The sequence below is a fragment of the Eretmochelys imbricata genome, chromosome 1, assembly GCF_965152235.1.
Source record: "Eretmochelys imbricata isolate rEreImb1 chromosome 1, rEreImb1.hap1, whole genome shotgun sequence".
In the NCBI taxonomy this organism is placed as follows: domain Eukaryota; kingdom Metazoa; phylum Chordata; order Testudines; family Cheloniidae; genus Eretmochelys; species Eretmochelys imbricata.
The window spans coordinates 31975810-32978935 of record NC_135572.1 but is presented as its reverse complement, the minus strand read 5'-3'; the positions used below and the strand labels follow the sequence as shown (position 1 = coordinate 32978935).

General features: G+C 40.8%; 1 protein-coding gene across 1 annotated transcript; it reads right to left on the bottom strand.

The window, feature by feature from the left end:
- Positions 1-145877: 145877 nt before the first annotated feature.
- Positions 145878-689952, bottom strand: CNTN5 (contactin 5). The gene is made up of 23 exons (XM_077805582.1): positions 689895-689952; positions 504627-504845; positions 478611-478734; positions 476747-476922; positions 417241-417336; positions 385635-385838; positions 360858-360960; positions 334049-334230; positions 323965-324101; positions 321623-321752; positions 319904-320054; positions 244593-244720; positions 242705-242880; positions 227079-227199; positions 208101-208259; positions 207510-207659; positions 193482-193552; positions 191020-191254; positions 180818-180927; positions 162147-162333; positions 161599-161711; positions 152864-153032; positions 145878-145981 (listed from the first exon to the last, which is right to left on the bottom strand). Exons 1-23 carry the CDS (start codon positions 689950-689952, stop codon positions 145878-145880), a joined length of 3303 nt encoding a protein of 1100 aa, XP_077661708.1.
- Positions 689953-1003126: the final 313174 nt, after the last annotated feature.

The following is a 1003126-nucleotide window of genomic DNA, read 5'->3' as shown; positions in this document are numbered from 1 at the left end:
TATATTCACTGTTATTTTAGGGAAATGGACTTCAGTGTTCATGCTGAAAAAGCCTTTGACACAAAAAACGCCCCCTCATTTCTTCTCTCAACTTCTTAGGACTTTCAGAGGTTACTTCCTATCCAACCCAAATCATCATCATTAGATCTAGTCTTCAGGCTCGATGTTGACATAGAAGACATTATAATCTAGACACTGTCTTGGACAGACCATCACCTCCTCTGGGTAGTGATCAGAACTCTCACCTCATCCAGATAATATGAGGAAGGATATAGGGTGATGGTTCAGGCTGAAAGGCTCATGGAGCCAAAATGTGCTCCAGAACAATAATAGCCCATTCAAAGAATGAGGAGTGGTGGGTTTGCCTAGTCCTTAGCATCACTCTCTAATCATGAATATTAACACAATGGTCCCTGTAATGGAGTTCTGCTCACCTCACACAACCATGCCCTGGCTGTTTGTGTGTGTGTGTGTGTGTGTGTGTGTGTGTGTGTGTGTGTGTGTGCCCCTGCACTCTTCTTAGCTTGTGCTGCTTGCAGCGCCCGCTGTTGGTCGTTCTGGTCTTGTACGGGGAGACTTTGGCAAACCAGTAAAGTGCCTGAAACCACTATGGCTTATTGCTAAAAACAGCCAAGTCAGCAGGCTGTAAATTAGCCAAGTCAGCAGGCTTAGCTTAACCAAGGCAGGAGGGGGTGCCACAGAGAGGGCAGCTTGACCCCGCATCCTTCCTGATAAGAACTGTGTTGAAGTTGCTGATACATGCATCTTAGAAGAGTGGGATGTGCCCCAGGAATGTCTATTGGGGCCTCAAGGCTGCAAACTCTGGAAAAATCCACACCTGGTTAATCGAGAATCAGAAGGAACCTCTTGTGTGACCATTGAAACTGCTTACTTAACAAGTTTGCTTTAAGGGACATGTCATTCTATTACTAATGTATAAATAAAGGGAAAACGTTTGAGGTAGTGGGACTCTTCAGGACTGGACTCTCTCTCTCTGGATGCATCTTGTGTTTTCCAGCAGCAGATGGGCTGCTGCTGTGCCACTCGAGAGCCACACTCAGCTTTGGTAATTATCAAGGGTTGGGGGTGTTTTACTAACCTCTTGCGGACGTGTGTATAAGTGCTTGAGACTAAGTAAAGTTTAGCTTTAAGTGAAAGCACTCTTGTGTTGTCCTGTTTGTGCCAGCCATCTATCAGTCGGACGGCCATGTCTCCCCTGATTTAATTTCCTGACACCATCTCGCACAGAGTAAAAGTTACCAAGACTTTGGGTTGAAAGAACCCCGGGTAACATTCTCCGGTGGGTGTTCTGTGACTCAGCCTTCCAGTCGAGTCACACACACTCTGTGGGTGTACAAACAAACAGACCCCTTCCAGGGAATCCAAAAGGGCCTTTCACAGTGCCCTCAACAATGTCCTTTGTCTGCAGCCCAGTCCCTGGGCTCAGTCCTCAATTAGTCAGTCCTCAATTAATCCAGTAGGGCCCATCACCAGACCCTCAGTTACTAATGTTCTACAGCCCCATCCTGGGATACCTTTCAGTTGTCTCTCATCTCTGCTATGGGCCCATGCCCCAAGGGCTTCCTCCTTGGAGACTGTTCACCTTTGGCAGCCTGTCTGACCACAGCTCTCCAGCTGAATCACTCTTCTCATTGGTCCTCTTCTGGTGGTGTATCAGAGCCTACAAATGCTGACCCTCTTTGGGGTCCTCAGCCCCTTTCTCTGAGCCTGTTTAACTCCCCTCTCTGGGGTTAGGCCACTCTGCCTGTGGCTGGCGGGGAGGCCCAGGCCCAGGTCCACCCACTACTCCAGGCCCCAATCCAGGGACCCTGTGAATAGCAGCCACCGACTGCTTCTCTTTAAATCTGCTGCTGCTACCGTTCCCTGGGCCACTTCCCATATGGTCACTTCAGCTTTGCCCTTACCTCAGGGTTCTTCCAGCTTCCCTTCCAGAAGCCAGCCAGGAGTTCCTTCTTGCTGCCCTGGTCCCTGCCAGCAACTGCTCTTCCCTGGTATTGCAGCTCCTTCGGCTAGCCAGCCGGCCAGCCAGGAGCACCGGTTTTGCTCCTCTAGATCCAGGCAGCAACTGAACTTACTCAGGCCCTGCAGCTCCTTTTAGCTGGGTCTGCAACAATCTGACTGGCTGCTCCATGCAGCCTTTCCCTGATTGGCTGCTTTCCCCTCAGCCTCTCTATGCAGTCTGGAGGACTCACTTCTACTGCTCTTTCTGGGGTGGGGTATAGGAGGAGGCTTTGGGGCCTGGTATACCACCCACCCAGTCCCTAAAAGACATTTTTCTTCTCATTGACCATACAGATACCTTTCTTCTCAGATGCCTTGCACCAGATGGAGGGATGGATTGAAATGTAAATGATAGTGGAGTCTGTGGTCTGGACACAATAATGAGACAATATAATTAAATAAGCATTTTATGTACCATTATGTCTTAGCTGCTGCTTTTTTTGGCCTGCAGACAGTGGAGAACTGAATGGAGAAAATTTCAAAGTGCGCCTCTTGTCTGTTATCTGTGCAACGCATAGTTGGCTGTGTGAGTACAAGTGGCTCTTGAGCAATCCTGAAAATGATGTTATGTGTGCTTATCTCCAAGGCCATATGTACAAACCAGCCATTTTGAACATGCCTTTAGCATGCACATGCTCTCTATGCCTCTCCCTACATAAATCCCATCAGCAGTTATCTGTGGGTGGTTCCTCTGGACATATGAACATGCTTTATTGAAAATTTAGCCCCGGCTATGTTAAAGATAGCACATTCAGTATCTAGTGATTGTCAGTACAAGGAAAGAATGTTCATGTCAAATCACTGAACTAGGGTTTTTGGCGGCCCACAATCCCAATAAGCATCAAAGATCTCACTGTGAAAATGTATCTAAAACCTTTTGATTCTGTTGCACTTTAGCCAACATGAGGTTGCTAAAGAAGTCTCTACATGTGTATTACACAGAGTCAGACACTAGACTTTTTCCCATTTGTTATCAAAATGCTGGCCTGCTGCCCATAATAAAGAATTCAGATTTACTGAACCAAGTAATGATGAGTTGTCCTTCTAGGAGAGGGTATAACATTGATTAGAGGGTTGTAAAAAGATTGCCATTGACTATAACTCCTCACAATGTGTCTGTTTTGGCAACTGAGCAAAAACAACATTGTCTGCTTGTCATTGATCAAAACTCCCTCATAATCTTATCCAGTGCAATCAGTATTTGGCAGAAGTATCTTGTGCTGTTGCTTTGTACTTCCTCAATGTATTAATCAAAATCTGAGCTCCTTTCTAGTATATCTGAGTAAGCAAAGCCTCCTTGAGAAACTCTGTAAGGAAAATGGGGTAATTTTATGTTAAAGATTAGGACCTGATCATCTACTTCAAGCCTCTGCAAATATGAGGATTGAACTGATGTTCATCTTGTGCAAGCGAGAATCCTCCACAAGCAGAACCTTAACTTTTCCTCCCCGTAGAAGCCATCCAATGGGTTTTCCCATGGAGGAGGCAATCTTTTATTTACAGTCGATGCACTTAAATAGTTTATCTTGGTTTTAGAGGTTTCAGAGCTATTCCCTGTTCTTAGTGGGGAACAGGGTTATAAATGAAACAAACATTTCAAGTGCACTGACATTTTATCCATTTAAATAATATATATGTAATTAGTCTTGGAAGGGTTAGATTTTTTTCAGTAAATGTTGGTAATCATTAATTTCACTGTACACACACAAACTGACAAAAATATTTCCCTCAATAATAATCAAAATTTATAGATAGACAAAGTAAGAAAAATTCCTCTTGAGAACTTATTAGAGTTTGATTTAAGGATATTTACTTTGTATATTTTGACATGTGATGCTGACAATTTGTGTTTTAATTGCTATAAATCTTTAACTGTTTGAATCTCAGCATCTACTGTTGTTAAATAATTACTGTCTGAACCCTGTATTGTCTGATCCCCTCCCCTAATTTTGTGCTACTATGAAAATTTAAATTAATAAAAAATGCTTAAAAATAAACATTGATGTTATCTGCTACAATTATAAAAAATAAAAATTGAATTCTGCCAAGCATATTATATATATATTCCTCTACATCTGACATTTATCCGTGACTTGTGAACCCTAAACCATTTCTTCTAAAAAGAATATATACAATGTGAATATTTTCTCAGGGAAACCTTAATTAAATAGGTCAAACACTCTAAGAAAAATATTTCAGTTAAAATTTCCTTTAGTGAATTACAGTGGCCACCATTAATATCTTTTCAGTTGTGTGATGTATCTAAATATTGTTACCTAGAATTCTCTAGGTATTTCCCATACTAAGTATTGGGGAAGTTAGCTAATATGCCAAATACTATTGTAATTTTGTCTACTGCAACAGCACAATTGATATATGTTAAAGGTGAGCACTATGAAACAGACATACACCACTGACAGGGTAGTCTAGTCTAGTCTACCTGGGGTGGAGATACTTGTTTTCAAAATTTTTCACAAATGTTTTAGAAATAACTGTTACTTGCAAGTACAAAATTGCCTACTCTTCTACTAGTTTTGATACAGATCTTTAAAAAGATAAATGTTATCAAATCCAACAAGTTAAAGTAATAATATCAAAGTCTTATTAAGCTATAATATGTTACCGCATATTGCTTTATTTCCATCATTGTGGAGATGAATTCCCCCTGACCAGCTGAACTCTGGGTGGCTGCTAAGCCTTTCTATGATTCTGAACAGCAAAACTCAGCTCCTCAAATCTTCTTTGCATGCTTTACATTGTCCTCAGGATTAAACCTTTGAGCCAGATCCTTAGCTAGCTTAAATTGGCATTGTGACAGATACGACAGTTTCCTGCAATATCCTTGAAAAATCTTGAATTACGTTTAAGTAGCTTTACAATCCATTGTATTTAAAATGCCATGTTTGTGTTATTGTGGAATTGTATGTAACTTCTTTAGGGAGAAAATGTGACGAGCGTAAACTTTTTGAAGTGTTATGAGCTTCAAAGGTCTATCTGAAACAATATGCCAGACAAGAATGAACTTTTGGAACAAACAAAGCTAAGTGGGTTTCCTAGGAAATCTCTAGGGGCAGGTGAATGCAAATGTATCACCTCCAGTTATGCAAAAACTCAGCCTTTTGAAGCTGGGGACCACTGTCTGCTGATGATCAGTTCCCAGAGTCTGAGGATCAAAGGCCCAAGCTGCATAAAGAAGAGACTGACTGTTTCATCATTAAGAAAAGGAGTACTTGTGGCACCTTAGAGACTAACCAATTTATTTGAGCATAAGCTTTCGTGAGCTACAGCTCACTTCATCGGATGCACACTGTGGAAAGTGTAGAAGATCTTTTTAATACACACAAAGCATGATAAAAACCTCCTCCCACCCCACTCTCCTGCTGCTAATAGCTTATCTAAAGTGATCACTCTCCTTACAATGTGTATGATAATCAAGGTGGGCCATTTCCAGCACAAATCCAGGGTTTAACAAGCTCTGCGATACAACCGCATTTGCTCCAACCCCTCAGACAGAGACAAACACCCACAAGAGCTCTATCAAGCATTCTTACAACTACAATACCCACCTGCGGAAGTGAAGAAACAGATTGATAGAGCCAGAAGAGTTCCCAGAAGTCTCCTACTACAGGACAGGCCTAACAAAGAAAATCACAGAACGCCACTAGCCGTCACCTTCAGCCCCCAACTAAAACCCCTCCAATGCATTATTAAGGATCTACAACCTATCCTGAAGGATGACCCAACACTCTCACAAATCTTGGGAGACAGGCCAGTCCTTGCCTACAGACAGCCCCCCAACCTGAAGCAAATACTCACTAGCAACCACATACCACACAACAGAACCACTAACCCAGGAACATATCCTTGCAACAAAGCCCGTTGCCAACTGTGCCCACATATCTATTCAGGGGACACCATCACAGGGCCTAATAACATCAGCCACTCTATCAGAGGCTCGTTCACCTGCACATCCACCAATGTGATATATGCCATCATGTGCCAGCAATGCCCCTCTGCCATGTACATTCGTCAAACTGGACAGTCTCTACGTAAAAGAATAAATGGACACAAATCAGATGTCAAGAATTATAACATTCATAAACCAGTCGGAGAACACTTCAATCTCTCTGGTCACGCGATTACAGACATGAAAGTTGTGATATTACAACAAAAAAACTTCAAATCCAGACTCCAGCGAGAAACTGTTGAATTGGAATTCATTTGCAAATTTGATACAATTAACTTAGGCTTGAATAGAGACTGGGAGTGGCTAAGTCATTATGCAAGGTAACCTATTTCCCCTTGTTTTTTCCTTAACCCCCCCCCCCCCCCGACGTTCTTGTTAAACCCTGGATTTGTGCTGGAAATGGCCCACCTTGATTATCATAAACATTGTAAGGAGAGTGGTCACTTTAGATAAGCTATTACCAGCAGGAGAGTGGGTTTGTGTGTGGGGTGTGTGTGTGTGTGTGTGAGAAAACCTGGATTTGTCCTGGAAATGGCCCACCTTGGTTATCATACACATTGTAAGGAGAGTGATCACTTTAGATAAGCTATTACCAGCAGGAGAGTGGGGTGGGAGGAGGTATTTTTTCATGCTTTGTGTGTATATAAAAAGATCTTCTACACTTTCCACAGTATGCATCCGATGAAGTGAGCTGTAGCTCACAAAAGCTTATGCTCAAATAAATTGGTTCGTCTCTAAGGTGCCACAAGTACTCCTTTTCTTTTTGCGAATACAGACTAACACGGCTGTTACTCTGAAACCTGTTTCATCATTGTTCTTGTGTTGAGCTTCAGCTCTAATGAACATGTAACCACAGAGAAAGCCCCTTTATGGGGTTTGAATGACTGATCACTTATCAGAATCCTTTTTGGAGTGTGGGATGATCACTGGTAAACTTATTAGCATGCATGTAGGTTCTTTTATTGTTTTAATATGTTTTCTTTGTAATGCTTTCACTTTAAGAATAAATGTGCTTGCTTAGAAAGTGCTAGGTGATGACTTACAACGTTAGGCAATTACACTGTTTATAGCCCCTGAAGAGAAAGTAAAACACAGACACTGGCTTGTTTCAGCTGTGTGGCTTGCTGGAAATAATACTTTTTAGGCAGGGAACTCTGCAGCCTGGAAAAACCCTGGTCAGGAGGGAGACCCATGTGGGCCTCTGCCCAAGACAGGTGACTGCTGAGGAGCCGGGAGACTAGAGTGGGTGCACTTGCTGGGCCATGGAAGGGGAATACAGGTACCTTTGCACAGGTGAGCTGTGACAAGCAGAGCTCAACTGAAGTCAATGGAGGTATTCTAATTTACCCTAGATGATGATCCGCCCCTTAATTCTTTGTGCCTGAGTTTACCAATTTGTAATATGGGAAAAATCATACTTACCTCCATCCTTGGTGCATTGTGAGATTTAATTAATTACTGTTAACAAACTCCTTTCAGATCCCCGAATGAAGGCTGCTACCAAACTGCAAAATAAGTTTAATTTATTTATTGCATAATTATAAATGTGAAAATTCTTAAGGTAGTTCTTTGAAATGATGGTACTTAAAGAAATGGATGTTACTCCAGCACTGAAACTGCTCATCGTCTATAAAATTCCTTTCTGAAGTTTGGCAAGTTTTCAGCTGACATAGCTGTATTTTATAAACAAAATGTCCTGTTCCATTAAAGCTCCAGCTTCCAAGTCTTAGGCCCACCTCTGTGCTTACTAAAGTGTAATGTTGAGGGTTTGTTTGCTTCAGTATGTTCTCTCACTTGCATTCTTAGCTCCCTTAACTCTACTGACAATATATCTGTCTTTTTTTAAAAAAAAGTTTCCCTGCAGTTTAATTTCTTTTCAGTTCCACTTTCTTGCTCTTATTTCGCTATGTCATCTAGTTGGTTTAATTTCTGGTTTAATCAGGACACAGCCTCCTAAATTAGGACTGTCCTTATTTAAAAAAAGTGAAACTACAATAATTGCATATTTCAAGGAGAAAATTATCTCTAATAATCCAAGGAAGCTGTCTTTCAATTGCGGTTTGATTTGACAGAAGTTTGATGCATGATCATAATACAGTACTGTGAATCTTATTAGATAGGCTATATTGAGCTCTCATTAGATTTATATAACGAGAACAAAAAGACAATCCATATGTCCTTTATTTTTTAATTTATTGAGAACTTATTTATCTTGATTTTAGAATATTACAGGATGCATTCTCAGAATTTTCAACCTCCCCCTGAGGTTGGGAGGATTATTTTATTTAGTGATTTTGAAGCTTGTAATTGTGGTATATATGCTAAGAATGACCTACTTCAATAGAACCTCCCAACGATCACTTGCTTTGTATGATTTATCATTATTTGAACTTTGATGCTGCTCTTAGCAAATTATGTCGAAAGTATATATATATATTGGCCCAAATCAGGGGCACTGCCCTGATCCAGTATCTGCAGATATGAGGATTGAACTGTTGTTCATTTTGTATGAATGGGAATCCTCCATAAGGGGAGCCTCAACTTTTCCTCCCCTCTAGAAGCCACCCAGTGGGTTTTCCCATGGGTAGAGGCAATCTGACCCCTCTGATATTTACAGTAGAAACACTTAAATTGTTTATTCCAGTTTCAGAGTTTTCCAAGCTATTCCCTATTCTTAGTGGGAAACACTGCTACAAATTAATGAATGAATTAAACAAACCTTTTAAGTTTGTCTGTCCATTTCAGCAATTTTATGGTTTACATCAATATACTAACAATGGGAATTTTGCCAGACCAGGCACCATACACCCCTGAAGTTGAACCTTGGATCTCAGCTTTATAGCCTGGACCATAAGGGCTAAACTAACCTGTACCTTTGACACCTGATTTCAGGGCACAAAGCTGAGGGCACTGTTGGGATGCTCCTTTCTACACCATTGCTTCCCTGCAGAATGAGCATCTTCCAGAAATTCATCCTAATTTGTCTCAGAGAGGTATTTTGCCAAAACTAGGTTTTGATTTTAAGTACGTTAGGGCTAGGAAGCCCCAACCTGAACTTCAAAGCAATTCAAATTTGAATTTTCACATATCTGTTGATCATCCTGATTTCCTTCCAAAAATTGATGAAATTCTTGACATTAATGATTCTGGTAGTTAAGGCTGCAATATATTGTAAAATGTGCCAATTTTCTTCTACTCTTGTCCTTGAGGACCACGGTTGATTTGCCATGCTGATTCAAGGAGTGCTGCATGGAACGTGCTTATGTATTGTGAATTTTCAGCACCATCTCTGCCTGCAATAAATGGGACAGTGCTATCACTTCTTGGATTTGGAAATATTCTCTATCCTGCAGCGAATATGCACAAAGTCTCATTTCTAATGCTCCTGCTTTTCAACTGGCAAAGATTGCAATCAAAATGGAGACCAAAAGAAGGATATTGCTGTTGCCATCTTTTTTCTTGACAGTATTTATTACAGTATTAAATTATTTATTACAGTATTTATTAAAGCAAAGTTCAGGTCTCTAAGCTGAAATATTAGGGGAAGTTGATCAAAGCATTTTAATTAAAGAAGTACTACCCAAGGCTTGTGCTGTCATGCCGTTTTTGTTTTTACAATATACATATAGCATTCCTCTGCTTTCATTGCAACTGAAGAAGTGAAGGATATCAGTTCTTTCTCTTTCCAGGGGAAATCTATAAGGACTGCCCATATAATGAATAATCTGCCACTACTGTCTCTACATCTTGGTCACTCATCATGCCAGAAGATGTGGCATGATTAACTCAGTGATTGTGTAACTCATAAAAGGTTGGTTTTGAATTTTCTCACGGGCATGATTATTGGCTGAAGGACTATGATTATTCCTGAAATAACTTTGCTTGTTGAAAAGTCTGTGGCAAGTTCCTTTTCCTCTTTAGAGCAGATTTAAGCCTATTTATAACATTAAGCATCCATTCTTCAAATCTGTTGTTGCTTTTGTGAACTCACATTTTTCTTGAAGATGAAATAATGATCTCACGTATCACACTTCTGCACGGGAGTCATGAATTTTAACTAGCAACTTTGCTACAAAAGACTGTAGTGTTGCTGCTTGTTGCTGCATCAGTTTTTCTATGGTCACATTCCTTCCATGGAAGTATCAAATCAACTGACAGGTCTGTCTTGTCTCCAGTCTCTTTGGAAGAACATAGCAAGACCCAGGCTACCGTTGTTAGCCTTTTGATCTGCTATTATCGGTTATCAGTGAGTGAGGGCTTTGAGGAGATTCTCTGTCGCAGTCAAAATGAACGTGGACTTATCTCCTGAAATCCTGTTCTTCTGAAAGAAAGGGCAATTATTTTCAGCTTTCACATGTAGTACATCCATAGCTAGACGTACAGGGCACTAAAAATATTATAATTACTGAAGTAGCTTTCATGTATGGAAGTTCTGAGATGAATTTGTTAATTTTTTAAATCAGCTTCTACTCCATTATCAGTAATTACTATGCGTTCCTCAAAGCTAATTTCTTTTTGTGAAATAGGCTCTTTATTTCACCATGGAAAAAAAGTTATGTACCTCGCCTCGGTTTTCAATAGCAAATTTACTAGGAAAGACTCTTTGTTATTGCAGCAGAAGCAGTCCTTCAAGCATGGGTACATGCATTCCAGTGGAGGTATGAAATCAATATACAGTTCATTCATAGAATCATAGAATATCAGGGTTGGAAGGGACCTCAGGAGGTCATCTAGTCCAACCCCCTGCTCAAAGCAGGACCAATCCCCAATTAAATCATCCCAGCCAGGGCTTTGTCAAGCCTGACCTTAAAAACTTCTAAGGAAGGAGATTCTACCACCTCCCTAGGTAAAGCATTCCAGTATTTCACCACCCTCTTAGTGAAAAAGTTTTTCCTAATATCCAACCTAAACCCCCCCCACTGCAACTTGAGACCATTACTCCTTGTTCCGTCCTCTTCTACCACTGAGAATAGTCTAGAACCATCCTCTCTGGAACCACCTCTCAGTTAGTTGAAAACAGCTATCAAATCCCCCCTCATTCTTCTCTTCTCCAGACTAAACAATCCCAGTTCCCTCAGCCTCTCCTCATAAGTCATGTGTTCCAGACCCCTAATCATTTTTGTTGCCCTTCGCTGGACTCTCTCCAATTTATCCACATCCTTCTTGTAGTGTGGGGCCCAAAACTGGACACAGTACTCCAGATGAGGCCTCACCAATGTCGAATAGAGGGGAACGATCACGTCCCTCCATCTGCTGGCTATGCCCCTACTTATACATCCCAAAATGCCATTGGCGTTCTTGGCAACAAGGGCACACTGCTGACTCATATCCAGCTTCTCATCCACTGTCACCCTTAGGTCCTTTTCCACAGAACTGCTGCCTAGTCATTCAGTCCCTAGTCTGTAGCGGTGCATTGGGTTCTTCCGTCGTAAGTGCAGTACCCTGCACTTATCCTTATTGAACCTCATCAGATTTCTTTTGGCCCAATCCTCCAATTTGTCTAGGTCCCTCTGTATCCTATCCCTGCCCTCCAGCGTATCTACCACTCCTCCTAGTTTAGTATCATCCGCAAATTTGCTGAGAGTGCAATCCACACCATCCTCCAGATCATTTATGAAGATATTGAACAAAACCTGCCCCAAGACCGACCCCTGGGGCACTCCAGTTGACACCGGCTGCCAACTAGACATGGAGCCATTGAGCCTGACAATCTAGCCAACTTTCTACCCACCTTATAGTGCATTCATCCAGCCCATACTTCTTTAACTTGCTGACAAGAATACTGTGGGAGACCGTGTCAAAAGCTTTGCTAAAGTCAAGAAACAATACATCCACTGCTTTCCCTTCATCCACAGAACCAGTAATCTCATCATAGAAGGCGATTAGATTAGTCAGGCATGACCTTCCCTTGGTGAATCCATGCTGACTGTTCCTGATCACTTTCCTCTCATGTAAGTGCTTCAGGATTGATTCTTTGAAGACCTGCTCCATGATTTTTCCGGGGACTGAGGTGAGGCTGACTGGTCTGTAGTTCCCAGGATCCTCCTTCTTCCCTTTTTTAAAGATTGGCACTACATTAGCCTTTTTCCAGTCATCTGGGACTTCCCCCGTTCGCCATGAGTTTTCAAAGATAATGGCCAATGGCTCTGCAATCACAGCCGCCAATTCCTTTAGCACTCTTGGATGCAACTTGTCTGGCCCCATGGACTTGTGCACATCCAGCTTTTCTAAATAGTCCCTAACCACCTCTTTCTCCACAGAGGGCTGGCCATCTACTCCCCATGTTGTGTCTACTCCCCATGTTGTGTCCCCGTCTCTGCCCAGCAGTTTGGGAGCTGACCTCGTTAGTGAAGACAGAGGCAAAAAAAGCCTTAGCTTTTTCCACATCCTCTGTCACTAGGTTGCCTCCCTCATTCTCTAAAGGGCCCACACTTTCCTTGGCTTTCTTCTTGTTGCCAACATACCTGAAGAAACCCTTCTTGTTACTCTTGACATCTCTTGCTAGCTGCAGCTCCAGGTGCGATTTCATTCCTACATACCCGAGCAATATTTTTATACTCTTCCCTGGTCATATGTCCAACCTTCCACTTCTTGTAAGCTTCTTTTTTATGTTTAAGATTCGCTAGGATTTCACCGTTAAGCCAAGCTGGTCACCTGCCATATTTACTATTCTTTCGACTCATCGGGATGGTTTGTCCCTGTAACCTCAACAGGGATTCCTTGAAATACAGCCAGCTCTCCTGGACTCCTTTCCCCTTCATGTTAGTTCCCCAGGGGATCCTACCCATCCATTCCCTGAGGGAGTCGAAGTCTGCTTTCCTGAAGTCCAGGGTCCGTATCCTGCTGCTTACCTTTCTTCCCTGTGTCAGGATCCTGAACAAAACCAACTCATGGTCACTGCCTCCCAGATTCCCATCCACTTTTGCTTCCCCCACTAATTCTTCCCGGTTTGTGAGCAGCAGGTCAAGAAAAGCTCCCCCCTAGTTGGCTCCTCCAGCACTTGCACCAGGAAATTGTCCCCTACGCTTTCCAAAAACTTCCTGGGTTGTCTATGCACTGCTGTATTGCTCTCCCAGCAGATATCAGGAAAATTAAAGTCACCCATGAGAACCAGGGCGTGCGATCTAGTAGCTTCTGCGAGTTGCCGGAAGAAAGCCTCATCCACCTCATCCCCCTGGTCCGGTGGTCTATAGCAGACTCCCAGCACTACATCACTCTTGTTGCTCACACTTCTAAACTTAATCCAGAGACACTCAGGTTTTTCTGCAGTTTCGTACCGGAGCTCTGAGCAGTCATACTGCTCCCTTACATACAGTGCTACTCCCCCACCTTTTCTGCCCTGCCTGTCCTTCCTGAACAGTTTATAACCATCCATGACAGTACTCCAGTCATGTGAGTTATCCCACCAAGTCTCTGTTATTCCAGTCACGTCATAATTCCTTGACATCACCAGGGCCTCCAGTTCTCCCTGCTTGTTTCCAAGGCTTTGTGCATTCGTATATAAGCACTTGAGATAACCTGCTGATCGCCCCTCATTCTCAGTGTGAGGCAGGAGCCCTCCCCTCACAGATGTTCCTGCCTGTGCTTCCTCCCGGTATCCCGCTTTCCCACTTACCTCAGGGCTTTGGTCTCCTTCCCCCGGTGAACCTAGTTTAAAGCCCTCCTCACTAGGTTAGCCAGCCTGCTCGCAAAGATGCTCTTCCCTCTCTTCGTAAGATGGAGCCCATCTCTGCCCAGCACTCCTCCTTCATGGAACACCATCCCATGGTCAAAGAATCCAAAGCCTTCTCTCTGACACCACCTGCGTAGCCATTCGTTGACTTCCACGATTCGACGGTCCCTACCCAGGCCTTTTCCTTCCACGGGGAGGATGGACGAGAACACCACTTGCGCCTCAAACTCCTTTATCCTTCTTCCCAGAGCCACGTAGTCTGCAGTGATCCGCTCAAGGTCATTCTTGGCAGTATCATTGGTGCCCACGTGGAGAAGCAGGAAGGGGTAGCGATCCGAGGGCTTGATGAGTCTCGGCAGTCTCTCCGTCACATCGCGAATCTTAACCCCTGGCAAGCAGCAGACTTCTCGGTTTTCCCGGTCAGGGCGGCAGATAGATGACTCAGTCCCTCGGAAGAGAGAGTCCCCGACCACCACCACTCGCCTCCTTCTCTTGGGAACGGTGGTCGTGGAACCCCCAGTCTCAGGACAGTGCATTTCATGCCTTCCAACCAGCGGAGTCTCCTTCTGCTTTCTCCCCCCAGACATATCATCTGGTCCACTCTCCGCAATGGTACCTGTGGAGAGAACGTGAAAGCGGTTAGTTACCTGTGTCTGCGTTGCTGGAACCTGGACATTCCCCCTTCTTCTTCTGGAGGTCACATGTTGCCAAGCTTCTTCACTGGCCTCTTGGCTCCGCTGTGCAACCTGCTCTAAATCTTTAGAGCTTTGTGCCCAGCCTCTAATGCAAGGTCTGGAGATGTCTGTTTTTTGAATCTGCATCTTATACCATGTGTTGTATGATTTGTTCTGATACACACTCTTTTTTCCCTGTTTTTTTCTTACTCTGGAAGAATCTTTCAAGTTTGTCTTTTGAAGTTGAATTACCTGTTTTGATTGGCAGTGAATTTGTAGATATTCTCTGACACAGAGTCAACTGGTGCTTGTTCTCATTTCTTAAGTCCTACTTTTCTTCAGAGACATTTATATTATCAAAACTTTTCTTGGTATATGTACTCTTTTTTTTTTTTTTTTGGAAAGTTGGTTCATGACTCCACCTGAACTATATCTTTAGGAATCTGCTCTTCATACTGTTTGCCTTGTTCTCTGGTCATACCGCTGAAAGTTGAATCAAGTTGTTGGGTATTCGTGTAAATTGTACAGAATGTGTATGAATTTCATACGTATTCTCATTCCCATTGTATTACCATTACTCTTGTAGTCTCTTTCTGTGGAGACACTCCTGAAGTCATTTTTTGTACTGGAAGGTGTATGCCTGCTTAATGCCATCAGGGTATTCCCCTATGTGTGCTGCTTCTTTAGGGATGGGGCCCCTTGTGTCTTTTTGTTGAAACTTCACATTTTCAGGAAGTTGATATTTTCTAGCTCAACTATTGCAGCTCTTTCTGTTTGTGCTGTTTAATTTCTCATGGGTTGTTCTTCGCAGTGCTGTCACCATGTTGGTTACTTTTTTCATTCTCTGTGCCCCATATTGTTTACTTTATCACTGTACCACAGTGAAACTTCTGGTTGCTCTGGAGATGCTTTCTTATTCACTGCAGTTCCAGCTGTATGGCTGCATGTTGCTTCTTGATTTCCCCTTGCTGGCATTCCTATTTTGCTGCCTTTTTGTTGTCTGTCTTCTCCCTCGGGGAGGGAATGAGGTACTCCTTGCTCCCTCAACTTCTCTCCATTCTTTCATCCTTATTTCCTTCATAGTTCCACTGTTAAGGGGAGGAGAGATTTGAGCATCTCCACAGCTTCCTGCCTCACTCTCTGGAGCAGGGCAGTGAAGATTTTGTTCCCTCTCTCTCCAGCTTCAACCTGCATTGGCTAATGGCAGAAGTGTGATCATCCCCTCACACGTGCTATAGCTACTTTCTCACTCTGCTGCCTCTGGGAAAGAGAGTGACAATTCCCCCTAGGATTCTGTCAGCTCTCTTCCTAGCTCCCTGAGGCAGGGCAGTGATAATCCCCCCTTTTGTCTAGTCCCCCCCTCACTCTGTGGAGGAAGGGAGTTGTGTTCCCCTGCCTTCCCTAGTTCTTTCCAGTCCCCCTCACCACTTCCTCACAGTTTGGTGGTGAGCCGGCTCCCATCACACACCCTATGCTGCCTGAGGAAGGTAGGTAACCTTACATCTTCCGGCTGCTCCAGTGCCCATACCCTTTGTCTGGAGGAAGAAAATAAAGATTCCCCCTGCTTCTCCTAGCCCTCTTCCTTATTTCAAAGGGAAAGGGTAGAGATCCTCTCCATGAACTCTTTCTCCTCACATTGTGGTTCCTCCCAGCTCCTCTCCCACTTCCATACTATGTGAGGGAAGAGAGTGATACTTTCTCACCCCGTAACTCTCCCAATTTACAGAGGAAGGGGTAAAGTTCTCCACAATGAACCACAGACAAATTCTGTCTCCCACTCGGCTCCTCTCCCTTGGCAGAGCGCAGTGAAGATCACCCATGTGGTCTAGCTGCCCTGCTCTGTCCATAAACATTGAGGGAGTGAATGACACACACACCTCCCAACACAATATTTCCAGATCAGTCTTTCCCCTGTACTTATCTTCCCTCTTTCTAGCTTCCCTCCACACAACTTCCCACATTGGTGTTATGGAGTAAAGATCACCAGTGTCTCAGAGCTGGGGAGTGAAGTTTCTTGCTCCTCTTCTTGGATCTAGTGTCCTCCACTGTGGTCTGAGGAAGGAGAGGATCTTAGTGGCATTTTCTCTGAAGAACCAGCAGCAGGCACTGTGGGGGTGTGACTCTGTACAGTTGAACTGGGATTAGAGAGTTAATAGATTGTTAATGAGGACTGGGGAAAAGCAAATAAACTGACAATGTACCCTGTTTTTTTACAAGGGAGATGACATCCCCCCCCTCTTTCCTGGATCCCAGAGCCTTGAGATGTTAGATTTCCTGCGCCTTCTCCTCCCTTGTCTGTACTTCCACTGCCTATCAGAATTTTTCCCATTTCTTTCTTTTCTTCAGTTCCTATTGGTTGTGAACTCTCATGTGTTGTTTGATTGGCTGAATCCCTATCTCAAGCAGTGAATGAGCTGCTCCCTGTCTGGGGTAGCGACTCAGCCATTTCTGACTTCTTGGAAGCGGGTGACAACTCCCTCATTGGGAAGAACATAAAAAAAGAAGTGAACTGCACAAAACGTAAACCAACCTTGTACAACACATCCTGAACCCCACTAGGTGAGGGCACTGATCTCAATGGTCTGTATATAACCCTTCTACCTTCACAGTTTTCATCACTTTCCCTCCTCGCCCCCTTCCACTCCTCAAATCACTGTTTAATCATCGTTCTTTAGAACTCAGCCCCTTCATCCCCTTAAACATTTTTGCTCCCTGCCCTGAATTCCCTCTAATTTAACAATATTCACCCAATACTGAGGTGCCCAGGCCTGTCTGCAATACCTGAGGGACAGTGTCACAGAGCATCCATGGTTTGTGACACTTAGTGGTCTAAAATCCCATTTACTTTATAGGTCACAATATTGTATTGCCAACCCATATCCAGATGATTCTCTTCTCTTACCCCTCAGTCTCTTTCAGCATTTCTGCTATCCGGCTCTCTCCCTCCCAGGGACTATCTGTGTTTCAGGTTAGTTTCCCCAGATGTATTACCTTGCATTTTTTTAAGGTTGAATCTCATTTTCTGCTCATATTTCCAACATTTCCAAGTTCTTTTGTATTATCTTTTCTTCCTCACTGGTGTTCATACCTCCCATTTTCCTATTTTCTGTGAATTTAACATACTATTCACCTCAATTTTCTCAGTTATTTATTAAGATGTTACAAAAAATCAGGCTTAGCACCAGTCCCGATGGCCCCACACTGGAATTTACCCTTAAGTCAATACATTGCCATGTATTACTGCCCATGGTTTACGGTCCTTAGTCCTTGTCAATGCTCATGCCCAAGCCTATTTGAATTAATATTTCCAAATAAGATTTGGCGAGACACTGAGAACTTAAAGTAAAGAAATACTTTGAAGAAAAGTTTTACCATTATTCTCTTTACCTGTATATAGTTCACTTTCTAGCCATTCAAAAAAGACTTTTGAGGTTGCAGCGTAAATGGTAAGTTTTGCCAAAACTGGATCAGCAGACCATTGGGTCCATGTAATCAGGTATCCTCTATCTGGCCGTGATCAGTATTTGATACTTCAGAAGAAGATAATCCTTCCCACATACTGCAGCTTAAGAAATGCAAATTGCTGTACTGGATGAGAAAACAATCCTTATTGATCACTGAAAGTGATCAGTTTATGCCCTGAGATTTAACTCGTAGCCTTCCCACCTGCAAATGGAGTTAGTTCAGGTGGTTACCCTGTTGGTAGTTCCTATGGACATGTGAACACAGGTCAATTGGGACCATTATCTCTTTACCTACCGGTCAGTTTCTAAACATCCTCCAAAGGGACCAGGCAGGAACAAACACTAAAAACTTTTGGCTTTTTGTATATATCCCTACCAATGAATGAGACATTGAACATTTGGATGTAACGCAGACAGCAGCAGCAGTCATGGACATTGGTGCTATCTCTCAATAGTATTATTGTAGACACACAACACTGGGAGCAGTCCACTCATTTGGCCTACATCTCCCATCCAACCCAAGCCTCCATACATTGACATTAGTATAATATTTTGGAGGAAGCGCTGTGCTGAAATCCTTCCTGATATTTGTATGGGATGAGGCTGCAATATTCCCAAATTAGCCAATTGATGTTGGAATGCTCTTCAGAGGACTCAGTCCCTGAGAACTAGGCAGCAAGGCAGTTCGTCAAAGGCTTGAGGCAAGGAGATAACGATGGCTGCTCTTCATTCACAGCCATCCAGCCTCCCCACCCACTCGATTAACTGCACAGCAAGGTAACTATGAGGGTTGATGGAAGCCATACACCGTGACTCATGCCATTCTTGCCAGTGTATTCATAGTGTCTGAAAGGTAGCTGTGCTATTTAAAATATAAACCAATATTTCTGAGCATGAAAAGCCACCTGACCTTAAAACAGTAACTTGAATCCTAAACTGTTCTCATTTTGACCCCAGGACAGGACAATCTGCTGAAGTAACCATCCTTTTTTCGGGAGGGTGGGAAGATATTGTGGTGTTGGCTGCACGACACTGATATGTCTCCGGCCCCAACACTTTGCCAGGAGACCTATAAAGTGACAATGTAAACGATCTATCTAGGAGCTCCGTCCCATTTTCTTTTTTGGGGTGTGTTTGGTTATGCAGCATTAGAGAGCAAAAGCATGATACCAAGGCAAATACATCTTAATACTATTGAGATGGAGCAATCAGGTTTTGTAAATGGTTGCAGTATTCTGCGCCCTATAGAATTGTTTAGATTTGTTGACCTGTGGGGTACAAACATTCTGTTTCATTCCTAATTACCCCAGTTCTTCACTAGTCTGTGACTTGGCCCAACATTTCTCCTTATATGTGTGTTGTTATTTCTTAGTTTGAGCAGACTTAGAGAACCTCCAGCCTGATTCTAATTAACACAACTCTATGCAATTGTTTTATGATGAAAACCTGTGCCTGATATTTGGAATCTGGATCCTAGTTTGATCAGCTAAGGATCTGAACAGTAGATTTGACACAGCCAGGAGTGGAATTTGATTGCAGTTGTGGAAAAGATATGGAGCATTTTGGGCTTCACACCATACCACACGACACCAGGCTACAAGAGGATCATCAAGACGTTTTGGGGAATAACCGAGAGATCATGGTCTGCAAATGGTCTTCACATTTCTACTCCATATCTCTGTATGTGTTCTTGGAGTTGGCTTGCCTCAGGGGTTACAATATCCCTCTTAATTCCTAATTACTCTAGTTCTTCACCAGCCTGTGACTGGGCCCATCATTTCTCCTTATGTGTGTGTGTTTTATTTCTTAGTTCGAGCTGACTTGGGGCTGGAAACCTCCTGACTCATTCCTAATTAATCCAGTTTAAGCAATTATTTGATTAGGAAACTCAGTTTCTGAAATTTGGAATCTGAACCTTGGCTTGATCAAATAAGAATCCTAGCAAACACTCTCAAGAATGGAAGCTGTCAAGAAGGTGGCACATGAGGAAGTGTTTATTGCATGCAATACTGATAGCCATGTATCATGCAGAGAACAGAGAACATGACAGATTTAGGAATAGTGGCAAAATCATGGTGTATACAGTCCCAATAATCTGCACTGTATCTGTGTGTATTTTGTTTGACTCCATGATAGGAATATCCTGATTAATTTCCATTCCCCTCAGTTCTACTCTGACTGTGATTCAGCAACAAGATAACACCCTGCAGATTTGTTTTTATTATTTAATTTTTCCAGATTTGTGACCAGAATAATCCTACAACATTCTGAATTAACTGAATATTGTGGAATTATTTTCAGAGGAAACATGGATCCTGATGTTTGCATTTCAAGCTCACGTTGGATCAAGTAAAGATCCAATAACTAGTCTAAAAAGGAAGTTAAAACTATTGAATTTGGAAAAAGAAGTCTGAACCCTAGTTTGATTAGCTACACTTTGTATGATTAGCACATAGGTAAAACTTTCAAAAATGGACCCTATGAGGCAGGATGGTACAAGATGTTTTTCTGACTTCCTCTTTATGCGGTTTTGACACCAGACTATGAGTGCATCCCATTATTGTCTCTGTGTCTAATTGTTTTAAATGCGAGCTGAATGAACATCATACCTCATTTCTATTTAGCTCAATATTATGTAATAATTTGACAAGGAGAGGTAGTGCCTGAGTTTTGAAATCTGATCCTTGGTTAGATCAGTTAAGGAATCCATCGATTGTGTGAGTAGAGAAAGGACAAGATCAGGAATTGAATCTATCAGGATGGGAGAGACAGGCGGGGAGTTGTCTGCATACCACTCATATCCCTCCAGCCTTGCATCCTGACATACTTTGGGAATAAAGGATCTTTTATTTTGTATCTTTATGCTGCATGGTTTTTTTTATTAGATATTGTAAGAGGATGTCCTCACCTCCAGGGCTCCCTCTTGTGCCTAAACATGGTGCTGCAGGGGACTTCACCTTAATACCACCTTCCGTGGCCATTTCCTTAGTCACAATGCCTAGTTGCAGCCAGTGCTTACTCCATCACTGGGTTTTCTGTGGCTCAGCCCTCTAGCCCAGTCACGGAACAATTTGGTTCCCTTCTGGGGTAACAAAAGTTCCAACTTAAAGTACTAATCAAATGCCCAGCCTAATAGTTTTTTGCCCCTTTCAGGGTCCACTGGAGTCCTCTGCTCCTTGGCATTTTCTCCTAGCCCCTACAGAGCTTTCCTACTCTAGCTGCTTCCCCAGTAGGATTCCCCTGCTGCTTCCTTTCACCGGGGGTTCCAGCAGTTTGCCTGTGAGGATCTCCCTGCTCCTGCTATTCCCTATCTCAGGGCTCCCCTCAACATGAGCCTACTGTGTTCCCTGTGGGTGTCTTTCTCCAGTTGCAGGTGCTACCACAGGGCTCCCCACATCCATACTAATCTCCTTCTTGGGTGACTCAGCCTCAGCCTCTTCCCAGAGGCAAAGTCCTTGTTCTTCTATCCAGGGTCTTCTTTCTTCTCCTGCATTCCCAGCTCTATTTAAGTAGTGCTCTCCTCGCTTCACCACCACAGCTGGGGGTCAGTCTTTCTAATTATGCTCCGTTATATCCAGCTGGGGTCACTAATTAGCCCTCATGTTGCCAGCTCACCAGTGAGACTGCGAGATAGCTTCTAAGTCATGGTCGAGGCTGAGCCCATTGTGGCTCAACGGGCCAGCCAGCCTGTGACAGTTATTGTTAAGTTGGACTCAGAGTTGGAAACATCCTGTTTTATTGCAAATTACCCCCTATGATTTACTAAGTAGTAGAGAAAACTTAATGCCTTGACATTTGGAATCTATACCCTGGTCTAAATATTTATGGAATCCTAGAATTTTCTCTGAATGGAGGTAACATTTTAAAGCTTGATTTTATCAGAAGGGGTGGCATAAAAGTGGTCCTGCCTTCCTACTTAACCTCAAAAAGAAAAGGAGTACTTGTGGCACCTTAGAGGCTAACAATGAGCGGTAGCTCACGAGAGCTTATTCTCAAATAAATTGGTTAGTCTCTAAGGTGCCACAAGTCCTCCTTTTCTTTTTGCTGATACAGACTAACACAGCTGCTACTCTGAAATCTCCTTAACCAGTTTCTGTGCCAGACTATGAATTGGTCCAATTAGCATTTCAGTATGGGTTTATTTGTTTAAAATTTGAGCTGATTCAGTGATGGGAATATCCTCCCACTTTTCAAATTATCCAGTTTTTTTCAGTAATTTAGGAGGGGAGATAGCAACTGAAGTCTGAAATCTGATCCCTGGTTTGATCAGCTAAGGAACCTGTTAATTGTGTGAGTAAGCTCAAGGATACACTCTGTCAGGAAGTGAGAGACAGGAAGCAGTGTTACCTGCACACCACTCACATACCTCCAGGCTCATACCTCATCATGAGATCTATACCCTAACAGTCTGGGACTAGAGGATCGATTATTTTGTATATACAGGCCCTATTTTATACTCTCTGTATGTTTTATATATTAGTTATTTCAACACTGAGTGGATTTGGAGCTGGAAACATCTTTTGTTATTGTAAATTGCCCCTCTATTATTTACCAGTTGGAAGAGAAAATGTAATGCCAAGCATTTAGAATCTAAACTTTTAGATTATTCAATTATGGATCCTAGCATTACTTGCAGCATGGACACAACATTTTAAACCAGGAGTCTATCAGAAGGGGTGGGATAAAAGGTGGTACTCCTTCCTGTTTAGTCACTTTCTTCAAAAGACTATAGACACGCCCCATTATCTTCTCAGTATGTGTTTATTGGTTTTAAATTTGAAATTAGTTGGGGATAAATATATCCTATTTCTACCACTTTCTAAATTATCCAGGTTGACTCAGTAACTGTAGAAGGAGAAAGAACACTTGAATTTTGAAATTTGGATCCCTGGTTTGATCAGCTACGGAAGCTTGTCAGTTGCGTGAGCAGGGAAGGGACAAGCTTAGGGATGGAATCTACAAGGAGTGGTGAGACAGGAGTCAGTGATCTCTGCATGCCACTCACTCGTATCCCACCATAAGGTAGTTTGATAATAAAGGATCAATGATTTGTTATAAATGGTTCATATCTTTTTTACTTTGTGTATGTTGTTAGCTTACTTATTTTTAAGATAATTGGGCTCAGAGCTGGAAACATCCTATCTTATTGAAAAAGATCCTTCTCTTTGGTACTCATTAGAGGAGAAAGCTCAATGCCCGAAAATTAGAATCTAAATCCTGTTTAAGTCAGTTATGGATCCTAGCGTTATTCTCAGTATAGAGGTAAAATTTTAAAGCTGGTAACTTTCAGAATGGTTGTGTAAGATATGGAACTGCCTTCCTGCTTACCCATTTTCTACCCCAGACCTGAACGAGCTCCATTATCGTCTCTGTAAGGGGTTTATTTGTTTTCAGTTTGAGCTGAGTGAGCTGAGTGGGGATGAGAATATCTTGCCTCTTTCAAAGTTTTGTTATCTTATTTATTTATTTTAGGAGAAGACGTAGCTTTTCAAATTTGAAATCTGATCCCTGGTTTTATGCATCATTTGTCATGACAGTTTTCTCAGCACAGAGGTAACAGATTCTAACTCTTAGGAGGGATGTTTTTTTCTTTCTATTTACCCATTGTCTTCAAAAACTGAGGTGTCTCCCCATTTTATTTCATTCATATTTTTTCTTTGTTTCAGGATATTCAGGGATGGCAAATCATCTCTTGTTCCTAATTGCGTGAATGTTATGCAATAAATTTTAGTGGACACTTTTCCTGAAATGTGGAACCTGATAGTTACATTGATCAGCTATTGATCCTAGCAGTATGCTCTGCCTGGACGTTACCTTTTCAAAGATGGACTCTGCTAGCAGGGGTAAGACATTTTTTCTTTTCCTATTTACCCTCTATCTTCCAGAGACTATGACTGGGTCCCAACTGTTATTTTTCTTTGTATTTCTTCTTAGTTTCAGGACATTCAGAGATGGGAACATCCTGTCTCATTCCTAAGTAGCTGAATGATTATGCAGTAATTTTATTAGCAAACTCAGGACTTGTCTGCGGCTGTGCGAATAGCAGTGCACACCAAACTGCTGTGCTATAACTCCCCTGTGTTATGCTGCGGGTGTAGGATGACCAGACAGAAAGTGCAAAAAACTAGGATGGGGATGAGGGGTAATAGGTGCCTATATAAGAAAAAGCCCAGAATATCGGGACTGTCCCTATAAAATCAGGACATCTGGTTACTCTGTGTGGGTGTGAACTAAAAGTGCTGTCCTCTTCAAACAGGATTACATTAATGTGAAGTAGGAACTTTTTAGTTTGGACCTGCAGCATACACACTGGGAAGTTACTCAGCAGCACTGTAGTGTGTACTGGTATTTAAACTCCAGTTATTTGAGCTGCGGGGCATGGTAGACATGGCCTCAGTTTCTGGAATTTCAAATCTGAATCTGGTGTGATCAGCTGTGGCTCTATCAGCAGTCTGCATTCCTGTATACCCAGTTTCTTTACTAAATTATGAATGGACCCCATTATCCTCTCTGCATGTGTGTAGTTGTGCAAAATTTGAGCTGAGTCAGGGAGGAGAATATTCTGCCTTATTCCAAATTACCCATGACTATTCAGTAATTTTAGCAGGAGGGATCACTCATTATTTTTGAAAACTGATCTATGGGTTGTTCAACAAAGGAACCTGGCAATAGACTGAGTAGGGAGGTGACACCTGCAGGGATAGAAGCTGCCAGGAGGGGTCCTAGTGTAGGTAGTGTTGGCGGAAAGCCACCGATGCACCTTTTGCCACAAACCCAACTAGGGAATCTACACACCATGACAGCTTTTGGGATAACGAAATAATCATAATCCATAATTGGGCACCAACAAGCTTATCTCTAAGCTTTTGTTCCTGTTTTTGTTTTTCAGGGAAGCTGACTTGGGTGTTGGAATGTCCTGATTCACTCCTGATTTCCCCAATATTTTATCTCTCTGTAACTGGGTGCCAGCATTCTCCTGAGTGATTTTTTGGTGTGTTTTTGTGTGTGCCTATTCAGTAGTTGGAATACCCTGTTTCATTTGTAGTTACTGCAATTGTTATTGGAAAAAGGAAATCTTCTAAAATTTGGACTCTGGGCCCTTGTTTTATGCTTGCAGTAGGCTCATCAGGGAGGTGACATTCTGAGCATGGAGGTAGTATTGGTTCCAGGACACTCATATATCTCCAGCCCTGCACCTAGGCATCTATAATAGCCCAGGAGAGAGTTCAGGGGAGATTTGGATTTCCCTCAGTGGTGCCACGTTTTTTGCTCAGAATACTCCAGTTTTTGAGCATTTGCTGTTCAGGAGGCCACAGTGTCTCAAATTGGGTCCTGAGTCCTAATTAAATCAAATATGCAAATCCCACTATCAGCACTGGAAAATTACATACACCAGGCACAACACTTAGTTACAACACTGGAAAATACTCCTCAAACCAGCAAGGAGGGAACATCAAAAATATTTGAATTTCAGGGATAGTGTACAAAAGCAGTGAAATAATGGAAATTCAGGCAGTCTAACTGCCCCAAAGATATCTAGGCCCCCAACCCCGCCAGCCTCCCACAATGTACTTCCTCACCAGCGGCCCTGTGGACCAATCCACTTTCAGTTCTTCCTGCTACTGTTTATAGATGGGAGCCTAGTGGCTTGCTTAAGGATCAGAGAGTGAGTCTTTCTTTCTCTGTAGAATTTAGGAGAAAGGCATTAGGCCAGCTCTCACTCATCAAAGGGCATCTTCTCTTCTCTCTCAGTCTTGCTGGGAATGCTTCCTTTTATCTCTGCCCCAAGGGAAATTAGGGTCTTCTTCCCTCCCTCCCTCTGGCCCTGTCAGAAATATAAAGGGAAGGATAACCACCTTTCTGTATACAGTGCTATAAAATCCCTCCTGGCCAGAGGCAAAGTCCTTTTTCCTGTAAAGGGTTAAGAAGCTCATGTAACCTGGCTGGCACCTGACCCAAAATGACCAATGAAGGGACAAGATACTTTCAAATCTGGAGGGGGGAAAAGGCTTTTGTCTGTCTGTGTGATACCTTTGCGGGGAACAGATCAAGGATGCAAGCCCTCCAACTCCTGTAAAGTTAGTAAGTAATCTAGCTAGAAAATGCATTAGGTTTTCTTTGTTTTGGCTTGTGAAATTCGCTGTACTGGAGGAAATGCGTATTCCTATTTTTGCGTCTTTTTGTAACTTAAGGTTTTGCCTAGAGGGATTCTCTATGTTTTGAATCTGACTGCCTGTAAGATTATCTTCCATTCTGATCTTACAGTGTTGTTTTCTTATCTTTTTTTGTTCTCCTAATAAAGTTCTGTTTTTTAAGAATCTGACTGGGTTTTTTGGGTCTTAAAAATCCAAAGCTGGTCTGTGCTCACCTTGTTTATTCACAAGCCTCCCCAGGAAAGGGGGTGTAAGGATTTGGGGGGATATTTTGGGGAAATCGGAACTCCAAGTGGTCTTTTCCCTGATTGTTTGTTAAATCACTTGGTGGTGGCAGTGTTTACTTAATCCAAGGGCAAAGACTTTGTGCTCTGGGGAAGTTTTAACTTAAGCTGGTAGAAATAAGCTTAGGGGGTCTTTCATGCGGGTCCCAACATCTGTACCCTAGAGTTCAGAGTGGGGAGGGAACCCTGAGAGGCCCCTTAGGCAGTAAGGGAGTCCAGGGCTTTCTTTGTGTTTTCTAATGTCACTCTTTCTCCATCATCCTGGGAAAAGGGAGAGCGGGGGGGGGGTGCTTCTACATGGGTAATAATGGAGCTGCTTGGAACTCACTGCCTGAGTGACTCCTCAGACCTGGGTCTGTTGCTTGGTCATCTCCTCTGACCTGCAAAGAAATGAGGTGGTGAATAGCTCTGCTGGCTGTGCCTGACATGACGTGTGCAGACAAACCTCTCCGTCAGTGGTTGTACTGAGGTCGTACTGCATTCCTATTTACCATCTATCAGTGTGGCAATGCAGCGGGAAGGGTCCCACATCTATCATTCTCATTTCACTTACCTGATAATTCCAGACACAAGAAGGACAGGAGATTCTTTTCCCTCCCAGCGATGCTCCCTCAGCACCTGAGATGGTTCCTGAGGTGTCAGTGAGAGGCTTTGGAAAAGTTTGGACTGATTCCCTGGATTAGACTTTTCTAGACTCTCTCCCTGCCTCAGCAGGAACCTGCTGTTTCTCTAGCACTGAGGGGACAGGAGATGGAAGGAAATAAAGCTACAAATACTGTTGTCACTGTGTGGGCTGTGCTCAACATTCTCCATCCCAGCACTATCCTGCAGGGAGAGAGAGAAGTAAATCAGTGTTGAGGAATGAATGTAAAGGTAGATACACTCTGCTCACATATGGATCTGCGCTGTATAAGACACTGTCTTGGACAACTGACACCCAACCATCCTTTGCCAATATGCATCACAAATACGCACCTATGTGCACCTGTCGCACTACTCAGTCAGGTCTAGACAGAGGATAAAGGTTAGATTTCAGCCCAGCAGAAGGAAAATAATCCAACACTAATGGATCCAGGGTGTAGATTCAAACCAGCCTCCGTTGGAGATCATGAAATATTATAAGTTGGGTTGTAGGAATCCTGCTGCCCATTTTCTTTAGAGCTGCAGCATCTTGACTAAGCATAGCCAGCAGACAGGCAGCAGAGATCCCATGGTCACCAGGGCCTTTCACGAGAAGTCAGGGAACCTTTTTTTAGGTGTAGCGCTTTGATCATCTCTTTTTCTATTGAAGCTTTCAGCCTTGAGGCCTTCTTTACTCACCACAGACAGAAAGCATAAGGTCAGAGTCCAAAGTGCAGACAATGCAATGTTTATTGGGGTTAACAAGCAAGCATTACCCCAGATCTTTACACCACTAGAACTTCCTTCTTCCCTCCTCCTTCTTAGTAGGCTTAATTATACCTGTAATGCTCCCCCCTGGTACCACCCTTTACAATTTATGGTCATATTTCTTTTGGAGGGTCTTGAATCTGGGGGCTTTGGGACCACCTCTTTTGTACCCCATGGGAGGTGTAGGAAGTGAGGTTGTGCTCCGGCCAGGGTCACCTTTTCTTTGGCTTTTAGCATTTCTTATACCGCCCTACCATCCCCTTTGCCCCTCCCAACTGGTTGCTTGATCTTGTCTTTGGAGAGGAGTTGGGGCAGAACTGTCTTTCAATTGTACATTTGTAAATTAAACTCCCACCATATCCAGCAACACCTTAACTCTATTTCTTATCTTTTCTCATTGTACTAAAACCCCCATCTGGCTGTAGGCAGAAGCAACACACAGAGTCTTTGTTCCTTGTTCACATATGTCAGTAAGGATATAAGATGCAAACAATTGTATTTTAAAAACCGCAAAATTCAAATGGGCAAACAAACCCCCAAATTCTATCTCAGGCAAATAAACAGGCCTAAATACTATATTACCATCACTAACATATGGCTCCTCTGCAATATATATTTGTGGACTTTTATGGAAAAACCACCTTCATTTCTGCTGAGTCAAGGATGTGCAGGCTTAGCGCAGAATTTCTTAGCTTTTCTGGCCTTACGTTTCAAATGTATATTTATGGTACCTTTTCGGAGTGTAATGTATTTGTAATGGTAGTATAGTTTGTATGGATTTTTTACACAGACAAAATGGTCATTGAAGTTTGTTGAATGGTTGATTATCTCTTCTTGACTATACTACATGCATTATGCAAAGCCTACTGAAGTTAATAAAACAGTCCTCCTTGAATTCCATGGAGTCTGGACTGGGTCCTTTATTATCTTTTGATTTTTGTACTTCCATCATGTTAATATCATACCATTTTCTTCAGATACTTGCATGTATATTGCTGTGCAGCATGATTTCATTCTCTCAGTGGCTTGCATTGTCATGGCAATGCTCATGTGGCATGGTCTAAGCACAGAACTCAGTGCCAAGAAGCCCTAAGTTTTATAGCCTGGCTGATACTAAGGGCCAAATTCTTTTGAGAGCTCAGCATGCAATGGTTCCCATTTAGGCACCTAAATAAAAGGGTCAGATTTTTAAAATGCTTTGCTACTAGCAGCTCATTGTTTTCAGTGGATGCTGAGTGCTTCTGAAAGTCTCATCACTTCATTTAGGTGCCTAAATGAGAGCTGAGTATTTCTGAAAATCTGGCCCTAATTATGGGTGCTGAGCAAATTGGAAATCTGGCTCTAAATCCCTGTGTGGCCTTTGGAAAGCCATTTAACCTGTCCGCCTTCCTTTCCTCACTTTAAAGATTGTAGGTAAAAGTTCTTGCCTGCTACACCTAATGCCTGTGTTGATGGAATTAATTAATATTTGTAAAGTGCTTTGTGGATGAAAAGCTCTGTGTACATTTTCTTTTGATATGGAAGTGTCAACTTCATGGACTTTAGTTAACACAGGCCTCTATTTCTCAAAGACATGCATGCCCCCAAATTCTGAAAGGACATACATTGTCCTTATTCACCTAAACAGTTGAATGAATTTATACCAATTTTTTAAATTAAAAAGTAGACATTAATTCTGATGACTTATATATCAAATTTCAGCTACATAAAGTTTTAAATAGCTATGATATTAAATCAGGGATTAGTAGAAGAAGAGCCAACTCATCCTTATCTCTAGCGAAACTGAGAATCATGCTATTACATGTTTTTTTATGAAGTTCTTCTTCCTCAGATAAGTATGAATTGGTTCAAGTTCGTTCAGTCTTAAAATAGACTTTGATATCCTCCCTTTAATGGAGTTCTCATCTGGTTCAAGTTGACATTTTACAATGGGTATTTAGTCAGATTGATTTTTGCATAAATGATGCATCTTGGGTTGTTTTTCTGTGTTTGTTTTTTTTTGCTATTATCATCAACAAACTGTTTTTCATGGAAATATGAATGTGAAATGTTCCTCAAAACAAGATAACTCCAGGGAGCTCTTGAGACCATTCTGTACAAATATTTTACCACCTAAATCTTTTATTTTAAAATACAAATGAAGGATTCATTGATATCTGGCGGTAGAGACATCTGGCCATTAAAGCTCAAGAGGATGATTTGCCTCTCTCCATTTCAGCAGTATGCTTAAACTGTGTTCCGAATGGGATGCTTTTTAAAGAAATAAAAATTCTTTGTAACTACACAGTCTATTTAATTAATAAACTGTAGGTGTTCCAATATCATCAGGGCAAATTCAGGTGATTTGTAAGACAGTGGAAATTACACATTGATTTGGTAAACTGCTGTAACTGGGTAAGGATATGGGTTGGTAAAACACATCCAGGATCACATTTTGTCATAAGCAATTCTGGTGTAACTCCAATTATTTCAGTGCAATCACATTGATTTACACTGGTGTACATGATAGCAAATTTGGCCTCAAGGAATGAGAAGAGAGGGATATAGAATGAAAAGCAATTATAAGAATGTGAAAGAAGGAATAAGTAGGCTTCACCACAACTCTAATTTACCCTTTCATTTCCTAGGTATATAAATTGCATGAATGTAGATTGACAGATAATTCTTTCCACTTATTAGTGTAAATCAAGAGTAACAAACTGCATTTAAGTCCATGGAGTTACATTGGTTTAAATGAGATCAGAATCAGGCCCCTATGGACTCATTTACATCCTAGAAGGAGCCTGATATATTCAGGTGCAGTTCATTTTCCAAATCCAGTCATTCCTTGGCCTTTCTGCTGCGAGTATTTATCAGATGCCAATTAGTTCTGAATGGAGACCACTAATTTCTTTTACACAGAGAATGAAACAGCCACCAGAAAGTAATAACATTTGGTCACTACCAGTTTGTCCTGGATTTAAACCTCCACTCTGCCAATGATGCCAGCCTTCATTGCCAACTTGTTAAATTTTCAAACTAGCATCTTTGTGCTTTCTCCCATGCTGCCCCTCACACAGGGGAAGAGCTCCCCATAAACACATTGTCCTGCTTTAGGTCCTTTCTTAAGCCTCTACTATGTTATGATGCTTACAAAAAACTTGACAATGGTTAGGCAGCTGGGGGCTGAGACTGCTGCTTATCATGTTTGCCAGTATTGTCTCATTGTTTACTTGTGCTTTTCTGTCTATCTGTAGCCATCTCTTGTTTTATACCTAGATTATAAACTCTTTGGGCAAGGACAGTCCCTTTGTTCTGTGTTTGCACAGCACCTAGCAAAATGGGATCTTGGTCCATGACTAGTCCCCTTGATGCTACTGCTAAACAAATCATAATAAACTAGTGACATAAAGGTAAAGTTCCCATGTACGATCATCCATTCTTTGTGCCATTCATTCCTCCACAGTGGGCTAGTTTCACAGAAACTTAGGCCTGGTGATGCTGAGCTCAACTTTTAGGCACCTGGGAAATCACTGGGATGCACAAAATCAGTGTACTGAGTGCAGAGCCGCCTAAGCCAGCCAATGAGAGATGCCAAGGAAAGGGCTAAGTCCTGCCCCTCCCAGGCAGTTAGGCACCGAAGTCCAAGCATCATGGAGGTGCCTATCTCTGCTTGGGATCCATAGCCAGGAGCCCTCTCCTGGAGTCAGGCACCCAAGATGTTCAAAAACACAAGGGAGGAGGAGGAGCTCCCTCATAACTTTTAGCCCAGTGGTTCGGGTAATCACCCGGGATGTGGGAGACCCTCAGTTCAAGCCTTCCTCTGCTTGATGAGGAGAAGGGATTTGAAAAGGGGTCTGCCACCTCTCCAGTGAGTGCCTGAACTAGTGGGCTATGGGATATTCTGATGCTGGGCTCCCTCAAGCTCTCTTGCTGAAGCTGTTCCACTTTGGGTAAATAAATAAATAGCCGCTGGAGCAGGGGGACTGGATCCTGGGTCTCCCACATGAGTGCCCTATCCACCAGGCAATACAGTCATTCTCATTCTCCCTCTCTGGCCCAATCACCATTTAATTATTTATCCAAAGTGGAACAGCTTCAACAGGAGAGACTGAGGGAGACCCCTATTAGAATGGTAGCCCTTGAGTAAACTGCCTTTGTACAGAGAACTCATGGGAGTTTGGCAGACGGAATTCATCTTTCAACTCTCTGGCAAGGGGTTGAGCTGAAGCCCAGCCTTTCCAGAGTTGATATTGCACCTGCTGGGCTGGAAAAGTGGCTGCTGCTCCTCTAAATCCCTTCTGCGAGGGTTCCCCGCCACGGGATTCATGTCACTTCATGTCAGAGTGAATCCAATAGCTCCTCCCCAGATTCCCCTAATACTCACCTCCGTCTGTTCAGAGCCAGCACATCCTGCACACCCCCCACACCATATATAGGCTGCTGGAGAAGTTCAGAAGTGCAGGGGGCCTTGAGTGGGCCCTCTGCAACGTGAGATGTTCACTCTTAGTGTTATTTTCTGTGTGTCTGTGAAGAACAGAATGTGTAAAAATAATGCACAATGGAGACTAAAATCTGCACAGTAATTTTAGTGCAGTCTTTTTAAAGACTCGTAGATATAGCTGCTCAGATATACACTGCACTCAACAGCAGCTCTCCTACCATATTATTGCTTACCAGCTGTGAGGCCTGATCTATTTAACTGTCCCCCTACAGGTTACATTCACATTTGGAAATAAGAAAAGGATCCCCTTTGCACAAACCTACAGAGAAGCACAATTTTCCAAAACTTCAGCCTCTACAATAACAAAACTGGAGAGCACTATCGGCATCATTAGCATAGCCATTTTTTGCATATTCATGCAGCCAGATTAAAGCTATTTTTTTTGTTCTCTCTCTGTCTTTCTTGGATGTCTATGGGGACTCTTCAGTGTCAGTGATTAGAAGACTTAGTACACTATATCTATAGGGACACTATTAAAATGAGTAACACAGCAGTTCATGTTTTCAGCTCATATTTCAGTTCATGGTCACAGCTGCCTAGTGCCTGCAATAATATCTTTTAAAACAGTGAAGAAAGAGTCTACTGGGAGATATGAAGAATTTGGTTTTATATATATGCTGTTTTGTGCCATCAGCAAGCATAGCACTTACGTCTTTATAAAGAGGCAAGGTCCCTTCCCCAAGGAGTTTACAATCTAAGGACCAAGGTTTTCAAATATGGGTACCTAAAATTAGGTTCCTAAATCCATATTTACCAAAGCTCAGCATGCTCCCTGAAGCACTCTTGAGTCACTATGCATTTTACGGGTGTGACGTCTCCCTTCACTTCCATTTTGGGACTGAAGATGCTGCCCGCAGTGCAAACCCCACTAGCTATTACTTGAGTCATAATTTAGCCTTTAATACTAGTACACACATATACCAGTGCATGCTTAATATTTTAGTATACAGACATACACTATATTCTTCTCTTCTTTTCCCTTGATTTCAGTGAACAGACACTTTCAGACTGTGCCCTGTGGATATATGGCGCTTGTCTAAACTGCAGTATCTTTATATCCTGATGAATATGCACCTGATGCCCACACATTTGAATGAAATTAAAATCACAAAGCAGCTGGATTAAAATTACAGTAGGTGATAAAATCAATTCAGCGGGGATGAATTGATAAAGGGTAAGTAATGGAATGTTTTGAGGGGGTAACCTAGAGAGTGCAAACATTGATAGTGCAATTGACATAATCTGCTCCAAATTCAAAACATTTTTGGACTGAACACTAGAAAGATGCACCTCTTCAGTGAAGAAGGCCTCTCTAACTTTGAACTTGCCTTCTGTAACATAAACTCAAAGCAGCATGTACATAGTAAAATAAAATGAAATAAAAAACCCTACCCAAACCTGCCCTGCACACACAGCCTTCCCTGGGGAGAGGATAAGAGAAAGAACAAATTATTTATGACAGATGTTAGTCATGTTGCTTAAGGCAGTCCTGGAAGGCACTCAGATACTCTGGTGATAAGGGCAGTAAAAAAGCCTATATAGAATAGAATAGTCTTATTTGTTAATACATACTTTTATGATGTATTACTTTTAAAGAACTGATTTGCTGATCAAGATCGAATATGAAGTTAAAAGCTGAGGGGCAGGCAGGAGAAAAATAACGAATATAGAAGTTGTGATGGGGGGGAGCTAATAATTTTGACTTTGTATGTGCCTTAGGGTATGTCTGCACTGCAGCTGGGAATGTGTTTCCCAGTGTGGGTAGAGAGACATGCACTACCACTACGAACAGCAGGGTAGCCGGGGGTAGCCCGGTTGGCAGCTCAGGCTCAGCTGTCAGGTATTTTCCCAAGGGAGCTGGGCAGGTTTGTGCTCTGGTGGCTAGCTCGAGCCGCGGCCTGTGCTACCCCGTGACACACTGTTATTTGTAGCACTCTAGCTCCAGCAGGCCTCGAGCGTGTGTATCTCGCCATGCTGGGAGATACGCTCCCAGCTGCCGTGTAGAGGGGGACACCAATAATGCAGAGTTTCAGTTTGCAGGTATCATAGACCATGAAGTCAGAAAGGCCTTTGTTTGTTTATACAAACGGCTCTTGAGTTGTATCTTCAATCTGTGTATGGGTGGCAGATTTAGCATCAGGAAATATACAGTAGTGAGGGAACATGAATGTTAAGTGGGTAAATTTTGTAGAAAATGGAGCAGGATCTTCGGAAAATGATAGCACATTAGATCGAACCATAAAATATTCTTGACAATTTCTGGCATTAAAGGTCAGCATGTAACCAAGCGGTGGCATGACAGTCAATCTTTCTATGGAGATTTTAGGCTATTTTGATAACCACAGAACTGTGCACACTATGGAAAGGATGTAAACATAATTTAGAGCTACCCTGTTCCTTGCCTTTGTGTAGATATTCAGGAGGGGAAGATGAAAAGAGCCTACCCCCGGCAATATTCCCCTACAACTACTTTGAAGGAGGCAAAGGAAAACTGCAGTGTCTATGCGCTTTTGGGTGAATGAGCTGCTTCCTGCTAGTACCCGAAGGGAGAGATAGGGAGAAGGCAGGGTCTTCTGTACCCTCTACATACCAGGGAGCTCCAGGAGGCATTGTCTCCCTGAAAATACATCTCTTGGAACTTTATCTGGGATTGGTATACTAAACTCTGCTTCCCATGGAAGCTAATGCCCAACAGGCTCAAATTGTCCCTTAAACCATGTGACCTGCTCCATAAGAAAAAAAACCCCCTATTTTAAATTAGAAGATTAAAATTCCAGTTTCTGGTTGGAATCAGAAGTGCCTAAAACACAGTGAGAAAAGATCCCCATTATACTTCTGGTTGGGAATAGAACTGGATGTACCAGATAGCTCATGAGAGAGCCTGAAAATGCAGAATTCCCTATCTAATTCTGCACATTCAGAAGGACTGGGTAATTTATATTAGCTTCCTAACCCAATATAAATATTTACAGAATTTCATCCTATATGGACTACATATAAAATAGCATCATATATCATTCCTGATGTGGTTTCTCTATTTGGATTCTAAAAAAATTAGAAATGTAATTGAGTTGCAAGAGTCACAAATCCAAAACCTTTCATGGTCACATTTTATCCTAAGGTTTCATTTATAAATAGTTTATAAAAGGTTAATACATGTTTGATAATTGTTTTAATAAATGGTTATTCAATTATTATAGATTGTTGTGGAGTCCATCAAGTCAATAGGATGCTTATAAGTATCTCTAACACTTTCTACTGATATGCTTATAACCTCTGTAACTCACACTGTTCATGCATATAACATGCTTATAACATCTATTAATTATTTAGCTACTCTTTGGAAGCCATTTTTAAATGGAGCTGTATTATAAAGTGTGACCCATTTCATAAATATTCCCCGTTTGCCACAAAACAGTCCTAATTATGATAGGTTTCAGAGTAACAGCCGTGCTAGTCTGTATTCGCAAAAAGAAAAGGAGTACTTGTGGCACCTTAGAGACTAACTAATTTATTTGAGCATGAGCTTTCGTGAGCTACAGCTCATTTCATCGGATGCATACCGTGGAAACTGCAGCAGACTTTATATACACACAGAGATCATGAAACGATACCTCCTCCCACCGCACTGTCCTGCTGGTAATAGCTTATCTAAAGTGATCATCAAGTTGGGCCATTTCCAGCACAAATCCAGGTTTTCTCACCCTCCACCCCCCCACTCACAAACTCACTCTCCTGCTGGTAATAGCCCATCCAAAGTGACAACTCTCTACACAATGTGCATGATAATCAAGGTGGGCCATTTCCTGCACAAATCCAGGTTCTCTCACCCCCTCACCCCCCTCCAAAAAACACACACACAAACTCACTCTCCTGCTGGTAATAGCTCATCCAAAGTGACCACTCTCCCTACAATGTGTTTATACAATGTGCATGGTAATCAAGGTGGGCCATGTCCAGCACAAATCCAGGCTTTCTCACCCCCCCCTCTTTTTTTTTCCCGGGGACACACACACACACACACACAAACTCACTCTCCTGCTGGCAATAGCTCATCCAAACTGACCACTCTTGGGAGACAGGCCAGTCCTTGCCTACAGACAGCCCCGCAACCTGAAGCAAATACTCACCAACAACCACATACCACACAACAGAACCACTAACCCAGGAACTTATCCTTGCAACAAAGCCCGTTGCCAACTGTGCCCACATATCTATTCAGGGGACACCATCACAGGGCCTAATAACATCAGCCACTCTATCAGAGGCTCGTTCACCTGCACATCCACCAATGTGATATATGCCATCATGTGCCAGCAATGCCCCTCTGCCATTTACATTGGTCAAACTGGACAGTCTCTACGTAAAAGAATAAATGGACACAAATCAGATGTCAAGAATTATAACATTCATAAACCAGTCGGAGAACACTTCAATCTCTCTGGTCACGCAATCACAGACATGAAGGTCGCTATCTTAAAACAAAAAAACTTCAAATCCAGACTCCAGCGAGAAACTGCTGAATTGGAATTCATTTGCAAATTGGATACTATTAATTTAGGCTTAAATAGAGACTGGGAGTGGCTAAGTCATTATGCAAGGTAGCCTATTTCCCCTTGTTTTTTCCTCCGCCCCCCCCCCCCCCCCCCAGACGTTCTGGTTAAACTTGGATTTAAACTTGGAGAGTGGTCAGTTTGGATGAGCTATTGCCAGCAGGAGAGTGAGTTTGTGTGTGTGTGTGTGTGTGTGTGTCCCCGGGAAAAAAAAAGGGGGGGGGGGTGAGAAAGCCTGGATTTGTGCTGGACATGGCCCACCTTGATTACCATGCACATTGTAGGGAGAGTGGTCACTTTGGATGAGCTATTACCAGCAGGAGAGTGAGTTTGTGTGTGTGTTTTTTGGAGGGGGGTGAAGGGGTGAGAGAACCTGGATTTGTGCAGGAAATGGCCCACCTTGATTATCATGCACATTGTGTAGAGAGTTGTCACTTTGGATGGACTATTACCAGCAGGAGAGTGAGTTTGTGTGTTGGGGGGTGGAGGGTGAGAAAACCTGGATTTGTGCTGGAAATGGTCCAACTTGATGATCACTTTCAATAAGCTGTTACCAGCAGGACTGTGGAGTGGGAGGAGGTATTGTTTCATGATCTCTGTGTGTATATAAAGTCTGCTGCAGTTTCCATGGTATGCATCCGATGAAGTGAGCTGTAGCTCACGAAAGCTCATGCTCAAATAAATTAGTTAGTCTCTAAGGTGCCACAAGTACTCCTTTTCTTTTTGCTGATTATGATAGAATATACTTGTCATACATGGCAGTCATTCACAGAAAGAGAAACATGCCAGCTAAGTCATCCTTCTGATTATTAGATACTTACAGGAATAAATATATTGAGCCAAATTCATCTCTGGAGTAACAACATTAAAGCCAGTCTAGTTAAAGTAGGAATGACTGACACATTATGCTGGGAGAGATTTATTTATTCCATTAACTAATTAAAAAGCCATTAATGTACAATTGTACTATTATATTTTAACATATTAAAGGGCAAATGAACAGGATTTTTTGTTTGTCTGTTTCTTCCCTTCTTTTTTTATTGCATATAAAATTATTTTCCTCAAAAAATAAAGTTTTTCTCCCCTCTCTGCTTGTGTTTTCCCCGAAAAATATCAGGAAGATAGGGCCAAGTCCTCAGTAATGGTTACAAGTGTTGAAGGGGTGGTGGTTTATATTACCTCTGCAGCTCCCCTGGATAGATGGCCCTGGTGCCAGCCATATGGAAGCTGTTACATACCCCTAATAATTTTTGTTGTACTTCTCTGTACCTTTTCCAATTCTAATATATCTTTTTTGAGATGAGGCAACCAGAACTACATGCAGTATTCAAGGTTTGGGCACACCATGGATTTATAGAGTGGCATTATGATATTTTCTGTCTTGTTATCTATCCCTTTCCCAATGTTTCGTAACGTTCTTTTAGTTTTTTTTTTTGACTGCCACTGCACATTGAGCTGATGTTTTCAGAGAATTATCCATGATGACTCCAAGATCTCTTCACTGAGTGATAACAGCTAATTTGGATCCCATCATTTTGAATGTATAGCTGGAATTGTGTATTCCAATGTAATGTTCATTACTTTGCATTTATCAACATTAAACTTCATCTGCCATTTTGTTGCCCTGCTACTTAGTTTTGTGAGATAACTTTATGACTCTTCGTAGTCAGCTTTGGACTTAACTATCCTGAGTAATTTAGTATCATCTGCAAACCTTTCCCACTCACTATTTACCCTTTTTAAAAGACAATTTATGGATATGGTGAACTGGTCCCAGTACAGATTCTTGGGGAACACCACTGTTTACCTCTTTGCACTGTGAAAACTGAGCATTAATTCCTGCCCTTTGTTTCCAGTCTTTTTGCCAGTTACTGATCCATGAGAGGACCTTCTGTCTTATCCCAGGACTCTTTCTTTTGCTTAAGAGGCTTTGGTGAGGGACCTTGTCAAAAGCTTTCTGAAAGCCCAAGCACATTATATCCAGTGCATCACCCTTCTCCACGTTTGTTCATTCTCTCAAACAATTCTAATAGACTGGCGAGACATAATTTCCCTTTACAAAAGCCATGTTGATTCTTTCCAAACAACTCATGTGTCTGATAATTCTGTTCTTTATTATAGGTTCAATCAATTCGGCTGATACTGAAGTTAGACTTACTGGGCTGTAATTGCCAAGATCACCTCTGGAGCCCTTTTAAAAAATCAGAATTACATTAGCTATCCTCCAGTAATCTGGTACAGAGACTGATTTAAGCAATAGGTTACATACCATAGTTAGTAGTTCTGCAATTCCATATTTGAGTTCCTTCAGAACTCTTGGGTGAATATTATCTGGTGACTTATTACTGTTTAATGTTATCGGATTGTTCCAAAACAGCCTCTATAGACATCTCAATCTGGGAAAGTTCCTGAAATGTCACCTAAAAAGAATGTGGAAACCTCCCTCACATCCTCTGCAATGAAGACTGATGCAAATAATTCATCTAGCCATATCTTTGTTGAATGCTCCTTTAGCACCTCGATTATCCAGTGGTCTCACTGATTGTTTGGCAGGCTTTCTGCTTCTGATGTACTTAAAAAAATTGCTATTACTTTTTGTGTCATTTGCTAGTTGCTCTTCAAATTCTTTTTTAGCCCAGCTAATTATACTTTTACACTTGATTTGACACAGTTTATATTCCTTTCTCTTTTCCTCAGTATGCTTTGACTTCCAATTTTAAAGGAATGTCTTTTTGCATATAGCCACCTCTTTTAGTCTGTTGTTTAGCTATGGTGGCATTTTTTTGTCCTCTCACAATTTTTTTTATTTGAGGCACTCATTTAATTTGTGCCTCTATTGTGGTGTTTTAATAAAGTTTCCATGCAGTTTGCAGGCATTTCATTCTTGTGACTGTTCCTTTAAATTTTTGTTTCACTAGCTTCCTCATTTTTGTGTACTTCCACTTTTTGAAGTTAAATGCTGCTGTGGTGGGCTTCTTTGGTATTTTCACCCTCCCGCCCAAGATGTTAAATTTAATTACTTTACAGTTGCTGTTAGTGAGGGGTTCAGCTATGTTCGCCACTTCGATCAGATCCTGTGTGCCACATAGAACTAAATCAAGAATTGCTTCTACTCCAAGAATGATGTCTAGAAATTTTATCTCTGTCTCCCATCCTGAGATGACATGTATCCAGGCAATATTGGGACAGTTGACATCCCCTATTATTATTGAGTTTTCTATTTCTGTAGCCTCTCTAATCTCCCTGAGAATTTCACAGTCACCACCTGGGCCGGTCGTCCTACTGCTAAACTCTTATTATTCAAGCATGGAATTTCTATCCATAGAATTTCTATGGTATAGTTTGATTAATTTAAGATTTTTGCTATATTTGACTCTATGCTTTCTTTCACATATACCGCTACTTCCCCACCAGCATGACCTACTCTGTTGTTCCTATATATTTTATACCCTGGTATTACTGTGTCTCATTGATTATCATCATTCCACTGAGTTTCTGTGATACCTATTATATCAATATTTTCATTTCATACCAGGCACTCAAGTTCACCCATTTTAGTATTTAGACTTAATATTAGTATTTAGACTGCTATAGATAATTTTTATAAACCATGGTTATAATTGATCTATTGGACTCTATAAGAATTTTGTAACTGTTGACCATTTCTTAACACAAACTTTTACAAATAAAGATTTTCTATTGGATGTTTTTCAGATGCTGTAGTTAAATAGGAGTTAACAAAAATGAAAAGAGATAATAACAAACCAGAATAGTTTTAAACAATCTGTCTAAAAATCCCTTCCACTTTCAGTAGCTCATGTTTTAGCCTTGGGTGTTGTCATAATTCTCCATTGCTTGAGAGGGTTCACCTGTAAAACCAGGGAAGACAAAACTTGATATTTCTAATGTCAATGACCTGCAGACAAAAAAATTAATTTAAATAAAAATGAAATATCTCAGCCACCTTCCTGGTCTTTTATATACTGTGGGGAAAAACAATTTTCTATTTTTCTCCTTTCCTCCCATTTTTTAAGGAAAGAGTGATTTGTTTAGCTGTCATAAAGAAGCAAATGAAGCAGATAATGAGCTATGCAATGGAAAATACAATTTATCTTAGCAAATTCCAGTACACATCTATGAACTATTATGAATGGACTTGCAGATAACATCAGGCATGCCATTTAAATGGATCCGATATGTCATCTATCCATGTTGTAGTCAGTGAATTGTACTGAATCTGTTGTCTGTTGATCACTCCAATTAAGCAGGTACATTGCATTTCAAGATGCTTACTGTAGTGTGAGTTCTTATTCAATTTCTACAAGTTGCTATAGGAGGAGATAAATTTCATTGTCATGATTTTCCTTTCAGTAGCACTGATTCTAATTACAAAGGTATGAATCCATTAATTTCCTTGGGATCACTCCTTATTTATGCAGGAATAACTGAGTGCAGAGTCAGGCCCTGACTGTTCTAGAGCGGTATAGAACAGGAGTTCAACAAATACCTTTTTCTTTTGACTATCGGAACCTACAGAAATTCAAAGCTTTCTCCAGTATTTTCCATCTTACCTGTTCATGCCTCAGATTAGACATCCCCAGTGCTGAGACAGGAATAAAAGTGTCAACATTTTAAAAGTCTCAGTCTTATGAGATACATAGGTTTATATTTTCTGGTGCTAAAATGTTCAGCCTAGCCTTGTAATTTTATTGGCCTCTCCTTGAGGGCAAATAAATCAATAAGAGAGCACTTATAAAAGCACTTAAAAATAGGTAAGATCATAAAAAGTGGATAGCTAGTTCTAGCATTTTATTTATTTTGTGATAAATTTTTAATGGTTGCTGTTGATTTAAGTTATTTTGAAACATACCAATCTTGCTCAGCTTCTCCCTGTTTGTAATTTAGGCTTAGCTAGTTGATTGTAGGGCGTTGAAACAGAAAATATGAGCTAGTACTTTTAATTTTAAAGAAATATGACTCAAAATAAATCAACCCTTTAGAGATTGTTTAAAACAACAACAACAACTCTGGAAAAAAAATCCAATCACTATACTTTCAGTAATAAATGATATTTTATTTTTCTTGGGAAGTTGTTGAGTCTACAACAATTAGATGGGTTAATCACTTGTGATATAGGAGCTTCTACTGACGTGAATAATTTGATTGTGTAGTGGCAGTACTAAAACACACACCATGAATACAGCATTTAGTGTTGACTTAGTTTGCTTACAATTATAATCCATTAGTAGTTTGTTCTCCTAATTATTCTGTGCATAATTGTAAATTCTCTAAATACTTGATAAAATAGCTAGCTGAACATTACTTCATGTCTTATGTATGCAAGGTCTGATGTATGCTGCACTGTTGATGATTTAGTTGGTTATGTTTAGAGAAGTGGAAAGGGATATTGTGATTAAGGATGTTAACAGTGAGTATAATTCATCTGCTTCCTATCTAAACAAAGGTATTTTAGGTGGGGCAGTTGCAATTTCAGGAACCATAAGTAATTTTAGGAACACCTGCTTCTGCTAGAGGCTTCTGTAAATTTATCTATTACATATCACTGCAGCAAAAGCTCCTACTGCTATGCTATGCTATGCTTCCCTGCTTTCTTGGAATCACATCTGCAACAATGAGACAACCAACACTGTAGTTACTATGAGACACTTTACGGTAAGGAGAAGAAGCCACAAAGCCTTTCTCATATGACAGGCAGGCCATCAGAAGAAAAAGTTACTGCCACCATAGGTGGTCAGTTTGCTGGGAGAAACATGCTGTCCTGCTCTGCTTGGTCTATTTCTGAGTTTTTAAAGTCTGATGAGTAGCATTGGTTTATAATACATGGAGAGGGGCTGGCCTACTGCCCAAATGCTGATACCTCTAAAGAGGTTGTTTTGTTTTGTTTTTTAAATAAAACCTGTTTGTTCTCCTGTGCCTGGAATTTACTGATCAGTCTCTAGCATTTGAACCAGAATGTTCACACAGATTTTCAGACTTACATTAACTAGAGAGAGGGTCACATTCTTCATATTAGTTTTAAGAATGAGAGTAATCGAGGCAATACTAGAGGAACTCAGGAAGATCTCTGCTGGAGAAGCAAAAATCATCTTAAACAAGAAACTACAACTGATCATGAAGCAGTTTATCATATCATTCAGCCCCAAAACAGCTGGCCCAGGATGAATTTTTGCAGACTAATAGCCTGAATCACTTCTGACTCAGAAAGAGGCTTGCTCTGAGGCCTGGTATACACCAACGAGGTAAATCTATCTAAGTTAGGCTAGTTAAGTTATGTAAGTTATATACCTTAAGTCGACATAGTTGAGATTGACTTACAGCAGTGTCTACACCATGCTATGTCAAGGGGAGACGTTCTCCCATTGAAGTAGCTTCCACCTCTCGGGGAGGTGGAGTACTGAAGTTGATGGTAGAGCGTTCTACCATCCACTTATCGCATGTTCAATAGATCTGATAAATCGATGCCTACTGCATTGATCCCAGCTGCACTGATTTAGCCCATAGTGAAGACAAGCCCTGAGCTTCAGCTTGTTTAGGGTAGGGAAGATAAGTGTATTGGTCTAAACTATATTGGTCTGTGGAGATTTAGGGCTAGATCCTTAGCTGGTATAAATCTTCACAGTTTCATTGAAGTCAATGAAGTTACAGATGTGAGCAGGGTCTGAATGAATGCTCCCCTGGCAGCTAGCTGGGAGAGGGAGAGACTTTGGGTGTGTTTATGTAAATACAGTTTGCTCCTGCTCTGCTTAGATATTCCTTGCATAGAGCAGTGTCAAAGTAATCAATTTTGGCTGGTGTTGGATACAAATTACTTTAGTAGTGAATGCAGGGGTAGCAAAATGCTGTTACCAAAATGTTGTAATTATTGTAGGAATACAGGAAAGCAGGACTGTACTTAACCTGTCCCAAATGAGGGGGGTCACCTTCAGCTGAAAGGACCTTGTTAAGCCAGGGTCTCAAATGCCAGAGCCCTATGACAATAAGAGGGGTGGGGACAAATATTCTATCCAGGAGGCATGTGGCCTTTCCCTAGGAGTCCCTAGACTGGTTTGACTTGTTCTTCCCCACTGTTCAAAGAATAGCACTAAACAGGCTTCGTTTGTTTACAAACAGGAGCCTCTTTGTTATTTTAAATGCTCAATCAGAGCTAAAAGTCAGTTGTGGTGGGACTGTGTTTCTGTCCAGGGATGAAAATGACTGAGAGCTGAAATCACTTGAGTGGGGCAGTGTTTCTGCCCAGCCTATCAAGAGCTGAAAATCACTAAGACACTGATGTGCAGAGGTCACAGCGGAAAAAGGCAGAAGGTGACTGACAGTCAGCTGCCAAATGAGTGGCTGGTGAAGTGGTGAACAGAGCAAGCGGCCAGCAGGGTGCCTGGCAGAGAGGCACAGCGAGCAGCGGATGAGTGCCTGAGCAGCAGAACTGGTAAGGTACCTCCTTATTTCCACCCAGGGTGGGAGGTGAACTCTGTAGATGCACCTTTGAACTCTGGGTCTGCACTGACCAAGGACAGCAACTGTGAGTGTGGTGCAGAGAAGGGATGGGCACGCTGAAGGGACTTTTGGGTTGCTGGACTTAAGAACCTGAGGGGAAAATGACACTGCCCAACTTACTTGGGGGTGGGTCTTTTGCTCACGGTTTGTTTTGATGAACCCTGTTGTCAGTGGTTTCCCAAATTAACACCAAATCACTTCCCTCCTTTTATTAAAAGTTTCTTTTCTACACTCAGATTCTGTGCTTGCGAGTGGGGAAGTATTACCTCTCAGAGGCACCCAGGGGTGGTGTGTAATTTTCCCAGGTTACTGGGTGGGGGCTTGAGCCAGTTCTATGTTGTATCGATGGAAAGGAACCCCTAGATATTTAACCCGGCCCTGGTTGCTGCTGGCTTTGCCTGGCAGAAGGGTTACAAACTGATTTACACCAGTTAAGCATCTGACCTTAATGTACTGACACCTACCTATCTTAAGTTTCCTACCACAGCAAATGGCATAAATGAAGGTATTATGAGCTTATCTTCTTGCACATAAATTGTGTTTGGAAAGGCGTCCAAATTTCCTGCAAATCATTCTGATTAAAGTAAATAATCAAAGAGCCACAAAATGGCAGAAATAATTTCCCTTGATCTGGAGCCATATTCTATTCTATTTGTTGGGGATTGGTCCTGCTTTGAGCAGGGGGTTGGACTAGATGACCTCCTGAGGTCTCTTCCAACCCTGATATTCTATGATTCTATTATTAGAGTTTAGGGGATTCAGAAAACCCAGGAAATATTTAAAACCATTCTATTCAGTCTCATGGAGAAAATACTTGCTGTGCATAAATCCATAACAACTCAGTAATCAAAGCAGAGCTTGTTCATAGGGCTGCCCAGAATAAAGTCGTACATTTCACAGACATGTGGAAACTACCCAAATGATCACCTACTGTATTATTGTGAAGTTAAGATAAGATGATCCTTGCTTGCTGAAGCGTGCAGGCAGATGTCACTGATATAATCACAGAGTTTCATTAAAGTTTCTCCCTTCAAACTCTCTCCCCATACCACCTAGCAATCTGGCCAATTTCAGGATCAAAGCCAAAATTACCAAATCCCTTACAGAAAATAAAATATTATTTTATGCCTTTCCAACACTTATATGCAACATAATCCCCACTCACTGACCCTAAAGGTAAAGTTTAGTTTTCTAGGACTAATTGTATTGTATGCAGTGCTTTTTCCCCAGTATGTGAATCTGCAAGCTCATTTTCAGATGTGGCTTGGAAATTCATCCAGCTTTAGTTCTGATAGTCAAATGTTACGTGGTCAGTGAGTCTTGAGACCTTTAGATTTCCCAGATCCTGATTGCAAATATCTGTATCTAGTGTAATGATTCTGTTTGACACAAGGAGTTACAGTACACTGATAGAGAGGCTGGGCATGTCATTTAACTGGATTGTGTTCAGCCATTGTGAAAATGAACTTCAACTGCTTAGTATTCTAATATTGTGCAAGACTGTGGTCTTGTTTCTGCATTGCCTAGAATGATGTTAAAAGGGGCATGGAGAAACTATGCATATGGTGGGGGCCGCAGGTCTGGACAGCTGGACAGTCTGTCCAGCCTGTTTACTGTTCCCTAGCCCTACACATCCCAGTCTTGTGTAATCACATACAATGATGGGAATGATGTGAGCAGAAGAAATGCTTGGCCGGGGTTAGGTGACCCTGACCACTTGACATGGATACATAGGGCAAGAGGGGCAGGAAAAGCATTGCTTCTGCTCCATTGTATAAATAACCAATTAATTTGTGGCAGCACAGGGTGTAGGAAGTAACACTGCCAGCTGCTCAGTGAGTAACTTCTGTACCTCCTTCTGCACAGCTGACCTTGATTTCTGAAAATATCAGATTGAGGGTGATATTCATCAACCAGAAAGGGATTGTGAAACCCCAGATGTAACCTCAGAATGCATCAACAAGACAGAATTCTAAGTACTGAGCATCATAACTCTGTCTGCTATTCCATGTGACCTGGCACAAACACAGCAGCCACATGAGACCTTCTGGCTCTCCTGGGCTTTAGCAAGGTTCTCCTGGGCAAAAGTCATGAACTCTGTAGGCTTTTCCCTAAAGCACAACTCACACTCCATTGATTTCCCCTTCAGGAGAGGCCTTACAATAAAAGATAAACACTAGAGCTGGTTGGAACATTAAAAAAAATGTTTTCCATTAAAAATGCTGTTTCATTGAAGGTGAAATGTTTCATGGAGATGTATTTATTTCTATGAAGTTTTTGATGGGAAGGTTTCTAAGACTCTGGTCACTTACACACACACACACACACAGAAACCTGACCTTTTTGATCCAAAACTAAATGTTTTGACACAATTCCATGGTGCGAAAACAAAAGGTTTCGTTTTCAAAAAACTAATTTTGAAACCTCAAAAGTCTTTGCAGAAGAGAACCAGCTGTGCCCTTTAAAGCTATTTAGAGCATGTCTACAATAGCACTTATGTTGACAAAACTTTTGGCACTCAGAGGTGGGAAAAAACAGCCCCCCAAGTAACATAAGTTGTGCCAGCATAAGTGCTCATGTGCACAGTGCTATTTGGTTGGAGGTGATGTCCGAATGACAGAGTTACTGCTGCTCATTGAGCTGGTTTTATTAGGTTGATAGGAGAGCTCTCCCCCGTTGGCGTAATGTGGCTTCATGGTTGCTCAACTCTACTAGTTCCTCTTTCCTGAACCATTCATAACACTTTTTTTCTGTCTTTTCCTATTCTCTTCCCCAACAGGCTAAAGTCTCACTCTCTGATTTCAGTTTAAGCAGTTTATTTCCTTGCAAAAGCGTCCTTTAAAAAAACTTTACTATCTGCCCTGATGATCTGATTGCTGCCACCGGTATATTACAGCTCGGCCCAATAATCTCTGTTTAGTCACCAGTCTGTTGAGAGTGAAGCCAATCCCGGGGTGCCTTTTAGTTCTAAGCCAGCTGGTTCTGGGCATTCTCAAGTCACTGTTCCTAGCTCTGGGTCTATAGGACACACTCTCATGCTCAGACCCCTTGTCTGACACAGTTTCCTTGGGACATGGGATGCAGTCCAGCTGCTCTAGACCCTGAAACCACTACCTCAGACATCTGAACCCTCCCAGTCACTCACCAGGCTCCCTCAGAGACTTCCTGGGTGGTAGGCTCTCTGGTCTTGTTGTTTAACCTCTTTCATAGAATCATAGAATCATAGAATCATAGAATATCAGGGTTGGAAGGGACCCCTGAAGGTCATCTAGTCCAACCCCCTGCTCGAAGCAGGACCAATTCCCAGTTAAATCATCCCAGCCAGGGCTTTGTCAAGCCTGACCTTAAAAACTTCCAAGGAAGGAGATTCCACCACCTCCCTAGGCAACGCATTCCAGTGTTTCACCACCCTCTTAGTGAAAAAGTTTTTCCTAATATCCAATCTAATCCTCCCCCACTGCAACTTGAGGCCATTACTCCTCGTTCTGTCATCTGCTACCATTGAGAACAGTCTATAGCCATCCTCTTTGGAACCCCCTTTCAGGTAGTTGAAAGCAGCTATCAAATCCCCCCTCATTCTTCTCTTCTGCAGGCTAAACAATCCCAGCTCCCTCAGCCTCTCCTCATAAGTCATGTGTTCTAGACCCCTAATCATTTTTGTTGCCCTTCGCTGGACTCTCTCCAATTTATCCACATCCTTCTTGTAGTGTGGGGCCCAAAACTGGACACAGTACTCCAGATGAGGCCTCACCAATGTTGAATAGAGGGGGACGATCACGTCCCTCGATCTGCTCGCTATGCCCCTACGTATACATCCCAAAATGCCATTGGCCTTCTTGGCAACAAGGGCACACTGCTGACTCATATCCAGCTTCTCATCCACTGTCACCCCTAGGTCCTTTTCCGCAGAACTGCTGCCTAGCCATTCGGTCCCTAGTCTGTAGCGGTGCATTGGATTCTTCCGTCCTAAGTGCAGGACCCTGCACTTATCCTTATTGAACCTCATCAGATTTCTTTCGGCCCAATCCTCCAATTTGTCTAGGTCCTTCTGTATCCTATCCCTCCCCTCCAGCGTATCTACCACTCCTCCCAGTTTAGTATCGTCCGCAAATTTGCTGAGAGTGCAATCCACACCATCCTCCAGATCATTTATGAAGATATTGAACAAAACCGGCCCCAGGACCGACCCTTGGGGCACTCCACTTGACACCGGCTGCCAACTAGACATGGAGCCATTGATCACTACCCGTTGAGCCCGACAATCTAGCCAGCTTTCTACCCACCCTATAGTGCATTCATCCAGCCCATACTTCTTTAACTTGCTGACAAGAATACTGTGGGAGACCGTGTCAAAAGCTTTGCTAAAGTCAAGAAACAATACATCCACTGCTTTCCCTTCATCCACAGAACCAGTAATCTCATGATAAAAGGCGATTAGATTAGTCAGGCATGACCTTCCCTTGGTGAATCCATGCTGGCTGTTCCTGATCACTTTCCTCTCATGCAAGTACTTCAAGATTGATTCTTTGAGGACCTGCTCCATGATTTTTCCAGGGACTGAGGTGAGGCTGACTGGCCTGTAGTTCCCAGGATCCTCCTTCTTCCCTTTTTTAAAGATTGGCACTACATTAGCCTTTTTCCAGTCATCCGGGACTTCCCCGGTTCGCCACGAGTTTTCAAAGATAATGGCCAATGGCTCTGCAATCACAGCCGCCAATTCCTTCAGCACTCTCGGATGCAACTCGTCCGGCCCCATGGACTTGTGCACGTCCAGCTTTTCTAAATAGTCCCTAACCACCTCTATCTCCACAGAGGGCTGGCCATCTCTTCCCCATTTTGTGATGCCCAGCGTAGCAGTCTGGGAGCTGACCTTGTTAGTGAAAACAGAGGCAAAAAAAGCATTGAGTACATTAGCTTTTTCCACATCCTCTGTCACTAGGTTGCCTCCCTCATTCAGTAAGGGGCCCACACTTTCCTTGGCTTTCTTCTTGTTGCCAACATACCTGAAGAAACCCTTCTTGTTACTCTTGACATCTCTCGCTAGCTGCAGCTCCAGGTGCGATTTGGCCCTCCTGATTTCATTCCTACATGCCCGAGCAATATTTTTATACTCTTCCCTGGTCATATGTCCAACCTTCCACTTCTTGTAAGCTTCTTTTTTATGTTTAAGATCCGCTAGGATTTCACCGTTAAGCCAAGCCGGTCGCCTGCCATATTTACTATTCTTTCGACTCATCGGGATGGTTTGTCCCTGTAACCTCAACAGGGATTCCTTGAAATACAGCCAGCTCTCCTGGACTCCTTTCCCCTTCAAGTTAGTCCCCCAGGGGATCCTGGCCATCCGTTCCCTGAGGGAGTCGAAGTCTGCTTTCCTGAAGTCCAGGGTCCGTATCCTGCTGCTTACCTTTCTTCCCTGCGTCAGGATCCTGAACTCAACCAACTCATGGTCACTGCCTCCCAGATTCCCATCCACTTTTGCTTCCCCCACTAATTCTACCCGGTTTGTGAGCAGCAGGTCAAGAAAAGCGCCCCCCCTAGTTGGCTCCTCTAGCACTTGCACCAGGAAATTGTCCCCTACGCTTTCCAAAAACTTCCTGGATTGTCTATGCACCGCAGTATTGCTCTCCCAGCAGATATCAGGAAAATTAAAGTCACCCATGAGAATCAGGGCATGCGATCTAGTAGCTTCCGTGAGCTGCCAGAAGAAAGCCTCATCTACCTCATCCCCCTGGTCCGGTGGTCTATAGCAGACTCCCACCACTACATCACTCTTGTTGCACACACTTCTAAACTTAATCCAGAGACACTCAGGTTTTTCTACAGTTTCGTACCGGAGCTCTGAGCAGTCATACTGCTCCCTTACATACAGTGCTACTCCCCCACCTTTTCTGCCCTGCCTGTCCTTCCTGAACAGTTTATAACCATCCATGACAGTACTCCAGTCATGTGAGTTATCCCACCAAGTCTCTGTGATTCCAATCACATCATAGTTCCTTGACATTACCAGGACCTCCAGTTCTCCCTGCTTGTTTCCAAGGCTTTGTGCATTTGTATATAAGCACTTGAGATAACCTGTTGATCGCCCCTCATTCCCAGTATGAGGCAGGAGCCCTCCCCTCACAGACATTTCTGCCTGTGCTTCCTCCCGGTATCCCTCTTTCCCACTTCATTTCAGGCCAATGCGGCAGGAAAGCAAGCAGCACAGGCTTAGCAAAGGAATTTCATAATCACAGTCAGTTTACTCTTAAAAGCACTTGAGAGTTACAGATCTTTGAAAAATAAGTAAAAGTTCTGGGATTCACTGTCCCCTAGTCAGATCTCTTAGAATATCAGCATTGGAAGGGACCTCAGCAGGTCATCTAGTCCAACCCCCTGCTCAAAGCAGGACCAATCCCCAATTTTTGCCCCCAATCCCTAAATGGCTCCCTCAAGGGTTGACCTCACAACCCTGGGTTTAGCAGGCCAATACCCAAACCATTGAGCTATCCCTCCCCCCTCTTCCTGTAAGCCTCAGTTTGTCAGCATTTAAAGCAGGGCAGAGTCCTTTCTCTCCTGCACGTCTTGCTTCCCTGTGGCCATAGATTGCCCCCTGCTAAGATTGGCACCCCACTTTAAACACAGTCTCCATCTCCTTTTGCCATGTTCAGTATGGGGGGACCCCAGTCCCTTCCCAGTTTTTCTTGACCCACCTATGGGCCCTGTATAGAAAACCCATTGTTCCAGGGTGGTGTGTCAGGTGTTGAGAGACAATCAAAGCTGATAATGGAGATTGGTGTCTTGGTGGCTTCTCTGTGATAGTTCTTCCACAAGGTGTCAAACCTTTTCTAGGCTTGGCATCTGTCCAGAATGCATTACAAAACCTGCCTTGGGCAAGTTTAGGCATGTCTTCAGCACAAAATACCAAATGGAGTTCACAATTTGATACAGACATATCCCCCTCTATCACAATAAGATTTAAATGTCCTGACAGAGGATCTCAAGTAGTAATCTAGAAAGCTAGTTATTGTAGTTACTGTAACTGCTGAACAAAGTTAATTCAACAATCTTGATAAAGAAAGCTCTTATAATGATATTAATTTACAATGAAATAGATTTTGAAAGACTATACAAAATCTATCTCAAGTCTTTTATTTTTAAGTTAAATAATAGCATAGGAAGTGTAAGCAGGGTCTGCATGAGCTCTCCTCTGACATCTAGTGATGAGCTGTGGAAGAGGACTTCAGGAGCTGATCTCATTTGCATAGGCTCATCCACCCTGCCTAGGTGCTCAGCATGATGGGATTGCTTGCCCAAATGATTACTTTTGGCTGGTGCTATATTCACAGTCTCCTTGTTGTTAGGTTGGGGTAATACAGAGTTGTTGTCCTTGTTGTGTGAATCAAGGGCAGCAGAACTGTTTGGCATACCCTGATTGAGGAATTCATCTTCAACTAAATGGCACTCACTAGGCAGGGGACGTGGGTTCTAAAGCCCTGTGAGTTGAGAAAGGGTGTGGGTCTTGTTCAAGAGCTGTAGAAAGCATTTGATTCTTCTTTTCTCCACTGTGTAATGAAAGAGCTAATTTGGTTTCAATTGAGAGTCTTAGGGTATGTCTACACTATGAAATTAGGTTGAATTTATAGAAGTCGGTTTTTTAGAAATTGTTTTTATATATTTGAGTGTGCGTGTCCCCACAGAAAATGCTCTAAGTACATTAAGTGCATTAACTCGGCGGAGTGCTTCCACAGTACCGAGGCAAGCGTCGACTTCCGGAGTGTTGCACTGTGGGTAGCTATCCCACAGTTCCCGCAGTCTCCGCTGCCCATTGGAATTCTGGGTTGAGATCCGAATGCCTGATGGGGCTAAAACATTGTTGCGGGTTGTCATAAATATAAAGGGTAGGGTAAACCCCTTTGAAATCCCTCCTGGCCAGGGGAAAGCTCCTCTCACCTGTAAAGGGTTAAGAAGCTAAAGGTAACCTCGCTGGCACCTGACCAAAATGACCAATGAGGAGACAAGATACTTTCAAAAGCTGGGAGGAGGGAGAGAAACAAAGGGTCTGTGTCTGTCTGTATGCTGGGTCTTGGCCGGGGATAGACCAGGAATGGAGTCTTAGAACTTTTAGTAAGTAATCTAGCTAGGTATGTGTTAGATTATGATTTCTTTAAATGGCTGAGAAAAGAATTGTGCTGAATAGAATAACTATTTCTGTCTGTATATCTTTTTTGTAACTTAAGGTTTTGCCTAGAGGGGTTCTCTATGTTTTTGAATCTATTTACCCTGTAAGATATCTACCATCCTGATTTTACAGGGGGGATTTCTTTATTTCTATTTACTTCTATTTTTTATTAAAAGTCTTCTTGTAAAAAACTGAATGCTTTTTCATTGTTCTCAGATCCAAGGGTTTGGGTCTGTGGTCACCTATGCAAATTGGTGAGGCTTTTTATCCAACATTTCCCAGGAAAGGGGGGGTGCAAGTGTTGGGAGGATTGTTCGTTGTTCTTAAGATCCAAGGGTCTGGGTCTGTAGTCACCTAGGCAAATTGGTGAGGCTTTTTACCAAACCTTGTCCAGGAAGTGGGGTGCAAGGTTTTGGGAAGTATTTTGGGGGGAAAGACGCGTCCAAACAGCTCTTCCCCAGTAACCAGTATTAGTTTGGTGGTGGTAGCGGCCAGTCCAAGGACAACGGGTGGAATACTTTGTACCTTGGGGAAGTTTTGACCTAAGCTGGTAAAGATAGGCTTAGGAGGTTTTTCATGCAGGTCCCCACATCTGTACCCTAGAGTTCAGAGTGGGGGAGGAACCTTGACATGGTGGCAGAGGTGGGATTCGAACCCACGCCATCTGACACGGGTGGTTCTGGGTACATATCGTCAGGCCCCCGTTCCCTCCCTCCCTCCGTGAAAGCAGCAGCAGCCAATCGTTTCGCGCCTTTTTTCTTGAGTTACCTGTGCAGACGCCATATCACGGCAAGCATGGAGCCTGCTCAGGTAACCATCACTGTATGTCTCCTGGGTGCTGGCAGACGTGGTACTGCATTGCTACACAGCAGCAGCAACCCCTTGCCTTGTGGCAGCAGATGGTGCAGTAGTAATGGTAGCCGTCATCGTCATGTCCGAGGTGCTCCTGGCCACGTCGGCCAGGAACGCCTGGGCAGACATGGGTGCAGGGACTACATTAGAAGTGACTTGACCAGGTCATTCTCTTTAGTCCTGCAGTCAGTCCTATTGAACCATCTTATGGTGAGCAGGCAGGCGATACGGATTGCTAGAAGTCCTACTGTACCATCTTCTGCCAGGCAGGCAAGAGATGAGGATGGCTAGCAGTCCTACTGCACCATCTTCTGCCAAGCAGCCATGAGATGTGGATGGCTTGCAGTCCTTCTGCACCGTCTGCTGCCAGCCAAAGATGTAAAAGATAGATGGAGTGGATCAAAACAAGAAATAGACCAGATTTGGTTTGTACTCATTTGCTTCCCCCTCTCCCCCGTCTAGGGGACTCATTCCTCTAGGTCACACTGCAGTCACTCACAGAGAAGGTGCAGCGAGGTAAATCTAGCCATGTATCAATCAGAGGCCAGACCAACCTGCTTGTTCCAATAAGAACAATTACTTAGGTGCACCATTTCTTATTGGAACTCTCCGTGAAGTCCTGCCTGAAATACTCCTTGATGTAAAGCCACCCCCTTTGTTGATTTTAATTCCCTGTAAGCCAACCCTGTAAGCCATGTCGTCAGTCGCCCCTCCCTCCGTCAGAGCAACGGCAGACAATCGTTCTGCGCCTTTTTTCTGTGCGGACGCCATACCAAGGCAAGCATGGAGGCCGCTCAGCTCACTTTGGCAATTAGGAGCACATTAAACACCACACGCATTATCCAGCAGTATATGCAGCACCAGAACCTGGCAGAGCGATAGCGGGCGAGGAGGCGATGTCAGCGCGGTCACATGAGTGATCAGGACGTGGACACAGATTTCTCTCAATGCATGCATCATGGTGCTAATGGGGCAGGTTCATGCTGTGGAACGCCGATTCTGGGCTCGGGAAACAAGCACAGACTGGTGGGACCGCATAGTGTTGCAGGTCTGGGATGATTCCCAGTGGCTGCGAAACTTTCACATGCGTAAGGGCACTTTCATGGAACTTTGTGTCTTGCTTTCCCCTGCCCTGAAGCGCATGAATACCAAGATGAGAGCAGCCCTCACAGTTGAGAAGCGAGTGGCGATAGCCCTGTGGAAGCTTGCAATGCCAGACAGCTACCGGTCAGTTGGGAATCAATTTGGAGTGGGCAAATCTACTGTGGGGGCTGCTGTGATGCAAGTAGCCCACGCAATCAAAGATCTGCTGATATCAAGGGTAGTGACCCTGGGAAATGTGCAGGTCATAGTGGATGGCTTTGCTGCAATGGGATTCCCTAACTGTGGTGGGGCCATAGACGGAACCCATATCCTTTTCTTGGCACCGGAGCACCAAGCCGGCGAGTACATAAACCGCAAGGGGTACTTTTCAATAGTGCTGCAAGCTCTGGTGGATCACAAGGGACGTTTCACCAACATCAGCGTGGGATGGCCGGGAAAGGTACATGACGCTTGCATCTTCAGGAACTCTGGTCTGTTTCAAAAGCTGCAGGAAGGGACTTTATTCCCAGACCAGAAAATAACTGTTGGGGATGTTGAAATGCCTATAGTTATCCTTGGGGACCCAGCCTATCCCTTAATGCCCTGGCTTATAAAGCTGTACACAGGCAGCCTGGACAGTAGTCAGGAGCTGTTCAACTACAGGCTGAGCAAGTGCAGAATGGTGGTAGAATATGCATTTCAACGTTTAAAGGCACTCTGGCGCAGTTTACTGACTCGCTTAGACCTCAGCGAAACCAATATCCCCACTGTTATTACTGCTTGCTGTGCGCTCCACAATATCTGTGAGAGTAAGGGGGAGACGTTTATGACGGGGTGAGAGGTTGAGGCAAATCGCCTGGCTGCTGCTTACACGCAGCCAGACACCAGGGCGGTTAGAAGAGCACAGGAGGGCGTGGTACGCATCAGAGAAGCTTTGAAAACCAGTTTCATGACTGGACAGGCTACGGTGTGAAAATTCTGTTTGTTTCTCCTTGATGAAACCCCCCGCCCCTTGGTTCACTCTACTTCCCTGTAAGCTAACCACTCTCCCCTCCTCCCTTCGATCACCACTTGCAGAGGCAATAAAGTCATTGTTGCTTCACATTCATGCAGTCTTTATTCACTCATCACACAAATAGGGGGATGACTACCAAGGTAGCCCAGGAGGGGTGGTGGAGGAGGGAAGGAAAATGCCACACATCACTTTAAAAGTTTACAACTTTAAAATTTATTGAATGCCAGCCTTCTGTTTTTTGGGCAATCCTCTGTGGTGGAGTGGCTGGTTGGCTGGAGGCCCCCTCACCGCGTTCTTGGGCGTCTGGGTGAGGAGGCTATGGAACTTGGGGAGGAGGGCGGTTGGTTAAACAGGGGCTGTAGTGGCAGTCTGTGCTCCAGCTGCCTTTGCTGCAGCTCAACCATACACTGGAGCATACTGGTTTGGTCCTCCAGCAGCTTCAGCATTGAATCCTGCCTCGTCTCATCACGCTGCCGCCACATTTGAGCTTCAGCCCTGTCTTCAGCCCGCCACTTACTCTCTTCAGCCCGCCACTTACTCTCTTCAGCCCGCCACCTCTCCTCCCAGTCATTTTGTGCTTTCCTGCACTCTGACATTATTTGCCTCCACGCATTCGTCTGTGCTCTGTCAGTGTGGGAGGACAGCATGAGCTCGGAGAACATTTCATCACAAGTGCATTTTTTTTTCTTTCTAATCTTCACTAGCCTCTGGGAAGGAGAAGATCCTGTGATCATTGAAACACATGCAGCTGGTGGAGAAAAAAAAAGGGACAGCGGTATTTAAAAAGACACATTTTATAAAACAGTGGCTACACTCTTTCAGGGTAAACCTTGCTGTTAACATTACATACATAGCACATGTGCTTTCGTTACAAGGTCGCATTTTGCCTCCCCCCACTGCGTGGCTAGCCCCTCAACCCCCCCCTCCCCGTGGCTAACAGCGGGGAACATTTCTGTTCAGCCACAGGCAAACAGCCTAGCAGGAACGGGCACCTCTGAGTGTCCCCTGAAGAAAAGCACCCTATTTCAACCAGGTGACCATGAATGATATCTCACTCTCCTGAGGATAACACAGAGGGATAAAGAACGGATGTTGTTTGAACGCCAGCAAACATACACTGCAATGCTTTGTTCTACAATGATTCCCAAGTACATGTTACTGGCCTGGAGTGGTAAAGTGTCCTACCATGAAGGGTGCAATAAGGCTGCCCTCCCCAGAAACCTTTTGCAAAGGGTTTGGGAGTACATCCAGGAGAGCCGCGAATGCCAGGGCAAATTAATCCTTTCACATGCTTGCTTTTAAACCATGTATAGTATTTTAAAAGGTATACTCTCCGGAGGTCCCTTCTCCACCTGCCGGGTCCAGAAGGCAACCTTGGGTGGGTTCGGGGGGTACTGGCTTCAGGTCCAGGGTGAGAAACAGTTCCTGGCTGTCGGGAAAAGCGGTTTCTCCGCTTGCTTGCTGTGAGCTATCTACAACCTCATCATCATCTTCTTCGTCCCCAAAACCTGCTTCCATGTTGCCTCCGTCTCCATTGAAGGAGTCAAACAACACGGTTGGGGTAGTGGTGGCTGAACCCCCTAAAATGGCCTGCAGCTCATCATAGAAGCGGCATGTTTGAGGCTCTGACCCGGAGTGGCCGTTCGCCTCTCTGGTTTTCTGGTAGGTTTGCCTCAGCTCCTTCAGTTTCACGTGGCATTGCTTCGCGTCCCTGTTATGGCCTCTGTCCTTCATGCCCTGGGAGATTTTGACAAAGGTCTTGGCATTTCGAAAACTGGAACGGAGTTCTGATAGCACGGATTCCTCTCCCCATACAGCGACCAGATCCCGTACCTCCCGTTCAGTCCATGCTGGAGCTCTTTTGCGATTCTGGGACTCCATCATGGTCACCTCTGCTGATGAGCTCTGCATGGTTACCTCTGCTGATGAGCTCTTCATGGTCACCTGCAGCTTGCCACGCTGGCCAAACAGGAAATGAGATTCAAAAGTTTGTGGTTCTTTTCCTGTCTACCTGGTCAGTGCATCTGAGTTGAGAGTGCTGTTCAGAGCAGTCACAATGGAGCACTGTGGGATAGCTCCCTGAGGCCAATACCGTCGAATTGTGTCCACAGTACCCCAAATTCGTCCCGGCAAGACCGATTTAAGTGCTAATCCACTTGTCAGGGGTGGAGTAAGGAAATCGATTTTAAGAGTCCTTTAAGTCGAAAAAAAGGGCTTCATCGTGTGGACGGGTGCAGGTTTACATCTATTTAACACTGCTAAATTCGACCTAAAGTCCTAGTGTAGACCAGGACTTATTGTACACTGCAGAGCTGAAATAATTGATGAGGTCTAAGCATTAGACCTGCTTTGGGACAGTGTCTTTGATGTAAGAGGCTTCCCTACTAACAGCTGAAATTGCTGAGAGCTGTGTTAAGTGGTGGGACCTGAAGACATCCTGGTAGATTGGTGATTGGCTGGCAGGGTGGCCAGTGGAGAGGATTGGAGTGGAGCACAGTGATCAGCCAGGAGGGTGACTGGTGGAGATGTGTGGTAATTGGCTGGCAGGGTGACCAGTGAAGAGGAGGGGCAAGCGAGTGCCTGGGCAGTGGTGTGAGTAAGGTTCCTTCTTACCTTTCCACCCTACTCCATCCAGGGTGAGTGGTGAACTCTGAGCTCTGTCTGCACTAACCAAGGACAACCAAGGAGTGGGGTGCGGAGAAGGGACACAGGCACATTAAAGGGACTTTTGGTTGCTAGACTTAATTGGCAGCAAAAGGACACTGCCCGCTGTATTCTGGGGTGGGGCTTTTGCTCATGGTTTTATGTTTATGAATCCTTTTTGTGGCATTTTCCCAAATTAATGCTGGGTTATGTCCCTCTTTTCATTAGAAGTTTCTTTTCTACACTCAGACTCTGCTTGTGAGAGGGAAAGTATTGCCTCTGAGAGGCGCCCAGGGGGTCGTATGTAATTTCCCAGGTTACTGGGTGGGTCACTGGCTCGAGCCGGTTTTGTGTTCTATTGTTGAAGAGGAACCCCTAAATATTGAACCAGGCCCTTGTTGCTGCCAATTCCAACAGGCAGAAGGGTTATAGAAAAAAAATTAAGATGTGTACCCAGAGAAAAAAAAGATATTTCTAATACATTTGCCCATCTCAGCCTGATTACAGAGCTGTCCTGAGTATGTTTTCAAAATCCTGCTACCAGTCAAGATTTTGGAAATGTACTTCTGTGTATCCTGCTGGCAAAAGAAAAAATCAGTACAATCTAATTTATTCAGTAGTCCAAGACCAAGAACATTTCACACGACACCTTTTTTTATGCTTACTTTGATACAGATAATTTTAGTATGATCCAGCTTTTCATAAATGAATCGATTTGGAAAGTATCTTCAGCATAACAATAATTAGATACTTACTTTATCTGCAAATCTTACCAAAACACTAAGGTCACTTAGTTAAAGCATGTTTAGCTAATGAGTTAAACTCTTGTAGTTTAACTCATCTCTCAGGCATATTACAATGTTCAAAATGTATTAGTCACTGCAAACCCTTTGCACAGCAAGCCCAAAGCATAACATTAAAATTACGTGGAATCTTGATTTTCTTCTCCACTAATCGCTCAAGTTGATTATAAACATGAGCCCGCTTTTTTATTGTAAGGGCAACTGTTTTCTGATCCAGAGTGAAAAACTGAATTTTGGGGATCCAAATTTAATGGTGAACAAATGGTATTCTCAATCAGAAAGTCAGTGTGTGCAAAATGTGAAATTTTATAATCCTTTTTCATTGTGCGTGGCTTGAAAAATTACTCACAAAAAGGCTGAATCTATTCAAAATGCTCATAAAAGTTTAAGAGTCAAAAAACAAGTAAAAGTTTATCTTCAGTTGCTTGTCAATTTAAGCAATTTGTTTAGTTTACTTTTAATGATCTTTAATCTCATTTGATGTCTGGAATACATATTAGAGAAATATAGTGTCTGTTACAACGGATGATAGGAACACCGGTTTAGTAATGTGGCATGCCATATACACTGTTAATAGCTGTAGTAATACAAAGTCAATTTCCAAGGTCCTCAATCAGTTTATTGTTTGGTTCTTACTCAGGAAAAACTCCCAGGGCCCAATCCAACACCCATTGAAGTTAATGGAAAGACTCCCATTGATTTCAATGCATTTTGGATTAGGCTCCCACTGAGTAAGGACCTGAGGACTTTTTCTGTTCTGATGACATTTCAGATTAAGGGGAAAAAAAGAACCAGAAAGAGCAAATAAAAATCTACATAAAAGAATGAGAGCGAGAGAGTAAATGCAGTGATTCCCCCTCTACCATTTTTCAACAGAGAATGATATCTGCCTACAGGTCTCCCTGAAGCAAGCAGAGAATCTCCTACACGTATGAATACTGTACCCAAAAAACAAAATGACCACATCCCTCTAAGTTACATTGTGACAGGTATGTATACCAACATTCCTTTTGTAGAGAAAGTGGCTGTGTTTTAATTATGTCCCCACTACTAAAATTTACAGGTCTGTATTTTTCATAGAATCATAGAATATCAGGGTTGGAAGGGACCTCAGGAGGTCATCTAGTCCAACCCCCTGCTCAAAGCAGGACCAATCCCCAATTAAATCATCCCAGCCAGGGCTTTGTCAAGCCTGACCTTAAAAACTTCTAAGGAAGGAGATTCTACCACCTCCCTAGGTAACGTATTCCAGTGTTTCACCACCCTCCTAGTGAAAAAGCTTTTCCTAATATCCAACCTAGACCTCCCCCACTGCAACTTGAGACCATTACTCCTTGTCCTGTCATCTTCTACCACGGAGAATAGTCTAGAACCATCCTCTTTGGAACCACCTCTCAGGTAGTTGAAAGCAGCTATCAAATCCCCCCTCATTCTTCTCTTCTGCAGACTAAACAATCCCAGTTCCCTCAGCCTCTCCTCATAAGTCATGTGTTCCAGACCCCTAATCATTTTTGTTGCCCTTCGCTGGACTCTCTCCAATTTATCCACATCCTTCTTGTAGTGTGGGGCCCAAAACTGGACACAGTACTCCAGATGAGGCCTCACCAATGTCGAATAGAGGGGAACGATCACATCCCTCGATCTGCTGGCTATGCCCCTACTTATACATCCCAAATACATTGCCCTTCTTGGCAACAAGGGCACACTGTTGACTCATATCCAGCTTCTCATCCACTGTCACCCCTAGGTCCTTTTCCGCAGAACTGCTGCCTAGCCATTCGGTCCCTAGTCTTTAGCGGTGCATTGGATTCTTCCGTCCTAAGTGCAGGACCCTGCACTTATCCTTGTTGAACCTCATCAGATTTCTTTTGGCCCAATCCTCCAATTTGTCTAGGTCCCTCTGTATCCTATCCCTACCTGCCACCATATCTACCACTCCTCCTAGTTTAGTATCATCCGCAAATTTGCTGAGAGTGCAATCCACATCATCCTCCAGATCATTTATGAAGATATTGAACAAAACCGGCCCCAGGACCGACCTTTGGGGCACTCCACTTGATAGCGGCTGCCATCTAGACATGGAGCCATCGATCACTATCCGTTGAGCCCGACAATCTAGCCAACTTTCTACCCACCTTATAGTGCATTCATCCAGCCCATACTTCTTTAACTTGCTGACAAGAATACTGTGGGAGACCATGTCAAAAGCTTTGCTAAAGTCAAGAAACAATACATCCACTGCTTTCCCTTCATCCACAGAACCAGTAATCTCATCATAGAAGGCGATTAAATTAGTCAGGCATGACCTTCCCTTGGTGAATCCATGCTGACTGTTCCTGATCACTTTCCTCTCGTGTAAGTGCGTCAGGATTGATTCCTTGAGGACCTGCTCCATGATTTTTCTGGGGACTGAGGTGAGGCTGACTGGCCTGTAGTTCCCAGGATCCTCCTTCTTCCCTTTTTTAAAGATGGGCACTACATTAGCCTTTTTCCAGTCGTCCGGGACTTCCCCCGATCGCCATGAGTTTTCAAAGATAATGGCCAATGGCTCTGCAATCACAGCAACCAACTCCTTTAGCACTCTCGGGTGCAACGCATCCGGCCCCATGGACTTGTGCACGTCCAGCTTTTCTAAATAGTCCCTAACCACTTCTTTCTCCACAGAGGGCTGGCCACCTACTCCCCATGCTGTGTTGCCCAGCGCAGCAGTCTGGGAGCTGACCTTGTATGTGAAGACAGAAGCAAAAAAAGCATTGAGTACATTAGCTTTTTCCATGTCCTCTGTCACTAGGTTGCCTCCCTCATTCAGTAAGGGGCCCACACTTTCCTTGGCTTTCTTCTTGTTGCCAACATACCTGAAGAAACCCTTCTTGTTATTCTTAACATCTCTTGCTAGCTGCAGCTCCAGGTACGATTTGGCCCTCCTGATTTCATTCCTACATGCCTGAGCAACATTTTTATACTCTTCCCTGGTCATTTGTCCAATCTTCCACTTCTTGTAAGCTTCTTTTTTATGTTTAAGATCTGCAAGGATTTCACTGTTAAGCCAAGCTGGTCGCCTGCAATATTTACTATTCTTTCGACACATCAGGATGGTTTGTCCCTGTAACCTCAATAGGGATTCTTTGAAATACAGCCAGCTCTCCTGGACTCCTTTCCCCCTCATGTTATTCCCCCAGGGGATCTTACCCATCAGTTCCCTGAGGGAGTCGAAGTCTGCTTTCCTGAAGTCCAGGGTCCGTATTCTGCTGCTTATCTTTCTTCCCTGTGTCAGGATCCTGAACTCGACCAACTCATGGTCACTGCCTCCCAGATTCCCATCCACTTTTGCTTCCCCTACTAATTCTTCCCGGTTTGTGAGCAGCAGGTCAAGAAAAGCTCTCCCCTTAGTTGGCTCCTCCAGCACTTGCACCAGGAAATTGTCCCCTACGCTTTCCAAAAACTTCCTGGATTGTCTGTGCACCGCTGTAGTTGCAAGTTGCTGGAAGAAAGCCTCATCCACCTCATCCCCCTGGTCCGGTGGTCTATAGCAGACTCCCACCACTACATCACTATTGTTGCTCACACTTCTAAACTTAATCCAGAGACACTCATGTTTTTCTGCAGTTTCATACCGGAGCTCTGAGCAGTCATACTGCTCCCTTACATACAGTGCTACCAGTGAATCCAAAGCCTTCTCTCTGACACCACTTGCGTAGCCATTCATTGACTTCCATGATTCGACGATCCCTACCCCGGCCTTTTCCTTCCATGGGGAGGATGGACGAGAACACCACTTGCGCCTCACACTTCTTTATCCTTCTTCCCAGAGCCACGTAGTCCGTAGTGATCCGCTTAAGGTCATTCTTGGCAGTATCATTGGTGCCCACGTGGAGAAGCAGGAAGGGGTAGCGATCCGAGGGCTTGATGAGTCTCGGCAGTCTCTCTGTCACATCGCGAATCTTAGCCCCCGGCAAGTAGCAGACTTCTCTGTTTTCCCGGTCAGGGCGGCAGATAGATGATTCAGTCCCCCTGAGGAGAGAGTCCCCGACCACCACCACTTGCCTCCTTCTCTTGGGAGTGGTGGTCGTGGAACCCCCAACCTCAGGACATCGCATCTCATGCCTTCCAACCAGCGGAACATAGAATCATAGGACTAGAAGGGACATTAAGAGGTCTTCTAGTCCAGTCCTCTACACTCAAGGCTGGATTGAGTATTATCTAGACCATAGAATATTAGAATTGGAATGGACCTCAGGAGGTCATCTAATCCAACCTTCTCCTCAAAGCAGGGCCAATCCTCAATTTTTGCCACAGCTCCCTAACTAGGGCCCTCAAGGATTGAGCTCACAACCCTGGGTTTAGCAGGGCAGTGCTCAAACTACTGAGCTATCCCTTCCCCAACCATCCCTGACAGGTGTTCCTCAAACCTGCTCTTAAAAATCTCCCATGACAGAGATTCCACAACCTCGCTAGACAATTTATTCCAGTGCTTAACCACTCTGACAGTTAGAAAGTTTTTCCTAATGTCCAACCTAAGCTGCCATCACTGCAATTTAAGCCCATTGATTCTTGTCCTATCCTCAGAGGTTAACAAGAACAATTTTTCTCCCTTCTCCTTATAAGAACCTTTTATGTACTTGAAAATTATCATGTCCCCTCTCAGTCTTCTCTTTTCCAGACTAAACAAAGCCGATTTTTTCAACCTTCCTCATAAGTCATGTTTTCTAAATTTTTGTCACTCCTCTCTGGACTCTCTCCAATTTGTCCATATCTTTCCTGAAATGTGGCACTCAGAACCGGACACAATACTCCAGTTGAGGCCTAATCAGCATGAAGTAGAGTGGAAAAATTACTTCCTCTGTTTTGCTTACAACATTCCTGCTAATACATCCCGGAATGATATTTGCTCTTTTTGCAACAGTGTTACTGTTGACTCATATTTAGGTTGTGATCCACTATGACCCCCAGATCTCTTTGTGCAGTACTCCTTCCTAGGCAGTCACTTCCTATTTTGTATGTGTGCAACTAATTGTTCCTTCCTAAACGGAGTGCTTTGCATTTGTCCTTATTGAATTTCATGCTATTTACTTCAGGTCATTTCTCCAGTTTGTCCAGATCATTTTGAATTTTAATCCTATCCTCCAATGCACTTGCAACCCCTCCCAGCTTGGCATTGTCCACAAACTTTATAAGTGTACTCTCTATGTTATTATCTAAATCATTGATGAAGATATTGAACAGAACCAGACCAGAACTGATCCCTGCAGGACCCCACTCATTATGCCCTTCAAGCTTGACTGTGAACCACTGATAACTACTCTCTGGGAACAGTTTTCCAACCAATTATTCACCCACCTCATAGGTGCTCCATCTAGATTCTATTTCCCTAGTTTGTTTATGAGAAGGTCATGCCAAACAGTAAGAAAAGCCTTACCAAAGTCAAGATATACCACATTGGCTGCTTCCCCCCATCCAATCCACATTCTTTGCCCTGTGAAAGAAAGCTATTAGGTTGGTTTAACATGATTTGTTCTTTACAAATCCATGCTGACTGTTGCTTATCACCTTATTATCTTCTAAGTGTTTGGAAATCGATTGCTTAATTATTTGCTCCATTATATTTCCAGGTACTGAAGTTAAACGGATTGGTCTGTAATTCCTTGGGTTGTCTTTACTCTCCTTTTTATAGATTGGCACTATATTTGCCCCTTTCCAGTCTCTCCCATCTTCCATGACTTTTCGAAGGTAGTCGCTAATGGTTCCTCAGTCAGCTCCTTTAGTATTCTAGGATGTATTTCATCAGGCCCTGGTGACTTGAAGACATCTAACTTCTCTAAGGGCTTGTCTACACTGGCAATTAACAGCGCTGCAACTTTCTCACTTGGGGTGTGAAAAAACACCCCATTGAGCACAGCAAGTTGCAGCTCTGTAAAGCGGCAGTGTAAACACCGCCCCAGCGCTGGGAGCTGCGCCTCTCATTGAGGTGTTTCTTTTAGAGCACTGGGAGAGCTCTCTTCCAGTGCTGTGCCATGACCACACAAGCCACGTTAAAGCGCTTCTGTTTAGCGTTGCCAGTGTAGACTAGCCCTAAGTAATTTTTAACTTGTTCTTTCCCTATTTTAGCCTCTGGTCCAACCTCATTTCCAATGGCATTCATTAAGTTAAGATGCCTAAGTGTAAAATATTTATATAGGTATAAAACTAGCTTTACTCTCATTCTATCATATCTTATGTTTCCAACAGATTTTAACGTTTATCACTTTGCTAAAGTCTCCCCTCCTTCCTTTGCTGTTACCTTTTCAACTCTGGGATACATGCTCAGTAAAATCAGGAGTAATATCCAATACAAATAAAACTGTAGCTGATAAAAAAAAAACAAACAAACTCCACAAGGGATTGATGACAAATGGAAAAGAAAGTTAGCATTAATGCAAAAAATATAAAGTAAGAGAGCAATTAAATATAAATGATCATGTGATCGGCAGGTGGCAAAGTTGATCATTAGCTGTAAGAAGACGTGGTTTATGCACAGCCACTTGCATCATTGGGTCTTTTCAGTATCTCTGATTCCTTTGTCACCTATTCTGGCATGATTGACCTTTTTTGGTGTTTCTTTTTACGTCCTTGGAACATTTATTTCTGTGGCTGGTTCTCTAGCCTCCCTTGTTATCACTGAGGAGAAGGATTAATTTAATTTTTGTTCCTAGGTTTTATCACTTCTGTCACCTAATTATTCTTTGATGCTTTAGTACTGACTCTTCTTTTGAGCACTTCTCATTTATTTAGAACGATGTTTTACTCTTAGTAATCATTTGCATTTGTTGTGCAATTGTCGTTATACCTAGTATTTTAACAGTTCTTATACTTCTGACAAACTGTCTTCATTTTTCACTATAAGCCTTCCCATTCTCCTCTATGCCTGGTGCTTTGTATCTCTAGTGAACACCTTCTTTATCTTTGATTTTTCTTTCACACCTAATCTTCATCCACGCTAATCTTTTTCTAATCCTTCTGTGCATTTCTTGCTAGGAAGAAGAATAAAATGACTCCTTAAGATGCCAAAATCCTTTCTGGAGATAAGATGTACATTGTGGTTGACACTACAAGAGCAGGAATAAAACACACACAGATGATTATGGCTTCAATTGATGACTGAAAACTTGATTGATAATGAAGACATAACTGTTAACATTCCCACTGATGTCACCCAGCAGCAAGCCTATCCACTGTGGTAATGCACAATTCTCAGATGCCATAAAGGCTATCATCCATAGCGGGGAGACCTCTCATAACCTCTTACCATTACCCAAGCTTTGGGATTTACCTTGAGAACAAAAATCTCATATTTTGCCCTTTCCTCCTGGGAAGAATTTGGGAGTTGAGGAGAGGAGGTCCCATTTGCGCTGGAGGTTGAAGCTCATTTGTAATCCTTACTACTGATCCCAACCTTCCTCACTCACAGATCTGTGGTTAGGACTGGAAAAGTGAAAGGCCTCCACTAATGCACTGCTATGGCTCCGGAGTCCTGCCAAACAAAGCTGTGATAAAATTATGCACAGAGTAAAACATAACTAGCTTGTAGTTTGGCTGTGAAACCCCTGCAATTTTACTGCAATCTGACAAAATGCTATAGAAAGGTGTAAAAATCCATCTGCCCATATCAATGCTCAGCAGGAGAAAATCCCTTCTTCCACAGAAGGGAGAGCCAGCGTAGTTTGAAAACCATTGGAGTTTTTGCTATTGCACACCTGAAGTCAGTGGAAGTTTTATTGCTGATGAGCAGGATCTGTCCCCCAGGAACATTGCAAAAATCTTAACATTATAGAGCCTGGGCATTCTTCAGTAGCACCAAAGAAACCACAACCAACCACTGTGGGGGAATGATAATAATACTAATAATTAATAAAATACAATAGTACTAAGGAGAAAAATGGTGACATTTTAGCTGGCGGTTGCTGGAATGGCACTCCTGATCCCAGTAATTATACCCTATTGCCAAAATAGGAGAGGACGACTAATACAGCTGGTAGCCTTTCAGTTGGCAAGCCCCCTTAACTGGGTATGTGACTGAGGAGCAAGGGAGGCAGCGGTCACCTTTAAGGGTCCTGGGGTGGCTCTTCACCTGCTGATCCCATGCAAGTCCCATCCTGATGTGTCAGAGTGGGCATTTGTGTTTGTATTTGTATATGCTAGCGGGTTTTGTGGGAGTAAATTAAATCATGTGTCTCAACATGTGATAGTGCACAAGATGTACATGCAAGTGATTCCACATGCAAAGTTGCATGTACTATTTGGAGGCTGCATTCTGAAAACTGGGCCCTTCAGAGATGTTCTCCACTGCTGCTTGCCCATATTAAAGATGGTCCCCCTTCTTACTGCTTCTTTCTTTTTTTGTATTTATTAGTATGGCTTTAAGAAAGTTGAAAAAATTCTAAGATAATCCCCAAAATAAACAAAAAATACCCCCCTTTGGTCAAGTGTTCTATTATTATTAGGGATGCCAATTAATCCCAGTTAACTCATGTGATTAACTCAAAAAATTAATCACAAATAAAAAAATTAATCATGATTAATCACAGTTTTAACTGCACTGTTAAGCAATAGGATACCAGTTGAAATTTATTAAATATTTGTGCATGTTTTTCTACATTTTCAAATATATTGATTTTAATTACAACACAGAATACAAAGTGTACAGTGCTCACTTTATATTATTATTTTTTATTACAAATATTTTCACTCTAAAAATGATAAACAAAGAAACTGTATTTTTCGTTCACCTCATACAAGTACTGTAGTGCAATCTCTTTATCGTGAAAGTGCAACTTATAAATGTAGATTTTTTTTGTTATATAACTGCACTAAAAAACAAAACAATGTAAAATTTGAGAAACTACAAGTCCACTCAGTCCTACTTCTTGTTCAGCCAATCGCTAAGACAAACAAGTTTGTTTACATTTACAGGAGATACTCCTGCCTGCTTCTTATTTACAATGTCACCTGAAAGTGAGAACAGGCATTTGCATGGCACTTTTGTAACCAGCATTGCAAGTTATTTATGTGCCAGATATACTAAACATTCGTGCCTCTTCATGTTTCGGCCACCATTCCAGAGGACGTGCTTCCATGCTGATGATGGTCGATTTTAAAAACACAACGTTAATTAAATTTGTGACAGAATTCGTTGGGGGAGAGTTGAACTTCTTCTGCTCTGTTTTACACACATTCTGCCATATATTTCATGTTATAGCAGTCTCAGATGATGACCCAGCACATGTTGTTCATTTTAAGAACACTTCCACTGCAGATTTGACAAAACTCAAAGAAGGTACCAATGTGAGATTTCTAAACATAGCTACAGCACTTGACCAAAGGGTTAAGAATCTGAAGTGCCTTCCAAAATTTGAAAAGGATGAGGTGTGGAACATGCTTTCAGAAGTCTTAAAAGAGCAACACTCCGATGTGGAAACTACCAAACTTGATCCACCAAAAGAGAAAATCAACCTTCTGCTGGTGGCATCTGAGTCAGATGATGAAAATGAACATGCAACAGTCTGCACTGCTTTGGATCATTACTGAGCAGAACCCATGAGCAGCAGAGACACATGTCCTCTAGAATAGTGGTTGAAACATGAAGGGACATATGAATCTTTAGGGCATTTGGCACATAAATATCTTGTGATGCCGGCTATAACAGTGCCATGCAAATACCTGTTCTTACTTTCAGGTGACACTGTGAACATAAAATGGCAGCATTATCTCCTGCAAATGTAAACAAACTTGTTTGTCTGAGCGTTTGGCTGAACAAGAAGTAGGACTGGGTGGACTTGTAGGCTAAACAGTTTTACATTGTTTTATTTTTGAATGCATGTTTTTTTTCATAAGTCTACAATTGTAAATTCAATTTTTATGATAAAGAAATTGCACTACAGTAGTTGTAATGGGGAATTAAAAATAGTCTTGTTTTTTACTGTGCAAATATTTGTAATAAAAATAAATATAAACTGAGCACTGTACAGTTTGTATTCTGTGTTGTAATTGAAATCAATATATTTGAAAATATAGAGAACATCCTAAAATATTTAAATAAATGGTATTCTCTTATTGTTTAACTGCACAATTAATTGTGTGATTAATCACAAGTAATTTTTTATTGCATGATTAATCACAATTAATTTTTTAATTGCTTGACAGCCCTAATTATTATGTATTTGTATCACAGTGGTGCCTAGAGGATCCACCTGTGATTAGAGCCCTATTGTTATAGGAACTGTACAAATGCATAGTAAGAAATTGTGCGTTCTTTGTGGCACGGAGCATCTATGTGGACAAGTGACAAACGGCAGCAGGGAAAACAGAGGCAAAGAGAAGGGAAGCTACTTGTGCAAGGTCAGCCAGAAATTCAGAACCCAGTCCAGTGCCATACCCACTGCACAACACTGCCTCTCTTGGGAGAAGATTTGAAGTATGATATGACAATATGGAGAGAAACAAGGAAATAGATTTATCCAGCTAGTTTGGTAGATCAAGAAAAGCAGAACTTGGTTTAGGCACCAACATCAGATAGTTTCTGTTTTACCTTTAGCAGTTGTACTCTCATTATTTGTCTGGCTAGATAATGAAAGAAGTGTTAATGGTACCAATTAAGAAGGGAGAACGTGATTTATTGCTCTTTGTTGCTTTCCAGGTCAGTAAAGATGCAACAGGAAAATACACATCCAGCAATCTAAAGACAATTTAAACTGAAAGGGTGCTTTGCAATTTAGGCATGTAATTAAAGGCTTTTAAAGTTTAATTAAAAAGTTAAAGCATTTATCTATTTCTGAAAAAAAGTTCTTTTGTGATAGGGTCAATTACAATAATACAAAGCATCGTAAGATAAGTATACTCTTTTCTTGTCTGAAGTTAGCATTTTTTTCATGCATAACAGCACAACACATAAAAATGTATTCAGAGAAATAGAAGCAAATTCTATTAAACACAATGTGAAAAATGAGTTCTCAGTGTATATTTCTTCTTCTCTATCTTTTCCAAGAAGCTTCAAAAAAAAAAAAGTCTTTAACCATGTAGAACAGAGAGGAAAAACTAAGACAGTTTCCTAATATTCTTTAAATAGTCGTAATAGCAATATTTTGCAGTTATATAGTGGAAATAAATAATAAGACAAATATCTCCAAAAATATTAGGGAAATATCCTTACTATTTAATTGCCCATTTTTGTGAGGTTGGACATTTTTGATTAAATTAATGAGTTGGATTTTAAACTCAGGACTAGCTCTTCTGCTCCTACCTCTCAAAATGCTACCTACCTCTCTTCTGCTCCTACCTCTTTTTGGGGGCGCAAATTTTCAAAAGTGCTCAGAGCACTCACAATAGGGGCCAGAATTTCAATAGAGCCTAAATGAACTGGCCAGATTTTCAAAAGTGCGAAGAATCCAGTAGGCTTGTTTGAGAACAAGTGGAGCAGGCCAGTGCTGAGCACTTTTGTAAAACTGGCAACTTATTTAGATGCCTAAATGGGAGCTACAGTGTGCTGAGATCTTTTAAAAGTCTGGCCTTCTGTGTATCTGCAAGGGATTCTTCATTTGCATAAATACCCCTTCATTAGAGTATCTCACAAGTTTCAAGTCTCATCCTTCAAATCTGGTTTACGATTCTCAGCTGTACAAGGTTTTAATGACTCCTCTCTGTTCACTTTCTGCCTGTGATTACCATCAAAATTTATAGCCTTTTATCAGCTCCTTACAGTGAAATACCCCAGCGAAATACAGTGAAATACCCCAAAGACTTCTGTTAAGATAAATATCCTCAAAGACCATTTATTTACTCTTTTTTCATTAACCTGACTTTCCATTGGCCTCTTCTTGATAAGATTTGACCTTGTTGTAGGCTTGGCATCCTCCTTGACCATTTTCTTCCTTCCCCTTCCCACATCTTCTTTGTCTGCAAATCAGTTTACTATCCTCTTTGCACCATTGCCCAAGTACAGTAAGGCCTATTGCTAGCTCTGAAACCGTAACCCACTTTTTATTATACCACAGCAGTTAATATTTTTAGGTTCTGAGAAATGAAAAGCTGCAGTAGGAACAACAAAGGGATTTGTTGTGATTAGATGCTGTAGTGATAGGAGCTATAAAAAAAACTTAAAATAGATAAACAGATAGATTTGGGTTTCTGCACATGTGCAGAGAACTGAGTGCAGAGCTCCTGGTTACTCAACATTGACCAAATATGCCAATGCCTTAGATCCAACTCTGCTCAAATCCTCATTTATGCCTCTATCTCTTCTGACCTTGACTACTGCAACTCTTCACTCTGTACCTTCCATCAGGATTCAGTGTCTACCAATGTCTTTTAAGTCCATGTTTTTTTGTGTCCAGCAGAGTTATAAATTTAAGCTCCCAGGCTTGTCTGTTTGAAAGTGTTGCACAGGTTTCCTTTAGGGACAAGGACTGAGAGGTCAGATATGGAGTGATCTCTTTGTGAAAATGTTTGCCCAGGGGATGGTAGGGTGTTTTTGTCGTTATCATTTTGCTGTGTGTGTTCATTCGAGAGAATAGCAAATGTCTGTTTTCAGCCACATAGTTGTTGGGACATTTGGTGCACTGGATGAGGTACAGCACATCTTGTGATAGACATGTGTAGGACCCCTAGATCTAAAAAGGTGTGCTCTGGGAAGTATGGATCATGGTAGCAGTGGAGATATGTCTGCAGGTTTTGCATCTGTTTTTCTAGTCAGGACCAACACCGCTACAACAACACTGTAAACAATGGTGTTGTTAAGGACAATATCAGAATGCATACCTACAAGGCAGGGGGCAAATTAAGGTTTCACAGGCAACCTTAATTCTGGCATATTCTAACTTTTGAGTGCTTGAGTTGGCAACTTTTATAATGCATTTCTGAATCTCAAAGTAGAGAAATGTCAAATGAACTGCTTTAATAGTGGATAAGTCTACTTGTTAAAGAATTCTTGCTTTATATTTCAGAAGAATGACAATCCTGAATTATTAGTGACATAGAAGGGAAACAAATAATACAAACAATAGGTTTTATTACTGAAGACATAGAAATCTACATATATAATTTAGATTATGAAATTTCATAGATAGGTCTTCAGAATATATATTGCATATACTGTAAAAGTAGCTTTCTTATGTCTGAGTATGTATAAAAATATCAGAAAAGGTATTCTGTCTATGTGATATAAGAAGGGAACAGGATTAATATAACAGTTCAAGACTATACACATTTCACAGAATTTAGAAACATGAACAATATTAAGTGAATCACCTAAGTAATTTCATTTATTTTCAAATCAGGATTAAAATGCTGGTTTCAAATATTCTTCTTCACTATAAAGTCTGCTACTAAATGACTGGTGCTATGTTTTATTCTTTCCTATTCCTTGCTTCTTTGCCTTTTTCATGTAGCCTAATTATATTCATGGATCTTTGTCACATTATTCATCTAGAGGGCCCTGATTATGCATTACACATCAACATTCATCACTCACAAAGCCCAAGATAAGCACTATACTCAAAGGTGAGACAATATGATAAAAAATCCTAAAACTCTAAAAACATGGATGAATTAAAATGAGGGTTTACATAGTGGATAATAATGTATTCAATACCAAGGCAGACTTTGGTTGTGTGCTGATGTGTAGTTCAAGAGTCATTTTACATAAATAGTGTTTATGGCAGAGGCGATAACAAAATGCATGTTATGGATTATTGATATGTAAGTACTTGATATGAACCTGTCCATTGGAAGAGTTAATCACTGAGAGTCTTACTCAAGGGCTTTCATAAGGGCTAGCTAGAGCAAATGTGTCTGGGCAATTGTTAAGGGAATTCTATGGATTAAGCACTCTCTTTTCTCTGTATGGTGATTCAGAGGTAATCCAGCTCTGGTATAGATTAGTTAAAGTCAAACTCATAAGAGGAGTTGCTTCATGTTGCTGAGCAGCTGAACTAAAGGGAGGGGTTAAGAGGAGGTAATGCTCAGATCCAACTCCACTAATCCATGTTCTGTATTGAAAACAAAGAGGGAAGGCCTGGATGAACAAGAGGAGTTGGATGTTTAAATTCCTGTGTCTGGCGCCTAAATTCCAGTTTTGGGAGCACTGCAATCCACACAATGTCTGCTGAACTCTATCAGTGCCTAAATTCACTTGGCTATCTACTACTCCAGCTTACGCCCCAGAGTGATTCACAAAATGGGGGGAAATAGGCTTTCGGCCACCAAAGTCACATGTGGGATCTAATCTAGTACGAGGACTCAGAAGCTGCCTTTGAGATCAGGTCCATTTCAAAATACAGTCGGAGGAGAAGGGTGGTGCCAACCTTATAACTTTTAGCCATGGGCGGCAGGTATAATAGGTCAGTGGAGTCTAAGCCTCCCCTAACCCAAGCCATAGCTCCACCCACGCTCTTCCCTGAGGCCCTTCTCTCACTCCCCCTCTCCTCCTAAGCCAGCGGGGGCTCAGCTCTAGTCAGCCCAACCATGTTCTCTCATGCGAAAAAAAGAGCTTTCTCCTCTCTCCGCTCGATAGGAACTCTCTCTGCCTTTCCCCTGCAAACAGGTAGGCAGGATCTGGTTACAAAAACTCCATCATAGAACCACTATGTCCCCACTTTGCTACTGAGTACAGTTGGTCAGCCTCCCTTCAGAGGCTCTTTCTTCAGACACTTTCTTACCAGGGCTACACATCTTTTATTATAGCAGCAATGTAATGCAGTTGGCACACTTCACTTAGCTGAAACTCAGTGAATAACATGCCTTGGCCTCTGCTGGGTACCAGAATTGTGGCTACTGCTCTGTGGCCTTAACTCTACAATCAATCATCTGAGGCAACTCAGACTAAAAAGCTAGGGAATAAAACCTGGAACAAATCCTTTTTTCTGTTGGGGGTGGGGAGGGAAGAAATTTTCAGAAGGGGCATTGCCCCCTCATACCTCTTAGCTACAGGCCTAATTCCACTGTGGATCAATACTTAATAGTCATTGGGCCAGAGAGAGAGAGACAGAGTGTGAGAATGACTTTGTAATCCGGTGGTTTAGGAGAGCCTGTGTCCAGTCCCCCCTGCTCCAACCATTCTTTCGTTATTTATCCACAGTGGAACAACTTCAACAGGAGAGATGGAGGGAGCAGACTCTGAATTGCTCAAAAGATTCATAATGTCTTTTTTTCACAGTGACTTATTGTGAGAACAAATGTGCATTAGCATGCTGTGTTTCTGATTGCACACTCTGCTCACCTTGCTAAATCACAACGTGTACCCTAGGGTAACAACAATAATACTATTCCAACGCTATCGCTGATTCTCCATGAGCGCAATTAGCCACCTAGTGCACAGCTGAGCTATCAAATTACAGATCCACATGACTGTTACATAATAAGGTGTCTTATATACTGGTGCAGCCTTTGTTTGGGTTAACAAGGAGTATGCAGTCTTCTCAGCAATTAGGTCACACAATGATGCGAGGCCATATGAAGCGAACAGTAAGTGTAGGTGGTTAGATCAAGTGTTGGAACAATACAAAGGGAGAATATTAACCATCTCACAAATCATGGAAATAATGGGGAAATTTGTGAGAAGATCCAGACGTGTATTAAATCCACATTGTAGGGAATCAGGCTTCACAATGTAACTTTGAAAGGTATCTTTGGGGCTCCCTTTGTACCATACATAGGTACAACACCCTTCCCTTTTCATAGTCTCAGATTGCTCTCCTTTTTTTTCCTTACTGTTTTAAATGATTGCAAATACCTCTTTTCTCTGTCATCATCCATTACTCTATTATTTTTATTTCTATTGCAGTAGTGCCTAAAGACCTAAGCAAGCTTTAGAACCCCATTGTACTATGTTCTGTGCACACAAATAAGGAAGACATTCCCTGCCTCGGCACTTGCGTGAAACCTTGTTAAAGTCAATGGGACTTTGCACGGATGCAAGGGGTCTGCTTTCATGGATGAATCGATGCCTGAAAGATGACAGTGGTTTTGGCAAAGGGCAGGATTATAGATGCAAACTGAGTGAAGGACTGTTATTGTTGTTATACTGTCATTTCTTCTCATCCTCTGCCACAGTGCACTCTCCTTTTCTCTGCATGCAATTTATTTCTTCCTAACCTGTGGTATCTGACAAACTAACTTCTGCTGTGATACCTCCTCAAATGACTAAGGTGAAGGGCAGGTGGGACAGGCAGCTGAGGAGCTTTTGGGTAATATTCGGCCCAATACTGAACTGGATATTTTGTGTGGTGCTCTGTGCTCCTAGATTTTCGGCTCTTCAGGGGACAGGGACCGTGTAGACCACTGTGTTTGTACAGATCCTAGAATGAAGCCCTGTTTCTGATTGGTGGATTGGGACATACATATATCATAATTAAATCATCTTGAGTCTATTGATCTTTTCTAAAATTCCATTTTTCTTTTCACATTTTTCTAGAATAAACTCTGCCTCCTCCTTCCTTTTTTAACATTCTCATTGAATTTGATACCAATGAAAATAGGCTTTCGGCGGGTGTAGATAGCCATCTGTAGTGGTGGTCAAGATGAAAGTTTTGTTTATATTGTACTGCTCACTGTGGAATCTGTGTGCATGATGCTAATACATTTGTCTATAGTATCTGTACTATTGGTATCCACTCAGACCTCAATTCAGGAAAGCATCACTATGCAGGAAAGCACTAAAGCCTGTACTTAACTTTAAGTGTAAATAGCTCAATCTATTTTATTTATCCTAGAGAACGTTAATATGTGACTTTATCACAGTCTTTAAATAACTATGTGTGCTGAAGATTTCTGATAGTACAGAGCTCTGTAATCTAGCAGCCAAAGACATAACAAGATCCAGTGTTTGGAAGCTGAAGGTAGATAAATTCTGACTAGAAAGAAAGTAGAAATTTTAACAGGTGGTAATTCATCACTGAAACATATTACCTAGTGATGTGATGGATTCTCTGTCACTTGAAGTCTTTAAATCAAGACTGGCTGTCTTTCTAAAATAGATACTCTCGGTCCAGAAGTAATGGGCTTGAGGCAGGAATCATTTGGTGAAATTTTATGGCCTGTGTTATGCAGGAGGTCAGACTAGATGATCATAATGGTCCCGTTTGTCCTTAAAAATCTATGAATCTAAGTCCCATTGAAGACAATGGGATTCAAACATGTGTTGGAGGGTGTCATAACCATTAGGGTAGCCTAAAATTCCTCCTTACCTGTAAGGGGTTAAGAAGCTCAGATAACCTGGTTGGCACCTGACCAAGCGAACCAATGGGGACAAAAGAGACTGTCGAATCTGGGGGCGGGGGGTGGGGTGGTTTGTTTTGGTTTCTTTGTTTCTGTGGTTGTTCTCTCTTGGGACTGAGAGAGGACAGACAGAAATCCATCTTCTCCAAACCATCCTAATCTAAGTCTCCAATATTGCAACCAGTATAGGTAAGCCAGGCAAGGCGGATTAGTTTATCTTTTGTTTTATGTGAATTTTCCCTGTGTTAAGAGTGAGGTTTATTCCTGTTTTCTGTAACTTTAAGGTTTTGTCCAGAGGGGAATCCTCTGTGTTTTGAATCTGAATACCTTGTAAAGTATTTTCCATCCTGATTTTACAGAGATGATTTTTACCTTTCTTTTTTTTTAAATAAAATCCTTTTTTTAAGAACCTGACTGATTTTTCCCTTGTTCCAAGACTCAGCGGTTTGGGTCTTTGATCATTTTGCAACCAATTGGTTAGGATATTATTCTCAAGCCTCCCCAGGAAAGGGGGTGTGTCGGACTTGGGGGGAAACCAGCCACAGCTCACTTCATCGGATGCATTCAGTGGAAAATACAGTGGGGAGATTTATATACTTTTCATGTTCTCTGTGTATATAAATCTCCTCACTGTATTTTCCACTGAATGCATCCGATGAAGTGAGCTGTAGCTCACGAAAGCTTATGCTCAAATAAATTTGTTAGTCTTTAAGGTGCCACAAGTACTCCTTTTCTTTTATTTAATTTAGAGGCATCCATTAGGGTGTAGTGTCTGGAGAAGGTATGTGTAGAGGACCATGTAGCAGCTCTGCAGATCTCAGATATGGGGACATTTTAAAGTAGTGTCAGAGATGTAGACTGTGACCTCATAGAATGAGCTGACACACCAGGAAGAGATGAAATGCTGGCGGCACCTTAACAAGTAAGAGTACATCTGGAGATCCATTCTGACGGTCTCTGGGTAGAAACACCAGACCCTTTAGATCTGTCTGCAAACGAAGCAAACAGTCTAGGAGATTTCCTAAATGATTTAGTCCTATCTAGGTACAGAGCCAGTGCCCTCTGGACATCTCGAGTGTGGAAAGCAGTCTCTAAAATGAATGAAAGAAAGAAAATTAGTAGATAAATAGTCTGATTCAGAGGAAACTCATTCAATACTTCAGGAAGGATTATGGGATGTGGCCATAAGGAAACCTTATCCTTGTAGCATACTGTAACAGGAAGGTCTGCCATTAAGGCCCCAATTTCACCCACTCATTTAGTGGCTGATATAATAGCCACTAAAAGGCTGTCTTCATAAATAAGTTTAATAATGAGCAGGTTCTAAGAACCAATTTTCTAAGAAGCAGAGTAGGGGCTTTCATCTGTGGAAAAATGTTTCCCAGTCCTTTCGTGAGCCTTAAAGCTGTAGGGTGAGCAAACAGAAAGAACACCTCAGTTGTGGAATGAAAAGCTGTAAAGCAGCTAAATGACCCTTGAGAGAACTAACTGACAACGCTTTTTTCTTTAAATACAACAGCTTCTCCAGAACCAGCAGAAGAGGAGCAGATTCAGGAACAACTTTCTAGAGGTCACATCAATGATGAAATCTTTTCCATTTTGAAGGTAATTTTTTTTCTGGTAGACTCTTTTCTATTACCTGGTAATATCTGCTGTATCTCAGCAGAACAGGCTGACTCTAATCCAATTAACCATTGCTGAACTATGTAATGAGGGAGCAAGTTCTCAGACTTGGAGGCAGCAGTCCACTGGTGTCCTGTGAGACGGGTTGAGGAATGATTGGAAGATTTATCACTGGACAGACACCTAGGTGAAGCAGGTGAGAAAACCATGTCTGCCTCAACCAGGTTGGGGCAATTAGGATAACTTTAGCTTTGTCCTGTCTGATCTCATTAACAACCTTGAGAATAAGAAGCACCAGGGGAAAAGCATAAACCAGATTCTTCATCCAAGGGAAGAGGAAGGTATCCCCCAACGAACTGGGGCCTAAGCCCCCCCTTGCACACAACAGGTGGCATTTTCTGTCGGAAGCTGTGACAAAGAGCTCCACTTCTGTGAACAAAATATGTCAGTAAGAACCTGAGAGTCCAACTTTTATTTGTATTCCTGAGGAAAACAGCTGCTGAGAGCATCAGCTGTGATTTTTGCCTGCCATGGAGATACTTTTCTGAAATTCTTATGTGATGCTTTTTATATACCAGTTCCATAACTTTATTGCTTTGGTGCAGGGAGAGGGGGATTTTGCTCTCCCCCCCCCATTAGTTCATAGAATAGAATCATAGAATATCAGGGTTGGAAGGGACCTCAGGAGGTCATCTAGTCCAAACCCCTGCTCAAAGCAGGACCAATCCCCAACTAAATCATCCCAGCCAGGGCTTTGTCAAACCTGACCTTAAAAATATCTAAGGAAGGAGATTCCACCACCTCCCTAGGTAACGCATTCCAGTGTTTCGCCGCCCTCCTAGTGAAAAAGTTTTTCCTAATATCCAACCTAGACCTCCCCCATTGCAACTTGAGATCATTACTCCTTGTTCTGTAATCAGCTACCACTGAGAACAGTCTAGATCCATCATTTTGATGGAAAACAGCCAGGCCACATTGTCTGTCATGACTCTTATAGACATGTCTTTGATGAAAGGCATAAAATGAAGGCAGGAATTTCTGACTACCCTGAGCTTCACCAGGCTGATATGGACCATCTACCCTGTTTCTGGGGTGACTATCTGCCCTGTACTGTACAATTTTTGCTGTGATTCTTTGACTTCCTCAGGAGGCATCTGTAGGCAGTTGGCCATCTGTTTGACAAGTTCTTAGAATTACTGAAAATCGTCAGAAGGAATCAGAGGCATCACCAGCTCATCAGCTGGTGAGGACAAGATGGTGGTCTGAGGGATAGCTTCTTTGTCTGCCCTAGCCTCCTGATCCTCAAATGTATACTCCTGTTGAACACTGTGTCAGGGAAGAGAAGCTGCTGTCTATCTGATGGGAGGGGGTCAGGGCCCTGGAGAATTTTTGGGGGTAAGCTGCCCATTGGTCCCAATGTGGCCGTTGAGATCCATATGGTTGAAGAGGAGGCACCCCAGGTTCTTCCCACCAAACATGATATGCTCCCCTAAAGTAATCCCTGTCTCCTTTGGAAAGCCAGTTCCTGCATAGGTATGTAGGGGAACCCTGGGCAGATATTGAGGCGGCTGAAGGAAGGTCCACATCCTCCTCCTCTTTTTCCTTTAATAGAGGAGCTACCACCAAAAAGGGTGGTGAGTCTGGCAGTAACAGAGAAGTGTATGGGTCCAGAGCCTGAGTGGTTCTCAGTATTGAGGGACTTTAGGTACCAGCGAGCAATGGAGACTCTGGCTCAGCTGTCACAGTTAAGTCTTTGGGTACCTAATATGGTGCCTCATGGAGTTGTGGTGCCAAACAGAGGTGTGCTTGTCCCTGCTGGATAATGTTGATGGTTTTGAGCTCTCCAGGGTAGCTAATTAAGTAGATAGGGGCTTGATCACACATTAAGGAGCCTGTTAGAGGAGATGTCAGAAGAGTAGTTATGCCTGATGCTACTGTTGTACAATGCTTACTCTTACCATTTCTTCCAGACAGCATCAGTACCTTCTTGGAGCCATGTTTGTTCTTAATGCTACAAGGTTTCTCTGCCCCACCAGTGCCAGAGAAATCTTTATCCTCTGTGGTAACATGCTTCAAGGTAAAGGCTTCTGAGGTCATTGACCAGTTCAGAGAGCAGGGTCTTTTCAGGATGGATTTTTTGAAAGGGGAGTTAGAGCTTGTCTTCTTTGGACATTTAGAAGAAGTCTCTGAAGCCTTCTCCTTTCTAGGAGAGTGCTGGGCCAAAGTCAAACTAGAAACACCCCTGTAGACTGATGTAAAAAGGGGTTCTTCTGACCTAGCTCCAAAGTGGGAGTGCTCCATCACTTACAGTCACAGTTTGATTTCTCAGTTCTTTCTTGCCTTGGGTTTGAGGCAGGGGTGAAAGTAACTTAAAGGACTTACTGGTACTCTGGAGTCCTGAGCAGGGGGTCGTGGCCTCGACCAGAAGAGGTGTGACCTCAACTGGAAGAGGTGGAGCCTTTAAATACCTGGGCCTCTTAAATCAAGATTTAAAGGCCCCAGGGCTCTGGCTGTGGGTGGGAGCCTTGGGGCCTTTAAATCACCCCCGGAGCTACCAGCTGCAGAGGCGGCTGGGAACCCCGGGGCTCAGGGGCAATTTAAAAGGCCCCAGACTCCAGCTGCCACTACTACAGCAGAGATCCTGGCCATTTAAATCCCTGCTGGAGCCCTGCCGCCGCTACCCTGGGGCTCTGGCAGCTGGGCTTGGGGGGCGCTTTAAAGGGTCTGGGGCTCCCTGCAGTAGCTGGACCATACAGGCTTTCACCTCTGGTTTGAGAGCAAAACAGAAGTTACAGTGAATTCACTTAGGGTGTCTGTTACTGACTGGGATGGCCTCATGGCATGTGAGGTAATGTTTAAAACCCAGTGATCCAGGTACGATCCTCTCTGGAAAGAAGGGTTCTTAAGAGGGAGGAAATAATAAACAGTTCTCTAAATAAAAGTCAACTAATTAGTTTAAACTAAACGGAGCTAACTGAAGTTAGCAAATGCAAGGTAGCTGAGGCACACTCACTAAAGTCATGCTAAGCTCTGACTCAAGCTGAGGTGGTTGAGAAGGAACTGAAGGCAGTTCAGCCCTGCAGCCCTATATAGCCTCAGTGCAGGGGCCTGAAGTGGAGCACCCATAGGGTTATTACTCAAAGAAGAACAACCCTTCTTTGATGAAAAGGAAAGGTTTAATTTTATTCGCAGTACTGATGTGTGAAGGTTATTCACTTTTGTTTTTTACAGACACAAGACAGAGGAGAGACAGGATAGAAAAGACAGAGGAATATACGGCTTTTGTTGATGTTCTTGGAATGCTGGACAGCTGGTCAGTTACAAATGGATGTTTTAGGCTGGCAGGTTGGCCACGACATCTGTTGCTTGGACCCAGGCTCACATTCCAGTCAGGGATGTCACCTCATTGGGTCTTTTCTCCTTAAACAGGGCAGGATTGTGGTCCTCTCATCTCACTGGGCTGATGTAGTGCAGTTGATTTCAGAATTCAATGAAAAGCCAAGAGTGTGAAAAATAGGAAGAAAGAAGAGGGTGGCAGAAAGTAACAAAGAGGGAAGGGAGGGAGACAGAACAGGAATTTACGTGCCTCTGTGGTGCTGGCAATTAGATGTTCCCATTGATGGGCTGAGGACTGGATGTCATAATGATATGATGACTTTGAGGATTCACAGGTGAAAAACAAAGCGCCTTTAACAAGGACAATGATGGCCTTCCTCTCTGGAAAGAAATCCTTTAATCTCATGTGCTCCCTCTGTCTTGGCACTGGGGAAGATGAGATGAATTGAGATAAGCTGGGATGCGTTGAGCTTTGGAATGATGATATGTTTTGTTTAAGTTTCTTTTTAAGACCCCCCAAAAAGGGAAAGGTGGATGACATAGTTCATCCCCTCGTTAGTTTACCCACAAATTAGGCCTAATATCTGCCACACCAATTTTGTTTCATTAATTTCCAGCCCCATACGTTCTTGTTTATTAAGTCCAACCTCAATGCAATGTTGAATCATATCAGTAGGCCTTTTTTGTTTAGACCAATTCAGTCTTTCTGTCTGGTTTTCTTGCACTTGTTCATAACATTCATTATTGCAAACAACTTAACCTATTTTCCATGGTTAATTCCCAAGCAGGTTATTGTGGCATCTTATAAACTTTTACATACTTTTTACAGTTGAGCTTACAATTAAGGTAAATTTTTAGGCCCAATAATCACAAGAGTGGACTGCAACCCCGTGCACCAAGTCGCAATGCTACTCACTCATGTTTGGAATGGGGTGGTTATAGGGGCTCATGTTTCAGCGGTTCAGGCTATTGGGGTGTGGAAAGGCTGAGAGAAGAAAAGGAGGATTAAGCAGGAGGGGAGCAAATCTATGCCTCCTCCATACTTAAATGGCACTCTGCAGGCCCTGGTCGAGATAACCTTATAGATCATATGTGGATGCTGACACCATTCTCACCAGCACTTCAGTGACTTTTCCCTTCATTGATTTTTATTAACTACACTATCGATTTTGTTTCTCAGAGGTGGGATGGTAGCTGTAGTTAAAAGTTCCATAACAATAGAATCAGACATCAGATACGTCAGGCTTTCAGTAAAGCTTATCTGTATGTTCATTCTTCTTTTTAAAATGTTGTACTTGCTCCTTTCAACAACTCACTGTGTGCTTTTGCCTTACTGTATTATGAACAATCTGGCTTTTAAAAATCTATCAGGCAATTGTTGCTGCCTTTTAAGCTTTTTGTACTTCTCATTAAGGTAGGCCTCTGTATTGCATCGCAGCCGCTCTTGCATTTGCTTATGCATTGCAGTGCAGAATATATCATCCTTATGCCACAATGCGCTGTCTCTACATTTGAATTCTCTGTAATTCTTTGCAAGCATTACATGCAATCTGAAATTGAGGGTATCTTTTATTTTTGCATACCAATGATACTCATTGCAAACTCTAACAATTCACCATTCACTTTGTCCTTTTCATGCTTTATCAGCATATACAAGCTTATTGTTTCTATGTTATGTTTGTAATAGCGTGAGCATGCAAGGGAGATAAGATTACAATGTATTGTTGTTAGGATAAAGCTGAAAAGTGAGAGAGTGATAGATTAAGGACAATACAAGCTATCCCTGGAAAGTAGAGAGAGAGCCAAAAAAAAAAAAAACAACCCAACAACCCTGAAAAAAGAGAAAAATGCGACTCAGAGAGGATCAAAATGAAATAGTGAATCTCTGAAGTTAGAAAAGGAAAAGATCCACCACTACTAGGTCAACCAGTCCACCCTCCTGTCAGTAAAAGGTTGCTTCCCTTCATGGATTTTCTAATGCCTTGTCTAGTCTAGTTTTAAACATATAGCACTTTCGTATAGTATGTTTTAATGTATTTAGGCTACTATAGTATCACGTGAGGCACTGAAGCGTATTTATAAGCATGTTAATATTTATATCCGAATGCTTAGAGGAGTGTTTTCCTTACCGAGGGAATTATCCAGCAGTAAGTTCTCGGTCAAATGTTCTTACATTTATGCATGGGCAGCGGGTGAACCGCCGCTTTGGGGAGGCCACCGCACAGGGGGAGCTGCAGAGGGAGAACAGGGGGTGGAGCGTGGGTGGGGCCACGCCTAGCTGTTTGGGGAAGCACAGCCTCTCCCAGCCTATAATACCCACAGTCCAAACAAACCTAATTTGCTGTATCTGTGGAATCTTGCAATACACATCAGAGCTCAGAAAGGAGCACCTCCAGGAAGTTGCTGTGGAATACTGGTAAAGGTATACACAATACTGAAAGGAAGGATGACCAGTTATTAGAGCCCTATCTTAGGACTCAGGAGACCTGGGTTCTTTTCCTTGCTCAGCCACAGACTTCCTGTGTAACTGGGCAAATCCCTTTGTCTTTCAGTCCCTATCTGTAAAGTGGGACTAATAGTACCTCACGTGAAGATAAATCCATTCACAGTTGTGAGGAGCTCAGATACTATGTCAATGGGAGCCATCTAAATATCATAGATGGGCTTTGATCCTGCCAATAGATACATGAGCATGAACCTCATGTGCGCTTCATGGTTGCAAAACTCTGTGCTATGGCATCTACTATCGCCAGCTGTAAACACATCATGTTGACATTTGTCTGAAAGAATTCAAACATTAAATTACTCCAGCTGGGAATCAAAGATGTCTGGCAGAGATTGCCTCATCTGAAAGAACACTGATGCTTTGTTGATTTTCCTGGGTTTCTGGTCAGACATTGCTTTTATTTATAAGTCCACAAAATAAATACGTTTAAAAACGTTTAAGAACCTTAAATAGCAGGAAAATTAATACTGCAGATCTTTGTTTTTTATCTGAGTATCATTTGTATTTTTCTTGTCTATGTAAGCTTTCTCTAGGAGGGTGGTGAAACACTGGAATGCATTACCTAGGGAGGTGGTGGAATCTCCTTCCTTAGAAATTTTTAAGGTCAGCCTTGACAAAGCCCTGGCTGGGATGCTTTAGTTGGGGATTGGTCCTGCTTTGAGCAGGGGGTTGGACTAGATGACCTCCTGAGGTTCTTTCCAACCCTGATATTCTATGATTCTATGATTCTATGAAAAGATCTAAACATTGTTCAGTGCGTATATAGTGTGTTGCTATTTGTTAACGATCCCTATAATTTACAACCCTACCAATGTTAGTATAATCACACGATGCCGAAGACCATAATTTTACAATGGTACTCCAAAATAATATTAAACCATCATACTAAAAGCTGATTTTAAGATACACGTACTTTCCAGAAGGGCAGATTTGCACAAAGATACATTTAATATATAAAACAAATGGTCAGAAATTTACTGCAAGCACAAGTTCTTTGGCAAAAGAGAAACAAATGGTCAGTAGTTTGATCTTCTAGAGCAGGGGGTCTCAAACTCAATTTACCTTAGGGCCAGTGCCAGTCCTCAAATCCTCCCAGCGGGCCAATAACGTCACTGAAGATGGTGTTCAGAAACGAAAACATTTCTATTGTATTTTTTATTTAGAATTTCTTAGAAATAATAAAACTGTCATACAACTTTATACAATTCTTCACCTGCCAGAAAGGTTTTAGTGTTTGCCAGACAGCTGGAAATGCTTCAGGTCTGTCAGTTTGTTGATGTTTGGCCTCAGTGACTGAGCAGTTGAAACCTTCAGGATTGCAGCAAGGTGGGCATCAGATAGTTGTGTTCAGTATTTTTGCTTGTTTATATTCATTGTGAAAAAAAGGGACGCTGCCTCCATGGCTTACTCTGACCGGCAACTAATGATGCTGCCGCCTTCATGGCTGACTCTGCCTGGCAACTAATAATGCTGCCTCCATGGGTGACTCTGCCTGGCGATGAGTGATGGTATCTCTGTCTCTCTCCCCCAGCCAATGGGAGCTGCAGGGTGCGGCGCCTGCAGCAGATATTGCCGGCAGCGTGTCTGCCTGAGTCTCTCCTCCACGGGACACAGTGGGGAGGTTCTTGGGCTGCAGATGGCCCGCGGGCCGGGACTTTGAGACCCTTGTTCTACCTTCCACTGTTCCACTTTCTTAGTGCTTATGCTGAACAAGCAATAAATGACACTCAGTTTAACTTTGGGGCTCCTTATGTGTCACTGTGCTCCATACCATGACCATTCTCTGAACTTCATCATGATAGGAAGGCTAGAATGCAGATTCTCTGTCTGAAGACCAAAAGAAGATTCATTGGTTGCATAGAGCATACCATTGAGAAATGTTGGATCAAATCCAGAAGTCGTTTATGCCAAGGGCATAACTTTAACTTGTATTCTGTAATACATTGGGTGAAAGAGTCACTACAAACAGAGTTGATTCACTTAAAAATCATTCCAGCACCTGAAACTCAAGGATCGTTCCTGCACCTAAGCAAAAGGAGGCATGTAAAAATATAATCATTCTTTAACTTTGCCATGAAGATCCCTATTTGAAACAAAGTTTCTTCTCCAAGTTCCAGGAGTTTCCTTATTAACAGAGAGGGTGTAGGGGTAGAACTCTGCACTAGTGAAAGCAGCTAGAGACACTGGGAAATCAGTATGTAATAGAGGACTGATATTATGTTTCTTGATCGTGCATTGAGGATGACTAAGAAGAGGAAAGGCTAGTCAAAACACAACCTTATGAGCAATTCCTACCTTCAGCTCTTCTTTGTCCAACCAGGCTCAGTAGATAATGATGGATATGTAAACTCTTTCAGCATATTTGAAGATGTCAAAAAGGAATTGTGCTGGCAAATCACGAAAAATCTTCAAAAGAAACTCCTGATAATTCTGTATTGAGCATGATTTGACATATAGGGAGGAACTGGTTGAGAATTTGAAAGTGGAAGGCAACTTGGGTGAAAGTGATCATGAAATGATAGAGTTTATGATTCTAAGGAATGGTAGGAGGGAGAACAGCAAAATAAAGACAATGGATTTCAAGAAGGCAGACTTTAGCAAACTCAAGGAGTTGGTAGGTAAAATCTCACGGGAAGCAAGTCTAAGGGGAAAAACAATTGAAGACAGTTGGCAGTTTTTCAAAGAGACATTATTAAAGGCACAAGAGCAAACTATCCCACTGCGTAGGAAAGATAGGAAGTATGGCAAGAGACCATCCTGGCTTAACCAGGAGATCTTCAATGATCTAAAACTCAAAAAAGAGTTATACAAAAAGTGGAAACTTGGTCAAATTACAAAGGATGAATATAAACAAATAACACAAGTATGTAGGGGCAAAATTAGAAAGGCCAAGGCACAAAACGAGATCAAACTAGCTTGGGACATAAAGGATAACAAGAAAACATTCTACAAATACATTAGAAGCAAGAGGAAGACCAAGACAGTAAGCCCATCACTCAATGGGGCGGGGGGGGAAAGACAATAACAGAAAATGTGGAAATGGTGGAGGTGCTTAACGACTTCTTTGTTTCGATTTTCACCAAGAAGGTTGGTGGTGATAGATGTCTAACATAGTGAATGCCAGTGAAAATGAGGTAGGATCAGAGTCTAAAATAGGAAAAGAACAAGTTGAAAATTACTTAGACAACTTAGATGTCTTCAAATCACCAGGACAAATGGTCTGGTGATTTGAAGACCAGTCCTATGATTGTATGGAATGGACTCAGGTTAAGTGGACTTTCTCATGGTGTTATATAGGGTTTCCTTAATTTGTTTGCATTGACATGTGTTCTTTGGCAGCGTGTGAGAAGCATTTGTTAAAATATGTAAAGCTGTGGTATTAGAGGAAATTAGTCACTCATATGTAATCATTACTATACAATTTTCAGATTAAGGGGCCTAAGCACTAGCAGCTCTCATTTACTTCAATTGTAGCCCCTCTGAAAATCAAACCAAAGGTCTCTTTATATAGGGATGTTAGATGTCTTTCACTAGGAGGTTACAGTTAGGTCCTTGGTGTTCTGCTTTCCCCCAGTAGAGCACCAGGTGTTGACCTTTAATGGACTTCAACCTTGCCCTTTTTGATGTACTCACCAACCTCTTTTCAGGAGGAATCTAAATCTCATCTTCCTTTTCTTTAATTATAATGATTTTCTTATACATTTCAACCAAATGGTTACTGAGGTTTGAAATTTAGATATTCTTTTTGGAGGAAAAGACGTTATGTTTGAGAAGGGTTGCTTTCAGTTGCTTGCTATTCCTCATAGAAATGTTTTAAATAAAATATTATATTGTTAATGTTGATGGTATTCTATAATGTTTTACTCAAGTACTTGGCAAGAGAAAGCAATCACATTATAAAATTTGCAATATCTTTAATATAAAATAGCATCTTATGATCTCAAATATTTTTGAACTTCATAATATGCCTTTGTTGTTTTATTTGGGCCAGCTGGAAGATACTTCACCTGCCACCTTAGGATGCTTGTAGGAATAAATTTAAATATAATTTTATAAGAATAAACATAAAGATGGGGCAACATGATCTGCAGATAGGCACTAGAGTTGGCACCAGACTTCTATTCCCAGTTCTGCCAATAACCTGCTGTATGACTTTGGAAAAGTCACTTCTCTCTGTGCCTCTGTTTCTCTCCCCACTTTTGTCTGTTTAGAGCGTAAGTTCTTCAGGGCACTGTCTCTTACTATTTGTTTTTAACCACACCTAACCCAGCCTTCTTTGAGTCCTCTAGACGCTACCATAATGCAAATAATCATAATCTAATCAACATTTGCTAACAGTTACCACACAGTGTCTTATGAGCTACCGCAGATTGTTCTGTAATTAGAGTAGGAAGGACCAGTGGTATTTTACATGTAATTATATTGGACGGCCCATTGGCTTTTTGATAGCAAACACAGTACTGTGTACAAAAGATACAGTTCAGAGCTTCGGTAGTTTCAAAATGATTGTTAAAACAAAGTTCAATGAGGCTTCAGACAACACTAGTATTGCATGAATTTGTGGTACAAGGCACTACATAGAAAGGGGTATGTATCCTACTACATTATTATGATTAATTATATTATAATTTTTTTTATTGCAGCAGCATTCAAAATGTTCTAGGGGATATAGAGAAACTCAGGAAGAGGCAGTTCCTTCCCTTAAAGAGTTTTCTCACCTGAGTGCCTAATGTTAGGCTCCTAAAAGCTCTCTATCGACAGATGCTATTGACTTCATGGGCTCTACAGGTAATAAGTGTTGAAAATAAAGCCATTTTTTAGATAGCTAAATATGGATTCAGGAACCCAACTTTAGGGATTGAAAATTTTGTTCCACATTCTTGTATTAGTGTGGCTGGGGTCTATTAGTCTGGTGTGGTGTATTAGTCTGGCCTAAAATACAGAATAAGAAATGTAAGCCTCTTCTGTTGTTACCCTAGGATCAGGTGCTAACAACCTAGATTAAGATCTTTAGTAATTACTGCCCAGTCACTGTGGCAAGCAAGCTAAATTATTCCTCCAGGATGGTATGAAGAGGACAGGAGCATCTTTTTGGACCAGACAGAACAACAGGACAGACAGGAGATGTTTTAGAGGTAAACTGTAGGATGTAAGCTGTAAGAGAGAAGCTATGGTCCAAACTTTGAGTCTGTGCTAGGATGAGGGTCTCAGCCCTTACAAAATTCTACAAAGACACAAGAAATATATTAATAGTGGGGGAATGGCAAAGTACTTGTATACCTCCTGACAATAGAGGAGATATTGACTGGGTGGAGAATGGTAAGAAAGAGGGAGAAAAATTATGGAGTCATCCAAAAATACAAAGGGAACCCCAAATTAAATACTAACAAGCCTAATCCAAAGCCAACTGAAGTCAGTGGAAAGGCTGCCAGTGACTTTAAAGAGGCTCAGGCCCTAAATGAGGTAATATGAATAAGGCCACGTATATCTGAATATATACCTTGTTTGTGTCGTGCTGACCTGTTGAGCATGTGCTTTCATTTTGACCAGTGCCTCACTTCTGTTACTGTCTCATCCTGTCCTATCTTGTTGATGTTAAATCTGATGAAGTGAGCTGTAGCTCACGAAAGCTTATGCTCAAATAAATTTGTTAGTCTCTAAGGTGCCACAAGTACTCCTTTTATTTTTGCCCAGTGTGTCATCAATAGTTGGTTTCACATCATTTCTCCATCCTATACAATGCCTTTTTCCTTTTGGTATGCTGAGCCCTGCAAGACCAAATGTATGGCAAAAACCATTGTAATTATCTCTTTCGAATCAGTGAACTGGCAGGAGGTTGTTCAGATTGTCTTTTCATTTCTAGTTAGCTGTCCATCTTTACACACCAAAGATTTTGCATAGGTATCTTGAGAAATCAGTCAATATGCTGCATCATTGCTTCCTTAAATGTACCATACGCTCTGTATTATCCCACAGGATAGATAGGGCACAAGCATTGTAATTCTGGACTTCAACTAATCTTGAGGGCTATAAATATCAAGCCAAGAATGAAACCATCTTTTAAGTTCACATTTTTTGTTTTGTTTTATGAAATATAAACACACGCAAAGAATTAAAGTGCTCATGATACAACTTTATATGCATAATTTACATATTAGATTGACTACACAGCGACTTAACTTTGTTAAATTCAGATATTTATCTACTGGCCTCCAGATGTAAGGGTTGCATTCTGGTTAAAGAACAGAACTGGAAATCTGGATGCTATGTCTTGCTCTACTGTGGACAACCTGTGTGACCTAAGGTGAGTCGTTTTAGCTCAAATTTACAAACTTGGGTGCTAAATAAGAGGGCTGAGTTTGAAATGTGCCAGACACCCATTGGTCCCAAATTTAATGGTTGCTCAGCACCGCTGAAATTCAGGCTGCTTATAAAGGTGCAAAAATATATATTTATGTAACTAACTCTGAAATTATTAGCCTTAAATTCCCTATGCCTTAGTTTTCCCATCTGGAAAATGGGAATAGCATCTAAACCACAAGTAATGTGTGAGGTTTATTTCATTAATCTTTCCAAAGTTCTTTGGACAAGATGAAGCAGAAATTCAAAGAACAGGAACCATCAAATGTGTGAAATATTATTATATGAATGTAATATACCTAGTTTTTCAACCTGCAACTGACATTTGATATATCGTTGCAATATTATGGATAACTTAAATAGTTCTATACACAGCAGTTATCTTAGCACCTTTGTGTATCCTCTGTGATTAAAGGCTAGATTGTGGCTTGGACTACACACCCTTGCAAGGAATAGGGGGCAATGACCTCCCCTTCCACAACATTGTACAAGCTACCCAGACCTGCTTACCCACAGGGGGAGTGGCAATGCAATGGGCAGAGCCTCGGCTGTGCGCAAATCCACAATCTATCTCTAAATTATTGATAGTTTGGGTTTTGTAATTTTTAAGGCCTGATCAGCTTACTTTCACCTAAAACTTATAGAGAACAGTGAACAAAGAAGTGAGCCATTGTGCCTTGTTTCGTCTGACAGGGCCAGCCTAAACATGAAAAAAATTGTGTGTGTCCTTATTCATTCTAGTAAGCATACCCCAGGCCTTCTAAACCAACCAGAACAAAAAAGATATTAAAATGACCATTGAAACACAATAACTACTTCTCAGTCTGCGGCACTTACCTTTAGGTTTAGGCCATAGCACACAGCACCTTTTCCTGTGTTACTAAGTGGTAAGTGGTACAGTTGGCTAAAAAGATGGTTCATGGCCACACAGTCACTAAAGAATTAGTAACAGGTAAATCTTGACCAGGCACAAACTTTTCTAGTTTCAGAGTAGCAGCCGGGTTAGTCTGCATCCGCAAAAAGAACAGGAGGACTTGGGGCACCTTAGAGACTAACGCATTTATCTGAGTGTAAGCTTTCATGAGCTGCATCCGATGAAGTGAGCTGTAGCTCACGAAAGCTTATGCTCAAATAAATTTGTTCGTCTCTAAGGTGCCACAAGTCCCCCTTTTCTTTTTGCAACTTTTCTAGTGTTGCTCCTGGCTGAGTTCCTATATGCATAGGATTATTTTGCTGTAAAGGTGGGCAGCCCTAATCGTGTTGCTCTAACCAGCCAATAGAGTCCTCCTTCTTCCCAAAACTCTGTGGGATTATACATCTCCGTGCATGGTCCCATATGTTCAGGGTGTCACTATGTGGATCTGATCTGTGGGTCTCTCTCCCATGTTTTGACTGTCAAAGGAGGTTGCTAAAATAGTCCTTGGCCCAATCAGGAGTTTCTGAAAAACTATGAGAAACCTTCCTGAATATCGCACAGTGAACTCCTAAAAACCCAGTTTTGCAAAGTGGCGGGTGTGGATGTACAAACATGGTTATGATGGCAGAAGAACTGGGTGGACACAAAACACAACATGTCACCTGTGAGTCATTAGGTTAACCGTACACTTAGTCTTTTACAAAGTCACAGTCTTAGTTACATCTTAGGACCTTATAGTGACCATGTCTCAGGCCACGGCTACACTACAACCTTTGGTCAATGTCCGTTACATCAGTGTACAGAAGCCAACATTTGTATACCACGGGGGTGCGTGCATACTTGGCTGCTTACGTTGGTGCTGCACATACCCACCAGGAGTGCTTGTGTTGATATAAAGTATGGTGCACCAGGGGTAGGTATTCTAGGGTACCACATGCAGCCATCCGGTGGAGTGCCTTGTGGGACATTTATGCAGTGTTTGTTGGACTGTAGTGACTTGCCCAGGGATGTCTGTGGTGGGGCAATAGACAGCACTCATATCCCTATTTTGGCCCTAGTCCACCTTGCCACAGGAAAGGGCTACTTTTCTATGATCATGCAAGTGTTGGTGAATCTCAGGGGATGCTTCACTGACTTCAGTGTGGGCTGGTCAGGAGAGGTGCATGATGTTCTCAGCTTTAAGAACACAGGACTTTTCATAAACCTGCAAGCAGGGCATGTTTTCCTGATGGGTGGGTTATCATTGGCAATATTGAAATGCCAGTAGTGATTCTGGGGGACCCAGCCTCCCCTTAATCCCCTGGCTCATGAAGCCGTACACTGGTCACCTCAACACCACCAAGGAAAGATTCAACTACTGGCTCAGCAGGTGCAGAATGACTGTTGATATGCTTTTCGTAAATTAAAGGGAGGCTGGTGGTGTTTTCTCACTTCATTGGATCTTAATGAGCAAAAATATCCTTTTGGTTGTAGCTGACTTTGTGTGTTGCACAATATCTGCGAGGCAAAGGGGGAAAAGTAGCCACAAGGGTGGCAGAAGAACGGATGGCTGCTGATTTTGAATAGCCAGACAAAAGGTCCATTAAAAGAGCCCAGTGTGGAGCAATGAAGTTGAGGAAGGCTTTGAAAGAGCATGTTAATGGTCAGCTACCATAATGTTCTGTGCTGGCATGTTCTCTGGGCTTGGAGCTTTGCGTGCTGATAAGAACTGTGTCCTGCTTGCTGTTCACGTATAAATATGGGAGGGCGTTTTCTTGAAGCTAAGAATTCTGTGGTGCTTGGTGCAGTGACAAGTACTGTTTGTTTTGACTATTACTATGCATTCTGCAATATTTCTTGTGAATAAATAAAGATCATTTAATTGTCCAAAAACTTTACTGCATGGAGGAAAAAAACAGTACAGAATAAAACAATGCGGGAACCCCCTCCCACATGTGCCATGTCATACAAATTTGTAACGTAACAGGGTGAAAGATTAAAGTTAGAAAGGAAGTAAACATTTATGCCCATTTAAGTAAACAAATGTAATCCATTGTGGCTACACATACAGCAGTTATGGTTTGCATAGGTGAAAGTGTGGTTTGCCTTGCTGCCCCATGGCATGGAATGGTAGGGGTAGTGATGTGCCCCATGATGCCACGTGGTATGTCGAGTGATGGAGGGAGCAGCAATCATGAAATTCTCCAAGGGTGGAGAAACCAGGATTTTTGGACCTGTCAGTCAACCTGGGACTGCAGCATTTGGGTTTGCTGTGTAGAAGACCTATTATATCCTGATACATTTCCTGCTCCTTGTCCTGCTGGGAATTCCAGACCTTTTTCCTACCCTTTTTGTCTTTCTCCATGCTGTCGTTCACATTGGCCTGCTAAGGGCTTTGTTCACAGTCTGATGCTGCACTGGCTTCCAGGATCTCACAGAGCATGTCCTCCCTACTCCTCTTCTTTTCTCCTCCTCCTCAGTGTCAGACATTTTGGGGGAGAGCAGGGGGTATCCTGCAAGGTCAACACATTTGAAACTGCTAATAAAAAAGACAGATATGGCACAGTCACAAGGGAAAGGGAAAGCTAAGTTTCAAAACTCCCTTCCCTTATTCCCATAAATACTTTAAATGAGACATGCTTACTGAGATCTCAGCTTTGGAGTGTCTTGGCACAGCTCTGCTCGCTAGCCTCAAACATGATGAGTATGGTCCCCCAGCATTGTGGGTGGGGGGAAAAATTAACTGTGGCATGAAGCTATAAATTGTTGGCCCCTATTCCATGGTTATTAATATAGAACAATGCCACTGAGCATTGACACTGGTTTCCGTAGGTGACTGTGATTTTTGCTCATCTCAGTTAGGCTCACAAAGGCACAGAACACGAGTACTACTGGTGACCTGAAGCTGCCAGGCGTCCATAGGCCATTAGCTTCTTTAATCGAATGGTGTCAGATGAAGTCATCCTGGAGTGGTGTAGGGAAGTGGAGGAAGAAATAAGTCAGCCATCCACAGAAACCTTTGGAAGAGGATTGCAGAATATCTCCATGAAAGTTTCAACGAGATCTCGCAGGAGACTAAGAGGGACATCCCAATTCACATGAACAAAGTGCTCCTCGTGCCCCTACCACCACCTAACCCAACAGGGGAATGAAAGCAGATGCCAACTCTACCAGTGTTTCTACCATCTCTTTTCATATGAGTAAAACAATGAAAAGTTTATAACTTTGTCCTGTTAACTTAGGGATGGGCCGTGCTCCATCTTTAAATATTTAAATATAAATATTGCAAGGAAAAATGCATGGACACACTTATCCGAGTTCCCTTCCCCTTCATCAGGCTCATCTGTGCTCACCTGGTGGGACTGACTAATCTATGGCGGACTCTCAATCAGCCCTCCTCCTCATTGCTGTTCATGACAGGGGCTCTCTCAGGCTCCTCTGAGGTCTCTGTGGCAGTTTGCAGGGTGCTGGTATGGTATCTACCAAGTATGGCATGCAGTTTGTTGAAAAAGCAACAGCTCTGGTCAACTGTTGGCCTCCTTGGCCTTATAATATCCCTGGTGAAGTTCCTTCACATTCATGCTGCACTGCTGTTGATCCCTTTATTGTACCCCTTTGCTTGCATCTCCCGTGTATTCTACTCATAGATGTCCATGTTTCTATGACTGGCCCGAGGCTCTGCTTGTACAGCCTCCTCTTCTCAGAGCCCAAGGAGACCCAGTACCTCCTCTCTACTCCAGGAAGGAGAGCATGTAGTACCTATCTGTGTGCATGGAACCAGTGTGATTGGTTGGACAGTTGCACACAAAGGTGAGCTGCTAGGTGTGCTTGCCAGGGTGAGTAATCAGGAACAGGTATTTCAAAAAGATGCAGGCATTTTAAAGGGGGATTAATGATCTGGAGGATGGCGTGGATTGCACCCTCAGCAAGTTTGCAGATGACACTAAACTAGGAGGAGTGGTAGATATGCTGGAGGGTAGGGATAGGATACAGAGGGACTTAGACAAATTAGAGTATTGGGCCAAAAGAAATCTGATGAGGTTCAACAAAGACAGGTGCAGAGTCCTGCACTTAGGACGGAAGAATCCCATGCACTGCTACAGACTAGGGACCAAATGGCTAGGCAGCAGTTCTGCAGAAAAGGACCTAGGGGTTACAGTGGATGAGAAGCTGGATATGAGTCAACAGTGTGCCCATGTTGCCAAGAAGGCTAGGGGCATTTTGGGCTGTATAAGTAGGGGCATTGCCAGCAGATCGAGAGATGTGATTGTTCCCCTCTATTGGACATTGGTGAGGCCTCATCTGGAGTATTGTGTCCAGTTTTGGGCCCCACACTACAAGAAGCATGTGGACAAATTGGAAAGCATCCAGCGGAGGGCAAAAAAAATTATTCAGGGACTAGAATGCATGACTTATGAGGAGAGGCTGAGGGAATTGGGATTGTTTAGTCTGCAAAAGAGAAGAATGGGGGGGGGGGATTTGATAGCTGCTTTCAACTACCTGAAAGGGGGTTCCAAAGAGGATGGCTCTAGACTGTTCTCAGTGGTAGCAGATGACAGAACAAGGAGTAATGGTCTCAAGTTGCAGTGGGGGAGGTTTAGGTTGGATATTATGAAAAACTTTTCCACTGGGAGGGTGGTGAAGCACTGGAATGCATTACCTAGGGAGGTGGTGGAATCTCCTTCCTTTGAGGTTTTTAAGGTCAGGCTTGACAAAGCCCTGGCTGTGATGATTGAGTTGAGGATTGGTCCTGCTTTGAGCAGGGGGTTGGACTAGATGACCTCCTGAGGTCCCTTCCAACCCTGATATTCTATGATTCTATGTGTGGCTTCTGGTCTGACCCCAGGGCAGTGGAGTTTAAAATTATGGCTGAAATGGTCAATGGCTCAGGGAATGGGGCATTGTGGGACAACTGTGAAGGACTGTTTGTGTTGACATAGGTCATGCAGTGTCTACACTTACATTCCGTTGGTTGATCATGGCTGTATGCTATTTGGGGAGGTGATTTTACTCCTTTGATGTAACCAGATGCTTACATTGGCTGGAGACAAATATGAGTGTAGATTCATGCACAAATACCACAGTGCAAGGTGACTTACTAACTTTGTAGTATAGCTCAGGCCTTAACAAATGTTTGAACAGGCCTTCAGGTGTAGAGTTGAAACTTTTTACCAGAAATACCATGGGATAATCATACTCAGTTTGGCTTTTCAGTTTAAAAAGTGCAGTAAACATGACATAAATGACCATAATATTTAGCTCCAAATTTATCTCGAGTGTAATTTGACTGGGTTTCTTGCAGAATGCCATTTCATGCATACCTAGGGGCATGACCCTGTCATACACTGACTCCAGTGAAGTTGTAGCAGGAATACATTTGGCACACCAGGTGTAATTTTCTATCTGGGATGGTCAGTACATTTCTAATTTTGGTACTTAAATGCAGAACAAGGTGCCCTAATTGAGGTACTCAAATTTGAAAATTAGACTTCCAATGAAACAATTATGCACATGGTAATGAAAAAAATCCTAATGTTATCTCTTGGATTTGGTGCTAGTTTTTCCATGTAATCATGGAATTGGGCTTACCCTGAACTTTGAAACCCTTGCTAATAATGAGCTGCTAAATCTTCTTCTTATATCCTGGAGATGAAACTGAGATAAATGTAGTAATTTTCCTCTGTTAATCCTCAGAGCTTCCAAAATCAAGCACAGACAAATTATCATTAACTCTCCCCCTCAATACATGTTGGATTCTCTAATTTTTCAGATCGTGACTGATTCATAATCATTTCAAGCTTTAAAATGAAAAAAAACCCTCCACCTAATCTGCTTTCTGAAAAAGTTATCTGTAGCAACAAACACAGCAGCAAATTACAGACTGGGAAGACATGGGCACACAGGCAGGGAGGAGACATCAAAGGGCTCTCTTCATTTCCTTTTGTGCCTACATTTGAAGTCAAACTCATGGAGAGGCATCTGATGTCATTCGTTATTAATCAGGGTAATTTGTTTAGAATGAGGAATTGTTAGTAGAAATGATTGGCATCAAATGAGGCAGCTCAGCTCTGACAGGCTTTGTATAGAACTCTAGCTCGGCAGAGAAAACCTCTCAGTTATCAAAAATAATAGCGAGCTAAATTATGATATGTGGGTTTTTAAAAGGGAGAATGCATATTTGGATGACCCAAACATTAACCTAATTGTGTATCTCCTCTCATGCATATTTTAACAAATTCAGGAAATTCTTTATGGGCTTAATCTTTCAAGGCGCTGAGCAACCCCTGAGGTCCTGCATGTATTGTATTCATGCACCGATAACTGGTGCACCATCCCCTTCAGAGAGCCACAGGAACTGAGTCTGATTGATAGGTTCTGGCTGTGTGTGAACAAGATCATCCTCAGCCCCTAATTCCCTTTTCAGCAAGGCACTTCAACACATGTTTAAGTGCCATGCTGAATCAGGAAACTATTGAGATCAATTGAAATTGAAGGCATTCAGAGGTTGCTAAGTACCTTACAGCATCAAGACCCATCAGTGGGGCTTTACAAAACAAATGATGTTTTTTACAACTATATGTCATAAAATTATATGGAATTTATATGCCAATTTTACATAAGTAGCATATATTTTATTCAGTGCACTTACATGATGAGATGGCCTATTGGCTTCCTATGAAAATTGTCTCTTTTACATATTACATTCCACATACACGTAACACACATGACATCTTTTTCACAACATTCACATGAGAAACCTTAGGACAACACACCAGTATATGTGACCACGATAGGAAAATATTAGTAAGAGAAAAATCCTGCTTCACAATCGGCAATGAAAATCAAGTCTCTATTGTGCATACTGTATGAAGTCCCCAAACAAAACTTCCCATGAAAACAGGTGACCAACTATAAGCTTCCCAAGAGTAGCTAGAAAAAAGAATGGAAAAACCTATCTGAAATATTATGATCATACCTTCAGCAATCTCCTCCAACTCAATCGCTACATAAAAACTACCCTTATATGTGGCCAAGATTTTGAATATAACGAGTTGTTATGTGTGTTTCAAACATTTTGGGTAGTCAACTTGAAATGCTTTAAAGGAGCTTAATTTTCAGAAAGTGCCGGGCACCTGCCTTCTGAAAACACCAGGCCCATTTAAGGCACAAAAAAAAAAAAGAGCCCAAAAATGAATAGTCACTTTTGAAAATGTTGGCCACCGTATGTTGGTATGGAGTCATTTTTAAAATAATAATTCACATATAGAAACTCTTAAACCTAAATTAGCATTTATATGAGCTTATTTAACTTGATTTTTCTATTTAACACGGATACACAAAGAGATGGTCAATAAATGTCATTGCATCCCTTTATCCTCTTAGGTCTTGCCCAACAACTCCAGAGATCAGACCAAAAAATATTTTTGTTGTCATTGGATCATATCAGTGTAAAGCATATCATTATCCTATTTTTGGATGCGTACACTCTTTTAGGTCATGCAAGAGTTTAAGTTAATTTAAAATTACACTCTCCACATATTATAGCTTTGATTGCTGTGTTATTAAATGTCATTAGTTTAGCACACACTCCAGTTATTACTAAAAAATTTCTTCCCAGAGCAGCTGGTCTGAACAGGTAATACATTTGTGCTATAACACTTTTGTTTTAATAGAATCCTGTTCTTGCAAGTACCACAGTAATATAGTCTCCCTATTCCAGGACCTGTGGCAGCAGATTCAATGTTAACTTATGTTAGTCTTATGAGGCAGGTTTTTTTTCAGGGATGGGATGTGTTGGTTCAATGATCATTGGCATCTTGGTAAACCCACCTTGTTTGCAAATGTTAAGATAATATGAACCCTGACTGCACTTTCATAGAGTGTGTCTTCAGGTCTTTTGGCAAAGCCCATTGGTATACTGTGCTTGTCTAAAGTTTATTTGCTGGCACTCAGTGATTTTGTGACAAACAGGGACGCAGAATATAATTGCTTTCTTGTCTTTGATCCTAACATCAGCAAAATTTGACACAAGAAAACACAGCATGGATGCAAAGCTACAAGATTTATACTTCATTATTCCTTCTACCTCTCTTCATTGACTCTACTAAAAAATGCACAGCCTGCCAGCATGCCCCATTCTTTGTGAGCTACTGTATCACAGTATCAGGGAAGAGTCTTAGTGTGCCCTAGAACTTAAAGAAAAGAAAAAACAAATCCAGCTTTCCAGACCAGAACATCTCGCCTCATCGTTTCATTATGCTCCGATGCAGTGGGAAGGACAGTGATAGTTTACTCTGGATTTTTGACTTTTAGGTTTTACAAAATTAGATATTTGCATAATCCCTGCAAAAATAGAGATATTTCTGAATGCAACATAAACGGTGTACGCGTGGGAAGGTGGAACCAGCGACAGCCATGGTTTTACATTTTATATGTCAGGAGAGTCTGCCGTGCTTGTGTAACAGTCCTAGAAAATGTCAACGTTTGGAAAATTGTACTTTTTGTGTCAATAATTTGTATCTTTGGAACCACTGATTGGCTGCTGTTCTGACATTTTTCATGGAAACACTGCCTCTAGAAAGGATATACCAGCCTGGCACGATAGGGAACAGAAGGGGTGCACGTTATGCCCAAAGAGCCATGGAAGGACAGAGAGGAGGTGGTGCCTTGGTCCCACCTCATTGTATTCTGCTTTGTGGAGTTGTCATAAATATAAAGGGAAGGGTAAACCCCTTTGAAATCCCTCCTGGCCAGGGGAAAACTCCTCTCACCTGTAAAGGGTTAAGAAGCTAAAGGTAACCTCGCTGGCACCTGACCAAAATGACCAATGAGGGGACAAGATACTTTCAAAAGCTGGGAGGAGGGAGAGAAACAAAGGGTCTGTGTCTGTCTGTATGCTGTGCTTGGCCAGGGATAGACCAGGAATGGAGTCTTAGAACTTTTAGTAAGTAATCTAGCTAGGTATGTGTTAGATTATGATTTCTTTAAATGGCTGAGAAAAGAATTGTGCTGAATAGAATAACTATTTCTGTCTGTGTATCTTTTTTGTAACTTAAGGTTTTGCCTAGAGGGGTTCTCTATGTTTTTGAATCTAATTACCCTGTAAGATATCTACCATCCTGATTTTACAGGGGGGATTTCTTCATTTCTATTTACTTCTATTTTCTATTAAAAGTCTTCTTGTAAAAAACTGAATGTTTTTTCATTGTTCTCAGATCCAAGGGTTTGGGTCTGTGGTCACCTATGCAAATTGGTGAGGCTTTTTATCCAACATTTCCCAGGAAAGGGGGGGGTGCAAGTGTTGGGAGGATTGTTCATTGTTCTTAAGATCCAAGGGTCTGGGTCTGTAGTCACCTAGGCAAATTGGTGAGGCTTTTTACCAAACCTTGTCCAGGAAGTGGGGTGCAGGGTTTTGGGAAGTATTTTGGGGGGAAAGACGCGTCCAAACAGCTCTTCCCCAGTAACCAGTATTAGTTTGGTGGTGGTAGCGGCCATTCCAAGGACAACGGGTGGAATATTTTGTACCTTGGGGAAGTTTTGACCTAAGCTGGTAAAGATAAGCTTAGGAGGTTTTTCATGCAGGTCCCCACATCTGTACCCTAGAGTTCAGAGTGGGGGAGGAACCTTGACAGGAGTGCACTGAGTGCACTGGGAACACTCTTACTCCACTCATGATGGAGCATGAGAAAGGAGTATGCTTCCCTGCAGGGGTGCTGGAACAATTTGTATCGTGGGGGTGTTGAGAGCCACTGATCCAAACTGGAAACCCTGTATATGATAGAAACCACTTCAAGCCAGGGGCAGCACGCCTAGTTCCAGCATTTAAGCTTCCCTGAGGTGCTGAAGCTTTGCAGCACTCAAATGCCACAAGTTGCCCACAATCTTATTTCAAGTTACAGAGACAGATTTGTTTTTATTTCTTTTGTTTAAGCCATCAGAATACATTCACTCTGGTGTAAGCAGGCACAGCTCCCACTGAAGTCAATGGGAATTGCAGATGCTTATGTAACCTACTAAACTTTGATTACACAAGTACCCACTATAATTCCATTTTATTGCAGGAATAGTGAGCGGGTTCAATCTATTTTGACTGCGCAACTCCCACCTGTGGTTATAACACATAAGATAAATGTACACATTTGGACAGTCATAGATGCCTGTAACCTGAGTTGTTCCAGTTTAGAATAAAGACACCAGAATGAAGTAAACCTGCTCGGTCTAAAAAAAAGGTTAAGTTTATAAGAGGACAATTTTAGGGTTAACTAAGACTTGTCATAAATCTAAATACAATCTTATCATTACATCGATACAGCGAACAGTATGTAAATAAAAAAATAATAGTATCAAATGTACAGATTTCTTCAGTACCAAAAGGTACACAGGCCACACATCCTTTTCATTTAAAACATGCACCACTAATTTGGCATTAATGTCACCACGCTGCCCTGAGCCGAACAAGCACTTGTTTGAATAGGCTGGGGTCCTTCTCCCTGAGGTTACATCTTGCCACAATTAATAAAAGCAGGCCTGTGAGCATCAGACTCAGGGCAGAGATCTTCACTTCCTCTCTGCTCTTGCTGTTTCCCTGTGGGTGTGGCTGAACTAACTCAAGAGTTTGGTGCCTTTTTTTCTTTACACTGGGCAGTGAAATTGTCCAGGATTGGAGATCCCCTTATGACCACACTCCAAGTGTTTGTGAACTTTTCCCTTTGTTTACTTGCTAGTCCCAGACTAGCTGGAGTCAGTGGACATCTGTTCCATTCTTCTGGCAAAAAAACCTCAAACAAACACACAAACAAACAAAGAAACAAACCCCAACAAAACAAAACCAACTACTACTGATTAAAAGGAACAGCAACAGAAGCATTGGTTACATTCTCCCCTATTGGGCCACTGTCATCTCCGACAGTCCTATAAAATGTTTACCTACCACAATAGGTCTGGCCACATCAGCTAATATTCTAAATGTTATAATGCTAGTGAATCCACTAGTCGTGCCCATGTAGTTCATAAGCTTGGTGCATGAGAGGCTATGCATATAATCCTAAAATTTCACTGGCCTGTGCCTTTGTCTCTGTGACCTGCAAAGCAAATTCTTAGCTACAACTTCCTTAGTTGATGTCTCTGAGTTCTGTGTTACATTTGTTTCTGTATCTGCTTCTTTTACTTAAAATATCAGGCAATTCTTCACCAGGTGTATGTGGTAAAGTAGCATCTGGATTATACAAAGGGAGCTCTGATGATACATCTGGCAATCTAGCCCCTTGTTCATAGGGTACAGTGTCATCAAAGTTCATTAATACTGTGCTTTCAGCATCTGGTTGCCATGTATCAACTGCATATGAACAAGTAAAATCTTCCGGTGTAAATTCTGATGCTTCAGGATTCAGTCCAAAAGTTGTTTCAGCTTCCTCTGATCCAAAAATATTATCTCATTGAGAGTTAAACCATCTCATTCCCAAAAAGTTACTTTAAGAACTGTTGTCACATTGAAGCTCATCTTTTTCTGTAGTTAAAATAAAACCACATATCCTCAATAAATCATGATGTAGTATTCTTCCAGGTGCAATATTATCTTCTGGTTTCACAATATAAAGAGAACGGTCATTCTCCTGCAGTTGTTGGCCATAACATACGTTTGTTGTTCCCATCTGTCTGCTAATTTGTGTTTCTCTTTATTGAAGATTGCAAACTAGGACCTTTTCACCTTCAGATGTGTGAAAGCCTAACTTTTGTGTTCCAGCTTCTCTTGTTGGCTTTCTGACTTTTCTTTTACTCTTTTCTTGCCAACTCAGAACATGCTTCAGTTTTCTCTTAAGATCTTTCACGTACTTTTGATGAGTTATTTCAGATTTGCCTTATCACTGAATTCCAAAACACATTGGTAATAATGGCTCTCTGCCAAACATTAAGAAATAGGGAGATTCTCCAGTTATGTCATTTCTGGTGCAATTGTAAGCGTGAACCAATGGTTTGACATACTTCCTTCACTGAGTTTTTTAATATCCTCCAGAGGCTCCAAAATAAGGCTTGTCTACTTCTAGGCATTTATGCCACTTTGTGGTCAGTAGGGGAACCTGGGCCTGACCACTACTCCAAGTTCCCTGGAAACCCAATACACAACAGCGATATACTGCTTACTCCAATCTGTCTTAGCTATTTCCCTAGGATTCTTCTTACCAAGCCCCTTGTATCTCCAGCCCTATCTCCATGCCAGCATCCTCAAATTCCTCTCTATCTCCAGGCCAGAGAGGAGCATCCTTCTTCACTCTTCCGGTCCCAGCTGGGAACTGACCTGCTAAGGCCCTGCAGCTCCTTTTAGCTGAGGCTGCTGGCCTCTGATTGGTTGCTTCTATAATGCATCTCTAGACAGGCCTTAAGAACTCACCTTTGTTGTTCTTTTGTTGTTCTTTTCCTGTGACTTTGTTATAAATGTCAAAGGTTCGTGAGTGTGGTGGCTGTCTGCAAGGAGAAAAATGAGGTGTGGAAAACGTGGAAGAAAAAACTCATATGAGACTTGTATGGAAGAAATGGAACTAAAATGCAGCATTTGTGAGGATAAGCACAATGCAGCAGACAAAGGGTGCATGGTGTCCAAATGAGCTCAAGAGATACAGAAAATAAAACATCCTAGGCAGAAGCTACCAAAAGATATTCACAGTGAAAAGTGGAGAAAGAGGAAAACACCAGGGAGGGCAAAGAGCTACTGGTACAACAAAATGCAGTTCAGGGCAAGAAAGATAATATAAGGAGAATAGAAGAAGAAGTACTCATTGTAGGCAAAGAGAAATTTGTAGCATTTATGATAGAAGTGATTAATTACACTTTACGGACAGGGAAGAAGACTGAAAGAATAAAAAAAAGCAAAATGTGGCAGAAGCGTATTTACATATAGCGATCTCTCAATAGACTGCATTCAGACAAATTTAAATGAGGGTAATAAAGTAATTTAAACCTGGTTTAACGATTTCTTGCTGAAACACACATAGTTTTTAACACATAGCCAGGCATGAAAGAAAACTGTTTCTGAAGTGCAACAAAATCTGAAATGCGAGATGTGTACAAGAAACTGGGTTGATTAAAAAACAATATGTTTAGACTTCCAGGATATGGTGTAATCAAATGTGACTGAGACATAACAAGTGGAGGGGGGGAAGAGGGGGGGGGAGAAGTCCTGGGTATTTATAAAGGAAGGTCTTAATTATTTCAAAATAGCCATACAAAACTTAAATTTTGAGTACAACACTGAGTACAGAAAGAAAAGGAGTACTTGTGGCACCTTAGAGACTAACGAATTTATCAGGACAGGATTGTATTCCTATCACCTCCAGAGAAAGGGAAGTGCCTAGAAAATGTAAAAGGAAACTTAGTTTGATAGCATCCTGTCTGGCAAGAACTCACTTATCAATAGCTGGGATGTGAAATCCTCACTTCTGTATTGTCTTGCCATTATAGTTCCCACTTTGCTATTGTTTGTCTGTATAATCTCTGTCTGGTTCTGTGATTGTTCCTGTATAGTAATGTGTAATGTTTACAGCCCATGCAAAAAACTAGGCAGTCTAGAACTGGAAGAGTTAGTTAAGGGTGTCAAAGACCCCTGCATTATTTGTGGAGTTCTTAATAGCCATAATGAATTATGGGGAATCAGGAAAACTGATGATAATAGTGAATGCCTAAAACAGTTCATTGACATGAACAATCTGGTAGCATTAAATATTGGAGAGCCCATTAGGGTTAATTTGATGGATGGAACTTTTTCATGTTTAGATCTTGGAATTGCAACAAGCTATATAGCAAGTAAATGCAGCTGGGAAATTTACAAAGCAGATATAATGGGAAATGATCACTTCTCTATGCTAATTATGTATCAAGGCCAAGGTAATGATGAAAACACTGAAGGAATTCCTACCTGGAATTAAAAGCTAATTGGGGACTTTAAAGTAAATGTGATATGTAGCAATTGTATAAGTGATAATTTAGAGGAATTTCACAATAATATAATGAAGGGAGTTGTAGCAGAAGCCAACCTAGCTAAATGTAAGGTATCAAATGTAGGCCTGGCTTGACATGAGTAACTAGATGTGGGTAAGGCTACATTTTTCAGAAAGCATGATTGTGGAGGTAAATGGATCAGTAGGCTAGAGATAAGATGTCCATGGTTGCTAAGAGGGAACACCTTGGTACTATTCACAATGGACAAAACAACAATTGACAAAATAAGCCTGGAATGTAAGATGTGGTAAAGAATAGGTCATGCATAGAGAGAGTATACTGTGCAGGGACTGGTTCCCACAAACTAACCAAGCCAATCCTGAAGCATGTAATGTAATGTAATGTATAGTAATGCAATGTATGTGTACCTATATATAAAGGAAGAGGTTTACTATGTAACTTGCATTTGTGATGTACCCTACATCAACCCCCTGACTTTAAGTCTGATCATCTTAGCATAGCTTTGTTGTGTGGTGAATAAAGAGACCTGAATGATAAATTCTGGAGTTGAACTAAGATCTTGGGAAGCCAAGTGGAAAGAGGTCTCAGAGGGAATCTCAACATAGTGGTGTTGTGACTAAGATTCTGGTTCCATTTGTCTGCAGCAGGTAATGTAGTTTATTATATGTGTAGCTTTGTTATCAAGGATTGCAACCCAGCTGTTTAGCAATGGCATTAGAAGGATTCAAATTTAAGTAGATTCCCGGGCACTAGAGGAGTGGGTTAAATCTAAAGACAGCCCCTAGGGAGAGCTGTTTTAGGGAGAGACTGGGACAGGGTGGAAAAGAAACTCCAATGAATAGTGCAAACAAACAACAAAGAGCTAAACAAACAAACAAAAACCCTATGTTGTTACAGACTTACTATTGGAAATTGGAGCCTTAAATCAACAAGCCAAGAGTGGAAAGAAGGCTCAAGGGGAATCCCAACATAGAATTGCCACAAACTCAGATATCCAGTTCCCTGCTAGAATGAAGATTGTAAAACAGCAATCAAAGAAAGAAATAAGGCATGCAAACATGAAAAAAGTACAATGACTAGCAGAGACTTAATGAACTATAAAAGATGTAAAGTGGTGGCACAAAGATTTAACAAAAAGAAATAGAGTTGGAGAAAGTATTGTGGGAAAATGAACAAAGATTCCAAGGTTGCAGAGATATATAAACAACATTAAAATAATGACTGAGATGCAGAGTAAAAACAAATTTTACCTAGTCTTATAGTAAATGATAAATTTGAAAGTTCTAACTTAGGAGAAGCGGACATTTTAGCAAAAGAGATCCAAATAAGGTAGTAGTGATACCAGTCAAAGTAAAGAGTTTCATGAACAAAAAAGAATGTTTGCTGAAGAAAATGTCGAGTTCCTTAATAACTGGGTAGGCAACAAAGATGATGAACTGAATAAAAATTTCATTATAAGGGAACTCAGAAAAGCTACTGACAAAAGTAAAAATGCAGCCTCCGGGTAAAGATAGCATTGTAATGTAATGATTAAGTACCTGCTGGAGGGGAGTTTAAGGGTTTTATTGAAATTCTATAACGGAAAATGGGGGGAAAAGGAATAGTACCAGCAGAATGGAAGCAACCAGTGGTTATAGGAAATCCAGGCAAATTATGCATAGGACAAGAGATGTATAGACCTAATTCCCTCCCATTATATGTGGACAAAATTATGTAAAGAATGATAAATGAAAGATTAGTAGCATCCTTGGGAAAATGATATTATAAACTGTATACAAAGTAATTTTAGGAAAGGGTCATGTACAGTTAATCATATTGTAAGATTAGAAATGGAAATACAAAAAATCATGAGGAACTGAAAGTTTATGATAGCTGTCTTTTTGAACATTGAACGAGTTTATGACGTGCTACAAGAGGAAGGCTTGCAGTATAAACTAGCCACAACGATAATTAGAGGAAGAATGTTCTGGTGGATACATTTCAGAGTAGCAGCCATGTTAGTCTGTATTCACAAAAAGAAAAGGAGTACTAGTGGCATCTTAGAGACTAAGCAATTTATTTGAGCATGCTCGGGGGTCGCATAACTAGTGGATAACTGGTGGATACGAGACTTCTTAAGTGACAGAACCATAAAAGTCAGGGTGGGGAGAGCTTTGTCAAATATTTATAAACTTACTAATGGCATTCAACAGAGGAGTGTTACCAGCCCTATCTTGTTTAACATTATGATTAATCATCTCCCAGAGGGTACATGGCAGTAATAGGTATTACCCTATTTGTGGATGTAGTGGGGTTTACACAGAGGCCAGCAGGCCAAGTAAGCAGGCCATGGCTCAATGGTCTCCAAATGTCTTGTCAGGCAATCTGGGGCCTGGTGGCCAGGTTACAGTCTGTCCTTCTCCAGGTAACACCCCCACCCCAGTTCAAACAGGAGCATAGGGAAGGATAGGGGGACCCGGGCCCTTCCTCTCCACTGGTTCCCAGCCCAGACCCCCAGTGGGAAGCAGTGGAGGGTGTTTCTGTCTCCTCTAGCTGATACCCCAGACCAGCTTCCGTGGGCCACTTTTTCCCCATTGGTTCTCTCTTCCATTTCGGACATGGCCATTGGCCACAGCTCTTTGCTTCCCTCCTCACAATGGGTTGGTCTCAATGATCCAGATAGTCAGGAAGAGTTTCCCAGTTCCCGTCACAGTGACAGGGAGGAGGAAAGAGAAAAAGAGGTCAGGCTCATAGCTGCCCAGTTGGGCCTTACTGACCGTTCAGATCCTTCCCCTGTGGAATTCTCTATCCCAGAAGCTATTAAGTGGCTTCCTTCATGTAGACAGACTTTCCTTCACTCTCCCACACTTGATTACCAGAGTCCTCCATTTGGAACATGCTCTGCAGCTGCTGAGGGGTGGGGTCTTCTTGGCCTAGTATTTCTCCATCACTCCTTTAATTTTAGTGAAGGGTCCATAAACCAAATCACACAGGACAACTGCGCTATATTGGCCAAACACAGAAGACTTAAGGGAGCTGTGGAAAGAACAAATGAGGCACTCAGGGGGATTTCAGACTGGGGAAATACTTGGGGATGTAAGTTCTCACATGCTAAAACAAAAGGAATGATCTTCACAAAAGGCAAGAGTGGGGAAGAATGGACCCTATATCTCTATGTGGAGAAAATTCAGGCAGTTCAAATTTTTACATTCTTAGGTGTTGTGTTTGATAACAAACTAACTTGGAAGGGTCATATAGATAATATCAAGACTAAATGTAAAGACAGGATACATTTTCTTAAACATTGCTGGGAGCAACTGGTGTGCAGATAAGACCATACTGTTGATTATGTTGATAACGCTGATAGGACCATTTACAGATAATGGATGCCAAGCCTTCAACAGAGCTTTTAAACCAACACTTAAAAAGTTAGAACCAATCCAAGCCCAAGCTCTGTGAATTTCACGTGGAGTGGGTATTATTACATGGTTGTGTATGATGCAGGTAGCTACCAGAGAAATGCTGATGAAATTGTTACATTTAACGTTTTGGGCTAGGGTCAATGGAAATAGTGAAGATAAGAGTACTAACCAAATATACAAGGACTGTTGGGAATTAAGTAGACAAGATGTAACTGGGCACCAAAGACTTAGGTCATCAGGGTCAAACGTTGGATAAAAGAATAGAGTGAAAGGGAAGAACTGGAAGAGATTAAAATCTTTAGACAGGGGAAATCAAACGATAGCTGGACAGATGTCTCTTCAGTTGTGGATTTGGAATTTTATGATATGACAAAGGGAAGAGCAGGACCATGACCAATACAATTTATGAGTTTATACATGGCACATGGGGTCAGCATTGCCAAATCTATTCTGGTGGATCGAAAGATGACAACACGGGTAGATTGGAAATGGCCTTTTGTATCCCTGAATTTGGAATTAAGAGATCTATAAGACTATCCAATTTTGTATGACAGCCAAATCATTAGGCATACTGTTGGCACTGACCTGGATAAGGGATGCACGCCCAATTACAGCTGCTATTCTACCTGACTCTTTATCGGGTATAATCATGATTAGAAAGGGAGCTTCAGAAAGCAGGAATGACTTTAATCAATGAACTATTGCTCTAAATGACAGACAGAGAACAAGTAGGTGCATATATAGTAATGGCATGGATTCCAGTGCCTATTGGGTTACCTGGCAATGAAACGGCAGATAAAGCAGTGAAAAAAGCCTTAAAAATTAGGAGATTGATACAAAATATCTCTGAGTAAACAGGAATTCAAAAGTTTAGTTAAGAAAGAATTTAAGAAGGAATAGCAAGAAATATGGACCAAGAGAAAAAAATATGTCCAAGACTTAAGGATAATGTCCTATTCACAGCTTTGACAGATGAAGTGAAGTAACTGTAGCTAGAGTGCAAACAGGTCACTGTGACCTGAATGGTAATTTATATCTACCAAACAAGCACAAAGATGGGTTGTACAAAACATGCAAAGTTAAAGAAACAGCTGAACCTCTGCTATGGCAATGCAGGGAGAATTTTGCAGAAAGACGGATTCTTTATGAGGAACTCAGATGCCTCAAGGTGAAAGAATATAGTTTGAATGGATTGGTGAGAGCACTGGGAAAGTGATGTAGCATTAGAAAGGCATTATTATGCTTTTTAAAGGATATAGGATGGGATGAGAGGATACGGATTTTGATTATGTGAAAACTGCAGTAGGTCGTGGTCGTGGCCTCACATGCTGAATCTGCTGCAGCATAAAATGACAAAGAAAGAAAGAATCTGCAGGGGAAAGAGGCTGCTGTCACTCCCTGAGATGAGGGAGGTCATCAGGAACAAGGAGGAAGTCTGAGGGCAGAGTAAGGCCTGAGATCCTGCCGTGGAATAAGGAGTTTAGCAAGAGGTTAGGAGGGGGTGAAGTAGCCATGGGGAGTACAGTAGGCTCCCATGGTAAACCCAGAAACTTGCAAAGAAAATGAGAGAAGCTCGATAGGAAGTAGTCCAGGGAAACAGCAAGAGGGACAGGGACTGAACAGACCTGGATTGCTGGTTTTAGGGTCTTTGGGCTGGAACCTGGTGTAGAAGGTGGGCCTGTGTTCCCATGCCAGCCACTGGTATATTGGCATAGGGCCCCAAGTGGGTATTGAACACCACCTGCAGAAGGCATTTGGACAGTGGTCTTCATAACCGCGGAAAGGGTGGACTAAATAGTAACCTGACTGGAGGGCCAAGTTACCAGAGGACAGACTATTGCAGAATGAGCAGAGATCAAAAGGTGGCACCTGATGCCATGAGATCTACTTTCCCAGATCTAGCCATGATGAGTCACAGTAGCGGTGGGTGGGAACCCCATTGCAATTGGTGGAGACTGTAGACCGATGATCACATCTGATACAAGGGGAGGACGTGTGTCGTTCAGTTAAGAAAATGGATTTATAGAGTGTGGAAGCCTTCTTTGCTGAAGGAAGGTATGCATTGGCATAAGGAGGGGCAGATTTGGTTACCTGAATTCCCCTGTGAGTTTCAGGGATCAGGGAGGCAGCCAAAGCAGGCCCAGGCAGTCCCCCAGAAAATTTTGGAGAACCAGCAAAGGCAGAAGGAGGTGCAGGTGGACCTGCAGACATGCCTGGTGATCTTGGAAGGGCAACAGCAGTACCTCCCAGAGATTCTGTGAAGGCAAACCATCAGAGGTCATAGGAATCAGGGAAGGAAAAGGTGTTCAGAGGCTTGGAGACCAGAGGCACAGCCTAGGCCCTAGGGTTTTGCCTGTGTCCAACAAGGGCACATAAGAAGGGTATTCCGCATATGAATTGTGAGGAGGAGGTTAGCCCAGAAGAGGGATCTAGGTGGAAAAATACAAGGCAGGGACAAGGGTTTGTTTTGGATGCCAAGAAGCCAGTCATTTAAAAACGCACTGCCAGCTCAGGAAATTGTGGGGTAGGAAAGGGGAAGGTGTGAAAACATTATGGGGGTGTCCTGTGGTAGGAGTACACAGAAGGCAGGCAAGGTGATGCAAGAAGTGGGGGTGATGACCATGGATATTGCAGGCATGCAACATGCACACCCAGTAGGGCATAGCAAGGAGTTAAAAGATAAAATGATTGGGACAGAGAAGAGCTGGACAGTAACAGCAACAGGTACAAAAATGAAACATTCCATGATAGGAGCAAAGACCAGGATGGAGAGAACACTGGGGGATTCTGTGGAGCAAGCATACAAGGCTTTAGGAGAAGCTAGTAGCCACATAGCAGGCCTTGTGAGCAGCTGCAGAGGACTAAAAATTCTGCAGGAGACATACTGGGGAGCTATGGGAGAAAAGGGCCAAATTCTCCACACGGGGGGTAACATGGAGAATGAACGTGAAGACCAGCAGGTCCTGCTCCAGCAACTCCAAGGCAGAAAGTATCCATACTGCAATATCTATTAGTCACTCAGATCTGTTTCCCATGTCTTAAAGTTTCAACTCTTGCTCTGGATTTTTCATTTGCCCAGAGTGAGCTGGTGCCTTTTCTCTCTTCTTCACTATCTTTGCCTTTGCAGCTCTGGTTCACATAGCATGCACTGCAGCTAATATGAATTATTCCTGAAACATAAGTGAGAGAACTGTTCTAATGTACTTGGAAATGCATGATCACAAAACACAATAATGAATGTGAATGTTAATGCTCATTACACTGATAGCAGCAGATCATGCACTCTTTTTATGGAACTAAATGTCAAAGAATATTATAGAAAAGGAGAAAATAAAGCAGAGGGTAACCAGAATGACACAGAATCTCAGATCTGTATTCTTGAAAGGGGAAAGATTATCTGAGAGCTGATTATAAGAATCTGTATGTGGCTAGAAATTGGATCCTCTGCTACTAACTATGACTAGGAGAATAATCTGGCAAGAGAACTAGGCATTCCCTATTTACCCATATATACTTGCTTAAGTAACTAATGGAAACTGCAACTATCATGGGACAATTATTGCCCTTATTTACACCTCTTACATCTATGCAAATCAGCATGCTTGTGGAAAGTTTACGTGAGTGAATTTGACTAAAAATTTACCTTGTTAGCTTCTCAAACTAAGGACCATGTCTTTGTATGTGTTTGTACATCACGTAGCACAATGGGGCCCCAATCCCAGTGGAGGCCTCTGAGTCCTACTGCAATGTAAATAGTAAATAATATTAATATCAGTCGTGGTTGGAGAGGGATGGCTTTTAGGGTTGCTAGCAGAATACAGAACATTTCATTTCAAAGACATACATTTCAACCTAATCCAGCCAAGTACCCATCAGCATCTAATGGGCATTCACTTCCCTGTAGAACTAGAATTGGAGATCAAGCCCCTTTTTCTAATGGACAAGTGGCCACACCACAAAGAACACCAGTACGACTAGTATGAAGTGGGAGTCCTGTCAGCGAAAAAGAGAGAGCTTTATTGCAAGAGGGGGTCTTTGCAGGTCAGGGTGAATTCACATTGTGGAGAAGTTTCCATTGCTTGTACCTGATCTGGAAATGAGAATAAGACTTCAGTCTCCTGTGCTGTCAGTCAGATACTTTTCAATAGCAACTACATTAACCTTAAGAATATGAGTTAAACTCCCTGTGCATTTGTGTGCTTCCCCTTATGATAGTGATATTGATGGAAGGAGGCATTATAGGACACACACACATTCACAAGGGGGAAGGAAGGGAGGGCACTGTGATAATATTTTCACATTCTTAACATTTAAATGATACTTTTTGGGGAAAAATAGGGTTAAATCCTGCAGTCCTTATTCCAGTAAAATGCACATTTACTTCCATGACAGCTTGGTCAGAGTAAGGACTAATGAATACGAGTGGATGAGCTAGCTGCTCATTCTCTCTCCTAAAATACTATTTTGTTCTATGTGGAAGAAGCGCAAGACGCAAGGACACCTTGTTTGCATTGCAAGAGTGGTCTCCTTAAAAAGAGATGCGAGGCTTGGAGCAACAATCCTGGGTTCTGCTGGCTCTGCTACTGATCTCAATTTCCATTCAATCATGTGTAAAATGGGTATCATAATTAAGGCTAAGATTCTGTCATACATATTTTTATTACAAGTCAGGGACAGGTCACGGGCAATAATGAAAAATTCACAGAAGCCCCGTGACCTGTCCCTGACTTTTACTAAAAATCTCCATGCTAAAATGAGGGGCCTGGGCAGCCGCGGGTGGGCTGGGAGCTCCAGGGTCCCCCTCCGCTGGCGGCTCCTAACTCCGTGGGTTCCCCCTGCTGCCATGGAGGCCGGGAGCTCTGGGGGTCCCTCTTGCCTGAGAGCTGCTGGGGTCCCTCCTGCTGCCCAGGGCAGCAGGGAGCTCTGGGGGGGGGTCTCCCCGTCACCCACAGAGGCGGAGAACTGCAGAGATCCTCCCTGCCGAAGGTGGCAGCCAGGAGCTGTGGGGGTCCCCCGTACCACCCGTGGTGGCCAGGAGCTGTGGGAGGACCCTGCAGCTTCCAGCCAGGGCTGGCTGAAGTCACGGAGGTTTCTGGAAGTCACGGAATCCGTGATTTCCCTGACCTCCGTGGCTAAATCGCAGCCTTAATCATAATTATACCTATCTCAAGAGATGTTGTGAAATTAATTAATATTTCTAAAGTGCTTTGAGATCTTCACTGCAAGGGGTTATATATGTCCAAATTAATATTCTTTAAAATGGAAATTTATATAGAAAACAACACATCTTGCAGGCAGACTCACGTGTTAATGTCACTAACACATACAGATGTTCTTCTGTCAAGACAAATTACATTAACATTATGACACGCATTGGGAAATATAAATTCATTGAGCACTTTCATTAGCATGTTTGACACAATCCATTTTTTTCTTCGGACTCCTATAAAGAAAGTGTAGAGTGTCTTTGTAACTATTTTGTTTTCATCATCCTAGTTTGTGCACCTTTTGACTACTGCAATCTTGTGTGGCTGACAAAAGAAGATTGTCTGCTTGGACAGTAGACCTAATTAATTTCTGATACTAAGGCCATTTACAGTATATAGAAAAATTAATCTCTAAAGTTGAACACAAATAGACCACAGGTTAATGCTGAGGACAAGAACAATATATTTTCCCAAGGCAGGGCTCAATGCAGTAAAACAGAGTTATAGTATATTGGCATTCTGCAATTCTCCCATTGGATTTTTACACTGGAGACTCAGCTTTGCATGCAGAGCTAGCTAGTTGAAGCTACCGCTGCTGTGTCCATGGAACAAGAGACATTATTGCAGGCCTATTATTTTGAGTTGAGTAATGGCATATGGCTGGGGTTTAGACAGGAACAAAGATATACTGTACAAGTGAAATCAAATACGACAATACAGAAATATCTCTTCATTATGTGTTGTGGTAAAACATTAGTCAATGAAATATAACTCATAGACTCCTATTTTGCCACAGTTCGAAAGCAACAATGTTATCCAAAAAGAAAACACTCCAATTGTTTTAGTATCTACCACGTTTCCCCCTGTGGAACCTCCTTCAATGGCACCACTCAAATACTCAAGGTTATGTTCACGTTAAATTACTTTGTTGGATCAGGATCTGTACCCAAGGATTTTTGGGTGATCTTTACAATATTACAGATACACAGAATAAAAATAATAAAGTAATAAGAGAGAGAGACTATAAACCGAGCATAGAACTGGTAGCCAGAAGTCCTTTTTCTTTTAACCTCAGGGCTAGAAACTTCATCATTAGGGCTGATCAGAAAACAAGAATTCCTTGTCAAGAAAAATTTGAGAGTTCAGCATTTGTTTTCATTCTGACACAGAGTGAAACCAAGAGCTTTCAGATTTTTTTTGTTAAGAATCATGAGTCAGAGAGCCTGCCTGTCCCATCCTCCACAAGCAGCTAATAACCCAGTGGGTATGGCCCTGACCTAGGATATAGAAAACTCATGTTGAAGTCCCTGGTCTGAATTTTTTTGTATTCACAACTGCTTTTCATTCAGAAATCTCCTTTACAAATTTAAAAACAAACAAAAAATGTTTTGTACAACCCAAAACAAAACCTTTTCAATTTTTTTTAGAATTGACAGTGAACAGAAAAAATCTGTTATTTACTGAGATTAACTCATTGCTTAGAAGACAATGGCCCTGCTATTCCCCTCCCCTCCAGAGAGAGATCTAGGTGTAGCGAGGGAGCGAGCTTCTCTGTCCCTGAGACACGGCCCCTGCCTGTGCTCTCCATGGGAAGGTTCTGTTCCACACCATCCCCAACACGTCTGTGACAAGCAGCAGAATTTCTCATTGGGCTAGTAACCCATGTGCTGTCCCTCACTTTTGCAGATGCTAATGAAAGATATCTTGCGTATAGGTAATGTCCTAATTAAGCACAGAAGGCAACAGTCACAAAACCTCTGAGTGCTGCGGAACAGTCAGTAAATCATAATTATAAAAGGAGAGGTGGTAGCTCTATTTAAAGAGAGAGAATCTGAGACTCTTTCTTTCATTAGCAATAGAACAGTAATTCCCAGTACGCTGAAATACTGCACGGTGCTTGGAGTTGTTTTTAATGCCACCATTTTATGAATAATGTAATTGCATTGTACAAAACAAGGTAAATCACCATAATGTCACACAGACTGCTTCAGGCAAATCTGGTTTACACATCCCTGATTTCAGAAAAATCTCCATTTTTGTTCATGGTCTTATATTTTTGTTAGAAAAAATAGAGGTAAAGATTTTTTTCCCTCCCCAGTACTGATTTTGGGGATTTATTTATTTGCTTCCTTCACTCAAATAATATTGCAGATTAATATAACAAAACCATGAGTAATTTTTGAAGATATATGCATAATGTTTCTTCCTAGGCCCCAGGCTCAGAGGCAAAATTCTTACGATTACTAACAGGGATTTATAAAAAGAAACATTCTGCAATATATCACTCCGATACCAGTTTAGCGACAATGCTTCTGTGAACTAAACAGCATTTTCCCAAAGCTTGATGGATCATTTAGCAGAATGCAAGCACAGCACTCTAAAGGGTACTACAGACAGTCATTTTTGTCATAGCTAAAACAGGCTGCTCTGAAAGACATTGAGGCCCCATTCCTTCTGGTTCTCACTCCCGTGAAAGGTGGTGCAGAAGGATTATTAATTGCACGCCAATAAAAAGAAAAGACTTTATGAATAGGAAAACCACAGCTGTCTCTTGTTTTTGTAAGGAAAAGAAATGGAAACCCTCCCAAAATAGAGCATGAGTTGTTTTCTATTCCTTTCTTTTTGCACCACAGCTCACATAAGTGAACAGTGCACTCCAAACCTGGCCCCTCCTTATACTTTGCTAGAGACAAGAGAAAGAAAGCAGGCTTTTTTTTTGCATAAATATATCGGGCCTGGTGCTGCCATTCTTACACATGCTGAGAGGTTCCTCCTCACATGTGCAGTCCCAGTAAAGTCTCTGCTCTTGGGAAAGGCTCAACTCAGAGCCTTACAGACAGATTCTGAGACCCCTGTACATGCTGAGTAGCACCTTACTTCATGACTTGAATAAAGTGGCACCATGGGTGGAGTAATTTACAGAACATGAGTAAGGCCCTCAGAAGCTGGCCCTTAGCCAGGGCTGTCGGTCACAGGAAACCCAGGAAGCCCAGAGACTGACTTACTTTACCTGACTGTTCTTTTTGAGCAGAACAAAGCCTTCAATTAGGGCCAAATTGCAGCATTTAGCTACTGGCTCACGTTGGCTGTGGTCCGGAGCTGCCACTGACCTGTGGGGAACTTGGGGAGGGGTTGTAGGCACACAGCACTTCCCTGAATGACTAGTGAGCAGAGGGGCTGCACAGGCCGTACCACACTTCAGGAGGGTGCAGCCTATGCTCCCTGGTGCTGGAGAGGGAAGATGAGTGGGAGTCTCCTCCTGTGACAGCTCTTCCCTGAGCTGTACAAGGCTGGGAGAAGCTCTGGATGAGGCCCAGTTCCACAACCTTTACTCCTTCCTAGGACATATGCATCTGAAGTTAGTTAGCCACCAAGGCTCCCACGAAGCTGGTCAGTGCTTCAGGAGGAGAACTCCCTTCTCCATTACATGCCATGCCTTTCCCAAAGGCCAAGTTGAATGTAAGTAATTTTGTGCCTTGGAATTTTGCTCAGGGGAGTCCCGCAGCACAAGAGCAGATTCTTCACTGCCCTGCTGAATGCTAGTCCCCCAGGGAAGAGGTTTAAAAGTGCAATGCATGGCTTGAAGACTTAAAAACAAAACCTAAAGAATGAGGAAAGAGAACATAGTCTGAATTAACTCTTTAAGAGCTTCTCCCTGACTTGAGGATGCCTACTTCCCTGCCCCCTCCTGTAAGAACACACTGTTTTCAGCATAGTGATGGATGGTGGGATGTGAAGAGAGCCAGGCTAGAAGTCTAGAGTGTGAGAAAAACATAAGCTTTCCCCCTTCCCTGCAATATACAGCGGGTAAGCTGGCAGTCTTTTTAAAGGTTGGCTTGCATGGTCAGCTGAGTCTTCTTCTGAACATATCTACCACAGCCCCAGTACCTGCAGATTCTCAAGGCTTGTCTAGTTTGCAATCATTCAGAGACTCTCTTAAAAACAAAATCAAACCCCAGTTACAATACAATACAAAACAAAACCAAACAAAACCAAACCCCAGTTACAATACAAAACAAAACAAAACATGCTACACTGCTCTACAGCGATGACCCAAAATTCCACAGCTTGTTGCAGTATGTAGTAACGTAACTACAGTGCTTTGGAACACTACCTGAAAATACTCTAGTATTGTTTTTATAATGTGAGGCAATGGATATTTCCAGTTAGATGAGAACCAGACGTCACTAACTTACTTGTGCTATCCCTTGTCTCATGGTTGTGCAAGTACACCCTCCCCCACCCCCACCTTGCTCATTTATTTTGATCTAACTTTACTTTTCGGTGGGCTTATCTCTTGCAGAGCAGCATTCTTGATAACACTTGAAATAAATGAAGGCTGTTCCCTTGGCAACAGCCAGATGAGTAATCTCAAAATGCTACTGGAATAAGCAGTGTAACTAATGTTTGCTAAATGTCTTGGCTCTTTGAAATATTGTTTTTCATCAGTACACAAAATGCACTGCTATTGAATGAAGGGTGGGTTTTAAAATGGTGTGTTATTATTTTGACTTGGAGGGTAATTTGTTTACATGGATTGGAATGTTCTTAGAGTTCGTAACTGAGCATTCTAAAAAAAAAATCTAGAAGTCAGTCTAATTTTTCTTCCCATTTAATTTCTGATTTATGTTTTGTTTTTAAACAGCTGCTAATGCCTCAGTGAAAACTTTGAAAAACACTCACTTTAGAGGTAATTCAACTTTAGAGAGTATTCTGCTAATATAGCATATGTCAGCTTTATTTTTCCTCCTTCCTTTCCTATTAAATTGGATTTTTGTTACTTGAAGACCAGGTCCAAGAGAAAATATCAGCAGCCTTTTGAAACATGCATCGTTTCTCCACATTTTATTTTCCATGCATTTATTATTTTGTGCATGTAACATTCCTTGAGAAGATAATTTAAACACACTGAAGTCAGCTTTTTGCCTTATCCTGCCTACTTACCCAGGCAAAACAGCTTTCATTTAATCATTTGCTGGGTAAAACCCACAGCACAGGAGCCATTCTGACTTGAAATGTCATTAGAAGAGCTTATTATTGGCTATAAATAGTCTTATACCACTTCACCACTACAGTATCTGAGCACCATCCAATAGTGTGTTATGACATGTGACTAAAATCTGTCACATGTGGTCTATTCTCTCTTTTATCCTTTCCCCGGGGGAGAAGTGTTTGAGTAGTGTAGGTTTTTGTTTTGGCAGGGTTTTTGTTTTGGGTTGTTTATATAAACATACACACCACTATGAGTTTATATTAGCAAAGGCATGTTGAAGACGTGCAATTAGAGCAGAAGGTGGAGAGGTTTGTGATAGTCACCACTGTCTGTGTGAGTTCATTCATTGGGCTGGCCCCTGAGGAAACTCCATCCCCTGCACAGATGAGCTTTACCCTTCTGATAGAAAGTTCTATTTGTACCTGGGAATGGGAGTTGGTGACCAGTCTTTAAGCTGGAGCTTTAGGTGGTCTCTAAGATATCCTGGGCTCTAGCTGTTAAATGCCTTGAAGATAAGTGTGATGCTGCCAGACCAGGTGCCAGTGTAACGCCGACAGACCCCGGTTGTCAGTGGGTAGGATCGAACTAGGGACCTCTGGAGCTTAGTGCATGAGCCTGTAACAGCACGAGATAAAAGCTAACTGCCTATTAGCTAAGGCTGTCGAGCAGACCCATTTTCTCTCTCTCTTTACGTGGTCTCGGTGCCACTAGATGGGATGAAACACCACACCCAGAAGGTTTGTGGGATACAACAGCTCATGCCAAGGCCCCTACCTAGGGCCTCAACTGAACACTTACAAGTACAGAGCTGGAAACCAGTCTGACTTACCTGTGTGTTAATATTGTTAAAATACGTATTAGATTGATAAAAAAAAATATAAAAATGTGTTTAGACTTGATCAAATGCTTGTAAGTTGCTGTATGCATTCATCTCATTTATAATATATGCATTCCAGGTTATATTTGTGTTTGCTCTGTAACTGTAAAAGTGTTTGCTCTGAAACTAGGAGTCCAGTGGCACCTTAAAGACTAACAGATTTATTTGGGCATAAGCTTTTGTGGGTAAAAAACCACTTCTTCACATGCACCTGAAGAAGTGTTTTTTTACTCACAGAAGCTTATGCCCAAATAAATCTGTTAGTCTTTAAGGTGCCACCAGACTCCTTGTTGTTTTTGTGGATACAGACTAACACGGCTAACGCCTGATACTTTACTGCTCTGAAACTATAAACCAACAGTCAGGAGAGCAGCATTACCAAGAAGAGAGCTGTAGCTCATGAAAGCTTATGCTCAAATAAATTTGTTATTTGTTATGCTCAAATAAATTTGCACTCTAAGGTGCCCCAAGTACTCCTTTTCTTTTTGCGAATATAGACTAACACGGCTGCTACTCTGAAATCTGTCATTACCAAGTGTGAAATACTAGTTTGCCACAGGAAATGTTATCTCCTGCCCAATAAAAGAAGGCCCAAAGGCACCAGCCAAACCATTGTGGAATATTAGAGGGCAAAAGACTTTGTTGATTGCTCCTCCACCTCTCCGCCCCAACCATGAATGGGAAACATGCATGAGAACTCATCCCATCAGCTTGAACTCTTGGGGGATTGAAGGAAAAATCCCTAACAGGAAGAAACTGTATCTTTATGCTGCTTGTGCTCTGAGGGGGCAAAAATACTAAACATAAACAAAAGATCCCAAGTGTTTGGCTTTGGTTAGCCCTAAAGGACATACAGAGTTTGCTTATTATAGAAGCTTCCACCACCTTTTGGAACCTAACACTGTAACTCTTTTGTGTGTGTGTGTTTATATAGCCCTCATTTCTTTTTCTTAGTTAATAAATCTTTAGATAGTGTGTAATAGGCTTGGCTACAAGCATTGTTTTTGGTGTGAGATCTAAGGTGCAGTTGACCCAGGGTAAGTGACTGGTCCTTTGGGACTGGGAGAAACCTGAATATTTAAACACACTAAAGTCAGATTTTTGCCTTATCCTGCCTATTTACTGAATATTCTTGTGATTTTTGTTGTAAGGGACCATCTATCACAAAGGCAAGCTTATCTAGGTGGCAAGATAGACCAGTGTAACCAAGAGGACTGTCTATGCCTCTAAGGCTTGGTCTACACTTGGGGGGATGGGAGGGGGTTCGATCTAAGTTATGCAACTTCAGCTACATGAATAACGTAGCTGAAGTTGATGTATTTGATCTACTTACTGCAGTGTCTTCACTGCGGTAAGGCAACAGCTGACGCTCCCCCATCGACTCTGCCTGCACCTCTTGCCCTGGTGGAATACCAGAGTCAACGGGAGAGTGCTCAGTGGTCAATTTATTGTGCCTAGACTAGATGCGATAAATTGACCCCCGCTGGATCGATTGCTGCCCATCAATCCAGCGGGTAATGTAGACAAGCCCTAAGTTAAAGTGGTTATAGTGCTTGAGGAGTTCACACTTGATGCTTGATTGGTGAAATCTAAGTATAGAACTCAACCAATTTTGGGATTGTGCCCTGGTTTGCAACAGTCAGTTCTGAGGTTGCTACTCAGGCTCTTGAGCCACTCCAGATAACTTGACAACAAGAACTGAGCCAGGGCTTGGCACCACCTGTTGCGCGATGGACACTTGACAAAATTACCATACTTAGTGATGGACACTGGGGTGCGGGGCGGGGTGGGGAAATGTCATGCAGTCATTCAATTTTTTTAAAAATTACGACGGACCTCAAAATTTTTACCACAGACACATTGCTGACCCCTGAATTGAGCATTTAACTTGATATTGTATGGGAAGCCAATGTAGAGAGCTGAGGACAGGTTTGATGTGCTAATAGTAGCCTGTGTTCTTGAGGAGACATGCTGCAGTGTTTGGTACTAACCGGCATTTCCTGAGGGCTGATGGTTTTATATCCAGACATATTGCTTTGTTGGAGACCAGATGGGAGATCACAAAGTTATGTATTGCTGAGAACAGGTCATAAACTTCCACAGTGGGATGGAATCTCCTAGACAACTAGATATGGTGGAAATATTATTCTCAGACACTGCTATCTGAGAGCTTAGCTTCAGGAGCCTCCCTAAACCACAGACTGAATTGTAGGGGTTGAGCCTTCAGCCAAAAGAGGTTAATACCTTAATAGGCCCAACTCTCTTAGAGGAATTACATTTTTGTGTTAATCCAGCCAAAAGTCCTATTTTTAAAATCTTTATTATTGATATTAACACTTGTTTTGATTGGAAGTTTTAGTTATTAAATGAAGAGTTTCACAACAATAAATACTTACTTGCACTAAGTTGCATATGCTGATGGAGGGTCTGAGTTTAAAACATGGATATAAACAAATATTTTTCTACAATGTCTAGATAAAGGCAATTTGTTTTATTCTGAAAAAGCTATATCTTAATTAGACTGCACAACTCTCTCCCACTTAGGGTAATTTCCAGTTATGAAAATAAAAAACAAAACCATTCATTTTTCTGAATGCTAAAGCATTGAAAGCAGAATTATATTCCTTTCAGTAAAATACTGTTGATGAGTAACAAGAACTTGTTTTTCTGTGTCCATTGCAATCATCTGCATTAGTGATCATTAACTTCACAAGGAGTAAGAGTGCTGATTTATTTAATGAACCTACAGGCAATTTTTTTTTTTTTTTTACTAATTACATCAGGCAAATGAGACCTGTTAGCACTGGAATGGCTTGAAATGCATAAGCAAACCCTTCCAAAGGGTAAAATACTTAAATACTTGCTTCTTACTTTGTGTTCTGAATTAATGTTTTGGGTTTTTGTTTTTTTTCCCTTTTGGTTCTAAGTACTCAGTCTAAAGCCTTTTTTGTCCACATTAAATAGTGAACTTTGACCCATCATATGTGTCAGGATTCTAGGAAATAGCCATAAATAGTTAGAAAACATCTCTTAAGAAAACTAGAGCTTTTACAAGACTGATAGACTTTCAGGTCAGAAGGGACCATTTTGATCTAGTCTGACCTCCTGCACACTTCAGGCCACAGAACCTCACCCGCTGACTCCTGTAATAGATGCCTAACTACTGGCTGAGTTACTGAAATCCTCAAATCATAGTTTAAAGACTTCAAGTTACAGAGACTCCACCATTTACATGAGTTTAAAGCTATAAGTGACCCGTGCCTGGGTTGCAGAGAAAGGTGAAAACACCTAGGGTCTTTGCCAAGGAGAAAATTCCTTCCCAAATCCCAACCCGAAATATGGTGATCAGTTAGACCCTAAGCATCTGGGCAAGACCCAGCAGCCAGGCACCTGGGAAAGAATTCTCTGTAGCAACTCAGTGCCCTCCCCATCTAGTGTCCCATCATCTGCTGTTGGAGATATTTGCTGTTAGCAGCTGCAAATTAGATACATGCCATCATAGGCAGTCTCATCATACCATCCGCTCCATAAATTTATCAGGCTCAATCTTGAAGACAGTTAGGTTTTTCTGCCCCAACTGCTCCCCTTGGGAGGCTGTTCCAGAACTCCTCTGATAGTTAGAAACCTTCTCCTAATTTCAAGCCTAAACTTGTTGATGGACAGTTTGTATCCATTTGTTCTTGTGTCCACATTGGCACTCATCTTAAATAATTTCTCTCCCTCCCTGGTATTTATCCCTCTGATGTATTTATAGAGAGCAATAATATCTCCCATCAGCCTTCAAGTGATAATATTATGGTAAATCTTTAGGGCCAGTTTCAAATGCTGAATCTACTGCAAGTTGTTCTGCAAAGCTCCTATTTGCCTTCACAAACTTGCATTTGTAAATTCTTTTATAGGGCCCCAGAGTGTCAGGAAGGAGATGAAGCCATGATTCTGGTTGCAGAAGGAGAACCTGCTGCAGTCCTCTAAGAGGTTGGGAACACTTCTGCAGGTGCACTAGGGAGCTTCAGAAGACATTGTGCTTCTCAAAGCTCCACCTAGGTCAGTACAATGCTCCAGCACAGGCTTAATGGCACTTCAGTCACCACTTGAAAGCATTAAATGTTACTGCTGACATATATGTTACTATATTTTTCTATTTTCAGAGATTATAGATTTTTTTAAGGCCAGAGGGGACTATTATTTTGGTGTATGGAAGACTGTATTGGAATTGCAAGCTTATCACTTTAAGGCTTCCCCTACTCTTGGAATTGGGGGTGTCATTCTCAGCTCAAGTAGACAGAGAGAGAGAAAGCAGGCTGCTCCCTAAAGCAGAGATGCACAACTCAGCCCCCTTTGGCCTAGTCTGGCTGTCTGCAAACCAGACTGTGATCACACGCTTCCCTACAGAGCCACCTAGCCTGTGAGTAAGACCAGGCGTCTCAGCTCGTATTGACATAATCACGCTAGGTTGAGCTAAAAATAGTAGTGTAGTCATGGTAGCATGGTCAGCGGCAGTGTGTGCTAGCAGCCACAAGTATGTTCTCATAGGTTCAGGCGGGTTTGTACTCGCAGAGACTAGCCTAGGCTGCCACTGCTGCTGACTATGCTATCACAGCTACACTACTATTCTTAGCATACTACCTCGATGAGAACTACTGTGAGTATGTCTACACATGATCTTGGTAATGAAGACATGCCCCTAGCCTGTAGTGTAGACATAGTATTAGCGTATGTCTACACTACAGCTGTCAGCATGCTCTCCAGCTTGAGTAGATAGATGAACACAAGCTGTGCTCGATCTACTGAGCTAAAACCAGCAGAAGAGGCAGGGAAAGCATGGGCGGAGGCTTGGGCTAGCTGCCCAAATACAAACCCACCCAGACACCCTGGGTACATACTCAGGTGGTTAGCCTGAGCTTCTGCCCTGGCTACATTGCTGATTTTAGTGCACTAACTCTGCCCAAGCTAGCACATGCATGTCTACTCAAGCTGGAAAACACGCTCCCAGATGCAGTGTAGATGGAGCCTTAAGGGCTTGTTTTCTCTGTGAACTGCACTTGCTGTATAGCAATGAGCTTAATTCTCACCTTAAAAGATCTGTTGCAATAATGTAGCTTATACAGGGAGGGCTTTGTGGTGCATACAAACCAGCTCCATCAAGAAATTCAGAAGGGAAAAAGAAAATCATTGTAGAGTCATGGCCCATTTTGATTTGAATGTGAGGTACATCTGCAACCCCATCTTCATCTAACTTCTCCAACTTTTCTAGGACAATGGAGTTTACAAACTTCAGGTGAAAACACATGAGAACTAGAGATTAATCATTGCCATTTTGGGAGGATCCAGATATGGAATAGTTTTCCAGAGTAGCTCAGACTAAGCTTGATCTTCATTACCTAGAAGGCAAGCTGCAAGACCTTCCTTTCTGAGGAAGCTTTCTCATCACAACTGGAGAGAGAAACAACCATACAATATTCCTAACACCTCCCTTACCCTCTCCTAAAAGCAAACAACAACAAAAACCCCATCCCAAATATTTATTTAACTACTGCAAGGCCTTGTATAACCAGGGAAAGGAGAATAGAAGAATCCATTAAATCCCCTTCACAATGGAGACCTAAATTACCTTGGAACCCCTTAAATATTACTGTGATGGGTACTATAGAAACTCCTATGATAGAAATAGTTTTAAGTAAAACTAACACTCAGAGCTGATAAGGGCCTGCTGTTGAAATTGTAGGCAAAACAATTTCTAGGTTGCTAATAATTTTGAAGTAGAAATATGAAAACCTTTTAAAATTCTCTCACACTTTAGAAAAGGTTTTGAGAAGAATTAGACCTATGAGTCTCCTAGGTATACTCATGTGTCCACCCAGGACTCTCTTTTCCCTTCAAAATTGATTGTTTTAATTAAGTTGGTGATTCCCATGACTCTCACTGACCCTCAAATGAAATTAACCCCTCTCACCTCCCAGTTGTCAGATGAATTTTAAGCACGGTAATTCATTTTTGCATTTCATGATATTGGGTATCTAGAACGCAATTTAATTTTAAAATGGGAACATTATGTAATCTGGTTTAATTTGAGCTTTTCAACAACTTAGATCTGAAATATATTTTTAAGAACATTGGAAAAAGATGCACAGATGTAGCATTTGAAAAATTACAAAGCAAAACTTGTTTGAAGATGTGTCATTCTTGTGCCACATTGAGTACAAAGTGTATTTCACTAACTCCTCCCCCCCCCACCCAAAACCAATTTATGGGAGAAACTAAATAAAAGAAACGTTTCAGTAAACATAAACCTGTGGAATTCACAGAAATCTTTTTAATTTTTTTTTTTAATTTCGCATCTTATTTGACAGCACATCTGAATTAAGTGAGATGACTAAACCAGCAAGTCAGAACTACAATCAGGTCTCATTTGGAGGTATCTAAGATATAATGAGCAACCATTTCTGAGTTGAATATTAACATCCCAGAAATACCTGCTTGAATGGATAAATAAATGTATAGGGCACTTTTAATTTAAGAATGTCAAAGTGCATTACAAACAACTGCTTCCTGGGAGTGTGTTTGATCTACTTGAGAGAGAGAGACAGATGCTGTGATGTAGCGAATCTGAATGTTGTCACTGAGTTTCTGCACAATAGTCCATGACCCTGACAAATAGAAAGTTTTACAAAGTAAAATATGTGTATTTAACTAGATAGGATTACATAGATATTAATATAATCTATCTTGGTTAGAATGCAAAATTAAATATTAATTTGTGCCTCTTGTGCTGCATTGCTCTGTCACACAGTGTTCTGGAGAAGTACTTCTTGGCTACTTGCGAAAGGACTTAACTGATAGTCTCTCCATTTTAGGATTTACTGTAATGATTCTGTCTACTTGTCGGGCCGTTATTAATGTAGTATCTCAGTGCCTCACAACACTGAATGTGTTTATCATCACAAGAACCCTGCAAGGTAAGGACGTATCAGCCCCATATGACAGACCAGGAACTGATATGCAAGCGCTAGTGACTTGTCCAGTGTTACACACAGAGTTTGTGGCAGAGTCAGGAGATGAATCCAGATCTCCTGAGTCCCAAACCATTGCCTTAACTGTGAGACCATTCTTCCTCACCTCATGCTCACAGACGACACTGTTTTCTCCACAAAACAAACATGCAAATAATCCGACCATACAGCTTAACTGAGGAGAAAAGAAAACTGTATGTCTCTCTGAAAATGAAATTCACCCTGATGTGAGGAGCCCTATAAAATGTCCTCTGCTCCACTTAAACCCAAGGGTGAACTGTGTGGGGGCAGCTGCAGATGGGGTAGAACAAGAGGAGGTCTCTGCACCACTGTCATACCACAGAGTGAGCCGGGGGGAGATGTGAAGGTCAGCTTAGAAGATGGACCTAAGGAAAAGTCAGGGGGTTCCACATTCTTTTATTTGAAAAATCGGGCTGATTTTTACTTGGATCTGGACCTCGCCTTGCTAATTTGCAAACCTTTGTGATATTGTCTGTGAAATGGGCCTATTTTTCATGCTCATAACAAAATGCACATACACAAAAACACTTGAGTGATTTCCCCGCTTTTCTTTTTGAATATTTCACACAGTTCCCATAACTGGAGTGCCCTTAGAATAGGTATACTTATAAATGGTGCTGACTATATTGCTTTATACATTTTGCCACACTCAGCAAGTTAATTAAAATTTTACAGGGGTTATACCATTGAAAACATGCTTTTGTGGAATAAAAAGATTATGAAACTTAACTGCCAGGCATGCTGATTTGGCATTAAATAGCCTGGCCATTGTACTTACATAACACTCTAGAATTGTCCTATAAAAAGATCAATTTTTCTTTATGATAAGGTTCATCAAAGAATCAGCATGTCATACTTTATACTTCATGTACATATGGAAATCAGTTGGAAAAGGTCATTGTCTACCCTCGACACTATTGTCTTAGTTAGGTATCATAATTACATGCACTCAGCCATCTTGATCCAACAGCATTTTTCACATCTTAAACAAAAAATACCACAAACTACCCTTAAAAATAAGAGTTTTACAAGAGTTCAGGGGTAGAGGAACAAACCATAATACCAATACCAATGATAGCTGATTGCACATATAGGCCCCACATCACAGAAAAGGAAGAGGACACATCAGTGTAAAATGATACATCCTGATTCTCCTCTTGCACTGCTCTTAAATCAGCGAAAATCTATTTAGTGGAATCCTGGCCTCACTGAAGTCAAAGGCAAAACTCCCATTGGCTACAACAGGATTTCACCTATAGAGCTGAACGGAGTTATGCTCAATTTGCGCTAGTGTAGTTGAGAGGAAAAGCAGACCCAAGGATAACAGTCATTGCTTAGATAACTACATACAATATTTGTAATCAAATGGTGGCCTTTTTCTAGTCTGGAGCCCATAAAAGACTGGTTCAGTGAAGGAGTACTGAGATCACTTTCTATTTGGCAGCCCTCTACAATACAAAATGGTATCTATGGAAAGCAAAATAGACCATATTGTGTTATTCAGCTGAGCATGCAGAGAAGATAGTCATTAAGGCAGTGCTTTTAGCAAATTCACTATTCCTCAAAAGATTACTTTACAGGTCAATGATGCATCTGAAACCTTCCAAGATATCTTGCCCCCTTTTATAGAAGTTTATGCTTAGCCCTTACAACACAAGTTAGACCTTGGTATGTAGTGCTTGTGTTATTAATTCTCAATACCTGCCATTTCTTGTTCCATGAGAATCGAATTTCATGAAGCCAAGCTCATCTTCTTTGGAATCCAGTCATACCTAGCACCGGGCAGATAAAGATAATTCCAGTTTGCAGAGGGTTTCAAAATTTGGTTTTGTTCTTATTAGGAATGAAAACTGAAAATGTTGAGTTTTCCATTAAAGGAAATGGAGCTGTGGATCCAGAGAAGTCTGCCTGGCAGGTTCCCTGGAGTTGTGGACCTGGAAGCCTGGGCTTCCCAGCAGTCAAGTGGGAGACAACCGGCAGGGGAAGGTGGGGGGAGACTGCCAAGGATATGTGCTAGTGAGCTGGCAGAAAACAGTTTTCAAAACCTGCCTGGCAGGAAGGATTCCTTCTACCTGTGTTCTGTCAGAATGTCGGTTAGACAAAATGTCTCCATGAAGCATTTTGATTTTATCAAATTGACAAATTCTGACAGAACCACATTATGTGGGATTTTTTCTGACCAGCACTATATCACACTTGAGTTTGATAATTATGCATCTTCTGAGTACTTTCTAAATTTCCTTCTACAGTCATTTAGCACTTTGTTTCCAACCTCTTTGTAATGACTGAGGCCAAATATTTCAAACCTGGGTGCTTAAAGTTAGTTACCTATATCCATATTCTGGCACCTAACTAGAAATCATCTGATTTTCAAAGATGCTCAGCATCTGAAACGGGTGGGAATTGCGGGAGGTCAGCACCTTTGAAAATCGTGCCATGGTGCCTCATCACTGGATTTTAGAAGCCTAATTGTAGCTACCTCAGTTTGAACATTTTGACCTAAGATTCTGCAGTTAGGTAGGAACTTGGCGACAATTCTGTTCATGATGCTGGAGGCAAACAGCTTGCTTTTTCAGAGCTGTTTATTTCTACAGAGAAAATGTGAAATGCTCATAGGGAGCTGGTATTTCATTAATACGATGCCATTCACAAACGGTCACTTCTCTGAGTTGAAACGCACACTACAGCACAAATGCAGAATAGCATTTGAAACTGACAGCTGAGGAACTAAAAAGAATCATTCAACAGATAGTTTTCAAACCTAGAACTTTTCAGCTTTTTAGTTTCATTTCAGATTGTTTCAAAGGTGTTAATTATATCATATTACCTTTTCACATGTGACCGCTGATCTATTTAATTAACCTGCTATCCCTGTAGTTCACCTAATGAAAGAATATGGAGCTTCAAACTTCCAGACTAGAGCACACTGTCCCATAGGTTATTGGCTACCTCCACATTGGGTTAGTAACAGTTTTACTGATACTGGTTGGGCTAAATTATACCATTTGGTACAAGACTGGGAATACTTAAAATAAATTCAGTTCTTATGGGGTAAAAGAGATTATATATTTTATGTAAGAGAAAAGAAGGAAAGATTCAGTTTTTCAACAACTATGACCCATTTTTTTATGAATAGCAGTTTAAAGTGAATGGCAGTGATCAAAGCTGGAAAGATTTCTTCCTAGTTGAATAAGTTGGAAGTCCAATGCAAGGCACACTGGGGCTTGTACCAGTCCTTAAGGAACTGCTGCAGATCAAATAGCTTCCCAGGAGGCAAGTTATGTTAATTGCTTCTGCAATCAGTTATTTTTCATTTTTACAGACATGTATTTTCCATTTACGCTAACGTGGCAGTTGATTGGATTTTGTTCATTAAATGGAAAGAGTCAAAACTAGTCTACAAACTGTTGTTCATGTTAATTGGAGAGTATATTAGCACTTGGAATCTGAAAGCTAGGTTTTAAAATTATAACGTACATCAATCAGTCATTCTTTCTACATTAAGCCAAACTCATTCCACTTAGTGTTTTCAGCATTAAAGAAAAAGTAAAAGTGCTGCATTTTTACTTTCTCCATTCTCTGATGGCCTGGCAGTAGATGTGATGTTCTCATTAGTAAAAAGTTAAATAAGCAATACTTGGTTTTGGCTCTGTTTTGTGTTACCTTTGGCACGGTGGCAAACTTCCGGGGTTTGTATTTAGCTGAAGTGAGCGGGTAGACAACAGGAAGCGTCTTAATATAACTTTGTGTTTATTTTTTCTACATTATTCAGTTTAATGTCAGATAACAAAGGTGGATTATTCATTAGTATGACTATATATGCACTGTGCAAGACCCAGAATGAGCACAATCCCTGCCCTGAAGCATTTACAATCTAAGTAGTAGACGCAGGTGTTACCCAATATACTGGGAAGGCCAGATGAAGGCAGGAAAGAAGGATGGGATGGTGGAAAAGGTGCTGGACCTGGACTTACGAACTCTGGGTTCAGCTTCTGCCACAGCACTTTTGTGTTACCTTGGGCTTCTCAATTATTCCCACTGTGTCTCAGTTGCCCAGCTGTAAAATGAGAATAATACTTCCTGCTTAGGGGCTAAGCTTTTTGGGGTAGGAAAAGTCTCTTACTAGGTGTAAGCAACAGGAAAACTTTTTTCATTCCAGTAGTGCCTAGATAGAGACACCCTAGCACTCTGGGGCCATGTGATGGAGCAGAGAAAGCTCACACCAGCAGAAAAGGGGTTAAAGAGAGCCTATGGATCCTGCTAGCCCTCTCCTGCTATACCTGCAGCCAATACCAGACCTGGAGGGGAAAGAAAAGGAGAGAACCTGGCTCAGTTCAGAGATGAATGGTGAAGAGACAGGTGGTAGCTCCGCTGATATATATGAAGGGAACTTCACCACAAGCTTGACAGCCAGGACAGTCTTTGCATCCCTGACTGAGAGATAGGGAAGCTGCTGAGGAGAAGGGGTAGCACGAGCAGTGAGTGGATTTTATAATTTGGAGTTAAGGATCCCCTGGGGGTAGGCCCCTTGAGCCTTACATCCACCTGCACCCAGAGGGACCTGAGGACATGGCAAGATGCTGCAAAATGTCCACAAGGAGGCACTACTCTGGGTGTGCCACTACAGATTGTTTGGACTATAAGAGCCATGCCCCAAACTGAAGGGACACAGGTAGGAAGCCCAGGTCAGCAGGCTTAGACTCTCTTCTGGGAGGACCTTGCTAGTGTTGCTTCACAGAGGGCCCTGGGCTTGGACCCAGTGGAGAGGGGGGGCCTGGGTCCCTCATCCTGCCCTTAGGGGAGGAAACCTAGATGCAAGTGGAGGCAAGAAGATTCCTGGACTGAGATCTGGAGCCAGGGATCTCCACAACAAGGGGCTGGAAGTCAGATGCACTAACCACTAGGGCACCTGACCTTTCGAGCACCCTATTACAGAGCTGAAAGAAATTACTCAAGATAAGTCCAAAGCAGACTGTGAAGAGTTACAAAGGGACCTCACAAAACTGGGTCACAGGGCTACAAAATAGCAGATGAAGTTCAATGTTGATAAATGCAAACTAATGCACAGTGTATAATCCCAATTATACATACAAAAGGATGGGTTCTAAATTAGCTTTTAGCAGTCAAGAAAGAGATCTTGGAGTCATTGTGGATAGTTCTCTGACAATATCTACTCACTGTGCAATGACAATAAAAAAAACTAACAATATTAGGCACCATTAAGAAATAAAAAGAGAATGAAGCAGAGGTCACGCAATTAAATTAATTTCAGCAGCAGGTTTAAAACTAACATAAAGAAGTACTTCTTCCCACAACACACAGTCATTGCCAGGGGATGTTGTAAAGGCCAAAAGTATAACTAGGTTCAAAAAAGAATTAGATAAGTTCATGGAGGATAGGTCCATCAATGGCTATTCGCCAAAATGGTCAGGGAGGCAACTCTATGTTCTGTGTGACCCTAAACCACTGACTGCCAGAAGCTGGGATAGAGCAACAGGGAGGATTACTTGATAAATTGCCCCATTCTTTTCCTTTCTTCTGAAGCATCTGGCACCAGCCGTTGCCAGAAGACAGGCTACTGTGCTAGATATACCATAGGTCTGACCCAGTATGTCCATTCTTCTTATGGCCAACCAGCAGCAGCAGTTGGTGTGTGATCTAGCGGCCCAACAGCAGCAACGACAGCAGCAGCTGGTATAGTAGATGGTCACAATACTATGGTCATTGCCATAGAAGAGCCAGTGAGCCTCAACTCAGCAGTGTTCCCTGTCCATCAGGCTTACCAAAAAGGGACCTGATGAAAATCCTGAGGCCTTCCTCAAAACTCCAAGCAAGTGACCACGGCAGCCCGGTGGCCCCTAGACCAATGAGCCATTTTGCTGGCTCCATACCTAACCAGGGTGGGGCAAATTGCTTATCACCCTGTTGTGGCCCAAGAGTATGCACAAGTCAAGGTGACCATTCTCAATACCTTGAAAGAGACATTCTTGCAATGTCTCCGTGATGAGTGGTACTCTCTGGGAGCAAAGTCTTGCCTGGTTGCCCAGAAGCTGTGAAACTTGTGCTGGAGATGGCATAGACTGGAGATGAAAATGGGAACTCAGGTGGCTTAGCTGGTCCTACTCGAACAGTTCATCCAGATATTATCACCTGGGAGAAAAGACTGGGTGTTACGTCACTGTCCCGAAACCATGATGGATTCCATTCATCTCATGGAAAATTATTTAGTTGCCAATATCCCCATGATGACGCCCTACTAGAGAACCACTGGGAATGAGGGCCCCACATCACTGAATAAGAAACCAAGTGCTGGAAGCCAATGTCTTGAGGTGCTTCAACCCACTTCCCCTATCTCCTAGACACAGGAGGGCCCAAGGATTGAGGGGCCCACAGATACCCCAGATCAAAAGTCTGGAGCTATTGACCTGCTGCTCAGTCCGAGAGACTGCCAACCCACAAGAGTTTAAGAAAGGAATATTGCCAGTTCCTGAACTAGGGGGATCCCATATGTAGGGGCATATGTGCTGACTCCATGGGTGCTCCAGGGCTGGAACAGCCATGGAAAACATTAGCGGGTGTTTAGCTCCCACCTGCAGTCAGCCAGCTCCCCTCCCCCCCCACTCCTGCCCGCTGGTGGCCCCCGCCGATCTGCTCCCTCTCCCTCCCAACACCTCTTCACGCCATGGAACAGCGGTTCAGAGCTATGCAGGAGGCTCTGAAAGGGAGGGAGAGGAGCAGAGATGGGGCATGCTTGGGGGAAGGTGCAGAACAGGACAGGGAAGAGGAGGGGAAAAGGCAGGGTGGGGGGCAGAGCAGGGGCAGGAAGAGGCAGGGCGGGGTCTTGGAGGAAGGCGTGGAGTGTCGGTGGGGCCAGGGTGGACCGGGGGCAGGAAGAGATGGAGCAGTGGTGGGAGTTTGTGAGAAGACGTTAAGTTGGGTTGGGGTCTGGGGCTGAGCGGGGGCCTTGAGCATCCGGGGGAAAATTAGAAGCCAGCACCTGTGTATAGAGGACCTCTGAACACCTAGAGGAGGGCCCAGTCACAACAGCAAAGACCAAAATGTTCATTTTGCATGTGACTTCCCTGGGCTCTGGTCCCAAGATTGCTCCTATATGGAGTGTAGCTTTGGGAAAATATGTACCCTGAGGTCCCAAGCCCAACAAGGAAGACCTGCAGAGCTGATCAGTCCCATAAAGGTGAATGGAGAAGTGGTGGGGCTCATGAATTCAGGGGGTGCTCAGACCATGGTGCAGAGCTTTGTGGTCTCAAACCTTGGTCAGCCCAGGGCACCATCCTGTTACAATGTGTGCATGGGGACATAAAATCTTAGCCCTGCATTCAAGCGACTTTAGTTGTGGGTGAGCATTCCACTGCCTGACGATCAGCCTGGACCCAACCCTTGCTGAGCCTGTTATTGTCGGCAAAGACTGGGACTATTTTGGGGAGTTATTAAAGGAGTTCTTGGGATAGTTTCTGGACACCACAGCCCCCTTACCTCCAGCCTCAGAATTAGACTCACAGGCTGTCGGGGACCTCAAAGCTGGAGATGGTCAAAATTGGAAGCAACCTTACCCCAAAACAAAGGGTTGAGGCCCAGGAATCGACTGCTACCTTTTCCACAGTATTCTTTACCCAATCTGGGTGAATCCATTTAATAATCCACATTATTCAGACCAAACCTGGACTTAGGGTCACAGAAAATCCACGGCCTCTTTCCCAGAATTTGAGGGAAACGTGAAGCAAGAGCTCCAATCAATGCTAGAGCTGGGAGTAATTAAAGAGTTGTTTAGCCACTGGAGGATCCCAATAGTACTTGTTCCTAAGCCTAACGGGCATCTGTTTTTGCATAGTTTTGAGGAAAGTCAATGCCATATCAAAATTTGATGCATATCTTGTACCCCATGTGATGAAGGTCTCAGCCATCGAGGTGAGGCAGAGTACATTACACCCTGGATCTGACCAAGGGATATTGACAGATCCCCCTCAAGAGATGATGCCCAGAGGTAGTAAGAGGTAGTGGGCACCACCCCCAAATATTTCCCACTATCCTTTCAGCTACCCCACCTGACTGAAGAAGGAGAACAGCAGCAGAGGTAGTAGAGGTCATTTGTGCCCTTGCGATAGTGTGTGAGCTGTGACTGTGGAAGTGATCAGTGAAATACAAGCAGGTTGTTCTTTACCTCAGAGAGCAGGGAGACTGTTGCTGACGTGCGCAGCCTACAGGACACACGCTAGCAGAAGTGAGTTTCAAACCCATGCCCATCCTAAGTCCTTTCTTGCTTGGGAAATATTCCCAAAGGTTATGTGGCTGCAGTGAACAGTCACAGTCACAGATACATATTCACTCACTCTCTGTCTCCCTATCCCCCTCACACCCTCCCTCCTTTCCTGTCCCCACCCCAGCGAGCAAAGGTAGCTGGGAGGGAGGCTGTTCCCAGCCAGGCCAAAGCCCCTAAGTGCCTGCCCAGGGATAGGGCTGGGCAAGTCAATGTGCAGGGGGGTGCAGTGCATGCATCATTTTCTTTCCCAGGAACTCTCCCCTGCAGGCTTGGGTTATGGGAAGTAACCCCATCCAACCCCACTCCTTCATGCTGCATGGGCTTGAACAGAAAGAGGAAGCTAGCCTGGGAGGTCTGGCCTAGACTAGGCCAAAACAGTAGCCTGCCACAGAGGCCTGGCCTGGGCCTGCGCCTGTGAGGCCCCCCTGGTTCTGAATACAAGCAGCTAAAAAATATTTCTAAAAACGTCAAACAAATGGTCGATGACAATACCAGAACCTTTCAGCAAACAAAATGCATCAAAGAAAAGCAGGTATGCCGAAATTCAACAAGATTTACCCACAACTTCAGAAACAGGCCAAATTTTGGAAAAATCAGTTGGAGCATGCTTTACCAGTATTACCTCCAAACGCTTAGATACCTCAGATATTGGCAAAGACGCTGGTATGGTAGAACAATCAGAAGTGGCACATTCAGTGTCAGACTCTTCAACAGATGAAGGCGAGGTGGAAGGAAATGACTGGGCAATATGAGATTGTGAATGGGAAATGAAGAGACCCCACCTGGCAATATGGTAAGCCTAGGGAGCAAGATTCCACACGGACCAAGTGATATCAAGGCAATTTATCAAAATAACCACAGCTAAGGTCTTATCCACAAATGAAATACAAGAACTAGTGGAGAAGATTTGAAAGAGAGTGGTTTGGTTTATATCCAAGGGTCGAGTATCGTGAAATAAGGAATGCAGCTAACAGCTTCCCATGTAGATGTTTTTCAACATCCCGGGCTGTAGAAGTAGCAACTGGGAAAAAGCTACGGCAAAGGATGCAGGATTCTGACAGCATGAAAATGGTCAGGATCACAAGAGCTAGCGAATGGTATGGGCTCATTCAAAGACATTCAGTTGAAAGGTGATGGTCTTTCAGCTCACTCACAAATTACTGATGTATATTTTGCTTTAGTGAAAGAGAACCACATGCGTATCGTAGTAGTGGCAGATGTCTTGCAACTCACTGCAGTCTGGGGGATTGCTCAAAGAGGAAGATACGGGAGTGTAAGCAGTGATGACAAGGGCAACTTCCCAGAGCTCTAATGTGTAAAGAAAGAAAATTGAAAGTGGACCATACCATGCAAAAATAAACCTATTCATCAATATAGAATGAAATCACTCCCATTATGTCAGAAATGCTACTTGAATGCATAAGCCGAGAAGTGAAAAAGTCTAATGTTTTCTCTATAATGGTTGTTGAAACTAAAGACAATAGCAAAGTTGAACACATCTCAGTTGTGTTGAGATATTATTTCCATTTCTATCCTACAGAGTCACTTAATGCAAAATCTTTCCTTCAGTACGTGAAGAACACATTGTCAAGGTGGGGTTTTAATATAACAAACTGCATTGCCCAGACTTAAGACGGTGCCAGTGTTATGAGTTGAAATCCTAATGGTGTGCAAGCTCTCTTATGGGAAGCAGTACCTCAAGCATTGAACATTCACTGCTGCAATCACAGGCTCAATTTAGTTATTGTTGATGTATACAAAGGAAACATACATGCCCTGAATTTTTTCACTATCCTGGAGAAATTCTTTCTAGAACAGCTAATAGGCATAAAATTCGTAGCCATGTAAAAGACAGTACAACCCAGAAATAAAGTCTTAGAATTGAAAAAGCTCTGTGGCACAATGACCGCCATGCCAAGTTTCTGCTTATAATGCTCTGAAAAAGACAATTCCATCCATTCTTGTGATGTTTGGCATACTGTAACAAGATAGGTCAAGAGGTGACAGGGCAGTGGGTGCACGAGATCTTAGTTTGGCATTAGACTTTGACTTTATTGTCCTCCTTTGCATGTTCATAAAACTGTGACTGCTTAAAGTTATATCTGACTTGCAAGCAGTCGAGTGTAAATTGTCTCAATTCATGCTTATCTATGGCCACCCTAATCAATGAATTTCTGAACATGAGAGGTTTGGAAGAGGTGTTTGATAAAACAGGGAGTGAAGTGCAGAGAAGGGCAACAAAAATGATGAGGAATATGGAACAGCTTCCATATGAGGAGAGGTTAAAAAGACTGGGACTGTTCAGCTTTGAAAAGAGATGACTAAGGGGGCTTATGATAGAGGCCTATACAGTCATGACTGGTGTGGAGAAACGAAATAGGGAAGTGTTATTTACCCCTTCACACAACACAAGAAGCGGGGTGTGTGTGTCACCTAATGAAATTAATACGCAGCATGTTCAAAACAAATGTAAGGAAGTACTTCACACAATGCACAGTCAACCTGGGGAAATCATTGTCTGGGGATGTTGCGAAGGCCAAAAGTATAACTGGGTTCAAAAAAGAATTAGATAATTTCAAGGAGGATAGGTCCAACAGTGGCAATTAGCCAAGATGGTCATTAACACAATGCCATGCTCTGGGTATCCCTACATTTCTAACTGCCAGAAGCAGGGACTGAATGACAGGGGATGGCTGACTCAACAAATTGCCCTGTTCTTTTAATTCCTTCTGAAACATCTGGCAGTGGCTGCTGCCAGAAAACAGGATACTGGGCTAGATGGACTATTGGTCTGACCCAATATTGTCATTCTTATGGTCTTACAAAAACCATTACCATAGCCTCAGAAAATGATTTGAAGGCTCCTGAAGTTCAGGGAATACACAATAGTATATTAAAGTTGCCTACAAACTTCAGGAATACATTTTGACTGACACCATGTCAAGCGACGAACAGCCCCTTTCAGATAAAGGAGACTCACCTTTTTGCCAGTGCTTGATCAAATAAATAGAGAACTTCAATGAAGATTTTTCTGAAAATAAATATGTTCTTGTTGGTGTCAATTTCTTTAACCCAAAGTCTGAGAACTGTCTTGAGTTTCTAAAATGAAAACAACTTGCAGAACACTGTGGAAGTGATCAGACGGTGTGAAGCCCAAGGTAAAACGCCTGGCAAAAATAACGGAATGCTATGAAGAAGAGCAGCAGCCCAAGCCTGACAGTTTGCTGCAGCTGCTAGGTTTTTTTTTTTTATAAATACAAACGTGCCTTCCAGGAACGGCATAAATGAAGTGTGATTGGTATGAGTATGCCGCCATCAAGTGCTGCACATGAAAAAACTTTCTCATGCCTGGATGAAAGAATACCTAAGGAACTGCATGACAAGTGACCAGTTAAGGGCCTTGGCTGTCATGGCTAGCCTATCCTTGCCTGCACTGAGCCCTTCTGTTGCTCTGCTCCCTAGCCTCATCGTGTTGTTCCTCTGTGCCTGCTAGGGTTCACCAAGACTCCCTTTTTAGTGTAATATGTAAATAATGTTCAGTTTGCTCCTTCTTCTAGATTATTAAAGAAGATAATAATTAAGACTGGACATACGCAAAAATCCCTGTGATATCTCACTAAGGACCTGCCCACAACTCAGCATAAAGTCTACTGTCATTATGGTTTTTTGGCCATTGTTTATGGGCTCTCCACTATTTTTCTGTTTACTGGACACTGTTCATATCTTAGCCCATTTGAATTAACTTTGGTAGTAAGATTTTGAGAGACACAATAGTGGACTCAATTCACTACTGCAATACAGCAGTTCTACCCCAATATAACGGCAGTGAAATCAAACAACATAATTCCATTGTGAAACTGGAGTAAAGCAGTGATTGCTCAAGACCAGTATTGCAGATAAGAGCATGCCATCACAAGCTGCAATATCTGTCTGTATTTTCTATCACTTTTCCAATACGCCCACTCACCATACTTGCTGTCTGCTTTGCTGCTGCACACCAGGCTTACCTCTTCTTTGGGTTGCCTATGTTGATTCATAGAGTTGAATCCTGGCCCTCCTAAAGAGAATGGTAAAACTCCCATTGATATCACTAGGTTCAGGATTTCAACTGTAATCTTCTTCCTGAGAAACACCGGCAGTTTTTGCCTCGTCAACATATAGGGGAAGTTTATTACTTTTTCCAATGTACATTGTATCTAGCACTTATTCAGCATTCCTTGGGATGTCACATAATCAATTCCCTGCCATTGCAGGGGCCTCAAGCATTGATGCACATCAATCCCTTTGATTCTCTGACTGTGGTACATAAGAGTTAAGTGTCCTGAGAGTTGTAATCTTTTGGTCTAATTTCAATAGTTAAGTTTAGTGCGCAAGTGCTGGGTGATATTAGTGGCCTGTGATATACAGGAGTTCAGACTAGAATCTCTGGTGGTCCCTTCTGGCCTGGAATGCTATGATTCTATGTCCAGCCCCTCCAAAACTTTTAAATTCACTTGTACTTTTCACCCACATCTTCACGGTTTTTTTTAGCAAAAACAAATTTCATATAATCGGCAAACTTCAACTATTTACTTTTCATGTTAAAATAAAAAGAGGACTAAAATAAAACAGCATGATCTATGTTAGCTTCATCCGGGGCTCACTTGTGTCTCCCACACTTGAACTCTTATATTTCAAAACTAAAAGGAAAATAATGAATACAGCTGACAGCTTAGGTATTTTATAATGCAGTGGTTGCCAAACTTGTTCTGCCGCTTGTGCAGGGAAAGCCTCTGGTGGGCCGGGCCGGTTTGTTTACCTGCCGCGTCCGCAGGTTCGGCCGATCGTGGCTCCCAGTGGCCACGGTTCGCTGCTCCAGGCCAATGGGAGCTGCTGGAGGTGGCAGCCAGTACGTCCCTCGGCCCGTGCCGCTTCCAGCAGCTCCCATTGGCCTGGAACAGTGAACCGTGGCCACTGGGAGCCGCGATCGGCCGAACCTGCAGATGCGACAGGTAAACAAACCGGCCTGGCCCGCCAGGGGCTTTCTGCACAAGCAGCAGAACAAGTTTGGGAACCACTGTTGTAATGTAATGGACACAGAAGAGTGAGCACTCATTTCACAGCTAAAGCACACGTGAAGATTTTCATTCTCAACATGGATAGATATAAAATGCTGTCACCATCCAAGATGGCTTTCCAAAATAAGGATGGATTTGGATGTGTGTGTTACACAAAAATAAGGGATTAATTTGGAGCAACATTTCTGTATCAATATCATGGTAGATTTTTAAAAGGAGATCAGAAAGTACTATTTCATCTGACCGTCTCGAAAAGTTCCCTTTGTAGCAGATAAGGAATGGTGTCATTATAAAATGGAAAAGCTTGCTTGGCCAACCATGAGGTCAACAGTAGAATGGCATTTGCTAAAGCTTTGACCTAGATATGCTTCAAAAACTTTCAAGTCTTTATATTGACGTAAAAAGAAAAGGAGTACTTGTGGCACCTTAGAGACTAACACATTTATTCGAGCATAAGCTTTCGCGAGCTACTGCTCATTTCTTTGGATGCATACAGTGGAAAATATAGTGGGGAGATTTTATATACACAGAGAACATGAAACAATGGTTGTTATCATACAGGCTGTAACAAGAGTGATCAGGAAAGGTGAGCTATTACCAGCAGGAGAGCGGGGGGTGGCGGGGACCTTTTGTAGTGATAATTAAGGTGGGCCATTTCCAGCAGTTTACAAGGACAGGAGGGGAAATAAACAAGGGGAAATAGTTTTAATTTGTGTAATGACCCATCCACTCCCAGTCTTTATTCAAGCCTAAGTTAATTGTATCCAGTTTGCAAATTAATTCCAATTCAGCAGCCTCTCGTTGGAGTCTGGTTTTGAAGTTTTTTTGTTGAAGAATTGTCACTTTTAGGTCTGTAATCGAGTGACCAGAGAGACTGAAGTGTTCTCCAACTGGTTTTTGAATATTATAATTCTTCAAGTCTGATTTGTGTCCATTTATTCTTTTACGTAGAGACTGTCCAGTTTGACCAATGTACATGGCAGAGGGGCATTGCAGGCGCATGATGGCATATATCACGTTGGTGGATGTGCAGGTGAACGAGCCTCTGATAGTGTGGCTGATGTGATTAGGCCCTATGATGGTGTCTCCTGAATAGATATGTGGACACAATAGGCAATGGGCTTTGTTGCTAGGATAGGTTCCTGGGTTAGTGGTTCTGTTGTGTGGTGTGTGGTTGCTGGTGAGTACTTGCTTCAGGTTGGGGGGCTGCCTGTAAGCAAGGACTGGCTTGTCTCCCAAGATCTGTGAGAGTGATGGGTCGTCCTTCAGGATAGGTCGTAGATCCTTGATGATGCGTTGGAGAGGTTTTAGTTGGGGGCTGAAGGTCATGGCTAGTAGTGCTACTCTTGAGAGGCAACAGATTTAATGTCCTATTATAAATTCTATATGAATGCTAAGCACCTCCATTCCTGATCATGTGTATATTGCTTGCTTTTGCAATTCATCTTGAGAAGTGGTCCTTTTAAAGTTGAAAAGACTCCTCTATATTTTTATGTCATTAGGATTTAGAATCAGAGAGTTTTGGGTCAAAACTTGACAAAGAAAAGCTTCTCTTCAACCAGACAAATAAATAGGTTAAAAAAAAAAAAAGATAATACAGTAAAGGTGACCTCCTATGGTGACAGAGGAGGGAGAATCTTGAAAAATGTATTGTTAGTGGGTTGCTCTGCTAAGGACCAATCATCAGAGAAAGAGCATAGGAAAGACCAGAAGCCACTCAGCTAATTAACTAAGCCAATCTGTTTAAGAAAGTAAAACCTTCTGCTAAGCAGTTGCACTAAGAATGCCCCAGTTACAAGCAAGTCGTTTCTCCAGAGAATGTTTTCCAGTTCAGGACTAGCCAGCATTTATTTCAGAGACTGTCTTTGGCTCAGTTAACATATTATAAAATACACACACACTAGGGGCTCAATCCTGATCCCACTGAAATCAATAGAAAAATCATCAGGACCTTCATATCCAAAGCAGCTTCATGTTAACAGGCATAGAGAATAAGCTTGGGGAGGATGTACGTAATAGCTTGAAGCCTGTTATCCTGCTGTAATGCAACACTATTCCTTTTCTCTCATCTCTGACATTGTTTGCTCCAAAACGTAGGAAGTAATTAAGAAGGAAACTGTCTTTCATTTTCAGAAGAGTTATATGATGATGGCCATATAAAGGTGCGAGCGGATTACAGTTTGATACAAGTTCTGCTAGGTTATGGATTTTCAATGTCCGCTGTTACCCATATCAGCAAAACCAGGTCATTACAGCTTTCTGTGACATTCATAGCTAATTTAATGACAGTCCTGATATAATATGTTATTTAAGTAATAGTCATTTTGCAATTGAAATCTCAGTTCAAATGGTGGCTGTAACAATCTATTTTTATTTCCAGAATGGTTTTTTTGACTTATTATTATGCTGCAAAGTCATGTACCCTTATCAATATGTATTTCATAAAGAGGCTTGGAAGGATTAGATTTTTATTGGTAAATGTAGCTAAAATGTCAAATTCACTATCCACACACAAACCAACAAATCATAATTGAAATTACAGATCGGCAAAGTAATAAAAATGTTGCTTGATTTAAGGGTATTTGTTTTATTTATTTTAACAGTTACAGAGCTTTAACTTTTTGAATCTCAATATCTACTGTCATTAAAGGATGATTGTCCATACTACCCCAATTTCCTGCAACTGTGAAGATGTAAATCAATACAAATTGAAAAAAAATGCTTAAAAACAGACAGCAATAGATGTTGAAATGATAAAAAAAAAAATCAAATTCTGTCAAGCCTATTTCTAAAGCAATGATTGAAGTTAATTAAAAAACAAACCTATATCAAATGATCAAAAGGCAGAGGACATGCTATAATTGTACAGAAGCACTTGAGGTCTTTCATAATTACATTTTTTTTTTCAATAAAAGACAATTTTTTTTTTAACTTTTTCTGCTTTTTTTCACATAGAATATTTCAAGTGTAAGACAAAACAAGTAGGCTCTTCAATGTAACATGAAAAGATTGAGACACCTCTGTGCCTGTGTGCCGAAGGGGTATTTGTGACACCTCAAAGCCTGATGTACATGCCAAAGTTGTCCAGAAATGTTTCATGTTTCGGTATGCTTGGAATCCCGTTTGGTGGCTTCCTTATAACTTACCTCTTTTTCATGAGTTAAAAAAACAAAGGAGAGAAAAACTGTGTCTCAGGGAATCTAATTTCCAGTACAAATTCTTTTTGTAATGTTTGGTAGGTACAGCTCTTATTTTACTTGTTTGATTTTTGATGTAGCTTTACATGTATTTTTTGGTATTTAAATACAAAGGTTACACCATCCCAGAAGAAATTAACATATGCTTGAAATGATAAAGGCTCCATATCAAAAAAAATCTTTTGATTTTGCTGGTCAGATTTTCCAGATGTACTACGGTTGATTCCTATTTTCTTCTCGAAAGACATGTGGAACAAGTGAGTGTGCTTGTTAGAATCCACACTATTACTGGCATTCTATCCTGAATAAATACTATTCCGACGCTGATAGGACATAAGATAAAAGTCAATAAAAAGAGAATTATTTATTAAAAAGGTCTAATGTTACAAGAACAGTACACAGGACCTATTATTTTTACTGTGTCTTTCACATAGTATATACCATTATATATAGTTTATATACAGATTGTATACAATATAGCTAAAATTTTGAGATGGGCCATGACAGTAACGTTGTTTTGGGCTGCAAACAAAATTTCTTTGATTCATTTTTTCATTTTATTTTCAAAACAGCTCTTGCAGTGTTATACAAAAATACAGTCTTTTTAGTGACTGCCCTGTTACAAGCTCATTCAAGAAAAAAAAGAAAACTTTTCGCAGCTAAAAATTAATGTATCATGATAAGGAAACATTGCCTTCTGCAAAGTAACAAATATGTAATACATAGATACTTAAACATTTAAAACATGTTTATTAATATATTTAAGATGCAAAATACATATTCTGTTCCTGTTGACTATAAAACATATCCCCTTGTGTCCCTGCAGTACAATTACATGACCTGAAGGTGTGTTCCATATTTCCACCGCTATTTTGATGCTACTAATCCAGATATAAGTAGATGTACTTATATCTATTTATCCACACTAGACTTTGATACTTGTCATCAAACATATCCATTTAGTGTATTCAGAAATTTGTTTGACTAGAATGCCACCAATGGTGACGGTAACTTCTTTGATTATGAATACCCCTGATTGAACTGCACTGGTTCTGGTTCATTATTGATGCTGATTTTTCTTTAGAAACATAAGCCTGGTCATGCAAGCTCTCTTGCATAATGAAAATGCTTCTGTTTTGCAAACCATAGCAGGTATTTGCTTTGTTTCAACTTGCTCTATCAGCAATAGCAGAGAAGCCAATGTTCACTGCATGCAATCTATTCCATCCCCGCTTCTTTGACCACAAACTGTTATTTCAGAAGAAGTTGTTCAAGGAAGTCCTTTTCTTGTCTTTTATCTCAAAACTTTTGGTTCTCAGATACTTGTCTTATCGTTGCTCTCCTAGCAATATGGTGACTAAGAGTCTTTAAAACCTGGTTCTGGGGTGATCTGAATAGCATCTTTAAAATTCTCAGTGGGTATAAAGAAAATGATTCTAATGGCCTTTGAAAAAATATTTTTGTAAAATGTTCAGAAAGATAAAAAAATGAAAATCTATCTTTCATCCAGTTTTGTACAACTTTTGAGTATCTGCTCTGCTATGGTGCTTCCCTGGCCGTTATTTTAAAGGCGTAAGAAATGGCACATTTGGAATGTGCTGACAAGCAAGCAAAGTGATAGAATTTTTGTTAGAAAACCCAGTGCCTGAATTAGATCTCTTTGAAAAGAGTTAGAGAATCAGCTATCCGAGTTATGCTACCAGGACTTTCCCAATAAAAAGATTTGAGCACAACACACTTGATTACCGCAAACAAGGTAAAGGTCATACTGGGCACAGTCCCTACAAACACGGTAGTAAAAAGTCCCCTTGCTGAGAACATCACACACACCACACTGTACAAATGCACACACACTCCATATACACTAGGGGTCATTTTGGCTTAGGTGCTAGCATGAGGAAAGGCCTTTAGATCTAGAATGGGAACTCCTCCTAACTGATTACAGAATGGAGAAAAGACTGATACAGCAGAATAATGGCTGGGATTAAAGCTGTTAGCACACAGTCCCTATAAAACCAATCTCTATCTGGTGAGCTCTAGAAGAACGTCCAGTAGCCTTGCCAACTGGAAACCTTGCTTGATAATTCTTATTTATCCAAGTGTCATTTGGGACACCACATTCCTCGAAGCACATTCTAATTGAACTCTGCATGTTTGCATGACTACAGTCCATGAAATATTACTCTCTCTCCATGATATGCATTCTTATATATTTCAGCTTTAGCTTAATTACCAAATATATAAAGTACAGTACCATACAAAAATGGACTAAAAAAATAAGTCTAAGACTGACAGGAAAAAAGCAGATTTGTCTCCTTGCATTCCTTTTATTTGCCCATTTAGCAACTACTGTATGTTATGATTAAATGCCCAGTGGTGGTTTAACTGCTATATGCACTGTTAATGAATTTAGACTATTTATTTTTCTATTCAAAATAAACATTTACTTCCTCTGCAGTTAAATTATACAATATTTGATGAAAAACAATAGCATTTATTTCCTTTTAAGTTTGTGTTCAGTCATTTCCAGTTTACCTTGCAATAAAATTAATGGCTTCTTCTCTGCTCTGTTCTCTTTCTCTGGGGGTGCTTTCAAAACATCAGATTGACAAATTTTGCTAATTCCATATGTATTCATACATTTTCCAGAAAATATTTCCTGTACTTTCCAGTGGGCATATAACTGAACTTTTTCTTCTCTCCTACTGCCTTGTCACTGTGAGCAGCCAGCCTTAGGGGAAGCAACAAAAGCACTAGCTTCAAAGTCCTTTTCAAACTTCACTCATTAAAAAAAAAATTCCAAACAAAACCAATGTACTCTACTAGACACCACTATTTAAACAACTAATGGTACACAACTGGGGATCACCAAATTTAAACATATTAAAAAAGTAAAGTACATTTGACAGAAATTACATTTGCTTACAAAAGTTTATTACATACAATCTGCATATTTTTGTTGGGCCAGTAAGTGTCCCCTCCCCAAAGAGAGGACATCTACAAAAACTGAAGAGAAAAACCTGATGAATCATTTATCATTTTTTCAACACTCCTCTAAGTGCACCATGTGTATTTCTATGGGTCTTTAGGCATTTGCTTAGGGTTCCAGCTTCTTCATGAACATAAAGCTCCATCCATTGGTGTTATCAAGCTAAAGCAAACAAACAATGAAAAAAAAAAAAAGGTCTGCAGTCTTCACCATGAGGTGGAAGGGACCATCAGTGCCAAGAGCAATGTTACAGATGACGAGGACGTAGAGAGAGCATGTAAAGTGGATTGAGAGCTTGTAACTTTTCCACCTGAAATGAAAAACAAAAACAAACAGGGAACAAATGGAATAAACTGTTCTTTCCATATTTGTCAAGAACAAATCATGTCAAACCAACATAATAGCTTTCTTTGACAGGGTAACAAGCCTTGTGTATGGGGTGGGGGGGAGTGGTAGATGTGGTATATCTTGACTTTAGTAAGGCTTTTGATACTGTCTCACATGACCTTCTCATAAACAAACTAGGGAAATAACCTAGATGGAGCTACTATAAGTTGGGTGCATAAGTGGTTGGAAAACCATTTCCAGAGAGTAGTTATCAGTGGTTTACAGTCAAGCTGGAAGGGCATAATGAGTGGGGTCCTGCAGGGATCAGTTCTAGGTCCAGTTCTGTTCAATATCTTCATCAATGATTTAGATAATGGCATAGAGAGTACACATATAAAGTTTGAAGACAGTACCAAGCTGGGAGGGGTTGCAAGTGCTTTGGAGGATAGGATTAAGATTCAAAATTATCTGGACAAACTGGCGAAATGGTCAGAAGTAAATAGGATGAAATTCAATAAGGACAAATGCAAAGTACTCCACTTAGGAAGGAACAATCAGTTGCATACATACAAAATGGGAAATGACTGCCTAGGAAGGAGAACTGCAGAAAGGGATCTGGGGTTCTTAGCTAAATATGAGTCAATAGTGTAACACTGTTGCAAAGAAAGCAAACATCATTCTGGGCTGTATGAGCAGGAGTGTTGTAAGCAAGACACGAGAAGTAATTCTAATGTTGCTCTCCACGCTGATTTGGCTTCAGTTGGAGTACTGTGTCCAGTTCTGGGTGTCACATTTCAGAAAAGATGAGGACAAATTGGAGAAAGTCTAGAGAAGAGCAACAAAAATTATCAAAGCTCCAGAAAACATGACCTAGGAGGGCAGACTGAAAAAACTGGGTTTGTTTGGAGAAGAGAAGACTGGGGTGGGGGACATAAAACATTGTTGCATGGAGGAGGGAAACAATTATTCTCTTTAACCTCTGAGGACAGGATAAGAAGCTTAAATTGCTGCAAGGGTGGTTAAGGTTGGATTTTAGAAAAAACTTCCTAACTGTCAGAGTAGTTAAGCACTGGAATAAATTGCCTGTGGAGTATTTGGACTCTCCGTCATTGGAGATTTAGATTAGACAAACACCTGTAAAGGGTGGTCTAGAAAATACTTAGTCCTGCCTTGTGCCCTGTGTGGGACTGAACTAAAAGACCTCTCAAGGTCCCTTCCAGTCTTACTATTCCATGATTCTATTATTCTATTTAGAAGCTGTCAACAAAATGAGTAAAAATGAGATACAGGACCTTTCCCTTCATATGTACTGAATTTAAGAGAATCTGTAGTTCTGTGGAGTTAGAATCCTGATGTATGGCACCACTCATTTCATAATGGCCAGACAAGTATAAAGGAAAACAATACATTTCCAAGTTACCATTTCACCTGCGGTTACCAAACGTTCATCCATAATTGTTACTGGACTCCTACCATTTGACTGCCTTTATGTGCATATTAGGAGGAAAAAAATAAATTAGTTTCTTTTGTGTGTTGGTCACAGTAGCGATCAGTTTGGAGAAATGAATGTACTCTGATGACACTATTTCAGTTTATGGGATTTTACTGAAGAATATTGCCATAAATATATTTATCATGAGAATGATAGTAATAATTACATTAAAGTCCTGGTATGTGCTTCTGTCTAAGAGAGGATGGACCCAGATCCTCAGGTTATTTCAGTTGATGGAATTTCATTGCAATTTATACTAGCTGAGGATCTGGCTATAATAATTGTTCACGGCTAGTTGCCTTTTAAACTAGGGACTGTTTGTTCCCAAGAAAATGTGACAATATTGGTGGAAAAGTGTTGGTATAAAGTGCTCAGTGATCTCATTCCTTACACTGACACCAGTTTTCAACAGGAACACTGTAGGCGTGTTTCTGCTCTGAGTTTCACCAGTGTGAATCAGGAGGAATTCCACTGAAGCCATAGAGCTTTCATAAATGTGTGAGAACAACACAAGGTCCTATATTCTTGTGAGACTAATATAACCCACCAGTTTTATATTATTTTAAGATATGGTAAAATTACTTTATTCTATTTTTTTACTATGCATGAAAAATTGCAAGTGGTTTTACTAAGAGGCTGCAAATTTGTGAATGAGGAAGGGATCACAGTTTAAGTTAATATACATTTCTTTGCATATCAGAGTCCAAGCTCTTTGACTACAATACTAAATTGAAATAATGTCAGAACATGACGAAAACTGGAGCTCACTCGTGAGCGTGCCAGGGTCTGCCAGCCATATTTGCTCAAAAAGTCAACTCCTATCATATATTTTCAGATATATTTTCATTCTGCTCTTTGTGATGAAGAGGCTGGAAGTCAGATTTCTCTTGCCAAGGAGCCCCTAACCTCTTCAAAATATCGACTAATACACAAATGTTGTCCATCTTGACGTGTTCTTAAATCTTTTCCTACTCCCTAACAGACAGCTGTTTTTTTTTCTTCCTCAGATAAGTCTCCCTTTTCCTCATACCAACTGGAACTTTGCCTTTATCTTGCACCTGAGAAGCAGGCAGTCCTCAGGTGATGCCATTTTAGATTTAGTATTGGTAAGTAGCAAGGACCACACAGAAAAACTGGTTATAGAGAACAGTCTTGGATTGAGTGATCATGAGTTAATTCAGTTTAAACTAAATGGAAGGATAAACAAAAATAGGTCTGCAACTAGGGTTCTTGATTTTAAAATGGCAAACTTAAAACAATTAAGGGAATTAGGGAATTGACTGGACTGAAAAAACTCCAGGATATGAATGTGCAGGAGGTTTGGAATTACTTAAAGTCAAAGTTACAGAAATGATCTGAAGCCTGCATCCCAAGCAAGGGGAAAAAACTCACAAAGAAGAGTTGCAGACTAAACTGGCTGACCCAGCATCTCAAACAGGTTATTAAGAGAAAGCTGACAGCCTACAATGAATGGAAGATGGGCAGGATCAGCAAGGAAAGCTACCTCTTGGAGGTCAGAAAGCGTAGGGATCAAGTAAGTACTGCCAAAAGCCAAGGAAAGCTGGATTTTGCAAAGGCATTTAAAACCAATAGTAAAAGTTTCTTAGCCTTTTAAATAAAAGGAAAATAAGGAAAGAAGAAGTGGGACCACTAAGCACTGAGGATGGGTGGAAATTAAAAATAATCCTATGTATGGCTTAACCTCTAAATGAATACATTGCCTCAGTTTTAATAAGGATAATCAGGAGCTTGGGGAAGTGGAATGGTGGTTAATGAGAAGAATATGATAGTAGAAATTACAACATCTAAGGTGGAAGCCAAACTCAAACAGCCTAATGGGATCAAATCAGAAGGCCTGATAATCTCCACCCAAGAATATTAAAGGAACTGGCACATGAAATTGCAAGCCCCATAGCAAGGATTTTTAATGAATCTGTAAACTCAAGGTTACATGCTATGTCTGGAGAATTGTCAGTATTGTCATTGTTCGCTTATCCTCTTGCAATGGGGAGACGTGTGCAGTGGAGTGTTTTGGAAAATTTTCTGAATATATATTTATACACGTTGCTATATGTTTATGCTCAAGAAGGCAAGGTCAAAGAAATGGGACCTGCACTTGGAGAGGAAGGTGGTGTAGTTAGTCATGGTCCTTAGTTCCTATAGGAGCACATTTCACAGCCATTTTATTAGTGCCACAGTCTTCATCCTGGAGCTTTCGGCAGTCTTTTACATATTCTGGACTCAGGCCATTGAGGTCTTTGAAGATAAGGACTAAAATCTTGAACTTGATTCAAAATTCTATAGGAAGCCACAGTAGAGAGCAAAGGAAAGGCTTGATGTGTTTTCTGTAGCCGGTATTGCTGAGGAGATGTACAATAGCATTCAGCCCCAGTTGAAAGCTTTATGTCCAGAAATATCACGTTGCTGTCATCCAGCCATGAGGTAATGAAGACTTCAATAATTGAGGCCATTTCATTGCCTTCCAGGGTAGGATGGAGTGTCATAGCCCACCAGAGATGGTAGATGTTGCTCTGTGAGAGCTCAGTGTTAGTAAGGAATACAAGAGAACTCCTTAAATTGTGGACTGAATTGACCAGTTGTAGGTGGTACCATCAATCAAGGGAGTCAGCACTGTTGCTGCAAACTCTCCAAAATGCTTTCCTCTATCCACTATCATAACCCTTGTCTTGCTTGGGTTCAACTTCAATCAGCAGTTCTTCATCCATAAACTAATCTCATCCAAACACTGAGCCTTCTTGATGGTAGTGGTATGTGGTGTAGGACAGGAAGAGCTGTGTCTCATTTGCATACTGCTGGCATATGTAGTTGTCTGACCAATTAATCTAGTGTCTATATTTAGATGCTAAATAGGACCAGCGAGAGAACTGATCCTTTTGGGATTCCACAATTGAGGGGTCTATTTGTGAAGTTGCAGTTTTCCATCACTACTAGTTGGAGGCATCCCTCCAGTAATTATTCTAACCATTTTAGCATATTACTTTGGACCCCTGTCACCTCTGTCAGGTGAGACAGCAGTATCTCATGCCTGACAGTGTCAACACTGCAGAGAGGTCCAGGAGGATGAGAATGGATGTCTGTTCTCTATCCATTGACAGACATTCATTAATGCCACTAAAGCTGTTTTCATCCCATGTCCTGGCCTGAATCCATATTGTACCAGGTCCAGGACACTAGTTTCAATTAGATGAACCTGAAGCTGGCCTTTAGCTAGCTTATCTATGAGCTTGGTCAGGAACAGGAGGTTTGGTCCTGGGTAAAAGTTGGGTAGAACTGAAGCGTCCAGGGTGGGTTTCTTTGGTGTTGGTCGGATTATTGGGTGTTTGAAGGAGGAAGGGGAGACTCCATCCCTGAATGAGGCATAGATTATTTCAGTGAGACATGGCACTAGTTGCTCACAACTTTTTTACAAGTCAGGAAGGGCCTGGGTCAGATTCATAAGTCTTGGGTCGTGATTCCATTAGGGTGTGAAGAACGTTTTGATAAGTCAAAGTACTGAACTCCGTGAATGCAGGTGGGTGGGTGCAGGTGGAGTGGTCGGTGCAGATGGGGCAGATCCAGGTTATATGTGAAGCCTTCCTGAATGTGCATGAACTTTTCACTGAAGTGAGATGATAAGAACATAAGAACGGCCACACTGGGTCAGACCAAAGGTCTATCGAGCCCAGTATTCTGTCTTCTGACAGCGGCCAATGCCAGGTGTCCCAGAGGGAATGAACAGAACAGGTAATCATCAAGTGATCCATCCCCTGTCACCCATTCCCAGCGTCTGGCAAACAGACGAGGGACACCATCCTGGCCCATCCTGGCTAATATCCATTTATGGACCTATCCTCCATAAATTTATCTAGTTCTTTTTTGAACCCTGTTACAGTCTTGGCCTTCATTGTATCCTCTGGCAAAGAGTTACACAGGTTGACTGTGCACTGTGTGAAGAAATTCTTCCTTTTGTTTCTTTTAAGCCTGCTGCCTATTAATTTAATTTGGTGACCCCTAGTTTTTGTGTTATGAGGAGTAAATAACACTTTCTTATTTTCTTTCTCTACACCATTCATGATTTTATAGACCTCTATCATATTCTCCCTTAGTCATCTCTTTTCCAAGCTGAAAAATTCCTGTCTTATTAATCTCTATAGCTCTTCACAGTATTTGGTACTTGGTTCTGATACACTATCTCATACATACTATGTGACAGATTTATCTTCATGTGTAGGCTTCAATAGGGAAAATATATTTGTAGCCAATGTCCCCTGGTGAATACACTTAGTCAGGTCCGGCCTTAGGGAAAATGGTGCCCCAGGAGAACTTGTATTTTGGTGCCTTTGGCCCCCACAGGCGCTCCAGTCCCCCATCGCCCCAACCCCTGCGGGCTCCCCCCAATCACCTGCTGCCTCTCCCCAGTGCTTAATTTGTACTGAAAGAGGTACAGGGGCTCAGCCTCAACACAAATTAAGCACTGGTTGGGTGGCTGGTGCTGGCTAGGCGCCCAGCTCTGAGTTTTGGGGTGTGTGTGTGTGTGAGAGTGTGTGTGTGTGTTGGGGGAATGTGTGCGTGTGTGAGAGAGAGAGCATGTGTTGGGGAATGTGTGTATGTTAGGGAGAGAGTGTGTGTGTGTGTGTGTGTGAGAGAGAGAAAGAGCGTGTGTTGGGGGGAGAGTGTGTGTGCCTGAGTGAGTGTGACCGTGCGCTGTCTCTCTGAGAATACCATTCAGCGCCAACTCACAGGTGCCAGCACAGACATGCTCCCCCTGGCTCCCACCCCAGCTCAGCAGAGACCAGGTAGGGGGAGAGGGACACCTCAACATCAGCGGGCCCCCCCACTCCCCCTCCGGCACAGCAAACAGGGGGCTCAAGGTTCCGAGCTTGGCTAGGGATGGCTCCATGGGCTGAGGGTAGACGGGAGGCAGGATCAGCAGTGGCTGCAGATGGCAGTGGAGCAGGGCAGCGAGGGAGGAGGGGCACCCCCGCTTCAGAGGAGTTACCTGGCTGGTCCAGCTGCCACCCCTGAAGCTTGGTCTGTCCCTCCTCTCCAGATGCTGCCCTGGCTGTTGGTAGGACACATGGGTGGGCGTACCAACATAGTGCCCCCTTGAGTACCATGCCCTGGGTGGCGGCCCAGCCTGCCCAACCCTAAGGCTGGCTTTGCACTTACTTAACAAGTACACACCCATAATCCTGTTTGGTCTTCTTAGTTGTATATTCAATTACTCAGTAGCTCTGAAACGGAATCATTTAACCAATGACTTTATCTAATAACTATATTATCCATTGAAGTTAATATGTATTAATTAAGTGTAGTATGGTGTCATTTTAAGAATATGACAGGCCTGTATTCAAAATATAATCATGAACTTACCTGAAAAAGACGGTACCCTGATTTGGGAGCTGGCTGTCCCATCCCCTCCTTCACTGACTGCACAAACCTCTATGATATAGACACCAACATCAGGAAGAAGTACCACTGCAGAGGTTTTCTGTGTTTCAATTACTTGACTATTGCTGTGGCCTTCTTGCCTAAACAAGACCTATGGATGATACAGGAGCTTTAGAATCACTACAATAATCTTAGGTTAAATACTGGACTCTTTACTCAGGCAAAATTGCCATTGAAGGCAAAAAGTACTTTGTGTGAGAAAGGACTAGAGGAAGGACTGGAGGATTTGATGCTTCATCTTTAAATAGAGAACTTGGTCTTTCTTTTTTCTGAAGTTTTTTTCAAAATACTGTCAAAGACAGAGCCCAATTCAAAGTCCATTGAAATCAATGGAAAGACTCCATTCACTTGGAACGGCTGGCTATTGAAATATGAAGATTCAGTATTTGTCCTCCAGTTTGGAGTAAACACACAGACACTAACTGAAGTGAAAGCGAACTTCAAAAATATTTTTAGAGTAAAGTTAGATTCAGATACGTATCAAAAAATTCACATGGATATCCAGATCTTCTGGGTATCCAGCTTCAAACTGAATGAAGATACTCTGAAGTAGAGCCTCATCAGGTGTAAACCAGCCAACTAGCTGAACTGAGGATTTGGCCCCCCCTTGTAAAACTCAGTGCACCCTTGTCTTGGTACAGTGAGCAATACAAGTGCATACGTAGCTGTCGTTGCAGCATTTCAGTATGTAGACTTCTATTCCCAGACAAAACTGGCAAGGTTAGAGAAAATGTAAAGAAGTTACCTGAACTTTTTTTGAACCTCAAACATTTTGATAAAGGTTAAGGTAGTTTCTACTTGATCCAAACCAATTTACACTTTCCTGATACGATATTTGCAGTGATACAGAGAATACCAGGCACTTTATTCTATAGGTATAATTATGTATGTATACATGCATATATGTATGTTTCAAAATATAATTATAAAGAAGAATACACACACATACACATATATATAAATTTTTGTTTTGCTTTAAAAGACTGTACTGGATTCCTATGATTTTCCCATTTTATATTATGTGTTACTTATGGCTCTTTTCAGCTTTCACTCTTTAAAACTTCAAAAACTTAAAATGCCAGATGTTACAGTCACAGATTGCTGAATACCACCAACATACTCATAACAACTCTCAATATTTGTACTTCTGCTCTAATTTTAATGCTATTGAAGACGCTTTATCCTTCTGCATTTCTCTAAATCCTACTGCAAACACAATTAAATTTAAGTGTTATCATTTATTTCACTGCAGGCTTGTCTTATTAATAGCCACTTCTGGACCAGATGTGATGGAGTAATCACCTCAGAAGGTGCATTCTCAGTTTATAATAAGCAGTTGACAATCACCATTTGGAAAATACAACATAGAGAAGTACTGGGACATTTAGTTCTTTTCAATGCTTTTTATATATATATCTGTGTCATAAATATAAGGGGAAGGGTAAACACCTTTGAAATTCCTCCTGGCCAGGGGAAAGCTCCTCTCACCTGTAAAGGGTTAAGAAGCTAAAGGTAACCTCGCTGGCACCTGACCAAAATGACCAATGAGGAGACAAGATACTTTCAAAAGCTGGGAGGAGGGAGAGAAACAAAGGGTCTGTGTCTGTCTGTATGCTGCTTTTGCCAGGGACAGAACAGGAATGGAGTCTTAGAACTTTTAGTAAGTAATCTAGCTAGGTATGTGTTAGATTATGATTTCTTTAAATGGCTGAGAAAAGAATTGTGCTGAATAGAATAACTATTTCTGTCTGTGTATCTTTTTTGTAACTTAAGGTTTTGCCTAGAGGGGTTCTCTATGTTTTTGAATCTAATTACCCTGTAAGATATCTACCATCCTGATTTTACAGGGGGGATTTCTTCATTTCTATTTACTTCTATTTTCTATTAAAAGTCTTCTTGTAAAAAACTGAATGTTTTTTCATTGTTCTCAGATCCAAGGGTTTGGGTCTGTGGTCACCTATGCAAATTGGTGAGGCTTTTTATCCAACATTTCCCAGGAAAGGGGGGGGTGCAAGTGTTGGGAGGATTGTTCATTGTTCTTAAGATCCAAGGGTCTGGGTCTGTAGTCACCTAAGCAAATTGGTGAGGCTTTTTACCAAACCTTGTCCAGGAAGTGGGGTGCAGGGTTTTGGGAAGTATTTTGGGGGGAAAGACGCGTCCAAACAGCTCTTCCCCAGTAACCAGTATTAGTTTGGTGGTGGTAGCGGCCATTCCAAGGACCACGGGTGGAATACTTTGTACCTTGGGGAAGTTTTGACCTAAGCTGGTAAAGATAAGCTTAGGAGGTTTTTCATGCAGGTCCCCACATCTGTACCCTAGAGTTCAGAGTGGGGGAGGAACCTTGACATGGTGGCATAGTGGTGGGATTAACCTGAAATCATTTTGAGATCCAGTTGAGATTTTTTGAACTAGAAATACAGATTTTAAAAAGAAATTATTTTTTCCTTTGGAAAGGAAGTCCAGAAAGCTTTGAAACTGAAAGCATCTTGGGTTTTCCCTGCTTTGTGGCCAAGCAGAGACAAAAGGGGATTATCTTGTGAATTGCAGGTTTTCTTTGCCTGGAGGCAGGGTACTTAACTCCTGCAGGGAAATTCACAGTCTTCCAACCCAGAGGTTTTTTTTTTCTTTTCTTCCTAAAAGTAAATAGGGGGTGTGTGTTCTACCCATTTGCTTTTTCTTTGGGCTGGGTAAGCAGGTTTCCAAGTAGTTTGGAGGTTTTTTGCTTTAAGTTGGGCCCAGAACAGAGACAAGGGAATTGTCTTTTTCTGTAGGCTGACAATCACTATCAGAGAATAGGTATTCTATTCCAGCACAGCAAAATTTTACAGCCAAGTTTTGTTTGTTTATTTCTAAACCTCGGGTGTAAAGTTAGTTAAAAACAGAGAGGTTAGAATGACCAAATCCTCAGCTCGACTACAGCTGGAATTAGCCAAATTTCAGGCTGAGGAAAGACAAAGGGAACATGAAAGACAGATAGAACTCATGCGGCTGAAGAAGGAACAAGAAAGGGAGGCAGAACAACACCAAGCGGCTGCTCACAGGAGAGCTATGGAAGCGAGGGACAAAGAACTGGAGGAGAAGGAAAAAGAGAGGAAGTATGTGGAGGAGATGGAGAAGATAAAGGCTCAGCAGAATATCCCAACAAACCCTAGTAATCCTTCTCCAAGTACCACTTCCCATCCCAGAAAGTTCCCCACCTACAAGGCAGGCGATGATACTGAGGCCTTCCTAGAAAACTTCGAAAGGGCCTGCCTTGGATACAACCTCTCTACTGACCAGTACATGGTAGAGCTGAGGCCGCAGCTCAGTGGACCTTTAGCTGAGGTGGCAGCTGAAATGCCTAAAGAACACATGAACAAGTATGAACTGTTTAAATCCAAGGCGAGAGTCAGAATGGGGATAACACCCGAGCAGTCTCGTCGGAGGTTCAGAGCCCTAAGGTGGAAACCAGACATGTCATTTACCCGACATGCCTACCACATTGTGAAACATTGGGATGCCTGGATATCAGGAGCAAGTGTTGAATCTCCAGTAAATTTGCCCTTCCTAATGCAAATGGAACAGTTCTTAGAGGGTGTTCCTGAGGAAATAGAAAGATACATCCTAGATGGGAAACCCAAAACTGTAATCGAGGCAGGAGAGATTGGAGCCAGATGGGTGGAGGTGGCAGAGAAGAAGAAAACTGGTCGCAGTTGGAGCGGAGACCAGAAGGGACCACCCCAGACCACACCCTATTACCGGGGGCCGCCCAAGGCCCCACCTACCTCCCAAAGAACCCTCCAGACCCCTTATCGTCCTGCCACCCCGTTCTCCAGCAACCCTCCTCGCCCCAGTGACCCGTCAGCTGGACGATGTTTTAAATGTAACGAGCTGGGGCATGTAAAGGCCAACTGCCCCAAGAACCCCAACAGATTACAGTTCATTGCACCGGAATCACACCAGAGGTCCACAGGCCCAGATACTTCCCAGATACCCTTAGAGCGGAGGGAAACTGTGAGTGTGGGCGGGAAGAAGGTCACCGCGTGGAGGGACACCGGAGCACAAGTGTCAGCTATCCATGCTTCCTTAGTGGACCCCAATTTAATCAACCCAGAGATCCAAGTGACGATTCAACCCTTCAAGTCCAACTCTTTCAATTTGCCTACAGCCAAGTTGCCTGTCCAGTACAAGGGCTGGTCAGGAATGTGGACTTTTGCAGTCTATGATGATTATCCCATCCCCATGCTGTTGGGGGAAGACTTGGCCAATCATGTGAAGCAGGCCAAGAGGGTGGGAACGGTCACCCGCAGCCAGGCTAAACAAGCCGTGAGGCCTAGCTCTGTTCCGGAAACTGCTATCAGGACCCAGTCAGAGGTGATGGACCTGGACCTTAGGCCAATGTCTGCAACAGCAGTAGTGGATCCAGTCCCAGAGACCCAGACGGAACCAGTCCCAGAACCGGAACCAGCCGAACAACCAACACCAGACCCTGTGTCAGCACTGAATCCAGTACTTGCAACCTCAACACCAGAGGGCCCCACTGAACCTGAACTGGCAGCAGCCGATAACCCTACACAAGAGGCTCAGCCGGAGCCTGAATCCCAACATAGTGCACCAGCGGAGAGCGGTTCACAGTCAACAGAAACAGCTCCATCCCCTATATTGCTTCCAGAGGGACCAAGCCTAGGTCCACAATCCAATGAGGGACTGATGTCTCCAGCATCAAGGGAACAGTTCCAGACCGAACAGGAAGCGGATGAAAGCCTCCAGAGAGCTTGGACAGCGGCACGGAGCAACCCACCGCCTCTCAGCTCTTCTAATCGATCCAGGTTTGTTGTAGAAAGAGGACTTTTATACAAGGAAACTCTTTCTGGTGGACACCAGGAAGACTGGCATCCTCAGAGACAGTTGGTAGTTCCAACTAAATACCGGGCTAAGCTCTTGAGCTTAGCCCACGATCACCCTAGTGGCCATGCTGGGGTGAACAGGACCAAAGACCGTTTGGGGGGGTCATTCCACTGGGAGGGAATGGGCAAGGATGTTTCTACCTATGTCCAGTCTTGTGAGGTGTGCCAAAGAGTGGGAAAACCCCAAGACCAGGTCAAAGCCCCTCTACAACCACTCCCCATCATTGAAGTTCCATTTCAGCGAGTAGCTGTGGATATTCTGGGTCCTTTTCCGAAAAAGACAGCCAGAGGAAAGCAGTACATACTGACTTTCATGGATTTTGCCACCCGATGGCCGGAAGCAGTAGCTCTAAGCAACACCAGGGCTAAAAGTGTATGCCAGGCACTAGCAGACATTTTTGCCAGGGTAGGTTGGCCCTCCGACATCCTCACAGATGCAGGGACTAATTTCCTGGCAGGAACTATGAAAAACCTTTGGGAAGCTCATGGGGTAAATCACTTGGTTGCCACTCCTTACCACCATCAAACAAATGGCATGGTGGAGAAGTTTAATGGAACTTTGGGGGCCATGATACGTAAATTCGTAAATGAGCACTCCAATGATTGGGACCTAGTGTTGCAGCAGTTGCTCTTTGCCTACAGAGCTGTACCACATCCCAGTTTAGGGTTTTCCCCATTTGAACTTGTATATGGCCGTGAGGTTAAGGGGCCATTGCAGTTGGTGAAGCAGCAATGGGAGGGATTTACACCTTCTCCAGGAACTAACATTCTGGACTTTGTAACCAACCTACAAAACACCCTCCGAACCTCTTTAGCCCTTGCTAAAGAAAACTTACAGGATGCTCAAAAAGAGCAAAAAGCCTGGTATGATAAACATGCCAGAGAGCGTTCCTTCAAAGTAGGAAACCAGGTCATGGTCTTAAGGGCGCTCCAGGCCCATAAAATGGAAGCATCGTGGGAAGGGCCATTCACGGTCCAGGAGCGCCTGGGAGCTGTTAATTATCTCATAGCATTCCCCACCTCCAACCGAAAGCCTAAGGTGTACCATATTAATTCTCTAAAGCCCTTTTATTCCAGAGAATTAAAGGTTTGTCAGTTTACAGCCCAGGGAGAAGATGATGCTGAGTGGCCTGAAGGTGTCTACTACGAAGGGAAATGTGCTGGTGGTGTGGAAGAGGTGAACCTCTCCATGACCCTTGGGCGTATGCAGCGACAGCAGATCCAGGAGCTGTGCACTAGCTACGCGCCAACGTTCTCAGCCACCCCAGGACTGACTGAACGGGCATACCACTCCATTGACACAGGTAATGCTCACCCAATTAGGGTCCAACCTTACCGGGTGTCTCCTCAAGCTAAAACTGCTATAGAACGGGAGATCCAGGATATGTTACAGATGGGTGTAATCCGCCCCTCTGAAAGTGCATGGGCATCTCCAGTGGTTCTAGTTCCCAAACCAGATGGGGAAATACGTTTTTGCGTGGACTACCGTAAGCTAAATGCTGTAACTCGCCCAGACAACTATCCAATGCCACGCACAGATGAACTGTTAGAGAAACTGGGACGGGCCCAGTTCATCTCTACCTTGGACTTAACAAAGGGGTACTGGCAGGTACCGCTAGATGAATCTGCCAAGGAAAGGTCAGCCTTCATCACACATCTCGGGCTGTATGAATTTAATGTACTCCCTTTCGGGCTGCGAAATGCACCCGCCACTTTCCAAAGACTTGTAGATGGTCTCCTAGCGGGATTAGGAGAATATGCAGTCGCCTACCTTGATGATGTGGCCATATTTTCGGATTCCTGGGCAGACCACCTGGAACATCTACAAAAAGTCCTTGAGCGCATAAGGGAGGCAGGACTAACTGTTAAGGCTAAGAAGTGTCAAATAGGCCTAAACAGAGTGACTTACCTTGGACACCAGGTGGGTCAAGGAACTATCAGCCCCCTACAGGCCAAAGTGGATGCTATCCAAAAGTGGCCTGTCCCAAAGTCAAAGAAACAGGTCCAATCCTTCTTAGGCTTGGCTGGTTATTACAGACGATTTGTACCGCACTACAGCCAAATCGCTGCCCCACTGACAGACCTAACCAAAAAGAAACAGCCAAATGCTGTTCAGTGGACCGGAAAGTGTCAGAAGGCCTTTAACAAGCTTAAAGCGACACTCATGTCTGACCCTGTACTAAGGGCCCCAGACTTTGACAAACCGTTCCTAGTAACCACAGATGCATCCGAGCGTGGTGTGGGAGCAGTTTTAATGCAGAAAGGACCTGATCAAGAATTCCACCCTGTAGTGTTTCTCAGCAAAAAACTGTCTGAGAGGGAAAGCAACTGGTCAGTCACTGAAAAAGAATGTTATGCCATTGTCTACGCTCTGGAAAAGCTACGCCCATATGTTTGGGGACGGCGTTTCCACCTGCAAACCGACCATGCTGCACTGAAGTGGCTTCACACCGTCAAAGAAACTAACAAAAAACTTCTTCGGTGGAGTTTAGCTCTCCAAGATTTTGATTTCGACATCCAACACATCTCAGGAGCTTCTAACAAAGTGGCTGATGCACTCTCCCGTGAAAGTTTCCCAGAATCAACTGGTTAAAATCGTCCTTAAGATGTGGAAAATATTGTTAGTCTTTATGTACTTGGTAGTATATTTAGAGATGCATGTGTCTTATTAACTCTGTTTTTCCTAGAGCTCCAGGAAGAAATCCCAGCCAGTGTTTCACCCTAGCTGAGATTTGGGGGGCGTGTCATAAATATAAGGGGAAGGGTAAACACCTTTGAAATTCCTCCTGGCCAGGGGAAAGCTCCTCTCACCTGTAAAGGGTTAAGAAGCTAAAGGTAACCTCGCTGGCACCTGACCAAAATGACCAATGAGGAGACAAGATACTTTCAAAAGCTGGGAGGAGGGAGAGAAACAAAGGGTCTGTGTCTGTCTGTATGCTGCTTTTGCCAGGGACAGAACAGGAATGGAGTCTTAGAACTTTTAGTAAGTAATCTAGCTAGGTATGTGTTAGATTATGATTTCTTTAAATGGCTGAGAAAAGAATTGTGCTGAATAGAATAACTATTTCTGTCTGTGTATCTTTTTTGTAACTTAAGGTTTTGCCTAGAGGGGTTCTCTATGTTTTTGAATCTAATTACCCTGTAAGATATCTACCATCCTGATTTTACAGGGGGGATTTCTTCATTTCTATTTACTTCTATTTTCTATTAAAAGTCTTCTTGTAAAAAACTGAATGTTTTTTCATTGTTCTCAGATCCAAGGGTTTGGGTCTGTGGTCACCTATGCAAATTGGTGAGGCTTTTTATCCAACATTTCCCAGGAAAGGGGGGGGTGCAAGTGTTGGGAGGATTGTTCATTGTTCTTAAGATCCAAGGGTCTGGGTCTGTAGTCACCTAAGCAAATTGGTGAGGCTTTTTACCAAACCTTGTCCAGGAAGTGGGGTGCAGGGTTTTGGGAAGTATTTTGGGGGGAAAGACGCGTCCAAACAGCTCTTCCCCAGTAACCAGTATTAGTTTGGTGGTGGTAGCGGCCATTCCAAGGACCACGGGTGGAATACTTTGTACCTTGGGGAAGTTTTGACCTAAGCTGGTAAAGATAAGCTTAGGAGGTTTTTCATGCAGGTCCCCACATCTGTACCCTAGAGTTCAGAGTGGGGGAGGAACCTTGACAATCTGGGTGGAACAAGTTTGCAGATGATCTATACAACATAGAAAGCAAGCAAGAAAGAAAAGGGTAATTTGGAAGATGTGTGAGAGAGGGCCAAGACTGACCTTGTATCCCATTACATCAGATTCATTTGCTAGAGGTCTAACTGGCTCCCATCCCAGAGACACATGAGAGCCATCTTGCATCCACATAATATTGGTTGGTGCCTGGCTGGGAGCTGGGCAAAAAGAAGAATAAAATGACACCATGCACTTAAACATACTTCTGCTTTTTTAAACTTTGGAGAGCATTTTAATCTTTTATTACATTTATGGTTGGCTGCATTCACAGATTCCTTCTCTAGCTGGAGTCTAATAAGGTGGTTTTCGCTCCAGGAGTGTCATTTTAATAGCTATGGTATAGAGCTTATTAACCTGAATCCTTTTATCTCTCTTCTGTCAAAAATGCTTAGCCTTGTTTTCCAGGAAGATAACATTTGTCTATTCTGAATGCAAATTTTGTCATGTCACTTTAAAATTCAGATATAAGCATAGAAGCATAGCCATGAATCAAATCTATATACCAGCTCTGCTTATTCTATACCCCAGCTAAAGAGAAATCCAGAGCGGGTAAGACTTTTTTCCACACACAGAAAAGAATCCAGGTCACTTACGGGATTTCTTGGTGGCTGCACGGACTGAGCTACTCGGTGGTCCATATCCTGCAGCATTGTACGCCCTCACTGTTAGGTGATATAATGTGTTTCCTTCTAATCCTGTCAAAATGATGGATGACTCATTTCCTTCAGTTTTGACTTTTTCTGCCGCTTCTTCCTGCTCCATGTCTTTCCAGTAACCAACCTGCCAATGAGTGACCATTTGGAGGATTAAGCTAGGCATTCGTGAAACTTCCTTTTTTATTTGTTATTGCTTGTTTTTTTGGAAGCCACTCCTGTCATCAAATTAACAGGTCCTTTTAAACACGTGGGAATTGTAACCTCAGCTCACACATGAGCAGTGCTTGTCACACCTCTCCAGATGTCTAGCGTCAGCATATCACATTATTACTCACAGCATCATTGAAATGCAATGCATCACATTCTGCCAGCGTGAGATGTTGTGACTAGCTAGACACAACAGCAGAGAATAAGTGCTGACAGAATAAGAACTTAAAAGAATTCAAGGAGAACTCACCTCTCATAGGTTTCAGAGTAGCAGCCGTGTTAGCCTGTATTCGCAAAAAGAAAAGGAGTACGTGTGGCACCTTAGAGACTAACCAATTTATTTGAGCATAAGCTTTCGTGAGCTACAGCATCCGATGAAGTGAGCTGTAGCTCACGAAAGCTTATGCTCAAATAAATTGGTTAGTCTCTAAGGTGCCACAAGTACTCCTTTTCTTTTCACCTCTCATAGGTCATCAAAAACATTTACCATACAACCCAGGAAAGCTTTACTGAATCATTTGAAGAAATGGCACAATGGCCATGCATAATGCCCAGCCACAAGATCTGTGTCAATGTAATGAATAAGAGATGACAGAACACCTAAGAAAATCTTGTAGTGGGTTAATCTTATAGAAATAGCATTGCTGTGGGAGGGAAAGGAGAGAAGGGGATTCAGTTTTAATTACTCAGATAGCAGCAGGTTTCTGTCAAATGTAATTTAGAAAGCATGCCTCTGCCACTCCTTTCCACACACAAAAGCTAAAGCTACCTTTGGTGGATCCAAGTCCATGACTGTCGATAGCTGCACTGAGCTTGTCATATTCTCTAAAAGATTATACTACTCATAAACATTCTGAATATTGCCTTCACTTCAGACTCAGGTGTCTAATATTTATCAGACATCATAATAAAAAAGAAACTCTTTTTCCTATAGGTCTATCAATGGCATCCAACTCAGACAGCCGTGAGATTACATCATTCTCCAGGATTCAGGTGTCCCCTCAACAGAAGCTATTACTAAACAACTATTTGAATGGTTTATATTTAGCAGACCACTATTCATGCATCATACAGCTATCTCTGCATCATTCCTCTATCCATTGCATTTATTCCACCTTTTTACCTTTCCCTAAGGTTAGTTGTTTCAGAATAAGTTACTCATATTTCTCTACACAAGCTTTCCTCTGAGAAAAGGTCAGGGGATAATACTGTGCTCTTGGGAAAGTGTCCAAGATAATAGCGAACCAAAGAAATCCAGAGCTTCATAGGAAACATAAAACATAAAGTACAAGCCCACAGAGCAACCCTAGCTGTAGTGACCAGTGGTTGGTATAATGGACCTGAGTCACCAGTGAACTACTCCAATTTTATCCTGGAGTAATACCACTGACAACCATTGGAGAAAGGCAATGGTTAATCAGGCCCAGTGTGCCATGGAAGAATCAATCAGTCATGAGACAGTTGTCCACTCCATGGGCCTGAATTTCCACAATGCTTTGCCCCTTGTGCAGTCATTTACATTATGTACTTAATCATATTACAGTATCACATATTGATTGAGGCCACACTGTGTTAGGCACTGTACACTGTAGAGATGGTCCTCGCATTGAAGAACTTACTTTCTAAATAGGCAAGGACTGACAAAATATGGGAGAAGAAACAAACTCAGTAAGGAAAAGTGAGTTGTCCAAGGTCACAGGTCCATGACAGAGCTGGAAGTAGAACCCAGTGGTGACATTCTGGCCTCACTGAAGTCCATGCCAAAGCTCCCATTGATTTCAGTAGGGCCAGGATTTCATATCAGGTCTCTAGAATCCTGTTCTAGTGCTCTGTCCACTAGACCATGCTGCTTCTCAAGTGACCATAAAGTGACTCTGAAATTCTGATTTTGCAGCATTTTACACCCTCTTTACACATATGAAGACTGAAGGCTGTGGGGAATCAGGCCTGATGTTTGCATGGTGACTAACAGAAACAACCACATGTTATAGAATAGCTATTTTGTAGGGAGTTTCTACCACATTACACATGAGTAGGTACTATGGATGAGTGAATTTTGAAGCCACAGGAACATAGTAGCAATCAACCCTTTTGAGGTTCATATTCTCTTAGGAACTGACTTTCTGCCAATGTCTATCAGGTGTTGTCAGTGGCATTCTCAAGCTAAGTTCATGTTCCTACATCAGGAAGAGCAAACAGCATACAGGGGATAGGCATGGGTGGCGTGTAATGAAGGCTGGAGGAGGCTAAGCCTCCCCAAATCTCTGCTAATGCTCCCCACCATGGCCTCAGGGCTGGGCCATGGCAAGGCTCAAAGATCCACCTGGGCGGTCAGGGCTCGGGCAGACATGCCAGGGCTCAGGGTGGCTCGGGCAGGCTGTGGGGAGCTTGGGGCTCCTCTGGCCCTGGCAGGCGAGAGTGGGGTGGGGGACAGAGTGTGGGGGGCTCAGGTGGAAGAGACAGGGCCTCAGGCAGAAGGGCGGGGCAGAGCCTAGCCTTCCTGAACTGGGGGGTTCACATGCTGCCCATGCCCATTTCCTCTGGACAACTAATTTCAAAATGGCCTCCATACTACTTGACTTCTTCCAGGGCGGCAGACTGCCTGCAACTCTGCCTTTTTGCTTCTTTGAAGATAGTAGGCACATGGCCCTTCAGTTAAACACAAGCACAGAGTAGGAAGAGAACACACACCCTGCCAATTCCGCTGCACCACAAAGCACAGGTAGGAAACCTAAAGAAAAACGCAGATACTGCATAAAACCACACAGCAAAAGTCTGAACTGTGGCTACATAATTAATAACTGCATTCTGGTTTCAAATGCAAAGTCCCTGAAACAAATTATTCCGTTTTAAAATCCCCTTATTATGTCTTCTGGGTAGTTTACACTTGGATCTTAAAATATGGCTATGACTTTCTCCTTGTCTTTTCATACTCCCAGCCATCCATACCTTTTGTAATTGAGAAGAACTAGTTTTACCAAAAGGAAACTTAAATGGATTGCTGACAAAGGTCAGTGCCTGTGGAGCTTGTGTTGATCTGAACCCAGAAGATGTCACTGCAGACAATAAAAAGTGTTGGATATAGTTGTAAATTGTGAGAGGAGCTGTTTTTATTAGTTACTTAAGATACTCGAGTTCTTGTTGATGCTGACAATCCCACTTCCACTGATTACTTTTACAAACTTGTTTTTTTTTTTCCTGCTAGGGTAGGTATGTATTTTCCTACAAAATTAACCATAGCCCCCAACATTTTTGTAATGACTCCTTATCTTTTGAGTCAGCAGTATTATCAATGGCTTGTATTCACTGTGGATCAATCAGTAATTCCTGACTGGTCAGTTTTTCTCCTTGAAACGTTAACTTTTGCACTCTAAACGTACATTTTTTTTTGTTATGTTTCAGTTCTCCTTCTTTTGCAATAGATAATTCTTTAGTTAACCTTATATCATCCTTCTCTAAAATTGTTACCTATACTAGTATAGCATCTATATACACTTGTGTGACATCTATATTTTTAAAAGGACTTTGTACTGCTCTATGAAAAAGCTCTGGAGTTGAACATAATACAAAAGGTAATCTTTTAAAACAATAATGTCCAAAATGTGTGTTAAACGTACATAGCTATAGATTGTCTTGCTCCAATTATATTTGCCAAAATCCATCTGAAGCATCTAAAGAAGAAAAGTGATTTGCTCCTGACATGTGTCCATATATTTCTTCCCTGGTCGGCATATTAAAATGTTCCCTTTTAACATAAGAGAGACAAGATAGGTGGGGTAATATCTTTTATTGGACCAACTTCTGTTGGTGAGAAAGACAAGCTTTCAAGCTCACACAGAGCTCTTCTTCAGGTCTGGAAAATGTAGTCAGACTGTCACAACTAAATACAAGAACAACAAGGAGTCCGGTGGCACCTTAAAGACTAACAGATTTATTTGGGCATAAGCTTTCGTGGGTAAAAACCCCACTTCTTCAGATGCATGGATTGAAAATTACGAATACAGGCATAAATATATATTGGCACACGAAGATAAGGGAGTAACCTTACACGTGGGTAACCAATGTTAAAGGCCAATACAGTCAGGGTGGATGTTGTCCACTCCCAATAATTTATGAGGAGGTGTCAATACCAATAAAGGGAAAATTTCTTTTGTAGTGAGCCAGCCACTCCCAAGTCCCTATTCAATCCCAAATTGACAGTGTTAAGTTTGCAAATGAATTGTAGCTCTCCAGTTTCTCTTTGAAGTCTGTTTTTGAAGTTTTTTTTGTTGAAGAATGGCTACTTTTAAATCTGTTATTGAGTGTCCAGGGAGATTGAAGTGTTCTCCTACTGGCTTTTGTGTGTTACCATTCCAAATGTCTGATTTGTGTCCATTTATCCTTTTACGTAGAGACCGTTTGGTTTGGCCAACAGACATGGCAGAGGGGCATTGCTGGCACATGATGGCATATATGATAACATACAAAAGCCAGTAGGAGAACACATCAGTTTTGTATGTTCAATTTTGTATGTTACCATTCTGTATGTCTGATGTCTCACAGACCTTGGGAGGCAGGCCAATCCTCACTTACAGACAGCTCCCCAACCCGAAGCAAATACTCACCAGCAACTACACACCACACCACAGAAACACTAACCCAAGAACAATCACTGTAACAAACCCTGTTGCTTTCTCTGTCCCCATATCTACTCTAGCGGCACCATCGTAGGACCTAACCACATCAGCCGCACCATCAGGGGCTCATTCACCTGCACATCTACTCGTGATATATGCCATCATGTGCCAGCAATGCCCCTCTGCCATGACATTGGCCAAACCAGACAGTCTCTATGTAAAAGGATAAATGGGCACAAATCAGACATCAGGAATGGTAACACACAAAAGCCAGTAGGAGAACACTTCAATCTCCCTGGACACTCAATAACAGATTTAAAAGTAGCCATTCTTCAACAAAGAACTTCAAAAACAGACTTCAAAGAGACACTGCAGAGCTACAATTAATTTGCAAACTTAACACCATCAATTTGGCCTTGAATAGAGACTGGGATTGGCTGGCTCACTGCAAAAGCAATTTTCCCTCTTTTGGTATTGACACCTCACATCCATCCTGACTGAACTGGCCTTCAACATTGGTTCTCCACTAGTAAGATAACTCCCTTCTCTTCATGTGCCAATATATATTTATGCCTGTAACTGTAATTTTTACTTCATGCATCTGAAGAAGTGGGCTTTCTACCCACGAAAGCTTGTGCCCAAATAAATCTGTTAGTGTTTAAGGTGCCACCGGGTTCCTTGTTGTTTTTGTGGATACAGCCTAACACGCCTACCCCTCTGATACTTGAAACTAAATGCAAGGTGGAACAGATTGCTTAGCATAAGTAATTAAAACATACTTCAAGGGACCATTGAAGGTGATGTGGCCCATTAACACCCTTCCAGTCATAGGGGGGAAAGGAAGGGAGGAGAAAAAAGGCAGTTTAGGGTGGAAGAATTGTTAGTGGGTTATGAATTGTCTTAATAAGCCATAAATCCTGTGTCTCTATTTAGTCTGTGATTTTTTAGTTTCTAGCAAAGTTATGAATTTAAACGTTCAGATTCATCTTTTGAAGGTGTTGTGTAGATTTCCTGTTTGCTGTTTTGTTGCTAGGAATGGCATGCTCAGTATATGAGCTCTCCACGCTGAGGAATGCTAAAGCTTCCTGGAGGTTTGAAAGGGGAGGGATGCATGCCTGCAAGGCAGCTGAGTCCATAACAGTGAGCAGAGTGGTCACGGAGGGCAATGTGGGATACTGGGGAAGGTCAGTTATGGTGACATAATGAACAGCAGGACCTACACTGACACTTTGTCGCTTTAACTTTGCCACAAAAAGCTCTATGCCTCTCGTCAAGGTGGTTTAATTTTGTCAGCAAAACAGGAGAGTTTTGCCACAAAAAGTAGCACTGTAGGTGTCCATCTCCACGGTTTTGTTGGCAAAACCTGCCTTGTGCTGACAAAACTGTGTTATGTTGACAAGGCCTTAGATTTAGCGCTAAACATGTTTCAAAACCAAAAATAAGAAATACCTTGTCCCTCAACTACTACAAATCTGATGTCTTCTAAAGTTTGTTTAACAATGATCTGTAATTCAGAAATACCCATAACAGGATTTTTTTCATCGCTATAAAATTGTAAATTAATATGTATTTGTTCCCTTACTACAGGTTTTACTTTTAGACATTTTATAATTTTTTTCTGAAATTAGCTTGTGAACCTGAATCTATTGCATAAGACATAGAATAGAATTTTTTTACTTTAGAATAGAATTTGTTGTTTTATCTGGAACTTTTATGTGGTCTCAGAGTGCCCTCCTCAAATTGTATTTACTATGGTTGGCTGCTGATGTGTTTGAATTAGGATTCCACATGGAACAAGAGGTTTTCCACAAAGGAATAGTGCAAGTTTTGAAGGTGAAAGGCAAAGGAATATTGTTTTTCCAACCTCTGATGGAAATACACATCACACACCTAGGCACGTCCCAAATTTCCCTAAAACATATTGTGCACTAAATATTGCATGATTATGATGAGACAGCCAGGTAGATGCAATTTTTCTTTCAGATGGTGTAAAAAAATTCGTATACATGAGGTACATTTCAGGGCACAGAGAACACCATTGGCAGATGCTGTTCTTTGACAGGACAAAGAGGAATGGAAAACTTGTCTTATGAAAGGAGACTCAAGGAGCTTTGCTTGTTTAGCCTAACTAAAAGAAGGTTTAGGGGAGATATGATTGCTCTCTATTAGTATATCAGAGGGATAAATACCAGAGAGGGAGAGGAATTATTTAAGCTCAGTACCAATGTGGACACAAGAACAAATGGATATAAACTGGCCACCAGGAAGTTTAGACTTGAAATTAGACGAAGGTTTCTAACCATCAGAGGAGTGAAGTTTTGGAATAGCCTTCCAAGGGAAGCAGTGGGGGCAAAAGATCTATCTGGCTTTAAGATTAAACTCGATAAGTTTATGGAGGAGATGGTATGATGGGATAACATGGTTTTGGTAATTAAATATTCATGGTAAATAGGCCCAATGGCCTGTGATGGGATATTAGATGGGGTGGGATCTGAGTTACCAAGGAAAGAATTTGCCCATATGCTCAGGGTTTAGCTGATCGCCATATTTGGGGTCGGGAAGGAATTTTCCTCCAGGGCAGATTGGAAGAGGCCCTGGAGGTTTTTCGCCTTCCTCTGTAGCATGGAGCACGGGTCACTTGCCGGAGGATTCTCTGCTCCTTGAAGTCTTTAAACCATGATTTCAGGACTTCAATAGCTCAGACATAGATGAGAGGTTTTTCGCAGGAGTGGTGGGTGAAATTCTGTGGCCTGCTTTGTACAGGAGGTTGGACTAGATGATCATAATGGTCCCTTCTGACCTAAAAATCTATGAATCTATGAATAGTCATTATGTTCAATAACCCTATCTGAAAATGGTACTCCATATTCTCTGAATTTACTGTTTGGCAAAGTGATCTTTGAACTAGGTCTAATCTGAGCCTCAAGCTATTAACTCTTGGGGGAATTTCAATGACATTGACACAACAGCTCTGTGATCTTGTCTGCGATTTAAATCTCAGCCCTTAGCTTTTCAGAGATGAAAAGGGAGAAAAAAAATCAACACCAAAGCCCTTATTCCTGCCAACTGATTAGGTTTTCAATTTTTTCCCCATTAGTGATGGGTGGAAAGCAACTAATGCCTGAGGCCAACAGGTAATTTTCTCTTTGTTAAGGATTCTAAAAACAGGTGTTAGCCACACACCCTATGGAAAGGAAAACAACCTCTGCACTAACTCTTCTTGTTGGGTCTGGCTACATATCTGTTTTCACTTCTGCCGCAGGTTTTTCCTAAGTCCCCACAAAAATATTAAATCAGTCTGTCTGGTAAACAGCTGCTGTCAGGCAAACTTCGATGCACATTTGTTTATGTCTTCTATTATTTGAACTATTTTGTGGAAGCTTACAAACTGGCTTTATTTATCAACGCATTGTTGGCATATTTTTAGCAAGGTCAGAGGCTGCTAACAAATCCGCACTGAAGCCAGAAATAATGTGTGCTTTGGAAGATATAAATGAGCACAACAAGCTTGGAATAAAACTTGTGTGACAACTGTTAGTGCTGCCTTTCAGGGATGACAATGTGAAATTGGACAAGTTACTTTGCCTTTCATTGCTTCCCAATACAAAGTGCAAAGGGGGATGGAGTTGAAACTGGGTCATTGCTGATTTGTCCATCTCTAGTAACTATTCTGTCACTTTCATTGACATGAGACCAAACATTCAAAAGGTAAAACATCTAGTTAATAATGCTGTTGCTAAACAGACAGGAAATGTGAAGACCAAAGAGGTTGTATTGACCACAGGCAGAATACAAATTGAGGCATGAGAATGTAGCATCTTGCTGTTATTTTGATGCTTTCAAGTCATTTTGCTCACGGTTCAATAGCATTTGAACACAAGGGCAGCATTTTACCTGTGGGCTGCAGTTATTCTTCATCAGCAATTACTTGTAACTAGAACATTTAGCAAACTCGCCTTTTACGAAGTAGATGGATTTTCAGGCAGTTTTTGTTTGCTGTTCATGGATTCAGCCAGCACCATGTCATTTCACAGTGAACAATGTGTCATGGACAATAACACTTTAAAAATCTTTTGTGAATTAAATTAGTTCTTAGGGGATGTGAAGGGAAATAGACCATGGGAGAGGGCAGGCATTTTACAAGCTATTTTTGACCTTGCTGCCAATGATTCTCAATCCAAGACCCTTTCCCGTTGCACTTCTGGGACTTCCTGATAGAAATTGCCAGTCACATTGGGTGAGCTATGTGGGTTTTTTTACAAGCCTAAATGGAGATTAGAGTCAATGACCTATGCTAGTCCTCCAAACCATTAGCCCTTGCCATTCAAATCTCTCCACTTCAAATGAGTCAATAATACTATCTTTGGATCTCATTCCCTCTTGCTTGGCCTTCTGGGGATGCGAGGGAGTAAGTCTTATTCTCCTACTTGACAGAATACGGGCTGCTCAGCTGAAAACTCCGCTGGAGGCTGGTGGGGTGAGGAAGAGATGGAGCTATTCACTGAAATGCCCCTTTGTCTGCAGGAAAATTTTGAACAGGGGTTGGGTGTGGCATAGCGGTGGCAGAGCCTTCCTAAAAGTGTGTGTGTGGGGTGGGCCCCTCTGTGGCCCCTTCTACCCAAGGCCTCACCCCCAACCAAGCCAAAAGCCAGAGCATTGCAAGCCAGAAGCCATGGACCCTCCACCTGCCCGGGGAGAGGGGCCCCAGGGTGGGGACATGGGCTGAGGTTTGCTCTGGACCCCTCCCCCACCCTGGGCAAGTGGAGGGTCCATGCTGCAATGCCCCATGCTGTCTTGGCTCCCTAGCTGGGCTCCATCTGCTGGCCTGATTGCGGGGGGGCAGGGCCTTCAAGGGGAAGAGGAGGGGAAGGGGCAGGCCTGTGACCAAAAATGGATGCCCCCCCCCCCCCCCGGTTCTGGCACTGTTGGTGTGGGAGGAACATTGAATCCCCTAGCTGTTGACTCATAAAGAAGAGTAAGATGCACCCAGAAAAAGGAAACAGAAACTTACTCCCATGCCCACCAGGGAAAGGAGGAGTAGGGAAAAAATTGTATTTCCATGATTTCTACACTCATGACTTGAAATCCAATGGGAATTAGGTGTCTAACTCCCTGCGGTTCATTTGAAAACCCCAGACTATCAGTTTAAACTAGATGCACAGCACAAGCAGACGGTAGTAATAAACACCAATGCTAATAATAATCACCAACCTCATTTCTGCAAGTGAGCTAACACAGGATTTGAAGCAGGTAATATTTATTATTTAGACTGCACTCCAGATGTCCTAAGGACATTCCAACCACAGAGGAAGACAATCCCGGTCTGAAGAAAGCCCAGTGAACTACCTACTTGAAACCATCTCAAACAAATTAACATGTTCACTGCTATATGAAGCAGTATTATATGACAGACCAACAAAAAAGGAAGATGATTTCAAAGCTATATTCTTCTAGAAAGAGTTGTCATCATGAGTGAAAACACTTTCATTTGGGAAATAAAAGTCTAATTATTTCATTCAAGACAGAATAAATGTGGAAAGGCTGAGATAAACCTCAACATGTTGAGAATCAATGAAATCAATGGGATAAGGGCAGGGAAAATAGTAGCCATAATTTATTTAGACATCACATTTTTTTGAAAGGGTGTTACACAAAGCCTCGTTTTTGAGGTTAAAAGGCAGGGTGTAGTGAGCAAGCTATTCAGAGGATAAAAGACTATCTTGGAGACTGAAGACAAAGATTACTAGTGAGTGGAAAGACTTCAGAATGGAGAGAGGTACATTTGCAGTGCCACTACAATCTGTACTAGGCATAATTTTGTTCTCTTTATATAGCAGTTAGCTGTAATAAATGGAACACCGTATGTTACCAACTTTTCCGGATAGTAGCAAGTCATGTGCACAGGGAAAGGGGCACGTTCAACACAAGGAAGGAGTGTGACTAAAATATAACAAGCCAGGACTGATAAGTGGTTTGCAGAATTCAGTGTGGAGAATTACATGGTAAATGAAACACAGGATAATAATAAAAAAAAGATCTGGGTTGATAGATCAGGGTCATTGACTGGTATGATTACAATAGACAGATCCACAAACATATTTGGGAATGCAAATAAATAGAAAAGATACACTTACTGCAGTGAGGAGTAGAAGGGGACCACAGAAACACAAAAATGCAAAAGGAAGCAGAGAAGCCAACATACCAGCCTTCTACATTCCTACCCAGTAGCCACAACAAGGACATAACCACTGCATGGTTAGGATGAGGCTGGGTCAATGGGGACAGGGCTGCTTGCTTCCCTCCAAAACTGGTGGTGTTTCCAGCTGAAAATCCAGCTAAGGTTAAAGCTGCTGGTAGCATCATTAACATCTGTTCTGCACTTTCACTCCTCCAGGGAGGAAAAAAAATATACTGGACAAGCATGATGAGGTTAGCTGATGTCATCATGATTCCTGAGTAAGCTGTGATGCTGGTGGTGAGAATGGACAGAAGAATGGATAGGCAATCCCCTCGGTCTGGCTGAAACTTCCTTTTACTGCACAACCCCAGGATCTCCGGGGTTTGGAGGATATAACCCCCTTTCACTCTCCTCCCAGGAAGAGCTCTCATAGGAAATCTCACTGGCTCCATTACCAGAGTTTACTCTCCTCCGTTTCTCTCTCTGACTTTTACTGCGTGAGATGGTACAATATGGCCTTAAGCTATTTGGTATGATCTTTAAAAGCAGTAATACAGGCAAAGCCAATATATTTGTGTATATTGGATTGGACTATGACACTAGTCCAGATATGATATTTCTTCATATTTAATTGGATGCAATTAGAATCCTCTTTCATTATTGTCCTAAAACTGATTTCTCCGGTTTGGACTTTGTTTGGTTCAGGACGAAATGCAATATCTGAGCATCTGGATTATGACTTTCAGGAACTTCACTCCAGTGAATAACAGTATAAAAGAGGGACTGGGAAAGGTGGAAACAGACATGTTTTTAACTACGGGAATATGAGAACAAAGAACTCTCTAAAAATGGTTCCTCTGAATTGTGTACTTATTGCCTGGACCAACATCCACTGAAGTCAAAGGGGCTTAAGCATGCGTGGTTAAGCATAAGCTTAAGTGGCAGCAATACAGCATGGCAGACCCTGATGCAGTTGTAACTCATGCACCTCCTGGATCGTGGTGTTCTGTCCCATCTAGTGGCACTGAGACCACTTAGAGATTAATGAGTCTGCTCTACAGCCTTACCGAAAGGGCATATGGCTTTTAGCTCATGCAGTAGAGGCTCATGCATTTAGCTCCAGAGGTCCCAAATTCGATCCTGCCCGCGATGACCAGGGTCTGTCGATGTTACACAGTAACATGTTTTCATAAAGTGGAAACAACCTGGATGCAGATTGAGGCAATTAATGCAACTCCTGTACTCCAACTGTATTTCTAACTGAATCTCTGAACTGTGAGTATCAGATATGAAGATGTTTTAAAAAACCACATAACTCTGTACCAGTTCCATCTTGGTTTCACTCAAATTTAATAACTGGGAAAGATAAGGAGGTGTAAGTTGCATTGATATATATTTGCTTGATAATGGTTCTTCCTAGACTTTTGAGAGCTTCAGAAGTGATTATGATTTTCTTTAAATGAGTCTAAAATGAAAATAAATGCAGCTTAGAAATTGGGTTTAGGATGCTATTTACAACAAGAGCAATGCATACTAGGATACCATTATTTCCTTGGTCAAGCCCAGACACGCTACTGTTGATATTTATTAACTTTAAGTTAAACAAATTTCGGTAGCCCATAGATAGGGTTAAAAACAAAAATAAGCCTGAATCACAAGCTCAACTCTGTGCTCGTGTTCCAGTTGGGTGGATCTGAGTCCTGTGGCGATAACTGGGCCTACACATTTACTCTAAATGTAAGCTCAACTATAAAAAATGAGTGAAAGTTCATAAATTGCCACAATGACCTGTTATACAAAATTGTTTAAGAAAAGATGTCAGACGGAGACGGAGACAGAATTAATGTAAACAAAAAGGGTTTAGCTGATACCACTCAAGGGCTTTGTTAAGATTATGACTTGCAAACAAGAGGAGTAGAAGACTGGAAATCAATGAACCAAAACTGGTGTGTTGGAAATTGGGTCTATTGGGGGAGAAGATAACTAGAGGATGGACTGTTCTACCCAACACTCCCTTTTGAGATTCTTAAGAAGAAAAGACTTTGGGGGGAAATTAGCAGAAGAAACAGCTTTCTGCCAACAACCGCTGTAGTAAGCTTTACCATCACGGCTGCCACCGTGGCCATTTCCTGAGACCCCAGACCTTCTTTGTACTAGTCCTGATTGATGTCCTGACCAGACTGGGCCAGAGAGAGAGACCCAGTGACACTGCCATGGCTCTGGCTAAAACCCAAACACTCTCTGGGATGTGAGACTTTTCCTCACCCCCTGCCAGCTGTGTCTTTTTCCTTCTTCACCTTATTTCTTTCCTTTCCTCTCTCTCTCTCTCTCTCTCTCTCTTTGCCTTCGGTTTAATAAAAGTCTGACTTAGTTAGCTAATATTGCATACTTTGCCACACTGCTGTGAGAAGGAAACCAGACAGCCAACTAAATGCAATGCCCTAAACAGCCTGATGCTAGTACGTTTGACGGGTCTTGGAGTGGCTGATCAACTGTGTGCTGGGCCTGTGTTTTTCCAGCAGTGAGGTTGCTGGTGAAAGTCATCACCGGAGACAGAAATAGCATTTTCTATCTTTGCTGTTCTTTTCTGTACCCTTTTGTGTGTGTTTGTCTTTTGCTTTGTCTTTTAGGAACCAGGATTGGACTTTAAGATTAGCAGCAATGACAACAGCTCAGGTCCATCCCAACCAACTAACATATTATTTTTTCCCCAGAAAGCACAGTTGTTAATACCATCTTTGATACCATCTACAAGACTGTCAAACATGGGTTTTGTTTCCTTCTAAAAACTTTCCCGCTAAACGAAAAGTGAGCAAGGAATGTTGTTAAAATGAAAGCCTTACTTAATACTTTACTTTTCAAATTCTATAATTGTTTTCCCTTCTTTTCTGTTTCTTTAATGAAAGGTTAAAAGGATTTTTAATGGTGCATTTTCCATGGCACTAAGCACACTGAGGTCTCTATATATAAGAACATAAGAACAGCCATACTGGGTCAGACCAAAGGTCCATCTAACCCAGTATCCTGTCTTCCAACAGTGGCCAATGCCAAGTGCCCCAGAGGGAATGAACAGAACAGGTAATCATCAAGTGATCCATCCCTATCACCCAGCTTCTGGCAAACAGAGGTTAGGGACACCATCCCTGTCCATCCTGGCTTACAGCCACTGATGGACCTATCTTCTATGAACTTATCTAGTTCTTTTTTGAACCCTGTTATAGTCTTGGCCTTCACAACATCCTCTGGCAAAGAGTTCCACAGGTGGAGTGTGCATTGTGTGAAAAAATACTTCCTTTTGTTTGTTTTAAATCTGCTGCCTATTAATTTCATTTGGTGCCCTCCTAGTTCTTGTGTTATAACACTTCCTTATTTACTTTCTCCACACCAGTCATGATTTTATAGACCTCTATCATATCCCCCCTTAGTCGTCTCTTTTCCAAGCTGAAAAGTCCCAGTCTTATTAATCTCTCCTCATATGGCAGCCGTTCCATAACTTGAATAATTTTTGTTGTCCTTTTCTGAATCTTTTCCAGTTCCAATATATCTTTTTTGAGATGTGGCAACCACATCTGCACACAGTATTCAAAACATTCTGTTCGCTTCTTTGACTGCTGCTGCACATTGCATGGATGTTTTCAGAGACCTATCCACAATGACTCCAAGATCTCTTTCTTGCATGGTTACAGCTAATTTAGACCCCATCATTTAATATGTATACTTGTGATTATGTTTTCAGAGACCTATCCACAATGACTCCAAGATCTCTTTCTTGCATGGTTACAGCTAATTTAGACCCCATCATTTAATATGTATACTTGTGATTATGTTTTCCAATGTGCATTACTTTGCATTTATCAACATTGAATTTCATCTGCTATTTTGTTGCCCATTCATCCAGTTTTGAGAGACCCTTTTGTAGCTCTTCACATAACTATCTTGAGTAGTTTTGTATCATCTGCAAATTTTGCCATCTCACTGTTTACCTCTTTTTCCAGATCATTTATGAATATGTTGAATAGGAATGGGCCCAGTACAGACTCTTTGGGGACACCACTATTTACCTCTCTCCATTCTGAAAATTGACCATTTATTTCTACCCTTTGTGTCCTATCTTTCAACCAGTTACCAATACATATGAGGACCATCCCTCTTATCCCATTGCATATCAAATCCCAAACCTGGTTTAAAAGTGTTCAGTGTTGTTCAGTGACTGGTTTATATCTTTGACTCTTTGAGTCCATACATTCCATCTAAATTAACACAACATTTCTCAGCTCCAAACCACTCCCTGTAGTTTTGGTTCCAAGCTCGATTTGAAAGAGCAGCCAGTTCCATTTCCAAATCCAGTCCTTTACCTCAACACCAGGGAAACAACGCGTTGAAGTAGAGCAGGGATCGGCAACCTTTGGCACGTGGCCTGCCAGGATAATCTGCTGGTGGGCAGGGACGGTTTGTTTACCTGCAGCGTCCGCAGGTTCAGCCGATCGCAGCTCCTACTGGCCTCAGTTCACCGCTCCAGGCTAATGGGGATTGCGGGAAGCAGCAAGGTCCGAGGGATATGCTGGCCACCACTTCCCGCAGCCCCCATTGGCCTGGAATGGCGAACCGCGGCCAGTGGGAACTGTGATTGGCCGAACCTGCAGATGCTGCAGGTAAACAAACCGTCCCGGCCTGCCAGCAGTTTTCTGTGATGGGCCCTATGCCAAATATTGCCAATCCCTGAAGTAGAGCTTCTCTTCCTTGTGGTGACTGAACAGGTTTCTCCGCCTTATGGTACCTATCCCAGCAATTTTCTGTCCAGCAGATGTCCTCCAAGCCATCACCAACAGCAATAATCTCTAAGAAAGCACACTAAAAAAGACAGTGATTGTGTCTTCTATGTTTGCTCAAGGAGTGCAATGCACAGGGATGTCTCTCAGTAAATAACTATTTTGAACAGGTTGCTTAGACCTGAAAATTGTCCACACTTAAACTTCTGTAGCCAGGGAAGTCATCACACTAGCTGACTTGCAGTTCTTTCAACTCTTTGGGACCATCTAGGGTATGTCTACACTGTAACACCCTTCCCCACCCAAGCCAGCCAGTCTCAGAGCCTGGGTTAACTGACTCTGGCTTGTGCTACACAGTTAAAAATAGCAGTAGAGACATTCCCTCTTGGGCTGAAGGGTAGGCCCTGAGACCCTCCCCTCTTTCAGGGTACCAGAGCCAGGGCCCCAGCCTGAGCAGGAATGTTTATACTGCTATTTTTAGCCACTTGTGCAAATAAAATCCATTTCTTATCGGTAGGGGGGTGGAGGCACGAGACATCCTCATCTGACCCTCCATGTGACTCTTCCCTACCCCACCCCCCAGCCCGGAGCCCCAGGTTCCCCCAGTCCCTCCCCATGATCTCCCCACCCCCTTCCCATGATACATCCCACACTACCTGGGGGCTGTGATGAGCTGCCAAAATCTTAACAACCGGTTCCCTATAAAAAGTTCTGATTTAAGGGATGTGCCCCAGTATGTATTTTTTGTACCATCAGGGTTACCAGACATCTGTATTTGTAAATTTTAAAAATTCCTCCTGGACGGCGATTTAAGAACCAAAAAGCCTGACCTGTCCGGGAAAATACGGATGTATGTTAACCCTGCCTAAAGTTCTTTTTGAAAAATGGGCCTGAACTAGAAATGAGCTCCGTTTCACATGTGTGGGTCCCCGCCACGCCCTGGGGGTGTGCTACTTTGACCAGATGTCCCGATTTTATAGGGACAGTCCCGATTTTGGGGTCCTTTTCTTATATAGGCTCCTATTACTCCCCACCCCCTGTCCTGATTTTTCACATTTGCTGTCTGGTCACCCTAGGGTGTGCACATGTGTGGTTCCCAGCTGCTCCCTGGCCCCCTCATTGAAGCAGGTGTGCAGGGTTACTACCCTGGGAATTGCAGGGCACCAGTGGATGTGGGGCCAGCTGCAGGCAGGGGCGTGGGCAGGGCTAGCTGGAGGCAGGGGCTCCAGGGCTGGCTGCGGGCAGGGCAGGGGTGCGGAGCTGGCTGGAGACAGGAGGGTGCGGGGTTGGCTGGAGGCAAGGGGGTGCAGGGCTGGCTGGAGACAGGGGCTGGCTGCGGTCAGGGCAGGGGGTGCAGTAGGGGCTGGTGCGGGCAGGGTAGGGGGTGCGGGGGTGGCTGGAGATGGGCTGGCTGCAGGCAGGTGGTGTGGCAGGGGCTGGCTGTGGGCAGGGGGTGTGGCAGGGGCTGGCCGCGGGCAGGAGGTGCGGGGGTGGCTGGAAACGGGCTGGGTGCGGGCAGGGCAGGGGGTGCGGCAGGGGCTGGTGCGGGCAGGCAGGGGGTGGCTGTAGACAGGGCAGGGGGTGCGGCAGGGGCTGGCTGTGGGCAGGGGGTGGGTATTCATGGGGAGAGCAGCAGGACACAGCCCAGGCCCAGCAGAGGGGACCAACCAGGCAGCAGCGGGAGCCCCTGGGCCAGGGGTTGGGGGAGCAGCAGCAGCAACAGGGCTCGTGCCCAGGGCCAGGCGGCAGCCCACGTGGCTCCCGCAGCGCAGCGCCCCTGTGGCCAGAGGAGGAATTACATCACTTCCCGGCCAGAGCCCATCAAAGCCTCAGCGCCCCCTGCAGGGAAGCGGGTTAACAACCGGTTCGTGCGAACCGGTGGGAACCGGCTGCAGCTCACCACTGCCTGGGGGGACTCTGTCCTCCTCCTCCTGCTGCACCAGAGACTTCGGAACCGCAGCAGGGAAAGGAGCAGAATGTGGGGCGGCTGGGAAGCCCCATGCCAGCAGCTCCTCCGGCCTGGGTCTACTGCTCCCAGCCCCACCCCCTGCCCTTCCATGCAGCTGCGTCCCCTCCGTCTGTCCCCAGAGGACAGGTCTGGGGCAGTACAGCCACCGGAGGAGCTGCTGCTGTTCTACTCAGGGCTCTCCCGCGAACCGCAGTGGGGAAAGGAGCAGAACCCACAGCCCCGCCCCCTGCCCTTCCACGCAGCTGCGTCTCCGTCCTCTGTCTGTGTACCACAGCAGCAGCCTGCTGGAGGACAGGCCTGGGGGGCGGGGCTCTACAACTCCCAGCCCCGCCCCCAGATCTGTCCTCTGGCGGGGCTGCCGCTGTACAGATGGAGGAGACACAGCTCCATGGAAGGCAGGGGGAGGGGCTGGGGGCAGTACAGCTGCACCAGAGGAGCTTCAGGTGTGGGGCCGCTGGCTGCTCCCGTGTCTTTCCAGTATGCCATACTGGCTATCAATATGTTGCTGTACAGTGTACCGGACTGTACCACCGTACTTGCACTGCTGTTTTTAGCCCAACAGCTTGAGCCCCATGAGCCCAAGTCAGCTGACCTGGGCCCTTAGACTCGCTGCTACAGAAGGGTTTTTTTCAGTGTCGATGTACCCTTAGGGACCCTATAAGAGCTTGCAATGGACTGTTTAAAAGCATGAACAAGCAATAAAGGCTATTCCAGTACCCCAGCTGTGTTTTCTATAGCCCTTGTTTTCCTACAGATAGTCATATATTATGAGCATAACGTCTACTGAAGTTTCACCATTCCAAACTTTAGCAAAATGCAATGTTAGCAACAATAACAATGCTTTTTATTATGTTATTCTGTATTCATACCTCAAATCCCTGTGGTCTTCCTAGATTTTCTTTAATATGTTTCCACGCAACCAGAATCTCTGATACAGACAAACCTGTAGCCTTGACATCAGTAGGAGCTGCACTGGGTTCTGTGTTAAGAAAAAATGAAATAATAAACCTCTACTGTAACAACTTGTATCTATCAAAAGCACTACAACTGAAAGTGTCATATACTTCCTTTATTGTACCTTATTACCCAGAATAAAGTATTGTGACTGTTGTGTGTATGAGAAACTGAACAAAATAAAAAGATTATCTCTATTATATTTCTTTATTTGTGTCATGTTCCATCAATATCTTATTACAGATGGACCCAGCAAGGTACACAATGAAGAACCCCTTTTCCATGGCTGATTTCTCTTCAGTAACCTTTAATTCTTATCTTCAAGATTATTTTTCCTCCTAAGCCTTCACCAACAGATCTGCAGGATGGCAGAAGTAAATAGAGCACTCTTTCTCTGTCCTTTTCTCTGCCTTTGCATCAGTTGAAAATGAAAGCTACATGGGGTGCTCAGATGACCTGACTCTTGAGTTAAACCAGCGGCTGAAAAACACCCAGAGATGTACTGAAATGTAAAGCAAATGCACTTTTTAAGAGAATGTTAGTACTTCAGGTTGCTGGCATATGTAAACACATTTTTAAACATGGGATACACACCTTCCTATGGAGAAGGAAAGGAACTTTTTTGATTTCTGATTCTAGCTAGCTTTGCTTTTAACAGATTTTAAATTGCATAAAATTGGTGTTAAGGAAAACCTTTAAAAACCACCCAAGTTGGTCAGCAATAAGAAAAGTAAAATCAGGGATAAAAATAGGAAAAATACACATTGAAAGCTGTAGGGAGAGCTACAGAGACAATATATGCCAGGGATGGCCAAACTGCGGCTCGTGAGCCACATGCGGCTCTTTTACAGTTAAAGTGTGGCTCTTGGAGCCCCCACACACCCACAGACTCCACCTACCAGACTGTTTGGGGGAGCTCAGGGCTTCTGCCCTGTGGCAGGGTGGTGGGGCTTCGCCCAGCAAGGAGAGGGATCTTGGGGTTTCAGCCCCAGGGGAGGCTCCTGCTGGGGCTTGGGGCTTCAGTGGGAGCAGAGCTGAAGTCCTGAGCCCTGGCAGGCGTGCCCTGTGAGGCTAAGCCCTGAGACCCCCTTGACCCTGCAGGGCAGTAGCCCCTAGCCCCATCACCCTGCCACAGGGCTGAAGCGCTGAACCCTGCAGGCGTGCCTCAGCTCTCAAACTTCTGAAGATTGTCCTATGCATCTTGGAGGGTCGGTATGTTTGGCCATCCGTGATATATGCATAGATCTGTATGGTCATCTTGATTTACAGAGTGTATTGTGTTTGCAGAGGGTTTACAAAAACCCCTATGTATCACTTAGGTTGGACCTTTACTAGATCTTAGAGCTTTAGCACCTGGGGCAATTTTCATTCCCTGTGAAATTAAAAAAATCTTACTGCAACATGTTTAGATGAGAATATAGAACTCAGTGAGAATGTTTTACCTTAGAGCACAAGCACACAGTAGCTAATCACCACCCTCCAGGGTCTGTTTGTTTGTTGAGAAAAAAAATGGATTCAGATTAATCTGGAATAACAAGGCCTGTAATTTGTTTCTTGGCCTAACATACCTCATTACATTTTGTAATGTGTCAGTCTGATCATTTGGAGGCCCTGGCTTTTACATTATAAAGAGCTTTTTAAAAGATGCGTTTTAGGGCTTGTTTAACATGATTACAGAAAAAGAGTGTCTTTTTGGCACAGCCTGTGTTAAAATTATACATTTTGGTAATTGATCAAATTGCCATAGTAAGGAGTTTAATATAAATCTTTATATAGTAACTGTTCCATCCTGCTCCCCCCCCCACCCAATTTTGTATTACATTATGTGCTCTGGCACTGCTGACCTATATCTTCTCCCTGACATTTCTTTTGGGGATTTTTCCTTTCCTTTTGCTCAGTTTTTTGTTTGGTTTGGTTTGCTTTTTTGTTTTTTAAAAGCTGTGTCTAAAGAAAGTGAGAACTTCTGACTATTCAAAATCATGCACATTAATAATGGTGCATTATTGCTAAGTATAAAATATAGATTGCTCTTTTGATGTAGTAAATGAAAAGAAATAATGTTTACACGGCATAAGCAGTATGATCTTCTGGACTCTAAAAGTTTGCTATAAAGAAATATATTCTGCATGATATTTTTTGTTCAATAGGTGCACTCTGTTTTCTATTTTATGCACTACTAAGATTTGTGCTACAAAAGCCGTTTTATAGTTTTTATGTTATTGAAGCAATTGTGTTGTTGTTAGGGAAGACTACAGTGCGAGAAATAATTTGTTATGTATACAAAATGTTGGGTGGCAGCTTTTAACACTTTCTAAAAATGGAGAAATCATTTCTCTTTCATAGCATTCGCTAGAGAAGGTTTATGCATTGCTCACAATAGAAACAAAGGGCTTAATATACATACATAATTGTTTTCAGTATATGAAGTAGAAATATATATATGTATGAGGTAAATGCATTTCTCACATGTCAGGCAATTATTCACTTCAATTTAATTGATATTAGACTCCAGGAATGTAAATGTTCAGTAAAACGACAGAAATGATATTTTTAGAAATAAGGTACATTATGACTGTCTGAAAGTTTATGGAGATGAAACGGCAATTTTTACTGATTCAGGTGGGATGAGGACCATATAATTTGCTATAATATAAAATAATCCATGGCTCAGTATAATGTCATGATTTATATTGTATGTCTAGCATTGATGATAAGTTTGGCAGGTTCATTAGGTTTTTCCATAATTGCTGTCGATGTTATGATCATATTCTTTTATTAATATCTTCTTATTAATTATGTTACATTTACTGATATCTTCCTGGGGTCACACTGATGAAAAAAGGCCAGCTTCCTTAACAATCCCTTTAACATTCCTTGATTAAATGTAACAAAAAATAGTAAGACCTTTAAAATCCCTGTGCAATATCCCAAAGACATTGCTTTTCATTTGCAAGACCAGAGTTAGAGTAACATTAGTATCCTGCAACAGTTGATGACATTAACACCTAACCCAGACTGGGGAACTGCATTCACTGCATTGCGTTAGGTTTCAAAAAGGAAATCCTGAATTCTAATTTGTCAGGTAATTGAAACAGGAGCTGATTCTCAGGTTCCATAGCATTAGTAGGTGTTTATTTGCAACTGTAAACTGGCCACCATTCCACAGAGTGTTTCCCCACAAAGATTTCAATGTTAGCTAATTTTATGGAAACAGGTTCTAAAACAAAAATAAATGCAGGCCCAACTCAGGCAAGACCAATCTTTTAAACCCATTGTGGAACACAGCCTCAACCAAGTCTCCTTGTTTAGCCACTTCCAGTACTAATCTCTGTTCCCTTTCCATATTACTGCCAGAGAGGAGTTTTTACAGAGGTTCCTGATGTAAAATCTGAGCTCTTTAGCCAGGAGCCCTTCCTCATTACCCCCAGTTCTTTCCACATATTTGAGCAAGAGACTTCATCCAACAGTGAATTTCCTTGGCCAAGATCATCCCCTTCTGTGACAGAGACCTCAGAGGAAGGAAATCTCCAAGCGGATTCCCTGGAAAAGATCTCTCCCTCATCATCCTGTCAGGGAGAGAAAGGTGTAGTATTTGGTCACCTTGCAGAAAAGACCACTGGGGACATCCCCAAACCTCACACATCCAGGGATCTGTATTGATCCCCAGGACACCTGTAGAAGGTCAGCATCATCTGTGTAGCAGTCCTCTCCCTCTCTCTGCCCTTGCACTGTTGCCCATACCTCCCATGCAATGAAACTCCACTGGAGTTGTGCTACCAGGGCCATTCTTTAGATATGGGTCCCTCTGGAATCCTAAGGGAGATGTCATTTCTCTGCAGAAAAGAAAATATAGGGCAGGGATACACTATATATCTTTTTTTCTTAATTGATTTCTACAGGGCCAGAGGTGGGACAATTTGCAGTCCCTTGGACCTGTCCCCCCAGCCAACCTAGTCTTCTCTCAAGTCTGTTCAATCTACACTCCCTTTCCCAGCGCAGACTCTCTACAGGATCCAGAATGGGGGGATGCAAGTGGTGCCACAGAGATGGCTCATCCCCTCTTTTGGAGGAAGGTCGGAGATATATGCATGGAGCGTCCCCATTCATGAATAGGACTAGGAGGCCTGATCTAATCCCTTGTGCGTCAGTGATCAGATAGGCCCTTTGCAGTCTATCCAATACTGTTTGAGTCTATAAACCTATCCTGGTACTAATCTGGCATCTGAAACAGTGATTGTTTTTCCAGTTCATCTTTAAGCTTTGGTTCTGCCACTGCATAAAAATGTTTTGTGCTCTCAGAAGATTAGTTGAGTGTCCAAACAATAGTTCAGAAAAAAGTATGCTCTCTGCAATTATAACCCTGTTATTTCCTTCTCCTGACTCCATCACAGAATACCAGTGTGTTGATAATTTACTGAATGTTATGCTGCAAAAGAAGCAACCTTTTGCTTCTGAAGATATTAATTAACTTGCAAACATTTCTCTTGCACTGGTAGAATACAAAATGGACAGTCTGATTGACAAAAAATCAAGTTCTGATAGATTAAAAGTTTATAGCAGCATTATCAGGTTCATTAATATAAATAATACATTTGTAATAAGTGACATAACAGCTGGAATTCTCCAAATAATATGGGGGCTGTGCCTATAATATTGATTACACATATGACTTCCCAACGGTGCATTAATCAAAGGAGTATTTAGTAAACTCCTTAGCATAAGGATTATCATTTCCTTATTTAAAAATTCCGTGAAGACACCTGTAGTTGAACTTTTACAGGCTCTAATCCAGATAAATCAGCTGGCGAAGGTAGGGAATTATCCATTATATTTTACCACTAAGATGCCAATTTATTAATTTTCAGGTTCACATAAATCCCATGGAGCTCAGCTTTAGCTATGAACTGATCCTCAGAACTACACCTCATGAACGTAAAGTTTTAATGTGAGCCATAGTGGCCATACTTAAAAGTATGTAATTTCATATTCTTTCTCTTAAATTAGAAGAAAAAGGCTTTGGCTTATTTTCTAATGAAGGCTGAGAATGAAAAACAAGTAGTGTTTGAGCTAACCAGAAAATCTTTCAGACTTTGTTGTCTCAGTATACATCTCACATAATATATTTTGCTGTCTTCTTTAAATGCTTTATTTTCAGTCCATAAACAGATCAAGTAGTAAAACTCTGAGAGCCCTGAAATGTGCCATCTGCCCACTTCTTCCCCCCAAAATAATTATGGAATTAGGTTCTCCACCTAGCTGAATGAAAAGGAGTACTTGTGGCACCTTAGAGACTAACCAATTTATTTGAGCATAAGCTTTCGTGACCTACAGCTCACTTCATCGGATGCATACTGTGGAAAATACAGAAGATGTTTTTATACACACAGACCATGAAAAAATGGGTGTTTATCACTACAAAAGGTTTTCTCTCCCCCCACCCCACTCTCCTGCTGGTAATAGCTTATCTAAAGTGATCACTCTCCTTACAATGTGTATGATAATCAAGGTGGGCCATTTCCAGCACAGATCCGATTTGTGCTGGAAATGGCCCACCTTGATTATCATACACGAAAGCTTATGCTCAAATAAATTGGTTAGTCTCTAAGGTGCCACAAGTACTCCTTTTCTTTTTGCGAATACAGACTAACACGGCTGTTACTCTGACAGCTCTGAATGAGTCAGTACAAAGTTATATGGAAAACTTCTTTGTACAGTCAGTTTTCATTCTATGTTATTTGCATTACACTAATGACTAGAAGCCCCACTCAGGGATTGACGCTCCAAAGTGCTAGCTGGTCTATAACAATATGGTAAAAAAATCATCATTTCTAATAGCTGCCCAGTGGAGTTCATGGCTTGGGAAGAGCTGGATTCCTCATTTCTTTGGAAGTCTAAAGCAGCATTTATTATATTACTGTGTGAAATTATAAAACTTTCTTTCTTTCTTTCTTTCTTTTTGAAATAAGATAACTTATATGCTTGAGGGCTCGAGTGAGACTTAATGGGTACACATGGGCAAAGATTCCAAAAGTGCCTGAGTAATTTTCAGAAGTGACTTAAGTGCTTAGGGCCAGATTTACAGAAGTATTATTTAGGTGCCTAAGATGCAGATAGGTGTCTAGTGGGATTTTCAAAAGCGGCTAAGTGAGATAGGTACCTAACTACCATTAACTTTGATTGAAAGGGGAGGGGCTGTTCTAGATTTGATTTGACAAATAGGCAAGAACTGGTTGAGAATTTGAAAGTGGAAGGCAGCTTAGGTGAAAGTGATCATGAAATGGTAGAGTTCATGACTCTCAGGAATGGTAGGAGGGAAAACAGCACAATAAAGATAATGAATTTCAAGAAGGCAGACTTTAGCAAACTTAGCGAGTTGGTAGGTTAGATTCCATGGGAAGCAAGTCTAAGGGGAAAAAAACAGTTCAAGAGAATTGTTAGTTTTTCAAAAAGACATTATTAAGGGCACAAGAGCAAACTCTCCCACTGTGTAGGAAAGATAGGAAGTATGGCAAGAGACCACCTCGTTGAACCAAACGCAAAAAAAGAGCCCTATAAAAAGTGGAAACTAGGTCAAATTACAAAGGATGCATCTAAACAAAAAACACAAGCATGTAGGGACAAATTTAGAAAGGTCAAGACACAAAACAAGATTAAACTAGCTAGAGACCTAAAGGGTAACAAGAAAACATCCTATAAATCCATTAGAAGCAAGAGGAAGTCAGGGTAGGTCCGTTACTTAATGGGGCAGGGGGAAAGAGGGGAAACAATAACAGAAAATGTGGAAATGGCAGAAGCGTTAAATGACTTTTTTATTTCAGTTTTCACTGGAAAAGGTAGTAGTGATCCACCACCTAACAAAGTGAATGCCAGTGAAACTGAGGTAGGATCAGAGACTAAACTAAGGAAAAAACAAGTTAAAAATAATTTAGACAATTAAGATGTCTTCAGTTCACCAGGTCCTGATGAAATAAAAGGAGCGACAAGAGTAATGCCCACAGCAGGTCCTAACCCAGCCTGCCATTCACCTCCACTAGGGGAGGGAGGGTGGGTGCTGGCTTCCACTCTGCATGGAACAAAGAGACTTGCCCCAGCCAGGTTTTGTACCTTTATGCCCTTCGGACCTCACATTCCTGGAGGGGGAGGGGGAGTTATTGCTGCAAAGCTGACCACTGAGCATCTTTTTTTACAACAGTTTCTGACCTCCTTCCTTCCCCGCCCATAAAGCAGAGCTGTCCTTCCTGGGTAAGCCCCAGACAAACTCTGCCCCACCTTAGTTGTGGTGCAGTTATTGTCTGGGTACACCACAAGAAGAACAGGAGGCACTCAGGGTGGTTAAGCACTAAAATAAATTGCCCAGGGAGGTTGTGGAATCTCCATCATTGGAGATTTTTAAGATCAGGTTAGACAAACACCTGTCAGGTATGGTCTAGATCAGTGGTTCCCAAACTTGTTCTGCTGCTTGTGCAGGGAAAGCCCCTGGCGGGCCGGGCCGGTTTGTTTACCTGCCGCATCCGCAGGTTCAGCCGATCGCGACTCCCAGTGGCCGCGGTTCACTGCTCCAGGCCAATGGGAGCTGCTGGAAGCAGCGGCCAGTACGTCTCTCAGCCCGCGCTGCTTCAGCAGCTCCCATTGGCCTGGAGCAGTGAACCGCGGCCAGTGGGAGCTGCAATCAGCCGAACCTGCTGACGCGGCAGGTAAACAAACCGGCCCGGCCCATCAGGGACTTTCCCTGCACAAGCGGAGCTACAAGTTTGGGAACCACTGGTCTATATAATACTTAGGGCTGCCATAAGTGCAGAGGACTGGACTAGATGACCTCTCGAGGTCCCTTCCAGTCCTACAGTTCTATGATTCTATGAAAGTCAAAGAGAGTTAGGTGCCCAATCTACTTAGTCACTTTTGAAAATCCCACTACAAACCTATATGAATCTTTAGGCACCTGAATACCTTTGTTTGTTTGGCCCTTAGTCATTTAAGAGCCTGAAAGGATTTGACTGCTAAGTCACTTTTGATAATCTTACCATTGGGCTTTCTGTTGGCCCTTTACACAAGAGTGGATAGCACTGGTTACGAATAACAAGTATCCTTACTGAAGGCACTTTAGTTAGAATAAGGGCTTGCCAGATCAGCCCCCAAGATTGATATATATGGTACTACTGGTCTTTGTTCAGTACCTGCTTCCAAACGAAAATCCTGTTTCTTTGTTCCTTTTAATTTTGAGTACAGCAACTTAGGATACTTATAAGGTACCAACACACACAGACACAGATTGAATTAGCAAGTTATAATGGGTGGGTATTTTTGAATGATTGAATTGTGTCAAAGAAAACGGAGTTCCCATAAGTGATTACTCTACTTTGGATAAAACAAATGAAAATTAATAATAAATTAATAATTCTAGAGTTATCATTTGCAATTTTCTTATTTTAAAGTAAACTTCAGAAATACTGACTTTTTTATATTACCAAGGATCCCATTTTCAGTTTTCTCTAAATAACTAACAGACAGACTTTAAATGTAACACTATTTATTAAACCTGAATCTTCAATACTTGCCATTCAAAATAGGGAAATAACAGGTGGCATTTATAAATTAATTTTTTTCATTGCAAAATATCTTCCTCTTGCCTCATAGAAGGCTCTGATTTTCTTTTTTTTTTAAATTGCTTCTCTTATCAGTGACTTGGATTGTTAAAAATAATAAAAACATCTGAATAAATGATATTACTTCACTGTCTGTTAAGTGACAATAAAGTCAAATGCAGATTGACAAAAATGTCCCAGTAGTACTGGGAAGTCAGATATCATTTTGATTTACTTTGGATTTTAAGATGTTCTCATTTTTATAGTAATGTGAATATTTTATAATGTTGATCCAAACAATTAAACACATGTAGATTACTGACACTTGCTTTAAAGGAATCAAAATTTCAATCTTCTTAGACTTTGGCATAAAGGTATCAGAAAAAATACAATTAACTGAGAAAGAAGGGTAGTAATAGGTAATCTAGCAGAAAAAATGTTACCCATTTGTTGTGAGATAATATGAAAATAAAACTCCAAGTTTTCTACTTAACATCAAGTGGTCCCACTGAAAGCAACGGCACTACTTGCAGAGTAAAGTACTACTCAACATGAGGAGGGTTTCTGAATCCAGCCTTTAATATTAGAGTGGGTCAACTAATTTCTTGTGAATAATATTTGCCTGCCTTTTCTTCTATATGTGAATCTTCACAGTCTGATTTCTGTAAATATAGAGCCAGATCTTCTGAGAGTATAAATCAGCAGAACTCCATGGAAACCAATTGAGCTACAACTAGCTGAGCCCATAGTCTTTATCCATAAATATTTGCTGAATAATCTCCAGAATAATTTTCGGGCTCTCGGTTGTTCATAAAGTATTCATTGTCTGTTATTCACAGTGAGTGTTTGACCACTAAATATAGTTTGTGAACCCTGTTTTAGTAACAAACTTTTTACACAGGAAAATAACAAGTAGCAAAAAATAAAGAACAGCCAAAAACACATGCTGTGCACTTTTTAGTCCCAGTTTCCCAAGAAAGAATCATTGATGAAGTGAGCTGTAGCTCACGAAAGCTCATGCTCAAATAAATTGGTTAGTCTCTAAGGTGCCACAAGTACTCCTTTTCATTGATGTTGAGAATTTATGAAACCATCAGATGTTGTAAACATCTGTTTGACATAAATTGTAAATACTGAATTACATGGACCCCCAAAACAATAGTGGAGCAAAGCCAACCTTTTTATTAAAAATATTTTTTCCATCAGCTGGCTGCCTCTATTTAATATGATAAACCTATTGTCTGACTATTATATACGAGGCAGTGTAGCCCAGTGAACAGAGCGCTGAACTGGTACTCAGGAGACCTGGTTCTAGCCCCAGCTCTGCCGCTGGCTGGCTGGGTGACCTTGAGCAAGCCATGTTACCAACCTGTACCACAGTTTCTCTGCCTGCAAAATGGGAATAATGATACTTATCTCCTTTGTAACGTGCTCTGAGATCGATGGATGAAAAACACGGTACTATTAATTATTATTCTTATTGCATATATAGACTTTATGACACGCAGACCAGCTTTACAAGCTCTCAGACTAACCTCCCTCAGCTGAACAGATGACCGCAATGGGGCTGAAGGGTCCATCTCCTTTGTTATTATATACACCAACTTTCACCTCAAAGGGAGTCAGAGGAGGCACACTTTCATCCCTATAGATGAACTTTGAAGCATCTGAGGATGTCACCATTTTTTCTTTCCACCCTCGTGTTCCATTCGGTCTGAAAGCCACAATGTATCCAAATCCTTCCCCATTCTGAAACTCTTCTGATACTGGCTAAAAAAAGGAAAGTTCAATTAATCAGCAGATATTTTAAACCTTATTACACTGGAAGCAATCACAATGAGCAAATATAAACTGGCTTCTTAACAGAGGTGATCATGTAAAGCAGCCGTAACAGAACTGTTCTCAGTACAGCTTACCTGGTAAGGGCAGTCTTTTCTATAGGTTTTGGTGAGGCAGACTGACATCAATGGACCAAAGACAAATTACACCAGCTGAGATTCTACCCCGGTGTATCTAATAAGTGGCTGATTCTGCCACCCTTACTCACACTGATTAATCTGCCCTGAATCGGATGAGACTGCTCACAGACGAAGGCATGATTCTAAGTGCCAGGATCAGTCCTTAGCAACAAATCCAACTCTCTGATTTTTAGTTATCCAATTTTTGAGTGTTACTATTAAGAATAGCTACCATTTCTGGTGGAATTCCCTATGGAGAGGTAGGGAATATCACTGGAAATGGCAGAAATCTTTTAAAACAAAAGAAAATTTTAAGTGCACTCACTCTGCTGTGTATAATTAAAACATATGAAACACCTGGATGTTATTACTAATTTGGCTAATGACTTTACCTAATGTAAGAAGTTGTGATGCATATCGTGATGTGTTACAAACAGTAATAGCAGAAAGATACTTATAAGACACAAGGTTAAATGAAAACAGGGGAAAGCACTGAAATCTTCTGCCTAATTGGAGAATGCATTCTCTCAGGCTGGTGAAAGTGGCTTCATTATGGTTTGCATTATTTGTTACGGAAATAATGGTTTCAGTTTAGGGCAAATCAATACAGAATGCCAAACTGAATGCTGTGTGATGGTGGCTGGGAAGATAACCTATTAGACAGATCCTCAGGTAGTGTAAATCAGCATAGAATGAAATTAGGTCAATTTACATCAATTAAGACTCTGGCCCTCTGTAGGCTTTTCAGTGTTCTCTCCTACCTTCCTACCAGAGGGAGGAGTTAATGTAGATGTAGTCTCTTTCTCACATGCTGAGTTAGCACTGCATCTTGTGCAGAATTCATAGCACATCGATTGAGGCAGATCAACTTTAGCAGACTGAGTGAGAAGGAAAGCAAAAATGAATAAACTTTACTTGGGGGCAGAGTGGTAGATTCTCCAAGATGTCCTCTCATCACATGGAAATGTGAACCTCTTTGAGAACTTAGCACACATTTAAGAAATGATATTTTGTGTTCATTGTTAGGATATAGATATTCAGGCCTGTCTGCAAAGGCCTATACTCTAAGAATTTAGGTGTATTCTTATCACTTAGCTAGTTATAGAGCTATAAAAGAAAGAATCAAAATCACTGTCTGCCGGTGTAAGGTCCTTCTCTCACTGTGACAGTCTGAGGCCCTGTTCTTAGGCTAAGGCCCCTGGCTAAGCAGCAGAGGCAGCCATAAACTGGGAAGCGACTGGTCACATCCTCACATTCCAACCTAGTCACACTGAAATAAGGTGCTATTGGACTGTTAGGAATACACTCCTGTCCTGATAGTGCCTATCACCTCCAGAGAAAGGGAAGTGCTTAGAAGATGTGAAAGGAAACTTAGTTTGATAGCATCCTGTCTGGCAAGAACTCCCTTATCAATAGCTGGGATGTGAAATCCTCATTTCTGTGTTGTTCTATCATTGTTGTCCCCATTTCCCTATTGTTTGTCTGTATAATCTCTGTCTGGTTCTGTGATTGTTTCTGTCTGCTGTGTAATTAATTTTGCTGGGTGTAAACTAATTAAGGTGGTGGGCTATAATTGGTTAAATAATCATGTTACAATATGTTAGGATTGGTTAGTTAAATTTCAGTAAAATGATTGGTTAAGGTATAGCTAAGCAGAACTCAAGTCAATCAGGAAGTAAGGGGGGGAAATGGGAACAGGGAGTGGGGGTGGGGAAATTGGAATCATGTTTTGCTAAGGGGGGGAATGGGAACAGGGACACAGGTAAGGCTGGGAAGGGGGACACTAAGGAAGGAAACTGGAATCATGCTTGCTAGAAGTTCACCCCAATAAACATTGAATTGTTTCCACCTTTGGACTTTGGGTATTGTTGCTCTCTGTTCATGCAAGAAGGACCAGGGAAGTAAGTGGGTGAAGGAATAAGCCCCCTAACATTCATATCTTGATAAGATTTGCTGTAGGGAACCTCAGGACAGTACTCCTTACTTTGCCCTCAGTAAGTCAATATGAAACAGGGCCTTTAATCAAAAGGAGTCCTTACCTCCCATGCTATTACTAATTCATGCCGTCTTCCACTTCTGCCACTTACATTAGCTGGTGCTGTCTTTGGAACTATGAACAAAAAAGCGAAAAAAAACAGAATGTCCAAGTTATTGAAGTTTTCCCCATAGTAATAACCTACTCCAGAAGACAGTAAACTGTCAAATCAGGTCAAAAATAACAAAAGACAGAACACTGCAGTAAAGAGAACTTGCTTGAGTTTTCTGATTGCATTTTAGGGAATCCTGCAAAAAATTTAGTCAGTTCAAACTGAATACAAACTGCTGAGAAGAGAAGAAATATTCTAGGAAACAAAGTTACTTTAAAAAACAATAACAACAACTGTTCTCCCCGTTATCCCACATTTTAATTTGCTGTTGATTTTTAAGATTATTTTTCTGGAATTATCCTATTAATATTTGTACATGTTTGTGTGTGTGTTTTTAAAGCACCTAGAAAAGCAAATGCCAGGAACTCTGAAGTATTTTAGTGTTCAGGGAAAAGGTTGCACACAGGAATATTGAAATTTGCATAAATTTTCATAAGTGACCAGTGAGTTGAGGTGTTTCAATTTCTGGGAGTCCAACCTGAGACACCTTCATGAGGCCTGATTTTCGTAAAGTGCCGAGCACTCATTATCATCTCAGGTTGGACACTCAACAAAAAAAGCACCCCAAATCACTAGTCTTTTTTGAAAATGTAGGCCATTAAGTTTTCTTGATTTGCTTTACAGATATGTATGAATTTATAGAACCAACACAGTAGCATATCTGAGAGGATATCAAAGCTACATAGAAAAAAATATTACAGCTATCATCAGTATGGGCTAGGTTACTGTATGCTTTCCCAATTTGGAAAATACTAGCTTTCCTTGGATTCATAGAATTTCTTTTCTCTCCTTTTCCACATCTACTGAAGCTCCTAAAATGACTTATGTGGCATGAATTTATGTACTGTGTGTGGTTTATGCCTACATTCTTTATCTAATTAAAAGCATTCTGGGATAGAAATCTTGTCTTTTCTTCCTCACACACTAGTACATACATCAACTACAGAAAGGTATTGTGAGGCATTAACCGTTAAGACCCTATTGTATGCAGTTTAGCTTATTTATTGGGTAGCACTGCGCCTTTGAACTACAAAGGGAAAAACATTTAAATAAATGCACACAGTTCCCTCTATTTCCTGTGTTGATCATTAAGGGCTTAAGTTCAATAATAGTATGGTAGAGTTTAGATGCTGGAAGCTCACACAGACGTCAACATTGATTTGTATGGACTTTTGGAGCCTTTAGCAGGTTTCCACTGAAAAAAGAAGAGGTGGCAAAAAGGGCTCAATTTTGACTTCATTTATCATTGATGTAACTCCACTGACTACATAGGAGTTATTTCTGATTTACATTGATGTAAATGAGATGACAACCAGGACATTTGTGTGTCTATTTACATATACATATATTTTTAAAATACAAGTTTTGCTATGGTGTCTGCAGCTCTCTCCTGAATGACCTGAGCAATTTCCAAGTATGAATTGCTTCTTTCCTGCTGAGGTATGTTCACCTAGGAAACACATATGTAGCTTTTCCCTCTTCATTTCCCCACTTGATCATCCTTAGTGAGGCTCTATACAGTTATTCTCTGCCAGAAGCACTTGACCTACACGTGATCAGATGATTAAGTGATGCCTTGCAGCCATATTACAAAAGAGGAGTGGAGAAGGAGAGCATTAAAGAGATAAATTGCAGCTGCTTACTGTTTTCTTTAATTGACTTGGATTGTTTTGCTCATCTCTTTGGCAAACATCTGAAAATCTTCCTAGTATCCTCATGAGACTACTTGTGGTCTCCTTCATTTCTAGCAGTTGGCACTCAGACGCTGTATTTTTAATATTTGTGATATGTTACCTCCTTGGTGTCTATGGGCATAGGGTCATTTGACAACCACGAATGAAGAAAGCAAAATTCGCCTTACTCTGTAACTTTATTATGCATCCAGTAATGTCTCCCACATGAAACATACACTTTTATCAATGAAAGTTCCATTGAAAAAATGAGTGCAGTTTATGCAATAAATATAAATGTACACTGAAGAAAATTTTGCTGAGAAACTGTTAAATATCACAGTGTTTGGTAATATGATGCATGACTTGTGGTTGTAAGACTGCAATAAACATGATTTTGATAGTCAACTGGAAGTTAATTAACATGCAATAACCATCAAATCATCTCTACAACAGAGTGTGGTGTTAAGCAAACTTAGGATCCAATTTTAAATCTTCCTAAGAATTACATCGATGAGGTTTCTTTGGTAGTATGAAGAGTGTATGCCTTGTTGACTTTGATGCTATGTTACCAATTCAGAACACTGTGCTCTTTTGAAGTATCCAACTTGAGGGCCTTATTTGTAGTTCAACCAGAAAGGAGGACCAGTGTCTTCTTTCTAGAGGATTCTTGATAATAGTCTAACAGACTGAAGCCCTACTTAAATGAATAAATGTTAAAAGAATAAACCTGTCAAAAGAATGAATCTCCTTTGCACCAAACTGTAAAATATACAGTCATACAGTGAAACTCTCTCAAATGAATAACCATTAAAAGAGTAAATGTGTCAAAGGAATAAATTTCTTCTGCACTGCACCAAACCACAATATATACAGTCACAGGGGAACACTCTGAAATGAATAACCATTAAAGGAAGAAAACTATTAAAAGAAAACATTTTTTCCAGTCACCAAGGCTGTATATTAGCAGTTTTCCACAGCAACATCACTTTTATATCAAAGTATATAGTTTTATAACTGTATTTATTCACTCGTAAACTACGTTTATTGCCATATAATTAGTATCTTCCTGGTCTTCAAGATATTAATGATAAGCAGTGATACACACAGAGATACTTTTGCATTAAATATTGATGTGGTAGTGTACTAACCTAGCCAGAAAGAATCAATTTCTTCCTGTAAATGACGGAGGAATAAGGGCAGGACCCCGGAGTTAAAACCTCTATATTTTAGTGTCCATTAGAGGTCAGCAACATGGTGTTATGCGTTATGAATAAATTGGGCCTCCATTAGTAGTGGTGTGCCCCTTAACTGTACTACTGTTCTACAGAGTCACCGGTTTAATGCTAAGAGGAAAGAGTGCAACCTACTGGAATATGAATACCACGTTTTGGGACATGCATAGGAAGATCCCATCCAAACATACCACCTGGAAAATTCACTCTTTTTCTGAAGGTGCATAATTTATCTCTGTTGGAGGCAGTGCTTGTGGTAACATTACTTTTTACACAGTTCTGAAAGTGCTGGGAATGTGGGGTGGGTTGGACTATGTGTGTCAGAGTAAGTTATGATAATCTTCCAAAAGGTATTGATGTCCACGCCTCAAGTGACGTGGGACAAAACACTGCAGTCCTTACACAGGCAAAACTCCCAATGACTTCACTATGAATTTGGCAAGAATAAAAACAATGAGATTTGTCCCATGATGATTTGGCTAAAACTAACTGTAGGCCTGGTTGTAAAAGTGGTGATTTATTTAAAATAAAATTAAACATGATAAAAACATACAAACACAAAAAAGCCTTTGCCTCTCACAGTAGCCTAAAAAGGAAAAAAAAAATCTAATGTTTTTGAAAAGCCAACACAGGAAATTTAGTCTCGAACAGCTTTCTGAAGGAACTGACAGTGCTCTTAAAATATGAGGGAAGAAAGGGCTACATCTACATGACAGGAAAAAGGAGATGCACAAAGCCTAATGAAGTATAAACAAGAGGCAAGTTGTCCAAGAATAATGAATAACTTGTCCACACAAGCTAATTGTACTTTTATTAACAGTATTGGACTTACCTTTAGGAAAACACACACACAAACACACACATACATAGTATGAACTTTAATGAGGATTTTTATGTTGAATGGCTGTAGGATGTGGTGGAATTAGTATCAAAAGAGACCAATTATAATAATAAACATATCTTGAATGTTGCGCAGTAAAGTGATTAGAGTACATGCCTTCGCTGCACTGCCATAATGAGCTGAAATAGATGCTGACAACAACAGACTAATTCTAGCTCCCAGAAACTGGTTATTATACAGTAGGTTTTAGCAATTAAAATAATGTCAGCAGTGCACATCATTGGCCTAAGTCTGCTTCCAATAAAGCAAAAGGTAACATTTCCATTGATGTCAATGGGAAGAGTGGTGCTGCACAGCACCTTTAAAAATCTCACCTACATATTTAAAATTAAAGTCATCTGAATGTTTATGGAGATAGCACAGTATTATTAAAGTCAGCAGACTGTAACCTCTTTGTGGTTGGGGTCTATCTTCCTTCCTCTTTGTCAAACATTGGGCACCATGTTTTGGGGTGCATAATTGAAATGTCCTATGCCTGTCTTTCAGACATTTCATAGCTCCACTGATTTTTATGGCAGTTGTGGTAGCTCAGCTCTTCTGAAATGTAGGTCAATGTGTCTCCAGTTGAGCACCTAAAAACTGAAGCATCCCCAACACATTAGTGTGGTCACGTCCACAAATGCCATCCTCACGAATAATGTGGCATTAAGTTAATAAATAATAATACAATCAGTGTATGTGTTTCCCTTTTATGTATTTAAGGAAATATTAAACAACCTTCTTTCAATTATTCAAGTTATGATGTTGAAGGAGAGTAATGACCAATACATGTTTTAACAGGGTACCATGAGCAATTTATGATTATTTATTTGTATTACAGTAGCATCTAAATGCCATACCCAACATCAAAACCAACTGTATGGGGCACTGTACAAACACGGAGAAGTGATCCTTGCCCTGAAGACATTACAATCTAAATAGACAAAATAGAAATAAGTATTGTTATGCTCTTATTTTTCACATGGTGAACTGTTTACATGACCAAGATCACACAGAGAATTTCTGGCAGATCCAGGGACTGAACCCTGCCAGCTCACTGCCTTACTCACAAACCCATGCTTCCTCTCCTTAGTTGCTATCTTCATGAAGATATTTTTTTGCAAAAATATTATTTATATAAAGGTTGAAGCACCCCATCTAAAAAAAGAGAAGATTTTGACACTGCTTCATTCCTAAGGGAAGATAAATTATTAAATTTGTTTTTAGTCCTTATGAAAATGTTTCTTCAAGGAACTTCTACAGCTTCTGTTTGTTTGTTTCTTTTACAGTTTTTTATATCTTTTAAGACTTGTACTTAAAAAAAATCTTTTCTTGGTTTTTGATCTCAGTTAAGAAATAAGATTTGTCAACAGCTTGACAAAACTTCCTAATCCAAGGACCAAAGTAACAACAAACTCAGCAGTTTTTTTGTCCTTGTTTTCCTTACATATATTCTGCAGTACACATCTGGAAAGCTGACAAATGTTAAATAAAAAAATCTTTTTTAGCATGAAAGGCCAGCCCTCACATTGTCATTCTCCCAGGAAAACATTTCCTCCTCATCTGTACTGGAACAAGATGTGAAAATGTGTCAGCTTTTCTGAAGAAGTAATGCACCATATTAAACTGACTGGAAAACAATGGGGGGAGGGGAGGAAACAACAGCATACACTTAGTGTTAAGTTTTCTTTGGTGTGTAGGACATTTGAATTTTAGTACTAAATAAGCGTAATTGCCATTCACTTGTAATATCTGATGCATGACTGCACCATAGTGGCTGAGTCCCTCAAAAACTACAACAAAAGGAACTGGGAACTTAAGTGCTGTGATACAGATGTCAGGAAAATATCAAAAGACAATATCTTGAATTTTCCAGTTTGTTTGCTGGTAACACACAATACTGTACTTGGATTTAGCTCTTGCAATTTTACATACCAGTTAGTGGATTGTTTTAAAACATACCCATGCAATCAGTGGTTGCTATCTGTGATACCCTGCCACCCCAGTATTCACCACTGTCATGTAATTAGGATATGTTTTGTACAAAGTATGTCATGTGAGGTATCATTCAAAAAGTCTTGGTCTGCTGGACATTAATATCTCATTGGATTGTATGTGCTACCATCATATGTGAAGTTAGGAAGTTTGTCGATGTATGTGTTACTGAAACATGTTGTGAGGTTGAAAACACCCACGAGCAGCCTTTCAGGTACAACAGTAAAAAGGCCAAACAATGTTAATGGCTGATTGAGGAAATGCACACAAGCACAAGGATTACCCCAGGAACGGTGAACAATAGTGAACAGAGATAGTACTACACAATTGAAAATGTCTGACACAGTTCACAGCAAAAGAGCTTTCCGGCAAGTGGGAAGATGTAAAAGTGGGACAATGACATTATGAGGGGACCTCACTCTCCCCAAAACAACACACCTGGAAAAGCTGAGGGGCAAGGACTGAACTGTGGGAAGTGATGGTCCCAGCCTACAAGAATCTTTAACCTGTATATGAAAACCTGGGAAAGCCAAGGCGACTTGTGCTTTAAGAATCTGCTAGACTGTTTATCACTCAGGGTGAGAATCTACTAATTTATATTCTATCTATCTAGTGTGTTAAGCTCAGTTTGTGGGTTTTGTTTATTTACTAAAGTAATCTGCTTTAATCTGTTTTGGCGCTTAAAATTTATTCTTTGTAGTTAATAAACTTGTTTTTGTTTTCTATAAACCAGTTTGTGCAATTCATAACTGGGAGGTGAAAAGCTGTGCATATCTTCCTCCACATTGACGGAGGGGGCGATTTTCATGATCTTAGGCTGTAGAGATTTCTTTGCATAGGAAAACAATACAATTGTGGGTTTACTCTCTGGTGCGGGGGGGGGGGGGGGGGAGGGTTCACTTGGGTGATGGGCAATCCCTGAGCACACAGAGCTGATCTCAGTGTCAGTGTCCTTTTGCAGCTGGGTGTGGCCCTGACTGTGTGTGTGCTAGAGGAGGCTTGAGGGCTTGGCACAGCAGGACTGGGTGAAGGATCCCACGCTGGTGGAATGGGCGGGTTCAGTGGGACCCCAGTACATCAAGTGGCACCCAAGAGGGGCAACCTGTCCACTATCTTCTTTCTATTTTTGCTTTTGGGGCTCCTTCAGGAGCCACCTTGCCCTCAAAGGCCTTAGTTGTCCATTTAAACATTGTCAAATCTCAATACAGCAGTGGATTTGATTGTAGAATAAAATTAACAGTAATTAATAGAAATGCTGAAACCTCTTTTCTCCAGCTCAAACAAAAACAAAACAAAACAAACCCCCCCCCCAAACCAGACCAAAGAAGCCAATTTTTCACTCTGGCATATTGATTCTTTAGTGTAACACAAGGAAGGCCTAACTCAGAAGAAAGTTGATTTATTTATATTTTTAATCCTATAGACAATTTTCTACAACTAAATGTCATCAGCCTATTAGCTCAGAAAATCAAGTTTGCATGCACAATTAGCAGGTTAAATTCTAAGTCTACTCAATTTCTCTCCTACCCACGTTTCACCATGAATAGATAATGTAATTGACGCTCTGCCCCCAGGCTCCAAATGCCCGGTTGCTTTCGTGGAATATCTGGCATGTTTAAATTGATGTTATTGGCTCTTTTCACCTTGTGGACCTATAAAATATGTATGAAGGCTAGAATTAACAGAATTACTGGAACTGGCTGTGAGTTAGATGTGCCAGAAAATCACAGTATTATCCATTCCAGTGAAAGGAGCTATGAAGAGCAATCATGTTAACTAAATATGAACTAAGTAACAAGATTAGGGTTTAATTAGAAAATTAAGGCAAGTGGAAACCCTGTTTATTATTCTGTCGATTACCTGATACCATTCCAACTATTGCTGCCAGGGGTATTTAATTACTGTACTAGTATAAAGTCCTGTTACTGATTTGCGGAAGAAGGGATTAAAAAATGGGGGGCAATGAGAGAAAGAGACTCTATTCTCAAGTCAAGCTTGCATAAGCTACTAAATTACACCTGTCAATTTCCATTTAATTATTTAAAAAATGGTAGATGAATTACATATTCACTGTTGTTGTGGATTATCTGCATGGGCATGATCATGTCTTGTGGGTGACAGCTCTGTGTTGGAGGTGAGGCAGAATCACATTGCTCAACCGAGATGTGTGTTATCCCAGAGCTCTCATAAGCCCAGAGGCCACCTGCCTGCCATAAATGTGGAGTGCATCAAATGTCCTTACAGACTGGAGCCGTATCTGGAGCCATATCTCTTTGAGAAGAATTAAATTTCTTTCCACACACATTTTCTTGAAGGATTCATATCTTCCCCAGTAGAACACGAGACCTTCTGCAGTCACCAGTTGCTAAAGTGTCCTGCAGTAAAACTGGGCCCACGGAATCTGGCTGTAAAAAGATGTCCTTTGCATTGGAGAGAGAGGACCAGAAACTAAGGGGCAGAGCAATCTCACTAGTCCACAGCTAGCAGAGTGAATCTGTGGATTCCATTTTGAAGTTATGAGTTTTGGTGAACTGGTTCATTCACTTCAGCTCAAATAAATGGCTGATTTCTCCTCTCTTGGGAGCCAAGAAGCACCTGGAGAAAATCCTAGAAAATGCTATGCTTTTTGGGTGTCAGAGTATTTGCAGGGAATGAGCTCTACAGGCCTAGGAAAGGTAGGGGCGTGTGCGTGTGTTGACTACTCGTCTGGGAAGTGAGGGAGCCTGAGAAACTCAAGATAATAGCTCTGGAGACTGGTAATAGACCAAGGATAGAAGAAAATAGCTTCCCAATGTGCTGAAAAAAATACGAAGGCTGTGGAAAAAAAAGGGAGGAAAACACTAGGGCTCCCATGGAAAAATGCTAGGGCAAGAGGTACAGCAAAGATGTTTTCTTTTTGCCACGCCTCTTTGATGTTTCCTTCTCCATTTGTTCCATGTTTCTTGATGACAAAAACCAAAACTCCACTCCAGAGGAGAGACAAAATGGCAGCCAGACACAATCAGAGAGGTTGCCTCCTGTGTATTATTATGAGCTAGAAATCAAATGGGAGATGTGGACGAAGGAGCCCAAAAAGGTTACAAAAATACTTTATAGTGATTGGTCACAGTCTGTATGTCAGAACAGACAAGGAGAAGGAACACAGGTCCTGTACGGTCACAGTCCAAGCCACAGAACACTGTCCATCATTTCCTATACTAGAAACCATCCCAGCAATTTAACCAGGTGGCTGTTTGTATCGTGAACTGGCATTCCCATCATTCTGCTTCCTGTCATGATAAATAGGACCCTTGTATCTGAGGCTGAAGGACATTTAGAAGGCACTACCAAACATACTCTGGAGAGCTGCAGGGGCTATTTTTTTTTCATTTAGATTTTCCCAGTTGTATTGAGAGAACACTTCAATTTACTAAGCATTATTGAAAAGATGTGTGTTGACTAAAATCAATAAAAACATAATATGAAAATGTATAAAAATAGAAAATGGTGTGTTGAAAATAATAAGATGGAAAGTCCTCTTTGATTAAACAGAATGAATGTTAAAACAAAGTAGGGCGGAAGAAAATTAAAGAAAAATGAGTAATAATGAAGGAATTTAGAAGTTTTCTGTTCAAAATGTTAAAGTGCAGTTTTCAATTAAAGACTCATTGATTATATCCTGTGGCCTGCCACTTTCCGCAGTTGCCATTGGCCGGGAACAGTGAACCACGGCTTCTGGGAGCTGCGGAAGGCCATGCCTGAGGACGGTCAACAAAATGTTTTGCAGCCCACAATCAGATTACTCTGATGGGCTGCATGCGGCCTGCGGGCTGCAAGTTGCCCACCACTGGTTTACACAAAAAGAAAAGGAGTACTTGTGGCACCTTAGAGACTAACCAATTTATTTGAGCATAAGCTTTCGTGAGCTACAGCTCACTTCATCGGATGCATACAGCAACCACATACCACACAACAGAATGGGCTTTGTTGCAAGGATAGGTTCCTGGGTTAGTGGTTCTGTTTTGTGATATGTGGTTGCTGTATGCATCCGATGAAGTGAGCTGTAGCTCACGAAAGCTTATGCTCAAATAAATTGGTTAGTCTCTAAGGTGCCACAAGTACTCCTTTTCTTTTTGCGAATACAGACTAACACGGCTGTTACTCTGAAACTGGTTTACACAGTCTGTCTAAACAAACAAGAATCAAGTCTTCTTTATGCCTGCACATCATAACTCTGTAATCACATATCCATAAACTGAATCTTTCCTCACCCCATATCTTCCTGGTATATGAGATAATTATGTTTGTCCTCCAAATCCATCATTTAAGCTCCTGTCCTGCAACTGAATCTACTGGCATGGACCTCTGACTTCATGTAGAATCCAGTTTCAAGACTGTGGCTTTTGAGTGTAAGCTTTGCAAAAGCAGAAACCCATATTTTTCTGTGAAGCACTGGAGATACCTGAGGCCCTATACAACTATGAATAATGTGTAAGTTTGCTACTACTGATATCTGTGTCAGTTTTCCATAAACATAGTTCATTAAGACAGGTTTCAGAGTAGCAGTTGTGTTAGTCTGTATTTGCAAAAAGAAAAGGAGTACTTGTGGCACCTTAGAGACTAACAAATTATTTGAGCATAAGCTTTCGTGAGCTACAGCTCACTTTATTGGATGCATTTGTAGCTCATGAAAGCTTATGCTCAAATAATTTGTAGTTCATTAAGTTATCATTAGGAGTAAACATTTTAAAACTCTCTTTCTATATTTTAACAAATTGGAAAGCCATCCCTTGTTGCAATTAAAAATAATCTTCCTTTTCTTCTCTTTTTTTTAAAAAAAACCCAACAAACAGACAAACAACTGGATAGCGTTTTCACTAATGAGAAGATTCTGAAACAGAGGCAGGGACAACTGATTTCTGGTTCATCATGCTGTCTTTAACACATATATTGAATGACAAATTCACCATTTACTTAAGCTTGTTCCAAAGCCATACATTGATTTATTGACATTTGTATGGGATTTAACATGCCATGCTCCAAAACACACACTTAAAACGAGAACAATTCTGTAGTTACAAATGTTATAGGGAAAGAAAGAGAACATCAAACTGGGGATGGGAAGGTGTTAAAAAAATCATGTATAATGACCCTATTGTAGTTCATTAGTCACAAAGTTTTCATTTAATAGCAAATACAAATGTATTTTCCTGATGGTTTGATCCTGGGCACTTCAGCATCTAAACACACATCTCTATCACTTGAGTTAAAAAAAACAATAGTAGACTGTCATCATTTATGTGTATCAGCAACTAGATAGGGGCATAACACATATGTCATCCAGTCCCAATATTCTTCCTCTACTGATTGTTATGTATTATTGATTGAAATCTCACAGCTAAAACCCAACAATTGTCCAAAGAAAAAGGAAAGAACGGTGGAGATGGGGAGGACTTTTCATCTGGGTCATGGGGAAATGAATTAGAAAATGCAACTTTTGTTTGGCAAACAACTGAAAAGAAATGAAATTAAATTTTCAGAACCCAGATGGTGAGAAAAATACTCATTCATGGCCTAAAATACATCCGGTCCATTAAAACACAGGATATGCATTCATAAATCTGAGAGAATATAAGCTTTTGGATGCAGCCTATCACCTGAGATAAGCTTCTCTTGGAATGTCTGCGTCCTCTCTGATTTGTATCACCTGCCTAGCCAGAGAAGTAGTTAGAACATTTGGGTTCAACAGAATTAGTAATACCAGCCCTACATATGGTACAAAACCAGGGAAAGCATAAGGCTGATGGTAAAAGCTTTTCCAAACACTATTTTAAATGAGAGTGGGTCATGTATTTTTCATATTGTTTTTCTTTTCTTCCTTCGGACTGTAATGGAGCAAAGTATGAAGCATATGGAGCTCCTGCTTAAAAACAAAAGGAGAGAGAGAGAAAAAGAGGTAGTGTGTGACTAACACAGAGTGAACAAGACACAGAAGTCTGATAAAATGTATCCTTTGGCAGGAAGGAATGAAAATCCATCGACCTGCATGCAGTTCTATGACTGTATAGTGAAACCTATTTTTAAAACAACAACAAAGTGGCTATTTAAAACAGAAAAAAAAAAGTTCTTTATTATGACTACAGATAATATGTATATATAACAATCAGACTAACTGCATCTATCCTGACTGTTTTAAGAATGACTGTTTATGTGTGGTTTCTATTGCAAGAGTGGGTGGGTGAGGTTCTGCGGCCTGCAATGTGCAGGAGGTCAGACTAGATCAGTGGTGGGCAACCTGCAGCCCGCGGGCCACATGCGGCCCGTCAGGGTAACCTGCTGCCGGGCCACGAGACAGTTTGTTTACACTGACCATCCGCAGGCATGGCCACCGGCAGCTCCCAGTGGCCACCGTTCATTGCTCCTGGCCAATGGGAGCTGTGGGTGGTCGTGTCTGCAGATGGTCAGTGTAGACAAACTGTCTCGCAGCCCACCAGCGGATTACCCTGACAGGCAGCGTTTGGCCCACGGGCCGCAGGTTACCCACCACTGGACTAGATGATCACGATGGTCCCTTCTGACTTTAAAGTCTGTGAGGCTATGAGTCCACAGACCAGTGAACTATGGCTCTAATGCACATAATTAACAAAGCTCAAAGGCCGACCCTTTTTATTCCAGAGCTATGAATGCAGATAGACTATGGCATTACCACTTGCAATACTTACAATCTCCCCTCATGAAAAGATAGAAAACAGAATGAGACGTGACTAACCTATTCATCTAATTATTCATTTATACAAATGGTAAAACTGTAAGGCCAGCAGATGCCAGTTATAAAACAACAGACTTCTGAAGTTTACTGCACGATCCTCTACTACATGAGCTAAAAGCCCCATAGCTCTTAGCCAAGGCTGTAGAAGACTCATCAATCTCTTCAGGATCTAGGTGCCACTCAATGGGGACAGAGCACCACACCCAGCAGGCATGGGTTACAAAAGCATGGCTGGTTTTATTTAAGCTTGAACACATAACTACTCTATGTGATTAACAGCCTACTTACAAGTCACTTAATGGAAAACAAAACAACCAGACGTGATGTTAAATAGTAACAGGGAAAAGCCTCAAGTGTTCAGAAGTTGAGATCCGCTTGGATGTTTACACCCAACCACATCTCTGTCTCCCACCCTTTTCCCTAAATACGTATCCTCTCCTTGGATTTGTCCCTTCATCTAAATAGTTCAAAATAAGATTCCCTCATGTTCCCTTTCTGCCACATACAACTTGTTTCTCCATCCCCCTAGTCTTTCTATAAATTGTGCTTAAGCTCCCAAAGTTTTGGACATTTGCATTTCCAAGAGGTCTGAATAATGTACTGATTATGTGGATAGTGTTCTTTGCTAAAGAGAAGATTCTCAAAAGTGAGGCAGTAGCAACTGATTTCTGGTTCACCGTGCTGTCTTTAACAGGTGCACTAAATGACAAATTTACCATTTACTTCAACTTTGTCCAAAGCTCTTAATTGGTTTATTGACACTGCATGCCACAACCAGGAATGTTCTGGGTCTTCCCCGGAGGCACGCACACAATTCACTGTGGTATACAAGGAAATATCCAGAATGCACTGGATTGGAATACAGCAGCAGTGGATCCAGCAGACAGAGTAGAGGACTAGTAGGATTTCATTTGACTTTCACAACAATGGAACTTGTGAAGGATTTATAATGAAGAAAAGGGGACAGAGAGGGACTAGGTAACAGAAAGTCCTGGGAGGAGGAAAGAATAATGGTCATGTATGAGTCTGCAGTAGAATGATGTGTGATTCTGTTCATAAACCAGCAAAGTCTCCGGGGAGATCATGGATCAAGAAGGGTCTGGAGCTGCAGGTTAGAGGACAGTGAGCTGTAGAAAGCAGAATACACAGTGTAATGGCCTAACACTTGAAGGTAAGAGAGGGCTGGGCATCTTATGTGAAGTTTTCCCAAACTAAAAAATAATTTTATTTTGAATGAACAAGCTCTCCCATTGGGAAAAAACATCACGCTAGATTAGTAGTGATTGCCAACAGTGATGTCTGCAAGAAGCTTTTGAAAGATATTAGTTTTTAAAAAATTCTTTATTCCTGATGGTTCCTACAGAATAAACTTGTGTCTTTCAAAGTTCTTACCTGCTTCACTGGTTCTGATCACTCGAGATGGTGCACTTGGATCCCCAGTCCCGATTTTGTTGGTTGCTACAACTCTGAATTCATATTCCACCCACGGGTTCAGTTCTACTGCCACAGCAGATTCCATGTCACCACTTATGTTCTCTGGAACTGTAGAAAGCAAAGACAATGTGTAAATCATTAACTCACCTGAAACTCATGTGTAATATGCGGAACTGAATTTTACACTTTGAATTTTATACTTTGAATTAAAGTATCACTGGAGGTAATGGAAATCAAACTCATCAGTGTGTGTGTGTGTATATGTTTATTTAATGCTTCTGAAAGATGGCTGATTAACTATTTGAAGACAGAAATCCTCTCTTTATCCACAGCTACAGCAGGGACAGCCACACTGCAGGCATGTTGTTAAGTGACATCCAAATGCAATTTTTAAATTTGGACCTTTTACTTTTTTATCTTCTTTTATAATCTTATTAATCTTTTATTTTCTTCATCATCCTCTGCAACTGGTGTAGGTGGTTCCTATTCTCTTGAGCCATGAGTTTTGAACTCAGCCTACTCATATTATGTTAAAAATATTTCTCTCACCTGTTTTTACGGTCTGCCAGCCAAGTGAAAATGGGCTACGTGCTTGTAAGTTGTATGTGGAGATAGGGCTGTGGTTGTCTGCCCCAGGACTCCAGGAAAGCGTCGCCGTGGTTTCTGTAATTTCCTCAACTATCACTATTCCTGGGGGACCAGGAGGACCTAGAAATAAGGTGAAAGAATAAGAAGAACCGCACTGTCATGCCAATTCAGCAGCACTAACACAGAATACACATGTTTCCATAACGACATGATGTAGTTCAGTATTCATGAAATACGTAGTTAAGATGCATATCACTGAGGTGGTTGATTTCTGTGATTTCTGATGACAAATTATGATTATTTCTATTTTTTTAATGCTTCATGAGGGAGAAGCAATTAACATGTCAGAGTGACAGCTGTGGAATTAGAAACAGAAACAGGAATTTAAAAAAAAATCATCAATTACTTTATTCTTTAATTTTTTAAAACCGAAGAAAAATAAAAGTAAAATAGCAACCTTTAAGAAGCATCTAAGGTTAAACTAAACAGCCATATGTTCTTTTCCTCCCTTATAATAACCTTGCACCATCTACTTGCAGTATTCCTTGCTCTGCTTCATCAGAACTCAGTTGGATCTATGTGGACAAACCCTTAGGAGCATTAGGGGTCCTATTTAAGTCAATACACAGACCCTATTGCCGGAGGAGGTCTCAGACTGTAAACTCTTCAAGGTAGCGATGGTGCCTTAAAAGCCCACAACATGTCATGTGCTGTAAAAGTAATAAATGATAATTATATGAAATTAATAAATATAAAGCAAATTTTGGATATTTGTAGAGGCAAACACCACAGTTTGTTGATATGACAAATGAACCATGTTCAAAGTAAAACTAAGATCAATAGGTGTCTTGAAAACCACTAAATTCTGATAATCACCAAATCAAGAATTCAATATATATACTGTCTCACATATTCAAACATTCCCTGTATCATCTAATAGCTTGCTTGAATGATTTTGTTTTTCATTTAAGTTAATATTCCAAAGGATATTGTTTGTTACAAGGTCCAGGAAAAAAAATCCCAAACAACAAAATTGCTTTTCATCTCTTGAGAAGTGAAAAATATTATTTTACTGTACTCAGCTGCAGACAATCATAATTAATTATTTTTTATCTGCATATGTTATTTGATTAATTAAGATTGCTAACAGAGATGAGTCAGAACCAAAAACATAGATATGAACACCCCACGTCTTCTCCAGTTGCTAACAGACCTCAGTGTTACTGGACTCTGAGAACATATTAACTACCATAAAGGATCAGTATCCACTCTCCAGCAGTGGTGAGAAGCAGGAAGGGGCATGAACCCCACAGTAAGGTTAGGTTTATTATGCAGGTTCTGGGTGGTGTCGGTGGTCTGCAATATACAAGTCAGACTAGGTGATCTGGTGGTCCTTTTTGCCTTAAACTCTATTACTCTATGAGTACGCAAACGTGGAATAATCTGACCCCAAAATAAATCTTATCCTGGCCTCTTAGAGATTGGCTTAAACCCTGAAGCACAAGATTTAAGATTCCTTCAGAAAATGTTCTCATAATTATGACACATCTGAATATTCTTGATATCCACATAAATATCATTCTGAATCTCAAATTCTTGGTTTCAACAACTTTCTGTGGCAATACATCCCACAGTTTAATTACATGTTGTGTGCAAAGGCATTTCCTTCTACTGGTTTTGAATTTCCCACCTTTTAATTTCATTGAATGTAAAAAGAAGTAACCTATGTTATAGCCAGTCTTGTGCCAAGATTTTCTATCAGTATGTATGTAATCATAAGCATATATTGGCTTCTTTTGGCCCTTCAGATGGCAATAATGAACCCATGCTTGAACTGATGCTAGCAACTCTGATCAAAGTTAATGGGAAAGTCAGGGAATACCTGGTACCAAGTGGATTTGGGGGTTAAACTGATGAACTCTAGGTTGTTTTGAATTTCAGTGCAAATAGTAATAAACTGCATAGTCTTCTCTTCCCTCTGAAATATTTCTCTCTGAAATAAGTTATATTACAAAATATTTGTGATAATGAAATACATGGAAACTGTATCATTTAAATGAAACTTTAGAAAACAAGCTATGGTAATCCCGTAGTATCACGTATTAAATTATCTGGGCATTTGACATTGTAAGGTATATAATTTTGCCTTGAATCCTAATGTGTAAAAATATATATGTAGATATTGCGCAATATCTTATTGCAAAGGAAAAATAAACGAGTTAACTGGACACTTCAGAGAATTCAGAGCCAACACAATAGGTGACTGGAGTCCTTCAGTAGCACATGGAGAAACTTCAAGTTACACCCAGAATGATGAAAGCAAGAGCACAAGAGGAACGTTAAAAGGACTTTAAAAGGTCTGGAAAATGTTGTAGCTGTGAGTCTCGCCTCACCAGGTGTGGTATATTACAACCACAAACCAGCTAGTATCACTGGACTTTACAGTCCCTCTGATATTCCCTTCAACAAAATAATACTTGTATGAATTATGACAAAATAATTACAGTCAGGACTTTTCCATAGTTCAGTCCCACCACTTCACTGCGAAGCTGTAATTATATCCATTAAACATATAGGCAGACTAAGGCATAGTCACTCCACACCAGATACTCCACATCCTCGGATTCCCTCCCCTGCCCTTATACTCACTGCCAAGCCCAGCCTTTGGACTCAGTGCTTCACATAGCATTTTCCCTTTGAACATTTTGCTGCTCAAAAACTCGTTCTCTCTCTAACCATAAACAGGGCTGGACTAAGGCAATTGTGGGGCCCTAGACACACCATAATACAAGGTCTCATGGGGCAGTGGTAGGGGTGGGCTCTGGTCTCCTTCTAGGGAGACAAGATGGCAGCAAGAGTGTACCTAAGTACTTACCCCAGCAGCTGGGCATGTATCTGCTTAAGTGGGCAGGACCCACTGCACTCTTCTCCTGCTATACACAGAGTCCCCTGCTGTGTTGGTGTTGATCTTGGAATTAACAATTGAGATGAATGGGGGTGAGTCCATCCCCTTCCCCAGCAATTGCTTTAATCTATTTGAAGACTCAGGCAGACATCATTTTTGAGTTTACCTTGCAATCATACTGACTAGAAACTTTTTATTTTTAATAAACGCACCAATTTTAATGTAATCACGTGACTCCAGAAGCTGGAGCTCTGGGCACAGTGTTATAGTGCCTAATCCCTAATCTTAAGCAACATTACAGGTCCTTTGTGATATCATTTTCTCTAAAGACTTCATATGTTTATGGAGAGAGTGAGTTTCCAACCACTGTATTATAATAATAATAATAATTAATAATAACATGCTTTTCATTACATGAAATTGGTAGAAATTTAGTTATGTCAATGTCACATGTTAAATTCTCAATACATTTTGTTGCCCAAGTTCTCTTATGGTTTCAATACCTTCTAAATCATTCATAGTCATGACAATGGCTCCTTAAACTTTCTGGAGTGTGTAGTCTCACACTGTCTCCAGGAGGACTGTTAAAAAGCATTTCCATTTCCAACATCAGGCACTTTTGAAAGGACATTAATAAGGGACAAAAGTTTTGGTGATGACAAATGGATGACAGTTAGCCCAAGACCTGAGTGCCATGCAGATGTTACTCATTTTGTGGAAATGCCATTAAATTTTATGCTCAGCTGTAACCATTTATAGTGTCAGCCAGATGCTTAGGTTAAAGATACTTTTCACCCAAGGGCTATATTATTGTTCAGGATTTCTGAAACTTTTTAAAAACATTTAAAATAGCCAATTTAGGGGAAAAAAGCAAGTCATATGCTCCTCTCTAAACTCTGCTCAGAAAGTGACTAGATATAAATGCAATATAGTTGCAGCTTTGTAGGGAAGCCTGCTTGGTGTGGAACATCCAGTTATGCAGTTACAGAATCAATAGAAACCCAGCATAAAGGATATTGGTGGATTATCTTCTGGGAAAGCAACTCCTCAGTTTAGTTAAAGAACTTTCTTTTATTTTACGGCAAAAGAGATTGTATTTTGGAAAACCTGTTATGAGGTTTTTTTTTTTAACTTCAGAAATTGTTCTATCCATCATCTAGTGAGGTTCTTTAGAGTTCCGACTGCTGTCTGATGTTAATATGGGATTTCTTGAAATGCCATTACCAATTACAGTGTCTTAGTAATTCTGTTAAGCATTGCCCTTTCTGTTGAATCCCTAGACAAAACCTGCTTTTCTGCTACGTAGTGAAAGGAAGCAGCACATTAATTTCTCATAGCCTGTACTTTACTAAAGGCTGATCTGCATAATTCTTATCTCCTGCATGGGTAAATCGAGGCTACTCATAACTTCTACCACTATCTCATTCTATTGCTCTTATTGTTAATAAAATGTACTAAAATAGCACCATTCATTTACATGGCCCTTTTCCTGATGACCTTGCAGCAAAGGCTGGACAAAACAAATAGAAACAAGACACAGGACAATGGTTCGGTAAGGGAAAAGTGTGGAGAACATGGTTGGAAATATTCTGAGGAAGAAGTGGACTTCCAGGAGGGATTTGAAGGAACAGATCTTTAGGGGTTAAAGAGAAAGGACAAGAAGCTGACTTAGAAGAGCAAGACTAGTAAAGGGAGACAGCATGAAAGAAGGTACCAGTAAGTAAAAAGTAACAGGAGCACCAACAGGACCAAGAAGAAGATGGAGGGCAATGAGAATAGAGATGTAGGTGAGATCAGAATCTGTTGAGTTTTGAAGGTGAGAATAAGGAGCTTGACAGGAGACAGATAGCTAATGATGGGATTTCAAAAGAGTAGTGATATGCTTCAGAGGATCCTGACAGGAAGAGGAATTTAGCTCCTGCATTTTGTTTAGACTAAGGGGAAAGGCAAAATCAGGAAGAGAAGAGCCAAGTGTACAGTAAATCCAGCTGAAGAATGACCAAGTCTTGTTGCACAGTGGGGTATTTGGGAATTGGGCTGTTTCAAACCTGCCAATGCCCCTGGTGGACCTGCAGTTTAAGCCTGGGAGGTAAAAAGGGTTGCTAGTGAGTTTACATGTGCTTCTGTCTCGTCAGCAGCAATTATTTCCAACTTTCTCTCCCCACACAGTGCTATTTCAAGATCAAGAGATGTTGAGCTAGTACGCAGTTGCCTAAGCTTTGGAACTGAAGACCCTCATTTATTAGGCAAAGGTGGTAACCTCCTCTGAGTTGAAGTTGCCACACAAAATGCTGTTTTATTATTTTGGTTTGGAAAATTGGTTTGGCTTGAAAATTTCCAGATTGATTCTGAAGACAAAGTAGAAATTTGGAGACAAAAAGCCACAAAACTGTTGTTTACAATTAGCCTGCTTTGTAATTTTAATGTTTGTCTAGTTTTTCCCTCTCCCTCCAGCTCAGAAATGGCTTGTCACTACTCCTTCAAACCTTCCATAAAGTAAAAGCTCCTTATTAAGTCATGGATCAGCTATATTTGAAGAAAACCCATGGTAATAAAGCAAAGTTAATTATTTTTGCTGTATATATTTCTGGATCTTTCTCTTATTTTAGTCAATGGGAGGCTTTTTGTGTCACTGAGTTCAGTGTGCGCTGGATTGGGCACTATGGATGCAATTCACCTGAATGCTGAGGATTAGAACAAAGTCACTAACTTCCAAATTAAACCCTTAGAGCAGGTGTTAATCAGTGCATATACCTTGTTCTGCTCCTTTTGCATGGGTGAACTTCATCATATATTTTTCAAGAAGCATGCCCTCTACTGTAAAGTGGCAGCTTAGACAAAACATAAGGATGTTTGTTTAGCTGATAGCTAACAAGGACCTTCCCTCCTTTACTGCATATGGAATAGGCTTGTGTTTTTAAAGCTAGATGTCCCAATTTTTTGTCTTGGTTGTACAAGTGTGAGCCATTTATTAAGGAGACACAGTAGTCTCTCTATGGTTAAAGTTGTAACCAGAGTCTCCTTCTAAAACAGATTTTGACTCATCTTGTAATTACCACATCATTTGCAAGATCCAAGACCTTAAAATCAAGAAAACGTATGATTAAGGACCTAATACATTTTAATGTGCCTATAGCATGCTCTAGACTTCTGAAACACTATGCTGGGGGTGTGGCCTATAGGCAACATTTTTTAAAATAAAATTAACTGTTTCTTTTTTCATTTTCCACAACTTACTGGGAAGGAATCCTTTGTGCTAGATGCTGGGTTGTCTTGGCCCCCTGTTCCTAAAATGTAGATATGTGCTGGAAGCAGGTGGGTTTAAAGGAGTTGGAAACAAAAGCATGTGGACAAGCCTTCTGGTCTAGTAGAGGTACATGGTAGTCTCTTAACAGGCAAGATCAAGCACCCTGGGAGAAGTTATGTTTTTTGAGTTTGTGGCAAGGTGGATCAAAAATCCAATTATTTGGGCCTGTGGTTTGGGTTTATAGGTGTCTTAATAGCCTTTACTATAGTTTCAATGTGAACTTACTAAACTAAAATTTCTGTTACATTCAATAGCTGTGGGTAATGGCCTTTAAACCCAAACACTTGTCTGTAAGTTTTACTGGCAATATAGTCAAGTTGACTAACAGCTCTTACATTATATACTCTCTAGGTCAGCAAGGTTCAGAGACAACACATACAATATTACTTCTACACCAACATATTATGGAAGTGGATTTCTTGCTTATATTGGTACTTTAATGTGTACTTTAACTTTAACGTGTACTTCTAAAGCCACATTTTGTAGTCACAAAGACTTTCATCCTTTATTGTATTTCATCCTTTTACTCTATTGCAGAGGTGGGCAAACTACAGCCCACGGGCCACATCCGGCCCCTGAGCTCCTGGCTGGGGAGGCTAGTCCCTGGCTCCTCCCCTGCTGTTCCCCCCTCCCCCGCAGCCTCAGCTCACTGCACCGTAGGCCCAATGCTCTGGGCGGCGGGGCTGTGAGCTCCAGGGGCAGCGCAGCTGAAGAGCCAGGCCTGACCCGGTGCTCTGTGCTACGTGGTGCACAGCTGGCTGCACCCGGGCGGTGCGGCTGCCCATCCTGGTGCAGCCGCGCCGCCAGCCACCGATGCTCCAGGCAGCGTGCTAAGGGGGCAGGGAGCGGGGGATGGGGGTTGGAAAGAGGGCAGAGGAGTTTGGGGGGCGGGGGTGTGGATAGGGGTTGGGGCGGTCAGAGGGTGGGGAATGAGGGGAGTTGAATGGGGGTAGGGGTCCCTGAGGGGCAGTCAGGAAGGAGGGGGGTTGGATGGGGTGGCAGGAGGCAGTCAGGGGTGGGGGTTCCGGGGATGGTCAGGGGACAGGGAGTGGGGGGTGGTGGAGGGGGCAGGAGTCTGGGGGGGCCATTGGGGTGAGAACCTGCGGGGGGGTCAGATAGGAGGCGGGGGCTGTGCCATGCCTGGCTGTTTGGGGAGGCACAGCCTCCCCTAACCGGCCCTCCATACAATTTCTGAAACCTGATGTGGCCTTCAGGCCAAAAAGTTTGCCCGCCCCTGCTCTATTGTATTTCTCTATACTCATTGTAAAGCTCTTTCAGCTTCCACATAGCCTTTTGATAATTTTACTTAGGGTAGGCATACAAGCTGTGTTGACCAGCTTTCTGTTTATGGCCATACAGAACACATTACTCACTGTGCTGAAAGCTGACTTTTTGTTTCTTACAAAGTATGGTTCCTGTCATGCCTGTATTACTAATAATTGTTTGGTCAAAAGTATTTGTAATGGATACATATATGCTAGCAAGTTTCCCATAGTGCGTACACAGTATATTTAAGTAACTCCAGGAGACTGTGGCCACAGATTTTTCTTTTCTGGGAAAGGCATGTGGTCCATTCACATCTGTAACAAGAACAACAAAAAATTATAAACACTCTGCATTATTCAAAGAGATAACAAAAATTCAGCAACTAATTTAAAACTATTCCCCGAAACTCTTAGTATCAAAGGCTACCTAAATCTCTGAGTTGAAATCATCAATATACCACTGGAGATAACAAGACCAAATGAATGCTGTGAATTCTCAGAAACCATAGTGCTGGAGTGACCCATTCATTCATGATGGTTTTCTTTGAAGTTGCTCCTAAAACAAAAATCTGAATTTCCAGAAGCACTGAAGATGTTAATCACCTACTGTGTCCCTATGGCTGCTCCACTGTAGGTGTATCCATGTCTCTGAGCCTCAGATTGGAGATTTTAGGCTTGCCTCAAGGCTACCTAGCGCTGCACGGGTGAACTGTCCTTAGTTTCTTCTCTACCACAGAGACCCTTATTAAAAGCTCCAAAGCAGAGGCAAAGAGGGTGGGTTATGGAGCACCCATAAGGACACACATCTCAAAGAACCACAGTTACTGCACAAGGTGAGTAACCTCTTCTTCTTCAAGTAGTGTCCCTATGGGCGCTCCACTATAGGTGACTCTACAGCAGGAGCCCTGATGGAGGGGTGGGGCTTTGGCATTGAGTCTAGCTAGTACTGATGAGAATACCGTGAATCCAAACATAGCATCTGATGCTGAGTTATAGGTGATAGCATAATGTCCCACAAAAGTATGATCAGCTGCCTAAGTTGCTGTTCTGCATATTTCTGTGATGGGAATGTTTTTGATGAAGGCTACAGAATTGGAAACAGATCTCATGGAATTGAACTCCAGATGGAGGTTGAAGATTGTGGGTACAATAATAATAGGTAATGCAGTTTGATATCTATCCAGAGCATCTTTGTTTAGAGACTGAGGATACGTTAGACCTCTCTGCAATTGAAAGCAATAGTTTAGAAGATTTTTCTGAAAATTTTTGTTCTACCCAAATAGAATGCCAAAGCTCTCCTGACATTGAGTGTAGGTAATATTGCTTTTCTCTGGTCATGATGTGGCCTTTGGAAGAAAGTAGGGAGGTGAATACGTTGGTTTATGTGGAAGGCAGAGGATACTTTCAGGAGGAATTTTGGGTGGTCTCTGTGAGACCTTATCCCTAAAAAAACATCGTGAAGGGTGGGTGTGCCATTAGAGCTACTATTTCTTAGCCGGAGCAGGACCTTTGATATGAGAGGAATCAGAGGAAAGGCGTAAATGAGACCTGTATTGCAGTGAACGAGGAAGGCATCTGGAGCAGTACTGGGAGCATATTTTGGTTTTGGTCATGGCAAATAAGTCTACTTTGGGGATTCCCCAATGCTGAAATACATTGTGGAGAACAACAGGCTCCACTTCACATTTGTGTTCCTGTTAGAATGTCCTGCTGAGGGTGTACGCTATGGTATTCTGCACACCTGGCAGGTAGACTGCTGACAAGATGCTGCTGCCATGCACCAGTTCCATAGTTTCACTGTCTCTGCGCAAAGGGATGGTGATCTCACTCCTACCTGGTGGTTTATGTAGAATATACACGCTATGTTGTCTGACGTGACTTTTATATGTTTGCTCTTGATCAATGATAGGAAATGTGAACAATCATTCCAGATGGCTCTGAGTTCCAATAGGTTGATATGTAGTGTTGATTCTAAGGGGGACCATTTGCCTTGAACCATGTGATTGTCTAGATGAGCTCCCCAGCACAGTAAGGATGTGTCTATTGTCAGTATCAATGTTGGAGGTGGTTGCATGAATGGGACCCCTGTGCAGATATCCTGCAGATCTTTCTGCCATTCAAGATGGTCTTTGACTGTCAGAGGTAGGTTGTTTTATCTGTCTCTGTTTGGTGTGTATACTGCTTTGAGTCATGCCTGAAGGCAATGCATGTGGAACCCTGCATGACTTAATTCAAAGGTGTTTGCTGTCAGGTTAGTGGAAGGCAATTTCTGGCCTGGGTCTTGGGGCTGATCTGAACAATGTCAATTAAAATGATTAGGGTGTTGAACCTATGTAGTGAGAGGAAGGCTTTGGTTTTCACTGCATCTAAATAGGCTCCTATGAATTTTAGATGTTGCACTGGAGTTAGAGTAGATTTTTGAGTGTTCAATTGTAGTCTCAACTGCATTAATATATCTATAGTCTTTTGTGTGGCTAATAGGACGTCATTGAAGATTTGTGCCTTGAGCTGGCAGTCATCTTGATATAGACATGTCATGATTCATAATTTGCAAAGAGGAACCACTGCCACAGGTAGAAAGCAAGAACACTCTGGATGTGGATGATAGACTGAATGGAAGCACCCTGTATTGAAAATGGTCTTGACCCAAAGTGAATCTCAGGAAACTCCTTTGAGATGGTTGAATCGCAATATGAAAATAAGCATCTTGTAGTCTAAGGGCCAAGAATCAGTCTCCCTAGTTCAGAGATGGAATTATTGGAGCTAATGTAACCATTTTAAATATTCGTGCCTTTAAGTATTTGTTGAGTGACCTCAGATTCAGAATGGGTCTCCATCCTCCATTCTCCCTCTGTGTTGATTCTATAGCACCAAGTCATGGTTCAAAAGCATAGAGATGTTCCATTCAGAGAATGAGAAAGAGGTGCTACTACATAGCAGAATAATAATGATTTGTCACATGTTTGTGCAGAAGTGGAAAAGATTCCAAATCTGGTGTGTCTCAAAACACGTTACCCCCACATCCTCTAGCCTCACACTAGTAACAGACTACAACCTAGATCTAAAACCAAGAATTATCTCTAAGTTCAGTAAATGTACATCTTGCAGCCATAAATGCCTTTCATCAGAAGATGAACAGCAACTCCGTATTCATTCATCCTACAACAAAAAGATTCCTCAAGGGCATGGGTAGGGCCCTACCAAATTCACGGCCATGAAAAACGCAACACGGGCCATGAAATCTAGTCTCCCCCGCAGTGAAATCTGGTCTTTTGTGTGCTTTTACCCTATACTATACAGATTTCACGGGGGAGACCAATGTTTCTCAAATTGGAAGTTGCAAGATTATTTTAGGGGGGGGGGGTCATAGTATTGCCACCCTTACTTCTGCACTGCCTTCAGAGCTAGGCAGCTGGAGAGCGGCAGACATTGGCTGAGGACCCAGTTCTGAAGGCAGTGTCCCGCCAGCAGCAGCGCAAAAGTAAGGGTGGCAATACCATACCGTGCCACCCTTACTTCTGCGGTGCTGCCTTCAGAGCTGGGTGGCCAGACAGTGGTGACTGCTGACCGAGGGCCCAGCTCTGCAGGCAGCAGCACAGAAATAAGGATGACAATACCATACCATGACATCCTTACTTCTGGGCTGCTGCTGGCAGTTGCTCTGTCTTCAGATCTGGGCTCCAGATCATCGCTGCCAGCACAAGCGCAGAAGTAAGGGTAGCAGTACCACAACCCCCCCCCACAATAACCTTGCGACCTTCCCACAGATCCTTTTTGGGTCAGGACCCCTACAAACACACGCCATAACATTTCAGATTTAAACAGCTGAAATCATGAAATTTGCCATTTTAAAAGTCCTATGACTGTGAAATTGACCAAAATAGACTGTGAATTTGGTAGGGCCCTAGGTATGGGACACCTTTTTCCACAAATCAGATGTTCTCATCCAACATGGAACCTTAACCTGGTCTCCAAGTGCCTTAGAAAGTCTTCTTTTGAACCCCTGGCCACATGCTTGCTTATGCATCTGTCTATGAAAATGGCGTTCTTAGTGGCCATCACCTTGGCTCAGAGAATCGGGGAAATAGGAGCTCTAATGGCACCCTTCACAACATTTTTTTTAGGGATGAGGTCACACAGAGACCACACCCAAAGTTCCTCCTGAAAGTGTCCTCTGCCTTCCATGTAAACCAACTTATTCACCTCCCTACCTTCTTCCCAAATCCACACCATGACCAGAGAGAAGCACTGAAATAATTGTTTTGTGTGACAAATTGATCAATGGAATGGGAAAGCAGGGTAAGAACAAGAATACTTTTGTTTTTATTTTTTGACATGAGCAAAGGAAATTCCAGGTCACTAAAATTAGTATTTTATACAATGCTACCTATGAACAAAGGTGTCTTAGTAATATGTCATTTTAGTATCTTTACAAACTACTAGTGGCCTTTTTCTTTGTTATATGATTGTACAGTTTGTAATCTAAGTCATAATGCTACAGAGTATTGCTTCTAATGTACTATTTAAGCTCCATAGAGACTGAAAGATTATACCTGTCATGCTTTGACAGCAAACTTGTTGGAACAATATAGAAGATACCACCTGACATGTTTGGAGAAAGAGACAGCAGGTTAAATTGAAGCTGGAGCATTTATATAGAGCAATCTGAAAAGAGGTTTGATCATTTGCAGCAGATGTGCTATGTGATGGATAGATTACTGATGTCTGTAATACAGCACATAATTCAGTGGTGTGCGATTGATTCCACTTATTAGCTTGGGTTTAACATACCATGATCCAAGTTTGCAAGAGAAATATGTGAGCTTTAATTTACAGATAGGGTTCAGGTGACAGAACATCTCTGGCAATGCAGGTTATGTGTTTCAAGTGGAGTTTGCTAATAACTCTTTGATTCCTTGTGTTGACAATAAAGAAATCATGACCCAAACTAACAACATCTAGAAGAAAACGAATAATTCAAAGAGACTGGTACCTTGCTGTATTTTCTCTGTGATTAAGAAAAGCTTTCATTAACTAGATCAATGTTAAAATGGAGATAATTCAGTGATGTTGATTTGAGCCTCTAGATTATGCTAGTGTACACACACATACATTCACAAATACATACAAAGCCTTTTATTTTGTGAGCTTACTTTGCTAAACCTCCTGTGGTGAGCTTGGAACATTATTATTGTGTAATACCATAATAACTATTAAAACTGACCTAAAACTGTACATGAGATTTTAATTGTAATTTTACTTTCAATATTCCCATATTGGGTATAAATATTTATAGGAAAATCCTTTTTCTCTTATTTCTAAACGCTTAAAAGTGAAGTCTCAATCCCTGCAACATTGTATTATAATATGCTCCGTATTGATAACTACTGTATACACTTTAATGCACTGATTCAGGAAAACTCCCTGAGTTGCCCTGAAGCTGCTACTGTAACCCTAGTCCCAATCAGCCCAAAGAAGAAGGGGAAAACAGAGTAATCCCCAGTCCTGGGGCTGCAAGCGGAGATCACCCAGAAATGTGTTCCATCCTATGCAGGAAATGTTTCACCCTTGTGCAGCCCCAACAAATCATACCCCTGCTGTTTACAGTGGAACTGCATTGTTTCCTCTACAAAAAATGGGAACAGAAGAATGTACAGAAACTATTATTTGTAGAAGAGGAGGCCTAATTTGGGCCTTATTCTAACAAGGTCAAAGACAAACTTCAATTAATTAGGAACTGGATTGTGGCTTTGGAAGGTCTTTTTGGTAAAACGGAGTTATGTTTAGTGCTGTAGCTGTTATAGTGTTCCAGAAACTTCCTCCCCCTCCTCAAAGCAAAATATTCTATTTACCTTTGCCAGATGTGGCTGGCAGGACCAATGCTGATCTGCAGTATTAAGACAACAAAAGTATTTGCTTTACAATGTCAGTTCTTTCCATGATAGAGCTAGCTGATGACTTAATGCTGGTTAGACTGAAGGTTGACGGAGGTAGCAGATCATGGAGATATTCACTGTAATAAGAAATGAATAAAGATTGTTTTGGAATTTCTATCACATAATGGAAACTTAAAAACACAACAAACCTTTGTGGAAGACAGTCTTTGAAAACAAATTAACTTACCAACCAGGCATTGTCTTGAGGGAACCTAACACATCGCTGGCTAGGAATCAGCAGAGACATCCGCAGAATGTAAACCTCCTGGTTGGTACGTGAGTATATAGTAACAACATTTGTGATCACATCATTAGTGTCAGAACATGACATGCATATTTATCCTGCATTAGAGCCTTCTGTTTTTGTAATCTCTTCTTTGTGAAAAATAAGTACAGAGACACGCAGTGGTGCCAATTATAGCTGGAAAACCAGCCAAGTTGAAAAATTCTTCTTTTTCAATCCCTTGCTGGTTGAAAATCACAGGAAGCTGAAGATGTATACAAATAAAATAAAGATCTGTAACGGAGAGGGCATTAGGCAAGGGAAAACTGTTCCTGGATCAGTACCAAGAATGGGGTATGATACGCATTGATTGATAAAAACCAAAAATAGTGTCTCCTCCTTGACTGGATGACTGAAACTTTACAAACACGGACAAGTACTTCCTCGGCATATCTTTTTTCTCTGTGAATACCCTTGTTTACATGACAAACAGCTACTCTGAAAACACTGCTGTGGAGAAACACCTGTTTGCACCACTTTTTCCAGAGAAGTGTGAACATGGTGAAAGTCAGAAACAGAATGCATGTTCACCATTCTTGTTTTGCACTATTCAGTCAGATCTAGAAGGAGTAGAGGATATTTTTATTACCCTCCACACACATGTAATTCCGCTGATTGATTTCTGCACCAGCACATTCGTGGTCTCTGTGGTCAAAATTTTGTCCTCAGATGAGTGCACAGAGCTTTGAAATATGACAGTGAGAGCCATGTGTATGTATCCAAGAGTAGAATTTGGCCTGATGACAGCAAGTTTACCACTAAAGATTTATTAGAATTCACAATCAAGTTTTGCCAAAATTTAGAACAAGCAATCAATAACTCAAGTCATGCATTTTGTAAACCTTTAAGAATTAAATCTAGGCACAAAATGGAATTTTGTATGTGGGAAGCAAAAGATTATAACTTGTATCTTTGTCACAGGTGTTCAACAGAAAGGGTTCTCTTGTGATGCAAAGGGACAGAGAACCCTCTAGGCCAATTTCTGAAAAGGGTATTTGATGCTTACACAAGTTAAGGAGCAGCATTACCTACAACCAAACAGTGTGGTGAGAAACTGTGCATAGTTCTTCATGTTACTCTGCCAAAGCACCTCTGGTTTTGTCTTCTTTCATTACAGTGGCTGAGCCCCATTTGAACACAGACACTTCAATTATGTCAAACTGTGCAGTAGTTTTCTGAGGACAAATATTCACTAGGATGAAACAACTAAACTGTTTTTCACTTGCAAATCATAATAGGATTTAAATGCTTTAAATTCTAAGCTGAAAGGTGAGTGCATTAATTCATAGGGCAAACACTGGCACTGTCAATAAAATGTTTATAGGTAATGACATCACCATTCTTTGCCATATTTAAAAAAAATAAAAATAAAACAGAAAGGAGAATAAATAACAACAAGGGACAGAACAGAAAGGTATTTGGGAGAAAGAGAGGCTATTATGGACTAAATAGAAAGTTGCCTTAGTATTACTTATGTGATATTTAATCAGATTTCTAAAGTACCCATCAAAGTCTTCAGCTTTAAGTGTCAAATGTTGAAACTATGTCGAGGGATAAGAGTCTTGCTTCTTGCCAGCCTTTTGGTGGAAAACTTTTAACAACATTTTTGAAGAGTATGTGAGGGAAACTCAAATTATGGTTTTGTCACTAACAAAGATGTCAATAAAAAAAGTGTATTTCATGCTAAATGAAATCCAGTGAACACCCAAAACGGTAGTACACTTTATTTGCAAAAGGCCCACAACCCTTTAAAAACCTGCACATATGGTAGGAAATTTTCAGAAGATTAGCTTCCTTATTTGCATCTGACAAATTGATGTGCATAAATTTGAGTACTTGCACCTTTCTTTACCTAATTATAGGTGCAAACCATGCAATTACAGGCAAAAGTATTTAGACTTGCCCTGCGCTGTTCATTCTGCAGGCACAAAAGAGCTAACCCAAGTTGTCTAACCATTTATTTTGTTAGCAAACTTCCTCCATTGTACAATGCAGTACATACTGAAGGCACTATATAAATAATGAAAAATAATGTAAGCCTTACTACTCATACTGTGTTCAAATGAATATGCTAGACAGAGATTGGTGCATATTATTCCATAGTGAACACAATATACAAAGGAACTATAAGTTTTCTATACAATACAATGTTCTGAGACACGGCACGTGCCTGAGAATGTGGTGGTACACGGCTGTCTTTGAAGAGTTACATCTGAGGTGTGATACCAACTGGGATTTGCAAAGACTTTGTGTTGTTCTTCTCCAACTGATGAGGGCAGGATAATGTACAGTTGTCCCTCTATTCCTTCATTATAAAGAGTCAAAATAATTTCCTTTGACTTACAGTCAACACATCTGATTAGTAGTAGCATAATGTAGTCCCCTTGCAAATAATCAACCAGTTATATCCTTGAATATCTAAAAAAGGAACTGTAAAGTGATTTTGATTCAACTTACTCTGTGTGTGAAAAGTATTACTGAGGAGATGGAGGGTACAGTAAGTGAAGACAATCTCACATATTCACAGTCAAAATAGCAATGATATGTCAAAAAAGATCAGACAAGCCTTACAGTATAACATCTAAACTACAGACCATAGCTATCCCTGAGAAGTTATACTACCTAGGGACTATATAGCAGTACTCTTTTGGCTTTCATTGACAAAACTGCACAGTGGTAGGGAATTTCCTAGACACATGACAAGCCTCCTCCACACCCCAAACTGGAAGTCTTCAGAGTAACCTTGCACCGCTGACCTCTTCTGCTGAATCAGTGTCCAGTGTTCTCAAGGACTCAACCAAGAGAAGCTTGCCATGACACTGCAACCTGGGACTATCAAGTTGCAAACCACTGAGTGCCACTGTAAACTGAGCGATGTAGAGAAAAACGCTGGGGAGGGGCACAGGGACTGAATTACAATAATTTTTAACAGTATAAAAGAAAACAAATATTTAGATTCTCTTAAATATTTTGGATTAATTTTTGAAAAATGCTGAAGAAGAAACAACGAGTGACAACTACATGGAATCTGCTTTAAATATTTACCGCAAGGCCAAAAACAAAGAAAAAAATCACCCAGCCCTTGGCAAAAGCAATGCTGACACTGTAGAATCTGCTCTGTGCTATTTGCATAAGTATTACAACTATCTAATAGGAAATTCACTTCTTGAACAAACTAACCAAATCACATAATTTAATGAAAGCAGAACTTTACATCAGTACAAAAACAGACACACAATGTAAACCAGTTGTAAAACAGATACAAACATAATTCTGATTTTATCCTCTTATTTGCCAGCCTCAGAGACAAGGATAATGGAACATAGTAAGTATGGCATATTTGAAACTGAATCATGTTTTAATTTCATGTCATAGTTTTAATTTCATCACAAAGTTAGGGACACATGAATCCAATTCCTTCTAATACCTCAGATAATGCTTTTATTACTCTCACATACAGACCTCCTATTCTGAGAAACATTTTCTATAGCAAACTACAGTAAATTCACATATGTAAAATGAACCCCACTGGGGGAGAAATAATTAGCTTACCATAGGAGGTTATGGAGCAGGGGTCAGATCTGTGTAATTTAGAAGCAAGACTGTGGGATTCTAGGTACTAGTAGGTTGAGCAATTTTTGAAACTTTCAAATGGTGAAATGACGTTCACGGAAGTTAGGTTAATAGAAGCCCTGTAGTCCTTGAGTTCATGCAAACATTTAACAGCCCCTCCCATCAAATAAGTAAAGAACCTCACACTCTGCCAGAAACACCATTTCTTCTCCACAGAGCATATTTTCTCCATGCAAATGACAGATAGAAAAAAAAAAATCAAGCCTGAACAAGTGGTGGAATAAGCTAAAAGGATTTTACTTTTTTAAAATCTTCTCTAGTCGTCTTATATTTTTTATTTGGGGTTTCCTACATGCTAATAAAATATCCCACAGTGTATTATATTTTAAAATTTAGCATACCATATAACAAGCATGGCCAGCGTGACGCCTGCTGCCTAAATGAGACATAAGGAGTTCTACAGTGCAGACTCCCACATTCTAATGCAAATGTGGGGGACACATGAGACTACAGGTGCCATCATGCATTGATCAAGATGGAACTTCGTATGGTGTTCTTGATGTCCCTTCCAGCCCTCCATTTCTAAGACTGTATGATCTGAAGTCAGCAAGGAAGACATATTGCAAATGAAGTGACTAAGCTCTGCTTCACTTTGTGTTAGTTGGAGGCCCCGCTGATCCTGCAAAGCCCTGAGCATTTTTTCTTGAGTGGTGTTCAGAACTCTAAATTCTCACTTGTGTCAATGGGAACTAGGGGCACTCAGCACCTCTCATGTGGTGCTCAGCAGCTTGCAGGGTTGAACCCTAATTGCATCTGCCAGCTCCTAGCAAGTTGCCAATGTGATCTCTGTAAGGCAAAGTTTCACTCATATATTCAAAAATATTAAGATTTTGGATTTCTTTCCAATAATTGCTCATACCTTTCATTATACTACAAACAGAGCAGTCCCCCCAGGTTAGGAACTGAGCTAATATTTCCTGACCATTAAACCTGAGCGAACGGCTTCAATTTTAGATAACATTTATAATAACAAATGAAAAAAAATCATTTACCTCACACAGAATTGAATTATTTTTCAAAAAATTCAATATGCTTTTTAAGCTATTACATCTTTTAAGAACTGAGGGTCCATTTACCAATTGCCATTGTCAGTCACGCCTGTTTTGCAGACTGGTCTACCACACAGCTTTTTCAAAGACAAAAACATTAAGCAAAAATGACATCAGTATTGTAAAATCTAAGTATAATGTACAGCACTGATATGCTCAAACTCCATGCATTTAAATTCAGTTGTATGATCATTTATGTTGATCATGTCTTCAGACTTAACATAAAGAAAAGGAGGACTTGTGGCACCTTAGAGACTAACCAATTTATTTGAGCATAAGTTTTTGTGAGCTACAGCTCACTTCATCGGATGCATAGAGCCTTAGAGTGGCTCATGCCAAGCCACTGGCCAGGTGGCCTGGACATGAGGAGGGAGCGGGACCTTGTCAGATGCTCATCTGATGCTCCTGGAAGTATGCATCCGATGAAGTGAGCTGTAGCTCACGAAAGCTTATGCTCAAATAAATTGGTTAGTCTCTAAGGTGCCACAAGTCCTCCTTTTCTTTTTGCGAATACAGACTAACACGGCTGTTACTCTGAAACCTGAGACTTAATATACTCACCCCTAACAAGAAGTTCTGCCTCATCTGACACACTGTCTGCTGTGGTCTGTATCCTGCAGCCATATCTCCCAGCATGCATCAGAAGGATGTTCCTGATCATTAAATCTGCAGAGGATGCTTGCTGAAAGAGGGATGAAGTACAAGTTTAAAATGTTTCAGATCTGCCCCATTCAAGGTGGTTTATAGGCACTTTGCATATTGTGGCAAAGTCCCCTTTGCAGGTTTTGCAGTTTATATTAAAATAATTTTCAGAATACTAACTCCCTGTTTTAAGGAATGCAGGGGGAAGTGCTTTTAATAAAATTATCAACAGAGATTAAAGGGCAGGATTTTTTATTTGAAATATACTTAGTAAATAACTAAAGAAAAACCTTTACATTGCTTAAGAAATAATTACCCACGCATGCTTGCATGCAGAGAGAAATGCTTTCCAAATGGACAATAAATAGCAAATTTATTAACTAAACCAAAACTCTCTGGCCTGAGCAATGGCATTAATTGCAGTTGCTGGCTGTTTTGGAAGGAGACCAAGTTAGCTGGAAAAGTTTAGTGATGATTAATATTTAGGTCAGTAGGGGAAAATTAACAAAATCTTGAATAAGACAATGCAAGAGATTCCCTGTCTCCCACCCCGCCCCTTTAGAATTTGTATGTACTTCCAGCTGAAATGTGCACTCCTCTGATGTCAGTAAATAAAGAACATGGAGTAGTGGGAGTCCCAGCTTTTGCTCATTAGGGTTGAGGTCAACAGTGATCAGTGTGCTCACTAACTGTGACTGGAAAAGGGCAAGAAGATGCCGGTACAACTGCCCTTTGAAGTATAAATAGCTGTGTCTGAGAATTGCAATGTTATTTAATAAATTCAAGTGATTGTTCTAGGCTTCTGGATGCACCAGACCACAGCCACACCCAAAGTCTGTTGAAGTAGATAGGAGCTGTTCCATTGGCTTCAGTAGGCATTAGAAATCAGACCTCTACACATTAATGACTTAACACTGTTTCTTTGCTTCTCAGCTTGGGGAAGGGATATTCTCTTTGGGGGAAAGTCACCCATATCAGGAGGCCAGCATACCAGCTCTTCTAATCGATCCAGGTTTGTTGTAGAAAGAGGACTTTTATACAAGGAAACTCTTTCTGGTGGACACCAGGAAGACTGGCATCCTCAGAGACAGTTGGTAGTTCCAACTAAATACTGGGCCAAGCTCTTGAGCTTAGCCCACGATCACGCTAGTGGCCATGCTGGGGTGAACAGGACCAAAGACCGTTTTGGGGGGGTCATTCCACTGGGAGGGAATGGGCAAGGATGTTTCTACCTATGTCCAGTCTTGTGAGGTGTGCCAAAGAGTGGGAAAACCCCAAGACCAGGTCAAAGCCCCTCTCCAGCCACTCCCCATCATTGAAGTTCCATTTCAGCGAGTAGCTGTGGATATTCTGGGTCCTTTTCCGAAAAAGACACCCAGAGGAAAGCAGTACATACTGACTTTCATGGATTTTGCCACCCGATGGCCGGAAGCAGTAGCTCTAAGCAACACCAGGGCTAAAAGTGTGTGCCAGGCACTAGCAGACATTTTTGCCAGGGTAGGTTGGCCCTCCGACATCCTCACAGATGCAGGGACTAATTTCCTGGCAGGAACTATGAAAAACCTTTGGGAAGCTCATGGGGTAAATCACTTGGTTGCCACTCCTTACCACCATCAAACAAATGGCATGGTGGAGAAGTTTAATGGAACTTTGGGGGCCATGATACATAAATTCGTAAATGAGCACTCCAATGATTGGGACCTAGTATTGCAGCAGTTGCTCTTTGCCTACAGAGCTGTACCACATCCCAGTTTAGGGTTTTCCCCATTTGAACTTGTATATGGCCGTGAGGTTAAGGGGCCATTGCAGTTGGTGAAGCAGCAATGGGAGGGATTTACACCTTCTCCAGGAACTAACATTCTGGACTTTGTAACCAACCTACAAAACACGCTCCGAACCTCTTTAGCCCTTGCGAGAGAAAACTTACAGGATGCTCAAAAAGAGCAAAAAGCCTGGTATGATAAACATGCCAGAGAGCGTTCCTTCAAAGTAGGAGACCAGGTCATGGTCTTAAGGGCGCTCCAGGCCCATAAAATGGAAGCATCGTGGGAAGGGCCATTCATGGTCCAGGAGCGCCTGGGAGCTGTTAATTATCTCATAGCATTCCCCACCTCCAAACGAAAGCCTAAGGTGTACCATATTAATTCTCTAAAGCCCTTTTATTCCAGAGAATTAAAGGTTTGTCAGTTTACAGCCCACGGAGGAGACGATGCTGAGTGGCCCGAAGGTGTCTACTACGAAGGGAAAAGTGCTGGTGGTGTGGAAGAGGTGAACCTCTCCATGACCCTTGGGCGTATGCAGCGACAGCAGATCCAGGAGCTGTGCACTAGCTACGCGCCAACGTTCTCAGCCACCCCAGGACTGACTGAACGGGCATACCACTCCATTGACACAGGTAATGCTCACCCAATTAGGGTCCAACCTTACCGGGTGTCTCCTCAAGCTAAAACTGCTATAGAACGGGAGATCCAGGATATGTTACAGATGGGTGTAATCCGCCCCTCTGAAAGTGCATGGGCATCTCCAGTGGTTCTAGTTCCCAAACCAGATGGGGAAATACGTTTTTGCGTGGACTACCGTAAGCTAAATGCTGTAACTCGCCCAGACAACTATCCAATGCCCCGCACAGATGAACTATTAGAGAAACTGGGACGGGCCCAGTTCATCTCTACCTTGGACTTAACCAGGGGGTACTGGCAGGTACCGCTAGATGAATCTGCCAAGGAAAGGTCAGCCTTCATCACACATCTCGGGCTGTATGAATTTAATGTACTCCCTTTTGGGCTGCGAAATGCACCCGCCACTTTCCAAAGACTTGTAGATGGTCTCCTAGCGGGATTAGGAGAATATGCAGTCACCTACCTTGACGACGTGGCCATATTTTCGGATTCCTGGGCAGACCACCTGGAACATCTACAAAAAGTCCTTGAGCGCATAAGGGAGGCAGGACTAACTGTTAAGGCTAAGAAGTGTCAAATAGGCCTAAACAGAGTGACTTACCTTGGACACCAGGTGGGTCAAGGAACTATCAGCCCCCTACAGGCCAAAGTGGATGCTATCCAAAAGTGGCCTGTCCCAAAGTCAAAGAAACAGGTTCAATCCTTCTTAGGCTTGGCCGGTTATTACAGACGATTTGTACCGCACTACAGCCAAATCGCTGCCCCACTGACAGACCTAACCAAAAAGAAACAGCCAAATGCTGTTCAGTGGACCGGAAAGTGTCAGAAGGCCTTTAACAAGCTTAAAGCGACACTCATGTCTGACCCTGTACTAAGGGCCCCAGACTTTGACAAACCGTTCCTAGTAACCACAGATGCATCCGAGCGTGGTGTGGGAGCAGTTTTAATGCACAAAGGACCTGATCAAGAATTCCACCCTGTAGTGTTTCTCAGCAAAAAACTGTCTGAGAGGGAAAGCAACTGGTCAGTCACTGAAAAAGAATGTTATGCCATTGTCTACGCTCTGGAAAAGCTACGCCCATATGTTTGGGGACGGCGTTTCCACCTGCAAACCGACCATGCTGCACTAAAGTGGCTTCACACCGTCAAAGAAACTAACAAAAAACTTCTTCGGTGGAGTTTAGCTCTCCAAGATTTTGATTTTCGACATCCAACACATCTCAGGAGCTTCTAACAAAGTGGCTGATGCACTCTCCCGTGAAAGTTTCCCAGAATCAACTGGTTAAAATCGTCCTTGAGATGTGGAAAATATTGTTAGTCTTTATGTACTTGGTAGTATATTTAGAGATGCATGTGTCTTATTAACTCTGTTTTTCCTAGAGCTCCAGGAAGAAATCCCAGCCAGTGTTTCACCCTACCTGAGATTTGGGGGGCGTGTCATAAATATAAAGGGAAGGGTAAACCCCTTTGAAATCCCTCCTGGCCAGGGGAAAGCTCCTCTCACCTGTAAAGGGTTAAGAAGCTAAAGGTAACCTCGCTGGCACCTGACCAAAATGACCAATGAGGAGACAAGATACTTTCAAAAGCTGGGAGGAGGGAGGGAAACAAAGGGTCTGTGTCTGTCTATATGCTGGTTTTTACCGGGGATAGACCAGGAATGGAGTCTTAGAACTTTTAGTAAGTAATCTAGCTAGGTATGTGTTAGATTATGATTTCTTTAAATGGCTGAGAAAAGAATTGTGCTGAATAGAATAACTATTTCTGTCTGTGTATCTTTTTTGTAACTTAAGGTTTTGCCTAGAGGGGTTCTCTATGTTTTTGAATCTAATTACCCTGTAAGATATCTACCATCCTGATTTTACAGGGGGGATTTCTTTATTTCTATTTACTTCTATTTTTTTATTAAAAGTCTTCTTGTAAAAAACTGAATGCTTTTTCATTGTTCTCAGATCCAAGGTTTTGGGTCTGTGGTCACCTATGTAAATTGGTGAGGCTTTTTATCCAACATTTCCCAGGAAAGGGGGGATGCAAGTGTTGGGAGGATTGTTCATTGTTCTTAAGATCCAAGGGTCTGGGTCTGTAGTCACCTAGGCAAATTGGTGAGGCTTTTTACCAAACCTTGTCCAGGAAGTGGGGTGCAGGGTTTTGGGAAGTATTTTGGGGGGAAAGACGCGTTCAAACAGCTCTTCCCCAGTAACCAGTATTAGTTTGGTGGTGGTAGCGGCCAGTCCAAGGACAAAGGGTGGAATATTTTGTACCTTGGGGAAGTTTTGACCTAAGCTGGTAAAGATAAGCTTAGGAGGTTTTTTCATGCAGGTCCCCACATCTGTACCCTAGAGTTCAGAGTGGGGGAGGAACCTTGACATAGGAAAAGGCAATTTTGTCAGGGTTTTTCCCCCTGCATGGGGCCAGCAAAGGAGAAAGTGTGAAGATGTTGCTTGTTGGAGAAGTGGGCAGGTGGGTGACAGAGGATGCCATTAGTACCAGAGATAATGCAGGAGTGAATGGTACAATAAACTAGTAGATCTGATAGTAGAAAGTTATGGTTTTTATGGTATTTTTCCTTCTGAAGTATCTGACACTGCTGGAGAAAGGATACTGGAATGCATAGACCAATCATCTGGCCAGGTACAATTCAGAAATTCTACATTCTGAATTCTATTCTGGAATTCCAGAAACTCTCTCACATCACTCAAATCCTTTCTAGGACATTTGAGCATTTTGCAATAGGAGAACATAAAAGAGATGCACACTATTTCATTTCTGTGAGGAGTTGTCTTGGGAATAAAAAGTTTTTAACTTTTCTAGCACAACAGTGCGTATTATCCATGAAACATGGATTATTCAAGAAGATTAATGTTTTTGACATAAACTTTAGGTATTTAAAGGATAAGACCAACATCAGTCCACATTTCAGTCTCTCTTTTGAGGATAATCTATATTTAATGTAGGCTTTCTTGTGAAGGGGGAAAAAAGCATTATAGATAGTCTGGTTTAATTGCTAAGGAGCTGTCTCAAAATCTTTGCTACCACTAACTACTACAGGGTTCATGACTATATGAATCCTAATACTCTCATCAGGAAAATAATGTGTATTTAATCTGCATGCTTAAATAACTAGGCAAATTGGCAGCAATTGGAAGAATCATTGCTATAAATGAGAGAGAGCAGTGCAATAAAACAGATCCCTGTGAAACATTTAAGTTTATTACAGAATAACAGTATGTGCAACAACCAGCATTACTTGGAATATGTGAGGGGAAAAAATTAAACTTGCTTGCTTTTAATATAAATTGATGTGTGTTTAGAAATTAGTGGCCTGATCATGGGAGGTGTTGAGTAGCTGCAAATCCTACTGTAGCCCATGGGAGTTGCGGGAGCAGAATATCTTGGAGAATTGGGCCACCTCACTTTCCAACTATATGGAAGGCACTCTGGAGACATTTTCCTCCTATGCAAGTCAGGAATTATATGATGAGGCATCCTAGAACAGAACATCTGTAAAGCTTTTCTGGCCCCTTGGGTTTAAAATTCTGGATGACAGTATATGTGGGTTCTGTGGGGTTTGGGGCTGAGTAAGTCCTGTTTTTATACAAAGTTCAGGGTTTTGAAACCTTGGAAAATAACCAAGAACTAAAGTTTTCATAAAGCAAGAAAAATACTGTTGGTGAAGATGAAGATCACAATTAACTGGTGCATGAGGACTGCTTTGTGCTGCTCCAGTTGCTCTTAGTTGGGTACTAAAAATTCCCCAGTGTGGGCAAGGAGTTGTAGGTAGTGTAGAGCTGACACCAGAGCTCCTATATTGTCCTACTTCTGGCTGCTGATGTAGGGGCTCCTTTACACCTGGTTGCTCTCTGGGGGCTATTGTCAATTGGCATACATATGAGTGCCTGTCAAGTTGCCTTAATTTACACCAAGGACTAGCCTGGTGCCCAAACTTCCCCATGATAGTGGGAAGGGAGGGTTGGTGGAAGAAGGAGACTAAAAGCTGGCATGAAAGCCACCTTTGCACACACTCAGTTTCTTTTTGGATTTGTGATGAACATTCCTGGAGAACTGGTGCCAAAGAGGTTAAGCATAGGATTTTCAAAAGCACTTAGTGCTGGCCTAACTACTTCTACTGAAGTGTATGGCAAAACTCCAATAGACTTCAATAGGAGCAGAGTTAGACCAAAGCATTTTGTTTTTGAAAATCCAACCTGGGGAGTGTTGCTCAGTCCTAGTAGAAATATTAATGGATTTGTTCACTGTAAATGGTAACTGAAATACATTGCATTTGTATGGAGATTATCATATCCAGTATTGAAGACAACTCTTATGGAAGAGGCATATCTGGCCTGAAGCAAGCCTAAGTTAAAGGTCTGCCTTGGTGGTTTGGATGTGTTTTAAAGCCCTCACAGATATCATTCAAAATCCTTTACTTACAGATAAGGGGCAAACACAGGACAAAAAGGAAAAATGGCTTCTCTAAAATATTGTGGCTGGTTAGTTGAACCGTATCTAAATCTTGATCAGACTCACTTTCTCTTATTTCCTAACAACTTTTAACAGGTCTCAGGAGCTTCTCCAGCACACATGACTGACCATAAGCAAGACCAGGAGCTCACAAGATTAGACCAAACCCACAACCTCAGAAAAGAGATTGCGGAGTGAAGATTCCACACTGGGAATGTCGTGGGTAGGGGTTCTTTCTGGATGACTTGGAAGAGGGATGAGTCTGTTGAGGGTGACAGAGAGAAAGTTGAGGATAGTGAGGATGATAGTTATGCAAACTGAACCATAAAAGACTTGGGTTTAGTTTCCAGAAAGGACTGAGGTGCAGACTGGTGTGCATATTTTACAAAGTGGTTTGGTTTACCCTTTATAAAAGCTAAGTACAGTCTTATTGTAGCTTATGTTTAGGTTTGAAAAGTGAGATTACATTCAGATTTAGAAATTGTTTAAAAGACAGTGATCTCTTAATAGGAGTGCAGCAAAAATTCTCATACAGTAGCTATTAAAAGTAACCAAAGCCAGAATCCCTGTCTTCTGCTTTTTGACTTCCGTTGCTAAAATCAATCTAACATTTCAGTAAGTTCAGAGACATAGTTTCCCTTTGGGTAGGATAAAAGAAAGTTGGTTACAATGAAGCAAGAAGTGTCAAAAGGGTTCAAAACTCGACCAGCATGATATGGAATTGCCTGAGGTACCTGTCAATATGTTCTCCTAATAGTCTTAAAAGCTCAAATGAGTGCTGTCATGAAATTGCCATGTTTTTTGTGAGTTCTCTTCTAAACAAAAGCAGATTCTGGTTCAGTTAATCCATGGGAAGGCTGCATGCTATGGTGTAGCTCTTCAAGCACGGTGTCAGTGGACACTTGCCAAGAAGTGCACCATTATAACAACAAAGTTTTTTTTTTTTTTACAAAGATATCTGCATTGCTTTGAGTTCTGAACGTCACCTAGCCACCTGGTGCATTTGGTATCTGAAAGGTGTATACCAGCTCATAATACAAGGAAAGCTCCATAGAACATTGAACATGTCTTCTTCTGTGCTATAGCTGGGATCCCAGAGGAGCCTAAGAAAGATAGGTGCCCAGTTCCTAATGAATTTTACGGGCAGTTGGGTGCCTAACCTCCTTTGCAAACCCCAGCCCATATGGTCCTCATTAAATAACCCATAATTAATAGTATGGCCAGTGATGCCATTTTTCAGGAATAATGGTACTTTTTTTTAGGGCAACCAACTGGTCTGTGTTGTTTACATTATGCGCCAAAGTATCTCATTTATTAGTGTACAGGTGGCCCCAGTATCCACAAGAGCCATATCAATGCACTGCTTTATCTGTTCCAGTACTGCAATTTATCTTAGGTCACAGGTGTGCTCACAATGCTTTTAATTAGCTTTATCTATAGGTTGCTGCTTGGGGTAATTTTTCACATACTGTGGTGCTATCTATTAATAACATTAGCTGCTGCCTTAAATGTAGTGACCTAATTTCATAGGAGAATCAAAGCTCAGGTCGTCTACATCTTCTAAATGTGTAAATTATTCTGTTCTCTTTAGAGTCTTCTACCACTCCAACCACCATGGTATCAGAGTGACTTATGAAGTTAATTTAAGTTACTTCTGATGGGAATAAATTATGTGATTTTTTTGTTTTCTATTTCATAAATGATAATAGGTTGTGAGTTGCTTTGAAGGAACGTAACTTTTACACGTGGATCTTAAAGTATCAAGGTCTGTAGTCATTCTTTCCATGACAGTGCGTTTCACCATCCTGAGCAGTTGCTAGGAAACCTCCCTAGGAATCTGTCTCTCCTTTACCTCTAGACTGAGAAGATTCATTAACTCTCCCACCTTTACAGGCTTTCCCCAATTACAGAGTACAGTCTATTTGCAACAGAAATAGAGCCAAGAGTTTAATCACATTGTCCTTTTCTAATCTTTACGCCGTAGGTTGTCCAAACCCTACAGTTTGTTTCATCCACTTCTGCCAGGGAGCAAACAGTCAGTATGGTGTTACGCAATTCACTGTATAAATTTCAACGGAGAGGTATATCAGGAAATATACACAAAAATGGGAACCCTGTACAATGCCTTTCATTTTTAAAAACGTTTGCCATTCAGCTCCTTTCACTCTCCATGCTGACTGTAATAATCCCCTTCCAGCGCAACACACTCTAACCACATCCCACCTTTAGTTGTGTGACTATAACTACCCTCTCTTGGAAAATAACCTATCAGGCAGGAGAACTCAATATGCTAAACGGACACAAAACAATGATGTGACAGCTACCCGGTCTTAGTCTTTGGGTTAGGAGACCTGAGCTTCTGGAAGTGCTGCCCACTACCTATACCAAATAATCATTATAGAATTCAGTACCTCACAAACATTCTCTTTTAGGTCAATGTTACAGCACAAAAAGCAGATCATCTTGATTTCTAGTGTTAGAAATAGATGGCAATTAGCAAGCATCAAGAATCTGCAAATTCACAATGGGGGAGCAGCGAAGTGTTGATCCAGGACTTGCATGTTGGAGGTTGTCATAAAAGGTGTTCATCTGCAGCTGTAGTGTCAGTCAGCCTCTCGCTCCTGTAGCGTCTGTTGATGTGACTGTTCTTTGTGTTCATGATCAGTTAAATCAATCTTACCACCTCCATGCGGGCCAATTTCCCATAAGCAGAGAGGCCATCAGTTTCCACTCCACAACAGTCAGATGGAGTGCATAACATGACTGCTCAATGCTCTTTTTATCATTTACATTTGGCAAAAAGTGTATACCTTTGGCTTTCAGAAGCAGAGCTCTGCAAGCAGAGCTCTCACCGTGAGGCTGGACTACTACAGTGCAGGTTACTCTTGCCAAACCTGTGGAGATTGCAGCTAGCACAGAGCACAGTGTTCTGCTTATTAAACTGGGTGTCATACAAAGAGCACATTATGCTTGTTCTCTGTGATCTGCACAAGCTACTGGCCATTTTCTGGGTGAAGATTAAGTGTTATTTTTGAATGATTTGGGTCCCAGGCATTTGGAAAAACTGCCTGTCTTCCCTTATGTTCCACAAGTGCCTCCACAAATTGGATCCCACTGAAATCAATGGCAATGTTGCTCTGGGACAAGGATTTGGCACTAAGCATGAAACAAATCTTGTTTATTAATGTCATTTTGTTCAAATTAAGCTCAAATTCAAAACATACAAAATGTTCTTCCAGCTATTCCTGCACTCAGGCTAGCTGAATCTATGGCTCATATTGTATTGGAGTTAGCACAATAACCTTCATTAGTGAGATCTAGTCAGATTAAATTGATGAAATATCACAAATGTGTCTTGCTGGCTAGTGCATTTTTGATTAGCAAACTAGTTTATAGTGAAGTTTTTTTTAAAGCAAACTAATGATTTTATACAGTAACCTCATGGCAATGGCACCTCTGTACAGTCAACAGTGATTGATAAATAATAGCATGATAAATTCTCTTAAATTGTTCTGACAACTATACATAGCCTATGATGGGCCTCTTGACTTCAAGCCGACTCCTGTTCATAAATACATTCAGAACAATTTAAATGCTGTTCAATTTTTAGTTTTGTACACCTCAAGCATTTGCTGTTTTTACGTTCTGATGTTTGCAGACTTCGAATGTTTTAGTTAATTAAAAGTAAAACAATTACTTGTTTCACATTATGTAGTCATGCTCTGCACTATGCAGAAATCTTTCCCATAATCCAAAGATCTCAGGAAACAGTATTCTTCCCATTTCCCCTTTTACATATAAAGACAATTTAGAAGAAAGAAGGGTTGGTTGCTATTATTGTTTATTAAGTATATTACAGTAGCACCCAGAAGGATTCAGGATTAAGGACCACATTGTGTTAGGTGGTGTGCAAACACATAGCGGGAGATAATCCCTGTCTGAGAAATTTTATAATCTAATATAAGAATTGATGCTCATGGGTCTTTCTCCAGAGGCCTTCTACAGTATGGGAATATGAGAAGAGGAAGCGGTTGTTTGGGGTAATCCAGGGCTGGGAGCTGACAGAGTGGACCACATGTTCGAAGTTGCTGCAAAGGAGTCTGGGACATTGTGCTGAGAGGAAAGAATGGGTACTCATCTACAGTAAATGTTCTCCAAGATGTGTTGTGCATATAGACATTCCACTGGAGGTAATTCTGTAATAGTTCTTTTACTGATGGCGGAACTTCAGATTGTCTGAACAGAAACTGCAACACAGACTTGCTGAAGCTGACATCGTCGCAAGATGCTTGAGTGATGGCATAATGTCTGGAAAAGGCATGTACAGATGCACATGTTGCCACTTCACAAATGTCCATTATAGGACCATAAATCAGAAAGGTTGACAAAGTGGACTGGGACCCAGTGGAGTGAGCCATTACTCTCAGTGGAGGAGAGACGTCTGCCAAGCTTGATACTGTCAGAGATCCCGTGTAATATACGTTGAGTTGACACTGGTTGGCCTTTGACTCTCTCGGCATAGACTACAAAAAGCCTATTAGAGGTTCTGCACACCTTAGTGTGGTAAACGTAGAATGCCAAAGCTCTGCAAACATCTAAAGTATGAAGTGTTTCCTCAACTTAAGAAGAATGAGACTTGGTTAAGTACTGGGTCAAAGATTGAGTCCATGCAATGTGGTGATAGGTGTTGTCACTGTGCCCAGACAGAAAATCTCTTCCACTTTGCTGCATACGTGGTTCTAGTGAAATCCTTTCTCCTGTTTATCAGGATAGGTTGCACATCTGTGCAGCACAGTTTTCACTAGCATTTAGTCAGAAATTATCCACACAGAGAGACTGAAGAAGGGGTGCATGGAGTGACCTTGGTTCTGAGGCAGGAGATCCTCTATCGCTAGGGATCTATACTCAGTTACAAAGATTAAGCAATCCAGGTCACAACTGTATTTCCAGCAGAGATCTCAAGAGTCCTATAAGAGATAGTCCAGTCCTGCTCGATGCTGGCAGGTATCATCGTTTGCAGTAGGCCCTTCTCACAAGACATCAGTGATCATATATGATGACATATGATGATCTACGAGCAGCAAAACACTTAAGCAGGTAGAATTTTGCACACTCCTAAGTTGAATGGGCTGCAAGATGATAAAGAACTAAAAACTGGGGTTGAGAGGAGGAATGAGAAGTGTGGTAATGCTTCTGTGTACACACTTCCCACACCGACATGGGGGCTCTCCCATCTGCACAGGTAATCCACCTCCTGGAGAGGCAATAGGTAGGTCAATGGAAGAATTTTTCCATTGATCCAGTGTTATCTACATGGGGACTTAGGTCGGCTTAACAATGCCAATCGGGGGTGTGGATTTTTCACACCCCTGACCAATGTAGTTAAACTGACCTGGTTTTCTAGTGTGGACCAGGCCTTAGGCACAAAGCTTATATAGCAGTAACTATCCAAATACTGTGCAAAGCATGCCTTCTTCTACAAGACTTTTGACAGGTATTACTGTTATCTAAAGTGACCCCCTTTAATTAGTGCAGCATTTTATGTCAGATGAAGAGTAAAGTTGTTCTTGTAGAACAGCTTGATATTTTAATGGATTCTGCTTCATATAAATCTTTGTTCAGCCTGTTTACAGTGTTTATGAATTACAAATTTAAAATTAATTAAATGAAAGACACACAAAAGAGTGAAGTTGGGGAGAAACTTGAAAACTTAGGGGATTGGTGGTCGGCTATGTGGTCGATCTCGATCTCTCTTCTAGGTCACCAGATCAAATATACCCCATGTCACTAGTGACAAAGTAGTTACCATCCAGTCAATGCCTGGTACATTGCATTAAATGCATTAATAAGTCTCTTTTCAAGTGTCCACATTAATAAAAACTACCCTCACAACTAGTAATTATTGGTTCCCTTATTAGTAGTCTCAGCAAAGGTCAAGGACTGAGTAGGCATAGAGACAAAACTATTCTTTTATGCCTAGGTTTATTCTTCAAGGTCAGGGATGAGGGACACCAGCAGGGCAATGCTGCTCCTTACTTGTAATGGTCTATGGCTAAACACAAGAATTCATTCTGCAGGGCTGTCATAAACATTATATTAATTTAAAAATATATATTTAAAAAGAGCGCAGATGGATGAAAATACACACGTGCAAAACCAGGAATCCTCAGCTAGAATATCAAATTTTACTCATTAACAAAGGGTCCAAACTCTGGAGTATTCATTGATACAAATAAACATTAATGTCGATAAAAAAAAATTCCAAGAAAACCCTAAATAAAATGTTTTGCAAGATTTCAGGGTTTGGTCCAAATGGAATTGAAGAAATAATAGAAATAAATCACTCTTGAAAATTCAGATTCCCATGCAACATTGCCTCTCTGAATTACAGAGATTGCTCCACACAGAGTACTTTGGTGGGCAAACAGGATGTTTCTAATGCCAAAGGATGCTGTCTATATCTATTTACATACTTGTCTAAACCTATCTGGTATGTGACGGAGTTACACACACTTTTTTTTTGCCCAGCTGTTCCTTTTAAATCAATGGGAGGAAAAATGAATTCTGTAGTAGTTACCTTCAATGTTAGTTTCCTCTCCCTTTCTTACTATTCCCTGCATGCTCATCATCTTTCAACCTAACATTTTCACACTTCACTTCTTGCCAGTGATACATGTGAAGCATCTAAACTGATGTATGTACCGAATGTTTGCTAGTTCAGTAAGTAACAGACTCAGCACCTTCAGAGTATTGTTCTTTGGTCCCCAGTTTGAGAAATAATGCAATGTTATTTATAGATGACCATAATTAAAGACATAATACACGGTCAAATAAGGCAACAAGTCTTGTTAAAATGTGCTTTGTGTTTTTGATTGTAATCACTGGAGTATGGGTAATTTTCACAGGTGGGAATTTAGCATCAGTGTTAATAAACTCTTCTGTTTGTGGAATTACTTAGGTGGTAGCTTTGTGGAACTACATAAAGCACCAGAACGGTCATTATACTTAACACTGAAGCCACTCAAATAGCAAGAATGAGCAGCACAATCATAATGTTATGAGTCTGGCAGGGAAACCATCTTTACCCTACAGTGCTTATGTATTCTGGAACAACAAAAATTATACAGGATTATACTGTATCAAGACTTCAGCTGCACTGAGCGATCGTGTGAGACATATCTCTTAGGTCAGGTCTACACTGAAAAGCTAGATCAACCCAGCTACGTCACTAAGAGGCATGAAAAATCCATACCCCTGAGTGGTGGAATTAAACCAACCTAACCCCCAGTGTAGACAGCATTGACAGAAGAATTCTTCTGTAGACTTAGCTAATGTCTCTTGGGGAGGTGGATTACCTATGCTGAAGTGCTGCAACTATGCCATTGTAGTGTTTCAAGAGCAGACAAACCCATAAAGGTCCCTAATTTAAAGGGATGTTACTCATTTTAGTCCAATGTCCCCTATATTCCACACAAAACTGGCATCTCCTCACTTCTATCATTGAAAATTACTTTGCTCAGAAATAGAGAATTGTGAAGCTAAAGTTAGTGTCACTGAAGGAACACGTATGCAAGTTACAGCACTTTTCTATTTATTATTACTCATCCTTGAGTGATTTGGAATGTTGGGCATGCCCAGATAAAGGTGTATCTGTTGAGGACTCCCATAGTAAGAATGCACTTCACTAAGGGTTTTTATTTTAAAAAATAAAACCAGAGAAGCTAAATGCAATATATAAATAAATATTGGTAATATAGTAATATGAACCCAGACAAATTAGATTACAACGTTTGAGTTTTCTACTGTAAACTTAACTCTACTACATTCCATGTATATTAGAAATATTAACTTTTTAAATTTCCTGATTTTTGTGCTTGCTTTAGCTATGTTAACATTGCATGAATGTTTGATTTACATTTAATTAACAAGAACATAAGGTGAATTATTGGGCATTCTAATGCCAACCTCATTCATATAAAGAGGTTTGTTTCCATTCAGAAAGTTCAAGCCTCTTTACATGGCACAGGTTCAGATTAGTTCACCAGGCTGTTTGACTTTATCTAATTGTTACATAGTTACGGTAACAAAGCGTAATATTTCAAAATGGTGAGAACAGTTTTTGTCACATGATTTCCATTGACTGTAATGAGAGCCGCAGAGCTAAAACCTCACACAATGTTTTGAAAATGAAAATGTTTTGCTTGGTATTCACGGATTAAAATATGTTCTGTGTGAGTAAAGGGCACATTTGGGGGGATGTGTTCATGGCTATGTAACTTACATCATCTGTGAAAACAACAGCAACATGAGTAATAACCGTAATTGAAGTTTTGGCTACTAACAAATTCTTGTTTTCCTTACTCATGCTAATAGATCCATGAAAGTTGATGGAATCATTTGTATGAGTAAGATGAGAATTTGGCTCAAAGTACCTTCTGTTTTCTTACTAGGATCACTAGATGCCTCACTAATATCACTGGGACTCAGAGCTTTACAGCTATTTTCTTTTTGATTAAAGCTGCTTGAATTAAGTCCAATGAAGTGCATTTAGTAGTTCCATTCAATAACATTTCATTTTACCTTTGGTGGATTTTTTTCATCTTTCAATCATGTCATATGTGGGAAAGGCTAAGTTATAAACAGATTGAACTGTTAGAACTTTACGGAAGATAAAATATGTTCACTTACTGCCCTGATGCTTTCAAAATGTCCGCCTTCCTTCTCAAAATCAATTGGCTGCCCATTCAAAGTCCAGTAGAAAGTCACATCTAGTGTGTTGTCATGAATCGCTTTGCAACTGAGGACAATGCTTTCTCCAACGGTTAACTCAGTCCTCTTGGGAGTCAGGTCTATCCTTGTTGGTTCTTGAAAACAGAAGAATTAGTAATAATTAAATGCAGGTCTTGTGATATTCCAACATCAATATAGCATTTGCTTGAGTTCTGTTTAATTCTAAAAGTCTTGTCTGCCTGCTGGGCTGAAGGTTTTTTGTTTCTGAGTACACAGGGTCAAGTACACTGTGGTATGTGGGCCCACAGTGGGGAGGGAGCAAAGACTGGGGAGAGACAGCTATAATCTCCTCATCTTCATGAGGGCACAATCTCATCTAGTCACCACAAGGAATGCTGGGAAGGAAGACCCACTATCACACTGGCTGGTGCATTGTCCTCAAGAAATGATGTTTCCAACTTTCATAATTTCATCATGAGCCAAAGAATATTTTTTAAAGCATCAGCTCCTGGAATCTTGTGATTATACAACAACCTCAACTTTCATTTAAAAAAAGAGTATATTTCTAGCTCTCGTAGTTGCAGGGAAAAGTTTGAAAACCTGAACCCTAAAGACTCAAACACCAGAAAACAAACAAAAGAACCCAATATCATGATTTGGGGGGGGGGTTATTCATGATTTGCATATTTCTTGTTATTGACAATAATACTGGGAATGCAGTCCTCAGCAGTATGTATTAGCTAGGGGCATATACTATTTTCTTTTAGAGAACAGCAACCTGGGACCGATAATAAAACCCTGCTTTGGCCCTGCTTTGAGCCATCATCCGCAGCAACTTTAGGACTTGATCCATCAAGGTGCAGAGCACTCTGGTCCTAAAAATCACTGTAAATACACACATACCTGAACATGTGCTTAAAAACTTTTCTGGATTGGGCACAGAGTACTCAGCAACTTGTATGATTGAGCCTTTCTATTGGGTAAATTGAATCACCAGCACCATTCTGCTCCCTCACACCCAAGTGTAAGCTTAGTGCAGTTAAGGATCTAGTTCTTTGTAATGGTCAAGTTTGAACTACTTCCCCTGGATAGCCAGAGGTTCTGTTTCTTCAGTTCTAGAGTTATGTGTCAAAAACATATTGCTGCTTGCCAGTGGAATGTATCCCTCATGTATCTTTTGAAAATGCTCTTTGAACTGTCAATTATTCATTGCTGATTTATAACTCAGAGTGAAGTGCTGTGTAAATTTAAGATGACTGATCTCTTATCAATAAATTAGACTTCATTTGTCTAAATAGCAACCCAGTGGCTGGGAAACTAGTTGTAACTGAGTAGTTAGAAAACAGGTAATGATCTGCTGGGTTTCTAATCTAGCCATTTCTTTTTAGGATTTCTATGGCTAAAAATAGGACTTTATTGCTATACTTTATTCACTGTGTGCATGTAGAAAGGATAATTATTTTTGGCAGCTAGCATGTCTAACAGCCAAAGGTATATACCTCCTAATTTTTCTCTCTCTTTTCTTTTACACACAGAATTAATTTAATAATCTGGAAAGATTTAATTTATGTACTAGTTTTTCTGACACATAGGTATCATAAAACATTATGGGCATGTATTCAACAGAGGGGAAGCAATTGTTGGCACAATCTTTGGTAAACTCTCTGGGGGCAAGCACTGTCTTTTTGTTCTGTGTCTGTGCAGCAACGGCCCTAGCACAATGGGGTCTTGGTCCATAACCGGGGCTCCTGGAGCTATTACTGTACAAATAATCAATAATCTATAACAATAATATAATATAATAATAATAATATAATTAATAACTAATCGGTGTGGTTTTCCATACCTTTAACAAATACTGAGGCTACAGTTTCTGCTGAACCAAACACATTTTCTCCTTGGCATAAATACCTTCCTTCGTCAGATTTGGAAGCATTCAGGATTTGTAGGCTCCCATCTGGAAGAACAGTTATCCTGAAAATTATAAAAAATGTTTGTATCCTGTAATAGCATGTACCAGCTATCTCAAACATAGGCAGATTCCATGGTGTTATCTTTTAGGGTTAACAAACAGGATTAAGAATGGCTGCCACTGTGCGCAAGAATGATCATTGAATCCGCCTACTTAGGAAAGGATGCAATAAACCCATTTTATTCCCTCTGCCTCTTTAACTCAAAATAGGCTCTGGGAGGAATCAGTGGATTAGTTCTCCTTTGACACTTAATGATGGTGAATTTTAATTATATTTTTGTAAAAATATGATCCTTGATACTTTATCTTTAAAACTTGGCTACTACATTATTGTTGAGTGATATTTCAATATTAAGCACAAGCTATCCCACCTGAAACTAACAGTGACCTTAAAAAACAAATCTAAGAATTATGAAGGGTAAAAAAGTAGAGGATGACAGGGAAAGAACATAAAATTAATTGTATGTGGCCAAAATATGATTTATAGCACTTGCTATACACAATGCAGGACAGGGATGGAAATGAGTTCTGGTGACTTCTGTTTACCCTTTTTCCCCCAGAGTATTGTGAGGGCCTGATTCTCCAAACTCTGTGAGTAACTTCATTGAAGTCACTGGATCTCATGAGAAACGTGCAAAATCACACCCTCTGTGTAGGGTGGTTGAAATTTTAGCCTGGTCTAAACTATGCTAGAAAGAGAAATTTGGATTTGAAAAGATGGAAAATAAAACACTGTTGTCACTTTTAATATTCTAAAATTTAAAATTATGTCCTCCTTCTGTGATCTCCTATTCAAGTTTTATTATCTTTTTTATTTTTTAAGTAAAACTTATTGAGTGAGATTCACCCATGTGACACGAGGCCAGTGCAAGACCTAGGTATCACTTAATTCCTACTATGAGGGCATTAGTGGGAATTAATTGGCATATCAGTCTTGCACTGATCCTATACATAGGGGAAAATTTCACCCATTGTAGATTGTTATTATATAAACCTTTTGTGCTCCTCTCTGCCTACATGCACTCATGCAGTCTAGCCATAGGTGGCAGGAGAAAGGGAAATGCATCTCCTGGGGACACTCCTTCCTATTTGCCAGTCCTACAAAAGTCTAAGTGCATTTTCAGGTGCTCTGTGGGATTCTGCCCATTTGAAGGGGCAGAAGTGAGATGATGTTCTTTACCAGATAGTTCCTCCGCCACAAACAGCAAAGTACATTACTGCAGAGAAAGCCTACAGTAACTTACATTGTTTTGTCCTTCATGTTGTGGACATTCAAGGAGCAATTATAAGTAGGGCAGCAGCCATCCCAAGTTCATTAGCATCTACAGAATCTAAGCCTGATTTTTAAAAAATGAGTCCTTATGGTTGTGATGAAAACCTTTCAAATACCAACTAAGTGCAAAGTGATGCTGTGCTGAATCTGCAGCAGACAGAGAGGCTGAAACAATAACTGCAGGAGAGGTGTGAATCCCTCTTGTCCATTCATCTCAAAAGGATACAAACTCTGAAGACTGTCTCTTGGAGACAGTATCATTAACATCATATTTGATAGGAAGGGGGTGAGATGAGGAGAAACCTATATCTTCAAATCCCAGGAGGCATAAGAACCAGGAATCAGTGGGAGCTGCAGAGTGTCAAAGAGATAAAGTGCTTCTGAAACGAACACGTTGTCCATTTGCTCTCCTCTTGGCCTTAACTGCTTAGCTGAGCAGAGCCACCCCAAGGAAAAGACTATCAAGAATTCAAGGAGCTATGGCCCTATCCTGATGGACAGGTTTCACCCTGCCTCCAGTGCAGCCAATAAAGGGAGAAAACCTCATCTGAGGAAAGGCAAGTTAGGATAGAAAGCTGAATTGTAATTTGGAGCAATTTACTTAAAGCATACGTCTCAGTAATGTGTACTCACTAAATTATCAAGGCACCTGTACAGTGTTCCACTTGGGGGGAAATGTGCTGCATGACCTTGATCATGAAAAATACTGCCCCCTGGTATTATATATAAGCCACAAGATTTATTGGGGAGGAAAAGCAGAGTCTCATTTTAATGCAAAATGTATTACCATTTATTTCAAAGATAAAATTGGTCACCACTCTCAGCAATGCAATATAGCAGCATAATAGTTTCCAGAAGAAAGAAGGGGCAATGAAAGGTCAGGCCAGTGCACACGGTGACACTATGGTGACAAATATTTTCTGTCTTTCTTTAGGCAAATAAATCACCGTATAGAAGACATAGGGTTTGTTGAAATATGGCATAGTGAGAATAACAAAAAACATGATCACATTAGACAACTATCCTTTAACCTATCTGAATTTTCTTAAAAGGTAATCTAACAAGTGAATACACCTGAAACTTTGTTATAAAATGTTTTAAAATTTAAAATTACCTTCAAAGTAATAATCTAATTTAGGAATGGACAGTGATTTAAGACGCATTCTTTCTTCTTTGCAGTGAGCTGCCCATTATATTTTCCTTTTCAGGATGCTCTGTAATCAACGCAGTTAAACTAGTGTATCTAACATTACAAGACTTTGCAAAATGGTGATGTTTTTCAACAGTATAGTGTCAGCTCCAGGTATATGAAAAGCCACTTCTGCAATTTTACAAATTATAAAAGTTTATACAAGCCAAGTTTTAAAATAAAACAGTTTTTTGGGCAGGGAGAGCTAGATTTTAAGGGAGATTACTTAATGAATCCTATGCACAGTTCCAGCTACATTTCTAGCCATCTCACATCTCTTGTGATATAAAAGGAAAAGAATGACTTGAGTAATCAAAGGGCTTTCAAGCAGGTCTGCTGGTAAATCAGCTGGCAAGGAACTGGACAGTAAAATAAATGACAGGGTTAGTAATCATAATTTTCTTTTTGGAGCTTAGGCAAGAGCAGAATGATAGCTCTATTAGAGACTGAAATAATGTCTTTGTCCACAGACCTGGATAGGCAGTGGTAGTGCAACATAGGTAGCTTTAGTCCAGACTACTCCACCCTGACCTGCTAGTGTCAACCCTAGAGAGACCACCTCCTGGGTATGTCAATATTTGAATTTTTAGATGCCTTTAACATGTATTCATTAACATGTGTTATCTGAGAACGAAATTCCAGTGTATACACTACACCAAAATCTGTCCCAGGATGCAGTCGCTTCTTGATAGTCCTTTTAACACTAAGCTGCAGGGTTCATAAATTCATATTCATAGATTCCAAGGCCAAAACGGACCATTGTAATCATCTGGTCTGACCTCCTGCATAACGTAGGCTATAAAACTTTCCTAAAATAATTCCTAAATGTAACTAGAACAAATGTCTGTGTCAACTCTGCACTATACCCTACAATTGTGTTATTTAGCACAACAAAAAAGCAGTGTAGCCATAGGCTAGGAGTTCAGTTTCAATGATCTCCCAAAGGCTTGGTTCTTCTACTAAAACTGCCAATGATGGTGACAAGTCAGTGCTGGTGGCTTTTGAGACTTGTACACATGTCCAGTAGGAAATGGAATAACCACCAAACTCATTTAACACTGAACTCCCATGAAATGGCAACAAATTTTAATTACTGAGCTGGATCGCAGACTCATAGAAATGTCGAGCTGGAAGGAACCTTTGGAGTTCATCTAGTCCAGCCCCCTGCACTGAGAGTAACTCTGACTGACCGCTATGCCTACCTACATGCCTCCAGCTTTCACCCAGATCATACCACACGATCCGTTGTCTACAGCCAAGCTCTACGATACAACTGCATTTGCTCCAACCCCTCAAACAGAGACAAACACTTACAAGAACTCTATCAAGTGTTCTTACAACTACAATACCCACCTGCTGAAGTGAAGAAACAGATTGACAGAACCTAACTAGTAAAGTGCTCATTCACCAATATCTGTAAACCATCTACTGACCGTGTTTTTTTCCTGCAGTGTTCACAAAGATCTCAGATATAGTTCAAGCTTTGCTGAGCCAGGTGGAAATTAAGGCAAAATCCTGGTCTCATTGAAATCCATCAGTGTTTTGACATTGACTTCATTGGCTTAGGATTTCACCATTAGGGTATGTCTACAATACAGCTGCAGCTACATAGCTAAGGCAATGCAGTGAAGACACTTTCCACATCGACGGAAAGGGTTTTTCCATTGATGTAGTTTGTCCACCTCTCCAAGAGATGGTAACTAGGTTGATGGAAAAATTCTTTCATCAACCTAGCTGTATCTACACTTAGGGTTAGGTCAATCTAACTATGGCATTCAGATTGCGGATTTTTTCGTAAACCCTGAGCAATGTGTAGTCTATAGCAGGTCATAGTCTTCATAGCAATGTGTGATATTATTACCTCCTGCTCTTTCCTCTGGAGACTGTTATTAAAGGACTTGACTCACAGAAATGGAAAGCTGTCATTTTGATACTGCTGTATAATTGACAGTGGACTTTTACCAAGGAGGAAGACACATGTTTTTTGGTTGTACAGTTTGTTGATTTAGAAACTCATTTAAAACACAGGGGCAAATCCTGAGAGGTGCTGAGCACTCGTAGCTCCTACCTAATGACGTCAATAGGAGTTGCAGGGGCTCAATACCTTCCAGGATTGGGCCCTCGGTTTAGAGGAGAGGGTTTAAAGGGTTTAGATCTTTAACTGGATTATATTAGGGAAAAGTAAAGCTACAAAACCTATATTTAGATGAGCATTTTTATCTTGCCATTCTAGGTAGTTATTATTGAATAAGAAAAATCAGGCAAAAATGTGTATTGGTAGGAGGTTTAAGGATGGAGGGTTGCATCTTCATATCCTTTATTTGTTTTGTTGTGTGTGATTTTATATGTTAGGTAGGACTTAATTTTTATATTCCCTAGAAGAGTAATCAGAGCAATTGGGGAAGATGACTATGAAATTTAGTTAAGGAAGTGCCTAAAGAAAAGCTTTGCACACAGTGCAAACACACAGTGACTGGGTAAGAGAAAAAAGAAGTGACTAAAGTGGTTACATTTCCTTTCTCCTGTTTTTCTCATTCAGCTCTTAACCAGCGTATAACATTGGTTTGTGTGTATGTTAAAAATGGGAACTTTTTAGATGCATACTTTGTTGAGAAGCTGTATTGACTAATTTAGTCCATGGCCTTTCCCTTTGTTCTGATCTGAGCAATCTGTCATTTCACATTAGCCTGGATATGAAACCTGTCACTACTCTTTAATGTTGATTTCAAGGAATCAGGACAACTATTTGTAAATAGTTGAAACCTTTGCTTCTCCTTGAATGTGCATAAGCTCTCTCTCTCTTGCTCATTTGTAAAAGATGTATAAGCATCTATATCTAATGGGAACTGAGAATCATAGATTCCTAGATCAGAAGGGTCCATTGTGATCTCCTGTATAACACAGGCCATAGAACTTCCCCAAAATAATTCCTAGAGCAGATCTTTTAGAAAAACATTAAAAAGTCATTTATGGAGAATTCACAACCCTTGGTAAATTGTCCCAAAGCTTTCCACACTCTCACTGCTAAAAATTTACCCCATATTTCCAGGCTCAATTTGTCTAGCTTCAACTTCCAGCCATTACATTGCGTTATACCTTTCTCTGCTAGATTGAAGAGCCCATTATTAAATATTTGTTCCCCAGATAGGTATTTGGGGCTGTCAAGTCAAGTCACCCCAACACCTTTTCTCTGTTAAGATAAATAGACTGAGATCCTTGACACTATCACTGTAAGGCACAGTTTATAATCCTTTAAGCATTTTCATAGCTATTCTCTGAACCCTCCCCAATTTATAAATATCCTTCTTAAACTGTGGACATGAGTAATCAAGTGGTCACACCAGTGTCAAATACAGAGGTAAAATAACCTCTCTGCTGTTACTCGAGATTCCCCTGTTTATGCATCCAAAGATCAACAAGCCCCTTTGACCATAGCATCGCACTGGGAGATCATGTTCAGCTGATTATCCATCACAACCCCTAAATCTTTTTCAGAGTCACTGCTTTCCAGGACAAAGCCCTGCATCATGTGAGTATGGCCTACAATGAATTATTGCTATAGGGAAACCTCTTCAGTAACCACCTTTGATGGAGTGCTGTCATTTACATATTGTTAATCTAATTTGACACCTGACTGTGGCTAAGTCCCTAAGCACAACATGGAATTACTAGGATTTTACTAGGATTTTATTCAGACAATTTTCTCAAACATTTATGAAGACTACTGCAATCCTGCGTGTGGCAACCCAGATCACTGGAATACTAAAAGTAATATTCTAAGGCTCAGCGTTAATGTACTCTAAAGCACTATCAGCCATACTGAATACATACAAACTGAATCAGGGCAAAATTTCCAAAGGTGCCACAACTTGGATTTTCTTTTTTGTCCTTGCAGCTTGCTGCACACTAACATCTGTGCATTAAAAACAAGAAAGAAAAGAACAGATTTTGCTGTTACAAATGGGGTTCACCTCTGTAAATGTAATTTAGAATAGTTGACACTAAAAATTCAACACTTCCCAACAGATACCACACTTAGCTCCTATTCTAATTATAGAGAGAAAACTATGGGACCAATCTATAAAAAGGGGAACAAGGACAATGCAGAGAATTAAAGGGCATTCAATTTAACTTTAGTACTCAGAAAGATAATGGAGAAAATAATTTAAAAATCTACCTGCAAATGCCTAGAAGATAACAAGGTGATAAGTAACAGTCAGCATGGATTTGTCAAGAACAAATCAAGTCAAACCAACCTAATAGCTTTCTTTGACAGCATAACAAGCTTTGTGGATTGGGGGAAGTGGTAGATGTGTTATAGCTTAACTTTAGTAAAGCTTTTGATACTATCTCGCATGACCTTCTTATAAACAAACTAGGGAAATACAACCTAAATGGAGCTACTATAAGGTGGAGGCATAACTGGTTGGAAAACTGTTCCCAGAGAGGACTTAGGCTATCCCTCAATGTGAGGATGATGTCTGCCAAAGGGATTCATTGGGGGTTTTTAAGTGGCTGAGGGGCCCAATTTCGTGCCCTGCAGGTGTAATTTTGGAGGAGACATAATTGTTGGCTGGATTGTTGTGCCCTTTCTTTCCTCCTTTGTCATTTCTCTGTCTCATGAGTATGTCTGTTCTCCTCAAAGGGAGCTGTGGCTTGGTGTATGGTGTGGCATCACTGTGTTCTGTTCCGCACCAAGTCCTTCCATTTTGTTGGATTGATCCCTCCCTTTTTATGGTGTACTTTTAGTATGTCTTTGAAGTGCTTCCACTGCCCTCTGCAAGCCCCTCTTCCCTGACTTAACTTGTGAGCTGAGTATTTGCTTCGGAAGGTGAGCGTCAGGCATGCATACACAATGGCCAGCCCAGCGGAGTTGGTGTTTCATGGCCTGCACCTTTTTTTACTGCTGATGTTGGCTGCAGAAAGAATGCTGATATTAGTGAGTCGGTCTTCCCAGCTTATCCTGAGACTCCTCCTGAGGCAGTGCTGTTGGAACCACTCCAGCCGCTTGAGATGTCGTCTGTAAGTTACCCATGTCTCACACCCATAGAGAAGGGTGGGAATGACAATTGCCTTGTAAGTCAAGATCTTGGTGCGTTTGCAGATCCCTATAATTGAAGACTCATTTGAGTAGTCTTCCAAAGGATGTGCTGGCACACCAGATCCTGTATTCAATTATGAGTCAATACTGGTAGTTTGGGAGATGTGGCTGCCAACATATGGAAAATGGTCCCTCCACTTATGGTGATTTGTGGAGTATGAAGAAGAGTTTGTGCAAGTGAGGGCTGGTAGAGCACCTTGCTTTTCCTGATGTTGAGAGAGAGACCCAGACTGCAATAGGCATCTGCAAAAAGACTTAGGGTACTTTGCAGGTAGGCCTCTGTGTGTGCGAGAATGATGTAGTCATGTGCATACTGAAGGTCAGTGATGCCAATTCTCGTGATCTTAGATTTTGTTTGGAGATGTCAGAGAATGAGGAGTTCGCCATCCATACTAGAGTAGTTATTAATGGTTCACAGTCAAGCTGGAAGGGCATATCAAGTGGGGATCAGTTCTGGGTCCGTACAATAGTGTAACACTGTTGCAAAAAAAGCAAACATCATTCTAGGATTTATTGGCAGGAGTGTTGTACACAAAATACAAGAAGCAATTATTCCATTCTACCGTACACTGATTTGGCCTGAACTGGAGTCTTGTGTCCAGTTCTGGGCACCACATTTCAGGAAAGATGTGAACGAATTGGAGAAATGCCAGAGAAGAGCAACAAAAATTATTAAAAGGATTAAAGGTCTAGAAAACATGACCTATGAGGGAAGATTGAAAAAATTGGGTTTATTTAGTCTGGAGAAGAGAAGACTGAGGAGGGACATAATAACAGTTTCAAAGACATAAAAGGTTGTTAAATGGAGGAGGGAGAAAAATTGTTCTTGTTAACCTCTGAGGATAAGACAAGAAGCAATGGTCTTAAATTGCAACGAGGGAGGTTTAGGTTGGACATTAGGAAAAAAATTCCTAACTGTCAGGGTAGTTAAACACTGGAATAAATTGCATAGGGAGGTTGTGGAATCTCCATCATTGGAGATTTTTAAGAGCAGGTTAGACAAATACCTGTCAGGGATGGTCTAAATCAATGGTTCTCAAACTAGGGCTGCCGCTTGTTCAGGGAAAGCCCTTTGCGGGCTGGGCCGGTTTGTTTACTTGCCGCATCTGCAGGTTCGGCCAATCGCGGCTCCCACTGCCGCAGTTCACCGCTCCAGGCCAATGGGGGCTGTGGGAAGGATGTGCTGGCCGCCCTTCCTGCAGCCCCCATTGGCCTGGAGCAGTGAACCGTGGCCAGTGGGAGCCACAATTGGCCGAACCTGTGGACGGGGCAGGTAAACAAACTGGCCTGGCCTGCCAGGGGCTTTTCCTGAACAAGTGGCAGCCCTAGTTTAAGAACCACTGGTCTAGATAATACTTAGTCCTACACTGAGTGCAGGGGACTAGACGAGAAGATCTCTTGAGGTCCCTTCCATTCCTACAATTCTATGAAAACTGTGCTTTCTCCAGTCCCATTATTAGCAAACTTTTGGAAAATGTTGACATTTTATGGTAAACATTGTGAAAAAGGGTGTCTGGTTTTTTTTTTTTTTTTTGTAAATAAAACCTTTTACATGTAGGTAAGATTTATAGGTTTTAGCAGTATTTCCCATTAAGGCCTCAGTTCAGTATGTGTCTAACTTTAAAAACATGAGCAATCCCATTAAAGTCAATAGCACTCTTCACATGGTTAATGATAGGCACATGCTTAAGTACATTGCTGAATCATGATCTGTTGGAACAGATGCTCAAACCAGTAATACCTTACCTCCCAGTAAACAGGTACAATGGACCTTTTAAACTGTGCACATTATCATTTCTGTACATATATGACATGTGAGAAACATCAGAGACTACACTTTGAAAATTTGGCTCTGCTTGCCTATCTAGAATTAAACACTCCCAAATACCCTGTCACAGAATGAACTGGGTCTTGTGCAAAACCTGATGAGAATTCCTTAGAAGTAATGTCTACTTTGATTGTTTCCAAGCTCCTTTTAGGATTGGTGATCTGAAGAAGGGGGAAGGCAGAATAAGGATTTTCCAGTATATTGTGCAATCCACTGCAAGAGCATTTTTCTGTTTTATAAAGTCCTTTGTTTTCAAGATAATCCAGCTGTAAAGATGCTGAAATAGGATATTAAAGTGATAGGAGTCTTAGATGTATCTATCAGAGATAGTAGTTACATAGTATTCTGATTCCCATGGCTGTTAAAGTCTATAACAAACCGCTGCCTTCTTATTTTGGGTGCATTAATTCAATAAAAGGAATATTTTGCTACCTAGAGACAGATCTATAGATTTTTTGTTTTTACAAACAGATCCTTTCCAGCACTGTAAATCTCTTTATGTTTCTGAATGACCATAACGAAACATAAGCTAAAATTAGCCATTTTTCTCAGCAGCTTAGAAATATGGTGCTTGTAGGAAACTAATTTTTTTAAAAGTTATTTTGAGATATTTTCAAGTTTTGGCTACTAATTAGAAGATTAACATAAATGCTCAAAAATACCCTGGGGATGACAGGGGTTTAAAAAAATGGAAATGCCTCCTGGGCATAATTACCAAGGATTAATGAGTGGTAGGCCATGTACACAAAGGGGCAGATTCTCAGTTGATGTAAATTGGCATTGTTCCATTGAGTTCAATGGAGCTATGCTGATTTACATAAATTGAGGATCTGGCCCAAAGTATCTAGCCTATCTGAAGGACAAACATTGTTTGAAGTCCTAACATTAACCTTGAGCAATACAAAGTGAAGAGCAGAATTATTTCCATATTATCTTGAAGCATAAACAGTATTAATTTCAGTGAAATGAGATTCTTGTAAATTTAAGTATGTTAATTAAATGTTTACGTGGAAAGTTTTCATATGCTTCAGACAGCAATCAAGTAGCTAAGGCATTATTGATGTAAGTATTGTCATAATGTCCAATCAGATGGAAACCTGCATGGTTTCATGTCCCATGGCAACGGTTTCATATCCCATGCTAGAATATTAATTATGGATAATACCTTACTCTACAGAGCAGTCAAATCACCTCTTCTCCTGCACCCCACTTTGAAAATTGTATTACTATTTCTTGATACTTGGCATGTGTGGAAAGCATTTTTGTGTATTATGGTAGAGATGTTGCTCTTGCTTTTGTGTGACTGATGAGTGGGAAGATAAGACAAACTGATCACTCCTGCATTGGACACAAGGACAGCAACACTACAAAACCAGTCTTGAAGGTAATAAGTAGAGCTGTCAATTAATCACAGTTAACTCACGTGATTAACTAAAAAAAATTAATCGTGATTAAAAATGAGTGGTAGGCCATGTACACAAAGAATTAATCACGATTAATTGCAGTTTTAATTGCATTGTTAAACAATAGAATACCAATTGAAATATATTAAATATTTTGGATGTTTTTCTACATTTTCAAATATTTGATTTCAATTTACAACAGAGAATACAAAGTATATAGTGCTCACTTTATATTATTTTTATTACAAATATTTGCACAGTAAAAATGATAAACAAAAGAAATAATATTTTTCAATTCACCTCATACAAGTACTGTAGAGCAATCTCTTTATCATGAAAGTACAACTTACAAATCTAGATTTTTTGTGACATAACTGTACTCAAAAACAAAACGTAAAACTTCAGAGCCTACAAGTCCACTCAGTCCTACTAATTGTTCAGCCAATCACTAAGACAAACAAGTTTGTTTATATTTACGGGAGACAATCCTGCATTATTATTCTTATTTACGTCACCTGAAAATGAGAACAGGTGTTTGAATGGCACCATGGCATTGCTAGGTATTTACATGCCAGGTATGCTACACATTCGTATGTCGCTTCATGCTTTGGCCACCATTCCAGAGGACATGATTCTATGCCTATGATGCTCGTTAAAAAAATAATGCATTAACTGAATTTGTGACTGAACTTCTTGAGGGAGAATTGTATGTCTCCTGCTCTGTTTTACCTGCATTCTGCCATATATTTCATGTTATGGCAATCTCGGATGATGACCCAGCACATGTTGTTCATTTTAAGAACACTTTCCCTGCAGATCTGACAAAATGCAAAGACAGTACCAATGTGAGATTTCTAAAAGTAGCTACAGCACTCGACCCAAGGTTTAAGAATCTGAAGTGCCTTCCAAAATCTGAGAGGGACAAGGTGTAGAGCAGGGGTGGGCAAACTTTTTGGCCCGAGGGCCACATCTGGGAATAGAAATTGTATGGCGGGCCATGAATGCTCACAAAATTGGGGTTGGGGTGTGGGCGGGGGTGAGGGCTCTGGTTGGGGATGTGGGCTCCAGGGTGGGGCCAGAAATGAGGAGTTCAGGGTGCAGGAGGGGGCTCTGGGCTGGGGCGGGGGAGTAGGGTGCTGCGGGGGTTGAGGGCTCTGGCTGGGGGTATGGGCTCTGGGATGGGGCTGGCGATGAGGAGTTTGGGGTATAGGAGGGTGCTTCAGGCTGAGACTGAGGGATTCAGAAGGCGGGAGGGGGATCAGGGCTGGGGCAGGGGGATGGCATGTGGGAAGGGGTGCAGGCTCCAGCTGGGGATGTGGGCTCTGAGGTGGGGCTGGGGATGAAGGGTTTGGGGTGCAGGAAGGTGCACCAGGCTGGGACTGAGGGGTTCGGAGGGTGGAAGGGGGATCACGGCTGAGGCAGGGAGTTGGGGCATGAGGAGAGGCTCAGGGGGACAGGGTCTAGGCGGCGCTTACTTCAAGCGACTGCCAGAAGCAGCAGCAACGTCCCCACTCCAGCTCCTATGCAAAGCCGCGTCCAGGCGGCTCTGCGCGTTGCCCTGTCCACAGGTGCCGCCCCTGCTCCCACTGGCTGCAGTTCCTGGCCAATGGGAGCTGCAGAGGCAGCATGCAGAGCGGAGCTCCCTGGCTGCCCCTACATGTAGGAGCCAGTGAGGGGCCATGTCGCTGCTTCTGGAAGCAGCGTGGAGTGGCCCCGAGCCTGCTCCCCAGCTGGAGCGCCAGAATGGGGCAAGCCCCAGATCTCGCTCCCCAGCGGGAGCTTGAGGTCCGGCTTAAAATTGCTGGCAGGCCACATCCGGCCCATGGGCCATAGTTTGCCCACCCCTGAGTACAGCATGTTTTCAGAAGTCTTAAAAGAGCAACAGTCTGATGTAGAAACTACAGAACCCGAACCACCAAAAAAGAAAATCAACCTTCTGCTTGTGGCATCTGACTCAGATGATGAAAATGAACATGGGTCAGTCCTCTCTGCTTTTCGAGCAGATCCCGTCATCAGCATGGACACATATCCTCTGGAATGGTGGGCAAAGCATGAAGGGACATATGAATCTTTAGCGCATCTGGCATGTAAATATCTTGTGACGTCGGCTAGAAAAGTGCCATGCAAATGCCTGTTCTCACTTTCAGGTGACATTGTAAAGAAGAAGCGAGCAGCATTATCTCCTGCAAATGTAAACAAACTTGTTTCTCTGAGCCATTGGCTGATCAAGAAGTAGGACTGAGTGGACTTGTAGGCTCTAAAGTTTTACATTGTTTTATTTTTGAAAGCAGTTATCTTTTGTACATAATTCTACATTTGTAAATTCAATGTGCATGATAAAGAGATAGCACTACAGTACTTGTATTAGGTGAACTGAAAAACACTGTTTCTTTTGTTTCTTTTTTACAGTGCAAATATTTGTAATAAAAATAAATATAAAGTAAGCACTGTACACTTTGTATTCTGTGTTCTAACTGAAATCAATATATTTGAAAAAATAGAACACATCCAAAAATATTTAAATAAATTGTATTCTATTATTGTTTAACACAGCGATTAATCGCACAATTAATCATGATTAATTTTTTTAATCACTTGACAGCCCTAGTACTAAGCAAATGCTGTTTTTTCAAGATCCATCTTTACATATCTAATCATTTTCAGTTTTTTAACATTTCTCTCTCTCTCTCTATCCCAACTTGTATGCACAGTGTGGTGTGTGATACATCCCTTGTGTAAAGACTGGATTATTCTCTCTGATCAAATTCTAGGATTATTTAAAAAATAAGAAGGCACTATGCTGTCAACTCATCTTATCACCAAAGAGGTGTGGGGGGTGGGTGGGAGGAGGGGGTTTGAACATAATGGTAACACTTCACTCAGCTCTTTCTCTGCAGAATTCTTGCATTCACATTTGTATTAGACTTTGACCCTGTAAATTATCTTTCTTTCAAATGAAGCACAGGACAGAGGTCCTAATTCCTTGTGATAATTTCAGATTCTATAGCACTTTTCACAAGATTAACTTGTGGTGTTTTAGTCAGATTCTACTGTTTGTATTTACAATCTGCCTTTGCAATTTGAACTTTACCACTTCATTTCCTCTCGTAATACTGTTGCATAGTGCTGTTATGTACTTTTTGATGGCTGTGTTTTAGTGCTAACAGATTTTTCATAGTATATACTGTTAAACTGATATAATCTCATCTTGATGCATGACTTACTGTATATGTATACTATATATGTACTGTATATGACTTACTGAGATAAGTACATACAAGTTTACTATGAGTTACCGTATAAAGAAATGAAGTATATACATATACAAATCAGATCATAAAAATGGGGCGGATGCTTGTGGAGATCAAATGGATCCCCTTGCCAAGACCCTCTGAAATAGCTCGAGTGCAACTTTAAAGCAAATCCACTGTACTTCTGCACAGGAAATAAAGAAGCCCCTCTAAAACAAAAATCTACATGAGGGAAAAACTATTCATTTGGATCAATTCAACATTATAGTTCAAATGAATGATTGGAAGGAGGTTCAGAAAGGGAGGTTACTAGCAGCCAACTTGGGTGGCCCAGCTCTGATAATGCTGCAGATATTACTCTTAGAAAAGAGATGGAATTATCCAGACCTGGTACAAGCCCTTGGCATGCAGTTAGAAGTGTCAGTTTGAACTGGCCAGGGCACAGCTAAGAGCTAGAAGGAGAGGGAAAGAAGAAATCCCACATGAACTGGCAGAGGACCTGTGGACACTTGTGTTCCTGGGTTTCCAGATACCTCTGAGGCCTTCCAGAATTGCTTGGCCATGGACCAATTTACAGATGCTCAGCTGGACTTGCAGATCAAGATCAGTGAAAGGAGACCAAAGAAACTCTGAGAGATTATGGAAATTGCCACAGAACTTGAATCTTTTCTTACTGCTGGATCTTAAAAGTGGGTATTGGCAAGTGGAAGTGGATCCAAAAGACAAGGAAAAACCTGCTTTCACTGCAGGACACAGCTTGTGGCAATTTAAAGTAACAGCTTTTGACTTGCACAATGCACCAGCAACATTTACGAGGCTAAAGGAGAGAGTATCACTTGGCTTGCCCCCCTTGGCCTGTTTGTTCTACCTAGATGACATCAAGTACATGCTGAAACATTTGAGCAGGAATTAAAACATTAACAAATGGTCTGTGACAAGCTGATGGTGGCCACTTTGAAACTGAACACAAAGAAATGTGCATTGCTCTAAAAAGAGGTCACCTACTTTGGGCACACAATTAGTAAGGAGGGAATCGGGATCTGCTTCTATTAGAAAAAGAGTCATTTTGCGGGTTTGCTAATATTGGCTGAGAAAGTGAAACCATTTCTTTGATCAGCAGAGTGTTATGTAGAATTTTCAGAGTTTAAAAACAAAGTTCTCGTGACTGCTTCTGTCTTTTCATTCATAGATGCACAGATTCCAAAGACAGGAGAGACCACTGTGATAATTTAGTCTGACCTCCTGTACAACACAGGCCAGAGAACTTCCCCAAAATAATTCCCAGAGCATATATTTTCAAAAAACATTCGATCTTGAGTTAAAAATTGTCAATGATAGAGAATGATGATAGAGAATGATAGAGAAACCATGATCCTTGATAAGTTGTTCCAATTGTTAATTAGTCCCAAACTTAAAAAGTTATGCCTTATTTTCAGTCTCAGTTTGTGTAGCTTCAACTTCCAGCCATTTGATCATTATACCTTATTCTGCTAGGCTGAAGAGCCCTTATTAAATATTTTTCATTGTGTAGGTACTTATAGACTGTAATCAAATCACTCCTTAACCTTCTCTTTGTGAAGCAAAATAGATTGAGCTCCTTGAGTCTGTCAATACAAGGCACACTTTCTAATCCTTTAATCATTTTTGCAGATTTTCTCCAAACCCTCTACAATTTATCAACATCTTGTCAGTGACCGTGGGTCTCATACAATGGTCTACAGGATTCATAGTAAGCTCCACTCTGCCACCCAGTGACTGGTTAACAGTTGCGAGGGCAGAAACTGAACACTGAGAGAGGATTCCAGTCCTGGACCCTGATTGGCAGAATGCTGAGGGCCCTAATTCATTCACAGCTTCTGTATAAACCCAGCACAGGAACAGGAAGTTGTCCATGCAAATGGGATCCATCTTGCTCCCCTGGCTTGACTTCCTGGTATCCCAGCCCAGCTTGTCTCTTGGCATCCAACTCGTAGTTCCGATGACTGGTTTGTCTCCTGCCTCTGACCCCTTGGTATCCCGATCTGGCCCAATTCTGGCTACCGATTTGTGGTTCTGCTCTCAAGTTTGTCTCCTGTTTCTGATTTCCCGGTATCCTGACCTGGCTGACTCTTGACTCCTGTCTCCTGAGTGTGGACCCCAGCTCTGACTACTTAGGCCACAGGAGTCGGCTCAGTGCCAGCGGAATGCATCTGCCTAACCCTTTGGTAGCACCGGACACACTTGGGTAGGCCGCCTGCCTGCAGACCTGGGTAATCCAGCTGACCTTGGAGAACCAGCTATTGCATTCGGACGAGCTGGACACAGTTGTGTGCTGAAAATGCCGCACTCCAGACATGGTTCGTGCAGCCCTGTTCCCCAATACTACTGCTGGAATGATTTTATGGCAATCTCCAGTGCTGCCTCCTGTTCATGATGCATCCACAGACCTATACCACCGATCAGGCAAAGGTGAGCCTGGTCTTCAGCCTGCTGTCCTAGGAAGCATTAGACTGGTTCTCCTCCTTCTTGGAGTGTGACAACCCAGTACTTTCAAGCTGCGAGGTCTTCCTACAAGCCATGTCGGTACTATAAAGGGACTGAACCAAACTCATATGGAGAAGGCTGCCCTAAGGAAGCTCTGACAAGGGCAGGGCACTATAGCCTCCTATGCCACACAATTCTGCCACCTCACGGCCAATACAAACTGGAACGAGGCAGCAGAGATGTACCAGTTCTGGTGGTACCTTCAAGAAGAGACTGAAGATGAATTAGCCCGGGTAGAGAAGCCTGCAAGTCTGGATGTCCTTATGGATCCCACCATCCATACAGACAATCAGTTACGGAAATGAAGGGAGGAAAAAAACAGGGGACTTGCGACACTCCAACCCAGGTACTGTGACCTTTTCACCAGTTCCTCCTGCTCAGCCAGTGCAGGTGGATATGGGCTGTTGATGACTCACCCCCATAGAAAAGGAATGAGAATGCCAGCACCATCTCTGCTTCTATTGTGTTGCATCAGGTCACTCCATCTCTGTCTGCACCAGGCAAATTCCAGGGAGTCAGGGAAGAGAGCGCCCCCTAACTTAGGTCCTGACTGGAAAACACCTGGAAACCTGCTTGAGGATTCCCCACTTGCAAGTGCCAGTCCAGTTGCACATACCAGGGACACGCCTACAAAATTTCATCCTACCTGCCTTCATCAACTCAGGTTCAGCTGACTGCTTCATAGATGCAGTGGCTGCCCAGATCCTGCAGATTCCCCTGCAATGCAAGGCTACTCCTAACCTGGTAGAGAGTACTGACAGTTCCTCTTTGTCCTCTGGTCCAGTAACAGAGGAAACATCTCCCTTGGAGGCCATGATTCAGGGGCACCAAGAAGTGTTACAATTTGGTGTGATTCATTCTCCACAGTTTCCTCTGACCCAGAGTATCTCCAGGCTAGCCCTCCACATCCGCTCATTTGGTGGTAAGCATGGGAAATCTGCTTTCCATCAAAGTTTTGTTGTATATAGTAGTTTACCTAGATCCAAGCTGTCCAAGATTGGCTGACTCCCCACACAGTATATGACCTGCAACACTTCCTGGGTTTTGCCAACTTCTATTGATGATTTATCCTGAATTTTTCAAAACAAATCAAGCCCCTCACCACACTCCTCCAGAAAAAATGCCCAGTTCCATTGGTTTCCTGAGTCCAAGCATGCATTCAACCAATTGAAACTTGACTTTTACTACAGAACCTAGGAAGCTCACCTGTGCAGAGTTAAACTATGAAATATTTGACAAGGAATGCCCGACGATAAAAAATGCCTTTTCACAATGGTGTCACCTTTTAATTAACATGACTGTAAACATAAGCCTCATCTAAGACAAAAGGTATGTGTGAACCCACCCAAGAGCTTTTGGGATGATGTTTTGGGTAGGTGTGTGTGGCAGTGTGAGAGACCACACCGATATTGAGATCACAGACAAGAAAAGAGAGACAGGCAGAGGAAAAAGAAGCAAGAAAACCCAAGCAGGATGCAGGCACCTGTAACACAGACTGACCCTGGAAAAAAACTAGAGAGAGAGATTTTGGGTCTGGTGTTGATTTAAGGAGTTGGGGAGGAGAGAGGCTAATAGGCTAAGAAACTGCTGCCTTTTGTTCTTGGTTCCTTCTGCATTCAGTGACATGGGACTTTGCACATTCCTTGTAAATAAACAAGATTGCATCAAAGAAATTCTACTCCCAGCTGAAACACCCACAGTCCTGAATTTTGACTAGCCACTCAGGTCAAAAAGAGGCAACAAAACAATCTTGTAGGACACTGCAGTACAGAGGACTGCTGAGCTTCTAACCATCTGGCTTTTGCAGTGGAATAGCCTTTTTCCCCCCTTCCGCCTGTAGTAATTATTTTCTGTTTACCCAATATACGAAAACAGCTCAGAGCCCTTATCTCATTGCTGCCACTGCCTGCAATGGTTTCAAAGGCAGCAGAATGAATGTATTGTATCACATTGTACCAGCTGAGAGGAAAGTGCTTTTACAAAGGCTGTCTGACACCTCTCCTTTTCAAGAAGAAACACTGAAGAAGCAAAATAAGTACACTGATTCTACCTGATCTGTGTAGTAAGATGTGTGTGCCTTTGAAATGCTTTTCCGGGCTGTCCAGTGGTTACAGCAGGAGACAGGCAGTCAGTACTTCTGCATTCTCTTCACCAATCTGCCAGTGCATGGAAAATTATATTTCTAGAGGACCAAAGACAACAGAAGATCACTCCCAACATTTGGAAGATTCACTGTTCTTTGTGTCTGTCATTCTCCTGGTAATGATAAAAATGACCTATACATGTTCAGCTCGGGCTGATGTAGTAATAAAATAATAATACTTGGCACTTACTTGCAGATCTCAGGGCCTGCAGATCTCAAAGCTCTTTACAAATAGTAAGAGGTGACTGATTTGTCGTGTGACATCAAAACAGTCAATTAATGTCAGAGAGCCAAGAAAAGAACCCAGAATTGCCAACTCCCAGTCTCCTGCCCTAACCACTAAGCATGCTTCCTCCCCACTGCTTCATAGTGAGACAGAAGCTGTCAAGTCCTTTTCATTTCATCTGCTCACTATGGTTCACAGCTACACTTGGAAGGGTTAGCTTTTTATTGGTGAATATCGGTAAATGTTGACTTCACCATACATACAAACTGACAAAAATATTTCCATCAATAATAACAGACATGTACAGAATAGGCAAAGTAAAACAATAAATTAGAACTCCTTACAGTTTGATTTAATGATATTTACTTTGCATATTTTGACATGTGATATTGACATTTTGCATTTTAATGGTGATAAAGCCTTAACTTTTTGAATCTCAACATCTAGACAAATAATTATTGGCTGACCCCCATTATTGCATGACCCCCCCAGAGCCTTCTATAACTGTGAAAACTTGAAGCAATACAAACTAAGAACAAATGAAAAAATTGCTTATAAATAAACATTGATATTATCTGTCAGAATTATAATAAAAAAGCATTTTGTCAAATCTTTTCACAACCACTTCAAATAAAGTAAGAATGGAGCCAAATCTAAAACCTTTTTGAAGGTTCATATATGTTGATTGATTAAAATAAAATAATAAATAACCAAACATACACCTCTTTACTAACTATCAAGATATTTCTGCTTGAACAGAAGCAGAAGTAGAGATTTAAGGTATTCTTGTAGTATTTCAGATACAAATACAATGAGGGAGTCCTGGAAAACTCATGAGCAAGCCAATTCTTGTGAGATTTCCAGATGAATTTCTCAATCAAAGAGGCTGTGCATTTGTACTGTTGGGAACCACTGACTCTTTTGAGCTTCCACTGATCATTAGTCACTATTAGCCCATTCTTTCAGTATAGCACTTTCTGAAATTTAGTTCTAAACACCTGTAGCATGAGATCAAGACTAGTATTTTTCTTCTGTTATATTTGACCATAATCCACAGTTCGAATGTGGGCTTTTTCTTTTTTTTCTGTTGTTCACTTCTGTTTCTGGGCTCAGTGCTCCTAAAAGATGCTCGACTAACAAACCTTAAAACAGTTACATTTACTATTTAGGTTGACACAAAAGCAGCTGCCCCACAGACTGAGTGCCAATTATGAAAGTGGATTTTGTGATGGGGATGTTTGCTTGGCCCACTGGAAACCATCTTGAAGCCACCAAACTCATTACCCATAATCATTAAACAACCATCAGATGGTGACAATTTTCATTCATTGCTCACTGGGTCTGGAAGCGAAACTGGTTAGTTAGAATGGAAAACTTCATATTCCATTGCCATTTCTTGGGTCAACCAGGCCTGCTTTTAAACATATCTACTCTCTGTTCAGATTATTGTTCACAAAAGGCAGCATTGTGACTGTCCAATTATAGATGAACTCAAAAAGATATGCCCTCCAAAACCTACGAGCCATTGAAACTGCTGAAAATGTTATAATTATTGATCAAACTGAAGTGGAACCACAGGGGGAAAAAAACCCTTTCTTTGGGTGGAAAGACTCTTTCTATTTCAGGAATTATCAGTATTAATAGCACTTACACAGACCTTTTACATTTTCAAAAGGGACAGATATGTGACTAGCACTTGTGTGGGAGACCAGGGATGCAGGGCCATGCCAACAGCCACTGGCTTGCAAGGTCTGCAATAGCAGTCCCTCTACCCTGGGGAGTGTTGGGACTGCTTGCTTCCATTTTCCTTGCTGCAAGATGCTGGAAAAGGGGTAGGGGAGAGGCAGGAAGGAGGAAATATTATGGCTCTATCCCATTCCATGCTGCTCGGCAGCATAGGGCTGGAGCAGCGTGTGGAAAAAAGTCCTGCATTAATGGATGGAGCAGGCCATGCACAGGGACGCCCCAGGAGAGATTTGCTCCCTTGAATATTTCCAACATACCTCTGAATAACATACTAACCCACAGACACCTTCCTACCAAGACAAAAAGAAGGATTCTGGGTGGAGTCCTCCTGAAGGTCAAAACAACAGACTGGACTTCTACATAGAGTGCTTCCGCCAACGTGCACGGGCTGAAATTGTGGAAAAGCAGCATCACTTGCCCCATAACCTCAGCCATGCAGAACACAATGCCATCTACAGCCTCAGAAACAACTCTGACATCATAATCAAAAAGGCTGAAAAAGGAGGTGCTGTCGTCGTCATGAATAGATCAGAATATGAACAAGAGGCTGCTCGGCAGCTCTCCAACACCACTTTCTACAAGCCATTGATCCCACTGATGGTTACCAAAAGAAACTACAGCATTTGCTCAAGAAACTCCCTGAAAAAGCACAAGAACAAATCCGCATAGACACACCCCTGAAATGCCAACCTGGGGTATTCTATCTGCTACCCAAGATCCATAAACCTGGAAATCCTGGACACCCCATCAGCTCAGGCATTGGCACCCTGACAGCAGGATTGTCTGGCTATGAAGACTCCCTCCTCAGGCCCTACGCTACCAGCACTCCCAGCTATCTTCGAGACACCACTGACTTCCTGAGGAAACTACAACCCATCAGTGATCTTCCTGAAAACACCATCCTGGCCACTATGGATGTAGAAGCCCTCTACACCAACATTCCACACAAAGATGGACTACAAGCCGTCAGGAACAATATTCCCGATAATGTCACAGCAAACCTGGTGGCTGAACTTTGTGACTTTGTCCTCACCCATAACTATTTCACATTTGGGGACAATGTATACCTTCAAATCAGCGGCACTGCTATGGGTAACCGCATGGCCCCACAGTATGCCAACATTTTTATGGCTGACTTAGAACAACGCTTCCTCAGCTTTCGTCCCCTAATGCCCCTACTCTACTTGCGCTACATTGATGACATCTTCATCATCTGGACCCATGGAAAAGAAGCCCTTGAGGAATTCTACCATGATTTCAATAATTTCCATCCCACCATAAACCTCAGCCTGGACCAGTCCACACAAGAGATCCACTTCCTGGACACTACGGTGCTAATAAGCGATGGTCACATAAACACCACGCTATACCAGAAACCTACTGACTGCTATTCCTTCCTACATGCCTCCAGCTTTCATCCAGACCACACCACACGATCCATTGTCTACAGCCAAGCTCTGCGATACAACCGCAATTGCTCCAACCCCTCAGATAAAGACAAACACCTACAAGATCTCTATCAAGCGTTCTTACAAATACAATACCCACCTGCTGAAGTGAAGAAACAGATTGACAGAGCCAGAAGAGTACCCAGAAGTCACCTACTACAGGACAGGCCTAACAAAGAAAATAACAGAACGCCACTAGCCATCACCTTCAGCCCCCAACTAAAACCTCTCCAACGCATCATCAAGGATCTACAACCTATCCTGAAGGACGACCCATCACTCTCACAGATCTTGGGAGACAGGCCAGTCCTTGCCTACAGACAGCCCCCCAACCTGAAGCAAATACTCACCAGCAACCACACACCACACAACAGAACCACTAACCCAAGAACCTATCCTTGCAACAAAGCCCATTGCCAACTATGTCCACATATCTATTCAGGGGACACCATCATAGGGCCTATTCACATCAGCCACAATATCAGAGGCTCGTTCACCTGCACATCTACCAATGTGATATATGCCATCATGTGCCAGCAATGCCCCTCTGCCAGTACATTGGTCAAACTGGACAGTCTCTACGTAAAAGAATAAATGGACACAAATCAGACGTCAAGAATTATAACATTCAAAAACCGGTTGGAGAACACTTCAATCTCTCTGGTCACTTGATTACAGACCTAAAAGTGGCAATTCTTCAACAAAAAAACTTCAGAAACAGACTCCAAGGAGAGACTGCTGAATTGGAATTAATTTGCAAACTGGATACAATTAACTTAGGGTGGAATAAAGACTGGGCGTGGATGGGTTATTACACAAAGTAAAACTATTTCCCCATCTTTATTCCTCCCCCCCGCCCACCCCGCTGTTCCTCAGACGTTCTTGTCAGCTGCTGGAAATGGCCCACCTTGATTATCACTACAAAAGGTTCCCCCCACACCCCCTCTCTCCTCCTGGTAATAGCTCACCTTACCTGATCTCTCTCATTACAGTGTGTATGTAAACACCCATTGCCTCATGTTCTCTGTGTATATAAATCTCCCCATTGTATTTTCCACTGAATGCATCCGATGAAGTGAGCTGTAGCTCACGAAAGCCTATGCTCAAATAAATTTGTTAGTCTCTAAGATGCCACAAGTACTCCTTTTCCCTTGAGGTGGTGTCACAAACTTGCCCAGTGTTTTAGAAATATTAACTGACCTCTGTGTCACTCACATCCAATATAAATTCTGACCATGCTACACAGGCAGCATGCTTAAAAGTTGACAGTTCCTGTGAACACCTTGTATTTCATTGACAAACATAAATCAGCAACCTTCTAGCTGCAAGTAGCTACAAACCAAAAATTTGTATAGGAGGTGGCAACACGGACAAGAAATATACACAGTATTTTTAGATTGTACACAAAAATCAACTCAGGAAAAATCAGATTTGAAAGACAGCTCTCCTGTAAGTCTGTCTTGCTTCGAGTTTTTGCCGATTCTGTCTCCCTCCATTTTTCCTCTGATAGTCCATCTGCTGCTTGATGATCAGATTGAGAGTGTCTTCCTTTGTTTAAAATGTTATGAGGGATTATTAAAAAAGTGGAATTAAGTTGCAGAATCAGTGGCTTTCTTATGTTCTCTAAACTGACCCATTTAACCTATTCTAGGCAGTCATGTGAAAAGTCAGCTAAGTAGAGAAGCTGCTTTATGGTGCTTGCTACTACAGAAATGTGTCTCGACTGTAGAAGCAGAAATGGAATTATGCCAATAATATACTGGGCTCTTATTATACCCCTGGCACCAGGCTGCAGCTTAGTGGAGGTCTTTAAAAGGCTGGAAGAGAATTGAATTATTTGGTACTATGCCTGGAAAACTGGGTAAAATAAGATCTATCATTTTCTAGGATGGCAAGGTGAAATATGGCCTTGCAACGGGGAAAAGGCAGTTACAGAGACAGATGTTCTCTTCCCAGAAAACCTGTGTGCTACTAATATTAAGGGTGAAAAGGGCATTAGCTCCTACTGGCAAACAATCTACTGGTGAAAAGTGTGAGACCCTTAAAAGCTTCAGTTTACTTTGTAGTGCCCTGCACTTTAGTTCTAACTCCAAGGCTTCTGACTGTGAGCTGTAATAACAGTTAAATAGGAAGTGCCTCTCTTTACTGTTTGACATATCTATAGCTACATCACTGTGCATGAAAGAGCAGAGGTAGAATTACACTGGTGACACAAGTATACTATACTGAGTTACTGCAAAATACAACATGGTATTTCAAGATTATGATGTGATAGGATTTAAAATATGTGTAAGGGCCGTTGAATTTTTAAAACGTGCAATGACACAGGATTTGACACTCTAGGTCAGCACAGTGGTCCATCAAGTTTGGTATCCTACCTCTGGCATTGACCAATCTATGACTCTTTAGAGACAAGTGAAAACCCTTACAATGTACCTCACCTCTTGTGCAATTCTGAACATGGGGGACAAAATTCCTTCCTGACTCCTGCAGCCATCAGCTTATGTTACCTGTGTTGTTGTTGTTTTAGAGATATGGGGAAGCTGACAGAGCTATAGGGTACGAGAAATAATAACAGTACTGTGAGAATGACTTCGCTTCTCCTATCAGTCTTTGCTTCTCCTCCTCCCATTGGCAACACTGAGGTTTCTTGCCTGTTCTCATCCTTTACCCCTAATTCAGTGACTTCCCACCCTCTCATGCTTTCTGACCCCTTGGGTCTCATCCCCTTCCATAACCTTTCTCATCAACCTTTCCCCCCTCAGTTTACTTCCCTGCACAGTACAAACATGCCATGGTCTCTCCCATACTTGACTTCACCTTCCTCTAGAACTATTGCCCCACCTCTCTTCTCCACTTCGCCTCTAAACTTACTGAGTGCACTGTCTATAACCATTGTCTGGAGTTCGTCTCCTCCAGTTCAAGCTTGCACCCTTTCCAATTCAATCTCTGTTCTTTCCAGGTCACCAAAACTGCTCTAATAAACTCTTCCTGGACAGATGTCAGGGCATCTACTTGATCCTCATCACTCATGACCCCTTTGCTGTTTTGATACCATCAGTCATACAATCTTTCTTGTCTTTCCTAGGCTTACATGACTCTCTAATTTATCAATTCTTTGACATCTCTGGTTAGTCCATCAGTGTGTTCTTTGGTAGATCCTCCTCCTCCTCTTTCCTCCCACTTTCTTCAGGGATCTCACAAGGTTCCTTTATTGGCCCTCTCTTCTTCTCTCTCTACAGCCTATTTCAAGGTCATCTTACTCACTCACCCTGGAGCAACTACTACCACCAATACAATATAAACACCAATTACTCACAAATCCTCATATGTCTCCCACTGTCCAATCTCACATCTTGGCGTGCCACTAACATTTTATGTATGTCTCTCCATCAACCCAGGTTGACCCAACTGGACACCATGGCTTACCTCCCTGCTTTCTCTGTCTCTGTTTATAAGACCATCATTCTCCCAGTCACTCAGGCCTGTAACCTGAGTCTTTGTTCTCTCTCTAGCCTTTCACTTCCAGGCTGTGTCCAAATAGTGTTGCTTCTTCCTCATAATACTTCTAAGATACAGTCGTTTCTCTCTGTTGACATCATTAAGTTTAAAATCTAGGCCCTCATCATCTCTGTCTTGATTGTTCCAACCTTCTCCTCTCTGCACATTGTCCTTCTAGGTCGTTAAAAAATGCAGCTGCTAAGATCAACTTTCTAGCCCATTGCTCTGACCATATCAGCCCTCTCTTTGATTCACTCCACTGGCTTCTCCTTTTTCACCACAGCAAATTCAAGGATCTCATCCACTCCTTACAGGCCCTTCAGCACCCTGCCCCTTTCTACATATTCACTCTTCTATCTTGTTTCTTTGCTCTCCCACTCCCTCTGCTCCACCAGCGGTGTCGCCCTTGACTGCTTGATTGTCCAGTTTCCCTACAAACACCTATGTGTTTCCGTCCAGGCTCCTCCTCAGTTATTGATTGTCTTCCCTAAATTGGTCCATAAGGCCACTGCCTGATAGCCCTTAAAGTTTCTCCTCAAGACTCACTTCTTCTATCCATGTAACTGTGTGCTTCTATCACTCTTACCCTTGTAATCTGATTATTTTTGTAGGTTGAACTGGTAGCACTGTCTATTATTAAGGTTCCCTGACACTTCCCATAAGACCTTATTTTCAGTTGCTTATAAATTTAGCAAATTTTAACCATTTAGGCTAAAATTTTCCATGCTGTGTTTGCCTCTGGCTTTTTTATTTAATCCAAAACAGTTAATCAGTTTCCTGGAATGTGGCTAGAGGGGGAAAAAAATCGTGTTTTTCTTCTTTTAAAAAAAGTTCTTGAGCCCTCCTTTTCTCTGACATATTTTCTAGTGCCCTCATGCTTTGCAGCAGGTGCTTGAAATTTGACAGGAGCATGGCCTTTCATACCTTTTGCTGTCCCCATGAAAGTCTGTCCTAATTTGCACAAGTTATAAACCTCTGAAAAAATCTCGTTTCACACATGTTCATTAGGGACTTGCTAGAGCTTAACAGCTAAAATCTCCAAAATCTCCATCCTCATAGCTCCTAGGGCTGGCCAGACTGTGCATGAGCCATCTCAACAGCGCAACTGAACACGCTCCATTCCGTCACAGCTGATATGTGTGACTCTACTGTACATGTGCCATCCTCCTAAAGCAAGAGCATGCTCCATCTTTTCCATGTAATGGCTGCTGCAGGTCAGGGTGGGCTGGTCATTGGAATGGAGAAGAGGGAACCTAACTTTCCTGTGTTCTCAGTGACCACCCTGCCAGCACCTAGGCAATGGGGAGGCAGAAGCCATTTGATTTGAATGCAAAAGGGACAAGAGCTGGATGGGGGGGACGGAGTGGGGGAAGGAACAGATTGGGACAGGGAATTTGGTGAACTGGGACTGCTGCAGGGGATGTGGGGTGGAGGCAGAAACTGTGAGAGGGAGCTGGGGGAGAGGGGAGACTGGGACTGGTTGGACAGGAAGGCTGTGACTGGGAGCCAGAGGGTGGAGAGGGGAGGTTGGACTAGTTATAGTCTCAGAACACAAAATTCTGGTTCAGATTTTGAACTCATCATAATTTGAGAATGTTTGAATACAGGATATGGGTTTGGTCCCTTACAAAGATGGGGGACATTTTTATGATTCTGTTTCACCTTTAAAATCCTGAAGATCCAGATACAGAGTGTCTTGTTTGAGCTCAGCTACCATTTAACACTTGCAATTGTTCAATCACTCAGGTTTTTTCTTTTATCTGTTTGCGTGTCTGTTTTTGGTTTTGAACTTGGCAAGTCCCCATTCCAAATCCTTTTTTCCCCATTTTCTTTTAACATTAAACCAATCCCACTGTGAGAATACCTAAACAATTCAGGCTATATTTGTTAGCACACAAAGTAATGATGTAGTCCACTTGTGAGTATTTGTGTTAAAAGCTTTGCTGTTTTTATTTCAATTTAAAAGCTCACAGGGCTACCAAGGTAATCTCTAAGTACCAAAGTACAGCAACATATCACACTTTATCAGAGATATATTTAATCATCCATCTTTTGTGATATATTCATTATGAAGAACTTTTCATCTACAATCTGGGCTCCTCCTTCCCTTGAATTGCATACACAATCAATCTTTAAACTAGACCAAGGTTCATCTGTCCAATAAATTTAAAATATCGAGAGAAATACAAATTAATAGCAAGCAGCTTCCTGAAACTTACAAGATCTACAGTATTGGCCTCCTGCTGGTTTCTGACTGTGAAGGGGGAAAACAAAAACAAAACTGAGGAGCAACTTATATTGACATCCTGTATTTTTACTTTGAGAGATCAGGAAACTTTCATAAGATAAAAAAGTATACTACATTCCAACATTATTGACATTAGCCATGATCATCAGAGGTTCAGCTTTTGAGCTTGGTTATTTTAAGTTATTTCTTTTTACTTGCATAAAGAATTCCTATCCTCAAAACTTCAAGGGCTTTAACAACATTCATATTCAGTACATCATGGAACAAGTAGCCTCATGCTCTCTAAAACCCCAACCCCATGACACACTTCAGATGTATGCACAGAGACCATGTAATGAGCATGAGAACATAAATGTAATAGAATAAAGCTCCCCCCAGTGCCTGAGGAGAGATGGTGGAATCATCTTTGTAGCTCATTCTGGGCTTTTTGGGGCCAAGATGTGAAGCAACTTCCACAGTCAAGGTCCTTTATAGAGAATGCCAGACCGGTACCCCCTTCTTTTTTAAACGGAGTTTACAGTTAAAGATCAATATTGAAGAGTTGGAAAGCTATCTGAACTATCCGCAACATCTTGAACCTGAAAAACTGAACAGGAAGTCTCATTGGAACATAGTTTCCTTGTGAGATTTCCAACACCTTTGCAGTATGTTGGCACATCCTAGCCTGAAGTTGGTAGTTCAAAGTCAAACAACAAGAGCAACAAAAGAATTACTAAACATTTGGAACCTCAAAAAGATTTAAATTCAGTAAGGTTTGTGTTGTAGGGGAAAGCTGAAGCTGACTCTTGTTTCATCCAAACCAGTTTGCCTTTCCCTAATTATAGAGTTACTGTTGAAAATGGGGCAATTCCCCGTAACATCCTTTAACAACCTATTGAATTAAGTTTAAATATCTTTGGAGTTTATTGTATTAAACTTAAAGATTATGTATTGTTGTGGGCTGGAACTGTATATAACTTCTGTAGGGGGGAGATGGGATGTGAACCTTTGGAAGCATTATGAACTTTAAAGGACTATATTAAGCAATGGGCCAGACAAGAATGGACTTTTGGGGCACGTGATTTTCCTGGGGATTACTAGGGTCAGGAGAATGCAACTCCAGTTGTGCAAAAACCCAATCTTTTTAAGCTATGCTCTGAGGTGGGGACCACTGACTATTTGTTCTTGGAATTTGATGATCAAAGGCCCAAGCTGCAAAAAGGAAAGTCTGAACAATTCAGGGATGTTCCTGTTCTGAGCTAAGGATGTTATAAATTTGTAACTATAGAAAAACCCGTTTGTGGGGTCTGAAGGACTGAGTTCTTACAGAGCCTTTGTTGGTGTTAAGAACATAAGAACGGTCAAACAGGGTCAGAAACAATGGTTCATCTAGCCCAGTATCCTGTCTTCCAACACTGGCCAGTGCCAGATGCTTCAGAGGGAGTGAACAGAACAAGGCAATTTATTGAGAGATCCAGCTTCTAGCACTCAGAGGTTTAGGGACACCCAGAGCATAGGTTTGAGGGGGTGATCTCTGGTAAACTTAATAGCATGGGTGTAGGTTCTTTTATTGTTTTTAGTATATTTTCACTGTAATATTTTCACCTTAAGAATAAATGTGCTTGCTTATAAAGAGCTCTGAGGTAACTTATAACTGCTGGTAATTACACTGTTCATAAACCTTCAAAGAGAAAGCAAAGAACAGATGTTGGCCTGTTTAGTCAATCTGGTTTAGGGATATCACAGCATAGGCCAAGAACTGTGCAGCCTAGAAAAAACTCAGGTCAGGAGAGACATGGGTATTTGCCTATGAGAGGTGATGGCTGAGGAGCTGGAAACCTAGAGTGGATGCCCTTGTTATACCACGGAGGAGAAATACAAGTGCAGTTGCCTTGAACTGTGACAGTGACCACTTTCATATGTGTTATTCACAAACAAATTTATCACCACTGTGTGGGCCATTGCAAACAATAAATTCCTAAGTAATTAAATAATTTGCCACTCTCAAATTTTTACACCCGTTTCTTATCTTTATGTTGGAAAATTAAGCATAGGATTTCTTTTCACTTGATTGAATGAATACTAAACTAATAAAATGAAAATCCCAACAAAAAATTAAAATGGGGATAAATGCACTTTTAATAGCTCTTGTTTAAAAGGTGGATGGAAGGCTATTAACAATTTACCATGAGAATGTAATTTTGTATAGTCCAAATTTGTCTCCTCAGTGGTGGAGATTATGGAAGGTTTGCAAGCCTCCTAAACTTTACATCTGCAAAAGCTGCTTCCTATTCGTATTCCTGCTGTCCCTGTTTCCTAATCCAAAGGAAAAATGTCCTGACACCACCATGATTTCACCAGTTAAGAGAAATAACACTGCCTTTCCTGGGCTCCTGGTAGGTTTCTGCAAGGCCTTAGCAGAGTGTGTTTCAGGGAATGAAACACAATGAGAACAGGGAGAATAGAGGCTAGTAGACAATATTCAGTGTAAACAATATATCAATGTAAACTTAAATATTCGGAACATATTAATAGATTCCCCCCCCATCAAACCATCCATCTACAGCCCCACACCATGTACTTGGGGTGGAGAGCTAGATGGCTCTGTCAAAAATCTGTCCTTGGCAGAGAGTCCCCTTTAAGAGCTATGAGCAGAGTACAAGTGTGCAGGTCCAATAGCCTCCACCCCCATAGGTGCTGTAGGGTGTGTCAGTCCAGTGGGGCCAATGCTCAACCCTCCAGCCTAAGCTTTCTGCCTGTTTCTTCCCCCCAACCCCATAGTTCCAGGTGAAACAAACAAAACAGTCCCAAGTCAGCAAACATGGCTAAATAAAAGCATCAAGAAAAACAAAGAAAACCAGTAGGTAGCTTCAGTCAGGGTATTGGCTTCTCTTAGTTCAGAGAGCCTTGGAAGTATCACAGTCCACCCCAGAGTTCACTGGGCCTCCAGTACGTGTCTCAATCCCTTTCCCCTTCTAAGCCCAGAGGATCCATGTCCTCCTTCTGCACAGGCTACGTTGGCTGTCAGCCTAGCCACAGATGATTGTAATATTGAGCATAAACGAGGGCTGTCAAGTGATTAAAAAAATTAATCATGATTAATCACGCGATTAATCGCGCTATTAAACAATAATAAAATGCCATTTATTTAAATATTTTTGGATGTTTTCTACATTTTCAAATATAATTATTTCAGTGACAACACAGAATACAAAGTGTACAGTGCTCACTTTATATTTATTTTTGATTACGAATATTTGCACTGTAAAAAATGGTATTTTTCACTCTTTATCATGAAAGTTGAACTTACAAATGTAGAATTATGTACAAAAAATAACTGCTTTCAAAAATAAAACAATATAAAACTTTAGAGCCCACAAGTCCACTCAGTCCTACTTCTTGTTCAGCCAATTGCTCAAACAAACTAGTTTGTTTACTTTTACAGGAGATAATGCTGCCTGCTGCTTGTTTACAATGTCACCTGGAAGTGAGAACAGGTGTTCGCATGTCACTGTTGTAGCTGGTGTTTCAAGATATTTACATGTCAGATGAGCTAAAGATTCATATGCCCCTTCATGCTTCAACCACCATTCCAAAGGACATGTTTCCAAGCTGATGACATTCGTTAAAAAAATAATGCACTAATTAAATTTGTGACTGAACTCCTTGGGAGAGAATTGTACATCTCTTGCTCTGTTTTACCCTCATTTTGCCATATATTTCATGTTATAGCAGTCTCGGATGATGACCCAACACATGTTGTTTGTTTTAAGAACACTTTCACTGCAGATTTGACAAAACGCAAAGAAGGTACTAATGTGAGATTTCTAAAGAGAGCTATAGCACTTGACCCAAGGTTTAAGAATCTGAAGTGCCTTCCAAAATCTGAGAGGGACGAGGTATGGAACATGCTTTCAGAAGTCTTAAAAGAGCAACACTCCAATGAGGAAATGACAGAACCCAAACCACCAAAAAAGAAAATCAACATTCTCCTGGTAGCATCTGACTCAGATAATGAAAATGAACATGCGTCGGTCCACACTACTTTGGAACGTTATTGAACAGAACCAGTCATCAGCATGAAAGCATGTCCTCTGGAATGGTGGTTGAAGCATGAAGGGACGTATGAATCTTTAGCGCATCTGGCACGTAAATATCTTGCAACACCGGCTATAACTGTGCCATGCAAATGCCTATTCTCACTTTCAAGTGACACTGTAAACAAGAAACAGGCAGCAGTATCTCTACACTTTATTTTTTAATATATGGTTGACCTTTGGTATGGTGAGCCCCATTATGTTGTTTTCTTCTCTCAGATGTATCAGGGTTTACCTGAGTGTCCGAGGGGCATGATAACAAACAAATTATTAACATGAATGCTGATTCACGTATCTGGTGTCTTTTACTTGTGATTCAAAATAAACTCAGGAAAAAAAACTATATCTGTGGAGGATAAGGAGGGAGGGACAAAAGATAGTTGGACGTTATCATTGTGTTTATGAGAAGCATTTATTCTAGGGCTGTCAATTAATCACAGTTAACTCACACAATTAACTCAAAAAATTAATCACAATTTTAAAATTAATTGGAATTAATCACAGTTTTTAATCACACTGTTCAACAATAGAATACCAATTGAAAATTATCAAATATTTTTGGATATTTTTCTACATTTTTGAATATATTGATTTCAATTGCAACACAGAATACAAAGTGTACAATGCTCACTTTGTATTTTTTAATTACAAATATTTGCACTGTAAATATGAAAAGAAATAGTATTTTTCAATTCATCTCATGCAAGTATTGTAGTGCAATCTCTTTATCGTGAAAGTGCAACTTATAAATGTAGATTTTTTTTGTGACGTAACTGCACTCAAAAACAAAACAATGTAAACTTTCGAGCCTACAAGTCCACTCAGTCCTACTTCTTGTTCAGCCAATAGCTCGGACAAACACATTTGTTTACATTTGCAGTGGGTGCAAAAGCATACTTGATAGCACTGTGGGTCCTCCCTGAAACTGCAAAAACTTGAGGCATAGTTTCCTTGAACCTCAAAAGCGAGCACAGGGTGGCTATGATACCGACTGTGGATAATCCATGATTTTTAGGAAAAATCAGCAACAGGGTTTCAGCCCATGTGGTTGATCTATTTTAGTTTATGTCAGGTTTCACTTTTGAAGCTACTTGCAGAGGGAAAGGGCTAGGAACCTTTTTTCTTCTTCCTAAAACATGAAATCTGATATTCTCCTTTACATTTCTAATTCACGCAACCTAACTGCAAAGATGATGTGCTGCATCTTACTGGATAGAAACCTGACCATAGTGATCCATGCATTCCTGACCTAGAGGTCTTGATTATTGCAGTGCATTATTACTAGGAATGAATTCACATGCCCTGAAAATAGTTCCCAATAGCACATCATTGCAGTCCTCCATGCGCTTCACTATCTCCCCACAGACTACAGAATCCAGTTCAAAATTCTAAGTTTGGTTATTCAAAGCCCTCCATGTGATAGTTACCTTAGACATCAACTCTCCCTCTTTAACCATGACCTCCCATGACAGCTTCATTCAACTGGGACAATTCAACTCCTATCCAGTATGGAGAGAAACGTGAATGGTGAAGACAGAACTTTCACAGCAGCTGGACCTGGATTATGAACTCAGTCCTGTAAAAATAAAGGCTGACCACACCACTTCACAACTAAATGTGAAATTTATCTCATTGATTTAGCTTTCCCTCAATTAATTCTTCACATACAAATCTAGACACACATCATATCCATATAGCACTCACATAAACATAAACCAAAAACCTCACTATAAACTAATCACATTCTTTCTTCTATTTTTTAAAAATTTGTGAGTTGCTCAAATTCTATTGAGATGGGGGCATATAAACAGATACAGACATTCCCAAACTTGGGCATATATTTCATTTCTAACAAACATTTGAAGCATTGTGATTCTGAACCACTTAGCTAGTTCATACTCAGAGTAAAATAGGTGAAAACAAAGATATGGCATCCGAATGCTAGTGGGGTTGTAAGTCTAAATACAGATGAATAAGAGATATGCCACTGAAAAACAGATCGAAAAATGCCACCAAAGAAAACTGGTGGTAAAGTGGATTTCCACTTATGCAAAATAGAAAAAACATCCTTATTCATTATTTTTAGTAGAAAAGATATGCTACTGAAATGCGAAGTATTCATAATACTAGTGTATTCAAAGTATTCTCAAAACTCATGTGTAGGTGGACAGTTTAGTAATTGAAGAAAGCACTCTTATAAAGTTGAGTCAGTTGCAGAAAAATCTATAAGTACAGAACAAAATTTTTGTACCAGTATAGATAATGGTGACAAATAATGTCATATACTGGAATCAAATAAATCATAAACAGTAATGAACAAAGAACTAAACCTTACAGAACACTAGCCAATATAGCTGACAGAGTTAGATATAATTAAAACAAGTCAAAACAAAACATCATAAATCCAGAGGGCCAAAGATGATAAAATGCCACTGGCACAAAAAAGCACAGAAATGTCAGAAAATGATACAATGGTAACCAGTTCAAGAGTAGGTTTTCACACACAAATGATTAGCAACTGAGAACAGATCTTTCTTCTATAGTGTCAAAATCTAGATACATATTTTAAGTACTGCTGTGATCTGAAGCAAAGAACACCTTTAAAAACATTCAATGATGACAACTTCTACTGACTTTCATTAAAAAATCCTCAACACATGACTTGGGTTGTAATGGGATTCGTTAGAATTTAAATGCAAAATTCATATAAAAACTTATAGCAAAGTCCAATTTTAAACCTTAAAAGTCTTAAAATGCAAAAGTTGAAGATCACATTGTAACTTTAACTCTCCCAAATTAAATATATAAAGTCCTGCCCCCATTGAAGTCAATTGAAAATTTGCCATTGACTTCAGTGGGGCCAGGATTTCACCCACAAGATCCAATATTGCCCTTAGATACGTCCATTTGAAGTCCAACTGAAGACATATTGAGCTGTGTATAACTAAATTAAGGAAGGATTGTGCATGCTACAGATTAAGGTTACAACTAGCAGCATAATTAAAGGTGCAAATTTACTATGAGACTCTTCATTTTCACTTTTCCTTTTTCTCTTCAGAGTTTAAAGTTACAAAACTTTATATTTTGTTAACTTAGGTTTTTGTATTTAATTTCTCTATCATTTTAAGGAATAATACAACAAAACTAAAAACCAAAATCCAAATGCTAATCTCTCTTCTGATTTCAGTGTGCATGCCATGGTTGCATAGTTGAAAATTTAAACAACTTTGAAAGTCAACAATGAAAAATTAATGGAAAACCTCACCTTCAAAATGAACACCAATAGAATTGGCTCAGTTCACACCCACTCATTCAAGGGAGAGAAAAGCGCCTTTGCTTCTGGGGAAGGATTCAGTTTTCACACTGCTACCATCATGAATTCTACTGGGGGAGGGCAACTTTAACTGATAGCCAGAGATCCATAGGCAGGTCCATTGGTGCTGGCTGGGGAACATTCTGAATCAGCATATTCCCTTGCCTGGCTCACATTTGCCTCAGCCAGCATTTTTGGACCTGTATCATCTGGGTCTAGGTCCCCAATTGGAACAAGTGCATTCCAGGGCTTTGGACCCCACAGACAGACACATTTTCTGCCAAAAGGGTCCCTGAATTATAGCCTCAGAAGTTGGCTCAAGCTCTATGTATTTATATTATTTCACAGTCTGCTTAAATTATACATCAGGCCAGAGTTTTGCCTGAGTTACACCTATGCAATCTTATTGCATACAACAGGTGTGACTCAGGGCAGAATCTGATACCTTAACTAAAAATCTATGGGGAATATCATACTGAACATAGGTGTAAACTGCATTTGAGACTAGGTCCTAGATACCCAACTACGGTCAAGGTACACTAAGTACAGCTGAAGTAGGGGAGAAGGAAAAGTGATTTTATACCACCTTTGTGGCCTCCCAATTATAAATAATACATAAATCTTGGTTGGGCCCTGGCATAGATAATGGTAGTTTCAGGGTGCACAAAGTTGAGTTCAGCTACCTGTGGCCACAAAAGGCCATTCTGGCAACTGGGGATTATTGGAACACAGTGATGCTCTGGCTAGGTCCCAACCACAGCCTTTATACTGGCGGCTAGGAGATGAGCAGTATAGAAACAGCTATGTTGATCCTTCTCCATTCAGAGGAATCTTCTACTGGTGAGACCCATTTGGTTTATGGCCTCCTTTTTCTATTGGCAAACCAGCACAGCAAGACAGATAATCTGACTTTAGGCCTCAGTGAACCCTAGCTACTAGGAAAGTTTCAGTTTGTAAAATTTAGTTGGTTTTGAGTTGCGTGCAAAAAAAAAAAAATTTTTTTTTGATAGCTAAAAGTTTTTTAATCACAAAAAACACCCCTCACCTTTTGGCTAGCTTTAAATATGGACTATATTAACCCATGCGAAGAATTTTGCAGAAATTTTCTTGTGAAATGGTCCAGGGTTCATAAGAGAGGTAACTATATAACTAATTACTTTTGCTACCAGTGAAATGTAACATTGCTCAGTGCACTTATGTAAAGCACTTTACAAATGAAAAACTGAGTACTCTTCTAAAAGCAAAGGTCTTCTAATAATCATGTTCTGGTCCCTACTGGGCAAGTGACTACATCACAAAAACCCACCATTGGGTGGGTTATAATTGGCACTAATGGTACCTTGTTGATAGTACAAGCAGAAATATTACACACAGGGGGCCAAATTCTCAGCTGGTGGCACAGCCCAATCCATTGTGTTAAGAACATAGGGATTGCCACACTGCAGCAGACCCATGGTCTGTGTAATGTACTATCCTGTCTCTGATAGTGACTTTCAACTGATGATTCAGAAGAAAACATACAAACCATCCATGTAGACAGCTGTTGGATAACCTCTCCTAACTCTTCTAAAACTTTATTTTAAAACAATATTTACTATTGTAATTCTTCTTAGCCATATAGATTGCGAATTCAACCACCAATAAATTCACTTTTATATATATTTCAAACTATCAAATGACAGAAAAAGAAAGCAATTCAATTTTGACAACAAATCAAAGAGAAGCCCATTAGCTGGGTGGACATGCTTAATAGGATCCTTAATTCTAGCTTGTTGGCAGGTCACTGCACATCCATTGTTAGCAAGAGATTTTACACACCCAAAATCTAAATCCTTATATTAAGCAGCCAACTGGACAGCCTATGAGAAGAATAATACGAGTCATATTTAGTATTTATTGCATCTATGAGTAGCTAACTATTTAGTTCCCTTAATTAGCACTTTGCCCAACACATTCTGTGCCAAAGCCACTTATGTTATTGCCTGACAACCGTTTAACTGGGCTACAGGTAGTTCAGGCTCTGTGTGGAGAGTGGGATCAGGAGGAGGGCATTATTGTGAGGAAGGTCTTGAAAGGAAGGAAGGTCCACAGATCTTGAATCCGAGTCTGTGGACCCTCAGGCAACCTTTGCATTACAGCTGCCATCTGTCAGCTTGCTAGTAAGCGGTGGCTGCGTGGCTAGCAGAACTCTAGCCACCCCAGAAACATTGCCCACAGGAGTCCTGATTGGAGGAGTGCCCAGCTCCACAGATTGGTCCAGCTGTGCTATGTAAGCCAGAAAGAGACATAAGAAGTTGTTTGGGCAACTGGATGAACTCCTGGCTGGCTACTACATTGGCTCCTGCCTTCATGCCTGACTTCTGAGCCCTACTTCCCTTCCTTGCTCTTGGTTTCTGTTTTCCTGACCTGTTCTTGGTCCCTGCCTCATTCCTAATCCCTGCCCCTGATCTCTGACTCTGCTTCTGGCCCTCATTCTTGGCTTGGCTGTCTCTAATTCTGGCTCTCACTCTTGCCTCAAGTTACTGACTGCAGATAGACACCTCCCGCTCCAACCGCTAGATCTGATTACCCAAGCATCGGGCAGGCAATCAGTTACTGACAATTATTGATTAAAGGTCTTTCATATTTGGATTTTTTTTCTCATTGACCACTTTCCTGTAAAGGTTAAACAAGACTGTGAAGGATTAGAAGTGTCCCTACAATTATCCCACATAGTGCTGTGATTTTGTTAGATTTTTCAAGCTAAGCGGGCTGTGATCAGGTCAGTATTTGAATGGCAGCTTTTCAAGAAATACCTTGCTGCATCAGGAAATGGTTTGGGTGCTTCATTTTACAATACTGTTACTATACCCCAGAATGGTAGAAAGGGGGACTGTGCTTCTAGAATTTCCATCATTCTTATTGGATATATAACCATGGTCCTGACCACTTGCAACCATTAGATATATTACTGCACTTTTTCCTAAGCAGGAATATTGCAGTGATGTGGGCCATATAAGGACACAGATTGAGTGATGTTAACACTGGCCAAGTTCCAATTTACATTTAACACTCATTAAATTCTCCCTGTAGTTTCAACCATATAGAACATTCTTCACTATCACTCCTAATCTGATGTGCAGTGCTTCTGAGTGCAATTTAGTTGTTGTATTCCATGTCATAACAATGGTTGATGAAATGATACCTGCTGTAAACTCAGGATTATACAGTTTTTATACAAATTCTAAACTTCAGTCTTATCTGATCTGCAGCTGTGGTGAGTGAAGAATCAGGCCAGGCTCTTGTTATTGAGATATAGAGTTCTTAATAATCTATCCACGAGTTACCTGTGCAGCTGTCTCTACTATTATGTACAGTACAGTATACTTCTTCCAATACTGTTGACATTGGCTGTCTTCCTTGCATTCCAGAGATTTTGTTGGACTCTATTAAAGGCAAGTGATTCTTTGATGAGGAATCCAGCACAAGAAACTTCCTTCTTAAGTGTGCCCTTAAGTAATTTGTGGCTCTTTTCAAGGCTCACTTTAAGACCCTTCTGTTTTGCCCACTTCATCTTTGGCCATTTTGCTCTTATTTTTTCATCATCTCTTCTATTTCCAGGTACCTTTTCTTCTATTATCATTTTGGAGTTTTTTTGCTTCACTCTAGGCCACTGGGTCATGGGTCATAGAAGTTATTATTGATGCTTGCAATATTTCAGAGATTCCAGAGACACAGGCTAATGGAATCTACAAAATATATACATTTTCTTTGAATTGTATCATTTATTGTTCATGTTTAGCCCACCAAGAGCAATAACCATTTTCCTTTTTAATCTCTATGATCTGCATTTGTATTAACTCATTTAGCACAAATGAGTGAAGAATGTAGTAATTAACTATCTTGATTAATCAGAACGTGTACATTATCAACTAGTGATTTATTCTGTTTCAGTAGTGGCAAATGACTGTGATTGACATTTAAAAATACAGTACTGAACTCTTTCATTAAATTTGTGATTTTTCACAGGCATTCACTCTATTCATATGTATTCCACCTAAGAGGCTTAGATTTATTATTTATGAATCTGCTTCTTCCTTCTACATAAAATATTAAGAGTAGTTATATATAGTACTGTAGGGAAGGGTTGATTTGCATCCAAGGTGTATACAATAGTAAAATTCAGTGGCATACGCCACTTATTGCTTAAGGGTTGAAAGTATGCTTTACAGACATCTTAACAAGAACTTTGAAAAAATATATTTAGTTTTTTTCTATCTACTAAATTATTAAATTACTAAAACAGATTAACAGCTTAAAAGTAACATCTTTCAAGGTTTCTCTGTTGTTTTTTTCTTTCTGTTATAAGTGACCTGGTGCGGGTGGGCTGCTGTTTGTCAGGCTTCAGAAGCACAATGATTACATGATGAATAAAGTCAGGCGAATGACAGAAGCTGGAGTTAGACCTTCAGAAAGGGGTACATGCTTCATTTAGTAAGGATATTAAACACTGACAGGGCTGAGATCGCTGCAGTGGAATTTATCTTTCATTTGAGGTACACAATTTAGGGGGTCTGGAAATATGTCATTGTACTCCAGCTCCTCAACCTTTGATGAAGGAAACTACTTATAAAAATCCTGCAACATTTGACTAATGCCAAAACTTTCCCCAAGAATGTAGAAGGAAGAGATGATTATAAAGCCCTGGTTTCAGTCAAACACATCATGGTGTAAAATAACATTCCCTACAAAAAGGAATCTCTGTTTTTTTAATAATCCATGCTCTAAGTCTAGCAGCTCTATTGCTGTTTCAATGAGAAAAACACACCTGCCTTTAGAGGACTGGATCTCTGTCCAGACCTCTAAAGGCTTGGTAAGTGGGTTAACATAAGTATATTTAAACAGAACTGAATTATGGAACAGTGTCATTTCTGATCCAGACTGTCCCAGGAAAAGATACTTATATGGTTAAAGCAAAAATTCTAGATTATATTTACTACACCACCACTGTGTGACCTAGTCTCATTATATCTGTCTGCAAAATGGGTATAATGCCTACTTGCAAAAGGGTGCTGTGTGACTTAATTAATAATTAATGTTTGGAGAGGATGCAAGTCACTATTACTCAGGCAAAAACATTTTGAAGACAATGGTAGTTCTTTACTTCTAAAAAGAACTCACAGAAGAAGAGATATATGGGGGGTTGTGTCTCAGTTTGTCCTCCTATTGTGAGTCTGCAATTCTGTGGGTACAACTGATATCATGCACATTTTTATACTTGAGTGTGCCTGGAAGTTAAGTAGATATTTATTCAATTAATCTTATTTGCACTGACTACTCAATGTTAATACTCGTTAGGTGAAATCCTGGCCCCATCAAAGTCAATAGATGTTTTGCGATTGATTTCAATGGGGCCAAGATGTAACCCTTTGTATCAATTGTACAGCTTGCTGATGGGTACCTAGATTTTTTTCCAGGAACATTTCAAAAATATAAATGAAATTCCTTCACATTGTATTAAAGGGAGACTAAGAAACAAGATTAACCATGCTGGAGGGGAGAAACCCATCCCCCGCCCCCTAGCCTGGCATGGACACTATTGAGTGAAGGAAATTATTGGGACTATTTATGTTTCACAACAAATTATCTCTAATCATACATTTCAAAAGACACAGCAACACCCGCCGCTACCTAGAGCCCCCTAAACTGTGGTCAGATAATTTTGAAAACCATAAAATATGATATTAATGTGATTAATGCATCAATTTTTAAAACAAAACATAAAAAGCTATATTACTTAAAATACATGGTAATTACAAACCTTCATTAACTCCAAACAGCTGAAAACATTAGATAAAACTCCAAGTGCTGCCTGCTCTCAAATCAAGCCCGTTATTCAATGTTTTGTAACCAGTAATTTATTGTTGACTCACAGAATAGGTCATAACATCTGCAGATCAGTTGGTTTTAATCTACACTGCATCCCTGCTTCTGTCCCTCTGAATTGAAATTAATAGGTGATGTCAATAGCTGATGGATGCTACATTTCAAAGAGACAGGAAAATCTAAACTGTGTATCCTTCCTATGAAAACTGATAATATCAGAAGAGAACCAATCTTCCTCCCATACTCCTTTACTATAACGAAAACTGGCTGGATAGAATTTGTTGTGTTTTAGTGCCTGAACGGACAGTTTTCTCTGCTCCCTCTGATTGTTATTGGAGGTCCATCACTTGGTTATACAGTTGATATATTTAACTAGGATCCTATTCTATCCCTCTTTGGCAGGGCCTAAGAAGAGAGGAGTGACATATGAATGTGCTATGGAATTGGAAAAAAAACATGCTTCAAAAATTTGTGTGTCGGGGGCGGGGGGAAAGAAGTTGGAGCAGGCTTTAAGAGAATATAAGAAAATGGTAAACCACCTTTGATCTGTGACAAATTCAATCTCAGATTTCAGGAAACTGCTATTACTGTGACAGGTTTCAGAGTGGTAGCCGTGTTAGTCTGTATTAGCAAAAACAACAAAGAGTCTTTGTTAGTCTCTAAGGTGCTACAAGGACTCCTCGTTGTTTTTGCTATTACTGTACGGCAGAAGAATATTTGGTTGCCTTCCTTATTCTGGACAGAACAATTGAATCAACCAATGCTGTGGACCTAGCTCTAATGGACATAAGAACAAGCTGGTGAAGGAAGCTAGAGGGGCTGGGATTTGCCAATCTGGGATGAAGTTTGAAGTCAGAATTTGAACTGCATTGCTGCTGTGAAATATTGATGTCTCCTATGAAGTGGATGCCTAAAGCTTCAGTCTCTCGTTTTTTTTTAAAATGCCACTGAATATGATATAAAGATATTATAAGAGTCTTTTGGGCTTTTGTGGCTAGATTTCCAAAGGAGCCTAAGGGAGTTAGGTGCCCAACTCCCACTGAATTTCACATGCTTAAGTGTTGTCCCTAAATTGCTTAATTTTTACATATGACATGTTTTGGATCACATTACTTTCCTGATGATCTGTTCTAACTTTTAAACCTGTTTTTGTTAAAGGGACATCACCTAAACTATTCAGCTTGTTGCTTGACACAGAACCATGCATAACCACTGGGAATGATTAATGGGTATAATGAAAGGAGAAGTCACCTCTTTTATATTTCCATGAATGCAGAAGATCACTGGTGTCTATCTTTCCCCATTACAGATTTATAACACTGAACACATCACACTATAACAGAACCTGTCCTGATGCAGCAGAAATTCTAATCCTTTCTATCTGATAGTTACTATCAATTGAATGGCTATTTTGATATATTACAAATTAGAGTGCCACAGGATTTGTTAGATGTTTTGAATTATAACAACAAACGGACCTGGTCTCAACTGATAAAACCTCTCATTTTGTTCTACTTCTCTTTGTCTGGTTTACTCTGAATTAAATCAGAATCAGTGTACAGTTTTTAATTTAAATTCCATAACACAAGAGATTTTTACTATACACTAACTTTTAACTTACATCAGCATGTTTTATTTCCATGCATAAACACCACAGTACCATTTGCAGATGGTTCTTATTTGGTTTGGTTCATAGTTAGGTTTATCATTTCAACTGATAAAGCTAATAAGGGACCTAACTTCACTGCAACTGTTAAAAAGTGTGGCAAAATCCCACATCAGAATTAATATAGAGGAAGAATTATTTATATTTTACAGTAAAAATATGTTCATGGGGTCAAATACAGCCTTGCTGAAGTCAACTGAGTTGCACCTGTTTACTCCAGGGCAAAATTTGGCTCTTTATGTCTGAGATTATACACTAAAACATTTTCAGTTTCTCTGAATGGGAGAAAAATTTACTATTTTGCTTTACTAATAAGGAACCTCAGATATCAGAAACTAGTAGGTAATATAGACCACTGTGAGCCTGTTACAGAGTGTGTTTTCCTATCTTCCCAGTTAAAGTCACTAGAATAATTGTTTCTCTTTGGAAGCATGATTGCCTATTTAATGAACGCTTCCAGAAGAGAAAGTGGCTCTTCCATTACATATGGTATGTCTTTCTATGTCTTTTGAGTCCAATCAGCCAAAACTCTAATCACATCATCATATAAACTATTTTATTTTAAAGTTAATCTAGATCAGTGCAACATTAGGCAATTACCACAGTACTCTTCTGCACAGATAAGAGAGCTGTTTTAAGAGCTTCAGCTGAGAAACAAGCCCTTGAATATCTGTGCTTACACTAGATGCTTTATGGATGCTTGGACTCCTATCCAGCTAGTAGAGGATGACTGCTCACAAGTTAAAAACCTTCCCTTGATTAAAGGTTCCAAGCAGTGCTAGGTTCAAGCCATCTGTTCTGTAAGGAGTCCCAGAACTGTGCCACCCAAGAAAAACTGGGAGAGGTGCCTTCTCATACTTGATTACATTTGATGGAGTTTGTGGTGAGAAAAAAAAAAGGAATACTTGAACAATGGAAGAAAGGAAGGGACAGGGTTCATAGACCTCTCCGGCATCTCTCAGTACAAACTGTACTGCAGCAGCAGATGCCTGGGAAAACCCTTATGATTATTAAGTTTTTTTCAGAATGTTTGTAACAGGAAGAAACTGCCTTTAGGCGGTTGACACACAGGAAATCCAATGCCAGTCAATGGCATCAGGAGAGATAATGAACCAAAGAAAATGATTCAACCAGAACTCAAGATTCAAATTGTTCATTTCCCCCAAGAAGTGTGCTGAAGAGGTACACAGTACTACTCTGGATAGGGTATGCAGTACCCTTTTATGTGGAAGTCAAAAGACAAACAAGAAACTTTGTTTGTGTTATTTCTGCCTGGGAGACACGGGTAAAGATAAAAACAGGTTAGAAAAATCATCAACTTTCTAGCCATAATTATCTTGTAATTTGAGGTATTGGCAAAACAAATTGCTGTCAGCATCAGAACCTGAGAAGGCCTTTAGGTAGCAAAACATAAGAAAAAGTGCTGCAGGGATGTTGTCATTCACAACCCCTAATTCTTCCTTCATGAACTGACACCACTGTCATAATAATTCATAGTGATCCAGTATCCTCAGGCTACAGAAGCAGATTACTTCTATTTTTAGAAGATAAATGAGTGGACACAGACACTAGGTTAATAAATTATCCTACTCTACATTTATTTAAAATGTTTACAGTTCCTGTGATAGCTTTGAACAGAGATAGGTATTAGACAGAAACAATCTCAGTGTGTTTACTCACAAATTGCAGCCAAGCTCACACGTTCTATCCCACACAATTAATACATAATGAATTCTCAGAATTTGTTTTCTCCACAGAAAATTTTGACTTTTTAATGGAAAAAAGAAAACTTAAAACATTTCAGATTTTTGTAACTAAAAATTTGTGGCCAATTTTTTTCAGGTGTACAGAACAAAGGAGACACTTTCCTTGGAAATTTTTGCTTAGTTGGAAATCCAATTTTCTGTCAAAATAAAGTTTTGACAGAAATTTTTTGACCAGCCTTAGGAATAATACTGCTTTAGCTTTAACCAAGTAAATATTCACCTGCTCCTTAAATACCTCTAATGATTCCATGGAACTCTGACTTCTTGCTTTGCACTACTCACAGGGACGTTGGCAAAATCGTGAGGTTAAAAGCACAATAGTAACCTTTAGGTTGATACATCATCCCAATTTAATGGGTTTAATTCAATTAATAGTGACATTTTAATGCCATCACTTCCCTTGGTGACGTGCTATTGAAAGACAAAGCACTGCAAAGCAGGTTCCAATTTATCTATCTTCCAAGTGCAGTGCTATCATTGACTAATCTTCAAAACCTCCATGAAGTAGGTAAGTATTACTATTATCCTGATTATGAATCATAGAATCATAGAATATCAGGGTTGGAAGGGACATCAGGAGGTCATCTAGTCCAACCCCCTGCTCATCAGTGACGCAAAAAAGTTAAGTCACCTCCCCAAGTTACTAATAAGTCATTATCAGAGCCAGCACTAGGTCTTAGTAGCTTCTTGCTGTCCTGTGCTTATTTTGCTATACAACACTTAGCATGAACAATTTAGAAGCATTTTAATGAAAATCTCAAAAAACAAAGAGATTCAGTCTGGTTCAGATAAACACCCAGAAGTTTGGATGAATATCTAATTAACTGAAACTTTGGAATTCTATACACTGGTCTGGAAGCAATGAGAAAAGACTTGAGAGAGACTGGTGGCTCAAGATCCAAAAAGTAGAGGGGGTTAGATGTGGAAAGCGACATGAATATGTGCTGATTCCACATATCTCCTGTGCTGGAGCTCCGACCACAGCTTTAAGCTGGCTTCCTGAGTCAAAATCCCTGAGAGAGGCCAGAAGTGCATATATCTGCTCCTCTCCCTTGGGGGATTCTTCAGAGGGCTCAGTGGTCCCTGCGAGGAAAAGGAGTTTTATGAACATACAAAGTACAAGTCAGCTTTCCACTATCAATGTACATACACATTTCATTAAGACACCTGTGTTCCACCTTATTAAGCAGATATGTTCCCTATGATCAGAAGAAAATGAGCTGTGCAGCCAAGCTGAGGGACTTGGATTGCTTGAAATAAAGTCAAGTAGTTGCTTTGAATCCTCCATGTATTGTTTATCTACCTACACAGAAAGCAGCCAGTCACTTGATGGTATCTGCCAAAAGACCATGGCACATCATTTTCAAAGGAGCAAGAAATAAATTACTTTTATTTGGTACAGATAATGGGGGAAAAAAACAAACAAAGCAGCTTTTGCTCCAGAGACTAAATAGAGAAGACACTCTTTGCGATCATTATGTAAGGTTTATTGTGGCTGTTTCAGACTGTAGTTTAATCTTTAAATCCACATTGATGAGAATATCCTTCATTTTACATTTTTAATTCTTTTTAAATTTGTTCTCTGGGATTGTTTCATAAAGGTATTAGACCAAATTCTGTTATCTGTTGCCACATTAGCCATTGAAGTCAGTGTTATTTGACTGGGATCAAAACTTTGCTATGCTGACCAAAGGTCACACAATTGGTGTAATAAGGATCAATTGCTTAGAAAAATTACATTGTTGTAATCATTGGAAAAAAATGAAGCAAATGAAGTTATCTGAATCTTAGGGAACCCAGAAAAGAACTAGAGGAAATGGTTGCAGTACCACCAAAAATTGTTAATTATAACTAGAATTACTTGTTAAAATTAAAAATAGTAACTAGGAAGAGCTATTTTTTTCATTAACTTCTGATAAAAATATATGACTATTTCTTTGACAACTTGCCTCAATGGTTAAGGGAAAACGGGGTTTGAAAATAACCCAAATAGTAAGAAGAGAAATATTATTGTCCCTTAAATATATGGACCAAAATTCTACTTTCAGTTACATGAGTACAGCTCCTAATGGACTTAAATGAAAGTTGTACCCATGTAATTGACAGGAGAATTTTATTGATTAGCTATACTGGACTTTTGGTATTAATGGGAGAAAGAAAGAACGGGGAAGAAAAGCTGTGAATTCCATTCTACGGTATGTTTGGCATCCATACCAAAAAGAAAGAGTTGGACATGATCTAGGTACTGCAATAGCTGGATTGATGTCAGATAACTTATATCAGTGCCAGCTCAATTACAGGTTGCAGGTGTCCTAAATTAATTAAAATAAGTTGCTATAAATCAGGCATTTTATGCCTGTGAAGAGAAGAGGAAAACAGAAAAAGAAAGGATAAAATTTAATGGGGCACTTTATTTATAATGAAAACATGTTTCAACATATAAATGAAAGCATTGAGGAATAAATGTTATAGGCAACTTCCATCTGGATTATATACATAAAGAACAATTAGTTTGACAAAGTTGTCATTCAAAGAACTAGCTTGAAGATCTCTTCAGAAATTGCACAAAAATGTACTTCCACTAAATAGAGGGATTTACAAAGGTCAACATTGTTGCATTTCAAGTTTCTACCTGTAAGATTAAGTTTTAGAGTTAAAAACAAAAACAAAAACTATTCATGCTAAATTGCACACACAAAAGGTCCAGTTCACGTTCACAAGTACTAAGCCATCGGAGTCTGAACAGAGTCCAGGTGCTGCCCTTGATGTGGGGTCTCTAGGCATACTCTTGGGGCACATACTCTCTCTAGTATCCCCTCCATAGGGGAGTGGAAACCCTGTGATCAAACTGCCTTGCCCCTTGGACCACTGCTGACCTCCCAGACTGCTCTGTAATTTAACACACACTCTCCCAGAACTCCAGCCATGGGGGCACTCTGGGTTTACAATTTACCTTTTCAGGGCCATGTGACAGTGAAAACAAGGTAGGAGAAACTGGTTCTCCTAATCTCCAGCTAACCCATTGTCCCAAGGTGCTTTCCACCTGAACAGGCAGCCATTGAGTTTGCAGTCACAGGGCCAAAGAAAGAGTGAGAATAACTCTATAGCACATTGGTTAGGGTACACACATCTGCCTCTCAGGGCCCAGTGCCTACTCCCACGAATATATAAGTAAGTATTTCATATAAAGTGGAACAGCTTTAGCAGGGGAGATTGAGAGAAAACCACCCCAGAACATCCTGTAATCATTGGGCTATGGCTCTTACATGGGAAATCTGTGTTCAAGTCCTTACTCTAAATGATGCAGAGTAGGGATCTGGACCTAGGATCTCCCAGGTGAGTGCTCTAACCCCTGGACTATTGGGCATAAGGGGTATGTAGCCCCTACTCCTTGTTTTTTTGGAGAAAGAACTGATCTGGCTTAAAGGAGTACTTGTGACACCTTAGAGACTAACAAATTTATTTGAGCTGTAGCTCACGAAAGCTTATGCTCAAATAAATTGGTTAGTCTCTAAGGTGCCACAAGTACTCCTTTTCTTTTTGAGAATACAGATTAACACGGCTGCTACTCTGAAACCTGATCTGGCTTAGTTTCTTAACACCAGATGAGGGTTCATGACTGTGAATCCCAAGCAAAGGGAGGCACTTCCTGTTAGGTGTCTTACATCCTTTGAAGGGCAGGGGGCTTATGTCTTGTTCCTCTCCTCAGCATTTCGTACTGACTAGCTTAGATGGGTCCTCACTCAGCATACCGACTTTTGTGAATCTCATTCGTAGACACCTAATTCTCCCCCTGCACTATATAGGGAGCTTGGGAGCCTAACTCAGGGCTGTGGATTCCACTGGGCAGCAAGGCTGAGTTTACATCACCTCTGTGGTTCTAGCTCTTCAGTACAGATATGATGGGGACCAAATAGGTAGATAGACAAAGAGTTGTCTTGGAAGCGCAAAAAAAATCAGAAGATTGAATTCGAATGGTTGGCATGTTTTCCAGTTTTTGAGCAATTTCATTTTTGATTCTTTACAGTGTTTAAATAAACAGGAAAAAGGAACATATTGTGTCTTGGATTTAGGACAAAATAATTAATCTTGTTGTCCTGGGAGACCTGGCTGAATACTGTGCAACAGAGTATTTTATCAATAGAAACATCAGACATGTTTATTCCCCCACTGCAACCACTAAAAACATGACATTAGGCTAAGTGAGGTTTTGTTGTTAATAGAGCAGAAGGATGCTAGAGGAATGTTTATCAGAAAGATCACTTAATCAAAGATAATTGAGATAATGTGAAGGAGAAACAGAATGAAAGAATTGAGTGGAGGGAGGGGGCAAGGACATCTATATTGTACAAAGGTGCAGAAGGAAGAGAGAATGATAGAATGGGGCTGAAAGAGTCAAAGAGGGCATTGAGACTGTGGACCACAAAAACCTTTACTCCCATAACTGCTTCAGGGGGACACTATGTAGAGACTTGTTCTGCCTCTGGATTGCATAGACTAGTCTGATGATATGTACCTATTAACTTCTATATGGTTATCTCCATATGATATGTTAATTTCCAGTCCCTTCAATACTTTAGCTTCCCTCTGCCTACATAATACTAAAGATATCCTATGAAGCTGATCAGATACAGACAACAGATTCAGAGAAAGGGAAACATTTGAAGAGAAGAGTATGACTGTGGCAGAGAGTTGTCCCATTATTAAAACAATTATGCTTCCTTGCATTCAGCCCCAAAATTCCTGTACTCCTATACTATGCTTGGTAAAACTGGAGGAGTTCCTGGCAGTAGCAGCATACAGCCACTTATGAAAAATATGATCCAAAATATTCATGTTTTAGTCATAATTCAAGTTTTACAGGTAAAAACAAAAACAAACAAAAACTATTCATGCTAAATTGCACACACAAACAGTCCAATTCACGTGCACAAGTACTAAGCCATCAGAATCTGAAGAGCTGAAACAAGCTCCTGGCCTGAGTTTCAGGTTTGTATATTGGAAACCAGGTGAGTTTTGTTTGCCGTTAGGTTTCATTAAGAAGGTACAACACAGTTCTTAGAATAGAGCACCATCTGCATCAGAGTCAAGCTCTGCTTTACCCCACTTACATCAATAGAGCCCCACATGCTGTGAGTTTCGGGGGCATAATTTGCCACCAAATCTCCCTCTAGACCAAATTAAAATTGGCTATTGTTGTTACAGGCAACACCAGTGTGTGCAAGCGCGCACACACACAAAGCATCGTTATAAACAGTGGCCAGAGATTTGTAATAAAATATTGCAGACTAAACAGACTATATATCACCATTAGCATGGTAAATGTCTCCCATGACCCTTTGCCAGTCTATAAATCATAGACTGTGAAGATGTACCAGGGCAATCAGATTAGTCAGTGGACATTTAATTAAGTGCAGAGCCTTTCAAATTGCTATTTATAAACAAGCCCAAGTCATTTTTCTCCTACTGTAGAAAATTACAGTTCAGATTATGGTTTACAAAATAGATTAAGATATATTCTTTTATGGATTCTATAGTTAACAAATTAGATTGTCTTGTACTTTTTCTTGTAGAAATGCACTTTATAGTATTTCACCAAAAAGCACAAATCAAATACTGCACTGTCATCATGCACTCCCATCATGGACTGTGTTTAGCTTTTAGAGGGAATCTGACAAGAGCTTGAGAATGTGAAAATATTCCACTATTTCTACTATTTTCACATGTCATTTTAAATAGCCTTCTCCCTAATAATACTTCAGTCTTTTAATTTGTGTCATGCTTTCATTTCGTGCCAAGCCATGTTTCCTGAGACAAATTGACAATCCTGCCTTTTTACATAAACAAAATACTAATTATATATTAAACCACTGAATTCCTAGAATTTAAATAATTAAATATATTTCTAATATGTAGAATGAAACCTGCTTACATGAGCATCACAAATTGCAAAATCTACATCCCAGATTGAAAGCTGAATACAACGTTTTGTTAGTTGTCTGTACAGTCCCTAGCACAATGGGACACTAAAACTCTGTTTGTGGTCCTTAGATGTTGCTACACTATAATTAAAAATCAGAATAATATATGTGGTTGGTGTTTGTTCTTTGTCTCTGAATTCATCTAGCAAGTGTTTTTATTATGGAAACACATAGCAGAGCTCTATTTATTCCTTTCTTTTCCCGTTCATTTTTCTGTCTGATCATTATTTTCAATTTTCAATTGAGGAGAATTTTCAGATTTAGGGGTACAACCAGGGCCCATTTCAAGTGGGCACAGAAAACCAATTCAAGTTATTGTCTTCCTTATTCTAATAGAATGTCACTGAATGGTCTTGGTGACCATTCAAAGATTTGACAAAAAACTGGCTACTTAAAAATATGGTCTTTTGATTCTACCTGTATTCGACTGTTCCATCTTCTGTGATTTTAATCCTATCATTTTGGATACAATGAAGTATAAAAACTTCCTTTGTAAACAGATTTGGGATAGAAATCTGGTATCTGGATCTTCAATTTTAAATGCTGGAAGAGAAAGGAGAAACTCAGAATAATGTTTCATCAGCCACATTTCAGCTCTTCTTTCTGTTGTTGGCTCAGCCTATGATTTTTGTATTGTGGATCAGTCATGTTGCCTAAGCAATGGAAAGGTTCCATAGCTGCTCTGAATTGTTTTTCAGTCTTGTCCTTCTGTGAATGCAGTTCTTTGCTGTTAATTAGATCAAGCCAGGTTTCCACTGAGAATGCGACAACAGTGTCATCAGCCTGTAATTTGTCAAGACTCTCTGAAATTTCTTTTAATTGCTTTGGTAAGTTTACTGCCTTTCCATACTGTCCCCTGTGTAAAATGCATGCGGTTGATCAAAGTCCTCCTCCTGATAAGTGCAAATATCAATTTACAGTAGTAGAATGTAAATATAGAAACACAATGTTCCTGAGAGTTCCACTGAAAGTCATTAAGAATCTGGGGCATCAATCCTCCTTTTCCAATCATCCAGCCATGAGGATGATGGTGGTTGTGGAAGAATTTTTGAACGTCCACTATGTGCTTTAGGACTGAGTTAGGTATTTCTTCATTCTCAACAAAGTTTAAATATTGTCTGAATAACCATAAATTCGACATTTAGGAAGAGAAGTTCACTCATCCTTTTCATTTTATTTTCATTCTATTAGCAAATGGAATTGTTTTTCAGACACAGAATCAAGAGTATTAGGTAAGACGGCATTTTCCGTGTAATAATGCTGTGGTCATTACAAAGTCATATCCTGTGTTTGACCAACAAACTTGAATTGATGTCAATGTTCTTTAATTTTTCCTCTATTTTTCATTTGCAATGTGTATTCTGGACCTATGAATTTAAACCTGTCTGACAACATATATCCACAGTGAGGTGCTTCCATTGCTTCTTTAGATTGCTCATTTTGTGCTATACTGAAGGCAATTTTAGCATTAAAGAAGGTTACAACTTTCTTATCAAGTCAAAGTGTTTGCCTACAGCTGCATTTCAGATGTAGTTACTTATTTATAGTTTTTGCATGTTCAAGACAAAACAGACACTGCTACCATCTGAGCTGCTGGGAGGCCCTGAACAGGGAGCAGTGACATTATTAGTTATGTTTTGATGATAGTGTAGCTCTGAAATTACTCATTCTCAAGAATACCTAACTCATCAATGTTCACCTCTTTCACTTCAATAGACAAAGTCTCACTCGTCATCAAATTTGCTGTCGAACCATCCAAAAAGTAATTTTCAGCACTTTTTGGAATGAGCTGAATCTTTTTTATTTTACTACTCAAAATCTCAGTGTTCACATTTTACTTCAGAAAAATTGCCTGATTTCATCACTTTTCTTCATTCAACTACCTATTGCTTACTAGTTCCTTCAGCTTCAGCAATATTTGCATGATACAAATTCAGACACAGGTATTTAGGAATCACGGAAGGTTCGAAAGCAGTTTAGCTTAGTGGACTGCACAAGGCACTGGGACTCTGGAGTAGAGCTGGCTGGAAATTTTTCATTTTTTTAAAATGGAAAATGTATTGTTTGTTGAAATCTAAACTTTTGAAAATGTATCAAATTTGATGAGCATTCCCATGGAAAATATATTTCAAAACTATATATATATATATATTTGGAAAATTTTCATTTTGGGAAGTTCTGAAATTTCATTTTGGAATGCTGAAATTTTGTTTTGGAATTTCATATTTTTTTCAGAATTCTGATTTAAAAATATTTTATGGGCTTATTATGCATAACGTGCACTACTAATGTTGACATGTCATTATGACATAATACAATAGTTGAAATATTCTATTTTATTTTATTTTTAAAATCATGAAAGGCAGCAACTCCTTAGTACCGATCGATACACTTTATCAGTTTTTCTAAGTCAAAATGTCTCCTCAGGTGTCAAAGTGTTTCATTTACCATTTTGTTCCAAAACCTCCTCTATTGACATCTCAGTCTGGGACAATTCCTCAGATCTGTTGTCTAAAAAAAGAATGCCTCAAGTGTGGGAATCTCCTTTACATCCTCTGCAGTGGAGACTGATGCAAATAATTCATTTAGCTGCTCCACAATGGCCTTGTTTTTCTTGAGTGCTCCTTTAGCACCTCAAGCGTCTAGCGTCCCCACTTATTGCTTGGCAGGCTTTCTGCTTCTGATGTACTTAACAAAATGTTGCTGTTAGTTTTTGTGTCTTTTGCTCGTTGCTCTTCCAATTTTTTTTGGCCTGCCTAATTATATTTTTATTCTTAGAATCATAGAATTGTAGAAGATTAGGGTTGGAAGAGACCTCAGGAGGTTGTCTAGTCCAACCCCCTGCTCAAAGCAGAACCAACGCCAACTAAATCATCCCAGCCAGGGCTTTGTCAAGCCAGGCCTTAAAAACCTCTAAGGATTGTGATTCCACCACATTTAACCCATTCCAGTGCTTCACCACCCTAGTGGTGAAATAGTTTTTCCTAATATCCAAGCTAGACCTCCTCCACTGCAACTTGAGACCATTGCTCCTCGTTCTGTCATTTGCCACCACTGAGAACAGCCTAGCTCCATTCTCTTTGGAACCACCCTTCAGGAGCTTGAAGGCTGCTATCAAATCCCCCCTCGCTCTTCTCTTCTGCAGACTAAATAACCCCAGTTCCTTCAGCCTCTCCTCATAAGTCATGTGCCCCAGCCCCTGATCATTTTCCTTGCCCTCCGCTGGACTCTCTCCAATTTGTCCACAGCCTTTCTGTAATGGGGGACCTAAAACTGGATGTAATACTCCAGATGTGGCCTCACCAATGCCGAATAGAAGGGAATAATCACTTCTCTCTATCTGCTGGCAATGCTTCTACTTATACAGTCCAAAATGACGTTAGCCTTCTTGGCAACAAGGGCACACTGTTGATTCATATCTAGCTTCTCATCCACTGTAACCCCTAGGTCCTTTTCTGCAGAATTGCTACCTAGCCACTTGGTCCCAAGTCTGTAGCAGTGCATGGGATTCTTCCTTCCTAAGTGCAGGACTCTGCACTTGCCCTTGTTGAACCTCATCAGATTTCTTTTGGCCCAATCCTTCAATCTGCCTAGGTCACTCTGGACCCCATCCCCACCCTCCAGCATATCTACCTCTCCCCACATCTTAGTGTTATCCGCAAATTTGCTGAGGGTGCAATCCATCCCATCATCCAGATAATTAATGAAGATGTTGAACAAAACTGGAACCAGGACTGACCCCTGGGACACTCCGCTTGATACCGGGTGCCAAACAGATATTGAGCCATTGATCACTACCCGTTGAGCCCAACGATCTAGCCAGCTTTCTATCCACCTTATAGTCAATCCATCCAATCCATACTTATTTAACTTGCTGGCAAGAATACTGTGGGAGACCGTATCAAAAGCTTTGCTAAAGTCACGGTATGTCACATCCACCCACTTTCCCCGTATCCACAGAGCCAGTTATCTCATCATAGAATGCAATCAGGTTGGTCAGGCATGACTTGCACTTGGTGAATTCATGTTGACTGTTCCTGATCACCTTCCTTTCCTCCAACTGTTTCAAAATGGATTCCTTGAGGACTTGCTCCATGATTTTTCCAGGGACTGAGGTGAAGCTGTAGTTCCCTACATTCTCATTCTTCCCTTTTTTAAAGACGGGCACTATATTTGCCTTTTTCCAATCGTCCGGGACCTCCCCCGATCGCCACAAGTTTTCAAAGATAATGGCCAATGGCTCTGTAAGTGACTTGTCAGAATTAATGTTCCTTTATATTTTCCTCAGTAGGATCTGACTTCCAATTTTTACAGCTCTCTTACATATTAAGGAAAACTATAACAAGAATCTCTCATTGCTTCCATTTTAAAATTTTACAGTTAAGCTTTCATTCATAGACTGAGATTTGTATCTATTTCTTATATCATTTTTTCAAATACATCTTACACTTATGTGATAGAGAAGTTAACAATCAAAACTAACCTTTTTTTTCTACCATCCCCAACCTCTCCAGAAAATAGCCCCAGGGTTTTTCTCCAACTCTGCTAATAACCATGGCTGAAAGAAAGGTCACAATTGCTTGACTAAGGATACATAACAAGCTTTCCTTTATACTGCTGCTATCTGAGCCTACAGAATCAGCAGACGGTCAAAGATGACCTCTTAGTTGTGAATCTGGGTCATTAGAGATGGGCATAACTACTCAACCATGAGACCTAATATCTCTGCCATCTCTCCAATTGTTTTATCCAGTCAATCAGCATAACCTGTTTTTCGTGTTGAGCTGCAGCCAGTTCTTCCTTATTCAGGCCCTCATCTTGGCCAGACACTGGCTCAGATGGTACACAGGACTGAGACAGCTGAGCACCTGTTTTGTCCGCAAGGGCACCACTTGATCTGGGGCAGGCAGTTGCTTCTCCCCTGACCTTGGTTTGCCCCTCCTTCACTTTTCATAGGTCTGTATGCGCTATTATGTCTTCCATTTATTGTTCCTGTCACACCCCTCAACTTTAAAATCACATATAATGTTCTATATGCGGACACAATTTTTGTCCCCTCCCCCGACGTTCAATTCCCCCCCCCCCCCGAAATGATTCACCTGGTTGTCTGCGTCCCATGAAATAGAGACAGAGTTGGGTGTCATTAGAATATTGATTAAACTGCTTGATTCCTCCCCTATTATCCTTGAATTCACATTGAACAGGATGAATAATAAAATAAAATCTATCAGTATCTCACATAAGAGAGCCCATGCATAATCATTCAACAATATATTTGACTTTTCTCAGCTGATGGAATTTCACTAGGAAAAAGGGTGCATACTTAACATGTTAACTAGTGTGCCATATTTTTTGGGTGAAATCCTAGCTCCACTGAAATCAATGGCAAAAATCTCATAGATTTTAATGGTGCCAGGATTTCACTACTCATGTACACAAGGCAATTGTAGATTTAATACAGATCAGCTGGCTGAAGTAAATCCTAGGCTCCCCATTAGATGTTTAGATCCTGCTCATCTAAGACAGTTTAAAACTATAACTGCCTTTTCTACACTTGGACTTAACATGTTACAAACAAGTCTTTAATGAAGACAAGGTGAAAGAGAAATGAGCAGACTCACTCAGGCGTGACTCTGCTTATTTTTGACAAGATTTGCAGCTGTCAAACCATGTTCTGGTCACCTCGACCCTTGGGTCCTGATCCAAAGCCCATTGAAGTTAATGGACAAATCCCCACTGACTTCAATGGTCTTTGGATAAGGTCCTTGGGTTTTTATCCAATGCAAGAAAGAGATCTTCAAACAATGAGACAAGTACAGTCTCCATTTTATATCTAGGTATAAAAAGAGTATGATCAAGTTTGATATTAATAGCAAAAAGGGACAAGTGTTCAAGCTTACAGTAGCCACACACTTACCAAGGATGTTCAGAGTGACCCTAGCTAGGCTAACAGAGAGAAGACCTCACATGTGTGACTCTGTAGAAATATCTGTGTTCCTGCCGCTAATCCCAGCCTGAAAACCAGATCCAGAGTGCATTCAGCCATACGTGTTGCATTAACAAACTACTGGGATTGCCCCATGGAAAAGATGTTTTTATTCTAATTCTGGTCCAACCAGAAGCAGGAAGCACTAGCAATCTCAGGACAAATCCTGAAAGTTGATCTTGCAGGAAAGAAGGGAGGAATCTCAAATTTTCTGGAACTTACGTGCATTCTGGAGTGTCATCTCCAGCTTCCCTTGTGAATTGTGGAAGATGAGCAGGACTCATTGGAGTAATTGCTTAGTACTGCTATGTCATAGTGGCAGAGTGGGCTATATGTAGCTGTTCCATGAAGACACCCAGTACTTGTAGAGAAAAGGGGGAGTGTGTTATGCAGTCACCCAGTGAAAAGGATTCAGATGGCATGATGATGGGCTCAGTATAAACACCTAAACACACAGAAGACAGTGTGATGTTAGAAAAGGGCAGTAGAACTTCCTCTTTGGAAACAAGCTGAAGGAGACCTATCAGCATGGCAAAACAAGCCACTAGGCCATTCCTACAAAATGAGCAAACAGCAGGTAAGAAAAAAGCTGTACCTTTTGGGCAAAGGGGGTGAAGGATCACAGGGCATGATTGGATAGAAGCCCTTAGATAGCAAATTTGTCAGGACAGGCTATTTGCCTTCTCTTTGTGTGTAAAACTCAGAGTACATTGACAGTACTATATAACGGTTAAACAGTGATTTTGGACTTTGTGGATCCGTGGGAGTTTTTTACATTTTATTCAATTTTTTTCCTAATGTTCTCACATCTTCACCCCCAAAAGGAAATGTGTTACATTAAAAAGTAAGCCAGGGTTCGGGGTTAAGCTGCCCAAACAGTAGAAATAAAAGTTTAAAAATTCAGGGTATTCTGAGATTTTCCTCAGTAATTAGATACAAAAGGACGGTGTGTCAGCTTTATTATCTGTTCTATGTATAGTAAATTTCCTTCTGTAACTCTCTTCACTGTGGGATTCTGGCAGAAGTGTCTGAATTGGTTCATTTTAATATTATGTTTATGCAATGAAAATTCTTTCATTAAGTATATTGAGAAAATTACTTCCGACGGAACAGGCAACCCCATGCTAAGCAGGAAATTATTTTTAATAAATAAGAATTCATCTACTGTAGTAGTTCCCAGGATTTCTTTTTATAGGTGCTTGTACTAGGCACCAGGGGCTCTCCTCACTTTACAATCTGGATTATACCTTCCAGTATACACATTTATCTGAATGTCAGATGAAGGTACAGTTTGAGCCATGATGCAGAAGCCAGACGTCAAACAGAAATTAAATCTCAAAGGAGAAAGGATTGTGTTTAAGTTCAGCAATCCAAGGCTCATGAGTCTTTTAAGATGGCATTTGATTTTAGGAGCTGCTGTGTATTGATGCAATATCAGAGAGAATGTGCAAGACTCTGGCGTGGGTATGCAATGGACAAGAAAGGGCTATTGAATGGGCTTCATCTTTTCCAAGTGAGAAAGGGCACAGTATATATATAAAAAAAATCACACCCAACAATAATACCTGTGATTTGCATATTATCATGAATGAGTGTTGAATATTTGATTCAGGATGAAACAAATAATCTCTTAGATATATTGTTGCAAGGGCTGATCCTCTGTGTTTTTAAAGGAGCTTCTGCAGACTGCACTTTGCTTCAGATAAATTAGGAATTTCAAGGACCCAGGAAAATTTTTCCTCTGAAAGGGAAGTTGTTTAGAGACAAAACATGTGGTGCTGTAAATGGGAACTTGTTATTAAAAATGAGATTTCATAGTGAAAAGAGCAGATCCACTATCATTTTATTGAGGCAAGGTAAACACAGGGGGGCTTTTTCTCCCTTCTGTTTTCCACAAGAAAAATGTAATAAGTATTCAAATTCCCATTATAAGGTTGTCAGAGCAAAATTAGTACATGATGCGCTCTGAGACACGGATTGTTCAGAACTTACCGATGCATGAAATCAGAATTAGGCAAAATGCTAGAATTGGGAGGTAGACTCAGGGAGACTCATTTGCAGTTACTGAGGTGTCAATAACGATGTCAGTATTGTTTATCCAAGTTTTCCCCTGAATTTACTTAAGGTCTTAAGTAAATTAAAAGTGCATTCATGCTAAACATTTTTTTTACATCTTCATTTTAAAGGGCTATTTACTTATAGTATAAGATATTTCACTTTCCAAATTACAGCCTATAATAAAAGATAATACACTGCATGTGTGTGTTAAATAGCATACCATTTTCAAGATAATGGTTAGAAGCATACAAATATTTGATTATGGTGCATAATTTCACCTTAGTATGACAACATGAACTGCCATTAAGTGAAACAGTATAGAACTGCTTTTCATAAAGAAGATTAGAATTTCCTGTAATATGGTCTAAAAAACACTTTGTTACTGTTTTTGAGGAGGAATGTATTAATTATTATTGAGATTGTGGTAATACTTACAACGTCTGGCACTGTGTAAACACAAAGACAAAGTCCCTATTCCTTTTCCAGTATCATGGAGGTGAAAGATTTTTTTTTTTCACAGAGAAAATGCATGTTTAGGGTCTATTTCCGCAAATGAAGAAGAAACATGAGCTCAAGGGAAGCAATCAGAGAACAGCCACAGCAATCAAGAACAACATTGCACTGTGACAGAGATAGTACAGAATGAAAGAGCGGGTAGAAAAAATAATGGAAACCACAGTGAAATAATTGATTCTGCTCTTGTTGATGAAGGAAGCTCACTAGCAGGTTCCTCACAAAGAAAAAAAAAAAACACATTCTTTTGGGCTGATAGTTAAGAAGACTTGGCCTTTTTACCTTTGGTGAAGGAAATCATCAAATGTTCGCAGCTTGGAATTGCAGGAGGTCAGGGAAGAAAACTGAGCTCAGGGATTGGGTGATTGTGAAGATCAGAAGGCTAATTAATGAAGGAGTCTTTAAAATTGTGTGTGTGTTCTGTGTTGAGAGAGGGTTTCTTGGAGAAAAGCGAGGAGAAAGAGAGCAATTTGAAGTTGCTGTGGAGTCCAGGGAGAGAAGCAAGAGACATCCTTGCCTGGGGGTAGGGGAATTAGGAGCTGGCAACATCTGAGAAGGAATCTGAGGGTAGCGATTATTTATAGGGCCAGTTGAAATTTTTCCATCAAAAATGTTTTTGATGGAAAATTGAGTTAAAAAATTGAGTTAAAAAAGTTAAAATTGAGTTCTCACCTAAAATTTTGTGGGAAGTGTCTGTTGTCTATGGAAAATCTTGGCAAAAACACATTTTCATTTGGAGCCAGATACTTTTGTTTTTTTTCGCAAAAATTCATATTCTTCTTGGGAAGAAACCCATGTTACAATTAGCTCTAGTTATTGTAGGAAACATAACATCATCACTGAAAAGTTTGCAGACGACACAAACATTAGGGGGAGTGGTAAATAATTAAAAGAACAGGTCACTGATACAGGGCTATCTGGATCTCTTGGCAAGCTGGGCACAAACAAATAACATGCATTTTAATATGGCTAACTTTAAATGTATAAATCTGGAAACAAAGAACATAGGTCATATTATACAATGGGGGACTCTATCCTGGGAAACTGATCATGTGCTCACAGTGCGACTTTGTGGCCAAATGGACTAATACAATCCTTGGATACATAAATGGGACTCTCAAGTAGGAGGGAAGGGTTATTTGTATTTGGCACTGATGCAACTGCTGCTGGAATAGTGTGTTCAGTTCTGATGTCCACAATTCAAGAAGGATGTTGATAAACTGGAGCGGGTTCAGAGAAGAGCCATGAGAATGATTAATGGATTAGAAAGCATGCCTTATAGTGATAGAGTCAAGAAGCTCAATTTATTTAGCTTAACAAAGAGAAGGTTATGGGGTGACTTGATTACCATTGATAAGTACTTACATGATAAACAAATCTTTAATAATGGCTTTTTGAATCTAGCAGAGAAAGATGTAACAGATTCCAATGGCTAAAAGTTGAAGCCAGTCAAATTCAGACTGGAAATAAGGTGTACATTTTTAACAGTGAGAGAAATTAACCATTGGAACAATTTACCAAAGTGGTGGAGTCTCCATCACTGACAATATTAAAATAAAACTTGGATTTTCTTTTCTAAAAAGTATGCTCTAAGAATTATTTTGGGGAAGTTCTATGGCCTGTGTTATACGGCAGGTCAGACTAGAGGATCACACTGGTCCATTCCTTCTTGAAATCTATACATTTATAAATTTGCTGGTGGACCTCTTAGGAGGCAGAACTCACACCAGAGGCACCTCACACAGGATTGTGTAGCGACTACAAATGTTAAGCAGTGAAGAATATCTCCAGAAGGGGACAGAAAGAGGGTCTGAGAAAACCACAAAAGAGTTAGAAAAATGTCTGTTGGAACAAATGGAGAGAAAGAAGGGGGTGAAGGGTGATATAAAGAGAACTCTAAAGAGAGATTCCCTTGAAGAATTAGTATTGTTCCTGCAGAGAAATCAGTATGGGATGGCCAAGAATACTCTGAAAAAGGTGACAGCTGCTTCAAAAATAGGAAAAAGGAGAGCATGGAGAGCCTTTGTCTTGGATTATTCAGAGAGCTCTGTGAAAATCAAAGGGATTTCAGATGCTACAGCACATACCTAATAGTCTTTGAAAGTGCATTTTGTTGTTATTATGTTATCTGATTTACATCACCTTGTTTGACACCATATCATCACTTTCCAACAACATTAGACAATGTGATGAAACTATTTTATGCATGGTGTTCTTAAATCAGCATACATGAAAATAACATACTTTTCTCAGAGAGCTTCCTGAATTTTTAATTGGAATCTGTAAATTTTTAAACCTTCAGGGATGTTAAAACAACTGTTAGCACAGTGAATATAATGGCACCATAGTATATTTCAATTCACCCATTTCACATCTTTAGGGTGATTAGCTTCAGCCCAGATGTACCAAAGAGATAAGGGTCTCTCATGTAGTGACCATTCTGTAAAGAGCTTATTGACCTTTATATACACAGAAAATGGGCTGAAGGACAGCTAATAAAAGGCAATCTATCATGTTGGGTAAGGTCTCTAGTGAGCAACAGCAGGTATTAATGCTGGGGCTAGTTTTACTTAACACCTTTATTAATAATCTGGGAGAAAACAGCACATTAGTGTCTAATAATACATTGTGAGGACTTACAAACACTGAGCAAGAAATAATAAAAAAGAATGTAGAGAGTGGCATCTGGGAGGGCAGAGTGGAAAATACAGACAACTACTCATTGAATATCTTTGCAAATGCCGTGCTGACAGCTGACTCAATTGTTTCTTTTTTTAAAAATAAATCAATAAGTGAGTTCTCTCCTTTTACTGCTGGTATATTAAAAAAAAAAGCCTCATTCAATTTTAAACTTGACTACAACGGAAGGCAGTTGCATACACTCAAAAAAATTAGGATTCCTTTCTCTCTAGCATTTATATAATTGTCTCTCATTTGTTTTATGAGCAGTAGCAAAATAGCTCTCTAATGACAAATACTGAAAGGAACATGCAAAATACAGGGGTCTTAGATAACAGGGTAAAATCCTGGCCCATTGAAGTTAATGGGAGTTTTGCCTGTGACTTCAGTGGAGCAAGCATCCCACCCACAGTGTGTACAATTTGCACAGACATTTATACTGACCAGAGCAGGGTATGAGACTGATGTGATCATGATAGCGCCTGGCACCAGCAACACAACTGATAATCAATAGATATGTGAAACTGATGATGTATGAAGTGCTTCCAGATGTATAAAATAAACTAAAAGTTAAAAAAAAAATTTTAGCCTCTCCCAGCTATAATAATCTTAGGTTCTGCTTATAACAAAAGTAGGTACAAAGTCTTCAGGTAGATATGTGATGTTTAAATTGACTGCATCCCTTTAAAAGTTAAGTGCATTTATGCTTGTGAAAGCTTTGGGATGGACATCCAGAGAGACTGATATTCTCAGTCCACAATACAAAGAGAGTTTTAAGTGCAAGGCTCACTAATGTCCCTCCATCCTGCCCTGTAGTTTATCACCGTCTAGGGGTGAGAGGGATGTGCAGTCTCCATTCCCATCCAATACTTATAAGACCAGGCAGCTGAGAATGTCAATAGGGTATCAAATTAATGGAAAATATAATTGTGATTTGTGCAATGTTAAACTTGTCCACTAGAAATTGGACCAAGACCTCAAAACTCATTTTGCGAAATTCAATATTCAGAGGGTCGAGCTGGATAGGCAAGAGAATGACTGAGTGTATTGCAGCAGAGGGTGCCAAATTAATAACATCTTTAGTCCAAATATTACCCCAAAGGTTCAGTGACTCTGAATCTAGAAATAGCCTCACATCTACAATAAAGGTAAGTAATTCCTGGTGCTGCAGGTGTTGCTGTCCTGAAAGGGACATGCCAGCCATGTTACATTTACTTCAAATCAGAAAGAATTGCCTTAGGAAAGTGCTTCCCTGGTGCAGAATGAATTTTGCTGGCTCATGTGTTAAACTCCCATTGTGTGCATGCCTTTGTGTCACAGTCTCCGATTTGACACTGGACACTGACTGCTAGAGCACGAAGAGATGGCAAGAAAAGTTTGACCTATATCTTAACCTATGTACCATGCCATAAACAGATGGATAGTCCTGAAACCTATACACTCTTCCAGAGACCAACAGGACTCCCCTTCCCTAATCTTAGTTTGTTTCTTGACTATCCCTCCTTTCTCTGGGACTTTTTTTTTCTTTTCCTAATTATCTTCTTTGCTTCTTAATTAACAAATGAAACTTATAGCCTACAAACTAAATACATTTTTGCATTGCTGAAACACCTCACTCTGTGTGTGCGTGTACTATTATTATTATTTTCATAAATGTTGTGCCAATAGGCCCAAAATGAGACCAAGGTCTTCTTGTGCTAGGCACCATGCAAACAGACAGCAAGACACATTCCCTACCCTAAACAGCTTATATTCTAAATAGAGAAGAGAAGTTGGGCAGAGAAACAGAAGCACAGAGAGGTGAGTCACTTGCCCAAAGTCACACAACAGGTCAGTGTCAGAGCTGAAAACAGAGTTCAGAACTGTTGGGTCTTGGTCCAGTGCTTTATCTATTAGATTGCTAAGCCTCTGTATCATGGACTTAAACTAATTGTAAGCGGGGGAATAGTCCTTCTACTGTGGGGAACTTTCCTGGCTTCTGCACTACCCCGGTGAAGTAGGCTAGCGAAAGGATCTGAGTCCTCGCTCCCACTTCCTTTATCCAGTAGCCTCCCTGCCCTTGAGGACTCCCCTTCCACTCTCCTGTCTGGCAGAATCATCCTAACCCCAGTAAGTCTGGGCCCAGGATTCCTGGGGGGCTTGACCCCCAACGCTGCTGTGGTCACCTAGGACAGGGGCTAGGCTGTCCCCACTCAGGGGTACTCTCTCTGCACTGGGCACTTCTCTGACCCACTGACCATTACATACAAGTTAAAGCAAATGCAAGTTATTTAATCAACAATTAATTTTTAAAAGAATAAGGAAAAATGGGAAAGGTTAAAGGAAACACATCAACCCACTCTGTGGCAGGGAACATCACATACAATGTCTCTGGAATGTCAGGGCAGTTCACAGTCTGTTCCTTGTAAGTCCCAGGCCTCCTTCTCAGGCCCTGACTGTGCTGCAGGGATGCTGTGGGTTGGACACTTGCTCTGGTGGTGGCCTCACGCTCTCAGTGGTAGGACCCTTCTTCCCAGTGTCGCCCCCGCCCTGTCGGGGTTACGATTCAAGCCTGACCTGCAAAGCCTCTTGGCTGAGGCATCTCCCTGTGCTGGGCCCGCTGCCCAGGGTCCCCCTCACTCCCCCCAGCTGCTCACCACACCCAGCTCCGGACTGCTCCAGCCCCAGCTCCACCACTCTGTCTCTGCATTGCTGCTGCTCTGCCTCCAGCTCCCTGGGGTGCTTCTTTGGCCCCTCTGGTTCTGGTTGCTGCAGCTCTGCTCCCAGGACAGGTCTGCTCTGCAGGCTGCTTCTGTGACTCTGCTCCCAGGGCAAGTCTGCTCTCTCTGGGCGGCTCTGCTTCCTGGGTAGCTTTGCTTGGCCCCTCTGGCTCTGGTTGCTGCAGATCTGCTCCCAGGCAAGTCTGCTCTCTCTGGGCTGTGCCTCTGGCTTTGGGGCTGCAGCTCTGCTCCCAGGACAGGGTCTGCTCTCTCTGGGCTGCTTTTCTGGCCCCTCTGGATCTGGCACAGCTCTGCTCCCCGGCTCAGCTTGGGCCCCTACTTTCTCCTTAGCTCGGCCATACTCTGTCTGACCCAGGCAATTCCAGCTCAAATGGAGGACAGGACCTCCCTGGCTTGCTGACTCCCTGATTAGCCTGCCCACCCTGTCATTCAGGCTGACCTGGAGCATTGGCCTCTCCCCATTGTTCCTGGGAGCTGTCAGTCTCAGGGTCCTGATTCCCCATCAATCCTTTCCCCTTTTTAGTACTGGGAACTAGCAACTAAAACACCCCCACTGAATGTTAGTAAGGGGGCGATGGTCTACTACTGGCACTGTTTATGAATGAAGAACTTTACAGTAGTCTGGCATTGTTTCTAAAGAAGTAGCAAGTGTCAGAGGATATGAAGAGCTAACTGAATAAAGCTAGTCCCATCAATACTGTCTAGAAGTAAGTCCAAGAGGAGGAGAGAGATATGAGGAATAAAGGAACTTAACTGCCAGCCACATAAAGATGGAGATCAGTTAATTGTTCTTGCCTCCTTTTCTTTATCTCTTTAAAACATTATTTTATGTCTGTCTGGCAATATATATTCTGGAACTAACTGTTGCAATCGTGGAATTGGCTCGAATGAAGGGGTGGCTTCAATGCAGGGATATTATACTACATACACTGTAGCCAGATTGCACATTTTTACTGTTTTCATTCTCCCTGGTGAAGTAAGAGAATTCAGGTTTCAGAGTAGCAGTTAGTCTGTACTTGCAAAAACAAAAGGAGTACTTGTGGCACCTTAGAGACTAACAAATTTATTTGAGCATAAGCTTTCGTGAGCTGCAGCTCACTTCACTTCACTTCACACTGAATGCATTTGATGAAGTGAGCTTGTAGCTCACGAAAGCTTATGCTCAAATAGATTTGTTAGTCTCTAAGGTGCCACAAGTACTCCTTTTCTTTTTAAGAGAATTCAGATTTTCACATCAGAATAAGAGTTCTTTAAGAGTACAGACAAAAACATCACATGATCTACATTTTTAACCGGTTTAATTTGACCAATTAACACAACAGTGTTGCTGTTGAACAAAGATCCTTTTTTGCTAGGAGATGATCTTGCTATTTGTTTTTATCATATAGTCAAGGTTATCATTGTGTCCCTTCTCTAATTTATAACTGGATCTCTAATTCCCATTATGAGCAATCCACAGCTAAATTAGACCATGATTTATGCAAAAAACTAAAAGAAGTGATTGCATAACTCTCCAAGGTAGATAAGAATTTCTGTCATGAAATGCCTCTTTCTAAATGTCCTCAGAATCTTCTCTCTTCACTACTTCATGATCATTAAAGTGCCATTTGGGGATGGGGGGGGGGGGAATCAGCTGATAGCATGTACTTAGATGCTTAAATTTCCAAGAATTTAAGATGTAGTTTCTATTAAGGACAAATTAAGCTGAAAGTCATAGTCTAGGGGGCCTTAAGCAAAGAAAAGCCTTTAAGCAACTAATGACTTGCTCAAGTTCTGCCTATGTGGTGCACATACAGGATCCTGGGTAACCATTTATTGTAACTGAAGTAAATGAACCACAGTTAGAATAAATATTTATCAACTGTTAGCTCAACTGGTAATTAACTTGAGATGAGAATGCTGAAAGTGGAGGTGTACATAGCACAACAGAGCAAGTACCTTGAGATAATTTGCGGCTTAGAATTATTGAGCTTCTCAGCTTTATCTTCTCTAGGGAGCTGTAGGATTGCTTTTGTTTGTTATCCAATAATTAAGAAAAAAAGTGGAGGCAGGAAACAAAACAGGAATCATCTACCCAGTGGGAAAGTTAGGCCATGCACTGACCAGAAGAAGGCTTAAGAGGTTGCTGTAGGACATTCCTTGAAGTCATCAACTCAACATAGGGATAAATTGAATAATTTTTTTTTTAGAAAGAATAAAGAAATAAATATATTGCCTGCATGCACATCCATAAACATATATTTTGGGGCACACTTTATTTATTTCAGAATCAAAGCACATTTTCCTGAAGATAGGGTGCATATGCTCTGAATAACCTTGCAGCTGTTAAGCCAGCTAGCCTGACAAAAGATCTGGAATTACTAGCCTTGTTGACTATATGAGGACTAAAAAGGCCTGCTGCTAGTAGAAAACCTGAACAAAAGATGAACTCGACATGACCAGGTTCAGATGTATTTCTGGTGGGAGCAAATTCTAAAGGCAAAGGTCCACAACAAAAAATCCTTGCCCCCAGTCCTTGTGAGGTACACCCCGGGACAAAGAGTTATGGGCCATGTGGGAAGGAAGGCCTCTAAGAATCTGGCATGTTGTTCATTTAAGTCTTTGTAGATAATAACCAGCCCCTTGAATAACAGCATAGAAGACAGATGGCAGCCAGTGGACAGTACAGAGTACACCTGCAATGTGCCCTTTCCAGTCTTGCTTTCTCAAAAGGCAGGTAGCTTCATGTTGTCCTAGCTGAAGCTTCTGAGTGGCTTTCTTTTGTGGAGATAATTGAAGACCTGGGACACAATTTTCAAAAAGGCCTGAGTTACTTAGGAGCCTAAGTCTCATTTTCAAAAGCAACTTAGGCAGTTAGGAACATCTAGTACCATTCAGAGACATTTGGTACATGCTTTTTCAAGGAACCATAAGTGATGTACGTGGAAAATGTGAATGGGTTGTAACAAGCAGTTGTGAGCTAGAGGGAATTTAGCAAACACTAGACAAAAGTCAAAATGTTACGTCGAAGTTAATGACTTAATGGCTTTTAACTCCAAAAAAGTTTGGTGAAATTTCCACAGACTTTGCAGAAACATATTCCTTTGCCTTTGCAGTAAATATGGCAATTTTCAGCCTAAACCAGTATTCCATCCTAAAGTTATAGGAGACTAAAATAGCTTTGTAATGGAAGTTGGTGGGAACCTTAACTACAGAGAGACTACTGTTTTACTACAATATAAAACTACGTTAATATATGTAACCTCCCTTTCTTCCCTGGGTTACTCGGGAGCAGGCAACACTCACCTGTGTGCCTGGGCGCCTGATGTTGTTGACATTAAAGGAGATCTGAGTATCCCAGTGGCGACGCTGGATAAGTGGGAATCCTCTATCCACCCCTCTGCTGCAGTCCCTTTACTCCTAAAGGAAGTTAAAATTGGCAGTGCCTCCACCTGGCTCGCCCCTGTACACACTCAATGGCATGCCTTGGGAACCTCCAGGAATAAACCCCTTCAAATAGTAATAATAATAATAATAACCGATGGCATGGGTCTAACTCAAATACCAATTATAAAATAATATATATCCAATATACTCAAATTACAGCTAACACTCCTTTACTTAACCATTTAAGAAACAGGGTATAACAGACTAAGATTAAATGTCAATACTCATTTAGATCCACAGGGGCAGTTGAATAAAATCAATTAACAAATATAATATACAGTAATAAATGAAACTTATGTATCTGGCATTTACACTGCCACCGTTTACCCCACCCCAGAGTGTACACTGCTCTGGATTTCAGTCCTAGGCACTTGCTTGCGTGGGCATGCTGAAAGATCTGCAGCTGGAGCCAGCGCTCTGTTGGTTCTGTGCATCAGTCCAGCCAAGGCAACAAGCGGCGCAACCCTGCTGATGACTGGAGCTGGCTCCACCGAAGGTCAGCAGCTCTGGGCCCTGGTTCGGTGGGAAGATCACTCTCCTGCCTCTCCTCAGACTCAGTCTCTCTGCTCTGCCCCTTCCCTTGCAAGTACTTTCCCAAACCAGAGTGGGGGTTACTCCCACTTCTTTCACTGCAGGCCCAGCTCAGTCAGCTCTAGGCACAGCAATAGTCTCTGCCCCAGCTCCAATGAAGCCACCAACAGCCTCTGAGGCTCCCAGCTTGATCAAAACCCCTGCAGGCTCTCAGCAGTAGCTTCTGGCTTCCTAGCAGCAGCTGCTGATATGGACAGAGTTCCACAGCAGCAATCTCACTCCTTTCCCCAAAATGGAGTTCACCGCCTGCTCTTCCTGCAGGGGGAAGTCTCTCCCTCTTTCCCCAAGGCATCAATGGAGTTGTAGTCTCTAAGGCTCGATTGCAGCACACAGGCTTTTCCCCGGATCCCTCCCAATAAAGCTCAGAGGCCCCTCTGATAAAGGGAGCCTACGTATATTTTCAAATGTGACATAAAATGACCAAAATATGTCTGTTTGTTTTGGGGTAAAACTTCACCTACTGACTCATATCCTTCTTGCCGAGGTTTAGCCCCCTGCCCCCCCTCCCCCTTTTTTAGACTTGAGCTATAAATCCTTTTAAAATAGAAACTCAAAATTGAAACATTCATAGGTCCTTAAATATAGCAGTGAAGAGCAATGCTGTAATAAGAACCTGTCAAACTTGGAAATGAATTACACTGAGAGACCAAAGGAGTATAAAAGCCTGTCCATTTCTGACTGTTTCAGTTATCCTATTTTTAGATTTAAGTGCTCTGTGTTCTTCAACTAATTGAACAACAAAGAAAGACTGACTAAAATCGGGGTGTACAAGATCTCTGGTTCAATGGTTTTAATATCAATCTGAGTTTATGGCAAAAGTAGTTGAAAGTATGATAAAATAATCTCATCCTTATATTTCACTACAACATTGTAGCAATCCTGCCGTTATGTAGTAACCAATTTCACCATACAAGATATATTACACACATACATACACATACCCACACTAACTACAGTATCTGAATTCTTCTCAAATATTAATCAGTTTATTTTCATAACATCCCAATGAAATGAGGGTGCAGTATTATCCCTACTTTACAAATTGAGGTACACAAAGATTAAGGTAAAAATTATCCACCGGTTTTGGGTGCCTACACTGAAAAGCTTAGGACCTTTATAGTGGTATAAGTCTTTACATTTTCAGAGTACAGCTCCCATTGAGTTCAGGTCTAGCTGTGAGCACTCAGAAAATGAGGAACACATGAGTAACCAGCTCTTCACAGTTTGGGTTAAATGACTTTTCTAGAATCACATAAGAGACAGAGGTGGAATCCATTTCTCTAGTGCAACATTCAACTGCCTTAAAGATAACTGAACTCTTTTGGCTGATTTAAATGTATATATTTAGCCTGAGGAAGACACCCAATATGGACACTTTCAACTCAAACAGTTAAAGTTTGGTAAAGTTATTATAAGCAATTGGAAACAGGTTCTTACAATGGAAAGTGTTGGACAACTTTAATGATAGGCAATACAACCAGTCTTGCCTATAATAAACTTGGAAACTTGTATTCCAGCAGCAACTTTGTCACTCTCCACTAACTGGTGGAAAGATTTTGAACTGGTAACTGGTAAGAGCAGTTTACAGATCTCAATAACTAAACAGGTTTAGGCAAGAATGGAATGGAAGACCTCCAGTGAATATTTCAATGATGCAGGAAGTACAGATGTTGATTCAATATGAAATCGTTTTCATTATGTGTCAAATGCTCCTCTGTGGTACTGGGAGTACAGCTGAAGGTGCCATCATTCAGATGAAATGTAAAACAAAGATCCTAGTCATTTGCAGTTATTAATGGTGTCATGGCACTCAGTGTAGGGATAGGTGTTAACTTTTGTGTTCTGGTCAAATTCCATCTAAGGTAATTCAGTTCTAACTATCCAAAATTCCCCCCACAGCTTTAACTGAATAAGGTATTCTTCACTTCCTGTCTAAAACTGTTTTGTATGGTGCTGGCAGGAAGGTAAACAATTGTTGTGTTCCATGTGAAAAGTGGCTGCATTTCAGTGGTGGGTGAAGTGATTGCTAGATATCTATCTACCTCAAAGGAATGTTTAATTAGAAGTATGTGCAGATCCTTAGATATTTACACTGAGCAGAAATCAGCATTGGATCTGGGGCAAGTGAATATAGCCAGTAAAACAGTGACCTCAGATACCAGGTGTTAGAGGAAACATGCAAGGGTTGTGGTGCTGACAGTGATTTATGTGACTCTTGGGTTTCTTTCACAAGTCCACTGGACCTTCATTCTAAGGGCAATGGTTTGATGGTGACAAATAGAAATGGAGTGATTCCTCAAAACTATCAGAAAAATAAAATAGCCCAAGAGCAAATCTAGCTATACAAAGGACATTGGTGAAGTCTCCATTATAACTTAGGTTTCAGAGTAACAGCCGTGTTAGTATGTATTTGCAAAAAGAAAAGGAGTACTTGTGGCACCTTAGAGACTAACCAATTTATTTGAGCATAAGCTTTCGTGAGCTACAGCTCACTTCAAGTGAGCTCACGAAAGCTTATGCTCAAATAAATTGGTTAGTCTCTAAGGTGCCACAAGTACTCCTTTTCTTTTTGCATTATAGCTTAAACTCAAAAGAAAAGGAAACTCAGACAAAAATAAAACAAAACAAATTTCACTGTAAAAACACTGTCTTCCTCAAGTTAGCTGTTTGTTGGACAAAAATTCCCCGCCCCCCTACACTTAGTCTTCTGTAAATAAAGGGAGCTGAATGGGAAGTAATAATAGAGTCTTAATAGCATTTTTTGCACTGCTAGAGTGCTTTTGGATGATTTTATTTTAACTATAATTAATGGCCACCTAATGAAAATAATGAGCTAGAGTGAAAATCCAGTGTGAATTTAAAATAAAAAGAATACTTTGGATGCAAAAGAGAGAGAGAACAAAAACGGATGAACAAAGTCTTATGAAGCTTTTAACACCTACGACTCCCCAAACATATCAGTTTAAATATCAGCTACAGTCACTGCCACAAGAATAAATCTAGAGGAGAAAAGTAGGTGACCTTAAAAAAGTGATGAAAGAGAGATTATAGTACACAGAGAAATGGCTTACTAAAATTTCTGAAGTAGTAAATCATTATAAAATTTCATTGGTTTACAAAAGCCTGCACAAAAGGTATTTTAAAGCATTTATAAATAACATTTGCACAGAGTCTGATCTCTGACTTCAATGGAGTTACTTGAGAATTATATCAGTTTTCAGAGTAATTCCAGTCAATTATATTGTATTTTTCAAGGGTTATTGTGCGCTTGAAAAGTTTGATCAAAACGTCTGTTTTTCTGCTTCTTTAGCTTTACAAACTAGAACTAAGCTAGTTTTCACTAGAAATGGGCTCCAAACTGGATCATCAAATCTGAACAGTCATTCCACTCCCCTGAATTTCTGCAGGGTCTAGACCAGAATCTGATGCTAGGGTTTGAGTGTGGGTTTGATTACAAATGAGAAGGGCCTTGTTTTCTACATCTGGCTGAGGTCTGAAATCCCATGAGGATAGCTGATCTTGCATGACTTCTGGACTTGGTGGCCAAAACCTTGCAAGAAGAGGTCATGAGAGACCAAAACTTCTGTTTCAGAACTTAAATCAACTCCCAGCCTTGATTTGTCTCAAATGCAAACACAAAACTTCTATTTTAAGCTTCCTCTGGATCAAAACACTACCTCCTTGGTCCAGAGTCCATTCCTTTTTCTAGAATGTTTTACAAAGTTATGATGAACTTAAAAAGCCAAATGCAGATTAATAGCTGGAGCACAAAGAACTATTGACCGTATATAGTGTCTATCCTATCATTTTCTACCATACAAAGCGAAGGAGTCAAATAGAATGTGATGAGTAAGGGCTTTTAACACTATTTTAAACTATTCTCAGACAATTAATGGAAACATTTATGCTGGATACTCCTGTTAGTGCTTACATGAAACCGATTACCATAGCATTTAAGCATCTCCCAAATATTTAAAACTAGAAACAACAATAGCATTAACTTTTGTGTTCTGGCCAAATTCCATCCTAGGTAATTACATTCTAACTATCCAAAATACTTTCATTAATTAATTTTTATTTTGAATGGGTTAAGACTTTATTAAGGAAAACCCAAATCAGCTCAAGGTCTCTACCCTGATATTCAAAGCTCTTCTAGGTGAAATCAAAGGAATTATTCATCTTAGTATCTACCCACCAGGGGAAGTAAGGGATTCACAAGCTGGGTCTCAGGTAGTCATTTTATATAAAGAAGTTAACTGAAAGAATACTTGACCATATTCACCAAAACAAGAGTATTTTTCCTTCCTCTCTCTCTCTTTTTTAAAATGTGTAGTAGGTAACTTGTATAAGTCCCCAAAAAGAGTCCTCCAAAGCATGGGAAAAACAGACTCCTTCCCCACAAAATTAACATCTTCCCCAACACATCAGTCCTTCATTTGATGGCCTTACTCGTCTCCTCTTCCAATAGACTCTATTAGTATTGTTGTAGGAATTCTGTACAGAAGGTCAGAAATGAGATCCTCTGTAACTGATTTTGCCCCTAGGTATAAACAGTAGAGATAGGCGCACTCTGACTAACCTAAGAACTATTCTGTACGTTTGAGTGAAAGCTGAAGAGAACACAAACCAAACCTTTCTAAGACTTGAAAAGTTCAGTCAGCTCTTTTTATCTTGAATGCCTCTTCATGTCCCCTGCTACTCATGGTCAAAACTAAGAAGAATAAATAAGATGAAAAAGGCTATTTTCACCATGATATTTCTAATCCAGCGAGAACCAGCATGCATCAGAAATCTAACATGAAATCCTGTTCTCATGAGATTTTTAGACCAGAGTTAGGCTATGTATGAAAAAGCATCAGATAAGTGTTCGTACTAACCCTCAGAACCTTCTTCAGTTCACCCATCACTAATAGACAGATACCAAGTATGCCAACAGGTACACATTTTATTTTCCTGAAACTATCCTTACTTATACGTTGTTGTTTTTGTTTTTATTATTTTTAGTACACTTCATCTAGCTTATTGTTAACATACTTCTTGATTTCTTGTAACTGAATCCACTATATTTATGATAGCATTGGCCCAATTCTGCATGCTGTTGCACCAGTGTAAATCAGAAATAACTCTACTAAAACAACAGAGGGCAGAATTTGGCCCTATTTGTTTAATATCAAATATACTATCAAAGTCATGACTATATTGCAGGGACACAGGGATCAGATCCCCCAGTGTGTGGATGTCAAATAATTTACTATATACCTCTGGATACATCCTACAGAACTACAGTCTACATCTTGGTTTTCTGTTATTATTAAAAAAATAATGAAACTCAGTTTAATCAAAGGCATTCTGTTAGCTCTGGACTGTATCCTGTCACCAGCAGACATCAGCTGGCAGAACACAAAGAAGTGTTAGATCAAAATGGCCTGAACAAATGCAGAAGCTTAATAAAAGTAAATAGTCAGCTTTTACAAATCCAGGCAAAACAAAAGTCTCTTTCGTTTTGATCACTACAGAAGTTCAACAAAGAATGGCAGACAGATCTCATTATTAGTAGTGCTTGATATGGTTAATATCAGCCTTATAACTTACCTTTATCTACACACCCGCATTATCAAAATATACCATTCCAAAACCACATCTATAAACTAATGGGTAAAATAGTTGATGTCATACATTGCCTTATCTTTCCAAAAGGAGTCAAAATCATATGAAATATTGTCCTTTTTCTTTTTCAGAACAAAAACAACGTGAAACTAAATTGCCATTTGCAAAGATCACAAACAAGATAACATTCGCCTTCCACCACTTACCAAAACAAATGCACTGTACGGCTTTGATCAGTATCATATAAATGCAAAAAGACCTCGCTTTTATACTTCACAGTAATGCCAGACAAGTCAGTTTAAGTGGTCCATTCATATAACATTAGAAGAAAGAAGATACGATTATTGTGTATTATTAAAGTCCATGTCAAGGCTGGCAAAACTGCTCTAATGTATAGTAGTGTTTTCTTGAGTAACGCAAATGCAGTTGGCACCTGACCTGCAGCTGCTTTAACTGTGTTTAAAGTACAGAGCTGGACAGAATTTATTTAATCAAACAGAGCCTGTTAAACAGATGTGCCATTAAGTACCAAAATGATTTATTATAGACTTTAATCTTGTTGTTTAACTGTATTGTTGTTCTGTGCAATGTTTTTCAAAGCACTCTTGGACAGGACCCCATTGACAACAAGCTGTCAAGCTTAGCTTGGGTCTCTTGTAAAACTATCTTTAACAAACGTGGTGTTCTCATGTCATCACTGCAGTCACAGCCTATAAACGTTTTGTCTACTGAACCACAAGATATGTAGCACCTTCATATCATAAATGCAGCATTGCTGAAATGAAGAACAAGGAATAAACAAAAAAGGAAACCATTTTTTGCCTTTTCTGCATCATTGTTTAAACCAGCAGAGCTTTGATCCCAAAGTTAATAACAATGTCCATCCACTACAGGGAAGATAATTCCACTACTGTCAAACTAATCAGCTTGTCTAGTAACTACTATACATGCACTCTCGTACATCCATAGCATACGTGTGCCTCTTGTCACTTGCTGTACTTTCCATATGAAACCACATTAACTGCATTAATACATAGTTTACTGAAGAGACTTCTGACCTCTTATTCCCTCTTACTGCTTTGTCTCCTTTCTTCCAAGTGATGGTTGGTTTTGGAGAGGCTTGTGGTTTGCACTCAATGACAACTTCTTGGCCCCTGGTAATAATTAAAGTTTTCTTCATCTGATTTAGTGCAAAAGTGGGAGCTGAGGCTGTTAAAAAGAAATATGTTAGTTCTATAGAGAACAATCAGCACCTTCCATTTCAACGAATTCTAACAGATGGTTCATCATCCATTTTCACTTTTTTGTTAGGAATCTATTATAATACAGATCATATGGCATGTATACAAAAAATGTCATTAAACCAGCATCCAATTCCAATGGCAAGACTAGAATTTAATCAACCTATCAGTTAATAAGAAGTCGTTCATATCAACATATTAAAATTAGATTATTTGTGAAATCTAGCAGCTTTAGAGAAAGTCTGGAGAAATCAACAATAAAATTAAATACCTTTATTACAGTAATTAGCTCAAAATATTAGTATATTTTAAATTCCACAAATCCACCCAAAGCTGTTAGTTGTTACAAAGAGTTTGTTGATGGGTTTTTTAGTTATTTTGCCTTTTTTCTTCCTGAAAACCAGCTGTGGAAAATTGAGAATATGTTTCTAGTTTTCTGGAAGGATTTTATTCTTTGAAAATAATTTATTTTCAAGATGTTTACAATTTTGGCTGCAATTTTTTTTCCAAATTCAGAGATATTTTAAAAACTAATAGCCCAATTGAGTGACCTTTTCATATGTTGAGTAGTACCTTACTCCTTGAACAGTCCCATTGATTTAAATGGTTCTATCTGAAGCATAAGGTACTAAACAATGCAAGTAAGGGTATTGCAGTGTGACTCTAACTTATGGTAATTTTACAATGTGAAGGTTCAGCATCCCTTTGTAATTCCATGGGTCTGTGTACCTGTTAAGCTAGCCTTGCAAAAAATTCACTCAGCAGCAAAAGTGACAGCTCATCCCTCATCCCTCCCCCGGGCCCTCCCCCCACACTAATTTCTCAGCAATGTCTGAATTTCAAAACCTAATTTTGGATAATTTTAATGATAACATTATTAAAAATGGACAATTTAATTTGTTCTGTTTGCTTCATAACAAAAACCAAGAATGCAACTACTAGGTTAATGCATTATTATGGCAGCACAAAAAGTCATGATGTGAAAAGTTTAAGGTTACTACAGCAGGATTATACTGGCCATGTTGCATTCACTGTTTAACAACAAACACAGAGATATGTTAGAGTGCATGTTAAACAATGAAACTACACATTGAGAGTACCATAGCAAGGGAACTTTGCAATGAACAGGGTTCATTACATTTTCACAGGTTAGAGGGGGTGAAAATGTATGTGTGTGTCAGGGGATTTGGTTGTGCATCTGAACACACAGTTAGAATTTCCCCACTGCACATTGTCCCACACACAGAATTTGGTGTTAGGTTAGAAGAAATCACTAAGCATAACTGAAGGAGGAGTTTCAAAAAGATACCATTCTGGCAGCAAAAGTACTTGTCAACCCCTAGGCAACAAAGGACACACTCACACATGAATAAAAGAAAGAGGAAAAGAGGAACCCAGCCAAATTAATTATACAGCTTTTATCCAATTCTGCTAAGGTTGGAGATGTAGGATCTCTTTATCATGACAGACCATGGAGCCATGTAATTATCAAAAAGAAAGATGAGAGCAATCCTATTCTGTTCAGACATTACTCACCTAAAATCTTCAGCTCAGCACTGGCATAAATGGTTCCATATTTATTTTCTGCTAAGCATTGGTACATTCCAGCATCTGAGAGATTCACACTGTGGATCATCAGTACACCATTAACCATCTCAACCCTGCTCTGTAATGGAATGAAAAAAATAATTCTACAAAAGCAAACAAATGAAGTGGATTTGCTGGGTTCTTAGTTTTAGGCAAGGGAGCAATAAAGTAAAATAAAATAATAAAATAAATCAATGTGGTTAAAATATAATTTAGCAATTTACTAGAGTGAATTTTTTGGATTGCTTCCTTTTGTTCTCTAGAGAATGAGAAACAAAAAATATTTTGGGGTCCGAAAAGACCAAAAAATGAATTTCCCTCTTGGTTATTTTATTTGAATGTAAATGCAACATCCCTGAGCACTGTTTTTTTCCCCATGATCCACTACATCAACTTGCTTTTTAAAAATGGTTCAGCAAAGAGTACTCTGCCAACCTTCAGCAATGAGTTACCTTCCTCGCTAAGGAACCAGGGTTCAGATGTAGTTTAGGTCACAAGGGAAATGTGTTTGGTGGTCTCAAAAGAGTCCATAGTGAATGTTTGTTTACATACCAAACCCACCATATAATCGAACACATTACTAGCCCAAACCTGCAATACTTCGCTATGCACATGAGTAGTCTCATTCACAGGAATGGCACTGTTTTCATACAAGACTACTCATGTGAGTAAGGGTAGCAGGATCAAGTTGCCTTTGTATTAATTGCAGCATCTCATCTGAAAAGGCCTATTAATAGAAAATAATTGCTGAAGGTCAGAAGCAAGGTGCACTGACAGCTGTGTAGGGAAATTTGCACTGCATGTGGCTATATGATGAATAATTTGAGCTGGTGCAATACATTCTTCAGTTTCATTACTAAAGACTATTAGGTGTGAGTTAAAATATATTAATAAAATTGCATTTGAAAATGTATATGGGATTAATCAATACCCTTCTCTTTTTTGAGGTCTGAGTTTCAAGTTGAACTGGAATTTGCGAAGTCTGTATTGGCTGTTTGGAAAATCTCAAGACCACGAAAGCACAGAGATTAAAAGTGCTTCAAAGTCTGGACTGATTTTCCACCCACCTCCAGAAAGGCAGATATGGAAAAGCTAAGGCATATAAACTTGTTTTCAGTGCCTCAGGACGTCAAAAATAAACTGCCTTATATGTTTGCTCTCTCATTGTTTTCATAATTGGTCGATTTTCACAGATAGATGAAGTGTTCACTGAAAAGAAAGGCATAGCACATCTTTTATATTTATAAATCCATTCTATGAATTTATTAACATATGGAGACATTTTCTTCCAGAATTGAACAATTTTGTTTTAACCTAGAAATGCATGAAGAGTCTACAAACGATTTTTTTTTACTCCTCTTAGCATTTGGAGGCGATAAAGAATAGAAATATGCTGCATAAAAATAAAACAACGTGAGATGAGGTGATGACTCAGTTGAAAGAAAGAAAAAAATCCAGACCATGCCAATGTTGGTCATTTGCATAGAGAAACACTCTAACATAGATCTTATTTTAAAACTTGTCAGATCAGTGCAGTAAGGACCTGGAATTCCCTGATGGAACAGGCCAATGATATTGGCATGAGAGGTGGGGGCTTTGCTTTTCACAAAAGAGTTATTAAACCATCAGATTTTTACAGATGCAAAAATCAGACATGGCTATTGAGAAAAAGCCATACTTTGTATTAGTGCATTAATGATGAGGAACGTGAGAGCTATAATAAGAATATACCATGTCATATTTAACATACATGTAGCTGGTGATGTTTAAGGGAGTCTGTGTTTATGGACTCTACACTGGTGTAACTTACACATCAAGGAGCAGGTCCACTTTTTTGCTCAGCCATACAAGGGCCATTTACAATATGACCCTATACACAAACACTCAGAAAGATATAATAAACAACTCAACCATAAACATCATAATGAAAAGCAGAAACAAACAAAAGTTGCCCAATCTTGCTCAGAAGGATATCACTAGTTTACTGATAGTAAGGGCAAGAACATTTCAGAGTCATGGATTCTGAATAAAAAAGGCCCTGCCAGCTATCCTGTTTGGATTACAGGTAGAGAGTGAAAATTTCCAGCTCACCTGCTTTCACATACTTGGACATAATTCAACAGACAGACCCACAGGAAAACTGGCGCTACATTATCCAAGGCTTTAAATATGAATAGAAAAAGAAAAATCTCCTTTCTGAAGCATTTCCCCTTCAGCACTATTTTCCCAGCTCACTTTCGCTGAATTAAAGCGGAAACTACAATCTACTGGTGGCTTATTGAGCACTATACCTGTACCCAAAGAGGGACTCCATTCTTCAGCCAATGATAGGTGGGTCGTGGCTTTCCAGTGGCTTTGCATTCCCATCGGAGCTGCTCTCCACTGTCTAACTGAGTATTGTTAAGCTTCTCCACCCAATGTGGGTAGGCTGTAAAAGAGAGATAGCATAATAAATGCAAATACAAAAGGCTGACATGACTTCAGTTGATGTTCTAAAGACCTAATCAATTAAAAATACAGATTGTAAACCAATGTGCAGTCCATCTTAGTATCAGTGACTATATTAAATCACATGCAGATTAAACTCATTTAAAAAAGACACACTGAGGGTCAAAGAAGAAAAGTGACAGAACCAAATAAATTTTGAGTAAAGGATTCTACAGGACTATGAGCTGAGTATCACTCTATCTGGTACTAGAGAGACTTTATGTTTTAATAACATATAACAGACTAATATAGTACGACATAGTTAATGCAGCAATTATTAATATTACACGCATTTATTTTTGATGACCATCATCATAGTATCTGGAAATATTGCAGGTCTTAAGTTCAGACTTTTAAGATCTCAGTAGCGAGTCTGAACACCATGTCTGACTCCCTGACTCAGTAGGGAGTCCCTGCTGCTTGTTGCTCTGTCAGTCCACCAGGAAACTAGGATTTAATCAACTGTGGAGGCCTGTTGGTGAGGTGTTTCATCCAGTTCTTTCCAGAAGTGGTCTTCCTTGTGCTCAGTATGCAGGGAGTGAATGTCAGAGGTGTGGGCTGGCTACTCAGTGTCCACACTTGGGACAATCTAGCGCACCCCATGAACATAAATCACATGGTGAGTCAGAGATAGGAAGGCAGACCCTTAAGGTAGCATTGGACCAGACCACTGAGGGGCATATATATATTAACTAGCCTACTGATTTTCACCCAGCAGTCAGCTGGCAACAAGTGGAATGAATGAAGCACGGGACTCTAATCCTGTAAATCAGATACCCATAGATAGAACCCTTCCCTGTAAAGAGCCCCAGTGGGACTGCATGAGGGTGTAAGTGTCTGCCTATGCAGGTCAGGGTCCAGGTTTAATGTTAAACCAAGGCAAAGTTCAGTGGCAAGGAAAAAATCCAGATCAAATTAATCTATGAAACTAAAACATTTAAGAATAAAACACTTAAATCCTTTCTGCAAGGAACTGCAGAGACTAAGGAGGCAATGTCATTGACTTCAAGGAATACAGAATAATATTTGTGGGTGGGCTGGATAATAATCCAGAGTTAGCACAGCAAAGGATCTATTCTGGACAGCGGGGAATCAATAAATCACTTAAATAAGCAGAACCTATGGTGGACTGAATTTAAAAATAAATCTAACAATCTGTCTAGTGTCCGACAGGTCACCAATCAAGAAGCTGAGAAAATGTGAGCTGGCATGATAGGTAACTAGGTGAGTGTTGAAAGCCTAACTACTGCATTGTGCATTCGCTGCATGGAATGTAAATCAAGTCTACTGCAGTGTTGTAGTTGTGTTGGTGCCAGGATATGAGGGAGACAAGTCAGGTGAGACAATATCTTTTATTGGACCAACTTCTGCTGGAGAAAAGGAACAAGCTTTTGAGCATCACAAAGCTCTTCTGCAGGTCTGGAGAAGGTAACCAGAGGGTCCAAGCTAAATACAAGATGGGACAGACTGTTAAGCATAAAGGGTTCACCCATACAGTAGGACATGTTAAAATGAAGTGGACAGTTAAGGGTTAGCAGGCAGTACAGTGTGTGGCAAATTGTTGTAAGGACATAAAACCAATGTCTCTGTTACATGCTTGGTTTTTAGTGTCCAGCAGAGTTATGAATTTAAGTTCCCAGGCTCATCTTTTGAAGATGTGCAGGTTTCCTTTGAGGATGAGGACTGATAGCTCAGATATAGAGTGATCATTGTGTGAAAAGTGTGATAAGGTATTTTGTGTTTTATCATTTCTCTGTGTGAGTTCATTTGAGAGCATAATGATTGTCTGGTTTAGCCACATAATTGTTGTTGGGGCATTTGATGTGCTACATGAGGTACACCACACATTGTGATAGACGTGTAGGACCCAGGGATCATGAAAGGTGTTTTGAGGAGGTGTTGATCATCGTAGTTGTGGAGATACGTTTGCAGGTTTTGCATCTCTTGTTCTGTCAGGGTCTAGTGCCGCTTTGAGTCGGTGTGTCCTGGTTTGTGGGGAGGATATATCTGATAATGAGCTTGGCGAGGCTGTGGGGTTGTCAGAAGGCCAGCAAAGGGGTGTTCAGAAAAGATTTCTTTCAGGATGTGGCCCTCATTAAGTACGGGATCTAACTGTTTGTTGCCATTCAAAACAAAAACAAAAAAGTCGAACCAAGTACAACAACTCCACAATGAACAGAACACCACTTCTGGGAGAAACCACGACACCAGAACCCACCGCATGGATACTACATGATACTCCAACACTATCAACCTGTCAAGACTATCCCTAACTAGACCTGAAGTATATGTACTCTCCAAGGGACTGAATTTCTGCCCCACCTCAGAACCTTAGTACCCTACTAACATGTGGAAAATTAGAATTTTTCTGTTGACTCCACCTCAAGGAATTCTTTCACAACAAAGAGGAAATTACCCATAACTACGACATCCCCACTATGATGAGGTTTACCTGGCTTTTTGAGGCCCCCTGATGTAGGCCCTGCAGTTCTACTTCATTCTGCCCCAGGAAGGAGCAGCAGAGGTGGGTCCTCTAGGCCTGCCTAGATGGTCATTGTGGAAGCTGCCAATCAGAGACCAGTAGGCTCAGATAAAAGAAGCTGCAGGGCCTGAGCAGGTCAATTCCTGGCTGGGACCAGAGGAGAAAGGAAGGATGCTCTGCTCAGGCAAAAGGAACTCGACGGGCTGATTTACTGGCCCTGGGAACATGAGGACCTGGCAACTGTAACAATAAGGTAATAGGTGAAAGGAAAGGGGTTATGTGGGAAAAAGCATAGGGAATAGGAGCAGCAAACTGGAGGCAGGGGTATATAGCTGCTGTGTATAGAGTCCCTGAATTGGGACCCAGAATAGTGGGTGGGCCTGGGTCCCCCAACAGCCGATGCTGGAGTGGTGTAAGCCCCAGAAAGGGGACATGGCTAGTTTAATAACCCAAGAAAAGGAGCTAGATTTAAAGGGCTCAGAGACAACGCTGAAGACCCTGGTGAGGGCTGACTGACAGTTCCATCTGGTCCTTTTACTAAATGCCTAAGAAAAAGGCTAGACTTGAACAGCCTAGAGATGGGGCTGAAGACCCTGGTGAGAGCAGATAGTTTGTAGGACTTTAGCTACACTGAAAAGGGTTAATCCATTTTTGACTGTGTGACTTGGCTGGAGGACTGAGCCACTGAAGGCTGCCTAATGAGGCTGGCAACACACAGGGGGCACCAGGAGCAGAAAAAGATTGCAGCACCACACCCAACCAACAGGAGGCACTCACAAGAGGTGAGTGTAGCCCGTCATACCCATCAACAGTCATAAGAAAAAAAGAATCATCTCACTGGATGCTGCCCAGTGGGAAAAAACACACACTGTATCATTACACTGATTACTTCAGGAAAAAAAAATCGACTGTGAATTCCTCAACAAACATTACATCCACAATAATCTCTCCACCACCATAGGGATAACTATGCAGTCCCTGAAATCCAGCCACCAAATAGTGATCAAACCAGCAGACAAAGGGGCACCATTGTAGTCCTTAATCTTGATGACTATGTCAATGAGGCAGACAACTCTCCATCACCATTTACTATAAAGAACTCAAACTCAAATGACTGCACACCAAAGTTCACACAAGCATTTAAAAATACCACCAAATCCTTCCACAAAGATCGCTAAGGAAAACTACATTCCTTGTAGTTGTTTCTCTCCTATTATTTTTAACTTGGCGTCAGCAAACCTTACACTATAAGGCATTATCTGCGGCTGCAACATTGTTTTAAGAGCAAAAGAGCTTACTCAAACCAGCCTTCTATTAAGGGGGGTTGAGAAGAGGCCCTTAGGCCTTCAGCAGGGAGACTTCCTCGACCCTTATGGCCTTCCATCCCCTCAACTTTCTGTAGTATCTGGCTGACGAATCTTGCCCATATGCTCAGGGTTTAGCTGATCGCCATATTTGGGGTCAGGAAGGAATTTTCCTCCAGGGCAGATTGGAAGAGGCCCTGGAGGTTTTTCGCCTTCCTCTGTAGCATGGGTCACTTGCTGGAGGATTCTCTGCTCCTTGAAGTCTTTAAACTACGATTTGAGGACTTCAATAGCACAGATATAGGTGTGAGGTTTTTTGCAGGAGTGGTGGGTGAAATTCTGTGGCCTGCGTTGTGCAGGAGGTCAGACTAGATGATCATAATGGTCCCTTCTGACCTAAATATCTATGAAACTTAACTAGTGGCCATACCCTGGGGTCTCCAACAACCCCACACTAGAAACCATGCAAGGTACAATCAGAAAATTACAACCCATATTTGATGAGGATCACATCCTGAAACAAATCTTTTCTGAACCCCTCTTCTGATTTTCAAACAACCCCAAAATCTCTTCAAGCATCAGAAGTAAACTCCCCACAGACCAGGATACAGCAACTGAAAGTGGCCACAGACCCTGCCAGAACAAGAGATGCAAAACCTGCAGACATATGTCCACTGCGACAATGATCAATACTTCAACACTGCCCCTTTCAAGATCCATGAGTCCTACACATGCCTATCATAACACATGGTACACCTCATCCAGTGCACTAAATGCCCCAATAACAATGTGTGTGAAACCAGACAATCACTATGCTCTTGAATGAACTCACACAGAAAAATGAGAAATGACAAAAACACACCATATCACCTGTGGAGGAACATTTTCACAGAGCAATCACTCTATATCTGAGCTATCCGCCCTCATCCTCAAAGGAAACCAGCACAACACCTTCAAACAATGAGTCAGAGAGCCTAAATTTATAATTTTGCTGAACACTAAAAACCATGGAATTAAAGAGAGCCTTGTTTTATGGCTCATTACAACATTGTCACACATGTTACTGGCTGCTAACCTTTAATTGCCCACTTCATTTAAAGTGGTCTCCTACAGCACAGAATCATAGACATTTAGGATTGAGAAGGGACCTTGATATGTCATCTTGTCCAGTCTCCTACACTGAGGCAGGGCTAAGTATTATGTAGACCATGTCCTTAAAAACCTCTAACAGAGATTCCACAACTTCCCAAGGAAATCTGTTTCAGTGCTTAACTACCCTTACAGTCAGGAAGCTTTTCCTAATGTTTAACCTAAATCTCCCTTGCTGCCATTTAAGTCCATTACTACTTCTCCTGTCCTCAGTGGTTAAGAAGAACCTTTTATCACACTCCTCTTTATAACAACTTTATACATCCTTGAAGACTTATGTCCCCCTTCAGTTTTCTCTTCTTCAGACTAAACAAACCCATTTTTTCAATCTTTGCTCATAGGTCATGTTTTCTAGACCTTCAATAATTTTTGTTGCATTCATGCATTCATTTGGACTTTCTCCAGTTTGTCCACATCTTTCCTGAAATGTGGCACCAGGAACTGGCCACAATACTCCAGTTGAGGCCTTATCAGTGCTGAATAATGTAGAATAATTCCTTCTTGTGTCTTGCTTAGAACATTCCTGCTAATACGTCCCAGAATTATGTTCTTTTTTTTTTTTGCAAGAATATTACTTTATTGACTCATTGATATCCACTGTAAACCCCGGATCCTCTTCTGCAGTCATTTTATATTTGTGCGACTGATTTATTCCTTCCTAAGTGGAGTACTTTGCATTTGACCTTCCTGAATTTCATATTATTTATTTCAGACCATTTCTCCCTTCTTCCATTTCACAAATCCTTTCCCACTCTTTCACGGTGTGTGGGTCTATATAGAAGCAAAATAATGAAAGAAGGATGATAAAAAGAGGTAGGGAAGAATGAAGGGCAGGAGAAAGAGGGGAGAAAATGAGAGGGAGAAGAGAAAAGAAAAGAAGGGAAGAGGAGAAAAGCTATAATGCATTCCTCCTGTGCTTCTACATCAACTCACTCAACCTAAGAAAGCAAGTAGTAATGACTAATTTAATTATCCTTTTGCAATGCATATTGAAAATTCCACAGATCCTAAGTAAGTCAGAATTTGTGACGTTCCCTAACTAGTTTGCTAAGGGGAATGATCTATTTTCCCTGTACAAATACACATTTTTTTACTCTCTACTGTTAATCAATTTGAGCCTCAATAGAAGTCACTGCAAATTACAGGATGACCAGATGATTTGAAAAATCACAGCTCTCAAAATGCAGTGCAGGCAAGTACATTTGGTCTGCTGAGGATATCTTTGGTTTTATCAAAATGTATTTTTAAATGGTCTTGTCACTCTCAGGACTGAATTTCAGCCAAGCACTGAGATCATTTCCAAAATATCAGCTGCATCACACAATCGTACTACAGCTGGATGTTGGCATTAGGTAAAACAGGAATTAAATGAATTTGTGATTGCATCAGACTAGCCAAGCAGACCTGGTGTTCTGGGCACTCCCAAAATATCCCTTGGTGAACCAGATCAAATGCAACTGCAAACTGAGTAAGATTAAAACTGACAGCAAGCTAGTATCTATCTAAGGACATATGTAAATCAGTGTGACTCTCAGTATGACAGTGTTAGTGCTGCGACCTGGTCTGAAGCTGTAAAAGAAACTCTCTTGTAAGAAATGATGGCTTACATATGAGCCCGTGACCCTAAGACAACCATCTCCTATTCCAGAAACATGAGTGCCTGAGACATGACAATGTGTTCTACTATAAATCATTCAATTTAAGTGTATTTTAAAATAAGAAGTATAGTACCAAACTCTGTTCCAAGTGATGCTAGAAAATCCCACCATAACCATGTTGTCTGCAGTACAGTTGGATCTGTGTTGGTCCCAGGAGAGTTCTCCATAGCTCGAAAGCTTGTTCCTTCCATCAGCAGAAGTTGGTCCAATAAAAGATATTACCACACCTACCTTGTCTCTACCATAACAATAGCAGCAGCAAAGCAAACTGTGATTGCCATATAGTAAAACTTGGCTGAACTGTACTCTGCTCAACCAGAAACCCACAAACCAGCCCTGAAAATGGATTTCTGATTTTGTAGAATCCATGAGGCTCTGCTGCTGTCTCTAGAACGGGACAGTGGGAGTGATATCGTGTGTTCCATGGCCAGTGGGGGCACACTTCACTTCCTGCAACCTTAACTGATTTGTGGGTATGTTTAAGTACTTATGGGTAGGTGCTTATAATTTGTCTTTAATCATGAGTGCTACTTTCCACCCCAGGTACTTACTTGCTAGAGTGCAGACCTTAGCCTGGGTCTCCTTTCCCTTAGTGAGGGTAAGTGAATTTCTGCTCTGCATTTGGTCTCTTAAATCACATTTTCTCACATATTTGATAGGCTGTAAAATACAATAATCTGCAGCAGGCCTCCCCTTCTTAAAATTAGAGAGCTTGTTCTACTGTAACTCCACAGGCTGCAAATTAACACAACCTGTAAAGTGTCCATAAAAGACTGTGGTTGGAAAATGGCCTTTTGGCAATCACAGAAACATAAAGGGACTAGAGAGAACTCATGATGGTGTCGGGTTTGGGATAGCAGCATTATTCAGGTAAGAAATGTTCTCTGTAGACTGATTCCTGACCTTCAGGAGCAGCATTATGGGCACCAAAAACTATTTGCTTCCTACTAAGAAACAGAATCTGCATCCCTGCTAATGAGAGAGGTAGTGCTGGTTAGTGGGTAGAGCACTGGATTGGGACTCTGGAGATCTGGGTTGTAGTCATAGCTCTGCCACTGACCTGTCAGATGACCTTAGACAAGTCACTACACCCTGCTGTGCCTGTTTCCTTATCTGTAAAATGAAAGCTCATGATACCTTCTTTGTAGAATGCTTTGAGATCTACTGATGAAAAGTGCTATATAACAGCTAGTATTATTATTGGAGGAGAACCAGGGAGACACCTTGTAGCTCAGCTAAAATGTACTGGAACACGAGTGCTTTTACAAAATATTGTGGAGAAAGAGAAATGATATTGCTAAAAAACAAGGGCTGTCACTCTTTAACAGAGACCATTGACAATAAGCATTTGTAATACACGGAGAAGTTTTGTATTCTTGTCCGTGGAAGAGATCAGAGTGGTTCCCAGCCCTGGAGTCTTGTTTTCAGTGGAAACCTCAGAAGGTTAGGGCAGAAATCGCATTATGAATGACATGCCCAGTCAGACTGGTGCAAGCCACTACATTTGAGAGAGAAATGGGGCAAGCCCTTCCCAGCACCCCTTTGCATATAAAACCCACAAAGCTGCCCTTGGCCCTGGCTGGAGGAGGTATGAATGAGAAAAGAGCGGAAGCCTCATCCAATGAGATTGTGACACTCACTCATTGTAGGCCTGAGGTGCGATTAGAAAAAAACATCAACAAGCTAGAGGGGACAGGGATGATTACAAAACTGGAAGATTTGAATTACAAGGAAAATGAACTCCATCCATCCTAACAGTGTATACATATTTGAAAGATGTAAGTACCAAAGACAGAAGAATTATTTATTGTGATTATCCTATTCAGTGGAGAATAATCAAATGGAATTAAGAAAGGGAAAATTAAGGCTGAATATCAGGAAATACTTTTTTTTAAAGTGATCCATTAGGCTGAGGAACAGTCTCCAAATGAAGTATCAGAACCCTGTTGTTTGGGACATTTGAAATGAGTCTAGAACACCGGAGAAGGTCCTGAATGGAACAATGTTGCATTAGCAGAGAGATTTGCTAGATGACCTTATGAGGTAGGACTCTTTTACCTCTGATGTCTGACTATATGATTCAAGGTATGGTAAAAGTGAAAACCCATATAATTGAAAGATATAAAAGTAAGTGTGTGTTAACAAAACACTATATTTATTAATAAAATACTGTGAAACAAGGCATCTGACTGGTAAACACTCACACTGTGCTGGTATCTGATATTCTCACACAGGTAAAAATGTGCCATTCCTGAAATAATATTTTAAAGTCAGCTTTCCACAACATTTTTTTTCTCTCTCAGCTGTATAATTTCTCCAACAAATTACATCAGCTTTGAAAAGGGAAGATCTCTAGCTTTGCAATGAGACATGCACCACTTCCTTCTAGCCCCAAAAGGTCATCTACATTATGAGGTATAAAGGGCTTGTCTACACTTGAAACCTTACAGTGGCACAGATGCAGCAGTGCAGCTGTGTCTCTGTACCCCTTCAGTGTAGACACTACCTATGTCAATAGCCATGTTTTTTTTTATGTATAAGGTCATAAGTTTTTAATGTTTTGGCCTAAATTTTCAAAAGTGACAAGTGAGTTTTGGTTCTTCAAACTAGGGTCTAGGTGTGCCCACCTAGACACACCTTAAAAAGGGTGATTTTGAGATGGCAGATGTTCAGAACTTTTTGAAAATCAGACTGAATTTGCCAAGAACTGAAGCACTGAAGATGACTTTTGAGAACGTAAGCAGTTCTCTCCTGATCCTTGTAAAGTCAGTCTCAAAGTAATTTGGATTAATAGACAGAGGAATACAAGAAATAACTGCAATATAACCATTAAACAGATCTTTCCAACGCATTTCTAAAAAAGATTTTCTATTATGTGTATCATATACGGACGTCATGAGAGAGTGGTGTAGTATGTAGTTTTTATTGCCAGCATGATTTTGAGAGGTCCAGAAACAGTAGAATATTTTGCAAACATTTTTTTAAATTACTGGTTTTAAGAAGTTTCAACCTGCTGTAAAACTGGGAAAAAATCTGGGGGAAGAAATCCCCTATTTCTGTTGAATTTTTGAGGGAAAATGTTGTAAACAATTTCAGCCAGCTCTGCTTGCAACTCAATATTTAATGAGTCATTTACTAACAAATATAGGTAGTGATAATTTCAAATTGATTTTATATAAAGAAAGAACCCATTCTTTTTTAATTGGCTGCAGCTTTATTTCATGTGTATCTGCAGCCCTAAGTATGGACAAATTACTGCAAAATGTTGCATAGTACTTTCTGGATACACACTTACTGTATACTTGTAGCTGTCCTCTGAAGACATTCCTTCCACGCGAGTTTTCAGCTTTACATTCGTACATCCCTGCATCCTCTAGCTGCACATTAGGTATTTCAAGAACAGCTTGGGACTTTCTCAGACGGGCTTTACTTGGATTATGATCATTAACTTTCCTCCACGAGATTGTTGGAACAGGGCTGAAATATTTAGTAGAATTACCGTTAACACTTTTCTACTATTAAGAATATAGATTCTGTTATCTGGTAATTTAAGTACTTAATAGTCTAAGTGGCAATAAAGTGTAATCACAATTAAGGCCCATGTACTGCTTGATATACTTCACATTCCATAGGGAATGTCTAATAAGTGGTGCTGCTGTATAGGAGCCATCCCTATCTTCTACAAAGGAGATTAAATTTTCATTCAGATTAAGTAAATCGTTCCAAATGCTCTCTGCAGGGATTAATCTGCTCTCCAAGTTTTACTATTGTTACCTTGAGCACCTTCGTTTAATGGTTAAAGGAAATAACATCTCTTACGCCTGGGCAAACTTTATAAGTGCAGCCACTCCAGCAGCTTCCTGTGATGTTATTTTCGAGAATGATATTAACAACACAGTAGGCTGGAAAGTATTTGGGGTATGCCTGTCTATAAATGCAGATGGGATGTTATAATACTACCACATATCAAATAAAATATAAATGTCTCAATCATTTTATGGGCCTCCTATATAAGGTGACCATATTTTTTTTTAAAAAAACTATGATATATTTGTAGAAATATTTTTAAGGGTTAAAATAGTCACTTTTAAGAAAAAAAAGTGTACTGGTGTCATTATTTCTAGCTTCAGACTCAGTGACATAGACATATTTCTTGAAATGCAGGTTTTTTCCCCAGTAGCTTAGTGTTCTGAATAAGTGTGTCATGAAACACTGAACAAGTGTCTTTTAACCTTTATGTTGAGCAAAAGAACAGATTTGAGAATGTCATACTCATTCAACTTTTCTCATCACTCCAAACACTCAGCACTCATTCCTTTGCACTATTTTTCCAATACTTTCAATACATTCTACGTGGTATAATAATACAACATATTTTGTAGCTATAACAACAACGCCAAACATTTTCAAAGCCAAAGTATTTCAGGTCTTCTGACAGAAGTTCCTAGGAGACATCATATGAAGAAATGGGATTGTGCCACATAGTCTCTTTAGTCATATGATATCTACTGTGTATTTACTAGAGGAAGACCTCAAATCAAAAGCTGGATATAAACACCACTGAAATTTGGGAGAGTTTGCATTTGGACCAAAATTCATAGATTAGGGCCAACTCTACAATCATTCACACTTCTGACCTCTCTTATAAAATCTAATCTGCAGGGTTTGCACTAATCTTACAAGAAAAATGAACTGGTGCCTAGAACAGAAAAACATCAGCAGCAAAAATTATACTTTTGTGCCTCATTTTTTGGTTTCTTAACTTCTGTTATTTACCTTGGGGCTAGTTATATATAGAGATACTAAGCCCTCAGAATTCCACATCAATTCTTGGAGCTGCAGGTGCTTAGCAAATGAAAAAAAAAAACAGGCCCTAGACATCTCAAGCTCGGCAGCCAAAAATTATGGTGTTATGAATGAATGAATACATGTTAATACATACATTCATAATAATTATGATCATAGAGTTCCCAGGTTTCTCTTGTTCTTCATATACATAACCCTCTTCTTATTGACCTTAGCCCTGTCACTTAGCCATGGATTTTTCCCTGATGTCTTTAGCTTCCCTTTTCAGTCTTCTATACTTTATAACATCAAATGTATATTGATTGCTATCTGTTTCCACTTTTTCCACTGATATATTGCTTTTTTACTTCTAAGTGCTGCCTTCACTTTGCCACTGTACCAGCATGGGCTTTCAGTCAAAGCTGTGCTCCTTGATTTGTGGAATTGTGTTTTTTTGGCCATCTAATAAATTCTTCTTAAAGATCTCCCATTCATTCATTCATTCATTCATTCATTCAGGATCACTGGTCACAAGGCAACTACAAACTTACATGACAGTGATTAATTCATATTCATCCTTCATCATGGGGTTCAAAACAGAGTTATATAATGTTGACTGAACAATTGCTGTGTGAGCAAGACTGCATGGAGAAACATGGAAATATTTCACTATGCATAAGGTTGCAAAAAATTTTGAGCCAGCACTGTTATCTGGGCTGCAATCCTGATTTAAATGAAATCAATGGCAAAAGACCCCTTTATTTCAGTGTTTCAGGATAGAGTCCCATTGACTAGTAGAATTTTCCTAGCATATCTTTCAAAGAAACACTGAAGAAGTCTCGAAGTACTGAAGTTAATTTGTACAGAAGTCACTACGCAAGTCAATGTATCAAAAATGTTGTATAAATTGCACCAGACTTATTTATTTTTAAATTTACTTTAATTGCACGTTGTAGCAAGGTAGAGCTTATAGGATGGAAAATACTAAAAGAACTTTTTGCCATGGCCTAGATCATTAAGAAACATATTTTTAATAATCCTGGTTTTTCTCATGATGAGGAGGGAATAAGTGGAATTTTTCAAGGAGATAAAAATACTTTGGCTGCAAAGATCTAATGATTTCAAAGGAAAGTGCTCCCACACTGCAAATCACTATTTATAGACAAGTTGGAGCTCTGTTTAATGAAGCTTTTTTTTCCTTGCATAAGTCACAAGCGAGGTATGAATTTTACATCTGAAGTGAAAAATACAGCCACATGGGTTTATCCTTGGTGACATTTATTAAAAAAAAAAGAAAGGATAGAAAAAGAAACACTGTATACCTCAGTGAGGATATCAAAGAATAAAGTTTACATCTTTGCTCTAGAAACCTCAACTTCTAGCATAAAAATGTTATGTGATGCATACGTCTTCCATTTAAAAATATTTAGAGCTTTTAAAAAAGATTTTGATGATTCATGTTGGAGTTAGTTGCAATTTACATAATTAGTACAAATCTATAGGAATGTTTGCCTTTGCTTATATTTTATTAATATATATATAAATTTCAAACACAGACCTTTACCTTTAAGCACTGAGTACAAATAGGAGGGCTTGCACATCTCACCCGTGAAACAAAGCTACATCTCTGGACACCTCAAGTGAAATTTTAGCCCTCTAAAAGACAACGTCAAAACTTCTATCGATTTCAACAGGGCCAGGATTCAGGTCTAGCCTTAGGGGTGGGACACCAGGGCCACCACTTAGGGCACTGTGGTCATGGGCCACTGTGTGGCAGCATAGAGATACACACTGCTAGTAGGCAGAAGAGCTCCACAAACTCACAGAGGCAATGCAAGGTGGGAGGTATATGCCCAGATTTCTCCCTGCTTCTTTCTGGCAGAGGAATGTGAGTGGGGGGCAAGCAGTGACACACAGATACTGCTTGCTCCCTCCAATGTTTCTGCCTCCTTACGGGTTGTGTGGAGGGGAGTGAGGAACAAAGCCAGGACTCCCTGCATCCAGGTCACTTTCCCCACCTGGGCTGTGCTGAGAGGTGAGCATCAGGAGCTGCTGCTCTCCTGCCCTCTCCTTACGCAGCCCAGGTGGGGAAAATGACCTGGACACACGGAGCTCTGGTGTTGCTCCTTGCTCTTCCCTCCCAGCCACCTGGGGGTGGGGGTGGGGAGGGGGGAAAGAGGAGCAACATTTGAGGAGGGAGCGAGCAGCAATACCAGCAACTCTGTGCATCCAGGTCAGTTTCTACATATGGATGCAGGATGGGAATGCAGTGTTAGGGGTGCATGAGGGGAGTGCAGGGATTGGGACTAAAAGGGCACAGTGCAGGGGTTAGAGGAGAAGGAGACACAGGAGGGGTATGCAGTGTTACGGGTGCATGAGGGGGGTGCAGGGGTTAAGGGAGAAGGGGACTTAGAAGGGGAGTGGGGAAAAGGGACACAGGAGGGTTTAGGGGAGAAAGAGTTATTAATTATTATTATGTATTTTACAAATAATTTCAGACATATGCATCAGACTAGAGTCCTGAAATCATGTTCAATTTTATCAGTGACTACTATCTCTCAGCTTCCCTGCAGTAGCACAAGATGGGTCCATCTCCCACTCTGTCTGCCTGGGTTCTCTCCTTCCCTTACTTTATTCTTGAGAGCATGCAGAAATCTATCAGCAGGAGCCAGAGATTTGATCCTGAAACCTTTACTCTGCAAGGAGTCCTTACCCGTATATTTAATCCCACTGAACTCATGAAGGTTGCAGGATCTGTTCCTGGCACCTCCATCAATACAAATTAAGCACTGGGGGCGGGGGGAGGCAGCGGGTTCTGGGGGCAGGCAGCCCAGGTGTGATGGGGGGCAGGGAGCCCGTGGGGGCCGTGGGCAATGGGCGGCACCATGACCACAAGAGCTTGGGGAAATGGGGGGCACAACACCCCTGGGGTTCAGGGGCACCAAAACACAAGTTCGCCCAGGGCACCATTTTCCCTAAGACTGTCCCTGTCAGGATTACACTTCTTACCCAGTTCAGCTGAAATAAACGTTTTGTGTAAAGCTCTGTTTGTGACTATGGGTACATCCACACTTTGAATTGGGGGTGTCATTCCTAGCTCAAGCAGACATACCTGTGCTAGCTTTGATCAAGGTAGCACGCTAAAAATAGTCCAACTGTGACAATGTGAGTAGAGGGAAGGGATAGTCACTCCACGTACAAGCCCTTCCAAGATGTGTGTATTCAGGGTGGCTAGCCCCTCCTGCTTCTGGTGCTATCATTGATATTCTCAGCACAGTACCTCCACCAGAGCTAGTGCAGGTATGTCTCATGAAGGTGGGAATCACAATGCCATCTCAAAGGGCAGACATACCCTCTGAGAGATCAGAATTAATTCTACGTGAATGTCTGCACAGTATGCATATTAAGATGAATGTGAAGAAAATATGAGCTGGATTTCATCTCAAATAGACTCTAAGAGTGGTGTTTTCAAAAGTGCTCAGCACTGACCTAACTCTTCTTCCTTTGAAGTCATTGGAGCTTTTACCATTGACTTGAATGGAAAAGTTCTAAACACTTTTTGAAATCCCACCATAAACCACTCTAGTGTCATGAGCACCCAATTCCTCACGAAAAAGAACTTGCTAGGATCCATCAAGAATATATTTATTGCAGTGAGAGGTAGGATGGGAATCAAGAAAATTTATCTCATATCTTCCTGCTTCCTAAACAAACTTTTTCCTGGGTCTAACTTCTCAATATTCTACAACATCATAGCTAGGAAATGCATAGTTCCCATTTTCTGTTCATTTTTTGTAATTTTCATTATCCTTTGTATAAAACATTATTTACCTTTTTCTGTAGTTTCAATCATTTTTGTGTGGTTTTCCTCCAACTCTCATAGTAATTTTACAAATAAATCACGGGATTTAATATTGCCTTCAAATGCTCAGGTGCACTGCACGGCTGTGCATTTGAGATTATAAAGGCCCCCTTTCTCCTTATGCCCTCTAGCCTTCCAACTGTGCAAAATGTCTACTAATTATTACAGGATAATTTTGTACGATTAAAATGTCAAGGACTATCACAAAATTCTCCCGATCATATGCTTTCTAGAAATGTGCATTTGTCAGCCACATAATTATATATTTGCAATGTCCACATAACTCTATTCTGGTCAGATATATTATAGAGCATTAGCAGAGAGTTTCATTCAAATATACAAGACTAAACAATACATTGTCCTTTCTTTTGGTTAATAGAGGCTATTCAGTGGTCATGAAGGATAGAGATTGCTAGAACTGAAGACTTAACCCATAGAACAGGTACAAAAGTCAGAAATTGTGTAAGCGTCCCCTCAATACCAACCTTGACCTAGGGAAAACATCTATATCAGTCATCAACAAATACACAAGACATCTGTCTTCTATGTTTGGGACAATTTATGGTTCGATTTTCAGAGGTGCTGAGCACATGCCATGCTAACTGACTTTAACAAGAGTGGTGAGTGCTCTGAACTTCTGAAACTGAGGTCTTTAAAGACTCACGCTCTTCCTAAACACAGTGATCATTTTGATTAAGACATAACAAAACAAGAAAGCAGAAGCAGCCAAGAACGGCAGTGGGTTTAGTTTTAAAAGTAGTGAGCAAAATGGAAGCACAACTTTCCTCCTTCTCATTTAAAAATAGGTTATTGTCCATTTCTTTTATTGAGAGTTAATATAATTTTAAAAGGCAGATTTCTCAGCAGTGTCACTCCAGCATTAAGGAAGGGAGTTTGAGCGAGGTGTGTTCAGTGTTGATTTTTTGCATTAGCCACACTGCAGAATTCTTTATTATTTAGTCTTCTAACCAGAATAATGTTGATGCCATTCTTCTTCTTCTTCTTTTTTTTTTGGTACTACAAAGATGCTGCAGATTTTAAAGTGGAGCAGAAACAGGCTCAGCACGATCTTACATCACAAGAACTTCCACAATCATCAATCAGCACGCCACTGCCGCTCCTGGCAACTAGTTATACCTCTCTGTGGGAGCTTTGTGGCTCAACTGGTTAAAAGAAAGAATTTTTAAAAAACAGTTTGTCTACACATTATATTTGCTCATAAAGTCAAACCTCTGTTCGTAGTCTCTCTGTACCATTCCCGCTGATTACACTGTTCACTGGATGAAGGCAGTCAGATATGTCAAGCTTAGTTATTAAATACTAATTTCCAACAACAAAAATGTCACCAACCAGTGACTGCATCCAATCATCTTTAGCCAAGATAACCTGCAGGCCTTTTGGATAAGGAACAGCTAGTGATGCCCACTGTGGTGGTGGGGGAAGAAGGAAGTTAAAATAAACAGTCAACAACTCTAAATTAGAGAGCATAGGTTTTTTGGAAGTAGGAAACTTGCCAGTGAGTAGAGGGTACAAATGAGGCAGATTGATCCATGCCCATGAGTCTAGGGAGTGCCCGTAGAGGAAGGTTTCTTCAACACCACCCCTTAATGGCAGAAACAGAGAGTGAGCAGCAGGAACTGCCAACAGGGATGGGAGAATTTTGATAAAATGTTTTTGACTAGGCCTTGTATAAATGTATGCTCAGAAATATTCTACAGTAGCAACAACCCAATTGCTTACCCTGAGGAGCTGTCATTGGTAACATGCCAGATTCTGCAATTACTAAGACTTCCTGAGCTCTCCTCCTTTTCTGACAACAGTGGAAAACTCTGTTTGAGTGGTTCTGGCTGGAGGACTGGGAATGCAAATGGCAGGAGTGAGGTTTCTGCAGCATGAATTTACTTCAAATTTAAGGCCACCCCAGATCCATTAATGGCTGGCTGGCAAAAATCTGCTAGATAATCCCCTCTATCTTTGTACCTGGGGCAAAGCAGAGTAAGCTATTGTAGATAGGTTGCAGTAACTTGCATGGATTCTCTCTTGCACTGAGGATTGCAAAGGCAATTGTGGTCCCTGCTGGGGGAGGATTGCTGTGGGACTGGCAGCACTGCTCCTTCATGAGCTATGATGCCCAACTGGGAAAAGGTGCTGCAGGTTTGGGGGGGATGAACCCTCTGGGAGGGCAAATTTCTCCTCCTTGAAAGAATGAGGAAGACACTCACAGGTGAAGGTCATGAAATGCAGCTGAGAGTGTGCAACCAGTGTACAGGAGAATGGGGCCTTATGCATTTACATGGAATTTACCAAATAATCTCAACTGAGCTGTTGCAGAAACAAATCGTCATTGACTGCAATATATGCAACACAGTTATTCTAAAAAAAAAAAAAAAAAAGAAGTATAAGAGCATGTCTCCTTATCCCTAAGTTGAGAGGCCAGGTGGGGAATATCTCTCATTGGACCAACTTCTGTGGTGAGAGCGACAAGCTTTGCACAGAGCTCTTCTTCAGAATCAATCCAAAAGGAAAAAAAAATAGTAACAAACACAAGAGCTGCAAATTCCCTTCCATTAGCATTTTGTGATTAAGATACCTATCCGGTATTGTCTGAAAATGAATTTGAAAGTGGATGAAAGCCTTAGAGTATGTCTACAAAGCATCCTGGACCAAGCCTCCCAGCCTGGGTTGACAGACTTGGAGTAGTGGGGAGTGCTCTAGTGCTCTAAAAGGAGCTGCACAGACAGAATCTGAAGTTGTGGCTCAGGGTCTGAAGCCCTCTTCCCCTCAGACTTCAGAGCTTGAGCTCCAGTCCAAGCTGTAACTTCAAAGCACAGCTATTTTTAGAGCACTAGTGGGAGCCCCACTAACCCGAGTCAGTTGACCTGGGATGGGAGGCTGACTCCCGCATAGTCCAAAATACTGTTACACACCCAGAGAGGTTTATTTGTCTGACAAACATGCGCCATATATCTGCCAAGGGTAATACAAGGGCAAAATCCTGGCATTGCTATTTCTCATGTAAGGAGCATGAGATGGGAACTGCTAGGTTTATGTTTGAAAAGATTCTTTCTCCTCCTCAGCATCTAGTCTCTTCAGGAATAGTCATTGTAGCTGTACAACTTATAAATCCAGTTCTAAGAAACTTCCGAAATCCTGGTGGGATTAGGCTGTATCAGTGAATTTGAAGCATGACTTCCACTTCCTAATGCAAATCCAGTGCAATTAAGTATGAAATCTTTATGTTAATGCCATAGAAGCGCTCAGAACACTGAGTGATAAAGACGATGTCTACACTAAGGGGACTCTACCATGGCGCCGTAGCTATGCCAACATGACAACATACCGTAGACACAGGCTACATCAATAGAAGGGTTTTTCTGTTGGTGTAGGAATACTAGATCAACGGAAGCATTCTTATGATGGGCCAGCTGCATCTATACTGGGTGTTAGGTGTTAGCTACTACACTAGGGGATGTGGATTTTTCACACCCCTGAGTGACTGGGTCAAACTAAGTGTAGACCAGGCCACAGAGGAGCAGGACCGAGACTCTGGAGAACTTAATTTTATTCCTGAGTCTGCCACTGGATTGCTGTGTGACTTTGGGAAAGTCACTTCACCACCCTATGTCTCAGCTTGCCCGTCTTTAAAATGGGGATAATTATATTTACCTCCTTTGTCAAGCTTTGAAATACACCATATAACAGCAGGTATTTAACAGGGGAGGCAAAAGTAAAAATCATGGACTGCTACAATGCTATAGACTAAGGTCCCAGCACACAGTGCTCCACCTCGATGCAATTGGGTTTCCTCTCAGGCTGAGCACTGCATGCTTGGATCGCTCGTCTCAACACGCTGCAGCTATGTAATGAAGGGGATAGTGGCAGCCATTTGTTCTATTTAATTTAAATTAGGGACACTGGCAAGTCACAAATTGGGGCTACCATTCTTCATGCAGTGATAACTGATTATGCAGTAGATATTAAGAGTCCCAAACTGTCTTTGCCTTTCCCTTGTGGATAAAGCCTCTCCATTTAGAATTTCCCCTTGCCCCCATTCTTTTTAAAACAACGTCAGCAGAAACTTGATGTGTGGCTGGTGCAGTGATCTATCTTAATTCTTCCAATTTGTTTTCCCCAACGAGTTTCTGGTGCAGTGATTTGGACTGTCTGAACTACAAGTGCAGGAAAGCCTGAGGAAGTGAGAGCGATTAGTGTGCACTCCATGTCTTGTGCACAGAAACAGGTTAATCAAGATGTCATACAGCAGAGTACCTCCGCATGGCACTTGTTATCCTTATTATGGGAGCAGGCAGGGTTTGTTCAGTGTTCACTGAAAAGACTAGGATGATCCGAGTCCTTTCAAAAAGCAAATGTCAGAGGAGAAACTGATGCTGCTGGACGATTTTAGCCATTCCTCCTCATCAGACAGCCTTTCTGAACTAAACCTCTGAGATTAAGTGGCACCAAGCTACAGATGCCTCTTGTCACATCTCAAGGAAGTGGCCAGAAAAGAGACCAATAAGGCTGGAGTATGTTCCATACCTATCACTCTTAGCTTTAGAAATGTGAGGGCTGTTGCATATCACAGATGCTAACATCAGTATGTAACAAAGTACTGTTGATCTGGATCCAGAGCTCTGCTCAGCATAGCTGAGGAAACAGGTGGGGAGCAGAAGGGGCTCTGAGCCTCCTTTGTTCTTCTCTCATCCCTGTGCTTGTTTTCCTGTCAGGGGCCAATCTAGCCCACTGCATAATTTAGTGCAGCCTCAGGGCTGCTTTAAATTATGCCCACTGTAGTGGCCTGTGATCACACCTCTCCCTCCCACAGCACATGCCTGACTCAGGGGAGGCTGGGTATCATACTGCCATACTGTGGAAGCTTTAGGCCACCCAAGGATTCAGCCTCGGCAGGGGAACCCTCAAGCTGCCTAGTTTATGACCCCTTTGAGCCACTGGAGGAGTGCAAAGGGGTTGGAGCTAAGACATGGATCTGGCCCATTGTCCTGACAGCTACTGGCTGGAAATGCTGAGTGTTTCCTTCACACCCAGAACAAAAAGATGGTCCCCAACCCCAAATGGTTTATAATCTAAGTATAAGACAAGAGACAAAATATGAATATAGACAGATGCGGGAGTACACGGCATAGGCGCTGACTCCACTGAAAAAAATTAGCGGGTGCTTAGCACCCACCGGCAACCTGCTACCCCCTCCCCCCGCAGCGCCTCCTGCCAGCCGGTGGCCCTGCCCATCATCTCCTCCGTCTCCCTCCCAGCGCCTCCCACCTGCCGCAATCAGCTATTTCATGTCATGCAGGAGACTCTGGGAGGAAGGGGGAGGAGTGGGGACAGGGCATGCTCAGGGGAGGGGGCGGAACTGGGCAGGAAGAGGCAGGGAAGAGATGGGGCAGGGGCGGGAAGAGGTGGGGCGGGAGTGGGGACTTGGGAGAAGGGGGAGGGTGGGGGCAGGACCTGGGGCAGAGTGGGCCCGGAGGAGACTGACCACGTGGGCCAATTGGAGGTGGGAGTCAACATTTCCGTTGTGAATGGGAGATGATAGGTAGGGTGAGGATATGCCGTGCATGGCCTTGCAAGTGAAGACAAGTTACTTATGTCTGATACAACAGAGAATGGGAAGCTAGTGGAGAAATGCAAAGAGAGGAGTGACATGGTCAAAGTAACAGGCCAGGAAAATGAGCTTTGCAGCTGCATTCTGAATGGATCTGAGTGGGGCAAGATTGTATTTATCAAAGCCAGAGAAAATTATGTTGCAGTAATCAAGATGCAAGATGAAAAGAGCCTGGCCAAAAGTTTTAGCTGCGTGGAGAGATAGGAAAGGCTGAAAGAATCTGCAAGATTTAGACATAGCCTGGATGTGAGGGTCTACACAGTGCTCCAAGTCTAAGATGACACCCAACTTATAGGCAAGATGAGTGATAGCCAACATGCTGGGGTTATCCACAGTGATCCAGAAAGAAAGTGGGAAGGGGGTGGACTTGGAGGGAAAGATTAAAAGCTCTGGCTCAGCCAAGTTGAGCTGGACATCCATGAGGAGATATCAGAGATACAGGCCGAGTTTTAGTATGGACAGAAGAAGAAAGATCTGCAGTAGAGGGTAGATCTGTGAGTCATCAGTATAGAGATGGTAGTTGAGTTTGTGTCTACATATGAGATTACGCAGAAATGAGGTGCGGTGGGGGAAGAGAAGGGAATGAAAGACAACCCTGTGGACCCCTGTCACGGGGTTCATTCTCCACTAGTGGGTGCCTGCCACTCTGGGATTAACTCCTTCCGGGTCTGGAACCCCTTCTGCTGCTGACTTCACACCCTCCTGCCACTCTCTCTCTCAATCTCTGCGATTCCAGGTGTTCCTTCTCTGTGACTTGGTCCTCCAGCCAGGTCACTATACCCTCCTGGGGTATCAAAATCTCTTCTCACTAGCAGTCTCTGGCATTCTTCCCATTCATTGCCCCTATGGTGCCATTTCTGCAGTGGTTAGTAGGGGAACCCAGGCCTACCCTCTACTCTAGGTTCCAGCTCAGGGACATTCTAGTCAGCAGCCAAGGTATGTTCCCTCCTGGACCTTACTGTCTTTACCTGAACCATTTCCTTACCTTTAGCTCTCCCCACCTCTCTGAGTTTGCCATCCTCACAACTCCCTCCTCCCCGGGAGTAACTGTAGGCTATTTGCCTCTGTAGCCTCAAACATACCTCCCTTTTTCCAGGGACTGACCGCAGAAACGCTTTGTGCTATGAGCTTCCTGGCTTTACAGGAGCCCCGCCTATTCCCGCACAGATGAGTTTACCCTAACAGCCTTAATTCTCCCATTTTATAGCCTAAAAGATTAATTGGCCCATCTGGCCTCCATTAACCCCTCTGAGGAGAGTGTTGGGTGAACACCCCATCACAAACCCTCAGGGAAAGCTGGAGCAGGGATGAACTCCCTGAATATCTCACATTTTCCTCCTTTCTGGAAGCTGATCCCACTCTCGCGCCAGTTACGTTGTTTGCCAAATGCAGATTTTGAATTAGATGAGTGGCCCATCTCGTAGCTGGGCTTGAGATATAATGTGACTAACCCGGTATCTCCCAAACCCTTCTTGCTCCTTTTGATCTGTGCCCTTCAAATCTCCAGACAGATCCCCAGCTCCTCTCAATACCTTCTATTCCAATCCTGTCATCCATCACCTCTCTCTCTCTCTCTCTCTCTCTCTGACCCTAAATCCCAATCCAGCTCCACATCCCCGTCTAACCGCCACACATCTCCATCCTGTAGTTCCTGACAAATGGAATTATTCCTGGGGAGACTACATGGTCTGAACCTCACCATCTCCTGGTTACTTCACCCTCTCCTCGCTTTTTAGTGGTTGTGCCCCTCCTCACTTCTTCTTACCAAAGGTGGCAGAGGAAAATAGCTCCCTGATCTTCCAGGGGGGACTGGTTGACTCCAGAGATGAAGAGGATGTAAGAAAGAGGGAGCTGCTTTATGGAGAGGTGACCACCACATGTGCCCCCATATTCCTCAGCTAGGACTGATGGGTAGCTGTATTGCCTGCTCCCATGGCAGAAGCAGGGAATGCAGAGTCCTTCAAAGCACCCAGCTTTGAAAGCACCCCACACTCCGTGACAGATGGGCGGGAGCACTTCCTATTGTAGTTGGTTGGAGGGTTTCTCGACTTTCTGCTACTCCTCTTCCCACTGCACCCCTACGTACACTCTTCAGCTTTTACCCCTAGACATGCACACATTACCTTGCTCAACATGCAAGAAGCAGAGAAAGTGAAACTGATCTCAGTCATGAACTGTAAGGGACCTGGTTGGGATATGGAATTTTCTTTTCTAATTACTGTCTAGGTTTACAATCAGAAGTTGTTTTGCTAATCAGAATCAAACCAAAGAATTCTGAATTTCAAAATACTATGAACATTTTGGATCATGCTGTGGACTATTAATTGCTAAAATCCATTCTCTTGTGTGAGTTAAAAATATTTTATTTTTATTTTATCTCATTTAGAAAACATGATTTAAAAATGGACTGTGCAGCTGAAATCTTTCAGGCCAAATTACAGATGGAATGAATTTTTATAACTGAACTATAAATCTCAAACATAGAATTTATGACGGAATTACTAAAGCAACATTAACTGCATAGGTATGAATGATACTGCTATCATAATAGCCTCATCATAACTCAATACTAAAAGGTAGTCAAAATCTCTATTCTATTCTCACTGTTAACTAAGAATATTTCACACAAATAATCAGAGCCCTGACACTACTTGTATCAATAAAATGTCCTATACCAAAGACTATATCCTTTACAAAGAATATTGAAATACTGCATAGCTGTTACTGACGTGCAGACGTAGCTCTAATCTAATACAATCACCCACCAATATAGAGAAACAAATATACTGGATGGAAAATAATTTAGCTGTCAGCACTATTCTCTTTGGTTCCTATTGACTGAATTCTCTATCTGCTGATCTGTATGGTATGAAACCAACTGCAGTGAAAAAAAAAGGATGCATAAAACTTTTCCCTATCAAAGCAATTCTTTGTCACCATTCCCAGCTTTGGGACCGCTGTGACACAGGCACGCCTTGATGGGTATATTTGCCCCTGCATCTGACCATTTTCTCAATATTTTACCAAAGGGGGTAAATTGTGTGTGATCTCTGCCAAAAGCTAAGAACTAGTTGGTTGTTGTGTTTATTGTGAGATGTTGGTATGAGAAACAATTTTAGAGTTACGTAACATGTAGGCTATTGTGTTCCAAAACTGTTGTAAGTAAAACTTTCACCCAGGGTCGGGGAATCTCAGACCTGAATCAATCAACACTGAGAACAATGGGCAGCCATGGAGCCAGACCAAGCCAGTGTTTACTGTCTGGACCAGATGCAGGTTTAAGAATTTCCAAAGACAAAAGAACCCCAAGGAAAGTCCTGAATAGGGAACCCCCTGGGCTAAGAGACATTAGTCTGTAACTATATAAGAGAAGAAGAAAAGGCGTAAGACATTATCCATTATGGAGGAGATACTCTACCAATGAAAATATCTCATGACAGGTGGAACCCAGTTTTCTGGTCTGGACAAATTCAGTAAGGACTGACCATTGGGTAAGGAATACCTACTTAGACAGGAAAGTAACTTGTTAATAATTAGAGCCTACAGGTTGTGTTCTGTGTTTTTCTTTTACCTGTAATCTTTTGTCTCCAACTCATTTTACTTGCTTTTATTTGAATCTTTATCTCAAGCTCTGTTAAATAAACTTCAATTTGGTTTCCCTATAGACACATTTATACTCAAGAGAGTGTTGAATGGAGGTGAAACCAGTGAAGTGGAGTGCCCTGTCTCCATGGAAGCAGTGGATTGCGGAATGCTGAGGGTGTCCAGAAATAAGGGACTGGGCACTAAAACATAACAAAGTGGGGTGTGTAAATTGCTAGATTGCACTGGGAATGAGTGCTGCTTGTGAAGCATGGAGCAGAGTACTTGTGTTGCCAGCAGCTGGTAGTTAGGGAGGATTTCCACTGGTGGGCATAGATAAGGCTCTCTCCTGCTGTGAGCAGGTGGTACAGATTCACTCCTCAGTTAACTCAGAAAAGTGTCAAAGTGTTGTAAGCAGCAGGATGTGCACCCAGTTTATGAGCTAACCAAAATTCATGCTCAAGGCACTTACAAAGTATACTGATACATATAACCTAAAGATTTAAAAGTAATAGGGTTGGAAACAGGAAAGAAAATAGTTACATTTTGTTATTTACTGTTTATTTCAGGAGAAGGAAATAGAACAAAAGACAGTGCAAAATGAACTAACAAAAGAAACATATTCCAAACTGACTAAGCTACAATTTGAGCAGCTGTGCACTGGTTGTGCATTAGCAGCTGCAGGGAAAAATGTCGAGGAAATGGTGTTTATGCTCATGGAACCAGATAAATTACATGTAGAGCAGCCAGATCCCTCGGGAAGGAATGGTGCTGTAGGGAGTGCAGGTATGACTGCAACATGCCCAGTGAGAGGGTTCCAGTCTGGCACAGTCCTCAGTGAGGCAGTCATTCAGCTGGTGTGGGCCAGACTGGAGATGATGAAATTGGAAAAAGAACGAGAAGAATGCCTACAAGAGAGAGCAGGCAGCAGGTGCAGAGAAACAGGCAGCAAAAGGAGCTGCAGATCAGAGACTGTTGGATTTGGATGACTGAAAGCATGGAGAGAGGGAGCGCAAGCTCAAAATGCCAGACTTACAAAATAAAAACCCGCCTCCTGCAAGTAATCCTCCCCAGGAATCAACCACCTGTGATAAACAACGCCCATGCTACAGGGAAGGGGATTGCATCAAGGGTTACTTGTGCATCTTTGAGAGCATATGCAAATGACAATCTTGCTTCCCAAACTGTCTGGAAAAGCTTTGCATATCTCTAATTATATGGATTGGGGGAGGCTATGAATAATCACAATTAAAAAAACCCACCTGTGTTGTAAAGGTTTCAAATCACCGCAGAGCCATATCACCTAACATTTAGAATTTAGATTGGAGTCTGTGGCTCATAGATGGTGAGTAGGTGCTTCACTTTTCAGCATATCAAGCATGCAGGAGAAGGGGGATAGTGGCGATCTTTGGAACTGGAAACAGAGCAGTCAATTCACTTTGCTCCCCTGCAGAAAGAACTATGAGTGAAGGCAGATAGCACTGCCACTTGTACTTCTTTGACACACTTCTCCCTAAGGGGGACAGGGTCCATGCTCATGGTAGGGGTCTACTACAGATCCCCTAACCAAGAAGAGGTGGATGAGGCTTTTTTAAAACAAGTATAATCATCCAAAGAACAGGACTTGGTGGTGATGGGGGACTTCAACTACTCAGACATCTGTTGGGAAAATAACACAGCAGGGCACAGACTATCCAGCAAGTTCATGAAATGTAGTGGAGACAATTTTTATTTAAAAAAGTGGAGAAAGCTACTCAGGGAGAGGCTGTTCTAGATTTGATTTTGACAGATAGGGAGGAACTGGTTGATACTTTGAAAGTAGAAGGCAGCTTGGGTGGAAGTGATAGAAATGGTAGAGTCCATGATTCTAAGGAATGGTAGGAGGGAGAACAGCAAAATAAAGACAATGGATTTCAAGAAGGCAGACTTTAGCAAACTCAGTGAGCTGATAGGTAAGATCCCATGGGAAGCAAGTCTAAGGGGAAAAACAATTGAAGACAGTTGGCAGTTTTTCAAAGAGACATTATTAAGGGCAAAAGAGCAAACTACCCCACTGCGTAGGAAAGAGAGGAATTATGGCAAGAGACCACCCTGGCTTAACCAGGAGATCTTCAATGATCTAAAAATAAAAAAGGAGTCCTACAAAAAGTGGAAACTAGGTCAAATTACAAAGGATGAATATAACCAAATAACACAAATATGTAGGGGCAAAATTAGAAATGAGATCAAACTAGCTAGAGACATAAAGGGTAAAAAGAAAATATTCTTCAATGGGGATGGGAAACAATAACAGAAAATGTGGAAATGGCAGAGGTGCTTAATGACTTCTTTGTTTCTGTTTTCACCAAGAAGGTTGGTGGTGATTGGAATCTAACATAGTGAATGTAAGTGAAAATGAGGTAGGATCAGAGGCTAAAATAGGGAAAGAACAAGTTAAAAATTACTAAGACAAGTTAAATGTCTTCAAGTCACCAGGGCCTGATGAAATGCATCCAAGGAGCTGACTGGGGAGATATCTGACCCATTAGTGATTATCTTTGAAAAGTCATGGAAGACGGGAAAGTTCCAGAAGCCTGGAAAAGGGCAAATAAAGGGCCACTCTATAAAAAGGGAAATAAGGACAACCGAGGGAATCACAGACCAGTCAGCTTAACTTCTGCACCTGGAAAGATAATGAAGCAAATAATCAAGCCATCAATTTGCAAACATCTAGAAGATAATAAGGTGATAAGTAACAGTTAGCATGCATATGTCAAGAACAAATCATGTCAAACCAATCCGATAGCTTTCTTTGACCGTGTAACAAGCCTTGTGGATAGGGGGGAAGCAGTATACTTTAGTAAAGCTTTTGATACTGTCTCACATGACCTTCTCATAAACAAACTACGGAAATGCAACCAATGTGGAGCTACTATAAGGTGGGTGCATAACTGGATGGAAAACCATTCCCAGAGAGTAGTTATCAGTGGTTCACAGTCATGCTGGAAGGGTATAATGAGTGGGGTCCCGCAGGGATCAGTTCTGGGTCCAGTTCTGTTCCATATCATAGAATCATAGAACTGGAAGGGACCTCGAGAGGTCATCTAGTCCAGTCCCCTGCACTCTTCATCAATGATTTAGATAATGGCATAGAGAGTACACTTATAAAGTTTGCAGATGATACCAAGCTGGGAGGGGTTGCAAGTGCTTTGGAGGATAGGATTAAAATTCTAAATGATCTGGACAAACTGGAGAAATGGTCTGAAGTAAACAGGATGAAATTCAATATGGACAAATGCAAAGTACTCCACTTAGGAAGGAACAAGCAGTTGCACACATACAAAATGGGAAATGACTGCCTCGGAAGGAGTACTGCAGAAAGGGATCTGGCGGTCATATTAAACCACAAGATAAATATGAGTCAACAGTGTAATACCGTTGCAAAAAAAAGCAAACATCATTCTGGGATGTATTAGCAGGAGTGTTATAAGCAAGACACTGGAAGTAATTCTTCTGGTCTACTCTGCGCTGATTAGGCCTCAACTGGAGTATTGTGTCCAGTTCTGGGCACCACATTTCAGGAAAGATGTCGACAAACTGGAGATAGTCCAGAGAAGAGCAACAAAAATGATTAAAGGTCTAGAAAACATGACCCATGAGGGAAGATTGAAAAAAAACTGGGTTTGTTTAGTCTGAAAAAGAGAAAACCGAGAGGGGACATCCTAGCAGTTTTCAAGTACATAAATGGTCGTTACAAGGAGGAGGGAAAAAAACTGTTCTCCTTAACCTCTGAGGATAGGACAAGAAGTAGTGGGCTTAAACTGTGGCAAGGAGGGTTTAAGTTGGATATTAGGAAAAACTTCCTAACTGTCAGGGTGGTTAAGCATTGGAATAAATTGCCTAGGGAGGTTGTGGAATCTCCATCATTGGAGATTTTTAAGAGTAGGTTAGACAAACACCTAGATGGTCTAGATGATACTTAGTCTTGCCATGAGTGCAGGGGACTGGACTAGATGACCTCTCGAGGTCCCTTCCAATCCTGTGATTCTATGATTCTATATAGAAGGGTGTAACTTACTTCTCTGTATATATCAGCTTGGGTAAACCTAGTTCTCTGTCAATATTTGTGCCATCAACCTTGCTCTCCTCAAGGCACTTTCTAAAAACTCACTTCTTCTATCTACTGCTTTCAAGCCTTGTGTTAAAATCATAGCACTGAACTCACATTTACAAAATAGATATACTACAACGTCAGAAAATGCCAAACATGGGGATGCTCTCTGTGACAGCAGCCACTGGAAGCCCTCTTCATGTAATCTTCATCCAGATCATGTGTCTAGGGCTAGGATATAAAGACCAGCACATCTGGTTGTTACACTCCTACTATGTGATATCCAATAAAATCTTTGATAAAAATGGAATAAAATAAAGTCCAACCGAGTCCTTCAGTTTGAAAAAGTATGAGGGCAAAGAACTAGAGGAACTTGTTAATTTGAAATATTCCTGTAAGCCAATGCTACTGAAGAAAAAATGTAGAAGATGAAATCCTACTATAAGTGGCAGGACCAGAGTAATTCTGTGAAGACTGTGAACGGAAAGACAGAGCCATTCAAAAATGTCACGAATTCTGAGATCCATACACAAATCTGTCACTTGGGAAAGGTACATTTTCTTTACAACAAACGAAGCACAAAATAAAACCATTGACCATTGTGTTGCAGATCTACATAATAAAATTAATTCATGTCAATTTAAATAGTCAACAGATGGACTAGTTAGAGAGAGGGAGGGACAGATTGGATTATTGTACTATAAGTGATAACCGGGTAAAAGCAAGGTTAGTGCCAGAAATTGACTTGACTTTGATCACAACAATAGATATTTATATTTATGCAGGGTATGAAAACTGTGCTTCCTAAAAGGAAGTGTAAACTTAGTTCTGGTTGAAAAACAATAACTCTGTTTTACAGAAATTTCAAAGTGTTCCTTTTTCAAAGCTTGAATTGGACCCATTTTTTTATTAATGTTTGTGTTTTAAGCAAATGAAAATGTTCAATAACAATTTTGAACATGATTTTAATTAACATATCGTGACTTTGCACTCTATATGTTTTATGGAAATATGCTTATGAGTGTGAATATGATGTAACTGGAATATGCTTTATGCAAAAGGTCTCTTGTAAGGTATCATAAAGGTTATAACCTACTGAATATATTCCACCTATTCATATACATGCATCATTCTTGCATCTGAAGCTAAAAATATGAAGTATAACTCTGAGGTCCTATTGTAATTATGCAGCGTGTGGGCCATTAACGGTGGTTTACAATCTTTATGGCTCCTGTTGACTAGGACAATTGGTTGTAAATGGTTTATTTACCTGTAACCTTTCTGTGTATGTGTGGACCAACCCAGGAAGAATGGAGACTAGGGGTCTTACAGTGACATGGGGCGAGGGATAGCTCAGTGGTTTGAGCACTGGCCTGCTAAACCCAGGGTTGTGAGTTCAATCCTCGAGGGGGCCATTTAGGGATCTGGGGCAAAAATTGGGGATTGGTCCTGCTTCAAGCAGGGGGTTGAAGTAGATGACCTCCTGAGGTCCCTTCCAACCCTAACCTTCTATGATTCTATGACATGTGACCATGTCACCTGATAATGAAATCCATCTTAAATCTGGTACTTTTCCATTTAGAAGAGAGACAAAACATTCCCGCCTCGTGCCAAAGCTATAAAAGGGGGTGGAGCAGGACAAAGGGGAAAAACCCTGCTTTCCACCTGAGATGTCTGCTGAATCGAACAAAGACTGTACCAGGGGAAGGAATTGGGCCCAGACTAGGAAGAGATATACTCTGTAAAAGAAGCTTATTGGAACATCTTTGAGGGTGAGATATTACTTGTAATCAGTTTCTTAATGTATTAGGCTTAGACTTGCATGTTTTGTTTTATTTTGCTTTGTGACTTACTTTGTTCTGTCTGTTATTACTTGAAACCATTTAAATCCTACTTTTTATACTTAATAAAATCACTTTTGTTTATTAATAAACCCAAAGTAAGTGATTAATACCTGGGGGAACAAACAGCTGTGCATATCTCTCTATCAGTGTTATAGAGGGCGGACAGTTTATGAATTTACCCTGTATAAGCATTATACAGAGTAAAATGGATTTATTTGGGGTTTGGATCCCACTGGGAACTGGATGCCTGGGTGGAGACAAATAACATGCTGAGATGTTTTCCGTTAAGTCGGCAACTTTGGGGGCATGGACCAGACCCTGGGTCTGGGTTGCAGCAGGCTAGTGTGTCTGGCTCAACAAGGCATGGTTCTGGAGTCCCAAGCTGGTAGGGAAAATGGGCTCAGAGGTAATTTCAGCACGTCGTGTGACAGTCCCAAGGAAGTCTCTGTGACCGAACCCGTCACACATATCAATTATAAAAATGTAGCAAAAATGTTACGGTAACTAGTGAATAAAATTGAAAATTTGGCAGACGTTGAAAAATTTGTGTGTGAAAAGTTCTGGATTTTTTTCTCTTTTAAGGCCATAGTTAGTCAGAAAAAAACCTTTTCAAGCAGATAATTTTGATCAGCTATTGTGTAAAGAGCAGTGAAAGAACTGAAGTGAAGAATTAAAATGACATAACTATAGAAACATCAGGGACCAGATGTATTTTCATTAAATGTGGAGGTAATCACAACACAAAGGTGTCCTGTAAAGGAGATGTGATGTCATGCATGCAATAAATGCAACTTGTTTCACAAAAGGGAATCATTCTCAGCAGAAGTTGAAAAAACACACTAAAGCAAAATATATTCATTAACATGCAGCAGGTAGATGAAAACCTTTTTTCCTGACTATTGTATCCACCTGTCATCTGTCATCTTACATAGATTTTTAGCTCTTTAGGACAGGGACTGCCTTTGGTTCTGTTTGTACAGTGCCTAGCACAGGGGTCAGCAACCTTTCAAAGAAGAACAGGGTTCTTTTGGTTTTTGTCTTTGACCAAAATATTTCGAGAGCCGCATCACACACAAAGCTACTTATAGAGTTAGAATTTATCAACTAATAATAATTGAACATATTAAAGTTATTACTACTTACCAATACTTGTAATGCAACTTCTGCCACTTGAATTTGAATATAAACAGGAGGGGGCTCTGGGCTGGGTCAGGGGATTGGGGTACAGGAAGGGGTTGGGGGTCTGGTAGGGAGTTTAGATGCAGGAGGGGGTTATGACCTGGGGCAGGGGGTTGGGGTGTGGGGGGTTCAGGCTCTGGCCGGGAAGAGCTTACAACAGTCTGCCTGCCTGCCCTGGCCCCGCACCAGTCCCAGAAGAGGCTGGCTGCTGGCACATCTCTGCATGCCCCTGACAGGGAGGAGGCAGCTCCGCGCGCTGCCCCAGCCCCCAGCACCGTCCTCACAGCTCCCATTAGCCAGGAACCAGCCAATGGGAGCTGCGGGGGCGCTGCTTGCAGGTGCGGGCAGTGCAGGGAGACCCGCTGCCCTCCTCCCCCCGAAGGGCACACAGAGACGTACCAGCAGCCAGCCGCTTCTGGGAGCGACGTGGGGCCAGAGCACTGCTGAGCTGCTGGCCGGGAGCCACCTGTGGTAAGCACCTCCTGGGTAAGGCCTGCACCTTGCACCCCCTCAAAAAACAGCTGCCCACAAGAGGGCAGCCAAAGAGCCGCATGCAGCTCGGGAGCTGCAGGTTGCCAATCCCTGGCCTAGCACAATGATGTCCTGGTCCGTGATTAGAGCTTCTAGGCACAACACAATAGAAATGATTAATAATAACAGGAAACGTTGAGTCATTTCTCTCTTGTACTCATATAGGATAATTCCTCACTATAGGAAAGGCCACCAGTAACTGGCATTGCTACTCATGTCCCAGGTCCCCACTGCAGTTTCCCCTATTGACTGCTTGGCCCAGGGACTAAATCCTTTCCTGAGACCTTCTGTCAATCAAGCAATTAAGTAATTCAATTTTAGTTTGATTGATAAATGCAACACCGCTCCATTTTTTTAAAAATTCCAACAGCCCTTAGTGACTGGCAGTTCCAAATAAACACTATTAATAAATCATTACTCTGTAACTAAAGACCAGGCTTTCAGGAATACTTGGCAATTGCCTACCGCAGGAAATCTCTCAGGAATATTTGTCATTCTCACAGTTACAATGCAACAGAAGAGCAACTATTTGAGACAGCTAAGCTAAAGCATGAGAAAAAACAGGAGCACACTGGTTTAGGGACTGGTAGTAACCAGTGTTTCTGTATTTGCACTAAGAATGCAAAAAAGCAGAAGAAAATTACTTACAGCCTCAGTTCCCTAATGAGCATTCAATGGAGTGTAACAAGAAAAGATTTGCTGAAACTACCAGGAATAAGAAATGGGAGAAATGAAAAGTAATAGACAATGTGATGCCTTTTTACCTCCCACCTCTGCCTACAGGTGTCAGATGAGGCCCGAAATGTCATTCATGTAATAATACCATATCTGGTCTAAAGCAGTCTCAGCACAACTGATCTGATTGTGTGCTAATGTCTGGGAAAGCATGATAAGGAATGTGCACAATAAAAAGATCTGCCCCTTACAGTACTGTATTAGCAGATGGGGGTGATTTATTAGATAATCTTAAACTGCTTGATGGTGCAGGGTTTTTGTTGTTGTTACAGGTTAACCCCAAATGTCAACTTGGACGTGGAGTAATTAAAGCATCTGCTGTCAGCCTTATTTCTGGTTACCTGAACACCCACTGACTTGTTTGAGAGAGGTTATTAAATCTTGGGATTCAGGATGAAAGGTATTCAGAGAAGCTTTTCTTCTTTGTCAGTGTCTATTGTCAGAGACTACACTTTGTATGCATCCTCTTTGCTGAGAAGATGACAATTGACTCAGAGATAGTCAGCAACTACATTTTGGTTCCAGCAACAATTTTTCAAAAAATACATAATGGTTATTGTTTCTAAGGTAGCCAAGAGACTACAGGAGTCTGTTGCCAACTATCAACACAGCAGAAAGGTAGTTAGTACCACAGATGCAAGAATACCTGGAGCCACCAGGTCTCTGGAGAGCAGCATACTTCCTCATCTGTTTCAATGTTTCAGGAAATCTCACTAGAGCTGTTGCATCCCCCACTCCCCTACCCGATCACCCTCTTGCTTGAGGCCCATCGCATAAAACATATAACAAATTACTTACCCTGCATACTTCATCCCAAAGTATTTGCTCTCCAAACCATTGTTTTCACCTACATGGAGGCTAAACTTATCAACACCTTCAACATCCATTGAATACAATTGATTTCAATGGTAGTGGAGGCTGCACAGCACCAACAGAATTAGGCCCATGTTGAACACAGATCCCAGCTGAAAGACACTCCATGAGATATCTTTCCTACTCTAGGATTAAGCAAAACAAAACAGAAAAATAGTTTTCCAGCTTGGTAAGATTTCTCAAACCAGCTGATACCAATTCCAATGTAAATGCTTAGTTTGTCAAGGTGTGTACAATGCTCTAAAAAGACAATCTATCTAAAGTGTGAAGTATTGTGATGAGTAACTATGCACAAATTTGACAAAGTTACTGAAAAGAAAACAAAATGCAACACCTTGCTCTGAAATATGGGTATGAATGGAGATATTTCTAAACTGCAATAGAATTGGAGCTGCTCTGTAATAATTCATGAATATTAGATGTTATCAGGATTTTACTGTGTGAATATGTTGGTTTAGAAATAGGGGGGTTGTCAGAGAAAAACAAGGAGAAGGAGTACAGTGTCTCAAGATAAACCACCGCTTGATAAATACTTTAGGGTTATTAAGAGACAATGCTGGACATGAAAACACCCTGGAACACAAGATGAAAAGGACTCTGGCAGTTAAAAAGGGATTCTCTCAAGTGAGAGGGAGGCAGTTGTTGACCGAGACACACACTGGGGGCCTGAAGGAAATTAGGCCTGCCTAAGTGATCATCAGAGGATGGTACGCCTTAGGTAAGACATGAGTGTAGACAGTTTGTTGTTTTAAAACCCTTTTTTGCTAAATGTTTTGTTTTTACCATGGTAAATAAAATAATACTTTTGTTTTAGGAAGACTGTCTGGTCACTATGCATACCACTGATCACAGACTGCCAAAGGTAAGAACCACAGATGCTGAACCCAAGTGTATTTGCTGGGTAAGCAGGGTTGATGCACAGGGTACTGTAGCCCAGGGTCTAGTCCAAGAGTGGGAGAACTGAGGAATTCCACCCCAGGAGGGGGAAAAGCACAAAGCCTGACACCTGAGCGGATGCACTTAGAGAGACCACAAAGGGGACAGAGGTGCAGCTAGTACTGCAATCCAGACAAATATATTGCCCAAATTCTTCCCAGATCAACATGTATATATGCTGTGGTTTGGCTTGGATAACCCTATTATATATTCAAAATCTGAAAGATGTTGGTTTCCTTCAAAACTGTTAGTATAAATTCAATACCTCACTTCAGCAAATATGGCCACTTAGGATTTTATGATTGCTATGCGGTACAAGATGGCTGCTCAGAACTTTATAGAATCAGATGGGATAATAATTGTACAGTAGAATCGGAAGTATGCAATCAGGTAGCAGCAGAGACAAAAAATAAAAAAAGCAAATGCAGTATAGTACTGTGTTAAATGTAAACTACTAAAAAAAAGGGAAAGTTAAAAGTAAAAAGATTTGACAAGGTAAGGAAACTATTTCTGTGCTTTTTTTTCATTTACATTAAGGTGGCTAAAAAGCAGCAGTTTTTTCTGCATAGTAAAGTTTCAAAGATGTATTAAGTCAATATTCAGTTGTAAACTTTTGAAAGAACAACCGTAACATTTTGTTCAGAGTTACGAACATTTCAGAGCTGCAAAAAACCTCCATTCCCAAGATGTTCGTAACTCAGGTTCTGCTGTATTCCAAAAGCTAAGGCCCTACCAGTTGAGCTACAGGAGAATCTTGGTTTAGCTGTAGGAGTGTACAGTGCAGTATATTTAGCAATCCTTTCATTATTGCTGAATCCTAGCCAGGATTAAAGGACACCCTATGTGGTTAAATGATTTATGAATTAGAAAGCCAGAAAGGAGAGCCGGCATTCAGCAGCCTGAATAAAGAATTATCTAGACATTCATTACAACTGAGAATTGTCTCTTCTGTGATGCTACATGGAGCAAAAAGGCTGTAACACACAGATAAGCAGTTCTGATTCGATTCAGTAGAAGCCAGTGGTGTACACATGCATGAACGTAAGTACTCACACACACACACACAGTGAGTTTATCAGTGTGTAATTATCAAACATTTTGCCATATCTATCCATCTCTAGCTGCTTATGTCACTATCCAGAGAGAGAGAGAAAGAGAAGATGCTTTCTCCGAGTCATACAGTGCTTTTCTGCTCTGTCTGATCATATACTATCCCAGCCTCACTTTACTTCTGGCAAAAACTGCATTCCCCTTAATAACATTATGAACCTCATCCTGTATCATCAAAAAAGTACCCTGAGGTAATCTTATTCTTGATTAAAGGAGCTATAAAACTGCAAAGTCTTGTTATGTTTAAAAACTAAATACCCTCATTTCCTCATTAACCAGTCTACTCACCTGCATACAAAATTCTAGCCAAGGTGAGATACGAAACCCAGAACTTTGGCAGTGCTAGCGGGTCGGTTATAACTAAGATGACTGACATCACCATGAATTAGCGGTTTTACAGAGAAGTAGATGATACTATTAGTTTAGAGGATGCAAAAGTAATCCTGGGCTCATATATTTTTGGAACATTATTTTATTGTTTCTATTTAGAATCTATGTCCCAGGTTGGAACAGGTAACTACACAATAATCTTGTTTTCTTTTCAATTAAAAGATTTTGCAGGGGAAAATCAACACAAAACAAAAAAACAACAACAAACACCACTGGAATTATATATCCTGATTTGTGCTAGCAAGCAGAGAAAAGTAGCAGAGGAAAAATGTGTGGTAAATAGAATACAGATGACAATTTTTTTCTTTTCATTTAAAAAAACTACTTTATATGTCGAACCAGCACATTTTAAACTTGTATATATTATTGTCTGTTGGAATGGCTAGGTAGGGAATTCATAATTGGTTACTTAGTCAATTCCCACTTAGCTGTCTTATAAAAACTTGGTATATGCACCAAGGAGTTTCTGTGAAAATGAAACCCTGCAAAATAACTGAACCAAAAATTAGATGTGTCACATTTTAATAAACAATGGTGTCTAATTATGGAAGAATATGTACTTACTTGCCCAGCGCAAAGCACTCCATCTTAACGGTAGTTCCCTTAGCAGCTGTAACTGTGTAAGGAAAATGGACCTCAATTTTCGGCTCATATTCCCCCATCACACCTGGGAAATAAAAAATGGTCTTTAAAAATAAAATGAATGTCACTGCTTCTTTCCAAACCTGAGACTTTATTGTGAAAACTACTGTGGCGTGATTGTTAATAGCTATACAGCGATAAAGCCTGTGGTGGGGGGAAATAACTTACATTAGTTTGACTCGCTCTGCTCAAATCCTATTCATCCCCTTTTCGATGGTATCTTCAGTGCTCTTAAAACAGCAGCACTTTTAAAAGAAAAGATTTATTTCCTCAAATATGGGTTCAAATTATATTTCAAAAGATTGCCATGTACAATCAATTCTGGAGGGTTGGGAAATTTCGTGTACAAGAGCTTTGTCCATTTAGTGATGCAGGGTGGTTAGAATGGATAAATCAACCAAAAACTTAGCACATATCCTCTTAGCCAGACAATATAAGATGTCCTTTTATATCAAGGACATACTGACATTTGTAAGAAAGCAGTCAAATGATGTGAAAGCATGTGTCTTTCCCATCGAAAATAATGTACAAACTCACAAAGCCCTCCTAAAATTTCAGATGCATGGCTATCATTATTTATTTAAATGCTGACAATGTGCTCAGTGTTGTTAAAGAAGTACAGTAAAGACATTCTGGGCCTCTTAATAAACTAGATATTGGAATTGATGGAATTACTCCAGGTATAACTGACAGCAGAATTTGACTTGCAAGAGGAATTGAGAGAAGTTAAGGAATGGGAAATGAGAGCAGTAAATGGAGAAAGATTATGTAAAGTGAGGTGAGGAGTTTTAATGTGATATGACTCAAAGACTGAGGTTGTGACAGAGTGGCTGGCGAGGAGTATGACTTTAACAGTCGTGGTTTGGTTAGATTGCAGATATGGGTTGGGGAGGGAGATAGCTCAGAAATGGGGAGGCCAAAGGGGAAAGCTACACTAACCATGTTAGGATTGCTCAAGGCATGGACAAGTTTCTTGATCGTGGGGAAATTGAGGAAAAAGGGAATTTAGGTGGTTATCAAAGATGCAGCAGTAATAGGACTAAGGGGCTGGTCCAAAGCCCATGGAAAAATTCCCACTGAATTCAAGAGTGGGTAATAGGAGCCGGGGGAGGCAAAACAAGGAAACAAAAGAGGGATATTGAGGGAGAGAAAGAATGGGAGATACAGAGAGAAGAGAAAGGAGAAGAGCATGGAAGACAGAGAGAGTGAACCTTGCAGAGGGGAGAGAGAGAGGGAGAGAGGTAGAATGGCAAGAGGTGGTTGGAACAAACAACCAATTTGCAGAGAGAAAATAATGCCTAGAGTTTGAATGGTAAAAGCCCTTTACTGATGTCACTGATGTCACAGGGTGTAGGGCAAGGGGCTCCAGCTGGGTCATTATTCTGTTGCTGTAATTGACTATTGTCCCTGCAGCTCCCAGTGGCTGGCTCTATTTCTGGCAGGTCCTGCTTTGTGTCTCCTCTATCCATGTGGTACGGAGTTAGGGAGAGGTGCTGGGGCCTGATGTCCCTGCAGAGTACATGTGATTTTACTAATTGTTTTAGAAAATGTGCATTTAAATTCATTTTGGGAGCCTAGTGTTAGTTAGAATACTTGAAGACTTCTGATATGTGAATAATAGCAAGGAAAGTATATCTTCTATCTAACTGAAAGAAAGACATACATTAGTGGCATCAATTGTTCTTGCATACACCACACCCAGACAACTTAATTCCATAATGTTGCTTTATGAATAGCACTGGATTGCTTTTCACTAAAATATATTTATATACAACCACACCACCCATATGCTGTACTCCTTTCAAAATTCACAAGCTAAATAGGGCTGAACAGGGAAGTGTTATTTACCCCTTCACATAACACAAGAACCAGGGGGTCACCCAGTGAAATTAATAAGCAGAAGGTTTAAAACAAACATAAGGAAGTACTTCTTCACACAACACAGAGTCAACCTGCAGAATTCATTACCAGGGAATGTTCTGAAGGCCAGATCTATAACTGGGTTCAAAAGAGATTTAAATAAATTCATGGCTATTAGCCTAGATGGTCAGGGATGCATCCCCATGATCCAGGTGTCCCTAAACATCTGACTGCCAGAAGCTGGGGATGGAAAACGGGATGGATCACTTGATAAATGCCCTGTTCTGTTCATTCCCTTTGAAGCATCTGGCACTGGCCACCATCAGAAGATAGGATACTGGGATAGATGGACCATTGGTCTGACCCAGTATGGCCATTCTTATGTCCTGCCATTCTTATGAGTTAGCTCAGTGCTTGAATGGGAAACTGCTAATAAATATTTAGGTACTGCAGGAAGTGATGTTGATACATTCTTGTCTCTAAATAAGTACTGAATCAATGTCATGTTCTCTGTGTATATATATATATATCTTTCTACTGTATTTTCCATTGCATGCATCTGATGAATTGGCTTTTAGCCCACGAAAGCTTATGCTCAAATAAATGTGTTAGTCGCTAAGGTGCCACAAGTACTCCTTTTCTTTTTGTGGATACAGACTAACATGGCTGCTACTCTGAAACCTGTCCCAGCACAGTTTTATAGGCACTATGCTGTTGTAGAGAGACTGTCTTTTGTATCAGTGCAAAACCAAGGTCTTGACCCCTTTCAATAATAAAAGATTCAGTGCTGTTTTTGCAAAAGTATGAACATTAATTCCAGTGTGCTGGCCAAATTCCAAGAGGGGCAATTAAATGCCAACTAACTAAAATGCTCCTGAATTTGTGATTCTTCACTTTCTGTCCTAAGCTGATTTGTTGTTGTATGCTATTAAACAATTGCCTTGTTTCACTTCTGAAGTGGCTGCACTTTCAAAATGAATGAAATAATCATTGTCTCTCAGTTTGTACAGTGCTTAGGAATCCTTTGGTTTGGAAGATACAACTGGTCAAATTCTGAGGCCCAAATTCAGCCTTCACTCAAACAAACACCCATTAATTGCAACTGCCCTCTGTAAACGCAAGTATCAGATATTTTGTGTTGACACATTCAGGTCATGTCCTAAGGAGATGCTGATCTGTCAATATTTTGTACCATGTCATCTTAATGTCAGTTATTGTAATAAAAACAATGGGTCATCCTGATTGCAGGCACTCACAGGGAGACGCAAGCAGAAGTATTATGCTATCCTTTGTCACTCCACCAGGTTAACACTGTTTGTGAGAGGAGATTGGGAAAAGTAAAGAAAGTCTACTATTTCAAAAGGATATTTTTCATTTTTATTATTTATGATCTTGGAATTCAGGGAGGCTGCTAGATTTGTCTGAGCATCAAAGGCAAATTTATCAAGGCCTTGTTTTTCTATGTTATAGTACAATTGCTCTGTGTGACTGCTGTACCTCCCTCCAGCTTGTTTTTCTTTCCTATTTCTGTTCTGGTCACTATGATTCAGCAACAGCAATCTAGACAGGATTTGCATTTTCATCTGCAGTTTCATTTCATTTGTATCATAAATGTAGGAAGGTGATAAAATAAACTTGAAAGTTTAACAAATATAGACTGCATATATAATGTGTAAGTCAATCATTTTCAAACTTATAAGCGTGCCTCTTTTTTGGATACTTGTTTAAGTGTTTCCTAAGTCAACTAGACAGCTCTAGTTATCAAATCAGAAATTTAAATCTACACTGTATGTGTGGCTTTGGTATTGCAGGGATCAAAAATTTAATAGCACATACAGAAAAAACTGAAATTCTGAAATGAATAACAGGGAAACTGCAGAGAACACAGGACCCAAATATTATGGTTCAGGAGTAAGATGCACCTATGATTCCTTCTGTCTCTTCATGAGCATCCTTTCCAAGTAACAGGACTCTGTCTGCACTTTTCCCAGAGTTGCAATCCATGGTTCATACCACGTTAGCCTGGATCACTAGGCTACAACACCTCATGTCACCAATCATATTTCCCTCAGCTGGCCCAACTGGATTTAGGTCCAGTCATACTCTCTGGGAGCTTGTGACCAATATGAAATGCAGTTGCTCAACACAGCGTATTCAAAAATAGATACGATACATTTATAGAAATGTAACATGCAGAGAGATACAGGTTAAAAAAATCAAAACTTAGACTCATTCTAAACTTAGCTTTCCCTTTTCCTTCTAGTTTGAGCAGGCCTGTGCTTATTCCAGCCCCCTCCTTTTAGGACTGAGGATCAACATTCATCTCTCCTGACATCCTCTGTGTCTCACAGAGTTTCTCCGTTGAGAGCACGGTGACAAATTGGGGGTTGTGTCCCCACCTGCTCTGCTACCTTGGGTGCCTCTGTGCTGTGCAGCTTTGGTTCAGAGCCTGGCGCCATCAGCCTGCTTATAGCACAATAGCCACACCCTGGCATTCACTAGCCTGGTTACTCCTGGCGGGTTAGCACCAGCACCTTCCCAGTCTTGAGTTTTCTGAAAACCAGTCCTTCTGACTGTCGCACTCACAGAGCCTTACTAAGTTCACTGCTCCTTTAAAGAGACAGTACACACCAACAACCTGTTCATTTAGCTGAGGACTCACACATCCCTTTAATAGACAGCACTGATATGGTCTGTAGCAAAACCAAAAAATAAGTTTATTAACAAAGAACATAGGATTAAGTGATTTCTAGTAAGAGCAGAAGAGAGATGAAAAGTTACAAACAAAGCACACTTTCTGGTGACTCGCTACACACAGCAGCGCTTTCCCTGCGGCTGCCTCCCGGCGCGCTCCATCTGCGATTGCAGCCATGCCCTGCGACAGACAGAGCTAGCGATCCAGAGAGAGAGGAACTGCAGGAAGGAACCTTTGGAACAGCCAAACCTGGAGAAGACTAGGCAGAGGTTTATTTTGTTGTTATTTAGGGAAAAAGCTGAACTATACACACCGGTCATGGTCCAAACGTTCCCTCTTCCTGAGTTTCCCTAAAATAATAACAACCATAAAACTCTCTCCCTCTCTCTTTCTCTCTCTCTCTCTCTCACACACACACACTCCAGGAGCTGCAAGGTGGGGGGTGCCACCTGCTTACATATGTCTGATACAGTTGTTCACTTCCAAATTCCTTTAATTTCCTGTGGTTTTGCCTATTTCACATTCTCATTAAAAGCAGAAAAGCAAATGGCTCCTAGAAGCACGTGGGCACCGACAGTAGAGAGATACCATTATGGTCTGTTACACTTAGGGACTTTTAAAAATAAACAGATGATGACCTAATGGATCACACATTTATTCTCATCCGTGGCAGGGATGTTGGCGCACTGTTTGTTACACACGATCACATCGATGGTCGGGGACGTAAGGCGGACTAAAATCATCGTTGTCTTTTCATGACAAATGAATACTTAGAGATTTTTCAGCCAATCTGAGTTTTTAAATGTCCCTAAATACTTACTTGCATGGGGGAACCCTATATAGAGAAGCTTATATTGGCAGTGCTCACACAGTGTAAAACATATTGGTAGAAATGAGGCTGACTGTGTTGGGGATATTCATATCTGAGCGTTACACCCAAAACATTTTCATCTCACACTAAAAAGGAAATTTTCAGTGCATTGGGTGGGATTTAACTACTATTGATGTTAATGTAAGCTGCATAGCCAATTCCCCATGTACCTCACTGAAAATTCACTGCTGTTCTGCAGTATTTTTCCAAAATAGTATTTTCACTTCGAACCTCCTTGCCCTCTTCCTTAGTAATAAATGTTTCCTTTGACGGCCCTTGGAAAGGGCATGTGAAATGTCTATTCTGAGGTGCATTAAAGTCCCCAAGTTGTTTAGTAGAATACTCAGGGCAAATAGTGTATCATTTGTCGCCTGACTGGACGGTGGCTTCTGAACTAATATCAGTAGGATTTTAGTAATGCAAATTCCAGAGAAAACTAATCTTGCTGAAAACTGCACAGTGGAGAAAAAATGCTCTTTGGTTTATAACTTAGTATTTAAATATTTATAAAAAGCAGTGTGGAAATACAAGTTGTTTAACCACTGTCAGCCAAATGTGAAAGATGTTGAAAATGTGAAAGATGCATGTTAGTTTTGCTCAAAATAGGTATTAGTCTTAGAATGTATTTACTGTTTAGACTCTATGAAATGCTTGTTAATTGCTGCCTGCATTAATCTCACATGTAATGTCATTATTCCATGCTATAAGAAAACATGTAATAAAACATTGCTTTATAACTTTGAAAATGCTTGCTCTGAACTTGTGAATCCAGGCCTAGGACTCGTGCCCCTACCTATCCAGAGGGACTATCAAAATCAGAGGGGCCATCAAGGAACATCACAATACACAGGGTTTGTTCATGGCCCTATCACACATTGGAAATGCTACATGTAAGGAAGCTTGCCCTGTGTGGACTTGGAAACTGAATGAAGGAAATACAGGAAAGTCACAGGAAATTTTTCCATTTATTCATGTTTGGACTCTGACTGTGTAGAGACACCAAACAAAAGCCAGAGATCTCCAGGGGCTGCCTCCTGGGTCCTCCCTGAAAGATACTTTGAACTGACAGATCACTACAACTCTGTCACTCTTAGGATTTAGATGGTAACTCATTTGTGTGTATAGGTTTGCTTGCTTTAACCTATTGTCTTTGGTGTAAGACCTAGGGCACTGATTGACTTGGGGTAAGTGACTCTCTTCTGGGACTGGAAGCAACCTGAATGTGGTGTGATTTTTGGTGTAAGTGACCATTTATCACTAAATCCAGTTTTTTTCTGGCATGTGACTCCATGGTAAGACTGTTATTTTGATCCAGGAGTTTATATTTGTTACTAGCTTGGTGAAATCTAATTATAGAGTTCACCATGAGGTTGGGGTGCTTGCCCTGTTTTTGACCTTCTGTCCTGAGTAGGCACTTATGGTTGTGAGCCACATCAGACAGTGGGATAGCCCAGTCCTGAGAAGAATGAGATGATGACAGTGGGTTGTGGTAAGAAAGTCAAGGAGTTGCTGAATGCTCCTCTAATTGACGGAGTGTGTCCAAAATTTGTGTTGAAAGTCCACAATTTGGGGTTCTGGTTCAATTTGCAGCAACTTTTGGATAATCAAACAGCGGCTGTGGCCAATATTGATTTCTTTCACCCCTACATCAGATCAAGAGCTTTATGATCTAAAATCCTAGTCCCCAATCAACAAAATTATTTAAGCATATGTGTATCTTTAATAACCTGAGCTGTCCCACTGAAGTCAATGCCTCTCCTGGCAATGGCTCACTGGTACAAATTCAGTCCTATGGGCTGAATACATGATACATGATGGGCTGAATTTTTAAAGCAATCTGGATTGCTTGGTAAACTAGGCACAAGCAAACAATATGAACTGTGATAGGCTAAATGTAAATGTATACATCTAGGAAAAAAGAATGTGGGTCATACTTACAAGATGGGAGACTCTATCCTGGGAAGCTATGAATCTGAAAACGATTAGGGGACATGATGGATAGTTAGCTGAACATAAGCTCACACTGCAATGCTGAGGCTAAAAGGGCTAATGTTAATCTTGGATGCATAAACAGGAGAATCTTGAATAGGAGTATAGAGGTTATTTTACTTTTGTATTTGGCAATGGTGCCCCTGTTGCTGCAATACTAGTGTCCACAGTTCAAGGAGGATATAGATAAGGCTATGATTTTGTCACAGAGGTGACAGAAGTTATGGAATCCCTGACTTCCAAAGAACTCTGTGACTTCAGCCCTGGCAGCTGGGAGCTGCAAGGTCCTGCCGCCTCCTGCAGTGGTAGGGAGCTGTGAGGTACCCCTGCCACCTGAGGCAGCGAACCCCCAAGCTCTGAGTTGCCTCAGGCAGTGGGGGTTCCCTGCAGCTTCCAGCTGCCATAGGCAGGGGGGTATTCTGCAGGTCCCTGCCACCATGGGCAGCAGGGGGATCCCCACAGCTTCTCAGCCGCAGTGGTGGCAGGGGGATCCCCATAGCTCCCTGGCCGCGGTGGGAGGGCAGGGGGATCCCTCAGCTCTCCACCACGATGGTGGCAGGGGGACCCCTGTGTGATGCTATATCCCATATTCTTCATAGAAATATGGTTATGATATGAATATGGCATGACTAACATATACTTCACGCAAGATAGCTCATGTAAGATATCATTGGAAAGGTTACAGTTTACTGAATGAGATTATCCAATTTTTATGTGTGTATTATTTCTGTATCTGAAGCTAGGAATATTAACCATGTATCTATATTTCAAATGATGCTACTTTGGGTAACACCCACAACAAGCCCTTCAGGTACAAAAAGTCAGACAGGCTGCTGGCCCATCAGCAGAGACAACAAGACTGTGAAGATACTAATCTCTCTCCTTCCTGAGAGGTGTCCTCCTAGCTCTGACACTACCAGGTCAGGTGGTCCTGTCATCTGATGCAAAATACCACCTTGGACACTACTGGTACTTTTCCACTGTAGGGGCATGGGGATCAAACAAAGGATTCCTGCCTTAGGTAAATCATTTTTAAGAGCTGGGGAGGGGGTTGATAGGGACTCTCCTCCATTGTCTACCCAAGAAGAAGGACTTCTGAAAGAACCTGAAGGGACAAAGGAATTAACCTGAAGGGAAAGTCGGGGGTGAGTCCAGACTGAGACTTGGATCCAGTTTGTAAGAAGAAATAACTGGAACTCTGAGTTACAGAAATTCTGCATCCTGCCTAATTCAACATGTAGGGTGAGAAATTACATTTTGAAACCTGTTTATTTAATGAATCAAGCTTAGTTTGCGTGTTTTGTTTTATTTGCTTAGTAATCTGCTTTGTTCTGTTTGCTACCTCTTATAATCACTTAAAATCTGCCTTTTATAGTTAATAAATGTGTTTTGTTTATTATTGAACCCACTTTGTGAAATTTCTAACTGGGAGAGGGGGGAAGAAGTTGTGCATATCTCTCTTCACATTGGGGGAGAGGGTGAATTTTGATGAGTTTGCACTGTGCAGATTTTTCTATTCAGTGCAAGACAATATACCTTTGGGTCTGCAATTCAAGGGAGTTGGGAACCTGAATTTTGGAACAAATCCCTTAAATTGAGTTTTCCCAGAGCTGATCTCAGTGTCTGCGTCTTTCTTCAGCTGGGTGTGGCCCTGCCTGTGTGTGTACTAGAGGAGGCTTAAGTGCCTGGCTCAGCAAGAGAGGTTAAAGGGGGCCCAGGATGGCAGAACAGGGAGGCTCAGCAGTATCTCAGTGCATCAGGTGGCACCTTGAAGGGGGGCAACCCATCACAACCCACAGCTCCCCAACTCTGCGTGAGAGGGGCAGGAGAAACCCCTCAGCCCCTGGCCGCTGCAGGGGTGGGGGCAGGGGAACCTGCATCTCCCCACTGCGACAGTGCCAGGGGGATTCCCACAGCTCTCAGCTGCCTGGGAACAGGCAGGGGGAGCTTGCAGCTCTGAGCCACAGGTGGAGGGGGCTCCTGGAGTTCTGATCTCCCATGGGTAGTGAGAAGCGCCGGCGCTCCCAGCCACCCTGCAGCTGCCCAGCCCCTTCCTATTTTATCATGGATATTTTTAGTAAAAGTCAGGGACAGGTCATGGGCTTCTGTGAATTTTTCTTTATTGCTCATGACTTGTCCGTGACCTTTACCAAAAATATTCATGACAAAATGTTAGCCTTAGATATAGATAATTTAAGAAGGTTAAAAAAAGAACCATGAGAATGATTAAAGAATAGGAGAACATGCCTTATAGTGAGAGAATCAAGGAGCTCAATCTATTTATCTGAAAAAGAAGGTTAAGGGGTGACTTGATCACAGCCCGTAAGTACCTACTTGATGAACAAATATATAATGGCAGGCTCTTCAATTTAGCAGACAAAGATATAACAATATCCAATGGCTGGAAGTTAAAGTTACACAAAGGCAGACTGGAAATAAAGGCAAATAATCACTGGAACAATTTATTAAGAGTCATGGTCTCCCCCGTGAAATCTGGTCTTTTGTGGGCTTTTACCCTATACTATACAGATTTCAAGGGGGAGACCAGCATTTCTCAAATTACAGGTCCTCACCCAAAAGGGAATTGCAGGGGGGACACAAGGGTATTTTAGGGAAGTCTTGGTATTGCCACCCTTACTTCTGCGCTGCCTTCAGATCTCGGCGGCCAGAGAGAGGTGGCTCTTGTCCAGGCGCCCAGCTCTGAAGGCAGCGCCCTACCAGCAGCAGAGCAGAAGTAAGGGTGGCAATACCAATATCATGGTATGGCCCTAATCATCATGATTCTTTCTAGCCTTAAAATCTATGAATCTTACTCAAACTGAAGTTTATTATTTCATCTAGACCTCCCCAGACGGGAGAAGCTGATTTATGTAGGGTTCTCAGATGCCTCGGTGAGGAGACATTTAAAATGTTTAGACAGATACAGTCCTTCTACAGTAAATAATGTAGAGTTTGTACTTTAAAAATGACCTCCAGCTCCAATGTCCCTGAAACTTACACTTAACTATTTGATGCATTAAAAAAAAATGTTCCCCTGTTCATGTACCAAAAATGTTGAAATAGCTGCAATACACAGAGTGCAATTTTTCACTAAGTCCTAATTGATTAGGATAGAAACTAGGATTGCTCTAACATTCACTGTTATCTAATTAAACTGGAAAGAGGTTTCTAAATAGGAAGTACTTTTCTGTTGGAATGCCTCATATCGCTGTTAAAGTACAAATACACAGTCATTTCCTTAATAATAAAGATCAAGCTAACACAAGCTTTCCCCCCTCTCCATTAGCAAGAGCTATTGAAATGCCTATTATTTCACAGCCCAAAGCAACAAAGTGTCCTTGTTATAAAACCTGCAGTAGTTCTAACCCTAAGCAAAATTCCTGCTGTTCACAATCAGATTATTTCATTATGCTGACAAAATCATGGAACTGACAAAACATTCTTAGTTGGACATCATGTCACACTGCAAAGAAAGCTGTCACATAGGTATGTATAGAAATGTTTACGATTCTGAACAGACCTGGAAGGTAAAACACAGTTTTATAAATACAGTCAAACTAGTGAATTTGAAATCATCTGCTTTATAATCATCATAATAATACTTCACATTACTCAGTTCCTTTAAATATGCATTAATTAAACCTCCCAGCAACTCCATAAGAAGAACATATTATTATTAAATTCTTATTTTACACACATATAGAAGATGGAGAAGTTAAAGCCCAATATAAGGCCATTTTTATTTAGGAAGTTAGCTGCCTAACTTTAGGTACCCACATTTAGAAAATCTGGCTTAAGGGCAAGCCAATGGGAAAGGGCTCAAAAGTATAGATATTTTGCACAAGAAGCATCTGAAGGATCATCTGCAGACTCCAGAATAGGCATTATCTATTTTTTTCTTTACACTTTTAAAGTATAAGAAATATAGAGATTAAAATTGGAGTTTTGAATCCTGATCCACCAGAGTCCTTCAGTATGCATTTAATTTTAGGTATGTGACTTATCCCAATGATTTCTGTGGGACTACTAACATGCTTGAATTTAAGCATATGTTTCCGAGCTTTGCTGGATGAAGGCTTTGGAGAGGTAAGGGAGAAAATCTGGATGGATGGAGGAGATAAATAACCAGGAACCAAGGGATATGTGCACAGAATGGTCCCTTTCAGTGTTTTTTCATGATGATGTTATAACTTCTGCTGACAAGAAGACATCATACTCAGAATGGGCAATCATATATTTATTAGTATTACCTTTATCTCTGTAAAAAAAAAAAAAAAAAGCTTTCCAGCAGCATGAACAAATCTGCTTGATAGTTTTTAATAATGTATCTTTATCTCCTAGTTTTGGTTCTTGCTTTCTGTGCAATATGATTTTGGCTATTTAGTTAGTAAATACTAGAATCATTCTCTTTAATATACCATATTTAAGTGTGAATTCCTGTCACATGCATGTTACTCAGGAGAGAAATAATCTATTCCTGATTAGCTGATTTGATAAAGATGGCAGAACACCACAGTATCCAGAGAAAAAGAAACACCATGTCTCGTTGAGAGAAAAGCTGGGACGATCATACCCTCAAGATACAAACTGCAATGCTTAAAGCTTCAGGCTTTATTAGACATAGCATTATGCCTCAAATACAATCCCATATCCAAACGTTCCTGAACTTTGAAATAAATCAGATTTGAGCCAAACCATACTAGGCCCTTTTCAAAAATATTTATAAATCTTTATTCCCAATCTCCTGATATGACCAATAAGATATACACTCCTTTGACATGTAAGAATGTTAAATCAAAGCACAAACCAAGGGATTCAACTTCAACAATACTCAGCACAGCACAGTACGAAAAAGTCTGTTTATGTACAATTACAAGATACTGAACGATGGATTTTATTAATAAGGACTGTGGTGGTGCATTTTAAAAGGGAAATAGAAGTGATTTTCCTAATGGAGACAGTTAATATATGATTTTTAAAAGCAGGTTGTTATATAATTTTCAAGAGAAATGTTAGAAGATGGAGCCACATTACTGAACACAGAAAAATACAGAAAAGCAATACGAATTTCACATTTTACTCCATATTACAGATGGAGAAATTGAGGTTGAAAGGATAAAGGGAAATCATTATCTAAAAGATGACCGACACCAAAAATAATGTACCAACTAGTTACATATAACCTAATGAATTTTGTTAGATTAGAATTTTTTTTAGTGTTTACTTTGTGTTTTTGACAATACTTCATGTGGAGTCACTTAACTGTTTCCCTTGTAAATGGAAAAAATATTTAAATCCACACCAGAAAAAAAAATGACATAGGTGCAGGTGTAGACTCTGAAACAGTTTAAACTCAGTTTTGCATATGAGCTAGATTTCAAGTTGAGTGGTTCCCAGCAAACCAATGGTCAACGAGCGGTCAACAGGTCAAGGAAAGCCCCCAAAAGTAGCAGAATTTCAGGGTTTTCTTAATTGAATGAAAAACGGTCAATGTCAACTCCACTGCTACGGGAATAGTGCCCACTTCTGGGGTTCACAGGTGAAGAAGGATGTGGATAAATTGGAGAGGGTCCAGAGAAGAGCAACACGAATTATTAAAGGACAGGGGCAGCACCAGCCTCTTTCCAGGGCTGGGACTGAGGTGGGCTAGAAAATTGCAGGGCGGGGAGAGGGAGGCTGTGCTATCCGGCCAGCAGCCGCCACTCTCTGGCTGCCCAGCTCTGAAGGCAGTGCCACTACCAACAGCAGTGGAGAAGTAAGGGTGGCCATGCCATACCATGCCACTGTTACTTCTGCGTAATGTTTGACCTTTGCGCTGGGAAGGGTGGCTTGGGGGAGGGGTGGCTAAGGCAACTATTGGGGTGGCTATAGCCCCGGTAAGTCCCCCCCCATGCTGCCCCTGTTAAGGGATTGGAATACATGTCTTACAGTGAGATACTTAAGGAGCTCGGCCTGTTTATCTTAACAGACAGAAGGTTAAGGGGTATCTTGATCACAGTTTATAAATACCGACACAAGGAACAAATATTTGATAAGAGAGATCTCTCCAATCTAGCAGGAAAAGGTATATAACAGGATACAATGACTGAAAGTTGAGTTAGACAAATTCAGACTAGAAATAAGTAGCAAATTCTGAACAGGGTGGGTAATTAATCACTGGAACAATTTACCAAGGGTTGTGATGGATTCTCCACCACTGGCAATTTTTAAATCAAGACAGGATGTTTTTCTAACAGATATGCTCTACTTGATTCAGGAATTGATTCAGGAAAGTCCTATGACTGTGTAATATAGGACATCAGACTAGATGATCATAATGGAAAATTCTGGCTTTATAATCTATAAAGGGTTGAACTTAAAGCAAATCTTTTATAAACTCTCAATATAGTTCCTTTCTGAAACCCAGAACCTGCTGTCCAACTTTTCCAAAACCTTCTCCCCTGTGTTCCCTGCCAGACCTCCCACTTGACTTGGGTCATGCAAAAATGACCTTTTCCACACCCTGCCTCACCCTCTCTGACTGTGCAGGTTCCTTCTGACAGGAAGCACTTGGTCACATGACTCAGCCAGCCAAGACCAGTGCCCTGTTACAGTCCCCTGAAGGTGACTTGGCCAAGGCCATAGAAGGGGGAGTCATTGTGAGCACCAGGATCAGGAAAACATGAACTCATATATTTTTGTCATGTGCTTTGATCAATAGACTCATAGACTTTAAGGCCAGAAAGGACCATAATGATCATCTAGTCTGAAAACGCAGGCCACAGAACTACTCAGCTACCCACTCCTGTTACTACCCACTCCTATACCTCTGGTTGAGTTACTGAAGTTCTCAAATCTTGATCTAAGACTTAAGTTACAGAAAATCCACCATTTACTCTAGTTCATAACAGCAAGTGATCTGTGCCTGCAGAAGGAGAAAAAAACTTCCAGAGTCTCTGCCAAACTGATTTGTAAGAAGTTCCTTCCAGATCCCAAATGTAACAATCAGAGAGACCCTGAGCATGTGGGCAAGACCCACCAGCTGGACACCTGGGAAATAATTCCCTGTAGTAACTCAGAGCCCTTTCCATCTCATGTCCCATCACCCGCCATTGGAGATATTTGCTAATATCAGCCATGGATGGGCCAAATTACATTATAGGCAAACTTATCATATCATCCCCTCCATCAACTTATCAAGATCAGTCTTAAAACAAGTTAGGTATTTTTGCCTCCACTATTCCCCTTGGAAGACTGTTCCAGAACTTCACACCTCTGATGGCTAAAAACCTAATTTCTAATTTCAAGGTCTAATTTCAAGCCTAAATTTATTGATAGCTAGTTAATATCCCTTTGTTCTTGTGCCAGCATTGGCACTTAACTCGTCTCCCTCCACAGCGTTTATCACTCTGAAGTATTTATAGAGAGCCATCATATCTCTCCTTACTCTTCATTTGGTTAGGCTAAACAAGCAGAGCTCCTTAAGTCTCCTCACATGAACTAGGTTCTCCATTCTGCTGATCATCCTAGTAACTCTTCTCTGCATCAGTTCCCACCTGAATTTATCTTTCTTGGGAGTCCAAAACTGTACACAGTATTTCAGATGAGGTCTCACCAGTGCTTTGTATAATGATAATAACATTTCCCCTATCTCTACTGGAAATACCTTGCATCATGCATCCTAGGATTGCATTAGGCTTTTTTTTAATGGCCACATCACGCTGGTGGCTTCAAGTCATTCTGTGTTCGACCAGTTCTCCTCCTCTGTCACTTCCAACTGCTAAATTCCCAGCTTATAGCAAAAATTCCTGGTTTTAGTCCCTAAGTGCATGACTTTGCACTTTGCACTATTAAATTTCATCCCATTTCTGTTCAGTTTTGAAAGTCATCCAAAACTTCTTGTCTGATATTCTGGTGCTTCTCCTTACTGGAAATACCTCCCACCTTTTGTAATCTGCAAATTTTATTAGCAAACTCTCATTTTTTGTGCCAAGATCATTAATGTAAAACATTAAGTAAAACTGGTCCCAAGACTGATCCTTGAAGAACTCCACTTGTAACCTCCATCCAGCCTCACAGTTCACCTTTCAGCATGACCCATTGTAGTCTCGCCTTTAACCAGTTCCTTTTGATTCTCGTTATTAATCCCCATCTTCTCCAATTTAACTAATAATTTCCCATTTGGAACTGTATCAAATGCCTTACTGAAATCCAGGTAGATTAGATGTCCTGCATTTCATTTGTCTAGAAAATTAGTTATCTTTTCAAAGAAAGAGATCAGGTTTATCTGCTTCAATTTACCTTTGCAACCATGGTGAGCAACTCCTGCAGTCCGTGGGCTGCAGGCTGCCCACCACTGCTTACAAGGTCCAACTCTGCTTGGCTTTTGGCAGTTCTCAGTTTTTCCGTACACTTTCTGACTTAAAAGAGATGGATTTCTTTTTCCAATACAGCCCATTTTTAATAAAGAAAAATGGATATTATAGATGAGGATGCTATTTTGCTGAAGAATAAAGAATTACTGAAATATTTAATTAAACATGCAGAGGTAATAATACAGGAGGGAAAATATGCCCTGCATGGCAGAAACTACAATACAGTGATTTATGCCTGTTTAACCTGCCTGTCCCTGGAGTAAGTGATGTTTAATGGGTTGTTCCAGACCAGCTAGCCACCTACATCTACTGTGAATGTCTGTGTACCACCAGAGGTCCTAGTAGCTTGGGCCTGACTTGAGCAGATCATATCTCTGCATAAAGCATAGACCATTATCTGGAGTCCCACTGACTTCAATGGAAGTTTACACAGGCCTGAGGGTCTGCATCAGCAATATATGAGACATAAATGGAGTCTTATTTTTTTATAGGTTTCAGAGTAGCAGCCGTGTTAGTCTGTATTCACAGAAAGAAAAGGAGTATTTGTGGCACCTCAGAGACTAACAAATTTATTTGAGCATAAGCTTTCGTGAGCTATAGCTCACTTCATTCATTCATTCAGTGAATGCATCCGATGAAATGAGCTGTAGCTCACAAAAGCTTATGCTCAAATATATTTGTTAGTCTCAAAGGTGCCACAAGTACTCCTTTTCTTTTCATTTTTTTTTATATTGATGATGCTGTAATATAACACACGACTTATGCAGCCTAACAAAGCTGTATTGTGTGAGATGCTGAACACAAGTACCAATGTTATAAGCATCCTCAACTCCCACTACAATCCAGAGGCACTCAGCACTTTTTAGAATTTGGACCTGAATTAGCACCAGACAGTAAATATGTCCACCTATATATAAATACACATTACATTGTGCAATTAAACACAAAGAAAACACATTCTGTGAGCTTTTGTTATTTTGGGAAGGGAGAGGAGAGGGAGAGTCGTGAAATATTGAGGTCAAGTGTTTACTAGACAAATCTTTTGACAGATAATTAGCAGACTGAATAAAAGACACACTACCCATGGCAGTTGCATGTGTTTGTAAAATCGATATTTCAGTGTAGCTCCAATTCCATTACTATATGTGGAGTAATTTTCTATACATTACCCCATCCTCACCTCTTTTCACTGTTCCGTTTCCCTGATGAGTTGGGAAACCATTTTCATTTGCCCCAAAACTTTACTTTACCAAACAGGTGCTAAGCATAGGTATTCTGGAGACTTGCAAACTATACAACCCAGTGTTATATCTCAATAACCACAGAAACCATACGTTCCCTCTCCTAAAAGTAGAATTGAACATTTTCAGTGCTTTGAAGTACATAGGACCAAATCCTGTTTCTAATGATCACACGAGTATTCCCATTGAAGTCATTGGGATCAAGGCAGATAGTGTTTGGCTCAAAGCACAGTGATGATATGGGAAATTTATTGACAGCTGAACTCTGCTTTCAATTAAACCAGTGCAAATCTGGACTAAATACACTGACACCAGTGGGGTTAGTCTTGATTTATGTAGATGTAATGGAGCAGAATGTGGCCCTTGTGTTTGAAATTGTACAGCATTTTCTGGAAACTTCAAATGCAGCAAGGGAACTAAGCAGCAGCTGCAGTAATACTGAGATAAAATGAGAAGCAACTTATGTCTCTTCTTTACAGTCATAATTAAAACAAAAAGGAAAAAACAAAGTGAAAACGTGAACTTGAAATAACTGCATTATGCTATCACTTCTCAAAGGTTTTATACTCCCTAGGTTTCTATTTTCTAATTTTGAGGATATTTTCTGATGTTTTCACCATTCAAGATACTTTACTACTCCCAATCAGTCTCTGAATCTGCAAAGATACATTTAACAACCCCTTTTTACTATTTGTAAACACATTTTAAATAACTCTTCAAAGTTTCTAAAGCATTATAAAGGCAGTTAATGAAATGATGAATGATCCTTTCCCTGCTAAAACTTTTTTATCTCCTCAGATAGAATTTTAAAGTGTTTTTATAAGCCAGCTTAAAGTGAAATTGAATTGTATGGAATGACTGATTGTCAAAGACATCTGAACAAATGAGGTGTTCATTTTATTCAGAACCCATTCAAGGATTTCTTGATATTTTTATTTAATTTGCTTCATATCAAGGGGCAAAGTTTCCCTTTGAGACACATCACGAAAGAAATAAAAGATTAATAAAAGCCAAGTAAGTTCCTACATTCTTGCAGAGTTTGACATAAAGCCTTAATATTATTCTGCTTCCTCCTCATAGATAAATACACAGGAACATTATGATGGGAGTGTTCTTGTCATAAGCTGCCCAGTCCCTTTAGCACTGCCTATAAATTGAAAACCCAGAACAATTAGTGTAGGAAACTATACCAGGACAGAAAGAAAAAAGAAAAAAGAAAAGGATACCTAAAACAAATCCAGCCTACATAACTCTTCCCAATAAGTTCCTGATAAATGTGCTGACTACGGAAGTGGACTAACTCTGGTTTATCACAGAACTAAATAACTGGCTGGCTTGCCAAGCATCAGACCTCAGAAAGCTGTGCACATTTTGGGCCTCAGTAAACACCTGACAAGGCAGAAATGAATCATTTCCTTATGGGAACCCATATAAGCCATATGGAAAGCCACAGTGCCACAATTAGCTACATAAAGATAAGGAAATGTTTAGATACCTGGGCATTTGTTTTATTGCTATCTTTAATTGCTTTGCTTGTTACATTTATTCTTCAGCCCTATCCTTCTCCACACACTACTAATAATTAGTTTTCTTTAATGAGCAATGTTTTGCAGGGGCAACATGGTTCTGTATTATTGAGTGACAATGTATCAATGTTACTTTACTTCAAGTTCTGTCACCATCATTCCCTTAAAGTAATATTTTTGAATAGGTTAAAGAGAATATAATTTAAAGCCATTTAGGCCTAAAAGAAAATGAACTACTGTACGAATGGATAGCTTTAAAGATAATCTTGGGATAATTCATGGGGAAAAAGTCTTGCAAAAGGTCAGAGTTCTGTGACACTATTTATATGGCTGCATTGTATGGAAACCTGACAACAAAGGAAAGTATAACATTCCTCGGATATGGAGATGTGGTAGCCCACTCACAAACACTACCTGAAAAACCCTGCAAGATATGTTTGCAGAAATTGCAGAGTATGCTGGAAACATCTGTTACAATTAGAACTGGCTGGGAAACTGTTTTCCCATCCTGCGAAAATTATCAAGATTTCCAAAATTTTCCTGTGTGGCATCAGGATGAACCTGAGTCCTTTCAAAGTTTTTTTTGTGAACACATTTTAAATAACGCACAGAAAGAAACAACAGAATAGTCAATGTCCCTGCTTTGTCTCATTCACAGGGACTTGAATTTCAGTTTCCCATGTAGCAGGTAAGCATGCTAACCACCATAGGTGCCGACTCTGTGGGTGCTCCAGGGCTGGAGCACCCACCTGCAGCCAAGGTCCCCTCCCCACCACCCCGCCTCACCTCACCTCCTCCTATAAGCGTGCCGCATCCCTGCTCCTCTGCCTCCCTCCCAGTGCTTGCCACTGCAAAACAGCTGTTTCATGGCATAACAAGCTCTGGGAGGGAGGAGGGGGAACACAGCACACTCAGGGGCAGAGATGGGGAAGAGACAGGGCCGGGGCGGGGATTTGGGGAGGGAGTCCAATGGGGCAGGGAGGGGGCAGAGTTGGGGCCGGGACTTTGGAGAAGAGGTTAGAATGGGGGCGGGGCAGGGATGGGAGGGGGAGAGCAGGGGTGGAGTTGGGGCAGGGCCAGGGGGTCAAGCAACCCCCGACACTAGCAGAAGTTGGCGCCTATGCTAATCACTGAGCTGCTAGCTATTTTAACATAAGGGGGTCTCTCTCAAGCTCTCTTTTTGGAGTTGTTCCACTTTATATGGTGTGACGAAGTTCCTCCTCTACCTTGGTGGATCTTGCGCTTAGTGGCGGATTTGCTCACCTTGGAGCTTTCTCGGCAGCCCTCAGCTTGGCCGTTTTTCTGACCAAAGTCCAGGTTGACTCCTCCTATGTCTGACCAGGAGTTGGGAGTATTTGGGGGGAACCCGGGCCCGTCCTGTACTCCGGGTTCCAGCCCAGCGCCCTGTGGAATGCAGCTGTCTACAGTGCCCCCTGGAACAGCTGGGTGACAGCTACAACTCCCTGGGCTACTTCCCCATGGCCTCCTCCCAACACCTTCTTTATTCTCACCATAGGACCTTCCTCCTGGTGTCTGATAATGCTTGTACTCCTCAGTCCTCCAACAATCCGCGTTTTCACTTTCAGCTCCTAGCGTCTCTTGCTCCCAGCTCCTCACACGTGCACTACAAACTGAAGTGAGCTCCTTTTTAAATCTAGGTGCCCTGATTAGCCTGCCTTAATTGATTCTAGCAGCTTCTTGATTGGCTGCAGGTGTTCTAATCATCCTGTCTGTCTTAATGGTCTCCAGAAGTTTCCTGATTGTTCTGGAAACTTCCCTGTTACCTTACCCAAGGAAAAGGGACCTACTTAACCTGGGGCTAATATATCTGCCTTCTATTACTCTCCTGTAGCCATCCGGCCCGACCCTGTCACAATGGCTAATTAAATATTCATTGGAGCAGGGACACAAACCTGGGTCTCCCATATGAGTGACCTAACTGCTTGGACTACAGAATCAGTCTCCCTCTCTTTGATGCTCCCTCTCTCTCATTCCTGTGAAAAAGTTGCTGATGTAAATGACTGCCCTGGATCTTTAAGCGGGGTGAAGGTGGTGTTTGGCTGGCTGAAGGGAACAGTGCTGAATGGTTTGGGGGGGATGAGGGTAGGGGAGGAGATTAAAACTACTGCAAAAAGGGGTCAGCATGGTCGCTGACTCATCCCCTAGGAATGCAGGGTTAAAAGGGGCCAGCTCTGCATCTGAAGCCTCCCTTTTTACACAAACCAAGGCTGGGTGTTTGCATCCTGGTGGCCTAGGGTGGATTCCCGTCATCCCATCATGGTTTACATGCTCAGGGATCTCGTGCAAATCCTTATGTCAGAGTGGACAGGAAGCAGCCTTGCTCGGGGCAGTATTCTTGATAGCAATTTTTGGTGCTTTCAGGGTCAGTGAGCTAGCACCTGGGGCTGGTAGAGACTCTATGGGAAGGGCTTTGGAACTGCGTGATTTACAATGGCATGAGCATTCAGTGATATTACACTTGTGAAGGTCAAAGACGAATCAAGTAGGCCGGGGTGAACCTGTTATCCTCTGAGAGGATGGTGAGCTGGGGGTCTGCCCCGTTCAGACTTTGAAGGCCTACAGAGCGATACAGCCAAAGATGGAAGTCCCCCTTTTTTATGCACGGTGACAGCATATCAATTTGTTACAGCATTGAGATGGGGGCTGATGAGGTTGGGGGTGGCCAGTCACGAATTTGGTCCCACTCACTCAGAATCGAGGCAGCGTTAATTTATCGTAATCTCATTACAGATGTTGGACAACAGGCCATGCAGATAGTGGTGTGGATCTGCACATACAGTGTTGTCTTTTGGGCACGTAGGCACTCATCCAGGTAGCCTGAGGGTTTGCAGCTGGGATTTGGTGGTGAAGCAGTTCTCGGTTGGCATGCAAGGAGGGGCATGCTATGGGATCAACTAACATCGCTGCTGTATGCTGTGTGGGCCTGTCAGCAGGCACCAGATATAACTATGGTCCTTTTTGGGGAAAACAATCTGGAAACACTAAAAGGGGTGGAACTAATGCTCAGAGCACAAAGGGACTTGGGGCTGATCCTTGAACTTTTTCCAGGACTTAACATTGTTTGGTCAGACATGCTTCAGCAGGGACATGGTGGATAAGGCAAGGAGGTATGTGAGCAGGGAGATGGCCAAATTCCATGGGACCATAGGGGCAGTAATTTCACATCCTGGCATAATATAGGGGCAGCAGAGTTGTTTCGTAAGGATGGGGTTCACCTGTCTGACTTAGTTGCTGTCATATTTTTTAACTGCTATAAAAGACAGCATTAGGAGATGTCTGGGAACCCGACTAGGTGTGAGGAGGAGGCAGCCAATCTAATTGCTGGTGCCTCCTTGAGGCGGATGTCCAGTGCAGGTACTCCATAGGAAAGGTATACAGTGACTGGATAAACGGCTTGGAAAAGGACTTAAAAAGTGGTGTTCATTAAAGGAAAAATGGGGCGCAGTTGGGAACTCCTATGATTGGTACAGCAGGGAGCCAACCCCCCATTCTTATAGCCTACCTTAACCCTCATAGGAGGTGGGGGTTGGATGGTAAGGTCCCAGCAATGGATTTGCTGGAGGGACCAGGAGAGAAAAAGAGGGGGAGCTGGTAAAAGTCCCCTGGGTAATTATGGAATAACCATGGGGTTACCTGCACTGTACACTGTTATCTGCCAGGTCGCCCCAAACATCTGATAATAAAGTTGTGGCTTGATTAAACCCATGACAAATGTCTCCTGTCCTTCTTTTGGCATAGCCAGACAAAAAGTTTTGTCAGAAAATTCCTAACCAGCTCTAAGTACAATAAATGGACTCTGCACTGAGACATCTGCACAACCAGGCAAGAGTTTCTGGCAATTTTTTAGCTCAGTTATTGTAGCAAACAAGTTTCTTCACAAAATCTAAATAGATGCAAAACAAGATGTGGTGCCTAGTAGTGACGCATGTGTGTGTCAAACAGCACTGGAGAATTTGTTTAGGAGAAGTTCATATCTGTTCAGAGAAGCCCTCCCCCCTTCCCCACCCCAATACTGCTGCAAGGTTCAGAAGCTCAGGTAATAAAAGCTTTGTGACAGCCAGCCATGAAATTCAAAGTTGCTTGAGGCTGGTATATATTACATACTTGACATTTAAGAAAATTCATGCATTTTTCCTTCATGAATTTTGGGTTTTTGCTTGATTATTCCCTTTATCCTGGTTTCCCTACTCCACTTTTTAGGTTGTACTATATATCCCCTAACCGTGCACCCAATACTGTAACACTGCTGATGATTCACATGTTTAATTTTGGTATATCTTGCATACAAATGAAACACAGATAGGCAGGGGTAGAGGTGTGTGTGAGTGAATGAGTGAGAGAGAGAGAAATTCCATTGTGAATTTTTTTAAAAAATGGTGCAATAAAATCCTATGTTTTCATGACAAGTGCTTCCTTTTTAATCTATTGAAATTTAGCATTTTTTTTTTTCATTTACAAAGGTTTAATACTTGAAAGATCAGACCTTCTGGGTTAACGATTTGAAGTTCACCTAAATAAGTATTGGTAACAGGCCATGCAACAAAGTATGTAACTTTTTCTTATGTATGATATCTGCTGTGTAACCATGAAAAGTTTCAACTGAGTTATAATGAGAAGATCAACTTTATTCCATTCTAAATTTTATTTTTTTGTTAGTTACTATATTAAATCAAGTCATCTTTCTGAAGGCACATTCTTTGTAATGGTCTTACAGTACAGAGATATTTTTAGTGTAAGACATAGTGAGCCCCCACTATGCATAGTATTTAATGACTTGGTTCAAAATGCTTATTTGTGGTTGTACATGTAGGGATGAATCAAAGTGTGGTTAGCTGCTCAAATGCATTCCTGAAGAATTAGAAAGCAGACTGAAATGTAGGATACCTTAGAAGGAAGGCAATACTGACAATTAAAGATATTTTATTTCTGCTTCATTTAAAATCAAAAACACTAGGTAAAATTGCATTTTGACTATTTTAAAACAATAAAATAAAAATATAATATAATAAATGTTGAATATTTAACTCCAAAACAGTTAAAAACATATTATAGATTTTAGGTCAACCTCTAAAATATATGCAACTCTTTCAAGAATACAAAAGAGCCATCATTTACATAAGAACGTGACTTACTTTCAGTTTCTTTACCTTCTATTTTATTTAGAGTGATATTGCCATACAAGGCATAATACTGAAACCTGACTTCTCCAAATTTACAGATATATGGGTAAAATTTTCAAAAGTGCCTAAGTAACTTCAGAAATCAAGTCCCATTTTCTAAAATGACTTAGGCATTTAGGACCAAAATGATGCCTAACGATGCAGATAGGCAACTTCTGTGAATTTCAAAAGTGACAAAGGCTTTGTCTACACTAGCACTTTTGTTAGCAAAACTTTTGTCGGTTGCGGTGTGAAAAAAAACGCACACCAGACAACAAGTTTCACAGCCAAAAACGCTTATGTGGACAGCGTTATGTTGGCAGGAGACACTCTCCTGCCGACATAGCTACCACCACTCATTGGGGGTGGCTTAATTATTCCAGTGGAAGAGTTCTCTCCCACCAGCACAGAGCGGCTACACAGGAGACTTTACAGTGACACAGCTGCAGCTATACAGCTGTGCCGCTGTAAGGTTTGTAGTGTAGACATAGCCTATGTGTCTAACTCCCATTAAAATAAATGGAAGTTAGATGACTAGGTGCTTTTGAAAATCCCGCTAAGCACTTGTCTTAATCTTTAAGTGCCTAAATACCGTTTAAAAACTGGTCCTTAAATATCCTAAGTCCTATTGACTTTCAATGAGACTTAGACTCCTAAGTCATTTAACTACTTTTTAAAATTTTACTGATAGACAATTATTTTTAAGAAACACACCTAAATAAGTGACCCCATGGGGAGATGATGGATGCTAAGCACCCCTGAAAATTAGGTACTTACTTAGCTGCCTAAATACGGATAATGGTGCCCAAATTTAGGCACCCAGGCTTGAATATAAGGGCCACCACATTTTTTGTTTACTGAAGTAAATGCATGCCTATGTATTGAACACAAATCATCTATGTTTTATTCTGTGATTCTGTATAGCCCAGGATATTTTCGTTTTCACATTTTTTTCTGCGATGGAGTGGGAATGTCTTACTTACCATCATTCCGCAGGGTAAGTGGTGTTGGAGGACTCAGAACTCTGGCATTTGTCACTGTGTTTTTTACTAGGCAGATATAGCTGCCAACATCAGATGTTTGCACCTTGGAGATGTAGAGATTTCCAGTCTCCTGGGAGATGAAGCGTCTGCTATCTTCTGCCACGAAAGATGGGAATTCGTTAAATACCCAACTGTAGATTATCTCTGAAAAAAACACAAAAATAAAGCATTGTTTATGGAAAAATACAGTGAGTGTTAGGAATGAACAAACTCAGAATGTTTGTTTTGAATAATTCCACAAAGTCTGGAACTGAAGCTTTTTCAAACCTCAAATCTGGAACTCTTAAGACCTTTTTCACTAAGATTTTTGCTAAATTCTAGTTTAGGAAATTACATCAAAGATGGCGAAGAGTTTAACTGGACTCCCCCATGAGATGTCTTCAGTTGACAGAGAGAAAAATCATTAAATTCCTCAACAGAATCCACAAAAAATCAGAAAAAATATCACATTGGTCCCAGTCTGCACCCTATCAGTCAGGCTAGAACTAATACAAGAATATTCATTCATTCATTCATTCATTCGTTCATTCATTCTTTCAAATTTGTAGTAAACTACAGCAAAAGAGCTCACAGGGCTGGCTGAAATTTTTCCATGGAAACTGTTCGTTGACTAAACTAATTAATTTTGAATTTAAAAAAGCAAATAAAATTGGAAATATTTTGACTGAAAACCAAAATATTTCACTTTGCATATGCTGCTGCAGTGCCTCATGGGAGTTGTAATTTGGTCACCCCATTCTCCTATTCTCCTCCATAGTTTGGGCTCACTGACTGGAGCACATCTCCCATGGTACACTATGGCCAGGGACTCCCTGTGATGCACTGCTCCCCTTCTCCGAGAGAAGTGACCATTGTGAATCTTGGGAGAGGTAGTCTGTCCACGGACCCCAACCAATAGAGAATGGAAACATGAGGAACACAAACTATATACCTATGAGGCATTGCAGCAGCATTTCCAAATCAAAATGTTTCTTTGGTAATTTTTGTTCTTGTTTTAATTTTCATGGAAAAAACACCATTTTCTGTACCCATTTTCCAACTAGCTCTACATCAAATTCTCTAGAAGCCTGGCCCATATTATAAAAAATACATTAATAGATAAGCATAATAATACAAATAGTCTCTCTGCACTGTATTTACTATTGTAAGGGGTGAATGTATCATGAAATGGGGATCAAATCCTCTAAAACTTCAGGCTACCCCTGGAGAGACTTCCCCTTCCCCTAAAACCTTTCTCACATTTCTTTTCTCCTCTCTCTAGATTGACCTTTCCATTTCTCCCACATCTGAGTAATGTTCAACAAGGACAAGTGCAGAGTCCTGCACTTAGGACAGAAGAATCCCATGCACTGCTACAGACTAGGAACTGAATAGCTCGGCAGCAGTTCTGCAGAAAAGGACCTAGGGGTTACAGTGGACGAGAAGCTGGATATGAGTCAACAGTGTGCCCTTGTTGCCAAGAAGGCCAATGGCATTTTGGGATGTATAGGTAGGGGCATTGCCAGCAGATCGAGGGACATGATCGTTCCCCTCTATTCGACATTGGTGAGGCCTCATCTGGAGTACTGTGTCCAGTTTTGGACCTCACGCTATAAGAAGGATGTGGAAAAATTGGAATGAGTCCAGCGGAGAGCAACAAAAATGATTAGGGGTCTGGAACACATGACTTATGAGGAGAGGCTGAGGGAACTGGGATTGCTTAATCTGTGGAAGAGAAGAATGAGGGGGGATTTGATAGGTGCTTTCAACTACCTGAAAGGGGGTTCCAAAGAGGATGGTTCTAGACTATTCTCAGTGGTAGAAGATGACAGAACAAGGAGTAATGGTCTCAAGTTGCAGTGGGAGAGGTTTAGGTTGGATATTAGGAAAAACTTTTTCACTAGGAGGGTGGTGAAACACTGGAATGCGTTATCTAGGGAGGTGGTGGAATCTCCTTTCTTAGATATTTTTAAGGTCAGGCTTGACAAAGCCCTGGCTGGGATGATGTATTTGGGGATTGGTCCTGCTTTGAGCAGGGGGCTGGACTAGATGACCTCCTGAGGTCCCTTCCAACCCTGATATTCTATGATTCTATGAATGTTCTCAAGACCCCAATGTCATGAACCCTTGAGTCCTAATGTACATTATGGTACACCACTATCTTGCAAGATTAGTATCCAAAAGTTGGTCCAGACCACCCCATCTGCCCTCAGATGTGACCTGCACTTCCACTTGGTCTCCTGCCCCTGTTTTACTGAGGAATCTGGGAACCCTTCCAACCATGAGGCTCAAATCCCAAGGGGACAAGAATCCTGCCTTAATCTGTCCCTATATAATTTGGTTCCTGGCAAACCTGGCAGCTCAGAGGTCTCTCAAAATGATAAAGAAAAAGTCTTAATCAAAATTTAAGGGTGGGCTTCTTAATCTTATCTTCTTATTTATCCCAAGAAAATGTGTGATTTTCTCTTTAGACACCAAACAATCAATTGTAGGGGAAAAATACATCAAGTGTTACAGAGAGAATTTTTTAAGGATGCCAACCATCCAGGATTGTCCTGGAGTCTCCAGGAATCAAAGATTAATCTTTAATTAAAGATTATATCATGATGAAATCTCCAGGAATACATCTAACCAAAAAATTGGCAGCCCTAGAATGTTTATATATATATATATATATTGTGGTGATTCAGGGAATCCGTCTATGTACAATTTACAAATTCTTGTGTATACTGGGGACTCTTTATATGTATTTGTGCCAGACTGCAAACTTTTAAAATGTAAAGCCTGTTTGTGTGCTTGTCTTTTGCCACCATATTGAGCTAAAACTCAGTGCTAGCAAAGTGCTAACTGTGCTAACAAAAGAGTACAATTAAATTTTGATGATCATCCATTTAAACATAGCACACGTGGACAAAGAGATATCTGCTGTGCTGGGCAAACCTGTTTTCCAAGTCTGAACTCCAGGGGGTGGGGGTGGGGGAGAAGCAACAGGCCATCATTGATTGGGGCAATCTGATCATTTTATCAGGGAGTCACATGACAAGGGGGAACTCAGTGGGACTCACAAAGGAGGCTTGGGCAGGAGAGAGGAACAGAAGGACATGCTATGGTAGCAAAGGGGTCCTTTATAACAGCAGGACCAGCCTCCCTGTAGAGGGGAGAGAGAGAGAGAGAGAGAGAGAGAGAGAGAGAGAGAAGCTCCTTGTATATTAGCTTCCACTATCACCTGTCCCTGAAGAGGGGAACTGTAAATCCAGAGCACTCCACAAGGTTGGAGCTCTGGGAGAGGGTTAAACTACAAGAGAGTCTGGGGCTCAGCACTGGTCCAGAGGTTTATGGGAGTTGGATGCAAGGTCCCATTTATGCAAAGAAGTAACAGACAGAGAGCCTGGGCTACGAAGCGTGCTAGGCAGGCCAAGGAAAGAGATAGTGCTGCAGCCTACTCAGACCAAGGGAAGTTTAAAATCATACAGGCCCAGTGTGTGAGGCCAAAACACAGCAGCCGGGTGAGTGTCCACCTGAGGGAGCTTTTACAGAGCCGTCACACACACACACACACACACACACACAAAATAAAAGGCGTCCTGCATAAGTAAAACTCTCACTGAGGTCGATGGGATTCTCACTCATTAAGTCTCTTCCAAATTTGCTTTTGGATTCTGCCAGTTCTGACTTAGAAGACATAAATTCTTCTCTATTTTTATCCATGATATTTCTTTCCTCTCTTCCATTATATCATCCTCTTGTCCCACTTCTTTGATTATTCTTCCCTGCTGAACTTGACACACCAATAACACTTCTAGGGCATTTTCTTGCTGCTGTCTTCCTCATGACAGTCTTGTCAGGATTGACTCTAAATACAGAAATGTCAAGGCTATCTCAGTAATATAAAGTCACTGCCTCTGCTCCAAGATATAAACTGCTTCACTGTACAGCGAGTTCCAGGCTTTCAGCCACAAATTGCCTGAGCTACAGTTATCAGACATAGCAGAAGTATGAAGTCAGTAATCAACATGTATCAAGCTAGTCCTATCATAGGTCTTTTCACTGTGCTAAAAAATGTCTCATTGCCCATGAATGTATTAAGGAGGAGGTTGGAGAATGGGTGGGCCAAAAGCTTTAGAAGAACCACCCTAAAATTTCAAAAGGTCTATATTTTCCTTGAGCCTTTCCTTCTAAAGATAAGTGATAAAGTAGCATAGCTATGAATCCCATACACTGTTCTGCTGTGCCAAAAGTGTGAGATGTATTACTGCATCAGCTAAATTTATACCATTGCCAGGTATGCACTACTGAATTCAGCTATGTGGAGAAATCCCAGTTATTGGGTAGGATGGATCCCTACCCTGGAGGAAAAAGAGTCATGGTCTCCCTGGAAATGTAAAAGCAGGATGGCCAGTCAATCAACCAAATACATGTAGGCCATTTTGGAATAGAACTTGAAGAAGGAGAATGCAGCCATAGAGTAAGATGGAAATTGTGATATTGAGGTGAAGGACAAAATGTGAATTGTTGGAGCCTCTCATCACTTAACAGACAAAGGACTGGGAGGGGACGAGTGTGGATAGTATTACTTTGCAAACCTCGACCTGGAGGCACACATTGCAGATCCTTTTTTTAAAAAAAAACTCCACTTGCCCATGGCTGGCTATGCCTATGATGTCAAACATTTGACAATATACCGAAACTTATGATACCAACAGGATATGAAATGCAACCAGAGTATGCCAAAAGTGCTATACTTTATTTTCTTGATATATACATAGTACATTAAAAATGTTAAAGTAATTTAGGTTGCAAAGTCAAAGTCATGCACATGAAAGGTTGGGATCCCTGGACAGACGACCTCTCCCAAGATGGAAACAGTGCATCACAGTATCATCTGCCTAATGGCCTAATTAGTCTCTTAGTGCTCCTCAACCCATCAATTAGGCATAGTTCTTCTTAATGGGGTCTGCTCTGGATAATTAGAGTTGCAGTGACCAGAGTGCTGCCTGTATAATCTTAATTTTGTCTCCTTGTATGTCTAACGTGCACTAATAAGACAGAGGTCCTGAAGAAAAAATAACAAGCGATCATGTAATTAAATATGGTATCAGCATACATATGCACCAGGGGGTCCAATTAAATTTGCACAGGTAGCCATAGGTCTGGATTTCCTAACTTTTGATTGTTTGACTTTGCAACCATAACACTCCTTTATCCTTGGTTTTTTGGATATAATTTCCTAGATTTTTTTAAAAGGAAAAGTAAAAACAGATTTTGTTGCATGCAGTTGTAACAAGCCCCCCATCGTGAATCATCAGTGGGGTGCGGATCCTGAGCCTTTAATACTCCAGCCCAGAATTCCACCACTTGAAATGCAAGACTAAACATATAAGATAACAGCAAGAGCTGACTGTTATCCAGAGGGGGAAAATGGGCTGAACACATTGGTTTTTCACTTAAAACCCTTATTCATCTCTAATTGTAGTTCTAAGGGACTATATAGGACTCTGAGGTACCCTGGATTCAGAGAGAGCTGTCAGAATGTTCAGAAATTCCTGCCTCTTGCAATATGTCTCAGGGAAAATACTAATAAACCCAAAATATTTCTCTCTGAAAATTTCATTGCCACATGTTACTATGATGCCTTTTTCTGATTCCAGTGATTCATGGCAACATAAAAAGCCATAAACTGTATGATGAAACATTCAATTTCAAGGAAAATGCACAGGTTTTAATTGAAAACACCTGTTACCAGTTCAAATGGAAAGCAATCAGTCTCAGTTAACTGTTATGGGTTAAAGGCAATTCATACCAACTGTAAAGGAGCCATCACTATGGCTCACTGTCTACCCACATAGAACAGAATCTACTTAATCAGCACCCTGACAGCACACTCACTTAATTATTAATTTATTAATTAGAGTGCTTGCCAGGGAACAGATGCAAGACAATCCATTTCAGTGACTCTAAGCAAATGGAACGTTTAGACTTACTGGACATGCCTGGCATTCTGTCTGTAAGGACTTTTTGAGTATGTTACTTGTAAAATTATGTTCGTTAGCAAAAAAAAAAATGAGTGATGCGTAAGCTGATAAGAGAAAAGAATGAAATAATTTCCTTTGAACCTTCATCTAAATCTGAAACCAGTTAGGCTAGAGCACTTCTGACACTTCTGCATTCCAGCTAGGAAACAGAAGCACCAACCTAGACAGTGTTATGTTTGCATGTTTCCTTGTCACGCAGGTGTATTCCCACTAACCTCAGTGTAGTTACTCCTGATTTACACCAATGGAAGGTAAACTCTTGGACCACCATTTCAAATACTCAAGGTGTTTGGCTAAGGTTTATAGAAGCATTTGAACTTTCAGGTGCTTATCCAAATTGAGTTAAATTTTTAAGCTGTCATGGATACATTTCCCACTGTAAAGCTCTTTGTGCACTCTATGAAGCTCCCCAGCTTTATTATGGCTGGTAAATGAGGCAAACAACTTCTTAATATAGTTTCAAATGTTCTGATGGTTTGGTGCATAGAACTTAATGACATTAGATGAAATGGACTAAACTCTGGAAAACTGAATTTCCACAGTAGGCTTTGGCAAAACACTCAACATACACATATGTGCTTCTGTACAGGAAAACTCTGTAGTACACTCAGGATCTGGGGAACTGAGACTGAGGCCTGGGCAACAGCAGCTAAGTCCTCTAGTCACTCCAACTCTAATTAATTACTCTAGAACAGACCTAGTTAAGAAGAACTGTACCTAATTGATGGGCTGAGGAGAACTAAGAGGCTAATTAAGCCATTAGGCAGATGATACAAAAAGCACAGAAAGGACAAGGGAAATGGAGGAAGTAGAAAGACAGAAGCTGAGTGCTCCCTAGAACTGTAGGGGTGAAGCTACAGAGTGTATAGGGGTGTGTCATAAATATAAAGGGAAGGTAAACCCCTTTGAAATCCCTCCTGGCCAGGGAAAAGCTCCTCTCACCTGTAAAGGGTTAAGAAGCTAAAGGTAACCTCGCTGGCACCTGACCAAAATGACCAATGAGGAGACAAGATACTTTCAAAAGCTGGGAGGAGGGAGAGAAACAAAGGGTCTGTGTGTCTGTCTATAGTCTGTCTATATGCTGGGTCTTGGCCGGGGATAGACCAGGAATGGAGTCTTAGAACTTTTAGTAAGTAATCTAGCTAGATATGTGTTAGATTATGATTTCTTTAAATGGCTGAGAAAAGAATTGTGCTGAATAGAATAACTATTTCTGTCTGTGTATCTTTTTTGTAACTTAAGGTTTTGCCTAGAGGGGTTCTCTATGTTTTTGAATCTAATTACCCTGTAAGATATCTACCATCCTGATTTTACAGGGGAGATTTCTTTATTTCTATTTACTTCTATTTTTTACTAAAAGTCTTCTTGTAAAAAAACTGAATGCTTTTTTCATTGTTCTCAGATCCAAGGGTTTGGGTCTGTGGTCACCTATGCAAATTGGTGAGGCTTTTTATCCAACATTTCCCAGGAAAGCGGGGGTGCAAGTGTTGGGAGGATTGTTCATTGTTCTTAAGATCCAAGGGTCTGGGTCTGTAGTCACTTAGGCAAATTGGTGAGGCTTTTTACCAAACCTTGTCCAGGAAGTGGGGTGCAGGGTTTTGGGAAGTATTTTGGAGGAAAAGACGCGTCCAAACAGCTCTTCCCCAGTAACCAGTATTAGTTTGGTGGTGGTAGCGGCCAGTCCAAGGACAACGGGTGGAATATTTTGTACCTTGGGGAAGTTTTGACCTAAGCTGGTAAAGATAAGCTTAGGAGGTTTTTCATGCAGGTCCCCACATCTGTACCCTAGAGTTCAGAGTGGGGGAGGAACCTTGACATGGTGGCATAGTGGTGGGATTAACCTGAAATCATTTTGAGATCCAGTTGAGATTTTTTGAACTAGAAATACAGATTTTAAAAAGAAAAAAAAATTTTTTTCCTGTGAAAAGGAAGTCCAGAAAGCAGCTGAAACTGAAAGCAGCTTGTTTTGTCTCTGCTTTGTGGCCAAGCAGAGACAAAAGGGGATTATCTTGTGAATTGCAGGTTTTCTTTGCCTGGAGGCAGGGTACTTAACTCCTGCAGGGAAATTCACAGTCTTCCAACCCAGAGTGTTTTTTTTTTTTTCTTTTCTTCCTAAAAGTAAATAGGGGGTGTGTGTTCTACCCATTTGCTTTTTCTTTGGGCTGGGTAAGCAGGTTTCCAAGTAGTTGGAGGTTTTTTGCTTTAATTTGGGCCCAGAGCAGAGACAAGGGAATTGTCTTTTTCTGTAGGCTGACAATCACTATCAGAGAATAGGTATTCTATTCCAGCACAGCAAAATTTTACAGCCAAGTTTTGTTTGTTTATTTCTAAACCTCGGGTGTAAAGTTAGTTAAAAACAGAGAGGTTAGAATGACCAAATCCACAGCTCGACTACAGCTGGAATTAGCCAAATTTCAGGCTGAGGAAAAACAAAGGGAACATGAAAGACAGATAGAACTCATGCGGCTGGAGAAGGAGGTACAGGAGGCTGCCCACAAGAGGGAAATGGAGGCAAGGAAGCATGTGGAGGAGGAGAAGGAAAAAGAGAGGAAGCATGTGGAGGAGGTGGAGAGGATAAAGGCCCAGCAGAATATACCAACAAACCCTAGCAATCCTTCTCCAGGTACCACTTCCCATCCCAGAAAGTTCCCCACCTACAAGGCAGGCGATGATACTGAGGCCTTCCTAGAAAACTTCGAAAGGGCCTGCCTTGGGTACAACATCTCTACTGACCAATACATGGTAGAGCTGAGGCCGCAGCTCAGTGGACCCTTAGCTGAGGTGGCAGCTGAAATGCCTAAAGAACACATGAACAAGTATGAACTGTTTAAATCCAAGGCGAGAGTCAGAATGGGGATAACACCCGAGCAGTCTCGTCGGAGGTTCAGAGCCCTAAGGTGGAAACCAGACATGTCATTTACCCGACATGCCTACCACATTGTGAAACATTGGGATGCCTGGATATCAGGAGCAAGTGTTGAATCTCCAGTAAATTTGCCCTTCCTAATGCAAATGGAACAATTCTTAGAGGGTGTTCCTGAGGAAATAGAAAGATACATCCTAGATGGGAAACCCAAAACTGTAATCGAGGCAGGAGAGATTGGAGCCAGATGGGTGGAGGTGGCAGAGAAGAAGAAAACTGGTCGCAGTTGGAGCGGAGACCAGAAGGGACCACCCCAGACCACACCCTATTACCGGGGGCCACCCAAGGCCCCACCTACCTCCCAAAGAACCCTCCAGACCCCTTATCGTCCTGCCACCCCATTCTCCAGCAACCCTCCTCGCCCCAGTGACATTTAAAACATCGTCCAGCTGACGGGTAACGAGCTGGGGCATGTAAAGGCCAACTGCCCCAAGAACCCCAACAGATTACAGTTCATTGCACCGGAATCACACCAGAGGTCCACAGGCCCAGATACCTCCCAGATACCCTTGGAGCGGAGGGAAACTGTGAGTGTGGGCGGGAAGAAGGTCACCGCGTGGAGGGACACCGGAGCACAAGTGTCAGCTATCCATGCTTCCTTAGTGGACCCCAATTTAATCAACCCAGAGATCCAAGTGACGATTCAACCCTTCAAGTCCAACTCTTTCAATTTGCCTACAGCCAAGTTGCCTGTCCAGTACAAGGCCTGGTCAGGAACATGGACTTTTGCAGTCTATGATGATTATCCCACCGCTGCCACCATGTCAAGGTTCCTCCCCCACTCTGAACTCTAGGGTACAGATGTGGGGACCTGCATGAAAAACCTCCTAAGCTTATCTTTACCAGCTTAGGTCAAAACTTCCCCAAGGTACAAAATATTCCACCCGTTGTCCTTGGACTAGCCGCTACCACCACCAAACTAATACTGGTTACTGGGGAAGAGCTGTTTGGACGCGTCCTTCCCCCCAAAATACTTCCCAAAACCCTGCACCCCACTTCCTGGACAAGGTTTGGTAAAAAGCCTCACCAATTTGCCTAAGTGACTACAGACCCAGGCCCTTGGATCTTAAGAACAATGAACAATCCTCCCAACACTTGCACCCCCGCTTTCCTGGGAAATGTTGGATAAAAAGCCTCACCAATTTGCGTAGGTGACCACAGACCCAAACCCTTGGATCTGAGAACAATGAAAAAGCATTCAGTTTTTTACAAGAAGACTTTTAATAAAAAATAGAAGTAAATAGAAATAAAGAAATCCCCCCTGTAAAATCAGGATGGTAGATATCTTACAGGGTAATTAGATTCAAAAACATAGAGAACCCCTCTAGGCAAAACCTTAAGTTACAAAAAAGATACACAGACAGAAATAGTTATTCTATTCAGCACAATTCTTTTCTCAGCCATTTAAAGAAATCATAATCTAACACATACCTAGCTAGATTACTTACTAAAAGTTCTAAGACTCCATTCCTGGTCTATCCCCGGCCAAGACCCAGCATATAGACAGACTATAGACAGACACACAGACCCTTTGTTTCTCTCCCTCCTCCCAGCTTTTGAAAGTATCTTGTCTCCTCATTGGTCATTTTGGTCAGGTGCCAGCGAGGTTACCTTTAGCTTCTTAACCCTTTACAGGTGAGAGGAGCTTTCCCCTGGCCAGGAGGGATTTCAAAGGGGTTTACCTTTCCCTTTATATTTATGACAGGGTGGTGGAAACCAACACTGTAAATAAACTACACTTGGTGTTTTACCAGCAAAAAAAGGGTCTCTGAGCTCTCTGTGGACCTGAGCAGAATCAAGAGCAGGTGGGTCCTGCCACACGAACCGACGGTTATAAGCTGACAGAACTAGATGGTCTTGCAGAAATGATTTTACAAAAAGTTCTCAGGAGGATTACTGCAATTATGGAGAAAGGGGTATACCTTGACATTGATCCATTGTACAAATCTCTCCGATTTCTAACTGTGCAGTCATGGTAGGATGGCTGGAAGATAAAGCAATGGCCTTCAAATCCTGAGCCCTAGCTTGATCCCAGTTTGCAAGCCCACAGAAAGTAAAATTTAGGATTCTTCTTTAACCTTGTGGATACTGCTGAAAGTTTCTTGTATGTCCAGGTAGAATATACCTGTTTTCCTGAACGTACTAGTATAGCCTATCACTGCAGTGATTTCAATGAAATGCTAAAAGATGATAGTAGCCAACTAAGAGAGTGTGGGAGAGAATCAGCAGCTACCGCATCCCATTTACAAAAAGTTATAGGTTACTTTGTAGGTGCAACTTTTTATTTAAAACATAGGCCCACTAAAATGCTCTTAAAATAATAACCAGGAAAAGATTTATGTTTTACCCAGTCCCACAATCTTTATCCCTAGTTCTAATTCTTCTGTATGGATACCTCACCCAGAATATTTTCACATAGGGAATCCCACTATAACAAGGAAAGAAAGAATGCAAAAATCAGCTAAGATAATAGGAGGCTTGGAAGTACGAGAAAAGTTTAAAGGAACTTTAGTTACACTATTTTGAGAGAAAAGAAAGGGATTCCAATAGCTCTATAAAATTACCGGAGAGGGAACAATACACGGACTGGGAAGACCTTTTTGAGCCTGACCAAGAATACATTATAAGTAATAATGACCTTTCACTAAGGAAGGGCAAGTTTACATTAGATATCTTAATAAGCAATTTGGCAATGGAACAGCTTGCCAAGAGAGACTGAAACACCATCCAATGGAAATTGTCAAGAAAAGATGGATAACATAATCAGTGGAACAGTATAGGGGATAACCTACGCTAATATTACCTATCTATTATGTAGTTCTTTGTGTCAGTAAAACTCAAAGTACTTTATAAAGGAGGTATCATCCCCATTGTACACATAGATAAACTGAGGCATAGAAACATGTAATAACCAGCAGGTCAAAGCCAAGGACACTCAGTCCTAAGCCACTGGCTGATCCATAGGCCTGAATGCCTCCCCTTAGACGGAGGGGTTGGACTGTGTGACATATGGCATCCCTTTGGCCCTAACTTTTTTATTAACACTGCCAGCTGCCACTCTCTCTCTCAGTTAATATCTTTTGTATGTCACTGGGAACGATACATGAGGACATACCTCAGCAACATGGTGCTCTTCTAAGCTACTGTATGCTGCTCCTCACAAAGCCTGTGTCTGCATTAAGAAAACTGGGACCTGTACTTCACCACCAGTGTGATTGCTCCCGTGGTAGCAATGGTGAAAGCTGTAGGGTAGGCAAAATGACCTCAGCCTTTATTTATTTATTTAAAAAATATCCTGTCAGCCAACACTGCTCTGCAGCTCCACTAGTTGGAACAACACCAAAAGCTGTAAGGTAAACAGGCCTCAGGCATTTTAAATTAAAACAGGGTTAGATGACATGCTGGTAAAAATGCGTGAAACCTGCCTATTCTGCAGCTTTCACTTTTGTTGGCTTTAAATTCCAGGTCTATATTTTCTTACAATAAAAAAGGCCAAGAGTAATTTGCACCAGCTTTTATTTCTAACTTTCATGATATATCTGAGCACTACAGTTGTTACAGTGAATCCTTCTCTAAATTAGGACAAGCTTGTGGTCTGCTATTAAAAGAAAAGAAAGAAAGAAAGAAAGAAAGAAAGAAAGAAAGAAAGAAAGAAAGAAAGAGAAAACAATGAGAACATCATTTTCTGTTGTTTATCTTTTAGTATCAGACTGAATTTCAAGCACATACATGCATGTGCCCAAACTTGGGATCAAAATATTTACCAGCTTTGAATAGGTTCAGAATCTAAACCTCACTGCTGGCTAAAAGTGAAATAAGCCAAACTACAATTCTGCATCTAAATACACCATCCCCTAAATTCAGGAGCATCCTAACTTCATGACTGGATGCAACTTCTGCCTCTCAAGCCATATTTGTTTTACAAACACAACACTAAGGCTGGGTAAATGGTATTCACATACTTCACTTTATTTATGGTTTCAGGAGGGAAGAGCAAGAAGTTTAGTTGAAAACAGAGGCAAGCTCTGAATGTTGCAATATGTAGGAGTGTAAATATACTAAGCTTATTTTTTTTTATTTTAATAGCCATCTATTTTATTTTTAATATGACGCCTATGTCAAACACGCAAAGATGATAGAGAGCACTGCCTTGAAATTACAGTCTACAACCAACACAAAACAAACATTTATGTGGATACAATTCATCAACACACACACAGGAGTAAACAAAATAAAAAAGACAGAAAAATTATAAATTATAACGGCAGCTCTAAATTGGCACTCTCCAGGGATACAAGGCTGAAGCAGTTGTCTGCCAGGAAGCCCTGTTATTTACAAAGTTTTTGGTGTTAATATGATTAAGTCACCATGGTGACAGTAGAGCTGGCATTTCTTTTTATGAATGGCCAGCCTTGTTTACAGAAATCTCTCCCAGGAGCTCTGTATCTGTTTTCAGAAGGTCATTTGGAAAAGCTTTCAAAATGCCCAATTTATTTCCGTGTTTTATCACGTTATTTAATGCACCATGTGAGTGAAAATCTGGGTCACTTAGTGATGAAGTAGTGAAAAGAGCAGATCTATCTTCTGCTAAGAAATTTATTAGGTGAAATTTTGTTTACAATCATATCTTTAAATGATTTTAGTAGATCCATTTTCTCTCTGCTTCACAACAGTAATTCCTGACCCTGTTTGACATCTTTCCCATAATGGATAATGCCTGAGACATAACAAATCAGCATATTTGGTGCTGTAACATCATGTTTAGATGTATCATCTTTCTGAGGAAGTAATTTTGATTCTGTAACAATGTAAAAAACATGATGTTGTCAAGGTGGGTCAGAAATAGATAAAATCAATTGAGCTACCCACTCCTACGATTGGAAACACCTGAATATTCCCAGGTTTGCCTGATGGCTTTTTCTCATGGGAAATTCTATTTTTACCATAGAAATCATTCAAATTTGGGATATCCTTTGCTTTAATCCTTTAATTACATCAAGCATATGATGTGGTAAATATCATATATATGTGCAATAACTACTGAAAGTCACTTGCACCTGGATCCTTAGCATGTAGTAAATATGATGTTTAAATGATCACTTTTCCATTCTGTAAAGGTAAAACATTCACATGTAACCCTAAATATATTTCCCCTAGAACTATTATTTTATTGTGATTGGGCTTTTATAACCAATGACACAAAAATATCCAATATCCTCTTAGTTGTGTCATCACATCTTGATGCACTGGCATATGAGGACATAACTCCTCAAACATCCAGATGAGTGAATATCTTTTTCTTCTTCAGAACATATGGATTTTCACTGATTACCACAATTCCACAAGATGGCAGTACCTGATGAACAAAGGGGACTGACCCCTGATAATGGTCAATTTGGGAGTTTTATCAATTCTGCAGCAGTTGTTTGTTTTTAGACATTCTGCATGGAGCGTGGCCTTTACTATTTATAGCTGCAGACAATGTAATGAGGAACTTCAGATGTTAACACTCCCTTAACATTCAACAATGAACAGTATCTAAGCAAAACAAACAAGCATAAAAGCAAGTAAGCATTCAAATCCTTATTTTACCCAAAGCCTAGTTTTAAACTCTAGCATCAAACTTTCTATTCAACCATTCCATGCACCAATCACAGACCAAGAATGCAATAAGCTACAATCTTTAGCTATTGATCACACTTCACATCCATGGAATGGAAGGACTCCTATCAGCTAAGATGAATGATAACAGTGGGCTTTTCCCCTGTCCTCCCACAGCAATCCAATTAATAATTTTTGGTGCATTTCTTTGTGCTACTATGGCTTATTACCAATCCTCATTAATCCTCCATGCAAAACTTTAATGAAGGCAATTTATTTGTTGCATCATGATGCACCCACACAGAACCAACAGATATTGTCTATTTATCAACTAGAAATGAAATTGCTTCCTTTCTGCTCTGGGAGTTCTGTATCTATTGCTCACCTGCCTGAACAGAATTCCACCAAACATGTATTTGTCTTTGTTCAGGTTTAATTACTGTGATAAATCTTCAAACGTTTGCTTTCCTGTAACCATTCACACAGACATTAAGGTTTAGCAGATCACCTATGAAAGTTTTTCTCTCACCAGTTTCTATCCATTTATGAAAGCTGGTGAACCACATTTTTCTATTTGGCATACGAAAATAATTAGCTAATTAAGAACACGAATCCTGGAAACATTTGATCCCATGTGTATGGTTGCTTCTACTAGGACTAGATAGAAAATAAGATTTCTGTTTCACAAAAAACACCCTGAGTTTTCAACATCTGTTTTCATTCTGCATTGGAAGGAAAAATAGACCTTACCAAAAACTGGGGGGGAGGGAGGAGGAACGGTTCGCTGTTCCAGGCCAATGGGGGCTGCTGGAAGCGGCGTGGGCCAAGGGATTTCCCTGGCCAAAGGTTGCCGATCCCTGGGTTAGGGTATTTGTGGGGGATATGGGAAACTCAGGTTCAAGACTCTGTTCTGCCTGCATCACAGTAGAGACTTAAATCTGTGTCTCCCACATCCCAGCTAAGTATCCTAACGGTCTTGCTGTTATGGGGTGGTCCATCCTAGCCCTGGTGAAATGTTCATCAAAACTGATATGTTTCTGCAAAAAAGTTTTAGTTTTGGCTATTCAGCATTTTTGTGGAAAGATTCCTGACCAGCTCTACTTGTTTCCCATTCAAACATACTGACTTCAAAGGGTCTACATATCATGTGTAGGTGTATGCATGAGAGTGTTGGCCGAGGTGGGTGCTTGATTACTAAGGCAATATGTATGGCTATGATTTTCATTTTTTTAAACTAAAAAAGTCATACTCCTGGTAACCCTTTTCTTTGGATCAAGATATGTTTAGATATGTCAAGAGATCTATAACATCGTGTCATTCAGAAATGTATAAATACTTCATCAAATTTAGACTACCACCATTTTCTATTTAGGGTTGTCTTTATATGCTTTGAAGCTATTAATGACAGTTATTTAATATCTTTTACATGGGAAAAATATTGTGTACCATGAACTTTTCTTCTTTTTATACTAAAAAATTATCACTGTTCTTATATTTTTCCTTGAACAATTTTTTTTTTTTTGCTATGGTAAGACCACCAACCTTACTAATTACTATCTTCTTCATCATAATAACCACCTATCTCTCAGGGTCACCAAAGAATTTATTTAATGTTTGTAAAGTCCTCTGAAAAATATACATTACAGCATGAGTGCAAAGCAAAATTAGTATTACCTGGCTTGAATGTTTCAGCACCCTGGCAAAACCTTCAGTATCAGATAACATATTTTTCTCTTATCCTCTGCCTTTTCCCTTTCACTCATCACTTCTTTGTCCCTCAGCCTCTGCTCCTATACTTACCATTTCTGTTGTTTCAATTTCCCCATTTTCCTATTCTCTGCATTCCCCTTCCACCTCTGTTTCTTTGTAGTTTAGTCTCCTGCAGCGATGATCACAGTGAAAAGTCGTACTCCACGGTCTTACATGTTGTATACCCAGCACAATGTTGTATAATATAGGAACATAACATTTCAACCACCACAAAGGTGCCAGCAGATTGATATATTTCAATGGTGTAATGCCCAAAAGAGTGAGAAGCCTGAACATGAACTAAAAGGACAATGAAAACAGAGGCACAGAAGACAGCCATGACAGGTTGAATTCCAGCACAGAAGATGCTGAATCATGCCTGAGAAATATCCAAATGCAAAAAACAACATCACGTAACCCTAGTACACTAACAATAATACCTAGGTCTTCTACAGCATTTTTTATCTTTAGATCTCAAAGTGAGATCAGTATCAAATGGGGAAATTGAGATACACAGAAGGAAGTGGCTTTGCTGAGGATCACACTGCAAGCTAGTGACTGAACATGGAGCTTGTGAGTCCCACACCATTGCCTAATCCACTAGGCTATATTGCCCCCTGTAAGTGCCCTAGAATGTGTTTCCATTTCCCTTGTATCTATAACCACCAAAAGTATATGGCCTCGTGGAATTGTATGGATGTACAACTGGGATGTTGTGAGTAGTCTCCCTTGCCCACATTTATATTTCCATTATAAATCTGATCCCTGAATCCTGAAGCAAAATTAGGACTATAAACCACTGTGCACAGCGGTAATGCTTATAACCAGGAAAATCCACAGCTGTTCAGGATGGAAATGGCCTATTAGATCATAGAATCATAGAATATCAAGGCTGGAAGGGACCTCAGGAGATCATCTAGTTCAACCCCCTGCTCAAAGCAGGACCAATCCCCAACTAAATCATCCCAGCCAGGGCTTTGTCAAGCCTGACCTTAAAAACCTCAAAGGAAGGAAATTCTACCACGTCCCTAGGTAACACATTCCAGTGCTTCACCACCCTCCTAATGAAAAAGTTTTTCCTAACATCCAATCTCAACCTCCCCCACTGCAACTTGAGACCATTACTCCTCGTTCTGTCACCTGCTACCACTGAGAACAGTCTAGATCCATCCTCTTTGGAACCCCCTTTCAGGTAGTTGAAAGCAGCTATCATATCCCCTCTCATTCTTCTCTTCTGCACACTAAACAATCCCAGTTCCCTCAGCCTCTCCTCATAAGTCATGTGTCCCAGTCCCCTAATCATTTTTGTTGTCCTCCGCTGGATGCTTTCCAATTTGTCCACATCCTTCTTGTAGTGTGGGGTCCAAAACTGGAGACAGTACTCCTGATGAGGCGTCACGAATGTTGAATAGAGGGGAACGATCACATCCCTCGATCTGCTGGCAATGCCCCTGCTTATACAGCCCAAGATGCCGTTAGCGTTCTGGGCAACAAGGGCACACTGTTGACTCATATCCAGCTTCTTGTCCACTGTAACCCACTTGTCCAATTCCTGCATGGTGTTTTTTTTCTAGTTTTTATATCTCAAACAATGATGCTTTCACCACTTCCCTTTGAAGACAATCATATGTGAACATATGCACTGGACAATAACATGAAAATAAATTTTAGGGCTCCAAAAGACAGCCTTTGAGTTTCCAAAAAAAATGACAGTACCTCTTTATCACAATCACTAAAGACATTTTAAAGACCCACTGTGGTGGGAAGGAAGATGCATATCAAAAGTCAGTAATCTGCCTCACAATGCCAATATTGCTGTTCAGCCATATGTAATCAAAAACATCACCAACAGCATTTGACAGTGCAAAACCAGCCCTCATCTGGTTTTATATATACGTAATATATACAGCTCAGTCCCTGTTATCAATGTACATTATGCTGAGCTACTGGAAACGCCGTGAAATGCTTCCATCCATCTTTCACTTGTCACATAACAGTTATCTGGAGATAATACATAGACTTCAGTTGTCTTACTACCCGCCTAGGGCACTGTCTCATGATTATGATCTGTCCACTCAACCCTTTAGTAATAGCAGTCACAGTGACACCTGATGTGTCACACTGTATATATATCATACAGGAAAAAGAGATGCTTTGCCAACTCTCCTTATTTTTTTAATTTTTATTTTTTGGTCCTAAAAGAAACATTGATATTAATGTAATACTAACCACAAGCCATTCTGCTCCCTCCTGGATTGAGCACTTGTGTGGCCTTGTGAGCATTGATTCAGATTTTCAAGGCCAAACTCATTTTAGAGATGAAGGATGGGCTCATGGTGAAGTCACTATACTGGTTCAACTCTTGGCACTGCTGGAGACTTCCCGTGTGACTGTGGGGCAGTTTCTTAATCTCTATGTGCCACTGTAAAACAGGAATAATAGTTTTTCTTCCTAACACTTGCCTGCATTGGGACTGTAAACAGTCCAGGGCAGAGACTATGACATATTATGTGTGTGTGTGGCACGATGGACTTGGGTTCAATTCCCTCTGTCAGAGATGTACAGTGTGACCTTGAGCAACTCACTTTGGCCAAGATTTTCAAAAGTGATCAGTGATTTTTCAGATGGTGGGCACTTGACACTTTCTAAAAATCAGGTAGCTTAATGGAGGCTCAAATTGGGAACCACAAATCTTAGGCACCTAAAATTAGAGCTGCTCAGAATTTTTTTTTTTACCAAGATATATTTTCAATAAAATTTCAATTTGAGGGGGAAAAAAACCCCTAATAAACAGTGTTTTTTTAAACGTCAAAACATCCCATTATTGTCGGAATAAAAATGTCCAATTTTGGTCTCAAAATGATTTTTCAAAATTAAATTCACTATTTTATATTAAAATATTTCAAAGGGTAAAAAAGTCAAAATTGGAAAAGTTTTGATCAACCCCAAATTAATTGTTTTGGGGATTTTGTTTTATGAGAAATTTTGAAATTGTTTGTTATTGTTCAGTTTTAGAATGAAAAAATTGAAATTGCAGAATTTTCACAAAACAGAAAATCTGACTCTCATCTCACCTAATATTATTTGTCAATTTTGAAAATGTTGGCCTTAGTCTCTGTGCCTCAGTGTGTCATCTGCAAAATGGGGTTATAGTACTTCTATATAGTACTTCTATATTATAATATATAATATCTCATGGATATTGGGAGGTTTACGGTTACTGGGGCCTTATAAGCATCTAAAATAGACAAACAATCTCAGCTGGAATCTTTAAGTGTTACAGTATCATAAATAATATTAATATATTTTTCAAATTTTCCCATGTGTGTTCAAATTAGGATAGTCCTGTGCATCTTGATGTATACACACATGCACAAACCCTGGTTTGCTTACACACTTGGATAGAGAGTGTTTGCTAGTCCAGGGGTTCTTAACCTTTTTCTTTCTGAGCCCCCCCCTCCCCCCCCAACATGCTATAAAAACTCCACAGCCCATTTGTGCCACAACAACTGATTTTCTGCATATAAAAGCCAGGGCTGGTGTTAGGGGGTAGCAAGCAAGGCAATTGCCTGGGGTCACATGCCACAAGGGCCCCTGTGAAGTTAAGTAGTTCAAGCTTCGGCTTCAGCCTCAGGTGGCGGGGATCAGGGGCCCGAGCTTCAGCCCCATGTCGTGGGGCTTTGTCTTTCTGCACTGGGCCCCAGTGAGTCTAATGCTGGCCCTGCTTGGCGGCACCCCTGAAACCTGCTCGCAGCCCCTGGTTGAGAACCACAGTGGTAGTCGAGCATGCCTGCCTTTGAAAATCTGGGCCATTGTTCTGTATATGGAAGTGAATAGCCACTTTACCAGGACATGCTTTGAATTTGCAAAAGTGCCCATAACAACTAAGTAAAATTTTTCATTCAAAACCTACTTGTGGTAAAAAAATGAAGATTTAGTGAAACCAAAAGATTTTGTGAGTTTGAGTTGATTTTGCCAAATTGTTCATTTTAGGAGACATAAACCAAAACAAAACAAAATTCTAAAAACCTAACATTTCAATGTTTTGGTGTGAAATATTTTTTTTTTTACCAAAATGTCCTTTAATTTGTAAAAAAAAAAATAATCCAAAACATTTTAAAGTGGTGGAAATGAAAATGAAACATTTTGTCAAAATAAAATGTTTTGTTTGACCTATAACAATTGTTTAAACTTTTCAAAATTGCCAACAAACTGAAAAATCCATTAGTTGCCTAGATCTACCCAAGAGTCAAATAGTATATATTGCTAACATATTGCTATATATTCTCAACCTTTTGGTTGTGACCTATGATCCTTGAAATGCACTCAAGGATAGACACCCCTTCCTGATATCCCTCATGCCATGTTACATGTCACAGCTGCTGCTTACATTCTTGTTCTTCCTGTCTATTCTTCCTCTCAAACCTTTTCTGTGTCTCTTCTCCTTCTTTCTCAACTTACTCTCCTTTCCTTTTTAGTTTTTTATATTTTTGTCCACAATTCCTCTCCTTTTCTTCTAGTCACCAGAAGACAGTGGATGAAAATCTCGGTCCCATTGAAGTCAGTAAGAATTTTGCCAGTGACTTCAGTGGGGCCAGAATTTCACTCAATATGTTCCCTCAGGGTGGGAAAATGGGAACAGTTCACTGTTTCTGTATTCCTGGGCCACACAGTCTCTTGTGACTGATCTCAGTGCAGTGGAAGCAGAGGAGAGTTGGCTAACTGGTCCTGCAAACATGAATTTGTCCTGTAGTTATCTGTATTTTGGGGCTGCAGCAGGACTAGACTTTTATTGCTAGTTCACCACCTCGTTCCTTTCACATTACTCCATTCTCCTACCCCATTTCTTCACACTCTAAGCTCTAATTATAATTGTAAAAGAAAAATAATCCCATTAAAATGATATTTTAATACATCTGATAAACAAATGAAATTTCCTTTGCTGTAAGATAACAGCAGCACCTCAACAGAAATTTTATGAGATTGCTAATGAACTTTTCTAACATTATTTTAACTAAGTTGGAACATAGCATGAAAGCAGAGAAGATAACAACGGGCAAGAAAATTATCTGCAGCATAAATATTATTAATTGTTGCATTGTCAAAAATAACCTACGCTGGCATGGTGACCAAAAGGAGGTGGGTAACACCCACCGCTCTTTGTTATTGCCACGGAAAACATCTTTTATTGTCAGTAGTGCAGGTCTGGCCATAATCCTTTGGATTTGAATCTGAATATTAAAAGACATAGCTATCCAGCTTCACCCCAGCCATGCTGAGTTACACCTCTATCACAAATTCAATCTCTCTCTCTTTGTTAAATCCCAGCAATCGTCTTTAAATCATTTATTGTTAAATCCTCACAATCTCCGTCCTATCAGACTTGTCTCAGTTACTATTGTATTGTACAAGGCAGCCCTGGCTGAACTAATGAAAGGCTGGCATTTAAGGAATGTAAGTAGATTTTTTTTAAAAATAAAAACATACCCAAGCCCCACACCCCTCTGTACTGATCTGAAAAGGCCACACCATCTCTGTCTAGAGATCTATGGCCCACCCAGCCCTGTGACTTTTATCCTTACAACATCCCTGGGAGGTATGGAATTATTAACCTCATTATACAGGGATCTTGTTCAAGAAGTCCATAGCTGAGCTGGGAATTGAACCCAGTCTCCTGACTGCCTTCAAAAAGTGCCTGAGTAGAATCCTATCCACTGGGTCAAGCTTCCTACCACCACCACATCTCTCCTTAATACCCACCTATGCCACAACGCCTATAGAAAGGAATCAGTTCATCACTGTGAGGTTGAGATTGGTTGTCAAGTATATTACGTTTCTAAAGAACCCTATTGGTGTCATTCCTATTAAATCCTATAAGACTATTCCACAAGGGTAGAGAAACATGCAGGGAAAGAACTAGTCTCTGAAGTATTAAAAATAAATCATTTATCACCTCCTCTCCCCCTCCCCCTCTTATCTTACACTTCCTCTTGTTCCAGCTATCTTATCGGCATTATATTTGTGGCTTCTTCTCCTTAGCTATATTGATTTACTCTCTCTCTCCTACTTTTCCATAGTGTGCACTGGAGAGGCTGCCGAGGATTAATTAATTTTTTCCCCATAGCGTGGACCATTAAACTGAAAAATCTTTAACTGACATGTTTTTGAGATTATATTGTCCCACCTGTCACTTTAGCACAGCAACAGAGCTAAATGGTAACAGACATCTAGAAATAAGATTATGGAGGTTGGGTCAACTTGTTCCTTTTGTAACAATTCTTACATCACTTAACAATTATGTAATGTGTATATTCCCACTCTTGAATTAAGGTTGGAAATATTTTAAAACATCAAATAGCTTGTAACATGAAAAGTTTCACAACACTATTGACTAGTTACTAACTTAAACTAGCAACTTTACTCTTATAGTACTTGTTACAGGAATAAATGTGATGGGATAAATATAGATTTCAATTTAAATCTGGCAGGATCATTTTGTCTAGTTTAATTACTGGGTTGAAGAGTTTCTGCTAGTTATATCTAATTTACAAAACACCATGATCCTAGGACATTTTAGTAACAGGTTAGTAATTTGTCCCTAGGGAAAAAGAGTTTTCCCATTACAGAAACTTTCCATTATTACTGTCCCATTTGTCAGAATCCAGACAAGTAGACATGTATGGTAGATGACTGAAAGGCAATAACGCATGAGTTGGGGAGCAAAATTTTTCAGTGCATTTTAAAATTAATTAATATGTCTTGCTTTCTCCCTCTTTCCCTTAGTCTTTTCACTTATAATTTGATTCCCTGGAACTGGCAGCTGGTGTAATATTTGCTGACATTAGTGAGAGTCTGACACAGTAGCATATGTCCCTAAAGCAGAACCCTGTCAATGCTGCCCATGCACCCAGCATCATGTGCCACTTAATTGGGCAAGGTCAGCCAGTTTTCCCGCTCTAGGTTCCATGCTTCCTGAAGGGGAAAATAGTTCCAATGAATGATCCACCAGACCTAAGTCAACTAAACTTTTGGTGCTTGTTACAACTTTTATTTTTCTTGATGTACGAATTGTGGTGTGGTGATAGTGATGAAACAACAATGAACAGTGCTAACTCCTGGAGAAGTTGTGCGGAACACAGCAAAATACAAGTTCCTTGAGAGACTTTACTGAAAGTGGATCAATTGTATATTTGTTTTCATTAATTTAACTTCTTTGTTCTCTTAGTTTATAATGTTTATTTTAAACGTTCAAAATTATCTGTGAAGAAAGTGTAAGTGAACAATAATCATTTATTTATATTTATCTCATTCAAATATTGCTTAAGAGTCTGGGCATATTCTTATAATTAAAACATAATTAAAATCTAGTAAGCAAACACTGCCAACAAATTGGGAGTATCTAGACCAGTCCCTTGAATAATCATAATTTGCCACAGTTGTATCCTATAGAAAATTCTAGAATCGCTAATAATTTAAATTTGACAACCACAAATACACACATTGCCTTCACAAGACTGAGGAGGAGAAAACAAAGAAATGCCCAAGGGAGATCGACAGCAAAATTACTGATCATGAATTAAGCAATGAAAGGGACACAACAGAAGGAAAGATGATGCAACTAATCCTGTTAGTTGATTCCACAGTGAGGAACCTGAGCTGAAACATCAATCTGGTGCCCAGATAAAGAACACAAATTGGCATGGTGCCTCCAGGGTGCCAAAATAAATGATGCCACAATAAGGATTCTGGACGCTTCCACTAACAGAGGCCCACATGGGAACAAGCAAACTTCACTAGTGAGCGAAGGTTCAATGTGATCAACAGTCACCTCAGGACCTGTTTAAAGAATTGAAGATGAGGGTGTCAGAGGTTATTGCAGAGATGCTTCTACTCAGTGCTGCAAGTGGAATCCATTTCTTATATATGGGGTGGGGGGGCACATGACCTCCTCATGTTACCCTCCACATGACTCCTCCCCACCCCGCCCCCAGCCTGGGGTCCCCATGCTTTCCCCATCCCCTCCCCATGATCCACCTCCCTTACCTGGGGAGGGGAGACTTTGTCCTCCTCCCACTGCACCGGAGACTTTAGAACCGCAGCGGGAAAGGAGCAGAACATGCTCCACCGCGGCTGCTGTACCGCCCCCAGCCCCACCCCCAGCCCTGTCCTCCGGTGGGGCTTCAGTACAGACAGAGGAGACAGAGGGCTGGGGGTGGTACAGCTGCGCCGGAGGAGCTGCCGGCATGGGGCCACCCAGCGGCCCCATGTTCTGCTCCTCCTGTATCTTTCTGGTATGTCGTACCAGCTCTAAATATCTTGCTGGGATGGCATACTGGACCGGACCGCCCTACTTGCACCACTGCTTCTACTAAGAAATGTGAGTGAGGAGAAAAGGTTGATACTGGAGACCAACTAATGAGGTTATGGGGAGAATTTTGATTCAGGCTAGTTTGTTTTCTGTTTTAATATTAGCATAACAACTAGAAAAAGAAGTTAACAGTTAAGCCTGTCCTGGCTGGAGCTAAAAGGACTCTGACAGTTGCACCTTCTGCAGGAGTCCTGGCAGCTAGAGAAAGATTACATAGGGATGCCTGATGGACGTGCAGTGGTATATTTTCTACTGTTGCAAGGAGGAGCTATACACATCACTAGTGCATGCTGCTGGCTGAAGTGCTCCTCCTAGCCCATTCAGATGCAATTCATGGGCCAGGAGTTTTGTGTGTGCTAGAGAGATTCAGAATTGAAAACATGCTACCGCTATGACCATAAGTGGTATAACCTGTACTGGTCAACGCCAAGTGCTGGGCAGCGGTTAATTAACCCAGAAACCTCAGAAAGTGCCAATGGCTTTGGGCTGATGAGAGCCTGAGGAGGGCAATGGTATCCTTGAGGAAGGAAATGCCATCAAAAGGTGGATGAGCAAATTCACTCAGTGTTTTTGCCCACAATATCCACACCGGGCAGATTGGGCCCTTCAGCTGTGGCTGATAACCAATCTAGGAGTGAAGCCTCATTGTTTGCATGGGAGAGGAAAGACTCATGACTTTGTCTATGTGCTGTTGTTCTCTTCTAGATGCAAGATCTAGTCTATAAGGCCTGCACAGTACAATTAATCATCCAGTATTAAAGCAATATCAAAGCAGGAAGGAATTGGAACAAAATTACAATCTCATACAGTAGGATCACATACCTAATCATAATACAATCAATATTCGGCAAGCAAATACAGAAATAGTATTGGTCTGGAGTGGTGAAGTCCAGAGCTAGTAAGCTTAAAGGTAAAGTTAGAGACTTGGACTCAGGAGACCCAAGTTCAATTCCTTACTCAGCTGTGGACTTTCTGTGTGACCTTGAGCGAGTTAATTAGCCGCTCTGTGCCTCAGTTTCCCATCTGTAAACTACAGATAATAATACTTTGCTACCTCGAAAGGGATATTGTAAAGATAAAAAGATTATGAAGGAGTCAAATACTATCATAATGGGGACTACGTAAGTACCAAAGATTGTGTTTCAGCCCTGCAGAGAGACAGGCCTGTGCCAAGAAGCTCATAACTGGGTATGAACATCCCCAAAGTACAGCACAGCTGGATTTAATGTCCCAGCTCTGGCCAATCTTCACTCAGTAGTTTCAATTTTAAGGCAAACTTTATTTTCAAATCCGTTTTGCGGAGTCTGAGCTGTTCTAAGAAGCTGTTTTCTGTGAATTTTCAAAGTTCTCAATGCAGAGCAGATGAGTGCAATTTTCTTTTAATGTTATTGAAGTGACTTTTTATAGTTTATATGAGGTAGGGGCAAGGGTAGCCATTTAGTACATATAAGAACTCAAGCTAAAACTCCCAGCCCTTAAGATAAAAAGGTTCTCATTTCCTTTTAGTGACTTGCCAGGTTAGCAAAACACTCTATGCAGATATCGAAAAGCTGAATGAAAAATACTATGACTGGCATTAATCATCCACTGTGAAACATTTCCCATAGAAACTACTGCCTTTGTAATACTGAAAGAAAAGCATAAAAGATGTAGTTTACGGCACTGTTTCCAAATAGGGAAAAACTAGATTTGTTCTTTAGAAAAGACATAAAAGTTACAATTTAACGTCTTTCAGAGTAGCAGCTGTGTTAGTCTGTAGCCACAAAAAGAAAAGGAGTACTTGTGGCACCTTAGAGACTAACAAATTTATTTGAGCATAAGCTTTCGTGAGCTGGTTTTTGAATGTTATAATTCTTGACATCTGATTTATGTCCATTTATTCTGTTACGTAGAGACTGTCCAGTTTGACCAGTGTACATGATGGCTAGTGGTGATCACCTTCAGCCACCAACTAAAACCTCTCCAACACATCTTCAAAGATCTACAACCTATCCTGAAAGACGACCCATCACTCTCACAGATCTTGGGAGACAGGCCAGTCCTTGCTTACAGACAGCCCCCCAACCTGAAGCAAATACTTACCAGCAACCACACAACAGAACCACTAACCCAGAAACCTATCCTTGCAACAAAGCCCGTTGCCAACTGTGTCCACATATCTATTCAGGGGACACCATCATAGGGCCTAATCACTTCAGCCACACTATCAGAGGCTCGTTCACCTGCACATCTACCAATGTGATATATGCTATCATGTGCCAGCAATGCCCCTCTGCCATGTACATTGGTCAAATTGGAAAGTCTCTACGTAAAAGAATAAATGGACACAAATCAGACGTCAAGAATTATAACATTCAAAAACCAGTCGGAGAACACTTCAATCTCTCTGGTCACTCGCTTACAGATCTAAAAGTGGCAATTCTTCAACAAAAAAACTTAAAAAACAGACTCCAATGAGAGACTGCTGAATTGGAATTAATTTGCAAACTGGATACAATCAACTTAGGCTTGAATAAAGACTGGGAGTGGATGTGTCATTACACAAAGTAAAACTATTTCCCCATGTTCATCCTTTCCCCCCGCCCCCACTGTTCCTCACACATTCTTGTCAATTGCTGGAAATGGCTCACCTTGATTATCACTACAAAAGGTCCCCCCACCCCTCCCCGCTCTCCTGCTGGTAATAGCTCACCTTACCTGATCACTCTCCTTACAGTGTGTATGGTAACACCCATTGTTTCATGTTCTCTATGTATATAAATCTTCCGGCAATTTAACATCTGTATAGCTGTTATGTGGAAAGACTGTAAAAGCAACATCTTTTGCAGACGGCAATATCCCTTTGAGGCAGGAAGAAGCATGCATCTGCTTTTCATGTTCACAGAATGTAGTACGTAAAGACTGCTCTAATTTTAACAATGAGAATACACATTGTCTATTAAGTAGATATTAAAAGCTTTGAATAAAAGCACTAAAAGGGCCAACTGAAAGCATTAATTCTGCAGGGGAAAAATGTAAATAAGGATAAAATCTTCCATTAATTTTTAATCTCACTATAGTGAGCCTTGTAATTAAGACAATTAAATGACTGAATAAAGACACATATTTACATGCTTCAGAAAGTCACAATAAAGAATCATACTATTGTCCATAGAAAAAATTCAGCAAAGGCCTCTTAAAATAGACTCACTGAACAAAGGTTGTCATTTCAGGAGACTGAAACTGATGAGCATCTATCAGCGAGAGTTAACATAAGAGGGCTCATGGAGGGAGAGGAACTAGTTTATCTAGGCAGGATGGCCACACCAGGTGAGGGAGCAATTACATATTTTGAGTTAATTGTCAAAGCTGCTGGAGAGGGATAAACTGAAATGGTGTAGGGAGTCCTCTGAAGACGTAGGAAGTATTATCCTGGGAATGATGGCCTAAAAAGAGTCCATCAGTATAGTTCTGTCTTCAGAAGGAATGTATGTATCCAAAATCAGTTTCCTGATATTTTTTTTCATTTCAATATGTGGGGAAGGTACCCCAACAGAAAAAAAACTCTTTCCCATCCTGATAGCCTGAGAAAGGTTCATTTCATTTTGCCATTCAGTGATCTCCTGTGAAAGCAACCCTGAAAAATGGACTTGTTAATGCAAGTCAAAACTCAGCGTCATTCTCCGGCCCTCTGACTTTGCTCAACATCCCACACAGGTTTAAGGTGCTGCAGTTGGTAACTTTATTTTAGAGGGGTATTTTGTGCTCATTTCATATGGAAATTATTTTGAACAAGAAACTGTACAACTAATCACATGATTTATTTAAAAACACATTTCATTTTCTTCATTTTTGTTTCTTTGGGGTTTTTTAATCATCATCATCATCATCATCATCCCTGGATAACACATCAGAGCAAAAATATATTAATAACCCGAATAACCTATATGAATATGAAAAAGACTCTGTGATTACATTGCAAAGCCCTCTGGAAATAAATGTGTAGTATTTTTATCAATTGTTCAGCAGTCTTGTTTGGAGATTGGCAAGCAGTTGATAAAAAGTATTCCTCACCGACTGGTGCCTGAAGGAACTAGTAACCTGTGTGTTATTTAATCACACTTACTTTTTCTCATGTGTGAAAACAAGTTACATTCATAAACCAGTATTTCTTTCATCCCTGTTCTTCACAGAGTCATTTGTGCCCTGCCACTACAATACCGTCACTGGCTTTAAAGGACCCAAGTGCAGTCCTTATTCATGCTGGTGGGCAGTTACTCAAGCGAGCAGTCCCACTAATTTAAGGATGGAGAAGTAGGACCTTTTTGTTGGAGGCATTGCTTAAGAGGATGTGGGGAGTGGTTAGATTTGACATTCCACCTCAGATCTTTGTCTCCTACCCTGAGCCGGGATCAGCTGCTAGTCCCAGCTGGGCTGGAGGCAGGAGAGGATGGAACTTCCCCTTCTCCTTCAAGGAGTGGCTGGGACTGTGTCAGGCCCACCCCCAGAAGCCTTCCCCAGCTGCAGAAAGCTCAGCATTCTGCCCTGCTTCCTGCCCCCATCGCTCCGCAGCTGAGGGGGGTGGGGTCACTGTTTGGGGAGCTGCTCCCCATCCACCCAACCCCCGTGCATCTGGACCTCCCATACCCAGACACCCTGGCTAAGCCTCACCCTGTACATTCAGAACCCCCCCTCGCCCTTCATATTCGAACCCCACCGCACTGAACCTCAACCCCGGCATCTGGAGCCCCCCTGCACCTAGACCCCCTGCCTCCAGACTCCCACGCCTGCAGCCATACCACCCCCCCACTGAGCTCCCTGCACTCAAACACCCACCCTGATGAGTTCCACCCTCCTGCACCGCTCTGAGCCGCACATCTAGATGCCCATGCCACTGCCACTGCCACTAAACTAGCTGCATCCAGACCCCCACCAAGCCCCACTCCCCCAGCACCTAGATCCCCCTGCAGAGACCCCCAAACCCAGACCCCTCCGCTGAGCCCCAACCACTTTCATCTAGAAGCCCCTGCAGAGTCCCATTAACCCTGCACTTGGAAAGTGCCCCCACGAAACTCTGTGCATCCAGATCCCCTCACACCTAGACCCCCCCACTGAGCTGCCTGCACCCAGATTGTCCCACACAGAATCCTCTCACACCACACCTGGATCCCCCCACACTGAGTCCTTCCACACTTGGATCCTGCCTGGTTGAGACTGCCTGCCCCACACCTGGTGCACCTGGCACAGAGGCACAGGCCCCAGGGTGTTTCTGGGGCAGGCCCAGGACTTGTGCTGTGTCAGGGTCAGATGCAGCCTTACCACTGAGTCTGTGTCCTGAGGGCGGAGGCAGGAGTGGCTGCAGGGTGATTTCCCATCTTCATACAGCCAGTGGCCTGTCCTCCCCACTGCCATGCTGGAACCTCTGCATTTATTGATAAATACAACTTGCAGAATTTTAAAATATTGTGCACAGAATTTTTATTTTTTTGGCACAGAATGCCCTCAGGAGTAACTCTTAACACCTATGCCATTCTTTTACCCTTCAGAAGATTTGGAAAGGCATAGCTGGAGGCATAATTATTGGGAAAACATATGAAGGGCATGTGTCTGGGTAGCATGTAGGAAGATGAGGTGTTTTGGGAAATGATAGATGGTAAAGAGTGGGGTGGCTTATGAATGCAGCAATGACCAATTCCCTCTGTCCTCTCAATCTCTGCCGGTATTGTAAAGCCAGACCCAGTACCTGTCTATGTGCTGGAATTGCCCCACTCCTTCTCCTCACTGAATTCTCACATGTAGTAGTGATGCCACAGTACTGTGCAATTGAATTGAATGAAAAGGAGCTAATTGCTTAGATACTATGGCGTCCTAGATTAGAAGAGTCCTTTAAAAGATAAGAGCAACTGAAAAATGGGCCCAGAAAAGAGCAGTGAGCTTTTTGAGAGGTGTAGGACAGATAGTTGGAAATCAGCCCAGTGCTATGGAAACCAACCCCACCTGCAGCCCCTCCAACGAAAGAAAAAAACACCACCAAAACAAAACAAAAACCTCTAAACAAACTCAAACCTGTTCTATCAAATTAAACAAGATTGTGCTCCCTTTGGTTTAACCTCTCCTCTGAAAGCTCTTCTTTCTACAGAGTATAACTTCTCTCTAGGACCGCTATATGAACAAAGAAGCAAATCTCCTCTAAACATGGAACTCAAGCCCAAGTAGGAAAAAGAACCATTCTACAGTATCTATGGACAAGAAAGTTATTGAATTATCTAAAGTTTCTCCAGGAATTACCCCTGAATATACAGTGTGCAAATATCAGACTTTCTATAAAAATTATTTACCCATCCACACACCGTCTGCAGGAGAATGAGTTTGAGAAGGAAAAACTTAACCACATTGGCATTTTTCTAAGCTTTTGTTTGGAAAGTGTCAGATGGATCCGTTTCTTGGGATTTATGATTATTTCTGACTTCTAGCAATGATGCTGTTGTGCTGGAAACGAAGCTATGCAGCAAGGGAATGCAACCAAAATCATGGCTGTACTAGTCAAAACAAACGTCAATTTGTATTCAACAACTGTATCTCAGCACTGACATTTGGAAGAAATTTTTGAAGGCTTCTAAACCCTAAAAGAAATCACCTTCTGTGACCCAAGGGCAGCATATTACTCACTCGTGTTATGAAGACTATTGCTGTTACAGTCAACAGGAATAGTGAGAATAGGACAATCTTATCCCAGAAACCCTGCCTACTCAATGGCATTTACAGTATATGATCTTTAATTACTCCTTTGGTACTCCAAGAACTGTCAGCAGAACTGTGCATATTTCACCTTTCAAGTTTTAGTCAAACATGTTCGAAAATAATGAGCAGACACTAAAACAGAGCAGTATCAATACAAAATGAAGCCTACTGTACCTGGTGAATGAAGTGGAGGAGAGCACATCAGAACAACCCCTTGACCTTCACGTACTGAGACTGCGCTTCTTGTCCGGCCACTAAAATTTCCCAGATCTGTCAACATAACACAACGTTTTAGTTGCATGGAGAGGGAAGTTATTTAATTTTGCTACTAATGTGATTTACACTTTATTTCTTTTTTTTTTACAATGCTGACAGTGCCTTATTTTCATTTCTTAATCTATGACAGGAGGGTCTTTAAAAATAAATCTATTTCTACTGCCAAGATTTTTACATTACTTTAACACTGTTTATTGCTCCTCACCGTGCATGGATATGGTGTAAGTGGAAAAGTATTAGGCAGTGTACCATTTATAACAGACATTTAATAGCTCTTTTATTTCTTTTTACCATTTCCTCTTTATTGATTTCCTTCACTGATAAAAGACATTCATGCATAGAAAAAGAGAAATAAAGGTGAAGAGGCTGCCTTGTGTCTAATCTGCAGCCTATAGAGGGTTGTTAATGTGTCATCCAAATAATATTGTGTACAATACATTGTTATAAGTGGGGAGGAGAATCCGCTTCCATGGCTCTATAAGCAAATCTGCTATATAGCAGGTTTATTTTTAATACTCTTTCCCATATAGTTTCTCCAGTATCCAAGACATAATCCAGTTTTGGGTAACTACATTTTGCCTTCCTAAATTTCTCCCAGCAACTGAAATTGAATTAGGTATATTTCACGTCCCCCACTAAACTTTTGAGTGAAGCTGCAGTTCCTGACGATGAAGAGAGCTAATTGAAACTCACTATTTCTGATTCATGGAAAATGTCAACATTTTAAATATTTTTCTGTTACAAATCGGAATGAAAGCAAGGTTTTTCAAAATATTTTGCAAAACAATCATCCTGTAAATTTTTGTCATTTTGGAAAAGTTTTGTTTCATAACATTTTGAAATTTTGCTTAGATTTTTTTCATTTTATATTATTTTTTAACATTAATAGCACATAAGCAATAATGGATAGTATGCACACTTCTTGTGCGGTCATCATATAACAGAGTTGAAATAGTCTATTAGTTTTATTTTATCGTTCATATTATAAAGGGCAGCTGCTAGTACTGATGAGTGCAGTTGTCAGTCAGGGTTAATAATGATGGAAACATGTTATCTTCTTTTTTAGATCAATGTGTCTCCTATTTGTATCAAACTGTTTCATTACAAAACAAACATAAATAATGACAATAATCTGAAAATTAAAAAAAACACCAAAAATCATAACATAAAAACACAATTTTGAAATTTGAAACAACTCTGAAATTTTCCAAAACAATTTTGTTTCCAAAATGAAAGATATGTCATTCTGAAATACTTCCCTTCCAACGGAAATGTTGTTGAAATATAATTTCTTTAAAAAGTTTGGTTTTGTTGAAACAACTTTTTCTGATGAAAACCTGTTCTGATGAAAATATTATGACCAGCTCTAGTTATGAATAGCTTATATTTATATGCTGCCTTTCATCCAGAAGATCTGACTCCTCCTTGAATTACAGGGGCCTTTAGAGCTGGATGTAGAATCAAACTTCATGGTTATGCCCTCACTTGAATATTTACAGGAAAGGAACTAGGGCAGATTTGTTGTCTTGGGGTCATATTTGAACCATTAGTCATCATGGAGTCTCAAGTGACAAACATCCTGTGTGTACCGTTATTTGCCTGTGGTTGATCTGGAGGCTATGAACATTCCTCTCTGATGTTGATCATGGCTAGATTACTGCAATATAGTCAGGATACCGCTCAATGAGGACTCAGAAGCTTCCACTGCTGCAGAATGAAGTTCCTGAACATAGGAGTATAATGAGCCAGAAAAAGTATTTGTCATATGGGGCTCAATGATCTATTGAAGCACCTATTCACTTATAGGTATAGATCAAGGTATTGGCTATTATCTCCAGAGAATTTAACTGTCTGGGATCCACTTATCTGAGTGATGATTTCTCAAAGTATGACCTAATACGGGAGGTGGATTTCAGAGAGTTCTCCATCAGGTGCTCCATAGACTCCTAGACTTTAAGGCCAGAAGGGATTGTGATGATCATCTAGTGTCAGTGGTAATCAATTATTTTTGTTAAGGTCCAAATTTCTTGGTCAAGGTATAGTCAAGGTCCAGATTCCAGAGAAAATAATACAAAAATAATAACAATAATGACAATAATAAGGAAATAAAAAGATTTTGTGGTCCATTCAAAAGCATCTGGCAGTCTGGATTTGGCCCGTAGTCCACCTGTTGACTACCCCTGACTCTAGTCTGACCTCCTGCACATTGCAGGCCACAGTACTGCACCCATCAACTGCTGCAATAGGCCCATAACCTCTGACTGAGTTACTGAAGTCCTCAAATCTTGATTTAAAGACTTCAAGTTATGGAAAATCCACCATTTACCCTAGTTCACATCACCAAGTGACCCACGCCCCAGGCTGTGGAGAAAGGGGCTTTGCTAATCTGACTTGGGGGAATTCCTTCTTGACCGCAAATACGGTAATCAGTGAGACCCTAATCATGTGGGCAAGACCCACCAGCCAGACACTTGGGAAAGAATTCTCTGTAATAACTCAGAACCCTCTCCATCTGGTGTCCCATCACCTGCCATTGAGGATAGTTACTAATAGTAGTTGTGGATGGGCCTATCCCATAAATTTATCAGTCTTCAAAGAATTATGTTTTTTGTCCCCATTATTCCCCTTGGGAGGCTGTTCCAGAACTTCACTCCTCTGATGGTAGGAAACATTCATCTCATTTCAAACCTAAACTCATTGATGGCTAATTTAAATCTATTTGTTCTTGTGCCAACATTGGTCCTTAACTTAAATAACCCCTCTCCTTCCCTGATGTATACCCCACTGATGTATTTTTAAAGAGCAATTGTAACTCTACTCAACCTTTGTCCTGTTAGGCTAAACAAGCCAAGCTCCTTAAGTCTCCTCCCATGAGGTAGGTTCTCCATTCCTCTGATCATCCTAGTAGCCCTTCTCTGCACCTGTTCCAGCTTGAATTTCTTTCTTAAACTAGGGAGACCAGGACTGCACACTGTATTCCAGATGAGGTCTCACTAGAGGTCTCACCAGTACAATGGTAATAACACTTCCCTGTCTCTACTGAAAATACCTCACCTAATGCATTTTAGTATTGTTTTAGCCTTTCCATGGCTGCATCACATTGGCAGCCCATAGTCATCCTGTGGTTGACCAATACACCCAGTTCTTTCTCCTCTGTCACTTCCATCTGGCATGTCCCCAGAATATAGCAAAAATTCTTGTTATTAGTCTCTAAGTGCATGACTTTGCACTATTAAATTTCATCCCATTTCTATTACTCCAGTTTTAAAGGTTGTCTAAATCTTCTTGTACGATATTCCAGTTTTCCTCTGTATTGACAATGCCTCCCAGTTTGGGTCTTCTGCAAATTTTGTTAGCACACTCCCACTTTCTGTGCCAAGGTAATTACTGAAAACATCGAATAAGATTGGTCCCAAGACCGATCCTGGAGAAACTCCATTTATAACCTGACCTTTCAATATGACATGTTGCAGTTTCCCCTTAAATCAGTTCTTTACCCACCTTTTGATCCTCATATTAATCTCCATCTTCCAATTTAACTAATAATTTGCCCTATGGAACTGTATCAAATGCTTTACTGAAATCCAGTTAGATCAGATCTACTTCATTTCTCTCTCACAGAAAGAGATCAGGTTGGTCTGCCTTGTTCTATCTTTTGTAAAATTATATTGTATTTTATACCAAATATCATTTATTTCTAGGTCCTTAACTACTCTATCTTTCAACATTTGTTCTAAGACCTTGTATACAATTGCGGTCAAACTAACAGGTTGATAGTTTCCCAGACCCCTTCTTTTTCCTTTCTTAAATATAGGTACTATATTTGCAATTCTCCAGCCACAGGGTACAAACACTGAGTTTACAGATTCATTTAAAACCTTTGCTGTTGGGCTTGTAATTTCATGTGCCAATTAGTTTAATATTTACTTCAAAAACATATTTGTTTATCCATTTGATTTATACTGATTTATATAAGCAACATTTATCCAGAAAGGTTCTGGAACACTTTATGTAGACACTTATCACTGAAATGCATCTACTTCCGGAGTGAGAAGCAACATGTCTCCTCAAGTTGTGATCTCATCCTATATAAGGAGCTAAGCAGGGTCAGGCCTGATCAATGGGATGGAAAACTTCCAAGAAAAAATAAGCTGGGTGCCACAGAATGGTGCTGACTTCAAGATGAGATGTAAAAAGTCCTGATCCCTCAGTATTTGAGGCTTCAGATCCATCTCCGTTTCCTAGATAAAATGAGCAACACGCAAACCCTGACTGCTTGTTATAATCATTGTTCTTGGCCTCCTTTCAATGAGAACCTGATGAAACTACTGTCAATGAAAAGATCAGTGAGCTCCCGAAATTATGTAGTTTGACTTGTTCTGAGATTAGAGATTCAAATGATATGCCTTTGCAAACCTCACTGAATTTAAAATTTGGATAGATCTGGAATTGATTTGTTGTGGTTTCAACATATTTTGAGAAGGAGAACATGTTCTGAATCCAGAGGAGCTAAGCACAATGAGAGATACCCATACCATTTCTCTATGTTCAGGAACAGAAGTAATCAGAAACAAGAATGCCTTCCTATGATTTTGGAAAAGAAAATTATGCTAATGATTCCTGCTGACATCATTACAGGGATGATTTAACAAAGACTACCTGACATCCTTTCTGTATGTCTGCTTTTCTGCATCTCTTTGATTCTACACATGCTACAGAAGTAACACCACTTTTTTTCATAACTCTCTCATCTTTGTAGGAAAATCAGATAATTGAAAGAAAATAAGATATATCAGCCTCATACTTTGGATTCTGAGTCATGTAAGGGCTGATCACTGATAGTTAGTTCTAGAGTTCTGGCCAAGATGGCAGTGTTTTGTGTTTACAATCCTTGTTCTTTCAGTTTTGATTTTGCAAACTGTATCTTTTGGAACACCAATCTTCAGCGTAATGAGTAGGACTGGTTGAAAATTTTCTGTCAAAACTTTTTTTCATTGGAAAATTAGATTTTCAATACATTGAAATATTTTGCAAAAAGTGTCTATCTTCTGCAGAAATATTCCACTTTTCATTGAAAAACTGATAAGTAAAATATTTCAGTGGAAAACTGAAATATTTTGATTCTGAAATGCCATGGCATTGCCTCACAGGAATTTGAGTTTAGGTGTCTCTTGATACCAGCCTTTCCACTAAGGGCCAGCCAGTTTTCATTTCCCATGATGCACCTAAATTATATCTCCCATAAGGAAATGTGGCAGTATTTCAGAATTGAAATATTTTGGTTTGAAGCTGAAATATTTTGGTGATTGCTTTTTTGCCAAAAACGTTTTCCACAGAAATAAAAAGTTTTCCATAGAAATAAAACCCCTTTTCCAACTAGCTCTAGTAATAAGTGTCTTTGGGATAAGAGGTTTGAGGTTTGTTTTTTTTCTGTAATGGGAAGATTGACTTATGAGGAGAGGCTGAGGGAGCTGGGATTGTTTAGCCTGCAGAAGAGAAGAATGAGGGGGGATTTGATAGCTGCTTTCAACTACCTGAAAGGGGGTTCCAAAGAGGATGGCTCTAGACTGTTCTCAATGGTAGCAGATGACAGAACGAGGAGTAATGGTCTCAAGTTGCAGGGGGGGAGGTTTAGATTGGATATTAGGAAAAACTTTTTCACTAAGAGGGTGGTGAAACACTGGAACGCGTTACCTAGGGAGGTGGTAGAATCTCCTTCCTTAGAAGTTTTTAAGGTCAGGCTTGACAAAGCCCTGGCTGGGATGATTTAATTGGGGATTGGTCCTGCTTTGAGCAGGGGGTTGGACTAGATGACCTCCTGAGGTCCCTTCCAACCCTGATATTCTATGATTCTATGATTCTATGATTCCCACCCTCCACGCAAAAAGAAAAAGACAGAAAAGAAAAGAACTCAATAGTCAAGTTACAATTTTGCAAAAAAAGAAACTAGGTGGATAGAAAGCTGGCTAGATTGGTGGGCTCAATGGGTAGTGAACAATGGCTCCATGTCTAGCTGGCAGCCAGTATCAAGCGGAGTACCCCAAGGGTCGGTCCTGGGGCCGGTTTTGTTCAATATCTTCATTAATGATCTAGAGGATGGCATGGATTGCACCCTCAGGAAGTTTGCAGATGATACTAAACTGGGAGGAGAGGTAGATATGCTGGAGGGTAGGGATAGGATACAGAGGGACCTAGACGAATTAGAGGACTGGGCCAAAAGAAATCTGATGAGGTTCAACAAGGACAAGTGCAGAGTCCTGCACTTAGGACGGAAGAATCCTGTGCACTGCTACAGACTAGGGACCGAATGGCTAGGCAGCAGTTCTGCAGAAAAGAACCTGGGGTTACAGTGGACGAGAAGCTGGCTATGAGTCAACAGTGTGCCCTTGTTGCCAAGAAGGCCAATGGCATTTTGGGGTGTATAAGTAGGGGCATTGCCAGCAGATCAAGGGACGTGATCATTCCCCTCTATTCGACATTGGTGAGGCCTCATCTGGAGTACTGTGTCCAGTTTGGGCCCCACACTAAAAGAAGGATGTGAAAAAATTGGAAAACATCTGGCGGAGGACAACAAAAATGTTTAGGGGACTGGAACACATGACTTATGAGGAGAGGCTAAGGGAACTGGGATTGTTTAGTGTGCAGAAGAGAAGAATGAGGGGGGATATGATAGCTGCTTTCAACTACCTGAAAGGCGGTTCCAAAGAAGATGGATCTAGACTGTCCTCAGTGATAGCAGATGACAGAACAAGGAGTAAAAGTCTTAAGTTGCAGTGGGGGAGGTTTAGGTTGGATATTAGGTAAAACTTTTACACCAGGAGGGTGGTGAAGCTCTGGAATGTGTTACCTAGGGAGGTGGTGGAATCTCCTTCCTTGGAAGTTTTTAAGGTCAGGCTTGACAAAGCCCCGGCTGGGATGGTTTAGTTGGGGTTGGACTAGATGACCTCTGCGGTCCCTTCCAACCCTGATATTCTATGATTCTATGAATGGGTTTTTAGGACCCAAGTTCCCTTTTAGTCAAACCAACGAAGTTCAAGGGGTAGGGAGGGTAATATAAGGTTCCAGTTTCAGTCCACTTGATTACTCACTAGTTAAATCTTTCGAGTAACAAGTAATGCAATTGCACTTATGTTACCAGAGGGGTTGTTGTTAGTCAGTTTATGGTACAGGAATATAGTGTTAGAGTGCAGGTTTGGCTATAAAGTAAATACTACAAATGCTTTAAAAAAAACCTAGAAATAACAGGGAGCTGCAGAATGATGTAAGAAATCCCCCCTTGTTATAATAATAACTTTGAGGTAGATGAGATGAATGAAAGGGAATGTTAATACCCTTTTGTTAAATATTAACCATATAAATCTTGGCTATAAATTTACATTTAAACAAAAGAAGATCAGCTACTAACAAACCACTTATTTGCTATTCTATTTTTCAAGAAAAATAGAAGACTGAATGGAGTGTTAGTATTAGGAGCATAGGAACCACAACACTTTTTCAGACCATTAGTCATCAAGTCTAGTATTTTGCCTGCAATGGCAATCAATAACTGCGGTATCAGAATAAATCAGACACCTCTAAAGAATGCACCTAGCCAAAGTGTGCGATGAGATACATGGCTCACAGATAAGAAAATATATTTCTCTGCTCTATTGGTGTTCAGTTTATGCCCTGAGAGATTAGATTTCTTTGCCCTTATCTGAGCATTAGTGCCAAGATAACACCTACTCTACATTTTCAAAGCAGGGCCTGAGGTTTTAGCTGCATGACTTCGAGCAACTTTAATGTGAGTCATGACCCCTACCACTTCCAAAATCTATGGATAATAAATGGAATGCTTCATTTAAAAAAATAAAATAAGCACAGTCTTCTTTATAGCAAATGAATTATGCATAGATGACCCTCATACATGGATAAAGGTTGAACGAAGCAGGTTCTCTTATATGTGAAATTATTCTATAGACTAGAGGGATGCCCAACTGTAGTCACTGAAGATTTTATGACAAGTTTCAGAGTAGCAGCCGTGTTAGTCTGTATTCGCAAAAAGACAAGGAGTACTTGTGGCACCTTAGTCTCTAAGGTGCCACAAGTACTCGTTTTTTGTTGTTGAGGATTTTACGTTATTGTAAAACAGGAGATAGCTTAATGAGGAGTTCAATGAACAGAGAATCATCTCCTTATAAGAATCTCTCTCCTTTGGCCATATTTCTCCAAGATCAGTAGTTCCGGTGGAAATATTTCCATTAAGCAGAGTTTGTGAACAGAAAATCAAAGCAACAACAACAACAAAAAGAATTTATGTGCCATTCTGGTGCTTAATATATTTTGCACTTTACATGTGTATATCCCCTTTCTAAAGAGAGTATACTGCATAAGAAAATTAACTGTGCATCATTTAAAGCACTTGCATTTTACAGAGTGATGTCATGAATGTATAGTAAATTGCTCCAGAACTTGGCTCATTAACTGTAAGCAAATCAGGTACCATTAAAGGAGAGACCACAGAAGTCTCAATCTGTATATTAATTTTGGTAAACAAATTTAGAGCTTAGTAAAGATGCCAGATAGACAGCAGTGGAGATTGAATTTCTCTGTCAGCCATAAGAACACATACATCAAATGCCTCACCAGTTTTACCTTTTACATACTGCCCTGCTAATGTACCTTAAGTCTAACCTGACATTATCACCTCTGCCTGTGCAGGGATCATTCAGTCTCCACGTTCATGACTTCTTTGTCCTGTCTGCTGCTGAGATGAGTAAGCGGGACAAAAGGAGAGGTAGGATTTTCTAGTGTTGACAATTGTCCATCAAGAACTGGAATAAGACCAACAACTAAGTTCAAATAGGCTTCTAAAGCAATGTCAGATAGACATTTCTTTTGACTTGGGCTGGATTTGAACTGGTGACTTGGGCTGGTGACCCGTTCCATGTCAGGATGAAACTGAAAACTGTCAACATTTTTTGTGAAAAAAGAGAGAGAGAGCACACTCCCACCTCAGAATAATCAACAGGCCAGTGCTTAGGCCACTCCCCTAAGAAGTAGAAGACCCAAGGACAAATCTCTGCTCTGCCTGATTCAGACCAAGGAATTGAACCTAGGTTTCCCACATTCCAGGTTAGTGCTCTGAACACTGGAATATAAAGTCAGTCTTTTAAGGTCCAAAAATTCTATTCTGGACCCAAGAAATCATTCCCAATGAAAGTTTAGTCAAAATAAATACATTCCTATAAAAAGTTTTAGTTTCAACAAATTAGTATTTTCCAGCAAAACCAATTAGTTGAAAATTCCCAATCAACTCTACCAGTGACCTGGAGGCGGAAAGCTTCATGCTCATTACCAAGTGCTTGACCCATCATTATTTTAGCAGAAATGAACCCACAGCAAACCACTGACCCATGGGGCCAGCAACCCACAGGGATCATAGATGTTACTTCCTCCTCTACTCTCAAAATATACTGTATATAATACTACCCCTGCTTCTAGACCAGGGTGATGATTACACTGCCCATGGATGGGTCCAGTTCTGCCAGGCCTTATTGTTCTGTGCTGCCTCTCAGTTTTGCACTCCTGTATTAAGCAAACAGTGTAATGTGTGCTGCCTGAAGCCAAGTGAATGACAGAAGTGTGGTGCCATCATATATGACTCTGAGGGATAAATATTCCCCAATTATATTAATAGTAATAGCTATTTCATAGAAATGAATACATTACGTGAGTCCTGAGGTACAGACACTTCTATACTAATCTAATGAAAAGTAGTTTGTGTGTATATTTGCGATGGAGTTCAAAGGAGACATTTAAAATGAAATGGGTTAAAGATGAAGATACAAACTGAAGTAATGTTTAAGGCATGTATAATGCAGAGAGCATTCTTTGTAATGAGCTAAAAAATAGCCCTAATACAAAACTGAATTATTCTGACAGACCAAGGACAAACACCTTCATTTTAATATGATTACAGAAAAGCCAGACATCTCATCTTCATATTAAGCAGACAGGTGAAAACGAATGGACCTTGAGTTTGGGATTTTACTTTCTTTACACAGATTTAGACAGAAGAGTTATACAGAAATAATTCTTTTTTTTTAAAAAAAAAGGTATTTGTCATAATTCTATTATAACCTGCTAAGTCAATTATATGCCTTGATTTTACACTCTGAACAACACAAAATACAAACATGTGGTTAATAAACCGTAATAACTGTTTCTGCAATAAAAAGTTACATATTGAAATTAATGATGTATGACTTTATAGTGCATTTTGAAGTTACAAAGAAATTTCCAAAGCTTTAATTTAAATTGTGCGTTATATTAAGTTGTGATACTTTTGCAATCTCAAAACACTGAAATAAATGAATATTTAGCTTGTATTGAGATCCACATACAATTCTACAAACTTTTCTCTTAAATGTTTTGTAAAAAGTGAATGGTAAAGTATAAAGTATTCAATTAAAATATTCAGTGCTTGTAATCTCCTCCTATTGGTAATTAATAAAATAATTGGTAGTCTTCCGCAACATTTTTCTCATGACTCATTATTAATCTGTCTCCAAAAGGACCAAGAATTCATATGGGAATTCATATGGCTCTAGAAATCTAGTGCATACTGGTAGCTCAGCTATAAAGTATTTTTTTTAATTGCACTTGGCTTTAGTCTACAGCCAAGACACCTCAATTCTTTCCACAGCTCTGAATAGTAGGACGAAAGTTATCTTCCTTCATTTCTATTTATAAATTTAGCAAAACTTAAGGAAAGGGGCCAAACTAAATTAACATTGACCAATATTATACATGGAGATGTCAAAATACCTGAATGTGAAATTCCTATTGACTTAAATGGGAGTTCTACATTCAGAAGACGAAGTATTACCTTTCAAATTAATAAAGAAATTATTTACAAAACCAAAACCAAATGACAATAATAATATTGAATATTACAGAAAGTTTGAATATTAGTTGTTCAACCTACCATGTTAATTGCTGTATTTGCTCTCTGTGGTTTTATTTGTTAATGGTTATGTTTAATTCAGTTTGATCACCCTTCTGTGTCTATGTGCATATGTCAAGTTTCATCAATCCTGACTCAAAACTACTGCAACACATAATTTCTCAGTTGTCTTTCAAGTTTCTGCAGTACAATAACTTGTACACATGACAATGCAGTGTACCAAATTCTGACTTCAGTTGTGCCAGATAAACTCAATTGAAATCTAGCTGTCTAGGGTCTTATAAGTCAATGGTATTACTATGGTTTATGATGATGTAAAGAAACTGAGAATTTACCCTGATGTTTAAAAAATGCTTGCATAAATCTAAAAACGTATCTCATAAAGATCATATTTTAATTTTTTTCATCCAAGGGTGGGGAAAATACCAACAAGGTTAAACTTTGTTGCCCAGTTTTAATGTTTTCTATACCATTCTTTATCTAAAATGTTAATTATATGCTATTTTGGACTGACAGTAAAGGTTTTTGCTACAAAACTATGGTTTTCTACTAGGGTACAAGTAGTGTACTCTTTACAGAATGAGGCTCCCAGCTAGGTAAGAATTTATTATAATCATCCTCCCCATAGTAACAGTTTGTAGAGTTCCGAAATGCTTGTGTGTGAAACTGGGACTTAAGTGGTTTATAGCTTTGTGCTGGTTCTCTTCACAGAACACAGAAATATATTATACATCTTTGAATTGTTCATGAACAGACTGAAATTTTCCTAAATTGTATTCAAAATTACTGACAGAATAACTTCTGCGAGTAAGTGTTGAGCTTTTAATCCTTTGCAAGAATTCATTATGAATATTTCAGTTTCAAAATTCAAGCACAGTTCATTGCTGTGTTCCTTGATCGGAATAGCACAATTCATTGAATCAGGTTTCAGGTACACATATTTCCATTTATGAATTCAAAATTAATTTTCCTAAAATATGACTTCAGGTTCACCATTTTAACCAGTATTCTTTCCCATGAATTCACTTGATAGAATATTTGCAGAAGCTGAAGACAAAGGGGGCATTAACATAGTCAAAGCAAATGTGTTTAAAAAACTGAATGGATAGTCTGAAATTTTTTGCACTATTTCCCCAGTTCTACTTTCAACCCTTTTTTTTATTTTAAAATTCAAAACAGAACAAAGTTACACAAATCAAAAAAAAAAAAAAAAGAAGATTTTCAGTGTTGGATGCTTGTAGTTTATCTCTAAATCCAGATTAGGCACATTAAATAAGTGGTCAAACTTTCAATAATAAAAATATACACATGTAGAGCTCACATTAAGTAATGTATATTTTTAAACACCCGGCTGTGCACTACACCAAATTTTATCGTCAACATTGTCCCTTTTATTACGAAATACACACATACTCATTTTTGTTTTTTCTAAAACACTCCTCTATGCCAGAATCTTCTCTTAAACTATACAAATCCTGCATACATAATACTTGACTACACACTATTTAAAGTTCTACATTTTGTTTATCTTTCCTTTGTATTTAGAAGCCATGTAGATAATTTTCCTTGTTCCCATTTTCTCCAGTGTATTTTCCTGGCTGTTACAAAGAAGTTTCATTTTAAAATATTCAAGACTATACTGCTAACACCATTCCAACTGCAGTAATACGCTTTAGACACATGTGACTTCTATTTTCTTAAGCTAGAGATTAAAGGAAACAATGCCAGTTGTACTGTCCCTTGATGCATTGATTCAAGCAGCAGTGTTTCATATAGGAGGATGTCAGACATATAATATGGAATCCGTAATGGCCAAACCCTTCTTAATTTTTAATTTGAAAATAATGAATGGGTGACGTGAGCTGAAATGTGACAATGTAATGAATACTGAGATGTGTCAATTTTATGAACACTGTGTGTGACCAGGTCAGTGAGGGGAAGATATTCTATATTGTGGGGTTATTAGAATTTCCTGTGTGACTGTACTGATCTAATTTATAGCTCTAATTTTCCAATGACATTTGGTAAAGCACTGTTGGCCTCTCTTTGATTCCACTGAGGTCAACAGTAAAATATCCATTGACTTAAATGGGAGCAGAGTTAGTCACTGCTGAATGGTTTTGAATTGTGTCTATATTTCTGGGTATCTTTTACAAATATCACAGCAGCACAATTCAGTTGAAGTGTGTTTTTCGGAAATCATCATTGTGTGAATCACTGACAAATATTTATGGTTTGTGGTGGGGGGATGGGGGGGACATATTAAGTCCCGATCTTTACTGCAGGTATGTTCCTTCAAAGTACTGACACTCCCCTATACACACATACACTCTAGGACTCTTCCTCTCTCTGTTTTGGGTTCCCTCCAGCTAGGCAGCCACAAAGATGGGAGAGTGAGCATAATCCCCCCAAACCTGTTATCATGTTGTCTGGAGTGGCTCTCCTCTCAACCTGGCCGTTCATCTTTGGTGGACTCTCTCCTGTGCCTTCTTGTTGGAACTGACTGCTGTTTGGGTTGCCTCAGTCTCCCTGATCCACAGTTCCACCATCATTCCCTGGTGCTCATTCTTCTTGGGCTGTCAGGTACTGCAAATGGATCATTTCCCATGCAGAGGTCACTGTGCCATCTGGGGCAGCAGAGTGATTGGACATCTGGTCAAAATTTATGAGCAAAGATCACAGCTCCTGATCTGGGCTTTTTTTTTTTTTTTTTAAATGGGAGAGTCCCCTCTCCTTACTTAACTTTTCAAGGTTTTTTGTTTCAAGACCATCATATGACTGTGGTTCACTAACTGTGACTAATCTTTATCTTTTAAAACTTTGAATATCAGGTTTAAGCTTTTAACAATGCTGAGCTATGATCTATAAATCCAACTGACCTGTGGCATGTTAATCCTCCCATGACTATGCCAAATGTCATGCTGTCTGGAGTGGGTCAAAAGCATTAGTGCCAGCCTCAGGGCAGATGGTTAAGAAGCAAGGCACAAACCCCAATCTGGTTCTCAGTTCCATACATAGATTTCACTGACCAAGTAACAATTACTAGCTACTCAGGCATTATAACACTTTTAACATGGAGCCACAGAGAGTCCCCTTGGGGATTCTGATCTATCTTGCCACCCAGGCAAGATAGACTTTCTGATAGATGGTTGCTTTAAACAAAAGATCACAAAAATATTTAGGTTACTTCAAGTCCCAAAGGACCAGTCACATACCCCAGGTCAATTAAAACAATGAGGAGTCCAGTGGCACCTTAAAGACTAACAGATTTGTTTGAGCATAAGCTTTCGTGGGTAAAAAGCCCACTTCTTCAGATGCAGAGTGAATATTACAGATACAGGCATAAATATTTATTGGCACGTGAAGAGAAGGGAGTTACCTTACTAGTGGAGAACCAATGTTGAAGGCCAATTCAGTTAGGGTAGATGTGGTCCACTCCCAATAATTTATGAGGAGGTGTCAATACCAATAGAGGGAAAATTTCTTTTGTAGTGAGGGAGGGGGAATAAACAAGGGGAAATAGTTTTACTTTGCGTAATGACCCATCCACTCCCAGTCTTTATTCAAGCCTAAATTAATTGTATCCAGTTTGCAAATTAATTCCAATTCAGCAGTCTCTCATTGGAGTCTGTTTTTGAAGTTTTTTTGCTGAAGAATTTGTGTCTGTTTATTCTTTTACATAGAGACTGTACATTTTGGCCAATGTACATGGCAGAGGGGCATTGCTGGCACATGATGGCATATATCACATTGGTAGATGCATAGGTGATATATGCCATCATGTGCCAGCAATGCCCCTCTGCCATGTACATTAGCCAAACTGGACAATCTCTATGTAAAAGAATAAATGGACATAAATCAGATGTCAAGAATCATAACATTCAAAAACCAATCGGAGAACACTTCAATCTCTTTGGTCACTCGATTACAGACCTAAAAGAGGCAATTCTTCAACAAAAAAACTTCAAAAACAGACTCAAAAGAGAGACTGCTGAATTGGAATTAATTAATTAACAAAGTCTTTATTCTTTGGTATCTCACAATGGCTCACTTGGATACAATGGCCTTCTTCTTGAGCAGGACCTAACATCTTTTGTAGGAAGCCAGCATTTGCATTAGAGAAGGCTCCTTTCCTCCTTGGTGAGTTATACTGTTCAAAGTTATACAAAGCAGACATTTGCTCTTGCTTTATAAAACGGGGTAAGACTAATGCATGCAGCATCCTACAAGCTATTCATAAGATCTAAACACCAAACACATTTTTACAACTCTAATATTTATCTTAACAATACTAACATACAGTTAAGGCAAACTAAATTTCAGATATGAGCCTGTTAGTGTTCGGTGAGGCGAGGGGCCTTGGCATGAGCTGGCACCTGCTCTGCCAGCATCACACCTATACGCTACCCCTTACGGGTCATGATTCCCAATCTGTGCTTGTGGTAATCGATGGTTTCAAGATTACAAAGTACTAAGACACAGCTAAAGAATAAGTCTGGAAGAACTTGATTTTATGTGGAAAGTTCAATGGGTGAGTAAAGCCTGGGGATTAGATTATAGTCATCAGTGGACATGTAAAGGTGTAGCTGCACCAGCGGTAACCTCTTATATACAGTCAAAAATGCTAGAAAGTACACTTTGCACTGGTGTAGTTTACCTTGCTTGAAACAGGAGTGAGCCACACTAGTCTACATCACAGTTTAGCCTGTCTACACTAGGGGCTTGCTCTGGTGCAGTCACATCAGTGTTTGGCCACCAACGGCTGTAAAAATCAATGGAAGGAAGCCTAAAGAGCTGAGTTTTGAATCAGAGCAAGCACGATGGCAGCCCAGAGGAACAGAAAATGGTTTGTCACATCATTAAATTAATGTCTACATTGTCTGTTTCAAAAAATAAGTAGGTAATGATATTTGGTAGGTACTGTCTAAGAAACATTTAAATCTCCTGAACATCTCATACCTCTTCCATATTTTAATGCTACTCTAAGGCCCCCACAGCGCTGCTATTTCTCTTTAGCTTACAATCAGACAATTGGATTGTGTTTACAACAGACTAAATTGTGTGCTGTGCTGTTGTTGTTTTTAGATGACATTTTGTAATGAGATTTAGGGTGAGCAGAGTATTTGCTGAGCTAGTTAGAAGTTCCTTATCAAAACACATTTAGAGATAAGACATTGAATTAAGATAAAGAGTAAAGGTGGTACTAGCCGGACCAGGAGAGATAGAGTCAAGTGTGTACAGAACAGTCTTCAGACAGATCTTTTCTCTAGAAGCATATATCAGATAGCAATCCCTCACTAAAGCCTGACATTCTAAACTCCTTTGTCACTGGTCACAAATCTCTTTTATTGTCATTGAATAATTAGCAGAAATAAAGGTAAGCCAGAGATACATCCATGTTCTCTCCCAGAAGCAAATTAGAAGCTCTGCAGTAAGGATTACTTCTTTTAAACAAATTAATAATTATTTGTGGCCATGAGATGGCAAGGCATGGAAAAACAGGACCAATCTAAGCACCTTACTAACAAGAAACTAATGGGCCAAATTATGCCTGTGTGGATTTATAATGGACTTCAATGGGAGCCACACATGCATATCTATCTGAGGGTAGAATTGGCATTTGCTTGTTACTATGAATACACTACACAAAAGGCTTTAATTTTCAAAATCACTGTTGATTTTGGTTGTCTACAGTTTTGCTTAGATAATATTGACTCCTGTCCTCTGAAAATCAGGTCCATTTCAGGTGTCTCCTTGCTTGCATACTGTATTCAGTTCTGGTGACCACACCTGAAAAAGGATGCTGACAAAACGAAAGGGTTCAGAGAAAAGCTACAAGACTGAGTCTCTGGAAAATCTGCCTCACAGTGAGAAAATTAAAAAAGCCTCTAAACATTCTAAGAAATTAGCTGAGTTTTTGTATCACATGTTTTACACCTGAGCACAGCTCTTACCAAACAATGGCCCTCATCCAGCAAACGCTTACATGCATGTTTAATTTTACTCATGTGAGTAGTGCTACTAAACTCACTGGGTCTACTCACATGAGCAGAATCAGACATGTGCATGAGTGTTTGCAGGATTGGGGCCTAAGAGGTTTGCTTGTTTTACGCGTATTCCTCTTAGAAGTTTGGGTCACAACAGAGTTAACAGTAAACCAACGGAGATGCTCTAAAAGGAAAGACGAAATTAAGTTTGAAAGAATCTCACTGAACATGTAGGAAAGAATAGGAGAGCCTGAAACAAGCTGAAAAAATTAGGATTTTTCTTTAATGAGTTTATATTTGAAACCACCACTTTTGAGATTTACAAGTATATGGCCTTTTTCATTAGCTTCCATACAATAATACCAAAGTGTTTCCACCTTTACAATGAATTTCAAAGAGAAAACTACTCCTGGGGGAATTCTGCACCAAAAAATTAAGAATTCTGCCCCCCAAAATTAAAAATTGTGCGCACAATATTTTAAAATTCTGCAAATTGTACTTGTCAAAATAACACTATATAAACATGCCAGTTTCAATTATGTTGGTAATTTATTTAAAAATACCTGTCAGCAAGTATGTCTGTAACAATACAGACACACACAAAATTCCTCCAGGACGAGAGTGTTAAAGAAACCCCTATGACAACCCAGTTCCTGTTTCTCTGCCCCCCAGCCCCCCAAGCCCATCCCCTCTGGGAGGGCCAGACACTCACATCCCCTACCCTCCAGAGGCCAGCTGCAGACCACTCTCCCGACCCAGACACTCACAAACTATACCCCCAGATTTCAGCTGCAGGGCTCCCCTGCCCAGCCCAGACACTCATGCCCCCTAACCCCAGAGCCCAGGGATCCAGAGGGAGAAACAGTCTGATGCTGGATCCTGGGTTTGCCCAGAGTTTCCTGCGCACCACAGCCTCCTTCCTTCAGGGCTCACTGGGAACTGCAGTTGCTGGGAACCCTCCAGTTCCCTCCCCCTCTTCCTGGCCTTGTCTTCTATTTGTGAGCTGGGCTCTGCCGGGTCCAGCAGCCCTTAATAGCGGCCAGCATGTTTGCATCCCATTTCTGTGTGGGGAAAAAGGAAATTCTGCGCACACAACATTAATTTCTGCAAAGTTCTGCATTGTGCAGTGGCACAGAATTCTCCCAGGAATAGAAAACCAATGAGAAAATGAATGACATTTAAGGAGACAGATGCTACATACTGTAGCATTCATGTACATTTCTAGCCATATAACTGAATGAAAACCCTGTTGTCTCATGCATTATACCTCAATTTACATGTGTCACAAAATAAAGAGATGAAGTGGGAGGTTTGCCCTGGGTACCCGAAAATTATTGAGAAAAACAATTACAGAAATAATGCACATTCATTTTATTCAAGTCAATTACCATTAAATATTATGTATTTCCAGTTAAAAGTAAAAGCACTATTTGCAAGTTTAAAAGCTAATTGCAATTAAGGTGCTTCCAGCGAAAACAAATTGCATTCTGGGACATACAGACTAACTGGCTCAGATTAAGTCAGTAGTTTGGGTCTCTGCAGCTTTAGCTATAATTTAATAACACCAGTTAATCATCTGTAAAATGAGTGCTCTTTGTACACAACTTGCAGGATCATTTACTTTTGTTTATTTATTTTATTTATTATTTTGAGAGACCAAAGATGGAAATGCTATCAACAGATTAATTACAGATAAAAAAGCAGTAAAAGAAGACCTGTGACAGAGAATTTCAGGAAATGCTTTTGTTTTAGGAGCTCATGTTAAAAGAGACAAAGAGAGAGCTTTCCTGAAACAACATTTTTACGTCATTATGCAAATAGGGTTCCATTTATATTATTATTTGTACTGCAATTGTACGGTAGCCTCAGTCATGGATAAGGGCCCTGTTGTGCAAGGCACTGTACAAACCCATAACAAAAATACGGTGTCTTCATTCAAGAGCTTACAATCTAATATGCCAATGCCTATTTTCCAGTCTCTTCAAAAATACTGTTCTGCACTGAACAAGAAAAATAATGGAAAAGTTTTGAAAAGCCTTGATGAGAAATCAGAGTGAAAACTAGCTTGTGTGTAATGACATGTTGCAGGATAGAGAATTACTAAAGACTATATCTGGAGAAAAAAATAAACAGAATGCATTAATTGATGAATAACACAATGTAAAGTTCAAATTTAAAATTTAGGAAAAATGTAAAGTAACTCCCCTGTAGCCAATACAAGCCACTCCAGATTTACACCTGCACAGCTGAGGTAAGAATCTGGCCCAGTGTTACATTTCTTGCATTTATACCTTTAAATCTATTTCTAGGATTCCAACCCAGAAATGCCATAAACCAAGTAAAGCATGGTAGGAAATTCCATACAATTAGATAGATGCATTCCAATAGTTAGTGTTACAACAACAGATAGTATTTTTATGTCAGGACCTCTTCTTGAGTCTGACTTTATGCTTAACCGGTGTGACAGGGTCAGGCCAGATGGCTACAGGATAGTAATAGAAGGCAGATATATTAGCCCCAGGTTAAGTTGGGCCCTTTTTCCTGGGTAAGGTAACAGGGAAGGTTCCAGAACAATCAGGAACCTTCTGGAGACCACTAAGACAGACAGGCTGATTAGAACACCTGCAGCCAATCAAAAAGCTGCTAGAATCAATTAAGGCAGGCTAATCAGGGCACCTGGGTTTAAAAAGGAGCTCACTTCAGTTTGTGGAGCGCGTGTGAGAAATTGGGAGCAAGAGGCATTAGGAGCTGAGAGTGAGAACGCGGACTGTTGGAGGACTGAGGAGTACAAGCATTATCAGACACCAGGAGGAAGGTTCTATGGTGAGGATAAAGAAGGTGTTGGGAGGAGGCCATGTGGAAGCAGCCCAGGGAATTGTAGCTGTCGCACAGCTGTTCCAGGAGGCACTGTAGACATTCCACAGGGCCCTGGGCTAGAACCCGGAGTAGAGGGCGGGCCCAGGTTCCCCCCAAACCTCTCAACTCCTGGTCAGACACAGGAGGTGTTGACCTGGTCTGTGCGTTCACGAAAACGGCCAAACTGAGGGCTGCTGTGAAGCTCCAAGGTGAGCACATCTGCCAATAAGTGCAAGACCCAGCAAGGTAGAGAAGGAACTTTGTCACACCGGCTTGAAAAAAATTTGCAAAAAACTTAAACATACGGGAGTGGGAAGGAAATGGGGAACGTTGTCCCGGTTTGATTTCATCAGAGCTTGAAGTGTGATTCTACTCTGGCCTGACTGCATGAATTGCCTCTTAATAATTTCTATATCAAATGTGCTGAGTTCACTTGTAATGCTTTCCTGGCCAGGCTTTTCATACAGCTTGGGATTTGGGAGTCAAGATGAATGCTTTCCTTCTCATGCACCATTTCAACAATAAGAATTCTACAGGTCAAATTAGACCCTCTGTGCACCCGTGCAACACGTTTGTCTTCAAATTATTTGCTCAGTGATTCCTGTGCAATCTTACAGGCTTCAGTGGGGTGGCACAGACATAAGTGAGTGGAAGGTAGTAAATGATTCTGTTGATAATGTGCAAAGAGGAACAACATTCAATACCAATCTCTCTCAACTGTATTAGCTCCACATTACTATAACAGGTTAATACAAAACACTACGGAAAAGCTGTCCCTTCCTCTTTTTTTATTCAGCCCTCTTCACTCACATCAATACAATGTTGTAATAATTAACCTTTCTAAAGCATGGTCTGTACGCAAGATTAAGGGACTGATTATGCCAACATTTTTCATGTTGAATAGCACTTTATATGTGACCAAGTTTGGCTGAAATGGGCCTTTAATCTCCTATTCAAAACATGTCAAAAATCAGTTTTAATTCATTGAAATCAATGGGACTAACTGGGTTCTAAGGTTCCATTCACTGTGAGCATCAGCAGACCTTAAGCAATATGGAATGTCGACGCAACAATTAACGACACTTCTATAACAGTCTTGGGAACTTTATTTCATAGATTGCACAGTTACAAATAAATAGACCAAACTATATAACATGGATACCAAACTTGGGGACTTAAATGTAAATGGTCTGATTTTGAAAAGTGCTAAGCACCTAGAGTTCAAAGGGAGCTGCTGGATGCTCAGCACTTCTGACAAAGTAGCCTGTGCATATTCGGTGCCCACGTGTGGATTTACGTAATTACCTTTAGGCACCCAGTTTAGAAAATGTTGATCATCTAAATACATTTTCTTACTGTCAGACGTAAGTTCTCTTCCATATGACTTTGTGGTACAGGGGTAGATCTCAATCTCATTTTACACCAGAGGCAAAATCCAAGGTTTCCAAAAACAAAAAAACTAGGAAAGGAAGGCAGGGTAAATATCTGTATTTCAGTAGCATTCATTGAGAGCCAGACCCAGTCATCCTTACCCATGATGAGCAGTAACTTACAACACTAAGCAGACCTAGTGGGACTGCTCATGAACTAAGTTATGGTTCAACAAGAGTAAGGGTGACAGGATTTGGTCCTTTGTTTTCTGTCATTCTTGTGATTACTGGCAATACAAAGAGACTATTGCTATCACGGCCATCTGCTCCACATCCTGTCTAGTTGAGGATGGGTGTTTCTATCTACGTTTTTATATCAAGCTCATCACCATGACATCTGAGCACTTCCATGGTACATGAAGGCCTGTTTGATCTGGTTACTCATTAGATGCTAGTTCAAGGTTGAAAAATATCTTATTAGATACATATGATGGATATGTATCTAACAACTGGAAATACTTAATTACAGAAAGGTTGTCGGACACATTCCATATTCATTTGGTTTTTTACACATTGTATAATTAGCAAACATCTGGTAACAGTAGTTCCCACTAGGCAAAAACTCTCAGAACCAGTAATATTCCAGACATTTTCTCCACTGCATGACAACCTTTCACCTGAGAATTCAGAGTCCCATATTTTAGTGGCTTAAGATCTGTAATCAAACTGAACCAAGGGCAGTAGTTCATGTATACAAATCATAAGCTGAAACTATTCCAGAATCCTTTCAAGCACTGGGATCTCATCTGTATTTCATTTCACTCCTCTGACCCAATTAAAGTATTGTTTCCGATATTAGGTAAGGTTATATTATATTTTTAACACCCGATATTTCATTAACTGGGATAAAATCTTTGACTCCTTTTCCACCCCCCTGCTTTTTAGACAAGGAACCAGTTTCATTCTCTACACCTCCCCCTTCTTGAAATAGTACAGTAATCTGATATGAGAGGCTCAGCAGAACACAAAAAGTCGAAGTAGTTGAGCAAAGACAGAGTTATTTGAGGACCAGAGGGACAAAGGGAAAACTTTAGAGCTAAAACCAAAGCCAGCTGTAACTACACAGGGAGAGGGCCAAAGGCATAATAATGGGATGCAAAGTAAAATCTCAGGGTAGCTGAAGAGGCATTAGCATTTGAAAGATGAGTGATTGCAGTGCACATTCATGATGGATAACATAGTGACATTTCATTGGCACAACTGGAACATTAAACAGTTCTGTCGAAAGGTTGTTTTTCAAAATGGGAACTGTTCATAAATCAGCTCCTAATAAAATATACTGGGTTAAATTAATTCCTGCAGTAAATGGGGAAGTGCTGATGAAAACAACATTGCATCCATTTATGTCACCAGTGATTTGGGTCCATTGTTTTCTAATTAACTGGCCACTTTTGTTCGTGGTCCTGTAGTGCTCAGTGAAAGTCTAGAGTTACTCACTCTAGAGTTTAAGTACCACACTTATAATTGTAATGGAATCTTAACAGGATTTTCAAACCTTCCCTGCAGCATTCTGCAGGCAAAGACAATGATTTGTCAGTCTTGTTGGATCTTACAGGCACTCCTCTCCTCTGGAGGTGGTACCGAGACTTGTGGTGCAATGTGCCTAGGAGAAGGGGAGGCATGGCTCCTAACTGCATCAATATTGAAGAGTGTGCAAGGTGTGGTCCGCTCTGCAGCAGACCAGGTCCACCACCTGACCTGGTGTAGAGAGTGGGGCATTGCCCTGCTCCCTCTTCAGACAACTGGAGGATTAATACAGAACCCCACCTAATCTTGTGTAACAATTGCAAATAGGTGACTGCTCGGATTGTGACTGAGTTCACAGTGCCAAGGGAGACACTCCTTTCAGCCCCCCTTGAGTACAAGTGCAGGGGCAGAGCATAATTTAGCTACGTACATATGGGTCCAGATCCTGGGGTGCAGCTAAACTGCACAGAACACACTGGGGTTATATGTAAAGGTGAATTAAAAGTCACCTTTGCACTGTCCTGATTCTTCTGCAGCTCTGTGCAGGCTGGTTTCATACATTCATAGATTATAAATCCAGAAGGGACCACTCTGATATTCTAGTCTGACCTCCTGTATAACAGAGGCCACAAGACTTCACTGAATTAATGTGTGTCATATTAATTTTGTATTGTTTCATTTTTTTAATTAAAATGTTTTGTGGTACCAAATCAAATATCTTCCAAATGTTTATTGCATCATCACTTTACTTTCATCAAGCACATTTATAATCTCATCAAAAAAAGATATGTTCATTTCCACCATAAACCCATATTGGCTGACAATTATACTACCCTCCTTTAATTCTTTATTAATTGAGCCCCTCATCAGCTGTTCCCTTATCTTGCTGATTGATTGATGTCAGGCGGACAGGCCTATAGTTACCTGGGTCTCCCAGTTAACTCTTTTTAAGTACTGGCACAACATTACTTTTCTTCCAGTCTTCTGGAAGCTCTCCACTGTTTCAGGAGTCATTGAAAATCAACATTAATGATTCAGCAAGGTCATCAGGCAGCTCTTTTAAAACTCTTGGATGCAAGTTATTCAGACCTGCTGCTTTAAAAATGTTTGACTTTAGTAGCTGCTCTTTAACATTCTCCCGAGTTACTATTGCAATGAAAAGTGTTTCATTATCATATATAACTATATCGACTGTTTTTTCCTCAAATACAGAACAGAAATATTTATTGAATACTTCTGCTTTTCCTGCATTATTATTGAAATTTCTACCATTTCAATCTATTAATGGACCAAATACTAGGTGGTTCCCATGCACCCTACTAAGCTGCTCTCATGCTGGGCTGCAACAGTCACAGGTGGCTGAAGAATGCAGAGATATATTGGTACAATGCAGGGACAATCCAGCTGCAACAGCCCAATCCCCTGGCCACACCTTCTTTTCTCTTCTGTACCAGCAACAGGAAAAATAAGTGGAAGGAGAGTCCCTAGGTAGGCTCTATGTTACTAGAAAATGACCCTTTAAATTAATAAAGCCAGGTAGAATAGGTCAACCATGCAACACAAAGACACCATACCACATCACATGGAAGATTTCCAAGCTATACCAACAAACAGAGCTGGCTGGGCTTTGGATGAGTGCACATGTTATGTCCACTGAAAGAATGACAGAGCTGCTGATTCAGTGTGAAGTCCCTGAAAGCCCTTATACTAGCTGACTGAGCCAGAATTCCCACTGAAGTCTGACACTAAAATGCCACAATCGTCCCTAAAAATGCAGCAAACCCAGGTTGGTAGCCATTGCTTCCCTCCGGTTTCCTAGACATCTATAAAACAAAGGGCTGTCTTTTATTTTCCAGAGCACGTCTAATAACACATTTTAAAAAATAAAGCTTATATTTCTTGAGGGTACTTTGTGCTTTCCACCCATTATCTGTATATTCAACAGGATACAGTGAACTTGAAGAGACTGAACTCATTCAGACACTTCATCACACCAACTCACTGAAGTTTGCAAAGGGAGAAAAAATCTTCCATGATTATTTCACTGTTCGTGTGCTTTCAGTTTTATTGTATTTTTTAAAAAGTCAATTGCTGGAACTTCTAAACCACAGGATTGGAGAGAAAGCTACTGATAAGTTTGTTTAACCTTCTGGGTGCTTGTCACTTGCTTTGCATAAAGCAAGCCTACACTTTTTTACCAGTATATCCCTTTATTTATTTATTTTTAAATAAGCCTTGGTCTACACTGGTGGGGGCGGGGGGAAGAACGATCTAAGTTATGCAACTTCAGCTATGTGAATAACGTAGCTGAAGTCGACATACTTAGATCGACTTACCGTGGTGTCTTCACCGTGGTGAGTCGACTGCTGCCGCTTCTCTGTCAGCTCTGCCTGTGCCTCTCATGGCACTGGAGTACAGGAGTCAATGGGAGAGCACTCGGGGGTCGATTTATCACGTCTAGACTAGACATAATAAATCTATCCCCGCTGGATCGATTGCTGCCTGCCGATCCGATGGGTAGTGAAAACATACCCTAAGAGTTGTCTGTTATAGAATCATAGAAGATTAGGGTTGGAAGAGACCTCAGGAAGTCATCTACTCCAACCCCCTGCTCAAAGCAGGACCAACCCCAACTAAATCATCCCAACCAGGGCTTTGTCAATCTGAGCCATAAAAACCTCTAAGGATGGAAATTCCACCAGATCCCTAGGTAAACTAGGTAAAATAACTCTGTTATTTTATTTGATGGAGTTATGCAAAATTACGCCATTCTGTGCAGCCAAAAATGCAGAAACTGCATGGGGAGATAGCTGAGCATGCAGTAAAAAGGGGTCAAAAGGGGGAGGCAGGATTGCTACGCTGGATACAGTCTTAATGTGTGTGGCCTGGTATTATGCATTCTACTTATATCCTTGGAAGACACTGAGCACCATGCATGTAGCTGTAACCAAACTTTAGCAAGGTCAAATCGAGCCAATAGAGATTTCCAGTAGTCTAACGTTACATACAGAGAAAGATCTGTGTACAAGAGAGACAGAAATATCTTGAAATAAAATTTACTTAATTAAATTAACCTTCTAAATCTGTAAATGAATGATTCAGATTAATCCCTTGGGTAACTGCCCTGGAGTTACACCTGGGATGAAAGCAACCTTTTGGTTTAATATCCAGGTGTAAACCTGTAAGTTATCCTACCTATCCTTTTGCAACCTTACATTTGCCACGTAGTGTATATTTTATCAGAATCCATTTTATTGAAAAGCAGTAGTAGATTAACGAATACTGATAAAGTCATTGAAAAGTTTGAAAAAAGGTAATAAAATCAAAAGCTTCAAACTAATTTAAACTGGCAGGGAGAACTGAAAATCTTAAGTAGAAATGTTCAACCCAATATTATTATGCTTATAAGCCTGGGGCAAGTGAAGCTAAAACCAAGGTGTATTTTAAAGGAGAACAAAAAACGAAGCACCAAGAAAAAATAAATCCGTCCATGATCTCTTAACTGAATCCCTATTCTAATCCACTCTCCCAGAAGTAAAGCTACTGAAATGTGAAATGTTTTACTGATTGATCAGCAGAGACAATACACAGCTGGCACACAAATGTTTAATTTTGGATTTGTTACATCACCAGTTTTAGGGGCTATCGATCTCCCAAAGAGGGGATTAAACTACAGGAGGCGGACAGAGAGATGGTCACGTCACTTACATTAATGCTATTATATGTAATGCACATTAACTAGCTCAAGGAGACTCAGTCTCACTCCCTCTATCAACACTTGATTAATTATCAGATTCTCTATTCTCATGGAGACTCTGAGGAGAACATTATTTTGGCTGTAGTACACTGCGTCAGATGGTTTCCCTTGCTGCTGTTTAACACTTCATTTGCTCTTCTTCCTCTTCCACACCCCTTCAACTCCTTTTGGGTACTCTAATGAATCCATACAGATTGTTTAATTCACTGAAGGTCCATCTCTGGAACATTTTACTTCCAAAGAGTGATGTTACACTCTTCGTTGGTCAGAGTTTGTATTACTATGCAAACATTCCTTAGACAGTGGCTTAGACTGTAACATATTTGGGACAGGAAAAGTCTTTTTGTTCTATGTTTGCACAGTGCCTCACACAATCAGGTCGTGGACCATGACTTGGGCTTCTAGGCACTACCATAATGCATAATAAATAATATTCCTAGAAGTATTACTTTCCTATGGCTGTACCTTCAAAGAAGACCAACTCAATACATACGGACAATATACGAGCTCCAGGTGGCAAACTACCCAGCCAATCCATGCACTTTTGAACTCTGTGTCTGGATGTTAGTGAAGTTTGCATGGGGATCTTACATCATTGCTAACCAAGACTCAATAATGGTTATAAATTGTAACAGGCATTGGTAGATTAAGAAAATGCAAACAAAGGCAACATAGAGGAAATCAATTAAACCAAATGAACATCTCGTGTCAAATGGCATTACAGCCTATTAGACACTGTGGAGGTATAGCCAACATCAATTATGCTCACGTAACACATCTCTCTCTTCCCCTAAAACATACTACTCATGACTGACATTACCATATTAATAAATTTATAATATTAGCAAAGTGGTTCCTTCTGATTGGAAGGTGAATGTGAAAAATAAAACATATGAATATATTGCAAAGTTTTACTGAACTTGCTGTACTCTAATGCTAAGTTTCCATTTTCCGGCTGAAACAAGGTTGAGCCTAGTATTAAAAGTCTATTAGTAGGGAGAAGAGGGGAGAAGGGGCACAGCAGAAGCAACAGCTACTATAGCAACAGCAGCGAGGAAAATAATTTTAGCCCTATCTCCAAGCGTCAGAGGCAGGATGTTACCATAAGCAACACAACTAACTTGCAACTGGAACACATCCTTGCCAGCAGATGTCACAGCTGCATAAATACCAGACTACAATGCTAAGTGCTTTCCTTTATTCTTCTCATCAAAACACTCATTGTATGTTCTTTTCTATGGTTAAAATTGGCCATCAAGCACCTTTTCATCTGCTTTAGGAGAATAGAATTTTAAATCATATTTCTTGATGTATAATACACAGTATTGTATACTGATCAATAAAAACAAAAGTACTGAATGAAGCTGATTAATGCTAATGGGGACTAAACAGTGCTATCTTATTATCACAAAATGAATTAGGACATTAGCAACCCAGCACTGGAGACCTATGTTCAAATACTAGCTCAAGTTGCAAGTGAAAATGAGTTTGTTTGTCCATAGAGATAAAAGCATCATACAATATGGCAGAGCTGGCAATCAGCGTCTGCTCAAACACATGCCCAAGACTGGAATAACAGGTATGCTGCATGTTAGGATTGAGATGTTGTGGCAATGTTGCTTGGGGGAACTATGAATGGTATCTTCTTGCAGTATGACTGGTTCTAGCGGGCACTATCTGTCTTGTCTAATACATATATGACGAGACAGAGAGTGTATGTGTTTATATTCCACCATCATTCTCTTTTTTTCTGTAAATAGACATTTCACAGAGTGCTGCCTGTACCTAATTATTGTTCAACTTTTAAATGGAAGTTTAAAAGTATCCTGTGGTAGGGGTAAGAGATCCAATAATAAATGAGGAAGATTCGAGATGATGCTAGAAGTACCAGAGAGGACAGAATTGAGGAAGGCCTTGTCTCAGACTGGAGCCTGGCTTCTTGCAGGGGGAGCCTTTCTATCTTCTGTTGCTCCACCGTCATTATAGAGGGAACTGGGAGGTTCCCTAACTGCACAAGGCAGCCAATTCTGATCACAGTTACAAAGTATTCAGGAGGAGTTACTCTGAATTTACCCTGGTGTAACTGAGACCAGAATTTCTCCAGGAAACTACCGCCTCTCCCCCGCTCCTTTATAGACGAACTAAATCAGACTCTGCTTGGGATGCAACACATTAGGACTCCAGAGACAGTACATTTCCCTAAAGGATAATTGTCTGGGTTTGATGTTAATATTGGTAATGTCAATGACTACTACAGTCATATTAATTTTCTGAATTGTTTTATATGGTTAAACACGAGAAAGTTTATATAGTTATTGTCACAGCGTATAATCCAGAGAGTGTATATTAAACTGAACGGAAGAGAAGAAAATGTGACAAAATACAGTTCAGACATCCCAAGAGTCAGATGGTTATATGTCAAAGTCAAGCACCCAACCAGACAATCTACCCTAAGTTATGCAAATAAATCAAGGTGTCACCAGTGCCACACATGAAGTAACACTTGTGAAAGATTTTACTTTCAGCCTCTTATAGGATGGGGAAGTCCCAGCCGGTGAATAGCTGCAGTGTTTCTCCCAATACAGAAGACACAGGATTCAGATGTAATGAATTCTAAGGGGGTTATTTTTTGAGGTTGCTAGATACACTCAAGAATGGTGGATTTGATTCTCTCATCAGATCTGATCCCTCTGCACCACTAAGGAGAAGCAAAGTGATCAGAAACTTGCAACAACTGGATAGCAGAGAATTCCCCAGTTAGAGAGAAACTCCATACTGGCATTAGCATGCCAGCTCAGGGCCCTGTGCCTGCTGTATTCCACAATGTTCATCTGGGGTGCAGGCAGAGGGCACGGCAGTGAGGCTGTTGGAGCTGGGGTTGGCCCTGGGAATCAAAGAGCTAAAAAGAGTTCAGGCACAGAGCAGAATCAAACTCTTTAGGCCTCTCGCTTTCAGAGAGAGAGAGAGAGAGACAGACAGACAGACAGACAGAGGCAGTACAATGCACAATGTCAGCACACAGATATCTACCTCAGTCCTGGTATGAATTGCAGACTACATTACATTACTCAAATGGCACTTGCCCTCACTGTTGGTTGGCACTCATTCATTCATGTAGCTAAAGTTCCCTTACACATTTTAGGGGTAACTACAGTACCTCTAGTTTAATTCTTAAATGTATCATTTGCCAGCATAATATCATAGTTGTGTTTCTGAGAACAGTCCTCTTGTGTTTTTGAAGATTATGAGATTTAATCTTTAGAAAGATTCAGTGATTTGTACAGTAGAAACAAATCATTCACTTCAACCCTGAATAAAACCATTTTTATATATTATATGTATAACCAGTGATCTTAATCAACAGTTGTATAATATGGAAGTGCCTTATTCCCCCTGAAAACGAACTTCTTAAAAAGACCAAAAATAATGTTATCAATATACAGAGCACATCCATGGGTTAGATGTAACTGTTGTTGCTGTTAGACTAGAGCCAGGTTAAGGTAACCTGTGAGACACACACACACACACACACACACACACACACACAGGAATGGCAACAACTAGGGCCTCCAGGAGGCAGGATATATCTGCCTGGGTGGGAGAGCAGAACTTGCTGGACTCCTTACCTCCAGCCACACACAGCATGTTCTGTTGGGGTGGTCTTGGCACAGCGCTGTCAAGACTCCAGACCAATGGATCTTGGTGTTAACACCCCATATAAATGTGCAGCTCTCACAGCTATTTTTTAAGGATCTCTGCCAACTCAGGCAGCTGTCACCGGCCTCATTACACTTGGCTCACATTTTTGAGGTTTTCTTCTCAACCAGGAGTGCTAGGGGAAAAAGATGAAACTGATTCTTATGTAATCCCATGAATCCAGGAGCTGTGGCCTACTGTACCTATGCCTTAATCTGGACCTGTGATAGAAAGTTTAGACAAGCAAATCTTGCAATATTTTTGCAAAGTATGCACTGGATTGTTCATCGCAGCCAGAAACTCATGGCTAGAGCTAGGCAAATAAAGAAAAAATAGTAAATAATTTTTTTTTAAATTGCAAAGTTCATTTAAACAGTTATTTAATAAACCTCATTCTATAGGCTCTTCATATTGAGAGAGAGATGTGGGAGACTACGAACACTAGCCTGACCTCTCTCTAATTAAAGGGTGTTTAGTGTTAAGACAAGAATCTTCACCCACAGAAAACATATTGCTTGAGATGGCAGGGAACCTGTTTCCCCCCTTCTATTGGGCTGGCAGTTGTCATGATGAACAGTCTCTTTGGATCTTGTAGCAGGCAGCACTTTTAGGTAGGTTGCATTAGTATTTCCAGTGCTGTTTGGAGAACTTTGCCATCTGTGACATATCCAGAGGCACATTTTCTCCCAGAACTTGAGCTGCTGAGATTACTAGTTGTTGGTCCAGGAGTGTAGTTTACTCACAGAACCAGATAATAGCACTCTATTCTTTAGCAGAGAGGAGAAGCAACAGGACTCACAAGTGCTGGGTGACACTGTATTAAAATGCTGAAAGACTGGTTCAGTTTCTGAAGTTTATCTTCCAATTGTAAGCCTCTGACATAAAGAATCATATCAATGTCCCAGAGGGGTCAGCATTCACAATAGACAAAGGGCACTTTTTTCATGGTTGTCCTCCACCCCTGGATTCTAGAACATGCTTAGAATCTCAGACACCATCCTTAAGTTTTGATCCAATGGCTTTGTGCTGATGGGCTGTTATAATGACATGAGATTATCCTTTCTGGAGTGATGCTACAACCACAACCAAAGGCAAAACTTTTGTGAACACCTCAAGGGTGAAGTTCAGTTCAGTGGATAGGAAGTGCTCATGGGAATCCCAGCATTTCAGGGGAAATCTCAGAAATATATGATGTGAGTGGGCAACAAGACTATGAACATGGCATCTTTTATAGCTATAGAGTCAAGGAAATCCTCTGAGTCTATCAGAGCTAAGGAAGAGCAAAGTAACACAATTCTGAATTTCGAAGGTCACACCTCTCACAGCTATTTTTTAAGGATGTCTGCCAACTCAAGCGGCTGTCACTGCCCTCATTACATTTGGCTCACATTTTTAAGGTTTTATTTGCAACCAGGGATGCTAGGGGGAAAAAGTGAAACTGATTATTATGTAATCCTATGAGTCCAGGAGCTGTGGCCTATTGTACCTATTGTGCCTATTAATTCACCCATTTTAGATCCTAGATGAGCCATTGTCCCGTTGCTTTTCAGAACTACAAAATACCTGGTGTAGATTCCCAGAACCTGCTGCTCCCTTAGAATTGGAACAATTAGTCCAATTGTCAAGATGCAAATAAGCTTCCTACTTGACAGGGAGAAAGGGGAGGTGCCACAGGAGGAAAGACATCAATGGACTCAAGAAAGTACAACCTCAGGACACCAGGTGCAGAACTCAACTTCTTGAAGAGATCAATCCCATTGGAATATGAAGGAAAAGATGGGGATAATCAGAAGATTTAGTGCATAGGACACTGACCAGAAAGGACTTGGACTTCACGTCCAATTTCCAGTATGATCAAGTTCTTTCCCACTGAAACCTAGACTTCAACCTGTGTCTGATGGGCTGTCTCCTGATGCAGAAGACAAGCAGGATTTGAACATTTTAGTCCATGAAGCTGACACCAGGAGAGAAACCTTTATGATTGAGATGTCCAAGAAGGTAGAGTCCAAGATAACCCTAAAAAAATCTATGGTCTTTGAAGACAAGGACTAAGTTCGAGGCTGGGGAGAAGTGTACCAACTCCAAGGGTAGATCCTTGTGGAACTGTGAGCCACCAAGGAGGAGATATGGATTTTGGCTGACAGATAAAGGGAGTCTTGTGCCATATTATTAAGGCTAATGACAGCCAGTAACAGCCAAAACAAGTTCTCTTTGTAGGCAATGAAGTCTAGAAATCCTCACCCTGTTGGATCTCAGACAGCATATAGCCAACCTAGACAAAGAAGAAAAAGATCTGCTCCTGAAAACTGAGTAACATTAATGTTAATGTTTTTCTCATGACCCTCTTCAATTTTTCTGTCCAGGCTCTCGATTCCCTGCTAGTAGCACAGTAGCCAATCAGACTCCAGGTGCGGATCTCCCCGCCAGTGGCAAGAAGCCCTTGGCGGCTTCCCCCAGCTCCTGGCTAGAAGTGGGGAGGCGAGAAGGCCAAGGGGAGCAGCTGAGCTCCCAGGAAGGTAGAGCTGAGAGCCCTGGCATTCAGCGCCCCACATTGCCCCTCTTGAGTCGGTGGAAGAGCTCCTGGTGAAAAAATGCACCAACGACAGAAGGAGAGTAGTGTGGACATCAGCCACTGCAGTAATTAGGAGTTTTCCTCATACTTATCACGGGAATAAAATCCACTGTGTCCTGGTGTCTTTTAAAGTTCATTGCCATGAAACAATTTCTGATAACATAGTATCAATCCTCCTAAGACTCCCATCTAGCCAGGTTTGGCAGAAATGAAACACACATCTCCCTTCTCAGACACAGGTTCTGGAGAAATAGGAGATGCAACAAAATTGAAAATAGAAAATCATTTTGTTCTGTTTGTACAGCAGCTAGCACAGTTGTGTCCTGGTCCATGACTGGGGATCCTGGGCACTACCACAGTACATAATAAATAATATTCCTAGAAGTACCTACTTTCCAGGTGGGTCTGGCAACAGTCAGGGAACCTTGGAGGCAGATTTATGTGGGAGGGATTGGGCAGCTGGAGAGCAAACTGATCCCTGGAAAGTACAGAGGAACAGCAAGATGAAGCCCCTGAGACCTCTTCTGGGTTTTCAGTAGGATTTGATTGGGTGAGCTCTTGCTTGAACAGTTCACTCAAGCACTTCAAGAACTAGAAGAGGAAAATGGAATTCTGAAAAATCTCACATCTCCTGTGGGTCATACTCCTCATCCCTCATATATTCCATGTCCTCCTCCTGAAATGTCTTTTCTCCCACAAGTGAGCTTCTCTCACTGTGGTTGTGCAGCTGCTGGCTGGCTTACTTGCTGCATCATGAGACCTTTCTTACCTAGTCCAATGTCCAAAGCAAAGAGAGCCTGCAGTCTGAGTGCAGTGCTAAGCAGAGTGCTGCTGCCCTACGTGCAACCACGGGGGATTTTATCTCAGAATTTCCCTTTTCTGGCTAGAATTGCACACTACATGATGTCTGTAAGGTGGTGGCCACAAGCAGTTGCAAGTTTCCATACCTGTTGCTGACTCCTTGAAAGGAAAGAATCGAACTGGGGAAGGAGCCAGCATCTCTAGAGGGCACACTCCTTCAATCTGATTGCTCATCATTCCTGTCAGTGTAATCAAGAAGGGAAGGAGAAAACAAGTGTCTCAAGACACTATAGTGGGCCAGTCACCAACAATGTTTGAAGTCATGTTTTCCAGTATTTGGTGTAACCTTAGGAACACTTGCTACTAGGAACAGTGCTGACTACCATCAGTTGTAGCAGTCAGACTATTCACAATAGCAAGCTCTTTGCACAGCAATAAGTGACTGTGGGCTCTACCTCTGTGTACATATCCTGTGATGCTGAAAAGAAAGACCGTAAATTACTGACATTGGGCTATCTAATCAGCTTTTAGCACAGCTGACAAAATGGTGGTACATCATTGCCGAAAAAATCTATTATGACATGATAGGGAGGCTGCAATATTTATGTTCTCATTTCCAAGATTTAGAGAGAACAGAAGCAAAATTAGACGTGTGATGAGATTCTTTTTTGCAGAGGTCAACTGTCAGCAGCTAGACACCTTTGCAGCGAGAGATGGTGCACAGAGTCAGGAAAAAAGGAACTGCTCCCTGCAATCCAAAAATAGTGGGGAATAAATCCAGCCAAATGGTGAATCTTTATGAAAATATAGGCAAATATAATGGAACTTCATATTCTGTCTGACTAGGTGAACATCTCTCACGATGGGTATGATAACACTAAATAGCAATTAAGGATGAAAAGATAATTATTGTAGAGTGTGTTGAGTGATTACCTAGTGTTACGTTACTGTTCTGAGTGCTGTTACTACTAGTTAATATTTAGGTGAGGTGCAGTATATGCTGACACTGCTTACAGAATAAATAGTAAAAAATATATTCTGGAAGAAGGTTTTTTTGTGATTCTTTTTTAGCACTATCCCTGCGGCCTGCTGCTTCCTGCAGCTCCCATTGGCCAGGAATGGCAAACCATGGCCACTGGGAGCTGCGGGGGGCCATGCCTGTGGACGGTCAACATCAGCAAATATCTGGTGGCCCGCAATCAGATTACCCTGATGGGCTGCATGTGGCCTGCGGGCCGCAGGTTGCCCACCACTGGGAGTAGGGAATGATTTAAGCGGAGGCTGTGTAAACTGAATGTTGGAACAGCATTAATTTCATACTCTTAGCTTTGCAATTGGTAATGTGCTCATGTAGAGGTCTATTTGAGATAGCCATCCAAACCTTTGTATGATTATCTGATCTGAACCCCAAATCCCAAACTTCTGATAGGGAGTAGATTGCCCTGAGACTCTGGGAAATACCAATGTTTTATTCTAAATCAGAGTAATTACAGAACAAACCATTTTTCTTACTTTAAATTGGTATTTCTCTGATGAACAAGGTGAGGATTTTGCTTATAACAAAGTCTCCATGTCTGGCAATAATGCCAGCATTTATTATCTGCTCATCCAGTTAGTCTCAAAGACATCTGCATTTTCTCCCATGCTGTCCACAAAGACTCTACATTGTGTACCTTGAAATCTCTCCTTACAATTCACTTCTGTTGTGATGCCTTCAAAATATTTCACAATGCCTAGGCAGCTGTAACTGCTGCTTACTACCATAATCACATTCTTCTAACTGTGCACCCCACATCTGACTTTGCATCACCTTTTTCTGTTGTTATATACTCTAATTGTATAATCTCATGTTTTCAGATCATGTTTTCATAATACGTGTACAGTGTCTCGCAGAATGGGGCTCTGATTCCCAACTGGGACCTCTAAGTGTTACTCGAAAAACAAACAATATAAAATAATAATGTCTCACACACAGAAGCATAAGCAAGCAGTGACATCAGATAATTTTGGAGCACCAGCACAGATAGTGTTCATACTTCTGTTAGGGTCCCCACAAATGAACACCATATCACTTGTATAGAAATCTTATACAAAAAAGGTGTTATGGCTCACAGTTAGCACAGCTGATGCTGTGACTGACAGCTAGGAAGTATCCTGGAAAGAATCATACAGTCATTTTGTATAGCAAAATGGAAAACCCAACTGGGTACATAGAAAAATATTCTATTGTGAGTTCCTGAAGTTGGGAAATACGTGCCAAATACGGTAACATTCATAAAATCTCTTGAAGTTTCTGTCCATATGCTGTTCTAGAAAAGCCTACCGGGTGGCACAGATCTCTCTAGAGAGAGAGAGGATTTTCCAAAGCAGTCAGTCATTACTTAAAATACATTAGGAACAATGAAAAGATAAAGGAAAGTGTAGGTCCACTACTTAGGTGGGAAGGTGAGCTAATAACTGATGACATCAAAAAGGCTATCATGTTTAAAGCCTATTTTGCTTCAGTCTTCACTGAAAATATTAATGGTGAGCCATTACTCAACACAATTAATATTAACAACAAGGAGGAAGGAATGCAAGCCAACATAGGGAAAGTACAGGTTAAAGAATATTTAGATAGTTAGATGTATTCAAGTCAGAAAATCCTGATGAACTTCATCCTAGGGCACTTAAGGAATTAGCTAAAGCCATCTCAGAACCACTAGCCATTATCCTTGAGAACACATGGAGGAGACATAAGGTCTCAGAGCACTGGAGAAGGACACAAAGTCTTGTGTTTAAAAAAGGGAACAAAGAGTACCTGGGGAATTGTAGACCAGTCAACCTAACTTTGACACCTGGAAAGATATTGGAAAAACATATTAAATAAACAATTTGTAAGCACCTAGTAAATAAGTTATAAGGAATAGCCAGCATGAGTTTGTCAAGAAAAAATCATGCTAAACAAACCTAAATTTCTTCTTTGACAGGGTTACTGGCCTACTGGATAAGGAGGAAGCAGTAGACATGATATAACTTGATTTTAGTAAGGCTTTTGACACAGTCTCACACGGCATTCTCAAGCAAACTAGGAAAATGAGGTCTCAGGGAAATTACTGTAAGGTGGGCACACAACTGACTGAAAGACCATACTCAAAGAGTAGTTATCAATGGTTCGCTATCAAACTGCAGGGCATATCTAGCGGGGTTCCACAGGGGTCAGCACTGGGTCCAGTACTATCCAATATTTTCATTAATGGCATGAATAATGGAATGGAGAGTATGCTTATAAAATCTGCTGATGACACCAAGCTGGGAGGGGTTGTAAGCACCTTGAGAAATTGGAGCACAGGTCTGAATTCAATATGATAAAACTCACTAAAGATAAGTGCAAATTATTTCACTTAGGAAAGAAATCAGAATCTACAAAATGGGGAATAACTGTTTAGGTCAGAGGTCCCCAAACTGTGGGGCACACCTCCCGGGGGAGACATGGAGGAACATTGGGAGGGTGTGGCAGGGCCCGAGTCAGCACCCACAGGATGGGGGGGGGGGAGGGAAGGAGTGCCACCCAGCCCTAATCTACTCCCAGCTTTGCTCTGGCCCCACACCAGCTGCAGCCCAGCTCCCAGTTCTGTCCCTGGTCCTGCCCCCAGCTATTGCTCTGGCCGTGCTCCCAGTCCCAGACCCACCCCCCAACTGCATCCCCAGCTTTGCCCACTTACACCTGGCCATGTCCCCCTGGGAACCAGGGCCCCAGTCTCAGCCCTGGCTCTTGGGGGGTGGGCGCAGACAGGGTGAGAGGGGGCATGACCCTGAAAAGTTTGGGGACCACTGATCTTGGTGGTAATACTGCTGAAAAAGGTCTATGGGTTATAGTAGATCACAAACTGAATATGAGTCAACAATGTGATGCAGTTGCAAAAAAAGAATAACAACATTCTTGAGTGTATTACAGAAGTATTGTGCGTAAGACACAGGAGGAATTGGTTCCTCGGCACTCAGCTAGAGTAATGTGTCCAGTTCTGAGTGATACACTAGAAAGATGTGCACAAATTGGAGAGAGTCCAAAGGAGAACAGCAACAATGATAAAAAATGTAGAAAACCTGACCTATGAGAAAAGATTAAAAAAATTGGACGTGTTAAGTCTTGAGAAATGAAGAATGAGGGGAACCCGATAGTCTTCAAATATGCTAAGGGCTCCTATAAAGATGGTTGTTCTCCATATCCACTGAAGGTAGAACAAAAATTAATGGGTTTAATCTGCAGGAAGGGAGATTTAGGTTAGATATGAGGAATTTTTTTTCTAACTTTCTAGGGCAGTTAAGCACTGGAGCAGGCTTCAGAGGGAGGTTGTGAAGAACAGGTTGGATGGTGTTGGTCCTGCTTCAGTGCCGGGGGCTGGACTTGAATTCATGATGTCCCTTGCAGCCTAACAGTTCTATGATTCTATGATATAATCCACTTTAGAAGAAGTAGTCAGAACTTTGTCTTCTTAGTTCTTAGCTTGTAGTCAGCTAAGGTAGCCAGGAAGGTGAAACAAGAATCAGTCTCTTACATTCAGTTAGTAACTAGACTACAGGATGCATGGGACTACCATAGTCCTTTTACTGTTCTCCTCCATAATTATATGAAGCACCTCTGAGTGTGGAGGAGGGGTTAACTTGAAGAGTCTAGTGATATTCTGTCATGAGACAAAAAATTTTAACAGCAAAACACCTCCAAGAGGCTGTTCCCTTCAGAGGAGTTAGGCTCAGTTGCATGAACTAATTGGGGATGTATGAAGACAAGCTAAGAGGTCCAAATGAGCAGCAGAGAAGTCCTGAACAGAATTATCTGAACTATATGGACTGTGGATGAATTTCTGAGTCACTGGAAGAGCAATTCATGATATTTAGAGAGACAACCAAAATAACATCAGAGAGTAGAAATAACTTTAGACATGATTTGTGGAGCTAAGGAGACATTGACAATGGACTTTTTCCTATTAAGCGCTGGTTATTTCTTAGGCTTGACAGTAACACAAGGAGGATTCCCTAGTTATACTCCATAATGACCTAAGCTATCACAGCCCTGTTTTACACTACAGAATTACTTGGATATAGCTATGCTGCTCAGGGGTGTGAATAATCCACACCCCTGAGTGATGTAGTTATACCGACCTAAGCACTGGAGTAGATAGCACTATGTCAGCGGGAGAGCTTCTCCTGCCAACATAGCTACTACCTCTCGTGGAGAGAGAGTTATTAAGTTGATGGGAGGGCTCTCTCTCTTCATCTTAGAGTGTCTGCACCAGCTGGATCAGTGCAATAGCACTGATGCACGTTTCTGGTGTAGACCTACCCAGAGAAGGTAAGTCCAGAAGGAAAGCGGAATATGTCTCCAAGTATTGTAGCTTTGGGTCCGAAGGCTCCATTGTGAGATGTTCAGCTGTGCAGCTCGGTTCCTCTTTGGCTGCTGCTGAGAAAAGGCTGGGAGTGCTTGATAGTTTAATGCTCTTGCACAGAAGGTTTGAGACTTCTTAAGGAGAAACAAAGTCAGGCCACAGTGTGTGGCTTTACCACCCCAAAGGTGCATTTCTTTGTTTTCGGCTTAGTTCCCCATGATCCCTCAGCTATTTTCTACGTCTCAGATGTGGGAAGACTGACTAAACTGAGGAAATCAAGCTAAGGGAAATTCCAGAAGCCAAATAAAGAGCTAAGCACCAGTTTTCCTCACTCTGTGCAACTTAGAGCATAACTGGGGAAGCCAGTAGATGCCTTGGGACAACCTGTACTGGTGCTCTAAAATACCCTGTCATCAGTGGTTTGTGCCTGTTCAAAAATGTTGTGGGCAAATATCTATCTACTTGGAGACTTGTACATTCAAAAACAACCCTATGGCAGCAGGTTTAGTGCCAGTCTGACATTCCCCAGGCAGATTTAACTTCTGCAATGTCCTTATCATAATATGTGGCTACTATTTCTTTACTGAAAATAAAAAGCAGTGTAATCACATGCTAATTCTGAGAGCACAGCATTTCTTTCAGATCTTCTATTCTCTTTTGCTTTAATGTGCACTTTTGAGATCAAAATGACGAGGGTGACATTCAGAAGAGTTTCAATAAAAAAATAAAATATGTAAAATCAAAGTGTTCCGTGCTTTACCAAGTAAACTATGTGAAGAAACTGCTTAAACAGTAAACAGCAGTTTTATAAATCAAACCTTAAGTGCTTTAAAGCATTCCCATTTCAAGCAGTATTTTAAAGAGTTGTAGCAAAAACCTCATTTTCAACCAGTATAATTCAAACACTGAAATATGTAGACATTTTATTATAGCCTTTTTTCATAACACCTATGCTTAATGTATCAAAGACATATCTCTTTTTGGCAATATGTGCTATCAGAGAGGTGCAAACAATGAATGCAACATTATTCACTGTAGATAATTTACTTCTATGCAATATCTATAAAACACAAAATATACTACTCTTGTAATGACCTCATACTGAATTTCAGTTGTCAGATAATATAAATCAAGGCTTCCTAAATCTCACCCAAGTCTGCATTCACAAGTTGCTTCGAGCTTGAGATAAGTATCTAGTTTATGTAAACTGAAGTAAATTGTATTGTATTATGGAAGCGTGGTTTTTAGAGACAAGCCCCAGAATGCAGGTCCTAGAGAAATCATGGCCCAGATCAAGATGAAGCAAACTGAAACCTGCAACCTCCTCTAGGATGCACTATATCATTAAGGATGAAGACTGTTACAGGTCATATTAGGGAACACTGTGTGTAGCATTTGGTTAGTCTATTTAAAAAAATTACAGCCTAATATTTGTAATCAAGAATAACTTGAGAGAGCCTACATTCAATTAAGACATTCTTAGTTGTGAATCCATATTCCTACTAAGTAGTTCTTAATGGCGTATTCGAGTTTATGTATTCGAGTTTGGCCGGGACAGCCCCTTTTTATTCAGTTTTTTGCAGGTCTATCTTGTCTGCATGAACAAGCATGTACTGAAGATGAACAGTTTATCAAGACCTGGTGTGAATTTGCAGCTGGCTCACGAGTGATAATTCCCCAAAATGATGACACAAGCTGCCAAAGAAAACTGCAGAATTCTAGCACTAAAGTTTGCAGATATTTCATCCAAGTATTAAAGTACAACTATTGTGATGAATGTTAGCTGATATAGTCTGTAATCCAAAACTGTTACAAAACTAAAGCTTGACTTTTGCTATACGACAGCATTGACCTAGTTTATTTGCATTTTCATAGTAACCGGGGACTTCCCATTAGTCTTTGTTTAAAAGACATGAATCATAATTATGATCTGGAAATAGTGTCTGCTAAAGTGGGTGAAGCACTTTAGAACCATTAATAGTGAGGGTATTGAGCTATAGGATATACATCATTTGCAGATTTTTCTCTTTCTAAATCATAAACCATCTTATTTTTTAACATTAATGGTCGACTCATTTACCAGAGCTTTGACTGCTTTTCATTAATAGAAAAGAGAACAAACAAGGGTATTTGTACAGTGTACTGGAAACAATCACATTTAAGTATAATGGATAATGTATGCTGCTTATTAAAAAAAAAAAGGATAAAACACGACAGTCCTGACTAAAGTGAAGCAGAATGCTATTCACTGTCTTCATTACAATGCATTGTCACAGAGTGTGAGGCTCTAAATTAATAATCATCAAGCCTGAAGATGAGAATTCTTGTAAGTGATCTTGGAAGCTCAGATGGTTAAAAATAGAAACCATTACATATTTTACTGATCTGAAAATGAAACATTTTCTGTCTGAAGCCAAAAGATTGCAATTTACACAGATTAGACGGGGTTGTGAACAATTTATTGGATGTACACAACAATGGATGTGAGGCTCAGTCACTGTTTTGCACTAGAAATGCTCAGAAAAAAATATATAAAATCAACTGGCTCGTGGCACAGATCTTGTATTTAAGCGCAATATACAAAACAGAGGTACATTCAAATAACCCCTTTGAAGTGCTCTCTCACTCTATGAGCGCTATATAATGATATCATATATAATGTCTTGCAAAATGGGAGATAGCTCCTATCAGGTGCTTATAATAAGCAGCTTCAGTTGTTCCTTGTTGCTGTTTTCGTAGTCTTTCCTGTAATATACTCCAGAAAATTCCTTGTATTGAATTTAGATCAGGTGACTGTGGTGAGGACAGCACTAAACAGCTGCTTTTTAAAATTTCCCCCCGTTCAAGATTTACATTCATTTTTGTACTGTGGGTCAATGTGATTGAAAAATTAAACTCTGTTTTGAACTTGCTCTCTGATGGATAATTTTCTATGCTAATACCATTTCATAAATTGCCCTGTCTATTATGCAATCAATGAAAAACAGCCTACCAATCACTTTGAAAGGTAAAAATACCTTATTATAGGCCTGATCCACACTGAAGACAATGGAAGTCTTTACACTGACTTCAGTAGGGTTTGGATTACATCCTATGCGTTCAATCACTGAAAGTTAATCAGACTTTCTATGGCTTTTACTTTTCACTATCTACAAAAGAAGGAACAAGGCTTTACTCTTTTATAATGTCTCCTCCTCTCTTCTGTATTTAAATATTTTCCACCTAGCACCACATCTTCATTTGTGTTTCATAAACCAGTGTTCAAAAATGTATCATGTTCTTTCCCATTGTCAGATGCAGATTTAAAATGACATCAAATTGATGTAAGAGGGTGCATGTCTGTGGTCCAAATTCAGCTGGAAGGTGGGAGTTTAAATGATGAAGTACAGTGTAACATGAACCAACACGTCAATTATGAAAAAACAAATATATTTTACAGGCTGGAGGAAGATGTTGGAGGAAAAGAAACTCATTGAAGGGTCCTAAATAACCCTATTTATAAGTGCTGAGTACCCAAATGTCCAGCTGAAGTGAATGGGAGTTATGGATGTTCGTAACATCTGAGTATCAGCCCCTCAGTGACTGCATGGATGACTGCAGGCTGATAGGGATGGACATCTGCTGGTCTCCTTAGGGTAGCAGAGCCCCTACAGCTGCCCCAGTTTGATGTTTCACTGTAGCGTCCACAATCATTTAAAAACTCAAAACTGCTGGGTTATTTTCCCCCCAAAAAGCAAGCTGTTTAGAAAACAAGATGTTTCTAAGACCCTGAGATCAACACTCAGCTCCTTCTTCAGCCCATAGTAACATAATACACTCTAATTTTCACTCTATTTCCATGTACTCTCAAAAATGTTCATTAGAGCCTATGTTCATCTCCTTAAACAAAATATATTTAAACTGCTGTTCACCTCTTTTTATATATTTATTACTGTTTGCACATAACTTTTCAGTGTTAGTCTATGAAGATTTCTGGAAGAAATTAGACAGGTTCCACGTGATTTCTTTATAATTTCATTTAAACCATTCAATAACTAACAAAGTTGTCCTTTAATACTTTGATGTGGTATGGCTTTCAGCAAAGAGAGGTTCAGATTATTACAAAGGTAGTTCAATCTCTCTGCTAAAGCTGGTCATTTTTTTTTTTTTTGATGGAAGAGTTTTCCATCGAAAACACAGTTTTGTTGAAATCAAAATGTTTTGTGGGATTGCATCAATTTTATGGGGGAAAAAGTCAAAACAAATAATTTCAACTTCTTCATTTTGATAATTTTATATAGAATTATTAATATTTTAATACAAGTTAAAATGAAATTATTCAAAACAATACAGTTGAAACATGTTTTTACCTTATCAAAACCACATGTTTACATTATCAAAATGAAACAAACGGATGGTCCTGAATCAAAATTTTTCAATATTGTGGCTTTTCATTCTGCTTCATAATGAAAAATTAATTTGAAATGTCAGAATTTCCCGTGAAATGGAAATTCCAGTTTCTGACCAGTTCTACTTCTTATTCATCTAAGGCTCAATCCTGCAAAGATCTGAGCATTTTGCCCCCATCTAATAGCACTATTGATTTCAAAGGGAGTTTAAGCGCTCTACAGCAATGTTACTCAAAGTGGTGGTCCGCGGACCAGAGCCGGTCATCGAGCCATTGGCTGCCAATCTGCACGCACATAGGAAAAAAAATTGCCGGTCCCTCACATCAGATAGCTTGAGAAGCACTGCTCTACAGGATCTACCATTTAGCCACTGGCATCTATGATGAGGTGGATAACAAGGATGCTGGTTATAGTGGTAGGTTTTGTGCTGTGAATTCCTGTCCACTGGGAACTGGACTTAGACTGTTATCCATTTCACGCCGGGTGTTGAACACTTTTAAATGGAAATCATTTTTAGTTACTACTAGTCTGATCTGAATTTGAAATATTCAGTATTTCTTTAAATCCTTTCAGCATTCTGTTCCAATTTGCTGGGTTTTGTTTGTATTTAATGAAACACAAATATCCTTGTGATTTAGTTATTTTAATAAGATGTTAAAATCTCTTAATATCATAAAATTAGAAGGGCTGCCATCCCTCAATGTCATGCTAGTACAATATATTTATTCCAGACCTTATATATTAAGCAACAAAAGAACAGAAGTTATTAAAATTCATTTAACAAGATTTGCTGCTCCACAGACTGAGCAATTATCATTAGTTTTGAATTCTGCATTTTTCCATTCTAGACAGATAACAACAGCCACCTTCCATTTAGACAGAAATGCAGGGGCTGTATTAACAGGACAGAACAATGTAGGACAAGAAGTGAAGAATATGGTATCACAATGAAATTACAAGTGTAATTTCGGTTGGTTGATTGTACAGAGGTCAGCTCTAAAAATTTAACCTCACCAGCAATTACCACACAATATTATCTGGGCTATCACTGTGAATTTACGTTTTAAGTACAGAAAGATAAATAATGAGGTAGCTCAGCTACCACAGTACAGTGAGTGTTCACAAATGATGATGACTTAAATGGCAACCACTAATTTTCCAAGCTGACATTGTTCCAGGATACTGATTCTAGCACCCCAGCCATCACAGAATGTCATGGAAAGCTGGGGCACCGGTTCCATACTAATTTGGTGGGAAGGGTGACAATTACTGAATTACCAGTATCACTGCTTGCAGAATGTAGTGTAGAAGTTTCTCATTTAAGCCTCTCTTTCTTATGAGGGATAACTGACTTGGAGCATAAGGTACTTAGTCTGCCCAGGCATGGAGTAAATTTTATTCTGAAATATATATATTTTTTTGTTGATGGGTCTTTGTGTTTGTCAAATAATTAATCCATATTAGATACAGCATGTCATCAATTTGTGCATTACAGCATTGTGTTCTAATTAAGGTTGCCTGGGTAGGAGGTAGGTGGGTTCCACATTTACATTTTAATCTATTTCCATGCTTGATTACGTTTGAACCTAATTAAAGTTTCTGAAACATTTTTTAGCTAAGACATTTTCCAAAAGGTCCTGCAGGGAAGTTCTGCCTCTTCTAAACCACCTATGCTGTATGAATCTGACTTCTGGGAAGTTGTAGACGTGCTATATCTTGACTTTAGTAAGGCTTTTGATACTATCTCGCATGACCTTCTCATAAACAAACAAGGGAAATACAACTCATATGAAGCTACTATAAGGTGGATGCATAACTGGTTGGAAAACTGACCCTAGAGAGTAGTTACCAGTGGTTCACAGTCAAGCTGGACAGGCAAATCAATTGGAGTCCCACAGGGATCAGTTCTGGATCCGATTCTGTTCAATATCTTCATCGTGATTTAAATAATGGCATAGAGAGTACTCTTATAAAGTATGCAGATGATACCAAGCTGGGAGGGGTTGGAAGTGCTTTAGAGAGTAGGATTCAAATTCAAAATGATCTGGAAAACTGAAGAAACATTCTGCAGTAATGATTAAAGGTCTAGAAAACATGACCCATGAGGGAAGATTGAAAAAAATGTGGTTTTTTAGTCTGGAGAAGAGAAGACTGAGAGGGGACATGATAACAGTTTTCGAGTACGTAAAAGGTTGTTACAAGGAGGAGGGAGAAAAATCCTTCTCCTTAATCTTTGAGGATAGGAGAGAAGCAATGGGCATAAATTGCAGCAAGGGCAGTTTAGGTTGGACATAAGAAAAAACTTCCTAACCATCAGGGTGGTTAAGCACTGGAGTGAATTGCCCAGGGAGGTTGTGGAATCTCCATCATTGGAGATTTTTAAGAGCAAGTTAGACAAACATCTGTCAGGGATGGTTTAGATAATACTTAGTTCTGCCATGAGTGCAGGAGACTGGACTAGATGACCTCTTGAGGTCTTTTCCAGTCCTACAATTCTATGCTTCTATAACAGGGTGATCATGGGAAAATGGTACTTTACATGGCGAGCACAAATCCTATGAAATGTAAACGAGATTACTATGTTCATCACACCTATTTTATGTGAGGTGTGAATACTGTTATAAGAAGATTTATTGTAATTTCACCCTCCTTTCCCCTTACCTCTCTTCTAGACCCTCCCTGCCCCACTCCTGCACACAAAATCTTCAGTATCTGAATTATTTTCTCTAGATGACACCAGGGATATCTAACGGTGACCAGCTTGAGCAGACAGTTGCTTATGAAGTGGAAAAGTGACTTTGTCCCCCCTCTCCCAGACAGATGCAACTAAAAATCTACAGATATTTTCACTTTCAACGATACTTCTCTGATTTGCTATTTCGAAAGCATATCCTTCTATAATACTGAGAAAACAAATTAATATTGACTATTATTTACAATGGAATCTGCCTAGTGTTAGGTTCCTCAAGGGCCCCTATCATCAGTGCCAAATCTCATTAATTTCCCACTAAGATCAGGGAGACCTGCTGAGCATATCTTAATTTTGTGAATTAATAGTTAAATAAGAAGCATAGGAAGAAAAAGTCACAGAACATACCTTTGTTAATTTATTTTGGCAAATGTAATTTAGCTTTAATTGTTTACAATATGCCACTGTACATTAGTAAATGTTCTGTGGCATACTTTGCAAAAACTAGTGAAATCTTAGTAATTCATGACATAAGTGCTATTAAATACTTGGTAAAGATCAGATCCCCTGCCCACCCCTCCAGTACTCAGGAGGTATGGCATCAGAATATGGAGATGGGAATTTTTGTTGGGAGTTTATTTTTGTTTGAAGGACAAAGGGATAAGTTTATTATTTCTGTGATTTATGCCAAATATTACTTTTGATCTTTTAATATTTTTACAAATTTAAAAAGTTACCATTTGGGTCAATAACTATAGCATAAGTACACCCTCATTATCATTTTATGGCATAAATGATATCCTGGGGGGGAGAGGGATAGCTCAGTGGTTTGAGCATTGGCCTGCTAAACCCAGGCTTGTGAGTTCAATCCTTGAGGGGGCCATTTAGGGATCTGGGGCAAAAATTGGGGATTGGTCCTGCTTTGAGCAGGGGGTTGGACTAGATGACCTCCTGAGGTCCCTTCCAACCCTGATATTCTATGATTCTATGATAATTTGATGAAGAGGCTTCCAAGTGGATGTATTTAATGCCAAAAGAGTGCCATGTTATTTTGAAATATAGTTCCTTTTGAATCAGCAGTTAATCTTACCTAGATCTTTGTGAACAGACCTCAGAAAGCCCATTAATGTCGTGATGTGGCACAATCTTACCACTGAGCATAGTACAACCAGCCTTCTACTGGTTTTATACAAGTGAGCGTGTACAGGATCAGACCTAAAGAAAGAGGACATTTCAAAGAGAGGTGTGATAGTATCTCTCATTGTGAAATGACACTTGGCTAAAGAGCAAGCAACTGGGTCTGGCGAGAACAGAACATGAACCAGCAGCAAAAGTGTTACTCCAGTGGGATGGTATCTTGTTAACTGGGGTCAAATTAGAACTGCCTGGGAAGGTTTTAGAGTAGGCTGAGGAACTGGAAGCTGCAACGTGCACAGGAATGCACTTCTATGTGAGAGAATTTGAGAACTTGTCCTAATCATCATCACCCCCAATGGGTTTAGACCTGAGTCTCCTGTAAACCAACTCACCATCCGCAACCCACCACAAAAGCTGTGCTCCATAGGAGCACTTCACCTGGAGTTGCTCAGAGTCAGGCACTCAAGCACTGGGGCCACCATGCTGTTAGAAGGAGAATTCTGACTGAGTAATTCTTTGCCAGAAGAAATCAAACAGAACCAGAATGCGATCATGTTCAGATCAAATGCAAGACACATGTTTGGATTATAGGCTTCTCTCATTAACAGCATCTCTCCCAGAGGGAAGACGAGGACTAAAAAGAGAGTAAGAAAATAATAAAGAGGGACCAAAAGATTAAATAAGAAGAAATAGTTAAAACTAATGTTTGGTATCACATAAAGGCATTTCCTCTAAACAATATGGGGATGATTTTCAAAGGCAGGTAGACACCCAACTCCATTAAGACTCAGTGGATCTTTACACTGAACTCCTCTTAGAGCCTTTGAAAATATCCTCCATTAGTGCTACCTAAAATGTTGTCATCCGTACTTAAATGCCACGGTTCTAGGTGCAATAGAAACATCAGAGGTTAGATTCGAAAAAATAGTTACAGCAGATTATGGGCAGATTAGGTAGAATTCCTGCCAGTCTCACACTAAAAACACAAGATGCAAAAGTGAGAAGCAAGTGGATATGACTGCTGAAATTAAGATTCAAATTGTGTCTGCCCATCAAACTGTGTCTGCCCTAAATAACTGCTAGCTGCTTGTGTCTGCGCTAAATAGCTGATTGCTATTAGTGCTTTTACAGAACAGAAAGTATCAATTGTACTGTTAAAAATATGCTGTCTTCTGTACTTTCCATAGTATGCATCCGATGAAGTGAGCTGTAGCTCACGAAAGCTTATGCTCAAATAAATTGGTTAGTCTCTAAGGTGCCACAAGTACTCCTTTTCCTGTTGTCAGAAGATTGAGCAGTGCTAAAGCAAAGTTGCTGACAATAGTTTGTTGGGATCAAAAAACATGTAGCAACAAATGAACTTGATAGGACTGATACACCACATTTCTGTTTGAATTTTTTCAGTATCTGCTGCACAAAGATCAATAAGGTTGAAGTTATCCCTATGTACAGTGTAACTTCAATGAAGTAATAAATGAGCCATTAGGCTCACTAAATTGCATCCAAAAACCACACCAAAATATTTGGCTAGTAACCTAAACCAGCAGAATCTGATATCTACCTTAACTATTTTAACTCTGTATTTATGCTCATAATTCACAGACCCTATCTTAATTCTGCTGTATTTTCTGAAGACTATATTGTCCCTTGTCCTGATACAGATGTGCAGGAGAGTGAGGATGGGCACCCTTCCTTGCGGAGTTGCTTTGCAGCTCCTTGGGTACTGGGTCTCAGCTGTACCTGAAATGCTCCCACCAGGAGCAAATAGGACAGGATTAGGTAAAGCCATGGCTCTGTTAAACCATTACCATAAAACAGTCAGCTGGACACACCAGGGGAAATGTATCACACACCAGAAAAGGATGTTCAAATTAATCTGCTTTCCCTCCTGGGGAAAGAAAGGAACACTGGAATTCTGCCTTAGGGATGTCTCTGAAGCACAATGCATCCTGGTATTTTGCCTGGAGCACTGTGCCCCTGTGTGTCACTGGTTAGCGAGGGCTGTGCCTAACAACACAATCTAGCCCTTAGCTCAAATATTATTATTTTAGATGTCTGCTCCAAAGATATACAATTGAAATAAACAAAAATACAGACTCAGGAATGGTTAGGAATGGACTCAGTCTAAAAGCAAAATTAATGAGCAGATACGTTTAGCACACATTTTCATGTGCTCCTTTTAAAAAAATACTATCCATTTTTCACATAGTAGTAACCTATTAAAAACCTTTACGAACTGCATAATTACTCGAGTATGGAATTACACCTTCAAAGCCCAAATGGATCTACAGATGGCGTGCGTACACACACACACACACACACACACACACACACATTCTCTCTTTCCCAACACAATGAAGGGTCTACCTTTGGAGAGGCTCTGTTTGTTGGGCCTCACTGCTCGGTGCTAGAAGGCAGGAGAATGAAGTTAATAAGAAGGAAAGCCACTGTTGCTAATGTAGGACATTTGTCCTTCCACGTTATACATTTATTTTCCTTACAGAGAAAAGAAATGGTCAAAAAATGAGGGGCGGAGAGGGGGGTTAATCGATCCTGTTATGTTTCTGACATAATGATGGTATGGTAAGAAACCCATATGGACTGGTTGGGACATTCTCTGCTGGTTACCATGATAAAAAGGGGAAACATTTTCAAATACAGGCACTAAAGTTGTGCCCACAGAATTTGCACACTTACAAGCAAAGAAAAAAAGCCTCAGTTCTACAAACTGCTGAGCATTCTCACCCCAATCCAACAAAGCACCTAAGCACATGCTTAACATTAATGTTGATCATCCCATCAAATTCAGGGGGATTAATTATGTTTTTTTAATTAAGTGCTTTTCTGGATCTGAATCAGAATGCTCAGTATTTTGCAGGATCAAGCCAAAATTGCATAAATAGAATATATTTGCACATAGAAACAAATAATTAACTGTGCAACTACCTGCTTGTGCCCCGTGGACTTGTTTCACTGGTGCATCCTAAGCATGTATCTTTTAAAATATAGACTAAAAGTGGAAAAAATATTTATGTGTTCCATGTTGTAAATTTCTGTTATATCTCTAGTTCTTATTAACTGTAAGTAACATGTCTAATGCTGCTGTAGATGTAGATTTCAGAGAAAAACTCAGGGTGTATTACAGGATCATCAGGGAAGTTTCTCAAAAGTAAAGTTTGACCAATTGCTTTCTGGCTTCTTTCCTCACTTCAGCTTATGCTCATGTAGCTAAATCTTATTATAATTAATATTTTATAATAATACTGTGCAGGTTGGTGTTGTTTAGAAGGGAACATCTGGATTGTAATGCGACTAATCATTTTATTATGTTGTTAATCTTGGAATTAACTCAACATAGCAGGGTTTTTTTCATATCTAGGTGGATGTAATAAAATCAACAGTTTAAAAATAATTTCTGTTAAGAAATAATAGGATAAATCCAATCAGATGTCCAAAGCTTCGTGTTTCCATGGCAAAAAAGAAAATGACAGGTTTCAGAGTAGTAGCTGTGTTAGTCTGTATTCACAAAAAGAAAAGGAGAACTTGTGGCACCTAAGAGACTAACAAATTTATTTGAGCATAAGCTTTCGTGAGCTACAGCTGAAGTGAGCTACAGCTGAAGTGAGCTGTAGCTCACGAAAGCTTATGCTCGAATAAATTTGTTAGTCTCTAAGGTGCCACAAGTACTCCTTTTCTTTTTGCGAATACAGACTAACACGGCTGTTACTCTGAAACCTGTCAAAATGGCACATAAAATTCAATATTGATAGATGCAAATTGGAAAATATAATCCCAACTATATGTGCAAAATGATGGGATCTAAATTAGCTGTTAATACTCAAGAAAGAGATCTTGGAGTCACTGTGGATAGTTCTCTGAAAACATGCGCTCAGTGTGCAGGGGCAGATAAAAAAGCCAACAGTGTTAGGAAGTGAGCTGTAGCTCACGAAAGCTTATGCTCGAATAAATTTGTTAGTCTGTAAGGTGCCGCAAGTCCTCCTTTTCTTTTTGCGAAAAAAGAAAGTGTGGCTCATTAAACTCAGTTCTTAGGAGACGGTGAACTCTCTGATGAACTGTCACAAGTATACTATGATGGAATACGCAGTAAGCAGGCTGTCTACCAATAAATTATTGATTTATTTATGTGTGTCACTGTTGACTTCTTATTCTGAATATCAGCAGACAGCACTGTTAGCTCATCAGTTGAAAAAGGAAGTACGAATTATCGCTAATCAATATTTTTCTGTAGTCTAAATGAGAAAATAGTGGGTTTTTTTAGAAGAGAAATACAAAAAAGGCAGTGACAATCAGCAGAGTAAAGTTGCAATTAAGAGTTGACTTAAGAATTTCTAAGACGGCCTCCCCTAGCCCTTTTTTTGGGGGGATGAAGTTTTAAATACTGCAGATAAGATAGGCCTGCAAAAAACTGAATAATTTACGAAGAAAAAAGGAAATTTTGTTTTATGGCCTTACAGTGAAGATAAATTCTATGCAGTGGCACATTAGCCACTGGGCAGATGGGGCCCATGCCCAGGGGCCCAGGCCAATTGGGGGGCCCCCGGAAAAAATCCGCCGGGCCCAACCCCACTCTGTGCAGCAGCACTGGGTGGGGGAAGCCTCCCCCAGCATCCTGGGACCCCACTCTGTGGCAGCAGCTGCAGGATGGAGGAAGCACCCCCACTCCCCAGCAGCCCCTGACCCTAGCAGAAACTGTGGGATGGGCAAACACCCCTCCCAGCAGTCTCTGACCCAGCCCCATCCCCAATGGAAGCCACGAGGCAGCAGGGTAAGCCCCCCAACCCCCAGGGCCCACCAACCCCCAGGGCCCACCACCCATCCCTGGCAGAAGCTGTAGGATGGGGAAAGACCCTGCCCAGTGGTCCACGACCTGACCCCATCCCCAATAGAAGCCTCCAGGTAAAAAGCCCCCTCCCCTGCCCGTGCCCACCACCCATCCCTGGCAGAAGCTGTGGGGTGGCAGTAGAACTCCCCACGCCTGATCCATTCTCCGTCAGAAGCTCCAGGTGAGCAGGGCGGAAGTGCCCCGACCCTAGTCCTCAGCAGAAGTGCAGGGTGTGGCAGGGGACGCCCCAGCACCTGGACTCCCACTGTGGCCCTGGAACTGGAGGAGCTCTCGCTACCTGCAATAGCCTCAGGGCTGGGGGAGCTCTCACTTCCCTCTGCAGCCCTGGGGCCATGGCGTGGGGACAGAGCTTCTCCAATCCTGGGGTCACAGTGGGGTAGAGTGGGGCAAAAAGGAGAAAAAGGGGTTGTGGGGCTGCAGTGGGGTGATGGAATGGGGGGGACCCTGGGTGGAACAGGGGAAGGCCCGAGGAAGGGACTGAAAGGGGTGGGACTGTGGGAGAGGTCGCAGATGGAAGGGGCAGAATGGGGGCAGGGCCACAGGCAGAAGTAGGGTGACCAGATGTCCCAATTTTATAGGGACAGTCCCAATTTTGGAGGCTTTTTCTTATATAGGTACCTATTACCCCCACCTCCTGTCTCGATTTTTTACACTTGCTATCTGGTCATCCTAGGCGGAAGGGGTGGGGAGGGACCTCCCACTTGCTTTGGCCCAGGTCCCCCAGAAATCTTAATCTGCCTCTGATTTTATGGGTGGCAAAGTCAGCAAAAGTATATCTTTTGTTATAAGCAAAGCTACAGTATCCCATTCCAAAGCCTGGGCAAGGACAAGTGGATGCTTTGCATTAAGAGTGGCTAGAATTCACTCATTTGGAAACACTCTTTGCATTTTGTCAGTTTCACAACCAGTTCTAGTAACATCAAAGATAACTTACATTTGAATTGATGTAGCAATAACAAGAGCAGACAGGCAAACAAAGCTCTGTGTTCAGAATTATTGTTAACCTTTTATTTGTAAATCCTCAATTAGGTTATGCATTTGCATCCACATAAGCCAGTAGAAGTCAAGGGAATCAGATTAGTATTGTAAATTCTGCTCTACTGGAATAGATTTATACTACATAAAGTTATATCATAAAACTTTTACAGACTATTATTAAGTAAGTTCCTTCTCCCAAAGGGATTTTATAGAAAAAAAAAATACTTCATTACAACTACTAGCTGGTCATCAAAGTTTAGGTTTGTGCTCACAACATCTGCCACAGTAGCAGACTGCCAGGGTTTTCTGAAAGCAGAGGCCTTGTGTCCTCCTTTGGCACACAAGATGTTTCTCCACACTGAAAAACACAGGTTCAAATCATAGCCTGTTCCACTCATGGAAATTTGGACTAACTCCACTGAATTAAGAAATTGTAAAGCTGTGCCAGGCCAAGGATGATTTTTGCATTGAGCTAGCCACATTCAGTCCAGCTAATTTCATTAATTTTAGCTGTGCAACACACACTTCTCAAGTACTCCAACTTTGAAGATACCAACTAAGTTTTTCAGAGTCCAATTTTTGGTTTCGGAGAGGACTGTGGTTTAACTATGCATGCACAGGGAGGTGACATCATGGTGCTTGTAATGTTGCATTGGTGTTGAACCGCATAACAATGACCGCAGCAACTTTGTGCATAACTTGGTTGTCCATAGTTGGAGGCTATTGTAACATATGAACCCTTCAGTTTTGTTAGCTTTCTCGATGTTTTTCATGTGTATGCTGCAGCATGTGCTTTTTTCTGCACTGCTGCTTGAAGGACTCCTTTAAACTGTCTATGCTGCTTTTTTGGAGCTATGCACCATTGTTCTACTGAATTGAAAGAGCAAGTCTAGTTAGCTACAAGCTGCAAAAAAGTTAATTAATTGCCAAAATGATGCAGACCGTGCACCTCAAGCAATTACATGACCTTATTTCTGTAAATCTCCCTGTAAGGTGTGATTGATTTCTAGGTTTCTAGAACACATGGTTTGGGGGAAACAAGAGGAAGTGAATGCCACTATGCAAACTCCAGAGCTCATTGGCTCAAACGTCTTGGTATGTCATGGTGGTTTTAGACCAGCTTTCAGATCATTATGGTCAAATTGCTGGGCTTTGACTCATTAACTACAGGCTAGGTCCTATGTTGCCAGTCTTATCAAACATAACTATGAAAAGTGATCCCATCTCTAATGAATCCTCTTTCCATAGAAACCTACCTCAGCTAGACTGAGTTTGTAAACTTCAAACTGATCTTTGGCTACAACCGTATGTTTAGACAAGATCTTAGAAAACTAAGTTTCAGTTTAACAACGTGAACATTCACACACAGCAATGGCCTGCATCATGGCTTCCAGTTTTAGGCACAGCCATAGTATTGAGAGTGTCTTTGTTAGAATCTTGAACAATACACTTGTATCAAAAGATAAGATAAGTTTACGGAGGTGGTAAGATCTTTGAGTCGTGATGATCAGGCACTGGTAACCTAGGTAACTGGGCTGAAGCTGGTTGGGAGTGATAGGACTATATTGAAATTGTTCTGGATCCTTCCTTAAAGGCCCAGTTGATCATTCTGAACTGTGGCCATATGTGGTATTTCCAAGGGTTTGTTTTGGCACTGGTGCTCTCTAGGATATTTATACTGCCACAGGGGAGATATTTTTTTAAAGATGTACAGCCTGGCTCAGTATTATTAAACTGCTCTGAAGATGATAGCCTGCTGTAAATCAAGTTATCTTTAAATAACTGGGATCTTTTTTGCTTGATGGACTATAATACCAACAGTCAAAATTGGATCCAATTAAATCATAACTTTCCTAAAGATTATATTAATCCAGTCTTTCGATATTGACCCTTCATTACCAGTAGAGTGCTTTGGAATCCCTTGTGAACGAATGACACTATTGTACATAAAACCAAATTGCATTATATCCCAACGATGTAACCAACAAGTTAATGCATTTAAATGCAAGGGAAATGGGCATTACGTATAGCACTGAGATACAGATATTTTACTCAGGATATCTACATATGTAAAGCCCATGAAATTGTTTCACAAAGGCTCTGATTATGCTGTAGAGGATTTTTTTAAGGCATTAGGGATTAACTATCTGCAACATTTTGTTTTAAATACTAAAGACATTCTTTATACTGCAGTGTAAAGAGCACAAAAAAGCATCTATGACGCACATTACAAGTTATAACCCCTGGAATTCAGGTTTCCTAATGGCAACTGCTGATTATCGTTAGCTATAGTGGAACTACATTACTGGGCACTAACATTACTACTACTATATATTGCAATTCCCCCAACAGCCCATGATGAAAAATTATTCTAACTTTTAAACTACTGCTGCAAGGAAGACTATATTCAGATCTAAATCAGCTGAATACCCTGGAAAGCAGTGTGTTCTGATTTAGATATGAACTATCAATTTAGCAAGGTTGGCATATAAAGATGTTTTGAAGCCGGAAACAGCATGGAAAGACTTTATTCTTGATTCATTTTCTTTTTGATTTACTGACACAAATTTCTAACTGACGCACAGAATCTAAACTTTTGATAGATTGCTATGAGCTTTCAGATTCTAAACTCAGCAGGATGTGTGAGAAGTTGGAGATGTCACATTATCAATTCAAAGCTCTTATCAGCATAATACAGCATAGTGACACCATTTTATATAGTGAATTGCTACATATTATTAAAAAATCACTGCATTATGGGAGAATAGTTGTCAGCCTGGACTATATTAGAAACGTGAAAGAAGTATTAAGAATTAGAAATGTGACAGAAGTATTAATCCTGCCTTGAGTTCAGGGACTGGACTAGATGATCTGTTGAAGTCCCTTCCAGTCCTACACTTCTATGATTCTATTCCAGACACATACTTCAAAGAGTGAAGAACTCTGTGTCAATTAAGATATATTTAAGACTAATAGCCATTATTTATTGAGTGCAACAGTGTGCTTGGTACTGTACAAAGGGAAGTTATAGGTCCTGCCCTCAAAGATACTACAGTCCAAGTAAACAAATAGACACAAGTAGACACACACACATAATTATAAACTAGGAGAGATTGTTGTCTTTGTTCTGGGTGGGAGGGAGGATGGTTTGCTATTTTTCTTATGAACAAAACCAACATGTCACTGTTGAGGGGATTAAGGTTGATGGGCCTCATGGAAGTGGTATGCTTATATAAAGAGAAGGCAGAAGCATGGTCACCAAGACAGGAATCAAGTTCTAGTTGTCGGGGATGGCCTGTAAGGAAACACAAGCAAAAATGGGAAACTGATGTAGAGGGAGTGGTTAGATCTGAAGGAGCATAGAGCAGGAGAGAGGATAAGAGATTAGACGGCACATCATAACTGGAATTGCTGTTTGCTTCAGAGTTGCTCCCAAACTATTAAAAGATTAACATTTTACATTGGTGCAAGTGGAAATTCTGTTCTTTTCTTCTCTCTCCCCTCCTGCTGCCCCTCCCGCCCCCACCAGCACACTTCAGTTTGGTTACTTTACATTCTTTTTGTTTCCTTCACCACTCTGCATCTTCTTTCATGGTGCTCTATTTGCTACCAACATCCTCCTTCCCTCCTATGAGATTTGCAGCCTTGCCCACCTTCACCTCTGGCCTCGTCAGCCAGCATTCTACTATTAACTTACCCTGTAGCAAGCTCTACTGCCACTCCAGAGCTAACCGTTTAAAATAATGGGTAGAAAACACCTACAAGTAGCCATACGCTAACAACTTCCACGTCTGCAAGTGCAAATGTGAATGCTGATCAAAAATTTCAAATACAAAACCCTCCTCATATGTTCCAAGTGGAGATGGTGAATAATTCTGTCAGAATTAGTCAAAAGAGAACAAATTTTACTTTACTGTAGCCTTACAAAGGTATATTGGATCCTGAGTATGTTGCAATCGTCAGACACTAGAATTCCACACTGCCTTCTGTAACTCTGGCCCCATCCCCTGAGTAGCTTCTCTTGTTGCAGTTAGGGTCAGCTGACCTACATTTTAGTCATTTTTGTGAAGGAGACTCAAAACACCGTGTTTCAATGCCATGAAACAACCCACATTTACCAGTCATAATGTTACATAGCCAAAAAATCATTTTACAATAGCTTTGTTACATACAAGGTGAGACCCAGCAGGATTTTCTCAGTGCTGAACTCAGGACTGAGTTCTAGAAATGACTGATGAGATCACTGTAACATTTTAAGTGTAAGTACACTGTTCTGTAATATGGAGAATATATTTTGTACCTTTGTAGTCTTACACATTTCAGTATAGAATTTTAACAGTGGCACAATTGGTGGAAATCTGCCTGTAAAATATATATTTCCCTACCCTCGCACAGAGACACAGTTCCACCACTTTATTAAGGAAATTAGTAATAACAACTGCAGCCATGCAATTTGACTAATTTAACACCTCATGTTTCAGGGCCAGTAGGAGCTGGGAAATTGGGATCTACTGGATCTGGGAAAAAATTTTAGACAAAGTTTATTCACTGAAAAACAGAGTTTTGGTGGAACTGAAACAATTCATAAATTTGACATGAATTCACTTAATGGTTTTGGCTAACAATCCCCCCCCTCCCATATTTTTGGGACTTAGAAGCCATTCACTAAACAGCTGAAGGGGGAGAAGCCAGTGCTCATGCTATGGCTGCCTCTCTTATATCTTTAGCTCAGTGGTTAAGGCACCATCTTGGGATGTGGAGACCTAGGCTTAACCCCCCCCTCCCCGCCTAAGGAGAAGGGATTTGAACTCAGGGCTTCTACATTGTAGGAAAGTAGCCCAGTCACTGGGTTATAGGATATTCTGGGACAGCTCTCTCTCATTCTCTCCTGTTGAAGCTATTCCACTTTGTTTAATTAGTCAGTGGAGTAAGCACTTGAACTTGGGTCTCCCACCTCCTAGGTGAGTGCCCTAATCACCAGCCTATAGAGTCATTCTCATGCTCTTTCCCTGGCCCAATGACTATCCAGTGTCATTATGAGTGACTGTGAATGACAATGAATTGTCATTCTCATTCTCACTTTCTTTTCCTGGTCCAATGACTATAGACTGGAGATTAGGGCATCAAACTGGGGGGAGGAGAACTCAGGTTCTGTTCTAATGCTTATTTAATTATTCATATGAAGTGGTGCAGCTGCAGCCACAGGGACTGAGACAGCCTACACCAGAATATCATATAACCATGCGGTTAGATGCAAGTTAAAATTCCTTCTTCCCGTTAGGCAGAGGGGAGAATTGCACCCAGGTCTCTCACACCCTAGGTAAGTGCAGTAACCGTTGGGCTAAACATTGTAAGGGAGCTGCTGCTGCTTGCCATTGCTGCTTCTTGTTTCATGCATCTATTTTTGAAAATGCCTGAAAGTGATTTTTTAGATATACTGGAATTTTTCACAATTTTCAGACTTGGTTTGGATTGAACTGATTTTTTTTTATTTTTTGTTTTCCAGAAGTGCCAGCAAATAAAAATACCAGTTATTTGCCCAGCTCTTACTCTTACTACATCCCGCTCTCTTACTAAATCCTTATATAACATGACTTGATGTGTCTCAGAATGGATGTTTGCCTTCCCGAGAAGCAACAAGGATAAGCCACTGCTGGAGGGAGGATACCTGAATCTGTGAAAAAATGTGCATTTCCTCAGTGGCAACTAGTGACTCATGAGAAAGCCCAATTTTTAAACAAGAATATTTTCTTAACAATCTACAGAATATTACTCTGAGTCACGAAATGGATTTCTCTCTTTATATCTTTTATAGATATAAATACGCACACATGCAATGACAAAGATCTATCTATCTATCTATGCATAGATTTGTCACTATATATTGATATATATATAAATTGCAGACAACACATTATTTTAGATGCTGGACCATTTAATTTTCCATTTTTACATTCACTAGTGATTTTTTCATTTATTTCATGATCATTCATTTAATTCCAATTTTCTGACATTAACATAATTCATTTTGTCACAGTCTCTTATAGCTGACTGTGTGTGTATGTGTGTGTGTGTGTGTGCACGCGTACACAAAGCTATAGTGATGGATAAAATGAATTTAGGTAATGTACACACAAAGCTCTGTATGATAAAACGAATTATGTGGTCATCAGAAAATTAGCGTTACATGAAAAATATCACTGGAAAATGTAGAAACTGAAAATTAAATTTTACAGCAATTGTGTTTTTTTACAAGAGTTCTCTGGCTAGTCTCAGTCTCTTAAAAGTTACACAAGTAACAGCTCTCTCTCATAAACAAGGTAGTTTATTTCTAACCCTCCCATTTTGCATGGAATAATAAAAGTCTGTACATGATAATGCTATTTATATAGGGCATTTAAAAATTACAATACAGAAGCTTATTAAGCAGTGTAATAGTTGAATCCATGTTAAAATACTGTTACTCACATGCAAACTGAAGGGTGGCCTCTCTGCTCAAAATACTTCCAAACACATTGGTGGTTAAACATTGATATTGCCCAGAATCCTTTGCTTCACTGGGATTGTTGATGATAAAACTTCCTTCTATCAAACTGTAGCGGTAATCACTTTCAATATCAATTTCAGTTCCATTTCGTAGCCATCTTGGGAGAAAATGGGAGAAACTAGTTCAGCAATTGTCTGGAAAAGGACACTTCTGAAACCATGCAAAAGATGTAAATGAGTCAAGATGATTATTATAGGCAGTGCTCATACCAATGTCTTTATTAAAGTCACCAGATACTTCCCATGATAAGATCCTGTTTTCAATTGTTTGTAGCTTCACCAAACTTTAACAGTTTGAGCTGATTGTTTTGTTTTTTGAAACTTTCAGCTAAAACAGTTTAGACATTTCTGAGAACCAGGGTAGGGGAACATACATTGTTTTGAAAATATGAAAAAATACAGAAAGCCTTTGACAAGGTCCCTCCCCAAAAGCTCTTAAGCAAAGTCAGGTGTCATGGGATACAAGGGAAGGTCCTCTCATGGATTGGTAACCAGAACTGTGTGCAATATTCAAGGTATTATCTATCCCTTTCCTAATGGTTCCTAATATTCTGTTAACTATTTTACAGTGCCGCTGCACATAGAGCAGATGTTTTCAGAGAACTCTCCACAATGACTCCAAGGTCTCTTTCTTGAGTGGTAACAGCTAATTTTGACAAAGCCCTGGCTGGGATGATTTAGTCGGGGATTGGTCCTGCTCTGAGCAGGGGGTTGGACTAGATGACCTCCCGAGGTCCCTTCCAACCCTGATAGTCTATGATTCCATGGAACTGAAAGCAGGGAGTCTGTCTCCCCTGTGCTTTGAATGACACACCTTGGTGGGCCCAGGAGCCATAGACGAAGAAGCTGCTTGATTCAAATGCAGAGGGCACAAGAACTGAACTTGTGGGAGAGGCAACAAGGGAAATTGACTGGGATGAGGAATCTGGGTTGTGGTGTGGGAGGGAGACTGAAATTGTCTAGGAGAGGAGACTAGGATTCAGGGACTAAGACTAATACTTTGAGGAGCTAGTAGGTGGACAGGAGAGTTTGAGAGGGGGAGAAGGAGATCCCCCTGCTGAACGAACAAGGTGCGAGTACTAACTTTGGGCTGAGTGAGTTTGTTTGGCTGTTTGTGTTTTTCTTTCTCTTTCAGATTATTTCAGTTATTTTCGGTTATTTCAGTTACTGGGTCAGTTGGGATTGTGTGTCTGCAGACTGTTTGAGCCTTTGTTCCCTGGATCATCCTTGACTATCTTTGATCAGCCTCAATCAGCCTTGAGAATCACCGCACCCTGTGTGATTAACCTAGGAGAGAAGGCCTTAAAAGACAGAGGCTAAGCGACCAAGGGGAGCTAGCGAACAGGGGAGTTTGTGAGGGAGTTGTAATATAATTGCTATGGTTGGGAAGTGCCCCATCACCAGTGCCAATGCTCCTCCTATCTCCTCCACCTGCACCCGTATCCAGACAGACAACCTAACCATGGATCCTCACGTGGACTTGCAGAGACTGTGGCCTGCATTTCCCATTCACAGAAAGCCAGGCTGGGGGACCATCCAGTGTTAAAGGTGCCTACTGGTGGAATCTCTTAGGAAGCAAGGGGGCGTGGGGCTATAACTCCTGCCAGTTGCCTGTTCCACTTGCCTCCTTAGAGTCCCCACTGGTCCCAGAGCCAAGGAACAGGGCTATTATGTTTGGGCCGCTAAGCCTTTCCATTACTTTGTTCCCCAGCCTCATGCTGCTGTTCAGAAGGAGAGCACCATTCATTCTGAAAGCTGCAAAAAATTCTCCACGGACTCACTGTACCTGTAAATAGGAGCAGGGTTTCCTCGTGCTTGGCAATTCAGAGACACTTTCTTCTCTTCAGAATCAGTAGGAAAAATCACATCATCCGGCTCTTGTATAAACACCGGCCCGTAATCCACACTTTCTGCAGAAACACAAGGAGTCCGAGTTTCAGAACTCTTAGTAAATGTTACCTTATCAGAGCTCTTATACACTCAGGTTATAATATCACACTGCATTGCATATGTTTTTTCCACAGACTGACCATCAAATGCCTCCAGATGCTGTGGGTTTAAAAACTAAAATATGGTAAGGAAACACCACAGCAGTAAATTCAGAGACAACGGTACTTGAATATTGTTTCCTTAGAGATCTACTACATTCGTTTGTAAGGATAATAAATAATTTAAAGCATGGGGAAAGGTCATGTAATATTGCCCTTCTGCTGAGCAGCAGCAGATATTGGGACTTTATAGGTCAGCTTCCCATTGGAGAAGAAATCAGTGACATGGACTCTGGGTATTTTCTTAGTGTAACTTGTTCTATTTACACTCTATACACCTATATACAGTTACATATACACATCTATATACAGTTCCCAGGAAGCAATTCTTCCCCAAAAGTTGACTTTAGTTAAAGATTAATTCAGAGAGCAAACTGGCTGCTTTCAACAGCTCCCCCCAAAGAGATTGTAGCATAGGCGCCAACTCGGTGGGTGCTTTGGGGCTGGAGCACCCATGGAAAAAAATAGTGGGTGGTCAACACCCACTGGTGGGCCCTGCTGATCAGCTCCACCCCTTCCCCTCCAGTGCCTCCCACCCACTGCTGATCAGCTGTTCAGAGTGGGGCAGGAGGTGCTGGGGGGGGAAGATAGAGGAGCAGGAGCAGGAAGAGGCGGGGTGAGGGCAGGGCATGCTCGGGGGAGGGGCAGAACAGGGCAAGAAGAGGTGGGCTGGGGCGGAGCAGGAGTTGAAAGTGGCAGGGTGGGAAGAGGGTGAACAGGGTAGGGTCTGGGGGACGGGGTGGACTGGGGGCAGGGCCTGGGGCATAGCAGGGGTCGAGCACCCCCAAGGAAATCAGAAAGTTGTTGCCTGTGGATTGTAGCACAAAATAAATACCAACACGTCCTTTATTTCAGGGCATGTAAAGTACTCTCACACTAAGGAAAAGAACTTGTAAAATTATTTGTAACAGCACCAGCTGGTGAGTCCTGCCACACCTGTGTGTATATTGAAATCTAAAATGTACATTTCCTCCCATGTCACCTGTGAATTTGGTCTATTAGTATATAAGCATTAGTATGACTGAATTGAGAGAGATTGGTATGCATTGAATCTATGGGCCAAATCTAGATGTGGTGTGTAGAAGGAGTATCAATTTCAAATTAGTATAATGTGTCTGATCATGTAAGTCTCAGCAAGTGTAATACAGGGTAGTAGAAGTAAAATACAGTGTAATTTATACCAATTTAGATTCCCTCCCAATTCTCTTAGACTCACCTCTGAATTTGGGACAGTGCCTGTAATTTAATTTGCAATTACTGGTCTAAGGATCTGGGGGCAAACATACACATTTTCCCTTTACACACAATGAAACACAGAGGAGCAGGGGTTCATCTATCACGGTTTTACAGTTTACAGTTCACATAATAAAACTTCTCCCAGGTTTGTCCAAAATCACCTGAGGAGCTTGGGGAGAGCATTTGGCATTCGGCTGTTTAAGTCAGCCTAATATATTTGTAGAAACACATGTTGGCAGTTGGCTTCTTATCACCCTCCTATCAGGGCAGGCTGCCAAACTAAAAATAAGCTACCCCAAGACTAGCTTTGTATGTGCACCTGAGAAAACACCTCACTTAGGCATTTCTGCTTGCTGTTGACGTAAAATAATGGCCTAATTTGGTCACTTTTTGGAACCCACCCCTTTCTGGCCACAGGATCCCCTTTTGACAAACTGCACTAAGTGAATTAAGGCACATGGAGCCGCACAGTTTGGGCTGGTCCATAATCCTAATGAACACTGTTTAAGTGATTCAACTCACAATAGAAGCTGGTTTTAAAACAGGTGGACACTTGTACAAAAAAGCTGAAAATATTTTTTTTCTGGTTTTCAGTAATGGACATTTGTCAGATCATCTGACGTAGGTAAACAAGTGAATGTAAACCATACAAATTTGCCTTCACTATTATAGAGCTCTCAGCATTTTAGAGCAAAGATTACACAGAACTATATATATGGAATAGAGGAGTCTGGTGACAAATGCACAAGAGAGACCAAACAGAGCAGAAAAAGAAAGAAGAACAGTGACTTACTTCCTTTACAGGATCAAGAAATAAAATACCACTGTGCTCGTTACCAACCCCTTACTTAACACTGATGTATGATGGCAAGTTTTAAAAACAAATATCTAAATTTAAGAAGAGTGACAGATCCATGCATAGTTCAATAAAGCACTTATACTTCACCAGTAGTGACCTAATGTAACATTGAGTCTATAACATTAACATTTGCCAACTGTTATCACCAACACCTCCTGTCCTACATATAGGGAAAACAGTGGGTAATCTGAGGTAGTATTGAGACAAGTGTTGACAAATTATGATTTGATGGGGAAACAACCTTCTAATTCTATTTTAATGGTACTACCCTTTTAAAATTCCATATGGTAGCTGCTGTGTCACTGCCCTTTATTGTAAATCCATTAATAATTTAGGACGACTTTAATGGGTGCAGGGTTACACAACCTGGGCATCATGACTTTCTATATTTCTAAATGGGAGGGTTATGCAGATAGACCAGGGGTGGGCAAACTACGGCCCGCGGGCCGGATCTGGCCCATCAGGGCTTTGGATCTGGCCCACGGGATTGCCCCCTGTGGTGCTGCAGGCCTCGCGCTGCTCTCAGAAGTGGGCGGCACCATGTCCCTGGGGCCCCGGGGTGGGGGGCCAGAGTGCTCCGGGGGTTGCCTTTGCCTCCAGGCACCGCCCCCCACAGCTCCCATTGGCCGTGAATGGGGAACTGCGGCCAATGGGACCTTCGGGGGAGGTACCTGGAGGTGTGGCAAGGGCAGTGCACGGAGCCCTGTGTCCCGTCTCCCCTCCGGGGCCACACAGGGACGTGGTGCTGGTCACTTTCCGGAGCAGCACGGCGTGGGGCCTGGGCAGGCAGGCAGGCAGGGAGCTTGCCCTGGTCCCGATGCGCGCCGCTGCCTCCCCGGAGCCGCTTTAGGTAAGCGGCGTCAGGCTGCAGCCTGAACCCCTCCTGCACCCTAACTCCCTGCCCTAAGCCCCCAGCCGCACCCCTCCTGGACCCCAACCCCCTGCCCTGAGTCCCCTGCCGCACCCCTCCTGTACCCTAACTCCCTGCCCTGAGCCCCCTGTTGCACCCCCGCACCCTTCCTGCACCCCAAACCCCTGCCCTGAGCTCCCTCCCGCAGTCCGCACCCCTCCTGCTCCTCTGCCCTGAGCCCCTTCCTGCACTCTGCACCCCTCCCCCCTTCCCTGAGCCCCTCATACACCCCACACCCCTCCTCTGCCCCCATCCCTTGCCCTGAGCCCCTTTCCTGCACACGGCAACCCCTCCCACACCCCGCACTCCTTTCTACACCCGAACCCCCTGCCATGCATACAATTTTCCCACCCAGATGTGGCCCTCGGCCCAAAAAGTTTGCCCACCCCAGAGATAGACAGTAGAAGAATTCTGGTAGTAGGGGTCCTAATATACCAAAAGGAATCTTAGGGTATGAAAAAAGGATGAGGATCACAGGAATCGTTCACTGGTTGACCGTTTTGTCAGACAAATGTTGATGTCATATAGAAATTGCACTCTATTAAGATCTATGTGTCTTTTTGTTTATTCAGTTCTTTCCATATTAGGAAAAGGCCAAACAAAAGCTTCAGTAGAACCTCAGAGTTATGAACTGACTAGTCATCCACAGACCTCATCTGGAACTGTAAGTACGCAATCAGGCAGCAGCAGAGACCCAAAAAAAAAAAGGGCAAATACAGCATAATACTGTGCTAAACGTAAGCTACTAAAAAAATTAAGAAAAAGCACAGTGTTTTTCTTCAGAAATTTGTAAAGTTTCAAAGCTGCATTAAGTCAACGTTCAGTTGTAAACTTTTGAAAGAACCACCAGAATGTTTTGTTCAGAGTAACGAACATTTCAGAGTTATGAACAACCTCCATTCCCAAGATGTTCCTAACTCTGAGGTTCTACTGTAGTTATCCTTTCAATCTTTTTTTTAATAAAGATGTGTTTACATATGTTGAAATGAATCAAAAGCTTATTGCTAGTTTAATGTGGAAAATCTAAAAAATAAAAGATATAACTTCAGATACTTGTATTTCTACGAACACAAGATTAAAACTAGCTCAGCAATGTGTGAAGCAAACAAGCCAGAGTAGGTGCAATTGACAATCCCCAATTTCCATTTCTTTCAGGTTTTTTTTCCTCTGTGCTTACAGTAGCATAGTATCTTAATGCCATTGTCTATGTCAACCCACTGCTGCAAAACAATTTAAGGGTCTGTTTGATCCTGCAAATAGTTACTTCAGCTTGTTTGTTTTAAAGTCATATATAGACACATGGCTTCAATGGAATTTATGTACAGGAGTTTTTCAGATCAGGCCATGATTCTATATTTCTTCAATAAACAATAAGCTATTGGTGTCATTTATATTATACAAGTTATTTAATATCCTGTACTAACGGCCTAAGTCAGCACCAGCTTTTTCTAACAATCAAAAGATTCACTAGGTAATCCATCCTTTAAGCAAGCTAAAAATACTAATAAAAGTGACCTTCAGTTGTTTCTTGCAATTCAGCTGCATGCTGAGATACACTACTAGAATAAGAAATTGATGAGACTGGAGTTTAGTAAAAAGGAAGGGTGGTTTATAAAAATCAAGCCATGGTTTCAACTCGAGGTGCTATCTTATCCAAATCTTCAGACTTGGTGGTGTGGTGGGCCGAGTGTTCAAGTGTATTTGCAGATATTTGCACCTTGGGATAGTGGGAAGAAAAGAAAAAAATGTAGCATTTACTATGGAGTATTTTGTTACCAATACTACATCCGTTAGCTAAATCAATGCCCAAAACAGCCTGATGCCAGGATGAGTTTGCCAGGTCTGAGTGGCTAATAAGATAGTGTGATGTGCCTGTGTTTTTCCAGCAGTGAGGGGGAAAGTGAAAGTCAGCATCAGAGACAGAAAATGCAGCTTCTATCTTTGCTGTTCTTTCCTCTCCCCCTTTTGTGTGTGTTTGCCTTGTTTTCCTAACAAAGAGAATCGGACTTTAACAGCAACAGCAATAACTACAGCTCCAGCTCATTTCAACTAATGTATTCTCTTTTCCCCGCAAAAAAACAGTTATCTTTGATACCATCTAAGAGACTGCTGTAACTGTTTTCCCTTCTTTTTTGGATATTAATGAAAGGATTTTTTATGATGTGTTAGCCATGGTACTAAGCAGGCTCAGGTCTCTGTTTACCAACACCTGAATCTTGTTTAAACTGTTTAACATTGAATAGTGACTGGGTTATGTTAGCACCTGTGCCCCATGTGGTCCATCTAAATTAATACAACATGACCTGCTGTAGCTCCCACCCCTGGGAAAGGACAGGGTGAAGAACCCCATGAGAAGCAGAGGCTGAGGGGAGCTGAACTGAGGGGTACTGAACTGCTAGGGGTGGGGCAGAAAGCTCCTGCAGCTGGGCCCAAAATCAACTTTCCCAATAAAATTGGGAGAGCAGGCAACACTAATTGTCTCACACAAACCCTGGGGAAGGGCAGGGGGAATTCAAAAATCAGAAGAAACAAAACACGCACAATATCTTCTAAAATTGAAATCTTGGTTTGGGAGGGGGTGGTAATCTCTGGATTTTTGGTGGTCCATCTTATAATTTGTGATCTGTTAAGGGTGGCAGTTCTGATACAATGAGATTTGCTAGCACACAATCCTGCACCTACACACCGTCCCAATGAAGTCAGACAGATTGAGGGTACAGAGTGAGGGCACAATAGGCGCTGACTCCGTGGTGTCAGCCCTGGAGCACCCACGGAAAAAAATTAGTGAGTGCTTAGCACCACAGGCAATCTTCCTATCAGCTCCCCCCTCGCTCCCAGCGCTTCCCATCTTCCAGGTGCCCCGTCAGTCAACTCCTCCTCCTCCCTCCCAACCCCACCCGCTCGCTGTAATCAGCTGTTTCATGGCATGCAGGAGGCACGAGGAGGAGCGGGGATGGGATGTGCTCGAGGGAGGGGTCGGCACTGGGTGGGAAGAGACAGGGCAGGGGGTTTTGTCCTTCATGAGTGGAAATGACATCGACTTATGTTCCGTGAGTAAGGCTGTGGCGAAAGAGAACGATCTGTGAGTGGCAGTCCTTTCTGCAGGAAGTGCGTAAGTATCTCAGTGCTGAGAAAGGGATTACAATCTGTGCCTGCTCAGTCTGCCACTATTTACGTCTCAGCCTCTGTGCCTCAAAAATCCATCGGCGGTTGATCTCAGTGGGTAACCCCATTGTTGACTATTGCTTTCCAGCATGGTCTTGATTGGTGCTACCGCATGGTTAGTGACACAGACCTACATGGAGCATGTAGTGACAGTGATCAACATAGTGATTCTATCATCAGTGGCCACCAGCCAGCAATGCAAATGAAGCTGAGTTAATATGTCCTCCTGCTGGTATATAGCCTATCCACTGGCAAGACCCTTGCAGTACCTCCTGAGTGGTACCAACGGGTAACTGGCTCCTTACATGCCCAGGCAAATTCTTCAAGGGATCTTGGAGCAGGATGGGGCCCCAGAGGCATACTGAACAGGCCTACCAGTGTGCGGTACACACCCTGCCACTCATTGACCCATGATCCCAGCAATTGGTTCGATAGTGAAGAGCTCAACAGTTTCTATGGTGGACAAAAGTCTGGCACACTACAATGGCGTAGCAAGCAGATGTAGACATAGCAGTCGTCTATTACAATGGCACAGCAAGCAGTTGTCTACTACCACAGAGGGCACACAGACTGATTCCACATCAATGGCCACAGACTGCACCCTAACCGCTGCCAGCTGTCTTGTGAATGGATGCTACTGGAGCACAGGTGACCAGCTAAGAGAGAGCGAATGGTGCAACGGAAGCCAGCACCACGGGGAACAATTCATGCATATATTCTGATGACGGAGGAAAGTTTTACAGCGATACATTGACTAATGTTCACAGCATTCCTAGTAATCCTCTGGAAAACAGACATTTATAAAGAACAGATGTTTAAAAAAATTACCCAATAATAAACAGCAAAATAAGTGACAGCTGCAACGATAGGACAAGGAATTCTGGCTGTCAGACCCTGGCCTAAGCCTTTAGACCATTCTGCATTTTTGGGAAGACGGCATCTTCCTGTAAAACATGAACCTCTGAGTGATGAAAAGGAAAGATGTGAACAAATTGGAGAAAGTCCAGAGGAAAGCAACAAAAATTATTAAAGGTCGAGAAAACATGACTGTGAGAGAAGATTGAAAAAACAGGGTTTGTTTAGTCTGAAGAAGAGAAGACTGAGAGGGGACCTGATAACAGTTCAAGTATATAAAACGTTGTACTTCTGAGGATAGGACAGGAAACAATGGGCTTACATTGCAGCAAGGGAGGTTTAGGTTGGACACTAGGAAAAACTTCTTAACTGTCACAGTAGTTAAGCAATGGAACAAATTGCCTAGAGAGGTTGTGGAAAGCCAGTCATTGGAGGTTTTTAAGAACAGGTTAGACAAACACCTGTAAGAAATAGTCTAGTTATTACATAGTTCTGCCTTGAGTACAGGGGCTGGATTAGATGACCTCTCAAGATCCTCTCTAGTCCTACACTTCTATAATTCTATAGCTTGATCACATAATTAAATCAGTGTCTTAGTCCCGCAAGGAAGCAAAGTTACAAGGTTAGATTTGAATCTGGGTGTCTGCCAAGTGACAACAGAAGAGCCTGATCATGCAAATACTTATGCATATCAGTAGCTTTGAACACGTGAGTTGCACCATAGAAGTAAATGGGATTATTCACATAGTTTAAGTGTGTTCAGAGCCCTAAGCATTTCAAAGAGATATAGCAAATAAGCAGGTGAAAATAAGATGACTAGGAAAATTTAACAATACTTTTATTCTAAGGGGCATTACTTACCAGTACATTTACTACTTGCTTTAGAAAAAACTTAAGTGGGAACAGAAGATTTGCTGTACCAAATTATATAATTATTTTGGAATCCTGGCTATGGCGAAAAACTGCTGTTCCAGGGAAAAAATGAAATGTCCTCTGAAATCGCACCTGATTATGCAATGCTGCAAAGGGTGTGTATGATGAGCAGAAGAAGAGGTATATGTTTCACAATCCATGCAGAGGATCAGTTTATGCCATGTAGCATAATATTTGATTACACCTATTATACACCTATTATTTGAACATCCATAATTACAAATGTTCTTAAAGGAGAAATTATCTAGCTTCTTTTTTCGGGGGGGGGGGGGGGGGGGAAGGGGAGGTGAAAGCTGGCCACCATGAGGACTCAGCAGTGGTGTGCCATGATATGTTTAGTCAGGCATGCAACTGTACGCTTGCATGGAAAACTGAATCCTCCATGCAGTGTGACCTCACATGTATGGTGCATTCACAGTCACACTGTACATAGGACACCATTTTGTTTGTTCATTTACAGGCTGGACAGAACTGTCTTGTGGGCACAGCTGGTCTGGGGGGCATGCAGTGCATGATTTGCATACAATGACAGCACACTACTGGCATTCAGTCAGCTCAAAATCGATATGTTGTGAACAAAATTAATCAAGGAACCAAAAGACATGGAGAAGAAACTTCTGAATTGCTTATACAACAAGGGTGGAACCTGAGTAGCAAATGTGGGGAACTGCAATTGCTCGCTTACAAGCATAAATTCAATCTAATTGGTGTTACTGAAACCTGCTGGTATGATTCACACTAGTGGAATGTTAATTCATGGTTATAACCTATTAAGGAAAGATAGAGTGGACACAAGGGGAGGGGGGAGTGGCACGCTGTCAAAAATAGCATTACCTGTTTCACTGACAACTCAGAAGAAAGTGATCTTGCATGTTAATGGTTCAATATCGTAACAGATAAAACACAAAATGAGGTATTAGTTGATGTCTGTTACCGACCACCAAAACATAATAGGGGATAGGATGGTCACGTCCTTATGCACCTATTTAATAATGTGTAGGGGAAAAAGCTGCATTATCATGTGGGATTTCAATTTGAGTGACATGCTGGAAGTCTCATGCTGCCAGTATTAAAACATCCTTGCAATTTCTAAAATATTATAGATGGCAATTTCCTTACTCAGAAAGTGTTACAGCCAACATAGGGGAATTCTTTATTAGTACAGTAAACATAAACTGATCACACAATTAAAAATTAATGGTATCTTAGGTACAAGTGATCATTACTTGATCACTTTCATAATGTGTAAACAGAATAAAGTCCATACCAGTAATAAGTGCTTTAATAGAGCCAATATCACAAAACTGAAAACAATTATGAGCCAAATCAGCTGGGAGGAAGAATTTAATCAGAAAAATGTGAGTGAAAACTGAAGTCATTTAAGAACATCTCACTAGATGATGGAACCCCATAATCCCACAACTGAGGAAGAAGGCTGTACTAGTTAAATAAAATAAAACATGGTTTACAGGGGAAGTGAAGGCAGATACACTATATGACAAATGGAAGAAAGGAGAAGTTGATAGTAATGAACTGAAATCAGAAGTTAGGAATTGTAGAAAATTGATAAGGGAATCAAAAGGAAAGAATAATAAATCTATGGCCAGCAGAATTAAAGACAATAAGGAGTTTTTTAAAAATTATATTAGGAATAATAATGGTGAAAAAAACAGAAGTGTTCAAGAAAAAAAATCTGTTCTGTATTTGTGCAGAAAAAAGAGATTATAGATATGGTGATGATGAACTCTGTTTTTACATTCCACTAGTATCTCTGGAGGATGTTAAACTGAAGCTACTAAACTGAAACATTTTAGAATTATCACATCCAGATAACTTAAGATAAGAACATTAAAAAGAGCTGTCTGAGGAGCTTTCTGGACCATTAATGTGGATTTTTAATAACCCAGTGTTTTCCCCAAGCATTGAAATTAGGGTGGGTGGGGTGTTCAAAAATGTGTGTGTGTGTGTGTACCGATGAGGGGTGAGACTGTTAGGGTGAAGGTGAGCTGTAAAGCATGACAGTAAAAACTGAAAAATGTTTTGCAACCATTTTATTAGATTTAACTCATGTTTTTAAATCATCACACAAATTAAAGTGGGCTACTCAAGCCTACTATGAAACACTATCTACATCCTTCTTGGTTTCTTGTTATATTTTTGCACAAACTTTGTTACTGAACTTCTCGAATGCAGTGCATTCATTTTTGGTGGCTTCTCATGTGTCTGGTACTTCCAGTCCTTCATAATATGCTCGTCATCATGCAGAAGGCGAATTCTTTCAGAACACAAAATTCTATTCAACGAGGAAAAAGAATGCTCAACTGTAGGTGTTGTGACTGGGACTAGAAAGAGATGAATTCCTACTTCTTTCATCCCAGGAAACATAGTACAAAAATTGGGTCGAACCACTAATGATAATAAAGAAGTTAACGAGAAATCTTCATTTATTTTATGATATTCCACTCTGTGTTCAAATTCTCTGTTCTGATCACATGGCAGCCTCATTGCAGGTAGTGCCTCACTCCACTCAACTGTCAGTGTTTTATAAAACAGACATCTGTAAAAGCTACATAGAGGTTGAAAGAATCCAGAAGTTGCTGTTGTCGAGATATAAGAATCAAGTCTGTGTACTTTACCTTTTCATCTGATTTAACAAACACTTTTTGTCCTTTTCATTTAAGGAGTCAATTTAATTAGTCAACTTCTGAACTGAAGACTTTGCTTCTTCCAGTACGTTTTCAATGGATCTCTCTGATTGATCCAAGCTTTGTCCATTGCTGGACAAGGATCTACTACTGTTGTAGCAGATGCCTGGATGGCATTGTTTAATGACCCAAGTGGTTTCAACAGTAGACTTAGAAGAGAGAATGGCGATTGTCTTCTCTGAATGTAGTAGCAAAAGTAGTCCAAGAGCCTCACTAATTAGATCCAACCCATCTTTGTAGATACTTTCCAAAGCCAATAATAATGGTTGCAGTAATTTTAAGACAACAGCCAAGGATCACTCATGAGAAAGCCAGTGGGTTTTCTCAGGTTGGACAAATTTAAACTTCAGTTCCAGTGTATCTTCTATATTTTCCAAGATGTTCAGTCCTTTTGAACTCTTGCTGAAAAAAGAGCATAGTGAAGACATTAAATTTATAGCTTTTTAAATGCCTTTTGAAGATTCTGCAGCTTGTACTAGTGCTAGTTGGAGTAGATGGCCTCTGCAGTGTGCATAGGAGAGTTTAGAGTTACACTTTTCTCCGAGCAAAGCTTGTACTCCACTATGTCTTCTGGAGAAGTTTGCAGCTCTATCAAATGCACAAGCAGCCATCTCCTTGGGGTTCAGTTTACAAGCATTTAACTCTAAGACGTGCGTGGTCAGAGATGCAGCCGATGTGTCTTCTATAACCTGAACATCTAGAAATTAATCTACTCTCCTAACACTGACATCAAGATAATGTATGCAGTGACTTAATACTTGACACCCATTTGCATCGGTCCATTTATCAGCCATGTATGCACATTTTCTGAATGTGGTGAGAGAGTTCTATTTTTCAACTGCTGAGTCTTTCACTGTAGCACTGCATGCTTCTAACCAACCAGTTGAGTTTCCTGCAGAAAAATAGTGAGTATTTGCTGGTCTTGGTCAGAACCAGTGTCCAACTTCAGGATTAACAAATGACAATGCACTTAACATTGGCTTCCAGGTTGTAGTGTGTGGTATCTCTTGTTTAAAGAGACAGTATAAGGTGACAATGTTTCTTTGAATAAACTGTGTTGTGTGTCTCCAGCATTTTAACCACCTGGTTAAGAACAGGAGTACTTGTGGCACCTTAGAGACTAACAAATTTATTTAAAGCATAAGCTTGTGGGCTACAGCCCACTTCATTGGATGCATAGAATGGAACATATAGTAAGAAGATATATACACACATACAGATAAGTTGGAACTTACCATACAAACTGTGAGAGGCTAATTAGTTAAGATGAGCTATTATCAGCAGGAGAAAAAACTTTTGTAGTGATAATCAAGATGGCCCATTTAGGCAGTTGACAAGAAGGTGTGAGGATACTTAACTTAAGGAAATAGATTCAATATGTGTAATGATCCAGTCACTCCCAGTCTCTATTCAAATCCAAGTTAATAGTTTCTAGTTTGCATATTAATTTAAGCTCAGCAGTTTCTCGTTGGAGTCTGTTTTTGAAGCTTTTCTGTTGCAAAATTGCCACCCTTAAATCTTTTACTGAGTGGCCAGAGAGGTTGAAGTGTTCTCCTACTGGTTTTTGAATGTTTTGATTCCTGATGTCAGATTTGTGTCCATTTATTCTTTTATGTAGAGACTGTCCGGTTTGTCCAATGTACATAGCAGAGGGGCATTGCTGGCACGATGGCATATATCATATTGGTAGATGCGCAGGTGAATGAGCCCCTGATAGCGTGGCTAATGTGATTAAGTCCTATGATGGTGTCACTTGAATAAATATGTGGACAGAGTTGGCATCGGGCTTTGTTGCAAGGATAGAATCCTGGGTTGGTGCTTTTGTTGTGTGGTGTGTAGTTGTTGGTGAGTATCTGCTTCAGGTTGGGGGGGATGTCTGTAAGTGAGGACTGGTCTGTCTCCCAAGATCTGTGAGAGTGAGGGATAATTTTTCAGGATAGGTTGTAAATCTTTGATGATGTGCTGGAGAGATTTTAGTTGGGGGCTGAAGGTAACGGCTAGTGGCGTTCTGTTATTTTCTTTGTTGGGCTTGTCCTGTAGTAGGTGACTCCTGGGTACTCTTCTGGCTCTGTCAATCTGTTTTTTTCACATCAGCAGGTGGGTATTGTAGTTGTAAGAATGCTTGATAGAGATCTTGTAGGTGTTTGTCTCTGTCTGAGGGGTTGGAGCAAATGCAGTTGTATGTTAGAGCTTGGATGTAGACAATGGATCATGTCATGTGGTCTGGGTGAAACCTGGAGGCATGTCAGTAAGTATAGCAGTCTGCAGGTTTCCGGTATAGGGTGGTGTTTATGTGACTATTGCTTATTAGTACAGTAGTGTCCAGGAAATGGACCACTTTTGTGGACTGGTCTAGGCTGAGGTTGATGGTGGGATGGAAATTGTTGAAATCATGGTGGAATTCCTCAAGGGCTTCTTTTCCATGGGTCCAGATGATGAAGATGTCATCAATGTAGCGCAAGTGGAGTAGGGGTGTTAGGGGACGAGAGCTAAGGAAGCGTTGTTCTAAGTCAGCCATAAAAATGTTGACATACTGTGGGGACACGCGGGTACCCATAGCAGTGCCGCTGACTTGAAGATATACATTGTCCACAAATGTGAAATAGTTGTGGGTGAGGACAAAGTCAAAGGTCAGCCACCAGGTTTGCCGTGACATTAATCGGGGATACTGTTCCTGATGGCTTGTAGTCCATCTTTGTGTGGAATGTTGGTGTAGAGGGCTTCTACATCCATGGTGGCCAGGAGGGTGTTTTCTGGAAGATCACTGCTGGATTGTAGTTTCCTCAGGAAGTCAGTGGTGTCTTGAAGATAGCTGGGAGTGCTGGTAGCATAGGGCCTGAGGAGGGAGTCTACATAGCCAGACAATCCTGCTGTCAAGGTGCCAATGCCTGAGATGGGGCGTCCAGGATTCCCAGGTTTATGGATCTTGGGAAGCATTTGGAATACCCCTGGTTGGAGTTCTAGGCATGTGTCTGCACAGATCTGTTCCTGTGCTTTTTCAGGGAGTTTCTTGAGCAAATGGTGTAGTTTCTTTTGGTAATCCTCAGTGGGATCAGAGGATAATGGCCTGTAGAATGTGGAATTAGAGAGCTGCCTAGCAGCCTCTTGTTCATATTCCAACTTATTCATGATGATGACAGCACCTCCTTTGTCAGCCTTTATGATTATGATGTCAAAGTTGTTCCTAAGGCTGTGGATGGCATTGTGTTCAGTGCGGCTGAGGTTATGGGGCAAGTGATGCTGCTTTTCCACAATTTCAGCCTGTGCACATCGACGGAAGCAATCTATGTAGAAGTCCAGTCTGTTGTTTTGACCTTCAGGAGGAGCTTGGAAAAGAGAGGACTAAGAGGGGATATGACTTGACTGGTGTGGAGAAAATGAATAAGCTCCTTCACATAACACAAGAACTAGGGGTCACCCAGTGAAATTAATAGGTAGCAGGTTTAAAACAAACAAAAGAAAGTACTTCTTCACACAACACACAGACAACCTGTGGAACTTTTTGCCAGGGGATGTTGTGAAGGCCAAAACTATAACTGGGTTCAAAAAAGAACTAGATAAGTTCATGGCGGATAGGTCCATCAATGACTATTAGCCAGGATGGGCAGGGATGCAACACCATGCTCTGAAACCCTCTGCTTGCCAGAAGCTGGGAATGGATGGATCACTGAATAATTGCCCTGTTCTGTTAATTCCCTTTGAAGCACCTGACATTAGCCACTGTCAGAAGACAGGATACTGGGCTCGATGGAGCATTGGTCTGACCCAATATGGCTATTTTTATGTTCTCACGTAAAAAAATAATTATATAAATGTTTAGTACAGAAACTCCCTAAGATAGCAACCTCTTGAGATACAATGTGTTTTTAAATTCGTGTCCTACTAGGAAATGTATATTTATATAAGTTTCTCCGTCATAAATCTAGCATTCTGGAGCGAAGTCACTAAAACGTAGTCCAACAAACAAATGTTCCTTTAACATGCCCCTCCCTACTCCCTCTACTGCACCCCACTCATAGTTGTTGTCCTTGGTCAGTGAAGACCCAGAGTTCAGTGGTGCTTTCACATGAGTTCATCTCTCATCCTGGGGGGCTGCAGAGGAGAAGGCACCTTGCTTGTTCCTCCAGTTGCTTGCCACTCACTCCGGCTGCTGTTGTTTGTCGTGCCACCATTCACTACATCACTCCATTGCTGATGGCCCTACGCCGTCACCTTCTGCTGCCACCTGCCACTGTGACCTCTGCGAGTCGGTCTCTTGAGGTTCCACCCAACTCTGATTTCAGCTCTCACTGTGGAACCTCACAGCAAGAGCAGGCTGGGCTGTCTTTTTCACAGAAATGCTGTCCTGCAGCAGGTCAAAGCACTTAGACCCGATTATTAGTGATTTCAGCTCTAGTGGTCACTTAACAAAACAAAAGACTCTTTGGGGCCTAATAAGCTTATTTTTAAATAGGGGAGAGGTGCAAGTCAAATTGCACCTGTGACTCTTAGGCACAGCCCACACCACCAAGCAAAACTCCTATTTCGTCATCCACCCCTCTTTCCACTGGGATCTGCCAACCAAACCCCTTGCTTAGCGAGTGCAGTTCAGTTGAAGGTGACCTTTGCTTAATTTGTAATGAAAGAGGTACTGGGTGCAAGCAAGTTTTTTACTTTCATAACTGATGTGGCAAGCCCAGAGGTCCCGGGGCTATGAACTGCCAAGCATAGAGGTGCGGGGGCTCAACCCTGGAAAAAATTAAGCATTGAGGGTGAACCTCTCAATCAGGACAGGCTAAGTATTGTTCTGCTGCCCTTTAACTCATACAATAAATATAACAACATTTCTTGACCCCCACCTTCAATACTAAAGTGATTTGTAACCCAACACCAGCCAAAATTGATCACTTGGGCAACATTATTCTGTCTGCTGGATACCTAGGGAGAATAGGTGAGTTCATGTAAATACAGTTTGGTCCTGAAGCCTTCCCCTGTCCCTGGCTCATCACTAATTGTCAGGGGAGAGCTCATTCAGACCTTGATTACAAATCATAATTTGAAATTATAAGGTTGGCCAACATTGCTGAAACGAATGTGCCAACATTGTCAGAAAAACAGCTCTGTGAAGAAGCTAGTCTTTGTTTGTACTTTTCAAACCTATTATACTTTTTCAGGTGCAAGTATTTTATCATACATTATATATGCTTTTAAAGGGTATATTAATGTTTCAATTTCAATTCAAATTTCTAACCAATGACTAAATTGGCAACACTGCATGTAACTAGTTGTCCACTGCAGGGGTGTTGGGGAAATTCAGGGGGGGGTGTATGGAAATACCTGCTTGGTGCGCTAGGAGAGTTCCAGAAAACCTGGAAGAAAGCTAATGTTATGCCAATTTTTTAAAAGGGTAAATGGAATGCCCTGGGTAGTTATATGCCTGTCAACCTGACATCGATCTTGGGCAAGATAATAACATCCTCCAGAGATACCATACGATGAATCTATATCATCTGTTTCCCCCCCAAATACAGAGCAGAACTATTTCTTGAACATTTCTGCTTTTTCACCATCATTGTTGATAATTCTACCATTTCCATCTAATAATGGACCAACAACAAGACTTGACTTATAAAGAATTAAGGGAGGTTAATGTAATTGCAAAGCAACATGGATTTATGGAAAAATCCTGTCAAACTAACTTGCTATCTTTTTTGATGAAATTACAAGTTTGGTTGATAAATAGTATCATTGCAATATACTTCAATTTCTGTAAGGCATTTGACTTGATACCACATGACTTTCTGATTAAAAATTAGAATGACACAAAGTTAACATAGCACACATTAAATGGACTCAAAATGGTGAACTGATAGGTCTCAAAATGTAACTATAAATGGGGAATTGTCATCGAGCAGGTGTGTTTCCAGGGGGTTCCAGCGGGATTGGTTCTTGGCCCTGCGCTATTTAACAGTATCAATGACCTGGAAGAAAACAAAATCACTGATAAAGTTTGCACAAATGGTAAACAGAGAGGAAAGGTCATTGATTCAGAGTGATCTAGATCACTTGGTAAACTGAACACAAGCAAACAATGTGTTTTAACACAGCTAATTGTAAATGTATACATCTAGGAACAAAGCATGTAGGCCATACCTATAGTATGTGGGACTATCCTGGGAAACAGTGACTCTGATAAAGATTTGGGGGTCGTAGCAGATACTCAGCTAAACATGAGCTCCCGCTGTGAAGCTGTAGGTCAAAGGAGTTAATGCAACTGTAGGATGCATAAACAGTGGATCCTCAAATAGGGAGCAGAGAGGTTATTTTACCTCTATATTTGGCACTGGTATGGCTCCTGCTAGGATATTTTGTCCAATTTCGGTGCCCACAATTCATGAAGTATGTTGATAAATTGGAGAGGGTTCAAAGAAGAGTCACAAGAATGAGTAAAGGATTAGAAAACATGCCTTATAGTGATAAGACTCAAATAGCTTGATCTATTTAGCTTAATGAAGAAAAGATTACTTGATTATAATCTGTACATACCTACATGGGGAACAATGGGTTCTTCAGTCTAGCAGAGAAAGGAACAGGATCAAATGGCTGGAAGTTGAAGCTTGACAAATACAGACTTAAACATTTACACCTGTTTTCCCCAGTGAGAATAATTAACCACTGGATCAATTTGTCAAGGGTCATGGTGGATTCTCCATCAATGATGATTTTTAAATCAAGATTGGATTAATTGTTTTGGGGGCGTTCCATGGGATGGGTTATACAGGAGGTCAGACTAGATGATGACAAAGGTCCTTTCCAGCCTTAGAATCTATGAATCATAGTACTTGACAATCTCAGGCATTGAATCCCACAAACTGATTGTACACTAAATTGTATTTCCTTTTTCTGTTCTAATATGTGAGCAAGAACATCAAATGAGAAGAGATAAAAAGGTATGAAGTGTCACAACAAGGATGTTGATACACAATAAATCAAAGCCTTTATTTAAGCAACATACATCCGTTGAGAAATAGGTGTAGGCAGGCGTGTGCCATCACTTACTGTTTTAATTTTCCACAGGCAACATTTTTTGTTCATCAGGCCTTTTATTCACACCCTGCCGATCTCTATATCTAACTTACCTGCTGTGGTAGTGATCACATTTTATATAATGACATGTCTGCCTTGAAGAGTGTATGGATACATATTGCAGGTGAGGCTAACGAATCAGCCAGTTTGTGCACACATTTAAAATTGTAAGTTCTCATTTTCAGCAGCAATCTGGCCAATTACCACAATTAATAGAATTATTTGAATCGGCATTGTGCAGGAAATAGTGGATTGGGAATATTTCTTAAAGTATTTTTCTTACATTTAAAATATATTATGTGACTTCAACAAGCAACTTTTGGGTACAAAATTTTAAAAAGAACCCAAACTATACACTTATATGCACTGACAGATGAGCTAATTTTTAACTACTCTGATAGCAAAGGACTTTCCAATGCATTTTTATGCTCACCAGATTCTGAACCGTATTGGCTCATTGATCGTAAGTGTAACTTTGTTTTATATATGATGGTGGACAGTTTATTTTAATGAAGGGAGGAAGGTACAGTGTGTGACAGCCAGAACCTCAACTGAGTTAGAAAGTGTCTTATCCTACAATATATATATTATTAAAAATAAATTGGCCTGATGTGATTGTTATGTTTAATGATCAGAAATGTGAATGTAGCACCAGAATGAAGTAACCAGAGTATCACAATGCAATGTATGAAAAATGCTCATCTAATCCTTGGCTTTTTTATCTGCAACAGACAACATGGATGTCAGTTATTAACACTCACCCCTGGGAACTGGGCTAAGAACACCAATACTCTACACATACTGAACACAAAGCCTGTACAACAATTGTAACATACTATTGGGCTGAATTTCCAATTTCTGTCACAGACAAACTATTGTAAAAGAATAATATAATCATTTACAGTAATAGCCTCTCTTTTCCTTACCAACCCTGATGCTTGGAACACCCTTTTGCACTGTAGTCCACCAACGACTGCCCCCTCTTTAGTTATATATTTTCTTGAAAAGGCAAATATTTAGTATTTTAAATCTATAACCTCCATGTTTTTCATATTATACACACAAAAAACACAAGCCCTGAAAACCAAGCCCTAAAAAGTTAAGAAATACTAAATTATAAATAATCTGTTCAGCTGCAATTCTGCCCCCTTGCGGGTATGCATTATGATATAGTATTTAATTACATGACCAGTTACAATTATGTGTGCCTCTTTCATTGCACAAGATAGACTGCGCTCAGGGAATGATGCAGATGTTTGATATTTTTATACTCATCATTCAATTAGTAGTCACAGCCTTATTTACAGTACAGAATGCAATGAATAAAGGATTACACATTTCCTTATGGTCTTTTCTAAGGAGCTCATTACCAAGGTATCTGAGTGTCACACAAATAATTATTTTTTTATCCCCATTTTACAGATGGGTAAGCTAAGACAAAGTCTTTTCTGAGGCCACATAATGAGGATGTGGTAAAGCCAAGGTCAGAATTCCAGACCTGCATGACTGCCATCCATGAACTCATTTCTGTGCCTTAACCTCCAGAGATTCTGAAAATGCACAAGTCCCATTAGCTTCAGTTGCAGTGGAAAGAGCTCACCATTCCTATAAATGGGGCCCTAGGAATCTCAAGCTAGGCACCTTGAAAATGAGGAGCGCACAATTAGGGACCAATTGCCAAATTTTGTCTTAAGTGTCTTGCTCATCATCACATAGGAACTCTGGAGCAGAGACAGGGATAGAACAAAAAGAAAAGGAGTACTTGTGGCACCTTAGAGACTAACCAATTTATTTGAGCATAAGCTCAAATCATAAGGGATAGAACAGAGTTCTCCTTTGTGGTATTCACTTGCCTTAACCTTTCTCTTTATGCAGTTCCCTGCTTTGTTCTTTAAAGGCCTTTCAACTTCTACATAAAATGAGGCCTGGGTCCTACAAAGAGTCCTCTTCACTACAGAGCCCTGATTTATCACCAGAGCATCTTGCAGCCTGTACTCTGAATGACATGGGGCTCATGTGGAAAAATAATGTGATAATGTAATTAAAAACCATCAGAATGTGTATGTGCAAGAGGAAATAATCAAGGCTGCACAGGCAACCTGAATTCTGGCATTTCTCATGTCAAATGCTTGACTTTGCAAATGAAATGTTCCATCAATTTGAGGAGTTTACATATAGTTTTCCATTTTTTTGTAGAAAGGAAAAAAAGTAGTCATAAATTCTACTATGTGCAATTGTAAGAACATTCATCATGCATCATTGGTTGGGTTTTAACCCTGAATCTTCAGTGCTGAAGCACAGCTTGTATTACAGGACTAACTGTTAACTAGCATCAGGAGATGGCGGTTATCTTGGGGTTGCAGGTGAGGGGGAGAGGATGGGTTATTGGGGCCATGTGCTTGGTCTACGGGGTTGATTCAAGGCAACCATCCCCTCTCTCCCTCACTCATACAAGGTGTGGTGTCCTCATGGTGGGGAGGGAGACTGATGTTCTGTGTTAGGAGGGCTATGGAAGAGAGCCGATCCTGGCTCGCTCTTTTTCCCCTCCAGGAGAGGTTGCCTGCTCCCAATGCACCACTGCTGCTGGTTTGATGGTAGTGTGGGCCTTAACATTCATGTTCAGTTATTATTCTGGCATGCTGCCAAAACATTCGTGACTAGCACGTGGGAGAAGGAAAATACTATTTTTGAAAATTGCTAACTGCCAAATCTGAACAGAATTTCATGGGACAAAGAAAATGCTCTTTTCTGACCCCAATGCTTTCTCCCTGACAAATTTTTCAGAGTCCCCTAGCAAACAATGGAGATGTTAGAGCTCCTGAAAGAAGGCTCACAAGATACTTTTAACAATGCATAATGTTAGGCAACCTAAATAGAGAGATCAGTACCAGTTTCCCTGTAATAAATCCACCCACCCAAACAAACAAACAGAACCACAAGTAATTGACAGGTCACAGAACCATCAAAGTGTCCACGTCTACACTGAAGAGTCACATGATCACTCTTGGAAATTAACTGCCTCAGAAAAAAACAGGTAATTTAACAGGGTGTATGCCTACCAAGCACCTGCTTGTGGGCAGGGGTGACTCTTATGTGCTCTGCATCAGTCCCCTCTTCTTAGGGTTCATTAATGAGCTCTACACACATGGGTCACTGCTGTAGATGTGACTTGCCCCTCTGGCCAAGTCAGAAACAAGCTTAAGCCATTCAAGGATAAAAAAAAGTCAAACTAAGAAGTCCAAATAAGCAAAATTTTGACTCGTTGTGAGCTTTTCTTCAGCTCTCCATCTGGGACCCCTTTGAGTCCTTCCCTCTGCTTCGGTACTATGCACTCAGCTCCTGGGCTAGTTCCCCTGAAGCACTGTTCTCTGCACCCTCCCTGGTGTAGATGGTTGGGTCCCCTGGCTTGTTCCACCAGAGTACCCAACCTCTTCACACCCTGACTCAGGGCCTTTCACAGAAGCTTGCTCAGTAACTGTGGTCAACCCTCAGATTGAAGTCTCTCAGATCTTTTAGAAGGGCCTGGTGTCTTTAGGTATCAACGAATCCCCTTACCCCCACTCCCAGTCGGGGAAGCAGCTAATTAATCGTGACACAGATGGGGCTGTGACCATCTCCCCCTACAGGGATTTTGTGACAGGCAAGTTGCTGGAATATTGCACATATTAACACACAGATGTTTTATACTCAGATTGGGGGCAGGATCTGGTTTTAAGAAGAGAGAGAATTACTTTAGTTCATGTGAATCAGGTTTTACTTGTTGCTCAATATGTTCAATTCAATACTTATTCTTTCACTCTTCGGTTTTAATTTACACTGGCTTTTTCTTGAGGTGACTCTTCAGGGTCTTTCAATTAACCTTTATTACTGTGGAAACAGGCAGTTTCATCTGTTAATCACTTTTTGGAGATCTCATGATGAGTGTTCAGTGTACTGAGACAACGACTAAAAATAATTCAGTCATATTAAAAATCAGTTTGTTTTTTTAAAAATTACCTTTTTGATCTAAAGATTAGGAGAGCCCTCAAACAATCTTTTTCAAATTAATAAAGGACTGTGACATGGAAACTTTTGCTTTACAAGTTTACACTAGTAGTAGCAGCACCAGCTTTGACTCAACACCTGAGAACGAAGCAGTAGCATCCATTTTGATAACGCCATTCTGCCAAGTCATAAAATCCTCTCAAAACCCCAAAAAGGAAATACCACCAAAGTGCTGCAGAGCAAAATATCAAATTATTCCAAATTCAAAACAGCATTATTCGATTTATGTAAAGTTAATGTTCACTGTGTTAACACAAGGGACTGTAATTCCAATATATTATATATATAAAATAGAAAAAGCTGATCTACTTAGGAAGAGGACTTGGCTGATTTTAGTTAACTTAAGATTCAGAAGACCTCAGTTATCTTTAGTTAACGGAGACACTGGAGGGCTTCCGCATGTTCTGTGAGGGTAGACACTTACAACAATATGGATTTCCATTGACTTCAGTGTAGCAAAGATGCTGGTGCATCAGTTCAGGATCAGGGACCTAATGTTAATAGAGATTGCAAAATTCTTCCCTCAAATTTTCATGTGTGTTTCCATAAAATAGAACCATTTATTTAGCAAATTCACACAAGCAAACTAAGTTACTGGACTGCTGGTATTCTACCATTCTCCCAACAGAAGATGCACGCACACACTACATTCTCTTAATAGCCTCTTTCAGCATTGCCACATTCTGAAGGCTAATGATAGTCCCTGAACAAGTTCTCCCAATCCTGCCATCTGAAATAGACACATCTGCTGTAAGTTTTGGGAGAGGAAGATATCCAGTGCCCATACAACATCAGCCAACATTCTCCATGCAGACATTTATAACAGGAAGCTGACTGGCAATAAGATATTCTACAGGTATTTCAACTAACTCAGACTTGTAAATGATGAATCTAGCACTCAGTAGCTATATCCACACTGCAATTAAAAACCTGCAACTGGCCTGTGCCAGCCAAGTCAGGCTCACAGGGTACAGGCTAAGGGGCTGTTTAATTAGGGTTGCCAACTTGGTAATATTTAAAAACTGGACATTCCAGAAGGAGTGCAAGAACCTCCCCTGCTCTGCCTTCCCCCCGAGGCCCCACCCTTGCCCCTCCTATTCCTCCCAAGGCTCCACATCTGTCCCACCCCTTCCCCCAAGCTCCTGCCCTGCCTCTCCCCAGAGGCCCCACCCCCATCCACTCCTCTTTGCCCCTCCTCCCTGTTGCTTGCTGCTTCTCCCCTCCCACTCGGGTCAGGACGGACTCACCTGTGAAGTCAGGGCTGGGAGCTGCAGCCACCCATTAAAGTAGGAGGCAGCCCTGGATAAATAGGGTCTGGAGTGGGTGATGACCTGGTGCCTCTTTCCCATCCCCCACTCGCAGAAAGCAGACTTTAGGTTTCCAGTCGAAAACCAAGCACCTGGCCACCCTATGTTTAATTGTGGTGCAGCCTGAGCTCTGGGACTCTCCCACCTCACAGGGTCCTAGAGCCTGGGCTCCAGCCCGAGCCTGAATGCCTACACTGCAATTAAACAGCCCCTTAGCCTGAATCAGCTGGCATATGCCAGATGCAGGTTTTTAATTGCAGTGTAGACATACCCAGTGACATTTTCTATGTAAACTTCTTTTAATCACATTATGTTTTGATAAGTAGCTTGATTTTAGCAAGTACTGAACTCTATTAAATGCATGTTTTGAGTAAGAAATTTAATAAGACTAAATTAAGTGGTGATGAAAAACATAATTCTTTTAACTACATCTTGGTAACAAGGAACCAGGATGGCAGTGAATGCAAATGTAATTAAATGTTTCATTCCATTTCCCCCTGCCTTTCCAATTTACCAAAAATTCTAAAAAAGTTGGTTTGGGGTTCTTCTGAAACCCCCCTTTTTTTTGAACTGCCAGCAAAACGAAAAACCAATTATTTGTACAGCTCTAGTGATGACTTTGTCTATCCGTTTACATGAACAACTAAAATGCAGGCCATGTGTAACGCTGACAGGCCCTGGTCGCCAGCAGGCAGGATCAAACTGGGGACCTCTGGAGCTTAGTGCATGAGCTTCTACCACATGAGCTAAAAGCCAACTGGCTGTTAGCTAAGGCTGTAGAGCAAACTCATTTAACTCTCTCTAAGTGGTATCAGTGCCACTAGATGGGACAGAACACCACACTGAGGAGGTGTGTGGGTTACGTACTTCCCCGAGCTGAGGAAGCGAGTCCCGAGCTTCAGAGACTTCCCAGACCCCACTTGTAATGCCAACAGACCCCGGTCGTCGGCGGGAAGGATCAGATCTGGGACTTCTGGAGCTTAATGCATGAGCCTCTACAGCACAAGCTAAAAGCCAACTGGCTGTTAGCTAAGTCTGTAAAGGAGACTCATTTTATCTCTCTCTAAGTAGTCTCGGTGCCACTCGATGGGACAGAACTCTATACACAGGAGGTGTGTGGGTTACACATGCACTCCAAAGTCCCAACCCAAGTAGCCCTCATGTGGGGTCAGGGCTGGGGAGAGCAGCAGAATGCTTTCTACCTTCTACTCCACAGCAGACTGCATTAAAACCTTGGCACAAACTAGTCGACAAAAATCGTTGTTTTCCAGAGGCATGGATATATAAATATCACCAAACTGATTGTGGGCACTTAATCCTAATAAAATGCCTCTTTACCAGACTTTCAGCCCCAGACCCATAGGAGTCATCAGGGTCACTCACAGGGAAATTCCTTTATAGTTCCAGCTTATGTTATTAATAAAATCTGCCTTCTTTCCTCTTCCAACAACCAATTGCTGCCTTCTACCTCCAATTTGCAGACACACATGCTATGAAAGGCCAGCATACTACTGCTAAAGTCAGCCAACTTTGGTTCATCATTCCACTACTTTGATTCTTCCAGATTCTTGCCTGTGCGTAGGTTTGCAGGGGAAGAGTCAGCAAGGTCAGGAACAGAGACAGTACCTGAGTTTTGTAAATATACTGAACACTACACAACACATGCAAGTACAGAAAACAAAATCCAGTTCTAACATGGTCACAAGTCAATTGCTTTCAGGATTCAGTTTATCTGTATTCCTACATAGGGCTAACATAGCCCCCAATTCAGAAAAGCGCATGCTTAAGTCATCCTTCTTTATGAAAACTCTTAAGCATAATGTGCCATAATTAAGGACACAATAAAGTACCTTTCTGAAAAAGCTACGGTAATCATCCTGGTATTACTATTGGTCTATACTGTTAGTGATTTTTCCTTCCCTCATCTCCTTGGTTCACTACATTTAAATAATCTTGCCTTTCTTTTTTGTTGAGATAGGGATTACTTGGCGGAAAGAATATTGTAATTTGTAAATTCTATTAACGCTCTCTTAAGGCTCACCCTAAAGAAAACAAGATGATAAAGAGAAAACAAATGTTATTTGAATAATAGGAAATATTTATTATAACTGAGAATTTCTTCATCCAAAAAAGTGACACCAGATTGTATTTTGTGTGTCAGGATTATAGACTATATTAGATTTGAAGAAAAAATAGTTAATCCACATAACTATCATTTGGGAGTAGATATGAAAAATACCCGAGCAATTGGGAAAAAACATAAAAGGTGGATTGAAATTTCATTGCAGTGCCTTTGTATGTATAGACGTTAGTTGAGTAGATCAAATTGGATTGTAGTGCAATTTTATTTCACTTCTAGTTTCCCATTCTTACATTGCAAAGGCTGCAATAAAATAAAATAAAATCCCTTTAGGGACCTGTGGAAAGAATGTTTAAACTGCTGACTTTAAGGTTAATTTAAGGATTCTAAAAAGAAGGGAGCTCATTTTTACTATATGATATTTACTGAAATCCAATGTTACCAATGTGAGATACTGAAGCACCCTGCTAAAAATGTACCCATTTTGAAAAATGTCAAAGCCATATTATATATATATATATATATATATATATATACACACACACACACACACACACTGTCTCTTCAGAGATTCAGAGGGGAGAACTGTACTTACCATCATGTTTGAAGGCCTCTGAGAAGTGATAGAGGTTTGTTGGTGAGTGATAGTGTTGTGCTGTTCCTCTCCAACCTGGTGAAGATATGCTTCCTAATGAAGGGCTGCTTAATCGTGGCCTGTTCTTTGAATTAAAGAGTGCTGAAGATGAGCTGGCAGATTTAATTCTTAGGATCGCAGCATATGAAGTCGGGAGGCCTGGAACAGCTGCTGAATATTCTGTAAAAGAAGTAGTGAGTTCTGAGTAGGAGATAAAATAGATAAGAGGAGCAGGAGAAAAGGAGATGCTCATTTGCCTAAATAATATTTAAGCCAGGAAGTGCAAAAGTGAGAAAAAAAGAAAAAGAGAGGAAATTAATAAAGTCTTTAAATAAATCAATACACAGCAGAGTTTTGACCCCTAAAAGGGAGAAGTTCCTGCCTCCATGAAGTCCACCACAGATCTTGCTTTTCCTATCAATTTTAGATGGAAGATACTATGGTGATGGGTGGTAGTATAAAACCACAAGGTAGCTGGAAAGAGAAGTCTACCTCTAGTGATATCAGACTTCATAAGTCTGTGGTGAAACTATTAATTAGCTCACCGTGATGCCCTTCTCATTGCCTTCCTCACCAAGCCCCTATAGTCTCTCCTTGTTTATCCTCTTTCCTTAAGGCTCACTTTTTAGAAGTAGCCCAGAAATACTGACCTAGGTGAAACACCTTCCTGACTCCCAACATTACTAGAGAGGTGATGTGAGTTAATTCAGGAGAGCTCAAGTAGACACTCACAACGAGGTCACTTACTCTTTTGTCTCTCCCAATGCCTTTTATCTTTTTAGTCTGTGTATTTTACATTGCAAGCTCCACAACTCAGAAACGGTCCTTAATTTTGTGTCTTATACCATGCCAAACATTAGAAATAAACCATATTCTTTAAAATAAAGCTGAGATGAAAGTTATATTTTAAACCTATTCTACAGCAACTCAGCAGGGAGAACTCCCATTTAAATCAGTAGGAGTTCTCCACATGCACCGGCGAGAGAATCAACATGTTATGTTATGCAGAAGCTCCCAGATTGTTGTAAAATACATTCATTTATGCTAATGGATAGCCTGGATCTCAAAGGAGCAGCTGTAAAGAAAAGGATTCCTTTGTGGGGTCAGGGGAGAGTATGGCAGAAAAAAAGGTCACTATTGTGTTTCTCTAGTGCTGGTAAAATAGATAATTTGTTTCACTCCTTGCATCAACATCCTTCAGAAGATGAAAAATTCAAATCTCAGATTGCCCCCTACTGAAAGGGTCACATGACAAGCCTTTCAGTTAAGATGTAGTAACTGAAAACTTCTCCAAACTTTGTGTCATCTTCCACTCTGCAGAGCTTTTTGAACCCTTGGAAAGATCCCTTACATTTAAGTAATTGCTATGGTTGCATTGTACTTTGTTTTAAAATGATAAAAATGTGCATTTTGTTTTGTATTGTTTACACAGGATATGACAGTGAACTCTGGGATGCTTACAGTTTTTGAAGACAGGGACTATGCCTTCTCAGTACAATGCTTAGTGTCCATGAGGAGACATTAAAAGATCCCTGCTATGTTGCTGTTACTTTAGAGGAAAATGCCTGACAAGCAGATCAAGTGTATCTGAAAATAGCCATCTCCTCCTATTCAAACTGCTTAAGAGACTTAAAAGAGTCTTAGAGTCTCTTTTAAAACTGAGAACTAAACACAAGTTTTGGCATGTATATGTGTAAGGTAATATAGAAAAGTATACATAAGAAGAATTCTGCCTTGAGGTGATTTCTCATTTTGGTCTCAGAAGCCATCTATTTTATAATGGAATGCATCATCTTGTTCTATAACAATATCTTGCCTGACCCATAAGGGGTGGGGGGGAAGGGGGAATAGAACTATTCCATGATACATTAAACCTGAAATGAAGAATGGGAATACTGCTTATAGGACTTCTTGCAATGCTATCACTGGAATACTAATAGAAATACAATGTGGTTTTCTTTATAATAAAATATATTTCATTGTCTCTTGATATATTCCTGAACATATTCTAACAAGATCTACGCTGTCCCAAAAAGTGTAGATGTTAGATTGCTCCATATTTCTACCTGGAACCAGAGGCTCAGCAAAGACTGTCTTTGAAATGTCTCTCTTGGGCCTGGTCTACACTACGAGTTTATGTTGGATTTAAATCCGAATTAACCCTGCAACCGTCCACACAACGAAGCCATTTTTTCGACATAAAGGGCTCTTAAAACTGATTTCTGTACTCCTCCCCAACGAGGGGATTAGTGCTGAAATCGACATTGCCATTTTGAATTGGGGTTAGTATGGAAGCAATTCAAAAGGTATTGGCCTCTGGGAGCTATCCCACAGTGCACCATTGTGACTGCTCTGGACAGCACTCTGTACTCGGATGCACTGGCCAGGTGTACAGGAAAAGCCCTGGGAACTTTTGAATCTCATTTCCTGTTTGGCCAGGTGAGCTCATCAGCACAGGTGACCATGCAGAGCTCATCAGCACAGGTAACCATGCAGTCCCAGAATTGAAAAAGAGCTCCAGCATGGACCGAACTGGAGATACTGGATCTGATCGCTGTATGGGGAGAGGAATCTGTGCTATCAGAACTACGTTCCAAAAGACGAAATGCCAAAACATTTCAAAAAATCTCAGAGGCCATGAGGGACAGAGGCTACAGCAGGGACGCAACACAGTGCTGCATGAAACTTAAGGAGCTCAGACAAGTACACCAGAAAACCAAAGAATCAAACAGACTCTCCGGGACAGAGACCCAGACGTGCTGCTTCTACGCTGAGCTGCATGCAATTCTAGGGGGGGCTGCCACCACTACCCCACCCCTGTCCGTGGACTCTGATGATGGGGTACTCTCCACCATGCCTGATGATTTTGCAGATGAAGAGGAGAACGACGACGAGCTTGGGGAGAGCACACCGCACACTGTTCTCCCTGACAGCCAGGATCTTTTTATCACCCTGACTGAAATACCCTCCCAACCAAACCAAGCCGGAGAAAGGACCCCGGTGAATGTACCTTTTAAAATATAATACGTTATAAAAGTAAGTGTTTAATGATTAAGTAGCCCTGAGGACCTGGGATGCATTCATGGCCAGTACTGCTACTGGAAAAGTCTGTTAACGTGTCTGGAGATGGAGCAGAAATCCTCCAGAAAGAAGCTTTCCTGGAGGTACTCTAAAAGCCTTTGCAGAACGTTTCTGGGGAGAGCAGCCTTATTCCGTCCTCCATGGTAGGACACTTTACCATGCCATGCTAGTAGCAAGTAATCTGGTATCATTGCAAGACAAAGCCTGGCAGCGCATGATCCCATTGTTTGCTTGCATCGAAGCAACAGCCGTTCTTTATCTCTGTCTTATCCTCAGGCGAGTGATATCGTTCATGGTAACCTGGTTGAAATAGGGGAATTTAATTAATTCAAAGGTGCCCATTCCTACTGGGCTGTTTGCCTGTGGCTGAGAAGAAATCCTCCCTGTACTTGGGGAGGGTAGTGGGGGCACTGGCGCTGAGCTGTTCGCTTTTGGCTAGTAGTGATCTTCTCTGATACCAGCCAGGTGGTGGGGGAAGGGGTAAAGCAATCATCCCAGAGATGGAAGAGGAGGTTAGTTTGGTTTCTGCTGCTGCACGTTAACAGGAAAACCACAGCACTAAATGGCCACCTCAACGGGCTTTGCTTGGTATGGGAAGGGAGGGGGCTGCTGTTATGAAGGTTCCAGAAGCCGAAAGACTATGGCTTACCCTGGCCGCCTGCAAGCCGAATTCTGTTGCCCAGCCCTGCGTGTGTGATCTCTAACACCAAAGCCACAGGCACTCAATATAAGATGCAAAATGCGACCTTGTACCAAAATCACATGTGCTGTGTAATGTGAATTGTTGTTCACCGTGAAAGAGTATAGCCATTGTTCTGCAAAATGTACCTTTTAAAATACTTCACTCCCTTTTTTCCCCTCAGGCAGCTGCAAATGTTTCAAGCCTCCCTCCTCCATCCCAGAGGCTCTCTCAGATAAGGCAGCGAAAAAAATGCACGCGCGATGACATGTTCTCTGAGCTCATGCAGTCGTCCGGCACTGACAGAGCGGTGTGGAGGGACACAATAGCCGAGTACAGGACAGTGGCCGATGAATATGAGGAGAGGTGGCGGCAGGAAGATCAGAAGAGGCATGAGGCAACGCTGGGGCTACTGCGGGATCAAACGGACATGCTCCGGCGTCTGGTGGAGGTTCATGAACGGCAGCAGGATCACAGACTGCCGCTGCAGCCCCTGTTTAACCGCCCTCCCTCCTCCCCAAGTTCCATAGCCTCCTCACCCAGACGCCCAAGAACGTGGGGGTAGGGGGGAGGCTCCGGGCACCCAACCACTCCACCCCAGCGGACAGCCCAAGCAACAGAAGGCTGTCATTCAACAAGTTTTAAAGTGGCCTTTTCCTTCTCGCCTACCCTCCTCCCACAGCCCACCCGGGCTACCTTGTGAATTATCTCCCTATTTTTATAATCAATTGATAAAGAATACATGTTTTCTAAACAATAGTGACTTTATTTCCTTTGCAAGCAAGCTGTGATCGAAGGAGGGAGGGCGGGTGGCTGACAGGGAATTTAGAACCAACCAAGGGAGCGGGTTTTCATCAAGGAGAAACAGAAGTATCACACAGTACCCTGGCCAGTCATGAAACTGGTTTTCAAAGCTTCTCTGATGCACAGCGCTTCCTGCTGTGCTCTTCTAACCGCCCTGGTATCTGGCTGCGCTTATTCAGTGGCCAGGTGATTTGCATCAACCACCCACCCCTCCATAAACGTCTCCCCCTTACTCTCAGATTGTGGAGCACACAGCAAGCAGCAATAACAATGGGAATACTGGTTTTGCTGAGGTCTGAGTGAGTCAGTAAACTGCGCCAGGGACCCTTTAAATGTCCAAATGCACATTCTACCTCCATTCTGCACTTGCTCAGCCTGTAGTTGAACAGCTTCTTACTACTGTCCAAGGTGCCTGTGTACGGCTTCATGAGCCAGGGCATTAAGGGGTAGGCTGGGTCCCCCAAGGATAACTATAGGCATTTCAACATCCCCAACAGTTATTTTCTGATCTGGGAAGTAAATCCCTTCTTGCAGTCATTTAAACAGACCAGAGTTCCTGAAGACACAAGCATCATGAACCTTTTCCGGCCATCCCACGTTGATGTTGGTGAAACATCCCTGGTGATCCACCAGAGCTTGCAGCACCATTGAAAAGTGCCCCTTGCGGTTTATGTACTGGCTGGTGGTCCGGTCCCAAGATAGGGATACGGGTTCCGTCTATCGCTCCACCACATTTAGGGAATCCCATTGCAGGAAAGCCATCTAGTATGACCTGCACATTTCCGAGAGTCACTACCTTTGATAGCAGCAGCTCAATGATTCTGTTGACTACTTGCATCACAGCAACCCCCACAGTAGATTTGCCGACTCCAAATTGATTCCCAACTGACCAGTAGCTGTCTGGCGTCGCAAGCTTCTACAGGGCTATTGCCACTCGCTTGTGAACTGTGAGGGCTGCTCTCATCTTACTATTCTTGCACTTCAGGGCAGGGGAAAGTAAGTCAAAGTTCCAAGAAAGTGCCCTTATGCATGCAAAAGTTTCGGAGCCACTGGGAATTATCCCAGACCTGCAACACTATGCAGTCCCACCAGTCTGTGCTTGTTTCCAAGGCCCAGAATAGGTGTTCCACAGCATGAGCCTGCACCATTAACACCATGATCTCCAAATTGCAGGGGAATGTGGTTTTAGAGAAAAGTGTGCTCATGTCCTCATCACCGCGCTTCCATCGCCCCCTTGCCTGATTTTTCAGGTGCTGGTTCTGCATAAACTACAATGGTTATAACTGCTGCAGTGAGCTGAACGGGCTCCATGCTTGCTGTGCTATGGTGTCTGCTCCTGCTTGGGCAATCCAGGGAAAAGGGCACGAAACGATTGTTTGCCGTTGCTCTGACGGAGGGAGGGGCGACCGACAACATGGCTTACAGGGTTGGCTTACGGGGAATTAAAATCAACAAAGGGGGTGGCTTTGCAAGAAACAGAATGGCCCCCTCAAGGATAGAACTCAAAACTCGGTTTAGCAGGCCATTGATTTCATGGAGGGAGGGAGGAGAAAATGAATACAAAACAAATCTGGTCTATTTCTTGTTTTGATCCACTTCATCTATTTTTATACATCTTGCTGGCAGCAAACTGTGCAGTATGACCGCTAGCCATCGTCATCTCCTGGGTGCTCGACACAAGACGGTGCAGTAGGACTGCCAGCAGGACTGAATAGCCATGAGATGAAACTTAAAAGGGTAATGACATGGCTGAGTCACTCCTATGTTTGTCCAGGCACCCCTGACCTCATCAATGTCAGTTAAAAGAGCACCCTGGACTATGTCGACGATGGCTATCAGTCATACTGCACTTTCTGCTGCCAAAAGGCAATAAGCTGCTGCTGTGTAGCAATGCAGTACCACGTCTGCCAGTACCCAAGAGACATACGGTGACGGTTAGCTAAGCGGGCTTCATGCTTGCCGTGGTATGGCGTCTGCATGGGTAACCCAGGAAAAAAGGCACGAAACGATTGTCTGTTGTTGCTTTCATGGAGGGAGGGAGGGAAGGGGGGCCTGATGATATGTGAACCATCCACGACAATGTTTTAGCCCCATCAGGCATTGGGACTTCTACTCAGAATTCAAATGGGCAGCGGAGACTGTGGGAAAACTACCCACAGTGCAACGCTCCAGAAGTCAACGGTTGCCTCGGTACTGTGGACGCACTCCACCGACTACATGCACTTAGAGCATTTGTGTGGGGGGACACACAATCGACTGTATAAAAACGCTTTCTACAAAATCGACTTCTATAAATTCGACCTAATTTTGTAGTGTAGACAAAGCCTTGGTATAGCCTAAAATCATTAACCCTTTAGAAACTAAAACTAACAGCGTCAGTAGTTCCCATAATTGTGAACCAGTGTAAGCCGCTCCATAATGAAGGTTTAAAGCAGTTGCCCATTTTCAAAAATCTCCCTGAAATTTCACATCATAGCTCTTCTCATGGTTGAATTTTCCGAGGAAATTTGAGGAGAATAAGCTTTAAAATTACATGACAAAATCCTGCCCCATCAAAATCACTCAGTGAGGTAGAGATTTTACTTTTTTGGCTTATAACTTCCCCTAAAATAGATTGGCCTAAAAGTAATTGTGTTGTTGGCCTGCCTTTCATTTATATAGCAATTTCATCTATATATTTTTGGTGGGGTAAGCTAGTAAAATGGGTTGTGGGGAACATTTCAAAAATGATATTTATAGCATAAAGCATTTGAGATGGGATGTGCGTATTCTACATTAATAGAGGAAAGCAAGGGGTTCACTAAGGGTTAATTGGAACATGCATACAAAGAGGACGTTTTCTCTCTCCCCAACCCCCACTTCTTCTCCCAGCCCAAGAAAGAAATAGGATGTGGAATCTAGACTCAGGCTAGGAATGAAGGAGCTGAAAAACTGACCAGCTTGTTTACATAGATCTAAACTACTTCCGGAGGACTCTAAGTTAAGGTGACACCGAGGGCAAGTTTCTGCAGCCCTTTCAATAGGGATTGCAGAAACATGCTTGACTTAAAAATACATTTAAGTTCATTTTTAAAACAAAGAAAAGGATATAATCATAATAAATATTATTTGGCAACAAATTGCTTGTGGGTACAGAAGAAACAATAAAGCTTGAGGTTGGCTACCCTTTTCCCACGGTCCAAATATCATGTGGCCCAGGACTACATTATTATTTCTTGTTCTAATGCTCTGTATGTAAAGGTCAACCTAGGCAAAGCGGCTGTTAAAACAGAGACCAGAGGTGTGCTTTTAGTTAGAGCTCGGTTCTTCTCCCTCCCACCCATTTTGCCTTTTCTCTAAATTAAAATGACTTAATCACATGTGATCAAACAAAATCACAACAGTTCTCACTTTTCAAGTTAAGAAGCTTTCTTTCCTAGTAAAACAAAACCCTAATAAACCTCACCTGATCTCCTGGACTATTTTAAAGGCTGAAAGGTTTTGACCAATCTACAATGAGATCAACAATTGCCAGAGACACTAAATAGGAGAATCCCAAACCTTTGTAATCATCTTTTGTTAAAGAAAAATGTGGATCTACCAGAGGTTCAGACACCTTAATACAAGCTATACACCTTAATGAGCTTTCCAAAACAAATTAGATATTTGATTGCAATCAGAGCTAGCCTATGTCTGTTCAGACCATCACTGAAATTAGAAATTGAAGACTAAAAACCTCTTAGGCCATGTACTCCATTCTCTTTGTCAATAGAGGATTGTTCCCTACAGCATATTTGAGTACTTTATTCATTCTAGTTTGAAAAGACTCAAATGATGAGACTTTCACCACTCTCCTTGGGAGACTATTGAACAGTATAGCAAATCTCTTCACTAGAAAGTTTTACCTGATGTTCATTGTAAGTTTTCCTTTGTTCACTTTCATCTTAACACTTAGTTATGCAGTTTCCTTCTTGTTCCCCATGTTAATTTTCCAAATTAACTTCACTGTTACATACTAAGGTCAAAAAATTCAAAGTTTGGTACCTAATGGTTGGTAGCTAAATTAATAAATGGCCTGATTTTTGAGGTAATAAGCACCCCCAGTTCCCATTAACTTCAACTGTAATTGTGGGTGTTTAGCTCCTTTGACATCAGGGCTAAGACCAAAATTTTCAATGTGGCCCAGAAATTGAGATACTCAATTTAGTGATGTCAAGCATGACTCATCTTGACAGTCTGATTTTCAGAAATATGGATACCCCGGGGCTCTGGGCTCTGGCAGAGCTTTAAAGGGCCTGGGGCTCCGCTGTGGTAGCAGCTGCCAGAGCCCCGAGCCCTTTAAATCCCCACCTGAGCCCTGCTGCCCGAGCTCTGGGGTAGCGGTGGCTGGGCTCCATCAGGGATTTAAAGGGCCCCGGGGCTCCAGCCGCCGCTATCATTCCAGCCCTTTAAATGCCCGCTGGAGACCCACAGCCGCTACCCCAGGGCTTTGAAAGCAGGGCTCTGGCGGGGATTTAAAGGGCCAGTGCAGTAGGGGTGGCTGGAGCTCCGGGGCTCTTTAAATTGCCGCCAGAGCCCCCCCCAACCCCTACCCCAGGGCTCGGGCAGCAATGCTCAGGCAGGGATTTAAAGGGCTTGGGGCTCCAGCCGCCGCTACCGCCCCAGCCCTTTAAATCCCCACCGGAGCCCTGCCACTGCTACCCCAGGGCTTCAGCAGCAGTGCTCAGGTGGGGATTTAAAAGGCCCTGGGGCAGTAGCGGCAGCTGGAGCTCCAGGGCCCTTTAAATCCCAGCCTGAGCCCTGCTGCCCGAGCCCTGGGTAGCGGCGGCGGGGTTGTGGCAGGGATTTAAAGGGCCCCAGAGCTCCAGCCGCCACTACCCCTCCCCCCCCAGACCCTTTAAATCCCATCCTGAGCCCTGCTGCCAGAGCCCTGGGGCAGCAGCGGTGGCTGGAGCTCCGGGGCCCTTTAAATCCCCGCCGCAGCCCCACCGCCGCTACCCCAGGGCTTGGGCAGCAGGGCTCAGGCCTGGATGTAAAGGGCCGGTGTGGGGGTGGATAGCGGTGGCTTTAAATCCCCGCTGGGGGCTTTAAATCCCCTGGGCCCTTTAAATGCCTGCTGAAGCCCCGCCTCTGTTACCTTAGGGCTCGGGCCACAGGGCTCAGGCGAGGATTTAAAGGGCCCAGGGCAGTAGCAGCGGCTGGAGCTCTGGGGCCCTTTGAATCCCTGCCACAGCCCCGCCGCCGCTACCCCAGGGCTTTACATTGCCTTCTCTGAAAGCCGGTCCTGGTACGGTGCACCAGCTCTTACCGATATGCGGTACCGGGGCGTACCGGCTTACTTTCACCTCTGACTCCAGTTGAAGTCAGAGAGAGATGCAGGTGTGCTGCACAACTGAAAATCAGTCCTCATGTTGGGCACACAAAATAAATGGCCGGTTTTTAAGTTTTGGACCCCAGTGACTTTTCCCCAGCACCATGGAACATGTGGTAGAACTTGGAACAGAACACAGGTTTCCAGCTCCTACTCTTGCTCTTTAAACACTAGGCCAGATAATAAAATGTCCTGTTTTACTACCTAAGAAAGTAAGTAAAAAAGGACATAACTGCTTTAAAACAATTCATGAGTTAGCCACGTTATATTTTAATCAACTGCTTAAGTGTTACCAAAAATATCACAGCTAGGGCAAACCTAAAAATGAAACAGAACCAAGTCTTCAGATCTGTACAACCCCAAACTCTGCAGATGTTTGGATCTGAACCAAGACTAGCTGACACAGGCACATCTCCAGGAAAAAACAGCTCTCCTGCTATCCTGTGTACTATATACATATCCCACTGAAGCGCTATTGAAAAGAATACTGTCATGATGCAAGGTAGTAATCTGCACCAGGAAATTGAATTCAACAAGCCTGAAGTGCAAACAAGTTTTGACAATTTCTTTTGTTATTGAAATTGTATTTTCAGATGGATTGCTAAAACAGATTTGTTCTGTGTTGCCTCCAAGCCAGGATTATTTAGTGATTTTTAGTCTGAGAAAAGAACATTTTACAAATCTTAGGGATCTTATTATGTACTTGAATGAGAAACAATAGTAACTCCAGAGTTAAAAACAAACAAAACCAGCTTAAATGGCACAAAACAAAAGAGCTGTGGCAAGGAAGGAGTAAAAGGCTTTGTGTATATTAATGTACAGACAAGAGCCATGCTACACCATGGTGACGAGATCCTCCACTAATTCCAGCATAAAGCAATCTGGTTTCTGACCTTTTGAGGTATATTTGTTAAGAGTGTCCTCTGTTTGACAGGGATTACTGTTAGCGCTAGTGTGCAATTTTACTTTAACTGCAGCTGTTTCATCATGCTTGTGAGGCTGCTGTGTCCCAGTGAAGCAGCTCTTGTAAAACATATTTAGAAATGGTTAATAAACTATAAGTAAGAAAACATTTCTTATTTTGTTTACTGAAAGCCTGTACTCTGTGCTCATCATTGCCAACAGAGCAGAAATCAGCCTTACCTGAAAGCAAAAGCCATTTCCAAACCCATGCACTTCCCTCCAGGGATTTAGACTGCTAAATTGTCTATTTGTGGTAGCTTAATTAGAACACACTTTTCACTGGTGCTTTTAAACAAATTTATTTCTCTAATTTGGTGTGGATTAGATTGCTGTACTATGAGAGCTGATTTTTTTTCTTTTCAGTACTTAAGTACATGATTTGCATTGTGATATTTTAGATGTTGCCCTCCAAACCAGCTTCCAGCTCTGCCACGAACTGTTGTGACCTCTGCCAAGCCACTTAAGAAACAAATTTCAAGTGCCTATGAGACTTAAGAACCCAAATACCATTTTCGAAAATGATGTAAGCACCTAAATCCTATTGAATTTCAATAAGACTGTCATATATGACTTTTGAAAATAGAACTTCGGCTTTTGAAAATTGTATTCAGTATATTCACTGTCAGTTCACTATCCACAAAATGGGAGTAATCTCTTTTCTACTATATGTTTTGTCAATTTATACTGTGAACAACGTGGAGCAGGGATTGTCTCCTAATATGGGTCTTAGTAGGATATCAAGGCTACTGTAATACAACTAATACAATTTCAAAAGTCCTGAAATGACTCAGCTTGGTTATTTTTCTGAATTCATTTACATTTTGTCTTATGGAAATTCATTGCATATACAGTATATTTTTATTTTTAATGCAGAATTTTGTTCATGATTGGTTTATGAAGGCTGGTATGCCCACTATGATAGGTATCTTTACATTTTTTTAAAATATATTTTGCTTAAAATATGTAATCGTAATAAAATATGTATTCAAAATTCTATTTTATTTCAGATTCCTGTCTATAATTTACAAAACCTTTGGTAAGTGCAACTAATCACCATCATCATAGGCATATGCACAATGTGCCCTGCCTCTGAATGGTATCACCAGCCAGGTGGAGAGTCAGTAGCCAGCCATCAAAATAAAGTCAGTAGGCACTCGACAATGACATGCAACATCATCTGAAGTTGACCGCAGCTGCATCGTGGGTCATTAAAAAAACATTTAAAGAGATTGGCCGCACAGTTGCCCTGTCCTGTCCAAAACCAGTTCAGAGATGACCAAAGGTGCCATGGCAGATCAAAACCTGGTGGACAGATGGTTGGGTCAGTGATGAGAGAGTGATTAACGACTGTCATCACTGACCACTCATTATGCCAAGCATATTCCACCATCATGTCCTGTGGTGCCATAAATGACCACAAAGAGTGTCTAAAAGACAGGAGAGCTGGTGGGTGGTGGAAGAGGTCTGCATACAATGACAGGTTGTTATTCTCATGGATCTCAGCCAGCAGAATGAGAGAGGCCTTTTCACTGTGAACATGGGGTGGTGTTGTTGCTAAGTATTGGTAGCCATGGCAACGGAGTCGCCCATAAAGTACCAGTAACAATACACATAGCTTTGATATGCTCTACATCGACCAGCCTTATGTGCTATTAGCGATACCAGATAGGAGCACAATATTTTGCTGTTGAATAGCAGAGGGCAAGGACTGATGATCTAAGCATTTGGGTTCTCGCTCCTCAGGTTGCACTGGCTAATCTGCTGAGAAGGTTGTTCTGAGTGTGGACTTTGGCTGCCATTTTCCTCAAGTGGTTGCTCTACGTTAATGACCTATCTGATGTCACACCGAGGTAAACCAGGTTTGGATCATGCTGCAGACATCGGCCATTGAGGAAAACATTTAACTCGTGTTTGCATTATGCAGATGGAATACATTAGAAACGATCTTAGAACAGCTTGGCTGCTGGTGCCATCGACTATGACAGTCTACCATGCGCTTAATATCTTCATTCAAGACCTTGTCAAGTTCTGAGAAGGGCTGAGCTTGGTAGCTGCAGCAGATGTCATTGGCATAGATAACTTGTGTGAGAATGTAGATGCAAGTCTTTGATGTACAGTTTGAACAGTATCAGTGAAATAACTGATCCTTGAGGAAGGCCGTTGATCTGACTCTTCCAAGAGCTACAGCAGTTGTACATGTGTACTCTAAACCACCTGTTTTGCAGAAAGAGCTGTACTACTTTGACCACCAAATGTAGGGCAACCAGAGAGACTCATTATTTCTTAGCATATGACCTGCAGTTTCTCCATAATACAGTTAAAGAATATATCATCTCCTCAGCAATAAGAAATGGAGAATTGGGGCAGCAGGGGGACATGCCAGGTACTTACTAGCAGCAAGAGAGAAAGTTGTATCCTAACCCAGCAACTGCTAATTCCAAAATGACCATTACAGGGCTGTATTACTTGGTTCTACTGAATTTAAAGGACCAGCCCAAGAAAGGCATACTGGGAAAACATTCCTGAACGAGGACAACACTGCACTAGGGAAAGTTAAGACAAGTCAGAAGATGTCGGTATCAATCAGTATAAAATAATGCAATTAAAAGAATGCAATTACAGATAATGAAAACATGAAATGTGACAGGAAAATGGGTTAATATATATAGTTTAAAGTCCACACAATCACAAACTGCTAGAACTTGGGGGTGTGATATATCTGCCACCTCAGTCATTTCCTGTCAAAATTTCTGGGTATGTATACTCACATACTACACACACACACACACACACACGACAGAAAAATACATTAAAAGAAACATTTAAGTTGCAAAGTCAAGTGCTTAAAAGTTACTAAGTGCCAGAATTAAGGTTACCTGTGCCACTTTACATCTGCCCCCTTGTATATTTGCATTATGATACTCTCTTAAATTACATGATCAGACTGTTTTTTCCACAAGAGCCTTGCCTCTTTCAGTGCACAGGATGGACAGCACTCATTGAATAAACAGAGAGTCAATTTTCAGAGTAGCAGTGGTGTTAGTCTGTATTCGCAAAAAGAAAAGGAGTACTTGGGGCACCTTAGAGACTAACCAATGTATTTGAGCATAAGCTTTTGTGAGCTACAGCTCACTTCATCAGATGCATTCAGTAGAAAATACAGTGGGGAGATTTATTTACATAGAGAACATGAAACAATGGGTGTTACTATACACACTGTAATGAGAGTGATCACTTAAGGTGAGCTATTACCAGTAGGAGAGCAGGGTGGGGGGGAAGAAAACCTTTTGTAGTGATAATCAAGGTGGGCCATTTTTTGACAAGAATGTCTGAGGAACAGTGGAGGGTAGGAGGGGGAAATAAACAAGGGGAAATAGTTTTACTTTGTGTAATGACCCATCCACTCCTAGTCTCTATTCAAGCCTAAGTTAATTGTATCCAGTTTGCAAATTAATTCCAATTCAGCAGTCTCTCATTAGAGTCTGTTTTTGAAGTTTTTGTTGAAGAATTGCAACTTTTAGGTCTGTAATCAAGTGACCAAAGAGATTGAAGTGTTCTCTGACTGGTGTTTGAATGTTATATTTCTTGACATCTGATTTGTGTCCATTTATTCTTTTACGTAGAGACTGTCCAGTTTGACCAATGTACATAGCAGAGGGGCATTGCTGGCGCATGATGGCATATATCACATTGGTAGATGTGCAGGTGAACAAGCCTCTGATAGTGTGGCTGATGTTATTAGGCCCTATGATGGTGTCCCCTGAATAGATATGGGAACACAGTTGGCAACGGGCTTTGTTGCAAGGATAGGTTCCTGGGTTAGTGGTTCTGTTGTGTGATATGTGGTTGCTGGTGAGTATTTGCTTCAGGTTGGGGGGCTGTCTGAAAGCAAGGACTGGCCTGTCTCCCAAGATCTGTGAGAGTGATGGGTCGTCCTTCAGGATAGGTTGTAGATCCTTGATGATGCGTTGGAGAGGTTTTAGATGGGGCTGAAGGTGATGGCTAGTGGCATTCTGTTATTTTGTTTGTTGGGCTTGTCCTGTAGTAGGTGACTTCTGGGTACTCTTCTGGCTCTATCAATCTGTTTCTTCACTTCAGCAGGTGGGTATTGTAGTTGTAAGAATGTTTGATAGAGATCTTGTCGGTGTTTGTCTCTGTCTGAGGGGTTGGAGCAAATGCGGTTGTATCGTAGAGCTTGGCTGTAGACGATGGATCGTGTGGTGTGGTCTGGATGAAAGCTGGAGGCATGTAGGTAGGAATAGCGGTCGGTCGGCTTCTGGTATAGGGTGGTGTTTATGTGACCATCACTTATTAGCACTGTAGTGTCCAGGAAGTGGATCTCTTGTGTGGACTGGACTAGGCTGAGGTTGATGGTGGGATGGAAATTGTTGAAATCATGGTGGAATTCCTCAAGGGCTTCTTTTCCATGGCTCCAGATGACGAAGATGTCATCAATGTAGCGCAAGTAGAGTAGGGGCATTAGAACAACGCTTCCTCAGCTCTCGTCCCCTAAGTCAGCCATAAAAATGTTGGCATACTGTGGGGCCATGCAGGTACCCATAGCAGTGCCGCTGATTTGAAGGTATAGATTGTCCCCAAACTTGAAACAGTTATGGGTGAGGACAAAGTCACAAAGTTCAGCCAACAGATTTGCCGTGACATTATCGGGGATACTGTTCCTGACGGCTTGTAGTCCATCTTTATGTGGAATGTTGGTGTAGACGGCTTCTACATCAATGGTGGCCAGGATGGTGTTTTCAGGAAGATCACCGAAGGATTGTAGTTTCCTCAGGAAGTCAGTGGTTTTTCAAAGATAGCTGGGAGTGCTGGTAGCGTAGGGCCTGAGGAGAGAGTCGACATAGCCAGACAATCCTGCTGTCAGGGTGCCAATGCCTGAGATGATGGGGCGCCCAGGATTTCCAGGTTTATGGATCTTGGGTAGTAGATAGAATACCCCAGGTCGGAGTTCCAGGGGTGTGTCTGTGCGGATTTGTTCTTGTGCTTTTTCAGGGAGTTTCTTGAGCAAATGCTGTAGTTTTTTGGTAACCCTCAGTGGGATCAGAGGGTAATGGCTTGTAGAAAGTGGTGTTGGAGAGCTGCCTTAGCAGCCTCTTGTTCATATTCCGACCTATTCATGATGACGACAGCACCTCCTTTGTCAGCCGTTTTGATTATGATGTCAGAGTTGTTTCTGAGGCTGTGGATGGCATTGTGTTCTGCATGGCTGAGGTTATGGGGCAAGTGATGCTGCTTTTTCACAATTTCAGCCCGTGCACGTTGGCGGAAGCACTCTATGTAGAAGTCCAGTCTGTTGTTTCAACCTTCAGGAGGAGTCCACCCAGAATCCTTCTTTTTGTAGTCTTGGTAGAAAGGTCTCTGTGGGTTAGTATGTTGTTCAGAGGTGTTTTGTAAATATTCCTTGAGTCGGAGACGTAGAAAATAGGATTCTAGGTCACCACAGAAGTGTATCATATTCGTGGGGGTGGTGGGACAGAAGGAGAGGTCCCGAGATAGGACAGATTCTTTGTGGGCTAAGAGTACAGTTTGATAGATTAACAATATTGCTGGGTGGGTTAAGTGAGTCAATGTTTTCTTTCATCCTCATTGTTCAACGTGTGGCTCCATGGCTTATTTACTACACCTTATTTAATCCCTGCTTTGAATACAGAATTATTAATATTCCCATGGGCTTTCCTATGGTGCTCATCATAGTATCCCACTGCTTCACAAACTATTTATTTTCACAACACCATCTGTGAGGGATTACCCCATTTAACAGATGAGGAAGTGAGGCACAGAGAAATTAAGGTCCACAGACTTTGGGTACCCACTTTGAGATACCTAGGGCCTGATTTTTCAGAGCAGTGAGTATTTTAGAGCACTTTATATATTCAAAGCACAATTCCCTGTAACTTCACTTGCAGCTGGGTGCTCAGCACTTCTGCGAATCGGACCCAGGTGTCTCAAGTCAGAAACCAAGAAAATAAGGAACACACATATAGTGGCCACCTGTGAAAAGTTTCATTTAAGTAACGTACTCAGCATCACATAGGAACTCTGTAGTAGAGACAGGGATAGAATCCAGCTCTATCTGGATTCAACTGCCTTAACCATGAGATTTCCCTTTCTATTCCTGAAATTGTGTGTTGAGTAAGGCAATTATGGTTCTCACTGCATGACTTACCATTCCTATATCTGCCCATTCCAAGCTCGGAAATTAATTCTGGCCCCCAATGCCCCATATAGATGGGCAATACTCTTTACTGAGCATGTGTTAACTGCAGTTTTTCAAAGGCTTATAACTTGGCCAAATGTATGTGGCTTTTCATAGGAACAGCAAAAGGCACATGCCTGACCAAAAAAGCCATGCTCTTAACAAAATGATAATTCAGTGATGCCCATCCATTGCTTCCAGCACATGCTGCTGGCCACCCAGTCACTGGTCAGATTTAGATGTAACTAGCCAAAATGACAGCACAGGCAATACAGACAAAGACACTTTATTTTATTGGTTTGAAATCTCAGTTTCAATAAAAAATTCGATAACCAAGAATTAATTGGATTTTCTATTTCATTTAAAGAGGCAAGCAATTACCTTAATATTATTTGGAAGGAGTAAGAATGTGTAGATTTTAAAGAGATCATCCTTTTTTAGTCTGTTGTTCAAACACTGAATTACATGTGTTTCACGGTGGGGGCGGGAGGGATTTGAAGGCAAGGGAAAAGAAAAAAAAACACTTCTATTCCAAGATGACAAATAACATGCCCGAACAAGCTCCAGAGATATAATGTAGATGCACTAAATGCAGAACCAAGATGATAATTTTGTTAAATTTATGATTCAGGGACTGGATAGAAAGCAAGAACATATCTGAATATAGTTTCATTAGTGATATTCAATAAACTGTCAAAAAATACTCTCCAATCTGTAACAGAATTTCAGTTTTTAGTCAAAACAGTAGAATGTTTCAACCCAGAGTTTGCTACACTATTATGACTCATGTAGTGGCTACAATTTTAAATTTAATGACAATAAACTCTTTAAGGAAATGATTTTGACTTTGTAGGTGGCATTTTTTGTTTTTGGTTTTTTTAAGTGTCAGTAGGGCAATGACAGACTCAATGACATTTATCAGATACCTAATTAAAATATAATGTATGTTTTAATACTTGCAAATGTGACCTTCATTTGTATATTCCTGCGAGTTAGCATGTTTAGTAAAATGTCAATAAGAACTCTAACCCATTTTTATTGTAAATTTTAATTACATTGTTCCAGTAGAAGAGTTCACTCTTCTGTTGCTCAGGCTTATAAAAACATGTAACTTCACTCTGCAAATGATGGATATTGGCACTGTAGTCCGTGAGCTTTATAGAAAGCAATTTCTTTTCCACCTAGTTCAATGTGTATTCATGGCTTTCTTCTGCATATAAGTTTTTAGACTACTTGATAACATAGAAGTCTCTCTGATTATTCCCTATCAGAGATTATTAAGAGACTCAATTGATGTTGTGAGCAGCAATATGAGCTGATTATGTCCATCAGAGAGTTAGATTATACCTCAGTTAAACCCGAACTCCATTTATTACATTTCATCTACAGACTGAAATTAAAAACAAACAAACAAACAAACAAACAAACTATAGCGGGGGGGGGGGGGGGAGAAGCCTGCAGTCTCTTTTAAGTTTGTAAGGTACATTGATCAACATTCCTCACATTTATATATTGATTTATTTCTAACAAATCTAATTTTAAGAGTACCATTCTAGGGCCTTATACATATTTGATAAAAATAAATATTATAGTAAAACCAGCAGCAACGCCACTACCAGAAGTAATCAACCACAATAAATCGAGCCAAAACCAAACCACTCCCTCTAAATTATCACTTCTGTTGTACTGACTACCCACACAAAAGGTCTGGGTAAATAGATAGACCATCACTGTACACTGCAAGGACTACACATTTTGGCTTGTGATGGGGTGTATCATCTCCACATGGCAGGGGCAGTAACAAGTTAATGAATAGGGTAATAATTCGCTCCCAGCTGTGTCTAAAAGGCGGGTTAGCCACAGCTGGGATAAAAAATGCAAGAGGATAGAGGTTGAGAGATACTGTGAAGGAGTGTTGCAGTACTGGGCAGAGAGAAACAGCCTAAAGAGCCCAATTTGCTGGAAGAAGTATTTGGGGAAGATTGCCATACAGCAGATGCCTGCAAAGGCCATAGGTAAGATGTAGCACGGGGAGGCAGCTGCACACATAAGCCCACAGTCTTTGACTACCTCACACAGGGCCCCTAGACTGGGTGGGACACAGAGGAGAATGGGGCTTGGGTCCCGCTATCATCCCTGATGTTGAAATTGAGAGAAAGACTGCGGATTCATGGTGGTGGTCCTAATTAAGGCCATTGGACTTTATTTTGGCTCCTGTTTTGATTTGCTTTTGTTCCTTCTGTGATGAAGGAAGAGGGAGGTATTGGGACTGACGACTGAGGGCCGTCAAGATCTCAGGGCATAACCCACTTACTACCCTGCAAATGTAGAGCCTCTGAACTGGAACAAAAAGTGAAACTGAGGCAAGCCTACTGGTATCATCTACTTGGCCAGTCGGGTGTGCATTGAAGCCCAACTATAGAGCTTTTTTCTATAACTGCAGCAGGGAATGAATTCCCAAGTTGAAAGGTCCTCACAAATAATGCCCTGCCAGATGTTGTACCTCATCAACTTCTCTAATCACGAATGTGATAATATGGGGTGGGGAGACAGTCAACCTTTCAAGGAGAGCTGGTTGGCATTTCTTTCCCCCTTGTGGGAAAACAGACTTTGTCAAAAAAATAGAAAACTCAAAACTTCAAAGTTTTGGCTGAAAATTCAGTTGTCCTATAAATATTTTTGTTTAAAGAATGCAACCACTTTATTTTCCATCAGAAAAAAATGTTGATGAACCTTTTCAGCCAACTCTACTTTCAAGTAGGCATGTCCCATGTAAAGAATGGCTTTATAATTCAAAACCAACACCTTAACTTTCAATAGCTGTTAGAGACGTGACGAAATATGATGAGTGGGCAAGAACAGGGCCAACAAAACTCTATATAAGAATATAAAAACAGCCATACTGGGTGAGACCGAAGGTCCATCTAGCCCCATATCTGGTCTTCCAACAGTGGCCAGGTGCCCCAGAGGAAATGAACAGAACAGGTAATCATCAAGTGATCCATCCCCTGTTGCCCATTCCCAGCTTCTAGCAAACAGATGATAGGGACACTGTCCCTGCGCATCTTGGCTAATAGCCATTGATGGACCTATCCTCCATGAACTTATCTAGTTATTTTTTTAATCCTGTATTAGTCTTGGCCTTCACAATATCCTCTGACAAAGAGTTCCACAGGTTGACTGTGTGTTAGGGGGGAAAATATTTCATTTTGTTTGTTTTAAACCTGCTGCCTATTAATTTCATTTGGTGACCCATAGTTCCTGTGTTATGAGAAGGAGTAAAGAACACTTCCTTATTTACTTTCTCCACAGCAGTCATGATTTTTATAGACCACTATCATAATCCCCCTTAGTCATCTCTTTTCCAAGTTGAAAAGTCCCGGTCTTATTAATCGCTCCTCATATAGAAGCCATTCCATACCCCTATGTTGGGGACACTGGGGCATGGCCACTAGGTAACTCGAGGGGACAGAAGACCACAAGTGTTGATGAAGTCCCCTCGCACTAGGCCCAGGTGTCCTCCCCCCCCTGCCTGGAGGCACTCGCAGCAGTTATACTGAGGATCTGCAACAATATGTTGCAGAGTCAGACTGCCTGAAACTAAACAAGGCCAAACAGGGGAGATATGGAAGAACAATGCTGAATAAAGCAGCTTTATGTATGGTTTAACAAATGATACAGAGAACAAGGGAACTAGCTGGAAACTGGATTGGCTGGCTATATGGATACTTAGGGCAGCTTGCTATTGGATAAGTATGCTGGGAAAAAGGATGTATAAAAGCCTGTGTAATTTCCTGCTCTGTGTGCAGGATTTGAGATTCTATTCTCCCTGTACCTTTTTGCAGCTGCAAATAAACTTTTCTGCTTCTCCACCCCATTGTGATTATTGGGTGTAGCACACCGGGTAGCAAACCAACCTCAGCTGTTTAGCCTCTTGGCACTGGGTGCCAGCAACACCTACTAATTTTTTTTGCCCTTTTCTGAACCTTTTCCAATTCCAATATATCTTTGAGATGGGGCAACCACATCTGCACACAGTATTCAAGATGTGGGCATACTATGGATTTATATAGAGGCAATATGATATTTTCTGTGTTATTATCTATCCCTTTTTTAATGATTCCCAACATTGTTTGCTTTTTTGACTGCCACTGCACATTGAGTGGATGTTTTCAGAGAACTATCCACAGTGACTTCAAGGTCTCTTTCTTGAGTGGTAAGAGCTAATTTAGACCCCATCATTTTATATGTATAATTGGGATTATATTTTCCCATGTGCATTACTTTGCATTTATTAATATTGAATTTCACCTACCATTTTGTTGCACAGCCACCCAGTTTTGTGAGATCCTTTTGTAGCTCTTCGCAGTCTGCTTTGGACTTAACTATCTTGAGCAGTTTTGTACCATCTGCAGATTTTGTTACCTCACTGTTTACCCCTTTTCCCAGATCATTTATGAATATGTTGAATAGGACTGGTCCCAGTGCAGACTCCTGGGGGACACCTATTTACCTCTCTCCATTCTGAAAACTAACCAAGTATTCCTATCCTTTGGTAACTGGCTAAAAAACAATCCATGGGAGAACCTTCATTCTTATCACATGACAGCTTACTTTGCTTAGGAGCCTTTGGTGAAGGACCTACTAGTTAGTACTCAGAGACTGCAACTAGTTAAGCTACTTTTTTTCTGTCTGTGTAGGCTACAGATACATTGATTATATTCAGTTGGGGAAAAAAAGATGGAAACTTTGAAAAAGCCAGAATTATCCAGAATAGTCAGGATTATTAAAAGTATTATGGGGATGCATGGATATAACTCCTCTTCTGTGTAAATAACCTTTCTGAAAAGTTTATCATGGCAAAGCTTAACTCCAGATAATATCAGCAAAGGTTAAGGTGTTATATTCAATATTTGAGACATCATTTGTTTTGGTTTAGTATTTTTGATGCATGTGCATGGTCTTAATCTGTAAAACAAAACAAAAAAACCTGTATGTGCCAGATTCTTCATTGCTCTGAGTCTCCTTTATGCCAGCTAAGACAGGCATAAATCTTCCCTGGCAAATACCATGGACATAAATCCCTATGCCAACATGTAAAGACAGCCAAGCTACCTCTGTGCTGCTTGTGCAGCCATCCCAGGGGCTGAAAGATGGAAGGGAGGCTGGCTGGGACATGCCTAAACCAATGTGAAGATTAATCCTACCCTGAGAGAGTGATGAAGTTGAGGATAAACTTCTGAACAAAAAATAAAACTATGAACTATCACCAGGACCAGATTACATTCACCCAAGTGTTCTAAAGAAACTCAAATATAAAATTGCAGAACTACTAACTGTTGTATGTAATTTATCATTTAAATCAGCTTCTGTACCAGATGACTGGAGGATAGCTAATGTGACGCCAATTTTTTTAAAAGGCTCCAGGGGCAATCCTGACAATCACAGTCCAGTAAATCTAACTTCAGTACCAGGCAAATTGACTGAAACTATGGCAAAGAACAAAATTATCAGACACAGATGAAAACGACTTGTTGGGGAAGAGTCAACATGGTTTTTGTAAAGCGAAATCATGCCTCACCAATCTAAGTTGTTTGAGGGGGTTAACAAGCCTTTGACAAGGTCCCTCATCAAAGGCTCTTAAGCAAAGTAAGCTGTTATGAGAGAAGAGGGAAGGTCCTCATTGATCAATAACTGGTTAAAAGACAGGAAACAAAGGGTAGGAATAAATAGTTTTCACAGTGGAGAGAGGTAATTAGCAGGGTCTCCCAGGGACTGTACTTGGACCGGTGTTCCTCAAATTCATAAGTGATCTGGGAAATGGGGTAAATAAATAGTGAGGTGACAAAATTTGCAGACGATACAAAATTACTCAAGATAGTTAAGTCCAAAACTGACTGCAGAGTTACAAAGGGACCTCACGAAACTGGGTGACTGGGCAACAAAATGGTAGATGAAATTCAATGTGGATAAATGCAATGTAATCTACACTGGAAAACATAATCCCAATCAAACATACAGAATGATGGGATCTAAATTAGCACTCAAGAGATCTTGGAATCCCTGGGGATAATTCTCTGAGCACATCTTCTCAGTGTTCAGCAACAGTAAAAAGAAAAAAACTAACAATGTTAGGAACCATTAGGAAAGGGATAGATATGATAGAACATCTCATGCCACTGTATAAATCTATGTGATACCCACACCTTCAGTGCTGCATGCAGTTCTGGCCATGACATCTACAAAAAATATTAGAACTAGAACAGGTACAGAGAAGAGCAACAAAACTTATTAAGGGTACAGAACAGCTTCCATATGAGGAGACATTAAAAAGACTGGGACTTTTCAGTTTAGAAAGAGATGATTAAGAGGGGATATGTTAGCAGTCTAAAACAAATCATGAATGGCGTGAAGGAAATGAATAGGGAAGTGTTATTTACTCCTTCATATAACACAAGAACTAGGAAACACCCAATGAAATTAATAAGCAGCAGTTTTAAAAATGAACAAAAGGAAGAACTTCACACAACTCATTGCCAGGGAATGTTGTGAAGCCAGAACTATAAGTGGATTCAAAAAAGAATTAGATACAGTTAATGGAGGTTAGGTCAATCAATGGATATTAGCCAAGATGGTCAGGGATTCAACCCCATGCTCTGAGTGGCGCTAGCTCTGTTTGTCAGAAGCTTGGAGTGGACACCAGGGGATGGATCACGCAATGATTGCCTGTTCTGTTAATTTCCTCTGAAGCACCTGGCATTGGCCACTGTCAGAAGACAGGATACTGAGCTAGAGGGACCACTGGTCCGACCCGCTATGGCCATTCTTATGCTCATTGTCAGTGAGACATTGAGCAACATATCCAGGAACTCAAGTGTGAATATTTGTTTTTGATGCTGAACTGTTTTATTCTCTGTGTCAGAGGGGTGCATACTGTTCCCCAGATGTCTTTTGGTGCTGAATCTGGTTTCATTATTGGTGTTCTCTCTAAATATTGGAGAATTTTATTATACTGCAGGGAAATGTTTTCAGAAATAGCCAGATTAATCTCCACAGCCATCTCCATCTCCAAATTCACAGTGTATTTTCTGGCACTGCTAGCATGGACACCAGTTAGTGGTAGCTGTGTTAGAACGAGTCAGAATCCCCCCTCCCCACCCTTCTCTAGAAGTGGTCTCTCTAAGTGAAGGTGTAGGGTAACAAGAGTGGGGAAGCTTGCATTACTACTGGCCTTGTATTTTTTATGCAGGAAATTAGATCACAATTTTTCAACCTGGCACCTCTTTTGGCTACTAAATTAAGTGAATTTATAAGGAAAAATAAAATTAAACAGAGTGAGATAGAATTTTGTAGACTGAAGAAATAAATAGATTCAACAAATCAAAAAGTGATGAAAATTGTTGGGTAAGCATTTAGAAATCTCTGCTATGGATGTGTTTTATTGCTATCTAAGATTCTACATTATAAAATATACAAAGCACAGCATCTGTACATATTATGAAGTTATATTTTTGTCTCAGTCTTCTAGAGACACATAAAATCCAATCATACTGGGTTCTTGTGGTTTATGTTATTACTACAAAGCTTTTAAGGACAGTTTGGTTGAAAACAAATTGACATCTAATTCCTGAACAGATTTTCACTCAGATTCTGAATAGTTATGTATTTCAAGAGACAAGTACTTTCATATTCTCTAAGGTTAAAAATAAAGACTATGATTCAAAACATACAAGATACATTCCTATCATCACTTTAAGATGAATTGACTTTGACTTCCATGGAAAGGTCTGCTCACGTAATGGGTGGAATCATGTGGCCCCATTTTTTAACTTTGGTATTGCATAATACATGGCCTGAGGGAAAATAAGCAGTAGCATAGCGTTAGCATCTTGAATTGGAGCATTTGTTATAGTATGTACCGGATATCACTGTTATGCTGTATATCCCCAGCAGTAGTCAACTGGTGAAATGAACAGAACTGTCATGTATAAAACTTCACCTTTTGTTTGTCAGAGATTGCTGAGGAAAGATGAAAGTTACACTGGAAAGAGATATTATTCCTAACATCTCACAAAACTGCTGCACACTGAGCCTGAATTTAGTCAGTTTACCGTGACACTTTTCTTTGAGTATCTTGAATCTGTACTCAAATTTGACACAACATATTGGGTCCCCTCTCCATGAAACATCCTTATATATAAATCCATGGTATGTCCACACCGTGAATACTGTGTGCAGTTCTGGTCACCCTATTTCAAAAAACATATTGAACTGGAAAAGGTAAAGGTAACAAAAGTGATTAAGGATATGGAACAGCTTCCATATAAGGATAGATTTAAAAGATTGGGACTATTCAACTTGGAAAAGAGGTGCCTAAAGAGGGATATAATACAGGTCTTTGAAATCATGAATAATGTGGAGAAAGTGAGTAAGGAAGTGTTTTTACTCCTTCACATAACACAAGAAACAGGGGTCACCAAATAAAATTAATTAGCAGCAGGTTTAAAACAAACAAAAGAAAGTACTTCTTCAGACAACACTCAGTGGAACTCATTGCCAGGGGATGTTGCAAAGGCCAAAATTTTAACTGGGTTCAAAAATAATTAGATGGAAGATAAGTTCATCAATGGCAATTAATCAAGATGGTCATGGATGCAACCCTATGCCCTGGGTGTCCCTAGCCTCTGACTCCCAGAAGCTGTGAGTGAATGACAGGGGATGGATCACTCAATAATTGCCCTGTTTTGTTCATTCCCTCTGAAGCACCTGGCATTGGCCACTGTCAGAAGACAGGATACTGGGCTAGATGGACCACTGGTCTGACCCAGTATGGCTATTCTTATGTTCTTATCTCCAGTTTTCACAATCAGCATTTACATTATGTGATGCAAGGGTTGCAACAGTGAGAAAACTTGATAGCATTCCTTTAGTCTCTGGCATTTAATGAAAACATGTGACATAAGCCCCTGTAAAATGGCTAGCCTGAGAATTTGCCTTCCATGTTACAGATATGCACAATTTATTTATCAGCAATCATTATTCAGGAGTGTAGTAAGGAGCTGAACATTGAGAGGTGTTCAACTCTACAAGAAGAATTATGAAAAGAGGTTTCACGCACACCTTTCACTCCTGTTGATATGCTGACTTAATTCCCATTGTTAGTCAAGGAGAGTTTTTCACTTTCCCTAGTGTAGTTGCTGAACCATGTCCTTCCCCCTTCCCCTTCTTTTCTTTTAGTATTTGTGCCTCTGGGGAAGGTGGCATTAAGCTGACTGGTGCTTTTTTTGCCAGTGACTGGACTCGAGGGGACAGTCACAGTGGGTTTTTCTTATTTGTCCCAGGTTGGCTGGCAGAGTACATGTGCTAGGTATACGGAGGTGAGACAGCAATTGGGTGAATTTACCTCATGTAAAATGGTAAGGGCCTAAGTGTATTTAATACATCATATAAAGATTACAAATATGTGATATATAAGCTATTGCATAACCAACACAATGAATGGACTAGTTTTTAAGGTGGCCTATGAATAACTCTTTCAGGCAGGAGCACAAAAAAAGTTAAATGGCTAATCAGGATTTGGCTTGCTAAATATTCCATTGTTCACCTCTTGAAATGTGCCTGATATTTGGGTATAGAACAAGGACAAGTTACAATGACAGATAATGATGACACAGGCAAGTATAATCAGAATAAACAAGGAATGTCCCAAAGTCCTCGTCAAAAATTAAGATTGATTGTTTTGTTATTTTTAATAAGTAGATAAACAAGTTATAATTTAGGGCGTAATACAGCCTTATGTTTGGTCATGGAATGTTATTCATTAGTATGTAACTAATCAGAGTATGTTAATCAAAAGTAGGGTGTCATCTTGGGTATAAAAGTGAACTGCAATGTATGTATTTGTTTTTCTTTGTGTACAGACTAGTCTGTATGTACTCAGCCAGAGCATTGCCCAGTCATCCTCAACTGATCACCGGGTTGTGGCACTTTGTACCCTCGCTGAAATAAACCCATTCCGTGGATCTGAATTCTGGAGTTAGCAGTGTTTTTGTCTGCTACAGCAAACGGTGGTGGTCCGCTTTGGTAGGTTCATATGGTGACCTGTGGTCCTGAAAACACTTTTACATTAGGTTAGATATTTAGTTGGCCTCACATCCACAAGTGGAGCTAGGAATGGAAATCTGGAAGGGACGTGGGGAGGAATACAGATCAGAGTGGCGAAACCAAAGTTTTAGGTTCATTTGATTTAAACACTTTTTGCTGTAGGTATAGCTGTATTCATACATTTAATTTAGGAAAGATGTGGGAAGCCGCTTGGTGAATTGCGATAAGAAAGGGGCACATTTTCTCCATACACTTTGGTGTCCCTCTCTCCTTACCTTCCCCTCTGTCCAAAACAAACATTTTATACATGCCACGTGCCCACAATTATGTCCTCTCAGTACTAACCAGTTTAGACTTCTCAAATAACACTGGATCAGGTGTTTCAGCATACCCTGTGATCTCCAGTAACTGGAGATAGGAGAGCAATTTAATAGGTATACAGCAGGATGGACCCAATGACAGAGCAGCATGAAGAGTTCTCTCAAACACAATTTATAGGGGCTTTTTTTAGAGTGTATCAGATATCAAGTTCTCTAAAGAACAAGAAAATGCTTGTCAGCTAGCCAGTAATGCAGCAAAGCATGCAACATTACTGAATAACATCCATTGCTTGGTCCACACAGCCTGCTTCCAATTGAAACCATAACTCATTTTCCCTATATCTACTGAACATCAGTGTGAGCTGTCAATTGTGAACACAGAGGGAAAGCCCAGCAACAAAGGAATGAACAAAGGTCAACTATTTCAACAACAAATCAGTGAAAATAATTAGAGTAATAGAAATCACTATTTCCACCTTTTCTTCCCACAAAAAATATATCTGTCAGTGCTGGATGTCCAGTTATCTGGTAACGTTAGCACAGCTTATATTTATATAAACTAATGATTTACATATGATTTGCAAAGGTCTAACTAATACACTAATTATGTAGTGTGCAAATGTCCAAAAGCCAATTTTTAAAAACAGCCGTTTACATAAGATATGTAATTTATTGATTTACTTGTGCATGGCATGTGCAGACCTGCCTAACCTTTATCCTGTGCTGTCCCTCACAGATGGGAAGAGGTCTTCCTAAACATCTGTAAATCCACCTCATTCTCCTTCTTCACATCCTTCCTTACAACTCTTATTTGCTGCAATGTCTACATAAAACTTGACACCTGTTAGGCAGATGGTGTGCTGAGAACACTGCCTATCATGCTGACTAGTATTGTCTAAATGTTTCCTTGTCCTGCCATATCTGTCTGATTCCACCTGTTATCTCCTGCCTAAGACTGTATGCTATTTGTAGAAGAGACTGTTTCTTTGTTTTGTGTTTGTACAGTATCTAGCACAATGGGGTCCCAGTCCATGACAGGCTCTCAAGCATTATGAATTATTAATTATGAAATTTAGTATAATGCATGTCACTAAAGACATGGGGTTAGAATTTGATTTGATTTACATTCCTGTGAAACCAGTGTAAGTCCACTGATTTCAAATGAGCAACTTCCAATTTACACTGTCATAAATGTAAGTAAAATTTATCCCATGATCTTTACCATTAAAACATAGGTGTTCTAAAAGAGGAAATAATAAACTACTCAGATTAAAGAGAGACAGAATAATATTTCAGGTTTATTTCAGAGAACATGTTTTCAACATATCTATCTTCTATTATTTAAATAGGTTCCTGCTTATTTAGGACAATATCTAACATTTTTCCAATCATACTCACTCCATGTGAGCTGTAACTTTTAGAAATTGAATTAATTTTAAGAGACCTGTAAAAGCTGCCTGAAAATTATCCCATTTTTTAATTTTTTATTTATCAAAGCCCAACTGAAAAGTGAAAGGTAAGGGAAGAAACTGAGGAGAGATCATACGTGCAAAAGTGAACACACTAAAGGTTAACAAGTTTATAAAACTTGCAAGTTACATATTCATTTGGAGCAGTGATAATTGCACATTCCACACTTACGTTGTTTAATGAATTCTGCCTTGGAAAAGTTTCAGAGTAACAGCCGTGTTAGTCTGTGTCATAAATATAAAGGGAAGGGTAAACCCCTTTAAAATCCCTCCTGGCCAGAGGAAAAACTCCTCTCACCTGTAAAGGGTTAAGAAGCTAAAGGTAACCACGCTGGCACCTGACCAAAATGACCAATGAGGAGACAAGATACTTTCAAAACCTGGGAGGAGGGAGAGAAACAAAGGGTCTGTGTCTGTCGGTACGCTGCTTTTGCCAGGGATAGAACAGGAATGGAGTCTTAGAACTTCTAGTAAGTAATCTAGCTAGGTATGTGTTAGATTATGATTTCTTTAAATGGCTGAGAAAAAAACTGTGCTGAACAGAATGACTATTTCTGTCTGTGTGTCTTTTTTGTAACTTAAGGTTTTGCCTAGAGGGATTCTCTATGTTTTGAATCTAATTACTCTAATTACCTTACCAGGTAAGGTATCTACCATCCTGATTTTACAGAGGTGATTCCTTTACTTCTATATCTATTTAAAAAGTCTTCTTGTAAGAAAACTGAATGCTTTTTCATTGTTCTCAGATCCAAGACTTTGGGTCTGTGGTCACCTATGCAAATTGGTGAGGATTTTTACCAAACCTTTCCCAGGAAGTGGGGTGCAAGGGTTGGGAGGATTTTGGGGGGAAAGACATGTCCAAACTACGTTTCCCAGTAAACCCAGTTAGAGTTTCGTGGTGGCAGTGGATATTCCAAGGACAAAGGATAAAATTAATTTGTACCTTGGGGAAGTTTTAACTTAAGATGGTAAAAGTAAGCTTAGGAGGTTTTCATGCAGGTCCCCACATCTGTACCCTAGAGTTCAGAGTGGGGGAGGAACCTTGACAGTCTGTATTCACCAAAAGAAAAGGAGTACTTGTGGCACCTTAGAGACTAACCAATTTATTTGAGCATAAGCTTTCGTGAGCTACAGCTCACTTCGTTGGATGCATACTGTGGAAAGTGTAGAAGATCTTTTTATACACTTTTATATATCTTTTTATGCATGAAAAAATGGGTGTTTACCACTACAAAAGGTTTTTTCTCCCACCACCCCACTCTCCTGCTGGTAATAGCTTATCTAAAAACTTCCTCGTGGCTGGACTTTACTAAAACTAGACAAGCCATTTACAACACACAGTTTGCTTCTCTACAAAAGAAGCAAGACACTAAATTTTCTAAACTACTACTTGCCACAAGGGGCCACAGCAATGGTTCCCTCAACCCACCCAACAATATTGTTAACCTATCTAACTATACTCTTAGCCCAGCCGAAGCACCTGTCCTACCTCGGGGCCTCTCCTTCTGCCCCTCCACCCCCACGAACATGATATAGCTCTGTGGTGACCTAGAATCCTATTTTCTACATCTCCGACTCAAGGAATATTTCCAACACACCTCTGAACAACATACTAATCCACAGATACCTCCCTACCAACACTACAAAAAGAAGGATTCTGGGTGGACTCCTCCTGAAGGTCGAGACAGCAGACTGGACTTCTACATAGAGTGCTTCCGCCGATGTGCACGGGCTGAAATTGTGGAAAAGCAGCATCACTTGCCCCACAACCTCAGCCGTGCGGAACACAATGCCATCCACAGCCTCAGAAACAACTCTGACATCATAATCAAAAAGGCTGACAAAGGAGGTGCTGTCGTCATCATGAATAGGTCGGAATATGAACAAGAGGCTGCTCGGCAGCTCTCCAACACCACTTTCTACAAGCCATTACCCTCTGATCCCACTGAGGGTTACCAAAAGAAACTACAGCATTTGCTCAAGAAACTCCCTGAAAAAGCACAAGAACAAATCTGCACAGACACACCCCTGGAACCCTGACCTGAGGAAACTACAATCCATTGGTGATCTTCCTGATAACACCATCCTAGCCACTATGGATGTAGAAGCCCTCTACACCAACATTCCACACAAAGATGGTCTACAAGCCGCCAAGAACACTATCCCTGATAATGTCACGGCAAATCTGGTGGCTGAACTTTGTGACTTTGTCCTTACCCATAACTATTTTACATTTGGGGACAAGGTATACCTTCAAATCAGCGACACTGCTATGGGTACCCCCATGGCCCCACAGTATGCCAACATTTTTATGGCTGACTTAGAACAACGCTTCCTCAGCTTTCGTCCCCTAATGCCCCTACTCTACTTGCGCTAAAATTGATGACATCTTCATCATCTGGACCCATGGAAAAGAAGCCCTTGAGGAATTCCACCACGATTTCAACAATTTCCATCCCACCATCAACCTCAGCCTGGTCCAGTCCACATAAGAGATCCACTTCCTGAACACTACAGTGCTAATAAACGATGGTCACATAAACACCACCCTATACCGGAAAACTACTGACCGCTATTCCTCCCTACATGCCTCCAGCTTTCACCCTGACCACACCACATGATCTATCGTCTACAGCCAAGCTCTGCGATACAACCGCATTTGCTCCAACCTCTCAGACAGAGACAAACACCTACAAGATCTCTATCAAGCATTCTTACAACTACAATACCCACCTGCGGAAGTGAAAAAACAGATTGATAGAGCCAGAAGAGTTCCCAGAAGTCTCCTACTACAGGACAGGCCTAACAAAGAAAATCACAGAACGCCACTAGCCGTCACCTTCAGCCACCAACTAAAATCCCTCCAACGCATTATTAAGGATCTACAACCTGTCCTGAAGGATCACCCAACACTCTCACAAATCTTGGAAGACAGGCCAGTCCTTGCCTACAGACAGCCCCCCAACCTGAAGCAAATACTCACCAGCAACCACATACCACACAACAGAACCACTAACCCAGGAACCTATCCTTGCAACAAAGCCCGTTGCCAACTGTGCCCACATATCTATTCAGGGGACACCATCACAGGGCCTAATAACATCAGCCACACTATCAGAGGCTCGTTCACCTGCACATCCACCAATGTGATATATGCCATCATGTGCCAGCAGTGCCCCTCTGCCATGTACATTGGTCAAACTGGACAGTCTCTACGTAAAAGAATAAATGGACACAAATCAGATGTCAAGAATTATAACATTCATATACCAGTCGGAGAACACTTCAGTCTCTCTGGTCACGCGATTACAGACATGAAAGTCGCGATATTACAATAAAAAAATTTCAAAACCAGACTCCAGCGAGAGACTGTTGAATTGGAATTCATTTGCAAGTTGGATACAATTAACTTAGGCTTGAATAGAGACTGGAGTGGCTAAGTCATTATGCAAGGTAACCTATTTCCCCTTGTTTTTTCCTACCGCCCCTCCTCCCACCCCCCATCAGACGTTTTTGTTAAACCCTGGATTTGTGCTGGAAATGGCCCACCTTGATTATCATACACATTGTAAGGAGAGTGATCACTTTAGATAAGCTGTTACCAGCAGGAGAGTGGGGTGGGAGGAGAGAAAACCTTTTGTAGTGGTAAACACCCATTTTTTCATGCTTTGTGTGTATAAAAAGATCTTCTACACTTTCCACAGTATGCATCCGATGAAGTAAGCTGTAGCTCACAAAAGCTTATGCTCAAATAAATTGGTTAGTCTCTAAGGTGCCACAAGTACTCCTTTTTGCCTTGGAAAAGTTTATTTACTTTCCTTATAAGGGATTGTTCTACATTTTACATAAAAGGAGATAATGTTGCCTGAAACTGGCTTGAGTGTAGAAGCAAGAAATTTTAGTTAAAGTGTTTAATTAAAATCATAGATTTTCCAGACACTGAATGAGTTTTAGGTGTATTTTCTCTCTCAGAATAGACAAGTTTACCTTGACACAGCAGTGTTCTGAATATACCTTTAATAACTGTATTTCAAGTCAGTTGTGTGCATGCCCCCACTGTGACTCTCAATAAAGCTCTTATAAAAAACATAAAGGCAGTTGACATTATCTAAAAATGATGGCATTTTTATCCTAGTGATAGGACTTCTGATATATTCTGCCATGTGTGTAGAAGGCAGACACAGATTCACCACCTTCAGAGTGTCTGCAACCAGGTTCTTAATGTTTATTTCCCAGTCAGTGAATGTATTCCCTCCTAGACCCTGGCATAAGAACATAATGGCCATACTGGGTCAGACCAATGGTCCACTTAGCCAAGTATCCTGTCTTCTGACAGTGGCCAGTTCCAGATGCTTCAAAAGGAATGAAAACAGGGCAATTACCAAATGATCCATTCCCTGCCGTCCAGTCCCAGCATCTGGTATCATTCTCCGTGGCTTGCTTTAGTCTTTGCTAAATACTTTACAGCCTGGGTCTGTACCTCCGAGACATTTGTGTGGCTTAGCCTTCTCTTAGGAATCCCACTAATTAAATCACCAGATGTACAGTCAGTACCATATGAGTGGTTGTAAACAGCATTCACAAACACTTAATTAAACTAACTCTTACGCATGTAGTGTGAACTCACCCCAGTGCGGAAGACCAATGCAGACTTTTTAAGGATTTAAGTGGGTCACAGATTTTGGACTGGCCCTCTGCTCAGGGGGAATTCCACCCTTACATTTTAAGGAGAATTCTTTGAAGAAATTTGTTTTCAACGGTTAAAAAAATAAATCTCTGGATTTCACAGTGCTAGAAAAGATGCACTGTGAACTTTAATTTCAGAAGACTAGTTTAAGGCTCACATTATTCTGAAATAATTTCCTTCTGTAAAGAGCTCTATGCTGGTAGAGCTATAAAAATAAAGTAAAAGTGGCTGGACACTGAAGAAAGAAAGAGACAGAGGAATCCTCCTCATGAGGCCACTGGAATAGCCATTTCAGCCATTACTTCACACCTTTTCAGTAGAGATACCAGAGGATCCATGCAGTGATGGACAAAACTTGCCTCTCGTGAGTGTCTCCTGTTGGCTGGGTATGACACTACAATCTTTTCCTGCCCCTGGTACCCCCTATAGGTTGTTGACCTCACTAGGTGGGTCTTCAGTGGCTCAGTCCTCCACCCAAGTCACACAATCAAGTGGACAAACCCTTTCCAGGGTAAGAAAGAGTTCAACATACTGTCGGCCCTCACAGGGTCTTCAGCCCCATCTCCGGGCCCTTTAACACTCAGGCTTCTCAACAAGCTATGTCCCCTTCCCAGGGCTCAAGCCACTTTCCAGTGGGGGAACCCAGGCCTGCCCACTACTCTGGGTCCCAAGCCAAAGATCCTATGCACAGCAGCCACATACAACTGCCTCCAATTCATGGCTGCTATTCCCTAGGCATTTTGCTACATAGCCCCATTCCTCTGACCCCCTTACCTTAAGGCTACAGTTGTCAGGACCTCTCATTCCCAGAGCCAATAAATTAGCCCACTGAGTGCCTCTGACCACAGCAGAGCAACCCTCTGGTTCCAGAATTGAGCTACTCAGGCCCTGCAACTCCTTTTAACTGAGCCATCTGGGCTTGGATTGGCTGCTTCTATGCAGCCTTTCTAGGCAGGCTTGGAGGACCCACCTCCACTGCTCCTTCTAGGGGCAGAGTATAGCAGGACAGCAGGGCACCTAGAAGGGCCAGGTATACCTGTCACGCAGATTTACTCCATAATGCACAGGAGAACAACACATTATTTTCCTTAATAATAAATAACTTGTTTCATTATCTTCCCAGCATATTCTCTGGCCTCTTCAGGTAGCTCCTGTTTCCTCTCTTTCACCACTTATGTTAGAGTGGCCTCTAACTAAAGACAGCTAGTATGGCTCCTCCACCTTATTTCCAACTATGTTTCCAAAGCTCTTTTTTGCAATGAAAAGCCTGGACACCTGTAGAATCAGCTGGAAACATGGAAAAAAGCCAGTCTGATATGACAGAGTACCCTCTGGCAGACTGTAGTTTAGGAGCTACTGGTTTAGCACACACCTACAGCCACCTATGGTGGAATATTCTTTGGTTACTCTTGGACAAAAGTGATCCAAAAATAGCTTTAACTGTCACGCAAATAATTACAAAAATAATAATTACAAAAATGATACAGACTTGGTATGTCGTTGTCAACACTCAACAAACTTTTTTCCTAACCAGCTAAGTAATGAGTTCTCATTAAAGGACCTGGCTAATAATTTGCTACATTTCAGAGTTTTTTAAAAACAAAGGTATTTTGAGTTGTTTCCCTGCCCCCTCCCCCACAAAAAAAAAATCGTAAAATTTAAGGATTTTTAGTTTCATACTCACTGTTTTCTTTTCATGAATTCTGGTCAAAAATCAAATGATCAAAACCCAGCTAATGCAAAATTTTGGCAAACTTGTCAAAAACAGGATTTCAAAAGAAGCCTGGAAAGCTTCAACTTGACAGGACTGTTATTTTTACCTCTAATGTTGCAAAAACAGTAAAGGTCTAGCAGAAAATCATCATCTCTGTCATAAATATAAAAAGATTGATATGACAACTGTAATATTATAGTAAGATGTGTGCCTGTTTATGCACAGAGGAAATAACTTTGTAGGCTTGAGTAGTTACTATGTATGAAAGAAAGTGGAAGATTGACCACAGACTGAGCAGCACAATAGTGTTTTTATATGTTCTGTAAAACTTTCTGAAGTATCCAAGAACCTTAGAACCCTAAGTCCCAATTTAAAAAGTTATTTCAGAATTTAATTCCAATGAGACTTAGAATCTTAACTTCCTAAATAACTTTTTCAAAATGTGACTTAGGCTCCTAAGACACTTGCATACTTTAGAAAACTTTCCTGATTTTACTTTTTTCAGTAACATTCACAAAATTGTAGAACCAGTTTCTCATTGACTTCAGTGGAACTATGCTAACTTGCACCAGCTGATTATTACTATTATTTAACATATATATTGTAGTAGTACTTAGGGGCCAACCAGTTTGGCTACATTGTGCTAGGCACTGTATAAACATGTTGAAAATGAGCACAATAGCTTACTATCTACAAGACAAAACATACTATGTGGATGATACAAAAAGTAAGGCAGGGGTGGGAGATTTGGCCCAATGGTGATTTGATTGATTTTTCATATATAAATGCTTTCTGCCACATCAAAGGACACCCTCCCCTACTTTCCCTCTCTTCTCCCCCAGTACAAACTTACTGTGCAGGAGCTTTAAAATTCTACCCTGAAAGACATTTGGGATTTTAAATCTCCAGGACTTTATAAAAGCTATCAATATCATTCATGTAGTTCTTTAACTCATATCTTAGTGTACCCTCAGTAAAGTGCCCAACAAACTGAAATATGTGCATTCAGATCTGGTTCCATCCAGCAGATGGCAGTGTGAGTGACAATCAATTGAAGCCGTAAGGAACAGATTCTGAGTATATAACCTGGTCTCTTCGTAATGTCATGAAAAAAGAGAGGAAGTATTAGGAATTAACAAAAAGATGCCAGTTGTAAATAGGATTATTGTCAAAGTAGAGCCAAAGCATGTTTCCTTTTTTAAAAACTAACAATAAATAAAAATAAAAATCTACAGGGGAAATTATACTAGCAGCACGTTTTATAAATTTGTATGCATAAATTCAATACATGTATAAATACATGAGAACCTTCGACGTGGGGGGGAAATATTAGCTGCAAGCATTGATACTAACAGATGTAATGGGATTGCAGTTGCAACTGATGCTGAAACACCAAGACATATAAAACTCGGTCTCTGAACACACACCAAGTGAATAAGCAATAAAAATTTAAAATGCAGCTGAGAAAAATCCTCAATATCATTTCAGAAGTTACCACAAATGATTTTTTTTAAAGCAATCAGAAGCATTAATTGCATTTCAAAACCAGCACTAATTTGACATGCATGTAGAGGAATACAGGTGGACCAGTAATAAGAAAAAAGAATATCCTGTCAGGAATTGTTCTGTCTTTATTGCTGATTTCTTTTAAGAAACTTAGTTATTTTGTGGATATGAAATCCAAACAGAATCTATTAAGTAAAGACGAGTTTGAAATCAGTCAAGACGGTCACTAAAATGTAAATCCCTGTCCTTCAGAATCGATAGAAGTTTTTCTTATTATAAGGTAATAAGGTGCTGTCATGTAAACCCTAAGTAAATTCTGAAGTAGTAATAGAATGAAATGAAAGAATACATTATATAGTGTATCTAGAATTTTACTATAAACACCAGTATGTCCGGTTTGAAGCTAGAGGCTGTAATTTTCATTTAAAAAAGAACTTTCTAAAAAGTTTGGGAAAGCCTCGCGTGAAAAGACTCAGTAATAAACCCTGTTTCAAGGGAATTTGTATTCCACGAGTTTTATTGTCTCTTCCATGGCTTTGCATTGCTAAATGACAATGTATGCCATACATAATATTTTCTTTGAGTAATAAGGTTGAGAGATCTATTACATTGGGGAACTTCACCCTACTTGAGGATTGAGGGTGAAATGAGAGTCCTCTCAGTCACTGACAGCAGGTGAATACCCCCACTTCCTGAGGTTCTGTCCAGTTGAGATAAATTCCAGAGCCAGGAATAATTCAAAACTACTTTCCTAAATCACAGATTAAGTATACATTGAGGAAAAAGCTCAACAATTTTGCCTATGGCCAAATATGGTAAATTCCACCTAACAAACAACCCAAATCCTTGGATGTTAATTTCCATCTTTATTTTGGAGGATCCATTTGCCTCCAGGGTGAGCTGGAACTGTGGGACTTATTACTCAAAAGGAAGTTTTCAGGTAAGCATGGATACATTTTTCTTTTAATCTTTGCTAAAGTCCAAAAATAATTACCATGGGATTTTCATAGCATTGTGCCTAAACGGTGAGAAGCAGAATCATTCTTTAAATGTGGGCATCTAAAATCAGACACATTAAATATAAAATCTCCTCCAGATTCCCTTGGGCATGAAGATATGAAGAGGACTTCTGCCAAGAGAAAGGAAATGGCATTGTTTAAGACTGGATGACAAATATCCAAAATTTGGTGAATTTATGTATTGATGGGCTTGTGGACCTCTAGCAGATCTAAATACAGGGTGACTAGTCTGCCCTCAATTTGTCAGTACTCCTGTAACCCTTCTGCTCATCAGAGTTGGCAGCAACAAGGGCCGAGTTCAGTATCTAGAGGTTCCATTTGAATAACACAATGCAAAACTGGCTTGAGCCCCCACCCAGTGACCTGGGATAATCACATACCACCCCGCTGGGCGCCTCTAAGAGGCAATACTTCCCCTCTCGCAAGCAAATAGTCTGAGTGTAGCAAAAGTCTTTAATAGAGGCGGGAAATAATGCAGCATTATGTTGGGGAAACACCACAAACAGGATTCATACCACCTACCATGAGCAAAAGACCCACCCCCAAGTAAGTCTGGCAGTGTCCTTTTCCCCTCAGGGTCTTAAGTCCAGCAACCCAATATTCACAGCCCTCCCCTCCCCACCACCACACGCACAGTTTCTGTCCTTGGTCAGTGCAGCCCCCTCAGAGTTCAGAAGTTCATCTGCAGAGTTTACCTCCCAGCCTGGGTTGAAGTGCAGGGATGTATGGGGGGGGGGGGCATCTTACATGCTCTGCTGCTCGGGTCGATGGCCAAGTGCCATGCCTCTCCATGGGGTTCTGCTGCAGTCTTCACCACCAGGCATGCCTCTCTGTCAGCTGCCCTGCTATCCACTCCTCTCCGCTCTCCACCAGCTACCCAGCTATCCACTCTGCTCTCCGCGCTAGCTGTCCTGCTGTCTGCTCACCAACTTTCCCCCCTACTTAACACAGTTCTCCGCAACTTCAGCTCTTTAGTGATTTGAGCTCTCAGTGATTTTTAGCTGGTAGTAGGGGGAGCCTCACTGCTGGTGCACCACTAGCCCAAAGTAGGTCTAATGCTTAGACCTAGGTGTCAGTGACTTCAGCTCTGCAGCATGTAACAAGACTCCTAATGGAGCCAAAATTAGCTCTGTTATTACACCATGGAGAGAGGAGGGGTCAAAGTAGTGTTTGGGGCCCACACTACCAGTTACACATACCTGTCCCCAAACTTCTCTCAATTCCCTGGGCTTTGGAACCCATATCCCTTGCCTAGCGAGTGCTACTTAGTTGAGGGCGAGTCCCTCCACCATAAAATGCCAAGTACAGTTTTACTGTGCTTGATTCACATAACCAGGATAACAACCCTTTATTACTCCTGCCCCAATAACAGAGACACTGGGGATCTCAGAGCAGCCAAAGTAACCATTTGGGCAGGCAGTCCATCAACAAAATTCCAGAGAATTTTCTGCAATCTGATTTTTGCAGAGTTTCAGTTTTGGAGGAACTGCATATTCTGGTGGAACAAGGTTCCATCAAAATGTCTCTGATCAGCTCTTCACTTTGGGAGAGGTCATTCACCACCTCGCATCCTGGGTCCTGACACAGCGAGACCACAGAGCTTGTCCAGATGCAAAGGTCAATCAGCAGCCCACCAAACTGACTTACAATGATTAAGATACTTCTGGGTGTAGAAGCCAAGTAATCTTATTTGATCAAAACTACGGATAGACCCCAAATTAGTGCCAGGCTTTCTCAGTCTGCGAGCAAAAGGAGCAAACTCCTGAAAGGACTGTGTGATACTGCATAGTGATATTATTATGATATGATGCATTTTGTACAAGATAAGTCATGTGAGGTGTCATTGGAAAAGTTAGGATTTGCTGAATATGATTATCCTATTTGTGTGCATGTATCATTTTTGTACCTGAAGATAAAAGTACTGACTATGCCCACTAGACAAGATGCTTTCAATCTAAATAGGTGGTTGGGAATGGCCTATTCAGGGTAATGAGCCTGGGAAAACAATAGGCCTTAGGACAGGGGCGGGCAAACTTTTTGGCCTGTTTTCAGGGCCTCATCGGGTTTCTGAAATTGTATGGAGGGCTGGTTAGGGGAAACAGCCAGGCATGGCCAGGCCCCCTCCCCCATCCGAGCCCCCCTGCTTCTCGCCCCTTGACAGCCCCCCTGGACTCCTGCCCCATCCAACGCCCCATTCCCTGATGGCTCCCTGGGGACCCCTGCCGCATCCACCCCCCGCTTTCTGTCCCCTGACCACCCCTGGACCTCCCCACCCCAACTGCTCCCCGCCACCCTATCCAACACCCCCTCTCCTTCCTGACTGCCCCCCCGGACCCCTGCCCCGTCCAACCACTCTTTTCCCTGCCCTCTGACTTCCCCAACCCCTATCCACACCCCCGCCCCAACCACCACCCCAAATTCCCCTGCCCTCTATCCAACCCCCCTGCTCCCTGCCTCCTTACCGTGCTGCCTGGAGCACTGGTGGCTCGTGGTGCGACTGCACCAGGACAGGCAGCCGCACCGCACAGCACAGGGCACCGGGTCAGGCCAGGCTCTGCAGCTGCGCTGCCCCAGGAGCTCGCTGCTCCACCACCCAGAGCATTGCGCCGGCAGAGCAGTGAGCTGAGGCTGCGGGGGGAAGGGGAATAGCAGGGGAGGGGCCGGGGACTAGCCTCCCATGCCAGGAGCTCAGGGCCCTGGCAGGATGGTGCCGTGGGCCAGATGTGGCCCGTGGGCTATAGTTTGCCCACCTCTGCCTGAGGAGAAGCCTATCTCCTACCTGGTGAGCCTTCCTGAGAACACTCCAGCCAGCCTGTAAGTAATGATTGCTATGATTCTACAAGGACATGGGACCAGGCCACATGATTCTGGACTCCATCTGGGCTGTCAGTATTTTTCCACAAACTGGTCTGGGAACCAAGTTTTGAAACAAAGAATTCCCGCCATATGCTAAAGCTATATAAAGCAGGGAGTGACATCATCAGTGGTTCTTCAGTCCCCACACAAGGAGACAACTGGAAACACATGAGGAACAAAGATTGAACTGGGGGAAGTGCTGGAGTTCTAGCCTGTGTATGAAAGACCTGGGGATTCCAAGCTGTAAAGCAAGTGTAGCTTGTCCCATAAGAATCTGCAGACCACCTGTCTCATCAGCCAGGGTGAGAATTTGCTAGTTCATATCCTATCTTTCTAGTATCTTAGACTTAGTTTGTGTTTTGTTTATTTACTAGATATCTGCTTTGATCTGTTTGCTATCACTTATGGTCACTTAAAATCTGTCTTTTGTAGTTAAAACACTTATTTTATGTTTTAATCCAAACCAGTGAGCTTTAACTGGAGTGTTTGAGGAAAATCTCTGCTTGGTTACCACAAGTGTGCATTGTTCTCTTCACATTGAGGGAGAGTTGGACAGGGTATTAAACTTATATACTGGCCAGATTTGACCAGGGCAGGATGGTACTGCTCTGGGGTCGTAGGCTGGGAAGCTGGTGGTTAGAGAGCCTGCGTGTAACTGCAGCTGGCTGTGTCCCTACCTGTTTGAATGTTGGTGAAAGTGCAGGCTGGAAGGCTTTTCAGCTTGTCACAGAAGCATAGTGTGAGAGGGAGTTCAGGCTGATGGGTCAGAAGGCTCAGTGGTACCCCAGTTCCTGGTGGCACTCTGTGGGGAACGGATCACAGACTGGTTGGGAGATCTGCAGACAGCTCTGAGGTAGTAGAAGGGAGCTAATGAACCTGCTTTTAGCCACTATTTGCAAACAGTTTCTCCTGTTGTACTGCAGGCCTATGTCAACTTGGCACATGACCTACATCCCCTTCCATGGCATCTGGCAAGAATCAGGGTTGTAAGTTGACTTTTCTGATGATTCTGAATAGCGTCTCCTTTCTACAAAGTTTGTCATATCACTAAGAAATCTGGGATCTGACTTGTGTGAGCATCTGATCCAAAGGATCAAATTGACATATACTTGCATGAAACAGAATTATTTTTCTTTCCAGGAAGATGTCCTTAGGCTAAGAAATTTTTATTTATTTTTTCCATCTCAAAGTACTTCATGGTCATTTAATAAGTGAACATGACAAAACACTGTAAGGTAGGCATTATTCACATTTTACAGTTGAGGAAACTGAGGCACAGAGAAGTTAAGGCTGAAGTGAGGCAGTCTTTCTGAATGTTAGTTCACTTGGAGAGCATAACAGATCAAATTCTTCTCTGGGTAAGTCCATTGACTTCAGTAAAGTTATTACAAGGATAGATTTTTCCCTGTATTCTTATACTTTGAAATCTGCTGCTTAACATTTTGGTTTTGGCCTCCAAAGACCTAAATCTCCTGGATCCTTCTGAAACTGCTTCTGACACTGAAGGAGTCACGAGGATCATCTGAGCAAATATCATCCGGGTTGTAAATGTGGGGCAGGGAAAGGCAGAAGGGCACTTCTGCTGAGGGACATGACTCTGTAATCTGCTTGATCCTGGATTTGGTGACCTTCAAGACAATGCTGCAAGAGCCAGCAGGTCTACAGGTGGAAAAGAATTTTGATTAAAGGAGGTTATAGTTTATATATTGGAAAGACACGTGCTTCGGGGCTTGACCAGAAAGAACCCATTATTATTATTTGTACTGTGATAGCACCTAAGACCCCCACCATGGACAAGGACCCCACAATGCTAGGTGCTGTGCTACAAACACAGATCAGAAAGATAGCCCTTGCTCCAAGGAGCTACCAATCTAAGCATAAGGCAAGAGACAATAGATGGATACAGACAAGGCAGCATGGAGCTAATGAGACAGTATAAGCCGACATGGAAAAAACTTCAAAAAGTACTCTGAATACTAGATGAAAACAAACCTATGATCACTTTAATAGGATAAGGATGAGGCTATGATTATGTTCATCATTTTGTACAGTATCAGTGCTCTTGGCTCATCTTAAGTGTGGGACTCTATTTCTTGGTACCACATTTCCCCTTATTGCCAGCAGCCCCCACTTCAATGTCTCTAGGTCACTCTAGTTTTATTCTGTCTTCCTATGTGCTAACTCACTATTGTTCATGTCATCGTCAGATTTCATCACAGTCAAACCTACAGGACCCAAACGAAAGGCATGAAGAAGTTCTGAAGGTTGCTGAGACAGGATGTATGTATTGCTTAATTTAGCTAGTCAAAAAAGCCTCTGATAACACCTAAGAATGTCCTGGAACGAACAGCACTATTAGGAAGAGTGAAGACTTATAATTACAATTACATCACCTAGTAACAGATGCTCCTCTCGAGAAAACCTTGAAATGTACTGTGAAACAGAAAGGCATATATGTCTATTTCTGTGTAGGAGAAAAAATTACTATGTTTAGTGATACCCAAGAGTGATATCAGCTGAACGGATTATAAAGAGATTTACAGGAATTAACTCAGGGCTATAGCTACATCGGTGATGGATGCTCAAGAAGTATTTCAGACAGATTAGATATGATTACAGCCAGGATGGCTACCATGGACTTTCCAACAAAATGGTGATTTTTTAAAAAGAATCTCTGGCTAACTAAATTAGTCTTCAGGTAACAACACAAGCCCTGATTTGCAAAACCCCCTGTGCAGGTGGAAGACTGTGCTTAGGAAAGTATGACAGTCCTTTATTAAAATTCATCCACTCATGACATCTCCACCAGTATTTCATCTTCTGCAGAAGAAAAGAGGGGGAGCACCTCCGAAACTGAAAGCTAGTCACCTAGCCATGGCTGACTCTACTCTAGAACTGGAGTTTTAAAATTGTTCCTGTCACGCTGGAAGGGAGCATATTATTATTCAGTGGGATACATCCCTGCAAGACAGGAAATCCTTTGCACAATGTGTGGAATTTTAAGACTACAGTACTTCTTTCACTGCTTCAAGTGCAATTCCAAATTCTCCCATCGCTACAACCTGGTGTTTCATGTGCATCTGGTACTGATAATATCATACGCCCTCAAAAGCAGGAAGAAAGAGAGGGAAAAGGAATGGGGGAGAAGTGCAAATACTTGTTTTGTCCCTTCACCTAGGAAGATCGTAGAATTCCAAGCTATACAGAAACCTACACTATAGGGGGAAATGACAGGCATGGAAGCAGCACTGTCCTCTCTCTCTTTTCCCTACCCCCTTATATTTTTGTCAGTGGAGATACAGAAGAGAATCATGTACAAAGGGGAGCAGGAAACATGAAAACATTAAATGGAAGAAGAACCAACCTCCCAAAAAGATGTTGTCAGTTCCAGTGAAAATAAAAACTAAACTTTGTCTGGTGTTGTTCCATAGTTTTACTGCCATTCACAGGAACAAAGGCAGGAGGATAAACAACCACCAGCAGCATGTTGCTAGAGCCAGTATAGGGCAATAAAGTAAAGAAGACAAAGACACAACAAGCATGAACACAAAATCCACATACTGGTAATACACCACAGCATGGCTCTGGGCTTAGAATGAGCAATGTTGTTTTCCCTGTTGCAGCATGTTGAGATGAATGTAGCCAATTAACAACTGCCAGAATAGCCCTGAGTTTCAATGTAAACCTAAGAAATCTTATGATTGGCTCTTTGTGGAACTAAAAACTCCCATTAAGTTATTGATCAGCACTCCCAGCAAAACAAAAATCAACAGCTTGTGCTGCCTGATGTTTGTACCACAAACCACTCTGGCCACCTTATGATTTAGACTAAAAAAAAAAAAAGCTTTAACTCCCATTGTCAGCGTTATAAAGTATTAATTGACCTTTAAACAATTTGCTTGTGCTGGAAGAGTCTGTAAAATTCTAAATTCTAAATACATAGAGTATGTTCAAAGGTTCCGCAACAGAAAGGCTGGTGAACAAACAATTCTGTTTTTTTTTTTAAAGATGCCGATGAAGTAGCTCACGAAAGCTTATGCTCAAATAAATTGGTTAGTCTCTAAGGTGCCAAAAGTCCTCCTTTTCTTTTTGCGAATACAGACTAACATGGCTGCTACTCTGAAACCTGTCCAATTCTATAGTAACCTTAGGAGGAAGGAAAGGCCTTCTGCCTTTCTTTGCTTTGGTTGTGCCACAATTATCTATACCTTTCCTAAGCAGTTACTCCCGGGAGGCTTTGTTATTTGGATCAGGTTAGTAAAATTCACAGATTAGAATGTATTCTCTCGTGTAAATTTAGCTTGTGCATTCCCTCGTGCAAGTGAGTATGGCGACTGAGTTGACTGAACACACACATCACCATCTGACTTAAAAATTGCTCAATTTCAAGGAAAAATCCAAAACTACACATACTTACTGAAATGAATGTAATGCTCTTGAAATTTGCTGAAGCGACAGCTCTGGTCACTGAAACCCACTATGTATGCCAACAACGATGCACAATGGTCAATGCCACTGCAAGCTTCCCCACATTGCCCTGACACTGTGCCTCAGCCCTGTTCTGCAAAAAGCTCCTAATAAGTCTGAGGGATCAAATTAGCCACCACACACATTAGTCCTTGGCTTCTTGGCCATGACTGCCAACAGAATTGCCAATGAATGCTAGTTGTAGTGGTGGGTTTGGGATGTGGCCCTTTGTCCACTGGAAACCACACTGAGAACAAACAAAACTGTATCGTTTCCTTTGTGCTCAGAGGTCAGCAAAGGGCCTGAATGAACTGCAGGTAGTCCCTGGGAAGCTGTCCTATTACTATCATCAGGGAAATTGTACCAGGGCCCTGAGCTCAGGGCCCCTGCAAAACATCTGTAACATCTGTGTAAATGGGGCGAAATGGGAATGGGTGGGAACGCAGGAAACATAATATACCAGGGCCCCAAATTTCTCTCAGTAAGTCTGATTATTGAAAGCAGCCTGGAGGCACCATACATAATGACCATGAATTGCTTTGAAGTCTACTGATCCATGAATTCCATGAGTCCTAAGGGAATTGGCAAGGGGAACATGAATAGCACATAAAGTTCATGACAAAATTACATTGAAACTTCTAACCCTAGTCACCATTTTACATTGGTATTGTTTTCAAGGCTATTTTTGCATGGGAAAAGACAAGCGACATTTTTTTAAAATAAAATTTGAGATTATCTTTCACATTTATACTACAGACCCTCAGTTCTGTATGTAGTAATCTCAGTTTGTTTGTGCTGCATTCATTTTTGTGTTTCACAGTTCAGTACTGAGGTTCTTGGAGGCTAATAGCTCAGAAAATCAGAAAACATTGTTTTCCATTTCCTTTCCTTGCTGCTCCTCTTCCAAGCCATGTTTTGAATGTTATTAAGTGCATGTTAGAAAACTTATTATTACGATTACGAGTGCGTGTTTGCTGAGTAAGTATCTGAGTGTGTGTTTGCTGGGGGGGCAGTGTGAGAGCCTGAGCGAGTGCCTGATTGGCTGGTAGCCTGCAGGGGGCGGGCATTGGGGCTGTCTGTTTGTTTGTTTCAGGGAAGCCTGGCTGTTTAAAAATAGCCAGAGCTTTGAGAACCAGCTGAGCGGCGGCGAACCAGCAGAGCAGCACACAGCAGGAGTTTGCCTGGGAGTTCGCCTGGAGTGAGCCCAGTGAGGCTTACATCTTGCCAACTTCTCTGAGGAAGCTCATAGTAGGAAGGTGATATGGAAGGGGGGGTTCAGCTGCACTAGATGTGCCATGTTTGTCTTTCTTCCACAGGACAGAAGCGACTTTGTCTGTACAAAGTGCAAGCTGGTCTCCATATTGGAAGAGAAGATTGAAGGTCTGGAGCAACAGATAACGACCCTGCGTTGCATACGAGAAACTGAGGATTTTTGGACAAAAGTCAAGATATGCTTCTACGGGCACAAAGCTCTAAAGATTTAGAGCAGGTTGCACAGCGGAGCCAAGAGGCCAGTGAAGAAGCTTGGCAACATGTGACCTCCAGAAGAAGAAGGGGGAATGTCCGGGTTCCAGCAATGCGGACACAGGTAGCTAACCGCTTTCATGTTCTCTCCACAGATACCTTTGCGGAGAGTGGACCAGATGATATATCTGGGGGGAGAAAGCAGAAGGAGACTCCGCTGGTTGGAAGGCATGAGATGCACTGTCCTGAGATGGGGGGTTCCACGACCACCACTCCCAAGAGAAGGAGACGGGTGGTGGTGGTCGGGGACTCTCTCCTCCGGGGGACTGAGTCATCTATCTGCCGCCCTGACCGGGAAAACCGAGAAGTCTGCTGCTTGCCAGGGGCTAAGATTCGCGATGTGACGGAGAGACTGCCGAGACTCATCAAGCCCTCGGATCGCTACCCCTTCCTGCTTCTCCACGTGGGCACCAATGATACTGCCAAGAATGACCTTGAGCGGATCACTGCGGACTACATGGCTCTGGGAAGAAGGATAAAGGAATTTGAGGCGCAAGTGGTGTTCTCGTCCATCCTCCCTGTGGAAGGAGAAGGCCGGGGCAGGGACCGTCGAATCGTGGAAGTCAACAAATGGCTACGCAGGTGGTGTCGGAGAGAAGGCTTTGGATTCTTTGACCATGGGATGGTGTTCCATGAAGGAGGAGTGCTGGGCAGAGACAGGCTCCATCTTACGAAGAGAGGGAAGAGCATCTTTGCCAGCAGGCTGGCTAACCTAGTGAGGAGGGCTTTAAACTAGGTTCACCGGGGGAAGGAGACCAAAGCCCTGAGGTAAGTGGGAAAGCGGGATACCGGGAGGAAGCACAGGCAGGAACGTCTGTGAGGGGAGGGCTCCTGCCTCATACTGAGAATGAGGGGCGATCAGCAGGTTATCTCAAGTGCTTACATACGAATGCACAAAGCCTTGGAAACAAGCAGGGAGAACTGGAGGTCCTGGTGATGTCAAGGAATTATGACATGATTGGAGTAACAGAGACTTGGTGGGATAACTCACATGACTGGAGTACTGTCATGGATGGTTATAAACTGTTCAGGAAGGACAGGCAGGGCAGAAAAGGTGGGGGAGTAGCACTGTATGTAAGGGAGCAGTATGACTGCTCAGAGCTCCGGTACGAAAATGCAGAAAAACCTGAGTGTCTCTGGATTAAGTTTAGAAGTGTGAGCAACAAGAGTGATGTAGTGGTGGGAGTCTGCTATAGACCACCGGACCAGGGGGATGAGGTGGATGAGGCTTTCTTCCGGCAACTCGCAGAAGCTACTAGATCGCACACCCTGGTTCTCATGGGTGACTTTAATTTTCCTGATATCTGCTGGGAGAGCAATACAGCGGTGCATAGACAATCCAGGAAGTTTTTGGAAAGCGTAGGGGACAATTTCCTGGTGCAAGTGCTAGACGAGCCAACTAGGGGGGGAGCTTTTCTTGACCTGCTGCTCACAAACAGGGAAGAATTAGTGGGGGAAGCAAAAGTGGATGGGAATCTGGGAGGCAGTGACCATGAGTTGGTTGAGTTCAGGATCCTGACACAGAGAAGAAAGGTAAGCAGCAGGATACGGACCCTGGACTTCAGGAAAGCAGACTTCGACTCCCTCAGGGAACGGATGGGTAGGATCCCCTGGGGGACTAACATGAAGGGGAAAGGAGTCCAGGAGAGCTGGCTGTATTTCAAGGAATCCCTGTTAAGGTTACAGGGACAAACCATCCCGATGAGTCGAAAGAGTAGTAAACATGGCAGGCGACCAGCTTGACTTAACGGTGAAAACCAAGCAGATCTTAAACAAAAAGGAAAGAAGCTTACAAGAAGTGGAAGGTTGGACATATGACCAGGGAAGAGTATAAAAATATTGCTCGGGCATGTAGGAATGAAATCAGGAGGGCCAAATCGCACCTGGAGCTGCAGCTAGCAAGAGATGTCAAGAGTACCAAGAAGGGTTTCTTCAGGTATGCTGGCAACAAGAAGAAAGCCAAGGAAAGTGTGGGCCCCTTACTGAATGAGGGAGGCAACCTAGTAGTGACAGAGGATGTGGAAAAAGCTAATGTGCTCAATGCTTTTTTTGCCTCTGTCTTCACTAACAAGGACAGTTCCCAGACTGCTGCGCTGGGCATCACAACATGGGGAGTAGATGGCCAGCCCTCTGTAGAGAAAGAGGTGGTTAGGGACTATTTAGAAAAGCTGGACGTGCACAAGTCCATGGGGCCGGACGAGTTGCATCCGAGAGTGCTAAAGGAATTGGCGGCTGTGATTGCAGAGCCATTGGCCATTATCTTTGAAAACTCGTGGTGAACGGGGGAAGTCCCAGATGACTGGAAAAAGGCTAATGTAGTGCCAATCTTTAAAAAAGGTGAAGACAGAGCTCCTGGGAACTACAGGCCAGTCAGCCTCACCTCAGTCCCCGGAAAAATCATGGAGCAGGTCCTCAAGGAATCAATCCTGAAGCACTTACATGAGAGGAAAGTGATCAGGAACAGTCAGCATGGATTCACCAAGGGAAGGTCATGCCTGACTAATCTAATCGCCTTCTATGATGAGATTACTGGTTCTGTGGATGAAGGGAAAGCAGTGGATGTATTGTTTCTTGACTTTAGCAAAGCTTTTGACATGGTCTCCCACAGTATTCTTGTCAGCAAGTTAAAGAAGTATGGGCTGGATGAATGCACTATAAGGTGGGTAGAAAGTTGGCTAGATTGTCGGGCTCAACGGGTAGTGATCAATGGCTCCATGTCTAGTTGGCAGCCGGTGTCAAGTGGAGTGCCCCAGGGGTCGGTCCTGGGGCCGGTTTTGTTCAATATCTTCATAAATGATCTGGAAGATGGTGTAGATTGCACTCTCAGCAAATTTGCGGATGATACTAAACTGGGAGGAGTGGTAGATACGCTGGAGGGGAGGGATAGGATACAGAAGGACCTAGACAAATTGGAGGATTGGGCCAAAAGAAATCTGATGAGGTTCAATAAGGATAAGTGCAGGGTCCTACACTTAGGACGGAAGAACCCAATGCACCGCTACAGACTAGGGACCGAATGGCTAGGCAGCAGTTCTGCAGAAATGGACCTAGGGATGACAGTGGACGAGAAGCTGGATATGAGTCAACAGTGTGCCCTTGTTGCCAAGAAGGCCAATGGCATTGTGGGATGTATAAGTAGGGGCATAGCGAGCAGATCGAGGGACGTGATCGTTCCCCTCTATTCGACATTGGTGAGGCCTCATCTGGAGTACTGTGTCCAGTTTTGGGCCCCACACTATAAGAAGGATGTGGATAAATTGGAGAGAGTCCAGCGAAGGGCAACAAAAATGATTAGGGGTCTGGAACACATGATTTATGAGGAGAGGCTGAGGGAGTTGGGATTGTTTAGTCTGCAGAAGAGAAGAATGAGGGGGGATTTGATAGCTGCTTTCAACTACCTGAGAGGTGGTTCCAGAGAGGATGGTTCTAGACTATTCTCAGTGGTAGAAGAGGACAGGACAAGGAGTAATGGTCTCAAGTTGCAGTGGGGGAGGTTTAGGTTGGATATTAGGAAAAACTTTTTCACCAGGAGGGTGGTGAAACACTGGAATGCGTTACCTAGGGAGGTGGTAGAATCTCCTTCCTTAGAAGTTTTTAAGTTCAGGCTTGACAAAGCCCTGGCTGGGATGATTTAATTGGGGATTGGTCCTGCTTTGAGCAGGGGGTTGGACTAGATGACCTCCTGAGGTCCCTTCCAACCCTGATATTCTATGATTCTATGATTAAATGTACAAGTTCGAATAAGAAACTAAAAGCATTTTGAAAAAAAATAAGCCCCCAAGATCAGTCTAACTTGGTAGGAATTATATATGCTGTGTACAAAAAAACTATATTAATGTGAAAAATGTTCTTGGAGAAGAAACTTGGGGCTCCATCTACAAAAGATTAATCCGCCCTGTTGCAAATTACTCAGGGCATCATCACTCCCTCCTGAGGAGAAACCCAATAGCCCCCATCACAGTAGTATCTGAGCACCTCCGAATCTCTAATGTATTTGTTTATTCTTACAACAAGCCTGTGAGGAAAGAAAGTACTGTTATCCCTATTTTAGGGATGGAGAACAAAGGGTATGTCTACATTGCAATTAAGCGTCTATAGCTTACTCAGGCTCACGAGGATCAGGCTAAGGGGCTGTTTAATTGTGGTGTAGACTTTCATGGGTTTTTAACTCCAGTGCAGACACGCCCTAAGTTATTTGCCCAAGAAAGTCTGTGGTAGAGGAGGGAGCTGATCTCAGGTCTCCTGTGTCCGGGCCAGTTCCATAACAACAAGACCAGACACCTTTCAAGATGGTTGCATGTGCCCTCTCAACCTATTATGGGGAGCAAATCAGGACCCACTAAATGCCCAGTTGGTCTTGGGGATGCAGCAAACTTTCTGCATGGAGGATTTACTCCCTGTTCCCAGGCCAGAGTTGGGTCAATTGCCGTTCCTCTGCGTAGTGCTGCTCTATTGACAGGATTCCTAAACCTGTCAGAATCCTTCAAGCTGGATGTGTATGTTGAAAGATAATATAGGGGTCCATAACTGTATTGTCTTTTCAAAAAGAAAAGGAGTACTTGTGGCACCTTAGAGACTAACCAAGACTAACACGGCTAAACCTGTATTGTCTTTTGTGAGGTAAACTTTTGCAGGATCTGTGAGGTAATAATCCCTGCCTCTGTCCTAATCACTCCTGTCCCCAGATCTCCCCCGTCCCACACACAAATTCCTGATCTGCAGCGTAAGCTCTGTTGAGTTGAAACTGAGGGTGTGGATCACTGTCACATAGGCTGCTAGGCTCCTGTTCCACAAAAAAGGGATCAATCCATGAGTGGAAACACCCCTCTGTGTATGGATAAGGCCCCGTACTGTTCTGGTCAGGAACTCTCACCCACAATGATTTGCATGTGCCTCTTCAGCCATGAAAAGAAAATATAACCTAAAACCACAAGTCCTTTGAAGCAACCCTAGAAAGATAGCAGAGACAGATGAGAGGGAAAGAGTAATTGCATTCAAAAGAGTTTGACAAGGGGTCCTTAAATTTTGGTTAGCAATATCAGAATTTTGAGCTGAAAATATTTGAAAGCCATTGCTTGATGCTACAGTTTGGACAATCTAACTAGCAATGGAAACTATTATGTGGGAGAGTTAAAACTTGTGGAACATGGATAAATACAGCTTAGTCTCATATGGAAAACACGAGTGGCTAATTATAATACTAATCTCTGAATTTTCATTATATATACATTTATGGGATAATACCAACATAAAATAATGTTACAACAGGGATAATAGCATTACTTCCCAAAATACACACATTTTGTTTTTTGGTCCACTCTGTTGTTCTTCCCAAATGTGTAGACGAGTTTTTTTTTTTAATCAATATCTCGCCTACTGCATACTTCCCAATGACCCAATTACAGCCACCTTTAGGGGGATAGCTCAGTGGTTTGAGCATTGGCACGCTAAACCTAGCGTTGTGAGTTCAACCCTTGAGGGAGCCATTTAGGGATCTGGGGCAAAAATTGGGGATTGGTCCTGCTTTGAGCAGGGGGTTAGACTAGATGACCTCCAGAGGTCCCTCCCAGCCCTGATATTTTATGATTCACCTGATTATGCAGTGTCCATGGAGCACTGATGTCCCTTTTATAATTGCACTTGTTTTTAATGCCTTAGTCTGCCTTTGGCTCACCCAAAAAGCTTCCTTTAAAATAATTTTATGTGCTTATGTATTTTAACACACACATTTTTACAATGGTTGGAAAAAATAAAAGTTGATGTTTTTCATAGGTTACAAGGTCAGAATCATGGGCACCTTATGGCTCACTCATCACTGTGGTCTGCAAGGAACCAAATGGCAAAGTAGTTATTATTGCCCATTATAAGCATCATCACTGGGGAGAAACTATGTAGAAAAAGACTTTTTGAAAGATATATTATATAGCCAGTCCTGTTTAACCTTTACAATTATACAAGACAGCATGTCACATACAAAAAATAATAAAAACTACTATTCCTTGATGGGGAAACATACTGTTTGAGATTCTAACATGTCTTTAAATCTTCCATTTGTTTAATAAAATATTTGATGTTACCCTATCCTCCAGAAGTTGTTAAATACATATTTTTGTTTTTCTAAAAAATGTGTACACGACAGAACATTTTAGATGCCAAGCTAACAAACAACAATCCCATTGGGTGAGTGGGATGTACACTAAGGCCAGATTCTGCAAACCATTTATTCATGTTGTAATTTGTTTGATGCATCTGAACCGCACCTGGCATAACTGTGTGTATGTGTATGCCCACGCATGAGTGCAAAAACCCTGTTAAAAACACCATGCCACCCATGTGCTGTCGCTCCCTTGTATCTGGCCACTGGCCACAGGGAGGTTTTAGCCACAAAGGTTCTTTTGCCATTTTGCCATACCCACATAGGCCTCAGGGAGTGGGGGATGGCAATAGAGCCATGATAGTACCTCTATGCCAGCCAAAGATCCCCATATGCTGGGACTTAAGACTACTGGGACCTAAGCTGGCTTTAGAATAGTTTTCTGCTGCTTGAGTGGTACAAAGAGGCCCTAACAGGGAAGGATCTGGCCCCAAGGGAACACTTGGTACTAAGACATTGATCCTACAAGGTAATGAGAACTCTGGCAACGATCCAGTTAAAAAATGCAAACATGTGCTTAACTTTAAGGGACTACCTGCATGCTTAAAGTTAAGCACAGGCTTAAGTGCTTTGCTAGATCTGGGCCAGAGTGCTCAGCACCTTGTAGGATCAAGCCCTAAGGTACTACGCTGTGTGAGTAAAGGTGGAGAATCTGGTAGACGTCTATTGAAAAGGACTCATAGTTACAATAGACAAGTTAGTGTATCATGCACCAGATAGTTTTGCAGTTATGTATATTTATATCATTCCATTGCATATATTAACTCTTAAACTATTACCTCATTAGCTTTTGTACACTTTTTAATAACCACTGTCACTTTTACTTCTGTTCAGTACTTCTTCCGCTGGAAAGCATTTTCTTACTGAATTTACCATAGGTCAAATTATCTGTTATTGTAAAGGAGGAACACTTCACTGAATTCAATAGAGCTCTCTCCATTTACACCAGCAGAGAATTGACCATATTGGCTTTTGTGGCATGGCATTATTTAATGTATTAAACTTGTTTTAATTTTAACAACATTGCAATTAGTAATTTGCATTAAAAAAAACAACTATAACTCATGCTCAGCTGGAAACCATTGCCTGACTCAGATCATACATTTCCAGTCTGCCAATATAAACACTTAATGAGGAAAATTCTACTGAAATGTCAAGTAAAGGCTATAGAAATTATTTCCCCCTTCCCAACCACACACACAAGATCAATCATGACAAATCAATCAAACTGCTTGGAAAGATTGATTTCTAATTACAAGAACTGGATAGTAAGGAAAATAAAAGAAGAGTGAGAAGAAAATGAGTCTACCTTTGATCATCCTGCATTTCAATTTTAAACACATTCTTTGAATAATATGGTGACAAGTATGTTGGAAATCCCTGGATACGGAAGGCAAATCTCAATAGCTTTAGCTAGATCTAGATAAATCAATCAAGTAGGTTTGGATAGATAAATCTACTATAACTTAGGAAGATTCAAGTATGATAATGTGTCTTTAGCATTTAATTCCCTTCCAATTGTGGAATACTTTGCATTGCAGATTCATTCTCTATTGCCACAGGAGCAGAGCTGTCTTTGTAACTGGACTAGCGAGCTGTGGAGCATTGCGGTCCTATCTGTTAAATGAGTCCCTGCTGGAAGTTGTTTCTGGCTGATCTCATGCTTGCCATTTTAAAGCTAATGAACAAAGTTAAAGTTACAAGCAAAATTTTCAAAGGGCAGCTTGGCACCCAACTCCCGTTTTTGCCTTGGGAGATCTCCATTATGAAAATGTTGACCCTGCAGATTAGTACATGTACACTTCATAGATTTCAAGGCCACCTATACAACACAGGCCAAAGAACCAATCATTTCATACATCAAGGCCATAACTTCTATTTGAGTTAATGTATCTTTAAAAATATCCACAATCAAAAACATCCGTGATGGAGAATCCACCACATCCCTAGGTAAGTTCTCAAATTGTTAATTATTTTGTAAACCATGAATAAGTCACCTCCTAACCTTCTGTCCACTTTAGAACAAAGACCTTGTTCTTTCTTCTTCTAAATTGATAATACCACACAGTGCTGTTTTTGTTTTTCTAAATGGGACATTTCCTTTGATAATACAACCCACACAAAAGACCATTTTTTTGCTGTTCAAGTTTCAAAATAACGTTTTTACAAGGAAAAAGAAAAAAAAAACATATTGCAAAAAGTACTGAAGGCTGGTTTAAAACTACAATCACATATATGGGCTGGAATTGAGGACACCACTTTGTTGGTAATCCTGTTAACCAGCATTCAAAATCCACAGCTTTAAAATAAAATAAAATAAAATAGAAGTATAGTCCTATAATAAAACTCGTATCCACCGCAAAACCTTTTTTCATACTGATCCAATCACTGTGGGCTCTACACTAATTGAAAGATGAAAAGGAGTACTTGTGGCACCTTATGCCACCTTCATCGGATGAAGTGAGCTGTAGCTCACGAAAGCTTATGCTCAAATAAATTGGTTAGCCCCTAAGGTGCCACAAGTCCTCCTTTTCTTTTTGTGAATACAGACTAACACGGCTGTTACTCTGAAACTAATTGAAAGCTCACTGACTCTAGATATCAAAAGCGTACCTTTGTTTTATTTTGTTATAACTGATTAAATTAAGACAGTAGACCTGATGATTATGTACTAGACTACACATATAGTTGTTTCTTGGTGGGTACTGAAGGTTAAGTACTAGTAGGTATAGGAAGAAAGGAAGAGTACAGGTGCAGAGGATACGTCAGAAAGATACAGAAGAGGTATGGACATCTGGGAAGATGATGTAGCTATTGCCTTACTATAGTAGGAAATAATAATGGATTGAATGAGTTGTTGAAGTGAAAAGCTTTTTTTTTTTTGGGGGGGGGGGTTATGCTCCGTGAATTAAAGAGTATTATAATACTTTCGTAGTGCTAAAGTAGTTGCAAAAAATCATTCTTATGTACATACACAGCATCAGTAGAGATGTGTTTGTGCTGGGGGGGGGGGCAAGAATCTCAAGGAATAACTAATATTTGGTTTTTAGGTTCAATATTGAAGTAAGCTATATTATTTGTGTTTTGTATACCTACAGAATGTATTGTGCGCACAGAGAATACAGTCAGAAGCCAGGGAATGACATGCCCTGGTGGAATGCTGGAAGGCATACCAGAATGAGAAAAAGCACAGTTTCTTCTTTTCCCCTACCCCTCCCCACTCTTTCTTCTGCGAGTGTCATACTTGAAAAATGTAACGGACTCACTGTCCTAGATACTGAAATCCACTAATGAGAGAAAATATCTGGCAAGCTTCCCCACCAATGCTCTCAATGCTCTCACAGAACTCCAGGGGTGGGTGAAGAAAGTGAGGAAAAACTCCTTTTGACATTGTCAAGGGAAGGGAAAATGTACACACCTTTTAAAGAGGGAGGGCATCATCTGTGTCTAGATTGTATTTGAAGCACTATAATCTATTAGAAATTTCCTCTCAGTCCATCCTTTTAATAGGTATTTGTAGAAAACATCCTAAAAATACATTAGAAGCATTAGAACAAGTAGAGGGTAGTCCCATTACTCAATGAGGGGAGAAAGACAATAACAGAAAATGTGGAAATGGCAGAAGTGCTAAATTACCTTTTTGTTTCAGTTTTCACCAAAAAAAGGTTAGTAGCGATCAGACATCTAACATAGTGAATGCCAGTGATAATGAGGTAGGATCTGAGGCTAAAATAGGGAAAGAACAAGTTAAAAATGACTTTGATAGAATTTAGATGTCTTCAAACACATACATCCTAGAATACTGATTGAGCTGACTGAGGAGATATCTGAGCCATTGTAATTATCTTCAAAAACTCATGGAAGACGGACGAGATGTGAATAAGGACAACCTGAGGAATTACAGACCAGTCATCTTAAATTCAGTATCTGGAAATATAATGGAGCAAATAATCAAGCCATCAATTTGCAAACACCTAGACGATAATAAGGTGATAAGTAACAGCCAACATGGATTTGTCAAGAACAAATCACGTCAAACAAACCTAATAGCATTCTTTGACAGTGTAGCAAGCCTTGTGGATGGGAGGAAGTGGTAGTTGTGGTATATCTTGACTGTCGTAAGGCCTTTGATACTGTCTCACATGACCTTCTCAGAAACAAACTAGAGACATATAGCCTAGATGGAGCTACTATAAGGTGGGTCCATAGCTGGTTGAAAAAGTGTTCCCACAGAGTAATCATTAGTGGTTCACCGTCAAGCTGGAAGGGTATATCAAGTGGGGTCCCACAGAGATTGGTTCTGGATCCAGTTCTGTTCAATATCTTCATCAACAATTTAGATTAGCAGGAGTAAGCAAGTTGTAAGCAAGACATGAGAAGTAATTCTTCCACTCCATGCTGAAAAGGCGTTAGCTGGAGTATTGTGTCCAGTTCTGGGTGCCAAATTTCAGGAAAGATATGAACAAATTGGAGAAAGTCCAGAGGAGAGTGACAAAAATGATGAAAGGTCTAGAAATCTATGAGGAAAGATTGAAAAAGTTGTGTTTGTTTTGTCTGGAGAAGAGAAGACTGATGGGCGAAGGGGGGGGACATTGTAACAGTTTTCAAGTACATACAAGGTTGTTACAAGGAGGAGGGAGAAAAATTATTCTTGTTAAGCTCTAAATATAAGACAAGAAGCAATGTGTTTAAATTGCTGCAAGGGAGCTTTAGGTTGGACATTAGGAAAAACTTCCTAACTGTCAGGGTAGCTAAGCATTGGGATAAATTGCCTAGGGAGGTTGTCGAATTTCCATCTCTGGAGGTTTTTAAGAACAGGGTAGACAAACACCTGCCAGGAATGGTCCAGATAATACTTAGTCCTGCCTTGAGTGCAGGGGACTGGACTAGATGACCTCTCGCGGTCCCTTCCAGTCCTATGATTCTATGTTGTAAATACAAACTACATAACAGTTTTTTTATTACTTGGAAACATTTCCTTGAAAGATGTGTGGATTACTTGGAATCATCTCTCTCTCTCTCTCTCACATACACACACAAAGTGATTTATTTACAACTAATGGGAAGGGAATATTGTTCCCATCCCCTTGCAGCCTACCTGTCACTGAAGCCTGAGGCTCTCTCTAGTCAACATGTATTAGTGTGTTTTTTAGTTGCATTACTGTTGTTTATTAAAAACATTCCAGTTCCCCTTATGCTAGTGAATCTTGCTGTAAGGAGTAGAGGAATAATCCTCTCAGGGGTTCACTTATTTCTTAGTCCTGGGACTCCCCCAGTTCTTGCACTTCTCTTGCATTCTCTTGCATTATAGTGTTGCTATATTGCATTAAGTCTGGCCCCCTTATTGCCATAATGTGGGAAAATATAAGTCTCCTTCAGGTTGCCAAGGTTTTAAAGATATATCTGTGGAAAGTGCTCCTTGAAACACTTCATTTTGGCCTGCTTTTCATTATTAGGTTTACAATAAATATGAACAGGAAAATAATACGGGGGAAGTAGATTCAGCAGCAGTGGTGGAGGAAGCGGTAGGGAATGGGCATATCTAAAAGAGGGTAGCAGAGTGGGGCATACACCAGGGCCTTGTCTAGGTCAAGTTCTACCCAGCAAACAAGGGCACAGATCCTCAGCAGGTGTAAATTGGCACAGTTTCTGTTAAGTCAGTGGAGCCACACTGATTAATGAGAGAGTCTGGCCAAATTTTTCATGCGGCTTGCCTCAAAAGCTGGGAAGTATCCCACAAGGGGTAAGAAGTAAGAATGGTCAGAGAACTAGCCAATCTCAGAACAAAAAGGAAGCCTCATTTCTTCAGCTTAATTTTCCTTCAATTAATGTTTCATACACTGTCAAGGTTCCTTCCCCACTCTGAATGCTAGGGTACAGATGTGGGGACCTGCATGAAAAACCTCCTAAGCTTATCTTTACCAGCTTAGGTCAAAACTTCCCCAAGGTACGAAATATTCCACCCTTTGTCCTGGGATTGGCCGCTACCACCACCAAACAAATACTGGTTACTGGGGAAGAGCTGTTTGGAAACATCTTTCCCCCCAAATACTTCCCAAAACCTTGCACCCCACTTCCTGGACAAGGTTTGGTAAAAAGCCTCACCAATTTGCCTAGGTGACTACAGACCCAGACCCTTGGATCTTAAGAACAATGAACAATCCTCCCAACACTTGCACCCCCCCTTTCCTGGGAAATGTTGGATAAAAAGCCTCACCAATTTGCATAAATGACCACAGACCCAAACCCTTGGATCTGAGAACAATGAAAAAAACATTCAGTTTTCTTACAAGAAGACTTTTAATAGAAATAGAAGTAAATAGAAGTAAAGAAATCACCTCTGTAAAATCAGGATGGTAAATACCTTACAGGGTAATTAGATTCAAAACATAGAGAACCCCTCTAGGCAAAACCTTAAGTTACAAAAAAGATACACAGACAGAAATAGTTATTCTATTCAGCACAATTCTTTTCTCAGCCATTTAAAGAAATCATAATCTAACACATACCTAGCTAGATTACTTACTAAAAGTTCTAAGACTCCATTCCTGGTCTATCCCCGGCAAAGACAGCATATAGACAGACAGAGACCCTTTGTTTCTCAGCTTTGGAAGTATCTTGTCTCCTCATTGGTCATTTTGGTCAGGTGCCAGCGAGGTTACCTTTAGCTTCTTAACCCTTTACAGGTGAGAGGAGCTTTCCCCTGGCCAGGAGGGATTTCAAAGGGGTTTACCCTTCCCTTTATATTTATGACATACACATACACACAAACAACCCCACACATATAGAGACAAAGAAGCCAGTACAAACTAATCATTTTCTTTTTCCTACACGCAAGGAAGGAAGAGAGTCAGGCTGCTTTTGTTATTTCTCCGATACTACAGTGATGAGTAGCCAGAAGTACCAAGAAAGAACTTGCCTGTTATAAGAGCACCTTACCAAAAAGTGATTTGTATTTAGTTTTGAACACTGAAAGTCATAAATTGCCCTCAGTCTGCACATCCTGCTCTTTTTTAGGTCACTGGGCTGTATAGCATATGACTCTTACATTGATTTATTATTATCATGTCAACTAAACAAGAACCAAGTGCAGTGAAGCAGGCTGATTGTTATTTTATCTGAACCAATTCTCCCATCCATATTGAGAAATAGATTCCTATATCATAACTATCCCTTCAGGGGCAGGAGGACAAGGAAAGAGAACACCAGCTGTATGCTGAGTGCCAGTTGATGCCACTGATCTCTCTAGCTGTTCCTGGTTTCATTTATTTATTGTATACTGCTGTTCAGGCTTTCTTGTCTCTTATTAAAAATGTCTTTTTTTTTAATGCAGCACCTTTCATCTCAGCAGATCCCCAAATGCATCTTACAAACCATATAGAAAGAAATCATTTTTCCCATCACTGCAGGGCAGCCACCTCAGAGGTAGCCTGTGGCAACTGTTTAACAGCACACCACAGGACTAACATTAAAGGTAAGTCAGGAAGTGAAACCAGATGTACCAGTTTATTCTGCCTAAAAGCAGCCTCCATTCTGTACACATAACACAGAGACTGCCTGTCTTCCAGAGAACTCTGTCCTTCCTCAAATGAAGTGGCTACATAGTAAATTCAGGAAAAGGCTGAGCTGGCAATCAAAAAAAAAAAAGACACTTTCCTGCAAAAATATCCAGCACTAACTAGTTTGGAACCATTGGGATAAGCCAAAAGGGTTAGATGAAGAATTCCTACTGATTTTCAATGGGAGTTGGATATCTGACTGTCTTAGTCTTAGGCAGCACTAACGATTTGGTGGTTGCATACAAATCATGGTTGCCTGCTAAACCGCAAGCTTGCAACATGGATGTACAAACCACACCTCAGTGAACATAAGAATTGTGTTTATTTTCCTAGGCTAATTTTGATACTTTATTAAGGCAAAATCCCCAAAGTGTCATTTACCTCAGGGAAGGTTAAGTGTTTTTCTTCTATTACTCCTGTAGATTTGTATCCTGCTGCTGTGGGACTGGTTGAATAAGAATTTGCAAAACTATGCCCACTACGCTTGAGATAGCACATATGTTTGTGAATTCTCCACAGACCATTATTTGGTACAATAAGTTTACATCATTTTCCAACAGCCACCGTGAGAAAAGTTGTCTAAGGATTTATGAAATCTAGCAGTGATTAGCACAATCTTTAATGTATTAACCTCTACCACTATAGATAGGGGAAACAAGTTTGTCTTATGGTCACTAATGAAATCAGCGTGTGGGGTTCATACAAATCTGTACTCTGATCACAAATCTGCAGCACTCTGGACAGGAGAAACATAACCAGAGCAATACAGATCATTGGCCACAGGAAAAGAGCTGCCAGAAGAGTATCTGTCTGCATCCTGCTAGGCTCCAGACAGTGCTATCAATCTGTCATTTTTTATAAGCATTAAAAGCATCCTCACCATTTAAAAGTATAATTATATTACTTTTGCCATCTTTGAGTTTCTAAAATTTTAGGTTCATATTGTCATAGCCTTTAAAATCCTTTTAATATTAGAAAGTGACTAAGATCAGCATAATTAAAAATCTTACAATGAGATGTGGTTTACAATTAGGAAACTCTCAGAAGCGCCTAAAAAAAAAAAAAAGGACTGGTGAGGTCTAAACATTTTGTAGCTAGAATTGAGGAAATAATTTAAAACAAATAACGTATCTGACAAATATAGCCGGGGGAGTGGGGTGGAAGCTTGCAAAATATCCACAAACTGATTTTGATTTCCTTGAATTTGTTTTTTCACATGTTTTGGATTCTATGGGTTTAATTAAGAAAAGTGTGTTGTTACTGGTTGATCCCATATATATCAAATTCTAGCTGTAGTATTTATCTGACCAATCAAAGCTAAGTCAAACCCAATAGTTTCTCTTGCCTGATTGGATAGCATGGAAACACTTCCAGCAGATATGCCCAGACTCTTGTGTAAAAGTAAAATTCAGTTTTCCAGATCTACTCATGCTTATTACTTTGAAATTCACTATTGGGAAAAGGCTGTCATCAAGAATACCTGATCACTTGAATATTCATAGGAAGCAAGCACAAAAGGGAGTGGGCATGGTGGAAACTAATCACAAAATTGAGCAAACATTCACCAAGAACTTTTTGTATTGCTGGTATTTTTCTACCTCTTTGTGTATGTATTCTTTATAGAGCTGTGCAAATAATGATTTTTTTCAGTTGGTGGCTGGAAAACTAAAACATTTTGTTTTCAACTGAGTTTTGAGGGGAAGGGTGTTCCCATAATTTTTAATAACAATGAATTAAAATTTCAAATGAAAATTCAAACACTTTGAATCAAAAATCAAAATATTTTGTTTGGAAAACGTCAAAAAAGTTTCATTTGTTGGGGATTTTTTAAAATTGAAACAATTTAATGATTTTGACACAAATTTACAAAACATTCCAGTCTACCCGTTTAATAATAAGTCACTGGTTAAACTGAAAATGCCAAGGTTTCTTTTCACAAACTGATTATGCTATTTGTAAAATTACAGCAGAAAGTGTGGATGGGAGAAAAATGGCAGCCTTATCACTTCCTGTTCACGCTCTTTGCAGTTCAATTTACCGTCGCACATAATTGATTCAATATGGTAAGTGGCTCAGGAAGGGTTTTGAGGTCCCCACTGCACATATCACTGATGGCTGCATCATTGCTGTAATTTATTTTATGGAGCAGAAAACCAAGACTTGCTGATGAATTTGCTGAATTTGTGGTCTGACACACCAGAAATGGATTGTTTTTAGTCTGTAAATTTTGTCATCTAAGCCTACTCACTGTAAGTCGGATGCCCTCAGAGAACAACTAGTTTCACAGCAAACAACCCTCCTCAAGATATCTGCCAGCAAATGGGCACTGAAGAATCAGTCAATTGTCCTTATATGGAGCAACCACAAGTTTTAAGAGGCAGAAAGGGTGGCTGTGATGTTGCTTATAAATTTACTCAAGCTATGGCATCAATCTGGCATTAACCAGAACAGGAGGTGTGACCCACTAAGTGAACCATACTGGAGAAGAGCATTACCAGCTAGAAAATTGCCCACGTCTACCAGTGTATATTGAAAATCTCCTTCAGAATTTTTGGTGACAAATACAGGCACAAAGTCTCCACAACCCATAGTACATAAGAGGTGATGAGAGGTGGTAGTCGTAGATGTTTTACACATAATCGTCTAGGTACCAATACACTGACATCAACCAAATAATTTGAAAATCAACAGCAAATGCCCTGCACAGATAAACTGGGAACTGATATACTCTTCTGAAGGTCATCTGCATAGAGCTGGCATTGACATCCATGCACCTGCCTATAGGTTATCAAAACAAGACAGAAAAGGGGCCAAGGAGACAGCCCAAGGGATCCTCTCATGCTGTATTGATATATTTTTATCACATACTGTTTATATAATTTTATACAGGAGTAAACAGCACAGTATTGTTTTCAGGTAAGATGAGCAATTTGGAAAAAAAAGCTTTAACCTTTCAGACTGATTTTATAGAATTACTTAAATATGAAACCTGAACATAACATTTGTCTTACATTGTTGCTCTCCTTGTGTTGTGCAAGTGATCTTTTATTGTGTAAAATTATGCTGGAAAACGTGACATGCTTTGGATATGAATTACAAATGCTAACCTCCCTAACCGCCCCTACTAGGATCAGCATCATCAGTCTATCGAAAGGGGATCCCTCTGGCCCTACTGACCTTTAGACATGTTATTACTTTGCAGGACAAATAATGAGAATATCTCTAAGGGCTAGCCATTGTTGCAGAGGTAGAATAAGAAGGGTTAATCATGGGATGGGCCATGCTCTTGTGTATTGTAGAAGGCAATGGAAGGCTAATGCTTCAGTATGGTAGAAAGTTTATGATAGTTGGGAAGAAAAATGCAGGAGAATTTGTTGTGTTATCATGCTGATCTGGACTAAAGACAGTATGGATTGTGCTGCTAGGATGGAGTAGGGACAGCACCTTCTCCCATCAATCCCTATGAGTAGTGGGAAGTGTCCCTTATGTGGGAATGCAGATGAAGGGAGAAAGACATTTAGCACCACAAGAATGCCTCTGACAGGGAAGGAAGACATCAAAGGTGTGGGTGGGGCACACCTGTACAAATAGGGGAAAACAGCCTGGGAACATTCTCTTATCTCCCTGGCCTCCTGAATCTGGGAGTGAGAAGGGCCGCCTGGAGATTTGGATTGAAGTTTGACTGTGAAAAGAGTGGCAGATCTGACCCTCTTTTTTCCTGGTTAGAGAGGGTTAGAATCTGTGTTAAGGTTCTAGTCCCCACCTTCACCTAGGGCTCTGTATGTGTGTTTATGTTACATACTGTGCATTCTGTAAGAAATGATGGCTCCAATTAGAGTAAATCTCTCCTTCTCCCTCTTTCTTATCTCTATGCAGCAGTTAAAATTAGAAATGAAGGGTTGGGTGGTGACAGAGAGAATGAGATTTTCATGACTATTCAGTGCAATCAGTTCAAAGAAGTTTAGGATGATACCCCAGGATCTTATATAAATGATGAGTTAAGATTTCACTTTTGCTTAAATATTATGCATTGAATTTGTCACATGTCAAAAACAAAAAAGGGGCTTTTGAAGTTACCATTTGAGTCATTATCCCTATATTTGTATTGAAAAGTTTGAGCAGTTCTTGCATTATGTATTATGCAAACTATGCACCCTGGGGCTGTGTGGATGCATTTAGAAAATGGCTGTTGTTTCCTATTATTTTATTGTGATTGGAACTTGCAGATCCTCTGACTTTGTTCTGAGCATTGTTCATGCAACTTCAGCAGTGTTTAAAAAGTTCACTGCACACTTGTGTATTTGTGATGTTCATAAAATTTAAGGAAATATAATCTCTCAAAGTCTGGAACTATTTATTAAATCTGTAAATAAAATGAGTGTGTTGTGTATTCAAGCCTGTGATTTAGTGGTGAATAGCCTGGAGTAATTTCTAGGGGAATGTAGCCAGACATTGCTGAGTATTTTCCCCCTCCGAATGCATATTGCATACCATCTCTTTTGTGAATTCTCAAGGTCTCTAGGTTTTCAGTATTAATCACAGACACTTAATAACAGACGTAACAGCAGCATTAAATCTGAGCTCAAAGTGCATGAGACCCAATTTTATGTCATTTCAATGATTCTTCTAAACTGCCACCAATTGTACAACAAAAACACTAGGTTTTTATTTATTATTGTTATTATTATTATTATTATTATTATTATTGTATTTTATTTTTATTTGGGGGAAAGTAAATGCTAAAAACTCCACATTTAGTCACAATTTGTTCTGGTTGTTTTTGAAACTCATATTGCTTTTCAATCCTCTAAGGAACTTGCTGGCTTTTAAAAATAGATTGTCTGTGGCCAGAACAGAGCATTTTATACTGCTTGCTAATGTCATCCTAATTAATTGAAATGTTATTTCATCTTACAATTATAATTAAAAATTTACTCAGCTGCCAATTACCAGTACTTGTGGGTTTTCATCACCTACTATCTTACAGTACCTGTATCTTATATTGGTAAAAAAATAATAATCTTAGATGTTTAAAATATAAATGCACTGGTATTAAATGAATGCATAGATAAAGTACTGATTGTGTGAAATTACATGTTATGGCTGGCCCTGATTCTCATTATCCATTTTTTTTGAGTAATGGGTATTTTGATATCTAATTCAAGCAAGTATGACTATTAACCTAGCATTACTCTTTTTGCCATAACTTTATGTGATCCAGTGTCTAAATGCTAGGATGCTTAATGCTGAACTGGTTAATTAATAACGAAGCAAGGTTTAACTCCACATACACTACTTTTGTGAATCGGTGTGCTACTTTCTACTGAAATTGTGCTTTTTAGTCAAAGCTTCCAAACCACTTTACAAAAGCGAGTAAGCCTTATTATCCTCATGTTAGAGATAAGGTAAGTTGAGCATAGAGATGTTAAGTGGCTTTTCCAAGGTTGCATAGGAAATCAGTGGCCAAACTGGGACTAAAACTCAAGTCTTAATCCAACAGTTCATAGAGTAGGTATGGAAGAATCCATCTGAATGTAAAAACAGGCCTACATTTTCATTCAAAACTTGATTCATAATCATCTGAGATGATAAACATTTTGATGAACTTTTGCTTCTTTGGCTTATATTTTTCACTTACTGTTATTATTATATTACTGTAATATTATAATATTACTGTTTGGGGCTAGAAAACTAATCTCTCAATACTGGTAACCCTGATGGGAAATGAGCAGAAATAGCACAAGAAACTGTTTTCTTATCACCAAAGAGGATCCAAGAAGATTCAGATCAGTACTATACATTTAGGTACTATTTTTCACAGCTTTTTCAGGTTTAATCATTGCTATGTCAAATACTTTGTATGTGGCTTGCCATCTATAGTCTTTCAAAGTGTTCATGATGTTATTTAAAGTTAATATTACTATCTGTATGACCAGGAACATGTGTAAGAAGTATCCCTAAGAAGTATCCCCTCATGTCTTGTACAGAGTTACGAATATTTCAGAGTTATGAACAACCTCTATTTCCGAGGTGTCCATAACTTTGAGGTTCTATTGTAATTACTTATTTTTCCTGCAGATGCTGTCCAAAGTTCTTAAGTCCCCTTTGCCCCTATGCATACATAGAGATACACACCCCCTCACAAAACTGTGTACTGAAATGTATCCATGTGACTTTGTCCACACACACTCTCCTCTGTGCTCCATTAATGTACATCCGCCATAAAATAAAGCAAAGACTAACACAGAAGTTTAATGGTGTCATCGGCATGGTATGAGGTTAAAACTTTAGGTAAGATCACTTTAGGTAAGAACAACCCACTCGTTAAATTGTTGAGAAATCTAATTTCTCTATCATAATTGTTACAAAATCTGTTTTAATTATGACCATCTTATTAGGCCTATTCTGTATTGTATGCTGACTTTTCATGCCTTGTTCTAAATTAGCATGAAATAATGTCAGATACTTTTATCTCTCCAATGGCTATCTTTTGGCTTTGAATTATATTGATCATTTTAATTATTAGAGGTTTGACATAGCCTCTTCTTTGAAACTGCCATTACACTACCACAAATGAGAGGGGAATCAGACACTAGGATTCTAATAATCCATGAGTAAATTATGAGGCCATCTATTGTGAAGGCAGAAATGATGCAAGAGTAACAGGAATATGAAAACTGATCATGACATTTAACTCTCTAGCCCTTTGCTATGTCACTCCTCCTTTGAGCTAGATGACTGCAGTGTCCTTGTGTTTCATTCTCAAGGATAAGACAGAATTCTATTAAGATATATTAATATATCTCACCAAGACTTTTCTTCTTCAAACAAAATGGATGTGTATTCTTTGTTCTACTCAGCTACAACCTCTGCTTCCTAACCCACTCCCATTGAAGTCAGTGGCCAAATTTCAATAGACTTAACAGGAATAGGCTCAAGCTTCAAATTGTTGACACAACAGTGACTTATAATAGTAGCCGTCTGGATTCCTTTCCTTTTAAGCAGGCATATTTTTTCAAGTAAATACTTAAATCTGTAAGTAAGAGACAGCAGACTTTCATTAATGGTGGCCACATTGGTTTTACTAATGTTGTGAGAAAGGACAGCAGAACAACATAGAAGAGCAGGTGGAGAGGAAGGAAGAGCACAGGTGCATAATTTGTCATCTCAGCTTTTATCTGAAAAACATAACAGTGGATACTTTAGTTCCAGGAGAACAACTGGCACAGCAGATCAACAACAGATGCAGGTGCATGGTTTGTGGGCTCAGCTTTTAAACTAATGACAGTGGCTACTAGGTTGACAAGGGAAGGAGAACAGATGGGGGTGGGGTCTTATAGAAACCAATTGCTTTAGACTGCTATTTCATGGTTATGTGTCTGTGTGTCTATGGGAGCGGTGTTGAGAACACACTACTTAAGTGCCTGTATTGTATTCTTCTATGGTATTTTTTCCCCAGCTCCTCTTCCCTAATTGTTATGCCTTCATCACTTGATATATATTTAAGAAAAATACATACATGGTACTTGTCTACAAACAGACTATATGACAGAAGCTACTAGTGATCTGTTTGCATTCTATTCCTTCCTTAGCACGCCATCTCCCCCTAAATGGAATGTAGGTCCTGCTTTTGCAATGTACTGAGAGCTATCAATTCCACTGAAGTCAATCGGAGTGGAAGGTGCTCCATGCCTGTCAGAATCAGGATATACATTAATGTAAACATTTTGGTGCCATATGAATTCAATGCAACTTTATTTGAGAAATGGACAGATAAAGACTTCTTCCAATTCCATCTTTGCCAAATCTGCTAAATATGCACATGCAACTCCAATTGACCTGACTTGGAACTCCGCTCACATGTGAAGGCAGAACTTGTACTAAGAGGAAAGGAAAACTGAATTTGGGAAGCAGATTTCCTCATAAGCTCACATTGAGGTGTTCTGTAATGCCAAAAGAGGATGCTGACAGGATCCTAGGTGTCTTATGTGGCATTGATTTTTTCCTCTTTGTATTAATGTTTACAATTGACATGCCAGTGGACATGCTTAGACATGATCTAAATTGTTGCATAAATCCATTGGCTTCAGCAGATTCATACAAATGCAACTGTGGTCAGAGTCTGACCAGGTGTGTGGTTAAGTTAAAAACCCATGACATGTAACAGGGTTTAAAATTCAGCTGAGCGGACCCTACCTTTCCTACTTCAAACCCTATTTCTGTTGAAGAGATGGTTGAACACATTAATATTGCATTATCTATATAAACATGGACCTATACAATAAAGCCCTGGGATCAGACCCAAGTCAAGTCATTCTGTGCTTAGGAGAATCTACATGTTCATTGATCTATTTATGAAAAGTAGCCTGTTAAAAACATCATTTGCCTTTTGTTTGGGAAAAGTTATTTTTAATTCCATTATGATGATAATTCAGATCTAATCATAGGTTTTGTCCTTTTATAGTATATCTAGAGCTATTTACTCCATAATATATTCCATAAACGAAGAGAGGAAGTTTTCTCTAATGTAGTTTAGTTTCTCCTACCCTCAAGGTGTGAGAGCATTATTTGTATTGGTCTGTGTCTGCGTTGTTTCTGTCCTTCATGGGAATCAATAGTTTAAGGCCACAATTCCACACCAATTTATTCCCTATGTAATCTCACTGAAACTGATGAGATTAAGGGAGTGTATTTCAGGACTGAATTTGGTCCAGTTTTTATTCCAAGTTTCTGGCTTCAAATGTATTGTACTGTGGCTTCCTTGTTGCAAAACTAAGATGATGTTTAGTTATCAACTTCAGAATACCTATAGAACCTGAAAATTCTTTCTCCCCTATTGCTGAATAAAGTTAGATCATCTTTATTTTGAAAATCCGAGGTGACAATGTCAGTTGAAAACTGGTTAAAAAGACACAAAGAAAATATTTTGGGTAAAGACTTGCTGCAGTTCAAGAGGCAGCCTTTGAACTTTAAAGACTAACAGATATATTTGGTCATAAGCTTTTGTGGGCTAGAACCCACTTCATCTGATGCATGGAGTGAAAATTACAGATGCAGGCAGTGTGTCAGTATAATAATACCTGCATCTGTACTTTTCACTCCATGCATCCAATGAAGTGAGTTCTAGCCCACGAAAGCTTATGCCCAAATAAATGTTAGTCTTTAAGGTGCCACCGGACTCCTCGTTGTTTTTGTGGATACAGACTAACACGGCTATCCCCTGATACTTGACAGCCTTTGAACTAATGCTTTTGCTGGATTTCTCTCCAAAGATTTTCCCTAAACACCAATATTCACTTGTCAGACATTAATCTCTTTGCCTGACAATAAAACAGTATGATTTGAAATTCTGATTGTTTTGCAAATTGCTTGGTTTGGTTTGGCTAAGCTGTCTCACGTGTAATTTGATGCAAATGAAGTCCAACAATAAATTGACGCAAGCGCACAAAGTCTGCATATCTTGCATGCAAATTAAAGCTGTTAGTGTATTGTACTGAAAAAACCTTCAATTATTTAAAAAGTATAAAACTCTTTTCCCCATGCCTGCCTCCTAAAGTGGTTAACACTGATGTGCTCTGGGACAAGAGTGATGTCAAAAGACAGAGGAGTGGTCCCCGGGGCAGACTGTGAACAACACAGCACCCAACCACTTTTGAAGAAAATAAAAACATACTTCTCCTTTATGTGGACCTCTGCCCTGCTATCAGGGATGTTTAGACTGTAGATAGGACTGTCAGAAGTCAGACCAGCAGTTTAGATGTCGATGTAAACAGCATGGCTTCTGCCTAAGCAGATCGATCACAACCGATGCTCAGGTTCTCTGCTAGGATCTGGATTTTCACTGAATCCTAAATTCTTGGAGAACTACTTGGGTTCGCTGGCCACATGTATGAAGACCACATTGTTAGATTAGGCAACTGGTATGCTGACACCACTGCCTACCAGACTGGCCAGTGCTTTCTTGTGTCCCCCCATTTTGCCTGTCTGTATCCACCTGTTATTTCTTGTTTTATACTTAGATTGTAAGCTCTTTGGAGCAGGGACTGTCTTTTTTTTCCTGTGTCTGTACAGCACCTAGCACAATAGGTTCCTGATCCATGACTGGGGTTCCTAGGCACTACGATAATATATATAATAACCACCGGGTAAATAATGTTCAACGAATACACAGAGCAGCTTTTTTGTTTTCATCCCAGAAGAGCAATGAAACACTCAAAACTGCATTTCTCTAGGAAATTAATGTACTTCTTAGGTAAAACACTTGGTCTTTGACCTCAGGACTTAAAATGTACTTCTTATCCTCCCTCACTTCTCCCTGGAAGGTGTTCAGATCACCCAGATATGTATTGCCTGACCTGCCTTACTGAATTAATTTTGCCTCTTTCAGTCTTGGCAGTTGAAATTTTAGCAACAGTTTATGACTGAACATTGTGCATACTTGATACAAAGAACTGCAAAGCAGCTGCAGTGATAATTCCCAATAACTCCCTAACAGCAAAAGAGATACTTAGTTATATAAGAATTGCAGATTAAGTGGTGTTTTTATAATAAAGTACAATACAGCCAAGTATTACTATCTAAAAAGAGAAGCACCACTTGGTATCCCTTATCTTGCTGTGTGCACATTTCACCATCCTAAATAAAAATTGCAAGCTGTACCAGCATACTGGGCACAGACAGTTTCATCAACTCTTGATTGTATTGATTAGCAAGGTACCAGGGCTTGGCAGGGAGACTATTTTTAGTTCCAATCTTTTGTACTTTCCCTGTAAAATGCAGTTTTGATTAGTACAGCTGGGCAGGAAATGGTTTTCCCTCCTGCAAAAATGCTCCTGTGTCACATCCAACTGAGACTTTTTGGAGTTTTCTGATGAAAAACCAGAGAGAGGGTGCACATGTGCACCCACCCCAGATTAGCCAATAGCTTGGTGGTTAGGGCACTCACTTGGGATATGGGAGAGCCCCTCCCTAATCTGTATGGAAACAAAAAAGACAATATCTCATTCTTAACCATGTCATTTTAGATATGTTAAAATCAGTTCATTTTAGCATAATTTTAACCATTTGACTGCCAGCAGAATGATTGAGAAACTTGAATGGAAATCAGTAATCTTCACAGCAAAATCTGTTTTGCCTCCATCTAGCTTTCCTGTGTCAATCTGCAAATGGGGATTTTGAAGAAAAATTGTAGCTCATAAAATTCTGGGCCAATTCTGACCACACTGGAGTTACTTCAGATTTACAAAGTTTTAACATAGAGAAGAAATTGCCCAGAATGCTTAAAAAGATGAACAAAATTAACACAGTATTTCTTCCCTTAAACTTTGTTTTTCCTAACAGGTTTGAAAGGAGAGAGAGAAGATCAATAATGTAAGATAACATAGCCACATTTCCATATCAATCCCTTTCCACCTCATGGTTTACTAGAGTCTGTTTCTATTGTGTTGTGCACCGTATAGCTTTTCAGGTATATCAGAGTAAAGTAAAAGACCAAAGAAAAATTCACCTGTCCATACAAAAGAAATCTAAACTAGTTTTGAATGCACATCATGCTTTTTCATCTTTGACAGCAGCAGTATTTCAGAAGATACTAGATATAAGGTATTTATGGCAGGTGCATTACTACTTAGAAACTAATCTCACACACATGGCTGTTAACGTGAAATATGGATTTTAATAATCCCAGCTCTGTGAGATATGTGAGCCTGCCTGGTGGGGATGTGATTAGCCACAGTCTGCAAGATTAATTGAGATATACAGCACAAGATTACAGTTAGTGAACTCCAAACCAGTCTGATTATACCAGAGACTGCATAGTTAATGCTGTATCTTTATGGATATAACAACAGATAAATCATACACTTCATCATGACAGAGAAGAACCCTCCTATCCTTAAGTCACTGAGCAGGTCATTGAAATAAAAAATCCAGGTATTCCATAGGCAGGGGAGAATAACATGTAGCAAAAATGATGGGAAAAACACATTAGCAATAGGATTGAAAAATTCCGCTATCAATATTTTGATTTAAAATTGGCTGGGAGATTTATTTTGTGTTTAAACACTTCTTAAAGTATCAGCTCAGGAAAATATTCTTTTTAAAGTGGCTCACTCTATTTAACACTTGCATTTAGAACTGAATTAAGATCAGAACTACATTGGATGCAACCTTGAAGAACTGGTTATGTTCAAGGTGAAGGGGTCAAGGTGAGTGGCAGGACAGATTGAAATCAAAGGGTGCTTTTGAAAATTCCACTAGGTGCCTAGTTGCATCTTTAGGCACCTAAATAGCTTTCAAAATCTGGTCCTCTGTGTCTCAGTTGCTCATCGGTACAATGGGGATAATGGCACTTGCCCTACCTTACAGGTATGTTGTACGGCACTCAAATACTACAGTAACAGGAGTCATACAAATACCTAAAATTGACAGATAATGTTTTGAGGGAATGTCCAGCATCAGAGACGGTGATGATCTAGTGATTCTCAAAAGCCCCCTGAAAAAACACGAATAAAAATGCATGCACACAGGAAGGTTTGTTTGTATATGCAAGCACATACATTTTCAAAGTGGGGCATAAGCTTCGAGGTTCAACACGAGTGACTTTCACCAGATTCATCCAACTAAATACTTATGAAAATACAGTAGACATTGCTCATTCACCCCAATGACTGGGAAACCTGTTGTGGATTACCGAATCTTTTGAATTGGTGAGGAAGGAAACATGCACAATAAAAGACGCCGGGATAATGCATCATGAAATGTACTTCATTCATGTATGTTGACAACGGTGGTTTATCTGAAATTATTCACGAGAATACTTCACACTTTGCTAGTAAATGCACTACCGTGTATGTAAAAGTACAGAAGTTGTGGTAATATGAATGTCAGCAGACGACTTTGCTATTAAAACCCTTGTGAATAAGAGGAAAAGGGAAACATTGTTTTTATGTGGGGATTATAAAGTGTGCGGATCTGTGCTGCAGCAATGGCCACTGTAGTCACTGACCCCCATCATCCTGGTCCATGTCATCGGACTGTAGCCAAGAAATAGAGCACATCTGTGTCATCCCTTTATTATGTGGGGTTTAGCAAATTTCTACTGTATAGGAATAAGTAACAGGCTCTTGGACATAGGTTTCCCTGCCCCTCTACCTTTTCTCCTTCTTCCAGTTATGTCCCTTCACAAACTCCCTGCCTGGTGTAGTTACTCTAGCTCTGCTTAATAACTGTTATGGCCTCCACTCAACAGGGTGGGGGCAGGCAGTGAGCATTACATAAGCAGCATCTGCAGGTAGAAGTGGAGACATGATGGATTTGAAGGATCAGTGGTGGTCTGATCTTGAGTAGCCACTCCTATTGTCTCATTTGCTTTACCAATCATCTATCTGCCTTTCTGTCATAAATATAAAGGGAAGGGTAAACACCTTTAAAATCCCTCCTGGCCAGAGGAAAAACCCTTTCACCTGTAAAGGGTTAAGAAGCTAGGATAACCTTGCTGGCACCTGACCAAAATGACCAATGAGGAGACAAGATACTTTCAAAGCTGGAGGGGGGGAGAAACAAAGGGTTCTCTCTGTCTGTGTGATGCGTTTGCCGGGAACAGAAAAGGAATGGAGTCTTAGAACTTAGAAAGTAATCTAGCTAGATATGCGTTAGATTCTGTTTTGTTTAAATGGCTGATAAAATAGCTGTGCTGTATGGAATGTATATTCCTGTTTTTGTGTCTTTTTGTAACTTAAGGTTTTGCCTAGAGGGATTCTCTATGTTTTGAATCTGATTACCCTGTAAGGTATTTACCATCCTGATTTTACAGAGGCGATTCTTTTACTTTTTTTCTTCAATTAAAGTTCTACTTTTAAGAACCCGATTGCTTTTTCATTGTTCTTAAGATCCAAGGGTTTGGGTCTGTGTTCACCTATGCAAATTAGTGAGGATTTTTATCAAGCCTTCCCCAGGAAACGGGGTGTAGGGGTTGGGGAGGATTTTTGGGGGAAAGATGTTTCCAAGTGGGCTCTTTCCCGGTTATATATCTGTTAGACGCTTGGTGGTGGCAGCAATAAAGTCCAAGGGCAAAAGGTAAAATAGTTTGTACCTTGGGGAAGTTTTAACCTAAGCTGGTAAAAATAAGCTTAGGGGGTTTTCATGCAGGTCCCCACATCTGTACCCTAGAGTTCAGAGTGAGGAAGGAACCTTGACACTTTCACAGGAAAAAAATAGAAACTCCACAATGTGCAGGGCCAATTGCTCAGTTATGTGTGGGTGGAGGAAGTGCAGAAGTGTAAAGATCTTCCTGACCTGTAGACTAAAATATTTAGTTTCTATTTAAATGGCCACATTCCATACAGTACTCCATTAAATCCACTAGGGACTTCATTATTGCTATCAATTTTATGTGGAAGGTGTTCAGATATTATGGTGATAGGCAGCAGTATAAATCTTTACAAATAAAATTTCTCATCGTATTCGATAGAGGTTTTTTTAAGGAAATGAGAAAAAAATGTACAGGTAATAGAAGTGGGCTAGCAGAAATTAATATCTACCATCAGAATGAAAAATATCCTCAACTGCATTGTATAAAGTCTCATTACAACAACAGGTATCACCATAGATTTCTTTGATGGCAAAGTAGACTGTATACATACATCTATTCTGAAGGGCTCTCATTAGGGTTGAATATCAATCCTTGTGTTCTCACTGTCTCAGAAATACTGGGAAAAATTGAATTTCAATTTGCATCTTACTGTCATCGGAAGAAAGTAAAATGGAATATATTAACCCTTCAATTAAATCATATGTACTCTCAGCCCTCAGCACATCTGACGTCAACATTCTGTATGAAAGTTTAAGTTTGCTTTTGTCCTTTAAACACAAAGGCCAAAGGATGGGATTTCAAAAAACCCCAAGTGATTTTATACAAGTTCCACTGTAAGTCAGTTAGGCATTTTGGAAATTCCACCCAAAATCTTCAGACTTGGGTGATTTCACTTAGGCTACTAGAGGCCAGATTTTCCTAAGAGCTCTGCACCCAGCAGCTCCCATTTAGTCCTGTAACTAGTGCCTCTGGAAAATCAGGTTACTTTTATTTAGGTGCTCAAACTTTAAGGCACTACATTGGAAAGTTTTGGCCAAGATGGCTAAGAAGGGTGAAAGCTGTAATGTCACTAATACCATAAACCTTTGATTAACGTAAGATCTCTTGTAGCTCATAAGGAATTAGTATATTGAAATCAAGCAATAATAATTTGTATTAAATGCTAATGTGTTGGCTTTTATCATTAAAAGGGATTAATCAAACATCTGACCGACATTAAACCAGATTTAGGCCTGCAAGATTAAATGCCTCAACCTGTAAGTCATCGGCAAGTAGAGCTTGCATTGGATTCAGTGGGAAACCTATTTGTGCTGAGTTTGGAGAATCAGATCCTCACTTCATAATAGTCAATACCCTATGTACTGTGCCCAGTGATTCTTTAATTAGTTAGCCACTGTACAGCAGGTTCAACACTGGGAGAGGGAGCAAGCATGATAATGACTCCATAGCCTGGTGGTTAGAGCACTGGATGCTGGTGGGAGACTCAGGATCCAGTCCCCCTACTGCAATGATTATTTATCCATAGTGGAACAACTTCAAAAGGAGAGCCCAAGGGGGCTGAACATCAGATGGCCCTGTAGCTCAGACAGTCATCTGAGAGGTGGCAGATCCCTGTTCAAATTTCAGCTCCCCCTCAGGTGCAGGGGGGGACTTGAACTGAGGTCTTTCACATTCCAGGTGAGTATCCTAACTGCTGGGCTAAAAGCTATAAGGGAGTCTTTCTGATGCCCCACTGAACATTTTGTGTAAGCTCGCTTGTAGGGACTCAATCCGTTAGGTGAGGTCTGAGCATTTTGGGCCCAATGGGTGACTTAGGCAGAGGAAAGCATATCTTCTCCAGGTTTGTTTATCACTCTTGGGTTTAGATAACTGGACACCTGGGGCTACATTGCGGATAAGGAGGGCAGAGCTCCCTGCAAATGAAGGAGTTAGAGGGATAGGAGAGGGAGGTATTGAGACTTGGCAGTGGCAGGGAGGAGCCATCTCCAGCCTGGGAAAGAGGGTCCCAAGAGTTGCTACCTGCTCCTGGACCTGTTTCATCCCCTCTGGGTCCCACTCTTGCTTTCCCCTATCTTGGGCGTGCCCAAGTTTACACAGGGGCAGATGCCCCACAATATATTACCTTCTGCCACCTGGGTCTACCACTCCTAGCTGCAGTGCACATGCTCAGAGGCAGAAACATAGCATCATAGACTATTAGGGTTGGAAGGGACCTCAGGAGGTCATCTAGTCCAACCCCCTGCTCAAAGCAGGACCAATCCCCAACTAAATCATCCCAGCCAGGGCTTTGTCAAGCCTGATCTTAAAAACTTAAAAGGAAGGAGATTCCACCACTTCCCTCGGTAACGCATTCCAGTGCTTCACCACCATCCTAGTGAAAAAGTTTTTCCTAATATCCAACCTAAACCTCCCCCAATGCACCTTGAGACCATTACTTCTTGTTCTGTCATCTGCTACCACTGAGAACAGTCTAGATCCATCCTCTTTGGAACCCCCTTTCAGGTAGTTGAAAGCAGCTATCAAATCCCCCCTCATTCTTCTCTTGTGGATACTAAATAATCTTTTTCTTCCACAAAAAAATGTCAAAAACAGACTCCAATGAGAGACTGCTGAATTGGAATTAATTTGCAAACTGAACACAATTAACTTTGGCTTGAATAAAGACTGGGAGTGGATGTGCCATTACACAAAGTAAAACTATTTCCCCATGTTTATCCAACCCCCCCTCCCCGACTACTGTTCCTCACATGTTCTTGTCAACTGCTGGAAATGGCCCACCTTGATTATCACTACAAAAGGTAATAGCTCACCTTACCTGATCACTCTGTTTACAGTGTGTATGGTAACACCCATTGTTTCATGTTTTCTGTGTATATAAAATCTCCCCACTGTATTTTCTACCGCATGCATCCAATGAAGTGAGCTGTAGCTCATGAAAGCTTATGCTCAAATACATTTGATAGTCTCTAAGATGCCACAAGTCCTCCTTTTCTTTAACTTGCTGGCAGGTGCCCAGCATCTTTTACTGCAAGCAATTTAAGTGCAGAACGAGTTTTGGTGCCTAGAGGATTCAGGGGCAGCTGAGTGGGTGTTTTGTGAATCCCAATGGGGCCTGATTCAGGGATTTATGTGCCTAAAGTGGCAGTTAGGCACCTAAATTCTTTGGTGAATCTTGCCCTAAGTGTGTTATTGTTACAAGTTGTCAATGAGAAGACTTTGCTTTGTTTTATATTATAAAATGAGAATTATAAATTTCCCTGTCCAGAGACAAATATTTAGAAACAATGCACAGAAAATGTTTATTGCTTCTTGTACTGCTTTAGTTAATGATATACTAATTATATATGAACATCAGATGTAATTTGAGAATATACAGACAATAACCAAACTACAGAAAAATCTAAATGGGGAGGATCTGAATTTATTAAAGTCTTATTGCTATTTTGTCTGGAGTAATCAGCCAACAACCAGAAATACTCACAGTTCTGTTCTTTTGTTTGTTGAACAAGATGCTAAATTATGGCTTACAGTTTGAACAGGTGGCATCAACACTGTAATACCTGCATGTTTGCCTGAAGAGGTATGTAAAGCACACCATAATAGTTAATTAGCCTTATTTAACTGAGTGTATTGTAACATCACCATAAAGAGATATCTATATAGTTGCAGTATAAAAACACTGGATTTACCATATGGGTTCAGACTACTTAGCTCTCTAGTGTGGTATCTTGCTTCCAACAGTGGCCAAAAATTGATGTTTCAGAAGATGGTAAGTAAAATACCCTTTATGAAGCACCTAGGTAATTTTGCAATGCTCATCCTGGGCATCATTATTTCCAAACCCATCCCAACATATGATACACAATATTCTAATTACAGGTTTCAGAGTAGCAGCGTGTTAGTCAGTATCCGCAAAAAGAAAAGGAGTTCTCACGAAAGCTTATGCTCAAATAAATTTGTTAGTCTCTAAGGTGCCACAAGTACTCCTTTTCTTTTTAATAAGCTAATTGTAATTCATAACTGCTTTCCCAGTTTATCAGTGGGGCAAAAATTTTTTCAGGAGGGGCTATAAAAAGAGCAGACTGCAAGGAGCAGGTTGATAGTTCTTTGGTAGCCTGATATGGTATAATAAATAATAATTCATAGATTCAAAGGCCAGAAGGGACCATTATGATCATCCAGGCTGACCTCCAGTTTGACACAGGCCATAGAACTCCCCCAAAATAATTCCTAGAGCAGCTCTTTTAGGAAAAAAAAATTGATCTTTATTTAGAAATGGTCAGTCATAATGAATCCACCATGACCCTTGGTAAATTGTTCCAATGGTTAATTACTACTACTAATAATAATCATAATGGAATATTAATGAGCTTGTTCTTTCAGACAACTCCAAGGGAAATGAAAAAAATAAAGCAAACTTTTCCAGCCAATAAATATATCCTCAAACAAATATTTTGCTTTTAGGTCAATAACCTCATTCTCATGAGGGCAAGAAATATGGAGAGACAAAATGATTAATAAAAAGAAGAAATCATTGGATCTCCAGGAAAGACTCTCCTTAAAACACACTTTTCCATAAAATCTTTCAACAATAAACCAATGAAATAACTTAACGTAATATTTTGGGAGCAGGGATCATTGCATCATGTGTGCCATGTACCACATTTTGCCCACTGAGAGCACTTGATAAAAAATAAAACACATTGTCTATTTCTGCAACCAAATTTGAAATAAAATCTGAACTGTTTGGGTATTCTTTTTCTACTCTTATTTCTAGATATGACTGAAAACAAACGTGTGCAGAAGTATGTTGAAAAAGCATTTTATCATGAGATTTCCAATTCAATTTTGCAGATTCAAGCAGTTTACATTCTGTGGTGAAACTTGCCAATTTTACCTTAGATAAATGGACCTTAGCTTCTGCACTGTTTCCTTATAACTCCCTATACTTATTATAGGAAATACCTTAAATACTGAAAATTCTGTGGTGAAGCAATTTATTTATAAAGTGTTGACGAGTTTTTAAGATCAATTATTTTTGGTCAGATACACTCAAATTTATGGATGCTTTTTGAACCACACCCTAACTCCAGAGCTCTTGAGGTTACTCATCACTTGTAAGAAAGTAGAAACATTATAATCATGTTTCTATTGGCATATTTTAAAAAAAATGCAGTGATGATAAGAAAATACTTTTATCACATTAGAAGGTGACTGGACTGAAATGATAAATGTTTGGCCCAAAGAAGGACCATTGAAGTGAAAGACCAATAGGGCTCTTTTTTCGTGGTTGAAAACACAAGACGTTTTCACTGACTGATAGAATCCCATAATTAAAAACATCATGCTTTCGCTGGAGAAGAATGTCACCTGCCTGCTTCAGTGAGTGGGAAACTTCATGGAGTTTGGAGTGATTGGGGTAGCTTCAGCTGAATGGGGAAGTAAATCACAACCGAAGGGGGGATGCAGAGGTAGCCCCTACACTTCAGAATGTCTAGCCACTCATTGGCTACTCAGGGGAGGAAGAGAGCTGGTTGGTTCCCTACCCTCTTCTTTTATTAACTTAAACCCTAATCCGGGCCAGGTGAAGTTTCTTTTTGCTCCATTCCAGAAGCAACAGGATTTGGGTTGGATTCTTTTCAGGTTCCCAGATCCATGCTGCCATGACAAAGAGGAATCAGGGTGGGCTCTGAAGCTAGGAGAAGTATCACCTAGAAAGTAGGTAGAAGCTTTGGGACCCTCACTTACTTTGTGTGTGGGATGCATCCCAGCTCAGGAATCTCTTTCCTGCCATGGGGGTCATGTCCCTGTTCCCCAACTTGGCAGCACCTGGAACAGAAGTCCTGTTGTTGGAGGGTTGTATATAGCTTCCCCTCTCTTCCTGCTTTCAAGGAAAGGATGCTTGGACCTCTCTGGCTCCCTGGGTCTTGCTACTGGGACAAGCTATGGTGACATGCCCCCCCCCCCTCCCACATGCAAGGGAGTAAGATGAGAGATACCTGGGTTGCCTACTGCTGCTGAAAGTGTGGCAGGTGCCTGCTCCTGGAGCCATCCAGCTGGCACCTGGCAAAATGCTGGGTCTGTTACCCTCCTCAGTTCATTTCAAAGAGTGCTGGGGACCATGTGGTGGAGGAGCCATTCCTCCCTGCATTCAGCGGTGAGAGAGGAAAGAGGGTGGACAGCACACAGTTGCTAGAGTCAGGCATTCTGGGATTTGGGGCAGAGGACAGCTGCGTCTGCTGGCTCTGCTGCAGCCCCTCCCTCTGCAGCTACAGCTGGGGTCACTGCTTCTGGTGGAAGGAGGGGTGTAGGAATGGCTGGGGTTCATAGAGGGGCTCTTCCTGATCCTGCTCTGGAGGAGTCTGGTCTGGCCTTTCTGGATGCATTAAGAATTGTTGCTTCTGAGGTCGGTGAGGATTCCGTCACATAGCGTGATCCTAAGAACCCCTCAGTGCCAACTGGCAAAGGTTTCACTGTTCTGCAACACTAAGTCCTGACAGGCCTGACAAACTCACTACACCCGACGCATTGCTTTCATAATATTAATCCAACTGGGGTCAAATTGGGTCTCTAATAAAAGAGTATGTCATAGTGATCCTAATAATCATTGTGAGATTATTGTGGATGATATTTAAGGAATTTATATATACTCGAAAATATGTTTTAAAGTTATCAAAGCACAGTTGACCAGTAGGTTTTGACCAAACAAAGTATACATCACCACTTGTCTATCCCAGTTCACATGTAATATACACACTGTAAGCCTGTTTGCATAGGGAGCCAACATGAGGATGTGAGGTGAGTATGGAGTCAGCACACCAAGGGATAAACTCATCTTGACTCTGGGAACAAAACAGTGAATTTTGGAGGATATATGGAGAAGGCAAAAGGACACCTTTTTATCCTTCACTGAGGAAGCAAAAAGGATAGCACTTTTTGCATTCATAAAAGAAGGATCCCAGCTGTGTTGGTTGGAAACACTGGGAGATTGCTTTAGGTGAGATATGCTACTGTGGATAGTATCAGAGGGGTAGCTGTGTTAGTCTGTATCCTCGTTGGTTTCTCTACTGTAGATTAGGATTTGTCTTATTAAATTGAAATTTAGGCTCTAGGAAGAGTGTTATACCTTTTGTTTTATATGTAAACATTTCTGTTTCCATTATTATCCTTACTAGCTGTCTCTGAAATTTTAGGCTTTGGTAATAAACTTATGATTGTTTTCACTGTAAATATATCGCAGTGCTGCAATGTGTCAGAGCTGATCCTCAACTGAATCAAACAAGATGGTGCATGCACTGTTCCTTTGGGGACAACTTCCCTGGGATCTTCTGTCAGTGTCCAGTGACAAAGGCAAGACACTTCAAGGAGTGCTCGGAGGACTCGGGTCAGTGTGTGCTTATCACTAGCCTGCACAGAAAGAGCAAATCTGTGGAAGCCTGCAAGGCAGTACTTCTGTTGCCATAGGCCGTTGGTTTCAGGGAGATGAGCTACAGAAGGCACAGACAAGACTGTTTCACTCTAAGGGCAGGTAGCAGTGAGATGACTCACTACCCAGGTTCCCTGGGTACTGTCACAGCTTGCTGGGGAATCATGGGCTAAGGGTTGCTGCCCTGTGGGACACAAAAGAGTCTCAGTTGCCATAGGACTTTGCAGTGGATGAGCAAAGAATACTTGCAGGAAGAGAGCAGCTGGAGGAGAGACCCGTCATCCTGGATTACAGAGTAGAATAGGACAGGGAGATCTCAGTGGATTGGAACCTCAGATGGGTCTGTTCATCCTGTGGCTAGTGGGAAAATCCATATCATGGTCAATGTCTGGATTTGCAGGCACTCTATGGTGCATTGGGCTCATAAGAAGGTGGCCAGGTTGGCAGTTGGATGACAGCTGGACTTCAAAGCTGAAGCTGTATGCGTTCAGTAGTTTGGCCAGAGAGGGATGCTGTGGGATCAGCTCACGCCTCTTCTGCACTTATTGATGAACATTGCACATGCATCTAAGGTCCTGGTTATTCACTTTGGGGAGAATGAGCTCAGGGTCTGCACGGAACTCAAGTTGAGGGACAGAATTAGGAGGGGTGTTGGGTTGATTAAGCAACTGTGGTGGGACATTAGGTTGGTTTGGTCAGAAATGGGTTTGGCAGAGGACCCTGGATACAGTCCGTGAGGCCTGGAGGCTTGGAAGAAAGTGAACCATGAGATTACCAGGATATTCCCTTCTTTTACTGCACATTGTTCTACAGATTTACCAAGTGCTAAATAAATGGGGGTTTAGATACAAGTCCTCCAAAAACATAAAGGGATTCAGTGACAGGAAAGATGTTTCTGTGTGTGTGTGTGTATTAGACAAACGTACATATTACATACATTTCTTTTGAGGGGAAACATATCTGGATTAGGGAAGCCAGCAGATTTTAAATCAGGAAGCCATTTCAAGCATGAAAGTTTGAAGAAACAATATTTCAGTTGTGGAATGGTTTAAGATATCATTCGTACGGTCTCCCACATGCACTTTATAATACAGTGATTGTAATTGCACAGTGGCTACACTGAAATTACAGTGGAATTACACTATGGTTATTCTTTCTAATACCTGTAATTACTACTAATTCATAGAACTGAATAGTTAATTACATTACCAAGGGGAACTATAGTGTGAGTATAATATAAGGGACCTGGGTTATCAAAATGAATATATAAAGCAGTAAATTAAAGAGATAAAAGATATTCAGTTTAATAATAAGAAAAGAGAGGGATAGAGAGAGACTGCAGTGCCACCATGACTATTCTTTATAAATTTCATTTTGTTTTATTGCTAAGGAGTGTTTTATTGTGTCTTCATTTGGCCTGGAATAGGTCTCTATGTCTGCCATTTGCCTGCCCTTTTACGTATGCTTAAAAAAATATTGCTGAAAGGAACTCCAACTACGTTCTCTTTGATTGAGCAGAGGCAGAGAAACTCGGCCATTTGGTCAAAATCTCGTTGATTGTGCTGAGAATATTTGGAGTTGGGAGTTTACTGAGCATAGCAGTGAAAACTGGCTGTTAAGAAAAAAGATACTGTGAAAGGAAATGTCTCAGCTCAATTTGAATGAGACAAAAAAAAACCAAAAACCTCACAACCCCAAAAGGTCATAGACAATAAAACAATGATTATGGAATTGAATTATTAATAACAGAAAGATTTTAAAAATAGAATTTTTGCCCTGTTTATACTTCTGTAGTATGTGCACATTCACACACACACACACACACACACACACGTCTTTGAATTTTATCAAATAGTATTCCAAAACAAAAAACACCCTGTCATAAATATAAAGGGAAGGGTAAACACCTTTAAAATCCCTTCTGGCCAGAGGAAAAACCCTTTCACCTGTAAAGGGTTAAGAAGCTAAAGGTAACCTCGCTGGCACCTGACCAAAATGACCAATCAGGAGACAAGATACTTTCAAAAGCTGGGGGGAGGAAAAAACAAAGGGTTCTCTCTGTGTGATGCTTTTGCTGGGGACAGAACAGGAATGGAGTCTTAGAACTTAGTAAGTAATCTAGCTAGAGATGCGTTAGATTCTGATTTCTTGGAATGGCTGAGAAAATAAGCTGTGCTGAATGGAATGGATATTCCTGTTTTTGTGTCTTTTTTGTAACTTAAGGTTTTGCCTAGAGGGATTCTCTATGTTTTGAATCTAATTACCCTGTAAGGTATTTACCATCCTGATTTTACATAGGCGATTCTTTTTACTTTTTCTTCTATTAAAATTCTTCTTTTAAGAAACTGAATGTTTTTTCATTGTTCTTAAGATCCAAGGGTTTGAGTCTGTGGTTACCGATGCAAATTGGTGAGGATTTTTACCAAACCTTCCCCAGGAAAGGGGGTGTAAGATTTGGGAGGATTTTGGGGGGAAAGACGTTTCCAAACAGACTCGTTCCCAGTAACCAGTGTTAGACGTTTGGTGGTGGCAGCGAAAGTCCAAGGGCAAAAAGTAAAATAGTTTGTACCTTGGGGAAGTTTTAACCTAAGCTGGTAAAAGTAAGCTTAGGGGGTTTTCATGCAGGTCCCCACATCTGTACCCTAGAGTTCAGAGTGGGGAAGGAATCTTGACACACCCTAAGAGAAGGAAACTGATGGATTTATTCTTAGAGCTTTTTCAAGTCTCCTAAAAAGATACCAGAATTGCATACCTCTTTACCAATGTACCATGCTGGAAAGGTTTCCTGGCTGCCGCTCTTCGGCCTTTCTAAAGCAGCTTTCTAAGGAACTGATGCCTAGATTAAAAAACAATGAGGAGTCCTTGTGGCACCTTAGAGACTAACACATTTATTTGGACATAAGCTTTTGTGGGCTAAAACCCACTTCATCAGATGCATGGAATGAAAAATATAGTAAGCCGTATATATATACAGCACATAAAAAGATGGGAGTTGCCTTACCGAGTAGGGGGTCAGTGCTAACGAGGCCAATTCAATTAAGGTGGAAGTGGCCTATTTTCAACAGTTGACAAGAAGGTCAACAGAGGGAAATTTACTGTTTGTAGTGACCCATACACTCCCAGTCTTTATTCAGGCCTAATTTGATGGTGTCCAGTTTGCAAATTAATTCCAGTTCTGCAGTTTCTCGTTGAAGTCTGTTTTATAAATGCCTAGATTACTTGCTAAACTATTGCATTTCTGTTCTGTGAATAATGGTGTCTAGCAAAAGCTACTTAAGGAATTGCAACCTAATTCAGTCTGACTCAAATACCTTCTTTGTAATAATGAAATTTCTTCTTTACTTGAGAATACATAAAATGGACATGGGAGCTTAAATGGTAACATTTTAGCAGAACCTTTTAGACTCAGGGTGTATCTACATACAAAAGTTGTACCACTTTAATTATATCAGTACAATTAAAGCATTATAACCCTCACTAGAATGGACAGTTATACCAGTAGAAAAGTACTTATAACAGTATAGCTTATTCCCATACAGGAAAGGGAGTAAGCTATAATGAATAGTATGAAGCATCTTTATACTGGTATAACTGTATCCCACATTAAGTTGCACTAGTATAACTATTTTGGTCATTTAAATCATAGAATCATAGAATCATAGAATATCAGGGTTGGAAGGGACCTCAGGAGGTCATCTAGTCCAACCCCCTGCTCAAAGCAGGATCAATCCCCAATTAAATCATCCCAGCCAGGGCTTTGTCAAGCCTGACCTTAAAAACTTCTAAGGAAGGAGATTCTACCACCTCCCTAGGTAACGCATTCCAGTGTTTCACCATGCTCCTAGTGAAAAAGTTTTTTCCTAATATCCAATCTAAACCTCCCCCACTGCAACTTGAGACCATTACTCCTTGTCCTGTCCTCTTCTATCACTGAGAATAATCTAGAACCATCCTCTTTGGAACCACCTCTCAGGTAGTTGAAAGCAGCTATCAAATCCCCCCTCATTCTTCTCTTCTGCAGACTAAACAATCCCAGTTCCCTCAGCCTCTCCTCATAAGTCATGTGTTCCAGACCCCTAATCATTTTTGTTGCCCTTCGCTGGACTCTCTCCAATTTATCCACATCCTTCTTGTAGTGCGGGGCCCAAAACTGGACACAGTACTCCAGATGAGGCCTCACCAATGTCGAATAGAGGGGAATGATCACGTCCCTCGATCTGCTGGCTATGCCCCTACTTATACAGCCCAAAATGCCATTGACCTTCTTGGCAACAAGGGCACACTGTTGACTCATATCCAGCTTCTCGTTCACTGTCACCCCAGGTCCTTTTCTGTAGAACTGCTGCCTAGCCATTCGGTCCCTAGTCTGTAGCGGTGCATTGGGTTCTTCCGTCCTAAGTGCAGGACCCTGCACTTATCCTTGTTGAACCTCGTCAGAATTCTTTTGGCCCAATCCTCCAATTTGTCTAGGTCCCTCTGTATCCTATCCCTGCCCTCCAGCATATCTGCCACTCCTCCTAGTTTAGTATCATCCACAAATTTGCTGAGAGTGCAATCCATACCATCATCCAGATCATTTATGAAGATATTGAACAAAACTGGCCCCAGGACCGACCCTTGGGGCACTCCACTTGATACCGGCTGCCAACTAGACATGGAGCCATTGATCACTACCCGTTGAGCCCGACAATCTAGCCAACTTTCTACCCACCTTATAGTGCATTCATCCAGCCCATACTTCTTTAACTTGCTGACAAGAATACTGTGGGAGACGTACCTAACTGAAATAGGTAACCTTTATAAAATCTGCACAGATCAGCCTGAGTATTATACATATTAAACACAGTTTAATTTTTCTATTTAAAAACAGAGGATCCTTCTATCATATTTGTTGAGACAAGCAAAACTGGAAGTTAAAGATATTTGAAAGATGGTGAATGAAGTCTGTTCTCAGCTACGTGAGTGGAACTCTCATTGACATAATCCTAACAGCAAAATGTGGCCTCTTGTATGCTTGATTCTCCATATTCCTAATCCGCTTTCTTGATACTGTTGGTTTTTTTTTAAAGTTAATGGTCTGCACCTGAACAAAGAGGTAAATATTTGGCAGGCAATAGAGTACAAAGGGACCTCCCAGTTTTTGCATACTAGCTAGTATATTTAGCCAGGAAATAAAAGTGTAGTTTGCTCCAACATAAGGAAAATTGAAAATGAACACAAATAATACATTTAGGAGCAATTTCAATAGTCATTACTCGGGCACCGGTCCCATGGAATTAAAGTGATGCTTCACCTGTGTCAGCAACCTGAAAACTTGAAGTTCTATTCATTTGCTTGTTGAAAAAGGCAGGCTGGGTGGTTTTAAGCTATGTTTTCAATCTCTCAAAACATGGGGACAACAAAGGGGAAAGGAAAGTCCAGAGTATGATGGCATAAGTTAGAGGAAGAAGAAGGCTGCTTTAATTTATACCAAGCTTCTCAGAGTCATTAGTGGTCATTCTTCTGGGAAAAAGCCAGAATTCCAAGTACTGTGAACTTTCTGGATCAGGTCAGTAGAAGGAAAAACATTTGAATGAAAAGCAAGTAGCTATAGAAAATTATGACACTGCAGGTGTTTAATTAGAAACATGCCTGACTCCTGAGGAATCAATGAATTTATAATAGTAGCTTCAGGTGGTTCTTGTAAAATAAAACAATAAGGGAGTAATGGAAGTGCAGTCTTACAAAGAAGTCGAGTGAAAATTTAGAGGTTAATAAACTGCAACTGTCAACTACAAAGAACTACAGCCATTCAATATGGTTTGAGATCAGGAAAAAAAGACTAACAGGGTAATAAGGATGTTCTGCACACACTTAAGACAGAGGACATCTAGGAATAAAATAGATTAAGTGCACAGAGCTACGTTTAAGTAAAGACCAGACTGTGACATGAATCCACAAAAGGCAGGGAAGTCAAAGTGGCCATGGACAGCACTTGATCTCCAGCTCATGCAAGTTTTGTGTTATATCTAAATAAAACTTGAAAAGGAAGGAAATTATTATGAAGGTCACCCTCAGGATACATCTTAATGTCCAGCTGGTTATTGATGTGATTCATCATTTCAGTGTAATCAAAACACCGCTTGGTTACTTTAAAAATCTTTTGTGAAAGGTTATAGGATCATTAACCAAATGCTCTTACGGCTGTATGGGCAGTTAGGTGTTCAGGTGGATAGAATGTAACAACCCCTTCAGAGCCATTACAATTCTTTATGGAAATCCATTTATTTATTTGTCACCAAGGACACAGGTGTTGAAAGGATAGAGGGTTGGAGGGTCTTACTCCAGCACCTGCTCATTTAAATGTCTCAGGAGTGCTGCAGGCCTGCCACTCTCAGGTCTTCTGCAACCTTCAAATAAATCAGCTGGGACTCTTAACCAAGTGACCTGACTGGAGAGAGGAATGTACTGTGGACCAGAGACACTGTAATTGCCACAATGGGGTAATTGCATTCTACTGTGCATTGTTATTCTGAATGTGACGATTAATTACTTTAAGGAGAGCCCAAGGGAGGGGCACAGAGATTTTGCACATACTGAGCTCATAGGATTATCGGGGGCATGCTTTGAAGGGAAATAGGAGAGCACCTTTACATTTTAAAACCACACTTCAGCTTGGCCCCCTGGAAGAATTACCAGATCCTGCTGTACCAGAGAGGAAGAGGGAGCCATCTGGCTGCCCCTGAAAAAGGGATGCTTTCCTGGAGTTCTGTAAATAATGAACCTCTTGGGGCTAGATTAGAACTATTTTAAATCTTCACTTTGGACTCAGCTGAAGGGATGGGTCAAAGCCAGGTCTAATTCTCTCTAAATATGTTCCCAGATCCCCATATAGCAGTAAATCAGTACTGCCTCTGAGAGTAACATACTAAACTAACTAACTCATATTTATTATATTATTATTTAGCTTTAGGTTGCAGTTTATAGCACAGTTCCATTTATAAATACTGCATGAATATTTAATAAATGGCTTATAGATATTTTAATAAACTGACAGAATTTGTAAAATCCAACTGGTCAATGGATTGCTTATTACTAGGGCAGATCAAAATACGCTGTTGATTTATTTATTTATTTATTTATTTATTTTTACTAAAAACAATTTTTCACTAAAAGTATCTGCTTTCTGTGGAAATTTTTAACTTTTTGTAAAAAATAACACAAAAAAAAAACCCCCATATTACCAGCACCCAATAACTGAAAAGGTTTCAGTTTCAGCTGAAAAACAAATATTTTGGCCAGCACCCAAATATATTTTATTTGGAAATGATACTGCAGTGACACATGGGAGTTGTAGTTCAGGTAAATTTTTGATGCCTGGATGACATTCATCACATAAAGTACTCTTTCTTCCTGCCCAGTTCCTTGCAAAATAGTAGATCATTTTGATGTTCATGAGGATTAAAGTGGATGTGTACATATGCATATGTATATATTTTATTATGTGAGTTTGCCAAATTAAGGCTCAATCCTACATGGTGGACCAGATAAGTGGAGAGGGTCTGTCCACATGGAGATCACTGCAGGATGAGGGCCTAAAATGAAAAATATCTTTATACAAATACAGACTTCACCACTAACCTGAGTACAATAACATTTAAAATGTATTGGATCATAACTCGCAACGCCAGCCGATTAATTCACATATTGCTGTACAGCAATAAAAAGTGTCTAATTCAACCAATAATGATTCTTCTTTGTGTTTAACAAACAAACAAGAGAAGAAATGCATAACAGAAATGCTGAAAACATGGAATATATCTGTGACATTATTGACATGAACTGTGACCATATTGATCATTGTTGTAACTAGGGTCCTATGGGTGCAGCAGGTATTGTACAGAGGAGGTCAAGTGGGGTGTCTATGGAAAGGTTGTAGTTTTCTGGTCATGATTATGTGTGTGTGTGTGTATCATTTTTGTATTTTAAGTTATGAATATTGGTTATGTACCTGTATCTCTATGTGTTTGATTCTAAGTAGCCTCAGTGAAGCATTTGGTCAGATTCTTGAGAAAGGACTTAGCTAACAATGGACTTTGGGAGATGCCAATCCACATCTGAGCTTTCCTGGGAATGTTCAAACTAACATGTAAACAATGGTGTCAGCATGCAAAAAGCTGAATCATTCATGGACATATGACTTGCCCAGGTGGCTACAAACTCCATCTTGTTGCTGTGGTTTTGCACAGGAGAACAAAGGGGTTTCTGTCCACAAAAGAGAGAATATAAAAGGCCCAGGAAGCCTCTCCATTTTGTCTTCAGCTGGCTCAAGAGATGGCCTCTCCACCCCCAAGAGATGCCTAAAAGAAACTGGAACAAAGGACAGTAACTAAGGGGGTGTGCGTGACTGCTGGACCCAGACTAGGAAGGATTCTAGTCTGTGAAAAAAGCTTATTGGGACATTTCTAAGGGTGAGATTTATCTGTATTGTTTCTTACTGTATTAAGCTCAGACTTGTGTGGTTTTGTTTTATTTTGCTTGGTAACTTACTTTGTTCCGTCTGTTATTACCTGGAACCACTTACATCCTACTTTTTATATTTAATAAAATCACTTTTGCTTATTATTGAACCCAGATTAAGTAATAAATTCCTGGGGGAGCAAACAGCCATGCGTATCTCTCTATCAGTGTTATAGAGGGTGGATAATTTATGAGTTTACCCTGTATAAGCTTTATACAGAGTAAAACAGATTTATTTGGGGTTTGGATCACATTGGGAACTGGGTATCTGGGTGCTGGAGACAGGAATACCTGTTAAGTGGTTTTCAGTTAAAGCCTGCAGCTGTGGGGGACGTGGTTCAGACCTGGGTCTGTGTTTGCAGCAGGCTGGCATGTCTGGCTCAACAAGGCAGGGTTCTGAAACCCCGAGCTGGCAGGGAAAACGGGCTCAGAGGTAGTCTCAGCACATCAGGTGACAGTCCCAAGGGGCTGTCTGTGACCCAACCCGTCACAATAGCATGAAACAAATGTGAAATTTAAAGGAGTGTTTGAGCTTCTAAGAAAGTGCTCAAAGATGCCATATAAGCATATTTTAAAAACACAGTGTGATTGTTACATGTTGGTGAGGAGCATAAAGCAGTATAATTAACATACAACAAGATCTCATGGACATAAAATTTTATATACTGAAGGGCTTCCATAATTTTCAGTACTTTTCCTGAGGTAATAAATTCATCTTTTTGTGATGATTTATAAATAAGACTTTTAGTCTGCTGAACAATATCTCTGAGCTGTTTGTATATGAGGTCACCCCCAAAATGTGTTTTAACAAAATTTTTTGAAACAAGCATATTTACAAAGGGGAAGTAAAGACAGCTACACAAAATTTTAAAAAATAATATACAACAAATGAAAGAAAGACAAAGTTAATAGTTATGAAGATAAATCAGAAGCTAGTTGAAGATTGAAGAAAATTAATTGAAGAAAACTAATAAGGGAAGCAAAGGAACACAAGGAGAAATCTGTGGCCAGTACAGTTAGGGACAAAAAAAGAGTTTTTAAAGTGTAATAGGAACAAATAGAGTCTTAACAATATTATTGATCTATTACTAGAAGGAATGGTAGAATTATCAATAATAACGCAGAAAAAGCAGAAGTGTTCAAAATATTTCTATTCTGTATTTGAGGAAAAACAGGAGATATAGTCATATCTAGGGCTGTCAATTAATCACAGTTAACTCACGCAATTAACTCAAAAAAATTAATCATGATTAAAAAATTAATCACAATTAATTGTAGTTTTAATTGCACTGTTAAACAGAATACCAATTGAAATTTATTAAATATTTTGGATGTTTTGTCTACATTTTCATATATATTGTATTCTGTGTTGTAATTGAAATCAAATATTTGCACTGTAAAAATGATAAACAAAAGAAATAGTATTTTTCAATTCACCTTATACAAGTACTGTAGTGCAATCCCTTTGTCGTGAAAGTGCAACTTACAAATGTAGATTTTTTTGTTACATAGCCGCACTCAAAAACAAAACAATGTAAAACTTCAGAGCCCACAAGTCCACTCAGTCCTACTTCTTGTTCAGCCAATCACTAAGACAAACAAGTTTGTTTACATTTACAGGAGATAATGCTGCCCTCTTCTTATTTACAATGTCACCAGAAAATGAGAACAGGCATTTGCATGGCACTTTTGAAGGCGGCATTGGAAGGTATTTATGTTTCAGATATGCTAAACATTCATATGCCCCTTCATGCTTCAGCCACCATTCTGTAGCCAGAAATCCCTCCCCCACAATTTTCTCTTTGTAATGCATTCTGAATAGTTTCCTGTTATGCTGTTACAAAACCACAAACAGCAGTGGAATTCCCGACGGAGTTAGATGCTTGCTTAAAGCTTTATTACTCTATATTACAAATTGTATTCACGCTTATGAGCATGTACTCAATCAATGTAAGGAATGAGTGAGATAGTGTGAGTGACAGCCAATGGCAAAGCAAAGAAGCAAATATCGCCTTTTATGGAACCATGGCATTGTGCTGGGGAAGGTATAAATGTTGAGATGGGTGGCCAGGTGGGGTTACCAACAAGGAAATGTAACAGCATGCTCCAGTTGTGAGCGGACCAGAAGCAGTAGAGCCCTCCTGCAGCTCCAAAGGGACTTTGGGGACCCTCGTGGTCTGTATCTGAGCAGCTGAAGCCTGGCCAACCCCAGCCGCCCGCAAAATCAAAACCAACACCAGCGCCTGCAGACTGCCAGCATGAATGGGTTGTGTGTGTGAGTATAATTGCGCAAATAAGGGAAGCAATAAATCAACGCCAGCGCTACTCTAGTTCACCCTTTGTTTGTGGTTATTTCTTTGCTGGTTTGAAGAACAGGCAACACGTTCCAGAGGAGATGCTTCCATGCTGATGATGCTTGTTAAAAAAAAAAAACAAAAAAACTTTTAATTACATTTGTGGCTGAACTCTTTGGGGGAGAATTGTATGTCCCCTGCTCTGTTTGACCTGAGATTTTGACATATATTTCATGTTATAGCAGTCTCGGATGATGTACCCAGCACATGTTCTTCATTTTAAGACCACTTTCACTGCAGATTTCACAAAATGAAAAGAAGGTACCAATGTGAGATTTCTAAAGATAGCTGCAGCACTCAACCCAAGGTTTAAGAATCTGAAGTGCCTTCCAAAATCTGAGTGGGATGAGGTGTGGAGCATGCTTTCAGAAGTCTTAAAAGAGCAACACTCTGATGCAGAAACTACAGAACCCAAACAACCAAAAAAGAAAATCAGCCTTCTGCTTGTGGCATCTGACTTGCATAATGAAAATGAACATGCATTGATCTACACTGCTTTGGATTGTTATCGAGCAGAACCAGTCATCAGCATGGACTCATGTCCCCTGGAATGGTGCTTGAAGCATGAAGGGACATATGAATCTTTAGCTCATCTGGCACAACTATTTTGTGACGACGGCTACAACAGTGGTATGAGAACGCCTGTTCTCACTTTCAGGTTGTATTGTAAACAAGAAGCAGGCAGCATTATTTCCTGCAAATGTAAACAAACTTGTTTGTCTGAGTGATTGGCTGAATAAGAAGTAGGACTGAGTAGACTTGCAGGCTCTAAACTTTTACACTGTTTTATTTTTTAATCAGTTTTTTGGCCGATTGCAGTTATCACTGGCTGTGGTTCGCCATTCCAGGCCAATGGGGGCTGCAGAAAGTGGTGTGGGCTGAGGGACATGCTGGCCGTCCTTCCCCCATTGGCCAGTGGGAGCCGCGATTGGCTGAACCTGTGGACGCAGCAGGTAAACAAACTGGCCCGACACGCCAGCAGATTTCCCTGAACAAGCAGTGCCCTTAGTTTGAGAACGACTGCTGTAGACTGTATTCTGTGTTGTCATTGAAATTAATGTATTTGAAAATGTAGAAAACATCCAAAAATATTTAAATAAATGGTATTCTATTATTGTTTATCAGTGTGATTAATCGTGTGATTATTCGTGATTAATTTTTTTAATCGCTTGATAGCCTTAGTCATATCATCGAACAGTTTTTCAATTGAACTCTTTTAACTAATATCTCAAGGGAGGATGTTAAATATCAGCAACTAAAATTAGATATTTTTAAAATCAGCAAGACCAGATAACTTGCCTCCAGGAGTTTAAAAGAACTGGATGAGGAGCTCGTTGAACCATGAATGTTGATTTTCATTCAGATTTGGAAAACTGTGAAAGCTCCAGAAGACTGAAAGAAACCCAATATGGTGCCAGTATTTTAAAAGTCTAAATGGATTACCTGAATAATTATAGATCTGTCAGTCTGACATTGATCCTAGGCAAGATAATGGAGTAGCTTATAAAGAACTCAATTACTAAAAAAGAATTAAATGAGGATAATATAATGAATGCCATGCAATATGGGTTTATAGAAAAAATATTCTGTCAAACTAACTTGCTTTTTTTGGATGAGTACAAGCTTGGTGGATAAAAGCAATAACTTCATTTTTACCCCTCCCCTAATTTTTGTGTCATATGCAAACTTTATCAGTGATGATTATTTTTCCTTTCAGGTCTTTAATAAAAATCTGTAGGGCCAAAAAATGTTCCCTGTGAGACCCCTGAAACAAACCTATTCAATGAGGATTCCCCATTTACAATGATATTTTGAGACCTATATCTAAGCCATCTTTTAATCCACTTAATGTGTGCCATGTTACTTTTATATCTTTCTAGATTTTAAATCAAAATATCATGTGGTACTGGACCAAATACCTTTATCCACCAAACTTGTAATCATCCAGAAAAGCAAGTTAGTTTGACAGAATATTTTTTCCATAAACCCATATTGCATGGCATTCATTATATTGTCCTCCTTTAATGTAGAGTGATCTGGATCACTTGGTAAACTGGGTGGAAGCAATCAATATGCATTTTAATATGGCTGAATGTAAATGTATGTATCTGAGAACAAAGAATGTAGGCCATACTTGTAAGATAGGGGACTCGATCCTGGGAAGCAGTGGCTTGGAAATAATCTGGAGGTCATGGTGGATAATCAGCTGAACATAAGGTCCCAGTGCAGCACTGTGGCCAAAAGGGCTAATACAGTCCTGAGATGCATAAACAGTGGAGGAGTAGCAAGGCTAATCTATCTCTATATTTGGCACGGGTACAACTGCTGCTGGAGTACTGTGTACAGTTGTGGTGTCCACAATTCAAAAAGAACGTAGATGAACCAGAGAGGGTTCAGAGAAGAGCCACAAGAACGATTAAAGGATTAGATTACATGTTTTACAATTATATAGATTCAGGGAGCTCAATCTATTTATCTTAAAGATAAGGTTGAGGAACTACTTCATTACAGCCCATAAGTACCTACATAGGGAATAAATATTTAATAATGGGCTCTTCATTCTACCAGAGAAAGGTATAACACAGTCCCAATGGCTAGCAGTTGAAGCTAAGCAAATTCAGACTGGAAATAAGGCGTATATTTTTTAACTGTGAGGATAATTAACCATTGAAAGAACTTAACAAGGGTTGTGATGGATTCTCCATCACTGACCATTTTTTAATCAAGATTGTTTGTTTTCTTTCTAAAAGCTATTCTCCAGGAATTATTTTGGGGAAGTCCTATTGCCTTGTTATACAGGACGTCAGACTAGATTATCACAATGGTCTCTTCTGGCCTTGAAATCTATGAATCTATTAATCAAATTCCACAGCTTGAGTATAGCTACAGAATGTAGCTGCATCCAGACCATTTCTCTTCGACCTGTGAACAGCTTCTGAATTCTCACCTTCTGTCTCCTACTGTTATCTACCATCTTCAAGCTTTTTGTCTTAATTATTTCCCTTCCAAATGTATGTCCCTTGATCTCTCTGTCCTGATCAGTGGGAATCTTCTTTAACACACACATAGTATATCAGCCTCTGGACACACTGCCAAATGTGCCTCGTCCCTTTGGGTTTAGAATAACTGGTTGCTCTTGAATCTGAAATTTGGGAGGGCTCTTGGGCATGTCTCTGGACATGATTCATCATTATGACTTTTATATATTCAAAATGAAAAGCTTCCAAAAACTGTGGGGAAGGGACAGTTCCTTCATTTTTCAAATAAATCTTCTTAGTGAAAATGTATTTTTAATAATGCTTCTTTTTAAAAAAAATAAATAAATAACTGATAGGTGTAAACACAGGCTTCTTAATAACCTGCAGGGGCTGGTTGGGCAGGTAAGATTTATTTGTAGAACATTAATGAATGGGCTATTTATCCTAATAATTTCTGCATATAATTTGCTAAATAATCAAAAACTCACAATCCTATTAACTAACTCTAGAATATGTGACTGGGAAAACGGATGTAGAATGCTCCTTCAATATTAAATGTAAAGCAGCACCTAAAAGATCACGTATTAGCCTAATGACATGTGATTTGTGAGTGTAAGCGCCATTGCCAATGAACTATTTATAGCAGTTGAAGTTGAGAACCTTCTCCACAAAAGTGTGGTACTCCCTTACACTTGTTTTGAGAAAATACAATTAAGCCTAAATCTTGTAACACCTCCAGGACATTACAATGCCATGCCTAAGAATGTATGGCTTTTTATCTATATTTAAACTTTCAAGGAAGCAATACAGGAAAAATAAATAACAGTATGACACAGTGGATAAGAAGATTATCTAATGCAATTACTTATCTGGGAACAGTTTTGAAAAGTAGAGGATGCAACCAGAAGTGTGCTTACTACCAAATGAAATACACTGCTTTAATGATCAGTGAGAAACAAGAACCAACTAGGGGCAGAGCTCTTCTTGACCTGCTGCTCACAAAAAGGGAAGAATTAGTAGGGGAAGCAAAAGTGGATGGGAACCTGGGAGGCAGTGACCATCAGATGGTTGAGTTCAGGATCCTGACACAAGAAAGAAAGGAGAGCAGCAGAGTATGGACCCTGGACTTCAGAAAAGCAGACTTTGACTCCCTCGGGGAACTGATGGGCAGGATCCCCTGGGAGAATAACATGAAGGGGAAAGGAGTCCAGGATACCTGGCTGTATTTTAAAGAATCCTTACTGAGGTTGCAAGAACAAACCATCCTGATGTGTAGAAAGAATGGTAAATATGGCAGGTGACCAGCTTGGCTTAACAGTGAAATCCTTGCTGATCTTAAACACAAAAAAAGAAGTTTACAAGAAGTGGAAGACTGGACAAATGACCAGGAAGGAGCATAAAAATATTGCTCAGGCATGCAGGAGTGAAATCAGGAAGGCCAAATCACACCTGGAGTTGCAGCTAGCAAGGGATGTTAAGAGTAACAAGAAGGGTTTCTTCAGGTATGTTAGCAACAAGAAGAAGGTCAAAGAAAGTATAGATCCCTTCCTGAATGAGGGAGGCAACCTAGTGACAGAGGATGTGGAAAAAGCTAATGTACTCAATGCTTCCTTTTTTTTTTTTTTGCCTCTGTCTTCATGGACAAGATCAGCTCCCAGACTACTGCACTGGGCAGCATAGTATGGGGAGGAGGTGACCAGCCCTCTGTGGAGAAAGAACTGGTTCGGGACTATATAGCAAAGCTGGACGAGCACAAGTCCATGGGGCCGGACGCACTGCATCCAAGGGTGCTAAAGGAGTTGGCTGATGTGATTGCAGAGCCATTGGCCATTATTTTTGAAAGCTCATGGTGATTGGGGGAGTCCCGGATGACTGGAAAAAGGCTAAAGTAGTGCCCATCTTTAAAAAAGGGAAGAAGGAGTATCCAGGGAACTACAGGCCAGTCAGCCTCACCTCAGATCCTGGAAAAATCATGGAGCAGGTCCTCAAGGAATCAGTTTTGAAGGACTTAGAGGAGAGGAAAGTGATCAGGAACAGTCAGCATGGATTCACCAAGGGAAAGTCATGCCTGCCTAATCTAATTGCCTTCTATGATGAGATAACTGGCTCTGTGGCTGAGGGGAAAGCAGTGGATGTGTTATTCCTGAACATTAGCAAAGCTTTTGATACGGTCTCCCACAGTATTCTTGCCAGCAAGTTAAAGAAGTATGGGCTGGATGAATGGACTATAAGGTGGATAGAAAGCTGGCTAGATCATTGGGATGAACGCGTAGTGATCAATGGCTCCATGTCTAGTTGGCAGCTGATATCAAGTGTCAGTCCTGGGGCTGGTTTTGTTCAATATCTTCATTAACAATCTGGAGGATGGCATGGATTGCACCCTCAGCAAGTTCGCAGGTGACACTGAACTGGGAGGAGAGGTAGATACACTCGAGGGTAGGGATAGGATACAGAGGGACCTAGACAAATTGGAGGATTGGGCCAAAAGAAATCTGATGAGGTTCAACAAGAACAAGTGCAGAATCCAGCACTTAGGACAGAAGAACCCATGCACTACTACAGAATAGGGACTGAGGGGCTAGGCAGCAGTTCTGCAGAAAAGGACGTAGGGGTTACAGTGGACGAGAAGCTGGATATGAGTCAACTGTGTGCCCTTGTTGCCAAGAAGGCCAATGGCATTTTGGGCTGTATAAGTAGGGGCATTGCCAGGAGATCTAGGGACTTGACCATTCCCCTCTATTCGACATTGGTGAGCCTCATCTGGAGTACTGTGTCCAGTTTTTTGGCCCCACACTAAAAGAAGGATGTGGAAAAATTGGAAAGAGACCAGAGGAGGGCAACAAAAATGATAGGGGGCTGGAGCACATGACTTATGAGGAGAGGCTGAGGGAACTGGGATTGTTAAGTCTGCGGAAGAGAAGAATGAGGGGGGACTTAAGAGCTGCTTTCAACTACCTGAAAGGGGGTTCCAAAGACGATGCATCTAGACCAGGGGCGGGGAAACTTTTTGGTCTGAGGGCTGCATTGGGTTTCGGAAATTGTATGGGAGGCCGGTTAGGGGAGCAGGTTGTGGCTCGGCCCCCACCTGTTATCCGCCCCCTCACCGGGACTCCTGCTCCATCCAATCCCCCCTGTTCCCTGACAGCCCCCCCCCCCGGGTCCCTGCCCCATCCACACACCCCCGCTCCCTGTCACCTGACCACCCCCGGACCCCCACCCCTAACTGCCCCCCCCACCACCCCATCCAACCCCTCCTCTCATTCCTGACTGCCCCCCCAGGACCCTTGCCCCATCCAAGCACCCCTTCTCCCTATCCCCTGACTGCCCCCGGAATCCCTGTCTCCGACTGTCCCCTGTCACACCATCCAACCCGCCTCCTTCCTGATTCCCTCCCCTGGGACCCCTACCCTCATTCAACCCCCTGTTCCCACCCTGATCCTTATCCACAGTCCCGCCCTCTGGCCACCACCCCAAACTCCCCTGCCCTCTATCCAACCCCCCCTGCTCTGTGCCCCCTTACCGAGCTGCCTGGAGCACTGGTGGCTGATGGCGCTGGAGCCGGGCCATGCTGCCATCACCACAATGCAGCACAGAATCATAGAATCATAGAATCATAGAATATCAGGGTTGGAAGGGGCCCCAGAAGGTCATCTAGTCCAACCCCCTGCTCGAAGCAGGACCAATTCCCAGTTAAATCATCCCAGCCAGGGCTTTGTCAAGCCTGACCTTAAAAACCTCTAAGGAAGGAGATTCTACCACCTCCCTAGGTAACGTATTCCAGTGTTTCACCACCCTCTTAGTGAAAAAGTTTTTCCTAATATCCAATCTAAACCTCCCCCACTGCAACTTGAGACCATTACTCCTCGTTCTGAAATCTGCTACCATTGAGAACAGTCTAGAGCCATCCTCTTTGGAACCCCCTTTCAGGTAGTTGAAAGCAGCTATCAAATCCCCCCTCATTCTTCTCTTCTGCAGGCTAAACAATCCCAGCTCCCTCAGCCTCTCCTCATAAGTCATGTGTTCTAGACCCCGAATCATTTTTGTTGCCCTTCGCTGGACTCTCTCCAATTTATCCACATCCTTCTTGTAGTGTGGGGCCCAAAACTGGACACAGTACTCCAGATGAGGCCTCACCAATGTCGAATAGAGGGGAACGATCACGTCCCTCGATCTGCTCGCTATGCCCCTACTTATACATCCCAAAATGCCATTGGCCTTCTTGGCAACAAGGGCACACTGCTGACTCATATCCAGCTTCTCGTCCACTGTCACCCCTAGGTCCTTTTCCGCAGAACTGCTGCCTAGCCATTCGGTCCCTAGTCTGTAGCGGTGCATTGGATTCTTCCATCCTAAGTGCAGGACCCTGCACTTATCCTTATTGAACCTCATCAGATTTCTTTTGGCCCAATCCTCCAATTTGTCTAGGTCCTTCTGTATCCTATCCCTCCCCTCCAGCGTATCTACCACTCCTCCCAGTTTAGTATCATCCGCAAATTTGCTGAGAGTGCAATCCACACCATCCTCCAGATCATTTATGAAGATATTGAACAAAAACGGCCCCAGGACCGACCCTTGGGGCACTCCACTTGATACCGGCTGCCAACTAGACATGGAGCCATTGATCACTACCCGTTGAGCCCGACAATCTAGCCAGCTTTCTATCCACCTTATAGTGCATTCATCCAGCCCATACTTCCTTAACTTGCTGACAAGAATACTGTGGGAAACCGTGTCAAAAGCTTTGCTAAAGTCAAGAAACAATACATCCACTGCTTTCCCTTCATCCACAGAACCAGTAATCTCATCATAAAAGGCGATTAGATTAGTCAGGCATGACCTTCCCTTGGTGAATCCATGCTGGCTGTTCCTGATCACTTTCCTCTCATGCAAGTGCTTCAGGATTGATTCTTTGAGGACCTGCTCCATGATTTTTCCAGGGACTGAGGTGAGGCTGACTGGCCTGTAGTTCCCAGGATCCTCCTTCTTCCCTTTTTTAAAGATTGGCACTACATTAGCCCTTTTCCAGTCATCCGGGACCTCCCCCGTTCGCCACGAGTTTTCAAAGATAATGGCCAATGGCTCTGCAATCACAGCCGCCAATTCCTTCAGCACTCTCGGATGCAACTCGTCCGGCCCCATGGACTTGTGCACGTCCAGCTTTTCTAAATAGTCCCTAACCACCTCTATCTCCACAGAGGGCTGGCCATCTCTTCCCCATTTTGTGATGCCCAGCGCAGCAGTCTGGGAGCTGACCTTGTTAGTGAAGACAGAGGCAAAAAAAGCATTGAGTACATTAGCTTTTTCCACATCCTCTGTCACTAGGTTGCCTCCCTCATTCAGTAAGGGGCCCACACTTTCCTTGGCTTTCTTCTTGTTGCCAACATACCTGAAGAAACCCTTCTTGTTACTCTTGACATCTCTTGCTAGCTGCAGCTCCAGGTGCGATTTGGCCCTCCTGATATCATTCCTACATGCCCGAGCAATATTTTTATACTCTTCCCTGGTCATATGTCCAACCTTCCACTTCTTGTAAGCTTCTTTTTTATGTTTAAGATCCGCTAGGATTTCACCATTAAGCCAAGCTGGTCGCCTGCCATATTTACTATTCTTTCGACTCATTGGGATGGTTTGTCCCTGTAACCTCAACAGGGATTCCTTGAAATACAGCCAGCTCTCCTGGACTGCTTTCCCCTTCAAGTTAGTCCCCCAGGGGATCCTGGCCATCTGTTCCCTGAGGGAGTCGAAGTCTGCTTTCCTGAAGTCCAGGGTCCGTATCCTGCTGCTTGCCTTTCTTCCCTGCGTCAGGATCCTGAACTCAACCAACTCATGGTCACTGCCTCCCAGATTCCCATCCACTTTTGCTTCCCCCACTAATTCTACCCGGTTTGTGAGCAGCAGGTCAAGAAAAGCGCCCCCCCCAGTTGGCTCCTCTAGCACTTGCACCAGGAAATTGTCCCCTACGCTTTCCAAAAACTTCCTGGATTGTCTATGCACTGCTGTATTGCTCTCCCAGCAGATATCAGGAAAATTAAAGTCACCCATGAGAATCAGGGCATGCGATCTAGTAGCTTCCGCTACTAGAGCACCGCTACAGAGCACCGGGTCAAGCCGGGCTCTGCAGCTTCACTGTCCCAGCAGCTTACAGCCCCGCCACCCAGAGCATTGCACTGGCGGCAGAGCGAGCTGAGGCTGCAGGACAGGGTGGACAGCAGGGAAGGGATCAGCGGTTAGCCTCCTGGGGCAGGAGCTCAGGGGCTGGGCAGGAGGGTCCCGCGGGCCGGATGTGACCCACGGGCCGTAGTTTGCCCACCTCTGATCTAGACTGTTCTCAGTGGTGCCAGATGACAGAACGAGGAGAAATGGTCTCAAGTTGCAGTGGGGGAGGTTTAGGTTGGATATTAGGAAACACTATTTCACTAGGAGGGTGGTGAAACATTGGAATGAGTTACCTAGGGAAATGATGGAATCTCCTTCCTCAGAATTTTTTAAGGCCCGGGTTGACAAAGCCCTGGCTGGGATGATTTAGTTGGGGATTGGTTCTGCTTTGAGCAGGGGGTTGGACTAGATGACCTCCTGAGGTCCCTTCCAACCCTAATATTCTATGATTCCTTCAATTCTCATATCCATCTTTCATATGCTGCACAGTGAAATGGGTTGGTGGGGAGCATAGATCAATATTCATGTACCGGTCCCGGGCTGGGGAAGCTAATGATCCAACCAGCGGACCAAATTCAGTGATGAATCCTGGTCATGTGCCACCTGAGGCTCGTTGTGCATATGTTAAGAAGATGGGTTAGTCAGCGTCAAAAGCATTGTTTCGTAGTGTTCTTTACTGCAAATATCTCCAGCTACACTATTAACCCTATGAGTACAATAGAACTAATCCTACTGATAGCAAACTCACAAAAGTGTGTAATAAATGTAGTCTAGGGCACTACTAGCAGGGTAGATGCACCAAGCAAACTTATGGAAGATTATTTCATGATGCATATAGGGCAAAATTATTAGAAAACAATACTCTGCTAATATACTACACATATGGCTGGCAGAAGGGAGAGGAAACTAGGAATAATGATACCATATCTGTAGTATGTCCCAGCATATCTTCCATGACTATCTAGTTCAGAGCGGGATTTAGGTAGATTCAGAGATAGAGACAGTGCAAAGCGTAAGCAGACTAAGCAATTGCTTAGGGCCCTGAGCAGCTCAATGGGCCACCTTATTAATTATTAGTATGTGTTGTGTGTGGGGGAAGAGAGGGGCAAAAAAATTCCTGCTTAGAGCTCTGAATGGGCTAACACCGGCACTGCTGAGAGAGTACAATAGGCAACACAGTTAGTTAGTATGGCTAGTTAAGTTGAGTTAGTATGGCTAGTTAGTATGGCTTGAGTTAGTATGGCTAGTTAAGTACCCGGAAGGAATAACCGGGAATACCTTACAATTGCCTATATCTGGCAGCTTGAACAAATAATCCATTTTATATTCATTACAGCTGTTCTGTCTCTTCCCTACTTTGTTGGATAATGCAGTCTATACAATTGCACCATATTTTGGAGGATATTGTTTAAGGCCCCAATTCAGAAGCTTAAGTGCTTTGCTGAGTCAGGATCTATAAGAGCAAATGTGTGCCCATTCCTTGTACAGCTGTTAAGGTAAAGAATTGATAGAGAGATGCCTAAGTGGACACCAGTGATATTCTTATGTATAGGTAGACTTTCAGAATCTCTCCCATACTTGAAATACAATGCCAAATGAGCCTGGAGTTTAACAATTGTAATGCTTGAATTCCTGGAAATCAGTTTAAGAAGCTGTAACATGCAATTGAGTAATTCATGTAAATCCTATATGTAAAACCCTCATCAGTAGAGTGACAAACAAATCAAGTTGCTTTGATTTGCTTTTCACTATTAATAGTACTAAACGAGCTGTAAGATCCTGATTATGATTCTGACAGACATACGAATACATCAAAAAATGTAGATACCCAACCAAGACATCTCACTTTATGGAGAGAAATATATGGCAAGTATTACATATTACATTACTGGAACATTTATAGCTTAGCAAATTGTATTAATTAAAGAATATAAAATACTGTTAACGAGCTGGGTGAAACCTTGTTATGAATTGAGTTAAAACCTTGTTAAAACTGATGTGTGAATACACCCTTCGCTTAAGATAGTTGTAAGAAACATGAAAGGAGCCACACCTAAAACAAAGCCTAATAAAGTCTGCCCAGAAACTACCACTCTGTTGATGGGGGTAGTGGGGGTTCCACTGGATATTTGTGACCAGGGGCTCTGTCTGTGTATGTGGGTGTGGGGGGATTGGACACAGAAACTGAGATAGACTCAAGGAAGCAAAGCAGCAGACTGTGAACATGGTGTATGACCTGGAAAAAGCTAGAGAGCATTTTTTTTTTTGGTCTGGTGCTGGCTAACAAGGCTTGGGGTTATGAGCAAAAACACCTGCTCCTTTTGTTGTGGTTCCTCCTGCATTCATAGAAGAAGGACTTTGTACATTCCCTGTAAACAAATGAGATTCCATCAAAGAAAATACTAGACTCCATCAATCTCTACTGCCAAATGGAACATCTCCAGGGCACCAGAACTCTGACTAGTAGGTTGAGGCAGCACGAGAAAACAAGGATAATTAAATACTGGTTTAAACAATTCATCCAAACTAAAACTGCTGCTAAAAGCTGTTCTTCAATTACATCGAAGGTCCTTTAAGTCCACTAAGGATTTAGTTAAGACCAGAGAGTGGAATGGTCAAGTCTTTCAGAAAAGGAATAAGACGGAATATCACGAGTCAAATGAAACCATATCTGATCACCTCTTTGAGAGAAGACCCAAAAGCTTAAAGCCCAAGGCTGTTCTAGCTGCCCCAATGAGATGACTTGCCAGCATACAGTTTGTTGTCCGTCTATACCAAAAGAAGTACAGGAGACACGTTGTATGGTTTTAATCAGGGTGCAACTTTATTATTAGATGTCTGGAACTACCCTGCAGATAAAAGCTTACAGTGCAGGTAACTCCATGTTCATTCAGTATCTACCCGGGGGCGGGGGGAGGAGGGGAGCTCCGCAATCTCCCTTTAGGGTTGCCAGCCCTCCTGGAGTTTCCAGGAATTAAAGATTAAACTTTAATTAAAGAATATGTCTTGTGATGAAACCTCCAGGAATACGTCCAACCAGCATTGGCAACCTTAACCCCCTTTTTTTTTCCATCCAAGTCCCCCAGCCAACCCATTGCTGGAACCTTACCATCCTCCCCCTCAACTGAGGTTTAAGATGGGCTAAAAGGAACTGGGGTTCGTTCCCTGATGTACCAATCACAGGAGTTCTGACCCCTGACCCCATTCCACTCCTTTAACAAACACCCCCCTTTACCAAGCCATTTATCTGTGTCACCATATCCCTTCCATATGGAGTACCAGCACTGGACATCCGCCCAGCAATTACATAATGTGTTGCGGCAGCATTACCTAACTCCCTTCCCTACTCACTATAACAAGGCCCACCCTGAACCCACTGTGGGGAAGGCAAAAAAACCCACTCCACCTAGGCCAATCTGATGGAGAGGGGAAAATTCCTTCCTAGCACCCCTAGGAAGGAGCGGCTAGCACAATACCCACAGCAGGTGCTGACCAAACCTGGTATTTTGCCATCTCAAGGGGCGGCAGAGTGGATGCTTCTCCACCCGGTCTGGGAAAAAAGGGGCTTCTCCTCCTCCTTGCCCATTTTCAACAACACACCCTTTCCGGTCCCTTGGGATGTGTCACTACACTGACTCACTCCCCCTTTTGCAGCAGTGTCTGAGCCTCTCTTCCCTCCACCCATAAAGTGCTATTTCCTCTCCCACAGCAAGCCAGACAACGTCCTCCTCCCCCCACTTTAAGGTGCGGTGTGGTCAACCTGAACCAAACTTTTTCAAACTTTCCAATGCTTCTTCTGTTTCAGTGTGGAGGATAAGAATAGATTCAGGACAGTTCTTACTACATTCAAACTACTTCGCTGCTCTTTAAGGTTCCTTTTCCAAAGCACACAGCACTGGCCTAATTCTGCTTCCTTTGAAGTCAATATGAATCGTACAGCCGACTTCAATGGGAGCAGAGTTAAGCCAAGCAGAGCACTTTTAAAACTATCATCCATACTGTAGATGTTCAAAGATCTCACAGATTCTTTGCTCACCAATTGGCTAAAGTAATTAAAGGCTGATTTATCTGAAATAAACCCAGTCACTTGACAGATTAAAATAACTAGTTATGTCAAAATATTCTAAAAAGGTCTACAGATAACTCTTCTTTCAAAACCACTGATGCAGGACTGAAATACACGAACCTCCATGGAAATTCTCATACAGGTGACAGAGAAGAAACAGTCTGCCAGCTATCTAACAGATGTTTCATTCATACTAACTTCCTGTAGAATAAATCATGACTGACAGTACAGACATGTCATTCTCAGGAGTCCTGCAGCTATTTAGATTATTTTGTTTGATTATGATTATAGCAGGTCAGGAATATTTTGAAGAAATCTTTTTTTCATAAGAAAATGCAGGCTCATTGAAATTGAATGTTTTGTATGGAAAAGGGTCAGTTTTGATTAAACTTGTTGGGAAACTGTTTCTAAGATCTAGGGTGGATTTCCCTGGCCAACCCACAGAGAGAGGCAGCAAGAGCCATCCCAGAAAAGCCTATAGCCCAGTGTTTAGAGCACTCACCCATATCTCCCACATCGAGATGGTTGTCCTGAACATTGGGCTATAGAATCTGTCCTTCTCTGTCCCAATGAATATTTAAGTATTTATAAAAAGTGGAACAGATATAAGAAGAGAGCAAAAGAGAAACTAACTCTATAGCCAGTGGTTAGGCACCCGCTCCTGCCTTAAAAGGCTTAAAACCTCCTGGGGAGAGGGCTGTGGCAGGGAAGGAAAAGTGAGGCTGATTGGGAGAAGCAGCCTCAGCTGGGGGCCACGCCCCAATCAGGCCACGGCTGGCTTAATCAGGGCCCAGCTGGCCCTTATAAGAGCGCAGTGGACCAAGAGCACACAGAGTCTCCTCTAGCTGTTGAGAGAGATGGGCTTGGCTGGTGGGGAGCATGCCAGGGTACCTGAGGTGAAGCAGGGCTGGGGAAGGCCAGAGGAGCTGGGAGGCTCCAGACTGGAAAAGCTGCAGGCCTGGCCGATAGCCTAAGACAGGGTACTGGGGTTGCAACAGGGTAGCCCAAGGGTAGGCAGAGGCAGCAGGTCCAACCCCCCCTGCCTATGATGAATGGCTTATACAGACTGCAGTTGGCTCTAGTGGAAGGGGGCTAGATGGTGACTGGCAGTAGCCCATAGGTTGAGGCAAGGTGGGGATGGGGTGGGGGTTCCCAGTTCTGTGGGGCATTGCCTGGAGGGGCAGCACCCCAGGAAAAAGGGCACTGGGGTCCAGGAGGCACATGGGGGCCAGTGACGGTGAGACACTGGCGGAGGGTGCTCTGGAGCTGGCAAAAAGAGCTAATTCCCAGACTGCCAGCAGGAGGTGCCACAGGGTGAGTCTGCGCCCCGTTACAGGCATGCATCTAGGAAGTGGAAAACAGGTTCAAGTGCCTGACAAAAATCAGGCAGATCACGGATTTGAATCTTAGTCTCCAGTATCCCACCTGAGTACTCAAATCACTGGGCTATTGTTGTTCTGTGGTGCATAGCTTTCTTGTTCATTTTTTATGAACAACTACAACAAGTCTCAGTTTCATCCTGACGTGGACCAGGAACTCTCTACAAATTGCGCCAAAAAAAATGTGGTACAGGAAAACTGTTTCCTGCCGAGTTCTAGTTGTAAAATTATATAGTTAGTATTTTATTAGCACAGGTTTAAGGGCCTTTTTGTATCAGGGACAGACTACAGTATGTGCTTAAATGCTTTCTTGATTCAGGAATTTCTAGCCTTCTCAAGAGAATTGTGGGCTAGTGGGTACTAGGAGCCCTGACTCCTAGCTGAACTCTTTTGGCCTTGTTGTGCATGTATTCTCAAAGTCACAGAGCAAGACACAAGGATATATGGTATCATCAATTTTTTGAGCAGAAGTCCCCATGGAAATCAATGAAGAAATACTGACTACCAATTGATAGGAGTACAGCGTAGCTGAGGGCAGTTACTGTATTGGAAGTTACCTCTGGACTCATAATTTTTCACCAAACACCATGCATCCACAACAGCAAATTGCAGAGTAGGTACAGCAGAACTCATGTAATTTAGACATGCATATTCCATGATACAATTTGTCAGGTTTTTGCCATAGCGCCTAGGGTGGATTGGTAAGTGTCTCATGTGTGCTGCAAACAGTCAGTGTATTCTGGAAGGACCAATACCAAATGTTTTAGTACTTTTGATTTTCCAACTTCTGTAGCTCTTGTTACAAAGAATTGCTAAATTTAGGACCCTAGTTCTAACCTTCCTTTTATATTAGGGGATTTCAAGAGACAGACCAGAGACTGTACTGTAGCTGTTGAGTTACATATTTTCTAGGCACTGTGACAGGAACTCTGTTGCATAGATTATTATAATTTATTATTTGTATTGCAGTAGGGCCTAGGAGCCCTAGTTATGGGCCATTCTGCCAGGCACTGTACAAACACATAAAAAGATGGTTACTCTACCTGGCTAAATAGTTAAAACAACAAACAACTGAAAGGGAAAAAAATATTTAATAGTGTTCTGAAATATTGTTTGACCCTCTGAAACAGGATGTATTGGTATGAATAAAAGAAGTTCATATACTTTGCAAACAGTTCCAATGGTTGAAATGGGTTTTATATTGTAAAATGTTTTATTTTGAACTTGGAAATCAATGTGGATATTGTTTTAAAATTTATGTTGCTGTAACTTCACTGTAATTCTGCCAGCCAAGGCACAAAGAAAGTGAGGATGGCCTTGCGAGTCAGGTGCTGGATTAGGATTGAAGAAATCTGACTTATTCCTGACTGATTACTTCCAGTTGTGTCACAAATCTTCTGTATGATTTTCATAGATTCGAAGGCCAGAAGGGATCATTGTGGTCATCTAAGCTAACACCCTGTAAAACAGAGGCCATAGAACTCAGTGGCAGATTAGCCACTGGGCCAACTGGGTGGCTCTGGAAGAATGGAAGGCACTCTGGAAGGGAGGCAACCTAGTGACAGAGGATGTGGAAAAAGCTAATGTGCTCAATGCTTTTTTTGCCTCTGTCTTCACTAACAAGGTCAGCTCCCAGACTGCTGCGCTGGGCATCACAAAATGGGGAAGAGATGGCCAGCCCTCTGTAGAGAAAGAGGTGGTTAGGGACTATTTAGAAAAGCTGGACGTGCACAAGTCCATGGGGCCGGACGAGTTGCATCCGAGAGTGCTGAAGGAATTGGCGGCTGTGATTGCAGAGCCATTGGCCATTATCTTTGAAAACTCATGGCGAACGGGGGAAGTCCCGGATGACTGGAAAAGGGCTAATGTAGTGCCAATCTTTAAAAAAGGGAAGAAGGAGGATCCTGGGAACTACAGGCCAGTCAGCCTCACCTCAGTCCCTGGAAAAATCATGGAGCAGGTCCTCAAAGAATCAATCCTGAAGCACCTGCATGAGAGGAAAGTGATCAGGAACAGCCAGCATGGATTCACCAAGGGAAGGTCATGCCTGACTAATCTAATCGCCTTTTATGATGAGATTACTGGTTCTGTGGATGAAGGGAAAGCAGTGGATGTATTGTTTCTTGACTTTAGCAAAGCTTTTGACACGGTCTCCCACAGTATTCTTGTCAGCAAGTTAAGGAAGTATGGGCTGGATGAATGCACTATAAGGTGGATAGAAAGCTGGCTAGATTGTCGGGCTCAACGGGTAGTGATCAATGGCTCCATGTCTAGTTGGCAGCCGGTGTCAAGTGGAGTGCCCCAGGGGTCGGTCCTGGGGCCGTTTTTGTTCAATATCTTCATAAATGATCTGGAGGATGGTGTAGATTGCACTCTCAGCAAATTTGCGGATGATACTAAACTGGGAGGAGTGGTAGATACGCTGGAGGGGAGGGATAGGATACAGAAGGACCTAGACAAATTGGAGGATTGGGCCAAAAGAAATCTGATGAGGTTCAATAAGGATAAGTGAAGGGTCCTGCACTTAGGACGGGAGAATCCAATGCACTGCTACAGACTAGGGGCCGAATGGCTAGGCAGCAGTTCTACGGAAAAGGACCTAGGGGTGACAGTGGACGAGAAGCTGGATATGAGTCAGCAGTGTGCCCTTGTTGCCAAGAAGGCCAATGGCATTTTGGGATGTATAAGTAGGGGCATAGCGAGCAGATCGAGGGACGTGATCGTTCCCCTCTATTCGACATTGGTGAGGCCTCATCTGGAGTACTGTGTCCAGTTTTGGGCCCCACACTATAAGAAGGATGTGGATAAATTGGAGATAGTCCAGCGAAGGGCAACAAAAATGATTAGGGGTCTAGAACACATGACTTATGAGGAGAGGCTGAGGGAGCTGGGATTGTTTAGTCTGCAGAAGAGAAGAATGAGGGGGGATTTGATAGCTGCTTTCAACAACCTGAAAGGGGGTTCCAAAGAGGATGGCTCTAGACTGTTCTCAATGGTAGCAGATGACAGAACGAGGAGTAATGGTCTCAAGTTGCAGCGGGGGAGGTTCAGGTTGGATATTAGGAAAAACTTTTTCACCAGGAGGGTGGTGAAACACTGGAATGCATTACCTACGGAGGTGGTAGAATCTCCTTCCTTAGAGGTTTTTAAGGTCAGGCTTGAAAAAGCCCTGGCTGGGATGATTTAACTGGGAATTGGTCCTGCTTCGAGCAGGGGGTTGGACTAGATGACCTTCTGGGGTCCCTTCCAACCCTGATATTCTATGATTCTATGAATGGGTGCCCCAACCTGCTCTGCTCCCTGGTGCTTCTGCCAGGGAGGAGGGAACGGGACTGCAGGCGGAAGGGGTGGGGAGGGTCTCCACCTGGTCTGGCCCAGAGCAACACAGAAAACCGTAATCCACCTCTGATAGAACTTCCCCAAACTAATTGCTAGAGCATATCTTTTTTTAGAAAAAAACATCCACCCTGGGCAAATTGTTTCAATTGTTAATTATTCTTACTGTTAAAAATTTACCCCTTATTTCCCATCTCATTTTGTTGAGCTTCAACTTCCAGCCATTAGATCGTATTATAACTCTCTCTGCTAGATTGAAGAACCCATTACTAAATATTTGTTCACGATTATTGTAATCAAATCACACTTTAACCCTCTCTTTCTTAAGCTAAATAGATTGTGCTCTTTGAGTCTATCACTATACAGCATCTTCTCAAATCTTTAACTCCAAGTGACTTGCCCAAAATAATTAGATGATTAGAAAAGTGTCTAAGTGTCTTAAGAGCCTATGTCCCATTTTTTAAAGTGGGTTATGCACTTAGGAGCTTAACTCTCACTATAAGTAAACGGGACTTATGCTCCTAAGTGCCTAAATCATTTTTGAAAATGGGAGTTAAGTGCATTTGAAAATTTCACCTTTAATCCCTCTGTGCCTCTGACACCATCTATAAAGTGTGGGTATAAAGTGTGACACTTCTTTTCTCTCATCCCTCCTCTGTCTTGTCCACTGAAATTGCAAGAAATTTGGAGGAAGGAGTATTTCTCTTCCTATGTTTTAGTGCAGTGCAATGATCTGGGATGGTGCCTGTAAGTGTCATGTAATGTAAAATAATGATAATGTATATGAATGTCAGTACAGAAATTGGAGCTCTGTCTAAGAAGGCCACTTGATGGTGGAGTCCTTGCAGATGAATCAGAGCAGTCTCCTGTTGCAGAAGCTCCTGCCTGTGAGAAGCAGGAAGAAAGCAGAGAAAGCTTCTCCTAGAAACAGTTTAAAATTGTCAGCACTCAGGTACATAAAATTATCTTTCAAGTAAACAAAAGTATCTTCTTCTTTAGAGTTGTAAACTCTGCCAGCTTTAACTTTCCATACTTTCCTGTTCAGCTAGACTCTGTAGATATGTTGGCACCAGAGAATCAAAATACTGGTCTCCTCTAAACTTCAGTGTCCTATGGTGTTAGTGGACAGAAAAAGTAGCCATGTCAACTACAATATCAGCTACCACCTATCCTATGACCAGAATTCACTATGCCTGTACTGAATATATATTTGTTGTATAACTTTAACACTAGGGCAGGGCTAGTTTTAGGGGATTGATCTGAGGAGCAGTGGGTGAAATTATCTTTAGTCCCCACAGAAGGTGAGTCCTGATGAACCCTTTCTTGTTTAAATGTATATGAGTAAATCCCCATTTCATCAACACCCTTGTCAACTACTCCCAGCTCCTAGGGAACAGACTAGCAACTGCATATCATTTTTCTCCTCTGGGAGAGAAGCAGTTTTCCAAAATAGGAGAGAGACTTAGGGTACATGGGGGAAGGAATGAGTTGAGACAATGAAGGAGGAAGAAGGAGAGATTGAAATAAAATGGCAGTCCTCAATCAAGTCTCACACCTGGGCCCAAAGTAATCTAACACCAGCCCTAAGATTTTAATTGAGCCCTACAGCATGCAGCCATATCTGTACTATCACCTAGAGGGCATACAAATCACCTGCAGATGCAAAGAAGGAGCTGACTTTACAAAGTAACTCCAATGTGCACCTGTGATATAGAAGGCAGATCAAGCCCTCAGGACAGTAAGCACACGTACTGTTATAAAACATATTCAACCTTAGTAATCAGGTTACTGTATATAGTGCAATCGTTTAGTCCTTATGATTCCATGTCTAGGTTAATTTTACCAAAAATAAGCATAATCTTTCAGAACAATCCCAGCAAATCTTAACTCTTGATAGTTTCAGGCACATAGTTGTCTTAGATCTTTTCACCAAAATACAGAATTGGGAGGCAGTCTGAAAGACTTTACATAGTTTGTTTATGCAGGACCCTTATTTGTTTTAACATTGCATAGTTGGAGGTCAAACTGTTGGCAACTCTTGGCAAAATAGATACTGACACCACTTCATGCTTTCTCTTTCTCTCTCTCTCTCTCTCTTTCTGAGATTAATTTATTTTCAACCACCAACTGAATTTTGTGTGTGTGTGTACATGAGCAAGGGATTCCTTTGAATTTTCCTCCTATCAGTATCCAACCTTTCCTCTTAAAGTCACACTAAGAGGTCAATATCTAATTTAGGATCAACCTTTGCTCTGAATAATACCTGACTTCTGTGAAAATACTCCTATGATTAAAGTATAATTAATGTAAGAACATGTAAAAATATGGCCCATACAACAGCAATCACTGAAAAATGCACAGCCCGGTCCTAGTTAGCTTTTTTTTGGCACTTCTGCTTCCTACAATTTATTCCTATAAGGTTCCATAGGGAAGGATATTGTACTGTAATAGAAATTGCTTCAAACTGTAGATTCTTCTAGACCTACAGGAATGGGCTTTGAACTTTTCTGTGATTACCACAATAATATAAACACCTATCAACATGGATGAGCCTACTCTTGCTATAGCTAGAATTTTGGCTCATGCCTTTCCCCTTCCTGAGATATTGAATGCTGAGTCTGACAATGCATCCAATCTTGATATACCTCTGACCTCTTGAATATAGTTCATGTGAATCAGAGCTTCACGTACTGTAGCTGCTGCCCTGGCAGAACACAGCAAATATTTCTATAGCAACTATTTCTAAGGATTTGGCATTCACTTGTTCTAATTGGTCTACAGAAGGCCAATGGATTATAGCTAATACACAGTGAAGTGACTATTTTCACATTTAATGTACAAAGTAGGGCAAAAGGTGGCATAAAATATGTGGCAACAGACTGCACAATGACATTTTGATGTATGCATGCATGGAGCAATTTAAACTGTTCCAGAATTGTAGTCTCCGCAGCATGGCCCTGCACCACTGACATTTGGGGATAAGGTATAATTTGATTTCTATTTTTGGCTCTGGTTCTATCTTGCTGTGTGACCTCTGGCAAGTCACCTAAACTCTCTGTGCCTCATCTGTAAAAAATGAGTAAACCACTATTTACTTTCCACTCAGAGGTTGTGAGGCTTAGTTACTGCATTTTGTAAAGCCCTTTGAAACTCTCAAATAGAAGGTGCAGTCCAAGGACAAAGAACTATCATCATCTACCTCTATAGGAAATGAGTTCCTCCCATAGTTGTGAGGGACAATTTTTGCAAATTTTGCAGTCCCTATTGCAGCCAAAATCACCAAAAGTCACAGCACATGGTGTAAGTACTATTCTTACTCTAGCACCTTTGGCATAATCAGATATGGCATTGGGACCCACGTAACCTGTGACTTTGCCTCCTGCTTCCCTTCAATTTGACGTTTACCATAGTTTAAACTCAGCTTTCTTCCTTTTCCATTGTGGTAAGTTTCCAGTGCATCTCCTTCCAAAGATATCCTTGAAAGTTACTAGGATTGAAAGTTTGTCACTGATTTGTTCCCTAAGTATTATGGGTTATTCGTGGTCATCCATCTTCTACTCTCTACAGTTGCTCAGAACTGGCATTTGGAGTCCATGGAAACTATGGTCGTATGTCCCTACGTTTATTTGGAAGGATTCAAGACAATATATTGTCAGCACATCATACAATTGTTTTGCCTGTAGAAGATAGTGCTGCTTAGACTGCTACTGATGGCACAATTTGCCTCCCTGCAAATCACCTGACTCCTTCTTTGAGTAGCCAGTTTTACCTCCGGCCATAAGAAGCTCTGGGAAGCAGTCAACAACATCAGTGGTAGACTAGTTTGTGGACTAACTATAGGACTGGGAGACAGCATTCTGTTCCTGGCTTTGTCGCTGACTACCCATGTGCCTTATGGCACTTGAGGTAACATTTTCAGAAATGCCTAAGGGCCAGATGGGAGTTAGCAGCCTAGGAGCTTTTGACCGTCCAACTAGGCACCTATTTCCATCCTTAGGGCCTAAATACCTTTAAAAACCTGTCCCTAAGCAACTGAGGAGCATAAACTTCATTTTAAAAAATGACTTAGGCAATGGGACTTAGGCTCTTAAGTTACTTTTGAAAATGGGACTTGGGTACTTTTGAAAATTTTACCTGTTGGCTTGAATTTTCAAATTGGGCACCTCATGTTAGATATCTAAATCCATATTTATTCACATAAATAATGGACTTCAAACCAAGTCATATCAGTAATTTAAATCCAGAAAACTATTTGTTCTGAATTATCAAAACCTTTTTTTTTTTTACATTTTTACCAAGCAAAAAACATTTTTTTCTGTAGGATTACAGTTCTTTATTTGAATGGGACAGTCTTCATACAGACACATATATTCCAACAGTCACTCCAGTGGGAATGAAAAGACTGTGCAGATTTTGTATTGATAAATGGTCATTTGTAAAAGGGATGAAAACAGTCATTCTAATCACTCACTGGAAAACCAAAATGCAACATTTGCAATTCATTCATTCCTCCAGTGTTGCTGGATAATTTCCAGCAAATAAGACAGAATGAATCATATCTTCAGGTTATATACAAATCTTCTCGCCCTCCAGTATATACGTTCTGATAAATGAGGTTCTTAGGCTATTTAAGTCTAAAACATCAGCAAAGTTTGCCTCACTGGCATTAGTGAGAGATTTTTAAACAACAAACTATGTGAAGATAATCTTCTGAAAGGGAGTTGTCAAGGTTCCTCCCCCACTCTGAACTCTAGGGTACAGATGTGGGGACCTGCATGAAAAACCTCCTAAGCTTATCTTTACCAGCTTAGGTCAAAACTTCCCCAAGGTACAAAGTATTCCACCCGTGGTCCTTGGAATGGCCGCTACCACCACCAAACTAATACTGGTTACTGGGGAAGAGCTGTTTGGACGCGTCTTTCTCCCCAAAATACTTCCCAAAACCCTGCACCCCACTTCCTGGACAAGGTTTGGTAAAAAGCCTCACCAATTTGCCTAGGTGACTACAGACCCAGACCCTTGGATCTTAAGAACAATGAACAATCCTCCCAACACTTGCACCCCCCCTTTCCTGGGAAATGTTGGATAAAAAGCCTCACCAATTTGCATAGGTGACCACAGACCCAAACCCTTGGATCTGAGAACAATGAAAAAGCATTCAGTGTTTTACAAGAAAACTTTTAATAGAAAATAGAAGTAAATAGAAATAAAGAAATCCCCCCTGTAAAATCAGGATGGTAGATATCTTACAGGGTAATTAGATTAAAAAACATAGAGAACCCCTCTAGGCAAAACCTTAAGTTACAAAAAAGATACACAGACAGAAATAGTTATTCTATTCAGCACAATTCCTTTCTCAGCCATTTAAAGAAATCATAATCTAACACATACCTAGCTAGATTACTTACTAAAAGTTCTAAGACTCCATTCCTGGTCTATCCCTGGCCAAGACCAGCATACAGACAGACACAAACCCTTTGTTTCTCTCCCTCCTCCCAGCTTTTGAAAGTATCTTGTCTCCTCATTGGTCATTTTGGTCAGGTGCCAGCGAGGTTACCTTTAGCTTCTTAACCCTTTACAGGTGAGAGGAGCTTTCCCCTGGCCAGGAGGGATTTCAAAGGGGTTTACCCTTCCCTTTATATTTATGACAGGAGTAATACAGTGCAATCTTGCCAAGTCTACGGAAGGAGAAACAGTAACCTACAGATATCAGTTGCACTAAAACCTCAGTGCAGTATTGCCATTTATCATCGTTAAACAAAAGCTAACATTTACATAAGAACATAAGACATAGAACTGGAAAGGTCGTCAAGTCCAGTTCCCTGCTACCTCAGGCAACCTCATCATAGAGTCCCATTCCTAAACGTATCAAGCTCCATCTTAAAACTAGTTAAGTTGTTTGTCCCACTCCTCCTATTGGAAGGCCGTTCCAGAAAAAAACACTCATCTGATAGTTAGAAACCTTCTAATTTGCAGCCTAAATTTATTCAGGGATAATTTATACTTAGTATCAGGGGATAGTCGCGTTAGTACCAGCACTCCGAGCTATCTTTGAGACACCACTGACTTCCTGAGGAAACTTCAATGCATTGGTGATCTTCCTGAAAACATCATCCTGGTCACCATGCTCTTTTCTCAATATTCCACGTGAGGATGGACTACAAGCTGTCAAGAACAGTATCCCAGATGAGGCCATGGCACACCTGGTGGCTGAGCTTTGTGACTTTGTCCTCACCCAAAACCATTTCAGATTTGGGGACAACTTATACCTTAAACTCAGCTTTCAGAGTAACAGCCGTGTTAGTCTGTATTCGCAAAAAGAAAAGGAGTACTTGTGGCACCTTGGAGACTAACCAATTTATTTGAGCATAAGCTTTCGTGAGCTACAGCTCACTTCATCAGATGCATACTGTGGAAAGTGTAGAAGATCTTTTTATATACACACAAAGCATGAAAAAATACCTCCTCCCACCCCACTCTCCTGCTGGTAATAGCTTATCTAAAGTGACCACTCTCCTTACAATGTGTATGATAATCAAGGTGGGCCATTTCCAGCACAAATCCAGGGTTTAACAAGAACGTCTTGGGGGGAGGGGGAGAGGAAAAAACAAGGGGAAATAAGTTACCTTGCATAATAACTTAGCCACTCCCAGTCTCTATTCAAGCCTAAGTTAATTGTATCAAATTTGCAAATAAATTCCAATTCAACAGGTTTCAGAGTAACAGCCGTGTTAGTCTGTATTCGCAAAAAGAAAAGGAGTACTTGTGACACCTTAGAGACTAACCAAAGTTTCTCGCTGGAGACTCCAGCGAGAAACTGTTGAATTGGAATTCATTTGCAAATTTGATACAATTAACTTAGGCTTGAATAGAGACTGGGAGTGGCAAAGTCATTATGCAAGGTAACCTATTTCCCCTTGTTTTTTCCTACCCCCCCCCAAACGTTCTTGTTAAAACCCTGGATTTGTGCTGTAAATGGCCCACCTTGATTATCATACACATTGTAAGGAGAGTGATCACTTTAGATAAGCTATTACCAGCAGGAGAGTGGGGTGGGAGGAGGTATTTTTTCATGCTTTGTGTGTATATAAAAAGATCTTCTACACTTTTCACAGTATGCATCCGATGAAGTGAGCTGTAGCTCATGAAAGCTTATGCTCAAATAAATTGGTTAGTCTCTAAGGTGCCACAAGTACTCCTTACCTTAAAGTCAGCGGCACTGCTACGTGTACCCGCATGGCCCCACAGTATGTCAACATTTTTATGGCTGACTTAGAACAGTGCTCCCTCAGTTCTCGTCCCCCAGCATCCCTCCTCTACTTGTGCTACATCTTCATCAAATGGACCCACGGGAAGAATTCCACCCGGATTTTAACAATTTCCACCCCACTATCAACCTCAGCCTGTACCAGTCCACACAAGAGATCCACTTCCTGGACACTACAGTACAAATAAGTGATGGTCACATAAACACCACCCTATACCGGAAACCTACTGACCACTATTCCTACCTACATGCCTCCAGCTTCCATCTAGGACACATCACAGGATCCATTGTCTACAACCAAGCTCTAAGATACAACTGAATTTGCTCCAATCCCTCAGACAGAGACAAACACCTACAAGATCTTTATCAAGCATTCTTAAAACTATAACACCCACCTGGGGAAGTGAGGAAACAGACTGACAGAGTGAGATGGGTACTCAGAAGTCACCTACTACAGGACAGGCCCAACAAGGGAAATTACAGAACACCACTGGCCATCACTTACAGCCCCCAACTAAAACCTCTCCAGCACATCATCAACGATTTACAACCTATCCTGGAAAATGATCCCTCACTCTCACAGACCTTGGGAGGCCGGCCAGTCCTCGCTTACAGACAGCCCCCCAACCGGAAGCAAATACTCACCAGCAACTACACACCACACCACAGAAACACTAACCCAGGAACCAATCCCTGTAACAAACCTCATTGCCTACTCTGTCCCCATATCTACTCTAACAACACCATCAGAGGACCCAACCACATCAGCCACACCATCAGGGACTCATTCATCTGCACGTCTACTAATGTGATATATGCCATCATGTGCCAGCAATGCCCCTCTGCCATGTTCATTGGCCAAACCGGACAGTCTCTATGTAAAAGAATAAATGGATACAAATCAGACATCAGGAATGGTAAAATGCAAAAGCCAGTAGGAGAACACTTCAATTTTCCTTGATATTCTAACAGATTTAAAAGTAGTCATACTTGAACAAAAAAAAACTTCAGAAACAGACTCCAAAGAGAAACTGCAGAACTAAAATTCATTTGCCAATTTAACACCATTAATTTGGGCTTGAATAGGGACTGGGAGTGGCTGGCTCACTACAAAAGCAACTTTCCCTCTCCTGGAATTGACACCTCCTCATTAATTATTGGGAGTGGACAACATCCATCCTAATTGAATTGGCCCTGTCAGCATTGGTTCTCCACTTGTGAGGTAACTCCCTTCTCTTCATGTGTCAGTATAATAATGCCTGCATCTGTAATTTTCACTCCATACATCTGAAGTGGGATTTTTTACCCAAGAAAGCTTATGCCCCATAAATCTGTTAGTCTTTAAGGTGCCACTGGACTCCTTGTAGTTTATACCTAATCGTTCTATTGTCTTTTATCTTAAATAGCTCTTTTCCCTTTATGGTGTTTAACAGCCCCCACCTGACCCCTACTTTATTTATAGAGAGCAATCATATCCCCTCTCAGCCTTTGTTTTGGTAGGCTAAACAAGCCAAGCTCTTTTAGTCTTCTCTCGTAAGATAAGCATCTCCATTCCCAGATCATCCTAGTAGCCCTTCTCCGTACCTGTCCAGTTTTAATTCATCTTTCTTGAACATGGATGATCAGAAGTGTACACAGTATTCCAGATAAGGTCTTACATGTGCCTTCCTTGTAAATGGAATTAATACTTCCTTTCTGTACTGGAAATACCTCACCTGTTACGTTGCCTTTTCATTGCTGCATCACACAGATGGCTCAGTCATCCTGCAGTCAACGAATATACCCACGTCTTTCTCATCCTCTGTTTCCAATTGATGAAACCCAAGTTTACAGCACAAATTTTTATATATTCATAAGTGTCTGACCTTGCACTTTGTATTATTAAATCTCATCCCATTACTATTACTCCAGTCCTCAAGGTCATCCAATTCTCCTTGTGTTATACTCCAAGCCTTCTCTGTACTGATGATACCTCCCAACTTTGTCATCAGCAAATTTCATTAGCACAATCTGACTTTTTGTACCAAGATCATTCAAGAAAATATTAAATAAGATCAGCTCCAAGACAGATCTTTGAGCAACTCAACTAGTAACTTTCCTCCAGCCAGATAGCTCTCTCTTCCGCACAATCCATTGTTGTATACCCGTTAGCCAATTCATTATCCAATTTACCTAATCACCTTTACATTTGTTTCTATCTTTCCTGAAGAGCACATACCCTTAAATACCTGTGTTCCAGTCATGATTGATATCCCTTTAATATCTGGTTTCACATCCTGTACCAGTAATTCTAGTTCATCCATTTTATTGATTAGGCTCCTTGCATTAGTTTACAAACATCTATTGTTTCACTCTGACCTCAACCAATTTCCTAGCAGGATTAGCTATAGTCCTTTTGCTAATTGCAGCATCTACCTCCTTTCTGTTCCCATCAATCTTAGTACTTTCTTCCTTCTTGCTGTCCCTACTCCTATCTTTTGGAGTTCCTTTATCCCTTACTGTATCCTCATCTACCTGGATTTTCCTCTTCTTGCATACTAAAACCAGGTATGGAGATTACATAATTTTCTCCTAACTCTATTCCCTAATTTCCTAGTGTAAAACTCCTTTTATAAATCATGTCTACGTCAATCACCCCAGATACACAAGTGGAGTCCATCAGTCAAGAGATGTCCTGTTTCTCTGAATGCTTCAGAATGGTTGAATATCCCAAAACATTCCTCATAGCACCAATCCTTGAACCATCTATGGATCTTCATTATCTTGTCATGCCTTCACCCTCCATCTCTAGAGAGTAGAAGTATTCCACTGAAGATCACCTGAGCCTCAACTTCTTTAAGCATCTTCTCCAGCATGGTGTAGACATCCTTGATCAGTTCCAGTGGGAATCTGGAAATGTCACTTACCCTGACATGAAGCACAACCAGTGGGTTTTCCCCCACTGCCATCAGGATCCTTTTCAGCCTGGGGTCCACATTTCGTATCCTTGATCCAGGCATACAGCACACACATTTATTTTTTGGATTTGCTCTTGTCACAAGCCTGTAGATTCTTCTTTTTAAGGAGTCCATGGTCATACAGACCTGCCTCTTCCTGGTGTTGCTGTGAAGCTCAGGTTCCCTCCCATCTGTTCTTTCTTCTGCCTGCAGATAATTCTGTTGTCTGTTCTGTCTTACAGTCCACTGTATATCATCCTCATCCTTTCCAAGGCTCGAGCCCCAGCCATCTCATTGTCTCTTCCTCTCTTCTGGAGATTTTTTTATCATTGCCAATGTTAGCAACATTTGCAGGCCTAATGAAGACAGCCTACTGGCTTCTGACTAGTTTTCATCACAGTATTATCTAGCTGGGAGAAGTCTAATTGACACATTGCTGAAAACACTGTTGTAAGCCAGTTGGCTGTTTACACTAGGGCTCCCGGTGATGTTATCTTCACGAGGTTACAACAATGGAGAATATTTTTCAAAAACTTCCTTGACCTAGTGTGACGATATTGACATGAACTGTGATCGTATAGATCATTATTGCAGCCACTGTTATATATTTGCAGCAAATATTGTACAAAGGTTGTTGAGTGAGTTGTGTATGAAAAGATTATGATTTGCTGGTTATGATTATGCTGTCTGTATGTGTGTATCATTTTTATATTTGAAGTTATGAATATTGGCTATGTAATTGTATCTCAATATGTTTGATTCTAAGTAGCATTAGTGAAGCATTTGGTCAGCTTCTTGAGAAAGGAATCTTCAGATTAAGTGCCCAGTCAAGAAACACTTAACTGACAATGGACTTTTGGAGACTCCAATCCACATGAGAAGCCTCCCTGGGGACATTCTAGGTAGCATGTGAGCAATGGCTGCTCTCCCTTTAAAAAACTGAGTCATACATGGACATGTGACTTGCCCATGTGACTCCAAACTCCATCTTGCTGCTGTGATTTCCACAGTAAGAACAAAGGGGGTGTCTTTCCACATGGCAGAGGATATAAAAGGCCCTAGAAACCCCTCCATTTTGTCTTCAATCCTGCTTCTTACCTGTGGAGGAACTTTGCTACAAACTGAAGCTCTGAACAAAGGACTGAATGACCCATCCAAGCTGTGGATTACTCCAGACGCTTGATTTGAACCTGCAGTTTATTTCGTCACTGCTACAAGCCTGAACAAAGAACTTTGCCATTACTGTATATAATTGATTCCATGTAACCAATTCTAGCTCTCATATATATTTTTCTTTTTATGAATAAACCTTTAGATTTTAGATTCTAAAGGATTGGCAACAGAGTGATTTGTGGGTAAGATCTGACTGGTATATTGACCTGGGTCTGGGGCTCAGTCCTTTGGGATTGGGAGAACCTTTTTTCTTTTACTGGGGTATTGGTTTTCATAACCCTCATCCCCATAAGGAGCAGTGCTGGTGGTGATACAAGGGAACTGGAATATCTGAGGGAATTGCTTGTGTGACTTCAGGTTAGCCAATGGGGTAAAACCAAAATCTTTTCTGTTTGGCTGTTTTTGTGTGCCTTAGTAATAAAGGATACCCAGCTTTGGGCTGTGACTGCCCTGCTCTAAGCAATTTGTCCTGTATTGGATACTCTCAGTAGTGTCCTGCCAGAGGCCACTTCCTTACACCTTTGGTCTTAAAATACATTCAGACACTGGTTCAACTGTACCTGATGCTGACACCCATTGCTAGCAAGGGATGCTTATGGTCTCTGAGCCACCTATTTGTTTTGTGGAAGTGAGTCCCCTGGAAGGTAAGAGAATAAATGTTATTGCACTTTGGAACTGAGCTCTTTCAGCTCTGAGATCCCTAAGTAGTAATTGTACAAAGACATGAGCTGCTCACACTGAAATAAACAAAACAAAGCAAATGCTTTTAGCTGCAAATGACTCCAGCTCATGGCAATGTATTGCCCAGATCAAAAATCAATATTGAAAAATGGACTCAGCAAAAACAAATTAACGGCACTAGTGACTTGGACTTGTTCTGCAAACTTTTGTTCTGCTGGGTTTCTTAACCCTTCAGATACTCTAACAGCCAAACTGGAGGTGAGATATATATTTAAGAGCTTAACTTGTTAGTAATAAATTGCCTTCAGGTCAAATTGTGTTTTTGACAGAGACATTTTTTGGTGAAAAAACTGAATATTCATGGATGAGGTAGAGTATAATTGCCAGTTATGGGCATCTCTTAAAACACCTGCCAAGTGGAATTATACTTGGCAACTCAAGACAGGGCTTGCCATTCACTACTGGCAATATAAATGAGATTTAAAAGATTGATTGTGTCTGTTTACTCTTTACCGTCTCCCTTTCTTTGTTTTCATGAAGTACTTTAGACACTAATGCTCTGCAGTTTACTGAATCAAGTTTGCAGTCCAAACAGATTTAGGAAAGTGATCAAACCAATGCATCATAATGTAATTTTGTCAGATTGACAGATTCAAATTGGCTGCTGAATCAGACTGCCAGAAAACGAGTGTTCATGGCTCTTCACAACGTTAACGTGCTGCCGTCTGTCCTGTTAACATTTACTCAATTAAACATAAAAACAGACTTTCATGTCCTCTTTACCATTACAGGTTGAAAGGCTTCTGATTGAAATCTCAGGGAGTTGCTGGCCTGATCTATGTTCCTTCCAAACTTTTACATATGTATCATCCCCACCCTCCCGCAGAAATCCAGGCAGCAATTTCTCCTCATGATAACTGCAAGCCTAACCACTCCCTACACACACACGCACACACAGACACACACTCACTCACTTGCGTGCAAGCATACATCCCCAAAAACGGAGAATTTTCTCTAAGACTAATCTTTTCCTACATTTGCATGAAACCTAAAGTATGATTAGAGTATGAATTCAAAGTAAATAAAAAAACACACACTTAACATTTTGACACTATGATGGCACAGTTAATGCTATGTGATATTTACTAGTTATACAAATACCAAATTCCCTAATGTATTCAATTTCCAGTCATCCTCTCCGTAATGGAATCACAAGTCACATTCCTGTTATTGCTTCCAGGGTGGAATTCAACCATAGGAAAAGTGTCAGAAGGAATTCTAGGCACCATTCACATCCCACTTAAGTTTTTAGAAACTCAGCTGGGAAGAAAAGCCACATTGGAGGACCCAGCTCCCTGATTCTAGGGACTCTTCTGGGCCAGTCCCTTCCTTGATTAGAGCAGCCTCAGGACTGTTTTAATAAATGCTGCCTGGCTGTAGTCTCCCCAACGTCCCCAGCTGCGTCATCCATGTTCCCTTCCAACTCCTTATGATGGGTGCAGCAGTAAGGGCGACACAGGAGCTGGTCAGGGTGATTCTGTGGCTCAGACAGGGAAAAGCAGGGTTGAGGACAAGGTCCTGAGTATAGAGTTTGATTTTTTGGCCTCCCATTCCCTCCGTCTCTCCCTCCTTCTCCTCCATTTCCCTCATCATCTACGTTTCAGCCCTCAGGTGCCAGGATCACAGCTGAAGGTGAGAGCTAGTTTCACCTGCTAGAGCTAGAGAGCTGAAGGTGAGAGCTCGTTCACCTGCACATCTACCAATCTGATATATGCCATCATGTGCCAGCAATGCCCCTCGGCCATGTACATTGGTCAAACTGGACAGTCTCTACGTAAAAGAATAAATGGACACAAATCAGATGTCAAGAATTATAACATTCATAAACCAGTCGGAGAACACTTCAATCTCTCTGGTCACTCGATTACAGACCTAAAGGTTGCAATATTACAACAAAAAGACTTCAAAAACAGACTCCAAGGAGAGACTGCTGAATTGGAATTAATTTGCAAACTGGATACAATTAACTTAGGCTTGAATAGAGACTGGGAGTGGATGTGTCATTACACAAAGTAAAACTATGTGTGTATATAAATCTGCTCACTGTATTTTCCACTGAATGCATCTGATGAAGTGAGCTGTAGCTCACGAAAGCTTATGCTCAAATAAATTGGTTCATCTCTCAGGTGCCACTAGTACTCCTTTTCTTTTTGCGAAAACTTTTGTAGTGATATTCAAGATGGCCCATTTAGACAATTGACAAGAATGTGTGAGGAGGATACTTAACATAAGGGAAATAGACTCAGTATGTGTAATGACCCAGCCACTCCCAGTTTCTATTCAAACCCAAGTAGCTAGTTCTCCATGTCCATTCAGTCATTGTTCTATTATTTGAGATTGTCTAAAGGGGCATGAGTTATGATGATGGTTTTACTTCTTGTAATAGTTCAGTAGAAATTGAACTAGGGCTCACCAACTCATTTTACAGAGGCCATCAGAAGATAACAAGTTTTATTCACAATTAACCTGGGCTGGTTGAAGCAGTGACCTGAAGGTAAAAGGCTCCATTATCAATTACGAACATCCTACGCCATCCAGAATAGCTTCCTTAAAGCAAAAGTAAAAACAATATGGGAAGATCTTCATAGACTTTTCTCTCTCTCTCTCTTCCCTCCCATGGAATGATTTATGGACTGTGTGTTAATATTCTATTAGCTCTGGGATTCACAGCACAGATAAATGCCTCCCTCTTTCTACATTTTCCTGGCACTAATTCATTTTCAAAAAATGGAATAAATTAAAAAGAGTTAAATATAATTTTTAATTGAACTTGTTCCATTTTACCTGCTGTTTGTCCTTTTGTTCATTGTCCAATGGGATTTCTGTTCTGTTGTTGTTTTGTTTTGTTTTGTAACAGGACTGTTTTGGGGACTCCACTTGAGGTATTTCTTCTGTAGCTTTTGTGCTTTCAAAGCCGAGATACATGATTGACTGTAGTAAAGAGAAAGCTTGCAACCCCTCAGCACCAGCCTGAGAGTAACAAAAATGACATGCATACAAACTTACACATATAATTTATTTATCAGCAATGAGCTTGTCATCTTCACTGGGGACTCTTTCATATGTGGGACTTCTTTATCTCATTCTGTTTTCACAGCTACACTGTATGAATTTGAACATGCAGGATGATGGAAATTAAAAAGCTGTCAAACTTTGCAGAGTCTCTAGCCTGTTGTGTGGGAGACATGCATATTTTTATTGTACTAGTTACTACTAATTCTTCCAATTATTGGCTGACAATATTGATTCCTCCATCAACATGGCACAAACTGGAATGGACAAAACACTGGAAAATCTCTCTCTAATTATTGGTTTCAGAGTAGCAGCCATGTTAGTCTGTACCTGCAAAAGAACAGGAGTACTTGTGGCACCTTAGAGACTAACAAATTTATTAGAGCATAAGCTTTCGTGGGCTACAGCCCACTTCATCGGATGCATAGAATGGAACATATAGTAAGAAGATATATATATATGCCTACAGACAGACCCCCAACCTGAAGCAAATACTCACCAGCAACCACACACCACACAACAGAACCACTAACCCAGGAACCTATCTTTGCAACAAAGCCCGTTGCCAACTGTGTCCACAAATCTATTCAGGCCTAATAACATCAGCCACACTATCAGAGGCTCGTTCACCTGCACATCTACCAATCTGATATATGCCATCATGTGCCAGCAATGCCCCTCGGCCATGTACATTGGTCAAACTGGACAGTCTCTACGTAAAAGAATAAATGGACACAAATCAGATGTCAAGAATTATAACATTCATAAACCAGTCGGAGAACACTTCAATCTCTCTGGTCACTTGATTACAGACCTAAAGGTTGCAATATTACAGCAAAAAGACTTCAAAAACAGACTCCAAGGAGAGACTGCTGAATTGGAATTAATTTGCAAACTGGATACAATTAACTTAGGCTTGAATAGAGACTGGGAGTGGATGCGTCATTACACAAAGTAAAACTATGTGTGTATATAAATCTGCTCACTGTATTTTCCACTGAATGCATCTGATGAAGTGAGCTGTAGCTCACGAAAGCTTATGCTCAAATAAATTGGTTCATCTCTCAGGTGCCACTAGTACTCCTTTTCTTTTTGCGAAAATTTTTGTAGTGATATTCAAGATGGCCCATTTAGACAATTGACAAGAATGTGTGAGGAGGATACTTAACATAAGGGAAATAGACTCAGTATGTGTAATGACCCAGCCACTCCCAGTTTCTATTCAAACCCAAGTTAATGGTATCTAGTTTGCATATTAATTCAAGCTCAGCAATTTCTCCTTGGAGTCTGTTCTGGAAGCTTTTCTGTTGCAAAATTGCCACCCTTATATCTTTTACTAAGTGGCCAGAGAGGTTGAAGTATTCTCCTACCGGTTTTTGAATGTTATGATTCCTGATGGCAGATTTGTGTCCATTTATTCTTTTGCATAGAGATTGTCTGGTTTGGCCAATGTACATGGCAGAGGGGCATTGCTGGCACATGATGGCATATATCACATTGGTAGATGTGCAGGTGAACGAGCCCCTGATGGCATGGCTAATGCGATTAGGTCCTATGAGGGTGTCATTTGAATAAATATGTGGACAGAGTTGGCATTGGGCTTTGTCACAAGGATAAGTTCCTGGGTTAGTGTTTTTGTTGTCTGGTTGCTGGAGAGTATTTGCTTCAGTTTAGGGGGCTGTCTGTAAGTGAGGACTGGTCTGTCTCCCAAGATCTGTGAGAGTGAGGGATCATTTTTCAGGATAGGTTGTAAATCTTTGATGATGCGCTGGAGATGTTTTAGTTGGGGGCTGAAGGTAACAGCTAATGGCGTTCTGTTATTTTCTTTGTTGGTCTTGTCCTGTAGTAGGTGACTTCTGGGTACTCTTCTGGCTCTGTCAATCTGTTTTTTTCACGTCAGCTGGTGGGTATTGTAGTTTTAAGAATACTTGATAGAGATCTTGTAGGTGTTTGTCTCTGTCTGAGGGATTGGAGAAAATGCGGTTGTATCTTAGAGCTTGGCTGTAGACAATGGATCATGTGGGGTGTCCTGGATGGAAGTTGGAGGCATGTAGGTAAGTATAGCAGTCAGTAGGTTTCCAGTATAGGGTAGTGTTTATGTGACCATTGCTTATTAGCCCCGTAGAGTCCAGAAAATGAACCGCTTGTGTGGACTGGTCTAGGCTGAGGTTGATGGTGGGATGGAAATTGTTGAAATCGAGGTGGAATTTCTCAAGGGCTTCTTTTCCATGGGTCCAGTTGATAAAGACGTCATCAAGGTAGTGCAAGATTTAAGGGTGGCAATTTTGGAGATACATATCCCTAGCAACACAGAATTACTATGTAACAGTCCCTTTTGAGACTGTTGTTCAGAACTCAGATTCTGAAAGTTTTCTTTCCACCTGATATTTGGCCTAAATTTTATCCTTCTTAACTTCATCCTACTACTCCCAGATATACTCCTATCACAATCACGGCTGGTGCTTACATTCTTCAAAAATCTGTAGGTTATATCTTGGGTTTGTCTTAGCAATGCATCTTTAGCTTTTTTCATTTTTAACTCATAAGTCAGTCCTCCCCTAGTCATTTTTGTTGCTCACTTCCAAACTCTCTCCAATTTGCTAACATTTTTATGGTAATCTGATGTCCTGAATTCAATAGGATATGAATGTAACTGCAGCAAAGCAGTATAGAGAGACTTATTTCTCAGCTCTCTGACAAGTCAGCGCTGTATGTACAGTCCCAAAACTACATTGGCCTTCTTTGCTACCATATAACATTCCAAATATATGTCTAATTTGCTATCCACTGTTAGCTCTAAACTTTTCCCTCCCAATGAGCCTGTGTGTTGGATCATTTCCATCAGATATATGATTCTTCTAGAAACTGACTATGACTGCAGTAGGCTTTGACTTAATAAATTATCTGAATCTACTTTTATTTACAAATCATAGAGCTGCCAAACAAGCTGTGACCAGAAATAAGTTACAACAGCAAAACACTACCTAAGTCACTATTAAAAATGGGACTCAGATTCCTAAGTCACTTAGGGTGTTTTTAGTAATTTTACCTAAAGTTTTGAACACCAATGGCTCCTGGGGCAGATCTGGGGATTCATCCTTCCATTATGGCCACCTGCTTTCTAGGCATATCTCAGTTTGTCAAGATCCCTCTCGGAGGTCAAAAAAGCTATGCTGAACCCCAATCTGAACACATTTGGACTCCCTACTGTATTACACTTAAATGCACGCTTCCAGAGCTATAACAGTTGTTTAAATGCCCCTGACACACCAGGACCAAATTATCTACTGCTGCTTGGGAATATTCCGTAGGCTCCTAAAAGCTTTGATAGCATCAGTTTTAGTGTCAAATGACCTTACCTCTCCAAACCGATAATCTCTAATTGTATGTCCATACTATAGCTGAGAGGTGTGATTCTCAGCACAGGTAGACGGACTCATGCTAGCTCAGCTCGAGCTAGTGCACCAAAAATAGCAGTGTAGATGTTGTGGCATGGACAGTGGCTCAGGCAAGCCACCTGAGCTTGGAGCCAAGCCATGGTCTATGCAGCAATGTCCACACTGCTATTCTTAGTGTAGTAGCTTGAAAAGAGCTAACAAAAGTCTATCTGGGCTGGGACTCGCAGCTCTCAGATGCAGTGTAGACACGTTTCTGCCATTTTAGCTGAACATGTTTGCAATGGTTCTGGTAATAGTTTCAGTCACTTTTTTAAAAATGTACCCCCACCTCAAATACAAGTGTTTTCAAAACAATAAAATATACAATGGTACTGGAAAACACCTGCATATTTGGAATACAATGGGATTTATTAGACTTTCTGGAGCAGCACAATTTGCTGTCCACACTTTGGCTGAATGGAGGGACAAAAGGAATCAATATATGTCATAAATATAAAGGGAAGGGTAAACCCCTTTGAAATCCCTCCTGGCCAGGGGAAAGCTCCTCTCACCTGTAAAGGGTTAAGAAGCTAAAGGTAACCTCGCTGGCACCTGACCAAAATGACCAATGAGGAGACAAGATACTTTCAAAAGCTGGGAGGAGGGAGAGAAACAAAGGGTCTGCGTGTCTGTCTGTATGCTGGTTTCTGTCGGGGATAGACCAGGAATGGAGTCTTAGAACTTTTAGTAAGTAATCTAGCTAGGTATGTGTTAGATTATGATTTCTTTAAATGGCTGAGAAAAGAATTGTGCTGAATAGAATAACTATTTCTGTCTGTGTATCTTTTTTGTAACTTAAGGTTTTGCCTAGAGGGGTTCTCTATGTTTTTTAATCTAATTACCCTGTAAGATATCTCCCATCCTGATTTTACAGGGGGGATTTCTTCATTTCTATTTACTTCTATTTTTATTAAAAGTCTTCTTGTAAGAAACTGAATGCTTTTTCATTGTTCTCAGATCCAAGGGTTTGGGTCTGTGGTCACCTATGCAAATTGGTGAGGCTTTTTATCCAACATTTCCCAGGAAAGGGGGGGTGCAAGTGTTGGGAGGATTGTTCATTGTTCTTAAGATCCAAGGGTCTGGGTCTGTAGTCACCTAGGCAAATTGGTGAGGCTTTTTACCAAACCTTGTCCAGGAAGTGGGGTGCAAGGTTTTGGGAAGTATTTTGGGGGGAAGGACGCATCCAAACAGCTCTTCCTCAGTAACCAGTATTAGTTTGGTGGTGGTAGCGGCCAGTCCAAGGACAACGGGTGGAATATTTTGTACCTTGGGGAAGTTTTGACCTAAGCTGGTAAAGATAAGCTTAGGAGGTTTTTCATGCAGGTCCCCACATCTGTACCCTAGAGTTCAGAGTGGGGGAGGAACCTTGACAATATACATGAAGTTCTCAGCAATGGAGAAGATCAATCTAGGAGTAAGTGGAGTTGAGAGAGGCCTTTGCATTGCCATTTGAATCGATAAGATCTGGGCAGTCTGCAGAAACTGGGCTGCTGGGATGGAACATTAGAATATGTAATCAGGGTTGAGAAGAGTGAAAGAAGACAGCAAAGGGTGTAGAGACAGCAAAATAATAGCAGTATCAAGTAAATCAGGAGTACTGAGCAGAGCAAAAAGTTTAAAGAAAAGAAAACACTGAAAGTTTCAGCTAAACTCCTTGATATTTAAAGGGTATATGTCTGCAGGGTACTCTGCATCACAATGATTCTTGATATTTGCAGTGAAAGGCCACAGTAATAATGAGATGGGTAAGAATTAAAATACCCATTATATGAAGGTACACACTTGGGAAATTAGGTGTCTGAACCAGCTCACACTAAAGACTCAGTGAAGCGTATTGCTAGCCTATATGTAGCCATCTCTATAGCAGCTGAAAGGTGGAGGCATGTAATAATAGTTCTATAGTCTTAATTAGACCAAGGTACATATACACAAACCCATTTTATAAGTGCTTTATTGCATACATAGATTTTACAGGTAGCAGTATTGCCAAGCTCAAGAGGTCACAAATCATGAGTCGGACCACCAAACTCATGAGACTTTTTATATGGTGAAGAGTTTCAGAGTAACAGCCGTGTTAGTCTGTCTTCGCAAAAAGAAAAGGAGTACTTGTGGCACCTTAGAGACTAACCAATTTATTTGAGCATGAGCTTTCGTGAGCTACAGCTCACTTCATCGGATGCATACCGTGGAAACTGCAGAAGACATTATATACACACAGGTATTGTTTCATGGTCTCTGTGTGTATATAATGTCTTCTGCAGTTTCCACGGTATGCATCCGATGAAGTGAGCTGTAGCTCACGAAAGCTCATGCTCAAATAAATTGGTTAGTCTCTAAGGTGCCACAAGTACTCCTTTTCTTTATATGGTGAAGGTTGTTTTGGGTCTACCTTTTGATTTTTGAACATCCCACCCACTCTGTGTGTGTGTGTGTGTGTGTGTGTGTGTGTGTGTCAGAGACAGTTAGTGTTGCACACTTTCTCAAGTTTATTGGGCAAGATGCTTTTGGTCATTGCCACAGGATTTTGGCCACACTTACCTGTCGCCTGTCCAGCAATTGATTCTGGCCCCCAGTTCTCTGACTAGGCTCCCCAGTCCTATCATTTCAGTTCCCCAGCTGTCCCCTCCTCAGTTCAGCCCCTCCTCCAATCTCACCTCTGCCCCTCCTGGGTTCTTCACTCCCCTCTCCTAGGCCTGAGGGGATTGCAGTGAGGTCCTCTCTCCCTCTTCCAGGCTGGGGAAGAGCAGCTCCAGGGGCTCTTCGTCCCCTCTGCCCCTTCCCAGGCCGGGAGATGCAGGGGCAGGAGCAGGAGCAGAGGCAATATCTTGTTCATATAGCTCACAGGAGGGGAGGAGGAGAGAAGCAACAAAGCTGTACTGGGCTTGTTATTCTCACAAGAGGGGAGCAGGGAGCTGACAAGTGGGGGGGGAGACTTTTCTGGCTTCTGGGAGCTCTGGAGCGTCTCACATTATCGCAAGATGAGCTCCAACACCCTCTGAAATCCTGTCACTCACCAAAAAAAAAAAAAAAATACATCATGAGAGTTGGCAATACTGTGGCAGCTTTGAAGATATTTTTCTGTCACATTTTTCTGTTTATATTCACTGTCAGGACTGAGATCAGTAAAGTTCCTGTGGCACTTTTCATAAAAGCATGAATGTTGTCTGTAGTGTCCTGGGAAAGTTATGACTTGGATATTTTACTTTCTGCCTAAATTCCCTGGGCAGTTTCAGCTGGACCCAGTATTATGTTTCTCTCCTGTGGTGTTGAGAAGTGGTTGCATGTGTTCCTTTCTGACAGGACCACAGATAATGACCATAAGTAGCTGTGACTTTGTTTGTGACAGTTTTCACATGTGGAGTCCCACAGGCCTCTGTCCTACAAGCCCTACTATTCATGTGCCAAACCTCTGGGGGAGCCAGAGATGCTATGTATTGAAGTAGAGTTCGATTGGCCTTATTGCCTTTCCTGGACATTGAAACAGTAGCAGCGAACAGAACTGCCATCCCCTATCTTTACACTTTCTCTACAGGTGCCCTCAGTCTAGAACTGAGTGAAATTTTTCATCCAAAACTTTTTTGGGCAAAAATTGCAGATTTTTGTAGCACTGAAATGTGTCATGAATTCATGAGACAAGGTGGGTGAAATATCTTTTTATTGGACCAACTTCTAATATCCTAGGACCAACATGGCTACAACTACACTGCATGTCGTGAATTCATGCCAATTTTGATATTGTTTTGGTCAGAAAAAAAAAATCTGAGAAATCAAAATGTTTTGTTTTGATGTTTATAAAATTAAATGGTTTTGGTTTTTGGTTCAAAACAACTTTTACTTTCAAAAATTCCTTTAATTTTATTTTAAAAAAATGAAAAATGGTTTTAAATGGTCAAAATAGAATTGAAACATTTCAGTTGTGAAAACAAAATGTTTCATTTGACCTGAAACAACATTTTTTTTAAATACATTTTGATTCACCTGTGGTTCCTTATCTATTTTTTAGGTTTTTGTGTGCTTATTTAAAAAATAAAATTAATGGGCCAAATTTTAGCTATTTCAGAGAAGCAGTCTCTCTCCCACATCCATCCCTGCTACTGCAGTTGAAGTTGGAGGTCTTCAGAGTGAAATGTCATTGGTGTTGGGAGCAAGACATTCTCCCAACAGAACACTCTTGTCTGTGTAATTCACTTTGATTGGAGGCCAGGAAAGTCTAAATAGCCCTCTTTAGTATGGGATTCAGGAGTTCTCTCTTTGCACAAGCTATTCCATAGCAACCAAATCCACGAGCCACTCAGGGTATGTCTTCATTGCAATACAAGCCCAAAGTTAGTGGAACTTGACTTTGCAGACCTTGGTTTGATAACCTAAGGTTTGATCATCTACATTCATTTATAACCCCAGGTTAGGAATTGTTGACTCTGGGTCCCAACCTGGGGCTTCTGCACCTCCACTGTATTATGCAGGCCCAAGTCCAACCATCCATATCTGAGACTTCCTAGTGCCCTCCCAAAATGTGGCCACTGTAGACCTTTTTCAGGGGGCGGGGGAAGCCGGGGGGAGGGGGGGGGAAGGGAGAGGGGGAGGTTACTAACCTTTCTGTAACTATTGTTCTTTGAGGTGTGTTGCTTGTTTCCATTCAACTTTAGCTGTGCATGGGCCATGTGCACTGTTGCTGAAGATTTTTCCCTCAGTGGTATCCGTTGGGCTGGCTCTAGCGCCCTCTGGTACCATGCAACTTATGCACTGGTATAAGAGGTGCTGCCGGCCCCACACCCTCTCAGTTCCTTTTGCTGGTCAACTCCAACAGAGGGTAGGAGGGTTGATCATGGAATGGACATAAGCAACACATCTCAAAGAACAACAGTTATAGAACATTTCATAATAGGGCTGTCAAACAATTAAAAAAATTAATTGTCATTAATTGTGAGAAAAAAATCATAGTTAATTGTGAGATAAAAATGGTGATTAATCACAGTTTAATTTGCTCTGTTAAACAATATTAGATTACCATTTATTTAAATATTTTGGGAGGTTTTCTATATTTTCAAATATAGGCTTGGGGCTGGGGGTTCTGGGCTTCAGCGTTGCTTGGATATTTAGGCCCTCTCGGAGTATGAAGCTCGGGTCTTCAGCATCTCTCATGGTGCAGGGCTTCAGCCCCCTCAGGGCACGGGGCTCCTGCCCAGCTTGAGCCACAGGGCTCCAGGCCCCCCCACTGCCCACAGAGCTCTGGGCTGGTACTTGAGCTGCCCCACCACCTCCGCAACTCCTGGCTGCGGCTTTAGCCCCTCCCCCACACCCCAGCCACTCTGCAGCTCTGGGCTGGGGGTTCAGCAACCACTGCCTCCTGAGCTCCAGGTTGGGGCTTCAGTCCTCCCACCACCAATGCAGCTCTGGGCTGGGGCTTCATCTCTCCCACCGCCACGGCAGTTCTGGGCTGATGCTTCCCTCCCCGGCCACAGATATGGGATTAATGCATTTTTTAAAATAATGCATTAATTTGGTTTTCTATTAATCACAGGTGTTAACTGCAATTAATTGACAGCCCTAGTCAGTAACTATTTTTCTTCTCCAAATGCTTGCCCATGTCCATTCCACATTAGGTGACTCACAAGCAGCACCCAAGAAGGTGGGATCAGAGTTCATGGACATGTAGTCTGCAACAGAGCCCTCCTGAACCTGGCATTGTCTTGAGCCTGTTGGGTGATAGCGCAGTGGGATGAGAAGGTATGCACTGGTGACCAAGCTGCGGCCATGCAGATGTCTTGGATTGGAACTTGTGTGAGGAATGCTGCTGAAGAGGCCTAAGCTCTCACGGAATGAGCAGTTATGATGGCTGGAGGTGGTGCTTTCACTTGCTCGCAGCATGTCCAAATACAGGAGGTTATCCAGGATAAGATTCTCCGGGCTGACACTGGTAAGACCTTTCATTCTTTCTGCTACTGCCACAAAGAGTTGTGTTGAACTGCAAAAGAGCTTAGTCCTCTCGATGTAGAAGGCAAGGGCACTCGAACATCCAATGAGTGAAGCCACCGCTCTTCTGAATTTTTGTGACGCTTTAGGAAGAAGACTGGCAGGAAAATGGCCTGATTGCTATGGAACTGCAAAACCACCTTTGGCAGGAAGGCCAGTTAGGGGTGCAGTTGGGTCTTGTCCTGAACACCGTGTATATACACCGGGCTATAAGAATAACTCTCGCCCTGTACCATTTGATTTTCAGGAGGACCTTGTGAACCAAAGAAACCAGAAGAATACGTAGAATAAAAGTTCTGTCCAAGGAAGCAGGAAGGCATCTGTGAGAGAGCCTGTGCTGTGCTCTCTCAGGAATCAAAACCAATGGCATTTCCTGTCCACATGGTTGTAAAGAGGACCACCTGAGGAGACCCCTGCCTTTGGAAGATAAACCTGGTGGCCTCTCGGTGAAGGGGCCACCCATGGGGAGTGGAGAAGAATCTGCAGAGGTGATCTGCCAACTGATAATTGCCTTCCGGAAGCAAGAGGAGATGTTCCAGCAACTGTCATGGGTGGTAAGAAGGACCTGAGAGGGTGCACAACCAGCGGCACCCCGTATACTGGCAGGCACACAAGCACACGGTACCAGAGGGCGCTAGAGCTGGCCTGATACCACTGAGGGGAAAATCTCCAGCAACAGTGCATGTGGCGCACACACCTAACATGGAATGGACATGAGCAAGCACTCGAAAAAGAACCTGACTGTCCACCAAACTTGACTATCCCGATGAGAAAGAGCCCGTGGGATTGTGGGACACTTGTGGCAGACTTCAAGTCCAAGTCCAATGGGACTGTGTCTAAACTGCAAAGCAGTAGGGCTTGAACCTGCCACCTCCCTGGGGTCCTGGGACCCTGGAATAGCATGATTTGTGTATAGGCAGAAGGGGAGCTAGATTTGGGCCTGAGTTCGAACCCTGGGCTTACATTGCAGTGTAAACATACCTTCAGTCACGTTGGCTAAATCAGCTCAGGAAGCAGGCTAAAACTGGATATTGGGTAGAGTTTTGCTCCTTTCATGACAAAATGGATATTTCCTAATTTCTGTGTAGGATGCCTCACTGTTACAATGATAGACTCATTAGGCAGATATTGTATTGTAGCATTATGTTGAACAGCTGCTAATTTGCAATGGTGGATGAAGTAATCCTCACTGGTAACTTTTATATTCATATTTAAGTTTGCAAATACATTTGGGATCTTTCATGATGAAAAACCCTATATAAAATGTACATTTCATATTAATGTAATTTAGATAGCATAAACATTGTTGCACTACCTGCAAGGTGACAAGTAAACTAGAGTAAGACAAATGGGAAATTTACTATTGAATATCATAGCAAAATCTACTTATGCACTGATACACTATGAGAAATATTTTGTATTGTATTTTTTATCCCGAAGAAAGAGAGAGGGAGACAGTATGTATATACAGATACACCCACACTTACAATGAGTAGAGCACCACTGAAATTTAGCCACACTGGAGTGGAGACAGCCAGCTGGCCCATTGTTAAATATTTTACACCAATGATCATCAGAAAGGATTACACATATATTTAAAAACTTTAATGATACATATCACCTTTTTCTAATTGACTTGTCATCTTGCAGGAGGAGGCAGAATGGAAGAAAATTATTTTAAAAAATAAATAAATGTCAGCTAAAAATAACAGAGAAGTGTTCTTACATAAAGACATGCAACTTCATATTTTGTGGCTGTCATCTAGAGACACCGTAGTGAAGAGTGCTTTAAAAATGCCTAAGTGGAGAAAGAGATACTGAAGCCACACAATAATAAAGAGAAGAGGGGATTTTGGCACACACCTACTCTTACAAAAAGAGCCATAAGACCTCTCAGGAACCAGGTTTCTTAGATCTCATCTAAAAGACACACAGAGAAATCTATACATAACTCCATTTTTCTACCCATAGCTAAATGACTGTGGTAGGATTTACATCTTTGCATCCCTTTTGGGAATATAGCGCACTGCATGGCAGCAAGGCTACAATACACCATTTTGTTTTTTAATGGTTTGTAATACTCTTTCTGCAAGTCTTCTCTCATTTTGATATGAAACACTTCTAATTTAAATAGGATGTGGAGATATATAATAGTAGGGAAAAGACCCCAGCTGCATGTTTCACTCAATATAAACATATCCCCCCAAATTTTCTAACTCACAGTCAATATTTTTCTCTGCGTGGGAGAAAAAAGTGAGAAAAGACAATTTATTCTGGAATTCTCTGCTAGTTATTTTTGTGCCTCATCTAGACAAGAATGATGGGCATTAGGAATAGAAACTCCTACGTTATTTGGGCTTTATTAAAAAATATTATATGAAACCCTAAGAGCTATGGGCTGCAAATGGATCCATTCAGAGTCATTCATGCTCCCAAACTAAGTGCAATAACAGCGACGCTTTGCCTTGGTACAAGAGTATGCCTGGTCAGATAGATACATTAGACGAATCTAGCTCAGCGGTTCTCAAACTGTGGGTTGTGACCCCTCAGGGGGTTGCGTGGTTATTATATGGGGAGGGTTGCAAGTTGTCAGCCTCCACCTCAAACCCCACTTCGCCTCTAGCATTTAGAATAGTATTAAATATTTTAAAAAGTGTTTTTCATTTATAAGGGGGGCTGCACTCAGAGGCTTGCTGTGTGAAAGGGGTCACCAGTACAAAAGTTTGAGAACCACTGATCTAGCCCTAAAACAGACAGATTAACTCGCAGACACAAAGCTTTTGGAGATGCTGAAAAATTGCTGAATTATGGGTTTCAGAATAACAGCTGTATTAGTCTGTATTTGCAAAAAGAAAAGGAGTACTTGTGGCACCTTAGAGACTAACCAATTTATTTGAGCATAAGCTTTCGTGAGCTACAGCTCACTTCATCGGATGCATACCATGGAAAGTTTAGAAGATCTTATATACACACAAAGCATGAAAAAATATCTCCTCCCACCCCACTCTCCTGCTGGTAATAGCTTATCTAAAGTGACCACTCTCCTTACAATGTGTATGATAATCAAGTTGGGCCATGCCCCTCTGCCATGTACATTGGTCAAACTGGACAGTCTCTACGTAAAAGAGTAAATGGACACAAATCAGATGTCAAGAATTATAACATTCATAAACCAGTCGGAGAACACTTCAATCTCTCTGGTCACGTGATTACAGACATGAAAGTCACTATTTTACAACAAAAAAACTTCAAATCCAGACTCCAGCAAGAAACTGTTGAATTGGAATTCATTTGCAAATTGGATACAATTAACTTAGGCTTGAATAGAGACTGGGAGTGGCTTAGTCATTATGCAAGGTAACCTATTTCCCCTTGTTTTTTCCTACCCCCCCCCCCAGACGTTCTTGTTAAACCCTGGATTTGTGCTGGAAATGGCCCACCTTGATTATCATACACAATGTAAGGAGAGTGGTCACTTTGGATAAGCTATTACCAGCAGGAGAGTGAGTTTGTGTGTGTGTGTGTGGGGGGGGGGTGAGAAAACCTGGATTTGTGTTGGAAATAGCCCACCTTGATTATCAAACACATTGTAAGGAGAGTGATCACTTTAGATAAGCTATTACCAGCGGGAGAGTGGGGTGGGAGGAGGTATTTTTTCATGCTTTGTGTGTATATAAGATCTTCTAAACTTTCCACGGTATGCATCCGATGAAGTAAGCTGTAGCTCACGAAAGCTTATGCTCAAATAAATTGGTTAGTCTCTACGGTGCCACAAGTACTCCTTTTCTTTTTGCTGAATTATGGTAGTTCATCTCATCTGTTGCCTACAGTGTTTAGAAAAAGGCAATTTTACTATTAAAATGTGAAGAGGTTTGTTGTTACTAACAACAAACAAGACCAAAAATAGATCTTTTAATAATGTAAAAAAATGAAGGCAGCAGAATTTAATAGGTTCTCTGATGCATTTGAAAGCCCATTTAGAGTGTTTTTCTGTGTACGTGAATGAGAAGGAATAAAGCTAATTGATCTCCAAAACAGCAAATTGCTTTTTAGCAAATGGCCCACAAGGGCACAATAAAAAACAACGTTAGAGGATCTTTGACGTGGTAAATAATTAAGAGACTGGTCAACAGCATGATATAAACTCCCTACTGTCTGTTCTACAAATTACTAGGCCCCAAGAGTACTCCCACATATATGGAAATGTGAAAGAATACAGGACTTGAGTGAGGTAAAGTGCCAGTTCGACACAGTAGTATTAAGCATTAAATATTAAAAACAGCAACTCTAAAATGACGGTAACTTAACACCATGAGCTAATTTATGCCTTTTATCACTGGGGTCTATGTACCATCAGAGTGTGAAATGACACTGCCAACAACAAAATACCAACTAAAAAGGAGATGAAAAAACCTAAGCAAATGCACTTAAAGGGCATTTACACGTTAATAACCTCCATATTGTCAAATTAAGACATAAAAGAAAAAATTAGATACCATAATTGAGAAGTGGATACCATAAGCAATTATCCAACCAATATCAGATGCTTTTGCTTCATCAGTTACACTTGTAAAGATAGCAGACCTATATTGAAATTAATATACTTTCACTAGGTTCTAATAAATGCCTGCATAAGAAATGGATGAAACAGAACTTCAAGGAAAACATAATAATTAGGATAGTGGACTTCCCAAATGTTCACAGAAACCATCTTTTCTAATATAACTACTTGGTTTTCCAAAACCTCTCCAAAATCCAACCCTTTCCAAAGGCTCATTTGTACCATGATGCCTACAAACCTGTCAACTAAATTGATGATTATTGTTCAGTTGTAAAAATTTAAAGAATTTGAGCCTAGTTGTCCACTATTTGCACCTTGTATAAGCATGTACACCTGAACAAACTGAGTGTAAATGCTACCACTCTAATTTGGAAGCATTTTGCACATACTTTGCATAGGTTTAAATGGTTATACAAAGTGCAGAGCAGAAGAGAATCTAACCCAAAACATTCTAATTTAGATTTTTATTTAAAAAAAAACACTTGAAGTTTCTTGTAGTTCATCCAACCAAGCAATACAGATGCCTAAATTGAACTGTAAATTGAACTTTTTTTCGCTCCTTTCATGAAAGAGTATCACAGCACATTACAAACATTTATGAATGAAAGCTATCTATATTCCCATGAGATAAGTATCAACAGCCTCATTTACAGAAACATAATTGAGGCAAAAAGGAATTAAGGATTAGATTAGTGTGTAACTCATGAAGCAAGACACTATTCCAAAATGAATAAAGAATCTGCCCATAAGTGACTTGCCCAAGGTAACACAGAGAGTCAATAACACCAATGTGACTAGAATACAGATCTCCTGATTCACAGTCCAGTACTTCAGCCAGCAGCCATAGGCATATGTCGGCAGTGACTGTCATTAAAACAAAAAACAAAAAAATTATAAGGGTTATTAATACACATGCTTCAGGCATAAACTGTTCATACTAGGATAGGTCAAGAAGGAATGTCCTCCAATGATAAACTATTACACAATTACTAGGCGCATGATATATTTTCACCTTGCAATATTCAACACTTATGCATTCCTGTGTATAAATCTTTTCTCCCATCCTGTCAAAATACAATGTTCCACTACTGATACAATAAGCAAATGTCAGCCTTCTGAAACTTACCTTTAGAATGGCTTCATTTTCTTTTATTTTCATTCATTTTTATAAAGTCAAGATGTACCACACCTATCACTTCCCTCCTAAACACAAGACTTGTAACCCTGTCAAAGAGAGCTATTAGATTGTTCGGCATGATTTGTTCTCAATGAATTCATGCTCACTGTTACTTATCACCTTTTTAGCTTCTAGGTGTTTGCAAATTGATTGCTTAATTATTTGCTCCATTATCTTTCTGGGTATTGAAGTTAAACTGAATTATCTGTAATTCCCCAGATTGTCATTATTCCCCTATTTATAGATTAGCACTATATTTGCCCTTTTCCTGACCTGTGGAATCTCTCCTATCTTCCATGAGTTTTTGAAGATAATCACTAATGGCTCAGATATCTCCTCAGTCAGCTCTTTGAGTATTCTAGAATGTATTTCATGAGGCCCTGGTCACCTGAAGACATCGAACTTCCATCTAAGTAATTTTTAACATGTTCTTTCCCTATTTTAGCCTCATATAGTACATCAGTCTCCCTGGTGTTCACTATGTTAGATGTCCAATTGCTACTAACCTATTTAGCACTTCTGCCGTTTCCACATTCTGTGTTATTGTTTTTCCCCTCTCATTGAGTAACGGGCCTACTCAGTCCTTGGTCTTCTTCTTGCTTCCAATGTATTTGTAGAATGTTTTCTTGTTACCCTTTATGTCTCTAGCTAGTTTAATAAAGATAGTTTATTTGTATTTTGGTAGCACCTAGGAACCCCAGTCATGGACCAAGACCCCACAGCGCTAGGAGCTGTACAACCACAGAACACAACAGATGGTCCCTGTCCAAAACAACTTGCTATAGGAAAAATATATAGTTAAGATTTCAGTGGGATTTTCATTGTTGTGGCCTCTTTTCATATGCTTGTAACTTTGTAAAAATATCTCCTTTGGAGAAAAAAATTCCCATGTTTGGTCTCAGGAAAGAGGTTTTATTTTATTTTTTTTCCCTTGGAGAGTCAGATTTTCTACAGCCATTTCTGATTTTAAGGAGTGTGAATAAATTATAATTTTCAGTGTTTTAAAATCTGTTTTTCTCACCAATAACTAAAAAATTAATTGGGCAAACTACAAAACTGCAAAAATTTCATGTAAAATTCCCTACAGAGCAGCAAGTTCATTACTAGGTCTGTTAAAGGACATTTTTTAAAAATAAAATTGTTTGAAAATATGGAAGGGGCGAGGGAATCACTTCTGAGAATGCACAGTAGTATTTCAGGATATTTTAGCAGCTTCACTCCCTCTGTGGCTTCACCCAGCATAATGTCCCTGCAAAGTCCAAAAAGCCTGAAGGCTGCTACTGGAACAAGCTGCAGAAAGGAAATTATAAATGCTTCAATGAAAATATGTATAACTCCATCCTCCAAACATGACCAATTAGGTCCCCATTCTATAAACATACAAGTGATTAAGTTTAAGTCAGTGGAATGCTTATGTGCTTACATATGGGAGCCTAAATTTCCATCTTCTTCTACAGTGGCTAGGTAAAATTTTCACAGACACCTCAGTAATTTAGGAGTCTAATTCACTTTAACTTTCCATGGGATTTAGGCACCAAAGGCCCACTGAAATCCAATGGGGTTGGCTTTTTGAAAATTATACTGTCTTTAATTTCTGTGGGGTTTTTTTCCCCTCAGATGTGCTGCCTTTTAACTCAGTCCAGCAGGAGAGTATCTCCAGCTAAACGACAGGTTCCCAGACTTACGTTAACTTGCCCATATTGCCCGTGTATAATTTTGATTATTCATCAAAATAACAGAACCTATGCCAATATGGCGTAATGACATGATATCGTTACTATACCCCATCTCCACCTCACCCGATGCCTCCTTCACTCTCTTTTGATTGTCACCCTCTACCATTGCACACAGGACACATCCTTGCACACCTATTGGCACCACAAAACAAGATACAAATAAAATTATATAATCGTGCGTGCGCGCACAAACAAACACACACACACACACACATATATCAAGGGGAAAAAAGCCAGTTGCACACAGCCTGAAGCAGTACAAGGTAGGCAAGAACTGAAAAGCATTCCACAGCTCTGCAACTGCACCTCAGCGCTGACCTATAGCACTGCTAATGTTTCTCAGCTGCTGCCAAAACAATCTGCATTATGCTCATCTGTATGGCCATTTTGGTTTGTGAACAAGTTTCCTTAGAGACCAATTTGACAGCAAGAGAGTCATGAGCCATTTGTAACTAAGCCATATTTTAACACTGGTCACACAAAGGGGGAAAGACTATTACACTCAACAGTCCCACCATTATTAGGGTAACTGAAATGAGCATAATCTGTGCTCAGGCTTAATTTTTTTATGTGATGACCATGTGCTTGGCACTGTATAGAGCATACCCCTGTTCAGAGGTCTATGAAATCATAATAGTCAGACAATACAGTGTTCACGTATACTGGTTGAATCACCAGCAAATAGACATCACAAAGGCAATACAAAGTTTCATGGGCAGAGGCAGAATATGTTGGCCTTTAGTGGTTGTAGGGTATGGTTTTTTTAAAGTTCTGAACATAAATATTGTATCCATTCAGCAGACTGAAGGTGATGGGCTTCACAGAAGTATTGAGTATGTGATTTGAAAGAGGAGGCAGAACTATCAGAACAGGAAGACAGTTCAAGGCACAGGGAGAAAGATGAGGATAGACAAGTAAATGAGGAGGTGTAAGCTTTGGTGGCCACAAGGCAAAAGGCCTGGAGGAAATAAGGAGGGAGCTTTCTTGTTCCAGTAGACCATAGCTGTAATGAGAAGTCCCTGATTCAAAGGCAATGTTTTCAGAGGTGGCAAAGTGACTTAGGCATTTGGGAGCTTAAATCCCATTCACTTTAAAGGAAACATATGCTGGTATGCACCTATGTCCCTTTGCAAATGTCATTTAAGGTTCTAAATCACCTAGGCATCTCTGCAACTTTACCCCATCTCTCCTCTCACTTTGACTATCAAGAACTTTAGAAAACAAAACCAAACAGTCTGTCCCACTGGGAATAGTAATTGCTGGCTAGATTACCTGACATTTTTTGAATAGTTGGTAGCATTACATATGGTAACAGCATCTGGATGCAAATAACTAAATCACAGAAAAATCAATAGAGACTGCACGTTATGATCCAGATTTTCAAACACTTGTCTCCTTTTTTGTGCTTGTAGTCTTCCAGGCACACACAAGGCCTCATATATGAGCATGTATTTGATTTCACCCACAAATTATGTTCAGCTAATTAGTGGTCCAAGTGACTTGTTTGCTTCAAAATTGTGGCAGGGACAAAAGGAAACCTGGTTAAGAACAGGCTAAAATTTGATCTAGTATATTTCTCTCTCTTTCTCTCTCTGTTTCTCTCTCACATCTACACAAACACACACCTCTCTTTGTAAATATTTGTTTGGTCACAAATCTAAAAAACTGTCAGAATTTTACGGTCTGTTAAGATATCAATATGTAAATGAGCTTCTCCCTGTCAGTATGCTAAAACGTTTAAAATTCAGGAATCATGACTAATATGAATGTAAGTGCTTACGATGGTGTTTTATGATGGAACCAAGCAGCTTTCTATCAGAGAGAGTGTCATAACAACAATGGAGCATAAAGCACATTCACTCTAAACTGTTACCTTAGTATGCAGTGCTGCTGTAGGTCTGTTTAAGCTCAAAACCTTTTCTCTCTCACTAAGAGAAGTTGGTCCAGTAACAGATATTACCTCACCCACCTTGCCTCAGCATTACCTTGGTAGTTATTCATTTGGGACCTCGAGAAATTATTATTGATACCACCATGTGCATTAGTCTCAGTTCAGCTTTTACGTTTCATAGCATATGATCTGACCACGGTCTAGAATAGTTTTCCTTTATTGCAAAAGTATCATCAGTATGAGTTTTTAAAAATGCACGATAGGAAAGGTGGGCTGAATTCCAAATACAAAAGCTTATTACTAACATTCCCAGTGATTTGCATTTCTTCTACAGCAACAGATGATCATGTCAGTATGTTGTGGCACAGCATCACAGTGTCACAATATTGATTCCTTCACATCCTGGTGATGTGTGATCATGGCACTGCACAGTGACAGAAAGAATAACATCACAACAAATCTTCAAGATGGGATTATGCACCATAATGCAAAGATGTGTCACTCAATAATTTTGGGACACTAAATATGCTGCAAACATAGTTTGCAGAATGACACACAGACCCATTAAGGTAATAATCCCAGTACCCTATCTTGTAAATGTCTCCACAATTGTTTCCATACATACGTTCTTCTGTGTGTGCACATGGCGATAAACATTTTTATATGATGCAACTGTAACCCATGTGACTAATAGGGAGATATCTCTTTAAGAGACCCATTGCGGGGAGTGCAGGAGTAAATTGTGTCTAGGTCATTGTTTCTAGGCAGATTTAGCACTCCACATCCAGAAATTTATAGATTTGGGTGTGGTAGTTTTGGGTGTGCTCCAATAGGTTCTCTCCCTGTTGCTGGGGTCAGATTCCGTGAGGGCAATCAATCAGGGCAGCTGCTTTGCAGAAGGCCATGTGCCCTGTGTGAGTTGGAAGACGCTGAGCCCAGGAGCAGAAAGTGGGCTGTTGTCCCTAACTCTGAAGCATTTTGAAGCAGGTTAGTGATATTGTTAATCCTCTATCAGGGAAGCATGGGCAATGCTAATTACAGCAAGGGGAAACTGGGAGGGAAAAATTACTTCTATTTTAACTGTATGCTTTGAATGTTGTTTTGATTTTAGCCAAACTGTTCTAGTTAAATTGTCTCAACTTGTCTGATTCACCAACTTTTCTTTAAATGTAGTAATGGGGAAAGAGTAATTTATATTTCGCTATTCTCAGTTTTGTGTTTTCTTGTAACAGGGTTTTCTTTAACTCTATACACTTAGCTGGGCGATTGGTTAATCAGTTAGCTGACTGGCTAGCAGTGATTTCAGCAGAGGAAGAGTCTGCATGGATTCCAGCTGAAGTTTCCTACAAGCAAGTGGAGGGAAGATTTTGTTTTAGACTCACCAGACTGTATAGATTTGATGATCAAAGACTCTAACCGAGACATAGGTAAACAAAACTACCTGAAAGGGGGTTCCAAAGAGGATGGATCTAGACTGTTCTCAGTGGTAGCAGATGACAGAACAAGGAGTAATGGTCTCAAGTTGCAGTGGGGGAGGTTTAGGTTGGATATTAGGAAAAACTTTTTCACTGGGAGGGTGGTGAAACACTGGAATGCGTTACCTAGGGAGGTGGTAGAATCTCCTTCCTTAGATATTTTTAAGGTCAGGTTTGACAAAGCCCTGGCTGGGATGATTTAGTTGGGGATTGGTCCTGCTTTGAGCAGGGGGTTGGACTAGATGACCTCCTGAGGTCCCTTCCAACCCTGATATTCTATGATTCTATGAAAACCTAAGCTTTTGGGAGCTCAGTTTCTTCTCTCTATATTTCTGTGGGGGCTGTACTGTTCAGATTTTGTTTTCTTTATTTATGTTTATGTATAACTGTGAAGATAAAGTGTATGGATTATAAAATAGCATGTCATGCTGTAAAAATTAGATTATTTGTTCCTTTATCATAACATTTTATAAAGTTATTTAATTAAATTCATTTCTTTAGTTCCTTTTAGGACTTGAATGTGGGGAGGTTGACCCTGTGCAATCCTTGTTGAAAATTGTTTGAGAAGGGCAATGAAGTGAACACTAGCCCACCCAGAAGGTTACACAACCACACTCAAAAGAGAGGAAAAATATAGCAACAAAAACCAGCAACAGCAAAACAAAAACATCAAAGCACCACAGTTAAAAATGTTTAATATCATAAAGGATAAAGACATCTGCATCTGGAAATGCACGGATTTTAATTATCAAATGGGCGGCAGAAATTGCTTCGCTAAATTTTAAACACACTTTAATGAATTTAGTTCTTTTTTGCATATGCAGAACTTAATCTATCCCACAAATATAAAAGCAAAACAAAAAAAGCTGTATGTATTTATTTATTTAAAATACATTTTGGCCTTCTCTTAAGGAACAGCCTAAGAAAGTCTTAGTGTCTGCATACATTGATTTTTTTCTTTTCTCTGAACTTTATTGAACAAGGAAATTAACCGCTGATGCTGTTGATTCCACTGGGGATGTAAGGAACATACTGCTGGTGATATTTCTCCTGTTGTATTTAGTGCCAATGATTCTCCAAATATTTTTTTCCACCACAACAGGAAACTGTTGCAAACCTGAGTTCAAGCACTATGCATAAAAATACTTCTAAATTCACAAAAGGCTCCATTCTGCTTTCCCAAGCGAGACACCAAAAGGTCCAAAGCAAGACAAGGGGGGAAAATTGCAGCATACATTACAAAGTGCAGCACTACAAAGTCTTCTGTAGCCTTACCTAGGTTTTAGTATTCTGCTTTACTTTCTGGACAAGGTGTTTTACAAGTATTGAAGTAGACAAATCAAATGGGCAGATGATTGAAGTGGCTAATGCAGTGGTGCTAGAAAGCATGTTGTGTCTAGCCATGAGATGGTAAAAACAAACATAAAAAAGGAGGAAGAGAGAAAGTAAGAGAAAGAGAGACACAGCAAGAAGGTAATACTCCCACCCTTTCCCATGAGTAAAGTTCCATTAACCAAAGGAGAGAAGAATTATTTCACTTTGTTTGGCAGGACTAAATGACCTGTTCCCTACTGAAGTTAATGCCCAAACTCTAACTGATTTCAATGGAACAGGAGCCGGGCCTGAGAGAGAGATCAATATCCACAGAAGCAGAAAGGAGAAAAAGGTTACTATAAAAGAGTAAAACACAGAGCTTGATTCGCCCACCCTGGCATAGTGGGCACAAACTGCATCCTAAATCAGCAGATTTAATTCTCCCTGAGAAACAGCGCAATCGTGGGAAAGTGGCAGGCTCATACATTGTTAGAGGAGGGCATCTTTATTTTGTACTTGGAGTCCACAGGAATGGCACTGGTGGATGTCTTTTGGATAACACACTGAATCACTGCAGCCCTGGCTACCTTAATACAGTCCTACTTTTGGAGCTATACTGGTTGATTGTGGGCTCCTGATCAGTACTTAAATTTTTGCCAGTGCTTGCCAAGGCTGAGACCAGGCACCTCTAGGTGTGGCAGTTCATCACCACAACAGCTCTGGGCTTGCCACTCACTTATGAAAGTAAAAAAAATCTTCATCCCTGGCACCTATTTCACTACAATTTAAGTGAAACTTAAATTAAATTAACTGTTCCTGATAAAGAGGGGTTGTGAGAGCTTTGTGCCATTCTCACACAATATGAGTGGACTTTCTACTACTGAGGATATGTGGTTAGGATTCTACCAGTGGTGACCTCAGAATGGCTCATCCCATTACCTCATCAGGCATCAGCCACTTGATCTGAAGCACTTTGTTCTTTTAACTCTGGCCCAATAAACAACTTCTGCTTAGTCTGTCACATGACAGGTAGCAATGGTGCTCACCTTGAGACTTCACACTTAAAGGGGTGAGGCAAGAAGAAACAGGAAAATCAACTATGTAAATGTGAAAAGAAGACAAGAAGGGTAAGAGCAGGGAGGTAAGGTGAAATAGCAATTGGAAGCTATACTTCTGCATATGAGCATAAGGGCTCTTTTTACCCAAATATCCTCAATAGCTGTGAAGTAACAGCAGGAGCAGCAGCAGAATAAATTATAATATATTAGCAGCTGAATTCATTTGCTGAAGTATCACAAAATACTGAATTGCATGTCATGATCCATTATAAGATTTCAACAGCCCTAGATACAACAGTAGCTATGGTACAAAGTAATTGGCAGTAATGTTATTGCCTTATCTCTTGAAAACACTGAAAACAAATGCTGTCACCACTATTGTAGAAAACACTGTACTTAGTTACATTATGTATAAGAATGGCAGCAGGTGGAGAAAACAGGAAGGAATGTGTTTAAACATAGCATATTCACTCTTTCTGTAGATATTAAACGATAAGTAAATATCATTATCGAAGTTCAGTATCTCCAGTATTTGAGAACCAATTCTATTCTAAATTACTTCAGGTGGGAACAATTTTTCCCTAAATCAAATCACATCACGTTTTCTTTCTACATTTTACCTGTCTAATTTTTATCAATGGGAGTAAAGAGAAAGTAAATGGCATATAAAGATGACACTAAAAAGGAAGGTGGGACAAAGAAATAATACAGAGGAACCTACAAAGATTCCAAATATGACCAGTTAATGAATTGCAGGTTGGAAAAATGCAAACGATTAACGAGGGGAAAATATTCAGAAATACCGCAATTCCAGTGGCAGGAGAAACCTGGAAAATAGTAATCTCTACTTTTCTAATGTTCCCATCACACTAAGAACCTGGTTGTTTCATAAATAATTTAAAAATATGTGTTTTGTCCAAATAAACCATAGTCTGTACCTCTTGTTTATGCTGCGTTCTTAAAGTGGGATAAGGCTGAAAGAAACCTAGGAGATGAATTGTGAACAGAAAATTAAGCATTTGTTTGCAATAAATGGTAATTACACTGGCGAAATAGATCAGTGCAAGACGGGGCTGTGTACAAAGAAAAACCCGCCATATACTGGAACAGGGATATAATAGGTCTGTATCTATACAGATCTGCTGTGACTGCACATGAAATATTGCATTATTCTGGACAGGGTGTTACCTGAAAGCAAAATGAAGGGAATACAGAGTTAGTGAACAAAAAATAATTTTTGAATTGGGATTTATTTAAGAGAATAAAGAAAGGTTAAATTTAATGACAAGATGAGAAAGGTGAAATATACGTAATTCATGAAAACACTCTAAAGGTGTAAATGCTAAGAAGTGAGAGGATTTTTTTTTAACTGGAGTATAAGGAGATACAAACAGGGGTAATAGGGAAGATTGGGAATATTAAGTTAATATTAAGATAGTTAAGATATTAATATTAAGATAGGGAAAATTGAAGTTGAATATCAATTGACCGCAAGATGCTTTAGGCTGTGGAAAGTGGTGGACATCCCATCATTTGGGACTTGTAAAACTGGATGGGAAAAGTATAAGAGAAAGTGGGTGTGGGAACTGGATGGGAAGGATGGTCTAGTGGTTGAACTACTGGACTGGAACTTTGGGGACCTGGCCGTGCCCTAAACTTACTGTTTGATCTTGACCAAGACAGTCAATTTCTCTGTGACTCAGTGACCAAACTGTAACATGGAGGTACTAGCAGGAATGGGGTGAAGACAATTTCATTAATGTTTGTGAAGTAACTAGAAGATTTACAAGGTCATTCTTCATCTCTACTGTTTATGACACTATGACCATAACTTCCTTTCTCCTACTTTGTTCCATGCACTAGTATGGTATGCCAAATATTTTCAAACTTCTCTGATTCCATCATTATAATCAGCCGAGGCTTTTCTTTCTAATGCCTCGATCTTAAAAAGTCACAACTTCCACTGAAGTCTGTGGGAGTTGTGAGAGGAACATGTGCTCCACACCTATCAGGATTTTGCTAAAAGGAATAAGCAGTGGAACAATAATGCACTACAACACAATGGCTACTTTGAACATTTGAAGACAGTTAGAAAGTAGAGTTAATTGCAATAATGGGGCAGCACAGACACACCAAATATTATATGTTAGAGTGAGAAACACTGACGTCTTGCAACCCCAACAATGGAAACATATCAGTAGCTCTACCCTTTGGTCAATCTGTTAATTAAATCCTACCATTTAATATATTGTTTAAGAGTGACAAAACAGAGGGAACCTAGATATTGGAATCTACTGCAGATAATATAATCATTTAAAGAAAACCAGACAATTCTTGTGTTTGGTGGAGTGTGTATTTCTTTTTGGTTACAAACTTCTTTATAAAATCAAAGGATGGCCAGAAGATCAGAAATGCATTTTAGCTTTTTAGAAGTGACATTTGAGTGTCACCTGTGGGTTAAACCGGAGGTTTAAAGTTAGTTTTTAAGTATAGAGATAAGATTAGTAAGATTTAAGTATAAGGTAGTAATGCAAGAAGCCTACAAGCTCAGGCCTGTAAGATATTTGCTTAATCAGTTAGCATAAGGAAGTTATACCTATAAGCCTTAGCGTAAGTAAACTGACTAATAGTGATCCTAAGTCACAAGATGACATAAGATATAATTTTGCAATATATAAGTCTGCTCAAAACTTGCATAAAATTCAGATAACCATAGGAAGTCTGTTGATGCTAGTTTGGGAATTTTGGGATAGTAACATCAGCAGCCATTTAACCACAAAATTGCCAAGGTTACCAATTGACATATGTGATAATAAGTTTGAAATAATTAATGTGCTAACCTATGGGAAAAGGACACCACAACATTATTAGGGTGAGGAAGTTAGTTAAGGCCAAACACTCTTATGATTATTCATGGCAGCCATTGGATACTATGACAGGCCTAACCGTGGCTTAAACCATTGAAACTTAGATCGTTTGGCATGTCAGGAATAGGGTAGGACTGTTGTGCATCACCACTTGCTCCATCCCTTGGTATCCACAAGAATTGTCTGAGTATGTGTATGACATGACGCTGGACATAACGTTAATATTGCATTACTGTTACATTCTTATTCATTCTACATAACGGAGTTTAATTTCCAAAGTTCTTAAACTGAAGGATGACATAGAAAGCAAAAATCAATTACGTCAGACAACGAATTTTTTAGCAGAAATCAGATATATAACCTTTCCACTGTCCTCCTGTCCTTTTAATAAATAATGAATGTTATAATTTAGGTTACTATTATTTTCCTATAGCTAAATTAGAATAAAAATCCAACAGACTTTGGAGTAATTTCTGAATAGGACTTTAGTCTGAAGGAGTGATTGATTTTAATCATCTGTGCAGCTACAATGCTGCAAGGTATCTATGAAGCATCATTTGGAAGAGAATCTCTGCAGATAAGATAATTAGAATTTTGAAGTTGTTTGACTAATTCAGAATAAAGTATCCTAAATCTTTCTTTAGTGTTTTGAAACATCTACATTTCCACACGATCTATTTAGACCATAACATTTGTATCCATTATGAATTCAGGAAGCTCCAAAGGACTTTAACTCTCCAGTTATACTGTATGACTTTAATTTCATTAAAGTAAATTGATTGCAAGCTAGTTTACATTTACAACTGCAGGGTGTTGTAAATTTTATTTTAACTGATTGGAATGTATGATCCAAAAAAAATTGAGGGAAAAAAACCTCCTGCTGTTGATAACATACATTTAACTTGCAGAATCTCACTTGCCAGTGAAAGATTTTTGTAAATAAGACAGATTTTAAAAGGTTAAAGAAAAAAGCAATAGTAATGAGATTTGTGCAATGACTCTGGGTGAAAAATATCCACAATAAGAGTGATTGCATAGAAATTTGTACCACTTTAGAAGCAATACATTTGCCAAGATGAACAAGATAGAATGGATTCAATTTAGTGCACTATCCTGGTTTTGCTTTTGTGGAACCTGGTTCATGTTTTAGGTGATTAGGGAGCTAAATAGCTTAGATAGTCTCCAGCTCAGAAAAAGGGGGGGAAAGTTCTTGGGACAGGCTTGAAAGAGTGGTCACAAGGTCTTTAATAACAAAAGGGGAGGGTAAAAATAAAGAAGATATGAAAATTCAGCACATAATCAAGCTGTTGATAATAAAATTAATCAAGGACTCAAAGGACATGAAGAAGAGAAATTCTTTAATTGTACCAACGCTAGGAGCCTGGGTAACAAAAAAGAGAAATTGGAATTGCTCATTTATGAGCATAAATTCAATCTAGTTGGTATTACGGAAACATAATGGGGTGATTCCCTTGACTGGAATGTTAAAATCTGGAAGCATTGGTTGAGCAAAAGGGGAGGGGAAGTGTCACTCTATGTCAAAAATGGCATTACCTGTTTCCGAATCACTGATAACTCCAGAGAAAATGATTTCAAATGCTTATAGATCAATGTCCTAACTGACAAAGCACAAGATGTGGTATTAACTGGTGTCTAATTACAGAGCACCAAATCACACTCAGGAACAGAATGACCACCTCCTTATGCACCTATCTACAATATGTTGGAAAAGAAGCTGTGAGATCATGGGGGGGGAAGGGAGGGGCTTCAATTTGAGTGGCATGGTGGAGGTCTCATGCTGCCAATTCTAAAACATGCTTGGAATTTCTAAATATTATAGATGACAATCTCCTAACCTGAAAAGTGTTGCTGCCAACAGAGGGGAATTCTATATTATACCTTATTTTGACAGATAAAGAGGAACTAATAACAGAACTAAAAATTAATGGTAAGTTGGTACACATAATCACCACGATCACATTTATAATGTGGAAACAGAATAAAGTCTGACTTCAAAAAGACCAATTTTACAAAGCTGAAAGCAATTAAGAGCCTGTAATGGGGTGTGCAAACCCCACACTGAGCAACAAGGGCTTAAGGGCTCATTTTAGGCTCAGCCAGCCCAGCCCTGCCACACTGCAGCAAATGTTCCATCTGCCGGAGGAATTAAAAGGCAGCAAATTAGCTCAGTTGGTGAGCAGCACTGAAGGTGAGCAGAGCAGAGTGAATGAAACCTAAAGGTTCTGTGCAGCTGCCCAAAGGGGCCCTCCGTGAGGAAAGGGAGGACCCTCCACAGAGACAAGCGGAGAGGGAAGTATCCTGTGGTCCTGGACAGTGGAGACTCCCTCTTGCTTCCTTGTGATTTGGATTTTCCCACCAGATAAAGGCGCTGAACTGAGGTGACCCCAGGCGGGTAGATGAGAGGAAGAGGCCCAGGGAGGACAGCCTTAAGTAGTCTTGGTTGCCAGGTTATTGGTAGCCCAAAGGACCCTGGATCGGAGCCCAGTGGCGTGGGAGGGTGTGGGCTTCCCTCCCCACAACTTCCTTGGCAGTCTGGGGTTGTGACCATGACCACATTCCCAACCAGACCCTGCGTGGAGACCGTTACAGAGCCAAATCAGCTGATGGGAAGCACTTAATCACAAAAATGTGAACAATTGAGAATTTAAGAGTACTTTACTAGTTACCACAAAAGCCACCATCATACAATTAAGGAATAAGGCCATACTGGTTACAAACAAACAAACAAACCAAGAAAACAAACAAAGAAAACCCACAACCAAGCCCGTCTTCAAGGGGAAGTCAGGGTAGCTATAAAACATAAAATAAAATAATTTATAACAAATTGAATATATGGGAAGTTGATAGCAATAAATATCAATCAGAAGCTAGGAACTGTACAAAATTGATAAGGGAATCAAATGGACACAAGGAGAAATCTATAACCAGGAGAGTTAAGGACAATAACAGGGAGATGTTTAAGAACCTTAGGAACAAAAAAAATCCTAACAATGGTATTGCTTCAATATTAGATGGAAATGGTAGAATTATCAATAATAATTCAGAAAAAGCACAAGTGTCCGTAAATATTTCTATTCTGTATTTGGGGAGAAAAAAACAGATGTAGTCTAGTCATATAACATTTTCCAAAGCACTAGCAGTTCAGGCGGATATTAAACAGAAGTTTCTAAAGCTAGCCATTTTTAAATCATCATGTCTGGATCATTTACATCCAAGAATATTAAGATAGGTGGCTGAGGAGCTCACTGGAAAATGTGAATTTTCAATAATTTTTGAAACACTGGAGAAGTTTCAGAAGACTGGAAGTATGGTAATGTGCCAATAGTTAAAAATGGTAAAATGAATGTCAGTCTGACATCAATACCAGGCGAGATAATGGATTGGGTGATAAAGGACTTTGTAAGAAAAAATTAAAGGAGGGTAACATAATTAACAACAATCAACATGGGTCTATGGAAAATAGATCATTTCAAACTAACTTGACATATTCTTTTTTTTTTAAGTTACAAGTTTGGTTGATAAAGATAATAATGTTGATATAATATACTTAGACTTCTGAAAGGCATTTGACTTGATACTGCATGATGTTTTGACTAAAAAAGCAGTAGGATATGAAATTAACACTGCATATATTTAAACTGGTTAATAGCTGGCTAACTGGTAGGTCTTAAAATATGATTGTGACTGGGGAATCATTGAACAGGTGTGTTCCTGGTATGGTCCCGCAGGGACTGGTTCTTGGTCCTGCTCTATTTTACATTTTCATCAATGATCTGAAAGAAAACAAAGTCATCACTGATAAAATTTGAAGATGACACAAAAATTGGGAGACTGATAAATAATTAAGAGGACAAGTCACTGCTACAGAGCCATTGAAATGTTTGGTAAACTAAACACAAGCAAACAATATATGTTTATAGTTCAATGTAAATGAATACAACTAGTAACAAAGAATGTAGGCCACATTTACAGGACAGGGCATTCTATTCTGGGAAGCAGTGACTCTGAAAAAGATCTGGGGGGTCATGGTGGATAATCAGTTGCACATGAGCTCCCAAGAAGGATGTTGATAAATTGGAGAGGGTTCAAAGAATAGCCCTGAGAATGATTAAAGGATTAGAAAATGCCTCACAGTGAGAGAATCAGGAGCTGAATCTATTTAGTTCAGTGGTTCCCAGACTTGTTCCACCGCTTGTGCAGGGAAAGCCCCGGCGGGCCAGGCCGGTTTGTTTACCTGCTGCATCCGCAGGTTCGGCCGATCGGGGCTCCCAGTGGCCATGGTTCGCTGCTCCAGGCCAGTGGGAGCTGCTGGAAGCGATGCGGGCCGAAGGACGTACTGGCCGCAGCTGATTTTTTACCAAAAATATTCGGCGTATGATCGAGAATATACAGTAATTCCAAAACAAATTGCCATTGTGGTGATGAGCTGAGATCAGAGACTCAAAGTGCATTCCTCACTCATCATTATCAAAGGAAAAGCCCAAGTGGGTTGAGAGACTGTCAACTTGTCTTCTGTGAGAAAAAGATATAAATATGGATTCAAAAAAAGATCCTTTATCTCTGGACAGTTTGAATTCTAACAAGGCAGAATAACTGAACAAGAGTTATTCTGGGTACCCCTGAAACACTTTTGGGATACTGGCAGTTTATTACATCACTGCCACCATTTGCAGTTACAAACTGTGATAAACCTGTACATATATTTTACCTATTTCAACCGCTCAATAACTCTGAACAATAGCAAAGCATTGTGAGGCACCCAGGGCTACTGGGCAGGTGGTAAGATAACCCCTCTCTGGTTTGGACTGCACCCTAGAATCTGAAATAAGTAAAGTTCGAGCTTAAATGTTCTTCTGACTCAGGCCCAAATGTAATAGCCAACTAAACCAATAGTTTAACATCATGGTCTATAGTACTGCCCTTGTATCCTTCACTCTCAAAGCTGACACCATTCTGGAGCAATAAAACATACAATGCATACCCAACTGAGGCATTAAAGGAGCATTGTGATGTCAATCTAAGTTTCCCAAAACTAAGTTTTCCTTTTTACATCAATAGCTGGTCCTGCATGGGCATGCTAAAGGAGCTACTCTATTCTACTGTGTATTCAGGTAAGAGGCAGCCATAATTTATCTGGCTCCACTTGGGAGAGCAAGAAACATTGTGTTAGCCTGGCCAAAAGGGGCTGGAGGTGAATGCAGTTTAATCCATACCAACAAGTGCAGCAAGTTACAGGATAAACTGAGTGAAAATCTTTGGTTTCCGTTATGCAGGAGGTCAGACTAGATGATCATAAAGGGCTCTTGCTGCCTTAAAGTCGATGAAACTATGAAGAGATGCTGCACAGTGAGTTCCCCAAGGAGCCAGAATGGACCATTGTGATCATCTAGTCTGACCTTCTTTCACATCGCAGCCATAGAATCTCACCCATCCACTTCTGTAATAGATCCATAACCTCTGGCTGAGTTACTGAAGTCCACAAATCATGATTTAAAAGCCTTTGAAGTACAAAAAGTTACATCTACTCTGTTTTTAACCTGAAAGTGATCAGCACATAATACCTCAATTCATCTCATATTTTTTTAAAAATCACAGTTTGTATGAGGGGAAGAAGAAAGAGAGGAGCAGGCTGCATGGCAATTTCCAGAGCTAAGTCTGCCAGTGCAAGGCAGTATGGTTCACCGGAAACGGTTTTATCTCCAAGCCAAACATATTACGTATGCATGATGAAAAGAACTATTTAAAATACAAAAACTTGTTTATAGACCAAACTGGTAGTCTAACGGCCTGGGATTTCTTTATAAACACAGAAATTACAAAGCAAAGCAATACTGGAAGTGAAACACACAACTGATTAACACGTGTATGCACATAAATCAATAAACCCCATTAAAAACATCCCCTATTTGCATTTTGGCCTGTTTGACACCATTAGGCTGCAGCTACTAATCTATTAATTCCATCAATATCTAAAACTCTGAGATTAGAAATAAGAGGAACTAATTGAGAACTAATTAACAGAGTTCTTTGCCTCCTGGCATAATAATAGATTGTTAATCTAAAATTTGACTTACAATCTCACTATATGATTATACCAAGAACACAGTTCGTTTATCTTGGCTACTCTTTGGCCAAGAGTATTAATCATTCTCAAGTGCGTAATTCTTTGAATTCATGCTGAGAGCTGAGATCCAAATTTAGCTTTCTATGCACTTGCAATTAAGTATACGTTTGGGGAAAACTGCCAAGTTACCAGTATTGCCATCAGCTGTGGTCATTTTTCACCTGAAATGTGAACAAAAAGCAGACTTGCATATAGAAAGTAGATTTTATTTATTTATTTATTTTAGAAGTTTGTGAAACCAGAAGCTCTATAAATTTCAGAAAATACACATGCCCTTAACTGCTGTGCAAGTAAGCTGATCTCTTCAGGAGAAAGGATGGCCTGTTGTGTAGAAAACCCCTCCCTGTATAAAGTAGTATTCACACCAAGGAGTCACAGAACTGCTTGGGAAGAGGTGTGCTCATGTTAAAGAATTCATCACCTCTCTCACCAAAACACCTAGACTTGTCCTTCTTTCTCTACTTGGCCATACAACCTACATGAGTCACTTTAAATTAAAGATGAACTCCAGAGTGCTGCCTCAAGGGTCCAAGCTGCTCACAGGGCATTTGAAAAACAAAAATACACAAATCTCATGGGTGGTACCAATCTCAAGCACGGACTCCATGGAGAATGAAAGTGTATCCTGTCCGCTCCTCTCTTCCATCGCTTTAGGGCATTGTTTTAGGATTAAAATGCGGATCTCCCTTATTCATTTCCCTTCCCATTTCCCACCAGATGATCACTATTTGGTCTGTGTGAGGAAAATGAGGGTGAATCTTTGTAGGGATGAGCTCTTTGCTCTGTGTCTGAGCTCCATCAGAGAGAACTGTCAGCCAGGAAAACTGTCTTCAGGCCATACAGCCCCTTTAAAATTCTTTCCTTGACTGACTGTCAGTCAAGCCAAGGAAAAATCCATTCAACATACAGGCTCTCATGTGATGCAATGAGCATACCCAACACATTCTTTGATAATTTCCATGAGCCTGATGGGGAGCCTGAGGTGTGGTGGGGTGACAATTTGAGGAATCTGTCTGTATGACTTATCAATTCTCGTTGATATTCTGAAGTTGTTACTATGAGAATTGCTGTACAATGGAAGTCTCTTTTTGTAGAAATGTGCTGACAGGGCTTGTAGCACTTAGTCTCCAGAATAGGGATAATGGAGAGTAGTTAACCTTAACAACTATAATCTAACCACACAATGGGTACATTAAGGAGAATGTCTGAAGCTGGAAGCACCAATTTTCCCAACTTCTCAAGGTGGGGGGAGGGTGTCTCTTTTTGCAGAACAGAAAATCACCAGGACAAAGAGGCCAAAGTACTGATGCTAACCTTGAAAAAAAAAAACAGTTGTTATGTGGATAATAGCATGGCTCAGAGACCCACACAGAAAATTTTGGGCAGGAGAGAGGAAGAGACTGCTATGTGTTTGAAGCTGACCAATGGAAGTAGAGAGAGAGAGGGAGAGACTCCATGACTGAGAAGACAAGTCATGTGGTGCAGAAGAAAAACCATGGATAGACCCAGAGAACTCTAATCCAGCCCAATGAACATTCTAGAGTGGTGAGGAAATGGAGGCTGAGAAATGCATTTGGGGCTTATTATTTTTGTATAGATAGGTGTATTTCTTTTGCAATTAAAGAAAAAACAAGGTCTTCACTCTCAGAAGCAGTGCTAGATGAAGGATCTGAAACACAAAAGTGTGTCTAGACACCCCTAACCGGGGGCAATGTCTGGATTGGGTTCAGATTATGGGGGCTTCAAGCACACATGAATCAGTGAAGGGGGTCCCCTCACAGCAGTTTAGAGGTGGCCAAGAGAGGTCACTCAGCTACAGCTGTGACAGGTGGGGATACACATTAGGAACAAGGAACGGCTTCTTGGCTCCAGAGGTGAAATTGGGCTGATACTTACTATTGCCTAGATATACACAAAATGCGTTATAAGAAGAGTGTTACTACAGACTTGACAAAACAACTTTGATGAATTCTACTGCAGATACATTAAAAATTGTTTGTGGATTTAAAAGTAGACCAGAGATTTATTTTTATTTCCTTATTTTTATTTGATACCACAAAATCTCCATTAACAGCATGCTGGGAAGACTAAAACTGGCTTTTTTATTTTACAATTTCACATTTCTTAAGCATCAGTCAAAAACCACAAGCACTGTGATTAAGACTCTATCTTTACTAAGACTTATCTCTCTTGAGACAGTCTGATAAATTACTTACAGCTTTATGTATTTTACACAGATGAATAATATCACTATTTGATGTCTCGAAATACTAGTGGGAATGAGAGACTTTTTGCAATATGCTGTAGTCATGATTGGCTATGTTTCCAAATGAAATACAGCACTGTGCTCTTTCTACACAGCCATTATTAGGCACCAGTGTGCACACACTTACATGTGTGTGAGAGATATTGGAGTTCATTTTGTGATTCAGAGGTATAGGTATAATCATTATATTTTAACAGGGACATAAGTCAGCAAAATTTACATTTTCTGTATATTAAATGCAGAATAGTACATGCTTTTGACCCAGCTGGAAGACAAGCTGGGACTAGGATTGGTCAGCAAATAATTCTGTTTCACAAGAAGTTTTGAAAGGTTGTGGTTTTTGTTCTGAGGCAGAACTAACCCCAGACCTTTCATGTGTAGTTGTGTGTGTGTGTGTGTGTGTGCGCGCACGCATATGCACAAACAAAAAGCAAAACACACACTAGAATAGCTAATATTTAGGACACTCTCTTGGGATGCGGGAGACCTAGGTTTGAATTCCAGTTCTAAATATGGCAGAGAAGAGACTTGAACTTCCCAAGTAACTACCCTAACCACTAGGCTATCGAGCCAGAACCTTTCTCTACTTCACTCAGTATTCCATTATTTATACAGAGTGGAACACCTCAAACAGGAGAATCAGAGAGCTCTACATCAGGCTCTGCCTGATGCACAGCTGCAATGTGAGTCTCCATCCTAGGTAACTGCCCTAACCATGAGGCTAATGGCTAGTCTAGGGAGGGTCTCTCTCCCCCCATGAAATTCTGTCTTAGTCCTCAGAAACCTTCCGATGAAGTTTTCATCAAAACTGATTTGTTAATGTGAAACATTTCAGTTTTGACAAAATGGCATTTTTCAACATTCCTCTCCCCCCCCACCCAACTACCTCTAGCTGGGGCTAATTTAGAGCTACTCATTTACTGACATTAGAAATGTCAAAGTAATGGTAATTCAGAAGTGTCCAGGAATCAATCTAATGAGCACAGTTGGTGAAAAAATAAATGTTCAAGGTGAAGAAAATTGAGTTGTAATGAAATATTAATGATTTTATTTTCAAGTAGCTAAAAAAATAGAATTTTTTCCCATTATAATTTTAAGTCTTTTAAATTTAAGTCTTCAGCTGAAGTGTATTCATTCATCTAACAATCACTGATGTATTCTTTTGCCCTTTCTGAAAATTCCTGATTATTAGAACAATTTTAAAACTTCAGTAGCAAATATCTGAGCAGCTTTTTGAGAGGAAACCTATAACAAAATGACAAAATCCTATTTCTGTGGTGTGTAGAAATGCCACTGAATATGACATTATTTTTAACACATTATCCATAAAAAGCCAATTGTTATCCAACCAAATGTGTACTGAGTTTCCTTAGTTAATTTATAATCAAGGCCTTCTGCTCTTTGTTTTTATGTCAGTAACAATAAAATATTGCAATTTTTTTTCTAAACGTGAACAGTGATATTAGTGATTTGAACAGAGCTAGAATATGTGACAACATGTTATTATTATGGCTAGATATATGTGATGTAATGCACTATTAACTACCACCACTGCCTGAGAGTTCTGGAGCAGTGATGGATGCAAGATGACCCCACAAACCTAAACACAATTTGGGGGGTAAAGACAGGTTCCAGCCTAAACAAATGATGCACATATTAGTTCAGATATTTTGGTACTCCCAAAATACACATAATGCAAGTTAGGAGAGTTGTGCAAAAGCTGGTTTAGAGCTTTCCGTTACACTGCTCTGTGCACTTTTACCTCCTGCATTCAGGCCTGATCCAATTCCCGGTAAAGTCAACAGAAGCCCTGCTCTGAATTAGTGGAACTGGACTAGGGGTTAGAGCAGCCTGAAAGGAGAATGAAAGAAAAAAACATGGATATTAGTAGAAGTAGAAGTTTGAATGTGTCAGTTAAATAGGGAGTTAATATAGCCAAAAGGATATAAGGCGTGAACAAAGGAGCTGACTACTAAAGAAAACACAGCCCTCTTTTTTCTGGGTCAAATTGCCTCTATCTGACCAAAGTTAGTACTAGAGAAACCTGTGAAATGAAAAGAAGAGACCAAGCTTTCTTACAAGAGCACTGGGGCCAACTAAAGAGGCAGGTAACATATGTTTCAAGACTGACAATAAAATAGTTATTGTACATTCAAACACCCCATTCCACAGTAGCGAACTCTTGGACAAAACTAAACCAAACAGTAGAGTCCTCCCACCCCCGCTTCCACTGGAGCTGAAGTTACTTATTATGCTATGTGAATTGTTGCATGTGTGGCAACTTTTACCATAAAATTTGGATTCTTCCATCCTGCCCAGAAAATATAGCTAGATAGACAGACAGACAAAAGGACCACACTTCAGTCAATAAACTTCAGGAGAAGCCGTATGAGTTTGGAGTGTGGTTTCTCATGAAATTTTTCAGCACATCACCTTTATATTGGGTAATGTCACATGCAGGTAAGTGTGATGGTTTCATAAACAATAAGCCTTGTATAATGCTTAAATGTGCTCATCAATAACACACAGAAAGGTAGCCAGAACAATGAAAGGATGTTTCGGGCAACACAGGACATCATAATATTTTATCCCTTAGACCACGGGGTGGCCAACCGGAGCCTGAGAAGGAGCCAGAATTTACCAGTGCACGTTGCCAAAGAGCCAGTAATACATCAGCAGCCCCCAATCCGCTACAGCCCTCCAGCCCTGAGCGCCTCCCACCCACCAGCAGCCTTGCCAATCAGCTGGAATAACTCCAGTGTAGCTAACAAATTATTCAAAGTATTTTCTGCAAATTCTTGTTCTGAAGCACATATGGAAATGATTTGTTTAGAACTAGAATTTGCAGAAAATACTTTGTATAATTTGCTAGTCCTACTGGCATTATTCCAGCTTTATACTGGTGTAACGGTGTGTGAGATTTGACCAAATGTGATTATTTGCAATTGTATGGACTAATCTGAAAAATCAAGCCCACCTCATAGTCATTTAATGCATAACTTCTATACAGTCTACTGTTCCTGGTCCTATAAATACAGAAAACAAGAACAATATGTATATTTCTCCTGCATTAAGCTTAATGTGGATAAACTTCCTTTTGGACTGATCATACAGAACACTTACTTATGAGCATAGTCTTTTGAGGTTCATAATGACAGGATATATCCAAATTTTCTTATTGAATCTGTAACTGAAATTATGCTATGATCAATCACAGAGCTAAAGATAGCTCTTGTTCCATCTGCTTCAGTATAATCACAGACTGGGCTGATTAAATTCTTCATAGTTTTTTTATTTTTGCTTTTGTTGTTTTTGTTTGGAGGGGTAGATTTCATTTTTTTTATTTTGTCAGATTCATCTAACTTCATTTTTCCATTCCTTAACCATTTGTAATATAGTAACATGGAATAATAATGTCCATATAGGAGACACTTTATTTTCACCAAGGTATTTCATGCAAGAATTACCTCTATGCAGCTATCTGATATTGTTTTTGATTTATGCATCAAAATATGAAAAATAAGTAAAAAAGCAAGATATAATTTTGAAAATTTTACCCTACTTTAGTTTCCATGAGGCTTAGGCAGATTTTCAATGATATTTAGTCACTCAAAGATGCAGATAGGCTCCTAGTGGGATTTTCAAAAGGACCTAGGTGCCTAACTCCCACTGATTTCAACTTAAGTCCCATTTTTCAAAAGTGATCGAGGAGCCTTGGCTCTTAATCACTTTTGAAAATTTTACCCATGATACCTCCAATACCGTCTGCAGTATATTATATATACATATGTACACACACAAATGGAAAGCAGAGGTTGTGGTTCCAGCAGAGCACACACTTTTAAAATGATCTCTTTTATTCAAGATGCACTTTAGATATGTGTAGTCATTGGAGTTGTGGTTGACTAAGGTAACCAAAGCAAAGTACAGATGTGAAGCTATGACACCATGTTGGATTTATGAACAATTGTACTGTGAAGACCAAACAGACCAAAGAGGTGATGTTTCCATCCAGGACTTGTCCCTAGATTTACAAGTGACAGTCATATTCCTCACAGATAATAACTTGGAAGAAAATTAGCCACCAGGGAGAAGACAGTTACTTCCTAATTCCATTGCTTTGTCACATTTCCATTCTCTCTCTCTCTCTCTCTCTCTCTCTTTTTTTTTTTTTTTAGATTTTCCCTCTAAGCCCTCCCTGCCACAAGATCAATTTTTATCATTTTCACCCATCCTTCAGTGGAGTCCCTAGTAATGAATTGAATCCTTCATCGGGGCTGTTATGTGCTGTAGTCCTGTATATTTAGTCCTCAGAAGTCTGCCTAATCTGTGATCCATTGTTCTTTTCTAAAATGTTTTAATCACTTCTAGTTAAGCTTGCATGATCCCCTGACCTGTGATTGCAAACCTGTGATTGCATACTTATCTTGCATCTGACTCATCTAAATCACATGCTTAGCCAGAATATCTGTGTCTGAGTGTCTTTTGAACATGAATAAAGCACTATGTTTCACAGGGTTGTACTGAGTTTAAATGCTACCACTTACAGTGAGGTACTGAGCTAAAATGATACCATTAGCAACTGTGTCATGAGCCACAGCAAACCACCTGCAGATTTGTACAGTGCTAAATTGATGCTACCCATAGTTCTGTAGCTAAAACACTCCTTTTCCACAGTTGCTCACCATGTTAAGAGCTCACACTGACAGTGTAGGCCACAGGATTATCAACACACTCATCCCACAGTGGATAGTCAGGTGCACATGGAATGTTTAATTCCTCATTTTATTGAATTCCACACTCCTCTTTCTAACTGCGTTGAGATAAAGGAATATGACAGTGGCTACATACTTAATATGACAGCGAGTGCATAGGGCTGTGAGTAAATACAATGAAATAGGCTAAAACTTCTTTCTGAGTGGAGGCGCTCTATGAAATAGAGTCAGCCACACCAAACAGAAGAGCTAAAATCTAAGACTAAATGTTCTCCAGCCTTGTCAGGAGTTTTCACACTACTGCACTTAATGGGAAAAGAGCTACTCATCAAAACACTCTACAGAGAAAAATAGCTACCAGTCATGGTGTTGTACAGAGTTAAATAAGCTCTGACTCCAACAGTTTTAAGCACTGAACAATATAAGCACATTTCATACTTTCAGACTGAGCAGATATTTACTTTTCAAATTTTATTTTCATTCAATTTTGAATCCAGTTTAGTTTCACTCTGCACAGGAAATTGCTTTCACGAAACTGCTAGCAACAGTTATAACAATGACCGCTGTGAAGTTGACATGTACTTTTAAAAATATTTTGAATAGTTGTAGCTAGTTGAGTGTATAGCTAAAACACATAATGTATTTACTGATTAGCTGCTGAGAAGATACACACTGGGCATTCAAAACACTATAAATCTGATCTCTTCACATTACCCAGTATATATTCAACATGAATAAATGTTCCGCATTATTGTGTGACATGGAGATTCATGCAAATGTAATCAAAGCATAATCAGATCATGTTTTCTTTTATTGGCTGGGCCCAGGAGGTATAACAGCTGAAGGCTACAAATCTCTTACTTAGCTCAAATGATAGTGGCCTGTGTTTTTAGTGCCGAAGGCCCAAGATTCAACCCTTAGTGACAATCATAGCGTCTGCATGCTTCTGGGCATGACTTGTGGTGCAAATATGGAACCATCTTGTTCCATGCTGCAGAAAAACTCAATGAGTCTAGTAAATACCTAAAAGTTCACCTCCTAAGGTTTCCTTCACATATTACCACTAGACAGTGTGAGAAACTAGAAGGAATTAGTCTAGAACAGGGGTGGGCAAACTACAGCCCATGGGCCGGATCTGGCCCTCAAGCCATTTTAAGCCACCTTGCAAGCTGCACCACGTGGCTCGGCCCTGCTCCCGTGGTCCGGCCAGAGCGCTGGGTCGGGGCTGCACCACGTGGCTCGTCCCAGCTATGGCGGGGCACTGGGTCGGTGGCGGGACCATGTGGCTCGGCCCCGCTCCGGTGCTTCAGATGGGGCGCTGGGTTGGGGGCCATACCACGTGGCTCCCAGAAGCTGTGGCATGGCCCTGCTCCGGCTTCTATGTGCTCCAATGGGAGCTGCAGGGGCAGTGCCTTAGGATGGGGCAGCATGCAGAGCCTCCTGGCCTCGCCTCTGCAAAGGAGCCAGAGAAGGGACATGCCACTGCTTCCAGGAGCCACTTGAGGTAAGCACCGCTCGGAGCCTGCACCCCCTGAGCCTCTCCCCATGCCCCAACCCCCTATCCCAGCCCTGATCCCCCTCCTGCTCTCCAAACCCCTCAATCCCAGCCCAGAGCACCCTCCTGCACCCCAAAATCTCACATCCCCAGCCCCACTCCAGAGCCAACACCCTCTTCTGCACCCCAGCCCCAATTTTGGGTGCATTCATGGCACGCCATACAATTTCTATTCCCTCGGGCCACAAAGTTTGCCCACCCCTTGTCTAGAAACTTGAAGGATCTGGGTGACTTTTTTCCCTACTACTAACAGCATGTTTCCTTTCACACTGCTGAGTGGAAATCACCAGCAAGAAATAAAAATTAACAGGCTCTTCTATACACATACTTGAAACAGGTTACCAGACTGCAGCATTTGTCCCAGTTTCTCCAGGGGAATATTACCATAAACAGGGGGAAGGAAAGTACTACCTTTCTATGCCTCATGGTCCACTGCAATCCAAAAAAACCTGAATTGACTCTCAGCAAGGTTTGAACCCAGCACCTTCAAGGTTAAAAGCATGAACCTCTGACAGTTTGAATTAAAAGGGTAACTAAGAGGTCATGTGGACCATCTAATAGAGGAGGAAAGACTCACATTCTCATAGCATGGATTATAGTTGCTGCATCAATGGAGCGGATCTGTCTTTTTCTGCACCTGGTGCACACATAGGGAAGGCTATGCCAACATTTAAGAAGCACTTTTCTTTAAAATAAGCTGTCAGGGTTCCTTCCCCACTCTGAACTCTAGAGTACATATGTGGGGGCCTGCATGAAAACCCCCCTAAGCTTATTTTTAACAGCTTAGGTTAAAATTTCCCCAAGGTACAAACTATTTTACCTTTTGCCCTTGGACTTTATTGCTGCCACCACCAAGCATCTAACAAATATATAACAGGGAAAGAGCCCACTTGGAAATGTCTTTCCCCCAAAAATCCTCCCCAAACCCTACACCCCCTTTCCTGGGGAAGGCTTGATAAAAATCCTCACCAATTTGCATAGGTGAACCCAGACCCAAACCCTTGGATCTTAAGAACAATGAAAAAGCAATCAGGTTCTTAAAAGAAGAATTTTAATTGAAGAAAAAAAGTAAAAGAATCACCTCTGTAAAATCAGGATGGTAAATACCTTACAGGGTAATCAGATTAGAAACATAGAGAATCCCTCTAGGCAAAACTTTAAGTTACAAAAAGACACAAAAACAGGAATATGCATTCTATTCAGCACAGTTTATTTTATCAGCCATTTAAACAAAACAGAATCTAACGCATATCTAGCTAGATTACTTACTAAGTTCTAAGACTCCATTCCTTTTCTGTTCCCGGCAAAAGCATCACACAGACAGAGAGAGAAACTTTGTTTCTCCCCCGCTCCAGCTTTGAAAGTATCTTGTCTCCTCATTGGTCATTTTGGTCAGGTGCCAGCGAGGTTATCCTAGCTTCTTAACCCTTTACAGGTGAAAGGGTTTTTCCTCTGGCCAGGAGGGATTTTAAAGGTGTTTACCCTTCCCTTTATATTTATGATATAAGCAGTTGAATTTCCTTAATTTGCATTGACTATTAACCATCCTATGCCTGTATAAAGTACTCCACTGCCAATGGGATGCATTGTGTTCTGCCTTATGCAGCATCTATTCCCTATATTTGTATCATATGAGTGGGAAGAGTGAAGGGGTTACGTCACCTATCAAGTACCAAATGTCATTGCTTTTAGTGCTTCGTATCAGGCAGGAGGGAACAGACCCATCTACAAGTACAACTTTGGGAAAAGAAAGCCATAATCACTTCACATAATTAATTACTTCTCCCCAGCAACAACTGTGACAATTACTCATTCCATAAAACTTTAATCACATTATGGTGACTTGTTGCAATAACTGCTTACTTCCCAACACTGTGAATGACAACACTACAATATATTTATATATTTCAAAGAGGAAGTCTTCTGTCAGAATGTCATCTTTTCTCCTCCACTGGAGTACTTAGGAAAATGAGATATGCAGTACCTGAGGAAGAGACTAAAGATGTACTGTTGACAGCATGCAACCAGGCTGTAAGGAACAGGCTTTATGAGGTAAAAAAATGATTTCTGAGGGCTGCCTAGAGCTGTATTGAGCTGAAATGCTACCTCCCACTGTGCTGTTCAGCTTCACTTCATCTAAATGAATGCTAGCTTTTTCCATTGCTGTTAAGAGAAGTTTGTCAGCCACTTTAACTGGCTGTGCTAACGTAATCTACTGAAAGAAATACTAGGAAGCTATTCTACACTATTGTGGGTTGTACCCAGTGCCTTTCTGTAGATTCCTTTAACCCTTTAAAATTAATTTGGGATAAAAATGTAATGCACTGTAATGTATGAAAAGAAACAGATTGGTTGGCCTGCTCTGTGTGAGCACTGGGTAGGGTTGCCAAGTGTCCGGTTTTCGTTCCTGGCCAATGGGAACTGCGGGGGCAGCGCCTGCATGCGCGAAAGCAGCACGTGGAGCCTCCCTGGCCGCCCATGCACCTAGGGGCCGCAGGGACCTGGCAGCCACTTCCTGGGAGCTGCAGTAAGCACCGCCAGGACCCTGCATCCCAAACCCCGTCCCACACCCCAACCCTCTGCCCCAGCCCGGAGTCCCTTCCCATACCCAAACTCCCTCCTGGAGCCCACACCCCACACCCACCTGCACCCCTACCCTCTGCCCCCTGCACCCCAACCCTCTCCCACACCCAAACTCCCTCCCGGAGCCCACACCCAGCACACACCCCCACCCCCGCATCCCAATCCACTGCCCCAGCCTGGTGAAAGTGAGAGAGGTTGGGGGAGAGTAAGTGACAGAGGGAGGGGGGATGGAGCATTCAGGGGGAAAAGCCTTGGAGAAGGGTCAGGACAGTACTGGGGCCCCAGGAAGAGGTGGGGCAGGGGGCAGTGCTGGGGTGTCGGTTTTGTGCCATTAGAAAGTTGGCAACCCTAGCACTGGGAGAACACGCTTCCACACCAAATTACACCTCAATCCTGATCTGAAGGCATTGCATGTTTAAAGGTAAAGGAGCGGGCCAGTCTCCTTGTCCCATTCAGTGTTTGGCCTCTATGCTGAGGATGCCTATGGAGGTTGTTCTCATTGTATGCAGTATGGACCAGGATGTAGGCAATATGACCAAGTAGTCAGAGTAGGAGTCAGGTATAGTGGGCAGAGCAGGTGTCTAGGTTGGGAAGAAAGCCAAGGGTCAGCACCAGAGTCAATTGCCAGTTGCCAGAGGCAGGGGTGAAGCCAGAGTCAGAACCAGGAATCAAAGCTAAGGGTCAGAGCTGAGGTCAGACGCCAAATGCCAGAGTCCAGGGTCAAGCCAGAGTAAGGGTCAGAAGTCGGAGGCCAGGGTTGGAGTCAGAAATGGACACTTCGGATTGGAGGTGAGGTGTAAGGGCAGAAGGAGAGGCAAAGATCAAGCACAGAGCAGAAGCATGGTGGGAACAGGAGCAAAGGCATGGGTTAGGCAGGAGCCAGAAATACAACAGGAACCAGAAACAGGGTTGGGTACAGAAGGTGGGCACAAGCAGAATCCAATGTAGCCACAAGAGGAAACCACTTTGCTGCTAAGACAAACTTCCTGTTCCTCCTCCTGGTTTAAACAGCACCATTGGACCAATCAATGGAGCACCAATCAAAGCTCCCGTGGATGGTCCTTTGCCTGGAGCTATAGCCCTAGTAGCTTCTCAGCCCACTCCATTTCAGTAGCCATTGGGTGAAAGCCAAAGTGTGGCAACTGACTGGGGACCCCTATGCCTGGGTTCAAGATGTGGAACATCAGATTATGATGCTCATCACCCAGACTAAACTGAGAGCAAGAAACAGGCTTCATATGTTAACAGCAAGCAGTTATTGATAGCTAGGAGGTTCTATATCTCTTAGGCAATGCACCAAGCCATCCAGTTCCCCAGCCAGTATATCTTTAACTGTAGCATTTAGAGGGATACTGAACTACTTTAGATTAGAAGAAAAAACTGGCAATATTTTAATCTGAAGAGAAAGTATCCTCCCGTTTCCAAGTATTTAGATTTTCAAAGATTACTACTCTGCTTAGACATTTAAAAGGGGAAGACACACCACTTCTGTTAATGTATGATACTTTTTAAAAAAATCGGTGTCTAAAAAAGTTGCACTACAGTCTAATATATTAACCCTCTTGTCTATCACCGTCAAAATGCCTTTAATGCAAATCTAAAGGTAGGCATAGGGTTTGTTTGTGAGCCATAACGGTCTTTAGCTGTGGAGAAGACGCTGTTTTAATTGACTAAAAATTTAAGACTAGAAAAATAAACAAATCTGAAATCTGTAAGATTAGGAAATTTCAAGACAGATTAAGAGGTGGCAAATTGTCTCTGTTTACACACTAGAATAGAAATGCCAGCAAATATCCATTTTCCAAACCTTGTGCATGTGCAACCCCCACTGATGTCTATGGGAGTTTCTGTGCAATAAAGAAAGGATCTGTCCTTCAATTAAGACTCGTTTAATTATAATGATGGAAGGTAGGAGGCATTTTCTCATTCCTAAAAATAAAAATGGAGATTTATATTGCACTCCAGGTTAAGTCTGGACCTCTGGCAGTGCAGTGTCTACAGTTTTACTGTAAGAATAAATAGGGATGTAGTAGGGCCATGATCCTACTACACCCACTTTGAAGTCATTGGATTTACACCACTATAAAAAACAGCCTAAGGCAGAGTAGAGTCAAGACCTTAATACAAGCAAGTACATTGTTTAAGTATATCTTCTATAGTTATTTTTGGTTATATAAATTAGCATTAGGTTTATGATTACTATTACTACAAAAACAAATACAGTATTCACTAAATCGTATCACTTTAAAAGCAATGGGAAATAATGTAAAAACGCTATACTACATTACCTGGCCCATAAACGATTTGTGGCACAGGAGATGAATCTTGCAAATGATAAGGGGACAAGGAGGATGAAGAGGGACATTCAATATTTGTCAGAAGTGGCGGAATTGACAATAGCAGCGTGTGTGTGTGTGTGTGTGTGACAAAACTAATTGGGGGAAGAAGGGGTGTGTTTTGTCATTCCTGCCCCAATCTGGCACTTGTCATGATGGCTGCTCACCTTTCGCTTATATGCTTGGTAAGAGGGGTTTTTTTATGATGCCTACAGGTACTAAAAGGAGAAAATAAAAGAACATGGGCTTTGAACATATAGGACTTTTTAAATTACTTGTAAATACATGCGATGTAACTGTAAAGACATTTAAGGCCAATTTATAAAAACAAGTTTTTAGGTTTTTTTTTTTTTTAATAAAACACCCTCTAGACTCCTGACAAAAAGGTGAATGAAATGTAATGAATCTCTGACTGCACACTATTCACCTTTTGCTATGACCTCGATGCTGCAAGGTGCTGAGTGCTTTGGAAGCATGTGACTGATTTTAGTGAAACTACTAATTGTTAAAGTTAAGCCCTTGCTTGGCTGACCCCATGCTGGAGGGCCCAGCACCTTGTAGGATTAAGCCCTGTATATCACTATATAAAAAGAAAACTACATATTACTGTGAACCAATAAACATTACCTGTAAGAAGAAAACAATCTGACCCAGCAAACTAATGGTTTAGAACAATTTTCCAATTCACCTGCTATAATTTTAAATATATTGAGAATACACTTTCTGCCCACATTCCCCTAGGATTTTGAACTCTACCATCCTCTGATGAATTAATGTTAAAACTCACCAGGTATCTGACAACTGTAGACAACTTCTGCCTCCCCCCCTCCTTTCAGATAGAAATAATACAATGTGCAAAAATACAACAAATAAAATTCAGGAGAGAAGTACAATTTTTTTTCCTGACCAACTGCATATTGAACCCAGAAAAATGAATATGTGTCTGATTGTCTGTATTGGGCTCAGGCAATGTGACAGACTTCTCCTGTGTTAGTGCGGGCAGATGTCTGGAAATTTACTTTGCTTCAGGACAGCTTGCAGAGGGGTTAAAGCATGTTTTGTCTTCTCTGCAGTAGAAGCAGCAGCAGTACCAATAAGTTTAACATTGTCTGGCACCAGTTTTTATGTATACTTCTTTCTGGTTACATTTTCCACCTGACCTTCCATATACCAGTTGCCAAAGAAGATGAAGTTCCCTCCTATTTGCCATATTGTCAACAAGGAAGAAAGGTAGTAATTGGACAAGTTTATCAATGACAGACATTCTCTTTTCAACAGTACATCATCCACTTGGCAGAAGAACAAACTCAGTGCTTAATATGTTCCAGGGCTTGCCAGCGCTGAGCCCTGGCACATCTAGGCTTGGCAGTTCATAGCTCCAGCACCTCTGGGCTTACTGCATCAGTAACACAAGTAAAAAATTGCTTGAGCCCCAGCACTAAATTGCTTGAGCCCTGGCACCTCTTTCATTACAAATTAAGCACTGAACAAACTTAAACAAACTGTCAGCTGTGGCATAGAATGGACTTGACCAAATAGGTGATGGGAAGAAAAATAACCCAGGCCTATCAAGTGTCATCTTTTATATGATTTGGCTAATGCATTTATGAACCTTTAGGTTATGAACTTTAATGCTGACAGTTGCTGAAATTCTGAAAGTAACATATTGAGCAGGCTTGGGAAATATTTGGAGACCAATAGTAATGCTCCCAGTTAGCTATGCTAGAAGCCTCCAGCTAGCCAGATGGAGAGTGAGGGCTATTTTAAGAGAAGAGAACACATCAGCTAAATAGCAGCTGTAGACCAAAAATTTAGGCAGAACACTGAAACTTGCCTTAGTACTGTATCTGCTAACTACTTAGAGGCACTTTTGTAAGTGCCCCTCAGTGTTGTATAGTAGCTGAAAAACTGTTCAGAAAAGTCCAGTAGTTTCTGATTTGGAGCTTGCTACTGAGGGATACAGCATAGATGCGACACTCATGAACCCTTTTTATGAGTTAAAAGCTGTGACTGGCATTTTGGAGTTGTCACTTTAGTGAATGGGCATTGCCCCGAGTTATCCACTTCTTTAGCCTTGTAGGTCTCCAGCCACAATGTTGTCCTATCATTAAATATGAAATGCTTCACATTGGGTCTCTCCAGAGCCCAATTCACATGCAGCCAGGCAATATCATGATCTGGACACACTGGAGAAATGGTCTGAAGTAAATAGGATGAAATTCAATCAGGACAATAAGCACTCCACTTAGGAAGGAACAATCTGTTGTACACATACAATGTGAAATGGGAAATGACTGCCTAGGAAGGAGCACTGTGGAAAGAGATCTGGGGTCATAGTTGATCACAGCTAAATATGAGGTAACAGTGTAACTCTGCTGCAAAAAAAGTGAACATCATTCTGGGATATATTAACAGGAGTGTTGTAAGCAAGACACCAGAAGTAATTCTTCCACTCTACCCAGCGCTGATTAAGCCTCAGCTGGAGTATTGTGTCCAGTTCTGGGTGCCACATTTTAGAAAAGATGTGGACAAATTGGAGAAACTCCAGAGAAAATCAACAAAAATGATTAAAGGTCTAGAAAACATGACCTGGGAAAGAAGATTGAAAAATTTGGGTTTGTTTAGTCTGGACAAGAGAAGCCTGAAGGGGGGACATGATAACAGCTTCAAGTACATAAAAAGGTTGTCACAAGGAGGAGTGAGATAAATTGTTCTCGTTAACCTCTGAGGATAGGACGAGCAGCAATGGGCTTAAATTGCAGCAAGGGAGGTTTAGGTTGGCCATTAGAAAAAGTTTCCTAACGGTCAGGGTGATTAAGCACTGGAATAAACTGGCTAGGGTGGTTGTGGAATCTCCCTCATTAGAGATTTTTAAGAGCAGGTTAGACAAACACCTGTCAGTGATGATCTAGATAATACTTAATCCTACCATGGGTGCAGGGGACTGGACTAGAAGACCTCCCAAGGTCCCTTCCAGTCCTAAATTCTATGCCCTAACTAGGACAAGGGACCAAAAAAAGGACATGGGGGATATATGGTAGATCAAGAAAGAGAAACCCATGTAAATAGCATTCATTGTGTTATCCTGTCATTAGCATTTCTTTACACTTTGAAGCATGTTGACACAAGCTGTAAGAATTATAGAAAAGAATGACAGGGTACCGTAGTCTCAGACCAGCTTCTTTCAATGGTGTCTTGTATATGCAAATAAAAGCCTACTGATTCTATTAACCCAGTGCTGATTAGGTATAATTTGATGTGGTTTTTGTTTTGTTTTTACAAACATTTCTCAGTTTAGTTAAACACTAGAAGATGTGCACATTTAATGTATTCCAAGGTTAGGTAGCAATAATTTAAAGTAATGTTTATTTTATTCAATTTCAACTTGTCTGAACTACCAAGGCAACTGACTGTTAACAAGTCCAATTAAAAAGAAAAAGAGATGCCTTGCTTAGTTACCTGCCGTATAAGCCAAAATAAGTTAATATCCCTGTGTGGGTGCGTACACACACGCACACACACACACAGCAGATTATTAAAAGAACGGAGGTACATCGTAAAAGAATCCCATAATTCTCCTTCTCATCCCCCTACAATGCACATGCCCCAAAGATGCTGCAAGACACTTGTCATAAATATAAAGGGAAGGGTAAAACCCCTTTAAAATGCCTCCTGGCTAGAGGAAAAATCCTCTCACCTGTAAAGGGTTAAGAAGCTAAAGGTAACCTCGCTGGCACCTGACCAAAATGACCAATGAGGAGACAAGATACTTTCAAAAGCTGGGAGGAGGGAGAGAAACAAAGGGTCTGTGTGTCTGTCTATATGCTGCTTTTGCCGGGGATAAACCAGGAATGGAGTCTTAGAACTTTAGTAAGTAATCTAGCTAGGTATGTGTTAGATTATGATTTCTTTAAATGGCTGAGAAAAGAACTATGCTGAATAGAATGACTATTTCTGTCTGTGTGTCTTTTTTGTAACTTAAGGTTTTGCCTAGAGGCATTCTCTATGTTTTGAATCTAATTACCCTGTAAGGTACCTACCATCCTGATTTTACAGGGGTGATTCCTTTACTCCTATTTACTTCTATCTCTATTAAAAGTCTTCTTGTAAGAAAACTGAATGCTTTTTCATTGTTCTCAGATCCAAGTTTGGGTCTGTGGTCACCTATGCAAATTGGTGAGGATCTTTACCAAACCTTTCCCAGGAAGTGGGGTGCAAGGGTTGGGAGGATTTTGGGGGGAAAGACGTGTCCAAACTACGTTTCCCAGTAAACCCAGTTAGAGTTTGGTGGTGGCAGTGGTTATTCCAAGGACAAAGGATAAAATTAATTTGTACCTTGGGGAAGTTTTAACCTAAGCTGGTAAAAGTAAGCTTAGGAGATTTTCATGCAGGTCCCCACATCTGTACCCTAGAGTTCAGAGTGGGGGAGGAACCTTGACATGGTGGCAGAGTGGTGGGATTAACCTGAAATCATTTTGAGATCAATTTGAGATTTTTTTGAACTAGAAATACAGATTTTAAAAAGGAATTTTTTTTTTCCTTTGGGGCTGCTGGAAAGGAGGACCAGAAAGCAGCTGAAACTGAAAGCAGCTTGTTTTTTCTCTGTTTTGGGGCCAGAGGAGAGACAAAAGGGGATTATCTTTGTGAAGTGCAGGTTTTCTTTGCCTGGAGGCAAGGTACTTAACCTCTTGCAGGGAAATTCACAGTCTTGGTAAACCAGAAGTTTGTTTTTTTTTTTTCTAAAAGTAAATGGGGGGGGGGGAGGGGGGTGTTCTACCCATTTGCCTGGAGACAAAAGTGGCAGGGGCTTTTTTTTTTTAGGATTTTGATTTTTTTACAAGGAGCACAAGTTTGAAAAGGAATTTTTTTTTTCCTTTGGGCTGCTGGTAAGCAGGTTTCCAAGTAGTTGGAGGTTTTTTGCTTTGATTTGGGGCCAGAGCAGAGACAAGGGAATTGTCTTTTTCTGTAGGCTGACAATCACTATCAGAGAATAGGTATTCTATTCCAGCAAAATTTTACAGCCAAGTTTTGTTTGTTTATTTCTAAACCTCGGGTGTAAAGTTAGTTAAAAACAGAGAGGTTAGGATGACAAAATCCACGGCTCAACAAAAGCTGGAATTAGCCAGATTTCAGGCTGAGGAAAAACAAAGGGAACATGAAAGACAGAGAGAACTCATGCGGCTGAAGGAGGAGGAGAGGGAAAAAGAAAGGAAGCATGCACTGGAGATGGAGAAGATAAAGGCTCAGCAGAATATACCAACAAACCCTAGCAATCCTTCTCCAGGTACCACTCCCCATCCCAGAAAGTTCCCCACCTACAAGGCAGGCGATGATACTGAGGCCTTCTTAGAAAACTTCGAAAGGGCCTGCCTTGGGTACAACATCTCTACTGACCAATACATGGTAGAGCTGAGGCTGCAGCTCAGTGGACCCTTAGCTGAGGTGGCAGCTGAAATGCCTAAAGAACACATGAACAAGTATGAACTGTTTAAATCCAAGGCGAGAGTCAGAATGGGGATAACACCCAAGCAGTATCGTCAGAGGTTCAGAGCCCTAAGGTGGAAACCAGACGTGTCATTTACCCAACATGCCTACCACATTGTGAAACATTGGGATGCCTGGATATCAGGAGCAAGTGTTGAATCTCCAGTAAATTTGCCCTTCCTGATGCAAATGGAACAATTCTTAGAGGGGGTTCCTGAGGAAATAGAAAGATACATCCTAGATGGGAAGCCCAAAACTGTAATTGAGGCAGGAAAGATTGGAGCCAGATGGGTGGAGGTGGCAGAGAAGAAGAAAACTGGTCGCAGTTGGAGCGGAGACCAGAAGGGACAACCCCAGACCACACCCTATTACCGAGGGCCGCCCAAAGCCCCACCTACCTCCCAAAGAACCCTCCAGACCCCTTATCGTCCCACCACCCCGTTCTCCAGCAACCCACCTCGCCCCAGTGACCCGTCAGCTGGACGATGTTTTAAATGTAACGAGCTGGGGCATGTAAAGGCCAACTGCCCCAAGAACCCCAACAGATTACAGTTCATTGCACCGGAATCACACCAGAGGTCCGCAGGCCCAGATACCTCCCAGATACCCTTTGAGCGGAAGGAAGCTGTGAGTATGGGCGGGAAGAAGGTCACCGCGTGGAGGGACACCAGAGCACAAGTGTCAGCTATCCATGCTTCCTTAGTGGACACCAATTTAATCAACTCAGAGATCCCAGTGACGATTCAACCCTTCAAGTCCAACTCTTTCGATTTGCCTACAGCCAAGTTGCCTGACCAGTACCAGGTCTGGTCAGGAACATGGACTTTTGCAGTCTATGATGATTATCCCATCCCCATGCTGTTGGGGGAAAACTTGGCCAATCATGTGAAGCGGGCCAAGAGGGTGGGAATGGTCACCCGTAGCCAGGCTAAACAAGCCATGAGGCCTAGCTCTGTTCCGGAAACTTCTATCAGGACCCAGTCAGAGGTGATGGATCCGGACCCCAGGCCAATTTCTGCAACAGCAGTAGTGGATCCAGTCCCAGAGACCCAGATGGAACCAGTCCCAGAACCGGAACCAGCGGAACAACCAACACCAGACCCATTGCCAGCACTGAATCCAGTACTTGCAACCTCAACACCAGAGGGCCCCACTGAACCTGAACCGGCAACAGCCCATAACCCTACACAAGAGGCTCAGCCAGAGCCTGAACCCCAACATAGTGTCCCAGGGAAAGCGGTTCACAGTCAACGGAAACAGCCCCATCCCCTACATCGCTTCCAGAGGGACCAAGCATAGGTCCACAATCCAATGAGGAACTGATGTCTCCAGCCTCAAGGGAAGAGTTCCAGACCGAACAGGAAGCAGATGAAAGCCTCCAGAAAGCTTGGACGGCGGCACGGAGCAACCCACCGCCTCTCAGCTCTTCTAATCGATCCAGGTTTGTTGTAGAAAGAGGACTTTTATACAAGGAAACTCTTTCTGGTGGACACCAGGAAGACTGGCATCCTCAGAAACAGTTGGTAGTTCCAACTAAATACCAGGCCAAGCTCTTGAGCTTAGCCCATGATCACCCTAGTGGCCATGCTGGGGTGAACAGGACCAAAGACCATTTGGGGGGGTCATTTCACTGGGAGGGAATGGGCAAGGATGTTTCTACCTATGTCCAGTCTTGTGAGGTGTGCCAAAGAGTGGGAAAACCCCAAGACCAGGTCAAAGCCCCTCTCCAGCCACTCCCCATCATTGAAGTTCCATTTCAGCGAGTAGCTGTGGATATTCTGGGTCCTTTTCCGAAAAAGACACCCAGAGGAAAGCAGTACATACTGACTTTCATGGATTTTGCCACCCGATGGCCAGAAGCAGTAGCTCTAAGCAACACCAGGGCTACGTGTGTGTGCCAGGAACTAGCAGACATTTTTGCCAGGGTAGGTTGGCCCTCCGACATCCTCACAGATGCAGGGACTAATTTCCTGGCAGGAACTATGGAAAACCTTTGGGAAGCTCATGGGGTAAATCACTTGGTTGCCACTCCTTTCCACCATCAAACAAATGGCATAGTGGAGAAGTTTAATGGAACTTTGGGGGCCATGATACGTAAATTCATAAATGAGCACTCCAATGATTGGGACCTAGTGTTGCAACAGTTACTCTTTGCCTACCGAACTGTACCACATCCCAGTTTAGGGTTTTCCCCATTTGAACTTGTATATGCCCGTGAGGTTAAGGGGCCATTACAGTTGATGAAGCAGCAATGGGAGGGATTTATACCTTCTCCAGGAACTAACATTCTGGACTTTGTAACCAACCTACAAAACACCCTCTGAACCTCTTTAGCCCTTGCTAAAGAAAACTTACAGGATGCTCAAAAAGAGCAAAAAGCTTGGTATGATAAACATGCCAGAGAGCGTTCCTTAAAAGTAGGGGACCAGGTCATGGTCTTAAAGGCGCTCCAGGCCCATAAAATGGAAGCATCGTGGGAAGGGCCATTCACGGTCCAGGAGCTCCTGGGAGCTGTTAATTATCTCATCGCATTCCCCACCTCCAACCGAAAGCCTAAGGTGTACCATATTAATTCTCTAAAGCCCTTCTATTCCAGAGAATTGAAGGTTTGTCAGTTTACAGCCCAGGGAGGAGACGATGCTGAGTAGCCTGAAGGTGTCTACTATGAAGGGAAAAGTGCTGGTGGTTTGGAAGAGGTGAACCTCTCCATGACCCTTGGGCGTATGCAGTGACAGCAGATCAAGGAGCTGTGCACTAAGTACACACCAACGTTCTTAGCCATCCCAGGACTGACTGAACGGGCATACCACTCCATTGACACAGGTAATGCTCACCCAATTAGAGTCCAACCTTACCGGGTGTCTCCTCAAGTTAAAACTGCTATAGAATGGGAGATCCAGGATATGTTACAGATGGGTGTAATCCACCCCTCTGGAAGTGCATGGGCATCTCCAGTGGTTCTAGTTCCCAAACCAGATGGGGAAATACGTTTTTGCGTGGACTACCGTAAGCTAAATGCTGTAACATGCCCAGACAACTATCCAATGCCACGCACAGATGAACTATTAGAGAAACTGGGACGGGCCCACTTCATCTCTACCTTGAACTTAACCAAGGGGTACTGGCAGGTACCGCTAGATGAATCTGCCAAGGAAAGGTCAGCTTTCACCACACATCTCGGGCTGTATGAATTTAATGTACTCCCTTTTGGGCTGCGAAATGCACCCGCCACCTTCCAAAGACTTATAGATGGTCTCCTAGCGGGATTAGGAGAATATGCAGTCGCCTACCTTGACGATGTGGCCATATTTTCGGATTCCTGGGCAGACCACCTGGAACATCTACACAAAGTCCTTGAGCACATAAGGGAGGCAGGAGTAACTGTTAAGGCTAAGAAGTGTCAAATAGGCCTAAACAGAGTGACTTACCTTGGACACCAGGTGGGTCAAGGAACTATCAGCCCCCTACAGGCCAAAGTGGATGCTATCCAAAAGTGGCCTGTCCCAAAGTCAAAGAAACAGGTTCAATCCTTCTTAGGCTTGGCCGGTTATTACAGACTATTTGTACCACAATACAGCCAAATCGCCGCCCCACTGACAGACCTAACCAAAAAGAAACAGCCAAATGCCATTCAGTGGACCAAAAAGTGTCAGAAGGCCTTTAACAAGCTTAAAGCAACACTCATATCTGACCCTGTACTAAGGGCCCCAGACTTTGACAAACCATTCCTAGTAACCACAGATGTGTCCGAGCGTGGTGTGGGAGCAGTTTTAATGCAGAAAGGACCTGATCAAGAATTCCACCCTGTAGTGTTTCTCAGCAAAAAACTGTCTGAGAGGGAAAGCAACTGGTCAGTCACTGAAAAAGAATGTTACGCCATTGTCTACGCTCTGGAAAAGCTACACCCATATGTTTGGGGACGGCGTTTCCACCTGCAAACCAACCATGCTGCACTGAAGTGGCTTCACACCGTCAAAGAAAATAACAAAAAACTTCTTCAGTGGAGTTTAGCTCTCCAAGATTTTGATTTTCGACATCCAACACATCTCAGGAGCTTCTAACAAAGTGGCTGATGCACTCTCCCGTGAAAGTTTCCCAGAATCAACTGGTTAAAATCATCCTTGAGATGTGGAAAATATTGTTAGTCTTTATGTACTTGGTAGTATATTTAGAGATGCATGTGTCTTATTAACTCTGTTTTTCCTAGAGCTCCAGGAAGAAATCCCAGCCAGTGTTTCACCCTAGCAGAGATTTGGGGGGCGTGACATAAATATAAAGGAAAGGGTAAACCCCTTTAAAATCCCTCCTGGCTAGAGGAAAAATCCTCTCACCTGTAAAGGGTTAAGAAACTAAAGGTAACCTCGCTGGCACCTGACCAAAATGACCAATGAGGAGACAAGATACTTTCAAAAGCTGGGAGGAGGGAGAGAAACAAAGGGTCTGTGTCTGTCTATATGCTGCTTTTGCCGGGGATAGAACAGGAATGGAGTCTTAGAACTTTAGTAAGTAATTTAGCTAGGTATGTGTTAGATTATGATTTCTTTAAATGGCTGAGAAAAGAATTGTGCTGAATAGAATGACTATTTCTGTCTGTGTGTCTTTTTTGTAACTTAAGGTTTTGCCTAGAGGGATTCTCTATGTTTTGAATCTAATTACTCTGTAAGGTACCTACCATCCTGATTTTACAGGGGTGATTCCTTTACTCCTATTTACTTCTATTTCTATTAAAAGTCTTCTTGTAAGAAAACTGAATGCTTTTTCATTGTTCTCAGATCCAAGACTTTGGGTCTGTGGTCACCTATGCAAATTGGTGAGGATCTTTACCAAACCTTTCCCAGGAAGTGGGGTGCAAGGGTTGGGAGGATTTTGCGGGGAAGGACGTGTCCAAACTACGTTTCCCAGTAAACCCAGTTAGAGTTTGGTGGCGGCAGTGGTTATTCCAAGGACAAAGGATAAAATTAATTTGTACCTTGGGGAAGTTTTAACCTAATCTGGTAAAAGTAAGCTTAGGAGGTTTTCATGCAGGTCCCCACATCTGTACCCTAGAGTTCAGAGTAGGGGAGGAACCTTGACAACACTGCTGTAGGGAAAACTGTTGGAGTTTGCAGAGTATCATGCAATAAGAGGTCCCACAAACTAGTCAGAGAATCAAATGTTAATTGTAAGACATTTTACCTTGTTCTAGGCTTTGCCATTAATAAAAAAAGATAAATAAACCTTCATACTTGTTTGGTCATGCCAGTTACACAATGCCTGCATACACACAAGTGCTCTTTATAATTAGAATTTCAGCTAAAAAAACTTAACCAAGACCATGCAGAACAAAATTTCCTAATCATTTGCTGTAGGTTTAAATGGCCCTTCTAAACCTGCTTTGAGCTCTAATCTAGTTTATCAGTTATCAAAGCCTCCCTGAGCTCAAAGCCAGGAACAGGCTAGTCCAGACCTTGCTGGTACTTTATCTTATAGTTCACAATATCTCTATATTGCAGTTGCTCATAAAAAGATGGTTTTACGGTTTCCCCATATCCTTGGCCCAGATGGAATGCAGGCCACAAGTGAAACTAGCCTCCTAATCTTTCCTCACCTCCAATTTAGCTTGAAAAAATAATCTGAAGCAATCAAAGAAACCACAACACAGTAATAACTCCCAGCACCTGCAGCCACTTCATCTCCTTTTGATGCTAGAAAGGAATCCCTAATGCTCAGCCACTGTCTCAAGGTAAATCAGGCTGATTCACAAGCCGCATGGCTCATCTATATCTCCTCAGTAAATCCAACTGGGGATCGTTGTTAGCGCTCATTATGTCTAAGTGTCATGCCATTATAACATACACTATACATGAGTGACTGGCTACATTGGCATGTCAACTTCACCACATACGTAAAGGCTCACGTAGCACATATTGTACATCTTGCCAAATATAATGGTTTTACAGAACATAAAGCGTAGGATGCAGTGTGAATTTTATTAAGATTGTAAAACACTTTCCATAATTTATAAGGAAGATTCAATGCCTCCCCCCATCAAATTCTGCAAAGGAGATGCATTCTGTCTGAAATGTTATGCATGTGGTCTCTTGCCAGAGAAAAACCTTTTATTCTTGCAAAGTTTTAAGTGGCTCAGAGCAACAGTTTATGCCTGATAACTTTGTTTTAGAAGAACTGATGTCACTTTTGGAAATGTAACTATTTTTTGCCATTGCAGATTTCAAAATTAGCTTTGATCTGGGAATTCTATATGTATTAACATTCACTCATACCCAGCAAGAACTAGTGCATATTGAACTATGCTGGTGGATAACTCATAAGTCACTTGTTACAAAAAACAGGAGTTTTGGGTGCTTTGTAAAATCTCATATGATTGTAGCTTACATTAGGATTCTGTTTTCAGAGTAGCAGCCGTATTAGTCTGTATCCGCAAAAAGAAAAGGAGTACTTGTGGCACCTTAGAGACTCAAATAAATGCTCTAATAAATTTGTTAGTCTCTAAGGTGCCACAAGTACTCCTTTTATTAGGATTCTTGCATACCTAACAAGTCACACAGGCTTGCATTGCCTTATTTTTTTTAAATTTCATTATCTTCTGCTCTTGCTTTTCCACCTGCTAACAACTTTCCCCATTGCCCAGAAACATATTTAGTGCATTTATGCACACACAAGACACGCAGTCTCTGTATTCATATTAGGATGCATCCCCTCAATAGCCAATGCAATAACCCAACTTTTTTGCCTGAAGGAATATTATCATGACCTGGTAACATAATGGTTAATTACTGAATCTGAATATGGCTGGAAATAACAGGAATTGAATGTCCTTTATCTTAGTGCATCAGCATCCACATCTATTGCCTTACCTTTGAAAAATGTGCAGTTGAGAATATTGAAAATAAAATTCTGAAGCACCTAACTTAGTGGACCATGTTGAACAAAATCAATAGTAGAAAGTATTTGCAGCAGCAAACATACTTCAGTGACTGCAATGACATAACAGCAGCTGTAGTTGCAGAATTATGTGCTCAAATGTCAAAAGGAACACAGACTGTGCATTATTAGAATTACAACTTACTTTGACAATCTGATCCTATCAGGTTCGAATGCAATTCTATCATCTCAGGTTAACTTAAGATCTTATGGTATTAAGTTTTCAGATGAGATGTAATTTAAGTAGCACCTGAAGATGCTGCAGTTATTGTGACAATTATCTAATGCATTTGAGAGAAACAGACGTGTTGCTCTAAATTATTTATAACAATATATGAAAAATGGTTTTGAAGTAAAAATTATTTATTTACTGACTCCTAACCTGCCACATAATATGGAATAATCCTTAAACAACCAAAAATAATAATAGACTGGGATTTAGTTCACAAATCAGAGATGGAAGAACAGGAGTGTTTTGAATACCTGGCAGGAATAAATACTGAATAAAAACAAGAGAGAGAAAAGCTATTTCGATTAAATATAATGTCTGGCTGATTGGCAAGTGCTTTCAGGATGTTATTCTTTAGCCAAATTAATATTCAATATAAATTGGAGTATTTCAAACTCCGTTCAAGACTTTTTGAATCAATGTTTGACATTTATCATTGCTTATATTTTAAATGTTTTTTAATCTCCTTAGTTTCATATGTATCTGAACAGAGAATCGGTGAGGCAAACTGTTAAGACTACTTCCTTATTTGTGTTCAAATTAGCTTCAGAGCACTTATAATGGAATGGTATAATCTGTTGCAGTGGTCAGTATTAAAAAGTTGGAAATGACTGTGGTATCTAATGCCCCAATCTTGCAGCTGACTGTGTCCAGTTGACCTCATTATCTGTGGGCTCATCAACTATGTGAGTACAGGGATTCCTTCCACATGGAGTCTGCTGCAGGATCAGGGACACAGATTCCACTGTGCAATAATGTGCCAAATATTGGCTTTTTAATTATACAAGGACAACTTGTATAAAGAAGCATTTCTCACATAAAGGATCCAGCCCATAATATTTAGATTGTTTCAGCTTTGGTTATCGTAAATGAAGGCTGATCAATAAAAATACTTTGAAAAAAAAAACAATTTCTGGAAACTGGGAAGTTGAAAGAAGATAAAGCTAGGACAGATGAAAGATCAATTCTGGATAGCATAATATCAAATTACAGGACTCCTCACATGGAAAGATTAAACGATGATCTAGTATAAAGCCACACAATTTGTTTACTTTAAAAGATAATACGAAGTTAAAGCCAAGGGGAAAAAGCTCAAAGGAATACTGTTGCAGGCAAAAACAGAATCATTAGTGTATATCAATATAACACACATAGTTTTAGAAAGAAAAATCAACTCCATCATTTGTTTCCAGACACAGAACATGGTAAGAGTTTGAGAATTTCACAGCCCAGAATCACCAAATAATGCTGCAGTTATCATCCCTTTCAAAGCAGTTTGCTAGATCATTTTTTTCCCCAAGCAGATTTTTCTCACTGAAGCCATAAAAATTAGGATATTCTTTTGTGAATGGGCAAGTGACAAACTCTTCCATTCTTCCTTACAGATTAAAAGTAACCCTGAGAAACATTAAGATAAATGGCAAGTGGGCAATACTTGTTCAACTTTGTATTAAGTGATTATAATCTTAATATATAGTTGATAACATTAATTGTTTTTGGTTAAATGCTAATTGACATGGTTTGTTCATTTTTCTTTGCAGTAATTTTGCTTTTATACTTCCATTTTCTACTTGACAGGAATTCTTAAACCAGTAACACAAGGTTTTGGTTTACTTACCTGAAAGACATCCAGTGAGTGACAGAAACAGAATCAGTCTCCATGATGACCACATCATTGGTCACAAAGGTCTTGAGTCCCCGTTTGTGTGATTGTTAGCAGCTTTGACGTTTCTTCATTAAAGCTCCGTCTAAGGAGGTAGAAGACAGTCTCTGTTAGGAGAAGTAAAAACCTCTGGCAAAAATATGATAGGCTATTCAAAAGAAACCCTAGATCCTAGTGCAATCCCAAGAGCTCTTTACGTAAAGTGGGAGGTGACATTTTGAAAAGGAGGTATTTTGAGAGAGTCTCAAGAAAAATGTAGTGTAGCACAGTACCTACCTATGTTAATAGCTAAATTGTGAATGCCACTGTGTAGCTGCACTGGAGATTAAGGAGCCTCAGTTCTTCACCCCAAAGGCAGAGGTGTGTCACGGCCCTGAATTCCTGTTCCTCCTGGAGCCCAGAGTTATAAGTGCACACTGCATATTTCATCAGCAGGTGTCACAAATACAGCTGAGTATTTTTCCACAGTGTCCTTGAAGCAATCTCTTGGTATTTTCTAGAGGTGGGTGAAATAGTTGCAAAGAACAACTAGTTCACCAAATTCAACCACTTCCACTGCTTACAAATTGTGCCAAAATAGGTTGCAATCCCCACTAATTTTTTAGGTTTCAGAGTAACAGCCGTGTTAGTCTGTATTCGCAAAAAGAAAAGGAGTACTTGTGGCACCTTAGAGACTAACCAATTTATTTGAGCATGAGCTTTCGTGAGCTACAGCTCACTTCATCGGATGCAGTGAGCTGTAGCTCACGAAAGCTCATGCTCAAATAAATTGGTTAGTCTCTAAGGTGCTACAAGTACTCCTTTTCTTTTTACTAATTTTTTACTGTTTGAAATCTTGTGGTGGATGTTTAATACAAGCGCGGTTTATAGAAAATAAACTCTTCTTTTTATTTACCTTATCCTCCCAAACTGACACCCACCCCATTTTTTTTGTCTTTTGCACCCATCTGTTCAGACTTGTCTCATACCTAGTTTGGCAGATCTCTGGGGAAGAAACTCTTCCTGCTTAGAGCCCTGATCTCTGATTATGGTTCCTAGATTCTACTGTAACAATTACAACAGTGTGAACAGATTGCAACCTACAGATTGTTCACCGCATTGCTTCAGGTAGTCAGCATCCACAATTCAAATGTCCAGTTGGTTTGAGTAGGGCCACATTGGTATATTTCTGTTCCATGATTGGATACCTTTCCCTGGCTATTCTGCCATAATTGCTTATAGCTGGACTATGACAGGCCCTTATGCAAGTGAACTCAATGAACCTTCCACTCTTGAAGTGCACGGGCCCCCATCAGCACCTGCCACAAGAGCAGTCCCAGAATGCAGCATTCTATACTGTGCTCTGAGCCATTTAGGGAGGGAATGTGAATCACTCCCCTAACTCCCTCAGATTCAATGTGGTTCACTTACAACCCTTAATTCAAACCATTAGCTAAGTGGCAGTGTCATAAATATAAAGGGAAGGGTAAACCCCTTTGATATCCCTCCTGGCCAGGGGAAAGCTCCTCTCACCTGTAAAGGGTTAAGAAGCTAAAGGTAACCTCGCTGGCACCTGACCAAAATGACCAATGAGGAGACAAGATACTTTCAAAAGCTGGGAGGAGGGAGAGAAACAAAGGGTCTGTGTGTCTGTCTATATGTGGGTTTTCTGCCGGGGATAGACCAGGAATGGAGTCTTAGAACTTTTAGTAAGTAATCTAGCTAGGTATGTGTTAGATTATGATTTCTTTAAATGGCTGAGAAAAGAACTGTGCTGAATAGAATAACTATTTCTGTCTGTGTATCTTTTTTGTAACTTAAGGTTTTGCCTAGAGGGGTTCTCTATGTTTTTGAATCTAATTACCCTGTAAGATATCTACCATCCTGATTTTACAGGGGGATTTCTTTATTTCTATTTACTTCTATTTTTATTAAAAGTCTTCTTGTAAGAAAACTGAATGCTTTTTCATTGTTCTCAGATCCAAGGGTTTGGGTCTGTGGTCACCTATGCAAATTGGTGAGGCTTTTTATCCAACATTTCCCAGGAAAGGGGGGGTGCAAGTGTTGGGAGGATTGTTCATTGTTCTTAAGATCCAAGGGTCTGGGTCTGTAGTCACCTAGGCAAATTGGTGAGGCTTTTTACCAAACCTTGTCCAGGAAGTGGGGTGCAAGGTTTTGGGAAGTATTTTGGGGGGAAAGACGCATCCAAACAGCTCTTCCCCAGTAACCAGTATTAGTTTGGTGGTGGTAGCGGCCAATCCAAGGACAACGGGTAGAATATTTTGTACCTTGGGGAAGTTTTGACCTAAGCTGGTAAAGATAAGCTTAGGAGGTTTTTCATGCAGGTCCCCACATCTGTACCCTAGAGTTCAGAGTGGGGGAGGAACCTTGACAGGCACAGTTTAGCACATCAACATTTCCTGTGTGGTGACCTCACTCATTCATTAGAATAATCACAGGAAGTGGATGCTGAAGGGGTGCAACACATTCAAAGCAAAATCATTTAAATGCTTCAAAGAATGTACAAGAATCTTTCTGCCACATCATCCCCTTTAAAATGCACTCTTAACATCTCCACTTGTGAGCTACATTGCCAATCTCCCCTCTTCTATACATGCACAATCCCACACACTGCATGAGCAAGGAAAGGCTGCATTTATTTATATACTGGAACAGTTATTCTTGAAACGCTCTAAAGGTGTAATTTGTCAGCTCTCATTTATATAGCAGGCCAGGTGCAGCACTCAACACAAATAAAGATTCCCAATTTGGGATTGTTCTTCCTTTCAAGTAGCTTAGACTGGGCATACTTAATATGAGGTCTACATGTTAATATATGCTTCTCTGAAATAGAACATAACTGCAGCTCATCTTAACTTCCACAGGGAACCCTCCTCAATTAATTATTAATGCCAGCTGCCTTTGTTTTTCACTTCTGTGATAATCTGTGTTTCAGTCAGTATGTTCCCTGGGTAGGGTGAGTTATCTCTTTCAGCACCCTCTGCTGGCCAGACCGATGGGAAATAAATATTTTCATTAATATTTAACTTTTTTTTTCCTCATGGCCATTTCTGTTAAAACTCGTAGAATACATCATTCCTTTTTTATTTTGTTCTGCAATGCTATCCCCATTTTTATAAGGCACAAAGCAAAAATTGTAAGTAAAAGGTGATTTTCATGCAAGAACAGGGAAAGTGTTTCCAGGCCTAAAGGGACGTGTGAGACTATTTCAAAAATATTTCTGAAATGATAGTGATATTACTAACAAAGGAAGCAGTTGAGCTCTAAATCATACTATGAACAATATTACTTCCTGGTTTGTTGTTAGCTCAAAAATTCCTCAAAAACCAGAGGCACATTTTCATTTGGGAAAACTAAAAATATAAGTTTTGGTTCAGTAGAGGAGTAGCTAGATAAAATTCTATGGCCTATGTTATACAGTTGGTGAGACCACTAGATGATTTAATGGTCCCTTCTTGGCTAGAAGTCTATGAAACTATGAAAATAAATAACTGCTGTTAAAAATGGAAAACAAATGTTTTGAAAAATATATCCCTGTTTCTCAAAGAATTTTAAAATTGGATTTTCCTAAAAAAACCTCTGTAGCTGCTCAGAAAACATGATGAATTTTTCATGAAGATTTCATTGAAGTTCAATGGAGCTATGACAGTTTGCACCAGCTGCAGATCTGCCCCAAAGACTTTTGCAGCTCCAAACTGAAAATACTTCACTGTGACCTACTTACCCGAACCCTACCAAAACAAAAACTCAATTCTAGTGAACAAACTTAATAAAGTAAAGACAGGTTGTGACACCCATGGAGTGGCTCAATAATCGTTTGTGAATTCTGTATATTGACCTGGTTACTGGGATACTTACTGTAGGCAAGAGAGGGTTCCCGTGTCGGGCGGGGGGGGGGGGGAGGAAGGGGCAGACAACAACGACCAAGAAAGACAGGAAACAATGTCTCACAATAAGCCATTCCTCAGTAAACACATAGGGGTGTTAAGGGGTGTTAAGAGTCAATGCCTGAACTTTTAGATTTGAAGATTCTACCCTTTTGACAAGCAGACCAGCCCAGAAACTGACAAGGGCAAAGGAATTCTGCCTGGATTAGAAGATATTCTCACTCTCTCTGAAGAGAGGAGGAAACTGCTTGGGGAAACCAGACTGAGACAGTGCACTCACTGGGGTGTCTGAAGAAGTTAAGCCCGCCTAGATTGTCATCAGGGGATGGTAAGATAAGCGTGCAGGTAGACTGTTTTACATTTTTTTCTCTAAATGTTTTGTTCCTACTATTAAAATAAAGAACACTTTGGTTTTAAAAAGGCACTCTGATCACTGTACATCACTGGTTGCAGACTCCTGAAGGGAAGGACCACAGGTGCTGCATCCAGTCAGACCTGGGGACAATTGATCCACAGCATACTGTAGGCTAGAGTCTGGTCTAAGAGAGGGAGAGATGAGGAATTCTACTCTATGGTGTTTATTGTAAACATTTGGAGCCACTCTTCAGGGTGGTCACAAAGGGCCATAGAGCAAGGAGGTAAGGGTCTGTGTAAACAGCATATAAAGACGGTCTGCAGTTCCCCACAACCATGGTGGGCTGGGTCTCTAATAATCTCTACACACTCCAGGGGAGAAAAGGCACAATGCCTTGTACCTGAGGTGGGTGCAGTCAGAAGTTATGTTCACACTATAAGCTAGATGTGCGATTCCCCTTCTCTTGTACGCTAGCATGACCAGTTAGCAAGAGTGAAAAAGTGAAAAATTGGGACACTTTTTTGGGAGGGTAGGAGGTGGGGCTATAGTTGACTATCTAAGACAAAACCCTTAATATCAGGATGTCTGGTCATCCTAGTGTACAGATACTCACACTAGCTATCGTCAAGCTAGCACAAGTATAAATATTAGTGTAGCTATAGCAGCATGGACAGCTGCAGAAGCATGGATTAGCTTTGCTGAGTATGTACCCACCATATGGTTTCAGGTGCGCTTGTACTTGGCACAACTAAGCTGCTACTACCCAGCCTACCGTGGCTACACCACAATTTATACTTTTGCTGGCTCAATGAGAGCTAGCGCAAGTGTGACTACATGAGCAATCACACCCCCAGCTCTTAGAGTAAACATAGCCAGGGAGATCAGGAGGAGGGAAGAGATGCAGCTAGCCTTGCAACTGGGACACAGTTCAAAATTAATTTTGACTTATATACATGGGTTAAGGTTTTCAAAAGTTATTGTTTTGGGGTGTCTCAGTTGTGAGATACCCACATGGAGACATCTTAAAAAGACCTGGTTTTAGAAAGTGCTAAACATCCGCTCTCTGAAAATTAAGTCTTTCAAGCTGGGCACCCCAAAAACCAAAGCCACAATCATTACTTTTGAAAACCCATATCTTGGGTATGATCTATTTTTATAAAAACTGTTGATTTGAGAAAGCTAATTTAACTTGGGCAGTATAACAGCTTAGAAATCTGACTGCACTACTGTCTAAAGTAGAGTGGGAGAATTTTCCAGGCCATTAATCCCAAAGTCACTCAGACTTTCTGAAACATGAAAGATGTAGGCACCAGAGACATGGTGTCCAATATATATATATGGTATTTATTTGTCATTTCATATTTTCTTAGGTGGAATAAAAACAATCCTATATTAGAATGTGATTTTATAACACCAATATTATGAACCGCCAGTTATACAAACCATTTTTCCTCACAAGGGGGGAAAAAAATCACATAAAGTGATGTCTGTAAAGACCAGGTCACCAAACCTTTGCATTCCAATGCTTTTCATCTGCTGGAAATCACTTTGCATTGGTTAGATAGGGAAGAAGAAAGCAATGCATTGTATATACTGTAATTTTGAGATGTGTGATTTTATGAACTTTTTTATTTTATGAACACGTTGGTCCCTAGTTAGTTCATAAGATAGAGGTTCTACTGTATTCCTTATTCCCCCGCCTTGTGTTTCTTTGTTTGTAAGTTTTGTGAAAGTTGGAGTTAATTTTTCATCTCTAAACCTGGATCAATGTTCTTCCTAGAAATACAGGCATTACATTACTATAGTCTCACATTTCCCCTTTGACTTCTTTAACCTTTCCTTAACAGCTCTCTTGGCACTTTAAAATGTTTTCTCAGACCCTGCCAATGTTGAATGCTTGTCCTGCCTGCCCAGCTGCTGTTTCAGCCTTTTTATACTTTCCCTGGCTCTTCCAGATACTTTCTAAATATGGATTATGCTGGGCATTTGGACATAGGAGCACATGCCAGAATAATGGAGATACAGAATCTTTAGGGATTACTTTGCAGTATTGTGCATGTTGCCACTTTATACTTCCTAGTGTAACTGGACAATGGAGGACAAGAAAAGAGGGCTTATCATTGTTCCAGTACTGCACCGAGCTTGATAGCAGTGCTTTCCAAGAACAAAGATAGAAAACTAGATGATAATAAAGACATATGGGAATATTGGGCTAGATTCTAGATTCTCACTTCCTGTCAAAAGAGTTGCTCCAGGGGTGAAATACTGATTCCATTAAAGTCAAATGGGATCTATACCAATACAGCTGAGATCAAAATCCGGCCCAAGGAAAATAAGTGTTTAAAGCTTCAACAAAAGACAAATAAAATTAAGCCTATAAAGAAGAAGATCTTTATTTTTTTGTCTTAACAAATTAGACGGCCGAAAAATGTACAGCTTTCAGGGTTTGAATGGTTAATGGATATTCCCATCTCAAGGGCATGTCATAAGGTGCGTATTCCTAAAACTAAATGTGGGGGGGGGGAAGAAAGAGAGAGAGAGAGAGAAGCATTTATACAAGCAATAATAAGCCACACTGGTTTGAAAACTAAACAACCTTCTTTCCAGGACATTTTTGTTAATCCCTAACATGCATGTTCCCATCAGAGACTTCAGAGTCCTGCCCTTTGTTGAGAACACCCTATTTAAATATTTTAATTTTCCCATAAGAAACTTGATATGGAATTACACACTGGGTGGCAAGAATATACTTTCTTTAAGAACAGCCCTGCCAGGCAAATGCTGCTTAAAATTATTTTAAATATCACTTTAGTCGAATCCCTCTTTTTTTTTCCCAATGCATGTAGATTTGCATATAAATTTGAACCCTGAGACACGACATTTGGTATGTTTGGGAAATGCTCATCAGCTTGACTGGTAAAGCAATGCACAGGAAATCATGAGGGCATCCCAAGGATATTAAATACTATAGATTTCTTTTGCATAATGTGATTTGAATAAGCTCTGCTGTCCTTTTGTTACTTATTAAAAGGAAAGATGGCATCTTTATTTTTAGATATATATTTATTTTGATCTCTTACAGTGGATATGCAGATTCATGAACAGTTTGTTAGATAAAAACAAGATGAATTTTGCCTGCTGGCAATTTTTAGAAACTAGTCATCTAAAATTTAAATGGAGCAAATAATTTGCCACTAGTAATTTAACCAGCAAATTTAGGGTTTTTTTTTCTGTTCATATACCATCCAAAAGCAGTTTGCAATTTTCTTGTGGGTGGGGGGGAAGGGGGGGCTTGCATAATATCCAAACAATTATTTAGCAATTTGTTTTAATTCCATGGATTGATTGTGGACAGCTCATTCAAGGTATTCAGCACCCAATATATGCTTTTGAAGCTAGTAGCTATGGGTCAGATAAAAATTGCATATTATCGATTCTGTGTCTGAACTGGATGGGTGCCTAAATACTTCAAGTTTCAATACCCATGCAGTATTGCCAAGCCAAGTTCTCAAAAATCCTGAGTTATATTCCATAAAATACTGATTTTACTCATAAATCTGGAGTGCATGATATTTGCTTTCTCGGTTTTGAGCCTTTAGGGGTCAAATTTTCCAGCTTCTCTTCTACCATTGAAGACTAGATTTTTTTTTAAAAGATATTTTACTAAACCAGTTATGCTGGTGCAATCCTTAGTATGGACACTGCTATAAAGGTGCCTTATTGTGGCATAGTTGCTCTCTCTTCCTGAATGGGAATATGCTCTACCGGTACAAGCACTTTTGTACCTATATATCTAAGGCAGTCACACCACTAACTATAATAGTTGTTCTGTGTGTATATAAATCTCCTCACTGTATTTCCCACTGAATACATCTGATGAAGTGGGCTGTAGCTCACGAAAGCTCATGCTCAAATAAATTGGCTAGTCTCTAAGGTGCCACAAGTACTCCTTTTCTTTTTATAATAGTATAGTTAAAACAGTACAACGTGTGTGTCTTTAGATAAGCCCTTACACAATATCGACATTGTGCAGAAAAAAAGAGGTGTGTGTGGCCTGTCCCTTAGTGAACCAAGAAATAACGGCTCTACACTCTTATCTTGTGCCAGTAACATTAGTGACAGGGGACATACAAGTCACTGCTACTTTAGGCAACAATAAATTCCGCTTTATATAGAATTATAAAGCACAAAGCAAAGGAGTCATGTTCAGAAAGACAGCGGGGTGCCATGTTGCTGTGCTGAAGGGACTTGGGGAAGAGCATGGAAACAGAAATATGCAGGAAATGAACCTATTATTTCCACATATCTGCATTGAGTGGGAACAAGCAGAAGGAACTCCATCCCGCAGCAAGCAAGACACTACATATATATTTTCAGGTAAGATTTCCCCTTTCATGTGAGAAGTCCAGGACATTGGTTGAAAGTACAACTAGTCTGTGTGCTACTAATAATACTCTAACTAATGTGGCAAAAATATGACTGTATTGAAATAAATATCCAAGATTGGACTCCGACAAAAGGCTCATTGCAGGTAGCCTCTGACAATGGTTGGGTAGGACAACGCAGTCCTTTAGGCACCTGAATGAAACACGCTACTCCTGTGCAATTCTGATGTGCACCAGGGATGGAAAGCTGAGAATCAGGCAGCCCAACCTGTTTTCCATGTCCCTCCTGTCTTCACTGCATCTGAGACAATCAAGCCCAGCAACTTCAAAACAAAGGAGTGCTGGAGACACATCCTGTGGAACAGCCAAACCTGTTTTTCCACAAGGATTGTAATGCATATGAGATGGGCTTAAGATACACCCCAATTCTGGCTGGAGATTTTAAACACAGGTCTGTCTCTTGCCAGATCTCTGATGAGACAAATGTGTAAATTTACTGCTTTGTCTATCTATGTACAAGGTAATAACAGGAACTATCTGTCATGTAAATGTAAGTAAGCTATACTGAGTCCATGTCCCTTTTCCTCTCTTCCAAAGATAAATTAATTCAGTACAGTCCAAATTCTTCTTGCTGTCTCGCATGACAATATTGTTTACAAGATGGTTTCATTGCAATAAAAATTAAAATCATACCGTTAACATTTGTACAATGAAATGCGTCAGCAGAATTTGTTACAGGACAAAAAAAAAAGTGAAATCATACTAAGCAAATGTAAACAGCAAGGTATCTTGTAGGATTGATTATTGCCCCACAGGGAGAGCATTTGCTTTCAGTATATAACAATATTTCAACCTATTGCAAAGAAAATTTAATAAAGTACAGGTTTTACCAGATTTATTGCTCACTTTTGTATGAGCCCTTAATTTATTGCTAACATATTATTGAATGTTTCTTCTTCAGTGGAGCCATTTGTCAGCTTCAATGAGAGAGCAACCAGGAACTTAACTTCTAAAATGTTAATTTAAAAATTATTTCATATACAGCTGTAATGCAGCTTTCACTGATATTGCTCATGTTTTAATGACACTTGAACACTGTTTCACAAAGGAAACAGACCACCCAAAATTACCATTGAAAAGCAGGGCAAAGATGTTTCCTGAATACCAATAATGAGTAAAATTTTCCAAAACACCTGATGACTTAGGAAAGTCTTTCTTTTGAAAATTTTACCTGGTACCTGCAAATTAACAAAAACCTGTTTCAATATTTAGTCTTTGCCCATATTTGAGTATTAAAAAGTCAAAAACCCTATGAATGTGAGAATTGAAATACCTTCCTTTCCAGTAAATACAAAAGTAAATTGTGTGGTTCAAAACTACTTGGAACCATCTCCTGAGAAAAGCGTAGAATTGACTACTATTTTTGCTAATTTGCTCTTGCCACCTCTTGGTGAAAAGGTAAAATTGACTATAATTCTTCCAAATTAAATTGAGAACAGAGCGTATAAGAAAAGTTCAGATAAAACATTGTTTTGTTGGAATTCACCTATTTGCCAAAATCAAAATATTTTGTGGAGACTGATTTTAGTGAAGTTCAGACCAAACCCAGACATGCTGTGATCAGAAACCTTAAAACATTTCAAGGTAAAGACATTAATAAATAAACTGTCATGGTAGACTTTCACTGAAGCTATTAATTCAACAAAACATGTACATTTTTAAAGTATTGCTATGGCCTGATCCTGCAAACACTTATGCAAGGGAGTAAGTTTATGCATAATGAGGACAGTTATTAGGATTACTCAGCATGAGTGAAGTTACTCACCTGAGTAAGTGGCTATCGAACCGTGCCTTATGAAAATCAAAGTGGCGTAGAAAGTTATTTGGATTTTATTATTATTTATATTAGTATAGTGCCTGGGAGCCTTAATCCTGGACCACCCCATTGTGCTAGGCACTTTACTAAAATGGAACAAAAACCAGTCCCTGCCCCAAAATAGCTTACAATCTAAGTAAAACAAAAATTAGGAACAGATTTTCAGGAGTTCAGCTCCCATTTTGGCACCACTGAGAATGAAAAGAGGTGCTTGGGGCAGAGCATTTTTAAAAATCTCACCACTGAATTTTGGGTACCTAAATGAAAGCTGAGCCCTTTTGAAAATCTGAAGCCAGCTGCATATGCTAAACACTTTTTGTAAATCTGTTGTTTAAGGGTTAACATAGTTTTAATCCAAAGATATTGACATTATCTCTCTAGGTGTATACATGACTTCCCCCTCACTATTGTACCTGACAGCTGCGCAAGCATTTATGAAATCATCTTCCAACACTCCTTTGAAGTAGGTCATTATTATCATGTTTACAGATGGGAAACCGAAGCACAGAGATTCTTGTCCAAACTCACACAGAAAGTCTGTAATTGACCAATTGAACATTGGTCATTTGAGTCCCAGTGCCCTAGCAACAAGAAAATCTTTCCTCTCATGCCTAACTCTCTTGATGGGATTTTATTATGCAGGCAATTTCAGAAAGCAGCTACTTCCTAGCCTGGTCACCTGAGGGACCCCAAGAAGTACCCGGGATCTTATGGATAAGTGTCAACAGCAATTGATGCAATACCTACAGGCTGCCTCTCTCACTTGAATATTTGTATTGGACTCAATCTTTTTAGAATCAAAAATCTCAGAGAAAAATTAATTCGTGCAGCTTCTTTGGAATACCAGAAAGGACTCGTGAGGGTTAAACAGCTGGTTTGTGACCCTTTTATTTATTATTTTAAAGCTCTATTTAGTAATCATGAATTTGCCAGACTAATCACACTGGGAGATTTAATCTTCTATCCATAGTGCAGGTACGTCAGGGCAGTGATAGGGCCAGCTTACCACACTGTTGTGCCAATGTATCTCAGCCATATTCTGTTGGGTCCATGTCCTGTGGGGATAGTTCGACCTGGCCTCTGTTCTGAGGCAGCCAGCTAGTGCAAATAGGGATGCTGACTTTGATTAATATTTTTTCATAGACTCCCTCTGCCACCTGCGTCTGGAATTATCTAAATGAGTGAAAAATCAGTATAGCCTAAGCCTTCCACTTAATATAACTGCCAGACTAATATGATGATGCATTTTAATTACACAAGCCAGCATCACTTGGCATTCCATGAGGATATTAAAAAAATCTTCAGACTGCATATATATAGCACATCATACTGAGCACTAATGGGCACACCTCTCTCTGTGGACCTGTACATTTGTTTATGTACAAAAATGATCCCTGCCAGACAAATCAACTCTTGGGATAACAGGATATACATATTAGTGCTCAGTGTGCTCAGTGCTGTATATGAAGAGAGATCAAGGCAGCTCCTGTTCTGAGGAGATTACAATCTAAGGCCACAAATCCCATACCTGGATCTATGCAGCCAGCCCCCTGCATACATGTTGAACTCCACTGACTTCACTAGAGCTCTAAAGGGGTGCAGGGGTTTGCTCACATGGATCTGATTACAGTACAGAGGCCTAAAAGACAGACACATGGAATAACCAATTACTGTATTTCAATTGTATCTCAATTACTTTTGTGGGGCTTGCATGAAGAAGTGAGTCTTTCATGAGGATTTCAATAAGGAGAGGATGTAGGCCAGGTGCTATAGGTTTGGGAAGGCATTTTACGCATAGTGGGTTGCATTAAAAGGAGAGAAGATAGACATGGAATTCTTAAAGAACTGATTCATGTATGAACAGGCTGTGTATACATAACCCTTTGGTGGGTGTGTTACAATTCCCCCTCTGTGCCAAACCACAGAGGATAAGAGTGCTACAGTCCTAGCTAGAGAGCTTTAGCTGAAGTTATAGCAGCTCACTCTTTTAGTTCTGGAGGTCACTAGTTCAATCCCCAGTGTATCAGCCAATATGGCTGCTGTCACATCTACACAATACTAGATTATTACTGAAAGGTCAAGTTTGGATATATCACAGCAAACAATTATTTTATATGTACAGTGTAGTAAAATTAAATGCAAGCGTTGGTCTATTTTAATGAAATGTTTGCTAGGAACAAAGATGTAAGGATCTATATTAGCAACATGGACTCATATAATTTTCAAATGTCTCTTTTGCAATTGCTCTTTCATATTGTTATTTTACCAAATACGAAACAAAGCAGCCATCAAATTTGTTCATTATGTATGCTTGATTTTTAGAGCTTCACCCCACCTTAGGTATTTTTTTTTAAAAAATATTGATATAATATGACTCCCCACCCTAATATAATTGAATGCACTGGGATTCTGCAGGAGCATAACGGTCCACCTGCACTGATGCTGGGGACTACATTTGCAAATGGGGGGGGGTTCTATAAGTAAACATGAACCATTGGAATCGCTTAATGCATATGGCTGCATTCTCTATCACTTGAAAATTTTAAATCAAGATCTGTGGGTAAATGGGAGTCTCTTTGAATATCAATGGGACTTAAGCACTTTTGAAAATTTTACCCTGCACATCTTACTAAAATACATGCTTTAGTTTTACCACAAGTTATTGGGCTCAGTGAAGGAATTACTTTGTAAAATTCCACCAAGGAAAACAAACTAGATCATAATAGCTCCTTCTAGCCTTAAAACACAATCCATGAATTATGAAGAAAATCTTCATTTTCAGTACAGTCTTATCTCAAAAAAGGATACAATTTGTTTACATTTACAGTAGAGTAAAGCATAAATTCTCTTTGGAGATGGATGGCTCCACCATTAAAGCTATATGTCGGCATGTGGAGTTTCAAAATGCATCATAAAGATAAACTTATATTTCAGAAGAAGGTACTTAAAATAGTCAATTGTTGTTCTAAAACAGTTATGGAGGTTTAAATGTAATATTGCCCTTAGCTATCTTCCACTTGAATTATTGCAAAACATTTTAAACTGCCATGCTGAAGGATATTAATGATGCAACAAATTGACTGGTGTTACAGGGATTTATCTATTATTTTTATGAGCATATTTAATTGCACATGTTTCTTACATTAATAATTACAACTAGCACTAAAAATGATGTCTAGATGTTTAAGGATGCATTTTTACATTTAGAAATATCTCACAATTACTTATATTGCAGATAGTTCACTAAGATATAATGCTAGGATATTAAAGTGGTTTAGAAGTCCCATTATTAAAACAAGAGCTTGTCTGCATAGAAAGGGGAAAAATAAATAAAGTACTCTAAATGGAATAAGGACCTCTTCAATTCCCTTTCACAAATCTAATTTTATTATAAGCTAAATGTCATAGACATAAAGACATAACTGCTGGCGTGACCCCTTCGGGAAGGTTTGTATCTGTTATCACACTATTTAGTACTACTTTTACAAAGATTTTAAACAAAGCCAGGGAATTTCACGTAGGGCTCAAATCACAAGCAAAGATTTTTAAAAAAGGATCTGAGGATGCTTTGTTTATTTTTAAAAGAATAAGGTGTGCCACATTCCAAATAATGATTCGTTTGACTAGGTGAGCTCAGTTTTGGGCACACACCATATATGCCTATTACCCCCCACCCCGTCCTGTTTTTTTCACAGTTGCTCTCTGGTAACCCTACAGTGTTCTCTGTGCATTAGGCAGTTAAAAGTTGCCACATTTCCTATCAATACTCCATGTAGTTGCTACAACTCTGTCTCTCAGAAAGAAAACTAGAAGGAATGTTTTTGAGGCAGTCTTGTAGGCTGGTTAGATGCCAGAATAACGGACAGTGATTTGTTTACCTTGTTGTAACCTCAAAAAGAGTTATTCTAAAACAAGTCTCCTCTTTCACTGAACAGACTCAGCCCTCCAAAGTGAAACTGGGGCACTGATTCAGAGGCAAGAATGTCATCTATTCAATTAAGTGCACTGCTTTCCACACAGGACTTTAATAGGGTTGCCAGGGGTCCAGTTTTTAGCCTGAAAGTCTGGTCAAAATGGGGACCTGACAGTGTCCAGTCCGATCTACTGACTGGACATCCAAAGTCAGTTACTGTGTGCAAGGGAGGCAGGGAGGTGTCGGGTCATCATCTGCACCAGCCTCTATTTAGCCAGGGTTGCCTCCTACCCGATTTGGGCATCTGCAGCTCCCAGCCCCAGCTCCACAGGCAGCTCCCAACCTGGGGGTGCAGCGTAGTGGGGGGAAGAGGGGAAGAGCAGTGAATGATGGGGGGAAAGGGGAAGAGGAGTGAAGAGGGCAGGGCCTTGGAGAAAGAAGAGGGGCAGGACCTCAGGGAAAAGGAGGGGCAGAGGTGGGGTCTCGAGGGAGATATTACGAAGTTGGCAACCCTAGACGTTAGATGATCCTTGGATCATCATCAAAGTACTGATAACACCCAATCCCGCTTAGCTTGTGAGTGCCAATGAAATGATAGTTCAGAGTGCATGGGTGCAAGTTGCATTAAATGGATGAGGATACTTTAAAAAAAAACAGATTTCCCTGTATTATACAATTTCACCCTCAAGAACCAAAAGTTGAAAAACAGCATTTAAAGCAAAGAACACATAGCTGTAAGTCTGACACAGAATTTTCGTTTCCACTTTATTAAGATGGTTTTCACTTTAGCAAGATTCATATCATCTACATAATGCAAACCACAGGCAAAAGTTCAGTAAAATGGGATAGAACACAATGGCAATGTACACACCTTCCACTGCTACTTGGTTGAAATATTTTCTAATGCTTTAGGTCCAACTCAGCTAGTTAAAGATAAGGCTGGGGCTGCCAAGGGGTGTATGCAGCACAGTTGCAGGAATGACAGGTGGTGAATTCTGCTAATTAATCCAGGTGAGGTATATCAGGAGAAGCAGACTTTGGATTCAGCCACTTGACTGGCAGGGAGTGGATCAAACCATTACCCTCACTTACAGTGGCTTTTAGGGAGATGCTGTGTTGAGTTTTCATGCCTTCTATCAAAGACTGCCCTTTTCTCTTCGGAGAAATAGCAGTCATTCGGCACAGTGCCAGCTACCAGCTCTGATTGGGGCCTCATTTGCAGTTGTAGGGGGTTGGGTGAGGGGTATCAGAGAGGAAACCTATCCCCCTCTCTCTTTGACAAATCAGTTGAATCAGTTACAATCCAAGCTCTAACCTCTGGTGATGTTCCAGGACAGCAGGACAGCTATCAGACAAAGTGGCCTTTTACAATACCTAATGAAATGCTGTTTCAGATGCTGTTTCAGAATGCTGTTTCCCTTGATTAGACAGCCTCATGCAGAATGGCAGGAGCAGTGGGAGGCCAAGGTGGCACAAGGCTTCATAGTTCTTGGCAAAATAAGACCCAGCAACCCATCCTGTGGTGTTCTTTTCATTAGGACATACAACATTATTCTCTCTACATCATCAAAAGTTTTCCCTTATAGCCTTGTATAAGAGATTTCCATTAAGGCCTTGCATTATCTATCCATCCATCCATCCCTGTTCATATAGTGATGCCCATCGAGTGTGTATTGGAGCACTTTGCCAGGGGGGTTAAAAACCAGAACTATGATTTCTCTTTTTCCCTGATAGCATGAGACAGGCTGGATAGATTATTAATAGATTATTATGAAATATAGGAGAGTTACTTAGTAGGTGTAAGCAAAGTCCTGGAAGAAAGCTTGAATAAGGAGACATTATTTCCTGTGCTTTGATCCCAGTTTATAAATGTAAAGTAGTACACTACTTATAATCGTTCTGTGCCTAGTTATGGGAGTTAGAATTTTTTAAAACAATTAATATGCAAACCTATAATTTTAATTGATTTTTACAAACTAAAACAAGGACAAAAGGACACTAGAAAAGCTATAATTGCTAATTCTTTGTGGTTTAATTACATAGCTAAAACGAGGTTCTGTGTCAGCCTGGCCTATTTCTAATACAACAAATTAAGGGAGATGGTTTATAATTGCAGGTTTTTTAGTTCAGCACTGAGACTGTATAGTATATAATCATCCAGCTGGGAGAAATCACAGACGTCAAACATACAAGAGAATTCAAACTAAATGGGTTGAAACCTTTTTTTCTTTTTTAAATCACCATTTACTATTAAAACAACCCAGCAGAATACATATTATATTTTAACTACCTTACTTACATGATTTAGAGCCTGGGCCCTTGGTTTGTGCACATCTACATTTTTAGCTTTTCAAGATTTCAGTGAAAGTTAGCTGATAGAGTGGAATCTGAACTTCCCCTTACTCTTCCAGAGTCTGGTCCGGGGTCTGACAAATACACTTCCTGAGAAGTGTTTGCTAAGAAAAGACTCTTTCATGAGGTGGACAATATAAATCAAGAAACCAGAAAAACCCATGCTTATACCATATTTATTTCACAGCTCATTACTACTGCGAAGAAGGATACAAAGATAATTATTTAATGCAAACATCCCAGCTGAAAGGTAAAATGATGTGGTCTCTCTGGAAAAAGTCATTTACACAAAGTGCTCTGAAATGTAAAGGATTTGAAGAATAGAGAAATATTTTTTTCTCTAATTCCTTTCAGTTTCAATATCTTACTTGCAACAATAGTAGGTTACAAAAAATCAGACAAGTTTGATTTTTAAGGTGAAAATATTCTTTTAACTGGGTTGAAAGAAATTACAATGTGAATTATACGCTGATTTAGAGGTCCAAAGTAATTACATATTACTTAAAAGGCACCCTAAATGTGCATGGTGAGTTGCACGTGAGAGATCATGGTATTCTGCCCTGGAGACCTTAAATGGTAACAGCATGAGCAGATAAAAGAGATTACAAGATAACTTGGTATAAATCCCAAACTGAGATATTTGAAGTGGTGTATTTTATTCTTTTCCCTTTACGGGTACAGGAATTAGATGGAGTAAAGTATCAAACAATTACACCTGACACTTGTGAATGATAAAAGATGGTGTTACATTTTTCTAGCCTGTACTTACTTCTTGTCTATCTATTGTGAGTCCAGATCTATTTGAAATTAAAACTAGACATTAATTTGAAGCAATGTCTCACACATCAGTGCACGCCGCTTCACCACAATGTGCCTCCACACCCCAGTTGTCCTTGTGGCTGAATAGACCCCATCAAAGGCCTGTCATAGTCCTCTCCCATTGCTCTGACACTTCTAAACCCCAGGCACCCAAAAGGCAACTCACAAAAATCAACAAAGCTCAAGCGGCCTCACCCAACTTGTTATGTAAACTTTTCAGATATTTGTCCTCCCTTATAGGCAACAGGTCTCTAGCATTTTTCCCTTCCTCTAAAATGCCAAGCATCATGAAGAGAACAATGAAAAAAAAAAAAAGAACAGTGGTCACAGGCCCTCCTTTGAATCCTATTGTTCAAGTCTCTGTAGGTTTACTTGGATGATCAAAAAAACCCAAGATACAAAAGCTGATTGCCCCATTTGCTGCTGCCATTTTAGCCAATATTGCTAGGCTATTTCCTATTAAAGAACAGCAACTCAAGACCAGCACTGTCAGTGATGCTGTCAAGATGGCAATAACAATTTTAGCTCGAACAACATTAGTAGTGTCAGTAGTGCCTAAGTTGTTTTTGACTCTGCCACTCAAGCAAATACGGAGAGAGCTGAAATACTGCTCTTGTTACACAGAGAACAGCAACTGCCTTGATAGTGCACTACCAAACATAAATGGAAACATATTGTGATGGATATGCAACGTGGCCCTTTCTAATGGTGCTGCAGAAATATTACAGGGGAAATGAGAGCCAATGAGAGTATTTTATGGTAGAGACTTATTTATAACAATGATTGCTGTCAAGACTCCCTCCTCTACTCACTTCTCTTTTCAATTCTCATTCTGGAATTTACATCTAAACTTCCACACCAATTGATTCAATAAACACCCAAATGGCTCTAACATGCCAATTACCCAGCTTTAGTGACCACGCCATTATAGAAGCAAACAATTGTGTACACCTTACATTATTGAAAAATAGTTATGACCTTAACTCTAGCTTTAATGTTTCTTTTCCAAGTTTATAACAAATATTTGAAAACACTTGAATTGCTGATACAGTCTCAAATGACAAGTAACTAGAGCTCAGCAAAAGATGGAAATTCTGTTATGCATATGATTTCAAATTTGACTTTGTTCTGAATCTGAACTGAACTCAAAAACTTCAAAAAGAAGACTCAGAAACAAAAAAAAATTCAGGTGGGTCAAAATATTTTGTAATGCAAAACTGAAATCTTTTGAATTTATTTTAACTTTTTCATTTTATATTATATCATACAGCATAAAACATTCAAAGCAAAAAAAAATCATTTCAAAATGAAAAGTCAAAATAATTTGTTCAAAATAGGTCAAAATGGGACTTTTGATACTGTACTTTGCCCCCATTTTCTCTCTGGAATCAGATCTCAGGTAAATCAACATAATTTTGCAGTGTTTAAATTTGAGAGAACTGCATTCTCAGATTGAAAATGAGTCACTCAGATTTCTACATAGAAGCTGCATTAGTAACTACATCTATTTATTTACTGTAGTCAGCTTGTTTTTAAAGGTTTAAAACCTGTAAGATTTTTTTTAAGGAGCTATTTAACCTAGAACTCAAGTCAACAAAACAAAAATCACACATAGGACTTTTATACTGAAAGAAAGCAGAAGAAATGGATTAAAACAGTATCTTTCTTTAAAGCAATATATTCTACATGCCTGTTGCAGGAAAAGAACTAGTACACTATCAACAATCAATACAAAAAGCAGACTACTCTTCTTCAAGTCCAAAAATATTCATTTTTACTCTACATGAAGTGACCCATGTATTTTACTCTGCTAATTTGTAGAGCACATTCTCTCACATGTACTGCATGCTGAAAATATTGGAAAGGTTAAGACAAGCATGAAGATAAATGCTGTACATGAGTTTTTACACAATCCTGCATCATTGAGCTGGCACGTGAAGTTACTGGATAAATGATAGGCAATTCAGGAAAGCTTAGGAGGTAAGGAACAAAATACCAAGTGAAAAGATAATAGGAAGCAATTTGTCACCATAAAAGAAGCAATTTAAACACACACTTGACTTTGAATGTCAGGTACCAAAGACACACCTGGACATTTTAGGATGCTGGGTGATCATAAGTTTTAACCTTACAACAAATGAACCCCACCAGTTGCCCTTTAGATGTTTTGTTTTGTTTTTAAGCTGAATAAGTCCAAACAAGTTAAAGGATGTTATTTCTCAGTCTTTTCCTCCAGGAGTAATTTTGATTATAACAGACAGCTCATGAACATGTTTATTGCCCATTTATACCTTCTGGATACCCTTCCTGACAGTTGCAAACCTCACTAAGATTTACATCAGTGTTATTCTTCTTCATGTTGTTTATTATAAGTTAGAAATATTTCTGTGAATTAAATTAATATTGCTGGACTTTGCTCTTTGTATTTTAATATTACAAGATGTCACCCAAGAAAGATCTACTCTACACACACAAGCTTTGTTAAAGGTTTTTAAGTGAGTTTATGGAAGTTCCAACTTGAGCCCAATTTAAAAACTCTGAACCCAGGCCTCGTCTACACACAGAAGTTGCACTGGTTGAACTAAAATTAGTCCTTAAGCCCATTTAGTTGAACTGGTGCAAACCCTGTGTACAGACTCTTTTTCGTCAAAAAATGGTTATATTGGTTTAGCTTGGAAACTTTCAGCCACAAGCTAATACAACATAATCCAACTTTAAACCCACTGAAGAGCATCTACACAGGGTCTTGCAACAATTCTATTAAACTGGTTTTAAAAAAAATCATATCTTTAATTAAACCAGTAACTCTGGGTGTAGAGCGGGGCTAAAAGAGTAGTAAAATTGTAGAGCTGGCTTGCAGGTTGGGAAGATCTCCTTCTCTTGGTAAGTAGCAAGAACTTAAGAGAGTATAAAGGTCCATGCGGCAGCTCAGGTCAGAGCTTCTACTCCTAGTAATACCATTCTCCCCATAGCGGTAATCGGCTCCTGTTTCCTAGTGCCATGAGGGACTATAATCTTGTGGCACCACCTGTTTCTTAATGCCTTGGGGCAGTGAGATTTTGAAGCACTTTGTTTGCTAGTGTCTGAATTAACCCCTTCCATCACACTCAGAGATCTTAGTCTATAAACCCAATCACAGAGTCACATTCATCTTTCAAAAAGTATGTTTAATAAGGAAACAGTACTTGCAGCTGAAAAGAGAACTAAAAATACAGTAATTATAATGAACTCAAAATGTTATCAGATTTTTTTTCCTAGTTGATAAAAGCAAGTTTGATAGTTAGATCCAGATCTTGAAACCCACGTTCCTCTCACACTGGTTTCTTATACCTTAGATAGCTATCTCATTTCTGAGAAGTAAATTCATTAAAAACTACAAAAGGACAGACTCACACTAATATATGAGAGGAAACCGAAGGATGCTTGAACAAAGCCCCTTCAAGTTCTTCTTTTACAACATTTTACATATTGGGCTGAGTACTAGAAGACAGGACAAAAGCTGTTACAAAAAAGGGGGTTCCAAGTGAGTTCTGGAACTTTAAGTCTCAAACTAATATGCAAAAAGAAATTATGTCAAACACCCGCCGAAACCATCATGGCTTATGGAGACTGAGACAACTTTCTCTTTGAATTGTCTGCCTATCTTCTCTTTAATGTTGATCTTCAATGTTTGATTCCCTTATCACAAAAATAAGATAAACCATCTATTAAAGGTTAAATAAAACATTTATCAGAGGCAGCAGAATGGATTTATGCTTTCCATCCAAATCCTCTCCCATGTGGAAAGCCTACATAAAATGGGCTTCATGTATGTGGGTCCTATGAGGGGAGTAAGGATATGAAATGTTCTCCACCAGGATAAGCATCAGCGTTAGAGCCACACTGAAACTCATAGGCTGCAATAGCTTCTACAGCTGTTGTTCATCCCCACTAGCGGCACACATTGGGATGTGTGGCTACTCCTCTTTCATAGCTTCTTATTACAGAGGGCTGAGCCCTTACCAAAAAGTGCTTTTCCATGGGCAAGGGTTGTGGACGTTTTCTGAGAATTGTCCACGTTTTGCGATCAACTCAGTGCAGCCAAATTGCATGGATTTTTTCTCCTTCCGTTCATGCGTCTGCAAAAGAAGGGCAGGATTTGGGCCTCAGGTATTTAAACAAAGCCTATGAGTAGACCAACACTCTATGTGTGTGTGTGTGTGCACCCCTGGCCCCCTGCCACCACCACCACCACCATTTTATAATATAAGCAAGCCTTCTAGAAAGTATATTTAATCATGCTACCATTCTGATCCATTCTGGATCCTTCAGTCAGACCTGTACAAGGGGACCATCAGTTCCTACTGACTTAAATGGGAATTGAAGGTTCTCAGCACCATGGAGGAATTTACCTTGGAGGAGCATTCAGCAGCACTTTGCAAGATTAAGCTCTAAATGAACACCTCAAATACACCTTCACTGATCAAAATATACTTTTCCTGCCTTTAGTAACTCAAAAATAGCTCAGTGAATTTTCTTCATCCACTACCAACATGCGCTTTTCTGTAATGAAAACAAGCTTGAGAAATTACAGTCCAAATGGCAACTTATGGGGAAGTTATAAACCAAGGAAAATCAAGGCTTGGAATGAAAATACTGCTTAGCAGCCTTGAAAAGACAGCAGTGGGGAAAATTGGAGTGGATTGTATCTTTAATGTCTAGTAGGAGCTAGGTGAAGTGTGGAAATTTACGTGAGGCAGATTCAGAGTCTTGTGCTTTCTATTTGATCCCAGAGTGAGTGTATCCATCTGTAGGAATTTAATTTCCTGCTGAAACCTCGTGATCAGATAAGAGCATAAACTGATGATGGCAAAACACCACCAACAAATAAAATAAAATCTGCTGCTGCTAGAACAGATCAGCTGCTATTAACTGACAGTAGAGTCGTGAAAATATTTTCTGAAATATTGACATGAGCAGAGGACTTTCCAAATGAAAATTTGGAAAATTGTGCACCCAAACAATCCAATCTTTCAACTACCTATTACCACAAATAAGAGAAGAAAAATGACATGGGAAATTCTCAAAAGTAATACATTCCGATTACCTTTTTTGGACCAAATGTTTGACAATTCAGTCACTTTGTATCAGACGCCATATTGAGATTTTGTTTTTGTTTTTTTTCTGGCAGAATTTATAGGGATGAGCTGGCTGGTTAGGGAGAAAATTCGAACATGCTGGTAAAATGTCTCAAAAGGGTGCAAAAATATGTATAAAAAATGTGCACAAGTTTAACCTCTGTAATATTTGTAAACTGAATATTGCATTGAGAACACATCAGGCCACATTCTGAGCTAAGAAACATCCATGTTAACTCACTGCAGTCAATGGAACTGTGCAGGTGTAAGTCAGGATAGAATATGGCCCAAAGTTTCTGAGAGAAGCGAGTTATATTATCAATAGAGGATGAACTATATACGATTTGGAGGGCTGTAACAGGATTTATACAAAAGCTTGGGGAAAAAAAAAAGATATGTATGCTTTATTGAAAGTGACTACCTCAGGATGTGGGGCTGCTTTTCTAACACTGCATATTTTTAATAATTACAAATCAATGTTTTAAAAAATAAAAGACGTGATCCTGCTCAACCATACCTCTAGATTGCCCATCCTGTCATTATAGTACTGAAATAAAGAAGATAAAAAAGACTTGTCCTAAGGCAACATTGAAAGCAATAGGTACAAAGACAATTTTTCTTGCAAAGTTATTTTTCAGTAAATAAACTATCAGGTAACATGCAGCACATTTCTAGGTGATTCTTGCATGTGTAAATCATGATGCTGGACAGTAGTGTAGCATCCCCCTCCACCATTGGACATGTAGTGCCTGGGGTATCTTATTGGGACTGTGTGCAACATATTTATAAACAACATTTAGGAGAACTTAAATGTCTGCTTTCACTGGGCATTGACATGGGTATGACATGACTGATAGCTAACAAGAAAATGCCACTTACGTTCAAAGTTCTAAAGCTACTGGTAAGTGAGAGTAAATGGATGGGGTACAGTTATTTACATGGAAAGAATGCAATCAAAGGATCCTGGCAATGTCACACAATTGACATTGATTCAGCTACAGTGGTTAACATAGTCACCAAAAGCATGAGGAAGAAATACTTCCTATGTAACACAATGGAGCTCATGTATTGCTTTTCATAGAAGAAGGAGATTCACAGCTATTAAAGTTTCAAAATATTAAAAAACAAGATATTTATCAATGCACCAGCTATATTAGAGTTATTGAAACTATTAAGATGGTTACTGTAGAAGCTCAGGGATTTTATTCATGTTCTGTCAATCCACATTTTATTATACTTTACTGAATATTTTATATTCACCACAAAGTACCTACATGACTAACATGTAAGAATCAGTGATTGTGTTGTATGTATTGTTAAGATGTCATCTGCCAATGTGGTAAAAATGTTTTTGTCTATAAAATGTCACCATCTTATTTATTCTATCTCTAAATATTTTAATACAAAAAGCTTGAATAATGTGCTTTCCTGAATTCAATAGCAGAAGAGATTATGAACTGGAGCTTTTGACAGACAGCAAGACACATCTTTGATAGAAATCAAACTTTCATCTATTTGTTCATACTTTTTTCTTGTCTATTCCCTCTAAATGAACCCAATAGTGGCATATGTATGCATTTCAAGGGCCATGATTCTCATTATCACTGCTAGCTTGGACAAGGAAGTCCCAAAGGGGAGTTGACACATGCTATTTTGCTGATGGGGAAACAATGAGTATTAAGGGAGGAAAAAATGTCTGTTATATTACTGAAATGCTGTGCATGCTGTTTGCCAAGCTCAATAGTCAGTAGCAAATGCTGAAGTCTATCGGCTGTCATCAAAGACGTTTCAAGCAGTAAACTGGAATATGTTATATGTGGTCTGGGGTTTAGAATGTTAAAGTCTACCCTCAGCTTTTTCTGGAGTTCAACTGGATGTCATTTTTAACTTCCCTCCTAGAAAGCTATTCTCTAGTGTTGCTGATGGCTGCTGTGTTACGGAAACAGCTTTTTCTGAAGTCATGGGTAGAACAATTTCTGTACACACTATGCTATAGGGCATCTTGATAATTGGGAAGATGATGGCTTACAGAGAATCAAATACCACCAAAGTTAATTCATCTTTCCAAGGTAGATAAATTGTGTTCATGGCAGATCAATATATGCAGATCATTCAGCTGAGATCTTAAAATGACAAGATCCTATCTGTTCTGCATGGACCTTAAAGATTTCCTGGCACTTCTTGTAAGGTGTAGGGGTTGGAGGTGGGAAGGAGCTACTATCTTGGGCAACAATTCTCTGTTTTTGCAGTACGTCAATTCTCCAGTTTGCTGATGCCTTCTACTCCAGGAGATAGCTGCATTTCAGTGACGTTGTGTATAAGGAATTTGTTCAGCTTTGTGATCCAACGTGATCAAGCATGCTCTCTACAGTGTAAAATGTAATAATAATAATTCTATACTATTCTTACCTATTTAAAATGTGAAGACTATTTCTTCCGCCTCTGCACATTAGTATTTCCTTCTCACTAAGTTTAGACTTAGGAAAGTCCCTAAGAGTGATCTGCACAGTATGTCGTGTTGGCACTCTGAAATGAAGTGTGGCTCGGCTTTACCAGCAACAAATGGGGATTACACAAATATTGGAAAACATCACTGGAAGCTTAAATTGTTTTCTAGAGTTCCTCTGAAACGAAATTGAATAAACAGCTTTATAATTATTCTTTTACAGGTGGGTGGAGCTAGTTGAATACGAGCAACAAGGGAAAGTCAATTTGGTTTATCATTACTTTTGACTTTGTCCAGTAGGTAGTCTCTGGGTGCCACTGTAATCTACCTAATTTGTCTCAGTTTAATGCAAAGCTAGTAACCTTGACTAACAGTCAAATGGTTCTCTGCTTCCTTCCGTCACTACTTCCTAATTGTAGAAGCTGACATACTTTGAAAACAAGACATGCACATTTTGGCTTGTCAGACACAGTGTTCAAATGCTCTGTGTTCTATCTAGTTATTTGTAAAGAGGAAAGGGCCAACTGGTTAAAAAAAAGTCTATAGTATTTGCCCATTTTTAGAACCAAACCTTTTCAAAGTTTGGAAGTATTCAGTTAATTTAGTCACTTCCAGTTTCACACCTCTCAGCACTTCAAGGTTCCAGACAGGAGAGGAGCTCTAAGTGCCAAATTTATAGCTCCTCAAAAGTTTTTGTACATGCTATTCCCTACCTGACTTTATGCAGAAAGTTCAGCCAAAGAAAACTCAACAGCTATAGAAGTCAGAAATGGAAAGGACTTAACTGTCATGCAGTCCATTTTCTGCCAAAACAGGATTGCTCTCTGCAGTCTTATTTTCAGTGTTTTGTCTAGTCTGATTTAAAAGTTCCAAGCAATGGGCTTCCATCACTTGTGATGAAAAAAGATCATTCACTGTGAGGAATTACTTTATGGTGATCCTAAATATACTTTTTCAATTCACTGTACTACTCCTAATTATACTGTTACATATTAAATTTAATAATTATGTTGCTGTGATGTTTAAAACCCAAAGTTATTTGTCAAATGGGTATTTGTCACAACCTCTTCTTAGCAAAAGGTTAGATAACCTATCCGTATTATAACCTATCCTATCCTTCAATCCCCGTAATCATTTTTGTTATGTTTTTATGCTCCCTCCAATTTATCTACATCTTTCTGGTAATGAGGTCCCCAGAAATTAATGTAGCACTCTACGTGTGATCACACCAGAGTGGCAGAGAGAAACTATGACCTCCAGTGATGTGATACATCTGCTTATGAAATTCAGCCCAAAATTGCACTGGCTTTCTTGTAAGCATGTCAATTTGTACACTTAGACCTTTGCTGTCAACTATCACCCTTCTTGATGGAATAGTCTAGCTCAGATGGGGGGTCAAACATACAGCCACAAAGCAAGAACTGGCCTGCAGGACCCACTTCTCCAGCCCACAGCTCTTCCTGTAATGTACAAAGTCATTAGCTCTCACCTGCCTGCCTGCTTCAGCCCAAAGGGGCTGGGAAAGAATCAAAGTCAGAATCAGAGTAGGATGAATTGAGGAAGCTCATGTTTAATTAGACACAAACACCCTCTTTCTTCACTGAAAGAAGAGATATGTTAGGGGGTAAAAGTGGCAGTTTTACAGAGAAAAGCCCTAGAAATAGCCAGCCAGGTGGAAGTTTAGGATAGGATTATGAAACAATGAAAAGTGATGAAAGCTTTTCTTTCCACAACATATTCTACATCAATAAAATCAAGATCAGGATGAGATGACGATACATGGAGACATCCAATCCTAATCACTGAGTTTTACTGTCAACTACACACTTGATTTACTGTTGGAACTTTGAAAGTTCAGTGATGCAAAGTCAGCTTATTGTGCACCCATCAAACTATTAGTGGAGAGCACAGAACAGTTTCTCCCCCCCCGCCACCCCAGAGTTTAAAGTCTCTGCTGCTCGTGTTAAAAAGTGAGTTCTACTAGGCTCAGTCATGAAGGGACTTGGAGATGCCGTGAGGAAAACTGTCTCTCTCACTATGACACCTGGATAAGCAATTGGATAGTCTTTTACATGGCTGTCACTGACTACAGGCTTTGTCTTCAGCATCTATGGAAAGCATTGGCAACAATGCCAAAAATGAAACTGGTACTGTTCTTTATGAAAGGCTACGGCATGACTCATATCTATCTGCCACACATGAGCATGTCTTTCTTCCCAGAACTGAAAACAGCATCACTGACGCAGGTCCAAACACTTAAGAAGGGTAGTTTTATATCTGTGATATGTTTTGCACATTGTATCTATCTTTCAGGTTATGGAATTTTGGAAAGGATGGAATATATAGAATTTGGTTTCCAATGGACATAAAAAGTGTGCAGTCCTTTCAGTCAGTCTCCCCAAGTCTGTGAAAGCCCTGAAAATCTTCACTGAACAGTGCTTTCTAATCACTTCTACTACCCATAATAATGCCTAGCCATTTCACTGACTCATCTCTTTATTCTCTACAAAGTCTAGTAAGAACCGCTACTGTGTAAAGTTTCAGAGTAGCAGCCGTGTTAGTCTGTATTCGCAAAAAGAAAAGGAGTACTTGTGGCACTTTAGAAACTAACCAATTTATTTGAGCATAAGCTTTCGTGAGCTACAGCTCACTTCATGCACTGATATGTAAGTACAATATTTATATTCCAATGAATTTATTTTATAATTATATGGTAAAAATGAGAATAAGCAATTTTTCAGTAATAGTGTGCTGTGATACTTTTCTATTTTTATGTCTGATTTTATAAGTTTTTAAGTGAGGTGAAACTTGGGAGTACACAAGACAAATCAAATTCTTGAGATGTTTACAGTAGTCTGGAAAGGTTGAGAACCACTGTTTTATGCAAATAGCTGTATTTAGGACTAAGGCTATTTAATCTTCAGTTGTGCTTTGAAACCTGGTGGGAACTCGAAAGAGTAGTGAAATTCTATCACTTTCCCAGGTTAATCTGAGATGGCATGTTCACAGCTCCTTCTTGCAAGACAGATCAGGAATTGCAGTTAGTCCTGGTTCCTGACCTCATGTAATTGTCACAAAAATATAGCCTCACATGTGGTAAGTCTTCATCAAAGATGAGGAGAAAATGTTTCACAATGCTGCACTATAATTTACTGAAGTAGGTTAGAATTCTAAGTACTATATTTATATTACTGATCTAAAAACGTAAAAAGGGTACTTACTATACATTGCCTTTTGCATAGTTTCTTAAGCTGGATGAAATGAGAGGTGCCAGCACCAAACGCATTAGTAAACTAATGCTACTTTCTGTCTACATGTAACTGTGGCCTCTACTATGTACTAAGTAAGCCCTCCAGAAAGTGAACAGCACTCTTGGAAACTTGCCTCCTGATCAAAGATTGCTTCTGTGTCTAACTTGACATCTTTTTTAATGATGTGTGAGCAGAAGAAATATGTAGTGGTATGATAGAACTTGGTTTTAAACTGCAGTTATATATGAATCTTGAGCTCTGACTTATTTAGACTATACACGCTTTTTTTCAAAAGCACGTTTCTAATAATTGATATAAATTTCATTTTATGAATGATTACTTGTTGTATAACCCTCAACACCATAATTACTAATACAGAACAAACATCATCTCAACAGTTTTCAGCAACGGCAAGCACAAGTGTGACACTGCACCCGATATTCTTCACAATGATATTATAATGCTGTGATTATGGCATAATTATAATGCATTTTGTACAAGATATGTCATGTAAGATGTCATTGGAAAAGTTAGGATTTGCTGAATATGATTGTCCCATTTGTATGCATGTATCATTTTTGCATCTGAAGTTATAAATACTGACTATGTATCTGTACTTCAAATATAGTTACATCTGGGTAAAGCCCAATCGACAAGATGCTTTCAGTCTAGATGGCTGGCTGGCTGGGAAGTGCCTATTCAGGCCTGAGGAGAAGCATATCTTTCACCTGGTGAGCCTTCCTGAGAACACTCCAGACAACCGGTAAGTAATGGCTGTTATGACGCTACAAGAACATGTGACCAGGCCACCTGATTCTGGATTTTATCTTGGGGTGTCAGTATGTTTTCACAAACTGTTTAGGGAACAAAGTTTTGAAACAAAGGGTTTCTGCCATATGCTAAATCTATATAAGACAGGGAGTGACATCATTGGTGGTTCTTCAGTCCCCACACAAGACGACACCTGGAAATGCATGAGGAACAAAGACTGAACTGGGGGAAGTGCTGGAACCAGGCTAAAGGGATTTCTAGCCTGTGTATGAAAGACCTGGGGATTCCACGCTGTAAAGCAAGTGCAGCTTGTCCCATAAGAATCTGCAGCCCACCTGTATTATCAACCAGGGTGAGAATTTGCTAGTTCATATCCTACCTTTCTAGTATCTTAGACTTAGTTTGTGCTCTATTTATTGATTGGGTAATCTTTACTATCACTTATAATCACTTAAAATCTATCTTTTATAATTAATAAACTTATTTTATGTTTTAATCCAAATCTGTGAGCTTTGACTGGAGTGCTTGGGGAAAATCTCTGCTTGGTTACCACAAGTGTGCCTTGTTCTCTTCACATTGAGGGAGAGATGGAGCGGGTATTAAACCCATATACTGGCCAGATTTGACCAGGGCAGGATGATACTGCTCTGGGGTTGTAGGCTGGGAAGCTGGTGGTTAGAAAGCCTGCATGTAACTGCAGCTGGGTATGTCCCTACCTGTGTGAATGGTGGTGAAAGTGCAGTCTGGAGGGCTTTGCAGCTTGTTACAGCAGTATGGTGTGAGAGGGAGCCCAGGGTCAGAGGCTCAATGATACCCCAGTTCCAGGTGGCATCCCGGCGGGAACCGGTCACAAAATTAGCTCAAAATAAGTATTAAAATATGTATCTAGCTAGTAACTTTTTTGAAATTCAATAATTTTTAGTGCACTTTATGGTACCTCTTTCTTCTTGTTTCTATTTGCATTGCTCTTTAATTTGCACTCTTTCTTGCTATTGATCTGAACTGGAACTTACTTAAACAAAAGTGAAGTTAGACTTGACAGCACCTGGAATCACCTTGACTGAGTCCCACAGCTTTCCTGTCTATTGGTTATCTCAATGCCTCCAATTCAATCTCTGACCTTATAACTTAAATAAATAGAACTGCAGCACTATAGATCTTTGTGTACTAACAATAATGTATGCCATAAAATAAATAGAGCATCTCCCTGTAATTTCACACTGATGTCATGTAGGAGAACTCTGCCTTATTCACTTTTTTCACACCATTTCTTGGGTTGTCTTTCAGGCCTCATACTGAGAATAAGAGTTCTCATAAAAACATAAGAACAAGAATGGTCACACTGGGTAAGACCAAAGGTCCATCTAGCCCAGTATCCTGTCTTCCAACTGTTGCCCATTCCCAGATTCTCACAAACAGAGGCTAGGAAAACCATCCCTGCCCATCCTGGCTAATAGCCATTGATGGACATATCTTCCATGAATTTATATAGTTCTTTTTTTAAACCCTGTTATAGTCTTTGCCGTCACAAAATCCTCTGGCAAAGAATCCCACAGATTGACTGTGTGTTGTATGAAGAAATACTTCCTTTTGTTTATTTTAAACCTGCTGCCTATTCATTTAATTTGGTGACCCATAGTTCTTGTGTTATGATTTTATAGGCCTCTATCATATCCCCCTGAGTCATCTCTTTCCAAGCTAAAAAGTCCCAATCTTATTAATCTCTCCTCATATGGAAGCCATTCCATGCCCCTAATCATTTTTGTTGCCCTATTCTGAACCTTTTCCAATTCCAATATATATTTTTTGAGATGGGGTGACCACATCTGCATGTAGTATTCAAGATATGGGCGTACCATGAATATATATAGAGGAAAAATGATATTTTCCATCTTATTATCTATCCGTTTCTGAATCATTTCCAACATTCTGTTCACTTTTTTGACTGCCACTGCACACTGAAAGGATGTTTTCAGAGAACTAACCGCAATGACTCCAAGATCTGTTTCTTGAGTCGTAACAGCCAATTTAGACCCCATCATTGTATATGTACACTTGAGATTATGTTTTCCAACATGCATTACTTTGCATTTATCAACACTGAATTTCATCTGCCATTTTGTTGCCCAATCACCCAGTTTTGTGAGATTCCTTTGTAGCTCTTCACAGTCTACTTTGGATTTAACTATCTTGAGTAGTTTTGTATCATCTGCAAATTTTGCCACCTCACTGTTTACCCCTATTTCCAGATCATTTATGAATAAGTTGAATAGGACTTGTCCCAGTACAGATCCCTGGGGGACACCACTATTTACCTCTCTCCATTCTGAAAACTGGTAATTTATTCCTATCCTTTGTTTCCTATCTTGTAACCAGTTACCGATCCTTGAGAGGACCTTCCTTATTATCCCATGACAGCTTACTTTGCTTAAGAGACTTTGTTGAGGGACTTTGACAAAGGCTTTCTGAAAATCTAAGTACACTATCTCTACTGGATGCCACATGCTTTTTGACCCCCTCAAAAATTCTAGTAGATTGGTGAGGCATGGTTTCCCTTTACAAAAACCATGTTGACTCTTCCCCAACAAATTATGTTCATCTATGTGTCTGAGAATTCTGTTCTTTACTATAATTTCAATCAGTTTGCCCGGTACTGAAGTCAGGCTTACTTGCCTGCAATTGCCAGGATCATCTCTGGAGCCCTTTTTAAAAATTAGCATCACATTAGCTATCCTCCGGTCATTTGGTACAGAAACTGATTTAAATGATAGATTACAAACCATAGTTAGTAGTTCTTCAATTTCATATTTGAGTTTCTTCAGAACTCTTGGGTGAATACCTTCTGGTTCTGGTGACTTATTACTGTTTAGTTCATCAGTTTGTTCCAAACCTCCTCTGTTGATACCTCAATCTGAGACAGTTTCTCAGATTTGTCACCTAAAAAGAATGGCTCAGGTTTGGGAATCTCCTTTACATCCCCAGCCATGAAGACCAATGCAAAGATTTCCTTTAATTTCTCTGCAATGGTCTTATCGACCTTGAATGCTCCTTTAGCATCTTGATCGTTCAGTGGCCCACTGATTGTGTAGCCGGCTCCCTGTTTCTGATGTACTTAAAAAAAATTTGCTATTACTTTTTGAGTCTTTGGTTATCTGTTGTTCAAATTCTTTTTTGGCCTTCCTATTTATATTTTTATACTTCACTTGCCAGAGTTTATGCTCCTATCTATTTTCCTCATTAGGATTTGACTTCCACTTTTTAAAGGATGCCCTTTTTGCCTCTCATTGCTTCTTTTACTTTGTTGTTTAGCCAAGGTGGCACTTATTTGGTTATTTTAATATATATTTTTTTATTTTGGGGTATACATTTAAGTTGGGCCTCTATTATGGGGACTTTAAAAAGTTTCCATGAAGCTTGTAGGGATTTCACTTTTGTCACTGTATGTTTTAATTTCTGTTTCACTAACTTCCTCATTTTTGTGTAGTCCTCCTTTCTGAAATTAAATGCTACCATGTTGAGCTGCTGTGGTGTTTTCCCCACTAGAGTGATGTTATATTTAATTATATTATAGAATCACAGAATATTAGGGTTGGAAGAGACCTCAGGAGGTCATCTAGTCCAATCCCCTGCTCAAAGCAGGACCAACACCAACTAAATCATCCAGCCAGGGCTTTGTGAAGCTGAGCCTTAAAAACCTCTAAGGATGGAGATTCCACCACCACCCTAGGTAACCCATTCCAGTGCTTCACCACCCTTCTAGTGAAATAGTATTTCCTAATATCCAACCTAAACCTCCCCCACTGCAACTTGAGACCATTGCTTCTTGTTCTGTCATCTGCCACCACTGAGAACAGCCTAGCTCAATCCTCTTTGGAACCCCCCTTCAGGTAGTTGAAGGCTGCTATCAAATCCCCCCTCACTCTTCTCTTCTGCAGACTAAATATCCCCAGTTCCCTCAGCCTCTCCTTGCAAGTCATATGCCCCAGGCCTCTAACCATTTTTGTTACCCTTTGCTGGACTCTCTCCAATTTGTCCACATCCCTTCTGTAGCAGGGAGACCAAAACTGGACACAATACTCCAAGTGTAGCTTCACCAGTGCCGAATATGGTCACTATTATCAAGCAGTCCAGCTATATGCACCTCTTGGACCAGATCTTGTGCTCCATTTAGGACTAAATCAAGAATTGCCTCTCCTCTTGTGGGTTCCCAGACTAGCTTGTCCAAGAAGCAGTAATTTAAGGTGTCAAGAAATTTTATCTCTGCATCCTGTCCTGAGGTGACATGTACCCAGTCAATATGCGATTAGTTGAAATCCCCCTTATTATTGAGTTTTTTATTTTTATATAAGAGTTTCTCCTCTTCCGCTCTAATTTTTTTTCTTATTTTGGTTTCATTTATGTTATGCATAAGCTTCCTCCCCCTTTTCTTTCTTTAAATTATTTTAAATGGTGGCACATGGACTCACTACTCATTGAGTACTGAGTCATATTATAGAGAATAGCTCAAAAAATAAAAAAAATAAATAAAAAAATAGAAAAGATTAACTTCTAAAGAGCCCCATCAAATTTCTATGAAAGCCTAAATACTAAGAGTACTTACATATTAAGTGACTCTTGATTTGAGGTTCCTCAGTTATTGGTTGCCCAGCTGGAGACATCTGAAAGGAGCTTGATTTTCTGAGGGCAGGTGCTGAACACTCTCTGAAAATCAGGTCCCTTTAGTATGTCTCAAATTGGGCTCCCTAAAAATTGAGACACTCAAAATCACTTGTCACTTAGGAAAATCTTGGCTTATGACTTTTCAATAAGGGAAGAGCTTGTCCATCCTTTTGCTGGAAAAACAGATCATTCTGATGAGAATCAAGTTGTCAGGGGTGATAATTTGGAAAAGCAAATACAACACAGGGAGCTATTTTGCTATGATTAGAAAAGCTGCCTACCTAAGGAGAGCAACTCAAACTTATGCAAATTGTGTAATGTATTGAAAGCTGTTTAAAACTGCAAACTGTCACTTTAAATTTCAGAACTTTTTCATGGTTCTACTTGCAGGTCTGAGGTTCTGAAGGGAAATGTATAATCTGGGCCTAGCCTAGCAGCAGTCAGTTCAACAGACAGCCTAGAATGAAGTGGGGTGAGTTGTGCCTCTTGGTATAGTTTGCTTTGTCTCTATTTGTGGGTTCTTGTGTGCGTTACCAGTCTAAATTTTAAGAGATAAAGTTGTGTTACATTGCAACTTCCAGTAAGAATATTTATGTTTTTATAAAACATCTGTGTGTACGCCATCAACATAACACAGAAACCGAATTCTTGGATCAACCAATAAATCAAAGCTCTAATACGAACACAATGTAGTTGTATAGTGGTGATAGGAAAATAGGAATTGCCCTGCTGGATCAGACCTGAGGCCCATCTAGTCCAGTAACCTGTCTCCAACAGTGGCTAGCACCAGATGCTTCCAAGGAATGTGTAAAAACTTTGTAATAGACAAACGTGAGAAAATCCATTCCCCACATTAGCACCCTTTCTGACCTCTCTAATATCTAGAGATAAGATTAAATCTTGAACCATGGTTTAACATCCAGTCCACATTTGTTAGCATTACAACTCACAAGTCTAAATATTCTGGTCATTCATAGAAATGTCTATTCCCTTTATTAAGCTCGCTAAGTTTTTGGCCTCAATAATTTTCTGTGGCAATCAGTTCCACAGTCTAATTAAGCACTGCATGAAAAAGTATTTCCTTTTTATCAATTTTGAATTTACCAGTGTCATAAACATAAAGGAAAGGGTAAACACCTTTAAATCCCTCCTGGCCAGAGGCAAAACTCTTTCATCTGTAAAGGGTTAAGAAGCTAAGACAACCTCCCTGGCACCTGACCAAAATGACCAATGAGGAGACAAGATATTTTCAAAGCTGGAGGGGGGTGGGAAACAAAGGGTTCTCTCTGTTTGTGTGTTGTTTTTGCCGGGACCAGAGCAGGAATGCAGGTCAGAACTCCTGTAAAAGGTCAGTAAGCAATCTAGTTAGATATGCTTTAGATTCTGTTTTGTTTAAATGGCTGATAAAATAAGTTGTGCTGAATGTTGTATATTCCTGTTTTTGTGTCTTTTTGTAACTTAAGGTTTTGCCTCGAGGGATTCTTTATGTTTTGAATCTGATTACCCTGTAAGGTATTTACCATCCTGAGGTGATTCTTTTACTTTTTCTTTAATTAAAATTCTTCTTTTAAGAACCTGATTGCTTTTTCATTGTTCTTAAGATCCAAGGGTTTGGGTCTGGGTTCACCTATGCAAATTGGTGAGGATTTTTATCAAGCCTTCCCCAGGAAAGGGGGTGTAGGGCTTGGGGGTTTTTGGGGTGAAAGACGTTTCCAAGTGGGCTCTTTCCCTGTTATATTTGTTAGACACTTGGTTGTGGCAGCAATAAAGTCCAGGGACAAAAGGTAAAATAGTTTGTACCTCGGGGAAGTTTTAACCTAAGCTGGTAAAAATAAGCTTAGGGGGTTTTTCATCCAGGTCCCCACATCTGCACCCTAGAGTTCAGAGTGGGGAAGGAACCTTGACAACCACCTTTTAATTGCACTGAATGTCCCCTTTGGCTTTGTGTTATGAATCAGGGAGAACAAAAATGCCTGATTTACCCATTGTCCAATGAATGGAAACTGATGTCACACAGCAAATATAATTCACTGGGGATAAGAGAGAAAAAAACAGAGAGGTCTTCGTGTGGCTCCCTCGAAGTCATGCTTCATATACACATTATCATCATTACAAAGTTGGCTCAAATCCTCAACAATGACTGAGTTCAAGTATCTCACAAACTCCTCAATCTTGAGGCTTCCCAAGGAACTTTTCAGGCCCTGGCACAAATCAGAACCACCGCAGGAGTCCTCTAATTTGTGCTCAGCTGCATAAATGCCAGAGAGCTGTACTATCAGCCAGGGATTACCAGAGCACAGTAGTAGTCTGGCCACCTCCCCTGTTAGCAGCCATGTTCCCCAGCATTCCTCCTATGCTGAGGAGGAGGGGGCACCATACATTAGCTATGGCAACCATATGCCAACCTGGGATTTCTCTAGGCCAAGGGAATCCCCCAAAAGCTGGTTAAATTGGCAGAGGTAACACATCAGGTTCAATAATCTGGCCCAATACATGCTAAATGGGTATTGTACTCAATTTTCTGCCCCTCTTTTGACCTAAACACACACCAGCAAACTCTAAGAGAGCATGGGAAATTTGTTAAATGAAATGCATTTTTAATCAGTTGCCTAAGATGCATGTATATGATCCAGTGCCAAGAGATTTTTCCCTTCCCTCTTCTGATGATGAGCTTTCTCAGGAAACAGTAGCTGTTGGCACAACTGGGTTTTGAGCAAATATTTGAGCCCTAATTCAAGCCACCAATAGATGCTTACTCAAGTGTATGCTTCTGACTGATCACAATCACTTGAGCGGATTTATTTTATTGAAAAAAATATTTGGGTATTTCAAAGTGTGTTTTCCCCTCTCCCAATTAATGGTTATGTTATACATGGACTAAGAACCGTATTGAGTATTTGAATAAAGAAAAATATCTATCACTAAGCAGTAACATGTAATTGGATTTTGAATGATAAGCATTGTTCTGACTGAAATTCAAATTTTCTGTAGACAGAAAATGCTGCCAAGGACCTCCACCATTAATAATACAGTTTAAAACTTCTGACAAAAAGACTACAGCACTAAATACCTTATTTAGACTAAAGACATTATTTCCAATGAAATTATCTTTTCTCAAAGTAACCGCAAACTTTAACTTTTTAATTATTAACCACAATTGCCTAAGGGTAACGAGTCCCACTTCCGGTGATATTTATTAATGATTACGTTCCATCATGCCCTACCACTTGACATGCTGGTAATCAATTTTTCCACTGGTAATAAAGCTGCTTACACAAAGCCATGTGGCTTTCTGGATGGAGAATATGCTATCATGAAGGGAACCTACGAATGACTGGGAGGATGTATTTCATGATTTCTCAGCTGCAGAATCCCCCTTCTGCTGTTCAACTGTACTCCAGAATCTAACTTTCATTTTAAAATAGTTTGTTTCTATTACCTCCTGGATGTGAAGAGAAACATAAAAACACAGTGTGAATGCAAACCAAAACATTATCTTCCTGACTCAACAGTAATTCTGCAAATTGACAACTGCCTCTTTCAGCTGAATGGATCATTGCCTTTGAAGCCCAAAGATGAAAATGTAAATGTCATTGTGACCCTAAGAGCACCCCAATGCCTGCATGACAAGGTGATTTACTAGAATGTAACAGTAAAACTCACCTGGCCTGACCAGTTTAATACACCTCACACCTGTTGTAATATTTTGTGATATATCATTTGAAAACTAACAACATGTTGGGCATTAGTATCACTGTGAAATTTCTGTAAAATGTGAAGTTTTGGATACTCTCCGATATTATATTTTGGAGACTCAACAGACTAAGGAGGCAAAACAGATTTTTCCATGCAAAGAAGGCTGATGTGTGCTCTGTCTCTTTGGAAGCAGAAAACTTGATACCTTCTGTGAGGGGCCAGTGAGAGGGACTAGATAGTTGCAGGGGAGATAGTTTGGGGACACTTGGGACAGGAACGGCTGTTGGTGTCACTTGAAAGGAATAACTAAGCTGATGGGAGCCAGAGTGAGGCCATGATGCTGTGGGCAGACTGCTGGTGTCAGGGCTCTGAGTCAAAGCTGCCTAGCACAGAAGCACCCACGGTTACAGGCCAGATGGTGACACACACACCCTTACTGGTCTGGGTGAACCTCAAAGCATCACAGTCAACATTCTTAATTATTTTCACTACATCCAAAGTACACTAAGACTGAACATTCAGGGACTACATAAGACAAAATGAATATAGTACAAAAATGAGCAGCGCAGAACTGATAGTATTATTAATTTTCATTGTTAGCTCAAAAATCCCTCCAGTTTTTCATGTAAATTAACCTGCTGCAAAATCTCTAAAGTATGGCACTGGAATGCCACAGAAACCAGGTGATCTCAGTGTAGAATTTAAATTTATCATTCCAGAGAACAGACAAGGCCACCGACCACTCAGCTTTTAATCCTAGAATCACAGAACATGAAGGAAAAATGAATGAACAGTCACAGTCCTCAATTTGCAAATATTCCATAGCCTCTAACTTATCAGGACAAAAGATTCAAACTATTATGAATAATGAAAAAAAAATGGGGGAAAACTGTACTCAAACCATTTTGACAGAACATACTAGAGTCAAATGCATCCATATGGACCAGTCAATCATATTCAAAGTGGTGAATGACAGGGAACCATGTCTGAGCTTCAAAATGACTTTCAAACATGGTTTATTTAGTAATGTGGACAATTCCTAAAGAGTACAGTGAAGACTCTCTTCCCCTCTCCCCGCACCCCTTTACTTATAGGGCACTAATAGGAACTATTACACTAAATAACTTTGGTTTACTTAGTGTGAGACCATGTGACTTGCATCAATGAAGTAGAATCTGATGAAAGAGATGTAATTGATCAACTCTAGTGTGCAATGAATAGTATTTATTTTTAAACACAGAACAACTGACAAAATAAAATCCACTGGAAACGTTTAATCTTCAAATATCACATCTTCTGACAAGCAGTCTTAAAAGTGGTAGAGAACTATAGAAACTGATCAAACTTGAAGAAAATGAGTTGCCTGTTTCTATTAACCTCTGGAGCAGAGTAACTGAAGAAAGAAATAATGTCCAGGTGTTCATGCAGGATTAGCTGATCTTTTCTTGTGCTAATTTCCCCTGAAATTTAAAAAGCCAGATGAGTTCTAAGCCTACAGGACCTCAATATATAAAACTGTCACTATCATCTTCCCACATCCTGATTATGAAGTACATATAATCTTTCTACTGCTGTATAATCCACTGATTTAGCATGCAAGAGTTGACTTGTCTAGAGCAGAAATTGTTTCTCCTGCTCCTGAAGTACACAAAGAGAGTGTGTGTGTGTGTGTGTTAGCAAAAGGCTATTTTTAAAAACATGAATCACTGGCACTTTTTGGCATAGCATTTCAGGCCAACGGAGTAATTATTTTACCACAAATTCAGAATTCTGTGATAGAAATAAGCATCTGGAGATTGCTCAACAGATGGTTTGGTTCTAACCTCTCACAAGAAAGTGATAATGAGTTTGAGCTCACTTTTATCAAGCAGAGTGTTAGCTTGCAAACCAACGTTGTTAATATAAGTGTTATACCACTGATAAAGAGTCTAGGTATCAATGCTTTAAGATAACAATGTAAGGTGTCCAACTTGAAGAGTGTTATAGTACAGTTGTTGGGGGTCTGAGAAAATAGGTTTTGTTTAGCTGTCACTCTGTAAATTACATTTGATTCCCACTGGAAATTATCCTGTGTCCTCAAAGTGGCAATTAGCTAAATTTATCTTTGGTGAGCTCTTTTTATTTCTCTTCTATAATTCAATGTAAAACAATATGAGCCAAAAGAGTTACACTGGCCTAATATCTCTTTGCATTCCACATTACTTACTCACTGTTCAATTACTGCATTATTTTATGAAAGTATTAAATGTTTTTCCATGAATTTACACTTTCTGGACTACTGAGGCCTGATTTTCTGACAGAAATTAAGCCTGATCTTTCTTACATTAATCTGCACACAAGCTTCAAGTGCACACTATTTCATGCACATGCTCAAGTGGGAGTTTTGCATATGAATAGAGAGACACTTGGGTAGACATTCACATGTGATAAAACTTTTTGCATGAGGATGCAGTTGTAGTCTGAACACACAGTAGATATGCAGACGTGCACATTCGCAAAGACAATTACAAGCACTCTGGAAATCAGGCCCCAAAGTGTGCAATTAAAGCAAGCTCAGACATAGCTGAAAATAAATTAAGATTTGTTTTGCCACATCTTTTCATTATGTATCACTCCTTCTCTCTCTACCTTTGTGATGTTTGTTGTTTTCGCCTGGAAGTAGGGTTGCCGACTTTGGTTGGATGTATTCCTGGAGGTTTCATACCATGACATTGCTTTTAATTAAAGATTCATATTTAATTCCTGGAGACTTCAGGACAATCCTAAAGGATTGGCAACCCTACCTGGAAGTTAAAAAGATGCTATTATCAGATGCTACTGAAATCTTTCAAGGATCTTAGAATGATGAATTCCATGACAACATGGTCAGATTCCTACAAACAAGTTATCAGTCCTGCATACATTTGCAAACAATTACCCACCTGAAAGCCTTGCATCTGCCTAACTTATTCATCAGGAGGGTAATGATGCATCTTGCTCTCTCCTTAGCTTTTTTCTCTTTATATCTATCTTCTAGGTCAGCTTATTGAAAGCTTCACTCTTGGATCTATCTTCTGTGAGGATAACACCTCAATCAATTGTATGGTATCTCGATAAATTATGATAGTTTTCCATTGGTCTTGACTCAATCTGCTCCTGGCTATAGTGCTAACATACTGCCACTGACTGCTTCAAAATGAGAAGTAGTCCTCCAGGGGGCAAAAAATTGTGTTCTTTGAATTGAGTCAGTATAGAAGCATCTTCTCCTCTTGGAGAAAAATATTTTCCCCTTTATGTTTATATTTCATTTCCTTAACCAAGTGTACTTATTTTTCCTCTTCAAAAGGCAAGAAAAAGTCTCTGGCACATCTGAACCCACTTTTTCTTCTTCCACCTCTCCCTTCTTGGTAAGCCCACCTACTGCTACACCCTTCACCATATGTCTGCTGAAATTCATATTTATTTCCTACCTCCACTTCTGCAATTATTGCATTTTTAAAAATTTCCTCTAAACTTCAGGGGATGACAAAATAATACACTCCTATGATCATTTCACTCCAGGATCATATCACCTGAGCCTGAAGGATATGAGGCAAAAGCAAAGGAAATAAATATATATATCATCGCTAAATAATAACTATAGAGGCCATAGTAAATTTAAAAAAATATTTTGAAGGTGCAGATAAAAGACATTATTATAAGTTCATACAATAACCTTTACTGTATTTTTATTATTATTGTTGTTTTTTTTCCAGTGTAACAGATTTAGTACAACAGGTCACGCTCATAAGGTTATTAAAACGTAATTCCAGAATATCATCCAGCCACCTCACTTTTATTGCCACTGTTAACAATTAGATCTTTCGGTGTTTGGGTAGGAGACAGTAACTCCATCTCCTTATGTTTATATTCATGCGCATGCTTGAGATAAACCAATTTAGGGAAGATTTCAGTAAAATAGGTTTCAACATCATAGGTCAGGGAACGCTAAGCCTCCCCAAACAGCCAGACATGGCCTCACCCATGCTCCACCCTGAGGCCCCATTCCCGTGTCCTTTTTTTCCCTGTGGCCCTGCCCACACTGCTCCTCTTCCTGTCCTCATTCAGCCTCTCCCCCAAAGCCAGCTGGGACTGGGGCTAGGCCAGGCCAACTGGAGGCCTGGGACTCAGGCAGCTGGTGGGCCAATGCTTGGACCAGCCAGCGGGTGGCCCAGGACTCGGGGAAGGCTAAGGGCAGGTCGGTGGGCTGGGACTTGGGCAGGCCAGAGGGTCGGGAGTTGGGGCAGCTGGGGTGGGGCTCCTCTGACCATGGTGGAGACCTTGGGGCTCCAGAGAGGGAAGAGGGCAGAAGCGGCGGGGCCTCACGCAGAAGGGCAGGGCCGGGGGCTAGCCTCCCCAAACATGTGTGGGCTCATGTGCCACCCATGTGTTTTAAGGTCATCTTTAAGAGCCCTGAACCAAATCATTCTTTTAGGAAGGCTGGTTGCCCTGAAGCACATTTAAGAAAATGGGTCCTGGCAACAAAGGAGTTCTCCCAACTACCTACCTATATTGCATACTTTCCAGCTGGGGTAGTAATCACTATAGCTTCTCCTACCTTTGTGTCACTTTTTCTCTGATTGTTCAGACAAAATAAAACTCCCTACGGATACAATTCTCTGCTGGGTTTGCCAATAATAATCCAACCACTTCTGTAATTTTTATCTAAAATCCTTTCACTGTCTGACAAAACCAAAGTGCATGATCTAGATTCCCTTCTCTGTTACAGTTTCTCAAGCAATTCTCCACTGAAAACAATTGTATTTTATAAAATCTTGTAGTGTGCTCTACAGTAAATTCTGTATTTTATATTGTATTGTTATTAAATTACAGATCACACCAATGTTATTTGTAGTTAAATATTTCTAACCAGTCATTTAGCTCCAATTTAACCTCAAACAGTCTCTCTCTTTGGGAAGTAAAGCTATCTATACTGGGTCTGTTCAAAGAACATAAACATCTATGAGACTGACAAGGTGGGTGAGGTAATATCTTTTATTGGACCAACTTCTGTTGGTGAAAGAGACAAGCTTTTGAGCCACACAGAGCTCTTCTTCAGGCCTGGGAAGAGTGTCACTGCTAAATACAAGATGGAACATATTGTTTAGCATAAGTAGTTAACCAGGGGCCATTCAAGGTTAAGTGGCCTGTTATTAATACCCCTCCTCCAGTCACAGGGAGGAAAGAAAGGAGGGCAGAGGAAAGAGCTGAGGGTGGGTTGTGAGTTGGTTACAGATCATTGTAATAAACCGTAAATCCATAGACCATAAATCCATTCCTGGCCAATGGGAGCTGCAGGGATGGGGGCAGGGGTAGTGTGCAGAGACACCCTCTCCTGCCTTCCCCCCCCCGGCCAGGGGCCGCAGAGAGGCGCCAACAGCTGGCCGCTTCCAGGAGTGGCATGGGGCCACGGCATGCAGGCAGCCTGCCTGAGCCCTGCTGCGCTGGGGCCCCACTGAGCCCGGGGCCCTGGGCTGCAGCCCCTAAAGCCCCTGCATTAATCAGCCCCTCCTAGTGTAGACAAAGCCTAAAATGGGAATTAGGACAATCCCTGTATGTGTTTGCACAGAACCTAGAAAATTGTGGGTGCTACTGCAATAATAAAAAGTGACAAGATAATAATTACAGCAATCTAAAGTTACTCACAGAAGCTACACCTGTTGATACATATTGTATGCTAAAACTTCTGAAGTGAAAATTAATAGAATGGAAAATCATTGGGATAGGATTTGACTCCATGCCAACTGTATATTTATTTATAAAATTTCAACTCTCCCCAAAAAGGGAATAGAAAAAGTATTCTACTTTGTTAGATTAGATTGAATACTGAGGATTGCTATGAAAAATAGACAGAAAGTTTTAAAAGCTCAACAAATACTACTAACTTAGAGGTCCCAGTTTTGCCTGAAGTCTGTGGGAATGTCTACCTTTGCTATCCTAAATAGTGGCATTGCTTCTAGCTATGGTAACATTCATTTTGAAGCCAGAAAAACAATCAAACTTTCAGTAATAACATCCACTTGGGCAAAAGTGTGAATCGTCAGTGAAAAACATCAAAATGACATCTGCATACAACAACAAAACAACAACCTCTCTCATTAACCTTCTCACCAAAAATCAAGGGGGGTTGTCCTTGCTGCAATTATAAAGCAGCTAGAACAAATGTTAAGAAATAATAGGTTTGCCTCCAAGGTAAAGATGCATCATTGGATAAAAGACAGCAGGGGATTAGCCATTTTCTTTCAAAGGATGGTGGAAGTTTCAGATGCTATCGGGGGAAATCTCATGAAAAATATACACAACAGCAAACCAAGAAAATAACCAGCCAGTTATAACAACCAAATGCAGTACTAACATGACCACCCTATCAAATGTCAGTCCGTATCACCCCTTCTTTCTCACAAAGCTTTTCAGGATACCCTCATGGTCAACAGACTGGCTGGTTTTGGCCCAGAGTAGTAATTCCTAAATTTAGTGGCCTTGCTGAAGAACATCTTCCCAGCAGCTCCCTCTCATTTATATTGAGGAGGTGCTAGCTTGAGAGCCTCCATTAAGTGCAATTGTGACAGCATAGCATGGGGTAGTCCATCAAAAAGGCCCATCCCAAGCCATTTCGGGCTGAAAACCATTATTCTAAACTCCGGCAGCAAGCTCACAGGCAGTCAATGCAGACTCTGGAGAACTGGTGGCATATGCTCCCAGCAAGATAGATTGCTTAATAAGCAAAATATCTCATCCTGAACCAGCTTCAATTTCTGCGTTGATTTAAGACATAGCACTACGTAGAACACATTGCAGTCATCTCATTTTGAAGTGATAAAGGCAGGTGAAATCCATTGTTGAATGCACTGCTAACTTAAAAGAACAATTTGAATTACTCATAAACAACGGTCATATCTAAATTAACAGTGGAGGAAGGAGACCAATGAAACTCAAAAAAACTTCTGCTCAGTATGCAACAAATGACAAAATAAAAAGTATCCATTTATTTCTTCTGAAGGGTATGGGAGGATATTGTTGCAATTCCATTTCCATTTTTTTTCCTTTCTATCTTCCAAGTTAGCAACTGGATTTGAAAAAATTCTCAGTTTAATGGTTAAAGGATAATATAAGATTTATCCTTCTAAAATTGGCAAGAAATAATAAAAAGTAAAATAAGAAGGTCCACAGATCTCAAGGAACTAGCAGCTGCATCATATATGCATTCTGTGACCCTATGGGGATAATAACTATTATTACAATAATGCTAGATAGTGATATCTGGAATTTCTGTTCCTTCCGTAAATTATCTTTACTTTTCTTTGGTTATACTATGGTTCGTTGTGTAGAACACATCAAGTATGTCAGCTATGACAGCTTTAAGCTTTCTGACTACTGGCATTCTAATGATCTGTCAAGTCATCCGTTCTGCCCACAGCCATGATTTATTAAGCATTACTGATGGTGATAATATTTTATGACATGTGTTTTGCTAATTTGGGCTCAATTTCCATGCTGCAATTCTGCCAGCATGAACCTTATGTTACTGGAAGGCTCCAAGGATTTTATGATTTTAAATCAATTTTTAAAATCAGATCAAGAAATCTGAATTTCATTAACAACAAAGCTCTTTCTCATATGCATATTTAAAAACAAAAATACCGTAATACTGCCCCTACTTAATGTATCTGTGACACTATGCCCCACTTCACACTATACACCCTATGCACAAAATATGCCATGGGAGGTATCATTTGAAAACTAATAACTCACTAATAATTAATATTCTTGCATGATTTATGTAAACAATGGCTATTAAGAGTTATGAATGTATGCTGCAATTAGGAACAAAAGTGTGTGTAAATGAGGTATATTGGGAGAGCTGTTAAACAGGTTTATCCTAAGCAAAGGAATGTGTGTTTACCTCAATTTACATAGAAGCAGTAAACAGTCCACTCAAGCTACCAAGGGTGGAGGAAAACATCACACTAACAAGTTGTGGAGAAAAAAGTATGGTGTCTACTCCCAGCAGGAGAGAGAAGCTTGGTCTGGGTTTTACTTTTCAATAGAAGCCATTTCAAAAGTGTATTCATCTATAAAGACGGGGGGCTGAACCGCAAGTGATAAGCAACTGAATCAACTGATTGTATACAATATTACTGAATTATAAGAGTGTACAGAGCATGGTCTTTTCTGAAAGCTAATGACACACAGGAGACTAATGTCATTGTGAAATGTATATATTCACATGACCAGGAGAATTATGAATACTCATTGATGATACATTTTCAAGTGTGTGGCAGAAAAGGAACAGTTCCTGCCCAGACAGGAGTGGGGAGCAACTCCTCTATATATTAAGCAGGACTGGATTTAGGGGCAGGTGACCCAGGTGACCACCTGGGGTGCTGGGCTTAGGGGGCACAGGGCTTGGGGTGCTGGTTCTGTTTGCAACAAAAGGGAAAATAGAATGTTTGAAGTAACATGTTTCATGTATTCTGTATGTGGATTGATTTTCACTAACCTCCTAGAATGTTTTGGACTTTTGTAGAATCTCATGGAACCTTCCAACTTTCTGAGGACTACATTTTCCTTGAACCTCCTAGAATGTTGTCAGACATGCCCTCATGGCTATGAAGGGGGCAGGGCATCACCAGTCAGCCAGTGAGATATAAGAATGAACTGAAGTGAGAGCCCAGATGTGATATTTTGAACCTTGTTTTATTGTGTAATTGTGAAAGTGTACTTGTGTTTTAAGACTTGAAGACTAATAAAGGACATATTTAATGAGATGCCAGAGATATCTATTGAACCCATATCTAAACAACAATATAAAAAAATACTGTTACTTCTTTTGCCATGCTTAACACGTAATGTTTGATGTGCAGAAGATAGACTTTATAAGACTGCAGAAGATAGACTTTTGCTCTCCCTAATACTGTCTGTTTTCCCCCACACAATATTAAAGATATCCCCGAGGAGCCTTTAGGAGCTCAAGAAGCAAATAGGAAGCAAAAACCTCAATTGCAATCTAGTTTGCAGCAAAGGGCAAATTTGATGGGAGACAAATGCAAATGGGGAGGGCGCTGAAGATGCTACTTGCTTGGGATGCCGTTTGGTCTAGGGCCAGTCCTGAAATTAAGCAGGGTAGAATCAAAACAATGGAAGCCCCATTGTGGCGGGGATAGGAAGCCCACAGGAAGGGAAGAACAGCATGAGGTCAACTCCCTGGTAGACAGAGCTAGCTGAGTACAGAGGCGAGCTCCCTGCCCCCTGAAACAATATCATTGAACTTTCGGAGATACAAGTGTAAGCAGGTTCTGAATAAGCTCTCCCCTGCTCTCCCCTGAACTATTGATGTGCTGAGGGAAAGGACTTCAGGAGTAGACCGTATTTCCATGGACGCATCTACTCTGCCTAGGTGGCTCAGCAGATGGAGTGTCTTTGCCAAACAACATCAGTTTGGCTGGTTTGGGGTTACAAATCATTTTGACTGCAGGGGGTAATGAAATGATGTAATTCTTACTGTATGAGTAATGGGCAGCAGAACTGTACTCAACATGCCCTGATTGAGGGAGGTCACTCTAATCTGAACCTCATTTTCTAAGCAGACAGAAAGGAAGCCAAAGCCCCATGAAAATGAGAGGGAAACAGGGACAAAAGTTCCTACCCCGTGGTGTGGACTCTGCCTAAAGAGTCCTAGACATCATTTGAACCTCTCCTCTCCAGTGTTTAAAGACAGAGCTGATTAAACTCAATTGAGAGTCTTTGTTTCTGTTCATTGATTACTAGAGTTGACATCAATGATGAGCAGCTCTAGGGGCTAAGCTTTTTTCCAGGTGTGGGGACAGTGTAGTGAAAGACACTGCACTAGCAGTAAGGTTCTCCAGTAGCAGCTGAAAGCACTAAAACCTGGGCTAAGAGAAGGAGCCACAGAACGTGGCATCACAGAAGTAGTGAGCAACACAGAAAAACAGCAGCGGCTGTGAGTCAGTTGCAGAGATGGCAGCAGCAAGAGATGCATTGCTTGATGCCTCCCCCGCACCTTCCCAGAGGTGGGAGGTGAACCCACCCAAAGGCATCTCTGAACTCTCTGTCTTCACTAACCAAGGATAGCCAACAGTGAGTGGAGTGAAGCAGAGGAACACAGGAGTGGTGTTCTAAAAGAATGTTCATCGAGTGGACTTTCACACCACAAGATGGGAAACAGAGATGGAGAATGCTGCCTACCATGCTGTTGCGGGGGAGAGAAAAGAGAGGTGTTTGCTTATGATCACATGCTTCTGAATCGTTGTTGTGGCTTTTCCCAAATTAATGCCGGGTCCGCTTTTCCCTTTTAATAAAAATGTTCTTTTATTACACACACTCAGTGGGCATAAGAGGGGAAGTGTTGCCTCTTAGAGGCAAACAGAGTGGGTGTTAGATTTCCCAGATTAAAGGGTGGTGACTCAAGCTGGTTCTCTTTGTATTGCTAAAAGCAACCCCTGGATATGGGACATTTGAACTGCCAGCACCAAGGGCACTTGGCAGAAGGGTTACATAAATAAGGACAGAGCCATTTTAGGCATCCATCAGTAGGCAGACACAAAGGAGCAGGGCTTTTGCAAGCTGAGAAAGGGGATAGGTGTTTCAAGTCTCTGGAACTCAATCTAGGTGAGAAACCTGGTTGAGCAAAGATCGTTCACCTAAGAAGACAAAGGATGCCAGCATCTTGTACTTTTGTGGAATGTCCTGACTGAGGAAAAATCAGACATGACTGGGAAGAAAAATGACTAGTGAGAGAAACCATCTTGTAGAAAATCTGTATCTTTCTAGATTACATTTTAGAGACTTTTAAATGACTGTTTTCCAGTGATTATCAAATGTTTGTATTGTGACTCCTTTCAAATAGAAAGTCTCTGAGTGAGACCCCCCCTTATAAATTAAAAACACATTTTTTATGTATTTAACACCATTATGAATGCTGGATGCAAAACAGGGTTTGGGGTGGAGGCTGACAGCTCGTGACACCCCATGTAATAACCTTGCAACCCCCTGAGGGGTCCGACCCCCAGTTTGAGAACCCCTGCTGTTTTCACTTTTATTTGCTTGTAATCCTTTCTACCTTTATTCTTTTTACTACATCATTACCAAATCCTACTGTTAATAAATTTGTTTTATTTTACTATACACCAACTCAGCCGTGATGGGCTTTTGTGTATTTAGAGGAACAAATTAACTATATTCTTTCTCTGAACAGTCCAGGAGAGGGCTGGACACTTTGGGGCATACGGGTTTGGGGAAATTTGAGGCTCGGAACATGCTGGGCTCATCTTGCTGGTTGTAACCAAGGTTGGTGCGGTCAGATATGCTGAACCAGGATTGTCTAGCACAGACACCCATGGTCTGACCTGCAGGCTGGTAGGCTGGTTGTGAGCAGCCCAGGTTGGCAAATTCAACAGAAAAGCATTGGGAGGCATCCAAGGTTACAGGAAAGGCAGTGACATAACCCTTCACTGGTCTGGAATTGCATCCCAGAGCACTACACTATGCAACCACAGTGCGTAAACTAACTATAATTTCAGGGAATGTTATAGCACAAATCAGCCATCAGATCTAGAAATATAACTCTGATCTCCTGCCTCTCTCTCAGTCCCTGTTGTTCAAGTAAACGCTAGACAATGCTCCCTTCAGTGTGCCTCAGATTGATGTAGATAATATTTTATAAGCACTACTACCATTTTTAAAATGCAGAAGTACCTCTAAAGGCATAGCTGAAATAAAGTATTGCTAAAGCATGCTGTTATACTTGTAAATCACCTTTGAAGAGATTGTGTTAAATATCTAATGTACCTTCTTTTTCTACATTTGTAAGGTTTTATAAATGTGAACTTTTCTTTTTCTTATTAAAAATCTTTATCCTGCTACTCTAAAATAATTAATCCCTCTAACAGTTTACCCAAGACCACATCTACAGTGCAAAGGACAGGTATAATGGCCCTTTTTTGTTCATGGGTCACCAATGGGATTTGACACTGGGATTGTCAGCAATAAACATAAGAGTCTTATTTATGTGATCTAAAGGAGCTTCATTAACTCCAGTGGTAAGCTCTGATCCTTTGATTTGTAGACATGGACACAGCACACACTGTGCCAGGGTATTACATTTGCCCAGGTTGTGGTCATAGTATTATACAGAGCCAGTAGGAACATTTTCAACAAAATCTCATTTAAATCAAAATAAGATGTTTTGTCAAAGTTGACACATTTCACAAAGATGTCTCTGTTTTGATGAAGACTTCATCAAATAGTTTCCATGAGAGACAGACAGATTTGTCTGTTTCTCTCTCACACACATCAACTCAATAGCCTGGTGGCTAAAGCACTGTCTTTGGATGCAGAAGACCCAGGATCTAGCTCTATCCTGTCTCATTTGGAGTAATATGGGATGTCACACTGCTCTGAATCAGGCACAGTAGGAACTTGAACATGGTCTCTCCTAATTCAAAGCAAGAGCATGAACATCTCCCATCACATAATTCCATTTTCATGACAAAATTTGAAAGGCTTTGTTTTCATTCCAACATTGAACAAAAACAAATATTGATACCTTGGAACAGTGGTTCCCAAACTTGTTCCTCTGCTGGAAGCAGCATGGGCCGAGGAACGTACTGGCCGCTGCTTCCAGCAACTCCCATTGGCCTGGAGCAGCGAACTGCTGCCGCTGGGAGCTGCGATTGGCTGAACCTGCGGAGGCGGCAGGTAAACAAACCGGCCCGGCCCGCCAGGGGCTTTCCCTGCACAAGCGGTGGAATAAGTCTGGGAACCACTGCCTTAGAAGTTGCCATGAAATAGCATTATTGTCTTCCAGTCACCTCTAGTATTTTGTAGAATGTTCTGTTTAAAACTGGACCACCACACAAATCTGTTCCAATTTTGTTCCTGTTTCTTGGGTTCATCTAATCTCAAACAGGCTCCTAAATACAATGTACTTTGCCCACTACATGACCTATTCTTTAGTTGGGATGACTGAGATTAGTAGATATGACTCTGAGTAATGCAAAGAAAAATTACTCTGCCACGGTTTAGCTTCTCTAACACATATATAGGCTGCAAAGTCATGAGAATACTAAATTATTTACAAGTCAAATTATCTCATTTCAGATACAAAATTTTGAGTTTTATAAGTCAGCATTCAATAATCAGGAAGAAAACCTGAACTAATATGTTCATGCTTTCAAATCTCAGCACCCTGAGAGACATTAACGTCGCCCCCCACCCCCATGTTTGTGAGGGTGCATGCCGGTGAAAAATTTGAAAAGACAATAATGATACTATGAAATATTTTGCTTGAAATAAGTACAAATGACATAGGCTAGAGTATTCTCTACTGTTCCACCTCCAGCATGTAGCCAGCATAACGTAAATAGAAAAGGAGAAACTGCCAAATTAGTACTTTCCAAATTGTGGTGAAAAGATAAGGCTCTATCAGTGACATGTATCACCAGTTCAAATTAACTGTGGAATCCAATAAAATAAATGTGCCACAGATTTGGGGGAAGTACAACATGATTTCATGCTGTTGCTTTTTCTTTGTCCTGCTGTGATTTTTACTTCTTATGAAAGTGAACAGCTAAAAATAAATAAGATGGTTTAGATAGGAAAAAAAAGAAAAGAAAAGAAAAGAAAAGAAAAGAAAAGAAAAGAAAAGAAAAGATGATTTAGATAGGCAAAGTGGCCTTACAGAGGGCTGAGAATCAGGCCAACATACATTTCCAAAATATTTTCAAACAAATATAAGAGATTTTTCTAGGAGCATGTACTCTATTATCCACTCCTACAATCTGACAATCCTATGGCTCTGTGAGGTGCAGGGGTCAACATTGGTAAATCATATACAATAGAACATCAGAGTTACAAACTGACCGGTCAACCACACACCTCATTTGGAACTGGAAGTACACAATCAGGCAGCAGAGATCAAGAACAAAAAAAAGCAAATACAGTAAGTACGGTCTTGTGTTAAATGTAAACTGCTAAAAAATAAAAGGAAAGTTTAAAAAAATATTTGACAAGGTAAGGAAACTGTTTATGTTCTTGTTTTATTTAAATTAAGATGGTTAAAAGCAGCATTTTTCTTCTGCATAATAAAGTTTCAAAGTTGTATTAAGTCAATGTTCAGTTGTAAACGTTTGAAAGAACAACCATAACGTTTTGTTCAGAGTTACAAACATTTCAGAGTTAAACAACCTCTATGCTGGAGGTGTTGGTAACTCTGAGGTTCTATTGTAGGGGGATCCGGGCTATACAACAAAGATGTTTGTAAGTATGCTATCTGTATACACACATGCAGAGTGTTTTCAACAATTGCTAAAATTACTGGTGCCTTTTACCACCATTTCTTGAGAAGTAAGGAAAATTAACGTGGAAACTAGCATTAATGTGGCATTGAGCCTATGGAAAAAAAATACTCAAAATCAGGACATTCCATAAGTTAAAGTTTCTCTCTTATCATTAACTTGGTTATATTACACATTGGTAGTATTTTCCATTCCTTTTTTCCTTCTCCTTTCTTGTGTGAATCCCATCGAATGAGGTCTGCTTTACAAGTCCTCTCCCTCCAAAGAGCTCTTTTCAATGCCATATCCTCTATCACACCCCATGCTAATATGTCTTCCATTATGATATGCCACCACCACTTCTCAGGTTGGCTTTTCTGTCTTTTTCCTTCAGACTTGATCTGTTGGTCTCTTCATAGTTGTCAGGACTCAGCTTTAACATGACCAAGCCATCTGAGCCTGCACTCCTTCATTTTTTCATTTCTGAATGTGACCTTGAGTAGGTCTCTAACATACACTGTCCTCATGTGCTCTTTCTTGCTTACACAACTCACACATCTCAACATGCTCATTTCTGTGGAACTCATCATTTACTTATGTTTCTTCTGTTTTGCCAACACTCAGCACCACATATGAATACTGCAAAAAGAAAAGGAGTACTAGTGGCACCTTAGAGACCAACCAATTTATTTGAGCATAAGCTTTCATGAGCTACAGCTCACTTGAAAGCTTATGCTCAAATAAATTGGTTAGTCTTTAAGGTGCCATTAGTACTCCTTTTCTTTTCGTGAATACAGACTAACACGGCTGCTACTCTAAAACATTTGAATACTGGACCACCATTTTATACTTTCCCTTTTAATGTCACTGGAATCTTCCTGTCACACACTACACCACTTATTGCTCTCCATTTGAGCCAGACATTTATTATCCTATCTCTAATTTCATCTTCCATTTCCCCGGATTCTGGAATCCAGACACTTGAAACTTTGTGTTTCATCTAGTTTCGAGGACAATTCTTCAGAGTTCACATTACTGAAATTATGTACCATATACTCTGATTTTCCTCTGGGCTTATTTTGAGCCCATGTCTCTCTAACCCACCTCTGCATTTATCAAGATACTCTTCTAGACTATCTTTTCTCCTCTCTACACAGAATGATATCATCTGCAAATAACATGCACTAAGCTGCCTCCTTCTGTTTGTTTCTTGGAAGAGTATCCTGGATAAGGATAAATCAGAAATGGCTCAATGCTGATGTCCTGATGCACTTCCACCTTTACTGATAGTTTGATCCATTTCATCACTAGAAGTTCTGCGTAATGACATTGCACCTACATACATGCTTGAACAAGCTGCACATAAAGTTCTGGTGCCATTTTGTGCCCTGTACACTGCCAGATGCTAATTTTTTCCACTAGCTGTCTCAATGCAAAAACAGCATCCATTCCATCTTTCCTTGTTAAATGAAAATTGTAATGCATCACTCTTCCATGAATGTACACAATGAAACATGTACAAATGTACTATTAGCCAAATTAACATAACATTAGAAACTATGGGTGAAATACTGGTTTTATTGACATAAGGGAAGTTCTACCATTTATTTCAGTGGAGCCAGATTTGACTCCTTAACTTTTTGACTTTCCTTTCATTTGAGTGTTGGATCTCTCAGCCTTAACAGTGTTGTATTAATACTAGGGATTTTTGCATTCAGTATGAACAGAAATATTTTCATGACAAAGCTTCAAAGAAAATGTGACGGTTTTTAAAAAGCATTCACAGCTGTTTCAATAACCCAAACACATCAACATTGTTTTAGTGCATGAGATTAAAATAAAAGTGACTACAGTCAGAATGTTATACTGACCAATCTCATTCCACTGTAAAGTATACCTAAAACAAGCAAATCAACAGGTAATCTAAAGAGTTATAAACATCACCAGTAAATTTCTAATATATGATTTTATCGAAACAATGCAGCAACATAGAGGATAATAATCATTATTCAGTACAGCACTCCTGGAAGAACAACCTACAAAAATAGACTAGGACTAATACAGACAATCATGTGTTATATAAAGAAGTGACCAAGATGAAATATTAACTCAGGAGCAGAGATGATCAGCCATAAATAGATTTAGTAAGTAAAACAAATTATAAATTAAATTATTTCAGACTATTAGCCACATTGTAATGTAATCTGTTTAAAAATGAGTTATGTTTTTCAGGTGTTTCATTATTAACCAAAGGGGGAGGGAAATCTGCTTGGGGTAGCTGCATTGGGTGATAACCATCTTAAAACACTAAAGACGGAAGCCTGTGGAATCTCAGAGTTTTTTTGTCTTGTTTTCAATGCCAACTTCCATGTCTCTGAAGCAAATAATGATTTCTTTCAAGTTCTTTTTATAAATGGTGCACATGTGCTGACGCAGCATGTCCGTTTCAATGGATCCCATTAAAATCCCTATTTCCTGAAGGGTAAATAATAGAAATTAAACAAATGCTGATAAAGCCTTAGAACATAAGTGAGTGGGTCAAATTAAATGGAGAGCCAATATTTGCTGTGGAGATTCATGCTTTAAGTTAGTTTTTGTAGTGTGGCGGCTTCAGGTTGAGTATCCTCCCCAAGGTAACAACCCCACTGGGGCCTTGAGTCCACTTTTTGAATATCACTAGCATCTGAAGAGGATCAGAAGTCTTCCTGACATCAAGACAATTTGCAATAGTCCAAGTACCCCCTTGCAATCTCTCGGGCGTCAGTTTCTCCTCATGCTCATGGGCAGCACAACTCCATCACAGTCACAGACCCAGCTGTCTTCAGAACTTCCCATAAAAGGGAAAGTTCCTAAGCACAAACCGGGGGGTGGGCATTGTCCTGACTTTCTATCAGATTTCCTGGAGCGTAGCATGGGGAAGATCAGTGTCCCCAGGCACATGGGGATTGCTGTCACAAAGGAGGCTGATCCCTTAATTTAGTTAATGTCAGGACCCATGACATCAGTACAGAGGTTCCCTTTTGGGGCTGTTACGTGTTGTGGAATGGTTGGGCTCACAGTAATCTTATATTTCAGAATCGTTAAAAATAAAACTAATAATAGACATGCCCTGTTCTAATAATAGACATGTCCTGTTATTTTAGAACTACAAAGTAGGACTGGTCAGAAAACAAGAATTCTGTTTAGGAAAAAAATGGAGGTTCTGACTATTTTTTACATCAGAACAAAACACTCTTTTTTGGGGGGATGGGGGAAATGAGAAAGGAAAACACCCCCACCCCCCACCCCAGAATAGCCAATAGCCCCATGGTTAGGAGTGCTACTAAAGCTGTAGTGTAAAAACCTCAGGTTCAAGTCCCTGCTCTGCCTAAGTCAGAGCAAGAACTTGAACCTGGGCCTTCCGAATCCCAAGTGTTGCCTGTTTGGATTTAATAAGTCATTTAATAAATCTTCTCTCATGCTTGATCTTATTTGGAATCAATAAACCTATGATATCTGTAACTAATTTATCACTACTAGGATCTTTTTAAACACAATTAGTTCTTAATGCTTAGCTATTAATCCATATACTAATGTTTTGCTGATATATTGATTATAGAACATACCTGCTATACCACATGTTCCTTGTGTTTTGCCAGTTGCTAAGTTTATTAATTATGGAGCATTTAGGAGCATCCCCTACCAATCACACCATTCCAGCCATTTTAACATACATCTGTAACAGGTATCTTTTTATACTGTGTGTGTTTACAGAAAAAAAGACAAAGAAAATGAGCCATTGACCATGGGTGTTTTTTCATGGTATCTGGTTTACATAACTGACAAGCTAAATATATCTGTTCAACCATCCACCCTTTTGTCAATTACAAAATATCCCTATAACCAAGTAATTATGGACAGAAATGATGTCAGAATAATTCCTGATAAGCTAAATGCTTCTTTCAATAGATTACTGTTTCATTAATCACAGAAACACCTGTGATTACTGTTTCATTAATCACAGAAACACCTACATGAGTTACAAGTCTTTCCTTTCTGGATATCTGGACATTTCCCTAAGAGTTTAGAGTTAAAAAAAGACACACATAATGCACTATTTCATAGCACAGTAAGGTCCAGCTAAAATTCAGTTTATTAATAACACACAAAGGTCAGCTTCACTTCAGAGTAAAAATTGAGTGGAAAATTAAATATAGGTCTACTAGGACAAAGCCATTCATTTATCTGAAAGAAAATGCTCTTTAACAGAGTTTAGCCAACATCTTTGGCTAACACAGGAAAGATTCTGGGATGCTTCATGAGAATTTAATATAAAAAAGAAATAATGAAAGATTAATATATACTAACACAAGTGAGTGTCCTAACACCAGGCTGTGTGTGTTTCTCTCTCTCTATTTATATTATATACTATCTATATATTTCCCCTTTCCCCTCGAGAAAATTCCATCCTGGACCTAAGACACTATGCCAAGTGATCTGTAGCTCACGAAAGCTTATGCTCAAATAAATTGGTTAATCTCTAAGGTGCCACAAGTCCTCCTTTTCTTTTTGTGAATACAGACTAAAGCGGCTGCTACTCTGAAACCTATCCCAATATAAGATTTCTTGAAACAGATGTTTCTGTAAAAAGGTTTGTTTTCAACAAATTGGCATTTTCCAATGGAGAAGCGTTGTCAAAAAATTTGCAACTAATATAAAGTATAGCTGTCAATCCTCACACTTTTAACCACAATTCTATGGAATGAGAGTTTAAATGGTAGGTAGTTATTGCAACTAGCCACAGAACTGCTTTGTTCAGTCTTAAGTAACAGACTCAGAGGCAGCACAAAAAGTTGTGGGCTCCAAAGGACTGTGCTGCACTTTCTAGAAAATAATCTGTCATAATATTAAATTAAACCCATCATTCGAAGTCTCTTGAATCCCATGCTTAGAAAGATGACAGAAAGGTTTCAAGTTAGAACTGGAGATTGATTCAGATACCTTCGTGCATAAGGGAGCAATTTGTTCTCATAATAATTCTCTTTTCTCTTTGGGGTGAACATAAAATGTGCCTGCAATATTTAAAATAGGATTCTCTTTTGAATATGTAAGATTCATTTATATTAGATACCACAATTCAAAGGTTATCAGGTTAGCCATATATATCCTTTCTGAATTAAATTTAGCTCACTGTTATTACATGAAACCTTCTTAACAGGCCTTCGTCGTGTGTGTTTGTGTGTGTGTGTGCGGGCGCCTCTGAATATTTCCTGAAAGGATAGTTCCAATTTATTTTCCATCATTTTAAAATTCATTCTATCCCCTTCTATTTAGGAAGCATAAAAGAAACTAGAAACCCTTTTTTTTTTCTTTATTGAGTTTCACTGTTTAAACTACACTGTTAGGATTCCATCTGAAGCAATGAATCAAGAGTAAATAAGTTGCTCAGCACAATAAGGCTTCATTCCTGTAAGCCCTGGTCTACACTAGGACTTTAGGTCGAATTTAGCAGCGTTAAATCGATGTAAACCTGCACCCGTCCACACGATGAAGCCCTTTATTTCGACTTAAAGGGCTCTTAAAATCGATTTCCTTACTCCACCCCCGGCAAGGGGATTAGAGCTTAAATTGGCCTTGCGGGCTCGAATTTGGGGTACTGTGGACACAATTTGACGGTATTGGCCTCCAGGAGCTATCCCAGAGTGCTCCATTGTGACCGCTCTGGACAGCACTCTCAACTCAGATGCACTGGCCAGGTAGACAGGAAAAGAACCGTGAACTTTTGAATTTCATTTCCTGTTTGGCCAGCGTGGCAAACTGCAGGTGACCATGCAGAGCTCATCAGCAGAGGTGACTATGATGGAGTCCCAGAATCGCAAAAGAGCTCCAGCATGGACCGAACAGGAGGTACGGGATCTGATCGCTGTATGGGGAGAGGAATCCGTGCTATCAGAACTCCGTTCCAGTTTTCGAAATGCTAAAACCTTTGTCAAAATCTCCCAGGGCATGAAGGATAGAGGCCATACCAGGGACCCGAAGCAGTGCTGCATGAAACTGAAGGAGCTGAGGCAAGCCTACCAGAAAACCAGAGAGGCGAACGGCCGCTCCGGGTCAGAGCCCCAAACATGCCGCTTCTATGATGAGCTGCATGCCATTTTAGGGGGTTCAGTCACCACTACCCCAGCCGTGTTGTTTGACTCCTTCAATGGAGATGGAGGCAATACGGAAGCAGGTTTTGGGGACGAAGAAGATGATGATGATGATGAGGTTGTAGATAGCTCATAGCAAGCAAGCGGAGAAACCGGTTTTCCCGACAGCCAGGAACTGTTTCTCACCCTGGACCTGGAGCCAGTACCCACCGAACCCACCCAAGGCTGCCTCCTGGACCCAGCAGGCGGAGAAGGGACCTCCGGTGAGTGTACCTTTTAAAATACTATACATGGTTTAAAAGCAAGCATGTGAAAGGATTACTTTGCCCTGGCATTCGCGGCTCTCCTGGATGTACTCCCAAAGCCTTTGCAAAAGGTTTCTGGGGAGGGCAGCCTTATTGCGTCCTTCATGGTAGGACACTTTACCACTCCAGGCCAGTAACACGTACTCGGGAATCATTGTACAACAAAGCATTGCAGTGTATGTTTGCTGGCGTTCAAACAACATCCGTTCTTTATCTCTCTCTGTTATCCTCAGGAGAGTGAGATATAATTCATGGTCACCTGGTTGAAATAGAGTGCTTTTCTTCAGGGGACACTCAGAGGAGCCCATTCCTGCTGGGCTGTTTGCCTGTGGCTAAACAGAAATGTTCCCCGCTGTTAGCCATAGGGAGGTGGGAGGGTTGAGGGGGTAGCCACGCGGTGGGGGGAGGCAAAATGCGACCTTGTAACGAAAGCACTTGTGCTATGTATGTAATGTTAACAGTAAGGTTTACCCTGAAAGAGTGTAGCCACTGTTTTATAAAATGTGTCTTTTTAAATACCGCTGTCCCTTTTTTTTTTCCTCCACCAGCTGCATGTGTTTCAATGATCACAGGATCTTCTCCTTCCCAGAGGCTAGTGAAGCTTAGAAAGAAAAAAAAACGCACTCGAGATGAAATGTTCTCCGAGCTCATGCTGTCCTCCCACACTGACAGAGCACAGACGAATGCGTGGAGGCAAATAATGTCAGAGTGCAGGAAAGCACAAAATGACCAGGAGGAGAGGTGGCGGGCTGAAGAGAGTAAGTGGTGGGCTGAAGACAGGGCTGAAGCTCAAATGTGGCGGCAGCGTGATGAGAGGAAGCAGGATTCAATGCTGAGGCTGCTGGAGGACCAAACCAGTATGCTCCAGTGTATGGTTGAGCTGCAGCAAAGGCAGCTGGAGCACAGACTGCCACTACAGCCCCTGTGTAACCAACCGCCCTCCTCCCCAAGTTCCATAGCCTCCACACCCAGACTCCCAAGAACGCGGTGGGGGGGCCACCGGCCAACCAGCCACTCCACCACAGAGGATTGCCCAAAAAAAAGAAGGCTGGCATTCAATAAATTTTAAAGATGTAAACTTTTAAAGTGCTGTGCTTAAAGTGCTGTGTAGCATTTTCCTTCCCTCCTCCACCACCCCTCCTGGGCTACCTTGGTAGTCATCCCCCTATTTGTGTGATGAATGAATAAAGAATGCATGAATGTGAAGCAACAACGACTTTATTGCCTCTGCAAGCGGTGATCGAAGGGAGGAGGGGAGGGTGGTTAGCTTACAGGGAAGTAGAGTGAACCAAGGGGCGGGAGGTTTAATCAAGGAGAAACAAATAGAACTTTCACACCATAGCCTGGCCAGTCATGAAACTGTTTTTCAAAGCTTCTCTGATGCGTACCGGGCCCTCCTGTGCTCTTCTAACCGCCCTGGTGTCTGGCTGCGCGTAACAAGCAGCCAGGCGATTTGCCTCAACCTTCCACCCCGCCATAAACGTCTCCCCCTTACTCTCACAGATATTGTGGAGCACACAGCAAGCAGTAATAACAGTGGAAATATTGGTTTTGCTGAAGTCTAAGCGAGTCAGTAAACTGCGCCAGCGCGCCTTTAAACGTCCAAATGCACATTCTACCACCATTCTGCACTTGCTCAGCCTGTAGTTGAACAGCTCCTGACTACTGTCCAGGCTGCCTGTGTACGGCTTCATGAGCCATGGCATTAAAGGGTAGGCTGGGTCCCCAAAGATACATATAGGCATTTCAACATCCCCAACAGTTATTTTCTGGTCTGGGAATAAAGTCCCTTCCTGCAGCTTTTGAAACAGACCAGAGTTCCTGAAGATGCGAGCGTCATGCACCTTTCCCGGCCATCCCACGTTGATGTTGGTGAAACGTCCCTTGTGATCCACCAGAGCTTGCAGCACTATTGAAAAGTACCCCTTGCGGTGTATGTACTTGGCGGCTTGGTGCTCCACTGCCAAGATAGGGATATGGGTTCTGTCTATGGCCCCACCACAGTTAGGGAATCCCATTGCAGCAAAGCCATCCGCTATGACCTGCATATTTCCCAGGGTCACTACCCTTGATATCAGCAGATCTTTGATTGCGTGGGCTACTTGCATCACAGCAGCCCCTACAGTAGATTTGCCCACTCCAAATTGATTCCCAACTGACCGGTAGCTGTCTGGCGTTGCAAGCTTCCACAGGGCTATCACCGCTTGCTTCTCAACTGTGAGGGCTGCTCTCATCTTGGTATTCATGTGCCTCAGGGCAGGGGAAAGCAAGTCACAAAGTTCCATGAAAGTGCCCTTACGCATGCGAAAGTTTCGCAGCCACTGGGAATCGTCACCTGCAACACTATGCGGTCCCACCAGTCTGTGCTTGTTTCCCGAGCCCAGAATCGGCATTCCACAGCATGAACCTGCCCCATTAGCACCATGATGCATGCATGGGCAGGGCCCATTCTTTCAGAGAAATCTGTGTCCATGTCCTCATCACTCACGTGACCGCGCTGACATCGCCTCCTCACCCGGTATCGCTTTGCCAGGTTCTGGTGCTGCATATACTGCTGGATAATGCGTGTGGTGTTTAATGTGCTCCTAATTGCCAAAGTGAGCAGAGCAGCCTCCATGCTTGCCTTGGTATGGCGTCCGCACAGAAAAAAGGCGCGTAACGATTGTCTGCCATTGCTCTGACGGAGGGAGGGGTGACTGACGACACGGGTTAGAGGGTTGGCTTCAGGGAGCTAAAATCAACAAAGGGGGTGGCTTTACATCAAGGAGTATTTCAGGCAGGACTTCACGGAGGGTTCCAATAAGAAATCGTGCACCTAAGTTATTGTTCTTATTGGAACAAGGAGGTTAGCCTGGCCTCTGATTGATACATGGCTAGATTTACCTCGCTGCACCTTTTCTGTGAGTGACTGTAGTGTGACCTAGAGGAATGAGTCCCCTAGACAGGGGAGGAGGCAAATGAGTACAAACCAAATCTGGTCTATTTCTTGTTTTGATCCACTCCATCTATCTTTTACATCTTTGGCTGGCAGCAGATGGTGCAGAAGGACTGCATGCCATCCACATCTCATGGCTGCTCGGCAGAAGATGGTACAGTATGATTGCTAGCCATCCTCATCTCTTGCCTGCCCGGCAGAAGATGGTACAGTATGACTGCTAGCAATCCGTATCGCCTGCCTGCTCACCATAAGATGGTTCAATAGGACTGACTTCAGGACTAAAGAGAATTACCTGGTCAAGTCACTCCAAATTTAGTCCCTGCGCCTATGTCTGCCCAGGTGCTCCCAGCCGACGTGGCCAGGAGCACCTCGGACACGATGAGGACGGCTACCAGTCATACTGCACCGTCTGCTGCCAGAAGGCAATGGGTTGCTGCTACTGTGTAGCAATGCCGTACCTCGTCTGCCAGCACCCAGGAGACATACAGTGATGGTTACCTGAGCGGGCTCCATGCTTGCCGTGGTATGGCGTCTGCACAGGTAACTCAGGAAAAAAGGCGCGAAACGATTGTCTGCCCTTTTTTTCATGGAGGGAGGGAGGGAGGGAAGGGGGGCCTGACGATATGTACCCAGAACCACCCGCAACAATGTTTTAGCCCCATCAGGCATTGGGATCTCAACCCAGAATTCCAATGGGCAGTGGAGACTGCGGGAACTGTGGGATAGCTATCCACAGTGCAACGCTCCAGAAGTCGACTCTAGCCTCGGTACTGTGGAAGCACTCTGCCAAGTTAATGCACTTAATGCACTTAGAGCATTTTCTGTGGGGACACACACACTCGAATATATAAAACCGATTTCTAAAAAAACAACTTCTATAAATTCGACCTTATTCCGTAGTGTAGACATACCCTAAGAGAGCTCCCACAGAGGTTAAGCACCACATATGTCCTCCAAGCAGAACTTAATGGCCCTCTGAACAAGAATGATTTGCACCACGAGCCTGTTTGCACAGGAAGTGTCTGAGAAGACAAGTTTCCTCCACTGTAGTAATCTCATAGCTACTTGATAGCAGAATTATTTATTTATTTATTTATTAACCAGAAGTTTATTGTTGTTAGTTTGCTCATAATATTTAATATTAGATATTTGCAAGACTAGATGTGTGGTTAGTTGTGATTGGTCGTATGGTATGGTTTCTTTTCCTTGGCTGGATAATCAATGAGGATGAGAGCTTAAAGAAGCTAGAGGTTTTGACTACTGTCCATGACAGTCAGGAGAAAGAGGAAAATTTCCTTCATCACTAAGTGTGGGCCCTTTAACTTTAAGCTGTAGGAACTCATGCTTTTAGCTCTGGAGGACTCCCAGTTCAATCCCCAGTGTGTCAGCCAAGGAGGAGGCAGTCATGCCTCCATAAATAGAACAGCTCTAGTGCTTCCTTTCCCATTCATGTGACGTGGTAGTGATTGGTTTGAAGGCCCATTCTTTGAACAACTCTCCTTCTTGGTGTTCAAGTTCCTCAGTGCAACCTTCTGAGCCAACAACTAAACTTCAGAGAGCCAAAGCTTCAAAAAAATATTTACAAAATTAAAGTGTTGTTGTATCAACCAGGCAAGGTACTAACAAGCTTCAACAGGACTTTATTTTCAAAGTGGAAACCTCTTTACCAAGCTGCTGCTGCACCCTCTGTAGCTTTCTCCCAGCCTCTCAATTCCTCCCCACTCCTTCCTGTTTCCTGTCCTTTCAGACTCCCAACAACCAGTGCTCCCAATTCTAATCATTACAAGCAACATCTAAACACCACAAGTGTTGTCCTGAAAAATCTTTAAGAGCTCATATAACCAGTATTGTGATCATGTGATGAGCCAGAAGAATTAGCTACATTAATATCTCTATTGGTATTCACTTGCTATAAATATTGTTCATTATGAGAATAATATGATTCCCTGTCAGAAACCAGATCTGCAATGTTTTGTATTCTTTAGATTTACTCAGCTCAAGGAATTGGTTGGCTCAGCAGCCTGGCAGTATATCTTTTAATTTGTAGTGAGCAGATTAGCACGGAAAGCACACTTTAAAAAAGAGCAGGGATTGAGAGGATAATTGATATACCTCCTTTCTCTCCCTGAGTCATTCTTTGACAAAAGCAAGCAGACAGGAATGCAGAGAACGCTGCAGCTCCCAGGGTCTGTGAGTAACAATAAGCGCCAGTTTAGCATAAATTGCTGGTAAATATTACTTTACAAGTAATAAGACTAGAATGGTGCAGGATGTTGTAAAGCCTGAAACAAAGAAAAAAGGAATAAAAGATTTTAGCATAAAATCACCTGTGCCACAAAAAAACAAGATTGCAACCATTCCGTCTGGGAGCGTATGTTGCTACTTTTATCACATCAAGATTAAACTGTTGTACAGAGCTGTACATGAGGTGACAATTTAAAACAATTTTAAGGCTGAAGCTAGTGAAAGATACAGCAGCTTTGCGGGAGCAAAGTACCAATGCTATAGGATCTACGCTGACTGCATATTGGTCTCTAAGTGCTTCTCTTCCAGGAATATATTTGCCACAGCTTTAGTCAACAGAATTGCTTGAGATGGATTATTCTCTGCACAAAAGAGGGAGGATGTGAACAGCGCATTCTCTGAGGGCCATGGGATTCTGAAACTTGCTCCCAACACCGTGATTCAAAATAATCTCAATTTGTTGACCTTTCAGGCAGGCTACAAAAGCCATTGACGTAGACACAAGAATCGAAATGAGGACAAATACATGCATGGAATTAAGTAGCAGGCTGCAACTTTTATTAAACTTTAACAAAGAGGAAGGGCACTACCCACCCATCACCCACACTTTCCTATACTGTGAACTTAATTGATTGCAGTGTGGGGGTTTCCATATTACATGTAACTTTGAGTAAACTCTGCTCAGTCAACTGCCCTGGACTCAGCTCCCTCTGGATGATCTTCATTATGATATTGTAAATTTAATTAATTGTTGGGGTGCTGTAAGGGGAAAACCTCAATATTTATGAAAACGTGAACATCAATAAAAATATTATATTTTATTCTTATATTAGGTCATTACAAACTTACCTAAACCTTTATCCAATTTAAAAGATACAATTATTGTTCTACTCATGATGCTCACGGAATAAAATACATGCTTATGTTTTTGGTTGCTTATTTTGTTTAACAAGATGTTCAGCCTAACTAAAGAAATTCCAGGACTTTCTGCTCTATATCCCCTAGGGACAAATTTCAAGAGTCAAAGGAGATAACACCCTTGGCCAAAAAAACCCACACCTACCCAAGTGTGTTTATCTGGACTCTTGTGACCCTAAGCACTCCTGTATTCACACCCCACACACAACTGCAATATTTGTACAAATATTCCTTAGACAGTATCATTGGAAAACTAGTCACATACTGGTTATTAATATTATTGTAAAATGCATGTGTTCACCTTATATGTGAAGTTATGAATTCCCTCTAAACTGGGACACAGGAATTCCTAAATTATAATCCCAATCCTACCACCAATTCCCTCTCCCCTACCCTCAGGTAAGTCATCAACATTTCTGGTGCATTTGCCGCATATGTACATTAATATTAAAAATTATTTGTATTGTGGTAAGGTCTAGATGCTCCAATCCTAGACCAGGACCCAATTCTGATGGGCACTGTACAAACACAAAAACAAGTCTTTGCCCCAAAGAGTGTACAACTAGGTAAAACGGGGCTAGGTACCTACCTCACTATTGTTGTGGAGATTATTTAATTTGTAGATAACTAAGCCATCACTTCTTCTCCCCTGCCTCAAAGGACTGGACAATCTAGTGGTAGGAGGCTTTGCTGATGAGTTCCCAAATCAGTCCAGTAAAGTGTGCCCTGATGAAGGTGCTTTTTCATGTGATCAGCAATGAACTCCTTTATAGGATATCAGCAAATGCTGGATGTAGGTCTTGAACCTTATAAATAGTGCAGAAAGACCTCTGGTCCCACAGAGACTCAACAGGTTTTCAGTGCACACAAACTGAACTCTCCTATATTAAAGAAACTGTCAAACATATGCAAGGTCATTGCTGGTAAGATTTGATTTTTCAGTGACCTCTGATGTCATTAATCATGAGGTGATGTTGACTTAACTGTGGACACTCACTCCAGGGTAGTGGAGATCACTCCTTTTAGAAGAACCTAGATGAGATCTCTTTACTGAACAATCTGAGTGACAGAGTTTTAAAGGGCTCTGCTTGTCACCTCTACATTCAGTGTTTACATGAGGCTGCTGGGGATATATTGGGACAATGGAAACAATCCCACCAACATACCAATGTCTCATGTTTGAGTCTCCTTTTCATCAGAGCCACACATAGCTATCTCCTTGCTCTCCAAATGTCTGGTGGTGGTTGAGATGTAAAATAAAGATAGCTGGTATAAATTCCAGAAAGAAAAAGTGGAGATGACGCTGATTGACCGAGAGAACTATTTAAGCTTTTGGCAAAGTGTAACTGCTCACTCAGTCTTGGGTGTTTCTCAGCTTCTTGTCAAAGGGTTTTACAATTAGAGGGTCTAACTAGATTAATCACTGCTTCTGGATTTTCAGACTGCATCATGGCCCGAAGCACCTCTCTTCCCTACAAGGATGGAAATCTCATCAAAGACATCCTTGTCATTATTGCCTCTGGACTAGACTACAGCACTGCTCTCTCCCCAAGGCTCATTCTGAAAGCACTCAATAGCCTTCGTCCCACTTCCAAGTGAGGTAGACAGTTGAGCATTTCACACCTTCCAGTCCATTTCTGGATGAAGTTTGAAGTTCTAGTTACTATCTATAAAGCCCCAAATAGATAGTCCAAAGTTACTCCAGGCGCTGCTTCTTTCCCACTGCTCTGCTCTGCGGTCCTGAGGAATGACCTCCTGAGGTCCCTTCCAACCCTGATATTCTAATGCTTCAGCTACCTGTGGGATCCAGTGGCAGCACCCTTTCCGTGGTGGGGCAGGGCCTCATGTCTCAACAGAACGTGAATCTGATCACTTTACAAGGCACTGCAAAATGTATCTATGAGCAATCTGTAGACAACAGGCTCTTTGCCCTTTAATCTACACAATCTCATTTTTCTCAGTTTCTGCCTTCAGAAGTTGTGGCATTATGAGGATATATCTGCTAATTACGGGTCCAAACAAGGCTGTTTCTATTGACTAAAGGGGGTTGGGTTGCAAAAACAGATACTGTTATTTACTTACAATTAAAAAAAATCATTCAAAATGTACCTAGAAAATGCTCTGATACCTGCTTTATAAATATGTATGATAAAATAAAGAATTCCCTTAAGCTTCTCTCTCATTGATTTTTCTACTCTTCAGCACTTCTATATTCTCTCTCCCTCTGTGTGTCTCTCTTTTTTTAAATCACCATATCCTTTGAGTGGAAAGAATGAAAACAGTCTCAATAAAAAGTTTAAAAATTAACACATATATAAGAAGTTAGAAGATATCACAATCAATTATTCTATGTGGATAATAGTGCCACAATTGTGCTATATTTCAAATATGAATGAGAAGTAGTGATTTAAAAACAAACACACTGTCCATATTTTGGCAGTGACTTACTTACGCAGAACTTTGTCCCTTTTGTTCTCCTGTATTTCATATTCTTATTGTGTTTCAGTCAGTTGACCCACAAAACCCACATGGTCTGGGGACTTCAGTTTGAATTTGACACAGATTAAATGTTTATAAATTCATAATTCTTAGCCCTGTCAAAATATGAAGTCACATCCTTTTGTATTTTGTTCAGATTTCTATTTTTAGCTGTCAGCTGTGGCTAAATTTCTGCCAAAATGATATCAGCATGTACTCAAGGCTTCCCATAATAAGAAATGGCCAGTTTACATTTAACAAAATAAAATATCAGTATAGCACAATTCTTCATGCTAGAGTTCTCAACAATATAACACTTCCTATCTGAAGCTGTGCAGAGCACAAGAGAAGAGTCCAACATTTCTCCCCACTCTTTGACTATCACATAATTCACCTCAGTGAGCGTAGGATTAAGGGTAAAGCTGTAAGCATATTTTAGTCTTGCACCTTTTTCTGAAAAAATTGGAACAATACTGTTTTCACTTACTCACTTTCATTTCTGCTAGCAAAGCTGTATTTGCATTCTGCTAAGGGAGGGCCATTTATGCACACCTCATTTCAAGCCGAATTTCTTAGTGATTAACTTTCAAAATGTAGACATGCTAGTAGTATTTATAATTAAACACTAGTATTATTGGCAATAATGCCAAGATCCTTACTTAGATTTTACTCAGAAAAAGATATATTAGCTATGATTACAGCAGTGCTTTACTAGCCACAGGGCCCCTTTATGCTGGCCACTGAACAAAAACACAAGTCCCTACCCCAAAAAGTTTACAGTCTAATTTAAAGTAGAAGAATGTAACAGCAAGTAGGAGAGCAGGACAGGGAGGACAGACAAGAGGAACAAGATCATATAAATATCAAAGACAGAGTAAAAATTGAGGGCTACATTTTGAGGTACCATTTTGCATTTGATGTAATATGGCATGTGCATAGTTTCTACAAGTGGAACACATAGTAGCATGCACATTGCCATACAAGAGCCAAACAGTGGTCCATCTAGTCCTGTGGTCAGCACAGATGCTTAAGAGGAAGTTTCAAGAAACCCCTGCAATGGTCATAAGAACTACCATACAGGTCAGGCCAATGATCCATCTAGCCCAGTATCCACTCTCTGACAGTGGCCAGTACCAGAGCTTCAGGGGTGTTTAAAAAACAGGGCGATTTTGGAAAGATTTGTCCAATCTTCCCCTCACAGCTTCTGGCAGTCAGAGGTTTAGAGTCACTCCAAGCAAGGAGTTACATCCTTGATCATCTTGGCTAACAGTGATCGATGGACCTACCCTCCTTATTCAGTCGCTATGCTCTCTAACTCTTGTTGTGGGCTCTGTCTGCTTGAGAAGGCCAATTAATCTGCACAACAGGGAAGTTTCTTCCTAACCCCAGCCAGTTAGTGTTTGATTGTAGGATTAGCCACTAAAATTATGTACTTGTTTCATGCCAACAGGATTTTCAGCACAGCAATGCATTTGTATTGGTTCTATTTTCACAGAGCATTGAGTGATTTTCTATTAAGTACCCTTTGTGAAAATGAAGCTGACATACTGTAGCCTGCTTAATGCTGCAGACTCAAACCACGTGTTTTAGATCTTCCCTTTCATCACAAAGAAACCGATATATCCCAATGACAGATTTTCTAAGAAAAAGATATAATAAAAAAGGTTTTGTAGTACATTCATGTCAATTAAGAAAGAAATATTAATGTGTAAAACTCACATACCTCCTATAAAAATCAACTCTTTCAATTGTTCAAAGTGTTCTTTGCTTCAGTGCTTTTTGGCACCTGTTGCGTGGGAATACACTTTTTATAACAAGAATAACAAAAACAAACAGAGATGTTGCACACAATTTCTTTCATGCCTCTCCTAACAGTGAGCAGATTCCTATAAATGACATTTCATAAAGAGAAATCGCTCAAAATGGGAAACCGTCTTCTCCCAGCATCACTGTGCTGGTTCAAGAACAATATATTTGTCACATGAAACTTCATAGCATGTTTCCAAACAGGCTGATGAAATTTCAGCATGCAGTGTCTTATCAAAGCAACATGAAACCAGACTCCTTGCACTGTATGGAACTGGTGCATAAAATAAAAAAACCTCTGAACTTGCACTGAGCCGGGTAAAGTAGATTTACTGTGCCAGCCTGAGCATGGATTATTAGAGGCGGTCCTATAGGTTTGAAACATCCAGAGACTTACTTTCTAAAGAATGAAGAGTGGCTGCTCACAACTGGGATTAGCATGGGGAAATTAGTTTATATATATATGCCATCATGTGCCAGCAATGCCCCTCTGCCATGTACATTGGCGAAACTGGACAGTTTTTATGCAAAAGAATAAACGAATACAAATCAGACATCAAGAATTATAACATTCAAAAACAGTCGGAGAACACTTCAACCTCCCTGGACACTCAATAACAGACCTAAAAGTGGCAATTCTTCAACAACAAAAAACTTCAAAAACAGACTCCAGTGAGAAACTGCAGAACTGGAATTAATTTGCAAACTGGACACCATCAAATTAGGCCTGAAAGAAAACTGGGAGTGGATGGGTCACTACAAGAACTAAAAAAAAAAAAAAAAATTTCCTTCGGCTCCCTTTCTGCAGTACTCCTTCCTAGGCAATCATTTCCCATTTTGTATGTGTTCGGTTGATTGCTCCATCCTAAGTGGAGTACTTCACATTTGTCCTTATTGAATTTCATCCTATTTACTTCAGACCATTTCTGTAGTTTGTCCAGACCATTTTGAATGTTAATCCTTTCCTTCAAAGCACTTGCAACCCCTCCCAGTTTAGCATCGTCCACAAACTTTATAATTGCCATTATTTAAATCATTTATGAAGATATTGAACAGAACCGGACCCAGGACCAATCTCTACAGGACTCCATTCAATATGCTCTTCCAATATGACTGTGAACTTGAATTTGACTGAGAGATATGAATATTAATCCCTGAACAGTGATCTCAGTACAAAGATTGCTTTATCAGCCATGGGCTATTTTAACGGGATAAGGATTTCCACTGCATACCTCTTCAAGCTCAGGAGGATCCTGTATTTTAACCACCGCTTTTTAAAAGTCTGTTAAATTAGCAATAGAAAAATATGCACGTTAGCCTCCTGTGAACTTCACTCATTGTCAAAAACAAAATCTTCTTTACAACACACACACGTACAATGATGAAAATGTTAGCAATCAACTACTACCCTGTGTAATTATGCATTTATTTTTGACGTTGTTAGAATGACAGGAGAGCTTATCAGGGACAAAAAATAATTAATCCTGAACTACAATACAGGCAGATCATCAACAGGTGAAAGGAAATATTCACAAATAGCCTCCAATAACATTATATAATAAAATGATCCAGAGATGCACTTTAGAGGAAAATAGAGAAAAAAAAAACTCATAAAAGCTATGAAATTCATTTGATGAACATGAACAATAGGCAACAAAAATATCCAAACTGACAGTGATTTTCACAAAGGGAAACTAACGTCAAAGGCTGCAATTAGAAACTTCATTGTTCAAATAACAAAATATGTCAGTGACACAAAAACCTTTCTTGCTTTCCTGGGAAAGACAAGTAAACAGCCACAAGCTTTAACATATTTAACAGCACGTTATTTTTATGTAATGATTTCATTTGAAATATCACTGTGAACACTGAGCATTAAAATAGAGGCAAGTTCTCTTCATTAATTCCGCTTTTTCAAATTTCTCTACATGCTTTTTCCCCCTTGTTTTTTAACTCTACCAGTGATTTCTGCCTCTCACTGATTTGATTGGTCTGATGACCTCAATCAAAAGGCAATTACCCAGTGAGGGTGGAAGGTAATTATTCCCATCAAGGAGAGATTGAAGCGCACCTGAATAGACAGCTGTAGTTCTTACAGGGATTACATTATTACTATAGAAAGTGCCTCTCTTCATTTGTGCTGCATTGTCAAATTTATGATAAAATGTTGCTTTGTTTGTAGGACAACTATTTTTCCCAGCCACATAAATCTTCCTCCTCCTGCTCCCTTACCAAAAATTCCCTCCAAAGAGGGTACAATTGACAACAGTAAATTGTTTGTTGTTTTTGTCTTTCCATTTGGCATTTGTTGGCATGCAACCATCTGAAGAGCAGTGGCTATGACATAAAAAGCAGGGAAGAGGAAACAAACTTCAGACATAATGAAATATAATTCAGAGAAGTAGAACTAAAATAATGGATATTGCAATTTGTGTGCCTGACTGCTAAGCTTGTCAAGATCAAGAAAAGAAAGCATGACACAAAAAGAGTAAAACAACAACAAATGTAAAAGGAAGCTTGATAAGATTAATTTCTTTTATCATAGACAATATGGTCAATAACTATAGTTCCATGTATCCTGTATTCTGATGTAAAACAAACCATGGACCTGCATGCAATGAAGGAGAATGATAAACACTGAGCTTATTTGCTGTACTGCAAAACAAGTACACTTATGACAAACAAATACTTTAGAAACTGAGAGCTGCAATTTCATTGGTTCCTTCCAGAATCTTAGACAATGTACCATACGGTTCTGCTGACTTTCTGCTCTTTAATCGACCAGTTCTCTCCCATCACCTCCTTTTTTGACACCCAAATCTCTGACAACAACTCAGCCTTATAACCTGAAAAGTGTAGATCTGGGGTAGGTATCTTCTGAAAATCCTTTGCAATGAAGTCCAATGTAAAAAAATAATTTAGCTTCTCTGCAGTGTCTGTAACCTAATCAGTAACTCCCTCTACTCCCTGTAGTTCACTGAAATTTTTCTTACATATTTGAGTGGGAAAGGGTGAGCTACTTACTCTTTTAATTCCCCTCTTAGCATTTCCAATTTCCATTTCCAATTTACCTTCCATAACTCTCTTGCCTCCTTTCTATTGGTTTTACTACAGCAGGAATCCCAGCTTCTGAAGGATAGTCATTTGGCTCAAACAGCGTTTTCACATTTTATTTCTAGCATTCCTACCTTCCTTCTTTAGGAATACATATACCTTGTATGACTCTTATGATATTCTTATGTAGACTCCATGCTGAAACTCCATGCACGCCCATCCACCCACGCACATGCGAGAGCACACACAGAAAATTAATAACAGATTTCAGAGTAGCAGCCGTGTTAGTCTGTATTTGCAAAAAGAAAAGGAGTACTTGTGGCACCTTAGAGACTAACCAATTGATTTGAGCATAAGCTTTCATGAGCTACAGCTCACTTCATCGGAACGCGATGAAGTGAGCTGTAGCTCATGAAAGCTTATGCTCAAATCAATTTGTTAATCTCTAAGGTGCCACAAGTACTCCTTTTCTTTTTAGAAAATTAATATTAAGTTTTATTTCGTACAATGCATATTCTGACTAGCTTTATTCCTTTTAAAGCCAACCTTCTCAAGCTTCATGTCTCATGATATTTTGGTACCTTTCTTTTCCTGAGGATGTTGATGTTAATTATAACATGGTCATTATAATGGAATGGCTCAACTATACATCCTACTTAAACCAACCTATGTGTTATTTTGGACAAAGTTGAGAAGAGTAACTCCTTGCGTGGTCTACAACTAGCAAGTCCAAGAAGCTAGTATTTAAAGTGTAGAGAAATTGCTCCTCTTCCACTGTGACATTTGGCCAGTTTATATACAGGTAGTCACTCATTACTACCGTTGATTTAGATTTAGTTGCCTTTTTATCGCTCTGAAGATTACGCATCAGATGTCTTAAATTCAAAGATTTAACAGAACTATGATCTCCTCTTTTACAATCTATTCTACAAGAATACTGCTCTATCATTTTCAAACTTCTTGCCAAAAAAGCTCTGAATACAAACTGAGCTAATAAGTACAAATCTCTAGTACCAGCCTTCTCACCCTGGAGGGCATCACATTTTCTTTTTTCAGCAACTAATACCATAACGGCAAAAGGCAACACATATTCAACATTTCCATAATCAAGCTTCACTTCCCTGGATCTATGCTTATTGTTAACCTTATATATAATTCCTGGCTATTTTAGTTTCATTTCTTTTCTCCATCACCACTCTAAACTGCTGCAGCATTCTACAATAGATTTAGGATATTACACTGTTAAAATGCATGTTTGAATACAAAACACAAACCTCCTTTTCATATGAAAATAAAACCAATGGGGTTATGAACATCTTAAGTTAATTACTCCTATATTTTCCTTTTTAATTTCTGGGATTTTTTTAACACACATTTGACAGAAACACTTTCATGTTCTTTTTTGTACTGGACAGGCTCTTGTATGTATGAGTACTCTATACTTTTAAGTATCTTTATGCCCATAACAAACATTATGACCAAAACTATCCCTAGATAAGTTGCTAGAGCACCCTTTAGCGGTTATATTTTGATATAGCTGTGAATTTCTGACTCAGTTATGTTGTTCATCTCTTCTGTTTTTAGAAATATTTATTTTTTTAAAAAAACCTCTGTAGCCTGCCTATTGAGGATTTGCTCTTTGCTTGACTTTTTTCAGGAAACATTGGTGCAGACTGGCTTACGATCAGGGGAGTGGATAGAAATTGCTGCTGCTGCAAATTTTATGTTCTCCCTTTGAGAAATGGTGCTGTAAGAATTTAACAATTGGAAGCAAACAGACAAGTCTTGCCCTGGGATTCTACTGCATCTTGCACTGCACTAATTCACAAAGCTGAATATTCAATTTGCTTGTACAGTTCACTAATCCAGGTTTCTTGGGTAATATGTACAGCTAAATTAGTCCTGGTCAACCTGCACTGATCAGTTACAGATGAATCCCTTATGAAGCCACCCTTGAGTTTGTGAATAAATACACAGAAGCATGCCCCCTTGCAGAGACTAGCTTAAGAGTGGATCTGAATAAGATGCCTTACAGGAAAGAGTACATTACCTACTTACACCGCACTGATTATTTATATAGCAAAAACAATCGATAAGAAAATTCTATAGAACTTTGTCATATATAGCATTAAATTATCATGTAACCAATCACACTGTGTGCCGCACAAAAGATTTAATTGTATCTTTAAAGGGTCACATAATGATATATATAATTTTAACAGAAATGCCAACAGTGTAGAATTCTTTTTAGGTCATATTGGCATAGCAGAAACATACAAAGGCTCAGAAATCATTCACATTTGTAACATGTTAAGAAAAAAAAGTGGCCAAAAGGATTAAATTATGCTATCAAATGACAAAACTCAAATTACACTTTTGAGATGGATGGTTTCATTTTCTAATCACTACCAGCTAACCAGCACTAAATGATGAAAGTATTGCCCAGAAAAGAAAAGAAAAAAGTATAAGTTAGCTCTGTAGAATTTGTAGCTCTTAATAAGATGAAAGAAATGTGGAATTTCTACTGTGATTCCGATTACCATGCTTGTTCTTTTGGGACTCTCTAATATTAGACTGTTAAAGCACAGGGCACTGTGTTGCACATTCATTGGTTTTCTAATAATAAACAGTGAAGAATGACTATAAATGTCTATTGCGGAAATGGGTGAGAGATGGATATAATGAACGCACAGAGGGGGGACATTTTAAAGGCAGTGTGTGCACAAAGTCTATGGTACGCACAAGACCAATTATGCAAGTAATGCATACATCACTCATGTACTGTTTTGCAAACCAGCAAGCTTCTTAAAGTTCCTTCTAATGAGAACTTTGCTGATTGTCACCCAGGGAGGGGATTTCAGTGGTGGGTTTTGAAAACCTATTTTATAGCTTTTTTCCCCCTGCGCAGGAAGCTGAAGTATTTCTATAATAAATTGTATAGAGCAAGTACAAAACAGCAACAACAATATAAGCCTTGGCATTTTTTTTTGGCAACATATCCTACCCTTTGTGGAGGGACCAGTTCCAGTGAGTGAGGAGTTTCCATGCCCATTCCAGTCTGTCCATCTGGGCTGGGAGGCTTGCTCCCAGCTGCAGGGTAGACATACCCTTAGCCTCACTCCTGAAACAGGTTTCAGAGTAGCAGCCGTGTTGGTATGTATCCGCAAAAAGAAAAGGAGGACTTGTGGCAAATTTATTTGAGCATAAGCTTTTGTGAGCTGCAGTTCACTTCATCCGATGTATTCAGTGGAAAATGAATGCATCCGATGAAGAGAGCTGTAGCTCATGAAAGCTTATGCTCAAATAAATTTGTTAGTCTCTAAGGTGCCACAAGTCCTCCTTTTCTTTTTACTCCTGAAACAGTTAACAAGACAGCCAGAACGCATCAAGTGGGAAGATGGATTTTGTGCACCAGACACCTATTCAATAAGAACTAGACTGAAAACCAACTCATCTCCTATTGGTACCAAGCACTCATTTTGGTTAGTACTGAGCACACTGGATCTGAACTCACTCATCTAGAAATGAGCCAGCCAGGCTCCTACAACTAATTTATTTTTATTTGTATTGTTCTTCAGTCTCAAAACTTATTTTAACTATCTTTCATAGTGGTATTAATGTCTTGTTAGTTCACCAATTAAGCACTAGTATACACTTTTTTTCATAGAGACAAAACTAAGTTTCTGATTTTTCCAATTTTTCCACACTCCTTTGTCTTCAAAATTATTTTTATTTCTTATTCTACAGTCATGACCAATGGCACAATTAGTTTTCATAAAGCAAATACAATATTTCTTCAGCTGAATGTGCAACTGTGAGAGTTTGATTTAAGAGCTGACTGGTTTGCATCAGTGATGGGTGACCATCAAAATGTTTGAAGTTCATTCCAATCTGATAAAGCAAAGAAAGAAAAATAAATACAGATTGAGTCATGATCCTCCCTCCCAGAGAAACAGAGCAAGAAAGACATATCTTTATTTTGAACTTTGATGTTCTATAATTTTGTGTAATGTTTGATGATAGCTATGAAACAAAAAACTGAGAGATTAGATAGTTGCTTACAGTATCTGACTTTTTAGCTATGTGAACCTCATTCATCTGCAAAAATTAGCTGGAAACCTAGTGGCATCTAATTCTGACAGAAAAATAAAAACAGCCACTTTGCAATGTTTTGACTTTTCTGCTTCCAGTTCCATTTGGTTTTAAGTTCTGAGTTATTTGTTTGAGTTTTAAGGTGAAGGTTTCAGTTATTTATTTTATCCATGTCTTAGAGGTTGAAGGAGTTAGCCAGCTGTTGAGTACCTCTGGGGCACTTCTGTCCTATTGCTACTGATTAACTTTGGGGGGCAAAAGAGGAGCACTTCCTGTGCTGGGACCTTGCCATAGCGTTTGGTAGGACACTGGGGTGGTTATTGTGTTTCCTGGGGTTTGAGATCTAGGCTTGGTTGCCGATTGTCTGAAGTAGGTTGTGCTGCAGTTTAGTGAGTTAGCATCTGCTTTCTAGCAGGGCTCTTTGGAAGGAGAGCAGTGTAGTTTTTGATTGGATAGGCCAGTGATTAGAGGCAGTTGAGTGAAATGGGTTGAGTCACCCATTCCAGCTGTGTGTGGGGCCCAGGCTTTTAAAAACATGTAGTCTGCTAGTGGCTGGTAAGACTCATGGCTGGTGAGGCAAAGGCAGATGGGAGACTAACAAAGTCAGTCAGCTGAGTTTTACAGTGGAAGAAGGCAAGGAGATAAGGGTTCTGTGCTGTTCCCCCTCCTCCCCCGTCTTTCCTTAACTTGCTGGTACTCAAAAGGAAGGACCCACCATGGGAGGAAAATGGCCTGTTGCCAACACCATTGCTAGCTCTTCTTCTGCCTGCATCTCTGGGGCTCCTCGCTAGATAGACATTCTTACCATGGAAGCTTCCACCCAGGCCCAGTCTTAACTTGTTGGGAATGTGGCCTGCAGGTCCCCACTAACGAAAGCCAGACAGGAGGAACCACCTGTTGAAAGAGGTGTCCGTTGGTTAAGATCCTCAGGAAGCAGGTAAGAGAGCTGCAGGAGGAGGTGGATCATCTGGGTAGCATCCAGGTGCTTCACCATCAGGACACAAGTGGAAATATCTGCGATGGAGGATGCTAGCCGATTACAGTGGCACCATAAGAGGATGGAAAACCAGCTGCTCGACAGAGGAGATTGGCTGCTCACCACCTTCGACGGTAGACAGTACACCACCTTCCACCCAGGTCCCGCATCCATCGAGGTCAAGAACCAGTATTCTGTACTGACAACAGAAGGTGAAGAAGGAAGAGCCACCTGCCTCTACGTCTGGGAAGCTCATAGTCACCATACCGAAGAGGAGAAGGCATAGGGTGCAATGGGTCAGAAACTCCTTTCTGAGGGTGAGGGAGCCACCTGGCAACCTGACATGATATCCAAAGAGCTGTGCTGCCTGCCTGGAGTGCACTTCTGAGACATTATGGAAAGGTTGCTGAGGCTCATCTGTGCCTGTGACCACAACCCCATGCTGCTCATCCAAGTGGGCACTCATAATGCCACCAAGTCTGACCCTGAGCAGATCAGCATGGGAGCCAGGGTGAAGCAGTCAGGGGGTGCAGGTTGTGTTCTTGTTAATTGTCCTGGTTCAGAGTAAGGGCCCAGGAAGGGACTCTGACATCCTGGGGACGAATGCATCGCTGTATAGATGGTGCCAATGGGAGGCCCCAGCTTTCTCGACAATGAGATGCTGTTCTGAGAAGAGCACAGTATTGCAACAGATGAACATGGTATTGCATCACTTCCTGCGGGGAATGACTCAGCAAAATCCCATAGAAATACATTGTAGCCCATAGGAATACATGGAACTTCCTGTCACATGTAGGTACATGTGACTGGGTGGAGCCAAATTAGCATATGTTAATCTCTGAAAGTTGATTGTCTGAGCCTGGGTGACCAACCAGTATATAAGGGCAACAGCCAACAGGCTAAACCCTTTAATGTGCTCAGGGACCTGGAAGAGAGAAGAAGCTGCAAGCCGCCTGAGAAGAAGGAGACACCTAAGAAGCAGAGGTGGCAGCATTAACGGAACCCTGGAAAGAAAGAGCTGCCTCAAAAAGGAGCTGCTTGAACAGCGGCATAGCAGCAACAGCTGAAGGATTCTAGGGTTGCCCCAAGCAACAACTGTTTCCTGCTACCCAGCCGGAAGGGGGCCACAGCAGGAACCAAATGGGCTTTTGCCTCTCCTCCCTAAGGACATTGCTTTACCTCAGGAGGGACCAGCAGCAGCTTTCACCTAACAAACAGCCAGCGCTCTTCAGCAACAACCATGGCTTCCAGCTTCAACAGACCACCCTCTTTTAGCTTTGACAGAGCAGAAGGACCTTTTCTGATGAATCAGAGGGATTGTGGTATCTGTGTAAGTCTGATTTTCTTTCTATTTACTATCAAGGAATGCTTGGGTTTTGCTTGTAAATAAAGTTGGATGCCTGTGGTCTGAGTGAGATCTTCCCCTACCCATTCAATAACTGCCTGATCAGCACCTATTAGATGTTAGTGTAAATAGTTAAGTATTACATTGTAAATGTCATAGATTATATTGATGTATTTAATGTATGGTTAATGATAAACGTGAAATGATTATTGTTATACGTTATAGAGTAATAAGTCTTTGGTTATATTGTTCTGTGTCTTTTATTTGCCACCACTGCTTCATTCTTGTAACTATAACCCTTCTTATATCTATCTCTTTTCTTTTATTGTAACCACACACTTCTAAATAAATATTTCTGTTTTTGAAGTATTACTGCTTGTGTGCCTAGTCTCAATCACAGGGCTGTATCCGTGTCCTTTCAAGAATCGGCAAGACTAGCTTGCTCTGGGAAGCCCTATATATTTCAGAGACTAGCAGCCTGGTAATATCCTGGAAATTCCGCTTTAGATAAATGAAAGGTTAGGGTTTTAAATTAAAAGCAGTGTTTTTAGGATAACAAGATCCAAATCTTCCGGTAACACCACGTGACATTCCCATAAGCAAACTAGGAAAATATGGATTAGATTAATTTACTATAAAGTGCATGCACAACTGCTTGAAATACCGTACTCAAAGAGTAGTTGTAAAAGGTTCACTGTCAAACTGGGAAAGCATATCTAGTGGAGTCCCACACGGGTCAGTCCTGGGTCCGCTACTATTTCATATTTTCATTAATGACTTGAATAATGGAATAGAAAGCATGCTTATAAAAACTGCAGATGATACCAAGCTGGGAGGCATTGCAGGCCCTTTTGGAGGATAGGATTAGAATTTCAAATGACCTTGAGAAATTGGTGAACTGGTTTTAATTAAAAATGAAATTCAATAAAGATAAGTGCAAAGTACTTCACTTAGGAAGGAAAAAATCAAATACACAACTACAAAATGGGGAAATAGTGGCTGCGGGTAGTAATGCTGAAAAAGGTCTGTGGGTTATAGAGGATCACAAATTGAATATGAGGCAGCAATGTGAGGCAGCTGTAAAAAAGTGAATATAATTCTGGGGTGTATTGATAGGAGTGTTGCTTGTAAGATAATTGTCCTGCTCTAGTTGGCACTGGTGAGGCTTCAGCTAGAGTACTGTATCCAGTTCTGGACACCACATTTTAGGAAAGGTGTGGACAAACTGGAGAGAGTTCAGAGGAGAGCAACAAAAATGGCAGACATGTTAGAATACCTGACCTATGAGAAAAGGTTAAAAAATTGGGCATGTTTAGTCTTGAGAAAAAGAAAACCAATGGGAACTTGATAATCTTCAAATATGTTCAGGGTTGTTAAAAAAGAGTATCGTGATGATCTGTTCCCCATGTCCACCAAAGTTAGGACAAGAAATAATGTGCTTAATCAAGGCAAGGAAGATTTAGGTTAGATATTAGGAAAAACTTAACTCTTAGGGTAGTTAAGCTCTCAAATAGGCTTCAAAGGGAGGCTGTGGAATCCCCATCACTGGAGGTTTTTAAGAAGAAGTTGAACACAAACCTGTCAGGGATGGTCTAGGTTTTCTTGGCCCTGCCTCAGTGCAGAGGGCTGATCTCGATGATATCTCAAGGTCTCTTCCAGCCCTACATTTCTTTGATTCTGGTCTATGATTTCACTATCTATTGACTGTACTTCCTGTACTTAAATCTTTGTCCAGAGTGCTTTTATCAATTAAATATTTTTTTCAAGTTACTATTTTAATCTATACTGTAGCTTTACTTGGCTTGGAAATTGACAGTTTTCATAAACTAACTAAGATGTTCTTATTATATATTATGTAATATTATGGTTGAAGTTGGGGGCCCATGAAATAAGTACAATTACAGCAATCTGAGTATGCCCCTTTTAATATTTGTAACTAACATTTATTTCTAGAAGTAGTAAAAGAACTAGGAATAAGCACTAGCATACAAAAATAAAAATATTACCAAGGTTTCTACAGCACCAAGATCTGTAAAAATCATACCTCAATAATTAGCAGAAATAGAACAATTTCTATTCTTGTAATGTCTTAAATGTGCTATTTACTTTTCACTTGAATGCACTCATTCAAAATGTCTTGCAGAGCACAAAGGCTTCAAAAATGATTCAATAATATGTAACAGAAAAGTGAATGTCTTAATACTTCAACCTTTACTTCTAATCATGTTTAATTGTACATGAATATACTTGTAAACTGTCAAAATACAATTGTGCGAGAACAAACCAACACTTCAACCACTGCCAACAAGAAAAGAAAGAAAACCCATCATCATCAAGGCCTGATTTTTAGGAAGCCGAAGCTTATGCTTTTTTCCCCAGGGAAATGCCCCAATTGCACATTAATGGGGTCAATGCATGAATAGAGTAGCCACAAATGCATGTGGATATTATACTAGTCCTCAGTTTTCTGAGAAAAGGAATATTTTTCCAAAGTACATTTCTCAAGTACCCACAAACAAATATACAAGAAGCTTGCAAATGGTATTAGAGACTTACGCCAAAGGGGTATGGTCGTGCTAATATATTCCTACGCATTGTGTGCGACATCAGCAGGTAATAGGCAGCACACGGTCCCACATGTAAGCTGAACTGGCTCAACATCTTGATAAGGGTTAGGCCAACGGTGCACTCTTGCCACTGGCTTTCATGCTGTCCAATATTGTCTCATTGTTTCTTTGCAATTCCTGTTTATCTGTCTATATCCTTCTGTTGGCTCTTGTCTTATACTTTGAATGTAAGCTCTTTGAGGTAGGGACCAGCTTTTCGTTCCGTGTTTGTACAGCACCTTAATACAATGAGATCCTGGACTATGACTTGGGCTCCTAAGCACTGTGCTAATACAAAAACAACCACCAGCACCACCACTACCCATCCTACATTCTGGTGGGAACTTGGTACTCAGAGCAGAGTCAGCCAGCTGATCCTAGACAGCTGAGACTCATAAATCAACAGAGATCCCTTGACTGTATTGTGTGTCACAGGGCCTCGATTTGGACATTGTACCAATGGAAGCTGCCAACAGTGTGGTGTAGGCTAGGGCTTGGCAGGTCACAATGCTGGAGTGTGGCTGTGTTGCTCTCTTTAGACAGCTTGGGAAGCCCCATCTTTCTCTGGAGGCACATGATTCATTGATTAATGCTGATCACAGTGTAGGCAGGAGCATCTGGAACCTTTAGGAGCAGAGCTATGCAGTGACTGTAGGATAAGGTCATGATATCTAGCCCTTGTTTTATACTTCAGAAAGTAAGAACAAATGTCAAATCTTTATGACAAAGAAAGCAGATTGCATCTCCCACTTTGTCAGTCTCTCCATCTTGAACTCCCTTACAGAGAAGGCAGAGAGACAGGTTACATAAAGCCACGGTACACAGAAATCAGATTAATAATTGCATACATTTTGATAGTATGCAATTTGAAATGCAATTTCTTTAGTATTGTTCATCAACTCATCTGGACATAAATTGTTATTCAGAGACTTTAGATGCACTGCCAACCATCTGCTTGTCTGTCTGAATTTTTTTTCTTCCCACAAATAAAAAATTACCCTGTAGTAATATAAGTAATAAAGACTGAATGCAGAATTGTGAATGGATCATCCCCTCCCCAAATGGGTGTTTACTTGAATTGGTAGATTAGTTAAATCTTTTAGCAAACACCAAGGAACAAGGAATGTTATAACTATTAACAACAAATGATTCAGGAAATGGAAATCACACATACACTTATTGTATTCAGAAAGATTGAAATAATTTGCAAGCACAACACTGATGAGACAATAACTGTATCCATGATACCATGGGAAAAATACACCAAAGGATGCTGTCACATGAATGCAGTTATGATGTAACATAGCTCATACATGACTCACTACTAAAAAACAGCAGTATCCAACAGACTACATTAAAACATACTTAGGCAGAATATAAAAACCAACATACAGCAAGACTCGGTGTTCATTTTTTTCTGGGTACAAACTTCCAATATTTTCACCTGCCTCTGCTGCATTGGTGTAATATCCTTTAGCCATTCAATGTTCGCTGTGCCAGTCCCTCCCCCCCCCCGCCCCATCTCAGTTTGAGAAGGACAGCCATAATCCACATGCATCCCAGTTTAGTGGTCTCCAGCTCCAGTGTGTGCTATCGTAAATAAAAACGTTTATAGGAATAATAGAGAAAAGTCAGAAAATCATAGGTAATTATTAGGTAAGAAAATACAATACAAACCTGGGCAAAAAGAGGACAGCCTCAAAATTTATTTACAGGAGCTAGATTGAAAAATGATGATCATCTTACTTATCAGAAAGTAAAGTCTTTGCACCATTAGCAGGCCATCTCAATTCAACCCCTCCCAAAACCTCAGCTCTTCTGAGACCCCAAAAGTGAATAGTAAAAGTTCACTGTCTTATGTCTTCATCATCACCACAAACTGAACAAGCCACAGAATAATCAACGTGGGCACATGCCTACAGCTAACAGTTGATCTTACTACTGTAACCTTTTCCCCTTTGCCATTCATGCCTCCCTAGTGTTTGTCTAATTTACTGGGTCACTTTAAAATTTCACTTTGTAAGTTCTTTGGAGCAGGAGATATATTTTTCTACCCATACTGTGAAGTGATTAATGCATGTTTGGGTAGTATGAAGTAAATAATCAACAAATCAATAAAACATAATGTCATTTTTTATCCAGGCAGGACTATGCACCAGATATTAGGGAAAGTATGCTAAATGTCTGGGGTTTCCTATTCCAGGGATAGCAAAAAGGGTGGTGTGACGGGGCAAGGCCAGATGGCTATAGAAAAGTAGTGGGAGACAGATATATTAGCTCCAGGCTAAACAAATCCCTGGTACCAGAATAAGTGAAATGGCAGCTGCTCCAGGTCAATTAAGACACCTGGGGCCAATTAAGAACTTTCCAGAAGGCAGGGAGAATGCTAGGATTGGGAAGCCAATCAGGGGCTAGCTGAAACTAGTTGAAAGCCTCCCAGTTAGTCAGGTGGGTGTGCATGTCAGGAGCTGTGGGAGGAAGTTGTGCTGTTGGAGAGGCTGAGTAGTACACACCATATCAGGCACAAGGAAGGAGGCCCTGAGGTAAGTGTGAAGTGAAGCTTGAGGAAGTGAGGGTTGCTGTGGGGGAAGTAGCCCAGGGAATTGCACATGTTTCTAAAATATCAGCTACCATAGCTGATACTATTAGGGTCCCTGGGCTGGAGCCCGGAGTAGAGGGTGAGCCTGGGCTCCCCCCCCTTTGCCCCCTGATTAATCATGGAGACTCGGAGACAACAGAGACTGTGCAAGGAAGGATAACTTCTCCTCACCTCCCTCGCTGGCTTTTGATGAAAATGTCTCAGTAGACTGTGACCCTTGTCTCTAGAGAGAGAAGGGTTATGTGGAGGGTCACAGTGAGCCTCTGAGGCTAGCGAAATCCGTGAGGAAACACAGGACCCAAAGATATGTGTTTTGTAATGCACTGTAAAGTGGTCAGATTCAGGGTTATATAAGTTCCAGAAAGAGGAAAAATCCAAACTACATTGTCCCTGTCTGGTATATAGTAGGACAAAGAAAAGTCTGACTTTTCAACACAACATAATATTCCAGCTTTCCAGAATTCTATGCATGGATCAACAACAGAGAATGTCTCAACTAGAATCAAAACTCAGATTGCCTGACTTCCAGTTCTATGTCTTAGCTAGAAAACAATCCTCCTTGCTCTTGCTTAGATTGGACCTAAGCCATTCTGAGCAACAGGTGAAGCTTGCAGAGTGTGGACATAATTGATTTTTGTAGGCACATACCCTTGAGTAGTCATGCTTCAGCATTCTTCAATAGCTGGAGTCTCTGAATGCTTTTAAAGGACAGTTCTGAAGATAGCACATTTAAGTAATATAGCTCAAAGACACAGACCACTATGGGCAGGTTTGTGTCCATAAAAAGTGTTATCACATCTTTGTATTTTAAATGAAAATAGCTATATAAATGTGATGACTAAAATATTTCACTATGTAACATCACCAGACTCTGCTTTGACATTATTGAATATTACCAGAGATGTTAGCGTAAAAGAGAATTTTTGAAAGGTTTTATATATTGTTAGAATGTGCTAAATTTTGTGCAGCAAATAAAGGAGTGTAGATATAGATGTACAATCAATAAGAAAAATTGAGAGGAGAAAAGAGACAGAAACCTAGAAGCTGCTATAAAAAGGCTTATGTAATCCTGAAATGGAAACCTATTCAGCAAGTGTTAGAACTGATGGGATAACCCTTTTGAAATTACTTTGGAAAAGATTTGTTCATGATTCTAGATGACAAACAGACAGGAGTCTGATCACGAGTACATGCCATGTCTGTTATTTATACAGTCCTGGGCAAATTTCATGATAGAATATAATTGTTATTTACAGTTTTCGGTGCTTCTCTCATACAATTCCACCATGCTTTTTTTCTTTTGGTTTTCAGATATTAAAAATCATATTAAAGAAGATATACATTGAAGCAGTATCTAGATTGACAAACTAATCAAAGTGAGGAAATTAGAGATAGTCTTATAATTTTGAAATTAAAAAATAATTTTGTAATTCAAAAAAAGCCCCCAGGATTTTTTTAATTTCTAGAAATTTTTTCCTCTTTTTCTAATCTCTAAAGCAAAGACAAACAATTTCTTAATTCCAGTTTGAGGTCCAGGCTCAATCCCATGTCATTGGATTTGCAACCTGCCCTCATGTGCCAATGTAATAACATACACCAGAGTGATGACACTCCAGATTATTCTCTGCCCTGGCAATACCAGTTCCCTTTATGCCATGGGAGTTTTCCACAAGTTGCAGCTGTGTAAAGTAGAGATGACCGAAGGAGACAATGAGAGCATGCTAGAGCTGTTCAAAAATTTCAGCCACTAACTTTTTTGTTGAGGAAATATTAATAGCATTCAAATATTATATCTGGTTTTGATATTGTTATTTAGAGAGAGACACAGTAACTTTTCCAGTGAAAACAGGTGATACACTTCTATATACAAGAGTCTGAAGGAAAAATAATCATACGATAGGATGTCCCTAATAATTAACCCCTCCTACTTCTTTAATTCTGCTCACTCCAAAAACTCCACACTGGCTGGTATTCAGTCATACTGAATAGACTAAGTATCTTCCTCTCTTGAGGAAAATGTTTCAGTTTCAACCTATACCCATTGTCGGTGACAAAGAAAATAACCATGTACAACCAAAGAGACTGAAGACATAAAACTTCCCTTGCACAACTAATTAAAGTCTCATTAAAAAAGAAAATAGGTTATGAGGATTTGCTTCAGAACTTGCTCAATTAATTTTAATTTTTAATCATTCTATAGTCTTGCTAATTAAGTATTATGATAGGAGCCTATTGGTATGATAGGAACCCATGGGCTGCATGTGGCCCATCAGAGTAATCTGCTGGTGGGCCGTGAGACAGTGTTTACATTGACTGTCCACAGGCACGGCTGCCCACGGCTCCCAGTCACTGCGGTTCCCCGTTCCCGGCCAATGGGAACTGCGGTTGGCCATGCCTGCAGAGGGTCAACGTAAACACTGTCTCGCGGCCCGCCAGCAGATTACTCTGACGGGCCACGTGCGGCCCACAGGCTGCAGGTTGCCCACCACTGTTCTAGAGTGAGAAAAGTGGCTAAGATCATGCTTCTGGATGACCTGTGACAGGAAAAAAATAAAAGAAAAGAAACTCAATCATCAGTGGCAGAAATCACAGTCTGATATAGACAGGTTCAAACATGAAAAATTTCTGCACTGCTGTCAAGAAGACAAAGACACCCTACTTCTCCTCTATCACATAGGAAGAAAACCCATGCCACACAGAAATCTCCCAAATTGTAAATGACTAATGCTAGACTGTCTCCAATCATTCACAGAGCCAAACATCTCTCATTGAAATATTACTTTAGTTCACAGACATACCACCTGTATCTAGAATGCCTTGTTGGTCACAAAAAGCAGCAAGCCAAGAGCAGGGGCAGAAGTACAACACATTTCTTCCAAGAATTCAGTCTGTTGACTCCAGTGGTAATCATGGAAAACATCACTTTGAGCCCTACCTGGACAGTGAGAAAGAGTAGAGAACACCCTACTAACCAAGACTGTCATCTCTTTTTAAAAAGATGAATTTACTACTCAGCCTAAGGCATGTAAAAGTCCAACCAGCACTAAATATACCATCACTCATTGCTAATGACCTCACTAATTACTGCCCACTGCCTAATTTCCATTTTCTGAACAAGCTGAGAGACTACTTAAAAAAAAAAAAAAAAACAGTTCCCACAAATAGCTCTCTGCCTGTGTCCTGGATCCCTGTCAGTCAGGTGTCAGGCATACAGAGATAGCACTTGTTGCATGAGCTCCTTCTGTCTACAGAAAAAGGAAATAACATGCACATTCATCCTACCAGAGCTCCCTGGGGAAACTGATATTACTGATCACCAAATACTCCTGTCCTGCTTTCAGAAGTCTTCCATGGAATGGAAACACTCAAATAGCTCAAGTCCTTCCTCTCAGACCAAACCTAGAGGGTAACTATCCCTCCACCTCCACAGCCCTCTCATGGGAAGAGTCCCATAGACTCTTGTCCATATTATTCAACGTCTATATAAAGCCATTGGGAGAACTAGTGATACAACGGGAGTTGAAACACTTGCAGGAAGGAAGTAACATTCAGCTTTATATCTCTGACAGACAAATGCAAACAATATTGCCTTCCAGCTTTCCCAGTGCTCAGCCAAAAGAAACACAGGGATGTAGAACAGTTGGCTAAAGTTGAACTGCAGGAAAGCTGATAAGAACAGAGAAGAGTTTTGAAGACCTTGCCTCCTCTCCTACTTCCCCCACTTTGAGGACAATCTGCCTTTATAATTGTTAAATTGGTCCACAGACTTGGAGTCTTTTTGCATTTCTCAGTGCTACTAGATGATTAAATAGACATAACAAAGATGACCACTTCCATCTGTGACTGGGCAGACTGTTGCTCCCCCTCCGATCAGAAACAAACCTGACCATGGTGATCCACACATTTATTACCTGCAGGTTTGATTATTGCAACTCATACCAAGCAGCATACTTTGAATTAGCTCCAACATATACAAAAATCAGAAGCTTGTCCGCTTTGCAACATTCACTACTGTGAACACATCACTCCTGTACTTCACTTTCTTCACTGACTCTCCAATGAGTACAGAGTCGAATTCAAGGCCCAGTGTTCAAAAGCCCTCCACCTACCTGGGGGATAATCTCTCCCTCCATGAGCATGATCTTTAAGAACAGCCACATTCCACTGGCACTATGAAACTGTAAATCAGCATGGAAGACTCATGACTGCAGGAGACAAATCTTAAAGGGAGCCGGATCTAGATTGTGGAACTCACTACCAGAAGAAATAAGAAAGATCACTAACCTCACCACCAGATCTGGGTGGGAAATGGGTTTCCCATCCTGTAAGAATTTTCAAGGTTTTGAAAAAAAATCTACCCCCATATCAGATCAAAAAGTCAAAATCATGAACATTTTCACAAACCAATCATTTGAAAAATAAATGGGATCAACGCAACTGAAACATTTTATTTCAATAATTTAAAAATAATTAATACATTTTTATGTTGTTAACCTTTTAAATATAAATTAAAATGTCAAAAAATCATTTCAAACTAAAAACACATTTAGTTTAAAAAATGTGAAAGTGGGACATTTCAACAATTTTGATTTTTTTTTCAAAAAAAATTTTGAATAGGGAAATTTGTCAAAACTCACCCTTTCCCTTGACTAGTTTTTTTTAGTCATACAATTATCCACCAGTTCTATTCACCACATTCTCAACTATTTGAAAAATTAATCTCTTCAAAATGTATTTCCTTCTGTCCAGTCTGCTGGTAGACTAAAAGCACTCCAATAATCAAGAATTTACTTACAGGTAGGAACCTGCTGAGAAGAAAGAGAGGTATGGACTTTTGTCTGTTATTTTAATCATTGGGAGGTGTTCGAATGTTATAGGGTCTTATAAGAACCAGTACGGTTAAATACTGTAAAGATTAAAACCTCCTGCACAACCATGTAAGGTCCAGGCAAAAATCTAGCCTTACATATTAGTAACCAGGACTAATTTATGTGCCTAAATATAGATTTATATGTCCATCTTTAGGCAACCAGGTTAGAAAAAGGTAACCTTTCTCTACCAATAGAAAGCTTGTTGCAGTCAAAACATGAAAGGAAATGAAATATAAACACAGCAAAAATACTTACCCATCAATAGCAGTTTTTCATATATACTCAAGAAAGAAAAAAATTGAAAGTTAAGGTTGCTGCTGGCCATGTTTCTTACTACAGGGACATTTCACTAAAGTAATCACAAAGGATGGGCAAACAAATTCAAGGAAAATGACAAACCAAATAAAGAAGTTCCATCCATTCCAGATGTGAAGTCTAAACCTATCTTTTTGAGGATTCAAATTCACATTTTTTTTTCTTGTTTGAAGATCACAGTAGTGGAAGTGTTGACATACCATAAAAGTCACTGTAACAATCTGTTCATATGGAATATCCCGCTGAAAGTGGAAGAGGCAACTCTGATGAGATATGGTTCCCCAGAGATTCTAAAGATTCATGATGTTTGGTTAAGCTTTGAAAGCTTAATGAAATGGAACTCTGAAGCTGAAGATAACCCATCTTCCCAAGATTTCTGCAATATTCAATACAGACACAGATACAAGGTGAGTTTAGTATCCTGTATACACAGAATTCTTTGGCTGTTACGGTGTTACAGCCAAAACTTAACATTGTTTTAACTTTTTTGTGTGTATCATGCAATATTTATCTGCTAATGGATGTATTTCATATGCTAAATATATGTCAGTTTCTCATAAATAACAGAACTGCTGCCTGCCTTTTATCATATCCTTCACATTTTCTTCCATATTTAGCTCTGGGAGTTTTTCCTCTTGTTCAATTATCGAACCAGAAGTCTTCCCAGAGCTCTTGGTTTTGAAATAAAAAATATCATCCGATTGGATCTGACAGTCCTAGGGTTAAACAGACCAAATTAAACTCTAATTTAATTTCAAAAGTAATCAAACTTTCAGATTAGATTAAAGAATGGCACCATTCTTGTTAATATGATTTTATTAATTAAGAAATCATTAAGGAGTTACTAAATGAACCGGTGCATCACAACTTGCAGAAGTCATTTCAGTTTCTAATCATAATCTGTTCAAACTACTCAGGAGCAAATCTAGTTTGTGATTTACATTTCCATGCATTTAAAAACCTTCATGCTCTCTGAAACATTCCATGTTTCCTTTACTTGGGTCTGTTCCAAAAATTAGTTTGACAACTTTTAGAAGTGGCTTATTTCTGGTGATTTCTTAGGCCAAGCTGTACATCTACCCAAGTAGTGAAGCATAAATATTACAAGAGTGATTGATTCCTCTTAAATGGTTTGGAATGCACATATGCTTTTTAAACTAGTCAAAGAAATCTGTGGTTTAAAATAGGACAGGAAACTCAATAAGTTATTTTACCTGCTTAACAGTAAAGGTTAAAGGTAAAAGAGTTTCCAGGGTGGATCCACCCTGTATATGATCAGTGCATCCGTGGCTGTGTATCAGCACTAGAGTTGGTAAAAAACAATAACCACACTGTATATTTTAAACAAAAAAATGTAAGCAAAAATGAAAAATTTTAAAGAGAATTTCTCTTTCTTTAAAAGCCATTTTTCAATTAAAAAAAATTTTTGATGAAAAAAATTCAAACAGCTCTCATTAGCATATCTTCCACATTAGCGGCAAGTTAGTCCGACATCCTCTCTGCCAGTAACATAGAAATTTTCTGTAGACATTTAGCTGTTTAAAATCCTCAATGTTAAACTCATAGTATCTTTTCCTATATCTTTGAATACATACATAGAATATGTTGATGATAGAAGGTTCTTGGGTTGGCTGATGAATACATAGTAGGCTTCTTCATCATTTTGTCACTATACCTGAAAATACCATCTTCTACGTGTTTGTCTACATGGGGACAGCAAGGAAAAATTATTCAAATCAACTGAAGGTGTGATTTTGAACTGGATTAGTTTAACTTCATTAAATCCCTGTTTGAACACTTTCATTCAGAATAAAAGTGGCCTTAATTTGGAATCATTCGCTTTGGAAGTAAACAAAACTAAACCAAATTAAGGCCGAATGTGGGTGTTCAAACAGGGATGCAGTTGAACTAATTAGTTGAACTAATCCATTTTAAAAATCACATCTTTTGTTAATTTGGATTACCTTTCCTGGATGTCCTCACATAGATAAGCCCTTCATTATTCTGGAAGATCAGTGTCATAACAGATAAACAAAGAATCCCAGAATGACATTGTTATACAAAATATATCGGTTTGAGAGTCCCAAGCTGAAACTAGTTGAAACTAGCAGCTAGTTCAAGACAACCCAACCATTAATCTGTATTTCGTTCCCATTGTATTTGAGAGAAGTCAGACCAGTCAAGATTCAGGAGGCATGAAGGGCTTTTCAGAAGTCAGACCAGTCAAGATTCAAGAGGCATGAAAAAGGTTTAGTGGTTTGCGATGAAGGACAGTTTGTTCCCTAAGCAGTGTAGGGCTTTTTTAAGCAGGGTGTTTAAAGAAGAAACAAACTCTCTTCACTCAGACTTTTTTAAAAAAAATATGTGTTTCTATGAATATCAAAGTGTTTAAAGTCTTTTTAAGACCAAGCAGAATCTATTTATTTTTATTTTTAAGGGCAGAGCAGTACAAAATGTGTCTGTGTCTGCCCAGGCCAGAATCACAGGGAGGACTGGGGACTACTTAGGATTAAGACTGGGAAGTGAGTACATTTTACTTAAGAAAATATCATGCTGAAGGCATAAAATTGAAACCACATTTTTATTAATAAATCTTGTCAGTGTCTACTCCAAATCCCAATTGCAGGTTTGAAGGTAAAAGCTATTTCTATTTCAGCTTGTCAATTGTGATTTCTTCTAGTTTATTAATCCTACCTGAGTTAGAAAAGCACATCATCACTTCTCACTTCTGAAAACATTACTGCTTCTTGGGCCAGTGTCACTAAGCTATTGTCTGAAACAAAAGACTAATCCGGCATGAGGAGGCTACTAGTTTGTGACCAACCAAACAAAACAAAAAGTACATTTCAGCAACATCAAGGGAAATTGCTCTTTCCTCCTCTTTTTTCTACTTAAACAAATGGCTCGGGTATTGAGTAAGTCTTTCACCTCTAGGTCACTGGTTCAAATCTGACCTTGTTGGTAGAGAAGTCATTACACCTGAGCACGTTTGGTGGTTTATATGAAACTGACTAAGAGAGTCTATATCCTAGTTTATCAACATCCTAAAACTTATCCTGCTGATTGGCATTAACTGGAACACTTGTTGGCTGGTAGAAATCAGAGGACTGAATGGACATAGAAATTAATTCTGATCCCAGAATAATAAGTACTTTGGGAATATATATATATATATAAAATAAAAAAGTATTTGTAATAGAAAAAGTATTTGTGATAGAGAAGTACTTGTGTCAGAGACAAATGAGGAATCACTTTCCCAGTTCAACTGTGATGAGAATCCAGTATTTGTCACTGGCTAGGGGCCAGATTTACAAAGATATTTAAGGTTTCAGAGTAGCAGCCTTGTTAGTATGTATCTGCAAAAAGAACAGGAGTACTTGTGGCACCTTAGAGACTAACAAATTTATTAGAGCATAAGCTTTCATGGGCTACAGCCCACTTCATCAGATGCATAGAATGGAACATATAGTAAGAAATATATATATATATATATATATATATATATATATACATACAGAGAACATGAAAAGTTGGAAGTAGCCATACCAGCTATAAGAGGCTAATTAATTAAGATGAGCTATTATCAGCAAGAGAAAAACTTTTGTAGTGATAATCAAGATGGCCCATTTAGACAGTTGACAAGAAGGTGTGAGGAGGATACTTAACATAGGGAAATAGACTCAATATGTGTAATGACCCAGCCACTCCCAGTCTCTATTCAAACCAAGTTAATGGTATCTGGTTTGCATATTAATTCAAGCTCAGCAGTTTCTCCTTGGAGTCTGTTTTTGAAGCTTTACTGTTGCAAAATTGCCACCTTTAAGTCTGTTACTTAAGTGACCAGAGAGGTTGAAGTGTTCTCCTTCGGTTTTTGAATTATGATTCCTAATGGCAGATTTGTGTCCATTTATTCTTTTGTGTAGAGACTGTCCGGTTTGGCCAATGTACATGGCAGAGGGGCATTGCTGGCACATGATGGCATATATCACATTGGTAGATGTGCAGGTGAACGAGCCCCTGATGGTGTGGCTAATGTGATTAGGTCCTATGAGGGTGTCACTTGAATAAATATGTGGACAGAGTTGGCATCGGGCTTTGTTGCAAGGATAGGTTCCTGGATTAATGTTTTTGTTGTGTGGTTGCTGGTGAGTATTTGCTGCAGGTTGTGGGGCTGTCTATAAGCGAGGACTAGTCTGTCTCCCAAGATCTGAGAGAGAGAGGGATCATTTTTCAGGAAAAGTTGTAGATCTTTGATGTGCTGGAGAGGTTTTAGTTGGGGGCTGAAGTTGACAGCTAGTGGAGTTCTGTTACTTTGTTTGTTATGCCTGTCCTCTAATAGGTGACTTCTGGGCACTCTTCTGGCTCTGTCAATCTGTTTTTTTCACTTCAGCAGGTGGGTATTGTAGTTTTAAGAATGCTTGATAGAGATCTTGTAGGTGTTTGTCTCTGTCTGAGGGGTTGGAGCAAATACGGTTGTATCTTAGAGCTTGGATGTAGACAATGGATTGTGTGGTGTGGTCTGGATGGAAGCTAGAGGCATGTAGATAAGTATAGCGGTCAGTAGGTTTCCGGTATAGGGTGGTGTTTATGTGACCATTGCTTATTAGCACAGTAGTGTCCAGAAAATGGACCACTTGTGTGGATTGATCTAGGCTGAGGTTGATGGTGGGATGGAAATTGTTGAAATCATGGTGGAATTCCTCAAGGGCTTCTTTTCCATGGGTCCAGATGATGAAGATGTCATCATTATAGTGCAAATAGAGTAGGGGTGTTAGAGGATGAGAGATAAGGAAGCGTTGTTCTAAGTCAGCCATAAAAATGTTGGCATACTGTGGGGCCACGCAGGTACCCACATCAGTGCTGCTGACTTGAAGTTATATTTTGCCCCCAAATGTGAAACAGTTATGGGTGAGGACAAAGTCACAAAGGTCAGCCACCAGGTTTGCTGTGACATTATCGGGGATACTGTTCCTGATAGCTGGTAGTCCATCTTTGTGTGGAATGTTGGTGTAGAGGGCTTCTACATCCATAGTGGCCAGGATGGTGTTTTCAGAAAGATCACCGATGGATTGTAGTTTCCTCAGGAAGTCAGTGGTGTCTCGAAGATAGCTGGGAGTGCTGGTAGCGTAGGAGAGAGTCCACATAACCAGACAATCCTGCTGTTAGGATTTAATTTTAATTTTAGATATTTAAGCACCTAAAGATGCAGATATGCCCCTAATAGGATTTATAAAAATGCCTATGCAAATGGGAGTTAAGATGCCTAATCCGTTCAGTTCCAAGATATCAAAGAGAAAAGTTAGGTTCTTTTATTGGACCAACTTCTGTTGATGTGAGACAAGCTTTTGAGCCACAGAGATCTTCAGGTCTGAGAAAGGTACGTTGAGCATCACAGAAAAATGGAAGGTGGAATGGATTGTTTAGCATAAGTAGTTAGTACATATTCTAATGGCTCATTCAAGGTAGAGTGGTCCATTAACACCTCGTCAGTCATAGGACAAAAAAGGGGATTAATGGGACAGAGATTGTTGTCGTAAATTATAAATCCAGTATCTTTGTTCACTCCATGGTTTTTAGTATCTATCAGAGTTATGAATTTAAGTTCCCAGGCTGGTCTTTTGAAAGTGCTGTGCAGATTTCCTTTGAGGGCGAGGACTGATGGATCAGATATACAGTGATTGCTTTGTGCAAGGTGTTTGCCGAGAGGTAATAGGGTGTTTTTATCATTTATTATTTTCTTGTGTGAGTTCATCTGAGAGTGATTGAGAACGTAGTGATTGAGAGCGTAGTGATTGTCAACCACACAGTTATTGGGGTATCTAGTGCATTGCATGACGTACAACACATGCTGTGGTAGGCATGTGTAGGATCCATGGATTGTGAAAGGTATGTTGTGGGGGGATGTAGCAGTGGAGATATGTCTGCAGGTTTTGCCTCTGTTGTTATGGAAGGGTCTAGTGCCACTTTGAGTGGGTGGGTCCAGGTCTGTGGGATCTTTGTTTGAAGGCCAGAAGAGAGGGGGTTACTTTCAGGATGGGGTTCCCATCAAGTATGGGTTGTAGCTGTTTGATGATACCCCATATGGGTTCCAGCATGGGCTGGTAGGGACAACTGGGGTGGGTGGTCAAGGGGTTTTATTTCTGTATTGAAGCAGGTTCTCTTGAGGTCTTTGGGTGGCCCGCTCCACTATGTGATCTACTTCTCTGGTGGAGTGTCCTTGTTTGCTGAAGGCAGTTTTAAGAGTATATGCCCTGGACTTTCTCCTCAGAGCATATTCTGTGGTACCTGAGTGTCTGGCTGTAGATAACAGATTTCTTCATATTTACTGGCTCTATGAAGGTTGGTGTGGTGATCTGTGTTTGTATATGCTTGTCTGTAGGGTTACATTGTTGAAGTTGATTGAGGTGTTCGGGAAATTGATACTAGTGTGGGAACATTCCAGAAAGTTTTATGAATGGGTGGTGGTTGTTGAAGTTGTGGTGGAAATCTATGTGGTAGTTTAATCCATCTGTCCAGAGGATCCAAATACCATTAATGTATCTCAGATATATCATTGGTTTCATGGTGCATTTGTCCAGAAATTCTTCTTCAAGGTGGCCCACAAAATGGTTAAAGGTTGGCATGGAGCCATCCTACTACCCATGGCTGTTCCTATGATTTGGGCAAACTGTTTTTTGTTGAATGTAAAATTGTTATGGGTGAGGAAGAAATGGATGAATTTGGCAATGTGTTTGGGCAGATAGCTGAGAGTTGTCCATTGTCTTGTAAATGTTTGAGACAGGCAGCTACATATTATCTTTTTCACCTAAATTCCCTAGAAGAACATAGACTGGAAGGAGGATGAATGATGCAATAAGTATCCCAGACCCATGGGACACCACCTGCAGGATTTGAAGGGGATGAAAAACAAACTGGAGGCATGAAGGTTTCTGTCTGAGCATGGAAGTTGTGTCAATCATGAGAATACTGTATGGTGGGTTTGCATTCTCATTTTGTTTTTCTCCATTATGTGGAGAATACTGCCAAATTAATCCTACTTTCAGCTGCAAAACAGACCACAGTATTAAAAAAAAAAAAAGAAAAAGAAAAAAGTAAAATAAAAGGTGCTTTGCAAAAAGTTCTGTAGAAATGTTCCATTTAGTTTGTTTGGTAGCAAGTAGTATTTACAGAGCAAATCCTTATGTTTTACAACTTAAACTAGTTTTGCTAAGATTGTTGAAAATGTGAATACCACAAGGTGCATTATTTACAGGCGTTCTGAAAGCATTAGAAAAACGGGCTCATGATGCTATATTTGCATTAAAGCACTTCTTCGTGCCACACAAATATAGTGTCTGTACTGAAATGGAAATTTTAATAAATCTAACACTTTACAGCTTTTATAGCATAAAAAAAAACCTTTCTGAGGGGAGGCAGGATAATTTCCTCTTGATGGAATAGTGCTATCATTGTTCAGCCACAGCAAATGAAAGAATGGCTACAGAATCAGCAACATGCTGGTAATGTTTTAGATTGATGCATTTTATCACCCACAGAATAAAGCTTAGGCCTTCCCTGTCTTTTTAATACAATTTCTTGCAAGATGAATGTCTACATTTTCACTTTCATACATAAGAAATTAACAGAGAATTTCAAGTCTGGGTGCATCAAGCTTGTTAGGTTAGTACCTAGCAACATAGTTGTGTACAGGCCTGTTGCATCTCCAGTAGCTTTCTTGCCTTGCCACTGTTTGATATGCATCATTATCGTCAGGCAATCCTGCATGTGTAAAAAGCCTGAATCACACAGCTCCTGCCTTGTTAAAACAAGTGTTTCTGTATTCTCTGCATTAAATATGACAGCAGGTACAGAAAATTACAACAATATTGGGAGAGAATCACAGTTACACTAGTGTAATTGGTGTGATACATTGCACCCACATTACTATTAGGGGCTCCAAGAGATTAAGCTTTCCGTTTGTCATTCTAGTGTGGGTAGTCTTTATTATGACATTGCCAGCAGTGGTCTGGCTTGTCAATAGTAGCACCCACACTTGGCAGGTCTTCTTTCAGAGAGTCACTGTTAACCATCCAAATTAGACATGAGCAAATTTGATGAGAGCTTGTATGATATGAACAGTATGGAAATTGCACATCATAAACTAACATTTCGCAGATTAGACCGGAAACATGGCATACCCTAATTTAAATGACATTTTACATTTTATTTTGTCATGCAATCCAGATTTATCAACATGTACACTGTGCACTTATGCACTCTGCTCAGCCTGCTTAAAGCCACTGCAAACTTTGAAATTAACTAATTAAGTTGTAATACTGAGGACCATAATTGTTGCAAGTGTGATATTTTTTTCCAGAAACTTCCATTATATATTTAGAAATCAATAAACAATATATTTCAGTAATCATAGCCCATGATACATTTTAAGCAATGGTTAGACAACAAAGCCTAAAGACTTTGTACAATAACATGCAGTAGCACAGTTGATGGAAAATGATAAATTTCATCCACACAGTTGTGTGCAAAATTGTCACACTTTAGATACTATCTTCATAGGAAATAATATAAATCAGTTACAAGTTTGTAAACAAAACCATACAAGAGTCACAACTCCATAGATCGCAAATAACTATACAAGAGGAGATAAATATTATCATCCCCATCTTCCATAATGGGAACCTCATTCTCCGCTGATTTTTGCCTTGTGAAGTCATTTACATCTGTATAAAATGGATGTAAATTGCTACCACTCTGATTTCTATTCCAATCTGGTTTTATACTACGCCCATCACCATGGTATTTGAGCACCTAGTGAAGAGTAGAGTATTACATAATTTGGCAATACAGAGAAGTGGTTGGGGTAAGTATGGCACAAGTTGTTAAACTGAGTTCACTTGAGCTGGCGGAAAATTTTCAAAATTCTATTTTTTCCCCAATACAAAAAAGTTTCCTGAATTCCTAAATTTTTTTCTACATTTTTACTCTTGACCAAGGTCACACAGTAACTGACCATTAAATATAGAACCCTATCTTATGATGGACTAAGGGTATCAAAAGAATTGTACCTTCAAATACAGCAGGCCTAACATAATGCAAATATCACAAGAGAAAGCAAGTAGAAGTCCATTAGATTTCCCCACATGAATAACAGTGTGATGGGGTAAGAGGGTATTGTTGTGGCAAGGATATGCAGAGTCTGTTGGGGGCAGGGGAATTTGTTTCAGACTCCATAATGTTTCAGCTACACATTTACAAAAACAAATGGATTCTAGTTACGGTTAATGTCAGAAAGTCTGTCTAACTGTGCTGGCTACGGCTTCTGCCTGAGTTTATTACTGAACTAGATTCTTCATCAATCAACAGCATTACTCCTGGAACCACGTACATTGTACAGGTCATAAGAAGTAGTGAATCCTTTGTTCCCCACCATGATTCCACAGAAGAGAATCAACAGAGAGGGTGGATGGCCTGATGATGAATGGACCAGCTTATCTACCTTTACTCTTCTGTGTGGATATTTTGAAAATCAACTTTCTCATCAAAACTCAACCTGTGCTGCCAGTTTTTGCTTCTGCTGCTGCTGAGTGACAAGGCAGTCCAAAGTCCTGCATGTCTATCCTAAATCCACCATACCTACTCCGTAGCTTTCTAGCTTAATGCAAAGATAGGAAAATATGCTGATACTCAGTTGCTGCTCAGGTTGCCAAGCATAAAAAACAGGTGCAGGTTCTGAGAAATTCACGTATTACATTCCATTTGTTTTTAAAATGGTCGTTGACAAGGTCTGGCTCAGAAAGCAGAAATATACATATTGTGTTGAAATGCATTTGGTTTTAATTTTTGAGTTATATTTAGCAACAACGATTCAAAGACAGGGATATAAAAATAAAAATAATCTGAAAATCACTAAATCTGTAGTCAATAATATACAACAGTTGCTTCAAACAATAATTTTTAAACTATCTTGGAATTTAGATTTTTATCAAATTTTATTAGACAGAAAATTAAAATACTTCAGAAACATCCTTAAAAAGTATATCTAAGTCTGTTAATTTTTTACCTGCTATACTGTGACAAGTAAAACCTAAGGGTGCTGTAACTCAATGAACAGAGAATTCCACACCACTCACTTTACTTTTGCAGTTTAGTCAGTTTTCTCTGTTCATGGGTTGCATAGGTTTCACTGAGCTTTGTCCCAAATCCACAGGCTGCATAGATACAATTATATAAGTCATACACATAGGAATCTGGGTCAAGAACCTTTGTCCTTCAGCTTGAAAAAATGCAGGCCTCTATGCTTTGAGCTGAGGGGAAACTCCTGTAGCTTTATCGGTATCCATTCATTTTTTTCACTGTGGGACAATCCCTAGAGGGCAGCATTCACGTTTTCACAGAAGAAGTACATGACAGCTACCAGTGCTGTATGGAACTGGGACACCTTGGTCAACCAACCAATAGCACTGTGCTATTTTTGCCCACACAGAAAATATAACTGCAATTAATTATTTTACTGTTTTTAAGGTATGGGAAGGAACTTCCACTGCCTTAAGGATGTTTGCTTTAGAAAAAAAATAATTCTAGAGAAGGGAGACTGTCCCAAAAGTTGATTGATTGAAAAAGATTTGGGGAGACAATTATATCTACAGAGAGAAAGACAGCGCGAGAGAGAGAGTATGGGAATATTGCTTTTTTATATTCTTGTGAGGTTGACAGTTTTGACATGCATACTAAAGGCATTAACATCAAGCACTTTAGTATTAATTTTAGTCTACATAGTTAAGTAATTTTTACTGCAAACCAATTATAAATCTGAAAGGATTTTTATTATATACATTTTTGCCTGTACAGGGAAGAATTCAGCAAATAATACTGGTATTAGCTCAGTCTTCTTTTAACTTTGCAGCTCACCTTTAAGATGGTATGTTACTGAACAGCCAATCTAATTGTTGATGGTGCCAAATGGCAATATAACTTTCCCTTCAAAATTTGTGGATACCATGAAAAAGGGGTTCCATTCATTTAGTTTTGTTTAACAATGTCTGCCAAAAAACACTGAAGTCCTTGGTTTATCCATAGACCATGCACAACACAGAATGTAGCAAAGCAAGCTTCCCCCATACTGTCTTGTTAATGTGTCCAAAACTCTCTCATATGATAATGTCCATCCAAACCCTCAGCCTTTTCAGCCAAGAAAGGTAGTTAATGCCAATTTTGGTGGTAGTTTTGTGATGGATGTCATAACAACTGGAAATTAGCCTGAACGCCAAGTCAGATCATAAAATCCACCAGACATCCATTTCGTGACAACATTCTGTCACTCTGACCTAGGCAGATTTAGAAATTATACCTATAGCTCAATGGTTCCATATTCCAGTCCTTAAGACCAACCACTTAGTTTTCCAAAATACACGATATATCATTACAAGACAACATTTACCTTGTTGAGATGGCCCTCAATTTTCCAAACTATTAAAGGCCTTCTCTAATGATGTAACGGTGACTGTGTAATTATGAGGCTTTAAATAGCTTATATTTTCTAAAGAGATCAAAAGAAAAACAGCATAAGAGTGCTTTGTTTCACATTATGTCTCTGCAATATAACTGCCTTTCTTTTCTCTTCCTATCATGTGGACTATAAGGCTTGTCCTTCAATAACTCATTTCCACGCTTGTTGAACAAGTTCTAATAACCCTCAGCTGAAGCACCAACCACAACATCAATGAAATTTGATCTCAGTTGAGGAAATTAATCAAAGTACAATATCAACCAATGACAATTTCTTAAAATGTCACATCCTTATCTTGCCATAGCAATCCTTTCAAAATAAGGTGATATGCAGTGAATAAATGAAACCCAGTAATCCACAGGCCGTATTTTAAGGTGAGAGTCATACAAAACCTTCTAAACATATTCAGATTTATGTAACAACTGGGCATAGTTCTACTGCAAGCATATTAGGTGTAAATCACCATGGTGATGGGGAATCCTTTTTGTGATCGTCCAAAAAATTCTGTAATTATAGGTGGAAGATGTAGAACCACCCGTTATTAATGTTGCCTGACACATCCTAATGCAAAACCCTTTTTTCCCCCAGTTACTTACTACTGTTACCCAAATGTTAACAATTCGGGTTGAAACTGTCTATATTTAGTATCTGCCTCGGGCTGTTTTTCTTTTTTCCTGTAGAATAAAGTTAGGGGAAAATACATTGTTTTGCTCATGTTAAAAAGATTCTTGCAACTGTTTTACTGAGAAGTTTAATATCTCCATGGTTTGCAGCAGGGTCTTTAAATTTGACAGCCGGAATGGTGGGGGAGAGGGACAATTGTCCTGAGCCAGGGACATCCTTTGCATGCTCATATAAAAACCTGGCAAAACTTGGCCAGCTATAAGCCTCTCAAAATGTATTCACACACGGGCTGCAGATGTTAGAGTTTGGCTGCTAAATTCTCTGAAGATTTGATGGAATTGGATGCACTGTGCATGCTCCAACTGCCACAGCTCCTACCTGCCAACCACACTGCATGTGCACTGACCACACAGAGTGACTTGAGCATGCACCATCCCAGGGCTACATGGGCTGAGCAGAAGTTTCCTCCCAGATGCCAGGGCCACTGTGGCACCAGGCCCAGGAACTGAAAGCAGGAAGACAGTCTGTTCTTTGCTCTCAGTGCTTCTCATGATGAAGTACGGGCAGTGGGGAGGGGAAGGAGGAACAGCCTCACTGAAATGCAGAAGAATGAGGAACATGAGCAGGAAATAGGGACAGGAACAAGGGGTAGGGGAAAACAGGAACAGAGGGGTAATGGAATGTTGCCTTTTCCTGTGTGTCTAGCAAATAGTGAAACCCACAAGCAAAGTGTGTGTCTCCATCTTCCTCTAGTGGCTGATCCAGGTAGAAGATAACCACCTTCTGCTGCTACCAGTTATTTCATTAGTTTAAGTATATCTAAAGAGCCCAAACCTGATGAGCTATCTGTGTGTGTGTGTGTGGGGGGGAATCTTGGGCTTTTGTCCATTTTTACATTTTTAAATAACAGGAAATTACAGCTGAAATAAAAACAAACTATGTTAAAAGAAGGCTGCTAACTCAAAAGTTAAGAAATGGCTTATTATTTACAACCTTAATTCAGCCCCCTTGTGTGATTGCATTTAATTGCATGAACACTTTCTATTTCCAACCCACCCACCCCCCAGGACTCCTGCCTCATTTAGTTCACAAGACAGATTACAGTTCACAAATGCAAACAAATGTTCAGAACTTATATTTTGAATGAACCAGGATCCACTTTGCAGAACCTCTGAACACTCAACTGCAATTGGCTCAATGGAGGCTGTGCTGTGAACACACAAAGTGCTATGAGAATGCTAAATACTCTGAAAAAAATCTGGACCTAGGTGACTCAGAATGGACACCCAAAATTATCAGACACTTGACAATTTTGTCTTTCATGTCTGTGCCTCAGTTCCCTTTATGAAAAATGGGGATAATGCCACAACTTCACCTCAGAGGGGTGTGGTGAAGATCAAATAATTAATATTTGTAAAGTGAAGGGTTCATGTAGAGTTCATGCACCTGGAAACATTCAGGGCACACCATGAGTGTTGTGTAGGAGCAGTGCACGCACTGCTCCGTCCAAGGACATGGACAGCATTGGCTGGCAGTTCCAGTATTAACCATTGGTTGCCAGGTCAGCATGGGATATATAGACCCTAGGACAGGCTGTCACAGAATACCAAACATGAGATCTGCATGACACAGTCACTGTGGATACACATTGCATTCACAAAAAGATTTTGACGAGCCACTATCTTCTTGCTTTTGGGACTAAATCTTGCAGTCCTAGTTCAGGCAAAACCTCTCACTGATGTCTAAATCAATGTACTTAACTCTACTCTCAGCAATGAGTAGTAGCTTAAATGCCGTGTACCAGAGATAAGAATATTAAAATAGACAAATTATATTTATAAAATTGCATGACACTAGAGTTTTTATTATCATTACATTTAATTATAAGTCTCCTGCAAATCCTTCTCTTTTGTTTATGTCTCTGTTAGACCTAGTTCTTTGGGGAACAGTTGAACATTTCCATTCAAATGTTTTCCATTCAAATACATGATGCTATATAAATACATAATGATAATAAAAATTCCACCTTATACTGAAAAAAGCCAAGAATTCCAGCAGGTAAAGACTGAAACTTAATCTTTCTGTGAGCCCCATTTACACAGAAGCATTACAGGGGAATCTGTGATCTAGGCAACTTTACATCAAAAGGACCTATGTCCTAGAGTACTGATGCAGCAAAATCCCAGTAACTTCAGGGAGAAGTGTTGCATTTGTCAGGATTGTGAGACCAAGCCCCAGTATCTAAATGGTGACATTCTCTAATTATTATCAAATTCAGCCTTGTCCTTAACATTACATTAACATTTTTTTAAAATAGAAAGAGAGGAAAAAGTTTTGATGATGAATCAAATGCTTTAGCGTAATAGACCATAACTACCTATCTAACCAATTTTTACATCAAAGTAATAAACTACTAATGAATCATGTGTATAAGTAGAACATTGAAAAGACAACTGTATCAATGTAGATGACAATCACTTATGCTGTTTACACAGTCTCTCTTGTATATACAAATCCCATCAACAAGAAAGAAGCTATAAAAACATGAGGGTTAGATTGTGCCTATTAGACACAACTTTAAGTAGAAGACGGTACAGAGCAGCACTATCCCAGGAAGAGCTTGGGGATTAGGGCTCGGGGGTGGGGGGTGTTGCATCATACTTCAAGATTATGTAGCATGCATATCCAATGGTTTAATCCATTTGCTGGTAACAAGGGGGAGGTGGAACCATGACTCAACTCCTTCCTTCTTTCCCCATTTTGAGACTATTTGTGCCCCCTGGAAGTGTACAGAAAGAGCAATCTATGTAACTTCCTTTGTCTTTTGCATGGGATGTGCACAGTAGAGACAGAGGCAATCTGGCCCTGAGAGTAATTTTTTTTTGTTAAATTCATCGAAAGTACTCTGCACTGGTAGCATGAAATATGTTTCAGAGTGTGATAGAAGGTACTTGGATGTGGTTTTGAGAAATGGGTTAGAATTTCAGTGGATTACTGTTTTGCTATTGCCATCATAGGTTTCAGCAATTTTGTTTATCAATCACTGACATGCAATTTCCTCCAAATGTAGTAGTTCAGAATTGTATACCCATTTTGCAAGAATATTTCCATTGTATTTTCATATTCACACAGGTTCTCCCAGGCAGGATTCTGCCCCTTAGCTGAGTAAAGTGCTTTCCCTTTTAATAGCATCCCCATTATTTTAAATATATGGGAGGGCTCTCAGACACCATGATGAACGATGAACCACGATGAATGAGTTTTTAGACATACATACACCATGATGAACGATGAACCATGATGAATGAGTTTTTAGACATACAAAATGTTTTTATACATAAGTTGTACTAAAAAGAAGGGAATTGTTTATATATAGGAAGCACAATTACCTTATCCTGGAAGACACATCTGGTCTGATTCTGATTTTGTTTACACTGTTTTTATATCGATATAACTTCATTAAATTCCAAGGAGTTGCTCCTAAGTTACACCAATATAAACAAGATTGGAATGAGGCTCAGATTCCAGCAAAAGAAGACCAGGCACTGAAGTTGGAAGATGAGTGAGGGTAAGATTCCAGAAGGTACAGTTTGATCCTGCTCCATTCATCAAGTCAATGTCAAAATCCTCATTTGCAACAATGGGAGTTGCATCAGTCCTTACATGACAGCATTTAAAGGCACTCGAGAGATTTGACCAAGAGGGACCAACATCTCTTCCTGATTCAGTTGGCCCGGAGATGGTATTTTCTTATAAATACTTGTACTGTTAACTGGATATGAATGGTTGCAGCAAATACATAAGAACACATATCCATTCCCAATGGGAAATCATGGTTTTGTGTGTTCCTTCTATTCTGTGGTTCTTAAAACAGTTATGTATGAGAGTTTTTATACCAAAGCCCAGCTGCATCCAGAGTTCCTCACTGGGTAAGGCAGAGCCAAAAGATAGCTGAATTTATTTTTCACAAACATGATATATTATCCAGGGTTTGTTTTTTTAATCTACTGTCTGTACATTGCATGCAGTCCTACACATTTTTAGTAAGACCAAAAACTAATAAGCTTGAAAGCTGAAAATGAAACCTGAAACCAACATGATAGCTAATTTCCATTCAATATACTTGTTGCTAAGCATGGAACCTACTTGTTTTCTTTCATCCTTGGCATTCAAATAATTCACTTATTAAGCACTCAATCCTGGAAATACACTGATGTTAATGGGATCTTAGGCATTCAGAATCATATAGGTCCAGGTTCTTTGTGTTACTATTTTACCCATGTGCCATAATCCCAGATTGTGCAATTTGGTTTCTCGAGGCCACACCGAATGGAAACACATACACTGCTGTTCTGATCATTAATTTACTTTGATGTTAAGTAGTCTTCTTCCACCATCCTGATAACTGAAAGTATCCAAGTGCTGTTGGGGCCATTATTTATTTCATGGACTGGATGATGCTGAAGTGTCCAACATATGGAGGTTATATAAAGTGAAGGCCTTCAGCATTCGTAAAACAATCAATCTAAAATTCTGAAATAAATGGCTACTTGACTAGCAACATGTGGGCATTTTTAACAGTCTTTTGTAAATACTGAAAAAACAGAACTATCTTACAATACAACTCACATTTACAGATTCCAACATGTTTTATTGTGTAAAGGAATGAAAGATAGGATCATGGCAGATTCATGAATTTCATGTTTCTGTTGACCCAGCCACCAGAGGAAGACAGACAGTATCCCAGAATACCTCTGCACCAAGTCTCCTGGGGGGATGAGGTGGGTTAGCACAGGGCTTGGAGTGTTATCCAGCCAGGTCGCAGTGCTGCAGTCTATATTGGGTACTTCATCACTAATGAGGGTTTGTCATGTTTCTTAGTGGAAGATCTTGTGCTGATCAACATCAGCTTCATTTCATGAGGCTTTGTGCTGTCTCCTTCCAGCCTGACTTAGATAGTAGTGCTGTACAGGGTTAAGTGTTAAATGTCTGAAATCTGGTTTCTTTTTTCTGCTTTTCTGTTTCCTTTGAGCTGTTCCACCCTTCTGTCCCAGCCAATCAGCTAAGGAGCCCTCCTCCTCAAATCCACAAGGAAGTTTGGCACCCATGAGGGGAAAGGAAAAGTGGTGGGGCAACCTTCAAAAGGGGCAGAGATTTTTTCTTTCCCCTTTAGGCCTAGACAGACACTTCCCCATCTCTGAGGCTGTGTGAGGGGAGGCAGTGTGTGTCAGCTATTAATGTCCTGGTTATTTTTCATATTTTTTTTAAAAAAAGATTAATTACTCTTTTTTAACTGAACTTTTCATCTGAATAGCCCTTCCTAAACTGTGCACATTGTTGGCATAATTTTGAAATAGGTAAGAGATTACAAAGTTTAGGTTACCTTTATAACATTTATTACTCATTCATAAAGACTAGGATCTTTCACTTTTTTTTTCCTCTGACACACATTTCAAGTTTGTTTCTGTTTCCGTCTAGCTTTCTCCCATTGGAAATCTAATAACCATTGTTTCATCATTTTAACTCTTCTTCAGTTGAGGTAGAACTTAGCTCAAAACATTCTCTCGGCTTTCACACAAGGGCATAGACTCTCTTGCCTAAGCCTCTCAAATACACTCTTCTTCCATTTAGCATGTTGACTCTAACCCTTTTGGGAAATTTGTACAATTTGTGCAAAGGAATCTATACAAACTCAGGGCTAGATTCTGCCACTTTTATGCTGAGTCCCACCTTACTCTGCAAGTAGTCCCATTGTAACCATAAAAATAAGTTCCTAAAGATGAGAAAGGGGACAAAACTGGACATTGAAATTGCATTGTGGCAAAAGCATGAAGGCAATGGAAGATCTGCCTCAAAGTATTTTATAAAAGGGAATGGAAAGCATGGTAAGAAGTATTAAAAATTCTGATTTGAAGATAAGGGGCTAGATGTTCAGCTGGTTTAAGCATGGCACAGCTCTATTTACTTCAATGGAGCTATATTGGAAGTACACTAGCTAATGATCTGGCTCAAAAACTTTTGTTTCACTAAATATTTGTGCAAAACACACTAAACTCTACTTGATAAAAGTATACCATAGTGCAATATTTTTATAAAGTGATAGCCCTCATATCAAGTTTAAAACAACATTGTTGCAGTAATTTTTCTAACTACCAATTTTAACATAATCAATATAAATCCATTTACTTGGCTAACTAGTAATTTTTCAAAGTCTGCATGACATTGGATACCATTTCTACTGAATGACAAGGCAGGTCTACTGATCTTTAAAAGATCAAGAAAAATATAATTCAGGTAATTTGTCTTCTTACAGTGCTTATAATTCAGATGATTAAACTCTTTACACGTATTTTCAAACTAGATGACTAAATTCTATCAAGTATTTTTAAGACACTCAATGCCTTAAGAGCATTTTTAATACCCTGGATTTTCTTTGTATATTTTTTCATATAGAGATATTTTAAGGTTTCCCATGAATGCTATCTGTCAATATCAGAATATGATTGCTTTCAAACCTTTGTTATCTGCAAATGCAGAACTTCTGCTATTTTGTCACTAAGCAACATTCACCAGTAATTTCTCATCCCCGTTCTTCCCTCCCCCCCAATTATTATGCAAATTGTGTTCAGGACAAGAAAAGAATATATAGAAAATTGTTCCTGTGGTGAGATATTTTGACATATAAAATCTTTCCTCATCAAAGCTGAAAAGCACCTTGCCACTCATTTCTAATTACAACTTCATTTCTGTCACTACAGAAAGATGCCACCTCCCTGTAGTGATATCATACAATGACATTTACAAAACTGTCTTGGACTTGGTCTGCTTTTGGTGTTTGCCAAGATCAGTCAGTGTCAGCACTGATAGACATTGATAAAGGTGATTTATAATTATGAGCATTAATCTCCTTTAAATTCAAGGAAAGGGCATTACTTCTTTTCAAATTAATATATTTGCTGAATCATCTTCAATAACATTGGAAAAACTTTATATCATTTTCCTATTTTGAAATGCTGACATTAAATTGCAATGACAACAAAGATTTCACACTCCAAGAATCAATTTGAAAAGATGTAAACTTATAAAAGATTCAAATGAAGCATTCAGTGTTCTGCTATTAGTGTTAACATCCATACTCAAACTACTGGGGGTCAGGGAAGCTGAACAGAAGTGAGAACCATGTGTGAATGCAAAGCCTCTGAGGAATCATAATCCTGACCACCAAACACCAGAAGTGTTTATCAGGAAATGTAATTCATAAAGTACACACAATCATATTAACATAAACTAGGGAAAGGGGATAAATATATCCCTTCATTAGTTGTACTTGATGCAGTGGCTGTTTTTCATTTCTGAATACAATTTTAAAAAAGGGGTGGGGGCTTCTAATTGTCCGAATATAAGTTTATTTCACATTGTCATTGGAATTGTTTATAGCAGTCATGAAATTCATAGCAGAAAATATCCACTAAGATTGGAGCACTTGACATAACTGTCTGACAGACTTTGCAAGGGATATTTTTAAGAGAGAAACTTAGTTATGCCTTAGCCTGTCAAGGTCTGCATTTAAGTCAGCAATAATGTGGTATGAGCATAGAGTAATAGAGTTGATCGAAAATATTCTACTGAAACTTATAAACAACAAAAAAATATAATTTAGCAATTTGCTGAAGTCCAGCTGTTTTGCTAGAATGGTTCTATTTCAATGAACTTCTGATGGATGGAAGGATTCCAATTGAAATCTGCCTGGTTTATTGCCATCTTGCCTGACCAGCTCCTAGGCAGCTTGCTGGGCTAGAAGCCTCGCAGCTCAGGAGATGGTGCTCCACGCGCCTTTAATCCTGCTTGGTGGGCTCTTGAAGACCTAGGACTTCTATACAGCCCACCAGATTGGCTACTATGGCAGGGAGTGATCCTGGTAGTCCTTGCAGCAGACTAAAATGAGCTAATTCTTGTCAGTTTCACAGCTGCCCCCTGCCAAATGGCAACTGTGAAACTGACCAGATTCTTGTTAATTTGACAACATTAGTCTGGATCAGTTTCACCACTGCTATTCAGAGTGGAGGTTAAGTTCATTTCAGTCAGCAGCTGCTAGAGCTTCCAGAATTCCCAGCTTTGTTGCAACCTTCCAGCCAGGCAGATGGGGAGTACACAGTATCCAAAACAAAGTACTGTGGGATTTCAGTTATGCAATTTTTTTTTCTTCAATTTTTTGCCTGTGTCCTTATTGGGATGGGAAACAATTTTGAAACCTTGAATTTTTTTCTGGGACAGGAAAACTGTTTCCCATACAACCCTATACTGTAGGCTATATATACACTAGAAGCCAGGGGATGTGATTCCCCTGCTTGTGTACATAGTGGAGGCTGATGAGTATGTATCAGCATGACCAAGCCGTGCCTCCACTGTTGCTACTCAGGCTATCACAGTTACTCTGCTATTTATACTTGCGCTAGATTAATGACAGCTAGTGCAAGTGTAAATACACATCTTATGTCCAGTTCTGGGTGCCACGTCTCAGGAAAGATGTGGACAAATTGGAGACAGTTCAGAGAAGAGCAGCAAAAATTATTAAAGATCTAGAAAACATGACCTATGAGAGAAGATTGAAAAAAATTGGGTTTATTTAGTCTGGAGAAGAGAAGACTGAGGGGAGAGATAACAGTTTTCAAGTACATAAAAGGTTGTTATAAGGAGGTGGGATTAAAATTGTTTCCTTAACGTCTGAGGATAGAACAAGAAGCAATGGATTTACATTGAAGCAAGGGCAGCTTAGGCTGGAAATTAGGAAAAATTCCCTAACTGTCAGGGAGGTTAAGCACCGGAATACATTGCTTAGGAAGGTAGTAGAATCTCCATCTTTGGAGCAGGTTGGACAAACACCTGTCAGAGATGGTCTAGATGATACTTAGTCCCACCATGAGTGCAGGGGACGGGACTAGAAGACCTCTCGAGGTCTTTTCCAGTCCGACAAGTCTATGATTAGATATATCTATTTTTAATACTTGCAACTAAGTGCCATTGGTATGATGTGCACAAAGGATAGAACAGACCTGCTAGCAGGCAGGATAGTCTTTGTATAGATGGATCGATAGATATGGACTTTCCATCTTTTACAAAAAAGCATACATGTGGTACTACAGTGTTACCTTCATGTGACATTAATGTAGGTCAATATGGTTTGCATATGTAAACATTTTCTTTTAAATTGCATTACCTTATTATTAGATGGATGTTTAAGGAGCTATCCTCGGATGATTGTAAAGAATAGGTGAGAATCAATGGGATGTAGCTCTTCATACAAGGCTGACCCATTGCTATTTTTTAAAAACCAGCATGCTGTCAAAAGCACAAGAATTTTCAGAGACCCAGTTTTAAAGAGTCATATCACAATGGAAACAAAAGTTTTGACAAATAACATGTACATGTAAACGTTTAGCTTCCATGATCCTGGAATCTGAAGTGAAAAGTAAAGAATATTACAGGCTCTCCTTTGCCACAAATGAACAATAGTGTATTTTTCTTTCTTTTTTTTTTTTTTGTAATAATTGTCTGAGACGATCTGGCTATGTGGGTATTCTCATATGCAATGCATTTAAGTCACACCCAAGAGAGAGCCTACAAGTTAGGCACCTAATGAATATCTTTATTTAAAGAGAGATTAACTAAGCAATTAAAAAGTCGTGAAAACAAGACAAACTGGCAACCAGTTTCTGTTCATACATTGAATCTTTTTCTATAATAGGCAAAATTCCAAACCCTGCTGGACTTTGGGAAACTGTCCATTTAGATTTTGAACCCCTTGATCTGGAAGGGTTTGGAGGGGTGATGGTGGTTCTTCCTATTACAGACACGCAAAGATGGAATCAAGAAATCAAATGTGGGGTATTTGTTTGGGCCCATCTCTAATTAGAATGCTATGATAGTTTAATCAGTTTCTTCAGAATTTAGATTTTCATTTAAAAAAATAGTTTGCTACCCATTATCATTGTGGCATCATTCAGGTGCTAAGAGAGCAAAGAACAGAGAAGAGGATAGTAAGTCTCACCTGAGCTGGGGTCAGACTCTGCCATTGTCTCAATTTTCCCATTCCTGGATGCACCAATTCTCCTGTTTCTTAGTGATTTAGCCCTTTGGCCAAATCGATGTCCATTCCCCCTTCTGGGGATAACAAAGTCCAACAAAAACAAAGCAGATGTCCAGCAACTTCATGCCAAGTCTTCCCCTGTTTGGCCAGGATGTGCAGTGACAGGGGGACACAGTTTCTATTCTCGGGGGCTATTACTTCTCTTCTAGCCCATTGCTAGGCTCAGCAACCCGTCATGCCCCTCCTGGGGTCAGCAGTCCATTTACACTTTTGGTACATGGCAATGGAAGAGGACTTCCTCCCACCCTCACTGGAAGTCTCACTCTGGACCCTTAAAGCAAGAGCATGTGCCAACTCCCTGCAACCCTCATTCACATATCCCATCCAGGCTACTTTTTGAGAAAAAACCTTCTTAGTGGGCTTTCCCTTCACCCTCTCCCCTGGTTGTTATCATGCAGACAGAGCGCAGAAGACCAGAAGTCCGAAGTGCAGGCAATGCAATGTTTATTGGGGTTCATTCCAAGCAAACATATCCATAGCTCTGCACAACAGCAGAGTCTGTTTCCCAGTGTTCCGTTCCCAGCTCTGATGTCGCAGAGCCTTTACCCCATGTCCCCCTTCCCAGCTGCGATGCTGCAGAGCCTTGCCTGTGTCCCTATTCCCCATTCCCACTTCCTCCTTAGCAGGCCCAAATATACCTGAAATGTGTGCCTACAGTCCCACCTCTTTGGTACCCCCTTGGAGGGGTAAGGAGTGAGGTTGTGCTACGGTCGAGGACAGGCATTTCTTTGATCTTTTAATGTTTTATACCTTCTCCCCAATCCCTCTTTGCCTCTCCCAACTGTTTGCTTGACCTTGCCTTGAGGTAGAGGTTGAGGCAATCTTAAAGTGTCCTCATATTCTACCATCCCACCATGCCCTGCAACACTTTAACTTCTCTGTCTCTTCTCTCTTCCCATTATACTAACAAACCCATCTGGCCAGGCAGAAGCAACACACACACTGTCTTTTGTTCTTTGTTCACACATATGGGGGGGGAGGGATAGCTCAGTGGTTTGAGCATTGGCCTGCTAAACCTAGGGTTGTGAGTTCAATCCTTGAGGGGGCCATTTAGGGATCTGTGGCAAAAATTGGGGATTGGTCCTGCTTTGAGCAGGGGGCTGGACTAGATGACCTCCTGAGGTCCCTTCCAACCCTGATATTCTATGATTCTATGATATTAGTATAAGATATAAGAGTATCAAAAGGTCAAACCCCAAATTCTATCCCAGGCTAGCAAACAGACCTACCTACTAACATACCTGTTCTCAGGGCCTTCTAATTCAGTCTTAAGACGAATGTGGGCTGCTTCTGCACATCACTGCAGATTGCAGGCCTTTCTCTCTGGCTGGCATAGAGACCTCTTCCCATGGTCCCTTTTAATTTTGAACACCCTGCAGGTCTCTCACCACATTAACTGACAAAACAGGCTTCCTTTTATAGGGAGCACAGTCCCTGGACTTCCTGCACATGATTCTTGTTCACCTGACACAAACACCAACAGGATTGAGCCTTAAAGTGCCTGCCAATCCTGGGACAGAGATAGACATCAGGGAAGGGGGCATGGAAAGTAGCGTTCCACCTCTGTTCTTTAATTTCAGTCCAAAAAAATGTAGTACTGTATATACAATTTAAACAAAGTATAAATTGTCTGTATTAAAGCTGTCACGGAGTCCCTGGGCGATGCTCTGGAACTGCTCCCCATGAAGCCAGTCAGGACTCTGGGGCAGTCGCCTTTCTGTGAGCAGCCTGTCTTCAGGACACACAGCTCACACAGCTTCCACCTTCCTGGGTCTGACCTCGGAGCATTCAGCATCCTCTGCCCCTCCGTGCGCTTCCCCCAGCGAGTCCGCTCAGGCGGGGCTCCTGGGGAAGCCAGAGGGTCCTGCACCCCAACTTCGCAGTCAGACGTGACTCTCAGCCAGCCAGTAAAACAGAAGGTTTATTAGACGACAGGAACATGGTCTAACACCGAGCTTGGAGGTGCAGAGAACAGGACCCCTCGGCTGGGTCCATTTTGGGGGCAGTGAGCCAGACAACCACGTCTGCCCTTCACTCCATGTCCCAGCCAGCCCCAAACTGAAACTCCCTCCAGCCCCTCCTCCTCTGGGCTTTGTTCCTTTCCTGGGCCAGGTGGTCACCTGATTCCTTTGTTCTCCAACCCTTTAGCTCTCACCTTGCAGGGGGGGAAGGGCCAGGCCATCAGTGGCCAGGAAACAGGGTGTCGGCCATTCTCTGTGTCCAGACCCCTGCACACACCTGCCCTCTAGGGCTCTGCAGTGATCATACACCCTTAGCCCACCCCCTAGATACTTAAGAACTGCATAGGGGAAACTGAGGCACCCCCACAATATTCGGAGGAAACATTAAGAACAGTCCCACTTTGTCACAAAAGCATGTAACATGGTATGTAATACATGTATGGGAAGAGCCTTAGAAATTATATGCACCCATCAGAAACATCTGCAAAATGTACAAATTCCACATCTAGTGGACCAATTCCACTTTTGTCTCAATCATATGATGGGTAAAAAACATGCATGTAAGTGACAGTATTAGATATTTATCAGAAAGCAGCAGAGTGATTAATAGGCTAAACTGGGTATGGTATGAGATCACCTGATACCAGTACAAGTCATTCCTCCATTTTGGTGACATTAATGTCACAGATGATTAATTAAGTCAGGAATCAAGGCACTCCCCTTCAAATGGGTGTCTGTCTGTGGTATGGTAGTGTGCCCTTGTACAACACTCACATCTAGGGTGTGCAAGTCAGAGCACAGATAGTGGGGTACAAACAAAGTAACGTGTGAGTCCTCCTTTCTTTTGAAATTAGCACCAATGCACTCATTCATGCTACTGAGCTAGATTCCAGTGCTATGACACTGCCCAGTTGGTTCCTTCACTGGAAAAGTACACACAGTATGCAAATAGCTGTGCAGAATCCCATGGAAATATCTTTTTCTCAGCAATAGTAATACATGTAGCAAAACATGTATGTTGTCAAGAAATGCTTTTTTGTTGCCTCTAACATAAAAATTGAAATGTAACAAAATAAGTGATGTTTATGCACTGTAAAAAATCATAAGTATCATTTTAGGCTGGGATTTTCAAAGGAGCCTAACTCGGTTTGGTGCCTAACTCCTATGGCAGTTTGGTGTCTAACTCCCTTAGACACCTTTGAAAATTCCAGGCTATGACGTCGGAAAAACAGAACAAATTTAAACTCAATAAGTTTAATCCAGATGTTTGAAAAGACTAGAAACAATGGAGTAAAAGATACATTCTAAAACTGGTGATCTTGATAAATGACAGTGACAGAAATCAGACACACATCACCAGGAAGCAACGCATTCACATGATTAATAGTGACCTTTGGCAAGGGGATAGGATTTCTAGACTCGGACAAAATGTTTACAACTTTTCTGGTTTCAGGTTTCATTGTAAACTCTTCACTCAGGTCAAGTCCTATGAATAGGTTTATGAAGTTTTCATCAACATTTCTACAAACCTTGGCCAATTTAGATCTTGGCATTAAAACAATGTAAAATGTGTGGCTTTAGCACAAAATCAAGTGAAAGTTGACAACTTTAGTGTAATTTTGATTTCAGATGGCAAAATTCTTTTGAAGCTGAAACTAAAAATAAAACTAAGGATAGGAAGAGTATGAAGAGACCCCCACATTGACTTGAAACTAAGAGAATATTTGCATGAGTCTTCTGGAGAGTTGCTGCTACCAAGATTCACACAACTAGTGATTTCTGCATTAGATTTCTGCACTATATATATACTAAAAATAGAGGGGGGGGGGATGTTCAGCAAAACTATTTTTCTCCAAAAAAAAATGGAGATCTTGGGTTGACCAAAACATTTTATGAATTCACAGAATCATTGCAGTTAAAAAAAATCCAAAAGATGGAAATATTTTATATCCACATTTTCAAAATGAAACACTGATTTTGTTTTTTAAAAAAATCAGAATGACTTTGCATTTCAAAATTTACTTCTATTTCACTACAACAAAATTTAAAAAAAAATTAAAAGCTTCTAAGCAAAACATTTTGTTTGACCAAAAATAATTCCCCCACGCACACTTTTCAAAATGGTAAGTGAACAGGAAGACCTCCCTCAGTTGTTCACACAGCTCTACCTTAACAAACAAACAAACATACAAAACCCAGATGAGACTGTAGGCATTATATGCTTTATGCAAATACTCTGAAGTTACCACTAGAGTTGAAATGTGGTTTTATTATCTCACAACACTGATTCTAGTATAAATGTTAACACAACATACTGGTTTTTCTGAGCTTTGCAAATAAACAATTCAATTAAAAGACCCTTAATTTTAAAAGTAAAGGCAATTATCTCCTTCATTAAAATCTTTAGCCTAAAGTGTGTTGCTGTACTGATGCTAGCCAATATTTCTCCACTTAGAGTTCTATTATCTATTAAACTGTTGACATTAATTCATTTTTAAAGTTCTACATTAAACCACATTAAGCACATATACATATTTTAAAACACAAGAATGCACTTTTTAGAAAATAAGCAATATCACTTTAAATAGATTCCCCCAAGGAAAATGCATTTCCATCAAGATGTCCACCGACGAACACCTACAAATGTCGATCACTTATATAGATACCCATAGTGATCGATGTTGGGAGCAAATTCCACAGCTGAGGATCTTTTAGCAGACCTCCTCCACCCCCTCAAACAAGGAAATGAAGGGATTTTTTTCCTGAAGTAGCCTGAAGATTTAAACCACTATAATGTTAGATAAGAGCCCACATCAAGGCCTCCAGTTTGGTGGTTTAAAGGGGATAAAGAAGTGTTTTAATAGGGCATCTGAGCAGTCCCTTCGTGCACTCTTAGAACATGTGTTATTCTAAATATTGAAGCAACAAGAGCCTTTGTTTCATGTTTGAATAAAAATAAGATAATTGGTACATATCAAGAAGAGCTGATAGTAAAAGGCAGCCTACCACCCTGTTCTTGCCACCTTCAGATTGCCTTCCAAAATGGAATTTCCTTTTTTAACTCATGAAAAAATTAATGGCTGGTTCATGCCATTTCATAAAGGGACACTGGAAAATTTGCCCAATGTGAAATTTCAAAGAAAATTTCAAAACATGGAATTTATCCAAACACAAAGTTGGGTGACACAAGCCCCTTCCTCCCCCGCTCAAAAGAAAAAAAAAATCTTTGCTTAGCTCTGTTGCTAGTACCTAGGAACTTTTAAAGAGAATGTCAAAAGGAAGCAAATTATGTACTTTGCAATGCAAACTTTTTTTAATTGATTGCTAATTTTAAACCTCATTTCCTACCAATATATTCTAAGTGAAGTTGAACAGATGCAGGATCAATTCTGATTTTCTTTATACTGGTTCTACAACAATGATCTACAACATAGATATCAATGATGTTACTCATTTTATTCTGACATAAGTGAGATTGGAATCCGGACTGCAGCCTGTGACGATCTGCTGGGGTTCAGAGAACTATGAGCCCCCATGTTGCCTCTTTCAGCCTCAGCAAGTGAGAGTTTTACTGCTGCTAAGCCATGAGTCAGCTCCCTAGACTCTTCAGGACTCTGCCAGGCCAAACCTTGCCTAGCAAGTAACAATCAATGAACTCCAAATCCTGAGTTCATCAGAGCCATCTTTCTCTGCAGTGCTCAGCCGCTCTTACTGTAGCGCCCACAAAACCTTGTCAAGTTAGCTGCGTCTTTATGGAGACAAAAAGAAAAGGAGTACTTGTGTCACCTTAGAGACTAACAAATTTATTTGAGCATAAGCTTTCGTGAGCTACAGCTCACTTCATTGGATTCATTCAGTGGAAAAAGGAGACAGTACACAGCAGCTTATTAACTTCATGGGGGCTGACAAACCCTCCACTTCAATCAAAGCATTGAGTTGATTTGTAAAAGTAAAACACATTTATTAACAAAAGAACATAGGTTTAAGTGATACTAACTACAAGGAATAGCTTAATGTTAGCTTGATAGTTTGTTTACCTTATATATATATATATATATATATATATATATATATATATATATATATATATATATATATGCATTCATTGTCTCTCCCTGATGCTTGTCTGACAAGCCTGGTCAATGTACATTCCTTTCTTTATGGCAGACTGGGCTTATACAGTGCATGCCAAACACAATTTAAGATAATTCTAGCACATATCCATAACTCTTTGTACACACCCTATACATGCATCACACAATGAATTTCAGGACTGGTGTGTTACCAATTAGTACAGGGATCAGCAATCTTTGGCACGAGGCCCACCAGGGTAAGCCCCCTAGCAGGCTGGGCTGGTTTGTTTACCTGCCATGTCCGCAAGTTTGGCAGATCACAGCTCCCACTGGCCTCAGTTCGCTGCTCCAGGCCAATGGGGGCTGCAGGAAGTGGCGTGGGCCGAGGGATGTGCTGGCCACCACTTCCTGCAGCTCCTATTGGCCTGGAGTGGTGAACCGCGGCTAGTGGGATCTGCGATCACATGACAGCTTTTAGGTACAGATTATGACAGTGTTAGGTGTAATGAGTATGTTAGGCCTGATCAGAGTTGCTGACATACAGTAATGAACCACCATTGGACCTCTGTGTCACACAATGATATAAAATTAAATGCACTGTCAGTTGTTTGAGTGCAGATCCAGGCAGGTGCAAAACAGCCTTTACAGCTCAATTTAAAATTAAGAACCTAATAATATGATTTGTCAAAGGGTGCCAAATTAAAAAGGCTTTTACTGAAATTGTCACTCTATTAACAGTAACAAATTTGGACATTGTTATTTGCTCTCAGCTTTTGCTAGCATTAAACCAATGTAATTTTTGTGGTAGAATTCAAAACATATTTACGTTAGTTGAATCTTACTTATGTTTTATTAGTTTTTAAAAAGGCAATTTTAGACCTAACGTGCTTAATATTAGCCATGTATAACCCTCCTAAAGCTAAATGATGTTTTCTAAATGGTGCCCTCTTTCCGTGGCTACTGGGAAGGTTTTTACAACAAACTGAGTGATTTCCAAACACGTTTCCAAAAGCTAAAAGCTGTGCAGATGAGCATGAACAAGTATTTTGTTTCAACGTTGATGAAGTAGCCAGAGAGCTTCATCTGAATGGCATTTAAAATCTATTTTAGAATCCCCCTTAAAGAACTCTTATGGAGAGCTATTCGCAGGGCTATATTCATCTGTATCTGCTTATACAGACTGCCAAGCTAAAAATCTATGTCATCACATAGAAAAAACAAAAGCCCACTTTCAAGACCTGAGCATTTAAGTTCAGAACATTTGTAGTTAGGTTTGCAACATGACTTCTTTTCTTGTTGTTGGCCCAAATCTTGAAGTTCTTACTCAGTCTTCAAAGTAAGCTCTAACTAATGAGGTCAGGGTAATGAGGGTTTAGTCCTTTGTTCCTTCCAACAAGCCTCTAACCAAATCCCATTCCACTCTTGAGATATAGCTAACCATTTAAAAGTGTATTACTGTCATGTCTCAATATTCAAAAATATTCTTTCACAAGTACCTAAGCAAAATGGTGAAAAATACAGATGTCGTTCTAGAGTAAATACATTTGATCAGAACAGACACTTAAGGAGTGGTTTGCTTCACAACAGATGGTATTATTCAACCATTCCATTCAGATCATGGTAACCATTCCACATTTAGTTCAAAATTCTACCCTAATACCCTAACTACAATTGACATTCAAATTACACAGAAGGTGTGTTTATTCAGAGTTCAGGTTCCTACATCAAACTTAACTTGGCCAACCTGAGACAAAGGTATATGGTAACAGCTTCACTAATATGTGTGGGTTCCACTGCCCTTTCCTTGATGGAATCACAATTGCTCAACTTGTCATTAGACTTATGATACGAACAACTAAAGAAGATTTTCTTTAGCTCAGGCGATAGGGGCATGTGGAGTTGGAGCAAGAGCATGTCTTGGCTGAAGTGTTGATACCAAAGTAACAACTGGCCAAAGGTAAGGATGTGTCATTTCCTCAGGAACAAGGGCATAAAAGGACAACCCTACTTCTGAGAGTGTCAGTAGGGGTCAGGCAGTCACATGAGAAGGGCTTCTTGGGAGTGAGCTGCTTCTGCATTGTGTGCATGTGTATTTCAGACAAAGTATTTCTTGCAAAATTCAAGTTACCAGATTCTATCATGCAACCACTCCATATGCAACACTTGTGTAGACATTAACAAATGGAGTTTGATGTATTTCACACCTGCAGATTAGGCCCATACACCAAGTAACACAAAATGCAGCATATGCACAATATGCCTGAAGTTATAGTGGACGTGGGAGCATAAACTCTGACTCTTTTTAAAAATCTTTGTTAAGTTAAAAGTTCAAACTTATTATTGCATTAATGATGACTTTTGCATTAAACAAATCTAACAGAGCAATCATATGGGCAGGGCTAGAGTTGTATGTACTCTAATGCATGCATACATCTGTAACATTACACTGTGAACTTGAAAAATACATGTGATGTGATCTGTAACAGAAAAACCTTAATTGTACATTGGCAGATATATGTATATGAGATCAGCTAAATAAACACTACTGTATGTGAAATTATTAATCTAATTATTGAAATAAATGTAGCTACAATTATTCCAATGTCCCCAGTTCCAAATATATGTGTAACTGAGTATACATTTATCTGGAAGACAGCCTTCTGGGTGATTATTTTGCTATGGAAAATTAACATATTACTCAAAGTACACAATTTTTATTGCTCAACCAAATTATTTTCAAATTTAGCAAAGTCCATGTTACTAGTTTTAACTACAAGTATGCCAAGTGTCATGTTTTAATACAAAGGCATCCCATAGTTATTCACACAGACAACTTTAAAAAATGACCAAACTGAATTTTACCAAAACTTTCTACATTGAAGAAAAGACTTTGCCACTTTGTGCTTGAGAACAAGCTTAGAAGTGTGCATCCCACAGGATAAGTTTCATGAAAAGGTTAAGCAGCTGGATACATATGTTTATAATGGAAGCTTTCTTCAATTCTATCATTATTACCCTAATTCTATAATTACACACTAGTCTCCTATTTATGAATAGTGATCAATATGTATAATCATGCTAATAGTGAATATACTACTGAATTATATATGCATATATTGCATCTTCATATCAACAGGATAATCACATATGATCATTTTCCTTTCTATAAAAACGTGAATAAATAAATATAAATGGTAAAAGATGCGTGGTTTTAGCCTTTCCATTTTTAATCTATACCATTTCCAATTATGAATTTACCTGCTAAATCAAAGTTAGAGATAGTAATTCAGCCCTAGTTTATTATTTCTCTAAATCTGGTTTGACCATATTGCACAATTCCTTATTGGGTTTCTTTGATCATCAGTGATGACCTTTAGCCATGATTAGCACTGCAGTCACCTATATTGCTGATCTTACTATTTAAGTGCCAATATATAGAAAATTCCTGCCCTATGGTGCTTATCAGCTGTAACTTCTGTCCTCTCTAGGCAAGATATTCTCAATGTTTTTTTTTCACAGTTATTTTCCAGGTATATTATTATTTTCCTGCTCTATTTCTATGGAGCTAAATGGAATTTTTCTCTGTGTCTTGGAATCAGTGTGTCCCTTTCTCATCTCCTAAGGAGTCAAAAGATCACCACAAATGTTATGTCCTTTCTTTTTTTTCCATTTCATATTTGTCAGAGACAATGATAACTTTTCACTTTTGTCAAAATTTCATGCCAAGAAACCAGCACATTCTTCAGCTGTCTGAGACATGCTAGTGTTAATGTTTCACCTTTGATCGCAAAAATGAATGAGGATCTCTGCTGTTGCTCCACTAGTACTTTCATCTTCAAATACCTTTTGTTCTGCTTCAAGATATTCAACAGCACTCTGCCAAATCTCCTTTGTTAGAGGTTTTTCTCTTCAGGTCCACTCTGAATGGGTTGAGAGATCCGTTGACTTGCACAATTGTCCATCTTCTTTTACTTTATCTTCATATCCTTTTTACATCATGTCATTTGTTTGCTTAATCATATTGCTGTCTCTCTTATTAAATGTTCTGCCAGCTTTCTCTTCTGAGGACGAATCTTTATACTCATTTGTCAACATATATCACTTTTCTGAGCCGGTCCTTGTGAGGGTTCCTCCCCACACACCCATACATTTGGGCTCTTTAGACTATAATACTCTTATACTCATAAAACCATAATTTATCTTGGCAATCTTCCTGACATTCAACAATAGTCTACCTCCAACCTTACTAATATCTTCATATTGTACTTCAAATAGCACAGATTTGTAAATTGGAATAAAGTCCAAATTAGATTTAGCCTATCTACCCTGGGAAAAATTCACTACTGATGTCAATGGAGGTTTTGTCTGAGAAAGGAATGAAGGATCCAAAGTTTCCTGTTAGAAACTGTCTGGTCTTTAAAATCTGCTAGTTGGAAGATTCTATAGCTCATCTCCTGTCTCATGGCCTGATCCAAAACACTTTGGTATCTATAAAAGCCTTTCCATTGACTACAATGGTTTTTGAATAGAGCCTTTAGTCATTCATCCCATAGTCTATTTTTAAAGCCTTTTATACTAGGATGCTTACTGAAGTGGTCTAATATAATTTCTCTTTGCTGCATATGCCTTCAGAAATGCTGTGAACTACATTTTGCACAGATTAAGAGGAAAGTAATTGGCTCTGAGTCTATAAGTGATGAAAAATTAACTAAACCTACTGGTTCTGGAGTTTTATCTTCCAACTATCAGCTTATCTTCTCCTGAAATTAGCAAATTTCCTACAACTGATGAACGAATAATCTCCCATCTCTTTCACAATCTATGAGTCCTATGACAGAATCTGTTTCAAAATTTGTAGTAAAAAATGATTGTGCTCGTCAGCTGGTTTGTATGGATCGCTATAGTTTGAAATCTGGAGAGACACAACCCATGTACCTGAACTTCTCAAGTCAAATATCTGAAAATAGTGTTTAACCAAGCAATACTTTGCTAATTCATCTCTTTATTTTATCCATGTGCATGTTGTACAGTAATATGTTAAAACATCCTTTCAGCGTTAGAAGCTTACCTAGTAGCCAAAGGGACTGTTGATATTTGTGCTTTTGCAAATAAAATGCTTAACAAGGGGGCTATGAAATGGAGCTCAGAGTCAGCTTATTGAGGCTGATGAAGCCTATCTGATCTTTGCTAAAAGCTTTAGAGGTGATATCAGTAAAGAGGACCTGCAAGAAGATTTGTCTGAAGAGGTATCAGTATGCCCACCACATGTATTTCTTTAGTAACTGCCTCACAGAGGAATGTTATCTTGAAAGTGAAGCAGATAAGGAGGGTTGATTTTACAACAGATAAGAATACATTTATTTTCTGATACTGTAAAAACTACAAAATCCTGCTATCGAAGCTGCATGTCATTAAAAAACAGTAAATTGAGCTTTTTTTCCTTTTCTACCCCCACCACAGGTTAAGGATTCAAACTTGTGTAAGAACTTACTCAATTCACACATACTTCAGGGTCTATTTTTTCAGTGGTGAAGGACTTTCTCTGATGCCCTGAATGTGCAAAAAGGTGCTGCAAATCCCCCAGGAATACAATACTTCGTTTTTCTATTCATGTGACACGAGGAACCCTTGACATTGTAAACATTCGTAGGAATCAAGGATAGGCCCACACCAAGACACAGCATATGAGCCCACTTGAATCCGGAGTGAATGGTGAGGCATATTCAAAATCCAGATCAGGAAACTGAAGTTTCCAGCATGGGCCACTAGTTGAGATTAGCATTATGGCATTTCAGTCATGTATGAGAATGCGTTGATGTCTTTCTCTGGGAGGGATTTACATAACTTGTTTTTTTAAATCATTTTTATCCTTGCCCTGTGCTTCCCATAACGTTATTGTTCATATATATATATAATATATATTTCTCTGCAATTAATATGGAAAATATTATATTGAATTCCTTTCTTTCACTCACTGAGTGCTTTCAAAAAGCACCCTGGGGAACCATATTTGAACATCTCTCGCAAAGATGGGGATGGGGTCTCTCTCAAGAGTCCTGCCCAGCCCTGACTCCCAGTGTCCAGAAATATTCCTTCTGCTGCCGCACAGTATCCATCTCAAAACCTCCCTCTTCCAAAATGCTAGAGCAGGCTCAATCCACAGGATGTCACACATCTCGGGGACTCTGCAGTGTCCTGAGGGCTAATTTTGTTCAGAAATAGTTTTGATTTGTTACACATTATTCATTCCGTTTCTTACTTTCTGAAAATGTCTAAATCAGAAACCATGTGCTCTGCTACTGTTTACTTTCGTTTTGTCCTCTATGTTTTGTCACTTAGCCAAGAAATCAGTTCTCTCCCTATCCCTAGTAATATTCATGTAGACAGACCCAGCACCATGGCTGGAATGGAGACAAACTTATTTTTCTTCAATCCAGATGTTGATGTTTTAATAGATGGACATAGTTTTGTGATAACAGAGTGATAACTAATTTACTTGTTTTTAAAATGACTACAGACTCTGAATTCCATTTCACATTTGGGAATGAATACATCATTTTGTGTTAACGTCTGAACAGGGATGATTTTTAAATGAATGCTGAATTACAATATGTGCAATGCAACAAGACTGGACATATGTTTTATTTTTAGTGCTCTAATAATACCAACCTTAGATATTCCGGTAGCACATCAGGAAAAAAGATCCCCTTGTTATTTTAAATCAATATTTTTACTGAACAAGTTTTAGAAAGAACAAATAGAAACAAGTGTTCAAGATATCTATGGGTACAATTCTGTGCTGCTACAACAAATTGTTGCCTGGTATTGTTTAACATAATCTATTTACAGTTGCCTCTACAATGCACTAGTATTTTCCAAACAGAAAACAAAATGCAGTCTGTGCTCTAAGGATCCCATACATTTATAAATAAATCATAACAACTCATCAAGAAAAAAGAAGAGTATTCACACTATGTATTAATCAGACTGGAAGCAAAAGCACTGATTACCAGGGCAAAGGACTATACAATTAAAAGTGCCTGTTGTGATGATTTGAGGGTTTTGTCTGTACCACTTTTGAACTAAGTATCAGAGGGGTAGCCGTGTTAGTCTGTATCCACAAAAACAGCGAGGAGTACGATGCCACCTGTCAAGGTTCCTCCCCCACTCTGAACTCTAGGGTACAGATGTGGGGACCTGCATGAAAAAACCTCCTAAGCTTATCTTTACCAGCTTAGGTCAAAACTTCCCCAAGGTACAAAATATTCCCCCCGTTGCCCTTGGACTGGCCGCTACCACCACCAAACTAATACTGGTTACTGGGGAAGAGCTGTTTGGACGCGTCTTTCCCCCCAAAATACTTCCCAAAACCCTGCACCCCACTTCCTGGACAAGGTTTGGTAAAAAGCCTCACCAATTTGCCTAGGTGACTACAGACCCAGACCCTTGGATCTTAAGAACAATGAACAATCCTCCCAACACTTGCACCCCCCCCTTTCCTGGGAAATGTTGGATAAAAAGCCTCACCAATTTGCATAGGTGACCACAGACCCAAACCCTTGGATCTGAGAACAATGAAAAAGCATTCAGTTTTTTACAAGAAGACTTTTAATAAAAAATAGGAGTAAATAGAAATAAAGAAATCCCCCCTGTAAAATCAGGATGGTAGATATCTTACAGGGTAATTAGATTCAAAAACATAGAGAACCCCTCTAGGCAAAACCTTAAGTTACAAAAAAGATACACAGACAGAAATAGTTATTCTATTCAGCACAATTCTTTTCTCAGCCATTTAAAGAAATCATAATCTAACACATACCTAGCTAGATTACTTACTAAAAGTTCTAAGACTCCATTCCTGGTCTATCCCCGGCCAAGACCAGCATACAGACAGACACAGACCCTTTGTTTCTCTCCCTCCTCCCAGCTTTTGAAAGTATCTTGTCTCCTCATTGGTCATTTTGGTCAGGTGCCAGCGAGGTTACCTTTAGCTTCTTAACCCTTTACAGGTGAGAGGAGCTTTCCCCTGGCCAGGAGGGATTTCAAAGGGGTTTACCCTTCCCTTTATTTTTATGACATCACCTTAAAGACCAACAGATTTATTTGGGCATAAGCTTCCATGGGTAAAAAACCCCACTTCTTCAGATGCAAACATCTTGCATAAGCTTTCATCTGAAGAAGTGGGTTTTTTACCCACGAAAGCTTATGCCCAAATAAATCTCTTAGTTTTTAAGGTGCCACTGGACTCCTCATTGCACTTCTGAACTGTGGATGATTTTATGGAATTCTATTATAAAATTACTGTGATATGGGGAATCCGTGACTTAGCACAGTTATGTCATGTCTCTGATCAGCCAGGACAATTGTGAATGATCAGTACTCAATAACGGTCTATTCAAAGTAAAACACCTTGGGACAATGGGTTTGCTCCAGCTGGGAGAAGACACTTCCTCCTCTTGTTGAAGGAAGAAGGGGTTTGGAAGCAATGGAAAGTTACCAGGAGGCAGAACAAAAGAAGCAGGTGACACCAGCAAGAGTCTATTATGGGACTCACAGGGCAGAACTGGGAGAGAGTGTCATTTTTGCACCAGATTAAGATGACAGAGGCTGCTGCAGGAGCAGAGTAGGCAATGGGGCAGAGGACCCTGGCTGCCTGCCTGACAGAACACAGATGATCCCCCAATGACCCCCCCCCCCAGAAGGATGAGCTAGTGAGGGGCATTGCATTTAGAATAGCTTATTGTTTTGTATGAACTCTCTTTTGCTTTACATGATTAAGGATAAAAGAGCATAAAGATATTAAAATGGAAAAAGTGCACATATGTTGACTACTTTATAACTGCTGAGTGTGCCTGAGAGAGCTAAAATGTAAACAGAAGCTTCATGTCTTTGAAATGGAGTTTGGAGAAAGAGGTGTGTTTAAGTACTGGGGAGTCTGAAGGGTCAACACTGCATCCAGAAGGGGTAGGTCACTAGAGTGTGGGTTTCACAGCTGGTGGAGGGTGACAGATAGAAGATCTGTACCTTAGAGCGTGCTACATACCCCAACACTGGGTCAGTGGCTGGAATCTGTTCATGATCCAGAAGTTTAGCACACCCCAGGGGATATAGAACACAGAGGCTTGGATTCCCCTCACAGTGGGTAGCTGCAAGGGAGCATTCATGAGGATCTGTGACATGTATTCCCAACTGATTAGATCCAATAACAGGAGAAATAGACAAGAAAAACATTAAGGGGCATAAGGGAGGACAAGGAAAAGAATACTGTGGCTCTGATTGACAGGTTTTTTTAAGTCTGCTTTTTGCCACCATCCCTGTGCAAAGCAAGACAAGCCAAGAGGTTCCAGCTCCCCAGGCAATTCCCCAGCATGAAGGAATCTGAGGATTATCTAGACCTTCCATGAGAGCTCCGATGCTCTTGATTACCTTGCTCCCAGCACTCAGGGCAAGGGCCATTCCAAAGAGAAAGGGGGTGTGGCTAGTTGCCACAGCATCATCCAATTTCCAGCTGCTGGAATGGCCCCTGCAGTCTGCTCAGTTTTATGCTGGTGACCTGGACAGTTCTTTGCCACCGTATGATCAGGAGAACATAAAGATGGCTTTAATTGCCACGTTTGCCCTCTCTCTTGCCCTCTGCTGTGTTCAGCTCAACCTGAATAGAGAATCTGGCCCTTTATATTACAGGAAACTGCAGGTGCTCCAAGCATCCCTGAAACAAAGCTAGAGAAGTGACATACTGGTTCAGTTTAATTCTATGGTCCTGATCCAGTTACCTTGATGGAATACATTGCTTCAGGATACCCTCAGACATGATAAAAATAGAACTTGGAAAGTATGTCTGAGGACTAATCTCTGCATTCAGTTACACTAATGTAACATTTTGGAATTACTCTTGATATACACCAGTGTAAGAGAGCAGACTTTGGCTGTATGTCAGAAGAGAATTGCCATATTCAGTGACACTCTTGAATCATATCCATCTATGTATAAAGAATTCTTATTTTGCCACTTGGTAGAATACATTGCTTCAGTATAGTTAGGGTTATTTAATTTTCCCAAATTTTGGCAATAAGCTGTTGGGTTTCCAGTTATGAGCACAAATACATTTTGGATTATTGGAGATGTTTACTACTACATTATTGATTTATGCCATATGAAGTCCATACTTACATAAAATTGACATAATAAAAGATGAAAACCTTTGAAGGGGCCAATGTTGTGTAACTCTGACAATCATTAACATTAACTAACAGGTTTATTGACTTGTAAAATGACTTGAATCAGGTGGTAATGGCAAATTTGATAGGATGTTGCATGAGAAATGCCATTTTGTAATTCAGTCTGCAACTTATTTATTTATATTAGATTTTAGTATTAACAATGTACACATGAATTTACAATACAAACTTCATTACTCAAGTGACAAAATAATTCATCCTGTTGCCAAGGCCACTTCTCCAATGTACAGTTCGGAAAAAATATCTTCTTTAAATTAATAAAATAATTTATTTAGACTCTAATCCTCCCAACATATATATACTTATCTTAATGCAAGGAAATAATCCCAATTACATTACACACACAAATGTTTGCAGGACTGGGGCCTTAAGTGTGGATACAAGTCTTCAAAAATCTGGACTAGAAATAAACCTCACAAGAAAAGGGAGTTGTGTTTGAATTCAATAACAATTAGAGATTGTCAAATAGTGGGCTCAAATAGAATTATTTAATCAAAGATTATTAACCAGAGATTAATACAGCAAGAATAGATCCATCACCACTCTTAGTATAAGGTAAAGAGCTGGCCTTTATGGATATGGCTACACTGCAATTAGACACCTGTGGCTGGCGTGGACCAGCTGTCACAGGCTAGTGGGACTCAGGCTAAGGGGTTGTTTACTTGCAGTGTAGACGTTCAGGTTTGGGTTGCAGCCCAAACTCTGGAACCCTTGTAGGGTCCTAGAGCCAGGACTCCAGCCCAAGCCCAAACACCTATGCCACAATTAAACAGCCCCTTAGTTCGAGCTCCACTAGCTTGAGACAGCTGGCATAGGCCAGCTGCGGGTGTATAATTGCAGCGTAGAGACACCTTGTGTCTCTCTCCTTTATAACTGGTGGGATTCTGGCAGTCTGCACTCCCAACCTAACCTCCCAAGCCTTGTATAGGGTGCTAGATAAAGAAACTTTTTGGAAGGAAAAGTACTTTCCCATGATTAATTTACCATGTGTACTGTTCTCCGAATTAATGGTGGAATTTCTTCTATGTCCTCAGTTTACCTGATTGATGAGCAAAAGGGAATCTCTAAACCAGTCATTATTAACAGTTGTGACAACCAACAGTTCTTAATGAATTAAAAACAGTTTTCAATGGGTCATTATTTCATCCATTGCAGAATCCATCTTCCACAACAAGTATCCCTCATCAATTGCCCAGTATCCCTTTTCAATCACTTAGTTTTGTTTATAACATACTTCTGTAAACACTTTTTGTTAATTTAAAGGGTCTTTTTCTCTGGAGACTTAGATTCCAGTAGACCTGGAGATGCTGAGGATAATTAGATACAGTCCAACACTCAGGTACATGAAATTCCTGAATACAAATCACACATGGGTTAAAAACCTACACTTTAGGCCTTAGAACACAGACACACTCTTGCTAACATTGTGAAGATTCTGGGAGAATAGTTAATATGCCAATTAATTTAATATAGAAGGAAAAGAAGCCTAAAAAGGTTAATATTTACAAACATGATAGATTTCCTGTTTTTCTCCTTCTAGGCAGGCGAGAAACACCATGGCAACAGCTCCTCTCTTATGGGATTTTGGCACTTATACTTCTGGTTCAGCCATTACCATGAATGTGCAGCAGAACACGAGATATAAAACAAAAAGTTATACACATTTTAAAATATGAAATATTTTTAGTCCAGGTCCTGTTCACAATTTGGCTACAGGTTGTGCCAATTCTTAAGTATTAGTGGTTTTCTGTAGCAGCCATTCTCTGGGGATGAGCTTTTCAAAAGTGCTCAGTGCTGGTCCAACTCTGCTCCCCCTGAAATCAGTGGGACTATCTAAGGGTTCTCTGTTGATCTTCTCCTTAATTCAAAATTTACCCATTAGGCAACAAAATAATCTCATAGTTTTGAGACCTTTTAAGCCTACTAGTTGTCACAGTCAAGCAAAAAAAAAAAAAAACAATCAAAGGCCACATTAAATAAAAAAACCTCAACATTTTAAATCTTGTCTATTCAATTTAGATATTTACCGTGTATGGTTAATTGGAATCACACATTGAAAAAGACAGTCATCTCAACAGACACAGCCCTCGGAAACTCCTAATCCTTATATCATGCACAACAAAACGAGATGAAAGGTCTGTTTCATCCCCCAACTCCCATCCCCCTTCCCCGACACATACAGGTAAGAAGGCATGGGCTAAAATTTTCAGTGCACTGCACTAGGATTTAGCCATGCAACTCCAATTCACATTAATAAAAGCTGTGCTAATCTTGTGGCAGCACACTAAACTCATACCTCCAAAGCATTTATAGAGCAAGAGGCTCTTATAAACACACTTCCATTTTCAAATAAGTTTGCTACAGAGCAAAGCGAAGGTAACAGTAGTGCTTGTTATTGCCTTCCCAAAGCTCATCATTGAGGTGATGTTCGAATTTCCACCTCCCTGTCATTGTAGGGTATGTTTTTCTGTCCTCTGTTTTCAACCTTTGATTTCTCACTGCTTTTCTTATTACCTAAAGCTGGCTAAATTGTTTGTTCACCTTTAAGTTAGAGATGGAGCAAAACCAGAACTTCAAATTCAAACATCTTTCAATTTGGGAGTGAGACTGGAAGTTGGATCCAAGTTCCTGAATCGAAACCTACCCTTTGGATTGTAGTTCCATATGAGTCATATCAATATCTGAAAGAAGCCTTGTTTGTCATTTGAGTACAGATGCAACCAAAATATTTTAAGTACCACTGATCTTATTTTCACTATCTGAGATGGTAAAAATCTCCCCAAATGAGCAGATTTCAATAGATGTCCAATATTTGGAGTTAAAGTGGAGAGCTATTAAATGACAATTTTTAACCTAACCCTAAATCAGGATCCAAACATCACTCCCTTTGCCCATTTCCAACAGAAATAAGTAAAATGGCAAATTTTTAAAGCTGCGAAGATGTTTCTTCTAAAAAAGGCTCCTGGATTCTCATAACTGGATTTTGTAACTGATCTCCACAGAAAAAACACAGGAAAAGAGTTATGTTATAGGCCTGATCTACACTTAAAATTTAGGTTTACATAGCTACTGCACTCAGGTCTGTGAAAAATCCACACCCATGAGTTTGATGACCTAACCTGTGGTATAGATACAGTTAGGTCAATAGAAGAATGTTTCCGTCATCTAGTCAGTGTCACTGAGGCCTGATCTATACTAGTGGGGGAAGGGAATCAATCTAATTTATGCAACTTCAGCTATGTGAACAACATAGCTGAAGTTGACGTACTTACATCCACTTACTGTGGCGTCTTCTCTGCGGTAAGTCGATGGCTGATACTCCCCCGTCAACTCCGCCTGTGCCTCTCACCCTGGTGGAGTACCGGTGTCGATGAGAGAGTGCTCGGCAGTCAATTTATTGCGTCTAGACTAGACGCGATAAATCGACCCCGCTGGATTGATCACTGCCCGTCGATCCAGCCGGTAAAGTAGACAAGTCCCCAGTGAGGTGAGGTTCCTGCCGCGATAGAAAGTCCCTGTAGGTGTCTGTACTCTGGGGTTATGCTGGAATAGCTATGGTGCCATACCTATGCTGTTATAAAAGCCATAGTGTACACATGACCAAAGTGTGAAAGTCACACATCTTTAATACCATGGATGTACGTTTCAGTAATGAAAAGCTTGTTGGCTAAGGGAACAAACGACCTAAAGGAAAGTTGGAAAGTTTCAGTAGGTATCTGTTTTAGATCACCAGTTCAGAGAACAGTGATCTGAAAAATTCCTAGACCAATTCTCTGAGTATATGAAACCACAATGCAGAGTACATTGTGGGGACTTTTAACAACACAGTCATCTTTATATTTACTAATATAGCCAGACAGGCATCATCAGCTATCTTCCTACCTATATAAAAATGAAATGTCTAATCTAGGAAGAGGAGAAGAGAATCAATAAAGAGGAGAACCAGAGAAAAAATGTAGAATCTATTTTTACTAACAGAGAGTAGTTGAATAAGAGGCAAATTTAGAACCAAAGCTGACAAACTAGTCAAATTAAACATAGGTGCTTGCACCCTGTCTTCTTTCTTCAATATTCCTTCTCAAAACATTTCTTCTTCTTTAAAAAAAAAGGGGGGGGGGCAACAATAAGACATATGTGGGATATCACCATTTAACAAACACGACTATGGTCCCATTCCACTAGGCTCATGGACCCATGACTTCAATGGGAGCAAGACTAGGGCCACACAGTGATGGGAAAAAAAGAAAAGGAGTACTTGTGGCACCTTAGAGACTAACCAATTTATCTGAGCATGAGTTTTTGTGAGCTACAGCTCACTTCTCGGGCTGTATGAATTTAATGTACTCCCTTTCGGGCTGCGAAATGCACCTGCCACTTTTCAAAGACTTGTAGATGGTCTCCTAGCGGGATTAGGAGAATATGCAGTCGCCTACCTTGACGATGTGGCCATATTTTCGGATTGCTGGGCAGACCACCTGGAACATCTACACAAAGTCCTTGAGCGCATAAGGGAGGCAGGACTAACTGTTAAGGCTAAGAAGTGTCAAATAGGCCTAAACAGAGTGACTTACCTTGGACACCAGGTGGGTCAAGGAACTATCAGCCCCCTACAGGCCAAAGTGGATGCTATCCAAAAGTGGCCTGTCCCAAAGTCAAAGAAACAGGTTCAATCCTTCTTAGGCTTGGCCGGTTATTACAGACGATTTGTACCACAATACAGCCAAATCGCCGCCCCACTGACAGACCTAACCAAAAAGAAACAGCCAAATGCCATTCAGTGGACCAAAAAGTGTCAGAAGGCCTTTAACAAGCTTAAAGCGACACTCATGTCTGACCCTGTACTAAGGGCCCCAGACTTTGACAAACCGTTCCTAGTAACCACAGATGCGTCCGAGCGTGGTGTGGGAGCAGTTTTAATGCAGAAAGGACCTGATCAAGAATTCCACCCTGTAGCGTTTCTCAGCAAAAAACTGTCTGAGAGGGAAAGCAGGCTCACGAAAGCTCATGCTCAAATAAATTGGTTAGTCTCTAAGGTGCCATAAGTACTCCTTTTCTTTTTGCGAATACAGACTAACATGGCTGTTACTCTGAAACAGTGATGGGAAAAATCTAAACAGCAGTAATGATGGAAGAAAACTGAAAGCACGAGTGGACAACAATATTGACAAGAATTTTCAATGCAAAATGGCAGCAAAAAAAAAAAAGTCAAAACATAGGTCAACAAATTTGGGCTGCAAATGCAGAGGCATGTGGTAGAAGAGTCAGAGTAGCAGGTAATAATCCTTTGTTTATGGCTCTGGTGCTACCACACCTGCACTAATGTGTTCACTTTCAGGAAGTCAATTACTGAGAACGTTAGGACATAAAATCATAGAAATATAGGGCTGGAAGGGACCTTGAAGGTCATCTAGCCCAGCCCTCTGTGGTGAGGCAGAACCAGTTTTACATATGCCTCCCTGACAGCTATTTGTCTAACCTGTTCTTAAACATCTTAAATTGCAGGGATGTCACAACCTCCCTTGCAATATTATCACAGTGCTAAACTATCCTTATAGTTAGAAAGCTTTTCCTAATATCTGACCAAAGTATCCTTTGCTGCAGTTTAAGACAATTACTACTTGTTCTACCTTCAGTGGATGTGTAGAACAGTTTATCACCATCCTCTTTATAATAGCCCTTACCATATTTGAAAACAATAATCTGACATTCTGAGAATGTCATGTGGAGCTGTGTTTAAAGCCTTATTAAAATCAACATATACCATGTCTACTACTTCCCCACTAGATCAGTAACCCTGTCAAAGAAAGAAATCAGTTTGGTTTGGCATGATCTGTTTTTGTCAAATCCGTGTTGGTTATTACTTATTACCCTGCTTATGCTGATAGGTCTATAATTCCCTTGTTCCCCCTTTAAAGATAAGTACTATGTTTACCCTTCTCTAGTACTTTGGGGCCTCACCAATCCTCCATGAGGTTTTGAAGATAAATTTCTAATGGTTCCAAGATTGATTCTGCTAGTTTTTAAGTACCTCAGAATACATTTTATCAGGCCCTGCCAACTTGAATATATCTATTTTATCTAAATATTCTTTAACTTCTTCTTTCACCAGTCAGGCTTCTGTTCTTTCCCCTTTTACCACAACAGGCTCTCTCTCAAGATATTTTTGACATTACCTGCTTCAGGCAGAAATGCCCCGATACCCACAAACAACCTCTTGTGATCTGGCATTTCGCTCTGGGTTGGAACTAAGAAATACCAGAGTACATAATCTTAAACGGGAGTGGAGAACAGGGATACTTAAGCTTATTTTAAATAAGGTTTTGTTCCAATTAACAGTCTGGTTCCATTTAACGGCAAAATTAACGGTTGTCTCTTATTCACGAGTACTGGTTCTCATCCTTTGGAACAATGGGCCAGATCTTCAGGGATGACAGAGGAGTACAACACATAAGTCAGATGTGTGTGTGTGTAGGTGCGCACACACAAAAAAGTGGCATGAAATTCACCTTTGCACTCTCCCAGCCCCACATTATCCTAAATGCAGTCCCAAGCCCCAGTCAAAAATTACATTGTCAGCAAACAGCTCCAAGTTGCCAAAACCATAGGTGGCGATTGGCAGCGGTTAGGGGCAACCAAGCCTTACCCACTTTTCTCCAGCTGTTTCTCTTTTATGGGAGATGGGTTAATACAGATATCTTCATGCTGGTTCTATACTGTAAGAAGATTCCCACTTAGATTTGGGTTAAACCTCTCCCTCCCCAAGGGCAAAATGAGCTGGTTTATGGCCAGGATCGTTGAGCACAGTGGGACAAAGCTGCTGCAACATAACATGTCTAATAGGTAAATTATTAGAAATGGATATTGACTGCTAGTTCTTGAAATGCTCACATAAAACTATGACAGGCTATTTCATTTGTGTGTAATACTTTACTGGGTTTGCTTATAGCAGTTACAGAAGACAATTTTTTTTTAAACTCATAGCTATGAGTGGATAGAACTTCTGGCACCTACCCAGACAGGTCACCATGAGCTGGATAATGTGACAATCTGTTATCATTAGCTCTGTTGGAAAGGTTCTGAAGACACTAGAGAGAATTAAATGACGCGGAAAACTCAGTCTATGGAAAAGTCTATTGTACTGATCTCCGTTATTTCCATCTCTATGCATCACTGGGATGGTGGAACAACATGATTGGTAGTGGTGAAAAATACAAAAGGTCATTTTTCAGTTTTCCTTTTAGCCAGAACAAACCATTGGAAGTTTGCTAATCTTCCCCACATAATATGTCTTGTTCTCTGAAGATTCTTCCATGCACTAAATATGTTAATCTTTGAAAAATCATCACGTTTGGAAGAAAGTTAAGAGCTCTCTATTTAAATAGCTAGCAAATGGTGTTTCTATTTCTGTCCTTCAGTGTTATGACTACCAGTATTTCTAGCTGTCTAAAATAGCAATGTACAGTGAAATACATTATATATCTAAGTTTAGAAACTGGTTTTTGCTAAATATTGTGATTATTTTCTTTTGAATTTTTAAAGCAAGGGAAGTTTCAAAACAAGAGTATTCTCCTATTGAACCTAATTACTGTCCCCTGCAGTGTGAAGCAGCAAATGTAGATGGAGGCTGTTAAAAAGGACTGACATACAGTATTCTCAAATATACCTTGATGGCCACTGAAGTCTTTTTTTTTTTTTTTAACACAGGTAATAATTTTGTGGTTTTGTCTGGGCAATTAGTTTGACATGAAGGGACAGTCTCTGATTTGCCCCAGCTACTGTCTGTGAATAGCACCAATGTACGTAATAGTTCCAGCTTTAAGAGGAGTCCCCAGCATGAGGAGGATCCTCATGCAGAGTAAAACCATAGCAGCAGCTCCTAAGTTAAGCATCCTGAGTCCCCAATATACATAGCAGGGGAAATGAGGCAAGGCAAGAGCATCCTTATGCCTCAGTGATCCCTGGCTGAAGGGAATGACTTTTGGAGGCCACAGGCAGGCAGTATAAAGTAGAGGAGCCCTGAGTCTGCTATACTTCACATTGTTTAATGGGGTCAATGCTGAGCAAATTAGGATCAGGGAGTCAAAAAGGTGGTTGATAGCCTTCATTACAGACCCACTCCTGACCTGTTCCAAGCACAGCTCAGGATCTAGCCTGAAAACCTGCCAAGATGTAGTCTTCCCACACATCAGTGGAAGCAATGTGATTTTTGCCTCAATAATCCCTTTCTTTAAGTGGTAAATTGGAAAATTATGTTTCATCCTCAGTAGAACTAAGAGACATAGCCAAACCTTGCTCCATCTCATGTGACCAAAAAGTGAAATCAATGTGGTGCATGGGGTGTCAGGATAGAATCTGGCCTCTATTGTCTGATATTATTATTACATAAGAAAGGAGGCATAGTAGTGCAAACCCAAAATACTGTACCTAGAGCTGGTCAACCCAAACCACGGAATCCAAACACACACCTAATTATGAAGCTGGTCTGATCCAGATACTCATTCATGTAGTATGTACCTTTATAATGGGCAGAAATCCTAGATCCAAATACTCTCAAACTTTAAAGGAAGTTTAGCTACAGACCTTATCTCTAAATGCATGGACACTGGATTTAAAATACTGCACAATATTATTGGTGAGCAGCAGTTGTTTTCTATTTCATTTTTTGCATTGGTATCAAACTCCTCTTACCAGGTATGGTATATTGCACTTTGCATTAATATTTAAGAGAGGGAGAGAGCTTTTCACTTTGTAGATCATGGGAATCCTGCCATGGGTGTAAATCTATAAAAACATACTGATGCTGCCAACTCTTCAACAATATAAATTCATTTTGAGAGGGCTAAGCTAGTGATGGCTGCACCAGCTGCCATCAAAGTGTCTGCTTCCCAGGATCTCAGGCTGGCACTCCCTTTAATATATACACTATCCTTCAGTAAATCCCCTCCTGATATCGGGGCTAGTGTGCAGAATGCAGCTTCAAGTTAAACTGTCAATCTTTCAGCTGAAAGCTTTTAGTGGTTGCAACAACAGATCAGACACAAGAAAATGAATGAAATTGTATTGTATTTAAAGTGACACTGAATCTACTCTTGGTGGGTTCATCAGTTCTAATTCAGTTATGTCTGTTTGGAGTGCACCGTCTGTCTCATTTATTTCAATAGCTTTCCATTCTTCCAATGTAATTCTCAATTAGTTGGGTAGGCAGGTAAAACATCTGACATTACAACAGTGAACTATGCACTTCCAAATCTGTTTGCACAGGCATGTGTTACACTTTAACAAGCTCCTTATCCCCAACCTGGAACTATGGTTTATTAATAGGTCAGCATAAAGGTTCTTCTCAAAAATTAATTAGAGGCATTTTGAACTACATGAACATAATTCATTCTGCTGGTGAATGATTAAGTACACCAGTTAACAGGTAACCATAGACATTTACTCTTTCATTCCATTTCCATCTGCTGATGCTTCCTCAATAAATGTAAATTGGATATCCATCATCCATCTGGATAATGAGCATCAGATCCCAACATCTCTTATCTACAGCTGTTGTACTGCATTGTTTTGCATTGCATTAGGCTGTCAGCAAGCACCATGCATTTACCCTGTTCATTAATGCAGTATATTGTATTTCCTTGAACATGTATGAAAAATCACCTGAACTTAATTTCAGTATGCAAGAGGTTTGCTCCTGCATATATTAAACACACATATAAATACACAAATATATACACACAAGTATATAATATATGAAAATAAACACACAATACCAGTGGGCTTAGGTGAAATTTCAGAAATGATATGGGCCTGAACCAAAGTGTTTTACCTGAACATTTCCCTGTGGGCAAGTTATGATCTCAGTCCGAGCTTTGCATCTGATTCCCATCATCTCAATAATAGAATGAATGAAAAGCCCAGGTCCAACCACATTCAGACTCTTCGGAAGTTGAGAAGCCAATATGAACTTGGTGTCTCAGGGCTGTCTCTAATAGTCTTCAGTAACTGTATTTACTAATCAGTTGCTATTTAACATATAACTGCAGTCTTATTAAATTTGAACAAATAGCTGTTTAATGAACAGTTAGATGTGTGTTACAACAATTAAAAATATAATCAATACATTTCCAATAAGTAAGTGGTACTAATTTCTATATACCAGTTGACTATTCTTACCATATTCACCAAAGTTCCCAATGAAGTGGATGAGAATTTTTTTTAATGCATATTTCCTGGGCAGGCATGATCAACTTGTTCAGTCTAAAATTACCTCATTTGACTTAATTGTTCTATATATTGCTCCCTCTTACCATTGGATTTCTGATGGCAATAGTCTCAGCGACTGGCTTCAGTTTGGCAAGGACATAAATGCTTGAGTTTAGCACACTAACACATTTGAAATAAACTTGGTTTAAACATCCACTATACCTGAATTCAGCTATCAGCTGTACGGACAGAGCCCTCAAGGGGAAATAGTCTCAGCAGATAGTCCTTGTATGAGTGAAAATTGATGAAGACAAGGTGTTGAGCTGAGTCAAAAATTAGTCCTTTCAGGTAATCTGTTGAACAGAAAAAAAGTATATGATGTTATATTTGGAGCTGTCATTTAATCTCTCTTTTCATATGGAGACTGTCAGCTTTGTTATTTGACTTTCCACTATGACATTATTCCTGATATGTTGTGAGAGACAGCTGCTATAGCTACCTATGTGAACTAAGACATCTCCTCCTTTCTTGTTTCACAATGGGTACATTATCACGCTAATGTGACGGTGCTTTGTTTTATACCAGCAAAAGAGCAATGCTGTTTCTTTAAATTGGAAACAAAGGAGGAGTCTTCTTCCTCTTTGTTTCTTCCTCTTTTTAATATAATAGGGCTGGGAGAAAATGTGTGTGTGTGTACTAAATAACCTACTATGATAACATAGCCTCAAGCTATTGGATCCGACTACCTGTAATAGGAGAAGTAATCAGTTAATGTTAATTCTACTCTGGAGGTCAGTAAGATCCAGGTGGCATCTCACCTCCCCATTGCCACCATGTAGCCTTGGGGGGGGGGGGGGGCGAATACAGAGAAGAGCTAGCAGAAACAGAAGCAGCCAAAGCAAGGATTTTTTTTTTTTTACTTTTGGACATTCCAATGAAAACTGTAGGATGTTCTGACTGTCTGTGCTGACGGGCCATGTGCTCTAATCCTCCACCTTCCGGAGTCGCTTCACCTCAGCTTCACTCTACAGCTGCCTGTCCTTACACTCTTCTCCCTGGACTCTGATTTTCCTTTCCATTTAGCTCCTGCCCACCTAGCTAACCACCCCCCCCAAAAAAAATACCCAAAACAAAACATGGAAGTAACACAACATTTGCCACCATTACATTGAATACTCTGCCTATGTGTTAGATTCCTGCCCCTATGCTAGGTCTGTCTTGTCTATTTGACAATACACCCTATCACTGCCTGGTACAATGCAGCCCCATGTTTAGCTGGCCCAAAGGCCCTGCCAAAATACATGTTAAATAATAATACTCAGATATTATTGTTGGATATTTAGGTGTATTTTTTGAGAGCTATATTCCTCTGTTCTTTTCCTAAAGTAGCTTTGGCCTTTTTTTTTTTTTTTTGGTGACCCCTTGTAGGTAATACATAAGTACAACGGCTGCTGACTAAACACCTGGTTTAGATTATCCTACTCTAACCACATACCCTTGTGACTTCATGTAAGCTGCCTGGCCCAGGAAGAATCAATGTGACAAAGGGTGTCAGGCCCTTAGCTCAGGGCACAAGAAACTTAAGCACAATACCATAACAAAGGAGTTTCTCTGCCTCACATAGGCTAGAGTTCCCAAAAGCTTTCCCTTCACCTCTCTCACCCCTTGCCCTGTCCCAGGGAGTCCCACAAGAGGCTTTCCACTCCTTGCAGTATTCATACTCCAGGCCATCTGTCTGGGAGTCTTCTAGTAACTAGGATCATACCTCTGTTTAAGGACCTGCTACAGAAGGCTATTTACTCCCCATAGTTCCCTAACTCAGCGGAACACTTGCTGGCCTTTATAAGGACCAGCTGCTCTTCAGGCTATCATCTGACCCTTACTCCAGAGCTTTAGCTGGGAGGCACTTGGAATTGAGCCCATCTCTTAAAGGAGGCACTTTGCTGTGGGGAGAAAGATATGCTATTATCAGCACAGACACACAAATCCCTTTTTGGAATAGAGTCAGATTACTTATCTGCCTTGCAAAGCAAAAATCTGCTTAGTGTCATTTTTTATCTTGTCTTCTTACCCTATTATATACCTACACACACACACACACTTCAATCTTGCTTCACTTTTAGTAACTGCCTCAGGAAGAGATGGAACAAATGTTTTTGTTTATTAATGGGCCACAAACTTCTTTTCAGAAATAAACTTTTGTTGAAAAATTAAAACAAAAACAAGCAAGCATAAAAGAGTAACCTTCAGCTCTGGCCTGAATGTCACCATTACTGGACACATTAATGGAAGAAACCCACAGTTTGTAAAAAAATGGCAGCTGATAGAAACATCTGCTGATCACTCATGTCTACAGAAGGTGTTCTATACAGTAGGTCTCGGTAATTAGAATGAAACAATAAATCACGCTTTTCACTTTCACAGCCATATAATCCAAGGGTTGCAAAACATTTCACAAACATTTTTTTAATACAGCCTCACAACAGCTCAGCTGCAGACTTCCCTCCTTCCCTATGCCACAAGACTACTGGTGTTGTTGAGTGAACAGGTTTCAGAGTAACAGCCGTGTTAGTCTGTATTCGCAAAAAGAAAAGGAGTACTTGTGGCACCTTAGAGACTAACCAATTTATTTGAGCATAAGCTTTCGTGAGCTACAGCTCACTTCATCGGATGCATACTGTGGAAAGTATAGAAGATCTTTTTATACACACAAAGCATGAAAAAATGGGTGTTTACCACTACAAAAGGTTTTATCTCCCCCAGAGTGGGGTGGGGTGAGAGAAAACTTTTTGTAGTGGTAAACACCCATTTTTTCATGCTTTGTGTGTATAAAAAGATCTTCTATAAATTCCACAGTATGCATCCGATGAAGTGAGCTGTAGCTCACGAAAGCTTATGCTCAAATAAATTGGTTAGTCTCTAAGGTGCCACAAGTACTCCTTTTCTTGTTGAGTGAACAGGGAATTGAGAGGGGAAGGAGGCGGAGGAGCAGAGATCCACAGACAGGCTATATAGCAAGAGTCTTGCTCTGCACTGCTGGGCAATCTCTCATGGCAGCATGTAAGCCTAGTATCCATGTTGAATTGTCTCACCACTTCCAGCTTTACTCTGTGACTGACTCTCCGGGGAGGGTGGGGGGGAAGGTGTCACAGAGTGCTAAGTGACAGTTAATGCAGCCTCAAGTCTCTTTATCATAGCCTGTGATTTATCTCTGGTACAGGCTGGGAGGTAGTATACTTCTTAGTGCAGTTTCTACCCTCCCACACAAACACTCCTGCCCCTGATGTTTTTTCTTCACTACCTTGTGATCACATGCCTATTTGAGAAAGTGGGAAAGGCAGCCTCAAGGAGAATGGAGGAAACTCACTTAGCTGCTTTACCCCTTCATAGGAACCCACTATCATTTTCTCTGTGGATTTACTCCTCTCCACATCATGCATCAGCAGGGAAGATATAGGTTGTGGGGAGACAACTCCACAGTATCTACATGCTTTTGAACTTGAGTTTCCCCCAATGGAGAGTGCTCTAGCCACTGGGCTGTGGAACTTGCCTCTTGAATCTGTTCCACTGTGTGTAAATAACTAAATAGTCATTGGGCCAAAGAGTGAAACTGTGGGAAATCCAAGTTCATGTCCATGTGCTAATGATTCATTATTTATACTCAGCAGAGCTGCTTCAACAGGAGAGATTGGGACAGAGTCCCCCCGTATACCCCATAGCCCAGTGGCTAGGGCAGCACTACTTACAGTGTAGTGGGAGTTCAAATCCCTTCTCCACATTAGGTGAGGGGAGCAATTGAACCCCAATGTCCCACATCCCAGCTGAATGTACTAATTAGAGGGCTAAAGCTTAATAGGGAGGATCCTCCTCTTGCCACTTTGTGAATCCGGCCCTTGAAAATGCCCAGCAACAAAATGCTTCAGGTCAAATGAAATGTTTTGTTAGGCCCCAAAATAGAGTTTTTCAATTCAACAACATTTTTCAGAATTTACAAATCAAATTTTTAGCACTGCCAGTGAATTGAAAAAAATCAATTATTTGCATAGGTCTAGTTACACTTGCTTAAAATATTTTATCTTCCTATCTACTGATATCAAAAGACTAGGAAAAATCCTTTGAGGGAAGTCTGGGACTGTAAGTGGAGTTCATGGCAAACATAAACATGCTGCTGAATTCAATGTCTACTGAAATGTTTTCATAATCAAACCTAGTAAAATAATCAGTAGGCGGGGTGGGCGGTGCTATTCTGATTAAAAAACAAACAAACTTGTGCCCCTTTGAATAAGGGTGTTTTGATAGCAAAGGGCCCAAGCCAACAAGTTTGGATCTGGATTCACAGTTCCCCAAAGTTTGGATCCTTGGGTTTAGATTCCTGGGTGTGGTTCAGAGCCACTTCTATTCTCAAGACAACCATCTTAACCTATAAAGATAGACATCTACTGACATTAAGTATATTAAGATTCTGAATGTGCTAGGTTCTTCATCATGCTGGGACATAAATTTTGTATCAAGGCTCCCTGAATATTGTGTCACACGAGTGCTGCATTCACGAGTAGACTGTTAGTTTTGTGGTAGCCCAAGTGGAAAACGAGTTATAGCGAGCAGTTATCACTGAATTAGATATTAATATGAACAACACAATCAGTACTAGAATCGTTAATTCAATAAACTCCGATGGTTTTTGCATTTTTTTCTCTCTCCATAGATCACAGAGATGTGCAGCAAACTGGAAATTTCACAAGTCAGGTGCTGTAGTCTGGCTGCCAAATTTACGGTCTTAGAAAGAAGCGATAGTTCTTTCTAGCTTCTAGGATAGGGCAAAGGATTCCGATGCCCCACCCCTCCAACCACACTGCCTAATGGTTGGTAACTTGCCCCTCATCTCCTTCAGCGTGGTTTGACAGGAAGAGGTGGAGGCCTCCTTTATTATTTCCTTTCACCATGTGCTCCAAATATAATATTTATTAATTATTATTATTATTATTATTTATTGGCTGCTCTACAGCACTTTTCATCAGTACATGTCAAAGCACTTTACAAAGGAGGTCAGTACCATTATCCCCATTTGTACGCATGGGAAAACTGAGTCACAGAGAGATGAAGTGAGTTGCCCAAGGTCACCCAGAAGGCCAATAGCACAGATTAATGGAGGTGAAGTTTTTAATGAGCCTCTCCCTCAACCTGCATGATCCAGCGACCTGTGCAAGAGTTTGGTAGAGCAAAGGGACAGATTTTGGCAGGGCAAAACTCTGCATTGGGAGCTAATTCCCAGAGTTAACTCTGCAGCTGCAGACACATGATTCTAATTTGAATATATTAAGAATAAATTCTAAATAATGACATTAAATTTAATAAATAAGCCTCAAGGCTTGAATCTTAATCACGTGATGTGGAGATGCTTACAGGTGGCGTGGTTTTGGGCTACTGTTGTCTGCTTCTCTGGGGTCAGCACAGCAGCCTCTGGGTAACAAGCAATATAACACTGTATGCATGGTTTGGGATTTCAATCCCCTAAATCACAAGCTAACAAACACAACCTTGTTACTACAGCTAGTCACACGGTTTTCTGTGCATCCTGTATCTTGTCAGAATCATATCTCCCCTAAGCCCACTGTCAGGGAACCAATCTTACTCTCCAACACAAAAAAGAAGGGAGGGGGCAATCATGAGAGAGAAAGTTGGCTAGAGCTGCTATTACAGACTTGACTCCCACTGGATCTTAAAACGCTGTGACAGGGACGTGCTGCTGCACCTTTCTACTGAGAAAGCTGCCACTCCCTCCACCACTGCTGCTGCCACTGTCAGTAAAATAACACCTCCTGAAAACCAGTGTGGTGTCATTGCTGGTTGCCAAAAGCTAATAATCATCTTGTGACAAACTCCTCTGAGCTAGGCTCCTGTAAAAGCTGTTTCCTTGGATTCAGTTTCATTGAGGCAAGTACTTGTTTTCAAGTCACATTAATGGAATGTGGTGGTTTTGTTTCGTTTTTTTAAGCCACATGAGTTTCACAGATGTGTGTCACTTTGCAGTGGGAAAGTTAGGGACATGACTAACACAGGTTTTTGGATTCATCGGGTACCAGATAACATGGGTATGTATCCAACAGAAGCTGAATATTCATCCTCTTTGCCAGGAAGCCTGGAGAATAGCCACAGTCTAATGAACTGAGGCTAAATGCTAGTTCAGTTGTGTTGGCTCTGCTCAATTTTACTTACTTCAGTGTTTCCAGAGTGCACAGCTCAATAACAATATAATAAATTTCTACTGCGCATTGCATTTGAAATGCTCAAGATGCTTTACAAATATCAATGAATTAAGCCTGTCAGGGAGGTAAATGTTATTTCCATTTTACACATGGGAACACAAAGGAACAGTGATACTGGCCAACACTGGAGTGCTTCAGGTTTTGGGTGTCCAATATGAAACATTTAATACTAGCCTGATTTTCAACTCTCTCCATGAACTTTAACTGCCATCCTGTATGTTCTGTACCTCTGAAAACAAAACTCTGCAGTAGGGGACAAAATTGAGACACCTCAAGTTAGACCACTCCTTTGAAAATGTGAGTCTAAATGATTTCCCAAAGCCAGGCAGTGATTAACTATCAGAAACAGTAGCAGAAGTCAGGTCTCCTCTTTCCTTCCCCTGTGCTAGACCAGGCTGATTCTGAGGCTTGGTATATGCTTGGAGGTTATAGTGGCATCACTACACCACACAGGGGCGTGAACAAACCACAACCAACATAACCCTCACCAACATAACCCCCACTATGCCAACTTAACCCCCACCATGGACACAGCGATGTCAATAGAAGAGTGCTTCCACTGAGGTCCCCAACATTGTTCAGGGAGGTGACGTTCCAACATTGACAGAAAAACTCCTTCTATCAGTGCAGGCTGTATCAACAGTACAGGGCTGTGCCTTGGAAGGCACAATTCCACCAGTTAAAGAAGAGGGATCTGTTCAAACTGCCTGCAAAACACAAGGTCCATTTCCCATCCTTTATACAATTGCTTAATAAGCAACTACGTGAAAAGAGATGTAGAGATAAGAACCTCTGCATTTGATAATCAGAATCGAGGATACTGGAATGCAGGATCGCAAACACTGCAAAGTGATAAATGTTGTGTTTATAAATGGTGTCCATTGTGCTTCTGTTATTCTACTCAAAGCAATCTCCCATCAAGCAGCTGGAATGGAAAATTAAACAGTGAACTGACACCTAGATGCCATGGTGATGAGCATATTAACGACAGATGGATTAAATCAGATAGCAGGTAGCCACAGTATCCACGGCATTTAAGGATGATGAGTACAGTACAGTCCTTTCTCTTAGTGAGAGAAGGACTGCCATGGAAGATGTGTGCTTAAGATGATTTAAGTGCACCAAAATCCTTTGCAGAATATAGTAGTTTCCCTAAAGTTGTGTTATAATTGAGATAGAGCAAAAGTCCACTATGGATAACATCCAAGGAGCAAAGCTATTCAAGGATTAATACAAAATGCATTCTATTAAAAACCTTCCCAGTAACTACTTATGCATGTGCATGCAGACACATTGCCAAAGGGAAATATTGAGAGAATCCATCTCTCATTTGCATACTGTAGTTTTAATTTCTTTTGAGCTTATTCTACAGTAAGTAGAGACTTGGCCAGTCTTACCTTAAGATAATATATTTTTTGTCTGGCCTGAGTTTTCTCTGTGACCAGGACAAGACAGAAGTACTTTCTAGTGCACTGCATTCTGGACCATGTTTGAGGGATTGGGAGTATTGCTATTTACATCTTCACATAGCACCATCTAGCTTCCCACCAAGGACCGTAGAACTGCCAGTGATTAGACTGACTACATCCAATGAAGTGAGCTGTAGCTCACGAAAGCTTATGCTCAAATAAATTGGTTAGTCTCTAAGGTGCCACTAGTACTCCTTTTCTTTTTGAGAATACAGACTAACACGGCTGCTATTCTGAAACCAATGATTAGTAAGTTTCTGGTTTGTGTTTTGGTTTAAGATGTAAAGTAGAAAATGGTTATACTTAAAACAAAAGAAAAACACATAAGAAAGAGAGAAGGAAGGCAAGAAACAGAGTGGAAAGATGGAGGTGGCTGATTGGACAAATCAAATGGATTGGAACCAAGGTACCAGAAAGTTGGTCTCTAGTCTTGAAGAGAGCAGTTCAGGTTAGAGCTTCATGCTGGTTAGATGTCTGCTCAGGCAAAGCTTTTTTAGGGGCTACCTAAGATGTCAAACTGGGCCTTATCATGGAAAGACTATGTTACTTGAATTTTATCACTGGAACTTAAGTCAAATTAAACCCACTTTTTTAGGTTACATGAAAACTTTCTATTTTTTCATACTTACAAGTGACTCTCAGTTTCTTTGTTCTCTTTCTCTCCTCAGTGCTTTCCTAAAATTACAACCTCATCTCCCATGATACAATTCTAGCATGGCAATAGTCAATACTGTTGCTCCTCTGCTGAGCAGTAGCAGATGTCTGGGGCTGTGCAAGTTGGCTTCCCAGAGGAGGAGAAATCAGTGATGTACAGTCTGAGTATATTCTAAGTGTAACTTTATTTATTTACATATACACCACTCCTAGAACAGAGGCAGTTACAAACAATGTGCATGTAATCCTTTCAAGAATCTCAGACCAACACCAATGTCTGGTTCCCTGAGTAGAAACTCTGCTTCAAGAATTGACTCTCGTCAAAAATGAAGGCAGAGGGCATTTCCTGCTGGTTGCATAGCTCCTTCTACACAGAACATTGCATAATAAACAAGGTCATACCATATGTCTTCCCAAGATTAAATATTTGCTCTCACACTTAGGGCTGGTTTACACTACCATGGTAAGTCGACCTAAACAACATTACTTCAGTTATGTGAATAACGTAACTGAAGTCGATGTAGCTTAGGTCGACTTACCATAGTGTTTACACCATCCTGTATCGACGGGATACACTGTCCCACTGACTTACCTTACTCTTCTCGGGGAGTTAGAGTACCAGAGTCAAAGGCTTCTATCATCATATTGGGGCATATTCATAAGAATAACAAATAATTAGCACTAAATCTTTCCCCAAACTTCAAAAACATCAGGGTCTTTTATGCCCTAAGAAAAAGCAAGATTAAACAGATGCATCTTGTACCATGTCCTGCAAGTCACCAAACTCTGACCCCAAGAATTCATACATTCCAGAGCAAAGGGCCCTCCACCAAAAACACTCTGGTGCCCTCTCCCAGGAATTCAACCCTGAGGAAGGTATGAGCATTACAAACAAGCACAACTGTTGCAATGGGATGTAGGCAGTTTCTGGAAACAGCCAGTTCCCAGTCCATTCAGGTTAACAATTGTCATTGTTCACAAACAAACAAACAAACAAACAAACAAACAAACAAGATATACCGTCTGTGCTGTATCCTAACACTGCTTTAGATTTTGGCATTCAGTATAAGGTACACTGAAATCTAAATAACAGCCCGCCTGGAAACTTAAAAATCATCTTTTTTTATTTATTTATTTATTTATTTATTTATTTTAGATAGGATACCACTTATGATAGGCTGACGTTTCCCATAAATGAAGATTATCTCTTGAGTATCTGGGATGCTAACATGGAGCAGGTTTCAGAGTAGCAGCCGTGTTAATCTGTATTTGCAAAAAGAAAAGGAGGACTTGTGGCACCTTAGAGACTAACAAATTTATTTGAGCATAAGCTATCGTGAGCTACAGCTCACTTCATTGGATGCATTCAGTGGAAAATACAGTGGGGAGATTTATATACATAGAGAACATGAAACAATGGGTGTTACCATACACACTGTAAGGAGAGTGATCACTTCAGATGAGCTATTACCAGCAGGAGAGCTGGCGAAAAAAAAACTTTCGTAGTGATAATCAAGGTGGGCCATTTCCAGCAGTTGACAAGAACATCTGAGGAACAGTGGGGACTGTGGGGGAGAAATAAACATCGGGAAATAGTTTTACTTTGCGTAATGACCCATCCACTCCCAGTCTTTATTCAAGCCTAAGTTAATTGTATCCAGTTTGCAAATTAATTCCAATTCAGCAGTCTCTCCTTGGAGTCTGTTTTTGAAGTTTTTTTGTTGAATAATTGCCAATTTTAGGTCTGTAATCGAGTGACCAAAGAGAACGAAGTGTTCTCCGTCTGGTTTTTGAATGTTATAATTCTTGACATCTGATTTGTGCTCATTTATTCTTTTATGTAGAGACTGTCCAGTTTGACCAATGTACATGGCAGAGGGACATTGCTGGCACATGATGGCATATATCACATTGGTAGATGTGCAGGTGAACGAGCCTCTGATAGTGTGACTGATGTGATTAGGCCCTATGATGGTGTCCCCCGAATAGATATGGGGATACAGTTGGCAACGGGCTTTGTTGCAAGGATAGGTTCCTGGGTTAGTGGTTCTGTTGTGTGGTGTGTGGTTGCTGGTGTGTATTTGCTGCAGGTTGGGGGCTGTCGGTAAGCAAGGACTGGCCTGTCTCCCAAGATCTGTGAGAGTGATGGGTCGTCCTTCAGGATAGCTTGTAGATCCTTGATGATGCGTTGGAGAGGTTTTGTTGAGAGCTGAAGGTGATGGCTAGTGGTGTTCTGTTATTTTCTTTGTTGGGCCTGTCCTGTAGTAGGTGACTTCTGGGTACTCTTCTTGCTCTGTAAATCTGTTTCTTCACTTCAGCAGGTGGCTACTGTAGTTGTAAGAATGCTTGATAGAGATCTTGTAGATGTTTGTCTCTGTCTGAGGTGTTGGAGCAGGTGAGGTTGTATCGTAGAGCTTGGCTGTAGACAATGGATTGTGTGGTGTGGTCTGGATGAACGCTGGAGGCATGTAGGTAGGCATAGCGGTCAGTAGGTTTCCTGTATAGGGTGGTGTTTATGTGACCATCGCTTATTAGCACCACAGTGTCCAAGAAGTGGATCTCTTGTGAGGACTGGTCCAGGCTGAGGTTGATGGTGGGATGGAAATTGTTGAAATCATGGAATAGTATATCATGTTTAACAATTAACACCAATATTTATAACACTTTTATGTACAACAAGTTGCATCGTATTAAGAAACAGCAAAAAAAGCCACACAAGATTCATTATGAGAGATGAACAGCAGCAGCAGGTCGTCTGCTTAACATTCAGTTTGCAGCCCTTTTGAAAGGAAATGCTGCTTTAACTAGCTTCCTGCTTTTAAATCAAAAGGCTCATAGTTCTTAAAATTTCAACCTGTTACTCGAGCCAGGCCAGTAAAACGTACTTGTGGATTTTGGAAGCGGGGAGAGAAAAGGGGGTATATGGGGCAGGGGAGACAATAAGTTTATGTGATTCTTTCATTATTTTTCTATTTACTCTAACTGGTATTTCAAGTATTTGAGGATTGGGTTTTGAGTCCTTTCAAGACCTAAAAGTTTAGCTACACCAGCTACCAACAAAAATATTGTAGAATGTGAAGTGTATTAGTTGCAAGAAGCTGGATTTAAAGTAGCTGCAGCAAACTGGGTGCTTACAGTTAATATACAAATTTGCAAAACACTGATGAACCTCAAGGTGGACGACTGAGACACATCTGACTCCTTGTCAAACTTTCTATGAGTTCAGCCAGCTTGAGATCAAACACATCTTCTTTATATGTATCTTTGTCTGGTGGTGATTTATTTTAAAATGCTTCACCTATACATACACACTATTACAAATATATTGCACATGGTGAGTACATTTCAATTTTTCTATGCATACAAACAATGACTTTATCACACCACTTATAAATGCACAAATCAAAAGCTGACAAGTGGAAAAGATATGTATAAAACTGTGAAAGGAACTTGGCTTTATGATGAACACATATATGACTGTATTTGGCATTGTTAGAATGTGCATGTAACTAGAACTCCACCAGAAGCTGATATCCCCCTACTTGAAAATGTGAAACAGCATCGACCAGAAAAAAAGCTAACTAGCATTATCCAACAACTCCTGCAGAGAACCCTCCTACAAACCTTGAGATAAATATGAATATCCTTGGAGAGTTCCTGAGAACCCTTACCTACCCAACAGTCCTCTGAGAAGTCCTGTTGACTTCAAGAGTTTTAGGAACATGACTGAAGGTTAGTCAAGATCATCATACAGTGATAGCAGCCGTATATAGTATGTAAATGTAGACAGCTAGGATAAGATACATTAGACTGCATTTCTAACCAACCACAAGGACTATACTTGATGCAATCTCATTACTACAGCAACACACGAGTAAACCACTATCTAACTCCAGAAGTAATTAAATCACCTCAGAGAAGAATGATTGAACAAGTCCATATTCATATTGAGATAACATTTTGCCCTGCTTTCCTCTATTCAGAAGACATGGAGTCATTCTTTCTGTGTGTCTATTTATTGTATTTTAATGTTAAGAAAGATGAGGATAGATAGATAGATAGATAGATAGATAGATAGATAGATAGATATTTGTAAATAATCTCTGTTACAGAAAAAGTTAAATATTTGTGAAGTCAAATGAATTTCAAGTCAAATAACTTTCTAAAACAGAGAGAAATGGATTTTGATTTTTTAAATACATTCTAAATTTCCTGCTCAGATAATTCTATCTATCTGAGTACAAATCTTCCATTGGAATAGCATTACAGCCATGCAAGTTCTGCCCCGGAAGAAATTTCAGACAGACCAGTACTATTATATGAATGAAAACAGGAGCAGTTGAAAATTGCATGTTATAAAGCTACAACATTTCCTTTGACCTTTTAATTAATATAGAATTGCTTTTTCATTACTTCTGGTGCTTATGTAAATAAAAGGAATTGGAACTAGAGTTCAGTACTAAGTACCTCTTCAGAGACCTAACTTAAAAGGTGTCAGATTTAACTTATACTTGTTTTGACCAAGCCAGTTGTGACTTGAAGGAGTACCATGAGACAGGCTTGTTGCGATGTTACCCCTATTTATCTTCTCTCCTTTCACTCTGCCAACACTTACATCAAATCCTCTGAATTTACAGCTCATCCCACTTCTTAGACTATAGGATAAAGAAAGCAGTAGAGCAGATTCAAGTGCTTTCTCGCTTAAATATCAGTAAATCTGAGATATATAGCAAATATCTGACATCTAGGTTCAGGCTGCATTAATTATTACTGATTATGTATGTCTCACAGTAGTAATCCAGGATTTTTTGTACAAGCAACAATTGTTTTAATTTATTTTTAATGGAAACCAAATTCTTAATACAGTGCTATGGCTGTGACTTTTAACTTTGCTATGAATTGTAATGTTTGCATTTCTTGATTTTATGCTTGAATATGCACATTGAATATTATTTTTTTTTAGTTTGTTTTTAAAATTACTAAGTTTTTTTTTGGTTTTTAAAAAAATTAAATAATGGCAAAAGTTTCATACATTTCAATGGGAAGAGGATTGGCCCGTAAAGGGATAAAATATAGTATTCTGTTTTGCAACTGGAAAGTGTTGCCAATTCTCATCAATTTATCACAAGTCTTATCATATTTATTGAAGAGACAAGGTGGGTGAGGTAAAATCTTTTATTGGACCAACTTCTGTTGGTGAAAGAGACAAGCTTTCAACTTGAGCTCTGTATAGCTCAAAAGCCTGCCTCTCTCACCAACAGAAGTTGGTCCCATAAAAGATATTACCTCACCCACCTTGTCTCTCTAATATCCTGGGACCCACATGACTCCTACAACAATGGAAGATATTTATTGAAGTCTTTTAAAACTCTAGATCTTTGATCTTAAAAACTCAGCTTTCATTTGTTTAAAAGAGTCAGTTTCTAGTCCTCCAGTTGCAGAGAAAAGGCTGAAAATGTAAGCCAAATGTACCCCAAATGCCCACACAAGTCAAATAAAAATAACTCAGTTTTTTTAAAAAAAATTGCATTAATTCTAAGCCAATCTCTTGATTTTTGGGGGACTGACTTATGATTTTGGAATACTTACCTGATCTTGGAATACTGGCAATAATACATCACAGCAAATAAAGTTTCAGAACCAGGACAGGAACTCGAGTTCCCCAACCTACTTGTCATTTCTCATTCAGTATTGAAAAGTCGATTCCTGCCTCTGATTGGCCCATGATACCAGTCTCTATTGCCGACTTGTTAAATTTTCAAGCAAGCACCTTCATGTTTTCTCCCATGTTGCCCCTCATGCTTGGAAGGAGCTTCCCATGAACATCTGCAAAGCTATTTGTTCTCCTTAAAACCCCTCTTTAAAACTCTTTGCTTTGCTGTGATCACTACAAAAACCTGCCAACGGTGTACTGAGACCATTGCCTATCCTATTGACCAATATTATCTCATTGTTTCCTTGTAATCATCCACCTATTGGTCTGCTGTATCTTGTATTATAATCAGATTGTAAGCTCTTTAGGGCTGGGACAATCTTTTTGTTGTGTTTGTTCAGAACCTAGCACAATGGGGTCTTGGTCCTTGACTAGGGCTCGGAGGTGCTACGTTAATACAAAATAAAAATAATAAAATATTTCTTCCACAATCAAAACTTAATCCCTTTTGGCCACAGTACATCACTGCCATATCACTGAACTCCTCTGTTGCACCATTAAACCAGCTGAAAAGTTTGGCTAATAATGTTTGTATCTAGCCTTTTCAGCTGTCAGTCTCAAACCATTTTACAAAAGTGAGTTACTGGAAGGCATTACTAGCCCCATTTTATGGTTATCCCAAACAAAGGGATTTGATTATGCTACTTGTTTGAGATCCAAAGCCTCATTGATAAAACATTGGGTATGTATCATTTTAGATCAGGGTTTTGCTCATAGCCCTGCCACATACTTCCTATGTAAAAGTTACTCAAACTCTGTTCTTCTCCGATCCCAGGGGGAAAACAGACCTGTGTACATTCCTTAGGACTAAGAAGAAACTGGGGCGGGGGGGGGAGGGGGGAGTTACAGGAGTTCCTGGAGTTTCTTTTCATTTTGGGGCCAGTTTGGAACATGGCAATTAAACTATTTTCTGTCACCCTCCTTTTGATCTGTTGGCTTCAATGGCAGAGAATGGCATGTATTTTCTAATCATGACGATTTCTTAAACTTTTCATTATTCCCACCCTTTCATTCAGTAGTGTTTACGTCTACCTACTTTTCAAATGTTGTGGTGTGATGCCATTACCTCTCTAAAGGAATACAAGAAACATTAGAACCTGCAAACATTTAAAAAGAGAGACTTTTTAAAGTATTTTTAATGTCAAAAAGTACTTGGCTCAATTTAATCACAGTTTTCATGGTTTCAGCATAGCAGCCGTGTTAGTCTATATTCGCAAAAAGAAAAGGAGGACTTGTGGCACCTTAGAGACTAACAAATTTATTTTAGCATAAGCTTTCGTGAGCTACAGCTCACTTCATCAGATGCATTCATGGTGTGTTCTAGCTGCCAATGAGACATAGCCCTAAACATTTTATAGAATATTTACAAGAAGGATTTTTTTTTCATTAGTGATGCAATTAAAATCCAACATAGAATGGAACCATGGTTACTATGGAGTTACTATATAAATCTACCACCTCTACATAGAAAGCCAAACAAACACACTTGTGGAATTCCAACTGGAGCTCTGTTCTGATAGCTACAAAAATAGCTCTCTCTACCATGTGAGTTAAATGAAGAACTCCGTTAACTATTAGCTAGAGGAGGCCCTTTATTTTTATTTTTTTTTATTTTTCTAAGCAGCTGCCAGACAATAGAGGGCAACATACTCCCACGCACACTGCTCTCACTGAAAGAAAGGATTTATCAGATGAACAAGTGAAGAAACTCCCACAAAGATTATTAATAATTCTATTTAAGAAATTGATATTCATGATAGAAGGATCACTAGATCACCCACTATAAAAACTGCTAATAACTTTGTTGAATCCCATTTTTTTTCTTCAAATTTACCAGGGACATAAATTTTCAAAGAGGTTTATCTATGTGGAAAATGTGAACAGTTAGTAAAAAATCATTTTGAGCCTAGAGGAAGACACAGGAACATTAAGATACGCTCAACAATTCAAATCTAGGTGGAACCCTAATGATCTGTAACTCATAAGATTTGGTTAATTTTCTTCACCCTTTGCAAAAGCTTTGCCTTTGACAGTAAATCTGGCAATTTTTAGGCCAAATGAATTTTCGAAGCCAAAGTGAAAGGGCTGCTATTATGGAGTTTTAGAATGTAAGCTAGTGAAACCTTAACTATAGAGCAGCTACTGCCTCTCCATAACAATAAAAAAAACATTTAAACTACTACTTCCATTCTTTGTATATGATATATTGTATATAAAGCAATCTTCCCCTTCCCATCTTTTGAAAAGCCCTGAACCAGAACTGATTGCCAGATAACATAAGTGCACTATTTCCTTATTTGTACTATTCAAGCTGATGTGGAGTCAGCTAATGAAGTTGACTCTTAAAGCATTTTAATGCCCCTTAACGTCTGTAAAAATAGACTAGAACTCCTTGGAATTTGTGCATTCAAATAAAATCTCTGCTAAAGAAAAGCCTGTGGATAGTCTTATAAACTGAGTGATGAGGTTATAATACAGTGTTATGAAATTGGGACTTCTCTCCAAGAAACACACTCTAAAAGACAATTTCCCTCTACCCAAAAATAAAATAAATTGCTGAAACAAAGAAAAATGGGATTTCAGTGCAACTCCCAAGAATTCTAAGTCAAGAACAGTTGTGAAAATTGAAATGCAGGCATTGAGTTCAAGAAAAACAAGAATCCTTTGGGGGCAGGGACTATGTTGTAGGGCTTGTCTACACGGCACTATAATTCAGACTAAAGGGGTGTGAATTGCAATGCTCAACAAAGTGCTGCACTGTAACTGGATGTTGCTAGCACAAACTAAAAGGTACCTAGTTCATGTTGCCAACAGGACTATGTTAATGCAAACAAGGTACTGTTCAGTTTGTGCTAGTGTTGTACCAATAAATTAAAAACCAGCAGGATCTTATTAAAGGGAAAAAGGCAAAATACCACATTTATTGTGAATACAGAAAGAATCATAGTAAGCAGTTAGTTATAGTTATAACATTCCATTCAATCTCATATTTATTCACACATTCATTCATACACACACACAGAGAGAGGTTCTGCAAGGTTGTTATCATAGTTACCAGCCTTAGAGTTGCTCATGCCAAGCCACTGGCCAGGTGGCCTGGATATGAGGAGGAAGCAGGGCCTTGTCAGATGCTCATCTGATGCTCCTGGAAGTTGATTTGCAGAATCAGACATCCCCCCCACCCCCGCTTTTAGTTCTCACTTTCTAGAGTCTAATTTTATAGGAATTTATTCCTAGGCCAGTCTGTGGGAATTGCTTCATCACGCTGTTGCTGAATCAATCAGCAGATAGCACATTCCTGATGGCTCCATGCTGCTAGATGTTATCTTGTTCTTTGGTTCTTCCATTCTTGAGGCTGTTGGGTGGATTCCAGTCTGCCCTCTGGGGGTCCTCTGGTTATTTCCACTTGACGCCTTCTTTAGCCGATGGACACTGGATTCTTAGGCTGGTACCTCCCTGATCATTCAGTTATTATCCACACCAAGCATCCATCCACAAACATCCTCTATCTTTATTTTAATCACAATTGTTAATACAACAAAAGGGCAGGGAGTCTCTGGGTGCTGTTTCTGTTGTTACAGAGTATTGCTTTGAGTCTCTCTCTGTGTGAATTGCTTTGAGAACAGACTCTGTCTTAGAACGTACTAACGCAATTAGCAGCTTGCAAGTTTCACACATAGAGGGAGAGAAACAGTACCAAAAACCAAGAGACCTCTTAATTAGTAATACCCTGGAATTTAAACTATGGGGAATCAAACTCATTTGTGATTTTAATACAGAACTTCTTTAATATGATCCAACAACCTAGTTCGTGTTGCCAACAGGACTATGTTAATGCAAACAAGGTACCGTTCAGTTTGTGCTAGCAGAAGCCATACTGGGGAGTTACATTGCAGCACTCTGTTGTGCATTGCAATTCACACCCCCTTAGTCTGTACAACAAGGCCATGTAGGCAAGCACTTCAGTTCTTGGCTCTGACACAGGTCCCCTGGGTGACCTTGGACAAATCACATGGGGCCAGATAATTAAATGTTCATCATCACACACAAATGGAGTCAGATTTTAAGAAGAGCTCAGTAGCGCTTATGGCCACTTTTCCAGAGCGCAACACCCATTCTGCCCTTTTTTGAAAATCTGGTGATTTATTTTAGTGCTTAAATGGAAGCTGGGCAGTTTTGAAAGTCTAGCCATTAATTCCTCTGTGCCTTAGTGTCCTAGCTGTAATTCCTTTCCCCTGCCCTTTTTGTGTCTTGTTCATTTAGTTTATTATCTCCCGGAGGCATGAGTTCTCCCTTATTATGTATTTATAGCACCTGATACAAGGGGGCACCAACCCATAATTTAATACCAAAATATACACAACAATATGGGATTCATTAGTAAAATAATGTAGCATTAATGGCTGTATTTGAAATTTAAAACAAACAGCTTGAAAACAGAGATTCTGCCAGGAAAACAATACACCTGTTCAAAAATCACACTAGGTATATTTAAAATTTAGATTACACCTTAAAGTACCTTTATCCTCAATATCAATCAAGCTTCCTATGTGCTGGTAGTTGCCATCTTCTAATACACACGTCAGTATAAATATATCGGAATTTTGGGATAAGTACATTAGGATCCCTATACATACCCAGGGGACCTCAGGAGCACTGCTATAGCCTGCCTCCCAGTCACGTATATGTGCTTGAATCCAGAATGGACCATGGGTTGCTCCAGAACTCAATCACAAGCTCCATTGCATATTAGATCTTACATAAGGTAACAGAGAACTAGCAACCATTATCTGGAACATCAGAAATCATAGTAGGACGAACGATACAGTTGTCTGAAACTCACATAGATTACTCTGGAGCATTAAGACAGAATAAGATTTGCAGTGACTAAATTGCTGCTTTTTCAGTGAGAGGGTAAAATTAATGTAATTTAATCTTAAAACAAACAGTTCATATAATTAAGTCCATGAATCAGATTACTTCCCTAAATTCTTAAATCCTTGGGACACTGAAGGCCGGCAATGCCCATGCTCTATGGAAAGTTATTCAGTCTGATTTGGATTTCAACAAAGTCTATTTACACAGAATATATATTCACAATACGTATATCTTCAGCACATCTGCACCTTTTAATTTGCTTGCATGTCTCTGAAAAGCTCTCTCTTGCCAGTCTTGTAAAATATGACAGCCTGACATTTTCTTTAATTACAAATCCTGATGTGTTTAATAGCACAAAATTGGCGTCCAACTTGACAACTCTCTCTTTTAAAATCAATGGTTAGACTCTAGGGCACCAGTTTGGTCACCAAGATCAATATTAGAAAAAATATAGCTTGTCAAGACCTCTTGGCCTTTTATTGATTCAAATAGGGAACTGCTAGCGGATTGAATAATGATATTACAGCTCTGGCCCAACAAACAGAGTTCTATTTTATTGATTTCAGTATAGGCAGACAAAGAACACAAGTATAGTACAGTTACCCTAGAGACGATAGCTAAAGCTGGTTGAGAGTGTCCAAGGGAAAAGAAAAAGACCATGAAATTTTATTTATGTTTGGAAGATTTTATAAGATGCTCAGATGAAAACTGCCAAATGAAGAATTGCACTTTCATTTCTTCCAAAAAAACAATTTATACTTCATTTGCTAACCAGTGCAGAGAGAATGTGTGTGTTTGCGGTTTTCTTTCCCACCCCTGAAACACCGTGAGTGTTTATTTGTTAAGCACACGGCTGCTTTAAAGGATTTCCTCTTTCCTGTGAAACCCAATCTATGCTGGGAAACCCTCCCTCCTCCTAAGGCTGAGGTGCTAGGAATATCTGTGGGAAGGGAAGTTCCTGGCAGCACAGCTTCAGTGAAGCCATACTTACAGGGAACTGGTGGAAGCAGGGCCTCCACTTTAATGACTCTCTTAGGGTATTAGAGAGACAAGGTGCGTGAGGTAATATCTTTTATTGGACCAAAGTCTGTTGGTGAGAGAGACAAGCTTTTGAGCCACACAGAGCTCTTCTTCAGGTGTATGGCTCAAAAGCTTGTCTCTTTCACCAACAGAAGTTGGTCCATAAAAAAGATATTACTTCACCAACCTTGTCTCTCTAATATCCTGACAACTACACCCTCTTAGAGCATGTCTACCCTGCAATTAAAAACCTGCAGCTGGCCTGTACTAGCTGATTTGAACTCAGGCTACAGGATTCGGGGGTCAGTCTGGGGTCAGACTGTACCCCGAGCTCTGGGACCCTCGCACCTTGCAGGGTCCTAAAGCCCAGGTTCCAGCCTGAGTCTGCAAGTCTAGACTACAATCAAACAGCTCCACTGCCTGAGCTCCACAAGCCAGAGTAGCTGGCACAGGCCAGCCATGGAGGTCTAACTGCAGTGTACACAGACCCCTAGATGTAGTATACGCTCTGCTTCTTCCACAAGCCCCACTTTTGTAATTGAAACTCTCTCCATCCTGGCCCCTTCTGTGGGGTTTTTTTGTGATGGGACAGCCATCTGGCCCTGAGCATTATTTTTATGCAGAGATATATAACAGGTTTTGCAGTTCAAGACATTGTCCAAAGTTTTTGAATGATCACAGAATTAGGGGATAAACCAACTGTACTGTAGGCATAAGGTATAAAATGAACTTAGCAAACACTCGTACAAAGCTTCCTCATAGAACTGGAAATGTCAAGTACTGTCCAGATACTGTAGGCTTAAGCAAATAAAGCTGTGTCATTTCATTCCATCCCTGGGAAATATCAACTACAACCTTTAGCTATTTGTAAATAACTAAAGGGTTTATGGACCCTGGGAAAGCTTGAGTTTTTCAATACATTTAGGACTGGAAAATAAAAGTTTTCCCTTAGGAGACATTATTGTACTTTAAACAGATCATATGTCCATTATACAAATTAAAAAGGAATTGGCTAATGCCAGGTAACCGTGCCTCATTTAAAAAAAATATTAACTTTGTTCCCTGAGGGAAAAAAAATATACTCAAGCATCACTCCTTTTCCCTGAACACAAGAATGGCCATACTGGGTCAGACCAAAAGTCCATCCAGCCCAGGATCCTGTCTACCAACAGTGGACAATGTCAGGAGCCCCAGAGGGAGTGAACCTGACAGGTAATGATCAAGTGATCTCTCTCCTGCCATCCATCTCCACCCTCTGACAAACAGAGGCTAGGAACACCATTCCTTACCCATGCTGGCAAATAGCCATTAATGGACTTAACCTCCATGAATTTATCCAGTTCTCTTTTAAACCCTGTTATAGTCCTAGCCTTCACAACCTCTTCAGGCAAGGAGTTCCACAGGTTGACTGTGCGCTGAGTGAAGAAGAACTTCCTTTTATTTCTTTTAAACCTGCTCCCCATTAATTTCATTTGTTGGCCCATAGTTCTTATATTATGGGAACAAGTAAAAAACTTTTCCTTATTCACTATCTCCACTCCACTCATGATTTTATATACCTCTATCATATCCCCCCTTAATCTCCTCTTTTCCAAGCTGAAAAGTCCTAGCCTCTTTAATCTCTCCTCATATGGGACCCCTTCCAAACCCCTAATCATTTTAGTTGCCCTTTTCTGAACCTTTTCTAATGCCAGTATATCTTTTTTGAGATGAGGAGACCACTAAGAATATGATATTCTCCATCTTATTCTCTATCCCTTTTTTAATAATTCCTAACATCCTGTTTGCTTTTTTGACTGCTGCTGCACACTGCGTGGACGTTTTCAGACAACTATCCACAATGACTCCAAGATCTTTCTCCTAATTAGTTGTAGCTTAATTAGCCCCCATCATATTGTATGTATAGTTGGGGTTATTTTTTCCAATGTGCCTTACTTTACATTTATCCACATTAAATTTCATTTGCCATTTTGTTGCCCAGTCACTTAGTTTTGTGAGATCTTTTTGAAGTTCTTCACAGTCTGCTTTGGTCTTAACTATCTTGAGCACTTTAGCATCATCTGCAAACTTTGCCACTCACTGTTTACCCCTTTCTCCAGATCATTTATGAATAAGTTGAATAGGATTGGTCCTAGGACTGACCCTTGAGGAACACCACTAGTTACCCCTCTACATTCTGAAAATTTACCATTTATTCCTACCCTTTGTTCCCTGTTTTTAACCAGTTCTCAATCCATGAAAGGATCTTCCCTCTTATCCCATGACAACTTAATTTACGTAAGAGCCTTTGGTGAGGGACCTTGTCAATGGCTTTATAGAAATCTAAGTAGATTATAATGTCTACTAGATCCCCCTAACCCACGTGTTTGTTGACTCCCTCAAAGAATTCTAATAGATTAGTAAGACGTGATCTCCCTTTACAGAAACCATGTTGACTTTTGCGCAACAATTTATGTTCGTCTGTGTGTCTGACAATTTTATTCTTTACTATTGTTTCAACTAATTTGCCCGGTACCGACATTAGATTTACCAGTCTGTAATTGCTAGGAACACCTCTAGAGCCCTTCTTAAATATTGGTGTTACATTAGCTATCTTCCAGTCATTGGGTACAACAGCTGATTTAAAGGACAGGTTACAAACCATAGTTAATAGTTCCGCAAATTCATATTTGAGTTCTTTCAGAACTCTTGGGTGAATGCCATCTGGTCCAGGTGACGTTACCGTTAAGTTTCTCAATTAATTCTAAAACCTCCTCAGGTGACACTTCAATCTGTGACAATTCCTCAGATTTGTCACCTACAAAAGACGGTTTAGGTTTGGGAATCTCCCTAACATCCTCAGCCATGAAGACTGAAGCAAAGAATTCATTTAGTTTCTCTGCAATGACTTTATCGTCTTTAAATGCTCCTTTTGTATCTCAATCGTCCAGGCGTCCCACTGGTTGTTTAGCGAGCTTCCTACTTCTGATGTACTTAAAAACATGTTATTATTACCTTTTGAGTTTTTGGCTAGCTGTTCTTCAAACTCCTTTTTGACTTTTTTGATTACATTTTTACATTTAATTTGGCAGTGTTTATGCTCCTTTCTATTTACCTCACTAGGATTTGACTTCCGCTTTTTAAAAGATGCCTTTTTATTTCTCGCTGCTTCTTTTACATGGTTGTTTTCAGCCACAGTGGCTCTTTTTTAGTTCTGTTAATGTGTTTTTTAATTTGGGGTATACAATTAAGTTGAACCTCTATTATGGTGACTTTGAAAAGTGTCCATGCAGCTTGCAGGGATTTCACTCTAGTCACCGTACCTTTTAATTTCTGCTTAACTAACTTCCTCATTTTGCATTGTTCCCCTTTCTGAAATTAAATGCCACAGTGTTGGGCTGTTGAGGTGTTCTTCCCACCACAAGAATGTTAAATGTTATTATATTATGGTCATTATTTCCACGTGGAAATAGTCCTGTTATAGTTACCTCTTGGACCAGATCCTGCGCTCCACTCAGGACTAGATTGAGAGTTGCCTCTCCCCTTGTGGGTTCCTGTACTAGCTGCTCCAAGAAGCAGTCATTTAAAGTATTGAGAAATTTTGTCTCTGCATTTCATCCTGAGGTGACATGTACCCAGTCAATATTGGGATAATTTAAATCCCCTACTATTATTGAGTTTTTTATTTTGATAGCCTCTCTAATCTCCCTTAGCATTTCATCGTCACTATCACTGTCCTGGTCAGGTGGTCGATAATAGATCACTACTGTTATATTCTTATTAGAGCATGGAATTACTATCCATAGAGATTCTATGGAACGTGTGGATTCATTTAAGATTTTTATTTCATTTGATTCTACATTTTCTTTCACATATAGCGCCACTCCTGCCCTCCCCCCCGCCCCTCCCCCAAAGATCTGTTCTGTCCTTCCGATATATTTTGTACCCTGGAATGATTGTGTCTCATGGATTGTCCTCAACCACCAGGTTTCTGTGTTGCCTATTATATCAGTATCCTCCTTTAACATGAGGCACTCTAATTCACCCATCTTATTATTTAGACTTCTAGCATTTGTGTACAAGCACTTTAAAAACTTGTCACTGTTTATTTGTCTGCCCTCTTCTGATGTGTCAGATTCTTGATGTGAATGTTTCTCGTCTGATCTGGCCCATACTTTATCCTCTTCCATCCCCTCCTCCTGACTAAAACCTAGAGAATCTCTATCAATAGACTCTCCTCTAAGAGAAGTCTCTATCCGATCCACGTGCGCCTCTGCAGCAATCGGCTTTCCCCATTTCTTAGTTTAAAAACTGCTCTGCAACCTTTTTAATGTTTAGTGCCAGCAGTCTGGGTCCATTTTGGTTTAGGTGGAGCCCATTCTTCCTGGTCTTGTTGCTCGAAATCTTTTCCTTCTTCCCTTCAGTACTGAGATGAATGGCACATTAAGAGACTGGATGTCACAGTTCTGGGCAGCTGGACCTGTATTCCCCCTCTGTGGTCCACCAAGGGCACCCATTTTAGGATTCTGTCTCCCAGCCGTCACCTCTCTTGGGTGGAGACCCTATCTCACTCCCTCCTGTCTGGGGATTTTAAGGCTACACTGTTCACTGCCTTCCATTGTGATAGCTTCAACAGTCCAGACTGGCTGAAAGGCCAGCACTTGTGCTGTGCTTTCTTTTTGAGGGCTCTGACCAGTATATTGCCCACAGTTATAAGCTGCCACACAGCTCCTTCTAAGCAAGCACTTTTATTCTCAAGGTAAAATCATTACAGAGAAAACATTAAACATTTAAAAATCTAGCATGCTTACCAGAGGTCATAACCGACTCCAGCCTAGTGCTCTGGTAGGTTTTAGTGCTGCAAAACCCACTGCCAGGTTTTCTCCTACTTATAATTTCATCTGTTTTAGATCCAGAACCAGAACAGAGAGTGGGCAGATTAGCCATTTCTTTATATACCTCAGGCCTTTCATCTTGGCCTTCTGTAACAAATGATCAGCAGACAATGATCCTCTCTTCAGGGCATAGCTTCAAAAGTTTGGGTTTTTGCAATACCAGAGTTTGGGAATTTGCATTAATCTCTCCTTAGGGGTTCCCCAGGAAATCCACTTAACACTTATGATCTAAAAAGTCCATACTTGTGTGGCACATTTTCAGTACAGTCTTTTGAACTCCCAGGTCTTACATCTGTCACATCTGCCCTCTAGATAGGGTACATACAATCCCAGCCCAGAATAATACATGAACTTAATACCCTAAGGTTTTTCAAGGATGTTGCAGGAATTGCCATATGTATCACACTGGATGCATTTTGTTAATATTTTAAGTTGCTGAGCATGTGCAATGCTGTAATTTAGCAGTTATCATTGAGACTAGAAATATAAATGTGACTATGAAATACTGAAAAATTGTTGTATTTAGTGAGGAGATGTTGTAACACTGGAGAAAATTCTGTGGCAACAGGGATATGGAAAGGAGAGGAGAACAAGGCCCAGAAATTCCCTTGTCTTTTCCAAGAGACAAAATCCTTCAGGTTCAGTAATTGATTCTATTCAGTAGAGATTGCTTTTTTTAAATAAATTCCCACCGATTCCTTACCATTGACATTGAAGGACTAAGGGGTATAAATCCAACTAATTAAATCTCCTCCCCTCCATTATTTCTTTAAGCAAACAGAAAACCATTATGGGAGATGGCTTTCTTTTCTCTCTTCTCTCCTCGTGGCAAGCAGAACAGAGAAAGCAGCATAGGGTGGGGTGAGAAGGGTAGGAGAAAGCCTGGTAGCATCCAGCTCCTTCACTGCAACATTTTCAACTGCAGTCAGTGGAGTGAGATGCTGGTGGGCTTCTCCAACCTCTAAGCAAGCTCCTCCCTCCCCTGGAATTACAGAGCCGGACTGAGATTGGAGAATTCCCACAGGCTGCCTTTACAGTCCTTTTAGGGGGAAGAATTAAGATAGCCCCAGAACCTGAGTGCAGAAGTAGCCTCTGTGTAGAACTTGACCCCCTCCTCTAGAGTACCCTGTATTTAATGGCCCATGGAACTGCATTACTCTGATTGTCCTGAATGCCATTTTACTATGATGCTGATGAGATATGGTAATATGTACTTGAAGTACAGATACACATTGTGTCATCTTTCCTGTACTCAGCTGTATTGTTGGTGGCTGTTTTGACATTTTATTTCTTCAATAAAACCAACACATTTATGAGAACTCAGAGCTTCCAAGACTCACTCCATCATGAAGAGCAATTTGTATTTCTTTACTTCGTAAGCCAACTTTATGATACCTGATTTAACACAGCTTGTGCTTGTCTAATCAACTGCTTTGCTTAATGAAGTAGCAAATAACAAAATGATTTTCCTTCTACCTTTAAACAAACACAGGATGTCATGTTCCCAGCTCCTAAATGTAGCAATTACAGCTCCTAGATGGACACAATAGTGTAGGATCAATTAGCACTTCTCTTGGTCCCTTCCCATCTCTTTTTTAGAGCTGGCTATATTCCTCAGGGCTTCATCTATCTCACTCTCCACTCTGTGGCCTCCATCACAATTTAAAAATGCATTATTTGTAGCGTGAAAGACTCCTAGAGGCCCCGGTCAGTGATTAAGAAACGTGAACACGTGATGAAAGGCTGCCAACTCATACATTTTCCTTTATTCAAAATGGCCACCATCTCCTATTTCTCTCATTGAGGCAGAAGCCAGAAAGATGCCTGCCATTTCCTTACAGCCTGTCTATATGGACGTTAGGTTGCCCTTCACAAAGTTGGCTTCCATGGTTTTCAGTGAGATTGAAGTCATCCCTAGAGGCAAAATGGCTGCCACTCTATAGTTCGGGGGAAGGGGCTGGACAGGACACAGGGACTGTGAGGAGGAGCAGAGACACTGTGAAAGGTGGATGGGGAGAAAGAATGGGAACAGGAGGCAGATTTAGGTGTTGCAGGGGAATAGGGTGCAGGGTGATATGGGGAAGCAGGTGGGAGGCAAAGGACAGTGATGAGAGTGGGAGCTGGAAGGGACAGAATGGCAGCTTCCTCAGCTGGGGGTGAGCAGTGGGTAAGGGACACCAGTGTTGCCAACTCTCAATCCTAAATCATGGGATTTTGGCATCTGCTGGAAGATATGTTGTGATGATGAGAGAAGCTCCTCCAATCCCATGATTTTCAGGGCTGGGCAGAGCTCTGTGTGAGAACCTGGGGGCTAAGGACACAGACTTGCCCTGCCACTGAGTCCTGCCTTCAGGTATGTACCTTAACAGCAGGAGGCAGAGAATCGTTGCTGCTGCATCAAGACAGTAGTAGAAAATGGATGGCAGTTCCCCTATCATAGGTGTGAGGAGAAGAAATGTGGAGTCTCCACCTCAGCAGCCCGGGAGAGTCGTGCATGTCTGTGGACATTAAAGGTTGAATTTTCAACCTGTAATTTTCATACTCATTGAAAGTGGAAAAGAGGGGAGTTAAAAAAGATTAAAAATCATGGTTTCTTGGGCTAATCTCTTGATTTTGAGGGGTTCTGAGTCATGATTTTTGATCTCTCAAGGTTGGCAACACTATGCTAGGCACTGTACAATCAAATACAATGCAGACAGTCCCTGCGCCAGAAATCTCAGTCTGGGATTTTGACAAGACAATGGATAAAATGCTTCTAAGACCCAGTTCCCTTCTCCTCTCTGCTTTTAGGCCCTATGGACAAGGCACTAGACACCCTCTTCTGTTCCTGGCTCAACAATGCTCCAAAATTCATCTCTCTCTTCTTAATTCTCACTGCCCCCCCACGCTGCACTTTTCTAAGAGGTGTGCCTTTTGCTTCATTTCTCAGATTTATCTCACTTTCTCTCACTCTTTCTTCTATGAGTTGTCTCTGTTCTTTGTTCCCAGATAACTTGCCTGTTCCTCAGGACCAATTATTTCTTTTTTGACCCAGGGGTCTGAATCTAATTCCACTTTATGTTACTTTCTTCTCCAGCACTCTTCTATATAAATTTACCTTAATCTCATCCTTAAAATGTTCCAGATTTCCTTTCCCTCTAATTCTATTCACCTACGGGTGACAGAAGACAGCAAATTAGTCATGGAATTGCAATGAGATGTTTCAGAAATGAAGATTTCAACTCAGTATCAGAGAAATATAGACAAGAGGGAGGGAGTTCTGGAAAGAGCAACAAAAGTGATTAAGGATTTAAGGGACAGACTCGGGAAGAAAACTTTTTGAAAATGTTTTAAGTCTCATTCACTGAAGTAAGGCTGTTGACTTTATTACTCTGGACCTACACCGATGTAAATGAGCAGAGAATGAGGCCTTCTAAATTATAACTATGGGGTTAGGGACATGATAATCATTTAAAAATACTCAAAAGGCATACATACTCAAGGGATAATTATGTTATTTTGTGTTATACAGATAGTATAAAATGGTAGTAATAGGATGAAATTAAGAAAAGTAAAATATAGGTTAAATATTATGGAACAAATCTTTGCAACTATGAACTCTATTACCTGAAGGAAGAATCAGTCTCCTGTGGGAAGTGAAGGAAGATCTGTCCCTTGAGATATTTAAAACTTTGCTAGTCATAGCTCTACAATATAAAGAATTTTCGTACATTGACAGGTGAATCAGGTGCATGGCCTATTAGTAAAATATCCAGCAGTTTGGTCTAGCAAAACAAGCATGGAACTTCGACTTTGTCTACACTAGGAAAGTGGGGTAGTTAACACATGTTAACAGGTTCTTGAACTTCCACTTAGCATCTCTTGTAGACAAAGGCAGTGGTTTTAAAAACATTTTAGCCAGTCAAGATCAATCTTAGAACTCCACAAGCAGCTAATACATCTTTAAACACTTGTCTTTGTCTATATTAGGTGCTAATTGGGGTTTAAAGGAGTTAATTAACACATATTAGCTAATATGGTTGCTTAACACACCTCATTTTCCTAGTCTAGAAAAGGAGTCAGATTCTCCACTGACTTACATCACATATTATTTACACCTGTACAGAGGACCACCAGTCTGATTTGATAGTGCATTACAACCAGTTCTCAAGATTTTGCACTAGGAGTGCAGTGCTGAATCAGTCTTCTGAATTCTAATGCTACTGACATGTGCAGCTTTTCCCCAGGGTTCACTTCCATCAACTAACACATGTCAAAATACAACTTGCCCTGTCTATACTACAGTTTTAAAACATGTCTGTTAAAACATTTTAGGTAACAAATTTTTAAAACACACCGTTTACTCTAGGCCTCTATTTATTTCAGTTTCCTCATATCAAAAATAGAGAACACCTATGCCAGAGGGGTGCGGTAAATGTTTAGATAAATTGCTTAGCTTTTCTATAGTGTTTTAAATCTTCAAGTGCTGTACAAATATTAAGCATTTATTATTACTTAGCTAATAGATCTATGCAGCTCTAATGTCTATAATGTTACACTCACTCTACTGCCGCACTAGTGTCTGCTGATACTTATTTCCATTTCCTTTCCATGTCCAGCATCATTTTACCTGCCACCTGGTATCTGAGTGGCTCCTTCTTACCACCATTCCCTTACAAAGCCTTAGAGGGGGGGAAAACAGTGAGTAGATCTTGAAACACAAAGAATGGATTCAATAGGGGATCTTTAATTAATGATGATCATGGTGGTCTGCCATTACTTAAAATCAGTTCCTCACATTCCAATTGACAAACTGGGGGTCAGAATTAGGGTTGCGTGAAATTCAAAAGGTTTATTTTAGGGTATTTCAAATACAAAATATTGGGTGTTAAATTCTGGATTTTACACCTCCTCAAATTGTGCTGTGTGAAATGTCAACAAAAAGTATAATTCTTCTCATAATATCACAGAAGATATGACCTTCCATAGCTTTCAGTAGAAATGCATATTCCCCTTGAAAACTGATGTTTTGCATTTTGTCATCAATATTTTGTCCCCCTCTAGTTTGAAGGAAGAATGCTCCATAATACTAGGGTAGAGATGATGTTTAAAGGATAGTAATTGCCTTAACATTAACAATAGCATTTATGCTGTTTGCACAATCACAGCCCGATTCAGAACATATGTATTGCCATTTATTTCCATTCTCTCTTCTCACCTGCCTTTTTCTTGACATGAATAAATCATTAGAACAGATGGGAGAAGATTATCAATAAAAGGTGTTGTTAGCCTCAGTGTAAATCCACTATACTCAGTCAAAATGCATTGCTTAGCCACCTGCTCATATTTTACGCTCAAAACACTTTCCTGCCTTAGGAAAGCATTTTGTTAGACTTGCTAAGTACATTATTTTAAAAATTAGCCAAAGAGAAGAGTTTGGAGCCTGTTTACTTGTTCTTGGACAAACATATTTTCAGTTCAATCATTAATTAATTACCACTTTAATGCTCCAGTGATATTGTTCTTTTGTCTGCAGGGATATAGACTACACATAAATGCACATAATAAAATAAAGAAAACAACAGTATATTATATTATTTTACATCTTGTGCTGGGGGAACAGGTACAACTTACTCTCTGAGGCAGTCTATTCTTGCAAATAGAGTAGTATTAAAATGTGGTAAAGCTATTTATCAAATATCTTACAATCACAGGATTGCTTATCAACTACAGATGGTATGGGCTTGTACTTTTATGATAGTTTAAAATCCTTTCAGATCAACAACATGCAAAACTGTACCAGAATATTTCCAGCAATCCTTTACTCATGCAAGTAGTCCCATTAGTGTAATAAAACTATTTATATTAGTAAGGATTATGCAAGCTTGGACCCCACATTTTCTCAGTATGAGTTATATATCCCCCTGCAATGACACACAAAAGATTTTCAATATGCACCCTGAAGTACTTAAGCGTTTAAAGGGAAAATATCAATGTGAAATATATTTTTTTAAAAAAAATGTCTTTACTTGTATTACCACTGTTGTTAGATTTATTTTTCATCCTTTCTGCTGTTTGCTTACATTGAGCATTTATCTCAGACTGGACTATGAGACAAGGCTGGTCAGTTGCATTTTGGTTGGCAATCCATTTTATCTTTCTGTTTAGGTTCTTTTAGGCCATAAAAACATAAGAATGGTCATACTCGGTCGACCAAAGGTCCATGTAGCCCAGTATCCTTTCTTCTGACTGTGGCCAGCGCCACCACCATAATAATAACTGAGCATCTCACAAACATTTTTGAGTTTGTTTTCACAACACTGCTGTGAAATAGGGATGTATCACTGCCCCCATTTTATGGTGCATGCACACTTGCACAATAATTCCGTGTTTGGGGTTTCGATGTTATAAACAAATATTTAAGTAAAAATCTTGTGGTGGAAACACAAATTATTTCTAAATTCATGCCTTCTTTTGGCTAAAAGAAAAGAAGTGGTTTTCTTTCCCCCAATATATATTTTGCAAATATTTAATTCATGAACTCCGAAACCAAACTTTGACCAACGTTTATGCTATTAAAATATGTTTTTTAAAAATAATAAAATATCATTCTGGAAAATTAAAAATGTTTTAATGGAACTTTATAAAACCCTTCAAATTCAATTTAGTAATGATCAAAGTGAGAGATTTGACAGACTTGGAGCCTCAAATGACAAAAATCCTAATTAGCATGTTTCATTACTCATAAAGCAAAGTATAATATATCCACTGTCAGGGGGTCCACTATCTGAAATTACATAGATGTATATGTTGAGCGAAAACCGTACAATGAAGAAGTCAATTATCTCACAGTAGACCAAACAACAATGTGGACTATTTGTGACCAGAACATACCATAAAAGTAAAGAGCTCTATTAATAAGTTAAATGGCTAGTTGTTTTAGTTATTACAGTAATAGACATACCTCCACTGTGATGTAATGCAGAGTAAATCCCAACTGAGCGTTTCAAAAGGCTTCTTTGCAGATTCATAGATTTTAAGGCAAGAATGGACCATTAGATCTTCTTATCTGACCACCTGCATAACTCAGGTCACATATTTTGATCCAGTTATTCCTGGCTTGACCCCAATAATTTGTGTTTCACTAAAGCATATCTTCCAGAAAGGCATCCACTGTCAAGCTAAAGACTTCAAGAGATGAACAATCCACTGTCCACGACCTCCCTTGCTAGTTTGTTCCAATGACGAATCAGCCTTACTGTTAACCATTTCTTCCCTATTTCTAATTTGAATTTATATCACTTCAATTTCCAGCCATTGGTTCTTACTATGCCTTCCTCCGCCAAGTTAAACAGCCCTTTAGTACCCAGTATTTTCTCCTCGTGAAGGTTCTATTCTAAGAGGAGTTGAGAAATTTGCTTGGTTAAGTTGCACCAAGAGTTTTCTAATACACTGTAAATATGTTTTAATGATAATATAATCTTCCACAAAATGCTTATGAGTGTCAAACAATTACTTACAGCTACTGAATCAACTAATTACCCATAATCATTTAGCTCATTTGCTTATATATTAGTGGTAGTGTTTTCAGCAGGAATATAAAAAGAAAAGAGATTTAGTCTGTTTGTTTATTTTAACCATTCAGGTATTCATCTCTGCAGTGCAATACCGGTCAGGGAGAGTGCACACATTAAAATGAAAAAGTGAGAGAGAGACAAAAAAAAATTGCAGAGTTTATGATCACCTTTAACACAATATTTTAATGTTCAAAAGGTGTGGATGAACTGAAACTGGTCTAGTAAATAGGCATCCATACCACAAAATCTTGTATTTGGCACCATCTGCGGCAGCATTAGCAGGGGAACAATAGGACAATGTATGTGCTTAAAGTTAGGTGTTGCTGAAGTGTTTTGCTGGATCAGGGCGTTAAAGCCATGAACATGTTTTGAGTTAAATGTGTGACATAACTAATTTTATTTCAAATGCCTGGTTTCACACAGAAAAGGACCAAACCATATTTATATTGAAAAGGGATACAATCAACTTGAAAAACATCACACACCGATCTGGGAAAACAAAGTTACGTCCTATTGTTTTCAAGTCACACCTAACATTTCTATAGCTGAAATAAGTTAATAAAAAATTGTCTATTTAAAAAAAATGCTTCTTTTGGTCATTTGACAGCACTTTATGTATTGTCTGCGACTACCTGATTTATATTTCATTTTCTGTCTTGTACACTAGCATGGAGACATCGTTGTCAGACACTGCTCCAAGGAGGGGAGAGCTTATATACATGCTCCCCTTCATGCCCTACAGAAAAGTGTTTCTACTATAACACTGTAGCAGCGATGTGTCTCTTTTAAGATTTTGGGGTCAAGAGAATGTCCCCTTTTTCTGATGACCCCTGAATGGTGCTGGAGAGCCATAGAAGGTGTGGACAGCTGGGGAACCTGCTCCCCTTTTTTATTCCTCATACCTCTACATGCACCAGGGAATCAATGGGAGCATAGGAGTGGCTGGGAGTCCCCTCACTTTCTAGCTCCTACATGGAGCTCAGGAGTAGAGCTGGATGGGAAATGGTCTTCCTGTCCCAAATTAGGGTGACAAGTCAAAAATCTTGTAAATTTTTTTTGTGAACTAATAATCTGGAAAAAAATGGTTTGGGTCCATCAAAACATTTCATTTTTTATAATTTGAAAATGTCTCATTTCATTTTCAGCCTTTTACATTTTACCATAATTAGCTTAAATATCAAAACTAAATGTTGTTTTGAACTGAAGAACTGAATTTCTTGGTTTGAAAATGTCCAAACAGGGCAGTTGAACAATTTATATATATATATATATATATATATATTTCAAACAAGAAATTCATCAAAACCAACCCTCTCCAGCAAATAGTTTCAGTTTTGACAAATCAGCATTTTCCAAAAAAAAAAAAATGTTTAATCAAAAAATTCCTGAGCGGCCCTGCTCAGGAATGAATAAAACCTGGGACCAGGAAGGCCTGTTTGTCTCTCTCACAGATTTGCCAGGGACCAGTGGACTATATGAATTTATGAGCCAAGAGAGCCCTTCTTCCCTCCCCCCACAAAAACAAAACAAAACAAAAAAAACACCAACAAACCTATGCAGGTCAGAGAGGAGCAGAACCAACAGGACAGGCAGTTTCTTCACTCTCTGGGCTTTCTCTTTAGGTAGCAGAGAGGAGGTTAGAAGTTGGAAGGCCTATGGTGCTACTGCAGAGTCCAGCAGCAGGTAGGAGAGCACAGAGGTGGGGGAAGTAGCCCGATCTAAGCACATCTGGTGGTGTTTCCACTGGGTTTGCCAATCCCTCTCGCTGAAAAGATTAGCCATCAAGTCCAGAGCAGAAAAAATCTTTATTTAACCTTGTCAGAAATATAAAGGGAAGGGTAACCACCTTTCTGTAAACAGTGCTATAAAATCCCTCCTGGCCAGAGGCAACATCCTGTTACCTGTAAAGGATTAAGAAGCTCAGCTAACCTGGCTGGCACCTGATCCAAAGGACAAATAAGGGGAGGAGGGTAAGGCTTTTGTTTGTGCTCTTTGTTTGTGTGGTTGATCTCTCTTGGGACTGAGAGAGGCCAGATAGAAATCCATCTTCTCCAACCCATCCTAATCCAAGTCTCCAATATTGCAACCAGTATAGATAAGCCAGGCAAGGAGGATTAGTTTATCTTTTGTTTTATGTGAATTTTCCCTGTGTTAAGAGGGAGGTTTATTCCTGTTTTCTGTAACTTTAAGGTTTTGCCCAGAGGGGGATCCTCTGTGTTTTGAATCTGAATACTCTGTAAAGTATTTTCCATCCTGATTTCACAGAGATGATTTTTATCTTTATTTTTTTTTAATAAAATCCTTCTTTTAAGAACCTGACTGATTTTTCCATTGTTCCAAGATCCAGGAGTTTGGGTCTTTGATGATTTTGTAACCAATTGGTTAGGATAGTATTCTCAAGCCTCCCCAGGAAAGGGGGTGTGTAGGGCTTGGGGGAATATTTTCGGGGAAGACGTTTCCAAGTGGTCTCTTTCCCTGTTCTTTGTTTAAAACGCTTGGTGGTGGCAGCATACTGTTCAAGGACAAGGCAAAGTTTGTACCTGGGGGAAGTTTTTAACCTAAGCTGGTAAGAATAAGCTTAGGGGGTCTTTCATGTGGATCCCCACTGCTGTACCCTAGAGTTCAGAGTGGGAAAGGAACTCTGACAAACCTCTTCTACAAATGGAATGCTTACAAACACTTTAGTGTGTGCTGTCCAAAGGGTGTTCCTCTATCAGATACCTGAATCATTAGGAGTTCATGTTAAAAAAAATAAATGCTAAATTAATAGCGTCCCATTAAGTGTGTTGAATTATGGAAGGCTGCGACTACATTTTCTCTGTTGCACTGTTCAAAGTTTTCCGAGCAGGCTTGTGAGCTCTGACTGTAGCTAATTATATGCCAGTAGCTTCAAGTCTACATTTGATGGGAATGCATGGAATTACCTGCTATAATGTGTGCTCTCATGTGTATCTGGATGCTGAGATGTGCCAAGAGCACTGATTTGTGGTTATTATGTACACTGATTTATGATCATCAGTTTCTAATAAGCAGAGGTCACATCTCTTTCTATCTTCCTTAAAAAGCATTTGCCTACCCTACTTAGCGAAAGTTTTATTCAAAGAGTTGCCTGACTGATATAATAAGATCCAAAAAGCTATAGGTATCTGCCTTAGTGGATGTTTCAGCGAATTGCTTTCCTGATATAGCTCAGTTAGGATTTATCAGCTTTGATGAAGAGGTAGATTTTGAAATGAGCACAAGAGAGTTCACGGGTGGTTTTGTTTATTAGTAATTGCTTTGAAAATCTAATTTGGAATATATTTACAGGTTTTATCTCTGAATTGTAGACTACTCCAGTGTACCACAATGCCCCAAAGATGTGTGCCTGGGTATGAACGTGCGTATGACTGTTCATGAAATAAAGTTATCCAACAAGTCAAATGAGGTCTACTAAGTTAACATATAACTTCAGGAGACATGCCAGTGAAACACTGGATGTTGGTAAAAGAGGCTGGGTGGAGGAAGGATCAGATTTGAATTTGATTTTGCAAAGCCATACTCAGGTTTTTTTAAAACCAAACCCAAGGGTACATCGGCTTCAGGTTTCATGTTATCTGAACCATTAGGATTCAAATGGGAGAAGGGGAAATGGAAGAGATCTGCATGGATGAGGGAAATAATGATTCTACTGACATTACAGGGTCAGCAGACTGTCTCAGTCTGAAATACCGGCGTGGTCTTGATGATCTAAAATCAGCAAAGTCACATGCTAGGTGGAGAACAACTGGATTTTTATGACTTTAGGCTGTCCCTATCACTCCAAATCTCAAAGTTTAAAGGAACGAGGGGATACTGTGATGACACGAATGATTTGATTTCTGAGTTGGCCAGGTAGTGCCACAACCTATAATTTCAAATGGAAATTATGGCTTGCAGCTACAGTGGAAATATTAACTATGACTGAATCTTTCAGTAACAGGCAGTATTCCCATTAAGGATAGTTGTGTCCTTCAGGCAGAGATTGGCATTGCTGCAATATGGAGGCATAATCATCACTAAGAAATGTTTCTTTGCCGTCTCAGTGCAGCCCAGATACTCTGTATGTATACTGGATAACCACACCATGCACAGAAAACAGTATTTATAATTTATGACGAGCTAATGAAGAATAATCTAAGTGGAAAGGCAGCAGCATAGAGATCAATGATTAGGAGTCACGAAGTCCTGAGTTCTAACTTTGTCCCTTCCATGATCTGTGTGTCCTTGAGAAAGTTACTTCCGCCTCCTCAGCTATAAAATGAGGCTAATACTTCCTCATTGAGGGATTGTGAAGATTAATCTTTACATAGTGCCTTGAACATATAAAGTACTATGCAAGAGTGAAGTATTATCATTATCTAATCCAAACACATCTGTAATTTAAAGTGGCCATAGAATATTTATCTTTATTTTGCTACTTCACTGTAGCAAACCATAAACCAGGTTTATCTGCGAGCAGCACATGCCCTGTGGTGAATTCAAAGATCAAAACAGATCATTGCCAGTAATGCTAAGCCCATGCCCTTCCTCCTCCCCCCAGAATACTATCTGGCATGTCTCAAGTTGCATTCTACAAGGGAGATTTCTTCAGTTATACCAGTATAATTATACCAACATAGTTATACTGCTATTTACTTCCCAACGTGGACTTTCTGGAATAAGAGTGGCATTTTTTAGCTTAGTTTAAACTGCTTCCAAAGCAATATAAACTAAACAAGAAAAAAAGGCACTCTTATATTGGAATAAATATCCACATGGGGAGTTACACTGGTATAACTATAGCACTTTAAATTCATACCCTCCCTTATATCAGTTGAACTTCTCCATGTAGACAAGCTTTTAGTGTGACTTGATTTTTTTGGATAATTTCTTCAAGTATTGTAAAATCCTATGTGGTTATTTTTAGCAATACTGGGATTTTTTCACTTTTTAGAATTTAAATTTATTTACTACTTGTTAAATAATCGCACTGTGCTCTGTGCCATACAAGACAGTTCTAAACTTGTTCCTGATCATTTGAGGGCTGTTTCAGGGGTCAGTTCTTGAAGATTAGAGTTTATGTTTAGTCTACCCTACAACCGTTTAGTCTACCCTACAACTGTAAATACTAACTGGAGTAGTTCACCTTATGGAATGCATACGGTACTGTAAATCTCTTCCCATTGCAATAAGCCATTTCACTGTCTTTATGAAGCACTTCTGTTTCACTCAACAAGTTGCCTATAACATTATTTTTGTGTTGAGGAAAGATGGCTTTCACTATCTGTCCATCTTTGTCACAGGCACACCCTCAATGTATACCAGAAACAATATATCCCAAGCCTTTTGTAGTTAGGGGACTTTGAATTAAGCTCAAAGGCCTACCTTTAAATAAAATAAGATAAAACAATGTTATATGGCAGGGTAAAGAGTTATTGATTATAAAATTTAGATGACTAAGGATGCTTTCATTACACTTTGGTAAAGATTTTTTTTTACCTGACTCTGCACACATTGAAATTGATCATCTTATTTAAAGAGCTTGAAGGCTTGAATTCAAGCAGGATCCCACGAGCAAAAATGTTGCTGATCTTCACAAATATGTATTGACTATTAGGAGTTATATTATTCTACTGTCTAGATAATGTGGAAGCTCAAGGTTGGCATAGAGAATTATTCATAACCTAGTAATGCTCCCTGGAATTGTATTTCATATTTAAAAATCAGGCAGTTTGGTGTGCGCCCAATCTAGCAGCCATATTTCCTCATGCTTATAGATGAAAAGGTACAAGTTCATGACAGGGCTGGACTGAGAGACCTCAAGCTGGCTGTGGCTGTGGCTGTGACTATCAGAAGTGATTTTTATCTTGGAGGAAGAAGTGGCTGTTAAACTGGTCCTTGGGTCAGAGAAAGGGCATTTGGCAAAAGCAACTGCTGAAGCAATTGCAATCTCACCCTTTTTTCCTTAAATTTGCTTGTCTTCTGCCTTGAAATCTTTGGGATTCAGGTGTTGTTCATCACTCACATCACTGCAACACACACACACCTTACAATAATACAATGATTTGTTCTCAAATAGTTCGGAAACACACCACAGTGACAGTGGACACTCAATAAAATGCACAAAATCTCTTTGTGATGCTGTGTATAGCAAAGACGGCCATTTTATATCACTGTTGTTACCATTATTACACTTTGTGTAAGATTTATGGAAATTGTGTATCATGTAAGGTGTCAATGGAAAAGTTACAATGTAGCATGTATGATTATCCATGTATCATCTCTGTATCTGAAGTTTTGACAATTGGCGATGTATTTGTATCTGTTTTGTATTTCTGGGTGACGCCAATTAGATGAATTTACCTTGCGGCTAGACAGCTGTGTGTTGATAGCTCATTAAGGACACTTCACTCTAACAATGGGCCATAGAAGAAACTCATCCCACCCAGAGGTCTTCCTATGGATGCCTCAGGCATGAAGGAACCAAGGGTCACCCCCCTGTGAGTCAGCAAGCCATGTAAGGACATGTGATGTGCTCGTGTGACCCTAGACTCCCTCTTGGGCCAGTAAGTTTCCACAAACAGGGGCTGTGGACTTTATTTGGGACAGTAAAATTCCATGCAGATGGCAGAGGATATAAAAAGGCAACTGTGACATCTCCATTTTGTTTTCATTTCCTGCTTCTTTTCTCTGGACTGGATTTCTAACAAGGAAGCCTTGAACAAAGACTGATGATCCCCAATCTGTTTGGATAATTCCAGAGAGCCTGTTGCAAGCTAGCCATTTATTTCATCGCTGCTATGATCCTGACCTATGAACACTGAAAATCACTTGCATGTATACGATCTATTAACCATTTATAACTCTCTTCTTCTTTTCTTTTATCATTAAACCTTTAGCATTTAGTTACTAAAGGATTGGCATCAGCATGAATATTGGGTAAGATCTGAGTTATATACTGACCGGGCTAAGTGGCTGATCCCTTGGGATTGGAAGGACACTAATTATGGTTAAACTGGTTCTCAGTAACCACTCATAAAGTCCAAGTTCCTGGATGGTGAGGCAAGGGCTGCAATGCATAAGGAGACTGTGGTTTTGGCTTCTTGTTAACCAGCGTGGTGATACAGAAGCTCATTTATGTTGCTGGTTTGGTAAACTCTAATGATAGAATAACCACCAGTTTGGAGTGTGTGTGACCTATTTCTTAGCAGATTGTCCTGAATTTGGTATTCTCAGCTGTAACCACCTGAGACATGGTGATACCCTTCCAAATGTACAGTTCATGCAGCTACGTGTCTGAGTGTCAAGGTTCCTGTCAAGATGACAACATTCCTACATGGAACAAAAGTAGTTGCAATTTATATACATTGCAACTACTTTTGTATATACAAAGCATATCGTTTCTGTAATGGATTAATACGGATTTGGCCCCTATCATCTATTACATCATCAAAAAGGGTGTTGGGGAAAACAGAAACAAAATCAGTTTGCCAGTAAGTTTTGAATTCTCATTTCTATATGTAAACCATCGGAGAGTAATTATGAGCTTTCCCCTTCTAAGGCCAGCTACCTTTCCAGCACCATCACCAGATTGTGATGCTAGCGATACACACAATCTGTTGCCACGGAAGTAACTGACATCACAAATGTAAGATAAGCACTTCCTTGAAGGTGGCAATAAAAAGGCTCTATTGCCATATGCCTTTGAAATGGATCGAAGTGACACAGATAAATGAAAGAAAGGACAGAAACAACCTTTTCAATTAGTATGGTATAGGTACAATTCCCTTCCCCCCCCCGCCCCCGGGCATGAAGGTTCTACTTTAAGATAAGGTATTTTAGAATGACCTTCAAAAGGTCTGCTTGATTGTTTGGTTTTTGATTGGTTGGTTGGTTGGGTTTTTGGCATGTGTACCGCTTTTTCCTTTTTTATATTTTTCCCAAAGATTTCTGTTAGGTTGTTTGCTCAAATCATGGATTATAGATCACATTATATATCTTTTTATTATTGCTTTCTTTATACTTCTTTTTCTTTGGGTGGTAGCAATTTTCTATTTAACTCTATTTTCTAACTAACAAACTTTTTCCAGCATATACCTTATGGACAAAAAGACACAGTGATCACAGATCTTCATTTTATGCTCAGTGTTCTATTTCCATTAGAGCTTTTAATTTTCAAAGTTTGCTTATATTTCCTCTTGATTCCACCTAGATTGTATCTGATCTGATCTTCAATCCAAGTTGTTGTCAATTTACTCCTTAACTAGCCATTCTTATCTATGATAACCTCTCCTCTCTCTATTTCACCTACTTTTCTACATGACTAGGAAGACGAATGTTGCATCTTCGATTTCTAATTCTCTCATTCTCATCTGAAGTTTCGCTATGCTCTCATAAACACATTTTTCTGTGCAGACACTATTTCCCACACAGTTTTTAACCAAGGTTTTCATTAATAAAATAAGAGTTACAGTAACTCCACACATTATCCAATGGTATTATTCAAGAGGTGCAAGTATAAAAATTAGTTTCTGGGGTTTCCCCACAGCAGAAAATTACCTTACAAAAATAGAGCCACACTGCTTATAGATAAAAAGATTGGACAGACTGTTACGCTTCCAAGACCTCAGTAGAATATCTGAAATATTTGGAAAAAGAAAAGGACTACTTGTGGCACCTTAGAGACTAACAAATTTATCTGAGCATAAGCTTTCGTGAGCTACAGCTCACTTCATCGGATGTAGCTCATGAAAGCTCATGCTCAAATAAATTTGTTAGTCTCTAAGTTGCCACAAGTACTCCTTTTCTTTTTGCGGATACAGACTAACCTGGCTGCTACTCTGAAACCTGAAATATTTGGATTTGTCATATTGATCTAGGGACTGCCTGTGAAAAACCTTTTCCATGAGTTTGTTTTTTGTTTTTCTTAAGAGGGAGAATACACATTTTTTCTGCTTATTTTTTAAAAAAGTTTTCACACACAGCTAAGTCAAACTGCTGACCTTTAAAATTTCAGATTTCACTTGGAAAACACTGAGTTTTGAAAGATTATGAAGTGAGCTGCAGCTCACGAAAGCTCATGCTCAAATAAATTGGTTAGTCTCTAAGGTGCCACAAGTACTCCTTTTCTTTTTGCAAATACAGACTAACACGGCTGTTACTCTGAAACCTATAAAGTTACCAAAATACTGTATATTAATAAAATCATGGGTTTCACACATGCAACTGAAGAGTTGTACAATGAAAAAACTGCAAATGAGAAAGTACCTATATTCATGTAATCTCACCTTATAGATATGAATGAGAATTTAAAATTACATAAATTTAATGGGTTTTAATCTCAAAGAAGCTCATAGAATGATGTGGTTAAAGCTTATATAAAACCAATGGATGCAATTCTGCAGAGCACTTAAGCGCATGAATAGTCCATTGAAATCGATGGACTATTCATGTGTCATAAATATAAAGGGAAGAGTAAACCCCTTTGAAATCCCTCCTGGCCAGGGGAAAGCTCCTCTCACCTGTAAAGGGTTAAGAAGCTAAAGGTAACCTCGCTGGCACCTGACCAAAATGACCAATGAGGAGACAAGATACTTTCAAAAGCTGGGAGGAGGGAGAGAAACAAAGGGTCTGTGTCTGTCTGTATGCTGGTCTTGACCAGGGATAGACCAGGAATGGAGTCTTAGAACTTTTAGTAAGTAATCTAGCTAGGTATGTGTTAGATTATGATTTCTTTAAATGGCTGAGAAAAGAATTGTGCTGAATAGAATAACTATTTCTGTCTGTGTATCTTTTTTGTAACTTAAGGTTTTGCCTAGAGGGGTTCTCTATGTTTTTGAATCTATTTACCCTGTAAGATATCTACCATCCTGATTTTACAGGGGGGATTTCTTTATTTCTATTTACTTCTATTTTCTATTAAAAGTCTTCTTGTAAAAAACTGAATGCTTTTTCATTGTTCTCAGATCCAAGGGTTTGGGTCTGTGGTCACCTATGCAAATTGGTGAGGCTTTTTATCCAACATTTCCCAGGAAAGGGGGGGTGCAAGTGTTGGGAGGATTGTTCATTGTTCTTAAGATCCAAGGGTCTGGGTCTGTAGTCACCTAGGCAAATTGGTGAGGCTTTTTTACCAAACCTTGCCCAGGAAGTGGGGTGCAAGGTTTTGGGAAGTATTTTGGGGGGAAAGATGCGTCCAAACAGCTCTTCCCCAGTAACCAGTATTAGTTTGGTGGTGGTAGCGGCCATTCCAAGGACAACGGGTGGAATACTTTGTACCTTGGGGAAGTTTTGACCTAAGCTGGTAAAGATAAGCTTAGGAGGTTTTTCATGCAGGTCCCCACATCTGTACCCTAGAGTTCAGAGTGGGGGAGGAACCTTGACATGGTGGCATAGTGGTGGGATTAACCTGAAATAATTTTGAGATCCAGTTGAGATTTTTTGAACTAGAAATACAGATTTTAAAAACGAATTTTTTTTTTCCTTTGGAAAGGAAGTCCAGAAAGCAGTTTGTTTTTTCTCTGCTTTGTGGCCAAGCAGAGACAAAAGGGGATTATCTTTGTGAACTGCAGGTTTTCTTTGCCTGGAGGCAGGGTACTTAACTCCTGCAGGGAAATTCACAGTCTTCCAACCCAGAGTTTTTTTTCTTTCTTCCTAAAAAGTAAATAGGGGGTGTGTGTTCTACCCATTTGCTTTTTCTTTGGGCTGGGTAAGCAGTTTTCCAAGTAGTTGGAGGTTTTTTGCTTTAATTTGGGCCCAGAGCAGAGACAAGGGAATTGTCTTTTTCTGTAGGCTGACAATCACTATCAGAGAATAGGTATTCTATTCCAGCACAGCAAAATTTTACAGCCAAGTTTTGATTGTTTATTTCTAAACCTCGGGTGTAAAGTTAGTTAAAAACAGAGAGGTTAGAATGACCAAATCCTCAGCTCAACTACAGCTGGAATTAGCCAAATTTCAGGCTGAGGAAAAACAAAGGGAACATGAAAGACAGATAGAACTCATGCGGCTGGAGAAGGAGGTACAGGAGGCTGCCCACAAGAGGGAAATGGAGGCAAGGAAGCACGTGGAGGAGGAGAAGGAAAAAGAGAGGAAGCATGTGGAGGAGGTGGAGGGGATAAAGGCCCAGCAGAATATACCAACAAACCCTAGCAATCCTTCTCCAGGTACCACTTCCCATCCCAGAAAGTTCCCCACCTACAAGGCAGGTGATGATACTGAGGCCTTCTTAGAAAACTTCAAAAGGGCCTACCTTGGGTACAACATCTCTACTGACCAATACATGGTAGAGCTGAGGCCACAGCTCAGTGGACCCTTAGCTGAGGTGGCAGCTGAAATGCCTAAAGAACACATGAACAAGTATGAACTGTTTAAATCCAAGGCGAGAGTCAGAATGGGGATAACACCCGAGCAGTCTCGTCGGAGGTTCAGAGCCCTAAGGTGGAAACCAGACATGTCATTTACCCGACATGCCTACCACATTGTGAAACATTGGGATGCCTGGATATCAGGAGCAAGTGTTGAATCTCCAGTAAATTTGCCCTTCCTAATGCAAATGGAACAATTCTTAGAGGGTGTTCCTGAGGAAATAGAAAGATACATCCTAGATGGGAAACCCAAAACTGTAATCGAGGCGGGAGAGATTGGAGCCAGATGGGTGGAGGTGGCAGAGAAGAAGAAAACTGGTCGCAGCTGGAGCGGAGACCAGAAGGGACCACCCCAGACCACACCCTATTACCGGGGGCCGCCCAAGGCCCCACCTACCTCCCAAAGAACCCTCCAGACCCCTTATCGTCCTGCCACCCCGTTCTCCAGCAACCCTCCTCGCCCCAGTGACCCGTCAGCTGGACGATGTTTTAAATGTAATGAGCTGGGGCATGTAAAGGCCAACTGCCCCAAGAACCCCAACAGATTACAGTTCATTGCACCGGAATCACACCAGAGGTCCTCAGGCCCAGATACCTCCCAGATACCCTTGGAGCGGAGGGAAACTGTGAGTGTGGGCGGGAAGAAGGTCACCGCGTGGAGGGACACCGGGGCACAAGTGTCAGCTATCCATGCTTCCTTAGTGGACCCCAATTTAATCAACCCAGAGATCCAAGTGACGATTCAACCCTTCAAGTCCAACTCTTTCAATTTGCCTACAGCCAAGTTACCTGTCCAGTACAAGGGCTGGTCAGGAACATGGACTTTTGCAATCTATGATGATTATCCCATCCCCATGCTGTTGGGGGAAGACTTGGCCAATCATGTGAAGCAGGCCAAGAGGGTGGGAACGGTCACCCGCAGCCAGGCTAAACAAGCCGTGAGGCCTAGCTCTGTTCCGGAAACTTCTATCAGGACCCGGTCAGAGGTGATGGACCCGGACCCCAGGCCAATGTCTGCAACAGCAGTAGTGGATCCAGTCCAAGAGACCCAGACGGAACCAGTCCCAGAACCGGAACCAGCCGAACAACCAACACCAGACCCAGTGTCAGCACTGAATCCAGTACTTGCAACCTCAAAACCAGAGGGCCCCACCGAACCTGAACTGGCAGCAGCCGATAACCCTACACAAGAGGCTCAGCCGGAGCCTGAATCCCAACATAGTGCACCAGCGGAGAGCGGTTCACAGTCAACAGAAACAGCTCCATCCCCTATATCGCTTCCAGAAGGACCAAGCCTAGGTCCACAATCCAACGAGGAAGACTGGCATCCTCAGAGACAGTTGGTAGTTCCAACTAAATACCGGGCCAAGCTCTTGAGCTTAGCCCATGATCACCCTAGTGGCCATGCTGGGGTGAACAGGACCAAAGACCATTTGGGGGGGTCATTCCACTGGGAGGGAATGGGCAAGGATGTTTCTACCTATGTCCAGTCTTGTGAGGTGTGCCAAAGAGTGGGAAAACCCCAAGACCAGGTCAAAGCCCCTCTACAACCACTCCCCATCATTGAAGTTCCATTTCAGCGAGTAGCTGTGGATATTCTGGGTCCTTTTCCGAAAAAGACACCCAGAGGAAAGCAGTACATACTGACTTTCATGGATTTTGCCGCCCGATGGCCGGAAGCAGTAGCTCTAAGCAACACCAGGGCTAAAAGTGTGTGCCAGGCACTAGCAGACATTTTTGCCAGGGTAGGTTGGCCCTCCGACATCCTCACCGATGCAGGGACTAATTTCCTGGCAGGAACTATGAAAAACCTTTGGGAAGCTCATGGGGTAAATCACTTGGTTGCCACTCCTTATCACCATCAAACAAATGGCATGGTGGAGAAGTTTAATGGAACTTTGGGGGCCATGATACGTAAATTCGTAAATGAGCACTCCAATGATTGGGACCTAGTGTTGCAGCAGTTGCTCTTTGCCTACAGAGCTGTACCACATCCCAGTTTAGGGTTTTCCCCATTTGAACTTGTATATGGCCGTGAGGTTAAGGGGCCATTGCAGTTGGTGAAGCAGCAATGGGAGGGATTTACACCTTCTCCAGGAACTAACATTCTGGACTTTGTAACCAACCTACAAAACACCCTCCGAACCTCTTTAGCCCTTGCTAGAGAAAACTTACAGGATGCTCAAAAAGAGCAAAAAGCCTGGTATGATAAACATGCCAGAGAGCGTTCCTTCAAAGTAGGAGACCAGGTCATGGTCTTAAGGGCGCTCCAGGCCCATAAAATGGAAGCATCGTGGGAAGGGCCATTCATGGTCCAGGAGCGCCTGGGAGCTGTTAATTATCTCATAGCATTCCCCACCTCCAACCGAAAGCCTAAGGTGTACCATATTAATTCTCTAAAGCCCTTTTATTCCAGAGAATTAAAGGTTTGTCAGTTTACAGCCCAGGGAGGAGACGACGCTGAGTGGCCCGAAGGTGTCTACTACGAAGGGAAATGTGGTGGTGGTGTGGAAGAGGTGAACCTCTCCATGACACTTGGGCGTATGCAACGACAGCAGATCCAGGAGCTGTGCACTAGCTACGCGCCAACGTTCTCAGCCACCCCAGGACTGACTGAACGGGCATACCACTCCATTGACACAGGTAATGCTCACCCAATTAGGGTCCACCCTTACCGGGTGTCTCCTCAAGCTAAAACTGCTATAGAACGGGAGATCCAGGATATGTTACAGATGGGTGTAATCCGCCCCTCTGAAAGTGCATGGGCATCTCCAGTGGTTCTAGTTCCCAAACCAGATGGGGAAATACGTTTTTGCGTGGACTACCGTAAGCTAAATGCTGTAACTTGCCCAGACAACTATCCAATGCCACGCACAGATGAGCTATTAGAGAAACTGGGACGGGCCCAGTTCATCTCTACCTTGGACTTAACCAAGGGGTACTGGCAGGTACCGCTAGATGAATCTGCCAAGGAAAGGTCAGCCTTCATCACACATCTCAGGCTGTATGAATTTAATGTACTCCCTTTCGGGCTGCGAAATGCACCCGCCACTTTCCAAAGACTTGTAGATGGTCTCCTAGCGGGATTAGGAGAATATGCAGTCACCTACCTTGACGACGTGGCCATATTTTCGGATTCCTGGGCAGACCACCTGGAACATCTACACAAAGTCCTTGAGCGCATAAGGGAGGCAGGACTAACTGTTAAGGCTAAGAAGTGTCAAATAGGCCTAAACAGAGTGACTTACCTTGGACACCAGGTGGGTCAAGGGACTATCAGCCCCCTACAGGCCAAAGTGGATGCTATCCAAAAGTGGCCTGTCCCAAAGTCAAAGAAACAGGTTCAATCCTTCTTAGGCTTGGCCGGTTATTACAGACGATTTGTACCGCACTACAGCCAAATCGCTGCCCCACTGACAGACCTAATCAAAAAGAAACAGCCAAATGCTGTTCAGTGGACCGGAAAGTGTCAGAAGGCCTTTAACAAGCTTAAAACGACACTCATGTCTGACCCTGTACTAAGGGCCCCAGACTTTGACAAACCGTTCCTAGTAACCACAGATGCATCCGAGCGTGGTGTGGGAGCAGTTTTAATGCAGAAAGGACCTGATCAAGAATTCCACCCTGTAGTGTTTCTCAGCAAAAAACTGTCTGAGAGGGAAAGCAACTGGTCAGTCACTGAAAAAGAATGTTATGCCATTGTCTACGCTCTGGAAAAGCTACGCCCATATGTTTGGGAACAGCGTTTCCACCTGCAAACCGACCATGCTGCACTAAAGTGGCTTCACACCATCAAAGAAACTAACAAAAAACTTCTTCGGTGGAGTTTAGCTCTCCAAGAGTTTGATTTCGACATCCAACACATCTCAGGAGCTTCTAACAAAGTGGCTGATGCACTCTCCCGTGAAAGTTTCCCAGAATCAACTGGTTAAAATCGTCCTTGAGATGTGGAAAATATTGTTAGTCTTTATGTACTTGGTAGTATATTTAGAGATGCATGTGTCTTATTAACTCTGTTTTTCCTAGAGCTCCAGGAAGAAATCCCAGCCAGTGTTTCACCCTAGCTGAGATTTGGGGGGCGTGTCATAAATATAAAGGGAAGGGTAAACCCCTTTGAAATCCCTCCTGTCCAGGGGAAAGCTCCTCTCACCTGTAAAGGGTTAAGAAGCTAAAGGTAACCTCGCTGGCACCTGACCAAAATGACCAATGAGGAGACAAGATACTTTCAAAAGCTGGGAGGAGGGAGAGAAACAAAGGGTCTGTGTCCGTCTGTATGCTGGTCTTGACCAGGGATAGACCAGGAATGGAGTCTTAGAACTTTTAGTAAGTAATCTAGCTAGGTATATGTTAGATTATGATTTCTTTAAATGGCTGAGAAAAGAATTGTGCTGAATAGAATAACTATTTCTGTCTGTGTATCTTTTTTGTAACTTAAGGTTTTGCCTAGAGGGGTTCTCTATGTTTTTGAATCTATTTACCCTGTAAGATATCTACCATCCTGATTTTACAGGGGGGATTTCTTTATTTCTATTTACTTCTATTTTCTATTAAAAGTCTTCTTGTAAAAAACTGAATGCTTTTTCATTGTTCTCAGATCCAAGGGTTTGGGTCTGTGGTCACCTATGCAAATTGGTGAGGCTTTTTATCCAACATTTCCCAGGAAAGGGGGGGTGCAAGTGTTGGGAGGATTGTTCATTGTTCTTAAGATCCAAGGGTCTGGGTCTGTAGTCACCTAGGCAAATTGGTGAGGCTTTTTTACCAAACCTTGCCCAGGAAGTGGGGTGCAAGGTTTTGGGAAGTATTTTGGGGGGAAAGATGCGTCCAAACAGCTCTTCCCCAGTAACCAGTATTAGTTTGGTGGTGGTAGCGGCCATTCCAAGGACAACGGGTGGAATACTTTGTACCTTGGGGAAGTTTTGACCTAAGCTGGTAAAGATAAGCTTAGGAGGTTTTTCATGCAGGTCCCCACATCTGTACCCTAGAGTTCAGAGTGGGGGAGGAACCTTGACATCATGTATTTAAATTAAGCATGTGCTTACACATTGCTGGATAAAAGTTTATATAGGCAGTTGGGAAAAACACAATTATGAAACTCCACAGTGCTTCACACAGAGTTCTCTCTTTCTTTTTCAGGTCTTAAAAACATAAAGGAAATTACGTTCAAAAAAAGTGCCATTATATGGCAATGTCAAAATTTCAAGTTTAAACTCATGAATATCAGAAAATAGAGAATGTCAAAGTTCTCACAGTACTGGTAACACTTATGTCATAGTTTTGATTACTAGTTAAGATGTTAAACATATAACATATAAAATATATAACATATGTAATGTTATACGTTTAAACACCTTACCTGGAAATCAAAACTACTACATACATATATTGGGGGAAAACAGCATGTGATTGTGCAATTAAAGACTTTGTCACACTGTGTATGAACAAGGGGACAGAATATAGTATTACATACACATGATAAAATAAAAGCATATTAAAGTTGCAAAATAAGCACACACAAAAGTTAGGAAGTAGCAGAATTAATTCTTAACCTTAATTTTCCCCCCTTCCTCAGTCACATTGCTACAAAGTCTTTATTACATGATCATGATCAGATGCTGTCTTTTCCTTAATAAGATTGCTGCCTCATTCATTGACCAAAATGGATGGTGTTCAGTGAATGAAACAGCTGTTCAATATTTCTTTTTGTCCATATCATTCAGTGTATGGGCTCATTCTTTATTTGCCATACAACATCAAACCACTGCACTGAATCTAAAATTATTAATTTCTCCACTGTTGCTCTGGAAGTTGTACAAATCAAGCAAAACTTCTCCACTCTTGAAGAAACCACGTTCTCCTGCTTATATATAAATATCACAGAAATACAAAAATCACACCTGATTTTTCAGGTTTTAAAAGCCCAGTTTTGTCACTGATCCAAAGGTGCTCAGAAACCACAGTAATGAATGTAGTATAAGAACCTGAATACAATAGAAGTAATATGAGCATACAAAAACAGGGTCAATTGAGAAAGTATTTATTCTTTATCTAACTGTTGTCCTTAGAGGCTCCAGTGACGTTGGAGCCCCGTTGTGCTAGGTTCTGTACAGACATGTAGTAAAAGACTGCCTCTGCCCCAATGACTAATTTGATCATCTCTACTTACGAACTGTATCAAATATCAAATTCCTTGAGCATAAATCTCCACTAAACAACTTTTTCTTTTAGTTTCTAATGACAATTCCTCCCAATCCTCATTCTGAAAATGTTTTCAGTTAAAATCTATTCAGTAGTTCACTAAATTATTTGCTTTTGCCTCATCTCTTTTGTAAATATGGTGTGTGTGTGTCTGTGTGCATGCACAGGGGGTGGTTTTCATGCATTTTCCAAGACTTGTAACATTAGAACTTTTCATACATAAAGAGAATATTCTCACATTAAATTGATTTGGTAAACTGATCTAAAATGGCAAGTTGTAATTTGTCATTCATTTGCTACAAAAGATTATTTACTTCTTTTTTACTTTTAATACTTATTAATTCTGATTTGAGCCTTTAAATTGCCTACCTTGCTACTGTTGGGTTTTGTTACTGGACCATACTGTTGCACTTTAGTTATGGTTGGGTGTTGTTAGTGATGTATTTTTAAATTAAGTCAAAGGTGCCATATGTCAAACATATGGATTTTTTGTGCATGTTTATAATCCCAAATAACTACAGGCCATACCCTTAGGTGGTGTGAATTGACATAGCTCCATTCAAATCAACAGTATTCTGATTTACACCAGCTGAAGATCTGGCCCAAAGATTTTACAATTTGTTTTAAACAGATGCTAAACTTAACAAAGTGCTATTTAATTAATTAGTTGAAGCACAGTTATCTGAGGATGCAACTTTATTGAAGCTGATGAGCTGTAGCATATTGCATTGCATAGTTTCATTGGCACAGGTGGGTCATTGACTAGAATTCCATGGGAAACCCTCATAACCAGCCAAGCAGCTTGGAATCATTATTAAATAAGACCTTTCCATTTAAAAGAATACTAAGTTTAACAAGATATCAAGTACCAAACATCATGGAAATTCCAAATCCTGCTCTCAGTTACAAGTGTAATCACACCGTTCTAACCAGTGGAGTCACATAAGCATAATCCCAGACTTTAAACAGAAGAAATTGGCCTCACTAGATGTACTTATAAGTGAATATTTTACATGTGGACCATCTGTAATGATGGGTACAGTACCCTTTATACAGTATATTCAGAGTTACTCTATTAGGACAGTATTGAGGTGAAACTTTTGTCTTTCGGTGGGAAGGACATTATAAAAAAGCTAATAATTCAGCTGCTTAATGTCAGTAAGCTTTTGAAAAAACACTGCTATACATCTGAGGAGGACACGCAGGAGAAACTAAAGTCATCAAAAGGACATTTTTTTTTAGAAAAATCATTACTACAGCTGGAATACAGAATGTAGCTGGAGTGGAAAGGGAATGACCTCAGAATTGTGCAGTCTCAAAAAACAAGACAGGGCAATCAACTATTAGTTAGAATATTTGGAATTTGGCAAAGATTTATGTACAGTTACAAGGCATCTTTTAGATACATCTTTAGATTTGAAATATACAATATTTTCACCCTTTGACTACAGGAACAATTTATAGAATCATATAATTACTACATACCTTTATAACAAGGAGCCTGACCTTGTGAATTATGGGGAAGACTAGAAACCAGGAAATGGCAAATTTTAATCCCAGTTCTGTCATAAACGTACACAGTGATGCTGGGCCAACTTCTTAACCTCTCTCCCTCAGTTTTTTACTTCTCTGTGAAACAGGGATACAACCGCTTACATACCTCAGAGATGTTCTCAAGATTATTTCATTGTACAATGCTCTGAAAATATGAAGTCAACATATAGTTGCTAAGAATCATCACCAAAGTGTTTGTTTCAATCCTGCACTTCATCCTGTCACCAATATCTCCTCAAAGCTCTGTCATAATCATCTTAAATTTTACATAGCCATAACCAAACCTGACTGCCTGACCTTTCTTCCAAAACCATCTCCATTTTCTCTGTCAACTTGATAATACCCTTATCCTTCCTACCACTCAAACCTATAAGGGGTATCATCTTTAATTCCTTCCTGTTCCTTTCCTTGCCTATTCAGGATGTGTTCAAATTTTGCTGCATCTTCCTACATAACATTCTAAAAACTTATCATTTCTTTTTCTCTCTACATCTGCAACTCTCGTCCAGGCCTCTCAAATCTGACCATTGCGCTGCCTTCCCATATGGTTTCCATGATGCCCTCATTGCTCCACTACTTCAGTCTACAAAATGTGCCAGCTAAGATCATCTTAATTGTCTGTTGTCCCATTCTCTCTTTGAATCTGACCACAGGTTTCCTGGTCTTCCATCACATTAAATTCATGCCTTTTCTCCCCACTTTTCAGACCCTTTACAATTCTGATCCCCCTACTCCCATCCTTCAGTCCATGATTTTGAATGTTCCTGGATTCTTTGCTGATACTAAGCTCATACATATCAGCTTCAGTGAGTAACACTTTCTACCATTTCCAGTTCACTAAGACACTGCATCTGAACCTGGCAGAGTTGGCTTCGGTTATACTCATTTGGACTACAGCAATGCAATATACCTGGACATAAAGCCACCAACTTTCAGGAAACTCCAGCTAACATAGACTACTTCAGTGCATCTCCTCAACAACACAGGCTACTATGAGCACATCTGACCTGTCCTTCACTCTCTACACTGCCTTCACACAGATCACTGAGTGAAGTTCAAGGTCCTTATCTTCAAGACACTCCATGCCCTGAGCTCATGGTATCTAAGAGATTGTCTGAAGCTTCAGTATTAACACTATGGTCAACAGCTGAGCTTCTCTGGCACAATGGAAATTTCTTCCATAAAGGTAAAGCTTGTCAAGGGCTGGTCTGAAACCGTTGAATAAACTCCCCTAGGAGCTAAGGACCATCACAAATCTCACCACTTTCTGCTCCCAATGCAAGGCTCACTTCTTCACACACACACACACACACACACAGAAACATGTACCTTCAAAAAAACCAAACAAGCAAAAATCCTGCCAAAACAAAAACATTATGCTGCACACACAATTTCATCCTCAGGACATGGTGAGAGAGAGAATAAACCACATGTGACAGATATTAGTCACATTGATTATTGCAGTATAGGAAGGAACTCAGATACTTCAGTGATGAGGGCAGTATAATAACCTATAGAGAACATGTATGTGATGGGGTGCGCTAGCCCCAGAGCCCTCCTGATGGAGGCCTCAAGGTCCTGCCACACCCATCCCAGGAAAGGAGCAGTGGAGGTAAGTCCTCCAAGTGGCCTAGAGAGACTGCGCAGGAAAGCAGCCAATCAGGTGGTGGCTGCAAAGGGCTAGCATATTAGAGGATTGCAGACTAGTATAAAAGGAGCTTCAATGCAGACCAGCATCAGTTCCTTGCTAGAGCCAGAGTAGTGCTGATGGTTCCCTTGCTGGGCAAAGGGAACTGCAGCACCATGGACAGCTCAGTCCTGGCAGGGGCCAGGGGAGTGAGGAAGAGCTCCTGGAGGACTGCTAGCCTGAACATAAAAGAGCCCTGAGGGAGAAGTCTGGGGCCATGGGGAAGTGAGGCAGGGAACTGAAAGCAGTTTAGTTGAAGAGTCATGGCACCATGTGGCTGCTATTCTTAGGGTCCCTGGCGGGGATCTGGAATGGTAGGTCCCCACCCATAGGCCACTGGGCAAAGTGGCCTACAATTGGACAGCAATAAACCCCCAGAAAGAGATCTGAACTACTTAGTGGCCCAGCTGGAGAACTGGGGCCAGAAGGGCCCAAAGAGGGCAAAAGCATTGCCTCAAGGGAGGAAGTCCGGGGGTATGGCTCGCAACCGGGGCTGGGACTGTTTAAAGACTGCAGGTACATTTGACCAGAAGAGGGTGCTTGTGAGAGATGGGTGCCACACTGTTACAGAACAGAATAAAATTTACCAACTCCTATGTCTTATTAGGTGTCCCCAAGCCTCTTTACCCTTTTATCAATTACACTATCTTCCCAGGAATGCTTAGTTGCCTTATCAGATCAAACTTGCTCAATGTACTGAATCAAAGGCCTGACAAAAACCTATAAAAAGTGCAGCACCTGGCTTATTAAGTTGAGCCTTCTTATCAAAACAGTGCCTTAAGGTAAAGATCAGGTCAACAGTGGAAGAACCAGGTCTAAAACTGCAGTAAGCATCCTGGCCTTTGCCACGAAGTGCAGCATTAATTCAAGAAATTAACCCCGAAGCAAAGAATTTTCCTGGAACCAATAATAGCATATTACCTCTATCATTGCTACATTTGGCCATATTGCCCTCTTTGAACAGAGGCAGAATAACACCATTCTTCCAGTCTCCAGAGATGATGATAGTGTGCCAGATGGTTAAGAAGAGCTTAAGTAGCCATGGCACAACAATACCCTCACCTGTCTTCAGCAACTTAGGAGTGATGTTACAAATCCTTGGTGCCTTCCCAGATTTCACCTTATGGACTGCAACATGGATTTCTTTTTAGATGAAGGAAGGTGGCTCTAGCTGAACTTCCTTCTCCACTGCAAACAGAAGAGGGGCTGCAGGCAGCAGAGAATTAAAGAATACCTTTAAATGACATTGCTCTTGATGCAACTAATCTTGCAGACACTGGCTGGTGGCACCATCCTGATTCTTTACTGGACAAGCTTCCCCCACAAACACCAGAAAGTTGCATACAGGCTTTGGAGGTCCTGCCTGGCAGTGCCCTGTTCTAAACTGGCTGCCTGAGTCAATCATCAGGATTGCTTATCTTTCTTACACAATCACTTGACAACATTTTGAAGTAGAACCCATTTTGCCTTTGCTTTTGCCCTCAACAAACATGTCTCAAATTGTAGTCTCTCTTTGTTCTTAGCTCCAACTTCAGGGAATGTCTTCTCACTGATCCATAGGTGACTTTAGAAGGGTTGAGGCCCCAGCACTGAGCTGGCAGTGGTCAGCACTGATGACTTGTAACACTGCTGCTCTTCACCAGATAGTGGAAGTGGTATTTCAGTCTCTAATGCTTCCATGGACTTAAGAAGTTCAGAACAGAAAGCCATCTGAGAGCCTAATTCTGATAAGAGCTTTTGGCTGAACTAATTTCAGTCAATTAACTACTTATTGTTGAAGTCAAAGGCACACTTTTGTCAGCAGAAGTATTGTTGATAGAAGAGCTGTATAATAGAACAGAAGCTTTGTTCAAGTCAGTGGCAGATACATGATATGGTTTCCTGTTTCCATGGAAGTCCAGCAATGCCAGGTTATGTTACCATCATTGTACAATACTGTCATTGATTGGTTGATGGATATGCTTGAGGTAGCTGTTGGTGGCATTGAGCTGGACACCATTCTGCTTCGAGATCCTGAATACGCCGATGACATTGTCTCTTTGGCTCAGTTTTTATTTCAGCCTGTGTTGGTTGTTATACCACTCTGTAACGGGGTCTATCAGGAATTCTCTGCACACTGCTGGAGGCATTGGTACTCTGACACTCCTTGCTCAAGGAAAACCCAGTCAGACTGGGCTACCAAAAAGACTTAGTCCTCCAGAGACCTAGAAAGGTCAAGAGGAAATACTGACCAATGGGGAGCCAGCAGACCAGTTAAAAAGGCTTGCCTGCTTCTTCTCAAGGGAGAACTAGGTGAGATTGGAACAGAGGAGGAGCTCAGTGCTAGCTCAGACCCCCACAGACAGGCCAGGGCCTTGCCTTCAAGTGCATCAACTAAGCACTTGCATTACAAGATATTTTTATTTATTTAAAGGTGCAGATGAATCTTAAGGTTTTTACATTTATTTAACTGTTTAGATACTGATAACAAGCTTACAGCACAGGCCACCTTGCTTCAAGCAGGCAGCCAAATCTTCTGGACTGACAGGGAAGTGCTTGCAGTACCAAATGTGGCCCTGAAGGAGGTGCTACAGAGCAGCCCTACCTGCCACAAATGCTCACCACTTTAGTATCTGATCATCTTCCAGTAGTATGTTAATCAATGTGATTGTACATCACTCATGTTTTTTATTCTCTTCCTCCCCTCCCTTCCCCCCACTCCCCGAGGGAGAAGTGTGTGCAGTAGTGTGTTTCAGGATAGTTATATATATGTGTGTGTGTGTGTGTGTGTGTGGATATGGATGCAAAAAACAGAATCAAAGCCTGGAAAATGACTGGATGATGATATAAAGGTGAAAGACAACATGATCCTAAAAGTGTTGATGAAATCAAGTAGGAATTTAATACTTATGTTCAGTAATAACTCTAGTGCATTCACTGAACATTCATTTACATGTACCAAGCAAAACAAATATAGGCTAGCAAGTGCAAAAGAATCATTAACAACTACGGATAATACAAGATTAAAAACAGAAAAGGGAAATAAAGCAATTACAAGAAAGGGCTTCTTGCAAAGTTTGGTTATGTCTCTGGGTTCCGAGGGCAATGCTAACTCAGTAACAAAATGTGTATATACGGTTTCTTTGACTGAAGGAACATCTCTCCCCATGGGATATTCTGCACAGCATTGCTCCTGTCCTCAATACATACATCAATAAAGAGAAATAGATAAACTATAACAGTGATATCCAGAACACTCAGCCTTCTAGCTGACTCTAAGCTACTCTAAAATTCTGCTCTAAAATACTGATCAACTCTCACCTGCAGAGGACACCAATCCCAGGTTCTCCTCAGCGTGTAGGCGAGTTGTTAGAACACAGGTCATTTGAGGAGAAAGGTATGTACTATACTCATCCATGCAACATACTGGGGAAAGATACATACTATAATGACATTAGCAATGCACAGACAATCCTTAAAATGTCTACCAAATAATGCAAAGATAATCTTCTCCCTTGGTAAATCCTCTCTGTGAGATCTCTTCATATTGGGATATGACCATTGACCCACTGCAGAAAAAACTATGGGAACTGCCCACAAATGTGGGCAAACCACACTCAGGACCTGCACTTCCCCTTGAATTCTGAGCCCTGTTGGGCCTGGTTCCCGTCTCCCTGGCAATTATGCAGAATTAAAGAGGAGGATCTATGCCAATAATATCCAGGCCACTCTTTCCCAAAACAAGCAATGTGGTATCAATATTCTGCTGCCTCTGCAAATTGTAAGCATGTCTGACTGCAAGAGACCAATTTATTTTCAAACCTCAGTTGTGAGGGAATAAAATGAGTTGCTTCCTCGTGTAGCCTGTAACATTCCTGAGCAGATTATGCTTTTTATTCTTCCCACCTAATTGAAAAGTCTGTGTATGATTTAAAGGGCTTCTAAACTGGTTTATCCATCAGGCAGGCTTTAAAACAAACAAACAAAAGTAATCTCAAACTGCTGAACCCAATCAGCAAGACTTGGTGATAGTCCGTTAACTTTACACCTGAAGTAATTACAGAGGGCAAAAAAGAACTTATTTTGATTTCATTTCATTTTTAAGGTGAGGAAACATCTCCTACCTTTGACTGATCAAAGCATAAAGTGCTGCATAACAAGCACTCTCTATTTTGGTGCAAAAAAATATTTTGGCCCATTCATTAAAGTAAAGAATGTCTGGAAGTGCATTTCATTATTTTGTGAAAAAATCGCTACAAAATACATTTGAACTGAAATTAGATATTCTAAATGCATCATCAAGATTGCAATTAACAAGATGCGGAATACAGCAAAGCTGGAGACTGTCTTTACTCACATACAAAAGAATGCCTCGTATCCATTAAGAACATGATTCTCTTTTGATATTTCTCCATCTTAAAAAAAAAAAACCAACCCCACAAACCATTGAATCTATGTCATCCCTCTGAGGTAGTTATAAGGGATTTATCACCTTAGCAGGTGAGCATACTCTATTGAAGGGAAGTTGTGTATAACAAGAACATAGTTTGCCAAGGAAATAACCAGAAATTACTATAAATTGGAGAAAAAAGAAAACAAAAAAAATGGGTGTGGGTTTTATTACATTGAACCTGAAGAGAATAAAACTGAAATGCACAAAATCACTTCTGATAATGTTGTTACTATTGCAAGACGGTTGGTTTGTCTTTTGATTTTTGAACTCCTCTTGCCCATCGTGTATGAGAGAGAGAGAGAGAATTAGTGTTGAGTATTCTCCCAAATTTATTGTGTGGTGATGGTGACTTGGCTGGAGGGCTAAGCCACAGAGGAGAGGCTCTGCAGCTCCTGACCAGTGAGAGAAGGGATGCAGAGCAAGTGACTGAGGCAACAGCAGAAAATCTTGGCCTGTTGCAGCAGCCCTCACCTCCACAACTGCCCATCCCCTGCCCAGCAATTAATTCTGTCCCCAGCCTCCAAATCAATCCTGTCCCCAGACCCCCCCATCAGTTCAGTCCCCCTCCCAGCCTTTCCTCTGGTTCTCCTGGCATTCTTCACCCACCTCTCCCAGGCCTGGGGGGCTGCAATAGGGTCCCCTCTCCCCCTTTCAGCCTGGGGACAGCAGCGCCAGGGGCTCTTCACCCTCCGTTAACCCTTCCCAGACTGCAAGGAGGGTGGAGAAGGGAGTTGGAGTCACCCTGAGCTACTGAGAGGTTTCTGCTCCCTCCTCCACTCATGTGGCAATGGCTTAGAGTTACTGAAGGGAGAAGGTTTCTCAGAAGACGGGCAAGTGGGTGAGGCAGCCAATCACTGGGTGGGGTTCCCCATGACAGGGTTCAATTTGCCAAGGATGGAGCCTCTCATGTCATTACCAGCCCCTGCTAAATTTCTATCAGTCAAAAACAATAATAATAATGAGAGCTGACAATAATTTGCATGGGTGGGCACCCAGTGTGATCCTCAGCTCCAGTGGGGAAGGAGGGTGAGTAGTTTGTGGGATCTCTAGTGGTGCTCACTGTTCTCAGTGGTGTAGATGCTGTCTGAAACCATGTAAAACAGCAGTATGTATGTAGCTAGGCCAGCTGTGTTGGTGTATATTTAGTAAACAAAGTTATGTGGAATCCCACTGTACCCATATGTCTTCTCCGAATGGTTTTTGCTGTGTAAAAAGCAAAAGACAAACTGAGTGGGGAGAATCATAGAATCATAGAATATCAGGGTTGGAAGGGACCTCAGGAGGTCATCTAGTCCAACCTCCTGCTCAAAGCAGGACCAATCCCCAACTAAATCATCCCAGCCAGGGCTTTGTCAAGCCAGACCTTAAAAATATCTAAGGAAGGAGATTCCACCACCTCCCTAGGTAACGCATTCCAGTGTTTCAACACCCTCCTAGTGAAGAAGTTTTTCCTAATATCCAACCTAAGCCTCCCCCACTGCAACTTGAGACCATTACTCCTTGTTCTGTCATCAGCTACCACTGAGAACAGTCTAGATCCATCCTCTTTGGAACCACCTTTCAGGTAGTTGAAAGCAGCTATCAAATCCCCCCTCATTCTTCTCTTCTGAAGACTAAGCAATCCCAGTTCCCTCAGCCTCTCCTCATAAGTCATGTGTTCCAGTCCCCTAATCATTTTTGTTGCCCTCTGCTGGACTCTTTCCAATTTTTCCACATCCTTCTTGCAGCGTGGGGTCCAAAACTGGACACAGTCCTCCAGATGAGGCCTCACCAATGTTGAATAGAGGGGAACCATCACGTCCCTCGATCTGCTGGCAGTGCCCCTACCTATACATCCCAAAATGCCATTGGCCTTCTTGGCAACAAGGGCACACTGTTGACTCACATCCAGCTTCTCGTCCACTGTAACCCCTAGGTCCTTTTCTGCAGAACTGCTGCCGAGCCATTCGGTCCCTAGTCTGTAGCGGTGCATGGGATTCTTCTGTCCTAAGTGCAGGACTCTGCACTTGTCCTTGTTGAACCTCGTGAGATTTCTTTTGGCCCAATCCTCTAATTTGTCTAATCTGAGAGCATCAGAGCAGAGCAAGGAAGTCTATCTGTTCTTGCATAACCCACTGCTGCTGTACCAGCTCTGACTGGGGCTCCAGGGGAGCTGGGATTTCTAAGCTCCATGCCACTTTGAGCCCTGGTGTTGGAGGTCTATATGCCCCAAGGGGAGTTGGGTACCTTATAACTGATTCTCCTCCTCCTGAAGGCCTGAGAAGATGTTGGCTATGGTGGGGGACTTTTGGGAGGTGGATGCCCCTTGATTCAATGGAATGAGAGGCAGGAAGGGCTGCCCAGACTATACTGGGTATTGGGGCTGTGATGGGTGTTCAACCCACACCAGCACAGATGGGGTTAAAGAGGAAAGAGAGGCCAATTAGCCTTAGACTGCATCTGCTGAGGTGTTAAGAGGCAATCAAACTGAGAATGAAGCTCACAGCTCACATGGTCAGGAACAGGAGAGGCTTCCATAAAGCTTTGGAGTTGAGGACGGAAGAGGGCTGCAGGAAGGAAGCCTGCAGTCACGTTCCCTGATACAAGGGGGAGAGTAGGAGCCTCTAATAGGAGTATAGAAAGCAGTCCAGGGAAGGAGCAGTAAGGGCTGAGAGAATTGACATGAACTGCTGGTGTGAGGGTCGCTGGATTGGTACCCAGTGTGGAGAGCAGTCCTGGGTTCCCCTACCATCCACTGTGGGAGTGGTCCAGTCAGCACAGTGGAGATAGAGACTGCCTGACACTTTGAGGAAAGAGTCTCTGATAATACCCTGGATGGGGAGGATATAGTTACTTGGCTCTGGTTACTTGGTCTCTCCTTCATGGCTTAGCCGGAGGCCTAAGCCATGAAGGAGAAGCACTGAAGTTCCCGACAAGTCAGGGCAGGGCCACAGGGCAAGTGACTAAGGCAATGGGCTGAGCAACTGCAGCACGGTGCACGAACAGCGGTGAGCTAATTCTTCAGATGAGCCATAAGGAGGCACCGGCAATTAGTGTATTTCTGACCCTGTCAGAGGCCCCCATTATGCTGGGTGCTGTAAAAACACAGAATAAAAGATTGTCTCTGCCTGAAGGTCTTTCCATCCAAAGACACAAACAGATAAAGTTTGTGGGGGGTTTCAAAGAGCAAACTAGCTTCAGAAAAGTTGGCAACAGTGGGTGCTCAGTGCACATGCTGCACACTCTAAAGGGCAATTTATAACTGTAACCCTTCTGCCCGTCAGAGTTGGTGCAACAAGGGCCGGGTTCAGTATCTAGGGGTTCCATTCCAATAACACAATGCAAAACCGGCTCGAGCCAATGACCCTGGGACAAATATACACCACCCCCACTGGGTGCCTCCAAGAGGCAATACTTCCCCTCTCGCAAGCACCTAGTCTGAGTATAGCAAAAGCTTTTTAATAACAGAGAGAAACAATGTGGCATTATGTTGGGGAAACACCACTAACAGGATTCATAACACAACCCAGGAGCAAAACTCATCCCAAGCAAATTGGGCCTTTCCAGGGGTTCTTTCCCTTTGGTTCTTGAGTCCAGCAACCCAAAAGTCACCCAAAAGTCCAACAACCCCAAAGTCTCTGTCCCTGGTGAGTGCAGCCCCAGAGTTCGAAAGTTTATCTGCAGAGTTTTACCTCCCAACCTCGGTGGAAATGGGTGGGGGGGTGTTAAGAGGCACCTTACTTGATCCAAAGCAGATTGTCCCACCTCTCCGTGGGGCTCTGCTCTGCTCTACCAGCTGTCCCACAAATCACTGTGCTCTGCCAGCCCCCTGTGAGCTGCTCCAGCCATCCCGCAAACTGCTCCGCTCCACCAGCTGCTTCACTCCGCCAGCCATCCTATGAACTGCTCTGCAATATATCTTCAGCCCCCCCCCCCCCCCCCCACTACTTAACACAACACTCGGTGATTTCAGGTCTCACTACTTTTATCTCTTTCATGATTTCAGCTTCTAGTAGGGGAGCCTCAGTGCTGGTGCACCATTGGCCCAAAGTGAATTCAGCTCAGCAGCCTGTAACTAGACTCCTAATAGAATCAAAATTAGCTCTGCTATTCCACAGTGGAGAGAGTGCAATTAGCATGCAGGGGCCCATACCACCAGGTATTAATACCTTTCCCCAGCCTCTCTCAATTCACTGGGTTTTGGAACCCATGACCCTTCCTTAGCGAGTGCTCCTTAGTTGATGATGTGTCCCTCCATCATAACAAAAGGCCAAGTACAGTTCCACTGTCCTTGATGCACATAATCAGGATAATAACAATTTATTCTTCCTGCCCCAATAACAGAGAAACTGGGGATCCCACAGCAGCCAAAGTGACCATTTGGGTAGCTATGGGCTCAAGATAGGCAGGGTGGGTGTGCCTATGCAAATGAGATCAGCCCCTGAAGTTCTTTTCCACAACTTGCCACAACTCACCACCAGATGTCAGGGTGGAGCTCATCCTGACTCTGCTTACATAACTTTAGGAATTATAGAATATAAAGAGTTATTTTTAGTTTGGAAGATGCCATTTTAAAAACATCTGTCCTCATTTCTAATTAACAAGTCAACACTTGCATGGTATTTATTGACATGGACAGGTCAGGGAAGATCTCATTTAAACTCTCTGGCATTGTGGAAACAAAACAAAAACTCAAGAATGGCATTTTAGACACTGAATTAGTGGAGGAGGTTTGGAACAATTTATTTTTTATGTGTTGGAAAAGTGACACACTAGCAGCAAAAGGTCAGATTTTCTCTTCTCTTTCTGATCTAACTTCATTTTTGCGTGCAACGAGACAGAGACACAAGCAACAGGCAGAAGAATGAATCAATAGTTTTCATGGTCTAGAGAAAATGGTTCTGGTAAAATAAAGCCGTCTCCTGCTACGGGGGATGGGAGCGGGGGGAGGTATCTGTTAGGATATAGATATTCAGGCCTGTCGGTAAAGGCCTGTACTCGAAGAATTTAGGTGTATTCTTATCACTTGGCTAGTCAGAGGTATAAAAGAAAGAATCAAAATCACTGTCTGCCAGTGTAAGGTCCTTCTCTTATTGTGACAGTCTGAGGCCCTGTTCTTAGATTAAGGCCTTTAGCTAAGCAACAGAAGCAGCCATAAACTGGGAAGTGAAGGGTCACATCCTCACATTCCAAACTAGTCACACTGAAAGAAGGTGCTATTGGGCTGTGAGGAATACAATCCTATCCTGATATTGCCTATCACCTCCAGAGAAAGGGAAGTGCCTAGAAAATGTAAAAGGAAACTTAGTTTGATAGCATCCTGTCTGGCAAGAACTCACTTATCAATAGCTGGGATGTGAAATCCTCACTTCTGTATTGTTTTGTCATTATAGTTCCCACTTTGCTATTGTTTGTCTGTATAATCTCTGTCTGGTTCTGTGATTGTTCCTGTCTGCTGTATAATTAATTTTGCTGGGTGTAAACTAGTTTAGGTGGTGGGATATAATTGGTTACATAATCATGTTACAATATGTTAGGATTGGTTAGTTAAATTTCAGGAAAATGATTGGTTAAGGTATAGCTGAGCAGAACTCAAGTTTTACTATATATTCTGCAGTCAATCAGGAAGTGACGGGGTGGGTGTGTGGGTGGGGGAGATGGGAACAGGGAATGTGGGTAAGGAAATTGGAATCATATTTTGCTAAAGGGGGAGATGGGAACAGAGAATGGGGAAATTGGAATCATGTTTGGCTAAGGGCAGGAATGGGAACAAAGACACAGGTGTAAGGCTCTGTGGTGTCAGAGCTGAGAAGGAGGACACTAAGGGAGGAAACTGGAATCATGCTTGCTGGAAGTTCACCCCAATAAACATCGAATTGTTGGCACCTTTGGACTTCGGGTAGTGTTGCTCTCTGTTCATGCGAGAAGGACCAGGGAAGGAAGCGGGTGAAGGAATAAGCCCCCTAACAGTATCGAAGAAAACAAAGACACCACACCACAGGTTTCAACATTCTTTTTGAGTGACGTGCTACATTGCACAGATTTGTGGGCAGAAAACAATCTGTTTGATGCTCCACAGATTTAATACCTTTTTTCCTACTGAATTGTATCTGTTACTATCAGCCACAGTACGTGGAGAACTAAAAGCTCAAGGTGACACATTTTAACAATGGCATTAAAAATCTAGTGACAGACAAATCTCAGAAGGGCTGCAGTTTGGATTCAGTTCAGGGATACACCCCAGACGTTTGGCTGCCTCTCCAAACTTCTTGATTCAGCAAAATAGGCTTCAATTCTCAAGAGAACAGCCTTTGTTAGATTTAAGCTTCCGGGCTCATGTATTTCCATATATTGTCTTTTGGTCCCATGCAGAGATATAAAGCTGAGAGGGAAGGTAGCTGTGTGGTTGAGGCACCAGTCTTGCACTCTAGAGACTTGCATTAATTCCACCTGTGGTACATTTTGTTTCCTTATAGCCCCATGTATAGAAATGGTAAAACACATCTTCCCTTCTATACATTACCATATCTTTGGGCAGTAGCTATCACAAAAGGGCCTGCATCTTGGTTGGCTCCTCTAGCTTGCTACTGTGATAGAATAGCCAAGCAAGCAAAATGGAGGAGTCAGGGCTTGATTCTCCTCTCATGCTGTTATAAATCAGGAGTATTTCAAATGAACTCAATCAGGTTTTGCTGGTGTACACTGGAGAATCAGATCCTAATTTTCCAAAAAGACCCACACCAAATATCTTTCAACTTCCAGAAATGGTCAAGTCACATTTTAGGCTAAGGATAAAACTTGGGTCTTATTTCATCCAAACTGGACTTCCATTTCCTAGCTGACTTTTTCTTTAAACTTTCTAAATTCTCACAGATTTAATTTGGTGTCATGTGGTACTCCTGCCAGTGAAGAAGAGATGTGGCTGGTATTATTTATATGGAGTATGGGTCAAATATAAACGAGAGTGTGAGAATGTTACATTTCTGTCATTCAATTCAACAACAAGACTTGTGAGCCAGTATTTCTCGCAACAAATCCCCTCACACTGAGACTACAAAATGAATAACATGGGAATTGGCTGGTGGTGTCTTGTCCGGAAATGAACATGATTTCCAATAAATGTACTTTACCCTTTGTTTCCCTTATATATTCATGCTGTCCAGATGAAATGATCACACAGATGGTCACTGCATTGTGTCCTCTTCAGAAACAGATTAACAAGAATACTTGTAAAATCTAATCCCTAATCCGCCCCCATAACAGAAACTCTTCACTGGTAGTTGAATAAGGTCATTAGGCAATTAAATAAAATCTATAGAACCATTTTGTGTTTCATGTCTGTGCAATCAATTAAACTCCTGCAGTTAGAAATTAACTGTCTCAACTTTTTTATTAAAATTTAATGTTTATTTTAGTAAAAAATCAGTTATAAAAACCACCTATTAATTCAGGGTGAAAATGCTTTGCGTTTAGAATTTCTAAAAAATAATATATAATTTTGATGAGGGCTTTTGAAAGAATCACACATGCACACTTCACAGCATGAAACTTAATTAGGGTCAAATCCTGGTCATGCTTTCATCAATGACAAAACTCCAAAGAGAGCTCACTGTAAGAATGGATTGCAGAAATCAGGCCTCTCATAATGTATCATCATCCTTCTTTTCTGGAAAGGGGAAATTAAAGTTTGTCACAAAGTTCAGTTTTTCCATACAAATTTAATTGGAGAACTATGTATTTTTAATAAAACTGCTTCAGTTCATTCAAATTGAAGTGATTTTCAACATTAAAAAAATCTTTGTTACAACTTTAATATTTACCCAGTGAGCTTTTTAACAATGTTGGGGGTTGCTCTGTTTTGCATGCTAAATTTACATGTGTTGCTCCATGAGATAATTAAATATGAATTTTTCATGACCCTAGTTCAGTTCCATGTTATGTTACAGTCTTTTCTATGTGTTGGTATGAAAACTTAAGCTGAGTTAACATGATTCAGTTAACATGACACATGAGCTAACATGACACAATTGATTTAATTGGGGATTGGACCTGCTTTGAGCTGGGGGTTGGACTAGATGACTCCTGAGGTCCCTTCCAACCCTGATATTCTATGATTCTATGATTCTATGATTCACATGCAGGATGCTTTTTCTCCTGACAGGAAAAAATAACTTTTTGTGCCCAGATCCACTCATATCATACAAATACCTCATCTTACAATTCTGTGTAAACAGAGTAATATCCAAACTAGTAATATATATGCTTGGTGCTTTAAAAGGGTCAATATCATAAAGCTGAAAGCAATTATGAGCCAAATCAGCCGGGAAAATGAATTTAAACAGAAAAGTATGAATGACACTTGGGAACAGTTTAAAGGCCACAATTGAGAAAGAATTTACAGCGATTAAAAATAAGCAAACAACCCTTCCCCCCATCTTAGAGGAAAAGTGAAAGCTGATATATTAAGAATACAGGAAGAAAGAAGGGAAATTTGATATCAGTTAGTGCATATTAGAAGCTAGTAATTATAGAAATTGATAACGTAAGCAAAAGAACAAAAGGCGAAATCTCTGGCTACCAGAGTTAAGGAGAACAAGGAAATATTTAGGTGTATTAGGAATAAAACATCCTAACAAACAGGGCCGGCTCTATCGTTTTTGCCACCCCAAGCAGTGAAAAAACCTGTCACCATCACAGATGGCAGGAGAGAGAGAAGTTGCTGCCGAATTGCCGCAGTGGCAGAAACTCTGTTATCCCTTTCTGACTGCTGTCCCAAGCACCTGCTTGGAACACTGGTGCCTAGAGCCGGCCCTGCTAACAAAGGTATTGTTCCATTACTAGATGGATCTGGTAGAATTGTCACTAATAATGCAGAAAACACAGAAGTATTCAATAAATATTTCTGTCATGTATTTGGGCAAAAAGCCAGATGATGTAGTTACATCATATAAGGATTACAAAATATTTTCTATTCCAATTAAAGAGGATGCTAAATGGAAACTATTAAAGTTAGACATTTTAAACCACAATGTCTGGACAGCTTCCACCCAAGAGTTATAAAAGAGCTGGCCAAGGAGCTCTCTGCACCATTAACATTGATTTCCAATGAGTATTGGAACACTGGTGAAGTTCCAGAAGACTCGAAGAAAGCTAATGTAGTGCTACTATTTTAAAAGGGTAAATGGGATGACAGGAATGTATAGGCCTGTCTGTATGTTATCAGTCCCAGACACAACAATAGAAGGGCTGGTCTGGGAGTAGATTAATAAAGAATTAAAGGAGGGTAATATAATTAGTGTCATTCAAAATGGATTTGTAGAATATTGAACTTGTCAGACTAACCTGATATCTTTTTATAATGAGATAACATGTCTGGTTGATCAAGGTAATGGTGTTAATGTAATATACTTAGACTTCTGTAAGGCATTTTGTTTTCATACCACATGACATTTTAATTAAGAAACTAGAATGATACAAAATCAACATGGCACATATTCAATGGATTAAAAACCAGTTAACTGGCAGGTCCCAACATGTAACTGTAAACAGGGAATCATGACTGGAATAAATTGCCTAGGGAGGCTGTGCAGCAGGTAAGACAAACATCTGTCAGGGATGGTCTAGATAATACTTAGTCCTGCCATGAGTGCAGGGGACTGGACTAGGTGACCTCTTGAGGTCTCTGATCATCAAGGGGGTGCGTTTCTAATGGTGTACTGGAAGAACTCGTTCTTTACCCTACACTATTTAATATTTTTATTGATAATAAAGAAAACACAAAAATCATTACTGATAGTTTTCAGATGACACAAAGATTAGGAAATGATAAATAACAAGAAGGACAGGTCACTGATACAGGTCACTCAGTAAGCTGGACACAAGAAAATATGGGTAACATAAAATTGATAATAGAGGCCTCTGTAATCCAGCAGACCAAAGTATAACAAGATCCAACAGCTGGAAATTGATTCTCGAAAAAATGAGACTAGAAATAAGGCACAATTTTTTAAAGTGAGGGTAATTAGCCATTGGAACAGTTTACCAATGTTATGATGGATTCTCCACAGGAAATTTTTAAATCAAGATTGGATATTATTTGAAAAATTCAGCCACAGCTATTAGATTTGAAGCAGGAATTAATTCAGCAAAGTCCTAAATCCTGTGTTATGCAGGACCTCAGACTAAATAATTACAATGGCCAGTTTTGTCAGCAGCCCAATCTTCATGTATTGGCTTTGAGCATACAACGAAATAAAACAAGCCAAAAAGAGTAAAGTCTCCATAGCAGCTGGATCACGCAGCCAGTGTCCTATGTCTTCACAACCCATTTTAATAACTGACTGTCAGATCCAAGGTGAGTTTGCGGAATTAAATTGGGTTCTTTATCATCATGCACTTCTGCAGTAACAAAAATTCTGTAGACCAGATTAGGCTCTCCGTTACACCTCTACAACCCCACTGTCCTGAGATTATGCTATCATTGCAATCTAAGTATTTTAAATAGACTGGCACAGGTATAATTTGACCTGCAGATTCTCTATTCCTGATGGTGATGCAGGATCTGTAAAGAATGTTTCTTGACTGTCAAAGTGAAGGCTGAGTTTGAGGAGCTGGTAGTTTTTAGTAGCAAGATGAGCAAATTTGATATGAAAATCAGTGAGAAATAATGATTACAGAACTTGACAATGCAATTGTTCTACAAAATCAACTTCAAGTGTAGAGCTGCATTTTCAAAGGGCAAAAACATCCAGACTTAATCTGTTTGCATTGTTATTGCAAAAGAATAATTGCTGATAAACTGCACTTATTTTCAATTTTTTCAAAATAAAATAGTTTTTCCTAGGCTTTAGTCTTTTATGCCAAATTTAAGCCTGGAGCAAACATTTATTGCTGAGCTATATAAAACACATTAAACTCCGGGTTTACAAGATAATGTATTTGCACAACCCTAAAAAACAGCATACTCAGAAAACTAACTCTGAACAAAATAAAAATTGTGGAGGTTCCATTCTAGATATATGGTCCAATCCTCTGACCTGCCAAGCACCTTTAATTTCCATCCATTCAAAAATAGGATTCAGCCATATGTTGGTCTTAATGGCTTCTATATCAAAGAGGCTTCATTTACAGGAGTTTGTTAATTTTTTTCCTAGCTTCCTGCTCTGCAAACATCAACTATTCTAGTCTGCTTTGGTTTTCATATTGTGCTGATAGTTATAGTTAACTGAGCTGGGCTCCCAAAGTCAAGTTGTGCTTTCTGCCTCCTTCACTATTACCTTTATGAGATAATATTATTTATATAATGTCATACCCTCTATTTTCTGTGTATTGCACCTTTATATTTCTAAGGGCATGGCTAAACTTGCCGATGTAGAGCGCTCTAAGTTAAACCAGCCTTCATAGAGTGCAGTAGGGAAAGCGCCTCAATCTGTCCACACTGACAGCTACAAGCGCACTGGCGGGGCCACATTAGCAGCTCTTGCAGCGGCCACAGAGAGCACTGCATTGTGGTAGCTATCCCAGCATGCAAGTGGCTGCAATGTGCTTTTCAAATGGGGGGATGGAGTGGGGTGGAGTGTGACAGAGAGTGTGTTGTGTGTATGTGGGGAGGGAGAGAGAGTGGGTTTTGGGGGGCTGAGAGCATGTCAGCGTGCGGTCTTGTAAGTTCAGACAGCAGCAGACCCCCATCGCCTGCCGCCTCTCTCTCACACACACAGCATTGCACAGTAATGGTTGCTTTGTCTCGGAGCAGATAAGCAGCCGGCTGTCAGAAACAGAGCTTTCAAAGGGCATATCCGCATTCCTGCAATGATTCCAAAACAATGAGAAGAGTGGCCACTTGACTTAAGGGGATTATGGGACATTTCCGGAGGCTGATCAGAGGGCAGTAATGCAACACCTCGTTCACACTGATGCCCAGGAGTTTCAGCCAAGGTGCAACAAGCATTAATCTTCTCGCCTAGGTGGAGTACCAGGAGCGCTCTAGCCGTGGAGTCAGAGTGCTCTACGTGCCTTGCCAGTGTGGATGCGTAGTGAGCTAGGGCACCCAGGGCTGCTAAAATGAGCTGTAACTCGCAAGAGTAGCCAAGCCCTTAGAATTCTCCTCTTAGCAAATCAGCAGCCATTTTATTTTCAGACTTGTTGCAATGACAGAGGAGACACTCTCACTGATAGATACTTTACTTTTTTTCCTTCTTGTCTTTTCTCTAATTATACAATGTAAGTTGTTTTAGGCAAAGTACACCTTTTGTGTTACTGCATGGAAACATGACCACCACCAATATGTGTTCTGCAGTCAGAATATAGGGCCAGATGCTCAGCTAGAGTAAACTGGTGTAACTCTAAGCAAGTCATCGGATCTACACTGATTCATCAAAAATCTCAGTCATAACTGTCAAGGTACAAGATAGAAGAGTTCAGCTCATTTCTCTTGTCTAGATTGATTCTTTTCATCTATAAAGCGTGCAGACACAGAGGAATCAGGTAATTTGAGTTAAAAGGTGTCATTTTTACTTAGCAGTTTTTCTGACTACAACACCGTTTTCAGCACACACACAATGCTATGCAATTTTGATAGCAACATTCTTAGTAGAAAACTAATATAAGCAACCTCAGTGGATTAAAGCAGTGGAGGACTAGAGTAATGCATATGCTGCAGTCTGCTCTACAGCACAATGGGTGAATTTGGCTGTGCACATCAGATCAAATCTTAGCTACAGAAAACATTCACATTTCTGATTTGAACAGAGCAGACAAAGAATTCTACTTGGAGAATTTCCCCTTGGGGAAAAATACAATTAGAGATTAAGAAATGCAGTAGCAGTGCTCTACTGAGCAGATGCTAGGTGATGGCAGGAATTAAGGAACTTCATGGTAGGAAGGCCTGCAGTAGTGTCACCTGCAGCCACCATAATCACATGTCACTGTGAAACAGGAGATTAGACATACAGCAGAAACGTACGCATGGGGCAGTCAGGAGAGAGAGAAAGACAGCTGGTTAAGGTACACGTCTTGAGAGGGGAAGTAGAAAAGGCATTCAGAATTCAAGCAGTAAGAACATGCTGACAACACATTGAAATTTTTGAAAAATATTCTTTTTAAAGTGGATGTAGGTTTGGACCACTGGATCCAAGCTTCCATGTTTTACATAAGAGGGATTCAGAATCTGCACCGACAGCTAATTACACAGTTCTGAAATAGGATGCAACAAAGATGTATGTCCTATCACCCCAGAGGACAGGAGCTAAATCTCAGTTTTGAGGTCTGACCCATTCTAATTTAAAGACAGTTTGTCTGGTATTGGCATTCGTTTTAACAATGTATCTATTCCTGCTTCTACTTATACATCACTGAGGGTCAAAATCCTGTTTGTTTTACTACCTATGAGTAGTCATGGAGAAATCAAGGGTATAATCATGTAAAAGATTTAGGTTCAAATGAGTTATAGGGCCAAATTTTGCATCAATGGGCTTCCACCAATATAACTGAGAGAAGAATTTGGCCCAGAAGATACATCACACGTGACTGTCCAGGAAATGATACCATCACAAAGAGAAACTAAGGCATAAAGAGCAGGAACAGGAGAACTTTTAAAATGAAGTTATAGTTTTCAGAAAAGAGGAGCCTATAATCAAATAGGTTCTCTCTACCCAAACTGACTAAACAGAATGTTTTTAGACCTTTTCCATGAGGTGTCAGCAGGTCTAATTTTAAAAGGGCAGATCAGACTATAATTATACAGCTAAGTTTTGGGGAGGGGAGTTGCCTTTTACCATAAGAAGGTTAATACATTTTTAAAAAGGTAAGCAAAGAAAGAACATGCTGTAACCTTTTATCTTGTCTTTAATTTGACACTAACAAAAACTGAGGAAACGCAGCCTGCTGCCTCCTCCCATATCACCAGACTTTGCTCTGTGTGTGTGTGTGTGTGTGTTAAGCCCCCAGAAAGTGGTATTAGCAGTAGCCACATACAGATATGTAGACAGATGCTCCCAGGAGAAAAGAACCAGAGAGAAGCATACCATTCCCTTCACACAGCATAAGAAATTAACTCTCAGGAGAGCAGTGCTTTGGAAAGAAAAAAAAAAGAAAGTGGGTACTATATGGTTTAAAATCAAACTTTACTGACAACATTGTCAAAGGCCCTCCAAGTATGATTATAATGATAGTGCTTGAATGTGCCTTAGGGAGGCAAAATCCTGTGTGTGGAGGGCACAGAGTCACACTGCAGCAATGGGAGCCCTGATAGAATTGTGCCCCGTGTGTCCCCAGTGCTGGAGAACTGCTCCAGCAGCACAGCTGTTCAGGAGATAGCTGTGCTCCCCTCTGTGGATGGCTAGCTGTAAAAAAAAAAAAAAAGGGGGGGGGGAAGGGGGGCTAACCCCTCCCCCATGTTGGGCTGGACTGCCTCTTCAATTATGCCAACTTCTACTGCTTGGAGCTAGAAGAGCACACACACAAAAGCCAGCACATCACACTATGAACAAAGGGGGGTTAAGTCGATGCAATGCTGTAGTTACATTTCTATAATCTTCTGGAGTAAACTGAAAACCAGGAAGAGTGAATAATACCATCATGGTTCTTTACTTCAGCATTTTCTTCTAAGATTCCAAATTGGATTATGAGGTCAATGCCAATCAGACATATGGGATGAGGTAACTACTTAAAGAGATCAAATAATTCATTACAGTGGCTCAGTATGATTCAATTTTAAAAGGCTGGGACTTTAATTCTTGCAATCCTTAAATCCTGAAATGGATGGTGAGACGCTGGTACTTTTTTAAAAAAGAGGCATAGTACACCTGGAATACTGTGTGCAGTTCTGGTCTTCCATGTTTAAGAAGGATGCATTCAGACTGGAACAGGTACAGAGAAGGACTATTAGTATGATCCGAGGAATGGAAAACTTGTCTTATGAAAGGAGACCCAAGGAGCTTGGTTTGTTTAGCCTAACTAAAAGAAGGCTGAGGGGAGATATGATTGCTCTCTATAAATATATCAGAGGGATAAATACCGGAGAGGGAGAGGAATTATTTAAGCTCAGTACCAATGTGGACACAAGAACAAATGGATACAAACTGGTCATTGGGAAGTTTAGACTTGAAATTAGATGAAGTTTCTAACCATCAGAGGAGTGAAGTTTTGGAATAGCCTTCCAAGGGAAGCAGTGAGGGGAAAAAATCTATCTGGCTTTAAAATTAAACTTGATAAGTTTATGGAGGAGATGGTATGATGGGATAAGATGATTTTGGTAATTAATTGATCTTTAAATATTCATGGTAAATAGACCTAATGGCCTGTGATGGGATGTTAGATGGGGTGGGATCTGAGTTACCCAGGAAAGAATTTTCTGTAGTATCTGGCTGGTGAATCTTGCCCATATGCTCAGGCTGATCGCCATATTTGGGGTCGGGAAGGAATTTTCCTCCAGGGCAGATTGGAAGAGGCCCTGGAGGTGTTTCGCCTTCCTCTGTAGCATGGGGCACGGGTCACTTGCTGGAGGATTCTCTGCTCCTTGAAGTCTTTAAACCACAATTTGAGGACTTCAGTAGCTCAGACATAGGTGAGAGGTTTTTTGCAGGAGTGGGTGGGTGAGATTCTCTGGCCTGCGTTGTGCAGGAGGTCGGACTAGATGATCATAATGGTCCTTTCTGACCTTAGTATCTATGAATCTACATATTCTATGTCCAAAAGATTTATCCTGTGCTCTCATTCACAACTTAAATGTACAAATGAATGATTTAAAATACCATCCTTTAAATGAAAGCCCATCTCTTCTCATATAACTTCCAACATTATCATCTTACATAAAACCTATTATTATGCCATTATGCAGTAGCAATCAGCTAGATGACTAGGGGTTAGTTTTATCCTTTTAGAAGTTTTTCGTACACCCTCCAAAAAAAAAATCGGAATAATGAGAGCATGAATTTCAATCTCCAGCATAATGGTCACGTCTAAAAATTAAGTTAAGAACAGCGAAGGTATGACCAGCTCCAAGATCAGCTTCTGGGTCCCATTCAAAACAGAGATAATTAGCAGATGCTGAGAAAACAAAGTAATGTTCTAGAACAGTGAAACTGAAAAACACTCAAAAAGAAAAGGAGTACTTGTGGCACCTTAGAGACTAACCAATTTATTTGAGCATGAGCTTTCGTGAGCTACAGCTCACTTCATCGGATGTACACGTGCAGTTTCCACGGTATGCATCCGATGAAGTGAGCTGTAGCTCACGAAAGCTCATGCTCAAATAAATTGGTTAGTCTCTAAGGTGCCACAAGTACTCCTTTTCTTTTTGCGAATACAGACTAACACGGCTGTTACTCTGAAACCTGAAAAACACTCCAGTCCTTTGAAAATAAGTGGACCACATTCTCTGGTGGCCTAACTCCATTGACGTCAGTGGAGTTAGACTAGCAGAAAGTTTGTTCCCAAATCTTAATTACAAGATGCAGAGAAGAAAAGGAGTACTTGTGGCACCTTAGAGACTAACGAATTTATTTGAGCATGAGCTTTCGTGAGCTACAGCTCACTTCATCAGATGCATACCGTGGAAACTGCAGCAGACTTTATATATACACAGAGAATATGAAACAATACCTCCTCCCACCCCACTGTGGGAGGAGGTATTGAAACACCATGATTTCAACAATTTCCATCCCACCACCAACCTCAGCCTGGTCCAGTCCACACAAGAGATACACTTCCTGGACACTACAGTGCTAATAAACAATGGTCACATAAACACCACCCTATACCGGAAACCTACTGACCGCTATTCCTACCTGCATGCCTCCAGCTTTCACCCTGACCACACCACACGATCCATCGTCTACAGCCAAGCTCTGCGATACAACCGCATTTGCTCCAACCCCTCAGACAGAGACAAACACCTACAAGATCTCTGTCAAGCTTTCTTACAACTACAATACCCACCTGCGGAAGTAAAGAAACAGATTGATAGAGCCAGAAGAGTTCCCAGAAGTTACCTACTACAGGACAGGCCTAACAAAGAAAATAACAGAACGCCACTAGCTGTCACCTTCAGCCCCCAACTAAAACCCCTCCAACGCATTATTAAGGATCTACAACCTATCCTAAAGGATGACCCAACACTCTCACAAATCTTGGGAGACAGGCCAGTCCTTGCCTACAGACAGCCCCGCAACCTGAAGCAAATACTCACCAACAACCACATACCACACAACAGAACCACTAACCCAGGAACTTATCCTTGCAACAAAGCCCGTTGCCAATTGTGCCCACATATCTATTCAGGGGACACCATCACAGGGCCTAATAACATCAGCCACACTATCAGAGGCTCGTTCACCTGCACATCCACCAATGTGATTTATGCCATCATGTGCCAGCAATGCCCCTCTGCCATGTACATTGGTCAAACTGGACAGTCTCTACGTAAAAGAATAAATGGACACAAATCAGATGTCAAGAATTATAACATTCATAAACCAGTCGGAGAACACTTCAATCTCTCTGGTCACGCAATCACAGACATGAAGGTCGCTATCTTAAAACAAAAAAACTTCAAATCCAGACTCCAGCGAGAAACTGCTGAATTGGAATTCATTTGCAAATTGGATACTATTAATTTAGGCTTAAATAGAGACTGGGAGTGGCTAAGTCATTATGCAAGGTAGCCTATTTCCTCTTGTTTTTTCCTACCCCCCCCCCCCGATGTTCTGGTTTAACTTGGATTTAAACTTGGAGAGTGGCCAGTTTGGATGAGCTATTACCAGCAGGAGAGTGAGTTTGTGTGTGTATGGGGGTGGGTTTTTGGAGGGGGGTGAGGGAGTGAGAGAACCTGGATTTGTGCAGGAAATGGCCTAACTTCATTATCATGCACATTGTGTAAAGAGTTGTCACTTTGGATGGGCTATCACCAGCAGGAGAGTGAATTTGTGTGGGGGGGTGGAGGTTGAGAAAACCTGGATTTGTGCTGGAAATGGCTTTTAGATAAGCTATTACCAGCAGGACAGTGGGGTGGGAGGAGGTATTGTTTCATATTCTCTGTGTATATATAAAGTCTGCTGCAGTTTCCACGGTATGCATCTGATGAAGTGAGCTGTAGCTCACGAAAGCTCATGCTCAAATAAATTCGTTAGTCTCTAAGGTGCCACAAGTATTCCTTTTCTTTTTGCGAATACAGACTAACACGGCTGTTACTCTGAAACCTGTCAAGATGCAGAGAGTTACTCATAATTTCCAAGACTTAGTGAATTCAACTGCATTTTAATTTTTCAAGTGCCTTTGTCATCCCTTTGTCTGCATTAATCACTTGTGCTATTATTTATAATGTTATTACAGGAGTGTACAAAGGTACAATCAAGGGCTGTACGAACAAGTAGTAAAAAGGCAGCCCTGGCCTGGAAGAGATTATATTCTCAGGCCTCAATCCTGCAAACAGTTATGCACACAGGGTTTAGCTTTAAGCAGCTGAGTAGTCCCTTTGAAGATGGTGATCTGCTTGCATGCTGAAAATTAAGCACATGCATGAGTGCTTGGAGGACTGGGGACTTAGATAATGAAAAGATTTGCCAGAGAAACAAACTGATTGAAATGGAGGGAAGGGAGAACAAGATAACAGTAAGATGAGCATGTTTTCTTGCATAGGTTAACAGAGAGTACACAACTATCTTTTAGAAAGTGGATATCTTTCTAAAAGATATGCTAGCGTTCATACAAAAGTGTGGGGTGGAAACAGAAGTTACCTTGTTAGGTTGTACGGTCGACCAGTGTTATGCAATGGATGATTATTATAATGGTCACTTCTGGCCTTAAAATCTATGAATCAATAATCTGTCAGTGAACTCTGATTTCTATCAGGTAATACTCCAATAACACGTTGTCAGGGTGCATTTCCAGTGCTTTGTGCTGCTTAGTAGAGCTAGCCAGAAAACAATAATTGCATTTCAGGAAAAATTTCACTGACTCAAAATTTGTTTTCTTGCTGATGAGGAACAAAAATGAGACCTTTCTAAAACATAACAAAAAACCAAAGCAAGACCCTTCAGTAGTTGAACAGGCAGGGCTCTCAACAAGGGATGTGGGAGACCTGGGCAAAAGTCCCTGGTGTGCCTGATTCAGAAACGGACTCGAACCACACTCACCTGTATCCCCAGTGAGTGCCCTACCCACTGAGCTATAGAATCAATTTTTCAATCAATATTTAATTATTTTTATAACAGTGGAATGGATCAAACAGGAGAGACACAGAGAGAGACTGATTCTACATCTTGGTGGGTGAGGACTGATACAGGAGCCTGGGTCTCCCACATCCCATCTGCGTGCCCTGACCTCTGGGCTATTGGCTCTTGAGGGGGAAGCACGCACTCAATTTCTCACTCTCAAAATGCCACCTTGGGCTTGAGAAACCTTACCAATGAAATATGAACAGTTAGATTTTGACAAATTGGCATTTTCTGAGGAAAAACATTTACTCAAAACATTCCTGACCCGCTCTGGTGCTCAGTGTCGTCAGCTGCCATTGACTTCTTCTATGAGAGTTGTTAGCGCACAGTACCTCACAGGCTCAGAGGCTTGAATGCGCAAGCTTACTTGAGAGAGCTCTTTGCACAGAGACATAATAAGGGCTTTTCACATGAGTGTCTGGCTTTTGACAGCTGGACACTACAGCACTTTAATGTAGTAAGATATGATGTTGAAACAAGACAGATACCAATGCAAATGGACACTAATTCATTTGCTAACGATCCACATCAGCCATAAGACTGGCTGCCAGTGGTTTCCTGTCCTTTCATCAAAAGAGAGACGGAGCCTATTTAAATGTTTTAATTGTTGGGAGAGAAATGGATTTGCTTTTATCCAATCAATATTACTTTGACCAAGAATCAATTAAACTGACAAGGCTTCTACTATTGAAGTAAGTAGGAGTTTAATTAAATTCCATTCTATACTCTATGTAGGGTATAGAAAGAGAAGGGGCATGTAAGGGCCAACCTGTTTAGTGTGTGGATTGGTAACTTGGTTAGGAACAAGTCATAAATGAAAACAATGATGCATTAACATTTTACTTTAAATCATACAGTACTTCAAAAGAAAACCACAGCTATATACACTGATGTATTCTAGTACGGTACATTTTTGTTTTTAAAATTCATACACAATGGATAGCTCTTCATGGCCTTTATTAGCACAAGAATACAAAGTATAAAGGGGCTTCCTTCTTCCATTTCCTTAGAAATCATCATTAGCACTAAACAGACACTCTTTGCCCATTTTCTTTATAAGACCACTGTACATGAAATGAACTATTCTAAGATAACTAACAATGGGCTTTTTAATTGGTGAAACTTTCCCCCTCACCCACCAGCAGCACAGCTCAATACTCCCTCTCAGGTGAAGAGGCCATTAAACCATTTGCAAGTGACATTTTCAGAAAGGAATTTTTTCTCTCTTTTTTTTAACCCCTGAAGTCTGAAGCAAGGGCAGGGGGTGAGGCTGAGGTTGTGGTGAGTATTAGCTCAAATCCTAACACATTTCTGAAAAAAATATTACATGAAATCAAGCAACAATTTGCTGGCAACATTAGAAAAGAAAAACTCTTCAAGCAAGACATCTAGAATGTAAGGCCTTTCTGCAAGCTGCAACACCTCTGATCATTTAGCCCAAAGCTTCCATCACTCCAGACTCCTGACATGATGACTGTTTCAGTTTTATTTTCCTCAGGCTGCTTTGCTCACCGAAGCAAGTAATTAGAGAACCAAATAATAGGGCCACAGTTCCACATTAACTTTCAATATTATCTTCCTATTGCCAGTGGCTAAAACAATGATAACAATGGTAAATCTATATTCTTCCTTGCTAAACATCTATTAAAATAAATGATTCAGTAAAAATCATCTTCAGCTTTCTTGTTCAGAAATTTGCCCCTTTTATACAATTCATATACAGTTCTAAGTGACTTACAAGTCCCCCTGGCTTTACATCTTTTCTCCTAATTGCTCAGTGGTTCATTTCACCCACAGCTTTTTGTCTCTAACTTACTTAGTGCTGGCATGATGCCAGTGCTTTCATTGGATGTTAAGAGTTGATGAAGGGTCTCCAAAAATTGCTTGTTTATTTTTACTTTGTTAGGTTATTATACCTATATCTATCCTGATGTTTTTGATGTTCTATTTTATATATTTTTTTAAGTATAAAACCTGCATGTGTTTATCTCCCTCATGATTTTATCAAAAATCTAATTGATTATAGTTGGCTGAATTTCCTTCTATGGAACAGTTTTCCCATCAGAAGATGCTGTTTCATCAAAATCATAATATTTTCTGGTAATGCGTCAATTGACAGGGAAAAAGTCCAAATGAATTGTTACAAGGTTTCTTCCGGCAACTCACAGAAGTTACTAGATCGCAGGCCCTGGTTCTCATGGGAGACTTCAATCACCCTGATATCTGCTGGGAGAGCAATACAGTGGTGCACAGACAACCCAGGAAGTTTTTGGAAAGTGTAGGGGACAATTTCTTGGTGCAAGTGCTGGAGGAACCAACTAGGGGCAGAGCTCTTCTTGACCTGCTGCTCACAAACTGGGAAGAATTAGTAGGGGAAGCAAAAGTGGATGGGAACCTGGGAGGCAGTGACCATGAAATAGTTGAGTTCAGGATCCGGACACAGGGAAGAAAGGAAGAGTAGCAGAATATGGACCATGGACTTCAGAAAAGCAGACTTTGACTCCCTCAGGGAACTGATGGGCAGGATCCCCTGGGAGAATAACATGAGGGGGAAAGGAGTCCAGGAGACCTGGCTGTATTTTAAAGAATCCTTATTGAGGTTACAGGGATAAACCATCCCGATGTGTAGAAAGAATAGTAAATATGGCAGGCAACCAGCTTGGCTTAACATTGAAATCCTTGCTGATCTTGAACACAAAAAAGAAGCTTACAAGAAGTGGAAGATTGGACAAATGACCAGGGAAGAGTATAAAAATATTGCTCAGGGATGCAGGAGTGAAATCAGGAAGGCCAAATCACGCCTGGAGTTGCAGCTAGCAAGAGATGTTAAGAGTAACAAAAAGGGTTTCTTCAGGTATGTTAGCAACAAGAAGAAAGTCAAGGAAAGTGTGGGCCCCTTAATGAATGGGGGAGGCAACCTAGTGACAGAGGATGTGGAAAAAGCTAATGTACTCAATGCTTTTTTTGCCTCTGTCTTCACGAACAAGGTCAGCTCCCAGACTACTGCACTGGGCAGCACAGCATGGGGAGGAGGTGACCAGCCCTCTGTGGAGAAAAAAGTGGTTCGGGACTATTTAGAAAAGCTGGATGAACACAAGTCCATGGGGCTGGATGCGCTGCATCCGAGAGTGCTAAAGAAGTTGGCAGATGGATTGCAGAGCCATTGTCCATTATCTTTGAAAACTCATGGTGATTGGGGGAAGTCCCAGACGACTGGAAAAAAGCTAATGTAGTGCCCATCTTTAAAAAAGGGAAGAAGGAGGATCCTGGGAACTACAGGTCAGTCAGCCTCACCTCAGTTCCTGGAAAAATCATGGAGCAGGTCCTCAAGGAATCAATTCTGAAGCACTTAGAGGAGAGGAAAGGCATCAGGGACAGTCAGCATGGATTCACCAAGGGCAAGTCATGCCTGACTAACTAATTGCCTTCTATGATGAGATAACTGGCTCTGTGGAAGAGGGGAAAGCGGTGGAGGTGTTGTTCCTTGACTTTAGCAAAGCTTTTGACACGGTCTCCCACAGTATTCTTGCTAGCAAGTTAAAGAAGTATGGGCTGGATAAATGGACTATAAGGTGGATAGAAAGCTGGCTAGGTTGTTGGGCTCAACGGATAGTGATCAATGGCTCCATGTCTAGTTGGCAGCCGGTATCAAGTGGAGTGCTCCAAGGGTCGGTCCTCGGGCCGGTTTTGTTCAATATCTTCATAAATGATCTGGAGGATGGTGTGGATTGCACCCTCAGCAAGTTTGCAGATGACACTAAACTGGGAGGAGAGGTAGATACACTGGAGCGTAGGGATAGGATACAGAGGGCCCTAGATAAATTAGAGGAGTGGGCCAAAAGAAATCTGATGAGGTTCAACAAGGACAAGTGCAGAGTCCTGCACTTAGGAAGGAAGAATCCCACGCACTGCTACAGACTAGGGACCGAATGGCTCGGCAGCAGTTCTGCAGAAAAGGACCTAGGGGTTACAGTGGATGAGAAGCTGGATATGAGTCAACAGTGTGCCCTTGTTGCCAAGAAGGGTAACGGCATTTTTGGCTGTATAAGTAGGAGCATTGCCAGGAGATCTAAGGACTTGATCATTCCCCTCTATTCGACATTGGTGAGGCCTCATCTGGAGTACTGTGTCCAATTTTGGACCCCACGCTGCAAGAAGGATATGGAAAAATTGGAAAGAGTCCAGCGGAGGGCAACAAAAATGATTAGGGGACTGGAACACATGACTTATGAGGAGAGGCTGAGGGAACTGGGATTGTTTAGTCTTCAGAAGAGAAGAATGAGGGGGGATTTGATAGCTGCTTTCAACTACCTAAAAGGGGGTTCTAAAGAGGATGGATCTAGACTGTTCTCAGTGGTAGCTGATGACAGAACAAGGAGTAATGATCTCAAGTTGCAGTGGGGGAGGTTCAGGTTGGATATTAGGAAAAACTTTTTCACTAGGAGGGTGGTGAAACACAGGAATGCGTTACTTAGGGAGGTGGTGGAATCTCCTTCCTTAGATATTTTTAAGGTCAGGCTTGACAAAGCCCTGGCTGGGATGATTTAGTTGGGGATTGGTCCTGCTTTGAGCAGGGGGTTGGACTAGATGACCTCCTGAGGTCCCTTCCAACCCTGATATTCTATGATTCTATGATTTTCAGGTGAAATATTTTGTTTCAGTTATCATTTTGATTAATTTCATCTTGAAATTTATATTATATCAAATACTGATGTTAATGTTATATTTCTATATTTTATTATATTTGCTCTTTTAACTATATTAGTGTTTTGACATGAAAATGTTTTGACATAATCAAAACAAACTAATGTTTCCATGCCAATTTTTGGAGAGAATTTTTTAAATTTAAAGTTTTCATTATGATCTAGAATCAAAACAAATTTTGAAACGTTAGAATTTTCCATGGGAGAGAAATCTATTGTCCAGCCAGCTCTAATTGATTACAAATGCATCAGTTACAAATACTGGATCTAATTCAAGCACTTACATACAAAACTACTTCTTTACGCAAGTGAGAATTGTCCTATTGTCCAGGGTTCAGAAAAGAACTAGATGAATTCATGGAGGATATTTCCATCAATGGCTATTAGCCAGTTGGGCAGGGATGCAAAACCATGCTCTGAAGTGTCCCTAACTTCTGTTTGCCAGAAGCAGGGAATGGGCAACAGGGAATGGAACACTTGATTATTATCTGTTCTGTTCTGCTTCATTCCCTCTGAAGCACCTGGCATTGGCCACTGTAGGAACACAGGATACTGAGCTAGATGGACCATTAGTCTGATTTAGTATTGCCATTCTTATATTCTCATATTGGATCTAATATTCCAGGTAATGGCTTCAATCCTGGACAAACCTACATGTATAAATGTTGTGTTAAATTCTCACTTTCAAAATGAAGGACTCTCAAAAGTATCAGTTTAGAAGCTAGAAAGATAAAGTTTGTGCACAAAGGTTAGGCTTCATTCTCATCTCACATGCACCAGTGTACAACAGGAGTAATCCCAATTGTGCAAAAATTGAGTTAGACCAGTATGAAACCAGTGTAAGTGGATGCTGAATCAGGCTCCTGGAGTTTAGGGAATTCTCCATCCCATTACATGCTCTTACCAAAATTATTATTCTGATTATTAAAATACAGTTTAAATGCAATTCAGTGTCTAGCTGATTACTAGCACAGACATACAAGATGGAGTGAAAAGTGTCGGAAGGCAATACATACCAGCACCAGTTCCTGGATTCATTATGCATTTGGGGCATAAAAGTCTGGAACTTTTACCAAGGCAATGGCAATAAAATAATATTTATCTATCAGTGATTTTAATATAAAAATCTCAGTGTGATTTTCAAATATTAAAACGCTCAATATCACTCAATAGCCGGTCACCCATGGAGCAACAGTAAGATGTATGTTGTCTAAACTCTTCTAACAGGCAAAGAGAATCAGAGCTGATACTTAGCCATGGTGTATCTAGGGAGCAATAAATCCACAAAGCATTAAGAACCTCTGTGTGGAGTCCCACTAAGCTATTCACTCTCTTACTGCTGAATTACACATTTTGCCAAAGTCGTCAAAATGCCGTGTGTCTCTAGGCACATGTGCATTTAGGTAGGTCTACACAGCAATTAGACACTTGCAGCTGGCCCATGCCAGCTGACTCAAGCTCACAGGGCTCAGGCCAAGGGGCTGTTTAATTGCAGTGTAGACGTTCGGGCTCTGGCTGCAGCCCGAGCTCTGGGGCCCTCCCCCTCCAGCTTGAGTCCAAACATCTGTACCACAGTTTACCACCACATTAGGTCGATCCTTGCCAGCCTGAGTTAGGTGTCACAGGCCAACTGCAAGTGTCTAATTGCAGTGTAGATGTGCCCTAAGATGCAGTTTGTTCTTTTTTTCTCTGACTGCAGTAGCACAGTCCAACCGTCTGCCCAGAGCTCTGCTCTTCTGTGTGCTGTTCCTTCCAGAAAAAAGTGAAAAAAGGCAGTTGGCAAAGTCATCTACATCTTCTATAGTTCGCTCTTAAAACACCCACAGGCACTGGCATCAGACAATTATAGCAGGGTCACTTTTTTTTTCTCCACTGTGCCTATTTAATAACAGTGATTCTGCAAACATCTTTACAGGAAGAGAGCGCTGTTTGGCTAGTAACTACTCTGGGGTGCTGCATTTAAATAACATGTTAAAATGCTCGGGAGCAGTCACACTTGATTTTAGTGTGGGGGAAAAAGCCTCAGATTTCTTGCTTTTTTTTGACAGCTATTTCCATAACAATGACTAAAGTTTAAATATGTTAAGTCAACAATATAATATAGAGATAGCCAGGGAGGTGGCAAATGCTCATTAACTTTGTGGCATGGTCAATGTCGTTAGTGTTAAATGATCACTGAGCCAGGACACCAATCTCCTGCTGCACGAGTGAGATCCTGATACATTGGGGAGTAACAGGAGCTGGATTAACTAGCATGGGAGTCTGGGACTAGCAGCCAATTACTACATGAAACTACAAGGCTTTGCATAAATTATCAGTACATAGTATTCTCCTGCCTGATTCATCCCTTTCGAGACCACGGTACACCTTGAACGGTCTTATCTAATGCAACCTTTTTTTAAAATGTACAAAACCAGCAGCTGAGAACCTTCTTGTCTAATGAGGCTATTGGTACTGCTTTGTGCATCTACTAGAGTCATTGCAACGTGACTTCCTTCTGACAATAAAGTTACTACTGGACCCTGGAAGAGGGGAAGTGGGAGCGGGAGCCTGAGCCCCGCTGCCATGGTTGGGGGTGGAGCTTGGGCTTCAGCTTCAGCCCCGGGGTCCAGCAAGTCTAATGCTGGTCCTGGCGAGCGACCCACTTTGGAGTCCCGACCCACAGTTTGAGAACCACTGATACAGACTGAAAGGGGTGTCCTGTGTCTGAAAAAAAAGGGGTGTCCTGTGTTCAGACCTAAAATTTTAGTAACACTTGGGTTCTAATTCACAATATTGCCAGTCACTTGCTGTGTGATTTTGTGTTTTTCCCTCTCAGCTGAGAAATATATGAAGTATCCATTTTGATATTTACATGTTTCACCGGGGTGGTGTAAAGGTTCAGAGAGATTTTGGGGGGGGGTTCTTTTAGAGGTTTGATATTCTTGCTTAAAAAGCACCATGTAAGTGCATAGTCAGTATTATACCTCAAGAACATTAAAATGGCCATACCAGATCAGACCAACCGTCCATCTAGCCCGGTATCATCTCTTCTGACAGTGGCTAGTGCCAGAGGTTTCTGAGGGACTGAACAGAACAGTCCAGTTGCAGCTAATTGCAGTCAGAGGCCTAGGGACACCTAGAGCATGAGGTTAAATCCCTCATCATTTTGGCTAATAGCCATTGATGGACCTATCCTCCAACAACTTATCTAATTCTCTTTCGAAATCAGTTATACTTTTCAGTGATAACAGCTCATTTAGATCCCATTGTTTTGTATGTACAGTTGGTATTATGTTTTCCAATGTGCAATACTTTGAATTAATCAACATTGAATTTCATCTGCCATTTTGTGCCCAGTCATTCAGTTTTGTGAGATCCCTTGTAACACTTCACAGTCAGCTTTGGACTTCTCTTGAGTAATTTTATATCATCTGCAAGTTTTGCCACTGTACCCCTTTTTCCAGATCATTTATGAATACGTGGAACAGCACTGGTTTGAATACAAATCCTTGGTTGATCCCAATATTTTTACCTCTTTCCATTCTGAAAACTAACCATTTATTCCTATCCTTTAGTTTCTATCTATCAATCAGTTACTGATCCATGAGAGGTCTTTCTCTCTTATCTCAAGATTGCTTATTTTGTTTTGATTTGCTTTCTTTTTGCAGGGTAGACAGTTCCCCCCAACGTAAATAGGGTCTGAATAACAGGTTTAGACCATCCTCTTTCTTCCCAGGTCTCCATTAGTAGAAAACTCAAAAGTGCAATACTCTCCCCTGCTGCTGGTTCTGCTTCATGTGTATGTCCTCCAGCAGATTTTCCCAGAATGCACAGGTACAAACTCAGGCAGTGGAAGTGCGGTGAATGTGGATGCACAAACTCAGTTGAGACATGGCTGCTTTGTGAAAACAGGTGCCGTGTTGCAGAACTCAGCGATCTTTTCTGTAACCAGTTTAGATGAGTGTGTCACAAACTGGTTACAAAAACAGGGTTCTACTAGTAGTGTAGCCAGGGCCAAAATGTGAAATTGTCAAGTTAATGTTCAGAAAACATGTGTTTTGACTTTGACAGGGGGCTTTCAGATTTGTCAGCCAAGAACTAAATCTGTAACCTTTAGATTGAAAGAAACTCAGCCACCAATGCCCAGGGTATCATGATTACTGTATTTATAACATTAATATTTGCTCAATTGAACGGTATAATTATTTTACTTCAGCTTGTAACTCCTGCAAAGGTTCCACCTATGCCCTTCTTTACCCATTTGATTATATATGTTTCAAAGACAATCCGTTCCATGAAGCAAACACACTTGATTGAACAGTAGAGAATACTACTGGAGGGCAGCTGCAATATCCAACAGTTACATGTACGATATACTCTGTGTTCCAGTGAAATACCTACTGAAAATGTGTACAGCATTGTGCAGAGATAATCAAGGACAGAAAAGAGCTACAGCCATTCATATGAGGCAATTTTATCCTGGGGCGTACTTCACAAAATACCTTTAAAATAATATATATAAAAGGAGTCAGAACTCATGGAGGAATTAGGCAGCTATATACTGAGGTACATAAGCTGTTCTATACAATAGATGGCATTAGTTACTTCCAATCTGACTACATATCTTCCCTCCCCACAACCTGCTGCAGAAATGTAATGTCCATTATAAGCAGAATGCAACACACGTTTCAGTTTAAGCCACTAACAGAATTCCTGCTTATTCCAAGTTTCGTTGTGGTTACAGGGCCCTCTGGTATGCTATAACTAAGTAATAAAACAGAGTATTTTGGAGAATAATTGTATATCTGGGCTGTTTTGTGAGGCATAAGACAAACGGTGGAGTGACTGCAACTACCTGAGTTGTATAGTAAATTAATCCCTTAGAAATGTTTTGCTCGGAGTCTATTATTGCTGTTTTTAAATGGACACTTAGAGAAAAGAAATGAAGTGGTCTTATCCACACATTTAGTAGGAGTATTGACACTACGCAAGATGTGATTGCCAGACAAAGAATTATTTCTGTGCAGAGTGCAAAAGCTATTTTATAAAGAAAAGTAGCATTTAACAAAGCAACATAAGAATATCTGTTCTGGGTTAGGCTCATGCAGCATCCTGTCTGTATCAGTGTCCAGAACCACAAACAGGGGAAGAGGAAAGAAATTCCTAAATGGACAGTAATAGAATGATCAGACCAGAGAGGAAGTTTCTTCTTAACCTCCATCACATAGGGGATTAGTTTATACCCTGAAGTGAGGGTTTATATCCCATCAAAACAATTAATTTTATCTTACCTAATGTACCTGCAGATTTCTCATTAGCCATATAGATGTTTAATGCTTTCTTGACGCTAAATAAGTTCTTGGCCCAAACAGGATTTTGAGCAGCGATTTCTATATTATGAGAAAAAGTAAACAGGGCTACCAATGCACCTTTTACAGATTATTCTGCATACCATGCCTTTATTTAGCTGGGGATTGGTCCTGCTTTTGAGCAGGGGGTTGGACTAGATGACCTCCTGAGGTCCCTTCCAACCCTAATATTCTACGATTCTATGAATCAGAGACAAAAAAAAAAGCTGCTTTTGAAAATAATCACTTAGGTCCTGGTTGTATTTGAGGTCTAGGGTTCTCCAATACAGTGGTGGCAATGTCAATTTCCCTTGAAAAGAAGAACAAACATCCCACATTTACATCTGGTGCCCCTGAACCCCAGTAATCCTTAGTTGAATGTTCCCCAAGAAAACCTGGATAATGACATAGTACATAGTACAGCATTGCTCTGGGGTTTTTTGTTTGTTATCCTTATTTTTTTCCTACGATTCATGAGTCTGTTGAGAATAAGCATATTTTTAAAGCTGATTAGGAGATTTAGACACACAACCTTCATTAATTTCAATTAAAGTTGTGCGTCTAAATCCTTCATCCGCTTTGAAAATCTCAGCCAAGGCATTTGGAGGATCTATACAAAACAGATAATAAAATTCTACCATGACACCTGCAATTAGCTATAAATACATGGCATGGGTTACCTAGATTGTCTATATAAGTATCTTCTGTTCTTTTTCTATGGCTATCCCTCAATGCGAGGATGATGTCTGCCACGGGGTTCATTGGTGTGTTTTTAAGTGGCTGAAGAGCCCAATTCATGACCAGTCTTCCCACCATCCTTCATGCAGGTCTTCACTCCAAGGCCTCCCCCTCTTGCAGCACTCCCCTTTTCCAAGCCTCCTAGCCTGGGACTCCTAAGCCCTGGGACTCCTCCAGCAACAACCCTTTTTCTTCCAAGCTTGGCTTCCGCTGACCCACCCACATCTGCCTCTTATTCTAGGGGCCACTGCCTGAACCTTCCCCTTCTCAAGAGGTCTCCAGCTTCAGTCAGTTCTCACCAACTGCTTTCTCCAAAGCTCCTCACCAGCATCTCAGATACTGTTCACCTTTCAAACTCAGTTCTCTCAGAAGGTACTCCTTCCAGGTCTTTCTTGCTGCTTCCTTCTTCTCTGGGTCTCAGACAGCTCTCACTTGTCCTTTCCTGACTCTCTCTGAATCTGACTTGCCAGATCTCTGATTCACGTGGATCTCTTTCCCTCTAAGGCCCAGGTGCCCTCTCTTAAGCTTAACTGGGGAGGTGGTGGGGGGAGTCAACTGACCAATCACAGGGGCACTCGCCTTTTTCCTCAACTCTAGAACATTGATTAATATTAATATATCTACAGCTACAACCAAATCACTGTTAACTAATGTTGCAGCACTGCTCTGTGTGCATCCATAGATATACGCATGCATGCATACATACAGAGCCGTACTGCAGGACTAGTTAACAGATTTGTCCCACAAATCTGCAGACAACCAATAATTTAAAATGCATCCTCTACATATGTATGTCTTTAAATTTACACATGCACTGAGAACATAATATAATATAGTACTGCTTATATTATAAGTTCAAGTAGAGTGAAACCATTTTGAATTATCTCTAACAATATGTAAGAATAGACGATTTTAAAAGATATCACCTTGATATTTAGTCAGTTTCAAGCAATGAATGAAAAATGCCAATGACTTACCTGAGTCCCCAAACCAATTGTTATGATTTTATAACTGTCAATTCAGATTGTACATGATACAGAGCTCACCTCTGCGCATAGTTTATTCACATGCACCAGTACAATAATTTCCTCAGACATTGTAGTAAAACCTGTGACAGGTTCGGTAACAGAGACCCCCTTGGGACTGTCACCTGATAAGCTGAGACTACCTCTGAGCCTGTTTTCTTTGCCAGCTTGGGACTTCAGAATCCTGTCTTGTTGAGCCAGACACGCTAGCCGGCTGCAACACAGACCCAGGGTCTGAACCAAGCCTCCAAAGCTGCAGATTTAGCTGAAAACAGCTCAGCAAGTACTCCTGTCTCCAGCACCCGGACACCCAGCTCCCAATGGGATCCAAACCCCAAATAAATCAGTTTTTACTCTGTATAAAGTTTATACAGGACAGACTCATAAATTGTCCGCCCTGAATAACACTGATAGAGAGATATGCACAGCTGTTTGCTCCCCCAGGCATTAGTCACTACTCTGGGTTAATTAATAAACAAAAATGAGTTTATTAAGTTTACAAAGTAGGATTTAAGTAGTTCCAAGAAAAAAGAGCAGAACGAAGTAAGTTACTAAGCAAAATAAAGCAAAACATGCAAGTCTAAGCCTAATACATTAAGAAACTGAATACAAGTAAATCTCACCCTTAGAGATGTTCCAATAAGATTATTACACAGACTAGCCTCCTTCCTAGTCTGGGCTCAATCCTTTCCCCCGGTACAGTCCTTGTCAGTTCTAGCAGGCATCTTAGGTGGAAACTAGGGGTTTTCTCATGACTGGAAGCCCCCTTTGTTCTGTTCCACCCCCTTTTAAAGCTTTGGCACAAGGCGGGAATCCTTTGTCTCTCTCTGGGTTCCCACCCCTCCTTCTAAATGGAAAAGCACCAGGTTAAAGATGGATTCCAGTATCATGTGACATGTTCACATGTCCTGTGAGACTTCATTGCTCATTGGCTGGCACCCAGGTATACAGAAAGGCTTACAAGTAAACAGAACCATTTACAAAACAGTTGTCCTAGCTAATGGGAGCCATCAAGATTCCAAGCCACCATTAATGGCCCACACTTTGCATAATTACAATAGGACTTCAGAGTTATACTTCATATTTCTAGTTTTAGATACCAGAATGATACATACATACAAATAAGATGAACACACTCAATAGATTATAAACTTTGTAATGATACCTTACAAGAGAGCTTTTGCATAAAGAATATTCCAGTTACATTATACTCACACTCATAAACATATTTCCATAAACATATGGAGTGCAACATCACAAAACCATTTTCCAATTTCACAATAAACAGAAACATATAAGTAGATAGACATATGTCATTTTGATTAGATATAGCTATACCTTTTACTTATTTATTTCTAGAAAAAAGATGCAGACACATGACAGATGAAACCAGCCACAGAAGAAAAACAATGGAACTGACAATCCACAGAAGTGCTGTCAAAGGCAGAAAGTAAGACTGAAACAGAGACTTTTCTCCCTTCTAATCTCTTCCAATGCTATTAATCTTAGGCGTTACTTGTAACAGCAGTAGGTAAAAAAACAAACAAACAAACAAACAACCCGACACAGGAGTGATTTTTAGGTTAACAGTGTCCCTTTAAAGTCAGCTCAGTACAGACTAGCATCACAGCATGCTGTAGCTGTACCTTCTTTTTCTATGAAGCTGTTTTTTCACTGTCATCACAGACTTCACATGAAATGTTGAACTGATATTTGCCATGAAAAATATGTAGCTTGGACTTTCTACTAGTTTTTTTTCTGTTTACACATGCAGTTTTTACATCTGGCCTGGACATAGGGTTAATATGACTGCAGACTAACCCAACCATGATCCCCTTACACATGCAAATAGTCCCACTGGCTTCAAAGGGGCTACTGGTGTGAGTAAGAGAATCTTACTTAAGCCCTTAGTTTGAAGCCAGTAATCTAAATTATTAGATTAATCATATCTAAACAGAACATACAAATAAGATGCAGGCGGGGTCTTTGTGGAAGGGGGGCAATGGTTATACTCCTTTTCCTCTGACCCGGAAGAAAATGCCTCTACTTGAACATTGCTGTTGGGATCTCACTGGAAGCAAGAGGAGTATGTGGGGTTAGACTGGCAGAACAATGCTGCAGACATTAAATACAACAACTCATCTCCTTTTTACATCGGAACTAAAGGCTAGCTCCATAGGTACTATGAATGGGTGTACTTCCATTAACTTCAGTTGAGTTGTGCAAGCTTGCACCAGTTAAGGATCTGGCCCTAAAACTCCATAGTGCTACAGGAGTTGGTGAGTGACCTGCAGAACCTTTCTTCTTCATGTCTGGTCAGTGCTCCATGGTATTTACCCTCTGAGTTATCTGTGAATCCCTGGCTTTTTAAAAAAGATAGATCCTCTTCCTTCTACAAGACCGCCATACCCATTTCAAATGGAGGACAATATAGTAGACGATAGTTGCTTTTAACTAAGTGTTCCACTCCACTGATTTTCTGCCAAAGGAGATATTTAGGCCACCTTCTCACTAGCTTTCCTTTCCCCCATCCCTCTCTATGGTCCTACTTTTCATGCGGCCTGTCCCTTGCCATTTGTGCATCTAAATAATGTATTTGCTCGTTCATCTTTATTTTGCTTACAGTTGCCGTGATGTGCTACTTGAGTCCTTCCAATCACACAAGTTAAGGACAAAAAATCAGCCCTCTTTTTGAATTTCCTTGCCTCTGTCCATTTGTGGCACAGAGTTATTTACGTGTACTCCTTTGAATGTTTTAGTTACTGCCAGAGCTATTATTATTTCCTTCCCTTTCAGTTGATGCACATATTCAGCTAAAAATCAATTGTGCACCACATCCACCAACATACCCCCAGACTTATTTCCTCCACTTAATATTTTCCAGTCTGTGCTTGGATAGTTAAAATGTTCCATTAATACCACTCAGGCCTTTTTACTTTTTTTTTTAAAATGCTCCATCATTTCACAGTCCATTTGTCATTTGTGGCAAGATGACCTACTGCATACCATTGATCAGCTAGTTTACCCTCTGAAACGCCATCCTCAATCTATAGTATCTCTTCACTCTTAATTTCAGTGACGGCTTTTGGCAGTTGTCTCAAGTACAGCTAGAAGAGCCTCTCACTTGGAAAGTGATTTGGTCTATTCAAAAAGTTTAGAGCATCAGAAAAAAATATGGGAGTTATCAAATTGTGGCTCCTTATGCTCACTGTCCATGTCTAAATGTGCATTTGAGGCCAAAACCTGCTAGAGATAGGACCCTAGCAAAATCTTGTATCCAAACACCCTTAAACTTTGTTGAGAGCAAGACACTTCTGTTCCAAACCCAGATCTGGGGATGGCCTTACCATGAGGCGAACTGAGGTCTCAGATGCCAGACTGTGGGGGGGGGGAGGGCACGCCACTAAGACCGAGAGTGTAGAAAATTGTGTCTGCTGCTGGTGCGTATATTCTCTCTGCTCTAGATGCACAGAGATGGTGGAGTGCTGTGCTGGAGAAAGGAGGGCACAAGAGACATAACAGGCAGGCAGGAGAAAAGGTGAGAGGGAATAACAGAAAGCAGCAGCAGCTTCAGGAATAGAGAAGAGGAGGAGCCTCTTATGTACCTCTCTAGCACCCCCAGGAGCCTGGACTGATTAACACCAGCTTCTCAGGGAGCTTCCTGTTTCCTGCTGCTTCCCTGAACCCACTTGAGGAGAACAGGCAGCCAACTGAAGAAGTAGGAGCCAGTTAGGCCCTCAAGACGCTGATATCTTCCCTCACTCAGCCTGCTTATTTGTCCCCTTCAGTTGAGTGTTGAGAGCCATTATAGCTGGCACAGAACAGCAGTCATGAGTGAAAGAAGAAAACGGCCCTCTGGGGCAACATTCATAAAAAGAAAGCAAGCAAAGGAAGCTTTTCTATCTAAGCAGGAAGGAGCTCTCCTGAGATACATGGAAACAAATGTTCACGGTGAGCCTTCTGGCCTCAGTGAGGATGTGAGTGGTGAGGAGATTCCTGATCTTCCAGTTAGTCAGAGTGCAGGTGACCTGGCAGTTACTGCAGCATCCATATCTCCTTCTCAAATGGATGTAACCATGCATGTTCCTGAAGAAAAGTGTAGATCAGAGAAGAGTGTGGTGGAGGTGCAAGAAACAGCTGCTGCTGAGTTTAGTTCCTTAAATCTAGATGATCCAGGACTGTGGACCCACTTGAGCAGTAGCTTGAGGGACTTGCTGTAGCCCATGTAGTACAAGGAAGTGAAAAACTTCATGTTCCCCACAGACAATGAAAATAGAAGTTTCCATCCAACACATTACTGGCATGAAATCCCCAATGATGACAAAGTGGAGAGGCCATGGCTTATGTACTCAAAAACCCAGAATGCTGCATACTGTTTTTGTTGTAAACGATTCCAGTCTACTGTTCCAGCCACACTGGGTTCTACAGGAACAAAGGACTGGACAAATCTGACGAGAAATCTGGCATGCCATGAGAAGGCAGCAAATCACCAGAGAGCATTCCATCGGTAGAAAGAGCTTGAGATGAGACTAAAGTTAAAGGCCACGATAGATGATCAGCATCAAGAAAAGATTGCATCAGAGTCTCTTTACTGTCAAAATGTTCTGAAAAGGCTCATTGCCACTGTGAGAATGCTTGCTACCCAAAACCTAGCACCGTGTGGCACTTCAGATCAGCTGTATGTGCCAAACAATGGAAACTTCCTTAAAATTGTGGAGCTGATGGCTGAGTTTGATGCTGTACTCCAGGAGCATCTAAGAAGAGTCACCACTCAAGAAATGTACACACACCACTACCTTGGAAAAACAATTCAAAATGAGATCACGCAGTTACTGGCAACAAAAGTCAAACAGAAGATTGTGGCACATCTGAAGTCAGCAATATATTACTCTGTTATTCTGGACTGCACACCTGACATCAGCCATATGGAACAAATGACTTTAATGGTGCATTTTGTAACAACAACAGAACCTAGTGAAAATGTCCGTGCAATGGTGACTGTCAGAGAGCATTTTCTAGAATGTATTGACATTCATGATACTACAGGAGCTGATATGACAAATGTGCTTCTTAGAAAGCTGGAAGATACGGGAATTGCGATAGCTGACATGAGAGGTCAGGGCTATGGTAATGGTGCCAACATGAGAGGAAAGAATAGAGGAGTGCAAACACAGATCCGAGAGTTAAACCCTTGAGCTTTTTTTGTCCCATGCAGTTCTCACTCATTGAACTTGGTGGTGAGTGATGCAGCATCAGCTTCTAGTGAGGCTGCTGAATTTTTTTAATGTAATTCAAAGCATCTATGTGTTTTTTTCTGCATCAACTCATCGATGGCAAATTTTGAAGCAACATCTGGGAACATCCTCTCTGTCACTGAAACCACTGAGTGCCACATAATCGGAAAGTCGAGTGGAGACGATAAAGCCTATCAAACACCAAATTGGGAAGACAGATGATGCCATTGTTGCCATAATGGAGGATAATGCTATGACAGGAACTGTTCATGGGAGAACAGTGGCAGAGAGAAATGGAATCTGGAGCAATGGAACAACTGGACAAAGCAAAGTCATACCTACAGTCTTACCAGTCAGATGAGTGATTTCAAAACGTTCTGAAGAGTGCACAGAAGTTGGCAGAGGAACTTCACACTGAAGCTATTTTCCCACCCATTCAAGAATACAAGAGTCACCGAAGAAGAAGACATTTTGATTACGAGGCATGGGATAATCCCATAAGAGATCCCAAAGTTGAATTCTTTAACCAGGTGCTAGATTGTGCAATACAGTCAGTTGAAGAACGTTTCATGCAGCTCGAGGAACACAGCAGTATATTTGGGATGTTGTATGATATTCCAAAACTCCTCACTATGCTGAAGAAGACCTACACCAGCAATGCAGGGCACTAGAGACAGTGTTGGCACATGAAGACATGTGCGATATTGATGTGAGTGATTTAGGTGATGTACTGAAAGCCCTTTCAAGATACATTTCAGCAAGATCAACTCCAAAGGCTCTTCTGGAATACATGCGCACAAATAAGATGACCATCCTCTTTCCAAATGCTTTTGTTGCTCTGTGCATACTTCTAACACTTCCTGTAACAGTTGCCAGTGGAGAATGCAGTTTTTCCAAGCTGAAGTTAATAAAAACACATCTACACTCCACAATGACACAGGAGAGGCTGGTTGGCCTTGCAACCATCTCAATAGAGCATGAGCTGGCCCAGACTGTGGACCTTCAGGAAGCAGTTCAAATCTTTGCAGCCAAGAAGGCACAGAAAGCACCACTTTGATTATTCAAACATGTAAAAATGCCAGTGTTTACTATGCAGACAAGAAAAGTTACATTTGCTGTTCAGGCATTCGAAAGTTAAGTGTTACTTAAAATTTTTGAACAAGGCACTTTAAGTTGTTAATTCTCCTTTATTGGGGTAGGTAGCAGAGCAGTACCATGAGAGGAGTAGAAGAGGAAGAAGGCAGAATTGAGACCTTTCAAAGTTTTGGCCCAAGCGAGGGGGTATGGGGGTGTCATTTGAGGACAAAACCAGACAATCTGATTATCATTATTTGTATTTCAACAGCACATAAAGACCCAGACTGAGATTGGTTAGCTTTTGTACTATGCACTATGCAAACACATAGTGAGAGACGGCTCCTGCCCCAAAGAGCTTGCATTCTAAATAGAAAAGCCAGACAAAAAAGTGGGAGAGAAAATGTAAGGGGTGTGTATGTGTGCTTGTGTAAAACACAGATCTCCTGACTCCCAGTCCTGTGCCCTATCCACTAGTGCATGCTGCCGACCCAATCACTGATATGAGACTGAAGGCTGAAAAGATAAATGAAAAAGGGAGATAAAAAGGACATTTCTAATGATGCTAAAATAGGAAGATTAAAATAACAATATGCAATCTTAAAAATAAGAGTAAAATGCAGTGATGGCAATGCATGATATGGAACTTCCACGTACCATTTCCTGGTCTAGAGCAAGAACATGGTGTTGTATTAGGGGCTGTGCCTTTAAAGAGTGGGCTTCCCAAATAGAGAATCAGGGCGCTGGATAGTTCTCATGATGCACAGCCAGATGGAACCAGGCAGTGGATAAAGCAAAGCTCTTGCAAACACCTTAACCACTGAGGCGTGTGTCCCTAAAGGGACTTAGAAATGCCACATTGAGTGTCTTATTGCCTAACTTTTAGGCACTTAGAAAATCACAGTAGTAACACTGCAATCCACAAATATTGAGCTAAATTCATAGAATATCAGGGTTGGAAGGGACCTCAGGAGGTCATCTAGTCCAACCCCCTGCTCAAAGCAGGACCAATCCCCAAATAAATCATCCCAGCCGGGGCTTTGTCAAGCCTAACCTTAAAAACCTCTAAGGAAGGAGATTCCACCACCTCCCTAGGTAACGCATTCCAGTTCTTCATCACCCTCCTAGTGAAAAAGTTTTTCCTAATATCCAAACTAAACCTCCCCCACGGCAACTTTAAACCATTACTCCTTGTTCTGTCATCTGCTACCACTGAAAACAGTATAGATCCATCCTCTTTGTAACCCCCTTTCAGGTTGAAAGCAGCTATCAAATCCCCCCTCATTCTTCTCTTCCTCAGACTAAACAATCCCAATTCACTCAGCCTCTCTTCATAAGTCATTGTTCCAGTCCCCTAATCATTTTTGTTGCCCTCCGCTGGACACTTTCCAATTTTTCCACATCCTTCTTGTGGTGTGGGGCCCAAAACTGGACACAGTACTCCAGATGAGGCCTCACCAATGTCGGATAGAGGGGAACGATCACTTCCATCGGTCTGCTGGCAATGCCCCTACTTATACAGCCCAAAATGCCGTTAGCCTTCTTGGCAACAAGGGCACACTGTTGACTCATATCCAGCTTCTCGTCCACTGTAACCCCTAGCACCTTTTCTGCAGAACTGCTGCCTAGCCATTTGGTCCCTAGTCTGTAGCAGTGCATGGGGTTCTTCCGTCCTAAGTGCAGGACTCTGCACCTGTCTTTGTTGAACCTCATCAGATTTATTTTGGCCTAATCCTCTAATTTGTCTAGGTCCTTCTGTGTCCTATCCCTACCCTCTAGCACTCCTCCCAGTTTAGTGTCATCATTGCTGAGGGTGCAATCCACACCATCCTCCAGATCATTAATGAAGATATTGAGCAAAACTGGCTCCAGGACTGACCCTTGGGGCACTCCACTTGATACCGGCTGCCAATTAGACATGGAGCCATTGATCACTACCCGTTGAGCCCGACGATCTAGCCAGCTTTCTATCCACCTTATAGTCCATTCATCCAGCCCATACTTCTTTAACTTGCTGGCAAGAATACTGTGGGAGACCATATCAAAAGCTTTGCTAAAGTCAAGGAATAACACGTCCACTGCTTTACCCTCAACCACAGAGCCAGTTATCTTTTCATAGAAGGCAATTAGATCAGTCAGGCATGACTTGCCCTTGGTGAATCCATGCTGACTGTTCCTGATCACTTTCCTCTCCTCCTAAGTGCTTCAGAATTGATTCCTTGAGGACCTGTTCCATGATTTTTCCAGGGATTGAGGTGATGACTGGCCTGTAGTTCCCTGGATCCTCCTTCTTCCCTTTTTAAAAGATGGGTACTACATTTTTTAAAGATGGGCACAAATTCCTAGGCTCGCTATACAATTCATAGGCAGAGACAGGCATCCTATAGTGAGATCCACAAAAGCCAGCATGGTAGGCGGCTCCTTGCCTAAGCTAGTCAATGGGAGATGCCCAGAAGAGGGGTCCTAAGCCCCTCCCCTCTCATAGAGATAGGTGCCTAAGTCTGTGTTGCAGGGAGATATCTACCTTTGCTTAGTGATCCATGAATGAGAACCACTGTCCTGGAGTCAAGCAGCTTAGAAGCCAAAGCTGTTTCTTACAGAAATGAGTTAGGTGTCTGCCTTGCTACACACAATAACAACCAGTGGAGATGCTGCTGCTGCCCTTATAATTTTTAGTCCAATGGTCAGAGGACTCACCTGGGTTGTGGGAGACCTGGATTCAGTTCCCCCCTCTCCACCTACAGGGGTGAAAGGATTTGAACAGGGGTCTCCCACCACTCCATAGGATGCTCTAACCCCTGAGCTATGAGATATTCTTATGAAGGACTCCTTTAATTTCTCTTGTTGAAGCTATTTCACAGCTGATAAAATAATCATAGTGATTGGACCAGGAAGTGCTTTGACCACTGGGCTAACCTGCCAGATTTTGAATGGGACTCATTGTGGTAGGTGGCTTCTAAGATAGGGTGTCAGGTGCCCAGTTTTCGACCGGAAAGTCCAGTTGAAAAGGGGACATGACAGTGCCCGGTCAGTGGATCTGATTAGACACCCAAAGTCCAGTTACTGCAGGCAGGGGAGGCCCCAAGTCATCACCCGTGCCAGCCCCTACTTAGCCAGGGCCGACTCCTACCTGCATCAGGCGATTACAGCTCCCAGCCCCGGCTCCGCAGACACGTCCCTTCCAGTGCAGGCAGAGGTGGGGGAGAAAAGAGAAGAGCTGCGAGCAACATGGGCAGGGGGAAAGAGAAGCAAATGGAGGTGGGGCCTCAGAAGGAAGGCGCAGGAGAGGGTCCTCAGGGGAAGAGGCGGGGAAGGAGATGTTCCAGCACTCCTGCTGGAGTGTCCGGTTTTTAAATATTACAAAGTTGGCAACCCTATACTGAACGCGCCTACTGGATCAGACTCCTCACACAAGATAGGTGTTTGTCCCCTATCTTTCCCTGGTTCCTGAATCACTGTGGAGCTTAGGTGTGCATCTGGACCGCAAAGTGAGGCAGCAGTACACGCAGACAGAAACTTAGGTGGCAAGGGAGCTTTGACCCTGCAAATGTAGGTGCCGAGTGAGTTTAGTTGTCTAGAGGGTTCAGCGGGAGTTTTGTAGGTTGCAGAACCTAAAACTGGGACTTAAGTGCCTAAACCTGAAATTTAGGTGCCTAAGTCTGCAGTTTAGATATCTAAGTATCTTTGTGACCAGGGCCTGGGTGATTACTAAACGCCACACATTCTGTGACACACAGGGAGCTCCATTATCTTGGAAAACAAATAGTAGTAGCATGGCCTCATCACTCCTGTTGTCTGAAGTGAATCTGCAGTGAGTAGGCAGCTAGGGTGCAGCGGCAATGGGCTTAACTACTCACCTATAGTGCACAGAAGCAACTATGATCGGCAAAAGAGACAGGGCCCATAAAACATTTTTGTTGTGTGCTCACAAGATTTAAGCCAGCTATTAACTAGTCTCTGCTAAATCCTGTCTTTCAGAAACTAACACATTCTTCTTCATAAGCAGGTTTTCTATTCTCTTTTATTTTCCTACTTACTCTTTCATGTGAATACCCCAGTTATAGTCATCAAAGTAGATTTCATTTAAGCCCACAATTTTACATTTTTCTGTATCTGTGAATGCCTCCAGTTTATTTATACAGTTTTTGCTGAACATCTTGCTTTTATATATAGACACTTTATGAATCTTGAAATGGAACTTACTTGCCTTTAAACGGTTACTCATAAATCCCAAATTTAGCTGTGTTATATAGCTCATCTCCATTCCAAGTACATACTCTTTCTCTTTCCTCCCTGACAAAATACTTTATATCTTTATACGCCTAGCCTCCTTTTTGGTACCAATACTATGTTCACCTGAACAAAGTTTTCCCCAAAAACTTAGTAAAAATTTCTCTTTAAATCTCTTCTTACTCATTTTCAAAAACCCCAACACACTCCTTACTGATTCAAACATGATTCTCCATCTACCCTAAAATGATCTCCAGTGCTCTTCTCTTTCACCTCATCTCTCAAGGCGAGCTGTTGAGTTTCTAATCTTTCTTACTGTATCTGGTCTCAATTTAAACACCAGTATTACACACATAACAGTAATAACTTCCCTAGAGGACCTTTTCTTAATATCCCTTCCTTCCTTATGACCTGAAGGAGTTCTCACCCACATGCCCTAATAGTTAATACAAAAGCAAGACAGCACTTGATGAATTAGATAGCAACACAATTACATATGATAAAAGAAAATTTTCTTTTCCTTATTTCATTTGTTTGCCCTTCATATGAATAGATATAGGCAACATTATAATCAAATCCAGGTGTCTTAAGTAAGACACGTATCTCGTTCATGTCAAAGTCTGTATGTGAAAATTTCCCTTCCCCTTTATGTGAATCTAACATTTACAAATTATTATTGAAGCCACAGATACAGAGATCTGATTCTGTAAACTGTCAGAGGGCCAATTTTCCACTGCTTTTCACGGAGAGTCCCTCAAGTGTTTGTATTTTCCTTGGCACAGTCCTGATGCTGATTGCACAGAGCTGTCTGAGCTATTATAAGCATTAGGAGGCATTTTTTTGGTCTATTAAATAAAGATATGCACCATGTTTCCACTAATATGTCTTGTAGGACCTGAGCTCAGCCACTGCCCAAAACTAAGGCCTGGTCTACACTACACAGTTGGGTCAATGTAAGCTGCCTTACATTGACTTAATAATGAATGTGTCTACACTACCAGGTCCCTTCCACCGACATAACTCACCTGCTATATAGACTTAATTACTCTACCTCCGCGAGAGGCGTAGCACTTAATTCGATGTTGTTAGGTCAACGAAGAAGCAGTGTAGACAGTGCATTGCTTACGTCAACTTAAGTGACCTCCAGGAAGTGTCCCACAATGCTCTGCTGTGAGCGCTCTGGTAAATGATTTCAACTCTGCTGCACAGCAGCCAGGAACACAGGAAACAGCCCCTCTCCTGTTAAAATATCAGGGACTTTTGAATTTCCATTTCCTGTTTTTTTGGCATGGAGAGCTCTCCTGCACAGCTGATCATGGCAGCTCCACCCTCCAAATGGTCTCCAGCCTGGAGTAGACAGGAGGTGGTGGATTTTCTTGGTCTGAGGGGAGAAGAGGCTGCGCAAACACAGCTCCAATCCAGCCGTGGAAATGTAGACATCTATTAGCAGATTGCATGGGGCATGAGGGAGAAAGGGCTACACCAGGGACACGCAGCAGTGGGACTGCGGCAGACCACAGACATGCTGCTTCTACAAGGAGCTGCATGTGATTCTCAGCGGCGATCTGACCATGACCCACAAGGGCAACATGGAAACCTCTGAGGAGTTGGAGTCCCAGGCCAGTGCAGGCAACACGGAGAAGCAGGTCTTGGACAAGGAAGAGGAGGAGGAGAATGGGAGTGGGGGATCCATTCTCCCAGAGAGCCAGGAGCTGTTTGTAACCCTGGAACACTCCAGCCAGTTGCAGAACAGCATCGTGGCTGAGCGTGATGCTGGGGAAGGAATTAGCCGTATCTGGTGACTATGCAATTTCAAGTAATATTTTGGAGTCACATGCTTATATTCTATTTTTTATTAAAATTAACAAGGTGAGGCATAGTCACTGTCTGATTTCCAGTGGCTGCAGCAGCTAGGCAGAGAATGACCCACAAAAAAGTTGCCCTGTTTATGTACACAGGGATGGCCCAGGAATTCTCCATAGAAATCTCCAGGAAACTTCCACTGCAGTACTCTGCAATCCACTGCAGAAGATTTCTGGGGAGGGCTGCCTTATTTCTTCCACCATGGTAGCACACTTTTCCATGCCACTCCAGTATTAATTCAGCTGGCATCATTGCAGTACACAGCATAGCGGCATAAAGACTCGGTCTGTACCTGGACACTTGCAGCATCTGTTCTCTTGCCACCTCTGTTACCCTCAAGAGAGTTATACCAGCTAGGGTCACCTAGGGAAGATGATGGTAATTTTCAATTCAACAGCTCAGACTGCAAACAATAGTGCTTGTCTAAATAATAATGCCTGTACTCCCCATTGTTGTGATTGTATGCCTCTTCACCCATGGTTTCCAAAATATGGCAATAGTTTGGGTGGCAGAGATCAACTCTGCACTAGACATTGGGTCTGTACTGACAATGGTTGTGTTTTGTGCTTTCCATGGCTTACAGCTGAAAGTGCGGCCTTCAGATTTTCCTCCATACCAGCAGAGACGCTCTCCCAGATAAGACAAAGGTGAAAGAGAATGCCTGATGACATATTGTGGGTTCCAGCTGAAATCATAGATCAGCAGAGGGAGGGAGAAAATTGCATCAAGGGACGCAGAAGCCATATACCCAGTTGCCCTGTGAGAATGTTTTGGTCCCATGAGGCATTATAAGCCCTTCCTCAAACCCTCTTGTGATGGGTTCCCCTTGGAATTGGGCCCCCTGACCCACCAGCCTGGGCTCCCTCTCACATTGTGCTGCTGTGACAAGCTGCAAAGCCCTTCAACCTGCACTTTCACCAGCATTCATACAGATAGGGACACACACAGCTGCAGTTATATGCAGGCTCTCTAACTACCAGCTTCCCAGCCTAGGACCCCAGAGCAGTCCTGTCCTGCCCTGGTCAAATCTGGCCAGTATATGGGTTTAGTACCCAGTCTGCCCCTCCCTCGGCATGAAGAGAACAAGGCACACTTGTGGTAACTAAGCAGAGATTTTTCCCAAGCACTCCAGTCAAAGCTCACTGGTTTGGATTAAAACATAAAATAAGTTTATTAACTACAAAAGATAGATTTTAAGTGAGTATAAGTGACAGTAAACAGATCAAAGCAGATTACCTAGTAAATAAACAAAACACTAAGTCTAACATATGGAGAGAGGCCCTTCTGTTAGGCTTGGATTATGCAGAGTTATCAGGGATATAACATATATCCCTGCCCCATAGAGCACTGCCTCTCCAGCACTTTCAGCAAGTTTAGAAGCCATAATATTTACAGATAAACCAATCCTTTACTCAGTGACTAAAACCAATTCACATACAGAGGGATTACACAAACATGTGCTCAGTTATATTTCTAAAACCACTGAACACAATGAGATTGCCAGTGATTTACAGTGGTGTAAGATAGAGCAGAATTCATTTTAGGTAACACTGATTTTTGGTTGATTTTTTTAAGTCATAACAAAACCACAGCAAAAAAAATAAACAAGAATGTGATTGTTCTCAGAGATCGATGTACTCAATTTTCACTTGGAACACACACATTTTAGCACCTTTCAGTTCCTCTAAGAAACTAACAGAAAAGAACAACCCTCAGTTTTACCCAAACAAGCTCCAGATAGACTTTGATCCCTTCCCCTCCCCAATCCAGCATAAAACAGTTTTAAAATTTTATAGCTAACAAAAATATTGAGTGTCACTTATTTAAAATATGTAGGGCTTGATTGTCCTCTCACTCCCAGTTTTATATCATTGGAATTCCACTTTTTCAAGTGGAGTTATTCCTGATTTACACTGGTCTACGTGAGAGTGTGATCAGGCCTATATAATCCCAGCACATAATTGATAGCTGTCATTTTTATTTCCTGTGAACTCCCAGTCATTAGTTTCTTTCAGAACTAGCGTAGGCAAGAATTGGATGCAATAATAAAAACAAAATTCTTGATAAAGTATATGCATCTCTGTAGCCCAGAGAGCCACAATTACTTTAGGAAATACACTTAAATTACTTGAGGAAATATAAAACGTGTTTTAAAAAAAACAAAAACAAACAAACCCTTTTTCAAAAAACAACAGTTTCACTCATTATTTGTAAATCTGAAAAAGCCAGGACATAAAATAAAGGAACTGTGATCTTAAAGGATACACTGTTGTAATTTTTAAAGGTTCTTAATTCAAGAACATAATTTCAGGAAGACTCAGCTGATTTTCTACCCATATGGCTTCTATTTTTCATGTACATGAGGTTAGATGTGTAATACACATGTATATGTTACATATATACACACACATTACGCACTCATTTTTGTGCACATTAACCTATAGTACATGGAGAATGCTATTCTGTACTTAGACCCAATTCTGCAAGACTGGAACACAATGAATTTTTCACAGTGCGTAAATTTAAGCATGTTTTTAAATCTTTGCAGGATTGGAATCTATGACTGCATGCTCTTCGGGGTAGGAACTGCACTATCCTCTACTAGCTTGTTGGCTTGTGATGTTCAGGAAGGCAGACTAGATGATATAATGCAATGACTCTCAACCTTTCCAGACTTACTGTACCCCTTTCAGTAGTCTGATTTTACTTGTGTACCAAATTTCACCTCACTTAAAAACGATTTGCTTACAAAATCAGACATAAAAATACAAAAGTGTCACAGCACACTATTACTGAAAAATTGATTGCTTTCTCATCTTTACTATATAATTATAAAATAAATCAACTGGAATATAAATACTGTATAATATAGAGAGCAGTATAAAGTCATTGTCATATGAAATTTTAGTTTGTACTGACTTTGCTAGTGCTTTTTATGTAGCCTGTTTTAAAACTAGGCAAATATCTTGATGAGTTGATGCACCCCCTAAAAAACTTCTGCATACCCCCCTAGGTACGCAACCCCTGGGTGAGAACCACTGAGCTAATGGTCCCTTCTGCCTTACTGCATATAAATTAATTTATTTATTTTAAACAGCGTGGAACATAATAGGTCTGGAGCCATGAAACACTATACTATTACTACTAAATAACAAACTATGCTACTACTGTTAATTAAGTTTTAACCATACTTGGGTTGTGATTGTGCTCACACCAGCCTCTACCATTCTCCTGAGCACATCCCATCTTGGTAACATTTACCATAGACACCAAAGTTCTATAAAAATGCCCACTTCATTTAGTTGGGAAACACCAGGGCACAGCTGAAGGAAGACCCCAGCCTGTCCTCTGAGGCTGGTCTTCTTGTAATTCGTCCAGTGACTCATGTGACACTGGGAGAAGAGTCGTTTCAGTTGTACATCTGAGCTAAAGTCCCAGTGGAATCCTAGTTCTTATAGGAGGTAAAGGAGAAGCTCTCTTCAGCTGCAGACATTTTATTTAATGTTTTCAGTGGAGATGTTTAACTTAAGTTCAGCTGTGTAATTTAAATTACATAATGGTTTAGGAGTCAAACAGTCACCTCATAAGATAACAAGTACAACACTAGAGAGGCAGATTCTCAGGGGTAGAGCTGCTTTCTTGTGCTACACTGCTGGGAGATTTTGGTCATAGAGTCTGTGTATCAAACCCCAGGAGGATTACCCCAGTGAACGGGACTTCCTCTGGTGGCTGCAGGTAGGGCATGAGCTCCTACACCACTATCACCATTAGCATCAGCAACACCACCACCACTTCTTGTTGCCAACGTAGAGGGCACTCTTGAAAGAAAGAGTACAGAACAACTGTGTGTTGCATTGCTCCCCAGCTATGGTTTGTATCCCAAGGAGGCACTAATAAATGGTGTAACTTAGAGCAGCTCTTAGCATGTTCTAACATACAGAAGGGGACCAGTATTGCGCATAACAGCCCAAGCATTAGCGCAAAGGTGAGTGTTATACTCTTACCACTCAACCAGCACTCCATGCAATTCTCACTTAACCTGGGATCTGGCACAGATTTTACACTGAAATAATCAAGCACATACTCTGGATTTACCCCTAAATTCATCCATCAATTTAACTGACAGCAGGAACAGGACTTCAGTTTATCAGTTTATGACTTGTTGATGGAAAACAGTATCTTTTCTCTAAAATACCTTTAAAATGTACATATTTATTAAAAGAATGGTTGGCAACTGAACAAACATGTTTATTATCATGGTCAGACCAAACATTTCTCCTTTGGGCATAAAATACAGATTTAGTAAACAAAATTGTAAATTCTCAAATCAAAATGTTATCTGTTCTTTGGAATTTCACCCTGCTTCCTTTGTTGACATTTGATTCAATGAACAACGTAATTATAAGTATTGATCTATTAACAGAATCCTAATGGTGCTGAGGTTTTTGTTACACACATTTCAGCAGGAGCGACTAGATCCTAGATTCACAGAAATACTTAGGCATCTAAGGGCAAGTTTACTCTGCTCCGCAATTCAGACTATGGCATTGTAAATAGCAGTGAGCGCCAAAGTGCCGTGCTGTAACTCCCCCAGGGATACTGCAGGTGCAAACTGAAAGATTCCTAGTTCACATTAACATAGTTCTCTTCACACAGACTAATACAAGCTAAGAACCTTTTAATTCATGACTGCAGCATCTGGGGAGTTACAGCGCAGCAGTTTGGTGCTTGATGCTATTCACACCCCTGTAGTTCAAGCAGTGGAGCAGTATAGACATGCCCTGTGTTCGAGGTTAGGCACCACTCTGATTCACAAACCCCCGCCGAACCCTATAGGTGTCTAAACTCACTTGGCAGCTAAGCTTTTGTAATAAGAGTTCCATAGGCACCTATGTTTCAGCCTCTGGGCATGTGCACTGCTGTCTCGCACTAGTGATCCAGATGCCTATCTCCCTCCTAAGCCCCAGAGCTATTCACAAGCTATGCGAAGATTAGGCGTTCTGCCACCTAAATCACGTGCAGGACCCCGCCCAATAGGCCTGCTCAGAGGGCACCAAGTGGATCAGGCCTGCCAACTGCACTTGGGGCAGTCTCTCTAGAGGGCCCAGCTTTCTCCTAACTCTATTCCTCTCAATTTAGCCCAATCCATCAACTTAACCTAAAATGAGTCAATCAGTCCTTAAACTCCAGGGCTTGCAGACTTCCCTTGTCTCCCTGTCAGTTTCTTAACAGCAGCCTGGCATCGGACTGTTGTCCTGCCACTATTCTAGACCTTCCACCAGCACCATCTCTCTCTGTTCTCCTTCCTTTATAGCTGGGCTTGTTTCCCTTATTGCTCCCAAATGCAGGTGCATATCTCCATGATGGCAGTTCTGGCAGCTGTGCTGGGCTGTGGCTAGCCTGGTTGCCTGTAAGCAGGAAAGATGCTCCTCTCCTTCTGCTTATCTCAGCATGGGGTTTGTAAACTCCATTACAGGGATCTTCAGGAGAGTTCACACAAAATAGCTGGGAGGAAGGGACAGAGGACCTCCCTCATAACTTTTATCACAGTGGCGAAGATCCTCACCTGGGATGTGGGAGATCCTTGGTTCAACTACCCACGGATTCTTGGAAAAGAGGCACAGACGCCTTATTCCAAAGAGCGTTCCCAGCTGGGAGTCACTAGCAACAATTAGTGTCTCCCCACAGCCTGCATTTAGGTGCCTATATCCATGTGAGGGGTGGGGCTTAGTACACACCCCTCTGGTCAGCATCTCTCATTGGCTATCTTAGGTGGCTCCCGGCCTAGCGTGCTGGCTTTTGCGAATTGCATTCTAAAGGACCTATCTCTCCCCATGCCTTGTATAGGGAGCCTAGGTACCTAACTCAGGCTTTGTGAATTTCAGTGATTTTCTAGGTGACTAAAAGTTAGGCACTGTGATGCTCAGTGTTACAAAACCTAGCTACTTTTGTGTATCTAGGCCTGTGTGCCTCAGCATGGAGAGCTCACCTTACTTGTAGCACTTTTGCACATTATAAATTCTCTATCACTAGCACCTTTCAGATTCTTACAGTTAGCTGCGATAAAAAACAAAACGTAACTGGTAAATCCAAGGAGTATGGGAAGTATGATTCTGAAGCAGACTGATTTTAACACAGCTAAATGAACTTAATTACTTGCTTACCTATTTGAAAAACTTGTCAGCTTAGATCATTGTCTGATCCTGGTTAAATTGGAGCTCACACCAAAGCTTCAACTATGGCAATAAACACAAAAGCAACAAAAGTAGTTCAGACTTCCACACAGGAACAATTCCAAAGCGTCATAACCACATATAGAGATGGATGAATATTACAATTATCCCTCAGGGGTCAGAGAAATTTACTCAAGACCTTGTAGACAAAAATAATTACACTTACCAAAGTTCACTTCGCAGAATTAACTCTCGTATCACAACAGAACAAATTGTCTTTTATTTATTTACCTTTATCATTACAGCTAGCACAAAAAAGGAAATTAGATTATAGTATAGGGAGCAGCACCATGGCTTTTAGAAATATGAATTTGCCAGAAGATTGGACCATACCAGCTCAACCCACTGAAGAGAACTCAGATCTAATACCGCAGGGAGCGGATCTGAGAACTTCAAGGTTTGTGATAGTAGGGACTTTGTGGAAGAGGAAAAAAAAAAAACCTGAAAAGCAAAAGGAAGGCCTTTTTCACAGTGTGATGCTTCAACTGAATAACTATACAAAAGAAACTAACTTAATGTCAATAAGAAATTTAGATACAATAATTAGCTCTTGTTCTATAACTGTTTAGTGGGGAAAAAAATCCCCTAGCTGAAATCCCCTTTAATAATATGTAGTTTTTGGAGTTTATCACTACAAAATCAAAGTCCCAAACACATGTCATTTTTAAAAGCACCCAGGACACTTTTCATATTAGCACATGGCATTTTTCATAATAGTATGTGTGTGACCTTTGTACACTGTACCCAAACTTCAATTTGGTTATTAAATTCTGTCTATCTAAAATTCACTCTGCAGGTTTAGTCAATTAACTTTTTTTTTAATGTCTCAAAACTGCAGGGCAGTGCTTTTAAACAATGTTTATATCCTATTCTAGAAGTGACTGGGAAAACAAATTCCTCTATATAGTTTGTTTATTGGTTTCTAAAATAATCCAGGATCCTTGTGGAGGAAAGGTACTATATAAAAAGTGCTTCTATAATCACATTATCAAATTTCTATGGTTTTTCAGTCACCCCTTGTAATAAAATCTCTTCTCACACTCAAATTGAAAACTGAAATACAGGTATTAAAAACAATGAAAGGTGCCTTTTCCATGTTTTTTCTAGGTCAATGGAATGAATTCTTAGACCATACCAATGGTTTGAAAAGAAACATTCTAAATTACTAGGTTAAAAAGCTAATTGTGTCCTTATGTTGTCAGAGAATTGCTTTGGTATACATTAAAACTGTTAATCCTGGGGGGGTTGTTTGTTTTTAAATATGTGTTGCTCTCATAACTGCATGTTACTGCTTATATTCTAAAAGTGATGTAAGGGCTTACTGTATGTAACTGTTACTCCAGTGTATGTATGAACTTTATCCCTTAGGGCAAGCAGCAAAACTAACTTTAATCTCATGTGGCCTTCCTTCAGAGTAAACTTTGAATTGAATTAAAAAAAAACAAAACACCACAGTGAGCAAAACAGAGAAGTTTGCAAGTAGAACTCTACTGTTAAATTCCCCAGACTGCCTTTACGAACTATCTAGTTTATAACAATTTATGGCAGTTGTGCACACACCACGTAATAGACATTTCTCTTGCTCTCGCTCTCTCTTTAAAAAATAAAGCTCCATTTCTTTCATGAGCAAAGTGATTGTTACGGGACACTTACAATTAATAATACTGTGATAAAGCATTAGGGCCATGCTAATTATTTTTATTTATCAATTGTATAATGCCAAGCTGCAAAGTGCCTTCCCTACTCAAGACACTTTCACCCCCTTAAAATACACATTGGGCCAGATTCCTCCCTAGTGTAAACCCAAGGAAATCAAAGGAATTAAACCAGGGATTAAACTGACCCGTTGTGATTTGTTTTTCTTTTGTAGCTTAAACGTTCACGGATGTTTTTGAGCATAGGCCCCATGCGTGTTATGTTTGTGTTGTGATAAAAAGCAGATCATTAACATGGTAAGAAATTATCTACCCAAGACAACACAAGTATTGTCAGTTTTTTCATTTCGTGTTGTGAAATTTGAAGAATTGTAGTTCAGTGCACCACCGAAATATGAAAAGGCTCCAGGCAAAGCATTTTCTAAGCACACAGGTGATCCTGTCATGCAGGGTTCTGATCTGGTTTAAGCATAGACTTGGGAACCCAGAATCAAAATGTACATTGTAGACAAAACACTCTTCTCCACACGCAGCCCAAGTAATTGGGCTGTGCAATGGAGAGACCACTGGGGTGGGGAAAGGGAAAGGGAAAAAAGAATCCTTCCTCCAGGCGACAGAGCAACAACAAAGCAACTCTGTGGACCAAATTCAAAGATAAATCTATGGGAGCTTAAGCTGGTGTAATTTCAACCTTCTTCTGTGTAAAATTTCATCATCATGACCAAAAGACTAATGGTGACCATCCTATATCCTTTACTGATTTAAATGATCTACTAACGTAAATGACCAGCTAAAAGTATTTCATAAGGGTAGAGAAGGACCGGATCCAAAATCCAGGATCCAAAGATCTTTGAGCTCTGGGGAAGTTCAGATCTGTACCTGAACTTCACATTTGGCCTCATTTTTATATCAGGGAAACCAAAACCCCAGCGTCAGAATTCTCAAGCTTTGAGAAAGCCTCAGATCCCTTCCAAATCATGTGCCTCCTTTGCCTACAAGAAATCAGCATACATACAAGCTAAGGCTTCCAAAAGTACTCAGCATCCATCTAAACTCTGTTCCCATTCAAGTCAGTGGTACAACAGTTGCTTATTTGAGCGGGCACAGAATTAGGCTAATGGTGAATGTTTTTTTTTTAAATCCCATCCATGATGACAAAGCTGAGGAGCTCTTAGGAAAAGTCCATATATACTCATCAAATTACAAATCTTAAATAGACAGTAGTGTTATATATTGCTATAATATCTAAATGTGGATCCCAAATTGATAATAAGTCAACAATGTGATGCAGTTGCAAAAAAGGCTAATATCATTCTGGGGTGTATTAACAGGAGTGTTGTAAGTAAGACAGGGGAGGTAATTCTACTAGGCCTTGGGGAGGCCTCAGCTGGAGTACAATGTCCAGTTCTGGGTGCCACATTTTGGGAAAGATGAGGACAAACTTGAGATAGTCCAGAGGAGAGCAACAAAAACGCTAAAGGGTTTAGAAAACCTGACTTAGAAGGGTAGGTTAAAAATGTGTATATTTAGACTTGTGGGGCAGCGGGGGAGGCTGAAGGGACCTGATAACAGTCTTCAGATATGGTCTGGGCAGTTATAAAGAGCATAGTAATTAATTGTTTTTTGTGTGAAGCTAAGGCAAGAATGGACTTAATCAGAAGCAAGGGAGATTTAGGTTAGATATTAGGAAAAGCTTCCCAACTAAAAGGGTATTTAAGACCTGGAATAGGTTTCCAAGGGATGTGGTGGAATCCCCATCACTGGAGGTTTTTAAGAACAGGTTGGACAAACACCCATCAGGGATGGTCTATGTTTACTTGGTCCTGCCTCAGCGCAGGGGGCTGGACTTGATGACTTCTCATGGTCCCTTCCAGCCCTACATTTCTATGACTCTATGACTATATTTTGAGGTGTAATTTCCAGCTTGGGGAGACAGAGCCGCACAAGCTCTGACAGAGCTAGAGTGCTACAAATAGAAGTATAGTCATGGCAGCGTGAGTGGCAGGAAGGGCTAGCCACTCACGCCCATACCTGATGTCTCAGACAGGATCGTATGTGGGGTGGCTAGCCCATCCTGCCACAATGGCTACACTTCTATTGTTTGCATGCAAGTTCAATCAGAGTAACTGCTGGTATGTCCACCCGTGCTAGAAATTACCCCTAGCTCAAACTGTGGCCTCTTGTATCTACCGTCAGAACTGCAGCATCAATCCTGAACTGCCAGGGACTTCTCACAAGGGGCCAATTTTAAGGCCAGTAGAATCTCAACCCTAATAAAAATACTGTGAGCACTGGAAACCCTGGCGGGAGGGGGGAGATGAACATTGCCCCTCCTTCGGCATGTAACTGGGCTATCTTTTCTGTGGAGCGTCTAAGGGTGGCTGAAAGGCGAAGTCCCAAAGGGTACAGCTTCAACTAAGCCACACTGCTGGAGCGTGGCAGGCATGGTGCCAAGGCCGAGAATGAGCATGGAGACAATGGAACCTCTCTGTGAAGGGTCCTGGTATCACATGGATGCCCCAGGACCCTGACGTTTTGGAGGTGGGCCCAGTGACAGATGAGACAAATTCCTGCAGTATCCTTGGGGGACCTCACTGAATTAAGTTTAAGTATGTTTTGGGTCCATTGTATTAAACAAATGGTTTATGTATTATTGTGGGCTAGGATTGTATGTAACCTCTCTCTAGGGGGGAAATGGGATGTGAACCCCCTGAAACATTATGAACTTCAAAGAACTATAGTGAACAATGGGCTAGACAAGAATGGACACTTGGGAAAAACAGTGTCAAGTGGTTTGCCTGGGAAAGCTCTTGGGAGAGGTGAATGTAAATTCCCCACTTCTGATTATGCAAAAACCCAGCCCTTTGAAGCTACACCTTGCGGAGGGGACCATTGCTCACTGATTTCCAGTTTCCAGAATCTAAAGATCAAATGCCCAAGCTCTAGAACGGAAAGACCAACAGTTAAGGCTGTAATGAACTTGTAACCACCGAAAAAAACCCTTTTGTGGAGTTTGTAAGGACTGACTCTTACTACCAGAGCTGTCAGAGTTGGCAGGAAGGGGGGTGGGGGTGATCTTTGGTAAGCACACTAGCATATGTGTAGGTTCTTTTATTGCTTTTAATATGTTTTCTCCGTAACAATTTAACCTTAAGAATCCATGTGCTTGCCTACAAAGGATAGTGTTGTAATTTACAACTTCTGGCAATTACAGCCGTTCATAGTATTCAAAGAGAAAGCAAAGTACAGGCGCTGGGCAGTTTAGGCAGTCTGGCTTGCTGGGAGTATCACACTGTATGCAGAAAACTGTGCTGCCTGAAAAACCCCAGTCCAGAGGGAGAGAGATGTGGGTCTCTGCCCAAGAAAGGTGATTGCTGGAGAGCTGGGAGTCTAGAGGAGGTGCTCTCAAAGAACAATGGAAGGGGAATACAGATGCAGTTTCCCTGAATTGTGACAGGCTCAATATTCTTTTTCATGGGGAATGGAAGAGGCAAAACTCATTCCCCATGCCTGGCCCGCAGTTGAATGGCATGTGTGGGGATTCTCCATGACAGGATCCTTGCAGACAGTTTGTCCTGGTGAGCCCCTTACCCCTGGGTTTTATTGTAGAATGGGATGATTGGGTGCTGGTGTCTTATAACTGAGAGCAGAATTTGGTCCTCAAAAGATCAAAATTGGACAGTTTCATTAAAACTTGTCACCGCAACCTAATACGTAAAAATTACTTTCCATTTAGCTACATTCTAGAGCATCAAACTTCTAATTAATTCATAATAGTCAAGTAATGGCCATCAACAAAGCAAATATTATGTATTGTAAAAGGTCCCATAATGATCCTTTGCTAAGTGCAATATCTTCTTAGCTAGACAGTGCTGTGGTAAGATAATTGGTTTTCTGATTTTTCAACTGCAGTAACAGAGCCCAAGCCATGCTCTCATCAGCACATCCTATTTTACCCATAAAAGTTTAAATACACAGAAGAGGGCTCCTACAATCAGAACCTGCAAACAAACTCTGGTGGCTTAGTCGAAAGCCCAGGAAACACTAACAATGAGAAAGAAACTCCTGTTGTTGATGAAAGAGCAGTACATTCAAAACAAGTAAAAACATGCACATCCTCTGAATGCAACCTGGTTAGATTTTCCTAGAATAACACTAATAAAAAAGCCAGCAAATTTGAGACCAGATCATCGAAGGCTGTGTTTGAAAATAATGTAACTAGTCACAATTTTAGATGGTGCTTATTTATCTCCAGTTTATTCACATTTTTCAGAAAGATGAGACTGGTTCGTCTAATAATATTTTCTTTTAACTATCTGAAAAAATAACTATTAAACCATGGATTAGAGCTTGTAGGGACTTAATTGTTATTGTTTTGCTTCAGGTAACATTAAGCATCTTACTCGGCCTACATAATTTTTGTCCCGCCTACCACTAAAACAGCTATTAGAGTGATCTTGTCAATGCCTTATATTGTATTTCAGCAAAGATCCATCCCCTTTGTATGGCTCCAATCCAATTATTTTATTTTGATTATTATTATGTCTAAGAGCCAAGATAATTCCATTGCTCACACATAAATGAAAACAATTTTAGTTCTAAGACAATAGATCATAAACTGAATAGCTACAAAAATCATAATTACATATATTTAGAGCTCAAGGAACTCAGAGCCAAGTTAAATCAAATGCAGCTTGGAATAAGTGCAATTCTATTGAAGTCTCCGGGACAAAAGGAGCTGTGACCTAAATTGTTATATAAAATATATACAGGTAAGCTGGGCATAAATGTGTGTGAGCAGCAGCACAGTGTAACATGCACCAGCTTTGCTTTCAACGTGGCAAATTCATGGGCATGTTCTGGATACTTAGCCCCACTCTGGTGGCTCAAAGCAGCTAGAAACCTGGCTTGAGCAGGATTCATCAGCTGAAACATACCCCAGTGAATCTGACCCCACTGAATGTAAACCTCATGCAAATTACAGTATTTTGCCACTTGATCTTTATTATGGCAAACTTAACATGTAAATAACTAACATAACCATTTGCCCCCGGCAGACCACTGCTGTAATAATAAGGACCTAACAGGCATAATTAGTGGATCATATAATGAGAGGGGATGGGTACTCTATCTATAACTCCCTTTTGGAGTCCTAAAAACGTCTCTGGTGGAGGCTGGCTGGGAGACAGGAGGACTGAAAGGAGTGAAATTCACCATCATGGCTGCCTCCCTGCCATGTAGTGAGGATGCCAGGATCCACCATTACACTACTGGGCCTTCGTCATCCTGATCCTCAGAGATGTCCTGACCAGACCAGGCCAGAGAGAGGAACCCAGATGATATCACCACCTCCATCATCTCTAGCTAAACCCTGAAGAGCACCTGAGACATGAGACTTTGGTTCCTGCTGTCACCTCCCAATTCATATATCATTTTCCTTCCCCACCTTATTTCTTCTCTGTCCGATCTTTATTTTTTTTTGCCTCTTTTTAATGAGAGTTTGGCTTAGCCAGCCAAGATGACAAATTTTGAAACATCACTGTGAGCCTGTGACCAGATAGGCAGAAAAAGCTTTTCCCTAAACAGCCCAATGGCTGGTATAAGTTTGCCAGGTACTGGAGTAGCTGATAAAACCATGTGTCATGATTGTGTTTCTTCAGCAGTGAGGTGGCAAGAGTCAGCAACAGAAACAGAAGCTGCATTTTCTATCTCACCTGCAGGCCCCAAAATTGAGTGGTACTACTTCTAGCTGAAATAAAAATAATGTTTTTGTTATGTATATAACAGAATATGTTTATCCCTTGAAAAATAAGATAAGCTTTTACCAAAAGAAGAACATTAAAATGTATTTATGGAGATTGCTCCTACACTACACCGGTGTAGCTGAGAAGGAAATCTGCTTTAAGTGGGATCAGAATGACGCCCGTGAGTCCTAATTGGGGCTAGGGGAAGAACGGGCTGGGGGAGGCAATGGTGAAAGTCATAAACTCTGCAGATCACTTATTCCTTTTTTCTTTAGGGACACAGCAGAAGCATAGTAGCCACTGATGACAGTGCAGTGACATTTATTTGCTGTAGATATGCTGACACTGTGGTATATAACCTCCCCCCCGCCTCTGCTAGGGGTAATGATAAACTTCTATTGCATTCCTCCCAAGATGCTTCAAGAGAACCACCTTTCGATATTTCTTGACTGCCTCTAAATGTTTAGATTTTCACTCCTGTGATCTGAGTAACAATTACTTAACTACTCTGTGAAAAAGAGGCCCCTTCTCTTAGTGGCCTCACACTCCCTGCTGACATTTAGTTTTATCTTTCAGAGCCATGAATTATTGATTCAAGTATGCTAGCCCTCTTCAAACTACAGAATTACTCACCATTGTACTGATGCAAATAGCTAATAAATAAGCAGAATATAAAAGGATTTTATGCAGCTTTAAAACAATATCATAAAATCTTAGTGTATCCTGTGCTGCTGCTAGTGCTATTCAGGTAGTAAATTTCAGCTTGTTACTTTCTGTCTTTATGTTCTGGGCAGCAATCTCCAAACTAGCTTCAGCTTCATATTGCATGGAAATTACACATACATTAGTTCAGCTGAGAAACTAGCTATTCTTCCAACAGTCCCGTTCAGCTCCTCTCCTTTATCAAACCTGACTATCATGCTCAAGAGAAAAAAGTGCCCCTCATATTCTCTCCAGTTGCTATAGGTGTAAATCAGGGTCTAATTTTTTTTCTCAGTTACTCTGCTGTATATCAGGAAAAACTCTATGGCAGTCAATAAATTGCACCAGTGTACGGCCAGTGCAAGTGAGATGACAATCAGGCCTCCTAGTTTCAAAGCTAGCATTTGTTTATGAAACACTTGACACACAGTACACAAAGTGATCAAAATTCCAAAGTGCAAGCCCGGACATTAGCCTTTAAAGTCATGTGGAGAACACTGTAAAAACTGAAAGCAGCAAAAAGTACATTTTGGATATTGCACAAGTGTGGTACCATATTCTGCTATCATAACTCCAAAATACAGATAACCTGACAAATTATCCCTGTAGAGGATCCTATTACTGTAGTGAATCTGCAATAGTTACTCAACAGAGGTTTTGATGAACTGTTCTCATTTCTTTCTTGTTTGTTTGTTATTGGATATGAAAACCTCAGAGGTTTTTCTACTATAGGACCTGTTATAAGCTGACTGCTGAGATGGTTTTACAGTGCAATACAAAAAAAAAAGGCAACTTAGGAAATAAAACACAGTGTTTGGATGTTTATTACTGTCCATCTTCACACAGGACAGCACAGCAATACAGCAATTAAGTTTCTTACTTATCGTTATTTTGATGGCACTGATTATTCCAGAGAACACCTTGGGCATTCCTTGATAAACAAAAAGCATAGGCAATAATATTAGCTCAGTTGGGTTAGCTGAACATGACTAAAAATACTCCTTCGTAGGCCAACCTATGTTAACTGGCTGTGTTGCAGCCTAAGTGTTAGTCTTGGTTACAATACAGTCAGCTAACATGGTTTCAAACAGGTTAGCTAGAGCTGGTAATAAATGTTCTATTAAAATTTTGTTTTTTCATGGAACTGTGTGAAACTTATTCAGTTTTTTTGTAGAAAAAAAAACAAGACAAAAGTGCTCCTTGAATACTGAAAAATTTCAACAGAAACAAAACTTTTAATTTTTCAGGCTTTCATGCAAAAATTGAAAGTCCCAAAACCATGCTTGCCAAAAAACAAATAATTTGATTTTTCACAAGAAAAAATAATAATTTACCAGAAAGATCTAGTCTTAGCCTGCATCTTAAGAGGGATTCTTTTTCAACAGTGTTAAACTAACTTGATTGAAAAAATAATAATAACCCAACAAGACACCTTTTAGCCCCTTCTGTTTCATCTTGAGGTGTGAGATTAAGAAATTGATTAGCAAGTAAAAAGAATTTACGAGCCTCCAGGAGTGCAATTGCTTCAATCGTTATTTGGAACAGAACATATTTCAGGTCTTCAAAAGCCTAACATCCATATAAAATTAGCCCTTATCTCCAAGTTGATGATGTGAAGCTTAGTTTCCTGCAAGGATTAACCTCCTCAACAGGTTAGCTGTGCTCGCTGCCCAAATCCACATTGATGCATCCATAGTCACACAATTTGGATAAACTGAAGTTGAAAATTCCTGCCTGTCATAAATATAAAGGAAACGGTAACCACCTTTCTGTATACAGTGCTATAAAATCCCTCCGGGCCAGAGGCAAAATCCTTTCACTTGTAAAGGGTTAAGAAGCTAAGGTAACCCCGCTGGCACCTGACCCAAAATGGCCAATGAAGGGACAAGATTCTTTCAAATCTGGAGGGTGGAGGAGGGTTTGGGCTGTCTGTACAATGCGTTTGCTGAGAGCAGATCAGGAATGCAAGCCTTACAACTCTTGTAAAGTTAGTAAGTAATCTAGCTAGAAAATGTGTTAGATTTTCTTTTGTTTGATGGCTGGTAAAATAAGCTGTGCTGGAGGGAAGGTGTATTCCTGCTTTTGTGTCTTTTTGTAACTTAAGGTTTTGCCTAGAGGGATTCCCTGTGTTTTGAATCTGATTACCCTGTAAAGTATTTGCCATCCTGATTTTACAGAGGTGATTCTTTTACCTTTTCTTTAATTAAAATTCTTCTTTTAAGAACCTGATTGATTTTTCACTGTTCTTAAGATCCAAGGGTTTGGGTCTGTGTTCACCTGTACAAATTGGTGAGGATTATTATCAAGCCTATCCCAGGGTGTAGGGCTTGGAGGGGATATTTTGGGGGAAGTCATCTCCAAATCGTCTCTTTCCCTGTTCTTTGTTTAACATGCTTGGTGGTGGCAGCATACGGTTCAAGGACAAGGCAAAGTTTGTACCTTGGGGAAGTTTTTAACCTAAGCTGGTAAGAATAAGCTTAGGGGGTCTTTCATGCAGGTCCCCACATCTGTACCTTAGAGTTCAGAGTGGGGAAGGAACCTTGACACTGCCTATCTGATATTCTTTTGATTGAGCTTCTTGTGGAGTGGCATCATAGAGTTCCAACTCAAGTCAGCATGCCTTGGTATCACGGATATGAGAAACTTTGAATGGTCCGTAGAGAGACTCAGAATAGCAATATTGCTGGACATGACACTTGGTATTCTGGGCATGGCCACTATCCACTGAGCCAATCTTATCTGATCTGCCAAGTTTATGTTGTCTTGGTCTACATTGCAAACCCTCCTGCACATTTAGACTGTGAGAAGGTTCACATTTGTTTGGCACTCTGCCAGCTGCACAGCAGTCTATATACATACAGAACTAAATGCCTAATTACAGACGGGAAAAAAGTACGTTAAAAGAACATTATGGTTGAAAAGTTAAGCATTAAACATTTAGGATATACCAGAATTAAGGTTGTCCACGCAAACTTAATTTGGACTCCTCATACATACGTATTATGAGAAGTCTTTAATTACATGATTGTATGCCATTTTTCCACATGAAATCCCTAACTCTAGCATCTGTAAACTTTTGAATACTTGACTTTGCATCTTTAATGTTCTTTCAGTGTATTTGAATGTAATTAGTATAATACTATGGCACATTTGTCTCAGTATTGAGTATCACTCTGTTCTCACCCAATATCTTTTTTAGTATGTTGTTCTTCAGTGATTGTTTTGTGTCTTGCACCAATGTGATTGCAAACATGTTTCAAGTGCTACCCTATTGTGGGATTTTTAGCAGATTCTCTTTTTAGGTGGCAATTTTATTTCGTCACATGTTTCTAAACACTGTAAGAGGACAATATTAAAATTGGTATTACTTAGCACTTAGAAGCCTCTACTGAGATCAGGGCCAAATTCTGCTAGGCATGCACAAACACAAGAGACAGTCCTGATCCCAAAAGAGTTCACAATATAAATATCATAGAAAATACACAAAAGGGGAAACAGACACACAAAAGGTAAAGTGACTTGCCCTAACATCATACAGTAGTGTAGGGGAAGAGCCAGGAATAGAACCCCCATCTCCTCAAGTCCCAGTAACTTTTACAACATTTTAAAATCAAAAGATGTGCAATAAAATGCTTCCATAGTCATTAATAAGCAAATTGAATATATTCATATGTCTAAAGAGAAGTATCTGGTAAGTCCTTGAGATGGAGAAAACATAGTGACTACACTCAGAAATATGATTTTTAACAATAAAATTGGAAGATATTTTTGTTGCTAAAAGCAGTCATCTGAATTTTTTTAAAATAGGGGGTTAGTATGATATAAATTAATTTTACTGCCATCCCATGGTGGGCTTATCACACTTTGTGTTTTACTGCAGTATTGGGTCCAAAGTATTCATAACAACTATGAAATTTATCCATATTACCACTTTAGAAATACTTCAGAATTTCTCCATGGTGAGGCATTCAAAAGACCATTAAAATCCATCAACTCCTAGAGTATGCACTCAGAGTCAGCAAGCATAAGCCTTGAATAGCACTGAAATCTGCTCTGGGCAAAAAAGAATATAGAAACCCCAGTTTGCCTAGACTTTTACCTAGAGGGAAAAGTGCTAGATAATAGAGGACACAAAATACACTGAAGCATGAGAGCTCAAATGATTAAAAAGCCTTACCCAGAAATATAAACAACTGCCCATCCTGGTCTGTCTAAAAATATTCAAGGATTGTTGAGTGAAAATGTTGTGTTCTCTTGCATATGATTAAAGTAGTGAGCAAAAGGGTAATTACCAAACTTTTGGGGTAAGAATCCCCCGTGTCTATTGGATCCACAGTTAGGCCTTCCTACCTATGTCCTCTTATGTCTTCCCCCAGAGTGTCTGCCCTCTCTGACCTGATTGCCTTCAATTCCCTCTCCAGCTTTTCCTTTGTCTCTTTTCTGTTCCTGTGTGTGTGCGAACATTTCACTTCCACCTTTATCTTTTTTTCCCTACAAATGTTCTCCCTTTCCCTTCTCTACCACTGTACAACACCAGTCTCAGCCTTGCTCAAGTTTACCTTTCTATTATTTCTTTTCCAGATTTCTCTCTTTCACCTTTCTCAGCCAATCCCATTTCCTCAGATCCCTCTCTCCACATCTTTCTCTTCCTCACCTTTATTTTTCTCTCTCTAGTTCTCTTCCTTTTTTTACCTATCCATTAGGACCCACATCACCTTTCTCTACCTCAGTCCATTTTCGTGTCTCTCTGCAACTCCCCCTTCTTTCTTGTGATCAGAAGAAAATCGTATTGGTTTAACCAAAGGTGTGAATTTAAACTCATTTAGTTCTACTGGTGCAAACTCCTGTGTGGACACTCGTGTCTCAGTTTAAGAGTGGCTTTTATCATTAAATCGACTAGCAGGAACTAGTTTAAGCTAAACCAAAATAAACTGCTCTTAAACCAAAAGAATACACAGGTATTTGAACTGATTTAACACAATCAATTTAAAAACCAAGTTAAGTTAAACTGGTGCAACTTTCTTGTGCAGACAAAGGCTAGTCCTCCCCCCCCCCCACTATTTTTTTTTTAATCTCCATGTCCTTGCTGTGGCAAATGCCTCCTCTTTATGGATTTTCCATTGGCCTATGAAAGGGTCTACACATCGGCTCGGTACAACAGATCCAAAAATAAATCTGGATGTGCTATGGAATCCCTGTGTATGTGATATGGAATGGTAGATTTTTTCTAAAAAGAAATTGAAAAGTAAAGAAGAACTATGTCCCTATAAGAACGAGGAGTACTTGTGGCACCTTAGAGACTAACACATTTATTTGAGCATAAGCTTTCGTGGGCTAAAACCCACTTCATCAGATGCATGCAGTGGAAAACACAGTAGGAAGATAGATAGATAGATAGATACACACACACACTGTTTAGGTTCCACTGTCTGATACTAATCCTGTTCCTGGGATACAAAACATACTTCTAAATATATAGTAGTCACTGATTTGCCCTGCTTCTAACTTCTTAGAGGGCTTGAACCTGCATGGGGAAGGTCACTCTGGCCATCTGACCTGGCAAAGAACGTAAGCAGCCAGGGCTGGATTTAGGGGCAGGAGACTGAGGTGACTACATGGAGTGCCGGGCTTGTGGGGTGCAGGGCTCAGGGTACTATTTCTGTTATTAGCAACAAAAAGGAAAATAGAATGTTTGAAGTAAAATGTTTCAGATATTCCATATGTGGATTCATTTTTCACTAACCTTGTAGAATATTCTAGACCTTTGTAGAATCTTGTCAGGGTTCCCTCCCCACTCTGAACTCTAGGGTACAGACGTGCGGACCCTAATGAAAACCCCCTAAGCTTATTTCTACCAGCTTAGGTTAAAAACTCCCCAAGGCACAAATTCTCCCTTGAACCTTGGATTAGGTAATGCTGCCGCCACCAAGTGATTTAGACAAACTCAGGGAAAGGACCAGGTTCCTACTCCCCCCTAATATCCCCCCAAGCCCCCACACCCCCTTTCTTGGGGAGGCTTGAGAATAAACAAGATGAGCACAGACCAACCTTGGGGGTTTTTAGGACACTAAAAAAAAAAAAAAACCCAATCAGATTCTAAAAGAAACAGAACTTTATTAGAAAGAAAAAACGTAAAAGAAGCACCTCTGTAAAATTAGAATGGAAGATAATCTTACAGGGCAATCAGATTAAAAAACATAGAGGATTTCCCTCTGGGCCAAACTTTAAAGTTACAAAAAGAAAACCAGGAATACACCTTCCTCTCAGCACAGAGAAAATCACAAGCCAAAACAAAAATAAGCTAACACATTCCCTTGTTAGTACTTACTGATTCTAATGGAGTTGGATTGCTTGCTTTCTTGATCTGTGTCCAGCAAGCACACAGAACAGACAGACCAAAACCTCCCCCCCGCCCCACGATTTGAAAGTATCTTGTCTCCTTATTGGTCCTTTTGGTCAGGTGCCACCCAGGTTACCTGAGCTTTTACAAGCAAAAGGATTTTGTGCCTCTGGTCAGGAGGGATTTTATAGTACTATATACAGGAAGGTTGTTACCTTTCCCTTTGTATTTATGACAAATCTCATGGAACCTTTCAGACTTTCTGAGAACCACATTTTCCTCAGACCTCCTAGAATGTTGCCAGCCATGCCCTCGTGGGTATATAAGGGACAGGGCATCACCAATCAGTGAGATATAAAAGCAAACTAAAGTGAAGTGAGAACCCAGTTGTGATATTGTGAACCTTGATTTATTGTGTAATTGTGAAAGTGTAGTTGTGTTTTAAGACTTGAAGAGTGTAAATAATGACTAATAAAGGACATAGTTAATGAGACGCCAGAGATATCTATTGAACCCCTATCTAAACAACAATATAAAAGAAATACTGTTACTTCTTTTGCCGTGCTTAATATGTAATGTTTGATGACTTTCTAAGACTATGGAACAAAGATTTTAGCTCTCCCTAATACTGTCTATTTTCCCCTGTAGAAAATAAAAGATGCTCCCAAAGAAGCCTTCAGGAGCTCAGTATAGCAAGCAAAAGCTCAATTGCCATCTAGTTTGCAGCAAGGGGCAAATTTGATGGGAAAATATCTGCAACTGAACAACATAGACTGGGCTTTAGGCAGTAGCGATTGTCCCTGTGCAGAAGAAATTGAGGAATGAAGCGTAAATGATGGAAGTCCTCTTACATTTCAGTTATTCTTAAAATTAAAAAGTTTCTATAAGCTTAGAGAAATGATATTTTTATTTGCTTATATATGGCATGACTAAATGCAGATTTACAGATCCTAGCATGCAAATTTATCATCTTATCTGACAGGGATAAATTATGCATGCAAATCCTGCTTCAAAGTCCTGAAATGGGCTACAAATTCAATAAAAAAAATAAGGTATTCAAAAGTTTAACAACTTGAGGGTGGTGGTGGTGGTAGGGGTGGGGGTGAGGCTGTCAAAGACAGTCCTTGGTGCCTGCAGCACCATTTGTTCTAGGACCGGCCATGTGAGCACCAACTCAGCTCTCAACACGTACCTAGTCCCATTAACTTGCTCCTTTAAACATATTTTACAGGCACTAACAGCTAATGAATATCTTCCTGGTCACTGCATGTACAGGTACTTTGACTATGCAGTCAAATTATGTCCTTATTTTGGCACAAGACTTTCTGAAAATATAAGTCTTTATTGTGCATACTCTTTCCATGAAAAAAGCAGTGTTCATCTTAGTACTACTAAAATACAATACACTGAAAAATGAGAAAAAAATCACAGTTACAGTATGTTATTCACATTACTGAATTAGGCAATGATTTCCTACCTGAATATTGAATGAATGCAGCCTCAACTTTGTTCCGTGTTTGGTGGGGAGTGGGTTCCATAATTGGACTTATCTTTCTTCTAAAGTTCAAAAGTGTTACAAGAATACAGGCTAAAAATAAACACATCTTCCTCTTTGAGCATACAGGAAATTCAGGCCAAAATATTTCCCTCAAATGGTTAAACAGAATGTTCAGAACAAATCAAGAGATGGAATAGGTTAAAATAATGTCACGAGAACCAAAGAGTATAATGAGTTTAAAAGACAGTTAGACTTTTTAATGACGAGACAGCGGTGATCGAAAGACACCAAACCAAATCAGGGAGGTGAGATTACATTGGAGTGGACATTGGCAGCCTTGGATGAGTAGGCATCGATTCAACATGATCTCATAACTATTGAGATTAACTGTGAATGAATGAATGAGGTTACTTTTTCTCCCCTACTGAAATCTGATTCTGTTTTATATGGATAATATGCTGAAAAATAACTTTGACAGATGACATATATAAGTTGTCACGGTGTGCATTTTTTCTTGGTCTTTTCCAGGAGAGGTAGAATCAGATCCTCAAATAGGAGTCTAAATTCTGCGCACAGGCACAAAGAGGTAGTTTAGCAGGTGTAGCCTGCTCCCTATTCCAGGTAAAGGGAATATTTGCTCATGCCAGTAATGTTACCTACTGTCAACATTTCAAAGAAAACTTCAACTGTGCCCAACAAACACATGCAAAATATGCAGCTGAGGGGACAAAATAGGTTTATGATTGCCTATTTTGTGCACATAGCTACCATTAGGAACATTTGTTTTAGCCTGTATTCTTGAACACCTTTTGACAAGAATGCTGGAACAATTTGTATAGTGGGGGTGCTGAGAACCATTGAACCAAACTGTAAACCCTTCAAGCCAGCATCCCCAGCACCCTGAGTTCCAGCACCTACACCTTTTGAAATTTAGAAGAAACTGTAGTCTATTTATTGTACCCACTCTCCAATTGCACATACAATGTGTATTCATAATATAGTCACTTATTTTTCAAAACTTGATCCTTATAGCATACTTGATCTTCTCCTCTTTAGAGAGAACTAGCCACAGCAGAAGCTCACACTGAATATTCTGGTGGGTTTGGTATATGACCTGCCCTAGTATATTTACATCTGATGAGGACATACCAGTTTCTAAGAAATTTCCAAGCAATGCTAGGTATGATCTTGGCACATATTAGTCCCATCAAATACTTCTTCATATATAAACTTATCAAGTAAAGTTCAGCCCTGATGTAATTCCATTGATGTGAAAGGGCTTATACCCAGTGATGAGCTGCCAAAATCTTAACAACTGGTTCCCTCCTCATCCCACGAGGGGGTTCTGGCCCACCCCCACCCCCCGGGGACTCCTGCCCCATCCAACTCCCCCCACCCCCTCGTGTTCCTTGACGCCTCCTCCCCAGACCCCTACCCCATCCACCCCCCTCCCTTGTCCCCTGACTGCCCCCAGAACTGGGCAAGAGGGTCTCGTGGGCCACCGTAGTGGGTGCCCACCCCTCCCCTAAGACCAGAGGGACCTGCCGGGGGGCGAGGTGGGGAGTCCCGGCGATGCTTACATGGGGCCGGGGAGCATAGCTAGGAAGGGAGCAGGGGGAGCAGCCGCTCCCCCCACTGATCATATCAAAAGTGGTGCCTTAGGCACCGACTCTGTGGGTGCTCTGGGGCTGGAGCACCCACGGGGAAAATTTGGTGGGTGCACAGCACCCACCAGCAGTTCCTCTCCACCCCGCGCCCAGCCCCAGCTCACCTCTGCTCCGCCTCCTCCCCTGAACACGCTGCCCTGCTCTGCTTCTCCCCCGCCACCCGGCTTCCTGCGAATCAGCTGTTCGCACGGGAAGCCAGGGAGGGCTGAGAAGCAAGTGGTGGCTTCGCGCTCAGGCACAGGGAGGCGGAGGTGAGCTGAGGCAGGGAGCAGTTACCCCGCGTTACCTGCTGCAGCGCGGGCGGCCCTCCTCGTGCCCTCCTGCCCCAGCTCACCTCCACTCCTCTTCCGCCTCTCTGGGCCTGAGCGCGAAGCCACCGCCTGCTTTTCAGCCCTCACAGGCTTCTGGTGCGAACAGCTGCTTCGTGTGAAGCGGGGGGAGGGGGTAGAGAAGCAGAGCAGGGCGGCACGTCCAGGGGAGGGGGGGGGAGGTGAGGTGAGGGGCCAGGCGCGGGGCGGGGAGCTTCCGGTGGGTGCTCTGCACCCATCAAATTTTTCCCATGGGTGCTCCAGCCCTGGAGCACCCACTGAGTCAGCACGAAAGGTGCCCTCGCGGGACAACCTGTTCGAAAAGGGCTTCTAAATTTAACAACTGGTTCTAGTGAACCGGTGCAAACCGGCTCCAGCTCATCACTGCTTATACCTAGGGCTGAATTCAGCACCTCGTTCCACAGTTACAAGAGATAAGAGGGCTGATTTGAGTTAAGTATCATTTTTGCAACTGAATTATTCTTATGAAAAAGGATTCTCTTCAGAACCATTGTATGTAATCACAGCTTTGGTGCAGGGAAATAGCTCATCTGCAAAATTTTAATTCTGTTTCAGGCAGCATTCTTTTCAGCAATAATGATGGAGAATATAAGAAGCTGTGGATTATTTTGTCCTGCTCAGAATAATTTGGCCTGAACATAAATAACAGTGAAACACAACTGGGGCGTTTGCTATATGAGCTGCCCAAGTCTATTTACATCTGATGAGGACATAACAGTTTCTAAGAAATTTCCAAGCAATTCTAGGTATGATCTTGGCACATATTAGTCCCATCAAATACTCCTGGGTGAGGAGAGGAGAGAGGAGATACTAGAGGGAGGGAATTCTGAGTATCAATCAGCATATTTTGTTCATGCTGCTCTGAAAGTGTGTTTTTCACTGGCAACCTGTTTGTAAAACCTATTGTGGAAAGTTTGTTTTATAATAATTACTACAATAATAATTATCACATTCTGCTGAGGGTTAATCCTTTGGGTATTAATTTATTTTTCTCACATGCAGGCACAATGTCCATATTCATCTCACTGCACTTAGCATATTACTAAAGATTAAGGTCTGCCAGTAAAATAACAAAAATAAAACCAAAAACAAACCCACAGCTATACTTCAAATAAGTACAGCAGAGATGATGTAAATATAAATCCAGCATTTTATCAGACTGTTTTGGTACATCACTCTGCAAGATTCACCTTAAACTACTCTCTAGTAATGAGGAAAGTGAATAATTTGAATCATCTTATGCATGCAGGCTCTCCGGCTATGCAGACTATTTACACATGCCATGTGTTCTCTATATTTTGCTTGGCATCATCAAAGTTCAGTTTTGCACCAAAGTAGCCTCTGATACTCTGCTGAAATTTGCAATAAAAAGTCCTGTTAATATATTAACTCTTTCTACAGCATATTACATTTCAAAAAAGCAATCTAGTTAATTAACCAAAAGCAATTTCTCAGATTTAATTAAAATCATTCTACAGCATTAAAATATCATCATTATTAGTAAAAATAACAAAGACTTGTCCACACTAGCTGAAACCAAAACAAACTCATTTTTATCTATGAATTGAGCAACACAGACCATAGCACTGTTTTAAATGCATTTTTCCAATGAAAGCAAGGATTTACACAGCCATATGTTACACTGCTTTATTACAAAGAGTTAACACGTGAACTGGGATCAGGTTATGTTCTTTCACTTGAACTCTCTGAAACCCCTGCTTAGAACACCATGCAGCGTTTTGTGGAAAGCTCAAAGCTATTATGTTTACAGTTTATATTATAAACTTAATTTCACATAGAGTAACTTAAATCTCTTTCTTGAATACAGTAATCTTTTAAGAATTCACAAGTTAATACAAGGGTTCATTGACATACAAACAACAATGCTGATATAGAAAGGCAAACAAACAGGCACTATAGAAGAGACAGAGCTTTTACATCATAATCAGTTACCTATGTTACTGTGATCACTTGGAATCCAATCAAGCATAAGATAAAACTGGCACAGCTTTTCCTTAGCAGATAACAGTTGCTGTTAGTAATCCAGAGTGATAGGAATATCTGCCTAGTTGAAGTAGAATTCAGTGTCTATGTTACAATCTGTACGTTACTGATTAGTTCAGACTTTGGCGAGTTAATCCTGTGGGTATTAATTTACTTGCTGTGGCTGTACAATACAGTTTCTAGTGCTTTACCCCTTGGAGCGATGCCATTGTAATTATTCTATATGGTGCAGCCAACAAGTCCTTCTTGTATATCTTTTCCTGTATATAGGATGTACCCAAGTGATATAGTCAACATCAAGCTTTATTCAAAGAAGAGCCTATTACTCTGTATTAGAACTGGGCAGAAGATGGAAGCTCTGTTTTACAAAGGATTTCAAAATTTGGAAATTTGGTTTCATTCTGGATCAGAACAAAAACCCAAAATTTTGAAAATCTCCATGAAAGAAAATTCTGATTTTTGTTTTTGTTTGGGTGATTAGAAATGTTTCATTCTAACAAATCTGAAACATTTTATTTCAATTTTGACTATTGTTTGTTTTATATTATATTATAATCTGAGGGCATGGAAAAACTCTCGTATGAAGAAAGATTATAAAGATTGGGACTGTACCAAGATATGTATAGTGTCTATACCAGAAAATTAAAAACACTTCTAAATATATAAGTGCTAACTATTATTATGATAACATTTGTTAAATTAAGCATGAATGCTTGCTATTGGTACTATCACCTGCTATGCCTTTCAGAATTTTACATTAATATTGGTAAGCATAAGATCCCTAGTGCAATTCTGCAACATGAATGTGAAGTTTCAGATTGTGCTGAAAGACCTGTGCTGCTGTTTTTGTAGGCTGCAAATTGCCTCCAAAAAAGCAGACTGCAAATTGCCTGCAAAAAAAGCTTCCAAATTGATTCACTGAGGACAAGCTTTGGATAATACCGTCCATTCTTTTGTACATATGATGCATCCGACCCTTTCCTACCTTGAACATAACAGACTGAGGCTGCTGCCCAGGTAGATGCAGGCAGCATCTTGTGATCCTGGGGGATCATTCTGTTTTTAGTGGTTATTGAAACCCTGTGCAGAAACAAATGAACAAGTGTGAGCCAGTATTTTTTTTTTTTTTAAGTTCCAGAATACTGGGCCCCAGAAATTGAGCTTCTCCTGGTTTTCCTGAGATTTTAAAATTTGCAGATACATCCTGAAGTTGTTACTGTCCAGTATCTATCTAGCATTGATCTTGGATTTATTTTATTTTTTTCTGCTGTTGTGGATTTCATGAGTACCCCTTCAGAGATGCAGGGTCTTTTCATGTTCTCCTGTTTTCTCGAGTCTGCCTATGTTTTGATTTCTCTATGTTTGGGTGAATGGCAAGGCCTCCTGGCTCCTCCTCATTGCCTCCCTTTTTAATACTTCACACTCACACCAAAATCCTCCAAGAGAGATGGATGTTGCCTCCTCATATCAAAGGAGATCCAAGTATTGGCTTGAGAAGTTGCTAAAGAGCAACACAAGCCTCTTCCTATGCCACCAGGGGTTGAGAGAATTCCCTATCAGCATCCGCTGATCTCCGGAGCAAAAGGGAATGTCTGAACCAGAATTCTGATCTCTTGCATGACAGAACAATACACTGCTGCCAGGCCAGCCATGAGCTCTCTCTTGCAGGATTTTTGAGGTGGAGTTTTAGTAATCAGAAAAACATTTTCATGCCTGAGTGATATTACTTTGGTGTATTTGCCCTTCAAGTGTTCTGGGGAAAAAAAAAAGCAGCAGCAAGCCCTCAATGCCTTCAAGCTATGATTGGAATCAGAATTTATAATGTTTAGGGCATGATGCACTTTAAATTAAATGTGAGGCATGATTTATCAGCAAAATACAAAAGTATGTGATGATTATACTTAAGAATGCCCATCAGATGAGTTAAATACAGACCATATGACACACAGTTATCTACCTATCTTGAAAGTCAGAGAACTGTTGGATCAATATTTTTCAGACTGTCAGTCATAAAATAAGGAAATACAATTGTTTAGATAAAACAAGCTACGACTTCTTCCAATGTACTGGTATGTCATGCTGCAAACTGAAGCAGCCTTCATGTTCCGAAGAAAACAAGTCCACAGTCAAATACCAATATGCCACACGTGATGTATGCCACTCTGTGTATGTCCCGGCTGATCTGTCTGCAGAACATGCCACAGGCCATTTTGCTTTTACTAAAGGGGATTGGGTAGGGGGATACAACCCAGCAAGAAAGTGCATTCATTACTGTAGTGAAAAAAGTTTTCTTCTTTCTATTCACTGTTCACTTTTTTAATATCCTCTCTTTCTATTAACAAACTGCTGCTGCAACAGACATTGATAAAACTTCCACAATGATCTTGCCAGAGAGAGAACTAGTTTTTTGGCTAATGAAAAATGATGGAGAGGAAGGATTATTATTATGTTACTATTTTTTCCCTTTAGAGTAAGGTTATTTTGGTAGATGTTAGTGATTGGGAAACATCAAGATTCCAGAGTTTGAAGGCTCCTAGTTCAGATAAGCAATCTAAATATAGACAGTATTATTAATTATTATTATTAATTATATAAGATATAAAAATTGCCATAACTGAGGAGCTGTAGCTGAGTGGTTAAGGTGCTCAACTACAATCCTACAGTAGTGGGTTTGAGTCTCACTTGATCTCACACTGAAAGGCCACCTCCAGTTCACCCAGGTGCAAAATGAGAAGCTGATCCATTGGAGTAAGGCAGCTGGACTTCATGCTGGCTGCATCGGGAAACTGATGTCACTTAGCTGCATCAGCCCGAAGAGCCATTGACTTTGACTCACCATACTGGATCAGATCTGTCCAAAATCCTGTCTCTGACAGTGGCCAGAACCAGGTGTTTGGAGAAATGTGCAAAAAAATCACACAGTAGAGAGATGTGGGATAATCTGACCTCCACATTGGTCTGATCTTGACCTATAATAGTTAGATATTAGTTTAAATCTTGAAGCACAAGATTTAACATCTCTTCTTAAAATTGTTATAATTAATTATATCAATTCTGTATATTTTTAATACACAGATTAGTATTCATTTTTTTTTCAGACCTGTGACTATTTAGGCCTCAATGACATCCTGTGACAATGAGTTCCACAGTCCAATTTCCTTTTATCAGTTTTGAATTTGCCACCTTTTAATTTCACTCAGCGTTGTCCTCTTGTTCTTGTGTTATGAAACAGAGAGAATGTAACAGCGGGTGATCTATCTTCTCTATACCATTAATTGTTTGTATGGACTTTTATCATGTTCATTCTTATGTCTCCTACTTAAGGCAAGCGGTGCCAGTCCTTTCATCTCTTTTCATATAAAAATTCTTCCTTGCCTTTGATCATTCTCATCACCCTTCTCTCAACGTCCTCTAACCTTTTTGAGATGAGGTGACCGGTACTTAAAAGTATTCTAGAAGAAGCCACACCATTCATTTATATGATGATATTATAATATTTTCTGTATTATTCTCCATCCCATTCCATATGCTTTCTAACATCTTCTTAGCTTTTTTGACTGCAGCTACACACTGAGCAGAGGTCTGAATTGAGCTGTCTCCATTGATGCCCACATTTAGGTGTGGTACAATTTATTTTCCCTCCAATATGCAATTGTACCTAGCTTGCTACCCTCCAGTTTTCTGCTATAATTGCTGTTTATAATAAAAAATGGTCTGTTTTTTCTACCAGCTCAGCCACTTCATACTTGTGTTCCTTCAGAAGTGTAGGCCAGGAGTCTTGTTGCTTTTCAAATAATCAGTTTGTTCCAACAGTTCTTTTTAACTGCTTGCTTGTTTATGGTTGGACCTATAGTGTGCTAGGCATATTCCAAACATTCAAGAATGGCACTGTCCTTACTCTGAAGGGCTTGAAAGTCAAACAGAATGCCAAACTGTCAAAGGAAATAACTGTAACTTGAGTTCTTTTGCGGGGGAGGGAGAAGGGGAAGAAAGCAATAAGATATAATATTGCCATCAACAGCCATTCTTCTATGTGGAGAAGGCAGTGGGGTTAGAAGAGCACCTCTGGGTGGGCGTTTCATATCTAGGGGGTTGCATGTAGGATGACCAGATAGCAAGCAAAAAATCAGGACAGGAGGTGTGTGTGGGGGGGGGAGGGGGTTAATAGGTGCCTATATAAGAAAAAGCCCCCCAAATCAGGACTGTCCCTATAAAATTGGGACATCTGGTCACCCTAGTTGCATGGAAGAACTCATGGAGACAGTTGTGGGAGAATTTGATAAATTCTGGGTGACACTTATTTCACTGGAAGAGCAGAGTGGATAGAGTTGACACAAGAACAGAGAGAGTTGATAAGTACTGACAGGCACAGTTATGTAGGGCCTAGAAGGCACGGGTAAAGGGCTTGAGTATGGTGTAGTAGAGGAAGGGTGAATGGGACAGTGGGGCATACTACTGTCAACCCTTTGACATGTTGCAAGATGCCATCTGTTGCTTCTCCTTGTTTTGTGTCCTATAGCCATTTTCTAATCTATGACAGAACTTTACCTACCTCTTACTCCATGATTCCTCAGATTCCTCAAGAGTCTTTTGTAAGTGACTTTTGTCAAAAGCTTTTTGAAAATCTAACGTTATATCAATACCTTCAATTATTTCTGACACACAACAGGTTTAGTAGATTGAAGCAGCAATAGTCATCTTAACCAGAGCCATCCCTTGGGTAGGGCAAATGGGGGCAACCACTCTGGGCCCTGCGCTCTGGGGGGGGCCGCACCTTCAACATCACAGTGTCAGATGTAGCGAGGACAGTAGCGGTCTGCCTGGAGCAGAGCAGGCAGAGGCAGCCAGCGAGCAGGAGGTAGTGTGGTGTATCTTGCCCCACCTCCCTCCCAGCAGCTCATACCATTTGGCATAGCTGGGGTCGGGGCTCGGCAGGACCGGGTCAGGGGTTTCTGGCTACTGCACAGACAGCTGGGCTCCCCCATGGCACCTGTACACAGATCGCACAGCCCCGGTCTCCTCCCTGGGCTCTTGGGCAGAGCTGGCAGGAGGGTTCCGTGCACGCAGTTCCCCCGCCCCGTGCGCCCACCCCGGCCCCGCCATTATTTGAATGGCGAGGCTGGGGATTGTGGGGGTCCTAGTCCAGGCTGGGCAGGAGATGGCACTGGCACCCAGCGGACGGGCAACCTGACTACCAGTGGGTGTGCCTTGTTCCAGGTAAGCCTCCTTGGTCCACGCCCCACAGAGCAGCTGGAGCTCCATCACCCCCACCAATGCACCCTCTGCCCTATCCCTCCCACCAGCGCCCCCAGGGGAGACCCAGCATGCCCCCTTCCCCATGGGGGACCCATACAGGCTGATTTTTCCCAGGCCCCCAACCCTTAGGGACAGCCCTGACCTTAACAGAAGCCATGTTGATTGGGACCAACTTGCTTTTTAGTTATTTTGTATGGTTGAGAGTAGGGCACCCTATTCCTTTCAGCACTTTTGAAAATCCCAGCCTAAACCAACATACTTGGTACTGAATTAAGGCTCGTGGCTTCTAGCTGCCTTCTTATAGCTATGTACAACATCTATTGCCCTCTTGGCCTCCATGATAGGTGGATAAGGAACAATTTTCCACACTGGGAGGCAGTATATATTTTTTCCATGTGAACAAAGTAACCTTATCTTGAGCTGAACAGTTTTTTAACTAAATTTTATTTGGTTTTAATGCTTGGAAGAAATGAATGTAAAATTACTGATTTGGGAATAGGAGTAAATTCTATTTGGTACAATGTGTTAATAACATTATATTCATTCTATAGAGGTCTACACTTTGTAATACACAGGTTAATCATTATTGATCGCTTTCATGTTCATTGCACTGATAGTACTTGTGATGATCTCGTTTGATATCAATGGAAATATATTATTCTACAGCGGTGTAGTTTTTTTTATATGTGGAGTTTAGTATTAAACATAATAAAATAATAGGTGCTGCATATCATTTTAATGAGCAGTTGTGTACCCTGACTAAATTTGTCCACTTTTAAGAAAGTGCAGAAAGTGAACTTCTGTTCCAGACTCAGTGTTTAATTTATTTATTAATGCAATCCCTACATTTTTGGGGGATACTAAAATCCCCTTAAGTATCCAGTTGGCTACACCCGTAGACTGGAATGACAAGATACTAACCAAGAGTAAACTCATTCAAATTCAAGAGCTAGTTCAACCTTAACTAAAACCCCAAAACTTTTTGAAGGGTCACAATAGCTTGGTTAACTTCCTCTCAAATTAAGAAAAACAGTTTATTTGTAGACTTTCAACCTGGGAGGGAAGGGGCTCTAACTCAGAGGCATAAATCTTTAAAATACATAGCTCAAGGGAAGTTTGTGAAAGAAAGTAGATGCATTTGTAATTACTGTTGAACTCTTATACCTGCCTTTGGGGAGGATCCACTAAGCCTGGAAACTCAACTGATTACAGGGACAACAAAAAGGAAAACAAGGGCAGGTGTGAAGGTCAAAGGGTCAAAAAGAGAGAACCTAAAGGGGACACCAAGCAGAGAACCCCAGACAGAGCCCACTGCTCCTTGAAGGTGTCAAGGGTGCCAGCAGACGCCGCCCAGAGGAACTCCGTCCGGATGCATGAACGGCGGGAGGACCGGAAATAGGCCCCACAGCTGCAAAGAACCCCTCAGCCAACATCCTCTCCCTGGTGTTGTAGATGGCCACATCGCCAGGAGGAGGTTGATGAGGAGGTCCCACGAGTTTGTGGGGTCATGGATAGGGTGTGCATAAATGAGAAGATGGGGAGAGAAGGGCAGCCAAAAATGTAATAAAAGATCTAGGAGGAGCTGGAATAGGGGCTGCAACCTAGCACATTCCAGATAAACATGCACCAGGGTCTCTCTTATGCCACAGAAAGGACAGGCATCAGGGACAGTGGTAAACCATGCCAACTACATGCCCATGCTCATGGCTCTGAGAAGGAGCCGCCAACCAATATCCCCAGTTGGCCATGGGACTAAGGTGGAATGCATGCTGGCCCACCGGGGTTCCCCTCCCTCAATGGATGACATTAGGTCCTGCCATTTGGTTCTTCCCCCACTCTTCCAATGTGCTGACCAGCACAGATGAACTGATGCAGGGGAGTAAGCATACTGCTCTAGGAAAAGGGCTGGAACATCTTAATTTCCCAGTGGAAAAAGGAGGAATCAGGGAGCCAATTGTTACTCTGAGCCATGATTCGGTCTCTGCTATCCTTCCATATGATGGAGCCTCCCATTTTAGTCAACATTGAGAGTCAGTTTGTTTCAGTGCATCTCCTTGTGCAAATATAAACCAATGCAGGATCTGCAGATGCATCTGCATCTCAGGCAGACATGGCCACATGTTGCCACAGCCTACTTTCCTTGCTCATTCTTCTCTTTGGCTTTTTCTGTTCTGCTATTCTTGATGGCTTTAGCCACAGTCCAACAGGTCTGCCACCATCCTGAACTATCATCAGTAGCAACTTCCCCTGTATTCAGGTTGACTTGGCCAACCTTTAGATGAGCTGTGAGTGTGTCACTATATTGTTTTCACTGGCATCCCAGTATAAGTGCTCCTGTTTTCAACTGACAGGTTTCAGAGTAGCAGCCATGTTAGTCTGTATTAGCAAAAAGAAAAGGAGTACTGGTGGCACCTTAGAGACTAACCAATTTATTTGAGCATAAGCTTTCATGAGCTACAGCTCGCTTCATCGGATGCATTCAGTGAAAAATACAGTGGAGAGATTTATATACATAGAGAACATGAAACAATGGGTGTTAGCATACACACTGTAATGATCACTTAAGGTGAGCTATTACCAGCAGGAGAGTGGGGGTGGCGGGGTGGGAAAAAACTTTTGTAGTGATAACCAAGGTGGGCTATTTCCAGCAGTTGACAAGACTATCTGAGGAACGGTGGATGGTGGGGAATAAACATGGGGAAATAGTTTTACTTTGTGTAATGACCCATCCACTCCCAGTCTCTATTCAAGCCTATGTTAATTGTATCCAGTCTTCAAATTAATTCCAATTCAGCAGTCTCTCATTGGAGTCTCTTTTTGAAGTTTTTTTGTTGAAGAATTGCAACTTTTAGGTCTGTAATTGAGTGACCAAAGAGATTGAACTGTTCTCCGACTGGTTTTTGAATGTTATAATTCTTGACATCTGATTTGTGTCCATTTATTCTTTTACGTAGAGACTGTCCCATTTGACCAGTGTACATGGCAGAGGGGCATTGCTGGCACATAATGGCATATATCACATTGGTAGATGTGCAGGTGAACGAGCCTCTGATAGTGTGGCTGATGTGATTAGGCCCTATGATGGTGTCCCCTGAATAGATGTGTGGACACAGTTGGCAATGGGCTTTGTTGCAAGGATAGGTTCCTGGGTTAGTGGTTCTGTTGTGTGATATGTGGTTGCTGGTGAGTATTTGCTTCAGGTTGGGGGACTGTAGTCCACACAAAGATGGACTACAAGCCGTCAGGAACAGTATCCCCGATAATGTCATGGCAAACCTGGTGACTGAACTTCGTGACTTTGTCCTCACCCATAACTATTTCACATTTGGGGACAATGTATACCTTCAAATCAGCGGCACTGCTATGGGTACCCGCATGGCCCCACAGTATGCCAACATTTTTATGGCTGACTTAGAACAACGCTTCCTCAGCTCTGGTCCCCTAATGCCCCTACTCCACTTGAGCTACCTTGATGACATCTTCATCATCTGGACCCATGGAAAAGAAGCCCTTGAGGAATCCCACCATGATTTCAACAATTTCCATCCCACCATCAACCTCAGCCTAGACCAGTCCACACAAGAGATCCACTTCCTGGACACTATGGTGCTAATAAGCGATGGTCACATAAACACCACCCTACACCGGAAAACTACGGACCGCTATGCCTACCTACATGCCTCCAGCTTTCATCCAGACCACACCACACAATCCATTGTCTACAGCCAAGCTCTACGATACAACCGCATTTGCTCCAACCCCTCAGACAGAGACAAATACCGACAAGATCTCTATCAAGCATTCTTACAACTACAGTACTCACCTGCTGAAGTGAAGAAACAGATTGACAGAGCCAGAAGAGTACCCAGAAGTCACCTACTACAGGACAGGCCCAACAAAGAAAATAACAGAACGCCACTAGCCATCACCTTCAGCCCCCAACTAAAACCTCTCCAACGCATCATCAAGGATCTACAACCTATCCTGAAGGACGACCCATCACTCTCACAGATCTTGGGAGACAGGCCAGTCCTTGCTTACAGACAGTCCCCCAACCTGAAGCAAATACTCACCAGCAACCACATATCACACAACAGAACCACTAACCCAGGAACCTATCCTTGCAACAAAGCCCGTTGCCAACTGTGTCCACACATCTATTCAGGGGACACCATCACAGGGCCTAATCACATCAGCCACACTATCAGAGGCTTGTTCACCTGCACATCTACCAATGTGATATATGCCATCATGTGCCAGCAATGCCCCTCTGACATGTACACCGGTCAAACGGGACAGTCTCTACGTAAAAGAATAAATGGACACAAATCAGACGTCAAGAATTATAACATTCAAAAACCAGTCGGAGAACAGTTCAATCTCTTTGGTCACTCGATTACAGACCTAAAAGTGGCAATTCTTCAACAAAAAAACTTCAAAAACAGACTCCAACGAGAGACTGCTGAATTGGAATTAATTTGCAGACTGGATACAATTAACGTAGGCTTGAATAGAGACTGGGAGTGGATGGGTCATTACACAAAGTAAAACTATTTCCCCATGTTTATTCCCCACTGTTCCTCCTGTTCAGACTTTCTTGTCAACTGCTGGAAATGGCCCACCTTGATTATCACTACAAAAGGTTCTCCACACACCCCCCGCTCCTGCTGGTAATAGCTCACCTTAAGTGATCACTCTCATTACAGATTGTAGGCTAACATCCATTGTTTCATGTTCTCTATGTATATAAATCTCCCCACTGTATTTTTCACTGAATACATCCGATGAAGTGAGCTGTAGCTCATGAAAGCTTATGCTCTAATAAATTTGTTAGTCTCTAAGGTGCCACAAGTACTCCTTTTCTTTTTGTTTTCAACTGTCCATAAAATATGGCGTTGGGAAGTCACATATCATCCACATGTACAAGGTGACCAGCCCAGAGAAGTTATACCTGTATGATTAAGGATTCAATGCTAGTTATGTAGCTCTGGTGCAGGACTTCAGTGTTTGGTATCGCTTCTGACCATTTCATGTTACAGCTGTAGGGAAGAGTGCTGAACACAACTGCACAACAGACACTAATTTTGGTGTGAAGTCAAATGCCGCTCACATCTACCAGCAATCACAAAGTTGACCATAGTCAGAACTAGCTTTAGACATGTTCTGTGTGATTTCATTGTCAATCATGGCATTATGAGATAAAGTGCTGCTAAGACAGCAAAAGTTTTCTACCGCATTAAGCATTGTGTCATCCATTGTGGTTTTAGGGGCAGAACCCATTTTTTCGTGAAGCACTTCAGTTTTCTTGAGACTGATAGAGAGTCCAAATCACTTTGCTGATCCAGAAAAACAGTCAGTTAGCTGCTGCATGTCTTTGACTGTACATGCTATGAGTGCACAGTCATCAACAAAGAGGCATTCCCTAATGAAAAAGATGATTGCTTAAGTATGAGCACCAAGATGTTGGAGACTGAAGATGTTGACATCTGTGCAGAACTGAACGTAAATATCCTGGCTGCAGTCTCTGAAAGACTCTAGCAGCATAGCATGAAATAGAATAGTAAATAGTGTAGGCGTGAGCACACAACCCTGTTTAAGACCATTTTGTGACAAAGCAAGGCTCTGATGAAGCACCATTTTCCGACACTCTCGTCAGCATGACATCAGGGAATGAACGCATGATGGGGATGAATCTGTGCATGCATCTGCCTTTTTGTGCAAGATCCACCAGAGACCCTGCTGAGTAACAGTATCAAAGGCCTTTGTTACGTCTACAAACACCATATGGAGGTCATGGTTTGTTCCCGGTATTTTTTATTTATTTATTTATTTTTGTATTTGGCGAGCAGCAGAAATCATACCCTCGGTCCTGGATCCTATGCAAAAGCAATACTGATTTGTGTATAGTAATGATTACTACCTACCACAATGGGACCCTGGCCTGGCTGATGGCTTAAATGCTACTGCAATATAAATGACACTGACAATAATGATCAATTATTCTATCAGAGACTTCTAAACATATTAAGAAAAGGAGTACTTGTAGCACCTTAGAGACTAACCAATTTATTTTGTGAGAATGATCAAGAGCATGGGGGAAACTCACGCATGAAAAGTTATTGAAAAGACTGAGATTTTGTGACTTAGAAAGATGATAAAAAGAGGGGACATGATTAAAGTACATGAAATAATGAATAGTATAGAAAAGGTATATTGGAAATTTTTTTTTTCCCTGTCTTATAACACAAGAACAAGGGGACACCCAATGAAATTAAGAGTTGGCAAATTCAAAATTGATAAAAGGCAATACTTTTTCTATGGACCTGACCGCCACAGAAACTGATTGAGGCCAAGGTTTTAGCAAGATTGAAAGAGATGGACATTTACATGGATAACAAGAATAACAAGATTTATCAAAAATAATTATAAACTTTTTGGAAGGAATATTAAACCTCATGCTTAGGATTTAAGCCGAATTCTAACTATTACAGCTCAGGATGAGAGTTAACGTGGGGGGTCAGATTATTCCACATCTGTCTAATGTGGGGTTCTTACACCTTCTTCTGACACGTCTATGACTGGACACTGTAGAAGACAGGATGATGGACTAGAAGGTGCTTGGGTCTGATCCATTATGGCAATTCCTAATTGCAATGAGAAGACTGGACTTGGGGCTGAGGAGGTTTCAATGACAGCATGATTTCAAGACCATGAAATTGCAATTGTATTAATGAGAGCCTAAACTGTCATGAAATCCAAGTTTGACATAAAGCCCAGACTGAGGATTTTTTTTTTTTTGGGGGGGGGAATATTTTACTTGGTATATTTGGTAGATGAATCATTGAGGGACAATAAGATGGAACCAAAAGATACCCTTTGTTAGAATTACATTTTTAAGAACTGTTCTTTAAGGCTTTTAGAGATGTTGCTATTACAGAACTGAAATGTCTTTGTAGGACATCACTCTTCAGTTATCTATTTTTTTTTTTTTTTTTTTGTTAGGGAGAAAAAAGCACAACTACAGTACATTAATGTGTATTGCATTGCAATGATGTCAGGAAAAATCATGTCGCGGAAGGGGAGAAAGTCTCAAAAACAGGGCAACATAACCACTCAAATTCATTTCTGCAGGGCACTGGTGTAGCTGAGAATTCAAGAGAGACCTCTTTCCTTTCTGTTCTCAAGCAAGTTTTCAACTTTTGCCACTGCCAGCCTGCTCCTTTTGACCTCTTTTAAGCTTTTAGAGTTAAAAGCTGTCCCCACCTCCCCAGCCTCAGAGAATGCACATCAAATATCAGAGAAGGGAATTTTCTGTAATGGACTATGCCTACCAAAATGTTTCTCATTGCAACATTGGCAATACTCGAGAATGAAGTTCTCAATTCATTTAGCACATAGGCTACAGAAATGTATGGGTTGGGAAGTGCAAGCTTCCCCACAGGTATTAACAACAAATCTGATTAAACCATAAAGTTGAGGGGACACATCAAAACACGAGTAGGTAATTTAATCTCTACTTCCATTCAGTTCTGAGTGTATTGGCTGAGAGAGTGAGGAATATTCATTTAGCTGTTAATAGTTGTTGTGATGTAAACATTAGGAACCAGATTATAATCTCGAAATAATTTCACTCTGGCTGCTGAACAGCCTTCCTGTGGTAAACACTTCAGTAACTACTGACAAAGGACAATTTTAAACCAAAACGACTTGAGTTTCCATCACTAACCACTTCTGTATTGTTCTGAACATTGTATTGTCATTGAAGTAGCACCATGGACCCAGATTCCTCCACTCTGTTACTCCACTTTTTTCAGCAGACTTCATCCTTTTCAATGGAGTTACACTGCAATATAACTGGTGTAATATCATGGAGAACTGGGTCCAAAATGTATAACTCTCCTATTTCTTTCTGAGGAAAAAGTATAGGCACAAAAAAGCTTGACACATTTGCAAGAGTTGTTACTGAATTACTAATATGTTTAGGTTTCAGAGTAGCAGCCGTGTTAGTCTGTATTCGCAAAAAGAAAAGGAGTACTGTATTTTCCACTGAATGCATCCGATGAAGCTTCTCTGAACCCTTCTCAATCTGCAATATCTTATTTGAAGTCTCTTTTTTCTGAAATTTAGTGTCACAGTGTCACTTTTTGGTAGCTTGTCTCTCCCCAGCATGTTGAACCTAATTAGATTGTGGTCACTATTATTTAGTGCCTCAGTTACTGTTACCTGTTGCATTAACTCTCGTGAGACATATATGTGTATACATAATATGAAGCCTTTCCCGCACCTGGCAAAGACAACCAATATAAGTGCAATAATTGTGATAACCAGACTGAAGCAACTTTATTAAGCCAGAAATAATTTTATTTCATTATGTAGGAATATATCAAATTATAAAGTTGAACTTGCTAGGAGCAAAAAACTCAGCTAAAAAAAGATGAACACTGTAGTTTTAACCAAAGCAACTCCCGAGTTCCTCTGCCTGGCAGCAGCAGTCTTAACAACACAGAGCAACTGCAACCAGCATTCCTCCAGAGATATAAAACTTGCAGGCTCATGAATTGCCTGTGACTTACTGTAAGCCAGGCCACCATAGTACCTTCCATTAGCAATATCCCAGCAGGGCCATCCTACACACACACGGTTATAAATAGGCGACTTTATAATCCCATTAAACTTCATCATTTTTATATTACAATCAATGGCACCTAGAGGCCCCATCAGAATTGAGGCCCCATTGTGTTTGGTGCTGTATAAACCCATAGTAAAAGAAAGTCCCTGCCCCAATGAGTTTACAAGTGAAAGCACCAATCTTCAAACATTTACATATGGGTGTAATTTTCATTGTGATTAAAAGTATGTATGTGCTTAAGTGCTTGCAGGATCAGATTCTAGTTTAAGACAAGACCCAAGAAGTAAGCGTAACAGACAAATAGTAGAAATGGGGAAAAGAGAATGTGGGTAAAGTGATAGGAAAATGTGGTCATATAAATTACCTATCAGCATGATTAGCAGCTTCTGAGATTATTTTCTGATGATATAAATCAATGAGAAATATTATGGAGATCAGTAATCCCTACTGACATCCTGCATAATACTCTTTATGCTAAGCCATGGTTTCGATGTCAGGGCAAAAGTAATTTGAGAAACACAAAACTAGAGCATAAGTCTCCAGTTTTTCTATCTGATATCATAATGTGCTACAGGGTGGGCTCAAGGTGAGCTATTAGAGTAGCTTAGCCATGAATATATAGCTGCAAGCCAGAATCCCTAAAAGAAACATGGAGATCTAACTTTATGCTCTAGGGCGGGATTTCTGCAGCTTTGGTCTAACTCTGCTTCCACTGAAGTCAACGGTGAACTACTGTTAAGTTCAATGACGGCAGAGTTAGGCCAGTCATGAGACCTTTGAAAAGTGGCTCACTGTTTCTAAAAAAAAAAAATAATAATAAGTTTAGGAAACTTTACAAGAACAGACACTGATTTTTTTTTTGGGGGGGGGGGTGCTTCAGTGCACTAATTTAGCTAAATATAATTTACAATCATTTACATTACAGAAGAAACAAAAAAATATCAGTAGCCTATTGAGGTAGTGTGACCGACAAATAGCAGAGACAGTAAATTAGGATAATTAACCTGATGGGCTGCACCTGGAGAAGAGTCAGCAATGGAAGGACTGGCTGAAGATAGAGCCCCGCTGGGAAGGAACACAATGAGCTCATACAAAGTCAGGAAGTTGGTAGCAGAAAGAGGTTGCAGGGGACATAGGCTACAGTTACTCCCTAGTTGTAGGTGGATGCATCTGAGGCTCTAGAGTTTAGTCATCTGCAGCTACTCCCCAGGAGGAGGCAGTTTGAGCTGGCACACCCAGAGAGGAGGGAACCAGAAGTTGTACAAAGGAGTCCAGGGCAAGAGCAACAGAGCCTGAGAAAAAGCAGGCGACTGTTATCAGGTATAAGGTGCCTGGACTGGAATCTGGAGTAGTGAGTGGGCCTGGCTTCTTCTACCGGCCACTGGGGAAGTGGCACAGGCCAGGCAGTGGAGCGCAGACTGCTTAAGATGGTTGTCCAGTGGGACTTTGGTACCCCAGAAGCGGACGACTATCATGACCTAGAGGGAGGGACAAGCCACAAAGACACAGCATCCTGAGTCACAGAAAGTGAGAGACAGAGAGCGATGGCAAAGTGTGCAGCATGCAGCGGAAAGGGCCATTAGACTGGAGTGTAGCTAATTCCCAGACATGCCCAGGAGGAGGGGCCACCTAATGGTAAATAGAGAACTCAGTGACAGGTGGTCATTTGGGTTGGTGTTCGCTTTTTGTGTGTGGTTGATTGAAAAAAAACACACATGTTTATAACGTGTGCAACTTAATATTTCCTTTAACTAAACTGTACTGAGGGAGAAATAAAAAGCCAATAAGTGAAAAAGCTACCATTGCCTATCTGCAGATTTCATAGCAGCTAGGGAATTTTCCTTCCAGAGTATGAACCTTTTGAATATGAAGTGTAAAGAATAATGCTGAGACTGAGATTGATTTTACATGTAACTTGCTCAATACAAGACACCAGTACCATATGCATTAATGCTATAAAATATTCAGAACAGATGTTTTGTAAAAATTATGTCCCACAAAGCTGAACGTGTATTTCACATATATAATTGCAATTCAATAACCTCATTCTAATAGAAGTTCAGTTCAGTGAACAAAAAAACCCCAGCACCTAACTGACCCAGAGAAGAATCAATTCTTCTTACATATTCAGTGATTAACTTTGCTTTATTAACCTACAGAATGGGAGAATGGATTTGAAGAGAAAAAACATTCAAAACACATGGCTTCCTAGTTTACTGTGAAAATATCCTAAATGTCTAGTTAAGTCATGTGAATATTAATTGTATTTAACCATAATTCATCTTTCTAATTGTGTTCTAATTACAAAGACTCCTTTCCTATTATTGTTATTATTATTATTATTATTATTATTCACAAACAAACAAAATCAAGCTAGAATTCCAACTCATTTTAGTAACACAGAATGAGAGAAAGTTCAAAATCTGAAGTTTTCTAATTATGTGTTTTTTTCATGCTCATGTAACTGTATGTTAAAAATATATTTTTACTAGTTCTTATTACAGGGCAAAACTTTTTCAGTGAATAGTAAATTCTCTCTCTCTCTCAAAAAAAATGCTTTTTGAGGCAGTGAACCTTTTCACAAATTGGGGCGCAATTTGGTGAATAGTTTTGGACAAAAAACCTGAAAACAAAATTTTCTGAATGAAATGTGGATTCAAAACAAAATGTTGAAAGGAAATGTTATTGTGGATCATTTGGATCATTGGAAGAGTTGAAATGTTTTGCTTGACCCAAACAATTTTTTCCCAGTTTTTTTTTTTCTTTCACTGAGAAAAACAAAAGCAGGTTTGGGTTTGAAGCAAACTAATTTTGGGGAGGTTGGAGGGGGAGACAGGGGGGTTCAAAATCAAAGATTTGCTCTGCTCTGGTCCTTATTAATATCGACCCTATTGCCATGATTTCTGAATAGTGAGGAAAGCTTCAGACCCAAACAGTGAGAATTATTTTCATTTATGGGAAGAGGAAAGAATGTCAATTATTGTTAATACTGTAGCACCTAGGAACCCTAGTCGTGGATCAGGACCCCATTGTGTTAGGCACTGTACAAACACAGAACAACAAAATGGTCCTGGAAAACATCAGCACTAAGGCCTGTGCACTTACAGAAGGGAGAGTCCAGTCATGTTTTCTGTGTCTACAGAGGGTCTCCATGCCAAACAGAAAAGGTGGTTCTATTGTGTAAAGGTAGAGGGGGGGCTGTATGTGGGGAGCTGTGAAGAGTACACAGCCTTGCACAGGAGTACACAGAAGATGGAGTAGGGAGGTGCATGATTTGGCTAAGAGATCTGCCCTTGCACAAATCCTTTCTGTTGGGGGCCTACCAAGTACGCAGCTTTGGCTTTTTTTAACTATAAGGTGCTTGGGAGGGAGAATTCCCTTAAATCTCTCCAGTAGCTAGCTCAGCTGCTGGGGTCTGGATTTTAGACAAGGTGAAGGGAGCAGACAGAACTTCAAATATCACCCCTGCTGGACTCCATCTTTTGTAGAATTGACCCTTTCATTTTCCAAACGCATTAAAGACCATCACATCCAGACTCTTTGCTTTATAGGTCTATGTAGGTTAGGTGCAACTCAGGTCTGGGATCACTCCTCTGGGAACTTCTAGGACCACTCTCCATCTTACAGGATCAGGTTCTGCAATTCTGATTCCGCCCAACCTTAGTGGGAACAGAATCCAATGCATAAGGATTACAAAGTGAGCATCAAACACGCACCTTTCTTCCTTAAACAAAAAGGCTTAGAGACCTTCTATTAACTCCCCAGACAATTCAAAGTCCCTACACAAACAAACCACCACCTTCTTAAAGACTTTGTTTTGGATTGCTTTAAATGCTCACTAAAGGAGCCTCTTTGGTTTGCACCTAGGAGGAGATGTAACAACAAACTCATTGATGGGACACTTTACCACCCCCTTTTATTAAACTTACATTTTAAAGTATCTGAATATAATATATTTTATCAAAACTGTGTTGAAAAGTGAAACATCTTAAAACATGCCAGCTCAACAATAAGAAAAAATGAAACAGATACTTGTCAGCTGAAAGAAAGATGCAGCTACTTGCAAAATGGCTACATTAGGAATGTAGCTGTTTGGCTCAGCCAAATATCAAACACCAACATCAGAACATTATGGTGGGGAGGAAAAAGTCCCTATAAGAGAACAATCCTGAACTTGGCTAATAGGAGCCAAGAAATTGCCCTAGAAGGAACTACAAGAGATGATTGTCATCATCATATCACATATGTAATATCTATTTACCAAAAAGGATATTATTCTTTGTTTAGTATCAATAATGCACCTAGTGTTATACAAGACACAAAGACAGGTGTAAATGACAGATAGCACTGGGAAATCAAGAGTAGGAAATAATATTTATGTTTTAAAAATGATTATTAATTTAGTAAAGTCATAACATTTCTTTCTCATTACGTAGGAAGATTTGCCCTTCTATACGATGACCTAGGGGTATGCTACTATGCTTAAACATATGCTCCTTAGAGACTTTCTGCTACCTTTGATGGGTGGCAGAGAAAAATGCTTTAGGGCAGAATGACCTTCTAATAAGATAGACAAAGGAATCCAGCACTCTTACACTAGATTTTTAGATTGCGACATATTCTCCCAAATTTCAGATAGTTGGGAGTTTTTTTCAACTACATTGTCAACTGCCAGCCTTTTGGATATACTGATGAGTATATTTGTGAATTTGGGCAGGTCGACACTTAATATGCTGTGGCACTTCAGTGAAGACGATGCTACACTGATAGAGAGCTTCTCCTATCAGCCTACTTAATCTACCACTGCAAGAAGTGGTAGCTATGTCAGCAACACAGCGCTGTCTACACCATGAGTTAGGTCAGGAAACTGTCGTTTGGGGGTGTGGATATATATATAGTGTAGGCCTGGCCTTTGTTTTGTCCCACATTCCTTACAATTAAGGGACAAATTATACATGTAGTAAAGACAGGTGACTAAAATGTACTGAAATGAATTAACATCTGAGATGGAAGGAAATATCATTTGAAGAGTGGTCATGAGCCTTTCCTAGTTTAATGGTCAAGTGTTTGACCAATAAATGAGAAGTTTAGGCAATTATGACCATGTTTTCACACACAATTACAAGGTCACAGCACCTAAAAGCTGAAACACAGATTTATAACTGCAGGATAATGGACACACTTTTAAGTTGTCAAGTAGCTCATTTTTGCAAACATATTGGCTGTATCCATATTGGGGAAATTTACTAAATAATTTTTAAAATGGTTCAGCTGAACTGTATTAAAATGGGCACATTCAAGGCTGTGATGGGCAGAACTGATTTTATCACTATTAAACATGGAAAGCAAACTTAATTAAAACAAAATAATTCAATTATTTCTTAATCATTGGAACCTTGTCTATGCTACATCTCCCACTGAACCACTGGGATATTTTTCAGCAATTTCGCCAGCGTAGATCGAGGCTCTTGCTGTCAACTGAAAGGTGATTTTCATTGATAGTTGTACCAATTTACCAGGCTGTGACTGAATACCAGCTTAATCACAGGGTCAATAAAAAAGGACTTGATGTGGTGCAAGTGGACAAAAACAACACAGAGTTCTGGATAAGTCAGATACAAACACATGGGCTGTATTTTTAATTAGGATTGAATATTGAAACACTCTGAATTGTAAATTGTAGCTGGCTTTGGATAACTAATCTGTCCAAATATATACAATGTATTTTTAGAATATATTTATTAAAGAACAAAATACACAGAAAAACTTTCCAAATAGGTTTATTTTATATATATGTGTTAATAAGTATAGTCTAGAATATAACAGGAAAGTGCAAAGTCAAGAAAAATGAATCTATCAATGTTAGGGTCATACAGGGAGCAGCCAAGAATACTTGAGGTCATATTGGTACATTTCATAATTAATTTAGAAATTGGTAAATAAAGTCCTGGTCAATTATCATAATATTTATATATTTATGAAAGAACCAAATACACAGACAAACTTCCCAAATAGGTTCATAATCTTTCACTCTGTGTGTGTGTGTTTGTATATACAAACACAGAGAGAGAGAGAGAGAGAGAGATTATAAACCTATTTGGGAAGTTTGTCTGTGTATTTGGTTCTTTCATAAATATATAATATAAATATTATGATAATGGACCAGGACTTTATTTACCAATTTCTACATTAATTATAAAATGTACCAATATGACCTCAAGTATTCTTGGCTGCTCCCTGTATGACCCAAACATTGGTAGATTCATTTTTCTTGACTTTGCATTTTCCTGTTATATTCTAGACTATACTTATTAACATGCATTGATATGCCCATGCTTTCAGAAATTGTAGCCTATGATTGATGTAGACTATTGAACATTTTTGAATTACGAATGTATCCGCTGCCCCAGGACACTGGTTAACAAGTTATTTCAGGAGCTGATTCCAGTGTGACACAACATTTGAATGAATAAAATATTATGCTCTAGAAATATTGAAGCTTGAACATGAATTCATGCACCTTAAATGTATGTAGTTGATTAAAAGATAACCTGGAAGGTTATCAAACAGGTTACACTATCTCAAGGAAGATTTTTCCACTTTCTTGCATGCCAGTCCCTGGAAAAAGTTCATGTGTTTTTAGAACTTCGGTTTTGCTTGTTTGTGTGCTTGTATTTTGTTTTTTTCTTCTCTGTTTTGAGTTACTGTTAACATAAAAACTGTTAGATGAACTGCAAAGCCAAAATGAAAACTGAATAGAGTATAGATGTCTGTGCTCAATGACCACACTAACCAATCTGTGGGAGACATTTAGCACAGAAATATTTTTGAATAATCTCTTACATAGGGAATGGATCACTTGATGATTAACTGTTCTGTTCATTCCCTCTGGGGCACCTGGCATTGGCCACTGTCGAAAGACAGGATACGGGGCTAGATGGACCTTTGGTCTGACCCAATGTGGCCATTCTTATGTTCTTCTTATATTTTCTCCACTGTGAAATTATCTTGGTGCTTCCTGGTTAACTGAACATATCTTGTAATATGCTACGCTGATACCACAGACAAGGTTTTCATTGGCTTTCCATGAGAAAGATGGAATTTGAGTGTGTTTTGGATTATCTTCAGTAAATTGAATTAAACACAAGCCTAAATCAATTAGTTTTGATTTATTTCTGGGTTGTATAGCCCCAAAGCCTGGTTAATGGGGATATGCTGCACAAAAATCTAACGTTAACTCAATTTTTGTTTGCTTTGCACTTCCTCTTTAAGTTTCAGGAGGTCTGGTTAACTGGAAACATGTCTGAATTCTGCTGACGAGTATCCCACTGTCTGTGAGACAGACCAGCATTGCCACTTCCCAGTGTACATGAAACCTGCCTCCGATAAACCTGCTTCTTTGCACAATTAGTACCTCCTGCCCCCACACCATTTCTTGCTCTCCCCATCACACATTCCTGAACTCCCTCATCTCCTGTCCCTACTGCTCAATCCCTAAATACACAAACCATTCTTCCCCCTCCATTTCTGGCCAATCATCACTCCCTGCAGTATCACTCTTAGTTTTGGTTGCTCACCAGTGCAATGGGGGGAATTGGGAAGAGGACTGGGAATTTTCATTTCCCCCACTCTGTGGAAAGAGGGGATTGCTGGGAGCTGCAGTTGCTGGGGGATTATCAACACTCAGCCATGGATGGTCACAGTGTGTAGCACAGGGGAATCTGTACTCTTTCTCCCAAAGGGCCATGGGAGGCAGAGACACTGACTGGTAGCTGCTGCCACTTTGCTGGGGGTATTGTCACTCATCATCCCAGGGGAAGGGAGGGCTATCAGGATAGTTTCATTCCCTCTGGAATAGGAAGAGGAACAGGGAAGGATATTAAGAGGCTGATGTTGTCACTCATTGCTAGCTATGGCCTCTGGCCCAGACACTTCTTCATGACTGATTCTTGCTCTTTCTCTTAAGTGACTTCGCTATGTCCCTTACAACCCATCATAGCTATGATTCTATGTCTAATGTGCAGCATGCTGCAAAAGCCTATATCTTTAACATAGAGGTATACTATGGTTGCCAACTGTCTAATCACACAAACCCAAACACCCTTGCCCTGTCCATGCCCCACCCTTTCCCTGAGGACCCGCCCTACCCGTCCCTTCTCTAAGGCCTGTCCTGCTCACTCCGTCCTCCCTCCCTCCGTCGCTCACTCTCTCTCACTCACTTTCACCAGAGTGGGGCAGGCGGTCGGGGTGCAGGCTCTGGGCTGGGGCCAAGGGGTTCAGAGTGTAGGAGGGGGCTCCAGGCTGAGCCTGGTGCAGGGGGTTGGGGTGCTGGAGAGGATGAAGGGTGCAAGCTCTGGAAGGGAGTTTGGGTGCAGGAGGAGGTGATGGGTACAGGCTCTAGAAGAGATTTTGGGTGCAGGAAGGGGCTCAGGACTGGGGCAGAGGGTTGCAGTGCAGGAGGGAGTGAGAGGTGTGGGCTCTGGGAGGGAGTTTGGGTGCAGGAGGGGGTTCCGGGCTGGGGTAGGGGGTTGGGGTGCAGAAGAGGATGAGAGGTGTGGTCTCTGGGAGGAAGTTGGGGTGCAGGAGGGTGCTCTGGGCTAAAGAGGGGCTTGTGTTGTGGGTTCTGGAAGGGAGTTTAGGTGCAGGAGGGGGCTCCAGGCTGGCGTAAGGGGCTGGGGTGTGGGAGGGGGTCTGGGGCGTGGGCTCTGGCTGGGCGGCACTTACCTCGGGCTCCCTGCCTGCCCTGGCCCTGCACTGCTACCAGAAGCAGCTGGCACGTCCCTATGGTTCCGGGTGAGGGGGGTCAGGAGGAGGACCATGCGTTGCCCACACTTGCAAGTGCTGCTTCCGCAGCTCCCATTGGCCGTAGCTCCTGGCCAATGGGAGCTGCAGAGTCAGCACTTGAGGGGACGGGGGCAATGCTTGGAGACCCCCGTCCCCTCTAGGGGCCACAGGGATGAGCCGGCCGCTTCCAGGAGCAGCGCGAGGCAAGGGCAGGCAGGGAGCCTGCCTTAGCTCCGCTGCACTGCTGGACTTTTAGCACCTAAAATCTCCCAGTTTGGCTTCAGTAGCTTCCGGGAGATATGGCCTGATTCCGGGAGACTCCCAGCGAAACTGGGAGGGTTCGCAACACTAAGGTATACCCAGTTCCAGATTATAGGTCTGAATATGCTGTTCCTCCTCAGTTCTACTGGAAAATAAACATTTTTATGCCTTCACGCCTGATCAGTGGAACTTATTTTTTCTTTGGCATCTCACTTTCATCTGATTCAAAGAACAAAATATCAATTAAAAATAAGAACCACATTTGAGAAATGTGTTCTTACTACATCTTTTTGGAACAAAAGGCATGGAAAGTTTGATATGATACACAGACATGCATAAATTTTGATTAATTAAGTTCAGAGCAATGCTGAATGTTGAGGAAATGGCTCATCTCCTCTGGGGACACAGACTCATTGGTGGATAGAGCTGGGCAACATTTTACGGTGGAAACATTTTTGCTGACAGATGCAGATTCAGATTGACCACGTTTTTGTGTGTGTGTGCAAATTTGCATCAAATTTGCTTAATGTTTTGGTCAAAACAAAACAAAAAGGTAACAAAAAATTGTTCTGACATTTCTGAAACAAGACATGTTGGGGTTTTTTATTCTAAAATGGCCTTTTTGTTTTGAATTGTAGTTCAATTATTTTAAAGTTAATTGAACTTTAATCAAACTAAACAAAACATTTCTTTTCAGGTTGAACAAAATATTTGTTTTGTTCATGCAGCAAACCAAAACCTTAGTTATTTGCACAGTTGGTGGGATATTGGGCCAAAAAAACCCCTAGCCTCTCCACCTTGGTTGTTTGTCCAGAGACAGACCTGCTGGAGAGTAAAGTTTAATTTTCTTTGCATTACTGAACAGGAGCACAGAAAGCCAGGCTGAATGCGCAAACATTGTTTGTTCTGGTTGTTTAATCTCACCCAACTAGTGATGCTATATTTAGAAATTATTTCTATTCAGTTCTGATATTTTATCCAGGAGTAACAGAATGCAATGATTATTTCTCCTAGTAATATTGAGTGATATAGTGGCAAGTGCCATGATGCAGACACTTGGCTATGTTTTCTTTGATAATGTCTCTGTTGTGAGTTATAAAACATTGGCCCAACTTGTTTCATGCATTGCTCTGACCTGCTTTGAGAAGGATAGCAGCATAAGTAAATGTTCTTTTCACTGATGGGATTGATTTGTTTTGTCTGTACTAGATTTTATAATATTGCCAACCCAAGAGCTTAAAAATCATGAGTCAGGCACTCAAAAACCATGAGACTGCTTTAACAATCACAATATTTTTTTTTTAAAGGAATAATGTTCAGGGTGATTTTCTATTGTGGTGTCGTAGCCTTTAAGGATCAAGTTTTCTGGCTTCTCTCTGAAGTCTTGAGAGTAAGACATTTACTAAAAATAAATAAATAAATAAATTAAATAAAAAGCTGAGTATCTTACCAAACACATGAATATATGAACTAGTGGCCTCAAACTGAGAGACTTGGCAGTTTGAACAAATGGGTATAAACAGACCTTTAATAAATTTAGGCTGGAAATTAGCTTTCTAACCATCCTAGGATCTATTGTTCTGGAACATCCTTCCAGTAGGAGTGGGGGGCAAACAACCTAACGACTTTTAAGATAGAACTTGATGAGTTTATGAAAGGGCTTATGTGATGGGATTGCCTGCAATAGCTGCGGACTAGCCACTATGCCCAGGTGCTCCTTTCCAGGGTATCCTGTATAACACTGTAACTACTTGTGTGATATATATGCCATGAAAATAAATACGTAATAGATGACAATTCATTGAGAGATTTTTGCCTGAATGGAGGCAAAGCTTTATGTACAACTTAAACTCTTTAGGTGAAATCCTGGCCCAGTTGAAGTCAGTAGCAATTTGTCAGTGGTGCCAGGATTTCACCCTTTGACTTGGCATAAGAGAACTGTGGCTAAGAGAACTACACTCAGGACTAGGAATATGGATTGGGCCTGCTCTTTGATCTTGGGCATGTCCATTAACTTCTGCTTCCCTATCTGTGCAATGGTGGGAAAACATAATGATCCAAGAAAGAAAGACATCATCCGTCCTTATGAAAATTTTGCCATTTTAAGTAAAATGAGTGAGAAATAAAGAGTACAGTGGAAGATTTCCAGAAAAACACTTATGGAGAAGTTGGACCTAACAGTGTTCAAGTGAGGCAGATAAATGTGAAGAAAACAAGTTTACTGTATAATATTTTAGAAGCACAGTAAATGAAAAGTAAAGGATGTTGTAGTGGGTCTTTCACTTCTAGAGACCTAGTTTCAGCATAGGATTAGCTCTCAAGTGAAACAGAAGTATTTAATGATCTATCCATCTAGTCCCTTGTTGGCATCATTTGTCTACATTACAAAATCATGCTACTCTTTGCATAATTAAGCACAAGTGGAAGCCTCTGATCAGCAGAGGCACAAGGCTGAAGTACAGAAGCAATAATATTGTGGTTCAGTTGATATGAAAAAAACGATACTGGGAAACTTCCACAGCAGCTTCCCACATTATCCCACGCTCTAGTTAATGCTGTAAACTCCCTTAAAATCAGCTACTAAAGTGAAATTTCACCAAATTAACTAAAAACAGTTGTATAAACCAACAGCAAAGCAAATGAAAAGATGTTTTACAAATGCTATTGAAAATGTCTTCCTGTGCATTTTGTATAAATCGTGGGTAATACTCTACTTGGTAGAGAGTATTTTTTTTCTACTGTGCCTATTCAATCACATTCATATTTATATATAAATATTTAATTTCTAAGGAAAATCAAATATCCATGCCAAATGGTAGGTACAGATGGAAATTAATGAGGCAACTCTCCTTGATATGTATATCTTACAGAAAAAAAGTCCCCCAAAAAATGGAATCATCTTGGCCCCACCGAACTCAGTGCGAGTTTTGCCATTGACTTCAATGAAGCCAGGATCTCACCCAGGGATTACAGCTAGTTTTCCATTGGGCAAGCATTACTTTAATTTTGTTTTTCATCTAAAGCCTCTTTTGAAGGCTTCCTATTAACTTCAAGGAGCTTTTGAGGAGCCCCAAAGATGTGCTACCATGGCATTCTTTTGCTCCACAAAATTACTACAGTTCAGATTACATCATCCAAATGCCACTGAGTGAGAGGCGTACTAAATAAAATTTGGATAATCAAAATTTCAGATAATTGAGGGAAGGTAACCTTGTTATTAGGTTAAACATGTTTGAACTGTATTTTTAATTTAACTAGTATTGTAAGAGTGTAGACGGCAGGAGTATTCAATAGGAAAAGTTTTTTTTCCAAACAAGAATAGTGGTTGAATATTATTTACCATTATTTGTCAAAAAAAGATTTTTTTATCTATGGTCAACATACAGGTGGTCAAATACTGTTCTTTTAATAATTTACTTAGATGCTGTGCTCATAAATACATTGAAAATTAAACAAGTAGTCATTTTAATCTCCATAATTTCTGATAATGCATATGGAGGAATCAACCTTCAGAATTTGGAATCCCATAATATGACATCGGTAAAAGCAAATAAAATTACAGTAAAACAAATGACCATGCAAAGAACGAATGCATGATTGTAGGAATAAAGTAATCAGGGTTCTACATCCAATTTGCCGTGAAAATGGGAATAAAATCACTTTATCAGTAAATGATATTACATTCCAGGAGTTAGGGTGCTAGCCTAGGACTTGGCAGAGTTCAATTTCCTGCTCCACTAGGCTTCCTGTGTGATACTGGACAAGTCACTTAATCTTCAGACCTCCGTTTCCCATCTGTAAGATGTGGATAACAATACTTCATTTGTTTTAAATACACTAAAGATTATGATGTTCTCATATACTTTGTTGACAGGGGCTAAATATGTACCTAATACAGAGCCTATAATGTATGACACCCTGGACAATATGGACCTCTGTAAAGAAGAAGCTGCAGAATTCCAAGATCTTTTGTAAAAGATATGTTATAGTTCAAACAGGAAATGATTCAGGAAAGGTCCTGTGGCCTGTGTTATACAGGAGGTCCCACTATATGATCACAATGTCCCTTCTGGCCTTTCCCATGGATCTATGAAGATGCAGACTGGTAGGAAACATGTGTCCAGAAGTAATGGAATTTCCCTGTCTGAAATATGGTGAAGAAGAGTCAGTGGGAAATATCCACAAGGAAATTGTTTCATGAATAAACTGCGTAGGATAACCCAGTAAGCAAATGGATTTGACGTTTGCATAATCATCATTGAAGAAACTCATTTCACTTCTCTCCCTCCCTCCCGTATTCTTTTTTTTTCCCCAACAAGTGCGTGATTCTTTAGCTCTTTTGCAATGGAATTTATCTTCTGATTTATGATAATAAAAACCAAAACTTTTGATGGATTATTCAAAACCCTGGAATAACTCATTGCAACATTTCTTTTTACTTTTTTCCCACTCAATAATCTATCATTACTGACTGTAATTGTAACTGAGGAACTGAATTTCAGTCATTAGCTTCCATTGTACAATCAGTGAACGCTTTTGATTCCATTAAGGTGCATTTGAATATTTAACAACGAATACTGGTAGACAAACACAAAACGAACCTTTTAATAACATGGACTGAATGACAGTATTATCACCACGAACAATAAATCTCCAAAGGCTGGCCTTAAAAATTCAGTGGAGAGAGGTAATTATTCATTGCCAAACAATTTCGTTTTCTACGGGGTCTCTAAAACTTTATGTATACTTTGAACTGTACTATTACACTCTCTTGATTGTGTCAATGTCATTACTGCTACTGTAGTCTTAAATTCATTGCAAACACAAAAGCACTCTAGCAAAGATTTAACCATCTCGAGAGAGTGTTTGGACACTTCCATTTCACTAACTCCAGCCTACCTGAGTATATGATCCTATCTTAGTGAATCAGTTTTCACCTTTCACTCAAAAAGGATGATGTGGGGACTAAAACAGGAAGTGAGAGTTGTGTGAATGATGAAAAGGTGCTTTGGTTTTGTGTTTCTCTGTGACAGTGTGTGTGTGCGCGGGTGAATGGATGCGTGGAACAAGAGTAATGTCCTGCTCAGCTATCCACTCTTTTCTGAGGCAGGAGTGATTCCAAAAGCTTAACCATTTATACCCAGGAACGGTGGGTCTCCAAGTGGATAAGTGCCACAGGTATAATTGCCACAGTGACTCGCTAAGACAAGATAATTACCCCTGGTAAGCTTCTTTGTTGCCACTAATAAAGAAATACACATGTGGCAATTATCCCTTCATCTGTCCCATTCTAATTCAATTCTAGAAACTTGACTACATTTGAGACTCCATAGATTACACCAGAGGGGAAAAAAGGGTTGATGATATCATAATGATTCTGTCCTGTAAACAAGATTATGATTTAATCAGGCCAGTATTATTGTTTCATTTCAGTATAAGCACACTTAGAGGTTCTGAGTGCCAGAAATCTCATAAAGCCAGACAAATTTGCTAGGCTTCATACTAGCGTTCTGCCTATGACACAGTTGCAGCTTGTCTTTGTCTAGATATTGTAATTCTAAATAGAGAAAAATAATCAATGTACAGATCTCCTGTGATCCAAGCACTGACATGAGAGCATGTGCTTTGGGACATATAATAAGTGGGGTGCTGCTTATTAAAGCTACAATAATATTAGCTTCATTCCGAATAGAATATCTAGAAAAATATCTACACATTTGCACTTGCTTTAGATTACTGTTTATTCATTGGACAATGCTGCTGTCCTGACGTAGTTACTTATCTGCATTCATCCATCCAGGCTACCAATTGCTACCTAATACATTCTTAATCAGATTCTTAAAATTTGTCATGGCCCTGCAATGGTGGTCTACACTGAACTAGGGTAAGGAATAGAGCAACACTGGGCTAGGGCGGCCCTGCCCCGCAACAACAGCAGCGTATGCTCCTGGTGGAGTAATAGTTTAAAAGGTCATTTGTAGCCCAGGAAAGAGGAACTAGAAGAAACTATAGGTGCATCAGAACTCAAGGCAGATGCTGGGAGTGACTATGGCTTTGCTGTGGCTGCTTTCACTCCCCTCTTTGGGGAGCTGAAGGCCCAAAAAGAGATGGCTTTGAACAGGATACTAACAGACCAAGTGGAATCTTCTAGGCTAGTAACCATGCCCCAGAAGGGGAGCTCTAGTCTGGTAAGAAATGACCAAGGGAAAAGTGTTATTTAGGGTGGATCAATAACTGGTCTGGACACTTTGACAAAGCTTAGGGCCCTGCATTGGGACTTGGTGGAGCGGATGGGCTCAGGTCCCACTTTTGCCCCCTGTTCCTCTGCAGTGGCAAAACCCAATGGGGAGCAAGAAGAGCATTCAGAGAGATTGAGGCCTACCACCCACAACTTGTCTGGGGCCCCCTCTGAGATGACTAGGTTGGCAGAAACTGTAAGACCACTGCCTAACCACTAAGCCAGCTGTAGCGTAGCCAGGTGAAAGCAGTTCCCTACGTTCCTGCTATGTTCTGCAAATGAGCTAACAATACCTCATGATAGACTGTGTTAGAAGCGGCATAGTCAGTTCAACATGGATATTTTTGCACTGTCCATGGCTGAGGAAAATCTATCAGTGAGATGAGCATGTCACATATGTGTCATAACTAGATGCAAATGCTGACTACAGAGGCAGGATACTGGTGTAAGTTAGATGGGCTGTATTTGCTACCACTTCCCAGGCAGAATAGATTGGAGATGGGATAGTAGCATGTCTGAGCATCAGCTCCCATTAGCAGAGTGCTATTTTGACACTCACATTAGAAAAGATGGTTTATTTATAATATGATTTGTGTTTGTATATTTTCAGTTTTAAAGGCAAACTAAGGGATATGTTTGCATTTCGGATTTCTTGTCCAATTATTTTACTATCTTATTAACGTTAACATTTCTTTTTTTATTAAAGATGATGTGAAAAGGGCTTCCAACAAAGCATTGTTTTTAAGTCCCAAAATCCAAGTTATCTATTTATAATACAGCAGCAAGGGTTTATTAATTTAGCAAGGATGCTGACAGCTATTTGGCTCTTTTAGCAAAACACTCAGCATACCAACTAAACTGCGAGGATACAATGGTTCCACTTTTGCACTTTTGAACAAAATTTATTGCCTTGACAAGTCACTGACTCTGTCACATCCTGAGGCAGGTGCTTGTTTTGGTCTGGTATTTTAACACTCTGAAAAAAAAATCTATGGGCTACAGATGCATCTAAGACTGTGAAATAGTACCTTTTAACAACTTTTAAAACTGTTTTGATAATATTTCAAATTAAAGAAATAAAATTGTCATACCCATCTCATATAAATGTGTTTTTCCCAATAGTAGATATTAAAATGCTTTACAAGGAAGGTAACAAGTGAACGTATTTTAAGTCATCTGAGCTAGGCCAAAAGTTGCTTCCAGCAAACATGGGGCCAGATTATCAACCGGTGCAAATTAGTTTAGCTCCATTTACTTTAGTGGAGCCACACCAATTTACATAAACTAAGAATCTGATCCATAATCTGCTTCAGTCTAAAATGTGGAGTCCCTTTAAGCGTCGAAGTGGGGGAAAGTAACTGCGTATTTCTCCACAGCTCTTAACTATATAGCAAATTCAAAGCAAGCTAACAAAAATGTTGTTGACTTGAATTGGACACTTTTCACACACTTCATTATATAGTATCATCCTCATAGCTGGAAAGGCAACAGCATTAAGAAAAAAAATACAGCTAACATGCTCATAGCCAGCTGATCAGTGCAATCAGCTGCTAACAAGGTTGCTGCTGATAGAATTTAAAAGCAACTATAAATTACTGTTCATGAGCAGGGCTCAAAGGTATTGGAAAAACTAATTTTAAAATATTTTTAAGGATATAAGTGGACATTGTCATTTTTACTTTGTCTGATGATATCATCACAACTTAAGGGTCATAGAAATTCTAGCAACATAAAGTGTGATTTGAAAGGTATTTACACCTTCAAAATGCAAACACAGCTACTGTCATAAGCCTGCAGCTCAGTCTGGGTTGGATGGTGTAATAGAAATAAATGTGCAACTCACAGCACTAGCTAATAAATCACTGGTAAAAATGAAGACCGAGTGTTGTTCTGCTATGCTCCTGTGAAATAATGCTGATACCTGGTTCATCTGAGGGTCACAACTTTCTGGGTCTAGCAAGCCATGCATGTGGAGTATGACGTCTGCTGGAAAATGCATCTCTCTCTCTCTCTCTACTTTTTCGTGTACAGCTGTGGTCCATTTTTTATGTGGAACTTGGGGGTGCTAAAGGGAGGAAAACGCAGGACCAGACGATGTAAATTGCTGCCAGTTCTGGAAAGGAATCAGATTCCAGTGGACTCCAATGGCTTTGACTCTGCTCTCCTGTTTTTTGCTTGTGATGGCTACCAGTTAATCTTACGCTGTAACCTAAGTAATTTATCATGTTATGTTACGTTCATGTGAATGCTAAGAAGTAAAAATCTAAAATACATTTGCATTACATCCTTTGGGACAAATTCAGATGTGGTGTAAATGGGTACACATCCAATGAAGTTACATTCCTGTTTGTAAAAAGAAAAGGAGGACTTGTGGCACCTTAGAGACTAACAAATGTATTTGAGCATAAGCTTTCGTGAGCTACAGCTCACTTCATCGGATGCATGCAGTGGAAAATACAGTGAGGAGATTTATATACACAGAGAACACGTGTGTTGTGATAATGAGGTTGGGATTTCCAAACCAAGTAGAAGATACACCACTCCCATTAATTTCAGTGGGGGCTGTGGTACAAAGTCCTTAGTCAGCTTTGAAGATCATAACCTATGTCTGCATCTCTGGCAACTAGGTGCCATTATGCTTTTTGTATATTACAGCTGTAAGATAAAGGTGGGTTTAAGTGAAGTACAGCACAAAGCACACCACTTAGGGGGAATTTTTACCTAATCTCTGCTGTGGAGAAGAGTAATTTGAGTCTATGAGCCTTGGAATATTTTGCTGGGTTTTTAAGCCATGGATTAAATCACATAACATAAATCCCAGGCACCTGTTGGATGTCTGCAGTCTTTTATGTTTATTAATGAAATTGCTGCTCTTTGCCTTTGGTTATATTTGTCTTGTCTTATATTTATTGTTTGATGTCCACAGCAGCAGCAAAGAATAATCCCATTAACCCAAAATCCACTGTCCCTGTTTTTTCTCACTTTAGGCTTTTCAGGAAGCATGGACTGGTCTTTGTTTATTTTGTATGACTTTATGGATTTTTTCATCTTCTTAATGTAATATTGTGGGGTAGGAATGCAGTTTACTTTGAAGATTTTGTATTCCAGGAAGGTCAAACATCTTCTGGGAGTTAGTTCCGGATTCATGAGCTAGTCACTGAGAGAGCACTGTGTCTTGCGCACATTTTGTGAAACAGATCAGGGAAAAAAAGTGTTGGGAATTGGGGGAGCCCAAGCTGTTCCACATAGTTGCATGTCAAGTGGCAGTTTGGTCTACTTCATGAACTGCTAATTAGCAAACAATTAAAACAACAAGTTACACAGTAGTGACAGTAATTTCACAGTTATGGGAATTACCCATGATCTAGGAAGACTGAATGAGAAGTTTTCTGTTAACTGTTTTATTCTCTGTGGAGAAACTGTTCTTATTATCACAGTGTTCCAATAAATTGTCCATGATCTTCCACTGACTGGCTTTTACTTACATAGAACTCTAAAAGTACAAATCACTTTACAAAACAGACAGAAGGATTAGATCCCAAAGAGCTTACAGTTCAAACTGGAAATAATTGAGATTTGCTGTTCAGAAAAAAGGTAAGGAAACTTTATCTGAAAGGCTTATGAAAGAAGAGGAACATAAGCAGGCACCTGAAAGAGGGAAATGTGGATATTTTCCCCATACAAAGTGGGAATATGTTCCAAACATATAGTACAGTATGAAAGAAAGTGTGGAGCTGAGCATCTGCTATGAAATGAACTTTACAGGAGTCCATCAACTTCCACAATAACAATGCTGACCCATACAATGACTTTTACACCTACGCTTGAGTCAAGCCCATGTTTGGCACTAATCTGCTCCAGATCAGTAGGTTACTTAGTTTTGCTCCTAGTACTGGGTATATTTATATATCTAACATCTGATTCTGAGCAATGCTTACCAGCTGACACTCATGGGAGATGTAGTTTGGCTGGGAAGCCCAGTCCATAGAGGAGAATGAGGACCTAAGGTAGCTCAACTACAACTCCTCTGAGCCCACCATGGTGAGAGGTCTGAATCAAAATCTGAGATTTTGGTGTTGAGGCATTTGCTTTTTCAATAAAACAGAATTTTTCAGAGAAAGCACAAACTTTACAACAGTATTTTGGTCAAAAATCCAATTTTCTATTTTAAAAAATATCCCAAGAAATATTTAACCAGCCTTTTAGGAACCATGATAAAGAAGGTTGGAACAATGGTAACTAAGATTGAAGAATCTGATCTCTCCTTAAATAGCCTATTTATTTTTATCAATTAAATATTTTGGAAATTGTTAAAGTCAGTCAATATTTTTCCCTTATACCTCTTTTATTAAGATGCAGTTTCTCTCTGGAAAGTGGCTAAGTAAAATAAGTACCTTCTTACGCAACTTATCTGTTTCCCATACATTAGGTCATAAGTGATTTTAGTGCTTTATTTTCATTTCTCTTAGCTGTATTGGCACTGCAGTGCTTTTTAGACTAAACACACAACTCCTTTTACTCCCTTGATATGTAAACCAATATGATAAAAATCTGTATTAATCCAGCCAAAAATCATGTGTTTGATATGGAACATATTTGTCTATATAAGTTAAGCGGTACCTTCACTTTCTGGGACAGCATTACCATTTTTCAGTACCTGTCTAGATAAGAAAGATGGCTTATTTTGAGAATATTAGTTGAATAATTGAAACTTAGTCTTACTAAGTACTTACTCTGATAGGATATCATGTAATTTGATCAATTGAGTAACATTTAATTTTAAAGAGAAATAACCTCAAATACATAAGCTTATTAGCTATATAAAAGTCATAAACAAAGTCTACTTAAGGATATAATTAAGCAAACAGTCCTCCATGTAGCTCTTCAATCTCCTGGAACAGGCTCTAGAAAAGATACTGCCAAGCATACTTTCCTTGTTTGCTTACACACAATATCAGGGACAGATTCAGCAAACTAGTTAAGAATCTATCTAATTAAGCACACGAGGTAAGTAGCCCGCATCAAGTCCCCTTCAGTCCCCATTCAAGTCATGTGCTTAAATTTAGGCACATGCTTAAATACCTGAATTGGGGACTAAGTAGGGTAACCAATATGAGACATAATGGCTGTGGCCCTGACTCATACTTAACATCAACAAGTGCTTAAGTCCCCCACTCCAGCTCCTATGCAGAGGGACAGCCGGGGATTCCGCATGCTGCCCCCGCAGCTCCCATTGGATGGCAACCATGGCCAATGGGAGCTGCAGGGGTAGCGCCTGAGGACAGGGCAGCACACAGAGCCTCCTGCTCATGCCTGCGGGACATGCCGCTGCTTCCAGGAGCTGCTTGAGGTAAGCGCCGCCAGAAGCCTGCACCCCTGGCCCCTCCCACGCCCCTGCCCCAGCCCTGATCCTTGTCCCACCCTCTGAACCCCTCAGTCCCAGCACAGAGCACCCTCCTGCATCCTAGAGCCCACATCCCCAGCTGGAGCCCTCATACCCCACCGCACCCCAACTCCCTGCCCCAGCCCAGAGCCCCCTCCCGCACCCTAAACGCCTCATTTCTGGACCCACCCCAGAGCCCAAACCCCCAGCCAAAGCCCTCACCCCCTCCTGCGCTCCAACCCCCAATTTTGTGAGCATTCATGGCCCGCCATACAATTTCCATACCCAGATGTGGCCCTCGGGCCAAAAAGTTTGCCCACCCCTGATTTAGTCCATAATCCCGTCTCATTCAGTGGCCAGAACCAGAAGCTTCTGAGGAAGCTGCAAGAAATGCCTCCGCTGGCAAAAGTGGGGTAATCTGGTTCCCAAGAAGGTCTCATCTTATTTCATAGCAGTTAGATATTGAGTTAAACTTGAAACTAGAGCTTCTAAAACTTTTGTTGGCATTCACTGCTATACCCAACATGCATATTTTCAAGCACATTCAGAAGTGTTTTATTGAGAAAACAAAAACAAACAACCCCCCAGTAGCCACCCAAGACACTCCCCTGCACGAATTTCCCCTCGGGGGAGAGGATAAGAGAACAAATAACACAACACACCAGTAGACATATTGCTTAATGCACCACTGGAAGATGCTCAGATACAATTGTGATAAGAGCGGTATAAAAATCTCTATAAAATAGAATATAGATGGGTTTAAGCACATGCTCAAATAAAACATGTGTTTAAATACTTTGCTACACTGGGGGCCTACCTCTACAGAGTAATATAAATAGACAAATGAGTATTGAAGAGTACAATGGGGGGGTGACATTACACCAGATGTAATGTCACAAATCCTCCTTTTCTTGCTAGTATTAAGAGCAATTAGATAGCACAGTTTAGCGCACCTACTTCATATAGGGGGATTAAAGTGAAGGAGCAAAATAAAAGGGAGGAGAACCATGTTCTGAGTTGGTGCAAATCAGGATGGCTCCAGAGATTTCAAAAACAGGAATAATCTTGGGGAAGTTCTCTGGCCTGTGTTATACAGTAAATCAGACTAGGTGATCACAATGGTCCCTTCTGGTCCTGTAATCTATGGATTCTAGGAATAAAGTCAATGAGACACAAGCATGTGCTTACAGGCTTTTACTAACAAGGATAGGATTGTTCCTGCACCTAAATGTTTTGCTGAATCGGGGCCAGATTAACATAGTCTATGACAGAGTTATAGCTAATTCACAATATTGGGTAATATTAGGTATACTGTTGCCCTGTGGACAAAAATTGTGACATCTCTTGAAAATATTTAGTTTCACCCCAAAAGGTCTAAATCTGAACCTGAGATTTGGTTCAGCTTTACTACTTACCCCCTCACCTAGTGCAAAGGCAGATTTCAGCAGCCTGCAGATCTATCCTTCTATCTATCTATGCCAACAAAAGACTTGGAGGTTTGTCCCTTTCAGTTTATCTGAGTAAAAGACCTCAGTTTGCCCCAGCCTGCATACATTCTGTTTCATTAACACAGTATGTTAATATTTCTTCATAAATTGCAAGGAATTTGAGCTACTAATTTTCAATTACAAAAGTATTGGGAAAGATAAATCGCAGGGCTAAAGGGTGGCCTAATTCCTAAGCAATGGTGGTAGAACACCTTGCCTAAAACATGGCTTGAACTGATTTTGAACTGAACTGTCACATTTGTTTCAACTTGAAAGATTTGGTTAGATCAAGGAAAAACAAAAGGTAAAAAAAATAAACCAACACATGCTGACAAAGAGCCTAGAAGTGTGATATGGCTCAGCAGACAGGGAATGGTGGTGTGTTTTCTAAAGATCAAATCAACAAGGTATTGACTAGGTTGTTCATTTTGTTGCTGTTTTTTTTTTTATTACAAGTTTCCTATAATCCTTTCCCCCAACCACCCACATTTGTCCTTCAAGTTATAAATGAGGATCCATTTGCATGAGAGCAGGCTACAATATATTAAACATTTCTAGTATTGAGAATGCTGTTAGGTAATCTGGCTTCAGACATTAATAAACTCAAAAGAACCTGAGCTACTAAAATGAGCTGAAAACCAAAATGCAGAATAATCTATGCTAGTGTAGAAGTTAGTGTAGGACTTTTAATGGCCATCCAGTTGTCAGAAAAGAAAAGAGGAAATGAATATATTGGTTTTTGCTGAGAGGTCTATAAAGTTTTGCAATTCCAGTTTATATTTCTAAACAGAAAATTACCACTTGGGGAGACTGACTATGACACGGCTATTAAAAATAAAAAATACCGAGACAAGTAAATATACCCTAAAGGGTTTCACCATACAACACAATAGCAGACGTCTCACTTGACAGTCTTCCTTTCATCAGTGAGATTCTTTCATCTTAAAAATTGAGAGCACAATCCAGTTATCATATATATAACAAGGAAATAAGCAAACACTACAAATGTCCAAAATCCTAAATCTGAAAATATGCCAAGTCTTGTTGTACGCAGCCCTGACATATGGAGGTGTTACCTGTATGTAACATTTCAAAACTCACATCGGAAAATGAAATGTGTTTATATATGAGGGGCCTTCATGTTTGGAATCGCTCTTGATGCAATCTTTTCAGTGATGTGTAGGAATGGCAAAAAAGCCAGACTGATGGTTATCTTAAACTGTCATGCATTTTTCAAACTTGAAAGGTCATGGTTTGATTTTCATGAGGAACTCTGGCTATACAACTATAACATAAAGAGTGGAGCTGGGTGATGTGTAGTGATATAATACTGATGTTCAGATATTCTAGTGGTATCTAACTTTCCCCAGTTGCAGGAAAGAAGTTCTGAATCATGCAGAACTCTCTTTGGACAAATGAGGAAGCCATGTTTGCAGCACTGAGATGGCAGAGAACATACTCCGACAAAAATATCCTACCTAGCAGGGACTGTTAGGAAGATGAATCCAAATAACCAGTTTTGGGCTATCAATCAATCATTTAACTAAAGCTTTCATGAGGCAATGTAAATAAGTACTCCAATAAAGTCTGGATACGTTACATTTTTTGGGTTCTGTTCATCCAGTAAATTTGTAGGGAAAAAAAAAAACCAAGCAAATTTCCACTGTGATTTGTTCTTTATAAGTCTTCTGTTTATAGTTCATGGTTCCATTATTCTATAAGTGTGAGTGGATTTTTTTTCTCTTGATACTTAGTACATTATTGTACTGGGGGGGCAAAAGAGGGGACAGTTGGCGTTTATCTCTTAGTTATAGGAGAACAGGACAATAATCACGAGGTTTGGTTTTTCCTTTTTTTTTTTTATTTTGTTTGATTTTTATGGTCCCCTGATATCAAAAATGTATCTGTTTCAACTTCTAACTAAACAAAGAAGTAGTTGCTTGCTTGCCTCCAGGATTGCCTGATAGGCTAGTGATTGCTGAGAATTTGGAACAGTAGCTGAACTGGCATCCTCAAGCTCTTTCAATTGTGCAGTCACCTTTTCCGGTTTACCCTCAAGCAACTCTCTCATCAGCTGACTTCTTCCATCGCACTAATTCTATCTTCCAGTTCATTATCCCAACTCTGACATTCTGTTGTGTGAAAAAAAAGTTTGTTGCCAGTGAGATCTTCATCTGTATTTCCAAAATATCAAGCATATTCTAATGATTGCTCAAGAAAGGGCTGCAATGCCAGGAAAACATGCGGTGGAAGTGTTGTTATACACAATATTAAAGTTGTTCCATAGGTTCTGTGTTCCCCTGTCTGAAGCTTTGTTTCGTTCCTGAATTCAAGGTGTCCACAGAGCCATTAAAAACACAATGCTGGCACCTGCTGAAAAATTAAGTTCTCCTCTATTTATGTCAAAATAAAATTTAATAAATTCTTACTCCTGTCCAGATTTTTGCGAAATACCCTAGTGAATGATTTTGTCACACTGAATATTTAAAGAAGGGAAACTAAGTGATTCTGTTTAAGAGGCTATAATAAGTTAGCACTTAAGTAGCATTCTTTTTCTTTTCAAAATATGTTTCTTCATATTTTTTCTTGAAAAATGAATGAAGACAAAAATGATGCAATAAGCAAGCCATTTAAATTACTACACCTATTATTATTACTGATGTCAGGAGAAAGGAATGCAAACATACAATAATAAGTATAATACCTAGCTCTCATAAAGCACTTTTCACCCGTAAATTTCAAAGCACTGGAACCGCTGGCTATGCTTATTAAACAAAATCTTCTCATAGAAAAAAATCATATTGGCAAGCAAACATAATAACATGGATATCTAGGTTTATTTACATATAAAATGATGATGCTTAAGAACCCATCCTTGTCTCTACCTCCACTTCTTGACCTAATTATGAAAGTTGGATACCTGTCTAGATATAAAATTAAACTAATTAAGTGAATAAATACCAGATCCTCTTAAGTAGCATTTTTCTCTGTAGAGATCAAGTACTCTTTCCAGAAGTGGGTGAGTTCATTATCAAATTTTACAGATGGGAAAAATGAAGCGCAGAGTGAAGTGAACTGTTCAAGGTAATAGAGCTAGTCAATGGCAAACCTGGGATCAGAACCCAGGTTGTTTCCTATATCAGTGCCCTAATCTCTGGATGATGGGAAAAGGCCCATAGAGATCTCAAGAGATTTTTACTGACACTGGCATTTACCCACCTAAAGCATGTAACTAAGAACGGGTGAAGCAGTTTATAAACCAAACCTAAACCTCAGCCCAAACCTTGAAATGAACTGATTAACAAATGCGTAATGGGAATTTCAACCAAAACTGAAAAACTGCTCATGGGCTGCAGTAAAAACAAAGAAATGGAGTAAGAGGCCTCCAGACTTGCTGTGAGATGGAGAGAATGAATTAGGGGATTAGATTACTGAAAGACAAACTTGGAGACAGGAGACTGGATTGGTTAGTTTGGGGAAAGGAAGGAAAGAATATGGAATAAGATGAAGTGGAATGGAAAAAATGAAATCAAGCAGTCCAATGAATTCTTGAGTTCTGTAGTAGGAGGACGCAAACCAAAGCTTCTGAAACTTCTCCAATTGCATCCACTTCAGGAGGTTTTATTGGAACTGTACCCAGAGGATGTGAGGTGAGGTGCTTTATCTTACTCACTTTTATATACTTGATTCTAACCATATCCTACTTTGAAAAGAGAGAAAGGCTGATTAATAAAAACTAGCGCTTGCAATATTTATTGCCTGTCTATATAATTTGCTATGGGTCAAAATGTTGCTGGTCCTAGCACTAATACGCAGAGGAGAGAAGGCACAAAAAGCTCCCACCAAATGCCACAGTCACCATGCCACAAAGTCCTCCATTCTCCTGTGGGTACAATCCACCAGAAAGACAGAGAAAATCAGAAATGAGAGAGGACTGTAGCAAGCCCCCTTCCCCCTCCTCCCCTATCCCCACCCTCCACTCCACATGGGCTCACATAACGGCAGAGGGGCGGTATTTCACAATGATGGTGCAGTGAGCACACTCCCCCTGAGTGCTGAGCTCTTGAGTTACAAGCCCTCCTGGTCCCTCTGCGCAGGACACCTCCACACTGTTCCCAGTGGATAGTTACGAAGTGCACCAGTCTGGTTCTAAGTCGGTCTGTTCTCGCATCATGTGTCTGTGTACTACTGCCATCTATTGGAGAGAAGGTTGGACCTAGCAAATTCCATGTGATCATGCTGACCTCTAGTGTCTATATACTAATGTCCTCTAGTGGCTACAGCCCACAGATTATATAAGCCCTATGGCTTTAGTCACTATTAAAATGTTGATACTCATTATTGATTGCAACTGTCACTACCATGGTATTTTCCTATACTTGGTATAGGAGGGTACCCTGAATTGCTTGTGAGTGGTAAATACAGAGATTGACACTTATGGAAGCAATTAATGTTACGCTTGTCTTCATGAGACTCCTCCTCTGTATCAAGTATGAAGCAATCCTACTAAATACCATATTTTGACAGGGAGCATCACTGTGCCTTTACACATGTATGAAAATGTTACAGGTTACTGCATCACTATTCATATAGAAATGTGTGGGTAAAACATTTATAGACTGTAGTTCTAATGCTCTAAGTAACAAAAAAATCTACATGGTGGATAAGGGAATGATTAGGACAGTGCGCTATTCCCCTGTGAGGCTTCCATATGCTATGTAAAAGGCACACTCCTGGAACAATGCCAAATACATACATACATACTAAATAGCCCTATACTATCTCTATTAATTAGATTTCCATGCTTCAAATCTCTCTGACACTATTATTACTTCCTGACATTTTCCATCGTTATGTAATGAGACCACTTCACTGATAATGAAAATGTGATGAAAAACAGCACAAGAAACCAATTCATTATTTTTTTTCTTGAGTTTAACATAGATTCAAGGTAAATGTGGATTTAGTTCTGACTCTCTTCATATCATCAGTGTAATGTTTTAATAGTTTCATAACTTCTTATGGTTTATCATACCAAAGAAAGAAAAAAATGCATTAATGGATGCATTTATATCATTCCACTTCCAAGAAGTCCTGCAATATAGATAATGAAGGAAAAAGCAGTATCTTTTTTAAAGCAGGTGTGTACTGGACCTTTCTCTAATGGCAACTTGAAAGTGCACTGCAGGGGGAAAAAGCTTCTGAACTCTATTTCCTCTGATAAATATATTGGTGAAGGAAGAACCTCAAAAGATCAAAGTTCAGGTAAGAATGCCACAATTTAGAGGCTTAGGCTCAAATTTGAATCTTTCTTTTACAAAATCAGGCTAAAAATCTAAGCAGATCTCCTAGGTTCTTGAATACTCCCAGGTTCTGACTTGTCTGGGAAGACCATCAGAACAGTATTTCCTATTTTACTTTGGCCCTGTGGCTTTTGTTCCTATTTGGAAGTGCGAGGGCCAAGGAAATACAATATATATTTTTTAAGTTACCACAACTTAAAGCAGTGGATGTATTGTATCTTGACTTTAGCAAAGCTTTTGACACGGTCTCCCACAGTATTCTTGTCCAGCAAGTTAAGGAAGTATGGGCTGGATGAATGCACTATAAGGTGGGTAGAAAGTTGGCTAGATTGTCGGGCTCAACGGGTAGTGATCAATGGCTCCATGTCTAGTTGGCAGCCGGTGTCAAGTGGAGTGCCCCAGGGGTCGGTCCTGGGGCTGGTTTTGTTCAATATCTTCATAAATGATCTGGAGGATGGTGTGGATTGCACTCTCAGCAAATTTGCGGATGATACTAAACTGGGAGGAGTGGTAGATATGCTGGAGGGCAGAGATAGGATACAGGGGGACCTAGACAAATTGGAGGACTGGGCCAAAAGAAATCTGATGAGGTTCAATAAGGATAAGTGCAGGGTCCTGCACTTAGGACGGAAGAACCCAATGCACAGCTACAGACTAGGGACCGAATGGCTAGGCAGCAGTTCTGCGGAAAAGGACCTAGGGGTGACAGTGGATGAGAAGCTGGATATGAGCCAGCAGTGTGCCCTTGTTGCCAAGAAGGCCAATGGCATTTTGGGATGTATAAGTAGGGGCATAGCGAGCAGATCGAGGGACGTGATCGTCCCCCTCTATTCGACATTGGTGAGGCCTCATCTGGAGGACTGTGTCCAGTTTTGGGCCCCACACTACAAGAAGGATGTGGATAAATTGGAGAGAGTCCAGCGAAGGGCAACAAAAATGATTAGGGGTCTGGAACACATGACTTATGAGGAGAGGCTGAGGGAACTGGGATTGTTTAGTCTGCAGAAGAGAAGAATGAGGGGGGATTTGATAGCTGCTTTCAACTACCTAAGAGGTAGTTCCAGAGAGGATGGTTCTAGACTATTCTCAGTGGTGGAAGAGGACAGGACAAGGAGTAATGGTCTCAAGTTGCAGTGGGGGAGGTTTAGGTTGGATATTAGGAAAAACTTTTTCACCAGGAGGGTGGTGAAACACTGGAATGTGTTGCCTAGGGAGGTGGTGGAATCTCCTTCCTTAGAAGTTTTTAAGGTCAGGCTTGACAAAGCCCTGGCTGGGATGATTTAATTGGGTATGGGTCCTGCTTCTGAGCAGGGGGTTGGACTAGATGACCTCCTGAGGTCCCTTCCAACCCTGATATTCTATGATTCTATGAACTATATGAAACTCAAAATAAAAGTTTTGGATTTGAGTTGGTTCATGAGGATTAGGGTTGGTCCTTATCTGAACTAAATCTGTTTACTCATCCCCAGTGTTTATATTTGCACTTTATTGTCTATATGAATGGAAACATATACAGTCACATACAGGATCAGAAAGTCTTTATGTGCACGGACAAAAGAGAAGTAAATCTATAATGTTAAGATATGTTAGGTCTGAACATTTGTAAAATGTGTAGAAATTCCCTTTAAAGATGATATTTTCTTATATTTTACTCCTTATAATGTATTGTGCTTCAGTTCCCCATCTCCAACAGAAGGATGATAATACCCTCCTGTATCACAGGGGTTTGAGAGGAGACATACATTAATCAATGTGTAGAATGAACTCAAATACGGAGGGGTAAGTCCCATAGAAGAAGCTATCCATAACATAAGGAGTCTGGAAGGATCTCTAACAGTTTCCTCACGCTTTGAGGAATCCAGACATGTATTGGATCACCCCTGCTGGGTGATGAGGCCTATCACAGGTCACACATTTGTGTGGCAATCGTTCATCTGCCTGCAATATTGCACTCTGTGCAATCTCTCCCACCAAGAAAACTGGGCTACAGGAATATAAAATGTGTTGTCTGCATTTCCTTCTACAGGGACACCACTGGCTGCAGCGGCCGTTTCCTCTTTGTCACCCTTTGCAGGCTCAGCTTCCGCAGCTGAGTGCAGCTTAGCGGGGAGCCGTCAGGAGGAAATCACCAAAGGACAGCAGGGGGTAATGATCTTGCCCTGAAAGCTAAGGACCCCAAACGTGAGTGTGGAGAAAAGAAATTGTCCAGAAAGGTTGTGCAATTTGCCCAGGTCTACACAGAGGAGTGTAAAGCGGGAGACAAAAATTCAAATCTTAACTGCCAAAGACTTCCTGCGTGACCCTAGACAAGTCACTTAATTTCTCTGTGCATCAGGTCCCCATCTGTAAAATGGGGAGAATAATAATTCTTTTTTCCCCATTCTTTCTCTCTTGTGTATTTAGACTATAAGCTGTTAATAGTAAGGACTGTTTGTATTATGTGTGTTTATAGCGCCTAGCACACTGAGTTCTGATCTCAACTGAGACTTCTTGGTGCTCTGTAAAACAAGTAGAAAATAGTATCATGCTCTACCCAAGAATCCTGCTGGATTGCGCCATGGTTTAGCTGACTGGGTATCAAAGTTTTAAAAGAATTCAAAACAGGAGGTTTTTTTCCTATGTGAACATGCCAGTTTAATTATACTCTAAAATATAGAAATGATTGGAAAAAAATGTGACTTATGTTGCAATATAAGTCACTGCTTGATCATCTCCACCTTGTGGGGAGAAATCAGAGAATATCAGGGTAGGAAGGGACCTCAGGAGGTCATCTAGTCCAACCCCCTGCTCAAAGCTGAAAAATCAGATTAATTATATTATGTCAGTACTACACTTGGAGTTTTGTTTACATTCACATTAATAGTTGGGAAGAGATGCCTGTAACATTATTGGTATGCACTCCTTGCATAAATTATATTGTGTAATGATTTCTACTAAAAATTAACATATAAATACTTTAACAGAGACTCTCCACTGTATATATAGTATAATGTCTCATCACGATTTTATTCAGGAATGAAAAGCAACTATTGCTGCTATTAAACTTAACAGCAGAAAATCCTTGATGGCTTTTTCCAGACTTTATAAAGTAAATGATAGTTTTTAGTATAGAAATGTTTCCACATGGGGATTCCTAATGGAATAAAAGATACAATAATGGGTTTCAAAACAAAGACAAACACATCTCTCCATGGGGGTGAGGGAGTGTTAGTGATATTCAGCGGTATAGCGGCCAACTCCAGTTTACTTTTAGATATTTTTAAACAAACTTATGCCAGTCTATTTTTCCCACATCCTGTGTTAAGATGTAGATGCATGTTTTAACTGTTCATCTCTGAAGATAAGTGTATGGGTTTGGGTTTTATAATATTATTGTCTTAGACAGAGAGGCAACACGGACTAATGGATGGAGTCAGAAGACATGCATTGACACTACCATTGACACACAGGGTGACCTGAGGAAGTCACTTCACTTCTCTGTGTTTCTAATTCTCCTCCGAGACTTTTTCTGACATGTCTAATTAAATTGTAAATTCTCCAGGGCAGTGAATGTCTTTTACTGTGTGTTTGTACAGCACCAAGCACATTGGGATCACAATCTCTATTGGGCATTAAGGTGTTACTTTAATACTACTAAATATGTAGAAAAAAATGTTAAATGCTATGAGCATGAATTGGCCGAGTCAGTCTGTGACTAAGCCTATTACAAGTAAATGGACGCCCACAACTGTGCTTCCTAACACACTGTGTCATTCAAATGTAAACCCCAATTTCTCTGTACAGAGCAGGTGTTCTCTTGCTGCTTTACTACTCAACATTATTGGCAACAAAAAAACTGAATCATGAAGCTAAGATGATAGGCTGATTTCTACAAGATCCAAGAAAATGACTCCCACATTGTTGCAAGATCTCTCCTCGGCTGTGTTCCCCATTTGTCATGCCTTTTTAACTTTTGTCTTGATAAACATATTAGCCTTGTGATCTAAACTGCAGCCCGTTCCTGGATCTACATAACAAGGACACAGAGATCAACAGTGAGACAATTACTGTGTAGCTAGCTAGCTGTCTGAGGCATTATTGGTCCTGAAATAGTTTAGCAGCTTAACAACTGGGATTCAATCTGTTTTACTTCACTTGCTGTCTTTATTTATCTTTTAATGTGCAGTCACAACCAAACCCTGAAGATGAATAATTTTCATTAAGTGCAGATGATATGCTCATGTATTTAATTCTGTAATCATATTAATATAGCCAATATTGAATATTTTCCAATTAGTAATACCCAATAATTTCAATACAGGAGTCACAGTTGTCTCCTAGTTTTCAGCAAAGATTTAAGTGCTCTTATGCAGCTTCATATTATTAATGTCTCACTGCTTTTAAAAATATATTTAAACAGGTTTATTAGTATGTAGACTTATTATAAAATTACATAAACTAAATGCATCAAAATAAATGATCAAAGTACTGCACACTTTATGATGCAGAATCCTTTTTTGTTTGTTTTTTTCAGTTATTTTTGCATACTAGTAGTTCACAAATTCTGTAAGTCACCCTTGGTGCCCCCAGTTATTTGGATTGTTTATTTATATAGCAGCATACCAGAATCTGGCCTGTAACCTGGTGGCAACCAGGATCCAAAAGCCATTGAGGGTGAAATCCCAGACAACTGTTCCCTTCCAGTTTCTTTATTCTGGTCTTTTCTTTATTCACTTACAAATGCTTCAAAACAAAATAACCCAAAAGAGTCTTTACTGTACTCCACCCTCCCCCCCACACACACACATGCACACACAGACCCAGGAACCTCCTGGCCGAAGGCACAGGGATGGAGAGTTTTACAGGGATCCCCTGGTCAGATATAGGAAGTAATTTACTAAACAGTGGCATGTGAGGTCTCTACCAAGAGCCAGTAGCCCACTGGTCATCATAATCACTGTGAAATGTATGTATGGATAATATTTAAGGAGTTGTATCTGTTCCTTTCAAGCAGGAGGTAGCAGACACTTATCTCTGTCTGGTCATGTGTGTATGTATGTCTCACAGTGGATAGCTGTCTACATACTAAAGCCAAATGTTAATCAAGAGACTGAAATCTCCAAGAGGAAATTTATAGGAAGAAATAAACAACAGGAGGAGATGGTGTTTACAAGGTGTCATAAATATAAAGGGAAGAGTAAACCCCTTTAAAATCCCTCCTGGCCAGAGGAAAACTCCTCTCACCTGTAAAGGGTTAAGAAGCTAAAGGTAACCTCGCTGGCACCTGACCAAAATGACCAATGAGGAGACAAGATACTTTCAAAAGCTGGGAGGAGGGAGAGAAACAAAGTCTGTGTGTCTGTCTATATGCTGCTTTTGTCAGGGATAGACCAGGAATGGAGTCTTAGAACTTTTAGTAAGTAATCTAGCTAGGTACGTGTAAGATTATGATTTCTTTAAATGGCTGAGAAAAGAATTGTGCTGAATAGAATAACTATTTCTGTCTGTGTATCTTTTTTGTAACTTAAGGTTTTGCCTAGAGGGATTCTCTATGTTTTGAATCTAATTACCCTGTAAGGTATCTACCATCCTGATTTTACAGAGGGGATTTCTTTACTTCTATTTACTCCTATTTCTATTAAAAGTCTTCTTGTAAAAAAACTGAATGCTTTTTCATTGTTCTCAGATCCAAGGGTTTGGGTCTGTGGTCACCTATGCAAATTGGTGAGGCTTTTTACCAAACCTTGTCCAGGAAGTGGGGTGCAAGGTTTTGGGAAGTATTTTGGGGGGAAAGACGTTTCCAAACAGCTCTTCCCCAGTAACCAGTATTTGTTTGGTGGTGGTAGCGGCCAATCCAAGGACAAAGGGTGGAATATTTTGTACCTTGGGGAAGTTTTTGACCTAAGCTGGTAAAGATAAGCTTAGGAGGTTTTCATGCAGGTCCCCACATCTGTACCCTAGCGTTCAGAGTGGGGGAGGAACCTTGACACAAGGAAAGTCAGTGGATTTTGGGGGTATATCTGTGGATGCAGAGGTACACCCTGGATCCTTCATGGAGGAGGCAAGCTAACAGCACGTCTGTCTTATGAACAGAGGGTCATGGCCAAGCCTGGCTGTAAAATGCTGTTTGGACTTTGGCTGAGTATTGCTCTATATGATGTGGCAGTACCTAGTTAAGTAAGTCTAGGTTCTAGAAGGTGGATTATGATTTTATTTTACCTATAACTATTTGTTTCCACTACTCCTACTTCCTATCACTTGAATCTCTCTGTTTTGTTAAATAATCTTTTACCTGTTTTCACTATAAACATACCAAAGTGCTGCATGTTAAGTGGAGACGTGATCTGAGGTGGAAGTGGTAAACTGGTATGTACTGCTTTTTTGGAAGCAGATAATCTCTGAATACTGCAAGTGTCCAGTTGGACAGCAGCTGGAAACTCCAGGGAGAGATGCTTGGAGGGTTTAGGGGTTGGAGTATGCCTACTGCTAACCTGTAAAGAAAGAGCACGGCCTCGCGTAGACATAAAGGGAAGTGCTTATGTTCCCTCTGGCCAGTGAAGGCAGGGAGTTGACCTCTAGAAGGCACAGACAAAGCTTCCTCATGCTAAGAATAAGTGTAGCAAGGAGCCTCACAACACTGGCCCCTGGAAGAAAAGAAAATGAAAGGAAAGAAAGATTTTTTCTCTCTCTCTCTCTCTCTCTCACTCCCTCTCTTGGTCTTACTCCTTGTCTCCAGGACTTCATAACTGACTCTAGCTTTCTCCCAGATAGTTCCTGCAAATGACTCCCTCTCAGAACTCTTAACTGACAGAGAGACCTCAGTCATGTCCTTCCCTGGTCCTGGTTCTCTCATGTCTGTCAGGTCTAAGAGGCAGGAAGCCTTATATGGTTGTCAGTAGGGCACAAAACTAGCAGGAGCATTATAACCTGTAGCTACAGCTCCCAGTTCTAAAGGGCTGTAAAAGGTGCCCCATGACCCTCTTACACTTTTTCTTAAGAAAAAAATTGCAAGTCCCTGTCACAGGAAAACTAACATGTATGGGTTTCAACTATGTAAGCCTAGTATGTAGATGTGTTTCCTTTTATCTGGGGCGGAGGGGACCTGCAATATTTATTGATATCCTTCATCTCAGTACCTGCCACTCCATCTTCCACAGCAAAACTAAGTAAGTAAGTAAATAATCAGTCTTTTTTTTTGTCCCAATAGCTAAAACATATTTCTATGACCTGGTCATCTCCTACCTTAATTACTTCAACCTGCTCCTCTCCGAGCTTCCACAATCACCCTTGCCCCTCAATCTGACCAGTATCACAGCTACCTGCACTAAGATTTCTTCCTTGCTGACTGGACCGCATCATTCTCCTCTTTAGATCCTTACAG

Bases quoted from the DNA above. Each gene is read 5' to 3' on its own strand.
- CNTN5 (XM_077805582.1), bottom strand. From the start codon at position 689,952: ATGATGTGGTCATCATGGAGACTGATTCTGTTTCTGTCACTCACTGGA. The intron at 320,055-321,622 runs GTGAGTAATGTC...TCTTTTTAACAG, and splicing joins TGCTGAGCTGAAGATTTTAG to CCTCAGCTCCCACTTTTGCA. The intron at 180,928-191,019 runs GTTAGTCTGAGA...TTCTTAACACAG, and splicing joins CATCTGTTCAGCTGAGGGAG to AACCCAGTGCAGCTCCTACT.